The sequence below is a fragment of the Lepidochelys kempii genome, chromosome 4, assembly GCF_965140265.1.
Source record: "Lepidochelys kempii isolate rLepKem1 chromosome 4, rLepKem1.hap2, whole genome shotgun sequence".
Classification (NCBI taxonomy): domain Eukaryota; kingdom Metazoa; phylum Chordata; order Testudines; family Cheloniidae; genus Lepidochelys; species Lepidochelys kempii.
Genome location: NC_133259.1, coordinates 117,215,734 through 118,306,903, shown reverse-complemented (window position 1 = coordinate 118,306,903; position 1,091,170 = coordinate 117,215,734). Strand labels below are relative to the sequence as shown.

The window sequence follows — 1,091,170 nt, the reverse complement described above, 5'->3', positions numbered from 1 at the left end:
GGGTCCGAGGCAGTTCTTAGACCACAGCCACCATCTGGCAGCTCACTGGTACCACCAGCAGGTAGTATGGGCTGGTGGACCCTAGTTCACCATAGGCATCATACAATTTGGAGGCGACATCTGGCCTCTCTGATTGGCTCAGACTTACTGTTAAACCAGATGGAGGCACAGGAAAGTTGTCTGAGCAACCGGGTGAATTTCTGGCTGGCTTCTACATTGGACCCTGCCTTCTCACCTGACTCTTGAGCACTGCCTTGCTCCTGATTCCTGCCTTCCTATCCTGTCATCAGTGCTTGATTTGTGCCAGGGGCTTAGCCCTGGCTCCTCTCATCTTGGCAGTTCATAGCCCTGACACCTTTGGGCTTGTCGCATCAGTTATGAAAGTAAAAAAAATTGCTTGAGCCCCATCACCTAATTGCTCAAGCCCCAGCACCTCTTTCATTACAAAGTAAGCACTGCCTGTCATGTCCTGTTCCTGGTTCCTGCCCTTCTGCCTTGTTCCAGATTCCCTGTTTCGATGCCAGCCCTGGCTGCTGACTCCAGCTCTGACTATTGGTTTGACTCCTGACTCTGTCTCCATCATTGACTTCTGGTTCCTGACTATCACTAGGTCTGACCACCTACAGCAGCACCAGTGTCTTCATTGCTATTTTTAGCAAGCTAGCTAGATTAAACCTACCATAGATATGCTTACCACAAACTGTAAATCACATCTTCCATTGCAGTGTATCTTTAATCTATAATCTGACCTCTTAATTTCTAAAATGTATCTTTATTTTTGAGATACAGATTATGGTTTTATTCATTTATTTTACATGCAGTATCCTAAAACATCTATTAAATGTGAATAGACTTACACAATCAGTAATCAGTATTCTCCTAGGTCTGCAGTGTTCCAACAGCCAATCCTAAATAGCACTATAAAATGGAAAATCACGGGGGGAAATCTACATAACATGTCACAAGTGTGGTATAGGGTAATTACATAAATTTTTGTCAGGATTTTCCATCTAGTAATGTGATCCAGAAATGGCTGTTACAAACCTGGACTTTTAGCAGAACATCTGTCATTCTGTAGGCCAGGGGTTCTCAAATTGGGGGTTGGGACCACTCAGGGGGTCACGAGCTATCAGCCTCCACCCCAAATCCCGCTTTGCCTCCAGCATTTATAATGGTGTTAAATATATATAAAAGTGATTTTCATTTATTAGGGGGGGTCACACTCAGAGGCTTGCTACATGAAAGGGGTCACCAGTACAAAAGTTTGAGAACCACTGCTTTAGGCAATGCTTTTCACAGTTTATAAAACACTAAATGCTGCTATCTCTTGTGTTCCAATGGGCTATTTTTCTGTGCTTATAGACGTCAGTTATGAGGTGCCAATATATGTCTTCATAGCAGCAATGAAGTCTTTGTGGTTTTCCCCCCTCTAAGATTCCATGTTTTGTCTTTGGAACCGATTTGTGTATCTCAGACAGTTGGGTCTCCCCTGTTGCATGGTTTGGCCATCACCTTACGCATTTCAGTTATTCCCCCATACACATCAATGCCGAAGCCAGTTTTATTTCATCACCCTGGCTTTTGAGACAAATGAATCCTGTGACAAATGAATACCCACTAGACCTGGGGTTGATCTGCGCTCCCCTTCAATACAGGAAATCCGTCAGCTCCCTGATCGCCATTATCAGAGGAGATGGGTGTCTTTTCCCTCATTCCTTGCTGTACACTGGCTGTTTCTTCTGTCTGGAGTCCACTGTTCAGATTTCTGAGAGCTGAAGCAGCTGAGGTGCAGATTGGGAAGGAGACAGTTGCGGGAAGTTACATAGCGTACAACTGACCACCTTCTGTACAAGGATTTCAGGTGAGTGGTCAGAGGAGATATGACTGATGCCAAAAGACACAATTTCTCCTCAGTCACATGAAATGCTGAGGAACCATGCAGCTGAGCTTTTTCAGGTAGGAAGTGCACAGCCTGATCAAGCCATACTGCTTCACTCTCCTTAGTTCCTTCAAAAAGGAGTACTTGTGGCACCTTAGAGACTAACCAATTTATTTGAGCATGAGCTTTCGTGACCTTCAGCAGATCACCAGCAGGATGCTGTTATATTATTTGCAGATAAGATAGATCAGCTCCAGTGCTGTCTCTCTGGGTCTTTTGATTGTAAGATCTACTGCTTCCTGACAGGTACTGTGCTTCCTTGCCTTGATTTGACTTACTTTCTGAAGAACCCCCTGTTGAAACTGGAATGCAGTCTGCAACCACCACATTTGTGGGAGGGTGGCTGGAAAGGCAGTTGCTTTTCAGGTCTGGGTGGATTTGGATACTTATGACAATCTACGTCCCAGCCTTCTTTTGGAGTTGAGGTGGCCATTGTCAGGGATGGTCCTAATGTTCTTCAGCTGCCACTAGAGTAGCATCCAGTTTTGTTGTGGAGTTGTTAATTGGGCAACTGAGGGACAATTGTGATGTGTCATATGAATCAATCAATGATGATTTGCAACTGTGTGCTGTCACTGACATGTGGAGCTGTTCTCTTTCATGTTGTTCAACATGTATATGAAGCCTCTTTGTGAGATCAGTTCAAAACACAGGGTTAGGTATCATTTTATGTTGATGATACACAAGTCAAGTATATGTCTTTTTCCCTGTGGCACAAGCAGCTCAGTCTCTGCTATAGAGAAATATTTGGATGACGATACCAGTTAGATGGCCTGGTGCTATACCCTGCTGTTGGGTAGAGATTGTTGATATGAAGAGACTTGCTTCTCTGCTGTGTCTTTGCTTGTTGAGGGAGATTCTGTCTTAGGCAGTGAGTCAGGACAAGAATCTTGGCATCACTTTTGACTATGCTCTGTCCATGGAAAGCCATAGTTTATAAATGGTTTGTGCTGCAGGCCACTAGATAGAAATATATTCCCTTGTGCCCATGAGGACTGATGATTTTTGTGGAAAAGGAACAATGTTAAAATTGTATGATATGAGATGATGTTATAGGATAAGTGTTGTTACATGGATTGCATGGCGGAATATGTGTAGTATGAAGACTGAAAAGAACACATGCCATTGAGTGCACAGAGACACACCGGCTCAGACTCCTGCACCCAGACTACCCACCTGGAACTTGGAAGGGGTTGAATTTGAAGAATGGGTGGTTGGTTTCTGAGGAAAGAGGAAGCAGGATCACAGAAGGGGTCGGGAAAACTAGACTGTGATCAGGAAGGGAAGCACTGCTAGATTAAGCTTTCCCCTCCTGGAGTAAGAAGTAGACAAGTTACTGACAGCTATTGTTTTGTTTAATCTGATTCAATCAAATTTCAGTGGTTTTTCAAACTCAGAAATCAGAGGCATAATTAAAAGATGGGGTTTGAACAGATCTACAAAGCCCTCGAAATAGAGTTAGGAAAAGCAGCTAGGATTGCTCTGTCTTTACAGGCAAGTGTCCTGAGAGGACGGTTGGAGGGGGAAAGGGCTGCGCTAATGACCCAGAGACACTAATGTCAAAAACAAGTTGCGTGCCCAGGAAGGGGCAGTCATGACAATTTTACGTCCCTTTTAATACAGTCCTGAGCAGCAAGTGGGAGATTATTAATAACAATAATAATAAAGCAGTGTTTTAAGTTGGCACAGCTATTTTTTTAGTCCATAATGAAGAATTTGTCTTCCTTTTCTACTATATTCCATAAGGAGAAGGTTTCATTACGTTTACTAAGAAATCAGTGGCAAAACTTCTGTTGATGTCAATAAGAATAGAATTGGACCCACTATATCAGGGATCGGCAACCTTTGGCACGCAGCCCGTCAGGGAAAGCCGCTGGCAGGCCGGGACAGTTTGTTTACCTGCAACGTCCGCAGGTTCGGCCGATCGCAGCTCCCACTGGCCACGGTTTACCATCCCAGGCCAATGGGGGCTGTGGGAAGCAGCCATTGGCCTGGGACGGCAAACCGCGGCCAGTGAGAGCTGCGATCAGCCGAACCTGCGGACGCTGCAGGTAAACAAACCATCCCTGCCCGCCAGCAGCTTTCCCTGACAGGCCACAAGCCAAAGGTTGCCGATCCCTGCACTATATGTAGATGCAAACATAATAATAATACTTACTCTGACATGGTGTTTTTCATGCATAGATCTCAAAATGCTTTAAGTATCATGAAGGGAGAAAATGTACATAAACCAAGCTAATGTCGGTGCACATTTCTGTTAATTCCTTACTCCATCAGATCCCCTTGAACTCAACAGGTGAATGATGTAGTAGAACATACAATAGTAGAACACAGAATGTTTTTTACCTGGAGAAAAAAAATTTGTAAGCACCTCAGCATTTGACCCACTGTATCTTTACATTACATCAGAAAGCACTGTAAAACTACTAATCTGGTCATACTTTCTTAGCAGCATGAACGTATGGCTCTTAACTCTAAATTTAATAAATGATTGACTCAGTACATCCGACATAAATAAGGCTAAGAAAATACTTCATGTTAATCAGTGGAAAAAGCTACTTAACTAAGAGTAGTTAGGAAGAAGTGCTATGTAAATACAGGTGTTGTGAAATGTCCCAGTGAGAGTACTCAGAAGAACATGAGAATTTTTCAAGTGTTGTAAGCAGAACACAAGAAGTAATTCTTCCTCTCTATTCCGCACTGGTACAGCCTCAACTGGAGTATTGTGTCCAGTTCTGGGCGCCACATTTCAGGAGCTGGAGCATGATGCAGAATGTGATCGACTGTTGACTAGAGCTGGGATGGCATGCCCGTTAGCACCACGGAGAACAGATGCAGCGAGGAAGTGTGCTGATTAGGGGTTACCAAGATTCTGGTAAAGCGGGGGCAGCATGATTCACTATGGGGAGGAGTGGAGCACTGACCCAATCCTAGCTCCCCTACTGGGGCTGGGCTCTGGTATTTCCCAATTTTGATGAGACATTCACCCCATACCAGCCCCAAAGGGGTTAAGGTGGCCAGTTAACATTATAGGCCGCACCTGGGTTTAGAGTCTGGCTTGAATGAAAATGAGTAATGACTGATAAAGCCCAGCTGGGGGAGAAGCTGACTAAGGTATAAAGCCAGGACATTTGCAGCAGAAAGGGGCTTCAGTGTGGAAGCTGGCTGTCACTCTCTAGGCTTACAGAGGGAAAAAGAAGAAACCAAGGGAGAAAGAGAAGCCTGGGGATCCTGGCCCTGAGGGAAAGGTTACCCAGAAGGTAGAGAAGAAAGTCTGTTGGAGGAAGAATAGGAAGCAGCTCAAAGAAAGAGCAGCACAATTAGAGACTGTGGAGACCTTGGCTGTTGATTGTAGGGTCCATGAGCTTGAACTCAGAGTAGCATATGGGTTCAAGTTTCCCTACCAGCCACTGGGAAGTGGCATACAATTGTGGGAGATGCCAACCGGACAGCTAGTCCAGAGGGACTTTCTATCCTGGAAGGGGTTGTGACGGGTTGCCCCCTTTCAAGGTGCCACTTGATGTGCTGAGATACAACTGAGCCCCTCTGTTCTGTCAACATGGGCCCCCGTTTACCTGTCTTGCTGAGCCAGGCTCTTAAGCCTCTTCCAGCACACACACACAGGCAGGGCCATACCCCACTGCAGAAAGACACAGACACTGAAATCAGCTCTGGGAAGACTCAGTTTAAGGGACTTTCCCCAACATTCAGGTGCCTACCTCCTTTGAAGTACAGAGCCAAAGGTATATTGTCTTGCACTGTATAGAAAAATCTGCCCAGCGCAAGTTCATAAAAATTCACTCTCTTCCTCAATGTGAAGAGAGATATGCATGCCTCCTTGCCCCCACCATTAGAAATTGCACAAACTGGGTTTAATAATAAACCAACCAAATTTATTTACTATAAAAGGCAGATTTTAGGTGGTTAAAGGAATAGCAAACAGAACAAAGCAAATTATTAAGCAAATAAAACAAAACACACAAACTAAGCTTGATTCACCAAAGAAATTGGCTACAAATAGTAATTTCTCACCCTAAAAATTGTTTCAGGCAGCTTACAGAGATTCTTGAAAGTCAGGCCAATACAGCTGAATCTTCAGGTGTTATCAGTCATAGGCTAGACAATCTTCCAGCCTGGGCTCAACTCTTCTCCCCTCAGTTCAGTTCTTCCTTTCAGGTATTTCTTAATGTCTCTTTGGGCGGGGAGGCAGAGAAGAATCATGATGATGTCACTCCCTTGCCTTATATATCTTTTGTGTATGGCAGGAACCCTTTGTCTTCCAGGGAAAAACACTGGCATTCCAAGGAGGGCAGGGGTCCAGTACCAGGTAACTCTGACCCATGTCTCTGTGGGGTTGTAGTAGCCATTACTCACAGACTGTCTGGAGCATTCATAGGAAGACTAAGTAAGCTCTTTCACAGTACATTGTCTTTCCTAATGGGCCATCAGCTCTGTCTGGCCTTTTCATTATTTTACCTGAAGGGCTAGTTGTGGGTGAAACCCAAAGTAGCACATTTGAAATATGGATACATGGTCAATATTCCTAACTTCAGATACAGAAATGATACATACAAATTGGATAATCACATTCAGTAAATCATAACCTTTCCAATGATATCTTACATGAGCCATCTGGCATAAAGTATATCTCAGTTATGCCATATCCATACCATAAGCATATTTCCACAAAGAATATGGAGTGTAATGTCACAGTGGGGACTATAGAGTGACCTAGCCCGAGGGCTGAGTCACAAAAAAAGAGAGAACCCCAAGTCAGAGACAGAGAGGCCACAGGGTGAGTGAATGACACAAGGGATGTTAGACTGGACCAGGGCCGATTCCCCAGACACAACCATGAGAATTTGCACAAACGGTGAATGAACTCCATGAGACTGACCCAGGGTGGATGGGCACTTGGCGGGCATTCTGCTGCAGCCCCCAATACTGGCACAACTCCAGTGCCTGATGATATTTCTTTTAGTTGGTGGAGAGGTGGGGCTGGACTCAGTTGACTTGCATTGGTATAGGACAACTGAGACCATGGGAGGCAGAAGAGTTCTGGACACTGGGGATTGAGTGGCATGCTTTTCTTGGGCTTTCTCCATTAGTCAATCGTCAATCTGGATGCAAAAATCAATTAAAGTTCCCAGGCTAGATGAAGATTCCACCCGTACTGGTTCATCTTTGATAGAGTCGTTGAGCCCCTGCCTAAAGTGGTGTCACTGCACAGCCTCATTCCCGTGGGTGTCTGTGGCCAGACATCAAAATTCCACTGCATATTTGGCAACAGACCTGGTACTCTTCCAGAGGGCATGGAGAGCAGCTTCTGTGGTGTGTTCTTGATGCCCACCATTGCCCATACAAAGCTGCTCCTGTTCTTAAAATGTATCTTTTTGTCTGTTGGCTATTGCAAATTTTGGTGCATATATTTGAATTATTATATATCTGACATGCCTTGTTTATAGCCTGACTGTTATTCTGTCATTCACTGGCTCCAGCACTGGAGGGACTACACGGCCTGATGCATCAGCAGTGCTAAAATATAAGTAAAATCTAATTAATTAATCCTTCACTGATTAGGGTCACTTGCTATTTGTGGTACTTCTTCCCAAATGATGTCAGTGCATTCAATATCCTTTGTCATGGTCTTCTGCCAGTTCTTCCTTGGCCTTCCTCACTTTCTCTTTCCTTCCTCAGGTATCCAATTCAATGCTTGCTTAGCATGTCTCCCATCTTCCTTATGGTGTACAAGTCCCAACCACTTGAGCATTCTTTCTTTGATATTTTCTAACATGTCCTGCTCTGCTAGACCCCTTTCTCTCACATTAATTAATGAATTAGGGTGAGTGTGATTACCAATTCTCCCCATCCAGGTGCTTCACTCATCTTTTAGCCTTGTCAATCTGAGAAGGCCAGGCAGCTCCCTACACTACCCTTCCCTGCAGCATTTCAAACCAGCGTACAGTTACCCCCAGAGAAAGGTTCATGATCTGCCCTAAATCTCTAAGTCCTCTATGAAGTCCACCCACTAAAAAAATCCAAATAATTTTTACCCAGGTGTACAAAGCATGTATGAGGGGTATCAGCTGGTCCCAGAGCATGCCCCTCTTGCCATGCCAAGTCCAACTCAGATTAGCCTCATGACCAAGCCTAGCTATGAACCTCCATGGGAATTGGCTGCACATCCACAGGCCTAAGGTCCAGATGTCCCTGCTTCTGCCCTATTTTCCCTTCTGGCTCCTCACAGCTCACTAGTGGTGAGGAGAGCATAGCCAGCCACCTTGCCCCACTTGCCTGGGTGATTCCATATTGTAGCTACCACAGTGGACTGCCCCCACCTCCAATCACATTTTAAAATGTAAAACTCCCAAACATGGCATTGGCACACCCCAACAATATTTTTGCCAACAACGGGTTAACATAATGGATTGCATATTTGGTTGAAGAAATTGATGGCCCCTGGACTCGTAAACAATTTTATATTTCATGAGATACAGAAGAGAAATAAGAGAGATCCCTCTCAGTGGAGATGCTCCTTATAAAGACACTCCAATGCAATGTTATCAGTTTTCATAGTGTGAAAAGAGAGAACTTACCAAAAGATAAACAAAAATTGCTACAAGTGGGATTCAGAAATCAATGTAACTCATCTAAGGGTGACATATGCTCCACTTTTGTAGTAAGCAAATAAAAATTAAAGGCGAAAGAGTTAACATCCACAAATATTGACTACAAAATTGAGCCACATAAGTTATGCGTAATGTCACTCAGCCATGAGAAAGCAATTCTTAAAAGTTTGTAACCAGCAAACTTTTTTTCTGGCAATATATTTTAAAACATAGATACGGGAACCAAAAACTGCAAGAGCAACAACAACAAAAAAGACCATTGGAGTCTCCAAACTTCAAGCATGGCACATCCCTAAGACAGGTTTCAGAGTAACAGCCGTGTTAGTCTGTATTCGCAAAAAGAAAAGGAGTACTTGTGGCACCTTAGAGACTAACCAATTTATTTGAGCATGAGCTTTCGTGAGCTACAGCTCACTTCATCGGATGCATACCGTGGAAACGAGCTACAGCTCACTTCATCGGATGCATACCGTGGAAAACTGTTTCCACGGTATGCATCCGATGAAGTGAACTGTAGCTCACGAAAGCTCATGCTCAAATAAATTGGTTAGTCTTTAAGGTGCCACAAGTACTCTTTTTCTTTTTACATCCCTAAGAATAATTTGTAGCTAAATTTGTCTTCACAAAGGATGTCTCCCGCTTCCACACCCACATCTTATCTCCAGGAAGAAGCTGGAGGTCCTCACCACTGTTTGCCCCCAGGATGCTGCGGATCTTGTTGTCTTACCTCCCATCTTGGCATGGGCAAGACAGGGAGATGAGCACCTCTGTCCTTCCCTATCATTATTGATTTGTATTCAGTAGCACTTAGCAGCCCCAGACAGGAACCGGGTCCCTATTGTGTTAGGTGCTGTACAAACACAAGCCCTGCCCCAAAGATATAATAATATTATAATTTAAGGAGTTCCTGGGCAAAGGTGTGTAAAGTTTAGGTGTACATGCAAATTAATGTTCTTTTTAAAACAATTGGAACATTCAAACATATCAAAACTGATAGTAATCAGTGCCTGTCTATTGCCTTGTCTATATTCCAATGTGCACCATTTTAACTTCAAATATGTTTAAAAACCAAAGTAGCTAAATCAGTCCAAAATTCTCTATGGACAGTTTTCATTTAATTTACACCTGGTTTAAATTATATTTACTCATCTTAATTTGCATCATTAATCTTATTTAAATATGATTTGTATTATAGAAATGTAAGGTTAGAAGGGACCTCGAGAGGTCATCTAGTCCAGCCCCTTCACCTAGGCAGAACCAACTATACCTAGACCATTCCCAGTAGGTGTTTGTCTAACCTGTACTGACCTAAGCTAAATCAATATAAACTGGGTATAAACTGATTTAAAAGTGTATGCACAAGATTGTGCACCATTTTAACCAAATGGGTTTTAAAATCAAAGGTTTGGTTTAAACAGGTATAACTTTCAATATAGCCAGGCTCAGACTTCTGGATTGCTTTATCCCAGTTGATCACATCCCTTGGTAGGATTAGGGAAAATGCTGTTGGACTAGAGCAGAAGGATGAAAGTCTGGAGGAGGCGGGTTCCACTTGACTTGAACAGCAGGATGTTTCTGTCTTGGCATCCATCCTCCCTATGTGCAGGCTTTCTGCCTGTAGCATCTCCAGGCACCATGAGCCTGTCCACTGACAGCACAGGGCAAAGAGACGGATTGTGGGGCTTACACTGGCCCCTTGATAACTGGTAAAATAGAGGTCAACTGCCTGTGCGCTACAATGATTACAGTACAAAGCTCATGTGGAAGGAATGTCACTTACCATATTTTATTCATGGTAAGCAGCCAGACATCTGTATTGCTGCATGAAATTAATGCTGAAATACAGGGTAACGAGCATCCCGTATTGAGTTGATATAGGACTCAGGATAAAATGCAGGTAGAAGTGTCGTTTAATAAGAGTCAGGGTTCTGGAGGAGACTGTATCCCTTCACTCCTCCCAAGGAGCAGGCTTGCAACTCCAACCTCAGCCTCTCCTGTTTCCCCACCAGGAGACTACCTCCCTTCACCATACATTCCCCCCCCCCACCCCCCAGCACTTGCTTGTTCCCAGGTAGAATCCATAGCATCGAGCAGCCCCCTTCTATGCCCCCCGCACCCCCTCTCATCTCCGCTTGGCCCCAGCCTTAGAGCTCACATGACCCTTCCTGGGCTCCAAGAACTGGCACCTCCCTTGCTGGCACCTCATCCCTTCTGCAACCCCTTAGTCCCCTGAATGGTGCTGGCCCCCTCTTGCAACCCCCTAGTCCCCTAAATGCTGGCTCCTCTTGCAACCCCCTAGTCCTCTGGATGGTGCTCGAGACCCTCTTCCCCAGGGTACCTCCTTGCCTGTCCCCAGGGAGCATTCACCCAGAGGATGCCGTAGCGCCCCACGCCGCTATATCCTTTCGGGGCGCAGGCCCCAGAGAGCAGCTCGGCTCCGCGCGCCCTGCCCCGAGGCCGGGGGCCGGGGCTCTCCCCCTCCCGCCTTTGTTCTGCCTGGCTCCGCCTCCTGCCAGCGCTGCCGGCTGATTGGGCGGCGGCGCCGCCAGTCTGGGCCGGCTCTGGCATGTGTGAATGATACTCCCCGGGCGTGTGGGGCTCGCTCGCGGCAGCTGCCTCCTCCTTCCCCCTCGGCCTGGAGTGGAGCCGCGGCTCCCTGCCCGCCCTCTCCCCATTGTTGCGCTGGGTCTCGGGGTGGGCAGGCGCCCGGCTTTGCGCGGAGAATTGCTGCAAGACAAGGCTCGAGGTAGGAAATGTCTCTTTGCTGCTTCCACTCTCGCTCCGCTGCCCCTTTCCCGGCTCCCTGTTTGCAGAGCTCCCCCAGCCAGCCCCAATGCCAAGGCAGAAACGGGGCGCTGGGCTCGGCCGAGGGGGCTCTGAAACCAGAACGGGGCTTTCTCTGGCCAGGCTCTGATCCCCTAGGCAGCCCCTGCGAACAGCCCGGAGCTGGAAGTCCTTTGGGAAGCACCTAGCCCAGAGACAAAAAAAGTCCCTCTCTGTTTTGGCTGGGAGAAGCACATGGAAAAAGCGGTGATGGAGCGAGAGCATCGGGCGGTAGCATTAAGTCAGTTACTGTTTCCCCCCCTTGCAAGATCTCTGGTGGTTGGGTTCCCCCGCCCCCCGCCCCCGGCGCTGTTACATGATGCAACCCTTGCGTAGGGTTTGAAAGAGCAACAATCCGGGTTGAGCTCTTCCCAGATTATGCCATCTGGTTGTGATCCTTGTGACTCCAATCTCCAGTGCAAGGCACCAGCCTGTCTGAGGAGCTGCCCCAACTCCGAGAGGCTGCTGCTTTGCACGGCAGAGGGTTTCATTATTTCCCCTCAGCTTCTGGGACAATCCACCCCGATTTTGCCATTTCAACCCGTTTCAGCACGGAAGCGGGGGAGGGGAATTGCATCATGTTACAGTCCCGGAGTCAGTAAGGGCGAAGGCAAAAAGAACCATCTTTCCAGACCTATCCCCACTGGCTTCACCAATATATTACCCCCTCCTTTGTATTTCCTGTTTAACGGAGAGGTTAAAACTGAAAAGCAGCCGTGTGATTGGTAGAAAGATGTTCAGCTCACAGCGACGTATTTTGATTTATTCCACTGGGATTTTTTTTTTTAAATTCAATTTTTACTTTGTCGGTTCTGCTTGGAGATAGGTGAAATGTACCCAAGATTTAGCCCGTTGCAAAATGAGTAGTGAGGCAACAGAGAGAGATGTTTGGAAATAGAGCACATTCTCTAGTTTGTGTACAGAGTTCAAAGACTGCAACTGATTGTAAGAAAGGAAGGGATTCACCTGCCTGGAGCGGGAGGGTAGTATGGAGGAATATACATGTGACTCAGAGAAGAATCACCATCTTTCCTTTCCATGGATGTTAGGGATGGAAGAGACTTCAGCTTTTCCAGTCCTCTCCCATTTGTTTCATTAGTGTTTATTCCTCACACTTAATAGATTTTTAGTTAGTTAGTTTTTCATGCTTGGACCATGGGTGATGGTTTCAAGCAAGATCAGAATGATAAAATAATGAAGCAGACCCCAAATGCAGAGGGATCCCTTCAAAAAACACTGTGTTGTAAAGTTGTGGTCATTCCAACCTCACATCCCCTGAAGATTTCTGTTGATAGCACTCTTTGTTTTGCTCCATGGGAGAAAACTATATTCTGACAACATGGATCAACTCTACCGTTTATGATATTTTTCACAAATGGATTACCCCTCCCCTCCCACACACAGCCTTGCGGTACTGTGGAGGTACTGCTGTAGGCAGCAAAGTGCAATAACTTTCTCTGAGATGCTGGAAGGGGTGTCTAGGGAAATATGAGGTTAATTTTTCTATGTCAGGTCTGCGTAGGCATGGCAGATGGGGGAAAGATATCAGCTGGTTTGGCAGCTGGTAGTTTGGTTGGGATACTTTAGCAAAGGAAGAAGAGTACTTCACCCATCTCTCCTCTACTGGGTATTCCTCAGCCATCTCCTCTGCCTCCTGGTCACCTCCCAGGAAAAAGCTGCACAAATACCTTGCTTTTGTAAACAAGATATCTTGTCTTTTGGAAGAAAATGGCAATGGAATAGGAGATCTGGTGGTGCATTGGACACTAGGTAGAGTGGGTGATGGCTGAGTTGTGTTACCATGGCAACAGGATTACCAGAAATAGCCAGGAAAATCTTAAAATGGATTCTGAAAAGAAAAGGAGAGTACACTCTGCTCTATTTTTGTGAAAACACACTGGATTTTAATGGCAGTCCTGTACATGGAATAATGAGCACTTATTTCCCATCAGTCAGCCATTGTTTGGTGTTCTGTCAAAGAAAAATCTCTAGGCAACAGTATAAGCATTATGTTGGTATTATGAGCTCTCCAATAGAATCTTGGATGCTAGGGTTTGGGAAGATCACCTGGGTCAGAGCTGTTCCAAATAGCCTGTCTATCATAATCTCTTGAAAGGAGGGGCTAGCGGTCACCAACAAATGCACGGAACACAGGAGCTTCAATAGACCGGTCATTGATAGTGTTTTAAAACCTTACAGGTTTTGGACTGAAGTATTTTTTTGTTTCGTTGTGAACATAAATACTGAAGTTCTATTTAATCTGCCTAGCCATCCATGTACTTTTGACGTGCTTTATCAAAAGGAACTAGTGGGGGACTTTATAGACAGAAGATGCTGAACTTATGCTTTGGAGGGACCTTTTCCGTAAAGTATGTACCTGCCAAGGGTTCCACCAAAGCTTTAGGTGGAGCTATGGGAAGGCAAGCAAGATAATAAAATGGTCTCCAAGGCTTCTCCAAATTCAGGAGAATTTCTGACCTTTTAAAAGAGAGAGATCTTATTTATTTATATTTAAGAAACTATCACTGAAAGCAAAAGGAGCCAGATTCTGTACTGTAGTACACCTGCACAATCCCATTGAGTGCAGTTTGGTATAAGAGCAGAATTTAGATGGTATTCTAAACTTATCATCTATGAGTTTAGGGTAAGTTAAAGGTGGGAAAGGATGTTTATGGCTGTAGGAAATAAGTACATTGTGATTGCGTCTTCAGGAGATTATTCTGTTTGTTGTTCCTTTTCAGTGGTGTAAGGAAAGTCAACTCTAAGGTTAGAATGTGAATCATCTTGTCATTGCTACTCATCAAAGCTTCCCTGAAACAGAATGCCCTAGTGTAGTGGTTCTCAAACTTTTTTTTTCACAGACCACTTGAAAATTGCTCGGCGGACCACTTGATAATCTTTTCAAATGTTGTTTGTACCATTAGCTAACTATTGTAAAGCTTTTTGGATAAAAGCTCTCTATAAAATATCCTTAATAATAATGTTTTTTTGTTCTACAAATAAAAGCACACAACTCATATTTTAATATTAGTAGTCTTACCTTTCTAATGCGATGGATGTGCCCTCTATCCCCTGCCGCAGCAGCCCCTGAGCTGAAGCTGAGAAGGAGGGCCATCTCTCCCCGACAGCTGTAGCCCTGGAGCTGGGGAAAGTCGCCTCTTTCTCTGGCCGCCGCAGCCCTGCATGTCCCAAATTCCCCCCATTCCCTCTTCCCCCCATTGCCCTCTGTCACCTCCTATTCCCCCCAAGGCCACCACCTCACCTTACATGTGCGTCTTCTCCAGGGTCTAGGCACCTAATTAGTGGAGCCATGTCTGCGCGGCTCCACTAATTAGGTGCGTGGCCCTTCATTCTTTCGTCTGCGGCCGCCCAAGCATGCATCTTAGAGGGAACAATCTGCAGACCACCTGAATGGAGCTCGGACCACAGTTTGAGAAGCTCTGCCCTAGTGCAAAGAGTTGTCACTTCAGTGCTCCTTAGCAGTGTATGGAGAGGTACTGGCTTAGTTTCAGGCATTTATCTAAAACGTTCATTTCAAATGCCTCTGTCAAGGGGAGTATGGTTAACCAGGCATCCACTTGGTTAACCACGCTGATCAAAGCTGTTTCCTTTATTTTAGAAAAGGTGTGTGGTGAAGAGGTGTGTTTTTATATTGATCTAAAAAGATAATCTATCCTGATAAGTGGAAGGGGGTGGAGATGGCCTACTTTTTCTTCCAAATGATTGGGCACATTTAGTTTATGTTTTTGTGCCTATTTTGTGCACTCTAAAACCCTTTTATTGGCAGCCTCTTCAAAAGATTGATGCATTTTTTCCATCTAGACCGATCAGTTACAGGACTCATGACTGTCTGTGGATATATTTTTGTGTTTCCACCTAGTTATCACTGTGTCTATTGATTATTCACTGCGTCTGTTGATTATTCACTGCGAACACAGAAATGGACAGGTATCTAGGTTCATATACTTCTGTAGGCAATGTTCTTAAGTTTTTCAATGAAATCCAGATTTTAGACCTAATGGAAATTACCTGAAACTCAGAACTTTCACCTCAAAAAGAAAACCACCTCCACGAGAGGCATACAGCTCTTACTGGTGATGCTTTTGCGGTGATGTGCAAGTGAAGACATGTTCTTCCTGTTTACACAGCTTTTAGCCTCCGCAGGATATCCCAAAGTGCCTAGATGACCACTCTCGCCAGCAGCTCTGCTGCTCTGACGCCAGGTAAACAGACATCCACCCTTTCCCCAGGAAAGCCCCGGGAACTTTGAAACTCCCCTTCCTGTTTTCTTGGCAAATGCTCACTGATCATCTGGCCAGGAGACAATGCCTGCTCTGTGGAGCAAACGATCCCCTGCTTGGACCCATGCTGAACTGCTGGAGCTGATCAGTGTTTGGGGAGAGGAGGCTGTGCAGGGACCCAGGATGCCCCGCGATCACACTATTGCCCCCTTCCCACAAGACCCATTGTCAAACTAGAGAGAGCTGCACTGTGGGATAGCTGCCCTCAGTGCACTGCTCTCATCTGCGATGGAAGTGCTACAAATGTAAACACTCTCTGACGCCTGTTGAAGTAAGTGAGTACACAAACCAGTGCTTTTCTTTCACTGGTTCACTATCACTGGTGAAACTGACAGTGCAAAAACTCTGCAAGTGTAGACATAGCCTGACTCTTAGAAAAGTCACTGAGATCTGGCATTTAGATTTCTTGTGGGAAGGCAACTGTAAAAACTTAAATGCATATTTACCAGGTAAGAACAAGGTAATCAAAGAGAAAAATAATGTAAACACTTATTTTTCTACCTGGAAGTGCATCACATTCTACCTTTGGCTGGGTTAATGGGATGGCATGAGTGACTGTGAAAGTGGCCTTACTTATGTTTGTTTCTTTCAGGGATGCTTACAGGAATAGGGTGGGAAATAATCAGAAATAAAGTCAAAAGGTGGTGTAAGCACAGCTGTGCCATCAAGGGCAGAATGTGTTTCAAAGCATGCATGATGCAGTAAGGTCTGATCCTGCAAGCTGCTGAGCATCCTCAATTCCCATTGAAGTCAATGTGAGTTAATGGCACTCCACTCATTGTGGAAGTGGCCCTGGAGATTATACTAGGCTGTGGGGCAGACTGATCAATGTCTAACTATGTTGTTCAGGGCTGTGAAAAATCCACTCCCCTGAGTAGTGTAATGAAGCCAACCTAACCCTCACTGTAGACAGCCCTAGGTTGACGGAAGAATTCTTCCATTGACCTAGCTACCACCTCTTAGGCAGGTGGATTACCTGCACCGATGGGAGTGTCTACGCTGAAACACTACAGCAGTGCAGCTGTAGCATTTCAAGTGTAGACAAGCCCTCTGTTGCACATTTTGCTGCTGTGTCTATCAAGATAAATAGGGGGAAATGTTACTGTAAAGGATTGCTTTTGAATTTCCTTTATAACGGCTTTGCTGTCAAAAATACAAGCACCTTGGGAGTAGACAGTGTGTTTGCCAGCATAACTGACAAAAATCATTAGAAACTGATGTTAAAAAACAAAACAAAACTCTTGCATAAATAATAAAAGTTAATCTCATTTTTTAAAAAGTAAAAAGGAATAATTATAAAAAACAGTGCACCACTTGTTTAATTATAAGTTCTGAGACAATTCTGGGATTTCTGTTTTCTGACGGGCTTTCTCCTTGGACATATCTTTGTCAGGACATGTTTTAGAACTGATGGGGATGGCTTTTTTTGCTCCAGGGCAGATACAGATAATTTCTGCACTTGGGCCAAAGGCTTTATAAGCACTAAATACTGAACGAAAAAAATCCCATCATTCATCAGTAATAAGCATCAGAAATCAGTGCACAGGTGCTTTCACTTCAATCTGTACTGTTGCTGATGTCTCAGAGATTGGGTATTTTATCCCTCAGCTGGTAAAATGCAGCATTTGTGTATGTGAGGTAATTGTGGTGAGCTGTACTAAGTATACATTATTCATTAGGGAACTGTCATCGTATCATGGTTGTGAATCCCTGAAGTCTCTATCCCTTTCCTAATCATATCTAAACATTTATAGAACACAAGAACTTGGTGTCATTCCACTTGATTGGCTGACCAATCTTCTGGTTCATTTAATACATCCTCTGCTGGTAGCCACTGCTAAGGAGTAGGTCCCTTACAGTTCATCTAAAATAAGAGTTCAGAAACTTGGTGTATTTCATACATCCATAGTAACTAAACTACTACTGTGATCTTTAATAGACTATTCATAATTGCATGTTATCTTCATGGAAAAAAGGGGAAACTAAAAGCTACTTAATGGGACACGTTCTTGTTAAACTAACAAATAATATTAAGCATTAGGATGATCAAGGTGCGCACCTGCATTTTAGGCCTCTAAACTTGAGTGTTAGGAATGATTTGTTTGTCCAATAAAAAGTCTCTCTACCTAGTTGGTTTACATTTTTAAGAGATGAATTACAGATGCTAGAGCGATTTACAGGTGTTTGAGTTATGCTCCCTTATCATGGTAATGTCATTGTTATAAAAGGGGAATGGAAGAAGTGATGAGGGAGAATATAATTTGTATTGTTACTAGCAATTAGCATACGTGGTTAAATTGCCTAGGCATTTCTTATCAAGACCAGCTGCAAACTGGGAATTGAGGAGTGGCCTTCATAGAATTTACTAGTGTAGTCATCAATCAGATATGGCACAAAGCTTTATCACATCCTATCTGTGTGGCTCACAGGCCACATGCTGTCTAGTCTAGGGAGAGAAACAAAGGGAACTACTGTAGGTTTTAAATTAAACAAAACAAACAACGATGAGCTTTTCCCATCTGCGCTAACTTCATTGACAGATTTTGATTTGTACATTGTGCTGCTGGTCTGGTCTAATAAAATGAAACCGTTTTAAATCAACGTGACAGACTTGCACGAGATTCTTATAAATTGCAGATTCATTGATGAATCATTCACAAAGCCTGCATCACATCTTCTTCCTTCCACAGTCAAAACAGCTCAATTCTGACCCCAAGCAGAGCGCTATTTAATTAAGAGATCAGTGTGATTTGTTTAAAAACAACAACTAGGAATCTCGTGGCACCTTAAACACTAACAGATTTATTTGGACATAAGCTTTCATGGATAAAAAACCCACTTCTTCAGATGCATGGAGTGAAAATTACAGATGCAGACATAAATATACTGACACATGAAGAGAAGGGAGTTACCTCACAAGTGGAGAAACAGTGTTGACAAGGCCAATTCAGTCAGGGTGGGTGTGGTCCACTCCCAATAATTGATGAGGAGGTGTCAATACCAAGAGAGGGAAAATTGCTTTTGTAGTGAGCCAGCCACGCCCAATCCCTATTCAGCCCACATTAATGGTGTTAAATTTTCAAATGAATTGTAGCTCTGCAGTTTCTCTTTGAAGTCTGTTTTTGCAGTTTTTTTTTGTTGAAGGATGACTACTTTTAAATCTGTTACTGAATGTCCAGGGAGATTGAAGTGTTCTTCTACTGGCTTTTGTATGTTACCATTCCTGATGTCTGATTTGTGTCCGTTTATTCTTTTACATAGAGACTGTCCGGTTAGGCCAGTGTACATGGCAGAGGGGTATTGCTGGCACATGATGGCATATATCACATTAGTAGATGTGCAGGTGAATGAGCCCCTGATGGTATGGCTCATGTGGTTGGGTCCTCTGATGGTGTCGCTGGAGTAGATATGGGAACAGAGTAGGCAACAGAGTTTGTTACAGGGATTGGTTCTTGGGTTAGTTGTTTCTGTGATGTGGTGTGTAGTTGCTGGTGAGTATTTGCTTCAGGTTGGGGGGCTGTCTGTAAGCGAGGACTGGCCTGCCTCCCAAGGTCTGTGACAGTGAGGGATCGTTTTCCAGGATAGGTTGTAGATCGTTGATGATGTGCTGGAGAGGTTTTATCTGTGGGTTGTATGTGATTTGTTGTTTATTTTCATTTACTTGCTGCAAATCTGGGTGATGCAAAGTAAATAAAGGTTTTTGAACTGCTCTTGCTCTTAAATGAATTGATGTGTTTTTTCAAAGATTTGAACCTATGAGTGGGTGTTTTCATTTACAGGGGTGGGAGGGTTGGTTATTGCCTTAGCAAATGTTTCTATGGTGTTGTGGCTGTGGTCCGATGATGGAGTTCTGAGAGTATTAAACTAGAAACATGTGTTACAGTATTTCGTTCATCACTGGTGGCAGCTGCATGAGTGGATGTATGGCAATTTGTCTTGAGAATATGGGGAGAAGACAACCCGCTGTGAGGTCCACTGACTAGGTATTGCCTACATTAGAAGCAAAGGGTTTGACAGCCCACCCTGGACAGTTGTCCTGCAGTACTGTGTACCCTTCCCTTGTTCTTCTCTATGCAAACATTCTTTGTTCTTAACACTTTTGAACTTTTCCCTCTTCTTGGGCCTGCTCTGGGTTGGTGAGGAATTACTTTCAATATAATTAAGTTTTTCATTCCTCCTCCTCTCCCCCCCCCCCCTTTTGGTTTTTTTAAGACCTCTGACAGTTTGGCAGCAGGGTTCCTTTGACATTATGAAGGACAGGAGGAACCCTTGGGTCAAGTAGCCCAGAACAAAATCTGTGGTTGACACCAGTTAACAAAGGCTCTGTCTTCCTGGTTCTAGCCTCCTGCATTGCTCTTCCATCCTCCAGAGCTTAGATGGCATTTACAGACTGGTTTCTAGCAACTTTGTCAAGATACTATGAGTATAGCATGACCTCATAGACATAGGCTTTTTACCGCTTCGAGTTTCTTTGCTCGTCCAAACCTCCGCTCCACAATCTACTCAAAATGCTGCCACAAAGATTATCCTTTTCCTCTACTGCTCAGACCATATCATTCCCCTTTTCAAATTCTCTTGCTAGCTTCCGCTTGCCTTCTGCGTTAAGTGCAAGCTTCTTGTCTTCATCTTCAAGGCTCAGCACAATAGACAGCTATCAGAGGAGTAGCCATGTTAGTCTGTATCCAATTGACAGTTGTCCCCTTACCTCTCTTCTTCCTTCTAGGCAGAGTCTTAGCTAAAAGTAAGGAATTTTCCTGTAGGATGAGAGAATGGGAGGCAATTATGACAAACAAAATTGCACTATCTAATTTCATTTTTCTGTAGTACTGCCCAGTATGCGAAGCCATGTACATAGATGTTTATTACAGACTCCATTGTCACACAGTCTATTTGGCTGAGACCGGCTCTTGTTTCCTAAAATATGTTTAAGGTATTGACCTTCTCGCTGGTTTAAAAAAAAAATACTGCCTTGAACTGTTAACTGGTTAAGCCAGTGGCTGAGATAGGATGATCCAACCTTATTTGCTAAACTAGGCAAGTCTCAGCAGAAGTTATTTGCATCACATGCCGGCAAACAAATTCTAAAAGGCGTAATAAACAGATGTGTATGGAAGCGTTTAAGTAGAGTTGGTCACAAAAAAACACTAAATATTTTTGCAAAAATACTTGTCCTCACATATGGAATCATTGAGGTTAATTTTCCAGCTGGCTTGAAAAAAACATGACTCCAATGGAGAATGATTTGCTCCAGTGAGGTTTCAAAGTCTGTCTGGGCTTCTGTGGTATAGAAGTGTGACAGTTTTTTTTTTTCTGTGATCCAGTAGCTGAGCTAAGGACTGTGTTAGACAATGGGTGTGACGAGTAGACTACTCGCAGTCCGCAACACAGGGGGTATACTGATTACGTGTCCAGGGGAAAGGGGCGACGGCAAGAATACTACTGTCTTTCTACAGATCTGGCATTGTCCCCTGTTGGCAGCTGAGTGTAAGTTAGAGAAACCCTGAAGCTATTTTAGTTTATGGTGAGGTGCGGGTAGTTTCCTGACCTGCCCTGAGAGATGGGAGACGCAAAGATGGTATTAAAAATCCATCTTGCAAACTACGAACTAACCAGATCTTCCACTTTCTACTGAAATATCCCATTACTAAAGAATACCTCTTTAAAATGAAAAAATCGTGCTCAGTATTTTAAAAAAACAAATGTCTTCATGGTCTAGAGCTTGCTCGGATGTGCAGAACTGTTCTACTTGGACAACCCCTCATCCACACCATGTGCTTATAATGATGAGCATAAAAAAGCAGTGAGATTCTCTCTGGTCCAGGGAATTACCAGGTGGATAGAAGGTCCTTTAGGAAAACCCTAACAGCTCATCCAGAGATGAAAGCCCAGGGTGTGATTTTGTTGTTGTTGTTGTTGTGAGCTTAGAAACCAAAGAAACCCAACCTTAAATATCTTGGGGAAACTTCTGGTCAAGAGCCAGTGTGAATAATGTTTAGTTTAGTTGGGTTGGACCCCACCTGCATACATAAGACAACCACATTTCCAGTTTTTTTTGTTGAAAAAGTATATTTGACAATCACGATCTCATCTAAAATGAAAAAACAGCTGGGAAGGTACAAAATTTCCCATTTTAAAAACAAATAAAAGCAAAAACCAAAACAACGCCACAAATCAACCAACTAAATAAATAAACCCAAACAAATAAAACAAATTCCTTTGCGGAAAGGAAAAGCAACCCATCTGTTGGAGAGTTTATTTGCTCACATGACTCGTCGGCTTTTCAGATGTCCGTGGGATCACTTATGCTTATATGCTTTGCTGCATCAGGGCCCTAGCCTTGTCCTCTCCTGCGACTCTTGGGGCATCTCTAGACTAGGAAAATAGTTGTGTTTTAACATGATTTCACTAGTTGTGGTCAACCCAAGGCTCTCCTAGTGGCCAGCTAGCATATTTTAAAACACAAATTATTTTCCTAGCTTTATTTCATTTTCTCCTTTCTGCCCAATTCCATTATCCTTCTGTCTTTCTGCCCACTTCCTGGAACAATCATTCTTCCTCCTTCTATGGTGCTACTCAGCCTTGGCTCTCTGAATATTAATACATGCTGGGTTGGTCATAGGAGGGTGCAACTTTTTGAATTTCTCAGACAAAAACGGGCCAGTGTTGTTTTTTTGTGAGAGACACATTCAGTTCCTGATCACCAGGGGGACTTATTGAAGGAATGGGAAGGGGAATGTTTCTCAAGCCATGGCTCCAGTGTGGGATAGCTGTTCTTTTCTCCTGAGGATGCAGCTTCTCTCTGAAGGAGATCATAGAATCATAGACTTTAAGGTCAGAAGGGACCATTATGATCATCTATTCTGACCATCTGCACAACTCAGCCCACGGAATCTCACCCACCAACTCCTGTAACAAACCGCTAACTTATGTCTGAGCTGCTGAAGTCCTCAAATCGTGGTTTAAAGACTTCAAGGTGCAGAGAATCCTCCAGCAAGTGATCCGTGCCCCACGCTGCAGAGGAAGGCGAAAAAACCCCAGGGCCTCTGCCAATCTGCCCTGGGGAAAAATTCCTTCCCGACCCCAAATACGGCAATCAGCTAAACCCTGAGCATGTGGGCAAGACTCACCAGCCAGACACCCAGGAAAGCATTCTCTGTAGTAACTCAGATCCCACCCCATCTAACATCCCATCACAGGCCATTGGGTATATCTACCACTAGTAGTCGAAGATCAATTAAGTGCCAAAATTAGGCTATCCTAATGGTTCAGGGCCGACTCCTCCAGGTGGAGGCATGTATTGGTGGTGCTGTTTTTAATTTTTTTTTTTTACTGTCTGTGCTCATACTCTGGGCGGCCATGTCTCCTTTCTGCAGATGCTTCTCCAGGCCTTACTTTGCTGTGATCCTGAGAGTATTATTGTGCTGTACTGTAGACTGGGTTTTAGACAGAAATCATGAAGAGCCACATGCAAAGTCAGCCAGGGAACTGCACTGTTTCCTGCAGACTTTTGGGATAGTGATGTCTGGAGGTGCTCTCACTCTATTGTTAGGCAGTACTGCTGGCCAAAGGCTACTTACTCCCAATCACTTCATTTTTACACTGTGAAATCCAGTGTGAATATATTTGTTCAGTCTTCCATGTCTCCCACACACTTTTCTCACCATTGTTGTGTTTCTGTTAGCATGTGTCTCCCTCTCTCTGCCTGTGCTTCCTACTGAGGCTTTAATGCCAAACTGTTGCTGGACCTGAATTTCCACCAGGCATTTGGTATGTTCTGGGAGTATTGTCGGGAGAAAAAGTCCTTGTTTGAGTCCCTGAGACAGTGGTGGGATGTCGGGAAGGTCCAAATCTAGTTGTTCTGCCAGCAGAACACTCAGGCTGCTGCAGTCTGTATATCATGCGGTGAGTGCCTTGGAATGGACCTTCATGGATCTTCGTGACAGCCTTGATGTGGGGAATGTGGCACAGATGCACCAGTCTCTTACTGAGAAGACCAGTTTCTGAGTTGCTTGATGGAGAAGAAGGTGCAGGGAGCTGTGGTTTGAACTCATTTCATCCAGATGTGTGACACTGATGGTTCCGTGAGGGTTGTTTTTGTTTTGTTTTTTGTTTCAGTTTGAAGAGAGAGACTAGGGACTGCCAGCAGATTCACTGTCTCTGGCTGCCTGGTGGTCATCTGATGGCTGATTCTACCAGGACCAGGAAAGTAACAGTTTCCTTTTACAGAGCTCTGTACTTGCCTGAAATGCTGATGATGGATGAGCTGCACAAGGAGTCACCCCATCTGAGTGGCAGGGAGAAGCAGCATCTGGATGCCCTTCCCTTCTTAAAGGAGTTCTGCAAGACAGGCCCCAGGTATCGATGGTCTGCCTTCCGAATTTTATAAACGTTTCTGGTATCTTATTGGTTCTGATTTCTCCTCCCCCCTGCCACTCTGCCAACCCACTGGTGGTGTTGGATTATGTCTAGGAGAAGGAGCAACCCCTCAGTTGCTGCCAGGCAATAATCGCCATGCTGCTCCAGAAAAGGGACCTTTGTGATGTATGAAACCAGAGACCTACTTCCCTTCTCTGTTCAGATTATAATGTTATATACAGGGCCTAGCAAATCATCTGAGGGACTATCTGGACCCTTTGATGTACCTTGATCAAACATATCCCTATCTGCTGTGTTTTTAAATAATGATTCAACCAGTTTTTTAATCTGGATTTGGGGTTTATTTCAGTGGACTAGGGGAGAGCTTTTGATAGAGCTGACCATGGCTTTCTTTTTAAAATGTTAGAAGCATCTGGGATTGGGCCACTGTGTACTTCATTTTTTTTTTTTACTCATACCATAATGTTTTTAGTGTTTTAAAGATTAATGGAGGTCTTAGATGAGATGTCTCTCAGGGATGCCCTCTCTCTGGGATCTTGTATGCCTGGAGCCATTCTTGCACCTTCTAAGGCCGGGTCTACACTAGCAAGAGTATAGCGGCAGAGCTGTACAGATGCAGCTGTGCTGCTGTAAGATCACTTGTGAAGCCGTGTTATGCTGATGGGAGAGAACTCGCCTGTCGACATAATAAAACCTCCTCCATGAGCAGCGGTAGCTATGTCGGCAGGAGAAGCTCTCCCACCAACATAGCTTTGTGCACACTACTGTTTATGCTTAGAGTTCTGCAAATCCGCAGGAGAGCGGGTGGGCAAGCTGTGATGAACCGCGGGGCAGATTCTCCACCTGCCCTAGGCAAGGGGCTTTGAGGGCAGGGACATGGGCCAGGGGCTGCTTGGGCCTCACGCCCAGGGCAGGTGGAGGGTCCACCGCAGCTCCCCACAGCTGCCCGCCTGGCTTTTATCATGGCCTGGCTGTGGCTCTGAATCACCCCTTGGCCAGAGCCAGGTTGGGGAGAGCTGCGCTGGCAGCTGAGGTGAGCCTGGATCCCTCCACCTGCCCTGGGCTGGGGGGCGAGGGGACTAGGTGGATGGCCTGGGGGGTAGGGATATTGGGCGGGGGTGGGTGGGTGGAGGGCAGGGACATGGGCCAGGGCTGCTCAGGCCCCCTGGCCAGGGCAGGTGGAGGGTCTGCCACAGCTGCCAGCACACCTCTCACTGACCCGGCTGGGGAGGGGGGCAGCTTGGAGCCTCAGTCCAACCCCCACATAGAGTCCTGCAAATCCGTGGATTTCCACAGATAATTTTTGTGGATGGTGGATCAGATGCAGACACACATTTGTGTATCCGCGGAAGGCTCTACTTACGCTGACAAAACTTATGTCTCTCAGGGGCTGTGTTTTTTCCCACACCCCTTAGTGATGTACTCCTTGCTGACATAAGCCCTAGCCTTAGAAGCTGACTGACCAGCCTCTCTGTGCCAGTGGTATTGGATGCTTTTCCAGTTTGTCTGTCAGTCATTGCCAATGACGTCTCAGATTTTATCACATCTAAGGGTGACATGTGGGCACTTTCCACTTGTGTGTCAGTATATGAACAAGCATCTTCTGTCTGAATCAATTGGGCTAAGAGCAATTCAATCTTACCGGGGTCTTGGCAGTGCAGCGGTCTACCATTACTGCCCCAGCAATTGCACTGAGGCACTTGTGGGATTGAAGTTTTGGGGTTTTGGGGTTTTTTTGGTGGGCGGGGAGGGAGATCTGAACATTATATGTTAAAGAACTGGGAGAGGGCTGATAAGAAGGAGCAGAACTCCCTGTAGAAATAATGATGGCTTCTTCCAGGCCTTTCTTTTTGGGGATGGTTTTTGGTTGCCAGCAACCTTGTGGCCTCAATGTTGTGACACCAGCTGGTGTATCTGGAACCTCCCCCAGGGCTCCTGGACCGGATTCAGAGGTACATCAACCATTTTCTTTTTTGGAACAGTTACCACTGGTTGTGCCCTGCTTTGCTGTTCTTTCCTTTAGATGAGGGGAACCAGGGGCTCATCGAGCTGGCCAGCGGGGTGTTGGCTTTTTGTCTTCAGTCTGTTCAGCAGCTGCTCTGCTCTGTGCCCCTGGCCTGGGTACCCCTTCTCTCTTTCTCTCAGTCATCCTGGGGAGATGGGTTTTGACTCTCACTTGTTTCCACTAGCACCTGGTTGCTCAGAGAGTCTGGACTTGCCTCCATTCTACAATGGCCTCTTCAGTGCCTGGTGACTTCTGTAGTGTAGCCAGAGTTAACAGTGGCCACTGCTGTAGCACGGCTAGTGCAGATGCTCTAAGCTGATGGGAGAAAGTTCTCCAGTTGACTTCATTACTCTAGCCCCTGTGAGCTGCAGGAGAAGCCTCTTTTAGAAGTTTTTCAACAGCTTGTTAGCAGTTTGGAAATGGTTTTCCCCAGTTTATTCTTGGAGTGAGATACAGCACGCATGTAGGGCCTGTTTCCTGGTTTCTTACTGGTCAGGCCAAACTGGCTGTTTTAAAATTTCACAATGACAGCGGTGGCGGAGAGGGATGTGATGTGCTATTCAGGGCACTGAGTGTCACCTTCCTGCAGATTGACTACACCTTTTATAAATTGACTTGTAATCTGGACACTTTTCTGCTGACCCTGGTGTGTTAACAGTGTTTTGGGTGAACTTGGTGATGGTAGGAGAACACTTCAATCTTCCTGGACATTCTGTAACAGATTTGAAAGTAGCCATACTTGAACAAAAAAACTTCAGAAACAGACTTCAAAGAGAAACAGCAGAACTAAAATTCATTTGCAAATTTAACACCATTAATTTGGACTGGGAGTGGCTGGCTCATTACAAAAGCAGCTTTGCCTCTCCTTGAATTGACCCCTCCTCATCTATTATTGGGAGTGGACTACATCCACCCTGATTAAATTGTCCCTGTCAACACTGGTTCTCCACTTGTGAGGTAACTCCCTTCCCTTCATGTGTCATTATATAATGCCTGCATCTGTAATTTTCACTCCATGCATCTGAAGAAGTGGCGTTTTACCCACGAAAGCTTATGTCCAAATAAATCTGTTAGTCTTTAAGGTGCCACCGGGCTCCTTGTTGTTTTGCTGATGGTCGTGCCTTGGTGATCCATGTGTAATGGTTGCTTAGGATTTGTTTATTTTTGTTTATGTATTTCTCTGTGTATGTGGTCATTCACAATGTTTATATGATTTTATGTTGAATAAACTTGTTTTTCATGTCATGTCTCTCTTTTTAAAATCCAGCTATGGAGCTCTTAAAAGGAAATCTAGTGTGAAAATAAGCAGCATTGTAAGACTACTCTGTAAACAGTAGCTCTTTGTGCAACATAGGCAGAACTGCACATATGCATGAGAGATCTGTGTTAGCATATAATCCAAACAGACAACTACAATGTTCATTTTACAAACAGAATAAAAAAATGTAAACCTAGTTAGCACTTGATTTTTCAAAGGTGTTATATTTAATTTTATGTTGTTTTCCCTTCATTTTAACATCTTGTTAAAAAGGAAACTGTTTCTTCTATTACATTTACACAAAAGCAGCATGAAGAGAAGGAGTTACAGTGTAAACAAGACTTCTCCAAGCCAAGAAAGAGTGGTTATAAGTGAATTTAAATATCCTATTTTGAAATCTATTACCCCACTAACTCCCCCCATGAAATTTTAACAGACAATCTTTGTGAGATTTTTTTGCCAGACTTAGGAAGCTGGAAAGAATGGGGGCAGTCTGTTCACACAATGAAAAAGCACCAAACTAGTAGTAAATGCTATTTTCAGACCGCTAAACGAGTACTAAAAACAATGAAGAGACACACATGAATGTAAAAGCTTTGTTGGTTGCGAGCCGTCACTCAAGGTGCATTTTCCTGTATAGTTTTAAAGTAGCTAATAACACTGCTAACATTGTTACCCTATTGTAACATTTAGTACTTATGTATTTGCTTTGTGTTTAAATGTAATAAGAAAGAAACATACCTTAGGCCATGTCTACACTAGCCCCTATGTCATCAAAACTTTTGTCACTCAGGGTTGTGAAAAAAAATCACACAGACCAACATATGTTTTGCCGGCATAAGCGCTCGTGTGCATAGTGCTATGTGTGTGGGAGTCGCTCTCCCACCAACATAGCTATCACTGCTCATTGATCTAGTTTTATTATGTCAACAGGAGAGCTCTTACCCATTGGCAAAACGTGGCTACACGAGCGCTCTTTCAGCAGCATAGCTGTATCGATACAGCTGTGCCACTGTAAGCTTGTTAGTGTTGTAGACATGGCCTTAGAAGAACAGTAATCTTCCTTATGATGGGCCTACGCCTGCCTTGATAGAAGTCTAGCCATTGCCTTTAAAGGGAGCAAGATCAGGCCCAATGTGGGAGAGGGCTCAAGGCTGGGGCAGAGAGTTGCGGGGGGAGGGCTCCAGCTGCAGGTGCAAGCTCTGTGGTGGAGCCGGGGATGAGGGGATCAGGGCTGGGACAGAGGGTTGCCTGTCCCCCGGCTACGGCAGGTTCGGGCTGGGTTGGGGCCGGGGGGGGCACTGAGGCAGGTCTGTGCTGGGGGAAAGGCATATCTCCCCGACGTAGCCCTGAGGGCCTGTGTGGTGCTTAATAGGCAGCTGCGTGACCATGTGGCCGTGCAGCTTAGCGGGAGTTTAGCTGCCTGGGGAACCGCAGGCGTGGGTTTGGAGGCCTACGATCCCTCACACTAACAGGGATATTGAAATAAGAGCAGAATAAAATTCTGATAATGTCAGAGTGAGTGAGTGTATCTGGGCTTTTTCTTGGAGGATGAGGCAGAGTTCTGGTTCATTGCCTCCTCTGTTAGGAGGATGAATGAGGAGATGTGGTCTACTCACTGACAACAGCCAATTCTGTGTCTCCATGTCATCTGACCTGCTAGTGCGCTGGAATGAATGACCCAAAATCCATGGAAGCTAGTTAGCTGAGGCTCCATCCAGATGAGGCTGCAGTTGTGTTGATCAGCTGGGAAAGGGGAAAGAATTGGCTGTTATATAAATCTGCACCCTGACTTTGAGCAGAGTTTGGGAAAAGTAGGAGGATCTGCAATTTGTTGCAATTTGTGGGATGTTATTACATCCTTGGCTGCTCTGGATGTTCAGGTGGCAGTTGTGCCCATGCATGCTTTTTGCCTGGTTGTGCTTGGTGAGTTGAGTTTGTTACATTGAACTTGCTGCTGTTGTCATGAAATGAAAGAAGCATGAACAAAGTGTGCTCTCTGTGAGGCTGTGCTATGAGACTGTGTGGAAGATGGAGCTAGAGCAGAATGAGGATGCCCTCTAACCAAGCAGTGTGTCATACAGACACCAGTCCTTATGACCAACACTTGGAAACTTATTTGCACCTAGGGGAAGTTGTTATTTTGCTTCGATCTATAAACCCCTAATGATTTAGGGCTCATTTACTTGAGAGCCTACCAGACACTAAGAAAAGCACTCAGCTGAACCATCTGAGTTAGAAGAAATAGAAACATAAAGGTGGAAGTCATCCTGAACTGAAGGCACAACCACCCATGCTTGCAACAGGCTCGTATACTTGCCGAACAAAAGGAAGGATATGATGGAAACCTGTGAGACTCCATATGAAAGTACTAGAGAGTATTGTAGGTGCTCAGTACATCTACAAAAGAAAAATCTAAAAATTGAAATATCCAAAATTAGTGGGCACTTTGGAAAATCTGAGCCTAGTCCTTTCCATGCCTCATTTCCTCTGTCTACAAAATGGGCATATTATTGGTTACTTCACATTTATGTACAAACTTTCATCTGCAGCTACCAAAACATCTTAAAAAGAAGTGAATAATGTGATTAGTGTTCATTATTATTACTCTTGTGATTGATTTCATTGACTCTAATAGGGCTGGGTAAGTGTTGCAGGATCTTGCTATACAATAGCTTCACCACTACATTACATGACAATATCATTGCTTGCCAAATTATTTTTTTAATCAAAGCAGCTTTTGAGATTTATATATGCAAAGGATGTCTCAACCAGCAATGCTGAAAAGTATGTTGTAATTATGGGATCAGATTTTCAAATTAGATGCACATACATTTGTGTACACTTATTTTATGACCTCTAAAATTGGGCATGCAACTCTCCTCGCATTTACAGGCATGTAAATTAGAAGTAACTTGCCTGAAGTCAATGGAGTTACATGGGATTAAAACTGGTATAAATGAAGGGATGGCCATCTCCTGGATTTGTGCAAACATATTGACTCTTTGCACTCATAGATTTGGTGGGCCCAAATATCGGCAAATGTAGCGGAGTGTGCCTAACTCTGAAAAACTGGCCCAGACTGTTTAAATGTCTGCTTATGTATTATTCTGGAAGTTGATGAAAGTAAATAAAAATGTCTTATAGATGAGACTGGTAACCCAGAAATGAACTTCTTATAGTAGAGACATAACCCTAACAAAATGGGTTTTATGGTAGAAATTGTCTGCTATATGCCAGCTGCCCTACCAGGTATTCCTATAAAATTTATTTCACCATCTTTGCAGAAGTTTGCTTTGCAATGTCTGGGTCTCATGGAAGACCATCTGTATGCCAAATGTTAATTTATTAGTTACGAGGAGACTTTCCATGTAGATGGAGGTATTGCAATACATCAGTAGTTTAAATCATTTGCATCTGTGTAAGTTAAGTTACGAAAATTAAATAACAGGCTAAAAATAATGGGGCTTTGCATAGGATTCAGCAATATTTAAAGAATAAAAAACCTTGTCCTCAAGTCACTGTAAAGAATATTTCTACTATAGAGAATGTGAAAAGGAAATTGCCCATGCACGGTGCCTTGTACTTCGCAGTCAGCAGTGTGAGGTAAATTGACAGCGGTTTATATAGCTAGAGTTTGTGGGAAAACTTTTGATTCCTATGCTGTTCTAAAAGGTACACATGGAGGCCATATTTTCTTAGACGAGGTAGTGTCTGGCTTCAACCAGTTACATGTGAACCAGTTTATAATATTAAACTTATTTCTGAATAATGCCTGAAACTTTTGTTTCTGTTGAGTACTGAAAAGGAAGTCCATAGAAAACTGATAATTTTGAGTTTATATATAAATATCAGTCCTTGGTGAGATACTACAGTGAGATATAGAGAGGCCATATAAATAGACAATTGAAAAATGTGGTTTTCATCAGCCTATCTGATGTAAAATATGGTATTGCAAGTTGATCCCCTTAGCGTGGTGGGTTTTTTTATTTGTAGCTGGGCCCTATTTTTAAACAACAATGTACAAAGTAGCCTAAAGTGTTGGGAATCCTGTATCCCAGCACCCAGCAATACCAAAACCTCTCAAAAAGGAAATGGAAATATAAAGGCATGGTATATTTGTATGTGTAATTCATGATCAGCAAAGTACTTTAAGCATGTGAGTAGCCCATTCAAGTCTATGGGACTAATTGCATAGTTAAAATTAAGCGTGTCCTTAAATTCTTTGTTGCATCAGGTCAGATAACACGTCTCAGTGGTTCAAAGGGCCTTGTGCAAGCTCCCTGGATTGGAGTTAATTTTACCCATAAAGTATATTAGTGCACATAACTCCAGTATCTCTATTTTGTTTTGTTTCATTGTTTTGCTGCCTTTCTGTGATGTATTTTAAGTATTGGAGAGTGTGCTATTTTTATTAATAATGTCACTTCTTATGAATAGTTTCATTTAAAGCTGAATAATATCCCCTATTTGAAGATGGCTTTATTTTGATTATCTTACTTACAGTACATGACCTTAGAAGCATAGAATAATTCTATTCTATTGAGGGACCTCAGGAGGTCATCTAGTCCAACCCCCTTCTCAAAGCAGGGCTAATCCCCAATTATTGCCCCAGATCCCTAAGTGGCCCCCTCAAGGATTGAACTTCCAACCCTGGGTTTAGGAGGCCAATGCTCAAACCGCTGAGCTATCCCTCCGCCTGCCCCCTTCTGAAAGGCTGTTTGTTTATTATTCTTCAAAACGAGAACAATTGCGGAGAATCATTCCTGTAGTTGTTTTAACTGTACTCCATTCAAAACAAAGCATTTTTTTTTCTGAAAGATTAAGTGTTAAATATGGTTAGGATCTGGAGAGATGAAATTTGCAACTCTGTAGCATTTATAAGAAAGTACCGTTCATAAACACATCAAATTCATTCAAATCTAGACTGCCACATAGCTAGAGTTTAGTTTAGACAAGCATGTATTTACATGTTCTTTACAAGGAGGTATAATATGGGGAACAGCTGGAGTTTGTGTTAATCATTATGTATTAAAACAAGGATGAAATAAAGCTAAATTATAAGGGCATCAGATATTTTTACACTGTCCCTGACATTATAGCATGATAATCAGGATCCGTAACATAAGAAAATAATCTGTATAACAAGGCCTTCCAGGAGGTGATGTGGCTCTCTCAGATACTTATATAGTCCTCATTACCATTGTATCTGAGCACCTTACAATCTTTGATCTGTTCATCCTCACAACACCCCTGGAAGTGCTGTTATCCACGTTTTACAGATAGGGAACTGAGCCACAGAGAAACTAAGCAATTTGCCGAAGGTCCCAAATCCCAGGCTAGCACCCTATCTGGTTGGCCAATGAACATCTATGCTATCTGTTAAGCTTAAACAGCTCCCTCAGCCTGAAAAGTGGGGCTACAAGGGTATTGAAGGCTTTTTGTGTAGGCCTTCTTTGATGGGGATGCGTTTCACCCCCAATTAATGGTTAACAATTAGCAACGTTCAGTGTTATACATATTTATAACTTTGTGAACGCTTAAGCGAATCACCTATCGAATGCTGCTTTGAGTTTTTGACTTAGAATTATAAGTTGCATACAGGGTCTTTATTTAGGAAGGTAGGGAGGTCTGACCCAGCAATCTAGTTACAGCACATTCTACATGTGAATTGATTCTGGACTTGAGTCATGTACTCCTTGACAAGTGGGCTGGGAATACTACATAAGTAGCATATGTGCTCAATCTTTCAGATGATGAAAGTGCCTAATATTTTTCTTTTAAGCAACTTCACCTGGAGCCCTGAGACTGCTTGGTGGGAGCTGAGTCTATTCTCCTCTGTCAGAGGATGGCTGGCCAGCCATCTGATCCTACCTCTTTATCAACATTCTGACAAAGTCTTTTTTTTTTTTTAAAAAATCCAGTTAGTTTTGGACTAATTTGGAGAGTGCCTCTAGCCTGAAGAAAACTTTGTCTCATATTGCCTGAAGTGTCATGCCTTTTCATTGTGATTCTACACACTTGTGTGGCATGACAAGGAAGTTGTTTGCATGCTGTCAAAAAAAAGTTCAGTAATAGGAAAGTTAAAGGATATCCACTTCACATAAATAATTATTACACATTATTTGTGCTCTGGTAGCTCCCAAAAGGGTTTGGGGCCCAGTCATGCTCGGTGTTACACAAATACTCTGGGTATGTCTTCACGACAGTTAGCTTGAGTCAACTATGCTTAGCTTTCTTGAGTTGGTCCAGTTCGACTGAGAGAGGACATTGCAAAATCACACTTCTGAGCTCCTGTGTCTATATTGGTGCTGCACTCGCTGGTGTGCGACGCTGAAACTTCTGGGGGCACATCTCATGGTACTATGCACTTCAGTAGGCTGAACAACACTCAGCAAATTCTTTGCTCATGAATTGTGGGAGAACTTGTCTGTTCTTTCCAGGCACATGGGGAATTGTGGGAAAGCACTGGAGGAATAGCACCACTGCGAGTGGCACTAGCCTGTTTGTGTCTACACTGCAAAGTGGTCATGTTAGTAGCTGAGAAATGGTGCTAACTAGGATGTTAGCGTGTAGACCTAACAGGCCAGCCAACTTGAGTTAAAAGCATGAGTTAAGGGGTTTTGTGTGTGGATGGGAGCTGAATTAGGGGCAATACTTGAGTTATAACTTCAGTTAACTTTGCAGTGAAGACATGGTTGTGTAGATTGTACTATGAACAGTGCAGTTGTACATGTATTTGTTATGCTCCCTTGTATTCAGATGCTCTGCATAAAATTCTGCACTCATTTTCACTTACCCCAGTCTAAATCTGTAGAAATTATATTACATTTAAATTAATCTGGATTTTCACTGGTGTAATTGAGAGCAGATATTCTTCTTGTTTTTTCTCTGTCACTCAAAGGCATAAAAGCCAATGGCTTTTGGGCTCATGGCCCAAATCCTGAGTCTTTTAACTCAGTCCTTATTCAGGAAAACTCCCATAGGTAGCCTAGCCCATGTTATTCCCTTGCTGCCTTGCTGTATGGCTCTGTACTTTGATCCTAATCACAATTGACTAAGTGCAGAAAGGTGTGGTGGACAGGGGCCAGAGGGTCTCTAGGCCTGCTTCAATCAGCTGCCTTGGCTGCTGCTCAGATACAGGATGACAGAGCCCCCACCACATGCTAAGATATTGAGAGGAGCTGCTTCTTTGACATCCTCTAAGGTCTGGGTGCCCTTGGGGAGGGGGCAGGGTTGAGTGGTCAGGCTGATACTATATGGCTGCTTTGGAGGCTGGGAACAGCCCTCAGGTCTGGATTTTGCCAAGGGGTTTGTGCCTTAGACTCTCTGTAGACCAGGACCAGTGTCAGCAGCGGAGAAGAAAACATGAGATAATGTTGAACATTCTGACGCTTCTGTAAATCATTTTTAATAGGAGGAACAGTTTACATATGTATGAAATGTAACAATGGCAATATAAATAGTGCTTCATTGACCTTTTCCTTGCATGATAAAAAAGGCTACTGTAGGAAAACATTGATCTGCTTATCTGATAAATTGGGAGAACATAAAGAAATGGATCCAGGGCCAATTCAATCAATTATGGAGTGAGGGGAACAGGTTATCTGCTACCATTCAATCTGTCCAGATATTATTGCAAAGTTTCAGTCACGAGGGAAAATAGAGACAGGGATATTTATAGGACTCAGTTCTATACATGTCTTTCTAAAATAACCATTCTTGTGGCATTCTATAGGACTCTTTATATAATGTTTTAAAAGCTTAGATTGCAAATATAAGAAAGTGTGCATGATACACTTTTTCTAAGATCTCCCCACTCCTAATGTTAGTAAGTTATTAATCAGTTTTGACTTTGAGAGAGTTATATATGAAAACAGTTTCTTATTAATTATTTAAATATGACTGTGCAATGTAAATAGAGAGGAAAGGTGTATCAGAATGTAAAGGAATCTTTTCTCTTTGAGAGAGATTTGAATTGAGATGTTGTTTTTTTTTAATAAGTTCATAACTCTCATAAATATGTTACCTTAGCTTCCCAAAATAATACAGTCAGAAAAATTAGGGAAAGAAACCTTTCACATTGTAACAAGAGTGAAGTTTAAAGGGAAGCTGTTAATTTGTGCTGCTTTAGACTGAGTAGCTTCAAATAATTTAGTTTCTGGTAGAGCATCTTTTATGATTTTCTTAAGTTACAACGTATTAATTTCCCCCTTTTGATGTTCATGAGGGACCTTTTCAGAAAGGGAGAAAATTCACCTTTTTTTGTGAGGTTTAGGTATTGCTGGGTTCCGGGTCTTCCAAGCCTTGAGGCTGTTTTGAATATTTTATTTAAAGCCAGGTGTGGGCAGGTTGCAGACTACCTTCCTAGTCTTCCTCCTTGGAAGAAATGGGGGACTGCATCACTTTCTGAAGTGTGAAAGAGAATTTTGACACCCTCCATCAGTCTCTCTCAAGTGAGAATCTCTCTCATTTTCTCTCTCTCTCTTGGTTTTGCATAGATAATGAGTCTATCATCTCTCTCCACCCCCTCTTTCTTTCCTTGTTACAGATGGTATGAGCGTCACTGTTACTGTAGCTTAATGTGCTGCACAAATGTTGGGAGAGGGGAGGGAGGAAGACATCCTGAGTGGGGTGGGGGTGGGAGGATCAAGTTTTATGGAGCATGATGGGAACAATGGCACTCATTCTGAGGTCTTGGAAGGTCACTGAAGGTCCCTGGGCATGCATTTGTTTGTGTGTGTAATTTATATTATGTATATATGTTTGTTGTTTAGGGAGCAGTACCAGTATGGAAAGGGAAAATGCGGGCTGGGTGTTGTGCAGCAAGGTTGCTTTTCCTTTGACTTGTTAGAGCAGTGGTGGTCAACCTGCGGCAAACTATGCCCACTGGGAGCTGTGGGCGGCCATGCCTGCGAACGGTCAATGTAAACAAACTGTCTCCTGGCCCACCAACAGATTACCCTGATGGGCTGCAGGTTGCCCACCACTGTGTTAAGCTATGTATATTTGCTCTTCAGCAGGTTATCAGAGCATGCCTTGCTTGGAAGGCCACAGAAATTCTGTGTTGGATAGGTCACTCTATAACAAAACAACTGGAAGATGCAACAGCCAAGATTTATTAACCACACATGCAAAAGCTATTTGTGTGTGTATGTGTTCTATATCAACCACATTCAAGTATTGTGAACTGCTGAAATTACAGTAATGCCACCTTTGGCCTTAATGTTTATAATTATTTTCAAATGCAAGCAATAGCTACAGGTAGACTTACATTTGGTTCTCGCCCATGGGGAAATACATTCCAAATATGTGTATTATCTCGTATCTTTATGGAATGTATTAGCTAGTTTGATTACAGTGCAGCTCTTTCTTTTTAAAGGCTAGAAAGTACCTAATGCAAAGAGAATGGTAAAGTTTAACAGTCCAGTAATGTTTCATGGTTTTTTTTTCTTCTGAAGTTTGACTTTAGGCTCAATAATCATGATCTCAATAGAGAAATGTTTCTGTAGCATGGAGATAGGACAACAGTCTATCAGACCTAATCTTTACATTTCAAGTATTTTTTAGTGATAATTAGGTTAAGTGGAGACTGGCCACATCTGAAACTGGGTGAGCAAATGTTACATCCGTGGATTGTGAGTGATTGTTCACATCACTGAATGTCACGGGAAAATAGATGAAGTCTGAGGAGCTAGTCCTCTAGATGAAAATTGAAGCAGTGTAGTTTTTATTTCTAAGCCTTGTTTTCAAACGAAGTATAACTTGACCACATACTCAAGCCTCTTAGATAGGGAAATATTATTTGTAATTGAAAATTCTTAAGCACTGAGATTAATTTAGTTATGCTATTATACAATTTACTGGAGAAAAAGCTAATATGTTTCGGCCAGTGTTGAGATGAGACCACAAAGAGAGAAGTCAGCATTTTTTAGCCGCTTGCTGTAAGCTTATGAGATCCATACACAACCTGGAAAGTTGGTGCAGAAAAAAGGTCCTTAAAGATTGAGAACAGAAGGCAAGGAGGCTCTGGTGCTTGTAGTATATGAGGAGAGATAAATGCATTTTGAAGAGTAGAAAGTTCTTTTGGTGTAACTCAGGACGCAGGTGCAGCACGTACCTAGTATATCCTGAAATTTGTTGCCTGTAGGTGTCAGTACTCACTCCCTTGTGAGTAATGATTTAAGTAAGAAAGCGGTGAGTTGATGTTAACATTGTTTGTTTAAAGGGCTACCACTTATAAAGAGACTAGGGCTTAGCATACTGCTGTCCTGTCTTACTTCTACATAATACAGATATTTTTCTGTAGCCAGGTGACAGACCTGGTTCTCTCCTTTCTTTTCTTTAACACAGTGATGCCAAACATGGTAACTAAATCCAAAATAACTATATGATTGCCAGACAGAGCAAAAATTGCTCATTTTCTTTTTAAGTACCAATTTGGAAGCAATCATTCTATAAAATAAATAAAATACTGTGTAAACATTGTGTTGTGGTCTCTTCCTCTTCTCCTGCTCCCCACAAATCTCCTTTCTCTCTACCTGATTTCCCTTTCCTTCAGTCTTTTTGTGTCAGTTTTCTTTTATTTATTGTTTTAATTCTCATCAAATATGAACTTAAACATCATGAGGAAACATTGTCTGGGGGCCAAAGCTATTAATGACTTGGCTACTGACTCACTCAATGAACTTTGGGAACTATATGCCTCCATATAGGATGATAATACAGTAGCTAACTTATCTTTGTAGAAATGTTTTAACTTTCGTGGATGAACTGCTAAAGCTGTAAGTCTTTGAAAGGAACGTCAGGTGCCAAACATTATTGGTACTCTTTTAAGTTTCAGTTCTTTCCTCCTTTTCTCTTATTCATCCAATTTTTCCCCCTTCTTACTCTTCATATCAATGTTTTATTTAATATATAGTATTACTCTGTACTTATTTCTATTATCCTATTCAAATCTGATTGTGCAGTCCTTACCGAAAGCAAAACTCCCACTGATTTTGTGCCTTTGATTACGACCTACAGGATTTTCCATGTTTTCAGCTATTCTTTTCAGTACAACCTCCCCCCTCGTCTTCCCTCCATCTCCATCACAAGACTGCAGTCTGCCCAAAAGCAGACTTTTTGGTCGCTCACAGAGCAACAATCAACCATCAGACAAAGTTCTTGTGGAATAAGTGCTGTCCGGTCCACCTCTCTCAATTTAGTCTGGAGTGGAAGTCACTTTCCATTCTATGGTGAAAATAGTTGGTTGTGGTAAGAGATCAGGAACTCCTACTTCAGCCATTGTTGGATTTTTCTGTACAGAAGACCATGTACCTAGAATAGGCTAGCAATCCCTGATTAGTGTAGCCTGAGTTTTGTGGTGGAAATAACAGACCAACCACTTAGAGGAAGTGGTTGGGCAAGCAGCTGTGTTAGGAAGGGACTTGGAGGAAGAGAGCAAATTGTTCTTGAGTTGTATTTTCTTTTGGTCCCCTTTATACTTCATTCTGTTGCTCTTCTTCCCATTCATTCTAATTGGTGCCTCACTCTTAAAAACTGGGACTTTAGCCATCCAGAGAAGTTGCCACCATGGAGTCATTCCAAATATCACTGCCCAATTGATTTATAAAATATTATCTAATTGAGTGTGGAAATAATACTTATAAGAAAGTACAATCACTACATGTCATGTTTTCTATCTCTCATCCTGTTCTATGTAGAATGCAACATCAATAGTTATGGCTTTTCGCCCTTGTTTAACAAGAAAACTTTCAGTGACATTTTTGGTTCAATTAGTTTTGGCAGACTAGATTTCTCTAAGTCAGACCCCACGCACTTGTGTAAACATGACAGACTTCAAACTGCTTTAAATACAATCACATTGTTACAAAAACAAAAAACAGAGATAATGATCAAGATTAAGATTCCATTTTTTTAATAAACATTTCATGCTGAAAGGTTGCAAAATTGCAATCACAAACCGCTCTCCACAATTCTTTCCTTGTCTCTGTTCTTTACCTTTCACCATCCGTGTTGCTCTTTCTTGTTCTCCTTTTTTCTTTTTCTTTGCTAAAACTGCATTTTTCTTATTTTGCACCCAAGTCAGGGGTGATGCTGGGCTTAAGTCAGTGTTTAGAAAGTGCTGTGACATGTGACAATAGGAAGATGTAAAGTGAAATGTTAAAAATGATACTGACTCTCTTTAGGGACATGCACACTGAATATTAAACCAACTCTTGAAGTTTTCTCCAGGTAGCTCCCTAGAAACAGCTTGTCATATGCAGTGAATGTTTTAAAAAGAGAACAATGGAAAGACCAAAACACAGCAGCAAAATGAAGACCACACATGCTTCATGTATGTTTACTATAAATGTTTGTTTTATGGTATAACAGAAATAAGCAAAGAGAACCTTGTATGTGTAGACCAGGAAAACAAAAAATATGGGTTAGAACCGGTCTGCAGTTTATCTTTTTTTAAAAAGAATCCTCTTGATATTGTTTGCCAAACTTTCTTTCCTTGCAATTCCCCAGTGAAAAAAATCATTTTTACTCTTTGCTTGAAAGAAAAGATTTACCAAAAACTATACTTTTAAGAGGTGTAATTGAAACCAGGGAAAACTTCTTCTAGCAAGTGGGGTCAAAACAAACTCTCAACACACTCTTAGATTTGGACAGACTGAAACTTATTAAAAGAAGCTTTCTGAAATTTACAAAATCTGTCACATTAAACTAACATCAGAAGCTATAATGAGTATATGTAGGGTTGGCAGAATTCAATTTAAAAAATAATTTTGATGGATAATATCAATGTTTATTTTTAAACTTTTATTTTTTCAATGTAAATTTTCACAATTGTGTAAATTATGGTGTTTAGGAATTTTTGTTTATTTTATTTAAATTTTCACAGTTGCACGAAATTATGGGGGAATCAGACAATTATTTAAGACTGTAGCTGTTGAGATTTAAAAATTTAGAGCTTGATATCTGTTAAAACACACATTTTCAACATCATATGTCAAAATACACAAAGTAAATATCCTTAAATCATACTCTAATAGTATGATTTAAGCATGCTCAAGTAGCATTTTTCTTACTTTTGCCTATCTGTAAATTTTGATTATTATCAATGGAAATATTTTCATCAATTTATGTATGTACAATGAAATCTATGTTTACTGACATTAACTGATAAAAATCTAATCCTTCTAAACCATATTTATATCGCATGCTTGACAGATTCATCTTTGTAACTCTGGCTTTCAATTCAGACAAAAAATTCAGTTATGTTGAATGTTATTGTTTGGCACGATGTTAATTCCAATTAAGTTACAGTTCTGGAATTCTTCAAATGCTACAAAGAAAAGGTAGATGTAGAGTTAACCACTAGGGGTATACTTGTGGCATCTTAGAGACTAACAAATTTATTTGAGCATAAGCTTTTGTGGGATAAAGCCCACTTCATCAGATGCATGCAGAGGAAAATACAGTAGGAAGATATATAAATACAGAGAACATGAAAAAATGGGGGTTGCCATACCAACTCTAACGAGAGTAATCTATTAAGGTGGGCTATTGTGAGCAGGAGAAAAAAAACATTTGTAGTGATAATCAGGATGGCCCATTTCAAATAGTTGACAAGAAGGTGTGAGTAACAGTAGGGGGAAAATTAGCATGGGGAAATAGTTTTTAGTTTGTGTAATGACTCATCTATTCCCAGTCTTTATTCAAATCTAATTTAATGGTGTCCAGTTTGCAAATTAATTCCAGTTCTGCGGTTTCTTGTTGGAGTCTGTTTTTGAAGGTTTTTTTGTTGTTGAATAATTGCAACTTTTAGTCTGTAACTGAGTGTCCACAGAGGTTGAAGTGTTCTCCGACTGGTTTTTGAATGTTATAATTCTTGACACAATGTATACCTTCAAGTCAGCGGCACTGCTATGGGTACCCGCATGGCCCCACAGTATGCCAACATTTTTATGGCTGACTTAGAACAATGCTTACTTAGCTCTCGTCCCCTAACACCCCTACTCTACTTGCGCTACATTGATGACATCTTCATCATCTGGACCCATGGAAAAGAAGCCCTTGATTTCCACCATGATTTCCACCATGATTTCAACAATTTCCATCCCGCCATCGACCTCAGCCTGGACCAGTCCACACAAGAGATCCACTTCCTGGACACTACAGTGCTAATAAGCGACGGACACATAAACACCACCCTATATCGGAAACCTACTGTCCGCTACACTTACCTACATGCCTCCAGCTTTCATCCAGACCACACCACACGATCCATTGTCTACAGCCAAGCTCTATGATACAACCGCATTTGCTCCAATCCCTCAGTCACAGACAGACACCTACAAGAGCTCTATCAAGCATTCTTACAACTACAATATCCACCTGCTGAAGTGAAGAAACAGATTGATAGAACCAGAAGAGTACCCAGAAGTCACCTATGACAGGACAGGCCCAACAAAGAAAGTAACAGAATGCCACTAGCTTTCACCTTCAGTCCCCAACTAAAACCTCTCCAGCACATCATCAAGGATCTACAACCTATCCTGAAGGATGATCCCTCACTCTCACAGATCTTGGGAGACAAGCCAGTCCTCGCTTACAGACAGCCCCCCAACCTGAAGCAAATACTCACCAGCCACCATACAGCACACAACAGTAACCCAGGAACCTACCCTTGCAACAAAGCCCGGTGTCAACTCTGTCCACATATTTATTCAAGGGACACTATCATAGGACCTAATCACATCAGCCACACTATCAGAGGTTCATTCACTTGCACATCTACCAATGCGATATATGCCATCATGTGCCAGCAATGCCCCTCTGCCATATACCTTGGCCAAACCAGACAGTCTCTTTGCAAAAGAATAAATGGACACAACTCGGACGTCAAGAATTATAACATTCAAAAACCAGTTGGAGAACACTTCAACCTCCCTGGACACTCAATTACCGACCTAAAAGTTGCAATTATTCGACAAAAAAACTTCAAAAACAGACTCCAACGAGAAACTGCAGAACTGGAATTAATTTGCAAACTGGACACCATTAAATTAGGCTTGAATAAAGACTGGGAATGGATGAGTCATTACACAAACTAAAAACTATATCCCCATGCTAATTTTCCCCCTACTGTTACTCACACCTTCTTGTCAACTGTTTGAAATGGCCATCCTGATTATCACTACAAATGTTTTTTTTCTCCTGCTGATAATAGCCCACCTTAATTGATTACTGTCATTAGAGTTGGTATGGCAACCCCCATTTTTTCATGTTCTGTGTGTCTGTGTGCATCTATCTATATATATAGATGTAGGAAGATAGATAGATAGATATCTTCCTACTGTATTTTCTACTGCATGCATCTGATGAAGTGGGCTTTAGCCCACGAAAGCTTATGCTCAAATAAATTTCTTAATCTCTAAGGTGTACTAAGGTGTACTCTAAGTACTCCTCGTTCTTTTTGCTGATACAAGACTAACAAGGCTACCACTCTGAAACCTGTCACTAGAGGTATGTCCTTACTACAGAGTTAACTCAGGGTCTTACTCAAGTGTTATCTCTAACCCAGGGGTAGTCAATTTATTTTTTGTCAAGGTCCAAATTTCTTGGTCAAGGTCCGGACTCTAGAGAAACGTTCTTCGCACTGTATGTGCCCCTGTTCAAGGAACACATACAATGCTGTGTAATATACCCAGGGCTTATATTTGTAGTGCATTAAATGAAAAATAAAATCAAAGCACTGTATAATCTAAAAATAACCTCCGAGAAAGATGTAATAAATTACATCTGAGACTTTGAGAAAGTACTTAGATAAAATTTGAAACAGATGCAAATATTAGCATTAAAACACAACTTTTCATCTTTTATGATTCAAGTCTTTCCAATAAGAAATGTGCACCGACCTACATGTGTATTACACAAAAGAATCAAGAATAATTACTGTGAAGTGCCTTTTAAGACAAGTTTCACTACTGAAGAAGTAATTTTATATAGCAGTGCAAATTTAAAATGTGTGTGAATAAATACTGCTCGCCATCAGTTGGAAAAGTGACAGGTCCTCTGCTGGACTAGGGCCTTGAAGTTTGGAGTGAGTTCAGTCAAGGCAAAACGGAGGCAATTGCACAGATGATTATCGGTCAGAACAGAGCAATTACGCAATTTAATGTTGTTCATTGTTGAGAATGCTGACTCACGCATGTATGTCGAGCCAAACATAGTCAAATTGTTAAATGTCACCTTCCTCAAGCGTGACTACATGGAGTCCAGCACAAAGATTGTCGAAAAAGTTTCTGATGTAGTTTCAGTGTGCCTCAAATTAAGCACTTCATCCTCTTGTAAATCAGTAAGGTCCAGCTGTAGTTTTGCTTTTTCGGCATTTGGAAAGGATGCTTTTGCTTGATCACTCCAAGTGCCATTTGTTTGTATCACGAATGGGTTCATTACAAACAGGAAGATGTCTTTTACACTTTCAAATTCTTGGAAACTCTGCTGGAAGTTTTTGAAGAAGCCTGTCCAGAGACAATGCCATCTGAGTCACATCTGCAGTGTCCTGGCAACTTAGTAGCCTTGGGAAATTCAGCATCTCCCCAGTTTCCAAATCACTTTTCAGGAGACTCAGTTTGTTTTGAAATGAGATGCTGCTGCTGTGGAGAGCCACTACATTGAGATTTTGCCCCTGTAGCTTTAAGTTGAAATAATTTAATTGACCTGTTAAATCAACATGGAAGGCCAGGATGATCATGCTTGTGGCATCCCTCAAAAAAGGGTGTAGCTCTTCTGCCTTTTTCCCTGGAATGTTATGTAGATATTCTGCCAACATGAACTCTAATTTCCCACTGCCTTTTTAGTACTTGCCCTCTGCTCAACCAGCGGATGTCATTATGAACCAACAGGTCACCGTAATGGGCAAATACTTCTGAAAGAAAGCTTTTGAACTGTCTGTGTTGCAGTGTTAACTTGGACCAAAGGAAGTTGACAAGTTTATTCACCACTGACATTACATCAGCATACTCATCGCTAAGCTTCGCACAAAGTGCGGTTTGATGGATCACACAGAGATAGGAAATCACATTGGGGTTCCGATCTTGCAGACATTTCACAAGCCCTCGGTGACTACTGATCATGGCAAGAGCACCAGCACTGAGTCATGTCAAAAAGTTCATTAGACAAAACAGTTTAAACAGAATTAAACAAATTCTCACCTGTTGTGTGATTGTTCTGTGGTATAAGGGACAACAAATCCTCTCCAAATTTCTTTTCATCAAAAAACAAAACAAAAACAAAAAAACCCCAGCAAAGAACAGACATACAACTGTAGCTGCTCTGTGTCCCTGATATCACAGGATTCAGTCCACTGCCATAGAAAATTTTCCAATTTTCAGTTTCTCACACAACTGCTTGAAAATGCCCTGTGCCATCATCTCAGCGTGCCTAACAGTCGTCATATCTGGGAGTGGCAGTTGTCTGAAGGCGTCAACAATGCCCCCCACAAAAAAGGTATCAGCTGTAGTAACCATGCACTGCTTAATAATGTCTGCATATGTATAAAAGGTTTCCTGTGTTTTGCTGTTACCCACACACACCTTAATGAAACTTCAGTTGCCTTTTCCTGAACACAAGTAGCCTTTTAAATAATAATTGTGCTCTGAAAAGATGCATCCTTTAATGAAGCACTCTTGTCAGATTTTAAACTGGAATCCAGTTGATATTTGTGGTCAAAGTCCATGTGCTTCGTTTTGTAGTGCTGTTTGATGTTCCCACTTTTAACAGCAGCCACAGTCTCTGTACAAATTAAACCTACAGTACTTGTTGACCCTTTGGATGTTGTGGCAAAATAAAACAGTAAGCATTTCTTCTTTAAATGAACACGTTTTGGTGTCAACTTTCCTTTTATTTTTTTTTTGCTGCCATGTTTAAACACAGTGCCGTTAAACGTCAAAAGCGCCGGAGGTTCACCTTTGCTCCTCCTTCAGTTCTTGGGGCACTTCACTCCCCTTACCCCAATCAGGCCAGGGAGAGGGGGTGCAGGGAGGGAGAAGAGTCAAGGGAGAGGCACAAGAGCCACCCCCTTGTCACAGGAGTAAAGGAAAGGGAAGAGCAGAGCTGCAGCAAGCCAATGAACTCTTCCTTCTCCTTCCTGTCTCCTGTAAGAATGGTGCCTGCTGAGGGGCTGGGGCAGAGAGCACCGCCTGCTTCCGGCAGCAGCCCTGATTGGCTGCTCTTTCCCTTGCTGCCAAGCAGAGGAGGTTTCTGCAAGACAGACAGGAAATACGCACCCCTTGGCAGCTTAGGTGGAATTGTGGACATTTTAATTGCAGGGTCCATGACTCAGGGGCACCATTTCAGATTTAGACTGTGGGGGCGGGGGGGCTGGCAGCGACTTTAACCCTGTGGTTCCAGGGGTTACTTGGCAGTTAGCCCTGTGCAGCAGAGCTTCCACTGTCAGCCCTGCACAGGGCTTAAATGCAGCCAGAGCCCACTGGAGCAGAGCTTCAGTAAATATTTTCAAACCCGCGGGAAACCCAGTGCCCTCCTGGAGGGCTGAGGCCCCGAATCCCTGAGTCCCGGCGCACCTCTCACAGGGCTGAAGACCCCAGTTCCGGTTCACCCCGTGGTCCACTATGGCTGTTCGGATTTGGACCGCGGGCTGCCTATTGACTACCCCTGCTCTAAACCCACTCTCACCCAAGTGTGAAGCTGTCAGCCCAACTGACTCATCTGTGGCTGCAGACCAAAAGCAGAGTTAGGTCTTCACTAGGGCTGGTAACCTTCCTTCTTTGCATGGATCACTTGGATGTTGATAGTCCTCCAGTGCCTTCCCACTGTCTCTTCCCCCCCCCCCCCCCCATGTGCCTAGGAGGACAGACAAGTTCTATAATTCACTGAAAAAGAATCATAGAGCAGCTCATCTTACTGCAGTGCAAATAACTATGGGATATGTCCTAGATAGTAGTCCTAGAGACACACGTAGGGGAGTGCAGTGTGTGTCCAGTGAGGACACAGTAACTCGGTTATGGCATTGCAGTGTGGCTGCTCACATCCAGGTGAGGCTGTCCCAGATACTGATAATTTGTATTATTAAAATTACTATTATATTATTATACTATTATTATAATTAATACTATTAATATTATACTATTATTAAAATTATTAAATATTAAATTAAATACTATTTAATTTAAATAATTAAATAAATTAAATACTATTAATATTATACTATTATTAAAATTATTAAAAAAATCTGAGGTAACTCTGCAGTGAAAACTTATCCTCGAGGACATTCAACTGGGAGTTTCTTTTTGGTTACTCCGTACCTCATTTATTTAATGAGAGTGGTTACCAAGCACTTTGCACTTCTGTAACAGGGCCATGTAAAGCAATCAATATGCAGGGAAATTCTTCAAAAAATTTCTAGTGATAGTAGGAAATAAGAAACACTTCAGCCTGGGGTGAATCCTTTCTAATCCCTTATACTTAATATGAACATTAGTTATATTTTAAATGTTTTAAAAAAACCAACTCGCATGGTAACATAGATCAATATATGTTTTATAAATACACTTCAGTGGCCCAAGGTGGATGTTTGAGTTACGGGTAACTTTCTGTTAGGTCTGTAAACTTTTAAGTGGTTCGCAAAAAGAAAAGGAGTACTTGTGGCACCTTAGAGACTAACCAATTTATTTGAGCATAAGCTTTTGTGAGCTACAGCTTACTTACTGTGATTAAGTGGTTATAATTAAATAGTGTACTTAACACCACATTAAAGATAGAAAGTGCATATTTTTATTGGTGGCATTGTTTTACTTTTGTAGATGGTGGAAAACATTTGATTTATTTAAAGTCCAGATGCAAATGATTAGATGAAGGGAAAAGCTATCAAATACAACTGGGTAATCCTAAATCTGCAGAAACCATGAACTTTCTGCGTAACTGGATTGCTATTCTCCTGGTAATGAGTAACAGGACCCAGGAACTTTTTAGCGTATGCTACATTCAATTTTACTCATAACATTCTCATTTTTAAAATAAAATTTGGGGATAGTACTAAGGTTCCAGGATTTTAGAGAAGGTTCATGACAATCAGGTCACAGACCTTGAAGTGTTTTGGAGTATGGAAGTGTACTGAAATATTTTGCAAATATCTGTTTTAACAATTTAGTAATAATGAAGTAATAATAAGCTCTAATATGTTCCAAAGGTATGATTTGATTTTAATTTTAATGCAAATCTTGATTAAATATTCATTGTCATACAGATTCTTGGAACATCTTTCATTTCTCCTTTGCCCATGATATGGGTGATGTGTATAATGGTAATGGTTGCAGGTGGTTTAACTTTTGTGAAATTTGTGTGTAGCTGGTGTATTTGAATTGGTTGGGCATAATAAACTGACAGATCTATTTGTTTGTTCATGTGTTTTTTTTACTAGATGGACATGACCAGCTAAGGCACTGAATGAGTGGCTGTTTTTTTAATTGTAGCTCAGTAAAAATCTGAATAAAAAAATAATACCTGCATAAAGCTATTCTCACTTTCTTCACCAGTTTTCAGGGAAAGTGTCTGAGAGAGAGTACAGTGCCTGCATGTTAATGTGAGGGCCAGCAGAGTACCCAGTGCTGCCAGTGACTTCCATGGAAACTACGGATGCTTAGAATCTCTGAAAAATCTCACCATTGGCACTTACACTCTCAAATGTGGATATAGGCATCCAAATGTGAGCATTTTGGCCTTCATGTTTTAATATTCCTTATAGGATGTTCATCTCAATGAGATGAAATACCTTATACATTTTCTAGTAACTTTTGCTCCTCAACTTTTTCTTTGGCAGTTTAAAGTAACAGTTACTGACAAGCAAATTACACCTCGATTCTTTGCTTTGTCAGATAAGATTTGCAGTAGTGCAGTAATCAGAAGTGAAAGCACATACATGCGCAAAACTGTTAATAATTGAAATATTTGCTTCCACTGTACAGTACTGAAGTTTCAAGGCATGACTGAAATAAATAGACCTCACACTTCTCTTATGCTGGTGCAAATCAGGAATGAGTAAATTCATTGACATTAAGGGAGTCACTTTGGTTTATGTATGAGGAGAGAATTGAACCCACTGACTCCATAATTGTGCACAGAGGCCCCCATCACTTTGATATTCGAGAGCGGGTGTTGGTGAAAGTGTTTTACTCATGGGGAAATTCTGCTCCAAAAAATTAAAAATTCTGTGCTCGATATTTTAAAATTCTGCATATTTTATTTTGCCAAAATAACACAATATAGTCATGTCAGTTTCAATAATTTTGGTAATTTATTTCAAAATACCCGTCTGCAAGTATGCCTGTAACAATACAGACAACAAAAAAGATTAAGGAAATGTTTTTTGACAAACAGAGTCTTTACTAGGCATATTAATAGAGACCTTTGAGTAAGAATTCATTTAAACTACAACACAGAAACTTATTTCCTGCACCCCTCAGAAGCAGTGCATAGGCTTGCGGGAGTCAGGGGTAATGGAAGAGCTGAGAGCAGGAAATAATTGTTGGGAAGGAGCCTGGCAGTGACCCTGGAGGGTTGTTTAGGGTGGATGGGAGAAGTATAGAACAGTTTTTTTGGGGGGGAAGGATTGTTAGGGAGTTGGGGAGCCTCCCCCATGCAGACGCTAGCTGCCCCCTGGCCTGTCCCATTCAGGCAGTCACATCTGCGCCTGTCCCCATGTGTCCCTGCACCCTCACTCAGCCACCCCTCCTCCCCTGTCCCCACGTGGCCATGCACCCCTGCACAGTCACCCTGCCTGCCCCATCCCCATGTGTCCCTGCACCCCCACTCCTATTCAACCCCTGGCTCAATGCTGTCACCCCACTGTCTCCTGTGCTCTCACCTCAGTCTGTCCCCCCCACTAGCCCTTCTGAACCCCAGTCTGTGACCCCCGAGCTGCCCATGTCTGTCCCCCCCCCATCCTGGGTCTCCTCACCTGGCCCCATGGACAGGGTGCTGTGAGGAAGGCAGCCACTGCCTCCTTCTTCTCCACGGCTGGGTGCTCCGGCCCTCTCTTCTTGTGCCACATCAGCCCCTGGTGGTCGAAAGGTGTAATTCAGTGCCTCCTTGGGAGAATCTGTTTTTTGCGGGGTTGGGGGGGAATCTGCAGGGAACATGAATTCTGCACGTGTGCAGTGGTGCAGAATTCCCCCAGGATTAGTGATTTCACATCTACAACAGTTGTTATCTCTTAGCTGGCTGCCTCAGTCTACATGTTGTGTCTCTTCTGGGAACTACACCTATTAGAATATTGTTCTTAAGTGTTTAATACAACCACTTCAGTAGGTCACTTAGGGTGCTTTTGCATTTTCTAACCTCTTTCATCAGGATCTCAGTGCATTAATAACTCTAAGTCTCACAGCACCTGTGAGGCTGAAGTGTTATTCCCATGTTGCAGATGGAGAAACTGAGACCTAGAGAGATTAAATGATTTACGTAGTCACACAGCAAGTCCGTGACAGAGTCAGAGTCCAAGTTCCTAGTTTTCTGTTCTAACCACTACACTCAGTCAGATTCTGACCCTGGATTACAAAAATACAAAACTGGAATAAAATCACTAGCTTTATGGCTGTGTAACTGATGTCAAAGTGTACCTCTCTGCCCCATCTTTATAGTCTCCTCGCCTTTCAATCCTACCCCAGAGGATCAATTTTTGTTTAGCAGTATAGAAACAGCATTTCCCCCCTGCATTACACCTTCTTTGGAGTCAGCAAAAAACAAGGCCCACAAAGCAGTGCTCTGCTTTGAGATTGACTACCATCTAGTCATTTAGTATCTGTCTGAACTGTATGGATATATGTGTCACTTGGGATACATGTATCTTCTACATTCTTAGATGGTCAAATAATAAATTAAATAATTTCTAACAAATTTTCCATCTGACATCTAATAAATTAAGTGATTCATTTTTTAATTATTTGGCCAACTCTCATATTTATTCCCTAGTTGTGTGTTCAAGTGTTCATGTTTATTTACAGTATGCTAAATGAAGGGACACTAGGGTATTAAAAAGAGAATATGTCCAGTAATAAAGACAAACTTTTGTAAGTATGAAACAAAAAAGCTTATTAAAGAGAGATCATATACTAACCTTCAATGTTTTTAAAAAGAAATGTTTATTTCAGAACCTATCATTTAAAATATATAATAATAGAGCATCTTGCAATTTTTCTCTTTGTTTTTGTGACATTCTTAGCTTTGATTATTCTCTCACTTCATTTCTGTATAATCTAAAATAATTTTAACCAGGGCTCACAACATAAACAGTTTAGTCTACATTCTTACAGTTTCAGATTTACCAAATATTTCTTTTTCATGTGAAAACATTTTTGGTTTGCTCAATTTGTGGTGAGTTATCCCTGATAAAAGAGAAGTACAAGAAGTGGGAGGCACTCATAAATCTAAAGAAAACTTGGACTGAACAGCTACCAGTTGCAGTTGTTATTTTGTATTGTAACTTACTGTTTCTGAATGTGCATGTCAGGGTTCCCTCCCCACTCTGAACTCTAGGGTACAGATGTGGGGACCTGCATGAAATCCCCCTAAGCTTATTTCTACCAGCTTAGATTAAAAACTTCCCCAAGGCACAAATTCTTTGTCCTTGGACAGTATGCGGCCACCACCAAGCGATTTAGACAAAGAATCAGGGAAAGGACCACTTGGAATTCCTATTCCCCCAAAATATCCCCCCACAGCCTTACACCCTCTTCCTGGGAAGGCTTGAGAATAATATACCAACCAAATAGGTAAACCAGATTCTTAAAAAACAGAACTTTATAATAAAGGAAAAAAGGTAAAAGAAGCACCTCTGTAAAATCAGGATGGAAGGTAACTTTACAGGGTTATCAGATTCAAAACACAGAGGATTCCCCTCTATGCAAAACTTTAAAGTTAAAAAACAGGGATAAACCTCCCTCTTAGCACAGGGAAAATTCACAAGTTGAAAACAAAAGGTAATCTAATGTGCCCTGCCTTATTTACTTACTCTTTTTGCAATATTGAGACTCACTTTAGGATGGTTTATAGGAGAAGGAGTTTTCTGACCTGGTGCATCTCTGCTTCCCAAGAGAACACAAAAACAAAGAGCACAAACAAAGCCTCCCCCCCACCCCCCAATTTAAAAGTATCTTCTTTCCCCATTGGTCCTTTTGGTTAGGTACAACCAGGTTATTTGAGCTTCTTTACCCCTTACAGGTAAGGAGGAATTCTAGGCTACCCTTAGCTGTATGGTAATGACAGTGCATATGAGCAGTTAGGCACAAACTCCACCTAGACTAGTAGGAGCTGAGGATCAGACCACATGTTAGAAAGATTATTCCCACAGATTTGGAATAAGGTCATGGGTTCCAAGTACAATCTTCCTTTCATACCAGTTTTACAATTGTTAATATATATATATATTTGCAGTGGTAGATCTACTACGTATTCCATATGATTACCAAAGAATGGGATTCTGCTTTTGCTAACTTATCTGAGTAAGGGGAGCTCTCCTTTTCCTTATCTGATTCAATTAATGTCCTTTGGGGGACAGGATTGCTTGGGAGATTAGTAATTGGACTCCTGGGACTGTTCACCTTTTAAGATCTCTAGTTGAAATCTGGCCCACATCAAAAGCCCCCATCTGATGGCTGTTCACTGGCTAACGTGAACTGAGTTGGAGGTCTCAGTCTAGTTCTTGAGAGACATCTCTTGCAAAATAATTCCCACCGCAACTGATGCACAATGGATGCACTTTAAACAATAATAATAAAGCATCTTCCTAGAGACAGAAGAGCCTCTTGCCCAGAGATATACTCTCTCCAGGTCAAGGATGGGGCATTATAGGCAAGTTTGCACTCCAGGTGCCGTGCTATATTATGAATGGAATACTTGAGTTTTCAAGACTGTGAATCTAGTACATTTTAGAAGCATTTCACTTCCCTTTTATAATAAAATTAAAGTGTGTCTGTGAGGGGGGGAGGGAGGAAACCCTAAAAAGCTTATCTTGAAAAGTAAAAACTTTAACTTCAGCAAGGGGGCGGGGGAAGAGATCAGGACTATTGGATGCATGTTACCATGAACCAATAGGGAAAAGGTAGATTCAATCTACTTGTGTGCTGGCTAACATTTAATTGGAGAGTGTGGGCAGAGAGAGGGAGAGAAGAGAGATTGATCAGTAGATTCTAAGTGGAAAGAGCAATCTGAGCATCCCAAACCACATCTAATGTTAATCTATGAAAACAAATCTTGTGCCTTGCTAATACTACGTTAGAAAGTCTGAATGGTGCCTGAAAATTAACCCTCTATAGCTCTGTTTTGTAATTATTTGTATTTTATTCTAATGAGGGAAGTGACGCTGTTTCCAAATTTATTGTGAAAAAATTCTGCTTTTATTTTCACTGTGACAGCCAAGAAAGCTTTAGTCCTCAGAAAAGCCCCAGAACAATTGCTGAGAACTGTAGAGAATTCGGCTAAGGGCTTAATTATGTCTAGGGTGCCTGAGCTTCTGTGGGAAAAGAGAATCTCTTTCTGTGAAATTCCCAACACAGTCATTGCTGTTGGATTAAACAACGCCTGCACTTGCCATTGTGGTTGTAGAAAAATGTTAAATTCTTTGCTGTGTAGACCACTTAATTGAATGTGGTCTTTTATAATAATAGATGGTAGAGGAAGAAATGGATTTATATGTGTCTGCAGAGGAATTTTTCAGAGTGGGGCTCTAGAGCTCAATCTATAGGCTAATAGAGGGGATGTCGAGACAGCGCATTAAGCCAAAGGGAAGGGTGTGCGTGTGTGTGTGTCTCTGTGCATGTGTGTCCTTGCTCTCAAGTGATCTCCTCTAGTCAATTGAAGGTAGATGCATCCAGGGCATGATCTTGCCTTCTAAGGGGCAAGGAGAATAAGGGCTCTATCCTGCAAGGAGCTGAGCGCTCTGGACCAATTCAACAAAGCATTTAAGCATATGCTTAACTTTTTAAGAATGTGAGCAGACTATTCACAAACCCTAAGTGAAAACAACACAGAATCCTTGTGGCACCTTAGAGACTAACACATTTATTTGGGCATAAGCTTTCATGGGCTTATGCCCAAATACATTTGTTAGTCTCTAAGGTGCCACAAGGATTCCTCGTTTTTGCTGACACAGATTAACACGGCTACCCCTCTAAAGCACTAAGTGCTTTGCTGGATTGAGCCCAAAAGGAGAAAAATGAGGCGGCTTCTGAGCAGTGTGCCAATGACCCCCGCCAGCCTTGAGACAGTCATATTGAGTGTTCGCAACTAGAAATCAATCACATGGTTTCTTCTATGTTTAATTATATTCTCTTTTTTTTTCCCCCTCCAAACTCTTGCTATTGCTATTAGAGGCAAATAAGAATCATCCCTCCAGGGCGGCTGCCGGTTCTCTTTTGTGGCATGAGTTTGCTTAGGAAGTATTCACAAAAAATAGTTTAGAGAGACAAGGTGGGTGAGGTGATATATTTTACTGGACCAATTTCTCTTGGTGAGAGGTACAAGTTTTCAAGCCATACAGAGCTCTTCTTCAGGCCTGGGAAAGGACACAGGAGGTAATTGTCCCACTTTGCTAGGCATTGGTGAGGCCTCAACTGGAGTACTGTGTCCATTTCTGGGTGCCACATTTCATGAAAGATATGGGCAAATTGGAGGGAGTACAGTGGAGGGCAACAAAACTAATAAAAGGCTTAGAAAACCAGACTTACGAGGAAAGGTTAAAAAAAACCTGGGTATGTTTAATCTTGAGAAGACTAAGGGCAGGAGGGACCTGATGGTCTTCAAATACATTAAAACCTATTATTTTACAGAGGGCTGTGATCAGTTGTTCTCTATGTCCACTGAAGGTAGGACAACAAGCAGCAAAAGAGATGTAGGTTAGATAATAGGAAAAATATTCTAAGTATAAGGGTAGCTAAGCACTGGAATAGGCTTCCAGGGAAGGTTGTGGAATCCTGGAGGTTTTTTAAGAAGAAGGTTGGACGAATACCTGTCATGGATGGTCTAGGTTTTCTTGGTGCTGCTTCAGAGCAGTGGGCTGGAATAGATGACCTGTTGAAGTCCCTTCTCCATTTCCATGATTCCACTGAATGTGGGCCTGATCCTGTAAATGACAGCATGTGGTGAAGTACTTCACCACTGACTTCAATAGGGCTCCATTTGGGTGCAGCAGTCTGCCTGTGCCCTGTCAGTTTGAGACTCAAGGCCTACAGATCTGAAAAGAACATGATGGTACAGAGAATCTACATTCTGTTTTTTGCTGGATTGAGTAGCCACTTATTTTAAATGCAACCCCTAAAATATTGCATTTAAAATATTAAAATAAAAAAGTGTAAAATATTGAACTTCAATCATGGGTGGATTTTATAGGTTGAACATTCCGTTTAAGTGTCAGTTTTACTAAAATTAGATATTGGTATAAAACAACGTGGTGCCACATGTTTGAGAGGAGGAGAGGGTTGGCAAGATCTTATATATGTTATTCTGACACCCTGAAGATTTTTTTTTTTAATGTTTAGCCACACTGTGTCATTGTCATTAATTCTATATTGTTCAAAATAATGTTTTTATTTTGTTTAGAAAGTACTCAACCAAAGGCGAAGTGCCTAATAAAGCATAATGCAAGAGGAAGGAAGGCCTCCTGGATGAAGCCCACAACAGGGACTCAGGAGAGCTGGGTTGTCTTCCTAGCTGTGATGCCAGCTCACTGCATAGCCTTCGGCAGCTTACTTAGGCCAAACTTTTTAAACTCTGATGTCTAGAATTAAGCGGATTGGGCCTGGTTTTCATAGGGGTTGTGGACCTGCAACTGAAATGTGGGTACACAGTATCTCTGAAAACCAATTGTTGTGAAGTTTGGTGCCAAACTTTAGGCATTCAGGGTTGAAAATTTTGACACTGGGGCTTTGTCCTGAGAAGTGCTGAGCACCTTCATTACTGAACGGAAAGTGTTCAGTTTCTCAAAATATGCATGACATGGTGCCGGATACAACCCTTTGTTTCTTCTGCTTTCCTTTCTGTAAAATGGGATAATAGTTATCTATCTACTTCACAGTGGTACTGAGATGCTTAAAATTAACAGGTGTTTTAAAGCTATTTTTTAAAAGCAAAAATGTATTACTGTTTTAAATGGCAAAATAGCCCCAAATGATATCAGAACATTTATTTTTGTACCCTTCAAAATAAATAAATTCTGTTTTGTATAAACATACTAATTAAGGATATAATACACTTTTTTAAAAGAAAAATATTTGTATTTATATATTTTCAGGAAATATTTGACTTAATTGAATTGAGTTTCTGCTTCAGAGGGCAAGATGTTAACTTAGGAAAAACTTGGCATTTATCTTGTGACAGATCATTTTAATCTAATGAATCTTGCTTTTATCCTACTCATTCTCCTGGGATTAGAAATTGTCTGACTAGGAAAGACTTCCCCCCCCCCCCCTGAAAAGTCACACTTCCTTCTGGAGATGAGTAATGTGTTTGTTTTAATGAGAGAGTCATTTAAAAAAAAAAAATAAAAGACCTCCCTAAATAAGAGAAGTTGCCAAGAAGCAGATAATTTCCTTTTTACTCATATGTAGGGCCCTATCAAATTTGTGGCCATGAAAAAGCATCACAGACTGTGAAATCTGGTACCGCCCACCCGCCAGGAAAATCTGATCTTTTGTATGCTTTTACCCTATGCAGATTTCATGGGGGAGACAGGCATTTCTGAAACTGGGGGTTCCTACCCAAAAGGGGACTGTGTGTGTGTGGGTGTCACAGAGATATTGTAGCGGGGTCGTGGTATTGTCACCCTTACTTCTGCGTTGCCTGCAAAGGTGGCTTGCTGGAGAGCGGCAGCTGCTAGCTGAGGACCCAGCTCTGAAGGCAGCAGCACAGAAGAAAGGGTGGTAATACTGCGACCCCCTTACAATAACCTTGCAACACCCCCCACACACACACACACACACACAAAATTACTGCTATATAAAGGCTGTTACATGGGTTTTTGTACTATGCATTGATAGTTCAGCCCTAGAGGAAGTTACAAAAACTACCATTGTAACAATTTGACACCTTTGCTAGTATCCTCAACAAAAGTGATGCTGGCACGGAGAGTGAATTTCGGTCTCTTTCCAGAGCAAGGAAGAGCTACATGAGCAGGTCGTTGCAAGAAATCAGTTCAGTGTCTTCTTTGTATTGAGAACCTCTGGCACTGGATCTGTGAGCCTGCTGACTTTCCTGAACACTAAAATCGATTGAAATGGGAGGAAGGGTGATCTAGTGCTTAGCGCACACAACTACTTATCAAGAGATCAATATTCTGTTCCTTGCTTTGACACCCTTTCCGTTAAGTGACCTTGGGCAAGTCACCTGACATTTCTGCTGTTTTACAGATGGGAAGATGTGCCTTCTTCACAGGGGTTGTGAAGCTAAGTTCATTATATGAATTTGAAGCACTTTGAGATCCTTGGCTGGAAAGTGCTAGAAGAGTGTAAAATATTGTACTCATCTGTCGAGTGTTTGTGTGTATTTCACTATCTTCTACTGGAGAGTATCAGAACTATTTAACGATCAGAGATGTTAGTTCAAGCGCATTGTGCTTTTAGAACTCAGGTGCTCTTCCTCCATTCCTCCAGCTGCTGCTGCTGCAAAATTCTTGTTAACTCTAGTGTGCAGCTTAGTGGCTACTATTGCTGGCCATGGGCTTATTACAATATTAGGGGACATCTACACAGGGATAAAAGACCTGCAGCTGGTCCGGCTAAACTGACTCTGGCTTCAGGGCTAAATTTCTGTGTAGATGGTTGGGCTCGGGCTAGAGCCCGAGCTCTGGGACATTCCGCTATTGCAGGGTCGCATACCTTGGGCTCCTGCCCAAATGTCTAACCAGCAATTTTGCAGCCCGGAGTCCAAGCCCTGCAAGCCTGAGTCAATTCTGGCTACAAAGAGACTTTTGCATCCATGAGTATAACATACTTTTCCAGAAGGCCAAAATAAATAAAGGAGAACAAAATGAAACACAATTTGCAGGAGGTTTTTTTGGTCAGAGAAAGTTTAGATTATAAACTTTTTCGGGGCTTGGAGTGTATCCACTCTTGTGTTTTGTGGAAGACTGAGCTCACTGTCCGCTTGAGGAACAGCTCTCAAAACAATATTGGGGAGACTCATGGCTAAGGGTATGCATGCTTTATGTGGATGCTGTCCAAGTGCCATTATAAAAAGCAGCCTTTGAAAGCCACTTGTGAACTTTCACCCCATCTTCCCTCTCCACAGACTCAGCATTTTTAAGATTTGTACCTCCATGTTGCCTCCGAGTCTCTTTCGCTATTCTTTGTTTTTGTTCTCCTTGTTGTTCTTAAATTACTTAGCTCTATGTTGTTTACTTCAAAAGAGGGGAGGCTTCAAGGCATATATTTATTTGTTCATTTAGAAAAAGCTCACCATTTCCTGGGCTGAACAGATTAAACCCAAACGCTTGCACCTTTTGTGACCCTCTCTCTTTGTTATATGTTCTAGAAATGTAACCTGTAAATGAGGATTGATCTTGGTTTTTTTATGTGCTCTCCCTGAATACTAAAACTTTATCATAAAAGGTGACTTCTTCATTTCTTTTTTATACCGGGAAAAGTCCTGACATTACTGAAAGAATGACTGGTGGCTTGTTTTGATTTTTTACTGAGGAAGTTCAGACTAGAGTCTTACTCCCATTAACTGTGTTTCTAGACACTCAAGTGTCTCATTATACCTATTTCTTAGAGAACATGACACTCTGGAAGCTCACTAAGCAAGTAGGTACCTGCAAGAATTCTGGTGCAGTTGTCTGTGTGATTTTGAAAAGGGTTTTGCACCACCAACATTCTAGTCTTCTGTTTTCCTCTTTTTCTGACATAGTTCATTAGTGAACTATGGTAATTTATTTGTGAAATAAAGAGGGAGGTTCTGTTGGTTTTATTACTCCACTGGATCTGCAGTGCATTAATCTTGCAGCTGAGTGCCTTTTTCTCTAAAGGGGTTCTGGAGGGTTACAGGAGCCTCCTGGGGCAAACCAGTGTGGCCTGTTTCTTGATTGCAGCATGGGAATGCTTTGACTTTTTCAAGAAGGTGATGATATTCACTCTCACAAGGAGAAGGATGTATTTTTGTATAGCTGCTGGTTGGTTGCAGATCAGATGAAGTGTGTGTCAAGCTGATTAGAGACAACCCATGAGAAATGTGTGTCATTTTCCAAAATGGATATAATAGTGCAGATCATCATGGCAGAGCTGAGAGATGCCATAGAGGTTGGAGAAGTGAATTCCCTCCATTAGGCACAGAGGCAATGCAGCCTAGTGGCTAGAGCACTGGACTTGGATTTTATGGACCTTTTCATAAAAGCTTTAAAACTGCTCTAGTGAATGACCACACGCAAGCCATTTCCTGCCCTGTTCCTCAGTTTTCCAGTCTGTAAAATGAGGATAAAGATACTGACCTCCTTTGTAAAGCACTTGGAGATTGATGGATGAAAAGCACTACAAGAACTAGATGGTATTATTGTAAGAATACTAAAAGCAATTCATTTGTTAGATGTCCGTGTGGTATCAGTTATAGAGTAGCTAGCTGCTTCTTGAGGAATCTCATAGTAATTCTTTCTTAAAGAGAAAGTGGATGATGTAGAGGATGGAGTTGGGTAGCGTACAATTAAGTATCTCTGAGTTCCAATCCTGTGTCTGACATTGACTGATATAGAATCATAGAACTGGAAACGACCTCGAGAGCTCATCTAGTCCAGTCCCCTGCACTCATGGCAGGACTAATTATCTAGACCATCCCTGACAGGTGTTTATCTAACCTGCTCTTTAAAATCTCAAATGATGGAGATTCCACAACCTCCCTAAGCAATTTATTCCAGTGCTTAACCACCGTGACAGAAAGTTTTTCCTAATGTTCCACCTAAACCTCCCTGGCTGTAATTTAAGCCCATTGCTCAAAGGTTAAGAAGAACAATTTTTCTTCCTCCTCCTTGTAACAGCCTTTTAGATACTTGAAAACTGTTATCATGTCCCCTCTCAGTCTTCTCTTTTCCAGACTAAACAAACCCAATTTTTTCAATCTTCCCTCATAGGTCATGTTTTCTAGACCTTTAATCATTTTTGTTGTTCTTCTCTGGACTTTCTTCAATTTGTCCACATCCTTCCTGAAATGTGGCACCAGAACTGGACACAATACTCCAGTTGAGTGGAAGAATTTCTTATCATGTCTTGCTTACAACACTTCTGCCAATACATCCCAGAATGATGTTAGCTTTTTTTGCAACAGCGTTACGCTGTTGACTCATACTTAGCTTGTGATCCACAATGCCTCCCAGATCCTTTACCACAATACTCCTTCCTAGGCAGTCATTTCCCATTTTGTATGTGTGCAACTGATTGTTCCTTCCTAAATGTAGTACTTTGCATTTGTCCCTATTGAATTTCATCCTGTTTACTTCAGACAGTTTCTCCAGTTTGTCCAGATCATTTTGAATTTTAATCTTATCCTTCAAAGCACTTGCAACCCCTCCCAACTTGGTATCGTCCTCAAACTTTATAAGTGTACTCTGTATGTCATTGTCAAAATCATTGATGAAGATATTGAACAGAAATTGACCCAGGACTGATCTCTGGGGGATCCCACTGGTTATGCCCTTCCAGCATGACTCTGAACCACTCTGGGAACAGTTTTCCAACCAGTTTTGCACCCATCTTATAGTAGCTCCATTTAAGTTGCATTTCCCTAGTTTATTTATGAAAAGGTCATGAGGGACAGTATCAAAAGCTTTACAAAAATCAAGTAATACCACGTCTACTGCTTCCCTCCTATCCACAAGGGTTGTTACCCTGTCAAAGAAAGCTATCAGGGTGGTTTGACATGATGTGTTTTTGACAAATCCATGCTGACTGTTACTTATCCCCTTATTATATTCTAGATGTTTGCAAATTGATTGCTTAATTATTTGCTCCATTATCTTTCCGGGTACAGAAGTTAAGCTGACTGGTCTGTAATTCCCAGGGTTGTCCTTATTTCCCTTTTTATTGATGGGCACTATATTTACCCTTTTCCAGTCTTCTGGAATCTCCCCGTCTTCCATGACTTCTCAAAGATAATCCCTAATGGCTCAGATATCTCCTCAGTCAGCTCCTTGAGTATTCTAGGATGCATTTCATCAGGCCCTGGTGACTTGAAGACATCTAATTTGTCCAATTAATTTGTAACTTGTTCTTTCCCTATTTTAGCCTCTTCTGATCCTACCTCATTTTCACTGGCATTCACTACCTTAGACATCCAATCATCATCAGCCGTCTTGGTGAAAACCGAAACAAAAAAGTCATTAAGCATGTCTGCCATTTCCACATTTTCTGTTATTCTCCCCGTCCCACATTAAGTAGTGGGCCTACCCTGTCCTTGGTCTTCCTCTTGCTTCTAATGTATTTGTAGAATGTTTGCTTGGTACCCTTTTATGTCTCTAGCTAATTTGATCTTGTTTTGTGGCTTGACCTTTCTAATTTTGTCTCTACATACTTGTGTTATTTGTTTATATTCATCCTTTGTAATTTGACCTAGATTTCACTTTTTGTAGGACTCTTTTTTTATTTTTAGATCATTGAAGATTGCCTGGTTAAGCCAGTATGGTCTCTTGCCATACTTCCTATCTTTCCTACACAGTGGGATAGTTTGCCCTTGTGCCCTTAATAATGTCTCTTTGAAAAATTGCCAACTGTCTTCTGTTGGTTTTTCCCTTAGATTTGCTTCCCATGGGATCTTACCTACCAACTCCCTGAGTTTGCTAAAGTCTGCCTTCTTGAAATCCATTTTCTTTATTTTGCTGTTCTCTCTCCGACCATTCCTTAGAATCATGAACTCTACCCTTTCATGATCACTTTCACCCAAGCTGCCTTCCACTTTCAAATTCTCAACCAGTTCCTCCCTATTTGTCAAAATAAAATCTAGAATAGCCTCTCTCCTGGTAGCTGTCTCCACCTTCTGAAATAAAAAATTGTCTCCAATACATTCCAAGAACTTGTTGGATAATCTGTGCCTTGTTATGTTGTTTTCCCAACAGATGTCTGGGTAGTTGAAGTCCCCCATCACCATCAAGTCCTGCACTTTGGATGATTTTTTTAGCTGTTTAAAAAAAGCCTCATTCACCTCTTCTTCCTGGCTAGGTGGTCTGTAGTACACCCCTACCATGACACCACCCTTGTTTTTTACCCCTTTTATCCTTACCCAGAGACTTTCAACAAGTCTGTCTCTTATTTCCATCTCAATCTCAGTCCAAGTGTATACATTTTTAATATATAAGGCAACACCTCCTCCCTTTTTTCCCTGCTGGTCCTTTTTTCCCTGTCATCTTCTAATGGTTGGGGCAACTTTCTGCTTCTGTTTTCCCCATCTGTAAAATTAGGATAATAATGCTCCTCTTACAAGGATGTTGTGAAGGCTAATGTTTGAGGTGCTTTGAAAAACAAGTGCTTCAGAATTTTCAAAATATTGAACCAGCCTATTTTAAAGCATTTTAAGACCCCCATACACTTTTCCATCCATTTCAAAATGTGTCCTTTCCAGTTTCTGTAGTGAAATTGAGAACTTTTATTTGTAATTTTTACATGAACATTTCAGTTATTTTTTCCCCTTGTGCCTCATGACTCTTTTTATTTAAATTTATTTAATCTCTCCCCCCACTCTTTCTCCAGAATCAAAAGCTTAGCTTACATAGTGGGATATATTTTCATCCTGGTGCCTGGGAAATGAGTTGGGCAACTATCTTTGTAGCTAACAAGAATTGTGCCAGCCACCTTACTCCCTCCACATATGATGAGAATGTGCCCTGGCACAAACAGTATTCTGTTATTGGTGCGGGGGAAAATACTGGCACTTAAAATTTTTATATGAAACATTTCTTCTTACTGTATGCACAATAAAAAGTTAAATTGAAGTCAGTTTAATTAATCCAGGCTGCAGATGATCATTGACTTGGCTTGAAATCTAATCCTCTTACTCATAAATTGCTTACTCAAGTCCAGGAGTGGAATGCAGGGCAGTGCATAGAATCATGGAATATCAGGGTTGGAAGGGACCTCAGGAGGTCATCTAGTCCACCCCCCTGCTCAAAGCAGGACCTAATCCCCAACTAAATCATCTAGTTCTGCAGGCTGTTTGAATGGACCATTATGCTGCGTGTTGGCATTGTGTGCCGAGATCTGTTGTCCCCATGATCTCACACTTCCCTATTTGGCATGAAGGCAACTGCAGTCCATTTCATTCAAATTAGGTGTGGCCCTTCATGGTTTAAGAAAGCTGCCAGTGTGGCCTTTTCTCATTATTGGAGGCAGTGTGGCTTTATGGATTGACTGCACACGGGTAGCTAAAACAGCTGCATTTGTACTTTGGTTCTGCAATTGAATCACTGGCATGAGGCCCTGGTAAAGTTCAGTGACATTTGACAGGAACTGAATCAAAAGAGTTCTATAGAAATTATTATTTTAAAATGATCTTCATTACATTCTGTAGGATTTTAAACCAATTTACAGAATTGTATAGCAGGGATATATAATTCCCTTCGTTCTATCAGAAGCTTACTTAAAAATAGTTTTACACAAAACTTATTACTTTCTAGTTAAGTCCCTTAGGACGACTTCTCCTAATATTCAACTGTGGGAGCCAAAAGTTAAAATACATGAAAATGACCCAGTTTTCAGAAGGAGGCACAGATGCTTTTTATGATTGGTTAGTCTAATTTTATGACTGATTTCAATCGTAGCTGTTAAGCAAAGGCTGAGCATGTTTGAAATTCCCACCTTAAGTGCCTAGCCTTTGGCACCTAGATATGGAAGAGTTTGGTCGTAACATGTCTGCTTCACCTTCCCCGTCTGTAAAACAAGGGTAGTTATACTTTCCTTCCTCTATAGGGCCTTAAAAGGATGAAGCAGTTAACGTTTGTACAGCACTTTTAAAATGTAAGATATTACATAAATGTTATATGCGATTAATATCTGCTGCACTTTTTCATCTTCTCTCTTAAAGAGGATAAAGGTTGTTTTCTAGAATCAATGCCTTCATTGTAATTCCTTTCTGGATTTGTCCATTTGTCATTTTCCATCACTCCTAAATCTGGAATGAAGGGAGAGCTTGACTTGATGTACATCTGTTCACTTTGCATGCAATTAACAAACAATTAAGAAAAAGCACAATCATGGCAAGCTAGCACAAAATCGAAACTGTGGAAAAATCTTTTGCCAAAAATGTGTTTGCATCATTCATATAAACAAGCAAGCTTGCAGTGACAGACCTTTTTTCTTTAAAGGGATACTGTCAAGGTTTACAGACTCCAAATTAACCATCTTTCCTTCCTCCTACTCCAGTGGTAGTCTAGCTTCTTCAAAACATATCCTTTGTATGGTAAATCTCCTGAAATACAGCGGTCCACTATTTCACTGGCTGTCCTGTCTTTGTCCTTCAGTCTGCCATTGTTTGACTGGCAGGTATTAGTATTATAGAAAGCTAAGTTGAGCTTTCATTATTCTGTTGCCAGTGTGTATCCCATATAACCAGTATAAAAAGAAGGACCACACTGGAGAAGATCTAGGGTGCAGTGGAGCCTTTTGTCCCATTCCACTTACTTTATTATCTTTAACAGTTAGCTGGTCGCTAAGTAGTTTAAAGCCAAAACCAGAGGGGTAGCTGTGTTAGTCTGTATTCACAAAAACAACGAGGAGTCCGGTGGCACCTTAAGACTAACAGATTTATTTGGGCATAAGCTTTCATTGCATTGTATTTAAACTTCAGTGAATATAGATTTTGTTTGGATATAACATTTCACCATAGGGCTGACAACCCAAAAAATTAAATTTTGCTAGTATTTGAGGATAAGAAAGTGAAACTAACTACTTCATTAATGGTGAGAAGTTCAAACTCCTTTTGGAACTCAAACTCCTGTTGAAACTCAAACAGACTTTTTTAATACGATTTTTTTTTTTTTTACTTGACAGTGCCCCTTTAAGACTGAATGGTGTTTCAAGTGGGACGTAACTGGGGAAGAAGTTTTCAGTGTTCTGCTTCGGACTGTTTTCCTGAAGGTTTGTGAAATGAATTCTCCTAGTGCAAGTTAAGACTACAGCATCATGGCTTTAATTGGGAAAAATTCATATATGACCTCTGGTAGCTTTACCTGATTAAAGAAAACAGAATTAGGATCCTTTGAAAATATTAACATCAGGGAGTTTTAGGGCTCTTTAAGACATCTGTGATTTAATCTCTTTCACATTACCTACTCTAGCTCTGGCTCGAGCCAGATGAAAATAGAAAAGTATTAAGAATGAGTCTTTAGAGGGCAAAAATCAATCTCATTTGGCCAAGAGTGAGAACAGGCACTACGAGCTGGGCTTATAGATGTCATTTATACACGCAATGGCAGTCCTTAGGTTTTTTTTATATCTAAGTATCAAAGGCACACTTTTATTATGTCTTTCAAAAGTCATTTTTGGATTTTTTGTTGTTGTTCTGTGGGTGAAGTGGGGGGAAAAATGAAATCTCAAGAACCAATTCAATTTAATTCAGGGATTGCAACTGCAGATGAAACGTTATAGCCTTTTCTTTAGGAAAGGAAATGGTCCTGTCAGATTAGAGGCTATTGAATCCTTATGCTAATTGCAAGAGCATTTATGTGCACAGTCTAGTAATTATCTGTAATTTTAAGGAAGACAGATGTAGCATTAGCTTCTGATTTAGATAACAGCCTTATTAATTTTCAAGTGAGCAGCAGAAGCAGCAGATGGTGAGATGAGGGAAGTAGTCAAATGTTTGCCATTGATAGCTCTTACTTTTGTGTAATAAATTTGGCTGGTGATTGGCTAAGCCAGCAGGGTCCTGATTGCTATCAGGACTCCAACCAGCTGGGTCCTTCCTGGGGCTGTTTTCAGAAGGCTGGTGCATGCTAATGTGTGTACTGCTGAGGACATGACAAGTATTGTATTGTTTTAGTTGTGATGCCATGGGATGGCTTTTTATGTAAGTAGACACACTGATAATACTCTGAGACCAACAGATCCAAGGCTTCCTCAGTGAGATTCTTTGGTCCATGAAAAGCAAAACATGCAAACAAAAAATCTTCACCTGTTACAAACTGAGCCACTTCTTTAAAAATCAGTAAGGTGTGGGGATTTTTGCATGTGAGATGTTGGTGGAAGCGTATCTGGCAGTACTGACCCTTTAATGTTACTTGGGATTATAGGAAGAACTGCTCAGTCATGAGCGGCACCTTTTAGTCAGTTATTGTTGAGCTTGCTATTCAGGAAATGATCCAGCGAGTTAAGGTACTAGACAGGTGGCACGCATGATTCCTGGTGAGGATCTTGTTAATCTGCAGAGAGCCCCTCCACCACTGATAAATTGGTGATTGGTCAAAGATGGGGCATGCAGGTGGTGGGAATTACACACTGCCTGAGCTGTGATCATTCTGTGGATGAGGAGAGGACTCCTTCACCAGGGCCGTCATTCTGGCACTTTTCACGAAACTAAATTGACTCCAGTGGGGTCCCTCTTAGTGAATGCATTCAAAATCACGTTAACCTACCTACATGAGAGTACAGCTTGGTGAATGTATGTAACAAAGTCAGAGGATACCACGTACGGACTTGTGTGTTGCAGCATATAGATGTTTCTTTTACAGTAATGACAGTTGAAGTGCTGCATGCATAATTTTCAGTCAGTTAGTTCTGGCAGCACTGAATCTCTGGACATATTTCTGCAGTGTTATGAAACATTGTACCACTGGAGAATAATTTGCAAGATTGGAAAGGACCAGCTTTAAGTAAGCAGGGATCAGACACAACTGGCAGGTCAGTTTCCTTAATTACAGTAGACTACTGGACATTAAATGATGAGGTCACTGTTTCCTGACAGCTGACTTATATCTCTCATGTTCTGCTTCTGGCGGGAAGAACACGAATCCAGCTATTTGTGTATTTTTCTCCTTTTGCCCATAAGTGAAATTACCAAGTATTAAATGTCAATAATTAAAATAACAAACCACTAATTTTCTTCAAACCTGGCTTGATTTTTATTCAGTGGAGCTATTTAAGTGAGCAGGGACTGGAAAAGGGTTTGCAGAGTCTAACCCAAAGGTTGGGAAGAAAAACAGATGCAAGATCAGATTGGGCACAACTGTTAGAGCAGGGAGAGTGTGGAGATCATTGTGGAAAGGAGTGCTGAAAGAAGTGTGTTTAAGGAGGTATTTCAAGGGGTCAGGGAAGAGAAGATGTTTGGCAGAGAAGAGGAAGACTTGCCAAGCATATGGAGCAGCATGACAGAATGCAGGGAGCTTAGAGAATAATAAGGTGAAGGAAATGGATAGAATGTAGAGAGTGGAAGAGGAGCAGGGGGAAATGAAAACAATGGGGTCAGATTTTATGTAGGATTTTGTAGAGGAGAATATAAGGCTTGAAATGGATATTGTAAGAGACAAGAACCCAATGAACTGATTCAGACAGGGGAGGAGAGGTGGATGGAGTAGTAGGAGAGGAAGATGATTTTATCATTGGCATCTAGTGTTTTTGTGTTAGCATTTAGACAAATTTGATTTAATTTTTCATTCTTGATGCTCAATTCAAATGACATCTATATATCGTTAAAATAGTAGATCAGATTCTCATCTGGTGTGAATTAGGTTAGTGCCATTGAAATCAATGAAACTATGGCGATTTACACCAGATGAGGTTCTGGAGCATCACATTTAATTAACAGATATGATAAGATGACACACTTTTTATGCAGTTCTGATGACTATTTGTTCACTCACAATCTGCCTGTATAGTGTATAAATATATTTGAGTGGGCTTTTTGTTGGTTGGGTAGGTTGTTTTTTTTCAGTCCATAGTCCAAGCTTCATGTTCAGGAAGGCTGCAGTAATTTTTGAAAATGTTTTAAAACAGATTTTTAAGGATGTGCATTTTTTTCAGCTAACTCTTCCCTCTGAAAACCAGTACTCTTCAAGAACATTTTGACAACCAAAAACTAAAATTGTATTCAGCCTTGGTGAATTAAAAGCTTAATTTGTTCACACAATATAGCAACACATATTTATGCTTCATAAAGTTTTGGAGGTTCCACCCCTGAGTACAACATTGTAAATATGACTAATTAAAGCAATATAGCACTTACATGATTTTTCAAGATCCATATTATAATTTTTGTTAAGCGGAGAAGCCTGATTGGATAGATCTTCAGCCAGCCACATGTTGTTATAACTTAAAGCAATAAAATAAAAATCCAACAGACAGAAAAATCATGGGCAGATTTCCGCTGAATTTCTGTATATGAGCACATTGCAGATAAAACTGCAGCTGTTGTCCATTAAATTCTCTCTGAGAATAGCTGCTGGCATGCTCTGTCCTGCCTTCAGTGTACTGTAGAGAACCCAATTGAAAAGCAGGTTCAGAACATCTCTCATATTTCCCTTACATGCATGCAATATGCCACAAAATGCTGAAGTCACTTTTTCCTTTTGAAATCTATCATAGAATCATAGATCTAACCTCTCTGTAACACTGTTTACTGTCTTGATAGAGTTGGGCATAGGAATTACTGTGTAGGACTTTTCACATATTTTTGATTCACCTATACAATCTTTCAGATTGCCTGTTTTGGCCCTTGTGTCTCAGCATAGATGTAAATGTGCTACTGAGAGTACTATTTCCAGTTACGATGATGATATTTGAAAATTTTGGAGTTTTTTGGGTCTGAGTAAATAACACTTATGTGTCTACATGCACTCATGACTTTTTGTCGTCTAAGAGAATATGTATTTAAGTGAGAAAGTCTCCTTGTTTATTTTAAAGACCTTAATATGAATTTATTTGATAAAATATCATTTGCCATTGACCTCAGTGGATCCGGGATTTCACCAGTGTCTCCTAAGAAGCCCTTCTTTTCTAATCACTATATAATATGCATTTTCAAAACTGTCATTTGTCCTATTTTTGTAAGAAATTTCAAAATATAGTTTAGACCCTTGGGGCTAGCTTTTTAATGGGTTTCTAAAAATGCACTTGTAAAGTGTACATGTTCATCAGTTTTTTGTGTGTGAGCAAATAGCTGCAATTGCAAGCACATTTTCAGAGCTTAGTCTTTGGTCTTGAGGATTTGGCCCAGGGAATTTCAAAGTCAATAATGAGGGTCCATCCTTGGTTATGCCTTTGTGCCTAGACATTATATCTGATGTGGACTTATTTTTAGGTTTCGGGATTGACCCAAACCTCGTAGAGAGCTGACACTAAATCCATGCTGCCAGAGTTCCTGTTCCTCTCCAGTCCATTGTGCTACCAGCACAGTGGATCTCTAAAGTAAAGCTTTCTAAACTATTTGGTCTTAGTTTAATGCCATGTGGTATGCACCCCGCACAAACTGTCTTAGAAGAGTGGCTGGGCTCTGAGTTACTGCACATACTTCGTTTCACTTCCTTTGCTTTGTCTCCGTAGATTGTAAAATGTATCTTAATGCAAATTTTGGTAATTTGCACTGTCCAAGCCCCACATTGATGCTGTTCATAACCAGGAGGAGAGAAAAAAGAAACCATGAGGGACAACTGGTTAGGGTAGAGGTTCTCAAACTTTTTTACTGGTGACCCCTTTCACACAGCAAGTCTCTGAGTGGGTTTTGCTTTGTGGTTCTGCATCCAGTCTTTCTTGTATATGGCTATGGAGAGGGTTCTTGCATCCAGTAATGCTTGATTTCCCAGAATCCTGCTCCCTACCTTACTCGGTAGAACTGCAGCAGCTCCGCTGCCAGGAGATCCCTCTGTGTGTACTCCAATGCATGCTATATGGGACTACATCTTAAATCCACCTGGACACTGTAGCTGGTGTAGAACTCAGTGGCCCACTTGTTAAGTTGGGCATATCTTTTCTGCAAGCACATTAAACCAATTCTCAGTGATTTGCACTGGTTGTGTCTTAGTTTTGGAGTTGATTTTAAGCTGTTGGTTTAGATCTGTAATACCATAAATGCTCTGGGTCGTACCAATCTAAAAGACCCAAAATGCAACTTTTGACCTTAATCTTTGGAAACTTTTGACCTTAATCTTTGTCTCAATTCTCCATCTGTAAAATGGGGATAATAATACCTCCTATTTTACAGAGGTGTTGTGAAAATAAATTCATTAATATTTGTGAAGCACTCACATACTATAGTAATGAATGCCATAGAGAAACCCAGGAGAAAATTAATTCTGCCTTTAGAGTAGGGTTTGAATAGTTGTGCAGTAAATGAGGCCTGGGCTGCACACTGAATAATGAGGAGAAAACAAAATATAGAATAGCCGCTCATTAAGCAAGCACCATCATCCTGTGCACGGAGTGTGGCAGGGTTCCTGTGGAAAATAAAGTGTGTGGTTTATATAAAGTATGGAGTTCATATAATTAAAGACTATACCAGGAGGGATAGCTCAGCGGTTTGAGCATTGGCCTGCTAAACCCAGGGTTGTGAGTTCAATCCCTGAGGGGGCCATTTAGGGATCTGGGGCAAAAATTGAGGATTGGTCCTGCTTTGAGCAGGGGGTTGGACTAGGTGACCTCCTGAGGTCCCTTCCAACCCTGATATTCTATGATAATGCAAATGTACAAGTGGGCCAAATTATGATTGCATAGGCAACTTTAAATTCAGGAATTTCCAAACTTTTGAATGCTTAACTTTGCAACCTTCATAACATTCTTTAGTGTGCAATGTTGATATAGTTTGAGACTTTGCTGTTTTGGAGGACTTGTTGAAACCTCTTGGGAATTTATGTACTTTTTCAAAGGCTCTGCTTTAAATTTCTGTTACACTCACAGCTATATTTGACAGCCCAGGCAACATAAGATTTGCCAAATACCAGAGAAGGTAGGAAACTGGAGATGGAAAAGATCTATATGTTTAATCAGTCTTGTGCAAGTTTTTTCCCCTGTGTATTTTCTAGGGCTTTTTCTGTTCTTGATAGAAACTGTGGTTCAGACCCTGAAGTCCTAACTTGTTTTTTTGTTTCACCCTTTCTTGGTCAAAAGTGAGTGGAAGGACTTTTGGATATGGTCCCACGTATTCTGGTTTTATCATCTGATTCCCCTTTTTAAATTAGTAACAGACTAGACAAATACTCAGAGAAGCTTTAATGTCAAATTCACATAATACAAAATATTCCTAGTTTGCATGGAAGATAATCGATTTAAAATATACATGCCTATGAATGTAAAAGAGGTTTTAAGTGTTAGCTGCTGGTGATTGAGGTACTGTTACAAGAATTAGACTGCTTAGTACAAAAATAGAAACATTACACTGAAAAATCCAGTGGTTGCCTTCTATGTATGTCTCCCTCCATCGTTACATTAGTTTGTGTTTCAATTGAATTAGTTAATTTGCTTTCTGACATTTTTGCTCTTTGAGTAACAGAGATCCTGACCTAAAAACAGATAAGCAGGCAGTCCTCAAGCAGGGTCCATATGAGCTCATGGGGTGCATTGTATGCTTTAATTTATTTTATTTAACATGCATTACCCATATCCTCGAGTCTTTTTTGTGTATCTGGCCACCATCTGCTACTGAGATCTGGAGTCTGGGGCAGAGCTTTTGTCTTCTATCACATAATTTCTGTCCACCTTTTGTAGCATATGAGACTTCATTGCCTGAGTGTGTTTGTTGGTACTGTAACAGTTGCTTATCTTCTGTGGTTCGATGCAACACAGGAGTTGAGTTAGTGTATGAGCTATGAAGCAAGACTTGGAATGTCATGGTGACAAGATGATGTGAACCAAAATAAACGGAGACGCTGCAATGTAAGAAACTCAAATTTCTTCATTGGTAAGAATAGTGGAATCTGGAAAGGAAAGTGAAACAAAATTCACTGAAAAATAAGCATGGCCTGGGCTTTCTATTTAGTTTGGACTCCAAGGTGGAGTGAGATCCATATGTCTGTACTTTTCAGAGTATATTTTGGGGAGGAAAAAAAACATTTTTTGCTTGAAAAATATATCTTTAGAGGAAAACTTCAAAAACTTAAGTGGATTATGCTTTACATTTCTGTTCTTAGTTACTGAAATTTCTTATTTGTGCAACACATTGTTACAACTAGCTTAATTTATACAATTAATATTATGTTAAATAATTATAATATTAATTCTTCATCACAAGCTCTTTGATTTTTCTGATTCTATGAACTTGTTTAAAAGCAGACTTTCTTTAAAATCTGTGGTAGTGCATAAAACACTGAACTGTACTTAAAAGAAAAGAAAAGAAAAAAAAGCCTTATCCATCTGCCCTATATAATGGATTACACTCCAGTGAGTCTGTCAGTCAAACAGCTGTAGATGAGTGAGCAGGATTTTTGGCTACTTTGTTTCTTGCCCAAACATTCCTTATCTGCTTTCCCACCTCTTGTTTTATTGCCTTAATGCTTTGACTTCAGCAGTAGGAGTTCAGATTATTTATTTGGAAACCTAAGTTTGTACAAGCCAGTGCCTTGAAGACTGAAGTGGAAGAAACAAAAAAGGAGGAATACATGTGGGTTGTAACTGTAATGGTGCTCATTAAGGATTACCATAAATATGTATGAGGCAGGAGGAGTGTTTGGTGGCTATGTCTTTTGTCTCTACTGTTCTTCATGCTGCTTGGAAAGATAGTTGGTGACAATCTGGGTGGCTTCAGGTTTGGAATAAAGGATCGTTGCTATTTTTTTTTTTTAGCTGGGCTCACCTATATTATTCTGGGGATAAAGTGCCCTGCTGAGGGATCTTATCCGTGTTTCACTTCATCCTCGGGATAGTTATAACAATATTAAAATGGCCATACTGCGTCAGAGCAGTGGTCCATCTAGTCCAATACTGGGTCTTCTGACAATGGCTGGTGCACACAAAACAGGGCAATTATCAAGAGATCCATCCCCTGTCCTCTAGTCTCAGCTTCTGGCAGTCAGAAGTTTAGGGATACCCAGAGCACGGGGTTGCATCCCTGACCACCTTGGCTAATAGCAAGGGTTGCCAATTTTGGTTGGACATATTCCTGGAAGTTTCATGACGTGACATCTTTAATTAAAGATTAATCTTTAATTCCTGGAAACTCCAGGCCCATCCTGGGGAGTTGGCAACCGTACTAATAGCCATTGATTGACCGATCTTCCCTGAACTTATCTAATTCTTTTTTTTATGCAGTTATATTTTTGGCCTGGTAATAAGTTTCACAGTTTGATTCTGTGTTGTGTGAAGAACTTCCTTTTGTTTGTTTTAAACCTGCTGCCTTTTAATTTCATTGGGTGAACCTGGTTCTTTGAATATGAGAAGGACTAAATAACACTTCCTTATTCACTGCCTCCACACCATTCATGATTTTATAGACGTGTATGATATCTTCCCCCCGTCCCCCTTAGTTGTCTCTTCTGTAAGATGTGCAGTCCCAATCTTCTTATTCTCTCTTCATGTGGAAGTTGTTCCATAATCCTAATAATCTTTGTTGCCCTTCTCTGTACTTTTTCCAATTCTAATATATCTTTGTTGAGATGGGGCATCCAGAACTGCATGCAGGTGTGAGTGTATAATGGATTCATATAGTGGCATAATGATATTTTCTGCCTTATTATATATCCCTTTCCTAATGGTTCCTAACGTTTGTTAGTTTTTTTTGACTGCTGCTGCACATTGAGCAGATTTTTTTTTCAGAGAACTATCCAGGATGACTCCAAGGTCTCTTTCTTGGGTGGCAGTAGCTAATTTAGACCCCTCCCCTGTATTTGTCTTGTATATTTAGATTGTAAGCTTTTGGGGCAAGGACTGTCTCTTATTATGTGTTTGTAAAGTGGAGTCACAATCTCTCTTGGAGCCTTTTAATGCTGCCATAATACAAATAATAATAAACATCACCATCCCATAGAGCTGATGCCTTTTTTCCACCTTTTGTCCTCTGGTCCCTGTGAAAATTCAGGGTTTGGACCCAGAGAATCTGCTTACTTCATAAGTACAACATCCACTACACTCACCCTGAACCTGAACGTCTACACTGCAATTTTTACCCCATAGCTCGAGCCTCACAAGCCCGAATCAACTGACCAGAGCCAGCTGCAGCCATGCCGCGGGTTTTTTATTGCAGTGTAGACGTTCCATTAGGAACATTCTTAAGTCTTTTAGGCAATGCTCAGGAGGAAGCAGCCTCCTCTTTCATTTATTCCACCTCCATTATTTACACTATTTAGAGGAAGAGATCACATTAGTGTCATATTTAAAAGGTGCTGAAGTCTCTCTAGCTAAATCAAAGAAGAGCATTTTAAAGGGTCTCTAGAGATCTCTTGAAAAGATGGAGGCAAATAGGGAAACAATGTCCATTTGCCTAGCTATTGTGAACAGGTTATTGTCCTGCTAGTAGGATCATGACGCAGTTTTCAGTTACTGTAGATTTCTCCCAGTTGTGTGTTGGGAAAAGTAAGAATTGTTCCTAATGTGGAATCTGCTATTACTGCCTGCTTCCAGAAATCATGTGTTTCTGTAGGGGGCCGTTGCCATTTATGGTCAGGAAGGAGCCGTGAAAGGAACTTATTCCACCATCTGGCAGTTGTAATGGGTGTACAACAGATTATATAAAACACAGGCTCAGCCTCATGCTTTCCTCATAGATTCCCCATCCCCCCCATTTTTTTTTTTTTAAAACACTCTCATGGGTAGATTAGAAGCTGACACAGTTTAATGGTTACGATGATGAGCTCATTTCAGTAGAAATGGGCTTAGTTCCATGGTAGCAGACATTAATTCATACCCTGGTCATGCTGATAAACTAGTTCTTGCAGGCAGCTTCTCTGTGCTCCTTTCTTTAGGATAAAATGCTGATTTGAAAATTCAGGTGGTGGATTGGTATAGTCTGTTTTCTGTGTGTTTCAGGTTTTTGCAAGTGCTAGACCTAAAAAAACTGTCTAAAACCAAAAATGTGGTCATCTGAAAGACATGGATTTGTTTTTCCTCATACTTTTGTATATTTTTAACAGCATTAGTCTTGGGCCTCTAACCCTAAGTCTGCCAGGTGTCGTAGCTGCTCACAGGAAATGGAGTCTTGAATTTTGGAGTGGAAAATGTCCGTGTTTTAAAGTGATTCCAAGTAGTGTGGGGGCTGGGGAGCATTTTTGTTTATACTTATCCTGTAGTTTGTATCACATCCTTAAACATCTTTCTGTGTGTAAAATATTTTAACCATTATGGGAGGGTGTATATATTTTATTTTAATTTAATGTATTTCATGTAAAAACTAGTATTAAGACAAGGTTATGGCCTTGAAGTCCAAGGTCTGAAAAGTCAGTAAACGCAGCAGTAAGGTTGAAAACTCAACATCAACTCTTATTCCTTAAAATATGTGTCTTTGTGTTGTGTCTTAAAATATGGCCTCTCTGTATGACCTTAATTAGATAATACACAAATTGGAACTTCAAATGAATGTAAATACACTAAATTACAATACATAGTTTTCATATTTGACCTGAAGACTGGTCTTAATCAGATGTACAAGGCAACCACATTTGAGTAAAATCAGTTTGGGAAATTAAATATAAATGTTTAAAATTAGACAATCCAGAGTCTGAGATAATGAGCTTTTGAAATAGCTCAGTAGTTTGAAAGGACACAAATTTTGAGCCAGCCTAATGTTCCAAAGCTTTTCTAGTTTGGAAACTAAATATAAATTTAATCTATTATTAAACATCCATAACCTTTTTAAAACCACCAGACCAGTTTTCAGCAAGCTTTATTTGTACCTTAGCTCCCATTGACATCTACACTCTGAGTGAAGAAAAACAATCTGAACATGATTGTAATCAGCTCATTCTTGTCTTTTTGCTTCTGGTTTAAGAAAACTTGGGAGACTATGTACACTATATGGCACTGTTCCTACGAATTTTAAAATCAATTTGCAATGAAAACTTCAAATTATTTTTAAACAATGTTTCTAGAATAGTGCCCATAAATGTAGATCTGGGATAACTGCATCATTATTTTGTTTCGGTTCCAGTTGATTTTAGTTTTGATTTGGAACAAAAATTGTAGCACTATGTAATTGTCGTTCCCTGATGATTTTTACCTTGCTGTCTTCCTTTTCTGGCATCTGAGTGTAGGTTTTATGTGCTGTCATTTGAAAAATTCAAAAACTTTGAATCCCAAAGTTGGAAACCCTTCTGAGGTGTCATTATTTTGGATTTGTGCATGACAAGTGTAAGAGCACATTAGGGACCTATCACTCTAATTGATGAGACATCCATTCTCTACTCAATAAACATGGAGTTTCTTCAAGATTTGATGGCACTGCATAAATTTAAAGAAGAGTAGGGAGCTACATTCCATAGATTTTCTTAAGTATTTATGATGCCATCAGCTTCTGCAGAAGAAAAACAGACCTCTAAATTCAGATCCTGGCAGGATAGTATGAGAAGTAATTTCAGAAACATTGTGTTTGAAATATTTATAACGATTTTTAAAATCTAGCAAATTATTCTGTTGTTGTTGCTTTTAAAATCTTATACAGCTTTTTGTATTATTTATTGTAAAATCAGTAGGGCTGCCAAGCGATTAAAAATTAATTGCGATTAATCACACAATTAAAAAACTAATCACAATTAGTTGCGTGATTAATTGTGCTGGTAAACGATAATAGAATGCTGTTTGTTTAAATATTTTTGGATCTTTTCTACATTTTCAAATATATTGATTTCAGTTACAACGCTGAATACAAAGTGTACGTTGCTCACTTCATATTTTTTATTACAAATATTTGCACTGTAAAAAAACAAGAAATAGTATTTTTCAATTCACCTAATACAAGTACTGTAGTGCAACCTGTTTATCATAAAAGTTGAACTTATAAATGTAGAATTATGTACTTATAAATGTAGAATTATGAAAAAAATAACTGCATTCAAAAATAAAACAACATAAAACTTTAGAGCCTACAAATTCACTCAGTCCTACTTCCTGTTCAGCCAATCGCTCAGGTATGTTTACATTAGCAGAAGATAATGCTGCCCGCTTCTTGTTTATAATGTCACCTGAAAGTAAGAACAGATGTTCGCATGGCACTGTTGTAGCTAGCGTCACAAGATACGATAAAGTTTCATATGTCTCTTCATGCTTCGGCCACCATTCCATGCTGATGACGGGTTCTGCTCTATAACGACTCAATGCAGTGCGGAACGATGCATGTTCATTTTCACCACCAGCAGAAGGTTGATTTTCTTTTTTGGTGGTTCGGGTTCTGTAGTTTCTGCATTGGAGTGTTTGTTCTTTTAAGACTTCGGAAAGCATGTTCCACACCTTGTTCCTCTCAGATTTTGGAAGGCACTTCAGATCCTTAAATTTTGGGTCGAGTGCTGTAGCTGTCTTTAGAAATGTCACATCGGTACCTTCTTTGCATTTTGTCAAATCTGTAGTGAAAGTCTTCTTAAAACGAACAGCCTGTGCTAGGAGCTAGGTCATCATCCAAGATTGCTATAATATGAAATAGATGGCAGAATGCAGGTAGAACAGAGCAGGAGACATATACTATTCTCCCCCAAGGAATTCAGTCAAAATTTAATTAGCGCATTATTTTTTTAACCAGCGTCATCAGCATGGAATCTTTTCCTCTGGAATGGTGGCCCAAGCATGAAAGGGCATTTGAATATTTAGCATATCAGCCACGTAAATACCTTGCAATGCCGGCTACAAAAGTGCCATTCGAATACCTCTCTGCCCCTCTGTTTATCCATTTTTAAACGTATTTATAAGTTTAAATGACTATGACACTCCTCACCTTAGTATCTGAGCACCATAAATATTTAATGATTTTATCTTCACAATACCCCCTTCAGATAGGTTTAGCATTGCCTGTCTTTTACAAAGATGAACAGAGACATGCACACACTAAGTGGCTTGCCCAATGTCATACAGGAAGTCTGTGGCAGAGCCAGGAATAGAACCCAGATAGCCTTAGTGGCCTGGAACATGAAGTTATCCTCCCTCTATAATGGGGCTAATACTACTTAGTACTTATAATGATGCTGAGGAATTGGATTTTAATGTACCATTTGTCATGTAAGGGTCTGCAGAATTTTATAAAGTCATATTGTTAACCAAAATATTAAAAGTGTCACACAATCATTGATCCCTCTTCTGAGTTCTTATTTCTGATTCCAACATTTGGAGCACCTTCATGTTACTGCAAAACTTGCGAACCAGATGTGGTTTCCTGCAGCACTGTTTAGGATAGCCCACAGTTGAAAAGTCAGATGAAATAGAAAATATATAACATTACAAGAATGTTTTAAAGATTTCCTCTGAACACTTTTACATTTTAAGTTGGAAAAAAATGTAATTTCTACCATTCTGACTTGATAGCATTTTACACACACTTTTCAAAGGTGCAAATGACTACATAATACACATGGAACTGGAAATGATGTAGTTGTCTTGAAACAGACATGTAAAATAATAGCAAGCTAATAGCAAGTAGCAAGTTTACCAAGAAGCAAATAAGGCATCCCTTTTAGATTCTGATTTTTGAAGGGGCTTGAGCAGATATTTTATCATTTTTTGCTACCCTTTTAAAGAGACTTTCTAAAAGCCACAGTGGAATATACATCTTGAAAGAATGCACAATTAACTTAAAAGTAGCTGTACAACTCAGCTAAAGTAGAAAAACATGCCAGGCAATAGAAGACTTGGATGGGGCAGATAAGTGTCTTTCAGTAGATGAATAGTGCCTTTCTGAAGGGGATTTGCAAAAATGTAATCTTAACTATTTGTTCATGATTGATTTCTGTGTCATTATACAGACTGCTCCTCTAGCTCATTGCTGTTTCAGAACAGTGCTATTTGTCTGAGCACTGATTTGAGTGTGGTGGGGAGAGAATAAACAGAAAAGCTTGGTGGCTGCATAAAGATCTTTCTTTGTATACTTGCTTCACAAGCCAGAATTATGGATGGGTTTTCTATTATTTTAGCTTCTGGGCTTAGATGGGGTTGGTACCTCCCAATATAATGAACCGACATGTTTTCTCCCTCAGTCTGTCTGCAGTGTATCAGCTATGTCGTAGACTCCTGATCCTGTTTGCATTAAAGTCAATGGTAGAACTTGAATTTTATTTTTTTATGCAATATCTTCATAAATGATCTGGAGGATGGTGTGGATTGCACTCTCAGCAAATTTGCAGATGATACTAAACTAGGAGGAGTGGTAGATACGCTGGAGGGTAGGGATAGGATACAGAGGGACCTAGACAAATTGGAGGATTGGGCCAAAAGAAATCTGATGAGGTTCAATAAGGATAAGTGCAGGGTCCTGCACTTAGGACGGAAGAACCCAATGCACTGCTACAGAATAGGGACCGAATGGCTAGGCAACAGTTCTGCAGAAAAGGACCTAGGGGTGACAGTGGACGAGAAGCTGGATATGAGTCAGCAGTGTGCCCTTGTTGCCAAGAAGGCCAGTGGCATTTTGGGATGTATAAGTAGGGGCATAGCGAGCAGATCGAGGGACGTGATCGTTCCCATCTATTGGACATTGGTGAGGCCTCATCTGGAGTACTGTGTCCAGTTTTGGGCCCCACACTACAAGAAGGATGTGGATAAATTGGAGAGTCCAGCGAAGGGCAACAAAAATGATCAGGGGTCTGGAACACATGACTTATGAGGAGAGGCTGAGGGACCTGGGATTGTTTAGTCTACAGAAGAGAAGAATGAGGGGGGATTTGATAGCTGCTTTCAACTACCTGAGAGGTGGTTCCAGAGAGGATGGTTCTAGACTATTCTCAGTGGTAGAAGAGGACAGGACAAGGAGTAATGGTCTCAAGTTGCAGTGGGGGAGGTTTAGGTTGGATATTAGGAAAAACTTTTTCACTAGGAGGGTGGTGAAACACTGGAATGCGTTCCCTAGGGAGGTGGTGGAATCTCCTTCCTTAGAAGTTTTTTAGGTCAGGCTTGACAAAGCCCTGGCTGGGATGATTTAATTGGGGATTGGTCCTGCTTCGAGCAGGGGGTTGGACTAGATGACCTCCTGAGGTCCCTTCCAACCCTGATATTCTATGATTCTATGAATTCAATAGGGGCAGGAATGGGACCACATCATACTGTAAAACATATGGTCACAATTATACACAAGAGCTTGGTGAACATTATTGCAGTTTCAAAAAAATCCTGACTGAAGCAGTGCTAGAGATATGGTACAGGGAGCCCGGGGTGAGACCAGATACAGCGGGGTGCTGGGCATTTCTCAGTTAGAGACTATTAGCCAGTATGCTCTTCCAGCTCACAGTTGTTTCACAGTAATACTTCACTCTTGCATTAAATGTCATATCTTAAGAATGTAGTTATATTATTGGTATTGCGTAATTTAGTCATGGACTATGGAAATATGTCATTTAATGAATAAAACAATTCAAAGCTGTTAATACGAAAGAGTTAAAAATGAGCTCAGAGAAGGCCTGTGTTGAAAAAGGATGGCCATTTCTAAAGACAAAGTGTTCAAACATTTGCAAATGAAGTACCAATGTGCAGTGTTCAGCAAGCTGCGATATGCACATTGATGGTCATATGAACAGATTAGTCACTTATTTCACTGCACTGTAGGAACTGGTTTTATGGAAATACTGTATTAGGAAACAAACGTGTGGATATGATGGGAGGGAAGGCAAGGAAGGAGCAAAGTAGGTAAGGAAATTTATTTCTGCTTCATTCTTTCCAGGGGCAAAATAAAGAATATTTTTTTTGTGTATGTATTTTGTTTTAAATCCAGACAGAGTCCCGCACATTAATAATGCTTTTCTCAGAAGTCTTATACCATTGTGTATCTGATAGCCAAAGAAATAGTCCTTAAAAACATGTGTATTTGTCTTTGCTCATTTTTGAGTAATCTACAGTTCTTTGGTATGTGGACTAAAGTTTCCTACCTGTCCTATACAAACCTAGCACATTGGGGTTCTGCTAATAATAAGAGAGAGACTTTTCTCAGCCACAACATCCAGCCCTTCCAAACACTTCTTCCTACTGTTACTACTTCATTTATCACATAGCGTTTGTATGACTGCATCCCTGCAAACTCCAGAAGCCTCTGTAGCATCACCCTGTCCCTAGCTTATTAGACACCCTCAGAGGAGAGTTCTTTGCCAAGATGATGATGCCTGGAGAATTAGCCTACTATGTAATAGTCAACACTCCAGGCTAGCACTGGACGTAGACAGCAGGGACAAATGATGTGGTCCTAGGACTGACCTTGCTATCTGTGCAGACACCTACATAGGGCCTATGTGCAAAAACTACCTCCCACTGAACCTTTGGACCTGTGAGCCTCCTCATCTCTGAGTGTGGAGCTGCTTAGTTTGGGGGCTGAGTATCTGGATCCACTTTGTTTTTACATGTTCTAAGTAGAGCTGATAAAAAAAAAATAAAGGAGGAAGGAATATTTCATGAAAAATGTAGGGGCTGAGACTTTTTCATTCTTTTTTAATAAAATTTTTCATATTTGCAAAATTCTTTTAAATTTTTTTAGGGGAAAAAAATCACATTCCTGTTTGTTTTTAATCCCGTCCTTTCTCCCCCCCCCCACCAGAAACAATGGATGGAATGTTTAAGGGTGTATGGGGGGGGCGGAGATTTTCCCCAAAATTCCAAAATGAAAAATTTTGCAAATGTCAATGCATTTAGAAATTTTTGTCAAAACCTTTTCCATTTTAAATGACACTAAAAAGAAGAAAAAAAGTGTTTTTTAAAAAAATCCGGCCAGGTTCCGTTCTGACATTTATGAGGAAGGGTGAGCAGGGTGGTTCACCAGAGACTAATGGTGGGATGGGTGACACTGTGGCTAATTCATGCAATATGTTCCCAGCTAGATTTAGGCCTGGTCTACATTGAAAGTTAGGTTGACAGGCAGATGGGTTGACAGTGTAGACGCAGCTATGTCAAAGGAAGAATGCTTCTGTCAGTGTAGCTACTGTCACTCGTGAAGGTGGTGCTCCTGCACTGATGGAAAATCCCCTTCCATCAGTGTGGAGGACCACATGTAGACTATATAGTTATGCTGGCATAGCTATGATGACACAGTTGTGCTTGTATAGTCTGTGTAGTGTAGACATATCTTTGGTGTATATGTGGGTTTTGGGGGAGGGGGAGAGTACAGGTTAAAATAAAATTGACAAGAAATAGCCGTCTGTTTTTAAATAAGAGAATTCACAGGCCTGTTTAAATCAAGTTTACATGTTTAGAAAAGTTAATTCTTGTTGTTTTTTTTCAGCCATGGAAGAATTAATAGTTGAATTGCGTCTGTTTCTTGAACTTTTGGACCATGAATATCTAACATCCACTGTCAGGGAGAAAAAAGCAGTAATAACTAACATTCTCCTGAGGATACAGTCATCAAAAGGTCAGTGTCAGAGACTTATTTTGTTCCTTGCAGAATGGGAAGAATTAGTTTATGCTCAAAGTTTTTCTCTTTTCCCCTGAAAGCCAAATTGAAACAAAGCAAAAAGACATACAACCAGGCAAAAAATAAATATAGGCTTCTGAGTGCTTTCCTTTGTTACCTTTTATTGTTAATTGTAACAAAGGGCTTGGAACTAAGCTATTACATGTGTCTTCCACTACATGAATGTTAACACAATCTAGCCGCAAAGTAATTTATCGTACTGCAGATAATCTGCCAACCACAGTGTTTTTCTGATCTGTGAATTAAGCAGTTACTTTATTTAGATTGTGAATGCATTTGCAATTGGTGGTATTGACTGAAAAATAGCGTTATATTATGGAGCATTGGCAGTTGCTCTGTATGCTAATTTTGATTTCTCTCCAAACCCCTTCCTCCCTAACTTTCATAAAAAGAAGCCAGTCTCTGAGACTTCAGGGTATGTCTGCACAGAAAGAAAAGATCTGCAGCAGCAAGTCTCAGAGCCTGCGTCAATTGACTTGGCCTTGTGGGGCTAAAAATAGCAGTGTAAATGCTCAGGCTGGAGTCTGGGCTCTGAGACCCTCCCCATTCACCAGGTTTCAACATCCGGGCCTGAATGCCTGCTGCCCCATGTACCCTCGCATGCCACACTCTCCCCAGGGAAATTTTGTTCTCTGGGAAGTTTTTTTGTGGGGGAGAGGAAGAGGAGAGAAGAATTTTTAGAGTTAGTGTTCTCCAATAATTTCCTCACTTTCGTGTCACCCTATTCTATTTAAAATACCCCATGACCTTAACTTTGCCCTTTGATATTTGTAAAAACTTATATTCATGAATCAAAGTAGTAAGTTGATGAGGAGCTTTTCAAAATTGTTGAATATAGTAAAAGTGTGACATACATTTCATTCCCCACTGTAAAGGAACCTACGTATGTCAGTTGTACAATATAGGTAAAAATGCACTCTTTAATCACATGTGTAAGCTTTCAAAATATGTCATTCAACTATAGTCCCAATTGTTATACTTGCAAATGGAATAGAAGAAAAATAAAGCAACTGATCAAAAAGAGATAACAGACACATTTTAAGTGCTACCAAAAAAATTTTTTTTTGCCATCTTCAGGATCTCTTTTACAACATACAATTTTGGAAAACCAAAAAATATCCTGCAGATTGCTAAAATAAAAAAGTCAAATTTGACGTGAGATACCAGCAGTTGAAATTAGAAATGCTACAAAGGACTTTCCAAATGGCGGATGTCATGGGCTGGACACAGTCAGCATGAGGTGTATAAAGCTTTACAGAAGCTTCTGGTGCCTTGAATACTTCAAATGTTCAGTGACTCCCTTGAACAAAGAAAATAGCCTAATTCTTGTATGGAAGCCAGTATAACCATACCCCTGAAAAAAGATAAAAATCCAGAAGACTGTAGTAGATCATACTGGCCAGTATAACTAACCAGCCTGGAAAATAAAGTATTAGCAAAATGCTTAGGAAACCAAATACCTGGCTTCATTCCAGGGAAAGCCACAATTTATAATATTAAATAATATTTATTCATCATATTAAAGAAATGAATAAAAATGGCTTTCTAGCATTAGATGCAGAAAAGATGTTAGTTAAGATTCTTTGGGACTATCTTTTTGTAGTACTGGAGAACTACAGTTTAAAAAATGAATTTATAACCTCCATCGCAAACTGATCTGTCATATATCTTCCTTTATTTGAATGGCTTCTGAAGGACTCTCTCTTTAAAGAGAGGCACAAGTCAAGAGTGTTCTTTGTCACCTCCTCTTGTTTTCTATCATTCTTGAACTACTTGCAATAGCTGACTGGTTCCCCAGAGATTTAGGGAATTCTGATAATGAGCTTAAATTTGCTGTCTTCATGGGTGACACTTTGCTTTGTCTCTGTGAAATACAAATCTCCATTCAGTGCCTCAAAGAAGACTTTGGGCTTGTCTACACTGCCCGAAGTTCAGACTATGGGGATGTGAATAGCAGTGCACAACAAAGTGCTGCTCTGTAACTCCTCCATGTGGATGTTGTGGATGCAGTCTGAAAGCATCCTAGTTCACGTAACCGTAGTCCTCTTCAAACAGGAAATTGGACATCATCTTGTCATAGGAACCACTCTACAAATATAGAAAAAAGGCATCAGGTACCTTTCTCACTGATTTGCTAGATGTATGGGTTATCAGGTTTTCCTCCATGACACAAAGACACAATATTTTTAAAAGAAGGAAGATCAAAGACTATAGACCATTAGTGGATTTTTCCATGCGACTAAATGTTGAACACTTCTGAATAAAATTTACCTACTATTTTCCAGATTCCTATATGTACTTTACAAGTTAAAAATGTCTAGATGCTGTAACTGTAGGAGAAACTACAAAATTGGAAGATCTGCTTAGAAGAAACTTTAAGATGATATGGCCTTACCCAGTTAATCTCCTATCTCTACTGTACAAACTTGTTCACTGCAAAACACTACCAAGTGCATACACTAGATCTTGAGATCTTAAAATTCCTGTTAGGTTAATCAGTGGCAAGAAAACATCTGAATACAAAGTGTGGTTGTCACAGTCACCTCTATGTTGTTTTTCAAAGTGCCATTACAATCAAAGATTTTGAGCATAGACCCACCATTCCATACATTCCACACTGGTAATTGAACCAGTGAATCAATCTTTATTATAGATTGATTCACTCCATAAAACCAAGTTTCTGGCTATGATTTAAAGGTACAGAACATTGTTTATGGTTGCAGTGTTCAATCGTGGGCAAAAAGCTTTATACCCAACAGGGCGCATGTGATAGATATGATAAAGTGAAGTCCTAACTTACCTTAACTGACTGAAAACAGTACCGTGGATCATCACCAAAGAGTGCTTATATGAACTAACTAACTAGCTAACTAACTCTTTCTCTCTCTCACGCACACACAATAAATTCAAGTGAATCAATCTGTAGTTGAAAATATTATTAGTATTTGGCATTCAGGTTTATAATGAAGGTCAGATGGATATGAGGAAAAGTTTGTTATCTAGAATTTATAATTATTATATTAAATATTAGTAATTTGTGAAAAAGACTAAACTAAGCTTTGTTGAATATTGAGTGCCTTTATAAAGTAAAGCAAGTTTCTTTTTATGTCTGTTATATGATATAACATTAAGTACTCCCATCTCCTTGCACAGCTTTGATCTTTCTTTATGTTGCATACAATAAAAGAATACATAAACATACAATACCATATAACCAAACTGAACAATCATATTATTTCTGGTCATTTAAAATATCCTTTTACGCCGCCCACACAACACTATGAGAGAATTTATGGAACTGTGGTATAGAGTGCCCTGGGACTATACTGTTTTCAAAGTCTTCACTACACAGCTATGCAATTGTATATACCCAACAGTATATTCCCATCACTGAAGAAAACAGTGAGCAAAATTAAGGATTGCGGGAATGGTAATCACGGATTATGTGTAAGTGGAAATTGTCTGTATCCTTTAGCTGTTCATTTCCAGAATTTTTTAATGTTTCAGGTTTTTAAAGCTGTCAAACATTGTAAAGAAAGTGTCATTTGGCAGGGGGCGTGAGTAGGATTTCATTGAAACACTTCAGGTACAAGATAGTTATGGTTTAAGTTATTTGTTAAGGGAATCTTTTATAAATCTTTCATGAGCATGTGCATTGTACCACCACTGAACATTGACTTCAGTGGTGTGACATGAAGACTACATTTAACCAGTGTTTAATTTGTGCCAGGGCTTGCTAGAGCTGAGCCCCGGCACCTCTAGGCTTGGCAGTTTATAGTTCCGGCACCTTTGTGCTTACTGTGTCAATTACGAAAGTAAAAAAAAAAAAAAAAATTGCTTGAGCCCCAACACCTCTTTCATTACAAATTAATCACTGCATTTAACGAGTATGAGTTAGTCTAATGCAGTGATACTCAGACTGAGGCTCCCAAGCTGCAAGTGGCTCTTTAATGTGTCTCCTGTGGCTCTTTGCAGCACATGATATTAAAATACTGTGCAATTTAATTATTAACCAATCTAAGTTTATTAACCAAACAGGATGCTTTTACTCTGTTATTAACCAATTGTAGTTGACGAAATAATAATACTTGGTGAGTCATTTTGCATTTATAAATAGTAAATGAAACAATGAATTCACACTATTGTGGCTCTTTTGGGTAATGTTGATCACTGATTTGGCTCCTGAACCACTGAGGTCTGAATATCACTGGTCTAACCGTACGCATCATAGGGTTACATGCAGATATAATCTTTTGGCCTTCATTTATATGTATGTTCCTCCTGCTTCTTGAAATTCCCTTTCGAGTTTCACGTTTGAACAAATGAAAACTCTAAACTAAATCTCGGTCAAGCCCATTTTGCTTCACCTTGTTTTGTGGAAAAACCAGGGCTTCGTCCTCCAAAAATCAAGTTTATTCAGTTGCTGGAGCCTGGAAGGAATTTACAATAGTGTGATTGACAGCATAGCCTGTTTCTATAGAAATGGCTGATCATCATTCTGACTTCACTGCATAAGGAAATGCAAGATGGGCTATTGGGGCACATCCTTATTTAACACACACAGCTTTGTCTGTTAGCAAACAAATTAATAAAAATGTGAGAAAAAATTATTTATTCAGCAGGATTAATTTTGATTTTTTGTCCCAGAAAGAAACTCCCTATTTAACTTTCTAGTTATCAATCAAATACCGCAAAAGAAAGCAAAGAAAGAATACGCAAATGGGTAAAATTCTAAAGATGGATTTGTCCTACATGAAGAGGCACAACTGAAAGTTGACCTTTTAAAAAAAATTTTGAAAGTTTTTCAAGAAATATCTCTAAACTTGATTTTTTAGGAAGAAGGAATTATCTCTGGCCTCTAGTCATAGTCTGTTTTATCAGCATTGTTTTTTTCATCTATTACTTCACACCTGTTGGGACTACAGTGTTATGACAAGAAGCATTTAATCATTGATTGCACTTTTGGGAGTTGTGTGGCTTCAGACAGAGATGTTCAAATATGTATGTAAAAGCTAAACAAAACACTAAAGAGCTAAATTTAGCCCTGGGGTAAGCAGGATGCACCTCCATTGATTGAATTTGTGCCAGAATGTTGAAGAAATGAACCCTAGTGTCATAAATATAAAGGGAAGGCTAACCACTTTTAAATCCCTCCTGGCCAGAGGAAAAAACCCTTTCACCTGTAAAGAGTTAAGAAGCTAAAGATAACCTCGCTGGCACCTGACCAAAATGACCAATGAGGAGACAAGATACTTTCAGAGCTGCAGTGGTGGGGGAGACAAAGGGTTCTCTCTGTCTGTGTGTTGCTTTTGCCGGGACCAGAGCAGGAATGCAGGTCAGAACTCCTGTAAAAAGTCAGTAAGCAATCTAGTTAGATATGCGTTAGATTCTGTTTTGTTTAAATGGCTGATAAAATAAGTTGTGCTGAATGGAATGTATATTCCTGTTTTTTGTGTCTTTTTGTAACTTAAGGTTTTGCCTAGAGGGGTTCTTTCTGTTTTGAATCTGATTACCCTGTAAGGTATTTACCATCCTGATTTTACAGAAGTGATTCTTTTACTTTTTCTTCAATTAAAATTCTTCTTTTAAGAACCTGATTGCTTTTTCATTGTTCTTAAGATCCAAGGGTTTGGGTCTGTGTTCATCTATGCAAATTGGTGAGGATTTTTATCAAGCCTTCCCCAGGAAAGGGGGTGTTGGGTTTGGGAGGATTTTGGGGGGAAAGATGTTTCCAAGCGGGCTCTTTCCCTGTTATATATTTGTAAGATGCTTGGTGGTGGCAGCAATAAGGTCCAGGGACAAAAGGTAAAATAATTTGTACCTTGGGGAAGTTTTAACCTAAGCTGGTAAAAATAAGCATAGGGGGTTTTTCATGCAGGTCCCCTCATCTGTACCCTAGAGTTCAGAGTGGGGAAGGAACCTTGACACCTAGTCTCCCAAGCTGATTTTTTGGATAAACTATACTACATTCCTATGAAAAGAGAGTGACTGGGATTCAAATTTATTTTACTGAGTTGTTGTTCTTCCTTGATGACTGTCGGGCAGGAGTGACTGGTAGGAGTCTCAAGACACAGCTTTTACACTTAACCTCCCTTTCACTTCCAAGTTCTCTTCTGAGTTTTTTCCAGAGGCAGTTGCACTAATGAAACCCTGTTGTTTGTTAGACCTTTTGGAAACCATTGTTCCTCATAACAAAAATTGAGAGTTATGCAAAAAATATTTAGAGGACAGAACTTTTGTGTAACTCTGTTCAAATAGTTTTTGTTGACACTTTCTAGTCTAGTAAATGATGGCTGAGGGAAACCTCTACTCCACTGGCACATCCCCAGTTTCTATATCTTCCTTTTGTAAACAGCAGTTATTAGATGTCTAGTGAATTGTTCAAACTCTGGCTATTTAGATCAGTGGCTCTCAACCTTTCCAGACTACTGTACCCCTTTCAGGAGTCTGATTTGTCTGGAATACCCCCAAGTTTCACTGCCCTTAAAAGCTACTTGCTTACAAAATCAGACATAAAAATACAAAAGTGTCACGGCACACTATTACTGAAAAATTGCTTACTTTCTCATTTTTACCATATGATTATAAAATAAATTGATTAGAATATAAATATTGTAGTTACGCTTCAGTGTGTAGTATATAGAGTAGTGTAAACAAGTCGTATGAAATTTTAGTTTCTCTTGACTTCGTTAGTGCTTTTTATGTAGCATGTTGTAAAACTAGGCAAATGTCTACATGAGTTGATGTACCCCGGTTGAGAATCACTGATTTAGCTCCCTTAAATTCTGATTTTTTTCCCACTAATCTAGAACTATTTCCTGAATAGTTTTCTGTATCTGGTATTCAATAGACTGGATTGGCTTTCTCATATACAGTTAGGTGGGTGAGCATGAGTTTGTTTTGTTTTATTAGAAGCTTAAATTATAGCATCGATCCTATTAAGTTGTGTTTTAAGTCACTAAGACATTCATCGCTGTGGTTTTGGAAATCAATTATGATCCGGGGAACGGGAATGAGGCCAAGAGGGAAATTTGTGTCCTACACATCCACATTCTGGGAGCTTGTGTTGGTCTCTACCCTCTGCCATTTATGAAGGTGATGAATACAACCTCTGTTCTGTGTTGGTAGATTTTTGGATGCTAAAAACAAATGTTCAGGTAAAAATGTTTCAGAAGTTCTTTGAAATGGAGAATTAAGAGATTGTGTGAATAAGTAAATAGATATAGTGGAGCAGTGTCCCATCTTAATACTTTGGTTTACTGTCTTATGTGTCATGCATTTTTTTCCTGCAGGTTTTGAAATAAAAGAACATGTACAGAAACAAGAAGTTTCCAATAGTTTGCCTAGTTTGCCTGCCCCACCTCAGATGCCTCTACCAGAGATACCTCAGCAATGGCTGGTATGTGTTAATTTAACTGTACATTCAGCCCGTAGAAAATATTTCCTTACTATTATTGTGATAACCATTAACACAAATAATTAAAAGAAAGCTACTCTCATTTTCCTCAGGCTAGCTCAGCATGATGATACCTTTCTTTTTGCAATATATAATTAACAAAATAGAGGCCCAGAGTCTGAAAAATCAAACCGGCTTGCAGGGGAAGAAAGGACTTTAATGCTGTCCAATGTAGTTCGCTTTCTAGAACAGGAAATTCTCTGAAAGAGTAAAATTTTAAGTTTCTAGTGATGTTTATAGAAAATATGAGAGCTGGACTGAGATCTCCATTGAAAATCGTCCAGCTGGAAGCAGCTGTTTTGCTGAAAAGTAACCTAATTATAAACAAGTTTTAGTCATTGTTTATTATTGACTTGACAATAGCTTAGAAGAAAATAATGTAAGTAGGTTCCTAGCAGTGACTCTGCAAAGAATTGCTTTGGACTGTTTTGACAACAACTTTAGCCCTGATATTAGAGAGGATTAATTATTGATAAATTGTGCTGATTCTTACTTATTCCTGATCAACTTCCTAATGAAAGGTATTAGATGAGTCCCCACTAAGGAGATGTACTTTTTATAAAGTATCTATGTTTAGCTTGCAATGCAGAATTCAGTGTTCCCAAGGTGTGCGAGAGAGACTGGATGACCTTAGGATGTTTTTTTAATCTCTTTTCAAATTACCGGATTGACATTTTTGTTTTACTCATTTTATAAGGCAGTGATGTAATGCATCAGACCAGTGTGCCATTATTCTCCATTATTCATCTTGAGACGGTGGACAGTATTAAATGCTTCAGAGGAAGGTGCAGAAATCCCCATAGTGGACAGTTTTGGAATAACCTGATCATCGGAGTAGTTTCTTCCTAACCGCAATCAGTGTTTTGGCTTATGTCTTGAAACAAAATTTTAAAAAATCCTATCTAGTTTAACTGTGGATGTTCTTAAACCACAAATATTTATGCTAGTGATAGCCATATAACTAATTTATATATAAAATCTGGCAATACTCAGCAAAAATGTGTGCTAATATTCTTTGCAGGTAACTATATAGAATTATTATGCAATAAATTTGAGTGGATGCAAAAATGCACGTTAGTACGCACTGGAATCTGGAGAACCTATTCCATGGTTATAGTGTTTGATAATAAAACGTACAAGAAGTGCATAACATAAAATCCAGTGGAAATTATGGAGGAGATACAAGAAAATCACAAAAAAATATATGCACATGCCTGCAGATTTTTGAAGATGTGCTTCAAGTGCTAATCCCGTAAAATCAAGCCAACTTAATTCTTTATTTTCCAGTACGCATGTAGGCTCCATTCAGTAAATTGGCTGCAGAAACTGCCGCCAAACTAAGCTTTTCTGTTGGTTCCAAAGAAATTTGCCTGATTCTCGTCTCTCTTATACCAATGTATAAATATAGTTAAAACTAAAAAAGCTGTACAGGGGGATGAGCTATAAATAGGGCCCAATATGTCGACAATTTCTGCAGCAGTTAAATTCTTTTCAATTCTGAAGTAACATAATTATTGCTGGAAGATATTGTGAAAATTGACTTTGAAATTGAGCCAGTTTAGAGCCAGGGGGCCTGTGACTGAAAGTTCTAAACAGGACTGATTCCCACTGCAACGAGAAAGGGATTCTTCTGAGTGCCAAGTGAGTCTGTGGAATCAGAGACCTTCAATTAAGGATCGAGGAATATTGCAAAATTATAGTGTTTTGTATGCCTGGTCTTTTCTTAACTTCGTACTTCCTAGCATGCTTGGCTAGGGGAAAGAGAGAAAGAATGGTGGTGAGAGGGACCCACCTCCAGTGCTGTCCCATGAGCCCGCGGCATCCTAACAGAAGCTCCTATGTTTCCAACAGATCAAAATGATATGATGAAAGAAGTTAGAAGATAGAGCTTTGCAAACACATTGTGCATGGCAAACAGCTTTGGCTGTTTATTTTCTCACACAAACATTTCCCCGTTACACTGTTATTTTACTGTATGTTTTTATTACTTTGCTTTCTTCCACCCCTTTACTATGGTAAAAAGGAGCTCCTGTCAATCCCTTCGTCCAATCCCCCTTTCCAATCCCTCTTCAGGGATCCCCTCTCATGAGAGTTTTCTCAAACAGGAATTGGGCTTCCTTCTTTGACTAGGAGCCGTAGAGTCGTAGGGAAAGGGTTTCTATTTGAGATATTTTCTCATTTCCCAACAACAGGGCAGATGGATGCCCATTTTAGATCTCAGAGAATTGAATATCTTCGTACATTATTTGAGATTCCGGATGACAACTCTGGTCTCTATAATCCCCTTCCTCAATGAAGATGACTGGTTTGCAGCTTTCAGTTTGAAGGATACCTCTTTTCATATAGACATCCACCTAGCCCACAGGACATTTCTGTGCTTTACAGTGAGCCTAGAACATTACCAATACAGAGTCCTTCTTTTCAGCTTACTCAGTGGTCCCAGGAGTGTTCATGAAGGCGCTTGCCATGGTAGCAGCGCACTGTCGTCATCAGGGCAGACTTGATGTTACTTTACCTCAACAATTGGCTGCTTACGGGTCATTCATCCCAGGAAGTCCAGTCATTGGCACACTCCCTCCTAAGAGTCCTACAATCCTTAGGACTTTGAGTAAACTTAGAAAAGTCCACTTTAATCCCAACACAGGTTATAGAATTTGGTGGAGCGAAGCTGGAGTGGACAACCGCCAAAGCCAGTTTACGTCAAGATAGGTTCCTTGTGTTAAGGAACGTAATTGTCTGACTCCAAATAAGCCCAGAGGACAACCTGTTCCTGCCTAGTTCTTCTAGGCCTCATGGCTGCCTGCACATATGTAGAACCCTTCTCAAGGCTCCACCATAGTTGCCTCTAAGCTTGGCTTCATACAGTCTATTGATACCCTATAATCATGAGATTTCTAAAAGGCTTTATTCAGAACCTTTCCTCCTGTGTCAGCACCAACTCCTAGTTAGGATTTCAACCTGGTGTTGGCAGCACTTACGAATTTGCCACTTGAACCCTTGGCTTCCTGCTCACTTCTCCATCTAACCATGATGGCCTTCCTTAAAGCAGTCATTTCCACTTGGAGAGTAGGGAAATTTGCAGCTCTTACGGCATATCTCATAAGGACAAAGTGACCCTGAAGTTATTTCCCAAGTTCATCACAAAGGTTCCCTCTGAATTCCACCTGAATCAGACTGTTCATGTGCTAGTGTTCTATCAGGAACCTCACGTTTCCAGAGTGGACAGGAAGCTACATTCCCTGGTCATTCATGGAACTCTGACTTTCTACCTGTAGAGGACTAAGCCCTCCAGAAAATCCCTGAGATTGTTCATCTCATTCACTGAGCAGATGAAAAGGAAGCAATTTAATCTCAAATACTTTTCAAATGGATCTTGTATCCAACTATGAACAGATGGAAGACTCTTCTCCTCAGCGTTTAAGGACCCACTCTACTAGAGCACACACTGTCTCAGTATTTTGTCACCAAAGTATGCCTCTAGAGGAAATCTATAGAGTGGCAACATGGAGCTCATTGCACACCTTTACCAGACACTATGCCTTGAACCGGGCTTCTTTACTTGATGCATACTTTGGCACCACAGTGCTTCAATCTATGGTTCAGCATGGGTCCTTGCATCCCCTTCCTCATCAGTGAGTACTGCTTGTGAGTCACTGACGGTGAATACCCATAAGAACTGGCACTCAAAGAAGAGAGTACAGTTACTTACCTTACAGTAACTGGGAGTTCTTCAAGATGCCGTTCCTAAGGGTATTCACAACCTGCCTTTTTTCCCCCCTCTGCTTGGATCCTCCCTTTATTCAAGGTAGAGTAGGAACTGAATATCCGGTTGGTCTGTGCTAACCCCTATGCCCTCAGTTCAGAGCTCAAGGAGGCAAAGGATGCAGGCATAGATTAACGGGCATTGCTAATAAAGAATCTTCCAGTCTTGGGTGCATGGTGTGCAAGCGCACCTATAGTGACCACACGTCTTGAAGAACTCTCGTTATTAAAAGGTAAGTAACCTTCCTTTCTAGCCTGAGTACTTGAGTATGTCTTGGTGTACGTTTTCCCTATCGTTAAATTTGTACTATTTCTCTTGTAGAAGATGCTGTTGCTGTGACACTGCAAACAATGGTCCTTGCTCATGGGTTTGGAGTAACAAAAGAGAAGATGCTCCATGTCCTGCTCAACTGCTGCTGGTTTATCACCTAGGATCCCACTACTGTGGCATCATCAAGCAGCTTTAAAAATAACTTTCCAGTGAAGCAATGACATAATATCCTGTAGGTCCTGCTGTTCAGATATTCCTAAGGAAGACTAGCATAAATTATCCACAGCATGACAGAACACATAACTTCCATGCATTAGGTTGTGTGACGGGGTCGGGCCAGATGGCTACAGGAGAGTGATAGAAGGCAGATATATTAGCCCCAGGTTAAGTAGGTCCCTTTTCCCTGGGTAGGGTAACAGGGAAGGTTCCAGAACAATCAGGAAACTGGAAACAATAATTGGAAACAATTAAGACAAACAGGCTGATTAGAACTCCTGCAGCCAATCAAGAAGCTGCTAGAATCAATTAAGGCAGGCTAATCAGGGTAGCTGGGTTTAAAAAGGAGCTCACTTCAGTTTGTGGTGCGTGTGTGAGGAGCTGGGAGCAAGAGGCACTAGGAGCTGGGAGTGAGAAGGCATACTGTTGGAGGACTGAGGAGTACAAGCATTATCAGACACCAGGAGGAAGGTCCTATGGTGAGAATAAAGAAGGTGTTGGGAGGAGGCCATGGGGAAGTAGCCCAGGGAGTTGTAGCTGTCGCACAGCTGTTCCAGGAGGCACTCTAGACACCTGCATTCCACAGGGCCCTGGGCTGGAACGCAGAGTAGAGGGTGGGCCCAGGTTCCCCCCAAACCTCCCAACTCCTGGTCAGACACAGGAGGAGTTGACCTGGGCTGTGGGTTCACAAAAACGGCCAAACCAAGGGCTGCCGTGAAGCTCCAAGGCGAGCAAATCTGCCAATAAGCACAAGACCCACCAAGGTAGAGGAGGAACTTTGTCACAGTTGTCATAGTTCATCTGGCTGTCAGTGATTTCAGAGATAATGCTCTGTGCAATAAAAAAAAAAGAAGAAAAAAAATCCAACAGCGCACACAGTTATTTTGCATTATTTCCACAGTGCATGCATATTTTTGTTTTTCCTGGAACACTGACAGCCTAACTATTTAACCACAACAAGTGTCCAGCAATGTGCTAGACTCCCTATAGGCATAAATCAAAAGAGTAGGTCAATTCTACGCCCTACACTTCCCCACGTACATACATACTTACTCTGTAGGAGTGTTCCATATAAATGGGCTTCCTATTGTTGGGAATCAGTTTGACAGCCTCCTTTTATCTTGCTCTCTGTCAGGTATACTCACAGACTTTTATTAGAAAATGCCAAAAAGGAGATGGTGCCCTAGGAGAAGAAAATCCGTAGTGAAATCAAAAGGATTTTTTAAAGTGAGATGTTGCAAATTACATGAATCACTCTGTAAACACGAAGTATGCCAACTCTCTGGGTTCTCTTTGGAACACACAGATAGGATTACGATATAAGAAAAATACACTTCTTGAATACTAAAGAGGAAATTGTGTCTCTTTATTTTATATCAAGACTTCTTCTAGGGTTCAATATTACTCATTACTGTCTGGTCTCCCTTATAAAAATAGAGTTCTACGACATTGTTACATATTTTTTCCTTTCAGAAAAATGCTGGAAATTAGCTTTTTTCCTTCCTTGTATTAAAAGGTCAAATTGTGTAAATTCAATAAAAGTTAATTGATTAAAGCCATTTGAGTATGGTTAAAAGCTGACTAATGATTTCAATTTAAAAGGACCTTGAATAGCATCTTCCATAATTAACATTAATGCTAGATTTTTAGTACTGTAGATTCTGTTGGCAGCTTATTACTTTTAAGGCTACAGCCAAAGACACGCTAGTGGTTCATGAAGGAAAGAATAATTAAATTAATGGAAGTAAATGGTAAAGGGGATATAATGCAACATGTGTTTACCAAAGGTAGATAATGCCAGACTAACCTGATTTCCTTCTTTGAGAAAATAACTGATTTTTTAGAAAAGGGAAGTGCAGTAGATCTGATATACTTAAAGCATTTGCACAGTAGCACAAGGGAAATGATTAGTGAAATTAGGGGAGATGGGGCTCATTAAAAGAACTGTAAGATGAATAAGGAACTGGCTAAAGGGAAGAAGGCAATGGGTTGTGCTGAAAGGTGGATTATCGGACTAGAAGGAGGTTACTAGTGAAATTCCTCAAAGGTTAGTCTTCTGACCAATCTTATTCAATATTTTTGTTAATGGCTTTAGCACAAAGGATTTGCTAATGAAATTTGGTAATAATACAAAGTTGGGAGTTATTGTCAATGCAGAGGAGGTCCAAATATTATACAGGAAGATCTAATTTTGGTTGTTGGGTTTAGTGTTCAGGTACTGGGTGGTGTTGGTGGCCTGTGATATACAGTCAGTAGGACGAGGTGTTTGGTTGCTCCTTCTGGCCTTAGACTCTGTGACTCTAATACTGTTTGTACATTTACTAACGTGTCTTTTTTCGGAGTAACAGTCGTGTTAGTCTGTATTCGCAAAAAGAAAAGCAGTACTTGTAACACCTTAGAGACTAACCAATTTATTTGAGCATAAGCTTTCGTGAGCTACAGCTCACAAATACAGAACGACATATTACAAAGACAAATGACTAGATTAAATCTGTTTTTAGTAGCGAAGGTAACATTAGTGATCCTTGTGTCTGGGTTTCCCCTCCTCACACCACAATATAAAAATACTGTTTCCAAATTATTTCTTTATATTACCATAGTGTATTAAAAAGAATACTTTAAAATATTTTCAAAAGACACTAGAAAAGAATTTTATTAAAAATTCTGATTCTCCCCCCCCCAACTACGATATTAAACCTATTGCTTCCCTATGATGAGGCTAACTTCGATCAATAGCATACTTACATTTTCAGATGAATGTAAAAGTAACACATGTTCAGCATTAGACCCCCACAATCCAATTTGGCTCTCTTTCTTCACTTTTCTGTCTCTGACTTGTGTGCAGTAGTGCTGATATGTGATCTGGAAATATGCTTGCTTTTACTGATCACTCTGCAACTGTCACTATGTTTTACTTCCTCATTTACAATGAGAGTATGACCCATTCTTCTTGATTTGAGTTTCCTTGTGGCAAATTGTACGCTGTTCTCTTGGAAGCCCTGATAGCTCCTTGCTCTACAGCTCCCTTTCTTAATAGCTCTGACCTCACTCCAGTTTTCTTTCCAAGCAAGCACAAGAAATGTTCCAGACCTGTCTTTTCTTCGCCCCACCACCACCTCGAACTGAACCTAGCTAGGGACTTTGCTTCTTGGCTTGAGCTCCTTTATCAACAGTCTTGTATGCTTCAGGCTGGCACCAGTTCTTTCCCCAAGTATTTCAGATTTCCCTCTGCCAGGGGGCTATGAAAGTGGCTAAGTAGTGTCTGTCTTCCTCTTTTTATGCACCAACCAACTTTCCTCTTCTCCTTCAAATGTCTCCAAAATGCTTTTCTTCTGGGATGCATGTCAATGATGCCTTATGCAAGATTACAAGACCACTTCATCTCCACCCCTAGTTTTATCTATGCCTATATAAGACCAAAGTCCACTGGAGGGACCTCAACATATTCTGTGTCTGTACAGTGTCATGTACATTGCTAGTATTTAATGAAAGGGTAGGTTTTGTCTTGTAGCCATGCTGTTGGGAGTTGTTATCCAGGTAGCCCCCCATTCAGTAAGGTTCTAGATACAGAGATGTCAAGAGGTTCTCTTCAAAATGCAGGAAATACCACCCCTCTTTAATCAGGTATATTTTGCATGCTTGCTTCTTTAAGAGAATTTGCAGTGCTTCACTGTAGTCTGTAAGCAGTTGTTTCATGGCTGGTCCCAGCTACCTTTCTTTGTCTGGTCCCTGAGGTACCTTCCAGCCATTGGGGGATGTAGAGGAATTTGAATATTGTTGTTGAATGTTAAGATGACAGAGCCCGAGTAAATTGAATATATATATTCCAATAAATACAGATCTGCATTCAATTGTTGGTTTCAAATCAGATTATTAGTTCATAAATGGTAATATTTAAAAGACTATGTTTCTAGCCTACAACTGGTATGATATTTTATAAAATCTTTTTCGCAAATATTGAAGTTAAAATACGTTAAATGTAGAAGGCTGACGTCCAGATTATGAGTTTCTACAAAACATGTGTGGGACTCAGAGGAAAATGTTAGAGTTATTGTTTACAAAGTGCAAACACTTTGCAGCCATGTAAATGATGATGTCCCTGCTCCAAACAGTTGACAATATAACTCAGACTTATACATACGTTATAACAACAGCTAGCTGCTCAAATGCTGAGGCAGGGTGGTCTTGTGTTTAAAGCACAGGGCTGGGAGTCAGAGCTAGATTCTGTCCCTGAGTCTGCCACTGACCTCACTGTATGTTGCAGTGCTCAAGATTGGAGGTGGTAATTCCGTGGGTCGCCATGACCAGGGTAACATTTGTCAGCATGGGGTGCAGCATCGTGACCACATAGACATGGAAAAGGCTGATTCTTGCATCTATTGCTATTCTTGCAGCTAATCTTGAGTATCCAATTACAGTGAAGACTCTGGACGGAACCCAAACCTGTGTATGTTCCAGTGACTGGAGGACAGCCTTCCTCAACTGAAGATGATTGGCTGGTTCTTTGAAAATTTTTTTCCCCTTCTAGCCATGTCTTTGTTAAATGTGCATGTGTAACTGGTTCTGTGGGTCTGGGTCCAGAGATCATCTGGGGAGGCATTTGCATAAGTAAATGAAGCTAAAAACTTCAGACTTTGGATGCCTACAGTTTCTGTCCTTTCTTCTGGCTATGTTGTCCTTCAGAATTCTGTTTCCTTTGCCATTCCTATGTTTTCCCTGATACTTGAATTGGTCTTGGGTATTATTATTATTTTATTTTGTTTTATTTTATTTTATTTTATTTTATTTATTATTCTTTATTTCACATTTGTATATAGCATCATAGGAATGTCTTTAAGTGATATAATTCTGAGACTTTTATGACACCCTTTTATGAAGAATAACATAAATTGAATTCTATTTCAAAGCTTTCTTCTTCTCCAGCCTGCAAGGGCATACAGTCTTGGATTGGCTTTTACTACAGTTCAGCCATTTGCTCAATCCATTACAGTTAGGGTTTACAGTTGACTCAAATTGCTCTACTAAAGGCATATATAGTGACCTAACTGTCTGTCTAAATGAAGCAGAATGTCATCTCTTCTAATTGTATTAGATCTGCTGGTGAACTTCGACCCACTGGACTATAAGAGTGTTATTTTGTTTGTTGCTGCTATTGCTTTTCTAGAGCAATGGCTCTGAACCTTTTCAGACTGCTGTACCCCTTTCAGGAGGCTGATTTGTCTTGCGTACCCCCAAGTTTCACCTCATTTAAAAACTACTTGCTTACAAAATTAGACCAAAAAATACAAAAGTGTCACAGCACCCTTTTACTGAAAAATGCTTACTTTCTCATTTTTACCATATAATTATAAAATAAATTGTGACCCCTGGGTAGAGAAACACTGATATAGTATGTACAGCAGTATAAACAAGTCATTGTCTGTATGAAATTTTAGTTTGTACTGACTTCGCTAGCGCTTTTCATGTAGCCTGTTGTAAAACTAGGCAAATATCTAGATGAGTTGACGTACTCCATTGAAGACCTCTGAGTACCCCCAGGGGAACACGTTCCCTTGGTTGCGATCAACAGCTTGTACTCTCATTTGCTGTGATCGGGTCTCATCATGTTACCAGTTTCTTATTGCTATGTCATCCCTATCCATGGAATGACATACCTTCTGTTGCTAGTTTCTTATTGTCATGTCTTCCCTATCCATGCGATGCCATTCCTGAGCTGGTTTCCTCTTTTAAACTTGCTTAAACTTAAAGGTGAAATTTTCCAAAGCACTCATCATTGGCCTAACTCTGCTCCCACTGAAGTCAATGATATAACTCCTGTTGCTTTCAATGGGGGCAGAGTTAGGATAATGCTGGCCACTTGTGAAAATCCTACCCAAATTCTCCTCCTGTTTTGTTTCATTTTTTAAAAGAAAACTCTTCACTATATCATGCTGTGGACAAACCTTCACAGAATAATGGCATAATTTAATTGGCATTGCCATGTCAACTTTCTCTTCTTCTCCCTGTGTCTGCTGTTTCTTGTCTTAACCCCTCATCATGCCATCTGCATGAATACCTTGTAAGCTCCTTCAGGAGGAAAGTGCCTAGCACAGTTAGAATAAAAAATCAGTAATCACGTCTGACTGGTACTTTCACAGAGACTATAATTTAAATCCATTTTCCTGGGATTCATATCGAGGTATTTGCCAGAATTCTGATTAAGGACCATCGCTCTTCTCTCTACACCTGTACCTTTTTGGTACATAGACTAATTCTTATTGATTTTATATACAAATTCGTTCTGCCTTTTCTTTATTTTCTGGGTTCTTCATCTGTATATTTCCAGTTGTCTAAGTGACACCTCCAAGTGGATATGTATTAATCTTTCATTATTAATCCTAAATAAAACAGAAATTTAATTTTTTCATTCTTTTTACTTTTGAATCTCTGAGGTAAATTAATTCCACATTTCTTCTGTCACTGTGCCATGGAGTGCCTGCCTTTTGTCATTTAAGTGGTGTGTACTGTACAAATTTTATTTAATAAATATCTCAAATTCTGTACTGGGCTACAATCTGATCCCTGGGGAGCATGTATTGCGATTACCCAACATTGTGAGGGAGGGATCCCCCCTTCCTATGTGTTTTGCCGTTACCATCAGTCTCTTGGCTGTCTTTACTGCCAACTCTGTCTTCTTATTCCTTTTTGGGTACCTAGAGGAAGATACCTTGTGCTCAAATTCCCATTTGGCGCTGAATTGTTTGTTTTAATTCTGGTGCAGTGTACTGTCACTGTCTGAGCATAGCATGCCAAGTATGCCATACCTTGCAAAATGCAACTTCCTAATCACAGTCCTTGCCTGAGTGTCCTCTAGAGAGATCACTTCTCAGAAATTGGAGAAGTAGTCTACTGTAACCATGTGGTTCCTGTCATTAAAAGTGAACAGGTCTGTGCCAGTCTTTCCCCAGGGTTGGGTGGGATTTCATGAAGCTATAGAGTCTCCATCTGTTGTTAGTCCCCATACTCTTTGCACACCTCACACGGTTGCATATACACTCTCTGTTGGGCATTCATTAGACACTCTCTGTTGGCCATTAGACACGTTCCCTGTTTCATTTCATATAAGCCGCTGTCCCCAGGTGTGAAGTGTGTATCCATCTCATTATGTCAGCTCTTAACTCTGCTGGAATTACTGCTTTGTCTCCTTTAAACAAAATCCTGTCCTGCATGTACAGCTGATGATTCACCTGGTTGTAGTGGGTAAACTCCTGTGGCATTTGCTCCTTGCAATGTGGCCAGCCCTGCGGTATGATCTTGCATTTTTTGTAAACTGCATGTAGTACCCAATGCTGTTTGGTGCTTTGTTGGAATGCCTGAAGCCTCTCATCTGAGATTTGAAGGTACTCTGTGTCCTGTTCCACAGTTATTTGTATTGTAGTCCGGGAAGTATGCCCTGCTAGGCAGTGCTTAATTTGTTCCAGGGCTTGCCAGAGCTAAGCTCCAGCACCTCTAGGCTTGGCGGTTCCTAGCCCCAGCGCTTCAGTTATGAATGTAAAAAAATTGCTTGAGCCCTGGCACCTCTTTCGGTACACTTAGCAGCAGTGCTTAATTTGCATCTGCCACTAGTAGTGACTTTCTTGGTCAGTATCTCATCCTTGCGCTAGAGTCTTTGCCAATCATCTCTAGTCCCTCCAAGTCCCATGCCGTTTGCTACAGATAGGAAATGAAGAATACTCTAGCCAGGTGAGACTGTAACTACTTAATCTGTAGTGTTTGGCTAGAACAAAATAGAAATTTAGCAAGGACATAGAGGTATCATAGCTACTCTTACAGAAAGTGCAATAGCTTCTTTAATGACTCTAGGTAGTCAGGTTGTCAGGATGCACTTCATGTAAAGGTAGTAACATAATACCAACTTAAATATTAGAAGATATATGACAGATAGAAAAGTAAAAAAAATAGGAGCAATTTGTCTAGTTGTGCAGGGTTACCTGATTTTCATCAGACTCAATCATCTTATCTAATAAGCAAGCTAGTTGCATTTGGGGATGCTTGTCGTTTGCAGATGAATTCATAAAGTTTTATTGAAATCAGATGTTCTGTTTTGATGCATTCCATGTAAGTTCTGCTCTTGAAAAGTTGCCAGAAAAATTTACAACTTTATAGTGAATTGAAATGCAACTAGCAATAACATGTTTTTTAAAAAAATAATTATAAATATCAATAAATCAGAATGTCTGTATGTAGATTCATACATTTTTGATTTGCTGCACAAAGCATTAGGAGTGCCAGATCTCATAGAAAACACAGGGGTTTACAGTACAGACTTTGAATGTGGTCTATGTTTCTGCTTTAAAAAAAAAAAAAGACAAAAGCAAGCTGTCTCACTTTAATCAGAAAACATTCTTTATAATGGACATTTTTGAAAAGTGCCTTCAGTTGTTTCTACTGTTTGTGCCTCTTTCAAAAGCCATTGTGCTGGGGGATTTTCATTGTTTTTAAAACTTTGTCTATGGCAAGAACTGCAAAATACATTTCAGAAATCAGGGCCCCGTTAATTCAGAAATGGATTCCATCTGTGTTGACATTGGCTGCACATGTTTACCCGCTCCAGCTGTGTGAAGTAACCAGTGCTCTAAAGGGGTCGAATTCAGACAAGCACCATTTGTGTTTCATTTCCCTTCTTTTTTTTCCCACTTTCTTTTTGAATAACATTTAGACTAAAAACAAGCATTTTTCAGTTCTCTGTTGGAATCTCTTATTTATTGCTGAATAAAAGATAGCTTAGAAGCCTTGTATCTGTGCTGCATCAAAATATGCATGACTCGCTAGACCAAAATTTCCTAGATGAATTGGTTTAATAATAGGAAGTTCATACATATACATATGATCTCACACACACACAATGGGAAAATAGTTTAAGGCTAGACTGGGACATTAAAGTCTTCCTGGACAAGGGGAGGCACACATCCAAGAGCAGACCAGGGAGCAAACTGACCCTAAGAGTCACAATTCATTACTTAGTTTTGCCCCTTGCTCCAAAGAGAGGTAATCTGCAACTGATATAAACCAGTAGGAAATTACTTCCCCCTCTTCCCTGCCTCAGAACAAAGCTCTGTCCACTTGTGTGAGAGGGGCAATGCCAGCCCCACAGAGGTTGCTGTCCACCCTGTGTGGTGTCCGGCAATGCAGGTAGCTCATAGCTAGCACCCGTTTGCTCCCGTGTGAAAATGCATAGGGCGACAGGCAGTCTTGCCCTCAATGCGCTCTCAGTTTTTCAGCATTAATAGGTATCCAACATTGGTTGATCTAATTGGTTGTCTATTAGAAAAGCTGGATGAGCACAAGTCCATGGGGCCGGATGCGCTGTATCTGAGGGTGCTAAAGGAGTTGGTGGATGTGATTGCAGAGCCATTGGCCATTATCTTTGAAAACTCATGGCGATCGGGGGAGGTCCCGGACGACTGGAAAAGGCTAATGTAGTGCCCATCTTTAAAAAAGGGAAGAAGGAGGATCCGGGGAACTACATGCCACTCAGCCTCACCTCAGTCCCTGGAAAAATCATGGAACAGGTCCTCAAGGAATTAATTTTGAAGCACTTAGAGGAGCGGAAAGTGATCAGGAAAGTCAGCATGGATTCACCAAGGGCAAGTCATGCCTGACTAACCTAATTGCCTTCTATGACAAGATAACTGACTTTGGGGATGAGGGGAAAGCAGTGGATGTGTTATTCCTTGATTTTAGCAAAGCTTTTGATACGGTCTCCCACAGTATTCTTGCCAGCAAATTAAAGAAGTTATGGGCTGGATGAATGGACTATAAGATGGATAGAAAGCTGGCTAGATCATCGGGCTCAATGGGTAGTGATCGATGGCTCTATATCTAGTTGGCAGCTGGTATCAAGTAGAGTGCCCAAGGGTCGGTCCTGGGGCTGGTTTTGTTCAATATCTTCATTAATGATCTGGAGAATGGTGTGGATTGCACCCTCAGCAAGTTTGCAGATGACACTAAACTGGGAGGAGTGGTAGATACACTGGAGGGTAGGGATAGGATACAGAGGAACCTAGACAAATTAGAGAATTGGGCCAAAAGAAATCTGATGAGGTTCAGCAAGGAGAAGTGCAGAGTCCTGCACTTAGGACGGAAAAATCCTATGCACCGCTACAGACTAGGGACTGAATGGCTAGGCAGCAGTTCTGCAGAAAAGGACTAGGGGTTACAGCAAAAAGAACGAGGACTACTTGTGGCACCTTAGAGACTAACAAATTTATTTGGGCATAAGTTTCGTGGGCCAAAACCCACTTCATCAGATGCATGGAGTGGAAAATACAGTAAAAAGATAAATAGATAGATATAAAAAGAAAAGGAGTACTTGTGGCACCTTAGAGACTAACCAATTTATTTGAGCATAAGCTTTCGTGAGCTACAGCTCACTTCATCGGATGTGTTGTCAAATTGTCAAAGTCAGATTCAAGACTCACAAAATTTGTCAGACCACTCTGTTTATTAGCAAAGCGCTTTGCCAGTGCACCCAGATATGTGAGCCTCCTGCAAAAGCTCAAGCTAACTTTATTTAAACAGATAAGGGAAAGCCAATTTAACATAAGAGACAAAAGGAAGCAGAAACTGACAAATATACATACATATCTTATTTGCACACTAACGTTTACCAATCTCCTAGCTCAGTAGGAGCTCTAAGTTAATTAGTTTGAGGACCCATTGTCTCACACTCCTTAATGTTTCTCTTCCTGACAACTATATTTCAACAAACCCTTCAAGCAGCATTTCTTTAATGAATTATAATTTCAATATAATTCATTCTACTTTCACAGTCCCTCCTTTTGGTCAAGCTACGCAATGACCAACAATTACTGGGTTCCACATATCAATCGTTCTTTATCTCTTTGTTCATCAGTGATATTTAAAATCATCAAATTAGCACTCTGGTTTGGGGCAGCTATCTGTGTCGCATGCCTGACACAATTTTGGATACAACAGGAAAGTAACTGAAAACATACAAAAATTATTAGGATTCCAAACAGGAGAGTTAGGGCTCCCTGAAACAACCAGTTTCCTATGCCAGAGAAATTGAAAAGGTTACTTAGTCACTTCCATAAAGAACTTGGCTCTTTGTGGGGAAGGTATGTGATTTGTTCTAAGTGGCTAGCACGATCTATTACCTCATTGGTGTTGTCTGGTATATACACACAGCAGTCTTTTCCAAATGAGAGCACAAGTCCCTCCTTTTGCCGCCAGCACTATGTCCAATGCCTGACGGTTTTGGAGGGCCATCTGTCAGATTGCCCCTGTTTCTTTGGCCAGGGCTCTTAAACTTTCTCCAGTTTCATTTGCCATTATTTCAACTACTGCTTGTAACCTTAGGAGCCTTTTTGCATGGTGTATTACTCCCCCTAATGGTATTAAGGAACCGCCAATGGCCTCTTCCCAGGTTAAGGGGCTTATGTTATTTACATACCATTGGGCATCTGTTAAGTCCCTTCTTTTTCGCCTGAAATTGCGGAGGCGTTCTCGAGGGAAGGTTCCTAGCACTCAGAATTGTGGGAAGAGTCAGGCGGGATAACAGATTCCTGACCAATTAGCTGGTAGTGCGGTATAAGCTCTGGTCCCACACACCCAGTGATGGCCTATTAAGGCCAGGAAGGGTTGGTTGCACCCATTTGTCATATAGGTGTTTGCAAAGGAGGAGTAGTATCCCCCAAAGGGTACAGGGTAATTCTCCTTACGAGGAGTGGTGTTATTTGCATGACATTGAAAGATTGTATTGTTTTCACTAAGGTTACTGTAGGGGAACATGAGATTGACTTCTCTATTTGATCCCAGGTTGAGAAAAAATTCATATCTCCATACCTGGCCCTCCCCTTTTTAGTTTTGTTTGAATAATCCCATACACCATTGGCCACAATATGCTGAAGGCAACGGCTTTTCCCCAGATCCAGCCCTGTCCCATTACATGCATCCGATGAAGTGAGCTGTAGCTCACGAAAGCTTATGCTCAAATAAATTGGTTAGTCTCTAAGGTGCCACAAGTCCTCCTTTTCTTTTTATGAATACACACTAACACAGCTGCTACTCTGAAACCTATATATATATAGATATAGATATATACAGAGAACATGAAAAGATGCGGGTTGCCTTACCAACTCTAACAAGACAAATCAATTACAGTGAGCTATTATCAGCAGGAGGAAAAATCACTTTTAGAGTGGTAATCAGGATGACCCATTTCAAACAGTTGACAAGAAGGTGTGAGTAACAGTAGGGGGAAAAATGAGCATGGGGAAATAGTTTTTAGTTTGTGTAATGACCCATCCCTCCCAGTCTTTATTCAGGCCTAATTTGGTGGTGTCCAGTTTGCAAATTATTTCCAGTTCTGCAGTTTCTCATTGGAGTCTGTTTTTTGAAGTTTTTTTGTTGAAGAATTGCCACTTTTAGGTCTGTAACTGAGTGTCCAGGGAGGTTGAAGTCACTGACTGGTGTTTGAATTTTATAATTCTTGACGTCTGATTTGTGTCCATTTACTCTTTTGTGTAGAGACTGTCCGATTTGGCCAGTGTACATGGCGGAGGGGCATTGCTGGCACATGATGGCATATTTCACATTGGTAGATGTGCAGGTGAACGAGCCCCTGATGGTGTGGCTGATGTGATTAGGTCCAAGAAGTGGACAAGAAGCTGGATATGAGTCAACAGTGTGCCCTTGTTGCCAAGAAGGCTAATGGCATTTTGGGCTGTATAAGTAGGAGCATTGCCAGCAGAACGAGGGATGTGATCATTCCCTTCTATTTGGCATTGGTGAGGCCTCATCTGGAGTACTGTGTCCAGTTTTGGGCCCCACACTACAAGAAGGATGTGGAAAAATTGGAGAGAGTCAAGCAGAGGGCAACAAAAATGATTAGGGGACTGGAACACATGACTTATGAGGAGAGGCTGAGGGAACTGGGATTGTTTAGTGTGCGGAAGAGAAGAAGGAGGGGGGGGTTGATAGCTGCTTTCAACTACCTGAAAGGTGGTTCCAAAGAGGATGGATCTAGACTATTTTCAGTGGTAGTGGATGACAGGACAAGGAGTAATGGTCTCAAGTTGCAGTGGGGGAGATTTAGGTTGGATATTAGGAAAAACCTTTTCACTAGGAGGGTGAAACACTGGAATGCGTTACCTAGGGAGGTGGTGGAATCTCCTTCCTTAGACATTTTTAAGGTCAGGCTTGACAAAGCCCTGGCTGGGATGATTTAGTTGGGGATTGGTCCTGCTTTGAGCAGGGGGTTGGACTAGATGACCTCCTGAGGTCCCTTCCAACCCTGATATTTTATGATTCTATGCAGCAACCGATGAACTTGAAAGATTATTTTATTTGGCCGATCATGTGTTTAGCAGAATCAGACAAGGTGTTTGTCTAAAAATGTAGTGTGACGAAGGCTGTCATCATGGGCTCATCAGAGGTGAGCATTGACAGCTCAATAGTGAATGATAGGTAGGTTGGGATTGACTGTGAATTGCCTTGAAAGTGAATACAAGCAGCTTATGTTATGTGTGATAGAGAAGGGGAGCCAGCGGAGGGATGCAAAGAGAGGGGTGACATGGTATGACATTCCAGGATTCAATCCAGACCAGTGAGGGGTTGTGTTGCCACCTGCCTTGTATCCTGGGGTGCTTCACAATGCTTTGCTGCTGTACCTCCCAGCCTAGGCTCCTCACAAATAGCATGCAGGTCACACTCTGAGTGTCTGTGTGTAGCTCCAGCCTGCCAGCACACTCCAAGCACACTCTGGCTTCCACCAGCCTTGGTTACCACTTGCAGGCTGACCCCAACACAGTCTCAGTCCCAGATTTTCCCTAGAAAACATGTGTTCTGAAGTGTCCAGCCCTTTCCAGTGATAGTTGAGATATTTTAAGTCCGATGCCCCTGTAAGAGAACAATATACAACAGTTTGCTACTTTAATCGAAGTTACCAAACAATTCACAACACAGAGTTAGTTTTGATTAAAAAATAAAATAAGTTTATTTTACTACAAAGAAAGAGATTTTAAAGGAGTACAGATATAAGGAATTCAAGTCAGAAATGGTTACAAGAGAGATAAAGATAAAACACTTTCTCGTGCTAAAACTTAACAAAGTGGACTTCGTTCAAGATAAATTCTTACCACGTGCTCCCAGCAACAAGGCTTACCAAATTTCAGGTCAGGATCTTTCCCAAAGTCAAAGGGCTGCTTCCTTTGTCATTCCTCCACTTCCCCCATGTCTGGTAGAGAAAGTGGTTGGTGGTGTTTACTAAAATGAAGATCTGTTTGTTCCTGCCCCTCATCCATGCCAAAGAATGGCCATTTGACAGGTGATTGCCCATCAGGTTTGATGATACTTGGCTAGTATCAGCTTTTGCTCTGTCTTTGAGAAACTGACTTGTCTGGTAGGTGTAAAATGTGTTCAGCTCATGTTTATGACGTTACATATAATGTTGCTACACACATTTCACTGTGATATTATGGACCAGTGAGTTACTAGTTTTCAAATGCTACCTCACAAGATGTATTTTGTACAAAGATTACTATAGTAGACTATGTAGTGTGTAGGCTGTGAATACAGGGGTAGATTTGATCACACATGGTCAAAGTGATGTTCTTGGAAAATGCAGCAGCATTCTGAATGGATACAAGCAGAGCAAGATTGTGTTTGTCGATGCCAGAGAGAAGGATGTTGCAGTAATCAAGACATGAGATAAGCACTTGGATGAGAGTTTTAGCTATGAGGATGGATTTTAAAAGGCTGTAGCTTAGAGATGTTATGCAGAAAGAATCAGTAAAATTTAGACATAGCGTGAATTTGATGACCTGAAGGGAGGGATGATACCCAGGTTACAGGCCTCCGTGACAGGCAGGATGGTGGTGTGCCTAGTGATTGGGAGAGGAGGTAGCAGAGAGGACTTGGGAGTGAGGGAGGAGATTAAGAGCTCTGTTTTAGCCACGTTGAGCCTGAATTGTCATTAGATATCTGTAAGGAGATGTCAGGGAGACAGGACAAGATATTTGTTTGGTCAAAAGGAGACTGGTCTGAAATAGAGAGGTAGATCTGAGTTCTCAGCATTGACATGGTAGTTGAATTTGTGTTTGCAAATGAGATTACCCAGAGATAAGGTGTAGAAAAAGATGTAACATAGCATACAATAAGCCTGTGGCATTGAAAGGCGGTATACAAATTCCCTTCAGTGTGAAACTGTAGGATTAAGATCTTGCAGCAAACATGAGTGAAATCTATAAAATATGGTGGTTTTCCTGCTTGTCAAAGAAATATGACAGTAACCTGATATGGTATAAATCATGCAATACTAAAATTTACCTTGCTACTGTATCAGCCTATCAGCAACTAGTGTTTAAAATTCAAGACAGATTATATTTAGAAAGCCAGCATTTTAAAATTTGAATATTTATCAGTAAGTGTCGATTTTCTGAACTATTATATTGTCACCTGCAGAAGGCTCTGCATAAAGTTATTTGGATTAACTCATTCATTCAGAAATATAATGTAACTGAAGAACTAACTGATCCCTGAACTATGAACTAGGTGATCCACCAAAGGTCTCTTCCAATCCAGTGAATTTGGTATTAAAATGGTCTGTGCATTGTTAGTGGAGGGTATATTTATGTCCTTTTACAACATGAACATTTGTGTCTCTGAAAACAGCACACTGTTAGCATCTTCCGCCCTGATCCTGTACAATTGTCTGCACAGAAAAATCCTTGAATGGGATTCCATGCAAAGATAGAGTCCAGCTACATGGATTCTATTGTAGGATCCTGAGTTTATAGTTCTTAAATAAAAAAAAAAAAAAGTCTTCTTTTCAAGATGTTAGACTGTAAAACGTTTTTGACTTCTTAATATTTACATAGTAAGAGTATTTTTTAATGTAGTTTCAATCCTTTATCCCAGTTCTGCTACTCTGATGATGCTGAGTAATACTTTAGTCGGCATGTTGTCCTGCTGGAATCACCTGTAGTATTTACAGAGTAAGGTACTACTCGACATGAGCAATGGAGACAGATTTGGGCCCTTTGAGGCTTCAGAATGTATCATCAGGATATGGAAGATGATGTGGCTAAATTCCTTCTGCTGCTTTGCTAATCTCAACGACTAACCTATTATTTTATTATAACAACCCATGGGGAGCTTGAAACTTGGACCGATTTTCTTTCCAAAAGCTGCTACCCTCCACAACCTCTGTTGTATAAAGAAGCAAAAAGTCACAAGAGAATTAGTTGTCATTGCTAACCTTGGTAGTGGTCCCATAATTAGCAGTGAACATTAGCGGACATCTTAGGTGCATTTTATTGATCAGTGATCTGTTGGGCTTTTGATCTCATTCATTTCTTTCTTCATTTAGCCACCAGATAATGGGCCTCCACCGCTACCAACATCGTCCCTTCCTGAAGGCTACTATGAGGAGGCGGTGCCACTTAGTCCTGGAAAGGCTCCTGAATATATCACTTCCAGTGAGTAATATATATCCTGATGCCATCCTAAGCAATTGTCAGTTTTAGTGACTTTCAGTGCTTTAAAACACAAAGACATAAACAAAAAAGAAAACTGTTCTCTCTTTACATCCTCTATAGTTAAGAATTTTATATGAAGGGCTCAGTATTGTCTGTGTCTATAAGGATAGATTGTGGCTGGTTTATGACAGGGGGATCAGGTAGGCATGCTGGACCCCACAGCAGTTTCTGATGTGAGTGACCAGTATCTCCAATGCTATTCTGTGACACTAGTTCAATATCAACTCGGGGACAGAGTGCTACCTCCTAATTAATCACCAAAACCAATTATCTCAGCATTCAGGTCTCCCATGATCATATCCAGATACTTACCCAGTCTAATCTATCTTACACTGACGTATGATTGGATCACAGTGATAGAATGATGGCATGCCTGCCACTGAACAGTTGTGCAGGTTTAGTGAGCTGGACATTTAAGTGCTAAAAGATGGAGGGTGTTTTCCAGTGGGTTGGAGGAGGTAAAAAGGTTTCTTTTGCTGCTCTTATTTATTGTCTGGCAGAGTTAATTCATCACTTCTGTACGAATACTTTTCTGCTGGATCATCATCATTCATGACCCTAAATTTGTTAGACCATTTTTATTGTTGTTTAAATCTAAATGAATGACTAAATAAAATCTGTTCTCCTAAATAATAAAACAAGAGAAACATTATAACACTAACAAATGATCTGTGTGCCATTTGTACACCGTGGATTAGGGAGAGTCCTTTGTTTTTCTTGGAGAATGGTATGTATGCATTAGCTCTAAACATAAAAAAAAACCAAAACCAAATAAAATCTGGCACTTGTTAATAGGAATAACTTAACCTAGGCAATTGGGGCAAAAAAATAAGAGTTCAAAAAAATGTAAAATGAATGTAGACATGCTCAGCCTCAGCAGTGCTCAGGGACTGTCCACTCCCTGCTTCTCCCCCAGAAGTAGTGCAGGGTGGTCCTGCTCACACCCTCTGACCCAGTGAACTGCCAGTTCGCGGTTAGCTGCTAAATGCAAGGGTCCAGCTCAAGGAGAAAATATTAGCTGCATTTTAAAGTACTGTACAGTAGTTGTTTCTGTGGAGCTAAAACCCAAAACACGCTAACCAAATTTCAGACTTATTTTTATTGACCTTCATTACCGTCCAGACCCACAGGAACATTTAGGGGAGATGGACCATCCCCCACTTCCATAAATCAAAGTTATAACTTTTGTAAAAGTTCTATGCATAACTAGCGTAACTCATAACCTATGTTGCCTCAACTCTGCTGAATTCCATTACCTTTTATATTTGTCATCGAATCCTTTAACACCTCTAGAAGAATATAAGTACTGTCAACAACTCTGTTTATTTGTAGTAAAGTTAGTGGCTAAATTCACCGTAGGCCTTCTTCAGTGCTTGTTACCCATCTACTCCAGCAAAATTCCCATTGAGCTCATTTGTGCTAGCTTGTCTTATGGCTTTGTGAATAATACGAACATAAGTGACTAAAATAAAACCACCAAACTCACTTTACTCGTAATAACTGCAGCCAGGGTACAGCGCTGTTTTTGAGGTGGATGTGATTGAGAAGACACAGATTCTAAGGAACCAGACTACAAGAACAGCATGATGAAGAAGCGGAGGAAAAAAAGAGAGAATGCCAGCTCTAATGGATTAAATAAATGTTCGACCAGATGTAACTCTCTCTAGTATATGTTTCTTCATACAGTAGAACCTCAGAGTTACGAGGGGATCGAGGTTGTTCATAACTCTGAAATCTTTGTAACTCTGAACAAAATGTTATGGTTGTTCTTTCAAAAGTGTACAACTGAATACTGACTTAATACAGCTTTGAAGCTACTATGCAGAAGAAAAATGGTGCTTTTAACCATTTTAATTTAAATGAAACAAGCACAGAAACAGTTTCCCTACCTTGTCAAATCTTTTTTTAAACATTTCCATTTTTTTTAGTAGTTTATGTTTAGCACAGTACTGTACTGTACTGTATTTGTTTTTTTCTTCTTTTTTTCTCTGCTGCTGCCTGATTGCTCACTTCCGGTTCCAAATGAGGTCTGTGGTTGACCGGTCATTTCGTAACTCTGGTGTTCGTAACTCCTGAGGTTCTACTGTAATAAGAATATTTTTTCTAATATAATTAACAGTAAATAGGCTCACATCTTCTATGTTCCTATAAAAAGGTGAAAAATCCACAGGAGTATAGTTCATGAAAACAAAATGATGGTGATTTCCCTATCTGTGGTCTGTAAATAAATATTTATTTGCAGATAAGAACAAGTTGAAGTGTGCCTCAGCTGATGATGACTTTCTTTTTCCATCTCCATTTATTGAAAAATACTGATCCAGAGTGACCTACTTTAAATTAGCTTCAGGTTAATCCTTTGAATACCTTATTCGGAATAATGTGAAAATGTGTTAGAGTATATTATTTTCCTTAACAATTTGTATTTTTATACACAGAAAAGCATGTAATTCATACAACAGATACTAGAATAACCATCAGGCTCTGCCAAAAAGTATATATATGTAACTAGGCTTGGAAGGATTAGATTTTTAATGGTCAATGTCGGTGAACGTTGATTTCACATTCATACACAACTCCCCCCCAGATATTTCCATTGATAACAATCAAAATTTACAGTGAGGCAAGTAAGAAAAATGCTACTTGAGAACTTAGTAAAGTTTGATTTAAGGATACTTAATTTGTATATTTTGACATGTGATGTTGATAATTTGTGTTTTGACAGTTATAAAGCATTAATTTTTTAACTCCCAGGGTCTACTGTAATTAAATTGGTGTCTGACTTCCCTGTTGTCTGAACCCCCCATAATTTCCCACATTAAAATTGAGAAAAATTGGAAAAATTGCTTTAAAATAAACATTGATATTATCTGTTGAAATTATATTTTAAAAAAAATTGAATTCTTCCTATACAGTACATATTACAATTGAGCTTGGACTCAAAAGTCAGTGGGAGCTACTGGATGCTCTGCACTTTTGAAAGTCAGACCACTTAGTTTAGGAACCTAAATGAGGATTTAGGAGTCTAACTTTAAACACCTTTTTAAAATAATCTTGATCATTGTGTGTGTTCTGCTGGTATGAAATTTTGAGGTCTAGTGGAAGGTCAAGTCACTGTAGGTTATAGAGACATTAATCTCTGGCTAGTGAGTGTGGATAGTCTTGAACCCCTTCCCTCCACCCTGTGTTGCTGGGGAAAAAGGAGCAATCTCTCTTTGCATCAACCTTAATGTATTCTGAGTGTTGGGTTGGCGTTCTCGACTACCCTGTCCTCCCACAGTATCCTCTCTGCTGCCGAGGGGGTGGGGTAAGGTCTCACTACTCCCCCTTCCCCTAACTTTTTAAAAAAATCTTTGCCATGAAGATCACCATTGTACACCTCTGCTGTAGCTCCTTGTCTTGGTAAACAGTTGAACTGACAACTTGCTTGTCAGTTTCCCTTTTGTTGCCATCAGGTTTCTGAATTACTTCAGTGGATCTGCATCTTTCTCATTCAGATCACACTTGGAAGGTTATCTTTGCAACAGCAAGGACTAGAAACTTTTTTTAAAAGGAAAGCTTAAATCTGCAGGCTTATGGCAGAGATCTATAAAAGCCTGAATGATGTGGAGAAAGTGAATAAGGAAGCACAGAGGAGGTGTTGTGAGGAAGGGCGAGGGTTTACAGTGCCAAGATTATATGGTTACTCAGTATTGATAATTGCCCTTGTTTGTACCATGATGGCAACAGAAATTGGGGTAGAAGGGAGCCAGGTGAATAAGTATTTTATGCAGGGATAAATGACACAGCCCAAAGGGAGAACTCTGGGTCAAAACAATGTGCCAAAATAAGATGTCTTATAAAATATGACTTGGTCTGTAATTATATATATTTTTTTAATAATGTGTATATACATTCCAAATCAAGACTTTGTAAATTGTTGGATGCAGAGTGGCATGTGGTGGTGTGTGTCTGTGTGTATGCATACTTGAAATACAAAACTGAACCTTTAAATTTTGAGTCCCCACTAGCACCTCCATAACTGGGATATTAATAACCTTGATGAAAGTATGTAGGTGTTGTGAAAAAAAGTGCAGTGGTTAATCAAATTACTGTGCTGAAAAGCAGTGATGGAAACAAGATATTTGCTTGGGGCTTGAGGTAAAAAGAAACCAATCCTTCATAATATAGTATGGAGATGACTGATAACAATGGTATTTGGTAGGTGGAACATTCTTTTGTGGAATATGAGAAAGTTAAAACATCCCATAAAATGGAAATGGTTTATTAAAATACAGCAAAGACAGATACAATATTGCCTTTTGCCTCCTCAGTGTCAGGTACACTAAAAATGCAGATGGAAAAGTGGTTTTTCGTCTTTTCTGCTCTCCACCACTGCTGGCCACCTCTTTGGGAGTTTTCAGATTCAGAAAAAAGAACAGGAGTACTTGTGGCAGCTTAGAGACTAACCAATTTATTTGCGCTTAAGCTTTCGTGAGCTACAGCTCACTTCATCGGATGCATTCAGAGGGAGTCTGGTGGCAGAGAATAGAGTAGAGTCACAACAAACTTTAAAATTAAAAAAGAAAATATGGCTTTAGACAGGGAGTAGGACACCACCACCTCACCCCCATCGCCCCAGCCCCACTGCTAGAAGCTGTGAGCAGAGCAGGACATGGGTGGCCTAATTGTGCCCTAGATCACTGTTAGATTGGAAGAGGGGAAGGAGGCAACTCATGGCCCCTGAAAGAATTGCTGGTCCTGAATACAGGAAGAATGTAGTGTGAGTCAGGAGCTGCCTTTCAAGGAGGATTGTTGTTGCCAGAGGGATGGACCAGGATTCTGGATATCACTCTAGGGCAAGGAGATAGTCAGGCCTCCCTGAAAATGCTGGTTTAACTACTGAATTCTGCATTTTCATGTTTAGTAATTTCACCAGTTTAACTCTTCTGTCTCTGCAGGTAACATGTGGGTGTTCTTTTGGATGTCTGAGTTTGATCAGTGGCCTCCTAGGCATTTTCTAATTTAGTAGTGTAAACTTTCATAGAGCTTCCTGGATAACCCCACCAGAAAGGCGTTTTTGTTTAGGCTCTTTTGTCCTGGTTTTCAGGGAGGTAATTAGAAGAGATGGAGATCTCACATATTATTTTTACATGATTATGAGAAAATGAACAGTCTTTAATATAAAACCATTTCCCAGTTTGCCAGTTTAAATTAAATAATAGACAATCCCTAACCTTTTCCACCCTTCCCTTTTATTCCATTTATTATTTTTTTAAACAATAAAAACCTTGTCGTGTTTCTTAACTTTAGATTCATTTGTAGCTTTTAGCCGCTGCCTTGCATTGGCTTATTGCTGAGCCCTGTCATTCCACAGCTTAGGAAGGATTGTATCTTCTGGAGCTTCTAGGCATACCAGCTGGCAGAAAGGTCCTCATTTAGTAAGGGGGTACAGAGTTCTTTGATAAAGATAACAAAGTTTTCAAGTAGTAGAGAGCTAACTCCTGGCTCTTGATAACAAAGGGAGTGATAAGAAGCCCACTTAAATCAGAGTCTTGCCATTGATGTCAATGAGCTTTGGATTAGGCTAAGGAACATAAGGGGAGAGTTTCTTCAGAATGCTTTCAACATCAGCAGAGGCACTGATGCAATCAATGGCACTGTCTACATTAGCATTAATTGTCTCATGGTTTGTAACTTGTTGCTGTTATAATTGTATGACATTTTGTACAGACCTGTATTTTTCTACTGTATATGGTGTAAATATTTAAACATACAGAAATACTTGATTCCTTGTGAGCTGTGTCATACTCTATGTTTATTTCTCTACATGCTAGGTCCTTAATATTTACGTTTCTTTCTTTCCATGCAGACATTGTCAGGAAGAGTTTAGTATTGCATTAAGGAATAGGGAAAGATTATAATCGCTTCCTCTAGAAAAGCTGCAAAAGGGGGGAAAATGAAATTGCAAGTAGCATTTTCAACATAAGCAGTATCTAAGTGCTAAGTATTAATTCCCAAGTTATAGTTTTAGTTAAAATTCCAGGAGTATAATTATGGTTCTATAGTTAAATCTAATGATGATGCAGTTCTCATTTTTATAGCATCTCATACTCAATAAACTTAATGTATTCATATTACGGAGGATTGAAAAATATATTGTTTTTGGTTTGTCTTTAGAATAAAAGGTAGTACTTAAAATAGATCCGTTACAGTTGTTCAGTTTTATAGGTGTGTTTCATGGTTGATAGTTTTAACTGGGTACTTTTATACTTTTCTTAAAGATTATGACTCAGATGCTATGAGCAGCTCTTATGAATCTTATGATGAAGAGGAGGAGGATGGAAAAGGGAAAAAAATGAGACATCAGTGGCCTTCTGAGGAGGCTTCTATGGACCTCGTAAAGGATGCCAAAATTTGTGCCTTCCTCTTGAGAAAGAAGCGATTTGGACAATGGACCAAACTACTGTGTGTTATCAAAGAAAACAAACTACTGGTAATTATTATTTTATTTCGTTTGGCTAGATTTTGTTTGTAATTTAAAGATGTGATTATTTTTAAAGGAAAATGGCTTATGGTAAATATTTTGTAAATAGTGATCAAGTTTAATATTGCTGTCAGAGAGCATGACCAAGGGCCCCATATTGATCAATTGATGGCTTTTTTAAAATTCACTTAGAACATGGAACCTGTCACAGTGAAACTTATACCCTAGAAAATTCTCTGATGCAGAGAACATAGCCGGAAGCCTATTTCTGTCTAATATATTTCATCCCTGAAACCTTGCAAACCCAACCCTTATGGAGGCAAAAATCCCACTAGATTCTGTGAGAGTTTTCCGTATATAAGAGCTGTTGGATCAGACCCTTAGAGAGAAACAAGTCCCTTGGTAGATTGAGCAATCACTTGGCAGCATATGTTATTGTAATGTATATACTTAAAACTAAACCTTCACCATCTGTTCTGCTGTAATTACAGATGCAATATTCACATAATTCACAGCTGCATCATAGAAAGGAAAGATGGAAGTGATTAAAATGTCTTTGTGTTCATTCTCTAGAACTCTATTATGTTTCTTTCATATACTGGTCAGCAGTTGCAGGTCCATGACTTAGTAAACTCCCTGCTGCAAGACTTGTTTCTGTTTAGTGAAGAAAGGATTATCTTATGAGCAGGGCTGACCCTAGGAGAGCGCGGTGCCTGGGACATAGGTGCTGCGTTTCTATCAGCTGAGGGGTGCTCCCCCTGGCTCCGGTAGGCCCTGCCCCCACTCCTCCCCTTCCCCGAAGGCCCTGCCTCGCTTCTTCCCACCACACTTCTTCCCCACCCAGTTCCCCTCCCCCCCAGCGCCTCCAGACGAAACAGCTGATTGGCAGTAGGCAGTGGGAAGGAGGGGGAGGTGCCAATTGGTGGGGCCCATCGGCAGGCAGGAGGCACTGAAGAGAGGAGGAGGTTGGTAGGGGGGCTTCTCTTCGCCCCCCCTCCCACCTCACCTTCCCGCCCGCCTCCTCACCAAGCGTGGGGCCTCCCAAAGCGTGGGGCCCAGGGCGGTCATCCCGATTCACCGTACTCTAGGGACGGCTCTGCTTATGAGAGGTTTTCATTTCTATATTATTAGAAAAACATACAAGGGTTTTAAACTGCACCCTAAATCACGTGAGGTCTGTTTCTCTCTTCCTGTGTGGTGCCCACAAAGTTGCAATTAGCAGATGCGTTTATGATGGCTGCATCCCAACTTGGTTGCACCTGGAAAGGGATATTCTAGAAAGGCAGGGTCCTCAATTTAGCAATTCATTTTCCGTCATTGGTCGTCCATGGCCCAGATTTGTCAATGTTCTGAGTATGCTGCAAAGTTCATCTACTTTGGCTGAAGGGGGAACGGACAGATTTTGGGCCATAGATGGTCAGATAAGAGGTTGCTGTAAATATGGTGGGAAATTGTTATTAAATGGGCAGTTCAATTTATGCTTTAAGGATATTATTTTTGCATTGTATATATTTTAATTGTCAAAAAAAGTTTGACTGATTTTGTTCACTCGTATATTGGTGTAAATCCGTTGGATTCACTGTTGTTAGTCCAGATCTATGCCAACATATGCAAGATCAGAATCAGACTTTTGGAATGAAGGATAGAAGCTTAAAATCAAAATAGAGAAAGAAAGAGAAATTAAAAAGGCACATTATATTTCTTCTACAATTAAGTTTATTTATTTATTTAAAATCCTGGTGGTACTCTTTTTCCTTTAACCACATGTTCCTTTAACCACTTGTGTGGTCTAAGAAATTGTTATAAAAGTCATAACAGGAGATTTAAACAAGATTAGTTTACTATTGGAAGAAAGACCTAGAAGACTTATCCTATGATTTTTGCAGAAAGTAATACAAATATATATGTGTTTAGGGATTAGTTATTCCCTATATTATAAATGCAGCATTCAACTGAAACCAAAATGTGATATTTTAGATCAGAACCAGACATTCAGCATAAATAATTTGGCCAATAATTGCTTTCTATACATCCTCATCTGGCACTATTTGTTATGTAAATGTGTGTTTTTAGTAAACTTCTTATATATACTCTGAAAAATAAAATCTAGAAATATATATCAAGATATGCCACAGAAATGCTTCTTAAACTGATAAAAGGTGGTGGTGGCTTTTCATGCTCATAGAACTTAAGTATGTTTTTTTATAAAACAAATTTCCTCAAAAAACTATTTACCACTCAGCTGAGACCAGGCCAAAGAAATTTTAGCCTGAAAGGAAAGGAAAACAATTAGAAAACTGTGATTGGTTTTAAATTATTCCCTTCTCAGCCTTGATTGTAGTGTTTGTAATATCCTGTTAACAATTGCTATATGTTCCTGAATCTTAACATGTGAAGTGGGTAAGGCAACATTTTAAAATAAGGGGTCTCAGTTCCATGTATAAAAATGCATGTGCATTTGTTAGGCTACCTTTTTCGTTGGGTTATCCATATTGCATATGCAGATTGGTCTTTTTTAATATCCAAATAGCTATTGTACATGCACATGAAAATGTAGATGGGGTAAAAAGACCAATTTGCACATGTAGTTACGGTAACTGGACATGGAAATACAGGCACACAATGTTATGATCTTGACTTGTTTTTGTTTTAAATCTGTTATTCTATGTATGACAGCCTAATAAAACTGAACTACACTGAAAGATTGAAAGAACTGAAGGATGGAAGTTCAGAATGGGCACTAGATGACTCATCAAATGAGTCATGCTGTGTGAAGCCTTTCACCTTTAGGTCACAGCTTCAAATCTGGGCCAGGTTCATCAATGACCCAGCATCTGAAGGGGGTTCACTAATGTTTCTCACAGTCGAGGGGGAGAAAAATTCATATCAGTCTTAGCAGAGGAAGCAAAGAGTAAACCAGCATGGACACTGAACTATGCCCTGACTCTCTTATCCAGTTCAGGGTTGAGGCTTATTGGTAGGTAAAAAAAACAGTAGGTATATTAAAAAAGGCCTGCAACGGCATTCCCCGTGCTGTACCTATTCTGTGATTAAACAGTCTCCAGTAATATCAATCTGGCAACCATTTCACTTTAGGGAAGGGGATGATAGAGAAGGATGCCAAGTTAGCATTGAATAACTTTGGCAGATGGTAAGGGGATGAGTGAGAAAAGCTAAAGCAGTGAAGTACTGCTATATAGTAAGGGCTTTCACCAGAAGTGCGTGAAATTAAGTTTTAACCTAATAACCTGCTTTTTATTTAGTGTTATAAAAGTTCCAAGGATCAGCAACCTCAGATGGAATTGCTGTTGAATGACTGCAGTATCACATACATTCCCAAAGACAGTAAAAAGAAGAAGCACGAGCTGAAAATCACTCACCAAGGAACAGATGCCCTGGTTCTAGCAGTACAGAGCAAAGAGCAGGCAGAACAGTGGTTGAAGGTACTGGACGGTTTCTGACCAGTTACATATCTAAAAACATTTCTGACAATAAAACACTGTGTTGGTTACTCAATATCAATTGATATTACAAGGTGAGATATGAAAATATGACTGTTTGTTTTTTAAATTAATGTTTTAGGTAGTTGGGTGTTTTTTTTCCTTGTTCAGAAGAATGGCCCCATATATCCAGCCTTTGAGCTCTTTCACCTGCCACTGACAAAATCCTTTCACTTTTTGCCTTGTATGATGACGCTTCTTCCCTAATAGAAATGGCTGTGTTTACTGAATTCTGCTGTTCACATGAAATATCAGGCAGCCCCTTTCAAGAGTACAATTTTATGAGAAACCGGATTTTGAATCCGTGGAGAGCAAATCATAAGATCTGCTTTGTGCCACTAAAGTCTCTGAAACAAATCAGTATTTATTAAAATGCCACATGATGCTAAATATTGAGACGGGAGAAGGACGTTTTGCCCTGTAACTTCAAAATACTGAAATTAGTTTTGGTATTGATTAAAAAAAAATACAAGCAAAAGACAGTAGGTTTTAGGTTTTTGGGTTGTTGGGGGTTTTTTAGAATTAATTAACAAGTAACTAGTGATTTGCTTTCACACAGCTACCTCCTTCTCCCTGTTTAAAAAACTAACAAATCTGTTATGAAAATGTTTTCTTCTCTTCAAATGTAGAATTTCTCCCCAAAATGATAGTATAATATTTACTCCTGAAACAGCACTACACTGCTATCTTGTGATGAATCAAGGCCAGAAATGGTGGTTTTATGCCAATAAAAAGCCAACCCTCATTTTCTTTCAAATGAATACCATGCTTTGCATCATTTTTGCTCCCGCTTAAGCCTGTGCAGTGGGAACTCTTGTTTCAAAGGCAGCTGGCTCCACAGGGCCTAGCATTACTGTTGGTGTTTCAAAAAAAATAATTTGTAACCAAGGCAGAAAGAGAGGAAAAAAATACCAGTAAAGTGTGTGTTAACTTTCTAGAGCACACACAAAAAATGGGGGGAGTGGTTTCTGTAAATTTTGTCTAATGCAAAATAGATGATGACGTAGGTTTTAAAGGTTTTATTGGTATTCCTTTGGCTTGACCTGCATAACTTACAAGAATGTATGGTTTTGCCATTCATGAGTGAAGCAGCCACTCAAAGTTCATACCAGTAAATTTCTGGATCCACTCATATTTACATTCTTGGGCCCTTGATCCTGTGAGAGTTTATGTGCCTGAGTAACTATGTGTGTGAGTAGTTGTACTGAGTTCATATGCAGAATCATTGGGTGGCATGTATGTTGTGGATGGGAGTTGCAGAGATTAGTACACATTGTTCACTTATCTTCTTAACACCCTGGTTTATGGAAGAAATTCTTTGTGCACATAGAAGAAAATGTTTTCTACCAAACCTAGAGCAGGGCTTGAAAAATCCCTTTTGACTGGGGCAAATTGAAACCTGGAGTAGGCAGTGGGTCTATTGAGCAGAAAGACGCAGGTACTGCTTGCTTCGTTCTGATATAGCAAGGGAATAGGGTGACCAGATAGCAAGTGTGATAGAGAGTGGCTGTGACTATGGGTGGGTACGAAGATGCATAGCTGCTATGCTTTGCACAGCTCCATGTGGCATTTTATGCAAGTTAGTTCATGAGCTAGTTTGCATATATCCATAAACTTCAGCTTATGATAAACATGTTCCGCCTAAACAGTGGTAGGGGTAGGCTCAGGAATTGGCCAAAATCTTGACAGTAGAAAGTGGGGATGACTGGGGGCAGCTGGTGGCTATCTTAAGGGCAGCTGGGTGAGCAGCGGAGCTGAAAGCAGTACGGGGTGCCTAGAGGGGTTTTTGATTGATGGTCGCCTGGGGCTGCTGGGACTGGCTGGTCGCTGAGGGAAGCTGCAGTGGGGGAATTGATGTTGGCTGGGGAATTAGGGCGTGTCTTCTGACGGGTGTGGAGGTGTTTGCTTGTGAGAAGCCAGGTGGAGCTGGATGCGGACAGTTGTAGGGGCAAAATAAGAGAGCCTGATGCCTGCTGGGCCTCTCACCTTGTGTTGCTGGTGCCAACACTCCTTCCTCCAGCTGGGATCCAGCAGGGGGAACAGTGAGAGTGAAGCAACTGGCTGCCTGCTCAGCAGGTGACATAGAGATCAGAAGGCACAACTGCAGCTCTTGCCTGCAGAGCTATGGGTAGGTGTGACAGTGTTGCCAGGCGACTGTGTCCCATGAGATACAGAACACCTGTCAGCTCTGTAGATGGGTGCAGATGTCTGTGTGAAGAGGGAGGAGGGGGGAGAGGAAGAAAGTGGCGGAGGAATTAGAGAGCATGATGTAGCAAAAGAATGAGGAAGAGCCGTAAGGGGAGGAGATGACATTTCAGGAAAAAGATTAATCCTGAGCAATGATAGGAGAAAGAGGGATGAAAGCAGAAGGGGAAAGAATATATAACAAATGGAGAGACACAGTAAGACGTAACACTTTAAAATGTATTAAAGAAAAAGATAATTGGCAATATGTTACTCTAAGTACATTACGCAGTAAACACAGGCACAGCTGTAGGAGTACTGTCAATTGCAGGGAGCATGTTTTTTGTGCAGGCAGAAGTGTAGGTACGTTTCACTCTGTCTAGAAGATTGAGTCCAGTTTTCAAGCCTGTTCTAGCAGCATGTCATGTGTTGCAGTTTGTCCTGGGAATGCAGACTTCTGAGAATCAGGATTTTGCCATTTTTCACTCTGTTCTGTTCAGTGTCTAGAAATGTGGAAGTTCCCAATGCAAGTACTGTAGTTTCAGATCCTAACCAGATTACTAGTATTTATGTTGGACTTCACTATTCTCAGATGTGAAGGTCAGTGAAGTAGTGTGGGAAAGTATCACTTCAGCTATAGTGGCTTTTTAAACAAAACTTTTAATCCAGCATTTTAAGAGCAGCTACAAGTCTGAATACATAAGAATCCACCCAACGTTCTCTATGCTTTGCTCTGATGTAACCATATATGGTACTTATTTTCTTAAGAATAAATTGTATGTTTCTAAACACGGTTTGATTAAACACGTAAGAATTTCCTGATGGCATGTAGGCTTCCTATGAAAAGAGAAGTGAAGAGCAGTTTCAGAGGCATGACTGCATGGTGACTTGCTGAATGGAAAATTAATCTGTAATTCTATATACCACCAGATTAGCCTTTGTTCTGCTTTTTAATATCTCAGGCAGAGGCCGCCCTACGCAAAATAAGACAACCTTCCTTCTAATTGCTTCAAAGTTTATGGCAGGGATCTACGCCGCCCTCCCCCGGCCTCCGGAGTCATGGACCTGCTCCCACAAGTCTTCCCTGATGTCCTCCACCTCCTGGGCCCACTCCCCATCGGCCTCCTGTAACCCTTCCCCGGCCTCCTCCATCCCTCCCTGACCCACACTGCAGTTCTTTTCCTGGAGCCACACAGCTCAACCCAGGCCCCACTGTACTCCTCACTCCCAAGCCTGCACCCCTGCCTGGTCCCCAGCAAGCCCCATGCCACTCATACCATTCCAGATGAGCTGTTCACTGTCAGGCTTGTAGTACAGGGCCATTGCAGTGTGAGTCCAGGTTAGCAGTCAGGGCAAGTCCTGAGAGCTGCCCAGGCACCAGGGTCTCCAGAGGTTGGGCGCTGGGCAGCAGGTGTGGGCTGGGTGCTGACATGGAGCCAAGCAGGTCACTGCTTTGGGCTGAAGCCCTGACAGCACTTGTAGTGCTGCCAGGAGTATCTCTGAGCTGCATCTGCAGCCACAATTGTACCTGCATTAGGGGTGGGGAGCGGCTAGGGATGAGAGCACTTTCTCAGCGGCCCGGCTGGTGTCCGTTTCATGCTCCTGGGAGCCCCAACTGGGAGCCCCAACTGGCAGCCCCGCCAGCCTCATCACCTGCCACCCATTCCTGGAAGGAACCAAGGGAGAAAGGAACCAAGGGAAGTCCTGAAATCTGCCATCCTCAGCAACTGCCTAGCTTGCCTGTGTCTAGAGCAGCCTCTGATCTCTGGATTTGAAATTTGGATTTTCATAGAAAGTAACAGTGAGCTCTTATAGGCTATTTATAACACCAGTATCTAATTATTATTTTTAAAAAGTAGCACTGAATAAGTACCCTGTTAATTCATTTAACATTTCATGAACACTGATTGGAATCTGTCCTGCATACGCATATGGCAACTGATTGGAATGAAATGGCATTAGTCTGTCGCATTCTTTTTCAAAGGAATTTCATTGTAATTAGATCATACTAAATGCACTGCTGTTTCCTGTCTTGTTCTAAACTTGGATTTTGCAATGCTGAATGCATTGGCGCTTATCAGGCTTTCTTTCATAAAATATGTTTAATGTATTTATTTATACACAAAACAGTCTTCACAGACACAGGCAGAGATAGTTATTTCCACATACGAGGCACATTCCTACTACTAAAAAAAAAAAGCTTTGCAAAATTGTATCTGTGCTGAGAGTGAAAGAGTAGGCAATCTGCAGAACATTTGGAGACAGATTGACAGTAGTTTGTTCAGTTCCATCACACTACAAAGCTTTCCATTAATAAAGCTATTTCAAGTACATGGCAAGGCTACTGTCCTCTCAACTTCCAGGATTACAACTTTGCTATCACATACGCCATACTACACAATACAAATTGCCTGCTCCAGAACAATCCGAAAGCAGGTTATGCTGTGCTTGCAGCCGCTTAGAAACACTACTTTTCAATGGAAAATCAGATACATCAGATTTCAACTTGCACTATTTTGCCGCGAATTTTCTTTTTACTGTTTACTTGTTTCGTTTTCCTGTTTACCATAACTCCCTGTGAGCTCCTGCAATGTGTGTGGATGTGTGCAGGAAAGGACAATCCTGGGAATGAGTTCACCGTGTTGTGTTGGCAGGAGTGGCTTTGCGGGGCGTGTCCTCTCCTACAAATAGATGGGGAAGCATTTTTAGTGCTGAAGATTCTTCCTGGCTGTCGGAACTCTTGGCGTTCTTGACCAAACACAGCTTTTTCCAGACTGTCCCGGTTTCTTTTTCCAGTGAAATAGATCATTGACTTCAGCGGGCAGATGATGGGGCCCTCAATTTCCCTCTGTCTTTCAATCAGCTGGGAGGCACTCCCTCCCATGATCTCTGTCCCCAGCTTGTGATTTCTAGATTTGATTGTCAGACAGGGAAGTGCCACAGTTTCAGGGTACCTGCACCTGTATTCTCCCTTTGTGGTCCCTCAGGGGCATCCACCTAAGGTTTCAAGCTCCGAGCCATCACCTCTCTTGGGCAGCCACTGATATCCCTCTCCCTCCTGACCAGGGGTTTTAAGGCTGCACAGCCCCCAACCATACACTGTGACATCCCCCACAAGCCAGTCTGCCTAACGGCCAGCACCTCTGCATTGCTTACTTTCCAAGGGCTATGACCAGTATATTGAGCAGTTACAGGTGACCACACAGCTCTTTCTCAGCAGAGTACATTTATTTTAAGGACAAAGCATTACAGAGAAGACATCTAAAAACAACAAAAGTTCCCACACACTTACTGATAAACATACCAAAAATGACACATCACTCCTTTGGGCCCAAATAGGTTCAACCCTTCAGCAAGTCTGGGACCTCTCCTTGGACAGAATATCCTGTCCATTTGCCCAGTCAAAATGTGGGCCCCCAGTTTGCCTACTTTGTAATCACAGATGACTGAACACTCTTGCCCCGCTTCTTCCCCGAGGCCCCGCCCCTTCTCTGAGGCCCCGCCCGCCACTCACTGCTTCCCCCCCTTCCCTCCGTCACTCGCTCTCCCCCACCCTTGCTCACTTGCTCATTTTCACCAGGCTAGAGTAGGGGGTTGGGGTGTGGGAGGGGGTGAGGGCTCTGGGCTGGGGCCGGGGATGAGAGGTTTGGGGTGCTGGAGGGGAGTCCAGGCTGTGGGGAGGGGCCAAGGGGTTTGGAGTCTGGGAGGGGGCTCTGGGCTGAAGCAGGGGGTTGGAGTGTGGGAGGGGTATGGGCTCTGGGGGTGGGGCCAGGGATGAGAGGTTTGGGGTACAGGAGGAGGCTTAGGGCTGGGGCAGGAGGTTGGCATGCAGGAGTGGATGAGGTGTGTGAGCTCCAGGAAGGAGTTTGGGTGCAGGAGGGGGCTCAGGACTGGGGCAGGGGTTTGGGAAGGGGTGAGGGGTGCAGGCTCCAGGTGGCACTTACCTCAAGTGGCTCCCAGAAAGCAGCGGCATGTCTCTCCGGCTCCTAGGCAGAGGGGCAGCCAGGAGGCACTGCGTGCAGGCCCCACCCCTGGAGCTCCCATTGGCTGTGGTTTCCAGCCAGTGGGAACTGCAGAGCCGGCACTTGGGGTGGCGGCAGCGTGCGGAGCCCCCATGGCCGCCCCTGAGCTGGATGTACATGGCAGCCACTTCCCCAGAGCCCCTCAGAACCAGGCAGGGAGCCTGCCAACCCTGCTGCTCTGCCAATCGGACTTTTAACAGCCTGGTCAGCAGTGCTGACTGGAGCCGACAGGGTCCCCTTTCGACTAGTTTTCCCGCAGTCGAAAACCAGACACCTAGCAACTCTACCCCTAGTTTGTTTACACTGATCCTTTATATGTCCCACACTTTTTGTTTCTAGGTCTCTGGAAGACCCAGCCTGAAACAGTATTTTCAAGCCACCCCATGGGATGGTGTTTCTCTGGTGTTGTTTACAAATGACCCCATACTGTTTGTAGTTCCTGTATGAGATGTATAAAGTAGAACTCAATCCTTCATGAACGATTCATAAATTAATGCAACACTACTTAAAGATACTGCATGGGGTTGCGATCTCTGAAACGGGGAAGATCTACACATGTTAATGCTATGGGATATCTGAGGTTGGTATTGTTTTAGTGTTAGCAGCCTCACACTTTGCAAGTGCAGCAGAGCAGCTGATGGTTCTGCACAATAGACACTGCATGGGCAAGATTTAAGTTCTATATCCTCATGCAGGAATTGCTTCACCCACCTTGGAAATATAGCCATGACTATATCCAGCACACGTAGTTCCCCAAACGTCTGAGACTATTGTACTGTTTTAGACAAGAGGGCTGATTGGATCTTTATTTTCCTCCTATCAGAACACTTCCATTTCCACCTATCAAACGGGGATGCCATCTTCTTCAAAAATATGTACCCGTGGGGCCAGCTTGCAAGCCAAGCACAAGTTGTTCTCATGCAAGGATCCAAATTTAAGTCTCAAGCTAGTACTTTTTCCTTTAGACTGAACAGGCCAAGGTGTAATTTTGACAATATACATTACTTTACTTAAGCAACTGATTTTAAAACGTCAGTTCAAGTATGATTATATGATGGTAGAGAAATTAAACTCTAGTACATATGTAGACGATTTTGAAGAATTCTATAGAGATGACACCAGAAAATAGCTGAGAAATCTAAAGTCTAGACAGCAAACCACATAGGCAGTTTCAGGCTTACCAGCTAAAGAATGCTTGGTTGGAAGAATAGCTGATGTCACCGGTCTGTCAGAATTTCAGAGCACCAAGCATAACCAGTACAGATTCCAGGCTGCTATAGAGATTACATCAGTAACACTGAATTGCGCCTATAACCATGCCCATGAAAAGATGTGCACAGTTACTCTTTGTGCCCCAAAAGTGAGCTTTTTCAGTGGATGTTTGAGAATGCGCATGCATGTGTACAGCTACGGATCTATGTTCTGAATATTTGTTCCAATATATCCAATTGGCTGTGAGAAATTACACTTGTTTATCATGCCCCAAAGAGGTAGTGGATTAAGAAAATAAAATACTACTTATAAAATGGTATTACAGCAATATATTTCCTTTAGTGACTTCATTCATGCAGATAAATGGGGTCTGTGTTGCAAGCAACCCCTTCATATGAAAACTGGTCTTTGAACAAAAAACCAATTTTATGCCAAAGATATCTTTGGCCTTAAGGTCCAAAATCATGACCATTACGGAGACGGAGTAGTCGTGAAGGCCATCCTCTAGCCGTTGCAGTATTGCTTGCTAGAGCGTGCTTTCTAGTGTTCGGTCGTCAAGTACTGTATGAAAGACAATCTAAAAAATCCATTTAATCAAAACATATTCATTTTTTTATAATTTTATGCATTGTTTGGGTGAAGTTTCTTTAGTTTAATGTTTCCAAGTATACCACCCTTTGCTGTGATCCCATCAGCTTTCATAAGCTAAGCAGGGTTGGGCTGGGTTACTAATGGAAAATGTTGATGGTATACCTAGATGCTTCTGGAAGTAGAGTTCTTCTTTGAGTGCTTGCTCATGTCGATTCCATTGTAGGTGTGCGCACGCCCACATGCACAATTGTCGGAGACTTCTGCCTTAGCGGTATCCGTAGGGTCGGCTGTGGCGCCCTGTGGAGCCCCATAGAAACGAAAAGTGCTGGCTCTGCAAAAACTTTTGTCCTCAAACTCAAAAAGACCTGGACATGTGATTGAGGGCCCTCCTCATGGAGGCTGCTCTGCGCCCAACATCGGAGCTCTCACGCTCAGACTCCATGCCGGTACTTTGGCATCGGCACACAGTGTACCGCTGGCACTAGGATCTGCCAGGCACCGTTCCCCCTCTCCGGTACCGAAGAAGTGGTCTAAATTGACTGGGCCACAGGCATTGCACAAGAGGACTTCGGGCAAAGGACCTGTGTTAGGCCTCATGCCCGCAGTGGAGGCCCTCTGGGGTACTGCTGTGGTTGGACCCACAGCCCAGCCAGGGACCCACTCTGGCTCTGGGGAGTGGTAGGGGGTCCCGGTCCATTGCAGGGACATCTGCACTTGAAGCAGGCCCAGCGGCCAAGGAACAGTTAGGCTGACTGGCACCACAGACACCTGGTCGCACTGCAGATCCCGCCACAATACCGGTTCAGATGACGAAACCAGTTATGGGACCGCCCCTAAAGGCAGTGGAACAGGTGTCATTCCCCTTCACCACGGCCAAGGATCCCGGTACCGCAACCTTGGTCTCCGGTCAGGAGGCCCAGATCTCAGACACCGCTGACACCGCTTTCCCCACCTACGAGACATGGAACTCTGGAGTCGCAGTGCTGATCCCCATACTCCCAGTACCGACGGTCCTCCCACCAGAGATCGCCGAGGTGCAGGTCACCATCGCCTTGCAGATCTCCCAGGTGTCACTCCCCTCCAGCACGAGATCGTTCCTGGTCATGGCACTGATCACCGGGACTCGGTACCATTCTTCAGGCAGGCACTGGCCCTCGCCTTCCCTGTACCACCAGAGAGAGTCAGTCGACAGACTCATGTTTCCACAGCCCCGCCCTGGTCACCAGAAGGGCAGTGGTCTGGCTCAGAGGGACAGTTCAGTCTTTCCCTTGTAAAGGACGAATCATCCCCTATCTGGGAGGCTGCAAGGTGCCTGCGGCACCGGCATGGGATCAAGGGTAATGGCCCGTCCAGTGGCAATAGTGGAACCTGTGGGGGTATTTCTTATGCCGGTACTGTATTCCCACTGCTCCCCCCAGGCGGCTTCGGACAATAGAGCCCTGGCGCAGCTGGCACCAGTGTCAGAGCAAGGAGCCGAATCCAAAGCTGAAGTTTCACAGGAGGCCCCAGTGGCTTAAGAACAGTCCCTGACACAGCACAGGGAGGCTCCCCTCCTTCCAGCGGTGCAGTCGTCCCCGGACGAGGCGGTGGCGGGGCCCTCGCAAACCAGCAGCCCCCAACCCCGATGACTTCAGAGAGCACCGAGCCCTTACTTAAAAGGGTGTCCACCAACCTGAACGTGGAGGTCGAGGAACTAGCTGAGGAGCCCTATGACTTCTTCAGTGTCATCCCCTCCTCTGCCCCAGACTGGGTGGCATTGCCCTTTCACCCAGGGGTCCTGAAGATCACCATGTCAGTGTGGCAGACCCTATCTTCCATTCTGCCCACATCCAAGAAGGTGGAAAAGAAGTATTATGTCCCCACAAAGGAGGTTGAATATTTATACATGCACCCTTCCGCGGGGTCCCTGGTCTTGTCTGCCATCAACAAAAGGGCTAGGCAGGGCCAGGTGGGTAGCACTTCCAAAAATAAAGATGCCAAGAGGCTGGATTTATTTGGCAGAAAGATTTATTCAACAGCGAGTCTCCAATTTAGGCATCAGGTCCTACTTGGCAGATACAATTTCAACCTTTGGGACTCAGTCAGCAAGTTCAGGGAGAGCCTCCCACATGATCGAGCACAGGAGTTGGCCCTCTTCCACCAGAGTGACAAAGCGGCAGCTAGGGGTGCCCTCCAGATGGCCTGGGATGCTACATATATGACGTCAAGGGTGGTCACCTCTGCAATATCCATGAGGCATAGCTCCTGGTTATAGACCTCCGGGTTGTCCCAGGAGATGCAATCCACCCTCCAGAACCTCCCTTTCGAGGGAACGGGGCTTCTCTTAGAGCTGACTGATGCAAGGCTCCATGGCCTTAAAGACTCCCAGGCTACCCTTTGCTGCTTGGGCCTGCATACTCCTCAGCAGGCTAGAAAGCCATTCTGTCCACCACTGCCTCCGCCGTTGTCAAGATCTTGGGGTGCCCCTCGATCTGGACCCTAGGAAAAGGAGGACAAAAACAGCGGGTTTAAGCGACGCCACCAGTCGTCATCTCGCCCATCTACCCAGCCTGGTCCTTCCAGGGACCAACGCAGCCAAAAGCAGTCATTTTGAGGGTGCACCCGAGGACGATGCCCCAGTCACTGCACCGGAATCCGGTCCCCATCGTCCTCAACCGCCTCCGCCCCTTCCAGTCAGCCTGGTCCCATATCACCTTGAACTGCTGAGTGCTCGCATTAGTCTCGTCAGGCTATACCCTGCACTTTGTAGCCGACCAACCCTTCCATCCTCCTTCCCCGTCCCTCTTCAAGGACCCTTCTCATGAGCAACTCCTCATTCAGGAGGTCTTTTAACCTTCCACGGTTTTCTACAAGGACAAAGTCTAGCTAAGACTGCACCCAGCCTTCCTTCACAAGGTAGTCTCTCAGTTTCATTCAAGCCAAGATATTTACTTATTGGTATTCTTCCCGAAGCCACACAAGACAGAAGAGGAGTGCAGGCTGCATGTCCTCAACGTTAGATGAGCGCTGGCCTTTTATATTGACAGTACCAAGCTGTTCCGTAAGTCAACGCAATTATTTGTCGCTGTGGCCGACAGAATGAAAGGTCACCCTGTTTCCACTCAGATAATTTCTTCCTGGATCACTGCCTGCATTCGTTTTTGTTACAATCAAGCGAAGGTGCCGCCCCTGATGATCATCACCGTCCACTCTACCAGGGCTCAGGCCTCTTTGACAGCCTTTTCGGCCCAAGTGCCTATTCAGGACATCTGTAGGGCGGCCACCTGGTCGTCGGTCCATACCTTCACGTTACACTCTGCGCTGACCCAGCAGGCCCGGGATGATGCTGGCTTCGGTAGTGCAGTACTGCAAGCCGCCAAGCAGTGAACTCTAAGCCCACCTCCATAGATACTGCTTGTGAGTCACCTAGAATGGAATCAACATGAGCAAGCACTCGAAGAAGAAAAAAACGGGTACCTACCTTTTCATAACTGTTGTTCTTCGAGATGTGTTGCTCATGTCTATTCCATTACCCGCCCTCCCAGCCCTCTGTTGGAGTTGCCGGCAAGAAGGAACCGAGAGGGCATAGGGCCGGTGGCGTCTGATATACTGACATATGAGCACGGCACTCCTTGCCACAGCTGACCATAGGGATACCACTAAGGCAAAAGTCTCCGACAACTGTCCACGTGGGCGTGCACATGCTTAGAAGGGAATGGACAGTTACGGAAAGGCAGGTAACCAGGCCTTTTTTGGTGATTCAATAGGTGACCCTCTGCCCTCTGAGTCAGTACTAAATCTGTCCATCAACACTGGAGTAGAGGACACTATGAAGTGTTTTTTCCTGATATTCAAGACTGAGACTGTGCCCAGATGTGGTCATTTAAAGATGCTACAGTCCTTTTCGTAAGACTGTTAGCACAAGCGTCCTTGCCATTTTCCATCTCTGGTAATTGCATGTTGTCTACTGTTTAAATTTCCCTTAGTCTTTTGAAACTGCCTGACTTAAATTATTGTGTCATGTTAAGTGCACTTAAATAGCTTCTGTCTCCCTCCAGAAGTGGCCTGCGTTTCAGTAGAGAGTAAACTAAATCCATAGCAGTTTGCTCATCAATTTAAGCTTGTATAGGACTAATTTTGTAATTGTATTCGATATAGGAATAATATTATTTTGACAACACCTTTCAACAAAGGCTCTTAAAGCACTTCACAAACATTAATGTATTACGCCCTATAATAGCCCTGTGAGGGGTTGTTTCCCCGCATTTTGCAGGTGGGCAAACCGAGACACAAAAAAGATTAAATTGTGGTTGTGTCTTAAAAGTGGCTTTGTAAAAGTGGTATTGTGTGGTTCTCTATTTGTTGTGCCTGACAGACTTCTATGTCACATTTGCTCAGTTTGCATATGAAAAGAAGCTTTTTACAAACGTATTTGCACACTCCATCCATGTCTGTCAGAATGGGCTCTATCTAGCCTCATCTAACTGTACAACCCCATAGTCTTCAGATTGTTTTCAGTTTCACTAGTGCAAACCCATGAAAGACCAGTGGGCTTATGTAAGTGTTGTTGAGGGCATAACCCGAAGACTACATGAGTGACAGAGGTGTACCTGAAAGTTTAGTCTGGCTTGTAGAATCTCTGCTATTGTTGTTGATATGAAAGGATACAGCTTTACTATCACAGTACAGAGTGGGCTCGGGGGGCTGGCAGTAAGAAAAAGAATCTTTATGTGTAAAATGAGTACATGTGATATGAAAATCAGAAAAACAATTAATATGGAACCACACATGTCGTACTTGTATAGTCACTTTCTAGGGCAGAATTACACTTTCCTAAAAGTCACAAATACAGTCTGCAGTAGGTGTGGGAAGAGAACCCAGGAGATCTGATACTCAGTTACCTGCTTTAACCACTAGATAATATTCCTTCCCTAATAATTTCCCATTCTTTCACATGTAATCATGTTAGCTCATGGGTTGTTAGCTCATGGGTTGAGCTCCTTTCTTTGCATTTTTTTTCATAAAACGGGTATTAAACATCTGTTTGTAGAAAATCATATCTGTGATTACAAGGGGAGCTTTTTGGCCTCAAATAATATCCGCATCCAGAGGGCGATGGAGGCAGCTTTCCGTTCCGAGGGGGTACCTCCACATCTGTAGCAGTACTGCAATGCCAGAGCCTAAAGCAACATTACGTAGCTGCCCAACGCTCCTTTCACAAGACTCTGATCCAATTGCCATATATGGCAGTAGGTTTGATGTTAATAACACAGGCCAGTGTGTATGGGAGTTGGCCTGTTTGAATGTCAGATGGGAGCGAATTTTAAAGGGGATATGTGTGGACTAAAGACCATCTTAATAGTTGCTAGCTCGTTTGAAGTCCCCTGCCACTCTCCGCTCCTCCCAACCAATGGCAATGGGCAGGGGAGATGGTCCTTTTCATTTAAGTCTAGGGGTGCTTTTATAAGAGGTGTGTCGTTGCAATGGGGAGCAGGAGCTCGTCTTTAGTGCTTGGAGAGTGGCGTGGGAAAGTTATTTCTTCTCTCCCTCTTAGCCTGCTGGGGCTACTTATGTGAATTGCTAGACGGAGAGGTCTTCAGGGGATTTCTCATATCTGCCTGTAAAACATCCAGCACTTGGTTGGTACTGTACTAGGGCCGTAACTCACACAGGCTGAAAAGAAAGACGGACAGACTCAGGATGCCATTGTCACATTTGATAATGGTAAATAACCGCCTTCTTCTAACACAGAGCAAAGAGCTATATGAGAATAAGAAAAACAGGGGCTTGGCCTTAAAGCTATTTCTTCTCCCTCTGTTTCATTCTAGCACTCCTATCTAGAACCCTCCCCAGCCACCACTTTTAAAGAGACAGTATTACTATCTTCAGAGTTAGGAGGCAGTGGCCAGGAGGCAAGGAATTCATTTACTCAAGTTCTTCTCACTTAGCGCATCTCTGCCACTCTATGGAATGCAGAGAAGTTTTTCTTTTTCTGGAGGGTTCTACATAGCAGGCAACCAGTTCTCTGGCTTACGACATAGCTGGTATCTTATCTGCAGCCTGTCTCATGGAAGATGGTGGATAAATTCAGGTGACTAGAGCATTTGGGTTTTACAAGCATGTAAAAGAAAGGAAGGTAGGTCCTATACTGGGCCGTCCAGCCTTGATAGTGTTCATTTAAAATAGTAAATAGTAATTGTGGAAATTGATGAGTTCAGTACAGGTGAGCACCCTATAATTAACTCAAATGCTTATGTAGTTGGAGCATGTAGGCCCAGCACCTGCAAACACCAGGAATGTAATCCTCGCCATTGAAGTCAATGGCAAAACTCCTATTGATTTCAGTGGGACCAGGATTTCACACCTAGACAGCAAGCTCCTTGGGGCAGGTACTCTGTCTTTATGTGGCCTTGATCCACACTTACCTTGTGTGCCACTGAAGTCAATAAGACACAATGTGTGTGTTTGTAGGATCAGACCTATGTTGGTACAATAGTTCACACGACAGACTCCTGATCCAGTTGGGGCCTCCAGGCACTATTGTGACTGAAAAAAAATATGAATATATAGTTCAGGCTGCACAAAAATGTCCAGCCTACACGTTTTCAACCTTTTCATTCCAAAAAGCCATTTTCACATGCTAAGACCAGAAATATTTTTAACTTTTGGGGGCTGAAATTTGTCAAGTTTATTTTAAGTGGTTTAGCTTTGAAGTGATCAAAAAAATGAAAAGCTTGCAGTGTGCTGATTTTATGTAGTCCTAAACTTTAAAATAATGCTTCATTTCATACAAACTTGGATTGACTTTCTTCAATGGATCAGTGTCGGCTGGTGGCATATATGAACGCTACTCCTGTCTGTGTGTGTGAGAGACCGAGAGAGGGAGGAAAACTCTCTCCCACCCACCCCTCACACTGAAATCTAAAATATTGAAGGAATTTTGTTCAGTCTTTCCATGAAAGCCTCTTTTTTGAGTAGACACTGCAAGAGATAGTATTAGCATTCAAAAATCATGACTCAAATCCCCAAGTAATGAGATTATATTAAAAATAAATTTAGGGTTCTTTTTATGTGCCTTTTTGAGCTATTACGATACGTTCAGATCACATTTTCATGCTTTTCTCAGTGACCATGAGGAATGCAAACTTCATTGTTTTAAATGAAAGCTGAGGCTCTTGTGTATTCGTATGACTCCAGGTCCTGGGGCTTTAAGAAAATCAACATATATTCTAAGACTCGTGATGAAATCATGAGAGTTGGCCACACTGATGTTTCAGCTTCAAAAGTTGTGAGTAAAAACTATGAGCATGTGAAAACAGCAATTATTATGGCAACATAATTATAAAAGGGGCATCAAAGCACTCATCCAGAACACCATGGAAGTACAAGTTTGAAACTGTGAATAAAACACAGTAATGTTCCACCTGGAAATTGATGAGCCAATCTTCACCAGCTGAAGATGGATCCCTTGAATCCAAAAATGTTCACAAACTGAATTTTTGAATATGCATGTGCTTCAGAGTTTGCCATGAGCTTCCTATGATCAACATTATTTGTGCATCATTTTTATTCAAAATTCTATTAAAACCCAACTAAGCACTTTGGGAAAGCTTTCCCTTAAGTGTGTGAGGTATTTCAAGAACAGTATTTACTCGAGTGCATGACTTGCACATACTATTCTGTGGTTGCTGCCAAATCATTTCCCTCTGTTCTGTCTGTAACTTCCATTACTATCTGCCTTTGCCAAAATTAACTAACTGTGTGGTGTGACCAGATGCTGAAAACATGAGCCGTTGTATCAAGGTCATACAGGAGACAGGAATGAATGTTCCCAGAAACTGAATGGTCAAGTTTCTTTACAAATAAAACACTCACATACTTCCACTAAACTGAAGCACAGGAATTAAATCTGACCATAAGTTGTATCTATATCTGGTCTTGATGCCAAAGTTGTTAAGTGGTATTCATACCCTGCTACTGACAAGAGAGAGCGAGCGCTGGGGCCAGACCTCAAGATGCAAAATTGCATGCATTGTGGTCCCCAAAAGAGTGTGGGTGTGTTTGGGGTGCCAGGGAGGAAGGGAGTAGAGTGTCAATAGGCCTGAGAGGAGGGATGGTCCAGTGTTCAGGCTGCTAGCCTGGAAGCAAGAGACCTAGGTTCAATTCCTTGCTCTGCTAGCAACTTCCTATGTGACCTGGGGCAAGACACTTAGACTCTCTGTGCCTCAATTCCCCATCTGCTCAGATACTGCAATAACAGGGCCATATAAGTACTTTAGATAGACACTTGGTTTGCTTAGTATGCCCTTAAAGTGAGGTTCAGCTCTAGTAACTAGAAAAGGACATTATTTGATGCCATCTTTGTTATGTCTTAATGGTTTCCATATCAAATTTGTTCAGTTTTCAATTAAAAAGATATTTTTATTTCAGCCATGCAAACAGCCTGGGATCTGAATGTTAAGCTTGTATTCTGGCTTGTGTACCGTCACTGGGAGTGAAGGTTCTGTGAGCCAAGTTCTCTCGCTAGATAAATCATGTGATGTCAGAAGAATAAATGAGGGCAGAATTTGGCCCTACATTTGGAACTTAGTTCACATTTCTGTTAATGATGCCTCAAGCACAATAAAATGCATTTCTCTCTTAGCTGGGTGGACTCTGCTGTATTAGCAAGGGCAAAGGGGAGTAAAAGCATATATATGTCATTCAGGTCAGCAGATGCTGCTCTGACTACACCCAGGGAGGAGAGCTGTTAATTAAGAAGGTCCCACTTTTACATAGTCACTTTTCTGGCGATATCTACACTCTCTAAGGCATTTGCAATCAAGAACTCAAATATTCCCCTCAACACCAGGTACTCCAGTATGAAGATTGGTAGGTGGCAACCCTATCTAAGAATCAAAACCAAACTGTGTGCACAGAGAAAACAGGAAAAGTAAAAGCCTTCTGCCTTTATATTTTTGAGGCCTTATTTTACAGATGCAGTTTTTGAGCTCCCATAAATTCTATCAAAATCCATCTCCTTCTGTGGATTTTTCTTTCTTTCTTTCTTTCTTTGCAGGGGAGGGGCGCATAAAATAACTCACATTTCCTAAGAGATATTTGCAAGTAGTATGAACTATGCTTCAGTGCCAATGTTACTGTGACCACTGAACATCACATAATGAATATGAAAAATCCATTTAAACCACACACTCAAGAGTATCTGATACAGATCTGCAATTTGGTCAGCACATCATTATTTCTTCATTAGAAAAAAAGCAGCTGGGTAGCATACTAGGCAGCAGTGCTGTCCCCTGGCTTGCAGGATCTTGGATCTAATCCCATTTTTTAGTCATAACGAAATGAATTTGGTGGTGTCAGCTGAGTTCATGTTGCAAAACTACTGCAAGTGCTGGCAGCTTCTTTACTCAGGAGAGGCTTGGAGATTAGCTAGTCTAGAAATTGAAACCTTTCACCTCTAGACATTATGGCTCCTCCAGGTCATTCATGAAGCGATTTAGTGAGGCAGTGTGGAGAAGCTCAAGCAGTGGCAGCCTGCCTAACATATTGCCTGTGGATAAAGAGAATAATTTCCACACTGCTGTTTTAACCTTCAGGATAGCAAATATTCTTAGTGCTTCATCTCGAATAAAGTCCTCTGCTCAGCAAAATATAATTTTTCTGTTCTTTGACTTGTGTGTCAATGAAACCATTTTGTACTTCTTTTTAAGGTGATAAAAGACGTTTGCAGCAACTGCACTGGAGCAATAGATTCAGATGGACCATCATCTAGTTCTCCGATACACAAGACAGAACTGGAAAAGGTAAAGTTAAAGTATTACTAATGCAAAGATAGATGATGGTGTTATATTATGGAGATGTCAACAGTGACTCTAAAGTTCAGGTTGCATTTACCCTTAAAGCAGGACTCCAATTAATGATTGAATTCAATCTCTACATTTGGCACAGTAACTGTGTAGCTTTTTCAGTAAAATACTTGGTAACTTTTGTAGAGGAAACATTTTAAGATGCCACGTTTGTGGAAATTTTTCCCCTTCTTCCTCACATTTCTTTGGGTTCCTCTACATAAGTTGCACAGTTCCCAAAGACTCCAAATTTCTCTCTCACATTCTGATAACATCTCTGGAAGAGGCCATTTTTTAAATGAAATACACACACAATTATTCCTCATATTCAGGCAACGCAAAATTGGCCAACTTCAGCAACTCATATCCATCAGCAGCTTTTTGTTTTAGATGCTTACAAGCAGGCATGCTCAGTAGCACGGGACATGGTGGGTGAGCTCTGGTGTAGAGATGGACCTGTGGAGACAAAGGGAAACAAGCAGGGATGCGGAGCCTGGGGAGGAATGGTTGGTGGGGATATGATGGACTGGACTGGGGTTTTGGAGGCCTGGCAGAGGAATTCCAGTCTGTATTGAGGCTTGAGCACCCCTGGCATAGCGAGGTGGCAGTGTTGAGAGCCTGTGAAGTGCTCATGTTTTGACACAGAGATACCTGGCTCCCTGACTCACTAAGGGTATATCTACACTACAGTTAGACCCCCGGGGCTGGCCCATGCCAACTGATTTGAGCTCATGGGGCTGTTTAATTGTCGTGAGACATTTCCCTTGCCTGTTTTACAATATTATATATAGAGAGAGATTCTAAAATGTTACTGTCTATTAATGTGTTAAACAGCAAGATCAGGTAAGAAGTGCTCATAGATTAAAGAAATCTTCAAAATGATATTTTTAATGAATGCTTTAGATATACATTTACAATTGACAGCCTTACACAAACAACACATTTGTACAGGTAGCATTTCAGACCTTTCAGTGTATGTAAGAAAAGAGTCTGTTCAATTAAGTTTTTAGCACCAGTTACTCTGTACCGGTTGGGAAGGAAATACAGGATGGTGCGGTATCAAGTTTTCCTTGCCACAAATTTGGGATGCCGATGTTACTCATAAGTGGTGAAGCCATGATTGAGTTATGTAAATTGTGTTAAACAGATACCAATAAAAAGCTTTATGGCACACCACAACATATGAGTTTTGTTTATGCCACACATTTTAGGTAATAGCTATTTTATAAACTTTAGATTTTTAATTTTTTATTAGTAATATACACATAATTACTAGTCTCTTATTTCACAGACCTTTTTATAGTCTCAGACTATAAGGGAACCGTTGTGATAATCTAAACTGACCTCTTGCACATTGCAGGCCACAGAACCGCACCCCCACACTGCTGTAATAGAGCCATAACCTCTGGCTGAGTTACTGAAATCATGATTTAAAGATTTCCTGTTGCAGAGAATCCACCATTTACTCTAGTTCATACCAGCAAGGGATCTTTACTTACGCACATCGAAAATACGGAAATTCTACCTATAGAAATGTGTTGTGTTTGGTAGGTTGTAAGTTGTAAATGTATACCTGAAGCATTCATTAAAGATCTAGTTTTGAAGATTTCTTTTATGTAAAATGAGCACTTGTTGTTTAGCACATTAATAGAGAGCAACATTTTAGAATCAAAAAATGTAATAAAAATATATTATGGGTAACATTGTTATGGGTAACATGATTAGTCTTAAATTACTCTTAAAAGGATAAAAGAATGGATATATTTGGCAATACAGTTCTAATGTGGCTTAGTTTTATTTTGTTTTTAATGCTTGTGTGGTGACATAAGAAATCTATGTAATGTAAATGAACACTTGACTATCTCATATTTATTTGTCCTCAGGATGGATGCTTGGCATGTGTTTAATTTAATAATAAGCGTAACTTTAATTTGACTCATGACACATCATTTGGCCAGTGTGACCACATGAGAAATGACTTAATTTATTTTGTCCATGCAGAAATTGTCCTCTGAGAGGCCAAGCTCAGATGGGGAGGGTGCTATAGAAAATGGAATCGCTGCTGTGTGTAATGGAAAAGAACAAGGTGAATCCCATATGCCGAGTGTGTTTTAAATATTCAGCATAAAGAATATAATAATTTTTTTCTTTTATGAATTGGGGAATAGGTAATAACGCTTTGTAAGTAATGTAATTAGTCTTTATGTCTACCCTGAAAGTTGAACTATACCAAGCTTGAATTACGTAAACCTTTACATTGGTGGATATTAGAATATCTCCATTCTAGTTATGAGAGGTTTCAGAGTAACAGCCGTGTTAGTCTGTATTCGCAAAAAGAAAAGGAGTACTTGTGGCACCTTAGAGACTAACCAATTTATTTGAGCATAAGCTTTCGTGAGCTACAGCTCACTTCATCGGATGCATACCGTGGAAACTGCAGCAGACTTTATATATACACAGAGAATATGAAACAATACCTCCTCCCACCCCACTGTCCTGCTGTCCTGCAGGAGAGTGAATTTGTGGGGGGGCGGGGTGGAGCGTGAGAAAACCTGGATTTGTGCTGGAAATGGCCCACCTGATGATCACTTTAGATAAGCTATTACCAGCAGGACAGTGGGGTGGGAGGAGGTATTGTTTCATATTCTCTGTGTATATATAAAGTCTGCTGCAGTTTCCACGGTATGCATCCGATGAAGTGAGCTGTAGCTCACGAAAGCTTATGCTCAAATAAATTGGTTAGTCTCTAAGGTGCCACAAGTACTCCTTTTCTTTTTGCTAGTTATGAGAGTTATCCACCTGTAACGTTGATGTAAGTGACAGCAGGATCAAGGCCCATATGTAAGTTTTGAAATGACTTTTTCCTGTGTTCATAAAGTACGCTGTCTTCTATGGGGGAGTTGAGCCAACCACTAACTGTATGTAAGGTTTTCCCCTATAATTTTAAACAGGAAGGGTATCATAGAATTTTATAAGGGAAGACAAGAATCATGTATGCAAAATAACTTTAAAATGATCTACTCCACTTTGGAGTCAGAAACCTTGTTCCCAGTCCTTCGATTCCAAGCTGAGGGACATTCCAAATTCAATTTCCTGAGTAAGGTCTGCAAAATCAATCCCCAGATTATCTTTTTGTTTCCCCTTGAAGAAAAGATTTCTGTAAACAGGTGATACCAACCTAGTTAAGCTAGTTAGCTTGACATATACAGATATTCAGTTTTATTCAGAAGAGCACATTTGCTTTAACCAGTACTTTCCTGTAGGTGTGAAAAAGCTGATGGAAGCGCTATTGGAAAACAGTTGCATGAGCATTGGCTTTTGGGCAAGTTGCACTGTGCCTCCCCTTCCTGACACCATTGGGTGTGTGTTTCCTTTGGGTGTTTTAGTTTGTAATCTTTGCCCTCCTTTTCCAATGGAGATTTTGAACAAATCTCCCAAATTCATAGATCTCCACACCCCAGTCAACAGAATGGAACATAGTAGCTCACTATGACTTCTAGGTCCAAAATGTATGGCTACATTTACATACTACAGAAACTTCCATAAAACTACAGAAGGCAAAAAAAATTGTGTCTCTGTAGACCCCCATGCTGGTTGCATGTGTCTGTGGTACGAAAGTCCAAAATATGTGCATAGTCCAAGATTTTCACAAGTGACTAGTGATTTGAGTGGCCAACTTGAGGCACCTTATAGGGGCTTGATTTTCAAAAGTGTGCTGAATGCACACCCTCGGAAAATAAGGCCCATTTGAAGTGTCTGAAGCTGGGTAATCAAAACACTAGTCACTTGAAACTCTTGGCCTTCAACTCTGTCATGGTAGAATCAGTCTTTTATAGTAGTGAAGAGATTTAAATACTGACATTTAATGCATTAACACATAGCTGTCATCACTAAATCATTTTAAGGGGTTCTGAATGAGTTGCAGGTTCTTTTTTAAATCAGCTGTAACAGTGAGAGTGAAAGCTCAGTTAGCCATGTGAAGGGAAGCTGACTTCACTGTGCATTGATCTCCCTTCTGCTCCCACAGAGCTGCTGCCCACCTGCTTCTACTCTCCCCCTCTCTCCACCAGCATCTTGTTCTGCGGTGGTGAAGAAGGTGAGAAGAAATGGCTTACTTGCCAATCTGTCTTGAGATCAGGGGATGTATCCCTTTTACATACTGCAGGAGAAAGAGGTTGGGAGAAATATTGTTTCCTCTACCTTTCTTCTCCATGGCGGAGTAAAACGCCATGCGGAGTGAAGGTAGAGGAAGCAAGAACATTAGAGTTCACGTGGGCTCCTTTCACTGCATTTTCCTGGAGCTGGGAATTCTTCCCTTGCACTTTCCACCTTACTGAGCTTGATTTGTCTTTCTTTGAGTTCTGAGGGATGTGAGCATTTATTCCCCAAACGCAGACACAAACGTTCTTCTTCCCTCCCTCCCCTACTCCACAGCTGCAGATATTCTTCAGCTGCTGCTGTATGGGATAGCAGCTCGTCTTCAGTCCAGTGCTGCCTCCTGCTGTCTCCCTATGCTCATGATGATATAAGCAGATGGGATACTCTCCTTCCCTAGAACTTTGGGAATTCATTGCATGTAGGGACAGCACCATATTAGGTTACATCAGCCCTGCAGATCCATGGGCAGGATTTAGCTTTTTGCTCCCATACACAAATCATCATTCTACTGAAGGTTTTCAGATAATCCACTTTCACCTGTGAAAAAAGGACTCCCCTGCTGCATATACGTTGGTGGCAGAGTCTTACTGAAAGAGACAGTCTTGATGACAGATGGAATTTCTAATGATTTCCCGTGTTAACAAATAACGAAGGCTAAAAAAAGACAACAAATTGTGGCTTGAGAGTTTCTGAACTATTTCTCTCTTGTGTACATTCTTTCCCGTGAGTTACCAATTCACATAATTTGTACCAGTTATTTTTTTAACATTGTTGTGCTTAAATCAACATTTCACATTTCAGTTCATATCTTTCAAATGAACCTTTTGTTTGTTTTTGGGGGGGCTCAGTTCAGACCCACAGAGTGCTGCTTTTTGTGCTTGTGTGTGTGGAGAGGGGGAAAGATGGTTCTAACAAACTGTCAGTTCTGTCAAAACCACTAAGTTAAATTTCATTTTTTGTCAAAGCCACAAATCAACTAAGGTTGAACTCAAGGTGGGCCCATGTTTGCAATAATAGTTGGGGCTGAGTTTTATATTGTTGATAAAACTCAAGACAGATAATTATGGTTCTGGTTTTGTGCAGCTCTGTTTTTTTGTATTGGTTGTGATTGTCTGCTATATTTTTTAAAAATATATTATGTAGGCTCTTAAGTCATTTAGCCACTTTTGAAAGTTGTGTCCTCAGCACTGATCCTGTTCACTTTAATGGAAGCAAGTTAAGTTCAGCACCAATCTGTATGTTCATACCAATAATACTCATACATTACTTTAAGTTCCCATATATATTGATTAGATCTAGTAAACTATTTTTTTCTGCACTGTCCTTTCCATAAAAATGAACACCAGCTCCCAGTCATTGGGAGCATTAAGTGATCTTGATTATTCCATTATAAAGGAAAGTTATCTTATAATACATGCCTTTCTCAAAGACCCATTCTGATCTGTATAGTTACCTTTACCTAGTTCCAATAGCAGGGATGTTTTTGCCAGGCATATACTTACTTTAAAAAAAAAAAAAAGGCTTGATTCATTGCCATGGCATTATGTTGGAAATGCTTTTCAGGAACAATGACAGGAGATCATCCAACTTCCATTTTTGTTCCAGTGTAGTCAGGTTGAATGTACAGCATGGAATTACCCCAACCACACTTCTAAATTAGAAGATGGTTATAGTGGAGAGGAGCAATTCGACTGATGAATTTTAATGATAAACTTGCTTTAGTCTTACCTTTCTGTGTGCCATGTTTTTAATATTGTGCTGGGCATGTGATATGGGTATCAGCATTAATGATGCCTGCAACTTTGCGTCTCTTGTCAGAAGGTAGCTGTTTTGTCCAAATGCTTGTGTTAAGAATTAAGTCAGTTTTGTGCGTGCTTGTATATCTGCAGTGCAGTTGTTTTCGTGTCTATTTTGATCCATGTGCTTTAATATAATTGGTTTCAGTCAAACATACTAAGATGTCCATGTTTGTTTTCTTGATAGTTAAGAGGAAGAAGAGTTCCAAGTCAGAGACCAAGGGCACAGTGACTAAAGTAACCGGGAAAAAAATAACAAAGATCATCAGTTTAGGGAAGAAGAAGCCATCAACAGATGAACAGACCTCATCAGCTGAGGAAGATGTTCCAACATGTGGTAAGTGATTTGATGCTTTTAGATTCTTAAGCTTACACTGCAATGAAAGCACTATAGACTCCCAGCCTAGCCGTTCATATACAATTGCCCCTACTGCAATCGTTTTCAAACTAGTTGGTATTGTGTAAAACTTCACAAGATTACAAATTTCTTGTAGGCTATTTCCCCACTCAATTGTGTTTCCACTTCCGTCCAAAGCTGTCTCTCCTTCTCCCCTGGACCGTCCCCCACTTAAGACCATGCACAGGACTTGGATACATGTTGATTTTTGAAAGTTAAATAGGGCCATTTGGGAGGGGAAAAAAAGTGGAGGGGGTCCTCTTTTAATTCAGGGAGACTACATTGGACTGGGAGAGCTTCTGTAAGAGGCACAATAGGAGAAAAAAGAGAGATTTGGGTTAGATAATAGGAACCACTCATCGTTCCTAAATAGGTCAGCCACAATGTATATGAGAAGGCTTTTCCATCCCTGTGGTTGTATCATTTTGCACCAACTCTGGTTCAAGAGGGAGAAGGTGGGGCTTGAGTGGGGTGGACAATACTGAGAATCCTAAGTAACCACGATCAGGAAGCTCTTTCCTTCTCCAGATTTCCACTTTTTGTTGTTGTTGGGGTTTTTATTTTTTTGGTGGCATCTTCCAAGGGTTGCACAGTTCAGATATGCTGATATATCCTGCTGGATCAAGCCCTGAAGTTGTAACTGTGATGTTGGAATGGAAACCCAGAAAAATTAAGCTATATAACACATAATTTAAATGAAAACCAAAAAGATAGCTATCCAGAATGATTAAGAGCTTTCCTCCTTGTAACTGAAAATGAAAATCGGCAATGAGGTAAAAGATGAATCATTTCATATAAATTCTGCCCGGAAGAAGATGTCATTCAATCCTTTCCTCTTTTAATACTCTCTTTGGAAGTGGAAATATACTGTCTATAATTCATGAACCATATGTGATTGGGAGCCAAGTTCAAAGGTATTTTTCTCTTCCAGTATAAACTAGTGGCTTAAACTAAACCTAATATGAAGGTGTTCTTGGGGTTTTTTTGTTTTGTTTAGTTTTTAAGTTACTTATTTTAATTTCAGTGAAATCCCAGTGGAGATTTTTTTTTTATTCTGCTTTAAAATTCCCCTGCTGTGAACCCAAAGAACAGCAGAGGTAAAACTGACCTCTCTGGTTTAGCTGTTCTAGCTAAGTAGAATGAATTGCCAAATGGGTTTTTATGGAATTGTTGTCAGACATTATAGACACAAGCTCACTCCCTGATCATCTCACAGTAGCACAGGGTTTTCTCCCAGTGCCCTGTACACATAGTTACCTGAAACTCCACCACCATATTTAACTTACCATCCATATACTGGGTTTGTAACCAGTTAATGACATGGTTGGTTCTACACATCTTGCATGTACACAAAAAACGTGATTAATAACACATGGTAACCATGGCCGCTGTAATGGTGTTTTGCCCTCATCAGCAGCTTAGGTTGCATACAGTTGTTTTCCTGCAGCCAGGTCATAACATTCATATTTTTGCTGTGCAGCTGGGACCTCATAATCATGCCTGTGTAACCACTTTAACTGATCTTGCTTCCTTCCAACTCTCTAAGCAGTGGGATGTCTTTTGAGTGCTTAGTCCCATGTGCTGCTGGTGCTGTTTTATGTGCATGTCCATTAGTCCTTGTGTTGCTTGTTGAATCATCATGGGTTAGCTGTCATTATTTCCACAGAAAGCACTATGAAAACACAATTAGCAGTGTGATAGATCTGGATGTATCCATAGAACTGTAGAATATGGTTCAGTTGTGAAAAAGCTGTGTGGGCACAAATCAGCTGTGCCTGTAACTCTCACATGAGCAGGTTATGTTTCTAGTGTAGTCTAGGATATGCTGAAACCTTTTAAATCGTATTTTTAAATATCATCCTACTTTGGGCTTCACGGTGGGAACACCTCTTGACTCCCACACTGCTACCTCCATTTTTACTAAAATCTCGGGGAAACCCTGTGGCAGGAGAGCTCTGGAATATTCAGCCAGAACTGTCACTAACTCAGCACAGTCATTTGCATATGTTCGGAATATGACCAGGATCAAATCTTTATAGGCCAGGCTTTCTGAGTTACTGGTACAGTGAGAGTTTCAATAAAAAAAATTTAAAAGGCCATTTATTTGTCTTCTTAAAATCATCTGGATTTTCAATCTGCATGTACAGGAATAAGTTTTATATGAACTAGCATTACATCGAAAAAACATTTTTAAAAAAATGTGAAGGATAAAATATCTCATATTTTGTTTTATTGCAGGATATCTGAATGTGCTCTCAAATAACCGGTGGCGCGAACGCTGGTGCAGAGTGAAAGATAATAAGCTCATTTTCCATAAGGACAGAACAGATCTGAAGACCCACATTGTTTCTATTCCTCTGCGTGGCTGTGAAGTCATTCCAGGCTTGGATTCCAAGCATCCCTTGACATTCCGTCTGCTTCGAAATGGGCAGGAGGTCGCAGTGTTAGAGGTGCGATGTTTATTGATGTGCATACTTTGCAGAGATGCATATGGGCTAATTACATGACCTCGTTCATACAACCTGCCTTTCAAAATGCTTTCCACAGTTAAATAATAGAGTTACAGAGCTGGGTAACAATCATTACAGAAAGAAACAAATTAAGAGTTACAGGCAAAAGAGACTTATCTGGATGAGAATTGATGTTAAATCAAACCCTAATACTGTTGATTTTTAACTCACAACAGTCTTCCCTGTTAAGATGTTTTCTGCTGTCTCTCTCTCTCTCTCTCCACTCTGACCTTTTCTCTTCCCTTTATAAGTGCCTATGCACCTCCCCTGTTAGTCTTCTATCAAGGAGGTAATTCAGAATACAAATGACTGAGCGCTAATTAAATAACATTGCTGTGGCTCACTACACTGAAGATTAGAATGCTGGATCTGTATTTCTCCTGGGAATATTAATCAACTTTAAGATTTGTTATTCTGAAGTCATCGTAAGGTGGTATATCTATACTAGAGAAATTGGTTCCTAGCCACAAGTTGGGCCTCCTACCATGCACATCAGTGAAACATTCCCAGTTGTACACAGGCCATTATACCATCGTTTACATTAGACTTGTTTCAAGCAAGGCTAAGCACTGTGTACTCTTCCAGCATTGGATGGAAAAAGCTAGCATAATAGCTCCAGTACTGCAAATAGCCTTAGTGCTGCTGTCCCCTCAGACGTTCTTGTCAACTGCTGGAAATGGCCCACCTTGATTATCACTACAAAAGTGTTTCTTCCCCCCGCTCTCCTGCTGGTAATAGCTCACCTTACCTGATCACTCTCGTTACACGTTTCAGAGTAGCAGCAGTGTTAGTCTGTTTCCACAAAAAGAAAAGGACTTGTGGCACCTTAGAGACTAACAAATTTATTTGAGCATAAGCTTTCGTGAGCTCTCTGTGTATATAAATCTCCCCACTGTATTTTCCACTGAATGCATCCGATGAAGTGAGCTGTAGCTCAGAAAAGCTTATGCTCAAATAAATTTGTTAGTCTCTAAGGTGCCACAAGTCCTCCTTTTCTTTTTGTCCCAAAGTAGTGTCCTCTCTAGTCTGCTTTCTGCTGCGCATGGGTCAGATTTGCCAGAAGAAAGTGACCTGTACCAATAGTACTGCCTGCACTATAAAGGTGATATAGGTGCATTTATTTTATGAGCATCAACTTCTTCCAAACCACTGGCCCACAGTGAGCGAAGCATCCTTCCATGGAAATATGCATGTCTCACGCAGATGGGCAGCACTGGGGCAGTTCCAGAAGACTGGAAGAAAGCTAATGTTGTGCCAATTTTTAAAAAGAGTAAACATGGTGACCTGGATAATTATAGGTTTGTCTGTCTAACATCAATCCTGGTTAAGATAATGGAGTGCTTATAAGGACTCTATTAATAAAGAATTATAAGAGTGATTAATGGAAGTAATTAATGCCATTCAACATGAGTTTATGGAAAGTAGATCCTGTCAAACTGACTTGATATCTTTTTTCGATGAGATTAAAAGTTTGGTTGATAAAGGTAGTAGTGTTGTAATATACTTAGACTTCTGTAAGATACATGACATTTTGATTAAAAAACTGGAAAGATATAAAATTAATATAGTACACTTTAAAAGGATTAAAACCGGGTAAACTGATAGGTTTCAAAATGTAAACAGGGAATCATCATTGAATGAATGTGGTTTTAGAGAGGTCCTACACAGATAGGTTCTTGCCCCTATACTTTTTTTAACATTTTTATTAATGACCTGGGAGAAAACATGAAGTCATCACTGATAAAGTTTACAGATAACAAAAAATAATTAGAGTGGTAAATAATGAAGAGAACAGATCACTGATACAGAGTGATCTGGATCATTTGGTGAGCTGGGCGCAAGCAAATAATATGCACTTTGAATATGGCTAAAGGTAAATGCATACATCTAGGAACAAAGGATGTAGGCCATACTTACAAGATGGGGGAGTCTATCTTGGGAAGCAGTAACTCTGAAAAAGATTTGGGGGTTCTATTGGGTAATCATCTGAACATGAGCCCCTAGCACGATGCTGTGGCCAAAAGGGCTAATGTAATCCTTGGATGCGTTGACAGGGGAATCTCAAGTAGAAGTAGAGAGGTTATTTTACTTTGGCATTTGGCACTAGTGTAATCACTGCTGGGAATACGGCGTCAAGTTCTGGTGTCCACAATTCAAGAAGGATGGTGATAAATTGGAGAGTGTTCAGAGAAGAGCCATGAGAATGATTAAATGGTTAGAAAAGGTGCCTTATAGTGATAGACTCAGAGAGCTCAATCTACGTAGCTGAACAAGGAAAAGGTTAAGGGGTAACTTGATTACAATCTATAAGTACTACATGGGGAACAAATATTTAATTATGGACTCTTCAGTCTAACAGAGAAAGGTGTAACATGATCCAATGGCTGGAAGTTGAAGCAAGGCAAATTCAGACAAGAAATTGTTTAGCGGTGTGGGTAATTACCCCATTGGAACAACTTACCATGGGTCATGGTGGATTCTCCATCACTGACCATATTTAAATCAAGATTCGACGTTTTTCTAAAAGACATGCTGTAGAAGTTATTTGGGAGAAGTTGTGTGGCATGTGTTACACATGAGGTCAGACAAGATGACCACAATGGCCCCTTCTAGACTTGGATTCTGTGAGTCCAAAGACCAAGAGAAGACAGCTATTGACAACCACTGAGCCGATCTGAGAGAATACGCTCTTGCTTAACACAGGGAATAGCTGTAAAATGGAAAACTACACTAAAGAGCTCCATAGTTGTATTATTTAATGTCTTTGCAACAAATCCAAGGGTAGGAACCCCTCCCCCCCAAAAAAAGTCAGAATAAAACAAACAGAATAGGAAATTTCATATGAGCTAAAATAAGTTCTTTTCAGTGCTTATTTTAAAAACAAACTTGAACTATGAAAAATTGCTCCATGGTAGCTCTATTGCCTTTTTATTGGTTAAAATTGGAAACCTCAGATAAAGATAACATGTAAGGAAACGAGTGGGAGGCCGACTTTCATTTTCAGACTCTGGTCAGATACTTTGAACACTCAGGTTTTCTTAAGTGCAGATGAGGTCAGTGTCTTGTCCTTGAAGAAGGATCATGCTACGTATGCACAATACAGGTTATTTGGATGATGATTTACAAGAACAGGAAATGAATGAAGTGTAGTATAAAGAAGAGGAACTATGGTAAGGAAATTGAGATAAAGGAAAAAAATCTTTGAGTCTGTTACATTGAATAAAGAAACTTAAAGTAAATAAATATTGAAATGCCTATAAAATTTTATGAAATTTTTCAAAAAATGAAAATCATTGAATTTCAAAAACTAGAATGATTTCCACCATTTTAATTCCCCCCCCCCTCCATTTTTCAACCTGCTCTAGTATTTCTTTGTCCAAGGTTATCCTGCCTCTACAATTTGGACAAGTTACCTTTCTTAAAAGCTTAGCCGTGTAGTGGAAAACATTTGTCTCAGCTTTCAGTTTTCTGAAATCTAAAATAAGGAAGGTGCATACCTAGATACACTGGCTTCATGCATGTATGCTTTCGTTATTTTGCTGGAACTGTTCATATTGCTTTACTACATAATCAATTAACATGTTGCTTTAAATGTGTTCGTTATGACAGAATAACCTCAGTGAATATTACTTTTTGTTAGCTTAGTTTGGCAAAGGTGATCCAGAACTTCACATGCATCATTATATCAATATGTTAGTAAAATAATTACTTCATGTAATTATGAAGTAATTAATATGAAAAAGCCTATTGTTTCAGTGATAATTTGAGTTTACATAAAATCTTCTCATCCTCATAGCCTTCATCATCTGAAGACATGGGCAGATGGATTGGGATTTTACTGGCTGAAACCGGTTCAGCTACAGATCCTGGAGCTCTGCACTATGACTATATTGATGTGGAGATGACTGCAAGTGTCATACAAGCTGCAAAACAGACCTTCTGGTAAGATGCATTAAAAGCAATTTAAGGGCGTTTTCAGTAATTTCAGAATTTACAGCCTTACATTAGCTCTAATATCAAGAGACCTTATCGAACCTTCCCTTTTTGGCAAGATATTAAACACTTGAGGGATTGAAATCTTGAGTCTCTGAGCATACGAGATGTGTTTAAGATTATCTTGCTGGCATCCGGCTAAGTATTACAAGAGAGGCAGAATATGTCCACTTTTATGATGTATTCAACTCTCACACTTACAGTGTAAGAGGAATCTAGTAATTGGGTGCTATTTTAACCCCTTCTTACTGGCAGCCCTAAAGCTTTAAATGATCAAATAAGTTGAAGCTTGGCCACAATTCAGTCACAAGAGTTTACGCTGGTTATATTCACTTTCCGCGTTTTAACAGAACTAATGTAAATTCACAGAATTGGTTTAGCCCTCAGTACTCAGCAGAGATACTGGTTTTATGTGTCATTACAATCTGTAACCTACTAACCCTCCTTTGTCCTGTGACTGCAGAGGTGTGAATTGCCCACTGCATCTTAAATGATCTCTTACAACATGTGTTTACCCATAGGCTAACTGGTCAGGGTGATTAAGCACTGTTATAAATTGCCCAGGGAGGTTGTGGAATCTCCATCACTGCAGATTTTTTAAGAGCAGGTTAGTCAAACACCTGTCAGGGATGGTCTAGATCAGTGGTTCTCAAAACTTTTTTTTTCGCTGACCACTTGAAAATTGCTGAGGGTCTCCGTGGACCACTTAATGATCTTTCCAAATGTTGTTTCTACCATTAGCTAACTATTGGATAAAAGCGCTATGTTAAAAAGAACCTTAATAATTAATTTTTTTTTTGTTCTACAAATAAAAGCACACAACTCATATTTTAATATCACTAGTCTTACTTTCTAATCTAACCTTTCTAATCCGATGGATGTGCCCTCTCTCCCCCGCTGCAGCAGTCCCTGAGCTGGGGCTGGGAAGAAGGGGGATCTCTCCCTCTCTCCTCTGCCCCGGCAGCCCCCAGGCTGGGAAGGAGGGTGGGAGGTCTCTCCCCCACCACAGCAGCCACAGAGCTGAGGCTGGGAAGGAGGGCTGTCTCTCCCTGGCAGCTGAAACCCTGGAGCTGGGGAAAGTCGCCTCTTCCTCTGGCCGCTGCAGCCTTGCATGTCCCAAATTCCCCCCACCCCCTCTTCTCAACCCACTGGCCCTTCCTCCTGTTTCCGCCAAGACCACCACCTCACCTTACACGTGCATCTTCTCCAGGGTCCAGGCACCTAATTAGTGGAGCCATACTTGCGTGGCTCCACTAATTAGGTGGGTGGCCCTTCGTTCTCTCGTGTGCAGCTGCCCAGAGGCACACCTCAGAGGGAACTATCTGCGGACCACCTGAATGGAACTCACGGACGACTGGTGGTCCGTGAACCATAGTTTGAGAACTCTTGTCTAGATAACACTAAGTCCTGCCATGAGCGCAGGGGAAAGGATTAGATGACCTCTCAAGGTCCCTCCCAGTCCTGTGATTCTACAATCTCTCCCACCTTGTATTTAGCTGTGGTACTCTGACTACCTTTCCCAGACCTGAAGAAGAGCTCTGTGTAGCTCGAAAGCTTCACCAACAGAATTTAGTCCAATAAAAGACCCACCTTGTCTTTCTCATAGACCCACTACATCCAATTGTTCCTTGCTGAAGGATTAAAAACTCGCAGTTGTGAAATTCATGCCAATACATGAATTCAATACACAATGAAGATTTTGTTAGTATATGCCTCAGGACAGCAAAGTGTGGATAGAAGATATCTTGGCCAGACAGTTTACTAGGGCTTTATGAACATGATCCTGCAAGGTGCTGAGTGCCCTCAACTCCCATTGAAATTACTGGGATTCAACACTTTGTCGAATCAAGCTCAATATAGCCATCATAAATATGAATAGACTAAAAATACTTAAAGGGTGAGAACCTAGTTTAGCTTTCTGTTGCAAATACTATCAGACTCTCAGCAGTGAAGGGTCAGGAGGGCTGCAGCGTAGAAAAATGAGACACTTCATTCATGCTCTAGTTCAGAGGTGGGCAAACTATGGCCCACAGGCCACATCCGGCCCGCGGGATCACCCTGCCCGGCCACTGAGCTCCCGGCTGGGGAGGCTAGCCCCGGCCCCTCCCCTGCTGTCCCCCCTCCCCTGAAGTTACGCTGCTGCCGTGCGGGCAGTGGGGCTGCGAGCTCCTGCTGCTCCAAGTGGCATGGTAAGGGGGCGGAGTGCACGCAGCAGTGGGGGAGTTGGGTAGGGGGCCCCTGGGGGCAGTCAGGGGACAGGGAGCGGTTGGATGAGGCGGAGGTTCTGGGGCAGGGCGGTCAGGGGTCGGGGAACAAGGGGGGTTGGATAGAGCATGGGAGTCCTGGGGAGCCTGTCGGGGGGTGAGGGGGTAGGCAGGGGACAGGGAGCAGAGAGGGTTGGATAAGGGGTGGGATCTCAGGGGGGCAGTTTGGGGTTGGGGGTCCTGGGAGGGGGCGGTCAGGGGACAAGGAGCAGGGGGAGGTTGGATGGGTCAGGCGTTCTGAGGGGGGCGGGCAGTGGGAAGGGGCGGATAGGGGGTGGGGGCCAGGCTGTTTGGGGGGCACAGCCTTCCTTACCTGGTCCTCCATACAGTTTTGCACGCCGATATGGCCCTCGGGCCAAAAAGTTTGCCCACCCCTGCTCTAGTTTGAATGGCTTTTGATAGAAATCAGGGTTGATTCATCTCTTACCACAATCCCATTTTTGTCAAATTCAAGTAATTTTGATCGAATTATAATGCAGTTAGTTTAGAGGCTTGTGCTTATATACATTTTGAAGTTAATAGGGCTCAAAAAAGCTTTTCCTGTGACATGCATTTTTCGCCTCCATCAGCATCCAGTGATAACCACATGTAAGAGAGAAGCCGGATGGAAATGTTTTTGCCTGAATACTGCTTGGCTTTCATTTTATGAACAAATGTGATATTAATTGAAACCAAGTGGAAAAAATAAGTGCAACTAGACCACATATTAGAAAGGAATGCCAAACCTAACTTGCAAAATAATAAAAATTCCCTATCCAGTATTTGTTTAAATTTGTTGTACCACAATAAAGTGAATGTAAGAGCTTATCAGCAAGCAACCTTGGGCATGTCTCTCTTAACTTCTGATCCAATTATTCTTGTAATATTAGAAGGGGAAATGAGAAATGACTTGGCCTTTCTTATCCATCCACATAGCAAAAACTCTCACATCTCAGTTACTACAACATCTTTCTCTCTAGCCTCAAGTAATGCAGTCTTGCCCCATTCATATCCATTCAGAATGCTCCTGCCAAGATCACTTTTCTGCCCTATCCTTTGATTGTTTTTGTTTTGTATTACCATAGCACCTGGGAGCCCCAGTCATGGACTGGGGCCCATTTGATCATGTTACCCCTCTCTTTACATCCCTCCCCTGTTTTCCCCCACATTAAACATAAACTGTGTGTCTTCGCTCTCCAGGCTCTTTGCAGCCTCTCCAATCCTGCCTGTCATCTCTCCTTTGCTATCAAGATGTCAACTCTCGCCTCCAGTTAACCCATGATGCCAGACTCTGTCACTTGTTCCATTTTCCAACAAGTACTTTTCTGCTTTATCCCGTGCTGCCCCTTGTGATGGGGAGGAGCTCCCCATAAACATCCATAAAGTTACCTCACTATCCTCCTCCAAAACTCTCTTTTGCTGTGATGTCTACAATACATTTGACAACAGTTAGGCTGCCGGTGTGCTGAGACCACTGCCTGTCATATATGACTAATATCATCTCATTGGTTCCTTGCACTCCCCCCCCCCCCCAATCCCCTCTTGTCTTATACTTAGATAGTACAATATTTGAGGTAGGGGCTGTCTATATTTCTAAATATAGTCCAGAAATATTTGGGTAGTGTTTCTCATCAAGGATAGCAGAAAAAAATATTGGAGTTTCTTGACAACGCTTTTGTTTTTAGAGCTATCTATGATACAGTTAGGAGCATTTTTACAATGGTGAATTATGATTTTTTTCCCCCTGAAAACTCTGATCTCATGATCATCTTGTCCAATTCTAATATATATATATATATATATTTTTAAAATGCTCCTGTGGAAGAAGACGTGATAAATTTCAGGTTGAAGTGTTGGTTGGCAGGTGGGGGTGGGAGGGAAGTGTCAAAATCCAGATTACAATGGAAAACTACTTACAAAGGCAAGACCTGATTCTGTAAATACTTACACATGCCAGTAACAACACACATGGAGTTCGACTGGACTATTCCTGTTTATAAAACTGCTCAATTACTTAAGTTTTTGCTGGATCAGGACCTCAGCCAGATTCTGCCAATTTTACATAGGACAAGGAGTCAGTAGATCAGAGTTTTTCCACATTAGGGATTGCAACATAAACATGCTATGCAAAGCTGTTAATTGTAAACAACTATAAATTCTTCAAGAACTTTTATTCAGCTGTGAGGAAGAAGATCAAAAAGCCTCTGTCACAAAGGAAACATGTTTTGGCTGTGAAACATTAATACAGAAAATAGTGGAATTCTGTACTGGATGTTATAATAGACCATGATTATTGCACAAGATCATTATAGGATAATACTATAAGAGTGAAATTCACCACTGTGCCTATTTGCCATTTAAGTTCCATTTGACCCCTAAAAATAGGGCTTAAAGTAGGACTTAAATAGCACATGAGCCTTGTGTTGGCCCCTCTGCAGTAGGGTGAATTTCACTATACACACAAAGAAAGAGTTCTAAAAGGAGCATATCAGTAGTAAAAATGTAGCAGTGAACATTGTGCACAATAATTTTCTAATCTGGCATTTGATTTATAGAGAGATACCAGGTTTATATTTTCAAAAGCAATATATAATGTCTTCTGATTATAATCAAAGACTGTGAACAGTGTAATATGTCAAAACATACAGTACGGCACTAGTTATTTTCTCAGTTATTTTACAGCTTGATGTGACATTTGCAGTATGTTCATTCTCTTGAGGATCAGATCTTGAAATGTATTGAAGGCTTTCAACTTCCTATTGAATTAAGTGGGAGTTGAGAGTATTAGTACCTTACAGGACCAGGCTCTAAATGCTGACAATGGTTAGTTAATAATATTAAAAATATCTGCAGAAAACATTGTTCCTCATTCTACACATTTGTGAAAGCAATTTCCTCTCTGAATCATAGTTCTTCTTCGAGTGCTTGCTCATGCTGATTCCGTTCTAGGTGTGTATGTGCTCACGTGCACAGTTGTTGGAGACTTTTGCCTTAGCGGTATCCGTAGGGTTGGCTATGGCACCCCCTTGAGTGCCACGCTCATGTGTCGGTATATCAGGTGCCGCCGGCCCTATGCCCGCTCAGTTCCTTCTTACCGCCTGTGGTGGTTGGTCAGAGTGCCTCTCTCCCTTGCCTTGCAAGTGATCAGCCGTTCTTTCCCTTTCGACTTCGTGTTCCAGCTTTAAATAGTTTTGTTTATTGTAGATTAGTTAGTAAGTAGCTGTTTAGTACTGTAGTTAGGCAGTTAGGGTCCTGGTGGGGACTTTGCCCCAGGCAGGGCATGCCCCAGTCTCCGGGTTTAAGGAGTTTGAGGCGCAAGTGGTCTTCTCGTCCATTCTCCCTGGGGAAGGAAAAGGCCTGGGCAGAGACCGTCGAATCGTGGAAGTCAACGAATGGCTACGCAGGTGGTGTTGAAGAGAGGGCTTTTGATTCTTTTACCATGGGATGATGTTCCAAGAAGGAGGAGTGCTAGGCAGAGACGGGCTCCACCTAACGAAGAGAGGGAAGAGCATCTTCGCAAGCAGGCTGGCTAACCTAGTGAGGAGGGCTTTAAACTAGGTTCACTGGGGGAAGGAGACCAAAGCCCTCAGGTAAGTGGGGAAGTGGGATACCGGGAGGAAGCAGGAGCATGCAAGAGGGCAGGGCTCCTGCCTCATACTGAGAAAGAGGGACAATCAGCGAGTTATCTCAAGTGCCTATACACAAATGCAAGAAGCCTGGGAAACAAGCAGGGAGAACTGGAAGTCCTGGCACAGTCAAGGAATTATGATGTGATTGGAATAACAGAGACTTGGTGGGATAACTCACATGACTGGAGTAACATCATGGATGGATACAAACTGTTCAGGAAGGACAGGCAGGGCAGAAAAGGTGGGGGAGTAGCACTGTATGTAAGGGAGCAGTATGACTGCTCAGAGCTCAAGTATGAAACTGCAGAAAAAACTGAGCGTCTCTGGATTAAGTTTAGAAGTGTGAGCAACAAGGGTGATGTCGTGGTGGGAGTCTGCTATAGACCACCGGACCAGGGGGATGAAGTGGACGAGGTTTTCTTCCGGCAACTCACGGAAGTTACTAGATTGCAGGCCCTGGTTCTCATGGGAGACTTCAATCACCCTGATATCTGCTGGGAGAGCAATACAGCGGTGCACAGACAATCCAAGAAGTTTTTGGAAAGGGTAGGGGACAATTTCCTGGTGCAAGTGCTGGAGGAACCAACTAGGGGCAGAACTCTTCTTGACCTGCTGCTCACAAACCGGGAAGAATTAGTCCAAGCTAAAGTGGATGGGAACCTGGGAGGCAGTGACCATGAGCTGGTTGAGTTCAGGATGCTGACACAGGGAAGAAAGGAGAGCAGCAGAACATGGACCCTGGACTTCAGAAAAGCAGACTTTGACTCCCTCAGGGAACTGATGGGCAGGATCCCCTGGGAGAATAACATGAGGGGGAAGGAGTCCAGGAGAGCTGGCTGTATTTTAAAGCATCTTTATTGAGGTTACAGGGACAAACCATCCCGATGTGTAGAAAGAATAGTAAATATGGCAGGCGACCAGCTTAGCTTAACAGTGAAATCCTTGCTGATCTTGAACACAAAAATGAAGCTTACAAGAAGTGGAAGATTGGACAAATGACCAGGGAAGAGTATAAAAATATTGCTCGGGGATGCAGGAGTGAAATCAGGAAGGCCAAATCACACCTGGAGTTGCAGCTAGCAAGAGATGTTAAGAGTAACAAGAAGGGTTTATTCAGGTATGTTAACAACAAGAAGAAAGTCAAGGAAAGTGTGGGCCCCTTATTGAATGAGGGAGGCAACCTAGTGACAGAGGATGTGGAAAAAGCTAATGTACTCTATGCTTTTTTTGCCTCTGTCTTCACGAATAAGGTCAGCTCCCGGACTACTGCACTGGGCAGCACAGCATAGGGAGGAGGTGACCAGCCCTCTGTGGAGAAAGAAGTGGTTCGGGACTATTTAGAAAATCTGGACGAGCACAAGTCCATGGGGCCGGATGCGCTGCATCCGAGAGTGCTAAAGGAGTTGGCGGATGTGATTGCAGAGCCACTGGCCATTATCTTTGAAAACTCATGGCAATCCGGGAAGTCCCGGACGACTGGAAAAAGGCTAATGTAGTGCCCATCTTTAAAAAAGGGAAGAAGGAGGATCTTGGGAACTACAGGCCAGTCAGCCTCACCTTAGTTCCTGGAAAAATCATGGAGCAGGTCCTCAAGGAATCAATTCTGAAGCACTTAGAGGAGAGGAAAGTGATCAGGAACAGTCAGCATGGATTCACCAAGGGCAAGTCATGCCTGACTAATCTAATTGCCTTCTGTGGCGAGGTAACTGGCTCTGTGGATGAGGGGAAAGCGGTGGACATGTTGTTCCTTGACTTTAGCAAAGCTTTTGACACGGTCTCCCACAGTATTCTTGCCAACAAGTTAAAGAAGTATGGGCTGGCTGAATGGACTATAAGGTGGATAGAAAGTTGGCTAGATTGTTGGGCTCAATGGGAAGTGATCAATGGCTCCATGTCTAGTTGGCAGCCGGTATCAAGTGGAGTGCCCCAAGGGTCGGTCCTCAGGCCGGTTTTGTTCAATATCTTCATAAATGATCTGGAGGATGGTGTGCATTGCACCCTCAGCAAGTTTGCAGATGACACTAAACTGGGAGGAGAGGTAGATATGCTGGAGGGTAGGGATAGGATACAGAGGGACCTAGACAAATTAGAGGATTGGGCCAAAAGAAATCTGATGAGGTTCAACAAGGACAAGTGCAGAGTCCTGCACTTCGGACGAAAGAACCCCATGCACCGCTACAGACTAGGGACCAAATGGCTCGGCAGCAGTTCTGCAGAAAAGGACCTAGGGGTTACAGTGGACGAGAAGCTGGATATGAGTCAACAGTGTGCCCTTGTTGCCAAGAAGGCCAATGGCATTTTGGGATGTATACGTAGGGGCGTTGCCAGCAGATCGAGGGACGTGATCGTTCCCCTTTATTCGACATTGGTGAGGCCTCACTGGAGTACTGTGTCCAGTTTTGGGCCCCACACTACAAGAAGGATGTGGAAAAATTGGAAAACGTCAAGTGGAGGGCAACAAAAATGATTAGGGGACTGGAACATATGACTTATGGGGAGAGGCTGAGGGAACTGGGATTGTTTAGTGTGCGGAAGAGAAGAAGGAGGGGGGGTTTGATAGCTGCTTTCAACTACCTGAAAGGGGATTCCAAAGAGGATGGATCTAGACTGTTCTCAGTGGTAGCTGATGACAGAACAAGGAGTAATGGTCTCAAGTTGTAGTGGGGGAGGTTTAGGTTGGATATTAGGAAAAACTTTTTCACTAGGAGGGTGGTGAAACACTGGAATGCGTTCCCTAGGGAGGTGGTGGAATCTCCTTCCTTAGACATTTTTAAGGTCAGGCTTGATAAAGCTCTGGTTGGGATGATTTAGTTGGGGATTGGTCCTGCTTTGAGCAGGAGGTTGGACTAGATGACCTCCTGAGGTCCCTTCCAACCCTGATATTGTATGATTCTGTGATTCTAAGCCCTGCACTGACTGTAATAGGCCTTTGCCTGTTAGTGACCTGCATGGCAGCTGTCTGAAGTGCCGGTGGGAATCCCAGGTTAAAGAAAAGTGTCGCATGTGTAAGAACTTTTGTCCCAGGACACAAAAAGAGCACGGCAATCATTTGAGGGCCCTCCTCCTGGAGGCCACTCTTCGCTCAGCCTCGGAGCCAGCCCAGCTGCATGCAGTGCCCAGCATTTTGGCCTCGGTGCATAGAGCACCCCCGGCACTGGACTCTACACGGCACTCATCCCCTTTGTTGGTGCCCAAGAAGATGTCTAAGAAGCAGGACCCAGTACCAAGCAAGACAGACCAAGGGGCATTGGGTAAAGGACCCTGTTCGGGCCGTCTGCCCATGCTGGAGCCACAAGGGGGCACATCCCCAAGGGGACCTCCTACCCCCCCTAAGGGATCTGACTCCAGGGAGCAGTAGGGGACGCAGCCTGATGGCAGAGTCAATGCCTTCCCAGCTCCCGGTGCCCAGAGAGTAAAGGACTCTCCCACCATAGCCAGCACCGCATGCGGTGAGGGAGCCGGCAGAGGCTCCCTATGAGGGCAAGCCAGCCATGAAAGCCTGCCAGAAAGCAAGTGAGTGCCACTGATCTCCGGAGCTGGGCAGAGCCCTTTTTCGCCATGCTCCTGGTTTCCATATCTGCCCAGGTCACCAGTTTGCTGCCACAGATCGCCGGCACCATGCTCCCAGTCTACGCCTTCACGTCGAGACTCGCCCAGGGGGAAGTGCCAGTCGCCGTATAGTTGGCACTGGTCATCTTCGCGCTGACCCTCTCCACACCGATGATCACAGTCCCCAACATGGTGCCGCTCCCACTACTCCCTGCACCGGTGTGAATACTCAAGGCACTGGTCACCCATGGCGATAGTTAGCTGCCAGACTCAGGCCCTGGTCACTGGAGGAGGATTCCTTGAGCGCGGAGAGGGAGTTCAACCCCTCGCTGAGACAGCACCATTGCGACTGGGCTCCTGAGGTTGCATCACCTCAGCTCTGCTGCTCTGTTCACTGGCCCTGCTGCCAGGACAATGGCCCTATTGGGATGCCTGGGGTGTGCCAGTTATGCCGATGCCCCTGTCTCACCAATCGTCAGTCACCACATTGGACAAGCTCCAAATGGCACCAGGCTTAGTGCATGAAGCGCTAGTATACGCTGAGGTGGAGAGACAGGTGCCCACCCTGAGAGCCCCCCGCTTCCCCTGAGGGGGATGATGCCCCAGGCTCCCCGCTCCCCAGCGGTTCAGTCGTCATCCTCCTCTCCAGATGAGGCTGTGGTGGGATCCTCCTGTGCTAACCCACCGGATGACTTTAAGGAACACCAAGCCCTGCTCCGAAGGGTGGCCACTATCTTAGGCCTAGAGGCAGAAGAGATGGCGGACCAATCAGACACTAACTCTAGTTTCCAATACCTCGGACCTGGGCTGGGGAGCTCAGTATACAAGGCTGCTGGTCAGAGGTCAACCAGTCCATCCTAGAGTACCCTTATGCATCTCAAGCTCCAAGACTTGTCCCTTTCATCAGTTAAGGTCTCTGACAACTGTGCACATGGGCATGCACACACCTAGAATGGAATGGACATGAGGAACACATCTCAAAGAACAAAGTTATGAAAGGTAGGTAACTTTTTTTATTGCTACTTGGGGCCCAAATCTGCAAGTTGCTTCACATGGATAGACCTTCGTTGTCACAAGGAGCGTCACTGAAGTCAGTAGTGGTCTGCATAGATAAAGGATCCCACAAGAGCTGGATCAAAACTGTTCCTTTTTAAAAAATTAAAAACATTCAAAACTATAAGAAAAAGTTTCCATTTCAGAGTTTTCACACCCCTGTGTGAGAGGCAGCTGGAGTGCACGCTCATCCAGGCAAGGAGTCCAGAGAACATGACAACATGCCATAATCAGTCCCCAGTCAAAAGTTACACAGCAGCAAACCAAAAATAAAAATATTTTTTAAAAAATGCACAGAACATTTCAAAAGATTCTAAGAAAAGTTTTCATATAACTGAAAAAAGTGATTGGAACCTAAAAGTTTTCATGAAAATTTTGGTTTTCAAATATATGCTTCCTTTGCCAGAAAAAAAATCATTTGAAAAATTTTGATCAGCTCACAGTTCCACACTCACAGCATTTGCAGGATTTGGACCTTGGTTTGCTCCAGTTCCTAAAATGATTGTAGTAAAGTCTTGGCTCATTCTCCCCCTCCCCCTCTCTCCTTCCCCCATGTGCACGCACACCTTCTTCATTCTGTCCTATATAGACACAGGAGAAAAATTTGTATTGAGGTCTGGCAAACTGGTTTATATCAGCAGATTAACATGTAACATGATAGGATGGAAACAGCTGTTTCCATCCTGGCTTTCACACAATCCTACACTTTCTCTTATGATTATGGTACAGAACCATATGTTGCGATATTAGATATTAGCAGCCGGATATGAGTAAAATACAGAGCTTTATTTTTCTTTCACGGAGGTTGCAGAAGGAGGAAAACTATCTATAGCTTTAATACAAAGAGAAAAGCTCTGTGCTTCCAGAAAGGACAGATAATCAAATGTGGGTGTAGCACCATTGAATCATCTTGAAGACTAAGGATCAAGTGGTGTTTTTTGTTTTACATAGTTTTATGAACAGACGTGTTATATCTACTAATCCATATCGGGGAAGCACTACCAATGGCTACGCATGTCCCAGTGGAATGGCACTTCATTATGATGATGTTCCCTGCATAAATGGATCGGTAAGAATTTAATCTTTACAGCGCAAATGGCTTATATGTGTTGAACACAGGGACACCTGAAAACTGTATTACCTCATTGAGTGCCATTGGGCAGATTCCAGATGAACTCAAGTTTTCTACTCTTCATAATCAGGAACCACAAAACCTCTCTCCCATTTGGAGACTTTTGGGGGAGTGGGACATATTGTTTAAATTAAATTGTTCATGAGCAGGCATATATTTACACAAACAGCTGCCTGTTGATCAATTTGTGCCAAATCCATTAATAAAATCCTTGAATTTTTTAAAAGAAACATTCATTAGACCAAGGCAAAATTCAGGGCTTGATTGTGCCAGGCCCTGTGCTGTGTGTTGTAAGTTGTGAAGAAAGGGCAACAAGCCGTCAGACCTCACTCTGTGCTCCCTTGCAGGAATATGGCACTATCCAGGGAACAGCTGACAGTAGGGCTATCCATCTCCAAGGCGAGGCTTCCACTGACAGTTGTGCTATTCATCCCAAGGAGAGCAGGCGGAGGGCAAGGCCGTGGTCCCACCTCACCCTCTGAATTGTCCTGCAGAGCTGGTCCTGTGTAGGAGAGAGGGGGAAAGTGCATATTTGCACACAGTGGCATATGCTCTCTAGACCCTTGTTTGGGGGTGCTGCAGCTTAGCATAGTTCCTCATTTGGGCTCTATCTTAAAGGCAGATTTGAGACCTGAGTCTGAACTGAGAGAAATGTACAGAAATTCAAGACATAAGATGTCACAAACAAGACATAAGATGTCACAAGATGACATGTCAGAGGAGTAGTAGGGAAAAATCTCTAAGGAGTAGGACACACCGAAGCGTTTGGTGAGTGGGATGCATATGTGCTTGGGACTGTATCTGAAGAGGGCACTCATGCAGACAGGGTGGATTAAGGAAGGATCTTGGGCATTCAGACCCACAGCTTCTTTTAAGATTAAATGAGTGAATCACTCGGTGAGTGTTATTGAGTTTTCCATTCTTATGGAAAGAGGAAATGGCCTGGAGCTATTGGGGATATGTATTTAGCTAAGTAATACTTTTCCAACAAAAAAAATACAAGCAGCTAGGGCACAAGCAGCCGGTAGTTCCTGAAAAGACACATGGCCTCAAGAAAAACCTTACAGCTTCTGATAGTTGCCAGGTCTGAAAATCTGTATTACCAAGCCAGGTTTAGCAAAATATGTCCTAGAGATTTTCCTGAAGACTCATCTACGTTGCCCATGAGTACCCCACTATTGTCCTATCTTATACAAGGAAGTAATTATCAACATCTGCACTGTAGTGCTTTCTTTCTCAGAATTACTAACTGGAAAGTAATAATAATAATCAAATAATAGTATAAGGGGTAACATCACAGTCCCCTTTTCTCTGCTTAACAGAAAACACAAGAAAATTCAGGTTATGAAATAGGTAACATGATCCTCCCTTTTCCCCAGTCATCCGAACACGCCATAGCAACCCATGTCTTTCTAGACCAGTTTGGCTCAAATGTCAGGAAAAATCAAAATCTTGCTAAACTCAGAGGGTGTTAATGATTCTAAATAACCTGCTTATGTTTTAATTTTGGATAGGTTCTGCATGATGTTTTGTTTACTAACAGCAAAAGTGTGTGTATTGCAGTGGGAATTGGAAGATGGCTTTCCTACTTCTCGTAGCAGAAATATGGGAGAAGAAGTGCTTTATGATAACGCAGGCCTGTACGATAACTTGCCGTCTCCGAAAATCTTTGCACGCTATCCACCTGCTGAGAGAAAAGCCAATAGGTTATCTACTGACAAACTCTCCTCTAACCATTACAAAAACCCTGTCTCATGCAATCTGTCCTCTGCTCAGTCTGTCACTAACACCTCTGCTGTGGGGCGGGGATCTGGCTCTCAGGTACTACAATGTTTAATACTGTAACAAAGCCTTTTAGCACAATTCTGTTTGTATCTGGGGCTATTTTCACTGGCCTGGTTTTAACACTAGAATGCTTGCAACTTAAATGGGCCCACTACAAGTAAGAGTTTCACCTAAATAGTAAATTCTGAAGTAGAGGTGCTGTCTTCCTGTTTGTCCATAAAATGTCTGCTTAGCTTGTTCTTGGTGCTGTAGCTGGATCAATAGGCATAACTTTCCAAAATTTAGCCGTATAACGGCAGGCCTTCTTCTGGCTTTAAGTTGGCTTCAGCATATTTCCTACTGGGGGTTTCAGCACAGCTTGCCACTGTAACAAAAAATATTACATATAAATATTTAAGGGGCTATAACGTGCAATAGTTGTATGTGCAAATTTCTGTGCACCATCCTTTGAAGCGTTGGCCCCTTAAATGATTTGTTTTTATTAGATAAAATACTTGGCATTTTAGTTTTAACTGTGGTACTAGTTTACTGAAACATACAATGTAACTATATTTAACTAACTGCCCTGTTGCTTTCTTCCATGGAGAAATCGAAGATTCCCTGCTTACAGTCATAAGCTATATTACAATATCTGAAGCCATTGTGAAGAACAATGGCATGCAATTCTCAATCCGGTTATTAGCCTAATTTAAAGAGAATAGTAAAATGAATGTAGTCTTTTACTTGTTTGATGCATCTGAAATAATATGTATTACTTACCTGACCATTAGTATGGTCTAATTATGCATACGAAACTATGAATCTAATGTTAGAACCAGAGATGGGCCTGAGCAGCAAAGTTCAGGGTTATTGGTTTAGGCCCATCTTTTCCTGGACTAAAATAGAGTGCAGTAGTAGGTTACTCTCTGCACCACCAGTTCAGACTTTTTTATTGGTATATTTCAAAAGCATCTAGAAACAAATAAACAGAATATGTATTGTAAGGAACATACGTGTAGATACAGGTCTGTGAACAAATGGACCTTTGTACAAGAATCACATGAGGTGACTTTTAGATTTACAAGACTTAATAGAGAACCTTTATTCATTGTATTGCAAAGGGGAAAGTGTTTGAAATAACATAAGCATCACTGTATGCTTCAACCAAAACCATTTTTTTCTCTTTTTAATTTTAAAAAATTATTCTTGACTTTTAGATCCAAGCCTCCTACATTGATGCTGTTTGTATGTGCAGGAAGTCCAATCCTCTACCTTTTATAGAGCAGCTGAATCCTTCATTTAATAAGTAGTAAAAAAATTCACCCCTTTGTAGAGGGTCAGTACAAAAGCTATGCACCATTTAGGTCACACTTGAGCCTTCAAAATAGGGCTCAAAAGATAGTTTAAGTGGCACTTGTCTAGATCTTTTGTCAGCCTTTTGTATAAGGGTGAATTTTACTCTTAGGTTAACAAATCCCTATTCAGTCATTTTAGGAATACTGGGGCCTAGTCTACAAGAGAAAGGGTTTACCAGTACAGCTATAATGGCAAACACTCCTACTGTAGACTCAGCTTATGCTGGCAAAAGTGTGTTGTTGCAAAATAAGCTACACTGGAAAAAGGACTTTTTTGCCTTTATAATATAATTTTATAATTTTTTGCCTTTTGCTTTTACTGATGTAGAAAGATTACAAATGAAAGCATGTTCCTAACCGACATTGCCATGCCATCAAAAATTTCTAGTGTAGACCTCATCTGGCTGACCAGTTAAAAGAAAATTATAGAGATAATGTTTTTAGTACCATGACCCTGTTTTAGCCAGTCAGTTTGCATGTCTAGTGAAGAAGCTGCTATTTTGATTGAGTGTCTTGTAATAAATTATTCTGCAATACTGCTCTGAAGAATTAGATAATGTTTCAAGAGCTGGATAAAATGATGGAAGCAGTATAATTTTTTTAAATGGAAAAAACAAGTGAGAAAGAAAAGGATAATTCTGACCCCTGTATTCAGTCATGCACACCTCCAACAGGAAACCCACATGCGATCCTGGCAGCTAGCCAGTATTGCAGACTGCTCTCCAGTAATTAAGTGCCAGATTCTGCCACCCTTACTCCCCTCTAGTATAGTATATTATGCTGGGGTTGGCCTTGTTGAATTCAGTGGGGCTTCTTGGTTGGTTAAGGAGCTACTCAGCCTGAGTGAGGGTGACAGAAAAGAACTATAAATAACTTGCCTGTTGGATTCTATTTGCAACCTGTTGCTCAGGATGCAACAAAGGAGTAGCAATAAATATGAAATTACGATCTTGACCACATAAGGAAATATTCCATAGTATGGCATGAAGAAAATGTTCTGTGAATAGACAGGGACTATGTCTTTGCATACCATTCAGAGAAATTATCTGGCACAGCTCACAACTGTACTGTTTCTATATCCTACTATAAATGTCCAGTAGTTGCTGTTAAAAGCCCGCATTTATCAACAGTTACAAAGTGTGAATGGGGCTCTGATTATGTTCCTTTGTACCCAGGGTGCACAAGTTAATTTCATCCCTATCACTACATCTTGCAGGGGGTTCAGTTTCAATCTTTTCTTTCGGATAGGATCAGTGCCACAGTTATCCATAGCTTTGTCATCGCCCGGATAGAATGCAGCAATGTATTCTACTTTGGGCTCCCCTTCAGCACTACATAGAAGGTTCAGTTAATCCAGAATATAGCAACCCCCATTGAAACTGGGCAGGCCACTGCGACCTCCTAATACTGTGCTCTGCATTGGCTCCAGTTCCTCTTTTGGGTACAGTCCAAGATGCTGATTATCATCTCAAAAGCCCTAACTGCCCTATGACCTAGCTATCCTATTTCACTTTGCAGAACTTGTCATTGGCCAGAATGCTCTTGTTGTCTGTCCATGTGGTTTCATTCCTAGAGACTGGCAGCAGAGTGTTCTCCGGGGCTCTGAAATGTTCTTATATTGTCTAGTAGTTTGCTAGAGCTTGTGTCTAGCCACTGTAAGGATGTGATACGAAAACCACCCTAATTTTGCTTTTTTCAGTGAGTTTGTTTTGTTGGAGGTACCCTAGGAGAGAATCAGTTGATTAACTCCTTATGGATAAAGTTGTGTGGTTTTAATTATTTAATTTGGAAATGGCATCCATGTACTATAGCAATGCAATTCTGAGGAAATGCACCTAATAAGGACCTGTAATATATAAGCAACAGTTTAAAATTGTACCTCACTGTGAGTGGGCAAGGCTGATGGTTCTACAGCTTCTTGTGATGGGTATGAAAGTAATGTGCATCCCTACTATGTTTTTTAAAGGGCTTTGCAATAGAAAATTGTTACAAAGTACCACTTAGCTGCATTAGAGCATCACTCTTCAAATGTGCCAGTTTTGATTAAAAAAAATTGAACAAATTAGCAACAGTGATGCTGTCACAGATGGAACAGGAAGAGAGAGAGAGAATCTCACAATTCCCAGTGATTGCCAGCCTCTGATCTTACTGAATAAGCAATTCTCAATGATACAGTCTCTAGAGAATGCACTGTTTCCAACAGAATCAATTAAGCATATGAACAGCCTGCTAGAAGGCAGACTGTTTTAAACAATTCTTTCAAGCTTTGCTCGTGGTGAAAGTGTTACTATGGCACCAGCTGTACAATAATAGTTACCATTGCATAAATATTTTGTTTTCAAACAGTTTAAGGGCAAAAAAAGCCCTGCAACTGCAAATGGGATCATGGGAAAAGGGAGAATTTTAAACAACCAACAGAAGAAATCTGAATCAGCATCAAGTGTGAAACGCACAGCATCGAGTAAGTGCATCTCTTAATGATCTTGCTTTGTAACTTTGGGCATCTGGAAACATGACGTGTCTTTCCCGCTAGCAAGCAAGGTAAAGACCAGACTGGTGGTGCTAGCAGGTAGATTCTTTTAATAACCATCACTATGGAAAGACAGACTGAAGACTTGATTCTGAACTGCCTTACATCAGAGTAACTATATTGAAGTCCATGTAAAACTGGTGTGAAATCAGAATCAGTCCCTGTATCTCTGGTTATCATTTTATTAACATATGGAATCATTAGGTAAACATCAGCTGTGTGCTTGGAGCTGTATAAATCCATAAGTGCATATGATCTCTCCCTTGAGGATTTTATAATAATCTAAAACAGGAAACAACAAAAAATAACTGGTTCAAACACACAATTCATTAGCTGCTGGTATGAATTTTTGAGATTGTGGCAAAAATGTTGAAGCAGTAGGCCTCTCCTTTCAAAACCTATCTTACTCGTGATTTCTTTAATAAAAGGTCCAGGAGGCAGCCTTGGGTGGGTTTGGGGATACTGGCTCCAGGTCCAGGGTGAGAAACAGTTCCTAGCTGTCGGGAAAACCGGTTTCTCCACTTGCTTGCTGTGAGCTATCTGCAACCTCATCATCATCATCTTCCTCGTCCCCAAAACCTCCTTCCATGTTGCCTCCATCTCTATTGAAGGAGTCAAACAACGTGGCTGAACCCCCTAAAATGGCATGCAGCTCATCATAGAAGCGGCATGTTTTGGGCTCTGACCCGGAGCAGCCATTCGCCTCTCTGGTTTTCTGGTAGGCTTGCCTCAGCTCCTTAAGTTCCACGCGGCACTGCTTCTAGTCCCAGTTATGGCCTCTGTCCTTCATGCCCTGGGAGAGTTTGACAAATGTTTTGGCATTTTGAAAACTGGAACGGAGTTCTGATAGCATGGATTCCTCTCCCCATACAGCGATCAGATCCCATACCTCCTGTTCGGTCCATGCTGGAGCTCTTTTGCGATTCTGGGACTCCATCATAGTCACCTCTGCTGATGTGCTCTGCATGGTCAACTCTGCTGATGAGCCCTGCATGGTCACCTGCAGCTTGCCACGCTGGCCAAACAGGAAATTGAAATTCAAAAGTTCGCGGGCCTTTTCCTGTCTACCTGGCCAGTGCATCTGAGTTGAGTGTGCTGTCCAGAGCGGTCACAATGGAGCACTCTGGGATAGCTCCTGGAGGCCAATACCATCTAATTGTGTCCACAGTACCCCAAATTCGATCCAGCAAGGCCGATTTCAGCGCTAATCCCCTTGTCGGGGGTGGAGTAAGGAAATCGATTGTAAGAGTCCTTTAAGTCGAAAAAAAGGGCTTCGTCGTGTGGACGGGTGCAGGGTTAAATTGATTTAACGCTGCTAAATTCGACCTCAACTCCTAGTGTAGACCAGAGCTCAGACTGCTGAATTTCAGGCTTGTTTTTCATTTAGTAACCTCAGTAAGTACTAGCACCCTCTTCTCTTACCTCAAGATTTTTACTTGGAAGGTTCTGTTATTACATTTCTCATGCCAGGGTCTTCTGGAAGAGTCTTCTGGAAAAGTTCTAGGGGCCCAACCTCGTTGCAGTACTACTATAATATAAATGTTTAATAATGATGATAATATAGATGAAACTAATGACATTTTATACAAATGTAATAGTGTCTTATGGAAATTAATCTATACTAGTATGGGATTTAATAATCTAAATATTTAATTCTAGATTTGGAAGGTTATAAAATGCTTTGACATTTGGTGGAGTCCAATAGGTTTGAAATCTAGGGAAAAAATCTTCTGCGGTTCAGCCCCCATTCTGCAGGAAATGGGGGTGTAAACATCTCTGACTTAAAGATGCCAGAGGAGTCTAGGCCAATAAGTTTCCTAGGCAGAGGAAAAGAGAGTGAGACATCTGCCATTTTGTCAGAGTCTATCCTCACTGGGAGAGAAGAGGCACATGTCTGGGGACCTCAACCTTTTGCATGGGGTAGAAATGGAGGCGGAGCGAAGCTGGAAAACTGGGAGTTTTCCAGCTTCATTATTCAGTTAAGTCTCAGGTCAGAGATTCAGTCTGGGTATGCAGAGGAAAAGTTTTGCATGCTTCTGAACTTGTTTTGTCTGCACTCTCAGGCAGGAATTCTTAGAACAGGTGTCTTGCAAGGTGTCAGGTATTTTCCATTTCTTCCAGACAGTTCTTGAAAACAAGACTTTCTCACATTATTTCAGCTTTTGTGCTTCAAATCTCAGCAGGGATCAAGGAGTGTGGGAAAAGCCAGTGAAAACAGAAAAGAAAAAACCTTAACCCAACTTTCTCAGACATTGCAGAAGGTTTTGGTGCGGTTGGATTTGATGGATAGATGAAGGGTTCTTTCACTGCTTATTTTATCCAAAAAGATCGGAGAAGGGCCCAGGTCACAAAGTTGAGAGCATAAAGTTTCAGGGGTATTTGTATTTTGTTTGTCCCATCTCAAATTCTGATTAGTGATGTTCCTAGATTCTAAGCCATTCAGAGAAGGAGTTAGCTGAATAAAATCATCATTACTCTTTAATCTTTCTGTATAGATGCTGATCAGTATAAATATGGTAAGAACCGCGTTGAGGCAGATGCGAAGAGGTTACAAACCAAAGAGGAGGAGTTATTAAGGAGAAAAGAAGCTCTGAGGAACAGGTTGGCTCAGCTCCGAAAAGAAAGGAAAGACCTGCGAGCTGCCATCGAAGTCAATGCTGGTATGAGGTGTTTTATTGTGTTAGAGCCTGGCACTCCAAGAATTCTAGCTAACCAAATGGAATTCTTTCCTGGGGCCTGGAATGTATTTTTCAAAAATCCAAACTGCTTGCTACAGGTGTAACATGAGGTTCAGTTTTTGTGTTAAAATATGTAAAATTAGACTATAATTGCTATACAAATATATTTGTGCAATTAGCGCATTTAACTCAAAAAGACGCTATCACAATTATCAGCAACTCACAGAGAAGTAAGGAAGGTCACCATTTTTTAAAAATCACTGGCTACTTCCATTTTTGTGGTACAGAGACTAACTGAAAAATAACATGGCTAGAAAGTGAACAATTGCCCCAGATGAAGCACTGAGCATTGTCTGAAGTGCGAAACATTTTACTTGAATGAGGCTGAAACCTTACAGTGTGTGTAGCTGTTTGGGTAGCCAAGTATTTTAAAGCATTTGTTCCCTACTTGTAAATAAGTGAACCCCGTTTAGCACTGAGTCCATCAACTGTAGCCTGTTGTTGGCATAGCACCCATCTCTGGATTTCAGGCAGGAAGACTCAAGTTATTCTTGAAGATAAGTTAAGGAAGCTTGAAGAAGAATGTAAGCTGAAGGAGACAGAGCGTGTAAATCTGGAGTTGGAACTGACTGAAGTGAAAGAGAGCCTGAAGAAAGCCTTGGCTGGCGGCATCACACTGGGATTGGCAATCGAGCCCAAATCAGGAACCTCAAGCCCACAGGTATGTCCACAGCTGAATGATTTCAGAAAAGCTCCCAACTGTGTGGGACTTGATCCTGTGAGATGGGAGTACTGAGCATTTACTACATCCAGGAAAGGGAATAGGAGCTGAGAGTGTTCAGCATCTTGCCGGATCAGGCATATGATCTATAAAGGCCATGAAAATAAAGCAGCCAAGCTCTATTTTGAATTATTTCCATTGCTCTCCTGCACCTGGTGTCCTGTTCAACAATGAAATTGAGTTGATAGTATGGAATTATAGGGAACATGTGTTACCATTTGTATTGTGGAAGTGCCTAGAGGCCACAGCCACATTGTGCTAGGAGCTGTACAAACATATAATAAGATGCAGTCCCTTCCCCAAAGAGCTTAACCTCTCTAGACCTTTAATATCACAAGGGTCAATGTGGACAAAATTACTGTGTTGGTTCAATGGTCAGTTATTGTGTTGGTTCACTGTGGTGGCCCACCTAGTCGCTGTTGTTTAGTCATTTAGAGGGAACTGAAGCAGCCATCACAGAGTATATAACTATTTACTTTCTTTTGTTTTGCTTATTCAGGAAATCACGTTTGCTGTCCTAATCAGTGTAGTTCATGTTTGAAAGGATTGTCTGTCAATGTACTTTTCATAACTTTAAAACAATACTTGTAGTTTTCTGCAGTTCTAAATTTAAATAAATAATATTTACGTGAATATCTGGAGAAAAATTTACCCAATTGAAGATTTTTATTTTTATGAATATTTTGGAGGAAACGTTGCCCAGTCTCAGATTTTCATTCTGTCTGCTCTGTCTGTCAGTCTCCGATTTTCAAGCACCGAACTCTGGAAAACTCTCCTATCTCCAGTTGTGATACGAGTGATACTGAATGTTCAATACCAGTGAACAGTGCAGCAGTGCTGAAGAAACCTCCTTCATCAAGTACTTCACCGTGTCGAGGCCATGTCCTTCGAAAAGCAAAGGTGAGAACATCTATTGTTTGACTTTCTTCTTCTGCCCCTGTCCCTCATGACATGTTTCTCATCTCTCCTTTATTCATGGTGAGGGAAAGATGGGTTCCTGCTGCTTGAATGTCTAAGGGTGAAATTTCACAGCAGTATAGAGGGCTGGCCCAAGGTCTGCATTCACATTAAGTGGTGCATGGTTTCATGCTGGTCCTCTGAACAGGGATTAATTTCACTCTGATGGAGTAAATTTGGGGAACCAGATGACAGAAGAACAGAAATACTGCATTAAGACGATAGATTTGACTCCGTATCTGTCTCTGTTCTTTTATGGAGTTCACTGTAAACGGCCTGTGATACAGACTGGTCCTTTAGTCCTTTCACCATTACGCTAATGGGTTTAGTCAATAAGTATTTAGTGTCGTTGTGAAACCCAATGCTTTAGTAATCAAAGGAATATCAGATCTAATCATTGCCAGCTGATGCAAGAGCTAAATAGTTCTAGGCTGTAGTAATTGAAAATACACTGTGCAAGCAACCACTCTTGCTGTACAATTAAAGTAGAAATCCATTGAATTTAATTTGTTCTGACTAGTGCCTGGATGAAACTTTGCATTCCTACCCCATTGATATAGTCTTTAATATACGTGCTACTTGTGCTTTATGTTAAATGGGATTTTCATGACAGTTCTCTGGGCCTGGCTGAACTGGCTAGTTAAGGTATGTTACTGAACAACTCATATAGCAAATAAAAAGGGATGTTACTGCTGGCATGGGTCTGAGATCTTTGTGTTGTTTTGGTCTGTTCATTGCTAACTATAGTTATAAACCAGAATCCTTCACATCTGTTCTTCATACTGCACTCCATTCTTTTGTCTAAAACAACCATACGTGTTGTATTTTAGGAAGCATTTTAACATTTCATTGAGGCTAAGATATATATTTTTTCATCCATTATAGATATTTGCAGTGTTTGAAAGCAGAATTTACAAACAAATGCATTTTAGCAAAGGATTAGTGAGGGAGCACCATCTAGTAGTTATGACATGCAACTGAGAGTCCTCTCCTGCTCTGCCACAAACTTGTCATGTGACATAAGGCAAGTCACTAACCCTATCTGTGCCTCAGTTTCCCCATTTCAGAAAAGTAAAGTTCTTGGGATGAAAGAGACTATATATTGGCAATTTAATTATTCACTTACTAATGTATTTTACAACCTACAAGAGTTGCTCAAAATGCAGCAAAATCTGCTCTGTTAGTTGTGAATGGAAGATTTAAAGAACACTACTGGTTAGTCAGAGTCTCTTCTGGAAGAATCTTGGGTGTAGGATTAGACTATTTAAAAGAATACGAAGCTACTTTTCTATCAGTGGGAAATAATTCCACATACTGAATTCAGATTTAACAGCTGTTGTCACCTTTTCATAAAACCTCATACTCCAAATATTAACAGTGAAATTTAGCTGAATTAGATAATACAACCCAAACTGTACTGAACTCATTCAAAACTAGATACAGCCAAATTCCACCATCAGCTATGCATCTGCATCTCACATTAATTCCAATGGGAGCTGAATGCACAAATATGAGGGTGGAATTTGGCACTTAATGTTTTGGCCTTGTGTAGTTATGAGTAAGCCTAGGGAGCCATTTGGCCCTTAATGATTTGACTAATCAGTGGGAGTTGTTTGTGAGCATCCGGAGAGTGGAATTGGTTCAGCATATGTAACCTCCCTCATAGTGTGTGGGAGGTGAGGCCAATTTCATGTCTGTGCTAACACTAAAGTCCCTAGTAATGGATACATTTCACAATAGGTAGGATGTGTTTGCGTAAGCCCTGAAAATTTTGGATACTTATCTGATCCTCTTTATCTTTTTATTTCTACCCCTTGTCTGTCTCTTACTCTCTTTCCCCAGCTCTGTCCATTCTGTATCAGACCCCTGGTGCGCTGACTCTCTCTGCTGTGAGCCCTTTTATCTGTTACTTCCCTCATTTGAGCGTTATATGGCACTGCGTAACTTCAGGGCTGCACACACTCTGCTGGAGTAGCTGCTCTCCGCAAATCTCCCAGGCTTTGGGGCCTGTCTGGTTAGAGACTACTCTAGCATACATTGTGCACCTCTGAAAGGGGAAGCAGGAGGAATTAGAACAGAGCAGCCCGTCTAGCAGAGGGACTCTCAAACCTCCGGCTTCCTAATAGAAATATCTTTGACAATACAGGAGCCTGAGAGGGTGTTCCTGAGAGTAACGGAGTCGGGGAGAAGTTTATGCTTAACGAACCAACTCAAATCTAAAAGTTCAGACTCTGGGGCCTGTTCTGTTCATGCATCCCTAAGGGACACCAGCTATGGGTCACCACGGGTGCACTGCCATGACTGTAACATCAAAAAGGATCATGCAGTTGGAGTGATGCACCTATTTATCTTAACAAGATAAATTATTGCTATTAAGCAGCAGCAAGATAAAGATTATGGAATGAGCAACAAATTCAGGAATCCAGCATCAAGCCCAATTAGCATTAGAAAAACTTTCTAACATAAGGATAATTTAGTTAAGTATCAAGGGAGGTTGTGGAATCCCCATTGTTAAGGTTTTAAAGAACCTGTTAAACAAACATCTGTCAGGGATGGTCTTGGTTTACTTAGGCCTGCTTCAGCACAGGGGCCTGCATTAGATGACCTTTTGAGGTCCCTTCCAGCCCTACATTTCTATTATCCTATCTCTGCAATGGGAATGGGGGAAGAAGGACCTCGCTCCCTTCTCCTCCCCCCCACCCCCAGTTCTGAATCAGATGTGTAATTGCTCCACAGATAATACTTCAGACCAAAGACTGTGGCTGCATGTTCTGCCCAATGTCCTGTGCCCTTGTGTGCAGTTGTTCCGGGAACTTTGCAGATCTGGGTCATGCACTTAACTTCAGTACCCAGAAAGATAACAGAGCAAATAATTAAACAATCAGTTTGCAAACACCTACAAGATGATATGGGATAAGTAACAGCATGGATTTATCAGTAACGAAGCGTGTTACGCCAGAAACCTAATAGCTTTCTTTGACAGGGTAACAAGCCTTGTGGATAGGGAGGAAGTGGTAGATATAATATATCTTGACTTCAATAAGACTTTTGATACTGTCTCAACATCTCAACATGACCTTCTCAGAAACAAACTAGGGAAATACAACCTAAATGGAGCTACTATAAGGTGGGTGCATAACTGGTTGGAAAACCATTCCCAGAGTGTAATCATCAGTGGTTCACAGTCAAGCTGGAAGGGCATATTGAGAGGGGTCCCACAGGGATCAGTTCTGGGTCAGGTTCTGTTCAATATCTTTATCTGTGATTTAGATAATAGCATACAGAGTACACTTATGTATAGACACTTAGATTTCTATAATATTTCCTCGTCTTTTATTTTTCCCTTCTAGGAATGGGAGCTGAAAAATGGAACATAAGCATTAGAAATTTGTTTCCTTTGCTTAAAGGCCTTGCTTCATATGGACCAAGACATAGGCTGCGAAAGACGCATCTGTAAAATGGTGTCAAGTGACAAGGTTTTATAATTATGTTCAGTTAACAGTAGCTTGGCCCTCATTTGACTGTACTCTTTCTACTGTATTATTGTGTAACTGAGTGTGCCCCTTTTTATTATCTGTAACTCTTTATTTCCAACTTTATTTGTAAAAATCTTAGTAAAAAGGAGCATATAGTTGCAACTGAAAGTTTACATTGCTGAAAGAGGTTAAAACAACAATGTAAATGCCATTGCATCAAAAGTCCTGAATGGAAATCAAGACTGGTGCACGCTTTGAGACCCAGATAAAATCATATACATTTAGATATGTTTTACTATTAAGGCTAATTTTTACTTTCAGAATTCCACCACCTGAGAGAGGACTTTTCACAAGCTTGCTCGTTAGGATTCATTCAGCTGTTACCTGTTCACTTGGCAGGAGATCGAAGAAATGTTTCCACAGGAACGACATGACTTGTTTGAGCTGGGAAGTCAGGAACTCTTCCCCACCACTCTTTTCTCAATGGTTATGAGACGACCATGGAATGACAACTTGGCTGTGAATCATTTTTTGATACATTTTAGACAGATGCTTTTGTCATCAGGGCACAAAAAGCTGCCATGCATTTTAATAAAAAGAAAAGGAGTACTTGTGGCACCTTAGAGACTAACAAATTGGTTAGTCTCTAAGGTGCCACAAATACTCCTTTTCTTTTTGCGAATACAGACTAACACGGCTGCTACTCTGAAACATGCATTTTAATATGTTCTTTTTAGTGTTGCTGTTGTTCCTAAGCACCTGTCATCTTCAAACAGTTTCTCTCATATAGTCTAAAAATTATTTGGGCATGATTTAAAAAAGGCAACAAAGTCCTTTTTATATGTTGCTTCCTTTCTGCACCTCCCAAAAAAATCCCACTGACAGCCTCTAAAATTAATTTTTAAATAACAGCAACTTTAAAAGGCTCGTGCAGTTTTGTTTTGCTTGTTTTAACATTGTTAAAGTCAGGTTTTATAACTCTATTGTATTTGCTTTCTGCAGTCCTTTCAGAACTTGGATAATATTTTTGAGGAAATACGATTTTCCAATCTCCTTTATACACGATGATGAAATAAGAAGTGACAAGACCATTTGTGAGAGAGGACTCATTTTCTGTTTGCCAAGAAACAGGGTTTTCCTTTTAGTCTGTGAATAATTAGAAGTCTGTTTTCCTTTTGTTATCTATGTGTCTCTGCTGAAAAGTCAGATGCCTTATTTCCAACCCCAACTGTTCAAAATTCATGAGTCAAATTACTGAGAGCAGCTTAAAAATCATGAAACTTTTGTTTTTTAAAAAAGTTATTTCTATTTGTCTTCTGTTTTTTGAGCCTTTATAATGCACTCAGGTCACGTTTTCAAGATTATCTCTACAATCAGGAGGGCTTGAAACTAAAGTTGAAATTTTGACATAATCACTTGTCTGCAAGTGCTGGGGCTTTAAATAAAGCATCAAATATCACCAGTCTCTTGATAAAAACACAAGAGTTGGCAACATTGCAGATACAGACATCAAGGGAAAAACAGATCACTTGATGTCCCAGTCCTGCAGTTCTATCATTGGTAATAATTTACTTAGCTTTATAAATGTACACTGGTATGTAAAACTCAGAGTAAGGTGCAAAAGGACATCCATGGACGTTACACACACATGCAAACTGCAGGCTTACAACCATAGGCTAAAATGTTCAGCACCCAGCAGCCCCAAAATCTGGCCCCAGTTGTGGGCCCTGAGCACTTTTGAAAGAGTGGGTCATAATGGCCCACTACTCAGGGTCTGATTCTGTTACACATTAAAGTCAAAGACAAGGCTCCCTCAGTGGTGCAGGATCAGGACCAAAATGGCAGTAGGCCTTGTTGCCTTTTTTAGGGTCCACAATAATGCAAATACAGTGGGGAAATACATGTCAGCATTGTCTCTTTTTCAAAGCTGGCTATTGTATTGTATTTTAGATTGACCTTAACATTTTCTAGGTGAAGGGCACAAGTTATGCTGCATGATATGGACTATAGTGCTATAAAGTATCCCAGAAATATCAGGAAAAAAGTTTGATGCAAAAGTAAGTTCATTTAGGCTTTTTACTTCAAAAGTTATTTATTTGTATATTTCACTAAATATTTAATTTATATCTGTACATATTTATGATGCAAATTAGGCCTCTAGTCAACATGTGTGATGCTGAAACAGTTGTCGTTAATAAGTGGTCCTATATCAATAACACTGAACAGCCAATAGCCTAACTAATTTGAGTCTGTTTTCCCCCAGATTGTCTCTGTAACTTTTTTCCCCACAGTGAGGAGTGACTTGTAGGGAGGGTGGGGTTAAATTTTTATCTCATGTCTGAGATGAGTGTGGAAATTCCTCTAAGCAAACAGATATTGCAGGCTGCTTCTAAGATGCACGACTCCATGTAATGATTCTTCCATTCTGCCACATACACCTTTAAGAATGGGACCCCAAATGCCTGTTCTAAATGATATATTATGTAACTAAATGTGCAAGTACATTGCTAATATTTTGCAATTAGCATACTAGCTAAGACTATTCTATATAATGGCCAAGGTATTATAATATAGAATATACTAAACTCCGGAAATAGCCTCTTTCCAGAACATATTCAGTGCTGTGAAATACTCATTTTTTGCGCGTTACTCTTACTGTACAAATTTTAATAAAAAGCAACAAAGTTTGTATTTTCGTAGTTTTGAAATTTCAAAATTACCAGGCAAACTCAGCAATAGGACAGTATGACATTTTAAAGAGAAAACTCTTCTATTTTAAATCATCGCATTTCTATGTCTTCTGAGATAATGTTACACATGTGCTTCCTAAACAAACTCCTATTACTGTATCAGGTGCTTTTTTAAATATCAGATCATAATTTTGGGAAGACCAAAGGTGTTTTTTATAGGATGATTTTGGTGTTTTGATTTTTCTAACAGAGAATACTTAATTTAGTTTCAGTTTTTCATTTTTAGACACGTTCAAATTAATTGGGTCTGGTTGTATGTTGTAAGATAATGTTCTCATATTAAGAATGTAATTATTTCCTTATTGTATTTTTAAAAAAAACAAAATCATATTTAAAAATCTCTGTGGGGAAAAAAGCATGCAAGAAACATGAAAAAAGCTTTTGTTTTATTTTTGTTATTGGATATGTTGGCAGTGCCCATTATAATTGTAAATATATTCTTTCTACTGTATTTCTCAATGTATTTAATTTTTAGAGACACATCCATGGGAAATCATGTTGAAAAAATCCAAAATGGACCCACCTGCAAGTGTGTGTCTTTAGCTTCATTTAATTTCTGTCTTTCTAGTTTGTTCTCCAGGAAGTCTTAGAGTGTGAAAAAGGACTGGCGCCTACTAGGTGTGACAGATTTATGTGCATTATTAATAAAAATTACCCTGTCAAAACAAGAAGTGTTTATATCACAGTTTCTTTGTAATTGTTAACATAATTAATGCATAATACCTCAGCAGCTCACTAGAAATCATCGAATCATAGTATCATAGAATATCAGGGTTGGAAGGGACCCCAGAAGGTCATCTAGTCCAACCCCCTGCTCAAAGCAGGACCAATTCCCAGTTAAATCATCCCAGCCAGGGCTTTGTCAAGCCTGACCTTAAAAACCTCTAAGGAAGGAGATTCTACCACCTCCCTAGGTAACTCATTCCAGTGTTTCACCACCCTCTTAGTGAAAAAGGTTTTCCTAATATCCAATCTAAACCTCCCCCACTGCAACTTGAGACCATTACTCCTCGTTCTGTCATCTGCTACCATTGAGAACAGTCTAGAGCCATCCTCTTTGGAACCCCCTTTCAGGTAGTTGAAAGCAGCTATCAAATCCCCCCTCATTCTTCTCTTCTGCAGGCTAAACAATCCCAGCTCCCTCAGCCTCTCCTCATAACTCATGTGTTCCAGTCCCCTAATCATTTTTGTTGCCCTTCGCTGGACTCTCTCCAATTTATCCACATCCTTCTTGAAGTGTGGGGCCCAAAACTGGACACAGTACTCCAGATGAGGCCTCACCAATGTCGAATAGAGGGGAACGATCACGTCCCTCGATCTGCTCGCTATGCCCCTACTTATACATCCCAAAATGCCATTGGCCTTCTTGGCAACAAGGGCACACTGCTGACTCATATCCAGCTTCTCGTCCACTGTCACCCCTAGGTCCTTTTCCGCAGAACTGCTGCCTAGCCATTCGGTCCCTAGTCTGTAGCTGTGCATTGGGTTCTTCCGTCTAAGTGCAGGACCCTGCACTTATCCTTATTGAACCTCATCAGATTCCTTTTGGCCCAATCTTCCAATTGGTCTAGGTCCTTCTGTATCCTATCCCTCCCCTCCAGCGTATCTACCACTCCTCCCAGTTTAGTATCATCCGCAAATTTGCTGAGAGTGCAATCCACACCATCCTCCAGATCATTTATGAAGATATTGAATAAAACCGGCCCCAGGACCGACCCTTGGGGCACTCCACTTGATACCGGCTGCCAACTAGACATGGAGCCATTGATCACTACCCGTTGAGCCCGACAATCTAGCCAGCTTTCTACCCACCTTATAGTGCATTCATCCAGCCCATACTTCCTTAACTTGGTGACAAGAATACTATGGGATACTCTGACACCATGGAGAGGAGCATGGTATTAATACCTAAATAGATCAGATAGAAGAAAATCAAAATGTACCTGGCATGACTCATCTAAATGGGTTCTAAAGAGGCACAAGTTATTACAATTGTTCCAGATACTTGCAACTTTTTTTTTTTGAACTGCACTGTGATCCCTTTAGCTTCCCAAAAGCCAATTGTAAAGCTGGAGCTCTAAGGCTAAGTAATGCCACACAAGTGAAACAAAGTTCAGGACATTTAGCGTTTGTGGCAGGAGAAAACTGCAGCTGAGCAAAACCTAAAATCCTTTAAAAATTTGGCTCTTAGGAACTCAAATCCCATTGAAATATAGTGGAATTTGGGCATCTCATTCCCTTATAAACTGGGATTATCAAAGGAATCTTAAGTGCCGATATGCATATTTCAGTGCTTAGGAATTTGAAACAGGCTGACAATGTCGCCTCACTGGCAATAGTATCGGGACAAAATATACTTTCTTTTATTAAGTCAGCTTCTCCATCAAATGCAACTGTTACCTATTTTAAAAATAGCTAAAGCAGTTTTCTTCTTAGCAGCTACAAAAGCATTTTCCCTTTAAAATAGCCTCATACTGTCGTCCATCAGCATTCTGTCACTTTTTAAAAACTCTGCATCTGTCACTACATGAAAACAATGAACCATTTTAAGGTCTTTCCTATATTAGAGTATATTAGATAATCAGATTAATTTACTTGCATCAAGGAAATAAGTTTTTCCAATTACTTTTTGCTTCATCCCTTATAGTTATCACTACATGTTCCTGACAAGATTTTAAAAGGGAAAAAGCTGCTGTTCCTTGGTTCATCATTCATTTTTAAATGGGTTGGTAATTGCTGCCAATGCATTATTTCTTGGGGGTTTTGCCTTTATTAACCTTTTTTTTTTTTAGTCCAAACTGTTCCTCCTGGTACTTTATCTCAGGCCAGCTTGCATGTGATGTGGTAAGGGTGAGAATGTCTTTTAAACAGAAATTTAAAATGTAGTGAGCAGCTTGTTTCTCACACACACACACACACCCTGCCCTCTTTGCCTTTTTAAAAAAACCACTGGGGTCAGAGTAAACACATTCATCAGAGTAGTGAGTTTCATAAGAAAATGATGCAGATTTCCAGATGTAATTTTAAAAAAAAAGAAGAAGAAGCTTACTGGAAAATGGGGGAAAACATTTATATATCTATGACCCAGAAATTGCATGACAGGAATTTAATCAAGTTTATGATGGGATTGAAAAATGGCTACTCTTGGAGATTTGCAAAGTAATTTGTTGGTTATTGTTTTTAAAGCAGACAGCAAATAAAACACCAGGGTAGTGTGTGAGCATTATTTTACTTCCTGTTCTTGGAAATGAGGGGCTTGAGAAACCCAGCCCTTTGCATTCAAGTTTAGCATGTTGCATTGGGATGTCATATAACAGGGGTGGCCAAATTTACTGACCCTCTGAGTTTGAGAGCTGGGACTCAGGGCTTCAGCCCGAGTGGGAGGAGAGTCTCCAAGCTTCAGTCCCATGAGGTGTGCCTGCCCAGACTCAGGACTTCAGCCCCACAGGGAGTGGGAGTTCAGAGCTTCAGCCCTGTGGGAGGCACCTGCCCAGGCTCGAGGCTTCGGTTGAAGCCCTAAGACACTCGTCCCCACGGGCAGAAGCCAGAGGTAACACATGGGGCGGCATGTGATTTTTGCCAGGGATTGCTGGCCCTGTTCGGTCACATGGTTCCACTGGGCCCCTCCCTGCATGGCAGTTGCTGGAGCCGGCAAGCTGAGAGCTGCGCCTTGGGCAGAGGCAGCAGCAAACAGCTGGGAGCTGCAGGGACAGCCGCTGCCTCGCCCCATGGAGCTAAAGCAGTGGCCTCTCCCAGCTGTTTGCCAGGCGGAGCTAACACCTGGGAGCTACAGGGAGGGGCTGTTGATGATAAGAGGGGGAGCATGATTCAAGATGGTGGGGAGGCCCGAACCTTTAAATTGTGTCCCCCTCCCCACTCTCAGCAGGGACCAATCTTCTCTGGCAGAAGCCCCTAGCCCCACCACCCCGCCGCAGGCAGAAGCCCCAAGTCTGCCCCCCGCCCCCAATAGGCAGAGAATGGGGGGTGGAGGGGGCATGGAGGACTCTGCGAGCTGCAGTTTGGCCACCCTTGTACTATAACGTTTCATTGCTCCATGGACAGCAATAGAAGACACACCACTGGGAGAAAGGGGAGAAGGAGGTTCAATACGTTTTATTTCTACTTATACATTCCCTCATTAACCATTTTTAATGCTTAGCCTCCTGCACAGCTAGAGAACTGCTCTTGGGACGTAAAACACAGTAACCTGAGATTAGAAGAGACTCCTTTTTTTTAATGAGGGGCTCTGCTATTGCTATGGAAGTACTTTTTATTTTACCTCTAAATCCCAGCTGCCCATCGGAGGAAAACTTGCTCGCTCTCTCTGTGCATGGTCAGCATGATGTTTTCATTGATGCCTGAATCCAGCCTTGCTTATAGCAAGCACATGAGGTGTCATTGCATGGGCTGACAAATCTTGGCCAATAGATGTCTTAAAACCGACCTGTCTTTCTGTAATTACTGTTGCAAGACTGCCATGTATGGCTTTAAAGAAAAGTTCTCGGCACATATTTATGAAGCTTTTTCTTCCAGTTGTCCAACTTTTGTACACAACTCTTCCATAAAGAAACAAACAACACGGGCTCCCATGAAAGCCTTGTTTTAGGTCAGAAACGACTGTGGTTTATCAGCTGGACTGACTCCACTATTGGTTTAGCTGCTGCTCACCTGTTACGGTGGGGCAAACAAAGTGGAAGGCTGGCTGCAGCGTGCGAGACTAGTAGGCACTCTACAGCCAGTTTTTCCCGTCCACATTGGTCACCAACAGCCCTATTTTTTGAGGTTTAAAAAAGAAGAAAAACTACGTCAGGTCAGGTGCCAGTGAACTGACCTTTCTTACCCTGCTCTTGCAGCATTCAGGACTTTGACTGAGCTGCCTGTCATTTTCCTGTGTGAGTTCATTTGAGAGCATAGTGATTGGTGTTACCCACATAGTTATTAGTGGGGCATTTAGTGCACTGGCTGAGCTACATCACATGATGTGAGCAGCATGAGTAGGGCCCATAGAGCTTGAAAGGAGTGTTGTAGCCATGGAGATGGTTTTGCCTCTGTTGTATCAGCAGGGTCTGGCGCTGCTTTGCATTGGTGTGTCCTGGTCTGTGGGGAGCTTGCTTATGATGAGTTTGGGTTGTTTGAAGGCTCGAACTGGGGGTTCAGGAAAGATTTCTTTCAGGATGCGGGTGGCATCAAGTATGGGGTGTAGTTGTTTGATGATTCCCCCCCCCCCGCCACCCCAAATATGAGTAGTAGGTGACAACTAGGAGTGTGCAGTCAGAGGGGTTTTATTTCTGTGTTGCCGCAGAGTCTCCCAGGGTATTTGGGTGGCCCAGTCCATTATGGAATCTACTGCTCTGGTGAAGTGGCCTTGTTTGGTGAAGGCAGTTTGCATAGCCTTGACTTTTGCCTCAGTGCCTATTCTGTGGTATCTGAGTGCCTGACTGTATATAACAGATTTTTTTTTTGGTGGGTTGGGGTGATTGAAGGTGTATGGGTTTCTTGTATATGATTGTCTGTAGGGTTCCATTGTTGGCGTGTTCTGGAGAGAGTTTGATGGATGGGTGGCGGTTGTTAAAGTGGTGGTAATCTGAGGGCGTTTAAGCCATCTGGCCAGAGACTGAATGTATCATGGATGTAACTCAGGTATATCATTGGTTTTGTGGTATATTTGTCCAGAAGTACAGCTTCATGAAGAAGTTGGGAAGCCAGGCTCGTACTCATGGCTGGTCCCATGCTTTGGACAAAGTGTTTGTTGTTGACTGTAAAATTGTTGAGGATGAAATCCATCAGTTTGGCAATGTGTTTGGGGTGAATAGCTGACGATTGTCCATTGTCTTGAATTGAGGCAGGCAGCTATCTCATCATTGTGGGGGATGTTGGTGTATAGGGAAGGGACAAGGGCATATAGGCAAGGATGGTGTTCTGAGAGAGGTTGTAAATGGAGGAAGTCAATTGTGTCCTAGAGAAAGCGAGCCCTTTGGTTTGAGGATGGTTTTTATCAGTCCCGATATGCATTCAGTAAGAGTGCCATGGCCAGATATCACGTGTCTGCCTGGGTTCCCTTCTTTCTTTATCTTGGGAAGCATGTAGACTGTTCCTGGGGTGGGTTTGTGGGGGGGATGAGTTTCTGGACTTTGTTTTGGAGGGGTTGAGGGAAGGCTTTTATGATATCCTTAAGTTCCTGGGTAAAATGTGGTGTGACTGGGGGTCTTCGCTGAGTTCCTTATAATAGGTGGTGTCAGAGTTGTCAGTCGGCTTCCTTAACACAGTCATCCCAGTTGAGGACCACAAGGGTGCCCCCTTTGCTGGTTTAGACTCACAAATCCTACACAATCACAATATGTGATGTACCTCATCCAGTACACTAAATGCCCCGCTGACAACTATGTGGATAAAACGAGACAATCATTACACTCTCTACTGAATTTACATAGGAAAATGAAAAGGAGTACTTGTGGCACCTTAGAGACTAACCAATTTATTTGAGCATAAGCTTTCGTGAGCTACAGCTCACTTCATCGGATGCTGTAGCTCACGAAAGCTTACGCTCAAATAAATTGGTTAGTCTCTAAGGTGCCACAAGTACTCCTGTTCTTTTTGTGAATACAGACTAACACGGCTGCTAGTCTGAAACTTGACATAGGAAAATGATAAAACATCAATCACCTGTGGGTGAACACTCTTCATGAAGTGATCTCTCTATCTATCAGTCCTCATCCTCAAAGGTAACCTGCAGAACACTTTCATAAGAGGAGCTTGGGAACTCAAATCCATAACTCTGCTAGACACTAAAATCATGTGTTGACCACAGAGACACTGTCTTTATGGCTTACTACAGCAATCTGTTACCCACTAACCACCTTTTTCTGTCCTATGACTGCAGGGGTGTTAACAGACCATTCTATTTCGAATAGGCCCTTACAACAGTGGGTCTCAAGAAGGCGGGCTGGTTTCAGGAGCATCACGGAGCCTGAGCCAATGGGCGGAGTTGGGAAATATGGGGGGCATTGCCCCCCTAAACTGCAGTGCCTTCAGCCGAGGGGGCCAGTCCTGTGGGCAGCTACACACACACACGTGCACACATACCCCACCTCATCTCCCCTGCCCCCGGTGAAGGCGGAGGCAGCAAGCCAGAGCTGGGCAGGGTAGGGTGGCTGCTGCCATGGAGTGGGCACCCGCAGTGTTCCCCGTCTCCTCATATGGTTGCTACTCAGGGCCCCGGGGCTGTTCTGCAGCTCTCAGTCCCCTTTGACTGCTCGCAAAACCAGTGAGAGCTGCCTGGGTGGGGGGACCCAGCGCTGGGTGGCAGTAACTGTAGGGGGCTCTCAGCACACAGCCCCGAAGTGATGGGGCAGCAGGGATGGGGAGGAGCTTGGGGTTCTGGCCAGCCTGGGGTTTTTCTAGCTGTGCTGGGGGCGGGTGGGGAAGGGGGCTCAGGGCTCCTGCCATGCAGGGCAGGGTCTTGTGTGGAAGAGGCAGGGCCAGCCTCCCCGAAGGGGTCGGAGGGAGGTTTTTCCACCCATGGGCACCATTGCCTTATAAGTAAGGCTGCAAGGCTTTCACAGAGGTCACAGTTTCCAGGACTTCTGCAGCTGCAGGGGCTGGTGCAGCTGACCCCAGGGCAACCTAAGCTGCTGGAAGGGCACTGGGGCCAGCCGCACCAGCTGCTCCTTCATCGGCCCAGGCAACTGGTCCCAAGTGCTGCCCTGGGGCAGCGCCCCAGGCCGCTCCTCCCCCCCACGCAGCAGTGACCCCCAGAGCACCCACCCTGCCTCAACAGCAGTGTCCGCTGGAGCGCACACACCCCTCCCCCAGCACCTAAGATTTAGTTAGGGGTATTTTTAGTAAAAGGCATGGACAAGTCCCTGGTTATTGCCCATGACCTGTCCGTGACTTTTACTAACAATACCCATGACTAAATCGTAGCCTTACTTATAACATGTGCTAATGACGTATGCTAAACAAGCTCTTCCACCTTGCCTTTTGCTGCGCAGCTGGGCATTCCATGGCCAGCCCTGACCAAGCGCGCTGTGTGACTTGAAAGTCCCTCTCTCCCACTTACCAACAGCCGTTGGGCCACTCAAACAGCATTTCTCAAATGTGGCTGCATGCAGCCACCCGTGGGTTTTCCTGCGGCCGCAACAGCCTCCTGGCAAAGATGGGGAGGGGGACAAAGCAGCAGCCCCTCCCTGCAGCGCCCAGGTGCTCTGTGGGAGGGCTGCAGTTTCCCCCCACACACACACACACACATCAGCTGCGGGTCTCAGGGCGAGTTTAACCATTCTCCCCCCTTCAGCCGTGGGGCGCTGGGGGTGGGTGCTGTGCTTCAGTCCCTGCCTTGGGGTGGCAGGGCTCTGGGCTTCAGGACCCTCCCCTACTAGCTCTGGACTTCAGCCCAATGACGACAGGGTTCAGCAGGGCCAGCCTTACGAGGCACCGTGGTCAAGGAGTGGGGTGTGAGGTCACAGGAAGGACCTCAGGGTAATGTGGGGGAAGCACAGGGCCTGTGGGCATGATGGGGAAGCCAGTGGGATGGCGGGGGGGGGGGGGGGAGGGGATCCAGGAGGAATGGGGGGGGAGGTGTCAGCGGCAATGGGTGGCTGGGCAGGGGCACCACTGTACATTAGTGAGTCTGCAAAAAAGCCCCCCACAAATAAATTACAATGCTTTGGACATGTATATGTGAATATTTATTTATTTTTCCTGAAGTTAATTATTTTAGGAAAAATTGGTCAAAGTGGCCACCAGCAAGAAAGAGTTGGTGGCCGCATGCTGAGGCGACCAACATTTTTTTTTTTTAAGATCCTCCCCCGCCCCCCGCCTGCACTAAAAGCTATGATGTCACACACCCCCCACCCTCCCCCCCCGTAGTGCTAATATCCTGGGACTGACACAGCTACAACTACCCTGCACTGAGCTGGTATCGTACACCAGCATAGTCAGGTGCTCAGTAAACCTTAGCGTCACAGACCGCTCAACCTTAAGGGGGCGAACAAGTCACGATCAGAACAGCCCATGACTTACTATAAAGCACTGACCTAGGCTCTGCAGCCTTTAAGGGCTGAATCCAGTCTCAGGCTGTGTCTATACGTACAGGAGGCAGTAGAGCTCAGACACGGCACTGCATGCCACCTCATCCCTCCTCCCCCCCCCCCCCCCGCCCCACGAGGGACTTTCTAGCATAGATGCTAAGGCACTGCTTAAGCAAGTAGAGTAAAAATATGCCAGCACCTTAGGGTATGTACACTACACTCCCAAACATGCCTGCCGTGTCCCGCTATTGCCCCACAGTAGGGAGTTGGTGGAGTCTTTCTCCACCACAGCGAACAGCTCAAGCAACAGGGAAAGGCTCTGGCAAGGGCCTTTCCCCACTGCCTCAGCCCTTGCCAGAACCATTCACTGGCACAAGTATGGCCACAGCCTGTTTTTCGCTGCACCTGACTTACACAATGCCAGCACGCCACAGCCTGAGCGATCCAGACCACGCTGGAGGAGGAAGGGCAGCCACTGCATCATAAAGATGGCGCCAGGTGTAGAATCTATGCTCCAGGAATTCATCTTTGTGCCTGTGCACCTTAGAAAGATGCCAGCAGACAGTCCCCATGGTTCCGGGGATAGGGACATGTGGCTGGGAGAAGGAAGGAAGGAGGTGGTAACCAGGGGTGGTGGGTATCGGAGGCCAGGGAACCTAAGTCTCTAAAACGCAGGCTGGGGCCCTGCCCATGCTCTGCCACGAGGCCTCACCCTCACTCCCCTGAAGCTGTCAGTGGCTCACCTCCAGCCTGCAGCTTGGGGCTCAGGCCAGGGCCACTGAATACATCCAACTTTATGGCTAGCCATCATGGTACTGACCGATTTTGGTTTAACTATGTCACGGGTTTATATTTTTCACACCCCTGAGTGATGTAGTTATAATGACCTAACCCCCCCTGTGTCAATGGGAGGGATTTATCTGTCAACACAGTTACCCTGTCTTGGGGAGGTAAGGAGCTCTTCTGGTGGCATAGCAGCATCTTCACATACAACCGTATGTGAGGCTGCAGTTAATGCTCTGTTAAGTTTTTCAGTTACAAAGATGTCTAAATCCCTCTTGATTAGGCAGGGGATGCTTGATATAGGGTTGGATGTCTGGGGATGGGTTCACTTGATGATTGTTCTGTTCATTCCCTCTGACCACTGCAAGAAGACAGGATGCTGGGTTAGATTGACCATTGGCTTGACACAGTATGTTCTTATACTTGTCAATACAATTGCACTAAAAATATCCATTAGGTTGTTTCACAGTAAAAAAAAAAAAAAAAAAAAAAAAAGTTTAACCCAAAAAGACAATGCATGCAAATAGTTTAGAAACAAATTTTATTAAAGAAAAAGCCGTAGTGCAGTTTCTCAAGACAAATGCATACCTTTGGATGCAGTGGAGTACACAGGTACGTATACAGTAGTTTGCCTGCTACATGTTTGGAAGCTGAAAATACTGTTAAATCTGCATTGTGCAGGTTATAAATATAATTAAAATTTGGTGGTGGACCACGAACAGAAACTTGGTTATGTATGTGCACTACATATTGCACAAGACTTTTGATTAAGCTATTGATTGTGCAACTGAATCACAGTTACGTGTTACATTAAAGCATATTCAAACATAGTTGAGTCTTTGTTCTCCAAAACATCACGTCACTACAAAACTGCCATTTAATCTGTTACATATTTACAAAAAATATACAAAGAACTTCTTTTCATTTTTGACAATGCACTAATTATGGATTTAATTTCATTCTTCCCTTGAGTCCTGATGCTGTGTACAAAGAGGCTTGGACAAAGTCAAAATTCCTAGGAAAGTAGGGCAGTATTGTTTTCACAACTCTGAAAAAATGTGGAGGCAAAAAGAGAGGACTGCATCTTGTTGATGTTAAAGGTATATTACTGCTAAGAGCATTTAAGTGGGTTGCAGGGGGCCGGTTGTTCGAATTCCAGCTAAAAATACATTGTTAAGCAGTTGCTCATAAAAGCAACTCAAAGAATTTTGGAAGCTGAGTAAGTTACATCTTGGCTTCATCTCTTTTATGTTTGTGCTAAATGCTGTCAGGATAACCAGAGGCATAACAATTACAGGTAACATAGTTAACTGCTTATCCGAGTATAGCTGGAGTGAGAAGAGGTTAATTTGGCCCACTGCTATATATCAGATTCCGCCTTCTCTTACACAAAGTGTAATTCTAATGAAGTTGATGGAGTTGTGCAGTTGTGAGGGCTGAAGTAGCTCAGTAATGCCAACAAATAATAGTATACACTGAAGGGATAATGTGATTCACAAACCTTCACAAGTCATCTTTCATTTCTATTCCTTTCTCATGTTTTAATCAAGAGCTGTTGCTTGATTTGTCCAAATCCTCAAGTCTGACTTTGACCTAGTCTCTTTGCCAAATCCTTCTTATCTTAATCACACACGCAATGTCAGTAAAAGCTATATGATCATTTGCATGGTCTACAAATGCAGGCTACAGCCATTCTAAAAATGTTCATACTATCACATTTAACCTAGAGTAAGAAAATGGAAAATTCTCCAGCTTGATGATCCTTCCCCAATAATATATTAAAATGTTTAGTTTTGCAATTTCATAAATATAAAATTATGCTATTGTAATTATTGTATCTCAGTCAGGAGACGGGGGTGGCTGCTTTCTCTTAAAGCTACACTTGCAACACTATATTATTTGCCAACATCTTTATCATTGGGAAATGGTATGAGTGGAGCTGGTGGGAAGGGAGTCATAGTAAATATGTGTGTTTTTCAAAGTGAGCAGATAAAGTAGCAATGGACGGAGTCAAATATAATGTAGGCAAACACTGTGCAAACTTCCCTACTGAGTTCTGACAATTTACTCAAATCTTCACCTCTACCAATCTGCTATTCTGACTAGGGTGACCAGACAGCAAATGTGAAAAATTGGGACAGGGAGTGGGGAGTAATAAGAGACTATATAAGAAAAAGACCCAAAAATTGGGACTGTCCCTATAAAATCGGGATATCTAATCACCCTAATTCTGACCTCAAATTTCTCCCATCAAAGGGCACAGAAGGGAAAACAGAAATGCAGCCCATGAGTTGCTCCCACTTTGCCCCATCAACCCACCTTAATGGTGGAGTTGGAAGCAGAGCGATTCCAGAAGAAGGCCCACTCAGAAAAAGACCCGGGGTGGGGGGGACCCAATCACCATTAATTTTTCATATGGTAGGACCTGGCCTCCAAGCCCCATTCCTCCTTTGTCCCACACTGGCTGAATACAGCCCCTCTACAAAACTGTGAAGTTGCAGATGTTACAATGTCTGTAACTGATGATGCGTTAAGCGTCATCAATTCCAGGGAACATGCCATAAAGAATAGCTGTTCTGTGACTCATCTCCTTACCTCTTGATACAGGGGAAAAGCTAAGGAGCAGCTTGGGTAGCAAACACGAATGTGGCTCACAATCATTACCCCGTATGTAAACACAGTGCTGTGGCTGTTAGTACTGACCTTTTTATGCAGGGCTGCTAAATGTCACACTTTGGGCAAGACTCACACATTTGCTCCTCATTCCTGCAGCCCTGCTGGAATCACACATAAGCACTAGGCCACCCTGGAAGCAATGGGCAGAGAGACTATCTCCTTTGCTCTCAGTGGGGTCCAGGCAGTGTGGAATTGGGGCATTGTAGAGCTGGCAGAGGGAGCCTCCAGTGGCACCATGGCTTCACTGGGAAGGGCTCAAAGAGAGTGCAGTGAAAGAGCCAGTCCAGCCACTGCCTTCCCTCATCAACTCTCCATCAGCCCTTTGCAGCCCTCCCCTCCCCCCAAGTATTTCTAACCCCCGCCTGTTCGAAACATGTCCATCAGGTCCCTGAAAACCACACGATTGGCTTAATAATGGTCAGATTTTAAAAAGACGCTTGTGTTCTTTTCATATGCCTCCCGGTGCTGGAGCATGTAAGGTTCAGATTTTCTAAAGCCTCTCTGCAACCATGCAGGCTAGCAACTTACCTTCTCAAAGAAAATGAAACCAGAGCTTGCCCTGTAAATAGCTAATTCCAGGAGCTGGGGCGTTAAGAAAAATACTAAATCATAGAATAGCAGGGTTGGCAGGGACCTCAGGAAGTCATCTAGTCCAACCCCCTGCTCAAAGCAGGACCAATCCCCAACTAAATCATCCCAGCCAGGGCTTTGTCAAGCCTGATCTTAAAAACTTCAAAGAAAGGACCACCTCCTTAGGTACCCATTCCAGTGCTTCACCACCCTCCTAGTGAAAAAGTTTTTCCTAATATCCAACCTAATCCTCCCCCACTGCAACTTGAGACCACTACTCCTTGTTCTAGCATCTGCTACCACTGAAAATAGTCTAGATCCATCCTCTTTTGACCTTCAGGGGTCCCTTCCAACCCTGATATTCTATGATTCTATGATTCTCTTTGGAACCCCCTTTCAGGTAATTGAAAGCAGCTATCAAATCCCCCCTCATTCTTCTCTTCTGCAGACCAAACAATCCCAGCTCCCTCAGCCTCTCCTCATAAATCATGACTTTTAAGAGTGCGAGAGTTGTGATAAAATCACAAGAGTTAGCAACGCTGCCCTCCCTCCTCCCAACCCTGACCTTACATACCTCCTCAGGCTGCTCCAGGATCTCTGAACTGCACACCCATTCTCAGACCTCTCCCCCTTCAGCCACCACCTTCACACTGCCTCACTCTAAACCCACAGGCTCCACCCTCCACAACTGCCCCAGAAATCTTGCAATTCCCTCCTCCCCCCTCCACCGGCTTCTCTAGGCTCCTCTCACCCACCTGACTCTGCCAAACCCCACTGTCCTCTGGCAGTCCTGGGTTACTCGTACCCTTGTATTGGCAGTGAGGAATAGGCTCATCCCCTCATACCTTCCCCGCTGCCCACTGGGGACACCTGAGTGGGTAGCAAGCAATGCCACACAAAGCAACCATATGCCACCCAGTGGGCAAACAGCCCCTACACCTGCCCCGCCTTCTAGTAAGTGACTTGTCCCATCTTACGTAAGCGAAGCCCCATCCCAGGGCAGTTGAGCCAGTAAGCCACATTCTAGCTCAGGCACCAGTGAAGTGAGCAGGGAGGTCCATGTTTGTGGGACTGCCCAGCCTCATTGCCCTCCCTCCCCTCGGCACCTGGCCAAGTGTTTGGCGGACAAGAGAAGGCATGCTGTGTGGCCACATGCATGCGACAGCAGCACTCTTCTCTCCTAGAAACTAAGGTGGGGAAAGGCCCCTGGGAGAAGGCAGTGGGGGACTGGGATATGGGTGTGTGTAAAGGGAGGGAGGAAGGGTTTGAAAAGGACAGCTCAAAGACAGAACGTGAGTGTGAGTGTGTAGAAGAGACAGAGAGGAAGATTATTAGTGGCTAGGGTTGCCAAGTGTCTGGTTTTTGACCGGAACGCCCTGTCGAAAAGGGACCCTGGTGACTCCTGTCGGCACTGCCACTAAAAGTCCAGTCGGTGGTGCTGTGGAGCTAAGGCAGGCTAGTCCCTGCCTGTCCTGGTTGCGCGCTGCGCCCTGGAAGCAGCCAGCAGGTCTGTCTCTTAGGCGGGGCGGGGGGCTCCGGGTGCTGCCCCTGCCCAGAACACTGGCTCCCCACTCCCATTGGCCGGGAACCATTCTGAATCCCTTGGCCCCAACCCCCAGCATGGACCCCGTCCTGCACTCCAACCCAACTCCAGAGCCCACACCCCCAGCTGGAACCCTCGCCCCCCTCCCGCACCCCAAGCCCCTGCCCAGTGAAAGTGAGGGGAGGAGAGCAAGCCCCTGAGGGAGGGGCAATGTAGTGAGCAGGGGGTGGGGTCTCGGGGCAGGGGTGGAGCTAGGGTGTTCGGTTTTGTGAGATTAGGAAGTCGGCAGCCCTATTAGTGGCAGACGAGGCGGTGTCACTATAACTCATAGCCCAGGCTCAGATTAGTGAGGGAGCCAGAGGTGAAGAGAACAGAGATGAGAGCCATGTGGGTGTGGGAGGGGGGAAATTGCTCAGAAGAGCCCTGGGAAAGGCAGGAGGGCAGAGATAGAGGGAGGAGGAGACAATTTGGAAAAATTAGAGGCTCTAAAAGGAAGTTAAAAGATTGGGATGCTTGGGAGAGACGGAAGGCAGCAAACAACAGAAAGGAAGAGGACAGAGAGAATACATGGGGAGACGGAGTTAATATAAAAGAGAATAGGGGAAGAAATAGGGATGGTAGCATGGTATGATTTTTGATTATTAGCTTGCGAGATCTGCTCAGATACTGCAGCGTTGGGCAGGGCCCAGGATAACCCACCCCCTCTCGCCCAGGCCCCACCCACATTCCACCCAAGCTTCTTCCCATCCCTGCTCTGCCCCCTCCTCGCCCCTTCCCCCAATCCCCACCCCGCCTCTTTTCAGCTTCCGCCCCTTTCCCCAAGTGACCCTGGGAGCCGGTGGGGCGGAGCAGAGCGGGGCAGGCTGGGGTAACTGCCCAGGCCACCCTGGACCCCACATCCTGAAGTGCGGGGCCCCCCGAAGCACGGGGTGTTTGCCCTAGTCCATCCTGTGGATGGAACGGCTCTGGTGTTGGATTTCATTATAAAACCCTAGATAGAGGAAGAAGAGAGTGCAAAACAAAGGACTAGGAAAAGCATGGTAGCATGTAGTGGGATATACACCAGATGATGGGAGCAGGGACAACCGACAACTAGGAATGTGAAAGGACATGAGTGAAAGGAAGAGCTGAGAAAAACACAGAGAAGGAGAGAGAGAGAAAAAACAGAAACTTGAGATAAACAAACGAATGACAGTCTGGCTAACAAAGTGGCCAAATCACTTAGTGATTAGCTCCAGGTGCTTCGCTAAAATGTGAACAAAGGAAGAGGTGCAACATCAAACCTGTGATGGAGCAGGTACGTTGGATGGATCTTTGGTCTATGCTTTCTTTAACGTAGCTCATGTTATGGACTAATGCTGAAGAACCGTGAGGTGAGGTAAAACAGGGGTGGGTGCTTCTGGGTAGAAAGCTAGCTGAAAGGAGTGACTCTCGAAGAACTGGAATTAGCGTAAATGAAGAAGAAACTGTTCCAAATGCTGGTGGGAGGTAAAATAATGGGGCGGGGGATTAGATCCACAAAAGGATTTAGGCCACTAACTGCCACTTCAGATGGCAAAGTTCAATATTTAGGTGCCACTAAGATTCTCACAGGCAGGTCTGGCTCCAGGCACCAGCTTTCCAAGCAGGTGCTTGGGGTGGTATTCAGAATGGGGCAGCAGTCCGTGTCCTGCGGCAGCAATTCGGCGGCAGCTCAGCCGCTTTTCCCGCTGCGGCAGCAATTTGGCGGTGCCTGGTTGGGGGAGCAAAATTGGTAGAGCCACCCCTGCTCACTGGCTGTCTAACTCACCTGGCACCTTAGGTACTGAATTTCAACTGCAAAAGCTCCCTGGACACTAAGTTGCTGCCAGTGAGCATGTGTACAACCACCTCAACCTAGCATCCAGCCTCGTATCTCAGGCCTAAGCCCCAGCACGATCTTCAAACTAAGCATTCCCCTGCCTAGCTCACCTGCAGGGCCTGAACATGCCTAACACTCCACAAAACAGCCAGAGGAGGGAGTGGGACAGAAAGGGGGGTCTGGAACCTGGGTCTCCCCACTCCTGCCCTCACCCCTAGGCTATGGCATCATTCTCTCTCTCTCTTACCTGCTGACTATACAATGGAACAGCTTCAATAGGAAATATAACTATCTTATAACACAGTGATTAGGATGCTATCCTGGGTGGGGGCAGACCCTAGTTCAAATCGTTTCCACTCACCAGGCAGAGTGGGGAATTGAACTTGGGTCTCCCTCATCCCAGATGAGTACCCAAACCACTGGGCTAAAAGTAATAAGGGAGGTGGTGGTGCCCCCATCACCTTCTTCTCCTCCATGTCTTGTAACAAACCAAGGTTAGGCACCTAATTCCAGGAGCGCATCCCAAGCAGAGACAGGTGCTTCTGGCTGGGCCTGGAGTCAGGTGCCTAACTCCCCTTGAGGGGTCGGGCTTAGGCCACATGCCTCAGCATTTCCAATTGGCTAGCTTAAGAGGCTCCCCAGTCAGTAGGGTGGCTTCTATAGATCTCATTCTTAGGTGAGTAATTCTCTCCTGGCATTGTGCAGGGAGCCTGGACCCCTAACTTGGGGCTATGGATTCCACTAGGTAGCAAGGCACGATCAGTTAGGCATTGTAATGCTTAGGGTCTTTTCTGGACCTAGCCCAAAGTGCAGAAAGCAAAACTTCCAAGAGCCTGCCATAGTATAATAAACCCAAAGCTGTGGCTTATTTCAGACAAATAAGTCATTCACAGAGGAAGAAGAAGAGCCAAGCAGAAGGCAAAAGTTATACTGAATAGTGGGGTGGGAGGGGGTATTGTTTCATATTCTCTGTGTATATATAAAGTCTGCTGCAGTTTCCACGGTATGCATCCGATGAAGTGAGCGGTAGCTCACGAAAGCTCATGCTCAAATAAATTGGTTAGTCTCTAAGGTGCCACAAGTACTCCTTTTCTTTTTACTGAATAGACTGAGTCTTGAAAATGAGGTCAAAGATTGAAGCTGATACAGCATTACAAAGGAAACCACTGGAGGGGTCTGGAATTAGTGGGGTGATATGGTCAGCGCAGCAGGCAAGGAAGAGACCTTAAGCTTCAGTGAGTTGTATGGACTTGAGCAGAAAGAAATGAGATGCATATGGGATGGAGAAGAGGAGGCAATATTTCCCTGGCAGATGTCTCAGTTCACTGTGGGCGCTCCTATTGAAATTCCACAAGACACTGGACCACTGCACCCTTGTCCTTTAATCTGTCCCTCTCCTGTCCCCACTTCTCTCAGCTGCAGGGAACAGAGTTCCATCACATCAGCTGAGGACCTAAGGGAAGAATTTGACAAGGCAGTTATGCAAGGGAGAGGACACATCTGGAGCTGGCTTTTCCCATCAGTGCAACTCCCCCCGCAACCCCAACCCTCCTCTGCAAAACTTGGGAATTGTGCAGGTAAACTCAGGGGAGACTGAAAATATTTGCTGCCTTATAAGGCAGTTTTTATGATGTGGCTGAACAGCCACTAGCAACTGAGTTGAGACAACCTTTTATGAGCCAACCACCACCTGACTCCAGGATACCATAAGGGAAAGACTCATGTGGAAACCTATTGTACCTCTCCTGCACTACTCATTCCTTTTTCAAAAAATAGAAATTTAGTATGTACTATGCCCTGAAAAAACAGTATGTAGTATGCCCTGCAAGACTTTGGGTGAAGCACAATCAGAAAGTTCCAGTATGGATTTGACAATGTTTCTCTGGTCTTAATTCTCTTCCATGAATCCGGGTCACTTATCAGTGATTTATCAGCAAAGCGGCACTCATGAGCCTCAGGCTGTAGCTTTATTGCCTCGCATCCTTTGTGTATGCGCAGATGTGTGTGTTCCTGCTGTTGAGGTGATAAATTCCTCATCTCACACAGCCCTATTGACTTTTTGTTATAATCCATAACCAGATTGTCTGCCTTAAAGGCCACTAGTCTAAAAAGCTGCTGTTTTCCTACGTGAGCCATTACAGTGCAGAACCCAAATTTGGATTGAAGTACGTAAACAAGAAAGAAGTGAGAAATGATACCACATTTGTACAGAGTAGGCCAAATTTTGACCTTAGAGCAGCTAGTGTTCTGGTCAAAGGGAGTTGATATAAGCATCAAAAGGCAGAATTCGGCCCATTAACATTAGCACCATGCAAAATAAAAACAAGATACATTTCAACATATGATATTTAAAAAGCCTGGTCTCACAAGTGGTTAATAACCCTATTATAGTACTAAGAAAATACACTACAAAGGCATAGTATTTAAGAAATGTTGTATACTGCTGTATGAATTTTCGCTACATGGCAAGGCTTTACACCCTTTCTATTGCAATCAATTATCACACCATGATAATGTAAATTCTACAAAAACAAATCAAGAATGATCAATAAAGTTCAAATGCAGTTAATGTTTTCAGGTGTTGCAAAGAAATCATTATCATTAGAATTGTCAGTGTAAAAGAATGTCTCCACTTTTTCCTTTTAGTGACAATTAATGTCACTTGGGTTTTTTTTCATCCATTTAGAGAGAGGGAGAGGGTATGCATATGCGATAGTAACTATATGTTTCTGCAGTCCTAAGGCCATATGTCCTAGAGCTAGATCACAAAGGGACTTAGGCACCTAAATCCTAGAATCAGGCCTCATGGGTATTCACCCCCACTCAGCTGCTGCTGAATGCTGTAGGTGCCTACGCTCACTTCACACTTAAGTTTTTGCAATAAAAAAGTTCCCTAGGTGCCTATGTTTCTGCATCAGAGCTTGTGCACTGCAATCTCACTCTAGGTGTCTGGATAATCTTAAGCACCAGAGCAATACATGAACCAGGAGAAAATAGGCATTTCTCCCCCTAACTTGCCTGAGGGCACCAATATGGCAGACATGCTCAGAAGCTGCTTATTGGAGCAGACCACTCAAATGGCGGGAGCGGGAGGTAGGGGGAGGGAGAATAAGAAAGAGAGAGCACAAGTGAGCATACGAAAGATTCTATAACCTTGTGGTTAGAGCACTCACCCAGGATCTGGGAGACCCAGGAGCCAGTCTCCGTGCTCCACTGACTCTATCCAAAGTGGAACAGCTTTAAGAGGAGAAACCAAGGGACTGGTCCACATCAGACTATTCCATTGCTCAGTGGTTAGGGCACGTCTTATCTTCATCTCTCTTGCCAGGGTCAGTTATTCAAAAGTGCTCTGCACCCAACATGCTGAATAACTTTCAAAAATTTGGCCACTTATTTTGGTGTCTAAATCGGAGTGGAACTCTTTTGAGAATCTGGCCGCATTTGTATGAGTCTGAGCTTTTAAGTGACTATCTAGCGAAAGTCTAAAAATATGAAGGACATAAACATCAGAGGTAAAGATTTATTAGACAGTATGGCATGAGAGGATTACCACTAAAAATATTAAGAGGAAATAAAGAACTCACATATTTAGGCTGAATATCATATAAACAATTATGGGCAGATACTATTTCTACTTCCAGACACTCAAATACTATAGTGATGGAGATCATATAAGTACTTCCATAGATTAGCTTGATTAGACTGTATAAGTGTCACAAGGAAAGTTGTGGAAGCCATATTCATTTGGGACTAGACTCGAGAAAAAAATAGAAAATATACTCGGAACAAGTTTACATTTGAATGTACTGGTGAGCTGATAGATCATAGAATTTTTGAGTTGGAAATGATCTGAAAAATACATACGAAAAGTTAAATGCTTGAAAATAACTTCCCAACCAAAATTCATTATTTTGGAGATAATGTGAAGTTTTTATTCTAATCTTAAACAGCTGAAATATAAATGGAGATGGTGACTTTAGCACTGTATCAATCAAATGCTCATGTATAACAAAGACTTTGAATGCCAATGAATAGGAATAAAATAAAAAAAATTCCTTCCCCTCAAAAACAAATCTATTTTTTCAATGAAATAAAATTGGGTATGTGATAAAACCTATGATTTGAATGAAAATAGCCATAAGCCTAGTTACAATGTAGTAAACTTTTGATAAGTCTAAACAGTCAAGACACACCTAGAACCAAAATGTTAAGAAGACACTGCAAACAAATGAACATATTTCTTATTCTTTGAGAAAGAAAATTGTTTCTTCACACACAGGATCACACAGTGTAGAGGAGAATAGCCACCATTATAGTTACATTTTACTGACCTCAGTTCAAGAGGCACTATCTACTGGCAGAAGGCCTCTCAAAAACATTAGAGAGGATTTTTAATCAAAAAGGCAAAACAAGTAGTAATCATTAAAAGGTTATATGAAAAATGTCTCATTCTTGTACTAGCCCCTGGTGATACATGGAGATACACTGATCTGGCTACACTAGTCCAACCAGCAGTAACTATAGAACTGAAGCACCAGAATTTGATATCCTTACTCATGCTGAAAAGCACCTGATTCCCTGAATAATCTCATTGAAATCATACAACTCAAGTAAGGCACAATTCAATGTATCAGGAGTTGGCCAAAAGAAAACAGAGGTAAATAGGATGCAGAATGAAAGAGGGAAATCTTGATGAATCCCAGTACCCGATTCTGACACTCTTACTCAGATTTTACTATTTACTACATGAGTGGTCCCACTGAACTCAAACAGGGCTATTTGTGGAGTAAATTATGACACAGTATGCTTAAGGGTATCAAAATCTATTCCTAAATAACCTTTTTGTTGTACGTACAACTCGAGCATTGCCAAGGTATTTCACATGCAAAGATTGAACAGTTGTTAACATGGGGCTAGCCTGTACCACCCTTTCTAACATTGATTAATACCCGTACCTTAATCCTCTAGTACCTCCATTCATTTCAGTCTATTTGATGAGAAATGTATGACTCAATCTGAAGACTGTTTAAGGAGTAAAGAACTACTCATCATTCTAATAAGGAAGCATTTTACACCCGCTTTAACCTGGTGTAAATGCCTACACAAGGGGCTGGACCACAATGAACTGTGCTCCAAAGGTATCACAGACACACCTTGGAGTTTATTGCATTTATTTTTGAGGAGTTCACTTATACTATGTGGGGGGAGGGGGTATTTTGTAAACCTCTTGAATGCATTTGTGAGTATGCTGCAGCTTGCTACGAAGGAAGTGTTTTAAAACTGAAATGAAATTGTCTAAATCAGCCCCCGGAAGCTGTTCCACATAATGTAGAGAGGAAATCCAAGGTGGCAGCCCTAGCCCTAGGTTCTGTTTAAGACAGCCTTACTGAGAAGGAGTCAAGGCTCCAAGGATCATTCTAGAACTCAAGGCATGGTTTTTACAGCGTCAGTCACTTGGCATTCTAAGAAGGAAACAACATGTAGATGAGGCCAACAGATGGTCAGTTATGCTGTTTATAGTCCAGTACCAGCACTGGTAGACGTCGATGTGGTGAGTGGCTCACTGAACCCACATTATAAGGTCTTTTACTCATTAACATTGCAGAATGCGAATAAATTTAAGACATTAGTAAGCCGTGTGCAGATTAGCAAAATCAATGGCGATGTCACGATGCCAACATACAACAATTAGCTATTCCATAAGCTATCTTTGACTGAAACTACATTTTTGCTTTTTAACACTCTTAACACCTTTGTGTGGGGCTACTGGTTTCCATATTTATTCATAACCTTTTAAATGATACTTTTAATCCTAACAATCATTAAGAAAAAGAAATAATTAATGATTAATACTTTGCATGTATAGTCCTTTCATTTGGAGGATCTCAAACACATTTAGCCTCATGATATCCCTGTGAAATAGATAAGTATTACCATCCCCATTTTTAGGTACATAGAGGTTAAGACCCAGATTTTAAAAGTTATTTAGGTACCTAATTCTCATGAGTTAGGCTTCTAAATATCTTGAAAGACTGGGCCTAAGTGACTTGCCCAAAGTCATGCACAAAGATTGTCTGACACAGGAATAGAACCCAGGTCACCTGTTTCCCAAATCCTGTTCCTTACCCGTAATGTTGTCCTTCCTCACTTAGAACTTAATATAATTATAAGGGTTTGTGTGTGTGTATGCCTCTGTGCATATCTATAGATGCAGTGGTGAGCTGGAGCCCATTCGCTGGAACCAGTAGTTAAATTTAGAAGCCCTTTTAGAACCGGTTTTTCCATGAGGGAACCGGCCAAAAGTGGCGCCTTAGGCGCCGACTCCATGGGTGCTCCAGGGCTGGAGCACCCAAGGGGAATATTTGGTGGGTGCAGAGCACCCACCGGCAGCTTCCCACCCCGCCCCGCACCCGGCCCCAGCTCACCTCCACTCCGCCTCCTCCCCTGAACGCGCCGCCCGGCTCTGCTTCTCCACCCCGCACCCCCAGCTTCCTGTGAATCAGCTGTTCGTGCAGGAAGCCGGAGAGGGCTGAGAAGCAAGCGGCAGCTTCGCACTCAGGCCCAGGGAGGCAGAGGCGAGCTGGGGCGGGGGGGATGGAGGGTGGCAGGCGCAAGGAGGGCCGCCCACACCGCAGCAGGTAACCCTGGGGGCACACAGGGGAACCGCTCCCCGACCCAGCTCACCTCTGCCTCCCTGGGACTGAGTGCGAAGCTGCTGCCTGCTTCTCAGCCCTCCCAGGCTTCCCATGCGAACAGCTGATTCGCGGGAAGCCGGTGGGGAGCGCAGAGAAGCGGAGCAGGGTGGCACGTTCAGGAGAGGAGACGGAGCGGCGGTGAGGTGAGCTGGGGCCGGGCGCGGAGCTGCCGGTGGGTGCTCTGCACGCACTAAATTTTCCCCGTGGGTGCTCCGCATGCACTAAATTTTCCCTGTGGGTGCTCCAGCCCCGGAGCACCCACGGAATCGGCACCTAAGGGACCACTTTTGATGTGATCAGTGGGGAGTGGCCGCTCCCCCTGCTCCTCCCCTAGTTATGCTACCCTGCCCCTAGGAGCCAGAGAGACTTGCCGGATGCTTCCTGGGAGCTGCCCCAGGTAAGCACCGCTGGGACTCCCCACCTCGCCCCCCGGCAGGTCCTTCTGGCTCTTAGGGGAGGGGTGGGCACCCACTACGGTGGCCCATGAGACCCTCCTGACCGGTTCTGGGGGCAGTCAGAGGAGCGGGAAGGGGGTGGATGGGGCAGGGGTCCCGGGGGGGGGAGCAACAAGGAATGTGGGAGGTTGGATGGGGAAGAAGTCCTGGGGGGGCAGGGGTGGGCAACGACCCCCTCATGGGGTGAGGAGGGAACCGGTTGTTAAGATTTTGGCAGTTCATCACAATATAAATGTGTGTACACAGCTATATATACACGTGTGTGTACATATTATTTCTGTGCATTTGTCCATCTTTCTGTATAAAGAGATACAAAAGTGTGTGTGTGTATATACACACTTCTTCCTTTAAAAACAAAATGTGCTCCCATGGGCATAATTAAACAGATTCAAACTCTATCAAAGGTATGAATTTTCATTTAAACAAAAAACAAGTCACATTGCATGGGAATGAGGTCCTCCCATTTTAGAAATAATCCATTATAAAGGCATTCTGGTCAGGAACTCAAAAGGCTTGCTTTATTGTCTACTGGCTATTATTTACACAGACATAATAATACTGAAAACTCCTCAAAAAACAGTGTCTCACCACATTTGTGAGTCATGTTATACCAACCTCACAGGTGTGTTTCAAGAATTAAATTAGTTAATGTTGGAAAATGCTGGGAAGATTACAAGCATCATACATAAGTGCTAAGTATTAATGATAATGACTAGTAGAGTCTTGCGCAACAGTTAAATATTTTGCTTTGCAGCAGGAGTTTCCTGTCAACAGAAACATGAATTAAACTGTTGTAAATGTATAAAAATAGTTGTCAAAGCATAAAATTAGTGTATGTGAATTAGTCCCTATAATTCCCTTAGCCTGCAAGCAGACCAACAAAAAGACTCTAATATAGAAGTTCAATTCTTTACATTATTTAAGAGTTCAATCCTCCACTCTCCTGCCCTATTTTGAATTTACTTCCCAGGAAAAGTTGTTTGCAATCTTGTTTCACTGTATTATTTCTAGTTCATTTCCCCTAAAACCAGTAAGGAGCTGGTGAATAGGGCTAGCCCATGGTGCAACAGTCCTGTAGGCTTCCAAAGCACTAATGATTTTGTATTGGCACTTCACCTCAGAAAATCCAGGACACAGACACTAATGGATGAATGGAGGATGTTGTGAAGGCCAAGACTATAACAGAGTTAAAAAAAGAATTAGATACGTTCATGGAAGATAGGTCCATCAATAGCTATTAGCTAGTATGGACAGGGATGGTGTCCCTAGCCTCTGCCAGAAGCTGGGAATGGGTGACAAGGAATGGATCACTTGATGATTACCTGTTCTGTTCATTTCCTCTGGGGCACCTGGCATTGGCCACTGTCGGAGAGTGAATTTGTGTGGGGGGGTGGAGGGTGAGAAAACCTGGATTTGTGCTGGAAATCACTTTAGATAAGCTATTACCAGCAGGACAGTGGGGTGGGAATAGGTATTGTTTCATATTCTCTGTGTATATATAAAGCCTGCTGCAGTTTCCACGATATGCATCTGAGGAAGTGAGCTGTAGCTCACGAAAGCTTATGCTCTAATAGATTGGTTAGTCTCTAAGGTGCCACAAGTCCTCCTTTTCTTTTTGTCGGAAGACAGAATACTGGGCTAGATGGACCTTTGGTCTTTGGTTCTTATGACTGTGTCAGAATTATACTTAGTCCTGCATACAGCATTGTCAACTCAAGTATTTACTATCTCTCTGTGGGTTAGTTTGCAGGGCCCTGTAGGGCTTTGCAAGATGAAATTTTTGTGAGATGGTTACAAACAGACCTTTTCCTGAGCAGTTGGCATGCACTTGCCACTCTTTTCAAGCATTCAGACCTTACATGTTCCCATCCACTTTCATACTGTTCGTTCCTAAACTAGATTTTCTTGTGCTTTACACACACAGATTCTGTGAGCTTTGTGAGAGCTTATATTGCCACATAGGAGGTGGCATGCTAACATGTTGTTTCTGAAGAAAGCATATTTCATGATATCATTAATTCCCTGGCTACATGGAAAAGCGACCTACTGCATAGGAGAATTTTTAGATAGTGCCATTCTGTCTCACCGGCATGACTGCTTGGTCATTCACAAGTATATAGTTGAGTATAATCCCTTTAAGGAAGGTGGTATGGAAATTTAGCTACAAGCATTAGTACAACATTCAGTGAGTAAAAAAGAGCTAGTCATCCCCTGTTCAAGGCAAAAGGTGAAAAGATTAAATAGGTTTCTGAGAGAGTGTCCTAATTCCAGGCAGCTGTGATACATGGGATGCCAAACATTTGGCTGAACCATGCTGTGGTTCATTTCCTACACAAATCCCTACAAAAACCCACATACAAACAACCTGCAAGATGTGGATTTAGTGATGCCTTAGGACTCCTGGGGATAAGCAAACTCTGAACTGACCCTCCCACATGCCTCTCCCAATCTGGCTCCTTTGACAGTTTCACTGCCCTTCCCTGCAGAAATAGGGCCCAGCTCAGTGATGAGGGAATAAGAGTGACACCTGGTGGTGAAACTGATGAAGTGCAATCCCTTAAATTGCATCAGTTCCCTGCTATGATCCTTCCTGATTGTCAAACACGTCAAAGGTGGTGAAGTTCAGCTGCGAGTTTGCTCTTCCTTACATCAGAGGCAGGAACTGAACACATAGGGAAACTCCAAGTATCTGTAGGACTAAAGGTTCTGGTGTGCTGTACTGACCTAGTTGGGGGAGAATTCTTACATATATTAGGCCTCTGCCCTCAAATTAGAAATTTTTTAAAAACATACAAAAAGCTACTTAAAAGAGGTATTTACACTTTTAAAAAGAGAAAAAGGGACAGGCAGTCAGAATTGTTTATTATATAATAACTGGTCTTGCAACTGCCATGATGGAGGTGCTTAAGTTAGAAGACGACAGAAGAGCAACTTATACCAACCAGCCTCTAGATGTGAAAGCACCTGGTCTGGAAGTAGCACCAAGCTAGTGGGGTTTTTTGGGTGGGGTGGGCTCGGGGAGTGTTGTTTGGTGTTTCTTAGGACTCATTTTACTTGCAAAAAGTCTTAACACATTATTTATTCAATTTATAGCAGGGACTCACATAGTGAGCTGAAGCTCCTTAGATTGTCTCACACATTTTAAAGGTAAGAACTTGGATTGAAGAGGAGCTAAGGAGTACATTTATCTCCTTACTCATTCCTCTCATAGTGCTGAACTAGAACAGGCAGCCCCCGCCTTTTAAACAAGTACAAATTTGGAGCGAACAACCAGCCATCTGCTTTGTACTTTCTAGTTACTGGTTTTTTAAAGTCAACTCTTCAGGGCTGTTGAATTTCAGTCTTCCACTGAACACCCTAGCCAATAAAAAGAACTAAAGTCCAGTCCTTCTAAAACTGAACATAAAGAACTAGAACATATACAGGACAGAGAAAATGTGGCATCTAGTATGCCAAGGGCTACAAATTTGCTACCTTAGTTTGAGTTTGAATTGTAACAAGTTCTCATTCTACAGTAACAGATGATGGACACTTGTAATTTCAAGACTGTTTAGGAACCTACTTTCCTCCAGCAGGTACAGCCATGTTTGCCATTTGGTGACATCCCCAGGGAAAAATTAAACAATACAGAGAAGAGTCTTTCGGTTTTTGTGTTCAGCTGTAAACATCAGCTAACCAGGTAACTGTGCATCTCTCTGGAGTTAATGCTCAAAACCACGCCTGAGTGATTGCCTAAAAAAATATAAAAACAAAATACTAACATTAGTATATTTTGAGCATTTTACTATACATTCCCCTTTTATTGCAGAGACAAGACAATCAAATTAGATGGTTGTCTTATCAAACAACAGTTCAGGTGCAGGTGGTGCAGCAGCTCAGTGTACCTACAACATACTTTCTACTTCAGTGCTTTAAAGTGTCTGCTCATGATGGTTGTTAGAATTCCTAGTGTTTCTATCCCAGTGACAGCATAAGGTGGTTCTCTTTGCAGCTTAAAAAGGTGTAGTTGTCTTGAGGGGAGCAGGTGAGGGAGGAGAATGGAACCTGAGGCTTCCATTCAACATGCCACTGACCTGGGACTGGACACTGATCGGCATCAGCAATAAGGGAACTCTGTAGCTGTTCAAGTTTCCACCTCTCCCAGAAGGAGTCACTGCAAGGAAATGGAGTTGAGGAGTCCCAAGGTGGGGGTTGCGATAAAGTAGGCAACAAAATATATAGAAAACAAAAAAAGTGGATGGGTGAGTCTGGAAATACTGTACTGTGACAATTCAAAAGTTATGAAAAGAGAGAGAGCAAACAGAAAACCAGGTTTGTAAAACCCAGCTGTGCATGGAGAGGAGGCTACGATAGTGATCTCTAGAATAGGGGGGAAAATCCCATCAGCATAAGTAGGAATCTCCAGAGCATATGAACCAGCTGAAAATAATGACATAAAACAGAATTTAATATTTCAGTAGGGATGGTGATATGCTTCATACTTCAGCCAGACAAAACAGCACAATACTGAGACAACTAGGAAGATTTCCTATGTAGCGTTGGGTGCTATTGAAGGCTATATTGAAGGCAAACAACAAAAAGTGCACGGTGTAGAAGTATAGCAAGAAAAAGTCTTATATGTTTTAACACTGTCTGGCAGCTGATAAACATAGATGGCTCTGACCCAAGGACATGAGCTATTCCTGTTCCCCTGGATGTCTGCTGGTGCTGACAACCTGGCAGAACTGCAGGTCACTTTCAGATTTGCATTTGTTAACTGTCTAACTTAAGACTTCCTCATTGGCAGGTCTTGGTCCTGGACTCTTTACTCAAGCAACACTCTTACTGACCTCAATGGAAGGTAAGGAGTGCAGGATCAGACCAAATATAGCCTACAGTGATCAGGCAAGGAGATTATTTTTGAATGGGTTGTAAATCCGGGTAGAGCTTCTTCATTCCCATATCCTTCATCCTAAGCAGCACATATGCAAAAACAGTAAGAGGTATTACACAACTGCAAGAGGAAGATTGTGGCTAAAGAGTACCTGATATACGCTAAGTGGCTATGAGTGCTTCACATTAACTGAAGAACCCTGAGAGTACCTCCTTGGCATTCAGGAGTCTATTCTAGAGATGAGATCATTGAAACAATCTTGTCATGCAAACAATTTTTGTGTCCCAGGGTCATCTGCAGTGCTACAGTATTGGTAGAGCTTTGTAGTATAATCAAGGTTCTGTTTGAAGGGTTTTCATGAAAACAACGAATTTTAGTGTGTGCAATTTGTTAAAAAACGTACAGATCTGGGCAAAAACAATTTCCAGGTGAAATATGTTTTTTCCCTTTCATCAAAGCTAAAATCAAAGCAAATGGCAGCATATGGTTCAGCTAAGGAAAATTAAAACAACAACAAAAGACAGTTAGAGATAGATAGTAAGAATAACAAAGAGATAAAGAAGGACTTCCAGGACGTCTGCCCTCCGTGGCTGATCTTAGCCCTCTATGTAGGGTTAATGAAGCCATTTAACCTCACAGTTGTCTGTCTCTACCACCATTTCAGCCAGTTTTATAAAAGCCTGAGATTTAGGGTCAGATGTTCCATTTTCACAGAGTTGTCCGAAGCAGCACTAGACGATCTTCCTTTGTGAGCTACACTTTTCAGGCTGTTCTGTGTTCTCAATACATTTGGAATATTTTAGACTAGCTCTCTACATTACATTCAGCATACTCATGAATTGCCTAGACAAGCACTTTCATTTAACTTTGAATCATCTGCTCTAAGAGACATTCATAAAAGATTCCTGAATGGGAATTCTAATGACTGTCCATTGGATACTGGCAAGTCAGGACTCAAAATAGGATGAATTCAATGAAGTTTTGTATTTGGGAATTCATTTAATGTGTCTAAAAGAGAGGACACCTCCTTATAATCTACCCTGCATTATGGAAACATTCATTCTACATATCATTTCTCTCTGCCTAAAATTCATTACACTTTGATTTCAGGGCATGCTCAAGTTAATTTAAATGCTAGTGAAGTTAATCAATTATAATCTATACTGCTTATTGTACGATCTTCCTAATGTTGTTCACATATATCTCATGACAGTGCATTGTACTACCTTACATACTGTGTATTTATATGGCATGTCATAAAAAATCAGCAGAATAGACTGAATTTAAAACAAAACAAAAAAGGAGGATAAAAGAAGTGTTTCCTTGTTAGCAGTTTACCAATCGATTCCTCTTGAAGCTGAGTATAAAAATGAAGATACTAAAAATGCAAACATTAAAACGTAATTTAAAAAAACAAAGCAAACAAAATACTAATTGAGATGTTAATAAAGTGAAGGTGAAGTTACCTCTTGCGTTACCTAGCGTTTGAGAATCCAGATCATCATCAATAAACTCCTCACCCTGGATGATGTTCTGGGTGTCCTCACTGTGATTAACAGGGCTTGTCATCTCCTGTTCTTTTTCGTTGTGCATCTGGGCATAGACGTTTCTGCCTGGCAGTTTCCTAAATAGCACAGGAAAAATATCCTTTGATGGAATTTAGTTTCATATTATATACAATTAATCATATTAACCTCAAACCCCTATGGAAAAATCCTATAGAATTAAATAAAGAACAATGTTTCCACTGAATTTTTAAATCAGCCAATAGAACTCTATGGTAATACATTTTCTATTTAATTCTATAGGATTTTAGAGTAATAGCTATAGATTTCCTACTAATATCTACAAAAGCTCATTGGTTTTATCCCTATTACATTTTATAAGAATTTTCTAGATAGGTATCAAGAACTTGCCTGGTTTTGATATAAGGATTTCTATATAAACACAGATCTTTTTTGTTTTTTGTTCAGATATTTACTGATTTAATAATTTTAAAAAAATAATAATTTAAAAAAAACACTTGAAGCTGAAAACATGTGAATAAATAATATTTCTTGCATTCCGAAAATGTCATCATAGAAGGATGACAAAGCATCAATTAGTTATGTCTTACTCTGCAGCAGTATGACAACACCTTATTCAAAGTTAAAAGAAATTTTGTGACCTTGTATCAATGCTAACAACAATAAGTTTATGTGTGTGTTGTTTCGAGGGATTGACAGACAATACTGGACCTTCACAGGTCAGGGTGTGCAGCAAGCTTTTCAGATTGTAATAACATTTTCAGTGCCTCGTACCCCCTGCCCCTGCCGACTGCCTTTCGTGACCCTGGGAGTCGTGACCCACCAACTGAGAAACACTGCACTACAGCAGCCCTGAGGTTACCTCAGTTTAATAGCTGCTGAAGACAAGAGAGGTAAAGCAAACTGCCCCTGGTTGCATAGAGTCAGTGGCCCAGCTGGGAACAATAGCAGTATGACATCATAGTTTAATTTCCATAGTGTCTTCATCAACCCCTCTGCTGAGGTAGTCACAGTGTTGTACAATATTAAAACATACTGAAAAGGTTTATTTAAAAATATATATAGCAAATCAAAGCACCCAGTCCTGGCTCCAAGGGTCTTCATAACCAGGAGATAAGACACTCTTCAGGAGAAAGATGGCATTTTATTTATGTTTATTTAAATAATGATAAAAAGATGCCGATACCAGCTCTAGGTGCCCTAATACAATTCATGCTACAAGAAAGCATCAGCAGCTTTTAAATAACTATTAAAAAGGAATTCTGATATTCTAAACCAATAAGAGTTTAGAGGTATATGGTCTCTTGGTCCCACATCTTTCTAGAAATTATTCTGGACAGTAGGGCTGTGTTTTTTCTACATTACAACCCTAATCAGCCTAGAACACACACTGTTTACTATATGCATATTATATTCCAAAGAAACGCTTAATCTATCCTCTAGAAAATGAATAAACCATAATCACTGGCTTCAGAAGGCAGATACTACATGAGGAATAGGATAGGAATAGCTTAAATGAGTAGGGATAGTGTGTCTGTTCGGCCATCTTTCTTTCATCCCCCTCCTACTGTTTCTTACTACTAAAGATTTTGAAATGTAAATAATACAGAGTACTGGAGCATGCTATCAGCATTTAAAGTAACAGTAACAATAATAATGAAAATACATTGAATAGAGTATTTATTGTGGTGTTAGTTTTGAGGTTAATGTTCAGATGAATGACTTCTTTGTGCTTTAGAGCAGTCATGACTTACTTTGTCCCATTCATTTTGGAAGTCTGCCTTTTCTACATGGTATTATTTTGATTTTAATAAAATATGGATCATCAAATTAGTACCTGTTTTTATAACTAAATGGCTAGGATTGGGACTACACTTGCTCTCATGCAACACAATAGTAATATAGGCAAAGGTGGGGGGAGGGGAGGTTTTCTTCTGAAAGTGTAAATGAGATGGGAAATCAATGATGAGGGAAGATTAGAAACTCTGCTCCAAGAGTGGTGAGATTGGTGGTGGTACTCAAGGACAGGATGCAAGGGGGTGAATACAGAGAAAGATCCTTGAGTTTGGTTGCAGCAAGTCCATGGATATTTTTAACAACAACGAGTGTAATTTTTAACAGGATTTTAAAATGAATGGGGTAAAGGGGAGGGAGAGGAGGTATCTGAGACTGTGAAAAGGCAAAAAGAAAAGGAGGACTTGTGGCACCTTAGAGACTAACCAATTTATTTGAGCATGAGCTTTCGTGAGCTACAGCATCCGATGAATGAGCTGTAGCTCACGAAAGCTTATGCTCAAATAAATTGGTTAGTCTCTAAGGTGCCACAAGTACTCTTTTTCTTTTTGCGAATACAGACTAACACGGCTGTTACTCTGAAACCTGTGAAAAGACAGAAATCTTTCTCTTCTTCTGAAGAATCAAATGTACTCCCACTAAAGTAGGCAAAATACCTAAATAGAGGAAACAATAGTCTAATCTGGTATGATGAAATCTATGTTCCTGCTGTTGCAAAAATAAAAGAAGGACGATTTCAGCTCTTTTGCTAGTGATGTATTAAATACATGACAGCTTTGATGTGGGTGAAATATCATTTTCCTTCCCTTGCCTTTGCGTGGTGGACACTGTGCTGTTTGTCTTGTCTATATTACTGCAGAGTACCCCACACCATGGAACCCCGCTCAGAGTGCTGCTGAAGGAATGAAGAAATCCTACTAGGAAAAACATCACAAACATAAAAATACATCGGAAAAAGAAAAGGAGGATTTTTCTTTGATTGAATTACCACTGATAAAGATGACATTGCTTTGAAAAACAATATGCAGATTCCGGATCCATGCTAGATAATGGGCCAGAGTCACTGGAACCTTCCAGCTGCTTTATGCTGTTCCAGTGACAGGATGCGCCATGATCCCAGTTTATCTGGATGGTTAAGCTGATGGAGCATACTAGTGAATCTGGCAGCATATCATTAGCTTGAGGCACCATGATAATTGTCTAATGCATGCAGTCTGAAGCCAAGAGGAGGAGGAGATCTTTTTGCCTCTGAGATACTCAGTTTTGTTCTCTGAACTGTTTCTTGCTTCAGCAGCATTTTCTGGCAGGGAAATTACCCCTTTCTGCTTGTCGATCTCTGTCTAGGTGGACCAACTACTCCTGTGGATCCGGGTCCTATAAAACTAAGTGCTCTGTGGATTTCTGTCTTTGGATAATGTTTGCTTTCTAGCGGTCTACAATGCAATAAAACACCTGCAGCACCCAGTCTCAGAGACCAGATCAACTGACTCAGGGCCATGGGGCTTAGGCTGCAGGGCTAAAAATTGAAGTGTAGACATTCAGGCTCAGGATGCAGCTCAGGCTCTGAGACCCCCTCCCCTCATGGGGTCTCAGAGCCTGGGCTCCAGCCCAAACCTGAATGTCTACGCTGCAAGTTTTAGCCCCACAAGCGCAAGTCAGCCAATCAGGGCCAGCCATGGCCAGGCTGTGGGTCTTTTATTGCACTGTAGACATACCTTAGGAGAGATTGCTGCAGATGCTCTGTTTTTATGAATCTCAGTTCTAGGGAATCTTTACTCTACATTTTTCATTCGGGGAGGAATGTGATCTTGTGAAGCATGTGCACTCATGAATTTAAGCCGGACTCATAGGTGAGCCTCTGCTTCAGGTGATTAACCCATTTCTAGTAATATCTGTCTCTAAGCCCCCTGCTTTCCATTTCAGGAGAATCAAATTTTGCTGGGGGCTGCATGATGCTGTGAGATCCGGCTCTGAAGTTTGATCTGTTCAACTGAGAAATTCCAGTGTATTAGGGGAGTTAAAGCCGTGTTTCAATTCCTAGCATTCCTACAGTCTTCCTCTGCAATAACTGTCCCATTCAGAAAATAATAAGCCAAGAGGCCATTTTAGAAAGGAATCAAGATGAATAAAAAATATTTTTTTTCTTTCTTAAATATTGTATATTTCTTTTGCCGCTTATTAAATGTGTCTGTTGTCTAATTGCCTCCAAATTAAGGGCTAATCAAGAGATGTACATCACAATGTCTCATAACAGTCACCGCCACCGAGTTTTATGATCTTGTAATACAAACAGACAACCCACAATGTACTGCAAATGAAATAACATTATTGCATCACATCATCCATTTTTTTTTGATGATTTTTTGTTGCTCTGGGAACCCAGAATAGCTAAATGGATTTTTATTATTTTTATTCAGCTGTAGACAGAGTCTGATATCAAATTTTGTGTTTCATCCTATAAAACAATAAGTCACTACAAATATCAAGAAATTTAAGATTCCACGGTTGGAAAGCCAAGAGAGTCTTCCTCCATGAAACAAAGCACCTCTGTCTAATGAGATAACAAAGATGGTTGCTAACTTGAACTCTCAGTTAAATGCTGTACTCTTGCTGTTATCGCTAGCACAGCATGGTACCTAGTCTATCCTTTAAAAGAATGTTTATTTTAAATAAAAATCCATCTTGAAATAATAATGGGCCTAATCAATAGGTGTTTTCACTGACTAAAGACTGCAGATTTTGTGAAATGATAATAAATGTTCATTCCCACACTGCTCAAACCTGAAGACTTTTGAGTACCTAACAAAAAATATCAGGACCATGGCCAAATAATAAAACAAATACATAAACCAGCATAAAAAAGCCAGTAACCTGCCACCTGAACAATAATGAATTCATCTCCATAATCAAATGCAGATTAAAAGTGTCTTAGAGTTCTTAAAGGAATAAGTATTTGCTTACACAGCTTATGTGGTATCAGTTGTTCCTCAAGAACATATTTTTTATATTAAGGCCACTTCCATAGCTTCTTCATCTCCTCCCTAATACGTTATCGTGCGGACTCAATTCTTACTTATCATTTCTATCACAGCTGGATACTCTTAACCTGTGTGGCACTGTTTCAGTAATCAAACTCTAACATGTTCAACAGAGAAATTCCACATCATTTTGTTTTGTTTTCTTGGTAAGAAATTAGACTTGTGGATCAATTAATTGTCCTGGTTGCCTAGGTTACTCATTACTCCTCAGAGTAGATAATTAGGAATATATTTTAGAATGACTATTTTTTGGTGATTGTATTGATGCAAGCTGAACGCGCTCCCACATTGTTGCTATTTACCTACGTCAACATCAGTTATAACCTTGATGTCTGAAACGCTCAGAAAAAACATGGGCTTTAAAAGCTAGAGACCCATCAGTGCATTGCTTCAAAAAAGGCTACTTTTCAAGAAATGATACATGTGAACAAATCTAGTTCTTAAAGTATATAAGGTTTACTTGCCTTTTAAACTTGTAGAGAATGAAGGCTCCAACTACAACTAGACAGATAACAAAGAGAACCACTATAGCCCAGTATCCACTGCCTCCTCCACTTCTCTGAGAGTCTGAAATGCAAGACATATATTTGAAGAGCTTAGTAAATCTGCTTTCAGACCAATCATCATCTTGGGTTTGCCTTATTATTGAATCTCTTAAATAAAAACCACTAGATTTTTATTTTTACCATCTCCTTGTCACTTCTTCGAATAGTACTCCTGGGGGAATTCTGTGCCAAAAATTCCAAAATTCTGCACCAAACAAATCCAAAATTCTGCATTTTTTATTTGTCAGAATAATTCAATATAATCACACCAGTTTCACTTATTTTGGTAATTTATTTAAACTACGATACCAAAAAAATCATCATAATTGTTCAGCATTTCCTAAATGCATGAAAGTTAAGTTACAAATACTTGCTAACCAAGACCCTGTCATCTAGTTATAATCCTGGATTTTCATTTAAATTGAATTACTTTTATTTTGGTTTTTGGTGTTCTGTAAAATGGAAGGTAGCTTTAAATTACTCAGACTTTCACACAAGAAAGTCATAGGGTTTTGCTAATCATTGTCCTGCATTTTGTTTTAAATGGATAAGTAAAATAGATCCTGAGCTGTAATCTAACCCCATTGTTCCTCTCTGGCACAGGAAAAAAAGCAAGAAAGCACACAGACCTTCCTAGCTGAGGATTCCCTTACTGTCATTTACAATAAGGCTCCTTTACACCACTCTGGCAAGGTAAAGGAGCCTTAATTGACTAAGAATGGGAACAATTAACTAACAATGATAACATGAGAAGCCTGCCTGTTTAGTTGTTACATTTCTACTCTGCCTCAGGGACAGAGCCTGCTTCACACAGCCCTATGCCTCCAAGCCCAGGACGCAGCAACAGGGACGAGAGGGAAAGAGTGAGTCTCTCTCACTCAGGTGCCCCGCCTCACCCCCTTATTGTCTCTCCATGGACCCAGGACTAGCCTCCCTCCCCCGACCCCACCACAGTGATCTGATCTCTGATGCCAGCTGATCTCAGCAGACGCGCCAGCGCTGCTGCAGAAGGGGCGTGTGAACCCCAGAGATTTCTTTGCTCCCCCATTGTTCTGCGGGGGAGCCAAGAAATCTGTGGAAGGTGTGAATTCTGCGCCCCGCGCAGGGCGCACCATTCCCCCAGGAGTAAAATAGGTAGCACCATAAACTAATTTGTAGACCAACTTACAGATGCTGGAGAGAGGACAAATTTAAATGAAATAAATAACTAACTAAATAAATAATGTAATTATTTGCATGGATAGTGCCATTTTTCCAAGGATCTCCAAAGGTACTGTAGGCAATAGTCAATCAGCCCTCACATTTCTCTATTATATATGATACATTGTCATAAATATAAAGGGAAGGGTAAACCCCTTTGAAATCCCTCCTGGCCAGGGGAAAGCTCCTCTCACCTGTAAAGGGTTAAGAAGCTAAAGGTAACCACACTGGCACCTGACCAAAATGACCAATGAGGAGACAAGATACTTTCAAAAGCTGGGAGGAGGGAGAGAAACAAAGGGTCTGTGTGTCTGTCTGTGTGTCTGTCTTTACCGGGGATAGACCAGGAATGGAGTCTTAGAACTTTTAGTAAGTAATCTAGCTAGGTATGTGTTAGATTATGATTTCTTTAAATGGCTGAGAAAAGAATTGTGCTGAATAGAATAACTATTTCTGTCTGTGTATCTTTTTTGTAACTTAAGGTTTTGCCTAGAGGGGTTCTCTATGTTTTTGAATCTAATTACCCTGTAAGATATCTACCATCCTGATTTTACAGGGGGGATTTCTTTATTTCTATTTACTTCTATTTTTTATTAAAAGTCTTCTTGTAAAAAACTGAATGCTTTTTCATTGTTCTCAGATCCAAGGGTTTGGGTCTGTGGTCACCTATGCAAATTGGTGAGGCTTTTTATCCAACATTTCCCAGGAAAGGGGGGGTGCAAGTGTTGGGAGGATTGTTCATTGTTCTTAAGATCCAAGGGTCTGGGTCTGTAGTCACCTAGGCAAATTGGTGAGGCTTTTACCAAACCTTGTCCAGGAAGTGGGGTGCAAGGTTTTGGGAAGTATTTTGGGGGGAAGGACGCGTCCAAACAGCTCTTCCCCAGTAACCAGTATTAGTTTGGTGGTGGTAGCGGCCAGTCCAAGGACAACGGGTGGAATATTTTGTACCTTGGGGAAGTTTTGACCTAAGCTGGTAAAGATAAGCTTAGGAGGTCTTTCATGCAGGTCCCCACATCTGTACCCTAGAGTTCAGAGTGGGGGAGGAACCTTGACATACATAAACATTATTATATTCATTTTCTAGATGGGGAAACTGAGATAGAGCAAGGTCAATTGACTTGCACAGTTACACAGTGCCAGAGTCTAGAATGAAATTCAGGAATCCTCAGTTCTAGTCTCTGTTCTTCCCACCAGGGAATACTGGCTCTTAACACAAGTGATTTCTACGGTAACTTTCAGATTAGAAACTACAGTGATGAGTCTTATAGTGGAACCTAAGATATAGAGAGGATGTGCCTTATTTTGCCCTGGGAACTAACTTGGCAATATATAATTTATATCACTATTTATGACACATCTGAATAGAGCCCGATGTGCTTTGCTCTTTTGCTGGGTCAGTGTCGTACAGCAACAAACAGAACAGGTGTCATGAATGATGATGCACATGCACAAACAAAGAGGCTTTGACATTGTCAGGGAGGGCTTAAGTTGAAGCTGTCCTTGCTGCTAAAACACAGCCTTTTCATTGTATGCTCCCTTCATAAAATACCCACACACAAATGCAGAAAACTTTTCAGTCCTTGTCTCTACTTTTGTAGGTTGGATCTGTGGGTCCAAATTTACAGGCTGGCAAATTGGGGACTCTGATATCTGAGCATCCAAAACTGTGCTTTCAATTTGTGCCTGTATTAAGCTGGCCAGTGTTTGATAATCTGTCTACTTTTTAGTGAAAAGGACAAAAGTGAGTGTGATACATGAGGGGCGGGGGAGGAGTAGCTCACTTTGAAGGACACCCAGCCAGCCAGTGAGTTGTAAAATCCTTCTTGGTCTGTCCTCTGCTTGCTTTATCTGTAAAGGGTTAACAAGCCCACAGGTAAAAGAAAAGGAGTGGGCACCTGACCAAAAGAGCCAATAGGAAAGCAGAACTTTTTAAAATTCAGAAAGAAACTTTCCCTTTGTTTCAGACTAACACGGCTGTTGTTACTCTGAAACCTTTCCCTTTGTCTGTTGTTCTCTCAGCTGTAGGGACACGGAGCAGTAATGCTGTAACCAGCTTTAAGCCAGGCATGATTACAGATTATCACTTCATACCTCGAACTTACTTATCTGGAGCCTCAGATATGTAAGTAAAATTAGAGAATGTCTAAAAAGACACGATTAGGGTTATTTCTTTTATTTCTTATTCGCTTATGGACTCCCCTGTGCTAACCCGAGATGCTTTTGTTTGCTTCTAACCCTTAAACTGAACCCCGAAGAAAGCTATTTTGGGTGCTTGATTTTTGGAATTGCTCTTTGTAAAATCTAGCAAAAGCCTAAGTTCCAGATGTATTTTCTTTCTGTTTTTAATAAAATTTACCTTTTTTAAGAACAGGACTGGATTTTTGGTGTCCTAAGAGGTTTGTGCATATGCAGTTTGATTAGCTGGTGGCAACAGCTAATTTCCTTTGTTTTCTCTCTCACCTCTTCCCCGGAAGGTTGGGTGAAAGGGCTTGAGGGTACACCACGGGGAGGAATTCCCAAGTGCTCCTTCCTGGGTCCAAGGGGTTTTTTTGCATTTGGGTGTTGGCAGCGTTTACCAAGCCAAGGTCAGAGAGAAGCTGTAATCTTGGGAGTTTAATACAAGCCTGGAGTGGCAAGTATTAATTTTTAAAATCCTTGCAGGCTCCCACTTCCTGCACTCAGAGTGTTTTCAAGCTTCTAACAGGGTATCACAAACAAATAATGAAAAACTGTAAAATAAGTTGCTTTGATGGTACATTTTAAATTAACAAACAGCAGAAGAAACCAGTTAATGTAACACTTCTCTCAGAACTCTAATAGCAATCTATAGATTGGGTTTTTACCTGAATCAGAGCTGGCTAACGTCACTAAGACCCAATATCCTTCTCTCAGGAAAAAGCTGATGTTATGTGCATTCAAGGCCTGCTTTATAGCAGCTATTCTCTGAAAACATAAGAGAGATAATGTCACGCATCTTCCACATAGTTCAACTTTGAGAAATTCAATGCACTAAATTGAGAAACCTCTAAGTTCATTCAATATGGTGAGAAACCCGAAGACATTTGTTGACCGTTTCAATTAGTTGTAAATTTTTAGGCAATTCTGGTTTTAAAAATCATTCGAATCTGTGCAACACATCAATGTTGGAAAGTTACAAATGTTTATATCCAAATCTGTCTTCCCCTTATGGAGCTCTTTACTTTTTTCCACATTATGTGACAGATAACATTTCATTTACGGGAGCTATTGGGCCCACCCGAACTGTAACTTGCACAATGAATAATCTACATTGATACCTGTCTCCAATATACATATTCTTCTAATGATACCAAAAGACAGGCCTCTCTGGAACTTTAGATTTCTTACACATGAAAAGTAACTGTTGCTTGATAATTCAGTGCATGTCATGCTTTACTTCACTTGCTTATCTCTAGGGCTGGCTGGCTGTTTGTAACATGTTTTTAAGAAGATTCTGTCAAAACAGTTATTTCCATCCACATAGAAACAGTTTCTCCTATTTTTCTAATGGGGACAAAGCATATTAAAATATGATCTCCCACATTTTTGTGGAACAGCACCGTTAAAAGTGCCACCACATCCCACCACTGTCAGACACATCGTCTGGTCCCTCTCTTTCTCTTGCTTGCATCTTCAACATAGGCAATTTTCCAGAGGATCAAGGCTAGTTTTATAGACTGTTCCTTAGTACAAGATACCGCTCCCCACAGGATGCCAAATTAAAAGTTTAAGAGAATCATAGAACTGCAAGAGACCTTGAGAGGTCATCTAGTCCATGGAGTCCCCTGCACTCAAGGTAGGACTAAATATTATTTAGACCATCCCTGGTAGGTGTTTGTCCAACCTGCTCTTAAAAATCCCCAATGATGGAGATTCCACGCCCTCCCTAAGTTTGCCTTTATATCTATGAAACCTTTAAGAGAGGCTCTTTTTATATTACTGTGCTCGGTTTTGACAAGCCCTCACAGCCTATTAGGTAGAAAAGCCCTTGCTGTTTCTCTTATAGTATTTGCATGAATTTCACAAAGGGCCAAATTCTGATCCCCATACCCACACTCAGTCCATAAATGGTTTCATTGACTTAAATAGGACTCTTTGTGCACTCAGTGTAAAGGTAACATAATTTGGGCCTCAGTTAATTTTCAATAGAATTCTTCCAGAGAATTCTTAACTTTTTATCCCCAACTTAGTGACTTGGCCATATATTGTTTCCACTATTCTGTTCCATGTCTGACATGAGGAATAGTTCTGACAGTTGTATCAACAGCAACTTGTAAAATAATGCAACCATTGCTGAAATATATTTACTCAGTCTCTCTCCAACAGAGTTCTGTACTTGAACCATACTTAACTGGAAACAACCAGCAATTCTCAAATCACATAAGCATTCCAGATCTAAAAGTAGTTCTTCCTAGTGAAATTCCTTTGAGACACAAGCAAGTGAGTAACACATAAGAACATAAGAATGGCCATACTGGGTCAGACCAAAGGTCCATCCAGCCCAGTATCCTGTCTGCAGACAGTGGCCAGTGCCAGGTGCCCCAGAGGGAGTGAACCTAATAGGTAATGACCAAATGATCTCTCTCCTGCCGGCCATCTCCATCCTCTGACAAACAGAGGCTAGGGACACCATTCCTTACCCATCCTGGCTAATAGCCATTAATGGACTTAACCTCCATTAATTTATCTAGTTCTCTTTTGAAATGACATGGAGATCTGAAACTTTTATAGCGACATTAATTTCACTTACATTTCAGAGTACAGCTATAAAGTAGAGTCCATAAGGGCTGCCCAGGTTAATAGGCAGACTCAGAGTGCATTCTCAGTACATGACAAAGCCTCACAAGAATGCCAGGGCACCAACTTTCAGAACTGGAGCTATCAGCAGAATAAATGTCCCGTTGTTGAAACATGAAAAGGGGGAAATACTGAAGATCTTGGAGGTTCTCCTCTCAGTTATACATCAAGAATGAATGATCCATAAACATGGGCGGTTTGTCACAAGTGATAAGTAAGAGTCCAGCCCAACACCCAATGAAGTCAATGGAGTCTTTCCATTGACTTCATTGGACACTGGATTAGGCCTTAGGGTGGTAAGTTTGCCATGGACGTTTTCTGGAAGGATATTTACTGAGTAACACAGATTTTGGTACAATCGTAGATGTTATAAAAATTTGTGATCTCCTCTTTAAAAAGAACACTCCGCACAGAAATGCACGCACACCAGTAGCTTCAGTGGTCTGCCTTGCCTACATTAAGGTGGTGAAGATGTGGCTGCTAGCACCTATAGCTCCACTCCAAGTTCAACACAGGGTGTGTCAGTAGGGGTGTGCCCGGGGCGACACTGCCTTATACACCAGTAAGCAGCTCTAGGGCTGTGGTGGGGAAGCTGCATGCTGCACCTCTTCCCACTGTGGAGAAAAGGTTACCAGGGAACACACTCCTTCCAGTGTCCATGGAGGTGCTTTTTCTGCTCCTGGTATCTGTAAGCCCTTTTGTGTGCCCCTCCCCCAGCTGAATGCTGACTGGACTCTGTCAGCAACATATAAGTATGATGAAAAATATATAGCTACTCTCAGATTTATCTTTTCAATCCTGACTTTGGCATCCCTTTTGTGCTCCAATAGCCACAAGTTAGCTCTCAGATGGGGACCTTTATGATACAAACTGTGCAATACTAAATTGCTTTCATTTTTATCCAGTCCTGATATTAGGAATTTCTCCAAATCATTAGCAGCTCAGTGTAGCCCTTCATGTCTTTCCTCTTGGAATATCCGGAAAGGTGGTTCAGATCTGACCATGAAAACACTGAGGCAGCATTGAAGGCAACTGATGGTATTCTTCGAGCTCCCTGGAAGCAGACCACTAGCAATGGCTGAGATTTTAAAGGAGCTAATCTGAATAATTTAGGTATTCTTTTTTAAAAAGAAAACAAACAGCAGGACAAAAGGGTCTGCCTTAATCTGTTGCTTTTAACTATTGAAGAGGTCCATTCCACATAAACTTGGAACAGAAAAAGATACAATTTCATCATAAATCAGCATCTCGTTCCTTAAAAGGAGCAAAGAAGTTAAGAGTTTCAAGGTGATGACACCCACCTGGCTGCAAGCCACAATTCACATAGGGCTTTGTAAGCTATCTATTAAAATACAGTGCTTCCTGGAAATTAACTGTCACTTCAGTCTTCCAGAACGTCACATTGAGATGGGAGGGGGAGCCTAAGGATGTTTTTTCTTGCATTAGGACCATTCTCAATCCTAATTTACCCAATTCTGAAAGTTAAAAGTTAAGTTTAAAGTCTCCTGCTCCAATACTCAGAAGTCACATCAAAATACTTTGAGATTTGCCTCTTTAAGCAATTCCATGAATGAGGTTTTTGTACCATGTTGCCCTGGGAGCTTGGGCCTGCCTACCAGTAGACACACTCTGGCTAGATGGATATTGTGGCCTATTCGCTGAACCTTATTATTTGTAACATATTCCCCTCCTGAACTAGTCTCTTAAAAACTAATGGTTTCTGAAATGATAACTCCTTTTAACTGATAATGCTTGAAACGCAAAACTGGTGCAGAGCTGAGACATTCATTTTATGGAAAAAAGGCATAATGTCATACATTATAAATCAGAGGTAGGGCCAGTGGACAAATTTTGATTTTCTACTGAACTAGGACCCCTTCCCACTGAGCATATTTCACTTGGAAATGGGAGATAGGGGAAAGTCTCATATTTGAGCTTTGTCCTTTTGCACTTAAACTCTTTGCTCCTGTTGCCTCAGTACCTGAATAAGCTTCCTGACCATTAGGACAGAAACCACCTGCTCTTCATGTAATAGGCCAAATCCTAAAGTCTTGAGTCAGTAGGATCTGAGGTCTAATGTATTTTTTAAGTCAGTGAGGAGGATGCCTCTCCTCTAATCAAAAATGTTAATGTTCTAAATATGTGGTTTCCACAGGTTTGTACTCCTGATTAGAGAATTTTAATCTACTGGATCATTATAAACCAATATGTTATCACTTTAGTTGCAGATGTAACAACAGACAAATATTAGCCATCCCTGAGAAATATTTTGATACCAGTTGGAGCTGGCTTGTGCAAATGGAGACTGGTATGGAGACACTCTGGAGGAGCTTGGAGAGGAATGCAGGGACTGCAGCATATTCCCCACTGCATGCCATCCCACATTATGGGCTGGACTAGAGTAGGAGGCAAGACCATGGCCTGCTCTCTTCCTGTTGCCTTTGGGGTAGATTCCATCCCAGAGTGCACAGGGAAAGAGCAGGCACTGCACTCTACTAAAGACAAGGACCGCAATTGCTGCTAGCTCTTACATAGGTCATGCCAAGAATAGGATGACATTGAGGTGTGTAAGGCCCAACAATGATGCCAGTAGGAGTATTGCCACTGATTTCAATGGGATGAAGATTTGGCCCTAATCAGACACAGATTGGTCTGGCTACCTTATCAGTAGTTACACTTCTCTTCCGCTTTGGCTGGTTTGCTGGAAGCAGCACAAGCAAATCAGCAGTTGTGGGCAGACCAGGTTTCACCACAGTCACCAGTGTTTCTTCAGGGATATTAGTTTCCTGCAGAGACAAAGACATGCAAAGATTTACAGGCCTGTATGCTATACTAACTTTATACTGTCAGTATTATACAAAAAATAAATAAAATATGTAGCTACTTTCACATATGGTCTTCTGGATCTGGTCTTTGGTGTTAAGATTTTTAATATGTAGAGAGAATTCTATGGAAGTCACTGGAAGCCAGAAAGCTGCACATAACCTTACATTAATTAGCAGAGATTTGAAAAGCTCTTTGAAAATTAGAAGTGTTATCACACATATCATATCAAAGAGCTCTAATGGTATCATGGGAAAGAGTGAACTGAAGCCAAAGTGGTTTGCAGGTTTACCACAACTGTGCAGTGAGCATGTAATCTTCCAAGATAAAATGTTTAAAAAGTGCCTAAGTGTCTTAGAAGTACAAGTTCCATTTTCAAAAGTGACTTAGACACTTAGGTGCCCAAGTCGTATTGAAATTCAGTAGGACTTTGGCTTCTAAATGCCACCATCACTTTTGAAAATGTTACCATTCGTCACAAATTCTTCTGTTGTGTGATATATATCTAGGACGGCTGTTGTGAGAATTTAATGAAAAGAACTGGTCAAATCTCATAGTCCTTAGGTCAAATGAACAGTCTCTGAAATCCATATAACTGTATCTAACTTTTTGTATATGATTTTTTAAAAGTTATGATGTAGAGCCAATTTGATTTTGGGTGGGCGGGGGGGGAGGAAGAAGGGAAGACACTAATCAGGCAGATGTACATTATGAAATGGGTAGAAGTTGATGTGTGATAGAGTGAGTTCCATTAATTTGGCATTTAGTAGGTGTTGGGGTTATAAACTGGGGTGAAATAGGTGTAAAACAGAAGGTCAGAATCCTGATCTGGTTTATACTGGTGCAAATTCATTGTAAGGCCACTAATTTCACTGGGGGCCCTTTGACAATATGGCTCTGTGTTTCCTTGGTGATAATTATTTCTATAAATATTTACTTCTGGGGTCATAACTTACTGATATGCTCCACGACAGAATTCAATATGTGCTTATCTCTGGCAGTGTGTGCATCTGAATATTATCACTCAAGTGCTCCCTACCTTAACAGCATTACTCTTTATCCATGTCACAATGCTGGTATGTGAAGCTTGACTTAAGTAACCTACAGGACAATTCAGCGTTCAAATCTGAGCAGTGCTTAATTTGTAATGAAAGAGGTGCCAGGGCTCAAGTAGGTGCGGAGACTCAAGCAGTTTTTTTATGTTCATAACTGATGTGGCAAGCCCAGAGGTACCGGGGCTATGAACTGCTAAGCCTAGAGGTGCTGGGACTGAGCCCTAGCAAGCTCTAGCATAAATGAAGCCCTGAATCTGAATCTATGTCTTATTCATACCTGCAATCTACATAAAGTGGCTGCAGCAAATTAATTCCTTACATATTTTCTGTAATTTTCAGAGTTACACATGCAAAGCTGTAAATTATTTAAAAAAAACAAACAATCAATCAAAGACTAAGTGTTGTATATTATAGTACCCTTTGTGTAACCCCTAACTACATCACATTCATGTTACATTTTTTCCCCCAAGGTCAACAGTATTGGCTAATATTTCCACCTGGCCCCAAAATCCCTGAGAGGAGTATTTATTGTTAATTCCCTATTAGCCTGTGTTGGAAAGAAACTGACAGTATTGCAATAATGTAATCTATGGCCTGTATACACAAGTGACACTGGTCTCAAACTGCTTCTAAATGTCACTCATGGGGATAGTTTTATTGTTCTGCTCTGCCTAGTTTTTTCTAAATGGGGAGGCATTAACTTAACCTTCAACTTTATGACTGGAGAAGGAGCAGTTTACGAGCAAACTGAGAGAGCACCTTTGCAAGAAGTCGTGTTACTACCAGGCCTATGTCTTCCCTCCACTCTGGTATGTTGGGGTTGTACATGTCCAGATGTTTAGTAAACTTTAGAGAAAGGACTTGAAAATGATCTGGAAACAGGAAAAGAAACATTTTTGAATAATTCAAAGAGAATTGGGGAAAAACAGTTTTGTAGAAAATAGTAACTCTGGAAAAAAGGTCTGTTAGCGTTATTAATTATTATTATTTGTATTTTTAGAAGCTTTTACAAGACCCATTTGCAGGCCAGGACCCCATTGTGCTAGGTGCTGTACTAAAAAAGAAGAAAACACAGTTCAGGCTCCAAGGAGTTTACAATCTAACATTATTTCCCTCACATTATTCGATACCATGGACCAATACCAGATTTTTGTATTTTCCCCACTTTCCCAGCATCTTATGTCTAAATATTTCTAGCCACCAATCAAAGGCAACATGGAAAATGTTAAGTCAAATTTCATATACTCCATGGATAATTATCTTTCTGGTCATTTTTCATTAAGATATCACACCACACATAAAGCTGTGGTTTCTTTTATTTTTAATGGGCATGATTCTATGGACTTGATTCTTACTTAAACATAAACATCTGGTTCTTGCCCATTGCATGCTCCTTTTTTCATGCAAAATAAATACTTCTTTATGTTTTCTATAGTCTAGCTGTGAAAACATGAATAGAAATGGTATGGCAATGGCTAACTACTGCATTGTTTAAAAGAATAAATAAGCTACACTCCCAACATTTCTATGAATGTAATCCAAAAATAACTGAAATACTAGAAATGGACAGTTCCTTAGTAAACAGGACTTTATTTTTTCCTTTCTCCTTACAGGCTCCTTGGAAGCATACCTGAAGAACCTAATGCAAAGCAGAGAAAGAGATCCTGTGGAATGCATGAATGATCCAAACATGATCTCTTGGGCAGTTTAGACAGAACCATATTTTTATATTTATTTTTTCTAAGGATTTCTTTATTTTCCTCAACCCCAATGCCCTGTTGGTCTTTGACTCAGGATTTGCCAATACTAACAGCAGCTGCAGTAGTGAAAAGTAAGAAGCATGATAGGCTTACAAGCCATGCTAATGGGGTTATATTTTTAAAGCTTTCTAAAAAGCTGACGGGTTTATAAATGGTATCACAGGTATTCATAAAATCCATTTGTTCCAGGGCAAGAGGTTTACAAACACTCTATTTAGCTTGAATCCTGGTGTTTGCCATTATGTTATATTAAAAAGCATATTACAAGCAAAAAGGGCAGAGTCTGCTTGGAATATTAGGACAATAGCTAAGTATGTGTCCCCAGGATATATGAAGGCTTTAGCTCTCCATATTTGCAAGCCTTAGCAAAGTAAGACTTGTTAGATATCCCTGATACCCAGATTTGACAGCAGATATACAAGTTGAAATATTTCCTCTTCCTTCTTACATTTTCATGGTACATCAGGCCTCGTCAGCACATTACAAGGCACAGTAAAATACACTGTGATACAATGCAGCACATTAGCTAAAAGGTCATTTGACATTTTTCAGCAGCTCTTTCTAATCCAAACTCCTAGAGAAATGCCCAAATCATTAAGCAAAAAGATGTTATCACAACAAGCAAATTCTTTCATGTTTTTTATTATAAAAGTATGTGCCCCACTGAACCTCTTTTCCCTCACATTATTCGTTCTGTAGTAAGATCAACAGAATGACTAAAAATATTATAAAAACATATAAGTTCTATAGCATTCTACAGATATGGCCCAAAGTGCTGCTTTAACACAACTGTTATCTGTAGTGCTTTGGAATAACATGGTAGCATTTTCTATAAGGGATTCAGGTCAAATTCTTCCTTAGCCTTTCTCTGTCCATTTCAATGGAGTTTCACTACAGATCAGTTTAGTGTATTAAGTTTAGAAGTTTAACATGGCATTGGATAAAATTTCACAGTAGGATCTGGTCTCTAAGGGCAATTGTAAAGTACATGCAATGGACCGAAAAAAAAAAATACAACGAGGGAGTAAAATTATCTCACCAAAAACTCGGACAATCTTGGAATCCTGCAGCATGGAGTTCCCACAGGAGGCCTGCACTGTAACTCTCACCTCACCTGTCTCAGCAAATCTTGTCACCAAAAAACTGTCCAAAGTGAGAAGTGGCTAAAAAAGAAGGAAAATTAAAAAAAAGAATGTTACGAAGAATTATGAAAGAAGTTTTAGTGTGTGAAGGACTAGTGATGGAAATATATTGGAACGATCAAATAACAGATTGATTTTTTTCTGTGATTTTAATCAGTGGTTAACCACGTCAGCGAATTCCAATTTTCTACCACCAGGTATGCTTGCCCTATGTTGGATACTTGAAAACTAAAATAGTCCTTCATTCAGAAAATGCATATAAAATATACTTAAACAGTGTTCAAAATCTAGTGTTTGACTTTAGAGTTACAAAGTTTAGGGACACACATTTTTAAAGACTGAGCAAATCCTCCTTCTAATATAACTGACAGACTATTAGGGTTTGATCCAAAGCCCAGTGAAATGACTGTAAAGACTCCCATTGACATCACTGGGCTCTGGGTCAGGCCTTCAGTGCATAGGCCTTTCCCCTCTACACACCTGAGTTCAGACTCTTTCATCAGTTACAATTAAATTAATTTTGTGGCCTGACTTTAGTGCCCGATCCATACAGGTGCGCTATTGCACTTCTGCAATTCCTAAAGATGTCAAAAGGGACCTGAGGTGCTCTGTACCGTGCAGAATTAGGTGCTTAGTCCATATTTGTGCACATCACAGATCCACCACACAGTATCACCTGATTTGCATTCCAGGCTCAAGACCAACCCAAGACTAAAATAATGGACTGGTACATGGTGCTTGTCTGAACTATTCCTCCCTCAGGCAGTAATCTTAGTCTCTCTCTTATGAGCACTATATTGCGCTCATACATTTAAAAATAATAATTTTGAAAGATAATTAGCCCAAATGAACAGAAAAGAATAATCCTGTCCCAGTAGATTTAGATTTGTAATGTTTTATGATCCATGTATCTAACCTATCTACCCACCTACGACCATAATTATGGTGTATGAGCACCTTTTTTGTCTTCTTCCTTTTTAGACTTAACTTCATCCCTCTATAACAAACTGTAAAGAATATAACATCACAGAAACGGCCTTAGTCAGCAATATATATTTCTGTGCAGTATTTCAATTCCCATCTCTGCTAATGAGCACATAAATAGAAGCTCTCATAATTCACTGATGCCACAATCCCAAATGCATTACATCACAGTTTCCTTAAAGGTGGTGAATTGCAATATAATTAAAAAATGAGGAGTACTCTGGCACCTTAGAGACTAACAAATTTATCTGGGCATAAGCTTTCGTGGGCTAAAACCCACTTAGAAATTTGTTAGTCTCTAAGGTGCCACAAGTACTCCTTGTTTTTTTTGCTGATACAGACTAACACAGCTACCACTCTGAAACCTGCAATATAATTGTGACTCCACTAAAGGACATGATCTGGAGAAGTAGCCTGATTCTAAATGAGAAATTTCCATTTATACATAAGTAACAATAATGGACACCACAGAGGTTGTGCTAAATGAGGCCCTTATCCTCTGAAGTTTGTTGGCACTGTAATAAAGAAAAACGAACGCTGAAGCATATGCTATGGGACTGTCCAACAGTCAGGCAGACATAACACTGAAAATGGTGCTTGATTTCAGCAATCAATCCTCAGCTGAGAATTATACCTTAGGTTATGTACCTACTACGCTGGGTTTAACTCCACCACCAAGACTTTGGTTCTTGAAGGCTGCAATGATTATCAAGTATGTGATTTTACAAAAATGGAGGAGTAGGTTTATGCCCAAAATAGAGCACTGGTATTTGAACCTGACTGAGTAAGCAGCGAAAGAAAGAACAGCCTATTGATGTGGAGAGCAATGATATGAATTAAAAAAAACTGGACTCTGTTTCTTGATACATTTGGATAAGGGATTCTGAGATGGCTCAAATAATGCCAGACTTCTGTTATACCTGAGGTCTCCTCCTCCTCTTTTCTGCTTATTTGTATGTGTCTTTTTATGATTGATGATGATGATTGATGATTATTACCACGACCCTAACATCTTATGCCTGTGTTATTGTCTGATTTTTCAGCTTTGACAAACAATAAAGGTGCTTAAATTAAAGATGCTAGGGGATATCCTGTGAAATGTGTGGTACCTGATAACATATGCAAACTGCAAGTCATTTATATTTTTGTATTTTTGTTTGTTTATGAAAATAAAAAAAATGAATCACAAAAATAGCAATAATGGGAAAGGAACAATAAAGAAAATTCATGATCATTTAATGGGGTTTAAATAACATTTAATAGATGGTATAACAGACTGTTTGAAACAGAATCATAGAATATCAGGGTTGGAAGGGACCTCAGGAGGTCATCTAGTCCAACCTCCTGCTCAAAGCAGGACTAATCCCCAATTTTGCCCCAGATCCCTAAATGGGTCCCTCAAGGATTGAACTCACAACCCTGGGTTTAGCAGGCCAATGCTCAAACCACTGAGCTATCCCTCCCCCCTAGGTATTCTGCAAAATGTCATGTATACTAGGACAGTATTTTCCCGAAAGGAATAGGACTTAGACATAATCCTTACTGAAGAGAGGCTGGAAAAAAATCTCCAGTGAAATCTTGTGTGTACCTGAAGATTGTTTCCTATCCACCAGTAGAAGACTGTCAAGTTAGGGTTCTTGGGCAATACGATGGCTGTCAAATTCATCTCCTGGTTTCTCCCAATGACTGGAACCACTTCTAGATGTAAAGCCTGCAGTGGAGCTGAATAGAGTTCCAAAAAGGCCATTAATCAAGAATCCATCAATTTATTGAATGCCTCTGCTTTTTCTCTTGTTCAGCAATTCTGCAGCAGTCTCACCTGCACAGAACAAGGTCCTGAATTTACTTTTCTCCCTCCTGTTTTCTGCATACATCAATGAAAAGAGCTGAAGGTGTGTCATGGACATTTTAATTAAACAAAGGAGGTCACAAATAAAAATCCAGAACAATGTGATTTATTGGTGCACCTGCATGAGTCTTTCTTGTGCAAGTCTGACATAGAAGATCATAAGTAAATTTAGCCCAATTGAAAAAAAAAGATGGAAAAGGAAAGTAATCAAAGATAAAATTGATGGAAATTCTACCAGGGCTCTGATATTTTTAAGGCAAAATCTGAGAAGAATGATGCTGACTGTTCATTTTCATTATGAAGTATCAGCGGTCAGGCTAATATTCAGCATAATATCCAATTAATACATACTTTAAAAATCTGTCTATTAGAAGCTAATTGGTTCTCAAATTTAAATGTATAACTTCTGTACATTAAACACGTGCTCTTAGAGTAAGTTTGTTCCTTTCTGAAGTTTTACCTTGTGAGGCTATACCTGCAGCTATAAGTATTTGCAGGCAGAGTACAAAAACTGCATCACTTTAAAATCTCTGTATCGGGTTTTTACTAGTCTCATTGTATTTGGGTCCATAAAAATATTTACTAAAATAATATTATTGAAAGAAAATCTTTATAGGAGGCATGAGTTATATTTGTTTCAGAAAAGCACTCAAAGCTTGGAGGCTTTTAACACTTATTTTTTTACTTATATTGCACCTTCCATTTCAGAAACCCAAAGTGCTTTACAAACGTCATGTAAGTCATTATATATAACAAATCCATTTTATAATTTCTCTCTGTACTCTAAACATCTCTTTGTCATTCAGAGCAATTAGCCTCAATCCAGACATCACTCTGAGCCTTTCCTTACCCTCCTTGCACTAATTACATCACTGCCCATTCACGTCCAATTCACACTCACTGTGGGTATGCCTACACTGTAGCTGGGAGGATGCCTACCACCTGGGAGTAGAGCATGTGCAGACAGTGTCACGGGCTGGCTCGCAAGTATAAGTCTGCCTGACTCCCTGGATCCATACTCAGGAGGCTAGCGCATGCCAAACCATCCACACTCATTTTTAGAGCACTAGCTCAAGCAAAGCTGGTGCGTCTGTATACCCAGGCTGGGAGGCACACTCCCAGCTGCAGCATAGACATACTCTGAGAGATCTCTCCTCCCTGAGAGCAGGTGGCCCATATAGCATACACCTACCTCTCTCCACTTCGCAGAGGCCAGATTGTGTGCAATTTTGTTTGAACACAAGAGTTTCTGTTTTTATTAAACTCTCTCTCAAATAACTCTAAAACCAAGTTAGTGTGTTCAACATACTGTGATCTTAAGTGAATGGAATTTCTTCAATAGTTGTTTTAAGAAGCTGAATTAAAGCACTCCCCTAGCCGCTGAATATCTTGAGGAAAATTCAGGAATGGTAGTAAAATCTCTTAAACTTGGAACAAACCCTTTTTGACTATGTGGATTAAAGCTGTCCGGATCCTCTACAAAAGGAAGACAGAAACTACTTAATTTTGAAATAATTTTTTTTGGGGGGAGGGCATCTATAAAATGTCTGGATTAGTCAGATTAGCAAACAGGATCACTGTCTTGATTTTTGGTTGTAACTACATGTTATTTCAGCTTTCCCAGAGAAAAGTGCCCCTCTGAGCTATGGTTTCACTCTTAGAGAAGGTGGAATTAGCTAATTATTAGTAATTGTGAGTTCTTTTGATTGTCTGAGTCACAGCATCCTGGAATGAATTGGAAGAAGATGTTGCGTGTTTTGGGATCACACCTCTGAACAGACAGAATGAGAAACAATTACTGATTAGTTGGTTTGCAAGACTTTTGTTTGTCCAGACTATAATTTTTGTAGGTTTAGTTTTAAAAATATACCTGGTGCCCAATACTAACTCACTCACAAAAACAAATCCCTTTCACATCCACTGTAGACAAGCAACAAAACACAGATCCACGTCGTTCAGCAATTCCCTTTATTCTGGTCCAACTTGCTTTTTAAAAGAACTGAGGCTTGCTCTAGCTTCTGGTAAAGTTTACTAGGCTGCTGCAGCATCTTATCCTCTGGATCAAAGAACCATAATATTGGTTCATCCTACTATGAAAAGTTTCTTTAAAGATCTGGTGCATATCTGTCCTGCCGTTTGGGACTTTTCCTATTCATGGGGCTTGAGTTTAGTACTGACAAGTTTAATGAACTCTGTCTTTTCCCTCTGTCCCTCAAAACTACATTCCTACTGACTGTTACATCAGGTAAAAAGAATTTTGAGATACTGGGGTTTATGGCTTATTCCACTTTCATGATATTCCACGGGATAAGGTGTTTCTGAGCCCACAACCTAAATTCCTCCAGAATTTCCAGATTCCATTTTAATTAGTCCTGGTCATCCTCCTCAAACCTCACAATTTATCAGGCCTGCATAAATCAGATGTAAAGTATCTACTCACCCTGAACGAGACAAAATACTTTCATAAGACTCCAAGGTTGTCTGTGACGTTGGGTAAAAGTCCAATGGGAATACCGAGGGAGATACGAGGGGGGATGGGACTCAAAATCAGTTTAGAAATTATCCTAGTGGATCGACCTTTGTACTCAATCCTAATCAAATGAGTGTTCCAATACCAGATTAGATATAGCATTAATTTTATGCTTGAGAAATATACCTCCCCCGCTGCCATTTGTAAATCCACCACATGAAACTCCATTTACATCCTTCACTCATCTCACGATATAGGGGCCAAATCACAGGGACTTTTTGGGAAGGCAATCCTTCAGCCCTCCTTCAGGGCATCTTACTGCTTGTCAGCCTCCCAAGAGTGCGACAATTCTCAAGGGAGAAAGTTCGCAGCATATATTGCTTCTACAGATCCATACTCACCCACTCTCCTTCCCTGCTTCTGTTTATCAAATCTACCAGCTTGGCATCTAAGCACCTGACAATTACTAAATTAAAGCTGAGAACACTATGCTGTAAGGAAATGTTACTACCACAAATTTAAAAAAAAACAGATAATGAAACTGAGGCACAGAGATTATGGGCCTAATCCTGCTCCCTGTGCTTTTAATGGGAATTTTGCAATTAATCTGAATGGACACAAGATAGGGCCCTAACTGGTCACACAGTCAGTCGGGGCAGAGGAAGGAATAGAACCCAGATCTCTTTACTCCCATCATTTGCTAGACAATGCTGCATCTCAAAGACTCTGGCTAACAGAAGGGAAATATGGGTAGCTGGAGCCACTGTCCATTTCCTGTAGACTTGCACTAAACATTCCAATCTCTGCAGAGGCTCAAACGTTTACTGCTTTCTACTTGGTTCCAGGATTCATGATGGAGGCCACCCATCCCACTCCCCAAAGCCTTAAGCTAGTACTTGGAGAACACAAGAGAAGTAACTTGCCTTTTTTTTATTTGTTTCTGGGGTTCTATTTGACCTATCTAAGAACAGGAGAAGCAACAGCTGTTAGGAGTTCTGAAAGGAGAGGAAAATGCAGTTCCAGCAGTGAGCTGCCTGTTTTATTTCAATTATGAATTGACTGAGGTACATTAAACCTCTGATGGAGCATGCTATTCCTTGTGCACTGCTGTTTCTTTTCTTTGAATTCTAGTTGATGGTTTTTATTTTGGTTTTAATTAAAAGAAAAATAAATGGTCTATTTCATGTGGTACTGCACATTCTCACTGCAATATACAGTTAAGTCAATATATACTGGAGCCAACATTTTTAAATTTGGGTAGCTAAAATTAGGCAACTAAATCTAGATTCAGGCATCTTAACTAATGATCTGATTTTCAGAAATGGGGAGCACCTACTGCTCCCACTAATCTGAGACTTCTGAAAATCAGGGAAGAGACGACATCATCTCTACACCTCTGAAAATCAGGTCACTTACTTAAGTATCTGTATATGTATTTACGTGGCTAAATTTAACCACCCAAGATTGAAAATGGTACCTGAAACCGTAGAGGGAATTAGTGTCACAACTGGGATTAGAACACAGATACCCCTACTCCTGCCTTATATGCTCCTGTTATCTAATCACTAGATCATGCTTCCCTTTAAAGTAAGGTCTCCCTTTGATTGGTAATACCTTCCCCCATTTACAATTATCTGCATTAACCATGTGCAGCAGGTGCATTACTGCATGAGCACATTCAAAGAAATGTATTTTGGTGATAATATCTTCAATATAATTTCTTCTGGAAATCACTGCCCCATAGGTGTTATCAACTTGTGGTAAAGTTGCAAACGTGAAACCAGAGAAAAACAAAACAGCACAACTTACAATTAACTTGAACAAACACCACTGCCTCCTCATGCCCGGCAACATTCTCAGCCCTGACTGAGACACGGTAAATCCCAGGGTTCTCATAACGGTGCCGAATAGGTTCCCCTGTCATTGTGAGGTTCACGTATATTGCCTTAAAGCCATCTCCAAGGTCCACCTGGTACTTGGTGTTTAGAATATCTCCCTAGCAGAAGAAATAGATCAGAGATGTTTTGAATAGCCAAGATTCAAAGAAACAGGACACATTATTATTACTTATTTGTGTATGGTAGTGCCTAGGAGTCCCAGCCATGGATCAAGGCCCCATTGTTGTAAGTGTTGTACAAACACAGAACAGAAAGACAATCCCTACTCCAAACAGTTTAGGACAAGTGGTGATGTGGGGCGGGAGGGATAGCTCGGTGGTTTGAGCATTGGCCTGCTAAACCCAGGGTTGTGAGTTCAATCCTTGAGAGGGCCATTTAGGGATCTGGGGCAAAAATTGGGGATTGGTCCTGCTTTGAGCAGGAGGTTAGACTAGATGACCTCCTGAGGTCCCTTCCAACCCTGATATTCTATGATTCTGTGTGTGTCTATATAAATATTCCCTTATCTGTAACACAGATCCAGTTTAATGAGGATAAAATATTCCAGATTAGTCAACAGGTTGTAACTGCATTATGCTACACTGACCACGCCTCTGGATATGACCAACATGATTTGCAGAGCCATCCCAATCTATAAGTATTCTTTGACTTTATCTAGGACTCTTAAGCCCCGTCTACTGTGCTAGCAAAAACCCAGTTGACATAGCATATGCGTTAGCACAGTATTACTATGGCTAGCATAGCATTTATACCACCTTAGCCATCTGCTATAATTTATTATTCATTATAGCTCTGCCAAGTGCTCATGAAAATGACACTGTCTTTCTAAAGTCAGGCCTAAAGTATTGGGATGATGAAGATTGTCTTCAATGTGCAACTTCATTAAAACAAAAAACATAACCACTTATGACTTTACATTGTCACTAAGCTACACACCATGGATATTCATAACAGTGAGTACAGAACTCAGATTCTCCCATCTGGACAGAGCCACATGACTGGAGCTAAAGGAGACGCTCCATTAGCAGTACATTGCCTAGGACATGCATTGTAACAGTTCTGATTGCATCCAGGAAAGGCAGTCATGCAGCTACTCACCTGACAGTGCATTACAATAATTATATTACTACAAAAGGATTTCAGCCAATCACAGCATTGAAAAATCACGTGTTATCGCCTCCCAAATGACCCTGAAATCTTTATATGTTCAGTTTCATTATTCCATTTCCACACTGGCCACTTTCTGAAAAAGTCATACTTCAAAACCTCATCCCAAAACATGATGTTAACAGAAGATCAAAGGAGGCAACAGCAGACAAGAACTTTCAGATCTTTGCGTTACAAAGGAAAGGAAAACATTTTTTTTAAGTGCTGCTGTTTGGATGAATTTTCTTCTGTCTTGTCAGATAAAAGGAAAAAATGTTCACAAGGTGAGAGAATGCTCACAATGAAGATCCTGCATAGTTCTCAAATGCCTCAACTCCAGAATGCATCACCCACAAGGAGTTTATTGCCTTGTACACTCCTCTGCTGTGAACATTTTCTTCAAATCACCATTTTCTTTGGATACAGATGGGTGGAATTTAGTGGAGGAGACAATACCTTATTAAAAGTTTAAAGCAAAGGAGATTCCTCAGCTGTGTCCTTGTAAGTGCAATTCACTTAGGTGACACTAAAGTGGAAATACTGCTTGTTTGCTTTCTTATGCTAGCAAAGCACCTACATACTATCTCCAGGGGGGTATAGGAGTAAGGTGTTATGTTGTAAACCAGATCTGAGTTTTAATGAATGTTTTGTTCTCACAATGCCCTTCCTACTATAATACTATTTAAGGACCCTGACGTTTTCAAAGCACTGATTTCATTCTCTAAAATAGGAAGATATTAATGGTTTGATAACAAAAGAGGAACACAGGAAAAATACAGCTAAATTAAATGGAACTTGGACACATCTACATAGTTCTTCTGCGAATAGTGGATTTTCTTGACATTGTTTATTCATGCATTTTGTGGACTGAGCGAGCAGAGCTTGGGACAGCTTATTTTCTTCTTCTTGTTGTTAATAATATTACTAGATATAAACTCAGTAATGTATCACTCAGATGAACACAGTGTGAGCCAAAGCCTCTTGCTTCTGTGAAACTAATAACCGGTATTCACATACAGCAATAAACTAATATTGTGTGACAGATAGATATAATACTACATCTCTTTGGTGTTACTGGATCTATCCCGTAAGCTCACTAATTGTCAGAAGATCTAATTGGTCTCTTGTGTAAAACTTGCCGTTCTGCTTCTAACTATTATGGATTTATTGATTCTCAGCCATAGGGGGCAGCAAATTGTTAGGTTTCTTGTAAAGGAGACTTATAGTTCAGAGTATTATGCATAGCTATCACTAATAGAGAGAGAGAGAGAGAGAATACCATTTGTGATCTTTGAGCATCTTTGCATGTCTTAGGTGTTCTACCAGTTGACAGAGAAACACATTCAAGTCTCAGAATTCCTACTCTGACAAAAATCATATTTTTAGATGCCCCATCACAATTAACAGAAATGATGAATCACTGAGCTCTCAGATTATAGTCAAGTGCTGTTTCTTTACTAATAATGAAATGATGACAGCACAGAGAATTAGGAAAAGAAATGGAGATATATCTGACCTTACCATAGCTAAGGCCAATACCTACTTAGAGCCAGATTCTGCCACATATTAAGTAGTAACTTACTCTGCAAGTATCCCCAATTCAGGCCTGCTGAGATGCATGAATTTCCTTCAGACTCTTTGAAATCAATGGGATTAGTGACAAAGTAAAGTAGTACTCAACCAGAGAAAGTATGGCAGAATCTGGCACTTAATGAGAAAGTGTTAAGAACCACAAACTTACAGATCAGACTGTTCCATCCTACAGATCAGACTGTTACAGTCTGGTTATGCCTTTAAGGTATTGCCTCTTTTAGGCAACACAGGGAAACTTATCAATAAGGACTATACATAGTAGATGTGATTATCCTTTACTACCTGGTGATTTTATTTTATGTTTTACCTGATTACCAACAAGATGTGATTCACTTTTTTGATAGGCGAGACTAAAAGAGCTCAGAGCCAGATTTTCAAGTGCTCAGTACCCACAATTGGGGCCAGATGGTCAACAAAGAGATAGGAGCTCCCATTTTAGGCACTGAAACAAAGTCCAGATTTTCAAATCTGGAACTAGCAGCTTCCACTGTAACACTGTGGGTGCTGTACCTTTTTGAAAATCTGGGATATGATGGCTAATCCCCCCATCTGTGGGTAGTAATGAATCTGGGGCGCAGGTTGTATCAACAGCCTTGCTGAAATGCATGAATTTACTTCAGGCTCTTTGGCTTCATCATCCCTCCATGCCTTTACTGAGGTTGAACATTTTATCTGTATTAATGTTGTCTCTACTCCATTTTCCACATGATTTTAAGTACAATTTCTTTACAATTCACTTGAATCCTCCCTAACACTGAAGACTGGAATATTCAAAGCAGATCAAGCGAGTTGGCACTTAACTCACTTAAGCTAAAATTTTCAAAGTTGCTGATGTCTTTAAAAAAAAAAAAGGAGTATTTGTGGCACGTTAGAGACTAACCAATTTATTTGAGCATAAGCTTTCGTGAGCTACACATCTGATGCAGTGAGCTGTAGCTCACGAAAGCTTATGCTCAAATAAATTGGTTAGTCTCTAAGGTGCCACAAATACTCCTTTTCTTTTTGTGAATACAGACTAACACGGCTGCTACTTTGAATGATGTCTTTAAGGAACAGTGGAGAAAAACGCTGTTGAGGGGTGAACCCAGTTTCTTAGACAGAGCTATCATTTTTGTAGGTTCACTGAATACTTCCATTTGGTTAAATGGATGCAGCAGTAGCAACAGAAAGGTTTGTGCACCTATTTCTAAGCCATGGGCTAATCCCGGTTCACCCACCATCCAGAGAGGAGAGAAATTAGTGCCTAGAAATAACTTCTAAACGAGCGTTGACATTTTTAAGAGGCTGAAGTTCTTCATTACCTGCTCTTGCGTGACTACAAAGGTGATGTCTTCTCCAGGTTTCACAGCCAGGCTCTCTCCTTTGATGCTAATCTGCAGTCTTTTGGGAGCAATCAGTGGACACATATGCTGGGCTAAATTCTGCTGCAAGTCGACACCACCTTCACATACATTAGACACCACTTTCCTGTACCTGCATAAAACAGTAAGCAGTGAGCACACAGGACTGGGGAATAGCAGGTGGGTGCCACTGGGGGCACTGCAGGACAGTATAACAATACTACCACATGGTAATTGACTTCTCAGTGGGGCTGGTCAATGTCCCAAAGTTCAGATGGAAATCAGATCAAACAGCTTCTGCATTCCCAAGGAGCTAATTCCAGTGCTGATGAACTACTCTATGCCTGCGTGGCTCTTAAAACACTTTAAAATACAAATTTTGCATAACAGAATAATAAAAAATAGAGCCTGACAAAGATTGGCTGAGGGTGAACAAGGAAGCACTCAGGATTATGCTGCAATTGTGCAAGAATCAGTTTTATTCAGGTTTGTTATTTTTAACCATTCTTTTTAACACAATTGATGTTTCATCCTTCTGAGTTCAAACATGCTACGTTACAATGGCCATACACTACCAAAAAACAAACAAACAAAATACGGATTTTCACTGATAAAGCAAACTGTGATTTTCTTTCCTGATTTGACATTTCAACATTTGGTCCCAATCTATGCAGCTGAGAAAGATGATGTTATTGCCAGCTGCAACTTATTCTCAGCACAGACATCATACTACATTGTAGTGTATGTTCTGTGCGCTATTGTTTACAGTTCGGTAAAGCTTTCCTTTGATTCTCAGTTCTCCACAGGATTAGGAAAAGAATACATTCACTGCAGATTATTTACCCCTGAGGACATGAGGGGAAGAAGGAGAAGCTGAGTGAGGATATATACTTATTCCTAAAACTGTAAATTATTTGAATCAGAGGGTAAATTGCTCCAAAATAAAATTAAAGGATTAAAATTAAAGGGTCACTGCCAACTTTAAAGTCATATCCGAAAAATGTGTAGTTACAATTGTTATAAACAGCTCCTAAGATGATCAGAAAAGAGTTTAGAGAAAAATATTTCTCTCTCTCTTTTCCGATTGTTTATTCAGGGCCTTTGAGGACTGTTCTCTACATGGCAAGTTGAATCCCTCATGCGCTGCTCTGTGGGGAGCACATTCACATGCTCTAGCTCCAGAGTGGTAGCCGTGTTAGTCTGTATCAGCAAAAACAACTAGGAGTCCTTGTGGCATCTTAGAGACTAACAAATTTATTTGGGCATAAGCTTTTGTGGGCTAAAACCCACTTGATCAGATGCATCATTTTTCACTCCACGCATCTGATGAAGTGGGTTTTAACCCACAAAAGCCTATGCCCAGATACATTTGTTACGCTCTAACTACGGCTCTGCAAGAAGTTGGTTACTAGTAATAGTAGTAGCAACACTGAAACTGAAAAGACACCAATTATGGGTGCAAACAGGAGACAAATGGGAAGCAGTGCACTGTTGCCAACATTAGTGATTTTTCACTAGTCTCTTGATGTTTGCTGCTTTCTTGAAAATGCCAGCTCCTGGAAGCATGTGGTTACCTAAGAATCTCACCTTTCACATATTTTAAAAAAGAAAGTTTCTAACTCTCATCATTGTGAAGAAAAGCAGGAAAATGTGACCCCAGTAGCAGGTTTTACTCAGAGGCCAGCAGCTCTAACGGGCAGGCCTTGGCTTGAGATTCCTTGCACCTTGTAGTGGGGTTTCACTCTGAGGCCAGCCCACCAATTCCCTGGTGCCCCAGGTTTCTCCTGGACCAACTGGGGGTTTGAGGGGAAGGGAAACGTTGGGGGCCCAGGCTCTCTCTCTCCACTGGGTCCCAGCCCAGAGCCCCAGGGGGAGAGGTGTGGAATGACTCAGTTGCCTCTTCGTGGTGCACCTGAGCTGCCTCCCCTGGGCTGCTTCCTTCCTCTTTGTTCTCTCTTTAGTTTGGGGAGTGGTCGCAGCCCACTTCCCCCAGTGGGAGTTCCCAGTCAGTCCCAGCAGCTCAGTCAGTCAACCAAACATTCCCCAGCTCTCGTCCAAGTATCCAGTTATTCTCCCTCATCAGAGAGTCAAGGGAGGGAAAAGGGTCAGACCCTTATCCTCCCAGTTGGGTCTTACCCACAGTCCAGACCCTCTCCTGTGGATTGCTTTGTCCTCAAAAGCTGCAAACTGGCTTCCTCCCTTCGGATAGTCTCTCCTTCACTCTCCCTCCCTGCCTGACTGTCAGAGTCTCCTTTTGAGTAGATCCTCCATTTGGAACATGCTCTGCACCTGCTGAGAGGTGGGCTCTCTTGGCCCAGTGATGCTCCTTCACTCCTTTAGTAACTGTAAAGCTCATCACATCCCTAAAGGCTTAAATATCACAAAAGAAATGAAAAAAAAATCTCAAATCTCCTTATTTTTTAAGCCTATCTTATGATTTTTGGAGTTTGACAAGACTTGTGGGCGCTTGGGTTTGGACATATTTTGCATGTTTGATGCTTTTGCTTTCAAAGAGTAGAAAAACCCTTAAAACCTTTTTTTTAAAAATCAGGACATACCATTTAAAGGGTGCTTTATCAATTTTAAAAAAAATCAAGCTGACAGTGCCGTGGCCCTTCCTACAAGTCCTAGCCCTTCCCCCCACTAAAACCATCCTACACACTAACCCTACCTATGGACAATTTTGATGCAAACAATTTAACTATAAAGAGTATTTATTTACTTTTCCCTAAGGCCATGTTGTAATCCTCTGCAGGAGTACTCTCCCCCCTGAATGCTGGTAAAGTATCAAATACTTACCCTGTGCTGCTCGCATAGGCCTGCCCTAATGCACAATCTTCAGGGGGTGATTCTGGGTTAAACCAAAAGTTAGCAAAGCACTTGCTGGATTCTGATTTCAGAGGTGCTGAATGTTCAAATCCATAATCACTGCAAAACAAATCCAATTAATCTGTTAGCGCCCCTGTTTTATTAGCAAATCTGTTTTCTGTGGTTGGGTAGAAGTGAGGGAGACCCTATTTTTGAATACTATCTCGTACCAAGCCAACACACAACATGCTGAGCCCAGTTCTGCCCTCAGGGTGATTTCAAAGGCAGTGATTTGAGAGCAGGATTGGGTCCAAAAAGTTTTGTGAATGAGTTCCATAGAATTCTCTCTGTTGGCAGCTTAGTTTTTTTAAAGGGGTTCTTTGACCACGCTTTCTCCTCCACTTCACTCAGAACTAGAGAGGATTTGTATTAAATACCATAGGTCAAATCCTCTGATCATCATTCACATTTTGCTCCATGGGAATTTGCCTGAGTAAAAAAAACATCAGGACTTGTCTAGTTTGTTTTTTTCCACCTGACACCTTACTTCAAAAATGTCAGAGCTTTTGTGGTTCTGTTTTTCAGAAGAAACTCCACAGCACTTAGCTTCTATGGCAATAACAATAGCTCTGCATTACTCTGCCATGCTATGATATTCTATATAATTGCTTGCAAAACCCACCAACATAAACAGTAATAGGATTATTGCAGTAATTTTGCCTTTTAAAAAGAAACAGATCTAACATTTGGGAAAACAACCTCTCATTCAGATCCTGCCGGGGTGTTTTATTGTTGTTTTCAGCTTAGGAAAGTTGTGGGGTTTATATATCCCAGACTCTCACACACTTCATCTTTAGGATAACTGTGAAAATCCATAGAAAGGCTCACCATAAGAAATCAGAGTTTGCACACTCGCAAACTTTGGATGTGAGAGCAGATGTGAAACTCCTCCCTTTAATGCACCATGATGAAATCTTCCTCTTCCGAAAACTTCTCTGCTGACCCATGATGCAGCGATCACCCTGAACATTAAAGCACAGGAGTGTAAAAACCAAAGCTATGAGAAGTTTTATTTTTCTGTGTTTGTTCCAAATTATACTGTCATGAAGTCCACCCACTTGTGACTTAGACTGTAGCCAGAGAAAGGCTGGTCTTGTGGCTAAGGCTCAGGGGCAGGAAATCTGGGTTTAATTCTTGACTCTGTTACAGGCTTCCTGGGTGAACTCTGGAAGGCATTTAGGTCAAGACTTTTAAAAGTGCCTACTGATTTTGAGCGTCTTGGTTTGTGGTGCCAGATATAAGACACCTTAAAGGGGTTTTTCAGATGGCATTTACTCCACACTTTCTGTAAAACAAGCCTATTTAAGATGTCTCAAGTTGGGCACTCAAAAACAAAGACTCCTGAAATCTTGTCACTTTTGAACATCTTGTTAATCTCTCTGAACTCATCTGTAAAATGGGGATACTAATACTTTTTTTCCTCTTCTATCCTTTTGTATGTCTTGCCTAATTAGACTTTAAGGTCTTCAGGACAGGGACTGTCTCTTACTATATGCTTGTACAGCTCCCTAGCACAATGGAGCCCAGATCTCACTTGGGTCTTTAGGTGCTACTGTATACAAATAAATAATAATAGCAATAGTGATTAACGGTTTGAGACAGTGATTTATTTCTGTAGCACAGTTCTGCAACTGTACAGTTTCGTACACGCTTATGATGCATTATAATGAATAACAACTGCTTCTTTTTTTCCTTTTTGTTAGAACACTCTTTCTGGATCATTCACAATACACATATGGCACACAGAGTTATCTTCTCCAGATACTGAGACATATTTTCTAAAGGGCAGAAGTCTAACGATATGCATTAAAAAATGTATGGGTAATTGTGGCCCTAATTCTGCAGTTATATGCACAGCTCAATTACTTATGCCTGGAGAATGGTCACTTAAACATTCTGTACTTGTAAGTGGGTATTTTTAAATACTCCATCAATTTTTAAAATAATTTCAGAAGTTTCCAGTTTCTGAAACGTCCATGGAGAGGTGTAATTCCACTGTTTCAATGTACTTTTCTTGTTAAGGCTAGGGGCTATGTTACATTCTAAGTACATACCTAACATGCCCCAGGTGAGGAGGAGTATAGCAGTAGTGATAATATATTCAATGAATAAGTGCTGAAGGAAAGTTTGGTTGGAATACTACAGAATGGCAGATGAAGAAGAAACTTAGAGAAAGAGGCACAGAAGGAGAAAAGGGAATAAATTCACAGGGAGAAGAGTAAAAATAACAATGACAGTGAGCATCATGACTAACAGGGATATATCTTGTTTAATCCAAAAGGATCACAAAGTGGTCTATACAAAAAATACACTGTAAAGAGAATAGTACAGAGAATGTAGTTGCCAAAAATTAAATTTTGCCAGGATACTGGGATTAATGCATTAATACAGAACAATTGCCCCAAACAACTGGCCTCTAATACATGATTAGTTCACTGAGATTCTGGAATTACTTCTGGTGCTTTACATATGAGTACAGTGCATGGTTGGGAAGTTGGCAGAACATGTAACTGCATGTTCAAACTGCTTCAATTGGTGAGATGGGTTTTAATTTCCAGTGTGTGCCTAACAGTTCACAATCCATCACGACCACCTATTACTGTGGTAAGTAATTAAGTATACTTCCTCCTTCCCCAGCCCAGTTTACATAATAAAAGAAACACAAAATCTATCTCCTGTATAATGACTAAGCCATTCTGAAGTCACTGATAAAAACAGCAATGGACTATTTTCATCCCCCTGAAAATCACTCTGGGGTTGTCAAAGCTGTGTGCTGAAATCCACACTCATTAGTGAATGTTTGTACAGTACAATGAATATCAAAGCATTACATAAGCACTATGTATTATTATTAACACAAGATCATTGTGTGTCCAGTACCTGTAGATCTGTGAGGTCCCAAGATTCATAGTCATTTTCAGTGCACTCCCTGGGGAAAGATGGCCTGAAGTCTACTTTCACCAGCTCCCAGTCTGAACGATAACTGATGTGACCAAAGACTCTGAACAGAAAGAGCAAAAGTAAAAACCTTGTGGAAAATCATCTTCATACTTCACAGATTTCTCATTATTATTCACTTCCCCCTCTATTTACAGTGCCCTCTGCTGAAAATAAAAGTGCTGCTTCTTAACTTATCCACTTCCCCCAGCTTTTGATATACATTTTCAGGAGATCTCTATGGGGAGCAAACATCTGTCAATTGTCTACCGAACCATAAGAAATGATATTGCTCATTTACTAAAGAACTATTTTTTTCCAGTAAACTGTTCTGCGATTGAGGTAGAGATATACATGATTTTAATGAGGGTCTGACATTTTAGTTAATTATCCCCTTTATGGTTGACATATTTTGAGTTTCTGCAATAAGATAAGAGAGGCTGAGTGTTAGTCATTAGAGAAGTGGAATAGGAGTCAGGACTGGTGGGTTCAATTTCTCACTCCACCACTCATTCATTATGTGACCCTGATGCAAGTTCCTTAGTCTGTCTGTGCCTTACCTTACCTAGCCATAAAATGCTAATATTACTACTGATCAACTTCACAGGGATTTTGTGAGGTTCAAATAGTTAATGATTTGTAATATATGTTCTTAGATTTGGGATAAGTGTAAAACATGTATTATTGTTTATAATTATTTTTCATCAGTGCATTGCATGAAGAAATTCTGACTCCTATCCCTAAAGAGTTACATCTAAAGGCTCAGTACCCCCTAAGCTGTAGTAAAGGATAGCCCAAAATAGTCAATTTCCTTCTAACCAAAATGGGAACTCCATTAAAGTTCAAAAACCTGCCTGTGCTTTCAAAGCAGTCACAATGTCTAAAGTGAGGCCATTTATTTCCAAAACAAAATGAGTAAGTATGACATCCAGCAACAAATTAGCAAGGATAAGGACTCTGTTTGGGTAAAAGTCAGATATATCTGTGCTTTGAATTAGAGCCTCATTCAGTCTCATGTGGCATAATTGCCAAAGAATTTAAGTCTGATTCTGAAGTGAACAGTTTTCTGTTCAGTGCTTCCACAGAACTCCTATTCCAGGTTCTAGCAGCATCCACTGACTACTTTACTCCTTTTGTTGTGCCCATAAGTTTGGCCAAGTCCACAGTTGAACCAAGAGGTAAGCAGAAGATGGGAGGATTTGGGGCCTGCATTCTCTGGGCACTGTTCTGTTACATGTGACCTCCTGTCCCCCAGCCCTTAGAACAGGTAGAACTAAATTAGGAACAATGATAGAATGATAGGAATGGTGGATCTGCAGATTGCACATGGATTGCTTCTGTAGATTATAGGCACAAAGGTCTGGGGCTCCAAGAGGGGTTGTGGAATGGCTCCACAGGCTAAAGCAGTGGTGGGCAACCTGCAACCCACCAGGGTAATCCGCTGGTGAGCTGCCAGACAGTTTGTTTACATTTGCACGGCTGCCCACAGCTCCCAGTGGCCGCAGTTCGCCGTTCCTGGCCAATAGAAACTGTGGGAAGTGGCAGCCAGCACGTCCCTCTGGCCCACGCTGCTTCCCGCAGCTCCCATTGGCCGGGAATGGCGAACTTCAGCCACTGGGAGCTGCGGGCAGCTGTGCAAATGTAAACAAACTGTCTGGCAGCCCACCAGAGGATTACCCTGATGGGCCACGTGAGGCCCACGGGCTGCAAGTTGCCCACCACTGGGCTAAAGATTCAGGGAGGATTTGTTCCCTCTTCACTTATAATTCTACATTTGCTATTCAGACCCAGTGCAGAGACGTGGATTTTGCCCATGCTGTTACATTATAATGATAGAGCTGTGCATGCTCGTGGAAAACTTTGCTGTAACACACGAGGATGGGATATCAGTGCGTCATTGACAAATACCAAAGTCCCTCATTAAATAGAAACATGCATTCCTCTAGTTTGCTTATTTTACTCCTTTTTATAATGTATAGCCACGCTCTGGGATCTGAGCAGTTAGATGACCTGTCTTCTGCCCTCTTTTCTTTAATTGTGCCCCAAAAAACCAGGAGTGGCTCAGAGGTAGAAGCAACATATACAAAATCTCAAAAATGTTGTTGGACCAATGGGGGTATTATCCTAAAATTATGGCATCCATTTTTCTCAGGATGTAGATTGCTCATCAGGATCTACAGGATTCACTCCTTTGTAGCTCAGTTTGACAAGGGAGCCATAGTCTGCTATATTGATGATATTCATATGGGATATGCTGATATTCATATGGGAGTTACATACACTAGATAATGACTACCTAAGTAGTCTCATGGTTTTCCACAATGCCTACTGCAGTATGACTTGCTGGGCTGGCAAGCATGAACTACCTTTTGCCATGTTTGATGTCTGTTCTTTTTTTCATGCAAGGTACTAAAATAATGCAGACTTCATGTTCTGCTAATGCAGCTATCTGCCTCTGTGACTCCTTCCTGAACAGTCTGTCACCTGTGCATTACGGAACCTCTCAATCTGTTCATATTTTCTTTTTTTTGACACAGGTGCCAAGACATGTGATCAAGTGTGTGGTTCCAGTGTCGCATTGCTGACTCCGAAAAAAGGATTTCCTACAGAACAAATACATTTTTAATATTATTCAGACTACCCCTCTACTTCCTTCTATGCCCAGAACCTACACTAGTTGATGGTGACCAGGTATAGTGAGTAGGTACACTGTCAACCTACCATAAAACATTGGTGGGAGCAGGTAATGTCCATGAGCTTTGTTTAGGTGGAGGTCAGAGATCCCATTCAAGAACATTCAGACTACTGGACTATTCCGAATGGATGCTTATGTTTCACAGGGGAGCCATGGTCCAGCTCTGACATAAATTGAGGTTACTTTATTGTTCAAGATGTGTGTAGTCCTTATCTGCATTCCACACATGGGTATGTTTGTATTCCATGTACCTGAGATTAGAGATTTGTTGAAAGCAGTGTCCGTTGTTCCACACCTGCGTAGTTGTTTTCCTTGTGTTCTGAACTAAGGGTATAAGTGGCAGTGTGAACTGATGCCTCTCCAGTCCCTCGTCTCACCATGAATCAGATAAGATTTGCAGCAGAGGGGAAGGAGAGTGGGTCGTGGAATACAGATAGGGATGACATATCTCAAAGAACTTCTAGTTATAGGTAAATAACGTCCATTTCTTCTTCAAGAGCAGAAAAGTACAAGATAGAGGTCCCATTGTGGTGTTGGTTTCATTATCAGCTGGAAGGCTCCAGTGAAGCCTTTCAGGAATCTGAGGATTGTTGGGTGAGAAAAATAATTTAGTCATCCACTGAAGAATGGAAGGCACTAGTTGGACCTGCAGTGAACTAACAGAAGGTGAAACTTCCTGAGGTGAAGGATGTAGTCTAGAGTAGCAGGAGTACCTTCCATCTCTGAGGACAAATGGTTCTTTTGCATCCAGGTGGAGGAATGTTTCCATTTAGCCCAATAGCATTTCCTGGTTGACTCTTATCCGCTTTGATTAAGAATGGATTGAACGGTCTCTGAACATGAACATTCTAAGTCTGGTGTCCATCAAAATACCAGGCTGTGAGGCAGAGAGGGCCTAGTTTGGGGTGTCTAGTCTTGCCATTAGCCTGGGTCACCAGATCCAGGAAGGATCACATGGCAGTGGGAGGGCAGACTGACATCCACATCAAGTCTGCGAACCAGAATTGTCTGTGCCACTTGGGTGTGATGAGAATGACTCTAGCTTTGTTGTGGTGACTCTTTCGCAGCACCTGCAGCAGTAGTAGAATGGGAGGCAAGGCATACCTCAGGTGGTCTGTCCAGAATAATAGAAGGGCAACACATGTAGATCCCTGCCAAGACCTGCTCTGGAGAAATAAAGGATGGAATTTTTGTTTCTCTGTGAGGCAAACGTGTGATAGCATTCCCTACTGGTGAAAATCTTTTTCAGGATGCAACTGTGTAACTCCCATTCGTGGTCTGTGGCGAAGTGTCTGCTGATTGTCCTCCAGAGAATTCTGTGCACCAGGTAGGTATGTTACCAAGAGTGTTTTGCAGTTTCTAATGCACCAGTTCAGTAAGTTGACTGCCTCTACACACAGAGAAAGGATCTTGCTCCACCCAGTTTGTTTATGTAGAATTCACTCATCATGTTATCTAATACTACCTGGATATGGTGGGACCAAATTAGTGGAAAGAATGGATTGCAGGCTAGGGGGACTGCTCTCAGCTCTAGTAGATAGATATGCAACCTGGATGGTCCATCTGGGATCCCTGTCCTATGAGGGATGCATCCGTGATAATGTGGGTGCAGTGAAAGATATTCCTGCATGCACTTGCTGTGGACAAGAGAACAGTGTTGTCAGGAACTGTTACCTTGATGTTCATGTTGTCTCTGTATGGAGAGTAAACAGATCAGAGCCAGACCTACAGATAATGAAGATGGAGCCTGACAAATGAAGTTACATAAGTACACCAGCTCATGTGTCCTACTAGGGAAAGACAGACCTTGACTATGGTTTGAAGACTGAGAGTGACTTTTCTTTTCAAGTTGTTCATGGCATGGAATCTCTCCAAAGGTTGGTAGGCCATGGTTGAGATCAAAACTAGGGTCACTTCTATAAAGTCTATAGTGCTTGTGGGAGTCAAAGTGGACTTTTCTTTGTTGATGCAGACTGCCAAGGATGCCAGGAGACTGAATACAAATATGGTTTCTGATTGGACTTCCTGACTGGATTTGCCCATTAGTAGCCAACTGGGAAGGTATGGGAACATGGTGTAACCATGTTGTCTCACCTCGGCTGCCACTACTGAGAAGACCTTTGTGCTGTGGTTAGTCAAACAAAAGTACTCTGAACTAATAGTGTTCTTGTCTTACCAGAAACCCAAGGAAAGTTCTGTGGGGACTGATGAATGTCTACACGAAAGTAAAAAGAAAAGGAGTACTTCTGGCACCTTAGAGACTAACCAATTTATTTGAGCATAAGCTTTTGTAAGCTACAGCTTGTAGCTTACGAAAGCTTATGCTCAAATAAACTGGTTAGTCTCTAAGGTGCCACAAGTACTCCTTTTCTTTTTGCAAATACAGACTAACACGGCTGTTACTCTGAAACCTACACGAAAGTAAGCACCTTTCATGTCAAGAGCCACAACCCACATGCCCTCCTCTAAGGAGTGAGTTGTTGATCCCAACAAAATCATTCAGAATCTTGACTTGTAAATAAAAACATTTAACTACTGAAGATACAAAATGGGTCTCCCACCTCCAATTCTCTGGGAACTACAAAGTAGAACCTCTTTCTTGACGGTGATGAAGCACCTGCGCTATGGTCCCTTGCTGAAGGACAGAAACCGCCTTCTGATGGAGAATTTCCTATTGAGAGTGGTCCCTGAAAAGGGGCTGAGGAGGGGATTAGTGAGGGGGAGGGGAGAGAAACTTGATAGCATAGCTGAAGTGGATGATTTCCAGTACCCACTTGTTTGTTGTTATTACCCTCCAGGTGTGCACAAAGAGGGTGAGATGATCACTGAAGGTTTGGGGGACAGTATGTAATGGCATCAATGGAGGTACATGGTTCTTGAATGTCCCATCAAAATGAACTCCTTGGTGACAGGTGGGTTGAGCAGCGGAAGATGTTGAGATGGAGGAAGTGGGGTATCTGGGGGTTGGCACCCTCTGCTGTTTACATGATGGTTTACATGATTAGTGATAAAATGCCTTGGGGCTGGATTTGTAGATTTGCTTGAGGTTTTTCATCTTTGGTGCCAGGGTGCAAATGTCCAGGGAATGGAGGATTGTCCCAGAGTTGTTAAGGGAATGAAATGACTCATTGATCTTCTCACTGAAGAGATTAGACTCAGCCAGGGTAAGTCCTCAATGGTATTTTCAACCTCCCAGGGAAACCTTAAAGAGAGAAACCACAATTTGGACCTCATGACAGTGCGGCAATGACTCTAGATGCAGTACATGCTGCATCCACTGCTGCCTGTGGCAATGTCTTAGCCATCAGCTTGCTTTCATTGATGGGGGTTGGAATCAGGCCCTGTCCTCCTGCGGAAGTTTATCTCTGAATGGCACAAATTTAGTGTAATTTGTGAAATAATATTTCACTAACAGGGCCTGATACTTAGCAATTCTATATTGGAGGCTTGTAGATAAAAATACCTTCCACCCCAAAAGGTCAAGGCATTTATCACACTTGTTAGATGGGTTGACATGGAGTCCTGTAATCTGGGAGGGAAACACACTGGGCTAGTCAGTTCCATAATGGCCTTGTTCACTGGGAGAGCCATGTTGCTAGGGCTAGAGGGTTGAAGGATGTCCAGGAGTCTGTGCTGCATGTCACAGACTCTCTCAAGAGAGCTCGGTCGCAACCCTCTGTAAAAGCTCTTGGTGTTGCCTGTGGGGATGGGGATAATGGGTGGGGATGGGGATAACTGAGCAATAGCTTCATTGGGTGAAGAGGATGATACACCCATCGGAACCATCAGATCTGCCTCTGCCACATACGCTGATGGAGCCTGCAGGTACTGGCTAGGGAAGGTGGTTGCTGTGATTCCTGCATGGATCCCGGGTGTCCAATTAAGGCTGATATGAGGAGTTCATTGGCTGTGGGGGCCCTCAAAGCATTGGGTTCCAAAGGTCCCTTTGGTTGTCATGTCTGAGAGGAGGATGGCTCCAAGTTCTCCTAAAGGTTCTATCCAGACTAATCTCTTTCAAAGGGGGCGCAGGTTCGTCCAGATCATTGGATTACTCTGATACAGAAATCAGCTCAAGTTCTAAGGGCAGTGCTGTCATAGAAAATCATAGAATATTAGGGTTGGAAGAGACCTCAGGAGGTCATCTAGTCCAATCCCCTGCTCAAAGCAGGACCAACACCAACTAAATCATCCCAGCCAACACTTTGTCAAGCTGGGCCTTAAAAGCCTCTAAGGATGGCGATTTCACCACCTCCCTAGGTAACCCATTCCAGTGCTTCACCATCCTCCTAGTGAAATAGTGTTTCCTGATATCCAACCTAGACCTCCCCCACTGCAACTTGAGACCACTGCTCCTTGTTCTGTCCTCCTTGGAACCCCCACTTCAGGTAACTGAAGGCTGCTATCAATTCCCACCTCACTCTTCTCTTCTTCAGACTAAATAACCCCAGTTCCCTCAGCCTCTCCTCATGTGCCCCAGCCCCCTAATCATATTTGTTGCCCTCCACTGGACTCTCTTCAATTTGTCCACATCCCTTCTGTAGTGAGGGGACCAAAACTGGACGCAATACTCCAGGTGTGGCCTCACCCGTGCTGAATAGAAGGGAATAATCACTTCCCTCAAACTGCTGGCAATGCTCCTACTAATACAGCCCAATATGCCATTGGCCTTCTTGGCAACAAGGACACACTGCTGACTCATATCCAGCTTCTCATCCACTGTAATCCCCAGGTCCTTTTCTGCAGAACCAGTTGGTCCCCAGCCTGTAGCGGTGCATGGGATTCTTCCTTTCTAAGTGCAAGATATTGCACTTGTCCTTGTTGAACCTCATCAGATTTCTTTTGGCCCAATCCTCCAATTTGTCTCGGTCACTCTGGACCCACTCTGGACCTCCAGCATATCTACCTCTCCCCCCAGCTTAGTGTCATCTGTGAACTTGCTGAAGTTCCATCATCCAGATCATTGATAAAGATTTTGCACAAAACTGGCCCCAGCACCAACCCCTGGGGCACTCCGCTTGATACCAGCTGCCAACTAGCCATCAAGCTGTTGATCACTACCCGTTGAGCCTGACAATCTAGCCAGCTTTCTATCCACCTTATAGTCCATTCATCCAATCCATACTTCTTTAACTTGCTGGCAAGAATACTGTGGGAGATCGTAAAAATTTTTCCTAAAGTCAAGCTATAGCACATCCACCGCTTTCCCCATATTCACAGAGCCAGTTATCTCATCATAGAAGGCAATCAGGTTGGTCAGGCATGATTTGCCCTTGGTGAATCCATGTTGACTGTTCCTGATCACCTTTCTCTCCTCCAAGTGCTTCAAAATGGATTCCTTGAGGACCTGCTCCATGATTTTGCTGGGGACTGAAGTGAGGCTGACCGGTCTATAGTCCCCCGGGTTCTCTTTCTTCCCTTTTTAAAATATGTGCACTATATTTTCCTTTTTCCATTCGTCCAGGACCTCCCCCGATCACCCTGTCAGTACTGAAGGAAGAATGCTCTGACTTGTAGATGTAGTGGAGTTTCCTCTGATGGATTCCTCTAAATGGTTTCCTCTGTTGTACTGATGTCTCTGAGGAGGACCAGACCTGATAGAAGAGGAGACTGCAAGTACAGTAAGGCAAAAATACCCCTCGGGAAATAAAGGTCTTACTTCATCCCTGTGTTTGAGGAGTATAGGAGGTTGGTACAGACAGATCCCATGCATCAGAAGGTAGATCCATCATTGGCTGAAGTGGTAGGGAAGGGAAGTCCAGCATGGTACTCCTGGATGGAGCTGTTGGACATATCTCCACTGCTATAATGATCAACACCCACCAAAAACACCTTTCAAGATCCACAGGACCTACACATGTCTATCATAACATGTGGTGTACCTCACCCAGTGCACTAAATGCACCAATAACAACTATATGGGTGAAACCAGATAATCACTACACTCCTGAATGAACTCACACAGAAAAATGATAAAAGACAAAAACACCACATATATCAACTGTGGGTGAACACTTTTCAACAGCATTTGCTCCAACCTCTCAGACAGAGACCAACACCTACAAGATCTTCACCAAGCATTCTCAAAACTATGATACCCACATGAGGAAATAAGGAAACAGATCAACAGAGCCAGACATGTACCCAGAAGGCTCCTGCTGCAAGACAAGCCCAAGAAAGAAACCAACAGAACTCCACTGGCCATCACATACAGTCCTCAGCTAAAAACTCTTCAACGCATCATCAGTGATCTACAACCCATCCTGGACAATGATCCCTCACTTTCACAGGCCTTGGGAGGCAGGCCAGTCCTCGCCCACAGACAACCCGCCAACCTGAAACATATTCTCATCAGCAACGACACACCACACCATAGTAACTCTAACTCAGGAATCAATCCATGCAACAAACCTCGATGCCAACTCTGCCCACATATCTACACCAGCGACACCATCACAGGACCTAACCAGATCAGCCACACCATCACCGGTTCATTCAACTGCACGTCCACCAACGTAATATACTCCATCACGTGCCAGCAACGCCCCTCTGCTATGTACATCGGCCAAATTGGACAATCCCTACATAAAAGGATAAATGGACACAAATCAGATATTAGGCATGGCAATATACAAAAACCTGTAGGAGAACACTTCAATCTCGTTGGACACACAATAGCAGATTTAAAGGTAGCCATCCTGCAGCAAAAAAACTTCAGGACCAGACTTCAAAGAGAAACTCCTGAGCTTCAGTTCATTTGCAAATTTGACACCATCAGCTCAGGATTAAACAAAGACTGAATGGCTAGCCAACTACAAAAGCAGTTTCTCCTCCCTTGGTGTTCAGACTTCAACTGCTAGAAAAGGGCCTCATCCTCCCTGATTGAACTAACCTCGTTATCCCTAGCCTGATTCTTGCTTGCATATTTATACCTGCCTCTGGAAATTTCCACTACATGCATCGGACGAAGTGGGTATTCACCCACAAAAGTTCATGCGCCAATACATCTGTTAGTCTATAAGGTGCCACAGGACTCTTTGCCACTTTTCACAAAGTGATCACTCTACATCTGACCTATCATACCTGAGCCTCAAAGGAAATTTGCACAACACTTTCAAAAAATGAACATGGGAGCTTAAATTCATAACTTTGCTAGACACTAAAAATCATGGTCTTAATAAAGACACTGGATTTATGGTTTATGACAGCAATCTGTAATCCACTACCCCCTTTTTTGTCCTGGGACTCCAGGAGAGTTAGGGGCCACTTCATCTTGAATTGTCCCTTACAATACGTGCCAACTACTTATGCTAAACTATATGATCGATCTGGTATTTAGCTGTGACAGTCTCAGTACCTTTCCAGATCTGAAGAAGAGCTCGGTGTATCTTGAAAGTTTGTCTCTCTGATCAACAGAAATTGGTCCAATTAAAGATATTACCTCACTCACCCCATCTATCTATAAACTATTAAAACAGTGAAACTACTAGGACTTTAAAACTATGTACGATGGATGGATGGATGGATGGATGTCATGAAAGAACAAGGATCACTGTGATTCACTGAGGATTCAGACTCAGGCAGTAAGTAGGTGACACTGTAATAAAATGTGGGTTCATAAATTACATATATGAAGTAATCCACATAGATGTAACATGGGCAGTAGATCTTAATCCCTTCAGTGCCAAAATTACAGACCTCCACTATATGAATTAAAGGAGAATTTCTTATTAGCTAACAGGAGTGATATGATCTTCCCAGCAGGCCACCTGCTCAAAGGAGAAACATAGATGCACATGGGGGCTGGTTTGATTCCATCTAACTAAGATCAATGTTAGATAAAACACCGCACGCACATCACATGTTCAGCCTTTCCCATGGTAAAGTATAGCTCATCCCTGAGTTTCTGGGGTTCACATGTCCCAATCTGTAACAATCCTTGGCTTCATATATTCAACAGAGGAAAACATGATCACCTATTAAAATAACCACATCCAGCCTTGGCAAGATTTTCAGAACAGCTCAGCACCCATTGGGCATCCACTCTACTGAGCTGCTTTCAAGATTTGGCCCCATAAGTCCCGTTATCTATATCTATAACAAACCCCTAACACCAGAGTTAAACTAAAGGAGCATTCTCCAGAAGAAAGAAATAAGGACACAATGTAAATGGGATCCCAAGAAAGGCCAAAAATGAAGGATCTGATATTGGTTACCACGAAACCAATCATAATCTAATTGCTCACATGCAAAATATTTATGTTCAATAAAATCATATGAGGAAAAAACGGAATGGTGGGGACAGTGTAAGTGATGATTATAAGATGAATACCAAGATAATATTAATTCATTAGCTAGTAAAACATTCTACTTGATTAATTGGATTTCATTAGAAAGCCATCAAATCAATTCTGTAGTAACCGTGAAAGATGGTACCAAGATATATAATTTTTGAAAGAAATTCTAATTACCTTAGAAATTCATTTACTTGTATTTGCTAGAATTTGGGATCCATAACTTTAAATTCAGTGTTCCAATTGCCATAACAACTTAATACATTTCTACCAAGTTCACTTATGAGCACATCATTTTTTAATTTGATTGCATCATTTGGTGGCTAAGACAGAATTAATGTAGTTTTTAAGCTACATTTAAACTTTATTCTTGAGGGATGCTGGCTATTACTGTCTTTGATAAGGCTTGTAATCAGGGGGAAGTAATTTAACAGGAATGAAATAGAATATTTTCTTACACAAAATCCTTGTTTCACTACAGCAGAGACTCTTATTTCATATTAGTAATAATACTGTCACTTCTTTAGGACCTTCCATCTGAACTTGAACCACCTTACTGAAGCTATATTATTTCCTTAAATGTATACAAGCACCTCAGAATACTCCTTAGTTACAGGGAGTCATTATTTTTTCAGTTTACATAGTAGAAACTGAGGAACAGACTGGTAAAGCAACTTTCCTAAGATCCCCTAGTAAATATGAGACAGAGCTTGGAAATACTCCCAGAGTTGTTATTCAGTCACTACACTTGGTTTCCTCTCGCTATCTGGATTTCTGATTGAATCATAAGAAAAAACATAACATTATATGCTGTTTCAGAGTAACAGCCGTGTTAGTCTGTATTCGCAAAAAGAAAAGGAGTACTTGTGGCACCTTAGAGACTAACCAATTTATTTGAGCATAAGCTTTCATGAGCTACAGCTCACTTCATCGGATGCATACTGTGGAAAGTGTAGAAGATCTTTTTATACACACAAAGCATGAAACAATACCTCCTCCCACCCCACTCTCCTGCTGGTAATAGCTTATCTAAAGTGATCACTCTCCTTACAATGTGTATGATAATCAATTAAGCTATTACCAGCAGGAGAGTGAGTTTGTGTGTGTGTGTGTTTTTTTTGGGGGGGGGGGTGAGAAAACCTGGATTTGTGCTGGAAATGGCCCACCTTGATTTTCATACACATTGTAAGGAGAGTGGTCACTTTGGACAAGCTATTACCAGCAGGAGAGTGAGTTCGTGTGTGTGGTTTTTGAAAAAAAAAGGGGGGGGGCTGAGAAAACCTGGATTTGTGCTGGAAATGGCCCAACTTGATTATCATACACATTGTAAGGAGAGTGATCACTTTAGATAAGCTATTACCAGCAGGAGAGTGGGGTGGGAGGAGGTATTGTTTCATGGTCTCTGTGTACATAATGTCTTCTGCAGTTTCCACAGTATGCATCCGATGAAGTGAGCTGTAGCTCACGAAAGCTTATGCTCAAATAAATTGGTTAGTCTCTAAGGTGCCACAAGTACTCCTTTTCATTATATGCTGTGCTGATCATAAAACATTCTCAAGTATTCAAAGCTTTTCCAAGGTTCGAAGGGAGTCAAGTGCCCAACTCCGATTGCCTTTCAGTGGGAGTTCAGCATTTAGTCCCCTTCAATAGAGCCTTGAAAATCTGTGGATATCTGCTTTATATCCACAGAGGTCCACAGACCATGTTTGCGGATTGTGGATCAGATGCGGATATAAATTTTGTATCCATGCAGGGCTCTACCCTTCAAGTTCTATGAAACTCCCTGCCTAAATCACTTGCAAAATGGATAGCAAAGTCTTCATTTAAATGGATGCATCCATGGAAATAAATTATGCTGCAAAGTGTGATTAGGGATTTGCTCATGATAACAGGGCTTCCTTTCCTGCATTAAATATATTAGCTACGACTGGGACTGTCTGAGGACTTACTGTCTCAGGAAAATACATTTTAAACTGTTTCATATTTCAGCAATTATTATTCTGGGGCTAATGCAATTTCAGATTCAGTATTTAACCTAATTTATGGCCAGCTTGACATATTTTACGATGGGTATGAAATCCCTTTTTGGGACTCCAACATATAAGAGTAGAGAGATCTCAGGCTACATTCACTTAGAGTGTGGGTGTCACCATAATGTAGCCAAAGCAATTACAACAATATATGATCAAATGGATTAAAAGCCCAGTTAGGATTTAAATAAAACGTAATTATTTTTATGTTAGATCAAGATTCCTAATTCCCAGCCCATCTCCACTGTTTGGTTGACATAGGAACTAGAAAAGGACTGTCCTCCTGAAATAGGAAATAGTACATCGTAGCATCACACACTGAATTGATACAGACTTGGATAACTGTGAAGAGTTCCACATCGCAAACGAATAGCTACAACCTGTAGGCAGCATATTGTGCTACCACTACCACACGGGAAAGGGCAATTGACCCATTAAGAACCCAAAACTCTGTCCCCTAAGTAGAGACAGCAGTCACAAATCTAGTCAGTTCCTCCAAATGTTTCCCTCTAATATGTAACCCACTAATATCACTGCTATCTTGTCTGGATCAAGCTTACACTAGCTAGTTTTTATCCAAGATCCTGCTTCCACTAGAGACTATGAAAGCTGAGTTTAATGAAAGACAGACAACTGAATATCAGCTCTGATAGTACTGCAGTCCAAAGATCTCACGACCTCCCTCAGCAGCCATATAATCATGTTAAAAATCAGAACGGACATGACGGAACCTTGCAGGACCCCAGCAAAGAACTCTGTAGAAACATGAGCAGTTGCTGATATCTGACATCGTGGTGCTTCAGTGCATGAAGGAAAAGAATCCCTATAAGGATTCCTTGAGGAAATCCCTACATCTGGTCTGTGACGGGGTGTATGAACCCCACACTGGTGCAACAGGGGTTAACCACTCCCTCTGGGCCAAGGAGGCCATGCCCCCTCGGCTCTGCTGGGCATGCTCCAACTGGAGACAGGATATAAAAAGCAGCACATCAGCTCTGTCTGGGCTGACCACCGGCAAGGATGAAGGTGTGCTGCTGATACTCCTGGTGGAGGACTGCCGGCATTCCAGGTCGTGGAGGCCAGCCAACCAGCCAGAGTTGAACCCCGACCCACTGGCTTGGGATGCCACAGAGAGGGAAGAGGCTGCGGAGACCCAGATATGATACTGTCGGGTAGGAAGTGACCCAGGGAAACTTGGCGGGGAAGTGGTTGTAGAACCGAAGACAGGCTTGGCGTGTTTTGGTAGGATCCCCGCCAAGCAGGTAGTGGGCAGCCCCACCCCCGACAGGGCACTGGTTTGGGACCCAGTGGAGAGGGCAGGCCCGGGTCCCCTATCCTAGCCACTGCCCAACAGCTCACTAGCACTATTGAGTCCGGCTGCTACGCCGCATTGCCCTGCTAGCGAGGGCCGTATTATTGACTCCGGCTGCTAGACTGCACTGCCCTGATAACCAGGGCTGAGTTACTGACTCTGGACACTAGGCCATGCTGCCGATTGCAAGGGTTGCATCACTGACTAAGGCCACAAGGCCACACAGCCCCGTGACTGAGGACAGTCCTATAGATGCTACTGAGGGGTTGTAACGCACCCCACCCCCCTCCCGAAGGGTGGCAGGTGAATCAACCCCATGACACGGCCCAACAAATGGGTCCACAAGTCCTTGTGGCCTGCTCTATCAAAGATGCCACAGATACCAGGGCTATATTGCAATTCTAACTAAACTAGACTTTGGGGTACAATAATGCATATTGTTTATGTTATTTAAAAAAACACAGGCTTGAAACCTTCCCTATGTAAGCTGCTTACTTTTAAGAGAGTTGTCAGTATTTCAGACATACATAAAATTCCTCCTTTTTCCCACTAAGTGGGGCCATTACTCAACTCAGTGCTAGTAAGTACAAGACAGACTTTTTTCCCCAGTGCAATATATTATAAAGTATAACATTATGTAGTAGTAATTTTCACTCTTTAAGACCTTAAGACAAAATAAAAATGACTGTATTTGAGTATGTGTTATTTTAAATAAAATTACTGTACTTATTTCATTTAATTCAGAAAAAAACATTAACAAATCCTCACTGAATTAACAATGAATGCTGAAATGTGGTTCTTTACTTACAGAACTCTAATACAATACAACTGCATATTGATGCCTACATGGCACATGTTCTCTCCACAAGATATATACTTCACAGTGCTCAAAACTTAGTAGAACAGAGTGGAATGCATATTTTTTGTCATTTGCATGTATCTATTTTGGATATGGTTGAGGAATGGTTTAATGTTTTAAGATTTAGACATAAAATACAGGTTCAAGCCACAGCCAAAGTTGGCTCAGTCCAACCCCACTCCTCCCAAAGAAGAGCTCTGTGTAGCTCAAAAGCTTGTCTCTTTCACCAACAGAAGTTGGTCCAATAAAATATATTACCTCACCCACCTTGTCTCTCCAACCTCCTTAGGTAGATAAACAAAACACACTGGGTTTGTGATTGTTTCTTCCATTAAAGAACTATTCCTACCTTTGCTTTCAGTGGAGCACAGACTCGGGATCTTATTGGGTCCAATGATGCCTTTTCCCATAATGTTTATTATGTATCTATCTTTTGGATGAAATCTTAAAAGCTGAGGGGGAAATCCGGACCCTATTTAATTCAATGGGACTTTTGCCACTGACTTCATGGGGGCCAGGATTTTGCCCTGGATTTGTATCTGCTCTGTGTATACCTAAAAGATCCCATGACATTTTTTGAAGGAACATGCATTAGCCCTGAAAGGCTTAACCAAAATGTACCCTCCCCATACACTTGCACAGTGTTACTGCACCCACCACTGGTTATTGCCCTCTTATGCCAGAGATGGTTCCATCTCTCATGATGTAAGCAGAGTATATTGATCCTGCACTCTTTACTTGGACAATATTCCTATTGATGGTGGGGAAGAGGGGACAGACCTCCAAAACCAATTAGAATTTCGTCCAAGGAAGAGGTGCAGAAGCAGTTCCCTAGTTTGTAATGTGCTTTGGGGATCCCTCGTGATGGAAGATACTATAATCAATTTGCTATCAGAGCCATAATTATTAGTATGTACCAGTTTGTCTTGTCAGCAGAAAACTCAGCCTCTGTCTCATACCTCTGTCTCATGGAAAAGGTAGAAGATATGTTTCTACAGAAAAGTATCCCAGTGGAGGACGTTTCTCAGAAGCAGCAAGTTACTGTAAAAATCAATCATTGACCCGAGAAGTGTGAGGTTTTAAAAGGAGGATCTGGATTCCTCACACTAGGGTATGTCCACATGTCAACTGAAGGATGATGGCAGCTTGTAGAGGCGTACCTGTGCTTGCTTTAGTGCAGCTGGCTCGGCTAAAAGTGGCAGCGAAGCCGCAGCAGAGTGCAAATTTCAGTGTGGTCTGCACAGGCTTGCCCAGAACTCTGTGAACACACTCGCGCTCCTAGCCCACTTCTATCTTCAGCCGCACTCGCTAGACTAAAGTTAGCACAGGGTCACTTACCTGAGCTGCAGTCACATCTCCAGTTGCACCGTGGCCATGCCCTTAGTGAGGAAGTATAACAGAAGGTTTTTGACATGAAATCAAACAGGACAAGCAGGCAAGGGCACTCATATGTGTTAAGCATTAGGCAGGTGAGGTAAGCAAGCTGAAATAAATACAACTAGCAACACATTGTGCAGAACGTTTTCTTCCCTTTAATTCATACAAAATTGGTGAATATGGTACAGTGTTTCAAATCTTGTAAGGACTAGAGCGTGGTTGCCCTACTTACTTTGAATAGTAACTTACTCTGCTTTCAGTGACTTCAGTAGGACTGCTTGTGCGGTAAGGTGCTGCTAAACTGCAGTAAAAGTATGAGAATCTGATCCCCAGATCCACAGTTTGGAAGATGATGATAACTTTGCTCATGAATCTATGTATCTTAGATCAGAGCTATAGGTATCTTACATACTTTGGAGGGCGTATTTTTAACATGTTGCATGTTTTAGAGGATTTGCAGTGCCCCACACAGCCATTATGTACAGATTAAAAAAAAATTAAGTGGCATAATCTCATGGAAGTCCAGTTGCCCTTATGGCATGAAAAAAACTGCCCAAATGGTCATCATAGGCCCTTATTCACTAGTTTTGTATGAACAAGTAGAAAATCTCTTGCAATCACTTTTGAATGTTACAGTGATGTTTCAAATGAGAAATGTTACATTAAGCAAGCCAAGCAATTCATGTTCAATAGTTTCCATCATATTATCCACAGACCCTAAACCCAGAGTGCTGTGTGTGGATCTGTGGCCCCACAGAAAGTGCCAACGATTATTTTGATAAGAACTTAGATTAAAGTGATGGTATATCCCTACAGATCAAATGAGATAAAAAAATCTGTAAGAGATGCTGAAATAGAACATGACAGGTTTTCCAAGGGCACGTTAGCCAAACAGCTTCAGGCAAGTGTAAAAACTAAGAAATAACTGGCAAATGGAGGAGTTATTTCTACTCTCAGACAGTGACAAACACAGGGGGAAAAAACATTGTATTGGAATGAGTTACTGATTTAACAGAGAGATACACAAAATGCTAAGAAAGAAATAACTGAAGAAGCTTTCCATCATGTATATTAAACCAGAACCAGATGCAAATGCCATGTGAAATTATATTTGTATAATATTTTATATATATATATATATAATGTTTTAAAATTTTGATTCACAGTTGGATTATCTATCTTTCTATTTTAGGGTTTTATATTGCTTCCCATCACCGCAGTATCTGAGTGCCTTCCACATAAAATCAATAACAATAGCAAAGTCCCTCATGGACTTAATGGGGTCTCTCGCCCACCTTCCTTTTTGAGGACAAAACTCTACTTGGGGTGTTTTAATACTTGGGTTTTTTTGACGCGGGGAAGAGAGGGAGTTCAGTGGATGGAGGTGTCTATGTTAGGATTTAAGTGAAAATTTAAATATGGAGTTCCAGCTTCAATGTCCAATGATAGAGCAATGTGGTGCCCCTTCCTACCAACACTTATAAATGCTGGGACCACTGGGAAGGCAACATGTTAAGTCCCTGCAAGAGTGGCACTTTGTGTCACTTCCCAGCATTCTCTCACATTATGTCAACTGAAACATTGGTATTAATTAGCTGTGAACAGAGCTGTGCTCAGGTCCTTGGAATATAGGATAAAACTGGATCTGTCCTAGAGGAAATCACAAACAAACAAAACAAACTTTAATTCTGGGATGAACAATGCCTCAGAAAGAAAGAACCAAGCTTGATTCTCAAATCCCAGCCTGACTTCACTGGACTGTTAGCTTAAAAATATATATATATATCTTTTGACTTGTAAACAAAGCAAATTAGATACGGAAATAATGAGAGATGAACATGAAATCTAATGAGGAAATTTAGAGTCACTTTTCAAAATGGAACCACATTTTAACTTCCTGAAATCTTAAACTGTGGCATAACAGCCTCTCTGTAAAATTTTATACCTAGGTATACAGAGGCAAAAATAGCTCACCATAGCAGCAACAGGTAGTTGTAGGAGGTGGCTAAGTGGGAGAACCAAATTTAGATGGGGAGTGAATCTTCTCCTACGTAGGTTTCTAAGAGACTGGGCACTTTCAAAATTTCTAAGAGTAAGGTAGGCATAGTAACTCCCTCAACATCCCCAACAGACCCAGTGGTTTGTACACAGCTTGGTACCAGCAGTTAAGACAAGAAGCCATGGTCTCATCCTTCATCATTGACAGAGGGAAGAAAGGTTGGGAAAGGAGAAAAATCCCAGGAAGATTTAACAGAGAAAGCTTCGATTTCTTTCCAGACCAGAAAGTACAACAAGAAATCATAAGACCTGCTTTTGGGGGCAGAAAGATAGTGAGATGACAACAGGCCAAATTCATCTCTGAGGCTTTCAACAGGGTGAATCTGCTCTAATTACAGTGGGTCCGATTTGCTTCTGTGCTGCAATCCCTTTATGCCACTCTGGTGGTGAGAAGGGGTGTTAAAGGGGGTGGAAACAGCTCCAGGGAGTATCTGGTGTATAGATGGGCTCACGTGTCAGTGAAGAGCTGCTGACACAGCAATGCAGCAGCTCCATTTCCAGCCCCTGGGAACACACTGTATTCAGGCCAATCTCTACTTTTCAGGGCCCTTAAGTGTTCGGGGCTCTGCCAGTCCCAAAACAGCTCCCAAATATGTGCAAATGGGGTTTAAGTTTCATTTTTCCTCCCCACCTATTCCTCCAATCAACACAAGGCTAGAGGTACTGATTGAGTATTTGTTTCTTAGGATCAGATTGTTTAATAATATTAGAATTTGGGACCAGAGTGGGAAAGTGCATATACGAAAGCAAACTTTGTGGCTCAGGCCCATATTTATATTAAATTCTATTAATAGGATCCATCACAAAAACGACAGAGAAGTGGGGAGAATGTGTATTTTTTTACAGGATGTTTGGTTACACATAATTTATTACAATGCTAGGTTACTAGGACAACAGCATATTGGTTTACACTGTGAAGACAATTTCTATAACATAAAAAGCAAGAAACCTATTATTATTGAATAACACCTTAGAGTATGCAGAAAACAGAGGGGAAATAATGTGAAAGAACAGTTTTCAGATATCCATTTATGCCCATAATTTTCCACTGTTTCAGGTCATAACTATGAAAAACAGAATATAAAACACAATGCTTCGTATTTACATTTGAAATATCTGATTCAGATCATTTTAAGGATAGGCTGCTTGTTAGTGCTGTTCAGACCTGGTCATGGTGAAAGGCCACATGATTGCAAGACACTAAAGCTCCAGATGCAGGGACTACTCACCTGTTTAAAGTTAAGCCCATGATTAAGTGCATTGCTGACAGGTAGCCTAAATAAACAAAAACTTACGTCATGACTAATGTCTCGTCTCCAGGTTCACTGAGTAGCCCATCTACGAAAACTGATGTACTGGTGAAATTATGTGTGCTCCATGTCTGACCTTCATCTATGCTGAACCTTTAAAGAGAGAAATGTCTTCCATTCATTGCATTCTTAAATAAATATTATAATTATGGTATTATGTTGGATAAAATCACAAGAGGAGATTCCATAGGACTCAGGATCACCAACACACAGTTGCAAAAACTGGGAATAATCCTCCTCTGAATGACAAAAAAACAAGAAATCTCTTTGCTTTCCTATATTTCACCCTAATTCCTCATATATGCGCTCCCCAGACAATTGATCACAAACTTGGCTCATATACGTGTCAGAATTATCATTATGTAAAATATCATTATGTAAAATTGAAGCATTGATCACTTGCATTCAGTACATATACATTACTTTTTGCATAATTCTAGAGGTGATAGCTCTGCGTGCTATTCCAAAATTCCAACATGGGCAACTGTATACTGCCTCCCTAAATGCATCCTACAGCTATAAGTTTACTCCCTACCCCAATCTGCAGGGCAATGGTAGTGTATACTGTTAAAATAGTCACTGGATTTTAGTGGTGGATTAAGTGACCTCTGTGTATAGTTTGTATTGCAGTCCACTTTGGGAAGCTTTTGAATGAACAGGGCCATACTGACGCAAAACAAGTGTTATTATTAATGCTGTAGCAAACTACTTTACCAACAACTCCACTGGGAATCCTTTAATAAAATGTCCACCTGCATTTTGTTGGTTTAACGAATGTTAAATTAAAGTGGCTCCACCTAGATTTCTTACACAAACTTACTGAAAAGCACATTATTGAGTAATTCTGAAGTATGTTTGAGGTCTTGAATATGTAATAACCCTACTATAACTGACTGCAGCATTACTTGAGTATTTTCAGAGGGATAGAAGTGTCTTTGATGGCCACAATGACTCCACCATGGTCCAGATACAAGATGTGATGTTCTTCTTCAAAGACCTAGAAATCAGATAAAAAGACCAAGCAGATGTCTGGGTTGGAAAAAATAAAATGCATTACCAAAACATTATTAAAATACTTATCAAGTTATGGCTTTCTAACAGTCTGCTTTGTTAAATAAATTCAAAAGTACATAATAATTAGTTTTACTCCTACATTGTACACAGTTATTAAAGACTGGTTCTACCATGTGGATCAAGTTCTCTCGGTTGTGAAGGAAAAAAAAATTATGCTGGTGAATTGGGAAATGTTCAGGCTCAAATCACAATCAAGTAAAAATGCCGGTAGGTGATCTCAGCCCAGACTCGTGCTTCTAACAATATGCATTCTTTATTCTTTCCCACTATATATCTTTTTGTGACCTAACAACTTACTTAAGGTATTTGTCATATTCTATATGTCTTGCAAAATAGCATGCCTTGAAGTGTAATTCTAAGAAAAACAGGAAAGTTATTTCTGTCTGTGAAATTCTAACACATTCTTCAAAATGTACAGAACATGATGTAAATTGGTATGAGTTATATTTTCAGGATAAAGAAGCTATTATTAATACTTACTTTGTCTAACTATAGACTCTGTGCAGTTTAACAATGAGGTCACTTTGTGACTTTTGAATGGTCTAAAAAGTTAGGACATATGTGATACTGGCTTGGTGACACAAGCGATGAATCATAACCAAGATTTGAGGATAAATGTAGGGTTCTTCCCTCTCTTTTCCACAGCTCAAAGATTTGCACAAAAATCTCTCTGGTGGAAGTCCTGAATCTCAATATTCTTGATATTCATAAACTATTGAAATTGCAGCCAAACAACCAAAGGAAAATAAGAGTATGGTGATTACTATTACAAAGGCTAGATTGATCAAGTTAGTATACAATGGTATCTGAGATACACAGTTATTTCCTATTTTAAGCAGAGGGAAATATTAGCTATCTCACACTATTGTGGGGCAGCTGTTGGTCAGCGCAGACTTTTCAACAGCAACCTATCTAAACAATACCTAGGCTTAATGGAGACTATATACCAGGAAAATTAAAATAATCCTTTGAAAGCCCGGAGCCGAAATAACTGATGAAAGCATGAGGAAGGAAAAGGAAAAAAAGGAAAAAGCTTAGCCTGAATCACTGGAAGCACTAAATAAATAAATATATTTTCCTTTCTACATCTGAGATTTGTCATAAGAGAGTGTCTGCTTGCTTCAGATGTCTGTCAAACTTCATTTAACACAGCAGCATGAGATAAAGTGAGCATTAATGCACACTCCTTGAAAACTAATACACAGACATTGTACCCGTTATACAACCTGACAAAGAAAAGTGAACAAGACGTTTGCTTTACTTTGCCTTTGAGAATGAGAAAATACCGACAATGCTAACAGCTTTTCTTTACCCATTTTGAAGCCATATCAGTGATAGACTGAAGTGTAGAAGAAAACTCTTTACCCCCCAAGTACATTCACATTCACTCCAAGGAATGAGGAAGCATTCATAAAGCAGGAACACCCTAGCTAGAAGCTTGGCTGCATATCTTTCTCTCACCTAATAAGAACTTATTTAAAAAGAATCCTGTAGTTTCAAGAATCCCTTTGGCTCTCTTCCATTTACAGACCAGCACCAGATATGAGAAATTTATAGTCCTGTCTGCTTATTACATACAGCTGCATATTTTAGAGAATTCAGCAGTGGATAGACACTAATTTTAGATGCACTTCGAAAGGATCTGATCAGATGTAATCGGATAAGCAAAGTTTGGATTCCTCTACAAACCTGCTCTGAACTTCTGCTCAAATAAAAAAAAAAAACGGTTAGTAACCTTTTGTAACTGTTGTTCTTTGAGATGTGTTGCTCATGTCCATTCCATTATAGGTGTGTGTGCTCACCACGTGAACCAATGCTGTAAGTTTTTCTCTTAGTGGTATCCGTAGGGGATTGGCTCTGGCGCCCTCTGGAGTGACGCCCGTATGTGCTGGTATACGGAGTGCCGGCGGCTCTCCCCTCCCTCATATCCTTCTTGCCGGAATTCTGACAGAGGGGAAGGACGGTGGGTCATGGAAAGGACATAAGCAACATATCTTGAAGAACAACAGTTACGAAAGATTAATAACCGTTTTTTCTTCTTCGAGTGATTGCTCATGTCCATTCCATTTTAAGTGACTCCCAAGCAGTATCCGAGGTTGGTAGGAGTTCATAGACGTGTTGATTGCAACACAGCATTGCCAAATCCAGCATCATCTCTGGCCTGCTGGGTGATGGCATAATGCATCGAGTAATGCACAGAGTCTTTCAGGTCATGTAACTTGCTGTCTGTCCCATGAACAGTGCCAAGCCATCGAAGGGGAGGTCCTGGATGGACTGCTGAACCTCCACCAACAGGCCTGACGATTGCAACCTGGATGCACGCCTCATGGAAATGGCCGAAGCCATGGTCCGGGCAGCATAGTCCACTGCATCTGAGGCTGCTTGGAGGGCTGCCCTTGCCACAGCTCTGCCCTCATCCAGAATAGCCAGGAACTCTTTTCTGGGCTTCTCTGGCAACAAGTCTGCAAACTTAGCCATGGACTGCCAGATGTTAAAATCATAATGGCCAAGTAAGGCCTGCTGGTTGGCCGCTCTTAGCTGGAGACTGGCCATAGAATAAATCTTTCTGCCAAAGAGATCAAGCATCTTCGCCTCCTTATCCTTAGGGGTCAATCCCGGTTGGCCTTGTCTTTCGTTATCATTGGCTGCTGATACCACCAGTGAGCTTGGAGTGGGGTTTGTATACAGGTATTCAAATCCCTTAGTAGGGACGTAATATTTTCTCTCTTCCTGCTTGGAGATGGGGGGCAGGGAGGAGGGAGTTGGCCACAAGGCCTTGATCAGCTTTGCCACTGTCTCGTGGACGGGCAATGCCACCTTGGAAGGGACTGCTGCGCTTAAAAATCAAACAGTGAGTTGGAGGGTTCCGCCAACTCCTCAGCCTCGAACCCCAGGTTAGATGCCACCCTCTTTAGAAGCTCCTGGTTACCCTTTACATCATCCTTGGGAACCATGTGGGAAGGTCCTGCTACCAACTCATCAGGTGAAGAGGATGAGGAGGCAGGTAACGGCAGGTTTGCCAACTCTGCAGCCTCCACCGGGGGTGCCTCAGTGGAGGCTGGCTGATCCTGGGGACCTTGCGCTGACTCCGCTTCCAAGTCCAGGGGTGGGCAGGAGACTGTCACTGTTTCTCAGATGCCCTGAGTCTGATTGGTGCCCCTGTGATTGTTGGGAAAACCCCGAGGGGTTCCATAGCTGCCAGGGAGGCAGCCACTGGCCCTGAGGCCCTGTGGCCACTGGTGGTCCCGATGGGAATGCTGATGCCCCAAGTGGGTGGCCTTGGACTGCAAGCAAATCCTCCTCCTCACTCTCTGAGCCTGAGGAGGGAGAGACTCATCTGAGGGACCAGGACGGTACTGATGCTGCCTGTTTACCCTGTTCCTGGGCTGTCAGCCCTCTGTGTAGGTCTCCACTGCTGACCTGTGCTGGGAAGATGGCTCTCGGTGCCGCGCCTCCAGTGACCGGTGGCAGCGTTTGGTAGAACAGTGCCTGTACCCCAGTGATTGACACCTCACACTTTGAGAGCGGTGCTGCTCCATGGACCAGGAGTGAAAGCAGGAGCGAGAGGATCAGCATCTTGGCTCAGGAGCTCGTTGACGTGCCCATGGGGATCCGTAGCAGTGAACCAGAGACAGATGACAGGACTCTGGGGACTGGCATCTTGACTCTCCAGAGTGGTGCCACGAGTTTGGAGATGGACTCGGCTGCTCTGGGGATCGGTGCCGGGACTCTGGGGACTGGCGAGGTGCCTCCACAGGTCTGCACCAGAGAGCTGCCAATTGGCACTGGGATCCTGGGGAAGGCTGCCTAGAGTCCTCGGAACTACGCTGGGAATGCTGACAGGTAAGCCGACCCATATCCGGGGGGTTGGCAGCAGTGCTCAGGTGAACACTGGTGGGGCACCCCCTTCATCGGGGAGCGGTGCCACATTGATGGGGACCACTGGAAAGGTCCCAGGACTGGTTTACCCCTCGAATGGGGCACCCCTCTGGTTCGGCATGGGTGGCATGAGAAGGGACAATATGTCCTTAGCAGCCTGAAAGGCCTCTGGCATGGACAGTACCGCCAGGTACTGAGTGCCTCTGCTGCTTCCCGGGGTCTCAAAGGGGATTCGACAGCTCACCGGGTGCTGCAGCCTGGTCATCGTCCAGAGGAGAGGAGCTGCCCTGCGTTTTGCTCTGGCTCTCTCCTTCCTTTTACAGGACATAGGAGAATGCCCTCTCCCGGTCTTTCTTTGCTTTTTAACAGGTACCAGGGATGGGGATGCTGTGGTGCTTGGAGAGGAGTTTGATCTAGCCAGCTCAGAAGCCGGTGTAAGGGCCAACTCCATAAGGAGCGCCTTTGGGTTGCGGCTTGAAACTTTTACAACACTTGTTGTCCACGTGGGTCTCCCCCAAACACTTCAGATAGCTTTGATGGGGATCACTGTCTGGCATAGGTTTTTTGCAGTAGTCACAAGGCTTGAAGCCTGGGGATCAGACCATGCCCTGTCTCTAGGCTAAGTCCCATAGGGGACTAACTAACTATTTCTAACTTATGCACTAAGGGAACTAACAAACTATACAAGCTTTCTCAGAAATATATATAAGAGATTCACAAGTAGGTACAGTTGAAAAGGAAAGCTTGCTGAGGCAAGGGGACGTTCCAGCACCATCACTGGTGGTAAGAAGGAACTGAAGGAGAGGGCAGCTGGCTGCTCCCCTTATACCGATGCATACGTGTGCCACTTCAGAGGGCGCTAGAGCTGGATGGATACCACTGAGGGAAGTACAGCTCATGGTTATATTGCTTGGGTACCATAGTTTTACTCTATATTCTTCTTAAAGCTGTGATTCCGTTCTGCTGGTACTGATTGCTTGTTTAATTTCACCTGTTCCTTGGAATGTTTTTATATCTATCTTTTGGTGTAAATATTGTCTATAGAGAAGGGACTGAAAATAGCAACAGTAAACAAGACTTTAATTAGAAACAGAAACATTTATTGAATCTATGGAAGAATTTCAGATCAGGACCTGATTCAAATCCCACTGAAGTCAGTGGAAAGAATGTCAGTGAATTCAATGGGTATCAGATCAGGCCCATAGGACTTAATTTTTAAGTCTCTATTCAGTCTATGACTAAAGACCAAGGAAGGACTTCTTACCTGGGCCCATAATATGCATGTGCAATAATTCATATAATTTAAGACTCACGATAAGTTAGATGTAGGTCTAAACCATCAAAATGGCAGAGCCAATAGAAAATAGTTATGAACAACATGAGCATCTAATACAACGTAGTGTTATTTATTCTTGAGTGTGCAGTTGAAAAGGGCATAAAGTGTTCCAGGACTAATTCACTTTCCAGTGAATAATACTGGCACTCTGCCAATGCTTTAACAGAAAGGAATATTAAAATCATATTGCGATAACCTTCTACCTTCCATTAGCGAGCAAGAGGAATAAATAATGCCTAGGTGAGTGTGGTCAAGCCCTCTGTTTCCATTAAGATACACAGGGAATAGCACCAATATGTATCTCCATCTTTTCCTAATTTTCTGTTTGTTCACAGTATAAACGCCTAGCACTTATAGGAGTAGCTTTTCATCTTCAGAACACTGTAATAACATGAACTAATTCACCCAATGAAGTACACTACAGAAATAAATATTACCCCAAATTCCCACATAAGGAAACATGGTAACCCCTATCCTCTAAGAGGGACTTTCCCAAAGTAAAAAGTGAAGTTAGCATCGGAGCGGACATTAGAACTCAGGAGCTCCTAGCTTCTAGTCCACCGCAGCATGCTTATCTATGCTCATAAGCAGTTCAAATATGCAAGTCTCAACTGTGCAAATCATAATTCTCTCCATAACTACAATCAAATTAATGAATTAGAGATCATCTCCACTAACTAGAACTTGTTTAGTCATTTCAGGTGGCCAGCTGCTACAGGGCAACACCATTGGAACCTCATGCGTCCTCCATCCTTTGTAGCTCTTTTGTAATATTTAGGGAATTTTATTTGCTTCATAATAATGCCAACTGTTTTCTCTCTCATGGTGTATTGTTTATGTCTTTGTTACTGCAATAGCTGTTGATACACCAGAACAGATTCTCTACTAGTAAAAGTCAGCATAAAGTCAATGGAGCCATGCTGATTTACACCTGGTGAGGATTTATCCTATGAGATTTAATTCTGCATTACCTTGAACTCAAAGCTAGGCAAAAATGCACCCAGTCCCCTGTGTAGTTCACCAAGAAAAATCCATTCCTAAATTCCAAGCTGGAACACTTTCCTACAATTGTCTTAGCTGACTCTCTCTTCCTGGCTGTTGAAAGGGAGTGATTCCAGCCTCTCTTGCTTGTTGTGCTTGTTAGAGATGCTACCCATCTCTTGGTTGCTTGGAGAAGAAAATCTGTACCTCTCTTTGGTGCCTGGATGGTTACAAAGTTGCTGAGCCTTGTCCTGATTAAGCAAAGGTTTCTCTACCTTGTCTAATACAGAGGTATCATGTAGAGAGAAGGATGGTCTTGTAATTAAGGCACTGGACTGGAACTCAAGAGATCTGGCTTCAATTTCTGGCCATGTCACAGACTTTCTGTGTAACCTTGGACCACACAATTGATCTCTCACAATTGAGTCTTAGATGTCCACCCTGTGAAACAGGGATAATGCTATTTCCCCAATATTTTTTTTGTCTATTTAAACTGCAAGCTACTTGGGTAATTTCTGTCTCTTACTATTTGTTTACTCATCCCCTAGCACAATGGTGCTACACTCTTCTGCAATAATAATAATAATCATCATCACTATCAGAGTGCTACTGTATTCCACACATTTTCTGGGTGTGGTGTTCTGTCCCATCTAGCGGCAGTGAGAACACTTAGAGAGATAAAATGAGTCTGCTCTACAGACTTAGCTACTAGCCAGTTGGCTTTTAGCTCATGCAGTAGAAGCTCACACACTAAGCTTCAGAAGTCTAAGGTTTGATTCCGCTCGCCAATGACTGGGGTCTGTCGGTGTTACGCTACGAAGTGGAAAAATACTAAAATCACCCTCAATACTAGACAGGCCAGTCGCGGTTTTAAAAAAATGGACAGCAGAAAACTGCTCAATGAGGCCCAAAACTGTTATAAAGCCTGAGTGGGGAAGGAATCTCATTCAAAGCTGGTTTTCATTTCCTGAAGGACCTTAGGTTACTACCTATTTGATTTAATATCATGTTCATCTTTCATGTTATACTATTGTGTTTTGTTATTGAGAGTAAAATACATTACAGTGATGTTTGTAATGATCCCAAATCCAAACAGTGTAAATCCAGGAAATTCAAAACTTAATTGATGCCATGCAATTATCATAAGATTATGATTAAGGTATTTTCATGTTTGTTGTTTCAGATTACATTAAACAAAATATTAAAAGTCACATTTTCTCCCTCATGTTGTCCTTAAAGAGCACAGTTAAGGCTATCCAAAGATTGAGCTGCTTGAGTGCCTTAACTGTGCATGTCCATTCCATATCTTAGGTTTGGATTTTTTAAAAAGTTAACCTTAACTCTGAATTTCCTAGGATCATAACACTTGGTATTGGGATAATTACAACATCCCTTTAATGTATTTTACCTTAAATTAGTGATATGTACTCTCAACATCACAGCAATTTTACTATAGTTTTTAACTGGGAATGTCTTTTTTTTAAATTAGAAATTTCATATACAAACACAAAATAAAGCCAAATAGACTATTACCATGTGATGTTTCTAATGATGTGAAGACATGAAGCAGCAACTTTAAAGCATTTTTAAAGATTTCAGCTTAAGGGCTATTTTCACTGAAGGTATGCTGTGGCTGCTTTATACTATTCCCATATTGGTCACTTAAGGTGGGTTTATAGCTACCTTATTTCACCAGAGCAGTGCAAAGCAGCTGTAGAGAATATATTCTGGTTCACCTCTCCCTCCTGTCCTCCAGTTTCTCCCTGTCTTTACACCTTCTCACACACCCCTGCATGCCCATACATCATTTCCCCCTTCCTTTCCATATCCTCTTTATTCCTTGCATACTTACCCCTATTTCCCCATCTCTACTGCACCTCCTACATTCCCTGCACATGCACACAATCATACACAAACCCTTGTGTCCTCCTCCCTCCTCTACTGATCTGATCTGATCTGGTGCAGCAGGTAGCAATTGAAAATAAATATGTAGGATGAATGCTTATTTTGGCTGCTATTTTTCAGAACTGAAAGTTTATCCATCAGCAGAAGTTGAGGCATAAAGCTTTTCCCTTCAGAAAAACTCATTAAGAATTGCCATCTTTCAAACTGGCCACCATCGCCAACTGCTTCCAACTTCAGTCAAGCTAGGGAAGATGGTGACTTCCTATGCTGTCAGGAGGCAGAGATTTCATTGACAACAATAGGAGATAGATGACCCCTGCAAAATGGCCACAAGGCACAAGATTTAAGTGATTTTAAACTCTGTGGAAAGTTTGAGGTGTTGTTATTATTCTGTTATTAACATCATTGGGGGGGGGTGGGAAAGGTCTGACCAATTTTAAACTGGGGGAAAAAAAGATTTTCTTCCTTTCTAGCTAATCAGGTACAAAACCTTTGCATGTGAGCATCCTAAGTCTGACCTCTGAGTATATACATTCTGAATATCCTGAAATAAGGCTAATGATTAAAAAAAAACAAAAAACAAAAACCAAAACCAAAAAGACTTGCACTTTCCTTGTGCAAGTTACTCAGGAGGAGATTTTCAAAGGGAGAAAATAGGTGCCCTATTCCTACTGAACATCAATAGCAGCTGGGAACCTAATTCTCACTACTGCTTGTGAAAATCTCCCCTTTCATCTCAGTTTCAAAGTAAAATGGGAACAACAATAGCTACTTACATCTACAGGAGGATTAGAAGGCTTAATTAGTTAATACATTAAATGTGATAATTGTTGTTACAATCAATCAATCAATGAAAATAGTAATTTGATGCTCAAAATTAGTTTCAAGTGTCTTATTTCTCCTTCCTTACCTGCCTCCAGGTATTCCCACAATCAGATGTTATGTACATTTCTTCTTTATACTCAACCAGCTGGGAGCCCAGATTACCTGGACACAAAGAAAGCAAGTAAATAAATAAATAAATAAAAAGGCAAAGCTTGCATTTATATAGTACCTCTCTCCTTATACAGTCACCTCTCTCCTTAGCAAAATAGGCAGGAAAACAGATGAGGATCAAATCAAATTCTGCCCTGGGATCCTTGACTGGGACTGGCCTAATTTCAATGAGAGTCACAAGTGCACCCTGGCTCCAAATGATGAAGTAGGATTACTTTATTTTCTGCAATAACAATAATTAATATTTGCTGTGTTTTTATTACATATGTTTAATTTCCACATAATTGGTTGTTGAGAGATGGATAGTAACTGCAGGGTGGGAACTGTCAGGCTAATCCATATGATTTAAAATGACTCCCCTGAGTAGAAACAGCATGGTTTGTGAGATGCCCATAAGAAGACTTACCCAGACTTCCAGAACTTCTCCGAATTATCTTGGACACTGGAGCTGTGTCATCTCTTTTCCTGGTTCTCTCATCTCCTTCCCTGCCACAACACCTTTCTCCCTGCACCTGGATTTATTCAATCTCTCTCACATCCCTCATTCTAACTAGAGCCCATCCTAAACCCCACTGCTCCTGTGCGATGAACATGGGAAGAAGCTTCTTCTGCAAAAGTGCCAAATTGCCCTCACACACCAGATGGTCAGCCACTCTGGACTCCATAGTTTATCTAACCATCTACCACATCTTCTCCTGCTTCCACATACCCACTGGTGCTTTGTAGTATGAGGCAAGAGGTAGGCCTTGGCTGGAAAGTGAAGTGGGGCAAGTTATGCTTACAAGTCAAGGAAGGGGCAAGGATCCTAGCATGGGGTGGGGAAGGGTGTAGAATGCAACACATTCCTGCTGTGAGTCCCAGCCTCCTCTGAGAGTTCACAAACTTACCTCTTTCTTCACACATTGCCCCACAGTGGCATCTCCATTAACTCTAGGAAAATGGTCAGTCCCTAAGGTTTAACAGGTGCCTCTTGCTTACTCTTTAATAAACTACACTTATTACTATTATTTATTAGTATTATTATACTAGCAGCTAGCAAGAGATGTCAAGAGTAACAAGAAGGGTTTCTTCAGGTATGTTGGCAACAAGAAGAAAGCCAAGGAAAGTGTGGGCCCCTTACTGAATGAGGGAGGCAACCTAGTGACAGAGGATGTGGAAAAAGCTAATGTACTCAATGCTTTTTTTGCCTCTGTCTTCACTAACAAGGTCAGCTCCCAGACTGCTGCGCTGGGCATCACAAAATGGGGAAGAAATGGCCAGCCCTCTGTGGAGATAGAGGTGGTTAGGGACTATTTAGAAAAGCTGGACGTGCACAAGTCCATGGGGCCGGACGAGTTGCATCCGAGAGTGCTGAAGGAATTGGTGGCTGTGATTGCAGAGCCATTGGCCATTATCTTTGAAAACTCGTGGCGAACAGGGGAAGTCCCGGATGACTGGAAAAAGGCTAATGTAGTGCCAATCTTTAAAAAAGGGAAGAAGGAGGATCCAGGGAACTACAGGCCAGTCAACCTCAACTCAGTCCCTGGAAAAATCATGGAGCAGGTCCTCAAAGAATCAATCCTGAAGCACTTGCATGAGAGGAAAGTGATCAGGAACAGCCAGCATGGATTCACCAAGGGAAGGTCATGCCTGACTAATCTAATTGCCTTTTATGATGAGATTACTGGTTCTATGGATGAAGGGAAAGCAGTGGATGTATTGTTTCTTGACTTTAGCAAAGCTTTTGACACGGTCTCCCACAGTATTCTTGTCAGCAAGTTAAGGAAGTATGGGCTGGATGAATGCACTATAAGGTGGGTAGAAAGCTGGCTAGATTGTCGGGCTCAACGGGTAGTGATCAATGGCTCCATGTCTAGTTGGCAGCCGGTATCAAGTGGAGTGCCCCAAGGGTCGGTCCTGGGGCCAGTTTTGTTCAATATCTTCATAAGTGATCTGGAGGATGGTGTGGATTGCACTCTCAGCAAATTTGCGGATGATACTAAACTGGGAGGAGTGGTAGATACGCTGGAGGGGAGGGATAGGATACAGAAGGACCTAGACAAATTGGAGGATTGGGCCAAAAGAAATCTGATGAGGTTCAATAAGGATAAGTGCAGGGTCCTGCACTTAGGATGGAAGAATCCAATGCACCGCTACAGACTAGGGACCGAATGGCTAGGCAGCAGTTCTGTGGAAAAGGACCTAGGGGTGACAGTGGACGAGAAGCTGGATATGAGTCAGCAGTATGCCCTTGTTGCCAAGAAGGCCAATGGCATTTTGGGATGTATAAGTAGGGGCATAGCGAGCAGATCGAGGGACGTGATCGTTCCCCTCTATTCGACATTGGTGAGGCCTCATCTGGAGTACTGTGTCCAGTTTTGAGCCCCACACTACAAGAAGGATGTGGATAAATTGGAGAGAGTCCAGCGAAGGGCAACAAAAATGATTAGGGGACTGGAACACATGAGTTATGAGGAGAGGCTGAGGGAGCTGGGATTGTTTAGCCTGCAGAAGAGAAGAATGAGGGGGGATTTGATAGCTGCTTTCAACTACCTGAAAGGGGGTTCCAAAGAGGATGGCTCTAGACTGTTCTCAATGGTAGCAGATGACAGAACGAGGAGTAATGGTCTCAAGTTGCAGTGGGGGAGGTTTAGATTGGATATTAGGAAAAACTTTTTGACTAAGAGGGTGGTGAAACACTGGAATGCGTTACCTAGGGAGGTGGTAGAATCTCCTTCCTTAGAGGTTTTTAAGGTCAGGCTTGACAAAGCCCTGGCTGGGATGATTTAACTGGGAATTGGTCCTGCTTCGAGCAGGGGGTTGGACTAGATGACCTTCAGGGGTCCCTTCCAACCCTGATATTCTATGATTCTATGATTCTATAGTATCCCTTAACCCCCAGTAGGGTTAAGCAATGATCAGTGTATTTGGAATAAGAATCTCTCAGACTCAGGCTGTGTGAATATCTTTTGCGATTACCTTGGCAGAAGCACTGCAAAAAATTAGCAATAAATAAGAATGAGTGGTTTTCTTTTCTCTTATGGCATTATGTAAAGTACCATATTAGCCTCTTTATTCATCCTGAACCACTGTTCCTGTTTTATCTGGCTGATTTTATTCAGTGGAAGGAACATTTGAAGGAAGATTTACAGCACTTAAAAACAGTAGGTATCAAAAACTGTGTAAGTAAAAAAAGATCCTGAAGTAGAATCATATACTCTATTCTGACAGTGGCCAAAAAGCTGGCTCTATATTTTGACAATAAACACTGAAGAGCAGTAGCTAGTCTTCAGAGGGCTGCAAAGCAAACTTGTGACATAAGATCTCAACAAATAGTTTCAAAAGCATAGATTTCTATCTTGTGACAAGCTGCTCTTCAAATAATCAACTGTTCAACTGTCAGTCAGTTTACAGTAAGCTAGAACAGATGCAATCACAGTATGCTTTTGCACCTAAGTGATATTATTGAGGTGATTTTGCCTTAAATGTATGATTTGTATGTTCTCAGGGAAAAATAGATGACATTTGTCAGATTTTTTTAAGTAAAAGAGACATACGGAAAGAATACACTTGAGATTAGGATATCATTATGAAATTTTACTAACATACTATATAAACAAATGTGTTAGATATGAAAACACACACTTAGGGTTTATTCAGGATGCAAGGGACTTGAGAGAGATTGAGAGAAAACACTGTTGAAAGTTATATGTTCCATTTACACCATCAAGATTATGAGTACTTGGCTCTTTAATAGCTTAACTTTAAACTATTTAACCCTAATAACAGCTAAAATGGGATCAGAAAATTCTATCAGAGAATTTATTGGAGCTAGCCTACTACTGACATCTAACAGTAGCTGTACCTGATGCTTTAGATGATCACCAATCCTCCCTTCAACCCACTTCACCCTGAAAAAATCAAAATCAAGTACAACAAACAACCCATGCAATTCTTTGAGGGGAAAATTGCTTCTTGACCTTTATACGTAGGATGGCAGAATTCTATTTTTAATTTTAATTTTGAAGGATAATATCAACATGTATTTTTAAGTGTTTTTTAAAGCTGTTTAGCAATTTTAATTTTCACAGTTGTAGGAAATAATAGTGGGGGTCAGACAATTATTTAGTGAGACTAGATGTTGATATTCAAAATGTTAAAGCTTTATAAACCATTAACACACAAATTGTCACCATCACCTGCCAAATTAACACACAAATTGTCACCATCACTCAGGGTCAGAGAGCAGGCATGTAGTTCAGTCCCCCTAGGCCACTATGGGGTGGAATAGAGGCCGCCCCGCCCCTGCATACTACTTGTGTCGAGTGGTAAGGCAAGCAAACACTACAGGGCTGTGGAAGACAAAGTGAAGGAGTTGAGAGTGTAGGTTGTATTCATCTTCTAAGTTGAGGGCTTGGGCCTACAGAGGGACACGTGCATCTTGGAGATGCGTGCATAGCTTTGCAGATGGTGTCAATGGGAGGGCTTTAGCTTCCTCAACCATGAGATGCTGTTCTGGAAAGAAGGTCTGCTAGGAAGAGATGGGATCCACCTGACCAAGAAGTAGAAGACCATCTTTGAGCCAAGGTGCCAACCTAGTGAGGATGGCTTTAAACTAGTTTCAAAGGGGGCAGGTGACAAAAACTCACATGTGAGCATAAACAGAGCCAGATATTGGGAGTCAAATGGAAAATTACAACAGGGTAAAGCGGCAAAGAGTCCTGTGGCACCTTATAGACAAGGGGTTGGCAACCTATGGCTTGTGTGTCAAAGGTGGCATGCGAGCCAATTTTTAATGGCACGCTGCTGTCTACAGCAGCGTGCCATTAAAAATCCAGCCTGGCCCAGCCCGGCCAGCTCTTCTCTGCCCCCCCCCCCACTCTCTCCTTGCAGGGCAAGCAAGCTTCCCCCCCCCCCCGCCTCTTCCCCCAGTGTGCTGGGTTCCTGCCCCTCCTCCTCTCCCTCCCTGCAGCTGATCAGCTGACGGCCCTTGCTACGGAGGGGGAGAGGGAAAATTGGAGCCACAGTGCTCCTTGGGGACCTTGGGGAAGGGGGTGGAATCAGCATATCCCCTCCAGCCCCCTGCCGTGAGCTGCTCAGGGCAGGGGGCTGGGAGCACCTCCACGACCCCAGCCCACACCCCCAACCCTCTGCCCTGACCCCTGCACCCCCCACACACCCCAGCCCTCTGCCCTGACCCCTGAACCCTCCTCACACATACCTAGCCCTCTCCCTCACCCCTGCACCCCCCCACAACCCCAGCCCTGACTCCGGCACCCTCCACACATACCCAGCCCCTTACCCTGACTCCTGCACCCTCCTCACACACCCCCACACCCCATGCCCTGACTCTTGCACCCCCCACATCCCCAGCCCCACCCTGCGCACCAAATGGGAGCTCCTGCACACACACACACACACACACACACACACACACACACACATATTCCCACCTGCACCCCTCGCACCAAATGGGAGATGCCCAGGTAAGCACTCCACACCCAAACCTCCTGCCCCAACCCTGAGCCCCCTCCCTCATTCTAGCTCCTGGCCAGACCCTGCACCCCAACCCCCAGCTTGCTCCTTCACCCACAGCCCTGTGCTCAGTGCACTCCCACCCTCAGCTCAGTGCAGAGAGAGAGGGGAAGAGAATGGTTAGAACCAGGAAGAAGGTAGGCACCTGCTCTATGTGTGCAGGGCTGGGACCCCAGACCGGCAGTGGGCTGAGTGGGACTGGCAGCCAGTACCCTGGCTGGCAGGAGCCGGGGGATGGAACCTCAGACCGGCAGCGGGCTAAAGGATGTGCAAGATAAAAAAGGAGCAGGTATTGCATTATACATCAAGGGGTGCAGAAGGAAGTGAGAGGCAGACTAGCTGAAAGTCCCTGGCTAAAGATAAAAGGGGTAAGAAATAGGGATGATGCCAGGTAGGGGCCTAATACATACCACCAAATCAGGAAGAGGAGGTAGATGAGGCATTTCTAGAACAAACAACAGAAATATCCAAAACACAAGACACGATAGTAATGAGGGATTTTAACTACTCAGACATCTGTTGGAAAAGTAATACAGCAAAACATAAATTTTTCAGTAAATTCTTGGAGGTATTGAGGCAACATTTTGTTTCAGAAAGTGTAGGGAGTAACCAGGGAGTAAGTCATTTAGCCTTGATTCTGACCAACAGGGAGGAATTGGTAGCGAATCTGAAGGCGGAAGGCAGTTTGCGTGAAAGTGATCATGAAATGATCATGACTGATCATGAGAAGTAGATTTTAACAGACTCAGAGAATTGATAGGTAAGGTCCCACTGTAAGAAAATCTAAAGGGAAAAAGCTGTTCAGGAGACCTGGTAGTTTCTCAAAGAGACAAGATGAAAGGCACAATTGCAAATTATCCCAGTGCAAAGAAAAAACAGGAAAAATAGAAAGAGGCCAACATGGCTCCATCAGGAACTCTTTAATGACCTGAAATATATAAAAAAAGTGTCCTACAAAAAGTGGAAACATGGACAAATTACTGAGGAGGTGAACAAAAGAGGAGCACAAAATGTAGGGACCAAGTCAGAAAGGCTGAGGCACAAAATGAATTACACCTAGTAAGGGACATAAAAGGCCAACAAGAAGAGGTTCTTTAAACACATTAGGATAAGGAGAAAAATGAAGGAAAAGGTAGGTTCTCTACGTAGTGGGTAAAGTAAGCTAGTAATGACAACATCAAGATGGCTGAGGTGTTTAATGCCTATTTGTTTCAGTCTTCACTAAAAAAGGTTAATGGTGATATATAACCCAATTAATATTTAAAAAACAAACAAACAAACAAACAAAAACAGGGGAAAGGAATGCAAGCCAAAATAGGGAAAGAACAGGTTCAAGAATTTTTAGATAAGTTAGATGTATTCAAGTCAGTGGGGCCTGATGAAATTCATCCTAGGGTACTTAAGGAACTAGCTGAAGCTATCTTGGAACCACTAGCAATTATCTTTGAAAACTCATGGAGGATGGGCAAGGTCCCAAAGGATAGGACACCGGCAAACATAGTATGTATCTTTAAAAAGGGGGACAAAGAGGACCTGGGGAATAATAGACTGGTCAGCCTATCTTCAATACCTGGAAAAACACTGGAACAAATTATTAAATAATCTATTTGTGAGCACTTAAAGGATAATAGGATTATAAGGAATAGCCAGCATGGATTTGTCAAGAACAAACCATGTCAAACCAACCCTATTTTTTTCTTTGACAGTGTTACTGGCTTATTGGATGGGAGGAAGTATCAGATAAGATGGATCTTGCTTTCAGTAAGACTTTTGACACAGTCACACGTGGCTAGATGAAATTACTATAAGGTAGTTGCACAATTGGTTGAAATACCCTACTCAAAGAGTAGTTATCAGTGGTTCACTGTCAAACTTCAATTCTGAAGCACTTGGAGGAGAGGAAAGTGATCAGGAACAGTCAGCATGGATTCACCAAGGGCAAGTCATACCTGACTAATCTAATTGCCTTCTATGACAAGATAACTGGTTCTGTGGATGAAGGGAAAGCAGTGGACGTGTTGTTCCTTGACTTTAGCAAAGCTTTTGACACTGTCTCCCACAGTATTCTTGCTAGCACGTTAAAGACGTATGGGCTGGATGAATGGACTATAAGGTGGATAGAGAGTTGGCTAGATTGTCGGGCTCAATAGGTAGCGATCAATGGCTCCATGTCTAGTTGGCAGCCGGTATCAAGTGGCGTGCCCCAAGGGTCAGTCCTGGGGCCGGTTTTGTTCAATATCTTCATAAATGATTTGGAGGATGGTGTGGATTGCACCCTCAGCAAGTTTGCAGATGACACTAAATTAGGAGGAGAGGTAGATACGCTGGAGGGTAGGGATAGGATACAGAGGGACCTAGACAAATTGGAGGATTGGGCCAAAAGAAATCTGATGAGGTTCAACAAGGACAAGTGCAGAGTCCTGCACTTAGGATGGAAGAATCCGATGCACCACTACAGACTAGGGACCGAATGGTTCGGCAGCAGTTCTGCAGAAAAGGACCTAGGGGTTACAGTGGACGAGAAGCTGGATGAGAGTCAGCAGTGAGCCCTTGTTGCCAAGAAGGCCAATGGCATTTTGGGATGTATAAGTAGGGGCATTGCCAGGAGATCGAGGGACGTGATCATTCCCCTCTATTCAACACTGGTGAGGCCTCATCTGGAGTACTGTGTCCAGTTTTGGGCCCCACACTACAAGAAGGATGTGGAAAAATTTCCAGCGGAGGGCAACAAAGATGATTAGGGGACTGGAACACATGACTTATGAGGAGAGGCTGAGGGAACTGGGGATGTTTAGTCTACGGAAGAGAAGAATGAGGGGGGATTTGATAGCTGCTTTCAACTACCTGAAAGGGAGTTCCAAAGAGGATGGCTCTAGACTGTTCTCAGTGGTAACAGATGACAGAACAAGGAGTAATGGTCTCAAGTTGCAGTGGGGGAGATTTAGGTTGGATATTAGGAAAAACTTTTTCACTATGAGGGTGCTGAAACACTGGAATGCGTTACCTAGGGAGGTGGTGGAATCTCCTTCCTTAGAAGTTTTTAAGGTCAGGCTTGACAAAGCCCTGGCTGGAATGATTTAATTGGGGATCGGTCCTGCTTTGAGCAGGGGGTTGGACTAGATGGCCTCCTGAGGTCCCTTCCAACCCTGATATTCTATGATTCTATGATTAAACTGAGAGAGTGTATCTAATGGGGTTCTGCTGGGGTCACTCCTGGGTCTTGTACTATCCAATATTTTTATTAATGACTTGGATAATGGAGTGCAGAATATGCTTATAAAATTTGCGGATGACACCAAGATAGGAGTGGTAGCAAGCACTTTAAAGGACAGGTTGTAATTCAAAATGACTTTGACAAACTGGAGAACTGGTCTGAAATCAAGATGAAATTCAATAAAGGTAAGTAAAAAGTACTTCACTCAGGAAGGAAAAATAAAATTGAAAATTGAAAATGGGAAATAACTAGCTCAGTGATAGCGCTGATTAAAAGGATCTGGGGGTTGGAGTGGATCACAAATTGAATATGAGTCAACGAGATGCAGTTGTGAAAAAGACTGATATTGTTCTGGGGTGTAAGACACAGGAGGTCACTGTCCTGATCTACTGGGGAAGCTTTGGTTGGAGTACTGTGTCCAACTGTGGTTGCCAAACTTTAGGCAAGATGTGAACAAATTGGAGACTCTCCAGAGAAGAAAGCAACAAAAATGTGAAAAGGTTTAGAAAACCTGACCTATGAGAAAGGTTAAAAAAACTGGGCATGTTTACTCTTGAGAAAAGAAGAGTGAGGAAAGACCTGATAACCGTCTTCAAATATGTTAAAGGCTGTTATAAAGAGGATGGTGATCATATGTTGTCCATGTCCACTGAAGGTTGGACAAGGAGTAATGGGCTTAATCTGCAACAAGTGAGATTTAGGTTAGACATTTGGAAAACTTTCTAATTATAACGGTGGTTGAGCTCTGGAATAGGCCACATATGGAACTGAAACCTAAGATTTTACTAATACAATTGCACAAGAAGATTATTTGTTTTTAACATAAAACTGTTCTAGGTTTAAGAAAGGATCTAGTGAAATCAGCAATCACAGTGAAAGCTCAGAGTTGGAAATGATGCAGAAAACTACAACCACATCATCAACGCTTGCAGAAAGGAAACATTTGACCATTTAATCATCTAAGGCTATGTCTACACTGCAATCTTAAGTCGACCTATGTTAAGTCGACTTAGAGCCACCACATTAATTATTGCAGTGGCTGATGTCCATACTACTTTCCTGTCAGTGGTGCACGTCCTCTCTAGGAGTGCTTCCACCGACTGAAGAGGGGCAACGTGGGGGACTGAGGGCCCTTAGCTCTGCGCAGCAACCCACCAGGACCCCAGCTGCCTCCCGGCGCTTCTCACCTTCACACTCCCAGCCAGGAGCAGGGGGCAGTGGTGCGGGGCTTCTCACTTCTGACGGGGAGATGTGCACCTGGAGTGCGGTAGCCTGCCGTGCTCCTGGCGGGTACTGGGGAGCTGGGACCCCAGGTAGCAGCAGGGCTCCCAGTGTGGAGTGGAGAGCCCAGGTGGCAGCCCAAGCCAGGAGCCTGAGTGGCAGCCTGGCTTGGAGCAGAGAACCAGCAGCAACCCGGCTGTCAGTGTCTACACAGACACTGCATCTCCCTAAGTACACAGATATATGTCCTATGCCTCTCACTGAGGTGGGTTTATGATGTTGGCATACATAGGCAGCAGGTATAAGTGGTCAGAGAGGCTAAGCCTCCCCAAACAGCCAGCCTGCTGCCTTTGGAGTGCACCACCACTGAAAGGATGGGTGCCCCGGCTGTGGTCCCACCTGTGCTCCGCCCCAAGGCCCCACTCGTCCTTTCCCCCTGAGGCTCTGCCTCTTCCTGTCCCCTCTCTGCCCACATGGGGACCTTGCTCAAGTGATGAGCAGCCGGCCAGCTCAGATAGCTAGCTGGCCAGCCAGTGGGCGGGAGGGGGGAGGCCCAGGGGAGGAAGTGAAGAGGCATGAGCGGTGGGTGGGTGGGGCCAGGGAAGGGGGTGAAAAGGCATAAGCAGCAGGTGGGGGGCTGTGGAGGGGGTGAACAGGTGCGAGCGGAGAGGGGGCAGAGGCACGAGAGGCAGGCGGGAGTGGGCTGAGTGCGACCAGGGGGTGGAGGCTGAGAGGGGCAGGCCTCGGGGCTGGGCCCCGGTCTGAGCGTGCGCAGCTTCTCTGAATGGAGGAGTCACACACCGCCCATTTTGGCATAGTAGGGGAGTTACATTAGGGGAGGAGCACTTCAGTGTGTGTACACCTCCAGTGTTTTGTCAACGAAAGTGGACTTTTGTCAACAAAACTGTGTAGTGTAGACAAGGCCTAAGAACCCTTTGGAAACACTGTTCATTTTATATACATTGCTGTCCTTTTAAAAATTACAGTGCTCGAATCTTTTGGTTATAGTAACATTGGATTCTTTTGTTCTCTTTTACACTGAGATGCCAGCATCACAGAAAACTATCACAATTAAATATTGTTAAACATTCCTCCTTCTGAGAGACAATGTGGTAATATCTTTTATTGGACCAACTTCTGTGGGTGAAACAGACAAGCATTTTCTTCTGAAGAGCTCTGTGAAGCTCAAAAGCTTCTCTTTCACCCACAGAAGTTGGTCCAATAAAAGATACTACTTCATCCACCTTGTCTCTTTAAAATCCTGGGACCAACATAGCAAGCACCCTTTTGAAAGAGATTGGTCTGAGCTGCAAAATTGGGATCTGAATTCAGATGCAAATTTCCCCATAAATTCAGGTATATTAATATCTAGGTTTTGGTGTGAACCGCTCTCTAATTATTGAAGAAACTATCACTACCAATCCTAAAAGTCAACTGAGAAAAGGAAGTAAAGAGGAGTTGCTTTGAGTATCTTCAGCTCCTACAGATCTCAGTGGGACTCAGCATCTTGTGAGAGGACTCAGCACTTTCCAGGACCAACCCCATAATCAGGAATTCTTTTAAAAAGATATTGGAACATCAAACTTAAAAGACACCTACAAAAATGAACAAAATCTATGCAACAATCCTAGCAAATTAAAGCACAAACTTTCTCACGTCCCTTCTGGGTAACTGCATACAGGATATCATGTAATGTCTGTTACACCCAATATAAAACAAAGAAAAGAAAATAGACAGTAGCAAAACATGAATATGCTAATGAAGGGAAATACAATGAGCATGGAACACAAAAAACAATTGCAAACAAAGAGAATAATTTGAAAGACAGGTGAGTTCAAAGGGAGCCCTGGGCAGCTTCAGGGTTTAAACCAACATCTCTGATCTTCTTTTTCTCTTTAAAGTTATGGACCATGCTTGTTCACTCCTAACTTTGAACCTCTCTTTCACACCACATTATCTGATCTCCTTTACAGCCAGAATATCTCTAACTATTCCACTGACTGCTTTCCTGTCTGTTTCTAATTTCCTCTCCTCTGCTAAACATGTTTCTCTTCCCCTCTCATGTTCTTACTCTCCTTGCCCTTTGTACTTCTTTCATTACTACTGACTACCTGCTTCTTTGGAATACAAAGCTCTGTACTCTCATGATTCCAGTCTTATCTTTCCTAGCATTTCTTTTGGCTCTCACCGGTTGGCAAACTCTCTTTCCATTTTAATTCCATACCACAGGGTTCCGTTCCTGGTCCACTCCTCGTCTTTCTTTGCACAGATTATAGTAGACAACTCATTGCTAGTTTTGCTTTTTGCTATCGTTTATATGCTGATAATACTAAAAATTCTTATCTCTTTTCTCTCTTATTGGTACTTCTCTCCAATGTAACTGTACTTTTTTAAATTGCAAAGTGCCTTGGCTAAAGGAAGTTCTTCTGAAAACTAAACAGCAGTAGTAGCAGTTACTGGGATAGAAAGTTTTTCATACTAGGTAGTTAATTTGATGATGACTGAAAGATACTACCATCCATTTGCTGTTGAGTAATATGAGCTGGGATCATGGGATGTATTAGCAGGAGTATTGTAAGCAAGACACGAGAAGTAATTCTTCCACTCTACTCTGCGCTGATTAGGCCTCAACTGGAGTAGTGTGTCCAGTTCTGGGTGCCACATTTCAGGAAAGATGGGGACAAATTGGAGAAAGTCTAGAGAAGAGCAACAAAAATGATTAAAGGTCTAGAAAACATGACCTATGAGGGAAGATTGAAAAAATTGGGTTTGTTTAGTCTGGAGAAGAGAAGACTGAGAGGGGACATGATAACAGTCTTCAAGTACATAAAAGGTTGTTACAAAGAGGAGGGAGAAAAATTGTTCTTCTTAACCTCTGAGGATAGGACAAGAAGCAATGGGCTTAAATTGCAGCAAGGACGGTTTAGGTTGGACATTAGGAAAAACTTCCTAACTGTCAGGGTGGTTAAGCACTGGAATAAATTGCCTAGGGAGGTTGTGGAATCTTGATCACTGGGGATTTTTAAGAACAGGTTGAAAAAACACCTGTCAGGGATGGTCTAGATAATACTTAGTCCTGCCTTGAGTGCAGGGGACTGGAATAGATGACCTCTCGAGGTCCCTTCCAGTTCTATGATTCTATGAGTGAAATGAGTTGGTAGGTTTGGTTTTTGTTGTGCAGAAATGTGTTTTTGTCAAAAATATGGCCACCAATGGTGCTCTTGCTTACATGCTTGGCAGAGAGGCGATGTATTGCACTGGGAAAAGGAATGAACCTTTTCAGCTGTGGACTATGTTAATGTGAACTAGGAATCTTTTAGCCTGCACCTGCAGCATCTACATGCAGGAGTTACAGTACTTTGGTGCCCACTGCTATTCACACCCCCATAGTCCAAACTGCAGGGCAGCACAGACAAGCCCTAGGTCTTCTCCAGGTCAGAGTTAAGAGACATGTAGGCGATGCATACAGGGAAACATGATTGCTGCTGGGTGTACTGCACCTATTCTGTGGATTTATAAGTGACTTAAATTTCCACTGCTGTCAATGCAGCATTTCTCATGGTTCCCTTTATATATGTTATTAAAGTCAAGTCTCCGACTGCATAAAGAAACCTGCTAGACAAGACCAGACAGCTACACAGTGCCAGAAGTTTGCCTAACAACACTACAAAATATAAACCAATTTACAACAATAGATAATCAGGTAAAACTAACTGAACAAACCCCTCAAATTAAAGAAACTCTGAAAATATAGAGACAAAGATAGAGTGAAAAATCAGACACAGCAACACAATAAGGATTTCACCAGCAGTCAAAGTGTCTTGAACACTTCCAGCCTCCAACTGAGTGCAACCATTAATGAACCATATGCATAATAAATGTAGCAATCAAGAGAAAGCAACAAAAAATGTGCATAATAGCAGCCAGTGCAATCAAGTGACACAGAAAGTGAGAAATAGCCAAATTGTGAACAGCCCCAGGAAAAGAAGCCAACACATGAGAGAGAAGGATGAAGTGAAAGACATTATAAAGCAACGCAACTGAAAAAATATTGAAGAGCTACAATCTGAAAAGTTCTGTTAAAAAAAATCCCAAGCAAATTCTGAAGCTCCATGTAGCTGCTGTGAAGTTCACGATCTTCCCTCACTGGTCAGTCACCTCTCTCTCGGCTTTCTTCACCAAGTTCAAACTTTGCCCTGATCTTGAAAGGCTCTTCACAAATCTCCTCTAGCTCAGCATTTCTAAACCAAGGGTCCGGGCCCCCGTGGGGGCCATGAGCAGGTTTCAGGGGGTCTGCCAAGCAAGGCCAGTGTTAGACTTGCTGGGGCCCAGGGCAGAAAGCCGCAGCTCCACCATGTGCCAAGCCCCGCCACTTGGGGCTGAAGCTGAAGCCTGAGCAACTTAGCTTCATGTGGGGCCCTGTGGCATGGGGCCACAGGCAATTGCCCTGCTTGCTACCCACTAATGCCAGCCCTGACTTTTATATGCAGAAAAACTGGAGGTATGTGAAGCTTTTATAGCATGTTCGGGGGAGGAGGCACTGGTGGTACGTGAAGCTTTTATAGCATGTTTGGGGAAGGAGTGTTCAGAAAGAGAAAGGTTGAGAACCCCTGCTCTAGCTTCATGGTACTGTTTCGTATCATAGCTTCTGATTTTCCCTCTTCTCCCATAGCCCCCACTCACTTCACTCTGCCAGCATCTCAGCGTCACCAGTCTGTCTTCTTTTCTCATCTCCATGCTTTCTTTCACACTGCCCTTTATACTGGCTTGGAACACCTACCCTTACATGAGGTAATAAGTAGAGCTGGGAGAATAACTCATTTTTCAGTTTGGTGGCCATTATCAAAAAGAAAAACAAATAAAAAAAATTCAGTTTGACCGGAACCCAAAAATTGGTGAAAAATTTTGGCAAATCAAAAAGTCTGTTTTGGGTCAAAAAATATTTATTTCTGGGCATTTTTAAGGCCTAGATTTGCAAAATAACCAAAAGATATAGTGCTAATTGTGTCATAACTTTTAGGCCATTGGTTAGTGCACTCACTGGGGACACAGGAGACCCGCTATTCAAGTATTTTATACAAAGTGGCACAACATCAACAGGAGAGATGGCGAGAGACCCAGGCCAGAATTGCCTGGTGATTAGGGCACTCTCTGGGAAAGGGGAGACCTGGGATCAAATCTGTGCTCCTCAGCAAGAATTCAAACTTGGTCTTCCACAGCCCTGGTGTGACAGGCCAGTCCTCGCTTACAGACAGCCCCCCAACCTGAAGCAAATACTCACCAGAAACCACATACCACACAAAAAAACCCACTAAATCAGGAACCTATCCTTGCAACAAAGCCCGATGCCAACTCTGTCCACATATTTATTCAAGTGACACCATCACAGGACCTAATCACATTAGCCATGCCATCAGGGGCTCGTTCACCTGCACATCTACCAATGTGATATATGCCATCATGTGCCAGCAATGCCCCTCTGCCATGTACATTGGCCAAACCGGACAGTCTCTATGCAAAAGAATAAATGGACACAAATCTGACATCAGGAATCATAACATTCAAAAACCAGCAGGAGAATATTTCAAGCTCTGTGGCCACTCAGTAAAAGATTTAAGGGTGGCAATTTTGCAACAGAAAAGCTTCAAAAAGAGACTCCAACAAGAAACTGCTGAGCTTGAATTAATATGCAAACTAGATATCATTAACTTGGGTTTGAATAGAGACTGGGAGCGGCTGGGTCATTACACATATTGAATCTACTTCCTTAAGCTAAAAGAAAAGGAGTACTTGTGGCATCTTAGAGACTAACCAATTTATTTGAGCATAAGCTTTCGTGAGCTACAGCTCACTTCATCGGATGCATACTGTGGAAAGTATAGAAGATCTTTTATACACACAAAGCATGAAAAAATGGATGTTTACGACTACAAAAGGCTGTTACTCTGAAACCTTCCTTAAACTAAGTATCCTCACACCTTCTTGTCAACTGTCTAAATGGGCCATCTTGATTATCGCTACAAAAGTTTTTTTCTTCTGCTGATAATAGCTCATCTTAACTAATTAGCCTCTCAGTTTGTATGGTAACTTCCAACTTATCTGTATGTATATATCTTACTATGTGTTCCATTCTATGCATCTGATACAGTGAGCTGTAGCTCATGAAAGCTTATGCTCTAATAAATTGTTAGTCTTTAAGGTGCCACAAGTACTCCTGTTCTTTTTGTGGATACAGACTAACACGGCTGCTACTCTGAAACCTGTCATTATAAGATCATGTGAATCTTTCTCAGCCAATCAAAAAGGTATACCAATAGTCCTGCCCACTATCTTGAATTACTTCAAGTGAATTCCCTCAATTTTAGTTTCTGTTCTTCTTACACAATTTAAAACTTAGTGTTACTCAGAGCATTGTTGACACCCCTTCTATGACCCAAGTCAGTGTGTGACCTTTTTGTTTATTTTATTTTCATGCCGTTTTAACTTTTTTCAGTAATACATTTTCCATTCATTATCATGTGTTATGTAATCATTTATTTAATTAATTAATTTTCAAATCTTTTTCTTGTCTACATTATGGAAGACATGCTTCAATGCAAAGAAATGGGTACCCAAATGCAACCCAGAATGGGATAGGTTTAAATTCTTCAAATATGGGGTATTCCCCCCCAAATTTCACATAATGTCATGCATATCCTCTTCCAGATGTTTCTGTAATGTCTAACACATTGTTAGCTCACATAATCATGTGATTTGCTTCAAGCAACGGCTAGCCAGCCAATAGTTTTTTATTTCAAAACTAATAGTCACATCATAGAGCAATAAGGCAAAACTATTTTTTGGTCAAATGGCCCTGCCCCAGCCAAGTGGTGTTTGTCTGGCAATTTGAAGTTATTGTTTTATAATGGGAGGGTGCGGGGCAAGAAAATCTGGAGAACCCTGAGGGTTCCCCAGAATCTGTGTGTGTTAGTAAAAGTCAAACATCTGCCTGTTCTTTTTTCCTGTACTGCAATGGTGTCATAACATACAATCTCCATGCATGAAGACATGAACTTTAATAAAACATATACAGCACATCTGGGCCAGAGGTGACAAAGAGTAATTTAACCATTCTGTACAGCTGCTGAAGTACTCAATATATATTTTAATTAACCTCTGCAATTTGTTCAAGAGTGCAATATGTACTATTTGCTTGATTTATTAACTGGAAAAGAGGCTAAGAACAGAAAGTCAGTAAACTGGAATCTGAAAATTTACTCTTCTCTTAGCATTTTTCACAGAAGAATCCTTTACAGGTTTGAGGCTGAACGTAAAAATTTACACATCAATTGGCCCATGTTGAATAGCTTATACCATAGAAGCTTTTGCTGAGATTAAAATGCAGTAAAATCAAATGTAAATGTAAAATCCTATTACATTCCTTAAAGGGAGAAGACTAGTTATTTAAAATAATGTTTTAATGTGCCGCTATTAAATTTAATATTGTGTCTGCACAATTTACATACATTTAAATACTAACAATATTTATTTCTCAGAACTATTTATGAAATTTTAATAAAGTAGAATTTTCATTCTGTAAATTACAAATGCTGGGGCTTAAAAGATGCAATGTTAACATCCTATTAATGTCTCTGTCCCAAGCACTCTAGGTATTAATGCTGTTCTCTATTTAATTATAATTATTTGAAATTAAAATAAATGTACAGTTTAATATCCTGAGCCCTGTGATTTGCACACCAACATTCTACTCCTTCTCTCATTGAATATAATGGTAAAATTCCCATTTATTTCATTCAGAGCATGATGTGGCCCAAAGGCACTGATTCTCATACATGTTGAAACACTCACTACCCCTACTGATTTGCATATGTTCATCAATTCTGACCAGGCCCCAAAGGAAATATAGGCTGTCTCTGGGTGTAAAGAATGTCTGGTGAGAAGTGTGTGTTTATTGTACCAAGTTTGACAGATAAGACTGAACACCTCTCATTTCATCACTTACGTGCACCAGGTTTGAAAGACTCGACACCAAGGTAATACATGTTATTTGACTTGGCCTTTCCTCTTCCCTGGTGCAAGTAGTTTGCTGGGTAAGGGGGCTTTCAGAAGAGGCCTCAAAAGCCAAGATTTTCTCCCTGGTTGACTTGGACATCAATGATTCCATGGCATATTCTGTCAGCATATAGGTCTGCCCCAGTGTTCTTGGCCAAACTTTCCTCCTCTCCCACCACATGTTGTTTTGTAGAGAGATGTCTGCCAGCTGTGTACCTGGTTGCTCCCTTGTGCTGCCACAGACAGCTGTATTTCAGCTGCGGATTGACTCCTGTGTGCACTTAGAGCCAACTCTTCCAAACTGCTAACCATGGAAAAGTCCTTATTCACAAGAATAGCCCTACAGACTTCGGTGGGACTACTCCTTGGAGTAAGGACTACTCCCGTGGGTAAGGGTTATTAGGGATAGCCCCATAGTTTGGAAAGCATTTTAATTTGAACTAGTTTTTGAACTAGCATTTTAATTTGAACAATCAAGTCTAGTTCACGGTCTTGGTCCATATCTTCAAAGTTCTCACAGGCTTGAGCCCAGGAGATCTAAAAGATTGCCTAAAATGCCTTGATGAGGACTGTGATTGACAACTGTACTCCTCAGGCACAAGAGAACTTTTTAACACAAGAATACAGCTCATCCCTGCAGGAGACAGAGCTTTCTCAGGGGCTGCTCTCAGACTAGCCTCACCACCTTCTACTGCAAGGGCAAGGCACACTTCTTTAGCCTTTCCTTATATAAACCCACCTTTTAAAAATAAACAAAAACAACCCTACCAAATCCAAACACAACAGTGCACACAGAGAGGGAGAGGCTGAGAGAAAAAATGAACCACATGTAACCAATATTGGTCACACTGCTTCATGCACTGCTGGAAGGTGCTCAGATACTACGGTGATGAGAGCATCATACATATAAAAGAACAGAATACAATAGAATAGATTTATGATACTTTTCTATAATGTCTGCCCACAAAGGAAGTTGTTTTTCTTTTAAAAAATGCCAAGATACATGCATGTAACTTAAAAATACCTAATTTGGATATTTTATAGAAAAGTGAAGTTTAAAGACATTGGGTGAAATCTTGGCTTCATAAGTCAATGGAAAAACTCCAATTGACTTCAGTGGGGTAGGATTTCACCACGGTTTTCACCTCAGTAGCCACAGAACAATTTAAACAATAATTAGCAATTACATTTTGTTTTTGGAAGGTGTATGCCATCTGCCAGAGTTTATCAAAGAAACTGATGGTGTCAAACCTTCCACTGGTATAAACTGAGACAGAACATCCAATAACGATGAGAAAATATATTTTTTCCAAACAGAGCAGCTGTGTGTGTGCGCACGTGTGTGTTTAATTTAAATGTAACGTGAGACACAAAAATAAGAAAATAAAACCTAAATAAACTGATAAGCTGATGTTGTAGCTCAAACCTGATGTCTCAATAACTTGAAGAAGAAGAAACATGATATTCAGAGGAACTGAATTGTTGAGTGACAAAGGTAAAAAAACAAAGCAGATTTATATGGACATTTTTTATATTGACTGGCCAGCATATCTATGGGGATTTTATATGTTACAGGTAGTTAGTCACTTCTCTCTAATGCAGAGGTCTTCAATCTGTGGGGAGCGCCCCCCTAGGGGGATGTGGAGTAACATTCAGGGGGCGCAGCTGGGGCCTGGACCAGCCGCCAAAGGGGCCAGGGAGGGAATGGTGCCCAGCTCCACACTTGGTCCAGGCCCTGGTTGCCTGCCCCATGCCTGGGGCCCCGCCCCCGGCTGCAGCTGCATGCTCCTACCCCAAGCTGTGGCCCCAGCATCGGCCCCCTGGACCTATGGCCCCACTTCTGGCTCCGTGGGAAGGGTGCAGACAGGGGTAAGGTGGGTCACAAGGTAAAAAGTTTGGGGACCACTGCTCTGATGCAATACGAGTACACGTGGCATGACAGAGAATCCAAACCTGACTCCAACACGCTGCTGCAATAGCTACTTTCACCTTATCTCTCATACCTGCCTTGTCATGGATAAAGAAGTTAATAAATACTGTAAGATAATTATATGTGCATTAAGTGTAAAGAAAAAAAAAGATTTGCCATACTAGATTACAACAATGGTCTCAGAGGCTAGTACACGATCCTGCAAAACAAGATGAAACATTTCACCATATAAATATGAAGAGAGTAGGCTAGACCAGTGGTTAGGACAATTGCCAAAGACTTGGAAGACCTAGAGTCAATTCCCTGCTCCAGCATAGACTTCCTGTGTGACCTTGGGCAAGTCACTTAGACTCTCTGTGCCTCACTCCCCTGCATGGAAAATAGGGATGATAGCACTTCCCTACTTCACAGAGCTGTTAGAATAAATACAGGGCTGCTAGAATAAAGATTGTGAGGGACTCAGACACTATGGTAATGGGGACCATAAATGACGGATAGATAGTTAGATACACACAATGCACCTGTTCACTTGTGACATCTTGGGATAAATAATTCTTTCCAATCCCTGCAGGCTACCCAGCAGAAAGGTTGATAACCTCCATTTCAACAATTTGACCAATCACATTTGACCAGTCAAATTCCCTAAAATCAGTGGTATTCAGTCGCAAGCGCACTAGGGCAATGTTTATAATACAGTCAATATATTATTCTTCATAAGACTAAATGTGATTCACAAGAAACAACGTTTTGGGGAAAAAAAGCAATTTTGTGCATTTACCTGCGCCCATTATGAGCCCAGGTGCAGTGTCCTTGGTATGGACTGTTCCTGACACATATGGATTGTCCGCCCAGCGGAGATGGAGATGAAGATGGCAATCAGGCTTTAAGGATAAGAGGAAGAACACAGTATTTTACAAGCTGTTAACAGCAGTTCTGCTACTTTGGTAATTAATGCACAATCAGAAACTAGCATGCAGTGAGAACTGCCTTACAAAAACGGGGAAGTGACTGAATTTCACAAGGCAAGGTCCAGAATAAAATATTAGTGTGATGTATCTAGTGGGAACCAATTACCCTGGCTCTGTATATTTCTGTGGCCTTAAAACAAGGTCTGCAATTCAGACAGAGACAGTGTGAAATTATAGCACAAAATAACTTTGTGACAGAGTGACTGCTTGGATCTTTTGAAGAAGCAATAAAACGCACCAAAGATTTATTTGTTGTTGTTGGTTATCATCATCCCTGGTCTGCCTTTATGCATTTATCAGCTAAAAGAGAATTAGATTAAAAACAACTATTTCTAGTGAAACATCTTCTGTCATGAAAAAAAATCATGATATGAAAAATATTTTTAAATGATGTTTTTGGAGTGAGCTTGATCGTATCTCTGGTTAATTAACTTACTGCTTTCTGCTCTTTCCACAGTAGTACATGGAGCTCAATAGTCCTCCCACTAAAGTTAATGGGAGCAAGATCACACCCTAAGTGAGGACTGAGACCCTGATTCAAAGCCCATTGAAGTCAATGGGAGTCTTCCACTGATTTCAGTGGGCTTTGGATCAAGCCCTGTAGCATGAACCATGTATTGCTGTAGTTCAGTCTTCTGAAGTGAGTCAACATCTCCCTCAGTCTCAGTCTTTTATTCCTACTATGCAGAGAGGGATAAACATTAGTCTGTCCCCCTGACTACAGACGTATATTTTGCCCCCAATGCAGAGATCTAAGAGTCCAGTGGAGCAGAGAGCCTGGGAGAAAGACACAGGGGATCTGCTTGACAGTGCTGTCTCAACAAAAAATCCAAAATGTTGTGGGTAGCTGTGACACGTAAACTGTAATAACGTCCATTCACAAAAAGAAAAGGGGTTTTGACAGCTATTTGATTTACATTTCCAGGCAACTGTGTAACTCCCCCCTCACCCATAATAGGGTAATTGTATTTTAAGATAAAATAATACAATGCAAAAACAGAAATAAAAGGTATTCATATTTTTAATCCTATTGATGAAGTGCTCTTATTCCCAGACAAGCTCCTTGCTGTGTAAAATAATTAATAATAAATGACTGATTGCCTTGGATCAGGATGCATGGTAGGCAAATTAGAGCACACTTGTCCCATACAAGTCAAATTAAGCCCTAACATAAGAAGGTGCGATGCTGCAGATGGAACAAACAGAGATTAATTTGGCCCAATAACTTGTGAAGGTGCACGATTATAGAGAATACATACATCTACATCCAGTGTAAATTAGAGGAGAATATAGCTTGGTACTAGGTGCTTGAGATGATTTAACTACTGTTCACTTATTTATATATCAGCATATTCTATGAATAGTTCTTGTGCACACTGGACAAAACATAGGAGTCATTAAAAGGAACCACTTACAGGTTTGCAGTTAGTTGGTTTACCATTCATATCAGAGATTGGAGGGGTCAGATAGTCCCAGTCACGGCCTTTGTTGTAGGTTATTAGAGTTGTAACTTTCCCATCGATTTTTTGATTGGCCAAAAAGACTCCTTTAACGCCTCTGACCTGGAGCATAAAATTAAGAGGGTTAATGACCAGCCTGCAAACACTTCTTCAGCATAGATCATTCCTGGTTTAGAAGTTCCTTACAAACTCAATATTCCAGATACTTACTTACTCTTAAAAAGGGAAGAGAGTGGACATTTAAAAAAACTGCAACACTTGGTGCTTTTGGTTTCTGAACATATTTCAAGACATTAAGGGCATGTCTATACTACAAACTCTTGCCAATGCAAGTTACGTTGGCATGAAGCTGCCACAGTTACTATATTGCTGGCACACGTGGCTCCTTGAGTCGTCACTGTGCATACTCACCAGCAGTGGTTGTGCCAATGCACACTGCAGTGCACTATGGGCGAGTATCCCAATGTGCAACTCAGCACCATCCAGTGCACTCTCTTTTGGGAAGTTTTGGCAATCCATGGTGGGGCAGAACAAATCACGCAGGGGTGACTGAGAGCAAGGGGTCAACTTCCCAGCACGCAACTTTGTCCATCCAATAATGTCATCTATCTCCCATAATTTTCCCAAAATTTCACAAACCTGCACTGCCCTTCGCTCTGTCTGCCATCTCCGACAGAAGCATAGAGCCTGCACAGCTCTGTACTACTGTCATGAGCATTGCAAGCACAGGATGCATGATCCTCTGGTATTTGCAGAGCCACAAGAAGAACTGATTCAGCAAGAACTGTGATGATTTTGTAGAGGACAGACTGCTGCAGGACATAGCAAGAACCAATTCAAGTTTGTTGGTGGTATTCACAGAGCAGCTGCAGATGGTGGAGCCTCACTTCTGGGCCTGAGGAATGAGCACTGAGTGATGGGATCGCATTGCAATGCAGTCTTGGGATGGCAAGCAGTGGCTGCAGAACTTTCAGATGTGCAAGGCATAAAAAATTTGTATACCAAGCTTGTCCCAGCCCTTCAGTGCCAGAGCCCAGAATCACAGCTGCACTGACAGCACAGAAACAAGTGGCAATTGCACTGTGGAAGCTTGCAACACCAGATTGCTTACTGATCAGTGGGATAACATTTTGGAATTGTAAAATCCACTGTGGAGGCTGTTTTCATGCAGGTGTGCAGGGCCATTAATTGTCTCCTGCTACGTGAGACTGAGACTCTCAGGAATGTGCAGGAGATAGTAGAGGGATTTGCAGCTATGGGATTCTTGAAATATGGTGGGGCAATAGATGGCATGCATATCCCCAAAAACCAACTTGCCACAGAGTACATCAACAGAAAAGTCTACTTTTCTATGGTTTTGCAAGTGTTTGTGGAACACTGGGGATGCTTCACCGACATCAGCGTTGGCTGGTCAGGGAAGGTGCATGACACGCACATCTTTAAGAACACAGGACTGTTCAGAAAGCTACAAATAGGGACCTTCTTTCCTGATCAGCAGATTACCACTGATGATGTGGAAATGCCAATAGTGGTCCTGGGGGATCCAGCCTACCCCTTGCTCCCCTGGCTCACGAAGCCATACACTGGTCACCTCAACACCATCAAGAAAATATTCAATTACAAATTCAGCAGGTGCATAAAAGCAGCTGAATGTGCTGTTGGCAGACTGAAGGGATGCTGACATTGTCTACTCACTAGATTGGACCTGCGTGAAAAAAACATCCCAATGGCTATAGCCATCGGTTGTGTCCTGCATAATATTTGTGAAGCAAGGGGGGAAAAGTTGCTGTGGGGGTTGAGCACAGAGGTGGAGCAGCTGTCTGCTGAGTTTGAACAGCCACTACCAAAGGCTATTTGAAGAGCTCAACACAGACTGTACAGCTCAAGAAGGCTTTGAAAGGGCACTTGGACAGTGAGCCACAGTAAAGCACTGTGGTATACTGTGCTCAACCTGGTTCTGCTATTTTGGGGCCTGTTAGGAATTGTGTTGTGCTTGGTGTACATTTATGATTATTACACTGTGTTTGTCACTGATTCTATGAGATGTGCCACACTGTACAACAAGAAGTAAGTGGGTGCTTTCAGTACTGCTAGGCATTCTGCAGGATATATTGGGAACTAATGAAGATGAATTATTTTCCAGACAATAAAATGTTATTGAATAACCAAAACACTCCAAAAAAATTCTGTGCAAGTTAAATAGCAAATACATTACAAACGTAATAAATGTATGGAGCTTAAGAAGGGAGAAGAACATTCATGTCCATTTCAGCTACACATAGAGCAACCATGATTCTCAGAGGTCAGTGCATGTGGTAGTCCTTAATGTCCCCCTGTGTGGAGTTGATGGGGTATGACTAAAAGCCAGCCAAATAAATACAGCTATGCTATTTTGCTCCAGCTCAGGGCTGACCCTAGACATTTGTTTAGTTTAGTTATTATGTGCTCCATCCTTCAATAGGAAGTGAGGGTGATTGGGTACTATAATTAAAGACTATGGGGGCAAGCTAGATGAACAGAGCTATGTTCATTTAATTTCTTGGATTTTATATTTGTCTTTTGTTCTTTTAAAATGTCTATGAAAACTTTTCCAATAAAAATTCATAGTAAAAGGAAAAGAAAGAAAGAGATCAATGTGCAGCAAACTACTGTGGCTCTTTTGGGTAATGCTGATCACTAATCTGGCTCCTGAACCATTGATTTCTGACACAATCCCACAATCAGGAAAGAAGGCCATACTGGTTAAAAAACCCAAATTGATTTAGCAGGGAAGCAACAGCAGTTTAAAACAAAACAAAACAAAAAAACAATATTTAACAAAAGAAAGGGAAAGTTGATAGTAATGAATATAAATCAGAAGTTAGGAATTGCAGAAAATTGCTAGGGGAAGCCTACGGACACAAGGAGAAATCTATGGCCAGCAGAATTAAGGAAAATAAGGAGTTTTTAAATGTATTAGGAACAAAACAAATCTTAACTATGGTACTGGTGGAAATGATAGAATTATCGTTAATAATGCAAAAAAGGCAGAAGTATTCAATAAATATTTCTGTTCTGTATTTGGAGGAAAACAGATGATATGGTCTCATCATGTGATGTTGACAACCCTCCACTAGTATCTCAGGAGGATGTTAAACAGCAGCTACTAAAATCAGACATTTTTCTATCAGCAGGTCTGGATAACTTACATTCAAGAGTTTTAAAAGAGCTAGCTAATGAGCTTGCTGGACTATTAATGTTGATTTTAAGTAAGTCTTGCAGTACTGGAGAACTTCCAGAAGACTGGAAGAAAGCTAATGTTGTGCCAATTTTTAAAAAGGGTAAATGGGATGGCACAGGTCATTACAGGTCTGTTAGCTTGACACTGATCCCAGGTAAGAAAATGGAGGGGCTGATAAGAGATTTGATTAATAAAGAATTAAAGAAGGGTATTGTAATTAATGCAACAACATGGATTTATGGAAAACAGAGCCTCTCAAACTAACTTGATACTTTTTTTTAGGAGATTACAAGTTTAGTTGATAATGGTAATGTGTTGACATAATATACTGGTACTTAGATTTCTGTAAGGCATTTGACTTGGTACTGCATGATATTTTGATAAAAAAAATCTAGAACGATATAAAATACAATTATATGAAATGTAATTGTAAACATGGAATCATTATAGAGTGGGTGTGTTTTCAATAGGGTCTGGCAGGAGTCAATTCTTGGCCCTATGCTATTTAACAATTTTATCAATGATCTGGAAGAAAACATAAAAACATTACTGATAAAGTTTGCAGCTGACACAAAAATTGGGGGAGTGGTAAATAATGAAGAGGAGCGGTTACTGAATCAGAGTGATTTGGATCACTGGGCGGAAGCAAACAATACGTATGTTAATACGGCTAAATGTAAACGTATACATCTAGGAAAAAGGAAAGTATGCCATGGGGAATTCTATCCTGGGCAGCAGCAACTCTGAAAAAGATATGAGGGTTGTAGTGAATAATCAGCTGAATAGATGCTCCCGGTCTGACACCGTGACCAAAAAGAGCTAATGCCATCCTGGGATGCATGAGCAAGAGAATCTTGAGTAGGAGTAGAGAGGTTATTTTTACTGTATATTTGGCACTGTGATGGCTGCTGGAATAGTGTGTCCCTTTCTTGTGTCAGCTACGCAAGAAAAATGTTGATAATTGGAGAGGTTCAGAGAAGAGCCATGAGCATAATTAAAGTATTAGAAAACATGCCTTACAGAGCTCAAAGAGCTCAATCTATTTATCTTAACAAAGAGAAGATTAAGGGGTGACTTGATTACGTACCCATGTGGGGAATAAATATTTAATAATGAGCATTTCAGTGTAGCAGAGAAAAGTATAACACGTAGACAAACTCAGACTGGAAATAAAGTGCACATTTTAAAGTGAGAATAATTAGCTTCTGAAACAATTTATCAAGGGTTGGGATTCTCCGTCACTGACAATTTTAAAATCAAGATTGGATGTTTCTCTAAAAGATCTGCTCTAGGACTTATTTTGGGGAAGTTCTATGACCTGTGGTATATAGGAGGTCAGACCAGATGATCATAATGATCCCTTCTGGTATCTATGCTCTCAGAACCTTCTCAGAGGAACCTGGCCCAGAATCTAATGGAAGTACAACAGGACCAGAATGTTACTTTTTGGGGAGTAGGGTGTATGGAGGGACACAGATGTGCTAAAGGAAGAAGAAGAAGCGATGCAAGGAGAGTTCCTGTGTGTGGCAAGAGAGACTTTTAAAACTGAGAGCTTGCCCTGTGATTTTGGGATCACACTCTTTAAAGTTTTCATCAAGAAGAAAAACACTTTGCCAGATTAAATGCCATTCCCTGTATTCAGGCCCAAATGTTCTCTCCCACTCTCCAGCAGACATGTGGATGCTTAACATAACCTGAGGATTTATTACAGCTTTGTACTTGAATAAGTGTCATCAGCTCTTGGTACAATCAGGAATGGCTAGTTTTCACTGAGATTGTTATTCTGCATACTCTTTCATCCCTCTCAATCTGTAATATTTACGAGTATATTTGCCCTCATTCCAAACTCCCTCTGATATTAACATTAATGAGAGCTCTGCCTGCAGACTTATGGGACAGCAGACCTGTTAACATGGTATAGATTTGATACTAATTATTATTTTATTACTGATAATTTGCATGGTGATAGACTACCCAGGATTGATCCAAAGCCCACAGACAGGAAAGATCACCCAGCGGCTAAAGTGTTAGCATGAGAATTGAGAGATGTGGGTTCAATGCCCTGCTTTGCTACAGACCTGCTAGGGGCCAGTCACTTAGGCTCTCTCTCTCTGTGTCTCAGTTCCACATCTGTAAAATGGGGATATTTGTCCTTCCTCTCCTAGCAAGGATGTTGTGAGGATAAATACATAAAAAGATTGTAAAATGCTCAGATAGTTTGGTGATGGGAGTCATATGAGGCCTGATTTTCAAGCTCTCAGGGCCTAGCAGCTCCCATAGAGGAACCTAAATAAATGACCATGTTTTCAAGAGAGTTCAGCTCCTGTTCAGGCATCTAGGTGAAGCAGCACATTTTCAACAGCACTCAGCAGCCAACAGCTCCTATTGTTCGGCAGTCATTCTCTTTTTATGGCTAGACCGTATGATACGTACTAACTACCATAGATCTGTTCTGTAGTAACTATTGCAGAACTTTTCTGTGCCATTTTACTATGAAGGGGGAGCATACAGAGGGTGCCTCAGCATTTGCAACATACAGTGTGTGTAGTTACCACCTGATGGACAATTGTGCAAATATTACAAGCACTCAGCTGAAATCAATGGGGCCAAGTCTCATGATTGGGGAATAAATGTATGAGTAAGGCCTGCAGTTTGGGATATTAAATAAGCAATTGCTAGCACAATAGGAGTATGCTGTAAATCAAGTGTCCAGTGCTGTGACCTTTACTTATGAGTATTCCCACTCTTTTCATGAAACGTGATATCAACATGCTTGTTTTGCAGTGATCTCTATGCTAAGCTTGCGGCTGGTTCACTTTGACAGCATTTGGTACAGTATTTCAAGACCATACTGACTTTGAATCGATGCTCACTGCTTCTTTCTTTCTTTTCAACATATATTTTAGAGGTTAGTCCCTGCGCACATATGCAACAAGAGAAGAAAAGATGTACTGTACAAAAGAGATAAAGGATATAAAGGAAAATGAATGCAGACAGGGGAAAATCTCTAAAAGACTATAAAGCAGATGCACATGTAAAGGATGAAATGAGGCCAGTGGAAGATAATCAAGACAAACTGTGCAAATTTCAAGCAGAATTATACATTAGTTGAAAGAGAAATTCTTAATCCATTGAGGGTTGTCTGTGTTTCGAGTTGAAGATTTTTTTTCCAAGACACTTCTATTGAAACACTCTGCAAGATATCCCAAGTCAGAAAAAAACTCAAAATCACAACTGCCGAGCAATCCCTAAAGCCTTATTTTTATTAACTACTTTGCACAGTGTAACTAAGTCAACACAAAAAAACCCTTGTAGATATTATTGCTCATCACATTCTAGTAGAGAAAACAAACACTAATTGTATTTCACCATATTGCAGAAATGATCTGCAAGTTTTAAACTTTCTACATGTAGGCAGAGAAATTTGTCCATGTACAGTGCAGCTCTTTTCTGAAAATTGACTACGTAAGAATGGCATTGTAAGGTTCCATGTTTATTGTGTCTCAATCATTCCTTATTAAATATGCTCCATTATAAGTAATTTTTAAAGCCAGCTCTACAGACTAAATCTGGAATTTGCAAATAATCTAGGATCTCTTCTTTTTGTGCATCACCAATAATAGAGATATTGCCCCAGTGACACTTTTGCAACTCCTGAACCTCAGTGGGCTTGCACAGGTGAAACTGAACGGACTTTAGTAAACAATACTCAAGATCAGTAGCCCCAAACCTTTTCTATACTGGCAATTCCTTAGTAATAAGGGAACAGCAGAGTGGTTGTGACCCCTTAACACCTCTTTGTGGCCTCCAGTTGAGAACCCATGCTCTAGAAGATGCCGGAGGAGACGAGAACCCAGCTTCTTTCCTCTTAGCTGTGCTGGCTCTGCCTAGCTAACAGGAGCAAAAAAGCAGCAAAAACATATTTTGTCATTAAAATCAGCACATGGGATTACTCAAGAGGAAGAAGGTGGCCTTTTCCCATACCCTCCGTTCCCTGCAGAACCCCCCTACAGTCATCAGTGCTTGAATTGGGAGGGTGGTAATTATGTCACACCTCTTTGTCCCACTGCAGTCTATTGAAAAAGAGGGAGTTATATAAAGGTGGAGGAGATTAGAAAAATTTGGAGCAAGCCATCATTTCCCCCCTCCAATTACAATACTAGAGAGAATCATTTAACTCCTTCCTAACCCTACTTGCCAGGCTAAGGAGTATTGCGAATCCTTTGCAAAGAAGTCTTGTGCATTTAGTAAGAATATTTTTTAAAGCTCCAGAGGAAGCAGACTATTAAATTAAAGTGTTGTCATTACCTTCTTTCTGAACAAGAGAACTGATGGCAATTTTTCCCTAAACTGCTATTTTTCCTTTTTTCTTTAGCCAACTGCTGCAGGTTTAAAATACAGAGTTGAGTATTTGCAAAGATGGCTCCTCTCACAGCAGCGCCTCTAGGGAAAAATACCTACAGAAAGCAAGAGGATTTGTGGTCTGACTCAAATCTAATGTTGTTGGCTCTTCATTTGTCGAGGTCAACATGTTAAAGACCCAGTACTAGGTTCGTACAATTGCTATTGGTCTGAGACCCTATTGGCTAAAGAGCTTGCTGGTTAAAAAAAAAAAAGTATGTAAGCAAAATTCAATGAATGGACTTACATAGTATCTGATAATTACATTCATCGGTTTCTCAGACAAAGCAGCCAGCATCTGAAATGCGGACAAACTATAAAACAAATGTAAGGCCAAAAAGAGTATTGTTGTATTGCCTAGAAGCTAAATTTTGTTACATAAGACAGTTTCATAGCTGTTTATATTCCTCCTTCCACAATAAACTAGTGCTAACTGAATCTTACTGCTTGACTCTTCAGTACTTGAAATAACACCAGACCCAATATTTGAAGAAAGTGAAAAATACTAAACTTGTTCCTGCACATCCGTGGAAACTGTGTCTTTATAAAACGACCAACACTTTAGGAGGAAGAGGATAGAGAGGGAGAATTAGAGTAATACAATACTCCCTTCTCATCACTCTAGAAAATTGGGGAGAATGTTATCACTATAAAATTAATTACATTCATAATTAGAGTTGCTGACAACATAATGTAGGAGAGACAAGGGAAGAGACAGAAAGCAACAAAGTTCTAATATTTGCACAGCACCCTACCTCCAGAATATCTATCAGGACATTCTCTTCTGGCTGCTTAGTGCTCCTGACGTTCTCTAGTAAAATGGAGTAGTATACACCCTGTGGGTCAGACTGGTACAGGTTATACGAGTCTGTCTGGTACCATTCTTGAACAGCCACAAATACTTGGTTTTCATCTGTACTGATAATCTGTAAATCCTGCAGAAAAAGAAATAAGATACAAGATGAATCATAATTGGCAATTAAAAAAAAGATACTATTGTGCCTACATGACAAAAAACAAACTAGTCATGAGAGTCAAGTGCCAGAGAAAACAGATACACCTTAAAGATCCCTGACTCTGAGCTCTCTCAGCCTAGGTACTAGGAAATCTACTATATCCTATCTCTCTCAGATTATGGGATATAGAATTTTCACCTAGAATTTGGAATCCAAACCACTTATTAATGCCTGAAGGAGGTGCTTTTGTTTCTTATTAGAAATGAGTTGGAGTTCTTAAACCAATTACTAGTCAACAGGTTTCTGCATCACAAAACCTCCACCAATATTCACATTTGCAGCAGAGATGCCTAAGACTGAGAGGACACAGAATGTGAATTACTTGTGAATTACAAGAAATAGACAAAAGTCCATGAACTCTTCTTAAGATCTAAAATAGGATGAAATGCAACCACCAAATAGGACAGAGATATATTACAAAAGGACCTAGAGAATGAGAAAAACTCTTTGTGGCAGAGACCATGTCTTCCTATGTGTTTGCAGAGCACTGAGCCCAGCAGGGCCACTGAGTGTTATTGTAATATACATATTAAATAATAACAACAACATTCTGCATTCATTCCTCAATAATTTCATGCTTTGCTTATTGCAATAGTCTCTTTACTGGACTCCCTGTTTCCTCTCTCCATCCTCTGCAGGGAAACATGCAGGCTAATACATCTTGAGGAAAATAGTCCAATACACAAATACTCAATCAGAGGAAGAAATCAGGAAGTAGCAATGCTGAAATAGACAGTAATAGTGGACAGAAAATTGGACCTGTGTTTGCAATAGGATATGGCAGCAAAAAGGCCAATGCAATTTTGGGCTGCATACACAGAAGCATCATATCAGGGGAGAGAGATTATTACCCCTTTCCACGAACTTGGTTGCAATAACCACCGGGCATCTTGTATTCAGTTCTGGTCACCTTATTAATGGAAAAACACTGACAACCTAGAAGGAATTCTGAGAAGAGCTTCCAAAAACAGATAGGTGGCAGGAGGGAATGACATCTGAGTAAATATGTAACAAACAACTTTATTACTTTTCTATTTCTTTACATAGAAGTAACAAGAGTTGACTAGGTGCAGAAGAAGAGGTGACTACATATAGGAGTGATTACACTGCACAGCGAGCACCTCTTTGAAAAGTATATATAATGAAAAGCTAGACAAAAACATTTTTGTATATAAAAGGAGTTAACCTCAATGTCTCGTTGAATCAAATTCACCACTCCAAATTATTTTTAAAATGTCACGGAGACATCTGCCAAAACAAATGAACCAGTGGTTGAGTCTCTGTTGTAGATAAAACCTCCCACATGTGGTTGATCTGAAAGCCATTCTCCAAAGCATTGCAAGTAAAACTTGTATTGAATCCGAAGTAGCTTTTTTTTTTTAGAATCCCATTAATGGAACTCTGCTGTCTTAAATTGCCAGCACTATTAATAAATAAGCAAGAGGATGGGTATGCAACATCTGGTAGTTCACCATAACCCATGACGAACATCATATTTGCCTTCCCTGACACAGCCTGAGAATGGTTATGCTGCCAATCCAATTAACAGGGATAGAGGGGGAGGAGAAATAAATTACTAAAGAGTACAGGAATAAAGAGTTTGAAAGGGTATCCATTAGTGAAAAGTTCTAAAACCCCTTAAATTGTTGTCATAGCTATTAGCAGCCCTTCAGCAGAAGTCTTAAGAGCATTATTATAGTAAAATGTTTATAATGTGTCATAAACATACACAATGCTTTACAGAACACAGATAAGACATGTTCCTTGCCCCAAGTGATTAGAATCTAAATAAAGTGAGAAAAGCAAACGCAGGATGAAACATAGGACAACAGTGCAAAAGAGGGTGTTTCTGAGCGCTACTATTGATCAGAATGTGGGAGGAGGGATTACTTAGAGATGTGGGGTTTACGCACAAATTTAAAGGAGAAAAGATAAAGTGATTTTCAGATAAACTGTGAGACTGGTACCAGACACAGGGGGAACAAAACTGGGAATGGGAGATGTGACTAATCTGATTCTCATCTCACATCAGTTTTACCCTGATGTAGCTGTATAGACATCCATGAAGTTATTCCTGATATGCATTGATGTAAATAAGGGAAAAATCCAACAGTAAGGAGAAAAGGCAAGAGGCCTGGGAAGAGGTAAGTAAGAGCAGAGAAGTAGATGGATGCAAGAATAGATGTGATTTTGTGTCTCAAGATGAGGCATTTGAATTTTGTGTGTTAGGAGATGGGAAATCAATGGAAGTTCAGGAGGAGCTAACATGACTGGAGGAGTGAGAGAAGAAGATGACTTTAACAAAGGATTTTTGGACAGACTGGCAGGGGACAGCTGGAAGGCAAGAAGGCCAGACTAGAGGAGTTTATATTAATTAGTATGTTTCACTAACTCTTCTCTTCCAATTGCAACTATCAATAGTAAGAAAGTGGAGTGTGTACTCATCCTGTTCAAGACATCAGTTGCTACTTTTTATGTGTCTGGCAGGAATTAGAATGCTGGTATTAACAGATTTCAGAGTTGCAGCCGTGTTAGTCTGTATTAACAGAGGGTAACCAAATGTGCCCTTCACCCTTCTCGGGCACAGTCTGTTCCATTCAGGTTTTACACTGAAGATTTTTATTTTTCAGTTCAGGATTACTGATTTTTTTCAGCATAATCTATTTCAATATATTTCCCCAACGATTTACAACCCCATTACTTGGTTATACTGCCTTCCAACAGTTCCGAGGAACATCATCTGGCCAAATGTTGCTAATATAACTCTGAGGAAATTAACGGAAGTAAGGAAAGATGCAAGTTTCATACCTGGTTTTAAAACATCTTTTAAACTTCTGAATGGTACATGGGTTGTGCAAACCAAACTAAAAGAAAGTTACAAATAATCCCCCCTCCTGTTCCCTTGCCTTGCTCATATTACCATCTTCCACTATTAGAGCTAAGCTGAAGAAATGGTTATCAAGGATAAAAGCTTAACCGATTTAGGGCCCAGTTTTGTAAGTTGCTAAGATGAAGTGAGCTGTAGCTCACGAAAGCTTATGCTCAAATAAATTGGTTAGTCTCTAAGGTGCCACAAGTACTCCTTTTCTTTCTGCGAATACAGACTAACATGGCTGCTACTCTGAAACCTGTGAGTTCCAATTGACTACAGTGGGTGCTCAGCACTTCACAGGAGACATTTAGCACTTTGCAAGACTGGGCCTTTAGCAGATGTGTTGCTAGGCAGGACTTCCTGTCAGGAGGGAAAGGTTTAACTAATAAGATATTATGTGAGAGAGAAAATATCTTGTTCCAAAGAAGGCAGTTTTTATTGCTATATCTAATTCATTGCCTGCAGCCACACTGTGTCATGCTGTGATCTCAGCAGATCCTGTAAGCTATGCATTCATTCCTCCCTTCTGTAGGCTATTCAAAGCCATGCTGCCCTCTTAATTTGCCATTAACCTTCCTACCTGCACATTATTTATTTGATGTAATTGGCTCAGGGCCCTTCAGCTGACTTTAAAAGTCCTCAAGAACCTGGAATCCTCCTACTGTCTCAAGTCAGGTTTTGGTGTACTTTCTAGCATATTTACTGTGCTCATGTAACATTTGACCACTAGTACCTTCATTTCCATATTCAAATTATAGAGCTGCTCATTTGGGCCCCCTGCGGCAGAACTGATCTTCCTTGCAGCTAAAATGATCTTCCCTGCTTGCTTCTCCAAGCTTGTCATCCCTTCTAATGTAATTTCTCCACTTGCTTCCTATCTTGCACATCATTTCCACTCCTGCTCTCATCAGTACTTGCAACACCTTGGTTCCATCAGTCAATCCCGCCTCACACTCCATTCAGTTCCTTCCTTCGGCATTGGTGAGGCCTCATCTGGAGTACTGTGTCCAGTTTTGGGCCCCACACTACAAGAAGGATGTGGAAAAATTGGAAAGAGTCCAGTGGAGGGCAACAAAAATTATTAGGAGGCTGGAGCACATGATTTATGAGGAGAGGCTGAGGGAACTGGGATTATTTAGTCTGCAGAAGAGAAGAATGAGGGGGGATTTGATAGCTGCTTTCAACTACCTGAAAGGGGGTTCCAAAGAGGATGGATCTAGGCTGTTCTCAGTGGTAGCAGATGACAGAACAAGGAGTAATGGTCTCAAGTTGCAGTGGGGGAGGTTTAGGTTGGATGTTAGGAAATACTTTTCCACTAGGAGGGTGGTGAAGCACTGGAATGGGTTACCTCGGGAGGTGGTGGAATCTCCTTCCTTAGAGGTTTTTAAGGTCAGGCTTGACAAAGCCCTGGCTGGGATGATTTAACTGTGGATTGGTCCTGCGTTGAGCAGAGGGTTGGACTAGATGACGTCCTGAGGTCCCTTCCAACCCTGATATTCTATGATTCTCCTGAGATCATCCTCATGCCTTCTTTCATGTGGCCTCATGCCTGGAATGCCCCATTTACTATGCCAAGTGTCATCCCATCCTTCCCTGAAATCGCTCCTCAAAGCTTACTTCTTCCCCCAAAGGTAACCCATGTCAGAAAAGACCATCCAGGTCACCTCACTGCATTGCCTCTGCTTTATTTTATTTTTTTAGTTTGTAAGCTCTCTGAGGCAGGAACCATGTCTCCCTGTGTGCTTTGTACAGCACTGAGCACACACTAAATAACAGTAATATAGTTCAGGCTCCTCTTCACTTATAAGGCTTGCATCATGCCTCCCTGTCAATATCTCAATCCTTGTTTCCTCTGACCCCTCTCTTGTGCGCTATGTTTTGCCAGCTAATCCTGTCATACCCTCCCCTTCATCATCATCATCTCTCACATTCATGACTAGAGCTGCGTGATTTTTCACTTCATTTAGCAGATCTAAAAAACTGAAAAAAATATTTTGGGTTGACTGAAAAAAAAAATCAAAATTTTAAGTGAACCGAAAAGTAAAAAAAAATCATTTTGTGTAGAATGAAATATTTTGTTCGACCACACACAAAATGTTTTCTTTTGATTTTTTAAAGAAACTTTTATATTTTAAAAATAAAACTGAAGTAAATTTTTGAACCAAAACATCATTTTGAACAGAGAAATTTAAGTGCTTTGTTTCAAAAATGTCAAAAGGAAACATTTTGATTTTTCTGCCACCCTCCACCTTTTGGTTTCTCCCTCTCCTCTCTCCGCACCCCGCCAAAACAATTTGGCAAAATCTATTTCACAAAATATTTCAGTCAACCTGAATCTTAATTTTTTGGTGATAAAAAGTTTTGGTCAAAAAATTCATTCAGCTCTGTTCATGACTGTCTACCATAATATCAGGCTAAACCTCATATTTCCTGTGTCTACACTGAAATCAATGGGACTGCACAGGGGTCAGCTCTAGAGGATCAGGGATATGTTTGGGGTGTAACCTACTCCCCCACCCCTCATAGTAAAACTGGCCATAAAGTGCTGTAAAATGCAAAGCGTAAACAAGTTGAAAATGTTTTCCCCCACTCAATTAGTTGCACTTAAAAAAAAAAAAAGAGTTTCTTCCACTTTGAAAGATTCTAGTGGTTTGAGAGATGTTCCACTCACTTAAAATGGGGAATACCAGTGGAAACAGCAATATCTTTCAAAATGGAAGGAACCTTTTAAGCATAAGCACTGTAACTTTTTTCAGTTAGAGTGATTTTAGGTGTTACTTTTGAGTATAGAGGATAAAATTTGCAGACAGAAAGGTGAATTTCAGATTGATGGTGTTTAATCTTGTACACGTGCCCAGGTGATTGGCATTAGGGTGCTGAAACAGAATTAATTGACATAGAACTGCTTACAAAATCCTTTTGGTGATCAAAGGCTCGCCAGGCTAAACATGCCATGTAGGGGGTGTAGCAAACCTGACAGCTTTCCCCTCGTGGTGACTTCTGAGCTAGATTCCTTTTCCTGTATCTGACAGCTACACCAGAAAAGGCAAACACTCAAATTAGCACAGAGCTGGAAGTAATGCAGGAAGTGGTTACATTTACTATATATTGGGCCCAGTCCTTCAAAGTGCCATCAATTCTCATGGACACCAATGTGCGCTAACAGTGTTCAGTACCTGTCTTAGCAGCTGTCTCAATCAGGTGCATTAAATCATTTGAGTGAAACTGACACGTGTAGGTTATTTCTACACAATTGTGTGTGTTCTTTCAGGGAACAGTAAATACCCACCAAGGAACACGTGCAAGAACTTTTCCAGATTCATACAGCAGAAATCTAATCTCTACAATTTCCTGACAAATGTCCACAATGTTTCATTAATCCTTTACTTTCTGCCTATAGTGAGGTACCAAAGTAACCTGTGTGGACCTTTTCCAAAAGTCTTCTGCTTTCAGTGGTAGTGAGGAGGAACTTCACTGATAGCATTTGTATAGAGTTAAGTCAGAAGAAAATCATGGATCATCTTCAATACTAGTTAAACCTGACTTCCTACCATGGAAAAATGCACCAGCCCCTATCCAAAAATCAGATCTGGTACAAAAGCCAAAGGGGGAGAGGTTGTTTTGTTGTTGTTGTTTTTTTAATCTAGCCTTACGTCATGCATATTCAGTAATTGATACCTCAGTATAATATTTTTCATCAACACCTTCATCCTGGTTTATAATGATGATTAAATCTCCCAACACCTCTGTGATAAGTAGATATCAATACACGCATTGCTGTGGCACATCCTAAAAGGGGAACTTTCCTCCTTCATCGCTCACTAGCACCACTAAGTGTACATGTGGGATGCACCACATAGTCTCTGCACCACTTCCTCACCAGCCCCTCCAGCAGTGCATGGGGACGACAGAGTGGAAGTCTTGTTGCAGCTGCAGACAGCCTCTCTCCCCACCAGAGAGGAGTTTAACTTTGTTTTCCTAACGCATATTTTTCTTTAAGCCTTGTAGATTTAAGTTTCACAGACAGAAAAATCTCCAGGTGGTAGCCAAATTAAGAAAATCTTGCTCTCTCTCTCTTTATTTATTTATTTGGTGAAAAGCGTATACGAAAGAGCCATGTACCACTTTGAAAAGGTAAAAGAAACAGAGCCATTTCTGAGGCAATAGCAGGTTGTTTATTTCCTATTCTCTTTTGCCTGGGTTTCTATTACCTGGAAACTTTTATTTTATTATCCATGTGGCAATATAGTACAGATACATAGAGATCAAGTAAAAAAAACAGACATTTTCATTCACAGTATTTCCACTCCATTATCTTTTTAGAGCCATGCATTATGCTTTTCTAAATTGCAGTAGGAAATAAAAGAGAATGTTGCTTTTACATTATAAAATGTCAGTATCTAGTTACGTTAACTTGGAATGAGTGAATGCAGGAAAAACTTGTAGCACTAGCAGCCTATGAAGAGATATTACCACCACCAAGGGTTATTTACAAAGGTGAGAAGTGGGTTAGAGTTATTAGACTCTTCCATGCAACAATTAAACTAACACAGCTGACAGAAAATCACTTCATTTTCTCAGTGGTTTTTGCTAACCTATTCTGACTCTTAATGGGTCTTATAGTAACAGAGTAAATTGGTTTCAACATTATTATTTATTATGTGTATTACCATAGCATCTAGAGCCCTAGCCGTGAACCAGGACTCCACTGATGGTCCCTACCCCAAACAGCTTACAATCTAATGAGCTGTAGCTCACGAAAGCTCATGCTCAAATAAATTGGTTAGTCTCTAAGGTGCCACAAGTACTCCTTTTCTTTTTGCGAATACAGACTAACACGGCTGTTACTCTGAAACCTATCTCAGCATCACATAACGAGATCTGGTTCAAACCAGATAAAGTAAAGAAGTAAAGACTCAGTATAGACCCACTACCTTAAAGTGGATATTGAAAATACAGGTTTCAGAGTAACAGCCGTTTTAGTCTGTATTCGCAAAAAGAAAAGGAGTACTTGTGGCACCTTAGAGACTAACCAATTTATTAGAGCATAAGCTTTCGTGAGCTACAGCTCACTTCATCAGATGCATATCGTGGAAACTGCAGCAGACTTTATATATAAGCTATTACCAGCAGGACAGTGGGGTGGGAGGAGGTATTGGTTCATATTCTCTCTGTATATATAAAGTCTGCTGCAGTTTCCACGATATGCATCTGATGAAGTGAGCTGTAGCTTACGAAAGCTTATGCTCTAATAAATTGGTTAGTCTCTAAGGTGCCACAAGTACTCCTTTTCTTTTTATTGAAAATACAGGGTCAGATTTTCAAGCCCTATTCTATTCTAGGGAGCAGATGGGCATCCATGAATGCTGAAACAAGTGATTCAGTATTCTGATTGGTAGCAGTCAACACAGTAATGCATGCATATCAGTCCCAACAAATACAGGAGTCAACTACATCAATCATGAGGCAGCTGGGTCAAGAAGCATTCACACTAACAAGTGTGGACAATGCTCCAGAAACCCCTTCCCCAGCTGTGGCTGGCCTGCAAAGTACATTTTGGAGAAGACTGAAGTGAGGCGCAACACTTGGCTATGTCTTTTCCCCTGCTTGTGCAACACAGGCTTAGTATGGTATGATCCAGTCTCCCTCTAGTGACTGACTCAAATGATTATAAGAGCTGTTAATTCCTCATGGCTAAAGGAATTCTGCCTTGGCAACAGCACCAGTGCTTGTGCTATGATGCCTAGGTTCCCGGTCTAGTATCCACAGATGACTGTGGTGTTTTATATGCATGTAGCCATGATATGCTGCAAAAAGGCAGGCCAGGTGCAACTGGAACTCCTGCAGAGCTAGATCCTAGCTTGCCTAACAGGGGCAGTATGTAAAATAGTTGCTTAGTACTTGTGAATTTGATAGAGGCTGACCTCAGTAACTCTAACAGCCAGCTATTTATTCACAACTAAAGGAGGCTTTTGGTGCTGAAGGTCCTGGGTCCAATCCCTGTGGACATCCAGGGTGCCTGCATGTATGTGTGACATACACATTTGTGAAATGGATGGCCTGAATTTGATCCAAAAGATACAAATACACTGCATATTATTTTGTGTGTGTGTGTGTGTGTGTGTGTGTGTGTGTGTGCGCGTGTGCACGCGGATATGTATGCACTTGCATGTGTGCACAAACACAGAAAACCAAGAAGACATCAACATAAATCATTCTAATCTCCATGGAAAACTTAAGGCTAAACAACATTTAAAAATCGATCAGTTTTAAAATATTCATCCTGGTTCCCCACACAAAACCAGAACACAAGACATTTGCACAGAGGAAGGAAGTGAACATCAAGGAGTGCCAAAAATTCTTTCCCTAAGAACACATAGCATCTGGTGTTCCATCATAGCTATTCCTAGCACTAGACCACTGGTGGGCACGTGGCCCGTCAGGATAATCCGCTGGCAGGCTGCGATAGTTTGCTTACGTTGACCGTCCGCAGGCATGGCCACCTGCAGTTCCCAGTGACCGCAGTTCGCTGTTCTCAGCCAATGGGAGCTGCGGGAAGTGGCATGAGCCGCAGGGACATGCTGGCCACCGCTTCCCGCAGCTCCCATTGGCCGGGAATGGCGAACCGCGGCCACTGGGAGCTGCAGGCAGCCGTGCCTGTGGACAGACAATGTAAACAAACTGTTTTACAGCTCGCCAACGGATTACCCTGACGGGCTGTGTGCTGCCCACCACTGCACTAGACAGACTCACTTTCCCAGCCTGCCGCACTCTCTGGTTTGCCCACAATTCCCCTTTTTATGTAGGGAACCACTCTGCTCTGTGACATGCATAGGGCTGCAGAGCCCACCTGAAAGAAGACCCTCTGATGCCTCACTCTGTTCACCTGAAAAGCAGAAACATGGTATGTTTACATTACAGCTGCTATTGTGTCACCACTACGGCACTGCCACTGGGGTGCTGTCGTGTAGCTGCTTCCTACAGCAACGAAAAGGGGGTTTTTTGATGCAGTTAATCCACCTGTTTAAGAGGCAGTAGTTAAATCAATGGAAGAAGAGCTCTGTATAAGCCTGAAAGTCTGTCTCTCTCACCCACGGAAGTTGGTTCAATAAAAGATATTACCTCACCCACCTGGTCTCTCTAATCTACTGGGGCCAACACAGCTACAGCAACACTGCATACTTTTCCAGATAAAACCGTCTGTGTGTTCCTAACAAGGTTATTGAATCTATCCCAAATGAAACAATTAGCATCTAATTCATTTATTCAGTCAAGCCTGGACACTCCGGGACAAAGGACTCAGCATCTAGCAGCACATCAAATAATCCAGGCTACATCTGAAGCATATCTAAAAGGTATATGTTTAGAAGTTTTGTGTATGTAAGAGACACTGGAATACTAATACTCACTGGATAATTTCATGCTCTCAGTAAACCAAGTGAGTGCCCTATATAGATGATACATAGATTTTAAGACCAAATTTTCTGACCTCTTGATTAACACAAGCCAGATAATTTCATCCAATTACTCCTGTATTGAGCCCAATAATTTGTGTTTGACTAAAGCGTATCTTCCAGAAAGGCATCCAGTAATGATCTGAAGACTTCAGGTGCTGGAAGATCAATCACTTCCCTTGGTAGTTTGTTACAATGGATAATCACCCTCCCTGTTAAATAATTGTGCTTTATTTCTAATTTCAATTTGTCTAGCTTTAGCTCCCTGTGATTGGTTTGGCTTATGCCTGTATCTGCTAAATTAAAGTGCATTTTAGTACCAAATATTTTCTCCCCATGAAGGTACTTACCTACCACCAAGTCACCTCTTGATTTTCTTTTATACAAACTGAGCTCCGTAAGTCTCTCACTGTAAAGGATTTTCTCCAGCATTCAAATAACTCTTTTCTCCATGCTCTCCAAGTTTTCAACATAATTTTTAAAAAGGGGACAGCAGGACAGGATGCAATATTCCAATACCTGTCTCACCAATGTCATTTACAGAGATAAAATCACCTCCCCACCCCTACTCATTACTTCCCTGTTTATACATCCAAAAATCACATTCACCCTTTTTTCCACAGCATTGCACTGGGAGTTCATGTTCACTTGTTTGTCCAATAGGACCCCTAAATCATTTTTCAATCACTGCTTTTCAGAAAAGAGTCCCCCACATTCTGTTGATATGGCCTGCATAACTTCTTCCTTGATGTATAACCTTGCCCTTGGCTTTATTAAGACACATTTTATTTAAATGGGCCTAGATTCCAAGTGACCCAGGTAGTCCTGTCCTCATCATTATTTACCACTTTGACAATCTTTGTATCATTCACAGAAAGATTTTAACAGCAATCATTTTATATTTACTTCAAGCCCATTGATTAAAATAACAAATAGCTTCTGGTCTAGTACCAATCCCTGCAGAACCCCACTACAAACACCCCTAGTAGATGTTTCTACATTGACAACTACTTTTAAGATCTATCAGACAGTTCTTAATCCATTTAGTGTGAGCTTTATTTATATTGTACTTTGATTTTTTTTTAAACAGAATGCCATACAGTACTAAGTCAAATGCCTTACAAAAATCTAAATGTTCTACATCTATGCAGTTACTTTTAGCAGCTAAACTTGCAAACTCATCAAAAATGAAATAAGGTTTGACAAAGGAGTGATAAACATCCTTTGGAACTAAGGATCTTTACCATGCATCCATTTTATTATGATCAACTTTCATGCATTAAAGAGGTCTGTTTCCTGAAATCTTTAAATATATTAAATTTCCTGGAAGCTGATGGAATAATGTTTCACACTTGTCTAGGACCATTTATCCAAAGATCTCAAAACAATTTACAAACATTAACTGGTTAGGGTCACAACACACTGTTAGGTTGGCATATGTTATAAAGGACAGCAATATATAAACTGAGGGGCTATAGGGCTGTTCATGTCCACAAAGCAGCAAACTAGATATAACAGTGGAGACCCAGCTCCAATGGTGAAGATTCCAGCACAGGCTTTGAGAGGTAAGAGGAAGAGGCTTCCTGTGCTTTCTTCCCCACCATGTATACCTGCCTATATTAAAATCCTAGTCTGTCAATCAGCGTAACTAAAAATGAAAAATAAACACAAGCACAAACAAAGAAATAAAAACAATCAACCAAAGACTTTGACTGATGTGCTGAGTCACTGCAACGTTTCTTGAATTATACAGAAAACCGTGAAGTTTATTTGAGAAATACCGTTTCTGTCAACACTCTCAAACTCATTTCTTTCATGTGAAATAAGGCTTAAATTCTGTGACTCTGTAAATGATATAGTTCCCTTTGATTTTTTGCATGTTTGGAAATTTATATTCTTTCTCCTGTTGTTTTCCTAATTACACATTCACCCAAGAGACCACAAAGTCTACTTTGGATGCCGTTCCGAACATTCAAATAAATATTATGTGGATGGGTTTAATATATTTATTTGGCCTTGGTTATGATTTTTTTTTAAAGCAGCTATACCTAGAGGAGGAGAAGGGGGTTCCAGCTTCTTATTCAAACAGTATCTTTATTAGTTGCTATGTGTATATTTAAAATTAAAAAACTATTATATATTAAAAAAACTTGGAGAAAAAAGAATCATTCAAATTATTCTTTGCTTTAAAATAAAAGAAAGAAAGAAAGAAAGAAAGAAAGAAAGAAAGAAAGAAAGAAAGAAAGAAAGAAAGAAAGAAAGAAATTCCATACATGTTAAACAGTAAAGTAGTGACCTAAACATACACCATCCATAAAATTCAGACATAAAATTTATCAGTTACTCTTGTACTTAACCAAGTCATTCTGCTCAGGGATTGCAGAAGCCTTCCAGCTATCCATAAATATATGGAGCATACTGTGTGTGCTGCAAAGCCTCAATCTCATCAGTTAGGCTGTATGCAAATACTATATGCCTGTATTTTATTACCAGTGTGCTATGCAAATACAGAAAGCCTTGTCCTTACAAAAATATATCAGAGCACAGGAATTCCTCAATTAGCTTCGCCAACCTTGTCACTCTGATGGGACTAGGGAATATCTTTTGATTCTTTGGTGACAGAAAACACACATCAGCTGGTAAAATTCTCTTATTTCCATTCATGTTTCTAGCAGAAAGACACCATATGACATTAAACTGTAATTGATTCTTGAAAGGTTACTCACTATCGCTACATTACCATTGTATCATTGAAAGTTATTGGGGTAACAGATGACAAGTATGTTAGCCTCTGCTCTTCAGTCCTATGAGTTGCAATGTAAGCTACTATACTTCAAGGATGCACATTAAGGCAACAAAACAAAAACACACCTCAGGAAGAATTCAGAAATCCGTATGGAAGCAAAAATAAGCAAAATAGTGAGGATTAATAGGCACAGAAGAAGCCTACTCCTGATCAAAAGGGGAATGAAGACAAAAAAGATAGTGGAAAGAAATATAAGTTGTGTGCACTTACCTTTGGCAATGCATATTTTGGTAGCTTCATCTGTATGAAGTCATTTCGACGGTAAGAGACATAATATTTAGTCCGATTTGCTGATGTTGTCTATGCAAAGAAACAAAGGGAAAACTAGGATTAGTTTGGCACTAAACCCAATTGTCCATAAAGACGCAAACAGATTTTTTGTTACAATTTAAACATACATGCAATATTAGTATTGTAGTGTATTCATTTCCACTGTCACAGTATCTGGACATTCCTGCAGTAGTGGTACTGCAGACTACTGATTAAAGACCAGGTAGAGTTTACTCTCAGCTGATAGCAGGGGGTTGCATGTGGCTATGTCACCCCAGGAACAGACAACAGGTTCCAACAATCATAATTTCCTCCCTTGTTTTGCAGAAAGAAGTAATCTGCTACTGGTATAGACTTCTCCTCTGCTGGCTGGTGCACTGGGACGCCATCCTTTCCTTACCCCCAGCCCATCTCCCCACTAATGTCTCACTCTGTGGGCAGCTCATTCTTCTGCTCTCACAACCTGCTGCATGGGCACAGAGGGCAAGAGACACTCATCCTACAGAGACAGAGGAGGATATAAACTGGAAGTGAATACTAGTATCTTTTAAAACTAGTTTGCAGTGCTGTTATAGCCATGTTGATCCCACAATATGAGAGAGACAAGGTAGGTGAGGTAATATCTTTTACTGGACCATCTTCTGATGGTGGAAAGTACAAGCTCTCAAGTTTCACAGTGCTCTTCTTCAGGTCTGGGGAAGGTAACCAGAGTGTCTGAGCTAAATACTAGATGGAACAAATTGTTAAGCATTAGGGATCCACACAATTCTCCTGTAGGAGACCACTTCAAATGAAGTAGGCAATTAAGGGTTAGCAGTGTGGTAACAAGCCAAAAATCCAGTGTATCTGTTGAGTCCATGATTTTTGGTATCTAGAAGAGTTATGAATTTAAATTTCCAGGCTCGCCTTTTGAAATTGTTGTGCACGTTTCCTTTGAGGATGAGGACTGAGAGGTCAGATGTGGAGTGATCACTTTGTAAAAAAAAGTGTTCTCCACGGGTGTTAGGGTGTTTTTGTCTTTTATCATTTTTCTGTAGAAGTTCATTTGAGGGCACAGTGATTGACTGGTTTCACCCACATTGTTGTTGTTGGGGCATCTTGGGTGAAGCATACCACGTGTTGTGATAGGTATGTGTATGATCACGAATCTTGTGGGAAGATATTGATTATCATAGCAGTGGAGATATGTCTGCCGGTTTTGCATCTGTTGTTCTGGAAGGGTCTGGTGCCACTTTGAGTTGGTGTGTCCTGGTCTGTGGGGAGCTTGCTTCCAACGATGAGCTTAACAGGTTGTTTCAAGGTTAGAAGAGTGGATTCAGGAAAGATTTTTTTCAGAATGTTGTTCCCGTCCAATATGTGTTGTAACTGTTTGATGATATTGTATGAGACAATGAGAGACAATGATTTTATGGCTCGTTACAAGCATTTGTAGCACACCGCACTGCCTGCTAATCCCTCAAATGCCTACTTTATTTTACGTGGTCTCCTACAGCACGTGTGAATCCCTTATGCTTAATTATGTGTTCCAACTTGTATTTAGCTCAGACACTCAGGTTACCTTCCCCAGACTAGAAGAGGAGCTCTGTGAAGCCTGAAAGCTTGTATCTTCCACCAACAGAAGCTGGTCCAATAAAAAATACTACCTCATCTACCATGTCTCTCTTTTAAAACTGCTATTCCAAGTGCACTATTCAAACAGAACACAAGAGGCTGAATAAATCATAGTGTAAGGTTTATATAAAGCATTCTGAATCCCTATATTGGACAAGCATTTTCTAGCTAAAATCAATCATTTTCTGGCACAAGTCTCCCAGAAGTGCCACGGTTGGTAACAGTGCAACATTTAACCTATTGGTGCAGTGGTGATTTTGAAAATAGGTTAACTGTATCCTATAGGCCCAATTCTAGCTTCATCAATATGGGTGACACTCCTTTTGCTCTGAATATAGGCCTTTCACCTCTGTAACGGAGGGCATAATTGGGCCCCATGTAAACAATCCAGAAGCCCTGAAAAGATTTCCCCTAAATAGAAAACAAAGCAAAAGCAGCTAGTGAATGGAAAATTAGCATGGAGATGTTCTCCATTTCCACCTTTCTCTCCTGATGTCATACCAGACATATTGATATTTGCAAGCCTTGCCTTTCCTTGCAGTTTTTAGAACAACAACAGAAGGATCTTTTTCAAAGTAGCAACATATCTGTATTAAGTACTGATGGATTAAAACAACGAAGTGACAGTGTATACCCTACTGTACCTCACTATCATGAATTTAGGGCCAGTTCCTTCACTGGGGTAAACTGGCACATTTCCATTGAAGTCAATGGTGCTCCATCAAATTATGCTAGCAGATAATTCGGCCCTTAATAAATAATATTTCTCATTTTCCAAAACACTTCTCTGCAGCCGTGGTTAGCACCACTGACTTCTCCCCCTAGGTAACAGCAATTCAGCCACTGACTCTAGATTTATCAAAAGTTATTGCTTTATAAATTAACAGTAACAGACTGATTTAAAAAAAGGTAAAATTAAAATATATAACTTTTTTCTCTGGTTTATTACCGTGCAAAGAAAAACCATTTTGTAGGTCAGCAGCACTAATGGCCAAACTTTGTGCCTTTAGTTAGAAGATATACCTAGCATCCAAATCTCTGTCTTTGCTACTTTTCTTCTGCATTGAGACAGGTGGACTCATGCATCTAGAGGAGGCTGGGATCCCTTATTAAATCCAACGCCATGCACTGAACAATTATTCAGGTCCTTCTTTTCCCTCTTTTCAACCTTTATCCCTGCCTTGTGTAGAGGGGGGGATACCCTGAATCAAAATAATAAAGTTACCCATCTGACAAAGCCACCTCCATTGTGGCAGGGAAAAGGTTTTTAAGGCAGCTTTCCTATTTCTCAGAAAATATGTGGCAATTTCTACTCCAAGCTCTCAAACGAAGCTTGATTAATGCAGAAGAAAATCTTGGTTGCCATAGTAGAAGCTGGCTTAAAGGGCGAATGTGCAGTGAACCCTTCTGGCCTCAGTCTTCTCTACCTCAGCTGTCTCAGAAAAGGCATCCCCCAGAGCATAGGAAGGGGTGATGGATAAAAACATCACAATGTGGTGGCTATATGGAAGGCAGCTACTAAGGCAATGTAATTCCTGAAGGAACACCTTTGTCCAATTCATGAAAAATACACAGAAAAGCTAAGTTTTAATGTATTGTTCAAAATAAACTTTTAGGAATAAATGCTGGGGATTTTACTCAGATGAAACACCTATTTAAATCAGTTGGCGTTTGCCATAGTTGAAACAAATTGAGGACCCTGGGATTCGGCCCTAGAGCATCACATACTTAATTACGTGTCTAAAAAAAGGAATTGGTTCGAAAAACAAACTATGCTGAAACATGCAAATTTGACCTTTGCCTGGTAAAAATAGAACTGATGCATGACCGCCGATCTAGCTGCCTGAATATTTTAAATGTAACAACGAACTGAACAGTGGCCATTTCTACACTTCTTTCCTGTCCATCTCCTTTTTTGTAGCATAACAAACATGAAGCCTTTCAGAATGTGAGTTGTTAACTGAGAGACAAAACCAAACCCCTTCAATTTTTTTAATTTTTGTTAAATACCAGTCTTATCCATCACATTAAACAGTAAATATAGATTTCCTGGTCTTTCAAGTGAAATCAGGTCCTTGTGGCTGGTGTGGAATTACTGCAGGGAAACAAAGCTGGAGACACATCTGATGCTGCCTAGTCCAAGTAATTAGATGGAGTGACAGCTTTTCCTTATTACACAAAAGCTACGACGGTGTTAGTATGACAACAGCTTTATGTTCTGTGCTTTACAACTGCAATATTATCAGGGTATTTGGTGCTCTGGGAGACATCCATTTGGTTTCCTCTCCCAGTATTAGTCCCTAACTCCATGGAAGCTGGAAGTGTAAGAAGGAATGGTTCCTATCCTGAAGAACTCACATATATCTAGGGCCATGTCTACACTAGGTTTGTTTTACAGTGATCCAGTGAACGAAAGACACTATATCAGTGAAATTTACTGCAAATACTATGAAAGGAAACACTGATAGGATGTATTCCTCCCATGGAATAAGTGCACGTCACTTCCACTACCATCAAAAAAGGGCCAATTCACCGGGAGACGAGAATACACTATTTATTGTATAACTTTGTTGGTAGTGGTTTTATGTTACCTTTCAGTTGATATGGGTAGATTTCCAGTTCATTCCTCTGTGCTGTGCCTGCCCGTGTCTGGCATCAGATCAGAACAATACTGCCTACAAATATGTACTGTCCTAAAATAACACAGATGCTTGAAGAGTAAACTACCCGTGTCTTGCTGAGCACAGCAGTCTGGAAGTGCACATGGAGAGAAACACTTCTCACCATCTACTAACTGTGAAATGAATTTTAAAACGTGCCTGGTGGGAGCCACCTTTAAGCAAAATGGCTGCCACCAATGAGCAGCTTGGGCTGGGAAATGCCAATTTTAATTCAAAATTTCATTTCCAGTTGCATTTCTCATAGTTGGTTTGTGGTGATAAGTATTTCCTGTCATGTGCACCTCCAGATTGTTGTGCTCAGCAACATGGATGTCAGTTTCTTTGTCTCTGTACCAGTGTACACAATTCCTCTGAAAGAAACAGGCTACAAGGGAAGAAAGCTGTGGAAAAGCCAATCTAATGTACCCCAAGGCTGTGGAGCAGAGAGATCTCCTCTAATACCACCTAGCAAAACCAATATTGCTTTCCTGTAGGAGATAAGGCTTGCGGCAAGCAGATGACATCAAATTGGGGCTAAATTGTGGCATTTTACCACAGGACTGAGTAGGGGGCAATGCATAGAAACACCACCCTACAGGGAACTCGGGGATGGCTTGGGAAAAATCCTTCTCCAAATAGCCTGCAGTAGGACTGCTCCATCCTTTGGGATAATGTTGGCTGATCCCTCCGGGATTGCTGGCCTGCAATTGGACCAGACTCGTGTTATCTTCAGCTGCACCAAACTCACACATGGGGAAACTGGAAGGGGGGAAAATGGCCTTTTGCCATATTGCTGCTTCCCAGACCCTGTGACTGCTGGTTGGATGAAAGGGCCGCAGTGTAACTTGGAGAAATCTAAAGTCTGGTCTAAATTGCACCACTGGAGTGGTTCTAAAGAGACACAAGGGTCACTCCATCAGCTGAGGACTGGCCACAGTGGTATTTGCTCCGGGGCCGTTCCCAACATGCTCACTACGTAAGCAGTTGGGGAGCAAAAAACTGGCTGCGCTGGCTTTACAGCATCTAAGGATTCCCTTGGCTACCACTCAGGCAGCTTTCTGTCTGCTTTGTGCTGTCACAGCAGTGAAAAGAAACCAGAACAGAGCCTGAGGATTTGACTCCAAATGCTAAATACTGCCTAATTTGCAGCAGGAATTTGTCCCAATAGTCCAACCTAAATCTTGGCAAATCTAGTTACATCTAAATCAAACGATAAATCAAAATCTAAGGGGGTGTAATCAGCTGGTTTGCTCTGGGTCAAAAATGTGTCATCCTTCATAAGACTGATACGGAATGCCTTGCTGTATGTGAAGATTCTTAATCCATCTCTACACAGCAATAGGGTTCTTTGTTTTCTTATGCTACTGTTTTGCTGTATGGCTTGTATTTCCCAATTTTAGTTTAACATTGGCTTGTGTTTGCAGTAAATGACATTACCTGGAGGAATATGTAGTCATCCTGTACAGTTAAGGAATCCTGGTCGATGTTGCCAGCAAACTGGACTATTGGTGTTTTATCAGAGCAATTCAGAATCTGACAGGTGATGTAGCGATAACCTGAGGACAGGGGGAGAAACATGTTACAGCATTTTCAAAGACAGAGAAGCAAATATCTTGACATTCTGTTTGTGTGGGGGAAGCATCACATTAATCAGTATAGTCAGTTATAAAATAATTACACCTAACCCTCCCGCAGAAACCTTTTAATTTCCAAAGTGCTAGATGCACATTAACTACTGAATCCTCACCTCACTCCTCAGAGGTAAGAAGGTATTAGCCTCATTTCATGGTCAGAAAAACTGAGGCCCAGAAAGGTTAAGGAATAGATGATGAATGGCCCTTGTGGAGGTGTTCAAGAGTGGAGGCTTGCCTGACCTGCACAAGGGCCCCTCACATGGCCAGATCACTCATTTACAGCAGTGGAGATCTGGTGTCCTGTAGTTGAAATCCAGAAAATTCCCCTCATGTAAAACTGGGTGAAAATAGAATCAAGCCCATAGAATTTAAGAGAGAATACACAGATCCCTGCTATGGAATTTTAAAGGTTGGTTTCAAAGTTCTCCAGACATGTTATAATTCTCTATAAAATGCTTTAGGATTTTCCTCGCAAGTGAAAATGTCTATTTGGTAAATGGCCTGCATAAAAAGCCTATGCTGATTTGCACCAGCTGAGGCTCTGGCCCACAATATTTGCAGCCCTTGTCACGAGCACAGCTCCACTCCTTCTTCTCCACTGAGTGAGTCACCCCAGATGGGGTGCAGACTGGTGGATCAGGGAAGCAATCTGTTCCCACCTAATGGATGGAGCAAAGTGCTCCCACCTACCGTGTACGCCAAGCTGCTATGGGACAGAACTTCTCTTATGGTGGAGCCTAGCAAACTCCTGTCCCACTATAGAGCTCTGTGTACAGCACACAGTCAGTCCAGCCCTAAGTGACTTGCCCATGCCCATGAAGGAAATTCCTATCTCCCAAACCTGAGATAAGAACACTACACATCACCTCGCTTCTGTCACAGTCTGAATGAGCAAAGCTTTAGCACTCATGTGTTTCATTATTCCTGCAGTGTGATAAGAAACTTACCGCCCAAGACCCCATTTATCAAGATTTTTATGAGAAGGTCCAAACCAGAACACCAAATCCAAACAGTGTCAAACTTTTGGGACAGTTTTAAAATCTGTACGTGGATCTGAAGCAGCTTGAGTCCATACTCTACTGCTTATCTCCAAACTATTTTCACAAGGAAATTGGGGCAAACACAGCCAAGTGCCATCAAAATTCCTTTAATTAGTCATAATTCACATGGACAAGCATGAAACTAGTAAAGTCTCTAGTCTCTAGGTCTTGCTTCCATTGAAGTCAAAGGCAAAACTTCTATTGACCTCAACAGGGCCAGATAAAGCACTAAAGGACTCAGCCAGGAAATAAATGTATTAAAAATCATGGAAGAGAACAGTGTTCCTTTCTCAGATTCTTCTTTAGAAAATAAACACAACACAATTACTTGTGATAGTTCATTTGAGGGAATCAGATTCAATGCACATGGTTCAACTTTCTCATGGAATTTAACCAAAAAAAAAAAAGCGGTGAACTATTACATGGATACTAGTTAATCAACAGCTATTTTTGCTACTCTATTCTGAAGTTACAGAATGAGTTATAAAATCTAGAAATGGGCAAAAATCAAACATGCTGGATCCAACCCTTGCCCCCCTTGCATTTTGAGGACATTAAACTTCCAAATACATCTGTGAACATGAATTTTGCAAATGGCCACTATCATTGTGGCCTTGGTGGCACATAAAATACGGAGCCAAATGCATAGCTGAGTTCACATCTAATTAAAAAAAAACCAAAGGACAAATCCCTAACTCTTTTTCTCTAACTGGAGAGCCCCAGGTGTAATGGAAATGATTTCATCAGGCAAGTGGAGGTAAGAGAGAATTCTCAAGGGGAAAAAAATGTGCTCGCTCTTCACAGACCCACTTGGAATCATTTTAAGAATCTATTAATCTAGGAAATGGAATTATCACCACACAGCAGTTTGAGGGAAGGGTGGAATTGAGGAGGAACCAGGTCACGATGATGGATCTTCTGCCACATGTAACCTTGACTGGCCACTGTCCTCTGAAGAACAGGGTTGCAGGAACAGTAGAGGCGAATGTAGCATCAGGGCAATGCCACGGTCTCATGGTAATCGTACCACTATTCTGTTGAATGAATGGGAAATTTTCTTCCATCCAGCTCCTATTGAATCTCCCCTCACTAGACCCAACCAACTACTCAAAAACTCATTGGGTCCTGCAACTGTTCTGAGCTTCTGTGACATGTGACCACTTGGATTTGGGAGCTGAACTTTAGGTACCTGATTTTTAAGGGTTGGCCTTAATTTTTCACAGTGCTGAGGGCAGGGGTGGGGGGAAAGAGCTATCACGGTCTGAAAGGTTAAGTTATACATCCTTTACAATTAATGTATAATAGTGTGTAGGAGGTAGGATGATCATCTGCAGAATTAAATCATCTTTCAAGGGTAGAACTCCTAAGAAGACAGACACATATATGTTGTAATTGAAGTGTCTACTTTGTACTTTTTGTAACTACTAGTATGTTTTTTTAAAAACAAAAACAAAACTATGTTGAATGTGTAACATAAGGATTTTCGGGGAAAAGACTGTTAATTCAGTGGAGCTGACACATGCGAGGATTCACTCTAGCAGACACTCATCCAGCACTACATTGCACTGCCAGCTGTATTTGCAAATCAGGAAAAAATGTTCAACGTTTAAGTGCCAGAACAAATTGCACTATTAATGGACTTTTTCACTGGAGCATAGCATCTTGACTTCAATTTATTTCAGAGCGGAAAACAAGTACATTTTAAATCATACTACATTTTTATATATCAGGACAGTTTTGCTGAATACATATAAACAGAGCAAGAATCTGACAAGTGGAAAATATTTCTTCCCACTTTTTTTTATAAATGAATGCAAAAAGTAGTCTTTAAAATCAAAAGAAACAGCCATACACCAGGTATCTATTGCTATCATTTTCATCAGCATACCTCCACTGGGGTCCTGGATTTCCATATGAACCAAATCAGGGTCTCTGTCAACTCCGGCAATGGCCCTGAGAACATAATATAATTAAGTTATCTTGGGCCTGCTACAGAATAGTAATTACATGGATGGAAAAATAGAAAGATTTTGTACTAAACTGCTCCCACATCCTCATTGGCCATTTAAAATAAACCCCATTTATAATTTTAGATTATATGGATGGAAATCATACATTTCCTGTTCTCAGCATTATGCGTTGCTTTTTCTGTTTTACTAGAATCTCCATTACTAGAACACACAAACCACCAGGATATACGTTAAGTTCAACTGGAGAAAGGAACAGAAATAGGTGGGGAACAGTAAATAAAACTGGATCTTTCTGAGGCAATCCCAGTTTAATCCTTTCCTAATTTCATAAATATACAGTACTGAACGTTAGCACATTCTCTTTTAAAACTAGCTCTGACATTAGTGACAATAGGGGCAAATATATTGCTAAGAAATATTTGGGGTTCTTTTTGTACTAGAAATCTTCTAAACCTGACACACAGCCCCTATAACTAATCAATTACTCTTTGTTAGGCACATTCACTGGAAGTACAGATTCTCTTTTGACAAAGCAATTCAAAAATGAAGAATAATATTCAGTAGGAAATCCTGAGAATGGAACTAAAGGTGCATTTTAACTTAATAAAAGAAATAACAGGGATCCAGACTGATTCTCTCGGAACAGATAACTGTCACATTTGCTCAGCTAAAAGATTATTTTTAAACCTCAGAGCTTCTATCTCAGCCTAGGATTAGAAAATGAAGTGGTACTCTTTCTGCCTCCTACAACATGGTTCATAAGGAAGATTCTGCAAGGAACATTTAGGTGACACAATTCTGCTGACAATACACCCAGCAAAACAGAATCCAGCTCACACATCCGCAACTGCATTGGCTTTTCAATGCCAACACTAGCAAAATATAAGAGCCCGTAAAGTAAGCAGATATGACATGAAGACACAGGGAGCAAATACATGGACTGAGAAAGTGCAATTTGGATACTTTTTAAAAATCACTAAAATACTTAGAGCAAATGATGATCTTGGTATGGTTATGAGCAATAAAGAGTATACTTTATGTTGAACTTGCATAATTGTTTAATGACTGATTGATTATGGCATTGGTGGGACTGATTTATGGGAAAGATTAAGGGTCAGACTCAGAGGCAGATTAAGGCTCCCTGGGGCCCTGGGCCGGAGCAAGTGGGGGGCCCCTTCCCATCCCTCCGCTTGTGGTCCAGCCCCCATTCTGCCCCTGGCCCTGCCCGAGGCCCCACCCCTTTCTGCCCCTTCCCCGGGGCCCATCCCTGTTCCACCCAGGGTTCCCCATTCTGACCCCCCACTGCATCCCCCTGCAACCCATTCACTCCTTTCTGCCTCCCCACTGCAGCCCCAAGACCAGAGAAGCTCTGTCCCCGCACCACGGTCCCGGGTCCACAGCAGGGAGTGAGAGCTCCTTCAGGCCCAGGGCCACAGCGGGTGCTGGGGCTTCCCCTGCCACTCCCAAGCTTCTGTGGAGGACCAGGTGATTGGGCTTCTCCTGCCCTGCCCGCCTGGCATTTCTGCCAGAGAGTGGGGGCAGGGGCTTCTCCTGCTGCCCTGAGGCTTCTGCGAGGGACAGGGTTGGGTGGAACTGGGGGCTTCCCCTGGCATCCTGCAGCTTCTGCCAGGGACAGGGCTGGGTGGTGCTGGGGCTCCCCCCATCCCACAGCTTCTACCGGGGAGGGGGTCAGGGGCTGTTGGGGCTTCCCCCATCCCACGGCTTCTGTGTCTGAAAAGTGTGTCTTAAAAGTGCTATTGTAAATGGATAGTATTCATCTGTGAGCAGAGGGCCAGCCCAAGGTCTATGAACCACTTTAATCCCACTTAAGCCCTCCAAGTAGGATTGGTAGAAGTCCTCTGTAAGAGGACAAGGTTAGGATGCAATAAAATGGTGTGGAGGAGAAAATGTGATGAGAGAAGTGAGTGAATAGAGATACTAATGAGTTCTTTAAAGGTGCAGATGAGAAGTTTGACCTGATCATGGAAAAAGATGGGTAGTAGTGTGACACTCAGAACTAGACTATGACTTGGTACTGTGCATGTAGACGCTACCCATCCCCCAGAGAAGGTGTGTCAGGAATGGGTGGAGCCTTGAATCCACCACACAATCTGCTAGCTAGCACACATGATGCAACATGGTAGTGTGCCAGCAGCAAAGTAGTACTCCTACCCACAGACGATGGGAGAAGCAGGGAGGGAAGCGTGTCTCTGAGGGGCACAAGGCCCCCCCGGCATTGCTCCTAGGATGATCCAAGGTACATGCTGCCCTATACACAGGGCTTGTAGAAAAGTCATAAGCTAGCTCTTAACAATGAGAAAAATCATGATCAGACGAACCAGTGAGAAAGATATTTGCAGCAGTATTTTGGACAAAATTAATGGGGAGAGAAGTGAGATGTGAGAACAGGAGATAAGACAAGGCAGGAAATTGCTAGATCACAAACAAGAGAAAAATCTTGCTTTTGTTGAGAAATCGGTCTGCAAAATGCAAACTCTATTGTAAAAAAGAAAAGGAGTACTTGTGGCACCTTAGAGACTAACCAATTTATTTGAGCATAAGCTTTTGAGAGATACAGCTCACTTCATCAGATGCATGCAGTGGAAAATACAGTGAGGAGATTTATATACACACAGAACATGAAAAAATGGGAGTTATCATACATACTGTAAGGAGAGTGATCACTTAAGATGGGCTATTACCAGCAGGAGAGCGGGGGTGGGGGGGAAGAAAACCTTTTGTAGTGATAATCAAGGTCTGTAATCGAGTGACCAGAGAGATTGAAGTGTTCTCCAACTGGTAAGTCGCAATATTACAACAAAAAGACTTCAAAAACAGTCTCCAACAAGAGACTGCTGAATTGGAATTAATTTGCAAACTGGATACAATTAATTTAGGCTTGAATAGAGACTGGGAGTGGATGGGTCATTACACAAAGTAAAACTATTTCCCCATGTTTATTCCCTCCCCCACCCCCACTGTTCTTCAGACATTCTTGTTAACTGCTGGAAATGGCCCACCTTGATTATCACTACAAAAGGTTTTCTTTCCCCCCACCCCCGCTCTCCTGCTGGTAATAGCTCATCTTAAGTGATCACTCTCCTTACAGTGTGTATGATAACACCCATTTTTTCATGTTCTGTGTGTATATAAATCTCCTCACTGTATTTTCCACTGAATGCATCTGATGAAGTGAGCTGTAGCTCACGAAAGCTTATGCTCAAATAAATTGGTTAGTCTCTAAGGTGCCCCAGTACTCCTTTTCTTTTTGCGAATACAGACTAACGCGGCTGCTACTCTAAAATCTATTGTGGTATTTTGTGAACAATATCCTAAGCCAGAGAAGCTATTTAACCCACAGAATGGCTTAAGCTAAGGTGTATGTGAATGGTGGGAAGATCTTCAATCTTTTTCACAGTGTGGAACATCTCTATCCATCTAGATATTTGTAATATGTCAAATCAACCATGATAGCTCAACAGTTGCTCTTCAGAGAAGAAGAATGCTGTTTGCTGAATATTTTACTTTTTGCACTTGACCCCATACAACCGAGCAACAAACCTGCAGAAACTTCAAGCTGAAATTTTCAAAAGTTGAGATGGAGATACCATTTGTCATCAATAATGCAAAGACTGTTTTTTGGGGTACACTTTAAATAACCTCTCAGATCCATACTTTATCACTAGTGGCTTCATAAACATAGATTTTGATGTCTGTCAATAGCTTTAGGCTTTTCATACTTCTTTTAATATCCCAGAATTGACAATTGCCTCCTGACAGCTTCATTCCACACAATGGCAGCACCTGGCAGTGACAAAAGTAAGGTCTGCATCTGTACATATATTTTCATTTCCACTGTAACACTCTAGAGCAAGAGGCTGCAACTGATCTGTTTTAATGTGGATTGGGCTGACATTTAAAGTTCATTATCTCATCAAGTATGAAACTGCAGAAAAACCTGAGAGTCTCTGGATTAAGTTTAGAAGTGTGAGCAACAAGGGTGATGTCGTGGTGGGCGTCTACTATAGACCACTAGACCAGGGGGATGAGGTGGACGAGGCTTTCTTCCGGCAACTCGCAGAAGATACTAGATCGCAGGCCCTGGTTCTCATGGGAGACTTCAATCACCCTGATATCTGCTGGGAGAGCAATACAGCGATGCACAAGCAATCCAGGAAGTTTCTGGAAAGCGTAGGGGACAATTTCCTGGTGCAAGTGCTGGAGGAACCAACTAGGGGCAGAGCTCTTCTTGACCTGCTGCTCACAAACTGGGAAGAATTAGTAGGGGAAGCAAAAGTGGATGGAAACCTGGGAGGCAGTGACCATGAAATGGTCGAGTTCAGGATCCTAACACAAGGAAGAAAGGAGAGCACCAGAATACAGACCCTGGACTTCAGAAAAGCAGACTTTGACTCCCTCAGGGAACTGATGGGCAAGATCCCCTGGGAGAGTAACATGAGGGGGAAAGGAGTCCAGGAGAGCTGGCTGTATTTTAAAGAATCCTTATTGAGGTTACAAGGACAAACCATCCCGATGTGTAGAAAGAATAGTAAATATGGCAGGCGACCAACTTGGCTTGACAGTGAAATCCTTGCTTATCTTAAACACAAAAAAGAAGCTTACAGGAAGTGGAAGATTGGACAAATGACCAGGGATGAGTATAAAAATATTGCTCGGGCTTGCAGGAGTGAAATCAGGAAGGCCAAATCACACTTGGAGTTGCAGCTAGCAAGAGATGTTAAGAGTAACAAGAAGGGTTTCTTCAGGTATGTTAGCAACAAGAAGAAAGACAAGGAAAGTGTGGGCCTTACTGAATGAGGGAAGCAAACTAGTGACAGAGGATGTGGAAAAAGCTAATGTACTCAATGCTTTTTTTGCCTCTGTCTTCACAAACAAGGTCAGCTCCCAGACTACTGCACTGGGCAGCACAGCATGGGGAGAAGGTGACCAGCCCTCTGTGGAGAAAGAAGTGGTTCGGGACTATTTAGAAAAGCTGGATGAGCACAAGTCCATATGGCCGGATGCGTTGCATCCGAGAGTGCTAAAGGAGTTGGCGGATGTGATTGCAGAGCCATTGGCCATTATCTTTGAAAACTCATGGTGATCGGGGGAAGTCCCGGATGACTGGAAAAAGGCTAATGTAATGCCCATCTTTAAAAAAGGGAGCAAGGAGGATCTTGGGAACTACAGGCCAGTCAGCCTCACCTCAGTCCCTGGAAAAATCATGGAGCAGGTCCTCGAATCAATTCTGAAGCACTTAGAGGAAAGTGATCAGGAACAGTCAGCATGGATTCACCAAGGGCAAGTCATGCCTGACTAATCTAATTGCCTTCTATGACGAGATAACTGGCTCTGTGGATGAAGGGAAGCAGCAGACATGTTGTACCTTGACTTCAGCAAAGCTTTTGACACGGTCTCCCACAGTATTCTTGCCAGCAAGTTAAAGAAGCATGGGCTGAATGAATGGACTATAAGGTGGATAGAAAGCTGGCTAGATTGTCGGGCTCAACAGGTAGTGATTAATGGCTCCATGTCTAGTTGGCAGCCGGTATCAAGTGGAGTGCCCCAGGGGTAGGTCTTGGGGCTGGTTTTGTTCAATATCTTCATAAATGATTTGGAGGATGGTCTGGATTGCACCCTCAGCAAGTTTGCAGATGACACTAAACTGGGAGGAGTGGTAGATACGCTGGAGGGTAGGGATAGGATACAGAGGGACCTAGACAAATTGGAGGATTGGGCCAAAAGAAATCTGATGAGGTTCAACAAGGACAAGTGCAGAGTCCTGCACTTAGGACGGAAGAATCCCATGCACCGCTACAGACTAGGGACCGAATGGCTCGGCACCAGTTCTGCAGAAAAGTACCTAGGGGTGACAGTGGACGAGAAGCTGGATATGAGTCAACAGTGTGCCCTTGTTGTCAAGAAGGCCAATGGCATTTTGGGATGTATAAGTAGGGGCATTGCCAGCAGATCGAGGGATGTGATCGTTCCCCTCTATTCGACATTGGTGAGGCCTCATCTGGAGTACTGTGTCCAGTTTTGGGCCCCACACTACAAGAAGGATGTGGAAAAATTGGAAAGAGTCCAGTGGAGGGCAACAAAAATGATTAGGGGACTGGAACACATTACTTATGAGGAGAGGCCGAGGGAACTGGGGATGTTTAGTCTTCAGAAGAGAAGAATGAGGGGGGATTTGATAGCTGCTTTCAACTATCTGAAAGGGGGTTCCAAAGAGGATGGCTCTAGACTATTCTCAGTGGTAGCAGATGACAGAACAAGGAGTAATGGTCTCAAGTTGCAGTGGGGGAGATTTAGGTTGGATATTAGGAAAAACTTTTTCACTATGAGGGTGGTGAAACATTGGAATGCGTTACCTAGCGAGGTGGTGGAATCACCTTCCCTAGAAGTTTTTAAGGTCAGGCTTGACAAAGCCCTGGCTGGGATGATTTAGTCGTGGATCGGTCCTGCTTTGAGCAGGGGGTTGGACTAGATGACCTCTTGAGGTCCCTTCCAACCCTGATATTCTATGATCCCCAGATGCTCTCTTCCCCTTAAAAAATTATTTAAACCGATGTGGATAAATGAAAGTGTTTTGGGTTTTTTTAGCTTGGTGGGGGAAAATAGCGTGTATGTGTTTGTTTGTTTCTGGTTCAGATGTTTTTCTTGTATTCTTCCAACATAACTACTTGCTGTAACTATACATAAGCCACTGAATGTGGACTTGATCCTATTAATAGTCCAATAATAAAACAGGCAAGTTAGCTTTAAAAAAACATTAATGTACAGACAATACATGTTTTGTATATATAAACTGTGTTTCACTTTATTACAATTCTGTAAGATACTTAAAGAACAACCACCAGCTGAGACAAGTTTAATTCAGCTTACATAGGGGAGGCTCCTTTTTGGCTCATCTAGTAAAAGCGTAACCTTTAGATCATCAGGGTCTAGATTTGAGTCTCAGCTATACTAATATACAGCAATGTCTCCCAAAATGTGGGATGCTGCCCCTCAGGACCACAAAGGGTAAGGCATGGATAGATCTCTGAATTGTTCTCCAGAGTCTCAAGCTTTCATTTTTTAAGAACTCAGTCTCTGGTTGTTATGGTAGCAAAGAAAATCTCAAAACATGAAGTGTGTGTAACCAATGCACTGAGTTTGCAGACAGCCTGAAACAATAACTCTGAAGTGTGAACTGCTCCCTTCATTTAAATAACTCACATGCCAATGGTGCTTTAAAGGTCAACATTGTTAACTATTTTCACTGGTCCTCAAAGCGTGTAACAAAGAAGATACAGTATTAGACTGTGAAGATCTACACAAGCATTTGGAAGTTCTGTGTCCCGTGTTATATATAGGCTTGGAAGGTTAGGTTTCTATAAGTAAATATCATTAAACATTGACTTTACTGTACACACACAAACCAATGAAAAAATATTTCCATTGATAATAATCAAAATTTACAGATAGGCAAAATAAGAAAAATGCTGCTTGAGAACGTATTCAAGATTGTTTTAAGGATATTTACTTTGTGTATTTCAACATGTGATGTTGACAATTTGTGTTTTAATGGTTATTAAGCTTTAGCTTTTTGAAGCTCAACGTCTACTGTGATTACATAATTATTGTCTGACTGCGCACCCCCACAATACTTTTCCAAACAAATTAAAAAATGCTCAAAAATAATAATATATTATCCATTGAAATGATTTTAAAAAGTCTGCCAAGCCTAGTTATACAGCTGGTCAAACTAGATGATTACAATGGTCCCTTCTGGCCTTGGAATCTAAGAATTACTAAAGTGTGGGGTTGCAGACCTGGTGGGTGCAGAAGACTTATAAATTTTTAAAAGTATGGGAAACACTAATTTACAGGACACACACAATACATGCAGCTCATGGATGGACAGCTCAGTTGGATGTTACCAATACTGTGGGACATATCCAGGCCCTCTTTACATTTCATAGAATGATAGAATCATAGAATATCAGGGTTGGAAGGGACCTCAGGAGGCCATCTAGTCCAACCCCCTGCTCAAAGCAGGACCAATTCCCAACTAAATCATCCCAACCAGGGCTTTGTCAAGCCTGACCTTAAAAACCTCTAAGGAAGGAGATTCCACCACCTCCCTAGGTAACCCATTCCAGTGCTTTACCACCCTCCTAGTGAAAAAGTTTTCCTAATATCCAACCTAAACCTCCCCCACTGCAACTTGAGACCACTACTCCTTGTTCTATCATCTGGTACCACTGAGAACAGTCTAGATTCATCCTCTTCGGAACCTCCTTTCAGGTAGTTGAAAGCAGCTATCAAATCCCCCCTCATTCTTCTCTTCTGCAGACTAAATAATCTCAGTTTCCTCAGCCTCTCCTCATAAGTCATGTGCTCCAGCCCCCTAATCATTTTTGTTGCCAAAATCATTTTTGTTGTCTGTCCTCAAATACAGACAGAGTTACTATTGATACACAAGCAATATTATTCTAGCTGGCTCAGGAAAGCCTGCTCAGCCGCTCACACAGATTACTAGTGCCAAGTGCATAACTGATTTCAGCAGTGTGGGGTGCGTGGTGGATCTGTGGGGTATATACTACAAGGTTGCCCACCTTAGAATACCACTTCTGCAGCCCTGGAGAATCTATGGCATGTGGGCTCCATAATGCCTGATTTTCAACTGGTGTGTACTTTGTGGACTACTTCTGTCTACAAATTTTCCATCAATTTGGGTTTTCAAGGAAACAAGTATTTTCTCAATGTACCTGCTTTCCTTGAAAATGTTAGATTTTGTGTTAAAAACCAAAAATATTGATCATTTTTAATTTTCATCAGTGTTCAGCTAAAAATTCCTCAATTTGTGGCAGTTTTCAGCCCAATATCTTTTGATATTTGATTGCCAGCAGCTGACTTGGGGGAAGGACTTTGTTGTTGACAAAAAGTCAAAAATTTCCACTGAAAATTTTGACTATTTTTTTGGTTTGGGTGAAATATTCCCGGGGTGCGGGGGGGGGGGAGATGGAGGAAGGAGGACATTAAACATATCAGGGAGGTAAATACTAAGGACGGAGAAGAGTTATTTAAACTAAAGGACAATGTTGGTGCAAGAACAAATGGGTATAAATGCCCGTGAGTAATTTCAGCCTGGAAAGAGAAGGAGGTTTCTAACCAGAGGAGGTTTTGGAAGAACTTCTGAATAGGAGTTGCGGGGGCAAGAAATTTACTGGTTTTAAGATGGAGCTTGGTAAGTGTATTATTATAGGATGGGGTCACCTGTAATAGCAGGGGGGCTGGACTTGATGAATTAGGAGATCTCTTCCAGTCCTGAATTCTCATGTTCTCATCTCCTGACCAGCTCTATTGTGGAGTTGTGTATACCTGTAGCAAAGTGAGTGTGAAACTACTAGTCTGATTTGGTAGTGGCTCATCCCAACTGTAGAAGAGTATAAATGACTAAACAAGGCGCAAGTCAGTGCTACATCAGTCCTCATGGGTTTTGGCCACTTTTGTTCCCACATACACATCATGAGTGCCCTGAATTTGATCTTTTAGATGGATTTGATACAAACAGCTATTAATAGGTTCTCACTTAGGCCGCTTAATTATGCAGAGCTCCCTGCAATTTTAGTGTGTGTGTGGGAGGTTTAAGCTCCTCTTCTGTTCCTTTCAGCCCCCATCTCACGGACCCTAATTCTCAACTCTGTTAACTCAGTTTTTACACTGTGCAAAACATTGACTTGAAGGGAGTTACACCAGCATAAAAATGATATAATGGAGTAGAAAAACAAGCTTCTGTGTCTGTGTCTACACAAATATACACTCACACATTGTGCACATTTTACATTTCTCAGTAAGAACACTAAGAATTTCTATATTCAGAATTCCTTTGTCTGAGTTTGTCAAGCCTTTAATATTGTTTTAACCAAGATTGTTATTTTATTTAATTATTTCTCATCCTTGTGAGCTGCTCATAACAGCTTTCACTTACTTCAATCACAAAAAATATCAGAAAAGCAGTAGTGGTCATTTATAATTTGACCTACAGTCACATAATATATGGGAGTCAAAAACACAAATTGTTAACACACAGTACATTTTGAAATGTGGATCATGAACAATAACCCTTCACACACTATAATATAAAGCTGATGCCTTTGGATATGATCTCCACATAGGCAGTACTTCTGTATTTTAAATGCCCTGGGCTAATTTGGGGGAAGAGACAGGGGATGATTTCTTTTTTTTAATCTCATTTTATTCAAGAGAAGCAAGAATTAGGTACCTAATCAGGTGGAACCTGTCATGGATGTATAGCTCATCTACACTAATTAGGTTCCTCAAGAAGCACACAAAAGGGCTCCATTGTTAAATATTTCATGCAATTTACTGTGGTGCATGCTGATGCAGAGAGATCCTCAAATAAGCTAGCTCTAAAAACAACAAACAAAACCCTCTTCATCACTGTTACATGAGCCTCCTATCAAAGACCCAGTGAAAACTAGCTAGTTTGCACTCTCTGTTCTCCAGCACCGCTTTAATATAACCCGTTAATAATAACAGTATGCTTATCAGAATGTTAATAGGTTCAAGATCTGGAACTGAAACTGATTTTCAGTAATTCACACTGTCAGTTCAACAGTAAAGCACTCCTTAGAAATCCAGTGAAAACAGCATTATTCATTGCTTACAATGGAAGGACCAGGTGAAAAACTGTTTTTACTACATACAGTACTGTGGGGATTTTTTTTTTTAAACACTGTTGCAAATGTCTGCTCTGATTAGCTTTAAAGGATAATGGTTCCTGGGAATTTGAGTTACTTGGTGAGACAAATAAATTTGATTTACACAATATAATAATATATTTGAGTTACAACTGCTTTATGTTTAGGACGTGGCAAGGGGAATTCATTATATCATCTTTGAAAATCAATTTGTCAACTGCTCATTCAATGTCCTACCAGGCCAGTGTCCCCTGCTCTGTGTCTGCCCCCATGTTTAAATACTTTTTAATGAAAATATTCTCCCAGCCCATCTCATTTTAATAGCAGTACTGGAGCTGTTTGTCATATTGATCTCAGCACAAAAGTGAAAATAAATATTACCTTAACTGATCAAGCCAAATGTAAGAATGACTGTCCATACAGATTCTTGGATTAACAGTCAAAAGCCTTTCACACAAAATTCAGTGTTACAGACTCAGTGAAATCCTATCTCCACTTCCCCCTCCTTAAGGGCATGACATGTCTGAAATCCCCTTTTTCACTTGGCACTTCAATAGCCAGAAACCCACTACAGTTGACATCCATGATTCCAGCTATGACTGATTACTCACATAGGATTTCATGTTAGGAACTGAACTTTGGTCTCCAGAGTGCAAGAGCTCTTCATAAATAAAGTCTTTTTTTAACCATTCGCGAAAATAAAGAGCCTATATTTTGAAAAATAGATTTCTGTAGCACAGGATCGACATACTCCACTTAGTTGAGGAAAATAAATTCTTTAAGGATTGAGATATAGTAATAAAGAAACAATTTCCCTAATTCTAACTGAAAATGAAATAGGGCACATTCCGTAGTCCTTACTCATCAAGAACACGTATGAGGGGAGGACTCCAAGTACAGTATGAGGGGAGGACTCCTGCCTCATACTGAGCAAGCGGGATGATCAGTGAGTTATCTTAAGTGCCTAAACACAAATGCAAGAAGCCTGGGAAACAAGCAGGGAGAACTGGAAGTCTGGCACGGTCAAGGAATTATGATGTGATTGGAATAACAGAAACTTGGTGGGATAACTCACATGACTGGAGTAACATCATGGATGGATATAAACTGTTCAGGAAGGACAAGCAGGGCAGAAAAGGTGGGGGAGTTGCACTGTATGTAAGAGAGAAGTTTGACTGCTCAGAGCTCCGGTATGAAACTGCAGAAAAATCTGAGAGTTTCTGCATTAAGTTTAGAAGTGTGAGCAACAAGGGTGATGCCGTGGTGGGAGTCTGCTATAGACCACTGGACCAGGGGGATGAGGTGGACGAGGCTTTCTTCCGGCAACTCGCAGAAGATACTAGATCGCAGGCCCTGGTTCTCATGGGAGACTTCAATCACCCTGATATCTGCTGGGAGAGCAATACAGTGGTGCACAGACAATCCAGGAAGATTTTGGAAAGGGTAGGGGACAATTTCCTGGTGCAAGTGCTGGAGGAACCAACTAGAGGCAGAGCTCTTCTTGACCTGCTGCTCACAAACTGGGAAGAATTAGTAGGAGAAGCAAAAGTGGATGGGAACCTGGGAGGCAGTGACCATGAAATGGTCGAGTTCAGGATCCTAACACAAGGAAGAAAGGAGAGCACCAGAATACAGACCCTGGACTTCAGAAAAGCAGACTTTGACTCCCTCAGGGAACTGATGGGCAAGATCCTCTGGGAGAATAACATGAGGGGGAAAGGAGTCCAGGAGAGCTGGCTGTATTTTAAAGAATCCTATTGAGATTGCAGGAAGAAACCATCCCGATGTGTAGAAAGAATAGTAAATATGGCAGGCGACCAACTTGGCTTGACAGTGAAATCCTTGCTGATCTTAAACACAAAAAAGAAGCTTACAAGAAGTGGAAGATTGGACAAATGACCAGGGCGGAGTATAAAAATATTGCTCAGGCATGCAGGAGTGAAATCAGGAAGGCCAAATCACACTTGGAGTTGCAGCTAGCAAGAGATGTTAAGAGTAACAAGAAGGGTTTCTTCAGGTATGTTAGCAACAAGAAGAAAGTCAAGGAAAGTGTGGGCCCCTTACTGAATGAGGGAGGCAAACTAGTGACAGAGGATGTGGAAAAAGCTAATGTACTCAATGCTTTTTTTGCCTCTGTCTTCACAAACAAGGTCAGCTCCCAGACTCCTGCACTGGGCAGCACAGCATGGGGAGAAGGTGACAAGCCCGCTGTAGAGAAAGAAGTGGTTCGGGACTATTTAGAAAAGCTGAACGAGCACAAGCAAATAGGGCCGGACGAGTTGCATCCGAGAGTGCTAAAGGAGTTGGCGGATGTGATTGCAGAGCCATTGGCCATTATCTTTGAAAACTCATGGTGATTGGGGGAAGTCCCGGATGACTGGAAAAAGGCTAATGTAATGCCCATCTTTAAAAAAGGGAAGGAGGAGGAGCTGGGGAACTACAGGCCAGTCAGCCTCACCTCAGTCCCTGGAAAAATCATGGAGCAGGTCCTCAAAGAATCAATTCTGAAGCACTTAAAGGGGAGGAAAGTGATCAGGAACAGTCAGCATGGATTTACCAAGGGTAAGTCATGCCTGACTAACCTAACTGCCTTCTATGACAAGATAACTGGCTCTGTGGATGAGGGGAAAGCAGTGGATGTGTTATTCCTTGACTTTAGCAAAGCTTTTGATACGGTCTCCCAAAGAATTCTTGCCAGAAGGTTAAAGAAGTATGGGCTGGATGAATGGACTATAAGGTGGTCAGAAAGCTGGCTAGATCATTGAGCTCAATGGTTATTGATGGCTCCATGTCTAGTTCGCAGCCGGTATCAAGCGGAGTGCCCCAAGGGTCGGTCCTGGGGCTGGTTTTGTTTAATATCTTTATTAATGATCTGGAGAATGGCATGGACTGCACCCTCAGCAAGTTTGCAGATGACACTAAACTGGGAGAAGCGGTAGATGCGCTGGAGGGTAGGGATAGGATACAGAGGGACCTAGACAAATTAGAGGATCGGGCCAAAAGAAATCTGATGAGGTTCAACAAGGACAAGTGCAGAGTCCTGCACTTAGGACGGAAGAATCCCATGCACCACTACAGACTAGGGACCGAATGGCTCGGCACCAGTTCTGCAGAAAAGGACCTAGGGGTGACAGTGGATGAGAAGCTGGATATGAGTCAACAGTGTGCCCTTGTTGCCAAGAAGACCAATGGCATTTTGGGATGTATAAGTAGGGGCATTGCCAGCAGATCGAGGGATGTGATTGTTCCCCTCTATTCGACATTGGTGAGGCCTCATCTGGAGTACTGTGTCCAGTTTTGGGCCCCACACTACAAGAAGGATGTGGAAAAATTGGAAAGAGTCCAGTGGAGGGCAACAAAAAGATTAGGGGGCTGGAGCACATGACTTATGAGGAGAGGCTGAGGAAACTGGGATTATTTAGTCTGCAGAAGAGAAGAATGAGGGGGGATTTGATAGCTGCTTTCAACAACCTAAAAGAGGGTTCCAAAGAGGATGGATCTAGGCTGTTCTCAGTGGTAGCAGATGACAGAACAAGGAGTAATAGTCCCAAGTTGCAGTGGGGGAGGTTTAGGTTGGATGTTAGGAAAACTTTTTCACTAGGAAGGTGGTGAAGCACTGGAATGGGTTACCTAGGGAGGTGGTGGAATCTCCTTCCTTAGAGGTTTTTAAGGTCAGGCTTGACAAAGCCCTGGTTGGGATGATTTAGTTGAGGATTGGTCGTGCTTTGAGCAGGGGGTTGGACTAGTTGGCCTCCTGAGGTCCCTTCCAACCCTGATATTCTATTCTATGATTCTATGACTGTCTTGGGGTGAGGTTAGCCCTTGTGTAGACAGCCAACACGCAGCCCATGCATTACTGACGTGTTACTTAAGCAGAACTTAACTGGTGGATAGATCTTGTGCTAGCCTTCTGCACAGAGGTGAATTTCACCCTATATGAGTAAGGTTTGTAGAGTCCAACTCACTGTATATCAACGGAGTGAGAGGAATCCCAAACTATGAAATTTTCTCCTCTTGGGAATTGTTATTACATTATGTTTTTTATTTTTTAAAATGGGCCTAACCCACAACAGTCACTGAATTCGCTGAGAGTTGTGAGTGCCTCACCTCTTTCAGGACAAGGCCAAATAATGCTATTTCTAGAGAAACCTCCCCACAGTCCCCATCCATAGGTATGCTAAGTACCTGATAAAACACGAGTCAATCAGGGTTAAAATCCATTAAGCTAAATAACTGTAATAAAAACATCCCATTTTGGTTAGGTTTGGTTGGTTTCAGCTTCTGTTCAGCAATAGAGCTGGTCAAAAATTTGTGACAAAAGTTTCTGATCAAAGAATGTTTTGTTGAAATTTAAACTTTTCATGGAGAAATGATGATTTTGTTGCAATTTTTCAATTTTCTGAAGTGACACTTTTAAATAAACAAAATATTTCATTTCTTAATGTTAATTTGAAATTAAATAGTTTTGAGTTGATATTTTGACATAAAATGTCCATTGCAAATCTACATTTTATTTTTTCAAGGCACAACATTTTGATTCAACTGAAAAATGTCAAAGTTTTTTTTTTCAATATTTCCAAGCTGGTTTTTTATTATTATTATTCTTAAGTCTTCAAAATGTTTCTTATTTTCTTTCTTATTTTTATCTTCTATTTTTCTTCTCAATATTTTGGCTTTTCATCCCCATTGTGGACATTAAAAAAATGTCAAAATACTGGACAGAAATTCCACTTTCTGACGTGCTCTGCTTTGCAACAAGGAGATCTGGAAAAGCCTATCTGCAGCGGAGTAGGCAAAACAAAAAATCTCTGGCTGGATCTTCCAGGGATGGGTCACACTCTCCTTGCCACTGGCTGACTAGTCTGGTTCTGCCTCCTGACCTCTGAACGGAATTGTAGAGGACAGAGCATATGTGGACTTTACTTGGCAGAAGAGTTAATACCACAAACCGAGGGTGAAAAAAAACAAAGAGAACAAGGATAGGTGGGTATAAGGGAGGAGTAGGTAATAAATATAGAACTAAAAGTGACCTTATTAAAACCAGTTTTGTTAACACTAGATGTTAAGATAGTTTTGTAAAGTTGAGAAAGAGAAGGGCCAATTTCTCTTCTGGTGTAAACAGACACACTTCCATTGATTTCAATAGAGTTTCACCTATTCATCAGCAGTGAATTTAGCTCAATGTTAAGAGAGAGCAAGCTTGATACTTTAGGGTCTGCCAAAGTAAACTTAGTTTAAGGCGTAGTGGTGTAATGTCTAACAAGCATGTGATGACCATACACAGTAGAGAGGACTTGAATGATATAATTAAGACTATATGGTATAAGATGTGGAGGTGTACTGTAAACCCAGTCTGTCCTTACCTTTTAGGTACTCCCAGAGTATGAGTGTTTCATATGCAAAGAGTGAAGATGAATTCAGGTTAAGTTGAACAAATGGAACTTTATTAAACCCTTTGCACTGCTCTGTCCACATGGCTGAGTTGCTTCCAGCCTGCGTTCCCTGTTACACTAGACTGGTGTCCTGTCAACAGCAGTCCCTCAGTAAACACTGAACATGGGCCCTCTGACTCTGGTACCACTGATCATCATACATCTTCCCTATTTTCCAAACATTTTAATATAAACACTAAAAAAAATAATTGACACCCAGAGTCCCACAGAGTCCCTTCACCCAGATGTTGCTAGAACATAGCTGAGTTGGAGTCCGGTCTTTACCACAGACTCAGCAGATTACACTGTCTTTGAAATAGTTTGGACTCGTCAGCAGGCAACCACAGTAGGAGTGACCCAGGGAGTGACCTATTTCTGTCTCTCTGTCACCTGTTTTTGAGTCTAGGAAACTATTCTCTGAGGAGCTTCTTCCCGCTCTGCGTGGGTGATTCTCCATCTCTACATTCTGTGATGATCTCTGTAGGCTCTCTCTAAGTGTTTTGTCTGCTGGCTTGTAAGTGCCTTCTGTTCTTTTGGATCAATTGTCATATGACCTGGATGAGACTGCACCTCTCTCAGCTCCTTTAGTCCATTCCTTCTGGTGTATGTGTATGTGCATATATATAGTATTTTATATGGTGTGCGTGTATGTGTGTATATACACACACACACCATGCAATATATATAAATATACACAGACTATATACTGTACTTCAGAGAGAGAGTGTAACTACTTAGTTTAAATACTGTTACAGTCACCTGTGTTGAATGTGAAGAACAAGCTCTCAAACAAATAAGATTGTGTAGTAATAGTAACCATTATTTATCTAATTTAACCAAAATTTCCGCATTTATAACCTGATTCTGTCTCATTAATTTAGGAAAGTTCCCTATTCAGGAAAATACCTCAGTACAGTACATACTCAACTTTAAGCATGTGCTTAAATCCCACTGAATTCCTGGATTTGTAATGTCTTCCCTACCTTATCGGGGCCCAAGATAGAAGAAATACTCCTAGTTTGTTTGTTTGCTTTTGTAACACTCACTCAGAATTAGCTTTAATTTCTGATATAATGTTCAGTTTGTCATAATCTATCTGCACTAAATATACTTAAAACAGGATAAGAAAACCATCATTAAACAAGTGTGTAGAACAAGGAAGTTCTGATTTCTTTTATAATTGTTATTAATTTGTGTTTCATAATAGCCAAGGATTAAAAAAACACAAGATGATAGAACTACGAGCACATTATAAGTTTTTTCTCTAATTAAAGATAGTGAACCATACCTCGTCCTGACTTATATACCCTGTGCAACCCCAATGAAGAAAATGGGAAATAAACCAGAGCAGAATTTGGCCCAGAATGTTGCTTCTAAATTTGACTGTATAGGACAAGGTAGCTAAGACAGACTCAAAAGAACCTTCATAATGATGGTTATGTAGGAAGAAGGATCTATCTTACCTTGGAAATTCCCAGCTGATGTGAGTTTTGAATGGAATTTGGCCATTTGTGGCACAAACATACTGCTGTGAGCCTCAATGATCAGCCCTACTGTGTGACGGAGTTGTGGGGGGGAAAGGAGCTGGTATTCTTTCTCCCACGCAGGTGAAAAGAGGTCCACCAGAGCTGACACAGGTAGCTGTGACACAGGTAGCTTCCAAGAAGGAAGCAGATCGTGACACAGACTCACAGCTTGCTACCGGTCCCACTTCTGGAGCAGTGCCTCTACACGCTAACCTGCACTTGGGATGGATTGCCAGGTTCCAATCTGACCATGATATTTTTATATATATATGTATTTAGTATATTATCCCTCACTTTATAATCTCCATATTTTACAAAGAGAAACCTCCAATGAAGTGGGTTTTAGCCCACGAAAGCTTATGCTCAAATTAATTTGTTCGTCTCTAAGGTGCCACAAGTCCTCTTGTTCTTTCTCCAAATAAGAAGCTCAGCAGAGTGACTGCTGGGTTGGCCAGGGCCTAGCGCCTCACCTGTAGAGCACCAGGTTTCAGAGCCCAGGCTCCAGCCCAAGCCTGAACATCTACACTGCCATTTTTAGCCCTGGAGCACAAACGCCCCACGCCTGAGTCAACTGACTTTTTGCTGCATAGACATACCCCAATTGCCTAAAGAACTTGGGGAGGGGGAACACAGCAAGTGCAGGCACTAGTTAGGAAGGCAGCTGAAATTAGTTAAGTCCATTAGAGTGTAGGCCAACAGCTGGCTAACTCCATAATCTTGAAAGCCAGAGATGACTGCACAAGGATAAAGATACACTGCAATGCAATTCACGCTGTTCAGAAATACCAAAGGAACTATGATGATAAGATCTTTTGGGGAGACACCATGTCTTCCTGTGTGGATAGACAGTGTCTAGCACTTTGTGGGTATGATTGGAATACAAAATAATAATAAATAATGCTAAAATTAGAATTGGATGAAACCCTCTGTATTTTTTATATTAAAGCCCACATGTGGAAGCTGAGATTTTTTTTAGTTTTTTTTTTTCCCAACAGAATTCAGGCAATTAGTTAAATATAAAATTTGATCACTTCCACAACTGACCACAATTTTTCTTCTCTTTCATTTCCATTCTGGAACAAGTCACACATTTTCACAGATTGGCTTCGGGTAACTTTCATAGAACAGTGGCCATTTTAGTTCAACAAACAGTTTTTTTTCCTCCCTGGGAAAACAACCCACCATATTTGTGGAAAGACAGCAAATGTTTTGCCAATTGGACAAAAACATGATTTTTCACTTGCTTCCCAAGCAATGAACATTTTTCTATACAGATGTAGATAATGCCAGATTCAGCCTTTAACTTTATAGATTTTTCCCTTGAGATTGATACATCTGGCTTCTAGAGATCACTTTTATCTGTAAAATGAAGTGCAGTTTGAGTAGACATTAAAATTCTCTCTAAACCAACGTCACTAGATCACAGTACTGAAAACTCTTACATTCGATTCAATTGGGGCTCCTTGCCTGAATAAGTATGAGTCTGAATTTGCAAGACTGGACCCAGGTGAACAGGAGACTAGAATTGCCCCTGCAAAAGATGTCAAATTTGTTTTATTATCCTTCCTCCTGCCTCAGGAAACACTTAGGAGGAATAGTATCAGATACTTTTTCCTTTCATGTGTTCATTGGAGACTAACAACAATGTATGCCTCTTACCAAAAAATATGGTCTTTTGACACTCGTTCCTGCAGAAGAGTCCATTTTTTCCCCAAGTCAACTGACACATAGAGCTTCAAAGAAAAAAGAAAAATATTAGCTGGTAGAGCACTGCTAACAGTTTAAATTTTAAAAGACAGTGGTTAACCAAGGGACTTTGAAATAAGCTATTAAAAGGACAGATTTCACGTAAATCAAAGTCAGTTCAAGGAATTTTCTAGAATGCTTTCCAAAGCAATAACATTTGAATCTTTTTGATCAAGTGAAACAAAGACAAACTTCCTTAACATTAATATATACACACAAAAATTTATATACACACACACACAATATATATATTTATATATATATAAAATTATTTATATTTATATATATATAAATAAGAGTGAAACACTCTGTCAATGACATCTTATTTCCCATGAAAACAATGTACAATTTCATTTTGGAGCAGACTGTTGCTTACCCTGCTGTGATTGTTCAAGAGGAAGGAGTACAAGGGAATTTTTCCTCCCTTGGTTCTTCCAACACAGGGGCCAGCCAATTACAAATGCTCAAGGCCCCAATTCTGCAAAGCTTAAAATTAGGGCTGTCGATTAATCGCAGTTAACTCCCATGATTAACTCAAAAAAATTAATCACACTGTTAAACAATAGAATACCAATTGAAATGTATTACATATTTTTGGACGTTTTTCTACATTTTCAAATATATCGATTTCAAATACAACACAGAATACAAAGTTTACAGTGCTCACTTTATATTATTTTTTATTAGAAATATTTGCACTGTAAAAATGATAAACAAAAGAAATAGTATTTTTCAATTCACCTATACGAGTACTGTAGTGCAATCTCTTAATCATGAAAATGCAACTTACAAATGTAGGGGTTTTTTGTTACATAACTGCACTCACAAACAAAACAATGTAAAACTTTAGGACCTACAAGTCCATTCAGCCCTATTTCTTGTTCAGCCAATCGCTGAGAGAAACAAGTTTGTTTACATTTACGGGAGATAATACTGCCCACTTCTTAATTACAATGTCACCTGAACTTTTGCATGGCACTGTTGTAGCCAGCGTCGCAAGGTATTTACACGCCAGATGCATTAAAGATTTATATGTCCCTTGGTGCTTCAACCAGTTTTACATTATTTTATTTTTGAATGCAGGGGTTTTTTTGTACATAAATTCTACATTTGTGAGTTCAACTTTCATGTTAAGAGATTGCACTACAGTACTTGTATTAGGTGAATTGAAAAATATTATTTCTTTTGTTTTTTACAGTGCAAATATTTGTAATAAAAAATATAAAGTAAGCACTGTACACTTTGTATTCAGCATTGTAACTGAAATCAATATATTTGAAAATGTAGAAAACATTCAAAAATATTTAAATAAATGGTATTCTATTATTGTTTAACAGCGCGATTAATCGGATCGATTTTTTTAATTGCTTGACAGCTTTACTTAAAATGCTTGCTTAACAGGGATCCTAATAAGCACAGAGACTGCTCCCTGATTGCACCCCAAGGAGCAACAGCTACCTCAAAAGAGGTAAGGTGGAGATGGCAGGGGATGGGCCAGGACCTTCCTCCCTTCCTCTGCACTGGTCACAGTTGGTAACACTGGGTTTGGTTTCTTTCCCACCACAGTTAATTTCAGAAATTAATGTGCTAATAACAACAAGAACACTGAGACAAGGAATGTCAGTAGCACAGATATAATTCTCTTTCCATGACATGCGCAATACATAACACTATTCATTCAAAGACTACCTTATTTCAATCAGAACCTTCAGAATGCATTCTCCTCATAGATTCGTAGATACAAAGGTCAGAAGGGACCATTATGAACATCCAGTCTGACCTCCTGCACAATGCAGGCCACAGAATTTCACTCACCCACTCCTGTGAAAAACATATCACCTATGCCTGAGCTATTGAAGTCCTCAAATCGTGGTTTAAAGACTTCAAGGAGCAGAGAATCCTCCAGCAAGTGACCCATGCCCCATGCTACAGAGGAAGGCAAAAAAGCTCCAGGGCCTCTTCCAATCTGCTCTGGAGGAAAATTCCTTCCCGACCCAAATATGGCGATCAGCTAAACCCTGAGCATATGGGCAAGATTCACAAGCCAGATACTACAGAAAATTCTTTCCTGGATAACTCAGATCCCACCCCATCTAACATTCCATCACAGGTCATTAGGCCTATTTACCATGAATATTTAATTACCAAAATCATGTTATCCCATCATACCACCTCCTCCATAAACTTATCGAGTTTAATCTTAAAGCCAGATAGATCTTTTGCCCCCACTGCTTCCCTTGGAAGGCTATTCCAAAACTTCAGTCCTCTGATGGTTAGAAACCTTCATCTAATTTCAAGACTAAACTTCCTGGTGGCCAGTTTATATCCATTTGTTCTTGTGTCCACATTGGTACTGAGCTTAAATAATTCCTCTCCCTCTCCAGTATTTATCCCTCTGATATATTTATAGAGAGCAATCATATCTCCCCTCAACCTTCTTTTAGTTAGGCTAAACAAGCCAAGCTCCTGGAGTCTCCTTTCATAAGACAAGTTTTCCATTCCGCGGATTATCTTAGTAGCCCTTCTCTGTAGCTGTTCCAGTTTGAATTCATCCCTCTTAAACATGGGAGACCAGAACTGCACACAGTATTCCAGGTGAGGTCTCACCAGTGCCTTGTATAACGGTACTAAAACCTCCTTATCCCTACTGGATCCTCTCCTGATGCATCCCAAGACTTTTTTCACAGCCATATCACACTGGCGGCTCATAGTCATCCTATGATCAAGCAATACTCCAAGGTCTTTCTCCTCCTCTGTTACTTCTAATTGATGCGTCCCCAGCTTATAACTAAAATTCTTGTTATTAATCCCTAAATGCATAACCTTACACTTCTCACTATTAAATTTCATCCTATTACTATTACTCCAGTTTACAAGGTCATCCAGATCCTCCTGTATGATATCCCTGTCCTTTTCTAAATTGGCAATACCTCCCAGCTTTGTATCATCCGCAAACTTTATTAGCACACTCCCACTTTTTGTGCCGAAGTCAGCAATAAAAAGATTTAATAAGATTGGTCCCAAAACTGATCCTTGAGGAACTCCACTGCTAATCTCCCTCCAGCCTGACAGTTCACCTTTCAGTAGGACCCGCTGTAGTCTCCTCTTTAACCAATTCCTTATCCACCTTTCCATTTTCATATTGATCCCCATCTTTTCCAATTTAACTAATAATTCCCCATGTGGCAGGGTATCAGATGCCTTACTGAAAACTAGGTAAATTAGATTCACTGCATTTCCTTTGTCTAAAAAATCTGTTACTTTCTCAAAGAAGGAGATCAGGTTGGTTTGGCAGGATCTACCTTTTGTAAAACTATGTTGTATTTTGTCCCATTTACCATTGACTTCAATGTCCTTAACTACTTTCTCCTTCAAAATTTTTTCCAAGACCTTGCATACTACAGATGTCAAACTAACAGACCCAGATCACTTTTTTTCCCTTTCTTAAAAATAGGAACTATGTTAGCAATTCTCCAATCATACGGTACAACCCCTGAGTTTACAGATTCATTAAAAATTCTTACTAATGGGCTTGCAATTTTGGGTGCCAATTCCTTTAATATTTTTGGATGAAGATTATCTGGGCCCCCCGATTTAGTCCCATTAAGCTGTTTGAGTTTCACTTCTACCTCAGATATGGTAATATCTACTTCCATACCCTCATTCCCATTTGTCATGCTACCGTTATCCCTAAGATCCTCTTTAGCCTTATTAAAGTCTGAGGCAAAGTATTTGTTTAGATATTGGGCCATGCCTAGATTATCCTTGACCTCTACTCCATCCTCAGTGTTTAGCGGTCCCACTTCTTCTTTCTTTGTTTTCTTCTTATTTATATGGCTATAGAACCTTTTACTATTGGTTTTAATTCCCTTTGCAAGGTCCAACTCTACTTGACTTTTAGCCTGTCTCACTTTATCCCTGCATGTTCTGACCTTTGTAGATATAAAGTAACCCCAGCACAGCTTTAAGAAGTCAGATATACACAGACATTGAAGTCCCTTGTATTTGTTATTTCATTTAATTTACACATCACTGGGTTCCTTCCCCCCCGCCATATTTCAGATGAAAATCATAGGGAAAACTTCTCCCTTTCAATGTAAGGCCTCATTTATCTGTTAAGGCACAGTCTGTGCTGCAGAGCCTCACAGGGAATACTAAGAAAGACACTTGTTTGTAACAGGAGAGGCACAAGTGAAAGTGATGAGTCCATTATGTACATATTGTGCTTTTATTATGGATATTACATACTGTGTAATTTACTATGACAAAGTTCCCGCTCTACCTTGGTGGGTCTTGCGCTTATTGGTGGATTTCCTCGCCTTGGAGCTTCACAACAGCCCTCAGCTTGGCCATTTTTCTGAACCCACAGTCCAGGTCAACTCCTCTTGTGTCCAACGAGGATTTGGGGGGAAGCTGGGCCCGCCCTCTACTCTGGGTTCCAGCCCAGGGCCCTGTGGAATGCAGCTGTCTAGAGTGCCTCCTGGAACAGCTGTGTGACAGCTACAACTCCCTGGGCTACTTCCCCATTGCCTCCTCCCAACACCTTTTTTATCCTCACCATAGGACCTTCCTCCTGGTGTCTGATAATGCTTGTACACCTCAGTCCTCCAACAGTCTGCGTTCTCACTCTTAGCTCCTAGCAACTCTTGCTCCCAGCTCCTCACACGCACACCACAAACTGAAGTGAGCTCCTTTTTAAAACCCAGGTGCGCTGATTAGCCTTCCTTAATTGATTCTAGCAGCTTCTTGATTGGCTGCAGGTGTTCTGATCAGCCTGTCTTAATTGTCTCCAGAAGGTTCCTGATTGTTCTGGAACCTTCCCTGTTACCTTACCCAGGGAAAAGGGACCTACTTAGCCTGGGGCTAATATATCTGCCTTCTATTACTCTCCTATAGCCATCTGGCCCGACCCTGTTACACTACATATTTAAGAATGTACAGTTACGCACCTTTTCTTGATTAATTTTTGTAATTAGAAATAATATGAATGGCCAAAGAACAACACTATCCAACTATCATGCATTATAATGCATAGTAGCAGGGCTTTGCCCCATGGAAATGTGAAGTAAAGTGACCAGAATAGGAGACAATGTATTGTGGATATTCACTGTACAGGGTGTTGCTGTTTACGGTATAAATTATAGGCGGTATTAGGCTGCATATATGACATAGGAAATGCATGTAATGAGAAAAGGGACATACCATTCTGTCTATGAATTTGGTGAAAGCATCTCTGGAATAGCACCAGCCTTTATCAGTCAGAAAGACACAATGAAGAGAGTTCAGGGGAGAACAACAATTGGTAAGGATGTGAATTGGAATGACTTGCTAAGGATTAGAAAAATGGAGAAGATATATAATTTGGCATAGATGTATCCTATACAAATATGTAGAGGTTGGCCAAAAAACAACTAAATGAACACAAAGTTGAAGAGTTTAAAACACCAAGAATGGAAGGAATAATTTATCATAATAAAAAGAGGCATATCTAGGAGTAATGAGCTAGACCCCATTTCAGCAAGGTATTTAAGAATGTGTTTAACTTAAATTCAGTAAGACTACTCAACATGCTTAAATTTATGCATGTGCTAAAATATCATGCTGAAGCAGGCCCTAAATGAGAGAAAACTCTGGCTCATCGTGTATTTTATTTTTGATTACCCATGACAAAAATCAAATTTGAAATTAGATTTGTGGTATTAGTTGTATTAATGGAAAAGGCAAAACTTTCAGTTTCAGCAAAGACTTCTGAATTAGTTTTTATTCTGTTAATTACCAGCCTTGCACTAAATTAGTATAGTCACTTTTTATAAGGCCACAGAATACAGAAGTTCAGGTTTTCTCCCCACCCTCACACAGTTTTCAAAGAAACAATTAAAATCTCCTGTGATCCCTGTCAAGTCTTAAAAGTGAAATCAAGCATTTATATTGTCTCAGTGAACAACTGATTGATGTTCATTATTATTTTGATAGCCAAAAAAAGAAAGTAAGCCAGTAAGTGGATTAACCCAACCGCACTGACTAGATCTGTATTCATTTACAGAGTGTCAGTTAGAGATTGGAGCTTTATTTAAATAAAATACAGGGTACTCAATAGAAGAACAATCCAGGTTTTGCTATATAAAGTAGGTACTAAATCAAGCCAGATCATGAGAATATTGAGATGCTCCAGGAGACAGAAGCTTACAGATTGCTAGTTGTCAAAGAGCCCAATCCTGCATTTCTTGTGCACTCAAAAATGCTACTGCAAGTAATGGGTTGATTAGAAAGCTTCTTCTCAGTTTATCCAAATTATCTGAACTTCTTGGGTCTGCAAATTTAGGCTGTAAAAATGAGAGAGCTTGTTCTCATGAGTTTTCTGATACATCTTTCTTTCACTTAGGAAATATAATTATAAAACTCTAGGATCCAGACTATGATCCAGACTCTCAAGGAGTATGTTACCTCTGGGGCCATGGATTTCAACACAGTGATTCTCTTTTTATGCCACTTCTGAACTTTGCCCTCCACCTCTTCCTTCTCTCTACCCCTCGTCTCTACCTCTGAATTTCTCTCTTCTACTCTTTTTAGGACAAATCCTGCAGTCCTTACTCAAGATTTACACAGGCAAATCTCCCCTTCCAGCCAATGATAGCTTTTCTCACATACATCTTGAGTAAAGACTGCACGATTTGGTCTTTTATGTCCCTATGATTCACTGCTTTAATTGTAAGACTGATAGAAAGGAAAGATCTATTAGATCACCTAATCCTTCTCGTGGCCAATACAGGATTGTTACTTATTGCACATTTTCTAGTGTTTTGTTCAGTCTAATTTTAATCGGCACTTCCACCACTTCCCTTAGTAGATTATTCCACCAGAAACGCAACTGAAAACAGAGGTTTCCACAATGAAGGCTTTTGTGCTGTATTTTCCCCATGTAAATATTTTTGCTGTTGTCAAATTTTCAGAACATTTTTGTATGTTAGTTAGGACCTAAAACTGACTTAACAAAACAAAGAAATCCACCATGATATTTGTAAGGCAGAAACAGTCAAAGCTGTCATTAGTTCTTCTAGATGTAGCCTTGTTTTCAAATAGTGGAACAGCATGAACCACTGGTGATCAGCTGAGCATAGCTTTAGATTCAATTCCTGAAAGGTAGCTCAATGAAACTTCAGTAATATCTATGCAATACTTTACTGTAGAATGAACAACTTGCTCTCTACTCCCTTCATCACATCAGCAAGATAAACTCTCCATACATGGTGACAAAGCTTAAAGGGCCTGATTCTGATCTCACTCAGTGTTGCACATATCAGGAGTAATAATAGAGTTATCTCAATACAAACCAAGAGTAAGACAGACCAGAATCAGGGCCACAATCTCTATGATTTTACAGCTTTAGCTCTGGTGCTATGAAAAAATATTGCATATACATTTTTACTGGATTATGTGCTCAACTGCAGGTGTTTACATTAACACATCCAGAAAAATGCCATAAATCTTTATACTTTAAGGAGCAGTAATCCAGAACACTACTGAAAGTCTACAAATAATTTGATATGACTTCTAAATCTGTACGTGGTCTGAATACTTCAAAGAAAGCATTCTTCTACTTTTCTACAGATGTACTGTTTCTACGGAATCTTATTCTGCTTTACACCTAAACAAAGGTTTATTTCATTTTATTTTATTTTACAACCAAGAATGGCTTTGGAGCCAATATTTCAGCTCAGTTAACTTTCTACTATACTATAGAATTTCTTATGGCCAATTTCTAGGGGAAAATAAGTTTCTAGGATTGTACTTAACTATAATTACGTTACAGGATAGATTATATTGCCAATATCAGTATCAACAAGAAATGACAGAGAATGAAAATACTCTAAAAGGACACTGGCATTTTGAGACTGATATAATTTACTGAAATAAAGAAAGGAGCATTTCAGGAACTGGGTATTCCTTCACCTTAGGCAACTCATGTTATATAAACCTAATCAGCAAGTCATGACAATTTGATTAGGTTAATACGAAACATTGTGTGATGGTCAAGAACACCCAAGCTTTACCTTGCCTTCCTTGGTGTAAGCAATCACCTTATCCTCATCTTTTGGGTGAAAAATCAGGGTTTCCACAAAGAAGGTAATGGGCTGCTTTTGAAAAGTGGCTCCTTCATCCATGCTCATGAAAAGGCTCTGGTCCCGGTCATTATGTGAAGAACTCACAAGAATTATCTAAAAACGAAAAAGGGTAATACATTTAAGAACACTGTTTCTATATAAAGAATTTTTCAATGCCAATATTAGAAGGCAACGCAGCATTATTTCTGTTGCATAAATGTAGGAGATGGTAGGAATTAGGCACCACACTGTGGCTGAGATTTTCAAAGCCATCTAGGGGATTTGAACACCCAGTTTCCATTAATTTCCTGAGCAGGTGCCAGGCTCCATAAACTTTCAAATCAGTCCAAGCTGATTATACTAAGCACCTTGCAGGTTTGTATCCAAAGTATCTACCTGATATCTAGGTTTGCCAACTTTCTTATCACACAAAACCAAACACCACTTTCCCAACCCCTACCCTGTGTCTCCTGCCCTGCCCCTTCTTTGAGGCCCCGCCCTCGCTCACTCCATCCCCCCTCCCTCCATTGCTCGCTCTCCCCCACTATCACTAACTTTCACTGAGCTGGGGCAGGGGGTTGGGGTGTGGGAGGGGGTGAGGGCTCTGGGGTAGGGCTGGGATGAGAGGTTTGGGATGCATGAGGGGGCTCTGGGCTGAGGCTGAGGGGTTCGGGATGCAGGAGCGGGTTCCAGGTTGGGGTGCGGGCTCCGGCTTGGGGTGCAGGCTCTGGGGTGGAGCTGGGGATGAGGGGTTTGGGGTGCAGCAGGGGGCTCAGGGCTGGGGCAAGGGGTTAGGGTGCAAGGTGCAGGCTCTGGCCAATGGGCACTTACCTCAGGCAGCTCCCGGAAGTCAGTGGCATGTCTGGCTCCTAGGCAGAGGGGCCAGGGGGCTCTGCACACTGTCTGCAACCACAGGCGCCGCCCTTGCAGCTCCCACTGGCCATGGTTCCCAGCCAATGGGAGTTGCGGAGCTGGTGCTCGGGGGAGGGGCAGCGTGCGGAGAGCCTGTGGCCACCCCTGCGCCTAGGAATCAGACATGCCAGCCACTTCTGGGAGCCGCAGGAAGCCGGCCTTAGCCCCACTGTGCTGCTGACTGGACTTTTAGCGGCCTGATCAGCAGTGCTGACCAGGGTCCCTTTTTGACCGGGTGTTCCTGTCAGAATGGGTGCCTGGCAACCCTACACATATCTCAAAGCTATTGAGTTTAATCCCGTTATTTCTATTGCGGTCCTTGTCCCAGGGTTGATAAAGCCACTTGCAGGAGCTCCAACTACTGAGGAAGGAGTAATTCTAGTAATATCTTGTTTAATGTGACCATTTAAATAGCTAATCCTTTTGTGTAGTGAAGCTATTTTTATAAACAAATGGCTTGCTTAATCACTGCTGTAACTAAATTGAAGTTAATAGGGACACACCAGGGATGAAACTGGTCTGTAACATCCTCATATGGCTGAACAGTGCTCTCTCTGTTTGGATCAGATAGCAATCTCACTTTGATGCTTTGCAAAAATAAATGCCAGTCAATTATCTGCATTTCCTTTTTATCTCAGGATATTACTTTGACTCAAACCTAATAAAAGTTGCAGCTGCTGGCTGTCTGATTGCATGGACTTCATATAGGGCTTTCAGTAACAAAGAAATATTTTCGTTGCAGAATCTAATAAGAATCAAACTCCTTTCAGTTTCTTCACCCTCAAAGCCTGCCAGAATCTTACAGCATGGCTTTTGAAAATGGCATTGTGAGGTTCCATTTGTAGCATGTCTCCAGATCAAATGTACTCCGCTTGTAAATAAAAAGATTATTTTACTAACCGCTAGCCCAGCAAATGCAACGTGGAATTTCAAAGTCCAGCTGTGTTCTTTCTGGCTCACACATCAACAACAACACAAATTTTGCAATTAAAACAATTAAAATATTCAGTTGATCATGCACAAGTCAGCAGAGAATCCTGATCTCTCTCCCATAGTTATGGTGGCTCTGCATTGCAAACAAGAGTGAATGGTAGTCAGCAGTGGAAGCAGAAATGACAACACACACACTCAGGGAGCATCTATTGAGAACGTAAGAATGGCCATACTGGGTCAGATCAAAGGTCCACCTAGCCCAGTATCCTCTCTTCTGATAGTGGCCAATGCCAGGTGCTTCCGAGGGAATGAACAGAACAGACAATCATCAGTGATCCATTCCCTGTCATCTATTCCCAGCTTCTGGCAAACAGAGGCTAGGGACACCAGCCCTGCCCATCCTGGCTAATAGCCATTGATGGACTTATCGTCCTTGAGCTTATCTAGTTCTTTTTTGAACCCTGTTATAGTCTTGACCTTCACAACATCCTCTGGCAAAGAGTTCCACAGGTTGACTGTGCCTCGCGTAAAGCACAATAGTACTTTACTTAGGCCTACTCCACACTAATGCTGTAAGTCGATGTAAGTTATGCTAGTTAAGTTATGTACATTACATAACTTAAGTTGAAGTAACTTACATTGCCTTAAAGCTCTTCCATCGACGTAGCTTCTGCCTCTCGTTGAGGTGGATTAATTAAGTCGACAGCAGAACGCTCTCCCATCGACTTATTGTGTCTTCACCAGACCCATTAAATCGATGAAGCTGTGTTGATTGCAGCGGCAGCAATTTAGCACATACTAGGCGTCGGTCACTTTTTGGAGTAGAACTGCAGTTTAAAAAATTAGACTCCCTGGTAAACTTGCACAGATACAACAGCTGGCCTGAGCTTTTATTGCCTCTGTTCCTCAGCAAGAAATTTGTAAATAGGTTATTCACAGGCCCAGATTCAATAGGATATGTAAGTACATGCTTAACTTTAAGCATATGAGCATTCCCATTTACTTGTACACAGACAGTCAATGGGATTTTTCGTGTGCTTAAAGTAACGCATGAAGTGCTTTGCTGAATAGAGATGGTCTTATAGGCTCAAGTACTTTGCTGAATTGGGGCCATCCTGCATACACCCCTAGGATCACACACTAATTCTTTTTCTCAGTTTTAACAAAACATTTCAAGCATATGAGGCCACATCCTGCTTGCCTTGTTCATATAACTAATCCATTGAAGTAAGCAGGATGTAGCCTATAACCAGCATAAGATTCTGTATTGTTTAACGTTATGATTTACATGGGAGTGTGAAATATGCAATTTTTATGTGAATCTATAAGGGGAGGTTATAGAAATGTTATCTTTACAAATTTTACCTTTCATTCTCATCACACCTTAATGTCTTTTTTTTTCTCTTTAGGTGTCTATAAACTCTGAGTAAAGCATTTTGTGATCCCCTGTAAGGACACAATATTCAAATAAAATGTATTTAATTGTATAAATTGAAGCAGCACTGGCCAATGTGCAGCTCATGAGCCAAATATGGTCCCAAAAGAGTTCTATACCATAAAATTGCATTTCCTTAATAAAGATGGAGCACTGCATATCAGGACCAGTATTCTATATGGGCCACACCTTGGTATTAAAGCTGAATGCAGCTATAATGTGCTTCTTTGTATGTTTCACCAACTTTCTCACAGGTTACTAATGTAATTCTCAGGGGCGGCCCTAGACTAGCTGCCAGCAACTGGAACCCTAGGCAAACCATGCAATCGGTGCCCCCCACCCCCAAACCCCAAGGGTAGATCTAGGCTGAGGTTTTTGGTAAACTGGGAAACATTTTGTCCCTTTTCTCCTTTTAATGTTTTTTAAGCTTTTTTTTTTTTTTTTTTTTTAAACAGAGGCTTAATTATTCGGTTTGTCCATCCGTCTGTCCAACCAATGTTTCTGAGATCAGATAAAATAGAGACACGAAATTTTCAGAATAGATTTGTACACGACAGCTAGGTGGTATTTCAGTCCAATTTCAAATGAAAATGCATTAGAAGTGTTTCGTCCTTCATATGAAAACTGCTGTTTCTTTTGCCAAATGCGAACTGGCTCTGGTTCAAATTCTGTCGGAAAGTCTATTTCTTCAGCAAGTTCGAGAGAATCTACCAGTGTTCTTTCGAACCCTTCATCACTTCTGAATTCCTCCAGAATATTTTTAGTTTGCTGCAGTTTTTGAATAGCAGAATGTATGTTCAAATTCTTTTCCTGAAGCTGCTTACTAATGAGGTTAATCTCGAAAAGGATATTATACCACAAAATGAGTGAAGTCACAAATTTGAACTTGGAAAGGCCATTTGCAAGAGCTTCTGCATCTGAATGTGCTGCATTGCCAGATGATCCAGGAAAGGTAGTATCATCAGAAATTTCAATTAGGACATCATAAATGTTTCCAAGTTCATAGCAAAGAGGCTTCAAAGCATCAGTGTCACTCTCCCATCTTCTCTAAGTGGTTTCACTGTTAGAGAATTCACATGGCGAGTCAGAATCTCCCAACGGCATGTTGAGCCTGAGAAAAAAAAACACATAAACACATTGCACCAGGTCAAAGAAACTGCTTGCCTCCAAACAGCATCTAGCAGCATCATTGACAACCAAATTCAGAGAATGCACACTGCAAGGAACGAAAAAGGCCCTAGGATTGTTTTCCATCATTCATTGTCTTTACCCTTCATATTACTCCCATCATCATAGCCTTATCCACGTAAGTTTTCAACAGATAATGACATTGTTTTAAGCTCTTGTAGAATATTTCAGTCATAAATGCTCCAGCCATATCCTTCAGTGTATGAGACCCAAAAAATGTTCCTTTATGAGCACTTCAGCATTATCTTCATCTGCAGACTTTTCCATATCCACAAAACGAATGATCATTGTCATTTGTTCAACATGACTCACATCTGGTGTACAGTCCAGTATTATTGAAAAGTATTTTGCAGAATGCGCAGCTTCTACAATTTTATTTTTAATGGCATTTCCTAGGATTTGAATCAGTTCAGTCTGCATATTTTTTTCTAAGTAAATGAACCTATGTTTCATGATTGGTTATTCTACGCAGATGCTCCTTCATGACTGGATCAAACAAAGCTAGGCATTCAACAAATTTTAAAGAGTTTCCATTACTTGGCATGTATAATTTTTCATTTCTACCGCGGCTGCGGAATGCTAGATTTTGCCCACCAAGAACTCTCACTAACACAATCAGATGCTCTAATATTTGTTGCCAATATTCTTCTTTTTCCTTGATCACATGTAAATTTTCTTCATCGATTGTTTTTCCTTTTTTCAATCGTAATTCAAGTTCTTTCCAATTTTGAAAACATTCCAAATGTTCTGTACTTCTTTCTTGTGAAGAGAGAATTGAAGATATGTTTTTCTAGTCCTTTGAACCATTTTCAGTAAGTGATGTACCAATTGCTTGATTTCTAAACAACTTGCAGCAAAAGCAAAACACAGAGTCCTTTGACACTGAGTATTGTAACCAGTTTCAATGAATTTCTTCCCCATTAACAAGTTTACTCTTGTAATGCTGAGCAGAGAATTTTCTTTTATTTCCAACCTTAGGGAAGGGAAATTCATGAACTTGTTCGGGTCCATGTTCCATGAGAATTTACCGGACACGGTCATCACATCTGGGCCATGGAGCTGGGTCCCCATACTGTAACTTGTTTGTAACTTCCTCATCCTTTCTTCCTTCTACTTCATTTATGTCAATTTCTGCATGTGTCTCTGAAGGTGAATACATTTTCTCCACTTCCTATCAGTCTGATGCTGTGAGCTACCTTCATCTAGAAGTAAGTTTCCATCATCTTGAGTTCCAAACTGCTTTTTTGTGGATATGAGCTGTCCTCATCTCGAAGCAATATATCTTCATCTTGATGTTCCAAACTGCTTCCATGCGGATGTGAGCTAACCTCCTTCTCCAAGTAAAATTCCTTCATCTAGATGCTGTGAACTGCTTCCATCTTTATTTGGATGAAAGAGAAGATATTTTAGGAAGGATCCCTGCTGTTTTGCTTGGTCCTTTTCCCTCTCAGCCTTCCATTTATGATACTCAGCTCCTGAGGGTTATCTTTTTCCTCTTTCTGCCATGAGGCATTTGAATATTGTTTTGTACTGTGCTCCCAACTGCAAGCATTATAGCATTAAGGATGGCTGACACACCAGATGGCTGGCAATTTAAACCACACTGCAGCCATCCCAACATATCTTTTCACTGCTTAAAGGTTCAATGATTAGTAACATACACTCACTTACCTATTAAAGCAGTTAGTTACAGCGTTTACATGGAAACAAAATGACCTTTTTCGATGTTATAACCCAACACCGGTTGTTTGGAAAGTAATCTTTCCTCACGGTTACCCGCTTGGAGTGTGACATCATCACTTTCGTAGTCTATTAAGCGCTAGCAGTTAATGCTGTTATTTTTCTTTTATAGACCTTATTTATTACACGTGAACCAGTTATAACAAAGAAAACTTCTTAATTATGCAGCCGGATAATAACGCTAAGGGTTAATAATACTTAAAGATACTCACATTTTGGATTTATAATGCTGAAAAACATTATTCTTTATTTTTTAGCACCAAGAAACACAATTTTCCAAAGTATTCGCTCGATTCTTAACCATCTACCTGCAATGTATGTTAAAATGACTGTTTGACATGTATCAACCTGTGATATCTCCACTCTACGTGAATTTCTGGCTATGCAATCCTGATGTATATTTGAGTTAGGTGTCTATAGCATTGCAGCTCTTGCTTCTGGTGGATGTGTTTCATTGGGGCTAAGTTATTGCTTATCAAAATTGTGGAGTGGGTCATCTCGACCCTACATCACAAATTGAAAAAAAAACCTCACTGAAATATTATTTATTTTTGCAGTAAATAAATGATTTGACATATTAATAAATTCGCAGAAATGTAGCAAAATGAATTATAATTCATATTCCTCCATACGCGCATGAGAATTGAAATAATGGCATCTTCGTTATTTTATTTGTATTTTTTTCATCTTTTTCATTTTTTTTTAAATTTGATTTTTTCCCTCAAATTTGACACCGCATTTAACTTGGCACCCTAGGTGACTGCCTAGTTCGCCTGTGTGGACTGGCCACCCCTGGCAATTCTTAAATGGGCAATGTTTGGGATGAAACACTATGAAAGTGACTGTAGACAGCGTCTGCTGGTACCTAACTCACAATTCTGACTATATCTACATGTTATTTAAAAATAAACCAACACTACTAAACCACACAGATTGTTCTCATTATATTCAAGATTAATTTCTAAATACAAAGTTGGGTGAACTAACATAGTAAGATACTCGCAAAAAGAAAAGGAGTACTTGTGGCACCTTAGAGACTAATCAATTTATTTGAGCATAAGCTTTCGTGAACTACAGCTCACTTCATCGGATGTATACTGTGGAAACTGCAGAAGACATTACATACACAGAGACCATGAAACAATACCTCCTCCCACCCCACTCTCCTGCTAGTAATAGCTTATCTAAAGTGCTCACTCTCCTTACAATGTGTATGATAATCAAGTTGGGCCATTTCCAGCACAAATCCAGGTTTTCTCACCCTCTGCTCCCCCCCCGCCCCCACAAACTCACTCTCCTGCTGGTAATAGCCCATCCAAAGTGACCACTCTCTTTACAATGTGTATGAAAATCAAACTCACTCTCCTGCTGGTAACAGCCCATCCAGAGTGGTCACTTTGGATAAGCTATTACCAGCAGGAGAGTGAGTTTGTGTGTGTGTGTTTGGGGGGGGGGTTGAGAAAACCTGGATTTGTGCTGGAAATGGCCCACCTTGATTATCATACACATTTTAAAGACTGTGGTCACTTTGGATGGGCTATTACCAGCAGAAGAGTGAGTTTGTGTGTGTGTGGGGGGGGGGGCGGCGGAGGGTGAGAAAACCTGGATTTGTGCTGGAAATGGCCCAACTTGATTATCATACACATTGTAAGGAGAGTGATCACTTTAGATAAGCTATTACCAGCAGGAGAGTGGGGTGGGAGGAGGTATTGTTTCATGGTCTCTGTGTATATAATGTCTTCTGCAGTTTCCACAGTATGCATCCGATGAAGTGAGCTGTAGCTCACGAAAGCTTATGCTCAAATAAATTGGTTAGTCTCTAAGGTGCCACAAGTACTCCTTTTCTTTTTGCGAATACAGACTAACACGGCTGTTACTCTGAAACCTGTCATAGTAAGATACTGAGAGTCTGAAACATATTAGAATAAGCCTATTCTCTCACACACGAAAGAGAAAGTAAAGCTGTCATCCATATCGTAAACATTCATTTGTTTTCAAGATAAGCTATTACTGTTCTGGATCATGTGTCAAACACTGATTTCCATAGGGGTATGTGGTAATTAAAACAATATTGTTAAAACAAAGATAGTTATTTATAGATTTTATGAAGACCAGCAGACTTTTGTTCATCCCTTTGAACCTACTCTTGTAAAGCTGTCCACCTAGCTAGATCTTTGGCAGGTTTTAAACTAAACAATAACAAAACAGACAGATTATGAATCTATGTAAAAAAGATGTTGGAGGGACAAAGTTAAAAGGGTAATTCTAAGTTTGGTCACCCATGGTATGCATAGGGATTGTTGTTCCAAACAACTGTCCCAAAATCTGACGGGAAATCTGGGAAATCTCAAGCAATCCATGGAGGGGTAAGGCTGAGTTAGCAAGGCCTAGCTATTAGCACCATTCCCCACTATATTGCTGGAGAAATGTCTAGAAGAGTTAAATGTTAACAGGGCAAACATCACTTCCCATGGGCATACGCCCAGGTATTTGTGTAGGAATGATGACATATAGATAGACTCTTGTTTGGCTCCACCAAACACAGCACAAAACCTATGAGGCCCACATGACACAGAGGTCACATGAAGGGGCTTCTACAGGGTTGAAAGAGTGAGGGCATGATGCCACTTAAGCTCAACTTCCATCCAGCCACGACTTTTGGTCATTTGCAGCATTGCCAACCCCAAGTGTTCAAAAATCAGGAGACAGGCTCAAGCTTTCTTCTAAAACAATGAGGGTTTGAGACTTCGAACTTTTTTAAATGAAAGCTGAGAGTCTCACCAAATAACTTGCCTCCAGGAGCTGGACTTCATGAAAAACACTTAATACAATTGCAACTGCTGGTAATACCATGTTTGAAAGAGTTCTCTGCACCCCTTCATAGATAGTGTAGGAGGGAATGATTTGCCCAAAGTCCTTAGTTGAGTAGTATATACAATAGATGTCTCATGCTCTTATCCAAAAAGACCAGAAGTTCTAGCTTCTGTTTTTAAGGAGTTCGCACACCTCTGCTAGTATACTGGATATCCACATCACCACTCCACTAATACATAAAGACTCACATGTACTCCATGACTAGTACACTGTTTATTGAGGGTGATATTCCAGATAAAATATTGCACACTCATCAGGCACTTTCCATAACAAGCTTTGATTTTTTTTTTAAGTGGGACAAGTAGCAACAGATCGTCCCCTTAGCAAAAGATCTTGCGACTGCTTCATGAATGTAACAGGGACATACCTTCAGGAGAGCAGAATGAAATGGTGATGGCTGGTGGTTTTAGCTCAAAATGAATAACTACTTGCTTGAATAGCTTTGGGCCCAGAAACCAGAATAGATTTTAATCACTTCTAAACTTCAATTAAGCCTTTCATAACTTTTTTATAGCTTTTCATCATTCCCTTTGGAATCCTCCACTATTTCTCAGTGAAACTATAAAACTCTATTAAATTATCTCTGACTTTTCTGCTTAACCATATGGCTTCTAAATAAGCAACAAAGACACTTAGGTGTGCATTCATCTTTTGCTGTGCATGCATAACTCACATTAGCATTAACTGGAGTTATGTGAGTGTTTCAAAGAGAGAACCTGACATTTACATTGTCAGGCTAGCTATTAAGATAAAGTATAGACTTTGTCACTGTCTTGGAATGCAGCAAAAAAAAAAAAAAAAAGAGAGAGCGATAATATAAGTGAAAAATACTAACATAATTTCTTGCATATGTATAGGGCCCTTCCAAATTCACGGTCCATTTTGGCCAATTTCACGGTCATAGGATTTTAAAAATAATAAATTTCATGATTTCAGCCATTTAAACCTGAAATTTCATGGTGTTGTAATTGCAGAGCTCCTGACCAAAAAAGGAGTTGTGTGCGTGTGTGTGTGTGTGGGGGGGTGCTGCAGCGTTATTGTAGGGGGAGTTGTGGTACTGCTACCCTTACTTCTAGCGCTGCTGGTGCTGCCCAGCTCTGAAGGCAGCACAGAAGACAGGGAGGCAATACCGTAACTCCTCTAAAATAAACTTGCAACCCCCTGCAACTCCCTTTTGGGTCAGGACCCCCAATCTGAGAAATGCTGGTCTCCCCCCGTGAAATCTATATAGTATAGGGTAAAAGCAGACAAAAGACCAGATTTCACGGGGGGAGACCAGATTTCACGGTCCATGGCACATTTTTCACGACCATGAATTTGTTAGGGCCCTATACATGTAGTAAAAGATGTGTAATGAAGGATTTAGTCTCCTGTGTTTTACTGCCATTACTTTAAGGGAGAAGACCGTGAAAAAGAAAAATAGAAGCAAAATCTACTTAGTGGTGATATTGCCCAGATCACCAACAAATAGCAGAAGTTCAATTAAGCCCAAGTGAAAGCCACTGGTAAGATCCAGCTGGTCCCACATACAATGGGCTGACTACTATACAACATAAAGTGACAAGAGCACAGCACGGTGCTGTATAAAAAGCAGAAAACAGACCAGCCCTCCCTCAGAAAGCTTACAGTGCTAGGCCCAGGTATCTGCACTGGCACATGTCCAATGGCAGGATTGCATTTGAGCAGACCTGGAGGAGTGAATAACAAAGACTGATTAACTTACTAATAATAATTATTTATGGCTCACATTATGTTAATAGCCAAGGAAGATGCACCTCATCAGAAGGGTGCTTGTTATTCAGTCACAGCAGTCACTGGGACGCGTCCATCATACAACAGCAGTTTTCAGGAGCTAAGTCAGTCTTTGTTTGCTAAATAAGACATCATTATTACCGAGGTTAAAACACAGCAGATATCGACCAGATCTGAGAGTCAGGGGAGCATGTTGAGAAAAATAGGGAGATGCAGGGGAAGAACCTTCAACACACAAGAGGCAGGATAAACTGAGCTGTGTGGATGAAGTGCTATGTTTTTTAAACTATATGGTAGTTGGATATTAGAAGAAAGGCATTCTTTAGTGGGTTGATTTTAAGGCTGAGATGCAGGAATTTCTGAGAACTATTCCCTGTTTTGTCAAAGATTCCCTGTGTGACCTCAGGCACGTCAGTTAACTTCTCTGTGTCTGTTGTAGTAGCCAGGAACGGTACTAACAAACTTCAACAGGACTTTTTAAAGTGGAAACCTCTTTTCCAAGCTACTGCTGCACTCTCAGTAGCTCTCCCTAAGCCTCTTCAACTCCTCCCCCCTCCTTCCTGTTTCCTGTCCTTTCAGACTCCCAACAGCCAGTGCTCCCAATTCTAATAATTACAAGCAACATCTAAACACCACGTTCCCTCCTCTCTTAAGAAACTCTCCCAATTACAATAAACAATGTTGTTCTAACCACATCAATGTAGTGCAAGTAGAGTAGGGGCATTAGGGGATGAGAGCTGAGGAAGAGTTGTTCTAAGTCAGCCATAAAAATGTTGGCATACTGTGGGGCCACGCGGGTACCCATAGCAGTGCCGTTGATTTGAAGGTATATATTGTCCCCAAATGTGTCCGCTACATTGATGACATCTTCATCATCTGGACCCATGGAAAAGAAGCCCTTGAGGAATTCCACCATGATTTCAGCAATTTTCCATCCCACCATCAACCTCAGCCTGGACCACTCCACATAAGAGATCCACTTCCTGGAAACTACGGTGCTAATAAGCAATGGTCACATAAACACTGCCCTATACCAGAAACCTACTGACCGCTATACTTACCTATATGCCTTCAGCTTTCATCCAGACCACACCACACGGTCTATTGTCTACAGCCAAGCTCTAAGATACAACACATTTGCTCCAACCCCTCAGACAGAGACAAACACCTACAAGATCTCTATCAAGCATTCTTACAACTACAGTACCCACCTGCTGAAGCGAAGAAACAGATTGACAGAGCCAGAAGAGTGCCCAGAAGTTACCTACTACAGGACAGGCCCAACAAAGAAAGTAACAGAACGCCACTAGCCGTCACCTTCAGCCCCCAACTAAAACCTCTCCAGCGCATCATCAAGGATCTACAACCTATCCTGAAGGATGACCCATCACTCTAACAGATCTTGGGAGACAGGCCAGTCCTTGCTTACAGACAGCCCCCCAACCTGAAGCAAATACTCACCAGCAACCGCACACCACACAACAGAACCACTAACCCAGGAACCTATCCTTGCAACAAAGCCCGTTGCCAACTGTGTGTGCACATATCTATTCAGGGGACACCATCACAGGGACTAATCACATCAGCCACACTATCATAGGCTCGTTCACCTGCACATCTACCAATGTGATATATGCCATCATGTGCCAGCAATGCCCCTCTGCCATGTACATTGGTCAAACTGGACAGTCTCTACGTAAAAGAATAAATGGACACAAAATCAGATGTCAAGAACTATAACATTCAAAAACCAGTTGGAGAACACTTCAATCTCTTTGGTCACTCAATTACAGACTTAAAAGTGACAACTTTTCAACAAAAAGACTTCAAAAACAGACTCCAACGAGAAACTGCTGAATTGGAATTAATTTGCAAACTGGATACAATTAACTTAGGCTTGAATAAGGACTGGGAGTGGATGTGTCATTACACAAAGTAAAACTATTTCTCCTTGTTTATTTCCCCTCCTACTGTCCTTGTAAACTGCTGGAAATGGCCCACCTTGATTATCATTACAAAAGGTCCCGTCCCCCTGGTCTCTCCTGCTGGTAATAGCTCACCTTTCCTGATCACTCTTGTTACAGTCTGTATGGTAACACCCATTGTTTCATGTTCTCTGTGTATATAAATCTCTCCACTGTATTTTCCACTGAATGCATCCGATGAAGTGAGCTGTAGCTCATGAAAGCTTATGCTCTAATAAATTTGTTAGTCTCTAAGGTGCCACAAGTACTCCTTTTCTTTTTACGGATACAGACTAACACGGCTGCTACTCTGAAACCGAAACTTTGGTTCCTTAGCACCCCTCCGCTTGTCTGTGAAAGCCTTAGACTTTGCTTGGTTCTGTTCAACTGTTTTTCTCACATCATCCTCGGTTGGGGCCTCAGGTCGTGACTTTAACAATCCAGCAATGGTCAGTTTAATATTCATCTGTTTCCCATGCAGTAACTCTGCGGGTCATCTTTGCATTGTGGCATGTTGTGTAACCTGGTATGATTGCAAGAAATCAGTAGTGAAGGTTATCCACAATCGCCCTTCCAGTTTAGCCGTTTGCAAACTCTCTTTCGAACTTCTGTTAAACCGTTCAATTTCCCCATTGGCTTGAGGGTAGTATAGGGATGACCTTCTGGGTAAAATGTTCCTCTCTGCTAGAAAACTTTCAAACTCCAGGGAAGTAAATTGACTACCATTATCTGAAACCTGTTCTTTGGGGTTACCTTCCCTGCTAAAAACTGAAGAGAGGAACTTAATTACTGTAGCAGAAGAGATTTGTGATGTAAACGCTACCTCAGGCCATTTACTGAAATAGTCTATTGAGGTGATGGTATAACGACAGTCAATTGGAGCAGTATCAAAGGGTCCTACAATATCAATTGCCACTTTTTCCCATGAGGATTCAGGAAGAGAAACAGGCTGTAATGGAGGGGTACATGTCACTTATCATGCACTTGGCAAAGGAAACAGGATTTTATGAGTGCTTTAGATTGAGTGTCCACCCCTGGCCACCAATACAGATTGCGTAGTTGTTGTTTGGTTCTGACAATTCCTTGATGAGTATCATGTGCCAGGTGTATGAGTTTTGACTGTAATTCTTCTAGCACAAGTAGCTGGTGTGTACCTTGTAGCCATTGAGCAAAGAAAGTTCATCCCGAATTCTAAAATAAGGCAGCAAAACTGGGCCCAGGTTTTTAGGGTTATTGGGCCATCTCTTTGTCAGAAATTCCTGTAGTTTTTGTTGAATTGGACATGCTGAACAAGCAGCTTGAAATTGTTCTCTTGTAACTGCAGTAAGAGTGCTTGTAATAAGCGCAACCACTACATCCTCCTCCTCCGGTGGACCATCTGGTGAAGGCAAAAGCAGGCGAGAAAGGCAATCAGCTACCACATTTTGGTTTCCAGGCTTATATTCCAGTTCATAATTGAAAGAGAGCAGTCTTGCAGACTATCTAGCAATACGATATCCTGCTGTTCCCAGTCCTTTCGTGATGAGCAACTTTGTCAAAGGGCTGTGGTCTGTGCGCAACTTGAACGTGCAGCCCCACAGGTAAGTTTTCTATTTTTCAGTAGCCCAGACACAAGCAAGTGCTTCTTTTTCGACTGTAGAATATTTTCTCTCAGCATTACTTAGTGTCCTTGAAGCAAATACAACAGTCCTCTCTGTGTTGTCCTCATGAAGTTGTGTGGGGACAGCCCCAAGTCCATAATCAGAAGCATCTGTAGTTACAATTGTGGGCAATGCAGGACTGAATACTGCAAGTACTGGACTATGTACAATCTAGTCTTTCACTGTTTCAAAACTAGCTTGCGCATCCACTGTCCACACTAAGGTTGAACTTCCCCATAGTATTTCTCATAACGGTTCAATGACAGAAGCATAATTGGGAATGAATTTTGCATACCAGGAGGTAAGACCCAAGAAGGAACGTAAGGTTTGCAAATCTGTTGGAGGAGGAGCATTTGAAATTGTCAGGATATGAGCCGGATCAGGTTTTAGTCCAGCTTGTGAAATTGTATGCCCCAGAGAGGAGAGTTCAGTTTGTCTAAGTTTGCATTTGGACCTACTGAGCTTGAGGCCTGCTTTCCTGCTTTGCAGTTTAGTACAGACTGCAGGTTATTGTCATGCTCCTCTGAAGTATTTCCAAACACAATAATATCATCCAAATAGCACTGAACTCCATGTTGATTCTTCAAAATCAATGACATCATTTTTTGGAAGGCACTTGGGGCAGATGCGAGACAGTATGGAACACGTTTAAAACAGAATAGTCCCTTGTGTAATAAATGCTGTGAGGCCTCTGCTATCTTCATGCAACATAACCTGGTGGTATGCACTCTGCAAATCAAGAGTAGAAAATATCTTTGCTCCATGGAGTTCTGCAAATACTTCTTCTATGTGAGGAAGAGGATGGCTGTCAATCACAATAGCTTTATTTGGCTCCATTAAGTCCACAGAAAGGTGGATGCCTCCACTCTTCTTCTGCGTCACTACTATAGGTAAAACCCATTCCAAGGAGTTCATCTCTTCAATAATGTCCTCTTGACCAAGTTATCTAAGTTCCTCTGAAACAGCTTCCCTGACTGAAAATGGTAAGCGCCGTAATTTCTGTCATACAGGCATCACATTATTCCGCATTTTAACTTTATGCAGAAACCCATAAGCAAAGCCGAGTTTCTCCTCAACCTGGTGTTGGGTCCCAGCTGAAACTGGTGTGTGTACCGCAAGAGTGCTTTGTTGAGGAAGATCAATTCATCCATTAACTACCCTGAGATTTAAAGCAGCCAATATATCTCTGCTAAGGATAGGAGTTCCTTTGTGGACAATGTAGAACTCTGCAGTTACACAGCAATCACCAAAAGTAACAATTGCTGGCAGGCAGCCACGTACTGGAATATGGTTTTTCAAATAGCACACCAAGTGAAGCTGGGTTCAGTAAGAGGCGCACCTTTAAAGTAATGCAAATAGATGGAATCAGGTAGTATAGATACTGCTGAGCCAGAGTCCAACATTAGCTGAATAGAATGTAATTTGCCTGAGTGTACGGCGGAAACATTCACCGTGCACTTTATTTGTTCTGGAGTACGTGCAGTAGTGATTTTGTCCACGCTCAGCACAGTAACATCTGGTATTGTGACTGCATGCACCTGTTGATTGAACTGGCTGCTGCGACATACTTTAGCAAAATGCCCAATCTTTTTGCAATGATTGCTCTAACCTACTTTTGCCGGACATCGTGTGTAGCTTGCAAGGTGTTGTGGGGATCCACAGAGAAAGCATGCTTTTACTGTATTTTGAATTTGCTGATTTGGTGGTTTTTCATTAGTTTTCCTCTTGTAATTAGAAAAGGAGTACTTGTGGCACCTTAGAGACCAACCAATTTATATGAGCATAAGCTTTCATGAGATACAGCTCACTTCATCGGATGCATACTGTGGAAACTGCAGAAGACATATACACAGAGACCATGAAACAATACCTCCTCCCACCCCACTCTCCTGCTGGTAATAGCTTATCTAAAGTGATCACTCTCCTTACAATGTGTATGATAATCAAGTTGGGCCATTTCCAGCACAAATCCAGGTTTTCTCACCCTCCACTCCCCCCCCCCCCCCCCGCACACAAACTCACTCTCCTGCTGGTAATCGCCCATCCAAAGTGACTACTCTCTTTACAATGTGTATGATAATCAAGGTGGGCCATTTCCAGCACAAATCCAGGTTTTCTCACCCCCCCGCCCTTTTTCCAAAAACTACACACACAAACTCACTCTCCTGCTGGTAATAGCTTATCCAAAGTGACCACTCTCCTTACAATGTGTATGAAAATCAAGATGGGCCATTTCCAGCACAAATCCAGGTTTTCTAACCCCGCCCCCCCCCCCCCAAAACACACACACAGAAACTCACTCTCCTGCTGGTAATAGCTTATCCAAAGTGACCACTCTCCCTACAATGTGCATGATAATCAAGGTGGGCCTTTCCAGCACAAATCCAGGTTTTCTAACCCTGCCCCCCCCCCCCCCCAAAACACACACAAACTCACTCTCCTGCTGGTAACAGCTGTAGCTCACGAAAGCTCATGCTCAAATAAATTGGTTAGTCTCTAAGGTGCCACAAGTACTCCTTTTCTTTTTGCGAATACAGACTAACACGGCTGTTACTCTGAAGCCCATCCAAAGCGACCACTCTCCCCACAACGTGCACGATAATCAAGGTGGGCCATTTCCAGCACAAATCCAGATCTTCTCACCCCCCCCCCCCCATACACACACAAACTCACTCTCCTGCTGGTAATAGCTCATCCAAACTGACCACTCTCCTTACAATGTGTATGATAATCAAGGTGGGCCATTTCCAGCATAAATCCAAGTTTAACCAGAACATCTGGGGAGGGGGTAGGAAAAAACAAGGGGAAATAGTCTACCTTGCATAATGACTTAGCCACTCCCAGTCTCTATTTAAGCCTAAATTAATAGTATCCAATTTGCAAATGAATTCCAATTCAGCAGTTTTTCGCTGGAGTCTGGATTTGAAGTTTTTTTGTTGTAAGATAGCAACCTTCATGTCTGTAATTGCGTGACCAGAGAGATTGAAGTGTTCTCCAACTGGCTTATGAATGTTATAATTCTTGACATCTGATTTGTCCATTTATTCTTTTACGTAGAGACTGTCCAGTTTGACCAATGTACATGGTAGAGGGGCATTGCTGGCACATGATGGCATATATCACATTGGTGGATGTGCAGGTGAACGAGCCTCTGATAGTGTGGCTGATGTTATTAGGCCCTGTGATGGTGTTTTTGGAAAAAAAGGGAGGGGGTGAGAAAACCTGGATTTGTGCTGGAAATGGCCCATCTTGATTATCATGCATATTGTAGGGAGAGTGGTCACTTTGGATGGGCTATTACCAGCAGGAGAGTGAGTTTGTGGGGGGGGGGGGGAAGGAGGGTGAGAAAACCTGGATTTGTGTTGGAAATGGCCCAACTTGATTATCATACACATTGTAAGGAGAGTGATCACTTTAGATAAGCTATTACCAGCAGGAGAGTGGGGTGGGAGGAGGTATTGTTTCATGGTCTCTGTGTATATAATGTCTTCTGCAGTTTCCACAGTATGCATCCGATGAAGTGAGCTGTAGCTCACGAAAGCTTATGCTCAAATAAATTGGTTAGTCTCTAACGTGCCACAAGTACTCCTTTTCTTTTTGTGAATACAGACTAACACGGCTGTTACTCTGAAACCTCTTGTAATTGTTTGTTTGCAGTGATAGTGAACTTTTCTGCAAAGGAGTCACAGCCTGGACTATGCCTCCTGTATCCATGATCATTGTTTTGGCTTCAGCTGTAGCTGATTCAATCTGGGTAGCAACGGTTATTGCTTTTTCTAGTGTAAGTTGTGGTTCTAGAAGTAAACATTCTCTTACACGAAGCATGGTTGTTTTCTCAATGAGCTGGTCTCTAATCATCTCATCTGCCATATTCCCAAAGTCACAACTTATAATCAGACTCCTCAGGGAAGCAATATACTGCATTATAGTCTCTCCTGGTTTCTGTTCATGCTGGCGAAATCTGTAGTGATTAGCTACTACATTCATTTTTGGTACAAAAATGTTCTTTAATGCAGTGAGTGCAGTCTCATATTTATCATTTGCAAGGGTAAAAGTGTAAAATATACGCTGCCCTTCTGCTTCAAGGCAATGGATTAGCAGAGCATGCTTTCTTACTTCAGAAATCTCTGTAGCACTGATTGCAAACAGATAAGTCTCAAACATATGGATCCAGGCAGTAAAAGCTATTGGAGGCTCACCTGGGCTTTGTAGAAAGGGTGCAGCTGGTTCAGAGGCAGAAGAGCCATCCTTTTCGCCAAAATGTTGTAGTAGCCAGGCAAGGTACTAACAAACTTCAACAGGACTTTATTTTTTAAAAGTGGAAACCTCTTTTCCAAGCTGCTGCTGTACCCTCAGTAGCTCACCCTCTTCAACTTCTCCCCCCTCCTTCCTGTTTCCTGTCCTTTCAGACTCCCAACAGCCAGTGTTCCCAATTCTAATAATTACAAGCAACATCTAAACTCCATAGTGTCTCAGTTTCCCCAACTACCCAGTCAGAATGATAATATGCCTTTATTTACCTCCCAAGAATATTGTGATGATAAGTTAATGTCTGTACAATGCTTTGAAAATCTAATGGACTCTGATCTAATAGTTCTAAAGTTGCTTCATTAAACACTTCTTTCTCAAAGGGAGTCAAAACTCTCACTGAAATCAATGGTGTTAGTCAATATAGTAAAGAGTGCTGAACAGGGACCAGGGTGGGAGTTATACATACTGTACTTCAGCACCCATTTCTGGCTGATGACATAACACCTGATTCAAAGCCCACTGAAGTCTGTGGAAAGACTCCCACTGACTTCCCTGGACTTTGAATCAGAACTCTAATGATCAGCCTAAGATGGAGTTACCACAGGCCTCCCCACTTCCCTTTCCTACATCTAGCCAATGTGCAGTACGGTGTCAACAATGGCGTTTGTGGGAGAAAGGAAAAGCTGGAGATTATTCTGGATTTGGTCCCAGCACCTGGCAGCCTTAAACTAACAAAATGACTCCCCCACTTCCCCCTCCTGCTTTCCTCCCAACAGAAAGAGAGAAGAAAAGCATATAATGGAAAAATAAGCTAAAAAATAGTTCAGTAGCATTTCTACAGGTCAAAACACAGTAAATAAAAAGTGTTGGATCTCTTAGAATTACCCCATCTCTTATTTTTATCTTAATAATTTTATGGTTACAAAGGGCCAGCAGCGTGATAGGTATATAAAATGCTTCCAATCTGAACATAACTGTAGTAATCATTAAATTCTCAGAAATTGAACCAAATGCCTCCAAATTCATGCGGCCAACGCTCACACACACACACACACTCTCTCTCTCTCTCTCTCTGGGGCAAAAATGCCACCTGCAAACCCTCTGGTTCACTGGAGGTAGTGGATAGTAGTAGTAGCAGGATGTTGCATCCGTGGAACAGCAAATTTAAACACTGATCCCAGAAAGACTTAACATATGTGGCTAACTTTAGGCACAGAGTAGTCCCATTGAACTGTGGAAGACTACTTTGCCCCAATCCTACAGAGAACTCCTCACAGTGTGTAACATCTGGGATCAGGGCTCAAATTTGCTAGATCCACTAATGCAACATCTTGCTACTACAAATACTGCTATCTACTACTTTAAGTGAACCAGAGTGGGTTTCCAGAGGGCATTTTTAGCCAGACTTCAGTAAAAAACGTTTCACTTGCACTATAATTGGAGATACTTTGAGAACATGTTTTTAGGACTCCTAGCAGAACAAAACACAGCTCCACTCAAAATCTAAACTCAACATAAAAGTTTTTCTTAATTAGCAAGTCTAAAAAAACAAAACAAAAAAACATAGCACATGGGTAATCCCATAACATCTGTATAACATCAGACAATACTCAGAATAGTTAAGTAACATGAGGAACGATCATGAGGAATTATCTATGGTCTTGCAATAATAGAGCTTTCTATTGTAAGCAAGGGAGAGAGAGCACTTGATTCATGCCGTTTTATAAAAACAAACCCTGAAATATTCTAAAATTAAAAGAACTAATATTCTTTGAGTTATAAACAAAGCTTAAAGAAATAAGCAACGCTCTTTTTAAATATTTCAGACCCTTCCTAATAAGATGCTGAATGATGCCTGTGAACATCTTCAAGTCATATTGAAGTTTTTCCCATTAAAGTGAACTCCCACTGAAGTTGGAGGATGTGGCTATTAGGATTCGATCCTGCAAAGTGCTGAGCACTCTGGCTTCAATATAGCAAAGCATTTTAGAATGTGCCTAAACTCTACACTGATGAGCTATAGCACTAAGGTCAATTAATTTCCATTAATGGGACATGGACAAAGTTAAGCACAGATTAAGTGCCTTGAACTGGGGCAAGAGTGCTCAATACTCTGAAGGATCCAGCCCTTAGTGATGAAATAGCTTAAAACTGCTGATTCATGTGCCTCGCATACCATACTCATTGAGTTTTGGAACTAACTGTTCTTCATAACAAAATACAGATTTCCAGACAGTGGTTAACAGTTCATCAGCACTGCAGCCACATTCTCAACATTTTTCAAACGTAAGTATCTAACCTGTCTATTTTTGTTGTTTTTACAATTTACATTATCTATGTGTTATTAGATGTGATCGGTTGATGCAGAAATTACTCTTGCTACAGGCTCCTATTGTAAATGAGATGTTGTTTCTTAGAGGGCTTTCATAAAACACACAAAATGGACTGCCATGGGTTATGATTTTTATCTCAGATGGTATGAAAGACCTGATAACTCATGAGTGGCACAGCTGAAATGAGTTATGGACCCCTTCCTCCCATACTGGTGAAAAACAATATCTTAAGAATCAACCCAAGATAATTCCAGGCAGAAAGAGGAATAAAATGCCTTGCAGGTACAAGTTTTATTGTCAGGTTTTCTCCTGTAGCTGTCCCTAAATCACCCCTCACAAACCCTAATGTTATTAATGCATTTGTATCAGTTGTTTTCGGTTAAAAAGAGCTAGAAAACTGGCTCGTATTTATTTACTGAATTTAGTAAGTGCCCACATGCACTCGAACTCCCCCCCCATATTTATATTCCTTGATACTGTGTTATTGTTACACTCTAGTTGTTCATAGCTTCTTCTAGAGCTCTGATTTTCAGTTCTATGGAGCTTTTTAGGTTTTCTTGAGGGCCTTTTGTAAATTTTTAAGTATCACAGATAAATCTCAAGAGATACATTCCAGAACAGTAGATGATTTCCAAGTGAACTGTAAACAGGGAATGTCAATTATATAAGGTGGAAATGTTAAGAAGTGCTCCTGAGAAATCTACTGGACTTATATAAAATCAGGATAAAAAAATGAAAGGTTACTTGAAACACTCCTTGTAGGGCTAATAGAAACTGCGTACAGCAGTTTAGTTAATCGTTCTGAATCTGACACTACTAGCTGTGCTATTTATTATGGAGTATCAACAGCGTGTTAGACACTTGTGATGCGCAATGAACCTTTCAGGGCTCAAGATGTTAACATGAGCTGGTAACCAGTTGGAATGGTAGCACATGAAGTGTGCTGGAGAGAGAATGAACATCTAAGCTGGAACACCCAGTCAACCCAGCAGGACATGCAAGCACATTCTTAACTTTAAGCACTCTAAGCATAGCTTTAAGTGTTTTGGGGCCTTATGAGATGTCTACACTGCACTACAACACATGTGACTGGCCTGTATCAGCTGGCATGGGCTGAAGGACTATAAAACTGCAGTGTAGACGTTTGGGCTCAGGCTGGAGCCTGAGCTCTGAGACTGAGGCCCGAGCTCCAGGACCCTCTCCACTCATGGAGTCCCAGGGCTTGGCCTCCAGCCCAAGCCTAAATGTCTACACTGCAATTCTATAGCTCCACAGCCCAAGCCCTAGTCAGCTGACTTGGGCTAGTCACAGTGTTTTATTACAGTGTAGATACACCTTTAGAGTCTAAATATGGATTAAGACAATTAACTTCATTTTACATGGGTGTCAGTGTTGGAGTAAACTTGCAAGTTTCTACAGCATCATGTTATGGTACTCTAAGACACTGCAATGTAAACAGGGATAGAATTAAAACAGAGAAGTCTTGTGGTTCTCTTGAAGGTCAAACACTGGCACGGCTACTGGAAGCTACTGGAGTGAATGGACCATCTAGTGTATTGGGTGTATAATTTATGTATTTAAAAACAGCAAAATCTTAAATCATCCTGTTACATGGGGTAAAATATACACATCTCTCTCAGCTGGTTTCCTTTAAAATGCAAGAACTAAATTGGATAGTCTTTGCACCCAGGTTTATTCTAAGTCAACAGTTTGATTAGTAATGGCAGTGGGGGAGGCATACCACCAATTCTTGTCACAGTAGGGGAATGTTCTATAACCAGGTTTTATATTTCTCATACAATACGGACATTCTGCACAACGTGAAGAAATCAAGAAAATTAGATTGCACAATGGAAATGAGCAAATTTCTCTCTATATATTGGAAAAAAAAATAAGAGGGAGACCTAACATCTCCACAATTGGTTACGATTTCCCAGACGAAGCGGGCAGACATTAATCTTTTACATATGGGTTTTTTGCACATTATTATAATTCAAGAAGTTGCTTTACAGATCCCACCTTCTCCCGCTCCTCCCCAGTTAACTATGCATATATTTTCTGCCTCAGGGCATCACAAAGCACAACAACAGTGTTTTCCAAGCAGGATACTGTACGCAGAACAAATGACTGCATATGTATTTTAATCGAATGAAAGGACGATGCAAACAGTCCCCACTCTCTGGCCTTAAATCTGTAGGCAGCAAAGATAGCACTAGCCTGAAAGGCAGGGGTAGTCTTTTTTTTTTTTTTTTTCCAAGGTGCACATTTCTTGTTCAAGGTATAGTTCAGGTCCAGACGCCAGAGAAAAACAATAAAAAATAACAATAGTAAGTATATAAAAAGATTTTGGCATCTGCTCAAAAACACCTGGCAATCCGGATTTGGACTGCAGTCCACCTATTGACTACCCCTGCTCTAAGGGCAATTACTGGAATAGCAATAATTAGTTTAGCATACAATGAATAGAGAGAAGACAGGAAGGACAGAAAGGCAGTTTCCATGGCTAAATATTTAGCATATGGGATTTGAACAAGATCTCCGTGTCTTTATGCTGGGGAACCAATTGTTTTTGCTCTCCCAGCTGGGGACCATATTTTCACTTCATCTTGACAGAATACAATTAACTCTCACTAAAATATCCTGGAGTGAGCTTAAGGAGGATTCTCGTCTTCTCCTTGCCAGGCTGCTTGGGAAAATCGAATGTATTTATTTTATGTTTTATAAACATTTGAGCATTGTGATGTATCATAAGTGTACATGTATTTCTGTTATAGACACCTTTTCTCCTACCTGCCCCTACCAACTATGTGGTCACTACACACTAGAAAAAGCCAGTCTCATACATTTTATTTACTCACATATTTGGATTCTAGGACCAGCTCTCTCCTGAAAGGTACAGAAAAGTACAAAAAAGGTAGCTGGAACTGGGAAGAAACCTGACTGGGGTTTTGAGAGCACTTCAGTAAGCACCTACTCCTATAAGAACCTATATGATGGTCTAGCTCTCGCTAAAGATTACACAGCCCTTCCCCTCTAAAATATAGGGTAACAGACGTACCTTAAGGAAAGAGTTGCCATAAGTCCATACCATGTTACGCACAGCCAATTGTGTGATTTATTGGGGCACCAAAAGCATGCCTTGGAAATATAATTATTAATTTCCACTTGAATTCAGCTACATCTCACTTATGTAGGCTACAAAGCTTAATTATAAAAGCTCTTTCTAGTGAAATATTTCCCTTATCTTTGATATCCAGTTGAAATGGACTGGAAAAAAAGCCCTTGAAGAGCAAAAAGGAAATGTCTTTTAAAGTAATTTTTGGTCCCATCAGGCTGAATCTCATTAATAAAGAAAGGACTTCACTGGAGAATAGAGCTTTTACATTTAACAGCATTCAGTGTTGCTGTCCCTGATTCTAGCAGAACTGTAAATAGCAAACCTTTCATAGATTGCAAGGCCAGAAGGGACTCTGGTGATCATCTAGTCTGACCTCCCATCTAACACAGGCTAGAGCACTCCAAAATAATTCCTAGAGCATGTCTTTTAGATCAGGATTCCGGCTTGTGCAACTCTGCAGTGCCCACTTTTGATAAAGGTCGGTTTTTAGAAAACCTACAGATCTGCCAAGATAACTCACTGTTCTGATTCTCTCCATGCTCAGCTCAGGTGTTTCAGTTGATATACATAATTAAATATTCATTAGCCATTCACCTGGGATGTGAATTAGGCAGAGCAGGGACTTGGACCTGGATGTCTCACCTCCTAGTGAGTGCCCCAACCACTGGGCTATTGGCTATTCTGGGGTGGAGCTCCCTATCTCAGATATATATTCCATCATAGTTAAGGGATGTACTTTCCCCCCACTCTAAACATGACACCTTAGATATGAATTCTTATTTTGGGTCACATTTTAATGCAAAAAATAAAATAAAATAAAATAAAATAAAATAAAATAAAATAAAATAAAATAAAAAAATCAAGCAAATAGGAAAACAGGAAACAAATCCCCTTACTCAAGTTTTTTACTTATATTTTGTTTTGGTAAGAAGTTTCCAACAATCTCCAGTTAGATTGTTGTTGGTTTTTTTAAAGTAATTTTGTTTTGAAATTCCAGAGCTTTGTGTACTTGGGAGTGAGGGGACTGCTAATGTAGGTCGCAAGGAAGATTTCAGGAGCTTGTTTTGGCATGCAAAAGTATGGCAGCAACAAGAAAAGAAAATGAAAGTGATTGATTTATTTGTTAAATTCCTTTAAGTGAGAAAGCTATACAAAGGTCTGAAAACATCAGCCTGACATAAGTCATGTTTCTTAATACAGAGCCTGACACTGCATCATTAAAGTAAATGGGCACTTTGCCATGTTCTTCAATGGGACTGGAATCAGGCTCATAGATCATAAAGTTGGTTCCACTAGAATAGGACTGAGGATGAAGGATGGTCTTGTGGTTAATGCACTGATCTGAAATTCAGGAGATGGGCTGAGTTCCTGGCTCTGCCACAACTTTCCCATGTGACCTTGGACAAGTCACTTAATCTCCCTGGGCTTATTTTCCCATCTTTAGAAAATACTTCTCTAATTTATGGGGGTGTTAGGAGAATGACTTAATTAATGCTTGCAAGGCACTCGGATACTACAGGAATGGAGGCAGTGGAAGTACCAAACAGATACAGACAAGTGCTAATACACATTGACAGAGCAATGTGGGGCAAGGGACACCTCCAGAATTTTTTCACATTACACCCTAACCTGACCAATCCTCTTAGTGAAAAACTAAAGTAAGACAAGCAACTATGGCTCATATGGAAGTAAATATTAATCAGGGTTCATACCCCGCATTATTTGCTTTTATCATTCAAAGTTACTTTGCAAGAAGGTGATTTTTATTAACACCTTCAGTGATTCACAGCTTTTAAAGCCAGAAGGGACCATTAGATCATCTCATCAGATTGCCTATATATCACAGGCCATTTAATTTCACCCAGTTACCCTATATTGATGTTTATAGCTAAGATTTGGATATTGCTTGGTAGTCTCAGTGTCTTAGAGTTAACTTTATGGGGGGGGGGAGCCTTATTCAATCCAAGGCTGACTTTTAATCTCAGATACGCAGATTTGCACATCTCTTGTTGAAATCAGCTATTTGTACTAGCGCGCATATGAACAGTATAAAAAGGAACAGGGAATTGCATATATTCACCTTTGAATCAAACAGTCTTATAAAAGGTTTCAGAGTAGCAGCCGTGTTAGTCTGTATCCACAAAAAGAAAAGGAGTATTTGTGGCACCTTAGAGACTAACAAATTTATTTGAGCGTAAGCTTCCGTGAGCTACAGCTCACTTCATCAGATGCATCTGATGAAGTGAGCTGTAGCTCACGGAAGCTTACGCTCAAATAAATTTGTTAGTCTCTAAGGTGCCACAAATACTCCTAGTCTTATAAAAGTCTATGTTAGTCATAAGGGATCAAAATAAGCCACCTCACTTAGTGATTTGCTGCTGTGCTCCAGCACTGTTTCCACATTTGGAAACTGTCCAGGTGTTCCATCAAAAATGTACCTCTCAACTTTAATTTGCAGAATTTAGTTTTACAAGTTCTCTCTCTCCTTTTGTTTTTAGATTGACATGCTCTCATTTCTAAGATGCAAGTAGAGCTCAGCCCACTCGTAGCAACTGTTTTTTCCCCTCAGACCAACAACAGTGTTAAGTGATTCCTGACAGGAATTGGGTACCGCAAATTATTCACCAGGCACAACTCAGGTCAAAGACTTCTATCAGGAAAACCTCCTTTGTTCCTAGGATGCCTAATAGCATAGCAAATGTCCCTCTATGCTAGCCGTGTCATCTGCAAAGCCATTTGATTGTGCGCTCCCAAATCTTGAATTTGGAGGGTATAGGGACCATGAGCCTGTGGAAGGAATTAGGGCAACAACTGAAGAAATTTTCCTGTTAAACAGTAAAGGGACAATTTGAAATATTCCCTAGAAAGGGTGACAACAAATGGGGAGATATTCTGAATCCTCTAGAAGCTCAAGTTCTTATCTGCATGTAGGCAGCCTTGTAACATATGATTTTATTTTCTCTACATTTCATTTTAAAACTTCTAAGAGTCTGCAGAAGGTAACTGACAGGTTTCAGAGTAGCAGCCGTGTTAGTCTGTATTCGCAAAAAGAAAAGGAGGATTTGTGGCACCTTAGAGACTAACCAATTTATTTGAGCATAAGCTTTCGAGAGCTACAGCTCACTTCATCGGATGCATAAAGTGGAAAATACAGTGAGGAGATTTATATACACACAGACCATGAAAAAATGGGTGTTTATCATACACACTGTAAGGAGAGTGATCACTTAAGATGAGCTATTACCAGAAGGATAGTCACTTTTAGGTCAGAAATCGAGTGACCAGAGAGATTGAAGTGTTCTCCGACTGGTTTATGAATGTTATAATTCTTGACATCTGATTTGTGTCCATTTATTCTTTTACATAGAGACTGTCCAGTTTGGCCAGTGTACATGGCAGAGGGGCATTGCTGGCACATGATGGCATATATCATATTGGTAGATGTGCAGGTGAAGGTAACTGACGTTTTGTAAGGCGGAGATCATGCAGCATATCACAGAGAAGGCACACACCATAATCTCTCATGGACTTTAGTTTTTGTTCTTTCTTGTGCAGCTTTATGTAATCCTAAAATAAAATGTGCATCAAAAGCTTAATAACTAATCACCATAGATTCTGATTTATCCACAAAAACTCATGCCCTCCACCTAATTCTAAAGGCTAGGACAGCAGCACTCCATCCACAGTACAGAGTGTCAAGGATCTGGTGAATCATTGATAACTGTGCACTAGCCTTGACCATCAACACTTAAGAGTGATGGCAGAGATACAGGGTAATGTGCTAAAATGGAATGAGTCCTTCCCAGAGGGACACTCTCTCTGAGTGGTGATAGGAAACTGCACCTCCACCACTAGACCGCTCTCTTGTGGAGTCCCATAATAATCTGTTCTCTCTCATTTGTGTTATTCAACACTTACATGCAGCCACTAAATGAACAAGTCAGACAACATGGACTCAAGTGCTAGCAATATGCAGATGATACAGCTCTACTTATCTTTCAACACATATAACCATATGCTGTTACCAGTGTTTGGATAAGATCAGCACATGGAGGAAGAACAGCTGGCTGAAGCTGAACGCAAGCAAGACAGAGGTTTTCCAGAGAGGCACAGGAAAACGTTTGAAAGAGTTTACAGCAATGGTGCAATTTCCTTTGGTTGAAGGCACAAATGCACAATTGGTCACTTCAGTCCACAGCTTGGGGTGCTCCTGGATTTCTTATGCTAAACTCTCACATACCATCTCCAGTTGGCTAGAAGACTCCCTGCCACCCTGGCAAACAATTACTTGGCCTCAGTTACTCATGTCTTTTGTCACCTCTCAACTGGACTACAGGAATGCAATATATTTGGGCACGAAGGCTTCAGCCCTTAGGAAACTTCAACCGAAAAAGAACATTACAGTGTTTCTCCAGAGTAACACAGTAACCATGAGCACATCAAACCTGTCTTCAGCTCCCTGTGCTAGCTTTCCATAGACTACACAATCAAGTTCAAGTGCTCAGTCCTCATCTTCAAGGCACACAAGGGCCTGGGCCCAGGATCCCTAAAAGATTGACTAAAGCTCCATGATGGAGACTGTGGTTAATAACTCCATTCCACTGGCACAACGGCCCTTTTTACAGTAACGGGTAAAGTTCTGTGTGCAGGAGACGGCACTTTCTCAGGGGCCAGCCTGAGACTGTGGAATGAACCATGACAGGAAAAGGACCTTCACAAGGCGCACAAACTTTTACTATAAGTGCCAGGCACATTTCTTTGAACTTCCATTTTCTAACACAGATAGCTCTGCGTGTGTGCATGCGTGCACAATAAACCTTCCAAAACAAACCACTGCATCTCACACACACTTCTCCCCCTAGGGAGAGGCCAAGAGAAAAAACACCTGGCAGATGTTAGCCACAAGGCTTAATCATAGAATCATTGAACCATGGGGTTAGAAGGGACTGCAAGGGTCATCTAGTCTAACCCTCTGCCAAGATTCAGGTTTTAATGAATTACTGGAAGGTGCTCAGATAGCTACAGTGATGATCATGGTATAAGAACCTATAGAGAAAGGAATAGAGAGTTTTAAACTAGCACAAAGGAGTTTGTGTCACAGTTCAGGGCAGCTGCACCTGTATCTCCTCTCAGTAGCTCAGCAAGGGCACCCATTCTCAGGCTTCCAGCTGTTGCCTCTCTCGGCTGGAGATCCTGGGCGCTTCCCTACCTTCTATGCCTACTTCCCAGCAAAGACAGCCTGTCAAAACAAACCTGCTTGATTTTTCTTCAGAAACTGATAGAGTGATTGTTACAAATGTAAGTTATCATACAGAGTTTTCTAGGCAAGTCTACTTCATTCTTAAGGGAAAAAGGGTTATAGAGAAAACATATTAAAACAAATCAAAGAACCTATGTGCATGCTTATAAATTTGCCAGGGTTTACCCCAATTCTCACATGGGCTCTTGCAAGAATAATCTTTCAACATCCCACCCTAGTGGCTTCCTTGTGGTTTCAAGTTCATCAGAGCTTCAACTCAGAACAAGCACATTCATAACATGTTCAGTTTCCTTTTTAAACAAACCAGGGTCTTTGAACGGGTGTTTCCAGAAGTGTGTAATGTGTGCACAATGGGTGTCCCCCTCCGGCATATCTTCAAAGGGTTGGCTTTGAAGGGGAGAATTTGTATTCCCATCACCCTAACATATTTCCTAGGGGATCCATTTTGTATGTATTGTTCCAAAAAGACTTTTGGAAATTCCTAATACCTTCTAGGGATGGCATAAATTTTGTCTTCCTGCTAAAGCAGTTCCATACAATCTCACAACAGTACATAAACATTTGCATTTCTAATACAACAAACTCCAAAGTTGTTAACCTTAATTCAGTAATGTTTAACTTAATTCCATAAAATGTATCTTAATTCTGTAAGGGCTGTTCAGCATATTACAAACATTATCAATCTGTCACAGTCTGTACTCCTCACCACCTGTTATTGGAGCATGATCTTCACTCCATGTCAACCTGCCCCAATGGGAAGGGGCCTCAAGATCCGTTGGTCCCCTGCTGCAGCAGGCTTTGCACCATTGTTGGAATTGGCCCTGGTTCCAGGACACATGAATTATCCCTATGAATTTAATTTTCTAGCACTATATGAAATTAGGGTTGAGTATTACCTACCCATCTCCATTTTGGAGCATCCTCAAAATTACTTTTCCACTCTTCACGTTGTTCCAGACTTTGCTTCTTTGTACTTTATACCTGTTAATATTATCACCACTGCTGGATACATCAAAGACTGTTTTCTTAGGTTTATAAATGCCTTTCTCATATATCTCTCCAGCTTGTCCTCCCCTCATATTTTAATTCACTACAGCCCCAGACTACAGTTAGCCACCGATTAAAAGTGCAGGATGTTTTACTGGCTTCGCTACCAAGTGTTTTTGAGGTACCACTGTTAAAAAAATCTTTGTGACTACCTTCAAAACAACTCTAGTACAACACAATCTGCTGTGTGGAGCCTGGACTGTAAGAGCAGCCAGAAAGGCTGAGTCATAAAACAAAAAAACATTGAGAGTTATGAAGAGCCTCTTTCATGTAATTAAAAGTTAATTAAAAACTCTTGGTGTAATTTATGCCCAGAAAAAATGGCCTTTTGTCATTTATTCAAGTGAGTTTCCTGAAAGAAGCACTCATCTGAGACTGCAGCCCATTCCAGAAAAGTAAATAGAAATCACACAATAATCCCACACACTGTCCCAGGTGGCATACTAATTTACTAACAGTTCTCGATAATTTATAGCAAGTTAAACAGCCTGGTGGCAGGGGGGTTAAAAAAAAGGTTATTTCCTTTCCTCCTTTCTGACGATGTCTCACATTCAAATCTACCTCGCTTCAGCAACTTGCTCCTAGGCATTTCTCTGAATTAATAGGCAGACAAGAAGGAGAAGTGTATAGAGAAATAAGCCTATAACTTAATTATTGCTTCTGAGAACAAAAAGCCCCATGGGGCACATGAAGACATACCACACAGTTTACTTTTAAGAGAGAGAGAGAGATCACCTGGGCAGGCAGCCATTAATGGCAAGATGCCTCCAGATCCATTTTCATTGTTTGTGTAACACCTTCTGCTTATTGTTTTTGTCTGATTATAATAATCATGTTGTACATTTATACAGCACCTGAAGGATCCCAAAAATCAAAGCACCTTTAGGAGCTACCAGCCAAATTCTTTTCTTGGTTGTATCTGGGTAAAACAGATGTGCTGAAGGGGGTTGTACAGCTGTGACCTAGACCAGGATGTAGCACTATCGTAGCAATAGTAAATGGTAAAAACCTTAAGAGCCACATATTCAAAATGGTTCAGTGCCCACAATCAGAGCAAGATTTTTAAAAGATTTCAGCACATTTCCAAATTTATTTATTTAGCTATCACTTAAATTACCACTGTTTGGGGCAGGGCTATCCCTTTGTTAATGTCTCTACAGTGCCTAGCACACTGGGACCCTGGCTTCTAGGTGCTACTGGTAAAGCATGTAAATAAATAATAATATTTCTAAGTTTCACCTTGCGAGCTGCCGGGTGCTGAGCACTTTTGAAACTCAGCTGTTATTTAGGTACTTAATGAGAATTAGGCTGTTTTAAAAAATCACCACTGATGTAAATTTATACCAGTAAAGAGCGTCTCTCTTAACAACTCAGGTGAAAGAGTTATACATAATGGGCCAAATTCAGCTCTCAGTTACACCAGTGTAAACTTGATGTAACACCTTTAATTCATTATGCTACTGCTAGGAAGACAGTCTGATTTTCAGAGGTGCTGAACAATTACAGCTCCCATTCACATCAGTTTTTATATTGCTGAGTACTTCTGGAAACAAGGCCAAATTTATGCCTAAAATCAAACCTGAATCTGCTAAAATCTGGTATTTTGAACTCCACATTCCAGGCTTGCCTGCATTAGAGTTCTGAGCATCTTGAAGCTGTGAATGTGACTTAGTAAACAATTCTGGACTTGAATCATGGGAATGCAGTGGGTATTAATGAAACATTAGTTATGATTCAGGTTATTGTAATTGCTAGGACAATTACTACAGAAAGAGAGAGACAATAAAACTGAAAAATGGAGGTTCAGGCCTGAAGAATCTTGCATGTCACCATTCTATCTGACAATAATGACTGCAAGACTTTAAAAAAGTGAACTGGTCACCTGGAAAACAAGCTCAGATTAACAAATGTCAAATTGGCCAGAGCTAGTTGAAACTCAAAGAGTGGAGAAGCTAAGCTATTTTTTTCATAGTGCACTGCAATGATATTGGAGATCGTAGATGGGAGTTTGCAATGATTTACCAATGTGCTGTGGTGCTCTGCATCTCTGGAAAGGGCAGGGAATCAAATCACCATGCCACATGGTGGAGGGAAGCATAGCTTCTTCAATTGTGTGAAAGGTCACAAAGACACAAACACCAAGCCTGTGGCCTGTGAACCATCCTGTATGGTGTTTGTGGAATATGCAGATTTTGGCACAAGAAGAAACATTTCAAACTGAGATACAAATCAGTCACATTTTTTGAGGCCACTCATTTGGTTTGTCTGGATTAGTGTCCCATTCTGCTTGCTTTAATGGTTCACACTCAGAAGTAAAATATACCCTGGCCATAAAAGACTGCTCCTCCATCCTACTGGATATGAATGAAACAAATTGTACCCAGAGAAAGACAGATTTGGAGTTCTAAACACTGAGGATTTTAAAATTTCCTAATACAAAATCTTTGTTATTGCTGGGCTTTAGTTTTCCACCCTAAAAGTTACTACTGTGGAACATGTATACAACTTCCGGGCTATGTCTAACATTTGAGCTGGGAGGTGTGATTCCCAACTCATGCAGATGAACCTACATTAGCTCTGCTTGACATATTGCCTACAAATAGCAGTGTGGCCGGGACAGCACATGCGGCAGTTCAGCCAGCCCCCTGAGTAGAAACCCACCCAGCCCCTTGAGCATGTACTCAAGTGTACTAGTGCGGGTTCATCTACATGAGCTGGGACTCACACCTCCAAGCTCAAATATAGATGTACCCTCAGTAACTTACAACCATCTGGGTGATATTTGACTCCAATGCAGGCCTGACTCTCATCTAAAACTAGCTCTATGGAGTGTTACTCCTTACATTGCTGAAAGATGTTGCTTTTTACTGAGGTTTATCTGTAGCACAGTAGACAGCACATTACATTTTGCTGCCTAACTACGAGTTCACATAATATATCATTAACCAGGGGTTAAACATACTCCACAGTAGTACCTTTCATGGTGGAAAACTAGACCCCATCAACAAGAAGAGTTTTGCATTAGGAAATTCAGTGGGGTTACTCCTGGTTTACACCAGTGTGACTGAAGGCAGAATAAACTCTGCATGTCTGCAAGGCACCAGAAAGGTTCATGGGATATCATGTTACCATACATATTTCCACTTAACGTTGTCATTAATATCCAAGATTTATCATGCTCATGCTGGGAATTTATGTAATTATTTTTCTTAACCCAAGGATACAGCTTTTAAGCTGTCTATGTTATTCATGTCTAAGTAAAATTGGAAGTTGACAAGCGCTATCACAGAAGAGGAAGGAGAACAAGTAGCGCAAGTTACAGGCTATTTTAACAAGTAGCACTCATGTAAGTGGGTCCGTCAAATGTTTTAACTAAAAAATAGCCCAGTGTGCCATGCAGTTGTGTTGGATCTTGGCCAGCTTAGGAAGACACATATGCTGCTTTAGAGTTCCTATTGTTCTCACATTGTCACATGATCATACTTTGCAAGAGTATTATGTTGACTTATCCAATAATAAAGGCCTGTTTGCTTACAGCTCTCTTCTATGCCAGTGTTTTATCTACACCTACTCCTATCTTGAGCACTTTTAGTGAGATGTTATTTTCTTTTTTTCCCTCTATTATTCATTACCATATTGTATTATTGGGTTAACACATCAGAAATAACATTTATTAACTCTTAACTCATTTAGTTAAATATGAAGAAAAGAAAAATAATTTTCTTTCACAGGATCTAATTTTGACCTGCCAATGGAGAACATTTTGCCCTGCCAATGGAGAATGGTGATGGCAACAAAAATTATATTTTGACAAAATGAAAGCTGTTTACAGTAACTATGTCCCAAAGCTCACAGCATAACACAAAAGTTGATCAAGGTTGCAAGAGATGCATGGTCTGTTTCTAACAGAACTTTTAGAATGAAATTAAATATCCTCAAAACCGTTTCACTCAGTGTAGGATCTAAAAGGTGTGTTGGCTATGAAAAAATCATTCATACCTCTGCCCCAAATGCCAGACTGCAGCAAAGGGAGGCAGTAGTACTTCAAGGAAGTATTTCAAGGAATACCTGTATTTCAAGGAATCCCTGTTGAGGTTACAGGGACAAACCATCCCAATGAGTCGAAAGAATAGTAAATATGGCAGGCGACCAGCTTGGCTTAATGGTGAAATCCTAGCGGATCTTAAACATAAAAAAGAAGCTTACAAGAAGTGGAAGGTTGGACATATGACCAGGGAAGAGTATAAAAATATTGCTCGGGCATGTAGGAATGTTATCAGGAGGGCCAAATCGCACCTGGAGCTGCAGCTAGCCAGAGATGTCAAGAGTAACAAGAAGGGTTTCTTCAGGTATGTTGGCAACAAGAAGAAAGCCAAGGAATGTGTGGGCCCCTTACTGAATGAGGGAGGCAACCTAGTGACAGAGGATGTGGAAAAAGCTAATGTACTCAATGCTTTTTTTGCCTCTGTTTTCACTAACAAGGTCAGCTCCCAGACTGCTGCGCTGGGCATCACAACATGGGGAAGAGATGGCCAGCCCTCTGTGGAGATAGAGGTGGTTAGGGACTATTTAGAAAAGCTGGACGTGCACAAGTCCATGGGGCCGGACGAGTTGCATCCGAGAGTGCTGAAGGAATTGGCGGCTGTGATTGCAGAGCCATTGGCCATTATCTTTGAAAACTCGTGGCGAACCGGGGAAGTCCCGGATGACTGGAAAAAGGCTAATGTAGTGCCAATCTTTAAAAAAGGGAAGAAGGAGGATCCTGGGAACTACAGGCCAGTCAGCCTCACCTCAGTCCCTGGAAAAATCATGGAGCAGGTCCTCAAAGAATCAATCCTGAAGCACTTGCATGAGAGGAAAGTGATCAGGAACAGCCAGCATGGATTCACCAAGGGAAGGTCATGCCTGACTAATCTAATTGCCTTTTATGATGAGATTACTGGTTCTGTGGATGAAGGGAAAGCAGTGGATGTATTGTTTCTTGACTTTAGCAAAGCTTTTGACACGGTCTCCCACAGTATTCTTGTCAGCAAGTTAAGGAAGTATGGGCTGGATGAATGCACTATAAGGTGGATAGAAAGCTGGCTAGATTGTCAGGCTCAACGGGTAGTGATCAATGGCTCCATGTCTAGTTGGCAGCCGGTATCAAGTGGAGTGCCCCAAGGGTCAGTCCTGGGGCCGGTTTTGTTCAATATCTTCATAAATGATCTGGAGGATGGTGTGGATTGCACTCTCAGCAAATTTGCGGATGATACTAAACTGGGAGGAGTGGTAGATACGCTGGAGGGGAGGGATAGGATACAGAAGAACCTAGACAAATTGGAGGATTGGGCCAAAAGAAATCTGATGACGTTCAATAAGGATAAGTGCAGGGTCCTGCACTTAGGACGGAAGAACCCAATGCACAACTACAGACTAGGGACCGAATGGCTAGGCAGCAGTTCTGCGGAAAAGGACCTAGGGGTGACAGTGGACGAGAAGCTGGATATGAGTCAGCAGTGAGCCCTTGTTGCCAAGAAGGCCAATGGCATTTTGGGATGTATAAGTAGGGGCATAGCGAGCAGATCGAGGGACGTGATCGTTCCCCTCTATTCGACATTGGTGAGGCCTCATCTGGAGTACTGTGTCCAGTTTTGGGCCCCACACTTCAAGAAGGATGTGGATAAATTGGAGAGAGTCCAGCGAAGGGCAACAAAAATGATTAGGGGACTGGAACACATGAGTTATGAGGAGAGGCTGAGGGAGCTGGGATTGTTTAGCCTGCAGAAGAGAAGAATGAGGGGGGATTTGATAGCTGCTTTCAACTACCTGAAAGGGGGTTTCAAAGAGGATGGCTCTAGACAGTTCTCAATGGTAGCAGATGACAGAACAAGGAGTAATGGTCTCAAGTTGCAGTGGGGGAGGTTTAGATTGGATATTAGGAAAAACTTTTTCACTAAGAGGGTGGTGAAACACTGGAATGGGTTACCTAGGGAGGTGGTAGAATCTCCTTCCTTAGAGGTTTTTAAGGTCAGGCTTGACAAAGCCCTGGCTGGGATGATTTAACTGGGAATTGGTCCTGCTTTGAGCAGGGGGTTGGACTAGATGACCTTCTGGGGTCCCTTCCAACCCTGATATTCTATGATTCTATGATTCTATACTAAAGGTGAGAGTAGCATCAGGACTCTTCAGTTGCATTCCAGGCTCTCTCCGTGATTTGGGGTGTGGCCTTGAAGGAGCACACTAACATCTCTGTGTCTCACGATGTCTGTTTATAAAATGGGGATAATAATACCTGCCTGCATCGTAGGAGTATTGGGAGGATTAAGACATCAATTATTTATTCCAAGAACTGCCTCCTGCCCCTAAGGGCTCCTGGAAAATCTAGTATTTTATCCTTGTCCATGGAAATATGTGGGTTTATGCCAAAGTGGCCTTTATCTACTATGTACCAGAGAGGTAGCTGTGTTAGTCTGGATCTGTAAAAGCAGCAAAGAGTCCTGTGGCACCTTATAGACTAACAGACTGGTGCCACAGGACTCTTTTCCGCTTTATAGACCATGTCACTCTCTCTGGCTGTTGACTTAGAATGGGCTTCAAGGATATTTCTGTGCCACACATAACACAGTCCATCACAATCACATATATGTTTATTGTAATTAGAGCCTTGAAGCCGAGATCCACATCTGATCTTTCCAAAAGTCCAGGGGTGATAGGATTCTGGATTTTGGGGCCTGATCCTGTACCCTTTATTCACTTGGCTGATACTTATCCACACAAAAAGTCCCATTGAAGACAGTGATCAAAGGTTACAGAATTGGGCTTGTGGTTTGTGATCATCTTTAACTGCAACATTTTGCTTTTAGGACTGAAATGTTTTAGGACATGGGTGCTGCCTCTGAGCGAAATGAAAGGCATTATCCCAAATTGGCTTTTTGTCTACAGCATGCCTGAGCCTATACAGCTATCCTCAGTCACAAACAGAACATAACATGCCTGTCACGTTGCTAAGAAATGCCCCGTATGGCAAAAACAGTTGAGTGCCAGTTAACTAAAAGAGTTAATATAAAATTAATAGTTCTATATTTATCCAATAATGATCACTACGCAATCTCACTGCTCAGAAGAGAATGTTGACTTTAGCACCTACCAATATGTTAATAACTTGGAATGGATGATATTTGGATTACTTAATAAATTAAGAATAATTAGCTATATTGTAGTTATACAAGTGAAAAAAAAGCCATATGTTGAGTATGAGGAAGTGTAATCCATTCATTGGCTTAGCACCAGAGTCTCACAGTGAGTGTTACAAGTTCACATGTTTTGAGTGTGGATTTTTCATAGGGTTGTTTGGCTTCATTAGGTTTGATGTATTCAAATCACACCTAGGGTACAAGCATCATATTGGATACTTTCCCAAGAAGTCTCTTGTGGTTTGTTTCTTCTAGACAGTGCATTAAAATATGTATACAGTGTTGTTGTAGCCATGTTGGTCCCAGGATATGAGATAGACAAGGTGGGGGAAGTAATTTCTTTTATTGGACCACTTCTGTTGGTGAGAGAGACAAACTTCAGAGAAGTTGGTCCAATAAAAGATATTACATCCCCCACCTTGTCTCATTAAAATATGTATCATTCATGAGGTGTGCCCCAGTTTCAGACACATGTATGTGAATAACGGGGGTGAAATCCTGGCCACACAGAAGTTAATGGGAGTTTAGCCACTGACTTAGACAGGGTCAGGATTTCACCCCTAGTGTGTAAAACAAGGAACTTCATCTTTGGTCACACCACATCACTATTCTTTGTTGATTTTCAACACAGACGCATCTTTATCCTAATGTATTTATTGGAGGATAGCATTACCATACTGAAGCTATCATTTTGAGACAAGGCTGCTACTATCCTCTCTAATACCACTTTGCACAAATATCTGGATCAGAGATCAAAACTGAGCCCTTAATCAGGTTTACTTTTGTGAAAGAACAGTTTTTCAAAAACACAGTGAAACATGTGCTATTAATCACCTACTAATTCTGCTCATCTGTCCTCATGGTTGCTAAAATCTCAGTCCTCATGAATTCACCCATAGTACTCATGCTTCTATGTGGCCACATATTATACTGAATATAAAATCATCACTCCCTTTCTTGACAATTAATAGATTTTCTTCAGATCACTGGGGTAATGATAAAATCCATGTTGTAGTTCTAAGAGAAATAAAGGGCCTGATTCTCCTCTCAGTGACACCAGTTTTATGTTGTGGAGTTAGCCCTGACTTATACTGGTGTAAGGCAGAGAAGAATCAAGTTAAAAAACAGTAGAAAAATCTGAAAGATCTTTTTAAAATGGGACAAAGATTTATTGCTGAAAATAAGTTTGTGTTCCAGCTACTAAACTTATACAAATAGCAATAAAACTTAATATTTCAATGCATCTACTGACACATAAGTGTTATTATTTCTCTGTAATGACAGGAATGGAAAATAAAACAGTCTCTAGAAACCATTAAATACCAGTTATATATTATGGTTTCTACATTATTACATTAATGACTGGACCTTGTCAGGAACAAGGCACTATCAGTGTTTGTATTTTTGTTCCTATTGGTTTATTAATTTTAGCTTTATTTTCCTATTCTTTCCTATGCCACAGCCCCTAGCATAATAAAAAATGAATTAAAAGAGTTATGAGTGTATTCTCAAGATGCTGACATGAGGTATGCTGTATGATCCGGGGCACTGAATCAGTTAAATGTTAGAATTCACAACTGGAGTGTGACAAAAAGATGCTTATAAGTAGTTTTTATAGCATACATTTTAAGCCTTGAGTACCTTAGGAGATTTATGGTTTCAATTGAATAATAAAAAATTTGAATTATTTAATATTTCTATGTCATATAGGTTCTTTACTGTGTTCATAACCGTAGTATCGGAGTGTATTCAAGTAGTACATTAAGTGACGTGGCTAACATCTGTCATGTAGTTTTTTCTCTTGTCGTCTCACAGAGTCCTGAACTACTGATATCAAGGAGGATGGTTGTTGGGAAGGAGGGAGAGAGGGTGTCTTCGGGAGCATACACCCACAAGGTCCCGACTCTGGGGTGGAGACAGTGGTCTTGCATATAATCAGAAGACAACAATGTGCTATTGTAGCAACCACATACATTTCTTTAACTCTGGTTTGAATCCAAGTTCTGAAAAGTATACTTTGAATGGCAGCTTGATGAGCGTTCATGACATACCCCAACCTTTCACCTAGGCACAATGGGCTTGCTAAATGATTAATGCTTCAGATGAGGATATAGTGAGTGTGATTATTGTTTAATGACAATAATAGCATGTTCTAATGCAAATGGGAATATACATCATGGCAGTGAGATTCAAGAGAAACATCCTGTTAGTGCAAATTGTTCAAAGATCTCATTCACACTGAGAGCGTCTCTTAATTATGCTGTGTGCTATGCAGCATGTATATTTATGAAAATCATTTTAAGGGCCTCTGAAGATTGTTTCTTGCTGGTTTAGAAATATAAGAACCCAGCAGGTCTTTGTGCAATTCATCAAGACAAAAATCTCAACACAACCTTATAAAAATGATCATTATCATCTATGTCCAATGGCTAACCTTTGTATTTTATGACTCTGATTGGAAAATGTCAGATTTACCCTCACATTGAGCAGTTTTCTTACAGGATATACTAACAACAATATTTTTATTACAATCTGAGGAGAAATAAAACCAGTTGATATTCTGTGAAATAATAATTTTAAAAAATCATTCTTGACAGATCCCTACTGTGAATAAATATATCCATTGTATGAAATCTGACTCCTTAATGCTACAGGTTATAACTTCGATCTCAAACAAGGTACAATATCCTTATTTAAAAAAAATGAAAAGAGAGAGAGAGAGAGAGAGAAGCAGTAGCCCTAAATATCAGAGGGGTATCCACAAAAAGAACGAGGAGTCCGGTGGCACCTTAAAGACTAACAGATTTATTTGGGCATGTCATAAATATAAAGGGAAGGGTAAACCCCTTTGAAATCCCTCCTGGCCAGGGGAAAGCTCCTCTCACCTGTAAAGGGTTAAGAAGCTAAAGGTAACCTCGCTGGCACCTGACCAAAATGACCAATGAGGAGACAAGATACTTTCAAAAGCTGGGAGGAGGGAGAGGAACAAAGGCTCTGTCTGTAGTCGTCTTGGCCGGGGACAGAACAGGAATGGAGTCTTAGAACTTTTAGTAAGTAATCTAGCTAGGTATGTGTTAGATTATGATTTCTTTAAATGGCTGAGAAAAGAATTGTGCTGAATAGAATAACTATTTCTGTCTGTGTATCTTTTTTGTAACTTAAGGTTTTGCCTAGAGGGGTTCTCTATGTTTTTGAATCTAATTACCCTGTAAGATATATACCATCCTGATTTTACAGGGGGGATTTCTTTATTTCTATTTACTTCTATTTTTTATTAAAAGTCTTCTTGTAAAACACTGAATGCTTTTTCATTGTTCTCAGATCCAAGGGTTTGGGTTTGTGGTCACCTATGCAAATTGGTGAGGCTTTTTACCAAACCTTGTCCAGGAAGTGGGGTGCAAGGTTTTGGGAAGTATTTTGGGGGGAAGGACGCGTCCAAACAGCTCTTCCCCAGTAACCAGTATTAGTTTGGTGGTGGTAGCGGCCATTCCAAGGATAACGGGGGTAATATTTTGTACCTTGGGGAAGTTTTGACCTAAGCTGGTAAAGATAAGCTTAGGAGGTTTTTTCATGCAGGTCCCCACATCTGTACCCTAGAGTTCAGAGTGGGGGAGGAACCTTGACATGGTGGCAGCGTGGTGGGATTAACCTGAAATCATTTTGAGATCCAGTTGAGATTTTTTGAACTAGAAATACAGATTTTAAAAAGGAATTTTTAGGAAGTCCAGAAGGCAGCTTTGAAACTGAAAGCAGCTTGGTTTCTCTCTGCTTTGTGGCCAAGCAGAGACAAAAGGGGATTATCTTGTGAATTGCAGGTTTTCTTTGCCTGGAGGCAGGGTACTTAACTCCTGCAGGGAAATTCACAGTCTTCCAACCCAGAGGGTTTTTTTTTCTTCTTTTCTTCCTAAAAGTAAATAGGGGGTGTGTGCTCTACCCATTTGCCTGGAGACAAAAGTGGCAGGGTTTTTTTTAGGATTTTGATTTTTTTTTTGTTTTACAAGGAGCACAGGTTTGAAAAGAAATTTTTTTTCTTCTTTGGGCTGGGTAAGCAGGTTTCCAAGTAGTTGGAGGTTTTTTGCTTTAATTTGGGCCCAGAGCAGAGACAAGGGAATTGTCTTTTTCTGTAGGCTGACAATCACTATCAGAGAATAGGTATTCTATTCCAGCACAGCAAAATTTTACAGCCAAGTTTTGTTTGTTTATTTCTAAACCTCGGGTGTAAAGTTAGTTAAAAACAGAGAGGTTAGAATGGCCAAATCCTCAGCTCGACTACAGCTGGAATTAGCCAAATTGCAGGCTGAGGAAAAACAAAGGGAACATGAAAGACAGATAGAACTCATGCGGCTGAAGGAGGAGGAGAAGGAAAAAGAGAGGAAGCATGTGGAGGAGATGGAGAGGATAAAGGCCCAGCAGAATATACCAACAAACCCTAGCAATCCTTCTCCAGGTACCACTTCCCATCCCAGAAAGTTCCCCACCTACAAGGCAGGTGATGATACTGAGGCCTTCTTAGAAAACTTCGAAAGGGCCTGCCTTGGGTACAACATCTCTACTGACCAATACATGGTAGAGCTGAGGCCGCAGCTCAGTGGACCCTTAGCTGAGGTGGCAGCTGAAATGCCTAAAGAACACATGAACAAGTATGAACTGTTTAAATCCAAGGCGAGAGTCAGAATGGGGATAACACCCGAGCAGTCTCGTCGGAGGTTCAGAGCCCTAAGGTGGAAACCAGACATGTCATTTACCCGACATGCCTACCACATTGTAAAACATTGGGATGCCTGGATATCAGGAGCAAGTGTTGAATCTCCAGTAAATTTGCCCTTCCTAATGCAAATGGAACAATTCTTAGAGGGTGTTCCTGAGGAAATAGAAAGATACATCCTAGATGGGAAACCCAAAACTGTAATTGAGGCAGGAGAGATTAGAGCCAGATGGGTGGAGGTGGCAGAGAAGAAGAAAACTGGTCGCAGTTGGAGCGGAGACCAGAAGGGACCACCCCAGACCACACCCTATTACCGGGGGCCGCCCAAAGCCCCACCTACCTCCCAAAGAACCCTCCAGACCCCTTATCGTCCCACCACCCCGTTCTCCAGCAACCCTCCTCGCCCCAGTGACCCGTCAGCTGGACGATGTTTTAAGTGTAACGAGCTGGGGCATGTAAAGGCCAACTGCCCCAAGAACCCCAACAGATTACAGTTCATTGCACCGGAATCACACCAGAGGTCCACAGGCCCAGATACCTCCCAGATACCCTTGGAGCGGAGGGAAACTGTGAGTGTGGGTGGGAAGAAGGTCACCGCGTGGAGGGACACCGGAGCACAAGTGTCAGCTATCCATGCTTCCTTAGTGGACCCCAATTTAATCAACCCAGAGATCCAAGTGACGATTCAACCCTTCAAGTCCAACTCTTTCAATTTGCCTACAGCCAAGTTGCCTGTCCAGTACAAGGGCTGGTCAGGAATGTGGACTTTTGCAGTCTATGATGATTATCCCATCCCCATGCTGTTGGGGGAAGACTTGGCCAATCATGTGAAGCAGGCCAAGAGGGTGGGAATGGTCACCCGCAACCAGGCTAAACAAGCCGTGAGGCCTAGCTCTGTTCCGGAAACTTCTATCAGGACCCAGTCAGAGGTGATGGACCTGGACCCCAGGCCAATGTCTGCAACAGCAGTAGTGGATCCAGTCCCAGAGACCCAGACGGAACCAGTCCCAGAACCGGAACCAGCCGAACAACCAACACCAGACCCCGTGTCAGCACTGAATCCAGTACTTGCAACCTCAACACCAGAGGGCCCCACCGAACCTGAACTGGCAGCAGCCGATAACCCTACACAAGAGGCTCAGCCGGAGCCTGAATCCCAACATAGTGCACCAGCGGAGAGCGGTTCACAGTCAACAGAAACAGCTCCATCCCCTATATCGCTTCCAGAGGGACCAAGCCTAGGTCCACAATCCCATGAGGAACTGATGTCTCCAGCATCAAGGGAACAGTTCCAGACCGAACAGGAAGCAGATGAAAGCCTCCAGAGAGCTTGGACGGCGGCACGGAGCAACCCACCGCCTCTCAGCTCTTCTAATCGATCCAGGTTTTTTGTAGAAAGAGGACTTTTATACAAGGAAACTCTTTCTGGGGGACACCAGGAAGACTGGCATCCTCAGAGACAGTTGGTAGTTCCAACTAAATACCGGGCCAAGCTCTTGAGCTTAGCCCATGATCACCCTAGTGGCCATGCTGGGGTGAACAGGACCAAAGACCGTTTGGGGGGGTCATTCCACTGGGAGGGAATGGGCAAGGATGTTTCTACCTATGTCCAGTCTTGTGAGGTGTGCCAAAGAGTGGGAAAACCCCAAGACCAGGTCAAAGCTCCTCTCCAGCCACTCCCCATCATTGAAGTTCCATTTCAGCGAGTAGCTGTGGATATTCTGGGTCCTTTTCCGAAAAAGACACCCAGAGGAAAGCAGTACATACTGACTTTCATGGATTTTGCCACCCGATGGCCGGAAGCAGTAGCTCTAAGCAACACCAGGGCTAAAAGTGTGTGCCAGGCACTAGCAGACATTTTTGCCAGGGTAGGTTGGCCCTCCGACATCCTCACAGATGCAGGGACTAATTTCCTGGCAGGAACTATGAAAAACCTTTGGGAAGCTCATGGGGTAAATCACTTGGTTGCCACTCCTTACCATCATCAAACAAATGGCATGGTGGAGAAGTTTAATGGAACTTTGGGGGCCATGATACGTAAATTCGTAAATGAGCACTCCAATGATTGGGACCTAGTATTGCAGCAGTTGCTCTTTGCCTACAGAGCTGTACCACATCCCAGTTTAGGGTTTTCCCCATTTGAACTTGTATATGGCCGTGAGGTTAAGGGGCCATTGCAGTTGGTGAAGCAGCAATGGGAGGGATTTACACCTTCTCCAGGAACTAACATTCTGGACTTTGTAACCAACCTACAAAACACCCTCCGAACCTCTTTAGCCCTTGCTAGAGAAAACTTACAGGATGCTCAAAAAGAGCAAAAAGCCTGGTATGATAAACATGCCAGAGAGCGTTCCTTCAAAGTAGGAGACCAGGTCATGGTCTTAAAGGCGCTCCAGGCCCATAAAATGGAAGCATCGTGGGAAGGGCCATTCGTGGTCCAGGAGCGCCTGGGAGCTGTTAATTATCTCATAGCATTCCCCACCTCCAACCGAAAGCCTAAGGTGTATCATATTAATTCTCTAAAGCCCTTTTATTCCAGAGAATTAAAGGTTTGTCAGTTTACAGCCCAGGGAGGAGACGACGCTGAGTGGCCTGAAGGTGTCTACTACGAAGGGAAATGTGCTGGTGGTGTGGAAGAGGTGAACCTCTCCATGACCCTTGGGCGTATGCAGCGACAGCAGATCCAGGAGCTGTGCACTAGCTACGCGCCAACGTTCTCAGCCACCCCAGGACTGACTGAACGGGCATACCACTCCATTGACACAGGTAATGCTCACCCAATTAGGGTCCAACCTTACCGGGTGTCTCCTCAAGCTAAAACTGCTATAGAACGGGAGATCCAGGATATGTTACAGATGGGTGTAATCCGCCCCTCTGAAAGTGCATGGGCATCTCCAGTGGTTCTAGTTCCCAAACCAGATGGGGAAATACGTTTTTGCGTGGACTACCGTAAGCTAAATGCTGTAACTCGCCCAGACAACTATCCCATGCCATGCACAGATGAACTATTAGAGAAACTGGGAAGGGCCCAGTTCATCTCTACCTTGGACTTAACCAAGGGGTACTGGCAGGTACCGCTAGATGAATCTGCCAAGGAAAGGTCAGCCTTCATCACACATCTCGGGCTGTATGAATTTAATGTACTCCCTTTCGGGCTGCGAAATGCACCCGCCACTTTCCAAAGACTTGTAGATGGTCTCCTAGCGGGATTAGGAGAATATGCAGTCGCCTACCTTGACGATGTGGCCATATTTTCGGATTCCTGGGCAGACCACCTGGAACATCTACAAAAAGTCCTTGAGCGCATAAGGGAGGCAGGACTAACTGTTAAGGCTAAGAAGTGTCAAATAGGCCTAAACAGAGTGACTTACCTTGGACACCAGGTGGGTCAAGGAACTATCAGCCCCCTACAGGCCAAAGTGGATGCTATCCAAAAGTGGCCTGTCCCAAAGTCAAAGAAACAGGTTCAATCCTTCTTAGGCTTGGCCGGTTATTACAGACGATTTGTACCGCACTACAGCCAAATCGCTGCCCCACTGACAGACCTAACCAAAAAGAAACAGCCAAATGCTGTTCAGTGGACCGGAAAGTGTCAGAAGGCCTTTAACAAGCTTAAAGCGACACTCATGTCTGACCCTGTACTAAGGGCCCCAGACTTTGACAAACCGTTCCTAGTAACCACAGATGCATCCGAGCGTGGTGTGGGAGCAGTTTTAATGCAGAAAGGACCTGATCAAGAATTCCACCCTGTAGTGTTTCTCAGCAAAAAACTGTCTGAGAGGGAAAGCAACTGGTCAGTCACTGAAAAAGAATGTTATGCCATTGTCTACGCTCTGGAAAAGCTACGCCCATATGTTTGGGGACGGCGTTTCCACCTGCAAACCGACCATGCTGCACTAAAGTGGCTTCACACCGTCAAAGAAACTAACAAAAAACTTCTTCGGTGGAGTTTAGCTCTCCAAGATTTTGATTTCGACATCCAACACATCTCAGGAGCTTCTAACAAAGTGGCTGATGCACTCTCCCGTGAAAGTTTCCCAGAATCAACTGGTTAAAATCGTCCTTGAGATGTGGAAAATATTGTTAGTCTTTATGTACTTGGTAGTATATTTAGAGATGCATGTGTCTTATTAACTCTGTTTTCCTAGAGCTCCAGGAAGAAATCCCAGCCAGTGTTTCACCCTAGCTGAGATTTGGGGGGCGTGTCATAAATATAAAGGGAAGGGTAAACCCCTTTGAAATCCCTCCTGGCCAGGGGAAAGCTCCTCTCACCTGTAAAGGGTTAAGAAGCTAAAGGTAACCTCGCTGGCACCTGACCAAAATGACCAATGAGGAGACAAGATACTTTCAAAAGCTGGGAGGAGGGAGAGGAACAAAGGCTCTGTCTGTAGTCGTCTTGGCCGGGGACAGAACAGGAATGGAGTCTTAGAACTTTTAGTAAGTAATCTAGCTAGGTATGTGTTAGATTATGATTTCTTTAAATGGCTGAGAAAAGAATTGTGCTGAATAGAATAACTATTTCTGTCTGTGTATCTTTTTTGTAACTTAAGGTTTTGCCTAGAGGGGTTCTCTATGTTTTTGAATCTAATTACCCTGTAAGATATATACCATCCTGATTTTACAGGGGGGATTTCTTTATTTCTATTTACTTCTATTTTTTATTAAAAGTCTTCTTGTAAAACACTGAATGCTTTTTCATTGTTCTCAGATCCAAGGGTTTGGGTTTGTGGTCACCTATGCAAATTGGTGAGGCTTTTTACCAAACCTTGTCCAGGAAGTGGGGTGCAAGGTTTTGGGAAGTATTTTGGGGGGAAGGACGCGTCCAAACAGCTCTTCCCCAGTAACCAGTATTAGTTTGGTGGTGGTAGCGGCCATTCCAAGGATAACGGGGGTAATATTTTGTACCTTGGGGAAGTTTTGACCTAAGCTGGTAAAGATAAGCTTAGGAGGTTTTTTCATGCAGGTCCCCACATCTGTACCCTAGAGTTCAGAGTGGGGGAGGAACCTTGACAGGGCATAAGCTTTCATGAGTAAAAAGTCCCACTTTTTCAGCCCGAAAAGACTTCCTCAAGTTTAGACAGGATGTCTGTGGACAGAGCTATGAACTGAAGCCAGATCTTCACTTCCAGTCCAGGGCTTCATGCTGAAACCACCCTCTCTCTCTCTCTTTTATTTACTTCTATAGCAATCAGATATCCTCTTGGTGCTCTCAATGGGTGCCTGAAACAACAGTATAAGTTTGGGGATATTTCTTTAGAATACTATAGTAACATCATAGATTCTTCCTATCAGATGAAACAGAAATAATCCAGTTTCCATTGTTAGATTATGGCTCTGATGTCATTCATAGAAGCCTTTTCTGTTTAGTGGAATGACCTGTGTTATACTTCGTTAGAGACACATCAATCACCACAGACTTCATTAAAGGGGAAAGGAGACAGAAAAGCCCTTTAAGAAAGTCAGGCTGTCAAGTTGTCATCATTGACATTTATCCCAATTCAAATCTACCTAAAAGTTACACAATCAAGCAAGCAACATTCATTAGAGTAAGGAGTTTGAATTTATTAAAGCATTTTTCTTTCTTCTTCACCCTTTTTACCAGGCCCTCTTCCAGTGCAGTTACAGCCCAATATCCACACAGCCGACAGGTGAACTTCAAATATTAGTCTTTTGCATGGAGTATCCCTTTCCAATACATTTATGGCTAAATTCTGCCTTCATTTGCAGAAACTCCAAAGAATTCAACAGAGAGGTATAACTGAGAATGAAAAATGGCTGTTAATATAGGTATGTCTACATTGCAATTAGATACCCTACAGCCCGAGCTCTGGAACCCTCCCAACTAGCAGGGTCCTAAAGCCTGGGCTCCCGCTGCAGCCCCAGCCCAAACGTCTACCCCGAAATTGAACAGCTCCTTAGTCTGAGCACTGCAAGTCCAAGTTAGCTGGTATGGGCCAACCACAGGTTTCTAACTGCAGTGTAGACATACCCATAAAGGCTAACACAGATATGTACCACTACCCTTTTCTGGATGACACCTCAGACCTGCTCAAACTTTTATGATAGCAACCTACTGTTACCTGCTACTTTCTTCTGTGGTTTCAAGTGTAGTTTAAAAGGTATAGTACTTGAGATTCCTATCCTGCCTTCTGAGCTTCTGCTTCTTAACCAGGTTTTGATACACTGTCACTTGTGCATAAGATTGTGAATTTACAGACTAGACAACAGGATCAAATCAGAAGTGATCAAATAATGACTACAGTGATAGGCCAGGTATAAATGTGTAAGAAGTGTAGATATGGAGTAATTCCATTAAATCAATGAAGTTACACCAGCATAAATATGATGTGAGATTGGAATCAGGCTGAGACTGGCCAATTAGAAACCTGTGGTACTATCACAAATCTTGGCAACATTACATACACAAACTAGATTATCACAATGGTCTCATCTTGCTTTAAAATTTATGAATCTATTGACTTTTTACAGTTCGGGAAATTGCTCAGCACTTGCATTGTAAATTGGTGTTTTCAAAAACTGTTTACGACGGTTTCAGCACAACTCATTAGGATTATAATATGCTTTTAGTAAGCAACATTTTTGTTTAAGTACAGGGTATGTTTGCAAAAGTTGAGCAATTGAGGAGATTGAAGGATGAAATTTGTCAGCTCTGTATATGCAGTACACTAAAGACAAGGAAGCATTGTAAGAAAGGTCATAAAATGTTCTGCTGTGTGCCTTCATACTGGCACAATGGGAGGATTCTTAGCTATATCTGTTGTGAGGCTGCCAGTTGTTGAGGGCATTCATTTGCCCAGATTCTAGGAGGCAGAATTTGGCCCACATCTGTACAGCTGTTATTGTTGACAATTGAAATGATCAATGCCAAACAGTTTTTGAAAACACCCATTTACAATGCATGTTGCTGAGCAATTTCCCAAACTATGTTGTAATTGAAATCAATATATTTGAAAATATAGAAAACATCCAAAAATATTTAAATAATTGATATTCTATTATTGTTTAACAGTGTGATTAATCACGATTATTTTTTTGAATCACACGATTAATTGTGATTAATTTTTTAATAGCTTGACAGCCCTAGTTTTCTTCTTTTGTTTTAACAATATAATTCAGCTAGTGGAAGAGAATGAGTTTCCAAGATGAACCAAAGGGCAAAAGCAACACTGAGTCATATTAACACCAGCAAAGCAGTATCAAACCAGCGAGTTCCTTGTTCCCTTGAAATTGAGCATAGGAATAGCTCAGTGCTAGATTGAGACATCATTACTGTCCAAGTCATTTCAATCTGCCTCTATGGAAGAATATTTCCATTGACAAAGGGTCCACAGAAGTCAAGGAGGAACTTTCATTATGCCAGGACTTGAAAAGGTGGCTATGATAAATAATTGGTGCTCCCTACATGAACTGTCTGCTGGTCAGTGTCTAAGAGCAGTTCTTTAATGCCGTTAGTGACATTGTGATGGACTGAAATATCCTGCTTAGGTTAGCTATCACTGAACACCTTACTTTAAAACAAAACTTTAAAAAAAAGGCGACTTCAGATTATATATTTGCTTACTCTAATCTGCCTCTTCAGTAATGATGCCAAACCGGAAAAAAATGAGAACCATTAGTAGATTACTCTATATAGCATCTACTGTGGACAATCCTTCCCACAACATTCTGTCTTACTGTAGGGTGGCTAGCTGGCAAACAAGTTCAAACAATAGTATTCAGATATGTATGGCTGTCAGTTTGCCATATGCATTGCTGACTAAATATTAGACATTGGTTTAAATCCAAAGTAACTCCATTAAAATTAAATTATTTTGGATTTATATTAGCATTGAGAGTTTTGATACAAAACTATTTGAGATAGGCAGACTGCGAAGAGCTACAAAAGGATCTCTCAATACTGGGTGACTGGTCAACAAAATGGCAGATGAAATTCAATGCTGATTAATGCAAAGTAATGCACATTGGAAAACATAATCCCAACTATACATATAAAATGACGGGACTGAAATTAGCTGTTACCACTCAAGAAAGATTTTGGAGTCATTGTAGATAGTTCTCTGAAAACATCCATTCAACGTGCAGTAGAAGTCAAAAAAGCGAATAGAATGGTGGACATCATTAAGAAAGAAAAAGATAATAAGACAGACAATGTCTATATAAATCCATGGTACGCCCACATCTTGAATACTGCATGCAGATGTGGTGGCCCTATCTCAAAAAAGATATTGGAATTGGAAAAGGTTCAGAAAAGGGCAACAAAAATGATTAGGAGTATGGAACCACTGCCATATGAGAAGAGATTAATAAGACTGGGACTTTTCAGCTTGGAAAAAAAGAGAGATGACTAAGGGGGGATATGATAGAGGTCTCTAGAATCATGACTGGTGTGGAGAAAGTAAATAAGGAAGTGTTATTTACTCCTTCTCATAATACAAGAACTCAGGGTCATCAAATGAAATTAATAGGCAGCAGGTTTAAAACAAACAAAAGGAAGTATTTTTTCACACAACACACAATCAACCGGTGGAACTCTGTGCCAGGGGATGTTGTGAAGGCCAAGACTATAACGGTTAAAAAAAAACTAGATTAATTCATGGAGGATAGGTCCATCAATGGCTATTAGCCAGGATGGGCAGGAATGGTGTCCCTAGCCTCTGTTTGCTAGAAGCTGGGAATGGGCAACAAGGAATAGATCACTTGATGATTACCTGTTCTATTCATTCCCTCTGGCGCATCTGGCATTGGCCACTGTCAGAAGACAGGATACTGGGCTAGATGGACCTTTGGTCTGACCCACTATGGCCGTTCTTATGTTCTTATGAGAGCACAATTTGCCTTTTACAACAGTTATTTGCCACGTAAGTAGGGGAAACAATTGTATATAATCAATTTGAGCAACTTTTGTGGTACTTGGCTGATCAGGTTACATAAGTACTTGCACGTACCTTCACAGAGAACAAATTCTTGCTATCCCTCTTTTCTAACCAACACAGAAGAAAAAAAACATTGACGAATCAAAATGAAAAACGCTTCCTTGAACAAGAGAGATACCAAATAAAAAGGTAAGAGAAGCATAAGGCTAGGCTTGAGTGTTTTACGAATATTTAGGAGTATATTTAAAACTGAAGTTTCCCCCAAGAAAGCCAACCAGAAACTTACCACTTAGTAATACACAGAAAATGATATAAAGGCTATGAAATCAGCAAACAAACCACCAGACAAATCAGACATTTTAGAAGATCAAGAAAAACAAAATGGCAATGGGCAGGACATATCATGAGAACACACACACAGAGTGATGGGTGTTGCATAAGAGTCTGATTACTCTGGAACAAAATACAACAAAGAATAACAAAGACTGAAACATTCAGCTGATGCTTATAGTATCTAGTCGTGAGATCTTTAGGAACCTCAGAATTCAGAATCCTGGTCAGAATGCAGTAAGGACAGAAGAGGCCTCATGGAGAACAAAGTGGGAAGTATGAAATATACAGCTTTTTAAACACACTGGTAGCCCAACTGGACTGCTTAAAATAGTTAGGGATTTGGTATAATTGATGTTGTTCTTCTGGTTGCCTCTTTAATTTTGCTGTAATGATAGCTTACTGTATAGGCTTTAATGAGATCTTCTTAAAAACATTTGACATTTTACAATTTGGGAGACAGCACTATTTCAAAAATCCTTCAGGTAGTGAACTTTACCTAGGATTTGTATAATAATTAGTCCAGGAGCAAAGAATGAAACTGGGGAATATGAAGGAAAAATGATTCAGCAACCTAATCAGAAAAAAGGATTTGAAATTATTGCAAAAAACCCAAAACCTCACAACCCATTAGCTTAATATAGAACAGAAGTATAGACAGACAACTAAAGAGACCAGATTGTACTTAGCACAGAAATGAACCACAAAATGAAAACTGTGATACTGTTTCAGAGTTTAGATCATATCCAGAATAGCAAATACAGCACAGACCTCCACAGCACAGGAAGAATATTATTGCCTGGAAGAAGCAGTGTGGTGTGCTGAACCTTAGGAACTGAATTATATTATAACTCTTTTGCTGCAGGGACTGTGAGTACAGCCGTGGTACGGATAACTACTCAGGCAAAACTACTTCACACACAGGAGTAGGTAATATACCAAAATACTAGAACTGGTAGAAATTTTGCAAACAAAAATGTTTTAATTAAAAAAGCTTGCCTTTTTAAAAACTGACAATTTTCAGGTTTGTTTATTTAATTTTCCAACTTTTGACAAAATTAGAAAATAGAATTTATCTCCCCTTCCCCTGGTTTTATTGTTTCTAGAACATTTCCATGCATCAAAACAATCACATCTTGATTATCCCAACACCTGTTCTCCAAAGGACAGATATGCTCCGATGGTTGGATTCAGCACATAAAGACTTATGTGTTGATATCCTAAAACGTAGATTCCTGCTAGCCTGATGGCCCTAAGGAAGTATAATGAAGGAGCTAGCAAGCAAGCTTTTAAGTCAGCATGCAGGGTCCATGGGTAATCAGCTTTCACAGTTATCTGATGATTATTGTTCTGTAAGCCCTTCAATTAATCAAGGTTCTACCTTATTTTCTGTATTTATAAACGACTATAACAACAATATACAAATGAAGAGCCCATCAGTATGCTCCTGAAACAGTGGGAAGAGTAGAATTATGTTTTGCCAATGGCAGAGATAACCAAAACCACAAAGGATCTAATTTTCAAAAAGCAGGTATACTCAACTGCACTTATAATTGCATGCTTTGTATTCATCCTCCAATTGGCCATAGATCCATAACTGACCATTTCTGGGTGCAAATACCGAGTCTGTCTGCACTATTGTGGTAAGAGAATGAGATTGTGTGGATATCTATGCAGGTAAATGCACACTTGCATTTTTGGAAATCAGTAATAAGTGACTAAGTGAAATTGAGCATATAAATGAGCTCTAGAAACACACATTATTTCTGAAGAAGCACAACAAAAATTGAGTATGGTGAAAAAACAATATGGTGGGATTAAGGTAAACTGAAAATGGGGGTGTATATTAGACGAAGACATTTTCATGTTTATAAAATGATGAATGTTTCATTTAATATAACAGAAAAATATATACACACACCCAAACAGATTCAGACACAGTATACTCTTCCCAGTATATATAATACTGCCACTAAATCCCATGTGAGGCATCTTTTTACCAGATGCAGGTCCCAGTAGATTACTATGGACTAGGGCAACATGGCATACAAAATTACATGTCATGTTGCACTGGAACGGAATATGTCATGTGTCACGCACTGCATAAGGCTGACTGAGCACAAACTTACTTGCTTGGTCAACCATGTTCAGTGGCAGGACACTTGGTTTGTCCATTGTTATATCTGTAGTGTGCTGAGTCAGGAGCATCAGACTCTCACCTCTTCTTCTTCTTCCCTTTTTCATAGCTATTTGGGGTCAGGTCACCAGCTCAGTCTTTTCCAGGCTTGCCAGTCCAAAGCTTGCTCCATATCCATTTGGTACACAGTTTATTCATCGTTGCCTTGGCCATCTTCTTGTTCTCCTTCCACAAACACTAGTCTCAAATGTCTAATCAGACATTTCATCCTTCAGTCATCCTTCGTATATGTCCATACCATCTCAACCCCCTCTCTTGCAGCTTCTCTCTGATACTGTGTAATATCACTCCCCATGTGGTCCAGCAACATCACCCCTCTCACGACCCTCAAACATCTCATTTTAATGGCTTTAAGTCTTCTCACATGCCTCACTTGGTTACCCATGTCTCTGATTGACACAGAAGAACTGGTCTTTTCATGGTTTTGTGTAGTTGTCCCTTAAACAATCTGGGCATCCATTTAACATAACCCACTCTTATCGGTCATCAGATTTCCACCCTGTTCTGCAGCCTGGCTTACAGTTGTGGTTTTTCCTGCTTTTGCCACTAACCTGATCCTAAAAGGGCTAAAGTGTTGCCACAGCCAGGGATGGATGTGAGGATGAGCTCTCAGTCTATAAAAAATGCTCCAAATGGCCAGAGTTAACATGTAGCCTTTGACAAACAAACTCTTCCCACTTGCCTTCTGGTGAAGGAGATGTTTCAAACAAAACGTGAGTGTGTGAAAGATGAGCGACTGGTGCCTTAAAATCAGGCTCTCAGGGCAGATGGGACCCTTTAGCTGTGGCTGATGACTCACCTAGGAGAAGGAAAACTCCAAATTAAACTCTCTTGAGATGGAAAAATTTTTTAGAGTCCTGGGCAGTGGCAGTGCTCCTATGGAGTTCTGGAGAGTCAAACTGAAACCACGTATACGCTTCTGAGAACCAGCTGGATAGCAGAGTATCCCAGGAAGGAGGAAGCAGCAGCCAGGCCGTTGGTCCTGTCAGGCCTGGTCAGCCACCGGTCAAGATCATGGTGTTAGGTGACATGCTGGATCTTTGTCCTTTTTCACCTACACTTAAAGGAAGGGATTAGTTACTGGTTTTAAAGAGTAGCTAGTTGGGCTTACATACAACCAAGGACTCTCACAATGGTAAGAGCGCTGTTTAGCCCAGGACTGCCCAGAGGATTCACGGGGCCTGGGGACTTCGGCGGCGGGGGTCCTTCTGCTTTTGATCTTCGGGGCACTTTGCTGAAGACATGGCATGGAAGGACCCCGCCGCCAAATTCCCGCTGAAGACCCAGAGCGGAAGAAAGTGGTGGCGGGTCTGCGGTGGCGGGTCCTTCACTCCTGGTGTGTTTGGCGGCACTGAAGGACCCGCCACCAAAGTGCCGCTGAAAACTCTCATGAGGGCCCCTGAAAATTCTCCTGGGGGCCCCTGTGGGGCCCAGGGCAAATTGCCCCATTCCCCCCCTCCCCCCAGCGGCCCTGGTTTAGCCCTAGGCTGAAAGTTCACATGGGCTAATAGGATTCCCAGAGGCTGGCATCTGTTTGTCTCCCCAGAGTTCAGGAGAATAGCCCAAAAGGTGAAATATCAGATTAAAATTCAGAATCGCAAAACAAATACTTAACAAATCTTTGTGAGTTGCTGCCCTTAACTGCTAATGGCATGGAATCAGCAGGGACGATGGTCTGAAGGAACATCAGTATACTCTGTGTGCATCGATATACTCTGCAGGTTAACACTTTTCACAAAGTGATCACTCTATATGTGACCTCTCACCTTTCATCCTCAAAGGAAACCTGCACAACACTTTCAAAAGGCAAGCCTGGAAACTTAAATTCATAACTCTGCTAGACACTAAAAATCACGGTTTCAACAAAGGCACTGATTTTATAGTTCATTACAACAATTTGTAATCTACGTTAGTCCTCTTAATCCTGTGACTGCAGAGGTGTTAATTGCCTATTTCATGTTAAGTGGTTTCTTGCAACATGTGTTAACCCCTTATACTTAACAATCTGTCCCACTGTGTAATTAGCTGTGACACTCTGGTTATCTTTTCCAGACCTAAAGAAGAGCTCTGTGAAGCTCAAAAGCTTGTCTCTTCCACCACCAAAGAGAAGTTGGTCCAATAAAAGATTTTAACTCACCCACCTCCTCTCTGCCATCTCCTAAGACCAGCACAGCTACAACAACAAACACAAACACATACACTCTATGACTACCCCCACCCCTGCCAATATAACATACGCACACTGGTCCCAAGTTTTTGAATGCTAGGATTGCATTGTAAACAGGGAGTTTGAGTGGGAGTTTACAAGGGGAGTTTGGCGGGAAGACTAAGAGAGCCAGGCAGACTAACAGACAGGCTAGTGAAGGGAGTGTGTGGTGTTCTGGCAGTGTTTTGGTGCTCGTTGGGGGTTTGTTTTGCTGTGGGTGATGGTGTTTTGGTGTGGTTGTGTTTCCCAGACTAACAGGATTTAGGTGGGAAGGCTATGACAGATACAGAGGCAGCAGCGGTAGTGACCCAAGCAATGGAAGACACAATGAAGATGACTGGATGTGGAAGCTGTGGCATGTACATGATCCGGGGCGGGGGGGGGGGGGGGTACCTGAAAAGAGTTTTGTCTGCAAGTGCCGGCTGGTAGAGCTGATGGAAGAAAAGATCCAAAGATTGGAGATGCAGGTGGAAATTCTGGTTGAGTTTAGAAGGGGGTTCGAGCGGATGATGGAGCAAAGACATGAGGAGGCTGAAGGGAAAAGCTCAGACTTGCAGATGGAAACAGGACCAAAGAACTCTGAGGGGAGACTGCTGGCTAAGGAAAGTGGACAGTGGAAGCATGTGACTAAGAGAACCAGGCAGAGGAAAAGACGGGCTGGTGAAGGAGAAATAGAGCTCAGGAACAGGTTTGCAGAGTTGGACAATGAAGAAGGGGCACAGCAGTGGTCACTGAAGGTGAGAGGGCAAGGAAGAAGAGAAGAGCAGCTAGTCCTGTAGGAAGAGGGGAAGAATCAATGGAGATAACACCAAATATGAGCCCCAGGAGGATACAGGATGGGTTACAGAGGATTGCAAGGGAGACTAGGAATCGAGAGGACTTGCGGCCAGAGGGAACAGGGGATAGACTGGAGAATCACACCATCACCAGGAAAAGGCAGGTCTACATGATTGGGGACTCTTAACTGAGAAGAACAGACAGGCCTGTAACTAGAGCTGATTCAGAGAAAGGAAGGGTGTGCTGTCTGCTGGGTGCTAAGATACGGGATATGGACCTGAGGCTGAAAAGGATCCTAATGGGAGTGGGAAAGAATCCACTGATTGTCCTTCATGTGGGAACAAATGATAATGGCTAGATTCTTGCTGGACCATATCAAGAGAGACTGTGCCAGGCTGGGGAAGACGCTTAAGGAAATTGAGGCTCTGGTGATCTTCAGTGGGATTCTGCCTGTTCCTAGAGAAAGGCAACAAAGGTGTGACAAGATTATGATGATCAACAGATGGCCCAGGCAATGCTGCTATAAGGAGGGCTTTGGGATGTATGGCCACTGGGATGCATTCATGGACAGAGGACTGTTCTCTCAGGATGGACTTCACCTGAGTAGGGAGGGAAATAGACTTCTAGGATGGAGGCTGGCACAACTGATTAAGAGAGCTTTAAACTAGAAATCTGGGGGAGATGGTTGGGAGATGTCCAGGTAATCTCCATGCTGGATTTTAACATTGAGAAGGAAGAAAACAAAGTAAGAAAGGATGCAGCTGTGGGTAGGAGAATGGACATAAGGAGGAAGGGTAGTGTAGATACCAGTCTAATAGGTGACACTGGCGGTAGAATGTCTGTGCCTAATCGGGTAAAGAATGTGAGCAAAGCCAAACAGCAAAAAATAAGATGTTTGTACAGTAATGTGAGACACCTAGGTGACAAAATGGAGGAACTAGAGCTACTGGTGCAGGAAGTGAAACCAGATATTATAGCGATAACAGAAACATGGTGGAATAGTCGTCATGACCGGAGTACAGGTATTGAAGGGTATGTGCTGTTTAGGAAAGACAGAAATAAAGGCAAAGGTGGTGGAGTAGCATTGTATATCAACGATGAGGTAGACTGTAAAGAAAAAAGAAGTGATGGAATGGATAAGACAGAGTCTGTCTGGGAAAAAATCACATTGGGGAAGAAAGCTACTAGAGCCTCCCCTAGGATAGTGCTTGGGATGTGCTATAGATTGCCGGGATCCAATTTGGATATGGATAGAGACCTCTTTAATGTTTTTAATGAAGTAAATACTAATGGGAATTGTGTGATCATGGGAGACTTTAACTTTCCAGATATTGACCGGAGGACAAGTGCTAGTAATAATAATCGGGCTCAGATTTTCCTAGATGCATGCGATAGCTGGTGGATTCCTTCACCAAGTAGTTGCTGAACCAACAAGAGGGGATGCCATTTTAGATTTGGTTTTGGTGAGTGGTGAGGACCTCATAGAAGAAATGCTTGTAGGAGACAACCTTGGTTCAAGTGATCGTGAGCTAATTCTGTTCAAACTAAATGGAAGGATAAACAAAAACAGATCTGTGACTAGGGTTTTTGATTTCAAAGGGCTAACTTTAAAAAATTAAGGAAATTAGTTAGGGAAGTGGATTGGACTGAAGAACTTGTGGATCTAAAAGTGGAGGAGACCTGGAATTACTTCAAGTCAAAGTTGCAGAAACTATCAGAAGCCTGCATCCCAAGAAAGGGGAAAAAATTCATAGGCAGGAGTTGGAGACCAAGCTGGATGAGCAAGCATCTCAGAGAGGTGATTAAGAAAAAGCAGAAAGCCTGCAAAGAGTGGAAGATGGGAAAGATTAGCCAGGAAAGCTACCTTATTGAGATCAGAACATGTAGGGATAAAGTGAGAAAGGACAAAAGCCATGTAGAGTTGGACCTTGCAAAGGGAATTAAAACCAATAGTAAAAGGTTCTATAGCCATATAAATAAGAAGAAAACAAAGAAAGAAGAAGTGGGACCACTAAAAACTGAGGATGGAGTGGAGGTTAAGGATAATCTAGGCATGGCCCAATATCTAAACAAATACTTTGCCTCAGTCTTTAATGGGGCTAATGAGGAGCTTAGGGATAATGGTAGGATGACAAATGGGAATGAGGATATGGAGGTAGATATTACCACATCTGAGGTAGAAGCCAAACTCAAACAGCTTAATGGGACTAAATCGGGGAGGCCCAGATAATCTTCATCCAAGAATATTAAAGGAATTGGCACCTGAAATTGCAAGCCCATTAGCAAGAATTTTTAATGAATCTGTAAACTCGGGGGCTGTACCGTATGACTGGAGAATTGCAAACATAGTTCCTATTTTTAAGAAAGGAAAAAAATGTGATCTGGGTAACTACAGGCCTGTTAGTTTGACATCTGTAGTATGCAAAGTCTTGGAAAAAATTTTGAAGGAGAAAGTAGTTAAGGATATTGAGGTCAATGGTAGTTGGGACAAAATACAACATGGTTTTACAAAAGGTAGATCGTGCCAAACCAACCTGATCACCTTCTTCGAGAAGGTAACAGATTTTTTTATACAAAGGAAACTCAGTGAATCTAATTTACCTTGATTTTAGTAAGGCATTTGATATGGTTCCACATGGGGAATTATTAGCTAAATTGGAAAAGATGGGGATCAACATGAAAATTGAAAGGTGGATAAGGAACTGGTTAAAGGGGAGTCTACAACGGGTCACACTGAAAGGTGAACTGTCAGGCTGGAAGCAGGTTACTAGTGGAGTTCCTCAGGGATCGGTTTTGGGACCAATCCTATTTAATCTTTTTATTACTGACCTTGACACAAAAAGTGGGAATGTGTTAATAAAGTTCGTGGATGACACAAAGCTGGAAGTATTGCCAATACAGAGATGGACTCGGAGATCATACAGGAAGATCTGGATGACCTTGTAAACTGAAGTAATAGTAATAGGATGAAATTTAATAGTGAAAAGTGCAAGGTCATGCATTTAGGGATTCATAACAAGAATTCTGGTTATAAGCTCGGGATGCATCACTTGGAAGTAACAGAGGAGGAGAAGGACCTCGGAGTATTGGTTGATCACAGGATGACTATGAGCCGCCAGTGTGATATGGCTGTGAAAAAAGCTAATGCGGTCTTGGGATGCATCAAGCAAGGTATTTCCAGTAGAGGTAAGGAGGTGTTAGTACCGTTATACAAGGCATTGGTGAGACCTCATCTGGAATATTGTGTGCAGTTCTGGTCTCTCATGTTTAAGAAGGATGAATTCAAACTGGAACAGGTACAAAGAAGGGCTACTAGGATGATCCGAAGAATGGAAAACCTGTCTTATGAAAGGAGACTCAAAGAGCTTGGCTTGTTTAGCCTAACCAAAAGAAGGCTGAGGGGAGATATGATTGTTCTCTATAAATATATCAGAGGGATAAATACCAGGGAGGGAGAGGAATTATTTAAGCTCAGTACCAATGTGGACACAAGAACAAATGGATATAAACTGGCCATCAAGGAAATTTAGACTTGAAATTAGATGCAGGTTTCAGAGGAGTGAAGTTCTGGAACAGCCTTCCAAGGGGAGCAGTGGGGGCAAAAGACATCTGGCCTCAAGACTAAGCTTGATACGTTTATGGAGGGGATGCTAAAATGGGATAGCCTAATTTTGGCAATTAATTGATCTTCTACAATTAATTGATCTTCTACTATTAGTGGTAAATATGCCCAATGGCGTGTGATGGGATGTTAGATGGGGTAGGATCTGAGTTACTACAGAGAATTCTTTCCTGGGTGTCTGGCTGGCGAGTCTTGCCCACATGCTCAGGGTTTAGCTGATCGCCATATTTGGGGTCGGGAAGGAATTTTCCTCCAGGGCAGACTGGCAGAGGCCCTGGGGGTTTTTCACCTTCCTCTGCAGCGTGGGGCACAGGTCACTTACTGGAGGAGTCTCTGCATCTTGAAGTCTTTAAACCACAATTTGAGGACTTCAGTAGCTCAGACATAAGTTAGGGGTTTGTTACAGGAGTGGGTGGGTGAGATTCTGTGGCCTGCGTTGTGCAGGAGGTCAAACTAGACGATCATAATGGTCCCTTCTGACCTTAAAGTCTATGATTCTATGATTGCATTTCCTATATGCAGATATATTAGTTGGTGGTACCGAGGGTTTTCCCTTGTGGTCTGGTTCTATCCCCATTATTGTCCAATGTTTACTTGAGGCCAGTAGGAGATCTGCTTGGGGCTAGACTGCTCAATGCCCTATCTATAGGGCAGCAATTATCTACACTACCCAAAGAGGAACCCTGGGAAAGAGCTGGGTTTTAGAGATTCATAATTTCCCCCTTCCCTACCTCTGCTCCCTAATTTACTCCTGGAGATGAAGTAAATTGCAATATCTCACTACTGGGTGCAACATATTCCTCATCATGCTGTTTCACCTTCATCCCCTCTCCAGCCACCTATTCAAGGAGCAGAGGAGAGTACCCAGCACATAGCCCATGCCCTCCTCTCCCAGTCCCAGCACCCAGCCCAAGATCCTGGGAGCCCTAAGAGAGCAGTGCAAAAGGGTGCGGCCTTTACTCTCCTGCACAAGCACATTAGGGCCAGTCACATTTTGCCCCTTAGGAAGCATGTTTTGAGGTATCATCATTATACTAAGAATACCCTGAAGATCTATGTTCTACTGTTACCATCAGTCATGGTGATGTAATCTCTGCTTTATCTTGCTGTTCTACTCAGGTTGCGCATTGTATGTGAAACAGTTGGTGTAAGCCTGGCCTGGATAAAAGTCAAGAAGTAATGATATGGAAACAAAATAAATGTTAAGATAAAAAGAGAGTAAAAGGTATTTTTGCTTTGGTGGGGGAAGCTTCTGAAGAATTTTGTTTTTCTATTCCTGCCATATCTATTTGCTCTAGAGATCTGGATGAGGTGAGCAATGGGGGAGTCGTATTTTTTTTTTTTTTTGGAGTGGGACCTTAATTTGGAGCTGCAGTTTTAGCAGTGTCCAGAAATGTTTTTTTCCCCCATCTTATAGACATTCAGAGTTTAAGCTTTCTTTGTCAGTACTGGGACTAGCCACAAGGACTCATATATTTGTCACTTCTGGATGAGTTATATTACATATGAATTGTAAATACTGCACAAAGTAAAAGCGTGTTGCTCAGAGGCTTTTGTCTTATTGCCCTGCCTATCATCCTGCAAGGGAGGATCAACAATTTACTTCTAGTATTTTAAGCCAGGAGCAATATCAGTGTTATCTACCTGGAGAATGTCCTATCATCCCGTCTTCTGGGCAGCCAGTTTAATTTGGTAGGACAGGAACTGCTGACTATCAAAAGGCATAATCTGGATGGGCTGATACGTTCTCCATAGAGGCCTGTGATTCTCTCAATCATTATTCACCTGAATATTTCAGGCCAGACTCAAGTTGAGCCGCCTGTGTGTTTGACTGAGCTTTTTCACAGGGCATTTGTATGAGGGATGCTGGGTTCGATTATTCTGCCCTCCCTGTCTATTTGTCCTTTTTCTTGCTCTCACTGTAGTTTATTTGGAAAGAGTGATTTCAGTTATTCTTTTGTTTTGTTTAAGGCACCCAGAAGTCTTTGAATATGGGACTCCAATATAATTCAAATTTGTCAGAGTATGATTATTAATAGCTCCTGTGGGGAAGAAAGATGCTCAGACCACTCTTTTTTGACCACCATAACTAACACATAGTGTTGCATTATTCAGATCCAGAGAGAGTTACGTCCAACACTCTTCAGCCACAGCGAAATGTATTTATTTATTTCAGCACTTGAGTGCATTCTCTAAGCTTCACTGATCATTTTTCAGGAATTTTTCGTGAAAGAGTCAGGATTAAAAACAGGCTTCACAGTGCCTTTGGTTATCTTTATATTATTCTGCAAAGATATGTACAGAGACAGCAGCTTCCCCATGGCTCTTTACGGATGCAGAGTTCCTCATGACAAGCAATTCTCTCTGACTGCAAAACATACCTTGCAGCTGTCCCTGATTTTAACCTCAAAAGTTCATTATTACTGCCTGATCTCAAATGCACCTTACTGGATAACAGGGCAGAAAAATGTCAGGTATTAAAATAAGTAAAATCCTGTTAGGAATAAATAATCAGTAAAACAAAGACTATAACAAAAAAAGTAAAGATGTTTGGCCCATTTGCATCACCTTTTTAACAGTCTTTAGTTTCCAAGCACAAGCATTTTAAAATACTGTTTAAACAATAGATTCTTGTGACACACTAGGCTTTTAAACAAATCTCTACATGGAAAGGGCACAGACATACCAGAGAGCAGGAAGCAGAACGTATTTAAAGGTGCTCAATAGAATTGAAAATTAATGTGTCACTTTTACTCTCTTAACATGCCTACAGGGACTGCGCTACAAGCCCAGAGTGGTTCTAACTGGTTTCAGTATTCCAAATATGACATCACTGTGTGAAAGTGAAGGATTTCTCTGCCTGTCCTAGGGGTCTGACTCTCTGCATTGCTCATTCACTGACCTCCGGCCTTCACTCCTTGTGGGATCATTGCGATTCAAATATGACATGAGATGTTTGGGCTCTCAAATGGGACAGTAGTTGTATTTAACTTATATAACGAGCTGTGTCTTGTGGGAACTCATCTAAATGTACTACCTTCAGTTATGCCATGGAATAGTTACAGCTGCTATTCAGATACCCCAGCAAAGAATCTATCCCTGCATTTGGCTAGAATATCTTAATGTCCCTATCGTGGTCGAACACATGCAATAGGACTTGTTGGGGATTAAGGGAACATGCCAGAGTCACAGAAAGGAAACACTCATTGTGTTCATGAAATAATATCTAGCACAGCCAAGTGAGATTCTAATCCCACAATTACCCTTGGGTGTAGCAATATTTTTAAGAGAGAATATACATTTCCTTTTCATTATCAACCACCATCATGGCAAAAGGAAGATGGATAGTTTATGTCTTTTCTTGTAAATAGTGCACGTCAATTTTGCAAAGCTGATCCAGCACTTACAGTAGGTAGTGATTTACATTTTCAACACATTATGCAAACATAATTAATCTTCATAATAACCTTGGGAGGTTGGTAATTTTGCATTATGGGCCTGATTCAAAGCCCAGTGTAGTCAAAGGAAAGACTTCTGTTGACTTCAATGGGCTTTGGATAAGGCCCTCTTAACCCCAGGTTACAAAAGAGAAAAATGAGACCACAGAATGTGTCTTACTTCAGGCCATGAAGCAACTCATTATCAGAGTCACAGTAAGCTCCAAGCCCATGAGCATTCACTAGACCATTCACAGGTGTTTCAGCTCCTCTCCATGTTTTAAACATTCACATTACCTTTATTATCTGTTACTCACCACATGACACACACAGTATTCCACAATAAGGTCCATAAATCAAGTCTCAGGAAGAGTTCATTTCAGGTTGAGTCTGAGGGGTGGGCGGATGTTCAAGGTAATTACATTTTCTCCAAGCTTGTTTATCCATTCCCATTATTTTTAAAAGCAATGGATAGGGCTTAGTCTGATATTCTGCAAATGATCAGTATAAAAATATCAATTTTAACCATATCATGGCATTTGACTTGATTGTGGTATTTCCTGTTCTCTCTCTCTCTCTGTGTATGTACATGCATGCAAGAGAGAGAGAGAATTTACATCTATATCTACAAATGTAACGTTGCTTTCATTGGGACTTAGGCTGCTAAGTCACTTAGGTGACCGAAAATTTTACTATGTTGATAATTAACATAGGGGATGTAAAACCAGACTGAATGACCTGTAGCATCTCCCTATGAATGAAGCATCTTCTATTAATATTAATGAAGGTTGCATGATTATACTGATGGGGAAACACCAGACGCTTTAATCTTTTTAACCTAAGCAAGACCAAACATACATGTAGAGGGAAAAAACCCTTTTTGTAATCAGCAAGTGTAACCCACACACCTTCTGGATGTGATGTTCTGTCCCATCTAGTGGTACCGAGACAACTTAGAGAGAGCAATTAATGAGTCTGCTCTACAGCCTTAGCTAAGAGCCAGTTGGCTTTTAGCTCATACTGTAGAAGCTCATGCACTAAGCTCCAGAGCTCCTCGGTTCGATCCTGCCCGACGATGGCTGGGGTCTGTTGGTGTTACAAGTGGGGACTCCTCAGGGATTTCAACTGGGAAGACTCAAGCTTGGGATGCGCTTTCTCAGCTAGGGGAAATATGTAACCCACACACCTTCTGTGTGTGGTGTTCTGTCCCATCTAGAGGCATCACGATCACTTAGAGAGAGTTAAATGAGTCTGCTTTAAAGCCTTAGCTAACAGGCAGTTGCCTTTTGGCTCATGCACTAAGCTCAAAGGTCCCCGGTTTGATCCTGCCCACAACGACCTGGGTCTGTCGGTGTTACACAAGCAGTAGGATTCTTTAAATCAAAAGACATGCAGTTAAACTATAAAATCAATTAAAATAGGGAAAGTACAAAACCCATTTATTGCATCTTACAAGATGACAGAATCTAAATTGATTCTGGTCTGTTGTCTGATCACTTTGCTCCATACATAGTTAAATGCTTCTGGTTCAATACACGCATATTGCACACAACAGCCAAATGACAAAACAAATGCCAAACAAAAAATGTAGTTAGTCCCCCATCTAATACACCTAAGGGATCCCTTTCTCCCTAAATGTTAGCACACTCAGAAATGGAAACTGACAGGCAAGTGTCATTAAAACAAATGGTGCATTCCAGTATTTCCCTAATGCTCTGTTCACAATTTATGAAACAGGAGCAAAAGACCTGGATAATCTGAGTTCGGGTTCAAAAAGAAAAAGCTCTGCTGAAAACACATAAGGCCATCTGGCAGTTGAAAGGCTTAGGAATGTTTCTAGCAGGGCTCAGTATCAGAGAGGAACAGATGTATACGATGTGTGTTAGATGTGCCTCCTAGGGTTTACCTGCCAAAAAATCAATTTTATAAAACAAACTTCACACAGAGGCCAGAGGAAAAGACCTTCAAAGGAACAAACATTTGGAAAAAGGACCCTTTGCAACAATCACAAAAGAACACCACTTGTGCTTCTGCAGGATTGCTCTCAATTAATCTTTACTGTTCCCTGCTCTGAAGAGCTTACAGTCTGAATATGATCTTCTCATGTATAAGGAAAAGAATATGCTAGTGACTCAGATGTAGATACTGGCTTCAAGTTTTATGGCATCCTCACCATTAGCGATGGAGCACACACTGTGTGTGTAGTAAATATTTAGCAACACTGCAGAAAACTTACATCATGAAACAACTATGGGATGGCCAGAGCCCTATGAATTTTAATCAAGTCAGCATATTTTAACCTCTGACAACTGAAATTGTGAAGCTTTCTAGGCCTTTGCTTCAATTTTTATTGCTTCAGTTTTCCACACCCACATGCCCAAATTTTTCAAGGGCTGAGTCTTTGGATATTGAATTATCTGATAGCTAAAAATGAATGGGGATTGGGAAAAGCAAGTATAGTTAAATGGTATTTACTACTGAACTTTACTATATGAAGTCCTCTGGACTTTTCACCTAAGGGAAATTCAAATATACATGAACAACTTTATATTGACCCCATCTTTTTTATTTTTTTAAACCCTTTATTCTTCCCAGATGTATCTTTGATAGAAAAGTACATTGTACAGATTCTAGAAATTTGCTAATACTTCAGTGCAGTGCTGGTGATGTTTCAATCGGATATAGATATGCCACTCATTTGTGATATGGAATCTCCAAGTGATAGGCGAAATGGGAATTGGTGTTAGTATTGTGCTACCATTTTATCAATATTGTGCTACCATTTTATCAATTTTTGGCATCACACAGCAGAATTTGATGCCCCAACTTGAAACATATACTTAGTGAAATACTGTATTACTTGCTAAACTGGATTTCACATTAAAGAAAAATATGAGAAAATCGACTAACTACTATATTTTCCATCAATGTTTCTGAAGTTTTCATCACTGTACTCTCAAGCACTATTTAATATACAGTAAGATCTGTAAGGGGAAGTCAGTTCTTCCTCCACTATAGATGTATTCTGGGCCCCTGCTTTGAATGAAAAGTCTATTTTCTGTTCCATTTTGGAAACATGCAAAATACAATTAAAGTGATTGCAGAACATGGCTCTCATCAGCCTTGTTGGCTATCTTGGTAGAGACTCCTAGGATAGAACTATTCTCTCACTCTTGTGGTAGCCATAGGCCCTTGGTAACCACTCCAGGTCAGGTCAAAGTTGAGGCAGATTTAGATGGGCAGTGTGGGGAAATCACTCCCGATCATTGCCGATGCTGTGGATAAAGGGGATTGGTGTCAAGCTCACTTTTTACAAGCACTGAACCAATACTTATTCTCTTTCTCTCTCCTTCTGACGAACACACACACACACAAAAAAGAATATTGCACTCTTTAAAATGACCTTAGACAACTGAAGACTGATAGCAGATACGAAGACATAATTCATAGATAAAGATATACTTGAAACACTTGTTTTTTAATATACCTACTCCTTAGTTACGTGTATTGTATACACAATGAATCTATGGTTCCCTAGTACTCTGACAATACTATGAGCAAATATTAACCATAACTAATCACACAATAATTTACAGGCCAGGTCCTCAGCTGGAGTGAACTGGAGTAGCTCTTTTGGACTGCTGTGGAGTCTGACCATATACATTTCAGCTATGCAACTAGTTTTCTTATTTTACAACTGAATCTAACCAGTTCTTCAACTATCAAACATCCACATAAAATGACAAAAAACTTCTAGGCACTCTAACTATCAACAAGTCGCCTTTAGGAGGAGAGTCTAAATAGAGAAATACTGGTGTTAGAGTGACTGGAGACATAAGAAATTTGAAACCCATGCTCAATAAGTATTCTGCAAAAGACAACAGAGGGCAAAGTGCCATTTAACTGGAAGCTGGAATTCTCTTTACAAAGATACAGAACCAGACAAATAAATTGCATAGTCTGCCCTATTAACTGAATAAGAATAATTAGAAATCTGTCTGGAACCTTCATAATCACACTTCCTTGGCAAGAAAATACAATAGCCATATTTTTCTTTTATTAAATGCCCTATTTCCTAATGCAGCCATCACTAGATTCATAATACTTTATTTAAAAAAATAATTCTTTTCCTTCCAGAGAGGCAACATGGTCTGGCATTTAAGCTTCAAGACTGCTGGAACTGATCAGAACTACTCATTTTTAACCCTGGCTGTGTCACAGCAATGCTGCTTGACTAACTTTTTATTACTGGCTCACTGTGGGAAAGTCCCTTCACCTTCTTAGGTCTTAGTTTCCCCCTCTGTAAAGTGGAGATGATAACACGTCTATCATGGGGTGGTACAAGGATTGTTAATGTTTTATGCAGAAGTTTGAAGATGTGAAGCACATTAAGTGTCACTACAGTTATGCTGGAAATGAAGCAGCAATCACAAAAGCATACTAGATGGACTTAAATTCTATGCTAATGGTACACTGATACAATGAAAAACATATCCTCAGAGTCAGCAGTAATGAGATTCAATGTACACTTGTACGGATATACTATATTTAAAGAATAGGGAAGAAATTTCCCAGTATTCTAGAAATTTGCTATAATGAATCACATCCCACAGGGGACCTCAGTCAAGGACTACCAAAATGTTAAGATTCTGATGTGGCAATGAAAGCCAAAGATGAAAACTGCTCTACAAATTAAAGATGTTCCTTTTAAAATATCCCTTTAGAACGATTCCTGTAATTAACTGTTAGCAACAGAAATATCCTTGTAGAAGGACAGTTGCCATGAAATTCAACAGTAAAATCATCATATGCCACTGCTTAGTGAGTTTGGTACCATCTGGTCCTGGGCACAGACATTCAGGATTTTAAAAATCTTACATCATGATTCCTAAAGACTAGGCGATTTTCTCAGTGTCTTGAGCGACATTCATTTGATGCTGGTTTTTTACAACAGTGGACATAACATTGCAGAGTGAATACTGGCAATCATAGATACCTGCATGCTATCTCTGAATCACAGCTTTGTATGTGTGTATGTAGGAGGGAACCTAACATAAAGCTCTAAAAATACTTTCTTGCAGTAAGTGTCAGTGACCCTCACAGTTAGACTTTATTTAATAACCATGTAAATCAACCAAATTCTACTTCTTCATTGTTAGATCCGTCAAGCCCCATAACTATACCACTGTTGCTACATGGCTGTTCTAAAGAACAAACCATTTTTACACCCCAGGTTAAAAATATGAGATGGATATAGAAATTCAGAAAGTAGCATGTGCAAAACCATTCAAAAAGGCAAATGGGAATGACAGATGATACTCAAAACAGCTGAACAGTCATAGAGAAAGCATGAAGTCACAGACATGAAACAATTCATCAGCTATCAGAACAACAAATATGCTGATTACATGCTGGTATGGATTGTGATTAATTGCTACTGAAAGCCAACAAAGATAATTCAGTGTAAATTGGTCTTAGCAGAAGCAAAACACAGGTACAGTCAGCAAGAGGTTTTCCTCAAAGGAGGTTTATAATCAAAAATCAAAACACGTATAATAATAATAATAACAAAGAAAACAAGAAAACCCTATTCATTAGCATAGAATTTTACTCAGTTCTACAATTCTGGGTATGAAGCACTGCCTTCCCACAAACATTCTTCCCCAGTTGTCTGCCAAACACGCTTTTCTTGTGCCCGTATGCAGTAGTCGTGGTATCAGAACACAGACTAATCTTTAGCTCACCAGGGACCAAGTATAGCTCTTGTATGGTCACAGTCAGCTTTTGCTAGTCTCTCAGAGACTATGGTGACGGGGGCCATATGAGATAGATGTTAGTCCAATCTAATGAGATAGATGTTAGTCCAATCTTTTTTTCCGTATAAAGTTTAGTATGTTCTCACTTCCCTTTCATTCACATGGACAGTTAATGGGATAAATCCTGCCCTTAGTTCCATCTGTGCATGGCTGTCTGGGCATCACTGGGCTTGAGAATGCTGCTAACCACAACACTTGATCCAGTTGTTGCATTTAGACACCAGTGCTACCAATGGATTAAAAAAATACAAGACATCCTCTGTTATTGAAATGTTGTATATAACCATTAGAAATTATTGCAACCAAATCTGAAACCAGATTTAAATCTAAAATTTCCCTGATTTTACAATGTATTCAACTATCATTTTTCATCAGATAAATTCGGGTTTTTTCCCTCATTATTCTATTGCCTCTATTCCTTACCAATTCAAAAGAGAAGGTCAAATTCGCTGAAATATTTACTGAGATTTGAAAAGTCCAAGTGGACCAGGGTCCACCTTTAGCAAAACATAGGACCAACATATGTTTTGCTTCAAACTCCTTTGTCATGAGCAGGTCTATGTAGTTCCTATGCCAACTCAGGTAAAATTAGGCAGCTGTGGCTGAGTTTTGCATTGAGAATTTGCCTTTCTTCACACTGGAAATGCGAAGTGAAATTTGGGTATTGCCACCCTTGCAGACGAAAAGAAGAGAACGTTCAGAGAAACAAAACCACTGAGTTTTGCACAGCTCTAGTTCTGAGAAATGTCGACGACTGGTTTGTTATCATGTCATAAATAATCTTTCCATGTGCTCATTGCTGTATGCCATAACGTATACCTAGCCCGTCAACCTGCTTTTGCACTCACCAATTATCTTTGTACACAAAAAGACCAGCGGGATGGGAAATTTCTGACCAGCTCTGCTCATGAAAGGAAAAAGAATTTGGGGAGTTGCAGCTATTTTCCTTTAATATTTTGTAGCCAAAAGGGTTAAGGAGTTACATGATTAGACCTCACTCTGTGGTGATACTACACATCACATGGCATAATATATTAACAAATGTGAGCAAAACCTTTTTTGCTGACAAATCATTAATAACTGTTTATTAAAGGTTGACTGAGCTAAAGCAACCATCCCACCGTTACAGCTCAAGAAAAAGAAAGGGTCTGGGGTATCATACCTCTTATAGGAAAGTTTGGGAAAGACGATGACTAGGCTAATTTTTTGGTTTTCTAACATTAGGCATGCTCACAGAAGACAAATGCCACCCTGCATCACTCATCTACAAATTGGTAATTTACATAAGTTTCTATAGCCGACGTATGCTATTATAGTAGATTACCCAAAGATGGCAGCACTTCATCCCCATATTCATTTAATTCACCAGCCAAATCCTATACCTTTTTTTAATCATACAATGTGCTTTCCTGGCCTTTGTATATAACTCTGGAGACTAACCCCCCATATTTATGCATGCAAAACTTTAAGTCAAACATGATCTTTTGCCTTTCAAGTCATTCCATTGCTATCATCATGATAGATAGTGTGCATCTACAGTACTTTAGAAGTGCTCTTTTAACTGGACATATGCTGTTCCTTCAGGGAAACTCTGAAAGCTACATACATTTATAACATAGAATACAGGGTTTGATACACAAAATTACAAATATTGGCATTTCTGGCCCAAAGCAACACTGAACAGTGTAAAACAGTAACCTGTATGACTGTCTCAAAGTGGTCTCAACCCAGCTTTTAAATTTGCACATTTATTTACAATGTCCATTTATCTGCACATTTTTGTCCATTTATCTGCACATGGCACACTGGGTACTATCTGATTTGCACATTTATTCACAGGCAAAATGACTACATGCAATTTAAAAAAAAAACATTTTTGAAATGTTGACCTTCATTCTATCCTTCAAAAATGCATCTTGCAGCCCCAGCTGATGAGCAGCTATCAGGTCTTGATAGGCATTCATTCACAGCTGAAACATGATATCTGTCTGCTCTGCATTCATCACTGGGGCGGACTAAATTTGGATTAAGGAATAATTATCAAACAGTCTCATTTCATAGTAGATTCATTTAAGACAACATGATCTTTACAAAGAGTTTTACTCTCACAGTGAAGAAAAGAAAAACTTTCTGGGCAACTGTTTTAGTCAATCAAGTAAATTTTCCAAATTAAGCTAATCTTTTTGTGATTTCCCCCAGGAACCACATCTGAAAATTGTGATTATGCTTTCCCAAAGTCTTACAATTCCACTTGTCCTACATGTTATTTTTTCTGCATTACAGAATAAGTTTAATTGATTAACACTGAGCTCCTGTTAGAAAAAGAGGACTCTCCTTTCTGACATAACAGATAGAATTTTATGGTTCCAAGCCTTTATTAACTATTTGTAAAATGCCAACAATGTGCTAAGCTCTTTATAAACAGAACCCTGCCCTGAAGAGCACAAAAATTGAACTAGATAAAGTAAGAGTGGGTAGTGAAAAGATGAAAGCATGGGGAAGCTCAAGACACATCTTGTTAATTCAGCTGTTTTTGCTTTGCTTTCTTCATTTGCATACAACTTATTCAGTATATTCATTAAATGACAAGGGGCTAAGGGTAGAGTGTGTATCTGCCGACTGCATACATCTCTCTAGTATTGTCTAGACTGGACTGGAGTGCTTGAGTAATATATCATTAAAGGCTTACACAAGGCCATTTATTCAGTGGTTATTAAAGTGCTTTACAATTTTATCTTTTGCCTAACTGACATCAAGGTGGTTGTAACTGAGACAATTTGGGGAATCTGTCTATGTACAATGTATACATTTTGGTTGATGTTATGAAGTTTTTATTATTAAATTGTTGTATCATGGAATGCCTCTATGTGGATGGATGTGAAATCCACCGTTTACTGACAGGGGTTGTAGCACATCTGACCCTGACCAGATACAATGGTGGATCATTAGGCTTTAATGGTCACCTATTTAGGTGAAAGCACCTTGGGACAGTGGTCCATGTGCGTAGAAACACTAGTTCCTCCAACTTCTCTGCAGAGAGGTGGATTGGAAAATCCTCAGCAAGAGAATAAAGAACCCAGCCCCAGCCGGCAGGGAGACATATAAAGTCAAAAAACGAAGATTGAAAGCTTTTGTCAGAAGAAAGGAAGCAGGGGTATCCAGTTTTACTAAGGGATCAACCACGGGTAGGGAAAGTTAACAGACCTAAAAAGGCCCCATGGTTTCTTCAAAGAAACCATGAGATGAAGAGGAAGGATCCCAAGCTCCCCAGAGGACTCTGCCCAAGCCCAAAGAATTTATGAGAGTAATGAGGAACTCAAGCCAGAGAAATGCATAATGGTGTGTTAAGTATGTTATATAGACCTTGTATTTCTAATGCTAAGTGAAACGTAATAGTTTTGAATGCTGTGCAAAGTCTGTCTGTTTGCTTTCACTTGCCCCTGCAAACGTAAGTGGTAAGCCAAAATGCTCACACCCGCAATGGGATTCTGGGGAACGTACAACAGCTGCTAGTGAGGCTTGGGAGAAGACAGCACTAGTTTCAGGACCTAGTCAATTGGGCTGCACGGTCCGCAGTGCCAAGAGAGATGTCAGACATGAGATCTGCACGTGGAGCGTGTGCCTAAAGTCATGAAGTAAACTCAGCTTGGTAGGCATGGGCAAAGGGCATGTGGGACTCAGCATTTGGATGCAGAAGTCTGGAGAGAGTCCAGCAATGGGATCCACATATCCATGACATTGTGAAAGCCTCAAATTATCATTACTTGCCTACAAAAGTAAAATGTAAAGATTCGAATCATAGGGTTAGAAGGGACCGCAAGGGTCATCTAGTCTTACCCCCTGCCAAGATCCAGGATTTGTTGTGTCTAAGCCATCCAAGACAGATGGCTATCCAGCCTCCTTTTGAAAACCTCCAGTGAAGAAGCTTCCACAACCTCCTGAAGCAGTCTGTTCCTTGGTCCTACTGTTCTTACAATGATGACCTCTGTACTATGGATATGCACGAACATAATCCAAGTATGTAAACTAAAGTGAGTATGGAAAATGCAGGATATTAGAAATAAGATATAACTATTAGATGTACCTGGGGATAGACTGTGTGTTGCCTCCCTAGAAAGTCACAGATCACAGTTTAAATACAACAGCTATAGTTTTCCTACCACAGTATTTCAGAAGAATTTTAAGAACAAAAGAACAAAAAAATGGCCATACTGCATCAGACCAAAGGTCCATCTAGCCCAGTATCCTGTCTTCCAACAGTGGCCAATGCCAGGTGCCCCAAGGCAATGAACAGAACAGGTAATCATCAAGTGATCCATTCCTTGTCACCCATTTCCAGCTTCTGGCAAGTAGAGGCTAGGGACACCATGCTTACCCATCCGAGCTAATAGCCATTCATGGATCTATTCTCCATGGATTTATCTAGTTCTTTTTTGAACCCTGTTATAAGTCTTGGCCAACACAATGCCCTCTGACAAGGAGTTCCACAGGTTGGTTGTGCATTTTGTGAAGAAATACTTTTGTTTGTTTTAAACCTGCTGCCTATTAATTTCATTTGGTTACCCCTAGTTCTTGCGTTGTGAGGAGTAAATAACACTTCCTTATTTACTTTCTCCATAGCAGTCATAATTTTATAGACCTCTATCATATCCACCCATAGTCGTCTTTTTCCAAGCTGAAAAGTCCCAGTCTTATTAACCTCGCCTCATGTAGCAGCCATTCCATACCCCTAATCATTTTTGTTGCCCTTTTCTGAACCTTTTCGAATTCCAATATATCTTTTTTGAGATTGGGCGACCACATCTACATGCTTTATTCAAGATATGGGCATATCATCAATTTATACAGAGGCAATATGATATTTTCTGTCTTATTATCTATCCCTTTTTTAATGATTTCCAACGTTCCGTTCGCTTTTTTGACTGCTACTACATATTGAGTGGATGTTTTCAGAGAACTATCCACAATGACTTCAAGATCTCTTTCTTGAGTGGTTACAGTTAATTAGACCCAATAATTTTATATGTATAGTTGGGATTATGGTTTCCAATGTGCATTACTTTGCATTTATCAACACGGAATTTCATCTACCATTTTATTGCCCAGTCACCCAGTTTTAAGAGATCCTTTTGTAGCTCTTTGCAGTCTGCCAGGGACTTAACTATCTTGAGTAGTTTTGTATCATCTGCAAATTTTGCCACCTCACTGTTTACCCTTTTTCCAGATCATTTATGAAGAAGTTGAATAGGACTGGTCCCAGTACGGACCCCTGGGGGACATCACTATTTACCTCTCTCCATTCTGAAAATTGACCATTTATTCCTACCCTTTGTTTCCTACCTTTTAATCAGTTGCCAATCCATGAGAGAACCTTTCCTATTATTCCATGACTGCTTACTTTGCTTAAGAGCCTTTGGTGAGGGACCTTGTCAAAGGCTTTCTGAAAATCTAAGCACACTATATCCACTGGATCCACATGCTTGTTGACCCCCTCAAAGAATTCTACTAGATTAGTGAGGCATGATTTCCCTTTACAAAAACCATGTTGACTATTCCCTCAACAAATTATGTTCATCGATGTGTCTGACAATTTTGTTTTTTACTATAATTTCAACCAGTTTGCTCGGTACAGAAGTCAGGCTTACCAGCCTGTAATTGCTGGGGCCACCTCTGGAGCCCTTTTAAAATATTGGCGGCACGTTAGCTATCCTCCAGTCATTTGGTACAGAAGCTGATTTAAATGATAGGTTACAGACTACAGTTAGTGGTCCTGCAATTTCACATTTGAGTTCTTTCAGAGTTCTTGGGTGAATACAATCTGGTCCTGGTGACTTATTACTGTTTAGTTTATCAATGTGTTCCAAAACCTCCTCTAATGACACCTCAAACTGGGACAGTTCCTCAGATTTGTCTCCTAAAAAGAATGGCTCAGGTTTGAGAATCTCCATCACATCCTCAACTGTGAAGACCGATGCCAGCGCATTGGTATATAAGCATTTTAAAAACTTGTCACTTTTTAGCTGTCTCCCATTACATGATGTAATTGAATTAGACTTTTTTTCATTTGAAAAAAGAAAAGGAGTACTTGTGGCACCTTAGAGACTAACAAATTTATTTGAGCATAAGCTTTTGTGGGCTACAGCTCACTTCATTTGACTGATTCTCATCAGATCCTACCTGTATTTTATCATCTTTCATCCTCTCCTCCTTACTAGGACATAGAGAACCTTCATTAGTAGATCCTCTCATAAGGGATGTCTCTGTCCAAACCACATTCTCCTCTGCATCTGTCAGCTTTCCCTCAGCCTTTAGTTTAAAAACTGCTCTACGACCTTTTTAGTTTTAAGTGCCAGCAATCTGGTTCCACTTTGGTTTAGGTGGAGCCCATCCTTCCTGTATAGGCTCCCCCTTTCCCAAAAGTTTCCCCAGTTCCTAATAAATCTACACCCCTCCTCCCTACACCATCATCTCATCCATGCATTGAGACTCTGCACTTCTGCCTGTCTGTCTGGCCCTGCGCGTAGAACTGGAAGCATTTCAGAGAAAGCCACCATGGAGGTCCTGGACTTCAATCTCTTACCTAGCAACCTAAATTTAGCCTCCAGGATCTCTTTCCTATCCTTCTCTATGTCATTGGTATCTACATGTACCATGACCACCAGCTCCTCCCCCAGCACTACACATAAGTCTATCTAGATATCTTGAGAGATCCGCAACCTTTGCAGGCAAGTCACCATGCGGTTCTCCTGGTCATCACAAACCCAGCTATCTATGTTTCTAATGATTGAATCCCTCATAAATACCTGTCTCTTCCTATTAACTGGAGTTCCCTCCCCTGGAGAGCTATCCTCAATGCGAGAGGATACCATAACATGATCTGGAAGGAGGGTCCCAACTATGGGATCATTTCCCTCTGCTCCAGTTAGCTGTTCTCCTTCCCTGAGACTTTCATTCTCCTCAATAGCACAGAGGCTGTCAGACAGGGGTGGGACGGTTCTACTGTGTCCCGGAAAGTCTCATCTATGTACCTCTGTCTCCTTTAGCTCCTCCACCTTGGTCTCCAAAGCCCGTACACGGTCTCTGAGGGCCAGGAGCTCCTTGCACCGAATGCACACATATGTCACCTGTCCATAGGGCAGGTAATCATACATGCCGCATTGGGTGTAATAAACCGGGTAACCCCCACTCTGTTGCTGGATTTCTGCCTGCATTCTCTTTTTACCCTTGCAGCTCGTTTCTTTGTTGTTGTTTTGTTTTTATCAGGGATGTTTATTGGCTTAATTTTACAGAATGTTAAATGTGTATAGCCCCCCCCCCCCGCTCTCCCCCTGTAAACTCCCTTGCAAAACTCCCCTGGTCGCTTAGGAGAGGGCTTTTTAAAGCCCTGGTCTTCCTGAGTAGCCCCGGTTAAGGGTTGATGGGTGCTAAAGGGCTTAGGGATCAAAGCCTCATTAAGAAGCTGTCAGCCTTGCCTAGTAGGCCACTATGCACAGCACTCACACGGTCAGCATACGGTCCCCCAAACGAACAGACCACATGGTATATTTCAGTCCAGCAGCAAGCACACCACAACACACACAAATACACACACAACAGACAACAAACTTACCCCAAGGGTCACGTAATTGCTCCTCCTTCACCTGGAGCAGTCCTCTGCAAAACTCCTGTTCGCTAGCTCCAGATGTATTTGATGCATTGTTCCCTTTGTAAGTGATTTCAGAGAGTACACTTTTTCATGTCTGTTGTCAGGTACCAATGAAATGGAGGCTAATAGGGCTGTATGGATTTGTTCAATTCTGAAACTCCTCACCTCTATGAAGTAGTAAATTGGACCCGTGGAGCTAGGGCTAAACAGCAATGAAGAGACAATGCACTGATTGCTAACAAACCCATGGCAACTACCTTGCTGCTCATCTATTTTCAAGACACATGTTACATCCAGCATGGCTTTATAGCCCTAATCATCCTATTACACATTCTAGAGTAAAGTACTGTAATGTAGTGAGATGAAACTGCTGAAGCCCTTTCACAAAATACATAGTTATAAATGGCAAATGTCACTTATTCAAACATGGCTGTCTGGTACAAAAGCTAGCAACAGGAAGGAGATGAGAGTGCACAGCGTAGTATCTCCTGACCGGCCAGAGTCCCTCCTCTCAACTCTGTGTTACTTCAATGGCAAGATGAGAGCTCTAGGCACCGCACAGGACTAGGGGCTTAGTGTATACATATGTCTGACTCTGACTATTGTAAGACATTAATTTGTGCTGCCCTGATCTTTGCAAAAGATGTCTCCATGCAGGCCACATAATTCAAAAATGTATTGACTTATTTGGCCTCCTACACCAACCCACACCTTTGTGCTGGTCACAGATAGATTGGATTAGTCACAACTTAGCTTCTGATCTCTAAAGCCCTTCATTTACCAACATGACTGTAATTGACCTTTCAGCTAAAACATGGTTGTTACCATAGATGTAAAGACAATTCAGTAGTTGAATCCTGTTTATATAGAAAAAAAAGAAAAGGTAAATGCTCCTGGCAACCACATAGTCATAGCAAGGCGTCAAAGGAGTAGTGAGCACCATCACTTTAGGGAAAGATAACATGACAATTCAGTAGTAAAGTCATGGCTCATCTAGAAAAATTAAGGCCACTGGAAGTGCCCATGGCCCCCAGGAAGTCATGTCATACTAGCTCAAATCAGCTTTCCTTCCATTTGTTAATAGTAAGCAGCCACTGAAAACAAGAAAGTAAAAATTTCAGAGGGGGAGAGAAAGATGCAGCAAGACAGTGTCTTAATATATAATTTTAATAGCTCCTCTACAAATTAAAAATTTGTAATGTACCTTAGCCTAATGTACAGTAGAAATAGATTCCATGGGACTATTTATTTCTAAAATGAATACAGCAGTGTTATTAATCTGAGAAAACATGGATCCTAAAAGATAAATAGAATAGCACCCTGGTAGTTATTTATTCGTATACTCTACAATTGGCATTAAAAAAGAAAAAGAAATCACAGTTCATTCTCAGGACAGATTTATAAAATGTGTAGTGAGATTTGCTAATTACTAAGCTGTTCACTAAGAATTCATGAATTTTATGAAATATACCATAGGCTATTTATCAGCATCTTAGGAAGTCTTTAATTAAAATTAAATTCCACTGGTCAAATAAATGAAGAAAGTATATTTTGTGATGCATTATCCTTGCCTTTTTTATAAAAGAAAAAAATTGTGTGCTTGCTTACTCACTAGTTCACAAAGTCAGTGATTGTATAACAAGTCTCCAAGTCATTAATTTGAATTAGTGAGATTCTCCAATATAGCTAACTGGAAAGGAAGGTCAGACAGAATCAATCAGCAGACAGGAGAATTAAGTTATCATTGTAATACTTTCTATAGAAATGTAAATTCACCCTTTATGAGCTTGTCACAGTGATGCTACAGTGGTCCTGTGAGCTGCTTAGTGCCTTCTGAGTAGTGCTGAGTGTCCTCAGTTCCCAAAGACTTCAGTAAACATGAGAGAGAAGGGCAACCATCACCTTCAAAGGGATGAGTAATCCTCTCACAACTCAAGCCCTTACTCTAGGTCAGGGGTGACCCAAACTTGCTTTGTGGCTTGTTCAGGGTGAGACCCTGGCAGGCCACGAGATGCTTTGTTTACTTGAGTGTCCGAAGGTACAACCGCTCGCAGCTCCCAGTGGCCGTGGTTCGCCATTCCCGGCCAATGGAAGTTGTGGGAAGTGGTGGCCCGCCCAGTGCTGCTTCCCGCAGTTCCCACTGTCTGTGAACAGCGAACCGTGGCCACTGGGAGCTGCAAGTGGTTGCACCCGAGGACACTCAGGTAAACAAAGCATCTCACGGTCCGCCAGGGGCTTACCCTGAACAAGCCGCAAACGAAGTTTGGGAACCCCTGCTCTAGGTGTTTTATTAAAACACAATAAGATGGCCAATGGGGAGATTTCCAGTACCCTTTTCCGACTGTTTATGAACCCAATCCTGCTCCAAAACCCACTTAAGTCAATAGAAAGACCCCCAGGGATTGCAATGGGTTTTTGATCAGGCCTATAAGCAGTTTTGCCATTGACTCTAATGGCAGCAGGGTCAGGCCTTAAGGTTCCATTTTCCCCTGTATCTCTGTGGCAGACCTGTGCAAAGTAATAACCCCCCCATCTCACCCTGTCAAGATTCAATTTTATTTCTGTGCCAAAGTGAGATTCAATCAGAACACATGCTGCACTTCATGTCACAGCATGTACACCAACAGGATCAGTAATGACCCGCCCTTTTGATGTTTAAGAAGAACAGACTGATGAGAAGTAGTCTAGATGGAGTACAAATACAAGGATTTCCATGTAGCAGAATTTACTATCTGAGGATCTGGATTATTGCCCACAAGATATGAGTAAACAACAATAAACCTTGGGCAGCCAATCTTCTGAGCTTCTAAGTCCCATCTACTCCATATCTGTCTTTTTTAGACTGTATGCTCTTAAGTGCAGGGACTGCCTATATTTTGTGTCTTGAACAGTGCAGAAAACTTTGCTGATGTTGAACAATTTTTACATAGAAAATATAGGAGCAGTCCCGTTGTCTCTGCTACAAGGCATTTTGTAAAACAGGCAATGCTTTCCATGTACTTGTAGTCACACTGTGCCTTAAGGCTTATGTGACAATGCCAGCTTTGTCAGAGTTGAGAAAACCATGGAGAAGAAACAAAGCAGAGCCTCATTCAAAGAGAAAATGCGTTTGGATATTTCTGCAACCAATATAATTACATATTATTTATTTCTAAAGTGATTATAAAAAAATTATATGAAGTTATTTAGTCAAGTTTAAAACTGAAGCCAGTTACTAAGTGCATGCTTTCTTCTCCCTAAAGGTGTTCAAATACTGTATATAATAAATAATTAGATGTGAAAATAATTTTAACCACTTCCAGTCTTGACAGTACTTGAAGGTAGTGACTCCCTTTCTGGTTGCCTGGCCTGGTGATTTTCAATAGCACTGTTTCAGGAGAGCTTGTTTTCTGCTGAAGATCAAATCACACAGCTAGAATAACAAAATTCCTAACTATGTCACTATTTTGCATGGGATTTCTGCACATTCTTGTTTCTTGTTCATTTTTAATGAGACCATGTGATCAGGTGTTTAGATGAGAAGTCATGCGAAAATTAGTCACTGAGCCATGAACTTGACTGTATGACCTTGGGCAAGTCCTCGTTGTCCTTCATTCAGTTCAGCTGGAAAAAAAATGAGTAAAAATCTAAGACCTCAGAGAAAATCAGAGGTGACATCTGAGCTGAGCTTCCTCTCCATCACCACGCCACAGTGGGATGAAGCATGCTCCTAGGCTTTTAAATTTTAAACAAATGCTAGAAGCTATAACAAGACCAGAGTGCATATTATGAGTAAAGTAGATGGTGCCACTGTGTCTAGTGAGCGAGTACAGTGTGGGGCTCATTCTCAGAACTTTGGATCACTGCGTATATATCATTTGGTGACACTATCCATAGTGCACCTAAAAGCTATGCCTATGTAGGAGCAGGATTTTATAATTGTACTATAAGAACAGAGGTACTAATGTATGTCCTGATTTCATTTTACCAGCCATCCTTTTTGAATAGCAGAAAGGAATGCCCCTCTGAGACATTGGTAGGAATGCATCTGACAGACTGTCAGTGTCTGTACTGATGTTAAGGCAGGGACAGACCAGAACAATCCTTATGACTGATTATGGTCACCCTTTCGTTTTAGGATAAGTTATAATGTCTACTATGGTTTCCTATATGTATTATAAATTAGGCACTCTAGTTAAATATACATTTCTTTGTTTTAAGATTGAGTAAGCAAAAGACAGGATTTTGTATTGTATCTATGATAAATAGATTAGAGAAATGATGAGGGCCTGAAGCCCCAATGTGAATTGTTTTAGTTATAAGATTTAGCAAGACTTAATTTACAAGGTATTCTGTATACCTTTGAAGGTTTCTGTGAGAGACTATTTGTGTGAATGAGGAATGCATACATCAGGAAAAGAGAAGGTGTGAAAGCCATCACAAATGTCCAGATGGTCAAGAAAAAGTGAGAGACTTGGAAACGCCAGGAGACAATCAGAAAATATCCATTGTGTCCGAGGCTAAACATGTTAGCAGCATTGATGACCTCAGAGGTGAGGCAGGCACCCCTGAAGGCGAGACAACAAATAGGAGATAATGATGGGAAGCCCGACAATAACCATCAAATGATAGCAGCAGAAACCCCCAAGATTACCACCACTTAAAGACTAATGATTACAGGATGACATTGCAAAATGCATGGACTCAAATGAGAATTTACAACTATAAAGATGGGGTGTTTTGCCATGGAACTCCGGGTTCAGTCCTGCAAAGCCTTGGAGCATCAGATCGCGACTGACAGAGCCTAGCTCCTCACTCATGCTCAATCTAACTGGCCATTAGATTGACTTGAGCTACAACAGACTGGTAACTATAAAGACCATCTGCAGGACTTGCGAGTGTGTGTGTGTTTGTGGGTATGTTGTGTGACTGAAAAGCATATGCTAACTGTTGTATTTTCAATAAATATGGCGTATTTGCCTTCTCTCTTATAAAAGATTACAAAGGTGCTTTGTACAGCATAACACTAATCTGATATCAATTTCCCTTTTTGTTTGCAATATTAATATCACTAATTCATCAAGGCAAATTAAGTACAAATACTGTTGGACTGAAAGCAGATGGCTACCATACAGTAGACATTCCGATGAAGCGTTTCTAGAATTAATTTTGTTCAGAAGTGGCAATGCTATTTTTGAAATGTCCCATTAAAATGTGTGACAAAGTTTCAGGGTTTTTCTCCATGGTCTTCCCCATTGTTTCCAGACTCTTATTTGAGAAGAAAAGGAGTACTTATGGCACCTTAGAGACTAACCAGTTTATTTGAGCATAAGCTTTCGTGAGCTACAGATCACTTCATCGGATGCATTTCTGTAGCTCACAAAAGCTTATGCTCAAATAAATTGGTTAGTCTCTAAGGTGCCATAAGTACTCCTTTTCTTTTTGCAAATACAGACTAACACGGCTGTTACTCTGTTACTTGAGAAGAGGCCCTATTTCTGGAAGCATTTTTGTCGCTATTCCTTTCTCTTTTGTGTGTCTGTTCACCCACATCTTCCTGACACTTTGTGTGTGTGTATGCAGGCGCCATTTTCCATCATTCTCTGTTGTCTTTATTCTCTCTTCCTACTACTTGCCCAGTGCTCCAAGTTCAAATGGATTGCTTGAATTCAGCACTACCTACAAAGGAGTCGGCAAAATGACAGTGTTCAATGCAACAACTACATCTCTCTTACTGATTAGCAGAAGAAACTGACTCCAGCTGGAAAGGACAGGACAGGTGGAGAGGAGAGAGACAATGACTGATCAATACAAGCCTCACAATCAGTCACAGAGTTTGTGGCCAGAAGGGACCACTGGATCATCCAGTCTGATTCCGTGTATATCACAGGCCACCAACACCACCCATCCACCTGCACATTGAACCCAACAACATGAATGAGACCAATGTATTACAACCCACAGGAGACTAAACTATCGACCTACAGTTAAGAAAATGCTTCTGTTGCTGAGGATGCTAGGAATTATGGGTGATACATTATGGCAACTTGTATTTACAGTACCTTCAGTATAAATATTTCCCTTTGAAGTACAACAGAATAACAAATGGACGCTGCCTATATATTGTCCTTTTGAATTTGCTATTTATAAGAACACAGAAATATAGCTGCACAGTACATTTATTCTTGTTACCTTTCCATAAAAAAGGATTCAAGGACAGAAAGGAATTCCATTACCTTTGGGTTCTACTACTGTGTGTAAAATACAGGGATCATTCCAAAAATATCTGAAGGAAGCTAGCAATGGCCCGCTCAACATCAGTGAGAATGACAAGCAGTTGGCAAGAGAGCCAATTTACAAAATCATAGATGAGTGTGAATGATCTATGAGAAGAAGAGAAAGGAAAGACTGAGACATTGATGAAGAAAATAGAGTGAGCCAATGGGGGTTAGTCAAGAGGCAAACAAATGCAGGATTTTTTTTTTTAAAATTCATTCTACAAATGTACTACTTGGCAGTAGTGGCAGTCTTGAAATAGAACATCACCACATATAATGGCCTGACAGTAACAGAAATCATGTTTAGGAGGAATATTTTTGAACTTTTTTTCCAGCTGAAATTATAGATGTTTTCAGGACCAGTACCAAGTGATAATTACATTTAAATACAAAAAAATAACCATCTTATGGCTTAAGAAAATGCCTGAGACAAAAAGGAAAATCCTCAATAGAAAACTACCTTTTAAAAAAATATCTTCCAGAAAGGCATCAGTCTTGATCCGAAGATGGAGATGGAGAATCCACTATTTCCCTGTTTGTTCCAATAGTTAATCACCATTACTGTTAAAAATCTGTGTCTAATTTCTAATTTGAATTTGTCTAGTTTTAACTTGAAATCATTGATTCTTGTTATGCGTGTATTTGCTAGTTTAGAGTAAAGAACTCGATAGTATCTGATATTTTCTCCCTGTGAAGGTACTTATGTGTCAAAATCACGTCACATCTCAATCTTCTTTTTGACAAGGTAAACAGATTGAGCTACTTTAAGGTTGAGAAGTAGGGTGGTACCATCCCTAACAGACTTCAGTGGCTACAGATTACAGGTTCAGTGGCTCATGCCCAACCATCTCTGGAACTCTGACACTACTGACCTGAACTTCCTTGTTCTATCAACCCAGCAGTCAAGATGTCCCAGTTTCCATGTGTTATTCACCTTGACGTCTGGTAGCATTCTAAGGGTTACTATTGACAGACACTTTGCAATCATGTACCTACATTCCACAAACCACTTGGAACATTACTCATGTGACACATAGAATCTCACCACTGAGGTGGCAAAAGTCTTGTGCGCATAAGGAATGGTAGCTGCTTGGATTTTTTTTTTAATAGAAAGCACCATCCTGGGTCAGCAAAATAGAACATTTTTTGAGAAAAGAAGGGAAATAAAACAGATGTCACAATATGCTTGATGGGAGAAAATGTCATGACTAGCCCATTTGTACAAGGTTGCATTCTGGGATTTTGCTGACTACATGTCACCTAGGATCACATCAGCCATTCTGACTTCAGAGTCCTAGTTTCGCCTTTTTTTTTTCTTTTTTAAGACCAACTAGTAGAAATATTTTAAGTTTAAGAGATTATAACTTCACTGCAGCAACTTTGTTCAAGTAGGGCAAAGTCAGGATAAGAGGATTAATCTGGTTTTAACCAGTCCAAAGGAAATCTTCCTAAACGTTCTGACCGTAGCTAGATTTAGTTAGTTTTTATGCCAAACTGCTGCATGTCAATGATACAAAACTCAAATTCTTCATCTTTATTAAAAGTATTAAGGAGGGAGGAACATTACACTGAGCACAGCATTATAAAACTCTCCAGAAAGCAAAGTACATCTATTTTTTAATGCTACTACCAATTAAAAGGAGAGGTTGAGGTGGTTTTTCTCTCTCTCTCTCATAGCAATGAGCCACTGCATTTCTCTTTATCTACAATTGCATTTATATAATAAACTCTTTTAGAAGAACTCCTATTATCTACCCTCAGAACACCGACAACAAAATGGATAGAGATGTTTTATATCTTCTCTAATAACCCCACATAAACACACAAAAAGCCAGATGAGAAAGCAGCATATACTTTTATCAGAAATCCATCATGCGTGTACAGAATACAATGGGGACTCAAGTGTCAAATCTCACAGTGGTGGACTTCATCAAAGAAAGAATTACAGCTTTATATCTTCTTTGAATAGGAGATCAGGATTTTATTCAAAGCCTTCAGTGAAATCCACTTCTAACAACCACCTAAATCACCTTTAATCCTCTAAAGCCAGAATCCAAAAATGTGCAATTTTAGAGATGTTAAAGATACAGCACTGAATTCTTTAACCAATTGGCCATCTTTATGAATGCAACTGCATTTGAACAAGGCTTGCCTCTGAACCTAACCAATGTCCAGTTCTAAGAACTCAAAAGTTTCCTAAATGAGCTGAGTATGTCTCAAGGTCTGGCCCCTAAGAATGGGACCTGCAACTGCAAACATATTGGTTCTTACATTTGCTTTACAAAAAATAGATTTCATAGTATCATGTCCTATGATTGATAATATCATTTGCTACCACGGAGGAGAGTCTATGAAGGAAAAAAAGAGATTTGCCCCTAAGGAAGGGTAAACTGGACAAAACAAGAATTTTCCCTAACTGCACTGAATCAAATCCAAATCTTGTTTAAAGTGCAGTTCTGCTCTTAAAAGTGACTAAAGATGCATCCTGGAATTTATTGTCTCTCAGTGATTTCCATATGCAATATGCTCAGTTTATGGCATTTTCCCCCCATCTGCCACCCCTGCAAACTCAGCATGGAATCTGAAAGTCAACTGGAAATTTTTAAAATGCATCACCATCAGTAATAAAGGTTCTACAGACTATATTATGCCAATTACACCTGTGTAACCCCACTGACTTAAATTATGTCTTTAGTGACATGGTCAAACCCACTATTTTCAGTGGATTTCAATAGGTATAACTAATGGTAATTTAGTAAACAACACTGTTAATGCATAAGCAGGAACAGAATCCAACATATTCTCCTTAGCCAACAGTAGTAAAACACAGTAAAAAAATATTTAATACTAACATTCAGTAGATGCGACTCTGAATATACACAAGAGTTAAATAAATATAATTCTTTTTATACCTCAACAAATAGCTTTTACTGAATATTTATGAGAGCAGCTTTGATTTGTCACAGCTCACAATGCAGATGGCAATATCTAAGCTAGTGACAAATTAAATGTTGAGGTAAATACAATTCAAAAGATAAGAATGCCACCTTCAAAAAGGTATGATTCATGCTATAAAAAAAGAAAAAAAGGTAAAAAAGGATTAGGTATCATTTGATTAAAGGGGATACAAGGGATCAAAACTCACACTTGCCATGTATGCTCACATTTAAATTAGCCATTAATGACTATTTTGACTAAATACTGGAATAAGTCCAGGTTTCCCTATTGTGTTGCTTTGTTTTCAATCATTGCACTAAGCGGCAATACAACCGCCCCACCACCCCATTTTTATTTTGTTAACTCTTTTTGATGTAGCAAAAACTGCTAACAAAACAGTAGCTGTCAGATTTTATACCTGATATTAAGAGCTGATGAATGCCCTCTACTCCCACTGAAGGCAAAGGGAATGAGAACCTTTATGACTGAAAATAACTAGGATTGTTTACCTCCTGAGCAAGAAAAACAATTGAGTAATTGAGAAAACACAGATCCTTTAATATGCAATGCTGAAACTGTGAATCCATATTGACATGAACAGCTCTTTTTAGTTGGTTGGCTGGTCTCAGACACAGGAGTTAAGGGAGCCTGCAGCATTATTTGCTGGATGTTGCTGTGACTGCAAGATAAATTCAGCTTTCTTGTTTTTATCTCTGAAGTGCTTTTCCGATAAATAGTCTGACCTGAAATGTGGCCCTCCTCTGTTTAAGAACAAAACCAAAAGACATCCATTTTCCAACAGAACCAGCTCTGAGCAGAAAAGTGGCTTCAGAACTCACATTTAAGAATAGCATTTAATGAGTGATCCTGACTAGGCCTATGCAAGCCACTAAAGAAAAAAGAAGCTTGGTGGCCACTAAAGCAATTCTTATGCGAGACAGGCAAAAACAACCAGGATTTGAACTCGCAATACCATTGTTATCAAGTTTAGAAAAATCAAGTGAAAAATGGATGGTTTGGATCCAGTTCTCATTTATCCAATCTCTTGCTCCAAAGCTTTAAGTAGAGGGCAGGGCAAAGCCGCTACTCTCCAGCAGAAACTCCACTCCCAGAGCTGCTGAGGAGCACTGTTGCTGCACCAACTCCTTAGGGGGTACAAGCATGCATTCCCCTCTCCAGCAAAGGCAGTTCAGATAGCTTGTGCAGACAGAGGCAGACCCATGTCCTCCTCCTGACTTTTTAAGGGGCTAGTATATGGAGCAGTCCATAAGCTGTAGCTGCCCCTGTATGGGAGGAATGGGAGGGGAGGGGGGGCGAGAGTAAAGGTTGTTCCTTTCTTCTCAGTCTCCATACAGTAGAACCTAACAGTTATGAACATCAGAGTTACGAACTGGCCTGTCGACCACACACCTCATTTAGAACCAGAAGTATGCAATCAGGCAGCAGCAGAAACAAAAAAAACACTAAACAAAAAAAAAAATAGCAACTACATTACAGTACCGTGTTAAACGTAAACTACTAAAAAAAATAAAGGGAAAATTTAAAAAAAGATTTGACAAGGCAAGGAAATTGTTTCTGTGCTTGTTTCATTTAAATTGAGATGGTTGAAAGCAGCATTTTTCTTCTACATAGTAAAGCTTCAAAGCTACATTAAGTCGATGTTCAGTTGTAAACTTCTGAAAGAAAAACCATAATGCTTTGTTCAGAGTTTCGAACATTTCAGAGTTACAAACATCCTCCGTTCCCGAGGTGTTCGTAACTCTGAGGCTCTACTGTATATACATCCTACCATACTACATTCCAATGCATTGCTAAAAAAATATTAAATCATACAGCACATAGGAACCCTCTACATTTTTATAAATCAATTTGAATTCAATAAATTGTTTTGTTTGTAAAATAAGCACCAGGTTTACATGAAATTCTGTCACACCTGGTGAGACACCTCCTCAGGCTCCTACAGAATTCCTATCACTCTTTCCACGAGCCCAGTCACAAATGTAGAGCTGCCTAACTTTGTGGGTGAGTTTCAATACTGGCATCAGGTTGTTGCCACACTCAGCATGCTTCCACACGTTTCTTATCAGCAACCTTCTGTGCCTGCTCTTACTCCTGCAGTTCCTCCAGCATGGATCTGGGACCCTGCCCACTGCCACTTAATTTATGAAACTTCAGTTGTGGGTTAGCTGAAACAGAATTACAGTTCAATTCTGGAGTATATTAGCTTCACAACTTTCCTCTGAGAGTGGTTTCCGGAAATGAGTCCATAATCATCCAGCGGTAGCAGCTGTAGATGTGTCCGCTATTGTGGCGGGAGGGGATGTGGACGGGAGAGGGCTAAATATTTGTTGCTATATTGGCTGGATTCAATTAGCGCAAATCCTGCAACATATGGCAGCCCTCTTTGTTTTCCTCAGTGGCATGTAATCCTGGTATTATGATATGTTCCATTGTTCATGACAGCCACTTAATTTACAATTACCGAGGCCATGTGTTTAAAGAGTCTTGAAAGCTGAAATGTGCTGCCAAAAATGTGAGTGTCTAGAGGGGCTCCACAATACATTCTGTTATATGGATTTCTCATGGTAATCTTAGCCATACAAAACTATTACTGGCAAATATGTTCAGTTCTAAATATTTTATTATTAAAAATGGAGTTGCATGATAGATGTTAATGAATTAATGTTAATTAATTCCCCTCAGAACAACATTTCCTTTTTCTCCCAACTGGATTTCAGTCATGTGTGATAGCAGAATTGATGCCATAATTAGAGGAAATAAAGCCCTGACAAAATGCACTTACCACTGAGAAGTCATTCTCTTTACATAAAATACAGCAATAAGAGCACCTTCCTTCTCCCTAGATAAAAAGTATTTCCTGTAGTATACAAGAGTTTCTCTTTTCATTTGAGCAAGAGTGATGTCTATATTGTGTGACTTTATTAGTGGATTGTATATTTGCATGGAGATATTGGGTTCATTGTGCTTTAAAAAATATAATTGTCAATTGTCATAGATGGAAAGAAATTAGAGTAAAAAAAATCCTTCTAAGTAACAGAGGGGTAGCCGTGTTAGTCTGGATCTGTAAAAGCAGCAAAGAGTCCTGTGGTACCTTATAGACTAACAGACGTATTGGAGCATAAGCTTTTGTGGGTGAATACCCACTTTGTCGGATGCACGTAGTGGAAATTTCCAGAGGCAGGTGTAAATATGCAAGCATGAATCAGGCTAGGGATAACGAGGTTAGTTCAATCAGGGAGGATAAAGCCCTCTTCTAGCAAAAGGGGAGAAACTGCTTTTGTAGCTGGCTAGCCAGACACAGTCTTTGTTTAATCCTGAGCTGCTGGTGTCAAATTTGCAAATGAACTGAAGCTCAGCAGTTCATCTTTGAAGTCTGGTCCTGAAGTTTTTTGCCTGCAGGATGGCTACCTTTAAATCTGCTACTGTGTGTCCAGGGAGGCTGAAGTGTTCTCCTACAGGTTCTCCTACTGTCCAGTTTGGCCGATGTAGATAGCAGAGGGGCATTGCTGGCACATGATAGTGTATATTACATTGGTGGACATGCAAGTGAATGAACTGCTTGGTGATGGTGTGGCTGTTCTGGTTAGGTCCTGTGATGGTGTCGCTGGTGTAGATATGTGGGCAGTTGGCATTGAGGTTTGTTGCATAGATTGGTTCCTGAGTTAGAGTTACTATGGTGCGGTGTGTCATTGCTGGTGAGAATATGTTTCAGGTTGGTGGGTTGTCTGTGGGCGAGGACTGGCCTGCCTCCCAAGGCCTGTGAAAGTGAGGGATCGTTGTCCAGGATGTATTCACCCACGAAAGCTTATGCTCCAATACATCTGTTAGTCTATAAGGTGCCACAGGACTCTTTGCCGCTTTTAAAAATCCTTCTAAGGTAATCAGTCTATGGCATTTCTAAGTTGTCACCATTATAGTATCTAGGACATCATACTAGGCAAAAAGTTGCACTGAACATCCCCATATTTGTTGCCTTTCTCCAAATTTCATAAAAATTGTCAATATCTTTTCAGAGTAGAGAGGCTCCTAAAATTGAATACTGTGTGGTCTCATTGGCACCATGTAGGGACAGATTCACTCACATGTATGTAAAAAGTAGAAATGCCTATATTGTAGTAAAGGTGCAGTAGTTATTATACTGCCATTTGTCTCTTTAAAATCCTGAAGGCAGCATATGTTAGCAATTATTCCATTACTGTTTGTACAGTTATTTGAAAAGAGAAAACTATAGCATAAGTATTATAAATCATTAAAATTTACAGAGTCACAGTTCATGCCCAGTTTGGCCACAGACAATAACACTCAGCACAGTAAGGGCCCAAAATGTCTAGAGGAAACCTACTAGTAGAGTTATCTGTTCTCATTAGGAGTCAGACTGGTCAAGTGTTCTTGACTAAGAAGGGCCCAGATCCACAAAGGGAGTTAGGTGGATCTGGAATCCACAAACCCTGAAATAGGTGCTGAGGCTCCCTATATAATGAATGGGGAGAGATAGGTGCCTGAGAATGGGATCCACAAAACACAGCATGCTAATTGGGGAGCTGCTTAAGCTAACCAGTGGGAGATGTGAATAAGAGGGGTGTATCCTAAGCCATGCCCTTTTCAAAGAGGTAAGCTCCTAAATCTGGGCTGCAAGAAGGCACCTGTCTCCGCTTGTGAGCCAGGAACCCCTCTCCTGGAGTCAGACAGCTTAGCAGTGCTTAATTTGTGTCAGAACTGAGCCCTGGCACCTCTAGGCTGGGCAGTTGATAGCCCCAGCACCTCTGGGTTTCCTGCATCAGTTATGAATGTAAAATAATTGCTTGAGCCCTGCCACTTATTTCATTACAAATTAAGAACTGCAGTTTAGGCACCTGCCTAACTCAATACAAAACTGTCCCATGAAGGGTACTATGAAGAATCCCTTATAACCTTTAGCCTAGTGGTTAGAGAACTCACCCAGGATGTGGGAGACCCCAATTCAATTCTCCCCTCTGCCTGATGAGGAGAAGGGATTCGAATAGAGTTTTTTCACTTCTCTGGTGAGTGCCCAAACTGCTGACTTATGGGATATTGTGATGACAGCATCTGTCAACATCTTTTGTTGACGCCATTTCACTTTAATTAATTATTAATGGGGCCAGAGACAGAGTGAGAATCTCTTTATAAGTCCATTAGTTAGGGCACTCACCTTAGTGGATCCCTAAGTCCCTCTGTGGATCTGGCCCAAGGATTTCATATTCCCCAGCTAGCCTGAAGATGGTACTTCTGTAATTCAGTCTCTTCAAAAAGCTACCAGGATGGCTTATCATTCAGTTGGAAAAGAACACTGAATCATTACATTACAATAAATACGCAGAATGTAAAACAGTTAAGTACAACAGAGGCATTCTACAGGCAGAAAAAATAGGACTAATTTATAAGCTATTCCTCCTGCTGGAGAATTAGAACAAGCTGTACAATATCCCAAGCTTCATCACATCCTGAAGAGTCAATTTAGCTAACAGATTGAATATTTATTCTTTTTTGTAACTGTAACAAATAGAAATTCATCTGGAGAGTGATGGACAAGAAATACTTCTTTGTACTCTGTCTATTCCAGTGAAAAAGCCGAAATAAATTCAGCGAAGAGTTTTTAATAGATTTTGCAATCTGAAAGAGGCTTTTTAAAGTGAACAATTCCACAAAAGATGGACTTTCTAAGGGTTTATAAAAACTAATTTGTGGTAAGGGACAATCAAATGCTCATTTTTCAGAAGAAAATATTAAATTCACTGATACATAAAATATATTTTATAAAGAAATTTTATAAACAAATTACTGACTTTGTAGTTGAAAATTAAAAATGCTAGCATTGATTCTGTGCACAAGAAAGAAGGCATTACAAAACAAGTCATAGAGAAATTGCTGTAAATTTATAAATATTATTTCAAAACAAATAAAATATTATAGTATTTGGATGCTGTTACAGTACATAGATGTGGCCCCTCAAATACATAATCATTAAGACATAAATTAAAAAGGAAGTTCTTATGGCAGTTTTATAACTTACATCCCATATAGTTCCTAGCCCCTTTGTTTTTTGTAAGGCTTTTAGACAAGATTAATAGTCTTATAGCAATGTTCGTAGTCTTGTTTTTACAATATTTGACTGTTAATCAAGGAGTTTGAGTAATTCTTACTTCGAATTCCATCTGTCACATTTCCTGTATGAACCCGAGCAAATAAAAATTTCTTAAAATATGGGTTATAATACCTTCATACTACGGAGGAATTTTAAGGATAACTTCATTAAAATTGCGATGTTCTCACATATTAGAGTCCACATAAATTTGTAGACAAAATTATGCTGATTTACTTCCATAAGATATGATATATGCAATTATGGGAATACAAATGAATGAATAAACAAAATACAAAAAAGAGGGGTGAGAATAAGAAAACAGTAGTTGGTAAAGTTTTTCTGTTATAATTATTTTAAAAATCCTATAAAATACTGGGTTTAAGAATGAAAGGTTTATATCCTAATATTTACAGAGGGATTAAAGTTACCTTCAATAAATATTAGACACTGAAAATGGTCACTTTATTCAATTGAATAAAACAAATGGAAGTCCTTTAGTTAATATAGAAAAAGCTTTTGACTGTGTGGAGTGCAAGTATTCAGTTGCAATGATTGAAAATGTAAGTTTGAGCAATATTTACCTGAAATGGTTTAAAGCTGTGTACAAAAGCTTGAGGCTAAGTTTTTTGTAAATATGTTATCACCTTTGCTTGTCATTTACATGGAACTTTTCACACAAGGATTAGGCAGAACCATTACAAACTGAATGTTAAAATGGAAATATACAGATTAATTCTGCCCAATATACTTTGTCTCAAAACTTATATTTTCTTTGTCAAACCTAATTATATCTGTTATGTTTTTATGCAGTCTTGGGTTTTAAGATAAACCAAGATAAAACTTGGCACTCCAAGTCTCATTGTGACATGATTAAATTGGTCCTTTTCTGAATTATTCTTTTAAATTGGCAAGAGAATATACAATATTTAAAAGTTAAAATCCTTTTAGTTGCTAGATGTAGTCACATTTATTCTACTCCAAGGTAACACATTTAGGAATCTATCTTTGAAAATGTTTCAACTTTTCCTGGACATCTCAAATTAATATTTTAAAATGAATATCGTGCTTGCACTTAATTATGTATTTTGGATTCTTCCAGTGGATGACCTTGCTTCCTAGTTCAAAAAACAAAGAAAAACAAAGAAAAAAATGAGAGGTAAAGATTACTTTTACCACACTTCTATTACTACTTGAAATACTCTTATACCACAATAATTCCTAACAGTTTTAATTAGAAATTGATCAGTGTTTGAAATTCTTATAATTTATTCCAGGGTGTGACATACAAAATTATTTCAGAGATAACCTATTTTCCACTCATACATGTGCTATGGCTGTGCTTTAACAAGATGCTTGCGTATGTGAGTAATCTCATCCCAGTTCAGCAAAACATTTCAAAACATGTTTAAGTGCTTTGATGAAGAAGGGCACATATAATTTAAAATAGTTTGTTTCACTTCCAGCCCACATGAAACATTCATTTTTTCCTCTTAACACAATTGTGAGGTTTTAATGCCTGGAATAAAAAAGGCATTACTCAAATATTCCATGTATTCCATCATAATAAAACATGACCCCATGCCAGAAATTCAATGTTTATCAATTACCTTAATTTCAATATGCTGCACTCAATGTATTATGGAAAATACATATTATTATTATGTCCTGTTACTAAGCGTGATATGTTCTTTTATACAAACAGTAATAACAACTTGTTAGGTTAGATGCATATTTTGTTATTTACTGTACAAACACCAAACAGCTGGGATTGCACGGAGGTTTGGGATTGGGATAATCCTAGCATAAGAAGTCCTAATAAATGGTGGCATAAGACGTAGATATATATTTAATAAGTTTCAATTTGCAGCAATACGGGCTTCCTCGATCTCTATACAGTGTCTACTTGTCATAAATATAAAGGGAAGGGTAAACCCCTTTGAAATCCCTCCTGGCCAGGGGAAAGCTCCTCTCACCTGTAAAGGGTTAAGAAGCTAAAGGTAACCTCGCTGGCACCTGACCAAAATGACCAATGAGGAGACAAGATACTTTCAAAAGCTGGGAGGAGGGAGAGAAACAAAGGGTCTGTGTCTGTCTGTAGTCGTCTTGGCCGGGGATAGACCAGGAATGGAGTCTTAGAACTTTTAGTAAGTAATCTAGCTAGGTATGTGTTAGATTATGATTTCTTTAAATGGCTGAGAAAAGAATTGTGCTGAATAGAATAACTATTTCTGTCTGTGTATCTTTTTTGTAACTTAAGGTTTTGCCTAGAGGGGTTCTCTATGTTTTTGAATCTAATTACCCTGTAAGATCCTGCTGAAATGTATCTTGAAAGGGCTTTCAGTTCATCACCTAAATCACTCACATCAATACCGCGCATGTCATCATCTGTCAACACTGTCTCTAGTGCCCTGCATTGCTGGTGTAGGTCTTCTTCAGGTATAGAGAGGAGTTTTGGAATATCATACAACATCCCAAATATACTGCTGTGTTCCCTGAGCTGCATGAAACGTTCAACTGATTGTATTGCACAATCTAGCACCTGGTTAAAGAATTCAACTTTGAATTGTTGTTTGGGGTCTCTTATGGGATTATCCCCACCTCATAATCAAAATGTCTTCTTCTTTGGTGATTCTTGTATTCTTGAATGGGTGGGAAAATAGCTTCAGTGTGAAGTTCCTCTGCCAACTTCTGTGCACCCTTCAGAACGTTTTAAAATCCCTCATCTGACCGGTAAGACTGTAGGTATGACTTTGCTTTGTCCAGTTGTACCATTGCTCCAGATATATCAAGGTCAACACCTTAGAGCCTCTTGCTTACAACATTTATTTCAAACAGTATGTCATGCCACAACACTAAGCTACACAGAAATTTGAAGTTATGCATGTTTCTGGTGATTCCATTTCCCTCTGCTACTGTTCTCCCATGAACAGTTCCTGTCATAGCATTATCCTCCATAATGGCAACTTTGGCATCATCTATCGTCCCAACTGCAAAAAGAAAAGGAGTACTTGTGGCACCTCAGAGACTAACAAATTTATTTGAGCATAAGCTTTCGTGAGCTACAGCTCACTTCATCAGATGCATGCAGTGGAAAATACAGTGGGGAGATTTTATATACACAGAGAACATGAAACAATGGCACACTGTAATGAGAGTGATCAGGTAAGGTGAGCTATTAACAGCAGGAGAGAAAAAAACCTTTTGTAGTGATAATCAAGGTGGGCCATTTTCAGCAGTTGACAAGAACGTGTGAGGAACAGTTGAGGGGGGGATAAACATGGGAAAATAGTTTTACTTTGTGTAATGACACATTCACTCCCAGTCTTTATTCAAGCCCAATGTAATGGTGTTCAGTTTGCAAATTAATTCCAATTCAGCAGTCTCTCATTGGAGGGTGAGAGGGGGTGAGGGCTCCAGCTGGGGTGCATGCTCTGGGGTGGGTTTTTGAAGTTTTTTTGTTGAAGAATTGCAACTTTTAGGTCTGTAATGGAATGACCAGAGAGATTGAAGTGTTCTCCGACTGGTTTTTGAATGTTATATTTCCTGACGTCTCATTTGTGTCCATTTATTCTTTTGCGTATAGAAACTGTCTGGGTTGGCCAATGTACATGGCAGAGGGGCATTGCTGGCATATAGCACATTGGTAGATGTGCAGGTGAACGAGCCTCTGATAGTGTGGCTGATGTGATTAGGCCCTATGATGGTGTCCCTTGAATAGATATGTGGACACAGTTGGCAACGGGCTTTGTTGCAAGGATAGGTTCCTGGGTTAGTGTTTTTGTTGTGTGGTGTGTGGTTGCTGGTGAGTATTTGCTTCAGGTTGGGGGGCTGTCTGTAAGCAAGGACTGGCCTGTCTCCCAAGATCTGTGAGAGTAATGGGTCGTCCTTCAGGATAAGTTGTAGATCCTTGATGGCGCGCTGGAGAGGTTTTAGTTGGGGGTTGAAGGTGATGGCTAGTGGAGTTCAGTTATTTTCTTTGTTGGGTCTGTCCTGTAGTAGGTAACTTCTGAGTACTCTTCTGGCTCTGTCAATCTGTTTCTTTACTTCAGCAGGTGGGTATTGTAGTTGTAAGAACGCTTGATAGAGATCAAAGTAAACCTATTTCCTCATGTTTATTTCCCCCCCATACACACTGGTCCTCACACATTCTTGTCAACTACTGGAACTGGCCCACCTTGATTATCACTACAAAAGGTTTTTTTTCTCTCCTGCTGGTAATAGCTCACCTTACCTGATCACTCTAGTTAAAGTGAGTATTGTAACACTCATTGTTTCATGTTCTCTCTCTATAAAATCGCCCCACTGTATTTTCCACTGCATGCATCTGATGAAGTGAGCTGTAGCTCACGAAAGCTTATGCTCAAATAAATTGGTTAGTCTCTAAGGTGCCACAAGTACTCCTTTTCTTTTTGCGGATACAGACTAACGCGGCTGCTACTCTGAAACCTTCCCAATTTGGTGTTTAATAGGCTTTATCACCTCCACTCGACTTTCCCATTGTGTGGCACTCAGTGGTTTCAGTGTCAGAGAGGATGTTCCCCGAAGTTGCTTCAAAATTTGATGAGTCGATGCAGAGAAAAATACATAGATGCTTTGAATTACATTAAAAAAATTCAGCAGCCTCACTAGAAGCTGATGCTGCACCACTGACCACCAAGTTCAATGAATGAGAACTGCATGGGACAAAAAAGCTCAAGGGTTTAACTCTCGGTTCCGTGTCTGCACTCCTCTGTTCTTCCCTCTCATGTTGGCACCATTCTCGTAGCCCTGACCTCTCCTGTCAGCTATTGCAATTTCCATATCTTCCAGCTTTTTAAGAAGCACATTTATCATACCAACTCCTGTAGTATCATCAATGTCAATAAATTCTAGAAAATGCTCTGACAGTCACCATTGCAGGGACATTTTCACTAGGTTCTGTTGTTGGTTACAAAACGCACCATTAAAGTCATTTGTTCCATATGGCTGATGTCAGGTGTGCAGTCCAGAATAATAGAGTAGTATCTTGCTGACTTCAGATCTGCCACAATCTTATGTTTGACTTTTGTTGCCAGTAACTGTATGATCTCATTTTGAATTGTTTTTCCAAGGTAGTGGTGTGTGTACATTTCTTGGGTGGTGACTCTTCTTAGATGCTCCTGCAGTACAGCATCAAACTCAGCCATCAGCTCCACAATTTTAAGGAAGTTTCCATTGTTTGGCACATACAGCTGATCTGAAGTGCCATGCAGTGCTACGTTTTGGGTAGCAAGTACTCTCACAATGGCAATGAGCCTTTTCAGAACATTTTGCCAATAAAGAGACTCTGCTGCAATCGCCTCTTGATGTTGATCATCTATGGTGGCCTTTAACCTTAATCTCATCTCAAGCTCTTTCCACCTATGGAATGCTCTCTGGTGATTTCCTGTCTTCTCATGGCATGCCAGACTGCTAGCCAGATTTTTCCTGACCTTTGTTCCTGTAGAACCCAATGTGGCTGGAACATTAGACTGGAAGAGTTTGCAACAAAAACAGTACGCAGCATTCTGGGTTTTTAAGTACATAAGCCATGGCCTCTCCACTTTGTCACCATTGGGGATTTCACGCCAGTAATGTGTTAGATGGAAACGTCTATTTTCATTGTCTTTGGGGAAAATGAAGTTTTTCACTTGCTGTGGCCCGTGCAGTACAAGGAAGTCCCTCAGGCTACTGCTCAAATGGGTCCACAGTCCTGGATCATCCAGACTTAAGGAACTAAACTCAGCGGCAGCTGCTTCTTGCGCCTCCACCACACTCTTCTCTGATCTACACTTTTCTTCAGCAATGTGCATGGTTACATCCATTTGAGATGGAGATATGGATGCTGCAGTAGCTGCCAGGTCATCTGAACTCTGACTAACTGGAAGATCAGGCATCTCCTTACCATGCACATCCTCACTGCGACCGGAAGGCTCACTGTGAACATTTGTGTCTATGTATCTCAGGAGAGCGCATTCCTGCTTAGATAGAAAAGCTTCCTTTGCTTTCTTTCTTTTTCTGCATGCTGCCCCAGAGAGATGCTTTCTTCTTTCACTAATGACTGCTGTTCTGTGCCAGCTATAACGGCTCTCAACATTCAGTTGAAGGGGACAAATAAGCAGGCTGGTAGCAGGGCCTGAGTGAGGGAAGATATCAGCGTCTTAAGGGCCTAACTGGCTCCTACTACTTCAGCTGACTGCCTGTTCTCCTGAAGTGGGATCAGGGAAGCAGTAGGAAACAGGAAGCTCTCTAGGAAGCTGGTGTTAATAAGTCCAGGCTCTTGGGGGTGCTAGAGAGGTACATAAGAGGCTCCTCCTCCTCTCTCTCTCTCTGCAGCTCCTGCTGCATTCTGTTATTCCCTCTCACCTTTTCCCCTGCCTGCCTGTTATGTCTCTTGTGCCCTCCTTCCTCCAGCACAGCACTCCACCATCTCTGTGCATCTAGTGCAGAGAGAATACATATGCACCAGGAGCAGACACAACTTTCTACACTCTGGATCCTAGTGGCGCTCTTCCACCCCAATCTGGCACCTGAGGCGGCCGCCTCAGTTCACCTCATGGTAAGGCCAGCCCTGAAAGAGAGAGAGGTCAGGAGGCAAACCTATTTCTCACCCTGCTACAGTGGTGAAATGCCGCTGACATAAGACGAAAATGGAAAGGAAGAAATAGAAAGCCCTGGTGCTAGAATGCACAGGTGGACCAGTAATATGACTGTACCTTAGGCCAGGTATTTGTGCCTAGGTCATACGCAGCTGCACAAAGAGTGTAGGCCTCACACTACCCAATGTCTGTGTCATCATGTTAACCTTACAACATGTATTTTTTTTTAAAAAATAGCAGTATTCTGAGAGAAATTTCAACCAAATGGCACTGTACCATTTTGCCCAATGTTAGGTGTAGCTCTCTTGACATTCTTGATATCCATCCTGCCCCTTTCTGCTTTCAGCATCTTAAATTACATTGTGTATCTTTCCCCTTTGCTTATTTATTCATTACTGAAGTGCTGAATATATAATTCACTTCTCTTGACCAAGAAAGAACACTCTAAAAGCCGCTCCCATTCCCAAGTCACGTGCCTAACTCATACACTCAAACCTTTTTGCCTTGTGGCACTGTGAATCCCAACAGAGACAAAGGAAGAAAAACAAAACAAACACAAATCACATCAAGAAAGTAGCAACCTCCTGCCACAAATCTGACCCTTTGCTTGGCTATAAATTAATGTAACATTTTAACTTTGTTCTTTGGTTCATTAACCGTCTATTTACATTTTCTGAACACTCCTAATGGGCGCCTGTCTAGCACCATCTCACCAGACACTGCAGTGGCAGGTACCTTGTTGAGAGAAGTATGCCCTGCCTTCCTACACACTAAATAAAATGTTCCCTGACTCATTGAAGTCAGTGGGAGTTTTGCCATGGGCTTTGATAGGAACAGGATTTCACCCTCCATGTTTTATTTGCTCATATTAGAAAGGCTGAAGCAAGCATCTCATCCGTATTGTTACGATTTTGTTTAAATGAGAGGCACAGTGGTAGACACTACGTTCTTTCCAAAGGCCTTTGAAAATAATTAATATTACTGTGGTACTCCCAATTCTGAGTATAGGGATTTAAACTAGTAGACTAGCTCAGCATAAGCAAATCACAGGTTCAATCCACAAGGGTTTCTTCAAAAGATAATATTTATAACCTGAATCTACACAAGTAACAAAAATCATCTCTTTCCCTACAAAATGAATACAGTGATATATCTTTTCAAAAGAGCATATAAATGAACCCATGATATTCCTCACTGCAGCATATTATTGACACAAAAAGCTGAGTACATTTTAAAATGATTAGATAAACCTAGGAACAAGAATGGCATCTGCATTTATTCTAGCTAGCTTAAGCAAAAAGGGACATCAAGCCTCATGTTTCAGGACATAAGCTGATCAACTGGAGTAAGAAAGAAATCTCCCCAAGCCCCATGAGGTTTTATGCCTTCCCCTGAAGCTTCTAGCAATGGCCGTAGTTGGCAACAGGAGTGGATGATCTGTTTCAGAATGGCAATCCCCACAAAAATATGGATTTAGCCTTAACAACTATGAACTAGTGCTATTATGTAATGGATTTCTATTTCTTTCTTGGACAAATGGCATTCCAAAAATGAAGCATTTGGCAGATTGCTACACATCCCAACGTGTGCGAAAGCGGTTATAATTTTGTCCTCTAATCTAATGTGAAGATAGAATATAACTGTATCCCCCTATGTCCTTCTGCTTCAGTCACCTTAGTCACATAAATGCTCAGTAGTACTGTGAGCTAAGTACATCCCTTGCATACGTTTTTTACATATTCAGGTTCTTGGTTTCTTTTTTGTTAGCTGCCACGGTGATGTAATATCTTGCTTTCAGTGTGGTGGTATTAGTAACAGTAATAATATTTTCACAGTATTTTCACCTGTAAATTTTCAAATTGCTTTCTTCACAAGGATCAATATGGACCATTATTCCCATTTTACAGATGGGGAAACTGAGGTACAGAAAGCTGAACTATTTCAGCTAATAAAACTGCACTACAACTTTTATTTTAAAAAAATCACGGACTCCATGACTTACTGAGTGAATTTTTCCTAATGTCTTCCTGTTGGGGGTACTGTAAATTGTACAAGAAATAAAATCTGACAGTAATAATAAAAAGCACTTTTTATTTTCAAAGCACTGTAATACAAAGTACCCATTGTCTTGTAAGGGAACAGGATCAGGTCTAGGTGAAGATGGGAGTTCTGTTTTTTTGTTGTTGGTTACATGCATTTCTAGTCTTGCAGAGCAAGGCAATTGCATGAAGCTTTATAAACTGCTTAATTTAACTGCTCAACTTAACTGACAATGATTTAAATTCTTAGTGAAAAGTCCAGCTCTTGTATATGGCTCCCTTTTAAATCAGCAGGAGTCCAAAAGAAAGAATATGGCCCTTCATTTATATAATTTTTCATTTTGAATGGTTACAGATAATACAACCCTTTCCTTGCCCTTTTTACACAGACACACACTAACTGACAGAGAAGGAAAGGAGGACTATAGGTAAAAAATGGGAAATGACCTCAGGCTGGAAAATTGATTGTATGCAATAACTAGTGAATATGATTGGTCATTGAAAGAAAACCCCTTGTAGAATCGCTGGTGACTGGAATGTAGCCCTGAAATCACTAACAGGTGCTGCTTTGTATTTGTGGCAGGGAGCCCTATAACCATCATTCAAGAACAGAGGCAAAGAGTGGCAGCAGGAAATGTTGCTAATTTAAAATGATTTTTCATAACTAGTCATTCATATGTTAATTTCCACCACCACCCCAAGAATAAATTCCATGTTACCAGAAACATGCTATCAACCACTTTTTTAACTAAATATTTTAACTGATGAATAAAGCTTTTGGAACACAAAAGACAGTCAGAAACTCAAGCCATGTGCTAAGGCTTCTTTACCAGTAAACTTTATGAAATTCCTATGTTTGCAAATAATAAATAAGAATAATAAAACTTAGTATTTTTATAGCAGTTTTCATCCATAAACCCTTCAGTATTCTTTTAGTACATTTCACTAACTGCAGCCAATAATTTTATCTTGTTGACTGGTGTGGAAAGTCAAATGCAGGAGTGCAATCCACTAAGTAGGGAAATGAGAAGAAAGATTGTCTTGCGGTTAGTGCATATCACTGGGAACATAACTCCTGGGTTCTATTTATCTCTGCCATTGACACACTGTGCGACCTTGGGCAGGTCATTAGGCAAAGATTTAAAAAGGGTGCCTAAAGTTAGTCTCCTAAATTCACATTTAGGCATATAAATAAGGAGTCTGATTTTCGTTGATATTGAGTACTCTCATTATGGAAAATCTTGGCCTTAACCTTTTGGTGCCCATCTATGGACTTATCTACATGGGAAAAGTTGCACTGGTTTAACTAAATCAATCTTAAATGGATACATAAACTTGTGTAATGCATACAAACTTAAACCAGTTTAACTCTTTTCTTAAACCATGTTGGTTTGGCGAATAAAGCCAACCTCCATTGCCCACTTGTTACATTTTTTTTTCAAACAAGCACCATCATGGTTCTTCCAGGCTAGCCCTCAAGCTTGGGAAGAGCTTCCTGTAAACATCTGCATAACTAATTCATTATCGTCCTTCATACTCAAAGTCTCAGATAAAAGGTTCACAGACCAAAACTACATTATGATGAGTTACATTTCACAGAATCCGTAATTTAAGAGTAAAAAAATAAAAATTACAGGGATGTTGTAATTTTCCTGAAACCAAATGTTATAATCTCTGAAAATTCAGAGTTCATGTTATACTTAAGAGAAATCCAAACTTATTAAGGTAAGAAATGTACAATTAAGGTACCCAAACAACCTTAACTCTACCCTATAGTGATGTCTTGCAATAACCATGTGATTATAATTAAGGCATTTTACTGTTTGTGAGGCCAGATTAGATTAAACTGGTTTTTAAAGACATATTTTCCCCTCACATAGCATTCCTAAAGGGTAGAGTTATGGTTCACTAGAACACCAAAGCAGTATAGTGCAAGGCAGCCAGAGTGCACCAGACTGCTAACCTGGGTTTACAGATGATTTGCATTTGCATCAAAGTAATGTAAAGTGGTCACAAAAATTGACCCGTAATTTATAGTTGACATTGTTTTAAAGGGCTGTAGTAAGATTGGCATGATGTAAAAGGGGCGCAGGAGAGCTCAGCACGTGAGTGTCAATGATTGCGCTTCCAGGGAACCCACGAGTTCCTGTTTCAGTTTCTCAGAACATTACAGATGAGGCAGCAGTGCCATGGGAACCCTTTCAAGGTACACAGGCCTTGAATCTTATAAAGAATAGTGACAGCTTGGCCAGATAAACTACCAATGAGAACTCTTGACACATGCCTTCCTCATGCCACGGAGTCATTACAACCAACAGAACTGTTGAATGAAAATTAGTTGTAAAGGAAGAGTGATGATTGTTTGAGTTATCTCTGTTGCAAGTACCCTATTTAAAAAAGTTATCTGAGCCTGTATATAAGCCTATATAATCATAATAATTAGATACAATACTTAATATTTTAGCTTAATTACAACCTAATTTCTTCAAATATATCCTATATGTAAGATTTCAATTAATTTCAATGGCATGGAACATTCATTTGGACAAAAGAACAGACTGACACAGATGCTAATTTTCTTAAACAACTCAGTGTTTAATTATCTTTTACTTAGAGACTAATGGGTTGAAGATGTAAATATTCAGAAAATTTATTGTGTACTCAGAGTAAGTGCTTAAGTTTGGGGAGCATATGCTCTATTTTTTTCATAAAAATCCAAAAGAGGTTCAATCCCTGATTTAAGTGCAAAACAGAACTCAACCTTAACCTGTGGAGTTCTAATCAATGCCTCCATGACACCTTCCTACTGACCTATCTAAAATTCAAAACTAAGAGCATTTACCTTTGTCCTACATGAAATCATTTTTCAAGAAGTTGCTACAAGATGGAACAATATTTTTCTTTGTTAAAATTAAGAACAAGTAATTAAAATTAAGAACAAGTAAATTCAATTTCAATTAGGATATGTTAAAAAGGAATACTATCAGCTGGATAAGATTTTAGTTGCTAATATTAGTTTGACAAGCTTTAGCTTGATTATTTGATTGTTAGCCACAGGAGTAGCCAAGAACAGTCAACAATTTAGCAGCGAAAGTTTACAGCTATTTTTAGGTCAAAATATTAATGATCTGTAATCTCAGTAAACAGAATCCTGTACTGGGAAAAAAATGCTGTGTACTAATGTGATTGGTATTGGCCCTAATTTTTCCAAGTGATTACTACTAAGACTGGACCCAATTGTGATGCCAACATATAGAAATCAACTTTGATATGTACCAAGCAGTACTCCTTGCCAATATTAGTACTATTTTAACCAAGGAAAATTAGGGTTAGAAATTTCATTATTTTTAACATGAAATCCCCTGTGAACGGAACCTTCCTTACTTTCACAGTTTTAAAAGATGAAGTGCATTTATTAATGTTTTTCCATGCAGGGAAATATTGTCGTCACTGGAATCACAAATCCCAAACATGCAGTATACTTTGGCAGGAAGCAAACTGGAGTGCAGCATGGAATTCTAAATTCTTTGAGGCAGGAACTGTCTTTTTTTGTTTTGGCATTTCTCATACAAAGGGGTCCTGGTCCAGGACTGGGGCTCCGAGGCGCTACGATAATACAAATAATAAAGAACATTATTTAACACTACAATTAATATAAATCTCTGAGAAGGAAATACTAATGCTAGATTTCTCAGATGTCTTTCTTAACTTATCAGAGGGCCTCGGTTCATACACACGTCACAGCGCACACAGCTCTAAACCAGTAATTAATATCTTGTATGTTCACTGAGATGTGACTATCCCCAGTAAACTCTATGGTCTTTACTTCATTAATTCTGAAGTCAGAGCTTTCCAAGAAACTAATTTCTTAATTATGAACTCTGATCATTCAATTTGTCAAATTACTGAATGGAAAAAATAAATCTATCATTTACCTTTCTAATCATGATAGAATCATTTCATGTTGGACACTTATACAAATGGGACTAATGCATTTCATTTAAAGCCACAGTTGAAAGCTAAAACAACAAGCAGCTAGATTCCCGCTGGGGCCTGTGTAGAGCCTCATTGAGCTGGGGGGGGGGGGAGGGAAGCGCAATAAAACACTGTTCCTCTGGTACTAAGAATGCCTCTTGCATGCTGTACCATCCCGCAGAAGGGCACAGTGTGCATGTCACTTTGAGGCAAACAGACATAGTCACAGTTTTTTCAACAATATAGAGGAAAATGGCCTTTTTTCAAAACCAACAATTACCACATGAAACAAAAACAATTTCGAGTTTTTAATTTTTTGTCACCTTTTTTTATTTCATTACCAGCTCTAGTAGCAAGTCAGCTCTGCTGGCTGGTGTGGAAATGTATGAGGTCCATGGCCCTGTCTCCTCCCTCTCCTTTATGGATAGCTACAGTCCCAGAAAGCACAAGTGGGAACATGACACTGCTCAGGAGAGAACAGGTACTGCAATTGTCCGAGGTCCTGTGTACCAGATGCAAGGCTTCTTTTGTCCTCCCTCACTCCACTGCACATACATGGGCCCTAATAAGAGCACAGCCTAACTTTAAATAAAAATATAGACTGTGTTTTAGGAAATGCTTAATTTTTTGAGGAATACTTGCCTTTGTTTCAGAAACTCCATTACTGTACATAGTGCTGGTATCTCTCAGTGACTGAAGCCATTTGAATGATACTGCACTTCCATTCAGGAAGTTAAGTCAGGCGATGAAACACAGAAAGTGCTGCTCACCATTCAGATGTATGAGAAAAGTTTCAAATTTCGGGCAATTAGGGGAAATTCTCTGATATTTATTAGGGAGTAGCTTAAAGTACATAATGCAATACAAGACTTACATTACATGTAATTTACTGCAGTTGGACCCATACCAAATCCCAGATCTGAATGCCCAAACACTTTGGGAAATTCCTAATCTGACTTTTTGATGCCTTTGAAAATCTCTCACTTATGTTTTCATAACCCTTTGTGTGTCTCAGATTATGACATCAAGCTGTCTAGATGGAAGCTTCCTGCAGCATTGCTTCTTATTCATTTTCTTTTATGTAAGTTCACATCTTTGAAAAGTTATTAATGATTTAACTCTCCTTTGAAATTAGATGTAAAGATTAGAAAATCTTTTTTTATTATTATTATTACTACATTACAGCTTTTCTTTAATTGAAGAAATGGTGCCAATTGTCTATGCCATATTCTTAGATGTTAATTGAAACAAATGCTGTTCCTGATATGCAATTACAGTAAACAACAATTTGCAAAAAGAAAAGGAGTACTTGTGGCACCTTAGAGACTAACCAATTTATTTGAGCATGAGCTTTCGTGAGCTACAGCTCACTTCATCGGATGCATACCGTGGAAACTGCAGCAGACATTATATACACACAGAGAATATGAAACAATACCTCCTCCCACCCCACTGTCCTGCTGGTAATAGCTTATCTAACGTTATCATCAAGTTGGGCCATTTCTAGCACACATCCAGGTTTTCTCACCCTCCACCCCCCCACACAAATTCACTCTCCTGCTGGTGATAGCCCATCCAAAGTGACAACTCTCCACACAATGTGCATGACAATCAAGTTGGGCCATTTCCTGCACAAATCCAGGTTCTCTCACCCCCCCACCACCCTCCCAAAAACCACACACACAAACTCACTTTCCTGCTGGCAATAGCTCATCCAAACTGACCACTCTCAAAGTTTAAATCCAAGTTAAACCAGAACATCCGGGGGGGGGGGGGTAGGAAAAAACAAGGGGAAATAGGCTACCTTGCATAATGACTTAGCCACTCCCAGTCTCTATTTAAGCCTAAATTAATAGTATCCAATTTGCAAATGAATTCCAATTCAGCAGTTTCTCGCTGGAGTCTGGATTTGAAGTTTTTTTGTTTTAAGATAGCGAACTTCATGTCTGTGATTGCGTGACCAGAGAGATTGAAGTGTTCTCCAACTGGTTTATGAATGTTATAATTCTTGACATCTGATTTGTGTCCATTTATTCTTTTACGTAGAGACTGTCCAGTTTGACCAATGTAAATGGCAGAGGGGCTAAGGTGCCACAAGTACTCCTTTTCTTTTTGCGAATACAGACTAACACGGCTGTTACTCTGAAACCAACAATTTGCAGAAACAGGTCATTCCAGTCATTTATTATGAGGTTTCTTAAAAAAAAAACATTAATAGCATGGGCTATATCTTAATAAAGATACTGTGCTGTAGGCCACCTCCTCCCTAATTCACAGTCACATGGACAACCTCGCCTCCTTTTTATAAGCACATAATGTTCCTGAGGAATCTGCAGTTGTTTACGGAAAAAATAATATTAGGAAACTATTTAATGTATTTTAACTTCTTTAAATGTAATTGAGTAGTTGGAAACATGGAGGGAATGCAGTAACATGTCCCCAACCAGCTCTCTGTGGACCACTAGTGACTGGACTGAATTTGTATTGTTTGTATACAGTACATCTTACAATACACAAGGAGTCAGATCTTAATACCATTATTATTATTGTTATGATTTTTTATTTGCATTACCATAGTGCCTAGGAACTCTAGTTATGGACCCAGACCCCACTGTGTTAGGCACTGTACAAAATAAGTCATGACTTCAGATCTAGGACATTTAGCATCTGCCACTTGAGCTAAAGAAACTCAATTGGCTACCATTAAGTAGCAAGCACTGGGGCCAAACTATAAGAGGGACACTGTCACATACACTAAGACAGCATATTACACATTGCCCATATTATACAAGCTAGACCTGAGTATCCAGGGTCCACAAGAGTTCCCGTCCCATTTTGTAGTAAACTGTGGCTACAGAAATATGGACAGCATAGTCATACAACAACATGGCACCTTGGAGACTAAAGATCATAAGCTCCTAGCACTGGAGCTTTTAGTTGTGCATAATACCTACCCTCATATTAATTCTGTTTACACTCCTTTCCTTAGTGAATTGAACTATTGCACAGAACTGTGTTCCACAAGCTGAAAAGCATTGATCATTTGATCACCCAGAAGTTTTAGAATTGGATGCAAAGTAGCTCATGAATAATTGAACACCTTTGTGAACAAAAAGCCATTCACCTTGGATTAACTCAACTCCAATTTGTTCACAGGCCAAAGGTGCTGCCAGAAGCATCACAAAAAAAGTGCCTATAACATTTTGTTAGACTTTTTTACAGCAATATTGTAGGCCTATAACATTGCAGATGTTCAAGGTACATCAAGAAAGAAAGAGTGGTCTAATTATCCCTTAACATTCAAAAGTTCCTGCAGTGATTCAATACCTACATGCAAGAAAAAGTTTCAGAAACAGGAACAACTAGCACATCCGAAACCTTTAATACTAAAGAGGCGTGAACACATTTTGCCTAATCCAAACATCGTAGTTTGATTTGAACACTATTGGATTTCTCTTCTACTTACAGGAGACTTAAAAACAGGAGCAGGAAGGAAAAAAATTATCTGGAAAAAACACTGGTGGGAAGGGGAGATGGAGCAGAGAAGCAGAAAGGATATAGAAAGGGGCTAAACTAAGGGAGATGACAAGGAAAGAGAAATTCTCACATATAGTATATCTATTATCATTAGAAATGGACTAATCTAGAAGTCTATGTTTAATCTGTGGGCAGGACTCCAAGCACTTCTGGTCATGCCCGTCTCTACAACATATATGGCTGGATCTGCAGCAGCTGCAAACAACATAGTTCTATTGAAGTCTATTGAGAATCTGGCCCAACTGATTTGATGCATCAGCCTAGGTCATCCTAGCTTTTAGTTGGTTGTTCTTCTGTCTCTAATACAGAGCAAAGAACCCACTTTTGTTAGGGGAAAAAACACTCACATATAGAAAAAATTGGTTTGAATTTGAATTTGCTGGAAAACGTTCAAAGAGTTTACTTTACAAAGTCTGCCTCTCCATACCTAATATTTTATCAGAGAGAGAGAGAGATGAATGTGTAACTAAGATATCTTTGAAGAAAAAGTGGAGACAAGAAATAACAAAGAGTATAAAGAAAGACAATGAACTAAAGTTAAACCAGCTAGATCAATGCCATTTATCAGTGAAGCTCTAATACAGAGAGCCTTAAACATCACAACAGCATGAAAGTTTTTCTTGTGTATAGTAGGCAAGCACCAGAAAGGTGTATCCTGCAAGAAAATCATTAATCCTTGCCAAAAGGCTGTTATGCCACCATATTATTAAATAATTTTTAAAAGATGCTCTAATTATAGTAAGCAAGGAACTCCCAATACATTTAAGTCTGTTTCTTAGCTGTGTATGTAAAGCCCAATTTGCAAAACTGTCCAGTTGTGAGATCCCCATCTTCCTTTGTTTCTAATATTCAGATGTGTTGAGCACCTACAGCCTTGATTGACTTGAGCAGGAGTTTTAGGTGCTCAGCACTTCTGAAAATCAGGTCAAACACAGTCAAAGATAGGTACAGAAAATTTAAGGCACCAAAAATCAGGGAACAGTTGAAAGTTTTGGGCTGCAATTGCAGGCTCCTTAGGGCAAAGGCAGTGTCTTCTATTGTGCCTCGTATATAGCACATTGTTGATGCTTGACAAACAAGCAATTATAACAGTAAAAATGAGAATGTGGAAAGAGATAAGCCTTGTTGCCTGATCTACTAGTTACTATCATGCTTACATTTATTCCTGCCTGTAGTTCTAGGGGGGTTATGCCCAGAAGTGAAGACATAGTAACTGTGCAGGACTGAGCTTTTAGATCAGATTTATCAAGGAATTTAGGTGCCTAAAGATGCAAATAGGCACCCAGTGGGATTTACAGAAGTGCCTAAGTGAGTTAGTCATCTAAGTCCCATTGACTTCAACGGGGTTTAGGCCCCCAGTCTCCAATCATACCAATGCATCTATATGGGCAGACCTGTACGCCCTCATGAAGCCACACAGAAATCAATGGGACAACACACGGGTGCAGGAGCCCACTTGTGCAAATCCAGCTGGAGGATCGGAAACTATGTTTTTGTCAGCTTCACCAGGTGGTGATATGAACATGCTTCAAAAGAAATATGGTATTTTTTGCTTTTATTGTATTGATTCATGCTTCTCCATTCATCCCCCTGAAAAAATTGGTCTGAATTCAAAAGTGACTATGGCCTATGGCTCCTACAGTGCTATTCTGACTCACTCCAGTACTGATAAGACAGCTCTTTATACAAAATGGCATCCGTACAAACTGCACATGCACACAGATGTGATGTTTATAAGCTGTGTATAAAATTTTCAGGGGAAAGCCCATGAGACAAGCCCACATTATTTGCTATTGTTTGGAATGAATTTAGTTCATTTTTGTAGCGAGTACTAGGTCAGGCTACATGGTAGATTACCTTTTTCCTTTTAATGTAGGCAGCATCTGGATAATGAACAATTCAAATGCACTGGGAATGCACTAGATCATTGGGAAACAAACACAGATACAAGTGCTCTGATTTCTTCAGGAAAAATCCTGTTAAAATGGGAAAATAGTAATTACTCTTTCAGTAAACAGTCAGCAGCAGCTATACTTGAGTAACAGTAAAAAATTCACATAATCTCAGAAGCAGCTGGTCCAGTGCAGGCAAAATAGACAGTGCCGGCTGTCCTGCTTTTCTGTGTGCTGCACAAACCCCAGAGTAGAACACAATGGAAGATCAAAGAAGAAAGGGACCCAGCCCAAAGAGCATAGTGAGGTTATGTCAGGTTTGTCTAACTACTTCCAGATATCCTCTCCCTTCTCCCTGCATTCTCACATTCAGTCTATCAAAATGAAATCCAAAATATCTCGCGTACCTGTTACTCTGCCATGTCCAGCCCCACTTCACACCCTTTTCTATCATCTTGTGCACAAAATGTTTACCTTTGCCATGCCTTCAGGGCTCTGTATACTTTAGCTCCTGAATATTTCTTAGGTCTTGTCATTTTTTACTCTTTTTCCTCATGCTCCAGTTCCTTGGCACATGCCACAAATAATTCCCTTTTCCTATTTTCACCTACAGACATTCTTCCATATGTCCCTAGGAATGGTCTGAGTCCCTGTCCCATCCTCAACACTGCACAGTCCCTGAGCTAGTCTCCAAAATCATCTCATTTTTGGGGTTTGGCTTTATTGGTAACTAAATGATAACACAACATAACCCTATAAATACAGGCTCCCTACCCCTGGAATCCATTCCCTCACCCAGTCTGCCCCACATGTCCCTTCCTTTCCTGCCTGCAAACACGATTCTATAAGGCCTTTAAACCATAGGTACTCCTTCAGAAGTGTTAACAGAACAACAGAAGTTTCAAAATAGTGACAAAAGCAACGCACTTTGCAAGATACATGATAAACTTCTCATTCACTTATTTTCTTCAGCCCATCCCCCGTTACCTTATTTATATACTGTTGGCTCAATTATCCCTGGGATCTGAACTCCACTCACCAAGGAAGGTGAGGGAGTGGGGTGCCAAGGAGGCAGTAACAATGCCCTGATCCTGTGCTAGCCTGGCTCTGATGTCAGTTAGAACAGCCCAGGGGCTGCTATGACTTAAAACAGCAGAGGATCAACACAGCAAGACCTCTGCTCTCACACACCTGTTTCTTCCATGGCATACCTCCCTATGCATGTTGGGAGGGGGGATGTTGTTGACTGAAAAGCTGTCTGCCCATGAGGAATTCCCATCCACCAGGGAAATTCTCCAGTGACCAACTACAGCCAGAATCTGACCTCTTTGTGCCACCTGAACAGCGCATAGTTGATGAAACATATTGAAGAATCTGACCCCGTCTATCTAGAGTATGAACAAAGTGCTTTATTCTAAAGATATAATTATTATTTATCTGTATTTCTGTAGTACCTACAATGCATGTAGGTTTGATGTCCCGTCTTGAACGCAGGCTTGGGTGTTCCGAGACAGCTGCTGCTTCCTGGCCTCCACCCATTATCTATTGAAACTTGGTGGGCTGAGAAGCTAGTAGGATGATAGCATCTGCCAAGGTACCACCTGGGGAGCCCTGATTGGAGGATTGCCTGGCTCCACCGACTTGTCCAACCACACTATTTGATGAAATTCAACATTGGTAAATGAAAAATAATGCATGTTGGAATACATAATCCCACTATACATATAAAATGATGGGGTCTAAATTAGCTCTTACCACTCAAGAAAGAGATCTTGAAATCATTGTGGATAGTTCTGTGAAAAATCCACTCAGTGTGCAGCGGCAGTCAAAAAAGTGAACAGGATGTTGGGCATCATTAAGAAAGGGATAGCTAATAGAAAATATCATATCACATTGCCAAATCCATGGTATGCCCACATCTTGAATACTGTGTGCAGATGTTGTCACACATCTCAAAAAAGATATACTGGAATTGGAAAAGGTTCCAAAAAGAGCAACAAAAATGATTAGGGGTATGGAACGGCTTCTGTAGGAGGAGAAAGAAATAAAACCAGGTCTTTTCAGCTTGGAAAAGAGACGACTAAAGGGGATATGATAGAGGTCTATAAAATCATGACTGGTGTGGAGAAAGTAAATAAGGAAGTGTTATTTACTCCTTCTCATAACAGAAGAACTAGGGGTCACCAAATGAAATTAATAGGCAGCAGGTTTAAAACAAACAAAAGTATTCTTTCACAAAATGCACAACCAAAGCCTTGCCAGAGGATGTTGTGAAGGCCAAGACTATAACAGGGTTCAAAAAAGAACTAGATAAATTCATGGAGGATAGGTCCATCAATGGCTATTAGCCAGGATGGGTAGGGATGGTGTCCCTAGCCTCTATTGGCCAGAAGCTGGGAATGGGCGACAAGGAATGGATCACTTGATATTACCTGTTCTGTTCAATCCCTCTGGGGCACCTGGCATCGGCCACTGTCGGAAGACAGAATACTAGGCTTGATGGACCTTTGGTCTGACCCAGTATGGCCATTCTTATGTTCTTATTTAAGTCAGAAGGAGGCACAGGAAGTTTGTCTGAGCAATAAGGTGATCTTCTGTTTTGACTGCATTGGACCCTGCTGGTATCTGCCTCTTGCACCTGTTCTTAATTCCTGCTCCACTCCTGGCTCCTGCCTCACCACTGCCTTTGCTCCTGTTCCCACTGCACTCCTGTGCTTGATCCTTGCCTCTCCTCCACTTCCTGTCCTTACACCTCACCCCCAATAACTAGTTACCAGCCCTGGCTCCAACTCCGACTTCTAACCCTGATTCTGGCTAGACCTATGGCTCTGGCATTTGGTATCTGACCTTGGCTCTGACCTTCAGCTTGGATTCTTGGTTCTGATTCTGGCTTGACCCCTGGCTCTGGTAATTGGCAGTTGACTCTGACCTTAGTCTTCATTCTGCAACCTGGATGCCATCTCTGTCCACTAGATCCGACTCCTGCTCTGACTACTAAACCAGACTGCCTACATTCCAGTCCATAACAGTAGGCTCTGTCCACACAGTCCTGGCTTTGAAGCATTCAATCTAATAAATAAGAAGCTCAAAATGGTTTCTTACTACCTCTGCATACTTTTCACATGGCAAAATCTCCTTGGTACTCCTATATCTGAAGAGAATAGTTTGTAATGAAGCAGCTATTAATGATGATTGATGTTGATAGCTGTGATTACAAAGGAGGATATGAACCCAATCCTGCTTTCATTGAGTGGCAGAGTCTCTGTTTTTTGAGCTGATGCAAGGGTCTAGCTCTATTTCTGTATGTATACTGTGACAAAGCTCTGTCCTTGCCTCCGTGGCAGATTTCGCTAGCAGATTTTGCTAGCGTTTCCTGGCAGATTTCACTAGCCTCAGAGGCTCAATGTGACCCTCCACGTAACCCTTCTCTCTCTAGAGACAAGGGTCACAGTTACTGAGCCATTTTCATCATAAGCCAATGACGGAGGTGAGGAGAAGCTATCCTTCCTTGCACAGTCTCTGCTGTCTCCCAGTCTCAGTGATTAATCAGGGGGCAAAGTGGGGGGGAGCACGGGCCCACCCTCTACTCCGGGCTCCAGCCCAGGAACCCTAACAGTATCAGCTGTGGTAGCTGACCTTTTAGAAACATGACATGTACAATTCCCTGGGCTACTTCCTCCACAGCAGCCCTCACTTCCTCAAACTCCACTTCACCCTTACGTCAGGGCCTCCTTCCTTGTGCCTGATACGGTGTGTACTATTCAGTCTCTCCAACAGCACAACTTCCTCCCACAGCTCCTGACATGCACACCCACCTGACTATCTGGGAGGCTTTTAACTAGTTTCAGCCACCCCGATTGGCTTCAGGTGGCCCAATCAACCTAGCATTCTCCCTGCCTTGTGGAAAGTTCTTAATTGGCCCCAGGTGTCCTAACTGACCTGTTTCAGAGTAACAGCCATGTTAGTCTGTATTCGCAAAAAGAAAAGGAGTACTTGTGGCACCTTAGAGACTAACCAATTTATTTGAGCATGAGCTTTCGTGAGCTACAGCTCACTTCATCGGATGCATACCGTGGAAACTGCAGCAGACATTATATACACACAGAGATCATGAAACAATACCTCCTCCCACCCCACTGTCCTGCTGGTAATAGCTTATCTAAAGTGATCATCAAGTTGGGACATTTCCAGCACAAATCCAAGTTTTCTCACCCTCCGCCCCCCTCCCCCTAAAAAACTCTCCTGCTGGTAATAGCCCATCCAAAGTGACAACTCTCTTCACAATGTGTATGATAATCAAGGTGGGCCATTTCCTGCACAAATCTAGGTTCTCTCACCCCCTCACCCCCCTCCCAAAAACCACACACACAAACTCACTCTCCTGCTGGTAATAGCTTATCCAAAGTGACCACTCTCCCTACAATGTGCATGATAATCAAGGTGGGCCATTTCCAGCACAAATCCAGGTTTTCTCACCCCCCCACTCCCATACACACACAAACTCACTCTCCTGCTGGCAATAGCTCATCCAAACTGACCACTCTCCAAGTTTAAATCCAAGTTTAACCAGAATGTTTGGTAACTGAAGCAAATACTCACCAACAACCACATACCACACAACAGAACCACTAATCCAGGAACTTATCCTTGCAACAAAGCCCGTTGCCAACTGTGCCCACATATCTATTCAGGGGACATCATCACAGGGCCTAATAACATCAGCCACACTATCAGAGGCTCGTTCACCTGCACGTCCACCAATGTGATATATGCCATCATGTGCCAGCAATGCCCCTCTGCCATTTACATTGGTCAAACTGGACAGTCTCTACGTAAAAGAATAAATGGACACAAATCAGATGTCAAGAATTATAACATTCATAAACCAGTTGGAGAACACTTCAATCTCTCTGGTCACGCAATCACAGACATGAAGGTCGCTATCTTAAAACAAAAAAACTTCAAATCCAGACTCCAGCGAGAAACTGCTGAATTGGAATTCATTTGCAAATTGGATACTATTAATTTAGGCTTAAATAGAGACTGGGAGTGGCTAAGTCATTATGCAAGGTAGCCTATTTCCCCTTGTTTTTTCCTACCCCCCCCCCGCCCCAGACGTTCTGGTTAAACTTGGATTTAAACTTGGAGAGTGGTCAGTTTGGATGAGCTATTGCCAGCAGGAGAGTGAGTTTGTTTGTGTGTGTGTGTGTGTGTGTGTGTGTCCCTGGGAAAAAGGGGGGCGGTGAGAAAGCCTGGATTTGTGCTGGAAATGGCTCACCTTGATTACCATGCACATTGTAGGGAGAGTGGTCACTTTGGATGAGCTATTACCAGCAGGAGAGTGAGTTTGTGTGTGTGGTTTTTGGAGTGGGGTGAGGGGGTGAGAGAACCTGGATTTGTGCAGGAAATGGCCCACCTTGATTATCATACACATTGTGAAGAGAATTGTCACTTTGGATGGGCTATTACCAGCAGGAGAGTGAGTTTGTGGGGGGGGGGAGGGTGAGAAAATCTGGATTTGTGCTGGAAATGGCCCAACTTGATGATTACGTTAGATAAGCTATTACCAGCAGGACAGTGGGGTGGGAGGAGGTATTGTTTCATATTCTCTGTGTGTATATAAAGTCTGCTGCAGTTTCCACGGTATGCATCCGATGAAGTGAGCTGTAGCTCACGAAAGCTCATGCTCAAATAAATTTTAGTCTCTAAGGTGCCACAAGTACTCCTTTTCTTTTAACTGACCTGGAACAGCTGCCATTTCACTTATTCTGGTACCAGGGATTTGTCTAGCCTGGAGCTAATATATCTATCTCCCACTACTTTTCTATAGCCATCTGGCCTTGCCCCATCACAATGTATAGTTAGATGTTCAGAAAAAAATATCAAATGCTTTTTTTGTTATATTGTGTGGTTTATGGTGGAGGGGAGACAGCCACTATATAGTTAAGGTTGCAACCACAGTCCCATTGCAAGGATAATTCTGAGCTCCCTTGAAACTTTGAAAAAAATTCTTACAAATATTAATTCAGAATGTTGTCAGTATGAACTAGTAGCTTCCCACTGAGGAGGCAGATAAAACTTTAGTAAACATTTCAGACAGAGAAAATAATTATTTTGAAACTTCAGTAAACATTCCAGGGATTAAGAAAGATCCAAGGGAGGGAAAGCATGAGGAGGACTAAGTTGGACATGATTAATTTCTTGGGATGATGGCTCTCAAGCTTTTTCATATTGTTAATCACTTAAAGCAAATTTTTCATGGACACCTCCCTTCCCAACTCTAATCCCACTCCTTCTTTGCAGCAAATAGAATGCAAATATTGAGCCAGATTCACTGATATACTCTGGCTGCCTTCCACTGCTTCAACAACACAATGCAACTATAAACCCCACTTAATGAAATTTAATTTTAGGTAAATTCTTTGTAATTTAAACCCATTTTAAGACAGCTTTACAGATGCTTTGAATCACTGGAGAAGCAGAAAGCAGTCAGAGTGTACTAAGTCTTATTCTCCTTTCTCAACAGTTTTACACGGATATAATTCCATTGACTTTAGCAGAGTAATTGCCAGTTTACACAGGTGTGAGAGAAAGGAAAATCAGACAACTGCAATAAACTCACTTTACTGGTATCCAACTGACAGCTTGGTTACAACACCTCATTTTTAATCTATGGTGGGTACATGACTTTATTAGTACCAAATCTTGCTTTAATGCCCAAAGCTCCCAATTCTCTAATTCCCCCCACCCTTTTTCTTTTTCTGGTGACTACCCTTCCAATTTTGGTGTCCTCTGCAAATCTGGCCATCACTGAATTTGCACCAAACAAATACTTGACCAAGAGAGACACGAAACAGGCATACAGATGGTAAGAAAAGTGCTTTGAACATTATTTTTAGTGTAGTTGGTCAAAATAGCTTCTGGAAAGCCTAAGCGAGTGTTGCCCTTATCTGTAATGAGCAGCAAATGTCACGGTGCTTCACCATTGTGACAAGGGCACCTCCGCAGAGCAACTGGAAATGTTCCAATGGACCACTGTGGTCTGTGGACCACAGTGTGAATACTAACAATTTAAGATAAATACTATAGTAACCTTCTATATTATGATGACCCTTTCTTTCTCTCTTATTCTTAGGTCTTATTTCATTTGAGGGTGAATTGCTAAGCAGAGTGTGATAGGTCAGATCAAGTCATTGTTCCATTCCTCAACATGATACCATTTTCTTCTTCAAATATTTTTTTTAAAATCCCCATTCTGAAACATTTCTACTCGTTAGTGATCTTAAAGCTTTGTTATACACACTGACTTTATTTAGAGAGTTTCTATTCTGCTTAACAAGGCTGGGCTAGCAGGCAAACTGATTTATGGGGACTAATACATGTATATACTGAAGCAGAGCTGGGAAACTTTGGCAAGTTTCCTCATTAGCTACAGAACTCAAGTTTTGCATGGAGAGTTACAAGCTCACAAACTCTTTTTTGCTCCCTTAAACTCACTTTCTTCATTAAGAACTAAAATATAAAGAAGCCCAATGAGTCTGGCTGCCTAGGAATGGTATTTGCAGAATTTGAAACAAGTCCAAGTTAATGGTGTATCTGCTTTTTCCTTCACCTGTCAGCTATTAATTGAAAACAAAACTAGAGACAGTGGCTATATTTAAATCTTCCTCACATACTGATTATATGTCTTGAATACAGGACTTGTTACCCATTTTTGCTTAGATTGCTTTGCTTGCTTAGATTATCTTTCATGTCCTTTTCATAATGGCCCACATATAGCACTTAATAGACCATATATAATAGACCAAAGCACTTTACTTCATTTTCATAACATCATGTGAACAAAGAGGCTAAGACCCAAATTTTTAAGTTTGGGCTCAAAGTGAATCGTCTACATTCACTTCAAAATACGTGGACTCAGTTGCAAAGAGGACAATCATCTTCATCTCCAGTTGAAGTCACTAGGAACCATGGCTGCTCAGCACCTTGGCAAATCAGGGCATTTATTTAGCTGCCTAAAAAACCAAAAAGCTTTAGGTGCTTAACTAGGTACCCCAAAAGTTTGAAATTTTGACAAGCCATCAAGTTCTTGGACCTTGCATGGTGAAATAGTATTCTGCTGATCCTTCTCGTCTGTTAGACAAGACGGCTCTCACTAGACCCAAGTCAATAGTATAAAAGGGTCTGTGTTTCCTTCTGAATCAGCATGACAAGGGGGTTATAGTCAAATCAGACCTAAGGGGCTTTACAGGGAAGAAGCAGAATAATTTAATCAGGAGAAAGCTAACTGAATCATCAAAGGGTGGAGCTGGAAGGGACCCCAGAGGTCATTTAGTCCACCCCCGTGCTGAAGCAGGACTGTCCCTAGACCATACCTGACATGTGTTTGCCTAACCTGTTCTTAAAAATCTCTAATGGACCCCTTTCTTTCCAGTGCTTAACTATCCTTATAGTTAGAAAGTTTTTTTGGAATATCTAACCTAAATCTCCTTTGCTGCAGATTATGCTCATTAATTCATCTCTTACCTCCAGTGGACATGGAGAACAATTGATCACAGTCCTCTCTATAACACTCTTTCACTTATTTGAAGACTGTTCTCAAGTTTCATATTAGTCTTCTTTTCTCAAGACTAAACATGCCCAGTTCTTTTAACCTTCCACCATAGGTTAAGTTTTCTATGTTTTCTCATTTTTTGTTGCTCCTCTCTGAACTTTCTCCAGTTTGTTCACATCTTTCTTAAAGTGTGGCACCCAGAATTACTCACAGTACTCCAGCTGAGCCCTCACCAAAGCCGAGTAGAGGGGGACATTACCACCAGTTTTTTACATACTCTCCAAATAATAATAGCCTTTTTCACAACTGCATCACCATTATTGACTCATATTCAATTTGTGATGCACTGTAACCCCCAAATCTTTTTCAGCAGTACTACTGCCCAGCCAGTTATTCCCCATTTTGTAGTTGTGCATTTGATTTTTCCTTCCTAATGCAATACTTGCACTTGCCTTTACTGAATTTCATCTTCCTGAAATTAAACCAATTATCAAGGTCATTTTGAATACGAATCCTGTTCTCTGAAGTGCTTACAATTCCTTCCAGCTTGGTGTCATCCGCAAATTTTAGAAACATACTCTCCACTCCATTATCTAAGTAATCAATGAAAATGTTGAATATACTGGATCCAGGACTGATTCCTGCAGGACCCTACTTGAAACATCCTCCAAATTTGACAGTGAACCATTGATAACTACTCTTTCAACCAGTTATGCACCTACCTTATATTAATTTCATCTAGACTGTGTTTCCCTAGTTCGCTTATGAGAATGTCATGGGGGACTGCATCAAAAACCTTACTAAAATCAGAAATATCACATCTACAGCTTCCCCCATATCTATTGGGCCAGTAATCCTGAAAAATCCTAAGGTTTATATAGTTTTATTCTGAAGTTAAGAATAAAGGAGAACTCCAAGAAGGGTGTGTGTTTTGGATGCTAACCAAATGTGTGGATATGGGCACATGCTGCATTGAGAGGAGAGCAATGACTTTGCCTACCCATATCAGATTTACATGTAACTATACTTAGTTTTCAACTATATTAGGTTTCTTCAGCAGGACATTATAATATTTATATTGTAATGCCACTTCTAAAGGGAATGCGGGAAGATAGGAAATCCCTTTTTAAGTGATCCTAATGAGCAGGAAAACCCTGTGTTTGAAATCCATGTTTAAATCAGTGTGCTTTATTCACCAACAGAAAAAAAAATAGCCTCAAAAAATGTTAGTAGCAGCACTGGAAGATGAGATCACTGAAATGCATGGGGGAAAAAAACCACACAAAGACATAGCTGAGGTGTAAACTTTGTCAAGTTACAGCAGCAGCTCTGCATAGACATACTCAAGCCTTATCTATATCAGCGAAATTTCATAAAATAGTCTTGTCTAACTGGATCGTACTCTCTTTGGGAAAGGGACTATTATTACGATGTGTGTGTACAGTGTCATAAACCATCTTGGTGGGGCCTCTAGTTACTATGGTACTATTAATCCTCCTATTACACCAGCTTTCAATTGGCTTAACTTCACAGACTTAATCCAAAGGAGCAAATGCCCTAGGTTCCACAAATAAAAGCTAAAAATGTGGGGCCAGGTTCACCGGTATACATGTCTTCGAACATGTGAGGCAAAGCAACCATAAACCCATGACCCAGTTTAACTAGCCATTTATGTCATGTTTAAAGATGCCATGCATCAACAGTGTGACCCAAATAAGCTGACACTATTGAATATAGTCCTTTGTGCCCCGTTTTGAATTCCTTATTTAGTTCTCATTCACTCAGAAACTGTATTGAAGCCAACTAATGTCACTAGAGGAAATCATTAGCACTGGCAGTTAAGGACTTAAGGCTTGAGCCCACATTGCAGAATGTACTGAGAGAGAGAGAGAGAGCTGATCCCAGTACAGAGGCTAGAAATGCACTATGTAATTGAGTTTCAGATCACAACTTTATTTGTTGCTTCATGCCATCTCTAAATAACATGCTGTTTTATCCACTTGTTTGATCTTAAACTGTAAGCTCTTCAGAGCAGATATCATTTATTTGTTATACATTTATGCAGTATCTAGTACAGCTAGTTGAAAATTTTCCATCTAAACAGTTGGATGGAAAAATTGGGATTTTGATTAAATTAAATTTTTCACAAAAAGTGTCATTCAAAGTGTTAATTGAAAAATTGAAATATTTTAACTTGATATGCTGCTGCAGTATCTCATGGAACTGTAGTTAAATCATCCGATGTCTCCTTCATTTCAATGGGCTGGGTTCTAGACTTCATCTCCCATGATGTACCCTAGCTACTGGACTCGGTTTACGCACCTCCCTCCCCTCACTAAGAGATGGTGGATGAAATTCAGCCAGGGAAAACAATCTATAGAGAGGAATGGGAACAAGCTACAACTGTGGCAGCATTTCTGAATTGAAATATTTCAGTTTTCAGCTGAAATATTTACGTTTTATTTATTTTTTTAACCAAAATGTCTAAATTTTCTGCAGAAAGAAAGAAAAAGAAAAATAACATTTTCTAACCAGCTATAATGTCTAGCACAATGGGGCTGACATTTCTAAATGCTATCAAAATATAAATAATAAATAAAAATAATAAAGTAACAGTTAATTAAACTTCAAACACAATAAAAACTAAAACATTACACTGACCATTAGTAATTGTGCTCAAATGAGTGATATATCTAGAAGAAGAAAAAGGTTTATTCACACCCTCTTCCTTTAATTATCTGTATCAAAAATGAATTCCCCCTCTCTTCCTTATAGGTTCTATCAACAACATAGCAGAAAAACCCAATTAGCATTTAAAGGCTGGAATCTGTTTGAATTCCTTTGCGTTTTCTTTGAGCTCTTCTTCCCAGCCAGAAATGCATTGAAACTGCCTTAGTCTGTGCTTTTTGAAATATTGCTGCTATTTTGATTTTAGTATATCCGGAACAAAAAAGATGCCTCCATTCTGATAATGGATAACAATAAATTTTGCAAGAAGTTGAATAAATGAGAAAAAAGAGAATCTAGCAATATCAGATCTGAAGGTTTCAGAAAGTACATTTATTTTACATAAACAAAAAATTAATGTTGAAACGTTTTCCTCAAGGCCATTTGCTTTTTATCTTGTCCATTCATTTCATTTCTCTCCAAAGTAAAGATCTATAACCTAAAAATAATTCCCAAGTCACACTATTCATAGGAACACTGGAATTGCCATACTGGATCAAATCAGTGCTCTGCTACAAGCTGAAGTAGGCAGTAGGATTCCCCAGAGATAGTTAACTTATAATCTTCACAGTAGAGACTGGCTTTTGCCCCAAAGTAGAAGGGTTAAGATCCTATCCAAAGCTCTCTGGGGCTTTTTTTGAAGAGGTTTGTGTAGTATTTACCATTATCAATCCAGATATTCTTTTTCCCCCCCCCCCTTTCATGCTGGTAATAGCTCACCTTACCTGATCACTCTGGTTACAGTGTGCATGGTAACACCCATTGTTTCATGTTCTCTGTGTATATAAAATCTCCCCACTGTATTTTCCACTGCATGCATCCAATGAAGTGAGCTGTAGATCACGAAAGCTTATGCTCAAATAAATTTGTTAGTCTCTAAGATGCCACAAATACTCCTTTTCTTTTTTCCAGATATTCTTGTTATCCATATAAATATCTAATCCTTTTTAATCCTCCTAAACTTTTGGTCTCTATGACAGCTTGTGGCAATGGGTGTCATGGGCTAATTATGCATTTTATGAAAAAGTATTCTCTCTCATCAGTTTTCAATTTACCCTCCTTTAAGTTTAAATCAGTGTCCATTTGTTATTTTTATTATAAAAATAAGGACTGGAAGTTCTGAGTCAGCCTTCTCTAGTGACGATACTGTGTAGTTTATTTACCCTCTCATTCATTTTTTTTTAGATCTTTTCAATCTCTTGTTACATGAGAGAGTTTTTCTATGCCCAGTCATTCTCATCTTCTGTCTCTCAACCTATTTCTGCTATATCTTTTTGAGATGGGGTGACCAGAACTGAGCACAGTATTCCAGTTGAGGGCATACCATTCATTTTTTTTATAAAAATAACATTCTCCTTCCCATTCCTTCTACAAGTTGAAGATGCTCATCCTGATTCAAATTTTTCATGGTCTTGCTATGGTAGTGAAAGAGTATTTTTTTCCATTTAGATAAACCAATTTAAGTACCTATCGACCTGCTTTGACATTTCCTGAATACTGGAATAAGAATAAGACACAGCCTAAGCCATACAAACAACAAGCCAAATATATTAAGAGTTTCAGTAGTACGTGACAGACCATTCACTCAAGGCCTGATTCTTCACTATCTTGCAAGTTGGGTGATCATTTCCATCTGTGCAAAGTGGGGCGAGAACACTACAGAGCCGAACAGTGGCTTTTACATACTTATTTTGCACCACTATAAATGACTACACTTTGTGCAGGGAATTGGAGAATATGGCTCTGCAAAAAAAAAAATTATACATTTTCAGTGCAAAAATATCAGAAAGGTCCTAAAAATGAGGAGGATTTAATTTAAAGTCCTGACACACTGCCTATACCTTAAGACAAAGGCAGAAAGCTAAAGATAGGAAGTGCTCTCATTTCACAGAGGCAATGCAGGCAGATGTGTTCAGGAGACCTTCTTGAGCTTTTATTTTTGTTTGTTTGTTTTTCAATCAAGTGTTATTGATCAGCAGTCAGTAGCGTAAGTGGAGCTGTATAAAACAGGGTCTCTGAAGGAAATCTGAATGTCAGTACACAAGTCCTGCCCTCTCCAGTAAATAACTTCCAAGTCCATTTGAGATAAACAAATGAGCCACAGTAGCAACGCTGTTTGATGTCTTGGAAGAAAGGAAATTTTATTAAAAAAAAATATTGTTAGACTACCACATCTTTTAACTAAAACAAAAGCAACTCCCTAAGAATACATTAAGCTGATGTAGAAACTGCAGCCAAATTTCAGAAACTCTCTTTCCATAATCACACATCAAAGTTGGACTTCAAATGTGAAACGTGGTTTCATAATAAAATTTAGTTCACCCTCATTTGCATTTCAAATAAACTATTAACATCTTACACAAAGGACCCAGAACTTATGAACCACTTTGATATGTCAGCCAGTGCTTAACAATGTGATCGTTACACTACACAGTCCCATTAGAAGAACTTTACCACCTTTTTAGACCATAGGCCTGGTCTACACTGGGGGCGGGGGAGGGCCAGCTAAGTTGGTCTAAATTACGCAACTTCAGCTATGAAAATAGTGTAGCTGAAGTCGACGTACTTAGAGCTACTTACTGCAGTGTCTTCACTGCGGTAGATCGATAGCAGACACTCCCCTGTCGACTCTGCCTACGCTTCTTTCCCCGGTGGAGTACCGGAGTCGACAGGAAAGCGCTTGGCAGTCAATTTATCACATCTTCATTAGACGCGATAAATTGACCCCCGCTGGACCGATCGCTCCTGAGGTAAACGTAGACATGCCCTATTTTAAGCCATCACCGTTCTCAAAGTTTAAAAAGCTGCCCCTATAGGGGTTTCTAAGCCACATGAAATTCTGGGATATAGAGGGTTTACAGTTTCAAGAGCTTTCATAATATACTTGTAGCCTAATTTTTACTTCAGACCCATTTAGTGCCCTCAATCTCCCCTATGAGTCCCCTTGCACAGTACACGACGTAAGGTGTACTTCTGAATGGGTGATCAGGTTTCCTAGAGCTGCAAACTTTTACAAATTGAAAAGATTACTGGAATGATACAAAATAATAAAAGTCACAAAGATTAATAGGCGTGATTCAGAACATGCTGCCAATCCAGATGGCTTGGAAGTACCACTGGAAGGAGGTGATGATGGTTGTTTCCACTACAGTAGTACATGCTATGGAATACAAGGTGGTTCATCTAACTGAGCTACAGGGCAATAGCTGCAGGACAGCAGTACTGTGACCATGTTATTTATCTGTGTAATAGTGTGTCCTCATCTTGTGGGGACCCCAATGTCTCTTGTTGCAGGGCTGCACAGAGTCCTTTTCCCTGGCACCCTCTATTGGGCTCTCGGTTGGCCCTGGAAAGGCCTTTCCCAGTCTTTGTCTTCTCCCATCTCTCCCTCTAGGTTTTTGTAGCTTGACCCTCCAGCCAAGTGACATGCATGTCTAAATCCCTTCTGGACTAACAGAGAAATTCCAAATGAAAATCCAAACAAACCTTAAAACATCATCTGCCCCCTCAGGTGCCACTGTAGTTCTCTTTTTGGCCCCTTCCCCGAAGAGACCTAATCTGCTTCTGTAGAGTTCTTCCTCCATTGTCTTCTGTCAGTTAAATCCTATCCCAGGACTTCTCTCTACAAGAGACCTGTCTCCTCTGCAGTCTCCTCCCAACTGAGCTCCCCCAATCTACTTATAAGGCCTAGCTCCATGCCTTTGGCCAGGAGGCAATTAGTTAATCACTCCCCAAGTGCAGAGTATAACAAATTGGCTTTTTCTCTTGGCCTTGCAGGTGACAGGGGGTAAGCCCCATCAGAATCTGGTTAAGCAACTTGCTACCTGAGAGAAAAATATACCAAATCACTGATTGGAAAGGATATTTCTCTTGCCTGTGTTTGGTTGGTGATACTGTTTCTTCCTTTCTTTAAATTATAGAGATGGTTGTCATTATTCTGGGAAATATTTGCCTTCCAATTTAATGGAAGATTGTGACTCTTTTGTGTGTAATGCACCCAGAGGGAAGGATGCATGTTTCGGAAATACAAATAATACAAACACATGCTATTCTGAAAGCAGAGGTGTAGTGCTGCAGCCACACCTCATCCATGGTCCTCCTGTGGATGATATTCGCACTTCTCACTACGCAACCATAATCGGGCTTACTGAACCCCAACTGGACATCAACACCACCACCAACACAGCTTGTGTCAGCATTTTTGGATACCAAACATATATTGTCAGAGGTTTAGATGTAGCTGATTATGATTCATATTGGGATGAAACTTGGCATGCAAGGTTTTAGTCCATGATGTTATTTATTTTAAGTACAAATTTCCAAAGTAAAAACTAGTTGGGCCATTTATCAGAGCATCATAATGAGATGGATGTTAAAGGTCGAGCTGAGATGGCACTTTCATTCTAAGAGTCTTCAGTCATGTGTAACCCTTTCAAAAACATATAATTGGGGATGAAATTTCTCATGCCTGGTCTTTGGCTCAGAATAAAAATATTTTGGAAAGATTGATACAATATCCATTCTGCCACTTTTGAATTATCCAGGCATAAGGGAGAAAGCATTTTTCACTTAAGAAAAGTGTTCTATGCTTTTTCTTTTTTGCACTCTGATAGCTCTAAGCCAGATCTATTATTATTATTGTTATCATTTATTATCTGTTTATAGTGCTGACACTGTGCTCAGTACTGTGTGACATCTACAGATAACACCTGCCCCAAATAATTTACATCTTTGAATATGATCTTGCAGGCACTCACGTACAAAAGTAGTCCCCACTGAACTCAAGGGGACTACTCATGTGTGTTAAGTGCTTATGGGATCAGAGCCTGAGAGAGAGAGAATAGAAGAAAGAAAGAAGAAGAAAAATAAGAGGAGACCCAACTGTCCCCTCCTGCAAGAAATCCCACAAGTGTGTACTGGGGGGGAAGCAGAGAGGGAGAAGGATGTATTATCCAGAAAATTTTCCTCACAGAGATTTGTCCCATGATGGGGTAGAGTTCCTCTTTCCAAGGAACTGCATGTAGGGATCACTCACAAATCTGATATCATTGGGACAACTTGTATGGGTACAGTTTGCACAATCAAGTTTAACGTTTTTAAAAAAATCCTATATTAAAACTTATAATTGAGAGGAATATAAGATGCGTGCATTTATTTTATTTATTTAAGTTTTAAAGGCTTTGTTGTTTACATGAAAAGTTGCATCTTATTCGTGTCACTCAAGGGCTAACTTGTGCTGGCTGTATTTCTTGGGAAAAAGTAAACTGGAAATAACTAAATGCCTTGTCCTGCAAATCATTACACATTCGAATATTCCTTGTTCACAGAGGTACACTGTGGAAGTTAGTGATATTGCTCTCATGAATAAGGTGCAGGGATAGACTTTAATTTATTCTGTTTGGAAACTATCTGGTTTTCTGCACTACTGAAGTAAGGAAGCATTTGATATTCTCATCTCCAAGTGGGGGATTTACACATGAAAACTCCCATCAATACTAGTGGGAGTTATATGGGAAAATCTTGTGCCTCAGGATGCTATTATGCATGCAAAAAAATTTTTGCAACAAAAAAATTCACAATGACATTTATTATGCATTATACATGGTGCATGCACAGCAAACATATTACCCTGAGAGACCAGAAGGGCTCCTTTGCGCCATGATCGTTTTGGTATCAGACATTCATTTTGTGTAAAAGCTGTTGTACTGATTTTTCATAAGCAACGCAAACTGTACTTAAATGAAAGCAAAGAGTGCCTCTTTACATTACATTTCCATAAGAAATGTGATAATGTGGCTGCTCTCTAAATCCAATATGTGGTGGATTAAACCTCTAATTCCAAATTGCACAAGAGAAAAATCACTCCTAAAATGCATCTGTTTTGGTCCTAGATATGTAAATCATAAGTGGGTTTGATAATTGAGTATAGAATCTACCACTATTGGCTCAGGTTCTTATTAACCTAAAGCCATTACCTGGTAGTGGTTCACTTATTCATATTAAATTACCTGGTAATCTTAATCCACTTCTAATGGACAGGTGTCAACAACAACTGTCAACCTTACCTGATGTCTCCTCTGAGAGACTAAGGACAGAAAAGGCATAGAAGATTATCAGTCCCTCACCCCTAGAGGTGATCCCTTCTTGAAAGGGTAGTATTCAGAAGCTTACACAGCTGCTGTATGTGCTATACTTATTTCTCTGGCTGAAAAGAGGATTTCATATGCATGGGCAGTCAGTCTGGGCACTTTTCACAAGCATTGCATTCAACTGGGAAAACAATGCAAATCAATATAAATATACATTTGTTGGGATCATGCAGTCATTCCTAGATGGCTGACAGGACAGCAGACACCCATTTGCTTGGAATGCAAGCTCTTCCATAATGGGCATCAGGTAATATTAAAAAAACATATAACTGTCAATACTTGAATGAATGGTTAATTAACAAAGGTTTTCAACATATTTCTAATCCAATTATAATCTGAAACAGAAAATCAATATGCATAGAAATATGAGTTATTATTCTAAGATTTCTTTTCATTGTGCAATGACAGATCAATATAATATGGTCTTTAGTGGTCCCCAGTTTTTATGACACATTTTTTGTGGTTTCATTTAACAGTTTAGCTATATGTTATCAATATTTCCTCTTCCTCTGAAGCTGTTTCTCACCCATTCAGATTAGTAAAATCAACAGAAACACCAATTCAAAATTTGCTTAGTATGACAAATCAATTGAAATAAAAGAAGCAATTTTGCTTCTAATTATATGTCATTTTAATATAATTATTAACATAAATTCTACAAAATCCATGGCTTAAATTTGGCTCATAATGCAGAAAGCACATGAATCCTTTAAAATCAAACATATGCAGTTATGGCAAGATAAATGTATGCACGTAGATACCAGGGTGATGAGCATAGTGTAAATACTTAACTAGAAAAGAATAACTTGACAGAAGTTTTTGTGCTGTTCTGTGTGAGGGTGCGCTTTGAAGATCCATTCCCCCAATACACTACATCCTTACCTTCTCCTGAAACTTGGCAGAAGACTTAGAAAACTATAAAAAAGTCACAGCACCCAATATCATGTGCATTCCATAAACCTGCCAATTAGCAAAGATGAAATATAGAAAGCACTGATGTATTAAAACACGACCCCTTGTGTATATTATATTCCTTTCTTGAGGAGTACATCCTTATTTGAGTATCAAGAGTAAGGAACTCCATATGGAATCAGCTTAGTTATTTTCAGGCATACTATGAGTGATGATTTGGGAATCTGCCTATACAAATTACTAATTCTGTGTGAGATTATGAACTCTATGTATCTTTACTTTACTCTACGTATCCTTCTAAACGTGAAGCCTGTTGCCTTTTCTATGGTCTGTTTGCCTCCAAGCTGCACTGAAATTCCAAAGGCTGGTGGGAAAAGAATAGCAAGAGAGTTGTTGAAGTCCTTTTCCACTGACATGGAATAGCTCTAAACAATAGACTGTCTTCCAACCCGGAGAAAAAAGTTATTGCAGGGGAGAGGTCACCTTGGGAACGAAGTAACCCCGCAGGGGTGTGCTCCCATGGGGAAGCTTTGTCAGCTGGTCACCTGACAAAGCGGGCCAAAAGTTATAAAGAGGAAGGAGTTCATATTTTGGAGGTCTTTGGCTATTCTGTCTCTAGTCCAAAAGGAGAGAGAAGCAATCCAGCATGTAGGGGTCTGCCGTAGGAAGGGGGTCCTTCCTGCTTTCAAGCAAGCTAACTGATGGGGAAGAAGGCTCCATATTTCAGCCCACAATCCATACCGTGATTTATACAGTCTAAGACCAGAAGAGACCATTGTGGTCATCTAGTCTGATTTGCTGTATAACTCAGGCCATAAAACTTCCCCCAAAATAATTCCTAGAGCAGAAGTTTTAGGAAAACATCCAGTCTTGATTTTAAAATGGTCAGTGATAAAAACCGTTCTGTGGTTAACTACTCTCACTGTTAAAAATTTACACGTTATTTCAAGTTTGAACTTATCTAGCTTCAACTTCTAGCCATTGGGTCATGTTATACCTTTGTCTGTGAGACTGAAGAGCAGAAGGAAACAGAAGGACTCTGGACTACCCAAGGGTCTCTGATCCCTGCCCCCAAAATGTCCTGTAGTGATGAGGAAACTGAGGTCGGGAAATGTGTGTAGGGTTTATTGTTTTGTATGACCTGTACTTTCTTGTGCTTTATGATTAAGTAAAAGAGCAAATGTGTTAGACTCTGAGCAAAGTGTCTGAGTATATTAACTGCTTTGCAACTACTGTGTGCCTCCAGAGAGAGTTAAACTTGAAACCAGAAGCTTCACTTCTTTGGGTGGAGTTCTGAGAGAGGGGTGTCTAAACAACTGGGGTATCTTTATGGTCAGCACTTCTCCTAAGGGCCTACGATGGGGCAGGCGGGGCGGAGGCACTGAGGAGCTCGATTTTTGTGAAAGAGTAGGAGACAGAGACTGTGCCCAGGAAACGTGCCAGAGAGGTCAAGGGAGGAAAGGGTGCTGCAGCCTGCTGAGACCCAGAGAATGTTAAAACACCCAGGAATCCTGGGATACAGTGGTTTGGATTCCCCGCACAGTAGTCCAGTGCGTAGCCAGCAAGGGATGTCCAGTTGGATCTGTGACACTATGTTCAATTTGGCCTTTAACACATCCCTTTCTGAACCGACAACTTAACCACACATAGCACAGTATCCTATAGACCACCTCTCATTCTGATGTCACAACTTTCCAGAAAATAGACATATTATCCCCTCAGAGGGCTAACATTTTATATTAATCTATTTAAAGGACAAGCTTTACACATTTGATTTTAAGAGCATTTAGAATTGATGTAACATAAAAATCGACATAAGCCCCGTGGTACTAGATATTAAAAAAACTAGAAGATGAAAGGTGCTAGATGAGTGATTTTTACAGTAAATACAAATAACTTTAGTCAAAAGGATGAAAGAAGCATGAACTAGTGATTCCAAAAACTGACACACTGTGCACACTTGGGCAAGTCAGTCATCCTCCGTGTGTTTTAATGTACGTATCTGTGAAATGGGAATAGTGCTTATCCGACAGGGTGTTCTGATACTTAAATGAAGTGATGGTTTTGATATGTCAAAGTGAAAGGATTTAAGTGCAAAAATTGCATTATTTATTATAGTGAGGCAAAAAACAAGTGGTTATCCTTAATAGCAATTAAACCATTTCAGAAATTCAGATGAAAATGCTTAGTATTTTAGTATTAAAGCAGAACCTCCCCCTTTGCTGTGTTTATGGAATAACATTCAGTAAACTGCCCTGATCTGCAATGCAAGGGAGAAGATTCATTTTCTTATTTTTTGTTGCCAAGGAATATAAGAGATATTACAATGCAAGGAGATTAACATAGTGTAGAAGCTATGGTTTAGTAGACTCCTGAACTTTAATCCCACACCTGCCCCTGATTTGTTGTATATGCTTAGATAAGATACTTACAGTACCCACACTCTGACTCAGTTTCCCCATCTGTAAAATTATTATAATACCACCTTAATGTGGTTTTGGGGGGGATGTCTATTGTAATACTAGAGATGAGCCATGTAGTTCAGATTTGGACCTTCTAAGAGTTTGAGGGTGCTTTAATCCAGAGTTTCAGATTAGCCTACTATAGCAAGAGTGACCAACCAGTAGTTTCAGATTCAGATCTGAACATTGCAAACCCAGTAGGTGTCTGGGTAAGGATTTGGTTCTGGGTCATCTCTATCTTTTGTTTACTACTCAAAAAACAAACTTTTCAAAATGTCTAAACCAAAGAAGTTTGATTGTAAAATCCACTGAATTTCTCTTTTGTTCAGCCTATTTCAGAACTTTCTAGTCTCCTCTTCCCCTATGGATCCAATAATCTAGGGAGGTTTGGTTTGTTTAGCAAATTTTATGCTGACCTAATTACTGACCCATTAGTATGACGCTTTGTTTTGTTTGTAAAACCAAATACCCAACACTTCTCCTGGCAGTTCCCTACATAAAGCTATTTCTTCATCCCTTTAAAAAACATTTTATCACATTAGTAAAGTTAAATTGAAGCTGTCAGATTTCTTCAAAGCATCCTGAGGAATTTGTCTGTCATATGACTGAGTCCATAAATTTTGGCATTGCTTTTCACAATAGATCAAAAACTAGAGGGATGAATGATCTAAAACTGTTATATGTAAGCTGATGTCTTAAAGAGTTGAGTTCTGTGGTTTAATGCCAGACAAATATTCTTCCAGCTGTACTTACATGACATAATTGTGATGTACTATGGAGGGTCAGATTAACTATCCCTGATATAACACCTCTTGCTTTCCAAAAAACACTGCACAGGTCAGTCATGTCTCTAGCTTTAAAGACAGCAGCCCTCCTTAAAGTACTTGTTATAATGAGCACAACTGTACTCTATATCAAATGTCCACATAGTTTATAGAATGCATCCTATTAGGGAGACTCATTTTAGGTTCTGAAGTCAAAGGTTGGTCCTGAAATTAGCCCTTGTTGCCAAATAATGAATTCAAAGAACCATGCTAACATTTACTTTTGGAATAGAAAGAATGAAAGCAAAACATAATCCAAAAAATGTTTGTCACCCCATATAGCATAAACTTCTGCTGTAATCATGAATTTTATTAAGTTCATCAGCAGGGGAACCTTCAAAGGAATCAGCTCCATCATCAGAAGCAGATGTCAAACAAACCAATTACTGGAAGAACAGAAGGAAAAAGTCATCCAGACAAGCAAATCCCCAAATATAATCAGAGATTTAAGTATGTGTGCTTTATTTTAGAGAGCTTTGATAAAGGATCAATACTACTGTCTATATATGTATATGGTATAGTGACAATGGCAACCTACTTATTATGGCTGAGAAGACTTTTTCATTCTTAACCCCGATTTTCAGTCATTTATCACTCCTAACATGAACTCTTTGTGCTGAAATTTCTCATGTTTTGTCTCTTCTAAGGAGACATCAATTTAGCTACCTTTAAGCTATGGAAGCCTGGGAGGGGAGTATTTCACAAGGTCATGATTTTGGTGGGGGGTTGTTGTTTTTTTGCCTCATATCTTAAATATATCATTGCTGATTTTTACGAATTATTTTTCTTTAGATTATAATTCCAGCAAATGTCCGGCTTTTGTTTTCATTATTCAGTCTTAAGAAGAAGAAATAAAAGGTTCTGTATTGAAATCTGAATACCTGATGACTCAGGTTAATACTGGCCAAGAGCTAACTAATACTTCTCAGTGCACTCGATCAACAATAATATACTTAATTTTAATGGCGTTATTAAAATGTACCTGTCTGAAATATCGCATCAGTAAAACAATTCAACAAATTATTTCTGATTCAATTAAGCAACAGAGATCTCTGTAAAAATGGTAATTGAGACTTACTTATTTTCTTAGATATTTTTAGTAATTAAACTAAAAGCTTACAAGACAACAAAACTGTGATGTAACTTGATTTTGAAGAAACCTATTCAAAACAATCTTCTACTACCATTGTCACCTAATCTCCTGAACATTTCTACAGATTCCCTCAATGGCTCCGAAATAAATAATTTAAGTAATTGAGCAATAAATTGTTAGAGAAATAGTTCAAAATCTCAGACAATGTGTATCTGGAAAATGTTAGAAGCCTAGAATACCTTTTTGTAGCAATAAAAGAAGAGATCAATGCATACTGACTATCCTTTTCATCCTAGAGAAGCTCATAGAAACCAAGGGCCATATGCTCAAGCTGAAGTATATTAACAATGCTCCAATACAGTAAATAAAGCTACATAGATTTACATCAGATGCAGTCCCATTCTCAAGTGTATGACTTAACACTGAAATTGTGCACCACGATTTCATTACCTAAGCAAAGCACTGTTACTACAGTATGCACCTGGATTAATCAATCAATTTAAGTGTGTATCTGTTGTATATATTATAATGCCAATAACAGTCAAGAAAGTGCAATATATATTCAAGAACTTTGCTTAAATAGTAACGATGTCTCTTAATAAATTTAAGAAGTGACAATGTTCCAATTAGATATAAAATAAGGACTATAAGCACCCATTTTGCATTTACTTATTGCAATTACCCAACAAACTGACTTACACTGCATTTTTATTTTCCATAAACAGGAAGAAAAAGCTTCTAAGTATACCTAAAATTATTATTCTACAGCAATATGATACCCATAAGGAATATGTAACCAAAATGTAACCAAGTCTAACCATAAATTCTCATTCCAAGGTTTAGTCATACACACATAATAGCTGAGTCTCATCTCATCTTCACCAGTTTTATACCAATGTAACTGCACTGACATCAGTGGAGTTACTCCTGATTTGCACCAGTGTAGGCGAGAGGAGAGTAAGGCTCTATAATGTATGGCCCAAATTTTCAAAAACGGAGAAAGTCAATAATTCATACAATTAATAATTGTAATAATTCATTAGTGTATTAATAATTCATACACTAATAGCTTCAATATTCTCTTTTCAGAATTAAGACTGGAATGCATAATGTAAGGCATGATTGATAAAGAGTCAACCCTTCTTCTCCCGCTCTCTCTGGTTACATACATATGTAAATACTGCTGAAACAAGGGCTATGCTAGCTACTCGGTCCTAGCTGAACACAGTCATGGTTAGCCAGCACAGATGCCACCTATGAAATATACTCTGCTTATAGAATCTTCAGACTCCTTGAGACATAAAGAGAAACAGTGGATAGGCAGATGTACTTATGACTTTAAACTTGCCACTGAGTCTGTCATATACATTGTCTTTTTCTAATGATCAGCTTTTGTCTAAGGTTAGGTGCAAGGAATCTGACAATTAAAAGAACAGTATTTTTTCAACAAAAATATATACTCTAAACTACATAAAGCAACTGCTTGTATAAAAAGTTGGGGTTTCTCAATTTCTATGTACAGTATGGTTTTAGTACAGTTTCTGCATTACCCAATAAGCATACCATTCCATCAGAAATCCCAAACCAATGTTACAAAACTGAGGGCTAGATTCTGCCACATAACTAACGGTTTCCCAGGCTTTTATCATCTTAGGCAGCAACCCTGGAAAGACTCAGGGCATGTCTACATTGCATCAATTAAAATTAAGCATGAGTCTAAGGGCATGTTTACACTGCACCACAGTTCGGACTATGGGGGTATGAATAGCAGCACCATAACTCTTCTGTGTGGATGCTGTGGGTGCAAACTGAAAAATTCCTAGTTTGCATTAACATAGTCTTCTTCAAACTGGACTATACTAACATCAGGTAGAAACCTTTAGTTCATGTCCGTAGCTTTCAAATGCAGTTATACCACAGCACTTCAGTGCACATATCATACCCACATAGTCTGAACTGCGGAGCAGCGTAAACATGCCATTAGACTCATGCTCAATTATATTCATTATAAGTGACGCTGCTGACTTCACTTAAATTATAGAACAAGTGCAAAGTCTTTATGTAAGAAGTACATTGACTTCAATGGGACAACTCTGTGTAAAGCTAAGCACATGCCTTTACAGGATTGGACCACTGGTCCGATGAGCGATTTTTCTGGGAAGCAGTTAGCCATGGCCATCTTCAGATGCCTTTGCGAGTGATCATAATGGGAAAGTGGAAGAAATATTTATACACACAAGAGACTATAACCATCATGGAAAAAAGAATGGGCAGTAAGGAACACAGGAATCCATGTCAAGATGACATAATTTGAAAGCAATGAGATATTAAAATCACTTCAAATTAGATTTTAAAGCTAAATGTTTCTTACATAATGATAATGCACTTGTTTTACAATTTAAATCAAATGGGTCAAGGAATTAGGAGCAAAATATGGAACTTTTTTGTGTGTACAGTTGGTCAAAAATGGGGGGGGGGGGTTAATGAGGAAAATTTAGATTTTCAGTGAAAATTCTAAACCCGAAAGATGTTGATTTGGAAATTCTGGACTCATGGGTCAGACTACATTTCTTATTATGTATCATGGGCTCCCTTCTTCAGAGGAGAGGTGATGCATCATGGGAATCAAGCCAATGGTGTATCATGAGAGCTGTAGTTCAGTTGGGAAGTCTGGCCCATAGAGGAGAATGGGAACATGAGGTTTTCAGCTGAAATAGTTTGGTTTGGGAGCATTTGGTTGTTAAATGAAAAAAATCTGTGGAATGCAGATACTTTTTGTGAAAAAAAATTGCTTAGACTAAAACCCAATGTTCTATCAAAAACAGTTTTGATGCATTTTTTTTTAACCAGCCCTGGTTTTATGGTGATCAGCTCTGCTGTGACTTAACATAGTCATATAACTCATTAGTCAGCACAATTGAAAAAATAAAAGGTTTAAGTACCAAATGTGTCCAAACTAAGGTGATAAGGGAGTCTCTAGCTGTGTTAAATTAATGAATAGGTGAAGAAAGGATAGAAGGGGGAAAGTGTAATAGGAAAAAAGGGCCATAGGTGACAAGAAGAAAGGTAGTTCAAATTCTGCTTAGCTGCATTCATAAAACCATGTTTAAACCCACCTATGTATCTCTGTGGACTTCTTGCATGCTTTATATTTCTATATGTGATCTCCAAACCAGGCATCAAATGTTTATTTCTCTGACTCCATTACATTGGTGAGGAGCTGAGAATTCAGCAACGCCATTCAGAGACAGCCTTAATCAATATATTTGGTTTAGAAGACAGACGTTGCTGTCTCCCTACCCTCCAAAATATGAGATGGATTTTCTGAGGCTAACATCAGCTTTCATCAGCCTGGTAGTTGCAAATCCAGGTCTTTGACCAGCCAGAACATCATTTTCTGATTCCATACTCTACTTGGTGCATATGTTGCATCCATGGTATGTGTGTGTGCACGTGCTCAATAGACGTGCTCAATTTATATAGGGTTACCTGTATTTCTAGGAGTCCTTTGTGAGCAGAGAATTATTTTTTTGAAGAGAGATTGAAAATATTTGGTCTGTTTACCATAGGAAAGAGACATTAGCAGGGGACAAAATTAAAGTATATAAAATTATGAATGGTACATGGGCCTCTGTTCTCCCTGTCTCATAATACAACATCTATGGAACAGACAAAGAAACGTAAAGGAGTCAATTCAAAAGTGATAAAAAGAAATACTTTTTTTTCCCACACGAAGCATAAATAACTCTGGAACCGATTGCCACAGAAAATCATGGAGGCCATCATGGAGGCCAAGAACTTAGCAAAATTAAGAGAGAGATTGGACATTTATATGGTAACAAAAATATCCTGAGTTAACATTGTTAACACACACACAAAAATTCAGAAGGGATATGAAACAACTGGCCTTCAGCCAATTCTAGTACATATCAGGACGAGACCTAACATGAAAGAAGAAAAGGAGTACGTGTGGCACCTTAGATACTAACAAATTTATTAGAGGATAAGCTTTTGTGAGCTACAGCTCACTTCATCGGATGCATACCTAGCTCACGAAAGCTTATGCTCTAATAAATTTGTTAGTGTCTAAGGTGCCACAAGTACTCCTGTTCTTTTTGTGGATGCAGACTAACACTGCTGCTACTCTGAAACCTAACATGGAAGGCAGATCATCTCCTAGATCGGCCTATTGTCTGATTCTTACACCTTCCTCTAAAGCATCTGATACCTGCCACTGTTAAAGACAGGACACTGGGTCAGATGGACCTTGTATCCGATCGACTATGGCAATTTTTATGTTCCTAATGGAAGCAAATTCTATTAAAGGGACAGTGAATGGGTGAAGACTCTAGTCAGAACACCCCTCACACATACCACCTGGTGTCCTAAGTTCCCCTTCTCTCATTTATCTTCTCAGCTTAAAAATAAACATGTAAAAACAGAAGCCTGAGCTTTCCATGAAGCTGCATGTTTCAATGAAATTTTTTCCTTGTAAGACTTCCTATCTCGTTTCTAGTCCCTTATGTCCCAGAGAGATACCTTTTATACGTTCTTGTGCAGCACTTCCGTAAGTTTGCCAAAGCTCCAAGTACAAATAGATATCAAATCTAATTACTTATCACGTTTATCCTGCAGTTCACTCATTTTAGATCATTTAAACGATGAATTGTGTTCACATTGGTTTATATTCAGTGTTGTTGTAGCCATTTTGGTCCCAGGATATTGGAGACACAAGGTGGGTGAGGCAGTATCTTTTATTGGACCAACTTCTGTTGATGAGGGAGACAAGCTTTCCAGTTCTTCTTCAGAGCCACATTGGTTTACATCAATTTCAGTATTTGATTGGGATGCACTAGCACTATGCTTTTGTACTTTGCACCATAACAATGAGGAGAACTGTTATACCCCATAAAACAGTTTTGAATTGTAATTTAAAATCATGAACAAATCTATTCATATAAATAAGGTACAGGTTGTCTGAAACATCACTCTTGCCCCTAAAAATCAAAGGTCAGATTTCACCATCCATAGTCACGCTACGTAGTGCCTAATTCTATACAGAATCCCTTTCAGATTCTCTCACAGAGTGGTGCCTTAAGCGTCCCTTTTAGTATCGTTAAAGCTGTGACCACTATTTTACACCATATAATTGTTTGTGATGGAGAGATTTAAAATGCTGTTTGAAATTTCATCGTGAACAGCAGTGATGAAAACATGCATCTCCCTTTCCCTACTATCTGTATGTCTGAGTATACAGAGAGAGAAAGAGAAATAATGGTCTTCTTCAAATTAAGCTGTTGCTGACATTTTAAAATTTTATATTACTGTATTTATGTAGGATTTAGTCAACTGGGAAATGACATTTTACTTCAGTTGCATCAAAGAAAATGGAAACACTAAAAGGTACAGCTGACATTTACAGGAAATATAGCTACCAATTTATAAGAGACAAATAGCTATCTAATTATTCTCTAATTACATTACAATTAGAACTCATATTACTGCCGTGTACTTACATGTCTATTTATGGCCCGCACAAAACAAAATTATTACATTTGGAGTCATTCTGCAATCCACACATTGTATCAGACGTTAACACTTGTGATTACAAAGCAGAATTACTCTTGTAATTATCATCCTATAACAGAGTAATTACATGGGTTTTGTTGTTTATATATTGTGATATATTAAAGACATTATTATAAGATACTAGATAGGGAGAGATACACGAACACTATGTATGCATATATTTAATTTTCCTTTTAAAAAACTGGATTTTATCCAGGAGTTACCATACTTGCTAAGTTTAACATTTAAATGATCACACTGATATATTTATAGCTTTTAGAATACAGACTGGAAAATGAAACAGTAACATCAAAAGAGGATTACTGAATAAGAAATTTTATATTCCATCCAGAAATAGAACCTCACATTAACAATGTACTCTAGGTAAGCAGCATATTTGAGTAAGAATTCATTTTTTTCATGACTTCTACAAACTGTCAGCATCAGTAAGAATACAGGGTTTATGTTGTCAATGATAGCTGACAGCGTAAGTAAAGCAATAGACTTTCCCTTCCCTACATGCTTGAAGAATTGTAATATCATTTATCCACTGTAGAGCTTTAGAAAAGTATGGTGGAGTGAGATTAATATGCTTCTTTATGAAGCAAGAAGTAATGTTTATGTTCTCACTTCTCCTGTATAGCAGATGATTGCAAGATCTTCATATATTGTTCTGACATGCATTACTGGAGCACCACAACATAAAAAAAAAAAACCCAACACTTTAAAGTAAGTCAAATTCATGAAGAAACCAAGCAACTGTCATCAGAATCGATACATTTTTTACTTTAGAATTATATGGGACTTCTCATCACTGCCAGTCTTGACAATGCTTTTTTCAGCAAAACATCAGCAGACCACTGTAGAGAAATCCCACATATTTACATGGTAAAAACTAATTAAATCTGATTCCCAGTCTTTCAATCAAGAATCTTCATGAATTTTTCAACTCAAATACAGAACACAACTTTCGTGCAGACCTGCCTGATGGACTCAGAAAATTGAAAGCAGCCTACAGGTGACAAGCTCGGTCTCCCGGGGGAAGAAGTGGCTGCTTTTTTCTTACAGGAACTTTGCAAGCTCTCATTCACAAATGACACTTCCATTAGTCTCTGAGGAGGCTGTTTGCATGGTCTGCACCTAAGAGGAAGATGCTGCACTGACAGTCAGATGTAGGTAAAATATGAGGGATGAACTTTGTCAACCCATTCTTACCATTATAATATAATCTGAAGCAAATAGCACAGCACAGGCCATATTCTGCTGTCAATTAAAGGGATGGAAATCTGCAATAACTCCACTGAAGTTAGGATTGGTCTGGATTTATGCTGCTTTAATTGAGAGCAGAATTTAGCCCCATCTTTTCAATTATTTACAAATCAAATGCCTTCAAATTCATTCTGAAAACCCACCTTTTTCTGCAGACCCATTGACAATGAGTCCCTGCTTTCAGCCAACTGTTTTACTGTTTTATAGTGATGGTACCTGAAAACTTCCAACTGACGGGGAACCAAAGGGAAGCCACAAAAGTGGTCATGCGACCCTCCACAGCAGTACGTTTCAGGTGCCCAGGGAAGCTGGCAGAGAGGTAAATCACTGTGGGGCGGGACTGGGGAAGACCCGGCTGGTAGCTCCTACCCTGCCGGGCTCAGCTGCTAGTCCCACCTGGGCTGGGAGGACAGGACTTCCTCTTCCCCTGCAAAGCAAAGCATCTAGGGGCAGGTCAGACCCATCCCCAGATTTCTCCCTCAGCTGCAGGAAGCTCTGCAAATCCTTCCCCCGACCTCCACCTGCTTCCTGCACCCATCGCTCCTCAGCAGCAGGGGGAGAGATCCATGTACAGGGAGCTGCTCCCCCATCTGCCCAACCCCCATCCATCCTGACCACCTCATACCAAGACCCTCCCACCAAGCCTCACCCCCCCGCACTCAGAACCCCTCGATGAGCCCCACTCCCCCTCCACCTGGACCACCCCGACAAGCCACCCTCACCTGGATCCCCTCCCAACTGAGCCTAAACCCCCCCGTATCTGGACCCCCCCACTGAGCCCCCCACACCCAGACTCCCCTGCCAAGCTCTATCCCCCCCACACACCCAGATCCCCTCCTGCTGAGCCCCAACCACCTTCATCTGGACCCCCTTGCGGAGTCCCATTACCGTTGCACCCACAACCCCCCAACAAGCCCCTGTGCATCCAGATCACTCCTGCACTCAGATTGCCACACACAGAACCCTCTCAACCCACACCTGGATCCCCACACACTAAGCCCCTCCACACTTGGATCCTGCCTTGCTAAGCCTGTCTGCCCACACCTGGCACGGAGCAGCAGGGCGATGGGGTGTTTCAGGGGCAGGTCTGGTCCTTGTGGTGTGTCAGGGTTGGGTGCAGCCTCACCACTGAGTCCAGGTCCTGGGGGGGGCGGGGGGAGAGAGGGGGGGGGAAGAGGAGCTGCACAGTGTTCCCCATCAGCATGATGGAGCCTCCACGTTTATCTGACAAATAAAATTTGCAGAATTTTAAAGTATTTATGCACAGAATTTGTATTTTTTGGCGCAGAATGCCCTCAGGAGTAATTCTGTAACTGGTTCATGGCACTCGTCTGAGTCAAGTTATCACAAATACCGCTAAGCGGTGTTCACAGCACAGTTTGTTTTTCACAACACAGCCACATATCAGAATTTCTGCATTCACGCGCACTGTACTATGCTGCCTGGCTGTGTTATCATCAGGGCCTGGGCTTCTTTCTCTGCTATCTAGCTCTACATTTCTTTTTACCAGCTTATTATTGCAATACTACTCATTTATAAAAAAAGAAAACCTCAGATAAACATTACACCTATGGCTTCCTGCTAAGCTGTCTCTCTCTCTTTTGCTCATGGTCTTGAGCCCTGGCCTGATTAGCTTTGCCCATCTGCTGCTTACAAGATGCCCTCTTGGATGTGTGTGACAAGTTGTTTATAACATTTCCTGCGGCACCATTGGTCCCAGATAATCTTGTTTCTGAGCGTGACAAGAATCCCAAACATCCCACTCTCTGTTTGTACAGTTAGTGTAAACTTCTGGTATTCTCTCTCTGTATCATTAGACCGTCCACTGATTTTTCCAAGGAGGCAGTGATCTGACCTAGTAAGAAAAATGTCTGAAATGGCTTTTTGGATTTAGCCTTGTCTATTTAAAAGTCTTCTCCAGTATCAGAAAGAAAACCCTGGTTTATTTTTATTTCCTTTACAATGCTAACAGCATCTCCAATGCTTTCTAATATTATTATTATGATTTCAATGTATAATTTGTATTATATTAGTGCCTGGAGGCCCCAGGCAAGATTAGGACCCCAATGTGTCTACATACATCTATACACAACTATTTCAGGCTGCTGAGTGTAACGGATTCATGAGGCAATATGCAAACTCACTACTATTCCATATACTTGATTTGCCTCCCAATACTTCAGACACATTTCTGCCACTTACAAATAGATTCCCCTTGAGTTGTGCCATTATATAATCTAGGTCCTTTCCTTGCTACCTAACTTTGTACCTGCTTTTACCTAATATAATAATGATTTCTATAGTAGTTCAGCTACACTCTTCTGTTGTGCTTTCCTACTAGGCACACTCTCTCTATACAGGAATTACCAGACAGGACCAGATTCACAGTTCAACTAGTCCGTATCCTGTCTCCAGCACCAGATGATACAAATCCTGCATCTGGGCAGGGGGTTGACCCCTATGGTCCCTTCTAACCCTGTGCCTCTACAATACTATGCTTCAAAGGAAGATGTAAGAACCCCACAGATCTGGGATAATGCCCTCCCCCAACACATTAGGTCTCATGCTGATCTCTTAACAGTTAGAGAGTGTTTAAGATTTGATCCATGAATTTTGACATCCCTCCCAAAAATTGTATCATCATTAATGATAACAACTCTGGATATTCTTGTTATCCATCTCTCTCCCATCTTCCACTGGAGCATCAGTGTTTCAAAGATATTATCAGATACGTGGCATTAACACTTAGAAGTGTCATTTCCAGTGGACCAATGGCACTTCAAAGAATACTACTGTTCTGTATCGCCCCACAGAAAACAGCAGTGAAGGTGTTATATTTCATAAGTGACGTTTTAAGATGAAAAGACACGCCCTGCACACACAAGCTTTATAATAATTTCAGTATATTGTTGTTGCAGTCTACATTCTGTGTCTTCGCCTGATTTATCACCAACTAATCTCTAGGCTGTCCCAATAATATCACCCGCCCACCTCCCATGATAATCCCTGAGACCTTCTGAAATCCTCTTGATCCAGTGTTAACTCCCTTGACTTCTTAAGTCAACAACAGCAGTGGAGGCCTTATTACAGAAACCCATCTGTCAGAAGCCTGGTAGCACACACTACTGTTTTCTCCAAGAACTGTTAATTTGCCTCTGCCTTCTGCAACTCTTGGAAGCATCAAAAGCTGGCATTGCTCTTGTCAATACCCCAACTGCTCCTGCTGCTGATCCTCACAAGAGCAAAACTGCCCACTCAGTAGATCTGCAGACAACGTCTTTGGTATTTACATTGTGTGATTAGTACTTTTCGCAAAAGTACTAAAAGATTCTGAAAGATCTCAAAGCACTTATACTAAATACTGATAGTCCCACGGAAAAGCTGCTGCTTCTGTGGTGGCAGGATGGCAACCAGCAGGGTGTGTTATCCAACAGCTGAGGACGGAGGATTATTTATTTGTAAGGATACAATGCAAAACCCATCCTTTATTAAAAGTTCTATAGGATATTTAGCATCCAGACAGAGGAAACACGACTTCAGTTGTTAGAAACTCAATGGAAAGACACCTATGTGGTAAATTTCAGGGTAGATCATTCATTTGCCTCAAAAAGATGAAGAGGATTAGTCAACCCTGCTAGTAGTTGAACTGTCACTCCAGAGAGTTCAGGGAATCCAGATCTGAGGCATATACCACTAAACTATGTGTATCCCACCTATGATATACATTAGAAACCATTTGAATGTATTATGACAATTAAAGTGTCACTATGATCAGGAGAGGGACTCTGTCGAAATGGTGCCACATTTTATGACTGCATGTCTTGAGAGAGATATCTGCTAAGATTACCGAGAAAATAATGTTTTTTACTGCTGTCAGCAGTGCAGAGTAAATATAGTTGATGCAGAGTGAGCTGGAGTCTGTTCTGACATGAGCTTCATTCTCCACAGTGCAAGGTGAGTTATGCTTGTGCCAGGTAAGCTCTTATTGTTGGTTAGGAAAGGATGTGTGGTGGTGCAGAAAGAACACAGCTTACTTTGCAAAGACCCGATAAAGCCCCGAACTGGGAATGAGGTCAATTAGCAAGGACCAAAAAGCAAACAGCTCCCCCCAACTCTCTTTATTCATCATTCTATGTGCTGTGCCATTGCTGAGCATAATCTTATTGGTGCTATCCATCTTCCCTCTCCACCTCTCTTCTATATTGCTATACTCACATTACATCGTGCCTAATACAGACCTTCAAGGGAGGGATCATGTCTTCCTGCTTTGGGAAGTGCTTAGCACACCTTTGGGTGCAGAGAGAAATAATATAAATACAAATAATATACATATTACTGTGAACTATTATTACTCTCAAAAATAATGCCCATAAGAAAAGCAAGTGAACTGACTGAGCAATTGCTAGCATAGGTCTAAGGTTGCATACGTCAGTTTCTGATATTTCTAGGGGCTACAATAGGAGCAAAAGGAATTCTTGGAGGAATTCCTCAAGAAAATAGTTGAGTGTGGCATTAGATGTATGTCAGACAATCCTCCACAATTAAGCCTACAAACTACAACCTATTCTGACACAAAAATTCAAGAGTTAACATTGGATCAATAGGTATTTCAGGTTTCAAGGATTAAACAAGAGGAAAGTGGGTAACTTCTTGGAGTCAGGTAATGAGTGGCCTGCTTTTAACAGTCCTGTCCATCACGTTATCTGCTACAATCCCAACCTCTCTTCAGAATATGTGTAATTTACACCTATTTATACTGATTTACTGATATAATGTCACCTCTGAGTCTGGCCAATGTCTGCAGGATTCTAAAAATGAAGTAGCATATTTTTCCTTTTTACTAGTCGCAGTGTCTAATATTTATTTGTGAAAAAAATGTTACCCTATGAAAAAATTAGAGTTTTAGAAACTTCAACTTCTAAATTATGGCAAAGCAGAAACAGTTTAACTGCCTACCTTTTCATTCCTTCTGTTTATCTTTTGTTTAATATTCTGCAGCCTCTCTAATTACCCATCCAATATATTTTAGCAGATAGGCACCACCTAATCTTTTCAGTAATTACAAACAAGTTGAACAAGACTATGAACACTACTGTTTAAAAACTGTAATGTTAAATGAATCAGAAACATTGGACTGCAATTTACCAAACCTTGAGTTGAACATGGTGATAACTGAGCAAACAGAGGTCCAAGTAAATCACGTAGGACAAGGTAAATGGTCTATCAGGTAACTCAATGAGCAATACCTACAACTCTGACTAAATGTCACAGCCAAATTCAGGACTGAGCAGAAGAACTTGGACATATGCCACCTGTGACTAAACTCTGCTTAGCTAAGCATGCTCCAGTGAACAGCCCACCAGACTGGGAGTCAGAAGACTAGCATTGTATTCCTAGCTCTGTCACCAAACTGCTGTATGATGTTGGGCAAATCATTTCATAGCTCAGCTTCCCCAGAAACATCACAACTTTTGAAGGTTGAGGGCAGCTGTAAATTGGGGAGGGTATGGGGAAAATGCTTTAAATGTTTGTGAAATGCTTTGAGATCTTTTGGATGGCAGTGCTTGATTATTAAAGGCCAGATTTTGAACTCTTATGACACACTGGTGAGCAATTAAAGTATCTGCTCACAGTTGTGAGTAAGGGGTCAACAATGTGGCATTAAGTGCGTAACTTGTGCTGCAGAGCATTCAGCAGAACTAATGCATTATGGGAGCCATTAAAGCCACTGGGAATCTTTCCAGTGACTTTAATTGGCTGGCCCTATACGAGATTTCCTTTCTTTGCTGTGCATCTATTTATTTAATCTGCTTTACAATGGCAACACCTGGATGTGCTGGCATTAACTTCAACATAAGTCTCCCTGCCTGCCTGTTTAGGTAGTGGTTTGTTCACTCAAAGTTTAAAAATTCAATGGCCTTTTACACTAAGAAGAGCCATTGTCCTGCCAATAGCCTCTCACTCACGCCACTACTCATTACTTGACACTAATGTAGGCAGCTGTAAGAGTGATATAGCCAAGCTTTAAATGGCAACTACATTTTCCTATGGGCACTCATTCTACTGCTGTTCTATAATGAAAGGCTTTGTCAAACCTTTTGAGAAATATGCTTATAAATAAAATTATAAAAATATGAGTTGCTCCAAATTATCGCATTTTCACCAAATAGTTCAGACTGCCAATGCATCCCACCAGCATTCTCAGGCATTGTTTAGACCAGGAAATGTGATTAGCAGTAATGGTCTTCACACCAGAACAGAATGGTCTTCACACCATTACTGTATTACTTTGAGCAGCTATTTAGGCTACTGACCTAAACATCAGCTACTCTTTGTCCTCATGCCTGCCTTGAACCCAACAGTCTGCAAAGCACAATATCTAGCCTGGTGGTTAGATATTTTATGCAGTGAAAGAAAGTTTCAAATACAGTTACTCCAGACTTATTCCTATGTGATCAAGCAGAATTTGGTCCATGCTTCCCAAGCCAAGGCATTGTTAATGAGGTAACCAAGAAAGAGGAGTAAGTTCTACATGCAGTTCCATTAGGAATGTTATTTAGATGTCAGATAAGCCCATTTCCATTGCTCAGCACAGCCGTACACAGCTAATTCTCAGTGCTGTTAACATGGCTCAGACAAAGCCACAGCAAAACCAAATGCCATGAACATGAGGTATTGCATGCAGATGTAATCTGGAGTCTGTTACACTGTCATCTCCACAGCGACTCACTGCCCTCACCACATCTCTTAATAATAGTGACTGACTGGCTACATCTGATCGCTATGTGGAGCAGGCAAGATGCAGCATGTGTCTTCATTCTAACCCTCCTAACAGGCCTTGGCAGAGCAGTAAACCAGTTTATTCTAATAAACCAGACTGTGAGTCCTAAAGCAAATGTATTTCTTGCTGCATCCAACCACATTTACTTTTGGTGCAATTAAACTTTCCTCATACGTCAATCAGCATTTACAGGAGCTGAAAGGAGAGACAAAGAGTGCACACACACTTTTCTGGATTAAACACTGAACCAAATATTATTTATTCTGTTGTTCATATATAATATGAAGCCAAAATTAAGTTAAACATCAAATGCATCATAAGGGGTCTCATTTTGTTTGAAAAATCTGAGGGACAGACTTGTGACGTTTTGAAGGTCAAGGGCATACAACTGAAATGTTCAGGAGCATACGAATCAGTACAAGTTACGACTACTACTATAAGATATGATTCTGATCTCATTTACAGGAAGATATCAGGAGTAGCTCAACAGATTCTCACAGGTGTACAACCAATATAAGGGAGATCAGAATTAGGTGATTAGTGATGGTGTCATCACAAAATAAGGGGCCAAGTATGAGATTTAAGGAAACGTCTGGATATTTTGGTACCTATCTGAAGCAAACCAAATTTTCAAACCTTTTCAGGTTCACACAGATGCCTTTAAACCCACACGTCATGCAGAAATGCAATAGGGAATATCAATCAGAAGAACTCAGTGTAATTCAGTAAAATTCACCTGCAGGACAGGAAATCTGCTGTAGGACAGCTGGAGTATTAAGGCTCCAGGAACGAGCCCATTTAATTTTCCACGTACTTCTATACCACTGAATGTCCATGAGAAGGGATGGTGTTATGCTACTCAACATTCTTTACTATGTGTTCTCTATCCAGCATGCACTCTTTCTGTCCAAAAGTGCAACCATAATGCAACGAGTAAGCGTGCCAGAAATGCCCTATGGCAAAGCTTAAGAAAGGCAGAAAAGAAAGTAGTAATGCACTGTATCTCTAGCTGTATGGAATGTTGAACTGTACATTTCCCCATGTTCTGCTAAAAATATTATTAGCAGTGGTGACTGTAAAATGAAATCTGCATCTAGACTAATCTAAAAAGTGTTACTTCTAACTGATTACTTCTCAGTGTTAGTTCTAACAAATCCCGTCTTGGAGGAATACACAGGCGTTTTATTAAAGCTTATAATATTGGTAACTAAACTAACTTTTTTAAATTTTTGGAACATCTGAAATTGATCTCTGCAGACACCAAGGGGTCTGCTCTCTCCTCTGTGTGCCTCAGTAATATTAAGAAGAGATTTGCAAGTTGGCATTCTAAGATGAATGAAGTTCTCTGTCCTTACATCAGTTTGAAAATCCTAGAGTCTATTTGTCATCCTCTGCGCTAAGCCTGAGTGAACAGGCTTTGTGTGTGTGTGTTAGTGGACAGAATCTTCTTCACAAACCAGAGGAAAGGTGCAGAGCAGCACACAGCTGCTCAACAGCCATTAAGACAACCTCTGGGCTTGTCTAACAACTGCGGCCCACTACACAATCAACTAAAGAAGACGAAGGTATTACAGTTATCACAACAGAGCTAGCCCCATACATAAATGCAGTACGTGACAGAACTGGGAATTGGAAAACCTGGGTTCTGTTCCTGGCTTTGCTACAAGGCAAAGTCATTTAACTGCTCTCTGCCTCAGTTTCCCCATCTGTAAAATGAAGACAGTAGCACATGGCTGGTTTACAGTCACATGTGGAAAGCACTTTGAGATCCCTGAATAGAAGATGCTACAGCTTTGCAGATTGTTATACAGTTATATACAAATTATTAGATTACAAATAGAGAGACTCAGATTTTTTAACAGGATGATTTCATATAATGTGAATCCATTCCTTTTCTGAGATACAAGTATGGTTTTATTTTTATTGAAATGTACCTTGATTTTTATCTCCCATTTCAATGGTCCCTGGTGTCTCATTCTTCTACTCATATCATGGCCCCTTTATTCATGCTGCACTCTATGCTTGGAATAGACTTGGCCCACAGGAAGGAGGAGACTATAATAGGTATTCATTAATTCTTGGAGGAGAAACAGAACTCTGAATTAAGGCCTTGGCAATATTTATGGAAAAGTCTTATATAACTTCACAGGGATAAAATCAATAGGGTTCTATAGCATTTAATAAGGTTCTAAAGAAATTACTCCAAAACATATAGGGCCATTTTCTGCCACCTTTATTTATACTGAGCAATGCCACATAGGTTCCCCGATGAGTGCTATTTAGTATGAGTAAAGGAGGTAGAATCTGACCTACAGAATTTAACAGAATATCTTTTTTCTATAACTTTCTTGAACCAGCCTATAAAATTCTATAGCATGGATATAATTTTATATTAAATTATATAGAATGATTTCATAAGGGAGGATAGGCTCTTAAAAAATCCTGTGAGTTTACTTTAAACTTTATTTGGGCCTGTTCTTGCATTCTTGCACACTCAAATCTCTGCTAAGGTCAATGTGCCCTCTATTTACAACTTCAGGCACAGACATGTAAACTCTTAGAGCCAGATTCTGTTGTCAGCCACCCCAGTGTAAAGCTGGAATAAAGCCAGTGAAATCAGAGTGCTTATACCAAGGCAACTGGGAGTACAATCTGTCCATTAATGACCTCATACAAGTTTTATTATTTGTTTCTAAACAGCATTTCACTTGCTCTTTAAATGATTACAGTGAATGCAGTGTTTGTTTATTTTGTTTGGTTTGTGGAAATCACCACTGGCCAAGTCTGAATCATACAAGATGGGATGCAGGACTTCTGGCTAGCTGCTGATAGAACATGACATTTTTTACCACTCCAGCTGTCGGATATTCAGTTATAGTGGAACAACCCGGAATTATGCCAAGACTCTGGACCATCTGGGCCAGATTCTCAGATGTAAGTGTATGTAGTTCCATTAACTTCATCAATTTGCAGCAGCTGAAGTTCTGGCTCTCTAGAAGCAAATGTCCTCAACAGAAAGTGCTGCTGCAGTGGTGGCAGTTCCAAGTCCCTCAGAACGTTCCCCTTTCTCCACCAGCATCAATCCTGTCTTCACGGGATTTAGCTCCAGCTGCCTGCTCTTCATCCAGTGCTGATGTTGCCCAGACACTGGGACAGCTCAGAGATGGTGTTGTTCTTGCCTTTGCTGTAATGGAATCATAGGTCTGGGTGCCAACTATGTATTGTCTGCAGATGCCTTGAATTAGAAGGGATATCATTATTCTTACTTGGCCTTGATACGGACTTAACCCTGGGTTGCTTCCAAGATAATGAAGGCAGCAGTGTGAGAATGTCAGCTAACGTGAAGCAAGTGACTCTGTATATCTCCAGCACTGAGATGTGTAGATCTTAAAATAATGCTGTTTTTTAGCAATACAGTTTGTGAATTTCTACACATGGGAAGCCACATGACCAGTCCTTAAACAACAGAACAGAAACAGGAAACTCACATTTCTCCATAATGACGCAGCTACTGCGTTTGTGATCACATATTTACAGTTTCAGATTTTACAAGGACAACCTACTGATCTTTCATGTTTTTATTTTATGTTACCAAAACAACAAGCTGACCCAGCTGTTTATTCAATATTTACCATCCCCTTTGCCTTTAAAATGTATAATAATGAATTTACTAGGCTCATTAGCATTCTGATATAACAACAAAGCTTCACAAAGATTAGAGTATCACCCCCTGTACTTTTATTAACTTGGATTTAAAATACCATTGAAATTAGAACTGGTCTTTGTTGGTAAGGATCCACGTAGATACTATTTGGCTGATGGACTCCTTTAGGCTTACTCCCAACATGTTAAATAACTCAGAAATGACTCAGCCAGCTATTCAGATGACATTCACCGCTGCACAGCTGAGTAACTAATGGTTCTCTCTCTGTTGAGGAGCCAACATTAAAGGAAATCCTATTATGAATGACAGGAGGGGCATTTTCCAAGCCACTGCTCCCTATGAATGAAGAGCACAGCATTAAGAGCTAAACACAAAGCCTCCTCTTCAACAGCTACAGTAGCACGATACACTCTCAAAAGGTGGAAATGTTCAGGAAAAGCTGAAAAACATGAAAGCTGCTATAGAAAAGGAAATTTGCTAAGATGCTGCAGCTACACATCACCACTGCTGCAAGGCTCAAGAGACAGAAACTGCATTAGATTTAGTGGTTGTTCCACCTGGTTATTTCACTTTCTTGTACTTCTTGGCTTTTTAATTTGCTAGTTGCCCTTGCCAATGACAAGCTGTGAGTTTTCGCACCAGCTATATATCCTGTCACGCTGTACCCATTTAGGCAGGGAAAATCTGGGCAGTTCACACCATGTAAGCCTAGCCATGCAGTGGAATTTCTAAGCTAGGCTGAGCTTGATCTTTTACAAAGGAAGTAAATCACAGTACTGGCTTTCCTCTGGCTGCTATATATTGTTTTGCTGAATGAAAGCAGCCAAAAACCCAGCAGATCGGACCTCGCAGGACTCCCCAGATGCAACATGTGCAAACTGATGTAAGAAGAACGATTTCTATCTGTCCCAGAACGCACATTCACAAAAAATTTATTAATGTTACTGAGGTGTGTAGGAGGGAAAACAGATCCTTCTGTGGCTCTAGGAACTAAATTAAGATGTTTCTGGGGAACAGATGTGCAGTAGGCACATCCTGGCACAGCTGCCAACCAGGCATGCTCTAATTCATGTTGGAAACTGGCCTAGCCCCCAGGGCAGGTGGGTCTGATTTGCCTTTCATTAACACTGCTTTTACACTAGTGTAAGTCCTAGGATTTAAATGGATTTCCTGCTGATTGATGCAATTTTATAAGTGGGGCTCAGGCCCATTGTTTTTGTCCTTAAAAAAAGTAAAACTAGATAAAATTTTAGTTGGATGTAAATATGGGTTCAAAGTAATTGAAATTTAACCTTCATAAATGTAACAAAGTAATTTAAAACAATGTAAAAATATCTGAAGATATGCAAACTAAGGCTATGAGGATAATTAAATTTCCTGCTTCTCATACTAATTTCTTCTGTGGTTAATGAAAGAGCTTTTTCCTCCATCTACTGTACTGCAAATTAACTTTTTTTTCTTTGTTTGCCTTCCTCTAAAATATTGTACAGCTCACTGCTGGAGACTGAGGGACCAATGGTCAGATCCAGCATGGTCCTGAATACAAGTTTCTTGTGACAACTAAATTGTATCAGGAGAGCTAAACTGAGCTCCTCCTCAGAGCTCCATTAATGCAGCAGGTGAGGTACAGAAGATCAGTAATATGTGCTCTCTGCCCATAACCCAAAACAGAGCACCCTTCCTCTTTAGCTTCCTCAACTCCTGTCACCGCACAAGGAGAACTACTAATGCCATAATGCACAGTGCTTACCTTTAGGCCACCGAACTGACCTTTCAAATGCTTTTTTACTTGTGAACTTTAGAACAGGAAAGCTGCCCACATAGTGCTGAGCTCCAGGCAGAGCAGTCTCTATTCATAAATTTATTTAGCAAAGGAAAAATGAATGTTGCCTTTAGAGCACTGGATATTTGATGCTGACACCTCTTTCTCTGTCTGAAACAGGCTTGGCGTTCTGCTGTTTTCAGACTGTTGGCATCTTCTCTCTATCCAAATCATAAAAAACCGATTGCACTTGTTTCTTAACATGTCTACAGCAGTCATAAGCTATGAGAAGAATACAATTCTGAAGCACTAACATGCTACACCATGTTAGTATGGGGCATCCCATGGGGCACCATGGGGCATCCCAAACACCAGTGTAAATTTCGAGCAACCTATTTAAAAATCAGTGGAATTATGCAGAAGCCAAACTGGTGTAAATGAGAGCAAAATCAGCAGCATCGTCTATAGCCTACCATGAAACACTGCTGCTCATACATGAGCTCTCTCAAATTTTGGCATAATTTACACAAGGGAACCATATAAGGGGTTTGTGTCATGTCAATTCTGAACAAGCCTTATTCAGTTATCCAAGAAGTCTGCAGTCCAGAGCAGTGGGTCTCAAAGAGTGGTCCATAGACTATTGGTGGCCTGTGGATCATTGGCTGGTAGTCCATGCAGAGCTAGTCAGCCACCTGGTGCTAATGTAACCCACACACATCCTGGGTGTGGTGTTCTGTCCCATCTAGTGGCACCGAGACAACTTAGAGAGAGAGATTAATGAGTTTGCTCTACAGCCTTAGCTGACAGGGATTTGGCTTTTAGCTCATGCAGTAGAGGCTCATGTACTAAGCTCCAGAGGTCCCCGGTTCAATTCTGCCCACCGATTACCATGATCTGTCGATGATATACTAACTCTGTTCCTTGCTTCCATCTGCTAAGTTGTACTACACATAAACTCTTTTCTTGTATTAATTTTCCACGTAAGCAATTGCTGCAGCTTGCCATGGGATGTTATGTGATTGTGGATAGGAGGGGAACAATCATGATTTTAAGGGTAAGACTGGCCAAGATCACAACTGAGGTTCAGTGATTCTCATAATCACCAACAATGCCACCACAATGTATTATGTAAACGATGCACCCGCACTACAGCCTGTGGTTCCTACATACTACATCTGTGTCCCTCAGACATATCCCTTGAGGGAGGGTGGTAGTGGAAACACTCCCTGCCCCTCCTTGGCAGTGAATCCCCCCCAGGTGTTCAGAGCCTTGCTTGTGTAGTGAGATGCAATTTGCACATGTCAGCACCGGTGAGGATGTATTGAATCACAATTTACACAACACATCTGTGCCAGACCATGCAGTGAAATCCCTTCTATCACCACCAGTGAAACTGCATGGAGGGAGGAGATCAAACTCTCTAATGGCATTAAGTCAATGAAGCTATGCCCATTTATACCAGCAGAGAATTTGGCCCTATTCTAGGTAAGCAGAGACAACAGAAATAGAGAAATAATTATTAATGCTTACTAGACAAAGTGAAAAGGGAAATACCTATGTTGTGCTACCTTCATTCTATGCTTTCCTTTTGTAATTGTAATAGTCCTGAAATAATTAATATTTCATTGGTAAGAACAACCAGTCTTGGGGAAACTTATTAAATGAATTAAAGTTCTCCTCGCTGCTCTAACTGATTTATGTCATTTTCCCCCTAAAATGATGGTCTGTATTTCTAAAAAGATACAGTACCTTTTTCAGCAAAAGCATGGAGAGAGAGAGAGAGAGAGAATCTGAGAGACTGGCCACTTGTAGAACTGTCGGTGCATACATCCAGATGGGCTAAATGAAATTAATTAGTTGCTCCCACCTCAGAGACTTTAGCCATCAGTTTGTCATGACTGACACTCCACTTGTACACATCTACTGAGCCTGAACTTTGCTTTCATTGTGTAACACACACACACTTCCACTGAGTGACAGTTTCTGTAAATTCTAAAGGAAACAATATAGATACTTTTATTAAATTGATGATCAGAAATAAAACTCTCCAAAGTCCCTAGCATACTTTTGGCCATAAATCTAATAAATAAATAATATTAAATTTGTAGTCAGAAATAAAATATAAACACTCAACAGTTGGCATGTAGGTCACTTCAACAGCTTATATAATAAAATCTTTGCATCTGTTATTATTAATTCGTGTGCTCAGTATGACATAATACAAAGAGGAAGAGAAGGTCTTTGTCCTAAGGAGCTTTTTTAGATCATTAACTGAACTGACACCCCCTACTTTTTCCTAAAGCCAAAACGGTTTGTTTCAACTTGATGGTCATTGCCCTTAGGCCTACTTCAGATCCAAGCCTGTAACTTGGAAACTTTCATTTTTCTCCTCCACAAAAGAAACCCCTAGTAAACCTTAATGGCATAAGGGGAGGAAAACAACTGAAAACTTTGTCTTCTCTGACACCTCTCATCCCCAGCTAACAGGGGTAAAAGAATGTAGCGAGGAGAAAATATAGTACGCTCTGCAATTGCCAACTTGGTCTTGGGAGAAGAGAATTGTGTAATCACTAAATCCACATGAGCTTTACTGATCTGGGTATCGATGCTGACTCTTAGCAAAGCTGATGAAAATGCCAACACAAAACAAAGCCCATCAGTATGTGCATTATTGGGAAAGCTGAATGGGTTCCCAGTTTTGCTATGCAGTACAGAATGTACATTTTTTGTACATTTTGTACATGAAGAGAAGGGAGTTACCTCACAAGTGGAGAACCAGTGTTGACAGGGCCAATTCGATCAGCGTGGATGTAGTCCACTCCCAGTAATAGATGAGGAAGTGTTACCTCCATGTGTCATTATATAATGCCTGCATCTGTAATTTTCACTCCATGGATCTGAAGAAGTGGTTTTTTACCCACAAAAGCTTATGCCCAAATGAAATCTGTTAGTCTTTAAGGTGCCAACAGACTCCTTGTTGTTTTTGTGGATACAGACTAACACAGCTACCCCCTGATACTTCAATATTGTAAATCTAACTCCTTCTTAAAGAGTATACGTTAAAAAAAAATCCTTCCTAAACCTAAACTTAGGATTCCTAAAATCCTGTGCACATAGTCAAGCACCCAGAAGTACAATCATTGACCATATTGAAAGCATGTGTTCAGCAAAATAAAGGGAGAAAGCACACAGGCTATTGGTTAGAATGGAAGGAATCTATTCCTGACTCTTCCACACACTTGCTGGTGACCCTGGGAAAACCACTCCACCTCTCTGGGTCTTGGGGCCTGTCTACTCTGCAATCAGGATGCCAACTGCAGCTCACACAGGCATACTTAAGCTACTGCTCGAGCAACAAACAGCCATGTAGCTGCAGCAGCATGGGAAGCAGCACAGGCTAGCTGCTTGAGTCTGTACCCGAGGTCCTTGGTGGGGTTGTACCCAGGAAGTTAGTCTTTGCTACTGCTCCTGCCACCGCAGCTACACTGCTACTGTTACTCAAACTAGCTTTTATCTAGCTAGATACAAGCTCCTTCCAGTATGCCTACAGGAGCTGCAATAACACCTCCTGATACCCTTAGGCTATGTCTACTCTGTACTTCCATCCGTAAAACTTTTGTCGGTCAGGGGTGCGAAAAAACCCACACCCTGACCAACAAAATTTTACCAACGAAAAGCGCAGGTGTGGACATAATCTAAAGATCAGACAACAGTACCTTATACCGGCACAGCTTTAGCGGCATAGCTGTGCCGCTGTAGGGTGCGCAGTGTAGACATATCCTTAGCGTATACCTACAATGCAATCCAAGGGGTGACTGCAGCTTGGGAAGACAGACCCATGCTAGCAGTACCCACACGATGTGGCCAAAAATATCAGTGTAGATGCAGTGGCCTGCGCTAGCAATGCGAGCAAGTGGCTCAGGGTCCCTGGTGAGCTCATTTAGCCCACACCGCCGCATTTACGCTGCTATTTTAACCATACTATGGCCGGTAAAGATATTATGGGTATTTCTACTCATGCTGCAATCACACCTCAGATAGCAAAGTAAAGGTGGGATAACAACCTTTAAACCTCACAGCACAACTGGGAGTTAATTCATTCGCATTTGTAAAGAGCTTTGAATTCTTACAAAGTATAAATTAGTTCAGCCACATACGGCCATCCTAAAGAGATTTCTGAGGAGGAGGAGGAGGAGGGAGTAAATTCTATTTCTAATTAGAAAAGAGAAGCAGGACAATAAATAGCAAAGTATGGAAGGCATAGAAAAAGGAAACAAAACTTTGGAGAGGATAACATTTCACTGTGTTCCCACAACACAGCTCTTCTTTACCAATGAACAAGCTACAAAGGCATTTGCAAACCTTTTGCTCGGAGGGAAACCATAATTAATGACATCTGCCACAAGAACTAAGCAGCATTCAGTGCATTCCAAACCAGAGCTTCACACATCTTTCACTCCAACACAACAGAGCCCCAATACCAACTGGTCTTCAAAATGTCATTTGGGCTCGAAAACAGGGAAGCGATTAACTGACAAGTCAGCCAAGTGACAAAAGAACCAATATCAATATACATAATGCAACAAAACCAAGCCAGTTTGGGTCATCTTGCTTACAACAGCATGGTATTCATGCCGTCCCCTCATGGATTCTTGGTGCTCTCAGTCTAACAAGATACCAATTCTTGTCTGGCTTAGGCACTAAAGCGAGGGTGACACAAGGAGACTTTTTTTTAAGGCCAGGAAGTGTTGCAGTCTTGGAAATGTCCAACTCAGATGCTAACAAAGGGGACAGCATGCCAAGGAGAGGAAATGGGAAATAGATTTTTAAAACAGAATCTGCGGCCAATTGTAGGAAAGGAGCAAAACACATTCTTGCATTGTTGCTGTGAACAGTAAGCAATTGGTGACTTCAGAGCTCAGAAGGCCTATTGTAAAGGATTTATACAGCCTGCTTTACAGCATTTTACCTTGCCATAGTGCCCTGTACTTCTACAGTTCATAACTGGGCCGACTGCATAAGTGGTCTCATTCACACTGACTGGATTTGCAAAACAGATTCTTTAGCTGTTTCAGACCAACATTAAAGGCATGGAAATACAAAATTAAACACATTGAAATAACTAGAAAGGCCTGACTTGGAGAGGCAAAAAGCCTGAAGACACAGTCTTAGGATTGAAACTTCAAACTGAATCTGCCTGGCTGTTTTTAAGTATTGTAGTAGATACTGACTAAAATAATATTGTGCACTTCTAGCACCTTCCACCCAAGGAACTCGGTGTGCCTTAATTAAGTCCTCCATATCACTGTGTCAAAAATAAGTTTTATTAGCCACCTCAGAGATGAGAATACTCAGGCATAAAGTGAGTAAATGACTTCCCAAGGTAAGTCCCATGGGTATAAGACCTGTGACAAATTTCACAGGGAAGTTTTTCAAAAGAATTGAAAAAACAATATGTATTGTGAAATATACAATTAGTTCACCTAGGGTCATTTTAGTAATGCAAACGGTTTATATAATTTGAGCCTGATTCTCTATTTTTACCGTGGTGTAAAAGCCTGCACAAATAATAGGCCAGATTCACCAGTACACTCTGGCTCCTTTGGGCTACTACAGCAACACAAAGCAGCTGTAAAACTGGCTTATTTTACAGTTTAGTTGCACTCTGGACCCACATAAAACAGCCAGAGCACCCCAGGGAATCTGGCCCAATGTATTTGTTTATCCAGGAAGTTCCATTTATAAATCATAGAACCAGTAAGACCCTGGAAAGGAGACTGCAAACATTTCTTGACAACCACATTTCAAATGATTTACCAAATAAACAGCTATTTTCCTTACAGGCAGAATTAGTGGATTTAATTCCTCAGAAACATTTGGTCTCCCACTTTATACTATTCTTAAATGCTCCCCCCTCCCTTGCTATTCACCTCATTGTAAAGAACACCCATCTAAAACCCTCTCTATGCTATCTTTTTAGGTCCTATGTTGTGACCATTCCCCTAGTACTAGTCTTCGTTTCACAGGAATTAATCTCAGCGGATTTGTTGCTTTAAAAGATATCTTTTTTGTTTTGTTCGTTCCAAGAGACATATGGGCTGGCCCCACCATTCTGATTTGATAGTATTTTATACCCACGTTACATTTGTTCTGACTGGGTTTAAACAACTCTGCAAAGATCAAAGCCAGGGCAAATCTGGCCAAAGATGTCGGGCTATTCTGAAGGCACCCAGACTGAACAGCATTCTTGGGGTTAATGGAACCAGCTAGGCAGCAGCGGGGGCTAGCATCCCTGCACTGGAAATACTGTGGGGGCTCTGCCCATGAGTAAGCTCACACACATCCTGGAGGAGGGGGCAGAGGCAAGAACAGGACACAGCAGGGCTTGAACTGTCAAACTGTCATTGTGGGGCCTAGAATTGGGCCTGGGAGCAGTGATTGAGACCTGGAGCAACTCGAATGGGCCTGGGAAAAAGTAGGAACCCCCAGGACCCTCCTTCCCAGCCTGGAGCCAGCTGCCTCCCCTTCTACCACCGAGTCTTAGTACCTTCCCTCGCTCCCCTGCTGTGCTCCCCCATTCACAGGGAGCCTCCACCCCTCTCCTGCAATTTCCAAACTAGCTTCAACAATATTGCCAAGAAAAGATGACTCTCTTAAAAAATACTATTGACTAATGTTCCTTCCTGTAACCACTCCTTTGTACATATATTTGAGCTGCAAGCAATACAGAGAGACACAGGAAACAGCTTTGTCAGCTCTGGCTTTTTTCTGGAAAGTTCAGTTGCTTTCAGAACACTGCATTGCCCATCACTGCACAGCTGAGCAAGCTGTGACTGTAGGGAATCCCATGGTGGTTTTAATCCTTTTATCTCAGCAGAAGTCATCAGGAAAGCTGCAGTGAAGAAACAAAATAAAATTCCATCCGATGTAATAAGCATAGTTACAAAGCGGGGGTGGGGAGGTGTGCGGGAAGACCCAAAAGCAATAAACATAAAGACAACAAAAGATTTCACAAATCTGTGGCACACAAAGCACATCAGTAATTCATGACTAAAAAATGAAACATGCTGATGCAAGACTTCAGTTATACTATTTATCCTACAAATTGTTCATTTCCATGTAGTTTGGAAGATGGGTAAATATTACGCCTCATGAGGTATCACTTGAAAACTAATAACTTGCTGGTCAGTAGTATCATGGTGAAATGTAAATAGCAACATTATATGTAGAGTTATGAAATCCCCCTGTATGATGATGATAGCACATGTTCAAAACCACATGGCCCTGCCCAGGGCAGAAGTATCCTGAATGAAGAAATGTGTGTTTACCTCAATTTACATATAAGTGGTAAACAGCGTCCTCGAGACAGCAAGGAAAAGAGACAGCAGGAGACAAAGTAAATTTGTGTTTCAGAAAAAACAGGTGAGAAGAAAGAATATGGAGCCTCCTTCATCCCCAGACTCCATGTCACCTTCTTTACTGTTTAAATAAACTTTGCTTTGAGGGGTAAACGTCAGAAGAATCCACTTCAAAGTTTAACTGGTCTGTAAAAGAAAGGAGCAGAAAACCCCAAGCTATCTCTCTCTCGCTTTCACCTCAGAAGGTAAAGGAACCAGCCCTTTGTCTTTGGGGTCGGGAGAGACCTGACCTGAGAATTTTCTCAGTCATGTTGCTGGAAATTTGTGGTGAGGATTTTACCTTGAACCAAATCTAGCTTGTTAAGTTTTAGCTACTAGAAATCATTTTATCTTTATTTCTCTTGTAACCATTTCTGACTTTAACACCTTATACTTGAATTCGCTTAAAATCCTATCTTCTTTCGTTAATAAACTTATTTTATTTTTTAATCTAAACCAATTAAGTTCTGTGTTTAAACTGAACTGTTTGGTAACTCAAGTTAAAGTAGCAAACTGTTGCATGTTGACTCTTTACAGGGGCAATGGACCTTTAATGTCTAACTGTCCAGGAGAGTGCTGGACAGTGCAGAACACACATTTTTGGGAAAATCCAGAATTGAGAGCGCGTTGGGTTCACTCTGCAAGTAGTAACCAAGGCTGGTGAAAGCCAGAGTGTGACTGGAGCGTTGTTAACGGGCTGTTGGAGTCAGAGCTGCTGGAACAGAGCTGTAGCTATACACAGACCCTCAGGGTGTATGACATGCATGCTGTTAGGCTGTATGTGAGCAGCCCAGGTTGGGAGCTACAACAGCAAAGCACTGCGCGGCACCCAAAGTTAAATTAATTGTCCATCCAAAAACCAAGCTGTCAGATGGAGAGACACTGGATTGCAATGGAAGACCTTGTCTCTGACTAGGGTCAAGAGGTCTGGTAGGTGCTGAACGCAGATGCATGGGTGCTCAGCCATCTGGAGGATTCTGCTGAACAGGAACTGTCTCAGCCTCAAGGGAGCTACAAGGATCACTGTCACTTTGCCTTGTCTGATGTTCCTAAGGACTTGTGGTAAGGGTGGGATGGCAGAAACGTGTACATTCACAGTTCCAACCATTGTACTCTGGAGCTGGGGCCCTGAGCTAATCGGGAGCAACAGGTTGGACTTTTCCTGTTCTCAGGGGACAAAAAGTGATCCCACAACAGGAACCTCCCCTTGTTGGAAGATGCTGTGCACCACCTAGTCATGTATTTCCCACTTGTGTTCTTTGGAAAAATGCCTGCTGAGGTGATCTGCCCAAATGTTCCACACCCGTGATAGGGGCATTACTGAGAGAGAGATATGACGACAGATACACCAATTCCAGAGATTGACAGCCTCTATCCATAAAAGGATTGATTTTGTGCCCTTCCCTGCTTGCTGATGTAACAAACTGTACATAACTTAAATATGTAGGATCCAGATAAAATTCACTAACTGTTTGCAAGCTTCATGTACTGTACACAGTTTTAATAGCTTTATGTGTAACCTAAACACAAGTTAGTTGGACCCAGCAGGAGACATATGTTCATCCAGACAGGCTCCCCAAACTAGCAGGAAGCTATCCGTAATGAATCTTTTCATGGGTTGGGAGAGTATAAAGGGAACACCTATTCATGATTTCCCACGAGGTGAGTGAGGTCAAGACTCCATACATCCAAACTGTGCCTGATGGTGCACAGACAATCTGCAACCACACATTTAGAAATCACAATGGAGTCTTGAAAAAGGGAGTCAAATATGTACATGTGACACGTGTAGATGCCCTTTGAGGGCTAGATAGGACTGTACTGTCATCTGGGAGCTCACTCGGAGCTGAATAAAGAGTTCTGTCATAGCTTGGAACTGGTCCTGAGATAGGTATGGTCTGCCTGTGACCATATCCAGGGGTGTTCCTATGAAGTTTATAGACTGCATGGGAGCCAAAGTGCACATTTCCGCATTTACTTGAAGTCCTAGGAATAGAGTTGCTAGCTCAACTTTTTGGCTTGACTTTACTGGGAACAGCCAGTCATCCAGGTAGGGGAGCGCTGATATGACCAGATGATGCAGATCCACTGCCGCTACCAATAATACCATCATGAACACACTTGGTGCAGTCAAAAGGCTGAAGTGGAGTACTCTGTATTGATAGTGGCCTTAGGTAAAATGCAGGACCCTCCTAGGTGCATATCTGTCTATGTGGAAATAAGAGTCCTTCAAACTGAGAGCTGAGAACAGTCACCTTTGTTTAGCAAGGGGATTATAGAGGCCAATATGGTCATTCTAAACCTCAGGTGGTCAACAAAAACATTCAGCTGTCTGAGATCTAGTATGGGCTTCCAGCCTCCTTTCTTCTTAAGGGTGACGAAAGGTCTCAGGTAAAATCCTTTCCCCTTGTTATGGTGTGGCCCTGGCTTTTATAGCTTCCTGTTGGAACAAGGACTTCCTGCCTGAGTAACCTTTCATGAGTGGGGGTCCCTGAAGAGGGCCAGGGAAAGGGTGTTTGGACAGGAACTCTATTGTGTCATGATTTCCAGAAACCATCTGGTGTTATATGGCTCCATACCAAGGAAAAGTAAGCTCCAGCCAAGGACAACCACCATAAAGGGTGGGGGAAATTTGAGCTGAGCAGACTTGGTGGCAATACTGGTTTGCAGCTCTCAAAGATCCTATCAAAAGGACTGCTTGGTAGAAGGCTGGGACTGAGAGGAGAAGGAAGGGGGACCAATTTCCTTTCTGCATTGCATTCTTTGACATTTTCTTGGAGGCTCATAGAAAGGTACAAGTGGTGAGGAGTGGTCTATTATCTATGGTAAGATTAAGTGAATATTTTCTTTGTGGTGCTGGGGTATTTGAGCATTTGTAACAATTCATCCATTTTCTCACTGAATAGATTATGCAAAAGAAGATTCTCTGTGGTTTATTGGACTTCCTTGGGGGAATCTGGATAATTGGAATTACAAAGCCCATTTCATGTTGCCACAGAGCAGGACGCTGTTTCTGCTGCATCTACCGAAGCCTGGGAGAAGACCTGGACAGCAATTTCCCTTCTTCAGTAACTGCTTTGAACTGAAATCTGTGCTCCTGAGGCAACCTGTTGACAAATTTAGGCAAGGCATACCGCTAGATCACTAAAGGCTTTCTAAAACTACTCCTTACACTAAAATAAACCTTTCTCAGAACAGATCTATTTACACTAGACAAAGAACACAAGCTAAAGCTGCGGACACTGGAGAAGTTCTGTCTTAGACCACAGATGATGGAAAGGAAATAGAAAGGCAGTTGGTCTGCACTTCCCCTTATACCTTCATTTTGGAGCATGAGGAGGCAAAGGGCGCATGGGTGCAGCAGTGGACACTGCTATTGAAAAATCTTGTTGTCCCAGAGAGTGGACTGCATGCACACTCCAAGTGGAATACATGTAAAGCCCATCATTTGAAGACCTCCCCTTATTTTTTCTACAAGACAACAGTCAGAAGTTTTACCAATAATATTATGATTTGATCTCTTCCACAAAACTAGAATCAGGCATTTTTACAAAACCCTTCCAAGAAACAGGTGTGGTGTGTTACAGGCAAAGAATGATATGAAAAGCAAAATAATTTTCACTCTGTTTGCTACAGGTTATGTTGCCTCTTTTAGCGGGAAAATAAAGAAGAAGTGGAAGTATTTGAATTTCCATTTCTTCAGAGAAATCTTGAGTTGCTGCTGTTGAAGGCTTTTGTAAAAAACAGTACATCAATTATATTATCTGTAGAAACACAAATCAGACCACATATAAAGAGATCAAGGTGTAAGGCATAGCAGGATTTACAATAGGGTCCTATTCAGCAGTCATTCCTCAGCCCAAACTTTCACTGGTTGAAGTTCCCCACTATGTGATGAAAATAATTAAGTGATTTAGAGATAAATACTATGCAAGTAGCATATGTTTTACCCATATTAGATGTCTGTGGCACATATTAGCCTATATAGAACTAATATGAAGGTGTATATTACAGTCCACACAGGTTCCATACAAAAATACATGACATGCCAAGTCAAGTTTTCTGAGGTACTGAGTAACCACAGTTCCCACTGAAGTCCACAGGAGCTACTGATGTTCAGCACTTCTGAAAATCAGGCCCATTATCTATGGACCAATTCCCCAAAGAACTGAGGGCCCTCAATTCCCATTCTCAGAAGTCTCAGAGGATTAGGCCCTACATACACATCTATGCTTTCCAGAAGGGAAAATCTGACCTCAGTCAGAAGCAAATAAAGAGTACTGGCCCCTTAATTAGCAGTCAAGGGCACAAAAGCTAACAATATTCAATAGTGCTGTGGTGTGTCCCAGTGACTGCATACAGCCAAACCTGAAATATCCAAACATACCACAGATTGCGTTTACATGTGAGCCTCATTCACAAATTGGCACAGATTTCTAAAAATAAATCTGTAGCCATCTCAAAGTGTTGTTTTCTATTAGACAGGAGAAAACTTTCAGTCTTAGCAAACGCACAAATGCTGCTGTGCTCTAATACAAATGTGAAGGCATTCATAATAAAAGTAAATAAAAGCTCATATTTTTCTCCTTCTTTACTTAAAAATCTATGGTGTGCTGACGAAAAACAATGCAGGGGAAAAAATATTTGAACGTCCATTAAGGAAAGTATAGGGCATTTCACTTTTATAGGGAAATGTGGACAAACTGGACCATTCTTTGTAATGAATTATCAATCAGCTGGAGGTTGTCACAACATCAGGCCAAGAAATAAACCATTTTTGTTCTGCATTTAGAGACTCAGGAAATGCTCTTTATATTTGACACAGAATTTTTCTAAACCCGCCACAGCTTTGCTAACAACCACCAGCCCCCAAGTGAGAGACCTTTGAGAGATATTATCCTGAAAGCCATTTATCTTTGACTTCAATTTGCAAGCAAATACTAACATAGGGAGCCATTAGGGAACAAGTGCTCTCTGCATTCTGAAAATCAATGGAGGAGAATTAAAAATCAACAGTTCTCACATGCAGCCTCCTAAATGAAATGGCCCATGATCCAGTCAATCCTTGTTAAGAGCAGAATGAAATAAATTCTTAATCAAGGATGAGCACTGGTGACATTTCTTATCATACTTTTATTGCATATTGTACATCTCTGGTTACACTGTGTACCACAATTATGTCATCAGATAAAGATATTCACAGTACATTGTATAATAAAGAACCTGTTTAAAATGCTACACTTCTTGTGGCAGATAAAAGCTGTAGGCTTTAGGTGGCTGATGAAGCATGTGAATAGAGCAAGCATGACATAGGTAAAACTAGTTTATGTTCCGCATAACACTTTGCTAAATGCCCCTCTGCGAACATCTGGAATCCTGACTTCCAGAGACCTCTCTGACATTTTCTGCCCCAGGGCTGGAACTGTCAGCTGTCAGGCCACACAGCTCTCAGCTACCATCTCCTAGCCCCTGGGCAGCAGGGGGACCCCATAGCTCCAAGCCTCCGCCGATTGGAGCCTGCAGTTCCCAGCTGCTGAGGGTGAGGGGGCACCCTGCAGCTCCTAGCTGCCGAGGGTAGCAGGGAACCCCCACACAGCTCCAACCACCGCAGGCAGCAAGGGGACCCCAGAACTCCCACTCTCCCAGCAGCGATGGGTAGTGAGAGGACCCCCCCGCAGCCACCCAGACATGAACAGTAGCAAGGGGACTCCACAGCCGCTCAGCCGCAGCGGTGGACTCCCCACAGCCACCCAGCCATAGCACACAGTGGGGCCCCTCTGCAGCAGCCCAGCCATGGGGGGGGGGGGACCCCAGAGCTCCCAGCTGCTATGGGTGGTAGACCCTTCTCCCTCCCCATTTTGTCAGGGATATTTTTAGTAAAATTATAGACAGGTCACAGGCTTCCATCAATTTTTGTTTCCTGCCCATGATCTCTCCATGATTTTTACGAAAGAGATCTGTGACCAAATCTGAGGCTTAATCATAAGTGATACACAAAACATGAGATCTGTTCACAAAGCATGGGACCTCTGCTTAGGATATCACCTGAAAGAGTACTGTAGAGTTTCCCCAGTATGTAACGGATATGGTTCAATTAATCAATTTTGTACAAAGTGCATTGGCCAAGTCTATATTGATCCATTTTATTTTTTCAATATCTGAAAAAAAACCATAAAAGGTCACTCTTTCTAGTGTGTTCTGTTTTCCACTTTCACTGAAAGTAAAAAGAGATAGAAGATGAATGGGGTTTTCTGACTTTCTTTGTATTCTATTATAAATATAACTTTCACAAGAAGAAGAATTCTGAACGGAAGAAGCATTACCAGAAGGGGAAAAGGCTCACCTCCGAGGCAAGCAACCTTCCTTCCCATTCCTCTACTACTTTTTCAGCAAGTAGTACTAAAAATCCAAAGGATAGAGTAAGGAAACTAAATACAGAAATTCTGATTGAAGACCACCAAAGCATAAGTGGAATTATTTCTTTAAGTCAAGCTCGTGATCTTTCAAACCACTTATAATGGATGCAACTGCTGCTAAACGATATCTTAAGCATATTCAGTTTGCATGGCAGTGTGACACCAATCAATTAGTCCAGAACACTGATAGGTGGTTATGCTCCAGCACTGAAGCTGTTAATTATTTCAGAATGTGGAATGCTCTATTTGCTGCAATTGAGGTTGGCTGCTAGACCTGTTATATGTTTCTCAGTTGGCTGAAGCACCAGGCTGAGTCCCACCTAATGGACGGTCACCAGTCTGCTATATTGGACCAATCCTTTGGATCTCAAATGCATCCAAGAAACCTGGGTCTGAGCAGAATCCAGTCACTTTCTCAAACTCTGGGCTTCTACAGCACACTCCACAGGTGCATACTCTGGTCCCCTTCTTTGGGATATGGGATGCTGCAGTTCACCTACCATAAACCCCTAGACCAGTGCTGACTTCCCCCCACCTCCAAAACCTCTCCATTCACCTGTGTATGCTTCTCCCAGAGCTCCACCCCTATGGGCACTCTGATTTATTATCTTCGGGGCCATGTGATAGTTAAAGTGAGAAACACAGGCTTTGCAAAGGAACTTCTTAAATACACTCACACTTCACTCATAATCACAACAGAGTATTACAGCTGTCGGCAAAATGAACTCCTGAACGCAATGCCCCTTAGTTGTGTTTCAGCCCCTTTGAGTACTCTCTGGATTTCATTCAAGTCATTAAGGAAGGCTGGGTGTTTCCTTCCCCCACTCCTCCTGCGGCGGCCTCCAGTTCTGGCAATGCAGTGTCCCCCCTTGCTAGACAGCATGTCACTTTAAAAGTAGTTTCTGACACCTTTTCCTGCTTCTCTTCTTACTCTAGGATTTTCCTTCTACAACCCCCATATGGGCTGCTGGGCATAGAAGACTGTGAATAGCTTTCCCCACATTGTCCTCCCCAGAGTAGGGCTGTTCATGGTTGATGGCTCTGCTTCAGCTTCCTAGATATAATTTGTTTTCTGCACAAAACGGAAGTTCTAATAAACAGCAGGTACAATTATAACTAGTATTCGTGAAGGATAGATCCATCAACTGCTATTAGCCGACTGACAGAATGTATCCCTAGGTCAACAACCTACACACTATTCTAATAATCTTTGTACAAATATGTTTTGTAAGGTATCATTTGAAAACTCATAATTTGCTGGTCAATATTGTTCTGATAAAATGTGTGGCAACATTGTATGTGAAGCTATAAGATTTCCCTGTATCGTGTTATTAAAACATATTCCAAACCACAGTCTTCCCCGAGCAGAAGTTGGCAAACAGGCCTGTCCTAAACAAAGGAACGTGTGCTCTGCTTTATTTACATCTAAGCATTAAACAGAGTCATTAAGCAGGAATGGGAGACAAAGGAAGTTCAAACAAGTGGGGAAAAAACAACATGGAACGTCCTTCCACATAGACTCTTTGTCTCCTGAATCTCAGCTGGAAATGTTTTTCAAGAGGGGGACTGACACTGTAAAAAGGGGGGACAAACACCATAAGGCACCCCCCTCTCTCTCTGCCCATTGCATTGACGGCACTTGAAGCAACAAAGGAAGCATTTGTTGGATTCTAGGAGAAGGGATCCTGACCTAAGAAGTTTGGTCAGTAAGACTGCTGAAAGCACAGGGTGAGAAAACCTTGCTTTGAATTTAACATTGTTTGTTAAGTTAGGCACCAGCTGTGTTTTATCTTTATTTTTCTTGTAATTTTTTCTGACCTTTATGCCTCATTATTTGTACTCACTTCAAATCTCTCTGTGGTTAATAAACTTGTTTTAATGTTTTACCTAATCTAGTGTGTTTAAATGGAAGTGTTTGGGAAACTCTATTTAGGAAAGCAACTTACGTGCCTAATATTTCTATTAAAGAAATAATAGACTTTATATAAACTTGTATTGTCCAGGAGAGGGCTGGGCAGTCCAGGACGTACATTGCTGGAGGAAAATCTAAGACCGGGACTGTGTTGGGGTTACCCTGCAATATAACCAAGGCTGGTAAGAGCCAAGGTGTGGCAGGCTGGCGGCAGCAATACACACAGACATAGCTGGGAGTGATTTGCATGCTGGAGGCTGTTTGTGAGCAGTCCAGGCCAGAGGCTGCAGCAACAAAGCAATGTAAAGGGAACCCCAGGTGAGAAGGCAGGAGTGACACCACTACTCATTATTCTGGATTTCACTCTGGTATGTCATGCTGACATAGGATGCAACAACCCCATGCCACAAGTGTCTCTACACCTCCATCGGCCAGAAACTGGGACTGAACAACAGGGACTGGATCACTTGAAATCGCCCTGTTCTGTTCATTATCTCTGTAGCATTTGGCATTGGTCACGGTCAGGATACTTGGCTAAATGGACCATTAGTTTGAAACACTATGATCATTTGTCATGGGATACACTCACCACTAGGGTGCCTCCTCCTGACTTCTCCAGGGATTAGCTCCTTCCAGATCAGATACCCCTTCTGTCATTCGTTTGTGTTCCCCACAGCCTTGCTCTCCTCTCTGTTCAGGGTGCACTCTCTTTGTGGTTTAGCCTCTGGCCAGGTCATTATGACTTTTCCCCCTTCCAGGGTATCAAAGTCCCACAGGTTGAACTCTCCCAGGCAGTCTTCAAATCCACTGCCCTGACTGTGCCACTTCCCCAGTGGCTGGTTGGGGGAATCCAGACCTGCCCTCTACTCCGGGTTCCAGCTCAGGGACCCTCTAATCAGCAGTCAAGGTCTGCAATGTCATATCTTGCTGCCATTTCCCTGAGCCTTTCACTACTCCACCTCTCTCAGGCTTCTGCTCCACCACCCTTCTAGGTAAACGCCTTCTTTCAGAGCCTTGATTCCTGGGGTTTCTACTCTCTCCCCTGGGTTTCCTCCTTTCCCTCTGTAATGCCCAGAGAGTGACTGCAGACTTCCTCACTGCAGCCCCTTTTTGTTTTCTTTTTTATGGTGAAGCAGACTTGACTGAATAGTCTATTGACACCACCAGCAACAATTCCTCAATACTTAGCGGTTTATATCTTCTCACACAGCCTGTATCTTTCAGGTAATGGAACAACACCTTTTTAATAATACTCCATTTGCCTAATGTTTTTACCAAGTCACATAATGTATTTTTTACCTCAAGATGTTTGAATTCCTCACAAAGATTTTCTCTTTCTTTATCAAAGCCATTACATACCCAGAAAAGGTGATCAATTGTTTCTTTCATCTTCCAGAGTGCACATAGTCCATCTTTGTGTCTTTATTCAAAAAAGATTTTTGTTTAAGGCACAATGGCCAGCTAGTACTCTAGACAAAAGCACTCATTAGTCCTACCCGTGCCCTGAAGTATGCCATAATCCTCAACTCTAGGGCACAATTCAAAAAATCTTCTTCCTCTTTTTTCATTAATCAATTTTTTTGCCCCTGTCAAGGTTCCTTCCCCACTCTGAACTCTAGGGTACAGATGTGGGGACTGGCAAGAAAAACCCCTTAAGCTTATTTTTACCAGCTTAGGTTAAAACTTCCTCAAGGTACAAACTATTTTACCTTTTGCCCTTGGACTTTATTGCTGCCACCACCAAGCATCTAACAAATATATAACAGGGAAAGAGCCAGCTTGGAAATGTCTTTCCCCCCACAAATCCTCCCAAACCCGACACCCCCTTTCCTGGGGAAGGCTTGATAAAAGACCTCACCAATTTGCATAGGTGAACACAGACCCAAACCCTTGGATCTTAAGAACAATGAAAAAGCAATCAGGTTCTTAAAAGAAGAATTTTAATTGAAGAAAAAGTAAAAGAATCACCTCTGTAAAATCAGGATGGTAAATACCTTACAGGGTAATCAAATTCAAAACATAGAGAATCCCTCTAGACAAAACCTTAAGTTACAAAAAGACACAAAAACAGGAATATACATTCCATTCAGCACAACTTATTTTATCAGCCATTTAAACAAAACAGAATCTAATGCATATCTAACTAGATTGCTTATTAGCCCTTTACAGAAGTTCTAACCTGCATTCCTGCTCTGGTCTGGGCAAAAGCAACACACAGACAGAGAGAACCCTTTGTTTCCTGCCCCCCTCCAGCTTTGAAAGTATCTTGTCTCCTCATTGGTCATTTTGGTCAGGTGCCAGTGAGGTTATCTTTAGCTTCTTAACTCTTTACAGGTGAAAGGGTTTTTTCCTCGGGCCAGGAGGGATTTAAAGGTGGTTAGCCTTCCTTTATATTTATGACAGCCCCTTTTAAATTTTTCTGTACTATGCTTTTGAATTCCTGTTTACTCAAAAGTATTACTATGTCAATCCTTTTATTTCTTACAGCATTTTTACCTGCTTTTTCTGCCATTTTGTTCCCTGTTATCTCAATATGCTGTGGGATCCAAGCTAATGCTACACGTATCCCCATCCGTTCTAACTCTGTTATTAAAAATATAACTTCATTGATTAAATCACTTCTACATACTAAGACACCCTTTTTCATCACTATAAGGCTCAAGACTGCACACAAAAAAATGACCACTGTTGCTGGGTGTACATCCCAGATCTAATTTAATGCTAGCATTATTGCTCCCAGTTTGGCTACATAGTCAGATTTATGGGATACAATATGCCATCCTGACTCCTCCTGTTTTTTATTTTTTTGGACTCATCTTTATATATTTGATAAAACAGACTCCACTTTTCATCTATTGTACTATATACTTCACTTTTAATACCTACTCTCTTTTTCACCCTTAGGTTTATGAAATATGTTTAAATCCATGTTTGGACATGTGACTTTCCATCCATAACTAATTTTTCTATGACTGAAAGTTTCTCCTTATCTTTCAACTCCTGCATCCACCCTAACTAGTACAGCATGTGGAGTTCTATCATCATGTGCTATAGTTTGCCTATCAAATTTCCAACAATCCTCATAAATTTGTTTGGTACTTTCATCATTTCAGTTCCCATTAACTTTGTCCCTGAAATTTAGGTTAAGTAGTTTCATTTGTGTAACGGGCATTTCACTAGAAGCTATATGTAGCACATACAGATCTTGTAATAAATGCACCACACACAATTCACAGTGCCTGAGCTTTTATTAAAACTAATTTTTTAAGTTCTGATTTTGATGCTGACCCAAAGGCTTGGCAGCCACCATCAATAACTGGTCTGATTAAGGCTCTGTATTACCATCGGCAGTGTTTTCCTATCGGACCCTGAGTTAGTCCCAGCAAGACTTTTAAGCAGATTAATCCTATGTGTACAATTATCTTTATCATAGCCTATATGATATTTCCAACATAATTTAGTACCAAATATTACCCTTAAGAACATGAACCTTTCAACTACCTCTATTTGTTCTCCATACAGATACAGTTTATATTCCTTTGTGACTTTCCTTTTTATAAAGATCAATCCTTTGGTTTTAGCAATGGAGAACTTGAAACCCCATGCATTTCCCTTGTCAGAGGTCTCTCGTTCAAGCTTTGTTGATTCTCTTTTCTGCCACCTCATTATTCCTGCTCCCAACCTACAGAGCACAATCATGTGCGAGCAGAGTGACACTTACCTGAGCACCTATTTGTTCTGGAAGATCATTTACAAATTATCAAATAAGGTTGGGCTGATAACACTTCCCTGTGGTGTACCATTTTTAATATTGTATATATTCAACATAACTTTCCCAACTCTGACCTGCATGGACCTTCTACTCAAAAAGTCAACTCATATATTCTTCCCCTCATCCCTAGTGCACATACTTTGAACAATAAGTCTTCCATCTATAGTCTATCATATGCCTTTTTATTATCTAGAAAGACACCTATCATGAAACCCATGCGCTTCACGCTTTTTTGTACTTCAGTTTCTAATTTAGCAACATGATCACCCATGCATCTTCTTCTTCTAAAAGCACTCTGTGCCTACTCTGTGATGCCATTGTTTCCCAAATAGGCAACCAATCTTTCATCCACCATTTTCTCCATAATTTTACCTAGACAGACATGAGGGCAACTGGTCTACAAGCATCCACTTTCGTGGATAGTTTGCCTGGTTTTCGTATTGGAATTACTACTGCCTGTTTCCACCCTACCAGTATCCACTCCATTTTCCCATATAGTATTGAATAATCCCAAAATAACCCTCAAACTGCTTTCAGAGAGATATTTAAACAGTAAGTTACATATATTATCTTTACCTGGGGATGTATTCTTGCTGACATCAATAACTTTCTAAAGTTCTCACATACAAAACCATTCAGTATAGTATCTTCAAGTTTACCACAAATACATAATAGATCATGATTCTCTTCAATGAACTGCCTTTTAATCTGGTAGAAAACTTCAATTTGGTTTTCATCATTACTCACCCCTCAGAAAGTTTCTTCTTGAACTTCTGCTTTCTCATTATCAGAACTTCTAACTCTGTTGTCAGTTCCAGTAAGAGTGGGATGTGGCTACTTAGTCTTAATTCCATTCATTCTTCTAATTTTCCTGTATATTTCTAATGTCTTGCTTTCTTTAGTTATCTACCCGCAATACTTTGTTTTTTTAATAATTTTTGTGCTATATCCCTACTTCTTTTATACTTCATTATTATACTTAACTACTGATTGTATTTTTTTTTCTTTTCTGTACGCTTTCTTCCTTTCTTTAACTGACATTTTGCACTCCTCATTCTACCATGGAAGTGAGTTTTTAGTTTTGGAATATTTCAATTTCCTAGATATGGCTACGGTAGCTGCTGCAATTAATCCCTTTGTTACATTATCATTGAAATTCTCTCTGTCATCACTCACACAACAATCATTCACAAATTCAGTACATTTACTTGTAAATAGCTCCCAGTTAGTTTTCTTAAAATTCCAGGTGGGTAATTTTCCATTGCCTTCCACCTTATCTTGTCCTTGAAAAGTAATAAGTATAGGGAAATGATCACTCCCCATTCCTTCTTCCTTATGTATTTTCCAGTTGCATTTACTTGCAATATCTGCAGTTACAATTCGCAGGTCAAAGCAGAAAAAACTACCATCTGCTTTATTAAATCTAGTTGGGGTGCCATTGTTTCAAGCACTAGATTGTTTTCATTAATGAACTTGTCTAAGCATGCACCATTTTTATCAGTTGTCTTACTTCCCCACAATTTATTATGACTATTAGGTCACCACATATAATATCTGTTCTTTAACCATTCTTCACTATTTCTTGTAGCTCTGAACTTTCTAATTTTCCACATGGGTTATAGATATTATACATCCTTAAAGAAATATTACTCTGCAGCATTGGGATCTCAACAGCATTATATTCTAGGTTTACATCTCTGTTCTCTACTGCTATGTAGTTTAATCTTTCCCTTATGAAAGTGCAAACGTCTCCTCCTCTTCCTAGTTTTCGGTCTTGCCTATAGGAATTTTAAACACAAGCTTATCAACCAACCATGTTTCTTGGATACATATAACAACTGATATAGCTTTCATTTCCAGGATATTTTCTTTTAGTTCTTGAACATGTGCTATCAGACTGTGTGTATTCTGACAAAATATTGATATTCCCCATTCTAGTCATATTAATCATTAACTTCAATCAAAATTGCATGAATATGGTCCACTGACAAGTTGTTAATATACAAATATTTTTCCGCTGCCCTTGCTATAATTTTCTTTTTCTGATTTTTTTCCCAGTTTGTGATGTACAATTTATCATTTCTACCATAAATGCAATAAACCTTTTTCATTACTAGCATATGATTGCCTGTTTCTTCTGCAGTATTTTTATTTTTATAGATTGAGGCTGTGTCTGCAGTTCCCCTTTTCCTGTGCTATTGTTTCTTCCTTCTCCATCTGATGCTGTGAAAGTCTCCTTACAGCTTCTGCATAAGAAAGGTTATTAACCATTTTTGTCTTTTGTATCCCTTTAGCTTGCCTATACACCCTTTATATGCTGGACTGTAATTACCACCACAGTTATTTGGTTCTGAATATCTGAAATCCTATTGTTACTTTCTCCCTCCCTCAAATGTAATCAGGACATCTGTTGACAGCATGCTTTCTCCTCCTCGTTTACTAATTAGTCGGTTACTTACTAACACTTTATCTTCTCCTATGCTTTTGGGTTATTTCATCATTGGTCAGCTCTAATGGCATTATATTTCAGTCAAATACTTTGGTAGCTGGCAACTTACTTCAACTGTCCCTAGCATTTTAGGTTTTAGCAGTTTATCAGCTTGCTCTTTGTTTTTACATTCAGCTGAAAGATCACCATCTCACAGCCTCTTTGCTCTTACAATATCTCATTTGGGTTCCATCAGGGATTGCATAGGCCACTTAATTCCCCTCAGAGATGAACTATCCAGTTAATTAGTCCCTTCTCAGTCTCATTAATGCTGTCCAGGCTAGTGTGGGGATGAACATCCCATCACACCTTTCTTTTGTTCTTATCTAAACTAAATGACTTTTATGATTGGACACACACTCCACTAAACTGTTGCATGAAGGATCTGCAGAATTTGCAACTTTGGGTTCTTGGTCTGGCAGGCAAGCCATCATCCCCCCAAAATAGACAATCTTGCACTGATTTCCCTTCAGAATAAAGAAAGGTCCCCTGAGTCCCCCAGCATCAGAGTTTAGGTAAATAAATCAGTAACTTTTTGAAAGTTATGAGAGCAGAGGCAGAAATATAAACTAAGACTTGTGGGATTAACTTTTGAAGATACATGAGTAAGAGAGACTTTAGTGGCTTAGTGCACCTTCCCAGTCAGTGAACTTCAAGAAATCATGACAAATTTTCTGTAATGAAAAAAGGCAAATAGGAGGAGAGACAGAGTTGACAGTACTTTGAATATGCTGCTTGCTCTTACTTGACGTAGTTAATTTGACTGCAGCTTGACTCATAAGACGTGGTTTTAACACCTCCTGAGATGTAGGAGGTTGATGTTTATATTCCCTGAATGCAGAAACATATTTTGCAAGCTTCTAGACTGCCAGTCATACTTCTGTGAAACATATGCTGCCCTATTACTTCAGATAACAAATTGCCACTCTTCATCCAATGGGTCAATGTCACTAATAACTAATTTGTTTGCCAAAGAATTCTGAAAATGAGTGAGGGCTCCATAGATACTAGCTGTGCTATATTCATCATAAGATAATATATGGCCAGACTGTTACAACCAAGGTGAGTTAAGTGAACTTGTCATTTTTAGGAGTTATCTGTGGTAAGTAGTTGTGCCCACCTGATTCCCAGCTGAACTCCTTTAGGAAATAATCTGCAAATCTTACAGACCAATAGTTACTTTAGATAAACAATAAAAACTACATCATATAGGATCTCAAAATATTTTACAAACATCCATTACTTCTTCTAACACCCTGGTGAGACATTTTACCCATTTTCAGATGATACTCAGAGAGGTCAAGCAGAATGTCAAAGATCACACAATGAGCTGGTGGCAAAGCTGGTACAGAACCCAGGAGTCCTGACTTCCAGTTGCCAACCCTAACTGCTAGACAGCTCTGCCTCCCATAATACATACTCTTATTCTGGTGTGGAGAGAAATTAGTTTGGATCATAGCCCCTCTAAATAGAATCCTGAATTAGTCTCCTGTATAGAGGACCATGGGGGAGTATGAATACCTCAGCAACTATCATCTAATTTTCTGTTTTAGGTATTTCTAAGGCATCTATCATTCTGACATCCAAATGCTAAAGAGATTCATATCCTGGAGGTTTTGAAAGAAAGGAATTGAATTCAGAGAGGATTTTGAAGAAAAAGAGGTGCCACAGCATCACCCTTCATCAAGAGGTGCGTATCATCAAAGCAGTGCATTTTCTCCAGGTGCTTCAGGACCAAGACTAGACCCAAATAGTCATAACCACTAGAAACACTTCCCTGAACTTACACTGGCTAAAAGGCTTCCCCATTACTAACGGACAAGCCGGGTCCAGGACATCCAGACTTTATTACTGCAATGTTCTATACTTGGAATTCAACACACGAGCACCAATGAAAGTCCAGAATGTAGCATTGTACACTGCTAAACAACTCCCCTAGGTGGACGATCATCAGCCTGGTGCTCCTTTCACTACACTGGATATCTGCCGATCATCAGATCCAGTTCAAGAGCAATGTGCTAATCTTCAACGCTGTCAAATTCTCTGAGGAACTGCCTCTTTCTGTGAGAAAGGAACTTCCATATCTCTGTGCTCCTGAAGAGCTGTGTATGATAACAAAGTTGTAGGAGCTAGATTCAGAGCTTTCTTGCTGACTCTTGTACAACTATGGAACTTTCTTCCTCAGCAATCGAAATGACCTAGAATATCACCACTTTCGGATCAAAGAGCAAAAACTCTCTTTGCCTTAGGTTTCCCAAAACAATAATAACAGGTTTCAGAGTAGCAGCCGTGTTAGTCTGTATTTGCAAAAAGAAAAGGAGTACTTGTGGCACCTTAGAGACTTACAAATACATTTGTTAGTCTCTAAGGTGCCACAAGTACTCCTTTTCTTTTTGCAAAACAATAATAGTAACATTATCACCACTACCAGATTGCAGGGTGGAGCTAGAACCACATGGCAATTAATTATCTGTTTTATTTTCTGTCATTTGTTTATTTTTCCATTTTGATCTGTTTAAAAAAATGGGTGCTGCTCGCTCGAGCCGAGACTTTTTTAGATTCTTGTTGAAATGCTTCCCTTGAGCCATTACTGACAGACCCCAGAACAGATTTACAACCTCAACGCTTCCCATGGATAATTTCATTAGATGAAGAATGCAAATTAATCTGTGGTTAAGGGAGGCAGTAGGACTCCTGGGTTGTGTCTCTGAGTCACATTGTGGTGTTTGGTAAATCATGACCTGGCCATCTATTTGTCAGTGACACAGGTGCTGAACAGTTTAATAATTTCCTTTTCTAACATGAATGGGTCTCTCTCTCTTTGTGGAGGAACCCGACAGGAACCGAATTGTGGGCTTTTTGGCCTGAGGGGTTGAGCTAGCGTTGCCAGCAACGCCCGCTCAAAAAGGTCCTGTTGAAACTGAGTGAGGGTGGGATAGAGTGAGTGCCAGGGGCAGCAGCAGGGGCAGGTGTGTTAGATTTTGTGCTATTTGAAAGTTGGCAACCCTAGGTTTAGCCAAAGTTGGCAGCTGAGATCTAGAGCCAAGTATCACGCCAAGGTCAATAGCTGGGGACAAGAGACTAGGGTTGCACCATGCAATAATCAAACCCAGAGGCATGTGCAGGAATTTAATTTTACTGCTCTTGGGTGGGCACAGGTAGGGGGATGCAGTACTATTATGGTGGGCTGGGGATGGGAGAACAAACTCCTCCAGCCCCAGGGCCCCAGCAAGGAGCACAGAACTCTCTCCCTACCACAGATTCGGGGCTGGAGAAGTTTGCTCTCCCCACTGCAGCCCAGAAGCAGGAGCAGTTCTGTACCCCTCGTCGACGCCCAGGGGCCGAAGCAGTTCTGCTTCCCCCGCCAATTATTGTGGGGGGGGGTCCATGTCCCTGCATGGCCGCGCTCGAACCCACCCCTTGTCAAACCAGAGTCAATAGCTAGGAACCGAAGGGCAGGGCAAGGAGACAGGAACAAGGCAGGGTTTGTCTCAGCAGCAGGTCAGTGATCTCCCTAGTGGCACAGACAACTTCCTGGTACTCTCTCGAGGCATAAATAGTAGGGCTAGATCCAACAGAGGTCATGTGGGGAGCTGCCAGTCTTCTCTGTCATGGATGGCACTTTCTGAAATGACTGGTCTCCCTGGATGTATGGTGTGTTGACCAGATGTGGCTCTGCCCTGTCTGCCTGGTAGCAGCATGAAAGTGTAGCCTGCTGCCCTGGGGTTCAAGTCCCATGATCCTCACAGAACGAGAGAGGAGTGGGCTGGGAGATAATTAGCCTTACACTATGAGCCTCATTTAAATGCAGTGGTGGGTAACCTGGTAGTATCTTTGAATAACAAATAGTATTCTCTCAGCTGCTGGCAGGCTGCATTAGTCTATCCAAAGGGAAAGAAGTAAAGGGGAAAAAAACAAACAATATGTGCTATCCAAATGTTCAAGACAAGATAAACAACTAGTAATTATCCAAATCATAGATCACTACATGTACAAGAGAAAGAAACAGAAGAGTGCTGCACAAACATAGTCTGTGAGCATCAATATAATGAATTGGCCTGTTAGCAAAGAAAAAAAGAAAATTCTCTTATTAATGAATTGAAGGATCTCCAGGCGAGATAAATAAGTAAACCAGCGTGCTTTAAAACTATGAAACAAAGTCCCTGCTATATAGACATTATACAAGCCCGAAGTGTTGTGGTACATCTGAGGGAACCGTGCATAGCTGAAAGATTTGGTCACTTTATACCTTCCCACTATTCCAGTTATCTTTTTTGTTTTAATTGGGCTACAGCAAGTAAATGTTGTAGGGGGCCTAGAGGGTTCCTGATCCTCCAAAGTTACCAAAGAGAACTAGAATGTGTTGCAGTGGGGAGCTTAATAAATGTTGGAACTTCCTGATGAGGGAGTTCTCTAGGTGCTGCTTAAAGCATGGCTCTTTGTGTCTGTTTCCTCACTCTGTAAATGTTAACCAAATGTGTGAACTATGTGAATTATTTCCCATCCTAATTCACAGGGCCAAGATTTTTAAGACCAGGTATCTAATGTTAGGCTCCTTGTGACACAGGGCCAGAAACGGTTAGGCAACTTGCAGGCTAAATGACCCAAATTCAACCTTTAGAGAAGTATCTAAATTGTAATTAGGGCTATTCCTTATAAATAGCTAACATAGCCATGTTAAATGGACTAGAGCTTTGAAATGCAAACCTGTATTCTTAGAGAATTAGAGGTAATACTAATTGTATGTGTTTACTTATATCTTGTTAGATGTTAACCATATAAAGAGATGGTTCCCGTCTATTAATTCAGAGATCAAAAGGGAATATTAACATGTAGATGAAACTTGGGTGTAATATATGTCTCTTTGAAGTTTGTAGTAAACTGTCTATGAACTGCTTACTGGATAATTACCTTATGCTATTGAACCACATACCACACAAAAGAACCACTAACCCAGGAACCTATCCTTGCAACAAAGCCCGTTGCCAACTGTGCCCACATATCTATTCAGGGGACACCATCATAGGGCCTAATAACATCAGCCACACTATCAGAGGCTCGTTCACCTGCACATCCACCAATGTGATATATGCCATCATGTGCCAGCAATGCCCCTCTGCCATGTACATTGGTCAAACTGGACAGTCTCTACGTAAAAGAATAAATGGACACAAATCAGATGTCAAGAATTATAACATTCATAAACCAGTCGGAGAACACTTCAATCTCTCTGGTCACACGATTACAGAAATGAAAGTTGCTATATTACAACAAAAAAACTTCAAATCCAGACTCCAGCGAGAAACTGCTGAATTGGAATTCATTTGCAAATTGGATACTATTAATTTAGGCTTAAATAGAGACTGGGAGTGGCTAAGTCATTATGCAAGGTAGCCTATTTCCCCTTGTTTTTTCCTACCCCCCCCCCCAAACGTTCTGGTTAAACTTGGATTTAAACTTGGAGAGTGGTCAGTTTGGATGAGCTATTGCCAGCAGAAGAGAAACTGTTGAATTGGAATTGATTTGCAAATTGGATACAATTAACTTAGGCTTGAATAGAGACTGGGAGTGGCTAAGTCATTATGCAAGGTAACCTATTTCCCCTTGTTCCCCCCCCCCCCCCCAGACGTTCTTGTTAAACCCTGGATTTGTGCTGGAAAGGCCCACCTTGATTATCATACACATTGTAAGGAGAGTGGTCACTTTAGATAAGCTATTACCAGCAGGAGAGTGGGTTTGTGTGTGTGTGTGGGGGGGGGGGTGAGAAAACCTGGATTTGTGCTGGAAATGGCCCAACTTGATTATCATACACATTGTAAGGAGAGTGATCACTTTAGGTAAGCTATTACCAGCAGGAGAGTGGGGTGGGAGGAGGTATTTTTTCATGCTTTATGTGTATAAAAAGATCTTCTACACTTTCCACAGTATGCATCCGATGAAGTGAGCTGTAGCTCACGAAAGCTTATGCTCAAATAAATTGGTTAGTCTCTGAGGTGCCACAAGTACTCCTTTTCTTTTCATCTCTACTATGAAACTGACCTAAGAACTCTATTCATACCTGTATGTATAATAATCTTTTAACCAATACTCACTCTCTTTTTTTAAAAAAAATTTAGTTTAGTTAATAAGAATTAGCTGTAAGTGTGTATTTGGGTAAGATCTGAGATATACATTAACCTGGCAGGTAATGTGTCCAATCCTTTGGGATTGGTAGATTTTTTTATATAATGAACAAGATTTTTAGTAATCCTCATCATATTTGACGTGGTCTGTCTCGGTGGGAGCCCAAAGCTGGGTTGCTTTAAGGGAACTGTGTTTTGGCTTCTGGGTAACCAGTCAGGTATTGCAGAAGCTGCTTTGTTGTTGGCTTGGTGAATCTAAGAATCAGAATACTATCAGTTTGGGAGATTGTCTGCCCCATTCTTTGCAGTTTGCCCTAAATGCACAATCTCAGAGTGCCCCCCCCAGAACCCTGGTCACACTCCTAAATCCATATTTAGCATGTAAATAAATTTCTAGCTATTCATAGGTGCTGAACATGCTGTACCTCCCATTACCTCTGAGCATTTGAAGGAACATTTTTCATAATTTTTTATTTTATGATTAGCATAGGTAACTTCCCATATAAATATTAACAAATCTTATTCACAACCTGTATATGTTATCTTTAAAAACATTTATGTTTATCTACATCTCTGTACTAAGTTTGTTCAAATTCCAGAAACAGTAACCATACTACAAAATTTACTGATCCCGATATAAGGCTATCATTTTTACCACTGAAAGGATTTCCTATACTTTATTTCTCTAGGCCACTAATATTGGGAGATCTGTCCTTTTCCAGAAATGAACTCTTACGCATCTGGCTGCTAGGAGTAATTGTCATATCAGTGGGTCCTTCCTTGAGTCAGTAATTCCCTTTGGACTGTTAGAGAAACATATTGTATTTAACCCATCTATTGCTTTTCCTTAGGGAGGAGGAAATATGGGCTTGTGATTAAGACTCAGAGACATTAAGAAACCTGGATTCTATTCACATCTCTCCCACATATTTCCTTGAACAAGTCACTTAGGTTTCCACATCTGTAAAATGAGAATATTAATATTAATTATTCCTAAATGCCAGGGATGCGATGAAGATACATTAATTCAATAATGTGTGTACAATGATATGCCATCTTATGATGGAGGGCAACAGATAAGCACAATGTATTTTTAATATGGTATTATACTGTATTTAATGGCATCATAGGTTGCTGAGTGGCAATCAGTTCCAGAACAATGGTTCCCATAGATTGATGAGGAAAGAAATAAACCATAATTTTCAATAAGAATAAAGGGAAAACTTGTGCCCTCTCCCATATTGTTCAGCACGCAAGATCAAGAAACAAGGAGACACCACCCCAACACCCTTCTTTGCAACTGAAACACAGTCTTTATAATCAAGAGTCTATGCACATTAATCTAGACCATATTTTGTCACCTTCTCTCTCACTGAGTAGTACCTTAGTGCATTGAAATATCATCATTTGGCCAAAACCTCAGATGGTGTAAATCAGCATAGATCCATTGACTTCAGTGGAACCAGGCTAATTTATACCAGCTGAGGTTCTGGCCCATTGTGTTCAGTGGGACCACTGAGCGAGAAGGTGCTATGCAGTAGGAGTCAGGGTGGCAAAAATCTAACCATCGATCAAAGGTGCAGTCGTTTTTTCATGCCTCTCCTATGTAACGCAGAAACTGTGAGCACCAAAAGGAACTGGACTTAAAACAGCTAAGTAAAATCCAACTGATGTCATGTGAAAAGCTTTAGTTCCACAGATGTAGCTGATTTAAATGAACCTACCACATGTTAGCATTAAATAAATAAACAAACACCAAGGCATGTAATGTCTTAAATTGACATGTGAAATGTTTGCTCTATTCCCAAAGATCCAGTTCTGATACCGGTAGTCATAGTTACACAGGAAGCATAGCCCTTTGTGCAACGAGCAAATCTTTAGCCTTTGGCAAGACAAACACTCCAGAACTCCCCAGTGCTACCTGGCAGGCATTTCTCTAGCCAGCCCACATCACAATAATTCCTCATGTTGATTTAGTGTATTTTGAAAAAGAATGGGAAAACTGAACTTCCATTTTAATTAAAATTTGAATTCCATTTAAATGTCCGGAGAGGCAATCTGGGCTGGAGGATTTAGCACACTGATGAAAGTCAAGCCTCCCTGAATTCTGGTCCAAGCAGTTCTATAGATACACCACGTTCCATTCGGGGCAAGCCATTTAACTTCTCTCTCAATTTCCTCATCTGCCATATAAGAATAAAAATATTTCCCCATCTATTTACCACAAAGGGGTGAAGTGAGGATTATCACATGTTCTGAAAGGGCAGTGTTATGTAAATATGAATTAAATTTAAGAAAAGGGAAGCATATTTACAACATAATTATTTTTACTATGCTCCTGATACTAGAATGGTGTTCAGTTACTATAGGAATGGGTCTACAGAAATGCATTATAAATATGCAGCTCTCTTTAAATTGAATCAGAACACTACTCAGCATTTATACAAGGATCACAGATGGGGAAACCAAGGCACAGATGCAGCTCATTCTGCACTGCTTTGTACTTTGTATAATTTAACGTCAGGGTAGGTGTAAAATGTTATCAAATATAGTAATATATTTATGTCCATTTTGCACAAATATAAATGTGCAGTGTGCAAGACAGTGGAAAATCAGGCTTCAGAGAGATTCAGGCTTGCATAAGGTCATAGAAATAGATGCCAGGTCTCCTGACTAACAATTCTCTGAGTTAGTCACCAGATTGCCCCTGGTGTAAAGACCGCTTTTATGATAATGGAGGTTTCAAAAACATTAAGAAAAAGAAAAAAAGAAAGACAGAGAGTGAGTGTTGTTGGGACTTAGGAGTCTAATCAACAGTTTGGAGACAGACTAATACATGCTATCTTGTAGAAGACTCAAGCTCAGTATCAACTCAGGAACTATTTTGGGACCATGGAGATTAAGCAGATCACACAGCAAGGAAAGGGTGATGAGTCCTTGACACTAGTGCCACAGAAAGAAAAGTCTGACCACTTTTAGCTGGTAAAACAAACCAAAATGGGGACTGCTTTAGAGAGGAGTTGATCTCGTGAGGTACACATGGTTTCAAGCTCTGTGAGGGAAACTCAGGCTCTTTCATACAAAATGATAATTGTTTCACTATTACAGAGCCAGATGATTATATGGTATAACGAAAAAATCAAAAATTCTGCTTTACCTCTTGATGAACCTTTGACAGAGTTGCATTGCCCCACACTCAATCACATGGCACACCATCCCCAGCCTCCTGACCTCTTCCTGTCCCACCACTAAAGGACTAATACTGAAAAGTGTTGAAGGCCATCTACACCCACTGAGGCCAATGGGGGTGTCACGGTTCCTCCCCCACTCTGAACTCTAGGGTACAGATGTGGGGACCTGCATGAAAAACCTCCTAAGCTTATCTTTACCAGCTTAGGTCAAAACTTCCCCAAGGTACAAAATATTACGCCCGTTATCCTTGGACTGGCCGCTACCACCACCAAACTAATACTGGTTACTGGGGAAGAGCTGTTTGGACGCGTCCTTCCCCCCAAAATATTTCCCAAAACCTTGCACCCCACTTCCTGGACAAGGTTTGGTAAAAAGCCTCACCAATTTGCCTAGGTGACTACAGACCCAGACCCTTGGATCTTAAGAACAATGAACAATCCTCCCAACACTTGCACCCCCCCTTTCCTGGGAAATGTTGGATAAAAAGCCTCACCAATTTGCATAGGTGACCACAGACCCAAACCCTTGGATCTGAGAACAATGAAAAAGCATTCAGTGTTTTACAAGAAGACTTTTAATAAAAAATAGAAGTAAATAGAAATAAAGAAATCCCCCCTGTAAAATCAGGATGGTAGATATCTTACAGGGTAATTAGATTCAAAAACATAGAGAACCCCTCTAGGCAAAACCTTAAGTTACAAAAAAGATACACAGACAGAAATAGTTATTCTATTCAGCACAATTCTTTTCTCAGCCATTTAAAGAAATCATAATCTAACACATACCTAGCTAGATTACTTACTAAAAGTTCTAAGACTCCATTCCTGTTCTGTCCCCGGCCAAGACGACTACAGACAGACACAGACCCTTTGTTTCTCTCCCTCCTCCCAGCTTTTGAAAGTATCTTGTCTCCTCATTGGTCATTTTGGTCAGGTGCCAGCGAGGTTACCTTTAGCTTCTTAACCCTTTACAGGTGAGAGGAGCTTTCCCCTGGCCAGGAGGGATTTCAAAGGGGTTTACCCTTCCCTTTATATTTATGACAGGGGGTTAAGGGTATTCAGCATTTGCTTTAATATATGTACAGAGCATAAACACATTGAAACCAGGTAGCACGCTGCCACTTTGCATCCCTCAAAACAAGTGTCACCAGGCATTGTATTTCTGGTAGGAACATACAAGAACACCAGAATATATAGCTGTGAAATTTACAGACAACTAACGGTCCTGTACAAGGTCACGAACATCATGTGGTGACAGCATGACTGCAGCAGCTGACGAGCTCAGACAGTATTTTCATTTCTGAGGGCGTGGAGGGGCCGGACACCAGAGGGGGTTCTCAGTGGGTGGGTATTGTCAGTCCTGTCAAATGTTAATATCAGAGAGTTAAGCACTACTAGTTGCCACTGCACTCCCATGCCAACCACTGAAAAGGAAAAAGAAATCCTGCTGCACCGCTGCTCCCAGGAGAGGAGGCAGTTGTGTGGTCAGCATGAGCAGGAGGCAGCGGAACAGCTGCAGCAAAGAGAACAGAATTTGACACATTGATAGATTTGAAAATGCTAACAGTGCATGAAGTGTGGAATTCATGATTCACGTTGCCTTTTTATTATTGGTGACACAATGAAGAAATGCACTGGTTCTCAGAGAGATACAAGACGCAGCAGCATGATGAAGACTATGTTCCAAATACATAATAACACTATTTTCTGTCTCTCTAGGGAACGTGTGTACCATAATTTGTCCTTGCAGACCTTTTGAACAGCATTAAAATTCTTTTTCCAAAGAACATTTACAAGTTTTTTCACTCCCTCCTGAGTATTCTTCCCAGAACTAACACTTATTTCTTGCCAGACTTTGATTAAGCCTTGACAGCACCTGGCTTCAGCTTCCCTGTCCATAAAATGGGAACAATAACACGTGCCTTTAGATGTATGGTGAAGCTTTATAAGTGTTCATAAAACTCTCTAAAATATTTCGAGAAAAGCAGTTATCTCAACGGAAGAGTGTTGTTATAATAAATATAGACAAGAGGATATTCCACGAAGGATGGGTTTATGGAGTATGGTTTCTCTTAAACAAGAAAGTTATCTCAGAAGAATTTCCAAAAACACACCACTGAATTTTTCATCCTCCTCCTCTAGCTTCCACTTTCATCTATGTTCTCTGTGACTCAACTGCTTAGGCATGCAGTTTGATATACTGTACTATTAAATGATTGTGAATCATCCTCTTCCCATTCTCTCTGCTCATCTAGCATCTGTCTCCTTTCTTTCCCTTCACACAAGTTCAGCATTATTGGTGCAACAGCCTCCTCCTCTGCAGCTGCTGCCATCTGGAGCAGATTTCCTGCATCTCTCTATATCAACAACACTGCATCTCTCTTCAAACATCGTATGAAAGCAACTCTCTCCCTTGGCCACTATACTTGCTTCCCCTCCTAAACTCTGCTATTCATTATTATTCAATTCTCCATGATACTGAACTCTGCAGAAATGTTTGGCTCCATGTTGCACGAGAGAAGCTCTCTCTAGAGCCAAGTGAAATTTTTTGGCCAAAATATATTATGCACTGAAAAAATGTAGAGTTGGGTCAATTAAAACATTTTGCAAATTTCAGTCGATTTTGAGTAATTGTTTAGATCTAAATCAAAAATGAAAATATTTCTGAACTGTCACATTGAATTGCTTTGACTTTATCAGAATGAATCATTCCAATTTTTCGGGATAGATTCACAAGCAGATTTAGGCACTATTCACAACACTGGAAGAGGCAGTGGTAGTGATACCTTCTTCTAATCTTTAGCCCACTGGTCAAAGCACTCATCCTGGATGTAAGAGACCCAAGTTCAAATCCCCCCTCTGGAGCAGGGACTTGAACCCACATCTCCCTCCTCCTAAGTAAGAATCCTAATCACTGGGCTGCTGGCCAGCTGACTTTTTGATTTGCCAAAAATTCGGGTGGGGGAAGAGGGGTTGGTTTGGGTCAAAACACATTTATCTTAATTTGTTTTTCAGAATTGCCTGCAAACTGAAAAGTCGGTTATTCCCATAGCTCTAGCTACCATGATTATAGGGTTTACACAGCTGTAGCAGGGATGTACTCAGAACCTTACAAAAGATTTAAGCCAGATCCTTAACTGTTTTTGCAAGGCTACCCTAGGGCTGTAGCACCATCAGGCTGTGAAATTAAGGGGGAAAACCTTATGCTCAAATACATTTGTTTGTCTCTAAGGTGCCACAAGTACTCCTTTTCTTTTTGCGAATACAGACTAACACGGCTGCTACTCTAAAAAGGGAAATGGTAGTGCTGTCCCTATACAGCTCAGCCTGGTTTCTCAGGAAAGACCCAGATTTCCCTGAGCTCTACGTCTTTGCAGTGAGTCCCCTGGCATGATCCTGTCAATCTTTATCACAAACAAATGAAACAAGGAATTAAACAGTCTTATCTACAGGCCTCTTCAGGCCAGAAAGCTATCTGACAGGTAACAGAAGTTCTGTGAGGTGGAGCAGACCATCTGGCTGGTCACCCCTACAGGACATTTAGTTTCACCTTCTCTCCTCGCTCCAGCGTGGGGTATACACAGCACATCTCCAAGTCCAATAAATTTACAGTCTCCTACAGATGTGCTAAAAACACAGGCCACCTGTTCAGTTTAAGGAGCAGGTGAAAGATCATTGCTGAGGAGATTAATGTAGTAAGGAATATGGGTCTGAAGGAGTAATCGGAAGGAGGAGAGAGCAAGTGACCTGTCACCCACACTGTTTGGTACTGTGATGGGATAGACAAACCCCACTCTGTAGAAGAAGGGCCCATGCAGCCCTGACCCACTGCATCTGCACAAGTTGGAAGAGGAGCTTTAAAAGGGGAAGTGGAGTAGCTCAGTGGCAGGCAGGCAGTGGAGGTGAGCTGACATGCACTCTGAGCTCCTGAGAAGGAGCACCATGGGAGCTCTTGCTTCCTGAGGCCTGATGACAGTGACCTGACCCAGCCTACAAAGAAGGGACTAGTGGCTTTTGAAGGTCAGAAACTTTATTTTTATGTTCAGTTCTTTACTTTAACCTGGGAGAAAAGCAGGCTTGTAGGAAGTGATCCAGGGAGGCAGTCACAAAGCACCGCAAGGTGCAGAGCTTAGCTGCCTAACATCAGGTCCTGGATCAGAGCCTGGAGGAAAAGGTGGGTCTGGGGTCCCCTACCAACCCCTAATTAGGGGACACTATGGAAGCCTATCCCTTGGCAGGGCACCTAATTGATGGAAGATCCTGAAGATACAAGAGTCCACATCACGAGACCTGACCTAAGGGGGAAGCTCTGAATCCCTCACTTGATCCTGAAGACTTCCCTGATTGTGGACCCTTTATGCATACCCCAAACGGGACGGAGCAAGCACAACCTGGCTGGAGGGCTGAGTCACTGAAAGGACAGACCACCAAAGGGTGGGCCGGCTGTGAGAGAGGGGAATGTCTAGGAGAAAGTCAACACCCCTCATCCAAAAACTAGGCAGTGCTGTACTTCACAGGTACCTTAGATGTTTCTGTGCCATAAAACCCTGATTCAGACATGGGGCCTGAGCCAAAAAAACCCAGATTTGATCATCTCTGAATTTTAGGTTGAAGAGCTTTGAAATGAGAACCTGTATCTGAATGTTGCAAATTGCCCCAAACCTGATAAAGTCCCAATTCCAAATGAACACTCTACATTTTCCAGTTACTACCTATCTCTCCCCAACCATTCATCGAGTAATACTTACTGCCTCAGTTGCTTGGAATAGCTTCAAATGTTCCTTCTTAGTTCTCCTAGATGTCTTTGACCGACAATTTCTATTGCTCTACTCAGAAAGCCCCTACTTGACATAATGGGAAATAAAGTCTTGCTGAAAATACAATAGTTGGATTCCTTCACTTCCCAAAAATACCAGGAGTGAAATGGATGTCTTTCAAATGCAGAATTATATGCACAATCATCTCCTAGCACTTGATCAAAGTTCTTTTCCTTTTTCAATTAAGTCTCCTATGTTGTATTTCCACAAATTAGACTTTTTATTTTTCACTTAACTACTGTGAATTACATTTTTATTCTGCATTTGTGCTGTGTTCAGGAAGGAAATTTGTAAAAATAAAACCAAACAACATATATTAAGCATGCAAAGGAAAGGGAGGGACTATATCTCTTTAACAAGGAACAAAGCAAAGACCAGGAGAATGCAGAAGTTACATGTCACTGCAAAAGGTCAGCTTCAGAAATCAATTGAGCTCTCCAAGTTAAACGTCAAAGAAATTATAGGTTTCAGAGTAACAGCCGTGTTAGTCTGTATTCGCAAAAAGAAAAGGAGTACTTGTGGCACCTTAGAGACTAACCAATTTATTAGAGCATAAGCTTTCGTGAGCTACAGCTCACTTCCTCAGATGCATATCGTGGAAACTGCAGCAGGCTTTATATATACACAGAGAATATGAAACAATACCTACTCCCACCCCACTGTCCTGCTGGTAATAGCTTATCTAAAGTGATCATCAGGTGGGCCATTTCCAGCACAAATCCAGGTTTTCTCACCCTCCACCCCCCACACAAATTCACTCTCCTGCTGGTGATAGCCCATCCAAAGTGACAACTCTTTACACAATGTGCATGACAATCAAGTTGGGCTATTTCCTGCACAAATCCAGGTTTTCTCACATGTGGGGATGTGAGAAAACCTGGATTTGTGCTGGAAATGGCCCACCTGATGATCACTTTAGATAAGCTATTACCAGCAGGACAGTGGGGTGGGAGTAGGTATTGTTTCATATTCTCTGTGTATATATAAAGCCTGCTGCAGTTTCCACGATATGCATCTGAGGAAGTGAGCTGTAGCTCACGAAAGCTTATGCTCTAATAAATTGGTTAGTCTCTAAGGTGCCACAAGTACTCCTTTTCTTTTTAAAGAAATTATAGGATACACTAATAATACAAGACTGTCTGTTCAAATATTAACCCATTCTGCCTACACTACTCCTTGACCTTAATAAGTAATTATCCCACATGCCACGATAAATCCACAAACAATTCATGACAGTCTACAACTCACTCATTGCCACATATAATTCACCAGTATCATATCATGTACTGGCTTTGCTAAATTGAATGGAAGTTAAATCAAAATAAGGTTTATGCTATCTTTTTCAAAAAGCAGTCTTCCATGTACTAGGGGAACCGTATTCTGTCAATAGCTCAAACCTAGTGGGTTTTAATAACCATACCTGCTAATAAGAACAGGGGATGCCTTGCAAGCTCAGTACAGGGAGAGGTAGAAACTAGGTTTGGGTGGCAGGTCAAAAGATTGGCAAAGAAAGTGTCTGTAAATTAGATTTTCACTAAGAGACAAACCTCTTTCTCTAACACTATACAATAAAGCGCATACAAACTATTGATTTGGGAGTGCTGGCCTCGTCATGAACAACAATACTACTTTGTATTTATATAGCAGTTTTCATTTTTTAAAAAAGGTAAGTATTATCCTCATTTTATGGATGGGAAAACTGAGGCAGAGGAAAGTAACATGACTCGTCCAGAATCACATAGTACACAATCCGGTGCCACTGAAGTCAATGGCAAAACCTCCAATGGCATGAGTAGATTTGGCAGAACTAGATTTGTATTTTATTTGACTGATAATATCCAGAGAAAGACGAGGCTGGTGAGAGCTAATATCTTTTATTGGACCAAGTTTTGTTGGTGAGACAGACAAGCTTTAGAGCCACACAGAGCTTTTCAGAAGAAGAATTGTTCTGTGTAGTTTGTCTCTCTCCCCAACATAAGCTGCTCCAATAAAAGATATTACCTCATCCACCTTGCCCTCTAATATCCTGGGACTGACACGACTGCAACTATGCTGCATACACATGATACCTATGTTTACTTTTAAGTTTTTTTTATTTTTATCTATTTTAAATTTTCACAATTCTGGGAAATTATGGGGGGAATCAGACAATAATTATTTAATGATGGCAAATGTTGAGATTTGAAAAGTTAAACTTTATTAAAACAAACTGCCAACATCACACGTCAAAATATACAACGATAATATTCTTAAATCAACCAATCATACCTATTTTTATTATTCATTCGTTAGTCCATTTGTAACAAGCCTAATGCAAAAGTCTAAATAACTGGAGTTTGACTCTAATTTTCTCAAGCAGCATTTTTCTCATTTTTCCCATCTGTACATTTCTATTATATTCAATGGAAATATTTATCATTTTGTGTCTATGGTGAAATCAGCATTTATTGACATTTACCAACAAAAATTTAATCCGTCCTAATCATGCAATAGGGGCTGTTGTGAGATTAATCCTTGAGGGGGCCATTTAGGGATCTGGGCCAAAAATTGGGGATTGGTCCTGCTTTGAGCAGGGGGTTGGACTAGATGACCTCCTGAAGTCCCTTCCAACCCTGATATGCTATGATTCTATGACTGCTGACTCTCAGTCCCCTCACTGACTCTTAATTCTATCTACTTGATGGGAGTAGTCTCCTACAGTAAACCGATTAGTAGTATTCATCTGTACCAGTTGAATGAATTCCAAGTTTATAGGCAATACACTGTCCTGGAAGCTATAGACCAATCAGCACTGAGTTCAAGTTTCACAGCAACATGACATAATGATGTTGCATCAATATCTGGATGTGAGTAGACTATCACATACTGACACGGTATCACCACTAGTAGGTGCAACACTATTATGCACTGATGCAGCATCACAACATGTAGATGCAAATGTTAGAACATCACAACTCAGCCTCACCGCAAATACAGCAAAACCTATCTTAAGCAACCACTTAGGGAACAGACAGAAAAAGCCTGCTTAACGGAAATTGTCTCTAACAAAGGGGGAGCCGAATTCTACTTAACATGTTTGGACATATTCTGGAGTGGTCTCTTTAAGACAAAAAGTTACTTACAAAAGGTGGCCTCATGGAAGTTTCACTGTCAATTATTTTGCCCTGCAAGACAAATGGCAAAATGTGGCAGCCCTATATTTATCTTCAAATGGTTGCAAAAATGTCTCAAACCATTCTTCTGACTAGGGAAGTGTTATCTCCATGGGAGATTTCCCTTCTCTATGGTGTATATTTTATACTTAAGCTAATTTTAAAGTACCATCAATCTAACTATTATACAGATAGCCCACTTCCTCCTTATTACATCAAGGTTTCTGTGTGGTTCATCAGGCATGTAGGTTTTGCCTGTTAATGTACTGTTTAGATTTGGAAAATGTGAAGTTATTGATTAGCATAGCAAATAGGAAGCTTAGCTGTTCAGCCCGTTTTACTAATAAATCAACATAGCCACAGAGAATGTCTATTTTTCTCTAATATGAACAAGACTTACATTCCTTATGTTGCATAAGTGCTCCTTTAGCACATCCATAACATCTGGAGCATTGGGAGTCAAAAATATTTGTCAAATGTACATTTAAAGTATGTTCAGAGCAAAATCTGTAAGGATTCTCCCCATAAAATCCCAAGGACATTAATTCTAGAAACTACAAACACTATCCAGGGGTGAACTAAATTTGTCTTTAAAAAACCCAGCACACATCCCAATCACAATTTCATACTATGCATTATCACTTGTAATTTATCTCAGTGAAACTGGTATGTAATTACCATCCCTATTACTCTATAACTAATCCCCTTCCACGTGAAAGGTTTCCTTTTTAGTTGACTGAAAGGTTGATTCTATATAATACAGGCATTGGGTGGCTCAATCACATCACTTCCAATCCACAGTCATACCTTATTATTTCAAGGAATAGAAGGCCACAGATCAGACTCCATTTTTCTGTAGTGCATGTATAATTCAAGGATGCCTGCACCAGTTTTCTACGGGCAATATTAGCAGAAGAGAGCAGACATTTAAATTAGTTCCATTATTTAAAATGTAAGAAAATTCAAGGTCAGTGGACATATGTGCAGCCCACCATAGATCAGGATAAGCCCTGATGTGGTGAACTCGTAAGACTATTTGATGTCAGGGTCAGTTCAAAGGCTGTCCTGTGCATAAGTGCATCAAAATGAACAAATTAATGCCAGGCTAGTTGCACAGGTCCACTCTCCCTCATCATTCATCTGCAGCCTCTCCTCAACCATATCAGCACGATAGGACCAATATCTTTGCTGTCATTTGCTGCAGGTTTCTCCTGAGTTGAAGGGGGTGTCACAGAGTGTGGAGCAAGCATTAATGCTTCCTCAGTTTTCCATTGGTTAGTGCACAAGCTTTTTGTCTGGGAGGAGGTTTAAGGGGGTGAGATATGTCACTTCATGTGGGGCCTTCCTGGCCCCTCCTTTGATCCCACACACAGTGGGCAACAGAAATAATTTGCAGATGCATAAGATGGCTACACAGAAAAGGACCAACATCCTACTTAGCCCTCTTCCTCCCAAGCAAGGACCCACCATGGCTTTCTGAAGGGATTTGTTCTCCTCCACTGTGTGGTCTGAAGTCTACCCATCAGTTTATCCTGTAATTGATTCTGTTACATAATCCCTTTTCCATGCAGCTGGTGAAAATAACACGATTCTAACAATGTAACATTTGCATTTACAAATATGCCTCTTAATAAAAGGAAATATAATTATGTGAACTTTTAACACTGTAAACCAGTGTTTCTCAAACGTGGGCACAAGGGGCTCTTCTTGTGGCCACAGACTCCTGGATGCTGCTTCAGGCCCGGGGTGGGGTGGGGGGCAAAGCAGAGGCTCCTTCCCTGGGGCTGCCTGCAGGGGTTGGTCCCGACCCCTGTCTGGAGCCAGAAACACTGTAGGAGCAGGCAACCAATGTGAGTTCCCCACCTTCCCAGAGGCGGTGAGCTTCAGGCTTCCAGCCTGGGGTGGTGGGCGGCAGGCTCTAGCCATGCGGCAACAGGCTCTGTCCCGCAGCTGCAGGGTTTTGGGCTCCATCCCTGGACTCATCCTCTGTCATCACCTCAACCCTCGCTGCCTCCTCCAGCCCCCCATTGCTCCTGACCCCCCACCTCCTTACCCACCTCATCATCCAGGGCTTAATTTGTCCCCCAGCATGCCGGCGCTGAGTAAGGCTGCTGTGAAAAGTGATATTAACAAATATAAAAATATCACTTTTCACAGTAGCAGACTTCCTAACTAGCAATCTAAAAAAAAAAAAAAATCAAAACATGCGAAGTGCCTTATTTATGTTTCTATTTTGTTTAGGTCCAGTAAAGAATAGAGACAACTGTACACTATTTTTATCACTGAGTCTGAAAAAAACCCCTACATAAATAAATTACAATGATTTGGACATGTATATGTGCTTATTTGTTTGTTTTTCCTAAAGTTAATTAAGTATTTTAGGAAAAAATTGTCAGAGAGGCCACCAGCAAGAGTTGGTGGCCACCCTCTGAGGCCACCAAAAATTTTGTTGCGAGAACCCCTGCTGAAAACACTGGGTTAGAGAGGTAAGAACTGTCACTTTTCCACAACTGGTCTTCTTAGAAAAATGCAAACCCATGCAGCCCCCAGGGATTGAATATTTTCAGTACAGTTTCAGATTCATACTGTAAACTGCACTTTTCAGTCCATTGGATTGTACAGCATGATAGCTAGTGAATGTGCCAAGTACATTCAATGAAACTCTTATTCAAGTTAGGAGTTTGCATATTAGTGCAGATAGATAAACTCAGCCAAAACCTTGAACTAAACCACAGCCTTTTGCCACTTTTCACATTGATCTGGTTGCATTCTATTTTAAAAGCTTCCCCACCATTTGCATACCTCTCCAGCCAGCTGTAAAAGAGTTGCCTTCCAGATTCTTTACCACAGAAAATCATTCAGTTACACTAGAAAATTGATATTGATTATGAGAATTATATAAGAAATATCATTCATTACTCTCTAAGGATGATGTGGAATAGAATTAAAATTGTGATAATTAATATGCAAAAACCCTGCACACATTTTTTGCCTCTGCTTCTTTGGATGCATTTTCATCCTCCAAATGCCGAATGGGAGTATGTGACTGCTTGTTCTTAAATTTAAGCATATATGTAAGTCCTTTGCCAGACTGGGGCCAGTATGCTTTGCACCTTGCAAGACTGAGACCTTATAGAGAAGCAAAAAATAGAATTTTTTTAATTTAAATCCATGGAACTAAATCAGTGTGAGAGGAAGATCAGGCATACTGTGTCTGTGGATGACTCCAGGAATAGAGGAGAAAACTAGCAATTTCATGTTATTTCTAAAACAATTGTAACAAGTCCCTCAGCAGGTGCCAGACTTTGCATAGGGGAGAGGCCAGTGGCTTGCCCCATCCACACGTGCTCCCTCTTGAGCCTGGAGTACTGCAGACAACAAGGGATAGCCTCTAGGTCTTGTGCTCTTCAACACTTTGCAGCTGAGCTATGGCTGCCTCCTGATCAGTTCAGTGGCTCAGGATTTTGGCAGTGGGATGCTGGACCAACCAGACTGGGATGAATGTGCCATCCTTTCCAAATGGCCTTCGTGAAACAAATTGGTGGTCTTAGTCAAGCACCATTCACCACAAAAGCTACTATCATGATGGCTGGCATGGCTGCCTCTGGTATTTTTGGCATGGAGACTGACTTCCTTATCAGTGTGGTTCCTCCAAGCCAGTTCTGAAGTATATTAGCAGAGCAGCTTTATTCCGCAGCTTGTATTATGCCTGTATCAAGGAGGACTTATTTCTAGAAATGTTCACTCTGGCACCTTTAACAGGCACTAAAATGTAAGGAATTTTTTATGTTTAAAGTAGGTTGACATCTTAAGAGCAAAGTACAGAGCATCAAATAGCACATTCATAGAGGACCAAAATGAAATGAATTTAAGAGCTGAATTCTAATATAGCATTAAACTGCTAAAGAGGGTCTTTGCGCTAAGTGCTAAGTACTTTGAGTTACCCTGAACATAAATCAGATTTTTCTGAGTTTGGGTTAATGTGCCATTTTTCTATGTATCAGAATGTCCTTTGTTCATGAAATTCAGCAGCAATCCTGCAACCACTATTCATTTTCTTTCTTTTTTTCCCTCCAAACTGGCAGATTTACATTATCCTTGATCCCCGCAAGCCTGTGCAGGTTTTAATTTCATGTAGAACACATTAGCTGGATGAGCTGTGCAGAATTTTCCATAGGTTTCCCATCCTGCCTCATCCTTTTGTCTTCATTCCAGAAAATTACATGAATAAGTTTTGTTTATTATTATTTATTATTTCTTTTTGGCCCTGAAATAATCTGCAGAGCCCAGCTCTGAGATGCATGCTGCTCAGAAACAATTTTGTGCCTGGTGGTAGATCCACTTTGATGAATAAGAAAATTGTTACCAGCTTTGCAGCAGATTAAATACATATTATCTAACTCGTCTACTGCTTCAGTAGGTCATGGAGACTCCAGCCACAATACCAGGAGAAATAAAAACAGCACTTAATCACCCAGGCAGGTTCCTTGAGTTTATCACTGATTTTTGATTAGGCAGAACAAATAGATAACTACAGCTAAAATTGTCTGTCTAATCAATGGACCCTGCATGAAATCAATTCTCCTACTTTATCCTGTGGTTGAAAGGAACTTTTCAAGATAAAATTCTTTATTCATAAATGTCTTATTGCACTTATTATTTACAATACTTTACATAATTAAAACAGCAAGAATTGTAAAAAAATTTTTTTATAAATACCATGTTTCTTTGCATTCTATTTTCCATTCATCACAGGCAGCCACATTTAACTGGTTAAATTCACCTTTGTTTATAGTTCATTTCACTTCAGTTCCTCATGCACTAACCTAAATGCTACTGGGGTCACCAACAGTGCAGGGGAATTTTTAAATAAAAGTTTAAAAAATATATCTTTTCAGTGATGTAAGATCATTCCCTGAAGCTCAGCATGAGAATTTCCATCTTCTTCCCCAGTGGAGGGATTGTCAACCATTTCCACAGCACCAGCTCAGCCCAGCCTTAGACCTCACCAAAGAACATGCAAAAAAGCTGAGAATCTGTGCATAGAATGAGGCAGGGGGATGAGGGCCTGTAGCCAGCTCAGCTACACCAACCTTAGTGTAGCAGAACCCTCTCAATGTGAGCTCCAGAGGAAGCTGCAGGGAAGGGAGGATCGGGCAGTACAGCTCCAATGCAGCCGCCCTGCCAGGGAGGCCAGATGGAGTCAGGAGGCCCCGAAGCTGATGCAGCAGGACAGACCCTATGAAGAGATGGTCATTTATCTACCGTGGATTACAAGATTTGCGTGGCTCTCAGAGGAACTACAGTTTCTGGGGTCTGAACCCTACTCCTTAATCAATGGCCTCACAGACTACACTCACCCCTGGGCCTGCCCACAGTTTTTGTCCACACAGATATTCTAAAAATTGAAAGATCATAAGATCATCATTGCTTGGCATTGTCCCTCTAAAATGTATATCCCATTTCCAGAGGTCACAGTTCTACTGAAGTTCATCAACATGTTTATGAAAATTACTCCTTTATATTTTAGCTCTGGAAAATGTGCTTTACTGAACTAATTTCTGGAGTCTTAATTCCTCTGTGAGAGTTTTCTAGCCTGAGCTACTGGATCTCTAGGAAAGAGGAATATTTTCTTGCCACATACCTTTTTTTTGTTGGTGGGACAAATGTAGAAATTGTCAATGACTGTTGTAATCCCGGGCTGCAGATTCAGCTTTGTATATAATGTCCCAAAATCCGATGACCTGAAAGAAACATTGAACAGCTATAAGTGCTTCCCAAAGGCCCCAGTATTTCAACCATCTCTGAAATGTACTTTGTTACACCAGGTATCTACTTTTGATGCTTCCATACCAGCAATTTAGTTTTCTATGTTGTTAGGTCATTAGGTAGTAGAATGGACTTGCAACTATCGAGCAATGCTCAAGGCTTGAGAAAAATTTTTGGCCTCTCTGTATTATCCAGTTCTTCAAAGTGATAGAGTTGTACTGATGCTATACAATATGCTTACAGTCACAGATGTAAAACACATACAAAACCACAGGAATTGTTATGACTTCAGTACACGTCCATGACCACAAGCAGATAAAGAAGAAGCAATGGTCTCAAGTTGTAGCGGGGGAGGTCTAGGTTGGATATTAGGAAACACTATTTCACTAGGAGAATGGTAAAGCACTGGAATGGGTTACCTAGGGAGGTGGTGGAATCTCCATCCTTAGAGATTTTTAAGGCCTGCTTCACAAAGCCTTCGCTGGGATGATTTAGTTGACGTTGGTCCTGCTTTGAGCAGGGGATTGGACTAGATGACCCCCTGAAGTCTCTTCCAACCCTAATATTCTATGATTCTATGAAATTGACACTGATATTTTTAGATAAACCTGTGAAAATGCTTATCATCATTGCAGTACCAGAGGCCTCCACTGCAGTACTAATGGCCTCAGGTTATTTACCTAGGGTGTATTTAAAGAGGCTAAATCCTGCTCACCATGAATTTACTGAAAGAAGCTGATTTCAGAGGGAGTGTGTGCACTCAGTGGGAGAAGGATTTAGCACAAGACTGAAAGTAGACTTACTATGAAACTATCTTTACTGAAGACATCCACACATCTGTTTCTTTTTCAGATCATCAGTGCAGTACTGAGACTTAAACAGCAAAGCAAATGCTTGACCTCCAACAGGTTTTAAGCACAAAACTACGCATGTGTGCTACAGCTAAAGGTAGCGTGCACGCATAGCCTTGTTTTCATGGAAGAACTACAATTAGTCAAACCTTTGTGACTATTTTAAGTACGTATCACTGCAGTTACTGAACAAAGCAAACAATTTATCAAATCTATAAGCTAAAAACCTGAACCCTAAACATCCTGGACCAAATCCTGTATTCCTCATTCATGGTTCAGTTGTGCCACATGACCCTCCGTATTTGGGATTTTCCCCTCTGAGGAAGCCCGCTCAGTGCAGCTCAAAGGAGTTCAGGCCATAGGGGGCACTTGCCTCACATGGATAACTCTCGCCCCCAGACAATTCTAGAGGAGCCAGTTGGGTTTATGTGCAAGCCCCTGTGACTTGGGGGCAGAAATAAATCCCATCTCCCAATGGAACAATTTGAAAGAAAATTCAGCAAGATTATTTGATTCCTTATAGCTGCATTCTGCTGTTTTCCTGTTGATCAGCTCTCTCTATTGTCACTTACTCCATATCACTAAAGACAATGGGAACTTGACCGAATACAGCAAGAGTAAAAACTGAGCAAAGAGCCCAGGAGCTCCTTGATTGTATCTTCAAAGGGTAGCTCAAAGCTTAAGCGTTGCTTGAAATTACACCAGTTAGAATGGTCCTCTTGGGACCCCTTTGCTGTGAAATGTCCAGAGCACTGTATGGTTTAGCCATAGCTCCTCCTACCCTGGTCATGTCCTAGTCCAGCGAGGGATGTTTCTGATGCTGGGGAATGGGGAGTAGCTCATACAGAGCCAGCGATGCCCATTTTTCACCACCCAGAGATTCCCCTCAATCAGAAAAATACATAGCTTAGGGCAGCTTTCTGTTTTCTTTGCACTGGCATAAAAGGGATGAAGTCATGGGCCAGGATCTTACCCATGGAAACAACCAACAGGACATTTCCATTAATTCCCTTCTCTCTTCACCAACCCAGAAAAAAAGTAAGGCAGGGACTGTTACATGTTATGTATTTATAATGACTGATCTAGGCTTCTGCACATGCACACATACTCAGCACCCTCATGCATATATTGACATTGCTTTGGGACCAAATTTCAGGTTTATATATTTTTACAGTGATTTCTGTGTGGCTTTGATCCTTTCATTGTACAGTGTTGCATAACCTGCCGCTATACAATGATGTATTTATAAAATAAATGTAATCTGAGCAATTCAGGTTGGACAAACAATTACGTAGAAATCAAATACATAGTGACCATACTGTTTTATATTGTGTCAGTCTAACTAAAATACGGAAAAAAATAAGAATGGACAGACTCTAAACCTAATTTGGTTGAGGTGATGGACAAAACAGTAATTAAAGTTACAACTAAAACCTGCTGGCATCAAGCAGGCATACTGAAATTATACAGAACCAAATGCAAGTCATAGATGGGGAACTAGTGCATTCTGTAGGGAAAGGAATGCCAGGCCACTGACTTGCCCAGGGGCAAGTTCATGACAAAATTCTTTTAAAATTCTCCAATTTTCATAGAGAGATGGTTCCAAGAATCCTGCAAAAGAGCCATCAGAGAGTACCAACTCAGGAGGAACTATGTCTGCATTTGTATCAAGGTAACAACTGAATGATCCAGGCAGAGAAGAACAAGGAAGATAGCCCATTTCAAAGATACTTGTCCAAATATTCCTGCTTAGTCTCACTACTCAGAATAAAAGACCTGAATTAAGTGAATAAAGTTGTCATAAAAGACGAGTGTGACAGGTTTCAATCGGTCCTCCGAGCCCCTAGGGGGCGATGGAGAGTTATGGTCCCACCGGCGGGCCTTAGTCACACCTTTTGGGCACTGGGGAATTAGCGGGAAAGATGTGCTGGCCGGAGTCTGCCGCGCGCCCCTCAGGCAGGGGAGCGCCGGCACGAGTCTGCCGCGCACAGTTCTGCTACCCAAGGCAGGTTGGCCGGGGTAGGGGAACGCAGGCCTACCCAACTCCACTGCGTTCCATCCCAGGGCCCTGACAGTGGCGGGGGCCAAAGGTCCCACCACTCGGTCAGCGGGGTGCCATCCACGTCCGCTGACCAAACACACCCACCACACGGTGCAGTTCTGCCCCTGGGCTACTTCCTCCCTGGTCTCTCAAGCGGGTCTCTCCGGTCCCTCCAGCTCATCCGGGTATTCCGCTGCTGGCAGCTCCAGCTCCCCCTCTGTGTCGGACTCACGCTGGCGCGGGCTACAACTGAACCCTTCCAGGTCCTCCGGGTACTCAGCGGCTGGCAGTCCTGGTCGCCCCAGGCCTTCCTCCCAGTCAGGTTTCTCCTGGCCCAGGGCCTCCCCTGGGTCGGGAGCAGGATCGCGAGGGAGCAGCCAACAGCCTGTGTCTGTCTCCCTCCCTGGTGCTCTCCTCACTGGGCAACGGGCCCCGCCCTTTGTACTTCCTGTCCCACTCCTCCCCTTCCGGGGATTGGCATAAACTTGGTCTGGCCCCGCCCACTCAGGCTGAGAGGGTGGCTCTTTACTCTCTGGTTCGGAGGGAAGCCACCCTGGCTCCCTACAAGGAGGTTATGACTTCTGAGCTATTTCCAGACTAAGGCGAGATCATTTTAAACAGTCAAATTCTTGTATTTTCTGGGACACACTAGCTGTGAAAAAATCAGAGAAGAAGAGTTTCAAGCAGATGTATGGTCTAAATTCATCTTAATATCTGTACTGTGCCCAAGCAGAAGGGTCCAGATTGGCAGAGGTGTTGTGTTAAGGGCTCTTGCTGTATCCACAAAGTTTATTTGGAACTCTGCCTGGAGGGGAGAAGGAATATCAGCATACCTTATGATCTGAACAGCATTCACATTTGCCAGCACAAATGGTTCAAGGAAAAATGAGGATCTTCTGTCTGAATCTGTCAACAACTGGAATTTCTACAATCCAGGGAGAGCAGATCACATGACAAAATCAGAGCATGTGTTCCAACATGCACAAGTTGGACAAGTTTATATTCAGGAAGATTACAGTGCAAGGGTAAACTTCTTACTGTCCTCCCTCCCATGCAATACCATCAGGTCATACTCTCTCTGTCCTTCCAGCTGCAGCATACTTATAGTGACATCCTTCCTCTCTTCACTGAGCAGAATCCAGTTCCCTATCCTTACCACAGCCTTCTTTCACCACACCAGTCACCTTGTCACTCTACCCAAGCTCTGTTATTCTTCCGCACTTCAACATCCTTCCACTATACCAGCAGATTCAGATGGATTCTCATTCATATATGGAAGAGCAGTCAAGTTCCACATGAGGGTCTTCTCTCTTTGGACAACTATTTCTGGGGCAAACGAAATTGTAAAGAAAGCCAGTAGAATCCATGGAGAACCCAACATCTCCTGCTGTCTTCAGTGAATCAACCTACCTTCATCTTGATTTCAATGGAACTATGACAATTTACACTAGCTGAGGATATGCCCCATAGTTGCTCGCCAGGGAAATTTTGTCCTCAGAAAGTGACTGAATACGTCAACTACAAAGTATTACTAGGACATATTTGGATTCTCCCAAAGTTCCAAGTGATATTTAGGAGCATCTTATTTGAAATAAGTTTGCCATCAATGAGTTTGATGGCTTTTTAAAAAAATGAATAGATTTACAGACTATTAAAATAATAGGTACGCCATTATCATAATGGACATGCCACCTGCATATGATAGCTTATAAAAATACAGATGGATGGACAGGGAGCAGTGACTTACAGGACATCCAGAACTTGCTGCTTATGCTGGATTTTGTCACTGAAGGCTAAAAATGGTAACTGCAGCCTTCCTGAGAGCACTCAGGCCTGATCTAAGAAAATTATTAAAACCATCTGCTCATCAATAAACTCATTTTCAGTAAACAAAACATGGGTTAAGAATGTTAACATGATTTTGGAAAATAACTGTTAAAAGATATCATGGAAAATTTTGCAAATAATGGAAAATTTCCAACATAGACTTCTTCTTTTAAAAAACAATGTTTGATTTTATTTAAAAGGCCATTTTTGACAAAAAATAATGCAAAAATTTTCAAATAGCTCTTCTGCATATCACTCCTTTTTAAGTAGGCTCATTACTAGTTAACAACAAAATATATGTAACAGTAAAAATTCAGAACTGGTGCTTGCCTGTGTAACTCTACTTATGTTAAAGTTGCACTTGCTTAACACCGAAGTCTGAAATTCCAGTTCTCTTCTGTCCTCTATTTATGGAGGTGAACTGTCAATATATTAAGCACCACCTGTAGCTTAATGATTCACAGAATCAGTCACAAAAACTACCAAGCCAAATTTCAAAGAGATCCTGTAACAGAGTCATCAGTGGTTCCTCCCCTAGAGAAAGAAGTGGTTCGGGACTATTTAGAAAAGCTGGACGTGCACAAGTCCATGGGGCCGGATGCGTTGCATCCGAGAGTGCTAAAGGAGTTGGCAGATGTGATTGCAGAGCCATTGGCCATTATCTTTGAAAACTCATGGCGATTGGGGGAAGTCCCGGACGACTGGAAAAAGGCTAATGCAGTGCCCATCTTTAAAAAAGGGAAGGAGGAGGATCCTGGGAACTACAGGCCAGTCAGCCTCACCTCAGTCCCTGCAAAAATCATGGAGCAGGTCCTCAAGGAATCAATTCTGAAGCACTTAGAGGAGAGGAAAGTGATCAGGAACAGTCAGCATGGATTCACCAAGGGCAAGTCATGCCTGACTAATCTAATTGCCTTCTATGACGAGATAACTGGTTCTGTGGATGAAGGGAAAGCAGTGGACGTGTTGTTCCTTAACTTTAGCAAAGCTTTTGACACTGTCTCCCACAGTATTCTTGCCAGCAAGTTAAAGAAGTATGGGCTGGATGAATGCACTATAAGGTGGGTAGAACGTTGGCTGGAATGTCGTGCTCAAGGGGTGCTGATCGGTGGCTCCATGTCCAGTTGGCAGCCAGTATCAAGCAGAGTGCCCCAAGAGTTGGTCCTGGGGCCGGTTTTGTTTGATACCTTCATGAATGATCTGGAGGGTGGTGTGGATTGCACCCTCAGCAAGTTTGCAGATGACACTAAACTGGGAGGAGAGAAAGATACTCTGGAGGGTAGGGATAGGATACAGAGGGACCTAGACAAATTAGAGGATTGGGCCAAAAGAAATCTGATGAGGTTCAACAAGGACAAGTGCAGAGTCCTGCACTTAGGACGGAAGAATCCCATGCACCGCTACAGACTAGGGACCGAACAGCGCGGCAGCAGTTCTGCAGAAAAGGACCTAGGGGTTACAGTGGATGAGAAGCTGGATATGAGTCAACAGTGTGCCCTTGTTGCCAAGAAGGCCAACGGCATTTTGGGATGTATACCTAGAGGCATTGCCAGCAAATCAAGGAACGTGATCGTTCCCCTCTATTCGACATTGGTGAGGCCTCATCTGGAGTACTGTGTCCAGTTTTGGGCTCCACACTAAAAGAAGGATGTGGAAAAATTGGAAAGCGTCCAGCGGAGGGCAACAAAAATGACTAGGGGACTGGAACACATGACTTATGAGGAGAGGCTGAGGGAACTGGGATTGTTTAGTCTGCAGAAAAGAAGAATGGGGGGGATTTGATAGCTGCTTTAAACTACCTGAAAGGGGGTTCCAAAGAGGATGGCTCTAGACTGTTCTCAGTGATAGCAGATAACAGAACAAGGAGTAATGGTCTCAAGTTGCAGTGGGGGAGATTTAGGTTGGATATTAGGAAAAACTTTTTCACTAGGAGGGTGGTGAAACACTGGAATGCGTTACCTCGGGAGGTGGTGGAATCTCCTTCCTTAGAAGTTTTTAAGGTCAGGCTTGACAAAGCCCTGGCTGGGATGATTAATTGGCGATCGGTCCTGCTTTGAGCAGTGGGTTGGACTAGATGACCTCCTGAGGTCCCTTCCAACACTGATATTCTATGATTCTATGACCACGTCCAGTTACCTATCCTGGGTGTTCCCGCACAGGCCTCACTTCCTTACTATTTCCGGGAGGTGCGCTGCCCTTTGTGGGCCTTCTTAAGTCTCTCCAGATGGGGGATCAAAATGAAAGCCACAAGCCCTGACATATTCAGGGGTATTCCCTCCCTGTGTTCCCAGCAAAGAGGGGGATCAATGAATCTACAGTGCTGCCAATGATCCAGCACCAGCATAGAGGGGAATTAGGCAACCACTTGGGCTGGTCTCTGAGTCAGACTCAACCTGTCCATCTTACCCTGGGAGTCCGCTGTACTCTCCTCAGGGTCGGGTTTCAGGTCCCCTGGCTAGGAGTTCCCTCTCCAGGTTCAGGAGTCACTCCTACAGTCTGCTGCTTAGGACAATCTTCCTTGTGCACCCCTGGGTGGGGACTGCAACTTCCTCCCTTTTGAAGGCCTCCTCTCTATCATTCAAGATTGACGGGCTAGCCCTACCTTTCTTGTCCATACATCCCAACCCAGCTTCTAATTTTGCACCTGCAATATCCCGAGCAAAATGAGCACAAATTATTGTGTATAACCATGTTATATGATTCTGCAAGGAACGGAGCTGCTCTTGGGAAGTGTTGAGAAGCCATCAGTCTCCACTGACTTAAGTACCTGACGAAGATTATTTGCGCAAACGCTGAAGCTGGAGGCAGCATGGCAAATAGAATGTCCAACTTTGATCATTTTAAGGAAGTTTCAAGTTTAAAAGGACTTCGCATATGCAAACAGCTGTTATTTTTCAGTGTGTAGTGAGGAAAGGATTTCCTGTTACACATATAGATCCTAGCAGATGTAGCTTTTCCAGATGGGAAGGACCCCCACCTCTGGAAGTAACTCTGGAAAGCTGAAGACTGTGTGGTTCCTACCTCCAGGAGGGAGGGAAGCTGTTTTGAGGGAAGAAAACCCTCTTCCAGTAACAAATAGATTTTTTCTTTGTTTGTTTGTTAAACTGAGCTCAGACCAGTGTCGCTATTCTAGGGATTTTGCATGCCTATGAAAACGCACCAGTAAAGAGACAGGTAACATTCCTGATTTTAATGTTTTCAAATATATTGAACATTTTGATCCCCCATCTAGAGAGACATGTAACGTTACTTTAAAAAGCTACTCAGATGTCTTTGGTGGGGATAGGTTGGGTGGAGTCTGCAGCTGGAAATTGCTGATGATCCAAAAGCTCAAAAGAATTCTGGAGCCAGAAAAAAATAACTATGCTTACCATGCCAGATAAATTCCCCTGAGCTCTCTCTCCTTTCTAAAACCCGTGAAGTAGGTGTTTCAAGGACACAAATTAGTTTAAAATGCCCATGTGTTCAACTGGCGCAAAGAGTGAAGAAGGATTTTTAAAAGTGTTACACAGATAAGTGTTGCTTATTTGTACTGGATGTGATTTCTGCTTTTGCTTTACCAAGGGACTGGAACTTTACAAGCCACAGTGAGAAGCTGTGAAGGATTAACTCAACTGATTTCTTAGATCAGGCCTGAGCTGCTGCTCTCAGGAACACTGCAGATAACATGTTTAGCTTTCAGTGAGAAATTCCAGCATAAGCAGCAAATTCTGGATGCCTTATAAGTCACTGCTCCCTGTCCATCTGTGCTAAAGGGTATGAATTTCCCACAAACACACACACACTTTTTTTTAATGCAGCACAACTTAATGAAGTGGGATTCAGGAATCAAAAGCACAAAAGCCTTCAGCATTCAAGGCACGTTCCATTCAAGACATAGAAGCAGAGATAAAGCCACCAGATTTTCAGAACTGCATTATTACTCATGTACAAACTCAGGCACCAGCAACAACCTTTTTCTGACAGGCCACAGAGATAGTACTGACTGCTTTAAAAGTGTATGTCCCCACTGAAATATATGCCATTCTCCCGGATGGGTTTTCTTAAAGAAAAATCACCTCTCTCAGTAATAACACCATGTTGAAATAACACTCATCTAAAGGAAATAATAGGATTACAGCAAGGACAGCACAGTGTATTTTTAACTTATGACAGGTGTATTGATGTGAGCTCCAGCAATATCTAGGAAAAGCTTCCAAGAAGTCTAGAGATGGGCCTTCACCAAACCAGCGATCTGAACAACTCTAAAGTTGGGAACGACCCCATTTGGGCTAGAATTAGTACTAGAAGTAGTATACTAGAATAAGTATAGTTATATACATTCTACACTGAGGATTCACATAATAACCACTCAATATTACTCACGTTTCATTTTGTCAGTCATTTTTATTATTTAAATATATAAACTGTTACTTATTAGTATTTTATTCAAAGTTTAATAATAAAACTGCAGAGAGACTTCTAGTTTCCAATTTAATAAATCACTAACATTTCAGTCACAAATGTTTGCTCTCCATTTTTCATCTATTCTCAAGAAAAGCACACTGGGAAACGAAAGGGGGGGTCACTTATAAATGCGTTTCCTGACATGCCCTCTTCTACTTTGTCCCTTTGAGGGTTAACTCTAGCTTTCTTTCAGCCAAAGGAATCTCTATGGCGAAGAGGGCTTCTGTCAAATGGCAGATTTCTGTGGAATCCAGGAAAATTACAATGGAGATGTTTCAAGAGACACAAGGATTATTCAGCAAGCCAAAATTGAAAGCATTTTAAAATAGGGCTGTCAAGCGATTAAAAAAATTAATTGCAATTAATCACACTGTTAAACAATAATAAAATGCCATTTATATTAATGTTTTGGATGTTTTCTACATTTTCAAATATATTGATTTTAATTACAACACAGAATACAAAGTGTGCAACGCTCACTTTATATTTGTTTTTGATTATTTTTGATTATAAGTATTTGCACTGTAAAAAAACAAAAGAAATAGTATTTTTCAATTCACCTAATACAAGTACATAGGTAATCACTGCTTTGTAGTGCAATCTCTTTATCGTGAAAGTTGAACTTACAAATGTAGAATTATGTACAAAAAACTGCATTAAAAATAAAACCGTGTAAAATTTTGGAGCCTGCAAGTCCGCTCAGTCCTACTTCTTGTTCAGTCAATTACTCAGAACAACAAGTTTGTTTACATTTGCAGGAGATAATGCTGCCCATTTCTTGCTTACACTGTCACCTGTAAGTGAGAACAGGAGTTCTCATGGCACTGTTCTGGCCGGCGTTGCAAGATATTTATGTGCCAGATATGCTAACCATTCGTGCTTCAACCACCATTCCAGGGGAAATGCGTCCATGCTGATGATGGGTTCTGCTCGATAACAATTCAAAGCAGTGCGAATCCATGCATGCTCATTTTCATTATCTGAGTCAGATGCCACCAATAAAAGGTTGATTTTCTTTTTTAGTGCTTCGGGTTCTATAGTTTCCATATCGTAATGTTGCTCTTTTAAGACATCTGAAAGCATGCTCCACTCCTCATCCCTCTCAGATTTTGGAAAGCACTTCAGATTCTTAAACCTTGGGACGAGTGCTGTAGCTATCTTTAGAAATCTCATATTGGTACCTTCTTTGTGTTTTGTGAAATCTGCGTGAAAGTGTTCGTAAAATGAACCACATGTGCTGGGTCATCATCCGAGACTGCTATAACATGAAATATATGGCAGAAAGTGGGGACATAATTCTCCCCCAAAGCGTTCAGTCACAAATTTAATTAATGCATTATTTTTTTAATGAGCGTCATCAGCATAGAAGTATGTCCTCTGGAATGGTGGCCAAAGCATGAAGGGGCATACGAATGTTTAGCATATCTGGCACGTAAATATCTTGCAAAGTCAGCTACAAAAGTGTCATGCAAATGCCAGTTCTCACTGTCTCATGACATTGTAAATAAGAAGAGGACAGCGTTATCTCCTGTAAATATAAACAAACTTGTTTGTTTTAGCAATTGGCTGAACAAGAAGTAGGACTGAGCGGACTTGTAGGCTCTGAAGTTTTACGTTGTTTTGATTTTGAGTGCAGTTATGTAACAAAAAAATGTACATTTGTAAGTTGCACTTTCACAACAAAGAGATTGCACTACAGTACTTGAATGAGGTGAATTGAAAAATACTATTTCTTTTGTTTATCATTTTACAGTGCAAATATTTGTAATAAAAATAATATACACTTTGACTTCAATTACAACACAGAATAGAATATATATGAAAATGTAGAGAAACATCCAAAATATTTAATAATTTCAATTGGTATTCTATTGTTTAACAGTGCGATTAAAGCTGCGATAAATCGCAATGAATTTTTTGTAATTGGGATAATTTTTTTTTAGTTAATCGCATGAGTTAACTGTGATTAATTGACAGCCCTATTTGAAAAACAATGAACAATAGATATACTGCTCTTTTCATGCTGGCTTTTAGCTAGGAGTTAATAATAACTTAAAGATGCTGTGGGAAAAGTCTAGTGATAGCTGAGCATCTCATGATTCAATTCAGATGTACATTACAGTACTATGGAAAGCTGCCTCTTTTTGTAAATGTACATGCTCATTTATACAAATAACGTGACAGGCTTATTGGATCTGTTCCCATCTAAACTGGTGATCTGGACAATTTGTTTGAAAACTCCCAGATAATACTGCATTCTCATTTTCTCCCCCCTTGGCTAATTGTCCAGCCATACTCAAGAATGGCTAAGTAACATTTCTATTTCAATTAAATATCACCTTCTTCTTCTTGTTCTTCTTAGTATCATGGTTATAGGGCTACCTGCAAGTCTGTCTCCTTCCTGGTCTCTCTGAGCGTATGCCCTCAGGTGTCAGGCCTTGTTCCTTGTCCATTCCCAGGCTTTTGTCAAAAACCAGTTCTGGAACTTGGGGCTTAGAATCATAGAATCATAGAATATCAGGGTTGGAAGGGACCCCAGAAGGTCATCTAGTCCAACCCCCTGCTCGAAGCAGGACCAATTCCCAGTTAAATCATCCCAACCAGGGCTTTGTCAAGCCTGACCTTAAAAACCTCTAAGGAAGGAGATTCTACCACCTCCCTAGGTAACGCATTCCAGTGTTTCACCACCCTCTTAGTGAAAAAGTTTTTCCTAATATCCAATCTAAACCTCCCCCACTGCAACTTGAGACCATTACTCCTCGTTCTGTCATCTGCTACCATTGAGAACAGTCTAGAGCCATCCTCTTTGGAACCCCCTTTCAGGTAGTTGAAAGCAGCTATCAAATCCCCCCTCATTCTTCTCTTCTGCAGGCTAAACAATCCCAGCTCCCTCAGCCTCTCCTCATAACTCATGTGTTCCAGTCCCCTAATCATTTTTGTTGCCGTTCGCTGGACTCTCTCCAATTTATCCACATCCTTCTTGAAGTGTGGGGCCCAAAACTGGACACAGTACTCCAGATGAGGCCTCACCAATGTCGAATGCTTCTCTACACTTAAAACACTGCAGCATGGGGCAAGATATATATGGTAAATGTACTCATGAAGATTGTCACTGTATCAGCCACCAGAGAGGAGTGTACAGTAAAACTGGGCAAATAACTAATTTTTCAGTCCAGTGGCAGTTCCAGGAAAATAAATCAATAAACAAATTGCTTGGGATCTAACCAAATCTGGAATGTTTCAGTGACTTGAAAAGGTCGATTTCAAGTCTGTTCCACAGCAAGGATTTGAAACTGGGATTTTCCACAATCCAAATGAGTACCCTATGTACTGGATTAAAAGTTATAAGGGAGGTGGGCAGCATTATCACCATTCATGGTTAAAACTATTAGTATGAAATTTGCAAATTGTTTTGGGTTGACCAAAATTGCATTTTTCATCAAATAAACTATTAGTCCACAAATTTTGCCCTGCAGAGACCAGCAAAGGACCAGCAGCAACTCCCAGATTTCCCTATGTTCCTGTCATTTTACTGACAAGAACATAGATTTAAGGCTAGTCTTCTTTAGAACAAGGAACTTTAATTCCAAAATATCTGCTTAGAAAATAAAAAAAATTAATATAGTTGCAAGTGGCCATTCCAATTCTGAATTCCTGACATTTTGATCTTTTGGGGGATTTGGAACTAAGATTTTTAGAAAACACTCTTAATTTGACTGTCCCCAGTGAGAAAAAAAGGAGCACTCTTGCTATTGCACTGAAAAGTTGATAGGTTAGGTAGGACTTCCATTTGGAAGTAGCTGTTTTGCCATACTTCATCAAAATATCAGGTATGCTGGACAGCACACATTGGAAGGCAAAGACCAGAACATACTTTAAGTACAGCAAGTAAGGGGTCTTTAAATCGAATAATCATAGTGCTGTACAGTGGCATTGCTAGTGGCAAAGAAGACAGGGCCAAATCCTTCTCTCAGATGACAGATATGTATCATGTAGCTGATATTTTCTTAGTAATTTCAGATTTAGAGCTAAAGAAACATACAGAAGTGGGTCAGGCTAGCACATCCCCAAGTTAGAACAGGTTAGACAAACATCTGTTCAGGGATGGTCTAGGTACATTTAATCATACCCCAGCCTGGGTGGGGGGATAAATGGGGCGACCTCTTGAAGTCCTTTCCAGTTCTACATTTCTATTATTTCTATAATGCGATCTTCAATGTACATGAAAAAGTCGAGACGGGTTAAGTTTTAGTTTAAGTAGTAGAGAATCCAGCATCTCATCTATTAAGGTCTCACCTGGGAATGGAGTTTACAGCCACTTTAAAAGCATAAATAAAATACCACTGTTGATAATTCATACAGCACTATATAAAGTGATAAATATTAATTTGCTTTCTCTGGTGCCATAAAAATGTTAACTGGATCAGAAAATGTGGGAGGAAGTTGACTGTTATGCATAAAAATTTTAATATATATAGACTCTGCTTCAGAAGGTCAGCCTATTTCTGGACTTACTGAGTTGGAAAAAAAAAACCAAGTGGTTTCACATAACTACTTGCTCAGTACCTAAAAAGATGAAAATGAGCACTTCAAATCCATCTTCATTATAATGCCTTTCATAAGTCCCATCCATTTTGGGGGTGATGGGGAGCAGAGTATACTGAAAAAAAGGCCTCAGGGCTATAAAGCAATTTTTCAACATTTCTTTTACTAACGAGATTGCTGAAGAACAGAATAGTGCTTACATCTCTTGTATCTCTTCCAGTATTATTACTCCTGTGTGACTGATGTGATTGATAATAAGTAATTAACAGATATATTCTTGTTAATCAACACCCCATGTTTGTAGCTCCTCTAGAATGTTTACAATAATCTGCCACAGAAAAACGCTAGTTCAGTCTCACTGCTTTTTATTTACACTAATGTGCACAACTGAAAGTCCTGCTGATCAAATTCTACTTCTCTGTTAACACCCAGGCAGCACCAGGGAACTCAGTGAAGCTGTACGGATGTTCTTGAGGGAAGAATTTGGCATTATGTTTTTAATGAGGTATCTTGTAATATCTGTTTCTCTGAACAAGACAGGTGAGTATTTGTGTAACGAACATTTCTGCTTGCAACAAGAACTCTCAGGAAAAAAGACAGAGTTGGTGATCTTGTAATAAACTAACTTAAGTATGCGTGTGCATCTTCTTTTAGTGACTGGCCTCCGCAACTATAATAACTTGCTACCTATCCTCAGATAAAAGGAGATATTCTTTAGCTTGAGCTGCAGTGGTTTGCACTCTTGGGGGTGAAGGTCCTGGCTTCAATTTGCACTTATGACTGCTGTGGTTGTATACATGTGGCCACAGCTTGTTACACTTTGAAAGAGAAGGGGATATTCAACAAAATTGAAAGATGCAAATTCAAAACTGAAAAAGAAATACTTTGTAATTTGACTGTGGAACTCATTGCCACAGGATGTTGTTGAATTTAGGAAGATTCAAGAAGGGATTTGATGTTTATATGGATAACAAAAATATTCAGGGTTATAATAGTTAAATGCTAACAAAAAGACTATTGGAGGAGAGATAAAACCTCATGTTTCAGGGTATAAACCAATCCCTAGCTATTAGGAATAGGAGGAGACCTTCAGGATAGGGGTACAGATTACCCCACATCTGCCTGCCTTCTGTGTGGCTTCTTACATCTTCTACTGAAGCATCTGGTACTTGACACAGTTGGAGACAGGGGACTGCCTGGAAGAAATATAGGTCTGATGCAGTATGACAATTCCTACATTTCTAATTTAAAGAAAAGTAATTTCACGTTTAAGCTATTGTAACTGACAAAACGATTCTAACTGACTGTGTTTACTCAATACCTTGAGATCTCAGTCTGAATCACTATGAATTCCTGTCCTGCAACAAGATGAAATGGTTACTTACTGTAACTGTGGTTCTTTGAAATGTGATGCAGACGTGTATTCCACTTAGGTGTGTGTGTGCCCAGTGTGCCGGAGCTGGCGACTTTTGCCTAGCAGTACCCATGGAGGGGCAGCGCTTGCACCTCATGGTTGTGGTCCCTCCCCTGGTTATGTGAGGTGGCACTGCCCTAATCCCCCTCAGTTCGATAGATGCGATATCATCATAATGGTCCAAAAATGTATGAATGGATGACCATGTGGCCACCCGGCAAACGTTCAACATCGAAATGTCACTGAGGAACACTCTTAACATTGCTTGCGCACTCATCAAATGAGCTCGTATTGGCTGAGGGGGCATAGCCAAAGCTATATCATATGCAGTCTTCACACAAGATGTTATCCATCTAGAGATGGTCTGTAGACCGCTTGCCCCTTCATGCAGTCTGCAGATGACACAAACAGGTGAAGCAAAGAAATGGTTCAGTCCTATCCAAATAAAAGACTAGACATCATTTACCATCCAAAGTATGGAGGTACTGTTCCTCATGGATGAATGAAGCTAAGGGAAGAATACAGGTAAATACATTGCCTGGTTCACATGAAAGTGAGAGACCATTCTGGATAAAAAACTTTGAGTATGGTCATAAGGTTACCTTGTCTTTGGAGAACTGTGTGTAAGGAGGCCCTGCCATTACAGCCTGCAACTCAGACACCGACCTTGCAGATGTAATGGCTACCAGAAACATGGTTTTCTGACACAAGAGGTGCAGTGGACAGGATTCTAGGGGTTTGAATGGAGGGCCCATTAGAGCTACCAAAACCATGTTTATGTCCCACAGGGGGACTGGTTCTTGGACTTCAGGGTATATATGGAGAAGCCCTTTTAGAAATATCACCATAGCATTGGCAAAGACTGATTTGTTATGAATAGGAGGATGAAATGCTGATATTGCAGCCAGATGAACTCTCAGTGAACTGATCGCAAGTCCAGATTTATGAAGCCGTAACAGGTACTCCAAGATGTCCTGAATAGAAGCCCGGGCTAGTTGGATCCCCCAGGCAAAGGACCACACCAAAAATCTCTTCCACTTTGCTAAGTAAGTCATCCTGATAGAGGGCTTTCTACTGTTGAGTAGGACTTCTTGGACAGCCACCAAGCACTGCTATTCTTCTTCATTCAACCATGCAGCTGCCATGCCATGAGGTGCAAGGAGTTGAGCATGGGATGGCAAGCATGGCCATGGTTTTGAGTGAGCAGGTCAGAATGGGGGGAACTGGTATGGGAGGCTGAATCATAAGTGCAAGAAGTTTGGAGAACAAGCACTGTCTCTGCCGGGGCTATCAGGATAAGCTTGGTCCAATTGGCTTTGAACTTGAGAATGACCTGATAGATTCTGGAGGAAAAGGCATACAGGAGAATCAATCACCAGCAGCAATGGAAGGCATTGGAGAGGGAGCCCGGAGTGAGGCCTCCCAAGAGCAGAACAGGCGAGATTTCCAGTTTTTCATTGTGGCTAATAGGTTGATCGTGGAAATGCCCCACACTGTGAAGATGACCTGGAGGACACTCATCTTCAGAGACCACTCATGACTCAGAGAAAAATACCTCCTGAGATGGTCCACAAGAAGATTTGGCACCCTGGTTAAATGTACAACTATCAGAGTAACATCCTCCTCATTGCAAAATTGCCACAGATTGATCACTTCTAGGCAGAGTGACCTGGAGTGTGCTCTCTCTTGTGGAATTTAACAAGGTCCCAATTAGCTCAATTTTTGAGTGGGAGACAAGGTTGACTTTCCAGTGTTTAGAATGAGAACCAGAGGGTCAAGCAAGCATAATGTGGTGCTAACATGAGCAAGAACTTCCTCTCTGGATCTGCCCCTCATTAACCAGTCATTGAGGTATGGGAAGATGTGGATTCCCTGTCTCCTGAGATATGCTGTAACCATGACCATGCACTTGGTGAAGACTCTGGGAGCAGCAGGGAGGCCGAAAGGCAGGACTGTGTACTGAAAAATGGCACTGTCCTACAATGAAGTGAATACACTTCCTGTGGCTCAGCAGAATTGGCACATGAAGTAGGTGTCCCGGAGGGCCAGACCAGCGAATCAGTTATTCTGAGATAATGCAGGGAGTATAGTAGAACGAGTGACCATTGGGAACCTTATATATCTCATATGTTTGTTGAGGCTGAGAAAGTTGATGGTGGGTCTCATCCTACCCTTGTATTTGGGTAGCAGGAAATACTGGGAGTAGAAGCCGTGACCCCAGTGTTCCGGTGGAACCTCCTCCACCACTCCTGGTGCCAGCAAAAAGCTGACCTGCTTGATGAGCAGACTCTCATGAGAAGGGTCCCTGAAAAGGGACAGGGAGGAAGGGTGGGGAGGAGGGGTGGAGATAAACTGATTGGCATAACCCAAACTGATAATGTCTAGGACCCAGTTGTCAGAAGTAATCAGGCCCCAAGTGCTGTAAAAGTGCACCAGTCTGTCCCCAAAGGGGCAAGGGGATGAGGAGGGAGGAGCAATGACTGGAACAGTGCTCTGGACCAATGAGTCAAAATGGGCTTTGACAATGCTGGGTAGGCTGGCCCAACCCTGAGTGTGACAGCTTTTCCTTGTGGGAGCTACCCATCTTTTTAGGGTAATCCCACTGCTTCAAGGGAAAGGGCTGCTCAAAGGTAATCTGCTGCTAAGCATCATAGCGGCACCTCTGTGCCAGTGAGTTGTAAACCCCAAAGGATCTCAGGATAGCCCTAGAGTCCTCAAAGGAGTGAAGTATGTGATCGGTCTTCTCCAAGCACAGGGTTCTACCATCGAAAGGCAAGTCCTCGATGGCCCACCTAACTTTCTGGAATTTAGCAAACAGGAAGCCCTCTGCATGCTGAACACAGAGGCCATCATCCTGGCCAAAGTGGCTACAATGTCCAGGGCAGATTTCAAGGATGTTCTGGTCACCAAGTAGTCTTCTTTCACAAAAGCCCAAAACTCTTCCCGTGAAGCCTCAGGCAGCTGGTCTGCAAACTTGTATACAGCTGTCCAATTTAAAAAGTCGTATTTAAGACCAACACCAACTAAATCATCCCAGCCAGGGCTTTGTTAAGCCTGACCTTAAAAACCTGTAAGGATGGAGATTCCACCAACTCCCTAGGTAACCCATTCCAGTGCTTCATCGCCCACCTACTGAAATAGCGTTTCCTAATATCCAAACTAATATCCAAATACTAATATCCAAACTCCCCCACTGCAACTTGAGACCTCTGTTTCTTGTTCTAACATCTGCCACCACTGAGAACAGCCTAGCTCCATCCTCTTTGGAACCCCCCTTCAGGTAGTTGGAACCCCCCTTCAGATAGCAGTTGAAGGCTGCTATCATATCCCCCCTCACTCTTCTCTTCTGCAGACTAAATAAGCCCAGTTTCCTCAGCCTCTCCTCGTAAGTCATGTGCCGCACCCCCGGATCATTTTCGTTACCCTCCGCTGGACTCTCTCCAATTTGTCCACATCGCTTCTGTAGTGAGGGTACCAAAACTGGACACAATACTCCAGGTGCGGCCTCACTAATGCCGAGTAGAGGGGAATAATCACTTCCCTTGATCTGCTGGCAATGCTCCTACTAATACAGCCCAATATGCCATTGGCCTTCTTGGCAACAAGGGCACATTGCTGACTCATATCCAGATCCTCGTCACTGTAATCCTCAGGTCCTTTTCTGCAGAACTGCTGCTTAGCCAGTCGGTCCCCAGCCTGTAGCGGTGCATGGGATTCTTCCTTCCTAAATGCAGGACTCTGCACTTGTCCTTGTTGAACCTCATCAGATTTCTTTTGGTCCAATCCTCCAATTTGTCTCGGTCACTCTGGACCCTAGCCCTACCCTCCAGCATATCTACCTCTCCCCCCAGCTTAGTGTCATCTGTGAACTTGCTGAAAGTGCAACTAGTCCCATCATCCAAATCATTAATAAAGATGTTGAACAAAACCGGCCCCAAGACCAACCCCTGGGGCACTCAGCTTGATACCAGCTGCCAACTAGCTATCAAGCTGTTGATCACTCCCCTTTGAGCCTGACAATCTAGCCAGCTTTCTATCCACCTTATAGTCAATTCATCCAATCTATACTTCTTTAACCTGCTGGCAAGAATACTGTGGGAGACCATATCAAAAGCTTTGCTAAAGTCAAAATATATCACATCCACCGCTTTCCCCAGTTATCTCATCGTAGAAGGTAATCAAATTAGTCAGGCATGACTTGCCCTTGGTGAATCCATGTTGACTGTTCCTGATCACCTTCCCCTCCTCCAAGTGCTTCAAAATGGATTCCTTGAGGACCTGCTCCATGATTTTGCTGGGGACTGAAATGAGGCTGACCATTCTGTAGTTCCCCAGGTTCTTTTTCTTCCCTTTTTAAAATATGGGCATTATATTTGCCTTTTTCTAATCATCCAGAACCTCCCCCGATCGCCATGAATTTTCAAAGATAATGGCCAATGGCTCTTCAATCACATCAGGCATAATCACATAATGCACCCGTGGATGTATTAGATTGGGACCTACGGACTTGGGCATGTCCAGCTTTTCAAAATAATCCTTAAGCTGTTCTTTCACCACTGAGGGCTGCTCACCTCCTCCCCATACTGTGTTGCCCAGTGCAGCAGTCTGGGAGCTGACCTTGTCTGTGAAGTCCGAGGCAAAAAAAAGCATTGAGTACTTCAGCTTTTTCCACATCACCTGTCACTATGTTGCCTCCCCCATTCAGTAAGGGTCCCGCACTTTCCCTGACCTTCTTCTTGTTGCTAACATACCTGTAGAAACCCTTCTTGTTACCTTTCACATCCCTTGCTATCTGCAACTCCAATTGTGCCATGGCCTTCCTGATTACAGCCCCTGCATGCTCGAACAATATTTTTATTCTCCTCTCTAGTCATCTAGAATGATCTGCAGATTGAACAATGCTCTTTGAGGTGGGCCTCACCAAGACAAAGCAGGCACCGTTGCTACAGATTGCTCCCCCACACGAAGGGCAGTCTTTAATCCCCAGTGAGGGCATCACCAGGAAGAGCAATACTACTAGAACAAACACACACTAAACTAACACTAATACCAACTAAATACAATAAATGCTAGTCTAAGACTAACTGCAAGGTTGTGAGGTTACAACCACACAGAGCTCCAACTCTGGCCAGGGGTGGTAAGAAGAAACTGCGGGAGGTTGGCATGGTGCCACCTCATATTGCCCGGGGAAGGGCTATGGCCATGAGGCATGAGTACCACCCCTCTACAGGTAATGTTAGGCAAGAGTCTCCAGCTCTGGCACACTGGGCACACACCCACCGAAAGTGGAATACAGGTCTGCATCTACCTCAAAGCAGAAATAATTACCTGTGTTGTAAACCACCTGCCTCAGAAGTGTCTGCCCATTAGCCAGGTTGCCACATTGTATTAAAGGTCATTACAATATTCAGATAGTTTTGTAACAAGATCAGATAGTCGAAACACACATTAAAACTACAATAAGTGAGTGTCACCTGGATCATCATTTTGTAAAGCAGACTAGTAAAGTATGTAATTAATATGAGGAGGAGGCACATTTCGGAAGCTCTGTTGAAGTTACCAGGGTGACTGGGGGAATTCAAATGCCCCATAATCACTTCAGCAGGATTTGTTTCTGTTTTTTTCTACTGACAAGAGTCATCACCTCCTAATAGCTTTATCCAGTTGCTGAATCTTTTTTATACATTTTGTTTAGAACTTTGTGTGGCCAAATCATCTCTAAGTTCCTTTAAATTCTCAGTAGTCCTTCTCCTGTAACTGCAGTGACACCTGGTGAGGGCAGAACTGATCAACAATAGATGGGCCTGCTGTTGAACTTGGCAAGTAGGCATAAAACCCCAGCAGATAGGGTTGTTGGGGTTTTTTTCTTGTTTTTTTTCTTTATGCTTTCAATAGCAACTCTTCCAAGTCCTTCACCAGGCATAAATCCAAAAGAGATCCAGAAACAAGATAAACAGTGCAGTGTCATCACTACAACTCTTAAAATAAGAGGACAGAACCTATTCTGCAAGTCTCAGCTAGACCATTAGCAGCAGATGAGGCAGTGAAGTGTTCCTTTAAATTATGCAGACAGATTACACAGGCCATCCATGGCAAATGCAGCACATTTTGCCCTGCGTCACGACTCACCAGGAAGCAGTATCGAAGCACAAATACAGCCTCTTCTGTAACAGTTTCAAAACTGAGAACATGACATTTCATAGCGGCAAGTTTAGAACCAAGCTATTTTGATGGCACTTAACACACTCACATGGACCCACAGCATCTCTACAGTGTGATAATGACCGTTCTAAAAATATAATCAAGAGATAAATAGAGGGACGATTTGGTGCAGCCAAGACGCTTTTTTTTTTTAAATGCCATCCTGGATCCTGTTTATACAAAAAGTCTCAGTGAGAAATGCTCACAGCTGACATCATGCTGTACAGGGTGTCAGGGCTGATAGGCAATAGTGACACCCTAATACATTCATTCCCTTGATGATGACTAACTGCTCTTTATGGAAACTCAGTCCACCATAAATTGCTGCCATGCAATTCTAAATGGGAGTGAAAACAACCCCCACAGAATAAGATTTGCTCACTACAGTAAAGATAATACGAAGCACTAAGAGAGCTGAAAACCTCAATCCCAAAATAATATCTGGCATTAAAAGAGACAGTAGGTGGGTGGGTGGGGGACGGCAGAAGTAGAATGACCCTGATTCCTGCTAAAGCGTGTGAATTCTCACTATAGAAGCAAAGATTATTATATACACTACAGCTCTTCCAGGATATCTAGGTACCATTCAGGAGCTACCCACAGTGGTAGAGACTGTGTAACAAAACCGGGTTCTGCAGATAACCAACACAATTACTGATTAACTCACAAAGGGAACTTGTCTAAAGCTTTTCTAGGGTGAAATCCTGGCCCCACTGAAATCAGTGAGAGTTTTGCCATTGACTTCAGTGGAACCAGGATTTCACTTCTGGTCTTTCTTCCAGCTATGAGAGTAAGGCCTGTGTTTCTGGAACTGAAAGACCACACAAAAGAACTTGCTATACCAAATATCTACGCAAACAGGCAAGGCCAATATATCACAATGGGTATGAGGAGTCGAACATTCTCAAACTTAGATGTTTGGATCTGGATTGCAACTTGGTGGCTGCAGTCCCACACATGTGATGGGCTTTCAGTTTGCACAGTAGCATGTGAACTATTTGTTTGTTTGTTTTGGGGCATCTGTTTTCACGGATTCATAAACTGATTTTCGTTTTTAGCTTTTGGTTTGAATGTACTCCAAACCCAAAGGAAAATTCAGTCAAAACTAAAGGAAATTTCACCTTGGTTTACATGGCAAATAGCAAGTTTTACATAGATTCCACACAAAACCATAGATCAGTGCAGGTTCACCAGATGTTATAAAAACAGAGATTAGAAGCTGGCCAGGAGGTAATTCAGGGAATATCTAAGGACTGAACAGAGACTGCAAGATTTGGCTTGTAAATTCTGGGGCCCTGAAAAAATACTCCAACCAATGCCTAGATAGCTTTTTGGTTCTATATAATTCTTGTATTGAACTGAACTTGATGTCCTACTCTGGAAAAAATTCTGAGTACTCTGAATTTTTTTCCAGAGTAGTACATGAAGGAAACACATTTATAACAAATCTTCTTTAATGACTCATTTAATCACTGTGGAAACTTCAACAGATCTCTCTCAATTGACAAGAGAGGCATGTTTAACACACATATTCTACAGTACTTTCCAAAAAACACCTACACTATCTTTATATCTGCCTAGATGCTTGACAAAGCTGAAAACGATGGCATCATAAACATACAGCTAAGGGTAGCATAAAATCCCTCCTTTACCTGTAAAGGGTTAAGAAGCTCAGATAACCTGGTTGGCACCTGACCAAAAGGACCAATAAGGGGGAAAGATAATTTCAAATCTATGGGGGAAGGTTTTTGTTGTGTGCTTCTTTGTGTTCTCTCCAGGACAGCGAGGAACCAGGGCAGGGAAAATACATCTCCTAAAGCCATACCTGAACTAAGCATCTAAGATTACAAATTGTAAGTAATAGGAAGGAAATGCGTTAGATTATTTTTTGTTTTAGCTTGTGAATTTTCCCTAGGCTAAGAGGGAGGCTTATTCCTGGGTTGTTTTTTTTTGTTTTTTTTTTGTAACTTTAAAGTTTTGCCTAGTGAGGAATCCTCTGTGTTTTGAATCTGATTACCCTGTAAAATTACCTTCTATCCTGATTGTACAGAGGTGCTTCTTTTACTTTTTCTTCATAATAAAGTTCTCCTTTTAAGAACTCGATTGGTTTTTAGTATCCTAAAAATCCAAGGGACTGGTCTGTGCTCACCTTGTTTACTCTCAAGCCTCCCTAAGAAAGGGGGTGAAGGGATATTTTGGGGAAATAGGAAATCTAAGTGGTTCTTTTCCTAAATCGTTGTCTAACTCACTTCCTGGTGGCAGCGATACCGTTCCAAGGACAAGGAAGAATTTGTGCCTTGGGGAAGTTTTTAACCTAAGCTGGTAGAGATAAGCCTAGGGGGTCTTTCCTGCAGGTCCCCACATCTGTATCATAGAGTTCAGAGTGGGGCAGGAACCCTGACAGATGGTTATTTTGCTCAGCCACTTATGATGAGAAGAAAAAATTTAAGGGGCATTTCAACTGGCATAATTAGTCCCTTCACATGTCCACTCCCACCCTTTGTGGTATTTTCAGGATTTCTTAGAGCATGAAGTAAAACATCACATCCTGATCTAACTAAAGGCAGAGTGTGGCAGTCAATTATATGACACAAAAGCAGGGCATCAGATATCAAACACTGGCACAGGCAAATGTCATAGTATTGCAAAGCTATGGAACACCAAAACAGCGCAGGGAAAAGCTGCTACTGCAGCAGCATTCTGTTTGATTTTCTTGCATTGATGGATCTTTTGTGGTTTTGCTGTAACTTCTGTATACAAACTGTTACCATTACTTACACCCAAGCAACCACATTGACTTCAGTGGAACAACGCAGATGTAAATGAGTGCAGTGATAGACCCTTTGTATTTACAACAATTTGTGTCTCTTGGCGTCAGGCCTACTCCCATGGGACTTGCATTTTTAAAGAGTTCCTAACACTTCATTTTAATCTTGTTTTGCTAATGAATACACAGTCTCTTTCTGAGGAGCTTTGTAATTTTAAATTACAATTATACAGTAATGATTAATTAGTCATTCTAGGCATTACTGCAATACTAACAGAGATAGGAAACACATTCTGCTAGGCACTGTACAGACATATAGTAAGAGTTAGGCCCCCACAAAACTTGCATTTTAAGCAGACAAAGGGGAGGGGAAAGAATGTATTGTTATTCCAGGGTGATATAAAGTGACTTGCCCAAGGTCACATACTGACATAATTGGGGATTTTCCTGAGTATTGACTGAGTAAAAAACCTCGGATATAACTTAAGGCAGTGGTTTTCAAACTGCGGGTCGCGACCCAGTACTGGGTCGCGGAATGTAAGGCACTGGGTTGTGGCGCATCTGGTCAGCACTGCCGACTGGGGTGTTAAAAGTCCCGTGGGCGGTGCTGCCCGGCTAAAGCAGACTAGTCTCTACCTGTTCTGACACCACGCTGCGCCCTGGAGGCGGCCAGCAGCAGGTCTGGCTCCTAGGCGGGGGGGGGGGCATCGGGCCCCACGTGCTGCCCCCACCCCGAGCACAAGCTCCGCACTCCCATTGAAGCCAGACCTGCTGCTGGCCACTTCTGGGGCACAGCGTAGTCCGCGGTGCCAGGACAGGCAGGAAGCCTGCTTTAGCACCCCCGCTGCGCCGCTGACTGGAAGCCGCCCGAGGTAAGCCCGTGCCCCAGCCCTGAGCCCCGGCCCTACCACAGAGTCTAGACACCCAGCCCAGACCCCTGATCCCCTCCCACACCCAAACCCTGTGCCCCATCCCCCTACCCCAGCCCTGAGCCTCCCCCAAACTCAGAGCCCCCTCCCACACCCTCATTCCTGGCCCCACCTCACAGTCCTCACCCCCACACCCCAACCCTCTGCCCCAGCCCTGAGCCCCTCCCACACCCCAAACCCCTCATCCCCAGCTCCGTTGGGTCGCGCGGTCATCAACAATTTTCTTCAGCTGGGTTACCAGAAAAAAAGTTTGAAAACCACTGACTTAAGGTGCCCTCTGTGTTGAATGCTGGTGAAGTAATTCAACATATTGATACCACATAATCAAAGAATGAACAACAAAAACTATCCCATGCTAATGAAAAAATGAGAGGCCTGGTCCATAATTTCCATGCAATGGATAACTGTTTTTCTTTCCTGTACATTGATCTATTTGGGAGAACAGACCCTTTCTTCTAACACCTCTAAACCAGCCATCTATATTTAGTACTAGTCCTTCTCCTATAAAATAAATAGAAAAGCTGAATTTAACGTCGGACTCCTAGCGCATTTTCTCGAATGACTATCTCAGAAAAATAACAGCACATTAAACTTAAGGAAACAAAACATAATGGCACCACAAACACATGGAGATAGAACAGAATAGCCTAAGTTTTAAAAGCATTCATCAGAAAATTAGGTTAAGATGGCCTACCTTTTGAACTATGTCCAAATGAACATCTAAATTCCATGTTTGTTGAGCTCAGTGACAGTGAAAATATCCCCCAGCTCACACAACTCCTACTAAAAAGAAAAGGAGGATTTGTGGCACCTTAGAGACTAACAAATTTATTTGAGCATAAGCTTTCGGGAGCTATAGCTTGTTTTGCTCACGAAAGCTTATGCTCAAACAAATTTGTTAGTCTCTAAGGTGCCACAAGTACTCCTTTTCTTTTTGCGAATACAGACTAACACGGCTGCTACACTGAAACAACTCCTACTGAAGACTACTTAATAATTGAAGTCAAATTATTTTTAAGCAGTGTGAGAACATCAGAAAGTCATCACTACTAACTTGATGTTTCCTAGACCAAATTAATGTGTTTCATTTATTTCAGCTGTGCGGACTTACTAAGTGAATGGATCCCAATAAGTCCATCTCCTTCCACTGTACTGCATGGAACACTGCAACCCCAGCAGAGAATCATGGGAGTTACAGAAATGATCCACCAGGTCATCACTCCATCTCCTTTCCATTGTAGGATTTTATTTCTGCAATTATTTCCTGTCTTTTTGTCTAGACCAATATTAATTCTTCTAGTGGTGGTGGAACCAAAAAAGCTTTAATTTGACAGAATGGATTATTTTCCAATTTCTGAATTCATTTTTTAGACTTAGTGACAAGATGCCTTTGAGCAATTTTAAATTGCAAACTAGGTTGTTCAATGCAGGGCCAATCCATTTCTAAGCCATGCATAATTGATTTTCTTTATGAACTACTAGTTCAAAAATGCTGAAATGGACCTCCTACAAATATATCTTTCAACGCATTATTTTGTCATGTTCCATTCTCTTGTCTTTTTAAAGAACTTGCTGGTAGAATTGATTGATGGATAGTCTTATTGTACCAGGAGCACTTGTCATTCAACTCTTTGACCTTGTCTGCACACTAACAGTCAAGTGCCTTTGAAATCCGTTTACTTCAGAATTTACAAGAGTATTAATGACAAGATGTCAGCATTTTTTAGGTTTGAAAATATCCAAGAATAGTGAGTTTGGCATAGGAGAGTTATCTTTAATGTACTTTAAGCAAGAAAGAAATCTTCATTATTCTACTTTCTGATTTAGGGAGAGCATGACATCATCCCAGGGGGTCATCAGGTATGTCATTGCGAGAAAGTGAAGACAACAACATATACCGTTCAGTGCTGGATACAGAACTTAAATGACTAATGCCAATGCACATTCTCCAAAATGGACTCTAGTGTTATTTCAAAGACTGCTATACTAGCGATAGAGTAGGATCACCTGTCATCTGATTTTTTTTTTTTTGGCAATTTTTGGAAGGGAGAATTCTGCATAACTCAAGGTCATTTCACTCTTTCAAATCTAGTAGCTACAAAGTACCAAAAAGAAAAAAAAAAGATTTCTTTCCCAGATTCCCAACAGCAAACCTGTCAGATGAGACTCAACAGAACACAGCCTAGAAGAAAAGGCTGAATTCAGAAGTAAATGAGCATTTTAATGTTTGGTTCTCTTTCTCTCTCTCTCATTCACAGAACTGCATTAAGATTATTCCAGGGGATGATCAAACAAAATCCTTCTCTCAGGATGGGTTTCCTATAACAAGATGGCAAAACTGCTTGAAATGAATATTCTTCATGATTATTACAGAGCTATTGATTTGACACACAACCCTCTCTCAGAAAATAAGGTGATCTTTTGTTCAACTTCTATCCAATATAGTTGGACTAATTTTGTCATTCACATTTTTAGCCACTTTATAATATGACATTTATGAGCATAATATATGTTAATTAGATGACCTATCAAGGTCCACAAAAAATTGTCCTCTAACATTCACGTTTTATCTTCAGGAATTGGCTAACCTATAATGAATGGTCACGTAACACCTGTATTTGCATTGGCCTCACCCGGCCTATTTAGCAGATGTGTGGGTTGCATTTTGATTAGCATTTAAAGATTATGTTTTTTTTCAATTACACCTTGTACATCCATCCCAGAGTTTTGTAATGATTACTCACGTTTCTACACAGAGAAACGAGTTCACATCCAACACAAGTAATTAAACTGTAGATTCCTCAACTTTCCCATTAAAGGAAGGCAGAAGAACATTCAGCTTCTGGCTTGCATAAAACAAAGTTAGAAGAAGCATTCCATTCATTCTCTTTTAGTTACACACTGAAGAGTCTAAAGGTGAAGGTTAATACTATATGAAAGCATACACACAGTTAAAAAGATGAGTAAAACAACAGAAAGTGAGCTCAAGGTCACTTATTTTGTAAATGCAGGGACAACTGATAAGAGAATACAAGGGTTATGGCTTGTTAGGGAATTTTAAATTATTAAAAAGCATTAAGTTATTCACACTGTGAAAAACAATGTGATTCATTTCAAACATGATGATATAGCTATTATATTAAACCCTTCTGACTTGCCCATTATCTACTAATTATTAAGAACTCATAAAGTTTTAGTCACCTATAAAAATAGTTCTTGTAGATGTTTTTATTAAATAGTAATAAAATAAAAATACAACCACCACCATGAAGCCATTATAGATCCATTACCACCAACCAGTTTATGAAAGCCAAAAATTTTTGGGTTAAATCATTTGTTATTGTAATGCTGCTGGAGTTATGACCAGGGTTAATTTGGCCTTTTATGAGGTCTAGCTGCTGTTTCATTTTCCATCAGACTATGAAATCAGCTATCATTATGTTCATACCATCAAGTGGAGAAAAAGAGAAAAAACTTCTAAGTGAAAGAGTATGCATGGCTTGTATTTCAATGGAGCATTTTCAGCGATTTGATAAGTGGGAGGAGCAGAAGGCTGTAGGACTCCAGGAAGCATGACATGCATGACACAGAGGCCTTCTATGAAGGTCTCTGTGCTGTGTACGGCCCAAAATCCAGTGATACAGCCCCTGTTCTCACAGGGGATGTTAACTGGCTGCTCACAGACAAAGCCGATATTTTCTCTTGCTGGGCAGAGCACTTAGATAGTCTCCTGAACTGTCAATCTGCTATGTCTGATGAAGCCATCAACTCACTCCCACAGCATATCTGTCTTAGAGGAGCCATGCGTGGACCCTTCTCTAGATGAGGTTACTAGGGCCATCAAGCAGCTGTCCATGGGCAAGTCTCCAGGCCCCAATGGTATTTCATCTCAAGTATACAATTGAGGAGGTGCTCACCTGGTCAGGAAACTCTCCTGCCTTTTCAAGACCGCATAGGAACAGGGTACCATGCTCCAGAAGTATAAAGGATGCTTTCATAATCTATCTATAACCCAAGATCCAGTGTGATTCAGCAGCAGCAGCAGCTGGAACTACAGGTTATGCACTACTACAGCATGTTTGGAGAACTTTCTGATTCCTACCAGGAAGTCCCCTCTGCCCTCCTGAAAGTTCCAGCATGGCTGAAGCTGGGAGCATGAGGCAAGCAAGCAGAAAGGAGGCTGCCAGACTGTAATCCTATTCTGTGTTTCTTTACAGAATAAAACCTTGCTCCTGGCTGACACACAACACAGTTGCAGAGCACACAGAGGAGCCTTAGACCCAGTTTCCCAAAGTTGGGTAAAAAAGCCACAAGGCAGACTTACCCTATCTTTGGGAATGGGAGGGGAGGTACATATACAAAAGAAAGGGAAGTATATCTAGCTTTGACAACCATCACTGAATCTCATTTATGTCTATAGCAGGGAGGATCCTTGCACAGGTTGTTCTCAACAGGCTCATCTCTCACCTAGTGAACTCAGTGTATCCAGAGTCACAACATGGCTTTCGTGCTGGCCATAGGAATTAAACTGATTTCACAGAATCATAGAATATTAGGGTTGGAAAGGACCACAGGAGGTCATCTAGTCCAACCCCCTGCTCAAAGCAGGACCAATCCCAAACTAAATCATCCCAGCCAGGCCTTCATCAAGCCTGACCTTAAAAACCTCTAAGAACGGAGATTCCACCACCTCTCTAGGTAACGCATTCCAGTCCTTCACCACCCTACTAGTGAAAAGGTTTTCCTAATATCCAACCTAAACATCCCCCACTGCAACTTGAGACCATGACTCCTTGTTCTGTCACCAGCTACCACTGAGAACAGCCTAGATCCATCCTCTTTGGAACCCCCTTTCAGGTAGTTGAAAGCAGCTATCAAATCCCCCCTCATTCTTCTCTTCTGAAGACTAAACAATCCCAGCTCCCTCAGCCTCTCCTCATAAGTCATGTGTTCCAGTCCCCTAATCATTTTTGTTGCCCTCCGCTGGACGCTTTCCAATTTTTTCACATCCTTCTTGTAGTGTGGGGTCCAAAACTGGACTCAGTACTCCAGATGAGGCCTCACCAATGTCGAATAGAGGAGAACGATCATGTCCCTTGAACAGCTGGCAATGCCCCTACTTATACATCGCAAAATGCTATTGGCCTTCTTGGCAACAAGGGCACACTGTTGACTCATATCCAGCTTCTCGTCCACTGTAACCCCTAGGTCCGTTTCTGCAGAACTGCTCCCTAGCCATTAGGTCCCCAGTCTGTAGCAATGCATGAGATTCTTCCGTCCTAAGTGTAGAACTCTGCACTTGTCCTTGTTGAACCTCATCAGATTTCTTTTGGCCCAATCCTCTAATTTGTCTAGGTCCCTCTGTATCCTATCCCTACCCTCCAGTGTATCTACCTCTTCTCCCAGTTTAGTGTCATCTGCAAACTTTCTGAGGGTGCAATCGACACCATCCTCCAGATCATTAATGAAGATATTGAACAAAACCGGCCCCAGGAACGACCCTTGGGGTACTCCGCTTAATACCGGCTGCCAGCTAGACATGGAGCCATTGATCACTACCCGTTGAGGCCGACAATCTAGCCAGCTTTCTATCTACCTTATAGTACATTCATCCAATCCATACTTCTTTAACCTGCTGGCAAGAATACTGTGGGAGACCGTATCAAAAGCTTTGCTAAAGTCAAGGAACAACACGTCCACCGCTTTCCCCTCATCCACAAAGCCAGTTATCTTGTCATAGAAGGCAATTAGATTAGTCCGGCATGACTTGCCCTTAGTGAATCCATGCTGACTGTTCCTGATTGCTCTCCTCTCCTCTAAGTGCTTCAGAATTGATTACTTGAGGACCTGCTCCATGATTTTTCCAGGGTCTGAGGTGAGGCTGACTGGCCTGTAGTTCCCAGGATCCTCCTTCTTCCCTTTTTTAAAGATGGGTACTACATTAGCCTTTTTCCAGTCATCTGGGACCTCCCCCGATCGCCATGAGTTTTCAAAGATAATGACCAATGGCTCTGCAATCTTATCTGCCAACTCCTTTAGCACCCTCGGATGCAGTGCATCTGGTCCCATGGACTTGTGCTCGTCCAACTTTTCTAAATAGCCCTGAACCACTTCTTTCTCCACAGAGGGTTGATCACCTCCTCCCAATGCTGTGCTGCCCAGTGCAGTAGTCTGGGAGCTGACCTTGTTTGTGAAGACAGATGCAAAAAAAGCACTAAGTACATTAGCTTTTTCCACAGCCTCTGTCACTAGGTTGCCTCCCCCATTCAGTAAGGGGCCCACATTTTCCTTGACTTTCTTCTTGTTGCTAACATACGTGAAAAAACCCTTCTTGTTACTCTTAACATCTCTTGCTAGCTGCAGCTCCAAGTGTGGTTTGGCCTTCCTGATTTCACTCCTGCATGCCTGAGCAATATTTTTATACTCATCCCTGGTCATTTGTCCAATCTTCCACTTCTTGTAAACTTCTTTTTTGTGTTTAAGATCAGCAAGGATTTCACTGTTAAGCCAAGCTGGTCGCCTGCCATATTTACTATTCTTTCTACACATCGGGATGGCTTGTCCCTGTAACCTCAATAAGGATTCTTTAAAATACAGCCAGCTCTCCTGGACTCCTTTCCCCCTCATGTTATTCTCCCAGGGGATCCTGCCCATCAGTTCCCTGAGGGAGTCAAAGTCTGCTTTTCTGAAGTCCAAGGTCCATATTCTGCTGCTCTCCTTTCTTCCTTGTGTTAGGATCCTGAACTCGACCATCTCATAGTCACTGCCTCCCAGGTTCCCATCCACTTTTGCTTCCCCTACTAATTCTTCCCAGTTTGTGAGCAGCAGATCAAGAAGAGCTCTGCCCGTACTTGGTTCCTCTGTACGGGGAGACTTCGGCAAACCAGTGCCTGAAACCACTATGGCTTATTATTAAAAGCAGCCAAGTCAGCAGGCTGTAAATTAGCCAGGTCAGCAGGCTTAGCTTAACCAAGGCAGGAGGGGAAGGGTGCCACAGAGAGGGCAGCTTGACGCCGCATCCTTCCTGATAAGAGTTGTGTTAAAGTTGCTGATACATGTGTAAGCAGAGTCAGGATGAGCTCCACCCTGACATCTGGTGGTGAGGTGTGGCAAGTTGTGGAAAAGAACTTCAATGGCTGATCTCATTTGCATAGGCACACCCACCCCGCCTAGAATGAGGCCACAGCTGCCCAAATGGTCACTTTGGCTGCTGTGGGATCCCCAGTGTCTCTGTTATTGGGGCAGGAAGAATAAATTGTTATTGCCCTGATTATGGGAATCAAGGACAGTGGAACTGCACTTGGCCTTTTGTTATGATGGAGGGACTCGCCATCAACTAAGTAGCACTCGCTAGGCAAGGGACATGGGTTCCAAAACTCTGTGAATTGAGAGAGGTTGGGGACAGGTATTAATATTTAGTGGCTTGGGCCCCCTGGTGTGGGCCTTACGTGCTAATTGCACTTCCTCCTCTCTCCACTGTAGAATATCGGAGCTAATTTTGATTCCGTTAGGAGTCTAGTTACAGGCTGCTGAGCTGAATTCACCTTGGTCTAATGGTGCACTAGCATTGAGACTCCCCTACTACAAGCTGAAATCACAAAAGAGCTAAACTTACTAAGAGCTGAAATCACTGAGTGTTGTGTTAAGTAGTGGAGGCGCCTGAAGATATATGGTGGAGCAGTTTGCAGGACGGCAAGTGGAGCGGCTGGTGGAGCAGAACAGTTTGCGGGACAGCGAGCGGAGCGGCTGGTGGAGCAGAACAGTTTGTTGGATGCCTAGAGCAGCCCATGGGGTGGCTGGCAGAGCGGAGCCCCATGGAGAGGTGCCCCTTAACCCCCCCCCCCCACATCTCCACCCAGGTTGGGAAGTAAAACTCTGCAGGTAAACTTTTGAACTCTGCGGCTGCCCTGACCAGGGACAGAGACTTTGGGTGATTTTGGGTTGCTGGACTCAAGAACTAAAAGGAAAGGACATGCCCCGATTTGCTTGGGGTGGGTTTTTTGCTCATGGGTTGTGTTATGAATCCTGTTGGTGGTGTTTCCCCAACATAATGCCACATTGTTTCTCTCTGTTATTAAAAGGCTTTTTGTTACACTCAGACCATGTGCTTGTGACAGGGGAAGTATTGCCTCTTGGAGGCATCCAGCGGGGGTGGTATATATTTGTCCCAGGTCACTGGGTGGGGGCTCGAGCCGGTTTTGCATTGTGTTATTGGAACGGAACCCCTAGATACTAAACCCGGCCCTTGTTGCTGCCAACTCTGACAGGCAGAAGGGTTACACATGCATCTTAGAAGAGCAGGATGTGCCTCAGGAATGTCTATTGGGGCCTCATGGCTGCAAACTCTGGAAAAACCCACACCTGGTTAATCGATAATCAGAAGGAACCTCTCGCTTGACCATAGAAACTGCTTACTTAACAAGTTTGCTTTAAGGGACATATCAATCTATTACTAATGTATAAATAAGGGGGAAAAGTTTGAGGTAGAGGGACTCTTCAGGACTGGACTCTCCCTCTGGATGCATCTTGTGTTCCCCACTAGCAGACAGGCTGCCGCTGTGCCACTCGAGAGCCACACTCAGCTTTGGTAATTATCAAGGGTTGGGGGTGTTTTACTAACCTCTTGAGGACATGTGTATAAGTGCTTTAGACTAAGTAAAGTTTAGCTTTAAGTGAAAGCACTCTTGTGTTGTCCTGTTTGTGCCAGCCATCTATCAGTTGGATGGCCATGTCTCCCCTGATTTATTTACTGACACCACCTCACACAGAGTAAAAGTTACCAAGAGCTTTGGGTTGAAAGAACCCCAGGTAACAGAATTTGGAGGCCCCAGCGAGGATTGGTAGAGAGGAAGGAGACGGATGGTACAAACAGTTTGTAGTTTGTCCACTGCAATAGGAGGTAAAAGACAGCGGCGTGGGGTCACTCCCTACAAGTTCCCATGTCGCAGTTCGTGAGTTAATTTACAGATACATTCTGTTACTGGGACTCAGAACTCAGGCTGATTGCCTGCTTGAGTGGAGAAATTATGTCCAGAGACAGGGAACCAACTCCAGGACGCGGCCCCAAAGATCAGAGCTTCCAGACCGTAACACTCTGCCAATGACACCGTGAAGAAACTGGAGTCCCCCAGGTGGACCTGATTCTGACTGGCCATCAGGAAAAGTCCATCTGTCTTATTGGGAGTGGTGAGCACTGTCTGTGTGTGCATTTTGTTTTGGTGATTGTTAAGAAATAGCAGTTATGTAGGATATTACTGTGTAAGGCTCTTTCACTGGTAAAAGACCCTGTAAACTTGCAAAAGATTAAGCCCTGAGTCCACAGGGAAAGGGAGTTTGCTCTGAGTCTACAGGGAATGGGTACTTGCCCGGAGCCCATGGAGGAGTAGAGCCCGGAACCCACAGAGGAGTTAAGTTAGGTGCTTTTTGCCTGGAGCCCTAGGAACTGGGGAAAAGGTGGGTGCCCTTGAATGTGTGAGTAACAGAGAATTTTGTGCTGGTAACGAATTCAGTAGAGACACTGCACGCAGCCTAAGCGCTTCTGGACTGAACTGATAGAGTCCAACACAGTAAACAATAGCAAAGTACCTGTGCCTTCTGTCAGAAAGAGTCGCTACCTATCTGGCAGAATGACCACCCCAAAGCAACAAGAGAGAAAGGAAACAAAGAAAAGGGACCAGGAGGGGTGGGAGCAAGTTGAGGAACCCAACCTCCTTGCTAAATTGTTAGTGGGACAAAGCCTGTGCCCATGGGAAGGGGCGGTTCAGGGAGGAAAGCAGGATCAGGCCCAGACAAGCAGGCAGGCAACAGATAAAGAGAGTTAGAAGTTAACTCTGCAGAGACTGGAGGGAATTAAGCAGCTGAACCTTGGACAAATGTTAACAGAAAAAGTGTTATAGAAAAAGAATTCTTGGTTCAGCCATTCTGAAGGAATAATGGGCCCTTTTCCAAAGGAATGTTTATAAATAAGCCAGGCAAAAAAGACAGTCTGCTTTGAATCGTTTGACTGAACAATTGAGTCAAATTTGCCAAAAGAACGTAATGGGTTTCTATTGGAACTTACCTGACCCCACATATATACCAATGTAATCTATGTACAGCTGTGTAAAAATTAAAGCAGTGTAAGGGATGTGAAGCAGAAGAGTACGCTCGCATCTGTGTGTGTGTGTGTGTGTGTGTATATACTGTGTAAGTGTGTGGAGTGTTTGGGACCAAAGCTGGTGCTCCTGGCTTGTGAAACTCTGTTTTGTGGGTTTAAGATAAATTGTTATTTGGTTTGGTTTGGTTTTAAACACGACCACTAAAAAGCGATCTGAATCTTTCATTCCAAGTTGCAAAACTGAGAAACACTTTTTTGCCAGACAAAGGTGACTAGTGTTGTTTGGCTTTGGTATTTATCATTTAACCCTTAAGGTACCTCAATGCTTTATACAGTTCAATATTTTATTTAAAAGACCAAAGTCCTGGCTCCAACAGGGCTGTCAAACCCAAGGAGAATGGGGAGAAATTCTGGATTTTTGGGGGGGGGCTAACAAAATAGCAGATAAGAGCTGTAGTATAAGAAATTTAAAAAAAAAAAAAAAGACACTGCCCCTCTGAAGCAACAGCAGGGGTAAGGTGCACAAAAATAAGGAAGCAACATTAGAAACACTGAGCCTTAAGGCGGCTCTGAGTAATCAGACTGTCACTTTAATAAAGGTACATGGAAACTGTGTGAGCACAAAAGAAACTGTTACACCTTATGTAAAAATTGATATGGCTAATATAATGTTATAGAAGTTAAACTATGAAAGGAATGTGCATTTTTCCCAGGACATGTGCAAAGAAATGCAAACAAAACATGCTACTTAACTAAAATCCTATTTGGGCTCTAAAGGGAGCCACAGTAGGTTGTGTTTTCTTTTTCAGATCACTGTGTGTTTTGGAAGTAGAAGTTGAAAGTGAAAAGAAATAAAAACTCAGGTGGAAGTTGATTGTGTCCCCTTTTAAGAGAGGGTCTCTGAGCTGCTGATGGCTTTGGATCCAAAAGCCAGAAAGCGTCTATGAAAATGCAAATTACTTTACTGATAGAGGAAGGTGGAAAAAGAAGTCAAACCTAAAAATAAGAGAGGGACAGGTTAACCCTAAGTAGGAAAAACATTCTTTTTGTGTGTGTATGCAGTGCTAAAATCTGAAGTTTTTAATAGATTTGAGGTTAATATTAAACATTGGGATAATTTAATGTTAAGAAGTACCTTGGTAACAATGGATAGTGTGTATGATTTTTGAAAAAACCTTTAAGGTCATATGGTAATGATGCTTCTCAGCTATTACCTGTGAATACACTTAAAACTTAGCACAGCAGAAAGAATATTACAAACTTGGTCTGCTGTATAAGAAGAAAAACTGAGGTACACCACCTCATGAATTTAATAACTGAATAGTAGGATAATTTCCCCTAAACCCTTAAAAGGTAGGAGCCATTGAAACCTAGCCTGCCTATAGAACAAAAACACAGGAAAGTATGGGGGTAATTCCTCTGTTTTGCCTACAATACAGTCTTGGGATGCATTAGGTGAGGTATTTCCACTAGAGATAAGGAGGTGTTAGTACCATTATACAAGGCACTGGTAAGAACTCATCTGGAATATTGTGTGCAGCTCTGATCTCCCATGTTTAAGAAGGATGAATTCAAACTGGAACAGGTACAGAGAAGGGCTACCAGGATGATCCGAGGAATGGAAAACCTGTCTTATGAAAGGAGACTCAAAAAGCTTGGCTTGTTTAGCCTAACCAAAAGAAGGCTGAGGGGAGATATGATTGCTCTCTATAAATATATCAGAGGGATAAATACCAGGGAGGGAGAAGAATTATTTAAGCTCAGTACCAAAGCTCAGTACCAAGAACAAATGGATATAAACTGGCCATCAGGAAGTTTAGACTTGAAATTAGATGAAGGTTTCTAGCCATTAGAGGAGTGAAGTTCTGGAACAGTCTTCCAAGGGGAGCAGTGGAGGCAAAAGACATATCTGGCTTCAAGACAGTTTGATAAGTTTATGGAGGGGATGGTATCATGGGATAGCCTAATTCTGGCAATTAATTGATCTTTGACTATTAGCGGTAAATATGCCCAATGGCCTGTGATGGGATGTTAGATGGGGTCAGGAAGGAATTTGCCTCCAGGGCAGATTGGCAGAGGCCCTGGGGTTATTTCGCCTTCCTCTGCAGCGTGGGGCACAGGTCACTTGCTGGAAGAGTCTCTGCACCTTGAAGTCTTTAAACCACGATTTGGGAACTTCAGTAGCTCAGACATACGTTAGGGGTTTGTTACAGGAGTGCGTAGGTGTGATTCTGTGGTCCGCGTTGTGCAAGAGGCCAGACTAGACGATCATAATGGTCCCTTCTGACCTTAAAGTCTATGATTCAATCAGCAAGGATATTTGTGAAAGGAATGGATATTTTAAGCAAGAATCTGCCACCCCAAAAGGGGTAGAAACATGTTCTTTTTGTCTTTCAGAGAATCAGGAAAAGCTGGTACCAGATAAAGAGCAACCCAGAATACCATGTATCTACTGTCGCGACAAAGATTGTGTTTTGTGTTTTATGTTTTGTCTTGTGTTGTTTGTCTTGTTGCTAGCATTGTTGTGTATTGTGTTACAAAAACGGAAATACTACATTAGGCAGAAAAGGATTAACAAGCATTTTAAATGTGTTTACAGAAACGCCAGTCTGTTAACAGGGAAACACCCTTAGGCGGTAAAGGCACATTTAAAAGCAAAATATGCATGAGACACAAGGTGTATCTGTTGGTGGGAATAAAAGGATGGGCATGAAAAGTTTTAAAGCACAAAGTGAAATTACCAACGGGAAAATAGGGTATGTAAAAACATGGGTTACTAAAAGAATAAGACTTGCCAATTATTACTTCCTACTTAATTTCCTGCATGGAAGCCCAGCTGAATGCACCTGGGTGTTGTATGACACTGGATATAAGGAAAGAAAGGCATAGTGATGGTATAGCTGCCCTAATACTATCTCAGTGTGAACTACTGAAGGCTATTGGATTTTGCCCGGCAGCCAGGAGGGGTGGGTAGCCTAAAGAAAAGGCTCCCAAGAAATGTATTGAACTGGTTTGGATGGAACTGGATTAGAAGTTGGAGTGCTGGATGCTCCTAACATAGAGGTATTGGCAGACAAATGAAGTTATGCTATAAATGTTTCTGTCATAATATAGCAATTACGGGATGTGATTTCGAATTTCATGTATCCAAATTTAACTATAGTCAGTTAAAAATGTCTTATACTTTGTATTCTACTGTAAAACCTGTGCCCCTTGGAATGGATTTAACTGCTTTACAAACATTGCTTGTACATCCTGATTTACAGAACCAGTTACATACTGCAAAACAGGAAGGGCGCAGAGTCATGGTTACTGCGCATCATAATGCCAATGAAATTAAATGGCTATTTGCAAGAATTGGCCAGGACCTGTCACACCACTGGTGGGAAGTGTTATTGGGATGGTCCCCCACTGGCACAGGCATCCTGAATTCGGCCCTACACCCCATCATAGTAATCTTGGGGTGCTAAATAGTAGTGTTATTTTGTTACCAGCCTAATGACATGCTGGATATGGCGCAAAATCCGGCAATTGCAAGTCTCCCCCCCCCCGACAGATGAGTCAATGGTTACTGCCACCGGCACTTGTACCCCCGGGTAAGGAACATATCGAACTTGTCACTCCTCCCTCAACTAGGAAAGGAGGCTAAGGCAATCGCTTGTCAATTGCTATGCTGGTGTGCTAAGTATGGGATGCCAACAAGAAGATAATTTGCTCGGTCTCAGCTGAGAGCCTTGAGCTTTCGTTGGATCTCAACTCAGCTACGTTCAGAAAAGGTGTGACAGCAATCATGTAAAGGCCCCCTTATGACCTTTAAGGAGGGGAAACTGTACGGGGAAACTTTGGCAAACCAGTAAAGTGCCTGAAACCACTATGGCTTATTACAAAAAGCAGCCAAGTCAGCAGGCTGTAAATTAGCCAGGTCAGCAGGCTTAGCTTAACCAAGGCAGGAGGGGAAGGGGGTTTTTGGGTGCCACAGAGAGGGCAGCTTGACCCCGCGTCCTTCCTGATAAGAATTGTGTTGAATTTGCTGATACATGCATCTTAGAAGAGCAGGATGTGCCTCAGGAATGTCTATTGGGGCCTCATGGCTGCAAACTCTGGAAAAACCCACACCTGGTTAATCGATAATCAGAAGGAACCTCTCGCTTGACCATTGAAACTGCTTACTTAACAAGTTTGCTTTAAGGGACATGTCATTCTATTACTAATGTATAAATAAGGGGAAAAAGTTTGAGGTAGGGGGACTCTTCAGGACTGGACTCTCCCTCTGGATGCATCTTGTGTTCCCCACTAGCAGACAGGCTGCCGCTGTGCTACTCGAGAGCCACACTCATCTTTGGTAATTATCAAGGGTTGGGGGTGTTTTAAACCTCTTGCGGACGTGTGTGTAAGTGCTTGAGACTAAGTAAAGTTTAGCTTTAAGTGAAAGCACTCTTGTGTTGTCCTGTTTGTGCCATCCATCTATCGGTCGGATGGCCATGTCTCCCCTGATGTATTTCCTGACACCACCTCGCAGAGAGTAAAAGTTATCAAGAGCTTTGGGTTGAAAGAACCCCGGGTAACATCTCCAGCACTTGCACCAGGAAATTGTCCCCTACACTTTCCAAAAACTTCCTGAATTGTCTGTGCACCGCTGTATTGCTCTGCCAGCAGATATCAGAGTGATTGACGTCTCCCATGAGAACCAGGGCCTGCGACCTAGTAACTTCCGTTAGTTGCTGGAAGTAAGCCTCGTCCACCTTATCCCCCTGGTCCGGTGGTCTATAGCAGACTCTCACCTCGACATTATCCTTGTTGCTCACACTTCTAAACTTAATTTCACTACATCAATTTTTAAAAGACTGGTTGAACAACAAATAATTTATTCAATGCATTTCAACTGCTTTTCCGTTCACAAATTGTCTTCAAATCAGCTGCAGTCGTCAAACTATTTGTTAAGTAATTCCTGGTCTGTAACTTGTAACAAGAAATTTATTGAGAGTAGTCAGTACGTGAACTTTGAGCAGCTTTGACTGGACACACAGATCATATAATTTAAGTTCTTAGTCCAGAGGTGGGCAAACTATGGCCTGCGGGACCGTCCTGCCCAGTTCTTGAGCTCTGGCCAGGGAGGCTAGCCCACTGCCCCTCCCTTGCTGTCCTCCCTCCCCAGCAGCCTCAGCTCCCAGTGCCACCTGAGCTCTGGGTGGCGGGGCTGCGAGCTCCTGCCGAGCTGCACATCTGCGAGAGCCGCCGGCCTTCCCCAGTTCTCTAGACTGCACGGCCGCGTGGCTGGCTCCAGCCAGGCGGTGCAGCTCCCAATCCTGGTGCTCTGAGTGGCATGGTAAGGGGGTGGGGAGTGGGGGGTTGGATAAGGGGCAGGAGGTTCCCTGGGCAGTCAGTGGACAGAGAACGGGGCGGGGTTAGATAGGGGGTGGGGTCCCAGGAGGGAGCGGTCAGGGAACAAGGAGCATGGGTGGTTGGATAGGTCGGGAATTCTGAGTGGGGCAGTAAGGGGACAGGGAGCAGGGGGCAGTTGGATAGGCGTGGGAATCCCGGGGGGCCTGTCAGAGGGCGGTGGTGTGGAGAGGGGTCACGGTAATCAGTGGACAGGGAGCAGAGGGGGTTGGATGGGGGTGGGGTCCCGGGGGGGCGCTTAGGGGTAGGGGTTCCCAGGAGGGAGCAGTCAGAGGACAAGGACAGTGGGGGCTGGAAGGGTCGGAGGTTGTGAAGGGGGCAGTCAAGGGACGGGAAGTGAGAGGGCACGGATAGGGACCTTCCCTACCCGGCCCTCCATGCAGTTTCGGAACCCCGATGTGGCCCTCAGGCCAAAAAGTTTGCCCACCCCTGTCTTAGTCCCTGACTGGTTGGCTGGGATCTTAGAATCAGGTTGGGATACTGAATTGCTTTCCATGAGCATTCTGCAATATTTACTTAACAGCACCTGATTTGGCAGCTCCTGCCATTTGCTAAAATCTATTTGCAGGAACACAAAAGAGGCATGCACACAATTGAAATAATTTAATTTTAAAATATCAGCTAATATTCATAGAAAAAACTTGTAATATTCAGCTGAGCTGCTCAACCAGAACAAGTGGTTTCAATTATTCATGCAGTTTCTTTTGTGTGTTCTGTATCTCACTGAAGTCTTAGCTCTCCTGCCCACTGCCATATGCTTCCTGTCTAAAACCAAATTCAGTCAATCTCAAATGCATGAAATATGGGGAAAACATCCAAGAGAAAATTAACAGGCACAGTCACTCTTCTGGCTCCCACCCTTGCCGGTTCGAAAGTGGCAATATTTGGCTCCTCGTTGAAACATGAGTGTGAGAGAAATGCTACCACTCCTGACACTGCTGCCGCAAGTACGTTCAGTGTCACAGAAATGCTTTCCATCTAAACAACATTACCTGAAAAACAGCGGCATAATACTGGCTCCTGACTTGAGGAAAACAACCCAAGGACTTTACAACAGCTTCAGTGATGCACCGACAATCTGCCCATTCCTCCTCTGTTCAGAGTGTCAAAATACTGAGAGACAAGAATGAAAGAATTTCCACCATATGCTACACAGTATGCAATATTAACAGCAACAGTCCTGGTAATAATTAAGTGAATCCCCAGAATATATAGGAATGTGGAATAAGAATTCAGGGAAGGTAAAGTCCACTCATGCCTGAACGTCTCAGTCAGCAATATATCAGTCAAAACACAGCCACCTGTTGCTCTAGAATGAAAGCCACTCAGTACTCTACGCAAAGTGACTATTTCAGCACCACCACCTCTCCATCTGGCTGTATTTTAAAGAATCCTGGTCGCCGAAAAAAGCTTCCAGGTCTGGAGGAGGTTACTGTAGCGGGGTGGTCACCCCGCTCTGGCCCTGACGGAGTTAAAGCAGCCCTGGAGAGGGCTGTGGCTGGGAACAGCTAGGCTGATTGGGGGAAGCAGACACAGCTGGGGCCACACCCCAATCAGGCCACAGCTGGCCCTTATAAGAGGGCTGTGGGCCAGAAGCTGGAAAAGCCTCCCTCTTGTCCTGGAGTAGGAAGGGCTAGCTGTCTGGCAGCAAGGTACCTGAAGCAGAGCAGTGCTGGGGAAGAGTACAGGGAGCTGGGGAGCTCCAGCCTGGTAAACCCCCAGGCTGCAGGCCTCGTTAAAGGCCCAAAAAGGTACTTGGGCTGCAGAGGGGCAGCCTGAGGACAGGCAAAGGCAGCAAGTCCTAACCTCCTTGCCAATGATGAGTGGCCTTTACAGACTGCAGTCTGCCCCAGTGAGCAGGGGGCAGATGATGACTGGCAGTAGCCACTGGGGCAAGGTGGGTTTAGAGGGTTGGGGGTTCCCCTGGGATGGGAGACCCAGAGTGTGGGGGCACTGCCAGGGGGCAGGACCCCAAGGTAAAGGGGCACCGGGGTCCGGGAGGGACATGGGGGCCAGCGGCAGGTTAGCCTCTAGCCTGCAGAGGGCACTCTAGTCTGGAAGAGCTAATTCCCAAGATGACCAGCAGGAGGCGCCACACCAGTGAGTCATCACATTGCTACAACTACAAACCCTTCTTAGCTCCTCTTTTTCATGTAGATTGTTAGTATACTTGGAAAACTTTCATATCAGTTTAAAAATGTTTCCAAGTGGCATAAGTTTTGCAATTTAAGAACTACATAGGCTGAATTCAGTTCTAATCCTACAAATACTTACTACTGAGCATAATGCTAACAACTATGATCTGTCCCCACAGGCCACTATGTTTTCAAAAGACATACCCAATGGGTTTGCTGACAATAATAACAATGATGCACAGTAAGTGTTTGCAGGGGCTGGTCTAATGTTATGCTCTTTTCTATATTAAGTTAGCTACATCTGTACATAGTGATTCTCATACACTTATTAAATGTAAGTGTTGAATTCATTTACTAGGGAAAACTTCTTTTCATGATGATCAAAGCTTGCTGTACAGTTCATCTTTCCATTATTAACGGGAGTAATAAAACTGCAAAGAAAGAATTGCAAATCAATGCATGAAACTTGGAAAACTGTTTAATATTGGAAGAAATGGACAGACATCGTGATTTTTACGGTAACAGAAGGAACTGAAAATAAATTAGGACATCAATTAATGTGTCAAAGCAAGGCACGGAAAATGCAAAAGTACATTGTAACTTTTGCTGTGCGCCATCTATTACCAAGGTTTGTGGATTTTCTATCACAGTGCCTAGAACAATTTCTTGCTAATTTAGCATCAACACAAGTGAGTATTTTCTTAACAAAAGTTTGTCAGTTCTTAATCTGGTGCTCTATTAAATTCTGTATCTATGCTGCAATAGTCCACTGGGGACTTCATCGTGAGACATACCAAACACCTGCAATACACAGTGAAGTGAGCACCTCACAGGATCAGCACCTTAGTGCCTCTAAGCAAACTAATATGACAGCTGAGTTACACAAGGCCTTCGTGTGCCTTATATTCTAACTAATATGTCAACACAGTTGTATATGTGCCAATTGACAAAACTCCCAGGTATGCCTACACTGCAATAAAATACCCATGGCCCATCCATGTTAGCTAGAGCCCAGACATCCATATTGCAATTTTATAGCCCCACAGCCCAAGCCCCGCAAGCCTGAGTTAGCTGAAACGGGCCAGCCACAGGTGTTTTTATTGCAGTGAGGTAAGACCAGGCTCTCAACCATTTTCCTGAGCTTTTGGTTCCACATTGCACTTCACTACCAGGTGAAGGAGTCTTTTAATGCTTCCTAATGACTAACACCAACCTTCAGATTGAGATCCTTTTTGGGACCCTTTCCTTGGATCTGCAGTTCATCTTCCTCCACCAATTCATAATTTGGATACAATATCCATTTCAAAACCTGCATTTAATCTGGCCTATGCATATTTACCTGATATGAAAATTAGATTGTTTTGTTTCGAAAGCCCCTGGCTCCTAGAATTACTTCAAATATCAAGCATACTCTCATCACTACAAAGGATTAATTCAGGCCTTCCAAATTAAACAGATAACACAGATAACTCCACCTGCATTCTGTTATGCCCTTCTCCATAATAATTAAGCTAAGCTACACTATGGTAACAAGGGAATCGTCATCTCTTCCCTGCCTCTCCACGTCAAACAGTGCCTCAGATTACTTTACTCTGTGACAGGTTTTGCATCAGTTTCCAATCTTATATTACTGTACACAATAACCTATCTTTCATATTAACATATCGTTGCATGTACTGGTATAACGCTAAGCACATAGAGTCAAGTTCCTTCTTGGTAAAACAGGGACACTTCTACTGATGTTATTAAGATGCAGCCCAAAGCCCAAGGCTGGATTTGGACTATGCAACATATTAACATTCTTACCATTTTTTGAAAAGAATGATCACTTTCAGGAGGTCACAGTAGTAATCTGAATAAATCTGATGCTAAAAAAACCATAATATCAAGGTTAGAAGGGACCTCAGGAGGTCATCTAGTCCAACTCCCTGCTCAAAGCAGGACCAATCCCCAATTTTTGCCCCAGCTCCCTAAATGGCCTCCTCAACGATTGAACTCACAACCCTGGATTTAACAGGCCAATGCTCAAACCACTGAGCTATCCCTCCCCCAAATGGTAACAGTCTATTTAATTTACCATCAAGGTATCAGTGGATCCTTTTATTTTAGGCATGTCCATAAGCCCCAAAAGATCTTTTAAACGAGATATAATTTGCCACAGATTGAACTGGTAGGAGCATCTGATTTTAGTCTACTGTAGCTTCATTAAAGAATTATGCATCAATATACCAGCACTGACCTAGCTAATCTAAGAAACTCTCCCATTAGATAAATTTAAGTGATCCTTGGTGGTGCTAAATTTTTATTTATTTATTTTTGGTCATATGAAAAAGCAGTAAACAGTCCTGATTGCCATGCCGTATTTTCAGATAATATCAAAGCCAAACAGTAACCCTTATTTTCAGATAATATCAAAGCCAAACAGTAACTCTTTATTCAATTACATATTTTTGTCCATTCACTTCCCTCCTGCCAAGGGATCAGGTAAGGTACCCAAATTTGTGGAAGAAGAGCCACGTGGACTTTTCTAAATATGTACTGCCCTCAAGCCTTATGTCATGATCTTGCTGCATTTCAGATTAGTGGCCAAATTCCCACTGACTTCAATGTTGCAGCATTGGAACATTAATGTGTTCCACATAAGTACTTTCATTACAATATAGTAAAGTGATCATCACTGGAAAAGTCAACATCTGCCAACGAACACTATACATTTACCACAGTTATTTGCATAACTGTAGCAACTGTTAGTAAATGCTAACCAAACAACAAACATAGACCTCATGGCACCAGGACTATGTTTTGACTAGAAATGAGATCCTTTTAGAACCATATGCTACCCCAATCAACCACAAGATGCTATTGGGAGACATGTACAACCCATCAAAGTGAGAGTGCCAACTCAGCGGATTCCAGATTTAACGGTTTGCCAACCAATCTCGCTCCCATTAATTTTAATAGGAGTTTTGCCACTGACCAGCATGGGAGGAAGATTGGATCCCTGGACATCAAGACACCAGTTTAGAATAGGGACACAGGTCTAACATAGGCTATTGATGGCCCAGGCGAGGCAATCTCAGAGTTCACATTTTAAGTGCATCATTTTCCTCTTCTTGCTTTATCCATGCTGATGGATCTGTATCAACACCTGCCTTATAACCACAAAAATAAAACAAACAACTAAATAAAAGGCAGTGGTACAAAGAGAGACAGAGAAGAAAGAGGAGACAAGGTAAGACTGAAAGGAATGACCTAACATAAAAGCAGGACCCAAAGAGCCAAATCCTTATGGCTTAGAAACCAACAAGTTAAAAAAGGATTCTGACGGAGGAAATATAACAATGCCAGTTAGCATAGCATGCCAAATATTTAACAAATGCAAACAGCCTCCAATGTTGACATACTTAAGCCTCATTAAATCCAAAATTCCAAAGTTTCTCCATATTTAAAGCAGAGGTGGCTTATTCAAGATGAAAAAGTTGTCTTTTCTCATATTATTTTTACTGGAAGAGAATTCCCTACCTTTCTACTTGAAACACAGTATTATAGGCATATGTTTGAAGTAGGAAGCATAAACACTTCCAAATACAGAACTTCAGCCTAGATCCCTCCTACAATTTGTGTGTGGGTGGCATTTTATAAAGATTAGCTGGGAATCCCATATGATTTCTTAGAAAGAGTTTCATGATGTCGATTCACAAAAGCTCTACCCTTTTTCTCTCCATCATATTTTACTCTTCAATGCAACCTCTGTAAAGAATGAATCCCAGACCTAATTTGACACAACACAAGCATGTTAATGAATGAAAACTTCATAACTACATCCATCTGAAACTGGAGGTAAGTACTCTTAGCACAAATCAAGTGAAAACATATTAAAACATTCCAAAGCGACTCATACTACCCAGCAACTATTTCCCTGGTACAACTAGTATTTTACTATAGGGGCAATATAGAATATTTATAAACAATGCCAAGATCAATATTTTTGGCAAACAGAATATCAAATATAACTTAAAAAATGTAGGTAACCATGCCATCTCAGACTGTGATCTCAGAAGAAACACAGTTGAGACAAGAAGGTACTTAGATGAAATGTATATCTCCAAGAAGAAATCAGGGTCCTGTAAGAACTAGTGTTGTTAACTTGAGTCAAGGACATATTATCTCTGATCAATGTCACAACATGGCATTAGGGGCACTGTGCCTTTTGGTGAGATGTAAAATCAAATTACTGATCATTTGCAGTAATTAAAGATTCCATGTCTCTTTTTTCACAAAAAGTATTGTTAGTCCTGGTGGCCTAAATTCTGGCTACAGTTCTCACTTCAGCTGTACACCAGAGGTTGATGAAGTTCTGTAGTGTGAAGTGATTCAAGTATCTATATGATTTGAGAGGTGATTTGAGATTTCCTGGGATGAAAAGCTGTACTTAAATTTACAATACAGGGAGAGATTTTCATAGCCATGTCCATACACTGCCTATCACAGTGGGACCCTTGTCCTTTAGAGTTCTTCGGAGCTGCCATAATAAAAATTAATACTTAACACAGATTGGGTACTTAACTCTCTTTTCTAGCTTTTAAAAATCTCCCTCATAATAACTAACAACAAAAATAACTTCAGTAAAAGCCAGAAATAAGTGACTGGTACCTATGGTTATTACTTTTATCTTTCAAAAGGTACTCAACTTTACCTATAATTAAAATAACTTTTTTTCGTAAGGCTCATACTTTTTTCTCAGAATTGTCCACTTCTGTTTTTTTAAGTACCAAATGCATACCTGTAAAAGAGATTTCTCCAAACAGAGCTTCTGAAAATTAAAGTGTCTTTCACCTATGAGTACCATGGCATGATGGCATTGGTGTGCATGTTTTATAGTTTAGTATGTAGAGTACTTAAAGTTCTTAAAGTTAATTCAGTGTCACTTCACTTATCTATTTAATTGGTTCTCCTTGATTGGATGTAATTGAAAAATGGTCTAAATCCTTATTCTTCATTTAGGAAATATGTCAATACATTTATGCATGGTTAAATACAATCTAAGTTATTTTATCAACTCCTTCAATAGCAGTAGTTCCAACTCATCTTCATAACCTGCTAGTACTGCTTATCTCTTTTACATGGTTTGTTTATTGTGTATGTCCTTTTTAAAAACAAAAACATAAAACAAGGACATACCTTTCCCTAAAGCCAAACTTAGGGGGTTTTTTGCACAAAAGAAGTCATGTTTCATTTCTAATGAGATTACAAATGTAAAACGCTATCTGTTGCTCAGATGCAGTCAGCTAGTCACTTTTGGATTGGCTCCATTCTTATGTGCAAGCTGAAAACTAGTGAAAAGGCAGGACTGAAAAGAGACACCAAACACCTTCCTTCAAATTCGGAGCTGGCTTTAGTGGCAGTAATTTGAAATTACTGGCATCACATCTGTTCAAGCCTGTGGTGAACTTGGCTACTTTTCTAATTTTTAATGGATTTGTTGCAACATAAAACAAAAATAAACAAAATGTTAAAACATTTGAGGTTTTTAAACCATGCATTTGGTAAACTCCATTTAATTTTTATTTATTTATTTACATCCAAGTTGATACAATCCTTTTCTGAAAGTTATTTTTATTGGCCTGGCCATTCTCAATATATCTCTCGATCTTTTATACACAGTCATTATAGTAAATAGACTGGCCATTATTTAAAAAGTCAACATTTAGAAATAGGCCCCAGACCCATATATATCTGAGATACTATAGTTATCCTTTATATTAAGTTACTTATACTATCTACTCTTAGAAGAGAAGGTAACTGTGATACTGGAGAGACACCTATCCAGTAGTCATATGTTCAAGGTTGGCCATGAAATGCCACAATCCAAGGTCACATTTTATTTATTTTAAAACATTTTTTGCTTCTCATTTACTCAAAGGTTGTGAGTTATGGCAGCTTTCCCCCGATTGTGGAGACCTTGACAAATCTTCTGCAGGAGACCACCAAGAACATTTCATTAATGTATCAGAAGGGATCGCAGACATGTGATACAGAGTGTTTTCTTCCTGAAGGACAACATCCACAATACTTCCAGTCTTTGGGAACTTAGTCCACAATTTTGGGTCACTCACATGATTGCTACTACTGGACCTTCCCATCAGCTTGTCTTATCTTTAAGCACACCCCTACTACTAATCACTTTTGAGAATCACATTTTTTTTTTAAAAGAAAAAATAACAATCCATCTTGAATCTTTGGATAACTGCGTTTAATTATCTTGGAGGCCTGCAGCTCCCATAATTAATTATGTTCTTTTGTAGTTAGCCCAAAAATAGCAGCTTTCTGCTCCCCCCACCCAAAATAAAAGTATTTAAAATGTTCAAAAAATAATTTTAAGAAACAGCAGGTGTTGTTTTTATTTTCCAGTGTGCTAATCTGAGAGAAGCAGGGCATTCAATTGCCATGTGTGCCAGCCTGACGCTCCCTCCATCTCCATAAAGGAGATGGATATTGTATAATTAATTGCAGTCATCAAACAAGCATACTAAGCAGAGGTCAAGATTTTTTTTCTAGTATTTTGCAGTGGGGAACATAGATCACAGGTGCATGTGAAGAAAAGTGTTATGTGCTGTAGTATTCATGTGTCAAGTCTCTCGACACACAAGCTACATTCTGTTAGTAAGTGTGAGCTGTCTGCTAGTCCAGGAACACAAACCATTTCTGTCTGACTTCTCTGGGCAGCAGGGAGCTCATTAATATCACCAACTTGCCATCTGTCTCTGATGGAGAAAGAAAGAGAATTAATGCATAATGTAGAAAAAATAAAGAACATAAGAACAGCCATACTGGATCAGACCAAAGGTCCATCTATCCCAGTATCCTGTCTTCCAACAGTGGCCAAAGCCAGGTGCTCCAGAGGGAATGAACAGAACAGGTAATCATCAAGTGATCCATTCCCTGTCGCCTATGCCCAGCTTCTGGCAAACAGAGACTAGTGACACCATCCCCGCCCATCCTGGCTAATAGCCATTTGATGGACCTATCTTCCATGAAAAAAGCGAACAGAGGGATGGGTGGAAAGCAGCAGGATGCCATCCAGAAAGACCTAAAATGTCATCTTTGCAACTAGACAACAATATTCTATATTCCCTATAGCAAATGTGGGGAGTAGCACGGGTACCCCTGTGAAATACTTACAAAGGCGTTTGTAAAGTTGTGAATTATGATCTGCTGTCCAGGAGCCGCTGGAGATAAGCCCGCACCTAAGCCCCAACCCCCTGCCCGAGCCCTGAGCCCCACCCCAAACCTAAAGCCCCCTCCTGCATCCCAAATCCCTCATCCCTGGCCCCACCCAAAGCCTGCACCCTCAGACGGAGCCCTCACCCCCCTGTATGCCAACTCCCTGCCCCAGCCCAGAGACCTCTCCTACACCCTGTAACCCCCCTGCCCCACCCTGCAGCCCCCTCCTGCACCCAAAACCCCTCATCCCTGGCCCTACCCCAGAGCCCACACCCTCAGAAGGAGCCCTCATCCCCCTGCACCCAAACCCCCTGCCTCAAACCCCAGCCCCCTCCTGTACTCCTCATCCCCAGCCCCACCCCAGAGCCTGCACCCCAAGGCAGAACCCTCACCCGCTCCGGCCCCCCAGCACCCCTGCCCCAGCCCAGAGCCCCCTCCCACACCCGGAACCCCTCATTTCTGGCCCCACCCTGGAACCCACACCAACCCTGTGAAAGTGAGTGAGGGTGCAGGAGAGTGAGCCACCGAGGGAAGGGGAATGTATTGAGCGGGGGAGGGCCTTGGGAAGGGGCAGGGGTGTGGCCTAGGGACAGGGTGGGGTAGGGTGTTTGGTTTTCTGGGGTTAGAAAGTTGGCAACCCTAGTCAGTAGGAGTCTTTCCACTGATCTCAAAGACCTTTGGGTCAGGTTTATAGAAAGCAGGCTTTACATAGAGGTATGATAAGCAAGAGTGAACCATTTCAGATATTAATAAGGTCTGAAGCCTAATACCCAAATTTCTCCACATTTCAGGTGGTTCATATTTGGACTCTTGGATCTGAAGCTGCATCTGGACAGTGTGGATGCTGGTCGTTGGTACTGGTCACAGGCAAGACAAAGGGTCCCTAAATCTGAGAGAGATTATGATCAAAATGTTCAAAGTTAAAGTCAAGCAGTTGAAGCTATATTTAGGCATCTAAGTGGTTGGATTTTAAGAGTGCTGATCAACTGTAACTCCCATTCAAGTTAACAGGAAGTGTCAAAGATCAGCACTTTTGAAAATTGTGTCACCAATTTATGTGTCTAAATATAGATTCCAGTGCCTAAAGTTAGACACTAAGTTTGAAACTTCTGGCTTTAGCATTTTGCCCAAAGTTACCTTAGAAGGCTGCAGCACAACCAGGAAAAGAATTGGACTCTTGATACAAGCAAGGGCTTTGGTTCCATGACAAGATCATCCGTCCTCTCCAAAACAAAAATGCTACCTATTACAAATCTTAGATCCAATGGAACAAGTTGTAGACAGTAATATTTAACCTTGTGCATGGGACTACACTTCTGTTTAATGGAGCTCATGTTTTGTGTTCTCAGATTTATTTATATGTCATGTTGCTGCTTTTAGTTGTTAATGAAGTTTTTGGTAAGCATACTACTTTGCATTGTTTCCTTGTCATGGAATGGATATAACTCGTGCTTCTAACATTTTGCCCATAGATTGATTGTTATTGCTTTAACATTTTTGTGTTGGTTTACTTTTATTTATTTATCTTTATATAATACAAAGGTGATCAAATACTATGATGCGAAACAACACAATAAAGAATAAATACCTGTCTAAATACAAAATCATATAAACTAATTCAAATTACATTGTTGAAGGTTGAGTATTTTACAAACATATACATATATTTTAAAGTGATACATTTTATTCACCTTCCCTCTGGCAAACAGGGCCTGGCTTTGACAATAGAAAATAGTACAAAAACAGATATTTTAGACTTTCAGATATAAAAGATGAGCTCTGGCTCAGAAAAAGGAAGAATGAATGCTAATTTTTTTTACTTTCATGACTTCAATTTACTGCTGATTAATCTTAAAAATGTGAATGATAATGGAACTTGCCCAATACACAGAGTAGGAGAGGGAGTAGCTAAATTCTTTAAAAAAAAAAAAGTGTGTGTGCGCACGCATAATTACACATACACACCTTTTAAAAAAGAATTTAGCTACTTCCTCTCCTACTCTGCTATGTGTATTGGACAAGTTCCATATATATATAAAAAAGTACATATTACCAGCACACTGACTCTGTTAGCATATGGTCACAGACACATTAATAGATCCATAATATTTTCTTCTTTCCTGATCACCTAACCTAGTGACTACAGATCTGATTATCCACTGTATTACACAATTTTTTCACTGGGGTAACTCCACTGAAACTAATGGTGTTGCACTTGCATTAACTGGGTGTAATTCGGTGGAAAAGTCAGGTCCTATATCCACAGAAAATAATACAGTGGGGTCAAATACCACTCTTCATTACAACGACGTACGATTGGAGTAATCCCACTGATTCTATTGGAATTGCTCCAAATTTACACTAGAGAAACCTAGATTTACACTTGTGTAGCAAAGGACTTGTCTAGCCAAGTAGTTAGTGTGTGGCAAGCTGCAGTACAAATCTACAGCACGCTAACTATCCATGTGGACCCTGTTGCCCTGCAGTAAAAGTTCCCTACTATTCTTTAATCTCCTCCCATTTCAAAGCAGAGCAGGTCAGATCACACTAGGGAACTTTTAGCATGCAGTAGCAAGGGTCGGCACAGATAGTTAGCGTGCAGAACACTAATGCACCCTAGCTTTACATCTCAGCTTGCCGTTCACTAATTGTTCATCTAGACCAGGGGTTGGCAACCTGCGGCTCTTTGGCTGCCCCCATGCAGCTCTTTGGCTGGCCCCTTGAGGAGGGAGGGGGGCAGTGGGTCTCCCAGTGCTGCCTGTGCCTGCATGCGCTGCCCCAACAGTTCCCATTGGCTGGCCCAGCCAATGGGAGTTGGGAGGATGGGGGTGGGGGCAGTGCATGGAGCTGCCTCTCCCCTCACCAGGGATGCACAAAGATGTGCCAGCAGCAAGCCGCTTCCAGGAGTGGCATGGGTTAGAGCTCTGCTGCGCCGCTGGCTGGGAGCCACCTCTGGTAAGCACCTCCCGGCCAGAGCCTGCACCGTGCATCCCCTCCCAACCCTCTGCCCCAGGTCAGAACCCCCATCCTGCACACAAACTCCCTCCCAGACCCCCTCGTGTACCCCAATCCCCTGTCCCAGTCCAGGGCTACCTCCTGTTTATATACAAATTCAAATGGTACAAGTTGCATTAAAAGTATTGATGAGTAGTAATAACCTTAATATGTTCAATTATTATTAGCTGATAAATTCTAACTCTGCAAGTAGCTTTGCATGTGATGCAGCTCTCGAAATATTTTGGTCATAGAGAAAAAACAAAAAGTGGCTCTTCTTCTTTGAAAGGTTGCCGACCCCTGATCTAGACAAGCCCTAAGAATATAACATGGCTCATTGTATATATTCTTTTGTACTTGCCTAAAAAAGAACAACCCTTGTTGGTTCTGCAAAAATAATTTTGAAATTTCTGAAATTATAAGTGATAAGTAGAATCATGGGCTAGGGCTGTATGAATGCTCTTGTTCTTCGGTTTTCAAGTTGAAGTGTGCAGCAATTTAGTGGAGGTCCTGCAGCTGTGGAATGCAGTTCCCCTAGCAGCCCAGAAAAGGAAAGTGTGGTGATCTAGAGGAATGGGAACAAGACACAGCTGTTCAAACAGCTTTTGTAGCAAGGAAAGGACTTGTTAGTGGTTGCAGCGTGGGAAGATGAGAGACATGGGGAGTGACATGGCTTTGTGGTCGTACTGTTTGTCTTTATTTTACTAAAGTTTACTTTAACTTATACACACGTTCATATCTTACATGTATGCTAAATCAGTAGACATAGCATTTGAAAATATGGATGTTCTTGTTTTCTGGTTCCCAAGTAGAAGTGTAGGGCAATTTGGTGGAGGTCCAACAGCTATGGAAATGCAATTCCTCTTGCACCCAGGAAAACACAAGTGTGGCAATCTTTAAGAATGTGAACAAGCATGGTGAATATATGATTGCACCTGTTTCAAACAGGTATTTGCCTTTTGTGCACATGCAAATGTGAGTTTTATGCATACAACTGGTGCACATGTAATTTTTGTGGCTTAAACAGAGATACCTGCCCATACCTAAACATTTGGCCCTATTAATACATTTTAAAAAAACATCAAAAGCCTTACATAAGTAACTGCATTGCTACCCAATTTAACTACCACCACATCTGTCTCTTAATGTACAGCTAGTATGGACCATCTGTTAATCTCTCAATGTAGCACACTATCATGTGAGTTGATGAGCATTTCAATCTCCCAATCTGACTTCAAGTTAAAGTCACTCAGCTCCTGGCAAGATTGGGTCTGCAGCGGAAGTGGAGTTGCTCTGTAATAATGTGCAAACACTATGTTGACCTGGTTATTGGTCCGTTTTACTGTCTAAATATATTGGTTTAATTTAGTAGGACAGCTGTCAGGAAAAACGAGCAGGAAAGGAAACAATTGCTCAAGATAAGCCACCCACAGTAAATAATTGAGGGTCATTAAGAGAAAGCCCAAACTATGAACTTTGAAGATTCTACTTCTTGGTTTATACACAGAATTGGTTTTGATGATCAGGGCCAAGGCCTAGGAACCAGGAGAGCAAGAGAATTGTAGCAGTTTAAAAAGGAACACACACTCTCTCTCTCTTTTTTCTATAAAGGTTTTGTTCCTACTGTTAAAATAAACAACACTTTAAGGAGGCTGTTTGGTCCCAGACTCCCATTGGGAAGAATCACAGGTGCCAAACACTGTTGTACCTGCTGGGTGAGCATGGTTGATACATGGGATACTGTAGCCCAGGACCCCATCTAAGAATGCAAGAATTGTGGAATTCCACAGTTACAGAGAAAGGCGTGAGGCTTAAGACCTGAGGTGGTGCACTCAGAGAGATGAGCAAGGGGACACAAACCAAGAAAACACACGGCAGGGTCCATGAGGAGCAGTCTTAGACCCTTAGAATCATAGAATATCAGGGTTGGAAGAGACCTCAGGAGGTCATCTAGTCCAACCCCCTGCTCGAAGCAGGACCAATCCCCAATTAAATCATCCCAGCCAGGGCTTTGTCAAGCCTGACCTTAAAAACTTCTAAGGAAGGAGATTCTACCACCTCCCTAGGTAACGCATTCCAGTGTTTCACCACCCTCCTAGTGAAACAGTTTTTCCTAATATCCAACCTAAACCTCCCCCACTGCAACTTGAGACCATTACTCCTTGTCCTGTCCTCTTCTATCACTGAGAATAGTCTAGAACTATCCTCTCTGGAACCACCTCTCAGGTAGTTGAAAGCAGCTATCAAATCCCCCCTCATTCTTCTCTTCTGCAGACTAAACAATCCCAGTTCCCTCAGCCTCTCCTCATAAGTCATGTTTCCAGACCCCTAATCATTTCTGTTGCCCTTCGCTGGACTCTCTCCAATTTATCCACATCCTTCTTGTAGTGGGGCCCAAAACTGAACACAGTACTCCAGATGAGGCCTCACCAATGTCGAATAGAGGGGGACGATCACGTCCCTCGATCTGCTCGCTGTGCCCCTACTTATACATCCCAAAATGCCATTGGCCTTCTTGGCAACAAGGGCATACTGCTGACTCATATCCAGCTTCTCGTCCACTGTCACCCCTCGGTCCTTTTCCGCAGAACTGCTGCCTAGCCATTCGGTCCCTAGTCTGTAGCTGTGCATTGGGTTCTTCCGTCCCAAGTGCAGGACCCTGCACTTATCCTTATTGAACCTCATCAGATTTCTTTTGGCCCAGTCCTCCAATTTGTCTAGGTCCCTCTGTATCCTATCCCTGCCCTCCAGCGTATCTACCACTCCTCCCAGTTTAGCATCATCCGCAAATTTGCTGAGAGTGCAATCCACACCATTCTCCAGATCATTTATGAAAATATTGAACAAAACCGGCCCCAGGACCGACCCCTGGGGCACTCCACTTGACACCGGCTGCCAACTAGACATGGAGCCATTGATCACTACCCGTTGAGCCCGACAATCTAGCCAACTTTCTACCCACCTTATAGTGCATTCATCCAGCCCATACTTCCTTAACTTGCTGACAAGAATACTGTGGGAGACCGTGTCAAAAGCTTTGCTAAAGTCAAGAAACAATACATCCACTGCTTTCCCTTCATCCACAGAACCAGTAATCTCATCATAGAAGGCGATTAGATTAGTCAGGCATGACCTTTCCTTGGTGAATCCATGCTGACTGTTCCTGATCACTTTCCTCTCATGTAAGTGCTTCAGGATTGATTCTTTGAGGACCAGCTCCATGATTTTTCCGGGGACTGAGGTGAGGCTGACTGGCCTGTAGTTCCCAGGATCCTCCTTCTTTCCTTTTTTAAAGATTGGCACTACGTTAGCCTTTTTCCAGTCATCCGGGAATTCCCCCGTTCGCCACGAGTTTTCAAAGATAATGGCCAATGGCTCTGCAATCACAGCCGCCAATTCCAATTCCTTAAGCTCCTAACACTTGAGGGTCACTCTATCTAGACCTTATCACTCTATCTACCCGTCCTTCTTTACTCCACTGCCAGCCTATCACTCTCTTTCCCAAGAAAAGAAAAGTGAACTGACCAGCTACTTACAGTGACAATCATAAACCCCATTCCCCTCTCTCTTTTGCTGAGCTTTACCCTTGAAGTCTTTTTCAAGATTATATTTATCAGAGCAGGTTTGAGAAAGGTTTGGGGTCGTGTTTGTTCTAATAAAGTAACTACATTTGTAATTAGGAAATGTGTTAAACCTGCTGTCAAGCCTAACTGATGAGAAAATTTGATTGGGTCCTAGCAGGGAAGGAATTTCCCTATTGTGCCTTATTAAAAGTAAGAAAAACAGCACAGTTCTACTTGAAGAAGAAGGGGGTGGAAATGACATCACATCAAATCACCAGGAAAGTGAAGAAGAAAAGAAAAGCCTTAGCAGAGGGTTTTAAGTCAAGATGTTCCCTGGCTAGCACTGGTGTATTAAAATGGCGAGCTGCAAAGAGGAAAAAAGGGAAATTCTGATCCTAATTTGTAAATTGCCTTTCTGAGAAACAACCTCCACATCTCGAATCTGAGCTCCTGCTCCCCCTTGCCACATAGCTGCCACTAGCTAGCTGCCCGGCTATTTTGTTGGTGGTCACTGATGCAACTGATTTGGAATGTAATTTGGTCACAGTGATTTTGTCCTCTGTAATAGAGTACTTGACTTGCTTGTGGATATAGAGATAAATGCATATTAAATCCAACTCTCTGTACAGATTTTCACTATGTGGCTGCACAAATTGCTGCATAATGCACATAGTTAGCTACTGCATAACCTTGCTGTTAAAATTTTATTTGAAAAATTTAATCTCTATGATTTACGGTTGCCAATAAAACCTTTATAATGTGATAAGAGTGTAAACCAATGCTAAGCTGTCTGAGTCTGCAAACAGCTTGAAACAATAGATCAGATAGCTGTGAACCTGTCCTGTTCATCTCAGGTGGGAACTAACTGAAGTCTTAAGACAAAAATTGATAAGTCAGTATTAACTTGTTTCACTGCCGATAATTTTAGCAGAAACATCAAGCTAATGTGATCATTTGGCAGTGTTGGGTACAGTGGCAGATTTGAAATTGAGATGAAACTGGGCAATCAACAACTGTTAAGGGCTTAGTCACCTGATTGCCTTTCCAGAACGGGGAGAGAAAAGAGGAGCACATCCGCTTCTGAACATCAAAAGCCTCAATGGCTTTATGGGTATCAAAAAAACCATAGCCCCTTCTCCTACCTGCCTTGTGCCAAAAGGTTCAGTGGTCCATACTCAACTGTTAAAACCTCCAGTTTTTCCCCCCAACTATGACCATGCAATCACCCATTGTCAAGGCAAAAATTCTGCTGCACGGAGAATTTGAAATTAGAGGGCAATGCAAATGCATTTACTGATAATTATTAGCTATAATTAAATTAGCAAGCAAATAACTGGCAATGGATACTGGGCCTAATCCAAAGCACTCTGAACTCAGCAGAAAGACTCCTCCTCATTTCAGTGGGCTTTAGACTGGGGCCACTGTACTGTGCAGGGAGGTGAAAAGAGCAGTGCCTCACAATTTAAGTTTAATATGCAAGGGGAGTTGATTAAATCTAATGATGTCTCTCTTCTGGTACCAGGCCACTGCTACTGTAGAGATCAAGTGTGAATAAATAATCTTATGTAACAACAGACTAAAAACAGTATTTCTAATTAGGCAAAATTCTAAAACATAGTGTGGCCTGCTGTATCCCCTCAGGCAGAGCTGGGGCAACATTAAAACCAGCGAATCATATCACCTGCCATAGGGGAATTAGCTGGTCAGTGTCCTGTTCTGGTGGCCCCATACCCAAGGGACAATTTGGTGCATGAAAACACCTTCAAGGGAAAAATCTCTTTTTTTATGTTATGTGTGGTACTGTAAAAGCCTGAGGTGACAAAGAAATTCTATTTACTGTTCTACTTCTTAACTACTAAGCCTCTCTGCTTTAGCTCTCTTTTGCAAATATTTAGCTCAGCAATGCAGTAATGAAATTCCTGAAGGACTCCTTCCACCCTGGTATTTACGTAAATTAAGTTTGTGCCTATGACTGAAAAAAACAACAAAAGTATCTGACTTCTGATTCACACTGATACAGTATATGTATATTCTTCATGTCTCCTGAAGCCTCCTTGCAATAGCTTGCATCAAACAACTTGTCTGCAGAAGGTGCTCAGATATCATAGTAAGGAGTACTGTGTAAATCTTCCTAGGTGCTTGTAAGGCCCCTATCATCTTAGTATCTGTGCTCCTAAACAGACAGATGCTTGAGTAATGAGGTACCATCACATCCCAAATACTAAATTGGTACAGAGTAACCCAATCAAAGGCAAAAGTGTTACTTTAGATTTATACCAGAACAACTGAGTAGAATTTGGCCCTACTTATGAAGTAAGCTAGGTTCCACTAGTCCAGGGAGTGGACCGAGACATTTTAATTTATCCCAAACTTAGTTGTCCTAAGCTGTATTGTGCAGCATTGCCTGAAGTCCCAGTTACACCTCCTTTTTGATTTTTTAAAAATATATTTACCAACTAAATGGTGCAATGTAAACGTTACAGATGCCACAAAAATGCATTAAGGCTGATTTCCAGACGACTATTTCACAGGTCTATTGTCTACTTGATTCATATGTATAGGACCCATTAAAGTCATGGAGAAAAATATATGCATGTATGAGGAGAATCTACCTTTAAATTCCATACAATGGAGTGCCTCTTTAACAATTTCCTTAATGATTGTCCATTTTTTGTGTGGAGGCGAGACTCCACTAAGAAATTCCTTGTTTTATTAACTTCCACAGCAACCTCAACATCCTTTCGGTGTAATTTTATGGCTAACAAATTATCACTATTTTCAACTGCCCAGGAATCATTAATCATTTTAGCCACAAGGCGGATCTGTTTGATTTAATATCCTCGTTACTTATTGCCTCAAAGTTCCAATTTTTCCCCTTTGTTTCATCTACTTTTCTCTCTACCCTTCTCTTCCTCTATCACCCTGATGTAATGCCTCTAATCCAAAGCACTGCCTTCATCCTCACGTTCAATTTAAATTCATCATGTCTGACCTCTTCAAAAGCAATGAATGCATAATTAATTGCCATTATAAATTTAGAATACTTCCTCTCTTCTTGCCACTTGAAGCTTCCTTTAACTTTCTTTTGCTATCCTATTTTATTTCATACTTCTTTAAAAATTCCTTTCAGCAGCCCTCTTGTCCAATTTCACCTCACATACAATTTGATTTTTGGGGCAGTTATCTTTCTAAGCATATAGTTAGATATATACATATATTTCTTTTAACCCCCCCTATTTTGTTAAAAAAAGAAAAAATGCCAAAGTAATAGTCGCTATGAATACTTTTCCATATTTAAACGCATTCCCTAAGTACGTGGTATTGAGGCTTGGCTTGGATATTTGGTTTTTTTCCCGATAATTTTTCTCAAGAAGCTGTTCCACTAAATTGCTGTTAATGGCATCTACAGTTTAACAGTAAGTAAACAATGCCCTAATTTGAAAAATAAAATAAAGGAGATAGATTTACTAGCCACTGACTTTGGGAAATAAAAGCAGCTTGCTTCAGATTTGGTTTGATTTCAGCAAGCTTTATCTGACTGGGACCATCACTAATGGGAACTTGGCAACTTTGTGACACTGAAAACTAAGGACTTAGATAAGCCTGACATTGCTCAGCAAACAGAACTGTTTTGAGATGTATTGCAGGCTGATCTAATAGACTTGTGGCACCGTTTGGGCACAGAGGTGGAAGATTCAGTGTAGCACTCCCCCATTCATGTTCAGTTCTCCTATTTACAAGATGGGCATAACAGTATATTGTCAAAAAATGTTATAATAAGGTGACTTAAATAATCCTCTCTATTCTATAGGAAGCCCATTGATTCAAATATCTGAACTGGGGTGGCTTTTCTTCAAGATGCTAAGGACATTTTTAGAAAGTCTAAAAACAATATAGGTGAAACAAAATGCCTACATGAATGGTGAATACCCAGTACTATTCAGGACCTCCACAAGCAACTAGTTTACCAGTGGCAGATTTAGTTTTTCTCCAGTCTAATAGACTATAAATCATGCCATTTTAAGACTGACCCTTCTTCCCCTCTCTCCCAGCACATTGGACCAATTTTTTCCTGTAACTTTACAGGACAGCCTTCCTTATCCACATTCTACTGCAGCAAATCCTCTCCTCTTACTCATTCTACTTTAGGAGATGGTTCACTATATCTTCATCACTTTGGCTGACTTTGAAACAGAGCCCCATTTATCATACTACATAGGTACTGCTTTTGATGTCCTTCTGTTTCATTTTGTTTTGTTTCACTCTACTCCCCACTGATTAGGCTTCAACTGGAGTATTGTGTCCAGTTCTGGGGGCCACATTTCAGGAAAGATGTGGACAAACTGGAGAAAGTCCAAAGAGCAACAAAAATGATTAAAGGTCTAGAAAACATGACCCAGGAGGGAAGATTGAAAAAATTGGGTTTGTTTAGTCTGGAGATGACTGAGAGGAGACATGATAACAGTTTTCAAGTACATTAAAGCTTGTTACAAGGAGGAGGGAAAAAAACTGTTCTCCTTAACTTCTGAGGATAGGACAAGAAGCAATGGGCTGAAACCGCAGCAAGGGTGGTTGAGGTTGGACATTAGGAAAAAAAAACTTCCTGTCAGGGTGGTTAAGCACATGAATAAATTGCCAAGGGATGTTGTGGAATCTCCATCACTGGAGATTTGTAAAAGCAGGTTAGACAAACACCTGTCAGGGATGGTCTAGGTAATACTTCGTCCTGCCATGAGTGCAGGGTACTGGACTAGATGACTTTTCGAGGTCCCTTCCAGTACTATGATTCTATGATCTAAACTGTTCTCTGATGAAAACTGGATAGAGTTTCTTTACATAATTTTGCTGGCATTTCCTTCAGTGAAAGATGCACACTTATCACTATCTTAAAGTCCAAGATAAATCAAATTTCAACTGAAAGGTAAGCTCGTGCCAAATTAAGTCTCAAGAACATGATATCAAAGAACATGGTCACATCTTTGAGAATGTAATGATGTCTGAAGAACCATAATTTTCACTGTGATGTAAATGTCTCTCAAGTAGCTTTCTAGAGGAATAGACAGGTAAATTTTCCTATACCATACCTTAAAAAGAAGAGCAAGAGATAACCATGAGACAAGCGAATGGGCCTGGTAACAGACATACTGTGAGAAGCTACATTAAATCAAAAGGAAAAGGAGACAAAATGGCATGAATCCTTTCCCAATGGGAGTGTTGTGTGCTCTGTGCGCCATACCGCTGCTTTCACCTACTCAGCTTGGATAAAAACAACACTGAAATGAATGACAATAGAAGCATTCAAAGTAACATGGTCTAAAAAAGTGACACACTGGTTGTGACCTGCAGAGACCTTTCTGTTGGTCTACAGAATGGAATCCAAGCAACAGAGATAACTGGAATTTTTGGAGGAGAGGTGTTAAATCAGAGGGTTTCTCCTCTAAAGTGACTAGTGGAATGAACATTTTGGAGAGCCACAGGTAAAAACAAAAACCCAATAACTTAAAACTAGCCTGGACAAAGCACTAGAAAAGTTCTTATTCTGGAGGTTACAATAAGTGTCTGGGGTTTGCAACTTCTGAGTCCTTTCTATACAATTAAATGGAGTAGAGTTCTGATTAAATGGTAAGGGGGGTTGTGCATGGAAAGGGTTAAGAATCACTGAATTAGAAAAATATACTGCAGAGGCAAGGAGATGTATTGGATAACTTAACAGGATTTTCTCATCTCTAAATTCTATTTTTCTTTCGTCCCTAATCACCTCTCTTCCACATCATTAAATCCCATCTTTCTTTTCCTCTCTTATTTCATATCTCATCATCGAATTCCTCTTTTTCTGCATCATTCTTTTTATATTGTAACCGACAGAGATAATGCTTGCTTATGTTATATAGAAATGTGTTGAAAGGTAAGTAGGCCCAGAAATCTATTTCCTAATAATAGGCTTGCCAATAGTCAAGCAAAGCCTGGTAAAATATATGTAAAACAAAGTTAGACAATTCAGAGGCAAGTTAGAGTTAGAGGCAAGTTTAACCTCAGGTCATGGTGTAAACATGTTTTGGTTCTAACTGGTTTTTACAAGTGTTTTAGATCAAATGTTAATCTATGTTGACAGAAATTGATATGATATTTATGCTGATGCTAATTCAGATGATGTTTAATGTTCAATAACCAATGAGAGGGTAGAAAATATTTAATTATGGTAACAGAAATATAGATATGGTAAAAGGTAGATTAAACATTAATTCACTAATGGTTGTTACTATAATTTATTATAAAAAGGGTAAGACCTTGATTTTAGATAGGCGTACCCATCCACCATCAAGGATCTTTAGAGAAAGGATTATACCCATTCTTCCCATTCAGGGAATGATCACCTCTAAATGCATTTCATCTCAGAATACAAGTATAAATGCAGGGCATGGTTATATTGTAATGCCTGTTTGCTTAACTATTTTATGTTAAAGTTTTTAATTTTTATCACTTATTGTGTCATTCACAGTCCTCCACTAAATTAAATTATCTGTAACCATCCTCCTGAGGCTTGAACCTTAAAGAGTATAGTTTGGTTTTTAGTCCTTATCTCTAAACTACTAACTGGGAATACATAAATCAAAAGTTAAAATATCTAAGCCTTCTCGCCTTATCATAATGCTTCCTCATTTCCTGCTCATTACTTTTCCCACCTCTTTCCTTGTCATAGCATAGACTCAGTCTCTCTCTATACAATAACACCTTGCCATCTTGTCTATATCCATTGCAGTGTTACATGATAATACTTTGCATCTGTTTGACTACCTAATTCTCTTTTTGGCAATCAATCCATTTATCCTTTCCCTTAGGCACTGCGTCTTCCCTTTCCCAAGTTTGTTAACTAAGTCATTTGGAATTCCTAGGCTTTTCTGGCTGTTTCTATAAGTAAAAAAGCACAGCAATTATAACATGTAAGCCATTTTACTATATTAGAGCGCAATATCAAAGCTCCTACCTACACTGTAAATACTATTGTACTATGGAATTCGAATACAAGGTAGCAAAACATGACTTAATCTTCCCTTGACTGTCCCTGTGACAGGGTGCTAAGCAGAAAACTGCTTAGCCAACCGTCTGTCACTCCAGCTCCAACTAAGGGAGGTGAATTGGAGCTGGGTAGATCACCTGGCCCTAACTGGGAAAGCTGGAACAGCTGCTGCCTCATCAGGTTGGGGCTGGATAGAAGCCACAGGGGAAGGAAGCCAGGGAAGGAGCTGGACAGGCTGTAAGCTGCCATAGAGGAAAGGCAGTGAGGGGAAGCAGAGATAGATAGCGTGCCCCCTCTCTCCTGCTGGTGGACTGTAAGAAGGGGACTATCTGTATGGTGTAAAGGTGGCGGGAACAAAACCTGTAAATAAAAGCATCAGATGAGCACTGCACCAAGTTCTCTGGGTGACTTTCTCAGCCCAGCGGGGGCAGGAGCAAGGAGGGCCCTGCAGGGACCCTGTTACAGTCCCCCAGCTTCATTAATTGTTACAAACAGTATCTGATTCTTCATATCAAAGTTCCTGGGTGCCCCTATAGATTGTAGAGGTTTTAAAAAACAAACAAACATACCCTCCCATCCCTCTCTCTTCCCCCCCAAAAACTAGTCCTTCCTTATCATCTTTGGGTGATATGAGAAGGGAAATATGTCTGTATCTTTCCCCCTGACTTCATCTGTCTAATAAAGGAGAAAAATTATGTTTGGGGGACACAATTATGAGCAATACTCAATTAAAGATAATATATGGTGTATCTATTCTTATATTTTACTATGAAAAGGTGCCATGGAGACACCTAGGCAACATTTACATGTGCAACAGAATGTTTACAGTAGCAAAGACGGTATTTTTCATGCCAAAAAATTGCAAAATATTTTTAGATTTGCCTTTCTCTCAATGCAGACTTATAGAGGTTCTCAAATCTGGAATAACAGAGCTATAGTCACTATCTTTAGCAGGAGAAATCTATTTAGGCTAAAATGTAATCAATATCCAATTACATTTTTAGCTGTCCATTGTGGACATTGAAAAAGTTGGAATGCAAGTTTAATCAAGGAAAGTACAAATGAAATTTTTAAATCCAGAGGAAATGATTTTCACAGTTTGTTTAGCGCTTTCCATGCATTCTACAGTTGTCTGCCTTCGACTGTAATCTATAGATAGCCTTGCTACATACAGTACGGAAATGCACATTACCATCAACGTGAAATTTGTCCTTGTCAAAGTCAGTAATATGGTCTTTAGGGGTGAATTTTAAAGTTTTCAGCATCTTTTCAAAACTTTCTTTAGTCACGTCTGGAGGCTGAATTGAAATCTGAGATGCATTAAAACACGAACCCCTATACACAGTATCTTCTATGCCAGAAGTAGTTTACTGGAGTATGTTTAACTATGTAAACTTAAAGTGCATTCAAAAATCAACCACAATAAGGACAGGTTGTGCTCGCTGAATAAGTGACACTATCACTTTCAGTAAAATTAAGTTACTAGTTAATATATATTTTTATTTTTTCATAAAATGTAAAAACTAAAGATTCTTTGTAAAAACACAAATTTTGTGTTTTCCACAGCAAACAAATTTCTAGGATCCCTGGTTATGACACCATCTCCTTAAAATTTATGCTCAAAATCCCTGGCTCTGATACATGGTGTATCAGGATGGTGAAGAATCAACTAAAATCTAATGACAACTTGGTTGACACTTGTAATACATTAAGTACAATTAATTCATTTTAGCATTCCTTTTTCATTTAATTTTCTATCAGGACATGCTCTTGACAAAGAGGAGATAATCTGTGTTTTGTATTCTTGTTATGTTGGTCAATTTTAATGCCACTAAAGTGTCTCTTACTCCATTTTTCCTCCTGATTTCTCTTGATTTAGAAGCATTTAACCACTAACCCATCAGTCAAAGAGACTTTTTTAAAATTATTCTCATGTATGAGGTGCCAAATTTTCACTGTAGGAGACCATGGCTGACCCTGCAAAAATCCAAGGATGTCTGTTGTTCTGCCAAAGTTCCATTTTCATGAAGCATATCATCAGACAAATTTTGTCCCAAGCTATCAATATTCTATTTGAAAGGCTAAATCTGAACTCGGTGCTAAAATAGATTAAGGATATTGATTCCTGCCAGATAGCCAAATATGAAAAAAGGCTCAACCCTGTGAGTACTGCCATTCCCAAACATTCCAAAATGGGGGGAAAATTTGGGAGTCAGGCTCCCAAAAATCACGAGATTAAGATTTATTTTAAAAATTTCATAATTTATATACCATAAATTTTAGTGTCTTTTTGTTTGTTTGCAGAGACTTTCTAGTGCCAGTTCCTTACATTTGAGGTGTCTGCCTCTCTGTTTTTTAAGCTTGTCTCCATAATCATGAGAGCTAGAAACTTAGCTTTTACTTAAAATAAAAGCTGAGATTCATAACTAATAACCAGTTTCAGCAGTGGATGTTCAAGAAAAAGAGAAAATTATTGCGAGACTTGTGATAAAATCATGAGTTGGCAACACTGATTCCAATATCGATCCAGGTAAACATACACATTTTACAGGTGGGGAATTCAGATAGACAGAGATTAAGTGACTTCCTAAAACCACACAAATCTCCTACATCCCTGTCCAGTGCCTTCATCACAAGACCGTCCTTCTTTCCTCTCTCTGCCCTATATGGGGCCAAGTGCACTAGATCCATAGCAACTTAGTCCCTGCTGGCCTGGAAGCATGTGATCAAGTTTGGGGACCCCAATAAAGATCCCTATATACCACTTCACTATGCCACCAGACCTCAAGAACTGCCCCAAAATTCAGCATCTGGACAGTATAATCAAGTTTTCGATTAAAAGGAAAATCATTTGAACTTAATTCAGTTTTTTTAGAAACCGTGAAAGATTTTTAATAAATTGACATAAAACCATGTTGATTCTGTCTAAAAATATGACACTGCAGTGAAGAAGGCAAAAAAAACATTTTGATTTTCCTCTCTATTTCTCAGTCATCTCTTGCAATCAAAGTTCCCACTTCACATTTTAAAGTACTTAGCATACTTACCACCTCTATTGTAATCAACTTAATTAATGAGATGTCAAAAATGTAATTTCTGACATTTATCTAAATTAACAACAAATTTAAAAGTCCTGGAAGGCCAAACTGAGTTTATATTTATTTCATATATGTTCATTTAGCCTTCATCGGATCTTTACTCCTGTAATATCAAAGCTATTACACTATCATATGCAAATGCGTTGGTTGTGTTAACTTAAGCTTAATGTTTGACAACACTGCATGAAAACTAAAATTAATCTTTTACATTGGGAGGGAGGGGCACCTCTCAAACATAAAAGCACTTCCCCCAGACATGATGCAGCAAAAGCAGAGAGCATCATGGACAAAAAAGAAACTACTTAAATGTAACAATACACCAGTAAATTCTAGTGAATCAAAACATTGAAACATGCTGGAGGTCTTTTTATTTTATTTTTTAAACTAAGGGGTTGGTAGTCAGGGGTTAAAAAGCCCAGAGATGAAAATTCAGTAGACCTGAATACAATGTATACAAAAATATATATATATATAATTCCAAGAACAAGACACACACACACAAGCAGTCAATTATTCCTCGAGGTTGGAGTTAACCACTAACTGATGAGATGGGTCAGTGGTTCTCAACCAGGGGTACACGACACCTGGAGATGCACAGAGAACTTCCAGGGGGAGTGGGGGTACATCAACTCATCTAGATATCTGCCTAGGTTTACAACAGGCTACATAAAAACACTAGCGAAGTCAGTACAAATTAAAATTTCATACAGACAATGGCTTGCTCTATATACTGCACACTAAAATGAAAGTACAATATTTATATTCCAATTGATTTATTTATAATTATATGGTAAAAATGAGAAAGTCAGCAATTTTTCAGTAAGAATATGCTGGGACACTTGCATTTTTAGGTCTGATTTTATAAACAAGTAGTTTTTAAGTGAGGTGAAACTTGGGGATACACAAGACAAATCTGACTCCTGAAAGAGATACAGTAGTCTGGAAAGGTTAAGAACCACTGGGATGGGTTATGCGCAAGAAAGATAGAAAGTATGGTAAGAGAGCACTCTGACTTAACCAGAGGATCTTCAATGATCTGAAATTCAAAAGAAGTCATACAAAAAGTGGAAACTACGTCAAATTACAAAGGATAAATAGTAAAAAAAAAAAAAAAAAAAAACATGAGAATATAGGGACAAAATTAGACAGGCCATGTAACAAAATGAAGTTAAACTACCTACTGACATAAAGGGTAACAAGGAAACATTTTACAAATACATTAGAAGCAAGAGGAAGTCCAAGGACAGGATAGGCTCAATACTCAATGAGAAGGGAAACACAATAACAGAAAACTCAGCAATAGCTGAAGTTTTAAATGCCTTGTTTGTTTCAGTTTTCACTAAAAAAGTTAGCTGGGAATGGACACGACTATAGTGAACATCAGTGTAAATGGGATAGTATTTGAAGTTAAAATAGGAAAAGAATATGTTAAGAATTACTTAGACAAAATACAGGTTTCAGAGTTGCAGCCATGTTAGTCTGTATCCGCAAAAAGAAAAGGAGGACTGGTGGCACCTTAGAGACTAACAAATTTATTTGAGCATAGGCTTTCGTGAGCTACAGTTCACTTCATTGGATGCATTCAGTGGAAAATACAGTGGGGAGATTTATGTACACAGAGAACATGAAACAATGGGTGTTACCATACACACTGTAACGAGAGTGATCAGGTAAGGTGAGCTATTACAAGCAGGAGAGCGGGGGAAAAAAATCTTTTGTAGTGACAATCAAGGTGGGCCATTTCCAGCAGTTGACAAGAACATCTGAGGAACAGCGGGGGGGGGGAATAATAAACATGGGGAAATAGTTTTACTTTTTGTAATGACACATCCACTCCCAGTCTTTATTCAAGTCTAAGTTAATTGTATCCAGTTTGCAAATTAATTCTAATTCAGCAGTCTCTTTTTGGAGTCTGTTTTTGAAATTTTTTTTGTTGAATTACCACTTTTAGGTCTGTAATCGAGTGACCAAAGAGACTGAAGTGCTCTCTGACTGGTTTTTGAATGTTATAATTCTTGATGTCTGATTTGTGTCCATTTATTCTTTTACATAGAGACTGTCCAGTTTGGCCAATGTACATGGCAGAGGGGCACAGCTGGCACATGATGGCATATATTACACTGATAGATGTGCAGGTGAACGAGCCTCTGATAGGGTGGCTGATGTGATTAGGCCCTATGATGGTGTCTTCAAGTTGGCAGGATCTGACTAAATACATGCTAGACTACTTAAGCACTGGCTGGAGAGATCTCTGAGACATTAGCTATTATCTTTGAGAGCTCATGGAGGATCATGAGGATCAGAGGACTAGAAAAAGAAATACAGTACCTATCAAAAGTGGAATAAGGACAACACAGGGAATTACAGAACAGTCAGTTTAACTTGGATACCTAGAAACATACTGGAGCAAATGATCAATTTGTAATCATTTAAAAAATAATAAGGTGATAGGTAATAGTCAGAATATAATTGTAATGGATTTATCAAGAACAAACCATGTCAAACTAATATCCATCTCTCACAGGGTAATAAGCCTTGTGGATGAGGGGTAGCAATAGATGTGATATATATAGACTTTAGTAAGGGTTTTGATACTGTCTCTCATGACCATCTCATAAGCAAATTAGGGAAATATAGCCTAGGTGAACCTACTAGAAGGTGGTTGCACAACTAGTTGGAAAACCATATTCAGAGAATAGTTATCAATCAAGCTAGATGGGCATAACCAGTGGAGTCCCTCACAGATTTGTCTGGGGTCTGGTTCTATTCAATATCTTCATAAATGATTTGGATAACAGCATACAGAGTAAACTTATAAAGTTTGCGGATGATACCAAGCTGGATGGAGTTGCAAGGGCTTTGGAGAACAGGATTTGAATTCAAAATGATCTGGACAAACTAGAGAAATGGTCTGAAATATATAGGATGACGTTCAATAAGAAGAAATGCAAAGTACTACACTTAGGAAGGAATAATCAGTTACATAAACACAAAATGGGAAAATGACTGCCTAGGAAGGAGTACTCAGAAAAACATCTAGGGATTTTCACAAATTAAATATGAGTCAACAACATAATACTGTTTTTTTTAAAAGTGAACATCATTCTACGATCTATTTGAAGAAGTGTTGTAAGCAAGACACAACAAGTAATTCTTCCACTCCACTCAGCACTGATAAGACCTCAACTGGAATACTGTGTCCAGTTCTGGACATGACATTTCGTGAAGGATGTGGCGAAACTGAAGAAAGTCCAGAGGAGAGCAACCAAAATGATTAAAGATCTATAAAACACGACCTATGAGAAAAGACAGAAATTTGGTTTGTTGGGTCTGGAGAAGACTGAAGGGGGACATAATAACACTCTTCAAGTATGTAAAAGGTTGTTATAAAGAGGAGGGTGATAAATTGTTCTTATCCACTGAGAACAGGACAAGAAGTAATGGGTTCAATTGCAGCAAGGGAGATTTAGGTTAGACATTAATAAAAACTTCCTAAATAAGGGTAGTTAAGCACGGGAACAAACTACCTTGGGAGGTTGTGGAATCTGTCATTAGAGGTTTTTAAGACAGGTTAGACAAACACCTGTCAGGGATGGTCTAGATAATACTTAGTTCTGCCTCAGTGAAGGGGACTGGATCAGATGACCTACTGAGGTCCCTTCCAGTCCTACATTTCTATGATTTTATGATTTTTAGGCTTGGAAGGAATTTATCAATAAATGTCAGTAAACATCAATTTCACTGTACACACAGAAACTAGAAAAAAATATTTCCATTGATAGTAACAGAAATTTACAGATAGGTAAATGTGCTGCTTAGAACATATGAGAGTTAAATATAAGGCTATTTACTTGGTATAATTTTGACATGCAATGTTGACAGTTAAAAAGCTTTCACATTTTAAATCTCAATGTCTACGGTCACTAAATAATTGTCTGCCTCCCCCCATAATTTCCTGCAACTGTGAAAATCTAAAATAGATAAAAAAAATTAAAAAGCTTAAAAATAATCAATATTCCCCATCAAAATTATAAAGACATAAAAATCAAATTCTGCCAAGCCTAGCTATTTTATAGCTGTTCAATATTGGTATTATGGCAAGTTCCCCTGAAGCATCAAGTAGTATTGGAGACAGGATACTGGACTGCTCGTCTGATGAGTTATGGTAATTCTCATATATGTTCAGTAACTGTGGAAACCCCACCCATTGCTCTTTGTACTGTATTTTTATACTAAAAAGAAAAGGAGTACTTGTGGCACCTTAGAGACTAACCAATTTATTTGAGCATGAGCTGTCAGCCATGGTGACCAAAGACAAAAAAATGGAAATCAGCTTCTGGCAAGAACAGAGCACACTGAGTGAGGAAATGCTTTCAGGATGGGAGAGAGAAAGACCTTTTGAGAAAGAAGCTAGCCAAGCAAGGGATAGATATTAGACTAGGTCGAAATTCTGAATTTGCATTCCACAAGGAGTGCTGATATTGCACAAATTTCTTTTTGTCCCAAACTGGAGTGAAAAGCTCTTTCAAAGTAAGGTAACTTACAATTTTCTTATGCCTGACTTTTTTTTTTCAAAATCTTTCTCACAAATGTAGGATTAATACCTTGTCCTGAGTATTTATTTATACAACACTTGTCTCATTTGGAAATACTGATGAGATAGAATGTTGGGTAATTTTGAAACCTTAATTTACCACTGTTGTACTGTGTTCTCCAAAAGGTCATTAATGTGTCATGGCCTGTGCTTCCTCCATCTCTCCTTATGCTTCTTTGCAGCTGAAGGGAAGTTTCTGGATGTAGTAATGTTATGGAAAATAAAGGGAGATTCACCCTAGATGGGGCAAAAGTCATGAGCCATTCCCACCATGGGAGAGATAGAGAGAGTGTTGGTGCGTTCTCCGTTACATTCCAAATAAATAACCGGCTGAGGTTGGGAAGGGAAATCTTATGAGTGTTTATTCTATTCTGAATAGATATATTATTAAATTAGGCGACTAAATACAACAGCTGAAATTTGAGAAACTAATGCATATTCGAGAATACCATAATGCCATTTGATAAAGGACAGCTTGTTTAATCTGGATCAATGACTGGGGAAAATTCAGATAGAGATTTCATTAATCTGTTTGAAGACCTCTACTGAACAAAAATAGGAGAGATGATTGTTAAAAAGAGACGACATTTTGGGGTGGTAGGCTACTTTGAGGGTATTAACCCTCCAAATCAATAAAAGTGGGAGTCCGGCCCTGACAGTTACGTATCAATTGATTTTCTGAATGATTGGTTTTCAATTTAACTTAAATTATTTTCCGTATTTGTGGACCTGGATACCTTTGCATATTTAACTGAGTTAGTGGCCATTGCTTGTTTCCCCAAAAAAGTGAACCTGACGTCAAAAGACAGATTCAAAACTCTACCCCAGTTTTACTAGAAAAGAACTCAAATGTTCATCATAAGAGGGAGTTTAAGATGGCAATATCTTCTGCGATCATAGAATCTGGCTGTATTTCAAGGAATCCCTGTTGAGGTTACAGGGACAAACCATCCCGATGAGTCGAAAGAATAGTAAATATGGCAGGCGACCAGCTTGGCTTAATGGTGAAATCCTAGCGGATCTTAAACATAAAAAAGAAGCTTACAAGAAGTGGAAGGTTGGACATATGACCAGGGAAAAGTATAAAAATATTGCTCGGGCATGTAGGAATGATATCAGGAGGGCCAAATCGCACCTGGAGCTGCAGCTAGCCAGAGATGTCAAGAGTAACAAGAAGGGTTTCTTCAGGTATGCTGGCAACAAGAAGAAAGCCAAGGAAAGTGTGGGCCCCTTACTGAATGAGGGAGGCAACCTAGTGACAGAGGATGTGGAAAAAGCTAATGTACTCAATGCTTTTTTTGCCTCTGTTTTCACTAACAAGGTCAGCTCCCAGACTGCTGCGCTGGGCATCGCAAAATGGGGAAGAGATGGCCAGCCCTCTGTGGAGATAGAGGTGGTTAGGGACTATTTAGAAAAGCTGGACGTGCACAAGTCCATGGGGCCGGGTGAGTTGCATCCGAGAGTGCTGAAGGAATTGGTGGCTGTGATTGCAGAGCCATTGGCCATTATCTTTGAAAACTCGTGGCGAACCGGGGAAGTCCCGGATGACTGGAAAAAGGCTAATGTAGTGCCAATCTTTAAAAAAGGGAAGAAGGAGGATCCTGGGAACTACAGGCCAGTCAGCCTCACCTCAGTCCCTGGAAAAATCATGGAGCAGGTCCTCAAAGAATCAATCCTGAAGCACTTGCATGAGAGGAAAGTGATCAGGAACAGCCAGCATGGATTCACCAAGGGAAGGTCATGCCTGACTAATCTAATCGCCTTTTATGATGAGATTACTGGTTCTGTGGATGAAGGGAAAGCAGTGGATGTACTATTTCTTGACTTTAGCAAAGCTTTTGACACGGTCTCCCACAGTATTCTTGTCAGCAAGTTAAGGAAGTATGGGCTGGATGAATGCACTATAAGGTGGGTTGAAAGCTGGCTAGATTGTCGGGCTCAACGGGTAGTGATCAATGGCTCCATGTCTAGTTGGCAGCCGGTATCAAGTGGAGTGCCCCAAGGGTCGGTCCTGGGGCCGGTTTTGTTCAGTATCTTCATAAATGATCTGGAGGATGGTGTGGATTGCACTCTCAGCAAATTTGCGGATGATACTAAACTGGGAGGAGTGGTAGATACGCTGGAGGGGAGGGATAGGATACAGAAGGACCTAGACAAATTGGAGGATTGGGCCAAAAGAAATCTGATGACGTTCAATAAGGATAAGTGCAGGGTCCTGCACTTAGGATGGAAGAACCCAATGCACAGCTACAAACTAGGGACCGAATAGCTAGGCAGCAGTTCTGCGGAAAAGGACCTAGGGGTGACAGTGGACGAGAAGCTGGATATGAGTCCATAGTGTGCCCTTGTTGCCAAGAAGGCCAATGGCATTTTGGGATGTATAAGTAGGGGCATAGCGAGCAGATCGAGGGACGTGATCGTTCCCCTCTATTCGACATTGGTGAGGCCTCATCTGGAGTACTGTGTCCAGTTTTGGGCCCCACACTTCAAGAAGGATGTGGATAAATTGGAGAGAGTCCAGCGAAGGGCAACAAAAATGTTTAGGGGTCTGGAACACATGAGTTATGAGGAGAGGTTGAGGGAGCTGGGATTGTTTAGCCTGCAGAAGAGAAGAATGAGGGGGGATTTGATAGCTGCTTTCAACTACCTGAAAGGGGGTTCCAAAGAGGATGGCTCTAGACTGTTCTCAATGGTAGCAGATGACAGAACGAGGAGTAATGGTCTCAAGTTGCAGTGGGGGAGGTTTAGATTGGATATTAGGAAAAACTTTTTCACTAAGAGGGTGGTGAAACACTGGAATGCGTTACCTAGGGAGGTGGTAGAATCTCCTTCCTTAGAGGTTTTTAAGGTCAGGCTTGACAAAGCCCTGGCTGGGATGATTTAACTGGGAATTGGTCCTGCTTCGAGCAGGGGGTTGGACTAGATGACCTTCTGGGGTCCCTTCCAACCCTGATATTCTATGATTCTATGATTCTATGAATCATAAAAGATTGAGATAGATTTTTTCAATCAGATTATCCAGCCCATCTTCTAGCCAATACACAATTCTTTCCTAAGTTTCATTTTCTAGTATTTCAGTGGTAAAGAAAATTCAAATTATCATAGAATCACAGAAGATTAGGATTGGAAGAGACCTCAGGAGGTCATCTTGTCCAACTCCCTGCTCAAAGCAGGACCAACCCCAACTAAATCATACCAGCCAGGGCTTTGCCAAGCCAGGCCTTAAAAACCTCTAAGAATGAAGATTCCACCACCTCCCTAGGTAACCCATTCCAGTGCTTCACCACCCTCCTAGTGAAATAGTTTTTCCTAATAACCAACTTAGACCTCCCCTACTGCAAATTGAGACCATTGCTCCTTGTTCTGTCATCTGCCACCACTGAGAACAGCCGAGCTCCATCCTCTTTGGAACCTCCCTTCAGGTAGTTGAATGTGTGACGTTATTGACACAATCTGAAACTGTATAGATCACTGTTGCAACCACTGTTATATATTTGCAGCAAATATTGTATAAAGGTTGTTGTGTAAGGGGTCTATGGAGAGGTTATGGTTTGCTGGTTACGATTATGTTGTCTATATGTGTGTATCATTTTTGTAGTTGAAGTTATTAATATTGGCTCTATACTGTCTGTATTTCAAACGTATGCTATGCTTCTGGGTGACACCCCAGACAAGTTGGTGTCAGCTCTGCCTAGCCAGCTTGATGGTCCATTAAGGACCATCAGCTATACAACTGACCCATTGAGAGAAGGCAGATACGCCTTGTGACTCAGCGAAGTATGCAGGGACTTGCCCATGTGACTCCAAACTCCATTTTCCTATAATTTTCCACAGTAAGAACAAAGAGGCGTTCTTATACCTGGAAAAGACTACAAAAGGTTGATACCTCATCTCCATCTTTTCTTCAGTTCTGCTTCATACCTCTGGAGGAACTTTGCTACACTGAAGCTTTGAGCCAAGGACTGAAAGACCCATCCCAATTGTGGATGTACTCCAGAGACTTGATTTGAACCTACAGTTTATTCTATCACTCCTACAAGCCTGAACCAAGAACTTTGTCATACTGTATATAATTGATTCCATTTAACCAATTCTGTCTCTCATCTATATCTTTTTTTCCTTTTATGAATAAACCTTTAGATTCTAAAGGATTGGCAACAGCATGATTTGTGGGTAAGATCTGATTTGTATATTGACCTGAGTCTGGGGCTTGGTTAAGGCCAAATGTATGGGATTAATTGTATTTACCTTCATCCCAGAGACATGGTGGGATGTAGCTAATTGTTTTGTAAAGTACTTCGAATTCCTTAGATCGGGCATATTTTGTGTTGACTTAATTTAACCCTTTATCATCTTCCTAAATGCTTCTAAATTAAATCCCAAGAACTGCCCAAATAGGAATCTGAGTCTTGTTACTGCCATGCCTTTGACTGTATTAAAGAGGTAACCTCCAGAAGCAGAGGGGTTGAAAAAGTATTATGCTTCATTTTCTCCCACAAGACTATGGTCTGAAATTAAAGGTCAGACCCATTATTTTACATCAGTGCTAGAAGCAGAAGAATTTGTTCACTACAGAATTAAAGATGATGCTTCTCCTGGCACATAACTGTTCAGAACCTGACAGAGAGCAAAAGAGAGAATAAAAGATGAGAACAACCAATGAAGATTATGATACTGATTGTCTCCACAGCCTTGCTTGACTAAATAATCATCTTCATGGAGGGACACTGAAGGAGCCATGCTACCCAAGAGTTTGTTCACATTTTCAAAATTAATCTGTAAAACATTATTTGAACTGGGGAAGCAATTTGTGTGGCACTTCAATCTATTCAGAGAAAAAAGCCTATTAGCATATTTTGAGAAATAGATGGCAAATAGGCACGCTAATTAAGGTAAGGCATGCTATCATAAGTGGGTCAGTTAAACAAAATGTCTTTCCCACACTCCCACCCCCAAAAATTGAAAAATAATGTATTTAGAATGCCCTGAATGTTTCTTTTCTACCTGTTCTTTCACATATGCTCTTTGTATGACGGTTCATTACTAGAGATGGTCCAAAAGGGTTTGCTGTATCCAATCTTCCAAAGACAGAAATACCCCTCCTTCCAATTCTCTATGGCCTTAATCCTGCACCAATGAAATCAATGGGAGCAGAATCAACCCCTAAAATGTTAACCACCATCACTCTCTACACATCCAACCTGGTGTCACCTTTGGCTGGTCTTCTCATATACCCACATCCATACCAACGCGATATCCTGGCAAAGAACCCATCATTTATCCTTCTCTCTCTCCTCCCTTCTCCCAAAGTTCTAATTCATGCTATGGCAATTTTAAGCCTTGACTACTGCAACTTTTTCCCTGCCCACCACACCTAATATCTCTTCCCTTCATTCTACCTACAACTCTCCTGCAAAAACCATCATTTTCACCCATCGCTCTAGCCAAGTTTTCCTCGTAGGTGATTTTTTCACATGCTTCTCCTCCTTTTCTGCATTCAGTTCAAGGTCATGTTGTGAACCAGAGGCCAGATGCTGTTGTCAGTTACGTTACTGGAAATTCAGAAAACTCCACTGAAATCAATGGACTGAGTCCAAATTTACACTGGTGTGACTTAGTACAGCACCTTGCCAAAGCAGCATCTGCAAAAAGAAAGAGTCTGAAGTTTGTGACTGACAGCTACTTACAGTGTACACATTTTTCAAAATATATTTATAAAATGATTCCATAACAAGGTGTTAGCCCTGGATATCTCAATACATTTAACTCTTAATTCCTCATTTGTCATCTTATCTGTCTATAACCGATCTTCAAAAGTGCTAGTTTTGCTTTTTGGTTAAACGGATGAGTGGAGTTGCACCATCCATACCCATGTCACTACACTTTCAAGTCTTAAGATGCTTCTTGGATATTCTCTTAAGCACTGGATTTTGTTGCTGAATATGACCCATTTCCATAAATCAACCTTTTACAGTACTGCATTTCTTCAACTGGTGCCGGTTCTCCATTGTCCTGGGATCCTCTAAAGGACTCCCAAGTATCTAAAAATTGATTTTGAACCAATGTATCACGTATCTCAGAAATGGCAACTTAGTTTAATGTCAGCTTCACCAGCCTTTGTATATTCTAAACTAGTCCTTGAACTGCTTCATCCATTCTTTTGGACATACGCTTAATCCATGCATGAATTAGTTTTGTACAAAGCTAAGTAATTCATTCCTGCCTTTGGTTTCAGATTGCTTCCTTCATTGTACTGAGTAATTAGAAGACTACAGTGGCTGACAGAAAAGAAACTTCATCTGAGTCAGCTGACCAGATTCATTTAGCTGATAAATGTTTCTCAGTATGATTTACCACTGTACATCATTGGTTGTTGTCCTGGTAAGTACATAAGTCTCAATTCACCCCCTCTTGCATTGTCTGTCGTAATTTACACCTAAACAATGACTTCAGAGTGGGTATAAAATACTACCAGATTAGAATTCTCCACTCATACAAGTGGTAACATTTCATACCCCCTTTCAGAAGGTGTATACATCTTTACACAACTAAAAAGCACTGGAGAGTCAGACCCTTGTTGTCTTGTTGAGGAGAGGTTATCATAAAACATGTAGTAATTTGAAAATTGGGAGCATGAGGATTTAAAATGGAAATTTTACTCGCTATCAGTCTCTGTGACACTAAAGGCAGAGTCTATCTGCTGTTTAATTTTTCCTCTCAAATTTATCTTCCAGCTCATTAATCCGTTTCCCAGCAACCTGTCTCCACATTCTATTCTTATGTGCAGTTCTTCTTTCAGTTTCTGCTGGGAGGAATCCATCTTTCAAAGCAGTTGAGCTTTAATTTCTTCTTGTCTAGCTTGAACTACATCAATCCTCCTCCTCTTTTCCTATTCTACAATCTCATGACTTATTCTTAGATTTGGAAAATGTCACAGGACTCAGGAAGAGCTGTTTTCTGAGTACCTGACACTTTTGTTGGAGAATAAGATGAACTTTCTACTTTCCAGTAGAAGTTTGACAGCTTCCAGACAAACAATACCTCTTTGCGACTACGCTCTTCAGAGAAGGGACTTTATCTTCATCTGTAAATTATCTGATACAATTAGGTTGCTACATAAATCATTTTTTAAAAGACCCCATCCAAAAGATGGTATATATATGCATCTCCTACCCATCCTTGGGACTATCCTCTTTAACAATGATGGAATTATCCTAGACACAGGATTATTTTAACCTATTTCAGTGCAGACAAGGGGATGCATTTTATGGCTGATTTAGAACAACGCTTCCTCAGCTCTCGTCCCCTAAAGCCCCTACTCTACTTGCGCTATATTGATGACATCTTCATCATCTGGACCCATGGAAAAGAAGCCCTTGAGGAATTCCACCATGATTTCAACAATTTCCATCCCACCACCAACCTCAGCCTGGTCCAGTCCACACAAGAGATCCACTTCCTGGACACTACAGTGCTAATAAACAATGGCCACATAAACACCACCCTATACCGTAAACCTACTGACCGCTATTCCTACATGCATGCCTCCAGCTTTCACCCTGACCACACCACACGATCCATCGTCTACAGCCAAGCTCTGCGATACAACCGCATTTGCTCCAACCCCTCAGACAGAGACAAACACCTACAAGATCTCTGTCAAGCTTTCTTACAACTACAATACCCACCTACAGAAGTAAAGAAACAGATTGATAGAGCCAGAAGAGTTCCCAGAAGTTACCTACTACAGGACAGGCCTAACAAAGAAAATAACAGAACGCCACTAGCCGTCACCTTCAGCCCCCAACTAAAACCCCTCCAACGCATTATTAAGGATCTACAACCTATCCTAAAGGATGACCCAACACTCTCACAAGTCTTGGGAGACAGGCCAGTCCTTGCCTACAGACAGCCCCGCAACCTGAAGCAAATACTCACCAACAACCACATACCACACAACAGAACCACTAACCCAGGAACTTATCCTTGCAACAAAGCCCGTTGCCAATTGTGCCCACATATCTATTCAGGGGACACCATCACAGGGCCTAATAACATCAGCCACACTATCAGAGGCTCGTTCACCTGCACATCCACCAATGTGATCTATGCCATCATGTGCCAGCAATGCCCCTCTGCCATGTACATTGGTCAAACTGGACAGTCTCTACGTAAAAGAATAAATGGACACAAATCAGATGTCAAGAATTATAACATTCATAAACCAGTCGGAGAACACTTCAATCTCTCTGGTCACGCAATCACAGACATGAAGGTCGCTATCTTAAAACAAAAAAACTTCAAATCCAGACTCCAGCGAGAAACTGCTGAATTGGAATTCATTTGCAAATTGGATACTATTAATTTAGGCTTAAATAGAGACTGGGAGTGGCTAAGTCATTATGCAAGGTAGCCTGTTTCCTCTTGTTTTTTCCTACCCCCCCCCCAGATGTTCTGGTTTAACTTGGATTTAAACCTGGAGAATGGTCAGTTTAGATGAGCTATTACCAGCAGGAGAGTGAGTTTGTGTGTGTATGGGGGTGGGGGGGATGTGAGAAAACCTTGATCTATGCAGGAAATAGCCCGACTTGATTATGTAAAGAGTTGTCACTTTGGATGGGCTAGCACCAGCAGGAGAGTGAATTTGTGTGGGGGGGTGGAGGGTGAGAAAACCTGGATTTGTGCTGGAAATGGCCCACCTGTTGATCACTTTAGATAAGCTATTACCAGCAGGACAGTGGGGTGGGAGGAGGTATTGTTTCATGATTTCTGTGTGTATATAAAGTCTGCTGCAGTTTCCACGGTAAACATCTGATGAAGTGAGCTGTAGCTCACGAAAGCTCATGCTCAAATAAATTGGTTAGTCTCTAAGGTGCCACAAGTCCTCCTTCCCTTTTAGAACAGTTTTCTAGGAATAGCACCACATACGGATGATGGGCGTTATTTTTTCTGCTTGCACATTATGTTGTGCTGTGTTGTTTGCTGTGCTGGCTCTGCCTGTGGAATGGAATTTTTAACATGACGTGCTCCAGAACACCTCTTTCACCAGAGGCAGACACAGATAATAAACAGGATGGTCTCATAATGGAAGGCTGCAGGTTGCTTCACAATCAATATGCCCCTACCCAGCACATTAAGAAATGTGTTTTCGTCCATACCATTTTCCTCTCTAGCTGATTATATATCATTTTTCACACTTAAGGATGGCTGGTTGGCTGGCTAACCAAGCTAGTCCTATTCCTATCATAATGATTTTAAGGAACGTAGTGCAACTCTTTGTTGCTTCAGTGAAAAATATTGCTAATGCAACATTTTACTGTCTTACTCTTGCATTGCTATTTGTATTGCTTAGGCACTCACATATTTTGCAGTTATTTTCTCATCTGTGTAAAAATGCCACTTAGTTTTCTAGTTGACAATTAGCACAGATACAGGGATGTGTCAACAAAACTAAATATTATTCAATAAGCTAAACATTATTCAAAGAACAATATATATTATTAACAGAAAGGAAAGACTGTTTCCCTCCCCTTTATTACTATAGGCTTCTTGAGCCCTGAAGTTCATATCTGGACTGATATATTTTATCAGGAGTGACTAAAATCAGAGAAGCAGTGGGGGGAAGTTGTGCAGGAGAATGAAGGGTAGAAATACTGGATAGGATGCCACTGGGGAATCTCTACAAGGGAAGACAGAGTGCATTAGAGAAACCATGACAGACTTCATTCAAAAAGAGGAGGAACGGGAAGTGTTGGCAAAGTTTTGCTTTTTTTGCATAAATTTCCATAGCTATACTCAAGTCCCATATGATACTATTTCATCATTACTAAGAGGTTCAAATCAAAGATCAGTGCTCCACTGTGCCAGATGCTGTACAAATAAATCCTTCCCACTGAAGAAGAGATACCTAATACTTATGAGGCAACACTTTATGCAACCCAAAGCAGTTTTGTCGAGCATATTATTTTTGGTTCCAAACAACTGATTCAGGTTCCATGCAGGTCAGCTTAATCAGTTATCCCTGTCTAGGATGCCAAGGTAAATCAGGTATGCCAGTCTTAATGCATTTCTGTTAATTACCTTTAAGCTTCTACTTCAGTTCTTTCAAGTCAACAATATAATTATGTCAGCACTGGATAGAGAGGATTAAGCAATCTGTTGCTGCCAGGTTTGAGGACATATACTATATAGATGACAACAATATCTAGACTGAAGAGTTCAATTTCCCACCCTTTAACTAATATTACATGATTTAATACTTCACTGACCTTGAGAAAGGTTTGCTGCCAGTTTCATTTGGGGATGCTGTTATTATGAATGAACATCTTCTAGGGAATTTCTGTGCAAGAAATCCCTCAAGCACCCCTTAAAAGTCACAAGGTTATAATTACAACTAAGATAGATGTTCTGGTTTCTATTCATTTATCACTACTATTCTCTGGAGAAGGTTTCTTTTACTGTCAACAACTAAAAAAGGAACAGACTAGCCAAAGAACTTGGAAGAATGACTGAGTACAAGATTCAGCAGCCTGAAACAATATAGACTCAGCATAGCACATTGAGAAAGAACAAATTCTTTCACTGCTTGATGGAGTGTCTCTTGCAAACAGTATCTTAATTTTTCTTCTTTTCTGCCTGTCTACTTTTTTTTTTACTGGTTGCTATTCAATATTTTTTTCTGCCACAGCAATTTTTACAGAGCAATCAAGTTCAAGTTGCAGTGGGGAAGGTTTAGATTGGATATTAGGAAAAACTTTTTCACTAAGAGGGTGGTGAAACACTGGAATGCGTTACCTAGGGAGGTGGTAGAATCTCCTTCCTTAGAGGTTTTTAAGGTCAGGCTTGACAAAGCCCTGGCTGGGATGATTTAACTGGGAATTGGTCCTGCTTTGAGCAGGGGGTTGGACTAGATGACCTTCTGGGGTCCCTTCCAACCCTGATATTCTATGATTCTATGATTCTATGATTCCCCTCATATAGTCTAGAGAGGAACCAACCTTATCTCATGACTCAAGCTTCCTGAAAGAGAGAAAATTTGGAACTCAGTCCACACTTTCTGATACAGGTTCATTTCTTGTGCATCACATTCTGTCATTTGGCTGCATCATAATTTTTATGGAGCACCTACCCCAACTCCATAGTTAAAGTTGAGGCTGGTTCCCCCTTATAAGCCACAAATAATCCCTGCATCTGACGAAGTGGGTATTCACCCATGAAAGCTTATGCTCCAATACGTCTGTTAGTCTATAAGGTGCCACAGGACTCTTTGCCGCTTAAACAATCCTTCATCACTCATTAGCAGCCCACTGACTTACACTATCCAATCAAACTCTAAATAATTGCAAGGAGATTATAAATAAATAAATAAATACATAAATAAAAATCCCATTTCCAACTCAAAGGGTCCATTTGCAATATTATAACACTAGCAGACTTCAACATTCCCTCTCTACAAAAATTTACATAAGTTAGTTGTTACAAAGTATAATAAAAGATACATAGGAGCAAGGTTCATATAGAGTTATAGAAATCTACACCATCTGTTCAACATTCAATATATTTCACAGTACCAGGCAAATCAATCCTTACATAGAATCATAGAATATCAGGGTTGGAAGGGACCCCAGAAGGTCATCTAGTCCAACCCCCTGCTCGAAGCAGGACCAATTCCCAGTTAAATCATCCCAGCCAGGGCTTTGTCAAGCCTGACCTTAAAAACCTCTAAGGAAGGAGATTCTACCACCTCCCTAGGTAACGCATTCCAGTGTTTCACCACCCTCTTAGTGAAAAAGTTTTTCCTAATATCCAATCTAAACCTCCCCCACTGCAACTTGAGACCATTACTCCTCGTTCTGTCATCTGCTACCATTGAGAACAGTCTAGAGCCATCCTCTTTGGAACCCCCTTTCAGGTAGTTGAAAGCAGCTATCAAATCCCCCCTCATTCTTCTCTTCTGCAGGCTAAACAATCCCAGCTCCCTCAGCCTTTCCTCATAACTCATGTGGTCCAGACCCCTAATCATTTTTGTTGCCCTTCGCTGGACCCTCTCCAATTTATCCACATCCTTCTTGTAGTGTGGGGCCCAAAACTGGACACAGTACTCCAGATGAGGCCTCACCAATGTCGAATAGAGGGGAACGATCACGTCCCTCGATCTGCTCGCTATGCCCCTACTTATACATCCCAAAATGCCATTGGCCTTTTTGGCAACAAGGGCACACTGCTGACTCATATCCAGCTTCTCGTCCACTGTCACCCCTAGGTCCTTTTCCGCAGAACTGCTGCCTAGCCATTCGGTCCCTAGTCTGTAGCTGTGCATTGGGTTCTTCCGTCCTAAGTGCAGGACTCTGCACTTATCTTTATTGAACCTCATCAGATTTCTTTTGGCCCAATCCTCCAATTTGTCTAGGTCCTTCTGTATCCTATCCCTCCCCTCCAGCGTATCTACCACTCCCCTCCCAGTTTAGTATCATCCGCAAATTTGCTGAGAGTGCAATCCACACCATCCTCCAGATCATTTATGAAGATATTGAACAAAACCGGCCCCAGGACCGACCCTTGGGGCACTCCACTTGATACCGGCTGCCAACTAGACATGGAGCCATTGATCACTACCCGTTGAGCCCGACAATCTAGCCAACTTTCTACCCACCTTACAGTGCATTCATCCAGCCCATACTTCCTTAACTTGCTGACAAGAATACTGTGGGAGACCGTGTCAAAAGCTTTGCTAAAGTCTAGAAACAATACATCCACTGCTTTCCCTTCATCCACAGAACCAGTAATCTCATCATAAAAGGCGATTAGATTAGTCAGGCATGACCTTCCCTTGGTGAATCCATGCTGGCTGTTCCTGATCACTTTCCTCTCATGCAAGTGCTTCAGGATTGATTCTTTGAGGACCTGCTCCATGATTTTTCCAGGGACTGAGGTGAGGCTGACTGGCCTGTAGTTCCCAGGATCCTCCTTATTCCCTTTTTTAAAGATTGGCACTACATTAGCCTTTTTCCAGTCATCCGGGGCTTCCCCGGTTCGCCACGAGTTTTCAAAGATAATGGCCAATGGCTCTGCAATCACAGCCGCCAATTCCTTCAGCACTCTCGGATGCAACTCGTCCGGCCCCATGGACTTGTGCACGTCCAGCTTTTCTAAATAGTCCCTAACCACCTCTATCTCCACAGAGGGCTGGCCATCTCTTCCCCATTTTGTGATGCCCAGCGCAGCAGTCTGGGAGCTGATCTTGTTAGTGAAAACAGAGGCAAAAAAAGCATTGAGTACATTAGCTTTTTCCACATCCTCTGTCACTAGGTTGCCTCCCTCATTCAGTAAGGGGCCCACACTTTCCTTGGCTTTCTTCTTGTTGCCAACATACCTGAAGAAACCCTTCTTGTTACTCTTGACATCTCTGGCTAGCTGCAGCTCCAGGTGCGATTTGGCCCTCCTGATATCATTCCTACATGCCCGAGCAATATTTTTTACAATTTCTATTCATTATATATTTCTTCTACTCCATCAATACAGGATACTATGAGAAAACATACAAAACTCTCACATAATATAAAGTATCCTGGGACTATATTCCTTTCAAACTCTTGGCTCTTTATTTAGGACCTAATCCAAACCCGACTGAAGTTAATGGAAAGACTTCCATTGATTTGAATGGGGTTTGTATAAATCACTGGTCAGTTGTTATATGCCTCCTCTATGCTCAGCCCACAGAGGATGTAAATCTGTTACAACTCCTGGCTCAGACTCTCATAGCTCTGAAGTTTCCTAAATCAATCCCTGGTGTTGGCCATGATGGCAGCCATCATATATGGATCGGGATGTAATGTATGTTTTATATTTTAAAGAGAGAGAGATTATACAGTAATGGCAAACTGGCAGGATCCCTTAACTGCTCATTTACAGATTAATGACAGGTTTCAGAGCAGCAGCTGTGTTAGTCTGTATCCGCAAAAAGAAAAGGAGTAGTTGTGGCACCTTAGAGACTAACAAATTTATTTGAGCATAAGCTTTTGTGGGCTACAGCTCACTTCATCGGATGCATGCAGTAGAAAATATAGTGGGAAGATTTTATATACACAGAGAACATGAAACAACGTGTGTTACCATATACACTGTAACAAGAGGTAAGGTGATTAGGTAAGGTGAGCTATTACCAGCAGGAGAGCGGGGGTGGGGCGTGGGAAAACCTTCTGTAGTGATAATCAAGGTGGGCCATTTCCAGCAGTTGAAAAGAACATCTGAGGAACAGTGGGGAGGGGGGAATAAACATCGGGAAATAGTTTGGCATTGATGGCACGTGATGGCATATATCACATTGGTAGATGTGTAGGTGAACGAGCCTCTGATAGTGTGGCTGATGTAATTAGGCCCTATGATGGTGTCCCCTGAATAGATATGTGGACACAGTTGGCAACGGGCTTTGTTGCAAGGATAGGTTCCTGGGTTAGTGTTTTTGTTGTGTGGTGTGTGGTTGCTGGTGAGTATTTGCTTCAGGTTAGGGGGCTGTCTGTAAGCAAGGACTGGCCTGTCTCCCAAGATCTGTGAGAGTGATGGGTCGTCCTTTAGGATAGGCTGTAGATCCTTGAAGAAAAGTAAAACTATTTCCCCTTGTGTTTATTCCCACCCCACCCCCCACTGTTCCTCACAAGTTCTTGTCAACTGCTGGAAATGGCTCACCTTGATTATCACTACAAATGGTTTCCCTCCCGCCGCCCCCCCGCTCTCCTGCTGGTAATAGCTCACCTTACTTGATCACTCTCATTACAGTGTGTATGGTAACACCCATTGTTTCATGTTCTCTGTGTATATAAAATCTCCCCACTTTATTTTCCACTGCATGCATCCGATGAAGTGAGCTGTAGCTCACGAAAGCTTATACTCAGATAAATTTGTTAGTCTCTAAGGTGCCACAAGTACTTTTTTTTTTTTTTTTTGCAGATTAAAAAATTCTACATTAATGAAAAACACAGAAATTGTGATGGGAAATTAGACAAAATCCACTGACACACACTATTCAAGCTTTACCTCTTTTTAAATGTTTTGTAGCAGAAATTAGTCATAAGAAATTCCAGATAGATCATCAACTCCAGTACCCCCATATTACTAGCGCTTCATGCAATCAGGTTTTAAATGTCTCAAGTGACAGAACCTCAACTACTTACATAGGCAGAGTATTTTACATTCCAACAGATTTCATGATATTCAACCTACAAATTCTTTTTCATCTCCATCCTTCACTTCTATTTCACCCTCATCTCAACCTAAACAATTCTTCTCTAGCAGGGCTGTACTGTTTGATTAAGATTGTGTTGTGCTGTTAATTTATAATCATTAGAACTGTGCAAACACTTTGAATTTTTCAAAAATCTTTTCAATTTCAAGCAACTTTGCATTCTTGAAATTTCGGTTTACGATGAAATTTCAAGATAATGTTTCCCTTTAGCCTCCCCAATCAGAAGTTATGGAGAAATTAGGGCCTTGCGAACATATTACGAAGCAGCAGCAGAGAGCTACTGCCAGTTCCTGACCTCAGCTCACAGGTATCTGGGGGGATGGGACACTGTATATAAGCAATAAGTGATTTCCAGGGAAACTCAAGGGTTTGGGGCCCTGGATAAATATCAGAAACTCTAAGATTTCTCCTATTTTAGAGTGTACAATAAAAATCTATAAATGGCTTAGAAAAGAGTTAAAATGAGAAAGGCTTAGTGAACCAAAAAATGAATAGTACCATGTGATTTCACTATGGAACCAATCTCAGCTTGAAACAATACACCATGAAAAACTGTTTTCATATTCTTGTGGAAGCCCAGATTGATTGAGCTATTTCATGCCCCAAAAGCTCCATGAACTTGAGAACAGGCAAGTTCTCAATGGTACCTTGAACATGATATACAGTGCTTGTGATTGTCTATATATGTGCCAGATACGGTAGAATATGGGGCTTGATCCTGCAAGATGCTGAGCGCTCCTACATTAGGTCAAGAGCCAGCAACTCCCATTGTAAGGGGAATTGGTGGTGCTAAGTATCTTGCAGGATCAGGACCTTTAAGTAGGCAAAAATCCTTGTGAAGCCGATAGCGCATGCTACAAAATCGTATCTGGTCCTACACCTCTAAGAACTGGGGGCTAGTGGGAGCCCCTATGGGGGCAAAAAGGAAAACATCTGAAAAAATGTTATTCCAAACATCACTTAAGGCCAGATTCTGACACCCTTACACTGATTCATACTTTGCTCTATGCATAGCCCCAATTAAACTAACTTGACTACTCATGCATTAAGGTAGTATTCAACATAATAAATGTGATAAATATGAAGAATTATTTTATTTACTCTAATCTTATTATTTATAATAAACATTCTTCTAAACATCATTTTCCTATGATCAAGCATAGACATACTGAATAGTTATGAGAGTCTTTGTTCCTCCTGGTCTTTAATTCTTTCTTTACAAATTCACTTTATGAATATCTGTATAAACAAGGAACCCCTCAGACCACCTAGGCTGAAAGACAGCATCTGAACTCCTGTTCATACACAATTATTTAGATTTTCATAGACACTAATGGCCGTTAGACACAAAGTCAATGAGAGTGAGGTGGCTAACTTCCATTTGTGTTTCGAAAACCTCCCCCATCCTGTGCATGGGTAGTCTATATATTGTATTAACTCCTGTTTTCTGATTTTTTTCATATTTTGTAAAAACACAATAGCAAAGAATAAAAAATACCAAGGGGATATATTTGCAACTCAGTATATTGGCCTTTATCAGCTCAGCGACCTAAAGCTGCATGCTTCATGTGCAGAATGCTCAAATAGCTCCCTAGCTTATGATTTCTTCCATTATAGATCAGCTGAAATGGACACTATCCACAGTTTTTTTCTCTGTTTGCAAAATTCCATGCAATCCTTTGTTTTTCTTTGAAAACAGATGCTTCAATATTCTTTAAAAAAAAAAAACGATGATCAAAGCCAACAGCACAGCGGGTCTAAGAAGTCATACAACAAACCGGCAGATAAATTGAGAGAAGACCACTGTCATAACCGTACAGCTAAGGGTAGCCTAACATTTCTCCTTACCTGTAAGGGGTTAAGAAGCTGGCACCTGACCAAAAGGACCAATGGGGAAAGAAGATACTTTCAAATTGGGGGGGGGGGCGAGGGACGACGGGGGCGGGAGAGAGGCTTTGTTTGTGCTCTTTGTGTGTGTTTTTTTCTCTCGGGACTGAGAGGGCCAGGCAGAAATCCATCTCCTCCAAACAAATCCTGAGCGAGTCCCTAATATTACAAAAACAGTAAGTAAAGCCAGGCAAGGCGTGTTAGGTTATCTTATGTTTTAGCTTGTGAATTTTCCCTTTGCTATAGGGAGGTTTATTCCTCTTTTTTGTAACTTTGAAACGAAGCCTAGAGGGAGTTCCTCTGTGTTTTTGAATCTTTTGTTACCCTGTAAAGTTATCTTCCATCCTGATTTTACAGAGGTGATTCTTTTACCTTTTCTTTAAATAAAATTCTTCTTTTAAGAACCGGATTGATTTCCAGTGTCCTAAAGACTCAGGGGTTTGGGTCTGTGCTCACTTTGTAACCAACTGGTTAGGATATTATTCTCAAGTCTCCCCAAGAAAGGGGTGTAAGGGCTTGGGGGAATATTTTGGGGGAATAGGAACTCCAAGTAGTCCTTTCCCTGAACCTTTGTCTAAATCACTTGGTGATGGCAGCATACTGTCCGTCCAAGGACAAATAGAGATTTGTGCCTTGGGGAAGTTTTAACCTAAGCTGGTAGAAATAAGCTTAGGATGTCTTTCATGCTGTTCCCCAGAGTTCAGAGTGGGGAGGGAACCTTGACAACCACTTCAGTAAGGAAAGCAGTTTCAAGCTTTGACAGAGTTACATTTACATAACAGAGGCAAGTTTGTATTTTTTTTGTTTGAATATTGACAAATACGTTGCTTGTGTCCTTTGAAATCCATTATAACATTTTATGTACTCTTTCATTGAACGTGTTGATCATCCTGAGTTCACAATTTATTTTTCAAAATCCAACAAGATGAATGGCACTTATCCCAAAAGGAGGTTAATCATTAATATAGTAAGAAGTAGTTTTTCAGAGACTTACTATTTCAAATAGGACATTCTCCTTCAAACTGTTTTGCAATGGAAGTAGCAGGCATCACAACATATGGATTATAGCTGAATGTCTTTTCCCCCACCAGGATTTATAATAGACTTGATCCTAAAGCAATGGAGTACCTACACTTAACCAAATTCAACACTATTTACACTCGTGCAACCCTACTGACTTCAATGGGCTTACATGAGTGTAACTGGAGGGAAAATAACCTAATGTCTCCAGGATACACAAGATTCTGACTAGTCTACCAACTTCCAAGCTTTATCACTCCTAGAACCACTGCTAGTATATAGTAGTACTTCTGTGGATTAGTTGTTATTCATTTCAGGGTTTCTAGTCTACAAAGTTAAAAGCAGAATCTTTCTGTTAAAAGGAAAAATCAAAAATCAAACTAACAATATTTCCTTATGCGAGTTGATGACAGAGGGTTCCACATTTTCACTGTGCCTAGATACTGAAAAAAGACAAACCAGTTTCAGTACCTGATTCTCATGCATTAGACCAATGCTGCAATGTTTGTATTGTTTGGTTGAAATCCAAACAAAAATAGTTCTCGCTAATTTTTTAAACATGGAATTACCTTTAATTTTACTAAATGTATGCTATTAAGCACATGCTTAAGTCCCCCGAGTGATTTCTTGAACTTGGTTCTTAGCAATCATATTTGACAGTATATTCCTCAAAGGAAAAAAAATCTACTCTTCATCTATGTTTTTACTAATTTATTTAATTATTTCTCAGCAATAGTGAAAGGACATCTATGTCTTCCCCAAAACAGACATTACCATATACAGTTGTAGGTGTACATTAATTAGCCAGCATAATCAGTGCACAATTTTGAAGACTTTGTTGTGAATCTAGCCCACATAACATAAGGTACATTTAAAAGATAATGACAGGGTACTAACTAGATATTATCTTTCAATTAGGAAAAAAAAAGCTGTGTAACTGCCATTTCAAATTTGAAATTCATTGTTTAGTTATCAGTAGCAGATGTTTAAGATGATGCTGTAGCATTAAATGATCTAAGAGACAAGGGTAGTGGCTCTGTGTGGTAAACAAAGATAAAGAGACTAAGCCATTGTTAGGGTTGACAGACCTGTCCATGTCAATGCCATCTCTGCTGGATCTCATTGCTTCTATGTGTCAGTGATATCAAAATACTAGTAAATATCTCATAGTAGCACCTAAAGATCCCCAAGAGTGGTTGAAGTCCCAGTTTGTTTGGTGCTATACACATACCAAAAAGAAAACTTTAAGCCAATATTCAGAATTCTCTTACATCTCACATGTCTTTTGTAGGATATATATTTCAAATACTGCATTCTGTATTATTCTTGCAATCAATTTTTAGCTAACTTAATAGCTTCCAGGGTGATCTGATTTAAATCAAAACAAGATAAAAATCACAGGTTTTAATCAGGATTTAAAATCAGCAAGCAGGAAAACTTGATTTAATTTTAAATTATAAATTTTAATTTCGCATTTGTTCTTTAATTATTTTCCTAACCAAAGGTTAATTCTTATTGGTTGGTAACCATTAAAACATGTTGATTTGTACTAACTATTGCCTTTAAACTAAATTTGGAGCTTCTTTTTGCTAGGTGGGAGGCTGCAACATATCGATACACATTTATGTAAGCAATTACATCACTTAATTTGCATTTATTCGGATAATTAAAAATGTAAAATTCAGTATGTTAGAAAACGGTAAATGGTGCATTTCTTATTTTCCTGATGATTAATTTTCTACTTTCTATTATGTGAAGCTCTAGTTGGATGGAATTAAAATTCAATTTAAAATGCATAAACACAGAATTTAAATTTTTTTAATTAAAAACAAAACTATCTAAAATGTGCTGGATACATAAAAAAATAAATTTAAAACTGATTTATTAAGCAAAGGAAGTATTATCTGTAGATAGTGAATTGAAATGATTGTTTCTGGTCACCATGTCCATCAAGTTTTTAGAACAAGTGGATCTCAGAGACTCAGCAACTTTAAGATCAGAAGGGACCATGAAGATCATCTTCTCTGACCTCCTGCACATTGCAGGTCACAGAACCTCACGCACCCACTCCTGTAATAGACCCCTCATCATCTCACACCTATGTTTTATTCATCGACCAGAAGAGGAAAACAAGCTTTCCTGCTTTTTCAAATCCCATTTGGTTTCTTAACTTTGAATGAACTAGTCATTGAACTGAACTAGTTGAATAAATTGAAATGAAAAAATATTCTCTCTGTACCTGCAGAAGAGGCTACTGCTGTCAAAAGCTGGTTTAGCAGTTAAACTCTGATTCTAGATGTTTAGCCGGTGACTCAAACCACTGAACTGGTAGAACTTTCTTTAAAACTTGACAGCAAACACATATTGCTAATATTTTTGTATGTAAATGTTTTTAATAGATTATAAGTAATTTAGGCCTCAACACAAGTTATGAAATTACAAATTTAATTTTAAATTGTTCTTTTAATAAGCCTGCATTTAATTTAAATTAAAAGCTTTTTTTATATCATTGATTTTTTTAATCCATCCCAATAGCTCTGTTTTTTCGTATTTTCCTTCATCTTTTTCTGTTTTTTAGTTGCTTAGGTCATACTTTGGTACTAGAGCTCAGCTGTGTTACACAGAACCGAGGGTCCGCCCAGGAAATTATTTGTATTGTACTTGTATTTTGTATTATACTTGTATTTTCTTCCATTTGGTTCATTCTGCTGTATTCATTCTTCCCTGCCCATTGATGAGGTTTCTGAGCATTATTCATTAAAACAGAATCATGTATATTCCCCAACCTTATTTCAAATTTCAGTGCTTGTAACACATCTTTAGGCAACAAGGAAGACCTTTGTAACACATTCATTTTAAGGAAATGACTTGTATGGCTGTTATTGCTCCAACAAGATTAAAAATGAAAAATCCCATGTAATTATGGATATTTTGAGGGCAATGCATTTTTAGTGGGCTTTCTATTGGAAAAATAATGTGATGTACATTAGCCAGCCAGACTGGCTGATTTAAATCTCAATGTTCTATTCATTTTAGCCTTATGAATTAAAGCCTTCCTTAAAAACAGACGATATAATCTCATCATATGGTGATAATACTCTTTCCATTCCACTAGTAACTCTGGAGGATATTAAAACAGAACCTACTAAGAGTTAGGTTTCAGAGTAGCAGCCGTGTTAGTCTGTATCCGCAAAAAGAAAAGGAGTACTGGTATTCCCATGAGAAGGGGCAAATTTTTGTTTTGTCTAAATGAAAATGTGTATTCCCCAAACACAAGTCTGGAGCAAAGAGATTTCATGGCTGCATTATACACAGGGATCTGGCAATAGTGATTAACTACAAAAAATCCAAATGCCAAGGGTGTAAATGTAGGCCAAAGGAAGTGCTGGGAGGATTGGTCTCTCTTATAGCTGATATAACAGTGAATGAAAACATGCATTTGAATTTGGATGAACTGTTCAGTTTAGCTGGGTTCATGCACCTTACTACTCACGCTAAGTGAAATTCATCCCTGTGCAGACGGCCAGCAATAAATTCCACTACAGGTGAATTCCATCCCCTTTGCAGTCAATCGTCTAAAAGGGGTATTGTTCACACAAATGGTTCAGCAGTAGCACATCTATCATACATATCCGCCAAGGATCTTTAATGGGACCTGTGCTGTTCAACATATTCATAAATTATCTGGACAGGGGTAAACAAGAGGTGGCAAGTTCTACAGATACTACTAAATTACTGGTTGCAGAGTAGCAGCCATGTTAGTCTGTATCCGCAGAAAGAAAAGGAGTACTTGTGGCACTTTAGAGACGAACAAATTTATCTGAGCATAAGCTTTCATGAGCTACAGCTCACTTCATCAGAGTGCATGCATCTGATGAAGTGAGCTGTAGCTCACAAAAGCTTATGCTCAGATAAATTTGTTAGTCTCTAAGGTGCCACAAGTACTCCTTTTCTTTTTACTAAATTACTGAGGATAATAAAGTCCAAAGCTGACTGCAAAGAGTTACAAAGGGATCTCACAAACCTAGGTGACTGGGCAACAAAATGGCAGATGAAATTCAATACTGATAGATACAAATAATGCACATTGGAAAACATAATCCCAACTATACATACAAAATGATGGGGCCTAATTGTCACTACTGAAAAAAGATCTTAGAGTCATCATGGAAAGTTCTCTGAAAACATCCGTTCAATACGCAGCGGCAGTCAAAAGAGCTAAAAATATTAGGAACCATTAGGAAAGGGAGAGATAATAAGACAGAAAATATCATAATACCACTGGATAAATTACTGGCACGCCCACACATCGAATATTGTCTGCAGTTCTGGTAACACCATCTCCAAAAAGATCTTTTAGAATTGGAAAAGGTACAAAGCACGGCAACAAAAATGATAAGAGGCATGGAACTGCTTCCATAAAAGGAGAGATTAAAAAGATTGGGATTGTTCAGATTAGAAGAGAGACACCCTAAGGGTGTCATGAATGGTGTGGAGAAAGTGAAAAGGAAGTGTTGTTTACCCCTTCACATAACACAAGAACAGGAGTCACCCAATAGACGGATCCTGGGAACTACAGGCCAGTCAGCCTCACCTCAGTCCCTGGAAAAATCATGGAGCAGGTCCTCAAAGAATCAATCCTGAAGCACTTGCATGAGAGGAAAGTGATCAGGAACAGCCAGCATGGATTCACCAAGGGAAGGTCATGCCTGACTAATCTAATCGCCTTTTATGATGAGATTACTGGTTCTGTGGATGAAGGGAAAGCAGTGGATGTATTGTTTCTTGACTTTAGCAAAGCTTTTGACACGGTCTCCCACAGTATTCTTGTCAGCAAGTTAAGGAAGTATGGGCTGGATGAATGCACTATAAGGTGGGTAGAAAGCTGGCTAGATTGTCGGGCTCAACGGGTAGTGATCAATGGCTCCATGTCTAGTTGGCAGCCGGTATCAAGTGGAGTGCCCCAAGGGTCGGTCCTGGGGCCGGTTTTGTTCAATATCTTCATAAATGATCTGGAGGATGGTGTGGATTGCACTCTCAGCAAATTTGCGGATGATACTAAACTGGGAGGAGTGGTAGATACGCTGGAGGGGAGGGATAGGATACAGAAGGACCTAGACAAATTGGAGGATTGGGCCAAAAGGAATCTGATGACGTTCAATAAGGATAAGTGCAGGGTCCTGCACTTAGGACGGAAGAACCCAATGCACAGCTACAGACTAGGGACCGAATGGCTAGGCAGCAGTTCTGCGGAAAAGGACCTAGGGGTGACAGTGGATGAGAAGCTGGATATGAGTCAGTAGTGTGCCCTTGTTGCCAAGAAGGCCAATGGCATTTTGGGATGTATAAGTAGGGGCATAGCGAGCAGATCGAGGGACGTGATCGTTCCCCTCTTTTCGACATTGGTGAGGCCTCATCTGGAGTACTGTGTCCAGTTTTGGGCCCCACACTTCAAGAAGGATGTGGATAAATTGGAGAGAGTCCAGCGAAGGGCAACAAAAATGATTAGGGGTCTGGAACACATAAGTTATGAGGAGAGGCTGAGGGAGCTGGGATTGTTTAGCCTGCAGAAGAGAAGAATGAGGGGGGATTTGATAGCTGCTTTCAACTACCTGAAAGGGGGTTCCAAAGAGGATGGCTCTAGACTGTTCTCAATGGTAGCAGATGACAGAACGAGGAGTAATGGTCTCAAGTTGCAGTGGGGGAGGTTTAGATTGGATATTAGGAAAAACTTTTTCACTAAGAGGGTGGTGAAACACTGGAATGCGTTACCTAGGGAGGTGGTAGAATCTCCTTCCTTAGAGGTTTTTAAGGTCAGGCTTGACAAAGCCCTGGCTGGGATGATTTAACTGGGAATTGGTCCTGCTTCGAGCAGGGGGTTGGACTAGATGACCTTCTGGGGTTCCTTCCAACCCTGATATTCTATGATTCTATGATTCAATAAAATTAATAGGCAGGAGGTTTAAAACAAACATAAGGAAGTACTTCTTCACACAATGCACAGTCAACCTGTAGAACTCATTGCCATGGGCTGTTGGGAAGGCCAAATGTATAAATGGGTTAGAAAATGAATTATATAAATTCGTGGAGGATAGGTCCATCAGTGGCAATTAGGCAAGATGATCAGGGACACAACCCAATGCTCTGGATGTCCTTAAACCCTAGAAATCCTAGAAGCTGGGAAAGTGGATAGATCACTCAACAATTGCTCTGTTCTGTTCATTCCTTCTGAAGCACCTGTCATTGGCCACTGTCAGCAGACAGGATACTGGGCTAGATGGACCATTGTTTTGATGCAGTATGGCCATTCTTATGTTTTATATATTTGCATATATCCTGTGTTCATTTTTACTATTTGTCATTTTGCTATTATTAGTTTTTCTATTTACTCATGCAGTCAGGGAGCAGAATCAACATTACTAAGCTTTTATCTATATCCAGAGTATGGTACTGGTTAAACTTTGAGTAGGATTTAAACCAATTTAGTAAAATTGGTGCAAAAGGCTGCATGAACCCCCTTGTTTCAGCGTACATCGCTTAAATCAAAAATGCACAGGTTTTGGCTTATTTTTGTTTAACTTTTCCGCCACTGAAAGATGAGACCTTTGCACAAGTTTAACTAAATCAGTGTAAGTTTGTGTATATATAGGACCTTAGGTTAAGAGTTGTATACCATGAACAGTTCAATGCCACAGTTTATGCACACAAATTTCAGCCTATCTGGCAAATGGTTACGAATAATGGATGCATTCACAGAAATCTGGATCAGTTCATTAATAGAATATAGATTGAATTATTCATTGCAAATAAATTATTTATCAGTTGTGCTTGGAAGTAGTGCACACAGTTTTGGGTACCGTATTACAAACAAAGACATTAATAAATTAGAGAGAATTCAGAGAGAGGCAACAAAAATGATGAAAGGATTCTAAGATGAGACCTCCAAGAAAGGTTAAGAGAATGCAATATGTATAGCTTGCATACAGGGTAATAGTATAAGAGAGGGTGAGGGAGTGTTTACAGTGGTAGAAAATAGAACAACAAGGAGCAATGGCTTGAAACTAAAAAAAAAAAATGAGTTGTATTAATACTGATTTTGTTCCATTTATTGATCAATGACTCAGAAGGAGGCCAGCGAAAGGTAAAATGTACTGATATAAAATTACAGCTAATACAGAAGGAGGTAATAAAACTCTTAATGACTTAGATATACTAAGAACATGGCCTGATAAGTAGCTCAGACAATACACTGTAGAGAAACAGAAGATATAAATAAAATTTAAAAAAATGGAAAGAGTATAAATTTAGTAATCATATACCACAATACATTCAAGAGAAAAATCTGGGGATATACAAAATTCTGAAGGGAATAAATCAGATTGACTTCACAAGGCTGTTTGAATTAGTGTCCTACTCAATAACAAGAGAGAAGATCTTACACAGGGACAAAGCTGCCACAAAAGGAATTAGAGGCACTCTTTTACACAGACTTGTCAATACAATATATGAAAACAGAGTATCAAAGGCAGCTGTTGCAGCAGCTAGTATGATTTTAAAGCACAGCATCTGAAGAAAAAATATTGTGGGATAAAAGTAAAAATGCAACTCAACACGAGGGGGCATACCTAGCTGGGCTTCTAGACTTTGTTCTTGCTTACAGTGTCCTATATCCTATGAAGACCACTGCAACAGGGTTCCCTCACTACTGTGGCGCCTCCTGCTGGTTGTCTTGGGAATTAGCTCTGCATGGTAGTGCACCCTCTTTGGGTGGTGCCTCGCTGCCATCACTCCTACTCTAGGACCCATGTCTCTCCAAGGACCGCAGCGTCCTCTTCAGCAACACTGCCTCCGGCTGTGCCACACTCTGTGTTCCCCCTCTTCCGGGGGACCTGCAATCTCTGTTCAGCCACTTCCCTCAGTGGCAACTGCAGTGCATTATCCTGGGGCTGCTTCCCCTGTGTCTCCAGCACCCTATTCTGCCCTTACCTCAGGGCCTCAGCCTGCAGGCCCCAGCAGCCAGTCAGGAGCTCTCTCTAGCTTCCCCAGTCCCTGCTTGCAGCACTGCTCTCTCCAGCATTCCCCACCAGAGACACAGTCCTTCATCCCTGGGCTCCCAGGAGAGAACTGAACTCCTCTGCTCTGCAGCTCCCTTTTTATATGGACCTGTTTAGCCCTGATCGGCTGCTTCCTTCAGCCTTTCTCTGATTGGCTGCCTCCTATGCAACCTCTCTAGGGCTCTATTAACCTCTCTTCTCCAAGTAAGGGGCAGCCACCCCATCACAACCACCAACAGCAGTATGATCTAGTCAACAGAGCAGAGGAGTAGAAGTCTAAAACCGCTGGTTCTATTCCTCTCTTCCACTATGAAAGTGGTTGTCATAAACCCATTTTACAGCCAACTGTGGTACAGAGGTTATCAGTTTATCTGTAAAATAAGCTTAATAATTAGCTTAATTACAGGAATGAAGGATTAACAAAAAGACATGTTTATAAACTGCTTTAAAGTCCTCAGATGAAAATGGCTATTGACTTTATGTAAGTGCCAAGTATTATACAGTACCTGCATTAATACCATAACATCAGCAGTAAAATCATTTTTCAAAGCATTGCTCTAGCACATTCTTACAATCCCAAACCAGTTGCTGTTTTGGCTGGCATTAAAGTTTTCCTCTTCCTCATACAGACAGAAATCATTCTATTCTGAGTTTGTAATGTCCTTATTATTAAAACCACTCTGTTAAAAAAGCAACAACAATGGACTATTGTACATTCAAAGATCCACATTCAACCCTTGTTCTTCATATTGAACTCTAATTGACATCAATAGGAATTTTGCACAAAGATCAGGGAGTAGACTATGCCCCCAAATAATTTAAAGCATGAATTCTGAGTTGTAATGAATACAGAAAATGTGCGACTACAGACAGAGCAATATGATATTACACAGCAGGTCTGTTAGACTGAGTTTTTTGTTACATAGGATGTGGGACTGAAAAATCATCAGAAATACTAAGCTACATCTCAGTTTGGTTCAAATTTTCCATTTGGGCAAAAATGTATTATTAACAAGGTCATGGCCTGCACAGAGCACAAGAATTGTGAAAAATTTATTCCCTGCTGTTCCCCAGTTTGAAACAGCAGCACTGTTTGATGTTTCCTGAAGATCCATCCTCCTTATACAATAGCTTGGTGGAAATTGTTTGGGTTGTCTGCCCTGCAGAATGAATTGCTATTGCCAGCTAACTGAGTAGGAGCCAGTCAAGAAATTTCATAAACACTCCAAATAATAACGGCAGATTAATCAACACCATAACATTTTAAAGGAGCCATACAGAGAGGCAGCATGAGCTAGTCTACAGAGCAAGTTAGTTCACAGCAAGCCAGGGTACGGATCTACAGCATGCCAGCTTGTCATGTACGAACATCCAATTTGGTCACAGCTAGTGTATAGCAGAAGTCCCAGAGTGCAGGACTTCCACTCTACTGTAGCAGCGGACACATGGGATGTTACTACACAGCCAGCTGGTGCACTGTATATGGTATGAGGCAAGCCAGGGTGTGAATCGACTGTGCATCAACTTGCACCCCATATGGTCACTGCTACAGTACGTAATTGCAGGGCAAGCTGGTGCTTAGTCCCATTTGCCATGGACTAACTTGCTACATAGAGAAGCCCCTAAAGCATGAGACTAGAAGCTAGAAGACCTACTTATCTCAAAGGACAGTCAAAATGAATTTTGTGTAGGGCTCTAAATGTGTAAAGTCTGATTCTGCATCCAATGAAGTCAATGACAATACTTGACTTAAATGAATGAAAGATTGAACCCATAAAGTGTTATTCAAGTGCTATATTTATTATATTCTAAAGAGACAAGCATGTCCATACTAATTGTTACAAGTATTTTGTACCTTTTGTGCGAATTTGCTCACTGTCCTTCAGCACAGAAACCAGAGGAAGATTTGCTATCCAGTGTTTAGTGACCTCAGCTATCTTAGATACTTATACTGCCCCATTACTGTAGTATCTGAGCACCTAACTATCTTAATGTATCTATCATCACAGCACCACTAAGAGGTAGTGCTATAGCCCCCACTTTACAGATGGGAAACTGAGGCAGAGAGAGGCTAAGTGACTTACCCAAGGTCACGCAGGAAATCCGTGGCACAGCAGGAAATTGAATCTGCGTTTCTTAGGTCCCACAATAATGCCCTACCACTGGAACATATTTCAATCTGACAGTATTACCCTTGGTCCCAGGATGAGTATCTATACCAATGCAGACCTGTGAATTGGGAGTGAGAAGGGTCTAGACCAGTGGTTCTCAACCAGGCATCCAGGGGCCCCTGGGGGGGGTGGGGGCATGAGAAGGTTTCAGGGGGTCTTCCAAGCATAGCCAGCATTAGACTCTCTGGGGCCCAGGGCAGAAAGCTGAAGCCTGGGGCCCTGAGCCTTGCCACCTGGGGCAGAAGCCAAAGCCTGAGCAACTTAGCTTTGTGGGGGCCACTGTGGCGTGGCGCCCCAGGGAACTTCCCTGCTTGCTTTCCCCTAATGCTGGCCCTGGCTTTTATATGCAGAAAACCAGTTGTTGTGGCACCAGTGGGCCATGGAGCTTTCATAGCATGTTGGGGGGCCCTCAGAAAGAAAAAGGCCCCTCTGGTCTAGACCAAAATTTTCAAACTCCATTACCTATAAGTTAGGTACCTTAATAATGCTGCCCTCCTTTAGAAAGCTTTGAAATCTACAGATGAAAAACACAATATGGGCCAGATCCTCCGATCCTGTAAATCAACATACCTGCACTGACGAACTTTTAACTGTTAAGTATTTATTATTCCTCTGAACTGTTCTGTTGTAAGATCACTTTAGAGAATTTCCTCTCCATATTACAAAACATAAGATCACGTCAGAGTTTCTGCTTTACCAAAGAGCTCAGATACTCTTAATTTTTTTCATTCTGTTAAATGCAAGGAAGTTGCAATGCGAACTACAGCCCTTACCAACCTTACAGGGATTTTTTTAAGCTCCTGCAGACCTCTACTAGATAAAAGGACATTATTATTACGTACTTTGAGCCTTCACTAATCAATATGGAACACTTGGAGATCCTAAGATAGAACTTCTAGGATTAAATAATTATGTCTGTTGTACTCTTGTGCTTTGTAGGCAAACAGGATTTCACATGCAAAAAGTTTTCCAGTTTCAAGTCTGCCGTTGCATACCACTAGCCATCTATTCTGATTTAAGGACTCTGGCAACCTTTGCACTTGTTATGTATTGATCAGAGTTTAATTACTTATGGTGAATGTCACCAAATTATATTTCAATTTAAAAAATACTCACTTTGAAAATGTAACAGGGAAAAGTAGAAAGATTATAGATTTTCCCATTTTAAAACCTTTTAGCCAATGAGATTGCAAGGCTGAGTACTGCTGATTATACAGTGCACTTCTACACACATTATAATTCTCTGCAATAATGCCTCTTGCTCCCAGTATAACAGTGAAACCAATTTCATGCCAGTGTTGTGAGAATCAGTATGCATGAAGTGTTGGTTTCCTACTGAAAAATTAATTAGTGTTATTTGTATGCATCACTCAACTTTTTGTAGCACTGAACAAGAACTGAATAGCGATTTCCCAAATTCTGCTCTAACTTTTTCCATGCTATTTTAAAATTCAGTAAGCACAGATCACTGCTGTTTTCTAAAGCTAAACAACAAATTGCTTTGCTATGACTCCTACATCTATTTACTTAATGGAGACACTTATAAAGGAAAGCTCTTTGAATATCAATGCTTGTTTCCATAGAGGCATCATCCCAATTATAAGGGTTGGGAAGTATATGTTCCCCCCAAAAAGGAATATAGACTGTGCTCCATGCTGAACTCCTCTACTCTCCTTTGTATGCTACCATTCCAATTTCAGAGCCCAGGCTGCTAAGACAAATATAGTTCGGTCTCTCACCCATGGGACCAGACACCCTGCTGGGGTGCTACGACTGCGGCTGGAGTATATCCAGGTCTCTAAATTGGGATTTGAATCTGGGATCATCGGGCCCAAGGACAAGAATGTTGCTGATACTGACTAATGTAACCATGCACACATTTTTTACATAGACCATTTCTGCCTGGCTCAGTAGAATTTTAATAGCAGTGTTCCAAAAAAAGGATTATCAGATAGCCAAAACAAGCAATTTTCCCAGATTCACTGGCAAACAGTGAGGTCACAAACCACCAATTAACAAGATTTTAACCATGAAGTAAAGCCCAAATTCAATACGTATATTTTAAATACTGTAATATCAGCTATTCAGAACTGTTTCAGTTCCGCAATTGAGAAAAAATAGGGTACATGTAAATGTTGAAAAATGGTTAGACTACTGAAAAAGTCAGACTCAAAGGAAAAAAATGAAGAAATTATGAAAAAACCCTATTCAAGAGAAAAATCTGTAAATCTCAGAAGATCTTTTATTCCGCTCTGTCTCAACCTCTTCCCCTAAAATACTGTATTAGTTGTGTCATCGAAGCAATAAAACACATAGATTATGTGAGGCTTTAGTAATCCCTTATCATAACAGTCATGGCCTTATCCCATTCAAGCCCAATCCTGTATGCTTAAACCTGTCTAATGCTGCCTCTCAGTCTTCATGACATTGGGGAGATCAAATCAAATAATCAATGGAGCATTTCATTAGTTTTTCTACCATAAACTATGAACAAGTTTAGTGTTTCACATTAGAAGCCTGATCAGACTGCATTTGGCAGAGGCAGCAATGCTGGTTAGGTCAGATGGGATAAGTGGTGGGCTGGAGTTCAAATAAGACTTGCTAATGGTGAGAGAAACTCAGTGAATAAAAGTGGAGCCATAGAGCATAGGGATAACAATCACTGTCATGCCAATGTGCCTTAGCCCTGGCCTGGAGTGACAATAACTAAGGGTGGAAGTATGAACTCACGTCCTCCTGCCTGTACAAATTCTGGCCATTCTGATGAATTTCAGTCTCAGTTTCCCAAGTGTGCCAAGTAATATCAATTTTGTGATGGTACTTATTTCTGATATGGAATACCTGTCCACTAGAAGCTGGGCTAAGCATTGATTCTTTACATGTGGTCTACTAAAGAGTCCTCAGAATGTAAGAATGCTTAATCTCTACCAGCTTGGACTAGATTTGAACCAGCAACTTAAAAAGGTAAAGGCCCCATAGCTAACCCATGCCAGGTCTTTGAATTTGCAAAGGTCTTGGTCCAGCTACAGGAAAACATATTGTCCAATGGAAATTACATTTAATAATAGTCAAAATGTGTAAGTCTGGGTTGACAGCTATCTTCTCAGCTAATTTGTCTCAATGTTTGAATTTAACTATCCTCCCTTAAATAAAAGTGACGGGTTTTACCTTTGCAGACCTGCTAGAAATCTGCATGGCTGCGTTTATAGTCCACTACATGGTGTGTGTTTTAGTGCCCAACATACAAAAGGCTCTGCTAAAAACAAACAACAAACTCTGTTCTATTCGTGTACCACACCCATAACTGTGGATCTAAGCACCATACTAAGCGTAGTCACATTTACAGCACTGTTTCCTATTTTCAGTACAGGAAATATAGCAACTGCAGTAATAAAGTCAAACATTTTAGCAAATTAAATTTTTTTTTAGTTGTACCCAACTGAGGTTGGTAATTTTATAATTTTGCCAATTGTAAAGATAACCACTGTCCTCCTCCTAGTTTGTAACCAGGCTTTTGAGACCTAGAGACTAAGAAAGCAAATTTTTTGGTGAATGAGGTTATCAGACATTGTACTACTTTTAATCTTCATGTTGTGGATTGGAGGTCTTGGGGGGAAAAGAATTTTATACCTGCAAGCTCATTTATAATAGCACAACTTAAGTGAAAGCTATTAGTAAGTTTACATCTGATACCAATCGTTTGCGTTATCTCAAATCATACAAAGTATTTCTTTTTTTAGGTCTCTGCCATGCAATATTCTCTTGCTGTCACTTGGGTGAAGCATACATTGCTAGGCAAACACAAGCCTATCTGGCAATTTCCTCTGATCTCAGGACGAACTAGATTCTGTCTATTTGCCTCTTAGGTACTCACTCTTCGATAATGAAATTCATTCCCAGTGAAATATAGCTGAGCTAGGAAGCTCATCTGGCAATTCCTTTGGATAATGTCATATGAACTTAGTGTATCAAAAGCCACAATGAGACAATAGTACATGCCAAACTACTAAAAAACAAATGAAGCCAAAACACACACACAAAAATCAGTTAAAAGTTTCATACCTATTAGAACATTTTTAATCCAATAATCGGTTATAGAAATCTAAGATGGCTGGTAAAACATCATATGCTGAAAGAGATAGCCATTTAAGTACAGGGATCTGTGCAATCATTTTGGGCTTCATCTTAAGCCAGATATATTAAAACTCAGAAATTAAAAATGATGCCAAGATTAACCTATAGTCCCCATAAGGTTGTGAAGAGATCTGTGTTTAAATAGATATCTGTAATTTCTAAGAAATTAATAGAGAGAGAGATCTAGGACTTCTTTAAGATTTTTGTTCCCCACTGCTGACTTACTTATTGTTAAGCAGCAGGGGAGCATGGACTGAGGTTTGCTGGGTTTGTTCAGAATTGATGTCAGCTGACTATTTTTAGGGTCTGAATTTCATCCCACTCTTAATTTAGCCTTTGCCCTTACAGACACAAATATACTGCATTTTAGATGTCTTAGAATGATAATTTCCCTTATGATAGATAACAGACAGGGCTCAGGTGAAGTAAACACAAAGACAATTCTTCATTGAGACTGATGGGCACACACTAGCTCTCTCCGGCCACCAAATGCAGCACATTGGATCTTTCCAAACTAGATTATACACCCCTGTGGCATGTGTACAGGTAAATTAGCTGAGCCTTTGGCTAGTGCCAATGAAGCACTAGACTGGAGTCCACTCCAGCTGCTTAATGGGTGCACAGGGAGTGCTGTAGAAGCTGCTTGTGTCTTCTTACTTCCCAGTGTATCAAAGTACAAAAATGGCAGGATTTTGCCCTTAGAAAGTACTTTCAAAGTCATTACATATATTGAGAATTTTATTATGAACATAAAAAACTCTCATTCATGACATCAGTGTGTGTGTGTGTGTGTGTGTGTGTGTGTGTGTGTGTGAGAGAGAGAGAGAGAGAGAGAGTGTGAGTGTGAGAAAGAGAGAGAGAGCAGCCCATGCATTTCTTCATTGGAGAGATCCATTGTCAATGGTTGTATAGTTCACTGCTCCTGATTCGCCTTAAACCTCCTTGACGCAGCTAGAACAGTTTTCCATTCATAGTATCTTGCCATCTGCTGAGAGGCTCTGTAAACTCTCACAAATTGGCAAATCTGCCCTAGGGGCCTGCAAAACACCTCTGTAGTTTCAGAGAAAATGCACTAAGCCTCTGTTATGACTATTGGACCTACGAGGTGTACCCCTATTGTTAGATAAAATGTGAAAAGTTTGTGGAAGTTCATTAGATATTACAATAACCATGAAAATAGGTTAAATTGTTTACGATGTTTAATGTTGTAAGATGTGTAAAAGAACCAAAGAAGCTGGATTTGTCTAAACCAAAAGGCCATGCTCATATAATCTAAGGATGGTTGAAATTATGCTTGGTAAAAATAGAAGATGTGGAACCAGATGTTCACAGACCAGAATTGGTATGACAGATGCTAGGACTAATTGGGAGATAAAATAATGAAGGAGATGAACTGTCACCCACTTTCCCCCTTTTTGGGTTCCTTAAAAAGAGACTTTGAAAAAAGACACGATCGGTTCAGCTCAGCTCTCCCTCTCATCTCCTGTCTGTGACAAAATTCCTGCTCTACCTTGGTGGGTCTTGCGCTTATTGGTGGATTTGCTCGCCTCGGAGCTTCACAATAGCCCTCAGCTTGGCCATTTTTCTGAACCCACAGTCCAGGTCAACTCCTCTTGTGTCCGACGAGGATTTGGGGGGAAGCTGGGCCCGCCCTCTACTCTGGGTTCCAGCCCAGGGCCCTGTGGAATGCAGCTGTCTAGAGTGCCTCCTGGAACAGCTGTGCGACAGCTACTTCCCCATGGCCTCCTCCCAACACCTCCTTTATCCTCATCATAGGACCTTCCTCCTGGTGTCTGACAATGCTTGTACACCTCAGTCCTCCAACTGTCCGCGTTCTCACTCTCAGCTCCTAGTGCCTCTTGCTCCCAGCTCCTCACACACCACAAACTGAAGTGAGCTCCTTTTTAAAACCCAGGTGCCCTGATTAGCCTTGCTTAATTGATTCTAGCAGCTTCTTGATTGGCTGCAGGTGTTCTACTCAGCCTGTCTTAATTGTCTCCAGAAGGTTCCTGATTGTTCTGGAACCTTCCCTGTTACCTTACCCAGGGACAAGGGACCTACTTAGCCTGGGGCTAATATATCTGCCTTCTATTACTCTCCTATAGCCATCTGGCCCGACCCCGTCACATGTCCTACCTTGAATCTCAGCTCATCCCCCAAACTGCTACCACTGCAACTCATCTTGAGTTATCTAAAGGACTTTCTTCCTGAGAAGAAGGCCTGCTGGCCTTAATCTTGTTCAAGGAACTTTGTTTTCACCTGAAAGTGCTGAAACTTACTACATTATCATGACATCCAATCCTCAGCCCATCAGTGGGGATATCTAGTTGCCAGCAGTGCAGAGGCATGTATGCTATGCTCTGTTTCCCCTTCCCATGTTAGTTATTTTCTGCCCCCTTTCATTCCTTCTCTCCTATCTTTCACTCTCTTAGCTTTTCATCGAAGCCTGAAATCAACTATGCTGTATGCATCCAAGCCTGCTTTTTCTAAGAAGAAAAGATCCAATCAGATGACATCTCTGACCAAATCGTAAACCAGAATCCAAGCAGCATGTGTCTTGGTTACGTTGCCAACCAAAAGCATACACTTGTAACTACACAAGTGTTCCAAAAACATCAACAAAAGCTGCACTTCACCCATCTTTACTATCCTGTCTCTCCTCCACCTTGTGTGTGTCTGTTAAAAACAGGGTAAATAAATGCCCTCTACACATCAGGACTGACTAAAATTAACCCTTTCCTTTTAGTCAAAGAAAGGCTGTTCAGAAAATAAGAGACTCTAATATTTTGTCTCCAAAAGGAAAAAGACTTTAAAGGTTTTGACTAAGTTTGTTTCACATAATCACTCCATCACAGTTTCAATATAAAAGCCTATTTTGATTTCATGTTCTTTCTTGTGTTTAATCAATAAACTTTTAATTTAAATGACATATTTGTTTTTTTCCAAGTAACTGAACAACACCAAGACCCCTGTTTAAAATAACCCTGAATCTACCTATCACTGTTTAATTCTGGACACTGAAAGAGCTGATAAACATCTTTAACTCTTTGGGCCTTTGAGATCAATATCCATACCACACCCCTCAATACTCCACTCACCATACTAGGATCCAAGGTTTCTTGGATGAATGCATTATTAACACCCTTCTTATTCTAACTTTCACTAGCAAAAGCTTCAGTTCTCCAATTAAACTGAGGGGTAGTCAGAATATTTAAGTGCCTCCAAACTTCCAATCACACTCATTCTTCAGAATGTCATTCGTATGACTATCAACTGTATGCTTTTATGATTTGACTACAAAGAATAATTCCAAGTGGAATCCATTAATTCAGTAGAAAGACTTGGTGCCTTCTGCCTTGGTAAGACTCACTGCCCCACAGAGACGACAAGTTTTGACTAGGTTTTAAAAAAACCTCAATTCGGGTGACTGAATTTTCAACAGCTCTAGTCTCTTTCAGGTTGATACATATGCCACACTTTTCAAATCCCTCCTCTGCCTTCCAATGGTGTACTGGGTCAGGATTGGCAGATAATGCTCACTCAGCAAGAATAATACTTCATAAAAATACTTAGCACTTCCCAAAGAGAGTCCTTTACATTTTCAAAGAACTGTACAAATAGTATCATAGCAATGGTTGTCATAACATTCCATCAGGCAAATAACGATCATCCATGGCTGTAGAGATGGAGGAAAGGATGAGAGAGAGGTTAAGTGGCTTGTCCAAAGCCACAAAACAATTCAATTGGCAGAGCCCCAATTCAGAATTTAAGCATTCCCAGTTCCCATCCCCAAGATAAATCCATGCTGCCTCTCCAATAATGATACCATATAGGTCAGACCTCTTGCTTATGTAAGGGGACTGTTGCCCCCTTACTAACATTCAGTGGGGTGTTTTGGTTGGCTAGCTCCCAATACTAAAAGGGGAAGGGGTCTATGGGGAATCAGGACCCTGAGACTGACAGCTCCCAGGAACAATGGGGAGAGGCCAATGCTCCAGGTCAGTCTGAATGACAGGGCGGGCAGGCTCATCAGGGAGTCAGGAGGCCAGGGAGGTCCCGTCTTCTGTGTGAGCTGGATTTGCCTGGGTCAGACAGGGTGAGGCCGAGCTAAGGAGAAAGCAGGGGCCCAAGCTAAGCTGGGGAGCACAGCTGTGCCAGATCCAGAGGGACCAGAAAAACAGCCCAGAGACAGCAGACCCTGACTTGGGAGCAGAGCTGCAGCCCCAAAGCCAGAGGCACAGCCCGGAGAGAGCAGACTTGCCCTGGGAGCAGAGCTGCAGCAACCAGAGCCAGAGGGTCCAGAAAAGCAGCCCAGGAAGCAGGTCAGTGCTGGGAGCAGAGTCACAGAAGCAGCCTGCAGAGCAGACCAGTCCTGGGAGCGGAGCTGTAGCAACCAGAGCCAGAGGGGCCAGAGAAGCAGCCCAGGGAGCTGGAGGCAGAGCAGCAGAGACAGAGTGGTGGAGCTGGGGCTGGAGCAGTCCGGAGCTGGGTGTGGTGAGCAGCTGGGAAGAGCGAGGGGGACCCTGGGCAGCAGGCCCAGCACAGGGAGACACCTCAGCCAAGAGGCTCTGCAGGCCAGGCTTGGATCGTAACCCCGACAAGGCGGGGGTGACACTGGGAAGAAGGGTCCTACCACTTAGAGCCTGAGAGCATGTGGCCACCACCAGAGCAAGTGTCCAACCCACAGCATCCCTGCAGCACAGCCCGGGCCTGGGAAGGCGGCTTGGGACTTACAAGGAACAGACTGTGAACTGCCCTGACGTTCCAGAGACACTGTTTGTGGTGTTCCCTGCCACAGAGCGGGGTGATGTGTTTCCTTTAACCTTTCCCATTGTTGATTAAATAACTTGCATTTGCTTTAAATTGTATGTAATGGTCAGTGGGTCAGAGAAGTGCCCAGTGCAGAGAGAGTACCCTGGAGTGGGGACACCCTAGCCCCTGTCCTAGGTGACCACAGCAGGGTTGGGGGTCGAGCCCCCCAGGAATCCTGGGCCCAGCCTTGTTGGGGTTACAAGGACTCTGCCAGACAGGAGAGTGGAAGGGGAGTCCTCAAGGGCAGGGAGGCCTCTGGGTAAAGGAAGTGGGAGTGAGGACTCAGATCCTTTCGCTAGCCCACTTCACTGGGGTAGTGCAGAAGCCAGGAAAGTTCCTCACAATAGCGGGACTATTCCCCCGCTTACACTTAGATCTATCAGTTATAACATGCAATGTATGGCTCTCTCCCACAGCCTTCCAAAGAGGGCAGGCTGTATTGACTTCAGTTGCATGAAATTGTATGTTCATATTTTTTTTTTACATAATGAGTGATTTTTGAAAAGAGATGAGGGAGAAAGGAGGATTCTCCCCTTATTTGCAAGCCTCTGTTTCTAATTTAGTTATTGGTGGCAGATGTTAAAATGTTTTACTGTTTCACAATTAACTGTTTATTGTTGTTTTAATTTAACTTGTATAAATATGTGGACAGAGTTGGCATTGGGCTTTGTTACAAGGATAGGTTCCTGGGCTAGTGTTTTTTGTTGTGTGGTGTGTGACACCGTCATAGGACCTAATCACATTAGTCACACCATCAGGGGCTCATTCACCTGCACATCTACCAGTGTGATATATGCCATCATGTGTCAGCAATGCCCCTCTGCCATGTACATTGGCCAAACCAGACAGTCTCTACTCCAAAAAAAAAAGCGGACACAAATCTGACATCAGGAATCATAACATTAAAAAATCTGTAGGAGAACACTTCAGCCTCTCTGGCCACTCAGTAAAAGACTTGAGGGTGGCAATTTTGCAACAGAAAAGCTTCAAAAAGATACTCCAAAGAGAAACTGCTGAGCTTGAATTAATATGCAAACTAGATACCATTAACTTGGGTTTGAATAGAGACTGGGAGTGGCTGGGTCATTACCCATATTGAATCTATTTCCCCATGTTAAGTATCCTCACACCTTGTCAACTGTCTAAATGGGCCATCTTGATTATCACTACAAAAGTTTTCTTCTCCTGCTGATAATAGCTCATCTTAACTAATTCGCCTCTTACAGTTTGTATGGCAACTTCCTCCTCTGTATGTGTGTGTATATATATATCTATCTTCTTACTATATGTTCCAGTCTATGCATCCGATGAAGTGAGCTATAGCCCACGAAAGCTTATACTCTAATAAATTTGTTAGTCTCTAAGGTGTCACAAGTACTCCTGTTCTTTTTGCGGATACAGACTAACATGGCTGCTACTCTGAAACCTGTCATTGCCCCTTTAAGTATGCTGACACTATTCTATGTACATTGCCTTTAAAAAGATCAGGAAGTTGAGACAGCAGCTGCGGCCAGCAAGCTCTCACAGTCCTGAGCCCTGTCCTGTCCCCACGCTGCTCTATATGGAGAAGGGGTAAGCAGGGGGCAGGAGTAGGGGGCAGGGCCGGCTCTAGGTTTTTTGCTGCCCCAAGCTCCGAGAGTGCAACTGCCCAAGCAAAAAAAGAAAAAAGGGAGGCTGGAATGCTGCCCCTGGAATTGTGCCACCCCAAGCCCATGCTTGCTTTGCTGTGCCTAAAGCCGATCCGGGGAGGGGGAGGGAGACACCCTGACATTAATCCCCCTCCCCTGCACAGCAAGCAGGAGGCTCCTGGGAGCAGTTCCAAGGCAGAGGGCAGGAGCAGCACATGGCAGTGGTGGGAGTGACAGCTGAACTGCCAGCAATCGGAAGCCTGCTGGGCGGCTGCTGCACAGGGAGCTTAGGGGAGCGGGGAGCTGATAGGGGCGCTGCCGGTCCACCCTGGTTCCAAGCCCCCACCAGCTAGCTCCACCGGGCTGCTCTTCCTGCAAGCAGTAGACAAAGCAGGCAGCTGCCAAACAACCGTATAAGGGAGCATTGCACAACTTTAAACGAGCATGTTCCCTAATTGATCAGCAACCTAACGATGAAACAACGTTAACGGGAATGACTTTAAGTGAAGAGTTCCTGTACATGAAGGGGGGGGCAACCACTGATGGGAAACATGAGATACACACTCCTTCACCCCAGGGTTGACCTTGGCAATCTAAGGAGCAAACTCAGACTCCAACTCTTCTCCATCATTTGGTAGAGCATTTATTTCACTGATCCCAAGACAGTCCTACTGCTCATATTTCTTTCATCATTCCACACTCGTCCTGTTCATTTTACCTGCTCAGTTTGTTTAATCCTCTCAGAAACTGCCAGATGTTTCCAACTGCTCCCTCTCTCTGGCTAAATATTCTATTAACTCCCTCTGGCTAACCATTCCATTAACTCCATGGGATATTTCACTGTCCGAGAGCAGTGTGACTTTGACCAACTTCAGTTTCTCATACTTCAGGATATTTCTCTGTGCTACAGTGAAATGCTTTACTAAGAAGCACTAGTGAATCAAAGGGTGGGTGGGTAGGAGAAGCCCTCCCCAAAAGGCTTATTTGCAGAACCTAAACTTTACAGCAGTAGTCCCCAAACTATTCATGGTCATGGCCCCCTTACCGCTGTCTGCGTGTCACCCCCCCACCCCCCGCCCTCCACGGGAGCTGGGGGCGAGGCGGACAGAGGTAAGAGGGCCGAGGCTGGGGCTGCAGCTGGGGTCAGGTCTGGGGTAGGGAATGGAGCCATGGCCAGGGGTGCCGCCAGGAGCAGAAGTCACTGGGGCTGGAGCAGGGTTGGGTGGCACTCCTGTCCTACCCCCTGTGGGGGCTGACCTGGACCCTGCCGCACTGTCTGCCTCAAATGTTCCTCCACACCACCGTAGGAGGGCACGTCCCACCGTTTGAGGACCTCTGCTTTAAATGTTCTTGTCCTTCCTGTTGCAAAGTATACCTTCCAAATATAAAAGGAATGAGAATGGATGCTGGGCAAAGTCTACTCTGGAGAGAGCCTGAAACAACAGCTCTAAGAGAGGTAACAACTTCCTCCATATTGATCCCAACCACCTACCCCATTTCCCTTTTCCCTGATCCCCAGTTGCAAAGACCTAGGTTTGCTAATGATGAGACGGGCTTAGCTTCAGATCTATTAAAACACTGCCTGTCAGTCAGTCCATACAGCTGCACTAGAAGTCTGTGGCTATGCCTATTTTAACCTCACAGATAGAAATATCTACTGACTGTTTCTAATAAATGTAATCAATGTTTCTAACATGTTTTCTGTCGTAATCTTACCAGCAAAAATCTGGGAATAGCTAATTAACAGAGTATCAGAGGGGTAGCCATGTTAGTCTGGAACTGTAAAAGCGGCAGAGTGTCCTATGGCATCTTATAGACTAACAGACATACAACAGACTAATTAACAGAGACTCTTCTCTAGGTTGACCACTCAGTTTAGCACCAGGGAGTAAGGAAATTGTTCAGCTGGAATTATTCTGGATCATAAAGCATGTTTAGAATCTATGTATAAAAGAAAAACAATATAATGATTTTTCAACAGGTAAAATGAGCCAGTACAGCTCAGAGAACATAGTAAGCCTGCTTCCTGAAATATAAACTAGCTGTGAATACTTAATTATAACCATTGTCCATAAGACACATAGGAGAGTATCAGACATAACTGTTTGACCAAGAATATACTTAGAACTGTATTTGTAATCCACACACCTCCGGGGTGTGGTGTTCTGTCCCATCTAGTGGCACCGAGACCACTTAGAGAGCGAGAGATAAAATGAGTCTGCTCTACAGCCTTAGCTAACAGCAAGCTAGCTTTCAGGTCATGCACGAAGCTCAAGAGGTCCCAGGTTTGAGCCCACCTGCTGATGACCGGGGTCTGTCGGTGTTACACGTGCAATCTAGGAATATTTCAAGATGGATCAAAAAAGATCCATCAAGCTCAAAAATCTATCAAACTCAAATAACTATCCATGTGTAACCGAGTACCTAAAGCAAATTACAGACCAGAAAGATCCTACTCTCACTCTCAGTCAAATGTATTGAAAAAGGGGAGAGAGGAACAAGCTGATCAAACTGACCAGTTAAATATTCTACCTATTCATCCTATCAATTTATTTCATTCAACTTTTTTGGCTCCATTAAGATGTGTATTAGCCTTGCTTAGTAACTGTATGTTCATTATCAGTGTTGCCTCTGGCCTTCCAAGTCATCTATACCATCTTGTTACTCACTTTATTTCCTCTTGTCCAGCATTAGTTTGTAAGCTCTGTAGGGCAGGGATCTTGTCTTCTACCTGTGCTGGAAGATGCCTACCATGCCGTTGGATGCTGATAAATCAATATCAACCAGAGTGAAGTACAGTAGAACCTCAGAGTTACGAACAGCAGAGTTACGAACTGCCCAGTCCTTTGGAACTGAACGTACACCCTTAGGGCTTGCCTAGACTGGCACTTTACAGCACTGAAGCTTTCCTGCTCAGGGGTGTGAAAAAACAATGTAGACGGTGCACTAGTGCTGGGAGCCACACTCCCAGCACTGGTAGCTACTCCCCTCATGGAGGTGGGTTTTTTTATAGTGCAGGGAGGGTGTGTGTGTGTGTACTGCTGCCGCCTAAGGATATGTCTTCACTAGCAATGTTAAAGGCTGCTTAAGTGCCTTATCGTTACTAGTGAAGACATACCCTTAGGCAGCAGCACACACACACAAAAAGGCTAATACAGTACAGTACTGTCTCAAACGTAACCTACTAAAAAAATAAAGAGAAAGCAGCATTTTATTTCTTCTGCACTGTAAAGTTTCAAAGCTGTCTTAAGTCAATGTTCAGATGTAAACTTTTGAAAGAGCCACCATAACGTTTTGTTCAGCGTTACGAACATTTCAGAGTTAGGAACAACTTCCATTCCCGAGGTGTTCGTAACTCCGTGGTTCTTCTGTATTGGAACTAGCACAGAGAGAGGGAGAAAAAGCAAAGCTGTCCGCCGTTTTACAACACCACGGTGCAAAACCACGCTCCATACGTTAGACAGCTGAAGCCAGCATAAAGCACAAAAGACATGCAACTGAAAACCAGCATTAGGGAATTCTCCACTTCACCTGAACATTTAGCCAGGCTTCAGCTTGCATTTCCAGTTAAAAATAATTGGAGTAGTTCTTATTACTGCTTTGCACTCCTTACCAAAGTGGGTGTAACTGTCTGAGCACAGCACTGCCATGTAAAACAAGAATACACTCACGTGGATGTTTCCACTGGTGTTGCACGAAGGCAGAAATGTAGAATGATATTACACCTTGGGATGCTTCACTGTACATTTATCTAATCCGCATGATGACTAGCTCTCCTATTGGTAGGAGGGATAGCTCAGTGGTTTGAGCATTGGCCTGCTAAACCCAGGGTTGTGAGTTCAATCCTTGAGGGGGCCCATTTAGGGCTCAGGGGCAAAAATTGGGGATTGGTCCTGCTTTGAGCAGGGGGTAGGACTAGATGGCCTCCTCAGGTCCCTTCTAACCCTGATATTCTATGATTTGTAGCTCCACGACAGACACAAGCAAGATTATATTCTAACTCTGACATTTAAAAAAATAATATGAATTTACAAACAAAACCAAAGAAACTAGACAAACTGAGGAGATTAAAAAGTGTAGGACCAAATTGGGCCAGGGAAACTCTGCTGTGAATAATTAATTATGAATCAACAGTCTTCTGAAGCTAATTATTTTTATAGATTTCTTTGAACTTTGGGGAATCTGATTCCCTCTCCCCTATGCTTTTAATATGGGAGCTTCTCTGAAGCACATTACAGGTACCATAAGCTGCATCAAAAATGTCCTAACACAAGATGACCCCTCAGTTGCCAGAGCCAGTACTTGATTTTTTTTAAAAAGCTCTAATTGTGATCTGCAGACTCTAGAAACATTAGAGAAGGGCCAGAACAAGAATACTGGATTCAAACCTCTCAAAACATTTGGGAAGGGCAGATCCTGATCCAAAGTTCTTCCATTTAAGTCTCTAACAAACAGAAGCAGATACAGTTGCTGTCCCAACAAGCTTCTGCTATAAATCAGAGACAAACAATCCAAGGCAGACCCATACGGTAGACAAGTCATCTATTTCTATTACTCCCCAAGCCCTGCTGCTATACCAGCGTTGTAAGCTGTTTTACACCCCAACACCAACTCCTATACATGGAACATCCTTCCTAAACCAATGACCCTCTACTGCCCTCTCCTTGTCTGAGTCTCTCCACTGACATTAAGACTGCAAGGAATAATTCGTATGCAGGAGATCATTTGGAGATAGTTTATGCAACAGTCCTGCCCACTCTGTTGGCATGTTGTATTCTCACCCCCACCCCCACTTCTTTCTCCATTGTTTGTCTTTCAGACTTATGTATATGGAAAGGACCTTGTACATGTGCTATCCTCATCTAAGCATCCAATCTCAAAGGGATGCATAGACACCGAACCCTCGCTAGAACGCGGGATTTGGGATCCATGCACGGTATTGCGTTAACGCAGGGACTGCATTAAAATGAATTCCAATTAAAGTAATTAAATTTAGGATTCATAGCCGTGACCACATTATATGAGAATTCACGCTATATAGCGTGTTCTAGTGACAGTCCGGTATATGTTCATTTGTTTGGCTGTTTGTCTTTTGGGAAATTTGGGAGGGGGAATCATTGTTGAAAGGCTTTGTAGAAGAAGTGTGTTGAAAGAGGGAGATGAGAGGTTATTTAGTATTCAACAAATGAAAAGGACTTTCAAGCAGAGGGGGTGGTATGGGGGGAAAAGGCATGAGGATGAGAAACCAATTGATGTGGTAGGGAAGGAGGCATATGGGGAGGAGAGGCAGCAAGAGGCAGGGGAGGAAATGAGAACAGTGATGTAAGCAGAGACAGAATTGTGCAAGTCCTTGAAGGTGAAAACAAGGTGCTTGAACTTAACAGTCTGGACAAACATCAAACGACTTTTCTTGTCCGAGTGCTTCAAGGGTCAGCATATGCCAGGTCACCACGCTATGGGAAAAGGACCACAGTGACTTTCTGCCAGCCACTCGCTGGGCTAGCGCGCTGCTCTTTGTTGAGCTAGAGACTGAGGGGGCAAATTAACCCTAGGTGTTAGGCCTAAAACATTGGCATAAGTGGAGCTGCACAAGATATCCCCTGTCCCAAAATGATCATCTGACTGCATATAAAATTCATTATAAAGCACCAGTATGTTTGCTAGCGGTGAGTAATATTCTTATATAGGATCCACTGCCCATCTCCTTCTGGTATTATTATTGAAGCGCTTTACCTCTTTGAGTGATACTAAGATCTGTTCCACTTGTGATTTGCACAGAGAAGTGAAGAGTAACCCTTAAATAAAAGTGTTTTTTTATTCATCTTGTAGATGTAGGACAAGTACTAGGGAATCTGATGACTTCCTAATACGAGAGCATCTCCCTCTGGGCAATCCACACAGCAGCTATTACAGAATCCCAATACCATGGGACTCAAATTTTTTTCTATAACTATAAATAAAAATGTGTTGCTCGGAAAATTTACAAGTCATGGAATATTTTTAGTTTTATTTTTATAGTGTTGCATTGGAAGCTTATTATTTTTATTTATTTCCATGTTTAAAATGCCATTGCTGATTTTTAAAGTGTTTATTGAGGAAAAAGAAACAAAACATCATCACCTTTCAGCTTCATCACCTCCTACACTTCACACTGAGACAGACAAAGCCTTTCAACAGGCAAGTGCAGTTTCCAGCCTCCACCCCAATAGCAATCCTCAGAAGGGCATGTTAGGTAGAGAAAAGAAAAATGGGAGATAAAGTGAAAAAGGAAAACTGGGTGAAAAGAGACAGGTTTTGCCAGCTAAAGAATGGGCTCAGTGCACAGGCTAGTCAATCAATTGAGAATGTCAAAACAGCCATCAGTAGCAGGTTCAGAAGGTGAATGCACGAAGCCTGGGAGTTAGTTCTTGCCTTTTTCAGAGACACATGCCAAGTTTGAAAATGCACAGAATCAATGGCTGGCCCTACTGCCACAGCCTCATCACTCAGCTGGTAACACTGCGGGCATTAGTGTTGACAAGTAAATCTTTGGTAGACAGAAAAAGGACAAACAAAGGAGGCAGAATGAAGGGGGATCAGAAGAAGGCACAAAGGGAAACATAACTGACTTACCAGAAGATACCTTGAAAAATAATATGTACCCCGTGTGGTAAGGTTAGCATAGAAGTCTGACATTGCAGCTCAGCACTGGGGATTCTACAGCTGCATCCAGTTTTTATAGAATAGTTGTTCAAAGCCGTTCTCTTTTAAAGTTGCCCCCACTTTAGCTAGATACGATTTATCATCAAGAGTATAGTCTCTGCTTGTGCCGAGAATTCTTTTTTTGGAATTTCACCATGCGATGAGCAGAGATCAAACTTACCTTCCTCCTTTCCCCATTCCAGCCCCACAAAAAAGTACCTTGATAAATGTTTATGGTTCACCAAAACCAACGGCGTTTCTCATCCATGTTCATGCAAACTACACTACACATGCAAACTTTGGAAGGTCCCAACACTTGTTCCCAATCCGAGAGGGCCTGGGAATGTTGATGAGAGATGGAGCTCATCCTTGGAAGACTCAGAGCACTGTGCTGTTTTCTAACAATGCTGTCTGATAGATGTATGGAGCAGCCATTGGGAAAAAATAGGGTAGATAGTAGGGGGGGAAATCCTAATGAGGAGATCTGTTAGATTGAGGTATATGCTCTGCTAAGGATAGTGAGGGAAACCACATCACTTGAGTCAACATTAGACAGGACAAAGCACTGGAGAATATTTCTGTGGCTGGATTAACTGATATTTATACAGAATAATATAATAACTGAATAACAATAAAAAGAGTTATATTAAATAGTAAAAATAGCACTTATTTGCCCAGCTCTTTACCACCTCTTTTGTGAACGTTTATTGGGATAGATATGAAGATATACACAGTATGTCCGATCCATCTCATATTCTTATGATTTTATAGTATAAGAGCAAAGAACCTGTATCCAGAATTCAGGTCAGGAGGGCAATTGAGCATGTGCATAAACCCATCCCTTTATGGAATTTTAGAATGTGCTTAAGGGCTGTCTTTAATATGGATGCTTTGGTGAATGGGGGCACCAGACCTTATCCACCAGAGGAACAGCTACCAGTCTTTTTTAAAGAGATGGAGATCAATTAAAAGGAAAAAAAATGTGGAGAGTTCTCAGAAATATCAGTTAATCCAGCCACAGAAATACAATTCTTTGGGGGCCTTCCTGAATCAGGATTACCCTACTGGGGATGCATAAGCAGAAAGAAGCATAGTAAAAGGATTCAATAACCTGACCACGCTTTGCAATAAGCGTTGGCACTACTGTCTTTAAGATCTCAAAATGCACTTTTCAGCATTATTCTCTCTGTTATTCATGGATGGGAGCCTATTGACTGCAAAAGAAAAGAAAGTGTACACATGGATGATCCTCAGTGTTTGAATAATAGATGTACCTTCCATTAGGTAGTAAAATTAATCTAAAAATGCACAGTGATCTATAAATCTGATTTAGAGATGGATGAGTAAAATAATGAATATGGATGATATTTTTAATTAATGTTACATGTAACAGCCATGAACATTAGCAAGTTGGAACATCAGTGAATGAATAGCAAGGCTTATAGTTCTGGATCTTGACAAGTCTAACTAGAGCTCCTCTTAGTGTGTGCATTGTTATTCCATTTTGAGATTAAAGAGTATCTATTGGAGCATTTGACTGTTAACAGAAATAAGAGATTTTGGGCTTATCTACATTTACTGGGAGATCAACATGCAGTGATTGATGCACTGGCAGTCGATTTAGTGGGTCTAGTGAAGACCCGCTAAATCGACTGCAGGTCGCTCTCCCGTCAACTCCTGTACTCCACCTGAATGAGAAGCACAAGGGTAGTCGATGAGAAAGCACCTCCCATCGACATAGCATAGTGTGGACCTAAGTATGTTGCATAAATTACATCTATCTCCCCCTGTAGTGTAGACGAGGCCTTAGAATCATATAAGCGATGTGTTTCTTGTTTGGTGAATATTTTTAAATTATAGTATTATATTATATTTGAACATGTTTCCATAACCAGGCTGTACTGATGATCTTTCCTGTGATTTCCCCGGTGGGTGATGAGGAGAATGAAAAGCAGTGTTAGCATAAGATGACTAACAGGTGTGAAGGGAAAGCTCAGGAGTAGCACTGAAGTTGAGTCTTAGTTTCATGGGAAGACAGCCAGATGTCAGGCTGAAAGTGTAGTCCATCTTCCAAGAAAACAAGTCATAGAAACTGAAATCCCCAAGCAGCAGTCCTCCTTCCCTTCCAGTTGCTGCTGCTGCTGCTCCTGCTATCTGTCCAAACTTGCCTACAGCTGTAGATTACTGCATCTCCCCTCCTCTACAACCTCCCCAAACTGCTCATGCCCAAACTCAAGCATGTTACAATGTCACATCTGTTTGTGAAAACATATTCATGTAAGACCCATCCTGAAAGACTTCCAGTGGTTCTCCATTCACTTCCATAGCCACTACAAAATCTCTCCCCTCATCTTCAAGGGTCTTCAAAATCTGTTAAGTACATCAGAAGCTGGAAGCCTGCCAAACAATCAGTGGGGCCACTGGATGATTGAGATGCTAAAGAAGCCCTCAAGGATGACAAGGACATTGTGGAGAAGCTAAATGAATGATACGCATGTAAGGGAGATTCCCACACCTGCGCCTTTCTTTTTAGGTGACAAATCTGAGGAACTGCCCCAGACTGAGGTATCAGTACAGGAGGTTTTGGAACAAACTGTTTAATTAAACAGCAATGAGTCACCAGGATCAGATGGTCATCACCCAAGAATTCTGAAGGAACTCAAATATGAAATTGCAGAACTGTGGTAAGTAACCTATTGTTTAAATCAGCTTCTGTACCAGATGATTGGAGGATAGTGAATGTAATGCCGATTTTTAAAAAAAGGATCCTAAGGTGATGCTGACAATTACAGGCTGGTGAACCTAACTTCAGTACCTGGCAAATTGGTTGAAACTATAGTAAAGAACAGAATTATCAAACACATAGATTAATACGATTTTGTTGGGGAAGAGTCAACATGGCTTTTGTAAAGAGAAATCATGCCTCACCAATCTATTAGAATTCTTTGAGGGTCAACAAGCACGTGGACAAGTGTGGTTGAGTTGATATAGTATACTTGGACTTTCAGAAAGCCTTTGACAAGGTCCCACACCAAAGGCTCTTAAACAAAGTTTACAGTCATAGGATAAGAGGGAAGGCCCTCTCATGGATTAGTAACTGGTTAAAAGTAGGATAAAAAGGTTAAAAATAAATGGTCAGTTTTCACAGTGGAGAGAGGTAAGTAGTGGGGGCCCCCATGGACCTGTACTGGAACCAGTGCTATTTAACATATCCATAAACGATCTGGAAAAGGAGTAAACAGTGAGGTGGCAAAGACTGCAGACAGTACAAAATTACTTAAGTCCAAAGTTTACTATGTAGAGTTACAAAGGGAATCTCACAAAACTGGGCGTCTGGGCAACAAAATGGCAGATGAAAGTCAACACTGATAAAGTGCAAAGTAATACACATTGGAAATCATAGTCCCAACTATACAATAAAATGATGGGATCTAAATTAGTTGTTACCACTCAAGAAAGATCTTGGAGTCATTGTGGAAAATTTTCTGAAAACATCTGCTGAACGTGCAGCTGCAGTCAGTCAAGGACACTAACAGAATGTTATGACCCATTCTCTATCCCTTTCCTAATGAGACAGAAAATAACATAATGCCACTAGATAAATCCATGGTACACATACACCTTAAATACCATGTGCAGTTCTGGTCACCCCATCTCAAAAAAGAGAGATTAGAATTAGAAAAGGTACAGAGAAGGGAAACAAAAACGACTAGGGATAAGGAACAGCTTTCATACAAGGAGGGATTAAAAAGACTGGGACTGTTCATTTTTGAAAAGAGATGGCAATGGGGGATATGAGAGAGGTCTATAAAATCAATGAATAGTGCAGAGAAAGTGCATACATTTTATTTACCCCTTCACACAACACAAGAACCTGGGGTCACCCAATAAAATTAACAGGTAGCAGGTTTTAAACAAACATAAGGAAGTACTACTTCTCACAACACAAGTCAATCTGTGGGACTTGTTGCCAGGGAATGTTGTGATGGCCAAAAGTACAAGTGGGTTTTAAAATAATTAAAAAGGTCATGGAGGATAGGTCCACCAATGGCTATTAGGGAAAATGGTGATGGACAGAATCCCAGGCACTGGGTGTCCCTAAACTTCTGACTGTCAGAAGCTGGGACTGGATGAAAGTTGATAATTGCCCTGTTCTGTTAATCCCCTCTGAAGCATCTGGCACCAGCCACTGTTGGAAGACAGGATACTGGGCAAGATGGACCGTTGTTCTTATATTATTCACTTACTTACTATTTATCATCTCATCCCTCCCTGTACCTAACATGCTCCCTCTCTGCCAGTTGAGACCTCGTCTCAACCTCCAATTCCCTTTTCTTCTCTGTTGGAGGCTGATCTTATGCAGCTCTTGTACTAGCTTCAATATCTGAAGCAGTCTGCCGCTGTGCTTCCTAGCACCTGGCTGATTCCCATCCCTTTTCAAAACGCAGTTCACACCTCCTAGGCTGCCAACCCATCAGTATATTGCTGATACATTTCCATAGCCACTGATAAATTCCCATACCCACCATTACTATTTCCCTGCACCAGCCCTTTGTGCTCTGCTGACCTTACCAGCGTTGGTACTTTGTTGTGACTACTGTGCACCATTAGATGGGTGCATGAATAAGATGTTGTAAAATTAACAAATGAGAATCCTTTGCACTTTATCTATACAATGCTTTGAGATCTTCAAAGTTGGGTAAATGTTATTCCCTATTTACAGATAGGGCATGGAGAAGTTAAAAGGCTTGTCCAAGGAAGTCTTGGGTACAGCCAATACTAGAACCCAGGCCCCCCAACTCACATCAAAGATCTTGCCTCATTACCTTCTTGCTTCCCTAAGTTGGACTGCATTGTGTAGAAGTATTCTGACCTCCTCTTTACTTCTCCGTTCCCCTTATGCTCCCTACTTCTCCATCCTTCTGCAACAGGACTTTTTCAGGCCATTCTCCTACTCAGCCTTTCCCACCCTTTGAATATCACTATTTTTTCTGTAGACAGTCTCTTTCTATCAACTACCTCACTCAGCCTCCCCAAACCCAAATGTCATGAAAACTTATGCCTTGACCTGATGCTGCTACTTATTCTGCTTGCTTAGTTTCCTAGATGTTGTTAGTTCAGGCTAGGCAAACTGAACTAACAGACAACTGATTGGTGTGCTTTAATTGTTTGTGTTATTTATCAATATAACTATTGTTTCTAGGAAGGTGTTTTCTGTCTTATTTAGCACAACTGACTTTTGTTTAATTTTATTCTTTCCATCCTAGGAAGAGTAACTTGCCCTTTATCCTCATGTTAAGTAGTTAAAATCTGGAAGCTTGCCAGATTCTTTGGTGCGGTGGATTCATTTCCTAACTAGACACGTAGTTCTTGGAGCTGAACGCAAGACTATAAAATGTGTAAAAATTTTTGACTATAATAAAACTCCTCACTAAGTGACAGAGTCCCTTTCACATACAGAAATCAGAGCAAACCAGTTGGTAATGAGAAAGTGCAGACAGTAATTATTTTATTACAACCCTGGAAATGATGCATGATTTAATTTTTGAAAATTAATGTACTAGTGATTGAATAATAATTTCTTCAGGCCTGACGTCATTAGAGCCCCATTTGTATACAATATCCCTCAATAACACATTTATCCGCTTGTCATTGAAGCAGAACAATATTCTAAATGTTTGGTCTCGACTCTGTTTATGACAATTATTTTGATGTGCTCCAGAGATTGTGGAAGAAAATGGAGACAGGGAATCACAAAAGAAAAAGTGAAATCTAACAGCAATGTAACAGTGTTTCAAAAGGTAGCATACCATGGCAAATTTAATTAGTGAATCTTTGCCATGTACATTGAATGAAACACAGAAAAAGCTGTTCTAGACTTCCTAGAGAGTTCACAGGAAGGTCAGGGCCACAGATGTCAATACCCAACAACAGACACATTTGACTAGAAGGCTGACCGACTACCAGAAAGTTATCCCTATGGAATGAAAGTGGATTTTTGAAAGCTTCAGGTTACTCGCTGGGAACAGAACCACCAGGGAGAATGAGAAAAACCAGACAAACCATATTATATTTCCCACTATACTCCCACTTCACAAAAGGCTTGACCTTGGAAGAAGTTAATCCTAACAAATCCACATTACCAAATGTTTCCCCAAAATTCATACAATCATTTTATTGTTTGTGTATGTGTATCTATCCCTCACAAAGCTTTAAAATATGGTGTGTCTAACATACATTGAAAGATTACTACAGCATAAGATACACTTCAAGATGTGTTATAACCAAAGGGAACGAATTTGTTCCAAAGTGTTTTATTTATTTCATTTATTTTAAATGAAACCCTGTATCATCATCATTAAAGGTCAGTAAAAGTTTCGACTATAAACTCATATATATGGTGTAGATTTAATATCTTGACCACTTAAAATCATTAGGCTAACATTTGGCATATAGATTGCCAACCTAAATGCAAATGTGTTTCTTAAAAAGTGGTGTCAGACTCACAAAATCATAGATGTGTGGGGCTGGAAGGGGCATTCAGAAGTCCAGCCTCCTTCACTGTGGAAGGAACAAGTAAACTTGGATCATCCCTGACAGGTGTTTTTCCAATGTGTTTTTTAAAACCTCCAATACTGGGGATTCCACAACATACCTCGGAAGGCTATTCCAAAGCTTAACTATACTTCAGAGTTTCTTCTTGCCCTACCTTCACTGGACATGGAGAACAACTGATCACCACCCTCTTTAGAACAGCCCTGAACATATTTGAAGATTTATCAGGTGCCCCCCTAAGACTTGTTTTCTCAAGCCTAAACATGTAAGATTTCTCTCCTCTGGACTTTCTCCAGTTTGTCCACACCATTCCTACAGTGTGGCACTCAGAACTGGATGCAGTACTCCAGCTGAGGCCTCACCAGTGCTGAGTAGAGTGGGACAATTACTTCCTATGTCTGACATAAAACACTGCTGTTAATACACCCCAGAATATTAGCTTTTTTTACAACTTCATTACATTGTTGACTTGTATACAACTTGCAATCCACTCTAACACCCATATCATTTTCAGCAGTACTATCACCAAGCCAGTTATTCCCTGTATTGTAATTGTACATTTGATTTTTCCTTCATTAGTGTCGCACTTTGGACTTATCTTCATAGAATTTCATCCAACTTGTCAAAGTCATTTTGAATTCTAGCCCTGACCTACAAAGTTATTGCAACTCCTCCCAGCTTGGTGTGATCTGCTAATTTTATAAGCATAGTCTCCATTCCATTATCCAAGTTATTTAATATTCAAGGATTGAATAGTACTGGACACAGCACAGACTCCTGCAGGACCTCAGCAGATATGTCCTCCCAGTTTTAGAGAACCACTGATAATTACTGAAAGTATGGTCGTCAACCAGCTGTGCAACCACCTTTTGGTAATTTTATCGAACACCACACATTTCCTTCATTTGCTTATCAGAATGTCATTGGGCACTGTATCAAAAGCCTTATTGAAATCAAGATATATCAAGTCTACTGTTTTCTGCTTACACACTGATTGTTTAGTGATTTGTTCCACTGCCTTTCCAGGAATCCAAGTCAGGAGGACTGGTCTATAATTCCTCAGGACCTCTGTTACCCTTTTCAAAGAGAGGTTTTAAGTTTGTCCTATTGCAGTCCTCTGGGACCTCACCCATTCTACACGAGTTCTCAAAGTCAATTGCTATAGTTCTGTGATTGCTTCAGCTAGTTTCTTAAGTACTTTAGGATGAATTCCATCAGATCTTGCCAACTTGAATATTTAGTTTATCTAAATATTCTTTGACCTGTTTTTTCCCTATTTTGGCTTGCATTCCTCCCCCCGCCTTGTTGTGTTGAGTATCTGGTCATCATCAATCTTTTTAGTGAGGGCTGAAGCAAAACAGGCACTAAACACCTCAGATTTCTTTATGTCATCAATTATTAGCTCTCCTTCCCCATTAAGCAGAGGACCTACACTTTCCTTCATCTTTCTCCTAATGTATTTAAAGAATCTCTTTTTCTTGCCTTTTATGTCTCTTGCTAGATGTAATTCATTTCGTACCTACTTGTTCGTCCTATTCTTTTATACTCCTCAGTAATTTATCCATGTTTCTACTTTTAGTAGGATTCCTTTTTGATTTTCAAGTCATTAAAGAGCTCCTGATGGAGCCATATTGGCCTTTTACTATTCTTTCTATATTTCCTTCTTATTGGGATAGTTTGCAGTTTTGCCTTTAATATTGTCTCCCTGAGAAACTGCCAGTTCTCCTGAACAACTTTTTCCCTTAGATTTTCTTCCCATGATAAACTGAGAACTGGTAGATAAGGTAAGTCTGCTTTTTTAAGTCCATTGTCCTTATTCTGCTGCTTTCACTCCCTTCCTTTCCTTAGGATTGTGAAATCTATCATTTCATGATCAGTTTCACCCAAATTGCCTTCCACCTTCAGATTCATTACCAATTCCTCCGGCTTGGTCAGAATCAAGTCTAAAATGGTGCCTCCCTTTCTAGGACAAAAAGTCTCCAGTACGCTCCAAGAACTTATTCAAAATTTGATGTTTTACTGTATTACTGTTCCACAGATATCTGGGTAGTTGAATGGGTCCCCCATTAGTACCAGATCTTGTGTTTTGGATATTTTTGTTATTTGTTCTAGAAATGCTTCACCCACCTCCTCTTCCTAATTTTGTTGTCTATTGTTGAGCCCTACCACAACATCACCCCTATTTTTTACCCCTTTTATCTTTACCCCAGACTCTCAATTGATCTGCCGCCCTCCTCCTTCCAGACCTCAGAACAAGTGTATATATTCTTAATGTATAGTGCAAGATATCCTCCCTTTTTACCTTGCCTGACCTTCATGAACAAGCTATAGCCCTCTATACCAATATTCCTGTCATAAGTCTTATCCCACCAACTCTCTGTAATACCAATTATGTCATAATTTAGCTTATGTACTAATCCTTCTAATTCTTCCTGTTTATTTCCCCTACTCCTTGCATTTGTGTCTAGACATCTAAGATATTGAGCTGTTTCTCCCACTGATTTTCCTCTTGTTGCTCCTATGATCCTGTTCATCAACTTGTCTTTTAGAACCTGGAGTAACCTACACAGTCCAATGGGGATGGAGCCATGGAGAGCCTTGAAAATTAGGAAAGTTTTAAAAATATATGTTTCTTTAATCTTTTCTGGCGTGTTCAAAAGTTATTTTACTATCTTCATCTAAAGTAAAATATATAAATAAAAATAAAAACGTGCAGTCAGTAAATGAACTAGACCCATTTAGACATACTAAAATATTAATATAAATTGCTGTGCTATTAATTTACACTCCAATTCAGCAAAGCACTTAAGCATGTGTTTGAGTCCATCTTTATAAAGCAAAGTACTTCAGCATATGCTTAATCCCAACGGATAACTGCAGAATTGGAGGGGATTCAGAAAAGAGTTAGAAGAATCATTAGGTGCATGGAAAAAACCTCATCTGAAGAGTGACTGAAAGTATTGGGATTGTTTACCTTACAAAGACGACAAATAAGAGGGGCACGATGAAAATCTGGCATAGAGAAGTTAGATCTGGAGCTTCTCCTTCTGAGTGTCTCATAAATAAGTCTCCATGTTTGTCACGGAGGTCACGGATTCTGTGACTTTGTGTGACCTCCATGACTTCTGCAGCGGCCCGTGCGGCTGGCCTGGGAGCCGCCTGAGGAGCTCGGGCATCCCCTGGGCCAGTCACACCAGCTGCTGGTGGGGCAGTCTCAGGCTCCCCCACCCCCCGCAGCAGGAGTTTGGGTGTGGGGGGGCTCAGGGCTGGGGATTGGGGTGTGAGCAGTGCTTACCTGGGGTGGGGGCTCCCTGGAAGGGCAGCAGGAACTCCTCTCCCTCAGTTCCTAGCTTCATGTGCTGCCTCTGCCCACAGGCACCTCCCCTGCAGCTCCCAGCCAATGGGAGCTGAAGAACCAGGGCTTGGGGCAGAGCAGAGGCAGCTCATGTAGCTAGGAGCTGGAGGTCACTGCTTCCCAGGAGCCAGGTAGGGAACCTGCCCCAGCCCTGTCAACCCTCCCCACTCCCCAGCGCCTGTGGTGCCCCCCGGGCTGTGATCCCCTCCGAGCACCTATGTCATACCTCCGGGCCATGCCCCCCTACCCAGGCACTGCTGTCACCGAGCACGTGCAGCGCCACACTCCCCTCCCCGGGCCACCTCCCCCACACACAAAATTTTAATCAGGGGTATGTAGTAAAACTCATGGACAGGTCACTGGCCGTGAATTTTTGTTGACTGTCCCATGATCTGTCCATGACTTTTACTAAAAATACCTGTGACTAAAACATAGCCTTACTCAAAAACAGAAGAAAAAAGGTACATTCAGTGAAATTTAAAAGATGGCAAATTCAACCTGATAAAAGGAAATACTTTTTCAAACAACAGATAACCAAACAGTAGAGCTTACTGCCACAAGATGATGATTAAGCCAAAAAATTAGGATGATTAAAAAAAGGGACCGGGCATTTACATGGAATAAAAGAATATCCAGAGTTATAATATCAACACATTTTGGAAGAGATATTAAGCCTCATGTTTCAAAGCTTAAACCAATCTCTAATTACAAGAGATTTGGAGGTTTTTTGCATATTCGTCTGAAGCATCTGGCACTGGCCACTGCTGGAGAGAAGATACTGGACTTAATAAACTGTGGATCTGATCTAGTTCCTGTGTTCCTCTGCCTAGCACATTCCAAACTGTAAGCATATGAGTATTCCCATTAAGGACAATGGGACTATTCACATCCTTAAAGTTAAGCATGTACTGAAGGGCTTTGTTGGATCTGGGACTAAATGAATGGCTCACTGAGATAGCAGAGGTCCACCTCGTACAGGGCACGTTGGGCCTGATTCATCATCCATTGCTTATTTCATTTTTATTTTTATTTCTATTACAATAGTGCCTAAGAGTCATGGACCAGGGAAGTAAGAGTCTAACCAACATGAGAAACTAGCACCAAACCAGTACAGCCAATGGTCCTTCCCTCACGCTAGCCCTTCCTGCCCCAAAATACCACCTCCTGGGGGCACAAGCACTGCTAGCACTTTCAGCTATCACCACCCTATGCCCTCCAGTGCTGAAAGATGGATTATTCCTGTTCCCTGCGTGGGTGTTCTCATCAGTTGCCTAATCCTCCCACAAAGAAACTACACCTACAAGCTGCCAATCTCTTCCTTCTTCTCTCCTACCTATCCACTGCACCTGGAACCATGCAGTGTTTTAAGGGTTAATTCCAAATTTGTTTGTTTCAGGGTGTTTGAAATCAGACTCTCTAGTAATTATGGGGGCTATTCGAAAATGTGACTCAATGTTATTTTATGACTCTCTCTCTCTCTCCCCCCCAGTTTATTTTTGTCAACATTTTGTATTGGGTGCTCTTCCAAACCACATCTATCTGAAAGGAAAATTAATGAGGCTTTTACCGTAACCAAAGGGAAAAAAGCAGGCATTCAGATACAGTCTGAAATCATGTAAATGAATGCCTCAATATGCCCACTGAAATCACTAGTCGTCTTTCCACTGACTTCAGTTGGCATTGGATCAGATCAATTCAGCTTAAAATTCTGATTAATTTTTGGTGATTTAATGTACCTTACTACCCCTGATTATCATCAATTTTATCTAGTGAAGTAGATCCTATTGTTCTATGCTATGGGATCTTCTGAGCTACAAACAACTTCGTAATGTACTGCAGGCTGAATCTCAGTTATGAAAACCTGAGATAAAGCAATGCAGTAACAGGTTATTCTTCATAACCTGAAAAACAGTAGAGAAACAGTTGGATACATTGTGTAGAAAGAAAGTTTCTTTTCCAGTCACATTCCTGAACTCCTGTGAGGGACCAAAACCAATATTGATTTATTTCAAACAAACAAAAAAAGCAACAAAAAACACACACCCCAAAATCCATTATTTTTCCTTTTCCAAAGCAGCATACTAGATATAGCCAAGTAATAGGTTTTATAAAATCAGCAAGAACAGAAACAAGATTAGTGTTGCCATTGGTCTGATTCAGGACCACACAGTCCTAGCATGCCACTAGACTATTTTCTCCATGAAGGCTATAAAATATTCTTCGTTTCCTGCTACCTTACCACAGCAACATAATGCTATTAGTTTGTACAAGATTTACGATTGCAATGTCTACAGCTATGTCTTACTATCTCCTGCCATTATTTGTCAATGGAAATGTAAGCACGTTAGGTTGCCTCTTTGCTATTCTTCTTGGGACAAAATGTAAATGCCATCCACATCATTTCAAGGATTGTTTGGGATTTACCTCCACTACCATTCAGTAAACAAAGACAAAATGTAACTCAGAATAAAGCAATGTCAGCTTCATAGTTTGGTTTCCTTTTTATATTGCATTATCAACTTGTGGTCTTATTAAGCTTAAGTTTAAGCAGGATAATAAGCTTTGTATTAACTGATAAGAATATGACACTGATTTGAACTTTCACATGCCACAGCTTCTCTCCAAAAAACAGAACTGTATTCTAATGTAGTATAACTTTGTTTTTATATTTACATGTCGAACTCTACACTGAATTAAAAGTGTCTATTCTCAAATAGTTAATGTCTTTAAAATATGTTATTTTCCTCATACATTAATTATTTTAAGCTACCCAAAGCAGGGACTATCTTTCTATGTTTATACAACACTTAACAAAATCAGGCCCCAATCCTATTTGTTGCTTCTGGAAATAGATATTGGGGTCACAGCCACATGTCCTTGCTTCATTTGTTAGTTACACATTTGTCCTTAATCAGGCAAATTCCCACAGAAGCCAATGGGAGTTTGCCCATTTAAAGGAGTGAAAATGAAGGACCACGTCATTTCTTGATCTGATAGGACCACTTTGGGAGTGGTGTAGAGCTGAACTAACCAAGTGGAACCACCAGAAAGCACAGTGCTCCAGAAAGCCCCAATGTTTCTCAGACCACCCCGGTGCACAGCCGCAGCATCCCATCCCCCTTTGGAAGTTGGCTGAATTTCTGCAGCCAACCAGCCTCTCTGACTGGTGCACGGGAAAGCAGCAATGGCCCCAACTCCATTCTGATACTAGTGGGATGCCTTGCACCCCTGGGGGCACTATCAAGGCTCAGGAGAGCATAGGGACTGCAAATGTGACTGGCTCCCAAGCAGAAGGTGCATATACACACCCATACAAAACTAGCCACATTCTGGCCCTCATTGGGCACCTCAATATTTGACCCATTCATACTATTTTTTATACATCCTACCTCATTCAATGTACACTTCACAAAGCAGGTTTTAGGAAAGCTTTTCAGGACAAGGGCTTTCATTTTTTATCTTGCCCAGAGTCAAGTACATTTTTTGTGCTTAAATAAAATTAATAATAAGCAGCTTCACAAAGTGTGCATGGCCCAGCGCATGCTTCCAAGACTCACCGACCATGTGCAGTACAGCCCAAGTTCACTCTGAAACATTGCTGATGAGTATTAAAGAATTGTATCAGTTACACAAATTGCACCAGGTACATTAAAAAAATTGTACTAGTTACACAATGTGCAGAGGTTTGTGACTCTGTATAATCAAAACCAAAACACCCAAATGCACTTCTCAGTAACGGCTGCTTTTTCCATCCCAAACTTCAACTTCCTACACCAGCTATTTTGGCTGTATTTTCAAGAATATTGTATAATGATGGGGAAAGGCTAGTTTTGTTTAATTTTCTGAACTCTCCTCCTAGTCAAAAGCATTTGAACCATTCTGGCTCCAAAGTTCTTGGGGGGAGGAAAAAACAACTTTGGGTAGAGACCAAGCCTGGACTATTAGCGCCTACAAAGAGTAATTTGGGAAAGATATAAGTAACTCAAAAGAGTGAATTCGAATGGAAACACTTAGGCAGCCTTAGTTATAGCTGTCTGTTCTGTTCCAGGTATAGTTCCTTTGATAAAAGATTTAAGTTATTTATCAGGAAATACAGTTCCACTAAAATGTTATCTTCTTTCAGTAGTACACACAAAACAGTAAGATCTTGCTCTGAAGAAGCATTTACCCAAACCCTCTCAGGAGTCTGTAAAGAACATCTGGGTGACACATAGCCTACCAAGAGTCTACCTCAGAGCTGGGTGAGTACCGGCAAGCCTGATAAATGATCTCTAAATTATATCAGAGATATAAATCTCTGGCCAATTAATCCATAGCAAACACCAGTGGTGAAATAAAACATAGCCAGTAGGGGTTCATGATCATAGAATCATACAAATGTAGGGCTGGAAGGGACCTCAAGCACCAAGTAAACCTAAACCACCCCTAACAGGTGTTTGTCCAATCTGTTCTTTAAACCTCCAATGACAGGGATTGCACAACCTCCCTTGGAAGCCTATTCCAGGGTTTAACTATCCTCATAGTTAGAAAGTGCTTCCTAATATCTAATCTAAATCTCCCTTGCTGCAGAGTAAGCCCATTGCTTCTTGTCCTACCTTTAGTGGACATGGAGAACAAAGTCTAACACAGAGTCTTATAGTCTTATATAAGGAATCTTATAGAAGTCTAACATACTTGTAGACTGTCATCAGGCCCCCCATCAGCGTTCTTTTCTCAAAACTAAATATGCCCAAGTTTTTTAATCTTTCATCGTAGATCAGGTTTTGTAAAACTTCTATCATTTATGTTGCTCTCCTCTGGACTGTCCCCAGCTGAGGCCTCACCAGTGCTGAATAGCACCAGATAATTACCTCCCTCAGAATATTAGTCTTTTTTACAACTGCATCACACTGTTGACCCATATTCAATCTGTGAGCCACTATAACCCTCTGATCCTTTTTCAGCAGTACCATCATTTTGTAGTTGTGCTTTTGAGTTTTCCTTCCTCAGTGTAGCACTTTGCACTCATCTTTATTGAATTTCATATTGTTGAATTCAGACCAATTCTCCAATTTGTCAAGGTCATTTTGAATTCTAGTACTGTCCTACAAAGTGCTTGCAACACCCTCCAGCTTTGTGTCATCCAATCTCCACTCCATTATCCAAGTCATTAATGAAAATATTGACTAGTTCCAGACCCAGGACAGACCCCCCCATTAGATACATTCTCTCAGTCTGACAGCAACCTACTGATAAGTACTCTTTGAGTAGTGTCTTCAACCAGTTCTGCACATACCTGACATTATTTTAATCCACACCATATTTTCCTAGTTTTCTTATAAGAATGTCATGTGGGACTGTGTCAAAAATCTTACTAGAGTGGTCCCCAAACTTTTTTGCTCATGCCCCCACTTACCTGGCCCGGGCCCCCAAGGAACTGCAGTGGAGAGCTGGCGCCAGGAGCAGGCCTGGGCACTGGGAGCCGTGGTTGGGAGTGGGGGGCCAGGCCAGGGGCTGGACACTAGGTATAGGGCTGAGAGCAGACGCTGGGAACAGGGAGCAGAGCTGGGGGCAGAACTGGACTGGGTGGCGCTCCCTCCCTCCCCTCCCTCATGGAGCTGGCCCAGGCCCTGCCACATCCCTCCACCCCCCCGGGGGGGGGGGCGCACTGCACAGTTTGGGGACCACTGCCTTACTAAAAGCAAGGTACATCATGCCTACTGCTTCCCCCTAATCCAGTAGGTGAGTAACCTTGTCAAAGAAGGAAATTAGGTTAGTTTGGCATGATTTGTTCTTGACAAATCCACATTGGCTATTCCTTATAATCCGATTATCCTCCAGGTACTTACAAACTGATTGCTTAATAATTTGTTCCAGTATCTATTCAGGTATCAAAGTTAGGCTGACTTGTCTATAATTCCTGGGGACCTCTTTCTGAAGATGGAAAACTATGTTTTCTATACTATAGTGATTCGGAGAGTGCTTCAAACTGCTTCCTTAAGTATCCTAGGGTTAATTTCATCAGGCCCTGCAGACTTGAATATACTGAATCTAACTTATCTAAATATTCTTTAACCTGTTTTTTCCTTGCCTTCCTTCCCCCCTTGTTAATATTAATCATGGTAATTATGGAGCCAGAATTTACCTTTTTAGAGAAGACTGAGGCAAAATAGGCATAAATACCTTACTGCCTTCTTTATATGATCCACTATTATTTAGCTCTCCTTCCCCACTAAGTAGAGGAGCTACCACTTTCCTTTCTCTTTCTCTTGATTCTAATGTATTTTATAGAACCTCTTATTGCTTTTTTATCTCCCTTGCTAGGTGTAACTCAATTTGCACCTTTTTGACAGGAGCATCCCTGAAGGGACTTTTTTGGCACTTCAGTTAAAAACAAGCAGGATCACCCACGTCTATTGGTACAGTGTGGACTGAGAAGAGCTTCTCTGTTTGACATGAGCTTCACATAATGAGAGTCTGGAGCAGTCAGTCATACTTTAATAAAACAGGACAGATGCTAGTTCCATTCCATTTCATCAGAGCTCCAGAGGACCCTAACATGTAATAGTGGTATAACAACAATCCAACAATCTGAACATACAGGCCTGGTGCTTCCTCTAACATCAGTCCTCATTTATCCTCTCATCTATCACCAACACTGGATGCCTAGTTATCAAGAGCATGTGCCCAATTTTTTCCGAAGCACCGCGACATACACAAAATATGTTGTTTCCTGGGAAAATATATACAATTTGCACCTTTGTTAAATTTCTCGGAAAACAATTTTTTCAGGCTTAAATAAGCCTTTTTGTTTTCACCTTAAAATATTTTTTTTAGTTCATTTAATTTGCTGTCTGTTGATGTTGAAAAGACCCTGCTGCCTTACCTTCAGATCCAGACCAGAAAGAGAGTTATCTCCCAGAGACACCATTGTCTCTATTGGCTTTATGCTGTTTTCCAATTAAAGAACAACTTAATGAGTATCATTTTGAAAGGTACAAGGTCTAATAGAAATGATAAAAACAAGCAATTGTACAACTTCCCCACTCTGCCTTAGTCACCAGCCGTGATGGCTCTAGTACCACCCTACCACAACCTACGCGTCTTCTTTAAAGTTGTAGTTACTAAACAGAAAATTTGCCTTTAAATTTCCTGTTAGTGAGAATTCAGATCATTCATACTTACTTGAATTAGGCACTCTCCCTTTTAACATTACAACTACAAAGTGAAATCTGTCAGGTTCACTTAATCATGTCCAGAAGGTACTCAACAATAACTGGATCAATAACAAAATATCTATTGGACAATGCAGTTTCTTTACATCTTCAGCAATTCTTTGTCCTGGATTTGAACTGTTTACTGTATGTATCATTTCCACAGAGCAAAACCTCTGTTGCCTAACTAGTTATCAATCCATACTGGAGATTATACTAGCCAGCACAAAACAGATCATCTCATTCAGCAATCACTATTAAATTCTGCAGCAAGACATGCTTTTTTGTAGCTAATGAGATCAAAAGTTACTTTGATGTAACTTAGAGCCTAATTTACTGAAGATTTGTAAAGCATTTATGAAGTTTTCCCTGCAGAGCTCTCAACCTCCCAAGATCCAAGTCAGAGACAAAAGCTCAAAAGGGAAGCAAGGGGGGAGGAGAGAAAGAGAGAGAAACATAACGGAATATGGAGCTTATTAGGAAGCAGCAATTATTTCTTTAAGAGAAATAATGTGTTCTTCATCCTTAATTGCACAATTTGGCATTTCCAAGGTAAATAATTTAATAATAAAAAGTGTATTTGATTTACATGGCACTAAGATAAATTTGAGAGTCTGAATAAAGGATTATTTAGCCCAGAGGTATAGTTCCTTCCAGTTGTCTTTAGCATGGAATATACCAAAATGGTTATAGACAGCTTTACGGCCAGCTTTTGAAATATTAAGCATGATTTTCCTCTTAACAGCAATGTTAATCAGGAGTAACTCCATTGAAAGAAATAGGCAAGAGGAGAGTCAGGTCCATTGTCTCTGAATATTCTTTACTGGGTGGTAGGAAGAACAAACTACAAAGGGTGTGGTTAGGCAAAAAGTACAGGTCTATTTTTATACAGAGATCACCACAAGACTCCAGTTCAGTATGCCTGGAGTTGGTGTATCTGAAGTAAGGAGATTAAGAAGAAAAACGGACAGTACATAATGGCTCTGTGTGCGCGTTTTTGGACCCCACAGACTTTACACGAGAATTACTTACTAAAAGTTCTAAGACTCCATTCCTGGTCTATCCCCGACAAAGACAGACTATAGACAGACACACAGACCCTTTGTTTCTCTCCCTCCTCCCAGCTTTTGAAAGTATCTTGTCTCCTCATTGGTCATTTTGGTCAGGTGCCAGCGAGGTTACCTTTAGCTTCTTAATCCTTTACAGGTGAGAGGAGCTTTCCCCTGGCCAGGAGGGATTTCAAAGGGGTTTACCCTTCCCTTTATATTTATGACACGCCCCTCAAATTAGAACATGCCTGCAAATCATTTCTGTGACGTATGCAGTGTGTGTGATGCAGTTTGGAGAGAGAGTCTGACATTTTTATTTAAAAAAAACCCCAACTTCTCTTAAGTAAGGTTGCTTTTCTGATTTTCTAACAACAACAACTTTCTGCTATACATATACAATGGGAAAATTTGCACTGTCCTGACAATGAAAATGCAATACAGGTCTTCCTTCAAAAAAACCCTCCTAAACAAAAATCTTCTGTACTTTCATCCACTAGTTGGAACCTACACCCCATCAAACAGTGCAGGGGAATTCTTCTGCATAAGACTTTCTGCACAGCTAGAGTAACTACTTAGATTACTACTTTGTTTATATGGAATTTAAATATAAACAATAGAACTGACTCCGAACAGCCATTGGAAGCTGCTTTTTCAAACACACATCTGTGCCAGCTTTCTAAACTGGAAGCAAAATTATACTCTTCCTAGTGAGAGTAAAGAACAAACTACTACACATCTTTACTGTAGACTTCAGATTTTGAAGATCTCCTTCTTTAGGGTTTTGTACTGGTTACTTACTGTGTGTGCTGTCTGAATGTCACTTCTACGAGTGTCATTATTGCTAAATCCTATCAGAAGCAGCAATATCACTGGGAAGAATAGGCATTGACTCAGCTGCTAACACAATCAGAACTTTGAGGATTTAGTCAAATGGCAAAATAGCATGTATTGTCATACTAATTGTTCACTGGCCCTGATGCACTTACCTGAGCACTCGCTTTTTTATTTCTTAACTTTGTGGTTTTCAAAACCAGCATTCTTTAGCCCAAGTTTGGTCAATATAGTAGCAGAAGACTCTGGCACAAAATTTGCTGTAATATAGAGCCAATGATGATACCCTTAGAATATGTCTATACTATGAAATTAGGTCGAATTTATAGAAGTCGATTTTTTAGGAAGCGATTTTATACAGTCGATTGTGTGTGTCCCCACTAAGCGCATTAAGTCGGTGGAGTGCAACCACAGTACCGTGGCTAGTGTTGACTTTCGGAGCGTTGCACTGTGGGTAGCTATCCCACAGTTCCTGCAGTCCCCGCCGCCCATTGGAATTCTGGGTTAAGCTCCCAATGCCTGATGGGGCAAAAACATTGTCGCAGGTGGCTTTCGGTACATGTCGTCAGTCGCCCCTTCCTCCGTGAAAGCAATGGCAGACAATCCTTTCACGCCTTATTTCCGTGCGGACACCATACTGCTTTCAGCAGATGGTGCAGTAGGACGGCTAACCGTAGTCATCGAACCACTGCTTCTGCTGCAACTCTGCTCTCCTGCTCTTGTCTCAGTAGTGAATTTCTCCATGTTGGCCGTTATGGGCTCCTGCTTCTGCTGCAACTCTGCTCTCCTGCTCTCATGAATCCACCTCGCAGGTCGTCAGCAACCGCTTCCACTGCAACTCTGCTTTCCTGCTCTCCTACAGATGTCATACTATGGCAAGCGTACAGCCCGCTCAGCTTAGCTCACTGACACTGCCGCTGTTGTGTCCTGGTGCTGCTGGCAGCAGTCGGTTCAGTAGGCCTGCTAACCATCTTCATCCACCACTTCCGCTGCAACTCTACTCTCCTGCAGACACCACACCACGGCAAGCGTGGAGCCTGCTCAGATCACTGCAGCAGTTATGAGCATTGTAAACACCTTGCGCATTATCCTGCAGTATGTTCATAACCAGAACCAGCAAAAGCAGGTGAGGAGGCAACAGCAGCGCAGTGATGAGAGTGATGAGGACATGGACACAGACTTCTCTCAAAGTATGGGTCCTGGCAATTTGGACATCCTGGTGGCAATGGGACAGGCTCATGGAGTGGAGCACCGATTCTGGGCCCAGGAAACAAACACAGACTGGTGGGACCGCGTAGTATCGCAGGTCTGGGACGATTCCCAGTGGCTGCAAAACTTTCGCATGCGTAAGGGCACTTTCATGGAACTTTGTGACTTGCTTTCCCCTGCTCTGAAGCACAAGAATACCAAGATGAGAGCAGCCCTCACAGTTCACAAGTGAGTGGCGATAGCCCTCTGGAAGCTTGCAATGCCAGACAGCTACCGGTCAGTTGGGAATCAATTTGGAGTGGGCAAATCTACTGTGGGGGCTGCTGTGATGCAAATAGCCAATGCAATCAAAGATTTGCTGGTATCAAGGGTAGTGACCCTGGGAAATGTGCAGGTCATAGTGGATGGCTTTGCTGCTATGGGATTCCCTAACTGTGGTGGGGCCATAGACGGAACCTATATCCCTATCTTGGCATCGGAGCATCAAGCCAGCGAGTACATAAACTGCAAGGGGTACTTTTCAGTAGTGTTGCAAGCATTGGTGGATCACAAGGGACGTTCGATCACCACTTGCAGAGGCAATAGAGTCGTTGTTGCTTCACATTCATGCATTCTTTATTTATTCATCACAAAAATAGAGGGATAACTGCCAAGGTAGCCCGGGAGGGGTTGTGGAGGAGGGAAGCACAGGGTGGGGTGGTGGAGGAGGGAAGGACAAGGCCACACAGCACTTTAAAACTTATTGAATGCCAGCCTTCTGTTGCTTGGGCAATCCTCCGGGGTGGAGTGGCTAGGTGGCCGGAGGCCCCCCACCGAGTTCTTGGGCGTCTGGGTGAGGAGGCTATAGAGCTTGGGGAGGAGGGCGGGCAGTTACACAGCAGCTGCAGTGGCGGTCTGTGCTCATGCTGCTTTTCCTGCAGCTCAGCCGTACACCAGAGCATATCAGTTTGATCCTCCAGTAGCCTCAGCATTGCCTGCTGCCTCCTCTTATCACACTGCCGCCACCTATCATCTTGCTCCTGCCACCTCTCCTCACGTTCATTTTCTGCTTTCCTGGACTCTGTAATTGTTTGCCTCCACGCATTCTGCTGAGCTCTTTCAGTGTGGGAGGACTGCATGAGCTCAGAGAACATTTCATCGTGAATGCATTTTTTTCGACTTCTTATCTGTGCTAGCCTCTGGGACAGAGATGATAGGGGGAGCGTTGAAACATTTGCAGCTGCAGGAGGAAAAAAAAGAAGAGTAGTGTTTAAAAAGCCACATTTTAGAGAACAATGGGTAGACTCTTTCATGGTGAATGGTTTCAAACAGCAGCGCCCTCCTTTCCCATTTCAAGCACCCACTGGGTTGGCCATTTCATGGTGATTCAATTGGGTTGGCCATTTAAAAGGAGGGGCTGCAGTTTTCGGGTTAACGTGCAGCACAAACCCAACTAACCCCCCCCCCCATTCTCTGGGATGATCGCTTCACCCCTCCTCCCACCACGTGACTAGTATCAGGGAAGATCCCTGCCAGCCAAACGCAAACAGCTCAGCATGAACAGCCCGCCCCCCCATCACCACATGGCTAAAAGCGGGGATGATTTCTTTTCAGCCACAGGCAAACAGCCTAGCAGGAATACCACCTCTGAATGTCCCCTTAATAAAATTCCCCCATTTCAACCAGGTGACCATAAATGATATCACTCTGAGGATAACACAACAGTTGTTGCTTGGATGCCAGCAAACACCGGGACCATACGCTGCCATGCTTTGTTATGCAGAGATTCCAGACTACGTGCTACTGGCCTGGCATGGTAACTTGTCCTACCATGGAAGACAGAATAAGACTGCCCTCCCCAGAAACCTTTTGCAAAGGCTTTGGGAGTACTTCCAGGAGAGCTTCTTTGAGATGTCCCTGGAGGATTTCCACTCTATCCCCAGACACGTTAACAGACTTTTTCAGTAGCTGTACTGGCTGCAAATGCATCCCAAGTCTTCAGGGAAAATTAATCATTAAACATGCTTGCTTTTAAACCATGTATTATATTTACAAAGGTACACTCACCAGAGGTGCCTTCTCCGCATTCCCTTGGGAGGGTATTGGATCCAGGGTGACTTCCTGGCTGTCAGGGAGAACGGTTTCATCCTCCACCTCTTCATCATCTTCCTCGTCCCCAAAATCCTTGTCCCTGTTGCGTGAGACTCCCCCCTTGCAGGAGTCCATGTACAGGGATGGGGTAGTGGTAGGGCCACCCCGTGCCAGCCCCAGTGTTTGGAGCCGCCTCACTCCCCCTCCAGACCCTCCCGCTCACCATTGGCTCACTGCGTACCCTCCTCACTCCCCCGCCCCCAAGGAGGATGGACGCGACAAGCTGCAGCACGCAGGCAGGCAGCAGCAGACTGAGGGCCTTGGGGAAGGGGCAGGGCCACCGCGGCCCAGGTGTCCGGCGGCAGGACGGTGGCAGCTGCACGAGGAAAGGCTTAGCCTTCTCTGGCCTATTATATCTGCTGCCCCTGATGATAGCTGAATCTATTCTTAATAATTTATGCACATTATGATTTACAAGATGGTGCAAATTACACTGATGTCAACAGAATGCTGATTGTCTGTTGAGTAAAAATACCTGAACATGTTGTGCCACTGACATTTAACCAAAATCCAAATAAAGATAGTGGTTATGTTTGGCCTTGTTTAGTTTCAGGCAGTCTGACTCTGCAACATATTGTTGCAGATCCTCAGCATAACTGCTGCGAGTGCCTCCAGGAGGCGGGGGGCCAAGGACACTTGGGCCTAGTACGCATAGCTGCTGCGAGTGCCTCCAGGCGGGCAGGGAGGGAGGGGAGGCCAAGGACACTTGGGCCTAGTGCGAGGGGGATTCATCGACACTCGTCTTCCATTCCCTCGAGTTACCTAGTGGCCATGCCCCAGTGTCCCCAACAGTTAGCTATTAGCTCCAAAATATGACTTCACAGAATCATAGAAGATTAGGGTTGGAAGAGACCTCAGGAGGTCATCTAGTCCAACCCTGTGCTTAAAGCAGGACCAACTCCAACTAACTCATCCCAGCCAGGGCTTTGTCAAGCTAGGCCTTAAAAACCTCTAAGGATGAAGAGTCTCCAACCTCCCTAGGTAACTCATTCCAGTGTTTCACCCTCCTAGTGAAATAATTTTTTCCTAATATCCAGCCTAGACCTCCCCCACTGCAACTTGAGACCATTGCTCCTTCTGGACACACAGTCCAACACAACTGCAAATATGCTTAAAATACTGCAGTATTTCCAAACTCAAGGGATCAAAAATCATGAGTCAGACCTCCAAATATCATGGAATTTCAAAAGCCACCAAATCATATTTTAGTCTTTCTTCACTTCTACTCCTCTGATAATGTGTGTGTGTGATAATTTCAGAAATGTCAACCTTTAAACGCACACACACAGAAAAGCACATCTTTTTCATGGCTGTTCAGATGGAGATTCCACTTATGGTGGTCTCACCCTTAAAACGGGAATTGCCATCCACTCCCTATTACTCTCTTGAGTCTCTCTCCTCCTAGTTTATTTCCTTTGATAAAGAAGGTCTGGATGTTAAATAGTTTGAGAACCAGTAGCCAAATCAATGCTTCATGATTCACACTTGCACTTTGAACTTATAATACTTTTTAGGGTAGATGAGTTACAGATATACATACTAAAGAACTTTAAACACGTATCAATCATTCATGTAAGCAATAATACCACAATAAAATAAATATGGAATTTGATATCCTTTTACAAGAGCAACATTTTCCTTGTCTCCCTCTGCCCCCACCCACCCACATCCCGTACACCCCATTCCACTGCATCCCTTAAATCTCAATCAAAAACAATTAGTACACTGATTGAACAGAATGGCTTTTAATAGCATAACAAGCTACTAAATCTCAAGTAGAAATATTGCTAAACTGAGACTGTTCCTTTTCCCTCCTCAACTTCCCTTTACTGAACAGAGTAACTATATGATTTGTATTGTGAGTGTACCTACAAGCACCAATCAAACCCTATTGTGCTAGACACCCAACACAAAATAGCGTGATTGCACCTACAAGCCTCAGACGGTCTTGTCAACTGCTGGAAATGGCCCACCTTGATTATCACTACAAAAGCCCCCCCACACACACACTCTCCTGCTGGTAATAGCTCACCTTAAGTGATCGCTCTCATTACAGTGTGTATGGTAACACCCATTGTTTCATGTTCTCTATGTATATAAATCTCCCCACTGTATTTTCCACTGAATGCATCCGATGAAGTGAGCTATAGCTCACGAAAGCTTATGCTCAAATTAATTTGTTAGTCTCTAAGGTGCCACAAGTACTCCTTTTCTTTTTTGTGAATACAGACTAACATGGCTGCTACTCTGAGAGATGGGAATGGCATTGAAATCCTATTTCCTGACTATCCCCTCTAGTATATGGCATTCATTTGACAAAAGTGGTACAAGCTACACCCACAACTCTCAAGAAGAGAGGAGGATACAGCACCTCAAAAAATTACTTGGTGATCCCAGGCAAGCTAGGGCAGTAGAGGGGGCACCAGATGCACTGAACAGGACTTAATATGTTCAGTAAACTGGAGCAAAGTGGGTCTAATCTTCCACAATGAAGGAATGATCAAAACTGACCATTATTCAGTATTATCCTTCCCAGAAGCAGGGAGAAAGCAGACCATCTTTTTGAGGAAGATTGTACTTTCATTTATGCCACTCTGAGCATAAGAGATACTGATACCAGTATAGAGTCTGGTTCTTGGGGAAATCTGGTTACCTGTGAGGTTTACCAGTGATTCATGTAATATAGGACTTATTTGCCATATGGAACTCATATTGTTACCATACCGACCACATGCATATAGTAGTGCACTGTGGGTTTTATGGTGTTCGGGTGTATGTAATTGACTGAGCTCATGGTGTTTATTAAAGATGCATATCTGAATGGCTCAGTCATCTGTTATGCTTATGATCCATCCCCATTCATCTTATTGTGTTTCTGAATTTTTTGATTGAATGCAACCGTATACTGTATTTCCAGCAACATGTGCACAAAAGGAGCATCACTCCAGAGCTAACAGATGTGCACTGGTACAACAGACATATTATGTCTGAAACACTACAGACATTACTGCTTTGTCTCATGTCTTATAACACACTTATATCAAAGTCAGAGGTTTTCTGCTCTTACAGTCTGACCTCCACTGTTAGGGATTGTCTCTCCTGAGATTCAGAATCACATTCCCATTATCCTCTCACCTTTCAGGCTTGTACTTGCTCTCTACCCACTTCAGCAGATGCTATCCAATACCCCTAGCTCCATGCCATACATAGTAGAGACCTTTCACATTTGAGCTGGTTGCTATGGCTATTTGTTGTATTCTGAGCCTGCTACCGCTTCAAAGAAAATTTAAAGTGCTTTTGCAGCATTTTGCAGCCAATATAGGCACTTCTGGGAGGACACATGGAACATCCACCTTCACCGAAACTACGTCCACAGGTTATTCAGCACATTGCAAATTTGTGTGGATTTGATGGGAGGACAGATAAGCCTTTACTCTTTGTAATTCTCTGGTTTGGAGTCTTCATGGAACATCTTTTTTCTTGCATGATAGTCTAAAGGGTATAGTCACGCGCCAAGATTCCTGTCTCCAAGTCCAGCAATTCAACTCTTGACTGCATGAAATTGGGATGCTGGGCTGTATTGTTAAAAGGAGAGGTATTTTATGTCCTGCCATTTATCTGTATTGTCTTGGGAAGGGCAATTTCTATTTCAGCTTTATCCACGAGTGCACTAACCTCAGTCTATATGTTGCATTACAAATTGAAGGGCTACAGATCACCTGGAAAGCAATTGATCTTTCCCTCCTGAAGATGTACTCAGACTGTGGCAGTTAAATGTTCCAATTTCTTGCTTTGGGGCTGCAAAAACTCAAATTTTGCACACCGTGAGTTAGTTTACTTACAAATGAATAATCATGCTTGAGACCCAACAGCTCCAGAACAAGAGGGAAAAAAATTGCTTTCCTACCCTACAGTAATCACTATCTTCATGATCAGAAGTGATTTGAAGCAAAAATGAAGAGAACTCTTCATGAGCTCTAATATATTATATTATCTCTGTGGGCTAAAAATAATCTATTTTTCATATTATATATATCACCTAACATAATATGATTGTACTTGTAATCCGTATTGAATGCCATGCTTCCCCAAGTCTTCAGCAGCGCCATGAGTGCTTTCACATGCCAATAGCTGGGGGAAATTGCATGCTGGGATGGAGTTACGCCAGTAGAAAATTTGTCCAGTTGCTCTATGAAATGCAACACCATCTCAGTGGAATGTACTGTATGTACCCTACGTCTCCCCACTTCATGTTTGTCTGATTTAAAAAGCTTAGTTTGCTTTAACATGCATTTAGTTTGAATTTGGTTAGCCCACTAAATAAAGTTTCACCTTCATATGCAATTCTTCACAGGAGGGTCTTTTTACTCTTTGCCCAGTACACTTAAGAGTTATCACTATGCCCTTTATTTGAACAAATGATGTTTGATCTGTTTCTCTTAACGTGATTCTCCAGAAATCTTTATAAAGAAAATCAGCATAGATCTATAAATCATTTAAGGATTAATCTTTCTAAGTTCTCTCTTATTGTATCTTCACATATTTGTTCCAAGATATAACTGCTCTTTCAGAAACAGTCAAGGTTAATTGGAGCTAAAGTTTGTGCACCTCTCAGAATCTGGGTCCTATACTTCAAAGCTTTCCCATGCACACACAAATGAACATGGGATGGATATATGTGCCCAAACAGTTTTGGGGGTATTTGTGCAAACCAACATGCATGTGTAACCCATGTGTAACTTCCTGTGTGTGTTGTTCTGTCCCATCTAGTGGCACCAAGACCACTTTGAGGGAGTTAAATGAGTCTGCTCTACAGCCTTAGCTAACAGCCAGCTGGCTTTTAGCTCATGCGGTAGAGGCTCATGCACTGAGGTCCCAGGTTCGATTCCACCTGCCAACGACTGGGGTCTGTTGCCATTACACATGCATGTACAGTAGTTGTGGGATAGAGGGATGATGGAGGGTCTTAAGGGGAGAAGTATTGTATGTTTAAATTTAGTGTACACAAAACTGCACATACATTTAAACATGCACACTGTTGAAAATTAAGTGATGTAATCATGCATTTCTTTTGTGAAGCGAAATTATAGCCTCTATTTCCTGTAGGCTCTGTGGAAGAGAGTAGAGGGTAATAAAATCCAGTGGAAGATACAGAAGCAAATCACAGGCCATTTTTGGAACACAGTTGTCATAAATGTAAAGGGAAGGGTAAACCCCTTTAAAATCCCTCCTGGCCAGAGGAAAAATCCTCTCACCTGTAAAGCGTTAAGAAGCTAAAGGTAACCTGGCTGGCACCTGACCAAAATGACCAATGAGGAGACAAGATACTTTCAAAAGCTGGGAGGAGGGAGAGAAACAAAAGGGTCTGTGTCTGTCGGTACGCTGCTTTTGCCGGGGATAGACCAGGAATGGAGTCTTAGAACTTTTAGTAAGTAATCTAGCTAGGTACGTGTTAGATTATGATTTCTTTAAATGGCTGAGAAAAGAATTGTGCTGAATAGAATGACTATTTCTGTCTGTGTGTCTTTTTTGTAACCTAAGGTTTTGCCTAGAGGGATTCTCTATGTTTTGAATCTAATTACCCTGTAAGGTATCTACCATCCTGATTTTACAGGGGGGATTTCTTTATTTCTATTTACTTCTATTTCTATTAAAAGTCTTCTTGTAAGAAAACTGAATGCTTTTTCATTGTTCTCAGATCCAAGGGTTTGGGTCTGTGGTCACCAAATTGCAAATATGCATATATGCAAATTGCAAATATGCAAATATGCAAATTGGTGAGGATTTTTACCAAACCTTTCCTAGGAAGTGGGGTGCAAGGGTTGGGAGGATTTTGGGGGGAAAGACGTGTCCAAACTATGTTTCCCAGTAAACCCAGTTAGAGTTTGGTGGTGGCAGTGGATATTCCAAGGACAAAGGATAAAATTAATTTGTACCTTGGGGAAGTTTTAACCTAAGCTGGTAAAAGTAAGCTTAGGAGGTTTTCATGCAGGTCCCCACATCTGTACCCTAGAGTTCAGAGTGGGGGAGGAACGTTGACAACAGTTTATTCTTGGATTTTGAGAAAAAGTGGACACTGGCACCAATTTAAAGGGATTAAGTGCATCAGTGGAAAGCCTCAGAAGGCGGCAATTTTGCAACTGAAAGCTTCCCAGTACGATTTATAAAATCTGAAAGGACACAGTCCAGCTTTTGTACTCCTATTTTAGTCTTTATTTCAGTTTATCTTTTAACCAAAAGTCTCAACAATGATTCTGGGACACTGGATAAATTTACTGACAGTGAAAAAAAGTGAAAGACACTGTCCTTGCATTTAAAGTTTGAATCTTCAGTGCACAGACTTATCATTAAGTAGGGTAGGTGGTGTCATAAAGATAAAAGTCATGGAGACTAGATGTGTGTTAGAATTAACATCACACACACACAGAAAATGCTCACCTGGCTAGAAGTCTGGGCCATCTACATAAGTAAGGAGGATAGAAGATGCAAAGCAACAGAAAAAAGACCTACATCAGGATTTCTTTAAACCTAACTCTATGAAGCCAGAAGGTCATTTGGTCACCATCTTGCTCAGAAGTCTCATTCTATCCAACACAGCAGATGTGGGTAAGTGATCAAGATAAGCTTAAGTTTTTTGCTACAGGAAATGGCAATGCTAGTGGAAAAAAAGAGTGATCATGCTGTCTCCAGTGTGAGCAGTCCAAAGACGAGATTTAGGTCTTCAACAGCTGAAGCCCTTGCTAAAACCCATGGCGTGAAAACTGACCACCTATCTAAAACATTCACTGTGGCAGTGAAGGATAACAAAGCCAGCTCTACCCAAAAAAAGTAATAATGTTTTAGTAAACTGCGTGTACATCAACCTGGACACATCTGAAGTTCGCATATACACAGGGGAGGCATGTTGTAATATGAACAGGTTTCCCTCTAAAACTAGTTGTTCTGGGACAGATTGGCCCTTGCAAGAGTGTGCCCCATGAGGGAAGAGAAGGGGAGAGCACAAGGAACCCGACTTCTTCCCCTGGACAAAGTCAAAGGACAATCACAGTCTCACAGGGCATGGGCACGTCTTTTGCATGCATTGTCTTCACTAGGATAAGTAAGTTACAACATATTAGTATCACACATTCATATGATACGTTTTCTCGTTTTGACCAAATGAGCAATATTCAAGTGAATGCTACTTCACACAGTCTTGTGATCACATGGTCTAATATGTTAGAACATTTAGGGATCCTATTTTAATGCGGATATAAAAAGGGCAGAGTTTATTTTGATTGTTCACATTTAAATCTGCACTTCCTGACATTTGTGCACATGCTTTTTCAACCTTAATATGAGTTGTCATTGGTGTTTTGAGTGTTTGCAAAAAGAAGCTAGAACAAAAGGAAAAAAGAAATGCAGAGCTACTCTCTTTGCAAAGCATGCTAGCTACCCTATCTTGCACAGGCATAGCATATGAATTCTTTGAACTGGAGGTACCCATTTTGAAGAGTCTGTGAGATCTTTGAACTAGAGCAATTCAGTTTGTGGTGCCTGAGCTCAGACATCCTGAACTGAGGCCAGTTTGGGTTTGTGGGATAAAGATATTGGCCAGATTTTAAAATGTTCAGCAGAGAAATAGTTAAATAGCTCATATTCTCATTTGTATCATTAGATTTGATAGTCAACAATCCACTGAGATAAATGCGACAGCTTACCCTCCTCCGCGGCTATTTTGTACAGGCTGTCTGTAGACTCAGACGGGCATAAAACTGCCTCTATCTACCCACTTAACTTTTGGAAGGTTTTATCATACACAGAAACTTTCATATTTTTAAAATGAAAGGTTAGATACAAGAACAGAATTCTGAGACAAAGGCTGGATTATCTAGCATATTATACAGCAGTAAAACCGCAGGGTACAACAGACCTGTGACATGCATACACCCACCATCCCAAATATCATACTTCACATTCTCCCCTTTGCCACTCTTAGAAAATACTCATCTGCAGGCAACTCCTGGTCTTTCAACACCAAAAAAAGGTTTTAAGATCAATTTAAGATGTAGAATTGTGCTACTGATTTCTTACAGCTCCATTCCAGTTTGTCTCAAAGGTCTCATGCATGGAAATCTATCACTGACTTTGACTCTCGCATTGTCTGAGTATATGTATCAAGACAAGAAATAAAGAAGTGCAAGAACTTTTCTTTGCTTGGAGCTGCAAAGGGAACACAATCACAAATTCACACATGGCCAAGCTGCCAGGACTCCAATTTTAATTTTTTTTCCTCTAACTTATCTGTTGCATTACTTTTAACTGCCTGTAGCAGAGGACACTAAAAGAACAAAGCACAAAGACCTGTTTACAAAGAAAGCCTTAGTAACAAATTAGAATTCTTTCCTGATAAAAGAAGGAATATTATGTAAAGCTGTTTTATCCACTCCTGTAGCTTTCAGCATGACGAGGCAAATTTTGTTTTCCAAAATTATTCTTAAATTAATTACAACAAATAGGTTTCTCACTATTTCCTTCTGTTTGGCATCTGCATTCACTTTAATGAAATCTTGGCCCCATTTTATCAATTAGCATTGAAAGCATTTGCCATATGTTCAACATGTCAAAGTACAAGGTTATTTAGTCACCACACATTTTGCAGCAAATCCAAAACAAAGTGAGAAGCTCATCTGTCAAGAACCAATAGCTCTGGCTAGTTAAAGTGAAAAATGGGGTACCATAACTATGAATATCATTTGAAACTATGTTCATAATAAAATCATCTTTCCTGCACTATTCAGGGCAAGACTGTGCAAGAGCCGGTGGTCTTGTATGGAAAATAGCTTGCTAGGGTCAGAAGCAGGGCGGGTGGGAAGAGCAGAGCTCCTGCTGTGATGTACACTCCCCCTCAAAAGCAAATGAACTGACCAAAGCAGTCACTCCGTATCCTCACATACATATTCTATAGCTAGAACACACAAAGGCTTGGCAGAGCAGCCTGGTTAGGTTATGTCTGATAGAATTACAAAACTGGTGTTTGCTAGGAGCATGAGGCACGGAATATATCTGGGGTTTAGTAAGATGTGTGTTCCCTTGCCCTTATAAAAGCTCTCTTGAACACTGCCACATGGATTGAAAATTCACTAAGGGACCATGAGAAATTATAATGTTTCAAGTTACTGAAGGGAGGGTATCTAGTGAAAATTTATCTTCAGAAAGACTGACGATTTACTTAGGTTTTATAGGACTAGTATTGGGACAGGGAGAAGTCTCAGGATTTAGGGCAGGGACTAGAAGAGGTAGTGGGAGGATGTGGAAAGGGTTGGGGGCAAATATGTCAAGACTTAGGGTAGGGGATTAAGCTTAGTACAACTCCTTTTCTGCTGTCCCTCAGTCTCCTGGCAATGCCCACTCCAAATCCTTATACATGTGTCCTCAACCCTCTGCCCCCATCAGACCCCTCTCCAACCCCTGAGCTAACCCAGACCCTCCTCCCGTCCCTACAGTCATCCTACAAAACTTCAGAAAATCCTCAGTCTCTGAAGATAACTTTCCATTAGACTTGGTGGAACTTCACTAGACACTTCTCTTACACAGCTTGATGGATGCATTAATAAATTAATACTGACTTTTGTCTACTGTCCAAGCAACTCAGGGAAAGGAAGTGGCTGGTGAGGGAGGCTGACGCTCAGAATAGAAAGTGCTCTCACACTTGTTTGGTAACAAGGTCTGAATATTGGCAGATGATCCTCAGCCTCGCTGAGGCACAGGAACTCCTGAGCCTGTCCAGCATCTGTGTTGAAATGAAAGAGGACCCAGGCCCTCTCTGTATTAGTCAGGTTCACCACTGCACTTAATGCTTGGTCCTTTTAGAGAACCCCTGGGGACATGAATGGCATCAGACTGCCTGCTGCATGTCCAGAACACACCCTACAGACCACATTTGCTGCCCTATGGCTAGACAGTCCAAATTAGGCAGGAATTCAGTGTCACTGTGACCTGCCATCTGGACTAGACACAGCAGAAAGCACACAGAGGGGGTCAAGGAGAGAGGCAATACAGTCTAACGATCCAGACTACTCACTATCCTATATCTGCATTAGTGTCGTCGGCAATCCCTTGAGGTCGAGGATGATCTCTTTCACAGGTTTTATTTTTCATGGATCCTTTGCTGACTGAGGAGTCTGATCCTTGAGCCACAGGCTTGTTGGCAGACACTGCAGGTGGTGTTGAAAGTCAGGGTTGGGCCACAATTGCTGCGTGACAGTTGTCTGTCCTTTCTTTTCTGGCATTTTTCTGTGACAAGGGCAAGGTGATTTTCCTCAAAAGTGGACATTCCCTCTCTGACAAGTCTTCACCAGTTATCCCTATCCTGGGCTGCTGTCTCCCAGTGTATGGTGTCAATGGCACATCTCATGTGTATCTTGAGGGTGTCTTTAAAGCATTTCTTTTGGCCTCCCCTTTCCTTTCTCCTTTGGTGAGGTGGGCATACAGCAGCTGTTTTGGTAAGTGTAATCAGGCATGAACATGTAGTGCCTGTTCCACCTCAGCTAGTGCTGAAGAATCAGAGCCTCAACACTAAAGATGTTGGCCTCTGTAAGGATGCGGATATTATTGTGATGATCCTCCCACTTTGTGTTCAGGATCTTCTGAAGAAAGTGCTGGTTTTCCAGGTGTTTTCTGTAGGTCACCCAAGTCTCACAGTCATAGAGGAGAGCTGGGACTACCACCACTTTATAAACTAGAAGTCTAGTGTTTGTTCTGATGTTGTGATTGTTGAACACCCAGCAAGACACTCTGCCAAAGGCAAGGCTGGCACAGAGGATTCTGTGCTGAATCTCAACATCTATGTCTGCCGCCTGTGAGAGATGGCTGCCAAGATAGGCAAAGTAGTCTACATTTTCCAGTTATTCATTGTCGATATAGATTTTCCTTGCTGGGTCTGATGATTGACCGGGGACTGGCTGGTGGAGAACTTTTGTTTTGCTGATGTTCAGAGTTAGCCCTAGGCTTCTGTACGCTTCAGAGAAGCAATTAAGGGCTGTTTGTAGATCCTTCTTTCAGTGTGCAACTACAGCACAATCTTCTGCATACTGGAGTTTGGTTGTTGTTGCTGATATTACTTTAGTTCTGGCATGGAGATGAGAAGGATTGATGACAGTGTCTTCAACCCAACTCATAACTCTTGACAAAAAAAGTCAGTGAGTTAATGCCACATTGTGGCCTTGCAGATCTGAGAAACTGGCACATTCCTGAAGCAGGCAGAGGATGTTGCTTGCACTCGAAGCTAGCCAGGTGTTTGGGTGGACATCTGTGGCCTGTCTTTCAACCAGAACTGCTTTGGACAGTAAGGACTACAAGGATGGCATCAGTCCTGACAGCCACCAAATTCAAGGTGACAGTACGACAATCATCGACTGATGCAGTTCCCACCATCCAGAGGGGACACTGCTTGCTGCTCACCAAACTGTGATCCACACTAATACATAGTTGACGAAGAGAGAATGGTTACTTACCCTACAGTGACTGTGGTTCTTCAAGATGTTGTACTCAGGAATATTGGGTCTATAATGGACCTCCATAGCAACCATTCAAGGGGAAGAGCTGTGAACAGAACCTCTTTATATACATTCTTGGGTTCCTGCAACCATCTCAGTGACAATATTCCTTCATTGGGGATTTCCCATGATAGACCTGACTACCATCATCAACAATGCCAAGTGCCAAAACTTTTGTTCCAGAGGGGCACCAACTTGAATAGGCACCAGATGCCTATCTTCTACACGGGTCTCAATCTGAGGCAAAGCAGATTCCAGGAGGCACACCCATTTTTTGACATTTACTAGTCATCTAAGCATGCAAGAAGCCCCACTGCCCTTCAAAGTGACTATAAGCTGATACTGTGTAGAAATTGCCCTATACCTGCTCCATATTCCACATTCCAATACCTGGTTTTAGAAACTATTGACCAATTGCCAGCTCAGATCTTTATATGATGCTTTCCTATCAGTGCAGGTGCTGATAAGGTTTTTAATACTGTCTTCACATGTTACAGATACCCCGAGATGATTGAGGAAGGTTTTGTTTGAATGACCTTGGATGGAGCAATTGTGCGTTGAGGCTATGCCATTTAGAAACAGGGAGCACAGCAGTCCTGGAAAGCATAGTGTCACACAACAGTGCGGTCTGTGGTGATAATCCCCAGGTAAGGCATGAATGCCCTGAGAGCTTGCATGCCCGCTAGACAGAGCAGATTTTTTCAAAGAACAAGCATCAGCCACATTCTGATTTGAATATTCCTCTTGTTTCTTGAGTGCCCCAAACTGGCCATGCAAATCTTCTGCAGTGTGCTCAAAGAAGGCTCTTCCAATATTCCCCTGATAGCATCAAAGATAAAGTCGGTGGCAGAGCCCAGACAGAACCTAGGACCTATATGTTATCTTTCAATCCTACCTCCAAGAACACAAATGCAAAATATAACATTGTCTGCACATCTTCTCATCAGGGACTAATTGTTTTAACTACTCAAGGCTACACATACTCCTGAAACACTTCTCTTAACTTAGAGTAACTACAGGAGACATCTTGCAAACTAAAGAATAACCTTTCGTACCCTTTAAAAGGAGGAACACACCTACTTGTTATAAACAGAAACAAAGAGCCTAAACAGAAACTCCAGGAAAAGCAGTGAAGCAGTCATCCTAAAAAACAAAACAAAAACCTGCAGATAAAGAGAAAATATGGCCTCATTCCTCAAGTGAACTCTAATAAGCCATTGTCAACAGGATGGACTGAAATCCTTTCAGTATATATGTACAGAACAGATAGATAACTAATCTTCTCACCCAACAGTTCCTTAACTGATCTGACTCCATAAAAGGATTCCTGTTCAAAATGCACCTTGTAAACTCTCAAGCCAGGAATCTCCACTTCTCCAGCCTCACTCAAAAGCCCAGTTGCAAATGGAAAAATTGAATTCCTATTCTCGGTCAGCTTCCACATATTGGAACCTCCCTTCAAATTCAAACAATCCTCTCACAGTTGCATCTGTGATTGTTCCCTGAAGGTTGTACTCCTTAGGAATGCTGTGCCAATGTAAAGTTTGAGTGGGCTAGAGTTCACTGCCCTGACCTTCTCCTAGTGCCTAAAAGCGACTCCCATAGAAAAAGACATGGAGACCCAGAACTCAGTCATTGAGGTTTGTGAACAAGGATTGCACAAGGTCAACTTCCCCACAATCAAGTTAAAAAAGAACAAAAGGAATTAAGTTAATTCCCAAGTACCTATTTTATAAAACCTTAAGAAAAATATTAAATACTACTAACAATTTAGTTTCTACAACATAACATGGCTACTTTATAATCCACATACATTATTTTCACACTTATACATAAATGTAAATAAAGAAAAATTAGATCTAAACAGGTCAGTCCCCACAGAAACAGTGAACTCAGTCTGTGATCACCAAAATCTGCACAGTCAAAATCTGCTAAATCAAAAGAACTGCAACAATATTTTCTCTCCTGTTGCTTGTAAGATCAACAACTGGTAGCCATGCAGACTCTTTCTCCTCCTCTGCTGAAATCACTCCATTAGCTAGACAGCTAACCAATTAACCAACTACTCAGTCTAAGTATATAGATTAAAAAAACCACACTGTTCTAAGAAAATAGTAAACTGAGGCTCACAAAATATAAATGACTTTCACCATCATCACATTCAAATAAGAGAAAGGTTGGTTAATCATACTAGCTAAGAATTTATCTAAAACAGTTTGGCTAAAATCAAACAAAGTATACAATTGAAATAAAAGAAATTAGTTTTCCCTCCCAATTTCCCCTTTCGATAATTTAACACTGCCAGGACCCTCCCTGTTGGAGGGTTAACAATATCACTAACCTGCTGCAAAATACTTCAGAGTCTGGGAAAACCAACCTGCTTTCTGCTCCTGTGGCACAGCTTCTCCCAACCCACACAGTACACGTGCCCTTTTGCAAAGCAGCTGCCATGACTACTTTCCCTCAATGGAGTCCGAGTCCAGCTACAGAGAACTTACTGAGCAAACCCAAAACTACCACACCCAATTCCAGAAACTTCTAGGGAGGAGTGCTAATTGAGCATCTTGCAGTTACACGTCAGTCTCTATATTTAAAAAATATCCAGAACCAAAAGAAGAATGCACTGGATTGCTTTGAGTTAGTGAGTAATTTAAAAAATCTACTACCTCACCTTCTTCAGTACTTAGATGGCACCAATTTTAACAACCTAGAAACTTTCCAAGGTGATAGGGAAGGTAAAAGGGAGTTATAGGATGCATACTTGGTGTGACAGGACTCTCCAGGTTGTGTCTGGCAGAGCTGCCTCTGTATTTTGTATAAACTTGAAATAAAACTACAAAGTGTTTCACAAATCCAGTTGTTACAGTTTTCATCTTCTCAAACATTTCTAAGTGTTACTGCTGTTTTGGAAGGAAAGCAAAGTCCTCCCTACTTGACAAGCTCTGGTGCTCAGAGTGGCTGCAGCTAAACAGTCAGACTCTCCTCTGCCTTGCACGTTTACACTCACTTTGCACTCGCCTTGAAAAAGATTACACAAAAGATGAAAGGCAGTGGAGAATAAAGCCCACAAAAATGAGGACCAAGGCCAAGATCTGCAAAAATAGGAGCCTAAAGTCAAGCTACTAAGTTGACATGTAAGTACCAAAATAAGTGGCCTGATTTTCAAAAGCACTGAGAACCCAAGAGCTCCAACTGACTTCAGTGGGAGTTGGTGAGTACTCCGGACTTCTGAAAGTCAGCCTGCTTGAGGTACTTATGGTTTAGGTTTTTTAAAAAAAATCTTGACCCCAGACTGTATGTTAGAGCAGTGGTTCTCAAAGCCGGTCCGCCGCTTGTTCAGAGAAAGCCCCGGCGCACCAGACCGGGTTTACCTGCCGCGTCCGCAGGTTTGGCCGATTACAGCTCCCACTGGCTGCGGTTCGCTGCTGCAGGCCAATGGGGGTTGCGGGAAGGGCGGCCAGCATGTCCCTTGGCCCGCATCGCTTCCCACAGTCCCCATTGGCCTGGAGCAGCGAACCACGGCCAGTGGGAGCCGCAATTGGCCGAACCTGCGGACGCGGCAGGTAAACAAACTGGTCCAGCGTGCCAGGGACTTTCCCTGAACAAGTGGTGGACGGGCTTTGAGAACCACTGTGTTAGTGTTTATTCCTAGTACATAATACATAGGCAGTTCTCCTAGGTTCACTAAACCCAGGCTATAGTATGAATTGCTCCCTTTGCCGTCTTCCCACCTTCGGCTTAAGCTTCCTGGTATTGTTGCACCAGGGTCTAAGCTTAAATTTACCATTTATATGATTTTTGTTCAAATACAAAATGATTTAGTGAAAAATTAAGACATTTGTCCAGTGCATGATAAAACATTTCAAACGATAATATTGCGCAGCTAGTCTTTCTTCTGCAAATGTTGGATTCTTCTGACACATTGTTACTTCCAGTCAGTAAAAGTTGTTCATATACCAAGAAAAGCCATTGGACTTCCTTATATGTTTTGTCATCGAGAAACCAAAAAGCGTAAGGTTTCTTGCAAAAACCAGTGTTCAGTTCTAGTTTACAAAAAAAAAAAAAAAGCTCAGCAGAACCTTGAAAGAGTAAATAACCCTGTCTGTGTTGTTGTAAAACTGTCTGTTCAGAGCATATTGCCAGTATTAGTGCAGCAAACAGAGCATATATTATTTTTTAACATCAATATTGCGTTCTAAAGCAATGCATCGTCATTTCCACACTTGTATGGTCATTCTCTTTGCAACTCAATCAAGCTTTTGGCTAGTCACACTGAAATTACCAAAATAAAAATTGCCTGTCACCATAGTATTTAAGTGCAGCTGACAGTCTGTCGAAAGTGAATTGAATAGTAAAAAAAATGCTGGAAAGTTTTAGGTCCTTGTGCTGGTCTTTTCAGAGATCTACTTCCCTTCTAGTTTATCATTATGACATCACCCATAAGAGGCCTAACCACTATTCTGCCCATGAGCCGACAGTCTTGATGCACTGTGGGGTAGGGTGGAGAGGATGAGGGAATTGAGGAACAAGGCTATATCACATGGACACTTAAACAACAATGGAAGTTGTTGTACAAACACTGGATCCTTACACTTAGCGAGAACTTGCTATTTCCATAGGACTTAAAATCTGTAGCATATTTGCTTAACTTAAAAAAGAAAAGAAACGAAACAAGAAAGTCCAGGTGTTTTTCAACAGGCCAGGATAACTTCCCACTTCACTACATATATTACATTATTGTCTTGATGCGTTAAGACATATTTCCTATTACTTCTTCATATCAGTAAGTTTACCTAGGCAAGGTCTGTGGGCTTGGAGCCTAGGTCTGTAACACCTCTGCAAGTCTCCAGTTTGGCCATCTTCCAGGACTGGTCACATGCCGAAGAACTGAATTTTAGCTCACAGCTGAAATACTACCCTTTGTTTCCACACTTAAATTTTGAGTCTTGCCGATGTTAAGCCAAGATATAGGAAAACCAAGTCAGGATTTAACGTACCTATTTAAAAGAAACAACAGAATGCCTTTTGATGTTAATTTCATTTTACATTTTTTCCTAAAGGAAATACCTTAATTTCAGGCTATTTTGGCTAGATTGATATTTCAGTCTAACATCTATGACAGCCAAAAGACACTGAGTTTCAGGAGTGAACCTAAATTCCAGTGCCCTGGGCTGATGGGTATTGCTCACAGCTCCAGCAGCCAATCTGCAGAGATAACACCAGCAAAGCTACTTCTTCATATTGGGCACGACGATCCAAAGCCCACTGAAGTCAGTGGAAAGGCTCCTATTTACTTTAACAGGTTTTGGATCAGGCCCATGATGTATGCAAAGCAAAATCAGTAAAGGTGGGAACCATATGACATCTTGGGGGAAAAAAGGGGGGTAGGAAAACTGCAACACAAAGTGTATCCCAAAATATATTCAGTACGGAGGCTCTGGGGGGAAAACAAAACAAAACAAAAAAACACAGACCACTCAAATACCCAATTCAGAACTAAAGTGCAAACACACTAAGGGTATGTCTACACGACAAATGTAAATCAACCTATGTTAAGTCGACTTATAGCCACAATAATAATTACGGCGGAGGTTCATGTCCACACTAGGCTCCTTCTGTCGGTGGTGCACATCCTCACCAGGAGCACTTCCATTGACTCAGCAGGGGCATCATGGGGGACTGAAAGTTTGGGCTAGGGCGGTACTTTCAAGTGATGCTGTTAGCTTAATACATGGGTCAAATTCTGCTCTCACTGACGCTAATTTCTTCAGAAAAGTTATTCTAATTTACATTAGTTACCCCAGATTTACACCAGGGTAACTGACAGCAGGATTCACACAGATGTAAAGGCATTTTTTAAAGTTCCCTTATAAAAAAACTTGCCGTCTGGTTTTGGCCAGGTATTGCAATAACTGGGGGGAGAGGAGGGATCGTACCACACTTATAGATTTTTGCTGGACTCTCACTAACTATTTGCACCTGTGTCACATATCCTTCTTCCGCTACTTCTTTTCACTTTCACATATGGGTACTTGCTCTTCCAATGTCACCTAGCCTACAGTCTCATAACATTTGTATGTCAGTATAGGGGAGACCCCACTGCTCTGGAGGCACTAGGAGCCATGCAGCATTCCTGTTTCCCATAGACACATTGGGCTTTGGAAAAGAAACTGCAAAGAGGAGCTGGTCATACTCTGGAGCAGGCACCCCAGCTGCTGAAAGCAGTTCAAGCAGGGCCCAAGGAAAACTAATGAGGTAAGAGTGCTTCCTGCAATTTTCACTATGCACATTGATTAGGACATCCAAGTGAAGGACGACAGACACAGGGATGAATTTTAAGCAGCAGGCTGCACCTTTATAAAACTTGACACCAGAGTGGGGGGCTACCTGCCCAGTCTCCCCATACCAGGCATTTAAATGCATCTAGTGTGGGATTTACAGGGCTTCTAAATATTCATAGAATTCCTAATGTTAAATTTCTAAGTCCTATCCCTGTTTAACCCAACTGCCTCGCCGAGATGCTATAAGGAAGGGAACAAAAAACAAAAACCACAAAAAACAACCAAAATCCACTATCAGGTCTCAGTCAATCTGAGCTGAATGGGAAAAAAATCCTTCCTGGCTCCTAAACCAGGCAATCATAGAATCATAGACTAAGGTCAGAAGGGACCATTATGATAGTCTAATGCAGTGGTTCCCAAACTCAGGTTTGTGAACCCCTGGGGGTTCGCAAAATATTACAGGGGGTTCTTGGGGGGGAAACTCCCTAATGGCAGACAGAGCTGTCCCTAGGGACTCCGGGCAGCACAGGGCTAGCAGCCCAGAGCCCCTGGACTTCCAAGAGCTAAGCAGATCAAAACAAGCATATCTATCACACTGAGGAGATTTAAACTTCAAGACTCCTTATAAGAAATGTAAAGGGAGGTGGATATTTTTTGCTGTTTTTAAAATTAAATAGGCAGCTAGTATTATCTTTAAAATTATTATGAAGAACACGTTTAAGCTTTGTTGTAACGTGCATTTTTTGCCTGGACTACTCAAGACCTGAATGTTTGTATAGGAGGAACTCTTTGAGTTGGCTTCTTAAATATCTTCATGCTGTTTCACATCTGATACTTCCTGATGAAACATAGGAGCCTTGTCTTATAACAGGCTTATTCAAAGTGATATAAGCTACAAACGTGAGATCTTGGAAGAGTGTTGCCGTTTTCATAATGTAATAAAAATACTGTAATGATAAATAATTAATAAATAGTGTGTAATAAGCATCTCATAAAAACAAATTTAATATTTCCAAGATCACTGTTTTTATAATTTATACTCAGGTAAAGGAGAAAATCCCTGGAAATATTCATTTTTAGGATGGGGTTCGTGAGACTTGACATTTTAGTGAAAGGGATTCACAGGTTGTTAAAGTTTGTGAACCACTGGTCTAGTCTGACCTCCTGCACAACGCAGGCCACAGAATCTCACCCACCCACTCCTGTAATAAACCTCTAACCTATGTCTGAGCTATTGAAGTCCTCAAATCGTGGTTTAAAGACTTTGTCTAATTTCAAGTCTAAACTTCCTGATGGCCAGTTTATATCCATTTGTTCTTGTGTCCACATTGGTACTGAGCTTAAATAATTCTTCTCCCTCTGTGGTATTTATCGCCCTGATATATTTATAGAGAGCAATCATATCTCCCCTCAGCCTTCTTTTGGTTAGGCTAAACAAGCCAAGCTCTTTGAGTCTCCTTTCATAAGACAGGTTTTCCATCCCTTGGATCGTCCTTGTAGCCCATCATCTTTCTTAAACATGGTAGACCAGAACTGCACACAATATTCCAGACACAAAGCACCCTACACACACAGTTCCTATGCTATATAACTACAAAGAGGTAAAATGGGGCAAGAGGCTTGAGAAACCCCAGGCAACAGTTTTAATTAATGAGTGTGGAGAGAAAGAAGCCAATTGGGCAGCAAGAAGCCAACAAACAGTGAGTGCACAGAAGGAGAAAGGCATACTCCTGCATACACTCTCACTTTCATTCTAAAGCTGTCCAGCATCTTGCAGATCCAATCTGTTAAACTGAGTAGATAGCACAGTCAGCACAGGGGAGAGAATGCTAACCCTTCCAGCTCCCTCATCCACCATCCCCAGCTTCCAACCCTTCGTCTTTCCATCTAGCTAATTCCCTCCTAACATATCCCCACTTACATAACAAAACCAAGTGAAAGAAATTGCAGAGCATGTGCGATATTTGCTACAATCATACTGTTCACTGTACTGGTATGTTCTACTCCTTTTCACTACCATTTGTCTAGAGGCATTGTTGTAATGAAATATAATAAATAATCAGTGTAGGGGGAAATGCTTTTTTTTCCAGCCTGTGTTCCTTTTTGTTCACCATCCAAATGCCATACAACTCACAAGAAGAAGCATCTAGTGGTGCAGCAAACCGAGAACCTTCAGGGGTACAGAAAGAAAGGTATAGCCAACAATTAAAATATCCTGTATATTTAGGATAGAGATGAAATATAAGTATTAATTAATGTTGTAACACAGGGTCCAAGGGCCTCAGGCTTGTAAGACATGTAGCTTAGTTGAATTAGGCCTTAGGACTTAGAGCAAACTTATCCTATTCTACAAATAAATTAGCATAAGTTAGTTAATAATACATTTGCTGAGCTTGTGTCTACGTTTTGATATGCTAATGTTTGGAAAATAACTACTGAATTTGGATAATGTCTACCAGTCATTGGTAGACACAAGGTTCATAGCCAAGGTGAAATGTTAGTGACTTCCTTAAAGTAACTGCCTGTTACTATGGTGATAAGGCGATATAAATATTAACGAGTATAAGGGGAACTAACAAGGAAAACAGGGCAGCCCAAAAGTGATTGGATGTGGAAGTTCAAATAAGGAAAAGGGGTTAAAACCTTCATAACTATATATACATCCCAGTGGGCCTCAGTATAACACACTGTAAAAGCTGTATTGCTGCCTGGGTGCCTTGGGAGATGCCTGGATGAAGACCATTGGTAATGCTGATGGTGATGAGAATTATGATGAGGAGTAGGACAACTGACACTTCGGGTTTCTCCTCAATTCATGGTGTGAGTAATGCAATGCTAAACATGTCATTGTTTTCTCTCTCCTTTACCTGATTGCAGAGTGCGTAATGTCATTTAGTTGGCTAATAAAAGTAATTACAGAAAGAACACGGTGTTGCTCCTGTTGTGTACCACAGCCCTTCAATTGAGTACCTCTCTACTGAAGTCAATTGGGGGGCTGAACTCTCACAGATTAAAGTAGATATAAACCCTCACCTTGGGGTGAGTAACTGGTTAAAGTAACCCATAACTATAGCTAAGGCTACAACAGGAAGAGGTGTCAGAGGAAAGATGCTGGCAGGAGCAGAATTCTTGAAGGCTTCAGAAGAAATGAAGATGAGCTTTAATTTTATGCAGAAGGAGGAAGGCCAACTCTGAGTTGCAAGAATGGTGAGGAAAACAAGGTCAGTTGTGGGACAGGAAGTAACTTTTGGGGGAGAGATGCACACTAACCCCACTGAAAATTTCTTTATATTCCTATAAGCTTTGGGCCCCCTTCCAGTTAATTTTGCTACCACAGTGACATTTGCAAAGATGGCCAGCCTTCTCTAAACCACTTTGACATACATACATTCTGTCTCTGCCATTATATAAGCAAGATAATATAACCTGTTTGACTGTATGACCCACTCCAAACCATACATTAGACAGTCACTTCGGGTTACAGTAGAGAGAAATGAGTGTACTAATTCTTAATGATTAGTGCAATCTCCTTGTCTGTTTCCTACTATTATAAGATCAAACGGAAACCTCAGATGGGGTACATTACATTCTCATTAAGCCTTAAAGCCAGAATGGAACAAACTACTGCTTAGAAATTCATTTAGTCATGAAATTCAAGCCAGTCAGTCAGCTCAGTAAGGGAAAGACAAGCAAATAACAGGCTTTGACTGTTAGTAAATTATGGACAATTGACTTATTGGGCAGAAGAACTCGGTTTCTCAAATCTGGATTCCACTAAACCAACTCATGTAAACACTGAATAGGGAGGTTTCATTCCCTCACCACCACCCCATTTTAAGGCAGAGCACACATTTTGTTGTACCACAGTACACTGCAATGAATTTTTTACAATTACAGAGGTAGAAAGACAAAAAATTCAGAGGCCACATAGGAAGGAATTCAAGTCAATCAAGCTGACAAACTGTAAACGTAGCACCATGGAATCACTCACATCTTCTAGAAGGAGAATAATATTTTGTTTAAAACAGTAATAATTAATATCCAAAACCATAAGAGATGAAAAGATTTAAGGGGACATTATTGAGAAGCTCGATTATGGTTTTGTAAAAATAGCTTTTATGAAATCCAGTGTTAATATATAGTTTTCAATAATGGGTTTTGAATATTTCCATGTACTGAGCCCAGTGGGCCTAATTCCTGCAAAGACACCTGAAGCTGCTCAGTAATATATGTACTTGGTGCTTTAACCAAGCCAATTTCACAAAGCTGAAAACAATTATGAGCCAAATCATCTGGGAGAAAGAATTTAATCAGAAAAATGTGAATGATGATCGGGAATCATTTATGAATACCTCACTGGATGCCCCAAAAGCCAAAATCCCACAATCAAAGGTGGCTAAGCAGGCTAAAGAACTGACCTCATTTAGAGGGGAAGTGAAGGCATCTGTACAAAATAATATATAACAAATGCAAGAAAGGGGAAGTTGATAGTAATGAATATAAACCAGAAGTTAGGAACTGTAGTAATTGATAAGGGAAACAAAGGTATAGAAGGAGAAATCTGTGGCCAGGATTGTTAAGGATAATAATAAGAAGTTTCTTAAATATATTAGGAACAAAAAGAATCCTGACAATGGTATAGGTCAATGCTAGATGGAAATGGAAGAATTATCAATAATAATGCAGAAAAACCAGAAGTGTTCAATAAATATTTCTCTTCTATATTTGTGTGCGTGCGCACGCGGGGGGGGGGGGTATATAATCTCATCATATGGTGATAACACTTTCCATTTTACTACTATCTCTGGAGGATGTTAGACAGAAGCCACTGAAGATAGATATTTTTAAATCAACAGTTCCAGATAACTTGCAAGAGATATAGGACAGCTGGATGCAGAATTCACTGGATTGCTAATGCTGACTTTCAATAAGGCTTGGTGCACTGGGGAAGTTCCAGAAGACTGGAAGAAAAGCTAATGTGCCAATTTTTAAAAAGGGTACATAGGATGCCCTGGATAATTATAGGCCTGTCAGCCTGACATCAATCCCAGGCAAGATAATAGAGCAGCTGATATGGGACTTGATTAATAAAGAACTAAATGAGAATAATTATGCAATTTGCAATTAATGCAAATCAACATGGGTTTATGGAAATAGATTAAAACAACTTTTTTTTTAACAAGATCACAAGTTTGGTTGAGAAAGATAATAGCGTTGACATAACATATTTAGACTTCTATAAGGTGTTTGACTTGGTGCCACACAACATTTTGATTCAAAAACTGGAACAATATAAAATTAACTGGGCACACGTTAGATGGATTAAAAACTGGCTAACTGATAGGTCTCAAAATGAAACTCTACATGGGGAATTGTCATCAGGCGGGTGTGTTTCCAGTGCCGTCCGGCAGGGATTGGCTCTTGGCCTTATGTTATTTAATACTTTTATCAATGACCTGAAAGAAAACATAAAATCATCACTGATAAAGTTCACAAATGACACAAAGATGGGGGAGTAGTAAATAATGAAGAGGACAGGTCATTGATTCAGAGCAGGATCTGGATCACTTGGTAAACTGGGCACAAGCAAAATATGCTTTTTAATATGGCTAAATGTAAATACAGTACAGACCCGTTTACACGCAAATTCGCTTAACATGCAGTACCGCCATGCCTCCCAGTGCTACCTATTTAACACGTAAGACTCATTAACACGCGGTACAGGAACTTGCTATGTAGCGCTACAGATTTGCTCACTAACTCAATGACATAGAAATCGACAGGAAGTGCAGAGTGGAAACACGTTGTACGTCTTTACCGATATTGGTAAAGATGTATCACACACGCTTAGGCATTGTCACGCTAGAGAGATATATAATATATAGTAGTTCTATAGTAACGTATATACACACTACATTCGAAAATTTTAACCGCAGGCCTAATATAATGGCAGAGGGCAAGCATCCGCATTCCTACACTGTAGGAGGAAAGCTAGCTGCAATAGATTGAGTAAATAGCAGAGAAACCCAGGCCAAAGTTTCAAAAGATATTGGGATTGCTGAATCTGCTCTCCGAGGATGGCTAAAAAAACTAATCTAAACTGAATGGCTTTGTACAAAATATCGATTCTGCCACAGGGCTTAAGTGAAAACGTGTGCACTATTCAGCAAAACCCACAATAGACAAAGCCATGCGCATGGGGTTTGCTCAGGAAAGGCTGAAAGGAATGCCGCTAAGTGGGCCAATTCTTCAAACCCAAGCAACAAAATTTGGAAATTTAACGGGGAATGAATCATTCCAAGCCAGCAAGGGGTTTATAAGTCGTTTTAAAAAGCATCAAGGCATAGTGCAGGTATCGATTTCTGGAGAAAGCCGATCAGCCAATGAATCGACCCCGAACGCGTTTCATCTGCGGCAAATGACAGACTTCACAAGAAAGAAAAAAAATGCGAGCCAGAAAGAGCAGAAAATAACAGCGGTTTTTTCTAAGTGAATCATAGACGCTTTTTTCAGCACGGCCCTCTTAACCCGCTTTCATGATGGCTTGACTCCCAACATCCGTGCATAAATGGGTCTGTACTAGAGAGAGAGAGAGAACGACTGCAGGCCATATGTACATGATGGGAGACTATCCTCAGAAGTAGCAACTCTGAAAAAGATTTGGACTGGAAGGGACTGCGAGAGGTCATCTAGTCCAGCCCCCTGCACTCATGGCAGGACTAAGTATCATCTAGACCATCCCTGACAGGTGTTTGTCTAACCCGCTTTTAAAAATCTCCAGTGATGGAGATTCCATAACCTCCCTAGGCAATTTATTCCAATGCTTAACCACACTGACAGTTAGGAAGTTTTTCTTAATGTCCAACCTAAACTCCATTGCTTCTTGTCCTATCCTCAGTGATTAAGAAAAACAATTTCTCCCTCCTCCTTGTAACAACCTTTTGAATATTTGAAAGCGGTTATGATGTTCCCCCTTAGTCTTCTCTTTTCCCGGCTACAGAAACCTAATTTTTTCAGTCTTCCCTCAGAGGTCATGTTTTCTAGACCTTTAATCATTTTTGTTGCTCTTCTCTGGATTCTCTCCAATCTGTCCACATCCTTCCTGAAATGTGGTGCCCAAAACTGGACACAATACTCCAGTTGAGGCCTAATCAGTGCAGAGTAGAGCAGAAGAATTACTTCTCATATCTTGCTTACAACACTCCTGCTAATACATCCCAGAATGATGTTCACTTTTTTTGCAACAGCGTTAGGCTGTTGACTCATACTTCACTTGTGGTCCACTATGAACCCCAGATCCCTTTCCACAGTACTCCTTCCTAGGCAGTCATTTCCCATTTTGTATGTCTGCAACTGACTGTTCCTTCCTAAATGGGGTACTTTGCATTTGTCTGTACTGAATTTCATTCTATTTACTTCAGACAATTTCTCCAGATCATTTTGAATTTTAATCCTGTCCTCTAAACCACTTGCAACGCCTCCCAGCTTGGTATTGTCCACAAACTTTATAGGTATACTCTCTATGCTATTATCTAAATCATTGATGAAGATATTGAACAGAACCAGACCCAGAACGGATCCCTGAGGGACCCCACTCATTATGTCCTTCCATCATGACTGTGAACCGCTGAAAACTACTCTGGGAATGGTTTTCCAACCAGTTTTGCACCCACCTTATAGTAGCTCCATTTAGGTTACATTTCCCTAGTTTGTTTATGAGAAGGTCATGCAAAACCACATCAAAAGCTTTACTAAAGTCAAGATATACCATGTCTGATTAAACTATTAAAGAATTAAAAACATCCCTTAAAGTGACAGACTCGGAGAGTTCAGTCTATTTAGTTTAACAAAGAGAAGGTTAAGGAGTGATGTGATTACAGTTTAAGTACCTCTAGGGGGAACAAATATTTGATAATGGGCCTTTCAATCTAGCAGAGTAAGGTATAACAGGATCCAGTGGCTAGAAGCTGAAGCTAGACAAATTCAGACTGGAAAAAGACATACATTTTTTAAGAGTGAGTGTAATTAACCATGGGAACAGTTTACCAAGGGCTGGGCTGTATTCCACATCACTGCAAATTTTTAAATCAAAATTGGATTTTTTTTTTCTAAAAAGGGTGTTCTAGGAATTATTTTAAGGAAGTTGCATGTATGGCCTGTGTTATACCAGACATCAAACTAGATCAGTCATTCCCAAACTTTAACAACCTGTGAACCCCTTTCACTAAAATGTCAAGTCTCACAAACCTCATCCTAAAAATGAATATTTCCAGGGATTTTCTCCTTTACCAAAGTATAAATTATAAAAGCAGTGATCTTGGAAATATATAAAATTTGTTTTTATGAGATGCTTATTACACACTATTAATTATTATTTATCATTACAGTATTTTTATTACATTATGAAAATGGCAACACACTTCCAAGATCTCATTTTTGTAGCTTGTATCACTTTGAATAAGCCCGTTATAAGACAAGGCTCCTATGTTTCATCAGGGGGTATCAGATGTGAAACACCACGAAGGTATTTAAAAAGCCAATTCAAAGAGTTCCTCCTGCACAAGCATTCAGGTCTTGAGAAGTCCAGGGTTACAACAAATGCACGTTAGAATAAAGCTTAAACATGTTCTTCATAATAATTTTAAAAATAATACTAGCTGCCTATTTAATTTTAAAAACAGCAAAAAATATCCACCTTCCTTTACATTTCTTATAAGGAGTCTTGAAGTTTAAATCTCCTCAGTGTGATAGATATGCTTGTTTTGATCTGCTTAGCTCTTGGAAGTCCAGGGGCTCCGGGCTGCTAGCCCTAGGGACCCCGGGCAGCACGGGGCTAGCAGCCCGGAGCCCCTGGACTTCCAAGAGCTAAGCAGATCAAAACAAGCATATCTATCACACTGAGGACAGCTCTGTCCGCCATTAGGGGATTTTTTCCCCCCAAAAAACCCCCTGTAACATTTTGCAAACCCCCAGGGGTTCATGAACCAGAGTTTGGAAAACACTGGACTAGATCATCATAATGGTCCTTCCTGGCCTTGGAAACTATGGTTACCTTGAAGGATCAGGTCTAGTGTTTGAAATCCAAGCACTGCAGCATTGTGTTAAAAGCCAGAGAACCAAAACATAAAACTTACTAGAAAGCAGCCATCATCATGAATTAATTCTATTCTATCCCAGCACATCTGTCAACTGGACAACAATGACCAGTGAGTACATTCAAAGCTGTCCCTTCTGTTTTCTTTGTTCAAACAAAATGCAACATAAACAATAAATGAATATAAATAGAGAAGTAAATGAGATTTTTGCCCAACATTTCAGTTTTAGTAGTCACAGATAAGGAAATATGCTTTTTAAACATACACACAATTATATTGAGTTTTTAACCTGACAGCACTCAAACTTTTTTAATACATATTGTAACAGGGGGCACTCATCTCTTGAGTGCCTTCTAGCAGCTGGATGTGGTAATTAACTCTTTTCCCCACTCCTGGCATTCTGTATGTCAGTGGCTCAGCCCAAGTCACACAGTCAACACAAACAAACCCCTTCCAGGGTAGCAAAGCGTTCAATAAACTGTCAGCCCTCCCGACTTGATTATGTAAAGAGTTGTCACTTTGGATGGGCTAGCACCAGCAGGAGAGTGAATTTGTGTGGGGGGGGTGGAGGGTGAGAAAACCTGGATTTGTGCTGGAAATGGCCCACCTGTTGATCACTTTAGATAAGCTATTACCAGCAGGACAGTGGGGTGGGAGGAGGTATTGTTTCATGATTTCTGTGTGTATATAAAGTCTGCTGCAGTTTCCACGGTAAACATCTGATGAAGTGAGCTGTAGCTCACGAAAGCTCATGCTCAAATAAATTGGTTAGTCTCTAAGGTGCCACAAGTACTCCTTTTCTTTTTGCGAATACAGACTAACACGGCTGTTCCTCTGAGTCCCATCTCTGGATCCTTTAAATCCCACCCTTCATTTGGGCTTCTAAATGAGTCTTTTCTCCTTCTCAGGGCTTAGACCACTTTGCCAGTGGGGAAACCTGGGCCTGCACACTACTCCAGGTCCCAACCTGGGGACCCTATAAACATCAACCACATTCTGATTCCTTTAATTGGTTGCAGCTACATGCCTGGGCCCACCTGGTCTTCTTACCTCTGACTGTTACCTTAGGGCTAGAGCTCTCAGGTCCTCTTGCTCCTAGGTTTAGAAAATGCAACCCATCAAGCTCCTTTGTCCAGAATGCGTGTGTGCGTTCAGCCAGCCAGCCAGATATCCCACCCCTCTGGCCCCGGCCAGGGCAAGCCCTACTAACACCCTGCCACTCCTTTTATCTAAGCTTGCTGGGCTCTGATTGGCTGCTTCCACAATGCTTCTCTAAGCAGACCTGAAGGACCTATCTTCGCTGCTCTTTCCTGGGACAGGCTGTAGTAGGGCTGCAGGGCCTCCTGCAGTGGATCTTGAAGAGCCAGATACACCCCATCATACACACAAACACACCTCTAAAGCAGAGCATTTCCCTACATGACTTTGGATGTTTGTGATGTCTTCAGCTGTGGCAGAGAAACATGGAACTCAGAACCTGTCTGGAAAATGAAGCAGAAAGAATCTAAGGCCCAGATTCTGCAATGAGATTCATTTGGGCAGGACCCTTGTGCTACATAGTGCCCTATTAAGTCAGCAGGCAGTACATATATACAACTCCAACTGCAGAATCTAGACCTAATATATTAAATATTGTTTGTATGTTGAAACAAAATTACAATGTGCTTGTCAGCACACAACATACAGTGAATTTCAAATGTTCAACAGCTATTTCATCATGTACTTATAAAGTAGCTTAGATGTTGTGACCCCAATCACAAGCAGCTTGGAATAAAATGCTAGATAATATAGACTCCCCCTGGTCTTTGCTTTGTTCTTAAGTAACTTGTATTGTTTAGTCAAAAATGCTTCAGACTTTTCCCCTCTAATGCAGCACATCAAGAATTTTGAACTGTTTTTAAATCAGCTGCTTCCTGCAGCGTAAGCCAAATGATAATTCAAAATAAACTCCCTGTGCACAGACAGAATGTGTAAATCAGGACTTCAATACACAGCAGAATGGTTATGACACTTAATTCGTATTTATATAGAAATATCAGTGACATAACAGTGTTGCCAGCTCTCACAATTTTACCTTGAGCTTTGCAATATTTGGTGTTTTTCTTAAAGTCCAGTTGCTGAAGCCATGAGATTAAGCAAGAATTCCACCTTGTTTAAGGAAGATTTTTAGTCCCCGGTGTTGTAGAAAAAAACCTGGAAAATATGAACCCTAAAAGCTCAAAACACTGAAGGCCAACAATAATAATCCAAACCCTATTTAAGAAAAAAAACTGTGATTTAAGCCATTTGATTTTTGGAGGGCCTGACTCATGATTTTCAGTCTCTTGGGCTTGGCAATACTGCATAGTGACATATGGTGTTGGACAGCCTCAAATGATTAAGACTCATACTGCCTCCTTGTGTATGAACACAATTGGTTAGAGTCAGATATACTTCACCACTAGGTGAGGAAAGATTCCTAGGGCCCACCCATAGCTAATGCCACTCTAATCATGATTCCTCATTCATGGAATTTTAATCTGTGTATTAATTTAATTAAGAGAAAAACACATTTGGGTGGGTAGCTATAAATGGATAAAAAGGTAAGTAGTCATGCTTTCAAATAGATCAGGGAAAGAAGTGATAAGTCAGGCTTCCATCAGGGATGGGGTGCAAGTCCAGGACTCTACTTCATGGCAGGCATTTTGCATGCTGTCCTATTGCTGATATTCGTTCACTGTAATCGGAAGCTGCTGTTTCCATAAAAAAAATAATGGCAATGTGCACCATCCTGAAACAATGCACATATGTATTATTTCCTGATGCTGCATGGTAGGCACAGTTCAGGCTGTATAAATCTTGATGCTCTTCATAAGACTTTTTTCATACAAATGTTAATTGTTCATCAAAATTTACTAAATGTAATGAAAATAGGGCAGAGATTCATGGTGGTGATCCAGATCTGAATTTTCACTATGGTGAGTATGGTGTGTTTGTAATCAGGGGGTTGTTCTGGCCCACTGGAGAGAGAAGATCTAACAGGGAAGTATGGATCGAAATTTCCTCCATCTCCAGTAGGTATAATGGAGGTGCATGCTTTAAAGGGGGGGGGAAATAAATGTAAAAAGGGACCGTGTTAAAAAAAAATCTACCTATCAAAATGCCTTCCTATGACAGGCTGTAGGGGGCCATTTAGGGATCTGGGGCAAAAATTGGGGATTGGTCCTGCTTTGAGGAGGGGGTTGGACTAGATGACCTCCTGAGGTCTTTTCCAACCCTGATATTCTATGATTCTATGTCGGTGTTTTTCCACAAACTGAGTTTGGGACAAAGAGCTCCCACCAGATGCTAAAGCTATATAAGGCAGGGAGTGGCATCATCTGTTGCTCTTCACTCCCCACACACGAAGACTCCTCGGTCCAGCACTTCCCTCAGTTCAGTCATTGTTCCTCATGTGTTTCCAGGAGTCATTTTCTGGGGATTTGTGATTAATGGAGCCTCAAGTAAAAATCCTCCCTAGTAATTAGTGAAAATATGAAGCCAAAAGCCCATTGTTTCAGCTGGCTGGTATTCCCTCTGAGAAGAACTATTTTACACTGAAAATGTTCGTTTCGCATTATATGTTTTTAAAAATGAATAAAGGGGGCAAGAGGCAGGGAAGCCTAATCAACCCCAGTCTATAAGTTAGTCAAGCAGTGGCTTTCTTAAATTTGGTTCAGAGATGGATTAAAGGTTCTTGTAGCACTTGTTAATTCTAAGGTGGTCAGGCCAAAGTTTGGGTGAAAGGCATTGTGACCCGGTGCACAGGGTCACAGTGCCACTCAGGTTTGGCATCTGTCATCAATAATGCAGGGAGCAACTTGCTCAGTCTGGCTGGGCCCAGATCCCACTGTCAAGTGCATCACCACACCAAACCTGAGGCAACCGGCCAAGCCAAGTGCCCAGAGGTTGGAGATACCACTCCCACCTAGTAGCAGGGCCGTAGCTCAGGGACAGGTACATCCTCATGTGTAGGGCAGTAACCCCACAGGCCAGGGCCCTCTGATCCTCTGTCCCTTCCCCTCTTTCATCTCCATGGTAATTTTTAGGGGGGGAGGGAGCTTCAATTATAGATTTTGCCCCTAGGCCCCCAAAAACCTCTGTGCACTACACTGTGAAATCATGTACAAAGTGGGGGTAAAAGCACAAACATCTGAACTGAGTAACATGTGGCTTGGTCTCCCTATACTTAAAAATAGGGGGGGGGAAAGCTGGAACCAGCAATCTCAAAACTGAAGAAATTATTCAAATGCAAACAAACACTACATTTACACACAAGTAACTTTATTCACACTTTTTGTGCCAGTGACATCAAATGGGACTTCTAGCATGAGTAATATTACTCATCTGTGTAAGTGTTTGTAACATCAGCCCCTAATTTTCAACAGGGCACTGACAGTAATAAACAGAAGAAGGGAGGAAGTGAGATATGATGAGAGTTACAAGAATAAGGTCATGCAGTTACTCAGCTTTGATACAAACATATTTTGATGGTTCCATAAAGGTGGGGTTTTGTTTTATTTTATACATACATATATATATATATATTTTAATAGTTTAATAGTTAAATAGACTCCTTATGCATCACTTCATCAGATGGTAGTAACCTTTTAGAATTATGTATAATATAAATACAAGCCTTCGAAAATAAAACTAAGTGGTGGGTTTTTATTTAGTTGGGGTTTTTTTTTCCTTCTGCCTCCAAGGATTTCATGTGAATTTAGGGCTTATGTAAGGTTCAAAATTCCCTGCCCTGGAGAACTAAAGTTCTCTCTCCAAAGAATACAAACAACTGAAGTGCAAGCTGTTTGCACTACCACTGCTTGTATAAACAGGCCAAAGTAGGTTTCTGATGGACAGTCTGTCTTTACACGACAAACCTTTGTCAAATATTGCCATTGTTCCCACTTCAAAAATGAGAAACATCAATTTCATTCATAAATATTGATAGCAAGTGCCAAATTCTGCATTCCTTGTATAACCTTTCAGCCAAATGTTGTTGGCAGCCAGGTAATGTTGGCAACAAGCAGGGCCACCAAGAAGGGCCAGGTTCAAATATCTAGTCAGGGTTCCTCTTAAAATAAACAAACACCAGTGGTTTGAGCTCCCACCCAAAAACCTTGGAAAAACTGAACACCTTCTATGGACACATTTCACAGTACTCATTACAAGCACCGAGTGTGTACAAAACAAGAAAACGTTACAAAGGGGTAAAGGAACACAGCATTGATTTGGGAAAAAACAGTAAGTTTATATAAAGAAGTAAAAACACCCATCCCACAGCTTCTTTAGCGGTAGTCCTTTACCTCATTTTCTCAGTCTGTGACTGTTCAAAGAACATCCCTCTAACACCTCATTTTTTTTCCTTCCCCTCGGGTGCATCCCCACGCACAGTTTGTTGTCAGTGATTAATAAAGTCCCAAGGCCTAGAGTGCAGTCATGCAGGTCCATCTCCAGCCCTGAGGGGGGAGTTTTGCCTGGCTTCTGTGAAGGGACCCCTTGCTGTCACCTGTGTCATCTCTTGCCCAGCTGCTGCCACTACACCACTTCTTGCTGCACTGCTGCCTCTTGCCACGATATTGTCTCTGTGCCAGGTTGGGTCCAGAAACTCCACCACCTAACCCAGCTAGAGTGATTACAGCCCTAGCAGTGGTCATGTAAGGGGACTGTTGCCCCCTTACTAACAGTCAGTGGGGGTGTTTTAGTTGCTAGCGCCCAGTACTAAAAAGGGGGAAGGGTGGATGGGGAAAACAGGACCCTGAGACTGACAGCCCACAAGAACAATGGGGAGAGGCCAATGCTCCAGGTCAGCCTGAATGACAGGGCTGCTAATCAGGGAGTCAGGAGGCCAGGGAGGTCCCATCCTCCATGTGAGCTGGATTTGCCTGGGTCAGACAGAGTGGGGCCAGGTGCTAAGGGGAAAGCAGGGGCCCAAGCTAAGCTGGGGAGCAGAGCTGGGCCAGATCCAGAGGGACCAGAAAAGCAGCCCAGAGACAGCAGACCCTGTCCTGGGAGCAGAGCTGCAGCCCCAAAGCCAAAGGCACAGCCCAGAGAGAGCAGACTTGCCCTGGGAGCAGAGCTACAGCAACCAGAACCAGAGGGGCCAGAAGAGCAGCCCAGGAAGCAGGTCAGTGCTGGGAGCAGAGTCACAGAAGCAGCCTGCAGAGCAGACCAGTCCTGGGAGCAGAGCTGGAGCAACCAGAGGCAGAGGGGCCAGAGAAGCAGCCCAGGGAGCTGGAGGCAGAGCAGCAGCAGCAGTGCAGAGACAGAGTGGTGGAGCTGTGGCTGGAGCAGTCCAGAGCTGCGTGCGGTGAGCAGCTAGGGAGAGCGAGGGGGACCCCGGGCAGTGGGCCCAGCACAGGGAGACGCCTCAGCCAAGAGGCTCTGCAGGCCAGGCTTGGATCGTAACCCTGACAGGGCGAGGGCGACACTGGGCAGAAGGGTCCTACCACTTAGAGCCTGAGAGCGTGTGGCCACCACCAGAGCAAGTGTCCAACCCACAGCATCCCTGCAGCACGGCCAAGGCCTGAGAAGGCGGCCTGGGACTTACAAGGAACAGACTGTGAACTGCCCTGACGTTCCAGAGACACTGTTTGTGATGTTCCTTGCCATAGAGTGGGGTGATGTGATTCCTTTAACCTTTCCCATTTTCCTTATTCTTTTTAAAATTAATTGTTGATTAAATAACTTGCATTTGCTTTAAATTGTATGCAATGGTCAGTGGGTCAGAGAAGTGCCCAGTGCAGGGAGAGTACCCCGGAGTGGGGACACCCTAGCCCCTGTCCTAGGTGACTACAGCAGGGTTGCGGGTCAAGCCCCCCAGGAATTCTGGGCCCAGCCTTGTTGGGGTTACGAGGACTCTGCCAGACAGGAGAGTGGAAGGGGAGTCCTCAAGGGCAGGGAGGCCACTGGGTAAAGGAAGTGGAAGCGAGGACTTGGATCCTTTTGCTAGCCCACTTCACCGGGCTAGTGCAGAAGCTGGGAAAGTTCCCCACAGTAGCGGGACTATTCCCCCACTTGCACTCAGGAGGCAGCTTGATGCCAACACCTCCACATCATCTCATCACAAAGCTAAGCCTGGATCCTCAGGCTACACTCCCTAACCTGCTCAGGTGATTATGGCTCTAATGGTGGTCCTCGTGGTGCTGGGTAAGGGGCCCATACCAGAGTGCAGTCAGCTCTATCATTGCACTGCAGATGGAGTTTAGGACCCATGACTAGAGTCCTTGTCAGAAGAAATTTACTCCTTGCCACAAGATAGGAACCCTTTCCTCTCCCTGTCTGTGTCTTATGTCCACGCTCCACTACTCCCTCTTGCAAGACTGAGGGTCTGTTTATGGCAACTCCTCACTCAGGGCATATTAAGTACATTTCTGTTGCCCCTTTGTTACACAATGAGGATAACATTTCAAAACTAAAATGAATTTTAATGCAAATTATCAAAATGTTCATAGTGGGATGGTGGACATGAAACATGCAAATAAGGGCTGGCTCATTCCATCCCTTTTTCCAGTTCACCAATAGATGGTGACAAAGAGCTCCTTCCCTCTAGAACGACAACCCGCAGGCTTATAGTTGCGCATCTAAAACTTCCACTGAAAGAGCAGGCCTGCTAGACACCTGTATTTTCAATCACTGGTAACCCAATACAGTACTAACATCTGAACTATACCCATAAACTAGACAAAAAAATCTCCAGATGAAGTTCAGCTCTGTGCACACTCGAGCACATAGCTTATGGGTTGAAGGGTGGCTTAAATGGTTCAGAGGCCTTGAAGTGGCTCTCTGCACAGAGATGAATTTCACCCTCCATGATTGAGGATCAAAACTAGACACTTCTATCATACACAGACCAATGTGTCCTCTAAGATGCTTTGAATAAATTGTCCTCTTTGCATTTCACCCTTGAAAGAAATGGGAAAAACCTTCATCTGTTAAATTAGTTTCCTGTTAGTAAGACTGAAGAAAGAATGCTGGTGAATTCATTTGCAGTGGAAGCTGGCATAAAGTCCCACAAGAATCAGATTGACCAATCCTTCCAAAGTAACATTCATAGGGTTTATCAAAATGGTTTTAAAATTTTCCACCCACCCAGGAAGCAAGAAATAACACATCATTGCTAAGAACCTCAAAAACTGTTATCAGGCAACATACAATCAACTGTTATATGAAAGGGCTGTGACTTGCATTCCCTCTCTGAGGTACATCTATGTATCCATTCTGTGGCCAGCAGCCCTGCTCTAGCTACTGTATATTCCAATAGGATGGTAAAGAAATGTTGCTCAGCTCCTCCTGCCTACTTTTCAAACCTAATTTGGACTGAAGATATAAGCTGATAAAAGGTCTTCTAGCCAAATGTGTAGTTAGGGCCGAATAAGCGAAACCATTTGTCATTAAAACTAGGCTGTTTCCCTCCCGGGATGACAACCTTCCTTCTTGTTAAGTGCTACGGCTCACTGCCAGTAAGGCTGCAATGACAAAGATTGTGATAAGGAATTCACCTAAAGCTGGCCAGCTGTTTTTTCCAGAGTCAATAATGGGTGAAGTCTATGCAAGAATTATTCCTCATTCCAGACAGAGAAAAGGAAGAATTGCCACTACTGAGGCTGAACTAATACAATTGAGTCTAAGCCTCAAGAGTTTAAAGTCCAAACACTTAGCATTTCCCTAGTGCACGGAGTTTCTGAATTTCAGGTAGGCATGGAGAAGGATTCATTTCCCCCACTGTAGTTAAGAGTAGTGGTCCCTGAAGAGAAGAAAATATTAAATAGAGCACAAATGTCAGATGCAATCCCACTCAAAGCACACACTAGTTGCCCCTTGTGTTGCACTACATTGCAATTAACAGTCTGACCTATGTATGGCTCAAGACACCTTGCAAAACACCTACATTTTTCTCGTAAAATGTGCCTATGTTCACTGCTGTTCTTAACTGTGTAATATCCATGTGGTCACATGTTGCCTGCCTTTCAAAATAGTCCTGGGTTAAAGGTGATCAACGGGACACTTACTACTTTGACATCAATGGGTTCAGTAGCTGGCCCTGTCTTTCCATCAGAAAGTTATTTTGATCTCCAGATGCAAAAAACAGCCATGATCTCATTTAGAAGTTCTATCCTCAATGCTCCAGATAAAGGAATGGACAGATAATGACATTAATTGCTCTCATGGCATTTTGGTTTTGATCACTGAAATACAAAAGTAGAAAAAAATACTAAAATATATATTTTTAAATTATCTTTGTGGAAAGACACAGGTACTTACTGATGTACACACACACACCTTGAAGAGGCTTTCCCCTTTTTTGGTTTAAAGATGCTTTCCAAAGTCAAGCGGGAAAACTGTATTACCATTACAGTGATCTGCTGAATACACCAAATACCAATTCTAAGAGGCACGTTTATTGTACCACACATATAAATGCATCTTTTCTCATGTCCAGGTACCCAAAGCTGTAGGTTGTGGCTTTCACTCCACATGACATCTCAGCATGGACTTTACTAGTAAAGTCACAACTACCAAGCAGCCTCACTGATACCAGGATTCACCTATGCTGAATGCTTATAATGGCTTTATCATGCCCCATGAGAGTCCTGCATGCAACAGTTCTACAGCACCAGAATGGAAGAAACTCCGTTGCCCACGTTGTCCGCAACCCCCATGCACTGTTTGCACAACCCCCTGATGAGGAAAATATGTAAGTTTCACACAGCTCTACCTCTGAGTGCATTTCAAAGGATGCAGCATATCACCAAGAGATTAATGACTCAGATTTTGAGGGGAAGCCATTTTTTGCATTCTGGACAGAAAGGAGCATCTTCAAAATATTAAATATTTCTACCTTAGGTGATAATGTTTTGCAGGATACAAATGAAAGGAAAATGGCACATTTCCCTTAACAATCAAGCGATTTTAGGACAAAATGAAAAGCAAACACATAGCATCAAAAATTGGAGGCAGAGTTTACAGAATACAGTTCATATTACTGTTTTACACATTTGCTGTGGGTTAATTTTAAAATGAGACCATGATATCAACTTCAAACAGTTCTAATTTTGCACGCATCTTAGAAGGTGTAAAATAGGTGGGCTTTCTGTCCACCAGGACATATAAAATCCCTGTGTCTGACGGAGAAAAGTTGAGGCAAAGAGATGTATGCACATGGTTTTTAGCACTAACAGACCCTCATGTATGCAAGTGAAGGACTGCAAGACAAATTAAGGAGAGATGCCTGTATTAACACATTTTATTAGCATAGATACAGATAGCTATATTAGCAACACAAAAACGTCATACACATTCTACAGTAATATAATTCTATAATTATGAACATTTCTAAAATTATTCCAGAGCACTAGTCCTCATTATTGATTAAAGGCTCGAAAAAGGTAGAGTCACATTGAGTTTACAGCAAAATAAAGTCTCTGACAATATTCCCTTCCCTTCTGGAAAATCTTACAGCTTCTAACAGAAAATGGTAACTTTTCTATAAGTTTTTTGATCCACACAATAGAATGCAATGGTGGATTGCATCCACAATACAGAATTCTAGAAGATGGTTCAAAACATATATAAAGAGAATTTAAAAAAAAAATAATATGGCTTTTAGAGCAATATTTATAGAACCCTATTTCTAATTAACCCAACTGTTCTTTTCACCTCTCCATTATATAGTTCTTTACCATAAAGGTTCAAGTCTATGTTTTCCACTTTTTACTATCCTACAGTAATTCTTCTACATAGTTAAAATAGAAAATAATTTTCCTAACAATTTTCTTTCTTCCATAGCAGCCAGATGTTTGGATTACCATTCTTCCTAATGGACAGATGGAGACCATACACTTAGGATATTTCCTTTCTTAAGATGAAAGAAAGCATCTATATATGGACTATCAGAACCTTGTTTTGATGGAATGAGGTTTCCACCCTGTAACAAGGTCAGCCGCCTCTTAAGTGCCCCCTCATGGCCAGAGGTAACTCTGCAGCACCTGCCTCTGTTTCCCCTCTTAGTTCCTCAATAACTCAAAAACACAACCCAAAGTTAATTAAACACTCCCCTTCTAGGGGTCCAATTTATTCAGCCCTCTGGATACACACTGGCTCTCCAGGACCGGCCCCAGTTCAGTGTCTCTTCCTAATAAAGGGGGAGAGTGAGACCCAGCCCTTCTTCCTGGAGCCGAGTCCCAACTCAAAGTCTCTCTCTTCAGGGTTTTGGCCTGCCAAGCCCTGACCCCTATTCAATGTCTCTTGCCCCTTATACAGGGAATCCCCAGCCTTCATTCTGATAGTTTGATCCTAATTCAACAATAACTCACAGGCTTTACCTAGCTGGAGTTCAGCCTCCTGGCTCGGACTTCTCAACTCCCCTGGTATGAGGGCCTTCCTTGCAGAAACCTTTCTCACTCCCTGCCATTTTCTCAGCGTCCCCCTTCACTGCAGCCTTCAGCTGCTCTTTACAGGGCAATCACTCTTCTAGGTGTGACATTCACCTCGCCTAGGCATGGCTCTGTCAGAAATCAGACCCTCCACCATTTCCTATTAGGAGCAGGTACTTGGCAATTTATTCAGTAGGGCAGGGCACTGTGGACAGCAACATTAATTCCCAATATATCAATCTGTATCAGCACCACCACTCTGATCACCGCTGCCACCACCAGCTACTGGGAGCCAAACATTTACCATGTACCAGTGATAGTTCTTTTCCCTAATCCAGATAAGTACTCTGACTAGACTGGCTCAGGAGAGCGAAATGAGGTAACCTCAACATTGTCACAGTGGTGTCCTAATTAATTCCCGAGAAGAAGAAATAAGTCCCTTGCTGTTCGTTCCCCCATTCCCTGAGTGTGTCATTCTCCACCCCAACTAATTTTTCTCGCCTTTTTACTATTGCTCTCTGTCTAGCAAGAATTTAACTTAGCTGAATTGCAAGTATCAAAGACAACCTGCATTTTCCCATCTTGTGCTCTTTATTTCTCTCTTATTTGTGTATGTGTGTCTAGCTTTGGCAGTTCAGACTTTAATCAGAACCAGAGAGCTCTTTTTAAACCAATTCCCTCTCCTCCCGCTCCCACATGGATATTTAACGCCATAATTGACACTTGCAAGCAAAGGTTTTCCCCTGTAAAAAAAAAAGTCCAATCAGAGACAAGAAAAGGGGGAGAATGGAGTTTGTTATAGTGCAGATTTGCTTATTCCTTTAAGTTTTTAATGCCTTGACTCCTCCTCCCCCTTTCTTCTTTATTCATGATGTTATTAAATATTTAAAAGTAATTTTATTGGTTGGGTAAAACAAATGAATCCGGGTCACTGGAAACAATTCCCTGAATCCAAATTACTCTTAATGTTTTGACAGTAAGAAAAGTAACAAGAAGGTTTACTTAAAATTTATATCATCCCAAATACCCTATCTAATCCTGGCAACAGTATACAGTCAAAAACAGCAAAAAGCATTTTAGTAACTGAAGCCCAATTTGCTGTACAGTGTAAGGCACTTCCACAGAGTTATTATTTCTGTTTAGCTGCAGCTGTCTGTGGTTAGTGGGGTTTCTGACACAGACTAGAAGGAATTCAGCCAGAAATCTGAAACCTGTTACAGTTGGGAACACATTTATGTGCAGTAACTAGGTAACTGATGACTTCATAGAAGCCTTCCTAACCTACTTAAAATTTGAGAAAACAGCTAGAAAGAGATTTTGACTTCCTGGGTCATGCACACACCAAAAATCAATAAATAAAAAGAAATAGACCCCTAAGGACATCCTATACATAAAGGCCTCCCCAGAGTATTGACTATGTAAAATCTTACATACTATTGCATGAAACCATTACACAGTTTTTTACTGTAGCTTTAAGAAAATGAATTAGAAAATTACACAAAACACAGATGAACAAGATGGATGGGAACAGAGGCCACCAGTGTAAGTCTCTGCAATTGCAGAAAGTTGATCTTGTCCACCTGATCCTAAAGATTTCTTCTCTATGCTCTTGAGGATGGCAACGGTCTTTGAATGCCAAAATACTTCCAGATAGAATGCAGAGAGAGAGATTTACATAACAAAGAACAGAGGACTGATCAGAGTGTCTGTTTGAGCCTATTTATTTTTCATCAAAGACCCTGACATTGTAGAAGCTTCCAAATAGTGAAGTGAACCCCCATTTTCCACTCTGTCAGAGCTCCACTAGGACACAGTGAAGAGTGGTGGCTGGAGGCAGTCAGTTACCACCACGCCTCTGAAGAACTTGAAGCCGGGGCCGAATCAACACCCAAAACTGGTATAAGCTGCCGCCTCCAGCATTCCTTCAGTTTATTCCTCTCAGACCCCTTCCGCCCCTTTACTTTACGGGTGAGGTGACAGCTGGTATAACAGGTGGATATGCTGCCTCCAGCACTTTAAGGCCCATGGACATTCCTCTTACAAAGGGGGAATTGTCAAATCCAAATCACTGGGGCGCAAGTAAAAGCACCGCGAAGTGAACTTGGCGGATTGAAGAATCCAACCCTTTGATTCCAGGAAAGACAGCAAAGAAACACATCAATATTTCTACATGTGAAAAGGTACAATCAAGACAAAGGCAGAAAAAAATGATATTTTGGGGCTCTGTTTTTTCACCTTACCAAATTACACCACCATCTTAACAGCATGCCCAACATCAGCCAATCCAGGGACTGAGAAACCCTGGTTCTGACATGGACCAAGATCATTTTCAGTGCAACACAGTGTACTACCATTAGGCCAACCTCCATCATCTTTACCACCCTGATTATTTTAATGCAATTGTTAGCTTCCAAGCTTAGGTATGATTAGTTCACAGCACTGATGTTAATGTCTTTAGATTCATAGTGTTTAAGGCCAGAGGGTCCAACAGATCATCTAGGCTGAACTCCAGTACAGCACAAGCCATAGAATTTCACCCAGTCACTCTCAGATTAAGTCCAATAATTTGTGTTTGGATAAAGCATCTCTCTTCCAGAAAAGGATCTAATGATGGAGAATCCACCACTTCCTTTGACAGTTGTTTGTTTGTCCTCTGTTCCAATGGGTAGTAATCACCATCACTGTTAAAAATGTGCACCTTATATCTCATTTGAATTTGTCTGGCGTCAGCTTCCAGCCACTGGTTCTTGTTATACCTTTTGATGCTAGACTGAAGAGCCCTTTAGTACCTGGTATTTTTCCCCATGAAAGTACATGGTGAAAAGGGCAATTACTGCCACCCTACATGGCTCACATTTTATATATAACACACAAATACACACTTCATATACAGACATATTACATGTGTACAAACACAGACATAGTCTTGCACTTCTATAGAAGTGCATGTGTAATAATATACTCATACACACTGTGATGTTCCCCTCTGGTGTTGTCTGGACCGGTGGTCTGCTAGGTCACTCCAATCCTTGACTCTGAGAGCCACCCTTACCCTGCTGTGCTGTGAGAACCCCCACTCCTCGGCTGTTCACGCACAGCCTCTGGCATGTAAGCTGCTCCCAGCTACTTGCAACTGAATGACACTAGCCAATATCTCTGTTCCCAGACACAACTCTCGGAACCTCCATCTTGCAGTGTCCAGTGATCAGGGCGGGCTCTAGGTTTTTTGCCGCCCCACACAAAAAAAATTTTGGCCGCCCCGTCCCCCTTTTTTTTTTTTTGGCTTTTACACGTTTGCACTTTGCAATTTTTTTTTTGACTGTTTAAAATTTAAAAAAAATGAAAACAGAGAATTTGTAGTTAGTGAAATAAAACAATTTCCTACTAGTGTACTCATTTAATTTTAACAAAATAACAAATTACAAACAATTTGGGTTCAACTATATACTGTAATGAAAAACAGTGTTTTCCAGTGCGCCCAGTTTCTCATAAATTAAAAGAATTTATATGAACTGATTTTTTCTGGTTTTTATACTTGCATAGTCTTTTAATAATTCAGTGAAATTTAAATTTTTTGCAGTGGTACTTTCAACTGAAATTAATGCGAGTCCTGACAAACTATCTGAGACATAGTGGACCTCAAATAATTTTTTAGTAATTTCAGTTTTGAGAAACTGCGCTCACCAGAAGCCACTGGTACTGGTAATGTTAAAAGAATGCATAATGCTATAGCAGTGTTTGGAGTGAAGTGCTCAGGGCTCTACATCCCGCCCGTGGGCCCCCAGCCCTATCTCAGACCTGGCCACACCTCCGCAGAGGGGACAGTAACCGACAGAGCGGCTGGGGGACAGGTAAGGACCTTACTGGCCATGGGTCCTGCCCCAATCCTGGGCTCCGCTCCGGCTCCTCCGCCACTTGTGACGTGCGGTGGGGGGCAGGAGCCGCATCGCCTTGCTCTCCCAGCAGTGGGGGGCCAGGGCAGGGACCACCTCCGGGCCGGGACCCCCGCACTGAGCCCACCGCCCTGCCCCACGCAGGGGCTCACTGGTTGATTGAGCAGGGACGGGGTGGGGAAGGATGGCTGGAATGCCGCCCCTGGAAATGTGCTGTCCCAAGCACGTGCTTCCTTTGCTGGTGCAGTAATACTCGTTGGACGCCTGCCAGTAATACCTGTTGGAAGCCACAAGCTTATATGAGTTTGTGAATTTAACAAAAATTGATATGTACCAGGCTTGTTCTCCCAAGGGGAGCCTCTGACATGCTTCAAACTAAACGCACTGCTTCAGGTAGCATAAACAAATTTATTAATTATGAAAGATAGATTTTAAGTGATAAATTAAAGTACAAGTCAGATTTGGTCAAATGAAGTAAAAGCAAAATGTATTCTAAACTGATCTTAACACTTTCAATGCCCATTCAGTTACTATACAAAACAATGTGCAGTTTAGTTGGTTTGCATTGGGTCACTTATATTTTTAAATGATGATATCTGTATTTTCTGCAGGAAAATAAAAAGGGAGAGCGAGCATGAGATTATTTCCACAGGATTTCTCTGCAGTTTTTAATCCCTGACCACAGAAAGCTTCCTCAGCTACTGTCCTCTCTCATCCCACACATTTGGAATCCCCCTGCTGAAACATAGGCAGTATATTACAACTTTATCCATCTCCTCTGAGGTAATCCAATTTTTCATTGCTTATTGTGTGAGATACAGTACTCTCAAACCACTCCATAGCAACAAAATTAGTTAACTCCGATAGCATAGGCAGATCGAAGGTGGAGGTTACATTTTAAAAACTTTTGTCAAAAGTACATCAAAGCAAATTAAACGTGTGGAAACATTTAGGAACTTATAAAGAGAACTTGATCCACACAGTCTGTTTAAAATCCACTGGAATTTCTCGAGACATTTCGGTCTCCTCTGTTATTGATCCACCTACTTGTGTGCATTGAATAAAAGGGGGAAATTACCACCTCTCAGGTGGATGTCTTGATATTAAGAGACAGACAGATGACTGACAGAAACACACACACACACAGATACACAAATACCCAAGGCAAAACAACTGTATTCAAAGAAAGCTAACAGAGAATCTGTAACTAGTAATACAAAATGAGCAGAGAGGTAAGTAATAGACAGGAAAATGAAGATTTGTGGTTGCTACCCTTAAACAAACAAACAAAAAACTCCACAAAAATAAACATGTAATTATGTGCCACAGTTAATGGATATGAGGGGCTGTACAACTGCTGAACACTAACTGATGCAATTGACCCCTGTACTGGTTGCTTCCATTGAAATCTTGGCTACATAAAATGCTGGCTGATACTTGGAACTATTGTGGAAGGCTTTTACAAACATCCCTTGCTTTTCAATTTTATATACAATATCTTTTATTCCCTAAAGCAAAAAACTGGATTCTGGTTAGCTTCAACTTCTTTTCATACTAAATACTATGTATCTGAACTTTTTTTTTTAAAGAAAAAAGAAGGCCAGATGGTAAATGTACAAAGAACACATGGCCAAATATTTCATGAAGTCCGCCCCTCTCAAAGAGTATTTTCCCAGGGATGCTGCTAACGGGGGGGGGGGGGGGGGGAGGATGGAGGAGGAGGAAAGAATGCTTTTTCATTATGGGCTCCTTTTCTTAATGGATCTTAATTTTGCCCTATTCTAACACCTCCCTCCAAATAGTCTGACAAAATGTCATCTGGGCAGTAAACATAAGAGGGATAGATGTTACCTATCATCACACATTTTTACACAAAGGTAGTGCAGACAGCATGTTATTACAGCTTCTTTCCTCATTAGTGGATTTGAAGTCAACAGTGGTGATAGCCACATGACAAGAAAGAATTAAAAATATTTATGTGAAAGGATAGTTAAAATATTTGAATTTATATGCTACATTATGTTCCATTTTGGCTGAAGTCAGCAGATTATCTTAATGCAGACCATTCGCCTTGATTAACATTTTACAGATTTTCCATGTACAAAATACATACATAGCCAACAAACCTCTCTCACCAGGTTTGACAAAGAAGAATAAATTCTAGAGCCAATCAGAAATTAAAATTAAAATCTGATGTTTGCTTTCTCTTGCCTCTACTGATTAGCATAATTAAATCTGCATCACTCTTAGCTGTGTAATTATCTCTACAGAAAACATTAGCCTCTTAAATACAATGCCTTGCACTGAAGGGACATGTGCTATTTGGGCTGCAACTCTCCTTTCCATATAACTTCCATTTGCTTCCCAAAGTCTATTTCCTCTCCCTAAAGGGTCCAATACTGAAGGCTTCCTCCTACCCTGACCCTGGGGCTTCCAGGGTCTGAAACTGGCTGTAGAATAACTGAGCGCAGCCTAAAAGCTCTTCTGAATTATGCTGGCTGGGGAGGTTTGTTCATAGATTCCAAGGCCAGAAGGGACTGTTGTGATCATCCTAGTCAGATGTCCTGTATAACACAGGCTGTACAACTTTCCCCAAACAATTCTTAGAGCGGATCTTTTAGAAAAGCATCTAATCTTGATTTAAAAATTTACAGTAATGGAGAATCCACCACAGCCTTTGGTAAATTGTTCCAATGTTTAATTACCCTCACTGTAAAAAATGCATGCCTTATTTCGAGTCTGTATTTGTCTAGCTTCAACTTCAAGCCATTGGATGATGGTATTCCTTTCTCTGCTAAATACCAAATATTTGTTCCCCATATAGGTTTTTATAGATTGTAATCAAATTGCCCCTTAACCTTCTGTCTGTTAAGATAAATATATTGAGTTCTTTGAGTCTGTCACTATAAGGCATGTTTTCTAATCCTTTAATCATTCTTATGTGCTCCACCCCTGCCCCTTCCCACACCTAGCGGCCCTTATTTTCACTTCCCCCTATACACCGTGTGCACAGAGGGAGGGAAGGAATGAGAAGCAAAAATTGGCTGTGCCAGCTTTACAACATCCCAGGATTCCCCAGTGCTAGAGGGAATCTGTCTCTGCCTGCTCAAAATGGCTTTAAATGTCACTTGGAGCAAGGATTCAGCTTACAATCATCCAAACCATATCTCACATGATAAAGGATCCATCTTGGATTTTTTTGCCTCCTCCATGTCCATTAACATTAAATAAATTCTAACATTTTCACTCACTCCAAGCCTAGAAGCTCAGTACAAAAGAGAACTTCGGATAATTTTTTAAAATTAGTAAACAAATACACACTTGACTGATTTAACAAGACAGTTACTGAAATAGAAAGTGGCCATTAAAATGTTTTATACACGGAGACATTTAATAATCAATAACACAGATGCCAAGCATCAATAAATATGTTTTTAATAACCCACTGCTATTCACTTAACATCCTTATAAAACCTAAATGAAATCCATATTTGGGAAACATAATTTAAAGCATTTCTGAATTCCAGAAGTTGGCCTCTCCTTCTCTCTTGTGCCATCCCCGTTTTACAAATGCTTAGGTAATTAGAATATAGCAAGGCGCTCTTAAGTATTGCATTTTAGCATACTGCAAATTTAAGTCCTGAACTTATTCAGACCTTTATTAGGATTCTCCTTATGAACAACATTAAAATAATAGTAACCAGGAAGATTTATTCGTTCATCATTTTCATTTATGCAGCATTCACGGATAACCTTTCCATTTTAAATATTTGGGTTTCCCTTTATAATTTATTTAAATACAATTCTGTGGAATTAATTGGATACATTACTCTGTTGGGAGTAGGAGGAAAGATGGCTTGTGGATAAGAAACCTCCACACTTGTATCCCTCAGAGAACGGTAAGAAGAATTTCAGTCCCTCCTATAATGCTAGACATTCCAAAGACAGAGACCCGGGTCTATACACATTGTGCCCCACTATGGTGTACTACCTCCTCGTGTTCTCAGCGAGCAATGCAGATTTGCCTTTCCCCATACTAAGGTCTGTGTCCTCAAGTTACTGACTTCCTTTACTCATTTATTGTGTAGGTGTTATCAGGACCGCTCTAGGCACCAGCAAAGCAAGCACGGGCTTGGGGCGGCACAATTCCAGGGGCGGCATTCCAGCCACCCATTTTTTGTTGGGTTTGGTTTTTTTTGCTTGGGCAGTTGCACTCTCGGAGCTTGGGGCGGCAAATTTTTTGCTGGGGGGGGCAAAAAACCTAGAGCCAGCTCTGGGTGTTGTTATAAAACTTTCCTACCTGGTGGGAGTTTTAGTGAGAGTTGTTAGAGAGCTTATTCCTTCACTCTCCCACTTCCCTGGTCCTTCTCACATGAACAGAGAGCAACAATACCCGAAGTCCGAAGGTGCAAACAATTCGATGTTTATTGGGGTGAACTTCCAGCAAGCTTAAATACAAGTTCCTTTTCCTTATTTCCGAATCCCAACTTACTTCCTGTTTGCCCCAATTTATATAGTAATATTCTTAGCTATACCTTAACCAATCATTCTACTAAAATTTAACTAACCAATCCTAACATATTGTAACATGATTATGTAACCAATTATATCCTACCACCTTAATTAGTTTACACCCAGCAAAATTAATTATACAGCAGACAGGAACAATCACAGAACCAGACAGAGATTATACAGACAAACAATAGCAAAGTGGGAACTATAATGGCAAGACAATACAGAAGTGAGGATTTCACATCCCAGTATTGATAAGTGAGTTCTTGCCAGACAGGATGCTATCAAACTAAGTTTTCTTTTACATTTTCTAGGCACTTCCCTTTCTCTGGAGCTGATAGGCACTATCAGGACAGGATTGTATTCCTAACAGCCCAATAGCACCTTCTTTCCATGTGACTACTTTGGAATGTGAGGATGTGACCTGTCGCTTTCCAGCTTATGGCTGCCTCTGTCGCTTAGCCAAAGGCCTTAGCCTAAGAACAGGGCCCCAGACTGTCACAGTAAGAGAAGGACCTTACATTGGCAGACAGTGATTTTGATTCTTTCTTTTATACCTCTAACTAGCCAAGTGATAAAAATACGCCTAAATTCTTAAAGTACAGGCCTTTACAGACAGGCCTGAATATCTATATCCTAACAAGAGTCATTAGCATTAGTAAAGCATGTAGAGATCACCATATGGTAGGAGCTACTGAAATACAAAGAACTCTGCACAGTAAGGACTCCTTGTAAGTTTCTCAGCTATTGAATCAAATGGACTTCAGTTTTTAAAAACCCTAATTCTAGTAAAAAATGTGCCAACTAAAAGTCCTGGAAAATTACATCCTTCATTTATCCACAGAGCACATACAGAACAGGTAGTTACAGTACAAACTTATCTAAACTATCACCTAATATACCCAAACTTTGACCTGAAGGGAAACAATTCCAGGCAGAAGAGTGCATTCCAGCTCTACATGCCACCAAATCCCTGGCCTTTCTGATGAGACTGCCAACAAAGATCAAATGAGTGTCAATTAATGGAGTTTATGGTTATTATTTGAATTCCTTTGCTGGCAGCAACAGAATTGAAACTGCTGATTCATTTCAACATACACTGGATGGTATGTACTGTTAAATGCTATGGGTGTCAAGTCTATCAATTGTGTAGATATTCACTGTGTAGTATCATTTTAAAAGCATTTTTGACATACCAAAAATTTAAGAAAGCTATTTTTCAAGAGGAATATTTATCTTTTTAAATTTCCCTTTGCAATAAGGGAGTGAACATAACATACCTACACAGCAGAGCAGATAAAAAAAAGTGTCTCCTTCCAAACCCACTGTGACTTTGTAGAGAAAGAAAGACGACCATTTATATCACTGCTGCTACCCCTGTTAATACAACTGCAATAAATCTTGTACAAAGTATGTCTTGTAAGGTATCATTGGAAGAGTTATGAGCTGCTAAGTATTGTTATCCTGTTTAAATCCGTGTATCATCAATGTATCTAAAGTTATGGCTATTTGCTGTGTTTGTGTGTGTTCCTGAGTAACACCCACATGACAAATTTACATCAAGACCAGTCAGCCGTGGTTGATCGGCCATTTAGGATAAACAACTCTTTGAATAGGCCCCTCCCGAGGACACCTTACAGGGCATGTAGACAGTGGATGCCTCATAACTCAGCGATGGCATATAAGGACATGGGATCCAATACTGCATGTTTGTGCCAGTAACTTTCCATGCACATGAGTGGAGGATATAAAAGTGGAGGCTGTGACATCAATTCTTTCCTCCCCCACATGTCTGGATTATGACTTCTAACAAAGAAGAGCTCTGAACAATGGACTCAAAACCCCAATATTTGGGATGAACCAGAGAGAGACTTATTACAAACTGGAAGATTTAAAAACAATGCTATTATCCTGATCTACAAATTCTGAACTCAACTGAAATCTATAGGATTCATTTTAACCTCTTAATAACTCTCTTCCTTTTTTCTTTGTATTAATAAACCTTTAGTTTTTAGTTACTAAAGGATTGGCTACCAGCGTGCGCTTCGGGTAAGATCTGAAGTCTATTTTGACCTGGGGTACGTGTCTGGTTCTTTGTAACTGGAAGAACCTAATATATGTGATTTCTGCTTTATCACAGAAGTCTGGTTTGTCTGGGTGGTACATGAGGGACGAGAAGGCCGAAAGGGGATTGTCTGTGGCTCCATAATAACTAGTGTCGTATTTTGGAAGCACGCATTTGTTACTGGTGTGGTGAACTCTTACGCTAGACCAGTGTTTCTCAAACTGGGGTCGGTGGACACATGGGGGTCCACGAGATTACTCCAGGGGGTCTGCTGGCCCCACTGATCAGCTCCTCCCCATCCTTCCCTCAACTCTTCCCCCTCCCTCCCAGTGCCTCTGGCACACCAGGCAACAGCTGTTCAGCGGCGTGCCAGAGGCGCTGGGAGAGAGGGGAAGGAGTGGATCAGGGCGCACTCGGGGGCGGGGCGGAAAGAGACGAGGAAAAGGAGGGGCAGGGGTGGAGCGGTGGCAGGAAGAGGTGGGGGCAGGGCCTGAGCAGGGGGTTTGGGGATCTGTGAAGGGTTTAGCACCTTACCGCCCCTTTGGGGTGGGGGGGATGGGGTGCTGAAGCCTCACCACTCCCAAGTCCACACTTGCCTCTCTGCACCATCACCCCCTTCATCTGGGTAGTGAGTCCTAGAGGCTGAAGTCCATGTAACTCGCCCCAAACGTCAGGGCTGTGTGGCCCAATGGCCAGAGTCCATATAACCCCCCATCACAGGCAAGATAGTATGGCCTAGCGGCCAGAGTCCATGTGATTCCCGTGCTGGGCCAGCCCCCTCCAAAGGGGGCAGGCGGCTTGGAGGGGTAGGGGGACCCAGGCGCACCCTCTCTTCTGGATCCCAACCCAGGGCCCTGTTAATGGCAAGTTCCCCTTACCACTGGCTCGGCAGGGATCCACCTGAAACACGCTGAGCCTTTGTGCGGCTCTAAGACCATTTTCCTCTAAAGTTCCCCTGGGTCACTTCCTACCATAACTTCCAGGTCCTCCATTTCAGGGGGTCCTCTGGTCAGTTCCCCTTCTGTGATGTATTCGGTCTGGGCACATCCCAGCTTGGCTGGCTTCCAGATCCTGGAGCATAGGCTGTCCCTCCTCAGGAGCTGGCAGTGAGCCTCCTTCCCCTCTGGCAGGCAGCCCAGACTGAGCAGCTCTGCAGGCTTTTATACCTGTTCTCCAGTTCGAGCACGCCCAGCAGAGCCTCAGAGGCGTGGCTTCCTCTGCCAGGAAGAAAGGGTTAACCCCTGTGGTACCAGTGCTGGGCCACTCTGCCCTGTCACAGGGTCCATGAAAATTTTTAAATAAAAATGGGGGTCCTCGGGTTGCTAAAGTTTGAGAACCACTGTGCTAGAGTATACCACCAGTCTGGGGTATATATCCTGTAGAATGCAGTCTGACCTGAAACTGGTGCTCTTAGCATGATACCCACTTGCAAGAGCAAAGAGCACAGGACAGGCAGAGCTTCTTTTTCAGGCAGAGAAGGCAAATCAGGAGCTTATAAGTATGTCTCGGTAACAATGCACTGATCGCGATGCAGCAAAATAGCAGTAGTTTGGAACTTCTGCATTTAATTCCTTGGGGCATCATACTAAATGATAGTCCATCAGAGAGGGTCAGAAGTACCTATGATCATACGTTCTGGTCAACCTTTACAAAAAGAACAGTGCTATTGTACCAACACTAAAAACATCATAGTTTAGGACAATAAATATTCATAATATTTCACACTTAAAGAATCATAATTTCAAAGCACTGTAAAACATTTAGATGGCTAATTCTCACAGTCACCTAGTATTATTTGGCCACATTGTCTGCTAGTGTGAATCAGCATAACTGAGAATTTGACCCATTGTCTCTAAGCCAGGGGAATAGGGAGTGACGAAGAACAGGTGTAAATCAGAACACGCCTGAAGTTGCTCTAATTTATGAGCAGGCTGAATCGTTGCCTGGCTACTCCGGGGGATGGGAGCACAAAAATGGCATGCAACCAACTACCTTTTCCCTACTCTCATCTCTCCTGGGGCCCGTTTTCAAAGAACAGAGTCCAGGAATATATCGAAAGCAAGAGTTTGATTATGGCTATAGCCAGCATGGATATCTCAGTAAAGGAAGGTCATGCTTAAGCAATCTACTGGAACTCACTGAAAATGTTATTTCAGAGTAGCAGCTGTGTTAGTCTGTATTCGCAAAAAGAAAGGGAGTACTTGTGGCACCTTAGAGACTAACACATTTAATGTTATTGTCATCCTAGAGTCAGTGGAAGGGCTTTGATGTTAAAAATTCTTTGAATGTAATATACTTAAATAAAATAAATAAAGCATTTGACAAGATTGCACATCACAGACTAATGGCAAAGAATCAGACTAAGAGATGAGTAGAGGATGGAAAGAAAACTATCTTAGAAGCAGGAGATAAAGAGTAGGCACAAGTGGAAACTTTCCAAGTGGAAAAAGAGTTGGATGTTTGTGACAGGATCCCTGTTCATGTTATGTATAATTTTTTAAAATATAGTAAAGCTTTGCACTGTACTCTCTCGTAGCTCTCCAACCACTTTATTATTTTTAAGAGACTGTCAAGAAAGGTTAAATGACTCACCCAAGGTCTCACAGCAAGACAATAATTGAGTTGGGAACAGATTCCAGTTCCCTTGACTGTGTGAACAGTACTCAAGCTGTTTTCAACCACTGTAATTAATAAGGTGAAATTCTGACTCCATTGGAGTCAATGGAAGTTTTGCCATTACCTTCAAAGAAGCCAGGATTTCACCCAAAATCTCTAAATTTGCAGATGTTAATACAACTGGAAAAAGAGTGTTACAAAGAAGAATGGGTTTGGATTCTTTAGATGAGACATGTTCAGGGTTCAGCACAGCTCTCTTCCCCACACAGCAGGACCTCCCCACTTCTCCTCTGGCCTCAAGGGAACATCCTTTCAGCCTTCCTTCTTCCCAACAGCAGCTATTTAAAACACTAGGAAAAGAGTTTACAAGTTGATTTATATGAGATCAATTAATAAATAAAATGTAACCAAGTATTTAAGCAAGATTTAAATTGTTCACACTACTGACAAACAGAGCTGGGTCAGGAATTTTTTTGATGAAATGTTTTTTCCATCTGAAAATGCTGATTTATTAAAACCTAAACTTTTTTTGTGAAAAGTTTTTTGGATGGGAAGGTGTCTCAGATCCAAGAAGGAATTTCTGGTCACAGCCAAAGAAAGCTCCATCCATAAACAACCAATAGCCTGGTGGTATGGGCATTCACCTGGGATGTGAAAGACCTGGGTTCGAGTTCCAGCTCTGAATCAGGCACTGCAGAAACTTAAACCAACTCTTGGGTGTCTGTGTCTTTCTCTCTCTCTCAAAATTTTGAAACGTCTCAGTTTTGCTCTAATACAGAACAAAAACAAATTTTAAAATCTCATTTTTTTGTAAAATGGAATTTTTGTTTTCTTGCTAGCCCTAGTGACATGGGAACATAATACAAAAATGATCTAATCAGGAAGATATCAGCCACTCATCTTGAACTACTTTGTGCAGAAGATTCATAGATTCAAGGCCAGAAGGGACCATTAGATCATCTTTTCTAACCTCCTATATAAGACAGGCCATTACATTTCACCCAGTTACCTTTATATTGGTCCCAATAACTTTTAAAGCATATCTTCCAGGTAGGAATCTAGTCTTGATTTGAACACATAAAGAAACTGAGTGCACCACTTCCCATGGCAGCTTTTCAAAGTGGTTAATCAGCCTCACTGTTAAATGTGTGTGTCTTATTGCTAATTGGAATTTGTCCGGCTTCAGCTGCCAGTCATTCACTCCTGTTATGCCTTTTTTCTGTTAGATTTAAGAGCCCATTTTTAGTACCTGGTATTTTCTCACCATGAAGGTACTTATACATTGCATGATCAAATCATCTCTCAGAGTCCTCTTTGATAAGCAAAACATATTGAGCTCTTTAAGTGTCTCACTATAAGGCATTTTCTCCAGCCCTCAAATAATTGCTGAGGCTCCTTTTCTGCACCCTGTCCAATTTTTCAACATCGTGAACTAGAACTTTATGTAGTATCCCAGTACTGGTCTCATCAATGCTTTATCTAGAGGTAAAATCACCTCCCTATTCCTACTCACTACTCCTCTGTTTATATAGCCAAGGTTCACGGTAGCCTATTTGCCATAACGTTGCACTAGGAACTTGTATTATGTTGATTGTCCTCTATGACACCTAATTCCTTTTCAGAGTAATTTCTTTCCCAGATACCAACCCCCATTCTATTGATATGGCCTTCATCCCTTGTTCCTAGAGGCCAGACTTAGTATTTGACTGTATTTTGATGTACTTAGTTTGAACAGACCCAGATAACCAAGCCATCCAGATTGCTCTGTATGCCTTGTCCTCATCATCAGAGGCAGATTAGGGTTTTGGGGAGCCCTCTCCACCCCTTCTACCTGCAGTCCCCACCCCCCAGGGCTCCTACCGGGGAAATGGGGTCAGAGCATGGGGGCTTTCCCCACCCACCCAGCACTTCTGTCAGGGAGCGGGGTTGGAGTTCGGGGGCTTCCCCTACTCCCCAGCAGGAGCACCAGGTGGGCGGAGTGGTTTCGGGCATGGGGTGCCCATTTTTCCAGGGCCTCCCAATTGACAGGAGTCCCTGAGCATCGGCCCCATTGGCCCAGGGGCTAATCATAGAATCATAGAATATCAGGGTTGGAAGGGACCCCAGAAGGTCATCTAGTCCAACCCCCTGCTCAAAGCAGGACCAATTCCCAGTTAAATCATCCCAGCCAGGGCTTTGTCAAGCCTGACCTTAAAAACCTCTAAGGAAGGAGATTCTACCACCTCCCTAGGTAACGCATTCCAGTGTTTCACCACCCTCTTAGTGAAAAAGTTTTTCCTAATATCCAATCTAAACCTCCCCCACTGCAACTTGAGACCATTACTCCTCGTTCTGTCATCTGCTACCATTGAGAACAGTCTAGAGCCATCCTCTTTGGAACCCCCTTTCAGGTAGTTGAAAGCAGCTATCAAATCCCCCCTCATTCTTCTCTTCTGCAGGCTAAACAATCCCAGCTCCCTCAGCCTCTCCTCATAACTCATGTGTTCCAGTCCCCTAATCATTTTTGTTGCCCTTCGCTGGACTCTCTCCAATTTATCCACATCCTTCTTGAAGTGTGGGGCCCAAAACTGGACACAGTACTCCAGATGAGGCCTCACCAATGTCAAATAGAGGGGAACGATCACGTCCCTCGATCTGCCACTGCTCATCATTATTCACCATTTGGCCAATCTTTATCAGCAATGATTTTACATTTACTCCCTCATAATTGATGAAATGTTGAATAGTGCCAAATCCTAATACCGATCCCTGTAGAACCTCACTGTACACACCTCCATTATGATTCCCCATTGACTACTATTTTTTGAGATTTGTCAGTTAGCCAGTTCTTAATCCATTTAACATGTGCTAGACTGAAATTCTATTGTTCTAATTTTTTCCATCAGAACATCATACAGTACTAACCCCATGGAATACATTACAGGGAAGGATCATTGAAGCAGAGTATAACATTTCTCTCTGGTTATGCTTTTTGTTCCACAGAATAAACAGAGCAGTACCCAACTTACCAGGGGAGGGGGAAAAAGCAACATCTGCTGTGTACAAAGCCATTGTTTATTTTTACCGACTGTGCTTTTTCATGGGCTCATCACCAGGGTGTCCAAACACTACACAAACATTGATGAGTTTAAGTTCCCAACACTCCTGCATGGCAGGAAAGCATTATGATCCCTGTTTTACTGGCACAGGATGGAGGCACTGATGGGAGCTGATGTGACTCACCTGAGATCACACAAAAATACAACCCACAGTCACTCATTAAAGTACCCCATTAAGGCAGAATGGTCCAGCACTGTATCTTAATCACAAACCACCCTTCCTTAAAGACTGTCACTCCCTATGAAAGGAAGCAATGGAAACCCAGTTATTTAAGGGGCTGTGGATCTCTACTCCCAAGCCCTGTCACAATGATTAAGTAAGACCAGTTGGGTTTCTCTTGAACTGGAAATCTGTCCAGCAGCAGGACGTTCTCAGTACAGGCCCTTTGCTGCTGCAGCTCCTGCTGTTTTTGACAGGCTGGAAGAGCCTGAGATCTTTAATCTTCCGGGCACAACGTTTTTCGCACTGGGGCCTTGAGCCAAAAGTAACTAATGCCTCAATTTTTGGGTGCTCAACTTGAGAAACTTTAAAGAGTCCCAATTTTCAATTTCTGAAAATTAGGCTTCTTTGAAGTGTCTCTCACAGAGTAGGTTGGAAATTTTCCAGCAAAACGCTCTTTCAAAGAAACAGTTCAACTACATTTTGTCAAAGGATAAGGAGGGTTACAACAGAAAAGTTCCTGGCTTCCTACCAGCTCACAAGGTGGACTGCTGGGAATCATAGAATATCAGGGTTGGAAGCGACCTCAGGAGGTCATCTAGTCCAACCCCCTGCTCAAAGCAGGACCAATCCCCAATTAAATCATCCCAGCCAGGGCTTTGTCAAGCCTGACCTTAAAAACTTCTAAGGAAGGAGATTCTACCACCTCCCTAGGTAACGCATTCCAGTGTTTCACCACCCTCCTAGTGAAAAAGTTTTCCCTAATATCCAAACTAAACCTCCCCCACTGCAACTTGAGACCATTACTCCTTGTCCTGTCCTCTTCTACCACTGAGAACAGTCTAGAACCATCCTCTCTGGAACCACCTCTCAGGTAGTTGAAAGCAGCTATCAAATCCCCCCTCATTCTTCTCTTCTGCAGACTAAACAATCCCAGTTCCCTCAGCCTCTCCTCATAAGTCATGTGTTCCAGACCCCTAATCATTTTTGTTGCCCTTCGCTGGACTCTCTCCAATTTATCCACATCCTTCTTGTAGTGTGGGGCTCAAAACTGGACACAGTACTCCAGATGAGGCCTCACCAGTGTCGAAAAGAGAGGAACGATCACGTCCCTCAATCTGCTCGCTATGCCCCACTTATACATCCCAAAATGCCATTGGCCTTCTTGGCAACAAGGGCACACTGCTGACTCATATCCAGCTTCTCGTCCACTGTCACCCCTAGGTCCTTTTCCACAGAACTGCTGCCTAGCCATTCGGTCCCTAGTCTGTAGCTGTGCATTGGGTTCTTCCGTCCTAAGTGCAGGACCCTGCACTTATCCTTATTGAACCTCATCAGATTTCTTTTGGCCCAATCCTCCAATTTGTCTAGGTCCCTCTGTATCCTATCCCTGCCCTCCAGCGTATCTACCACTCCTCCCAGTTTAGTATCATCCGCAAATTTGCTAAAAGTTCAATCCACACCATCCTCCAGATCATTTATGAAGATTTTGAACAAAACCAGCCCCAGGACCGACCCCTTGGGCACTCCACTTGACACCGGCTGCCAACTAGACATGGAGCCATTGATCACTACCCGTTGAGCCCGACAATCTAGCCAACTTTCTACCCACCTTATAGTGCATTCATCCAGCCCATACTTCTTTAACTTGCTGACAAGAATACTGTGGGAGACCGTGTCAAAAGCTTTGCTAAAGTCAAGAAACAATACATCCACTGCTTTCCCTTCATCCATAGAACCAGTAATCTCATCATAGAAGGCAATTAGATTAGTCAGGCATGACCTTCCCTTGGTGAATCCATGCTGACTGTTCCTGATCACTTTCCTCTCATGCAAGTGCTTCAGGATTGATTCTTTGAGGACCTGCTCCATGATTTTTCCGGGGACTGAGGTGAGGCTGACTGGCCTGTAGTTCCCAGGATCCTCCTTCTTCCCTTTTTTAAAGATTGGCACTACATTAGCCTTTTTCCAGTCATCTGGGACTTCCCCTGTTCGCCACGAGTTTTCAAAGATAATGGCCAATGGCTCTGCAATCACAGCCGCCAATCCCGAGATTTCAAGGTTTCACAGATCCAGGCCAGTTCCCCTATGCCAGGGTCTCCTTCCAGATTCGCTGTTACAGAGCCCAGAGTCTGGAAACCCTGAGGTCCCCTTCCCCAGAACAGTCCTCATGGCAGAACTGCCCTGGAGCAGCAGACTCTGGTAGCTGAAGCTGCCCTGGAGCCCTGGGCAGCTGCTGACTGAAATTGACAAGGTTGTTTTCAGTTTTTTCTCTACTAAATAGCTAGGGTGACCAGCTGTCCCAATAAAATCGGGACTGTCCCGATATTTAACCCTTTGTTTCGTGTCCTGATCAATGTACAATTGGAACTCCATTTGTCCTGATATTCAGGTAAGGAGGTGAGCAGGAAGGAGGCGCCGATTCCGTGGGTGCTCCGGGGCTGAAGCACCCACAGGGAAAAATTAGCGGGCGCTCCGCACCCACCAGCAGCCAAGCTCCTCCCTCCTCCCCCTCCCCCAGCACGCTGCATCCCAGCTCCTCCCCTTCCCTCCCAGCGCTTCTGCCCCCCCGCCACCTACCAGCTGTTTGCTGTCATTTAGGACTTTCCAGGAGGGAGGAGGAGGAGGCAGAGAAGAGGCAGGGCAGGGACAGGGACTTGGGGGAAGGGGTGGAATGGGGGCAAGGGCGGTGCAGGGCTGGGAAGAGGCGGGGGGCAGGCAAGCACCCACTGGGCAGAAGGGAAGTCCATGCCGTAGTAGGCAAGTGGCAGGTGGGGCGGGTGAAAAGGCAAGCGGCGGGCTAGCGGTGGGCGGGGGGGTGAAGAAGCAAGTGGTGGGTGGGGGACTGAGGAGGGACGCCTCAAGCCTGCAGCGGGCCGGGGGATGAGGAAGAGCGTGGTGGCGGGGGGGCCAAGTGAGGGAAAGGGCGGGACCTGGGGCAGAGTGGAGGCGGGACCTGGGGCAGAGTGGGGGTGGCCTGTGGGCAGGGCTGACAGCACCCCAATGTGTCCCAATATTTTACTGTTGTGATCTGGTCACCCTATAAATAGCAGTGGTGAAACTGAAAAGAAAAGTCGGAAGCTGCTGCGATCCCAGGGAGCATCTTTCATTTGAGAAACACAAAGTGTCTGTGTTAACAAAATTTCATAGAAATTTTTGAAAAAATTGGTTTTATTCCAAATTGGACTGAAACCAAAGTAAAAAAAGTGTCAAAATTTCCCATGAACTAGCAATTCTGAGGTTTGGCCAGCTCTAGTCTCAAGCGGGGCATCCAAATATGGAGGTGTCCATGAATCAATAGTCGTTTTTGAAAATGTTTGCCTTATTTTAGATTTTACAAATAAGTGCCTGATTCCAAGCCTATCGGTGTCGATGGAGTGTTTCCATCAACTTCAATGAGCTTTAGATCAGGACTTAACAGCACAAGGTGGATCACTGCAGACAGTTTCCCTGAGTCCTAAGTTTGAGCAAATCGTAGTTTCTTATTAGAAAAACCAGATACAAGACCTACATATGCCATATCATGTGAATACCTTAAAAATAGGTTCTGAGTGGTGCCATCTAGAAGGTGAAGGTACTCAGCACCTCTCAGAATCAGGTTCTAATACTTATATATAATGGCAGTGGTTGGTCACACAACACTTTATTTACTTACACACACGCAGAGCTCGGTATTGTAAGCCAACTGTGGCACATCTAACTATTGCCTTTATGCCCGTGGCAAACTCACCATCATTCATCTATCCCAGTTTGAGTACTGAGGTGGGACTGGGGGAACTTTGCCAGGGGAATGGGGGGAAAGGACTATACCCAACATGCCACTGGGATTCCTGCCATTTGTTTTCAAAGGCAAAAGGCAACCAGGAGATCAAGAGTAACTAGGAACCTATTCCACATCCACTTTCCTTTGCAGTGCACCTCCCTGGAATCTTCTGTCCACTGAACTAAGTGACAAAAATACTAAATGATAAGGAGGAATGAGGCTAAAGGAAGATACTCACCTGTGAAAGAAGGAATACTAGGACAGGTAAAAAGGCCAAGAACAAATACATTAGAAGTTTATGGCCTAATATATAGATTCTTTTAAAAAAATGAAGTTAAATAATCAGCTATTGCATGAGAAAAAATGCCTGAGGGACTTTCATGCCTACAAAATTCTGTGCTGAAACAGTCTAACCTGTGCATGACCAGCCTTTCCTTTTCTCCCACCCTCCAACCCCAAGTCTGATCATTGAATTTCTGCACAAATGAAGATGCTTTGTGATGCAGGAAAAACTGCCATGCAAAATGTCAAGCTCAGAAAAGTGCTCAATGTTGAGATGAAGATTAACCCCTTCACCGCTTTAGAGGCTCATCTGCAAAATGTCTACAAGATTAACCCCTTAACTATTCTAGTCATCCACAGAGAACCTGCCAAGATGAACATGCCATCAAGGGGGAAAAAAAAAACAACCCTACCCTCTTCTGAAATAAAGGCCACAGCATTGTGCAATGTTTGTCCTAAAAAAACTAGGGGTCAGCTAGTATAAATAAGACTGTAAGTCTCAGGATCCGATCCTCACTGGTGTAAAACAGTGCAACTCCACTGACTTCAAAGGAGCTAGGTCAGTTTACACCAGCTGAAGATTGAGTTCTATTGCTTGCAGTAGTGTTACTGCACTTTTGGACCCTAAAATACTGCTTGCTTTTTTGTTTGTTTGTTTTAATAACAATGTCAAGGTGCAAGTAGGGAAACATATTTCCTGTGGCAATAATATGCCGTTGTGGTCTTTCTAAGTCATTGCTGCAGTGAAAACCTTTAATGACTTGCTGACTGGGGACCCAGCCTGGCTGTGAGTAAAGCAGAACGAGTATATGACTCTTTTTCAGCGAGTTTTTTTCCCCTCCTTGCTCCCACCCACAACAAGCAAAATATCAGAGGTGGAGGACTTCAGGAAGGCAAAAGGTACAAAAGCAGGTAAGTGCCTGGCAGCTCCAGGTTCAATTCTAATTGCCATTACAGCATTTGCTTTGTAAATATGCACTAATTTATTCACCACACCAACCTTCAAGGGAGAGTGGAAAGAAGCCTCACAAGAAAATTCAACAATAGCCATCTAGATTAATTATATGACTTTTCTTAAAAAAATAAGAGGTTATTGGGCCTGGCAACATTTTACCAAGAGAAAACTTGGAGAATGAAGGAAAACCAATGTCAAAATAGGTGTGTCCCTGATGACGCCTTCTGATGGTATTAAAGTGCTTTGATTAACATTTATTTCTCATTCCCATGGTTAAGTGTCAATAGGAGTAAGGGGATCGTCTTGTGGCTAGGGCTCTCCCAAAGACCTCTGGGATCTTGGAAAAATCTTAACTTTTCATAGATTTTTACGGTCAGAAGAGAACCATTAGATCATTTACTGTGACCTCCCGTATAAAAAAAAGTCTCAGAATTTCAGTCAGTCACCCCTGTATTGAAGCCAATAACTGGTATTTGAATGTATATCCCAGAAACGTATCCAGTCTCGATTTGAAGACATCAGGAGATAAGATTCCACCAACTTCTCTCTATACCTCAGGGATTTTTTCCATTCCATAAGCAGAGATTTTCAAAAGCAGCTTGTGATTCTGAGTATCCAAACTGAGCCCTCAAAACCTTAGGCACCCACAATAAGATGCCATTTACAAAAATTTAGTCGAAAATGAAGAAGATACCGAAACATCCACAAGTATGTGGCTCTAGTGGCTCGGAAAACCTATATGAAGTTCACCCCTACACAAGCACTCGTGGCCTGCCCAGAATTTGGGAGGGATATGTGAATTCTTTCCCCTCACAAGCCTTGCTTTGTGAGTTTCCACCTTGTAAATGACAGAAAAAATGTATAAGGAAAAGATTGCAAAGGACATGTGCTAGTTTTCCTCCCTCTTCTGCTGAAATTGATCTTTGTAACATTGTGACCACAAGGAACAGCATTTACCTGTGGCATGCTATTCTTTAAAGGGAAAACACTGCTCAAACCTCTCACCGGTCTGATTAATTTATTTTATTTAGGAGTACCTGTATTGCATCCAATTGCTGCACATATTATCTAGGTGGGTGGGAGTCACTGCATAACAGACTATACTTCTGTGGGTAGAAACAATAGACCGGGAAGTAGATTACAGCAGTTGCAGGCAAAAATCTCATAAACAATGGAGGACTTCAGGCACCAACAATTAAATCGAAAAGATTGTGATCCTTAACAAAAGGAAGGACACAAAGTTAAACATTGGAACCCTTAATTCAACATCCTTGTGCCTAAGTGTTCAGTGCATACGAGACCGGCAGTAAAAACGTCTAAGTGCTTAAGTGACTTAGAAGCCTAAGTCCTGTGTTCAAAAGTGACTTAGGAGCTAAGTCTCACTGATTTTCAATGAGCCTAAGTAGCTAATTCACTTTTGAAAATGGAATTTAGGCTCGTTATGCTCTTAAGCTATCTTGAAAATTGTACTTTACACTTCCAAAAAAGATGCATCAAATGTATGTATGCAAAAATTGCAGGCAGATTCATAATTTACAAATTCCCCTGTAAACAATTTCCAGTCACTAACATCCTTAAGTAAGGCTTAAGTAAACCTCAATTTCATGCCTGAATAACAGCATGAAAATAAGTGGCTGGGTCAACGCTATGGCCACGTATTTCAAAGCTGATGTGACTTTTTAATATAACTAGAAAAGCACAAATATCACCCCAAAACTTAACAGAGTGGACTACGTATTTTAAAAAAGAAGCAGATAGGCCTCACAGAAGTATTTATGAAAATCCAGAATTATTTACAGAAGCTGAACTGAAGTACCTAGTGCACATGAAAGTAGTTCCACATTTTTGTACATGCAATGCACAATTAACTTCTCAATGGTGAGAAGAGGAAAAATGGTCATCAGTTAATACACAAATCTGGGAGCAGGAAACTTGGGTCCTATTCCCAGCTCTACCACAGATATGCTTTGGGAAATAAAGATAATAATACAAGTAAATTCTAAAAATGGAATTTCAGGAAAGTTTTTATAAAATGGAGAGGTTTCTTTAAAAAAAAAATGTCTTCCAAACAAAGGGTAAACACAGGACCTGATGAGAGTATCATATAACATGGAAATTTGGATAGCTGGAATTCAGAAAAAATTCATTGTTTACCTGTGTATTTATTTACACTTGAAGAGCACTGTTATTTGTAAAGCACCTTGAGATCATCAGATGGAAGGTGCTAAAGAAATTTCGAGTGTGATTATTAATATGCGCTCTTTGGAAACCCAACCATCTGTGTTTTACATAATAGTGCAAGTGAAAGGCTGGAATTCTAGAACTTCCTAGCTTTTTTTGTCCATGTTGCAGAGATCTATTAAAGACTGATCTCTCTTGAACAGTCAAATTAATTTCCTCATATTTTTGCATTTTATTCTACATTGTAACCAAGCAGTTAAGAGATTCTTGATTTTAAACCATTCAGACAGCGCAGTAATTTGAACAAAGAAAAACTCACTATACACAACACACTTTTCTGATCTTTAAATAATTAACTTTCTCTTCTTGTTTAATTTTATTTAAATGACAGGTTTCAGAGTAACAGCCGTGTTAGTCTGTATTTGCAAAAAGAAAAGGAGTACTTGTGGCACCTTAGAGACTAACCAATTTATTTGAGCTACAGCTCACGAAAGCTTATGCTCAAATAAATTGGTTAGTCTCTAAGGTGCCACAAGTACTCCTTTTCTTTTTATTTAAATGTGCTTCTTGGCAAGCTTTCTACACTGGAACATTGGAAGGTTCATAAATTTCCCTTAAGCCATCTAAAATGCAGAGGAATGGGCTTTTTCTTCTAACTCTTCGCCACCTGGATGCACTGCCCCGTAGCGGTGCAGCAGAATATTTTACCGTCCATGAGGATTTAATTAGGAGAGCACTTTGAACAGGGAGTTAAACCTGGTCCTCTTCCATGAAAGGCTCCCAGCTAAGCTGCTGCTAACTGTGTCAAAGGTGCTCAGAAGTTAAATGAAGCTCACCTGGAACTGGCACTGAACCAATAAGTGAATTTCATTTTGGATTATTTTAAAAGCTGAGATATAACAAAAATGACTATTATTCTGGTGTATAAGGTGAGTCGGACAAAAGACAAGTTAAAATACTATTAAAATCTGGGAGACCTACATTTTGGATGGAAACTTCATACAGAGAAAGGAAATCTCAGACCTTGGGTCAGCATATTTCAGTACAGCACAGGTTTATTTGTGACTGCATTTTTCCATGCAAAGTGTATCCCAAAGCTACATTACAAAATTAATAGAAGATAGTATATGGTAAAAATTAAGATAAAAATGCTAACAGTATTCAAATACTTGGAGAGTAAAATTCATAATAAGATGGTCTGCACAACTTGATACAAAAGGTTGAAAGGTTTGTTTTTTTTTGTATTGTAATAAAGTTCTTTATTCAATGACATATCCCACTACTGCACAATGAGCTCTTCACTGCTTATCACCCTGGCTTCTGCTCTTTGCCCAGAGTTGTATTTTACTCTGATGTGATTTCTCTTCAGAAAGGGACAGGCTGTGATTTGGATTACACCCCCATGAAGGGAAGCGATATCTACTTGGTGATTAAGGTACATGCCAGACAAAAATTACAATTAATACAGCTGCTCTTCTACTAAACAACAAAAGCTGGCGTGAACACATTAATCACTGGCTCCATATTTTTTCTGAGTTGAATTCAAAATTCTAGTTCTAATCTACTGTGCTAGGATCAGGTAAACTCAGAGACCACCAATCTTTCCACAACCTGCCCAGGCCACTTCACAGAGGCTGTTACTAGACAAGTGCAGGTTTGGGGCATTGTGGGAAAGAGCATCGTCAGTAGCAAGGCAGTAGCTATAGAACATCTTTGCAAAGGAAACTGGACAGAGCTGGCACATGACATGTCTGGAACTTAATGCACATCTTTGATAAGGATTTGGACCCAGATTCTCAAAGGCAGGTAAGGTACCTAATTCCCATTGATTTCAATGAGAGTTAGGTACCTAAATACCTTTGAGAAGCTGAGCTTCCTCCTTCTTTCAGAAGCAGCTTCTCCAATGACAATCAGTCCTTGACAAGAAGGTTTGGGGGTTAAGGAGAAGATGAAACAAAAGACAGCACCATGAAAGAGGAAAGAGGCAACTAAAAAAGAGAGGGAGAAACAGTGACTTGAGGAAATGGAGAGAATACGTTCTTGCTACCTTATTCATGGTGGTTCAAAAGTACTCTGCATGAGACAAGTGGGAGGAGGTGGAACAGAAATAAAACAGAAGAGGGTAGAAAGGCAGCTTGGAATGATGGAGTCAATAGCCAACCGTTCGATGAAAGGAGGCTAGGGTGACCAGATGAAACGGACAAAATATCAGGACACATGGGGGAAGCAAAAAAAAAAAAGCGGCCAGAGCAGCCAAACCTGCAATATTGGGACAAATGGCGTCCCGACCATGCATCGGTCGGGACGCGGGACAAAGAACTAAAAATTGGGACACTCCCAATTTTACCGGGACGTCTGGTCACCCTAGAAGAGGCCAGGAGGTGAAGATGGGACCATCCATTGATACATCTGCTGCACCACAAGCAGCAAGACAAATCAGCATATGTAGATCTTTCTACATGATGAATTTATCTACTGCATTCCTCCCCCCATTTCCCTGACCCCAATTACAGATGAATTAAAAAGAGGGTTGCATTGAGGTTTCAGTATTCTAAACCCCTCCTTACTGCCAGAATTAAGGCAGAGAAAGCTGCATACCACACTGTGTCTGTAATAAATAAATTATGTGGGAAATATTGCCTTAGCCATTGTCATGTTGAAAAATATATTCCATACTGCAGGGATAATGAGGGTATAAAACATTAGCACTACATTTTTCTATACCATTCTGCATAATTAACTACACAGCTGTTCATTCATTCAGCCCCAACAACCAAATTAATTTGCAGTTGGTTAGGAGTGGATTCACTAGAGCAGACTCTGCATGTACGGCAGGACTAAGCAAAGCTATGAGGATGTCACACACCACATAAGGGATGCAAGAAGCTGAATACTCAGAGAAGCAAGAGGAGTGAACCCCTTTGCACAACAGCATTTGCAAACAACAGCTGAGAAGACTCACTATGTTACTGCCTGTCGGTGCAGACAACAGCCATCTTGTAGCAGAGTGGGATGCTCACTGTATGTCAGTGTCATCTGATGGACTCACTATTCCCTCAGCCTTCAGTCAAGAGCTGTAGGGAGACAGAATGCTACAATAACTGAACTTTACAATTTCTAATTACAGTAGCATCTAGAGGCCCTGACAGTGATTGGGGTTCTACTGTGCTAGGCCCTTTACCAAACATCATAAGAGACAGTCGCTTCTTCAAAGAGCTTACAGTCTAACCAGACAAGACAAAGGGGGCGGAGAGGAATCAGGTGCAGAAAGATGAAGTGATTTGCCCAAGTTACACAGTAGGTGTACACAGTAGGCTGAGCCACGAATAGAACACAGATCTTCCTATTCCCAGTCCAATGCCCTATCCTCTAGATTACATAGCCTTCTGTAAGCCATGAGCTCACCATTTCTGAGGAGTTTGATTATTACTATTCCATTCAGATTCTTATAACTTGTCCATCACCGTGGCCCCTTCCAAAAAAGTGCTAAACAATCTGACTAGCATCCGTCATACATGGTTCCTTCTTTATTCCTCCTCCTGGAATGGAATAGGAAAAGGCATCTAAGAGAAATAGTATTTATCAACTCTCTTGACAGTAAGTTCCACAGTTAATGGACTGCAACAATGGACTCTTGGGTTCCACAGTTAATGGACTGCAACCCAACACAGCATGGTCCTACTCCTAGTTAGCTAACACACTGTAGGTCAGCTAGTTTTACTGTGAATTTATTTTTGGGGAAACATGCCAAAATGAAAGCCCTGCAAATTCAAGTTCTCAGTTTCATCAGAGATTAGGTGTATCATTGGCAGTGCCAATACAAGATTCTCCATCCCATACACATGCTTTAGCCATGAGTTGCAGAAAAAAATCACTAGGGCTCAGGAAGATAGTTGTAGCTCCATGCTCATCTCTGGCCTCCATTATGAGGTTTCCACGAAAGATGCCAATTTAGTTGGGGTAGTAGTTTTTGTGGTGTAGATAACATATTAGAGACTGGACTGAGACTATGAAAGAGCCAACAGAGGACAAGAATTTTCAGCGACTACTGACCTGAGCTGGCTTTGAACAAGTGACCTAGTAGTGGAGATGAAAGACTGTATATTTCCAATAGCCAGAGCCAAGCAGCCCACAAAATATGGAACTCATTCAAGGCAAATACTAAATAGAGATGCTGCAGTTCCCCCACATCCTGTGCCTATAATGAAACTTCAACAAACCTGTTCCTGTTAAACGAATCAGAATCTTATGTGAATAAATCTCAGTGAATTAAAAATGAAATGGGATTATCAATTTAAATAAATACTGTATCTTAAAAGTAAAAATAGATTCAACAGTAATTTATTCCTGCTATGATTAAATTCTTCAACCAGAAACAGAAAACAAAAACAAAACATTAACCTAAAGAAATAACATTTCTGTGCCTCAAGGTTATGTATTTAACAAGGCTCTGCTGTATTACACCCGTACCTTTTAGCATCTGTATACTGTAGATAAGGGTCTATTCTTAACAATATAAAGCCTGTGTTAAGGATATATACCTTAACTATTTTAAATGGTATCAAATTGGAAATGACAGTTGGGTACTCAGTCCGCAACTTGTCATTTGTTTCTTATGTTCTTTGACTATATATTTACCAAATTATAGTTAAGAAAAAATAGCAATTTAAAAGTCATACAGATAATTAATAAAACAAAATGTCCACTTCTTGGATTACTTTGTGGTTATAGACCCAAAGACTCTCAGTTTTGAAAAATAATTGTTTTGCAAACAAGTGCTTCAAAGTGGATTAGATATTATGGGTAATTTTAATTAAAAAAACTGCCTATGACTTTATGTAAACTACTATCATACATAGTAGTTATGTTTTTATATATTATAAATCAAAATATACAATAGATTTCATTATATTATTTATATTGCAGTAACATCTAGAAGCCCCAGTCACAGCCAAAACCCCATTATGCTAGGCACTGTACAAACAGAACAAAAAAGACAGTCCCTGCCCTCAGTAGCTTACAGTAAGTAAGACTGCATTCACAGGCCGTGAACTCGCAAAGACTTATGCATTGCTTACCCTTACATATTATGAGTAGTCCCACTGAAGTCAAACATGTGCTTAAGCCTTTGTAGCATAAGGGCCTCTATTGTACGGGAACCACTGACAGCCTTTTGGGTCTGTGGATCATTGGAATTGCCTCATGCTAGATCAGAAAGAGTATATAAAGTATCTATTTTATATCCTGGATATGCAAAAGTTAAGACTGCCAGAATAGTGTGTTGTCCTCATTGCCTTTCTGAGTGTAATTTAGCAACCAAACATTTTAAATGCTGGAAAATAAAATTAAGTAAATGAAAATTGTGCTGCTCCATCCATAGTAGAGTATTTGGCCTGGTCTACACTGAGGGGGGAGGGGGAAATCCATCTAAGATACGCAACTTCAGCTACAAAAATAGTGTAGCTGAAGTCGACGTATCTTAGATTGAATTAGAATCACTTACTTTGCGTCCTCGCGGCGCGGGATCGACAGCCGCCACTCCCCCGTCGACTCCACTTCCGCCTCTTGCCCTGGTGGAGTTCCAGAGTTGACAGCAGAGTGATCGGGGATCGATTTATCGCATCTACACTAGACGCGATAAATCGATCCCCGATAGGTCGATCACTACCCGCAGATCCGGTGAGCAGTGTAGATGTGGCCTTTGTAACATGAACAAATCACACTGACTTCAATGAAATGTTGTTATGCAAATGTGAAATCATATACAATTGTTGACCAAGTTCCAACTGCAGGGCCATATTTGCAACTCAACAGTCTCCAAAATCATCTCATGAAGGCACAGGTGCAACTGAGGGCACAATTTGAGGAAAACTGAGTTGTACAGATGTAAATGTGGGCAGCTTTCATTTACAGGATCTTTATTTACTGACAATGATGAACTAGCCAGAGAAAACTCAGTTTGACTTCAGATCCCAAGCTGAGTTTTCTGGGCTAGTACAGTAATTAGAAATACTTCTGTTTTTTCCCTCCTCAGAAAGTAAGCAAATCAGTAACTGGATTCCCCTCCCGCCATCCACCAAGCCCATTCCAACAAAGTCACTATTCAGAGCAGAACCGCAATTTAAGACCATCTAATGCAAGTTAGTGTGGAATATGGCTGCCCGCATATTAGGTTGAACTTCAAATGGAGAAAATATTACTCCGCAGTCTACACTTTTTTTTTAATTAGTTACCACCAAGTTTCTTTTTATTAGTTTCCAGGAGGTTATGTGTAGTTTTTCTCCTATAAAGCCCTAAATGGTTTGGAAGCTAACTAACTAACTAGTTTGTCTCTGTGGGAGATACCTCTGCAGTGAGAATCAGTGGATGTGCTTGAACTAAAAGCACCATGATTTAAAAGATGGCAGAGTAATTTCTGTGTGGGATCCTCCCTGCTGAATTTGTTGAAATACTGTAATGTATATATTAATAATATATATATATTATATTATATATAATAATATATATATGTATTAATATATACATATATATATGTATATATTATTACTGTAATATTTGTAATGTAGTCCTACTTTTGTATATTTGTCTAAGTGCCTAGAGCTGTTGGGAATTGGCACTTTTCAGAAATGTGCCTAAACAAACAAGGTTCTCTCTGAAGAGGATATTAGCTAGGACAGCCTACAGTCATTATGTGTTGATGCCCCACTGATGTCCGAAGAGTTCGTGTGTGTGCATGTGTGTGATGCCCCACTGATGTCTGAAGAGTGTGTGTGTGTGTGTGTGTGTGTGTGTGTGTGTGTGTGTGTAAAAAGAAGCAGCTGCCTCTCCTAAGAAAGTGACCTTTCTGATCTGTCATTCAGCCATGCCCCAATGACAGCAGGTAGATTGGGTAAAATCATGCACTGTTCTGAGAACTGACAAATGGCGGGTTCATCATAAAACGCCAAGAGGAGTTAAACAGCATAGTTAACATCAAAAATGCACGATATTTTGCTGTAGCAAGGCATTAGCTACATGATAATGCCACTGGGAACAATGGCAATTACATGGTGAGTAGTGTTAGCACTACCATATCATTACAGCCTGATAATTACGCAATTAAAACTTTATTAGTAATCATCATCATCTATTATTCATCATCTATAACAAGTTAAGCAGGGAAAAGCTGAATCCATATCAGAGACAGAGTGTTGTCTAGTGGTCTGACAACAGGATTGAAAGCTAGAAATTGGCCAGTTCCAACTGTGGCCATGCATGCTTCTGAGTTACTGTGTAACTTTCAGAAGGTCACTGAACATCTCAATTATCCCATTTGTAAAATAAAGATAATATTTACTTACCTGTTTCCAAGAAGTGTTATGATGACTAATTAGTTCATGTCTGAAGACAAGTGCTAAGTGTGAGTATGAATTTCCTAGCTGTTGCTTATTTAAAATAGAATAATTGGTCCTAAATTTCAAATATGGGTGCCCAAAGTTGCTTCCATGATGATTTGTGTTTCTATTTCATCAGTACTGGCTAGTACTGCTGACCTAGCAGGGTTGTTAGCACTTTGATTACCAAGTACCATTCACTCACCAGCTTATTACTCAACTATTAGACTTTGCAGCCAACTGAAACGTAGGCATCCAATCCTACAATCTAACCCACATGGGCAGATTGAAGTTACCTACTTAAATTAACAGGGTTCTGCATGGGTACAGGGGTCAGACTGTATAGATCCAGATGCAAAATCAGAGTCTCTCTTGTTATTGTATGAATCCCAGTCTAACCCTGCCTCAAACTGCTATTTTCCTTTCAGTCTGATCTGGAACATCTGATTCCATCTCCTGTCTCCCTCCCCTCTCCAAGCTCCTATTGCAACTTCAGTGGCACAGAGAATAGATACCAGTCACCACCCCTTTTCAACTGGGCCACTGAGCCTCCCCAAACCCCCTGATTCACTGGTAGAGAAAAAATTAATAAGGGTAGGTCTACACTACACATCCTACAAGCAACACAGCTGCAGCTATGACATTGTAGCACTGTAGTGTAGACACTTACTACAGCGATGGAAGGGGGTTTTCCCACCTCTGTAGTAAATCCACCCCCTCAAGAGGCCATAGGTAGGTGGATGAAAGAAGTCTTCCACCGACCTCGCTGCATCTATGGTGGAGATTAGGTTGATGCAACTAAGTTGCACAAGGTGCAAAGTTTTTCCACAGGCCTGAGCAATGTAGGTAGTTTGACCTAAATTTAGGTGTACCCCAAGCCTATGTGATGTGTGTGTGATGGGAAAGAGAAGAAGGGATAATGGCAAAGCAAGTTTCAGAACTGAAAGAGGCTTTTCTGTAGCCCAAGGACAATAATACTACTTAATATTTTTATAGATTTAAAGGTTTTTAAGGCCAGAAGCAATCAGTATGATCATCCAGTCTGGTACATGTAGAGAATTTCACCCAGCACACAGATGGCAGAGATCACCACGTGGAGCTGTTACACTCTCACATGGCTCTTTTTCTTAGCATGAGAGTAAGTTTTTAGTCTGGGAAGGAAATGCAGTGGCATTGGTTTTCTGATGCAGGTTCTTTCGAGTAGCTGTGATAAGCAGCAAGGGAACTTCCTCTTTGCCTGAATCTCTTTATCAAGAATCATTTCTTGAGGCAGGGTTGCTCCCTGGGAACTAGCGTCTTGTATTTGCACTGAGATCCCTGAAAGAGAGGATTGCCTCACCACCTCTGCTCCAGGGCTGGTGGATATATGTAAGGCAGGGGTGGTCAAACTTTTTGGCCAGAAGGCCACTTCGGGGTTCCAAGACTATATGGAGGGCCAGGTAGGGAAGGCTGTGCCTCCGCAAACAGCCTGGCCTCTGCCCTCTCTCACCCACTGACTGCCCCCCCAGAACTCCCCACCCATCCAACCCCCCCACTCCTTGTTCCCTGACCCCCCCTCATGGGACCCCCCACCCCTAACCACCCCCTGGGACCCCACCCCCCATCCAACCCTCCCTGCTCCCTGTCCCCTGACTATCCCGACCCCTATCCACACCCCCGCCCCCTGAGAGGCCCCCCGGGAGTCCCATGCCTATCCAACCCCCCATTTCCCATCCTCTGACCGCCCCCCAAAACCTCTGCCCCATCCCACCAACCCCTGCTCCCTGTCCCCTGACTGCCCCCTGGGATCCCCTGCCCCCCCTTACCATGCCGCTCAGAGCACCATGTCTGGCAGTCGTGCCGCCTGGCCAGAGCCAGCCACACCGCCGCACTGCCCAGCAGGAGCTCGCAGCCCTGCCACCCAGAACACTGGCAGCACAGCCAGCTGAGGCTGGGGGGGAGGGAGGACAGACAGGGAGGGGCCAGGGGCTAGCCCGCAGGCCATAGTTTGCCCAACTCCGATGTAAGGCATGGTCTACACTACAGAGTTAGGTCAATGTAAGGCAGCTTATGTCAACCTAACTCTGTAAGCGTTTACACTAAAATGTAGTTCCCACTGATGTAACTCGTCCACTAAACTGACTTAATAACTACCTCCATGAGAGGCAAAGCACTTAGCTCAATGTAGTTAGGTCAACGCAGTGTCAGTGTAGACACTGCCTTGCTTACATCAGCTAACTGTTGCTGGCTTTCAGAAGCCATCCCACAGTGCCCCACACTGACAGTTAAATCAATGCAAGTGCTTCTGATGAGGACGTGCACCGTGGACACCAGGAGCGCAGCGTGGACATGCAAAAGCAATTTAATTACTGTGGTGGCTGTACATCAATGTAACTTAGGTCAACTTCATTTTGCAGAGTAGACTTGCCCTAAATAAAACAAGCTACACGAAGCATACGCCCAGGCTGTGTCAGCGATTTCTCCTCCAACGGACAGCTGACCTGCAAGGCCATGACACCTGCTACTTCTCAGCAGAGGGACAACATTGTCTGGTGGCGTGATAAGTGGGACAGATCTGCACTAAAGATTCAGAATACACTGATCAGAGTTAATCACACAACTCCAAATGACCACAATTGGGTCCTAAATAAAGGAATTCTCTAAATAGTGTCTGGAGTCAGATTTTAGCGAAGAATTTTGATGTGAGGAAATGGTCTGAAGGTCTTCATCAAAAAGAGTAAAACTGATCAAAACCAACTGAAAGTGTTCCTTTTAAAGTAACTTGTAAGTAAATTAAAAATCAGGGAAGGCTTTCAGGGAAGGGATGGCACTAGAGTACAAAGCGAAAGAGACTGGCACCCCTTTCGGGAACAAGAGTAACATGAAACAACATGCTGTTAACTAGAAATGAGGTTGGATTGCCTAGATGTAATTATCTGGGCCAGAGGACTCAAGCCTGGAGGTTGATTCCCTCATCTCTGTGGCTTCCATTTTGTGAAATTAGCATAATTTTACTGTGGGTCTGATTCTCATCTCTTTGACATTTTTGACAACAGGATGAATTCAACTAAATCCATAGTATTCAAGATCAGAAATAGACCCTGTACATGAGCTGCACTAGGAAACAACAACAAAGATCGGTTTAGCTACGCAGCTAATAGAGACTTCATTAAGCTAAAAAGCCACATTTTCAGTAACCTTGTTTTAGATCTAGGATTCTACAGGGCTTTGCAGGAAACCCTGTGACTCTACTGTAATAGCAGTCAGAGTGCTACAATACCTTTATCTACAGCCTTTAAAGTACCTTTGTTGCCCCCATACGGAGAACAATAAATGTGTGGGATTTTTCCAGCCAGGAAGACAACTGAGAGAGAGACAAATACTGGGCTCATTCAGGAAATAATATGACAGCATTAATTCCCATTAGAACATACAAACCTTGCAGAGCTGAATGGCTTTTCCCCATAACCAAAAGTCTCTATGATTTTTTTCCACATCTGTTTTATTATGTATTTGCTCTGATACAAATAGAAGTGTAAAGAGCAAAAAAAAAATCTTTAATAAAATAGGCATTTTACATAGGAATACACTGGGGCAGGTCATCAGTTTGTGTAACCTGATGTAGTTCCATTGACTTTCAATGGAGATATTTCCATTTATACCAGCTATCTTGAAATAACTAAATAAAGAAAGTACAACTATTCAGTTTTCTATTATGCTATGGTTCATCGTTTACCAATTTTTTTTGTTTTTTGCACACAGTTCGGTACATGAAGCTTTCAAGAGAAATGGGATTTATTCTAAATGCTATTCTTATTCTCTTTGGGTCCTTGGGTAGTTTTGTAATCTGAATACATTCTACAATCTGAGTATATTCACTTTTTAACTCCTGTTTACAGAAAAGTAGATTTATGTCCAAACCACAAAGTTCAGTTCCAGTTTCAAACCCCTGCTCCAGGCTCCTATTTCAGCTGCATTCCAGAAACATACGTTGATTGTTAAATCAACAGCCAACTCTTTCTAAGGCTACTCCTAAGCATTTTCCTCATGGGGTGCTTCATTCTGGTTTTAAAAGGCAAACTATCTTGTAAATCCACTGTGTGAAAGCAGAGGGAAAGGCCTGATTTCTTCTCACACCAGTTTTATGATGATATAACTCCACTGGTTTCAGTGTAGTTACACCTCATTTATATGAGTATTCAGAGCAGAATCAGACCTAAAGCAATTCTCTTAAATAACAGCATTATCTGAAGCATGTTTAATGTTTATGTTGAAAGTGCAGGGTCCCAATGGGTAATTTTGAAAGAGTCTTGTCTGATAGATAAACTTACTCAGAGAGTTTTTATCAATGGTTCAGAGTCAAGCTGGAAGGGCATATAAAGTGGGGTCCCATAGGGATCTGTCATGGATCTGGTTCTATTCAGTGTATCTTCATAAATGATCTGGATAATGGCATAGATGATATTAATCTGGGAGGGGATGAAAGGATTTTGGAGGACAGGATTAGAATTAAAAATGTTCTTGACAATCTGGAGAAATGGTCTGAAATAAATAAGATGAAATTTAATACGGACAAATGCAATATACTCCACTTGGGAAGGAACAAGTACTTGCACAAATATATAATGGGAAATGACTGCCTAGGAAGGAGTACTGCAGAAAAGTATTGGGGGATTAAAGTGGATCACAAACTAAACATGAGTTAGTTTGTAATCCACTATAACGTAATAATGTTGCAAAAAAGGCAAACATTATTCTGGGAAGAAGAATAGAAGAAGTGTTGTAAGCAAGATATGAGAAGTAATTCCTCCACTCTACTCAGCAGTGATAAGGCTTCACCTGGAGTACTGCATCCAGTTGTGGACACCACACTTTGTGAAAGATGTGGCGAAATTGGAGAATATCCAGCAGAGAGCAAAAAAATTATTAAAGGTTTACAAAGCATGATCTACAAGGAAATATTGCAAAAATCTGGTTTCTTTAGTCTGGAGAAGAGAAGACTTGAGAGGGGGACAAGATAACAGTCTTCAAGTACGTACAATGTTTTGATAAAGAGGAGGGTGATATACTGTTCTTCTTATCCACTGAGGACAGGACAAGAACTAATGGCTTAAGAAGGGCTTAACTTGCAGCAAGAGAGATTTAGGTTAGACTTTAGGAAAAACGTCCTCACTAACCGTAAGGGTAGTTAAGCACTGGAACAAATTACCTAGGAACATTGTGGAATCTCCATCATTGGAGGTTGTTAAGAATAGGTTGGACAAACACTTGTCAAGGATGTCCCGATAATACTTAGTCCTGCCTCAGTGTGGGACCCTAATTAAGCTACTGAGGTCCTTTCCAGTCCGACATTTCTATGATTATACTGAATTATAGTTAGCAAACTAGACACATACCACATACATTACATGGGCAAACAGTTTTTAACAGGAAGACAACACGTGGTTATGCAATTTTAGGACTATCTGAATAATTGATTTTTCAATTCATTGGCTTCACCAAAAAATCTGGAAAAAAAATCATTTCGGGTCAAACCAAAACTGAAATTTTGGGGGTTTTCATTTCCTTTTATTGTGTTTCCAAACGGGAGGATGCACATTTTTTTTAAAAAAAATCTAATTAAGGGCTAGTCTACATGGCAAGTTACTGTGTGGCAAGCCAGGCTACGCAAGCCCTGAATACAGTACGCAAGCTTGCCACACAGTAACGTCCCAGATGGACACTGCTATAGCGCAGTGAAAATCCTAGAGTGTGGAAGTGCTGGTACACTGCAGATTCACACCCTGGCTTGCCACGCTACAACTGGCTGTATAGATCAGCCCTGAGTTGCCCAATGAGACCTGAAATGTTTTGTTTCGAAAGTGTCCAAACAAACAATTTTGACTTTAAAAAAAAATTGCCAAAACTTTGCTAGCAAAAAATGATTTGCCAATTTCAACCTGAATTTGCAAATAGTTTCTTCATTTTTCTGAGAGTAAATAAATCAACCAAAAAAATTCACCCAGCTGTAATCCCAATTTTCATTTGGTTGTATTCTCTCACACAAGGTGTTGTGCAAAGATTAAAAAGAAAAATTATCCATCCCACAAGCTGGGAGTTTTAAATGGCAATTCCAAATTAATTGTCATAGCCCTTAAAGGGCCAACCCTGAAAGATGCTGAGTGCCCTCCACTCCCTCTAGGGGTCTGTGGGAACCAAGGCCACTCTGCAGAAAATGGCCAGATCAGGCTCATATTCTTCAGTTTTCACACTCAGAGATAACATGCTAGTTATCACGTACCTGGTATGAAGCAAAGAGGTACTATTTACCCTTATGCAAAATGTACAGTATTCCAGCAAGAGGTTGGGGCAGACTGTGTTCTTTAGCCACTGGCACAAATATTGGGTGGTGCAGGGCTACTCTACTGTTGGAAACCTGGGCAGATTAAGAGGACGCAGACTCCTCCAACCAGCACAGCCAGCCTACTTCACAAGTGGGTGTGGAGCCAGGCCAGACCATAGATCTTGCCTTCGCCTGGCTCCTTTTGGGGTGCTGTGGACCTGTGAGGCCACATATAAGGAGCAAAGCCTGCACTCCCTTGAGTTCAAGGACTGCAATTGTGGCTTCCCCTTGCATGAGCTACGTATGGTGAGGAACGTTCCATGTAGGCGTTTATGTGGTTAGAGAGTTTGCAACAATCTGGATTCCATATCCGTCCCTAATGGAGATACTATATACTCTGGTTGCAGATTTCTGGAACCCAAGTCCTCAGGCTGTGTCAGAAATTCACATTCCTGGAAATTTTATGTTTCCTTCCCTCATTGCTTGTGTTGACTATTTAGTTATCTAGTAAGGCTCAGGAAAATGTCTCCAGCTACAGATTAAAAATAGTATTGTTCCTACATTATCAGCAGGGATCCTAATTTTCCATGATAAAAAAACCAAAATTCTCTGATTAAAAAAAACACATAAAAATCCATGTTTTTCTACAATTAAAATGAAATGCTGAACTTTAGTTTCCCTACCCATGATATACATATAGGTATCAGTTGAACACAGTGTTTTATTGATATATTTACAATTTTTAAGCAAGTTCAAAGCCTATCATTGCCATCAATAATAAAATTAATAGAATTGCAATTTGCATTTCTTACATGTACCAAATAATTCTATGTCTGTATTCTATATTTTCAGGGGGGAATTTAAATGCACAAAAAATAAAGCAAAAATTGTTTTTATATTAACATTATTCACTTTCTGAGTTAGTCTTGGAAGCTGAAGTGAAATCTGAGATGCATTAAAATACGAAACACTATACCCCGTTGAGTAACCTCTATACGCCGGAAGCAGTTTATTGGAGGATGTTTAGCTATGTAAATTTAAAGCACATTCAGAAATCAACCACAAGGGGGGGAGGTTGTGCACATTGAATAAGTGACACTGATACTTTCTGTAAAATTTTTTTAATATATGTGTTTATTTTTTCACAAAGTGTAAAAACTACAGATTCTCTGTAAAAACGCAAATTCCATGTTTTTCCATTACAAATGGATTTCTGGGGCCCCTGATTATCAGTAATACAGGAAACACTTCTATATTTAAAATGCATGTGATCTATGCTTACGACATGAGTATTCTGTTGAAAACCCATCTTGGTGGATGGAACAGCAGGGTGTACAAAGTATATCTAGAAACACAGGACAAACATATTTCCATGACTTTGAATGTACAATACGTGGCTTGTTATTCAGTACCAAAGCACTTAAATGAAAGATTTTTCAATAGGAAGTATGATTTTTTTAAATACACACATTAAAGTGCACCCATCACTTCAACTGGATATTTGACAACAGTTCACCTGGAAAAAAACCCAGCACTTCGGCAGAAAAACAGCATGGAAAATTAATGACCCTGCATCTGCCGCTGGTGCCCTTAGAAAAGAAAATATTGATCTTGATCAATGGGGTTGTACTGGTGTAACAGGAATTTAACTGGTTCCGTATCTGTGTCTGAAACCCTAAAAACGTCTGTGTGTGTGCACGTCAGAGTGTGAGCGTGTACGCGCACAAGAGACAAAGTTGACAAAGTCATTGGTAAATCTTGGTTAAATGAAAAATTATTTTAAAAGTTATATTTGAAATATTACAGGTTTCCAAACATCAGAAGATGTAACACAATCTGGACAGGCTCCAAGTTACACCAGAAAGATACACCACACCTACAGATAATTTACTAAACTAAACAGAGCTGAACAGCAAAAGCTACTAGCAATTAAAATAATGACTACATTAAGTACCCTTAACTTTGGTGCAAAACTTCTAAAGTTCTGGGAGTTTTTTTAAAAAGGAGGAGGAGGAGAATTGGGTCCTGATGCCAACTTACAGTTAGAATTCTGTTTTTCTTTAAAATGTGGCCTCAGAAAGATACCTTATCCTCTAATGTTGTTTATTTCCACTGTACAAATTGTTAATCCCCTTTTAAGTTCTTCTTCTGTCAACCACAGTCCATAAAAAAGATGCAAGTCTGGGCAACCCTATATCTGGCACAGAGTCAGCAATTCAACCCATTAGGAAACTTCAAAAGATAAAAGGACGCGAGAAGCAGTCCTACTTTGGTCAGCATAGGAACAAGGAATGTAGGAAAAGGTTGAGTACTTACCTCCACAAAGAGCTCTCCAGCACCTTCCCCATGTCAGTATGGTAATACTTGGTAAGGATCAGAATCACCTACACAGAAAGAGAGTAAAAATATATACAGATATATGAGCTAAAATAAAAAAACAACAGAGCATTTTCAGAGCTGTTCTGATCTGGATATTAGTAGACTAGTTTCCTGAACCATTGGAGAGAGCAGGGCTTGTAGGGTTGGGACATGAGTGGGGCAATTGTAAATCTTCTGTAAACATCTCCATTTTGTAAAACTTTCCTTTTTATTTCGTGAGAGGAGGGGGTGGAAATTATCACATAAATTCCCCTCAGCGCACAAACCACAAGGTCCAATCAGTTTGAATGACTTTCACAGCAGGAAGAGCTGAGTTAGTCCCCAGTCCTAATTTACAATGCAGCTGTCTTGGCTTCTATGGACATGAATTTATCTTATCCAAAGTGTTAAACAACGTTACTGGATCTCATCCAGAAAGAGGCGCTTTGGTCTTCTGTGCAAGACCAAAAACAAACACTGAAATATGTCATCATTAGTTTTTTAGAAGAGGTGGCTGTTTTCCAAGAGAGCACTGTGCTGTCTGTGTTACTCATCCACGTTACCAAAACTAAAAAAAAAAAAAATTAACACATAGATTAAATCCCATTGAAAAATAAGGTCTTCACTCGAGAGAGAAAATCCAGTAACAAGAAATATGTTTTATCTCACAATCTATTTGCAAAGGAAGACAAACTCATTAGCCAAATAGCGTGAAGCACTAGTCCACAACTCTTGCATGGTGCTGGCTGTTACATTTTAGATTTGGATCACTTAAATAAAATTTCCTTTCACTCACTGCCAGTCCATATTAGTTCTTCTTACACCAGTTACCATGGCAACCCTAAAGAGGTAAAATTGGAAGAACCTCTGGTTCCTTGCACAGCTGTTAGCTTGGTTAATGTGGGGTCAACATCAGTTGTCTCCAACAGTTTGGATCATGCTTTTATTTAGCTATCACTAGCTTTATTCCTAACCACCAGATGAAATCTTTTGCAAACAGAAATTTTATCCATTCGGTTTGATTATCAAGGTAATTAGTACATTGGTACAGATTTATGCAACATATAAGAATGTAAATTGCTATACCCTGGAGATTTTGAGTGGAGGAAGACTCTACAATTCCAGGCAATTTGCATTATTTACATAGTGCCATAGATGTACAGGGCACTATGCAAAATTGAGACAGTTTGGATCTCACTCCCTGTGGTGTAATACTACTGAATTCAATAGAGTTACTTTTGGATTTATACTGATGCAAAAAACTGCAGAATCAGATCTTAATTCGCTAAAATATATTAAAACTTTCACATTGTTTAAAGACAGCACAATCGAAAGGCCATTCTGTTCTATGCATTTTGTTGGTGTTTGGTATAGAAACATAAAAGCTGGGAGGCATCTTAAAAAAAGAGTGTTTAATTTTTAAAAAAATTGTTTAGTTCTAATAGGTTACAACATGACTTATAAAATCAAGAGAAAGAAACATGACCCAAGACTTCTCAGGAAACTAACCATTGAGAGAGATCTACTGCACAAACTCCTGGCTCCAGCTCCAGGCATGTTCCAATCATGTCAGCTATTTATTCTGTTCCTAGTATCTTACTACAGGTTTGCTGGCAATTCAGCCTGGATAGGGAGAAGGAGGAAACTTCACTGTCAGATAAAAGTGCCCATTGGCTCAGTTTATTAAGGGAGACTGTTTGGGCCACCCTTTCTTCAACCAATAGATGTTTGTTCAGATCACAGAAATCTTCCCAGAGGATTTTTATGGGCCCTGAGAATATAATTATGGCCCATCAGACCAGAGGAAAAATTATTAGAAGATACAAAAAGTAATGTTCCGTATTACTTTATGTTTCATTACACTTGCCTATCCACAGCAATGAATCTTACTTGTATTAAACCAACACTTTGTATCCCCGTGCTTCCCATACATGTAATTTTAAAATTACTGCCGATTCTCAATGACACTGCAATGTATCATGGAGTCTTCATCTGCCAATATCAAGCAAGAAACTTTATTCTTTAATTAGGCTGCCCAGATATCACATATAGAAAAGCTCACTAGGTTGTGATTTTTTTTTAATAGCTCAGCTGTGCCCTTTTCTCTTAACCCTTATGGATAACACTCCAAGACACCCCCCAAATAGACAAAGCCTGTCACACAGCATTGTCAAATCCTTCTTCAGAATACAGAGCTTTCACACTGAAAGGTTCAAACAAGAAATTCCAGTGTACCCACCACTTTGCTGACTGTCAGCAATTCACCTAATCAGAAAGCCAGTGTACAGAGCATATCTGACAACCATTCATTCAGGGTAATTGTAAATTGTATTCTGTAGCAGTCATCTGTAGTAAAGGAATGCCTCACTGAGGTACCTAATCTGCAGTCCAATTCTGATCCACAAATAGAGAGTTATAGCACTTATGAATATATGTCAATGTTGTCTTCTTCAATGGGGCTGGTAAATTATTTAAAAACAAAGACACCCTACACAGCATCAGAAATGAAGTTATGAAAAATGACTTATTGGCTAGACAAAGCCACAGCCATCTTTGGGCCCTTATACAGCATTAACAGACGTCCAGCAATCTAAAAACACTGATGCATAGGTTGTCGGAGGGGCTGAAAGCCATTTCAATTATGCCAAAGCATTTCATCCCAGCATCTGAAAAAACATAGGTCAGCTATTCTACAATCATCCTTCAGTGTAATCCTCTTTATTGCAGTCATCTTTTCATGTTACTTAAACAAATATCCTACCAACCACAGTTGTATTTGATTTCAGAAAATTAATGAATGAATCCAAACATTTACAGGCATCTCTTTAGAAAAGTCTGTTTGGACCTTAGGAATTCCACACCTCATTTAGAAGAGCAGGTCCTTGATTTACTCTGCAGACATTTCATTTCATTTCAGTGGGACTTTTTAATTATAAAGCATTTTGCAGCTTGGATAGTAGCCAAATATTTGTATGTGCTGCTGCCCTAGTGAGGGACAGCACTGCCTCTGAGCAAAGAGATTTGAAGCGCAAAGGCAATGAAGAAATTGGGCCTGATTCTTCTCCATATTATATTATTATATTATATTAAATCATGGGTAATGCCAAGTAATTTTATTAAACAGAGACAGAGGAGAATTAGGCTAAACAGATTCTTTATTTTAATTAAATTAGTGCAACCTGTTTAGCCACTTGCAACCATTTTACCTCAGACATACCCCAGAATCCTGGGTCTGGCTCAAAGAAAGAGGCAGTTACCATGGCATTGCACAGGGGCATGCCTAGGAATGTGTGTCATGGCTTGTGGTGTGCTCCTGGCCAAATGTTCCCAGGAAACATATCCCTTTCTCTCTTTCCTCCACACACCTACCCATAAGTCTTATTTCTTCTTGGTCTTTCTTCTCCCAAGTTCCCCACAATTGGCATAATTAACCCCACTGTCATTGTGCCTGAGACTGCCAAAACAAAGCCAAAAACTTTATAGAAGCCATGAAACTTTACAAAAAAGGTAAATGCAAATAAAAAAATATTAACCAAAAGTAAGAACAAATAGAGATACCAGGACAGTCGGGTATCAACAGATGTCCAGTACCCTCCATTACTGGACATCTGTCGGTTCCAGCCATCACCGTAATAGGGTTGCCAATTTTCTAATTTCTGAAAACCGGACACTACAGCAGGAGAGCTGGAACCTCCACCCTCCCTACCTCTTCCCCCAAGGCCTGCCCCCTGCCCCGCCTCTTCCCCCAAGGCCCTGCCCCTATCATTCTCTCCCCCTCTTCCTCCTTGCTTGATCCTGTCCATCTCCCTCCCACCAGCTGGGCTCCCTCTGCTCCAGGGTTAGGATGGGAGCCTGCCTGCCCATGAGATGTAGGTAGGGGGTGGCCCCAGCTGAGCAGGGGCTGGCATGGGTTGTTGACCCAGTGCCTCCTTCCGTGTTCCACAGGAGTGCTGGTAAGAAAATGCTCTTTATTCTCTGGGTCCAGCTTGTCACCTGACGTGGATCAGGGTTAGAAAAGGTTACACCCCTGTCATGAGCAGGTGCAGGAATAGCTATGGTTTTCTGCAACCTACCTTCTACCTCAACACTGGAGTTCCTTATTCAAATCAACAGGCCCTACAGTCTACAGTTGGCCAACATCTGTACATATTATGCTGAGGTTTTTGCCATTATTCCTTAGCTTTCGTAGGGCTTGTCTGCACAAGGACAACCATGAAAACTAATCCAAATTAACGAAAAGTGTGAATTTTGATGTGGATTAAACAAACAACATTAAATCTCTGTACGGACATTCTAATTCAGAATTATAGTGGTTTTAATTCAGTTTAGCATAATTCACTTTGGAAGTGAATTTGGTTTATCTTAATTCGCTGTGAATTAAGTGAATTTGGAAATTAATTTAGATAAACCAAATTAAGCTGACTTTAATTCTGAATAACTGCAACCACACAGGAATGTAATGTGGTTTAACTAATCCACTTCAAATTCATACCTTTAGTTAATTCAGATTAATTTTCCTGAATATCCCCATATAGACAAGCCCTTAGAATTAACCCATAACAGACTTTGGGCATTAGCCCTTTCTTTTAACTGTCTAATTTTAACTGTCTACCCTACTCAGCTTTCCAATATGGTCCCAAGAGATCAAGACATTGCCTTAGATGGTATGAAAATCTCAAATGTGCTAAAATTTCCTTTTCCCAAGCAACCTGTAAACTCTTTTTAGATGTTTACATATTTGTTGTAGCATTACAAGTTCCTGAGGGAGTTTTCCGAGAAGTAGGTTTAAGAGAATAAATTTCCAAAACATGAAGTGCGATTTTTTCTTTTTTCCTCTTGATCCCAAAAATTATTTTTTAACATTGCACCTGGCTTGATTGTAGTAAAACAAAGTTTGAATTAGGAGACCATCTATTTTTGTATCTCAAAGAATGTATTCCCAAATGGACTGAGTGTCTCTACAGAGGCTAAACCATTGTTAAAACACTCTCTCTCTCATTCCCAATTAAAATTCAAGATCATCTAGCAAAGCTGATGTTTTCCATTTGTATTTACAATTGCTTTTACTCTTCCCTAGATACTCCAATAGCCCAATATTGAAGCTTAGCACGTACTTTGAACATCGATTGTTTGCAGACACAATTTACCAAAGATAGAATCCTATGTTGCGGGTTCCCTGTTACTCCCTGTCATGTGACTGAACCAACCAACAGTACAACATAACATTTGGAATATTTAAATATATTTCCGGTCTGGGTCACTGACTCCTCTTTAAAGCAAGCAAGGGTCTTTATATTAATTATATTATATTATGGTTAAGATCTTAGTTTTGCAAAGTAACATAATGCAGGACATATGGAAACATTTACAGAGGATACCGTAACCTGGGAAGAATGCTCATCTGATTTAGATATCTTGGCAAATACATCCACATTTCCCTGCACAGCTGCTTATCTATCACCAGAATCAGAGTTAATCATCATGACCAGTTGCCATGGGGTTAATCATGACTTGTCCCCCCCTCTACTCTGACAACAAAATTACATTTAACATCATATTAGTTAACATGACTCTCAAGCCCACTGAGGCTGCTGGTGCTTTTACTAGCTGATCCTAATGCAGGATCAATGCCTAAATCTTTAATCTCATTAACCTTGAAATGGGGAAATTATTTAGTACTTTGCTGCTGCTGCTATTACCTGAATTTGGTGTTTTACAGATGTGAAAACCTACTATAATAGCATACGACCTTTTAGAAAGGGATAATAATAATGCCTAGCTCTTATACAGCACTTTTCATCAGTGGATCTCAAAGCATTTTACTAAAGAAGTTCAGTATCATTTCCCCCATTTTATGGATGAGGAAACAGACACAGAGAGGTGAAGTGACTTGCCCAAGGACACTAAGTAGGTCAGTGGCAGAGATGGGAACAGAACTCAGGGTTTGAGTCCCAGTCCAATGTTTTATCCAGTAGTCCATGATGCCTTTCATCGGGGCATTGAAAGAATAACTACATGAGAAACTGTGCGGTGCTCAGATACTATGGCAATGGGAGCCATATAAATATATTAGATAGACTGACTAGGATACTGGTCAGGAAGTTTGGTCTGGAAAGCAAAGCCTTGGGGAATGCCTAACCAAACAACTGAACACTACAGAAACATTCTGAGTTGACTGCCCTCTTTCCTCCTTCTTTCTCCTTGCCGTCTCCTACTTCTTTATTTCATTTTAACTTTCCATTTCCTTCACCGTTCCTTAACAGTTCCTTGGTTTAAAAAAATTGGTTTCATTTCCACAGGAGTGCTGATACTCTGCTCCTGTTCCAGCATGTGAAAGGACATGCTAGGGCTCAGCTTCAGAGCCCTGGTCTACACTAGGAGTTGAGGTCGAATTTACCAGCATTAAATTGATTTAACCCTGCACCTGTCCACACGATGAAGCCCTTTTTTTGACTTAAAGGGCTCTTAAAATCAATTTCCTTACTCCACCCCCGACAAGGGGATTAGCGCTGAAATCAGCCTTGCTGGGTCGAATTTGGGGTACTGTGGACGCAATTCGATGGTATTGGCCTCCGGAAGCTATCCCAGAGTGCTCCATTGTGACCGCTCTGGACAGCACTCTCAACTCAGATGCACTGGCCAGGTAGACAGGAAAAGGCCCGTGAACTTTTGAATCTCATTTCCTGTTTGGCCAGCGTGGCAAGCTGCCGGTGAGTGCAGAGCTCATCAGCAGAGGTGACCATGATGCAGTCCCAGAATCGCAAAAGAGCTCCAGCATGGACCGAACGGGAGGTATGGGATCTGATCGCTGTATGGGGAGAGGAATCCATGCTATCAGAACTACGTTCCAGTTTTCGAAATGCCAAAACATTTGTCAAAATCTCCCAGGGCATGAAGGACAGAAGCCATAACAGGGACCCGAAGCAGTGCCACATGAAACTTAAGGAGCTGAGGCAAGCCTACCAGAAAACCAGAGAGGCAAACGGCCGCTCCGGGTCAGAGCCCAAAACATGCCACTTCTATGATGAGCTGCATGCCATTTTAGGGGGTTCAGCCACCACTACCCCAACTGTGTTGTTTGACTCCATCAATGGAGATGGAGACAACCAGGAAGCAGGTTTTGGGGACAAGGAAGATGATGATGATGAGGTTGTAGATAGCTCACAGCAAGCAAGCGGAGAAACCAGTTTTCCCAACTATTTCTCAAGAACTATTTCTCACCCTGGACCTGGAGCCAGTACCCCCCCCCCCCCCGAACCCACCCAAGGCTGCCTCCCGGACCCGCCAGGCGGAGAAGGGACCCTGGTGAGTGTACCTTTTTAAATAGTATACATGTTTTAAAAGCAAGCGTGTTTAATAATTAATTTGCCCTGGCATTCGCAACTCTCCTGGATGTACTCCCAAAGCCTTTGCAAAAGGTTTCTGGGGAGGGCAGCCTTATTCTGTCCACCATGTTAGGACACTTTACCACTCCAGGCCAGTAGCACATACTCAGGAATCATTGTAGAACAAAGCATTGCAGTGTATGTTTGCCAGCATTCAAACAACATCCGTTCTTTATCCCTCTGTGTTATCCTCAGGAGAGTGATATCATTCATGGTCACCTGGTTGAAATAGGGTGCTTTTCTTAAGGGGACATTCAGAGGTGCCCATTCCTGCTGGGCTATTTGCCTGTGGCTGAACAGAAATGTTCCCCGCTGTTAGCCACGGGGAGCGGGGAGTGGCTAGCCATGTGGTGGGGGGAGGCAAAATGAGACCTTGTAACAAAAGCACATGTGCTATGTATGTAATGTTAACAGCAAGGTTTACCGTGAAAGAGTGTACCCATTGTTCGATAAAATGTGTCTTTTTAAATACCACTGTCCCTTTGTTTCCTGCATGTGTTTCAGGGATCACAAGATCTTCTCTTTCCCAGAGGCTAGTGAAGATTAGAAGGCGAAAAAAATGCACTCGCGATGAAATGTTCTCTGAGCTCATGCTGTCCTCCCACACTGACAGAGCACAGACGAATGCGTGGACGCAGACAATGTCAGAGTGCAGGAAAGCACAAAATGACCGGGAGGAGAGGTAGAGGGCTGAAGCTGAAAGGTGGTGGCAGCGTGATGAGCGGAGGCAGGATTCAATGCTGAGGCTGCTGGAGGATCAAACTAATATGCTCCAGCGTATGGTTGAGCTGCAGAAAAGGCAGCAGGAGCACAGACTGCCACTACAGCCCCTGTGTAACCAACCACCCTCCTCCCCAAGTTCCATAGCTTCCTCACCCAGATGCCCAAGAATGCGATGGGGGGGACCTCCGGCCACCGAGCCACTCCACCCCAGAGGATTGCCCAAGCAACAGAAGGTTGGCATTCAATAAGTTTTAAACTTTTAAAGTGCTGTGTGGTCTTGTCCTTCCCTCCTCCACCACCCCTCCCGGCCTACCTTGGCAGTTATCCCCCTATTTGTGTGATGAATGAATAAAGAATGCATGAATGTGAAGCAACAATGACCTTATTGCCTCTGCAAGCGGTGATCGAAGGGAGGAGGGGCGGGTGGTTAGCTTACAGGGAAGTAGAGTGGACCAAGGCCGGGGGGTTTCATCCAGGAGAAACAAACAGAACTGTCACACCGTAGCCTGGCCAGTCATGAAACTGGTTTTCAAAGCTTCACTGATGTGCACCGTGCCCTCCTGTGCTCTTCTAACCGCCCTGGTGTCTGGCTGCGCGTAACCAGTGGCCAGGCGATTTGCCTCAACCTCCCACCCCACCATAAACGTCTCCCCCTTACTCTCACAGATATTGTGGAGCGCACAGCAAGCAGTAATAACAATGGGAATATTGGTTTTGCTGAGGTCTAACTAACTGAATCAGTAAACTGCGCCAGCGCGCTTTTCAGCGTCCAAATGCACATTCTACCACCATTCTGCACTTGCTCAGCCTATAGTTGAACAGCTCCTGACTACTGTCCAGGCTGCCTGTGTATGGCTTCATGAGCCATGGCATTAAGGGGAAGGCTGGGTCCCCAAGGATAACTATAGGCATTTCAACATCCGCAATGGTTATTTTCTGGTCTGGGAAGTAAATCCCTTCCTCCAGCTGTTCAAACAGATCAGAGTTCCTGAAGATGCGAGCGTCATGTACCTTTCCCGGCTATCCCACGTTGATGTTGGTGAAACGTCCCTTGTGATCCACCAGTGCTTGCAGCACTATTGAAAAGTACCCCTTGCGGTTTATGTACTCGCCGGCTTGGTGCACCGGTGCCTAGATAGGGATATGGGTTCCATCTATGTCCCCACCACAGTTAGGGAATCCCATTGCAGCAAAGCCATCCACTATCACCTGCACATTTCCCAGGGTCACTACCCTTGATATCAGCAGATCTTTGATTGCGTTGGCTACTTGCATCACAGCAGCCCCCACAGTAGATTTGCCCATTCCAAATTGATTCCTGATTGACCAGTAGCTGTCTGGTGTTGCAAGCTTCCACAGGACTATTGCCACTCGCTTCTCAACTGTGAGGGCTGCTCTCATCTTGGTATTCTTGCGCCTCAGGGCAGGGGAAAGCAAGTCACAAAGTTCCACGAAAGTGCCCTTACGCATGCAAATGTTTCGCAGCCACTGGGAATCATCCCAGACCTGCGACACTATGCGGTCTCACCATTCTGTGCTTGTTTCCTGGGCCCAGAATCTGTGTTCCACTGCATGAACCTGCCCCATTAGCACCATGATGCCCACATTGCCAGGGCCCGTGCTTTGAGAGAAGTCTGTGTCCATGTCCTCATCACTCTCGTCACCGCGCTGACATTGCCTGCTCGCCTGGTTTCGCTTTGCCAGGTTCTGGTGCCGCATATACCACTGAATAATGTGCATGGTGTTTAATGTACTCCTAATTGCCAAAGTGATCTGAGCGGGCTCCATGCTTGCCGTGGTATGGCATCTGCACAGAAAAAAGGTGCGGAACGATTGTCTGCTGTTGCTCTGATGGAGGGAGGGGCGACTGACGACATGGCTTACAGGGTTGGCTTACAGGGAATTAAAATCAACAAAGGCGGTGGCTTTACATCAAGGAGAAACAAAAACAAGTGTCACACAGAATGGCCCCCTGAAAGATTGAACTCAAAACCCTGGGTTTAGCTCAACCCAATGCTCAACTCACTGAGCTATCCCTCCCCCGGTATTTCAGGCAGGACTGAATCTCCATTAAACTTTTCAAGGTGCCCCTGACAGACCTCACCAAAACAATTGTCGGCTGTTGATTTCACAGAGTGAGGGAGAGGGGAGCAAATAAACACAAAACGAATCTGGTGTATTGCTTGTTTTGATCCACTCCATCTATCTTTTACATCTTTGGCTGGCAGCAGACGGTGCAGTAGGATTGCTAGCCATCCACATCTCCTGGCTGTTCGGCAGAAGATGGTACAATAGGACTGCCGGCAGGACTAAAGAGAATGACCTGGTCGAGTCACACCTAATTTAGTCCCTGCGCTCCTGTCTGCCCAGGCACTCCTGACCGACCTTACCGAAGCAGCCAGAAGCACCTCGGACACGATGACGATGGTTACCAGGCCTATTGCACCGCCTGCTGCCACAAGGCAATGGGTTGCTGCTGCTGTGTAGCAATTCAGTACCGTGTCTGCCAGCACCCAGGAGATGTATGGTGACAGTGAGCGGGCTCCATGCTTGCTGTGGTATGGCGTCTGTACATGCAACTCAGGAAAAAAGGCACGAAACAATTGTCTGCCATTGCTTTCACGGAGGGAGGGCCTGACGACATGTACCCAGAACCACCTGCGACAACGTTTTTTGGGATCTCAACCCAGAATTCCAATGGGTGGTGGAGACTGCAGGAACTGTGGGATAGCTACCCACAGTGCAACCAAACTCCGGAAGTCAACGCTAGCCTCAGTACTGTGAAAGCACTCTGCTGAGTTAATGCACTTAATGCACTTAGAGCATTTTGTGTGGGGACACACACAATGGACTATATAAAAACCATTTCTAAAAAAACGACTTCTATAAATTCCACCTAATTTCATAGTGTAGACATACCCTGAGACTCTCCATCCACTTTGGGCCACTCTGATCTTGCTTCAGCAAGAAAAATTAGGACTAACTCCAGTGAAGTTAATGGAGCTTAACTGGTATAAGAGATCAGCACCAGCCCCTTTGGGAGGTGCAAAGTACATTTAACTTTCTGCATTATTTCTGAAGCAGCTGAAATCAAGTATCTATGTCACTGGAAAGGGTGTAGAAGGGCTGAGGGAGCATGCAAATGGGCCAGAAGAGTATTAGAAAGGGCTTGGGAGCATTTGCAAAAGCTGGCTAGCAGCCAAATATATCGGAGAAAACCTTGGAAAGGGCCAGGGGAGCTCTGGAGAGGTCTCTACAGTCAGATCCACAGCCAAACCTGAAGTTTTCTAATCTGAGAGTACAGAGTTTTTTAGCTACCTTCAGTCTTCCCTCATACTTAACCTCACCCCACCCTGTCAATTGTATCAATTACTTTAACAGTCCAGAGCCACCATAATTAAGTGGAATTACACCATATCTGATAGGAGATATGCCCATATTCACTGAGGTGCTATGTAGTTTGGATAGCTACCAACCATGTTCTGTCACACAGAGACTATGTTCTACCTCAGCCACTTTCCAGAATTTTAGTGCAATTGGATATCTTAAAGCCAAGTTTCAAGATATTCACAAGTTCCAATTTTAAAGCTCCAATGCATTTTTCAAACTGACCTCCAGATTAAGGAGATACAAGCAGAAAAGGATGCCAGGCCTTGATTAATCATATACATATTTCACTATAATAAAGAATTAAGATTGCAACTAACTCTTTGGAGGCACTCTCTTGTATTTCAGCATTTGCCAGGTGATCATTAAGGCTGCAATGCAGTTTCAGAGAAGCCTCTTAATGAAGCTGTTCCCATCGGGCCTGAAATTTTACATACTTGGTCTCTTCCCAAAATTATTTCAGAAATATTTTTGAGAGTTTCTAAAAATATTATTAAGACTATTCATTTTCATCCCTTTGTCTGTAAAGATCAGTACACTGGTCTAATAGCATAGAGCAGAGCAAAAGAGAAAAATTAAAACTAACTTATAGCCTCTCGGAAACAAATGTTCTAGAATAGTTCTGATACGTATATGGCCCATTATCACCAAATCCGAGCTCTCACAATCTTCAATGTACTCCTCCTTAACACCCCTGTGACGTAGGACAGTGCTATTAACCCCATTTTACAAATGGTAATGGAGGCACAAAGGGCAGGTCTACACTGCAATTAGACACCCACGGCTGGCCTGTGCCAGCTGACTCAGACCCATAGTGCTCAGGCTAAGGGGCTGTTTAATTGTGGTGTAGATGTTCAGGTTTGGGCTGAAGCCTGGGCTCTAAGACCCTGCAAGGTGGGAGGGTCCAAGAACTCCACGTGCAGCCCAAGCCGGAACATCTATGCAGCAATTAAACAGCCCCTTAACCTGAGCCCCGTGAGCCCAAGTCAGTGGAATAGGCCAGCCACAGGTGACTAACTGCAGTGCAGACATACCCAAAGAGACAAAGCAACTTGCGCAGGGTAACACAGGAGGTCAGTGGCAGGCAGAGCAGGGACAATGAGACAAGTTTAGAATTCTGATCTTTCAGGATCTGCCAGGAGTAGAAGAAAATTATGCCCCCCTACTGAGAAGCTAGCCCTCTCCTTTTTGAAGAGCACAAATCTCCCAGCCCCAATTCTGTTCTCACTTCAGTTCTACACAACTGACTTTAATGGTGTAGAATTCCTGATTTATGCAGCACTATGCCCACCAGGTTTTAATCCTACCGTGTTTATGAGGTATGGCACCTTAATACATGTCACTGGTGCAGGACGAAACACTACCCATCCTTGGCCTCAAGCCAATTTACTTTTGTGGGGGGGGGTGGGAGGTGAGCAGGGGGCGCAGAGACTTTTTTGTTTGTTTTAAATCAACTTGCTACAAAACCAACAACAACAAAAGTGAGCAACTCCAAACAGCCAAAGCTTTGAAGTAGTAGCTGTAGTCCTGCCAGAGATGGATGAGTGGACATAGTACAGGTGAAGTGGCCCAAGAAGCATAAATGCAATTTAATTACATGATTATTCCTATTAAATAGGTGGGCTTTTTTTCCTCCCACCTCCCCAAGCATTTATTCTGAGCCTGATCCAAAGTCCAATGAAGTTAATGGGAATCTAAACAAAGCCACAACTAGCAGCCTGGAAGATGTAGGAAATCTGAAGAGGTTAAAAGTGAATCTAACCCTGAAAAAGTTCTTTAAAAGCAAAAAGAAATAATTGCTGACAAAATCAAAAATTCCCAAAGGACTCCAAGATTTGATGCGTCTAATATGCAGCAAATGCAACCAATACTATATTTTTAAAATAAACACAGAACTTCACAATGACCTAATGACATTGCAGTTCATAAGGGACCTCTAAGCATACCCTACGGAAACCAAGTGAGAACTAATTCAATTTAATGATACATGTTGTTGTACCCTGAAGATAGACCCATACATTTCCTTCTGAAGGTCAGTCTATTCAACAAACATTCATTGCTAGATACAAGACTGTTGTAACTACAAACTAGAGAAGATGAATGGAGATAGATTACTAGAAATGATCTCAGCTCCACAGACATGAATCTAAACAAGAAAATTCATCCACACCAAAACTAAAATCTTATATTTTGCAAAAGTTCTGTCAAGACTACAGATACAAAAAAAAAATTCACATGCCTAGAATAATGTCCAACTTCTTTAGTCTCAATACTTCAAGAGAAATATATTCTTTGCTCATTATGATTGAAAATTCAAGTATATTTATCTTTAGGGCTGCACTCCTGTCTCCTAAAATTAAGGGTGCATCAATAAAAATCTTGTGACGTTGCCACAAATTCTACAGCTGATTTCAGATAATAGGTGGCAATGCACATCATGGTCTTGGAAAGCAGAGTCAAGGTCTTAGAGAAAGAGGTGTCCAGAATGGACACAACTAGTTAGCAAAAATATCTTGTCACCTTAAGGCAATATGGATGGTCTAGTAATTAGTAACTGAATCCCAAGACAGAATCAGGTTGTGTCCTGGTTTCCATTCTCAGCTCTTCCATGCAGCCTGAGACAGACAAGTCATTTAGGCCAAGATTTTCAAACATAGGTGCCTGAGTTAGACACTTAAATCCATATCCAAGCTCCAGTGAACATCTCTGAAAATACTCAGGCTCCTTATTTAGCTAACCTATATATAATATCAAAGAGTCAAATTTTAATGATCTACATTTGAAGATTTAAGCAAGTTACATGCAAAGTAATATATAAGTTCCATGAACCAAACAAAAGAGATTGTTCTAATTCAGAGTTTCTCAAACTCTTCATTCCTCTCCTTAGCACAGACAGAGTGCTGAGATCTCCCAAAAGTCAGCATTTTCTGAGACCGAGGACTAGGAGAGGGGACACAAGTTCTTTGCTGGAAAAATATTGGGAGAAAATAGTGCATTTATTCCTCCACACAAGGCAGCTTGTTGGAGTTTTCTTCAGATGGATTGTTTCCACAGTGGACACAACAAATGAAGAATAACCGGTACCTATTGATGGTTTAGCCCTGTCCTATACAAATAATGGAACACACATTTTTTTCTCCTCTTCTTTCTTCCCAATTTTCCCTAAGATTTCTTGAACCACCTCCTCCCTCCTCCTAGGAAATTAATGGAGTCTCCCTTAGGCACATCAACCTCACAAATGGTGAAATAACTGTTCTAACTCAGCTCTGCTTTAATCTGGTTTTCAAGCAGTTCTACACGTAGCAAAAATGCCTTTGTGATTACTACAGGAGCACATACATCAAAATGACTAAAGCTTTCCTTTGAAGATTTGAAAGGAGAGAATACCGTGTGCAAGAACAAGTTTAGTTACTTAACACAGTATAGCTTTGAATTTTATAAAAATAAAAGAACTGGTATCTCCTGAATGAAAGAGCACTCTTAAAGCAGTAAAAGGGGTTTTAATGTGAGTGTAAGACCAGGAGGTATTTCGAATTCAACACATAAAAAACCTGATTTCAGGTCTGTATTTACAGGCTGCTCAGTTCAGAGCTCCATCCTCTATCTGCAGAAATCCATTCAATTTAAAAAAGACACCGATTCTGCATTTACCAGGGAAAGAAATCATGTTTCCTATTTATTAAAGGCCACCCTGGGCCCAGAGAGGGTGAAAGGTCTTTTTAGTCTCTGAAGACAGCAATTTAACTCAAGTGACAGCTTTTTCCCCTTAAATCGTTAAAAGTATGACAAATGCTATCTCGAATGTTCTGTCCCTTGGGAAGAAGGGGCAACCCATGTAACTCATCAACAATCACTCTGACCAATTAAGTCATTAAAATGAAAGGCATCAAGAGGAGGCTTCAGTCCACTCCTGGGTGAGATAAAGAATGGCTGCAACATGGGAACTAAAGGCAGCCAAAGATTTATAATAGGAAAAAAATATGGGAGTCTTCAAAATTCCATATGAGCAATGGCAACTCTCCATGAACAAGATATTCTAAGAGCTAGTGTAAGCTAGTGGGCAGATGCATCAGCCAGGGAAGGTAAAATAAAGTCCCAAACCATAGTTCAGTTCTTTCGGCCTGATCCAACTCCAATTGTTGTCAATGAATCAGGCTGCTTAGGTTTTCTATTCTGGCCAGAGATGGTCTCCTTTCTGTTAATACCATTGGGAACGCTGACTCTCCAATTCCACAGTCGCTGACTAGAAGGAACTTTAATATATCATGGTATTTGGTGACAGCCACGTTGTTCTGTTCTACGTTCCCTGTCCCCAATGTAACAGACATTAAAGGTCCATCCAGGGCTGTGTGCAATGTACTGATATGCACAAAAACTGCCACATTTACTAATTGCATATCCAATTCATTGTTTTATGAAACGGTTTAAATATCATGAGTAATAGCAAGGTGTTAGAATAAAATTTGATTGTGGCTATCTACAATTAAAGCTTTCAAATAGCACCATTAATTTTTGTAAGAAGGATCTATTCATACAAGCGCAATATAATAGATCCTCTCCTCTGGATCTGTAATTATTAGTCACCATATTGCTCTGCAGTGACTCCACTGACTGTTTCCCATTGACAGATCATGGAAAATATCTCATCTGACTCATCTGGATGGGCAAGTCTGTTATCATGTGAAGTCTTGAAGCAAAGTAAATGGGAAAATGAAGAGGGATTGGTGGGACTCTAGGACAGCATGTTTCAAAAGAACTACCTTTGTGCTGCTTAAAAAATCATATTTTAAATTAAAGAAAAACAGCAATAAAAAGTCATTAAATAAAAATAACTGTTTCTGGCTAGAGTCCTCTTATCCCAAAATTTTAAAACCAAATTCCAAACCCTTGAAATTGCAAACGCAACCTTAACTCTAGTGTTGTGCTTTATGATGCTGTATTAAAGTCCTCTTAGCAAATAATGATCACATCACCTAAATGAATTCATCTGTTCTATGTCTAAATCCACAGTGAATCCATACATGTCAAGGAAACAAATAAAGGTGTTAAGTGAACCTGCAGATAAAATAGTTTCTCTCCTGAAACCAACTAAAGCAGGAAGATGACAGGGTTTGAGAAAATTAACATTTTGCTTCCTGGTGGGCTTGCTCCCACCAGTGGCTCCATTTCAGTGCTGGTTGAGTGATATATATATATATATATGAATAAAAGGACTATAAAATACTCTGGGATCTTTCAAGATGAAAGATGCTTTTAAGAAATGTAAGTTCTTATTATTCTCACTATGTACCAGAGGGCCAAGGTTATTCCTACATTATTTCATCATATTTTGTCCAAAATTCCTCCTGTTGCTCCTAGGTTTAGCGTTCAAGAAGACAGCATGATATTTTGAATTTAAAAATGCTTAGTTTTGACTTTTTACACCACACCACAAAAGATGTAGCAAGAAAATATTTTATAAGTGAAGTGTAAAGAAACATCTACTATCATTTAATAATGGCTTATAAAACCATATTTGCAACATTTGTAACATATCAACACTACAGCTATTGCAATGACTTGGATTTTTTACATTACAAGCAAACAGTAGAGACCCAGCTTTTCACTGCAGTATGGTGAGTCCAGAGAGGACAGCATCTCCAGTGTAACCACCCTTTGTTTCCAATCATTGACTCTACCATATCTAATTCACTTTCATGACATAGTACATACTTTGCATATAGAGTTCTGTTGGGTTCAATTTTCATCATGTTTTTTTATATATTTTGTATCTTCAGATCTGCATTTATTTACTACAGTTTATGGATTTAAAACCCTAATGGAAGAGCTTAACCTCCCACTCACTTAGTCATTATGAATGTATCCATTTATTAAAATAATAGCAAAACCTTACTTTTATAGATCACATCTCATCAGTAGATCTCAAAGTGCTTTACAAAGGTCAGTATCATTATCCCCATTTTATAGATGGTGCCATGGAGGCACAGAGAGATGAAGTGACTTGCCTGAGATCACCCAGGCGGGCAGTGGCAGAGCTGGGTATCCTGAGTCCCAGTCCAGTGTTCCACCCACTAGTGACACTGCCTTCAAACACCTGAACCCATTTTCCGAGGATGGCATCATCTTTCAGATATACAATCCAATTTTCAGATATACAGTAGAACCTCCGGGTTACAAACACCTTAGGAATGGAGGTTCTCCCTAACTCTGATATGTTCCGTAACTCTGAAGTCCGTAACTTCAGCCACATGAGGGACTGGGGCTGCAGCCGCAGAGTGGGGGAGTGTTAGGGCTCCAAGCGGGGGGAGAGGGGAGTCGGGGCTTCTGACCCTCATGGTGCCAGGCCTCCTGGCAGGGGGCCTCAGAGCTTCTGCCCCACGGAACACCAGGGGCTCAGCGCTTCAGACATGGTGGGGGGCACTGAGGCTCGGGGCTTCAGCCCCAAAGCTCCGTTCCCAGCTTCAGCATCATGGTGAGTGCCACGGTTTAGGGCTCCCCACAGCTCCAAGAGGGGGTGCCAGGGCATGGGACTTTAACTACGGGGGGGAGTGCTGGAGTTGAAACTGGTGCTCCCCTTGTAGCTAAAGCCTGGAGCTCCGGTGTCCCCCGCGGGGCTGAAGCCAGAAACAGTGTCACGGGGCTGAAGCCCCGAGCCCCAACACTCCTCCCCGGAGTAAAGCCCGAGGGTCAGAAGCCCTGAACCCCCCTCCACCCGCCTGGAGCCCTGACACCCACCCCCCACAAGCTGCAGCTCCAACCCTCTGTGGCTGAAGCCATGAGCCCCAGCACTAAAGCCCCGAGGCAGTATACAGTATTGCTTTTTTTTCTTCTTCTTCTTCTTTTTTTGCATCTGTGCTACTGCCTGATTGAGGACGCCCGATTCCACAGGGTGTCCAGTTGACCGGGAAGTCTGTAACCCTGGTGTTGGTATCTTTGAGGTTCTACTGTACAATATTGTTATGATCACAAGTATAGAACTAAGGTTCTGACCACTTTTGATCATAACAATACTGTAAATTAGGAGGTGAGTGGGGAGTGGGTTTGGTACAGTCTAGCAGGCATATTCTAACTGAATGCTTACATTTTAGCCTATGCCGTTTTCCTGCAGAGTGACAGCGAGAAACACTTTCACTTCTCCTCCTAAGTGTTGTGTATTGTTGTGTGTGTGTGTGTGGAATAGCCACTGAATCCATCAGTGATAGATGAGTGATCTATATGCACAGTCAAGTGTGCTTTGGATCCTTTTGAATGAAAAGCTATATGGAAATGTGACCTATTATTAGTAGTAATATATTAATGTCCTGTCACTTAAGAGCCTAAAAAATAAGATACTGCAGTTTGCCTCTTATTCACATTTATTTGAATGAAAGGAAAGGGAAAGAAAGGTAATGGCAGAATGGCTCATTTTGACAAAGTACCCTGTAGCAACCATATCAATTAGGTTTGCATAGATCTCCAAGTGTGAGCTAGTTAATGAAACACTGATCATTTTCCTCAAGTCTAACTTAGACATGTTAATTAAAAATTAGAGGAAATCATCATAATATAAAATGAGTTCACTGAGTATAAAAATACCTACCAGGCATGGCTCTGTATGAGAGACTTCTTTTCAAGCACTAATTAAAATGGATATTTCTGCACACGCGAGTATTTCCAGCAAAATGCAAATAATAGTGTCAGTTTAACATTTAATGATTTCTCTGTTAAAGAGAAAGCTTTCATTCAGGAATGCTATAATTTACTCCGAATAGGATCCACTTAATCATCATGTTTACAGGCTCTTTTTTTCTCCTCACATTTTCTTTTCCGGTCAGCCACGCAATTGGTAATTTAAGATTTAAATTTTGACTGCTTAAAGACCTTAATCTGCTGCATCCCGCCCTCAAAACACAGTTGATCTAGCTTGAAATCTATCACAGCTGACAGCATGCTTTGGTTCCATCAGAGAACAAACATTTAGGGATGAAGCTTCACCCAATAGCTCTGGAAGATTCCCTGGCAGTGGAACTGGCGCCATTCCGTTGTGCAAGTTAGGGGGTGCACCCAGGATTCCAGGAGGCTGTGCAGAGGGTGGGTAGAGGTAAGGCTGGGCTGGGCCAGGTGAGGGTTAAGAAGAGAAGAAGGGTTGACTTTGTGGTTAAGATGCTGCCCTAGCACTTGAGATATCTGGGTTCAATTCCCAGCTCTGCCACAGATGCCCACTGTCATCTTTGGCAAGTCCCTTTCTCTGAGGTTTCAGTTCCACAAGTGTAAGTAAAAATCCATTTATTCACATCTGAATATTGCTGACATCATAAAAAAATTTTCAGAAGCCTTTCTCAATCCACTGCTAGCTTTGAGTGCTCAGAAGCTGAACTCCAAGTGATCTGCCATCTATCCATCTCTTTGCTGGTCATCCCCTACTATAAGGGCCTTCCATCTTTCCTTCCATGATAATTTTCTCAAGGTTAATTTCCATTTCTACACCTGATGTGAGCAAAGTACATATGTTTGTGCAGGTTGATTTTTGACAATAGGGTCTGCTTCTCTCTAATAATCCTTCTAACATAAGATTTGCGTTCTTTTCTGTCCTGGAAATATGTTAAGTGTCTTTTGCCACCACAACATCTCAAAGGCTTTCTTCTCAGCAGCACTAATTTCTCACGATTCACATCCATAAGTCCATATGAAAAAAATTAAGCTTTTCACTAATTGAACCTTTGTACGCTTCAAGAAGCCACAGTTTTTCCAAGCTTTCTTAAGGGAGGCCATCGCTGAGCAAGCCACTCCTAGATTTCTGATTTCCTTCAACAGCCTCCTTAGTTCGAGTTGCACAATCCCAGATAATTGAATTCATCTGCTGCCTCTACAACTTGACTGTTAATTATGCTGTCCACTTGCCTCTTGTTTTTGTTAGTCAGGTCATTGTGCATGCATTTAGTTTTTGCCGTATTCATGGATACTCCATGTTCCTCACTGACTATTTTTACAGACTCCAGTATTCACTGCATTGCTTCGGTGGTTGAGCAAAGGGTGTCATGCCATCAGTGTATCCAAGGTCAGCTAAGCTGTGTCCACCAATGGAAATCCCAGCTCCTTCCATTTTGTCTAAACCTTTCTGGGCTTGTCTCAAAATAACATCTGCATACATGTTGAGAAGGCTTGGGGACAGAATACACCCTTGTCTCACACGTGCCCAGTGGAAAGCCACATACCGTTGCATGCTGCAGTTCACACCAGGGTCTGGTGTTGGAGATAAGAGAAGTGGCATGAGTTCAATTAAATGCTTTGGAATCCCGATGTCTGCCAGTATCCTCCAAAGACTACCATGTTGGACAGTTTCAAACACTTGAGTTATTTGTAAAATGGGGAGAATAGTACTTCCTCCTGCCCCCCCCCCACCTACATTTTGTCTTGTTAATTTAGATTGTAAGCTCATTGTGTGTGTGCAGCATGGAATAGAATGGGACTCTGATCTTGACTGGGGCTTCAAGGTGCTACTGTGTTACAAATAATAAACTACATTCAAAGAATGCTAAGGTTGCAAATGTAAGGGGACTTTACTAACATTCAGTGGGGGTGTTTTGGTTGGCTAGCTCCCAGTACTAAAAGGGGAAGGGTCAATGAGAAATCAGTCCCCTGAGACTGACAGTCCCCAGGAACAATGGGGAGAGGCCAATGCTCCAGGTCAGCCTGAATGACAGGGAAGGCAAGCTAATCAGGAAGTCAGGAGGCCAGAGGGATCCTATCCTCTGTGTGAGCTGCAATTGACTGGGTCAGACAGGGTGGGGCCAAGCTAAGGAGAAAGCAGGGGCCAAGCTGAGCTGGGGAGCAAAGCTGTGCTAGATCCAGAGGGCCAGAAAAGCAGCCCAGGAAGCAGGTCAGAGTTGGGAGCAGTCACAGAAGCAGCCCAGGGAGAGCAGATCCTGTGCTGGGAGCAGGGCTGCAGCCACAGAGCCAGGTGTGCTAAGCAACTGGGGCCAGCCAAGGGGGGACCTTGGGCAAAGGGCCCAGCGCAGAAAGATGCCCCCAGCCAAGGGTCCTTGCAGGCCAAACTGGGAGGGGGATCTTAACTCAATGGCGGGCTGATGCTGGGGAGAAGGGTCCCACCACGCAAAGCCCGGAGGTGTGTGGCCACCACCATTGCAAGTGTCTAACCCGCAGCATCTCTGCAGCACAGCCAGGGCCTGAGAAGAAGACCTGGGACCTACAAGGAACAGACTGTGAACTGCCTTGACGTTCCAGAGACACTGTTTATAATGTTCCCTGCCACAGAGTGGGGTAAAGTGTTTTCCTTTAACCTTTCCCATTTTTCCTTGTACTTTTTTTAAATTGTTAATTAAGCAACTTGTATTTGCTTTAAATTATATGAAATGATCAGTGGGTCAGGGAAGTGCCCAGTGCATGGACAGTACCCCGGAGAGTACACCCCTGTCCTAGGTGACCACAGCAGGGTTGGGGGTCGAGCCCCCTCAGGAATCCTGGGCCCAGCTTTGTCGGGGTTACGAGGACTCTGCCAGACAGGAGAGTGGGAGGGGAGTCCTCAAGGGCAGGGAGGCCTCTGGGTAAAGGAAGTGGGAGTGAGGACTCAGATCCTTTCACTAGCTCACTTCACTGGGGTAGTGCAGAAGCGAGGAAAGTTCCCCACAATGGCGGGACCACTCCCCCGCTAACACAAAGTCAAGCACTTAACAGTTAAGAAATGCCAGAATTAAGGTTATCCTAGCTACCCTCACTCCCTCCACAGTTTCAGTCTGCCTCTCTCTGGTCCTATTCCTCACCCCATCTTAGGGCTCCTGTCCCTGTCCCATCTCTGCTTCTCACAACGCTGCATTTGAAGGTATGTCTACACTGCAATTAAACACCTGCAGCTGGCAGGGCTGGTGCAAGGATGTTTTGTGCCCTAGGCAAAACTTCCACCTTGCGCCCGCCCCCAGCCCTGCAGCAGCTCCCCACCCCCCACATACACCCTGAGGCGTCCCCCCCCTGCAGCAGCTCCCCGCCGCCCCCTCCCTCGGCCGAGGGAGCCATGCGGCAGCTCCCCGCCGCCCCCTCCCTCGGCCCAGCTCACCTCTGCTCCACCTCCTCCCCGAGCACGCCGCCGCTTCTCCCACCTCCCAGGCTTGCGGCGTCAATCAGCTGTTTGGCATGCAAGCCTGGGAGGGAGAAAAGCAGAGTGGGGCGGCATGCTCACCACAGTCCAAATTTCTGGGGTGAGGAATAGTTCACCTAGTGGTTGCACCAGCCCTGACAGCTGGCCTGTGTAAAACTGGTGTAAATGCAACACCGACAGACCCTAGTCATCCACAGGCGGGATTGAACCTGGGACCTCTTAAGTTTAGTGTATGAGCTTCTATTGCATGAGCTAAAAGCCACATGGCTCTTAGCTCAGGCTCTAGCAGACTCATTAATCTCTAGATGGTCTAGGTGCCACTAGATGTGGACAGGGCACAACACCAAGCAGGCATGGGTTACATAAATATTCGGGCTCAGGCTGGAGCCTTGGCTCTGGGACTCTCCCCCTCACAGGGGCCTAGAGCTCAGGCTACAGGCTGAGACCGAATGTCTACAGAGCAATTTTACAGCCCCCGAGCCCAAGTCAGCTGACCGAGGCCAACTACAGGTGTTTATTTGCAGTGTAGGCACACCCTGCGTCAAGCTGCTTTTTCCTGTTCTTCCACGATGCTGGGCCCAGCAGAGGGAGCACTGAGTGCACAGGAGAGACCATCTGCCTGCGGGTTTGGTTCTAGTTGCCTGGTGCCAGGGACCCCCAGCTACCAGGAGCAGCAGTTGCAAGGAGAGTCTTGCTCAGACCCTGCAGCTGCAGGAAGGAGCATGCTCAATTACACTGTGGGATGATACAAGCATAGTCTGGTCAGCACATAAAGGATGTGCATGTCAGGGAATGAAGCCTATGAACAGCTCAGATGGGCTCTACCCCACCTAACATATGGTTTTAGCTCTTTCCGTACACTAGCTTAAAAGCTCCGTTTTAACAGAGCACAATAATGGGATGAAATCAAAATCCAAGATCCAGACAACAAGCTTGGATTAATCTCTAACAAAATGAACTTGGCAAATATGCCTCTTTTTATGAGAGAGAGAATGGAGTCACCATTTATTTTCAGTCAAGAAAGATCTCTCCACTGGGTCCATCCTGCTATTGCCACAGAGCTATTAGGACTCTGAGGTGGTAACCCATTATGAAGTAGAAAGAAGATAATGATGTATTATTAAAAACACAATAGAAACTAATGCCAAAAGACTTCCTGATTCACTCTCTTACTGAATGCTGCTGATCAAGACAAAAGACAGCCTTGTGACAAGATATTTTCAGTGTAAAATCTCTAATCCAAAAGACCATAATCTTAAAATAAAAAAGCCAAGCGGCCCCAGTAAATTCACAAGGTATACTGAAACAAGCATGGAGTTTTGTTTCTCACTGTGGGGTTGATTTTCAAAGGCTAAACGCGGATTTATACACACTCATCACAAATATGAGATGCCCCTTTTCCACTCTGCCCCAAACAAGCACTTCCTGGGCAGAGAAGTCGCAACCGACTGTACTACACGTACAGGCCTCTAGTGTGCAAAAAGAGCAGCTCCATTAGCAGGACTTCATAGAAGGCTCACCCTGTCTAAGCCAGGTATTAGAGGGAGACAAGTTAACACACACTTAGCTAGTGTGCTACATGTTCCCTTGACAGGGGAGGCTGAGCCCAGGCATCTAAGCTGCCCAGAAGTTTAAATTCCTCTACAGTCTTCACTTTATAAACAACCCAACCATGAGTATCCACGGGGAACGACCCTGCACTTTCAGCACAGAGGCCTTGATTCATCAAAGCAGTTAAGTACCTGCTTAAGATTAAGCATGTGCTTTAGTGCCTTTTTGAATCAAGACCCAAAAGCTCAAGCTGATTATCCTTTAAACACTATTTTGCTGACTTACACAAAGAGTAGTAATTGTCTCCAAAACCAGTTTTTTATGCCATTCATGCATTTGGCCAATGTGCTTTACTTATCAATGGGAGATTGACATTTTACATTTAAAGAATTAGTGCATTTTAATGGAAAGTTCTTCCATCGGAATTTATTTTATCTGTACCAGTGCTATTGTAGTAGGCACAATTTCTTCAAACCTGAGTGAATTTTAACATAATGAAGAGAAGGAGAGCTATTTAATTGATTCTGAATCTAACCCTGTTTCCTTAACATGTGGAATATTTTTGTAGACGATCTTCTACATTCCTATTGCACCTGGTGGCATCTGCATTTTTCAGATCTTTGATAGCTGTAAAAGGTCATTGGATGAGCTGTGAAGTTCCTGTCATGCTTCTGTAAGTGCTGAGTATACAGCAAGATCCAAGTCGCTGATCTTTTAAAAATTGGAAATTTTACTTCAGCATCTTATGTTCTCCCCTCCCCCATGCAGATGACCATATGTTCATTAGGTTAAAGAACTTCAGGACTTCTTTTTAAGCCTGTCTTAATATGAAGGGTTAAAACAGGCAGTTAGGAAAAAATGATTTTTGCAAAATTGAAATTAGCTATTCAGAGTCTTTCTTCCCCGCATAGACTCAGCCACTGTTACAGGATCATCAGTTACATGAATATCATCAGTTATACAGTCTATCTTGATGCACCAGGATAACTCCCATTAGTTGCTACGCATGTACATCCAAAGGAGAATGTATTCTATTACAGCTGCTCCTTTTTCTAGATCAAGTTACCAATTTTTAAAAGGAGACATTTATAATACATCACTTCTTATCAACTATTTGGCATCGGTGACTCAGAAGAAGCTGTTTAAAATCCATCTGTCCTCCAAGCTAATAGTTCTACTGTTCAAGTTGTTCAGCATAAAAAATTGGACTACAATGCCCAAATTCATCCAAAAGTTGATATATTCTTACCACTATAAAGCGTGGCCTTTGGTAAATACCTTGAGCCAGTCTTATGGGAAATACCTAATGGTTCATCTAAGCTGGAAGTCTGTCTGATGCTGCAGTTATATTTGGAGCTAATGGTGCGATTCCCAGCTCCAGAAGACATATTCACACTAGCTTTCCCCAAGCCAGTGCTCTAATGATAGTAGTGTAGCTGTGGTAACATGGGCAGCAGGGAGTGGCAGCAAGGGCTAGGCATCCCGAGTTCAAACACACCCAGACCCTGTGGTCCAACTACTGTTTTTAGCACACAAGCTTGATGAGAGCTAGCTGAAGTATGTCTTCTTGAGCTATCAATCACACCCTTAGCTCCAAGTATAAGCACAGCCTGAGAGGCCAATGCCAGATGGTCCAAAGGAAAGAATAAACTTCCCATAATGCATATAATGGTGTAATAAGATATCATACCATGGAAAGTATCTCTTCCTAATCCCCTTTTAGAGGCCTTCTGATGCCCTGAAGCCTGTGGTCTGATAGTGTCACTACAGAATGAATTCTGTAAATGCGGAATCCTTAAAAGTTACATTATTTACTTTAGTAGTATCTTGCAATATCTTGCAGTGAACTCTGTGAATTCTGAAGGTAATTATATGGGCATCCACTCAGAGAGATGACTGTGTAACAGTCTCTGTTGTAGACTAAGACAGTGATCCATTTAAGTGATGGTCTTTTACCTCTTGTTGCAGCCAGTCAACATTTTAAAGTGCTAACAGAGTAAAATCTTAAATATAGGACTTTTAAAAAGCCTTTCAAAGAATTTTGCCTAATTTACATGCCAGAGAGGGATGTGCAGAACATTTACAACAATGGGGGCTAGAGATCTTTTATGAAAGTCACCACAGTCCAATTTTCTGCTAAATTTTTTGGTTTAGGTCAAAAAATGGTTAGACAACAAATTTTGGTGAGTTGTAAAGCTAACAGGCACTGTCTTCAGAACAGCAAGCGCTCTGCTGCCATTGTTGATAACGTAACAGAGAGAGTCATTGTGGCTTGATTTTCTCCCCTAAAAAAAGAAATATCGTAAAAAGGACAATCTCAGGAGTGTAGTAGTAAAACCTTACAAAGAAATTGGGTTTTTCAAATACTTAGATTTTTTTTTTTCAAACAGTGAGCCAAATTGTGCTTTGTTTACGTTCAGACTAACCTTACTGGAGTTTCACAAGTATAGTAGCTGGGCCCAGACTGTCTAATTTAAACCTAAATTGAGGATTATCTGACATGGACTGCTGGTTACAACAAGCTACAATACTAATTGAGTCTGATTCTCTCTCATGCTGAGAGATTTTCAAAGCAGTCCAGGGGATTTAGCCACACATTTCTCTTTAAACTTCGGTGTGATGTTTGGCTAAATCCCCTATACTGCTTTAAACACCTTATCCACAAATTTTACATGAGTGTACTACCATGAGTTATTCCTGATTTAGACTAGTGTGAGAGCAGAATCAGATCTACCAAATGAACAAGGATGTATCAATGCCCAGGTCAAAACTCTGTCCCTCTCCATTCCCTGCAGGTACAGAAGGCCCCAAAGACTAAAGAGAGAGGAGGGATGACATGCTGTGGTACTGTGGAGTGCCCATGCAAGTAGAACTTCCTGACAGACTCTGTTGTCAGGAGATTCCATTCATAATCATGGACAAGGGGTACAGAGGCATAGCTAGTGGATTCCCCGCTCCGTAGATCCAGTGGCCAAACAACCCTCCTCCCCCACTTAGGCACAGTGTGAGAGCAGCAACTTCGCTAGCGTTCTGTGGCCATGGAAACAGAAGAATTCAGTTCTCCAGCCACTCACTTCAATGGTGTGACACAGGTGTAATTTGGAACGAGAATGTCTTTAGCATTACGGAATCCAGCCACATTTTCCATGCACCACTCAGGCTGTGCACTGTACTGCTATTTTCAGTGCAAAAACTTCAGTCTTAAAACTAACATCTGGCACCATATTGGAGGAGACCTGGCCAAGCTGCATGAAATAGGCATGATGGGTTATAAGCAAAGACAGAACATGTGCACAGCTGGAATTGACACATGTATATAAATGACACACACACATTATATAAATAAGCTCAGAACAAAAGGAGAGGATGGATGTCCATTACTCAAACAGACAGAGTCAACCTGTTTGGGTCCCCTTTACACAGAAATTTAAATCTCTTTTTTTAAGAGCCCATCTGTTAGTGAGAAAAGGCAATACCACAAAAGCCAGTGAGAGAGCAATGTGAGTCATAAATATGAACGAGGGGACAGAATATGGCCACGGTAGGATACAGTAAATTTACAGTTCCACTGAGCACTATGGTACCGCAGCTGCTTTTGCCAGTGGTGAATTTGGCACAGTGTTAATAGAAAAGGATAAAAGTACAAACCTAAGCAGAGTACTCTGTACTAACTATGGGCCAAAGCCTGCCATTCTTACTCACTGAGTAGAACCTACTCTGTGAGTAGTCCCATTATTTAAGGGAGGCTCTTAATTACGTAAGGTGCTTATCATGAAAAAGGGTGCCAGATCCTTGCAATTAGTGCCTCTTATTTCACAGGTTTTTTTCTTCGATAGCATCTTTCGCGCGGGTATCTCAAACTTCTTACAAATAATTAAGCCTCACTAAAACCCTGCCTTAGGCAGTAAAATGAAATATAGATATCGCTGTAGGACACAATCCTGCAATCCTCCTGGTGTCACTGAGTATAGAACTTGATTCACGCTTGAGCTGAAGGGCCATCTCCATTAGCAGTATAGTGCCTTTGCCACAGTACAGTGGTTCTGATGCCATCCAGTAGAGGGTGCCGGCCTACAAAACACTATCAGTCTGTTAAACATTGTAACAACGAGTTTTGAAGGAAAGAATAAATTAAAGACAGAGGTAAATGGAAAATGGGATAAATGCTACATAGGTTTACCAAAAGTAGATCAGACTAACCTGATAACTGGTTGTTGGGGTTTGGGGGGGGGGGGATTTCTTGAGGCAACAGAAACACAGGAGAGCTAGTCTTCAGTAAAGCATTTGGACTCAGTACCACATGACAAATTATTAGTTAAGCTGGAGAGGATGGGAATTAGTACAAGAACTGGAAGATGGATAAGGAACTGGCTAAAGAGGAGAGGACAATGGGTTACACTGAAAGGAGAACTATTGGGCTGGAGGGAGGCTACTAGTGGACTTATTCAAGGATCTGTCCTGGTACAGATCTTATTTGATATTTTCATTAATGACCGTGGCACAAGAAGTAGGAGGGTGTTAATGAATTATGCTGATGATACAAAGTTGGGGGGCACCGTCAATACAGAGGAGCATTGGATTATTATATAAGAAGAATCGGATGACCCTGAGGACTGGACCGACAGGTGGGTTGAAATTTTCTAATACAAAGTCCAAGGTCTGATAAGAATTTTTGCTATAACGTCGGGGAAGGAGGTCATCAGTTGGAAACAACAAAAGAGGAGAAAGACCTGGATGCATTAATCGATCACAAGATGATTATGAGCCACCACAGTGATGCAGCTCCAAAAAAGGCAAATATAACCCTAGGATATATCAGACGATGTATTTCCAGTAGAGATGAAGAAGTACTGATGTCATTGTACTGATAAGACCTCATCTGGAATAATGTGTACAATTCTAGGTCATCCATGTTAAAGAAAAATGAATTCAGACTGGAACAAGTGCAGCAGAGAAGAGCAACCAGGGCGATCAGGAGAATGGAGAGCCTCTCTTACCAGAAAATACTAAGAACTTGGATTCTTTAGCCTAGCAAAATTAAGGCTGAGAGTGGATATGATTCGCTCTCTGCAAATACACTAGGAAGGAAGAGCTATTTAAGCTAAAGGACAATGTTGGCATGAGAACAAATGGGTATAAACGGGCCAAAAATATATTTAGGCTGGAAATAAAAGGTGTTTGTAGTTGCACTTCTCACTTCAACAGCATTTCCTAGCATCCAGGTTTGGTGTTGCATGGGTTCTCTCAGTTTAGCATCCCCTTCAGTTGTTCTGGTGCCACAACAGTTTGTCGTTGTATGTGGCCTAGCCCTCTGGCCAGGGTGCGACTCAATTCCCCTTTCAGGGAAAACACAGAAGTCTAAAAAATAAGAAAACCCAAATTCCAATGACTTTTTAAACCCAGCCTGCAATCCCCATCCTGGCCTCACAGCTCTTGGTCTATGAACTCAGGCCCGCCCTCTACTCTGAGTTCCAGCCCAGCAACCCTGCTTTGGGTGGATAAGGTCTGTTTTTTCAATCCCTTTGCCACTTCCCTGAGCTGTTCCTGTCTTCACTCTGCTTGTCAATGTCTTCAGCTTGTCTCCTGACTCTGCTGTCACTGCCTGGATCTGTGGTTCCCCAGAGCTTCCCCTTAACCAACTCAGGAGGTGCTTTGTCAAAACCACTCCCAGCCCTTCGCTCCAGCAGCCTGGCTTGTACTGAGAACAGTTTCTCCATCTCTAGCTTTTAGAGCAGTCACTATCTCCCTCCTCCAGACACGAGTCCCCGCTCAGTCCTCCCTTGGGGGCTCGGAGTGGTATCTTAGGCTTCTTGCCTTAAGGTAACCTGTCCTCCTTCGCCTTCAAGCAGGGGTTTTTCCTCAGCCTCTTCTGGAGCTGGGGTTGGTGTCTCAGGCCCTCTTGCCTTGGAATGTCAGCTGCTAGGCTATTGCCAGCTCTGTTCATTGAGCACCTGCTCCACTTAGCCTGTCAAGATGGACATCTCAGCAAGCTGCCTTCCCTGTCAGTGTCTGTTTCCTGTGAGGGAGAAGGCAGCTTTTATGCTGGTCGCCTTCACCCACTTCCTTCCCAGTTGATTGGTCAGAGGGGCACCTTGCCCTGCCCTCTCTGCAAGGTTTCAGGTCCTTAAAGGTACAGTGTCAGAATTCCTTCCCCAAGCAACATTCATCCCCTTAGGACTCTATGTATATCTATTGGTCCCTTATGAACCCTAAAGAACCATGCCAAGTGGCAGGGTGGGCTGACCACTAGGCACTACTGTTCTGTATGGCAGACTACCCCATCACAGTTTCTAACCATCAGAGGAGTAAAATTATGGAACAGTCTTCCAATATGACTAGTGGGAGCAAACAATCCAACTAGTTTTAAGATGGAGCTTTATAAGTTTATAATAAACAATGATTGCAGAGTCATTGGCCATTATCTTTGAAAACTCGTGGCGAACGGGGGAAGTCCCGGATGACTGGGAAAAGGCTAATGTAGTGCCAATCTTTAAAAAAGGGAAGAAGGAGGATCCTGGGAACTACAGGCCAGTCAGCCTCACCTCAGTCCCTGGAAAAATCATGGAGCAGGTCCTCAAAGAATCAATCCTGAAGCACTTGCATGAGAGGAAAGTGATCAGGAACAGCCAGCATGGATTCACCAAGGGAAGGTCATGCCTGACTAATCTAATTGCCTTTTATGATGAGATTACTGGTTCTGTGGATGAAGGGAAAGCAGTGGATGTATTGTTTCTTGACTTTAGCAAAGCTTTTGACACGGTCTCCCACAGTATTCTTGTCAGCAAGTTAAAGAAGTATGGGCTGGATGAATGCACTATAAGGTGGGTAGAAAGCTGGCTAGATTGTCGGGCTCAACGGGTAGTGATCAATGGCTCCATGTCTAGTTGGCAGCCGGTGTCAAGTGGAGTGCCCCAGGGGTCGGTAGTGGGGCTGGTTTTGTTCAATATCTTCATAAATGATCTGGAGGATGGTGTAGATTGCACTCTCAGCAAATTTGCGGATGATACTAAACTGGGAGGAGTGGTAGATACGCTGGAGGGGAGGGATAGGATACAGAAGGACCTAGACAAATTGGAGGATTGGGCCAAAAGAAATCTGATGAGGTTCAATAAGGATAAGTGCAGGGTCCTGCACTTAGGACGGAAGAATCCAATGCACCACTATAGACTAGGGGCCGAATGGCTAGGCAGCAGTTCTGCGGAAAAGGAACTAGGGGTGACAGTGGATGAGAAGCTGGATATGAGTCAGCAGTGTGCCCTTGTTGCCAAGAAGGCCAATGGCATTTTGGGATGTATAAGTAGGGGCATAGCGAGCAGATCGAGGGACGTGATCGTTCCCCTCTATTCGACATTGGTGAGGCCTCATCTGGAGTACTGTGTCCAGTTTTGGGCCCCACACTACAAGAAGGATGTGGATAAATTGGAGAGAGTCCAGCGAAGGGCAACAAAAATGATTAGGGGTCTAGAACACATGACTTATGAGGAGAGGCTGAGGGAGCTGGGATTGTTTAGCCTGCAGAAGAGAAGAATGAGGGGGGATTTGATAGCTGCTTTCAACTACCTGAAAGGGGGTTCCAAAGAGGATGGCTCTAGACTGTTCTCAATGGTAGCAGATGGCAGAACGAGGAGTAATGGTCTCAAGTTGCAGTGGGGGAGGTTTAGATTGGATATTAGGAAAAACTTTTTCACTATGAGGGTGGTGAAACACTGGAATGCGTTACCTAGGGAGGTGGTAGAATCTCCTTCCTTAGAGGTTTTTAAGGTCAGGCTTGACAAAGCCCTGGCTGGGATGATTTCACTGGGAATTGGTCCTGCTTCGAGCAGGGGGTTGGACTAGATGACCTTCTGGGGTCCCTTCCAACCCTGATATTCTATGATTCTAAGAACTATATAATGGGCTTGCCTGTGATAGCAGGGGACTGGACTTGATGACCCAGGAGGAGGTCACTTCCAGTCCTATGTCCCTATGTAAAAGTGAATGAAGGACCTGTATATTTGTTCTATGTTGACAATTATATTTTGAGTTTCAGTTTCTAAAAAGGCATTTCTAACAGTCATTAAACAGATGAGATACTAAAATAAAAGCAAGTTATTAAAAAATGGAGGATATCAAAAGAATGCTTGCTGCATTCCCAAGCAACTCGACTGCAAGAAAACTCCAAGACAACCCGGTCCCAGTGCGCCGGGGGGCCACTACCGGCCTCACACCATCCACGGGCTGTGCCTTGATCAGAAGGCTTGAACTCTCTGAACAGAGATATACATAATCCCAAAGAAATAAAATATAACACATAGTGAGCAATACTGTACATTTGTTTTGATGAATGCACAAAATTAAGGAATGAAAATCATGTTTGACAGTTTCTTTCAGTTATACATTTCAAAGGATGTACACAGCAGAATTATTTATAGTACAGTTCAGACAAGCAGAATCCTCCACACTCCATTATCAAGGAATTACTCAACTTGTTGCAAACAAAGAAAATTGAGATATTCCTTGTAGAGCTTGCCTTAGCACCATACTAATGAACCATCGGCATTTTGAAGTAACATAAAACTGGGAGCACATGCAGAAATGTCTCTGGATATTTACACCAGGTACTGTAGGCAATCTGGTATTTATGCATTAAAGCATCATCACTGAGTAATATAAGTCCTGATTCAGCAATGTACTTAAGTATGTGCCTAACTTTGTTAGTACAGATTGTACAGCCCCTAGCACCTCAGAAGCCCCACTCATGGACCAGGACTTCAGGCACTACCACAATACACATAAGTAATAACAACCTTAAGCAGTTGAGTAGTCTCACTGAACTCAATGAATGTATTAAAAAATACTGATACTTAACTATTGCCCATTGTAAAGGTGGAGAAAATGAGGCACAAGGGTCAAATGACTCTGCTGCAGCCACAAAGTAAAGTAGTGCAAGTACAGGAAATAAACCCCAAACCTCTTGACTCAAAGCCCAGTGATCTATTCCTAAAGTAGGTTTAGGAATGCCTAGGCCATGTGTGTACCATCTGCAGTGGTGTGTGTGGTGATGATGGGATTTAATCCATGGTAAATTAAATCAAATGCAGGACAAGGTAGAGGGAACTATCTGGGGATTTTCAAGCAGAATTCATTTGCATTTGCTGTGTAAACATGAATTCATTTGCATTTGCTGTGTAAACATAGGTGAAATTATTAATCAGCTATATTTTTAATGTGGTTTATTATGCTAAGACAATCTGAGATGAAAATTATCTGTGATTAATAGGACAACCATGTTTCCTTGGATACCAGGTCTTCCCCCGTCTTCAGAGCATTACATATTGTTACCAACATACAAGTATTTGGTCCTTTTTCGAAACCCCTATTGACTACCCAGCTGAAGAAGCCAGCTAAGCTTGTGAAACTGTCTGTTGGCTGGCTAAGCGCATATGTGCATCAAGGACCAACTTGTGGCACCTTAGAGGCTAACCAATTTATTTGAGCATGAGCTTTCGTGAGCTACAGCTCACTTCATCCGATGAAGTGAGCTTCATCCGATGAAGTGAGCTGTAGCTCACGAAAGCTCATGCTCAAATAAATTGGTTAGTCTCTAAGGTGCCACAAGTCCTCCTTTTCTTTTTGCGGATACAGACTAACACGGCTGCTACTCTGAAAGGACCAACTTGTAGTCTGTTTATTCTATGCAGGTTTATACATGGCACTCATGACCACAGTATCTGAGCACCTTCCAGTAGTGCATTGAACAACGTGACTAACATCTGTCCCGTATGGTTCATCCTCTCTCATCCCTTCCTCAAGGGGAGAAATTGTGTGCGCAGAGGGAGTGGTTTGTTTTGGTAAGGTTGGGGATGGTTGTTACTTTGAAATATAAATGCTGCTGTGTGTTTATGTTAGAGAAGGAAAGGTCACAGAAGCGTGCCTTGCAGTTGGAGCAGAAGGTGGTGAGGTTTGTGGGGGTCCTTTGTTCCTACAATAGTTCATTCCAAGCCCCAGGAAGCTTAATGTGTCACCACCGTTCCCTTTCCTATCATGAGATCTCCCAATGATTCCTTGCTCCTCTTGTGTCTGACACAAGCTCCCCTCCCATACCATCAAGATACCCAAAATAATACATTTGTGTACACCTCAACAAAATCATACCCCACACTACCTTTATACTTGGCCCGATGTGCTTTGGAAATCTGGTTACCCTAATGATGAACCCTACTAAGATCTATCATGCTGTTGAGATAGAGATATACTATAAAGTCAAACAGCTCACCTCACCTGTTGATCACTCCTCTGTAGAGAGCGGTCACAATTTAGGTCACAAAAGCCCACATGGACTCGATGTGAACAATAAAAAAGCCCTGACTTTTCTGGGTATATTTTCCTCTTGGGTATTTGAGGATATGGCTCATTCTAAATGGGAGAGCAACATCACTCATCTAAGACAACATTAAAATTGGAGCCATTTTCATCAAATTGACAAAGATGCATAACTTGAATAAAAATTCATGTCCAAATTATCAACAAATGAAAGTTAATTATGGATCAAATTTGGCAGAACTATTCAAACATGTAACACAATTTGGTAGCTGGCTTTAAGATGTGAAGTTTAAGTGATAAATGGCTGCTGGAGACCTTTCCAAGATAATTGACATGCTATACTGTATTAATATTTCTTTCATTAGTCTCAATCTGCAGCACTCATCCCTTGGCAGAGGGCCTAGTGCATTGTCTGAACAATACCACTACAATCAGAGTCTTCTCTGAACTGAGCAACAGGAGATTTTCAGGAAGTCAGATATTTTTACCATAAGTTGGTTGGTATTCAGAGTCCAATTTAAACCCGATTTTAATGTGTTCTCAATTTTTGCATCCTCAATTTTTGCATAAATGATTGTGGCTGCAATTCTGGTTATTTATTCCTCTAAGTATTTGATTTATAGGTGCAATCAGGTGCTTACACATGAACATGACCTGATTTTCACTTGCAATTATTTACATCCACAGATTGAAAATACAAAAAGGGGGCTGGGGGGGGGGGGGAGTTGGCAAATTTTGAACATCTGGCCCTTAGGGCATGTCTACACTACTGGCCAGATCAACAGGCAGTGACTGATCCAGCAGGGGTCGATTTATCGTGTCTAGTAGAGACACGATAAATTGACCACTGATCATGCTAGCATTGACTCTAGTATTCCATCTCAGGGCAAGGGGAATTGACAGGCGAGCGTCTCCCATCGACACACTGCACTGAAGACACCGCGGTAAGTAGATCTAAGTATGTCGACTTCAGCTACGTTAGATCAATCTCCCATCCTGTAGTCTAGACCAGCCCTTAGTAAGGGTGGTATAAATCCTATGAGTGTTTTCAGATAAGACGGTAGATACTCTCATGCGTTCAATAGGTATTTTGCATATAGTTGGGTATCAGGTGCCTGACCAGCACAAAACAGACAGATCAGAAATTAGAATCTCTTCCAGTGTTTACAGCTAAATGAGAAGGAAAACTGGTGCTGCATCTGCATGATATGTAAATTGGAAACAAGCAGGTGGAGGATATTGATTTGCGTCCCTTGGTGAGAGAAATCGCAGTGGTGAAAGTGTCTGGCTGAGGTTTACTTCAGAGACTGGGATCCTGCAATGGGAGCTGGTTTAGTTACAATCATCATAGCTTTTGACTCACTAGGAAACATAACTGTATTACTCCCTGACCAGGCTCCTCTTCCATAGTGTATCAGCGTGCCACTAACAGAGGTCATCACAGAACTCAAAGGTGGCTCACAGGTCAGTGTCAAGGCTCTGCTTTCCAGACTACTGCTGCACTAGCCTCACTCATGACATCTACTTCTTGGTCTCCATCACTGCACCGTTTAGACTCCCTTTGGACTCTTGGATTTTACTGCAAGTCTAGTACTTCGGAACTCTAGTATCAGACACGATGGTGCCTGATAAGCAGTACTATTTCATTTTCAAGTTCCTACCACTTGCTCCCAAAACAATAGGCCTTGTCCTAGCATTCAACTTGGCGGTGTTCTTACTTTACAGTAGTCAGTTTGGTGACCTGTCAATTCAAGCAGCTAAACAGAATAATTATACTTTATTATTGTAGAAGTGACAGATTTTAACAAAATCTTCCAGTTCTGCCTGGAACCCCCTTATCCTGAAACTAAGGCTGAGAGAACTCTTCTGGCAGAAACTTAAGCTTGCCTAAAGTTATAGGGTTGCCACTTATGCCATCCTGCTGCAAAGCAGGTTGGGAAGCCAATAGGCTTGGGCCAGTATGAAGAGTTTGCTGAGAAGGAGAAGAAAGGGTGTTAATTGGACCTATTAATAGCATAGATCATGACAAAAAACACATGCTTATTGTCTTAAGATTTCTCCATCACAGCTAGTCAAAGTAACAGTAGAACCCACCTCACTGTAATGAGATTGCAAACCAGAGCAGCGAGTAAGGAAGACACAATGCAGAGTTCTTGTAGTACTTGGATATTATGGGTAACAATGTGCCATATCAACTGCATCACTGGAAAGGCATTTACAGTAAAGTCCAGGTTTCTCATTATATTTATGGGCAATATAGTTCCAGTTTGGAGGACCAAATTAATTTTAAACAGTGTTTCTGGCTCTACCTATGTAGCTTATGAGTCAAAAATACTAACTAGTTGATAAGTAGCAACGTATAATAAACCTTTCCTTTGTCATCTTACCACATTCTTTGGGCTCAATTGTGCCCAGCCCTGTGTGGGAGTACAAGAGGGTTTGGAAACTACAGATGTGGTTCCCCTTCCCATGTGACCCTATGCAAAGGTTGGGCACAGTTGCAATCCCTGAATATTGAGTGCACATTCATAGATTCCAAGGCCTCTAGTCTGACCTGCTGTATAACACAGGCCATACAACTTCCCAAAAAATAATTCCTAGAGCAAATCTTTTAGAAAAACATCATTTCTTGATTTAAACATTGCCAGTGATGGAGAATCCACCATGACCTGGGGTAAATTGTTCTTGTGGTCAATTACTCTTACTGTTAAAAATGTACACCTTATTTCCAGTCTAAACTTGTCTAGCTTCAACTTTCAGCTATTTGATCATGTTAGATCTTTGCTAGATTTGAGACTCCATCATCAAATCCATATTCCCAATGTAGGTACTTACAGACTGTAATCAAGTCACCTCTTAATCTTCTCTTTGTTAAGCTACATACATTTAGCTCCTTGAGTCTCTTATAAGGCACTTTTTCTAATCCTTTACTCATTCTCATGGCTCCTCTCTGAACATTCTCCAATTTATCAACATCCCTCTTGAACTGTTGACTCCAGAACTGGACACGTATTCCAGAAGTGGTCACACCAGTGCCAAAACAGAGGTAAAATATTCTATTTCTACTCGAGATTCTCCTGTTTATGTATCCCAGGATCACAATTAGCCCTTTTGGCCACGGTCACACTGGGAGTTCATGTTCAGCTGATTATCCACTATGACCCCTAAATCTTTTCTAGAGTCACTGCTTCCCAGGATAGAGTCCCACATCCTTTAAGTAGATTTTCCTAGGGCTTGGTCTACACTACATCCTTACTTTGGTGTAACTACATTGCTCAGGGGTGTGAAAAATCCACACTCCAGAGTGACATAGTTATACCAACCTTAACCTCTCTTGTAGACAGTGCTATGCTGGCCGAGGTGGCGTTATTAAGCTGACGGGAGATCTCTCTTCACCAGACACGCTACAGCTGCATTGGTGCAGCTGCGCCGATGTAAATTTGTAGCACAGACCTGACCTTGGTCTAGTGCTTCTGCTAGTGCTAGGCCTCGCAGAAGGGGTGGGGCCATAGCTATGCTCAGTTATCGCCATCAGGAGCAGAGTGGGCCTTCCAAAGCACTCAATGCAAGTATGGCAACACAATGGCTATGTGCCTGGAGCAATGTCCCTACCAGTGACACAATGACTCCAGGTTGGGGCATCTCTGCAGCTGCTCACTGCTATGGACAGTGCCATACAGGTATAAGTGAGCTCTATCACTAAAGAACCACTTGGCCTTGGTAAAGAGTAACTGTGATAGAATGTCTAAGCACCCTTCCAGTTGGGGGAATCTGTGATTGGTGTGCAATGTTATATTTCTGAATACTGCAATTTTTAGTAATAACCAAATAAGGGAGAGAAGGAATTTTCAGCTATGAGCATTATGCTAAGTCAGACAAACATTACATTAGTCTGTGTGTTGTTTTCAGCCCCCCTTTTTCTGATAGAACTTGGGGAAGGTGGGAGGAAGACAGGAGGGAGAGCTGGAGATCTATTGCCTGACAGTCAACACTGCACTAGGATCCCTTTATACCAGCTACACCAGCACCCGATTGACTGAAAATGCTATACAAATAGTCACCTGAAAAGGAGGGTTTTTTAGTTGAATAGGCACCCCCCTTTTTTTAATCCAGCTTTTTCCTGCCTTTTTATGTTTAGAAACAATCAGGAATGTCGGAACTGGTCTTTTTTGGTCTAGCTGGATTACTCCTTGGGGTTCTCGGAGATATTTATTGCAAGTAAATCTTACCTTAGCTGGAGGGAAAATGGTATTGAAATATTAATTTTAAAAAAATCCTTTCAACTAGGTGTTCATTAGGCATTGGAGTTAAATGAGTGCCAGGAAGGGGGTGGGGGAGAAGTGTTTCCACAGTGTCTTCCAAGATAGACAAGACATGAATTTCCAACGTTAAAAAAAAAATACTAACAGAAAAAGAAACACAGTTGATCTCCAGCTAAAGAAGCTAAAAGGGCACAAGCCCTTGCACACATGGTGCATGTTAAGAGCTTAATGTTCTGGTCACCTCTGTATGAAAAAGATTCAAAGAATCAAGTCAGATAAAAATCTCTCTCTTCTCTGCTATTAAAACCATAGCAGAGTGGCAGTGGCATTCGTTTTATACCTACACAAAGGCAGCTAAAAAATAATAATCTAAAACAAGATGCTCAGTACAGTAGTCAAATTAAGTAAGAAACAGCATGGAGTACATTTCCAGCAGTCTAAGTATCCTGCCAATGATACCGCAATAGTACAGTTAGCTACAGCTCTTCATGCACACCCATCCCCACCACCACAACTTTTATTGATGGGCTTAGTAATAGAAGCACTTTCATCGGACAGAATGGAATTAAAAGGGGACTAAAAACTCAGTGGTCTTCCCCCCACCCTCATTTTACACCAATGTAACCCTATCAATTTTAACTGCGTTACACCAGTGTAAATTTGGAGTAAGTGAGCAGAAAGTCCAGCTCTTATTATAAGACAGACTTAACCATTTCTATTTCAGGCAGTATTTTCTCTGAGAAAAACACAAATGAACAAAGGGCTTAGGTAGAAAAGTGAGTCACAAAAGCCAGCACATGGAAGTGAAAATGAAGATTATGACAAACTGATATGGGAAACTTCATTGAACAACAGAACAAAACCCATTTGGCTATACCTTACATAGCTACTCAAGGGAGACAGCAGTCGATAGAGAACACAGCAAGACTGGACAGAGCCTAATTTGGACATAAAAGGGGGTACAACCTCCACACCAACCAAGGATGCATAGAGAAGAACTACATTAATTAGAAACTGATCTCCAGAACATTTTGCGCGTTCTTGTCTGCCTTCTTCCTTTTACAAAGAAGTGCTGCCACATTGCCTAGTTTAGTAAAACAATTCCACTGATTGTGCGTTCATCCCATTCAAACCTGCCTTCCTTGGTTTTAAATCTTCTCATGCACTTCTCCAGCTTATTTCATGGACATAGTCTGTCTTTTGCCCTTGCTGCTCCCTCTCGATCTTGCCACATGTGCCTTTCCCCTCAGCATCCCCTGCCATATGGAATTGCTTTCCTTTATCTCTCTGCGATGCTCTTTCCTCCTCCTCAAATCCCTTCTTTTCTCCCTAGCCTATTCTTAAAATTTCCCTTTGCTATTGTTTAAACTCTGCAAATGTATTTAACTCCATACTGGTGTAGGGATGTGGTTCGAGGCTTTATCAAAGCAACTGCTGAGCATTTGAATTAATTGTTCCAGAACAGGAAGGTGTTTTCTGATAGATATGCTGGAACAAAGCTGCACTGGGCTAACTGTATCACAAAGCATGCCCAAGTTGTGTGTTGTCAGAAGATCAAGGCAATCATGGCAATGAACAGGGCACACTACTCGGAGGAGAGCAAGGCTTTAGTCTATTAGGATGGATGCATCAACAAGAATACTCCATCAAAAGACATACTTGCCAGACACAATATAAGTCAGCTGATAAGCACAACCATGAGATGTGACAACATGAGTACAGCAACAGAACCTGAAGTATCAGTTGAGGAGTTTGATCCCCAAGCTGTAAGAGACTCTCAGAAAATAGAAACACTGTGTGTCCTTTGACATACATACAGAGAGGCTGGGAGACTGATAAGCTGGTGATCCTGTCTGGAGTAACCATCACTTCATCTTTTTATTATAGCACAGGCACACAAGCTATTCTATTCTGGATCCCACCTCTATTAAACTGTCTTTTGGAGGCTAGGCACAACGCAATTTCTAAGACTAGCTGTCAACATCACCATACCAACCAGCAGTCATGCCACTTAGCAAGTTGTTTTTCATACAGGTATAAGTTTCATTAAGTTAGATGCAGTTGTTGCTGATTTGGTCAAGTAGGTGACTGGTCAACTAGGTGATTCCATAATTAAATGACACATATGAAAACAGAACATAAGATTTGTAAAGCGTACTGTGGAAAACACAGAACATATGCAGTAACATTAATAATAAAACAGAAGGAATTCTCACTGGCCCCATGAATAAAAAAAAAGCACAAAGCTTTATATTTATTCTGTTCTCTATAACAGAAGAAATAGGGCAAAGTTGTAAGTATTTCTGTCCTGAATCAAGAGCATCTGTAAAATCTGAGATTGAAATTAAAAAGAAAAATTTGAGATTAAAAAAGCCTTGTATCTCTCTGAAGTGTAATAATTTGAAACAGGAAATTGATATCACTATAGCAACCACAGAAGTGTCGTGAATGACTGAAAGGGAATTTTTAAAACCTGCAAAGGGGGGAAACCATGGACATCCTGAATGTATTAGCAATATCATAGTATTTACAGTTAAATTATAAAAATTAAAGCATCCAATTACTCATGTCACAATTTTGAATAAATTGTTAACCTTATGCAGCTTTATTACATCTAATTAATAAGAAGTCTAATTACTAAAACCCCAGATGGAAGATTCTGCAATCTAAATACAGAGAGACTATTTTTATTCAGACACCACCTTACTTTGGCAAATCTGCATGCACAATATCATCACTGAAAACATGTAAACAAACTTCAAGATGCCAATACATCATCTCCAAAAGAACAATTTGTAGGAACAAACAGATGAAAGGGAATGGAAGCACGTAACACAAAATTGGATTCAGTATGAAGATCTCATAGGTATCAACCTAAGCAATGGGCTGAAAAATTCCCTTTCCAAACAATTGGTCAGAGAGGCAAGAAAATAGACCCTATCGCTATTTGGTCCTTAATGATCATGCTTCCTACTGAAACATTGTTTAGCTATTACTGTGACAAGTACCATCAAAGATTGTTATAACGGAAAGCGATGAGAGAAGAATAAATTAAGTACTTTCCTCAGTTTCTTCCTCCATTTTTGCTGATGTAAGCAGTGTCAGGATGAGCTCCACCCTGACATCGGGTGGTGAGGTGTGGCAAGTTGTGGAAAAGAACTTCAGGGGCTGATCTCATTTGCATAGGCACATCCTCCACGCCTAGAATGAGACCATAGCTGCCCAAATGGTCACTTTGGCTGCCGTGGGATCCCCAGTGTCTCTGTTATCGGGGCAGGAAGAATAAATTGTTATTACCCTGATTATGGGAACTGTGCTTGGAACTGTACGTGGCCTTTTGTTATGATGGAGGGATTCACCATCAACTAAGTAGCACTCGCTAGGCAAGGGCCATGGGTTCCAAAACTGTGTGAATGGAGAGAGAGGCTGGGGACAAGTATTAATACTTGGTGGCATGGGCCCCTTGGTGAGGGCCTTACATGCTGATTGCACTTCCTCCTCTCTCCACTGTGGAATATCAGAGCTAATTTTGATTTCATTAGAAGTCTAGTTATAGGCTGCTGAGCTCACTTTGGGCTGACAGTGCACCAGCACTGGGGCTCCCCTATTATAAGCTAAATTCACCTAAGAGCTGAAATCACTGAGTGTTGTGTTAAGTAGTGGGGGAGCCTGAAGATATATTGTGGAGCAGTTTGCAGGACGGCTGGTGAAGCAGTTCGACGCGGAGCAGTGTGTGGATGGCAGGAGCTGCTTGTGGGCCGTGGAGCTGAGTGAAGGAGTTCGTGGGGCGGCTGGTGGAGCGGAGCGCAGCTGAGCAAAGGAGTTCGTGGGGCAGCTGGCGGAGCGGAGCGCAGCTGAGCGAAGGAGTTCGTGGGGCGGCTGGCGGAGCGGAGCGCAGCTGAGCGAAGGAGTTCGTGGGGCGGCTGGTGGAGCGGAGTGCAGCTGAGCGAAGGAGTTTTGTGGGGCGGCTGGCGGAGCGGAGCGCCGCTATGGAGCTATGGGGCGGTCAGCTTCAGATCACGTAAGGTGCCTCTTACCCCCGTCCCATTTCCACCCAGGTTGGGAGGTAAAGCTCCGCCGATAAACTTTCGAACTCTGGGGCTGCCCTGACCAGGGACAGAGACTTTTGGGGCATTGGACTTTTGGGGCTTTGGGTGATTTGGGGTTGCTGGACTCAAGAACCAAAGGGAAAGGGCATGCCCCAATTTGCCTGGGGTGGGGTTGTTTTGCTCATGGGTTGTGTTATGAATCCTGTTGGTGGTGTTTCCCCAACATAATGCCACATTGTTTCTCTCTGTTATTAAAAGACTTTTTGCTACACTCAGACTATGTGCTTGCGAGAGGGGAAGTATTGCCTCTTGGAGGCGCCCAGCGGGGGTGGTATATATTTGTCCCAGGTCACTGGGTGGGGGCTCGAGCCGGTTTGCATTGTGTTATTGGAATGGAACCCCTAGATATTGAACCCGGCCCTTGTTGCTGCCAACTCTGACAGGCAGAAGGGTTACACTTACTTCTGGATTTTATAGAATCTGGTGTCTAGTCAGTTGCACCATTTTTTCCTGCATAGTCAGTCAAATTTCTCCTGCTGCAGGGTGAAAGACCCACCAAACAGTCAGGGTAAAAAAAGCGGTTTTAAAACCATTACAGACCCACAAAAAATGGTTGGGGATTCAGAAGCAGGTGTCATTTTGAAGGGGGAAAAATGACTAGATTTCAAACTGATGGGGCAGGTGAATCTAAAATGAGGAGGAGCGACAAGAAAAAGCCCACCAAGACAGTTATTCTGCTGTGGAATATGAAGCCCTATGTTTGCTCTTGTGGAATTCTTATATTTTCCATATTCTGCACTTGAAGTATTTTGGGTTGTGTGGCAGGGTGTATGAACCCCTTACTAAGCAGGAACCCCCTGCGACAACGTTTCCCCCCCCCATCACAGGGTTAATGAACTGTTATCGACTAAAGAGGCCCCACTCCCATTCCTTGCCAAGCATGCTCAGAGTGGAGCATAGGTGCTGGAACTAAGGCTGCAGGGGATGCTGCCGCACTCCCCGACTTGAAGTGATTTCCATTATATACAGCGTTGACAGTTTGGTTCAACAGCTCTCAGCACCCCCACTATAAAAATTGTTCCAGCATCCCTGGAGAGGAGGCGGGTTTTAAATACCAGCCAGGCAGCTCAGTCAGGGACTAGCAAGCCAGGGAGCAGGATGTGCCCCGGAAGCCCCCAAGGAGGACCCGAGTGGAGCCAACATCGAGTTGGTGGGGGGAGGGCACTCCAGCAACCAACAATGGAGACACAGGCCAGATGCTCGAAGTGATGTCCCACAGAGAATGGCTAGAGGAGAGGCGCGCTAGGGTAGGAAGTGACCCAAGGAAGCTGTGGGAAAGCTGAATACACCATGAAGATGGATGAGCAATCGAGTGGGCTGCACAGGGCCCTGGGTTGGAACCTGGTGGAGTAGGAAGGGCTTGGGTTCCCCTGCTCCTGCCTGGGCAACTGCCATTGGGCAGAGCTATTGTCACTAGGCAGGACTGCTGCCACTGAACTATTGCCTCAAGGAAGCAAGGACCCTCTGTTGGTTCTGTGTTTGTACGGTGCCTATCATGATGGGGCACAAGGGCCATGCAGTGCAGCGGTAATACAAATAATAAATGTGTGTGAATCATTAAGGCTGATAGTTTGTCAGTACTGAGTACAGATACAATACATTCAATGAGGCTACAAAATTTTGATGACAGTGTGCCTCAGCCTTGAGCCGGGGCATTACTTTTAGGAGGGAGGAGGCAGTTTAAATCTGACCATTCAATCGTGTCAAAAAGAAGAACAATTGATTTTTTTTTTTTTTTGGAGACATGGAAATCTATTTAGTAGGAACTACACTAGGCAATTTATTTCACGCAGACCACTGTATGGGCACCAGAGAGAGAAAACCACTGCCTAATCTTGCCATTTTTTCCCAGGAGCCCACCATCCTTCTGTCTGAGTGAGTGAATCCATACACCAACCAGGATTCCAGTGAAGTCTTTGAGGTTCTGTGGGGCAAAAGCAAACACTTTTATGAATCAGATTGCAGGATTAGGGTTGTGGATTGGCCCACAGAGCAAGGCCCATGTCTCCTTCATGTTCCATAAACAACTGAGCATGCTGCTGATCCTCAAACAAACAGTAATAATGTGTCTCTATATACAGCAAACAATGACAGGTCAAGTATCCCCATGGGCTTCCTGATCCCAACTATGGGTACGTCTACACAGTAGCTGGGACGGTGCTTCCCCGATCAGGTAGACTGACAAGGGCTAGCTAAAAATAGCAGCATGGCTGCAGCAGTACAGACAGTCCCTTGGGCTAGTCAGCAGAATACATACCCAGAGAGCTGGGCGGAATTGTATTCTGGCAGGTAGCCTGAGCTGCCATACCAGCCACTTTGGCCACACTGCTAATTGTAGGGCACTAGCTTGACCAGAGCTAACAAATGTGTCTACCCCTGCTAGGAATCACAGCTTCCAGCTGTTGTACGGATGCACCCTATGAGAGGTGAGGAAAGTCTTTGCCAGACTTCTTAAGGGCCTGGACCATTCATACAAATAAAGAGGTATCTGAATTTAGAGGCAACAAACAGAAACCTCCAGACAGAGGCCCAGATTTGTAAAGGTATTTAGGCATTGCTGTGTCCAGTGTCACAGTGCCTAACTGATTTAGGAGCCTTAATCTCATTTCCAAAGGGAGTTCAGGCATGACAGGAGCCTAAATCCTTTGGGAAATGATATTTAGGCTCCTAAATCAGTTGGTTGTTTGACACTGAGCACAGTAATGGCTAAATACCTTTAAAAATCTGGGTCAGGGTGCTGTAGACAGAGAATGGAGGTTGAAGCCCAAATGAAAAGCTTCCAAAACCAAATGGCAATGGAGATTTCTATTAATAGAAAAGTCATGCTGATGGGTTAAAGATCCCAGTTTATGTAGAATATTACAACTGGACACTAAAAGAATGAAGAAGGTGCAGGAGGATGAATAAGGACAAAGAAACTGCAGTGCTTTCAGTTGCCAAAGATACACTGAAAATTTTAAAGATAGTTCATACGAAAGGTAAGGTTTATAGTCAACAGATATGAGCTGATAATTTCCCCTGTACCTGAGCCTCAAGACAAAACAGAGACAAGCCCTTAACAATGGGGAGAGAGATTTTTATAGGGGCAGACTCTTCTGCTATATTCATCAAGACTTTGGGTCAGGCATTCATCTAAGAGACTTCTGCGTTCTGGGACTTGTAGCTATTAAAGAAGACCAAAGGAGAAAGAAAGAATAAAGAGAGAGACTCTGGAGATGAAAGGCTGGGAAGGAAGCTGAAAGACAGGCAGAGTTTACTGAAAGTATTTCAGCCATGAGATGGTTATTCACATTGTAAAGTTTGCTTTCACTGAAGAGTAAAGCCCAAGAGGATGCTGAACATATTTTCTACTCTCTTGCTTGCAATATTTTCTTTGGAAAAAAATCAATATCCTTCATTATCAGCTTGGCTTATTTATACTGGAATTTGAAACAAACACGCATTTCTGGCATCATAGTACAGAATTATAGTAGGATCTACATGAACTGTGGCTTTTATCTTTTCAAAAAACACACTTTTGGCCAAAATGTGGTGGAAAGTCTTTGAAATTTAAAGAATTGGTCATTTTAAACAGGGTAAAAACCCTCAAAGTTGAACCCCAAAGCATTTGACAAGCTTCTTAAACTTTCTTTTTTTATTCCCAGCCACAAGCAAGTTGTAGCGTCACAAAAAAAGAAGTGCAAGATGGAAGGCTGAGAAATTCTGCAGCCTGGAAGTTAAAATTAAAAATAACCCAGAAATATTACCATCACTATGGACACACACGAGTAGTATTTTTACAGTGACACAGTGTGGTAGGTGCTGTAGAGAACAAGTCAGAGAGACAGATCCATGACCTGAAGAGCTTACTATTCAGATTTTTGCATCTGACAAGTGACAAACAAATGAGGGGAATGGGGAAGTATTACAGTAAACTGAGGAGGCCCAGCATGCTAGGCACCCTACACAGTACAATATGTTTAGTGGGTGTGGGGGAAAAGATCAACATACAGACAGAAGGTTAGAAACTGAGACACAGAGAGTTTTAAAGTAACACAAGAAATCTTTGGCAGAGATACGAAATGAATCCAGTTCCCGCAAGATCCAGTTTAATGTGATAACCCAAGACTATTCTCTGTACAGGAGTGAAATGAATGAAGGAAGAGAAACAAAGAGTTGGAGAAGAAAATTAAAGGGATGTTAAGGCTAGCATCATTCGTGGAATAGCGGGACTTGGAGAATTTAAAAGGAAGGGGGGGAAAAAGAAACACAGTCCAGATCTAAGTTATATGGAACCTTGAAAAGAAGACCTGGACTTTTGAACTTGACAGAGGTGCAATGAGGATCCATTGGAGGCCTTCAAAGAGGGGTTGACATGGTCTGAGGAATGTGTGAAAAAGCAGCAGCATTTTTGACAGTTTAGAAAGCACCAAGTTGGGTCTCAGGAAGATGGAGGAGGAGGAGGATGAAGTAGTCAAACCAGGAGACGACTAGGGCCTGTACGAGTGATTTAGCTGTTGGAACAAATAGAAAGAATCAGGACAGCCAGATTATTGAAGTGCTGTGATTTTGGTCATAGCCTGGATGGGAGGCAGGGCACATGGAAGGAGAGGAAAACCCCTAAGGCCGTAAAAGTTGATGATACGGAGAAGGATGTTGCTCGCAGCAGTGACGAACAGGGTATGTGGATGGGGTATAGGAGTTAAAAATAGGAGTTCATTTCTTGCCATATTGACCAAGAGGACAGCAAGCTATCCAAGAAGAGACTTCAGTCTCCTGGTTCTTAATCCTTTTATTCTTCCACTTTTTGAGATAACAAAGAAAATCTCACCATCAAAAGTCAATGAAGTGCTTCTGTTTTACAATGCTATTTAAGGTAGAAAAGCAAGAAGAATACCATTTGAATGCCATACGCTGCATTTTCATCACTATGTATTCAGTCCATACACCCTAGTGCAGTGAGAACTTCATCTGTTAGTATAATCACATTTTATGGTCATCATAAATATTCCTAATCACTAATAGATTTAGTTTATGCAACGTGATCTTTACACTGCAAGATATACAACCCCAAAGAAAATGACAACCAATCTTGTTCCCACTGAAGCCAAATGGGAGTTTTGTAAGATTGGGGCTGTAATTGTTTTGGGGTGTTTTTTTCTGCTCCCACTCTATAGTTTAATTCATCTCTATATTTCCATCTTGAGTAGTTGTATGTCTTAGCATGAAGTCAAACGGATAGGGTTTTTTTAAATTCCAGAAATGCTTGTCTATTTTTTATTTGGATAACTTCACACTCTCAAAATTTTACTATTTTAAAAAATAGGGAGGGGAATTGCATTATATTACTACAGCATAAATTTGCAGTGTTTACTCTGCAAATTCATCTTTGCTTATGTTCTTATTTAGGGCACACAGATCTTTTACATTTTTTTTCCTTGAAATTGACTAACATTACTTGTAAAATTCATTCCATGCAAACTCTGTGGAATTCTATACTTTTCCATTTGCACTGTGGTGAATTTTCTAAATAAATAAACAGTGATTTTCACAGGGCCCTAATCATGATATATAGAATCTCTCATTTGTTAAACAAAACAACTACAGTCAAACAAATAGAGACTTCCCACACAGCTTGAGTTCCAGCTTTGTGTCCCTTATTAAGCAAGGACCATCTCTTGCCTTGAGCACATAAAGATGTCTAGTGGCTGAATAATTACTGCAAGTAAAGATTTTATTTTCATTCATTAGGGACTCTTGCATATACAACTGATCACAGATTTACTGACTTGCCTTTGAGACAGAGTACCCTCTCATTGACTTGCATTTTTTCCCATGTGAATTTAGGATTGGAAAAAACTGTCACCCCCTGAAGACAGAAATTCTTTGCCTCTTCACATAATAAAAACAGTATAGGCATATGATGTGTGGAGAAGATTACATTGCTGTGCCTTCACGCCACAATCCTGACATATAGGGACCCTCTCCAAGTGTAGCTTGAGGAATTTAGCCTTAATGGATCAGACTGTTCAAAAGGTATGGTACCTAAAGATGCAGCTAGGTGCTTTTGAAAATCCCACATGGTGCTGCATCTGCATTTTACACTAAACCTAAATCCTAACCCTAACCTTTAGGCACCTAAACACCTTTAAAAATCTAGCCCCATGTTCTGTGCCAAGACTATTAACAATAGCCAGTTATGATTGTGGCTTTATTAATGTGGACACCCGTGAAAGTATACTGTGTGCCAAATTTGCATCACATAAGACATTAATCAGTTTGTAAAGCAACTTACCATCACTATATAATTGGGCTAGATTTGATCTAGCAACCTAATAGTGAGCTAACTAGTCCCCAGTCCAGTCTTTTTTCCAATTAATGTATTGCTATTACAATGACTAACAATTAACACTAGTACACTTTTTCATAAGTCACAGATACTGTGAAACCTGGATTTAAAGCTAAACCTTTTTTCACGTATACAGGTGATACATTCTTTGACATACTGCTCAACTATCAGATATGCAGCATGATGGTTTAGCTGATTCTTGGGTTCAGGCTTAGTAAGAGAGATTACATTAAAATATTTGAGATTAGAAATAAATTAATAAATATCTCCTATTCAGATAATCAGAAAACAAACTGTGCTCCTAGGAGAAAAAAGTGCAGAATGCAAACTGTCATTAGCAATGTTTAACGAAATGTCTTTCATGCTTTTATTTGGTTTCAAATGGAGAGTAAGTCTCGGGGAAGGGGAGGAAAGGAATTAGTTTTTTTGCCTCTGCATCAGCTCTTCATTCAAAATTTTAGAGCCAAAAGTTCACCACGCCTGCAATAATTTCCCAGAAAGATTGTCAGCTCCAAAGTAAGACTTCATTGAAACTGCATTTAAATCGAGAATTAGGAAAAAAGCAAGCCTTAGTAGGATACTTATTCACAGCAGGGAATCTGAAAAGTTCAAGTCCTCTTTCCAGCCAAAGAATCAGACTATCTGAAACCACAGTACAGTATTTCCTGCTGCAAATAAAAGAGCAGGATGACAAAACTATTTAAGTTTGTGCTTGGTAGAACTGTCCTTCATTTTCTGGCACCTGAATTTTTTCCCCACAAAAGTCCTCAAAAGAAAGGTGCCTTGTATATATTTTATATATTATAGTGTCCGTGGTCACACAGCACAGCTCATATTGAGTCTGTCTCTCATGAGATCTATCGAGCCGCTCAGAAGCTATGAGGAATTATCGTCCCTCCACAAAAAAGAAATAGACATGTCAGAGAATTTAGGGTGCAGCAGCAGATATATGGTTATCTGTTTGGGGGCTTTGGGTTAACTTCAGCTGAAAACCTGAAGCATGATCTTCCAATGAAATATATTAACATTGTTTGTTAAAAAGCATGCTGGAATTTATGATGAATTTAAACTCCAAACATCCGGAGATTACTTTGAACTGCATGGCAATTTCCCAGATGGGTTCAGAATATAAATGATCCCTGGTTTTTATATAAAAATTGGAGGAAGGCAGGCAAGAGATAATAGCTCACTGAGTGAAATATATAGCAATTCATTATACTCTATTGCTTCTGTAAACACAGTTATGATACAAGTAACATTTTCCAAAATGATGTTTAATGTACTTCAAATTAATTTCAGCTCAAACCTTATGCCTGTTTCAAATATTTATTTGAATACCAGTAAAATAGAACTCCTGTATTGCCAGGCAAGCTGCTCTTAAGATTAATTCTGGAAACACAGAGCCTGAAAGAGTAAATTTTTTGTAAGTTGTCTTCTCTGCTCTTTTTTTTAAATGGGATCCCATGCATGACTCATGAGACTCAAAGAATCCTTTCCTACCCCTGAATTATTCTCCACCTTGAAGGCACTGAATAAAGAGCAAGCTTTCTTCCAGCCAAGCCACTCCCTTCAGAGCCTATCAATTTTAATTCATATCAGCCTAAGGGGGCACTAGAGTGTGGCAAATACTCTCTCCTTCTTGGGGTCAGAAAGTGCTGGTGCTGCCATGTTTATAGCCAATGTTGTGACAAGATGAGAGACAAAAGGGTGTGTAGGTATTTGGGCATTGCTGCACTCAGCATTGCAATGCCTGATTTAGGAGCCTAAATCTCAGTTTTGAAAGTGAATTAGGCACTTAGGAGCCTAAATCCCATTGACTGTCATGTTGAACTCCTCATGTTCCAAAGGGATTCAGGAATTTAGATTTAAGCCTCCTAAATCAATTAGGGTTTGCAACGCTGAGCACAGCAAAGCCTAGGTATGTTTAAAAATTTGGGCCTAAGTGACTTGTCCTATCATAGGAGTCAGTGTCAGTGTTTCCAACCTTTGTGATTTTATGGCTATTGTAATTTTCTAGCACTTGTGGCTGCAGAGCAAAGCCTGAACACATTTAATGAGTACATCCTAAAGGCTCAAAAGCCAAAAAGGAAATAAGAGCCCATCACTTTTTTAAATAAAACATTATTTTGGGCTGTCGAACTTGTGATTTTTGGTAATTTGGGATCAGCAACACTGCAGTATTAGAACTCACTAGTTCCTGGCTTTGAGATCAAACCTCTCCTTTGATCACAGGACAATCCTTCTCTACTTCTTACAGAGGTTTACTTCTGGTTAAAAGGACCAAGCCGATGCTGACACTTCATCATTCCAAGAGTGCTGTGTACTTACTGTGAACATGGTTGCCTTTCAGGCTCTCCTCTACTCCCACAGAAACAGCACAGTGTACTATTAAGACTAAAACTCAGTTACAAAAAACCTCAATGTTTATGCAACAGTAAGGGCCTGATTTATAGGCACAAAAGCATAGACATTCAAAGCTGAAGCTGAAAATCAAGGCTGGCACGGCATCCCAGCCTCACATCACACCATTGTGAAAAAGGTGGCACAATAGTGTTCCGATGGACTGATTGTCAACATGGATTTTCAGCCTGAACTCTGATTCCCTTGAATTTTTGAGCTTAAGCCAAAACCCTAAGTATTACTTAAATGTCGGTTTTATATTCCTTAGCTGAATTTCCTTTTTGTTTTCCCCTCCCGCAGCAGTATGGAAAAAAAAAAGGCTTCTTCCAAATTCAGTGCACGCTTTAACAATTTTCTAACTACCTAATTACCCAACAATAGTCTGTAACGGCTCTAGGCAATACAGTTTGAGGAAATTTGTTTAGCTGTGTTGTTTTACTGAATAAATATGTAATTAGGAGTTATGGTATGGGGCGGGAAAGAAATGAGCTGCTCCTGTAGACCTGTAACTAGGGAGGCTATTCAAACAACAACCTCTTGATACAATAGACTGTGATGGATCCTGCAGGGTTATTCGGATCCATGGCAGTGGCATGTATATGCAGTGAGTCCTAACACTATCCACAGGACATGTTTAAGTGGAGAATGTACATAAACAACCACCACCACCCATTTTTAGACTTCAGGCCAAACTCCATAGCCCTTACTCAGGCAAGGCTGTCATTCAATGGGAGTTTTAGCTGAATGAAGGCTTTAGTAATTTTGGGATTTTTCCCTCCAAATCAAAAATATTTAGTTCTCATATTTAGCTGAGCACCTTCTAGTCAGTACTGAAAGAGTGAGAATGCAATGCTATAATCCTGGCTGCAGGTTATTTCCCCCCATGTATTACAAGCACGCAAACTAAGAAATCCATTGTCACAGGCAGCAAAATGAAGTTTACCCAGTTCGTGGGCCAAGGCCATAAATGCTGGATAAGGACAGTGTAAATCACATTTCCCTAAGCTAGGAAGCCCCTTTGCACCCCAAAGCTGAATGACCATGAGGTAGGACAGGTAGTGTCACCAAAACTACATTCCTTCAGGTTTTCTGCAAACAGGGTAAAGGGGCATTTTTGGTTTATGTGAGAAACTGTTGGCAGAGGCTGATGACAGGTTGTTCTAAGTCAGTATAGGCCCCTGTTTTCTCAGATAATGCTGTGTTCTTGGCCAGCTTATTTTTTGCAGAGCGTAAAAAGTGCAGTTGCAAGAGTCCTTTACTTTCCTCTTGCTGCTTTACTTAGCCAACCCCTAGTGGGCTTCTGCCACTGAGGCTCTCTGCCAATGGCTTAACAGGCAAGTTGTGATTATTGCCACTGATTTCATTATTATTGCTACCAACCCCACCTCCCCCTCTCCACTTGTTTATTTCACTCACCTGGTAATCTTGTCTTTTAGACTGTAAACTCTTAGAAGCAGAGTATGATAACCGGGGCTATATCAGTACAATTTACGAATTCTAATTGATATTGTGATGCGGTATTATGAAAAACTACTGTATCATCTGTGCGTATATATGTAAGTGGCTACACCACCGCTGATATCCTGTGTAGGACATACACCCCAGAAAGAGACAATAGGAATACTTAATGTTAACGACAATACTTAAACCTCACAAAAGTTTATGCTAAAAATAAATAAAATCCATAGCTGCATCCTTCAAAGAACCCATTTAGCTGATTCCTCTGAAGGAAAAGGGGACAGTAGAAGCAGTGTAAAGTTGATAGTAGAAGAACAAAAGAGGCCAGGTGACCAGGAGGGGTTTAAAAAAAGAAACATAGAGAAGCTGGATAAGGGGCTCCAGGAGAGAGGTCACCTAGCACATAGCAGCCTCATAGGGGAACCTGCCCACTTTTCTGAGCCCAGATGGCTCCAAGGATTCTGGACAACATTATCCCAAAGTACACCCTGAAATGGATACTGAGGTAGGGATGTGTTCATTTTGTATGATCTGTACTTTCTAGTGCTTTACATGATTAAGTATAGAAGAGCATGAAGTCATTAGACTGTGCAAAGTGCATGTGTTGACTGCTTTACAATTACTGTGCGCCCCTGAGGGAGTTCAGCTGTGACCAGAAGCTTCACACCTTTGGGGAGATGTTCTGGAAAGGAGTGTGTTTAAATAACTGGAGTATCTCAGGGGGTCAGTGCTGGTCCTGGAGGCCTCAGGCAGAGGGGATGAGGAGCCCCGTTCCCAAGAAGTGGTGGCAGACTGAAAGTCAGTACATAGGAAACTGTGCCAGAGATGCCAAGGGGGAAACCAGTGCTGCAAAATGTTGAGGCTCTAGAAGCCTACCTCACTGCAGGGACCCAGAGCACAGAAGTCTGGATTCCCCTCACAGAAGTCCTAGTGGGTGGCTAGAACAAGGCACTCACTAGGATCTGTGACACGGATGGTGGTTTGCTATTTGTTTGTACATGTGTAGCACAATCAGGACCCAACCTGGTTAAGGTCTGTAGGCATAAATACCGTATTGATAATCTGCCAGGGTTTAAACTGGCATCAGCCCCAAGTCAATATGGTCCCTTATCTTTTACTGTAGAAATTTAAGCCAGTTTGATGGGCTACTCATTAAACTTTTTATAAAATTTTCTTAATAAAATTATCCTCTTCCTCTCTCATTTCTTCCATATTATAATCTGAAATCCTGCAGCCTCTCCAGATTGTACTGGCTGTGATTATCCATAACATCTTCATAATTTGCGGCATCACATGTCTGTGTGAAGTCAAATAACAACACAGGCGTGTAATTTAACCTAGAAAGCCATAGCTACTCCTGAGAGAAACATTCCCACTAAAGTGGTTAAAAGGATGAATGAAAAAGGTGTGCGTTACAAGACCAAAATGGAAAGCATTTTGAAATCAAGAGGCACATTTTGAACTATCCATTTCTAATAGTCCAAAGCACAGGGGGCATATATATCAGGACATGGTTCCTTGATAAATGTTATTGAGTAATAAGGTCACACAAATTAAAAGAAACATGACGGTCTAGACACAGGCAGTAAAAAAGTGAATCAGAAATTATAACTTTGAAGGGGAAACAAATATGTAGGTTTGCATACAATGACAGCTCTTTAAAACTCACCAATTGTCTTAGGTAACTGAATAATTATTTCCTCTTAGATAATCTGGATATTTGCAATATTCAAGATATTTGCAATAAAAAGCATTGGGGAACCCAAGGGAATACTGTAGATACTTGGACAGCTTTACCGTTTTACCTTAGATATAACTGGTAAGATGTTATAGGCCACCTCTGACAGGACGAGAAATCTTAGTCACATTTTAATCACCCATTGTCTATGGGCAATTTATTGATAATGCCTTTCATTTAAATGTGGCCTAACCAAGTCTTCTATCCTCAGTAAATGAGATTAAGATGTTTGTAAACAGGAGTTCTTTGCGCACACAAATCGTTCCCCTCTTTCTGCTATTCATGTGATTTAAAAGACCACCATCTGTGGTTTCATATGATTTCTTCAAGATTAGTTATCAATATAAACAATTAATTTGGGAATTCTGGCACAAATTTTCAAATATATGAGTCTAATTGCTACTAAATCCATAGTCCTAAAATCAAGCTGATTTTATTTAAGAAATGTGGTGAGCAACCTGTGCTCCCACTGAATTCAGGGGGACATGCAGGTATCAATCACTTATCTGGAAACCAGGACAATTCCTATTTGTGAATCTACATATGGATTTAGAAGCCAAATCTTAGACACTTTGAAAATTTTTGCTCCTGTTCCTCTGCAGGACTGGCTAGTATGTGACTGAACCTTGTGGACAACATCAGTAAGCAACCTGCAGAGTTAAAATCTCACATCATTTGGGGTCTAAGGCTATAAAAAATGTAGAGGAAAAAACCCATGGGAGTGTGTACATTTAATGTTGGAAGCACTTTTTGTTTGTTTTTTAAAGATGTGGAATCCAATCTAGTCTACAGGCGAACAGATGCTGAAGGGGGATTAAAAAAATGGAGACGGAAATTTCTTAGAAGGATTCAGTTATTAATTAAGTAGATTGTCATTTTAAAGCCTCAGAAAACTGCCATCAAGACGATGCATCTCCACACCCTTCCATGCATTCCTTCGCATTTCACCCAGCTCTAGCCCACCTTATCACAACACTCGTCTCTTTACCAGGAAGCATGGGCCCAGAGCTGCAACTGCCTCACTCACCATAGGATTCCATAGCAATACATTTTCATGTGCTTTAAGATCTTCAGAGGGAGCGTCACAGAAGTGTAAACATTAATTACATCACTCATGACCCCTATGAAACAGGCAAGTATGACCTCCATTTTAGACTGAGGAAAGCCTAGGTAGAGACAAGTTAAATCACTATAAAAACACCATGGCCCATCTGTGCCACAACAACTGTTTTTCTGCATATGCACTAGATTAAAAGCCAGGGCTGGCATTAGGGGGTAGCAAGCAAGGCAACTGCCCAAGACCCCGTGCCATAGGGGGCCCTGCAAAGTTAAGTTGCTCGGGCTTTGGCTTCAGCCCTGAGTGGCGGGGCTTGGGCTTGGGCTTTCTGCCCTGGGTCCCAGCTAGTCTAATGTTGGCCCTGCTCTCTGGTTTATTTTGGCAGACCCCCTGAAACCTGCTTGTGCCACCCCCCCCCCCGCCCCCCCCACAGGAGGCCCTGGGCCCCTGGTTGAGAACCACTGAGTTAAATGACAGGTTTCAGAGTAGCAGCCGTGTTAGTCTGTATTCACAAAAAGAAAAGGAGTACTTGTGGCACCTTAGAGACTAACCAATTTATTTGAGCATAAGCTTTTGTAAGCTACAGCAACCGATGAAGTGAGCTGTAGCTCACGAAAGCTTATGCTCAAATAAATTGGTTAGTCTCTAAGGTGCCACAAGTACTCCTTTTCTTTTTGCTGAGTTAAATGACTTGCCTCAACTCTGAGAACAAGAGAGTAGCAAAACCAGAACCTAGATCTCCTGACTCCTAGCCCTGGGCTTTAGCTTCAATTAGGTAATAATCCCTACTACCATCCACGCAATGTACAGAGGTTAAACAATACCGCAGTACACAGCATTCATTGTTTGCTCATACCTCAGTTCTGCTACAGTACGGTTCTATTTTCCCCACAAAGGGTAATCACTGTCAATGGTGCATTAACTGATGTGCAAAGGATATTCTATATCATACCACCTCAGTTGTAAGCATGGGTCTGTGAAACTCACACTTGTTTTACAAATACAGGGATTTCTACCATTAATCCCCAAATGCAATTTAGAATGAAGTGAATAACTAGTAGGTGTATTGCACTATTGATTGCAATCTTTGATAATGTTCCTTAGAAACACCAAAAGATTTCTGTACATCAAGGGCCCAATCCCACGAGGTGCCCAGCATCCTGCATGAAGGTGCAGAGTATTCTCAACTCCCACTTAAGTAATCTCACAGAAGGTGCTCAGCAACTCAGAAGATCAGGCCCCAAATCCTCATTTATCCTCCATATATGACATGAGAATATTTTCATATGTAGAAACACAGAACTTGAACAAAAAATATTAAGAGAAAAATGCATCCCACAAATCCACTATGTGTATATTAATATATTGAAATAGAACATACAACAATACCTGTCTCCAGATCTACGTTATTAAAATCTGGGTTACTGTGAGCTCACCCCAGGGCAACTTTCCTACAAAGAACTTGGAATATAATATGGTATAAAAAGTACCACTCCCCTCACTTCCAAAATCCTTCACTGCCATTCCTTATCCTAGCATTCCAGGGTACAGTATGAGTACTTGCATTTCTGAATATCTTCCATTCTTAATCTACCTGGCATTCTTTAAGGCTATGCCTACACTTTTGGAAACATGTAGAGTACAGGCACTACACATGTAGCTGCAGTGAAAGGCTCCAGGTGCTGGACACTACACTGCTAAAAACAGCAGTGCAGAATGGGGAGGCTCTGCTTGGGCAGGTATAGAGTCATGTTAGTTATTTACCCAGGAGGTTCAGAAATGCAGGGCACTCTCCCCTCCATTCACCTAAGCCATGCCTAACCATGTATACTGCGATTTATACCCGTGCAAAGGTATGCAGTGTTGGTATTCTACAAACTGCCATTAAGTATATACATACCTTCAAAGAAGTAAGTTACCAAGTGCTTTTTTTCATAGGTTTCACAAAGAGTAAGAGGGGAAGATAGCAGCACTGAGCCACCCTGTTTTAATGCACAATTAGAGATTAGTAGGATTCTCCTCTTGTTTCCACATTTTCCCCTTTCCTTGTTCTATGTTCTCACCCAAAGCTCCCTTCAGCAATTCCCAGGGACTGCGCTCACAGAGAAACAGAATGTCTTAGTGACCTGAGCCCAAGATTGGGAGCCAAGAACACAAAGTTTTAATCCTAGCTGTGACACAGATTCCCCCTCTGTTGCCTTGGACAAGTCATTTAACCTCTCTGCTTCAATTTACCTCCCACCACAATAAAAAACTAAGATATTTACCTGCCTCAATAGTGTTGTGAGGGTTAATTAACTAATGTTTGTGAAGAGCTTTGAAGATGAGCAGTATTATTTAAGGGCGAAGGACTATTATTACCCACAGGCCAGGACAGAGTTGATCAGATCTTTACCAGATTTGTTTTATATGCAAAGAAATGTATTAATCCTTTCATAACTCAGTCTCATTTCAAGAAGGGATGTTACAATAAGAACTTAATACAGGCTATAAAGAGCAACTGCTTGATGTGAGTGTATAATATCTAAGGAACTTTCATAAAGGGTATGTCACAGTTCAGGGCAACTGGACCTCTATTTTCCTCTCACCGTGGTGGTCCAGCAAGGGCACATACTTTCAAGTTTCTGGCTCCCCAGTGGTCCCCTCTCTTGAGCAGAGTTGCATGTCTCTCTCCCTCCTGACCAAGTTATTCCAGGCTGCCCAGTTCCCTGCCTATCCTGTGAATTCCCCAGCAAGACAGACTGTCTAAGCAGACCTGTTTTGCTTTCCTTCCCTCTTATCCCATGACTGCTTTCTTTGATTTAGAGCCTTTGTCAAAGGCTTTCTGAAAGTCCAAGTACACTATATCTACTCTTATCCATGTGCTTGCTCACACTCAAAGAATTCTAATAGATTAGTGCAGCATTATTTCCCTTTTCAAAAGCCAACAAATTATGTTTATCTACGTGTCTGATAATTCTATTCTTCATTATAGTTTCAACCAATAGGCCTGGTGCAAGTAACTCAGAACCACCCCCATGAATAACAAACAACAAATAAATTTGTTAGTCTCTAAGGTGCCACAAGTACTCCTTTTCTTTTTGCGGATACAGACTAACACGGCTACTACTCTGAAACCCCATGAATCTGTGAGCCACTCTTACCCAGTTTGGGCCTCTGATCTTGTCCTCATGTAACAGGCAATCAGCAGACAAAGGGTTTCTCCTCAGGGCACAGATTCAAAACTGCTGGGTCTGGAGGTGAGAAGTTGCCTTTCCCTCCTCCCAAGTACTTCCTAGGACCCCACTTAACTTTGTTTGTCTAGCAAATGTTTCAAAGAGTCCTCTGAAGCTCATAGCACTTCCCAGGCTCTATATTAGTCATGCCTCCTCCCTAAATTCCCACAGTAATACACAATTGCATTAATATGTTTTTAATACTCCTAAAATACTGAAATATTATTCAATAAGGTTTGTCCAGGATATTGACATATCTATCAGAGTGTACGTTAAAGACATATTCAAAATATTTACAAAAAGAAAAGGAGTACTTGTGGCACCTTAGAGACTAACCAATTTATTTGAGCATGCTCAAATAAATTGGTTAGTCTCTAAGGTGCCACAAGTACTCCTTTTCTTTTTGCGAATACAGACTAACACGGCTGTTACTCTGAAACCTGTCAAAATATTTAAAATCCTTTCATGTAGGTATATGATTTAACTTCTACTGAGAATGGATATTAGTTGATAGATAAAAAAAGCTAAACAGTCTCAATGATTGGGAAGATTTTCAATGGCAGTAAGTGTGCCAGTCTGGTAATTCTATTCACCAGTGACACGCACACATACGTCAACAAATACAACAAATCTGAACTGAAGCATGTCTGCAGTAACTGTCACTTTAATTTACTACAACATATAACTAAACAGCACAATACAGGCACTGAGAAAAGGGATAGCGAAATGTTCTCATTGCTGTGAAGACTCTGAAGCACAGAAAGGCAGGAGGATTTCTGATCATAACAGAGCCCATTTTGATATGTTAAAAAACATCCTAATTTGGACTGAGCAGTGAACAACTAGCTCTAAACCCAAAAAAGGCAGAAAAAGGCTTTGCATAGCCACTCTTATTTCAGTGCTCTGCCCTCTAACAGCAAGGAACCAGAATTTATTGCTGTCCCCTCGGTCTATTCTTAAACAGGGAGAAAAAAACAGTACAGGAACCTGAAAATGCATCACATAACAATTGGAGCTAATTACCATTCAGGGTTCTGCTCCTATCACGGCTGCTCAAGGATAATTACTGTTAATGAAAGTGGTAGTTGCAGGCTTCTTGGCTTTGGCTATGTTGCCTTATAACAGACTGCTGCGTATGTTTGGGGTTCTGTACACCTTACCACGGAGGAATAACATGGATCCACACACTATGGCATCAAATTCAGACTAAGGAATTCATTTGTGAAATACCTAGCAAAGGAAAACATCATTCCTTGGGAGCACAAACCACAGCTCATCTGTGCCAGAAAATGCAGTTTTCCCGAACATGACAATGCTATTCCTTGACACAAAGCCATTTTGCACGTTAGTAAAGCAACGCTCTTGTACACACACATGAGTAGGACAAGCTAGAATGTTAACTGACACTGGAGCAAAGTTATGCAGTACTTGTCTCCTCCCTGAACTCTCTTGGCCAGCTCTACACTTGGAAGGCTTTGCCAGTATAAAGAAAAGGAGTACTTGTAGCACCTTAGAGACTAACCAATTTATTTGAGCATGAGCTTTCGTGAGCTACAGCTCACTTCATCGGATGCATCGATGAAGTGAGCTGTAGCTCACGAAAGCTCATGCTCAAATAAATTGGTTAGTCTCTAAGGTGCCACAAGTACTCCTTTTCTTTTTGCGAATACAGACTAACACGGCTGTTACTCTGAAATTTGCCAGTATAGCTATTCTATACTAAGAAAGAGCTCCAAAATGGAAGCAGCTTATAACCGAAAATTTTTACTTTTATCAGTATCAGTTCACTGCAGCTGGGGCAGTGGCAGGGAGTGGAATAAACTATACTGGTAAAAGTGTAATTTTGCCAGTATAACTGCATCTACACGAGGGGCTTTTGCTGGCACAGCTAGGTTGATCACGCTCTGTCTAACGTCCCAATGTCAGCAAAAGTTTGTAGTGTAGACCTGGCCTTAGTCTGTCCCATACATGTAGTCTGGATTCTACCCTACTGTGCCCCATGGATGGTCATTTACATCTGTGCAAAGGAGACACGAAATGCTTCATCCTATCAGAATGATAGTTTTCATACACATTGTACTGGGGTAAATAGTTACATCAAGTTTCAGGCAGAGAAGAGGCATCAGGCCTGCTGGGACTAACTCTGCTCATCGGGCAAATCAAGACATCGGAATGAGACGTCAGAATGATGCTCACTGTGTAAAAGTTTCCAGAAAACATAGAAATACTTCCATGTCAAAGCATTTTCCTCTGATATCTTTTCCCCTCACACTTGCTACAACAGCAATCGTGGGTGGCAGCATAATGTTTCTTTATGTTTCTAATAAAAAAATTGTCGTTCACTTTAATAGGCGATGGTAGCAAAATAATCATACTGTCCCTCCCCACTATCCAAACTCATTTATATAATCAGCATAGATAAGACAACCTGATTATGCAGTTTTGCAACACAGAGATGTGAAGTGATATGGAACATTTCAAGCAAACAAATGTCATTGTTGCAGAAAGATAAGCACCAGGTAGAATTAACATAATCAAGCAAATATTATACAACTTCATCCTCTATAGAATCTCTCAAACAAACAAACAAACTTTCTGACAGAGTGAAATACAGTTAATGGCTGAAATAATGAATAACTGTGGGAGGGAGAAATTAAGAGATATAAACAAGGGAGGAAAGACATGTTTTCAGAATAAATCCAATGGGTAATGGAGAGTCAATAAGGCAAGTTGATGAAGTAGAGGGATACAACATGACTGTTCCAAACAGCAGGAACTGGAGATGAGAATGATGGTTTGAAGTGACAGAAGAGATCAGTGAGACACAGGCACAAGGGATAAAGAGGAATGCAGAGGGGGGAAGTTCAATTTTTTTTTTAAAGCATGCACCTGGAAACAGGTAAGCACTAGTGTTACTGAGCTCAAGATATTTTTGTTTGTTTTAACCCAACAAAATACATGAGAAATAGAAACTTCATGGTGTACAATTAAGGCTGCACAATCAAAAATATAGAAGTTAAAGGGCTATCAACACAATGTAAATGCTCCTGTTACACGTACTGTAATCCTTCGCAGAAATTTTTTTTTCCAGTTAGCTGATGGTGGAGCTCAGTATCATTAGCATTTATGATATGCATTTGATAGTAACCCATAGCTGCCCACTATAGGGCAGGGGTGAAAGTAAGTCCAGTGACTTACAGGTACATTGGGGCCAGTTCTGGCCCCCAGGAGGGGAGGGGCGGGGCCTAGGGTGGAAGGGGCAGGGTTGAGGGGGTCAGAGCCAGCCCCAGCCCACCCTGTAAGGTAAGTGCCCCCCCTAGGGTAGCAGTAGCAGCAGTCCGGGGCTCCCCTCTTCTACCAGCCCAGCCCTTTAAATAGCCACCGGAGCCCTGGGGAAGCAGCGGGGGTCCAGCAGCTATTTAAAGGACCGGGGCGGCAGAGGCCACTGGAGCCCCAGCCCTTTAAATAGCACCCGGGCCCCACCCCCCACCCTAGGGCTCTGGGGGCTGTTTAAAGGGCCTGGGACTCCCCTGCTCTACTGCCTCAGCCCTTTAAATTGCCCCCAGAGCCCTGAAGTAGTGGCGGCGGGGCTCCAGCGGCTATTTAAAGGGCCGGGGTGGTAGAAGCAGGGGAGCCTGGGGCCCTTTAAATAGCCGCCAGAGCCCTGCAGCCGCTACCCCAGGGCTCCAGCAACAGGGCTCTGGAGGCAATTTAAAGGCATGGGGCTCCAGCCACTGCTGGGAACCCCAAACCCTTTAAACTGCCCCCTGGGGAAGCCTGGCTGCCCCAGTACGGTAATCCGGCTCTTGCCGGTATGCCGTACCAGGGCGTACCGGCTTACTTTCACCTCTGCTATAGGGTTTCTTGCACCTGCCTTTGAAGCAGTAGGCACTTGCCAATGTTAGTGACAGTGACTACACTAGATGGACCATTGATCTGATGTAATATAATAATTTTTGTGTTCATTTGTCAGTGGGTGGTTGTTGTTTTTTACAGTCAGATTCATGTTTTTTCTTGGACAGACAGGCAGTCTCTGATCCTGAATAACTTTATGCATCCAAACAGTCCCACTGAGGTCAATGCTACTATATGTCATCGATCCCTCAAGGTCGAGGATGATCTCTTTCACAAGTGTTTATTTTTTATGAGTCCTTTGATGATTGAGGAGTCTGATACTTGAGCCACAGGCTCATTGGCAGGTGGTGTTGGAAGTCAGAATTGGGCCATGATTGCTGCATGACAGTTGTTTGTCTTTTCTTTCCTGGAGCTTTTCTGAGATCAGGGCAAGGCAATTTTCCTCAAAAATGGATGTTCCCTCTGACAAGTTTTCACCAGTTATCCCCACCCTGGGCTACTGTCTCCCAGTGTGTGGTGTTGATGCCACATCTCTTGATGTTTACTGTCTTTAAAGTGTTTCTTTTGGCCTCCTCATTTCCTTTCTCCTTTGGTGAGTTGGGCATACAGCAGTTGTTTTGGTAAGTGTACATCAGGCATGTGCACACAGTGCCCGCTTCACCTCAGCTGGTGCTGGATAATCTGGGCCTCAGTACTGATGATGTTGGCCTCTGTGAGGACACTGGCATTAGTGCAGAGATCCTCCTACTTTATGTTGAGGATCTTACGAAGAAAATGCTGGTGCTGACGTTCTAAATTTTTCAGGTGTTTTCTGAAGGTCACCCAAGACTCACAACCATAGAGGAGAGTTGGGATTACCACCACTTTATAAACTAAAAGTCTAGTGTGTGTTCTGATGTTGTGATTGTTGAACACCTGGCAAGACAGTCCACCAAATGCAAGGCTGGCATAGCAGATTCTGTGCTGAATCTCGACATCTATGTCTGCCCTTTGTGAGAGATGGCTACCAAGACAGGCAAAGTATTCTACATTTTCCCGTTCTTTTTGTCAATGTAGATCTTCCTTGCTGGGTCTGATGATTGACCTGGAGCTGACTGATGGAGAACTTCTGTTTTGCTGATGTTCAGAGTTAGCCCTAGGCTTTTGTAACCTTCAGAGAAGCAATTAAGGGCCGTTTGTGATCCTCCTTTGAGTGTGCAACTACAGCAGAATCATCTGCGTACTGGAGTTCAGTTATTGTTGCCGATATTACTTTAGTTCTGGCATGGAGACGAGAAAGGTTGAAGAGGCTGCTGTCAGTCCAATATTGGATGCCAATACCCTGTGGCAAATAGTCTTGGGTTAACATTTTCATAGCTGCTAAGAATACGGAGAAAAGGGTGGGTGTGAGTACACAACCTTGTTTTAAACCAATTCGGACGACAAAAGGGCTCAGAGGTAGAGCCACTGCACAGGATGGAGGCAGTCATCTGCTCATGAGGGAGTCTTACAATGGTGATAAATTTGCTTGGGCAGCCAAACTTTGACATGATTTTCCACAGAGCCTTACGGCTGACAGAGTCAAAGGTTTTGGTCAGATCGATAAAGGCCATATACAGCTCCTGGGCTCATTCTTGACACTTTTCCTGGATATGCCTGGCTGCAAAAGTCATGTTGGTTGTGCCTCATGATGGTCTGAAGCCACACTGGGACTCTGGAAGTACTTCCTCTGCAAGAGGGAGCAGGCAATTCAGTAAGATTCCAGCAAGAATCTTCCCAGCAATGGAGAGGAGGGCAACATCTCAATAGTTGCCACAGTCGGCCCTGTCTCCCTGTTTGAAAATGGTGACTATGGTAGCATTACAAAAGTCAGCAGGGATTTCTTCAGTACATCAGATTTTGAGGAGCAGCAAGTGAAGCTTGTTAGTCAGTGTTTCTCCCCCCACTTTCAGTACTTCAGCTGGTATGCCATCAGGACCTGGTGCTTTATTTTTTTTTATTTGTTTAATTGCTTTGCGGACCTCCTCAGGTGTTGGTAGGTTGGCAAGAGTTTCCCAGATTGGGTGCTGAGGGATAGAGTCAATGGTGTCATCAGTCACAGTTGATTCTCAATTTAAAAGCTTTTGTTAGTGTTCCTTCAAGAGCTCTTTGATGGATTCATTATCTTTAAGAAGGGTACTACCATCTCTAGATTTCAGCAGGGTGAGGCCACATGAGCTTGGTCCTTACAGAGTCTTTGTCTCACAAAAAAAGCTCCGCATATCATGTCTGTCAGCGAATATTTGGATTTCTTTTCCTTTGTCCTCCCACCATTTGTTTTTAATTTCTCAGATCCTCCTTTGAACTTCAGCTTTGAGCTGATGAAAAGAGCTCTGCTTCTCACTGAATGATTTTGCCAGTCGAAGAAAGCTTTTCTCTTCTGGTTCAAAAGGTCTGTGATCTCAATGTTGTTGTCATCAAACCACTCCTGATGGTAGCAAGTAACAAGGTCGATGGATTCCGTGCAAGCCTCATGGATGGTCTGTTTTAGGGCTTCCCAGTCTTCTACAACACTTGGGTTGTCATTTCCAGGTGTGCATATAGCCAGTTTTTCACTGAGGAGTGTTTGGAAGTTCTCTTGGTGCACTGAGGATTGAAGTCTTTGGATGCTGTATTGCCAGCTGTATGATTTGGATTGTTTCGGTACAATCCTGATGGACATGACTGATCTCACCAGGCAGTGGTCACTCCAGCGATTATCAGCTCCTTTCATGATATGTGATTCGTACATCTCTTAAATCCTATTTTCTTATAATGACTGTCTAGGAGGTGACACTGTTTTGAACGGGGATGTTGCCAAATTGTTTTGTACATGTTGCTTTCTCTGAAAATTGTGTTTGTGATCACAAGATCATGCTCTGCACATTTGCTGATTAGAAAGATGCCATTGGAATTGGTCTTGTCCACACCTTCCTTCCCAATGGTGGTACTCCATACTTCAGAATCTCAGCCAACTCTTGCACTAAAGTTCCCTAAGAGAATTATCTTATATGTTTTTGGAATAGACAGAATTTTATCAAGGTCAGTGTAGAATGATTCTTTCTGTTCTTCATCAGCGTCAAGTGTTGGTGCACTGATAATGGTAGCAAATGACTTATTGACCAATTGGATGTGGAGGGTCATAAGGCGCTCATTGATGCTGACAAGGAGCTCAGGCAGGCAGTTGGCTAGAAGGTTCTTGATTGCAAAGCCAACACTGTGTATTCACCTGTCGCTTGCTGGTTTTCCTTTCCAGAAGGAAGTGTAACCACCACCCTCTTTCCTCAAGTGGCCTTCACCTGCATGTCTTGTCTTGCTGGCAGCAGAAATGTTGATGATGTACCTCAAGAGTTCTTGGGCAATAACTGCTGTTCTGTGTTCAGGTCTTTAACTTTTTGAGTCGTCTAGTAGGGTACGGACATTCCAAGTTTTAAAAAAATGTTCATTTTTTCACTGCATTGGGAGTAATTCCTCTGGACATGGTTATCCAGTCAGGTATGGTGGGATAGCCAATGTTTGGGGCACCTTTTCTAGCCCCTTCCCCATATGGGGTGAGCAAAGGGGTTCCTAAAAAGGCCTGCTCAGTCATGACCGCTGCTGCTGAAAATGCCTCTGTATCCCAGCCCAGGGACATATGATGACCATCTTCCGCCTGCATGTGGGTCTGTAACTAAGCACAAGAATGGGTTAGCTACGGAGGTGGTTGAATCTCCTTCCTTAGAGGTTTTTAAGGTCAGGCTTGACAAAGCCCCGGCTGGGATGATTTAGTTGGGGATTGGTCCTGCTTTGAGCAGAGGGTTAGACTCTATGACCTCCTGAGGTCCCTTCCAACCCTGATATTCTATGATTCTATGACTAGGGACTCCAGGTGATCACTTCACCTGTCCCTGACGCCACTCATCCATCGCTGCAGGACTTTTATGCATGGAGGTGGGGAAAAAGTTCTTCCTGTGAGAGAAGCCTGTGCATGAGTAGCTTAATATGTCACACATCAGCAGTCACACAAATCTTGGCGGAAGAGGAGCCTGTGTCCAGTGCCAAGGAGGTCCAAGACGACCGGGGGTTTCTCCACCGTTGCAGCCTTCATCTGCCTTCGCAGCCATTGAGAGGTGATCCTGTTTCATCCGCCTGCTCTGCCGTTGAGGTCTTATACTGGGATATGTTGTGTTGGGCTGCACTTTGTCTGAAACCTCACCTTCGACCTTGCCACCATAGGTGACCCTACCAGGAGTACAGGACATGGAGAAGCTATTATGTGTGAATGGGTAACACACATGCAAAGTTAAATATATGCATAAGTATTTGAAGGTTCGGGCCATAATCACAGATTCTATTGTGTACTGAGGTGGCGGGGGGGAGGGGGTCTATCACCTAGCAAGACGGGACAGAAACTTTTTATTTAAATTAGGAGATAGGACTGCAACATATCAAACACCAATTCGTGCAGGAGGGGAAGGAAGTAGACAAAAGAAGCCGATATTACACCTGAAACTACACTTGCCATGCCCCAGTTTCCCTCAATGGAAAAAGGGGATGGTAGCCCAGCCAGTTTCTCATCCAGTTAACTCTAGACCAAAGCCATGACTTGGGCTCCAATGCCACAATGTGAACTGCAGGAGCAGACCTCCACACGCACTGGAACCCCATTGACTTTAACAGGATTCCACACACAGGCATAAGAGTCTGCCCGCACAGATCAGATTCTAAGATCTAGACCTTAATTTGAGCAATAAGAATAGGCAGCTCTTGTGAGGGAGTTCTGGTGTTTTGAAGCAAGAAAATATTTAAGTTGGAAACTCAGCTACTGAGCAGAAATAGTAGCTCATTCAACATTTTTGTATGCTTCAGCACCATGAGGAACACTTGTGTTTGCTACATACTAAGCGTGTTGCTTACTACATCATTGTGCATACAGCATTTAATTCTCTTCTCCTAGTTCAATGCCTTTAGTGCAGTCTGGAACTGGCTTCACTATAGACAGTGCCTCTTAGCCAGGACACTCCTGTTTGTTAGAAATGATGGACAGAAAAAGTTACTTTTCATTACACTATTTTAATAAGTACAAAAATATTAAAATACATGGAGTGCTTGTGTCCCTAAACAGTATACAGTACTGATTTGGAGAAAGAGACTGCAGACTAATATGGCTGACATCAAATTTTATGATAATACTATTGTTCTGTTAGCACTTATAATGGTAATGTCGTATCAGCTAGAGACTGCAGTCAAGAATCAGAGCACAGTATGGACATAAAACAAGAAGGGGCCCTGCCCCCAAAGAAATTGCAGTCTCTGGCTCCAGTACTACAATTTGCAATGTGCAAATGGACTGGTGTGCCAACTGATATCTAGCCCACATTGTAAATTGTAAGATTGGGACCTAAGTAGATAATCTTTAAGGAAAAGGAATTTAAACTCAAGTTTTGTGTGTTGAGATAGTTGCTGCAAGACCACCTGATGCTAACAGAAGCAAGAAAATTCAGAACCAAACTGTAATTCTATTCTTAACTCATCCCCCCGTGCCTGGACATTACAGGGATCTCAATAGCAAATGCTAGAGTTAGGTTGCAAAGCCACTTTAATTTTTACCATGTGTGTAGGAATGCCTGGGGACAACATGTTATGTCAATGATGAATTGAAAGCCTTAGCTCTGAAGTTCCTTGCTTTTGTGGATTTATATCAAGACCTTAATGCTATTTCAAATCCCGATTTTGTACTTCAGCCAAGCCCCTGATTGTTAAAACATTTCAGTGGTTTATTAACCTCCTGTAGCTTTCAATTAAGCAAAGGCAAGCAGTAAACTAGTTGTTTACCACACATACAAACTGCTCAGAAACAAGTTCCTCTGGTCTCAAAGTATCAATAGTTAGTTTGTTTCTTTCTCTGGATCAAGTGACAAGCTCACAGACAGATGATAACATTTTCATTGCTGTACCTCAAAGTTTAACAGGCTCTCTCTTGATTCCCTTCAATTACATGCCTAAAAGAATCCTCAAAGTCCTCTCAAATTCATTCCATCCATCTAGCATGACAACCTTCACCTGTTACATTTAGGAAGGAAACAATCTTTACAATTGGTAAGTTCTGCTGAGAGGGTGATATGTATCATTGCCACCTAGTCATCAATAAAGATCACCCACTCCATTGCACTTGATTTGATTCCCATCAGCTGACATAAATGTTACTTTATTTTTTCATGACTTCTTTCCACTATGGAAAGAAATAGCCCCTTCCAAATGTAAAAAGAAAAGGAGTACTTGTGGCACCTTAGAGACTAACCAATTTATTTGAGCATGAGCTTTCGTGAGCTACAGCTCACTTCATCGGATGCATACCATGGAAACTGCAGTAGACATTATATACACACAGAGACCATGAAACAATACCCCCTCTCACCCCACTGTCCTGCTCGTAATAGCTTATCTAAAGTGATAATCAAGTTGGGCCATTTCCAGCACAAATCCAGGTTTTCTCACTCTCCGCCCCCCCCCCCACACACACACACAAACTCACTCTCCTGCTGGTAATAGCCCATCCAAAGTGACCACTCTCTTCACAATGTGTATGATAACCAAGGTGGGCCATTTCCTGCACAAATCCAGGTTCTCTAACCCCCTCACCCCCCTCCAAAAACCACACACACAAACTCAATCTCCTGCTGGTAATAGCTTATCCAAAGTGACCACTCTCCCTACAATGTGCATGATAATCAAGGTGGGCCATTTACAGCACAAATCCAGGTTTTCTCACCCTCCGCCCCCCCCCCCCCCCCCCCACACACACACAAACTCACTCTCCTGCTGGTAATAGCCCATCCAAAGTGACCACTCTCTTCACAATGTGTATGATAATCAAGGTGGGCCATTTCCTGCACAAATCCAGGTTCTCTAACCCCCTCACCCCCCTCCAAAAACCACACACACAAACTCAATCTCCTGCTGGTAATAGCTTATCCAAAGTGACCACTCTCCCTACAATGTGCATGATAATCAAGGTGGGCCATTTCCAGCATAAATCCAGGTTTTCTCACCCCCCCCCCACCCCCATACACACACAAACTCACTCTCCTACTGGCAATAGCTCATCCAAACTGACCACTCTCCAAGTTTAAATCCAAGTTTAACCAGAATGTCCAGGGGGTCGGGGTAGGAAAAAGCAAGGGGAAATAGGCTACCTTGCATAATGACTTAGCCACTCCCAGTCTCTATTTAAGCCTAAATTAATTGTATCCAATTTGCAAATGAATTCCAATTCAGCAGTTTCTCGCTGGAGTCTGGATTTGAAGTTTTTTTGTTGTAAGATAGTGACCTTCATGTCGGTGATTGCGTGACCAGAGAGATTGAAGTGTTCTCCGACTGGTTTATGAATGTTATAATTCTTGACATCTGATTTGTGTCCATTTATTCTTTTACGTAGAGACTATCCAGTTTGACCAATGTAAATGGCAGAGGGGCATTGCTGGCACATGATGGCATATATCACATTGGTGGATGTGCAGGTGAACGAGCCTCTGATAGTGTGGCTGATGTTATTAGGCCCTGTGATGGTGTCCCCTGAATAGATACGTGGGCACAGTTGGCAACGGGCTTTGTTGCAAGGATAGGTTCCTGGGCTAGTGGTTCTGTTGTGTGGTATGTGGTTGTTGGTGAGTATTTGCTTCAGGTTGCGGGGCTGTCTGTAGGCAAGGACTGGCCTGTCTCCCAAGATTTGTGAGAGTGTTGGGTCATCCTTCAGGATAGGTTGTAGATCCTTAATAATGCATTGGAGGGGTTTTAGTTGGGGGCTGAAGGTGACGGCTAGTGGCGTTCTGTTATTTTCTTTGTTAGGCCTGTCCTGTAGTAGGTGACTTCTGGGTACTCTTCTGGCTCTATCAATCTGTTTCTTCACTTCCGCAGGTGGGTATTGTAGTTGTAAGAAAGCTTGATAGAGATCTTGTAGGCGTTTGTCTCTGTCTGAGGGGTTGGAGCAAATGCGGTTGTATCGCAGAGCTTGGCTGTAGACGATGGATCGTGTGGTGTGGTCAGGGTGAAAGCTGGAGGCATGTAGGTAGGAATAGCGGTCAGTAGGTTTCCGGTATAGGGTGGTGTTTATGTGACCATTGTTTATTAGCACTGTAGTGTCCAGGAAGTGGATCTCTTGTGTGGACTGGACCAAGCTGAGGTTGATGATGGGATGGAAATTGTTGAAATCATGGTGGAATTCCTCAAGGGCTTCTTTTCCTTGGGTCCAGATGATGAAGATGTCATCAATATAGCACAAGTAGAGTAGGGGCTTTAGGGGACGAGAGCTGAGGAAGCGTTGTTCTAAATCAGCCATAAAAATGTTGGCATAATGTGGGGCCATGCGGGTACCCATAGCAGTCCCGCTGATCTGAAGGTATACATTGTCCCCAAATGTAAAATAGTTATGGGTAAGGACAAAGTCACAAAGTTCAGCCACCAGGTTAGCCGTGACATTATCGGGGATAGTGTTCTTGACGGCTTGTAGTCCATCTTTGTGTGGAATGTTGTTGTAGAGGGCTTCTACACCCACAGTGGCCAGGATGGTGTTATCAGGAAGATCGCCGATGGATTGAAGTTTCCTCAGGAAGTCAGTGGTGTCTCGAAGGTAGCTGGGAGTGCTGGTAGCGTAGGGCCTGAGGAGGGAGTCTACATAGCCAGACAATCCTGCTGTCAGGGTGCCAATGCCTGAGATGATGGGGCGCCCAGGATTTCCAGGTTTATGGATCTTGGGTAGTAGATAGAATATCCCAGGTCGGGGTTCCAGGGGTGCATCTGTGCGGATTTGATCTTGTGCTTTTTCAGGAAGTTTCTTGAGCAAATGCTGTAGTTGCTTTTGGTAACTCTCAGTGGGATCATAGGGTAATGGCTTGTAGAAAGAGGTGTTGGAGAGCTGCCGAGCAGCCTCTTGTTCATATTCCGACCTATTCATGATGACAACAGCACCTCCTTTGTCAGCCTTTTTGATTATGATGTCAGAGTTGTTTCTGAGGCTGTGGATGGCATTGTGTTCCACACGGCTGAGGTTATGGGGCAAGTGATGCTGCTTTTCCACAATTTCAGCCCGTGCACGTCGGCGGAAGCACTCTATGTAGAAGTCCAGTCTGCTGTTTCGACCTTCAGGAGGAGTCCACCTAGAATCCTTCTTTTTGTAGTGTTGGTAGGGAGGCCTCTGTGGATTAGTATGTTGTTCAGAGGTATTTTGGAAATATTCCTTGAGTCGGAGACGTCGAAAATAGGATTCTAGGTCACCACAGAACTGTATCATGTTCGTGGGAGTGGAGGGGCAGAAGGAGAGGCCCCGAGATAGGACAGCTGGTCACTTTGGATGGGCTATTACCAGCAGGAGAGTGAGTTTGTGTGTGTGGGGGGGGCGGAGAGTGAGAAAACCTGGATTTGTGCTGGAAATGGCCCAACTTGATGATCACTTTAGATAAGCTATTACCAGCAGGACAGTGGGGTGGGAGGGGGTATTGTTTCATGGTCTCTGTGTGTATATAATGTCTACTGCAGTTTCCACGGTATGCATCCGATGAAGTGAACTGTAGCTCACGAAAGCTCATGCTCAAATAAATTGGTTAGTCTCTAAGGTGCCACAAGTACTCCTTTTCTTTTTGCAAAGACAGACTAACACGGCTGTTACTCTGAAACCTTCCAAATGTAGTCACTGGTAAAAAGCCTTCAAGTGCAAGCAAGAGTGATAACATTTTTTTTTAAACCTTAGTTCCTTCCCATCAGCCATTTCACAAAGCCTGGAAGGTCTGGACTATGGTCTTTGATCAGCTCAGATGACAAGACGTTTTCTTTTAACAAAGTACTTACTTCTTAAACCACACCCTCTCCTGATTTCAATGGCCTTGAATAAAAGTTACAGGAGTAGCTACACTGGAAAATAGAATCTTCTCTTGTAGCCAAATATAATGAAAGATGTGGGAATGGTAAAATTCTGTTCATCTGTTCTTCAATTACCTTAATTCTGAGTTGGAGTGGGCCCACCCTCAATTTAAGTGAAAGACTTTGTAGCCTTGTCTCTGGGGCAGATTACCTGGATGCCTTACAAGTGTCAAACTGTGAAGGGTGATTTGTGACGTGAAGCACAGGGTACCCAATTTATTTTACTAAAAAACTCCTCCGATTCCTTAAGGACTCAGAACTCACTCACATAAGTAAATGGGCCCTGCTTCATTACTAATACTACCTGAGCATAACGGACCAATGCATTTTAATTATTGCTAAAAGTCAAATAATAAGTGACACGCTATTTTCATCCTCTGGGAGCAACAGCAATTTACCTGTCCAAAAATAATATAATTTGCAGCAAAATGAAAATCCCAATGTGGATAATAATTTTCTAAAATGTACCCACTACTGTCAATCAACCAAAGCCGATCTAAACCATTTGCTAATGCACCAGATAATTTAAATGTTATAATATCCTTTAAAATCCCATAAAATAAATACAATACCTCACCCAAGACTCAGTCTTTATCATTTTCATTTCACTTCTTAGACAGCTCCTAATTGGGTCTAGTCTTCTAATATGTGTGCAACATCCATTAAGGATAAAGGGAGCTATGCACATCAATCTAATAGGAAATTAGGGGTGCAGACTGTGATTTCAGTTACACCACTCAGGATTAAGGACCATGTGCTGATATCAATTACACCAGCATAAATCTAGAACAATTCAACTGCCTTGAAATACTCCAGATTTACACAAGTGAAACAGATCAGAATCTAGCCCTAGATCATTAGCATTTCCATAAGGTAATGCTCACCTTCCTCAAATATTTAATGAGACAGCTTGAAAGAAGCCTTAAAGATTGTATGTAATATAGAGAAACTAATGGAAATACTGTTACAAGACACAGATGAGGAATGTAATTTAATGTAAAGGTACATTACTCACACATAGGGAAATTTACAGGGAGGCTACTTCACAGTAGAATTATTCCTGTTATTTCCTTTCACAGACATGAAGATTCATATTTACACAATCTCTGGTCATTGGATAGCAAAGGACCAACCCTGACTTCAGTAGCTTTCTTCTCTGCTGAGCATCCACTTGATGCATCCACTCAATCCTTTTTTGATGCTAGAATAATAAAGAATTATTATGCCTGTAATTGGACTGTTACATTTGCAGTAGAAAGCCACCCTGGGCACCTGGAAGGGTCTATGAAACAACATTACATTCCTAACATTCAAGCAAGAACTCTATTAATTAATTCAATGTAAGGATTTGGGGGTTGTTATTACAACAGCATGATGGTCAGTTTTTATATAGCACTATAGCTGCTGGTGGCAGCCTTCTCCCCTGGTCTTTTGAATTAAAATATCAGTTAGGAAACACTAGCCTTTTGTTCGGGTTGCTGGTACACAAGTTATTTTGCATGGTTTCGCCCCCAGTCCTTCCCCCATTATAAAAATGTTATTCATAAGCAGCAGGCTCTCCAATGTGATTATAATAACAGTGTTCGACTGCTATACTGTTATTACAGTCCATCCATGTGCCAAGGATACCAAATGGGAAACAAACTACTGATATTATCTTTGACAGACCAGTCCTTCTGTTCTGGGGATGGCTTATGCTGGATCTCACCATGCAGTGAGTTGCTGAAATGGGCAGTAGAGGTGGGTGTGGGGAGGAGAACAATTATTCATTCTCCTAAAGCTGGATGAATTCACCCCAAATCTCTTTGTGTCACCTCATTTATTTACTTATCAAAAAATATTTATGCCAGAACTAGTAGTCTGTGATGCAGCATTTCATTTAGAGGGTCATTGTGTTAGCAATGGTTGACTGAGGCCATTTCTCATAAACCATCATAAAACTGATAGTACACTTGGCAATTATGCCAAACAATTAAGCCTAAATTAAGTTACCGAAAATGACATTGGGCAAAATTCATCTGTGCCGTAACCCTACTGATCTCAGAGATGTTACACCAGGGAAGAATTTGCCCACTGCCTTTTCTTTTGGAGCAAATGAAAAATGTTACCTAATGGGGACAACTTGCAGCTAAATATATACGAAAAAGCCTCTTCCAATCCTTTTTAATTTAAAAAAATAATAGATTCATAGATATTAAGGTCAGAAGGGACCATTATGATCAGCTAGTCTGACGTCCTGCACAACGCAGGCCACAGAATCTCACCCACCCGCTCCTGCGATAAACCTCTCATCTATGTCTGAGCTATTGAAGTCCTCAAATCATGGTTTAAAGACTTCCAGGTGCAAAGAATCCTCCAGCAAGTGACCCGTGCCCCATGCTACAGAGGAAGGCGAAAAACCCCCAGGGCCTCTTCCAATCTGCCCTGGAGGACAATTCCTTCCCGACCCCAAATATGGTGATCAGCTGAACCCTGAGCATGTGGGTGAGACTCACCAGCCAGATATCTAGGAAAGAATTCTCTGTAGTAACTCAGATCCCACCCCATCTAACATCCCATCACCGGCCATTGGGCCTATTTACCATGAATATTTAAAGCTCAATTAATTGCCAAAATCATGTTATCCCATCATACCATCCCCTCCTAATACTAAAGGCGTTTACCCTAATGTAGACACTTCTTAATTATTCATTAAATATCAAAATGCCTGGAATGAGAAACATTTTTTTTTTAATATCACCTTTCCGTAAAGGGAAAAAAGGAGTTGCTACAAGGTCTGAAAACGTTAGCTAGAAATGCAACAGTGACAAATCTAGACAATATTTACTTCTGTTTGATGAGGTAAAGGAGAATTTGGTCTTTGTTTCCATATTTGTATGGAATCTATAAGGGAATCTTGAGGAGGAGTAGAGAGGTTATTTGTAGGGCTGTTAAGTGATTAAAAAAATTAATCACAATTTAAAAAAATGAATTGCGATTAATCACACTGAACCAACAACAATAGAAGACCATGGATTTAAATATTTTGGATATTTGCTACATTTTCAAATATATTGATTTCAGCACAGAATATAAAGGGTACAGGGACTCATTTTATATTTCTTTTTGATTACAAGTATTTGTACTGTAAAAAATACAAAAGAAATAGTATTTTTCAATTCACCTAATACAAGTACTGTACTGTAATCTCTTTATCATTAAAGTTGAACTTACAAATGTAGAATTATGTACAAAAAACAACTGCGTTCAAAAAAAAAAACAATGTAAAACTTTAGAGTCTGCAAGTTCACTCAGTCCTACTTCTTGTTTAGCCAATCACTCAGACAAACAAGTTTGTTTACATTTGCAGGAAATAATGCTGCCCGCTTCATGTTTACACTGTCACCTGAAAGTGAGAACAGACGTTCTCATGGCACTCTTGTAGCTGGCGTTGCAAGATATTTACGTACCAGATGCACTGGTAGACTGGTAGACACTAAAGATTAATATGTCCCTTTGTGCTTCAACCATCTTTCCACGGGACATGTGTCCATGCTGATGATGGATTCTGCTCGATAACAATCCAAAGCAGTGTGGATCAACGCATGTTCATTTTCATCATCTGCGTCAGATGCCAACAGCAGAAGGGTGATTTTCATTTTTGGTGGTTTGTGTTCTATAGTTTCCGCATCAGAGTGCTGCTTTTTTAAGACTTCTGAAAGCATGCGCCACACCTCGTCCCTCTCAGATTTTGGAAAGCACTTCAGATTCTTAAACCTTGGGTCGAGTGCTGTAGCTAACTTTAGAAATTTCACATTGGTACCTTTTTTGTGTTTTGTCAAATCTGCAGTAAAAGCATTCTTAAAATGAACAGCATGTGCTGGGTCATCATCTGAGACTGCTACAACATGAAATATAGGGCAGAATGCAGGGTAAAACAGAGCAGGGGACGTACAATTCTCCCCCAAGGAGTTCAGTCACAAATTTAATTAATGCATTATCTTTATAACAAGTGTCATCAGCATGGAAGAGTGTCCTTTGGAATGGTGGCCAAAGCATGAAGGAGCATATGAATGTTTAGCATATCTGGCATGCAAATACCTTGCAATGCTGGCTACAAAAGTAACATGTAAATGCCTGTTCTCACTTTCTGGTGACATTGTAAGTAAGAAGAGGGCAGCATTATCTCCTGTAAATGTAAATAAATTTCTTTGTCTTAGCGATTGGCTGGACAAGAAGTAGGACTGACTGGACTTGTAGGCTCTGAAGTTTTACATTGTTTTGTTTTCAAATGCAGTTATGTAACAAAAAAAAATCTACATTTGTAAATTGCACTTTCACGACAAAGAGATTGCACTACAGTAATTGTATGAGGTGAATTTTTACAGTGCAAATATTTCCAATAATAAATAAAAATAATATACACTGATTTCAATTACAACGCAGATTACAATATATATGAAAATGTTGAAAAAGATCCAAAATATTTAATAATTTTCAATTGGTATTCTATTGTTTAACAGTGTGATTAAAGCTGCTATTAATCACGATTAATTTTTTTGAGTTAATCATGTGAGTTAACTGCAATTAATCAACAACCCTAGTTATTTTACCTCTGCATTTGGCACTGGTGTGACCACGCTAGAATACTGTATCTGGTTCTGGTGCCCACAATTCAAGAAGGATGTTCATAAATTGGGGAGAGCTCAGAGAAGAGCCTCATGAATGAGTAAAGGATTAAAGGAAAACATGCCTTATAGTGATAGACTCTAGGACCCCAATCTATTTAGTTTAACAAACAGAACGTTAAGGGGTGACATGATTACAGTCTATAAGGAACTATATGGGGAACAAATATTTAATAATGGTCCCTTCATTCTAGCAGAGAAAGCTATAACACAATCCAATGGCTGAAAGTTGAAGCTAGACAAATTCAGACTGTAATTAAGGTGTAAATTCTTAACACTGAGGGTAATTCACGACTGGAACAATTACCAAGGGTCATGGTGGATTCTCTATCACTGACCATTTTTTAAATCAAGGTTAGATGTTTTTCTAAAAAAGACGTGCTCTAGGTATTATTTTGGGGAAGTTCTATGGCCTATGTTATACAGGAGGTCAGACTAGGTAATCGCAATAGTTCCGTCTGGACTTGGAATCTATGAAATCTGTTGGCAACTTTTCTGTTTACAGGGGTGTATACACTCCTGCATGTGTTCTGAACCACACACAAAGAACAGAACACTAAAAAAGTTTTCCACTGCTTTTGTATTGCTATATGTTTACATACATCAGTACTGAATGTGAATCTGAAATAATTCCTCTGTCTTCTTTACCTACCTGTTCTCACTTTAAAAGGGTGAGAAGCACAGACCCTAAATGCAGATGTATTTAAAACAAACAAAACATGTTTTAAAAAACCTAGTATGAATTCAATATTTTTATAATTACTTTAACAATTCAGTTAAAAGCATTTTGTTTGAATGAAATGTTCCCCAGAGATTCAGGAAGTGAAATACTTCCAAAAATAGAATTGAAACTAACTAGTGTAGGTTCATTGTTAAGTTTGAGAGAAAAACAACAAACTAAAAGCACACAAATGGGATTAAATGGTGAAAAGAAAAATCAGTTTTTAAATCCTGGTAAATTTAATGGTCTCAGGTGTAAGAAAAAGAGGTATGGAATTTTTTCCCAAAAATATATTATTTCTAACCAGACACTTTGGACCTATTCCAACTCCCGTTGAAGGAAACAGAAGTTGTGTCATTGATATGAGTAAGGAGATCAGATTGGGCCTATAGTCTTTCTGAGCCTCTGTAATACTAACATTCCTCATGTCCAACCATCAAGCACTTTACCCAAATCCACATATGAATTGGACACTCTGATGTGTTTGAAAGCATCTGTCAGGAAATTAGCTTAATCATCAGTCAGCCCTTTAATAAACATCTCTTTCTTTCCATAGGAGTACACCAAGTAAAAACAAAGTCACAATGTAGATGCTTCCGTAGGCACCAATTCCCCAGGTGCTCTGGGGCTCAAGCACCCACAGGGGAGGGGGGGAAGGGAGTGCTCAGCACCCATTGACCATCGCCCTGCCTGTGCTCCGCCCCAAGGCCCCGCCCCCGCTCAGCCTCTTCCCCTGTGGCCACAACCATGCTGCGCCCCTCCTCTACCCCTTCCTCTGAGACCCCCCTGCTCACTACTCTCCACACCCTCCCCCTGTCCCTCGCCCTTAAGGCAGAAGGGGGCAGAAAGGAACGAGTGGCAGGTGGGAGGTGCTTGGGGGAGGGGGCAGAGAGGAGCGGGCAGGACGCACTCAGGGGAGGGGCTGGAACAGGGGCGAGGGGCCGAGCAGGAATGGGGACTCGGGGCTGAAGCACCCACCAGCAAAAACAAAAGTCAATGCCCATGGATGCTTCATGGAGTATATTTCTATTCAAGCCAAAAAATCTGCAAAAATCCATCTGGAATCTTTCATTCCGTTATGATGTTTCATGAAATATCATTTCATTGATGTTTTGGACATCTCTAGTTCTTCCTCCTCCCACTTTTAAGTAAACACTTTATCTGCCTAGAAATTGTATATGTCCTTGGATAACACTAAAAGAAAACAGATACTGTGAACTTTGCTTTGTTCACCAAATGTTTATCACCTACAACTGTGACTTTCCCTTAGATGGAGCTTTATCTTGCCAAGACAATTCAATGCACTTCACAAAAGATATACAATAGTATAATAATAGCGTGCAGTGCCAAGCTGATGACTGACAACAAAGGGAAAACTAGAGAATAGTTGGTGCGCAGATTTCAAATGATGCCACTCATGATTTCCGAGGCTGCGTGCAGAATCATTTAGGATATACATCATGATTCCCAAAGCTATCATCCATTCATTCCATGGTGTCTAGAATTGACAAATGTGAACATTTAACACTTATTCTGCCTCCCCTCCCCGATTTACTCAGATATGCCGGGAAGTCTATTCTTTATTATTCTTGCGTAAGCATGGAGCTGTGCAATGTTTAAAAAGCACTCACAGGGCTCAATCCTGAGAGATACTGAGTGCTCTCAACAGCCATTGAATAACATGGGAGGCAAGCGGGCTCACCAAGTAATAGGATAAGGCCCTTATTTCCCTGCGAGTGTTCACTTGGCATAAGGGCATATTGAATTTCAAAATGCTCAAGCATGCTAGTTTCAACAACATTCAGAAAACAAATTCCATCTCTGACCTTTTAAAAACACTGTTATATCATCATTCTGTAAGAATGAATTTATTTTTCTACTCAATATATTCCATGCAATGGCTGTAGGCATTAATGTAGCTAGGATTAAAATCAGGTCAACAGTACTGAGAATAAATAGCACTTTAACCTAGAGAATACAAATGTGCCAGAACACCCAAAATGGTTATAGTTGATCTGCTTGCTTTAAAATTCAATATTTTTAGTGCCAAGTTAATGTTCTTTCAGCTTCCTCTATGTGGAACAACAATGAACAGCTAGACATTTCACAGAAGATTATGCATAAGCTATCAAAGTTTAGAGGTGGAAAAAAGACATTGTTATTATGAACCATATGGTAGCACCTAGACCCACCCCCCTCAAGATCAGGGCTCCAGGGAGCTAGGAACTGCACAACCATATAGCAAAAGACAGTCCCATCCCCAAAGAGCTTACAATTTAAACAGCCAAGACAGACAAAGAGTGGGAGGGAAAAGACACAGAGAGGTGAAACCACTTGCCCAAGGTCACATATATTAGTGGCACCCAGGTCTCCTGAATCCCAGTTCAGTGACCAACCACCCTACCAAACTGCCCCTTTTAGACTAGTGAGTCCATCCCTTGCAAGTGCTGGATATTTTGTGTGTGTCTGGCTTGCTCTCTCCATGTATACATATATGTAGTTGATGCCAGAGGGATGCAATCATGCCTATTACATTTAAGGCAAAGAGGACAGAACTGCAACCATGTCCAGTCAGGACAACTGCTAATCAGGATGCCCGAACTATTAATTGGAATATCCCTTCCCCCTGCTCTATCTAATCTGATTATTCACATGAATATTCCACAATATTCATTGCAAGCATTATTTTCTACTTCAGCAGGAGATACTCTAACACAATGAGTGCCTTCTCAGCTGCCATTGGGGTTTAACTTGAGACCTCCTGAGCTAAAGCATGAGTCTCTACAGCTTGTGCAAAAGGACTAAATCTACTTGTTGGTAGCTCTAGCAGACTCATATCCTTGCGAATCAGACACACTGGGGAGGCTTGTAACAAACATTTAACAGTGGGGTTGCACATACACCATGATACGGGGGGTTATTTGTGTTCCTGTGGAATTTCAATGCACAGATCTCTATTACACATATATCACAGCATTTCTCAAATGTGGCCACCAGTTGCTTTTCCTGCAGCCACAGCCTCCTGGGCTGTGATTCATAGAATCATAGAATATCAGGGTTGGAAGGGACCTCAGGAGGTCATCTAGTCCAACCCCCTACTCAAAGCAGGACCAATCCCCAATTTTTGCCCCAGATCCCAAATGGCCCCCTCAAGGATTGAACTCACAACCCTGGGTTTAGCAGGCCAATGCTCAAACCACTGAGCTATGGAGGGGCAAAGCAGCAGTCCCTCTCTCTCCCTGTTGCTCCTGGATGCACCACCTTGGTGTTGTCTGCAGGGGCTGCAAGTAGGGTTGGGCCCTGCCCCCCACTGGAGACAGCTGGGACACAACGCTGAAGGTGCAGGCAGCTGGTGAGTTCCCCATCTTCACAGGTATGGCGGGGCTCAGGCTTTGGGCTTCACCCCTGAGGTGGTGGGGCAGCAGGCTCCAGCTGCATGACTTCAGGCTACATCCTGTCCCCCAGCCACAGGGCTTTGGGCTCTGGCTCTGGGGCTTCGGCCCCCACTGTCTCCCCTAACTCCATCGCCCCTGGCCCCTACTGCCTATCCTGACCACTCCCCATACAGGGCTTAATTTGTAGCTCAGGCTTGCTGGGGCTGAGTAAGTCTTCTGTGAAAAGTGATACTTTTATGTTTGATAATATCACTTTTTACAATAGATTTACTAGCTAGCAATAAATAAATTACAGTGATTTGGATGTGTTTATGTGTGTATTTTTTGGTTTTTCCTAAAGCTAATTAAGTATTTTAGGAAAAAGCATGAGAGCGGCCACCAGCAAGAGTTGGTGGCCACACTCGGAGCCACCAAAAAATTTGTCCTGAAAACCCCTGAACTGCCCTCTACTGGATGGATCAATCAATCAATCAGTAGTAATAAAGTGGTTACGTCAGATCCCCTTCATATATACATTAGTTCCATCTATAATTTAATCTGGTTAAAATTGCTCCAGGCCAATGGGGGCTGCGGGAAGCGGCAAGGGCCAAGGGACATGCTGGCCGCCCTTCCTGCAGCTCCCATTTGCCTGTAGCGGCGAACCACGGCCAGCAGGAGCCGTGATCGGCCGAACCTGTGGACGTGGCAAGTAAACAAACAGGTCCAGCCCGCCAGGGGCTTTCCCTGAACAAGCGGCAGACCGGCTTTGAGAACCACTGATCTAGTGGTTAGAAAGCCTGGCTTCTATTCCCCACTCTGCTTTTCTCTCACTGTGTTACCTGAAATTATTTGTGTATATTAATATTACTGTAGTGCTGTATAACATACAGTGAAAAAGACATACCCTGCACCACCAAGTTTACAGTCTTGCTTGAGACAAGATTCAATAGAGGGATGGAACAATCAAGAGTGGATAGGGACCACAAGGTAGCAGCAAGTTATTTATCTGTGTGTCTCATTTTCCTCTTCTGTAAAATGGGAATAACACTTACCCATCTTTGCAAAGAGTTTTGTGACACATGTGACAAGTATCATATAAATCAAAGGTGTCAAGATTATTTAAAATCTTTTATTTATTGAAACATTTTGCTAGATTAAATGTTCCCATTAGGACAGACGCTGTGGAAACTTTCTGTGGCTAGAGTCCCATGGTGGCAAAATACAGCACTGCTTCATGTATATTCACTTATATAAATGCTTTCCTTATAACTAGCAGTAAAAACTGCATCTGATGCATTGCCCTTTGGTATTTTATTCATCGTTATAGTTTCAAATGATGGCTGCTTACAGCCAGAAAACAAAGATTCAGGGAAACGGATTCCATATAAAGGTTTTGCTACTTAACAGATGTCCACTGAGCTGACAGAGGAGAGAAAAGCCTCAGAAGTTAAAAACACAGCAGGTTTTCTTCCTTTCGATTTTTTTCACTGGGGCTAGTTTATATGCATGAGTGCAGATAGCTCTCCTCTCTGTCATTCTGACACCAAGCTCCAGCATTAATGCAAGCCTAATCCTCGCTATCAGGCTGTCATCACATTAAAATTAAACTGCTCATTTCTAACCAAAGGAAGGGTTTTTATTACTTGTTCCCCCAAATAAAGCCATCATCCTCTGCTAATGAGGTGTTCTAAGATAGTTCACAATGTGAACCACAAAATCAGCTCACAAGGTTGAGCAGAATGTGTGCTGTGGAGATTAACAGAACAATTCAACCTGACCCAGTCTGCTGCTCACTCATACATGCTGACTGTTCATATAGAGAGGAAAAGAGAGACCTATTTTGTACCTCCAAAGAGCTCTTTTATTCCAATGCATTTCAAGCAAAATTAAAAGGCATGGGGCCCATCTGGCATAGCCTTATCCCAGCGAGTAACCCCTAGGGAAATCAATGGGACTACTCATGTGAGTAAAGCTTTGCAGGAGAAGGCCCTTGCCTTATTTTCACCCACATCATTTTATTTATAGCTTTCAAATGTTGGTAAGTTTGTAGCATTTCCACCAAACCTCAGAATTGCAGCTACCAGATGATTTCCTTATATAATGGAAACTGGGCTGTTTGGGGTTGTTGTTTTTTTAACCTAACCAAAAGGAATACACTTTCAAGTAAAATTTTAATTTGCATCTTGCTGTCTGGTAATACGCTCCTAACTATAGCCTGAGAACCACTGCTGCAGTTAAACAAAAAAATTGTTTTTAAAATCCCCTTGGCAAAATTCTTAAAGAGTAACAAAGCCTGAAAAGAGTAAAAGTTCCACACATGTCAAAAATGCAAAGAAGAGAAAATAATTATGGATTCCATTCAATTAGGAAGCTGATCTCTCAAGTTTGATGGACCGTGGTCTTGTAATCAGCCAAGAGAAATGTAACTGCCCTGTCAGCAAACCAGCTTCAGAGCTACCACCGAGGAACTTCAAATTTGTGGTTGCCTGGATGGTTCAGATGATCACAAAGAAAACAGGACAAATATGGAATATTTATAAACTCTCGTCTTATTGCTAGGGAAGCCAAGGCTCTTCTCCAATCCCCACCCTCTTGTAGGATAGAGAGTCCATAATTGTCTCTATTTTAGGGCAGCCCAGTAAAACTGGCTAGAGAGTTAACATGCCTTGACTAAGTTCTCTCTTAAACTGGTGGGTTGAACTTCTTAAATCTGAACTCCATGATTGTGCACAAGTGCATCTGAGAAATGCGGATTTATAAAGTTTGCTGACCAAGGGGGGGAGGGATAGCTCAGTGGTTTGAGCATTGGCCTGCTAAACCCAGGATTGTGAGTTCAATCCTTGAGGGGGCCATTTAGGGATTGGGGGCAAAAACTGGGGATTCGTCCTGCTTTGAGCAGGGGGTTGGACTAGATGACCTCCTGAGGTCCCTTCCAACCCTGATATTCTATGATTCAATCAGTTTTATTTTTAATTTACAAAATGCAGCTAAATCCTGTTCTCTAGGCATGCGCACAATATGGAAACACTTCCAAACTAAACTAATATCGAGTACAAACCTTCTCCCACCCACTCAACATATCAAGGCTAATGGTTTCCACTGCCCATTAATTTATTTAGGCCCCAAACACACACTGAGGCACATGAGTAACTTTGCACCCACAAGTAGCCTCACTGAGTTTAATGAGGCTACTCATAGGCGTAATGTTATGTACTCACTTAAATGTGTGCAGGATTGGGACTCTACACTCCATAATCTAATCCCTTCTCACGAGCCTGGGTGAATGGGTCACCCTGCAGTGAGCTCTGATGGTCAACTGATTTGGGCCCTGTGCGGGTGGAAGCAAGTTCCTGTGTACATAGGCATTTATCTGGCATCCATTACAGAGGCTATTTGCATAATAATAAATGTAGCTTCGCAACATCCCTGTGAGATAAAGTATTTTTTATCCAGCCTTTTCATAGATGGGGAACTGAACCACAGAAAGATTAAGTGACTTGCTCAAAGTCACATAGAATCTATGTGGCAGAGCCAGGAAGTGTTCCTCCCAACTCCAGTATCCCAGGCCATGGTTTTAACCACAAAAACATTCTTCCTGTTCAAGGGCCCGACCCAGAAAATATCTGCAGCCACCCTACTCTCCTATTTAAACCTGGAGCATTGCAGCTGTGGTATAATAGAGAGGGAAGCAGTCTCTAAGGTAACCAAGATCCAAACCACTCAGATCTTTATAGGTCAAAACCACCACTTTGATATGAACCCAGCAACAGACAGGAAGCCAGATTTATTCCATTATGTTTTTTTTCTATCACTGGGGGAAATAATTGGTATAAAAATATTAATTATTTTCCACTGTTATTGTTGATTAAGTATTGTTAAAACAGTACAGCACATGTGTTTTGCAGTGGGGAGGAGAGGGGAAATGGTGATTAATAGAAAGTTAACATTTAACCATGCATTTAGCAATCAAGGATTTCTTTTTTGCATCAGTTTATCCTCTGCAGCTCTGATTTCTCCCAGGCCAGTAAAGACAGTTGGTATCTAGATTACAGTTCCTTCAGAGGCAGTATACACAGAAAGCAGGCAAAAAGAGAAGAGACAAGCTTATCAGAATGTTGCTAGTCTGTCTCTCACAGCTGTTCACAGCTTGCAGGGCACATGAAAAATAAAATAAACACCCAGTTATATTTTCCTAATCCAACACATTTTACTAAAAAAAAAAGAGGCAACTACTGTTTTATTAATTATTACAATTGTTATTAATTATTACCTTCAAGGGAGAATCAGAGATGCTTACTGCAGAGTAACTTGACTTAGAAGGAGATGATAAAAATGATTTTTAAATATGTATACCGTTAAGAGGCTATCTCAAAGGAAACTGAGTGTCTGTATCCATTTGGCTACTGAGTTAGCCATGTTTTAAATATTTATCCAGTGAAATCACAATGCTTCTCAAAAAGAGACTCGTTCATGAGTCCTCAGATTCTCATGCCTAATAAAAAATTAAATACCAAAAACTACGCAAAAATAATAGTAAAGATCCAACTTCAAATGCCCAAAGGGAGAAAATACCAAATTCAGAATGCCGCTCTATCTTTAGTGCACTCACTCTCTCTCTCTCTCTCTCTCTCTCTCTCTCTCTCAGGGAGCTCAGAGGAGGGCAGGATTTTGTTCAACAACCTCAAGTCTGCAATCAGATCTGTGTGAGTGGACTCCTGCATCCATACAGAGCCTCGTTGATTTCCATAGTCTGCCCACACGGTACTGATTACAACACCAGGTCCCATATGCCAGTGGTTCTCAACCAAGGGTACAAGGCTTCCTGGTGGGCCATGAGCAGATTTCAGGGGGTCCACCAAAATAAAGCAGAGTGCAGGGCCATTGTTAGAGTTGTTGGGGCTCAAGGAAGAAAGCCGAAGCCCGAGCCCCACCACTCAGGGTTGAAGCCAAAGCCCAATCCCTGCTGCATGGGGCTGAAGCCAACTTAGCTTCATGAAGTCCCCTCTGGTGTGGGGCCCCAAGCAATTGCCCTGATTGCTACCCCCCTAATGCTGGCATTTAATCTACTGGATATGCAGAAAAAACAGGTAGGCTGTGGAGTTTTTATAGCACGTTGAGAGGATCTCCAAAAGAAAACAGTTGAGAACCCCTGCCATATGCATGCATTAAGAATGGAGCATCAGCCTCCCTTTGGAATTTCATACTTTTGTGGAGTTTTGTACAGTGGTGACATTTTACAAATTACTTCCCTTTTGAGAACATTTCTACCAGTTTGAGAGCAATTCCCTGCACTTAAAACCACTGGAAATGGTCTCAACTTAGACAGTGGAGGAAATGGTTTAGTATTCATTAACCATTTTGCAGTTCTGCATTCAAGAGTCTCAGAGCAGTTAACAGACATTCATGAATGAAACTCCCAGAAAACCATGTAAAAATATGCAAGTGATATAATTCCTATTGTACAAATGGAGACACCTGGGGTGCAGAAAGGCAGCAATCTGGAGGCAGCTCTTTGGCCCCCACCTTAATGTGCTTTCTTTTCATGGTAGTTTAAAATGGAAACAAAGGGTGCCACCTCTTTCATTGTCCATTCCCTGGTCTGACCAAACCAGACATGGCATCCCTGGGAACTGGTGCAGTTCTTCCACTGGTATTTTTAGTTTGGCATATCGTGTAGTATGGCAAGTCAAAGTTAAGATTCAAAATGCACAAGATGTAAGTGCTGCTCCAGGTTCTGTGATGGGAACTGCAAGCAAATAAATTATCTGAAAGTGCACCCCAAAAACAGGGAGACATTTGGAAAGTTTTTTAAAAAGTCTTTCATGTTTTATTTTGGTATCGTGTGCATTAAACTGGCACAAGCTGGAACAAGTCATTTAGAGAAAAAATAATATTAATTATTAGCACTTTACAAACATTCAGAAAACAATTCTAATAAATAGCATTCCTGTATTTTCCACTGAATGCATCCAATGAAGTGAGCTGTAGCTCATGAAAGCTTATGCTCAAATAAATTGGTTAGTCTCTAAGGTACCACTAGTACTCCTTTTCTTTCTATAAGGTAGGGTAATCAGTACTATCCTTGTTATATAGATGGAGAAATGGAGTCACAGAGAGGTTCAATGACTTGACCATTACCACAGGGCATTGTCTATTCTAAAGAAATTTGGGGTGCTAACCATTGTGTAATACAGCTGAAGCACACCTCATGTCCACACACAAGAACACCCCAATGGTATGTGTATCAACCACCATCAGTTGCTTTGAGCAAGACTGGCCATCATGTGGTCCTCCATGGTACCAGTGTCCATCAGTGCAGTGCCAGTGTGGACAGAGCTAACTGGTATAATAGCCTTAACAGTGGAAACAGACCTCCCACTACTGTCCTGCAGTGTTTCAGACACTGCTTTGGTGGCTTATCTGGTCCACATACTGCACAGGGGTGAAGCAGGCCCAAAGCCACTTCCCTGTACAAATACAGCAGCACACAATGCACAGCTAAGTTGCATCGTGTTTTCACAGTGATAAATACATCCTGCTTCTCACTCTGTTGCTGCGGTCTCTCATGAGGACCATCCTACAAAAAAGGCTACCCGCTGGCCTGAGGCCTACATACAGGCTATGACTGGAATCCTTTTGGGGAGAGGAAGAGATCCTAAACCAAGTTAATTTGGTCAGACACAGCAAGTTAGTGTGTGACTGTGCAGAAAAGTTGAATCACCACTGGCGCTCCCACCTAATGGGCTGTTGTTGAATAGCTGCTCCGTTCTGCCTCCAGAATCCCCTGCTGATGATCGTTCCAGTCCTGCAGATGTCTGCCCCTTCTCATGACTTCTCATGACCCTCCAGCCAGGTCACACTGAAGTTGCTTTCCTTCAGGGGTAAACAAGGAGTCCAATCAACTAAACCTAAACTCAAACTCTTCACCCCTACCCAGGCTCACTCCTCTGCAGCCTCTTCACCCCTTCCCAGACTCTGCAGGGCTGTCCTCCCACTCTTGGGCATAGTGATATCTCACAGGGCTTTCTCCCTGGAGGCCCGGTTCCAAACTCAATAGTCCTCCTCCCCTTTGGATCAGGGGGTTTCTGCACCACCATTTCTGGTTGCCAGTAGGATAACCTAGGCCTTCCCTCTTCTCCAAGTTCCTGTGGTGAGCAGCTAAGGTTCTCCATTGCTGTCTTACTGGACTTCTTCCTACATTGGCCTCCCCTCAGGCCCTTTCCCACAGCCCCTACCTGGGCTTACTGTAGATATGCCTCTTTCTAGGCCTTCCTCCACTCCCCAGCAAACAAAGGAGGACTGGAGAGTTCTTCTCCCTGTAGCCCCCTTCTCATCTGCACTTCCTCCCTTTATACTCACCACTGAGCTCCTCTCCCAGTTGGGCTTCATCTTTAGTTAGTCTTGGCACAACTTTCAGATGCCTTAATTAAACTCTCTAGTTCCAGTTAAACCTATTAGTACCAGTGTGGCATATGTACTCCATCGAAGCCTGGCAAAGATAGGCAACACCAGGTGCCACGAAGTTGAAGGGGTTGAGATTTAGTATAACAGCTGGTCTGGTCTGGCAGAAAACTAGCCTATTTTACACAGAGCTGAGTCCTCAAGACTTGCACCTCCACACAGCCGAATTCACTAGTAGATCAACATCTGTACTTTGCACCTTAATCATGAGAGAAAGTGGAAAACAATGGCTCCATGAACCAGGAAAAAAGAGATAAACAAAGAACTGGACCTGGAGATGTCCGATATGATGTCAGGATCTCTGTCAGTGACTCAGGATCCCAACACAGCTGCAGAGATGGAATCTGAGGCTGTTCACCAGGAAACAGGAGGAGAAACAGGGATTTGGGGCCATATGGGCATAACTCATCTAATCAATTCCATACCATTGCAGTGGCCTTGGGTACGGGGGGCACCTCAGTTTCCCCTGTTCTCTGCCTGTGGTACCTGTGCCAGCTTAGTCTCCAGAGGATTGAAATGCTTCTGTCTAACTCCAGTTATTGGACCCACTATTGGAGTATCTATCTGGGTGAAATTTAATAGCCTGTGATATACAGGAGGTCAGATTAGATGAGCTAATGGTCCCTTCTGGCCTTAATTCTATGATCAACTATAAAACTCAGTTTGCACAGTTCTGGCTTCCTATCTCTCACCCTGCAATCAAGACAGCTGCCTGACAGGATTTTAACACCTTTATAGGCTTTGGGTGCCAGCATGGGTGCCAGCAACCCTGCCTAACAAAGCTAGAAGATGGGGGACCAGCCACCAGTGCCTCTGAAGTTGCCAGGAGCTCACAGAATTTGAGACTGGGGCCCAGGCCATGAATATCTGCAGATAACATTGGGTTAAGGTGTAGTAGTTCCCTTGGGTGTGGCCCGAGGTGCCCTGGATAAAGAGGAGGAGATATTTCCTTGCATTGAATTATTCAACAAATAATTAATTGCCATCCCCTGCAAACAAGACCCAGTAGGGTACATCCATGTGACCCATAAGAACTGAACCTGGCTGTTATTCACCATAAACTGCGCTTATTCCAAGAGTGTAATCATAGATTTGTAGAATATCAGGGTTGGAAGGAACCTCAGGACGTCATCTAGTCAAACCCCCTGCTCAAAGCAGGACCAATCCCCAACTAAATCATCCCAGCCAGGGCTTTGTCAAGCCTGACCTTAAAAATATCTAAGGAAGGAGATTCCACCACCTCCCTAGGTAACACATTCCAGTGTTTCACCACCCTCCTAGTGCAAAAGTTTTTCCTAATATCCAACCTAAACCTCCCCCACTGCAACTTGAGACCATTACTTCTTGTTCTATCATCAGCTACCATTGAGAACAGTCTAGATCCATCCTCTCTGGAACCCCCTTTCAGGTAGTTGAAAGCAGCTAAAAAATCCCCCCTTATTCTTCTCTTCCACAGACTAAACAATCCCAGTTCCCTCAGCCTCTCCTCATAACTCATGTGTTCCCGTCCCCTAATCATTTTTGTTGTCCTCCGCTGGACTCTTTCCAATTTTTCCACATCCTTCTTGTAGTGTGGGGCCCAAAACTAGACACAATACTCCAGATGAGGCCTCACCAATGTCGAATAGAGGGGAACGATCACGTCCCTCGATCTGCTGGCAATGCCCCTACGTATACATCCCAAAATGATATTGGCCTTCTTGGCAACAAGGGCACACTGTTGACGCATTACCAGCTTCTCGTCCACTGTAACCCCTAGGTCCTTTTCTGCAGAACTGGTGCCGAGCCATTCGGTCCCTAGTCTGTAGCGGTGCATGGGATTCTTTCGTCCTAAGTGCAAGACTCTGCACTTGTCCTTGTTGAACCTCATCAGATTTCTTTTGGCCCAATCCTCTAATTTGTCTAGGGCCCTCTGTGTCCTATCCCTACCCTCCAGTGTATCTACCTCTCCTCCCAGTTTAGTGTCATCTGCAAACTTGCTGAGGGTGCAATCCACACCATCCTCCAGATCATTCATGAAGATATTGAACAAAACCGGCCCCAGGACCAACCCTTGGGGCACTCCACTTGATACTGGCTGCCAACTAGACATGGAGCCATTGATCACTACCCGTTGAGCCCGACAATCTAGCCAACTTTCTATCCACCTTATAGTGCATTCATCCAGCCCATACTTCTTTAACTTGCTGGCAAGAATACTGTGGGAGACCGTGTCAAAAGCTTTGCTAAAGTCAAGGAACAACACATCCACCGCTTTCCCCTCATCCACAGAGCCAGTTATCTCGTCATAGAAGGCAATTAGATTAGTCAGGCATGACTTGCCCTTGGTGAATCCATGCTGACTGTTCCTGATCACTTTCCTCTCCTCTGAGTGCTTCAGAATTGATTCCTTGAGGACCTGCTCCATGATTTTTCCAGGGACTGAGGTGAGGCTGACTGGCCTGTAGTTCCCAGGATCCTCCTTCTTCCCTTTTTTAAAGATGGGCACTACATTAGCCTTTTTCCAGTCGTCCGGGACCTCCCCCGATCGCCATGAGTTTTCAAAGATAATGGCCAATGGCTCTGCAATCACATCCGCCAACTCCTTTAGCACTCTCGGATGCAGCGCATCCGGCCCCATGGACTTGTGCTCGTTCAGCTTTTCTAAATAGTCCCGAACCACTTCTTTCTCCACAGAGGGCTGGTCACCTCCTCCCCATGCTCTGCTGCCCTCTTGAATTTCCACTTGCTGCAATATGTTTATAACCAAACATAATGTGGTGTCAGTAGTACTACAGCTAAGCATATGTCACCTCTTCCATTAAAGACCTTTTCTTCAGGGTATTTTTAACTCTGGCCCACTTGTGTCCCCTAACCCACATATGGAAGGTTCCTCCTCCTCTTCACATCCACAAGAAAAGTAGACTCAGCCAGCTCTGGCATCATTGCTTCCCTGGTCCCAGCAGAGAATTCGCCACACAGCCCACAATTTGGGGGAGAAACACTGGGTGGAGGAGTACATGGGGTTAGGCTATATTATCTTTTCTATGTAGATCCCCCATGTTTCCCCATGAACTCCAGAAGTAGCCTCATGCAAAGGAGGCCCTGATAACATGGCAGCAATGGAGCCATCTACCAGGGAGCCTAGGAGGGCCCTGCTGTGGACTAGAGCCAGGCTCAGTGTGAATGGCTGGGGCCTCCCATGATCCCCAGGAATCCACCAGGTTCTGAGATGGGCCCAATAGGAGGAAAACCCCACTATAACAATAAAGGGAGATTTCCATAGAGGATCCTTGTGGCCACTTTCTCCCCCAATGCTCCTTTCTCACAGGTTTTTCCACATGAGGTAAATGGTCTGGGCCATTGCCATCATCCTAGACTACAACTTTGAACACAACCTATCCACTCAGATTCAGGTTTTAAAATAATCATTCCTTTAGGATGGTTTGACCACCTTTGGTCTATCTAAAGCACCTGAAGAATGCAGAGAATAAATGTTTTACATTTCACTTTACAATGAGGGTAGCAGCCAGAATGGATAGCTATGCTCCCTGTGCATGGGCATTCTTTAGTGGTATCTCATTAAAAGTTGTGATCCAATATTGTAACAGGTCAAACCTTTGCCTGCCATTCTAATATTGTCTCACAGAGAAAAACTAAAATCATCATGCAATTGTTTTAAAATCACCTCTCCAAACACTGCCCTAGAGCGTGTGCCTGGACTTAGGTATGGTGTTTGGGGCAGAAATAAGGTGAATCAAAATAGACAGGTCACTGGGAAATACCATTTCTCTTGACAGTTACTATGTAAACATGTCATGGCAGGAATTTTATATGCTGAAATCACAGTGAATACTTTACTGAGGTTCAGAACAGTGATTGAGCTATTCCTGCTCCCAGCATCTACCTCAAAGAAGGAATGCAGCATTTGTTTCCATTCATCCTGGACTCACATCCAGCTTGCCCATGTTAAACTTTTAATAAAAATATATTTCAGACTTATAATCAGGTTTTTTTTAAAAAATACATTGGGCAAACATGGAAAATTCTCAACATTTCCCCTTGTCTTATACTTTAGTACATTTTGCTGCAGTTACTTTAAATGACTTCATCAATGTATAGCAGCAGCAGCTAGGATCTGTAACATAAATGTTTCACTCTAAAGGTCTCAATTTCTACAATGTACTCTCTAAATTCGCCACTTTCCTATTTTGTGAGCCGTAACAACAGAGTGCATTCATTCAGTCCTTACCCAGCCAAGCAAAACGCTCACTGGGATTTCCTTTTCAAGCCTGCTAATTGAAAACATTCTGCAGTTTATTAGTCACCATATAGATTATCTGCTGACATGCAAACTCTCACTCATTCCAGACTTGTTAATTAACACGTAATTACTGATTCCACAGAGACTGGACTGCAGGTGTGGTGCTCTATGACCTACACTAATAATCATTTCACTCAGACTGGAGCACAGATGGAATACACAGCTAACTGACTTTCCCACCACATCATCTGACCCATCCAAAAAGAGCTTGGGCTTTGTATTTATTTTAAATGAAGCATTTTTTGTCTGTGTTCATTATGTCCAACTTCCACCCACAACCTATCAGGGAAGAGGATTGAAAATCTGCACTCCCAGATCCGACTGGCTCAGCAGGAGCTGGCCTTGGGCAGCTGTTCTACATGGTGAATTGAAATAGGAAGAGCTAGAGAGTGACTGAAGGAGAGAAAAATTAGGAAAGAGATGGATATGCCCAGTCATTTCTGTGCCTACTACTTGATGATCACACACAATGGCTGACCAATTACAAGGTTATATTCCAATCTAGTCTTTGTTGTGATAGTTTATGGAAGTCAGTCAACAAACCTTGCAACTGAAATATCACCTTCCATTCAATTACTCCCCATGTAAAGTCTTTTATACTGCAGCTACTCATTCCGTCCATCCTTTGGTTGATGGGATGTTCAAAAAGAAAGATTTTTTCCCCATTTCTCTTAATGCAAAACTTATCCTGAGACTTCAAATATTTGAAAACAATCTTTGCTTGAACAAGGGAAGATTGTGGCCAAAGACCTTACAATGCAAAGAAACCAACACATGATAGTTTGGGTTAAAATACTCATACCTAAAGTATTTCCTATTAATAGGGCCTTACCAAATTCACGGTCCATTTTGGTCAATTTTATGGTCATAGGATTTTTAAAATCGTAAATTTAATGATTTCAGCTATTTAAATCAGAAATTTAACAGTGTTGTAATTGTTATTAATTTGAGCTTATGCTCAAATAAATTGGTTAGTCTCTACGGTGCCACAAGTACTCCTTTTCTTTTTGGAAACAACAAACATTCTTCTTTTCTGAATATGCCACATTAACAGCCTTAAAGACAGACACCCCCTGACTAGCTGTTGAACTGGTACAAGAAGGGCAGAAGCAATGAAAGCTTCCCCACAATAGCTCATCAACATACCTTAAACTTGTCTTGGAGGGGAAAACTCTGGGGGCTGTGTCAATTAATCACTGGCCACACAAGGTACCTATCACTTGGTATCTAAACACTGAACAGCATCATGGGCCATTGCTGGGCCATCACATGGTAACAAGCATCTTTTGGACACTCTCAACCTTGGCTGGATTTGGACAAGCAATTAATTGCTGAAAGGCTCCACTGTCCATTACCAATCCTCCCGAGCCTGACAATTCACCACTAACATACATTTATTGGTGCTTCTGTTGTAAAGCCAGAAAATGAAACAGCCCTGTTAGCAAAGCTTTGGGCTTGCATAGATTGGGTTTAAAATGTGATATGGCACCATAGTCTCTGCAAGATTAAATTAGTTGAGGTGACGCTCTGACTGGGTATGTAATAATGCTGGGAAGGAGACTATGCTCCTTATGCAGTGAGATTCTGACCTTGCTTGTGATACATCGGTCTTCATCATCTTGAAGTGGATTGACCTCTTCCTGCTGACAGGATAACGAAAAGAAAGCTATCAGAGTGACTCAATTTTAAATCTCAGCTCCCTGAAGCAAAGGCAGCCATCACCTTTTCTGAATAAGAAAACAGGAAGGCTCAGACCTACCATAGAAAGTCACTATCTGCCTATGACGGAGTTCCAAGAGCCAGTAGCTGACCCAGCACTCTGGTCACTTAAGCATTACTTAGCTCCACAAGGAAGGGTCTGATGGAGGAGGAGAGTACTTAATTGTCTGAGCTGACAGGGGGTGCATGAGCTAAGAAGCTAATTATCCCACCGGGTGGAGAGATTAATTAAAAGCACAGGAAGGAAGGACAAAGAAGGGTGGGGATAGCAGAGCCCAAAGGAAGCTAAGTCTCTGGCTGGTGGGATCACTAGCACTCCCTGAAGAAAGGGCTGATGGACCCTGTTGTTACAAGTGCTACAAAGGGAATGTGATGGAGGTGTGGTGGTGGTACCATCACTAAAACTCACAGAGATGTTGACAAGCAAGAGGCATGCAAGACTGTTTGTGAGGGACCCCAGGGTGGGAGAAGGCCTGCCCTGTCAGACTACCTCTTCTAAAATAGGGTTAAAAGACTTCCCCCTTCCACTAGTGTAAGACATGTTAACTGGCCCATCAACCTAGCAGCAGCAAAATATAATGCCACATAGAGACTCAGGCTCCAGATTCAAGTTTGCATTTTTCATTCCCAGAGCAGCAGTCTTTTGAGTGCTGAGAAGGAAGAATGATTAATCTTGGTACCCTCTATCTGATCGCCTGTTGGGGTTGCCCTGAAGGATGGCAGCCTGCCATGCTTCCAGGTTCAAGCCACATGTTTCCCTCTTTGCAAGCCTCTTCTCGTCTTTAATTCAGCTTAAAATAATAGAAAACTACTAATGTTGTTGTTTGTTTAAAGTTTCAAACCTTTGCCTTTCAGGAGGTACACACTGAGATTTGTCCACTACCATAGAGCATGGTATGATGGTTTTTCCACCAGCTTTCCCTAAAATCTTGTGAACTCAGGTAATTATCCCTCATTCCCTCTCCCTCCTAGATTCTAAAAACAGATCCCTGTCCAGGTGACCTTGCTTAAAGGAGGGTAATGGATGAAGCAAAAAAAAAAGAAAATGCAGGGACCTCTATGGCTCCCAAAAGAGGACTAGAGAAGCCCTCTAGGAGTAGGAACTATGGCAAGAGATTGAGTTAGTGAAAAATTCTCTCTCTTCCTTTACAAAGGTAAAGTATGTTAGTTTCTGTCTGTTAATTATTTGTTAACCTCCAAAAGCAAGAGAGAAAGTGAGTTATGTTGCTCATAAGTTATTCTTTCCATGCGGAATTAAACTTTTTTGTAACAATTATAATGAGGCAAGGACACCCAGCCACTTCTGCACAATGATTAGTTATTTCCATAAGAATTGCTTAAAATAGGTGAAATCTAGAGAGAGACAGAGGGGGAGGAGGTTTAAAAAGACAAAAGAAACATCTAGAAGACAACTCTTCATTAAACTGGCTAACACTGTTATCTAAGCTATTATTCTACATGCATGGAGGACTGCCTTAATTAACTTCTATTTCATTCTCTATCTGCAAATCACTACCATATCACAAAAATCTTACAATATTGAAATGCATCAAAATGTGTATTTAAGATATTTGCAGACTCTGTATCTGCTCATTTAATGCATTCCACAGCAGAGCTGTCCTTTTGAACTATCATGGCATATTGATGTTATTAAAGAGTCTATGAACACAGTGACTGTAATAATGAATTGAAATTTACATCAAATGTAATCTCATTAACTGTATGATCATATCTGGTTTGACAATTTTAATGCATTACTAAAAAATATATTCTATTACATGACATTAAAGATCTTATCATGGTTAATTTGCTTAAAAATGTGGTTCCAGCATAATTCTTCATCTTGATTTTATACATCTTCATTTAAAAAACACACACAGTACTTTGATTTGGAAAAAGGCAAAACCATAGAGATGGGAAAATCTGAACCCTGCCCTAAATTGCAGAAGTCTCCAAGCCACAGACAATACACATCTCAACACACCTTCCCAAAGACATTTCATCAAAACTGGTATGTTTCAACAAAAGCAATTTTCAACAGAGAAAAAGTATAGTCCAAAGCTTTTCAACCTGCTTTGTCTATTTATTTTTTAATATTACATCTGAATATAAGCAATAGAAATTCTGCAAATTATACAGAACGTGCCTTTCCATTTGCATAGATTTGGAAACAAACAACTTTTTCCAAAGCATGTCAACATTTTGTTCTGTAATTGCACATGCAGTTGATCAATGCACATTACCTGACCACTATTCCTTCCAGTTCAGCTTCACTTAAGTATTTAAAAGTTTAGTAACAACTGTAAATCAAAATAGAATTATTCTATCTGGGCCAGATCCAATGCCATTGACTTCAGTGGATAGCCTCTTACTGACTTCAGTGGGGCTCAGATCAGGCCTTTAGACTCCTAAAGTTAGGCTCCCAAATCTCTGTGTAGGAGCCTAAATAAATGGCCTGATTTTGAGCAGTGCTCAACACCCAGCAGCTCCTATTTAAATCAATGGGAGCTACAGGACACTCAGATGTTTTGAAAATGAGGCAATTTATTTAGGCACCTAAATATGAACCTACGGGTAGGATTTTAAACAGTGCATATGGGAATCAGGAGTCTAACTTCCTTAGGCACTTCTGAAAATCCCACATTAGAACTCTAACTATAGGTGCCCCATTTTGAAAATCTTGGCCTTAGTGTATTTAGAAACAACAGACCAAGAATCAAAAACAGCCAAGAGAGACATATGTCTGGTCTACAAGCTAAGGTTTAATCAAGGTGTCGTTTTAAACTGATTTGGTTGAACCAGGGCTGTCAATCTCAGATAATGCATGTGATTAACTCAAAAAATTAATGCTTTTTTTAAAACGAGCATTAATCGCACATCTCTGGAAACGGGATGTGGCAGTAGCCGGGTGAAGAGGTAGACACATCCGGCTCTAGGGGTGGGCGAGGGGGGGGCCACCGCCAGGGCATCGTGTTTGGGGGGGGGGGGTGCCACTGCAGGCCTCTGGGGCAGGGGTGCCCCACCACCCTGCTCCACTGCTGCTCCCGCCTCCTCCCTCCCACCCCCCATGGAGCCGCCCCTAGCCAAGCTGCTCTGGACTGGGAGCCTGCCTCTTGTCTGCTGCGCAGAGTGGGAGTTGACATTGGGGTTTTCTCCTCCTCCCCCCACCCATGTAATCTTTTTACAGCCCTACGTTGAACCAGTGAAAAATCTGCATGAGCCCTCTTAAATTGATTTAAACCAGTTTTAAATCAGTGTAGTTTGTCATTACATTTACAGGCACAAGCTCAACTGCTATAACCACTTTTTCAACTGATATAAATGTATCTACATCAGCTTCAGTTAACCGGTTTCAAATTATTTTAGTTAAAACAGTGCAACTTGTTTCCTGGACAAGGCCTGAGAAGAAATGAAGGAAGGAATATTAAAACATCAATTGTCCCTTTGCATCCAGCCATCTACACAACTATGTTTTATCATTTTCATCAATCTTGTAATTCATTTTATTACAAACAGAAACACGGACAGCAAAACAGGACTGTACATTCTTAGCTAGCCTGACTACTTCACTTCGTAGTTCTAGAATGCTTTTTTATCTGAGAAACTTGAAGACCTTTACAAACAGTATGTTTCACAACTTGAGAGGTATGATGCTTATTTTACAGATTGGGAAACTATATAATAGCAGAGGGCAGATTAAGCTGGGAGACCTAATTACCAATCCCTTGCTCTAAATATTAGATTGGGCATCTACCTTTGATTTACCCATTGTTAAAGCAGCATAACTTTCAAACTAAATTTACAAACATTTAAATAGCTAGATTAATAGAGTGGTGCTCTGGAAATACCAAATTAGCTTAATCTATTTATTGGATCTTTAAGGATTAACCACCATTATAATTATTGTCAAGGACCAATTACTCACATAACTCTTTAAAGACATATTATTTATATAACATTTTATAGGGGACTTCATGTAAAACTTCATTACTCCAGCACAGAACTTTGGAAGCTAATCTGTCCAAGAAATGCTGAATTAAATGAAAAACCCTCCAACAATTACTTAGTGATTTGCTCATGGTTGTCAACGTTATGCTCAGCTGCAGTATTTCTAGTGCATGTTCAGCCAATCCACAATGTTGACTTGCTATACCTACATAGAACGCTGGGTTGACATGCTTTGTACCACACCCTACTTTTTCTAGCACACCAAAGACAAAAGAATGCAATGGAAATTTATCAAACTTATACCAGATGCTACATAAAATTTACATTCATGATGGCTGTGGAAGGAGGAAAATAAAACTAGAGAAAAACGGCGAATTAACCACAAAACAAAACATCTGATTTTTCAAATGCTGCCATCCTTATCAGTGTGAGGGACTGCAGGTCTAGAGGCGGTCCTCAGACTGCAGCCACCACCTGGCAGCTCACTAGTACCAGCAGTGAGCTTGGACTGGTGGACCCCAGCTGGCACTACCCACAAAGCTCCCAATTGGAGGAGACATCCAGCCTCTCTGATTGGCTCAGACTCACTATTTAAGCCAGAAAGAGGCATAGCAAGTTGTCCGAGCAACTAGGTGAATCTCTGGCTAGCAGCTAGATTGGACCCTGCCTTCTGACCTGACTCCTGAACTCTACCTTCTTCCTGCCCTCCTGCCTTGTTCCAGATCTCTGCTTCTGTGCCCCACCTGGTTCCAAACTTTGGCTTGATTCCTGACTCTGACCCTTGGCTTGACTCCTGACTCTGTCTGTTACTGACCTCTGGTTCCTGGCTCCTGCTCTGACCAGTACGAAGAAAGAAGAGTGGCACTGGAGCTGCGCCCACCATTATTAGGTCCCACCCCGCAAGTCGAGCCAATGCAGGTCAACCTGGGCCAATGACCACTTACCCCAACGAAACGGAGCACCAGCAACATTTGAACCTGCACTTCTACTGTGGCAAACCAGATCACGCTATATCTGATTTTCCCACGGGGAACCCAGACAAAGACTCAGGAAAACAAGCCAGCCCAGGCCTGGTAGAGAGGGCTGGCTGGACCACCTTGACAAAATGTTCCCCTGAGTCTCAAGCCATTATCCTATATGGAAAGCGTGTTGAATGCCATCGATCAACACTGCGTTTGCAACTACCAGCTGAGCTACATGTCCCAGAGTGCTCCTTTCCAATCCTTCCACAGCATGCCCTCATGCCCTCGGTTGCTGTCAGAGCCGTCCCTAGGATATGGTGAATCAGGGCAACCTCCCCAGGCCCCGAGCTTTGGGGGACCCCGCAGGAGGCGGGTGGGAGGTCAGGTGGGCAGGCAGGTGAGCGGGGTGAGGAGACGAACAGGGAGGCGAGTGGCAGACCAGCAGGTGGGCAGTGAGGGCTAGGAGAAGGCCCTGACCAGAACCTCCCCCCAGTGCCTCCTGCCCGCCGGTGGCACCTGCCGATCAGCACCTCCCCCTCCCTCTCAGCAGGGATCAGGTGTTTGGCCCACAGCATCAGGAGGCACTGGGGGGAGAGGAGAGGAGTGAGGGCACAGTGTGCTTGGTGGAGGGGTGGACCTGGGCAGGGAAGAGGCAAGGCAGGGGCAGAAAGAGGTGGAGCAGGGGTGGGAAGAAGCAAGGCAGTGATGGGGCCTTGGGGGAAGGGGTGGAGTAGGGGTGGGGCCTGGGCAGAGCCAGGGGGAGCACCCCCCATCAGATTAGAAACTCGGCGCCTATGTCCTGTGACCCGTACCCTCCTAGGGATGGCACTGGGTGCAGTGAATAATGTTATTGACCAGGATGTGGCCCAGACCCAGCAGATTCCCCTAAGGCCTAGCCTGTTCCAGACATAGTAGAGACAATGGACAGGTCCCCACCATCCACCAGGCCAGAGACCACAGCGACCATATAACTGGAGGTCACCATCTGAGGGCACCGAGAGATGATGCAGCTCAGTGCCATTCACTCCCTGCATTTTCTCCTTATCCTGGGAGTTTTTTGGCTGACCCTCCCCACCCTCTCATTCACTGGCATGAACTAAAGGTCAACTTCTCTCTGGAATACTGCCAGCAGCACTGCTTGATCCCACATTTTAGCTACAACACAGTAGGTGAAAGGCAGTAACCCCCGGAACCATTCACACCTTTTAACTCCGCATACTCCTTCCACTCTCAACATTCCATAATCTCTCTGCTATGAAAACTTTCCATATTAATAAAATCATACCTGCTTGACGTTTCTCTCTCTCTCCTATCTAACGTTCAAAAGCTTGTCATATTGGACCAACTAAAGTTGGTGAAAACAAGATGTTACTTCACCCACCTTGTCTCTCTCAAAGTTAGGCACTTGAATTTCCAACGGTCATGATGCTGGTCTCCATCTGCCTTCCTTGTAGATTCTCATTTCCATGTTCCAGCACCTTAGAAAAGTTTCCATATTTTGCAATCCTTTTTTCTAGCAGACCTATTACTAATGGAAGACAATTGGGTTTCCTCTGCTCCCACAGTGTGTCATCCAGCTTCTCTCAGGAACACAGGAATTACCAGATTGGATAAGACCTGTGGTCAATATATTCCAGTATCCTGACTCCAACAGTAGTCAGCAAAAGAAGCTTTCAAATGAAGGTGCAAGAAATTCCACAGCAGACAGAAGTGGGTAATTTGCCCCCTATGAAGGAGTGATGGGGTCTACAGGTCCCACCCTGAAGCATGACTCAGAGTAGACAATCCTGGTCTAGGGAGGCCTTCTCAACTGGAGGAACAGTTTAAAGGACACTGGTAGCCCAGGGAGGGGCGGAGGGGGAGGGGAGGCAGGGAATAAGCTGTATGTGACACCAGGAAGCAAGACTAATGCTGAGCACTGTGAGGGGAGTGGCAATAGCATGGTGAAGGCCACTCCAGCAGCAGGGACTTGGATCCACCTCCACCCCCATTCCCTTTGGGAGTTGAAAGCCCTACAGGAGGTTGATTGAACAGGATGTTAAGAGACAAAGGAGAGTCCACAAGACAATGACCACATCCCAAACGGAGGCGTTCTAGACTGGTAGGAAGTGACCCAGGGGAAAACATGATTTGGGGTAGCTCAATAACTGGGTTGGATGCTTCAATAAACCCTAGGGCAGGGGTTCTCAAACTGGGGGTTGTGAAATTATTACCTGGGGGGTCGCCAGCTGTCAGTCTCCACTCCAAAAGGCTTCACCTCGAGCATTTATAATAATGTTAAATATAAAAGAGTGTTTTTATTTATAAGACAGGGTTGCACTCAGAGGCTTGCTGTGTGAAAGGGGCCACCAGTACAAAAGTTTGAGAACCACTGCCTTAAGGCCTGGGCTGAGACCCAGTAGAGTGGGTCCCTTACCATACTCCTGCCCCCCCCCCGCCTCTCCCCCCGGCCCCCTACGATCTGTAGTGACAGAACTTCTTGGAGAGCAACTGGAGCATCCCAGGGTAACTGAGGCTGTAGCCAAGGACCCCTCTGGTATGACCATGGCAGCAGAAACCGAAGGTTTCACTAGATCATTAAATCAGCTGGTCATCAGTCTCGTCCTCATCTCTAAAAGATTCGTTTAAAACCTGAAACACGAGGTTTTATATCCTTTCTTTTTAAGAAATGACTGACAACTCTGGGTATTTTTATTCTTATTTATTTGTATTGAAGTAGCATCTGGGAGCCCCAAACATGGACTAGGACCCCAATGCCTTAGGTGCTGTACAAATTCATGTTATCCATATACACGTCTAATCTCTCTTTGAATCTTGCTAAATTCTAAGTTTGTGAGGCAGAAGCAGCAACCAAGGCCCTGATCCTTCATATACCTTTGTGTTTACCTTTACACGCTATGAGTAGCCCCATTAACTTCAGTGGGCCTACTCACAGTGCATAAAGTTAAGCAAGTGCCTAAGCCCTTGCAGGATCAAGGTACAAGGTTGTAGAAAGCCCACACGCTCCCACATCACAAAAGCAGAATGGAAGATTTACAAAAATATCTAGTTTTTAGAAAATGGTATTTACAATATCCTGAGAAACTGTTTTACTTTAACCCTTATGCCTAATTTATGCCTTCATAATATAGGGATCATAAAGCCTAATTGGAATTGGGCTCTGCACCTTAAGTACAACAGTCTGTGTTAGCCAATCACTAAACATAAGATTAAAACTACATATTTCATTATATAGCCAAGATGTATTCGTTTAGATGCTGGTAGGCAGTGACCTGGCCAGGATGCACCATTTATTCCTTAATCAAGAAAAGCTGCAGAAAATGTTCCAGATAGAGTCAGAAAACTCCGAAAGATCAGCCTAGAGCACGTAGAGTGTAAATCTATTTGCAAAAGATCTCTGAGAATCCCAGAAATTAGAAATGAAAAAGCCCTACTTTCTCAATTCCTTGGGGATCAGCGCAAAATTGCACCCTACTAGAAATGGGCCTGAACTGAAAACAGGATCAGAATCCCACTCTTGCCCTCCTCATCTTTGAATAAGTTTGGACACAACTGAATTCATATCCTGACCTCCTGGATCACACACGTCTCTGTGCCTCAGATTGTAACAAATGCACTAAAAATGTACAGAGATGTGTTGGCCCGAAGTGCAAGGTGTTATTCCCCTTCAAAAGTGTGCTCCAAGGTATGCATTCACACAGCACAGCATGGAGTCCCGGGGAGTATGTCAGGCCCATGTAGATTCCAGAAGGGGTAATTAGGGTACCTTCATAAAAGCCAAGCGACACACAGCTCCAAGGAGAAACAGTTGGTGAGAGGAGGGAAACATTGCTGAGCACACCAGGCCACATAGAAATAGCTTAGAATTACACGGATTGGACAGATGTGCAATAGCAGGTAGGGTCAGACATGGCCAAATAGCTGGAGCAATGGGTCAGCATTCATCATAGATTGGGAACCAACAGACAAGAGAAGGTGACAGTAGAAACACATTACATGGTGTGAAAACGCTATGATGGACACAATACACAATTGAGCAGAGCTTGACCTTTTGAACAGGGAGGCAATTGCAAGGGTGTGACACAAAGCATGCCTAAAAGCAACAGTTTATTGGTACCTGGCAGACAACCCTGCTTCTCTAGAGCTATGTAAAACCTTCATTTAGCCACACAGAAGCTTTGTTTCAGCCCTGTGGGGCCTAGGAGATCTGCAGAGCTGATTGTCCCAATTACCCAACCCCTACGTTTAGTTACATGTGAGCGAAGCGTAGAGATCATGGTGGTCACAGCAGCAGGGGATTATTACTCATTTCACATGCTGCAGGACAAGTCAGGAAGCCCAGGCACAAGAAAATGAGCATTGATTAATCTATATAACTCGTTTCTATTCGACTCTATATAGGCTTTTATAACATGCTCATCACCATAGTAACGTCCTTGAGAGGTTAGCAAGTTAAAGTGTGGGCCCAATCAGGACTCTGCAGAATGTAAAATTAAAATCAGAGGTGGGCCCCAACCTGCTAAAGTTAGATCCATACCCAAACTTTCCCAGTATTTACGGATGTTGCTGTACAAGATGTTGGTTTGTCTCATTATAGAGACAGAAGCCACAGGCAAAGTTTGATTGCCCTTCTGGAAAGACAAACTTCCCCTTAATTCTAGTCATCTGCATCCAGGTGTTTGGCTTGGTAATTAGAAGGTATGTATTACAAAAATTCTCTGCTTCCTGGTACTGAAGCTGGAAGCAAATCCATGCTGCACTGGAAAGTGTACCAAAAAAAGTTGCACTGAATTAACTACCGCATCAAACCACATGCCATGCAGATATTTGCTGCAAACCTTTAACACTGCAGCACTCAAAAGTGTGTGTGTGTAAAAAATGTTAGTGTGTGACTTGTTAAGTGGCTCATGTAAATACAAAAGTATTAGTGTTCAACACAGAAGTGATAAGAAATGCATGTAAACATTTATCTGAAAGCTTGAAATATTATTTAAAAAAGAGAAAAGTGACAACAGATCAAGTTAAGGAGAAGTAAATGAAGAACAGAACAATTACATAAGACCTGCTTTTCGGGAACAGTAATTTTCCCTTCCAAAGCACTAGATTCGATAGCAAGTTAATTCCTCAAGAAAACTAGAAGCAGGTAGAATGGTACAGCAGGCTTATACTTATCAAACAGCTGGTGTCAGAGGCTGTCGTTCCAATGTAGTGCAGTATTTTGAAACTCAGATGAATGCATTTCCTCTCTTTGTTCCACAATACGCATCTTCAGGTCTATGGCTTTGCTGACTTGATGATTTGTTTGTTTTGATGATACTGCATTTCATCTACCAACATTGCTCAAATATTCCATGGATGTCTTTTCCTACTAATGATAAACGTTTACCTTCTGCACTGGCAACTTTAAAAACTCCCAGAGCATAATGCACTGTAATAGGTTGATGGTTGCAATTGTAGGGGCGGGGGAGAAGCCGGGAAAAAGAGGAATCAGTGACATAGTATAGTAAGAAGGAACCAATTATTCAGCAAATCTGCTTTTGCTAATTCAGTCAGACAACCTTGTCTATTAAAACTCTATCATTATTTGAATTAACTATTGTTGTCACAGCAATAATACTCCCAATCAGCCTCTCAAATTTGCTAACTACCTATCTTATATTAGAACCAATCTAGTTATACTGCTTGCATCAAATGAACAAGTTTGTAGTTTACTTACGAGGATTAGCAGCTCTTATTAGACCCACAACAAAGTTTAGATTTACTTCTCATGCATTATTGCTGAATTAGTTAGATGATGGACACACCAAGCCCCATTTTTCTCTTCATTACACCAGTGTAAACCTAGAGTAATTCCACTGAAGCCAACAGAATTATCTGGAATGTACTTGGAGCTATCCCTCTGTTTACAGCGGTGTAATCAAGAGCAGAATGTTGTCCCAGGACCATGTAAATTATTGTTAGTGCTCCAGGTGGTTCCTTTCATACTGATACAAGGGGTTAGTTTTGCACTGCTAAAATAAATGGCATCACTGTTACAATAAATGGTTTATTACAAGAGGATAAAATGAACAGCATTTTTAGTCCATGGACCTGTCAGTCAAATGGTTACTATTATGTATTCAAAGACTCTTAACCAAAACAAAAACTGCTTTTAAAATAAAAAAAAAAAAACACAGCTCCACTGAACTTAGAACCAACACAGTGAAACTGTAACAAGCTGAAGCAACTGTAGTAAATCTTGCTATTTGGGATTAAATAAGTAGTTTCCAACTGTGAAACTGACACCAAATAAAGGGGTGGGTGTAAACATAACAGAGATAAATATGAAGAAATCATGGTATGAAAAGGTTATAAAATAAGTCAGGCTAAAACACAAAGTGATCGCTTACAAGGCTCTGGAAGGCTTTACACTTTACAGCGTAATTTACACCTATTCAGAGTGAGTGTAGAGCTTTGCCAAAGCAGAATTCTCAACTCACTTCGAGCAGTGGTAGCATTTTACACCCACATTGCACAGGTGTACATGCAAGGCAGCTGGGAATCAGGCCCACAATCTCTCACATATCTGCCCCTTTAGTAAAGCAGTGGGTTCCAAAGCTGATTCAGCTCTCACTGGCAGTGGTGCAAAGTGCTGCTCAAGTTAATAGAAAAGGAGTACTTGTGGCACCTTAGAGACTAACCAATTTATCCAATTTATCACTTCATCCGATGAAGTGAGCTGTAGCTCACGAAAGCTTATGCTCAAATAAATTGGTTAGTCTCTAAGGTGCCACAAGTACTCCTTTTCTTTTTGCGAATACAGACTAACATGGCTGTTACTCTGAAACCTGGCTCAAGTTAATGGAGTTCTGCAGATATAGAACTACACTAGTCCCGTAATTCCTACTTGGGAGGGATGTCAGGCCTGGGGATGACACAAAGCAATTAATTGGATCCCGGGCAACTTATGAATTCTGGTTGATACTATGAAGTTGTTGTTATGAAAACTGCTGTATCATGAAATACCTCTATGTAAATATGGAGTTCACCATAGGCTAGCAGGGCTTGGATACTTCACTGCTAGACCAAAGACAATAGTGGGTCATTGAAACTCAGCAAGTGCCTATACAGGGTGAAACACCTTGGGACAATGGGTCAGTTGGGGCTGGGAGGTTGAAGACTGGAATGTTATCAACAGCAGAATAAAGACACCAAGGTGTGAATACAGACTAACACGGCTGTTACTCTGAAACCTGTCAAGGTGTAATGCTTTAAAAAATGCCCCTCGGGGAAAAGTTCAGGGAGCCACACGGGAGGTTTTGGTCAGGAGACAGACCAACCAAGATCAGAGAAGGCAAGGTATGGGGGAAAGGCTCTATGTTTCAAGCCTGGCACTGCAACAGAAGGGCTCCAGCCCAAAGAATGCTAAGGAGTGGTGAGGCAACTGAGCCAGAGAAAGGCATGTAGGTCTTATTATTTTTATACAGATCTGAGAACTTCTTGTGCTATTAAAAAGAGCAATGTGTCAGAATCCTATGCAAAGTATCTGTGCACTTCATGCCTTACACCTACCACATGCCCTCTGGAAAAGGTAAACCGCAATATTTGGGTGGAGTTCTTGGAGAGGGTGTGTTTAAGCAACGGGGAAAATCTGAGGGGTCAGTACTGGTTCTAGGGCTTGGGTATGGGGCTATGTGGTCTCAGATCTCTGGAAGGCATGCGAGATCTAAGATCTGCGCCCAGACAGCATGCTCAGAGGCCCAAAGATAGGGACAGTGTCAGGCTGTGTTTAGACACCAGAATTTTAAAACAATCCATCCACTGGATCCCCTCACAGTAGTCTGCTGAATGGCCAAGTGGGGTGTGCAACTGAACCTGAGACACGAGGGAAGGCTGATTAATTTCTCTGTCTCCGTTTCCTCCTCAGGTAGTTAAACGAGTATTTACCATACCTGCGTCACAGGGATTTTGAGAGGCTACATTCATTATTGTTTGTAAAGGCCTGGGAGATCTTCATGTGGAAGGTGTTTCTCTCATGTTTTTAGAGAAACACATCAAACTTTCCATTGAGTTCAGTGGGCTCTGAAACAGGGCCATGAGGAGGAAGGATGTGGCTAAGATATTGAATCAGCACTGAGGAAATCTGGGTTCAATGTCCTGCTCTGCCACATATTTCCAGTGTGACCGTAGGCAAGTCACTAAATCTCTCTGTGCCTCCCTTCCCCACCTGTGAAATGAGGATACTTCCTTTTCCCTACATTTTCTCTCTCTTGTCTATTGAGATTGTAAGCTCTTTGGGGCAAGCACTGAATCTTACCTGTAGTACACAATCACAGTGAGGCACCAGTCATTGGTGGGGCCTCTAGGTGCTACCACAATACAAACAACAAATATTAATACTACTGAGTGGGTTATTCTACGGGTTAAGTGAGTTTTTGTTTTTGGAAAACCACTAACATGTTCTCATTTTAATTATTCAAGAAGCAATTAAAGGCTTAAAGTTTTTTTTAAAAAAAACAACATTGTTTATCTTTTTCTATTTTTCTTTTAACTCTACATTTCATTTTTAATGAATAAGCGCCTTTTGGCCACAGATGTTAGGACCCTGTGAGATCTCAAACCCTATAGCAGTTTGTATCATCCAACAACTTAGTCAGCCCAAGCTGTGCAGCCACTGTAGGCAGAATGCCTTTGAAGTAGCTGTGGGTCAGGGAGCAGCATGATTTTAACCTAAAAGCTAGAATTTCAGAAAAAAGAAAAGATTTTTTATTTAAAAAAAAAAGAATCTGATGGGACCTGATCTTTAAAAACTTCAGCGTTGAGCTCCAATCATCATAACACCAGCTTTATTTTCTCAAACGCTGGCTTTCCTTTGAACAACAGCTTTTTCCTCTAGCCACAGCAGCTTCAAAACAGTCTGCCAGTCCACCTGCATGTCCGCAGAGCAGGTAAAGACAGAGTATTGGTTTAAATAACCCCATGCTGGCTTGTGTGTGAGAAATTGCAGGGAGAAGGGATTTTTTTAAATCCTTGAACATTACACACACACCCTCTTCCTTATTGGAATTTCACAATAAGCAGCAGAGACAAAAGGTAACTGAATATGGATCTATTCTTGAAGTACACCCCTCCTCCCCGCCCAAAATGTGAGTGTTTTCTAGCCAGACTTTTTGGTTTAGGTTATTACAGACTTAGGGGGCATTTACAAAATTCAGAACTGATTTTGGATTTCAAAAATGCCTAAAAGTTTGTGCTAATTTCTAAACCACTAAAACTTATAACCACCATCCTTAACACCAAGAGTACTACACATAGTTATTCTTGTCACATCATCAAAGTCCCAAATATCTTGAATATAAAGGACAACCCTGGCACCAAACACCAGTGAAAAGAAAGAGGAAGTAAACAAAAGCAAAAGAGAAAGAAGAGATGAGGAGAAAAAAGGGGCATGGCAGTGCCATTTATCTTCACATCCCAACACCATTCAAGCATGCATGGGCATAGAACAAATGTGTGAGTGTCACCCACACCGATCACTGTACACAACAGAACCTAAATGCAGGTTCCAAATGAATTTAGAATAGTCAATCTCATCATTTCCCCTAACGCTCTCCCTTGCAGGGGTAAAAATGTGCATGCCAGGTCTCTATCACAGCTTCCACACAGTTACTACCTGCATTTGTGGAAAATGTCATGCCTGAATTTTACCGGTGGAGCTAAAGCTCATGTGGCAGCACCAGCTGAAGCAATGTTAACACATCAACCTCTCAGAGCCACCCATGTAGTGAGTTTGGTAAGAAACAGCAAAGCAGGCAAGGATAAAGAGTTAAACTTGTCTTTTGCACCTGCCTTGCATTTATATATTGATCTTCATGTGTGTGTGAGAACCACACGTTTAGTATGGCTGAACCACTGATGACTTGTGTCAGGTCATTTTCAAAATGTAATGATCAAAGTATTATTGATCTTTTCCTCATGCGGTATTGTATCATAAAGAAGAGATTTCTCCTTTCTTTACTGAACTCCTTACATCTCATTTTCAGATGACAGTTCTTGCTAGTGGTTATGGAGTGAAAATATACACGCAGGGATAAAGCAAGATGCTTACAGATAACAGAATGGCTCATTTAAATTACTGAAGTGCATTTGCTTCTTGACATATTAAATACAAAGTAGATGTAACCTTAGACTCATTTTTTTAAAAGAATGAAATGTGCCAAATTAGTTGCCAAGTCCTCTAGTTATGCACGACACAGATACAGCTCAGACAAAAGTAGTACGACCTTTCCCTCACTGCCCCACAGACGTGCTTCTGCCTCCTTCGGGACTGGCAATCTCCATGGATCAGTCTCCATTCCCATTTAACCCTGCTGAGACTGCTAACTGATGTAGGTTTCATATCTGCATTGAGAGCAAACTCATTTAACAAGAAGAAAAGGAGTACTTGTGGCATCTTAGAGACTAACCAATTTATTTGAGCATGAGCTTTCGTGAGCTACAGCTCACTTCATTGGATGCATACCGTGGAAACTGCAGCAGACTTTATATACACACAGAGATCATAAAACAATACCTCCTCCCACCCCACTGTCCTGCTGGTAATAGCTTATCTAAAGTGATCATCAAGTTGGGCCATTTCCAGCACAAATCCAGGTTTTCTCACCCTCCACCCCCCCACACACAAACTCACTCTCCTGCTGCTAATAGCCCATCCAAAGTGACAACTCTCTACACAATGTGCATGATAATCAAGGTGGGCCATTTCCTGCACAAATCCAGGTTCTCTCATCCCCTTACCCCCCTCCAAAAAAACACACACACAAACTCACTCTCCTGCTGGTAATAGCTCATCCAAAGCAACCACTCTCCCTACAATGTGCATGGTAATCAAAGTAGGCCATGTCCAGCACAAATCCAGGCTCTCTCACCCCACCCCTTTTTTTTTCCCCCCGGGGACACGGGGACACACACACACACACACACACTCACTCTCCTGCTGGCAATAGCTCATCCAAACTATTGCCAGCAGGAGAGTGAGTGTGTGTGTGTGTGTCTCCCCGGGGAAAAAAAAAAGGAGGGGGGGGTGAGAAAGCCTGGATTTGTGCTGGACATGGCCTACTTTGATTACCACGCACATTGTAGGGAGAGTGGTCACTTTGGATGAGTTATTACCAGCAGGAGAGTGAGTTTGTGTGTGTGGTTTTTGGAGGGGGGTGAGGGGGTGAGAGAACCTGGATTTGTGCAGGAAATGGCCCACCTTGGTTATCATACACATTGTGTAGAGAGTTGTCACTTTGGATGGGCTATTAGCAGCAGGAGAGTGAGTTTGTGTGTGGGGGGGTGGAGGGTGAGAAAACCTGGATTTGTGCTGGAAATGGCCCAACTTGATGATCACTTTAGATAAGCTATTACCAGCAGGACCGTGGGGTGGGAGGAGGTATTGTTTTGTGATCTCTGTGTGTATATAAAGTCTGCTGCAGTTTCCACGGTATGCATCCGATGAAGTGAGCTGTAGCTCACGAAAGCTCATGCTCAAATAAATTGGTTAGTCTCTAAGGTGCCACAAGTACTCCTTTTCTTTTTGCGAATACAGACTAACACGGCTGTTACTCTGAAACCTGTCATTTAACAAGGCCCCCTCTACAGGCAACAGAGTGTAATGACCTGAATTAGATGCAAAGTACCTAGATGTGAAGAGTTTTGTATCCCAGTACTGATCCCATGAGCCATCTCTATTCCACAGATACCACTGAGGTCCATCTGAAATCAGTGTTAAAATATCCACACATTTAAACTTGTTTCCAACATGCGTAAAGTTTAGGTTGTGGAAGGACACAAACTTCACCCCAAGAAGCCAAAGCTAAACTACAGACCTGCACACGCTCCGAAAAATCAAGTTAGAGCCTATTATCTGAAATATCTGGGAACTACAGGGATAATAATGACAAAAATATGTCAGCTTTCAAGACAGAAAAAAACATGGAGTAAGAAAGCAAGATAAGGCATGTGCAACTTTGCTTTTCTTGGCACCGGTATGCACCATATGCAAACAGACTCTATTAAAATGTACTTAAATACAAGAAGATGGCCATTTTAATGTACTACACCCACTGAGTCAGTGTATTCACTTTTAGGAGTTCTTTTGGTCAAAGCAGCTGCATTTATTGTAATTTAAAATAAAATGTTGTTAACAGTGGTAAAACATTTATATGCTAGCCGCAGGGGCCCTCTGAGACTTTTTCAACAAAAACACAACTGTTATTTTAGTTTAGTGCTTACTGGAATTAAGATTTTTAATCTTCATCACCATTCTCATTTGAAAGTTATCCATTAATAACTCCAGGGATGTTGTGGTGGGTTTGTTTATTTTGTTTTGTTTTTTTCCCCTCCCTTGCTGAACTAAACACATAGCACTATGGCACTCTTGTGCATCTCTGCCTCCCGCTTTAACAACTGCCAAAGTCAGGTCTTTATTCACATGATTAACTGCTAATATTATGTCAAGATGCTGCTTTTATGAATAAAAAACACATGGAAAAATGTAGGCATGTGCTGAAAGTCCATTGTTTTTCCTTGACAGGCTCACAAATAGGGGCTTTCATTCATCTCATGCGTCTAACCACCTGGGCACATGCAAAGATAATTTTCACTTTTCTCCTGCACGATTTAGCATTGTATAGTCCTAAGTAAAGGGTTTTTTTTTTCCTTCAACCACAAGATGTTTAATCTAGTATACAGCAGAAAGGGGTCAGAGACAAAGCCGATATGTGGGACCCCATAATTCAGGCCCACTACCACCTATAAAACTTACCATGTTGAACAAAAGATCTGTCATGCTCAGATCTTTGTTACATCACCGTAAAACAGGAATAATTCCACTGAAGTGAAGACCTGATTTTCAAGTTCACTATACTAGTTTTATGCAAATACAACACCACTGAAACCAACGGAGTCACAACAACCTAAGATGGCTGGAACGCAATGGAGAGCTGAAAGTGAAAGAGCTGAATGCATGAGCTCATGGTCGTAGTCCAGACACACTTTTAGTTTGTTATTTAAACAAGAAAGTGAAAAATCTCTGTGTGTTACTTCTCAGAGACATTATCAAGATTTGGAGCTTAAACAAATTTACCTATTTTGACAATATAATCACTCTTACCTGTAATCCAACAATGGCACAAATTTTGCTGTTAGTTAAACCAATGTAAATCCGAATTTCACTGAAGTCAAAGAATGAAGCATGTTTTTTGTCATCATTCCAATGTACCTTTGGGTAATTTAAATACCCCATCCAAAAAACTCAACACATAATATACTGTCAAACTAACAATAAACAAATATGTGAACAGTGACAGTAGATATTTAATACCCTGTTATTTTCAGATAAAACCTTCCATACTGGACTTCTGCCAGGTCAATTTAAGCTTAAAAACCCTGAAAAGTCAAAAGCACTTTGGGGAGTTTTTCCTTCTCCTATAGCTGCTAGGAAAAGATATATGCATGCAACTGACCCTGATGGCTGCAAAAAAAAAATATTACTTCTGCTTTAATAAGAAATAGCATTTACAGTAAATACATATTTAGGACTGAATTCTGACTAGCCCCGCACAAATACACAATGGAAGTGAGGTGGAAGGAGAGAGCACACAAGAAGCACAGCGGCTAGTTGTAATTCCAGTTCATACGTTCCCTCTGTGAGCCTTCTCAAAGTGGGTGGGAAGGGGTGCAGGAAGAGCCATGACCCTGCTCATGCATTCACACTACCCTGCAGCACTGATCCAGAGCCAAAACTGAATTCCTGCTGCATTCTTTTAAAGGGTGTTTCATGGGCTACTCTGGCCTGCTCTCTCCCCAGCTGTCTCTGGAAAACAGCAGGCTGGCTTCTCCTCCCACACTGGTGTAAATCAGGCCTGATATCTCCAGGAATTCCTACTACAGCAACGCATCTCCAGCCTGCTCCCACTTGCAGACACTGGCTTAAAGCTTTAGTTAGGCCATTATCTATGTTTACACAAGAGGCCATAAGAAATGTGAAGATGAGGGATGAAATCCTGGCTCAGTGGAAGCTAACAGCAAAATGCCCATTGAGTCCAGTGGAGCCAGGATTCCCTCCCTGAAGCCTTCACCCATACACATATTTATACAAGATTCCTCTTTTTAATACTAAAGAGCTATTTTGTGATTCAGTAAAAAAAATATTATGAGCAGATATTAACATAAAGGAATGGCCTGGAGAAAATAGTGAAAGTTAAGGAATGCAATGTTAGTATATATGTTTATCCATAATTACTCTGCATGATCTTATATATTGTGTGCCCAACTGAGCCCTTGGAGTTACTGGGTATGATTCCACTGCAGTTAATTTGTTACATTGAGCTTAACTGTCTACTGCCTAGAACCTTGTGGAACCATCTACCCCTGGGCTAAGTGGGCGTAAAATGTTACCATTCTTTGATTTGGTAGCACTTTACACTCCTTTTACACAAGTGTAATTCCCTCCACAAGATGCTGGGCAGAATGATGCTCATTGACTTCAGTGGAGTTGCACTCATTCATATCAAAGGCTGCCTTTGGCACTAGCCACATGCTGCAATACAGAGGCCCAGAAGGTTAAATTCAGTCTTGCTCTAGGTAACCGTGATTCATGCCATTCTTTTGTTATTTTTATGCACTTTGGAGGAGTTAATTTGAACTTTCCTACTTTTTTGATTTTTAATGGCAGTATTTAATGAGGTTTCTCTAAAAAGTAACACAAATGGTTACTGTCACAGGGACGGGCTCTCTGAGGGGTCAGGTACTCACCCTCCCTGTGACAGGTTCCACTATGGAGAATGCGCCAATCCAGATGCAGCTATGGCCGGGTGGTAGTTAATTAGTTAAGGAATATCTGGGCCTTCTAAAGCCTGGGGACATAGTAAACAAGCTTTCTCCTTCTTCGGTAACAGTTAAACAAACTAGACCCTTGAATGGGCTCTGTTCACTTTATACTAGCTTCACTGAACTTACTGAAAGCCCACTAGGGGAAACTGAAGCAGAAAGTTAACCGTGGTTCCATATTGGGCTGCCAGGGAGCGTTCCGGGGACGAGTGCCTGCCATGACAGCCAAACAAAAATTTCTAGTCACTTTCACTTTAATCCAGGTCTTTGGGAAAGATGATTCTTGATCTGAACAAATGCACCAAGGCTCTCCCCAGCTCAGCACATCAAAGATCACTCACCTTAGACACATTTAGTCATGGTGGATTCTGTCAACTTATTTTTCAGAGAGGTCATTAAATGGATCACAGACATTTGCTGTTTCAATATATTGGGCTAGTCAGGACTCTAAAAGATGTCAGAGACTATATTTGCTAGCAGGTCTACCAGAGCTATTAAAGTGTATCATATCCAACCATGGTGTATTAATCCAGTGCAGAACTAACGTTTGTATTGGAAAACATTAAACAATGAGTTTCTAAGGATCCCTAATAGCCAGTCTTTCAAAATAATAAGTAAGGACTCCGTTCTGCAAACCCTTACTAATGTGATAATTACTCTCTCTCACATGCCTAGTTCCATGCAGGACTATGGGAACAGGCATATAGAATCATAGAGATGTAGGGCTGGAAGGAAGCCATGAAGTCCAGCCCATTGCGTTGATGCAGGATCAAGTAAACCTAGATCATCCCTGACAGGTGTTTGTCCAAACTGTTCTTAAAATCCTCCAAGGATGGGGATTCCAAAACCTCCTTTGGAAGCCTATTCCAGAGCTTAACTACCCTTGTGGTTAGAAAGTTCTTCCTAATATCTAACTTAAATATCCCTTGCTGCATAAAGCCCATTACTTGTCCTACCTTCAATTGACATGGAGAACAACTGGTCCCAGTCCTCTTTATGACCATGCTTAACATGTCTGATGACTCTTATCAGGTCCCCCTCAGTCTTCTTTTTTCAAGACTAAACATGTGTCATCTGAGTCAGGGTTAGTAAGATGTGACCCTGTCATAAATGTAAAGGGAAGGGTAAACCCCTTTAAAATCCCTCCTGGCCAGAGGAAAAATACTCTCACCTGTAAAGGGTTAAGAAGCAAAAGGTAACCTCGCTGGCACCTGACCAAAATGACCAATGAGGAGACAAGATACTTTCAAAAGCTGGGAGGAGGGAGAGAAACAAAAGGGTCTGTGTCTCTCTGTCGGTATGCTGCTTTGCCGGGGATAGAACAGGAATGGAGTCTTAGAACTTTAGTAAGTAATCTAGCTAGGTATGCGTTAGATTATGATTTCTTTAAATGGCTGAGAAAAGAATTGTGCTGAATAGAATAACTATTTCTGTCTGTGTATCTTTTTTGTAACTTAAGGTTTTGCCTAGAGGGATTCTCTGTGTTTTGAATCTAATTACCCTGTAAGGTACCTACCATCCTGATTTTACAGGGGTGATTCCTTTACTCCTATTTACTTTTATTTCTATTAAAAGTCTTCTTGAAAGAAAACTGAATGCTTTTTCATTGTTCTCAGATCCAAGGGTTTGGGTCTGTGGTCACCTATGCAAATTGGTGAGGATTTTTACCGAACCTTTCCCAGGAAGTGGGGTGCAAGGGTTGGGAGGATTTTGGGGGGAAAGACTTGTCCAAACTACGTTTCCCAGTAAACCCAGTTAGAGTTTGGTGGTGGTGGTGGTGGTTATTCCAAGGACAAAAGATAAAATTAATTTGTACCTTGGGGAAGTTTTAACCTAAGCTGGTAAAAGTAAGCTTAGGAGGTTTTCATGCAGGTCCCCACATCTGTACCCTAGAGTTCAGAGTGGGGGAGGAACCTTGACAGACCCTAAGATGATTTATTTATTTGAATTATATATCTAGATTGTGTGTGTGTAAGATATATATCATGACTCCAAGTCTCCTCTCACAGTGGAGTTACTCCTGATTTACATTAATGAAATCAATGGAGTTAGGTGTAAGTAGGAGCAGAATGAGTCCCAATGTCTCCAGGAATTGCACATCCAAACTGCTCACCAATGCATCCAGTGCCTTAACCATAATTCAACCCGTATCTTACCTATCAGTACAATACATGTGTACATAAGAGGCTATAAAAGCTGTGGTAGTCTGATATCTCTGTATGTGTACTGGTTACAGTGGTGAAAAAATTGAAGTAAATTAGGAGAGAGCCATATACATACAGGACCTGAATCTCTTCCCACTCATGCCAATGTAAATCAGGAGTAACCCCATTGAAATTAATGGCATTATACCAGTGAGAGAAGAATCAGGCTCATAAGTTAGAAGTGTTTATCTTCTATGTACTAATTACCAATACTTGCTAACTATACTAATGATACATGTTCCCTCTAAGTAAGAGGGGCAAAAACCAACCTCCAGAACCATTCCATGTCTAAACATTTGATCCTCTAACTTCAAAATGCATCCCATACCAATTTATTTTACTTAGCTGTATTTAAAAAAAGATGGGAGGGGGGGTGGCCTTGAGTCTGAGTCATTTAAAGCCAAGTTTCAGCTCAGAATAATATCGTACAGCTGTGTTATAAAGCCCTATACAACTGGGTTTAGAATGGAAGCACTGACAGGCTGCTCAGTATAATGATGCAATAAAAGAACTAAAACTAACCTCACAAACCATTTTAATTTGGACAGAGACAGATGGGGAAAGCATATCATGTGTCAGAGAACTTCAGAGAAAAGGAAAATATTATAAACATAATTACAAAGCCAATTTAGGAAAAGTATAAAATCTACTACAGCCAGGATACTGAAGTCAACAGGAGTTTTGACTGAAGCTAGAGCAAAAAGCCACCAACATGTTATTTTTCGGATAATGTATATTACAAACAATAGATGAATCCATCCAGCTCTAGTATATACCCAGGAACAGACTGTGTAGTTTAGCTGTCTGACCACACAACTGGGAGCCAGGAAATCCTGCCTTCAAATCCTGCCTATGATGCCGTTTCCCTCAGAGACGTTGGGCAAATAGTTTAACTCCTATGTACCAGTAAAAGTGCTGACTTATCCATCATGGAACTTTTAGCCATAGAGCAAGCAAAACTCAGCCACATCCAAGATCTAGGTTCCACGCATCTCAATTTCCCCTTTTATAGAACGAGGATCATATTACCTCTCTCCCTTATTGTGCTACTGTGACGGTTGGTAAGTTGATGAATGTAATAAATACAGCCACCCACCATAAGCTGTAAGATTTTCATTTCTAAATGCAAACAAATGAAACAAAAAAAGAAGCAAAACAAAATTCTGCCCCAATTTGCACCTCTGCAACTACTCTGAGTACTTAGCCCTCCATATCCACAAAAAGCAATTTTTTTTAAAAAAAAGCCCACACACAATCATATGAATAAAGAAAAACTGTCTTAAAATATAGCAGCCTTTTGCACCCGAGAGGTTTTCATTGTTTATCTAGCATCTTTAACAATTAATGGCTGAGGCCAAGTCTAGCTCTTTCATGGATCCTATGCCTTAAATTATAAGGCATGATCTATACAATACATTTATGTAGGAACAGCAGTAACATTGAATCTAGATCCATGCAGCATTAAAACTAGGTGAATAATGTTTCTCCACCAGATCTCAAATGCCTATGGGACATGACCAATCCCTTTACTAGTAGAGGGATTGCCACCTCCAAAATTGGCACTCTTGAGTATTCTTGTTAACAATCACTACTGAGAGGCCAAAGATGGGCATGAAGAATTAATTACTCCCTCATCTTTAGCCAAAAGTAGACTGCAGCACATCACACTAAATCTTCCAATTTACAGAAAGGGCCACAAAAGGCCTCAGTTAGCAGAATTAGCAAGGTCCTGATGAAAGGATGGAGCATGGCCATGGAGAATATTTGTATGGAGCCTACCTATTCCTATGCGCCACAACAGCAGAGAGAAGTGTTAGAGGATCAAGTGGGATTGGACAGCATAGAAGCAAAGCTAGAGAAATGACTGCGGATTCTGAAATTATAGAAATCCACTGGCCAAAACACATGTAGCTGCCACAGAGTGGACTGCAGATAATACAGCAGACCTAACACTATACTAGCAGCTGTGCGGGGGATTATGCTCTTTAGATGAGAGAACATTCCTTTTCCTTGCAACCCTAGCAAAAGTCTGTGCACAGAGACCATTTCCTCAGGCTTTGCAGATGGAATGAGGATTAGACCTTGTCTACACTAAAGGGAAAAGTCGATCTAAGCTACGCAATTTGAGTTACGTGAATAGCATAACTCAAATCGACGTAGCTTAGGTCTCCTTACTGCAGGTTCCACATTACACGACATCGACGGAAGACGCTCTCCTGTCAACTCCCCTCATGCTTCTCAATCAGATGGAGTAAAGGAGTCGACGGGAGAGCGATCGGTGGTCAATTTATCCGGCCTTCACCAGACCCACTAAATCGACTACTGATGCATTGATCGCCGCAGTATTGATGCTCCGGTAAGCATAGATGAGCCCTTAGTCTCATTGCTGTTTACAGGGTCAAGGTATGGAATCTTGCAAACAACGCTTGAGAAACAGTTTTTTTCATAGATTTTAAGACTAGATGGGATTGTAACGATCTTCTCTTTTGCACAGAACTTCACCCAACAATTCCCGCATCAAACTTTTTCTTAAAAGCAACTCTATAGCCAACGTATCTGGGCAGGTAAAAATCCCCTACATTGTTATCTTTTTATATGATTTTAATGTTATATTCTCAGAGGAGCTCAGCTTTTTCTGATTTGGTGCTTTCTCCCACCATGAATGCTCCAATGTTCTTTGCTGCCATCTTCATCCAAAGACTTTCCACATCATTATCTTTATTGCCTCTAGATTGGCAGACATTTTTCCAGAAATTTATTTTATTGTTTTCATGATAAAAAGAAATAAAAAGCCACAGACGTACCTTTTAAACAACCGTGAACATCAAAATACTAAACTGTACAAGGAGATGACCCTATCTGCTACCTATTTTAGCAGTTACATAGCTCTGTTTTAGAAGTAGTGGTTAATTACACAATCAAACTAATAAGAATGTGAAAAACATGATGTGCATTAAATATATTTGACATATCCAAAATATTTAATATGTTATTTCTCAAATTTCTAATTATGAATTTCCCATTTGACTTGTATCTGTACTTTTTGTTACCTCCATAGATTTATGGATACTGCTTACAAACTCACTAGATGAAAATATAGTAGAAAACAGGCATAAATAACATTAGGCACATTCTTGATCTATGGTAGAACCGTCTCTCCCATCTCTTTTTCACAGTTTATAGCCATTCACAGGGAGTCCAATGGCTTGAGTTAAAGAGAGTGTCTACTTTAAGAAAAAATCACCTTGAAAAAAGGCATATTTTTACTCAACATATCTGCCACTTTGGTGTCCTCCAGTTTACTTTGCTGACTAAATCAAATTTGTAATATTGCTAACACTGAAAAGACAATAGAGGAAACTGAGCTGGATTCCATTCTGCCTCTCATATCACCAACCCAGTTGTCAGTCAGTTTCCAGTTAAAGCACCCTTTCTCCCAGCAGTGATGCTAGAAGTAGAAAGAGCAGAGCTTGATTTTCTGATCCCAGATTTTCAGGCATCTAGAAAAATTACCTTTGGTCTTGGAAACTGAGCAAATTTGATAATAGAAGCCATTGGGAGACGACAAATTATGCAGCCCCACAATGACACTTTTACAATCACTTTTCTGTCAATATACCTACTTTAATCTTGAATAGAGCCTGACAATGATGTAAAAGTTGTTAATATACCCCATAGTCTAAGTGAATGCTTCTTTTCTTCATATTGTCCTTGTGTTTTGCTGTCCAAAGTCACTCTGAAGCATTCAGTGCATATATTTACCCAACAGTATATCAATTGGAAAGGCTTAAAACGCATAATTATTCCATATCACTGCATTTTACTGCTATAGTGGGATAAAATTATTGAGAGAAAGAGAAAAGAATCCATTCCACAGAACGGAGGGTGGTTGTTGTTGTTGTTTTTAATGTCCCCAGCTCTTACACTTTCATAGACAAAATGATTCACTTTAGGAAATGAAGCGTTAACACAGCTCTGCTACATTTTGAAGCTACAGCTCTTTCAATAGACAAGATTTTAGCCCTGAATGTACAAGTAGGATTTGCAGCTGAAAGCATCTATTGAGTGAAGAAGAGGTTGAATCTTTGCTCAGTGACTTCAAAGTTGTGAGTCATCTGGCCTGGAAAGTATCCTCAAAGTCTTTATAAATAATAAAGTGACATGGCAGATCTGCTCTGAGTGTTTATCACGAAAGCCATATTGACCACCAATTTATCAATATGCACAGAGCTACATAAATGAGTTTGAAACTCTGAATTGACACTTTTCAAAAGAAAACACACACAAAGAAACACACAGTTGCACTCTTGTTGCCCCACAAACAGAGAATAAGCTTCTAGATGTCATTGATTTGAGAGAAGTTGGTTCAGTTCCCACTGCTGCTTTTGGCAGAACAGTGTGTCATACACTATAGCCATGCAGCTTTGGGCTATGATCTCATTGGATCTCATAAGCCAAGCTGGATCAGCACTGGGCATGATTTGGAATGGAGACCTCCAGGGCCCAAAAAAGCCAGTGTACCCTGCACTTCTTGCCACCACACCATTAATAATACTGAATTGGTTGCTGCAGCAGAGTGAACTGGAATTACTACATTACTTATTGGATCTTCTGCACCACAGACAGCTTTATTATTTGTAGTAGTACACTCATTACTTTGGTTCTGAAAGCCTCATCCTAACTGCCTAGAGGATGTCCCATCCACCACAATGGTTCCTGCCAGAGCAAGCAATATGAGAGGGTCTGAAAGGAAATAAAACTTCTGCAGGCCTTTGAGAAGACCCTGTGATTGGGAGCCCACTGTAATTACAGCAGGTGCCTGGGATGGCTAAACAGAGGGCCACTGGAGATCACCCCGACTGTAAAAGGGAGGGATGGGTACAGGAAAGGAAGGAGAAGAGGAGACAGAAGAAATGGGGGATTCTAGGGGGAGAGAGTCCCACTATGAACCAGAGGAGAGAGAGAAATGATGGGGGAGCAGAAGAGAGGAGCTGGACAGTAGACGTACAGCTGCTGGGTAGTAGAGGAGAAGAGGGAAAGGTTAGGGGAATCAGTGAAGGAAGAGAGAAACAGATGGGAAGGAGAGAGGAATTAAGGTAGAAAGAAACTGGAGGTTCCAATGTAAGTTGGAGAGATGGAAAGGTCAGGCATGGAACAGAAAGAAGAGGGGGATTTGGGGGAGAGAGAACGAGAGAGACTGATTCAAGGTTAGAATCTGTTTATTCCCTGTTGTGTTTTTCTGTGTGCAGAGTAGCTGAAGGGAGATAGGAGTAGCTCTGTTTCACCCTTATCGGATTCTTTACAAAGACTATGGCCCAGAGGTATTAAAAGTTTATGACTTCTTTGCACAGATGAAAACAGCGAAATTCCTGTCCCCAGAGCCATTTTTGCAGGTAATAAAGATGAGGCACTGTCAGAGATGGAGGTACCCATGAGGGAAGAAACTGACCATTAAAACCGCAATGCGTCATGGGGAATGAGGGATAATTCATCCAAAAGGTGTGAAGGACTTTCTGTCCAAACTAAAATATCTGTCTCATCTCCTCATGGATTTGTAGCAGCCTGCTCAAACTCAACATGGCTAAGACTGACCTCCTAATTTCCCCTCCTCCCTTCCCCGCATCCACTCCCTACTGCCTCCCTTCTCAATCACTGTGGGCAAAACCACCATTTTGCCTGTCACTCAGGCCCATAACCTGGAAGTTATATTTAACTTAGACCTCTCTCTCTCTAGATCAGGGGCGGGCAAACTTTTTGGCCTGAGGGCCATATTGGGTTTCCAAAATTGTATGGAGGGTGGGGTAGGGGAGGCTGTGCCCCACCCCAAACAGCCAGGTGTGGCCCTCTATCTGACCACCACCCCCGCTTCTTGCCCCCTGACAGCCCCCTCCTGCCCCATCCAACCAACCCTTTTCCCAGTCCTCTGACTGCCCCCAGAACCCCTGCCCCTGACTGCCCCCCACTGCCCCATCCAACCCCCCTCTCCTTTCTGACTGCCTCCCTGGAATCCCCTGCTCCCATTCAACCCCCCTGTTCCCCGCCCTCTGACCGCCCTGACCCCTATCCACACCCCTGTCCCCTGACCACCACCCCGAACTCCCCTGCCCGCTATCCAACCCCCACTGCTCCCTATCCCCTTACCACATTGCCTGGAGCACCAGTGGCTGGCGGTGCTACAGACGTGCCGCCCAGAGCACCAGGACAGGCAGCCGTGCCACCCGACTGGAGCCAGCCACACCACCACACAGCAGGTGGTGCAGTGAGCTGAGGCTGTCGGGGAGGGGAAACAGCAGGGGAGGGGCCAGGGACTAGCCTCCTGGGCCAGGAGCTCAGCGACCAGACAGGAGGGTTCCATGGGCCAGATGTGGCCCACGGGTCATAGTTTGCCCACCTCTGCTCTAGATCCTCACATCCAGGCCCTGTCTAAGTCTTGCACATTCTTTCTGCATAACATCTCTCAGATTTAAATTTTTTATTAAAGCCAATTGTGACAAAGTTCCTCCTCTACCTTGGTGGGTTTTGTGCTTATTGGTGGATTTGCTCGCCTTGGAGCTTCATGGCAGCCCTCAGCTTGGACGTTTTTCTGAACCCACAGTTCAGGTCGACGACTCCTGTGTCTGATCAGGAGTTGGGAGGTTTGGGGGGAACCTGGGCCCGCCTCTACTCCCGGTTCCAGCGCAGGGCCCTGTGGAATGCAGCTGTCTAGAGTGCCTCTTGGAACAGCTGTGCAACACAACTCCTCCCTGGGCTACTTCCCCATGGCCTCCTCCCAACACCTTCTTTATTCTCACCATAGGACCTTCCTCCTGGTGTCTGATAATGCTTGTACTCTTCAGTCCTCCAACAGTCCACGTTCTCACTCTCAGCTCCTAGTGCCTCTTGTTCCCAGCTCCTCACACACACACCACAAACTGAAGTGGGCTCCTTTTTTTAAACCCAGGTGCCCCGATTAGCCTGCCTTAACTGATTCTAGCAGCTTCTTGATTGGCTGCAGGTGTTCTAATCAGCCTGTCATCTTAATTGTCTCCAGAAGGTTCCTGATTGTTCTGGACCCTTCCCTGTTAAGGAGCCGGAATCGTTCTTCACTCGCTCCTGAGCTATTTGCTTTCCTTTCTTTCCTAAAGCCCCCCGGCCCGGATTTTTCACACTTTTCCTTTTGCTTAGTTTCCCCCCCCCGCGTTTGGGCCGGACGCTTTGTTTTTTTGGTTTCGTTTTTTTTCGTTCTTTTGAGCTGTGTCAGTGTGCTGGCCAGTCGCCAGCACCCCCCCCCCCCCCCCGATGCCTGCTTTTGGACTTTGCTCCTTGCTTACTTGAAACCCCCGGAGGAGGGGGGGAGGACTGCCAACCTGCTGTCCGGAGAGGGGAGTGGACCCCCCCAGACCCAGCTGTTTTGCTTTTTGCCTGGACTTTTTCCGAGAGCCTTGGGACAGAGCCAACAGCTGTAGCAGACGCCAGAGGCCGGAGAACTCCCGGGCAGCTATGAATCATCGTGGAGAGAGGCCGTAAGACTGAGGGATTTCTTTTGAATTTCTACCCTCGGGGGGGGGAGTTGACTGCATTTCAGCTGCGCCTGCGGCGGCACAGGGGTGTAGCAGGGAGCTACCCCCGGATCCATCGGTGCCCCCAACCCCCCCCACCACTATTACAACTATCACGGCCCCCGCTGCTTCGTCCCTGCTGGCAATCTGCCATCTGCCTTCGGATCCAGCTGTTTGCTTTGGACTTTGCCTTTTGGACCAGGCATAACAACCAACCAAGCGAGACTCTTTGGACACTTGTGGTGGGTTGTCCTCCCCCCACCCCCCCCCCCGGATTGTTTACCCCATAGCCTACCCCTACTACCGGACCCCGATTTTTTGCCCCCCCCCCCCCCCCCCTCCCAGTGTTTCCCTGTCTCTCCCTGCTTACAATGGCAGAGAAGGAGGGACGCAAGGCCCCTCCACCGAAATTGGTTGCCCCTTCCCCATCTACCCTCCTGCCCACCCCTCAAGATTTCCCCACCGCCTCCATTGTTAGAACCCCTGCCACCGCCCCCGCTGGGGCATCGGCAGTGGGAGGCACCGGGGCGATTACTACTGCTGCTCTGGTTCCTGCCCCACTAGATTCTAGGAACCCCCCCCCAGTTAGACGGAAAAATCGAAGCAGGCCAAAAGGGAAGGGCCCCGCTAATGCCGCTGGACCCTCCGTGGCAGAGGCCGCCCCCACCACAGTGGCCTCGTCATCGATCGCGGCACCCCTCCCAGCTGTTCCCTCCACCAGCTCTGCGACCATCCCTCCCCCGGCCCCCAGGACGTATGCCCGGGTGGCGACAGGCCCCCCCTCACCTGCCGCCTCCTCATCTCGCCCTCCCACTGCCTCCGCTGCCATTACTGGTAGTCGGGGCCCTCTTCCCGCCCTGACCAGGAAGCACGGTGTTCGTTGCCTCCTAGTACCCGCCTCGCCCCACGTGGAGGCATACGTGCAGGCGTTGGCGAAAGTGGTAGGACCCATGGCCATTGTGGCGGCCTCCAAGATGTATGGGAAGGTCGTTCTCTTTCTGGCCTCGGAGACTGCCGCCCAGGAGGCGGTGGAGAAGGGCCTAGTGGTGGGGGGGGTGTTTCTCCCCCTGGAACCGCTAGAAGATCTGGGCGTTCGCTTCGTCCTCACCTCCGTTCCTCCCTTTTTACCTAATGTTGCCCTGTTACCTGCTCTTTCTGCCCTGGGGAAGCTTGTTTCTGTTATTAGCCCTCTCCCGTTAGGCTGCAAGGACCCCGCCCTCCGTCACGTCCTATCGTTCCGCCGGCAAGTGCAGATTTTACTGCCGGCGGGGGTGCGTGACGGAGAGGCGCTCGAGGGGTCCTTCCTAGTTCCCTACCAGGGAGCCCGCTATAGGGTCTTTTATTCCACCGGAGAGGCCCGGTGCTACCTCTGCCGCTCGGCAGGGCATGTCCGCAGGGACTGCCCTTTGGCCCGGGGGAGAGGGGCACCTGAGACCCCCGAGACCCGGCAGGATATCGGCCCTGTTGTTGCCGACACCCCTGGCCACCCGGCACCCGACACCACCCCCCCTCCCACCCGATCCACCGCTGCCCCCGTCCGGGCCCAAGAGGCACCCCTCCAACAACGCCCGGGCGACCACGGGAGTCCCACTCTTGCCGTAACCACCTCGGCAGAGCCTATGGAGGGGGGTGTGGCAAAGCTTTTACCGGGTGCAGGAGAGGGCTCGCCCCAAGGAGAACCCCCCGCCCCTAATGCTGCCTTACCGCTACCCCCCCAAACCCCTGCACCTCTGCCTCCGCGCCCCGCTCCGTCCCCTGCTACTCCACCCCCGGACGACGCCATGGAGGGCTGGACTGTAGTCCAGGGGAAGCGAGGCAAGCGGAGGGCTCGAGCTCCGCTGCATTCATCTGACGCGGAAGCCCCCCGGAAGACCAGGAAGGGAGGTACCGACCCTGAGCCTCCCGCCTCGGCCACGAGTGAGATCCATTCGCTGGTGTCGGGAGGTGAAGATAGACCAGCATTGGAGGGTGGAATCCCCCCTCCGCGGGGGACCCTCCCCTCCGAAGCCCCGGGGGAAGCCCCTTCTAACCAGATACCACCTGAACTCCCAACGAACCCCGACGTGACCGCCGAGGCGGGCCCTAGCGGAGAGGCCCCTGGGGTGGTGGGAGTCGGCCTCTCCTCTGTGTACGCAGAGATTGAAGCCCTGGATTTGACCCCGGTCACCCAGGGAGGGGATGATTTACTGCCGGCCGGCCTCGATTTGGGCAATCTCACCCCAGGCCCCCTCTCCCCATGCCCTTTCCCCCTGACTGCCTTTCCGGGTGAGCACCCCACGGACAGTGGTTTACCGCCTGGGGCCATGGCTGCCACGACCACCCCGGAGCCAGTACCTAGCATTCCTCGGAGCCCCCTCCCTTGCCCCTTCACCCCCGACCCTGCTCGGGAGGCGCCTTCTTTTCGCTGTGCGCCTCCTGAAGCCCAGGGCCTTACCTCTGCCCCTGCCCCCACCCCTATTCCGGTTCAGTCTCCCTCCTCCTGCAAGGCTACCGCCGCCCCTGGGGTTATTTCTTTTCCGCCTTTTGCAGATTCCCCCCAGGGAGCAGTCTTTATGTTTTCTAGTTGCGACTCCCCAGGAGTTGCACCTTTCCCCCTGCCATCCCCGTCCGCCCCAAGGCACGAGATGGAGTTAGTAACCCCAGCCTGTCAGACACCCCGTCGGCGGTCCGCACCCTGCCTACCCGCCTTAGCGGACCACGAAGCTGCATCAAAAGCCCCACCAGGGACTGCTCTGGGAGTTGTAACCCTACCCCCCCATGAGCTGCAGCATGCATTACGGGAGTTCTTGAAACGATGCCGTGGTGCCCGCGATAGGGCACAGCTGGCTCTCCAGCAATGGGGGGACTTTGATCGACTCCTTCGGGCCGCGAGAGCCCTTATGAGGGAGGGTAGAGGGCAAGGGAAGGGCGGTGCCGCGGCCTACGAGCGGGCCCGCAGCTTCCGGAAAGAGTTACTTACTCACGGGATGGGACACGGGTTGCTACGCGACCCGCCGGGGGCCATGAGTACCCCCACCCCTGAGAACTCCCCACCCCCCCAGCCCTCCGCATGACACCTCTCATCATTGTAACCCTGAACACCAGGGGCTGTAGGATGGCTCTCCGCAGGTCCCAGGTGCTCTCCTACCTTCGGGAGGGGAGGTACTCTGTGGTTTTCCTGCAGGAGACCCACACGGACCCAACCGCCGAGGATAGGTGGCGGCTGGAATGGGGGGACGGGGTATATTTTAGCCACTGCACGGCTTGGCAAGCTGGAGTGGCGACCCTGTTCTCCCCCACCCTGCGGCCCGAGGTGCTCGGAGTCACTGAGGCCGTGCCGGGCCACTTGTTGCACCTCCGAGTTCGTTTGGAGGGGCTCGTGGTCAATTTTGTTAATATCTATGCCCCGCAAGTGAGCTCACAGCGGCCGCAATTTTACCAGCAGGTGTCCGAATTTCTCGACACCCTGGATTCACACGAGTGCCTGATCCTGGGAGGGGACTTTAACACCACCCTCGAGGAACGGGACCGCTCGGGGGCCGAGCCGAGCCCGGCCGCCGCGACCATTCTTCGAGACATAGTCGACTATCACTCCCTAGTGGACGTCTGGCGTGACCATCACCCAGATGATACTTCCACGTTTACCTTCGTTCGGGTGGAGGCCCGTCGGTCACACCGCTCTCGGTTAGACCGTATTTATCTATCCCGTCTCCATCTTTCACAGGCCCACTCCTCCACCATTCGGCCGGCCCCTTTTTCCGACCATCATTTGGTTGCCGTCACGGTCTCCCTCCTTGCAGAGGGACCGGGGCCGGCTTACTGGCATTTTAACAACAGCCTGTTGGAGGACGAGAGCTTTGTGATGTCCTTCCGGGAGTTTTGGCTGGCCTGGCGGGAGCAGTGGCGTGCCTTTCCCTCGGTGCGGCGCTGGTGGGATTTAGGGAAGGTACGCGCCAAGCTCTTCTGCCGCAACTACACTCGGGGCACCAGCCGACGGAGAAATGCGGCGATAGAGCAGTTGGAACGGGAGGTCTTAGAGCTAGAGAGGCGCCTGGCCGCCAGCCCCGGGGACCCGTCCCTCTGCGGAGCGTGCCGGGAGAAGCGGGAGGAACTTCGAGCCCTCGAGGACCACCGGGCCCGAGGTGCCTTTGTCCGGTCCCGCATCCGCCTCCTTCAGGAGATGGATCGCGGCTCCCGCTTCTTCTACGCCCTGGAGAAAACGAGGGGGGCCAAAAAACACGTCACCTGCCTTCTAGCGGAAGACGGCACCCCCCTCACGGATCCGGAGGAGATGTGTGGGAGGGCCCGTGACTTCTACGCAAATCTTTTCTCCCCGGATCCGACCGATCCTGGCGCTTGCGGGGTGCTCTGGGAGGAACTCCCCACGGTCAGCGTGGGCGACCGAGACCGGCTAGAGCTGCCTCTCACCCTGGCCGAGTTCTCGGACGCCCTCCGTCGCATGCCCACCAATAAATCTCCGGGCATGGACGGGCTGACCGTGGAGTTTTACCGCGCGTTCTGGGACATCCTTGGCCCAGACCTAGTCACTGTCTGGGCTGAGTCCTTGCAGAGCGGGGCCCTCCCTCTCTCGTGCAGACGAGCGGTGCTCGCCTTGCTGCCGAAGAAGGGGGACCTCCGCGATTTACGAAACTGGCGTCCCCTCTCACTCCTTAGCACGGATTACAAAATCGTAGCGAAAGCAATCTCGCTGCGGCTAGGGTCCGTGATGGCGGACGTGATTCACCCAGACCAGACCTATACTGTCCCGGGTCGCAGCATTTTTGACAACCTCTTTTTAGTCCGAGACCTTTTGGAACTCGGGCGGAGAGACGGTCTGTCGTTCGCCCTCCTGTCTCTCGATCAAGAGAAGGCGTTCGATAGGGTAGATCATGGGTACCTCCTGAGCACCCTGCGAGCGTTTGGATTCGGACCTCAGTTTGTGAGTTTTCTCCGGGTGCTGTACGCCTCCGCGGAGTGTCTGGTTAGGCTCAACTGGACCCTGACCGAACCGGTCAGCTTCGGGCGAGGGGTGCGGCAGGGGTGTCCCCTCTCAGGCCAGCTGTACGCTCTGGCGATCGAGCCTTTCCTCTGTCTCCTCCGCAGGAGGTTGACGGGGTTGGTGCTGCGGGAGCCGGAGCTGCGACTGGTCCTGTCGGCGTACGCCGATGACGTCCTCCTCGTGGTCCAGGACCCGGGCGACTTGGCGCGAGTGGAGGCATGCCAAGCCATCTTTTCGGCAGCCTCCTCCGCCCGAGTCAACTGGGTCAAGAGCTCTGGCTTGGCGGTGGGGGGCTGGCGGCAGGTAAGCCCCCTCCCACCCGCGCTTCAGACCATCCAGTGGAGTGCCGGCCCTCTGCTCTATCTCGGCGTTTACCTTTCTGCCACGCACCCTTCTCCGCCGGAGAACTGGCAAAATTTGGAAGGCGGCGTGATTGAGCGGATCAGGAAATGGACGAGGCTACTCCGATGTCTCTCCCTTCGGGGGAGAGCACTGGTGCTTAACCAACTAGTCCTGTCCACGCTCTGGTACCGGCTCAACACCTTAGCCCCGGCCCCGGGTTTCCTGTCCCACCTCCGGAGATTGATTCTGGAGTTCTTTTGGTCAGGATTGCACTGGGCCCCTGTTGGAGTTCTCCACTTGCCCCTGAAGGAAGGAGGGCAGGGCCTGAAGTGTCTGTACACTCAGGTCCGCGTTTTCCGCCTCCAGGCCCTGCAGAGGCTCCTTTATAGTGCAGGTAGTTCGACGTGGAGCATATTGGCGCATGCCTTTTTACGCCGCTTCCATGGGCTCCGATATGACCGACAGCTCTTTTATCTTTGTCCGAGAGGTTTTCCGCGAGACCTCTCTGGGCTACCGGATTTCTACCAGGACCTCCTCCGGGCCTGGAAACTGTTCTCAACGACCAGGTCCGTGGCGGCCATCGTGGGGGCAGATCTCCTCACGGAGCCCCTGCTACACAACCCCCAACTTTGTGTGCAGGCGGCGGAGTCCCGCACGGTGCGCCAGAGGTTGGTCCTGGCGGGAGTTACGAGGGTCGGGGACCTCCTGGACTACGACCGGGGGGACTGGCTGGATCCCCTGACGCTCGCTCGACGCATGGGGCTCTCCAGCCTTCGCACCCCCCGGCGCGTGCTTCAGGAGGTGGAGGCCGCTTTGACCCCCGCCGCTCGGGCTTATGTTAGCCGAGCCTTGTGCGAGGGCGCGCCCCGCCCATCCCTTACCCCAGGCCCGCCGGACCTTTCCATCGGGCCCCTACCCTGCCGATCCCAACACACCCCTCATCCTTTCACTGCGAGCCGGCTGCATGAACTGCAACCGGTCGGTTTTCGAGTTGCATCACGGAAATATTTATATACACTCACGCTCCATACCCTTCATGCCCGCACCCTGGTGTCCCGCCCCGATACAAAGTGGCGAGATCTCTTACCACCTTTGGAGGGCGAGCAACCTCGGTGGGCCAGCCTGTACTCCACCTTGGTCCCGAGGCCCGTCGGGGACATCAGTTGGCGGCTCCTTCACGGGGCTGTGAGCACGGGCGTGTTTTTGACACGTTTTACCTCCCTTCCGGAGACTTGCCCTTTTTGCAATGTGAGGGAAACCCTGGCGCACGTCTATTTCGAGTGTGCCAGATTGCAGCCTCTTTTTCGGCTCCTCACAAATATTCTTTTGCGCTTTTGGCTTCATTTCTCCCCCCACCTCTTTATCTATACACTCCCCATCCGTGGCCCCACCAAGTCGCGGGATCTCCTGGTTAGCCTCCTCCTAGCCTTGGCTAAAACAGCCATTTATAAGACCAGAGAGCGGAGGTTGGCTCATGAGGCGTCCTGCGATTGCGAGGCCGTTTTCCGGCTCTCAGTACATTCACGTATCCGGGCGGAGTTCCTCTGGGCAACGTCCACCGACTCCCTTGACACCTTCGAGGAGCGGTGGGCGCTGTCCGGGGTTCTCTGCTCGGTGACCCCGTCCGGTTCTCTCCGTCTGACCCTCTGATTGAGGGAAAGAGCGAGAGCCGCCAGTCACAGCCGTTAGTTGCTGTGAATACCATCATTATTGTTTTCTAGGAGGGGTCCTATAATACATGGGTGTACCCCCCCTCCCTCCCAACCACCCACCCCGCAGCCGTGCCCATTTTGTTGGGCACTCTCAGGAGAGGGAGGGTCGGTGACCCTGGGCGCGGCACTAGGTAACTCGAGAGGGTGGAAGACCACGAGTGTCGAGGAAGCCCCCCCGCTCTAGGCCACCAGGTAACTCAGGAGGGTGGAAGACCACGAGTGCCGAGGAAGCCCCCCCGCTCTGGGCCCGGGCTAACCTGAACACCTCTCCCTCCTGAAAGCTGTTGTGTTATACCTCTTGATTGCGTTGTTTTGTTACTAAGTTTTTTTTTCTCCTTTTGTATTCTCTGTAATTGTTACAAATAAATTTCCTTTCTGTTTTAAAAAAAAAAAAAAAAAAAAAAAAAACCTTCCCTGTTACCTTACCCAGGGAAAAGGGACCTACTTAACCAGGGGCTAATATATCTGCCTTCTATTGCTCTCCTGTAACCGTCTGGCCTGACCCTGTCACACAATGTTAAAATTATATAATACACAGGTTGAGAAAAGAGTGTCTGTACATATGGGTGTAGTGCTTAGATTATCCACAAAAACAAAGTTTGTTTTTAAAAGTCATATGATATATATAGTGCATAAACAGCAATAACCCACATTTAGGTGAATACATTTAAGAATACAGTCTAGACATTAGCATCCAAGTATTCAGGTACATCACTCAAGAAAAGTTGTACAGAGGGTTGGTTGTAGAAAGCAAATATATCCATGAGTGAAGATTGTCCCTCAGTAACTGAGAATTAGGGTAGGTTGTCCATTTCGAAAATACAACCCATCAGGGAAGTATTTCAGTTACTTTCCTTGCTGCGCCTCTCATCGGAACTCGAGCTCATCCCTCCCTCGCCTTGCCATCCCACATAGCTAAACGCTCATCCATGCACTCATCTTGCCTCTTGATTACTACAACATCTCTTCTCTGACCTTGGCAAATGCAGTCTTCCTCTGCTCATATCCATCGACTGCAGCAAAGATTATTTTCCTAGCCTGGCACTTTGACCATATCACCCCTCTTTTTGCATCCCTCCATGGGGTCCCTCTTCTCTAAAACATCAAACAAACTTCCTCTCTTCACTTTCAAGTTCCACATGCCTGGGAAGTGCTCCCCATAAATACCCCCAATGCCACTTCTCATCATTCACTGTCAAATCCCTCCTCAAAACTTTTCTTGGCCATGATGCCTGTAAAAATGTTGGCTGCCGTCAGGCTGCTGGTGTGCTAAGACCACTGCCTATCATACTGACCAATACTGCCTCATTGTTTCCTCATACTCCCCCATCAGGCTGCCTGTATCCATCTTTTGTCTTGTGTCTTATACTTAAATTGTAAGCTGTTTGGAGCAGGGACCACCTTTTTGTTCTGTATTTATATAGCTCCCAGCACCATGGCCATGACCGGGCCTCCTCTGCACAGTGATGATGCAGATAATAAAGAGAATGAATGAATGACTCAACCTCTTAAAAATACAAAAATCAATCCTTCAAATTAGTATAAAAGTATCTCCCTTGGGGGAGATGACAGATGTTAATCCAGTTGCTTAGAGCCCTACTAGAAGGCACTCATACTAACGTGTTGAGCGTGGTATAAGAACCTACATAGAATAGAATACCAGAGGATTGGAGGGAAGTAAGTGGTGTACTAATCTTTAGAAACACTGCAAAGGCTGACCCTAACAATTAGGAACCAGCAAGGAGAACTGGTTGGAGGAAAAAAAGGGTGTAATCTTTTTTGGGGGTGGGAGAGAGATAAATCCCCCATTTTAAAATACCATTTCTATAGCGGGGGGGGGGAGAAATACTTTTAATTTCAAAATTCAAAAAATGTAAAAAAAAATGTCTATAGCAGGAAAACTGGTTGAAATGACAAAGAAAAAATTATAGAACATCTAGGACCAGATCCTCAACTGGCACAAGTTATGATAGCAGCACTGAAGTAAACAGAATTATGATGATTTACGGCAAATGAGGATCTGTTCCCTAGATGAAAAAGCTATGACAGGGACAAAAAGAGAACAACTTGTGTAAAGCAAAATCATGCCTCTCCAATAATCCAGTAGAATTCTTTAAGGGGATAAAAAGCAATGGATAAACAATAAATGTTCAAACTTCCAATAACCTTTATATAGGCCCTAACTAGCAACCCCTTCCCCCCCCCCCCCCAAAAAAAAGGAGTTACTGAAGCTACTGAAAGAGAAGCAAAGTCATAGATTGGAAACAGGTTAAAATGTAGCAAGTGAAGAGTAGGTTTATGAGGTCATTTTCCAAATGAAAGGTCAATAATGGATGCCCCAATGTTCCATACAAGGGCTGGTAATATTTAATATATTAATGATCTAATAATTTGGTAACTGTTTATGGAGGACATGGAATTATTCAGGTTAAAGTCTAGAGATGGCTGAAAAACTGCTGATGGACCTAATAAAGTGTGGGGTCTGAGCAACATGATACCAAATGCAATTCAATGAAGACCAATGCAAACTAATGCACTTTGGAAAGAACAATTTAAACTACTCATACAAGTAAATGGATACTAAATCAACTGTAACCACACAGGGAAAAGACCTGCCTATTGGTGTGGACAGTGCAACAAAAACTTCTGCTCAGTACAATGGAAAAGATCCTTTAGATCATTCAACCCATCTTCCTACCAATACAGAACTGTTCCCTAAAGTAATAACTGCTTTCCAAAGTACTTTAGTCCTTACAGCTCCCATAATATACTGCATGACTCTTCTGGGATATACCATAAAGGGAGATGCCAGGGAATACAAAGAGAGCTCAAGAGGAGGCTTTTCCTTACTCTGCTCAAAATGAGACAGTTTATTCAATGCACAGAAGGGAGAGGGGGGGGAAAGATGCATGACATCTCTGAATCTGACCTACAATAATGTGTTGTGGAAAGGAATCAAGAGCAGTTCACCCTCCCATAAAGTGACCCCTTGTAATGCCGCCATGGCAAGTGTCAGCTTGGATTACCAGACACATAAGTGCCAGCTGAGCAAGCTGAAGCTGTCTGGCAGCAGCTTAGCCCTGAGAACACTAGCCCATTTCTCACTGCCAGCAAAGTTAATACATTTATATGCGTGTGCATGCTACAAAGGGTTATTAACTGCAGTTGTTCTTTATGATTGTTTCTCTGTTCAAAACTCAGTGCAACCTGCTTACGTTATCAAATATCCCTTGTATTAGGGTATCACACAATGAAATTTTTTTCAGAGGTTTTTGTGATTCAAGACTCCCTAATTTTCGCGGTTTGTTTTATGTTTTCTGGTTTCAGATATGAAGGGCTAACCTGTGCTCTCAGCTACTCTGGTGTAAATATGGAGCAACTCCATTGCCTTCATTGGTGTTACTCTGGATTTACATTAGTATAACTGAGCAGAATCTAGCCCCTCATGTCTGTGATGCTCTCAAAATCCCATGAAAGACCCGACTGGATTCCACTCTTTTCACATGTGGGCACAATAATAGGCCAGATCCCCAGATGGTATAAAGTGCATAACGTCACTGAAGTCAAAGGAACAATCCTGATTTACGGCAGCGGAGGAATCAGGCCTGTTATCTCTAAAATGAAAAACAGCAGAAGATAAAAGCAGTGTGGCCCTTCCAAAATGAAAAACCTTGTATTAAACATGCATTTGTTTTGTTGTGAGGAGTTAAACACCTATTTGCATCTGAACAGGTTCCCTTCCTGAGTGATATGAGCTCTCCAAGTGTAGCACCTCAAAATAATCAAATAATATGGCTGAGTGTGACATGGATATTTGAATTCTACACATCAGTGCTCACGGCTAGTGGGAAAACAAGGCTTACGAATGTCTGTAATTAAAGGCAATAAAAAGCCACTGCCATTCCACACCACCTGAAAAATGTAGAAGATTTAATACACCGTACTATACAGGATGGGATCTCACAGTGAGAACACTATATGTTTGAGGCTCAGTCCTGCGTCTGTTGAAGTCACTGAGAATCCTTTGGATATTTGCATTAGCAATTAAGACTGGTGAATAGTCCATTCCAATAGACATAGGGTTTAATATGAATTACTGATTCATCATCAGGGCATGGCATATTCTCTCCCTCCTGCTTCTTTACCTACCATGCTCATTCTCTAATCTCCATGTGTGAACTGCATGCCACTGGCCAGTTACTGCTATAAATCAACATCTATAATGATCTGGGGCTAAAACAGTCTAATGGGAAATGTAGTTTCTCCTTCCCTCTCCCCATCCTCCCAAAATGCATTTGGACAACATTTTACTGGGATGTGGAGAAATTTGAGGTCAGTCCATTTCTTAGCAAAAGAAGCAACTCAAGACTAGTGTCCTGGGAGTCACAATCTTGCCACTGCTGCTGACTTCACTGGTAGTAACTGGTACTCTGCACCTCTCAGGAACAGACTCCGAGTTGGGATTTGAGGATAATCTATCAATGGAAATCTTCCTGCCTGTGGGCCAGATTCAAAGCCTACTGAAGTCAATGGGGATCTATTCACTGGTTTCAAATGGCTTTGCACTAAGCTATTCGTGCTTGGGCTAACACTGGCCATAGTAGAAGGAAAGACAGAACTTGTAGCAAAATTTCAAAGATCAAGCAAAGTATAAGAGCCACTTCCTCCACAAGTCAGTGCTCTTGTACAGGATCCTGCAGAAGTAATCCCAGAACATCTTTAGTGTTCCCTCCTTAGTCAATGTACATAGATACTGGTAACGCTTGTAGCACCCCATAGAAGGAACCTAATTTTCCACATCAGGATAAGCCTCGTCCAATGTAGTTCTCTCACGAACTCCAGAAACCAAAGTTCTCAAAGATTCTAATGTCCTTGCTCAGTGGTTGACAGGGCTGATATTCTTCCACTAAAGATGCTGTATCACAGAGGATTTGTCTTTACTTATATATGTCCTTAAAGTCTTCACTGAAGAAAGAAAGTAGTAGTCTTTTATCATAGCCAAATTTCTTAACAAGCAGCAGTTACCAGGCCAAACTGCCTGTAAGTGCACCCAAAAGTCACAACCTACAGAATGACAGATTACAACCATGAATACTTCACAACTGAAATACGTTTTCCCTACGGAACTACATCACTGCTTGATTTAATTTTTCTTGACATTTGGCCTGGAGCTTCTTTAAAGAAATGAACGTATGATTGCTTCACTGATAGCAAAGGACGAACCGCTGCAATGTATCCTACTCCTACTTAAATCTCACACACCATTCTCCTAAAATACTAATCCTGTATAAATTGCAGTACAGCCACTGAGGTCTATTAGTCACAGCTCATCCTATGAGGATGAGCTATGAGTCAACATATGATGTATAAAAGGTCTGCCATAAATCAGCTGACTGTCTGGGCGGGGGGGGGGGAATCTCTTTCACCAGTGATAACATTATAGATGTGGAAGGAGATATGCCAACTCGTCAAAATCCCTACCTGGGTTTTTTACAACCTCAACGGCTCTTACTTGCAAATTGTTCATATTCCATTTTTTTTTATTATCCTCTAAACTGTATTTTAAAAACCGAGACATGTAAAAGAAGAGCAAGTCCTGTTCCAATGACAATTCTTAAAGGGAAAAGACCAACAGCAGACTTACTTTAAGCTGGCAGTGGGGGGAAATGGTTAGGAATTATTACAGCTCAGCTAACAAAGCTGTTAGCCATAGGGTCTTTGTTCATTCTCCAATTAGTTTCTCTCTTTCTTCTGCACATTCTGAAGCTGTTATTAAGATCTGAAATAGGATTATTCCAAATATTAAGTGTGGCACCTATGAAAAGCGATACCTTGACTGACTCAGAAAATGAAGACATCTGGCCCCACTATAAGCATAACATGAGCAACACCCATGCAGCATTCCTCACAACTATCTGTCACCATGTCTCAATCCTGTGCCAGAGCCATCTGTGATCTTCACCCTCACTCAAATCCAGGGCCTTGTTGTCTAGAAGGAGCCATGATTGTCTGTCACAACAAAGAGAACCACAGAGTTATAGCTGTGTAGAAGAGACCTCTAGGAGCCTCCTGAAAATTAGGTCTGCCTGGTTCACAAAAATGTGGGTAGGTGTTTGTTGCAGCTGTAAAAAGGAAAATCCATTCAAATTTTGGCATGTGGCTTCAGAATCAATTTAAGAGACTCTGGTCCAAGTCTCATTTCTTTGAAGACTGTCTTCTCAGAGCCCTGTATTTTCATCTCAAATTGGTCTAACAGTAAAGACACTCCAGCACAAACTGTGATCCGGGCACAAGAGTTCGGGTGGGAGAGTGAGTAATTTTGTAGCTACTGGTATGTTTGCAGTGCTGCTGTGGCCGTGTTGGTCCCAGAACATTAGAGAGACAAGGTGGATGAGGCAATATCTTTTATTGGACCAACTTCTGCTGGTGAAAGAAACAAGCTTTCAAGCTACCCAGAGCTCTTCTTTCTTCGCAGTGGTATGTTTCAGGCGGATTCTCAATTCAGCACCAGCATTACATACACACAAATTAGTCACCAAATAACCACTGAAACAAAATAGGGCTAAGACTAAAGTCACCACTAAGCTCTGCTTTCCTGCTCTTCAATTATGATTCTTGGTACTTTGGCAACCCCCATATTGACTGGGATCCTGAAAGTGGGATCCTGGATTCTCAATTCAGCTGGCAATTTGTGATGCTACTGCAGCAGAATTGCCTGCCCCATTCTTCTTCTTCTTGCTTCCTATAGCTCTGCACAGCACACTCCTAGCTTTGTTCCTTCTATCATGCCACCTCCTGTGTCTTGGGGCAGTTTCTAACGGTCAGTCAAGTGCCCTCACAGCCTTCTCCCAGGCCTACTGCATCCAGGCATACCTTCATCTTACTCTCACTCATGTTCTCTCTTCAATCTCCGCTCTTCCTGCTGGAACAAGTGTCCCTTCTCTTGAGGCAGAATGGTCCAATAGATGGGTCACTGGACTAGGACTCAGGAGACCTGGGTTTTATTCCCAGCTTTGCCACTGACCAGCTGTGTGCCCAAGGGCAAGTCTCTTTACCTTCTTTGCTTTGATTTTCCTTACCACCATTCTCTGTCTGACTGATTTAGATTGTAAGGGTTTCAGGGCAGGGGCTGTCTCTTACTATGTGTTTGTACAAGACTTAGCACAGCAGGGCCCTGATCTCACTTAATAATTCTAGGTGCTACTATACTATTACTACGAGCAGTCTACCTCAGATTTTAAGCTCTTTTGGACAGGGAACATGATTTTAGGTTTCCAAAGTGCAGAGTAAATTTATTGGTTTTTAACAACGACCTGAATATCTGAAATCAGGTATAAGCACCAGAGTGAGGCAGAACAAGTTCTACTCAATACTTTAAGGCCAAGGCTGGTTCATCAGGTTATAACTGGCTCCAGCTGGCAATCCCACAAGCTATAACATTTGTTACTTGAAGATGAGCAGCAGTCCAAAAGGTGAAACAAATTTTCCTATGCAGGAAAAAGAAAAATGTCAAAACTACCTGCAACCTCTTCTTAACAGCCCCACCAGCTGGAGTCAGCCAGACAAACAATAGGAGCATCCACAGAAAAGCGTTTTTGAAGAGTAACTTTTTCCCCCAGCAAGCCAAATATTCACTGAGACTTGAATCCCAACATATATTAACACATGGAAAACCCACTGTTCAACACTCTTTTCTAAAATATGCATTAAGTCTGCACAGTGTATTATTGGTGAAAGCGCTAAATGAAATCTCATGATTCAAGGCATAAACTGATTGTGACGTTGCACTCCATATGATTTTATGAAAATATGATAATGAGTATGAATATAATGTAACTGGAATATGCTTCATGCAAAAGGTATCGTTACAAAGCTTATAATCTACTGAGTATGATCATCCTATTTGTATAAATGTACCACTCTTGTATCTGAAACTAGAAATATGAAATATAACTCTGAGGTCCTACTGTAATTTTGCAAAGTGTGGGCCATTAATGGTGGTTTGGAATCTTGATGGCTCCCATCAGCCAGGACAATTGACTGTGAATGGCTCTGTTTGCTTGCAGGCCTTCCTGTGAGTCAGGCTGGGAAGAATGAAGGCTTAGGGTCTCACAGGACATGTGACCACGTTACCTGGTACTGGAATACAGCTTAAATCTGGGGCTTTTCCATTTAGAAGTGGAGGTGGGGACCCAGAGAGACAAAAGATTCCCGCCTTGTGCCAAAGCCATATAAAGGGGTGGAACAGAACAAAAGGGGCTGCAGTCATGAGAAATCCCCTAGCTACCACCTGAGCTGGAAAAAGGGCTGTACCAGGGGAAATGACTGTACCCAGACTAGGAAGGCATCCAGTCTGTGAAATAAACTTATTGAAATCTCTGAGGGTGAGATTTTATCTGTATTCAGTTTCTTAATGTATTAGGCATAGACTTGCATGTTTTATTTTATTTTGCTTGGTAATTCACTTTGTTCTGTCTGCTATTACTTGGAACCACTTAAACCCTACTTTCTGTATTTAATAAAATCACTTTTTACTTATTAATTAACCCAGAGTATGTATTAATACCTGGGGCAGGGGGAAGCAAACGGCTGTGCATTTCTCTCTATCAGTGTTATAGAGGGTGAACAATTTATGAGTTTACCCTGCATAAGGTTTATACAGAGTAAAATGGATTTATTTGGGGTTTGGACTCCATTGGGATTTGGGCAACTGAGTGTTAGAGACAGGAACACTTCTTAAGCTACTTTCAGTTACGTTTGCAGCTTTGGGGCATGTGGTTCAGACCCTGGGTCTGTGTTGGAACAGACTGCCGTGTCTGGCTCAACAAGACAGGGTGCTGGAGTCCCAAGCTGGCAGTGAAAGCAGGGCAGAAGTAGCCTCGGCACATCAGTTGGCAGCCCTAAGGGGGTAACTGTGATCCAACCCGTCACAGTGATCTCTGCAAAGATCAAGGGCAAAAAACCTCCCAAATCCTCACATTCTGCATCACCCAATTAACTAAGTTCATTATGAGGAAGACTTATTCCACTTCTTTTAAAACATCAGAAACTCACCATGCTGAAAGCAAAAAAAAAATGGACCAAAAGATAAAATCTAATCCAGAATACCAATCCTTTGGAAATCTCTCTATGAAAGAATTTTGGAGCTGTGAGTATTGGGGAATTGAACTAGTACCATCATTATGGTGTAAAGAATATATCGTTTTAGTGAATACAGTTTACCCGCATTTTTCTGAATAAATAATTCAACTAAAAATCAGTCAAAAAATTCTGTGGTCATTGAATCAGATTCTGATCTCAGTTATACCAGTGTAAATCCTGAATGACTCCAGTGAACCCGAGAGTTTCTCCAGATTTACACTAGTGCAAGTAGGATCAGAATCTGGTCCATTAGTTTAAGTTTCAATGTTCGGCTATTCTTCCACTGTTGTTTGAGACTTTGGGGAGGCGGGGGAAGTGTCACATACTTTATTGGGACTATTTATGTGAAAAAGGGCTGCAAAGCCAGATCCTTTAATAGAAAACTAAGAATAATTAGAGCCACAAACATACACCCCAGACAGCTTACTCAGAGAAAGTGTACAACCCTCTTCAAAGTAAAATAACAAAGTCATTTTGTAAAAATGCGTACTAGATTTCTTCCGTGCCACAGCTGTGCCCACACCCCAGGCTACACCATGTAAAAATGATCCTGTTGAATTCTACTGGCTGGGCAGAACATTCAATGCATGGCCCTACAGCCACAAATTCCCCTTTAGATGGAGCTATGTAGAATGTCCCAAGGCATTAAAGGGATTAAAACAGGCTCCTGTCTAAAATTTTGAAAGGGCATGATGTTATGTCCTTGTTAAGGAGACAAGGAGCCCGTCTTCTCCCTCCCTTTATCCCCCCTCACAAATGTCTTTAAGAAACTAGAAAAGCCACATTCAAAAATGTACACCTGCAGTGGTATGCTGGCATGGGGTTGGAATGTTTGAGAAAGGCAAAAGAAGTTTTCTCTCATGTTCAGGAACAGCCTCAAAGGAGACAAGGCTCAACATTCCAATCCCCTCTCTCTCCGCTACATACACTCCTATGAGATAAAGAAAATAGATAAGACTATTTAAGAATAATGACCCTAAAGATATAAAGTAAACAAACACTAATAAAGCCAGCAGGTTATTTTCTTAATGGAAAGCCACCCTAGATCAGCATAGCTCTCATGCTGGTGATTCATACTGTTATACAACACTCCTGTTTTAAGACAAAGGTTCCATACAAGGCTTGTATTAAGAAACAGTTTATCCTCCACAACAGCCTTTATTTCTGAAATACACCAGGGCAAATAAAAGAGCTGTATTAAACTAGGCTCCCTATTACCTGTCAGAATGCCATGATTAAACATCTGACTTACAGTTTGCTTTATTTAGCAAAGCAAACACCAGCAGCTTTCCAGATTTCTGTACCTGGAGTCATTTTGTAGTATCAGAGCTGACCCAGCAGCACAGCTCACGTTGTATAAACCTAGAAACCACACAGAGCATAAACCTGCAGACTAATATTTACTCCTACTATAATTGGCTACACTTAGAAGCTCAGTGACAAAAGGGTTAATTTCCCTTAATGGGGATCACTTGAGGCTACAGAACATGGGGGCCAAGGAATCTCTTTTTGTTTGTTCTTGATGGTAAAAGATTAATTCCAGATGGCTATAAACTTTTAAGTTAAAAAGCAACAATACAGTCTTAAATTACAGGCTAGCCTAGCAAACTTTGTGCAGCTGGCATCCTTGTCTGAATATTATACACTATTCCATATAAAAATGATGTTAATTGAAAGCAAAAATTACATAGATAAACACTGAGAAGTCTGGAAAGACCAAAGTTAAGGTAAGCACCTTCCCACTCTCTCCCATGTTGCCGCTCACATGCGAGAAGTACTCCTCATAAATATTTGCAATCCCACAGAAATTAATGGGATTACTGACATACTCAGAGTTAACCAAACCATGGGTCACTTTCAAAGGCTTGTTCACACGATGCTACGTATATAGTTAAATGAACTGTTCAGATTTTAGAACATGATTATTTCATTCTTCGCTGGCAGAAAACATGAAAGTAAAAGAAAAATATATACCCTGACCAAGTTGTTCCTCAATAGGCAGTTTTAAAATGTGATATCAGTAAGCAGCTGCACATTTCACTTATCGAGAGCCAACTCCTGAAAATCCTACTGAGTAAAAACTGAGTTAAGATTCCAGGATTAGCCCGACTCATTAGCCTATCGGGCATAGCATACCTATGCTTTCAAGCTGTGTGAAAGTTTACTCCAACGAGGCACAAAAGCTACAAATAGCGCCATATTTTTATGTTACAGGTTCCCATTTCACCAGTTCATTACAGATTTCCAAACACATGTGTCTCCATACCCACAAAAAAAGTTTAACTTGCCACACAGCTTTGTGCCTGAAAAATACAGGCAATTTGCCAGGTTCAATACAATCAAGGCTACAGTCAAAGAGAATCAAGATAAATGTTATTTGAATCAACATTAAGTTTCAGTTATTAGCACCTCCACAAAACTGGGCAAAAAGCATTTCTATTCTTTGATCTGTAAAGATGATCATATTTTAATTCATTCATGAAATGTCTATTTTGCTCTAAAAACAGAGAGCCTGATCCTCAGCTGGCATAAGTCAGAATCACTCCTCTGAAGTCAAAGAAGATATGGCAATTTACACCAGCTGAGAATCTGGGCTGAGTTCACAACTTTTCCACATCTTGTACCTCTTCTTAAAAGAAAAAAAATTAATTAGTGCACGCAGATCATCCTGAGACAATTAATGAGATCCTGATTCTTGGAGACACAGCTCTGCCAAACTACTCACCTCTTGTCTTCTGCTGCATCATTCACTATAGTCAAATTGATGAGTCCACAAAGGATTCAGTCATGTCATTTAATTACTCTCTAAAAGGTGTGATGAATAATGTCACATCTCCATCATGGCATATGGCTGGCCCCTGTAGCTGTAAAAAAGCCAGGCGCGTTGTTGAGCATTTAATTTTGTCAGACACTGACATTAACCTGCTGTGGTGGAAACCAGCACCATCTGATACATGCAACAATTTTGGCAGTGGCTTCGAAAGGTACAACTCCTGATCAAAAGAAGATTGCAAAAGTGGCTCTGATGGAGAGCGGAAATGTGAGGTAGAGCTGGTTGGGGAGGGGGGGAGAATTAACACAACATACTTATACATACTGTGATACAGCATGGCCAGAAGGCAGCAGGAGAGTGATATAGGAGAGATATGTAAGTCCCAGGATGTGGAGAAGCCTTATTCCCTGTAGAGGGAAGAAAGGTTTCTATAGATTAATTAAAAGCATCTGAAGCTAATTAGAGCACCTGAAGCTAGTCACCTGATAAAACCCCCCTGCTTCAATCAGCCAGGGAAAGGAGTTGGAGCAGAGAGCAGTTTGAAGGAGTTGGAGCAGAGAGCAGTTTGAAGAAGTGCCGTGGCTGGCCAGAAGACCAAGACCCTAGGTAAAGAGACACCTGGCTTGTGCAGAGAGAGAGAGAGGGCAAAAAGCCCCACAAGCTGAAGAGCAGGAGAGGGAAGTAGCCCGGGGGAAGGAAGCACTAGTTCAAGAGGTTTACCACTATCCCGAGGGCCCCTGGGCTGGGACCCGGAGTAGAGGGCGGGCCCGGGTCCCCCTCTCTCCCCACTACCCTTCTCTGGGTTACTAGTGGGACAGTAGATACCCTAGTTCAGGGGCAGGAAACTGCGCCCTGAACACCCCTCAAGAAGAGGAAGCGCAGGACCTATGATAATCGTACCAGCCACTTGCCACAATACATACATGTACGCCAAGGCCTGAATAAAATGGGACAGGTGAATTCACACCAGGGCAAACCCTCCACAAAGGAAACACACCCCAAACTATGTTAAAATGGGAAAGATATGGGGTGGAGTGGGAGAGAGACAAAAGATTTAAAATTACAAAGTGTACCTTTGGTTAAACAGGTACTGTACTGAGATAAATGACGATAAAGGAAACACCTAGACTCTAGATCCAAAGCCTGTACAAGCTGCATTCAGTTGACAATGACTCTTTTAGATGTGAAATATTTCATTCATATTTCACACAATAGCTACATGAGTAATGAACAGATGGTTTTGCAATTTTCACCACTCAGTGAAGCATGAAATGATGAACTGACAGGTAGGAGAAGGAAGATTTGAAGCAGGCGTTGCTAGATATGGTAGCATACAGAACATCAAAATCCATTAAAAAAAGATCTGCTCTTAGATATGAACGTCTGAGGTGTTAGTAGTTGGAACCATATCTTGTTTTATCCAGAGTGTGGAAAAATGATAGGCAAAATAGGTGAATTATTTATGAAATGCACGTAGGCTTGCATGTTCTCCTCCACTAGTGCAAGACAGACAAGGGTGATCCATGTATGTGTGACCTCCAAACTTGACTATTGTAATGCACTATAGATCGGACTGAAAACTAGAGGTCTGCACAAACTCCAGCTGGTACAACATGCAGGTGCCCACGCATTAGTGAACACAGGCTATTGCAAACACATCATGCCAATGTTCCTATCACTATAATGGCTCCCCACAGAGCACCAGCTCAAATTCAAGGTCCTGATCTTCACAGCCAACCAAACTAGTATTTGGCAGTTTCCCAATTCTTCTCAATGGGATGCTGCAATACTTCATTCCTGCCAACATGTGACACTGTGTAATACTATAAATCTGCTTCACCCTCATTGCCTTTGATTGGATATCTGTGGTTATGTTCACAAGTAAGCACTGCTGGCTCCTCTTGGAACAAATCAAGAAAACTTACTAACAAACAAACAAAAAACAACACTCCACTGGGGTAAGATGATCCAGGTCTCTGCTTTTGGTAATGTAAAGGGCAGGAAAAAGGAGAGCCTTTTTCATTTGGTTTTTCATTCTCTATCTTTCCCTGTGGAGCGACGCATCAGACAAGGTTTAAGAAAGAGTTTTAAAATTAAGATACCCATTGTTATTAGCCCTTTAATAGCTTTCCTCCTTTGGGCTCTCTTTCATCATCAGTGGTAGATAGCTCTGCAACAGTGAACACACAAGGACAGGCAAAATTCGGATGTCCAGTAGAGAGGATCTTTAACTAAATGTTGAACAAGATTATACTGTAAACCTTCAGGCAACTTTAGAGTGGTTGCTTAAATCAGTACAAGAGACTACCAGCTCTATCGGACACAGTGTGCATAGTGCAGGTTTCACTGTATGTAGATACTGTATGTGAAATTTTGACTATACTGACCAGGTCCTTGAATGTATTTTGCTAATTTGAGTACAACTGGCCAATCTAGATGTTTACAGAACATAAATTTAACATCTCTTTCTATTTAGTGTTGTTCTCATGGACAGAACCAATGAAAACTTCTAGTGGGAAGGGCAACAGTAGTTGCAAAGAAGTTGTACCAAGTCTGATGGACTATTTCTTTTCTGTTATGCCCATTGAACTTTACTTTGGAAAAGTAAAATGAGGAATGAATGGAATCTACACAGAATCCAGCTCTGAACATGTGAATCATCCTTTTATTGGGACACACAGGAAAATTCTATCCAAAGCCATATTTGTTTTGAATTTGGGGGACTGGGGTAGGGTTTTTTGGGGGGCTTTTTTGGGAGGGGGTGTGCACGCGCATTACCTACCCCATAAAACACAGCCATGCAACAATAATAGTTTTTTGTTCTTCAAATCAGGATTAGCATCAAAACTATATGTTTTGTAGTGGTCTTCATACAAAGAATCACACATTTTAGATTTATACAAATAATAATTCTTTGCACTTGTATAGCTCCTCCTATCCAAGAATCTCAAAATGCTTTACAGTCATTAAGCAATCCTTACAACACAGCTGTGAAATAGGTAAGGAATATATAGGGAACATTTCACCCCTCATCATACTGCATCCACCTGGGTTTAAGAGTGAACAAAGGTATACATAGTTCGGGACAGGATGTGAAAAATACATGGTCCAATTGACATTATAGGAGACCTCCTCTTAAGTACTTTTTCCATACTGCCCCTTCTGCATGAAAACATTTAATTTAATTAATTTTCCAGCCTCCTTCTCATTCTAATCCCTCCTTCAAGTTCTCTTCTGCAAAGCCTGTCAATGCCACTGCAATGTTACCAGGAGACTCACAATATTTGGTCATGCTCTTGGTCCTCCAAGCTTCTTACGTTATGTGAGAGGCTCAGCTCAAAACAGTAAGTTTCTAGTCCTTGTGGTTGCAGAGAAAAGCTTGAAAATGATCCCAGTGTCCAGTACAGACTGAAAAGCCATAAGGCAAATATAAAGAGCCCAGAATGTATCGTCTTTTTACATCTCATGATTTTTGTGGCCTGACTCAGGAGTTGAAGACTTGTATGGGCACTAGTGCAATGCTAATCGATCACGGAAAAACTCCTCCCTCACTTACAAATAAAATATTTAAATAGTAAAAGTAACAGCAGAATAAGTAACTTTTACCTCCCACTCTATTCTTATGATTTATTATTTGTATTATAGTAATCAAGGATCAGGGTTCTAATATGGGGTCTTGTAGAGATAAATAATAAAAAGACAACCCCTGCCCCAGACAGCTCACAATCTCTGAGCAAGAAACTGCACCCCACAAGGGGTGGTATTCCCCTTTGCTTGACACACCCCTAGGGTCTTTCCCACATCATTCACCCGCCATGGACCTTTTGTCATATATTTTGACAAATATAAATGAGCAGTAATTGTATTGAAGTCAATCAATCTAGGTCAGCATAAAGCCTGTTTAAGTGAGGTAAGAATCAGACTTGTGGCCTGTAAAGCACCATGCTCACCTATGGTGCCATCTAGGTGATAATAAATGACTTAGGTAATTACATTCTGTTCACCTAAGTTGCAGTTTGGACAGGATATCAAGCTTAACGCACTTTTTTCTTACTAAACGTGCTATGGGACCTTTAGTTACTCTAATTAGTCAGGATCTTGATATTCCTCTCTCCCCTTCCCCGCTACCCCAGCAAGCTACTTTCCCTTAGTCAATAAACTGATTTTCTAGTAGGGAATTCTCCATTCAATATGTACTTTTACACCACCTGCCCCCTGTAATCATTTTGCTCTGAAAAAGACAGGATTGCTGCGTCTGCTTTTTTACCATACTGAAGCAGCATAGGGAAATCTAAGTGAACTACCCAGAAAAAGAAACTGAAAAGGGTAGTGAAAATACTCAAAGGAAGGGAGGCTTTTGCACAATCACCAGAAAATTCTCTTTAAAGAAAAAAGAATTCATCAAACCATTTATGTGAAACACCCAGTGGAAAAGACCAGAGAACAACAAGTAAAAAACATTATGAATAAACCAGCATTGTGTGAAGGGCTAGTCCCCACTGAAGGTGCAGTGGAGGTTGCTAACTGTAACAGTTGCTAATGGAAAAGCCAGATAGCCAGGGCATTCCAGAGCTGTGGTCAAGTGTGTGCAAATGGCTAGATAGCCAGCAGGTCAATCTGTATCAGAAGCAGTCCCGGGCATGGTTGATGTTCTCACAGCAGTCAGTAAATCCAATCCCAGGAGCCAGCCAGCAGGTTAGGAAGGCAAGTGCTGGCAAGGCAACGGGTGACAAGGTAAGGTTACACAAGGTAGTGAGTCTAGGCAGCAACCAGAAGACAATGGTCTGTTGCTTCAGACACCTTCCCGGGATTCTATAGTGCTGTGTGTCCAGCCAGTCAGGGGTCTGGGGCATGGCTGCTGTGGGGGCACAGGCCCTGAGCACTTGGGCTGTTGGTCAGGGTGGTGGTCAGCATATTGTTGTAGTGTAGACGATAGGCGCACTGTCTAAGGACCCAGTGGACTGGGGTTCTGACACTGAGGTATAGATTAATAATTTCCATATCATCTTCCGTTAAGAGTCCTGATCATGCAGGTGCTGAGTGCCCTCAGATCCCATTAGCATCAGTTGAAGCTGAGGATGCTCAGTGCCTTACAGGATCATGCCCTAATTGATGAAGCCTCATAACACCTTAGTGAGGCCTGTTTTATTATCCGAATTTAACCACAAGGAAACCAAGGAAAAAAGGACCCAATTTTCAAAAGTGATGAGCTCCCACTGAATTTCCCGAGAGTCCTGGGTGCCCAGCACCTTTGAAAATCACACACAGAGATATTAAGGCCAAAACTGTCAATCCTGATGTGCCTCTATTTGTATTTAGATGCCCAAATAAAATGACCTGAATTTCAGAGCTCTGGATGCTCACCATGAATTGCAGGGAGTTGTACGTACAACTCTGAAAATCAGGTCACTTATTTAAGCATCTACTGTGGACATAGGCACCCTGGATTGAAAATTGTGGTCTAAGAGACCTCTCCAAAATCAGAAAGTGAACCAATGTCAGGACTGGGATTAGCATGTAGGTCTTCTTACTCCAAGCTCATCCTCCTGCTCTCACTATGAAAAAGCAACCAAAGAGAAAGGATAATAATTTTATACCAGTCTCTCATTCAGTTTCTCCAGTTCTGCCACGAAGGAACTAAACTTTTCCATTTTCCTTCTCGCAAGTACTGTTATAAGCATTACCATATAATTTCAGCTGGCTGCACCTGTTCTTAACAATGTCACTCTCCAACTGCATGAAGATTTGGAAATGGCTAGTAAGCATTCAAAGAATAAAAACCAAATTGAATCTGAATAGACTGAACCACACTCTAAGGATCAGAGACAGGTGGCAAAGACACACTGTGCTGAGGAATCCTATCAGGCTCCACCAGGAATGTGATCAGACTCTGCTGGTGGCATTGTGGCTTTTACTAACTGACTGCCATTTCAGGCTATCAGTTCAAATTGATTTTCTTTACATATTAAGAGATGTCTTGTTTGGTTTGCTTCTAGCAGCCTGTTGAATGTGACCACCCTCACAAGCCCTTATGCCGAGAGATTCAGCATGCTTGTTAAATACGAAAAACAACGATTACTTCAGCTCCTTCAACTCTTTTCTTGTCTTACAAATTTTACGGGAAGATCTCCCTCCACAACCCACTTATTTAATGCAGAAATATCTAGACTAAAAGCCTGTCCTTGCCTTACCCACTATATTTTCATATAGAGGGAAAAGAAATCAAGTTCCCAAGCAGCTCATCATCTAAATCAGAGGTGGGCAAACTACAGCCCGTGGGCCCCATCTGGCCTACGGGACCATCCTGCCCGGCCCTTGAGCTCTCGGCTGGGGAGGCTAGCCCCCGGCCCCTCCCCTGCTGTCCCCGCTTCCACGCAGCCACACTGCCGTGTGGGCAGCACTCTGGCCCGCTGGTCCTGGCTCTGGCATGGTAAGGGCGCAGGGAGTGGGGGGGTTGGATGGGTCGGGAGTTCTGAGGGGGGCGGAAAGTGGTAGGGAGTGGATGGGGGGCGGGGGCCAGGCTGTTTGGGGAGGCACAGCCTTTTCTACCCAGCCCTCCACACAGTTGTGCAACCCCAATGTGGCCCTCGGGGCCAAAAAGTTGGCCCACCCCTGATCTAAATATTGTGGCCACAAATATTTATTGAAATAAGTTCTCTCCTGCATGACTTCATAGTTATCACATTATCTCACCTCCTCAAGAGTCTCAAAGGCAGAGAATCCTATGAAAGGTAAGGGCTAGAGCTCAGATCCTTTGGTTGCGAATTACTTTCTTTTGTCTCACTAAGTAGATTCTTGTCTACTTGTACCAGTTCAGGGTGATCACATCTGCATCTGTACTTACTGATCTCAGCAGCAACGGGTACAGTAGTAATAAAAGATTAACTGTATTGAAGTGTGGTAAATACTTTGAGTCCTGCAGTAGTTAAACAAAAAGGGCCAAAAGTTGTTTAGTCACACGAGTGGAACCAAAAGCAAAATCTGGCCCAAAAGAATCTGATTTGGTTCTAAGAAAAGGAGTACTTGTGGCACCTTAGAGACTAACCAATTTATTTGAGCATAAGCTTTCGTGAGCTACAGCTCACTTCATCGGATGCATACTGTGGAAACTGCAGAAGACATTATATACACACAGAGACCATGAAACAATACCCCCTCCCACCCCACTGTCCTGCTGGTAATAGCTTATCTAAAGTGATCACTCTCCTTACAATGTGTATGATAATCAAGTTGGGCCATTTCCAGCACAAATCCAGGTTTTCTCACCCTCCGCCCCCCCCCCCCCCCCACAAACTTACTCTCCTGCTGGTAATAGCCCATCCAAAGTGACCACTCTCTTTACAATGTGTATGATAATCAAGGTGGGCCATTTCCAGGACAAATCCAGGTTTTCTCACCTCCCCACGCCCATACACACACAAACTCACTCTCCTGCTGGTAACAGCCCATTCAAAGCGACCACTCTCCCCACAATGTGCACGATAATCAAGGTGGGTCATTTCCAGCACAAAGCCAGAAGAGTTCCCAGAAGTCACCTACTACAGGACAGGCCTAACAAAGAAAATAACAGAACGCCACTAGCCGTCACCTTCAGCCCCCAACTAAAACCCCTCCAATGCATTATTAAGGATCTACAACCTATCCTGAAGGATGACCCAACACTCTCACAAATCTTGGGAGACAGGCCAGTCCTTGCCTACAGACAGCCCCGCAACCTGAAGCAAATACTCACCAACAACCACATACCACACAACAGAACCACTAACCCAGGAACCTATCCTTGCAACAAAGCCCGTTGCCAACTGTGCCCACATATCTATTCAGGGGACACCATCACAGGGCCTAATAACATCAGCCACGCTATCAGAGGCTCGTTCACCTGCACATCCACCAATGTGATATATGCCATCATGTGCCAGCAATGCCCCTCTACCATGTACATTGGTCAAACTGGACAGTCTCTACGTAAAAGAATAAATGGACACAAATCAGACGTCAAGAATTATAGCATTCATAAACCAGTCGGAGAACACTTCAATCTCTCTGGTCACGCAATCACAGACATGAAGGTCACTATCTTACAACAAAAAAACTTCAAATCCAGACTCCAGCGAGAAACTGCTGAATTGGAATTCATTTGCAAATTGGATACTATTAATTTAGGCTTAAATAGAGACTGGGAGTGGCTAAGTCATTATGCAAGGTAGCCTATTTCCCCTTGTTTTTTCCTACCCCCCCTCCCCCGACGTTCTGGTTAAACTTGGATTTATGCTGGAAATGGCCCACCTTGATTATCATACACATTGTAAGGAGAGTGATCACTTTAGATAAGCTATTACCAGCAGGAGAGTGGGGTGGGAGGAGGTATTGTTTCATGGTCTCTGTGTATATAATGTCTTCTGCAGTTTCCACAGTATGCATCCGATGAAGTGAGCTGTAGCTCACGAAACCTCATGCTCAAATAAATTGGTTAGTCTCTAAGGTGCCACAAGTACTCCTTTTCTTTTTGCAAATACAGACTAACACGGCTGTTACTCTGAAACCTGATTTGGTTCTAATTCACAGTATTGTAAATCATGAGCAATCAATGGACATAACATCAGTGTAAACAAACAAACAAAAAAAAAGCAAGGTATTTGGACATAGCTGTATCTTGGATCTCTAGGAAGTGTGTCCTGGGTATATTATGAGTGCACTAAACTTAAGCTTTGGCCTGCTTTTGCTATCCAATATCTCTGTTCAAAAGTGGATGTGATGGACAAAATTTTCAAAACTGGGTACATAAACTAAACCCATATTTAGGCACCTACATCAACGTGGCATAATTTTCATGGCTGCTGGTCACCAACTGGCTTTCACTCTGAGCCACAGATGGTCACTATTTCTGAAAAATCAGGTCACTTACCATACATGTACACTGCAAACAAAAACCCACAGCAATAAGTTGCAGAGCTCAGGTCTGGGGAGCCCAGGTCTGCAGACCCAGGCTTGCAGGGCTCATCCTACGACACTAAAACTAGCAGTGTAGATGTTTCTGCTCGGGCTGGAGCTTGGGCGCTAAGACCAACCATCCTCATCAGGTTTCAAATCCCAAACTCCAGCTCAAATGGTAATCTCTACACTGCTCTGTTTAGTGTGCCGTAGCATGAGCCCTGTGAGCCCAGCTGTGTAGACTCAGACTCTGAGACTCACTGCCAGGGGTGTGGCTTGTTTGGTTTGGGTTTGGTTTTTATTTGGTTGGTTTTGGGGGTTTTTTTGGCAGTGAATACATACCTCTAGGCTCCTGCATCAGATTTCGTATCCAGGTGTCTAAATGTAGACTACAAATTATAACATTTTGACCTTTATAAATAAATTAGACTAGGATACAGTATCCTGGGTCCACTCATTTTCTCTTGGAATAGGGAAATTGCTTCTACTGATGAAGGCCAATTCTTTCCGAGCACTTTGAAGCTGAAGTTCACCACACCTCAGCTTCTCTCTCATTTGCACTTCTTATGTTCTACAATAATAATGTTCAAGAAACTGCATCAGGGTTTAGATTAGATTAGATTCTGCTACATACTCTATTTCTTATTCAGTGCTAAGAGGAAGTCTGAAGTTACAGGAAAAAACCTCTTGTTTTTAGATTGTCCATAGGTGACTACCAGTCCAAATTTTAGAAAGTGTCCAGATTTAGAGGGTTTCCATTTTTTTTTGTTAACGACAAAGATTTGGGCTATAAATATATGCATGCTGCAGTGCCACCCGCATTTCCTCTCATTCATAGCAGCGGGCTGCATGATTTGGAGCTGAAGATTAGGTTAGAGGGTTGCTGTGCCACTTTTCTGCTCAGCTACTGCAAAATGTTAGTAAATAACTGCTTTCTTGGCTATCTAAACTGTCATGTTATAAAAGGGTGTGGGGGGATAAGTGTGGTGGTGAAGGAAACGGTCTAATCTCATTTGTTATGAATGGTTCACCTCTGCCAAAGGCAATCATCATTGAGAAAGCATGAATCCTTAAACACAGTGAAAATTGGAAAGACTGGATGCCCTCAGGGAACTGATAATGGGATACAGAGCTTTTCACCTCTGGGTCACTGGCTCAGATCTCGCTCAGCTCAGCAATGATCAGAATATTGAGCCAGATCCTCAGCTGGTGTAAACTGAATGTATACCTTCTGAAGATCTGGCTCGTTATCATCTAATGACTATTCGGTGGCCTATGAGAAATACATTGAATCTCTCAGTCCAGTTCAATTCACAGAAGAGGCATTAACTTTTGCACTTTTAAAAATGGTTTCTAAACATCACGTCAACAGAGTATGGGGGATGATTGCTGTTCTAGTCCAAAAACAAACGTCTGCATTTTCCAGTGCTGTCACTGCATTACTGTGCCAAGTATTAACTACTCTTTAAAATGCATGGGGAAAAAAGATGAAGGGTAATAAAATATTAGGGGATTGATCTGTTAGTTTGTAGAAGGCACTTAGATACTTTAGTTATGGACTTGCTATAAAAATCTAGGTAGATTAGGAAGAAGTAAACAGGTATAAAGGAGTTGAAAGACCACACTTCTCCTAGTTGCACCAACCAACCAATGTTATTGATCAAGGGGCTCCATGCCTAAGACCGCACTACAAAAAGTCATTTAAAATGCAATAAAAACATTGAAATAAAAGACCACATTCTAAAATTGCAGCAAGTAGGTCTAAAACCAGTCAAGTAGGTCTAGAAAAGGGATGGGAAGGGGAAAAGTCAAGTTTAGAAAATAAATACTGGTGCAACAGTGGTCAAAATAAAAGTCAGCATTGGATTAATAAGATTTCTTGAGGTATTTTTTAGTAATGGGGAAAAATGGAATGAGCCTTTCTTCAGAGATGAATGAGTTTGACACCCTGGCTTCCACAATAGCAAAGGGACAGTCACATAGGTCCTGATTTAGTCCTCAGTGAAGTCATTCTATTGACTGTAGTGGATACTACAGAAGGCCCACAGTGATTTAAGGCCTGTCCCAGCTCCCACAGATGAAGTCAGAGTGTCTCCACTGGCTGTAATGGGAGTTGGATTGAGCTTTTTAGATGCAGTGAAGTGACATCAGTGGAACTACATCACTGATGGGAGGCTCAAGGAGCAGGTCTTTAATACATCCCAAACTTTGTTGCACATGAAAATCACTAGTGGCAAAGGATCAAAAACACCTCTGAGCACTGACCTATTTTGATGCTGGTCCATCCAATTTAGAGATTACTTACACTGCCAGCTCATAGCTAAACACATTCTAAATTCTTTCTCCCTGATCCTTCTTTAATGATGAAGACGTGTCTAGAACAGGGAAAGAACTTTATCATAAAAAAATCAAAAAAATGTAGGGCTGGAAGGGTCATCACGTCAAGCCTCCTGTGCTGAGGCAGGACCAAGTAACCTAGACCATCCTTGATAGATGTTTGTCCAACCTGTTCTTAAAACCCTCCAAATGATGGAGATTCTACAGTCTCCCTTAGAAGCCTGTTCCAGAGCTTAACAACCCTTAGAGTTAGAAAGTTTTTCCCTAGTATCTAACATAAATCTTCCTTGCTGCAGATTAAACCTATTATTTCTTGTCCTACCTTTGGTGGACATGGAGAACAACTCAACACTGTCCTCTTCATAACAACCCTTAACATATCAGAAGACTTATCAGGTCCCCCCTCAGCCTTCTCTTCTCAAGACTAAACATGCTCAGTTCTTTAAACCTTTCCTCAGAGGTCAGGTTTTCAAAACATTTTTCATTTTTGTTGCTCTCCTCTGAACTCACTCCAATTTGTCCACATCTTTCCTAAAGTGTGGTGCCCAGGATTGGACACAGTACTTCAGCTGAGGCCTCATCAGCGCGTAGTGGAGTGGGACAGTTACCTCCCTTGTCTTACATATAACCGTCTAATATAAGACTTTTTTGCTGACTCATATTCAATTTGTGATCCACTATAACTGCCAGATCCTTTTCAGCAGGAGTAATGCCCAGCCTGTTGTTCCCCATTTTATAGTTGTGCACTTGATTTTTCCTTCCTAAGTGAAGTACTTTGCATTTATCTTCATTGAATTTTATCTTACTGATTTCTGACCAGCTCTCTAATTTGTCAAGGTTGTTTTGATTTTTAAACCTGTCCTCCAAAGAGCTTGCAACCCCCTCCCAGCTTGGTGTCAATCTGCAGATATTCTAAGCACAATCTCCACTCCATTATCCAAGTCATTAATGAAAATATTCAACAGTACTGGACCCCTAAGTGGGCCCTGCGGGACTCCACTAAATATGTCCTCCCATTTTGACAGAGAACCATTGATACCTACTTTATGAGTATGGCCCTTCAACAACTTATACACTCACTTTATAGTAATTTCATCTAGACCACAGATCCCTAGTTTGCTTATGAGAATGTTAGGTGGATCTGTGTCAAAAGCCTTACTATTATCAAGATATATCACATCTACTTCTTCCCCACATCCACCAGGTCAGTAACCCTGGAAAAAGGAAATAGGGTGCGTTAGCATGATTTGTTCTTGACAAATTCATGCTGCTTATTCCTTATTAATCTATTATCCTCTAAGTACTTACAAATTGATTGCTTAATAGTTTGTTCCATTGTCTTTCCAGGTATCAAAGTTAGGTTCACCTATTTATAATTCCCCAGGTTCTCTTTGCTCTGCTTTTTAAAGATACATATGCTTGCCCTTCTCTAATCCTCTGGGATGTCACCCATCCTCCCGGAGTTCTCAAAGATAATTGTTAATGGTTCTGCGATTGCATCAGCTAGTACCCTAGGATTAATTTGATCAGGCCCTGCTGACTTGAATACATCTAACTTATCTAAATATTTTTTAACCTGTTCTTTCGCATTTTGGCTTGCATTCCTTCCCCCTTGTTGTGTTGACTATCTGGTCACCATCAATCCTTTTAGTGATGAATAAAGCAAAATAGGCATTAAACGCCTTAGCCTTCTTGATGTCATCAGTTATTAGCTCTCCTTCCCCAATACACAGAGGACCTATACTTTCCTTCCTCTTGCTCCTAATGTATTTAAGGTGTAACTCCATTTTGTGCAGTAGCCTTTCTGATTTTGTCCCTGTCTGATTGTGCTATTCTTTTGTACTCCTCCTTAATAATCTGCAGTGCTTAATTTGTGCCAGAGCTTGCCAGGACTGAGCCTCAGCACCTCTCGGTTTGTCAGTTCATAGTCCTGGGACCTTTGGGCTTGCTGCATCAGCTCTGAATGTAAAAAAAAAAAAAAAAATTGCTTGAGCCCTGCCACCTAAATGCTTAAACTCTGGCACCTCCTTCATGACAAATTAAGCACTGGTAATTTGCCCATGTCTCCACTTTTTGTAGGACTCCAACTTTGCTTACTTGACACATCAGAATCCATTAAGTGAATTGTTGTAATTCTCACTGGCCCCAGACATCAAACTACAATTTGCAGAGGCAATCAATAATGATATCAACTTCAGATTTACAAGTGGAGAGGCTGTCTCTGTCTCTCTCTATATATCCTCTTCTTCAAACCATGATGCATACATCTAATCCTATTAATTAGTGCACAACTATTCTGCAGCCTTTAGAAATTTGCACTTTGAAGTCACACTCCAGTTATGCAATAAACTACAGGAAGCTATATGTAGGGATATTATGTTAGCCACAATAGGTAGTATGTTTTTGGGCTACTGTACAGCATGGATCAGGCAACATTATAAAACATAAAATCATAGTCTCGGTGACATTAACCACTTAGCAAATACAATAATCTCCTGAGATGCTCTCCTGGAGTGTCTTGTTGCTATAAATTGGAATTTTTAAATAAAAGGGATAAAGTCAGTTCTGTGTTACAACTAGGTGCACAGACATGGGTGTGGCCTCATAAGATGCTAGTGGCACTTTCTGATTGGATGTCTGATTTTTCAATGAATTTGCTAATTAAGCAATATGACACAACATGTCATGTGTTTCTGGTCTATGACAGCACAATGTGCCCCAAGGAGTGTTCTGAGAAAAAAAGGCCAAGTTCAACAACAGTCACCCTGAACTACTTGTACTGGTTGATCTTTGTGCTATTTATACCTTGAGATGTCCAAGACCTATGAAATAGCTTCTGGGAAAACATATTAGGGCAGAACAACAAACAAGTGTCTTTTTATCTGCTTCCTTCCAAACAGCTTTTGGTTTAGAGGACTCCTATACAGGCTAATTGTGCTGCCCCACTCCTTCTCTAACCTCCCCCAAAGAAGAAAGCTTTTCCCAGTCAAATTCAAGGGTATCTTTTGTGGAAGATTTTTTTGTTTTGTTTTGTAGCCTGCGTTTTGCATGAAGTATGTAATAGGGAAATTTCTCTTACATCTGAAACTCATGGGTCAAAATCTGTTTTGAGTGAGATCTGTACAAACTCTTATGAGACAAGGAAGTTTACCCAAAAATAACTGGGCAAAATTTAGCCTCATATCTTTAGAGATTACTTAGAAGGGTTCTCACAAGAGCAACGTGTTATAATGTGAACCAGGTCAAACCTCTCAGAAAATCAAGTGGAATGATACTGAGAAGTAAATAAAACTTCTGGCAATGTCTTTTGCTAACCATGATGCTTTTATAACTGGGAACAATAAGGATGATCATAATAAGAACTAGGTCTGTCAAGCAATTAAAAAAAATTAATTGTGATTAATCACGCCGTTAAACAATAATAGAATACCATTTATTTAAATATTTTTGGATGTTTTCTACAGTTTCAAATATATTGATTTCAATTACAACACAGAATACAAAGTGTACTGTGCTCACTTTAGATTTATTTTTATTACAAATATTTGCACCGTAAAAAACAAAAGAAATACTATTTTACAATTTACCTAATACGAGTACTGTAGTGCAATCTCTTTATCATGAAAGTTGAACTTACAAATGTATAACTGTACAAAAAAATAACTGCATTCAAAAATAAAACAATGTGAAACTTTAGAGCCTAGAAGTCCACTCAGTCCTACTTCAGCCAATTGCTCAAACAAGTTTAGTTACAATTTGCAGGAGATAATGCTGCCCACTTCTTGTTTACAATGTCACCTGAAAGTGAAAATGGGTGTTCGCATGGCGCTGTTGTAGCCAGCGTCGCAAGATATTTACATGCCAGATGAGCTAAACATTCATGTGTCCCTTCATGCTTTAACCACCATTCCAGAGGACGTGTCCATGCTGATGATGGGCTCTGCTCGATAACGATCCAAAGCAGAGCGAACTGACACGTTCATTTTCATTATCTGAGTCAGATGCCACCAGCAGAAGGTTGATTTTCTTTTTTGGTGGTTCGGGTTCTGTAGTTTTCGCATCCGAGTGTTGCTCTTTTAAGACTTCTGAAAGCATGCTCCACACCTTATCCCTCTCAAATTTTGGACGGTACTTCAGATTCTTATACCTTGGGTTGAGTGCTGTAGCTATTTTTAGAAATCTCACATTGGTATCTTCTTTGAGTTTTGTCAAATCTGCAGTGAAAGTGTTCTTAAAATGAAAATGTGCTGGCTGATCATCCGAGACTGCTATAACATGAAATATCTGGCAGAATGCAGGGAAAACAGAACAGGAGACACATAATTTTCCCTCAAGGAGTTCAGTCACAAATTTAATTATTGCAGTGTTTTTTTTAAATGAGCTACCATCAGCATGGAAGCATGTCCTCTGGAATGGTGGCCAAAGCATGAAGGGGCATACGAACGTTTAGCATATCTGGCACATAAATTCCTTGCAACGCCAGCTACAAAAGTGTCATGCGAACACCTGTTCCCACTTTCAGGTGACATTGTAAATAAGAAGCAGGCAGCAGTGTCTCCCTTAGATGTAAACAAACTTGTTTGTCTTAGTGATTGGCTGAACAAGAAGTAAGACTGAGTAGACTTGTAGTCTCTAAAGTTTTATATTGTTTTGATTTTGAGTGCAGTTACATAACAAAAAAAAATCTACATTTATAAGTTACACTTTCACGATAAAGAGATTGCTGTACAGTACTTATATGAGGTGAACTGAAAAATACTATCTTTTGTTTATCATTTTTATAGTGCAACTATTTGTAACAAAAAATAATAATATAAAGTGAGCACTCTACACTTTGTATTCTGTGTTATAGTAGAAATCAGTATATCTGAAAATGTAGAAAAACATACAAAAATATTTAATAAAGTCCAATTGGTATTCTGTTGTTTAACAGTACGATTAGTTACGATTAATATTTTTAATCATGATTAATTTGAGTTAATCACATGAGTTAAGTGTGATTAATCAACAGTCCTAATAAGAACATAAGAACATAATACAATACAAACAACAAATAATTTGATCTTCCTTGTAGCCTTCAATCCAAGAATCTTAGGGTGCTTTCCAAATTTTAACTAATTACACTCCAAAATATTCCTGAAAGGCAGGTAAGAGATAGAGAGCAAACACCTCACTTGGGGTACACAGAAGCTGTTTAGGTCAACAAAGGCCTAAATTTTCAACATTTCTAGGGATTTTGAATACCTCAGTTATTGAGTGCTCTATTTGCAACACCTTAATAGGGCCTGATTTTCAGAAACTGCTCAGCATCTTCCCCTCAAATCAGTTTATTTTATGATGTCACAAGTTGGGCACTCAAAACTGAGACACCTAAAATCACTGGTGACTCGTGTAGGCCAAGGACTTCATCTATCTAGGCTCTTGTGCCCATGTGAGTGGTATCTGAGCAAATAATACTACACCATAATTCAAAAAACAGTTCGAGAGAGAGTTGGCAATTTTCCAAAGAGACATTATTAAGGACACAAGAGCAAATTATCCCACTGCATAGGAAGGATAGGAAATATGCAAGACATCACTCTGGCTTAACCAGGAGATCTTCAATGATCTAAAACACAAAAAAGAGTCCTGCAAAAAGTAGAAACTACATCAAATTACAAAGGATGTCTGTAAACAAACAACACAAGCATGTAAGGACAAAATTAGAAAGGCCACAGCACAAAACAAAATTCAACTAGCTAAACATATAAAGGGTAACCAAAAAACATTCTGCAAATACTTTAGAAGCAAGAGGAAGACCAAGGATGGGGTAGGCCTGTTAATGTCGGGGGAAAGACAATAAAAGAATGCATGAAAGTGGCAGAAATGCTAAATGACTTTTTTGTTTCAGTTTTCACACACACACAAAAAGTAGCAATTGTGTGTCTAATGTGAACACCAGTGAAAATGAGGTAGGATCTGAGGTTAACATAGAGGAAGAACAAGTTAAAAATTAATTATACAAGTTAGATTTCTTCAAGTCACCGGGGGCTGATGAAATATATCCTAAAATACTCAAGGAGCTGACTGAGGAGATATCTGAGCCATTAGTGATTATCTTCAAAAACTCATGGAAGATGGGAGAGATACCAGAGGGCAAATATAGTGCCAATCTATAAAAAGGGAAATAAGGATAACCTGGGGAATTACACACCAGGCAGCTTACTTATAATGGAGCAAATAATCAAGCAACCAATTGATAATAAGTTGATCAGTAACTAGTCAACATGGATTTATCAAGAACAAATCATGTCAAACCAACCTAAAAACTTTCCTTTGACAGTGTAACGAGCCTTGTGGATAGGGGGAAAGCAGTTCATGTGGTATATCTTGACTTTAGTAAGGCTTTTGATACTTGCTTATGAGAAGATCTTGAATGACCTTCTCAATAAGCAAACTAGGGAAATACAACCTAGATGGAGATACTATAAGGTGGGTGCATAACTGGTTGAAAGAGAGTAGTTATCAGTAGTTCACAGTCAAGCTGGAAGAGCATATCATGTGGGGTCCTGCAAGGATCAGTGCTGGGTCCAGTTCTGTTCAATATCTTTGTAAATTATATAGATAATGGCATAGAAAGCACACTTATAAAGTTTGCGGACGATACTAAGCTGGGAGGGGAAGCAAGTGCTTTGGAGGATAGGATTAAAATTCAAAATGATTGGGACAAACTGGAGAAATGGTCTGAAGTAAATAGGATGAAATTCAATAAGGACAAATGCAAAGTACTCCACTCAGGAACAAATCAATCAATTGCACACATACAGAATGGGAAATGACTGCCTAGGAAGGAATACTGCAGAAAGGGATCTGGGGGTCATAGTGGATCATAGCTAAATATGAGTCAACAGTGTAACACTCTTGTGCAAAAAAAAAAAAAAAGCCATCATTTTGGGTTGTTATGAGGGGTGCTCCACTCATTGCTACTCTGGCGCCCCCTCCTGGCAATTCTGGGGATTAGCTCAGGAGGTCAATGCCCCTTCCCACAGTTGCATGCCCTCACTCCAGCTCCCTGTCTGGTCTGCAGCCCCTCTCTCCCTCCAGGAAGCAGGGTCTTCTCTTCATGACTCAGCCCTCCATCCAGATCATTCAGCGTTTCTTCCTTCCGGGGTATATCCAAGTCTTTCCTTCAGCAGTCCTGGGCAGTTTTCCAATTCACTGCCTCAAGTGCCACTCCTTCAGTGGCTGGTAGAAGAACCAGGCCCACCCTCTACTCTGGGTTCCAGTTCAGAGACCCTTAGCCCAGTAGTTCGGGCTTTACTTCCCAAGTCCTCACTGCTCCTTCCCTGGACTGCTTCCTACAATTTCTGGTTCCTCCCCTTTCTCTGGGTGTACCACCTCCAAATCCTCCTTCCAGGGAGGGGCTACTGCCCCAGTCTGTTGCCAGCTTCCTGACTTGATAGTCCCCGCCTCTTCCTTCCCAGCTGAGCTGGTTTGCAATCAATCCCTGCTCCCTGGCTCTTCCTCCAGGTGCAGTCTGTGGAGTTAATAGGCCTACCTGGCCACCTTAACCACTTCCAGTCCTTGGGGGGAAGGGGGTGACACCCCATCACAGAGGAATTAGATGGAGTTTTGCAAGCAAGACATGTGAAGTAATTCTTCCATTCTTCTCCGCGCTGATTAGGCATCAGCTAGAGTATTGTGTCCATTTCTGGGCACCACATTTCAGGAAACGTGGACAAATTGGAGAAAATCCAAGGAGAGCAACAAAGATGGTTAAAGGTCTAGAAAACACTACCTATGAGGAAAGATTGAAAAAACTGAGTTTCTTTAGTCTGGAGAAGAGCAGGGGGGACATGGTAACAATTTTCAAGTACATAAAAGGTGATCACAAGGAAGAGGGAGAAAAATTGTTCTCATTAATCTCTGTGAATAGGATAAGAAGCAATGGGCTTAAATTGGAGCAAGGGAGGCTTAGGTTGGACATTAGGAAAAACTTCCTAACTGTCAGGTAGTTAAGCACTGGAACAAATTGCCAAGGGAGGTTGTGGAATCTCCATCATTGGAGGTTTTTAAGAACAGGCTAGACAAACGTTCAGGAATGGTCTAGTTATTATGTTATCCTGCCTTGACTGCAGGGGATTGGACTAGATGACCTCTTGAGGTCCCTTACAGTCCTACACTTCTATGAAAAACAGGATGTGAATAAAAATACCATATCCAACTGAAACTGCAGAGGGAATTCAGATAGGCAGAATGTAATTACCCAAGCTGGAATTTGGCCAAAACACCTTAGCTAATACAGCTACACACAAACACCACAGGATCTTTAATTACTCCAAGTGTTCAAGACCTAAGTTTTATGTTTCATCCCTAGACTGAAGTGCTTTGAGAAACCAAGCAGAATACCTAATGCATAGCACAAACTGAGAAGTATCAAGGACTTGGAGAGTCCTGGGAGAAAGGGATAGTCAATGTCCACTAGGACTGCATTAGGAAGGCAATAATGAAGGCAGAGTTTGACTTTATTCTAAAAATTATTTGCAACAAGTCAGATCTCTTAGAGAAATATTTAGATTACCATCCCATATTTCTTCAAAACACTACAAAGATTTTCCCATCTGTCAAAGCAAACATGACAATGCCAGCTGTTGATTTTATATTGCTCTACCCATGAATACAAGACTGGCCTTCATAGTCATGCCACTATTTGGAGAAGCTTGCACCCGCCCCAGAATATTTTTAGATATTTTTGGTTGACATGAGCAGAAAGAGTGGACTTTAGAGGGCTGCTTGGTATTTTCTATCTTTGTTTTACTATTAATATTTTTTTAAGTCTACCCAAAAATGTTCTAGGACTTTGTAGAGTTCAGAGTGCTTTGTTTTGTATAACAGTATGATTGATATCTCATTTGTTCACCTCTATTAAAAAAGATGCTGAGGCTTTGGTTTTGATAAATTGGGAAAATGAATTAAAGAGTTTGATGTCAAATGTCCTATAGAAAAGAGCTCTATCAAGAAGATTATGAAAGGCAGAGCAGTTTTTCCTCCATACTTACAAAACCTTCCATGAGCTGGCTATTTCTTGTAAGAAGAGGACTGTCGTATCACTATCTATTCATGCAGACCCTGTCACCACAGTATCTGAGCACCTCACAAGCATTAGTGAACATACCCTCAGAACAGGTGGGGCACTCAGGGAAAGAAAGATTAAATGGACTTGGGTAGGTTCACACAGAAAGTCTGCACCAGAGCCGAGCACTGAACCCAGATCTCCTGAGACCCCATCCAGCTCCTTAATAATGAAACCACCCTTCCTGTACATATTGGAACAAAGCAAGTGGCAAGACTAGGCACCAACACTTGCTGGAGCCATGCTAGATTTGTGAGAGGGAACTATTTCCCCACTCTGATATGGGGCGGATTACATAGGGGCTAGGGTAAAAACAGCTGACCTGTGATATATTAATTTACCTAATATTTTCCTTGAAAATCTGTCATTTTTTGTTATTTTGCTCAATATATGTTGGATTTAGCACAACAACACACTGTTATTTGAATGACGAGTCTCCCCTGAGGGACTTATAGTTTTACGCAGAAAACTAGCTATCTGATTTCACTTTCTTACCCACAGATCTACTCCCTATGTGTATTCTGAGTCATACCTGCAGAATGTAGTAACAAAAATTAGGTTTACCGATTTTTTTTAATTGTTAGTCTTCAAATCCAACACACCTAAACAAGAGAGTAAACTGGAATTTAATCTGGTTCACAGAACATCAACAGGGCTGTTAACTGAATTCCAGTCATTTACACCTGTGCAACCCCACTAACAGCATCCTCTCTATCACTGCACATCACCAGAGAAGAATATGAATGAACAGAATTACAGTATAGGACAAAATTATAGTCCTTCCTTGGCACTTTGACTCTCTCTCCCATTTCCTTTTGAAGGGAGAATTAACACTGCAGCTGAAATAAGCATCCTTCTTGCACAAAACATGGAATCCCTTTTAACTGACTATGCTAAATCCAGATTTTTCCATAGCATTATTCTGAGTTAAAAACAAAAAGGGTCTTCAAAGCCCAATAATTCCTGAAAAAGAAGATTTGTTGTTCGTTAGTTGATATTTATTATTATTATTTTATTATTATTCAGAAAAATCCCCATCAAAATAAGAAATGGCCAGTTTCGAGATTGCAATGGGTCAACATTAGTAATAAATCACTATGTGGCTAACAAAGGACGCCATTTTATATACCATTTATATACTAGTCTTGCTGTGGGGTCTCCCTGCAGTTAACTGGCGTTCCTAATACAGCTCCTTTTTAATTTAAAAAAAGTAATAGGCCAGATTCTGATCACAGTTACACCACTAAAATCAAAGGAATCACTCTAGGTTTATACCAATAAAGAGGAGACCATAATCTGTTTCAACAACAGCACAGTTGCCGTAGATTTCTCTTAAGGCATGATGTTCAGACACCAAAGAAGTTATGGGGGCTCTGTAGCTATATAAGCTGTCACCAATAGCATGTTTAAATGCCCACAGAGACCATCACAGAGCAGGCAAAAAACCTATACCAACTGAATTAATGCAGTAATTCCAATACCCTCCTTGGCTTTTGGACACATATTAGAAGCTTAAAGTTGCTGTGACGGTTTTTCCTACAATAAGCTTAACATCTGCAAGTCATGTTCAAATTCGTATTCATTGCCAATGCCAAGAATTTGAAAGAACATTACCCAGCATACACATACGGAGCCAATTCATCTAAACTCAGCATGAAAATGTGCTGTTACTATTCAAACCAGAGGGCACAAGAGGCAATGACTGGCCTCTGTAGACAGAGTTGATCAATTACCAGGTACTGTACATTCTGCTTTAAAAAAAAGAGAGATGATAAACTCAAATAAAAACAAACTTTCCTCTAGGACTAGCAACTAAGTTGACTAGCAATAGTATATTTCTGCCTTTTGATTAGCATATCACTGAAAAAACAGACAATGGAGTCCAATGCTGTTAGACCAGTTAATGGATCAGATCAGAAAACTACTTATGCATAGTTAGTAACACTCAAGTCAATGCAGCTATTCATGTGCTTAAAGTTAAGCACGTGCTTAAGCAGCTTGCTGAATTGGCGCTTAAGTGAAATCAGGATCATTCCTGGTGGATGCTGAACTCTGGTCAGACTCTCCAGATTCACTTGCTGGAAGTGTTTAAATATGAGCAAAGATAAACTGAATATGGAGAGCAGAAATAAACTAAAATTTTTTATGGATTATTTACATAATACCTACTGTGTATACTGAGGTCTCGAGACATAAAGTAACAAGGCCCTTGACCCAAGGAGATGCCATGGCATAACTAATAGCACTGCTGCTCTGAAAACCAGTGAAGTGTTGCTCTACATGGCATCAAAGGGGGAGTATCCCCCACAGGAACGTTAGAATAATTTTAAAAGAAAGCATTGAAAAATATTCCACAATTAAAACAAAAGATTCATTCAACCACTTTTGCAAAAAGGCTAATTAACTAGAACACAATTTGCTGCTTTGTAAGTTTTCCTTGATAAAATTTGCTTGACAGAACTCTTCCCAGCTTTGCCACTGACTCACTTACCAGGGGCAAATCACTTAACCTCTTTCTTTCAGATTACCTTTCTGAAAAATGCTTCAGTAATTCCTACCTGCCTCATGGAAGTGTTAGGACGTTCAACTGATATTTGTAAAACGTTTTCATGTCTCTGTCTGTAGATTACTCTACCCTAGTGCGGGGGTATCATTATTATATATTTTACAGAAGACTTTGGACAAATTTCTGTCCTTGTCCTTTCGTTAGCTATTTGCAATATAAATATAAACATTAGCTGGGCTGTAATGTTAACTTTTCCCTTTAGTCCTCTACTCCCTGTAATAATTCTTCCAGCCTTGAGTTCCTTTTGTTTCTTGCTCTCTGGCTCGTTGGAAGCCCATATTTTATAAAGGAAGGCAGGGTTGATTAACTCTCCAGAGTCACCACTGAGGAAGCACAAAATACTGAAACCCATCCAGCCTAATACTAATTTCATTTACCTATGCTTGTGTATTTTATAGACTGCATGATTTTGTTAAACGTTAGACTATATACAAGTGCACTTTATCTTAAAAATAAATCCATTCAGAGTAGGGACATGCATTTGGATACACCGTGTTTATAGATTTTTGCTGAATGTTAACATAATCACCCCCTACAAGCAATTACTACAATGGCCACTAACTACAGGTTAGTACAGACAGTTTATACAAGCAAATTAATTTTGTTTTTCAAACCATTATCAAAAAAAGGCTTTTTTAAAAAGGAGCAGAAAAGAGGTCAGGTGTAATGTAACCTAACCACTCAGGAGGAAAATTCCCATGTGAAGTGCAATGTTAAATCAATGAAGCTTAGCAAATTCTGAAGCAAAATGTTTACAGTTATTTTCTAAAAAGTAATTGAAACACAATTTTGCTGTACACTCTTCCCCTGCCTCCATTCTTCTCTTTGTTCCTCCTAAAGAGATCTAAGGAAGATGATTTTGTATAAACATGGGATTAGTTTCCCCTCTCATTGTTCACTCCTCCTTTGCTCCGTTTTGACAGCACAACCTATTACTAAAAGGAGTAACACAAGCAGAGTTTTGTTTGCTTCATTTTAGGCATGGGCTGGAGAGAACTTCTTACCTGTAAGTGTCCCTTTCAGCTAGGACAGTTAACAAGTGTGATTATATCCAGCATTATGCAGGCCCACAAAAAGTGAGAGGTTGCAAGGAGACTCATACATCCCTTCAACACTGTCACATGGCAATCCTCCTTCCCTGAGCACAAGGGCTGCTCCGGATTAGCAATGCTGCTTTTGCTAGTCTGCCCAATGAGCAGTAAGGAGGGAAAGGGTCACAAACCTGCTATCTTTCCATCTGAGCTGGACCCATGCATAGGGACTGCCATAATTCATCAAGACTGGAGCAACAACAGTGTTCCCCCAGAGCTCCTGGAAGCATTGTGTCTTCTCAAGAACAAAGGCCACCTGGTGTTCTCTCAGAATTCTGTAGCTCCACAGTGACCCTATCACTGGCTGTAGTTTAATGCTACTACTAAGCCTTCAGAATTTTAGAAGCCTAATTTACTTTTCATGCATTATGTTTATTCTTCAATTACCTCTCCTCACTCAGCTTGGACTGCAAAATAATAGTGGTCAGTTTCACTTTCTGGGCCAGATGTTGCTCTAACAGTGGTGCAAATCTGGAGTAACATGTTACTCCAGATCTACACCAACGTGAGACTAGAATCCAGCCACTCCATTCATAGACAATTCCACTTTCTGGCTCTCATACACTAACCCAGATGCTGTTGAGTTTCCAGTATCACTGGGGTATATTTAACTTGAAAAAATATTCATTAAAATTAAAAAATCATTAAAACATTTCCATTTGCCCTAGGTTTTTTTTTTATAATTCTCCTTTCCTTTAAGCTTTATTTATTTATCAAAACCTACATTTGGAGCCTATATGGCTTGGCACCCAGTAAAGACCCAAGTAAACAATCCAGCTGAAGTTGCCAGAACTGTTCACATGAGTAAGGTGAGCAAGATTTGAAGAAAGACTGAAGGTGAGGAAGCTGAAGAGTAGAAACAAAATTCCCCAAGGCCCAGTGTCACCATGTCAGTGTCAATGTGTGTGCGGCTTGATTTTATTTTACACAGAGAGGTGAACTTTAGCTACATTTAAAAGCCAAAGCTAGCTACATTTGATATCTGAAGCCAGATGGTTTCAGAAAGAGACACTGTAATCCATATGAAAATGGAGACCATAATACTAACAGTCAGGATAATGTGACAGAACCTTCAATAAGGGAAACAGGAAAGAGAGCAAAGCTGGTCAGAATCAGTTGCTCCGCTCCATCTACTTGATTTGCATTTGCTGTTTACTGATCACAGTTTCCTTTACAATGTGTTCACTTACTGCAATGCAACATTTTTTCTACATCCACCATTCTTAGCTGTTATGCCCAAGTTATGACAAGACTGTTTGCAGCAAGTACCATTTTGTCTAACCATCACTAATGTTCAGACAACAAAAGACAGGGAAGAAATTAACTCCTGACAGCACACCTACGCCTTTACCTTTATTGTTTACCTTCTTCCGCCTGCCCTTTAATTTTTTTTTCTTTGCTCATTTGGTACCAGGCTTTTCACAACATCCTCCCCTTTAACCAGGCCCTGTCACAGTCATCTGTTTTTTCTGTCCCACTCTCACAAGACAATTATGAGAACTCTGCTCCTAATAATTTAATCAGCACTAGAAGGGGAACTCAAGTTCAACAGAACTTGAGTTCAACAGAACAGAGCTGTTAGCATCCACAGTCACATGTTAAATCTCCTCATTCTATTTGGAACCTAAATGAACCGAGCCAAAATGATATTTTACTATTACCTTGTAGAGGAGGCTCCAGGTAGCTCATTCCACATACCAGGTGCAAGCCTATAGTTAAGTGAGCTTTCATCCCATAAGGAAGTTCCAAAACTTTCATTCAACACTTCATTCTGTGCCAACTTTCTCAACATACATACATACCTCTGCCCATTTAACCCTATCTTCCTCCCTCACAAATATTTACGGGGCGTCCAAAGTTTGAGAAAAGACACAGTCCCAATCCCCAAGTGCAAACAGAGACAAGATAAATGAAGAAAAAAACATTAGAAATCAGAAAGAGGAAAATGAGGACAAAGGTTAAAGTTAAAGGCTCATGAGTTTCCTTGGTTGTTCTGGAATGTGTCTTTGTGGTAAGTTGTTTTTGGTAAAGCTTTTATAATGTAAGGATTAAGCTTAAATTTTTAATCATAGTAGAAGACTAGCAAAGGACATGAGTGGCTCTCCCTCCTTAAAGCAAAGAGGAGGAGAAGCCTCCTTCAAAATTCCAGAACCAGCCACTATGGAGTTCAAAAGAATCTATTATGTCATCGTCCCAGAGTCTTAGAGTTTTGCCTCCATGACATCCCCCATGGATACTGTGAAGTCAATTTAAGCTTAATATGGACCAAACTGAGCTCCTTTTATTCCTCCACCCCCTCCCTTACTCCCCACACTCTCCATCACCAGTGACACCACCATCCTCCCAGTCACTTAATCCCGTCTTGAATCTGCACCAACCACTCTGACCATCCCAACATCCATGTTATCTCCAGCAGGTCCATTCTGCTGCTAAAATTATCTTACTGGCCCATCATTCTGACCATCTGCACTGGCTCTTCCTCATATACAGGCTCCTTGTCTTCAGCGTTAAGATCCTTCACAATCTAGCTTCTCCCTGCTTCTCTCATTTTATATCTTAGGTCACCCTGCCCCTCTCCACTCCACCAATGCTGTCAGCCTCAATTGGCCATTTGCCCATTTCTGCCACAAATTCCATTGTGCTTTCTTCTCTGCCACTCCTTATATGTAGCAAACCATCCAAGGTCTAACCTATAAAAGTGCAATCTTGTCATTCAAGATCTGCTTTAACCTCAATGCTTAGGGTTAATTCGCAACCAACTGTAGCTAGGCAGGAGCCTTTAGGAACATCTGAGATCTCATTTTATATATTTTTTTAATCTGTTTCTTCTAATTTTCCAGATATGGGTAGCTAATTTATGTAGCCCTGTGTTGTATCAATGTTACCCTTCCCTTCCATTTATCTTTTAAATCCATTTGATGTGTCTTGTCTTAATTCAGATAGTTGGAGCATAAACTGTCCTCTGCTGTGTTTGGACAAGGCCTAGAACAATGGGGCCTGATCTCAATGAAGACCTCTGGAAGCTACTGTAATAAGTAGTAATAAAATTGTATTCAATTTCATTTTGTCTCAGTGTCCGGGGGCCTCTCCTCCATGACAACGCCTTGAGCAAACTAGTGAGCCAAAACCACAAAATAGATTATTATTTATTTTTAACTAACAGGCAATCACAGTTTTCTCTATGATCCTAAATCTCAAGTCTTCAGCTAATTCTGAACCACTCAGTCCACATCGGTGTTCAAGTTCTGGATCCCTCAGATTCTTTCATTTTAGGATTTTTGTTCCAAGTGTCTCTTTGGGATGGTTGTTTTCCCACTTCAGCCTTCCCTTCCTTGTGTCATAAGCAAAGGGGGGTATTCCCCATTGCCCTCTCTGATCATATCTAGGGTTTGACTACATTTTACTTGATAGCACGTGACCAGGTCCCAGGAGAGTGAGCAGGAGACAGATAACACTGGCACTCAGAACAAGCACCTGCAGCAGATACAGCTGTCACAGGGAAGGTTAATGCCAGAGTTAGCTACCCCACAGATCCAGAACTGAACGGAGGAGCCACCTGATCTGGGGACTCCAGGACCCATGTGCCCCCACCCCTCCACTAAGCTATGTAAGTTTGGGGAATAGAGCAACTGACAGGAAAAGCCCTCCCGAAAATAAGCCAGCAAGAGCCGAGACAACCAGCTGCAGTGGAGAACTTTGGACATTAAATGATGTCATTGGTGTCTGATTTTTACAGTTTTTACTCTGGACATTCTTTCTCCTCCACTGATTGGCTGTTTGCTCCAACTCCCTCTGTGGTTCCCTGAGTACACACAATGAACTGGCACCGAAGGAGTTAAGATGTGGGACCCCTTGAAATTGGGGGGTGGAGGGGAAGCAAGAGTGATAAAGTACACCTTAATTTATTTTTCTCCTATAGCAGCTTAGCAGATATTGACAACTCTCTCAGGAGGAAGCTTACAGCAGCTGAATTAATTTATATTGCTGAGCCATAATGCTTTTAATTTATTTTGTAATTTGCTTCACATCCCCATATGCCCTAAACTGCCTCTGTCTGCTTAATATGAAGGTTAGCCAAGGCTCCACCAGATAAATCCACCTTAAGGCTATCGGAAACCTTTTGTGAAGCTAGAGTATTCCCCTTCCAAAGAGGCCTTTCTTCTGTTCATGAAAAGACTATTAATAACACAATTATTCCTGTTGAAAGAAAAGGCCATAATTAACAGACTGGAGAGCAAAATATCTATCCTACAGGAAAACAGACTTTCTGCTCCCGGAGGCAACATTTTAAATCCTGAGCATTGTTTAGGATGAAGAAGCCAGGTTTCATTTGTGGAGAATAACAACAGTGAAGAGTACCCAAAAGAAGTTGCAGTTTCCATGAATAGCTCAGCTCGCTAAGTGCAGAAGAAAAGGGAGGCTACAGTTCCCATATCTTGCCAGTCAAGACTGTTGACGTCAGTTGCAATTACCATTCACACCATGACCTGAGCCAGATGATCTGCAAATACGTCGTGTGTGTGTGTGTTCGTACTGAAGCCCAGCATTTTAAGTATGAAAATTAGGACACAACTACATCAGTAGATGTATTTTAACATTTGCAATCTTATACTAGTGGATGGCTGAACAAAATATTAACAAGATTATCTAAAAAGCCTGAGAGAAAGACAGCACAAAAAGGGGGTTGGGGAAAATGAACACCAGGAGACAGGAAACTTGAGGCACAGGAACATTTTGCAGAGCAGAAGAATTAGACTAGCGGTTACCAATCTTTTTTCAAACAACTGTACCATTTAGCTAAGATGCCCTCTGTACAGTCAGTCTCCACCACCTCTGAGTCATGAGTGCTGTAAACAGTGTAGCTAAGGTTGCTCCAAATCCCACCATTTACAAGACTTGGGCTTGGAGAAACTGAGTTCCATTATGAGTTAAAGCAAAGCTAATCAAATGGGAAGCAGGTACTAAACGGATATAGAGGCCGATGGATAGGGTAAAAGAGTGGGAGCCTGGAGCATCAGTGATAAAAAGTACCAATGCTGACATCCCCATCAGCGGTTAGTTCCTATCCTCTTAATATTTCATTGGCATGACAAGTCGTACAAAGCTTCAAGTGTTTGTCTGAGATAGGTCCAATCTGCCTGGGTTTTATCTCACGTCCATTTGCCATAATTGTCTATTCCCAATTGATGGACAGGATGCTACCTAGCAGGGTGACATCTCTATTGCCTCTTTTCATACTTCCAGGGTTAACCGCAGCATTCCCCTCATTGCTTTTAGATGAAGAGTCTAAGGTCTTGTCTACAGTAGGAAGGGTTTGACAGCACAGCTGTACTGTCAAACCCTCCTAGTGGAGAAGCTTATTCCAGCCAGTGCTGGGTGACAGTCCCCCCCACACACACACACACCCCCACCCAAGTGCCCACCAGACCATGATTTGGGATGCTTGCAGAGTCCTTCCGCTGTTTGTGACTCACGAGGGATTTTCCAAAAACAAACAGGTTCTTTTCCCTCTTCCTACCTTGGGAGAGGGAGAATCAAAGTAAAAGAAAAAGGCAAAGGTGGTCAGTCTCTTTAGGCAGTCTCTTAGTCACCCCTTTGGGGTTCGGCTTATCTGCAGGTTCTAGTGTCCTTGATCAGGGTTAGGGTCTGCCTCCAGCCCCTCCTTTTGGTCTTTGTACCTGGTCCATACACAGTCTCACCGGTAGCAGGGTCTGCAACTGTCTTCCTCTTCGCTGATCTGTTCCTGTAGCCAGCAGTCCCCAAAGCACAGCAGTCTTTTTCCTAGTTTCTTCAGCTTCCTTTGGCAGGCTTTCCCTTTTTAAGCTTCCTCCCTCCAGGCAGAGCAAGCCTTACAAGTGTGTCTGGTTAGTGCCTGCTGAGACCCCAGAAGCTCGTTGGCCTCCTCTCTTCTAGAGAGAGGGGACACACCCTCACTCCGCCAAAGAGTGCTTTTCCACTATAGCTTATGCCAGTTCCCTGAGCGAAATAAGCTATACTGGCAAACTGCACCTACACTTGGGCTTTTGCCAGCACAGCTAGATTGGGGGTGGGGGAAAAAAAATCACATCTCTGACCACACTCCTAACTGGTGTAGCTATGCTGGCACCATTTTTAAGCGTGGACCAGGCCTTATTTTTAATAGTTGAAGGAGGTACTAACACCACTCCTTATTGAGGGCACTAGAGAAGAAAATGCCTCTCCATTTTGAGCTCTCCTCTGTCACATAAGTTACACAGTCCTCTCAAACTTTACACTGTGCTGTAGGTACTCCAGTTTCTACCTCTAATATATGCTTGTGCTGCCAGGCACTGAAAGAGTTAACACAGCGCGCCCTGCTCCACTTGGAAATAATGTGGACAACACTGTAGGACTTCTGGGCGACCGGGGGGGAGATAGAATCACACCTCTCTGAACCATAACATGACGTGGTGTCACACGATGCCTACGGACTCTGAACTTGATTAGGTCATCATTTAATCCCTGAACCACAACTCACCACTCAGAAGAATAAAACACGTAACCCAAACTTAAAACTTTCACACGCGCCTTTAAGTATACATCTATACTACAGCAGGGAGCGAGCTTCCCAGCTTGGGTAGACAGACACACACTAGCTTTACTCAAGCTAGCATGCTAAAAACAGCAGCATAGCCAGGCATAGCACGGCAGCAGCTGGGGCTAGCCACCCGAGTACACGCTCAGGCGGGTAGCCCAAGCCACCACGTGTGCTACCTCCGGGGCTACATTACTATTTTTAGCACGCTAGCTCTAAAAGAGCTAGCGCGCGTCTGTCTGCCCAAACTTGGAAGCACGTTTCCAGCTGCACGGTAGATGTACCTTATAAGTCACAGCTACCAACAAGCATGACCCAAAGGATATAGCAGAAAAAGGATATCTGCAGTGACTTATGTTGGACTGTCAGTGAGTGCATGAAATAAGGATGCTGTGGCATTTTGGCAAGCACCTTTAAGAAAAATACTGCAGTATTTTACTCTTCAATTCAGCTTTGAAGAGTAAAACTGTAATGTCACTATTACTGTGCCTTTATTAAAGTTTGCTGTAACGTGTGTATATATTATACACACACACACGGTTAAATAAATTAGATAGGTGGTTAACAAAGAAAATGCTCTTTTATCCAATCATTATTCCTTTGCCATCAAACATAGATCCAACAAAGGGCATTGCCTGGGTTACTTTATCACAAGAAACTGAGACACAAACTGACGGTCAGGAGAAGTTTGGCCTAGCTCTCGGAGCATGTGTTCTGCAAGGATACCAGCTTCAGGTAGTTTAAAGTGCTCTGCACACAAAAAGAGCTATGGAAAGTTTTATTATTTTCCTACTGCACAGAGCCAGAGTATTGGCCGTACTGCTAGTAATGCCCCTGGTTTGGACTCATCAAAAAATTAGGCTTTGGTGGCACTATTTCTATGTTCACAAGCCAACAGCTGTCATTAAAATCTGTTTATGTTTACAGTGCTGTGTTGTTTTAGACTGGTACATATTCTCCGAAGTGACAGCTTACCTACTCAGCCTTCAGGGAGAAAGTCTGCTAAGTATTATTACGTCCTGATGGCCAGGCTCAGGAAGAGTACATAGGACTAAGTATTAAGTATAAGAATCTGCTATTACTTACTATGTGGCTATGAGATTTCTTCAGAATGGTTCAAGAGACCCATGCTGAACTCGCAGATCAAAATGTTACAAGAAACATGGGAGCCAAACCCAGGATTCTTCTATGTCCATTTCTGGCTCCACTCTGGAGCGTCCCATATATTCATGATAGTACTTAAAACCCTTTAATAGGCTCTGCAGGTCAGATGAAGACAAATGATAAAAAGCAGAGGGAAACGGTCTATGTGCAAATGGGTAAATGCTCTTGTACTCACAATTACTGTAATAGTGCAGTATATAGATGGGCAGGTAAAGATTAGGTAGGTGTCTAACCACTTATGTAAGAACAGCATTGCCTGGATTCAAGGTAGCTGCATCTGAGAACGTGGTCATTTATTTTAGTTATGTTTTAGGACATGAAGTAAAAAAGATCATCACATCCCACTGAAATGACAAGAGAGATTTAGGTTGGATTATTACCCAAATTGGAATTTGGGCAGGACACATGTGGCAAACCACCACTGGGTTATTTTCCTGAAATATGCCCACACAATTTTTGTCATTTTTATTTGATGGTTTACATATCTGTCTAAAAAGCCAACGCATCATTCATTGAAGCCAACAGGAATCTTTTGTGTTACTTTAATAGGCATCAAACTGGTCCCCTAATTGCTGAGTAGTGTTGCTGTTCTCTTAAACAGATATCACATTTACACCTTAGAGGTGGATGCAACGGCTTCAGTATTGAGCAAAGGCCCAGCCCCTTCAGCAAACAGAGAGGGAAAAAGGCACACAATGTAGAAAAGATGTGACAAAGCCAGTTTGCTCTAGAACAGTACACAGTGCCCAAAGACTTAAGTGCTAGGAGTTGAAATGTGTGGAGACTTGCTTTGCGTTGGCCACAAGGTGGAATTAGTTATGCAGTCATGTGCACATCACCAATAAATTGTAAGCTGTCCAGCACATCAGAATCTGTGCTTGCCCCATCTCTAGCAACGCCTTCCCTTTATCTTCCAGACACAAGCCTTCCAACCCCTCTCCGATGGCTTCCGGGTGTGTGCTCTACTCTGATGTTTCACCCTGTGCACTGTGCGAAGGATCTGACACGTGCTTTTTGCCCATGCTTCACATGCAACCCAAGTTCTTACTGCTTATCTGAGTTTTCTGCATGTGCACTGACCTTTTCTGAATTTTGCCTCTTCTTACTAAAAGTCTGAAATATTTTAGTTTCTCATACGATAACGACAGAAAAGAATTCCCCACATCCCTGAATATTCCACCACTCATACTAGTGTGTGTAATTTACTCAATTTCACTACCACTAACTTCAGCTTAATTTATGAACGTAGAAATCAAGAAACTGCCGTTGCTAACCTCCTGTAAGAGAATATGATACTCTCCTCTTTCATGTTCTGCCCCCATGTACTGGCAAGATTTTTCAGTGTCTTTGATTTCCCAACTGCCAGGCTGATTGCAACCAATAGCATCTAGGTCAGAGCTTAGCTCTCCTCATCTACATCTTATACAAAAGAGTCTTCTTCAGAGTGAAGAAGGGCAAAATCTGGTACAAGAGACAGAAAGTAGTCTGACAGCCCCGAAGGAGAAGAATTGAAATTTCACTTAAAGGGGTTTGAAATCTCATTTTTGGTCATTCCAAGATACTTCTCTATAGTGATGCTAATTGTGTTTTCAAAAATGAGAATGTCTTTGGGAGGAAAATTTTCTTAGGAGGTTTGTGCTCTTTTGTTTTAAATTCCTTGTGAAATCCTTAGGGTTGACAATGCTGCTACTTAATAAATTCAGTCTTCCATGCATTAGGGTCAGTAATCCAGTCCTGCGCCGAGCCAGATCTCCAAGCTGGCTGTGAGCTTCCATGACAACGACGAACTGGAGATAAACACTAATGAAACACACGCAGCGCCCACAAGCAGCACCTCACAAAAAATATCCTGAGACAATGAATATTTTTGTCTTAACGTTAGAGATTTTCCACTGATATTTTGGTTCATGATAACATTTCTATAAGAGTCCCTGTGACAGATCATAATTAAATCCCAGAGAAATTAACTATCTGCATTTTTAAAAACATCTGTTCATACTTCCCCTTTTAGATTTTCCTATCTATTTTTGGCATATACTATATGTTCATCAGCATAAGCGGTACGTGTTAATGGAGAAGTGTTCATCCCACACCACTTTATCTTTGAAGTGCTGATAAGAGAGTCTAAAAAATGCTAATACGTTTGGAAACTCCCCACAGAGCCATAATGAAAAGCTTTACATAAATTGCAGTATTTTACTAATGCCTAGGGTGTTGGTATTCTCTATTAACAATACTTTTTTTAAAGTCATCTGTGTTGCTGGCTCCAGCAAGCAAGTATAAAGAGCAGCATTTTTCTAAAGCTTCATCAAGCTTCCCTTGTTAAGTGTACACCTTGATGGGTTATGTAGTTAAATTCACACAATTAATCTGAACAGTCCAGTTGAAGTGCAAATCTAAGGGGGAAAACCTTAAGCTTGCTACCGTACAGTGTCACAAACAAGCACAAATCTGAGTGAATTTGGTTCAGGCCTGAGGACAGCCCATTATTACCTAGCAACCACAGAGCAGTTTGGCTTTTGCAAGGTGACTCCTACATGGCATAGCAAAGTGGCCTTGTGATTAAAGCTCCTGGGAGACAGGAAACCTGGGCCACTGACGAACAAGTCTCTTAAGATTCTTGGAGACTAAGTATTCCCACCTGCAAAATAGAAATAATAGTATTTACCCACGTTCGTAAAGTGCTATGAGATTACTGGATGCAAGATACCATATAAAAGTAACATCTGTTAAAAGGATGAGATTGCAAAAATCATGTTTGAACAAGAGAGACTGATCATGGCCTTTGATGCCTTTGTAAGAATCTACAGAGGAAGAAGCATCTCTTGGGTGCTAACAATAATCTCAAGCTGTTAGATAGCACTTTTCGTCAGTAGATCTCAAGGCACTTTACACAGGAAGCAAGTATCTTTGTTTAGCTCCATTTTATCAGTGAGGAAACTGAGGTACAGAAAAGAGAAAATGGTTTACTGAAGGTCACCCAGCAGCAGAGCTTGGAAATAGAACACAGGTCTTCTGAGTCCCAGTCCAGTGCCCTGTTCTCTAGGACTTCCACCACTGATATGGACTTCACTGTGTTTACAGGTTACTGTCATAGAAATGTTTCTTCACAAACAAAGCAAGCAACTTTTCCTGGTACACACAGACCACTAACTCTAGGGATGGAGATGGAGCTAAAATTAATGGAAGGACTATATTTAATATAAACCAATAATTTTTACATTTAATAGACCTTTCATCCCAAAGCTCTTAAAACACTCTACATGCAACATTGAAACACGGACAATTTTATGGTGGAGAGTGGCAGAGAGCCAGCCAACAGCTGCTCCAAACCAGTTGGAAAGTAAAGCAGTAATTTTGGCCAAGGACACTGGGGCAAGCTTGCATTATGACATGAAAAAGCCAAAGTGAGATGTTTAATGTCTGTGCAGAGTAGACAAGACCTCACTTTTTCGTTTGTTTTAAAAGAGTTTTGTCCTAAAAATCCACACATGCTAATACAGTTCTCAGTGAAAATGATTCAGAAGGATAGTGGCTCTGCTGAGCCTGCTGAGATTTCAACTTGTGGTTGGAGGAAGTCTGTATGTTCCAAACCTGACAACCACTATGTAATGGCAGGTTTCAAAGTAGCAGCTGTGTTAGTCTGTATTCGGAAAAAGAAAAGGAAGACTTGTGGCACCTTAGAGACTAACCAATTTATTTGAGCATAAGCTTTTGTGAGCTTTAGCTTATGATCAGATAAATTGGTTAGTCTCTAAAGTGCCACAAGTACTCCTTTTCTTTTTACTATGTAATGGGCCTTACTTGCTCTGTTTAATTTCATGTTTTCTTTGTATGCCTAGTTATATTACATGTTTGTTCTATTGGATTTCAGGCATGACTCTGTTTACAGTATATTTCTCCCTAAAATATATCCTTTAAAATTGCTTTAAAATGAAGGGGGGGGGGTAATTTCTTTCAAGATACAATCCAATTTGAAACGTTTAAAAAAAGAGGCTACGGCACGTGTCCACTTACTCTACAGTAAATCCCAATCTGGAGACAAAGAGAAAAGCACTGATGCACCAGCGGGGGAGGGGGGCGGGGGTGAGGAAAGAGATCCTTAGTTCCAACATGTGCATTAGCAACAAGTTACCTGTTCGGCCAGGGTAGAAACACTGCAGCTGGGGATGGGGAAGAGTAGAATAAACCACTCGTTCTCCCTTACAGGGTTTTCTGACCACCCGGATCAATGATGTGTGCAGACCTGCTATGCACATCCTAATCTGTTTGTGACAAATTCCTGTGGTTTACATAAAGCACTAAGATGTAGGGGGAGCTACTAAAATTAAAAGCACGACAATTGAAGTCCCATTGTATGACTATTCTCACAACACTGACCAGGCTCCCAGGATGGGATCTTCAGAAGTGCCTGATGTTGATATAACACCGTTTCCGCTAAAGACACTGACTTCAATAGGAGCAGATTAGGTCAGTGCTGACCAGTTGTGAAAATCTGACCCCAAAACCGCTGTCCCACTGGGCCCAGTGTAAAACCCGAGATGGATTTTCTGAGCTGATCTCTTTGTTGGTTGTTGTAAAGTCTTGGTCACTGATCTGGAAGGGACATCCTCCAAGGATGTTGTTATATTTTCTACCCCTGCATTCCCCAGCTAGAATCTATCCAGAAATTGTTTCCAAGAGGCATAAAAGAGAATAATATTCCAGCAACCTGCCAATAAATTAAGACTACTTGGTGGAACCTGCCTTTAATTAATTTGTTTTAGGAAGCGTCTTAGGTGCTACAGTGATGCCCGACTGATAAAAGCCGAAGGCGATAGACGCATGGGCTCTTTGCTGATTCAGACTCCTGCAAAGCAGAACTGCATTATCTCTACTGCATTAGGGCCTCACGCAACTGCATAAGTGGTCCAAGGCTATGTCCTATGGGAAGTTGAAACAAAAGAAAAATATTTGAGTGCAAAGCTAAATCAATAATCCTGAAGCTTTTTATTCCCTTCAGTCAAGAGTCAAATGAAAGACAATCAATTCAATTATTGTAACTTCTGCCTTAAAAAGCAACATATAATCTATTCTATGGACTCCAAGACATCCCAAGCATAGCACCCAAGATTAGTCCTCTTCATCAGGAGACTAGCAGGGGATGTTCAATAGCACTCTAGTCTAGCCTGCTAAACGTACAGTAAATAGACCCAAAGTCCAGGGTACCGTCCTTATCATTTCAATGGCAGCATTGTAAAAAAAAAAAAAAAAAAATTCCACTTCTGTGCGTCATTTTCATCTCTTGCCAGCTGAATGGCCTGGTGTATGCCAAATCCAGCACAAGTGGCAGCCTTCAATACACTCACTCCAATAATGATTTTACACTGAAGCATCTATAGCAAAGACAGGAAATAATGTTCAACAAGCCAATTTTCTTCGTTCCCGTGCTCAGCATTTTTGTTTTCTTATTTTTTCACTTTTATGGGCACATAATACCACACAACTTTCACTTTGACTCCTGTCAACTGGAGTGGTGAGCACTTAGCCCCTCAAAGCATAATGCCCTTATCTGCCGTGGTCCTTTAATGGCATGGATTGCTAAGCATTTCACAAACACTATACATCACTGACATGCAGACACCTTTGGCACAAAGGAGAAAACCAACCTACAAATTCAGAGGAGGGGGTATTTTGGTGAGGCTACCATCCGAAAATGCTGTGGGACTTCCAGTCCCATACCAGCAGAGGAGATCAGGTTTTTAAAAAGATCCTCTCCTCCACAACAGTGAATGGAATAGAACTCAATGTGTCTAACTCAGAAAGGAAGTATGGTCCAATGATAATGCACCAGTCTACGACTTGGGAGACCTTGGTGCAAGTCCCTGCTTTGCCATAGATTTCCTGTGTGACCTTGGGTAAGTCATCTGTCTGTAAAACGAGATTAGCACACCCTACCTCACAGGGGTGCTTCAAAGAATAAACGTATTATAGACGGTGAGGTGCTCAAATACTACAGTAATGGAGGCAGAGAAGTACTTTAGATGGATGAAGAGTTCAGTCAACCCTGCTAGGATTTGACCCTGTGGTACCAGAAAAGATAAAAATATTTCATACCTGAAGCTTAGATTATATAGCCATCCCCTCCCACAATAGCAAAGAACCCAACACAGAATTTGTTCTAATTTTTGAGGGGGGGGTCTTGTCTTACTTTCAAACAATACAAGAATCCTTATTTATGAGACAGGGCTGGTAGTGCCACCTATTATTGCCTGACACTACCCCTTATAATTTTCAGGTGCTTATAACTTTGCCAAACTTTAACCTATAGGGCTGCAATTATTCACCCTGGGTATCTCCCTCAGGCAATTTTTTTCTTGGGGTGTTGGGGGGGTGGGCAGTGGCACAAAAATGGGAAAGGAAGGTGTAAATTGAGGCAAGTAGTCTGGTGAGATTGGGATAAGAGGGGAAGGGGAGATAACGTGTGACTAGGAGCCAGGAAGGAGGGAAGGAAGGCTGGGCTGGTTGGGAGATGAGGCTGGAAGGGGAAGCAGACTAGGACTGGGTGCTGACGAGGGAAATAGGGTGGAGACTGGGAGCCAATAGGCTGGGAGACTGATATCAGACAAGGAGCTGGAGGGTAAGGGAGAGACTGAAACTGGCTGGACAAGGAGACTGGACTAGGAAACGGCAGAGAGGAAAATGGGAGCAAAGAGGAGGAGAGACAGGGCTGACAAGGTGTTGGGGAACACAAGAAGAAGCAGGATTAGCTATGGAAAAAGAATGGGAGAAACAGTCAGGGAGAGGGTGGTGAGGGAAACAGCTGGATGAGAGCCTGGAGAGGAAGACTAGGACTGGGAGCCTGTGGGGAGGCAGGGAAGAGAAAGGCACATTTCACCAGGAGCTCGAATGGGAAACTGGAACTGACTGGACAAAGAGACTGTGACCAGTTGTGGGGAGGGAAGATACTAGGGAGTAGGAGGGAAGATTGGGATTTGGACAGTAAGTCTGGAGGAGGAGGAGGCAAGGCTGATGAAGCAAGGAAACTGGGATTGGGATGAGAAGCCTGAGGAGTGGAGACTGGGAAGGCAAGGATAATGGGATTAGGACAAGAAGCCAGGGCAGGAAAGAAATGGGACTGGAACAGGGAACATCCGAATGGGACAGAGGAAGTCAGTCTTGAGGGATAAGACCATAAGAGTCTGTGCCCACTAGAGGACAGTCCCCTCCAGGGCCTGGAATGAAACCCAAAATTTATGAATCTCACCATTCCCCTTCTGTCAGCAAATATCTGTAAAACCCACTGACAAAATGTACCTCTCCTCTCTCTCTATTGCTGGTCTGCATACAGGATGACAACCTACTACTGCTATCAGTTGCTGACTGAATTTTTTTAGTTTTGCTTTTATAAAAACTAAGAAATTATACACACAAAAACTACTTTAAAAGATTATTAAGGTTGCAAACTCAAGCACTCAAAAGTTAGGAAATGCCAGAATTAAGGTTATCAGTCCAATCTTAATGCAGGCCTCTTGTGTGTACACATTATGCACCAAATGTAAATTATATGATCATCTCCTATTTTTTCCACAGAACCTCAGCCTCATCCAGTGCGCAGAATAGATCAGCTCCAGGGATGAATCAGCATTGTGTAGTGAATGGTGGCTGTTGTCTGTAGGACCCCTGACTCATTTGTCACGTAAATTGGAATGTGTCTTGTGAATGAGGTAAGAGGATCGCAGGAAGAGAGAAGACAGTTTCATGATTATGGTAGTTGATGTTGCTCTGGAGAACTGGATTCTATCCCTGTGTGATGCTTAAAAGTCATATAAGCAAAGCTTTCCACAGGTGGTGACTGTGTGTTCTTTATTTTCTGGGTGCCCAACTTGATACACTGAGGTTTGATTTGCAGAAGTGCTGAGCACTCAAAGCTGCAACTGAAATCATTAGAGCTGTGCTTGATTACACAAAGTGCTATACAATGTTAAATACTCTGAAAACTCAGTTCCTTTGAGTCTCAGATTAGGCACCCCAAATTAATGGAAACTTTTGAGTTTAACCTCTTCATGCCTCAGTTCCCCATCTGTCAATTGGGAATAATACCACTCCCTCACTTCACAGGGGTGCTATGAAGATAAATGAATTAATGTTTATGAAACCCTCATATACTCTAGTAATAGAAAAAGACCTTGAGGAAATTAATAATTCTTCATTCAGAACATGGTTTATGTACAGTAAATAAGGCCGCGGCCCACAAACTGAACAATGAGGAGGAAAAAAAAATGACCGAGTACTGTCTGTCCTGTGCACTGAATAAGGCAGGAATCCTGTGGAAAAAAAAGTATGTGATCATGTCATTGAAAACTATATCAAAATGCATATGCATAAGAGGCCAAATGAAGATAGCAGAGGCAACCTGAATTCTGGCATTTCCTAGCATTTGAGTGCTTGACTTTGCAACCTTAATAATGTGCTTTTAATGGAGAGAGCGTGCATGAGAACACTAGCACGAGTGTGTAATGTGAGAACATGCAGAGAAGGGGGGCATCCAGCGGCAGAACAGCAGGGGGTGGGGAGAAAAGGATCATTGGGTGATCAGGTTTGACTGCAAGTCACTTTCTCCAGGTAAGGTCTTACTGTATTTCTGATCGAACCCAAATTGACACGAACTTGTCAAATGTCTCCAGCTGCACATATCTTCCAGGCTGTTTTAAAAGCAGTAACTCAAAAGTACAAAATACAGACCACACAGGGTATTCCCTATGTTTCCCCTAGAAAGATCCCTTCCCTGGCTTCTGCTCAGCATAACCCATCCCTTTCCAAGCTCTGGGAATAACCTAGACTTCTTTAAGGTGCTGATCCCAATAAGCTTTGCTGCATCTAAATATCTGCCAACTGAGAGTGCCTCCTTGACTGAAACCTGGCTGAGAAAATCAATCTCTAATGTCTTAGGACAGTGACTAGCTTAGCAGGGTCTTATTCTAGGAGGACCACTATGGTGGTATGTGGCAGGACTTCAGGGTCCTCTCCATATAGAGACTTCTACACTCCATCAGATGTATAAAACAGTAAAGGGGCCCAATTCTCAGGATTAATAAGGCCCCTTTTATGCTCCCAAAATGATGTAAAGAGGCTTCAGTGTAAATGAAAATAAGGCTCTACAAGACCAGAAATGTCAGTCTTCAGCCATATCGTCTCTGCTGGCACTTGATGCCTCAGTGACATCCTTTCTAATGTCACTTGTCAGGTGTCTTTAATCATTCATCCCTTTGTCCTGCATACAGTGTACCAGAGCAGTGAGAGAACAACTCTTCTGACAGGTTGTCAGGATATCTGGCACTTCAGTCTTCTCATATTACCTTCCGTTAACCTCATTCCATTCCCTTTTAATATTGCTGCTGTCATTATAACTCCTCTATAGTTTCTTTTCTGGCTCTGTCATTAGGTGGATTTCCCAGAAGAATTTTCCCAGGGACTCTGAAGAGAACATTCCATCACTACTGAGAAGGCTCAAATTCACTAACCGGATTCTCTTTATCTTTTCACTTCAAGAATTAAACTTGCACTGTACGTTTAAACAATTGAAAGCAATTAGGAGAGCACAGAGCTCCCTGGCAGATGAGTTTTTAATTTTGGTTTCAGTTATTTATTTACGTTCAATATTCCTTGTTTTCCTTGTGTACTCCATGATTCCTCAGCCACTGAGCCACTTCCTGAGGAACAGCTGAAGCACTCCATGACCACTGCCTGATAATGACTATGGGACTGATTCTCTTCTTACTTACACTACTGCAAATAGAATTACATCTGATTTACAATAGTGTGAGAAGAGAATACAGCACCAATGTCCTAAAACCAAAATAAATGGGCCACTAGTGCAATGGATTCTGTTATTGATTTTGGTATGAAATTCAACTCATTTCAAAACAGCTAATTCAAGATCAGCAGGAAACACTGTCTGCCTCTGAAAAATCAGGCTAACTACTTAGATGCTGTCGGACAACAGGCCCATGTTAGACCTAGGTGAACTATTGTTTTAAATTGGGTTGGGATAGCAGCATAAGCCCCAGGCCCAAAGCAATGTGACCAAAAAGAATGAGATCATGAGAAAGAAGACTTGTTATGTTAACACTTGTATTTTGAAGGGTCACTACAAGTTTATCTTATTTAAGGTTTGGGCTGAGGTAATAGAAATTAAACGTTGTTAATTGGCTGCCAGGTGCAGTAAATAATTGGGTGTATACATATTAAAAAAATATAAAAAATACTCTGCTTCATCTGGCCTTAGCTAAGGTCCAACAATTGGCAATGACATCACTTGCTTGTTAAAGGGTATAAAAAAGTAAACCCTTAAAAGGTTCATTGCTAACATTTGCCTGACCAAGTTAGAGCTGACTAGTCTGGGTCGAACCATACCTGGGTTTAGCCTTTTTTGTAAGTATTTTTGTCACATGCTTATATATGTTTTGTTACTGTTTGGATGTAATAAATTATTTATTATTTAGACATTTTTATACATTTTACAGCAATTGAAGAAATACCAATGGCCTTCACATTTAATAAAGGCAGTTATGGTTAAATTGGTGTCATGGTAGTGTCCTGTATTATTAATAATTCCAACACATGCCTAGTACCAGGCATCCAACTTTGAAAAATGTTGGTCTTACAAGCTAAATAGAGAGCATAGGGATGAAGGATGGGCATCAAAAAAGGAAGTGAAAGAACAATGTTTTTTAGCATACGCCTTGTTGATTCCATGATTTGCTCGATTTCTCTCCTCCTTCTCCTCCCAGCCACCCCCACATCTACTTTGATAACATTTTCTTGAGGGGAAGAGATAAGAGCTGGTATGTGTTAGTATTATTGGGGAAGTATTTTAAAGAAACAATATGTATGTGAGACATGGGGGGGTGAGTATTTCCTGCTCATATATTGGAGAAGTTCTATCTATCTAAGGTACTTATAGAGCGCCCATTACCATAACTTCTGAGCATCTCACAATCTTTAACCTATTTATCCTCACAACTCCCCTGTTTACTATTATCCCCACTTTACAGATGTGGCACAGATCCTCAAATGTATTTAGTTGCATTATATATATATCTTTGAGCAACAGGGCCAGAGAGACTAAGTGACTTGCCCACCACAATCTTGCCTGTGGAAGAGCAGAGAACTGAAGCCAGGTGTCCCAAGTACCAGGCTAATGCCCTAACCGCTTGGCAATCCTGTCTCTCTGAGCAGCTTAGACTCTGCAGAGTTAACCAAAGAGAATAGCTGTGATTTGTATTGTGTATATATTATGTTACGTTCACTCAAAAAATAGCTAGGAACCTGTGCTGGATTGAAATGCAAGAATGATGCACATGTTGTATACAAAAGTGTAATTAGAAACAGATGTATGGTGATAGGTATTGGTTAAATACATAGAAACACAGAGATGGAAACCAGGCACCTCAGACAAAGACAAAGAGAGAGAGAGGCATGAGTTTCACTGCCTTTGTGGTACACAGAGATACACATTCTTTTTCTAGGCATTCACTATTTTAATAAAGATCAGACGCTATTAGTATCTTTAACGCTCCAGGGTATTATAATATCAGATAAGCTCTGCCCAAAGTTTCCCTTCATCCTTTTATTATTTTTAAAATTACTATTAACGAGGAACAACATGCAATTTTGTGCTTGGAATCAGAGGAGATCAGAAATACCTCCTGCTGTGTCTTAATGTGCAATTGGAACAAACCTGTGAGTTAGGCACGAATAATGCAGCATCAGCTGTTACATTTATCTTAGTAGTATTTCCCTCAGGAGTTTAGCCAGATATTTGATTATGCATGTGTAACTAAAAGGGATTTCATCATGGATAAAATATCTTAACTTTGAGAATCCACAACTGCAAGCCTTATCTTTTCCACAATCAACAAGTGGTGGACCTTTCCCTAGATCAACACTCTCATGGGCTGAGACAAAACTCCAATCTGGATCCTGCTCTGAAATTTGCAGTTCACATCCATCACTAATCTAAACTGAGAGAAATAAAATATTTGAAATGTAAGTTATTCTTTGAGCCATCTTCATTACCTGTTAACTCCAAGTTTCTCAAGACATCCTGTGTTTTGTTATTTACTAATAATGATGTAGACATATCTGAAATCAGCAGCACCATTGTTGCCCACATGGTTCATTAGTTGTGAAGATCTCTATGTCAGACCAGTATACTCTTACCATTTAGTCGTCTCACCTGACGCTTATCCAAGTAAATTCTAAATGAATACCCTGTGTTCTGTATAAAGAGAAAATGAAATGAAATAAAGCTTATATTTCATATACTTTGTAACATACTAATCATGCTTAATCAACCTTTATTATATGAAGAATATATCTTTTCTTAATGATTCTGAAAACAATTTTAAATGGTTACCAAAGCATCTTCTGTCCATGTTCGTTTTAAAAAAAAAAGTGACCAAGTGACCTCTATACATACACAGTAGTCGGATGAAAGTCAGTGCGGATTACAACATGCAGATTACGGGACTGATCTTGTTCCTACCCAAGCCAGTGGCAAAATTCCTATTGACTTCAATGGTGCAGGATTGAGCTCTGTTTGCCATAAATATATTCTTGTGAAATATACACAGACTCATTCAGAATCACAGAAACGCACCTTTTTCCCCTTTAAAGACACTGCTGAAATGGGTCAGAAGAGCAATTATACATGCATGTCATATAAAAATGTGTTTGCCAATACACTTGTAATAGAGATCTCCTTTATATACACATTTTTAATATGATTTTAAAGGTTTAAGTCACTAGACTGATACCACCACCTATGGGCATCTCATTACCTCAAAGATGTAGACAAATTGGAGAGAGTTCCGAGAAGAGCAACAGAACATGATTAAAGGCTGGAGGGATTGCCTTATGCGAAAGAATAATAAAGCTGATTGACAGAGCCAGAAAAGTACCCAGAAGTTACCTACTACAGGACAGGCCCAACAAAGAAAATAACAGAACGCCACTAGCCATCACCTTCAGCCCCCAAGTAAATCCTCTCCAGCGCATCATCAAGGATCTACAACCTATCCTGAAGGACGACCCATCACTCTCACAGATCTTGGGAGACAGGCCAGGCCTTGCTTACAGACAGCCCCCCAACCTGAGGCAAATACTCACCAGCAACCACACACCACACAACAGAACCACTAACCCAGGAACCTATCCTTGCAACAAAGCCCGTTGCCAACTGTGTCCACATATCTATTCAGGGGACACCATCATAGGGCCTAATCACATCAGCCACACTATCAGAGGCTCTTTCACCTGCACATCCACCAATGTGATATATGCCATCATGTGCCAGCAATGCCCCTCTTTCATGTACATTGGCCAAACTGGACAGTCTCTACGTAAAAGAATAAATGGACACAAATCAGACGTCAAGAATTAGAACATTCAAAAACCAGTCGGAGAACACTTCAATCTCTTTGGTCTCTCGATTACAGACCTAAAAGTGACAGGTTTCAGAGTAACAGCCGTGTTAGTCTGTATTCGCAAAAAGAAAAGGAGTACTTGTGGCACCTTAGAGACTAACCAATTTATTTGAGCATGAGCTTTCGTGAGCTACAGCTCACTTCATCGGATGCATACCGTGGAAACTGCAGCAGACATTATATACACACAGAGATCATGAAACAATACCTCCTCCCACCCCACTGTCCTGCTGGTAATAGCTTATCTAACGTGATCATCAAGTTGGGCCATTTCCAGCACAAATCCAGGTTTTCTCACCCTCCACCCCCCCCACACAAACTCACTATCCTGCTGGTAATAGCTCATCCAAAGTGACAACTCTCCCTACAATGTGCATGGTAATCAAGGTGGGCCATGTCCAGCACAAATCCAGGCTCTCTCACCCCCTCCCCATTTTTCCGGGGACACACACACACACACACAAACTCACTCTCCTGTTGGCAATAGCTCATCCAAACTGACCACTCTCCAAGTTTAAATCCAAGTTTAACCAGAACGTCTAGGCAGGGGGGTAGGAAAAAACAAGGGGAAATAGGCTACCTTGCATAATGACTTAGCCACTCCCAGTCTCTATTTAAGCCTAAATTAATAGTATCCAATTTGCAAAGGAATTCCAATTCAGCAGTTTCTTGCTGGAGTCTGGATTTGAAGTTTTTTTGTTTTAAGATAGCGACCTTCATGTCTGTGATTGCGTGACCAGAGAGATTGAAGTGTTCTCCGACTGGTTTATGAATGTTATAATTCTTGACATCTGATTTGTGTCCATTTATTCTTTTACGTAGAGACTGTCCAGTTTGACCAATGTAAATGACAGAGGGGCATTGCTGGCACATGGAGACAAGCCAGTCCTTGCCTACAGACAGCCCCGCAACCTGAAGCAAATACTCACCAACAACCACATACCACACAACAGAACCACTAACCCAGGAATTTATCCTTGCAACAAAGCCCGTTGCCCGCATATCTATTCAGGGGACACCATCATAGGGCCTAATAACATCAGCCACACTATCAGAGGCTCGTTCACCTGCACATCCACCAATGTGATATATGCCATCATGTGCCAGCAATGCCCCTCTGCCATGTACATTGGTCAAACTGGACAGTCTCTACGTAAAAGAATAAATGGACACAAATCATAGAATCATAGAATATCAGGGTTGGAAGGGACCCCAGAAGGTCATCTAGTCCAACCCCCTGCTCAAAGCAGGACCAATTCCCAGTTAAATCATCCCAGCCAGGGCCTTGTCAAGCCTGACCTTAAAAACCTCTAAGGAAGGAGATTCTACCACCTCCCTAGGTAACGCATTCCAGTGTTTCACCACCCTCTTAGTGAAAAAGTTTTTCCTAATATCCAATCTAAACCTCCCCCACTTTAGGACATTGGTGCTGTATTCTCTTCTCACACTATTGTAAATCAGATGTAATTCTATTTGCAGTAGTGTAAGTAAGAAGAGAATCAGTCCCATAGTCATTATCAGGCAACTTGAGACCATTACTCCTCGTTCTGTCATCTGCTACCATTGAGAACAGTCTAGAGCCATCCTCTTTGGAACCCCCTTTCAGGTAGTTGAAAGCAGCTATCAAATCCCCCCTCATTCTTCTCTTCTGCAGGCTAAACAATCCCAGCTCCCTCAGCCTCTCCTCATAACTCATGTGTTCCAGTCCCCTAATCATTTTTGTTGCCCTTCGCTGGACTCTCTCCAATTTATCCACATCCTTCTTGAAGTGTGGGGCCCAAAACTGGACACAGTACTCCAGATGAGGCCTCACCAATGTCGAATAGAGGGGAATGATCACGTCCCTCGATCTGCTCGCTATGCCCCTACTTATACATCCCAAAATGCCATTGGCCTTCTTGGCAACAAGGGCACACTGCTGACTCATATCCAGCTTCTCGTCCACTGTCACCCCTAGGTCCTTTTCCGCAGAACTGCTGCCTAGCCATTCGGTCCCTAGTCTGTAGCTGTGCATTGGGATCTTCCGTCCTAAGTGCAGGACCCTGCACTTATCCTTATTGAACCTCATCAGATTTCTTTTGGCCCAATCCTCCAATTTGTCTAGGTCCTTCTGTATCCTATCCCTCCCCTCCAGCGTATCTACCACTCCTCCCAGTTTAGTATCATCCGCAAATTTGCTGAGAGTGCAATCCACACCATCCTCCAGATCATTTATGAAGATATTGAACAAAACTGGCCCCAGGACCGACCCTTGGGGTACTCCACTTGATACCGGCTGCCAACTAGATATGGAGCCATTGATCACTAATCAGATGTCAAGAATTATAACATTCATAAACCAGTCGGAGAACACTTCAATCTCTCTGGTCACGCAATCACAGACATGAAGGTCGCTATCTTAAAACAAAAAAACTTCAAATCCAGACTCCAGCGAGAAACTGCTGAATTGGAATTCATTTGCAAATTGGATACTATTAATTTAGGCTTAAATAGAGACTGGGAGTGGCTAAGTCATTATGCAAGGTAGCCTATTTCCCCTTGTTTTTTCCTACCCCCCGCCCCAGACGTTCTGGTTAAACTTGGATTTAAACTTGGAGAGTGGTCAGTTTGGATGAGCTATTGCCAGCAGGATAGTGAGTTTGTGTGTGTGGTTTTTGGAGGGGGGTGAGGGGGTGAGAGAACCTGGATTTGTGCAGGAAATGGCCCAGCTTGATTATCATGCACTTTGTGAAGAGAGTTGTCACTTTGGATGGGCTATTACCAGCAGAAAGAAAAGGAGTACTTGTGGCACCTTAGAGACTAACCAATTTATTTGAGCATGAGCTTTCGTGAGCTCACTTCATCCGATGAAGTGAGCTCACGAAAGCTCATGCTCAAATAAATTGGTTAGTCTCTAAGGTGCCACAAGTACTCCTTTTCTTTTTGCGAATACAGACTAACACGGCTGTTACTCTGAAACCTGTCATTATTACCAGCAGGAGAGTGAGTTTGTGTGTGGGGGGGAGGGGGTGGAGGGTGAGAAAACCTGGATTTGTGCTGGAAATGGCCCAACTTGATGATCACTTTAGATAAGCTATTACCAGCAGGAGAGTGGGGTGGGAGGAGGTATTTTTTCATGATCTCTGTGTGTATACAATGTCTGCTGCAGTTTCCACGGTATGCATCCGATGAAGTGAGCTGTAGCTCACGAAAGCTCATGCGCAGATAAATTGGTTAGTCTCTAAGGTGCCACAAATACTTTTCTTTTTGAGACCTAAAAGTGGTAATTCTTCAATAAAAAAACTTCAAAAACAGACTCCAACAAGAGACTGCTGAATTGGAATTAATTTGCAAACTGGATACAATTAACTTAGGCTTGAATAAAGACTGGGAGTGGATGGGTCATTACACAAAGTAAAACTATTTCCCCATGTTTATTCCCCACCCCCACACCCTGTTCCTCAAATGTTCTTGTCAACTGCTGGAAATGGCCCACCTTGATTATCACTACAAAAGGTTTTTTCCCCCCAGCTCTCCTGCTGGTAATAGCTCACCTTACCTGATCACTCTCGTTACATGTGTATGGTAACACCCATTGTTTCATGTTCTCTGTGTATATAAATCTCCCCACTGTATTTTCCACTGAATGCATCCGATGAAGTAGATGTAGCTCACAAAAGCTTATGATCAAATACATTTGTTAGTCTCTAAGGTGCCACAAGTCCTCCTTTTCTTAAAGCTGAATCTGTATAGCTTAGGCTAAGCAATAGCTATGTTGTGGGGTAGGTAGAGGAGGGAAACATGAAATGGTCTATAAATAGTTGAAAGATGGAAACATCAGAGAAAGAGGGATATTTTAGCATGGGTAAAAATCAAGGGTGCAGCAAGGAGTCTGAATACCTAGAAAAAAATGAAAGTATGATTGTGAAATAGTCTTCCAAAGAAAGTGATGGAAACCTCATTAGCTATTCAAATGCCATTGTACTCTGAAGAGTGACTATATAAAAATGTCACTTTCTTCGTCAACGAAACTGCTGTTTATATTCCAAGCTGACTAGGGCTTTAATTACTATAATATGTAACTGTCTTTACTCCTCTTCACCCTGTGCAAACCCACCAAAGGCAACGAGACTGCAGAAGGGTCACAAAGGGGATATTTTGAAAAATCTGGGAGTTCAACAGCTCTCACCAAGGGCCTAATTTGGCCTGCAGAACCTTGTTTTTTATTAGTGGAGATACACAAGAAGGAAAGAGCCCAGTTCACCTCTGAGATGTCAAGTTAAGTTTGGAGGCCTGGCAACTCCAGAAAAAACTGTTTTACTTGTAAATGGCGCATTATTGATACATGAAACATCAGGAAATGACAAATGTGAAATGCTAGTCATTTTCACAAACACAATTTTTAAGAGCAGAACAATGTTTAGAACTAAACAAAGTACAAAGAGACTTCACATTTGAGAACACATTGTAATGTTTAATAACATATGAAAGCACAATGCTTTTCAGGTACACATATGGTTAGGTGTGTAGTATACTATACACTGAGGGCTTCTGATTTTAGATTTTAACTGATAAAATCTGTGTTTATCCAATAAACACTGGAAATTTATTTCTTGTATTTAACGGCTTGTGAAAATGGAGCAGTACTGAGGACTATGGCGGAGTGATTTCGAAGAGTATGTCTACACTGCCTACCGCCCCCCCACCCCCTTGTGTCTACACTGCAATTGCGTTAACCCAGAGTTCAGATCCAAGGTACCAAGGTCTTGCAGGGCTGGAGACCCCAAGCTCAAGTTAAGCTGGGCCCCAAGCCCCACTGCTTTGCAGTGTAGACGCAGCCCTGCTTGACTTGGGTCTTAGGAGTCAGCCAGACGTGTCCCACATTTCCATCAGACAACTTTTATAGCCTCTCTATCCCAACAATCTGCAATCCATGCTGTTGAAAACAGAAGCCAGACCCCTTTGCAAACAGCAGCAGCTTAGGTCAGCTTTAACCCTTTCTTTTCTGATCACTGATTTGCAAGCATGCTATCAGAGAGTCTCCTGGGTTTGCAAATGGAGAGCAAACCAATCAAGCCTTTTGCAAAGCGAGCTGCTTCTGGGTAACATGCAGGGCAGGCAGTAAAGTTTTCCCAAAGTGCACCACTGTCCTAGGGCTAGAGCACCCACATTTCAGGGGCAGCGCTAGGGACTCTGGGCTATGGTTACTTTGACTCTGGTCTGTGCACTGCAGTGTGGATGCCAGAGCCCTAGGTTTAAGAATGAACACAAGAACGGCCATACTGGGTTAGATCAAAGGTCCATCGAGCCCAGTATCCTGTCTTCTGACAGTGGCCAATGCCAGGTGTCCCAAAAGGAATGAACAGAACAGGTAATCAACAAGTGATGCATTCCCTGTGCCCATTCCCAGCTTCTGGCAAATGGAAGCTAAGGACACCATCCCTGGCCATCCTGGCTAATAGCCATTAACGGACCTATCCTCCATGAATATATCTAGTTCTTTTTTGAACCCTGTTATTGTCTTGGCCTTCACAACTGTGACATTACACCCCATATTCTTTATGGAAATATGTTTATGATCTGGATATAGCATAACAGGTATATTTTATGCAAGATTGGTCTTGTAAGGGATCACCAGAAAGGTTATAATTTACTGAATGTGATTATCCAATTTTTATGCATGTATCATTTCTGTATCTAAAGTGAGGAATATTGACTATGTAACAATTACATCTGTGTGTGTATTTGGGAGACAACCACCAGACAACAGGCGATCAGCCTTGATGGGCCATTTGGAAGAAACAATAAGACTTTAACGACACTAATCTCTCTCCTTCCTGAGAGGTGTCCTGGGACCGTGCTGTGACATTACTAGGTCAGGTGGTCCTGTCAGCTGGTACTAAACACCATCTTGGACTTCTAGTACTCGAGTAATTGGACTTCTGGTATTAGAGGAGTCGAGTCCCACTAATCCTAGGTTTACATTGCAGTGTAGACATACCCTAAAGTGCACTAATGTGTTACAAATTAATTGGTCCATGTAGACACTGCTGGTACACACTAAACGTTCCATAGTCCACTTAAATGTAGTAGTGTTTAAAGTTCACTAGGAAACATTACAAAGAGATTACAGTAATATATACTGTAATGAGTAATGTATATAATATATAGCATACATTACTCATTACAGTATAAAGAGCCTGAAAAACCCCAGTTTTTGGACATCTACATAGAACTAAAAAAATTGCTAACAATAAACCCTACAAACTTAAATTACTAAACCCCAAAAACAAAAGCCCTATATATGACACAGGAACATTGTCCTAGCTCATTATGCTGCTTAGTTTCATGTAGCATTAAAAAAAAATGAAGACCTGACGTTCCATTCAATGACAGGTGCTCAGATACCATGGTGATGGACACAGTATAAATATACCTAGATCAGTAGATCTGAATTATACATGTACCCTTCAATAGCCATTTGTGTTATGAATATGAAAAAATGGTATATGTTTATGGAGAGGTCAGGAATAAGCTTTTGTATTAGATCCAAAATGTTAAATTATTGAATAACTTTAGAAGACTATTTTAAACAAAATAATTTTTCAAGAAAGAATAATGGCTGATAGTGGATGCTCCAAAAGATTCAGTTTCTTCTCATATGGTAAATTAGAATACTACTTGGTAAAACAGTCATTTTAGGTGGGATAGGTGCTATTTTGAAGTTGTGCGATGCATATCAGCTATCAGGCTATCACCCACTCAGATATACAGTAGAACAGACATTAACTACAAATGGACGCTGGGCATGTCATGTTTTGCAACCATGTTTTTGCTTTATGCTTCAGCAGAATATTGCTGCCTGCCACTAGTTAAAAGGGTGTAACACTTTTTCTTTACATATCTTTGTTCAAGAAGTCCCTTAGATATAACAATGGAGACTTGTGCAACACATGACACTATGAAGAAAATTTTCCTTCACTCATGAACCACAAAGAGCTAATTAGGAGGTGTCCTGGGACCCACTTTTATAACAAGCAAAATATGTGGTGACAGATCCAGGTTGGCTGTAAGTGCTGCTTTTTCATATAAAAATACATTCTTAATTTTTACTGATTTCTCAGTATACTGCAGAGAACAGACAGAAATGGTTAATGTGGTTCATATTGATGTAAGTTTATAACGTATGTAAGGAATGTGGGCAAAATCTGAGTAACTCCACTGAAGTACAAGTACTCTGTCCAAATACTCTAGATTCACACCTGTTGAGAAGAGATCAGAATACAGCCCTATATTCATATTCTATTTCCAGACATAATTTTCAATTACAGCCTGATCTGCTAAAGTGCTGAGCTTGTTCTCTATGAAAGGGAGTACCATAAATTCCAATTGTGATCAGTAGAACTTTAGGGTGTTTAGCATTTGACTGGATTGGTTCCCCACCCACAGGTTTTTAACAAATGAAATGAGAGGAAAGAAAAAGAAGAGATTGAAATGTTAAGACCCTAAAGAGTGAAATCCTGGGTCCAATTAAGTCAATGGCAAAACTCCCGTCGACTTCAGTGGGGCCCGGTCATCACCCAAAGACTCTGAAGATTGGTAATCATACAAGGAGGAACTAGCATATAAGGAATCAGACCAAATTGTTGAAAGCAAAACTGAGAGGATAGTTTATAGGCTATAAACTGTTCCTACTCATGCTGCTTATGATTTCTGTTAGTGATTATTTGATCCCAAAAGGGGCAGCATGGGGAGAGAGAAGAAGAAATGAATGGGTAGACAATTATACTCTGTCAGATGCACTTGAAATCAATCACAGAACAGTTTACTCAGTTAGGCTGTTTTCCTGAGCTCACTGACTGTCTGAATAGTTCACTGGAGAACCTTAGTAATGATTTGGCTTTCTGCATATTGATTTTTTTAACAGCATTGTCATTACAGCCAATAGACTTCATGTAAAGGCTAAGAGAAAATGTTCCCTTTTATTGAGGAACAAGCGTACCCATGTAGGAGTTTCCCAAGAAAACAGAGGTAACAAGAGGAGAGAAAAGAAAAAGTATCTCTTCAAAATTATTGGGAAGGGTTGGGATGGAAGAATAGGTAATAGGGGAGAAAGGAAGAGAAAGGGAAGGGGCTACTATTGGTTGTATTAATAGGATTCAAAAATTTATATTTTTATTTAAACTTGTTTTGTAAAAAAAGTATTTGAAACCACCTGCACATTAGGTATTTTGTTGTTTAAAAATTTAAAATATATTGCATATTTGCCCAAATCATTCCACAAATGTCATCCAATATGTTCTAAAGTGGTCATTACACTAGCTGGTCAAATTTGGACTCAAATTCAAAGTTTTGTTGGGTAAGGGGAAGCTTTTACAAAATTTAAGACCAGTGGAAATGAATTATTCATTGATCAAAAACAAAATTTTTAAATACATAAAAAGTTTTCCTCAACTCTGTTTGCAACTCAAACATCACACCCTCCCACTAATGCACTAAAGCCAGAAATGAGGGATTGAAAACCAGAGTGAAATTGACACAACTACTACACTGTTCAATAGAAGAGCATTGCACATTTTTAATATAGGTAAGGAAATGTATTTTTTAAAATACATTAATTTTAACCACACAGTGTCCTCTTAAGTCCCAAAGCAATAGTTTCTAACGGGACCACCATGTCAGCAGTGCTGTTAGTTTTGTCATTGCAGCTGTAAGTAAACTCAAATTCCCTTAATGCCAGACCACCAGAAGACATATTGTAGTGTATAGCACTGCACCCCTCAGAGATTTTTGACAGTGCAATGGGTCTGATCCTCCATTCCGTCTGAGCATGATTCCACTGATCTCAATAAGAGTTCTGATCTTTCACTCACCCTATATGCAGATCCTTTCAGAAATAAAGAAAGCAAACCTATCCTACCACACATTTTAATTTACTTGTAATGACTATTATTATGTCTGACTCCCACAGAACTCCATGACACTGGTAGTAGAGTGACTTCATATGTGAAGGATCAAATACCAGGGTGATGGGCGCACTATAAGAATCTAAACAGAACAGGGTGTGAGGGGGACAGTGTTTTAGCACAAGACTACTAGAACCCAGGAACTTGCAAGTTCTAATCCACTCACTCTTCCTCTGTCTCAGCTTCACCATCTGTAAAATAAGGATAAAATGTACTTTCCTCACCAGGGGGATGTGGAGATTAGCCAGCAATCATCTGCAAAGCCCTCTGAAGATAAAAATGCTCAGCATTATAATACAATGCCAGCATTCCAATTAGAGCTTCTCGGTCTTCTTACTTTAGAAACTGTCAAACATAATATACTGTTCCATGTGACACAAAGATTAAATACAACTAATAATGACAGTTTTAAGATGGACAGGATATAATCTTAACAAGATCACACAAATATAATTACTTGTTTGCTAATTCGTTTCACTTAACCTGTGAATTCTGCGAGTTTGTGTCCTCCTTTGTAGGAGTCTAGAGTCCTGCCAGTCAAGAGGCTGTTTGTTCCTTGGCGGGAGACTGAGCAACCTACTTACTGCTTCATCACTAACTTTTCAGGACCAGCTCTATATATTTCACAATAACCTTGTGAGGATGTAATGAATGCTGTAAACCTCTTGTCTTCTGAATTGAAAGTACTTTTCATCCTTGGGACACTTTCCAGACATTAACTAGTTAATCCTAACATCACCCCTTTGAGGTAGGTTCAGAATTATTATATCCATTTTAGATGGAGAAATTGGGGTGGAGAGATCAAGGCCCCAGATTTTTAAAGGTATTTAGGTGCCTAAAGATGATAATCCCACTAGGCAATTTTGCAAGAGTGCCTTGGTGCCTGCCTAACTCCCAGTGAAATCAGTGTACATTAGGTGCTTAGGCACTTTTGAAAATCCCACTAGAAGCCTACCTGCATCTTCTAAAAATCTGGCCCTAAAGTGACTTGTCTAAGGATACAGAAGGAGTCAGTATCTCAGAGTGAGGACTAGGAGTCCTTGGGTTAGGATCATCAGACCATGCCTCCTGGGGAGTCACATAAGCAGTTGATTTCCTGAACTGACATCCTAGGCTACAGATGTTACTTCACAGCAGCAATAATTGTCCTGTCAGCAGCAGCGAAGGCTTTAGAATGGAATAACGCCAAAAGCCTGGATGTTTACAGTGCCCTGGACAGTCCTGACATCGCCATGGCAACCATTTGGGGGTTTTCCCCCAGGATTTTTTTTAAGCTATTTGCACTCGATATTGTGCTCCCTGATGTAAACCTTGCTTCTGACTTCTTTGCTGTTGCCAGGCTCTGCATGGTAACACACATGCTGCACCAACCAGGGATCATCATCTCCGCAGCAATGCGGTCACTACACTCATTAGCACCAAAGGGGAGGCAGTGCTGCAAGGCACCAGACACTGGACATTATTGTGTTGTTTAGTGAAGAGATGAGAAGAGCAGTGAGAAGATGGAGAAGCATACAAATGGAATAAAGGGAACACAGGAGTTTTCCATGACAGTTGGTCCTAGAAATACTCATGTCAGCTCAGGTTGCCCACTGGTAAACAAGAATTAGTTAAGCTGCTTGAAACTGAATTGTACAGATCATTATGTTTAATTAAATGAGCACTTCAGACTTCAACATCGTGACCATTGTCTATTTAAGTTCTTTAGACTGATCTAATTTACAAAATGAGACTCCAAACAGATTAGGGTTTTGGAAAAAATAAGGTAACAGTGAGTCATGTTAATGACGCAGATCCTAATCTTTAGAGAATCTGTTTCATTGCTCTGTAATAAGTCACAGGTCAATTAATCAGTTTACACAGCAAAAAATGATATTGTTTCTCTTTTATTTTTTAACCTGAGCTGTCAGCCAAAGTTTGGGTCCCTGCAGGTTGTTTCCACAGGAAAGCGAAATTGATGGTGAAGTTGAGTATCTCTGATGCACTTCTGTTTATTTACAATGAATGTACAAAAAGTCCTATTTACCTAGACACATTAAGAATCAAACAAGACTGTTGCTTAGCTCACAGTTCCAATCTCCTTTCAGCCAGCACATGGCCTAAAAATGCATGTGCGCGCTCTCTCGCTCTCTCAGCTTTTACTCAGGCTCAGACTGTCAGTGTTTTTGTGTATTCTGCTTGTTTCCTTCTCTCTCGTCTCCTTTGGTCTTTTTTGCCGTTTCTCTCAGACCCACAAATTACAAATCAGTAGTCAGCAAAACTCCTCTGCCCACATGTGCCGTTATTTTAGGTGGTGACATACGATTGTGTCTGCGGTGGAGGCTGTTATTGTTTCACCTACCTGATTATAATAACAGCATCTTAATGGCTTCTCATAACTATTTTAAAAGAAGGGCAGCAGTTAAACCCCCAGTTTCAAAGAGCTTTATCCCAAACCATAACAGTGTTTTTAAGATCCACATACTGCTCTCATTTACACCAATGTAATTCCCAGTGCTCTCTTTATTGGTATCCACATTTGCCAAGTAAATCTCTCTACACATCTATAACAACAACAAAACCCCACCACAGGCCACACAAATTAAGCTGAAATCTATACTGCACCCAATGAGAGGGATTAATTTTCTTTGTCCCTCAGCTCTGTCCCTGCTAAAGAACCCTAATTCTGTGCACCCTTGTGAGGTCACCCCACACCTTGCTACATCAAGCAATAGATGTAACTGAGATTTTCATTACCACACTGACTGCCACCACCAAGACCCATTTGCTTGAACTGTTCAAAAAGAAGAACTGCCTTGATTTAAGATTTCCACTTCCACTCAGCCATGTCTTATGAGCCTCAGAAAACTGGAAAAATCTTTATAGTTACTCATGCCTTAGGACCTCAAGGGTAGAATAATGCATTGAACTCTGCAGGTGCCAGCCCTTGAAGACCACGTGGAAGTTGCTGTCAGCACAGAATGCAGCTACCCACATCAGACCAGTTCTCCACTGGTCATACTACCTTCCTATTTACTTTTAGGTACAGTGGAAGAAGTTGACGTTGATCTATGAAGCCTACGAGAACTGGGTTCTAACCAGCTTAGAGATCGCCTCTCTTGCAATGGGCTGCTACAGCTGTTGGGATAGCACCTCCTACTTTTGATTTTAAGGAAACTAGGAGCAGGATAGTCTCAATGCAGCAAACTCCTCGGTGGACTTTGGTTTCACAGATGCTCTCTCAGAGCCTAAGTCTTTCAATCTGCAGCAAAGTCTAGGACTATGAAACCACAAAGGGTAAGAAAAGGTCATCATGTCTGTGCTCATGAGTACTCCTTATTCAGTTCAGAACTAATTTCAAAGTTCTGGTCTTAATTTACAAAGCTCTTAAGCAAGCCGCCTGACAGGTGACTTCATTTTCCATGACTCTGCCTATGCTCCACAGAGACAATGCAGCTTGACAGAGACAATGCAGCTTGAGAGAAGTGGTGAGGGCAGAGTATTCTCAATAGCAGTGCCCCAGCTATGAAATCTTAGAACCTATAAATCAATACACTCCTGTGTTCATGAGATGATGCAGAGAAACACCACCATTTGGGGGTATAGATTCTGATACCACTACCTTTTTAACAACACTTAGATACAGAGATCAAGATTTGTTTTAAAAAATGAGTGCCCAGAATTAGGCTCCTAAATCCATCTTTAGGTAACAACAGAAATGTGACCTGATTTTTAAGCACCCAACAATAGGAGGAGCTGCAAGTATCCAATACCCTTGAAAAAAGGGCCATTTTTATTTAAGTACCTAAATAGAATTTAGGAGCTTAATTTTAGACATCCATATTTGACAATCCTGGCCTAAATTAATACCTACTTTAGATTAAACAAATAGGCCAATCTGCTTGCATTTACCCCTGGGGGGCATGTTCATGTATAATTTAACCCAGACATAAGACTATTTCCTTATACCGATAAACAGTGGAATTCTGTACATCTGAATCCCTTGGGAACACCAAATCTGTTTGTGTCATAAATATAAAGGGAAGGGTAAACACCTTTAAAATCCCTCCTGGCCAGAGGAAAAATCCTTTCACCTGTAAAGGGTTAAGAAGCTAGGATAACCTCGCTGGCACATGACCAATGAGGAGACAAGATACTTTCAAAAGCTGGGAGGAGGGAGAAAAACAAAATGTCTGTATCTGTCTGTGTGATGCTTTTGCCGGGGACAGAACAGGAATGGAGTCTTAGAATTTAGTAAGTAATCTAGCTAGATATGCGTTAGATTATGATTTCTTTAAATGGCTGAGAAATTAAGCTGCGCTGAATAGAATGGATATTCCTGTCTGCATGTCTTTTTGTAACTTAAGGTTTTGCTTAGAGGGATTCTCTATGTTTTGAATCTAATTACCCTGTAAGGTATTTACCATCCTGATTTTACAGAGGTGATTCTTTTTTACTTTTTACTTCTATTAAAATCCTTCTTTTCAGAAACTGAATGCTTTCTCATTGTTCTTAAGATCCGAGGGCTTGGGTCTGTGGTCACCTATGCAAATGGTGAGGATTTTTACCAAACCTTCCCCAGGAAGTGGGGTGCAAGGGTTGGGAGGATTTTGGGGGGGAAAGACATTTCCAAACAACGCTTTCCTAATAAATAAACCCAGATAAATGTTTGGTGGTGGCAGTGGAAGTCCAAGGGCAAAGGGTAAAATAGTTTGTACCTTGGGGAAGTTTTAACCTAAGCTGGTAAAAGTAAGCTTAGGAGGTTTTCATGCAGGTCCCCACATCTGTACCCTAGAGTTCAGAGTGGGGAAGGAACCTTGACAGTTTGGTTGATCAAGAGATCACATAAATTAAGAATAGACATCATGTCATGATAATAGAGTTTAGTAGACAGTCATGTATGGATCCTGGGAGTTAGGTTAATCTGATTTTACTCTATTTTGTGTTTTCTTTTAGGAACTCATACATACAGACATGGACATTGTGATGAACAAACAGTATTCCTGTTGAGCTGGGATTACACACAAGTAATGAGTGAGGATTGCAGAATCAGGACCAAAATAAAATGCTCAAGAAAGATGAAGCCAAGTACTAGCATCCACTGTGGTGCAGGATGCAGTGGCTTTTGCGTGTGTTTCTACAAGTTGGATGCTACACGCAAGTTATTTATTGCACAGGGGAAGGGGGAGAAGCATGAAAAATATAATCGTCTCTTCTTTTAGTGGCTTTGTTCTCCCAACCTCAACCTACCCACTGAAAACCAAACAACTACAGGTGTAAGTTCCTTGCGAACAGGAATATGCAGAGCTTCCCCAACAGCTGTTTTTATGTGCTGCTTCTGAGATAATGTTATAAACTGAAACCCTAAGCTGACTGCTGTAATAAAAAGGCTGATGGTTTTTCTAACCACCTCAAAAAGCTACAATATACACAAAGTGATTATTACATACACCACACTCCCTGTGCCTGCAGAATACGGATCACCCTGCTGATTGCAGCTTTATATCTGGATTCCAATAATGAAAGCTGCTTGAACTTGGACAGCAACTGCCTAGTCTTTTAGTTACTTGGATCCCCGGCAGTCAGCTAATTACCAGAGGTGACTGGAAAATTTCAAAGAAAACAAAATTTCCCCAGAAAGCAAACTATTTTTTCAAAATGCCATTTTTCCCATGCAAAGAAAAAAGAAATTTGCCTGCTCTGAAGGCCACAGCAGAAGATGCATTACCATCTGCAACCTCTAAGGGAGAGCCTTTGCTTTTATCATTGTCCATGCAGACCATATTGGCAATTGTATACTCATACCTACAGGTGAAAACACTTGTTTTGAACCCAGAGGCACCAGCAAGAGACGTCCTGGAAACTGCAGGAGGAAGAGAGACTTTAATTTGAGAGCAGGAGCCATCGTCAGCTTAATTATTGCCTCATTCTGGGCTATGTGCCTTGACAGTTGGATAGTGCCAGACCCCGAGAGCACCATAAGCCATAGATCTGAGATGCTGAGGAAAGTAGCCTACAAGCCAGCTATTTCACTGACTAGTTTGCAGCCAGCATTCCCCTTCTGAGGTAAGTGTGTAGTAGCCATTTTGGTAGAATTAGATCACTGATCTGCCTGAATTATCATCTGTTTATTTTTGGGCATAACAGCCAGGCAGTGGTACTTACAAATGCATAATACAATTATGTAACAGAAATGGGTATAGCTCAAAAGTGCACATGCGTATGTGCAAAGTATAAAATAACTATTGCAGCAAAAACCCACTGTAACTATCAGCAGAAATTCAATGTACCTGACCAATACATAAATTGTCGTTTACAATATTTTTCTTCCAAATACAGTACTAGCGGTTAAGACGCATAATTATTTCAACTACCTGAATAAAATGCAATACAAGTCTTAGTGTCATTAACAGACTTACAGTATTGGATCAAACCAATAAAAGAATAACCTTACCAATTAGAAGTACCATAGATGACTTACCAGAATCAACACCATATATAAAGAGAGCTTGACTGTCCCTCCATCATATGCTAGCAGCAACATCCCAGTCTTTGCACCATATCAGAACCTCATTAGCAGGCCAAAACATCATAAAAAGCATCAATTCCTGCCTTCCACCAAATTGTACATTCATCCAAGATATATCAAACCTTACTTAGACAGACTGAAGTCCAGCTGCTCTTTCTGACAATATGCAAGGCTGCCTAGTACATTAAAAACCATTTCTTCCATAAACAAACACCACTGAGACAGGAGATAAATTCAGATCATGAGTTTATGAGAAAGGACAAGTACAATGGTAGAGGGTGCTTACATAGATGAGCTACAGTACAAGGTGGATCCTTTCAGTAAGTAAGGAAAACTTACAGACGCAGAGAGAGACAACCTTCTGCATAAAATCAGATTCCAAAAGTCCATTGCAGGTTTCCTGCAAGTGCTAAATTATTTGATGGTTATATTTTAATGTTTCTTTTTGGCAATAAGTGAAGAAGAATGAGACAGTACTCTTCCTTGTACCATCAAAACGATTATTTGCACAAACTTCCCCCCCCCCATTTACTCATATTATCTTCTAATAAATTAACATTTAAAATATTGAACCAGACACCCACTGGCAGCACTGCTCACAGAGAGAACTTATTGTCCTGTATCACACTGACTTCACGGTATTGTGCTAATAGTGCATTATTATTTGCAAAAAGAAAAGGAGTACTTGTGGCACCTTAGAGACTAACCAATTTATTTGAGCATGAGCTTCCGTGAGCTACAGCTCACTTCATCGGATGCATACTGTGGAAAGTTTAGAAGATCTTATTATATACACACAAAGCATGAAAAAAATCAAACCTTGCTAAGGTGCCACAAGTACTCCTTTTCTTTTTGCGATCATGTTTTGTGTGTATATAATAAGATCTTCTAAACTTTCCACGGTATGCATCCGATGAAGTGAGCTGTAGCTCACGAAAGCTCATGCTCTAATAAATTGGTTAGTCTCTAAGGTGCCACAAGTACTCCTTTTCTTTTTGCGAATACAGACTAACACGGCTGTTACTCTGAAACCTGTTATTATTTTCATAATACTAATGCTGTGCTAGGCACTTTTCAAACAGATAAGAAGTCATGATACCAGCCCCAGAGAACCTTCAGTCTAGGTAATGGCGCTCCCTGGAACATACAAGCCTTCCATTAGCGTCAATGGCAGGTTTCTAAATGTTCTAGGAATGCAGGCCCACTGTAGGAACAAGAAGGATACAGTACTGTATTTTTGTGTTTAATTAAAGATGAAAGCCATTCCTTGCAGACTCATAGGGTCATGCTCCTCTAAACAAGTGGAAGACTGTAGTTTCAAGAAATTCAAACATGCTTAAGAAACAGCATCACTGAAGTAGTAGCCAAAATTCTGACACTTAGGTGCCTAAAGTCAGGTAGCTAAATGCATAAGTCGGTACCTAAATAGAAGAGGCATGTTTTTCAGGAGTGTTGAGAACCTACGAATCCCACCAGAGTCAATGGGAGCTGCACATATTTAGCACCTTTATAAAACAATCCACTAAGGCTGGCAATAGGAATTTAGGAATCTAATTTTAGGCACTCCGATTTTGGCCAAGATTCATTTAGTTGCTTTCCTTTGCTCAAACATACAGGAAAAGTAAGTGATCTCCTCTCTCTAATCACCCAGGAAATATTATATTCTCAACAACACTTGGTTTTGAACTTAACAAACCTATACCTGCCAGTAAGCATGAGCATATTCCTGAATTTTAAGTAAGAAAAAGAGTGTTATTACAGTAAGTAAAGAACGCACATCTTTTCTAGCCCTGGGCATAAAAGAATATCAAGTTCCTGAGGTCATATTTTACACTGCCCTGATAGCTCATGGCCCAGGATATCAGCAAGGAATGTCTTATGATGTATTAGAGTAGACAGAGAATAATCCAACTCAGCAGGTTAGACCTCAAAACCACTTTGAAGTTTATTTTACCCTAATGTCTTCCATGCTAGGGATTTGTGAACATGTGTACCCAGTTGATTCCACTCACTAGTCCTTCCCAAGTAAACAGGAATTTGGAGAAAAGAAATGTTAAAAGGCTGATGTCTGTCACGCTTAATATATTACTTCAGGGGAGAGGGACATTATTGGCTTAACAAATTGAAACTGATAAATCTTCAGGCTAATTTCAATATCATAAGAAGAAATTAATCATGCAGGATAAACATGAAATCATAATCATGTATTATGTTTGCCTCCTATCTAGGAGTATGGTTTGCCTGGAGCTGAAATTTACACTGCAGGTGTTAAACGTAGAGCTGACATGAAATATTCAGTAGCCTTTGTTTTGTGACTAGGTAATACTACTTTTTTTAAAAAAATTATTAAAATATTTACATCAAAATGGCATTTATATACTGCTAGAGTTTATGAAGAGTTTAAATATTGCTAAACTAAAAGTTCAATGGTTAATTCTGAGAGGAAAAGGCATACTCATAGTCACAAGAGTCCTCCATAGCTCGAACAATCAAAAGCTATAATTGAAATGTTTCTCCGGTGCCACACTGTAAACATATAAGCTGCTTCCTGGAGTAACAAGCTATAGACTATATTACCTGGCTATATTGTCCTCATATCTTCTGTAACACTGCTGTACCAGAAGGGTTATCTTTTTTCACCCATTATTTCCTACTCATTATCTGACAAGAGATGAAAAAGACAGCATCTGCCCAATCAATCTTAAAAATAGTGTTGAGAAGTATCATGCTTCACAAATATTTAGTCATGAAGAGTAACCAAACCTTGACTAACCCATATAAATGGCTTTTAAAAAATTTAAATACCAGCTTCAAATACAGGCATGAAATGAAACAGTTTACTAGAGGTGCAATTTTTCCCTTAAGTTGAAAGGCAGTGCTGGGGAGAATTTATTGTTCAACATTTATATTGCTGTAGTGCCTACAGGCCTAAGTCACACAGTGGCCCCATTGTGGAAGGCACTGTACAAATATGCAGTCAAGGACAGTTCCTGCCACAAAGAACTTACAATCTGAAAGACTGTTTGTGTTTGAAAGAGGGTGTCAGAGGAACTGGAAAGGTTTCACTGACTTAGGTAGCATTGATATAGGTAAAATCCTTTAACCTTAAAAATACCGCTTGTCCTGGAGGGCACTTTCTGTCCTGCAGGAGGAATTCCACTGAATTACACTGAGTTCCTGTGTAAAAGATTCTCCCTTCCAGCACATCAGGTGAAATGTTAAGGCTTCAGGACTGTATTGCCTTTTATGCACATTTAACTACCTCCAGTATTAAATTAAGACAAAAATAGAACCAACTCAAAACCAGCTTACCTCAACACCTTAGCTCTAGGATGCACATGGATCTGAATTTTGTGAAACAGACTCATTTGCCAAGATGACTGCCACGACAAAAAGAGTTGAAAAAGAAAGAACAGTGTACAGCTGGCCAGAACATGCCAATATTTTTCCCATAAAAAGTCTCTTTCTCTTCTCTTGAAAAAATTCGAATCGAGACATTTTTCATTGAAAACAAAGTCAACATTCTGCTGTGGAACACCACCATCACGGTGGTGTTCAGCAAAGCACTCTATACACTAAGAGGCCCTGAGCACTGCATTGTGGATGTAACAAGGATGCGGGATAACCCTAGAAGTACTGTACCTATAAAATAGCACAATACTGTCTTTCAAACATCATTCTTCTCTTATTTTCCAAAGGCAGTAAAAATACTTTCAATTTTCTCAGTAATCAAAAGAACATTCAGTAGAAGACTGGGATAAGTGGTACATATGAAGTTCACACCGCTGCTCCATTTGTAAGGTCTCCCTTCATCTTAGCAGTCGTGCAGCTCTTAGCAGTTATTTGCAATGGTCAGGTGCTTTATTATTAAAATAAACACTAAGGGGGGGGAAGGTCTTCCATGATGGTCATCTCTTCTTCACCCCCTTTCTGACCCTGGGTCTACGGTCAGCCTGAAGTGCCTTGATCCATATCGAGAAAAGGCTACAGGAGCCAAAGAGTCTGATAAAAAATTCCACTCCTCATAGGTAAAAGCATTTTAAAGCAGGATCCTATACCCTTTTTTCAGAATTCAACAAAGCAAAGAATATTAAATGACTGACAGGTGTTTGACAAACCATATCCCATAAGGAAACTCAGTCTGACTGGAAATCACTATGCAAGGAATCAAAAGTGTCTTTTTTTAAACCCTTTCAAATACATTTCCAATGGAGCAGATGAGGGAGGTAGGACAATGCAAATCTCACTCTAAAAAAAGACTGCTGCCCTTTTTGAGAACTGGAAGAGATACCAGCCCTAAACACTGTAAGAATCAATTTAATCCCAAAGAAGGTTTGAAACTAAATGGAAGTCAATTATGAACATTTATTCTCCCTAAGTGTTCTGTCCTCATTCTAAAGACATCTTTGCATTTTAAACACCTATTCAATGTACAATGTCCCAGAATGGAACACACACACAAAAATATGGGCCAGATCCTCAGTTGGCAAGAGCTGCAGTAGCTCCATTCGAGCCAATGAACCTGTACTGAGAGTTATACCAGATGAGCAGCATCTGGTACATCTATTAATTTATTTTTTAAGTACAGCATCACATAAGGTAGTCGTGGGAATATGCTACACTTCACAACCATCTTTGGGTTTGAGTAAGGCTGCTCCTGTGTGGGTGCACCGGAGTGTGGGGGAGCTGCAAGGAACACCATCCCACAGAAACTTCCAAGTGCATCCATGCAGGACGCAGCCATAATTGGCCTGCAGGCACTGGCGTTGGAACTGTTTTTATAGCTGGGGTGCTGAAAGCCATTAAACAAAACTGCTAACCACATATATGATGGAAACCACTTCAAGCTGGGGGATGTGCTGCACCCCCAGTACCACTAATTCCAGCACCCCTGCCTGCAGTCAATGAAAAGCACAGGGTGAGTGTCAGATAGTGTCGCCTTCAGCAATAACAGCCCCAACACTGGTCACTGCTGCAGCCTTGTGCAGGTCAGAGATCACTGGCAGGAGATATTGCTGGCTACACCTTTTAAAAAAAAAAAAACACAAAAACCAAAAATCCTTTATTAAGGCAAAGTTAAAATAAAACGTTAACATACTACATCATACATTAGTTATTCAGGATCAGGTTAATATTCAAAGAACCTGACTAAAGATTCTCACTTGCTGGCTGGGGAGAGCTCCTTTTCCTTTGAGTATGCTAAAAAGGTGACCAAATTTCTAAATATCTATTCTCTTTTTTGGGCTTCTCTTGTGTATGTACTTGATGTGAAACCTTTTCCATTATAAGGAGAGTCCATATTTTCTATACCACAGTTCCACAGAAGGAGGGGCCACATTTTTCAAACAATGTGCAGTACCAAAGTCTAGCTGACACTAAAATAGAAATGATTTTTGTTGTTCTTTTTAAAATGTAGATCCTTTACTGGAGCATTAAATATGCATTAAGGAAGCAGGTCATGGTATCTCTAGGAAGCTGGCATTTTGTCATGGGATTATAATGTCCCCCCAAAACCATCTAATTCCTATGCACAACCATCACATGTGCAAGAATGTTCCCCTTTCCCAGCTACCCCTTCAACGGAATGCCTCCCTACTTGCAAAAACGTGACGGATCTTAACTGGAGTCAAATGCCATCAATACAGTAATTAATACAAGTTTATGAGCCACACAAATTGAAGATATATATCCTCTTTCCCATATAGAGACCCACCCATCCAGATCAGTTTATTTTTCCAAATCCCTCTCCCATCTTTTCATCTGGGTTGTTTTCTTATCCACATCTTTTTCAATCAAAATTGTATATACCCTGGAAATTAAACTTTGTTCCTGGGTCAACTTCTCAACATGGTTAGAGGTCTTGATAGATCTGCCTCATATCCAAATTTCCTTATAAAATGTTTGATTTGTAAATATTGAAAATACAGGATCTTTATATTATTCACATTATAACGTATCACTTGGTAGGATTTCAAATCAGGACCCAGGAACAGCTATCTGAATTGAATCATATCAGCTGATACCCAAAAAAATAGCAACTTTGATATTTCCTAGGGATAAGAAATTAAGAATGGCCCTACTGGGTCAGACCAATGGTCCACTAGCCCAGTATCACGTCTTCCGACAGTGGCTAATTCCAGGTGCTTCAGAGGGAATGAATGGAACATATAATCATCAAGTGATCCATCCCGTCGTCCATTCCCAGCTTCTGGCAAACAGAGGTTAGGGACACTTCAAAGCATGTTTTTTCTGATTAAATTCCTGATTATTATTAAAATAGCTAAGGGACAGAGTCTCAGCTACAATCATTTAGAAATTTGTCCAAAGCTGCTGAGGTGGGTGTTGAGGAATGGGTGATTTTTTATTTTTGGTGACTGAATTTTCTTTTTAACTCAAAAGTTGCTATGAATAGTTATATTTGGGCTCAATTCTTGTTTGAGTTTAACGCAGAGTCTGGATAGTTTATTTTCAACCCAACTGATCACATCTTTTAACTGAGATGCATAATAATAAGGCAAATTAGAGAAAGCTAGTTCCATCCCACTCTGTAGGCTTATAGAGAACTTTAGAACTTACCCTTTGTCATTTATATTTCCATACGAATTTTAACAAAAAACAAAGCAAGTCCCACTGTCCAGTTCCCTCTCATACTCACAAAGCATCCTATCATCACTGCTGGGGTGATATACCAGAGATGCTGTGTCTCATAATATTTGAAGAAAACTTTTGCCTCTTAAAAGAAAATTCAATGTTTCAGAGAGGGTGATAATTCATCCGTACTATAACACATTATGACTAGATATTGCAGCACAAACGTTACACAAAACCACCTAATCTGTACAATACACACTGGAATGAGCATAAGCCCTGATTCAGCAAAACGTTTAAGCATGAGCTTAACTTTAACAGGACTTCAATGGGATTTAAGGACACATTTGATTATCTTCTTGAATAAGCATAGATTAAGCATGTGCTTAAAGTTAAGTGCTGTGTTTTGCTAAAAGGTGGCCACAATGTCTGCCTTAAGTTTGAAATTGTGTGGGTTTGTGTTAATTTCTTTGATGGGTTATCAGATGGTGGGGTGCTAAAAAATTAATGAATCTTCTATTGTTACAAGGCTTCCTATAGTTAGCAAGCCAATTTTTGCTGTAAGAGACTGTAACAGGCCATAGCTCACACAGATTGTATGCTGTGAGTTTTGCAAAATGCTTTCTACAATCAGTTTACATAATTTTACTCTCAAAACAAAACTGCTCAAAAAGAGTAGGAAAGCTCCCAGACCACGAAGGAATAATCCTTTTGGCTCTGTTGAAACTTTTTAAACAGATGAGCAGAATGAAACCAATTTGAGTAAAAAAGAAAGAAAAACAAGGGTCAGACCCTGATTTTAGCTATGCCAACGTAAATCCTAAGCAAGTCCACTGAAGCCACTGGAGTTAAACCAGCACTGGATCAGAATCAGTCTTAAGTCTACACTCATAGTATACTTGACAGACAACCTTCATGATCCTAAAAAGGAGACTTCCGTGGACATAAACTGACACAAAACTGGTTTAATGGAATGGAGAAACAGATTTAGATGTTATTAAAAAATACGCCAACATGGTGCTAGGGCTGACACTATAATTGTTCTTCATCAAAGCACCTGAGATTGAAACCATATTTAGAATTCAAATTAGAGAATAGTAAGAAAAGAAATTGTTATGGCTACATTGCCATTGCTGTGTATTGCCTGGGTCTCAAAATGGGGAAGTACTGTACTTCCTACGAAGGCCAATATGTTCAAAACGGAGGTGACTGAAGACAGAAACTTAAGAGTCCGAGTCCATACCACTGACTGCAGTGGGAGCAATCACAATATAGGCACCTAAACAAGAGGCCTTTCCAACATCCTGAGCGCACACAGCTTCTTTTGAAGTTAATTGGGAGCTATGATGGGCATCACCTCTAAAAGTTAAGGCCGCTTCCTTAGGTGCCTAAATAGAGATTTAGGTGCCTAACTTTGGGGATAAAAGCTTGACAATGGCGGCCAAAAGCATTCACCACTAGTGTCCTGCTCCAAAGCCTGCTGGTGTGAATAGGAATTTTTCCCAAAGCCCTGATGATGTCTAGGATCAGATTCCAAATTTTCCATTCCAGTCTCTCAAGCCCAGATCCTCAAAGATATTTAGGTGCCTAACTTCTATTGATTTTAATGGGAGTTAGGTGCCTAAATACCTTTGAGGATCTGGGCCTCATTCCACAGATCACAGAGTATTATGGAAGCAGGGTGCTCAGCTCCTGGTGGAAAGAAGTCTTGCATTGCCCAATTATGATTTGTCTAATCATCAAAGCAGCAGCACTGAGGACAGCCTTGTGTCTAGTCTCCAGCCAAAAGAATGGCAGTAGCTAGGAAGTTGAGCCTTGAAAGCAGAAGAAAGGTTTACTACCAAGGAAATAATGAAAAGTTTTTTACTACAGAAGTTGAGTCCGAATTTAAAGAATCTTCTTGAGTAAGGAAGGAGGTAAAAATGTACAAGCCAGCAATGTCATGGCAATCTGACTCTGGATTCCCATGCGGTCATTAGTTTGCAATGCAACTTTAAGATTAGATACACAAAGTTTTTATGTATGTTAATTTTATTTTGCTTCTCTCACTCACGGGATCCATATATCTCACTCAAACCCATTTAGTATACACAAATATGTATTTCATATAGTTTTTCCCTGGAATGAAATGCAAATTGCATTTCATACATAATGTAAATCCCCTGATCACGCACAAACTCAATGCAAAGGACATTTTTTGTTTGTTTTGTAATATCTTTAGCATTTCAAGTCACATCAGCTGAAAAACCTAGTTAGACTAGGTTTGGTGGTTTTTAAACATCCAAGTTCATTGCTAAGAAATGCTGATAAAATAAATTTTATTGATCAACTTCATGCTTCATCTAGCTCACTCCAATGTCTGATGCCTGATCCACAGTGACTGAATAAGCATTTTTTGGCTTCCTTAATAACTGAATTTGTTAAATGCAGAATATATGCAGCTGATATTTCAAGGAACTAACTTGTAATCTGAGGCTTGAGGGATTGTTTAAAGAGAAGATCTATGTATTTCATAAATCTAGTGATGTACAGTAAAAAAACAGAATAACTAGCAAAGCAACATAATATTTCCACACAGTGGTTTGAATTCAACTTGTTTCATAAATCTGCCTTAGATACATTAACTTCCAAGAAACACATTCACTAAGGATCCATTATCATTCTTTTTATTATTATTATTTCAACCTATGTATTAAAAGTGTCTATTGCAGGACCTAGGAACTTTTAGCAAGTTTTTTTCAAGCACAAACTACAGAACAAAATGACAAACCCAGTGGGTAATTCTCACTGTATAAAAAACGTAAGCCTGTCAAATGATCATAGAAATCCCGCATGGTCTCCAGGTAACAACCATACTTACCCTATTTACCATTCCTCCCCAAAGCCCAAGAAGAGGATGAGCTTTGGTGTGTGCCCTGAATGTCAAGGTATATGTGCTATTTCAAATCAAGGGACAGGAAGCAAGTTCCAAAGCCACCAGTACCTCCCTTTTAACAGCAGGCGCTCCAGTTTGAGAATCTCCACTGATCTCAAATGCAATATCCAAATCACCTGGGGAGAGAGGCATTCTCTCAAAGTCCTTTATGGGACAAAACCACCACCTAGCCAGTGCAGATGACAAAGTACCTCCTGTAACATGTTCAGTAAAATGCCTTGTATAACAAACAGGCAGTTGCATCCACACCAACTTCAGCTTCTAAACAGATTTAAAGATTCTATCCCATATAGCATGCACTAGCATAACCCAACTGTGAGTTGATACGGACTTGGGAGATCCCAAGTTCAATTCCTTGCTCTGTGACATAGAAGATAGAGAGATAGTTACATATTATTAAAGGCCTAGCAATGGCTGCATCTGGGGAGGAAAAACAAAACAAAAACAAACAAAAAACACTTTTCACTGCTGCTGCCTGATCTAACGGCTGCTAGGAGTTAACTGGAAACTCAGAGATCAGACACAGACTCAGTAGGGTTGCCAACTTTCTAATCACACAAAACTGAACACCCTAGCCCTGCCCTTTCCCTGAGGCCCTGCCCCCGATCACTACATTTCCCCTCCTTCGGTGGCTCGCTCTACCCCACCCTCATTCATTTTCATTGGGCGGGGGTTGGGGTGCGGGAGGGGTAAGGGCTCTAACTGGGGGTGCGGGCTTGGGATGAGGGGTTTGGGGTGTAGGAGGAGGCTCTAGGATTGGGGATGGGGCTGAGGGATTTGGAATGTGGGAGCAGGCTGCAGATTGAGGCAGAGCGTTAGAGTGTGGGGGGGTATGGGGTACAGGAGGGGGCTCTGGGGCGGGGGCTGGAGCTCAGAGTTGGGGCATGAACTTACCTCGGGTGGCTCCCAGTCAGCAATGCAGCAGGGCTAAGGCAGACTAGTCCCTACCTGTCCTGGCACCACGCTGTACCCCGGAAGTGGCCAGCAGCAGTACAGCTCCTAGGCGGGGGGGCCAGGAGGCTCTGTGCGCTGCTCTTGCCCACAGGCGCTCCCCACCCCCAGCTCCCAGCCAATGGAAGTGTGGAGTCAGTGCTCGGGACGGGGGCAGCACGTGGAGCCCCATGCCCCCCCTCCCCACCTAGGAGCCAGACCTGCTGGCTGCTTCTGGGCTAAAGCACGGTGCCAGGACAGGTGGGAATGAGCCTGCCTTTGCCCTCAAGCACCGTTGACCAGACTTTTATCAGCTCAGTCGGCGGTGCTGACCGGAGCCACCAGGGTCCCTTTTCGACCAGGCATTCCGGTCGAAAACCAGACATCTGGCAACCCTAAGACTCAGTAAGATCAGCAGAGAGAATCTCTGCCATAACTTCTGGTTGCTTTCCCTGGTTTACTGCCATCCCTCCTTCTTGCCAGCATTAAGCCTGGGCCAACTGGCCTTCATCCATGTTCCAATATCAACCCGGTACTGAGTAAGGTACTCAGCCACACCTTCTGTGTTAGAATAGATGGAGTCATAACTCAGTGCTAACAGTGATTGAAATAGATTGAAAGTGGGAAGCAAGGGAGAATACTCACACACAAGCTAAGCAGGAGAGGGAGCATACTGAAGGTACTGTAGTCCGCACTGCACACTAACTCCTAACGGCACCATAGACATATTGATCAAGAGAGATAAGATGAAATCCTGTGGAAATACACATGCAAGCACCATTGGGGCAGAAGAACAATTGCCCATCACTATTTCAGGGATCTCTCAGAAACAAAGGAATGGAGCTACTTAAAAGCAGCCCTGTCCACTCCCACTGTGATCCCCAAGTGACTCAACACCTCATGATGGGCAATGGTATTGAAAAGATCTAATACCACCAGCATGAGCCCTTGATATACATTCATGGAAAGGAACCAATAAATTGCCAATGTAAACAGTGTGGTGTTCATGTCATACCAGATCTGAAACCAGATTAACAAGGACAAAGGAAACCTGTAGCATCTAGATCTTGTTAGATGATTTGCCACAGTCTTCAAAACAATCTTACCCAAAAATGCAAGATTAGGGCTTGTCCACATGGGAAAGTTTTACCAGCTATACCAGTATAATTGTAGCAGTATAGTTTTACTGGTATAACTATATCCGCTAAGCTCCACATGCAGACATTCTTATTCTGGAATGAGTAGGTTTTTTTCAGTTTAGCTTAAAACGCTTCCAAAGCAACATAAACTAAACTGAAAATAGGGACTCATACCAAAATATGAGTGCCCACATAAGGAGTTATGCTGGTATAACTATACTGATTTAAATTCCTACTTTAGCTTATACAAGTATAAGACTCCCTTGTAGACAAGCCCAGATACGAGACAATGATTGTCCAGATTATCAAATTAGTTTCTTGAGCTGCAGTTATACTAAATTAGTATGGCCACTGTTCAAGAAACCTCCAATTGAAATTTACTTAAGCAAACATGACAATTTTAAGGAAACATTGGGGGAAAATGACAGTCATCCCAGCGCTGGGCTTGGTTCTTCCCAATGGCTTTCACCAGTCAGGAAGGAAATCAATTTGGAGCAAAATTCTTCCAAACACCATTGCTATCTCTCTGAGCAATGAAGTCTGAAACTTAAGGAAAAAAGACTTATTAGTATGTCCTCTCAAGACCTCACCTTACCACCATGCAAGCAGAGAACTTTGGTCCAAAACCATGTAATTTTTTTCTCTGAAAAAGAGCCAGACTTGAATCAACCACTGACAGAAGTCAACCTAGATTGACCAGACTGTCCACTACTCAAAACAAAATCAGTGGATCAAAAAATCTGTGGAAGCTTCAATTAAGGAAGAGAACCTGTTTCCCTTCCCATCCTTTGTCTTTCTTGTCTATTTATAGTGTAAGCTCTTTGGAGCAGGAACTCTTTATTACCATCTGTCTGGACAGTGCCTAACAAAATGGGAATCCAATCTTGGCTGTGACCTCTAGGTGCTACCATACCATTTTCTTAACTTCCTGCACAGCCACAATATAAGAGCTGATAAAAATCAATTTTACACAAAAATGTTAGATGCTTACTTTGACAGATATGGCTATTTTCTGCAATACCCTTGAAAAACTTTATTGTATAAAGTTTATGTATTATTGTGGGCCAGGATTGTATGCAACCTCTCCAGAGGCAAGACATGACAGATATAAGAGTGGGAGTTCAAAAGACTATATTGACTATGTGCCAGAAAAATACGGACTTCTGAGACAATAAGTGTTCAGCAGGTTTCATGGGGACTCCCTAGGGAGAAATTAATGCAAATTTCCCAACTCCACTTATGCAAAAACCCAACCTTTTGAAACTACATGCTGAGGAAAGAGTCTTTGTCTGATGATAACTTGTTACAGAAGGCCAAGATGAAAGGCCCAAGCTATACAAAGAAAGAGTTGATCTGCCCAGTCTCTGTTCTGGTTTTGGATCTAAGATGGATGAACTTGTAACCAAGGGAAAACCCTAATTGTAAGTTTTGAAGGACTAAAACCTACCAGAGCCCCAGGTTGAAGTAGGGGATACTATGTTAGAATCTAGCATGAGTTTAGATTATTTTGTTATTTATGATATACAAGCAGAAAGCCAGAGCCCTGGGCTCTGCCTCTGACCTGCAGGCTGAGAAGTAGCTGTGAGCTACCGCCCGACAGTAAGTGTGCATGGTCCGGGGCCATTCAGAGTCCTGCTGTTGCACTGCTCTCACTAGGAGGGAGGGGAATGGGCCTCACTGGTCAGCTGAGGTGAGCCTCAAAGCTCCCACTTTGGAATTCAAGCAAGAGCAATTAACTGACCCCTCTCTGGAACAACCTTGAGCTGCAGTAGACTCCCCTGGCTGCCCGCTGGCACAAGGACACCTGGAAAGGTTTATCTGGAATCAGGGGCTACTCTATAGACAGTGGATGCCCCCTGGGAACGTTGAGTCATGGGAGTACAGAGACAATTGATGGTACCACAAACATACTGTCTTAGGCTACTCAGTCTGGCCTATGCTATGCCCTTCTCGGATCACATGGGAATACAGCACACCAAACAGCATTTACTCCTGAATTTCTACTGGCCTGGGCTTTTTGAGGCAGTGCAAAAATACTGTAAGTCCTGAGGGTTGGAAAGGGTAGGGGTAATGGCAAGGCTGCCCCGATCCCCCTTCCCATCATAGAGGAACCCTTTCAGAGGGTCGCTATGGACATTGTGGGGCTTCTTACCAAAGCTAATGGGGCGGGGAGAATATATTCTAGTGGTATCAGATCACAGAGGGCAGAGCTACTGCTTCTGGATAGTGGGTGGCATAGAGGCAGAAAAGGTGGTCAATGTCTTGCTAGCAATATTCAGCTGAGCAGGATTTCCCCATGAGGTTTTGACTGTTCGGGGAAAACTTTATGTCTGCCCTGCATGAAGGGCTACGAGAAAAATGTGGTGTGCAACACTTGTGATCATCTCCCTCCCTCCCCCCGATTAACAGGCTGGTTGAGAGATTTAACAGAATCCTTAAAATGATGTTAAAACCTTTCATTGACCAAACACCCCAGCGATGGGGATATGTGGTTACCTTACCTGCTGTTTGGCCTAGTGGGATGTTCCCCAGGAATCCACAGGATCCTCTCCCTTTGAACTACTCTATTGGAGGAGGATATGGAGACCCCTGGACCTAATAAGGGTAGAGTGGGAAGGTATGGCCTCTTGAGAGGAGAGTCTGTGTGGTAGAGTACACATTGGCTTTCCGGGAAAAGCCTCACAGAATTCAAGAGTTTTGCCTATGAGAATCTAGCTAGAGCTCAAGAGAAACCAAAAATCTGGTGGTTAGACATAAGATATGGGACCAAGTTATGGTACTCGTTCTAGTAGGGAGGAATAGGCTCCAGGCTGTCTGAGAGGAGTCCTTTAAAATCATAAAACAACTCAGTGAGGTGAACAGTGTGGTGAAACTGTCTGTCTGCGCCCAATGTGACTATGATGAAACCATCTAAATGGCTGTGAAGCCTGAGCCCTGTGACTGGGACCAGCCATGGGTTTTTCACCCCTGTGTAGACACACTGAGTTCCTGGGTCTACCTTTTGGCCTCAAGGGGGCCCAGATAACTTTCCAGTGGCTGTTAAGATTGATGCTGGATGGGAGGGGGGGAGTTTTCTCTGGCATCTATAGATACTTGTATTTTCATTCAGAGCTGGGAAGAGCATGTGACCCACATAAGGAGAGTGCTTCACAGCATTCAGACAGCAGGCCTGACAGGGAGAAATGCGAGGTGGAGATGGCAGACACAGTCTATCTCAGCCCCGGGGGGGTGGCGGGGGGAGAAGGGAGCAGTGCAAAACTAAAGCCTGCAAAAGTGGAGGCTATAAAGACTGGCTTACTCCCCAGACAAGACAAGAGGTACTATCCTTTATTGGGATGGCAGGATATTACCCTCACTTTAGTACTGCTCCTGTCACTGGGAAGTCAGACAAGGTCATCTGGCCCAAACAGTGTTACATTGCCTTCTGCAGACTGAAAGAAGCGTTAAGTACAGACCTATTTTTGGTAAGCCCAGACTTTGGGAAGCCTTTTATGGTGTTAACAGAGGGCTCGGGGGGGGGGAGGGGGGAAATAACCCATAGTGTATCTGAGGGAGAAACTGCTTCCCCAAGGGAGAAAAAAAAAAATTGTATAAAAGTGGGAAAAGAACACTTGGTCAGGGTGCAGGCCCTCTGCAAATTACAGCCCTGCCTTTTTGGATGGCATTTCACTGTGTGCACTGACCACTCCTCACTCACCTGGCCACTTCAAATGAAAGGGACAAATGCCAAGTTGCTAAGATGGAGCTTCATGCGCCAAGATTAGGATATCAAAGTGGTTCACATTAAAGGGAATGCAAATGTGGTTACTGATGCTCTGTCCAGGAAATAGGCTCCCCCAGGGTGCCCATCAAGCACCTTAGTTACACCCATTTCTTTAGGAGGGAGATGTGACAGACATGGCAAATTCCTGCAATATCGCTGAAAGACCTTATTGTATTAAGTTCATGTATCATTGTGGGCCAGGATTCTATGCAACTGCTCTAGGGGAGAGATATGATAACTTACATTGATCGTGGAACTCGATATCTATTTTACAGTTAAAATTGCAAGTATATTTAGGACTATAATCTCAGAAGAATTCCAGTCTCAGGATTTTTAGATCGGTTTTACTTGATTTGTATTGATGTCATTAAGCACTTTGCCTTGAAGAATTTAAACAATAGCAGTTCTCAACAGAATATTTTTAATAAAGTAATATCATTCATTCAGCAGAACTTTCAGTTAAACCAGCACAATTTGACAAATTGCCAACAGAACAGCTCATTTGAAGAGACAGATTGTTGCTTATTCTTTAGTTGTCACACATTTTACTTCATTTCAGTTACTTTTGCCTGACACTTTGCACAGAGTCAGTCAATCACACTGATGGCTGCCAGATGATCTCTGATAAAGCACACATAGAAAGCAGATTCTAGTGATTCAGTCAGTCAGTCCAGAGCATAACTCGATATCCAAGATCGCAGTTCCAGGGAAGAAAGCCTTTACTGACAGACACCACACACCGGAAGACATAAGTGACAGTTTAGTCACAACAGGTTTCCCAAAAGCTTGGGATTGTTGATGGTAAATTACTGGAATTTGCTGGATTCAAAATTATCTTGGGATCCTGGATCTGTATTCCCTCTGTACATTTCTGCAGCCTTCTGTTTAGAGCTTTTCTAAAGAGGATTTTAAAAGGCACAAAAATCCAGACAGCTTGAATAGTGTTCTCTGGGTGTGATCCAAATCCCACTGGAGTCAATGGAAGGACTTTGTATCAGGCCTTTAGACACCTTTCAACTAGGGGCTGGCCTGAGACCATCAGCTCATTTCACATTAGCCAACCAAGAGCTATTGTCTGGCATTAACTTTGTCTCTACTGGTCTGCTAAGGTCTCCGTTCTCCTTAATATGTTTAACTAGTCCATGTGTTTTTGTGAAGTGCTTAGTGTTGATCCACTTGGGGAATACTATTTAACAGGATGTCGCCATAAAAGTGACAACAGGTCATCGCACCAACCATCAAGCCCCTTCTGCCACTCCACCCACCCAAATAACCTTCATGAGTCTAAAACTCAGCAGGCTCATTTGTGCATGAAAACGAACTTCAAACTTCTGACAACAAAGTCTAATGGTTTTGCCCAAATGAGCTCTTGACTGGAGTTCATTTATATTTTATTGAAGTGAAGGCAAACATGGGGCTTGAAGTTGAGTGAGGAAGCCATACCCTACACAATAGACTGTGATTACTTTCATCCTTGGTTTGATTAGTTTCTGCAATCACAATCATTTACATAAAATCGTAAATATCTTACAAAAGGAGAAATCACATCTCATGGAAGGGTGAAGAAATGAATATATTGTTTATTCATAAAAAAGCTTTAATGTGCAAATAAATAAATAGCAGGTAATTTCATTCTCTTCCTGAGAGGCTGTATATTTTGTTCCTCATTAACAATGCAACTCTAGTAGATCATACAGTCATTTTGAAATGTGGATGTCTCAAAGGCCAAAGCAGACATTACCATGAAAAACAGTTATGAGCCTTAGGGGAAGAGAGAAGAGAACTTTCCTTCTGACCACAGTAAGCTTGTATCTATGTTCTAGCAATAGTTATAATCTACATCAAACACATTGCTAATCAAACAAACATTTAAGTTTTGCCCCAGTTTGGCCAGCAAAGGCAATCCTCACCAAATCCAATTTTCTTAAACACTGCAATCTCACTGAGTCGTCATGGAGCGAGAATGTGCATAACGAAGATGGAACAAACAATATTAGACCGTTGTTTATAACCAGGTATGAATTCCAATGTGGTTTTGTCTTTAAAGGTTTTGCTGGGGGTTTTGGTGATATAGAATGCCATACAGTCAGCGCTGGAAAGCAAAGTCTTCCATTGCCTGTGCCCAGGTTGTGCCAGTACTGTGCACAAATGAAAGTTTCCCACAAAGTGTTATGTTTCAGACATGAACTGGAAAGTCCATCTCCGGAGACAGCGTAATTTGATCTGTGTCTCTATTCCATCCATGGACTCTGCTAAGCCTGCCAACAAGAGTATTAATTAACGTCAACTGCAGCGGTGGTTTAATGATTCAGGGCCAGAGTCAAAGCTCCCTGAAGTCAGTGAAAAACTCAACAGGCTTTGGAATAAGCTCTTAGACTTCTTTCTACAAGGGACTGGACTCAGACCATCAACTCATTTCATATTAGTCAACCAAGAACTATCAGCTGGCATCAATTTTCTATCACTACTAGTCCTCTAAGGTAACCCAAATGTTTGTTTAAGTGGTGCATGGGTTTTTGTGAAGTTCCTAGCATTTCCTGGGTGGATATGCACTATGTTAAAGAATATAAATAAAACAACAAATACAGGTATTGTTGATCCAAGTAGGGTACTGCACCTGACTCACAAAACAATGAATTTGTCTGGTTGGGTAACAGAATTCCCAGTTTAAAATGTATCAGTGTAGAAGGTTAAAGATCAAAGAATATTTAGATAAAAGTTAGATGTATTCTATTCAGCAGGGCCTGAGGAAATTCATCCGAGGGTACTTAAGGAACTAGCTGAAGCAATCTTGGAACCATTAAAAATTATCTTTGAGAATTCATGGAAGACAGGTGAGGTCCCAGAGGGCTGGAGAAGTGCAAACATAGTACTAATCTTTAAAAAGGAGAACACAGAAGACCCAGAGAATTATAGACCAGTCAAACTTTAATACCTGGAAACATATTGGAACAAGTTATTAAACAACCCATTTGTAAGCACCTACAGGATAGCAGAATTATACAGAATAGCCAGCATGGACTTTTTGAGAACAAAGCATGACAAACCAACCTTATTATCTTCTTTGACAGAGTTACTGGCTTGGTGGATGGGGGAGCACAGTAGACATGATATATCTTGATTTTAGTCAGGCTTTGACACTGTCCCCCATTACTTCACTATAAAGTGGGTACACAAATGGTTGAAAAACTGTACTCAAAGGACCAGTGATCAATGGTTCACTGTCTAACTGGAAGGATGTATCTAGTGGGGTCCAGCAGTGGTCAATTCTGGGTCTGGTACTACTCATTAGTCTAGTCATTAATGAAACTATTGGAATGGAGACTATGCTTATAAATTTTGCAGATGACACTAAGATGGGAGGGGTTGCCAGCACTTTGGAGGCCAGGATTAGAATCTGGCTATGGAAGTCATTACTATAACATACTGAGTCAAAGAGGTTAAGAATTCAAGAAAAGGACTGGAATATTTATAAGGATAATGAGAACATCCAGAGTTACAATAGTAAGGATTTTAAAAGGCAGGGGGGTGAAATCCTGATACCATTTAGTCAATGGAAGGTTTTCCCTGATTTCAGTGGAGCCCAGATTTCACCTCACAGTATTGGAAAGGATACAAGCCTTCCTGCTTCAAGGCAAGACAATCTCTAACAGGGGTTAGAAAGAAACTCTTAACTCAACCATTTATAGATGTTAATCAATCTTGTATTACTGTCAATGGCTTGGAAAACCCATCTGACTTATGCTGACAGCATCTTTTCTGTTTTGTTTCCTTTATCTCAGAGAACTAAGAACTTCCCTTTTTGCTTTTCCTTAAATCATTACCTACCTCACAAATCCTGGGCAGATCTTGTTTGTAATCACCAACAACAAAAACTGCAACAAAATCTGAAGTGTTACAATTGCTGTTTCACTTTAAATTCACAAAGTGTTAGTAACTAAAATGTACATAAAGTCAGGGAATTGAAAAAAGCCTAAGCATTTCAAGTACCAAAAGGTTAAATAGCCTCAGGTTCAAATATCCTCATGGCCCACAGAGTGTCTTTAATAAGATATGACACTGAAATTCCTTTAAGATTAACATGAAGTTATTTGTTATTTCCCCTAAGCATCATGTTAAGAGAGTCTGCAGCAGCTCTTCCAGATTTCAGAAGGACCATAGGAACAATGAGTACTTCAGAAGGTTTGCACAGCCCAAATGTGCACTCTTTAAAGTGTTCACTGGAGACACTGTTCATGCTGTGCCTCCTGTGGACTTCAGGACAAGAGGGTAGCTGAGATGGAGAAAAGACTACTCAGTATCTGTGATGCAATGGGACTTGCAAGGTTGAGGAGCTCCAGAGGATTCCCTGTTCCCCATTTTCTCCATGATGCCTATACTCACCTTACCTGTGCCGCACAGCTTTTCCCTGTTTCATACCAATTCCTCCAGTAAGTCACCTCCCTTCTAAAGTCCACAGAATATAGAAACCTTAGGAGATCCAGGAATAGCAGTCACTCTGTACTCTATAAGCTGTGCTTTTACCCCATATACATTTAATTAAAAAGCACTATTAGAATCATAGAATATCAGAGTTGGAAGGGACCTCAGGAGATCATCTAGTCCAACCCCCTGCTCAAAGCAGGGCCAATCCCCAACTAAGTCACCCCAGCCAGGGCTTTGTCAAGCCGGACCTTAAAAACCTCCAAGGAAGAAGATTCCACCACCTCCCTAGGTAACTCATTCCAGTGCTTCACCACCCTCCGAATGAAAAAGTTTTTCCTAATATCCAACCTAAACCTCCTCCACTGCAACTTGAGACCATTACTCCTGTTCTGTCATCTGGTGCCACTGAGAACAGTCTAGATCCATCCTCTTTGGAACCCCCTTTCAGGTAATTGAAAGCAGCTATAAAATCCCCCCTCCTTCTTCTCTTCTGCAGATTAAATAATCCCAGTTCCCTCAGCCTCTTCTCATAAGTCATGTGCTCCAGCCCCTTAATCATTTTTGTTGCCCTCCGCTGGACTCTTTCCAATTTTTTCCACATCCTTCTTGTAGTGTGGGGCCCAAAACTGGACACAGTACTCCAGGTGAGTACTCACCTGGATGAGGCCGCACACTGTTGACTCATATCCAGCTTCTCATCCACTGTAACCCCTAGGTCCTTTTCTGCAGAACTGCTGGCAAGCCACTCGGTCCTTAGTCTGTAGCAGTGCATGGGATTCTTCCGTCCTAAGTGCAGGACTCTGCACTTGTCCTTGTTGAACCTCATCAGATTTCTTTTGGCCCAATCCTCTAATTTGTCTAGGTCCCTCTGTATCCTGTCTACCATGCCTCCCAGTTTAGGGTCATCTGCAAGCTTGCTGAGGGTGCAATCCACGCCATCCTCCAGATCATTAAATGATGATATTGAACAAAACTTGACCCAGGACCGACCCTTGGGACACTCTGCTTGATACCGGCTGCCAGCTAGACATGGAGCCATTCATCACTACCCGTTGAGCCCGACAGTCTAGCCAGCTTTCTATCCACCTTAATAGTTCATTCATCCAGCCCATACTTCTTTAACTTGCTGACAAGAATAATGTGGGAGACCATATCAAAAGCTTCGCTAAAGTCAAGGAATAACACTGCTTTCCCCTCATCCACAGGGCCAGTTATCTCGTCATAGAAGGCAATTAGGTTAGTCAGGCATGACTTGCCCTTCATGAATCCATGCTGACTGTTCCTGATCACTTTCCTCTCCTCTAAGTGCTTCAGAATTGATTCCTTGAGGACCTGCTCCATGATTTTTCCAGGGACTGAGGTGAGCCTGACTGGCCTGTAGTTCCCCAGATCCTCCTTCTTCCCTTTTTTACAGATAGGCACTACATTAGCTTTTTTCCAGTCATCCAGGACCTCCCCCAATCGCCATGAGTATTCAAAGATAATGGCCAATGACTCTGCAATCACAGCCGCCAACTCCTTTAGCACCCTCAGATGCAGTGCATCCGGCCCCATGGACTTGTGCTCGTCTGGCTTTTCTAAATAGTCCTTGTTAGGATATAGATATTCAGGCCTGTCTGTAAAGGCCTATACTCGAAGAATTTAGGTGTATTCTTATCACTTAGCTAGTTATAGAGGTATAAAAGAAAGAATCAAAATACCTGTCTGCCAGTGTAAGAGCCTTCTCTTACTGTGACAGTCTGAGGCCCTGTTCTTAGGCTAAGGCCTTTGGCTAAGCAGCAGAGGCAGCCATAAACTGGGAAGCGAACGGTCACATCCTCACATTCCAGACCAGTCACATTGAAAGAAAGTGCTATTGGGCTGTAAGGAATACGATCCTGTCCTGAAAATGCCTATCACCTCCAGAGAAAGGGAAGTGCCTAGAAAATGTAAAAGGTAACTTAGTTTGATAGCATCCTGTCTGGCATGAACTCACTTATCAATAGCTACGATGTGAAATCCTCATTTCTGTGTTTGTTCTATCACTGTCATCCCCATTTCCCTATTGTTTGTCTGCATAATCTCTGTCTGGTTCTGTGATTGTTCCTGTCTGCTGGGTGTAAACTAATTAAGGTGGTGGGATATAACTGGTTAAATAATCATGTTACAATATGTTAGGATTGGTTAGCTAAACTTCAGTAAAATGATTGGTTAAGCTATAGCTAAGCAGAACTCAAGTTTTACTATATAGTCTGCAGTCAATCAGGGGGTGGGTGGGGGAATTGGAATCATGTTTGGCTAAGGGAGGGAATAGGAACAGAGACAGAGACACAGGTAAGGCTCTGTGGCGTCAGAGCTGGGAAGGGGGACACTAAGGAAGGAAACTGGAATCATGCTTGCTGAAAATTCACCCCAATAAACATCAAATTGTTTGCATCTTTGGACTTCGGGTATTGTTGCTCTCGGTTCATGCGAGAAGGAACAGGGAAGTAAGTGGACGAAGGAATAAGCCCCCTAACATCTTGGTGCCGGTGACTCGGATGCATCGCATCGGATAGATGAATGGCAGCCTGTAAGTCCCCCTCCCCAACAGTCTGTGCAGCTGCTTGGAGGGGGTATAGCGAACTCTTGTGATGGTAGTTGCGGGTTCTGGCAAGCCAGGGTAAAGCTCTTTGAGGAGCAAACAGAAACAGAATGAAACAAAGGACTAGTGCCAGTAAGTCACCTGAAGGCATCCCCATTAAGCAGAATTATTGTTCCCATTAAACGGTAGTTATTGTTATTAAGTACATTCCACTTTAAATGGAGCATGCTGCACTGCTTTTGCATTATTTACAAACAAGATACGGTAGTTAACTACATATGCTGGCCAACAACAAACACACACACACACACACACACAAGCAGACAAGGGATGCAGGTATCACTTGGTGATACTGTGTCTCTGAGCATACAAAGTAAGCAGCATCTTGGATCCCATCTCCCTAATCCTGATATGGATGAATTACCACAGAAAGAGGGACATCAAAGAAAGATTATATTCATTACATTCAGAACATGGGTATAAACAAGTCAAACACACACCTATAAGAATCAGAGAATTGGTTTTAGCACCCTCAATGATCTCCTAGTAGACTCTTTGAAGGAGTTAGGTTAATCCTGACTGAAAATTCGTAAATATGTATAGACAGATTGTGCAACACTAGAAAAAGGAAGGTGGGGAAAAATATCAGACAGACAATCAAAAGGTGGCTTTTAAGAAACCCAAAACGAATTCACTTCACCTCTTTCAACCTTTCAAACAAACATTTTCTCAGGCATATTCTGCCAATATGTACACACCAGCTAAAATTCATCCCATGAATGTGACTCATCCAAGTAGCTGCTGATGTAGAAGTTAAAAAAAGAAACAATTCAAGCAATCATAACACATACAGTCCCTATACTACCTGCACAACTGTAGTCCCAGTCAAATCAAGGCTCAGCAGCTCTAGCACTTTGGAGTTTAAAAAAAAAAAAAAACCACCACCACCCCCCAAACAAAAACACACAGACAAAAACTGAAATCAAGATCCTTTTATAAATGATCATTTAAAAATACAAAATAGAACTCTCACACTGCTTCTCGCCAACAGCTGGATTTTGAAAGATCTAAATCAAGGGTTTAATCGAACCCATATGCTAAGACTTTGCTCTTTCAGAGAGTCATGAAGAGGATTCGTGGGCAATAGATCTCAACCTTTTTCAGAAAATTTTTTTTATCAAATTAAGTAAAGCCTTTCAATGTTAATGCAATTAAGTGAAAAATGCTGCCACACACCTCTCACAGAATCAAACCCAGCCGAGACTGACTTTCTCCTTGTCATCGCAGAGCCATTCTCAAGGGAAGTTTGTTTCTGAATTATTTTGTCTGTCTGTTTAGACTGGGAGCTCCTTGGATGAGGAATCATGTCCACCTCTGTGTTCTGCACAATTCCAGAGGTGCCAAGTTCCCTCAGCTCCAGATGACAGTCAGTCAATGGAAGCTGCAGATGTTCAGCACTCTTGAAAATCAGGCCTTTACGTTACAGTAATAGGGATCCAATCTGGCTGCCACCGAACTCAATGGCAAAATGCATTACATTCAAAGGGAGCAAAAGCAGGCTTAGCTGAATGGGAGGTGTGCAGCAATGCACACTTTAAACTACAACAGAGTTTGGACTGCCCCAAACTGGCAGACAGTAGTGCCCCCGCACTCCGCACATTCATTCCATATTACAGTACAGGAGGAGAGCCTAGAGTTTCAGGCATAAGTGCCCAAAATTGTATTAATATACATTGGGAACCGCTTTTCTAGGGTACATACTTTTGAACCTCTTTATAATTCCTTTACCTCCATGTCAAGCTGAAACTTCCTATCAAATGTACTTACTATTAAACCAGTCCTTTTGAACAAGCCACACACCACATTTTCCCTATATTAGGAAGGGGTGTAACATGTTGACCCCCTTTGGAAATAGACATCAAGTAATTTTAAAAGGCAGGCCTCTGGTTGTTTGGTCCAAACCCGGAGGCACATGGTCAAACTGAATCAACTGTATAAATCCAAGCCTCTCCATTGTCTTCAACAGTGATCCACAGAACAACAACAGTGCAAATGAGATCAGACTGTAGACTAGAAACTTTACTGAATCAGTTGACTTCTCTGTGATATAGTCAAACAGTTTCATTTCAGGCCATTCAGACGGGGTGCTCATGAAGCCAGAGACCATACCCAAACGAATTCTTACCTCATCAGTTTGATATTGCACATGTCACTCAGGGTATATCTACATTACGGAATAAGGTCGAATTTATAGAAGTTGGTTTTTTAGAAATCGGTTTTATATATTCGAGTGTGTGTGTCCCCACAGAAAATGCTCTAAGTGCATTAAGTGCATTAACTCGGCGGAGTGCTTCCACAGTACCGAGGCTAGAGTCGACTTCCGGAGCGTTGCACTGTGGATAGCTATCCCACAGTTCCCACAGTCTCCGCTGCCCATTGGAATTCTGGGTTGAGATCCCAATGCCTGATGGGGCTAAAACATTGTCGCGGGTGGTTCTGGGTACATATCGTCAGGCCCCCGTTCCCTCCCTCCCTCCGTGAAAGCAAAGGCAGACAACCGTTTCGCGCCTTTTTTCCTGAGTTACCTGTGCAGACGCCATACCACAGCAAGCATGGAGCCCACTCAGGTAACCGTCACCCTATGTCTCCTGGGTGCTGGCAGACGCGGTATGGCTTTGCTACACAGTAGCAGCAACCCATTGCCTTGTGGCAGCAGACGGTGCAATACGACTGGTAGCCGTCCTCGTCATGTCCGAGGTGCTCCTGGCCACGTCGGCTGGGAGCGCCTGGGCAGACATGGGCGCAGGGACTAAATTTGGAGTGACTTGACCAGGTCATTCTCTTTAGTCCTGCAGTCAGTCCTATTGAACCGTCTTATGGTGAGCAGGCAGGCGATACGGATTGCTAGCAGTCGTATTGTACCATCTTCTGCCAGGCAGGCAAGAGATGAGGATGGCTAGCAGTTGTACTGTACCATCTTCTGCCAGGCAGCCATGAGATGTGGATGGCATGCAGTCCTTCTGCACCGTCTGCTGCCAGCCAAAGATGTAAAAGATAGATGGAGTGGATCAAAACAAGAAATAGACCAGATTTGTTTTGTACTCATTTGCCTCCTCCCCTGTCTAGGGGACTCATTCCTCTAGGTCACACTGCAGTCACTCACAGAGAAGGTGCAGCGAGGTAAATCTAGCCATGTATCAATCAGAGGCTAGGCTAACCTCCTTGTTCCAATAAGAACAATAACTTAGGTGCACCATTTCTTATTGGAATCCTCCGTGAAGTCCTGCCTGAAATACTCCTTGACGTACAGGCACACCCTTTGTTGATTTTAGCTCCCTGAAGCCAACCCTGTAAGCCGTGTCGTCAGTCGCCCCTCCCTCCGTCAGAGCAACGGCAGACAATCCTTCCGCGCCTTTTTTCTGTGCGGACGCCATACCAAGGCAAGCATGGAGGCCGCTCAGCTCACTTTGGCAATTAGGAGCACATTAAACACCACACGCATTATCCAGCAGTATATGCAGCACCGGAACCTGGCAAAGCGATACCGGGCGAGGAGGCAACGTCAGCGCGGTCACGTGAGTGATCAGAACATGGACACAGATTTCTCTGAAAGCATGGGCCCTGCCAATGCATGCATCATGGTGCTAATGGGGCAGGTTCATGGTGTGAAACGCTGATTCTGGGCTCCGGAAACAAGCACAGACTGGTGGGACCGCATAGTGTTGCGGGTCTGGGACGATTCCCAGTGGCTGCGAAACTTTCGCATGCGTAAGGGCACTTTCATGGAACTTTGTGACTTGCTTTCCCCTGCCCTGAGGCGCATGAATACCAAGATGAGAGCAGCCCTCACAGTTGAGAAGCGAGTGGCGATAGCCCTGTGGAAGCTTGCAACGCCAGACAGCTACCGGTCAGATGGGAATCAATTTGGAGTGGGCAAATCTACTGTGGGGGCTGCTGTGATGCAAGTAGCCCATGCAATCAAAGTTCTGCTGATATCAAGGGTAGTGACCCTGGGAAATGTGCAGGTCATAGTGGATGGCTTTGCTGCAATGGGATTCCCTAACTGTGGTGGGGCCATAGACGGAACCCATATCCCTATCTTGGCACCGGAGCACCAAGCCGCCGAGTACATAAACCGCAAGGGGTACTTTTCGATAGTGCTGCAAGCTCTGGTGGATCACAAGGGACGTTTCACCAACATCAACGTGGGATGGCCGGGAAAGGTACATGACGCTCGCATCTTCAGGAACTCTGGTCTGTTTCAAAAGCTGCAGGAAGGGACTTTATTCCCAGACCAGAAAATAACTGTTGGGGATGTTGAAATGCCTATATGTATCCTTGGGGACCCAGCCTACCCCTTAATGCCATGGCTCATGAAGCCGTACACAGGCAGCCTGGACAGTAGTCAGGAGCTGTTCAACTACAGGCTGAGCAAGTGCAGAATGGTGGTAGAATGTGCATTTGGACGTTTAAAGGTGCGCTGGCGCAGTTTACTGACTCGCTTAGACCTCAGTGAAACCAATATTCCCACTGTTATTACTGCTTGCTGTGTGCTCCACAATATCTGTGAGAGTAAGGGGGAGACATTTATGGCGGGGTGGGAGGTTGAGGTAAATCGCCTGGCTGCTGGTTACGCGCAGCCAGACACCAGGGCGGTTAGAAGAGCACAGGAGGGTGCGGTACGCATCAGAGAAGCTTTGAAAACCAGTTTCATGACTGGCCAGGCTACGGTGTGAAAGTTCTGTTTGTTTCTCCTTGATGAAACCCCCCGCCCCTTGGTTCACTCTACTTCCCTGTAAACTAACCACCCGCCCCTCCTCCCTTCAATCACCGCTTGCAGAGGCAATAAAGTCATTGTTGCTTCACTTTCATGCATTCTTTATTCATTCATCACACAAATAGGGGGATGACTACCAAGGTAGCCCAGGAGGGGTGGTGGAGGAGGGAAGGAAAATGCCACACAGCACTTTAAGCACAGCACTTTAAAAGTTTACAACTTTAAAATTTATTGAATGACAGCCTTCTTTTTTTGGGGCAATCCTCTGTGGTGGAGTGGCTGCTTGGCCGGAGGCCCCCCCACCGCGTTCTTGGGCGTCTGGGTGTGGAGGCTATGGAACTTGGGGAGGAGGGCGGTTGGTTACAGAGGGGCTGCAATGGCAGTCTGTACTCCAGCTGCCTTTGCTGCAGCTCAACCATACACTGGAGCATACTGGTTTGGTCCTCCAGCAGCCTCAGCATTGAATCCTGCCTCCTCTCATCATGCTGCCTCCACATTTGAGCTTCAGCCCTCTCTTCAGCCCGCCACTTACTCTCTTCAGTCCGCCACTTACCTTTCTTCAGACCGCCACCTCTCCTCCCGGTCATTTTGTGCTTTCCTGCACTCTGTCATTATTTGCCTCCACACATTCGTCTGTGCTCTGTCAGTGTGGGAGGACAGCATGAGCTCAGAGAACATTTCATCGCGAGTGCGTTTTTTTTCTTTCTAAGCTTCACTAGCCTCTGGGAAGGAGAAGATCCTGTGATCATTGAAACACATGCAGCTGGTGGAGAAAAAAAAAGGGACAGCGGTATTTAAAAAGACACATTTTATAAAACAGTGGCTACACTCTTTCAGGGTAATCCTTGCTGTTAACATTACATACATAGAACATGTGCTTTTGTTACAAGGTCGCATTTTGCCTCCCCCCACCGCGTGGCTACCCCCTCAACCTTCTCCCCTCCCTGTGGCTAACAGTGGGGAACATTTCTGTTTAGCCACAGGCAAACAGCCCAGCAGGAATGGGCTCCTCTGAGTGTCCCCTGAAGAAAAGCACTCTATTTCAACCAGGTGACCATGAATTATATCTCACTCTCCTGAGGATAACACAGAGAGATAAAGAACGGATGTTGTTTGAATGCCAGCAAACATACACTGCAATGCTTTGTTCTACAATGATTCCCGAGTACGTGTTACTGGCCTGGAGTGGTAAAGTGTCCTACCATGAAGGACGCAATAAGGCTGCCCTCCCCAGAAACCTTTTGCAAAGTCTTTAGGAGTACATCTAGGAGAACCGCGAATGCCAGGGCAAAGTAATCCTTTCACATGCTTGCTTTTAAACCATGTATAGCATTTTAAAAGGTACACTCACCAGAGGTCCCTTCTCCACCTGCTGGGTCCAGGAGGCAGCCTTGGGTAGGTTCGGGGGGTACTGGCTCCAGGTCCAGGGTGAGAAACAGTTCCTGGCTGTCGGGAAAACCGGTTTCTCCGCTTGCTTGCTGTGAGCTATCTACAACCTCATCATCATCATCATCTTCTTCTTCGTCCCCAAAACCTGCTTCCGTATTGCCTCCATCTCCATTGAAGGAGTCAAACAACACGGCTGGGGTAGTGGTGGCTGAACCCCCTAAAATGGCATGCAGCTCATCATAGAAGCGGCATGTTTGGGGTTCTGACCCGGAGCGGCCGTTCGCCTCTCTGGTTTTCTGGTAGGCTTGCCTCAGCTCCTTCAGTTTCACGCGGCACTGCTTCGGGTCCCTGTTATGGCCTCTGTCCTTCATGCCCTGGGAGATTTTGACAAAGGTTTTGGCATTTCGAAAACTGGAACGGAGTTCTGATAGCACGGATTCCTCTCCCCAAACAGCGATCAGATCCCGTACCTCCCGTTCAGTCCATGCTGGAGCTCTTTTGCGATTCTGGGACTCCATCATGGTCACCTGTGCTGATGAGCTCTGCATGGTCACCTGCAGCTTGCCACGCTGGCCAAACAGGAAATGAGATTTAAAAGTTCGCAGTTCCTTTCCTGTCTACCTGGCCAGTGCATTTGAGTTGAGAGTGCTGTCCAGAGCGGTCACAATGGAGCACTCTGGGATAGCTCCCGGAGGCCAATACCATCGAATTGTGTCCACAGTACCCCAAATTTGAGCCGGCAAGGTCGATTTAAGCGCTAATCCACTTGTCAGGGATGAGGTAAGGAAATCGATTTTAAGAGCCCTTTAAGTCGAAAGAAAGGGCTTCATTGTGTGGCCGGGTGCAGGTTTACATCGATTTAACGCTGCTAAATTCGACCTAAAGTCCTAGTGTAGACCAGGGCTCAGAAGCTAGCCCACTGCTCATTAGAATAAGTGAATTATCTGTTTCAGTGCAGGGGCAGAATAAGCTAGGTTATGTGTATCACCACAGTCCTGATATTCAGAAACATCCTAGATGGCTTCATTGCTACAGGAATGACTGCACGGTGCTTGGGTAATGGGTTCAAAGTAATGTCTTCCTCATGCTGGAACACTGCACATCTTTATTCATAAGCTGTAAAATACCAGCCACTGTTTAACCATAAAAAACACTTTTAAAATCTGAGAATCTCAAAGGACTTTATCGATATTCCCCATAGCAAATCCCTGGAGCTAGGCAGACTTATTAGGTCAGTTTGACAGAGGAGTGAATGGAAGATGTACCCATAGGTCAAATTTTCAAATCTGGGTGCCTAAAGTTAGGCTCCTAGATTCATATTTAGGTACCTACAATGAAGTGGCCCAATTATCAGGAGTGCTGTGCATCCACAATCCCTACTGAAGTTAAGGAGATCAAGGGGCTCAGCACCTATGAAAGTCAGATTGCTTCTATTTAGGTGCCTACATACAGATTTAGGAGCCTAACTTTAGGCCCTTAGGTCTTCAGGATTTTATGCCCAGTCTCTACTCCTGATTCCCTCTGATTTTAAATCAATTATTTAGTTCAATATTTTTGAACTTAATAATTGATTTAAAATCAGAGGGAATCAGGAGTAGAGACTGGGCATAAAATCCTGAAGACCTAACTCTCAGTCCCCCGAGCGAACATCTAGACACACTGCCTTCCTAGTCTGCAAATGTACAATTTTCTGTTCCTTCTGGCACAGAGCTAAGCTGATGGTTAGGGTAGAAAAAACAGCTGTGGAGACAGATTTTCAAACTGCATGAAATATATTGTGCATGGAAAGCTCTCTCCTTTCATAAAGATGCTTAATAGACAGAGCCCTAAAATGGCTATAACTACTTCTCAAAAGCAATTATATTCAGTTTCTACAGCTATGAATTTCCAGATGACAGGTTACATGCTATGCTCTTGCAACAAGTAGAATGTTTGGAGGACGAGAGCCAACCTCAAAACCAGCTTTCATTTTTACAAATAAAAAGGCATCGCTGGAGACAGTCACTGGTCAATGTGTTTTCCACTCTTTATTTTAATCTGTGAATCACTTAGCACCCAGAAGGATAACTAAGAACTGACGACTTTGTAGCCACTTTGTACGCCATATGGCAACCCCTGGATTCTTACGGCTCCACATAAGATCCTTTTAAAACTCAGTGTTATGGATCACCTAAAAACATCATCAAGAACAATAGTCAATTCATAAAACGTTATTTGATCTTTAATCTCATGCTTCAGGGCATCAGCTGACCACCTGCAGGGATAAGGTAGGAATTCCGCTCCCTACCCACTCAGCTACAGACCTGAAATACTGGCTAGGCACATTCATTCTGAAGGCAGAGGAAAGAACCTGACTGCTTAAGTGCTCTGTGGCAGAAGATGAAGACAGAAATAGCATGTGCAATTTAACATTCTAAAGGCCTAATGGCTCACTGTCCTGTTCTGCTGTTTGGGATGTCCAGGTCCTCAGGTAACTGGTGCTCTCAGGAGGAAGGGGCTGTGAGCCCTGGACAGACAAGGGTGTAGCACTCAAGGGAGCACTAGGTTAGCTTCCTGCCCAGCTGCTGCACAGGTGCACTCTGGATAGGGGACTCCCTATGCATTTTCTCCTCTGTCCAGCATACATGTGCACGGACGGGGACACACACACACACACACGCAGCCAGCAGAATTAAGCGCTGAATGTTTCAAAAGAATGGAAAATGCGAAGTTAAGACTGCAATCCTATCAGTTACGTACCCAACTGTGCTTAGATGATGCCATACATATTAAGTGTCATATTAGATCACAATACTTCCAAGGACATCAACAGGAGCCAAGCACAAAACAGTGGGTTAAAAGCTGTGCGTTTGATGTCTCAGAATTTCCTTTCCTGTTCCCTTAGTGTGGGCTATGTTATTTCACAGCCCCCAAGAAGTTTGCTGGAACTGCACAGTATAGCATGGATTCCCTGCTCTAAAGGACTTGCAGTTTAATTTTACTTGTGACTTAATGAACGGACAAATGAGTGCAGGAGGTGGATCACGGTAATATGATGCTATTACACAGCAAAAGGTATGGGCCTAGCATGCTCGAACAAAAATGAGCTGTGTCTCATTTGTGATAAATCATATGTTTATATAAATTCATATATGTTTTATAAAACAAATATCCTGGCTGACTGACTTCTTGCTGGCATCACAGTGATCTTAAGGATTTATTTGAATGAGGGTAGAGATCTAGCAAACCAGTTTGGGAAGGATATTCTAGGCATAGGGACTGGTGCAGAAAAGGACCAATGAAGAAACAGCTGAATGGGGCATCACTAAGACAGGAGAGGGAATGACTGATGTAATAAGAGTGGGTGAGTGTTTTCTCGCACTACTTTAAGGTGGTAACATCAGAGCTGGTTCTTAAAGAGCTGATTCAACCTCTGTGGGAAGCTAACAAGACAGACGGTCCTATAACAGAGTATAAGATGTTTTTAATTTTGCTTTAACACTTCCTTCCCTTTGGAAGAGAACTCCTGATTTTAGCAAGTCAGCTAAAATTCCAACACAATGTTAAACCAAACACTTTGTAAAATTCATTCAGAACAAATGTTAGGTCTGTATAGTAAACTATTCATTCGGGATGGAAATTCTACATGGCCTAGCTCTGCTCTCACTGTGGTCTGTGGTAAAAGTCCCACTTGTTTCAACAGGAGCAGACAGTTAAGGCATTGCCAAGTATTTCTAAAAATCCCACCCTTACTGTAAACCACTGTTTCTCTTCCTCTGTGAACTCCACTGAAGAGCTGACATATTTCATTACACAAATACTTCAGGCTACATTGTAACTAAAACAGCCAATAATTCTCAGTTTCTTCAAGCTCAAGTAAATAAGCTACCTATTTTTCACAAAACCACTGATCTATTCCCACTTAAATGATTTAATTATCATGTACTTGACAGATCTGGGCTTCTATTAATAACCAATAAAAATGTCCGCCACAAATATTTTTTAAAAAATTGATAGCCAGGCCCATAGTCAAAGCATCATACTTCAATTTATGCTTACAAAATGTTCTGCTGACTTTGAAAGCAAGGTCCTATATGTTGGGATATGGGCATAATTGCAGCATTATGCAGGCTGTTACCCCTGACAGGAAAGAATTTCAAGGAACATCTGAGCTAACATACCAGTCACCTCCAAATACTAGTCAAAAAAAAAAGATATTCCTTAGGAAGATCCACTGCAGTTCTTCCTCTACCAAATGTTTCTGCTGGTTCCAAAGAAGAGAGGGCATATCACAGGGGAAATATCTGCCACTTGAACGGTAATGAAACTGAGTATGATCCACATGAAAATATTTCATGATCCACTTCAGTTGAATGACTGTTCCCCCATGGAAAAATGAAGGACTTTTAGCAGACAGTGATGAAGGCAATGGGTTGAATACAAGCACAAAGGAGCTGCTTGTACCAGAATACTCATGTTTGGAGAGTTTTAATCTCTTCAAGTGCTCTAAAGCACAGTACTGGAGGGCTATCCACTTCCAATATGATACTTTCATTGTCTTTGTAAATGTAATCTTTATTGATGGCACCTCCGTATTACCTAGCTCTTACCAACTTCTGAACTGCTTTGATTTCTATCTTGTAATGGGGTGCCCTCCCCACACTTGCCCTGAAAGGGCTGAGGATCAGGCAGGCCAGAGGGGCCTGGTCTATTAGGTGGCAAACTGAGGGAGGAGAGAGAATTAAGACTACAGGAGAAGCCTTAAATTAGAAGAAACTCACTGGTACAGGAACAAGCAGGGCCTATATAAGCCAGGAAGCTGGCAACAGAAGGGGCTGCTGGGAAAGGCGGCAGTCATTTCCTAGTAAGAGGGAGAAGTGTTTGGAGGCTGCGGAGATGTGCTGCCTCCAGTCGCTCCCCAGGAGAAGGGAGGGTGAAGCTGGCAGACCCAGAGAAGGAAGGGAGAGCCAAAAGGTCAGGAAAATGCTCAGGGAGATGCAACAAGGTATGGGATGAAACAGGCCTTGACTGCTGATTAGAGGGTCCCTGAGCATGAACTAGCTCATGCTAGCGGGTGGGCCAGAGTTCCCCAGCCAGACACCGGGGAAGTGGCACCAATGAGGCAGTGTGTAGGAAGACCACCTGAGCCGGTTTGGGAGAAGAGACTTCCCCCTCCTCCCACAGAAGGGGAAAACCACAATAATGACCTAGCCAGAGGGCTGAGTCACAAAAAGGCCACACCAGCTGGAGCGACAGCGGGGCTGCAGACGAAGAAACAGGTGGGGGGATGACTTGCAACCATGGGGGAGAGGTGTCAACTTGGTGAGCTATTCCCCAGAATGGCCAGGAGGAGATGCCATACCTATTGTGAGTAGAGCACCCTGTCACACATCTATTGTAGTGAAATAGTTATTTTATACTAGGCTCTCTACATTTAAACATGGTATCATCTAGTATGTTTAATGGGAGACTAATGAGTTCAGTATCTTTGCAAAGTTAAGGTGACCAGAGTCTATCTACTGTATGTCAAAACAATCAATGTTTACTGAAATACATCCAAACTCCATGCCCCATATTCAGAACTGAGGTTGAGCAAAAACTACACTATTCTTATAAAAATACATCAGACTTGGTCAAAGATTAAAAGAGGCACAGACAACACAGGGCCTGATTTACCTCTTATTTAAGTGTAAATCAAGAGTAATTCCGCTGAAGACAGGAGACAAACACTTGGTATAAGCAAGAGAAGAATCAGGACTTCAGAATCCTACATTTTACTAATAATGCAAGTCAGTGGCCCAGATACTTGGTGTACATCAGTTCAATTGAAGTCAGAGCTACATCAATTTATAGCAGCTGAGGATCTGGCCAAAAACTCATTTACTTCATATAGATCCTTTTGTTTTGATACAGAGGACCGGAATTAGCTAGGGATCAGAATATAAGATATTTTAGACAGGGGACCACCCTACTTAATGTGCCTGCACTTCCTCAGTCCCTTTTTCCTACCACCTCATCACATGTCATTCCACCCCTTTTTGTCCACAGATAAACTAAAAGGGATGTTTCACCCATCACTGTGTTGTCTAGGCACTTCTCATGTTAGATTGAGTCTGGGCTAGTTTTAAACTCCTACTTAGTGTCTCTCTGACTTTTCACTGATCCCTTTCATAATATGTTCTGACGAAGCGGGACTGTTCTTAACGTTTCCTCTGAATATTGTGGGGGTGCCTCAGTTTCCCTTATGCAGTTCTTAAGTATCTAGGGGGTGGGATAAGGGTGTATGACCATTGCAGAGCCCTAGAGGGCAGGTATGCGCAGGGGTTTGGACAGAGAGAATGGCCAACACCCTGTTTCCTGGCAACTGATGGTCTGGGCCCTTCCCCCCTGCAAGGTGAGAGCTAAAGGGTTGGAGAACAAAGGAATCAGGTGACCTCCTGGCCCAGAAAGGGACAAAGCCCAGGAGGAGGGGGGGCTGTAGGGAGAGTCAGTTAGGGCTGGTTGGGGACATGAAGTGAAGTGCAGACATGGTTGTCTTGCTCACTGCCCCCCAGAATGGACCCAGCTGAGGGGTCCTGTTCTCTGCACCTACAAGCTCTGTGTTAGACCATGTTCCTGTCATCTAATAAACCTCTGTTTTAGTGGCTGGCTGAGAGTCACGTCTGACTGCAGAGTTGGGGTGCAGGACTCAGCCTGGGCGGACTCGCTGTGGGAAGTGCATGGAGGGGCAGAGAGGATGCTGAATGCTCCGAGGTCAGACTCAGGAAGGTGGAAGCTGTGTGTCCTGCAGACAGTCTGCTCACAGAAAGGAGACTTCCCCAGAGTCCTGACTGGCTTTGTAGGGAGCAGTTCCAGAGCATCGCCCGGGGACTCCGTGACATATGTAAAGATAGCATGTTCTGGGTATTCAGAGAGAGGATGGCCCAAAGGTTAGGGCACTAACTTAGGAGACCTGAGTTCAAGTCCCTTCTCCTATGTAACCCCAGGCAAGTCCTTTGGTCTCTGTGCATCTGTAAAATAGGAATATTTCCCTACCTCAGAGGTGTTCTGAGGATAAATACATTAAACATTGTTATGTGCTCAGATATTATGATAATGGGGGCTATATAAATCTCTAGGATAGATATCCAGTCTCAACATAGAATAATGAGAGGATATATGGAGGGTATAAAGAATCTAAATGCTTTGCTTTAGATTGGCAGGATAGCTCAGTCATATTGTTCCATGACATTGCATGTGGCAGTCGGGTTCAATTTCCCTAGCAGCCTTCAGCTATCTGTGTTGCAAGGATTGGGATCAATGTGCTGGCTACAACAAAGACCTTGAAGATGGTGCTGGAAGTAGAATTCCAGCAGAGGTAAGCAGAGTTCTCTCCCCGCCTCCACGAAGAAGAAAGTTGTCAAGATTGACTACACAGGCACCATTTGAAATCTTTGCTTTTGTGGAAACTTATGGCTTTTAAGAATAGCTTTATGAGCATTTACTGCCTTCTTGTGTTGCATCCCTGCCACGTAGTATAAGCTGCTTAAAGAGGAGACTTTTGTCCACTCCACACCTGGCATATTCAGCTGAAAAGACCCTGGGAAATCTCAATCATAACCTTCAGCTTTTCTGCTCCCATGCCCTGTACTACAGATCTGGCCAAATACTTTTACAAAGTAATTTCACTGATATGAGAAAAGTGTGCTTATTTGGGTGATTTCTTTGCTGCCACCTTAACTGAACAATATGGAAGGGAACAACAAAGACCAGGGTTGATTCTCATGTCACACTTTTTAAATTGATGTAACTCTAATTACTTCAATGGAGTTATTCATGATTTACATTAGCATCTGGCAGAATAAAAATACTCTGATCCAGACCTTTTTTATTTGCATGAGTAGTCCTCAGGTGAGCAGTCCCACTGATGTCAACAGAACTATTTGTTCAAGTAAGGATTACCCCCAACGAATCGGTACTCCGGGATCTTGTCCTTAGCCTTTACCAGCTTTTACACGGAAATAATATTTGTTTCCTCAAATAGCCATTTGGAAAATGGACAGGGCAGGAGTAATAAAACTCATAGTTGGGACTATTTTGACTGCTATTGCTTTTGCTTAATTGCCTTTGAAAGGATTTTGCTTAATTATTTAAATAGGATTTTCGGAAGAGAAAAGTCCAGCATTGAGGCCAGTCTTTCAGCACTTAAACATTTCCAAGGAGATTTACAGACATGATCTTTGGTGGTCTAGAACAATCAAATACAATCCCAAGCTCAAATCAAAACATTAGCCTACTTAGGGCTTTTCATCTCCGTTGAGAAAGCATGGGCTCTTAAAAGACTTTGGCAGACTTGGCTGGATACTACGGTACTTAATATGCAACAGCAAGAGTGAACAAGCTTGTGAACAGCCATTAAATCACAATCAAGGATGCAGTTTAATCAAGTCTAAAAAGAGCAACATTACGTTTGAGCATGCAGTTTGTTATCAGCTGAACACATTAAAACATTTAAAGCATTCACACAAGAATATGATGAATAATTTCACAGATAGATAATACCACAATCTGAATATAAATATAAACTGGCTTTGGGTTGAAATGCCTTTTATACTTTTAAACTGATGCCTTGCACAGTGGTTCTTGTCTTGGATAACACATACTTCACAGCTACACAAAGGTCTGAGGTAGGGCGCAGGAGATAGAGGAAGAGACCTTACTATTAAAGAATAAATCCCAAAATGAGAGAAGCAGGGGGGTGGGGGGAGGAAAGAGGAGAGGAGCAGTAGCAAATATTTTCATCTCAGCTGTTTCCACCTGTTTAGACGAGAAGAAGTCGATGTCTCAGTTGTAAGTGACTGTGACAGGAAATCATGTTGCCAAGTTTATTTGGATTTTCTGTCTCCATCTGCTGGTAGGAATGCATATGACTAATGTCCAGATTAATGTAGACTACTACTATTATATTAATTTTAGAGCAAGAATGACACAGAAAAGAAATGATTCATAGATTCATAGATATTTAGGTCAGAAGGGACCATTATGATCATCTAGTCTGACCTCCTGCACAATGCAGGCCACAGAATTTCACCCACCACTCCTAAAAAAGACCTCACACCTATATCTGTGCTATTGAAGTCCTCAAATTGTAGTTTGAAGACCTCAAGGAGCAGAGAATCCTCCAGCAAGTGACCCGTGCCCCATGCTACAGAGGAAGGCGAAAAACCTCCAGGGCCTTCCAATCTGCCCTGGAGGAAAATTCCTTCCCGACCCCAAATATGGCAATCAGCTAAACCCTGAGCATATGGGCAAGATTCATCAGCCAGATACTACAGAAAATTCTTTCCCAGGTAACTTGGATCTTACCCCATCTAAAAACCCATCTAAAAAAATGAGTCAGCAGCAGAGCCAGGAATAATAAATAAATGAATATTTTATACTTATATAGCAAGCGTTTATTCAAGGACTTTAAAGTCCGTTATAAATACTAACTCTCACAGCAAGATTGTGTGGTACATATGATTATGTCCATTTTGCAGAGGGATAAACTGAAGCATGAAAAAAGCTAAGGCCAGTGTTTCCAACTTTGAGTGCCTAAACTTGGACTGAATATGAACTTCAGAGCCCAAGATTTTTAGAAGTGATTAGTGATTTAAGTCACCCTCAGATTGAGGGACTTAAAGGGACCTGATTTTCAGAAAGTACTGAGCACCCACCCTGTGAAAGTCCTTTTAGGAAGTCTCAAGTTGGGTACCCTAAAATTGAGGCACCTGTAACAAGTCACTTTTGAAACTCTTGGTATTAGACTACTAAATAAATCTGGCTTTATTTTACAAGTACTAACCCCCAGCTGAAGGCAGTTTGAGCTGTAGGTGCTCAGCACCTTTGAAAAAATCAGGCCCATTTTTATTTAAAGGCCTAAATATCCATTTCAGAGCATTAATATCAGACATCCAGCATCAGATTTTGTAATGTGTTCGTACAGCACCTAACACACTGGGATCCTGGTCCATGACTAGGGCTCCAAGGTGCTACAGTAATACAGATAATAAAACAAACAACAGTGTCAGAGCCAGCAACTGAATCCAGAAGTCCTCACTCCAAGTCACCTCCTATAATAGTGCCTCCCTAAAAGAGCCCAGGGGTCCTGACTCTCAGTCCCATGCTCTTACTACTCCATATTTAAAGACACAAAGTGGATTTACTTAGATCACTTCCTTAAAATGATCTCTGAACTTCAATAACTCTTGAGTGTGATGGAAAAGTAGCAGATAAAACAGAAGTATCAACAGTGTTTGACTACACACCAGAGATGGTGGCACTGAACTAATGACAACATTCAGGAGCCCTGACTCACTGACCATCACAACAATCCACTCTTGCTAAGTCCACCAGTTCACAAAGAAAGCAAAGGAGCAGCAGTGAGGCATCTTAAAGCACTAGATAAAAGCAAAGGCGTGTATATACAGAAAACAGAGATTAAATTAAAGGTAAATACACTATGCATTACAATTTTTCAAGGATTATTCAATGCATTGGAGATTACATGTTCTGTAGGGTTGGGGCAAGGGTAATTCTCAAGGTTGTGCTGTGGTATCTCTCACTGAAAACAAGTCACTGAAAACTGTATTCAGGTACTATTAGAAAATTGATTAGAAGGGGAAAACTCATGTTGGCCCACTTGAACTTTGTAGGTTCCACATGTCTACTCATGTTGGGTAGTTGGGTTCACGTTCACATTGGGGAAAACTGTGAAAGAAATGTTCCATTAATAAATGAAGGTGAATAGTGGAACTGAAAGCAGGAGGAGTATAAAAGGAGAACATGAATAAAGGAGCAGAGAGGGGAAGAGAGAAAATTTCTAATGAAAGTATAAATACAGAGGACTGGGTTACACTCTTGCAACCCTTCTGAGTTCAGTGGGGTTGCACAGATATCAGAGACTTATTCTATAAAACTTCTTTGGATGTCAGGGCCACTAAAGCACCTCAGGAGGACTGGGCCCTTTAACCCAAGGAAGAATTTTTCCATTTTATGTACTTTTCATACCATATACAAGACCCCAGCCTAATATTTAACTGACAGTGTGGGGCTTTATTCCTGCAATAGAGCACAGGTTTCTCTTAATCTGAAACAAGTAAGTGGTAGTGTTCTTAACTGAACCAACTTGAAAAGAACAATGTTTTAAACTACAAGGAAAAAGTTGTGCAAACTCAAACTGAACAAAACAAGAAGTCTTCATTCACATAACTTCACAAGTTTTGCCCAGCCCTCGACATACTTAGCAATATCATCTTGTACCCAGAAAAATATTTCAACTATTTTCTGTGCAATCAAACCTGAGAGGCATATGATTAGATAATACTAACACTCTCTCTAGGTACTCGTATGGCCCTGATCACCATAATATCAGATCATCAGACACACCTTAATGAATTAATTCTCACAGTAACCCTACAAGGTAGGGAAAATTTATTAATTCCATTTTACAGATATAGAATTGAAGCACAGACTTGCAGACCTTAATGTTTCAACTTGGGCACACAAAAGTCATTGCACCCAAAGTATTCACTTTTGAAAATTTTGGCCTAAGTGACTTACCCAAGGTGACACTGGATATCTGTGGCGCAGCCAGAAATTGGAGCCAGAGCTGCTGACTTTCAGTTCAAGAGCCTCCTCTCTCATCCCAAGACTCCAATCCTGAGAACACTTACATGCTGAAGGTTAAGCACATGAGTAGTTTCACTGAAGTTCCATTAAAGCTAAGCTTACATGTGTGTTTGCAGAACAAGGGCTGATGACAGTAGTCAAAAGTGAAAACCTGAGTGAAGGCCCACTATGAAAAACATAGGTGAAATATGTCAAAGCAAATTCTAATATAATTTACAAATACAGCAGCAATGTACTCTGGGGTGGGAGTTTTGCTCATGGTCAGATGTGTTCGAATCATGGTTGTAACATTTTCCCAAATTAATGCTAGGTTCCTTTCCCCTTTTTATTAAAAGTTCTCTCTGCTACACACAAACTCAGTGCTTGCAAGAGGGACAAATATTGCCTCTTAGAGGCACCCAGGAGTGTATTTAATTTTCCCCAGATTACTGAGTGGGAGTTCAAGCCGGTTGTGTATTGTACTGTTAACAGGGACCCCTGGATATTGAGTCTGCCCTTGTTGCTGCCAACTCCACCTGGCAGAAGGGTTACATAAGAAACAATCAGCTGGAGCCTACATCTTTAGCTCCTTCCGTGCTTCCTTTATGTAGTGATGCAAAGACAGCAGAAGGAAGTTAGATGGCAAAAGCAAACACAGATCATCTCCTCTAATTAACATCACATTCGCCTTCCTGTTTCCTGGCAACTCAGAGTTTCACTCTTGTCAGATGGCAAGGATTTGCTTGATACAAATCACCAGAAATTCCTCATCACTGTAATCCGCCAGTAAAACAGTTTTTACAGGGGGGGGAAATATTAGCTTTTGGGAGGGGGAAAGCGGGGGTTGGTCAAGTCAATATATTGTTCCAGTTCTAAAATGTATCACCCCTTGTTTCACATGAAAGGCAAAACAACCTACCCTTGTTTCACACAAATGACGTAAAAGGGGTCAATCTAAGTGCACAGGACTCTTTGGACATAGTTTAACTAGGCCTGTAATCATGTATTTTGCCAAGAATCTGTAGTCTATAAGGTGCCACAGGACTCTTTGCCGCTTGTATACCCATTTGTGAACATAACAAGCAGCTAATGCCTAAGCTATCAAGACAAGAAGAAGAAGAAGAAATGTCCTATATATGGCTGTTAGAAAGCTTGTAAACTCTTGAATGTAAATAGGAGGGCCAATACTAATATAGCCCTGCATAGATGGCAGAGATTTAGAGTCGCACAATCAGAAAGGGTGACAAGAGACCATCCTTATAACATGGCCACATTGTTTGCTCCCATACAGAAGATCTGGAGATGAATTCTGTTCTGTTCAGGTTCTTATACCACCCCTCTCACCATAGCATCCCAGCACATGTGTGTAAATCAGGAATAACTCCAGTGAAGTCAATGGAAGGAGACTCGGGCCCTCTAAGCAGGTTCCATTTCTAGCCCTCTCTCTTCTGCTTTTCCGCTATATGACCTAATGGGGGAGGGATAGCTCAGTGGTTTGAGCATTGGCCTGCTAAACCCAGGGTTGTGAGATCAATCCTTGAGGGGGCCATTTAGGGATCTGGGACAAAAATTGGGGATCGGTCCTGCTTTGAGCAGGGGGTTGGACTAGATGACCTCCTGAGGTCCCTTCCAACCCTGATATTCTATGACTATCCAAATCCCACTTAATTCAAGTCTTTTCATTGACTTCAATAGGCTTTTTGGATCAGGCCCTGTATCTTGAAGTTTCCACCTTGTAAGGGAAAGGAAGCAAGTCTGTTCAGAAAACCGTTTAAAAAGGATATCTGGTAGCTTCAGATTTCTATTTCTTCCACTACATTTTTCCAAAGTCACTAATGGAAACAACATGCCTCGGCTGGTCTTGGAAACTTGACAGAAGTCACTTCACCTTTGTGGCAATCTAAGCACAAATCATTCTGCTAAAAATATAGTATCCGTAACACGGCTTCACTAAATATCCCTGCTACTGGAAGCTAAGTGCTGCTAAGAGGTCCTGAATCTTAGTTTGATATAATCAGTCCTCTTAGGCCTCTCTTCTAAATCAGAACATTTACATCAATAGGGTACTCAGAATTACACAAGACAGCCAGAATGTCTTCCAAGTGCTTTTGAGGCTTTCCTCCATTAGCCCACATTATATTTCAATGCCACAATATCCATTTTCCCCTCCTCCCCCTTCCCAAACCTACTTCAGTTACTCTATGGGCCAATGGATAAACCCCCTCACTTTGTTTTGCTCAGTTATCCATACGCAAGGCAAAAAAATATGCCCTTTCAGTCTGGATGACTTTTATTAGAGATTAAGGAAAGCAGCAAAGAGAACAAACAAGTCTCAGAGAGAGCACATGATGTGTTACTCTTGAAGAGACATACTGATTGGCTCACAGCACTATTCCTGAGCAAACAGACATGTAAATTAACATTTGAAGGTGCAGTATGCAAGACAGAATCAGACACTATTCCTTTTCTGGCTGGTCTTACTTGCCTATTAATTTCTATTACCTTCTGCCTTTTTGCTTATTAAGACAAATGGAATATGGATGGTCCACTTTAAGCTTGGCCAGACAACTCAGCATCTTGCAATCACCAGCAAAAAAACAACAATTACATACTTAAACTAAGGCGATTCAGAGCATCACCATTTCTCCCTCCCTGCCCCATAAAAAAACCTCTGGTGTCTGCACAGTTAGGGAAAGAGGCGTATCCTGGTCATCTATCCCAAGCTGCCGAGATTCAAACTGTTGGTTTTGCAGAAAGGAAGCCAATATACTAAAGGAATCAATAAACTTAAGTGTGATGAAACAACCTGCCACTTCAATTACTGTACAAATCCTAAGTCATCTTCAGGCTCAAACGAAAAAGCTATTCTTAAACAGGTTTGTTGAAGGAGTTACTTTAAAGGCAACAGATGTGGTTGTAAAGGATTCTTGGGCTCAGCCATAGTGTTCTTTGTACATCTCACTCATAACCTCTACTTAGTCTATTGATTCAGAACCAGTTCCTCAGGGGCAGTACGAACCAAAGACCACACTGTAACTGGTCCCTGTGTAGGTAAGGAGAGGGATGGAATAAGAAGCCATCTTCCCCTCTTACATGCTCCGCACCTCAGTCAGTCACAATTGCAGGCTCCGAGGAAGGCAGCAGGATGGGACTGGAATTCCATCCCCTTACTCTTGCAGCCAGTGAAGCTGCCCAGATGTAGAGAGGAGAGAATTCTTCACCATCCTAAAATGGATGGCACATCGTGTGCAGTTCCCCTGGGAGTTACAGCCACAGACATCCTGTGCACCAGTGCCTGCAGTGTTTTTAAAAACACCATTTTCTAGAACCCCTGGAACTCCTCTGGCTTGCCAAACAGAGACTCAAACCATTTGGCACTGAGGTTTTAAAACACACTCTCTAGATTGTAGGAAATTGCATAAGTGAGTGTTAAGGATTAATATTGCAGCAGGATACGACTGTGCCCTCTCCTTGGCAGTACTCGCTCACCAATGAAATCTAGCCATTGTGGTTTGTTTTGGGGGGTTTCCCTCTCCCACACTGGATGGGATGCTCACTGTCAGACACAGGTCTTAGTCACAAAGTTCAAATCTGGATTATTACTATTTAACATTAGTGTATATAGAACCCCTTAGAGAGAACAATGGCTTAGCACTGGCCCAGCCAATGCTGTAGTCCAGTTAAATACCAGATATGACAAAGGGAGAGAACATCAGGCAAAACTATTCATCTAGACTGTAGCTGGTTTGTGTGGGAGTGTGGGTTGCTGTAGGACAGATTATCAAAAGAAGTGAAGCCAAAACACTTGGTCTGACATTTTCTAGAAACACATGGTAAGAGAAAGTCATTCCATTCAACAGCTTATCTAAGCAGGAAAACAAAGAGGGGGAGAAAGAAATTATTCCCATTTTAGAGATGGGAAACTGATAAAAGAGACAGAGAGAGACTAAATGATTTGTTCAAATTCAGAAAGGCCTATGACAGAGCCTTGTGGCTCTAATTGCAAGACCATCTTTCCTCACTAGACTTATCCCTTTTCATCTCTCTGAACACACCTCTTATCCTTCAGCCTGTTCCCTTAAATACCAAACTTCTTTCTTTGCCTTCACACTGGGTGACAGATCGATTTTCCAAGATGGCTGACCCTCTGACAGTCTCCCTACCTCTCTGTCCCTAGAGGTCTCCTAAATTGTTTTTCAGAGGCCATTTCTTGTCCTGTGCCTACTTGACCTCAAAGAAACTCGTGCTCTTTCCCTCACTAATAAAGAATTTTAAGTCACTGACTCACTGCATATATTCAAGAATGATTCCAAGGAGCAGCACTGTCAACCTCAGAGATCTTTAATATTCAGTGTGCATATTACTAAATAGTCAATGCACAGTTTCTTAAGGCCCTACAAAACAATTAAATCCTCACTCTTGCTGCATGACAAGCTTTCTCCCTCTTCTCCTTCGTATCTCTTGTTAAAGCCCACTCTCTTTGCATAGCCACTGCTCTCCTGTGACTCCACCTGTGCCAACTCTCACGTCACGTCCTTTAAAGGTCTCTGCACACTGTAAGTCCCTCAGTGGAGGGAACATATCTTACTCTGGGTTTGTAAAGCCCTACAGGTGTGTGATGCACTGTGCAATCAATATGAATAAAATCCTACTTCTTTACATCTCAGTTGTCCTGTGCTCAATCATTCTCCCAGAGACTTGGCCATTACAGCCCTCAATTATCTATAGGGATGCTTCGAGTAACCTACGCTACTTGTAGAATACATGATCAGCTGTGAAACATTTTTATATGAACTGTGCCAGGTGCAATTAAATAGCATTTGATAGTATTATCACAGCACCCCAGATTTATAAGTGATCATATTGGCTTCTGTTACGGTGCTGGTTACCCTTTAAAGATTCTTCTCATCATCTGTACCACCTTACATATTGGCTGCCACAATACCTTAATATTAGCCCCCTCACTATTCCTTGCTAGTCTTGTATTCAGAAACTTAGACTTCTGTTTGTCTGAAAGCCCAATTCAAACCTTTAGGCAGAGAGCTTAACATTATTTTGCTTCTCCCTTCCACTGTCTGAATGATTCTGTAGGAGATCCTATCACTACTAAGGTCCTGGCGACAGACATGGCTTTAATTTATTTTACATAGCTTGTGCAGGGTCGTAGCTCAGTTTTACCTTTCTCTAAGAAGTTGCTTTTGGATTCATGCGCAGGGAAGGAATTGTGTATTTGTGAATGTTATTGCATCACATGGTCACTGCTGCTCTTAAAGACCCTGAAACAATTTACTCTGCTCAATAAATTCCACAGAGCTGACTGGAAAGAGCTAGGGCCACTTAAAAGCTGTACAGTAACAGTGAGATGCCTGCTTCTAAACTGCTGCCACATTCAGAACACTAATATTTGTTGTCTATTATTATTTGTTTTGCAGTAGCACCTAGAGACTCCTATCAAGATGAGGGATTGTGTAGGTGATATATGAACACATAGCAAGAAAGTGTCTCTGCTCCAAGTGCTTATACTCCTTATAGGCAGTATAGGCAAAGAGGGAAGCCAGGGATCCAACATACAAGCAGAGTGACCAGGGTAATGGTTTGTAAACATTATTTCCATGCTTTTTCAGGGAGGACTGGGAGGGAAGAAGATGAAGGGAAGATTAAAATATTTACGCATAGAAACACTCTGTATTAGTATGCAAGTTAGAGATACAACAGAAAACAACAGAAGCAGAAAATTCACACTTTAATGGTGAAAGGCCACCTGTAACATCTACTCTCCAACACATATGCAATAGTATAACACATTTAGGAGTCAGATAAGGCAGCACACACACAAAAATGCAAGGGACAGGAGTGCTGGACTGCTGCAGAGTTATTTTGGGGACCAGGTTTTCAGAATTGATGGTCCAATTAAGCTCACGAAAATCGGTGCATGAAAAACAGGTAATCACTCTCATGAAAAAACAGGTAATTGCTCACATCAATTGACACATGTGGGTACCTTCAAAGGCTGAATCCTCCCCAGCAGCACATTGCCAGGCACAGTTGGGGAGGGGATTAATGTACACACCAGTTTTGTAAACACCACATAGGCAGCCAGTTTTGTAAACGTGACTAAGAGTGCATAAGGAAACTGCTACTGAAAGACGGCAAAAGACTGTAAAAAGGTTTGGAGGCATCCAAGAGACTTCTTATGTTTCTATTCTTTAATTCCTGTTCTGTAATTTTCCCACAAAGCTCCTGCTGGGTTCTGTTCTCACAGCAGAGTACAATAGATTTTTTGTATATAACTCCACACACACATCAAGAGAATACTACACACATACCCATGTCACATCCAAGCTATACCACTGTAAAATGTACTCCTAATTGGGCTTTCCGTTAAACTGATTTGGAGGCTGTGACTGCAGCAAAACCTAGGTTGGAGCAATGGAGACCCCAGAGAACTGGAGTGGCCGTCAATACTGCAAACTCAATTCAGGGCCTTAATGTTAAACAAAGCCCTTCATTATCTAGACTCTAAGCACTTATAGAGTCACTTCTGAGCCTATAACCCTGCCCAGCAGCTAGAATTGGCCAGAGCAGGTCCCTAGGTTCAGTCAAGAATGACTGAGATGGTCTTGCCCCCAGCCCAAGGGAACTGGGCTGCAGCAGTCCATCCCAGAGGCAGTCTGCCAGGCTTCCTTTTTGGCGGATTTTAGCATTCTGCAAGCCCCATTTATTTCAGAGGCTCATTCCAGACCAATTTTATACCTCCTTTTCTTTTCTTTTTTTTTTTCTTTTCTTTCTTTTTTTTTTTCTTTTCTTTCTTTTTTTTTTTCTTTTCTTTCTTTTTTTTTTTCTTTTCTTTCTTTTTTTTTTTTTTAAATAGTGTCTGTTGTCCGCATCCCCCCTATTTTTATGCCAGTTGGGACTAGGCTCCTCTTGTTAGTGGATAGCAGGCTTGCTTGCTATTAGGTTTGCCATGTACCCAGTTTGTTGACATTTTCTGGCTGTGTAGTTGAGCTGCCTAACAAAAGACTTCTAAACTTTTTATAGCTTTGTATCATGTTTTTATATGACACTTTCAGTAGCTGTTTTGCAACGGGCAATTTATATGTGGATTCCATCTAAGATAATACCCCATGTTCTGTACATTGCCATCAAGAGTAAGCAATCATGACTTTGGTAATGGAAGTGAAAGGTATGGTGCAGTACCCCAAACCTAAAATATTTACATTAATTTCTCATGCGCAGCCTGGAGCAGATGGTGAAATATTCATTATTTTCCAATAAATCTTAAAATAGGGTAGCTCTTTGAAACCAAATGCATTATGACCATTAGCAATGTTAATGCAAAACCCATTAAAAATGAATTATCTACAGATCATAAATTAAAATCCCCTTCAAGTATATCTAGGTGCAAGATAAATACAGAGGTTTATTATGTCTATAATTATAAGTAGTAGGGTATTCAACATTAAACCATCTAACTACTTAACCATTTAAGACATACTGCAGCAACAGAGCAGTGAACCTTCTGTATAGCAGATGTGGAGATTCCAGGCCTCCAAAGGAAACAGCTGAACAGATTATGAGGTAGGTACATTTAAGGTAAATTGAATTTGTAGCCTAAGCATCTTAATAATGTCCCTCTAAAATTAAAAAAATACAAAAGTTAAATTCACATCCTCATTTCAGGCATAGAGAAACTGAGGCACCAGGAGATTAAGACCCTGATTCTGCTCCCATCAAAGTCAACTGGAATTTTCCATCAATTTCAATGGGAGCAGGACCCAAGAGACTATTGCTCAGGGTCACAATGTTAGAGCCAGGAATAAAACTTAAGCCTTCTAACTCCCAGCCTTGTGCTCAGTTCACTAAACCACAGAGACGTCTCATTATAGAACTAAGACTTCATACGGCAGGTTTTTTAGGCAAAGAAAAATTTTACAGCACTTCACTGCTTTGTAATTCCTCCACTGTGGAGAAATAGGTGTGTTACGTAGCAAACACCTAAATACCAATTATTTTCTTTGCTGAACCCTGCAGTGAAGCTCATAGCTAAAAGAGCTCCTGTAAAAGCATTTCTAATACACTGCTGTTCAAACAGCACTACTTCTCATCTGCTTCAGTGATTTTCTACCCAACAGATATAGCATTGATGTAATGAGCATTGTAAAAGTTAATACAGTGCCGTATATATTTTATGGCCCTGCAGATTCAGATCACAGACCATCCAGATTGTTTTTAGAGAAATAATGCTGAATGCATTTCTAACTGCTGCTATATGCATGAGTCTTCAGAAAAACTTACAAGTTCCTTAGCAAATTAAAGCAGAGAAGAAACAGTAATAAAAATGTATGAAAAACAAATGTTTAAGGAAGGTAAACACTATCTAAACACTGTGTACTCAAAAGTAAATAGTCATCCAACAGAAAACTGCACCTATTTTGTTCAGCACAGCAAAGTGAAAGCTGACATGGTAAGAAACATGTACTTTCTGTGAAAAGTATTTAGAAGGAAGAAAATCAATCTTAAGACCCCATTCCTGGCATGATAAAAAGCGAAATAGCACTTTAAATCACATGGAAGCTCAGTGTAAGAAACTATACTGGCTTAACATGAGAACATGACTTGCCTATTTAATGTGCAACTCTGTCCCTTTCATTTATCTGAGCTACCTTATATTACCCTCATTATCACTACCAAATTCACAACCATGAAAAACATGTCACGGACCACAAAATCTGGTCTCCCCCCGTGAAATCTGTATAGTACAGGGTAAAAGCACAAAAAAGACCAGATTTCACGGGGGGAGACCAGCGTTTCTCAAATTGAGGGTCCTGACCCATAATGGAGTTGCAGGGGGGGTCCACAAGGTTATTTTACGGGGGTCGCAGTGTTGCCCCCTCACTTTTGAGCTGCCTTCAGAGCTGGGTGGCCAGAGAGTGGCGACCACTGACCGAGGGCCTACCTCTGCAGGCAGCAGCGCAGAAATAAGGGTAGCAACACCATACCATGCCATGCCATCCTTCCTTCTACGCTGCTGCTGGCGGCAGCTCTGCCTTCAGAGCTGGGGTCCCAGTCAGCAACTGCCGCTCTCCAGTTGCCCAGCTCTGAAGCCAGCGCTGCCGCCAGCAGCAGCACAGAAGTAAGGGAAGAAGTATTGCAACCCCACACACACACACAACCCCCTCACAGTCCTTTTTGGGTCAGGACCCCTATAATTTACAACACCGTGAAATTTCAGATTTCAATGGCGAAAATCATGAAATTTACTATTTTTGAAATCCTATGACCATGAAATCAACAACAATGTACCATTTGGTACAGCCCTAATTATCACAGTACTGTAGCACATTGAAATCTTTAATGTACCCTTACAACAGTTCTGTCAGATAAGAGGGGGGGGAAGGCATTTTACAGATGCGGAACTGAGGCACAGATTCAGTGACTTGCCCAACATCACAGAGGGAGTCTGTGCTACAATAGGAAATTGAATATGGGTCTCCCAAATCCCAAGCTAGTGCCTTAGCCATTAGACCATCCTTCTTTGATAATTCCACAGGAATTGCCATAGTGTGACATCACCTGAATAGGAAAGGTACAACCCACCACCACTCTGTCCCTACACTGGCACAGAACCGACTACATTCTATTCTCATGATATTGCTAAATCTGGGGGAAAAGCTCATAGGATTGTAAATCCCATAAGAGAGGCTGGTTTCAGAAGATTTCCAGACCAGACACCAGATTTTCAAGCTGTTTGAGGTTTGTACGTCTCTATAGACGCCTGCTTTGGTCTCCCCAGACCAGAAAAGAATTATGAACTTGCCCCTTCACCCACCGCTACTTGGGAGAACTAAGATGCACTGTTGTGTAGTCATGCAACACCAACTCAACACTGACTGAAAGCAATGAGCAGGGAAGCTCATGAGCTCAGCTCTCTAAAAGCAGTGCCATACCTGAGGCAAAAGGCACTTAGGAACACCCTAGGACTGTTATGTCCTGGTTCCGCTCCCTTTGTCTCAGGATGATTCAAGGATGTCCTATCCCTGAATCTCCCTACTTACCACCTTCATTGCAAACTTTCATACGGCCATTGTATTTGTAGATATGTGTAATATAAAAACCTCCTAAAAGGCCCACTGTATGGATATGTTATATACTACTGCTTTAGGTTAGTTATGTTTAGTTAACCTAATAAAGCTATCCCAGTTGAATATGCCCTGAAGCTATGGTATAAGACATACTGTCTAGTGTAACCCTTCTGCCGGTCAGAGTTGGCAGCAACAAGGGCTGGGTTCAGTATCTAGGGGTTCCATTCCAATAACACAATGCAAAACCAGCTCGAGCCCCCACCCAGTGACCTGGGACAAATATATACCACCCCCGCTGGGCGCCTCAAAGATACTTCCCCTCTTGCAAGCACAGAGTCTGAGTGTAGCAAAGCCTTTTAATAACAGAGAGAAAGAATGTGGCATTATGTTGGGGAAACACCACCAACAGGATTCATAACACAACCCATGAGCAAAAAACCGACCCCAAGCAGATTGGGGCGTGTCCTTTCCCTTTGGTTCTTGAGTCCAGCAACCCAAAATCACCCAAAGTCCCAAAAGTCCAACACCCCAAAAAAGTCTCTCTCCCTGGTCACTGCAGCCCCAAAGTTCGAAAGTTTATCTGCAGAGTTTTACCTCCCAACCTGGGTGGAGATGGGGGGGGCACGCGTTAAGGGGCATCTTACGTGGTCCAAAGCCAATTGCCCCATCTCTCCATGGGGCTCCGCTCCACCAACCGTCCCATGAATCACTCCGCTCTGCCAGCCGCCCCCATGAGCTGCTCCAGGCATCCCACAAACTGCTCCGCTCCACCAGCCACTCTGTTCTGCCAGCCGTCCCATAAGCCGCTCTGCTAGCCATCCCACAAACTGCTCTGCTCCAAGAGCCGCTCTGCTAACCGTCCCGCAAACTACTCCACAATATATCTTCAGGCTCCCTCACTACTTAACACAACGCTCAGTGATTTCAGCTCTTAGACAGTTCAGCTCTTTTGTGATTTCAGCTTGTAGTAGGGGAGCCTCGGTGCTGGTGCACCATTGGCCCAAAGTGAATTCAGCTCAGCAGCCGGTAACTAGATTCCTAATGGAATCAAAATTAGCTCCGATATTCCAGAGTGGAGAGAGGAGGAAGTACAATTAGCATGTAAGGCCCTCACCATGGGGCCCATACCACCAGGTATTGATACCTATCCCCAGCCTCTCTCCCTTCACTGGGTTTTAGAACCTATGACCCTTGCCTAGCGAGTGCTGCTTAGTGGATGGTGAGTCCCTCCATCATAACAAAAAGGCCAAGTACAGTTCCAGTCCTTGATTCACATAATCAGGATAACAACAGTTTATTCCTGCCCCAACAACAGAGAAACTGGGGCTCCTACAGCAGGCAAAGTGACCATCTAGGCGGGGTGGGTGTGCCTATGCATATGAGATCAGCCCCTGAAGTTCTTTTCCACAACCCACTACGACTCACCACCAGATGTCAGGGTAGAGCTCATCCTGACTCTGCCTACATCAGTATGTTTTGGTATTGCCTTTAACCAGCCTTGAACAAAGAGAAATACAAATAAAAACAAAGCTATTGTCTTCCATGTCTTCCTTCTTGTAGCATTCAAATTCTGTCAAGTCACAATTGTTCCAAATTATTTTATGATTCTGCTGTTTAAATATGAAGATCCTATATTAGTTCCTGATCCTGCAACACTTGTAAAGACTTCACCTGAATAAAGACTACTGAGTAAGAGTTGCAGGGTTGCCCTTGGACAGATTCATAATTTGTGTGTGTCGAAGCTGAAGAATATGCCAATTAAACAGATTAGCTACTGAAGAATGGACAAACTGATTGTTTAATAGCTTGTTCCAGTTTCTTTCCAGGTCTCAAAGTTAGGCTGACTGGTCTCTATACCTCAGGTCCTCTTAATTCCCCTTTATAAAGGGAGGTACTAGGTTTGCCCTTCTCCAGTCCTAGTGGGACCTCAGCTATCCTCCAGGAGTTCTCAAAGATAATTGTTAACAGTTCCAGGATTGCTTCAGCTAGTTCCTTACATAAGAATGGCCATACTGGGTCAGACCAAAGCTCCATCCAGCCCAGTATCCTGTCTACCGACAGTGGCCAATGCCAGGTGCCCCAGAAGGAGTGAACCTAACAGGTAATGATCTAGTGATCTCTCTCCTGCCATCTATCTCCACCCTCTGAAAAACGGAGGCTAGGGACACCATTCCTTACCCATCCTGGCTAATAGCCATGAATGGACTTAGCCTCCATGAATTTATCCAGTTCTCTTTTAAACCCTGTTATAGTCCTAGCCTTCACAACCTCCTCAGCCAAGGAGTTCTACAGGTTGACTGCGTGCTTAGTGAAGAATGACTTCCTTTTATTTATTTTAAACCTGCTATCCATTAATTTCATTTCGTGGCCCCTAGTTCTTATATTATGGGAACAAGTAAATAACTTTTCCTTATTCACTTTCTCCACACCACTCATGATTTTATATACCTCTATCATATCCCCCCTTAGTCTCCTCTTTTCCAAGCTGAAAAGTCCTAGCCTCTTTAATCTCTTCTCATATGGGACCCGTTCCAAACCCCTAATAATTTTAGTTGCCCTTTTCTGAACCTTTTCTAATGCCAGTATATCTTTTTTGAGATGAGGGGACCACATCTGTATGCAGTATTCAAGATGTGGGCGTACCATGGATTTATATGAGGGCAATAAGATATTCTCTATCCCTTTTTTAATGATTCCTAACATCCCATTTGCTTTTTTGACTGCACATAAGGTGGATGTCTTTAGAGAACTATCCACGATGACGCCAAGATTACTTGTAGCTAAATTAGCCCCCATCATACTGTATGTATAGTTGGAGTTATTTTTTCCAATGTGCATTACTTTACATTTATTCACATTACATTTCATTTGCCATTTTGTTGCCCAATCACCTAGTTTTGTGAGATCTTTTTGAAGTTCTTCACAGTCTGCTTTGGTCTTAACTATCTTGAGCAGTTTAGTATCATCTGCAAACTTTGCCACCTCACTGTTTACCCCTTTCTCCAGATCATTTATGCTTTGGTTGAATATGATTGGTCCTAGAACTGACCCCTGGGGACCACCACTAGTTACCCCTCTCCATTCTGAAAATTTATCATTTATTCCTACCCTTTGTTCCCTGTCTTTTAACCAGTTCTCAATCCATGCAAGGATCTTGCCTCTTATCCCATGACAATTTAATTAAGTACCCTGAGGATGAATTTCATCAGTCCCTGCCAACTTGAATACAACCAACTTACCTAAATAGTCTCTAACCTGTTCTTTCCCTATTTTACCTTATGTTCTTTCTGCCTTGTTAATATTAATTGTGTTAAGTATTAGGTTGAAATTTATCTTTTTAGTGAAGGCTGAAGTAAAATAGGCCTTAAACACCTCATCTTTCTTGATGACATAAGTTATAAGCTCTCCTTCTTTAGTAAGTAAAGGACCACACTTTCCTTCTTCCTGTTGCTGCTAATGTGCTTCTAAGAACTATTCTTATGACCTTTTATGTTCGTTCTTAGGTGTAATGCATTTTGTACCACAGCCTATCTAATTTTGTCCCATAATGCTTGTTCTATTCTTGTGTACTCCTCGTTACAAACCTACAAAAAGTAGAAACAAGGACTAATTGCTTTTTGATTTCAAGTAATTAAAGAGCTCCTGATGGAGCCATACTGACCTCTTACTATTCTTCCTATTTCTCCTTCGTATCTGGATAGTTTGCTGCCTTTAGCATTGTCTCTTTGAGAAACTGCCGGTTCTCCTAATTGACTTTTACCTTTATGTTTTCTCCCCGTAAGACCTTAACTATCAGTTTTCTGAGTTTGTTAAAGTCTGCTCTTTTGAAGTCCACTGTCCTCATTCTGCTGCTCTCACTCCTTCCTTTCCTTACAATCATGAAATCTATCATTTCAGGATCACTTTCACCCAAATTGCCTTCAACCTTCAGATTTGCAACCAATTCCCCCATTAGTCAGAATCAAGTCTAAAATGATTATCCCCCGATTACTTCCTCTACATTCTGAAACAATAAATTGTCCCCAATACATTCCAAGAACCTATCAGACATTTTTGTGTTCTGCCATATTTCTTTTGCAACAGATATCTGGGCAGTTAAGGTCCTCTATTACTACTACATCTTGTGTTCTGGATATTTCTATTATTTATTCTAGAAATGCCCATCCATCTCATCCTCCTGATTTGGTCTTATGACATCAACATATAACAAAGACCCTCTAAGAAATTAAAAGTAATAAAAAAATTAGTTTAAGCTTTTGCTTTCTGAACTTCTGATTGACCCTGTTTACCTCATATTTAGGAATAATCTAAACAGGTTCATTTTTTCAAGATCAGTTAGGGTTGTCTTTTTTTAAAAGCTAGTGACAGATTTGTCATATCACAACATGGTGACATTTGCCTCAGACATGCTGACGGTATACTACCACATCAACAAAGGTACTTACTAAACTGAGTTTGCATATGATGTTACAGTAAGTACAAAAAAGAAGGAAGTTGCCATACTAAGTGTCATCAAGAAAATATCCCAGATTTCCCATTAAGTTCAGTCTCAAAGAGAGCAAGTTAGGGATTTCATTTAATACCTGTGTACAGCAGGTTCACTACCCTATGACAGACATCCACTATGCCTCACTGTCACCCTAGATGCATCTTGACTACCAGACATGAAAGCAGCCCAGCCAATTTGGTATTTCAGTGTCTGATCCAAAGCCCACTGAAGTTAATGGGAGTCTTTTAATTGGCTTTGGATCAGATCCTGGGAAAGCAAGGCTTTACAGGTCTGATCCTGAAAGACCTGAGAACCACAACTCCCTATACCTTTGTGACATTACAGCACTCTGCATTTCTTAAAATCAGACCACATAGAAGAAGCCTTCTGCAAAGGGAAAGTGACTAGGATTGTGCAATCTGGGCCACTTTTCCTCTGCATCTGGTTCAGTGTGCAGAAAGATTGATGCAAAACGCCATTAACTAATTCCAGTCAGTTTCCTTCTGTAGGAAGTGGCTACAGAGGGAAACTGACCAGGATATTAGTTTTCTTTCAGCTGCCAGCCCTTCTATATGTAACATGTTATTCTGGTCTATTTCTGCTGACCCTACAGATATTGAAAAACAAATAGAAAAAAAAGAAAGAAGGAAAAAAGATGAAATAAACAAATGCACAGAAAGGAGGCCAGGGGGCCAAAAAGGGAGTAAAAACAAAAAGAACAAAGACAGAAGCAGGCGGGGGAATCCATGATTGAGTGAACAGCTTTTTTCTACACAAATGCAATAAAAATGTTGAGAAAGAGAATGGTGAAGATATTTAAAAAAAAAAAAAGAAAGAAAGACAAATGCAGAGAGAGAGGAATGAAGAACCAGTGAAGTTATCTGAGTCTATTCCATATGTTTCTTGCTCCCCTGTACCTTCCCTCCTCCCTTCTTTCCAACACTGTGTGAAGGAGTTGGATGGGGCGGAGGCAGTCAGGGGAAGGGGTCGGATAGGCATGGGGTCTCGGGGGGCCTGTCAGGGGGCGGGGGTGTGGAAAGGGGACAGGGAGCAGGGGGTGGGGTACTGGGAGGGGCAGTTAGAGGCGGGGGGTCCCAGGAGGGGGAGGTTAGGGGACAAGTAGCACAGGGGTTGGATAGGTTGGGGATTCTGAGGGGGGCAGTCAGGGGGTGGAAAGTGGCAGGGGTCGGATAGGGGGTGGGCGCACAGCCTTCCCTACCTGGCCCTCCATACAGTTTTGTAACCCCAATGTGGCCCTCAGGCCAAAAAGTTTGCCCACCCCTGCACTAAGAAGTGATTGGCTACAAATTGACCCCTCAGGTCCAAAGTAACTCCTTCAGGGCCTGGCTGGGGTGCACACCCCATCACACACAGGTTCCTCCTATTTTTTTCAAATGAGAATTATAGAAGAAACCAAAATTTAGGAGCTAGATCTACAGCTGATGAAATTTAATATAGCTCCATTGAAGTCAATGGTACTAGGCTGATTTATACCAGCTGAGAATTCCCTGGGGCCTAGAGATAGATAGCCCACTAGATTGTCACACAGGAAAATGATTTAATTGCTGCCCTTCTAGCTCATTTTAAAACTGTAGAGGAAGAGCTAGATACCTTTTTAAAAAGATCATGAGACATTCCTAAATAAGAAAGGGCAAGAAGGTTTTCAAATGACCTTTGCCCCCAGCCTTTCCCAAAACCCTTGGGGACAGACAGGCAACAGTCAGGCCTTTTAAAAAAAACAAAAACAAAAAAACCCACTAACTGGGCTTCAAATCACTGCCATGACTCTCCATTTGATCAGAAAGTTGGTGGGGTTGTTTATTTGTTTTTTTAAACATTTCCACCAACAGTTTGTACCGAACCAGCAAACCAAGCCTAATTATGCCACAGAAGCCTTCAGCTAACAAGCAGCAAAGCTTGTGTACATCAAAACAGCTTTCCCACACAGCACAAGGAAGGATCGACTATTTAAAGTCAAGCATTCAGACATCAAAGGTATCCATTTCTTAATGATTTAGAAAGGGCCAGACATTTGAATAATGTTAGGTAAACTTTCATAAATAAAAGATGAGACTTCACTTGTAATTAAGAGCATCTACCACTCATGTACCAAAAGACTAATGCCTTGAATTCAAGATTAATCCTCAAGCAGACAAGACTGTCCATTTAACTAGCATTAATCCAACTTCAGATAGCTGGAGAAAACATTCAGAACATATATCCCGTCTTTCCAATGAATGAATTATTGAAATATTTCTAAAAAAATGCTTCAGTACACAACAGCGAAAAGACACCAAGGTGACAGTTTTTCATGTATGTTTCACCCCCTGAAATAACAGTCTCTAACTCAAGCAACAATACATGTTCCTCACTAAGTCGGAACCTGCTACTAGATTTTAAGAGCAAATGAAAACAATAAGTTATTTTAACAATGGCACATAGCAGGGTGTGGCAATGCTTTTTAATGTCACCACAACCCTAATAGGGCTTATTTGCTATTTTTAAGAGACTCCGCTGGAAATAAGATACCACTTTAATCAAACTATTTAGGGATCATTTTCAAGATTCTAAGCTCTGGCTACAATGTCTAATATTTCTACTGCTTAGAATATTCAGAAGCCAAAGCTCAAATCTGAACCCTTTTCAATTTGGGACATGAGTGGGTGTCACTCTGTCTGAAGTGTGAGTGCCAACCTCAGGGCAGACTGTTAAAAAGCAGGGCAGCCACCCCAAACTGATGGTATGTTCTATAACTAGATTTCACCAACCCAGAAACAAAATGTGAACTCCTAACATAACAGTCTTACCACAGAGTCACAGACAGTCCTCTTGGGCATTCCAGTTTATCTTGCTACTCAGGCAAGCTGGACTTAGTGATAAATGATCACTTATACCAAAGATCACAAAATATTCAGGTTGCTCTCAGTTCCAAGAGACCAGTCACTTACCCCGGGTCAATTTGTACCTTAGATCTCACACCAAAGACCATGCTTATAGCCAATCCTGTACTAAACTAACTGAAGGTTTATTAGCAGTTTAAATCAGGCAGCATATATACACGAGTTACAGTCTATGGTTCCAAAAGGTAACAGAGTTATAGGAATCTCTCAGCACTGAACATCTTTTAGGGCAGTGAACCTCAACCAGGGGTCCAGGGCCCCCTGGGGGGCTGCAAGCAGGTTTCCGGGGGTCTGCCAAGCAGGGCCAGCATGAGATTTGCTGGGGCCTAGGGCAGAAAGCCAAAACCCCACCACCTGGGGCTGAAGCCAGGGGCTACAAGCAACTTAGCTTTGCAGGGCCCCCTGTGGCATTGGCCCTGGGCAACTGCCCTGCTTTCTACCCCCTAATGCTGATCCTGGCTTTTATATGCAGAAAGCCAATTGTGGCACAGGTGGGCCGTGGAGATTTTATAGCATGTTGTGGGGTCCTTAGAAAGAAAAAGGTTGAGAACCCCTGTTTTAGGGCTAACCCAGGGACTTCTGCTTTTGTTTCCTAGCTCTCACCCTGTGAGAGTCCAAACAGCAAAAAGATGAAAACTTTTCAAGTCAGCTATTTTTATTTCCCTCTTCCAGAATTCAGGCTGATGGGACATGCTTCTTTGCGCATAGTATCTTCACAGGTGTGACAGGACCATTAGCCCACTCTTTGTATTGTGATGCTTCACAATGGCCCACTTAGTTCTGATAGTCCTTCATGATGGGTGGGGGAACCCTCCTCCTGCCTGGATTCACAAGTTCAGAACAGGCATGATCAAGCAAAATTTACATATTACCTTATAGCATAGAATACGGATATTAGAAGTAAAGGTTAATGCATCCAGCAACTTACAAGCATTTTATAGAGTCTAAACACATCTTTACCAGTCTAATACCTATCTTGAACAATATTAACACACAGGTGAGCTAGTCTGGTTTCCAGGTATGAATTTGTCAGTGCTCAGCTGACACCTACCAGCTTATCAAGAGCTGGCACCTGATCTACCAGCATCACAAAGGGAATAGAATTCAAAACCCTGTGTCTAACCTCAAACCTACAATTTCAGAACCAGTTTGGGTCTATTTTCTGGTATTTCCAGAATTAAAGTTTTCAAAAGACTTTGGCCCAAGGTGATAGAAACTTCACAATAACTTCACATGGGACCTGATCTTGCTACACAACCACAGATCCAGTGCCACCCCTCCCCCAATTTGATCTTAATACTCCTCCCTGAATCAACCTATTTCCTACTGCAGTCCTCACTTAAAATTACTCATAATGAAAATACAGCATTTCTGCTTAATTGCATGAGTAGTTGCGTTGTTTTCCATAGCAAGATCAAATTCTTTCCCGGGATACACACCGAAGGCTCCCATTAATATCTGTTCCTTCACTCCTGCATTAATACAAATATAGCTTGTAAAAAAGGATTCAGTCAACTTAAAATCAACCTTGTGTCTATGTTTTCTGCCTACTATTGTTACAAGTCACACAAGACTCCAATCCAGCCAAGACTTACTTAGCTATGAGCACATAAGTAGTCTCACTGACTTGAATGGCTGTATTTAAGCGTGTGAAAATCATTGCAGGGACAGACCCTAAGATTGCTAGTCCAAAACCAAAAAGCTTTAACCAGTTTTGAAATAAAGGTTGCTAAATACGGAGATAGCTCTTCATCACATTATTTCCAAAGATCAAGCACTGAATAGTTAAGGGTATCATAAATCCTGCACTGCCCCAGTGATAAGCAAATACACTATTCTTATCAAGTATTTAAAAAACCCAAATCACAATCTACTGGCTTTGATTAAAATAATAAAACAAAGAAAAGTTGCAAAAGTTAGACGTCAGAGCTTGACAGAGGCAAGTGAGTACTACCCAGATCATGCAGAGCAGCATTCAGAAAAGATCAGCCTCTTTAGAGCTGTCACTTTACCCTCCTCCCCATGCAAGAGGGCCAGGCTTGGTGAGGAGTGTAGCTACATGTGTGCTGCACCTGGTACAGGGTACTTCCTCCTCAGAATGGCTCTGTGACTGAGTGTCAAACTCTGCCTTTTCGTCTGTTCCAGGGGCAGTGCAACACCATACTGCCCCTTGCTCAGAGCTGGTGGCAAAGATAAGATTGAGCCCTCAAAGATCAGTAATAGGCAAACGTATCAACAATGAAAAGCTAACAGAGACCTGAATTTGAGACCTGCTGTGTCAGAACACACACTCTTCCATATACATACACATTCTCTGATGCTCATGTCTTTAAAATAAGATGTATGATTTACTGAATGGTGAGCTGGAGCTGGTTCGCGCGAACCGGTTGTTAAATTTCAAAGCCTGTTTAGAACCAGTTGTTAAAGGGCTGGGCAAACTGCGGCCCATGGGACCGTCCTGCCCGTCCCGGCTGGGCAGGCTCCCCTGTGAATTTTTACTCACCCGGTGGCACTCCGAGCCTTCGGCGGCAGGCCCTTCACTCGCTCCGAGCCTTTGGCGGCGGGTCCTTCAGTGCTGCCAAAGACCCGGAGCGACTGAAGAAACTGGTTCTTCAGCTTCTGGCAGCTCATCACTGGATTTATGCACCTGAAAAGTTTTCAGTTATTATAATTCAGCTCCTTAAGACAATGTCACTTTCATATTACATCAAAGCATACTAATTCTACCAATCTCCTTCAGTGCATAAACTGCAGGGACTGCACAACAACTGCTGATATCAGTGCAACAACTTACCTACAGACACACTATATGGCCTTAGTAATTTGTTTTCATTTAGTGGCATCAGCTGCATTTGCTGCTTTTAACTTCACCTTTGCAAGGCTCAGTTACAGCCATGTGAGCAGCTTAGCCTGAATGTTGAGCTGCAGAGTGCCCAATCGTGACAACTCCACATACATTTGCTGTCTGTACTATCTGCAGCTCACATTTGTTTTTCAAAGACGTGTCATTCATTTTAATTCTTCCAGATGTATTCTTATTCAATAGCTGCACTACGTCACAGCCTGTAAATATTTAATTTCATGGGGAAACAGATTTGGTACCAATAGGTTGCAACAAAAAAATAATGAGGAATGCTTTGCAAAAAGTCATATCGGTATGAGGCCTCAGATGGAGTACAGTGTCCAATTCTGGGCATCACACTTCAGCAAAAAGGTGGATAAATTGGAGAGAGTGCAGAGAAGTGCAACAAAAATGAAAAAAGGATTAGAAAACCTGACCTATGAGGAAAGGTTAAAAAACTATTGAGTCTTGAGAAAAGAAGACTGAGTGGGGACGGGACCTGAGAATAGTCTTCAAATATGTTGAGGGCTGTTATAAAGAGGACTGTGATCAATTGTTCTCTGTGTCCACTGAAGGAGTAGGACACAAAGTAATAGCCTTAATCTGCAGCAAGGAAGGTTTAGGTTAGATATTAAGAAAACCTGACTATAAGGGTAGTTAAACTCTGGAATAGGCTTCCAAGAGAGGAGGTGGAATCCCCCTCCTTGGAGGTTTTTAAGAAAAGATTGGACAAATACCTGTCAGGGATGGTCTAGGTTACTTGGTCCTGCCTCCACGCAGGGGGCTGAACTTGATGACTTCTCGAGGTTCATTCCAGTCCTACATTTCTATGCTTGTGTCATATGAATTATAAGTATCCACTAGTATCTGAACTAAATTCAGGTAACAAAATCCATAGTGATATCTGGGATTATGGCAATATTCATAGTTCCCCACAGAGCCTCATTTGCGTATTAAACATAATATTTAAGAGTTTTTATTAAACTGGGGTGAGTGAGGTTGGATGACTCCACGGCACAGATACCACGGTGGGGGGGATATATAAATAGTTAGATTAGGGTGGTACAGACAGAGAGATAGATTACACAGCTGGATGACTGGTAATGGGATATGGAGCTTTTCATTTCCAAAGTGATCAATCAAATCCACCCAGGGAGGTGATGACTGAAAGCTGTTACCCTCCATGGTAAGGATGTCAAACATCCGACCACAGGCCAGATTCAAACCACAGGAGATGTTTATGTAGATTGTGCTGAATCTCATCTTTCAATTTTTAAAAAAATGTTTCTGCCTCTGAAGCCACAAGGGTCTAATCTTCCAAATGGGAGCCTCGTGGAGCCAAGGCAGTGACATCTATCTGAGTCTACAGACAGCGTGAAACAAGGACTAAGAGGGATGAGCATAGCTCTGGTTGCTCCACTGTCTGCTTCCTTGCCAGATGGTGGGAGCACCAAAGAGAGCAGGATCAGATCTCAAGTCTCTTTGACTCCCCTCCCCTACACAGCCACTCAGACCAACCCAGGGGAGGAGAAGGAGAGAAGCTCAGAGCCAACAGCAAGTTATGACTCCCTGATTCTCTATCACAGCCATGACAGATGAAAGAACAGGCTTCTCTAATTAGCTTCTCTAATTCTTACCGGCTAGTTATGGTACACCAGGGACAATACCCCCACTGGTGACTGCAGGAATGCAGCTCCCTCTTTGAACCCATTGTACCTTCTGAAGCTGAGGGATTCCCAACCGGAACTTGTGGGTGGTTTCTGCTCCCTTCAAGCTGCCTGAGCCAGAAAGTGGGGGCAGAACAGAGCAGAGAATCTGCCCCAACCTGTTTCTTGTAGCCCCTTGACTGGGTTGAAATCATGTATTTGGCCTGCAGGCTGAAAAAGATGGGACACTGTTTTAGAGGGACTTCCAGAGACCTACAAAAGTTTACCAGTTGCTCTAAAATAAGAGCTGCAACTTGGATAAACTCCCAACCACTCTACTGGGCAGTCCAGCCCAGGTGACAGGATTCCATGTGAGCACTCACACAGCTGCCTGCTTTATTCTAACCCCCAGGGATACAGAAATATACAAGAATCCTGATCAGGTGTTTCTCATTTATTAATACCCCTGTTGTTCACAGAATGAGAAGACAGAGGATGAGAGAAGTGATGTACACATGCAGATCCACAAACCAAAGAACAGCTGTCAGGTCTAATTTTAGGTTTCCCACCCTTGACAGTGTCTTTTAAAGTAGTTAGAAAGATTGCACAGATGGAAAATTCAGGCTGCAAACAGTCAGTATCTGGGATATAGGTGAATCCAAGGCAGCATGTAGATCCACAAAAGGAACAAATACAGACATTCAGAACACTTCTTGTCTACCACAGAAGGCCAACACTAAGATTTAATGAGCGCTGCTTATTAGTTTTGTGTGAGAGACCCACAAACAACTCCAATCCTGCAAGAGGAACAACTGATAAGCGCACTCCCAGGGAGCCAGATACTGAAGAATATCTTATAAAGCTAGACACCTGGAAGATCTAGTGACAGCCTACAATCCCCTGGTGCAATCATGTTTGCGACAAAGAAACCAATACTTCTTCAAAACTGGTCATGTTGAAAAAGGTGAAACACCGCCCCAAGCTGAAAGAGCAGTTTCAATGTATTCCTGCTGACCCTTTAACTTCACTCCCTTGAGCATCCGCCTTTCAGGAACGATGGTTGTTGGAGGCAAGTGTGGGTATGCATTAATCATAAACAGGCTATTCTCCAGTAGCTGAGAAAATCAACTCCTTTATGCAGTAGCTTAATGAGAGAGTCTAGGGAGAGGGAAGTTTCACATAGCCCGAGCTGAAGGGTGGAACAGCTCAATTCTCAATCAGCATCACCATTATTTATTTGGATTACAGTAGCATCTAGAGCCCCAGTCGAGGGTCAGGGCCCCATTGTACTAGATCTTGTACAAACAGAAAAAGACAATCCCTTCTCCACAACTCTTACATGTTGGGGAGGGAAGACAAGTAACAACAACAACATGAGAACATTTTTGCATGGACTAGCACTGCACACAGAGTAGCTTGCCACCTGCCTTGCCTACACACATTAGCCCAAGGGTGATACAAAACATGCATCCTGTCACTACTGGTCACCCTTCTGCTTTTGAGCAGCTGGGAATGGGAGACTGGACTTCTACAGCATTGGCCATAGAGCTGGGAGGAAAATGCTTTTCCCATCCAGCATAAATTTAATATTATAAAAACAAAAACACTTCCCATCCCAAATCAGGACAAAAAGTAAAAAAAAAAATATTAAATTTTTTTGGAAATCCTTTTTTTTTTATTCAGGTCAACTGAAACATTTTGATAATTTTGACTCAACTTTTTAAAGTTTAAATTTAGTAGATATTGAAGCGTCATTTTGACTCAAAAAAGAAATTGTTCATTTTGAAAATGTCATCAAAACATCCCTGGTTGACAATTTTGAAACTTGTTTTCCAATAATTTTTCAAACTGTAAATTTTGTTGAAATCAACCCTGTTTTGCAAACTGTTGTGAGTTTGATGAATTGACATTTTTGAGCCAAAAAACACCCAAACAGTACATTGAAAAATTCCTGCCCAGCTCCAATTGTCCATGTAGCTCAACCATCTGGCACGTGCTTAAAAAAGGAAGACATAAGAGAGACAGATCTCAGGGGAAATGGGCACGGACATGTATAAATTGTTAATTTATGATTCCATCTAAAAGAACAAAATATTAACAAACAATGTCATTTTAAACAATGCATAAAAATGAGCTTTAACCCTTTGGAATTTAAGTACTGGCCAAATTTATCAAAGTACTTTTAAATTCTCATTATGAAAAAAATGAATCACAGTTTACTAACAAAGACTTTTCTACAGTTTTATTTTTGGAGGACCTGGGGTAATGAAGAAAGAGAAACTGGAGGAAATTCAGAAAAGAACTATTCTCTCTCTCTGTCTGTGTTTATAATAATGGTACTTAGGTGGCAAGTCTGTTTCAAGAAGGAAGATTTAAGTGAGTTTTACTTAATGAAACAATGACTAAAGTGAAAACATGATTACTGTTTAGAAGAATCGGAAGCATATGAAGACTAAGAAGGAAGGAAAATTATTTTAGGTGGTGTAATGGAGTAACTGGGAATAATCAGACAAAATAAGAAGAGAAAAATTTAGGTTGAATTACCAAAAAAAAACCAAAAACCCCACTGTCCTAACAGCAAAAACTCAGACTTTTGAATAATCTGCCTACAGATGTGAACAGAAGCCCAGTCACTTAAGATATCGGCTGAACTAAGCGCTACAAGATCCACTCATGGGAACAAGCATGCATTAGTAGTAGGGTAGACTAAATGATCTAATAGAATTTTTCCAACTCTAATTTCTAGGATTCTGCAATTTTAGTGCATTATGAAGTAGTTGCAAGAAAACTAAAAATTGCCAAGGCTATAGAAAATCTAATTTATTTTAGGTACATAAATGGCTTCCACTACCATAGTATCTGAGCACCTCACAATCTTTAATGCATTTATTGATCCTTCCAACAATCCCGTGAGGTAGGAAAGTACCATTATCCCCATTTTACTGGTAGGGAGCTGAGGCAGAAAGAGACTAAGTGGCTTTCCCAAGGTCACACAGGAAGTCTGTGGTGAAGCAGGGAATTGAACTGAGTCTCAGGTTAGCGTCCTAAACACTGGATCATATGTCTTACTCCTTCTTAATGTCCTTCAGAATTCTGATTAACTTTCACCAGGTGAATTTGCAGTCAATGGCCCTAATCCTTAATACTGGTAAACATGTGAAGAACTTCGCTCACGTGAGTGATTCTGTTGAAGACAGTAGAGCTACAGCTGTTAATACCATTACAGTGTGCTTAAGTGTCTGCATGATCATGGCCAAAGTCCTTCCACTGCACTCCATGCATTGCTGAATCAGTCAAAGATACACACTACTGCCAAAAACAGTATGGCATTTTGCACACTGTATATATATATATATATATATATAAAATATTGTTTCTAGCTATGACTATTATTAAAATTTACATAGACATGAATATCACAATACAACATAATTCTAAACTCATCAATAACAAATGTATCTATTTAGGAAAACTTTCAAATGAGTTTGCAACATGTGTCAACGTGTTTACATATCAATGTGTAAAAGGAGGATCTGTTTGTGCAGATGCCAGGTTTACGTTACACAATCTCTACGCACCAATGCCTACTGCACATGAAAGTCTCATTTCTTCTACCCAGTGAGTGTATGAAGGATTAAATTGTAGACTGCAAGATTGCTCTTTGGGGCAGGAAGCATCTTTCTGTCTATATTTGTACAGTGCCTAGCACAATAGAGTCTTGTTCTAGGACTGGAGTTCCTAGGTGCTACCCAATGCAAATAATATAATAAGAACTGAGGAACCAGTAGGATCGCTTAACAGTTCATACTAGACATTCACGTTATTTAAAGGTGTCAACTGAAAGTGCCTATTCATAAGGGACAGTCCCTGTTCTTCAGTAAAATAATCATTTCCCCTACTTCTTCCTTCCAAAAGATTCTCCTACTCACTGAATATCAGTAGCATTAAAAGGAGTTTTCTCATTTCCCTCTCCAAATGTCTCTATTTATAGGTTTCTAGTATTGTCAAGTCTGTGAAGGGTAGTGTCTGAAATTTCCACTTCAGGATATATTCCTGATGCCAAAAACCTAGATACTTCTCCAATGAGATATTATAAATCCCGGTTTGGTTTATCCATGCACACACTGTGTGTCTGCAGTATTAGAGATATTACATCTTTATTATTAGTTGCTACATTTCTTTTACCTCCATTTTCATTTCCCCCACCCTCCTCCAAGCACCTTGTCTCTGGCCATAGCAGTAGGGAGGTACTTCTTTACATTCTGCTCCTCTCCTTGATGAATCAGGTCTGAAATGTATTATATCCTTCCCACACACACAAAAAAAAAGGGTTGGCGCACACATTTAATTATGAATGTATGGGTCAATTTCAGGAGTCTGCTTGGGAGGTGCTGGGGCTGGGTTGTCTGTGTCTACAGAGGTGCTGCCCCCTACCTTCACTTGATGAAATTGTTGAGATACAGAGAACATCCAAAAGAAGGAAAAAACAGTAAAATGGAGGAAAAAATAATACAAACTACAAAGTTTATGTTTTGTTTTATCATTATATTAAACTTGGAATATAGTTTATTCGAAAAAAGCTCAGTGCTTTTGGTGTAAGATTCTGCAAATCCTTTCAGAATAACTTTGTTTTTATTTTCACCAACACCTCAAAGAATCTTTAAAAAAAAAAAAATCCTCCCTGTGGGGAACTTGCCTTGCAGTCTGCAATACATCTGTCATTTATTAAGTCCGGGAAGTCAGGAGTTTTGACTATGTTCTCTTTTTTGTCCCATAAGCAATAATCTGGCCACTCATGATAAAGAGAGCCAAAAATCTCCAAGATGGAGTGCTGCTTAGTTTGGATGAATAGTTACATTCACAGTTACAGATTTTGCTACAGGAATATTGAAGTCAATCTTCTTTATGGATTCCAACAGCACAATTTATTGCAAATTGAACAAAACAGTAAACCAATGAAATAAAATATCTGCCAAAAGAATACATTTAGTGGTCACTGGATTGTATAAATCATATGTGGTGAAACTGCATTGCAAAAAGTAACATTTTTAAATTAAGCAAAATACTTGTTTATCAAATAATGAAAAATCTGGATTAACTGGGCTGTTAAAGTAGATAAATTCCTATGTATACATAACTACTGTAACTACTGTCTATATACACAACAGACCTTTCTTTCTTTGATAAACTACTAAATGCTGGATCTTTTTAAAAGTATATAAATGCATTTATTGTATCCCTGTGCTACACATTTATGAGGGCTACATAGGACCAAGACACCAACCTACTGGGCAAATGAGTGACTGCACAGACTTAATATTGTCAAGCAAACAAAAAAGGAAGTACAGACACTGTGAAACTGAAGATTTAAGAATTAGTTGGCTGAAGTCCTGTTCACAACACTTTAGCAGCCTGCACACATCATCCAAGATCATATCTGAATATAAGATTCATTCTTCAAGTATTTCTCTTAATTTTGATTTTTTTTAAAACACAAGTGAACACTACGGTAAAATAGATATTCCCTATAGGAGTCAGTAAGAGTCCAATACTGTGAAGAAACTGTTTACTTTGTAATCACAGAACACTGAATGGCTTTAAGTTCTCTACTTCTAAAGAACAATTGTTTGTTTAAAGCTTTTCACTAAAAATAATATTCCCCTAAATCAGATAGGAATACTGTATCCCTAGTAAACTTTAAAAGCTGCATATTACATTTAGCACAGCATAATGATGATTTGTACAAATGGCAAACTGTAAATATTGTGATATATACCCTGATAGAAAAAGTATTGTTATTTTATCAGATAAGTGACTACCAATCAATACCTCTTGTGGATGTTAACGGCACATTGTGCAACCCAGCAGTCAAGCCTCCAATTTATGATTTTTTAGGACAGGTTAGGAAATTAGTTCCACTTACAAAAACTTTTGTTTGGAAGTACAAGTGCAAGACAGATCTCCTTGCACTTTTGAAGCAACAGGGGAAGGGGAAGTGCAAACATCGACTGTAGGAATGAACTAACCAGCTAAGCTACTGACATTAAAAGTACCAACTTTGCAAGGCTTGCATCCCCAACAATGTTTTTGACTAGACAGACTACTGTCAGAAAAGGTCAGGGACAAGCTTACTGTTTATGGAATTTATAAATAATTAATTCTTCAGCATACAAAACAAAGTAATGAGGACACAAAACGGGAAGCAATTTACATGGCTCCCTATATTAACAGAATGAGGAAGTGTTCAGTGATCTTCCTAGACATTCAAGCTCACTTTACAACCATTGCAACTGTATACACCCTCTGCTATCAAACCCAACATTTCTTTAATTCTGAAAAATTACTACACTAAGAAAGGATAACAAAAGTACACAGCAGAGTTCTAAAGCAGAGAAAAGAGGGGGAAAGGATAAATTTAATTTATGGCCTCCTCATGCAACTACAAATTAAGCACTTCCTTTGAAACACAGTAGGATTTACAAGATGAGCACAGAGCTTTTTAAAATTTATTTACATCAAGCAGTCTAAGCCCTTTCCAAGTTTGTTTATTTGTCCTTGATCCACACATGAGTGTTCCATGGCAGTGCTTTCAATGAAATACTCATGCAGGTGAACAACCTTCTGAGAAACAGCTGCCCACTCACCATTTATGATTATTTGTCTCTCCGTCAGGGAGCTCCAGGGAATAATCCTACTGTGTTTTTTCTCCTTTATTTTACAAGGCAAGGTGTTTAACAGGCTATATGGTTGTCTAGAGCTCATTGCTGCCAAATTTTCAACCACCACTACTGTAAAGTATGAGAGAACTAGTTTAGCTCCTGAACCAAAGTGCTGAGTGCCTCCAAAGAAGTTCCCACCATCCTCAGGCATAGGTTCAGGAACAAGGGGTGCAGGGAGTGCTGCCACACCCTCTTGCTTGAAGTATTAACAACAAGGTTTCTGCCTTCAGCACTCCCAGTATAAAAATTGTTCCAGCACCATTGTCCTCAGATTACATCCACACTGCAGCTGGGAGGTGTGATTCCCAATGCAGGTAGGCAGACACACTAGCTCTGCTGGAACTAGCATGCTAAAAATAGCGGCATGGGTGGCGGTTCATGATAGCCACCTGAATCCAAGCCTGCTCAGCACCTCACAAGGAGGCGCAAGGCCTGATCTGAAGTCCACTGTTACCAATGGGAATCTTTCCATTGATTTCAGTGGGCTTTGGATCAGGCCCTCAGTAGCTTCTGGCTCCATCCTTCCCTACTGAGGTCGAGGGGAGTTATGACATTATTACAATGGTGAAAGATAAGGCACAAAGTTGGCAACCATTTCTATTAATTTTTTCTCTTAGATTATTGTTCCTTGCTCCAAACACTTATCAGAAGTTAATCAAAAGTTCCTCCTGCTTTCTAACATGGATGTAGGGCCTGAACCAGAGCCCATTGAAGTCTTCCACAGACTTCAATGGATTGTAAATCAGGTCCTTAGTTAAATTCAATAGGGTTTTTTCTTGCCTGTGGTATTTAAACTCACAACTGAATGAAGAACAGTGATATTTGCTTGTATCATTTCCATCTCATCCTCACTGCATGAACTTGACACACTTCTTCCACTTTTCTCAGACAGACTAGTTCTGTACCTTCTTTGCAATCCTCAGATCACTTCTTTGTAGCAGCTTTTGGTTCCTCATTGCTTTATCAACTCATATTCTACAACACAACCAACCAAACATGTTAGCAGACAAGTCTAATGAATCAGGGGGGATGAAAATTCCTGCCACCTACATATTTTTTAAAAGCATGCTAAGCAAACAAACGAGGTGCTCAGGTGTGTGGTAATGGGATAGAAAGCCTTTCACCTCCAGATCATTGGTCCAGCCCACTATGGGACAGTCCAGCTGATAGCAGGCACGCTGAACAGCATGATTTTGAAATAGCACAGCACAACTAAACATTTTTGTCTCTGAATTAGTAAACACAGTAGCAAACATCTATTTGCACTAATGATGTGGAGTCCCGCCACACATTAATGAATTTAGTAAACTAATAAGTGCACAAACAATAAAAGAATAAGATAATGCATCAAATTTATTCCATTCTGACAGTGTCATGTATTTTTGCTACTGAGGAAACTACTTCATCATATACTAGTACACACATTGTAGAATATCGTGAAAAAATAACGAAATCTTAGCAATACAAGCTAACACTGCAGCATCTGCTATTAAATATTTGCGGAGAGATGGGGAGAGACCACTAGTTTTAAGTGTGTGGATTAGCAAGGTATTTGTTTGAGAGCACAGAGTACTGTGGATGAACGCCGTTACATTTTTTGTACATAAAAATCTGAACTCGAGCCAACTTTTTTAATAGTGATATTTTCAAGACAGAAAAATAGCCCTAACAGCCTGCCAGCACTGCCCATGAAAAGAAATGGCATTATTCTGAAAGCAGAAACAGGGAAAGGACAAAACTAGAGAAATATGCCAATGATTTGCAATACTTTCCATGAAAAGAAAATGGCCATCAGTTCACATTTCCCTCCTAAGTAAATCAGAAACTAGGCATCAAGCTTTATGATGCTGACTCCAACTCTGACACACGAAAATATCCGATTATATAATAAGCATTAACACAAGCAGCCAGCCTGCTCACAGGACAGCTCTTGTTCTTGTGCGACCCACTAGCAGAGCTAGCACAAAGTGGATTGGACAACCCGAAGGGGAAGATGCTAATCCATACATTTATGGGAAACACAGTGCATGCTTGCTGAACGGAGTCAAGTGTAAATGAACACTATGCATAATTTGCAAAGCTCACGTTCAAACAAAGGCGAGGATCTCAGCTAATCTACAATGAAATAAAGCAGAGATTTTCCAGAAATGCTAAAAATCTTCAGGAGAAAATCATTCTAGATTTTTCATAACAAGATTTCACCGCCTATGTGGTTATATAGACATTACACAATGCCTGGTGCTGTGTAATATTTACCTATGCTACACAATGTTATGAAATAATGTCTTACTGTAGGATAAATTCAAAAGCAGCAAATTCCAGAAACCATCTGTTCAAATATATACCCATCATCTGTGGATATAGAGGAAATAAAGATGAGATTGAATATTAGTTAAAAACAGATAATGGGCTGAATTAATGGAATTATCCCAGCAGAGAAGTTGGCCTTATATAATTAGTTAAATGTAAATATTACAAGGTCACACGCTGCTTTAACTGTGACAAAGTTCTGAAACTTGGTGTACAGTACCTACAAAAAAGCACCAGTGTCAGCAAAATATTTTTATAAAACTTCGATCAGTACATAGGAAGCCAGTTTGTTAGAAGATTCAAAAAGGAGCAAGTACAATGAAGTATAATGGATACAGTAAAATAAAAGTTTCACCATCCATTTACACCATAGGACAGAATGGGTCCCGTGGGTTTCTGAGCAGAGAGATCAAGGCACCTGACTCCATAAACTCTATGCATTTTTGACCAAATCAAACAGCAGAGCCTCCATTTGTGTGCGACTTGCACAGGTGAGACCAGACCAGGGTCAGCTGCTGCAGGGAGCGACAGAGCGCCGTTTTCAGCGGCATGAAAGGGTCTTTGGGTTTGGGGGCTGACAAAAGATAACGTGCAACTGTGAAATGAGACAGAATAGCAGGGTCATGGGAAGGAAAGCTGGAAAGCTGAGTGGGTGCGTACGCCCTAGATGGAAGTGTTCGAACGGGAGCCTCCCCACCACCCGTGCCCTCTGCCCAAGGGCGCGTTAGCAGGCCCAAGAATGAAGCTCAAACTGAGACCGATGACCCGGCGCCACTGTTTTACAACCAAGTGCCTCCGCTGTGTTTTTTTACCCTCTCGGGCCTTTTAGCACACGGGCCAGGGATTAGAAGCAGGCGATTGATTTGAGGTGAATCGATTGAGCCGCGACAATTTAATCTGGCACTTTTATGAAGGGCTGGAGGGGATAATCCTCTGGCCGCTGCTCTCTCCCTCCCCATCACACGGGGCGGGTGTGACCGGCCACTAGGCGTCTGCTGGAGCTGCCGACAGCCGCCCGAGGATAAGAAACCGAGATAACTTTCCATCTCTCGGGCCCGATCCTCCCGCCAAGTCACCCCCAACCTGCCCCTTAGCCCCAGCGGCCAATGCAGCCTGAGCAGCGTCTCGGGCCAGAGGAGGCAGCCCGAGCTCGGGAGACCTGCCCCAGGTGCAGTCCCACCCCCCCCAACCCCCTTCTCCATCTATGTGCGGGATGCACGCTGCAAACTTTCCAAACTTTCTGGGGAAGTCGTTCAACCGGGGTGGGACTTGCTGCTGCCGCTGCCCCTGGTCACATCTCTTCCTCCCGGCCTCCCCCAAATCAGGGCGACCCTCTTTCCTCCCCTGCCGGAGTACCGGCGTGTGGCCAAGGAGGAGGAGACCAGTTTCCGCCCTGGACCTGCCTGAGCCCTAGCCTGGGATGCACTTGTCACCCGCCGCCTCCAGCCACGCAAGCAAAGGGCTGCTTTGCTGCACCGACGCCGGAACGCCAGGCCCCCCGGCAAGGCTCCCCGAGGCAGCGGGGTGGGGAAGGGAACAGCTACCGTAATACAGCGCGGAGGGCTGGGGCCATATAACGCAGGGGCGGCAGGGGCTGGGCTCTCAGCTGGGGGGGCGGGCGGGACGATGCCCCCACCCGCGGGCTGGATGGCTTTGACTGGGGAGGGGCCCCTACTTACACTGCTGTTCTCGCCAGTCCAGTGCACCATCGCCTGGTTGTGAGACGCGTCCCCTTTGAGCACGAAGGAGGTGCTGATCAGAGAGACCTGCTCCCTGGCCGGGCGGGAGGAGGTGGAGGATGCTCTCCCGGAGCGACTCCCCGCAGCAGCCCCCACGCCTTCGCCAGCGCGCCCCAGCTCACTCGCCTCCTCCCGGCCGCCGCCGCCGCCGCCGCCGGGGCGGAACAGCAGCTCCCGCGGGTTCCTGCTTGCCCGGGTCACCCAGCTGGAGCTCCGGCCGCCCCGCTGCTCCGAGGGGCGCGCAGCCCAGCAGGCACCGAGCAGCAGCAGCAGCAGCGCCAGGCTAGGGGCTGTCCTGCGGAGGGTCCCTGTTGCAGGCACGAGTGGCCCCCTTTGCGCCATGCTCGCCTTCGGATGTGCTAGTGACAGGCTGGGATGTGAATGTGAGACAGATACACAGCCTCCGGAGGGGGGAGGGAGGGGAGGGAGGCAGGGTTTGTAACCAAAGCGAGGGTTTACACTGGAAACAACGTGCTCGGGACTCCGCTCCCAGCCAAGGAGAGGCGCCGCCATCTGCTGGCTCCTCTCTGAAGCCCAAGGCGCAGGCAGCCGGAGAGAAGCAGAGCCCAGCACAGCTGCACCTAATGTTACTGGGAAGGCTGGGTCCCGGTCCCACTCCCACCCCCACCCCCACCCACCCCTAGACTTCCTGGGCGATCATTCGTGGCCCTGGGTTGGAGGCCGCTCCCTGCTGCTAATAATGGACATCTGGATGACAGGAGCAGCGCAGCTGGCTGTTACAGCCTGCCTTGCAAAATCTAAACTCCTGCAGTTCCTGAATGTTCTTTGTGTATGAATGCGCACCAGAAGTGAAAACAACCACTCCAAGCTATCCCAAGTTACTCCATCCTCTGGGCTTCAGAGTGTGTCTAGGGCCCAGCCTCTGTCTTTTCTTTTAGAGGGTAGATTCTTTTGTCACATGAACTGTCCTTCTTGTGGCACCTTAGAGACTAACCAATTTATTTGAGCATAAGCTTTCCTGAGCTACAATGAATGCATCCGATGAAGTGAGCTGTAGCTCACGAAAGTTTATGCTCAAATAAATTGGTTAGTCTCTAAGGTGCCACAAGTCCTCCTTTTCTTTTTGCGAATACAGACTAACAGGCTGTTACTCTGAAACCTGTCCTTCTTGTAAAAAGGAAAGGAGTACTTGTGGCACGTTAGAGACTAACTAATTTATTTGAGCATAAGCTTTCGTGAGCTAGTCTCTAAGGTGCCACAAGTACTCATTTTCTTTTTGCGAATACAGACTAACACGGCTGTTACTCTGAAACCTGTCCTTCTTGTGTGACTTGTGCTCAGCCTTATACAGTATAAGTGCTTGGTAAATAATGGTGTGGGTGTGTATATAATTACATACACACAAGCCCCATTAAAAGAGCATTAAGGTTGCAAAGTCAAGCACTCAAAAGTTAGGAACTGCCAGAATTAAAGTTGTCTATGCCATCTTAATTCCACCCCCTTGTGTATATGCCTAGGATACAAATACTTTAATTCAGCAGTTCTCAGACTGTGGGTCAGGACCCCAATGTGGGTCATGACTCTGTTTTAATGAGGTTGCCAGGGCTGGTGTTAGACTTCCTGGTGCCCAGGACCAAAGCCGAAGCCTGAGCCCCACCACCCGGGGCCAAAGCCCTAGCCCGAGAGCTTCAGCCCTGGGTGTGGGACTCAGGCTTTGGCTTCAGCCCTGGGCGGTGGGGCTCAGGTTACAGGCCCCCCTGCCTGGGGCTGAAGCCCTTTGCCTTTGGTCCCATTGCCCGGGAGGCAGGGCTCGGGCAGGCTCAGGTTTCGGTCCCCTCTTCTGGGGTTGTGTAGTAATTTTTGTTGTCAGAAGGGAGGTGAGGTGTTTGAAGAACCACTGCTTTAATTACATGATCATATATTTTTCCATAGGACTCCTACCCCATTCAGTACACTGCACAGGATGGATGGTGTTCAATTAAAGAGCAGTTATTCAATATTTTTTATCCTCATTGTTCAGTGGGTGGCCTTTGGCCTTAGTTATAGCACACTAGTCAAACCCTGCTCTGAAGATAGAATTATTAATTTCCTCAAGGGCTTTCCCATGGAATTCATCTCTATAGTAGTGGAGTGCTTCACAAACATTTTATCTTCACAATATCCATATGATGGGAGATAGTGGTATTATCTCCCCTTTTACAGATGAGAAATTGAGGCACAGAGAAACTAAGGTCAGAAGTGTCCACTAATTCTGGGTGCCCAACTTGAGACATCTAGGATCTGATTTTTCAGAATATTAAGCATTATATGGCACTTTATGTAACCAAGCACAGCTCCAAGGGACTTCAATGGTCAAGGAATGTCAACACTTCTGCCCCGTTCTCCCCCAATGGCTTATAGTCCCAGCCACCTTGTGCAGCCAGTCCCAGTCTTTCCTTGTTTCCCATCCCCTGGCTCCAGTCTATCACCATTTCCCTGACAACTCCAAGTTCCAAAATTCCCTTCTCCCCTTCTCCCAGTCTCTTTGCGCAACCATTGTCAGTTACAGTCCCCACCACCACTCCATTTACATTCTCACCAGACTCTTTGTCGCAATCTACCCCTTCCTCTTCCTGCTGGTCTAGCTAAGACTGAATCAGACAACTTCCTCCTCTACACTGGCTGGTGTGAGCAATGGGATTACTGAGTGTGCAAGAGAAACAGGCTCTCAGTTTCAGTGCCTGGCCCCACTCCCACCTGGAGCAGCCAGTCATTTCAGGGAAAATCCTTCTTTCTCAGCCCCCTGTAGTCCTAGGCTGAAGCATGTTTCAATTCCAAAGAGCAACTGAGCATATGCAGTCAGGTCAGTAGTAGGAGCTGTGAGGGGACAGTACATGCTGAGACTGCTAAAAGCTGTGAGAGCCTCGAGCATGCTCAGTGAGGGTGGATTCTTCAGAGATTTTAGCTGTTAAACTCTAGCAAGTCTCTACTGAGCATATGTGAACTGAGATTTTTCAAAGGTTTATAACTGGTCCAAATTTGGGCAGGTTTTCACAGAGATGGCAAAAGGCAATACCTGATACAAAGGCTACCCTCTGCCTTTGTCAAATTTCAAATCCCTGCTCTAAAGCATGGGAATGCTGGAGTTTCTTTAAAAAAAAGTTTCTAGAATTTGTCAACATAGGCAAAACATGTATTTCCCTAGTCTCATTCTTGGAAACAGCTCAATCATTTTGAAATTTTCCCAAAAAGGTCAGACAAAAGCAGACAACCAGCATGTAAAATTTCAGCCCAAAAGGTTAAAAATTGATAAAGTTTTAAGCAACTGAAAACAGGGTTTTATAGTGGGATTGTAAGGCAACCTTAACAGTCTTGTACTAGCACTGCCTATAATAGAAGTATGTATATTTCCTGTGCGCAGAATGGGGCAAAATTCCGGTGGAAAAAGGAGTATGTGGTCACAAAATTAAAGATTCAGGCCATGTTTACACTACAAACTTAAATAGACGTAAGGTAAGTCGACATACAGTCAGTTGTGCATGTGCACACCACACTCCTTGTGTTGGTGGAGCACATCCTAACTAGCAGTGCTTGCATCGATGCAGAGAGCAGTGCACGATGGGTAGCTATCCCACAGTGCAACTTTCCATAGGGAGTTTTGGGAAGGGCTAGCAGTGCCTCATGGGAGCAAAACATTCTTGCAGGACTGGGAACATGGCTTGAACATCCCATGATGCCATTTTCTCCCTCCCCTGATTTCCTCCACATCCCATAATATTTCACACCTTTTTTCAAAAGCCTGGCATACCCATGCATCCACCATCTCTAGAGAAGCATGGACCCTGCAGAGCTGTGCACTATTGTGGTATCACAAACACGACATGCTTTATTTCCAGCAGTATTTCCAGACCCACTAGAGGAACTGCCACGTGGAAGTAGCCTGGCTGGAAGCCATAGAATGAAACAATTCCCGGTTGCTGTTGACAGTCACAGAGCAGCTGAACATGGTACAGCGCCAATTCTGGTCCCAAGAAACAAGTACTGACTGGTGGGATCACATTGTTATGCAGGTATGGGATGACAAGCCATGGCTGCAGAACTTTCAGATGCACAAGACCACTTTCCAGGAACTGGGTGCAGCGTTTGCCCTAGCCCTGCAGCACAGCGACACTAAAATGAGACCTGCTCTGACAGTGGAGAAGTGAGTGGTGATCACTGTGTGGAAACTTGCAATGCTAGACTGCTACCAGTCAGTTGGGAATCAATTTAAAGTCAGAAAATTCACTGTGAGGGTTGCTGTGATCCAAGTATGCGGGGCCATTAATTGCCTTCTGCTAAGAAGGGTAGTGACTCTGGGCTATATGCAGGAGATACTGGATTGTTTTGCTGCATTGGGGGTTCCCTAACTGCAGTGGGGCGATAGATGGCATGCATATCCCTATCTTGGCACCAGACCACCTTGTTACAGAGTACATAAACAGAAAGGGATAGTTTTCGATGATGTTGCAAGCACTGGTGGATCACCAGGGATGTTTTATCGACATCAATGTGGGATGGTTCGGGAAGATGCATGACTCATGCATCTTTAAGAACACAGGCCTGTTCAGAAAGCTGCAAGCAGGGACTTTCTAGACTGCAAAATCACCATAGGAGATGTTGAAATGCCAATAGTGATCCTGGGAGACTCAGTCTACCCCTTACTCCCATGGCTCATGAAGCTGTACACCAGAACAGCAGCAAGGAGGAGGCTCAGCAGGCTCAGCAAGTGCAGAATGGCAGTTGAATGTGCTTTGTCCACTTGAAGGGTTGCTGGTACAGTTTGCTCATTAAGTTAGCCCTCATAACTGCCTGCTGTGTGCTTCATAATATCTGTGAAACAAAGGGAGAGAAGTTTCCACAGGGTGGGGATTAGAGGTGGATAGGCTGTCTGCTAATTTTGAGCAGCCAGATACTAGGACTACAAGAAGAGCTCAGCTGGGAGCAATGCGGCTCAGGGAGGCTTTGAAAATCCATTTTATTAACAATTCTCAGTAATGTGTATTGCTTTTCTGTGTTGTGCCTGCCAATAGTCTGAACTTTGCTGTGACTGCTGTCTGTGTAGTAATGTAACCGTGGAAATACACCTCTTGATTTGCTCTGAAAATGACTCCCAGCCCCCACCTGCTACAACCATTAGAGCCCCCTCCCTTGCTACAGCTGGGGAGACAATCACATGCTCCATTCAGTCTGTGACCCCTCCAAAGACACTGCCGGTGAGGGGGGTGTACTTGATGCCCAGGGAATGGGTTGAGACCCACCAACTAATACCTCACAGAGGCCACCACTATGGCTGCCGTAAGTGAGGGGAGTGTGGGCTACTGCTTAGAGAGTGTGGAGGGGATGGAAGCCAGGATTCCTGGGTTCTATTCACAGCTTTGGTGCTGTGTGAACTCATTCACATCCTCCCTTTGTGTCTCAGTTTCCCTCTCTCGCCCCCCCCCACACACACTTTGAAGTAATAAAGATGATTTCATTTTCAATAAATGGAATTTTATTGTACACAGAAGTATGTGTCACAGAAGTAAACCTCGGAAATACAGGGGAATACAATTGGGAGCGGGAAAGCACATTCATCTTCTGTTCACACCGGCTTTGCCTGTCACATATCCATGTATGAGCGGGGTGGAGTACAGTGGAGTGGGGTGGAATGACAGTCTGGATGGGATGTAGAGGAAGTCGAGCTTCAAGGTGTTTCTCCTGAAGGTCAACCAGATGCCTCAACATGTCTGTCTGTTCCTTCAGAAACCGCAGCATCTCTTGCTGTTTACCACGTTCATTCTCCTGAGCTTTTGTTCTGCTCATAATGTCCGTGTTCATTTTTTCCTGAGAGCAATCCTCCATGCCCTCTGCTTAGCGTCCACTGTCCCAGGGGTGTTCATTATCTCATTACACATATCATAGTGCATTCTCTTTCATCTGCATCACTGCTCTCTGGCTTCATCTAGTCTTGCTATTTAAAAACCAGGACTGTCGAATTGCAGTTAACTCACACGATTAACTCAAAAAAATTAATCACAATTAATCGCAGTTAAACAATAGAATACCAATTGAAATTTATTAAATATTTTGAATTTTTTTCAACATTTTCAGATATATTGTATTCTGTGTTGTAATTGAAATCAAAGTGTATATTATTTTTATTACAAATATTCATAGATTCATAGATATTTAGGTCAGAAGGGACCATTATGATCATCTAGTCTGACCTCCTGCACAATGCAGGCCACAGAATTTCACCCACCACTCCTAAAAAAGACCTCACACCTATATCTGTGCTATTGAAGTCCTCAAATTGTAGTTTGAAGACCTCAAGGAGCAGAGAATCCTCCAGCAAGTGACCCGTGCCCCATGCTACAGAGGAAGGCGAAAAACCTCCAGGGCCTTCCAATCTGCCCTGGAGGAAAATTCCTTCCCGACCCCAAATATGGCGATCAGCTAAACCCTGAGCATATGGGCAAGATTCATCAGCCAGATACTACAGAAAATTCTTTCCCGGGTAACTTGGATCTTACCCCATCTAAAAACCCATCACAGGCCATTGGGCCTATTTACCATGAATATTTAATTACCAAAACCACGTTATCCCATCATACCATCTCTTCCATAAACTTATCGAGTTTAATCTTAAAGCAAGATAGATCTTTTGCCCCCACTACTTCCCTCGGAAGGCTATTCCAAAACTTCACTCCTCTGATGGTTAGAAACCTTCGTCTAATTTCTAATCTAAATTTCCTAGTGGCCAGTTTATATCCATTTGTTCTTGTGTCCACATTGGTACTGAGTTTAAATAATTCCTCTCCCTCTCTGGTATTTATCCCTCTGATATATTTATAGAGAGCAATCATATCTCCCCTCAACCTTCTTTTAGTTAGGCTAAACAAGCCAAGCTCCCTGAGTCTCCTTTCATAAGACAAGTTTTCCATTCCTCGGATCATCCTAGTAGCCCTTCTCTGTACCTGTTCCAGTTTGAATTCATCCTTCTTAAACATGGGAGACCAGAACTGCACACAGTATTCCAGGTGAGGTCTCACCAGTGCCTTATATAACGGTACTAAAACCTCCTTATCCCTACTGGAAATACCTCTCCTGATGCATCCCAAGACGACATTAGCTTTTTTCACAGCCATATCACATTGGCAGCTCATAGTCATCCTATGATCAACCAATACTCCAAGGTCCTTTTCCTCCTCCGTTACTTCTAGTTGATGCATCCCTAGCTTATAACTAAAATTCTTGTTATTAATCCCTAAATGCATGATCTTACACTTCTCACTATTAAATTTCATCCTATTCCTATTACTCCAGTTTACAAGGTCATCCAGATCCTCCTGTAGGGTATCCCTGTCCTTCTCTAAATTAGCAATACCTCCCAGCTTTGTATCATCTGCAAACTTTATTAGCACACTCCCACTTTTTGTGCCCAGGTCAGTAATAAAAAGATTAAATAAGATTGGTCCCAAAACTGATCCTTGAGGAACTCCACTGGTAACCTCCCTCCAACTTGACAGTTCACCTTTCAGTAGGACCCGTTGTAGTCTCCCCTTTAACCAATTCCCTATCCACCTTTCAATTTTCCTATTGATGCCCATCTTATCCAATTTAACTAATAATTCCCCATGTGGCACAGTATCAAACGCCTTACTAAAATCTAAGTAAATTAGATCCACTGCGTTTCCTTTATCTAAAAAATCTGTTACTCTCTCAAAGAAGGAGATCAGGTTGGTTTGGCACGATCTACCTTTTGTAAAACCATGTTGTATTTTGTCCCATTTACCATTGACTTCAATGTCCTTAACTACCTTCTCCTTCAAAATTTTTTCCAAGACCTTGCATACTACAGATGTCAAACTAACAGGCCTATAATTACTTGGATCACTTTTTTTCCCTTTCTTAAAAATAGGAACTATGTTAGCAATTCTCCAATCATACGGTACAACCCCTGAGTTTACAGATTCATTAAAAATTCTTGCTAATGGGCTTGCAATTTCTTGTGCCAATTCTTTTAATATTCTTGGATGAAGATTATCTGGGCCCCCCGATTTAGTCCCATTAAGCTGTTTGAGTTTCGCTTCTACCTCAGATATGGTGATGTCTACCTCCATATCCTCATTCCCATTTATCATGCTACCATTATCCCTAAGATCCTCTTTAGTCTTATTAAAGACTGAGGCAAAGTATTTGTTTAGATATTGGGCCATGCCTAGATTATCCTTGACCTCCACTCCATCCTCAGTTTTTAGCGGTCCCACTTCTTCTTTCTTTGTTTTCTTCTTATTTATATGACTATAGAACCTTTTACTATTGGTTTTAATTCCCTTTGCAAGGTCCAACTCTACTTGACTTTTAGCCTGTCTCACTTATTGACACTGTAAAAATGATAAACAAAAGAAATAGTATTTTTAAGCTCACCTCATACAAGTTGTGACGTTGCACTCTATATGATTTTATGAAACTATGACAATGAGTGTGAATATAATGTAACTGGAATATGCTTCATGCAAAAGGTCTCTTGTAATGTATCATTACAAAGCTTATAATCTACTGAGAGTGGTCATCCTATTTGTATAAATGTATCAGTCTTTTATCTGAAACTAGAAATATGAAATATAACTCTGAGCTCCTATTGTAGTTATGCAAAGTGTGGGCCATTAACGGTGGTTTGGATGGCTCCCATCAGCCAGGACAATTGACTGTGGATGGCTCTGTTTGCTTGCAGGCTTTCCTGTGAGTCAGGCTTGAAGGAATGAGGACTTGAAGTCTTACAGTGACATGTGATCATGGCATCTGAACTGGAATCCATCTTTAACCTGGTGCTTTTCCATTTAGAAGGAGGGGAGGGAACCCAGAGAGGGACAAAGGATTCCTGCCTTATGCAAAAGATATATAAGGGGGTGAAACAGAACAAAGGGGGTGGCAATCATGAGAAATCCCCTAGCTACCACCTGAGCTGGAACAAAGGCTGTACCAGGGGAAAGGATTGTGCCCAGACTAGGAAGGCATCCAGTCTGTGACAGAAGCTTATTGAAATATCAGAGGGTGAGATTTTATCTGTATTCAGTTTTCTTACTGTATTGGTTTAGACTTGCGTGTTTTATTGATGATGACCCAGCACATGCTGTTCATTTTAAGAACACTTTCACTGCAGATTTGACATAAGGCAAAGAAGGTACCAGTGTGAGATTTCTAAAGATAGCTACAGCACTCGACCCAAGGTTTAAGAATCTGAAGTGCTTTCCAAAATCTCAGAGGGATGAGGTATGCAGTTTGCTTTCAGAAGTCTTAAAAGAGCAACACTCCAATGTGGAAACTACAGAATCCAAATCACCAAAAAAGAAAATCAACCTTCAGCTGGTGGCATCTGACTCAGATGATGAAAGTGAACATGTGTCAATCTGCACTGCTTTGGATTGTTATCGAGCAGAACCTGTCATCAGCATGGACGCATGTCCCGTGGAAAGGTGGTTGAAGCATGAAGGGACATATTAATCTTTAGCTCATCTGGCACTTAAATATCTTGCTATGCTGGCTACAGCAGTGCCATGAGAACGCCTGTTCTCACTTTCAGGTGACAGTGTAAACAAGAAACCTGCAGCATTATCTCCTGAAAATGTAAACAAACTTTTTTGTCTGAGTGATTGGCTGAACAAGAAGGAGGACTGAGTGGACTTGCAGACTCTAAAATTTTACATTATTTTATTTTTGAATGCAGTTTTTTTGTACATAATTCTGCATTTGTAAGTTCAACTTTCATGATAAAGAGATTGCACTACAGTACTTCTATGAGGTGAATTGAAAAATACTATTTTTTTACAGTGCAAATACTTGTAATCAAAAATAAATATAAAGTGAGCACTGTACATTTTATATTCGGTGTTGTAATTGAAATCAATATATTTGAAAATATAGCAAACATGCAAAAATATTTAAATTAATGGTATTCTATTATTGTTTAACAGTGCGATTAATCATGATTAATGTTTTTTAATCACGCAATTAATCATGATTAATTTTTTTTAATCGCTTGACAGCCCTAATAAAAATCACTCTCCTGAATCCACACAAGTGTAAAGCAGAACATTATCATTTCTACAAGGTATTTATTGAACCGGTTTGCTGTCCCAGCCATGGTATGTCCCAGGGAGAGGCACCAGAACATCTGCAGCAGTGGAGGGGTAACCTGTGGCAGAACCCGCGTGGCCAGTGGGCCATGACACCTCCCCTTTGTAACATGGGCACAGTGTGGAGGTCAGGGACCGGCATTCCTCCCCCCAAATTGCAAGCCTCAACAGGAGCGATGCTGGGGGGTAGAGGGAGGCTTGCGGTGGGCTATAGCCACCACATTTTCTTTTGCCACCCTCCCACCCCCATAGCTGCTGCCACTCTCTGGCACCCAAGGCACCACTCCCTGCCCAGTCCAGAAGCAGGACCCGGGTAGTGGTAAGAGATGCCATGGGAGCTCGGAGTGTCCACCTGCTCTGGGCAGGGGGATGGAATGCCCAAAAGCAACCCCCAGTCTGTGTCCCTGCACCCTGCCTGCCCAAGGCTTGCAGTTTGTGGGGGCAACACTGACCCCTGCCACACAAACTACAGCCATGTTAAACAGTGGGCAGCCATGCCCCCCCCCAATTCTGGCATCCCTGCCCTATTGGCCCCCCAGGTTTCAGCATCCTTGTCTGGTGGTGGGGGAAGGGCGAGCGATCACAAGGGGGGGGCACAAAAGCACTAGTGTTTGCTGTTCAAGCAACTGAAATGAATACTACCGCCATCTCCCATAGATGACCCTAGCTGATATCACGCTCTTGAAGGTAACAGAGGCAGAAAGGGAACAGTTGCTGCATGCCTCCAGGTACAGACCAGGTCCTTATGCTGCTATGCTATGCACTGTGATGATGCCTGCCAAATTAATATTGGAGTGGCATGGGAAAATGTCCTACCATGGTGGAAGAAATAAGGCAGACCCCCCCCAGAAACCTTCTATAATGGATTGCAGACTACCTCCATGAAATTTTCTTGGCAATCTCCATGGAGAGATCCAGGTTTGTGCTGGAAATGGCCCAACTTGATTATCATACACATTGTAAGGAAAGTGATCACTTTAGATAAGCTATTACCAGCAGGAGACTGGGGTGCGGGGAGGTATTTTTTCATGCTTTGTGTGTATAAAAAGATCTTCTACACTTTCCACAGTATGCATCCGATGAAGTGAGCTGTAGCTCACGAAAGCTTATGCTCAAATAAATTGGTTAGTCTCTAAGGTGCCACAAGTACTCCTTTTCTTCTTAGATTAATGGGGGCTGTAAAAACAGTGTGTCTCTGCACCATTATGAGCAGCAGATAAGAAAATAGATGAGAACATTCAGGTTCTAGAGAACCAAGATCCTTAACCTTCTCGGTCACTGAGATTTCCCATAATCAACTGAAAAAACAACCACTATGGAATGTAATCAAGAGGATTTCAAAGCAAACTGGAGTCAATGGCTCAGGCAATTCCCATCTCCCTATGTCCTTCCCCAGGGCATTTTAATGCAGCTTGCCACTAAGTACCATTGTACTTGCCACTAATTGGTTCCCTCGGTCTCCAGCTCAGGAAAGGCCAAGGACTGAAAGGACATGAAGACCGGATTCCTTTCTTTCATCTTTTCAGAGATGGCCATGGTTAAGACAGATGGGGGGGATGCGGTTATGGAAAAAGCTTGTACTGACATGACACAGAAACGCTCTGGATAAATGTAGGGCACTGCTGTCAGCCCAGCAATTTTTACAGCAATCAAATCAGCTTTTAAAAGTGTTTCATATTATTAAACAAGCAACATAAATATACATGTTTTATACATAAAACATTCACAATGATAAAAGGGTTGTGACTCTGTATAATAGGGAAATGGTGGCAATAATATCTGAACTGTATTATACAATTGCTGTGTATGCCTAATGAGGTTTTCAGAGCCAACTAGGGGATATAGCCACATAACTCCTGTTCATTTCAGTGGGAGTTCTGTAGCTAAATCCTCTATTAATTATTATTTATTTATATTGCAGTAGCATCTAGAAGCCTGTATCAGAGTGGACTCACTGGTAGAGCACCTTCTTGTGGCTAGGCATGGCATAGCAGTCTCTCCTGGGTAGTACCCCCTACTGAAAGTCACTCCAGCGACTGTCCTGTGACTTGGTCATTTAAAGTCTTTCCCTTCTGGGGTAACTGGAAGTCCACCAGAACAACAAAAACTATTTTGGTGTCCTTACCAGGAGCGGCAAAAGCTTCCTAAAAGTACGGAGGCTACCAATGCCTGAACTGTGCCCCCCTTCCCCTGAGGCCTTACCCTGGCATCACCCCTTCCCTCCGAGCTTCTGCCCTCGTGCTGTCCCTTCCCCCCAAGCTACCACCTTCACGCCTCCCCTTCCCACTGAGCCCCTGCCCTCGCACTGTCCCTTCCCCCAAGCTCCCGCCCTCACACTGTCCTTTCCCCCGAGGCCCCACTCCCACACCATCACTTCCCCCCCAAGACCACCACTCCCACTTGCTCCTCTTCACTCCTCTCCCGCTCCCAGTTGCTCACCCTTATGGCCAGTAAAAAGTAGCGGGGCCATGGCCCCCTGTTGCAGCACCCCTGGTCCTTATATCAGGGTTTCAGGCCCCAGTGCTGGATCCTGTGGTTCTCACACCCTTCTTGGTCAACCTTATCACCTTCTATGCTGGCTGGTAGGGGAACCCAGGCCCTCCTTCTCCTCTGGGTTCCAGAGCAGGGATCCTGTAGGTAGCAGGCAATATATGGCTACATTCACCCCCCCACCCCTGCTACTTCCCTGGGCTGCTTCTTATTTGAGGCTGTCAGCAGGACTCTCCACAGCCTCTCTAAGCTCACCCTTCTTGCTGGGCTAGCACTCACATTGCCCTCCCCTGCAATTCTCCAGTAAATCCCAGAATAAAAGTATAAACTTAAATCCACTCCTGCCCTCCTCAGGCTTGTCCTTTCATCATTCACCATTCCTCTCAAACACCTTTTATGGCTCTCTCCTTAGAAGTCCAGTTCCTGCATTTATTTCTGGGTGCACCCTCAGAGTCTGCTCCACCCCGGTGGCTGCTCTGTCTATCTCCTGGCCCCTTCCCAGCTTTATTTGTTCAGGCAAGGAACCCCAGGCTTACTATCCACCTGAGCCTCTTCTTTGATATCTCCTGGTCACCTACTCTCTAATCCCAGAGAGTAACTGCAGAGTTCCCTCCTTTTTTTCCCACTTCATGACAAAGCAGACTTGGTTGGATAGTCCATAGCTGCCATCAACTATAATTACTGAATACCTACCAGTTTATATTCTCTCATTCTACCCTGTGTCTTTCAAGTAACATAGCAATGCCTTTCTAATTCTACCCCAGTTCTCCCATATTTTTACTAAAGAATGTAATGTAACTTTTGTTACCTTAAGCCATTGAAATTCCTCAAAAAGCTTTTACCTTTCTTTATTAAAGCCCTTACGTGCAATAAAAGGTGATCAATTGTTTCTTTTGCCTCACAGCACTCACATAGTCCATCTTTGTGCTTATTCAAAAAAGATTTTCATTTAAACCACAACAGTCAGTTAGTACTCCGCACAAAAATCACTTCATTTTTCCAAGTTCTCCCCCCACACCTCCAAAAAAGTATGTCATTATCCTCAACTCTAGATAATGTCAAAAAATGCTCCTCTTTTTTCACTGATCCAACTTTTTTGCCTTTCCTCTTTTAAGTTTTTCTGTACTAGGCTTTAGAATTCCTGTTTACTCCTGTCAATCTTTCTACAGCGCTCTTCACCGCTTTGTGCACCATTTCATTTCCTGTTACCTCACTATGTGCTGGGATCCGGATAATGCTACATGGTTCCCTATCTGTGCTCGTTCCATTATTAGAGATATACTGTCATTGATTAGATCACTTCTACATACAGAAGACACCCTTTTTTATTGCCTGATATTAAGTCCAAAAAAACACTGCTGCTGCTGGGCATACATCCCAGATCCAGTTCTATGATTATTACTACTAGTTTGGCTGTCATGACAGCTAACAAAAATAATAATAATCAGATATTCTTTTAGATGTATACCAAAATTAAGAATTAGTGCAATATTGCATCCCCCCCATGTTTTTTTTTCTCTTTAAGACCCATCTGTATATATTTGCCAAAAACACGCCACTTTTCATCTATATACTGATACACTTCATTTGTATACCCATTGTCTCCTTTTTACCCTTAAGTTCATAAAATAAATCTAACTCCACATTTGGACAGCTGGCTTTCCATCCGTAACTAATTTCCCCATATCTGAAGGCTTTGACTTCACTTAGCATTTCTTGGTCTTTCAACTCCTGCATCCACATTTGAACCCAAACAGAATGTAGAGTTCTAACAATGCGTGCTCTAGTCGTCTACTAAATTCCCAACAATCCTCATATTTGTTTGATACCTTTGTCATTACAATTCCCATTAACTTCGGTGCAGAAATTTAGGTCCAATATTTTCATTCATAGTGAGATTGGCAGCTATCTGTAATGCACATATCAGTGTTGTAATAAATGCACTGTGCACAACTCATAGTGCCTCTCTTTGTATTGAATCTAATTTTTTAAGTTCTGATTTTGGTGCTGACCCAAAAGCTTTGCAGCCACAGTCAATAACTGGTCTGATTAAAGCTCTGCATACTATCAGCAGTGTTTTCTTATCCACCCCCAATTAGTCTCAGCAATACTTTTAAGCAGGTTGATCCTTCCATTGCATTTATCATAATCATAGTAGTCAATATGATCTTTCCAAAGTAATTTAGTATCACATATTACCCCTAGGAATTTAAATCTTTTAATAATATTTATTTGTGCTCCATACAGGTACAGTTACATTCCTTTGTAGCTTTCTTTTCTTTACTTTTTTTTAAGATCAATCATTTGGTTTTACCAATGGAGAACTTAAAACCACATGGATTTCCCCAGTATGAAGTCCCTCATAATGCTTTGTTGATTCTCTTTTCTGTCACCTAAATAATTCCTGCTCCTAACCCATACAGCACAATCATCTGTAAAAATAATGACACTACAGCACTTATTAGTTTTGGAAGATCATTTATCATAATATTAAATAAGGTCAGGCTGATAAAAATGGTGTACTGGAGGGAAGTGTTAACATTATATTTATTCAGGATAACTTTCCCAACTCTGATCTGCATGGGCCTTTTCCCTCCTTCTGTTCTGAACTTCCTCTATTCCTCCCTCCCTCAAGCCTGACTCATCCTCCAGGTGTAACCCAGTATTGTAATTGGCCCTAGGCCCACATTAACTAATTTCTTGCTAGGTGCTGTAAAATCACTGAACAAAAAAAGATGGTCTGCTTAGGCACACAAAGCAGGAATCCTAATCAAATGAAGTAGCATTTGCCACTGGAAAAATAAGGTGGGCATTTGCAGCAATTAGGTTTGTAACTTCTAAAGGCAGCTAGGAAGACAAAGAAAAGGGAAACAACTAGTGGACATACTGTGGTATGAAGGACTGGCTCACTTATAACTGCAATTTCAACTGACCTTTCCATATTCATGCCATCAAACAAGATAAATAGAAAATGACGTTCAGTCTAATGTACACTTATCTGAGACATCACTGAATGTAGCTGTGAATGAAATTACTGTGTGACATTCTGCTCAGGACATCTAAAACTGTGAGCCATTGTGTTACCCCTCTGCCTTAGCAAGAATGAGAGGGGCTTTGCTGTTGCTAAGCTGTCAGTTCCCTGACACACCAGCCTGTGTGCCTTTCCAGCAAACTCTTGCCTTGCTGATAGGGGGGGACAAAGGGGGCAATTGCCCAGGGGCCCAGGTGATGTAAAACGGCTCAAGGGCTCCTGGCCGCTTCTGTGGTAGCAGCAGCAGCCGGGAGTCCCGGGCCCTTTTAAATCGCCCGGGCAGGCCAGAGGGCTCCTAGGTGTGCGTGACCGCTCTGGGCCCTGTGCTTTGTGGTGCACCCTGGGCCAACGTGATTGGTTAGCACAGGTGGTCCCGGAAGTGACGGATTGGCCCTGCCTCTGCCCCTCCATCCCTACCAGGGATGGCCCTGGGGCCCGGAATTGCTGTCGGCAGGCCTGAACGTAATGATTGGTGAACCTCAGTTCCCAAGTTCCTCAGTAGTGTCTCCCTGCAGTGTCCAGTCCCTCTCACAGGACACTCACAGAAATTATTACGTTTGCTGCCTCCAAAGATACAGAGCATACATCAGCCTGTTAAGTTAGCTGAAGATTCACACTTCACTTTAATACCCAGCATTGAAATGGTTTTGTAATAAAACAAAAAATAAATGTATTAACGAAGAACAGATTTAAGTGACATTAAGCAAGAAAAAGAGAGACAAATGTGATTAAAAAAAAAACACACACTTTCTCGTGACTGAAACTTAATTTTAGCAAGCTACAATCTTTGCCTAAAACAGTGTCCTCACTTTACCAGCAAGTTATCAGCATCTCTAGCCCTCCAGGCTAGGGGATCCAACTTTCACAGGCTCAGAGGGTACTATACTCAAATTCCCCTAAGTGATGGATAACTAAATGTCTTTTTGCTCTCTTTATATTATTCAAAGTCCACTGCTCTGCCTCAAGGGACAGGAAGAAGACATCATAAAAAACAAACATAATCTGAGAAACAAACAGTCTGGCTTTCAAATGCAGGCCACCTAACTAAACTCTGTGTACAATTATGTTGATTATTTCAGACTTCTATTTCTGATAAATTTGCTACTCCATTACAATCTACTCCATAAATGGAAATTAGTATGGTCTTTTGTAATCTCTTCAATGAAAGCATCTCCTGATAGACATGGACCAGTCGGTCTTAACAAGGGGTACACATACCCCTGAGGATATGCAGAGGTCTTCCAGAGAGTACATCAACTCATCTAGATATTTGTCTAGTTTTGCAACAGGCTACATAAAAAGCATTAGTGAAGTCAGTACAAACTAAAATTTAATACAACGACTTGTTTATACTGCTCTATATATTGTATACACTGAAACGTAAGTACAATATTTATACTGCAATCAATTTGTTTTTTAATTATATGGTAAAATGAGAAAAGAGGCAATTTCTCAGTAATAGAATGCTGTGACACTTTTATATTTTTATGTCTGATTTTGTAAGCAAGTAGTTTTTAAGTGAGGTGAAACTTGCAGTAAGCAAAACAAATCAGACTCCTCAGAGGGGTACAGTAGTCTGGAATGGTTGAGAACCACTGACATAGACCACTATTCTTGCTGTTTTGGAGTTGAAATAGCCAATGCTATACCCAGAAGAGAGACACTTAAGAGAAATAAAATATTCTCCGTTTATGGAGTGCCAGTAGTCATCAAAACTGAAAATGGCCACCACTACAAAATACTAGCCTTGAGAAATATCTTGGATTCCACCACTGCAAATTATGCTGTATTGACCACAAGCCAAAAGTGGAAAGTAATGTTTAATGAGGACATTGAACAAAATCTTGCATACTGCCATTACTCGCATTACTTGGTGCTGACATGAAAAAAAAAAGTTATTGGGATTTCTGTGCAAACCCCAGGCTTTCCCCCCTCATGGCATCATTGGCTCCATATTGGACCCTATTTATTTTCTCTAATTCACATTAATCTTTTCTTAATCCTTCTCCACCCATACACACTAGCAAAAAAAAAAAAACGGATTGTAAGTTTGCAAAAGCTTTCGTGTGTTTGCAAACTTTTAATGGCTTGTACCTAAAATATGCTTCTTCCCATTTTAAAATAACTTAGTAAGAAAACTCCAGTCTGGGTCGATAATTGCATCCATTTATGGGGTGTCTAAAGTATTTGGTAGACACTAGAGGTGAAATTCTGGCTCCCTTGAAGTTGATGGGTGCTCTGCCCCTTTTCTTAAATGAGGTCAAGATTTTACCTCATATATATCAGTCTAAAAAAAAAATTTCCATCCCATGTTTCCATGATGGAAAGTTCTAATTTGAATGTGTGGAGTAGAGAGCACAAGTGCTTTTTAGTACTACCTCATAATTAATTATCACTTAATTAATCGTGAAAGTACCAAAAGCAATGCAAAACTATCAAGCCATTTTGAACAACCAGTTCTTTGTATATGAATCTTATGGCTGCACACTGAAAAAACATCAAGTACCCAAAAGAGATGCACTTCTCTATTTCTTTCCTTCAAAAAGAGTTGCTTTCTGATCCCAGGGAACATCCTGAAGTATTCCAAGAGTAGCCTCAAGAAATTCTCATTGGGCAAGATTTGTAAAGGTATTTCCATGCCTACAGATGCAGATAGGCACATTGTGGGATTTTCAAATATAACAGGGTATCTAACTCCCACTGAAATCAATTAAATCAAAATCAGTGAGAGTTAGGCACCTAGGCACTTTTGAAAATCGCACCAGGTGCCTCAATGGCTTTAGAAATCTGGCCATTGTCAGTTTCAGGTTTGTATGGGATTGTAACGGGATATTAGGCCTTTGAGCACAAGCATGCTTCACAGCATACCTGGTAAAAACTTGGGACCTTCAAAACAGAGAGCTGTAGTGATAGGGCACAGGACTAGAAGTATGTGATCTACAGGAAGTCAGATGCAAGACTTCATGCCTCTTAATCAGGGCAGCACACAGGAGAGACCCCAGGTATTTTTCTTAAAGCCCCAGGAGACTGCATGAGAATCTCAGTTTTTGTTTTTTTTAAAGTAAGTTTCTAGGCTTCATGGTTGCAGAGAAAAGCTTGAAAGTGTGAAGTGAGCACACCCTACAGGCTCAGAAACCACAGAAAAACACCCATGTTTTTTTTTTTGAAATGTAATGATTTTTAAGCCAATTTAATGATTGGGGGAAGGGCTTGATTCATGGTTTGGGTTTGGGATTGGCAATGCTGGTTAGGGATGCACTAGTGTAAGTCTTTCCGTAGTAGCCAGGCAGGGTGTGCCATCTCCCATCCGAGCTTTCAGAAGCTGGAACTATGTCTTATGAGAGTGCCTGAGAAATCTGTATTTGCAGCATCTAAATTATAAAATATGTCAAGGAAACAGAAGGCAACTTTTAAATATTTTAGTACCAAGCTGCTCTTTAAAATCCCATACAAATTACTATGATTTCAGAGGAGATACCAGGTTCTGTATCTGGAAAAGCAATGTATTTATCCTCAAAAAAAAAAAAAAAAAGTATGTGGAATTTTATTTATTTATTTACAAGACAAATTGATCAAAAAAATAACTGAAATTAGACCATGGATTTGTCTCTACTATACTTTTGTGATTTGAGTCTGCTAGAATCATATAAATTCATCTGTCAATAAACAAATGCTTCCACTTTTTCAGGAAAAACCATAAACAAGCTGTGAATGGCAGAGCAGAGATAGCAGTTGCTGACAAACCTTTCTTTGACAGCTATTTTTATAAAACCTAAAATACCTACACAGTTCTGTCAAAAATTACTTTTCCCCCATGAATTTTAAAAAATTGTTTCATGTGGCAAAAATAATCATCCTTTGTGCCTATAGTGCAGTGTTTATGTGTTTTCTCTTGTTCAGCTTTCAGCCAAGGAATAAATCATTGTTTTTCCAATTTTCCAGCAGTGCTCTTATAGTTTCAAGCTGCATAAAACTGCATTGCAAAACACACAAATCTTCTGTTTTGGAAGGAGGGGGGGAAAATGCACTCATGGGGTCTCTGTTGTCAACAGAAAGTCTTACTGAAGATGTTTTCTTATGGCTCACTTAATGCAGAATTTTTTTGCCTCCTCTGTTTATTCTTCCCCACCCATACAATATCTTCCTTTTCTATGTTCTCCAGCTCTTAGCTGCAATTACTGGGTGTTAGTGGTCCTCTATCAGTGGTAGAGTGAGTTGGATTCATTCAAGTTTTTTATATACTGGTTCAGACACCCACTGATTTTTGAAAACATACTGTCAAAGACCTGTCTGGATCTCTTGCATACTGCATGTGGCCGCTGGACTTCATTACTTCAATCAAACAATCACTAAGTAGCACTGCAGCATTTCATAGTGTGCCTGTCACTGTCAGACTATGAATTATGGAACATATTAAATTATGATTTTATAATACCAAGAAAGAAAAATAAAGGACCTGTTCTGTGCAAAGCCCCCCGACTCAGCAAAACTCTTGAGCACATGCTTAATTTTAAGCCTGTGACTAGCCCCATTGATTTCACTGGGTTTATTCACATGCTTAAAATTAAGTGTCTTCATGTTTGCAGGATCAGGGTTTAAACTTGCACAAGAACAAAACCCCACATAGTCTCATCTTGCATCCATTAAGTTCATTGGGTATCAATACCTCACCAGAGGATGATCAGTCCATGCAGTATCAGCCCCAAATAAGTACAGTATTTGCAATACTAATGATGCACTATAATCCAGATGCAGATTGCTGTATTTGTGTAATTCTGGGTTTTTACATACAAGCTACACTAAGGGCTCATTTACACAACCCAGTCAAGAGACCCACTTACAGCACAGTTAAAATGTCCCCATAACCATGACCATTTACTTCTTTATTTTCCCCTCATACTATGAATCATTCTCTCCACCTTGGGATGTCTAGGTGTAGTGTAGACAGGGCAGACCTAAGATTTCCTTTCTGTTTGTTTTTAAGTGAATTTAATGCCCATGTAGTGTACTGGACTAAATCCCTCTATAAAACAGATAAAACTTGTAAATAAGTTGTAACCAGATGTGACTACATTAAAGCCACAGTTCAAGTGAAGAATTGTTTTCCTAATAGTCATCCTGAATTGTCTTACTCTCAATTTCATTCCATTACTCCTAATTAGATAGCAGTCCCCAGGGCCACCCTGAACAGCTCCATCTCTTCATTACAGTGTTTTCACCCTTCAAATATTTTACCACATCCACCACCACCACCCCCTTTGGTTGAGATTTAGCCAAGTTATACGTATCAGGCCAGATTCACTCGTGTTGGCAAACTACATGTAAATAGAAAAGGAGTACTTGTGGCACCTTAGAGACTAACCAATTTATTGGAGCATAAGCTTTCGTGAGCTACAGCTCACTTCATCGGATGCGGCATCCGATGAAGTGAACTGTAGCTCATGAAAGCTTATGCTCAAATAAATTGGTTCGTCTCTAAGGTGCCACAAGTACTCCTTTTCTTTTTGCAAATACAGACTAACACGGCTGTTACTCTGAAACCTGTCTACATGTAAATAGCACCTCTGTGAGCCAACCTGGCTCACTATATCACAGGGAGAGATTCACCCAAAGAATTTGCTTTCCCTCTGATTTCTGCAGGCATAGGTCAAGCTCAATCTCCTCTCTACAAAAGCCCCACTGATGAATGCTGCCTAGGGAATGAGCTGAACCAGTTCATTCTCTGGCTACCCTCATGTTGCCTCCCCAGCCAGTGTACCCACTTTAGAGACTGCACTAACTAGCTGGGCATCTCGCACCATCGTAGTCCCTCTGCGGTGGACTTTCCAACAGCAGAGCCCTTCAGCAGGGTCTGGAGCAGGCTCTTCTCTCATCTCCAATGCACATTTCACTTTGAAGAGCTATCTTTAAAGGCAACAGTTCAATTAGCACTGTTTAAGGTCTGGTTCTCTAAGGAAACTGAGTTTGACCTTGCATTTGGAGACACAGGGCCACACATTGCTTATCAACGCAGATATAACTTCACTGAAGTCAATGGAGTGTGAAATGTGATAGGGATAATAAACCTACCCTGAAATTGCAACAAAAAATGTTTGTGCAACAAAAATCAAGTGGCACTAAGGATGGGAATTCCTCATTTTAAAGAAAAGGAGATGTGAAATGTAACCTGGTAAGATGTTGCTAAGGGATACATTAAAGACACATGGGTGTCTTGCCATTGACTTAAATGGGAGAAAGATCAGGCATCACACAGTGATACCTTTCTACCAACAGCCTGCTGAGTAAGGCCCAGTCTTGCATAGTGCCAAATGGCTCCTGAAATGTTCTGGCACGCACCTTCCTCTCCCATCAACTTCCATACAATAAAGGCACTCTGCACTTCACAGGATTGGGTACTCCTTATAGGCTCCTTTGATATATCTGTGGATGCCCCTCAGGTATCTGGTCTGGGGATATTGGTACCTTGTAGTTTAGAAAAGCTGCCGTTTGTCATATTTATATTTAAAACATGGGCAGGGCTGATATCAGAAAGGTGCTTTGCTTAACTGCCAAAATATTCCTCACTTGCACACCTGCACTTCTGGGTGAAGATGCAAAGGCTTGGAGACTGTGAGTGGTACTGCTGTTTGATAAATACTAATGTCAATATGTTTAATATTTATTAGCAGATGTGCATTAACTGAGCAAATCCAAATTAAATGGATGACACTGTCCAATCAGCTACAAATATAGTGCAGTCATGTCAGATACTTAACCCTATTGGGAGGACAAATCATAGAAATGGATTTGAATTCAGCTGTTTAGGAGTTTAGATTTGCTTATTGACGGAGTATGTTTTGCAATAGCCAATGCTAAAAATCAGTCATTATTCAGCTATCTTTCTTTTGTCTGAGCTTCTTTCCAAGTCTTCAAGGAATCATATTTGATTAGACATTTAAAAATTATTTCTGCTTCAAGATAGTTATCATATTTACTTGTATTGACAGTCATCTCTTCAGGTTAAAATTTTTGCGCAACATACGCTACTTTACTGTATTCAATAGCAGCCAGATCATTAGTATCCATAAAATAATACAAACACACAAAAAATGCTTTTTTGTTGTTGCATGAGTAATATATCAACTCTGTTTACTCAGAATGCTTTGTCACACATCTCCATTGTTTTGCTTAGGTTTCCTTTCTGAGCAGCTTTGATTGCTGAAGAAACATGCCCTTGAGCTGAACACTTCAACTCTAAATGAACATTTGAAGAAATTTTTTGTCAACAATTGATAAACAATTGATAGAAAGTGCTGGTGTTCTGTTTTTATGATGCTTTTCTGAAATAAGTGCCACCTACAAAAATAAACATTCCCATTTTTTCAGAACAATTGTAGCTGACATTTCATATTAAAATGAGATTGTCTTTTCCTTTCTCCTCTTTACCACACTTGCACATTTGTTCCCCCCCCAAAAAAATATGTCCCCATTTTACTTACATGCCTTATCATAGAATCATAGAATATCAGGGTTGGAAGGGACCTCAGGAGGTCATCTAGTCCAACCCTCTGCTCAAAGCAGGACCGATCCCCAATTAAAACATCCCAGCCAGGGCTTTGTCAAGCTTGACCTTAAATTGTGACATTATGTAATTGAAGGCAGAATTTCACCCTAATCATTTAACAGGCCAAACTTTGCAGTCTTTATGCCTGTATCCAGCTGCCAAATTCCACTTTGATATGCAATGCTACTCTAGGTGGTTTGTCACCAGATGGGGGCCTGCCAAGTGAATCCTAGCCATAGCAGAATTCCTCATTTTTCCCTTCACAAGCCCTCCTCACTTTCCTCATCACAATGGACAGCACCACCATTCTCCCCATCATTCAGGTTCACAACATTGGGGTCAACTTTGACTCCTCTCTCTCTTTTCCTTTCACACTTCCAGGCTGTCTCCAATCCTTCCTGTTTCTTCCACCACAGTCCAGCAAAATCCAACTCTTCATTTCCCAGAGGTTATAACACTGATATATACCCACACCACATCCTGCCTCTCAGTGACTGCAACTGCTTCCTAGCAGGCCTCCATGACTATGACATTGTTCTCCTCCAGCCCATTTAAACATGCAGCTGCTAAAAATGATCTTCTCCCAAGCAAATCTACATCACTCCCCTCTTTGAACCCTCTCATTGGTCCCTCTTGTCTACTGTACAAATGGAAAGGCTCATCTTTACCTTCAAGGCCCTGCAAGACTCCAGCCTGGCCTTCAGTTCAGATTTTATTCCTTTTAACATCCCTCCTTATCCTATTAGCTAGTTTGAGCCAGATTTGCAAAGGTATTTAGGCCCCAAAGGATGCAGATAGGTGCCCAATGGGATTTTCAAAAGCACCTAAACAGATTAGGCACCTCACTCCAGGTAGATGCCTAACCTGCTTAGGTGATTTTGAAAATCCCAGTAGGTGTCTATCTGCATCTCTATGCGCCCAAATACCTTTGAAAATCTGGCCTAATGATAGCAGCCTCCTCTTCCCCTTTGTTTCTTCTACTCCCCTTGTCATGCCTTCAGCACTGTCCCCTAGAGATAAAACAACTTCCCACTCCACCAAGCCCTTACCTTTCCTTTGTGCAAAACCCTGCCTAGAGTCTGCTTACTTCTGGGAGGCCCACAAACACTAAACCATGAGAACAGTTTTCTCCACCCCAACATTTATATCTAAATTAATTTCATTGGGAATTGGGAGCCTAAGAAATGCAGGAGAGTGTCACCAGCCTTGACTTTATTTCTTACTGCCCATCACATGATGTCAGGTTTACAAAGTCAAATGAGGTGATCAGTCTCCACTGACTGCTGTTATAATAGGGGCAGCAAATACTCCTCAAGGAATCCACAATGAGAGAAAATAAGTGAGACAATGGACACTATTTAGAATCTCTTGAGCTCTAAACAGTACAAGGTTTTAAATTAAAACACCGAAAACCTGCAGTAGACCCATAGTTACTCTGGGCCAAGCAATTAGAGCACAGAAGCATGGGCCAGATCCTCTCCTTGCATCTTTTCAAGTTGGATATTCCTTTTCCCTGTTTCAGATTACAGTCCTCCCATCTATATATACATTACCACCTCTTGCCCCCTTTACAAAAGTCTTATCAAAGCTCAACAATTCTTCTGTACCTTAAGCTTACATTATCATTTAGTTTTCCAGTCACTCTGCGTACCAGTTTCTTCATCCTCCATTACCTTGTCTGATAGAATTTAGATTGCCGTTCAAGCATCTACTTCACTGAACCATTTAGAAGTCATTCTTAAGCACTCTTGTGCTTCTATAGTGACTTTCACTTATTATTCTCCAAAAGTTTACATGCTGTATGCACAGCTCCAACATAACCTCTTAGATTAGGATACTAAAACAAAATAAAAGAGAGGAGAAACGTAAATGTAAATGTTTGTTGGTAGTGGAGAATTTTATAGTTTTTTTTTAAACCTGCTGATTTATCTATCAATAATTATCGTGTTAGGAAGTCGCGCCTGCAAAAGCCTTTCTGAGCATTGTACGACTACAATGTTTCAATAAAGAATGTTGCTATAGTAAGCCACCTTCTGTATTTTGTTTTTGCAGTACAACTGCAATCAGAAGCTTCCCCCTCCCCACCCCCCCACTTTTACCTATACATGGGCCCATGCTATGAAAGATGCAGATCTGGATTTTAACACGCCTTTCTCACAAAATTCAGTGGTGTTCAAATAAGGCATTTGATTCAGCCCATTATAAAGACAGGGGCCATTAGCAACATTTAGATTTGGATTTTGAGCCCAAATTCTCAGACCAAAGTTCCAGGGTATTTAGGTCTCAGGGTTCAGCTCGGACCCATGTCTAATTGTAATGCAATTGTGACTGCCGCTTATTCTGTTTATGGTTTATAAGTGTGTCATTATTATCTTATATTCCCCTCTTTCCTTTGTCATATCATACCCACCTATTTAGGATAGGGACTGTCTTTTTTTTATCTTTGTTCAGTGCCAAGCACAATGGAGCTCTGGTCTTTAGGCTCCCGTTGTCAGGCATTGCACAAAATTAATGAACAATAATATCATCTCTGATTTTTTTTCCAGAAGTGATCGCCATGGGGGCTGAAGGGAAAACAGTGTTTATTGAGTGGAGAAGTGGGAGATGCAGAGGGGAAGCAGTGGAGGAAGGAGGAGGAATGAAGCCAGAGCATGGAAGGAGATGTAGGAAAGAGGGAATGCAAGCGGTGTGAGGAGCTGAATGAACGAGGTGACTAAGCAGGACAGCAGGCATGATTTAGGTAGCACCTCCACAATAGTCAATACAGGGAACAGCAGCTGTATCCAGCAAGCATGCAGTAGTAGGAAATGGCACACTTTTTGGAGGGAAGGGAAAGGGAGTGTAGAGGCAGGTCTCTGAGGGACACGAATAGGAGGTGGGAAAGCGAACATACATGCTGGAACTATGGCCGCTGCCGCACCTCCTGGCTTGAAGTGGTTTCCGTCATATACAAGGTTTACAGTTTGGTTCAATGGCTCTCAGCACTCACACTGTACAAATTGTTCCAGCACCCCTGAGAGTAAGGTGCTTCTGAGCCAGCCAAAAAAACTGGGCCTTCAGATCCAATCAGCTTTAGCCCTTTAGGAACAATTAAACTCTTTGAGCTGTTTCTGTTTCACCCTGTGATAGGGCATCAGATAAGAACAGAAGGTTAAGTGTCCAGTCTTGCTCCCTTTGATGTCTATAGGAGCTTTTGGCAGTGATTGTAATAGGAACAAGATCAGGCACTGTGAGGAGGTGGTGTGTAAATGCTTAGAACAACTCTATCCTAGAACTGTGTCATTCCAGTTACAGCAGAGATAGTGGCCAAACAGCTTGCAAATGGTGTGTTAAGATATTCAAGAACTGTCACGCCTCATTTTATGTCTATCTCTATTTAGTCATTCAAACGAGTCAGGGAGCTGTATCATAATAGAAGAGTGGTGACAGAAACACATCTTACTGCTTCTACAAGGACACTGTAGCTCCAGACATGGAGTGATGCTGACCAAACCTGAGAGCTCAATGGATTTGAAATTAAATTAATTACTTATTTATACAACTCTTTCCACTAGTTTTGAAAGGTTTTACCAAATTGGCATGACAAATACCAGAATCATGTCATGTTACCATTAACCTGATGAAAATCAGTAACATACACTAGTGCATATTTTATAAGTGTATTCTCTTTCACAAGCCTTTGAGTGAGTCAGCCAGGTGAACATCATGGGTCCCAGCAAGATAGAGTACGACAGGTAAAGGCATAGGGCACAATTCTAGTCTCAGTTACCCCTTTCACAGTATAATTCCACTGTATTCAGGGGCGGTACTCCTGATTTACACCGGTGGGAGAGACTGCAGAATCAGGACCATAGAGTTTAAAGCAGCAGTTCTCGATCAAGGATCCAAGTCCCTCTGGGAGATTGCGAGCAGGTTTCAGGGGCTCAGACAGAATAAATCAGAGAGCAGAGCCAGTGTTAGACTCACTGGGGCCCAGGGCAGAATCCAGAGCCCTGCTGCCTGGGTCGAAGTCAAAGCCTGAGCTCCTCCTCCCTGAGCAGAAAGCCAAAGCGTGAGCTCCTCCACCCCAGGCTGAAGCCCGAGCAACTTAGCTCTGCATGGGGCACTGTGCAGTTGTGCTGCTTGCTACCCCCGACACCAGCCTTGGCTTTTAATCTACTGAAAAACAGTTGTTGTGGCACGGGTGAGCCATGGAATTTTTATAGCACATGGCGGGCGGTGGGGTGGGGTGGGGGAAAGAGGTCTCAGATAGGAAAAGGTTGAGAACCCCTGGTTTAAAGAATGCAACATACAGTGAGGTGCAGAGAACAGAGGAGGCTCCATAGATACAATAAAAATGTATCCCTAGACCACATCCATACTTACGGAGTATGACAAAACACATCACATACTGAGTCAATTGTAAAGTAAAAGAAAAGGAAAGTTTTAAGAGGAGATTTTAAAAGGGGAAATGACTCAATGTCTCCAAGACAGGGTGATGGCGAATTAGTTCATGCATTCTGGACAGTTGGGATAGACATAGAGTAAGTCCATTCATGCAGCACACATTTCCCCTCTCTGGTATCTAAAATTCTTAGGCTTACAAATCAGATAGGAGAATGCATCCCTTTAGACACGAGACATCTTCAGCAACAACTTTTGTCTAAAGTTTAAAAAACACTTAAGCTTCAAGTAATGCTGAACTGGGTGACGAACCTACAAACTATTAAGTTCCTGAACAATGGGCAATGTGTTCGACAATCAGTTCTAAACCTCCTTATAGAAGCAGCTTAATTTTTAGGTTTTAATTATAAATTGATCTTTCATATGTTTACTGCTCACCTGTATGAAATCCAGAGATCTGAAACCTGACGTGGTACATACATGTGATTGTGGCTTTGTACCAAGATACAAGGTTTGTTATTATATGGATTCGGGAGCAGTTCTATCACACACCTATCACAGTGTCAGTGATTATAGGTCTAATCCTGATCCCATTGAAATGCATGGGAGTTTTGATGTCAACTTTAATGGGAGCAGGATTTAACCCACTGTTAGGAAATAAAATGGAGATCATAAACCTGTATGATCAGTGGAGGATTAACGCAGGGGCCCGCATGGCTCATGCCCAGGGGCCCTGGCCAATTTAGGGGCCCCACAGGAGCATCAGAACCTGGGTAGAAGTGGGGGGGCCACTGGTGCCAGAACTGTGGCCCTGCTCCTCCTCTTCCCCCAGGGTTCCCGCCCCCGGCAAGGCTGGAAGCCAGAGCTGGGCAGTAGTAAGAGACACCCAGGGAGCCTGGACTGCTGTAGACTCTCCGCCTGCCCTGCCTGGGGGCCAGGGTGCCCAAGAGTAGCTCCCAGCCTGTGTTCCCACATCACCCCGGATATGCCGCTGCTGCTGGGACCCAGGGGTGTGGGTTTTGGGCCAATCTCCTGCCCCTCCCCAGGACCTGCAGGATCTGCAGGGAGAGGAGGCCCTACCCCAGCCAAGGAGGTGGTGGGGAGCTCCGGAAAGGTTGCAGGCAGTGAGGAGCCTGGCAGAGAGGGCTCCTCTGGTGCAGCTCCTGCTGCTACTGGCATGGCCTCAGCGGCCGCTGCACTCCACCCAGGCTCTCTCAGTGCCTGGGCCCGGCTCCTTCTGCCAGGCTGCCCCTATCAGGTCTCACTGCTGCCAGGCTGCCCTCACTGCCACCTGGGATTTGTGTCCGAGGCAGCAACCACATGCGGTTCCACTCCTTCTGTTGACTCTGGCCTGAGGCCTGTTGAGGGCCAACACCCTCGCCTCCCTCAAATTACACCCATGCTGCTGCCCCTCCACACCTGCCTGAGGCTACCGTGCCCACGTTAAAAAGTCATGCTCCCCTCGTTCTGGTGCCCCTAGCCCCTTAGGGTGTGGGGAGCCCAAATGTTCTTTGTGCCCAGGGCCCCAATAAATCTTAATCCACCTCTCCGTCTGGTCAGTAGTGGTAACCAAAAGAAAGTAAGTGAACAGAGCTCAGGCCTGTCTCATTTGACTAGAGGGTACATTTTCTATTAGATTCTTTCCTATGATAAATGACTTTACAAACAGTTGAGCAAGTAGCTCTATTTTACAGACTTACGGTCTCCATTACTCAGGAAACTGCCACAGTGCTACATGGCTGTTATGCATACTGGCTGGCTTTGGATACAGACTTCATTTCACTGATCCTCAGGACTGAAATTTTTACCGACCTGACATATTATCCCAATATAAAAGAGGCTTTGGAAACTAGGTTTTTCCCCCCTGGTTAATGACCACTACCTTTCCAGTCTTTCTATAGAACATTTTTTCTTGTCTGAATTATAACCATTATATAGACTTAGATTTTTTTCCCCTCATTCTTACTTGCATTCTTAGTTTACCTGTTGAAAGACTGAACAACAGATGTATTCAAATTATTAAGCTAGTTATGTAGTAATTGTTACAATGAGGAAACAGGAAGGGGCCCAGATTGCAGAAACAGAATGCATATGGAAGTGGGGGAATAATCCCGCTATTGTGGGGAAACTTTCCTAGCTTCTGCACTACCCCGGTGAAGTGGGCTAGCGAAAGGATCTGAGTCCTCGCTCCCACTTCCTTTACCCAGTGGCCTCCCTGCCCTTGAGGACTCCCCTTCCACTCTCCTGTCTGGCAGAGTCCTCGTAACCCCAAAAACGCTGGACCCAGGATTCCTGGGGGGGCTCGACCCCCAACCCTGCTGTGGTCACCTAGGACACCTATGATTTAATTGGGTATGGGTCCTGCTTTTGAGCAGGGGGTTGGACTAGATGACCTCCTGAGGTCCCTTCCAACCCTGATATTCTATGATTCTATGACAGGGGCTAGGGTGTCCCCACTCCGGGGTACTCTCTCTGCATTGGGCACTTCTCTGACCCACTGACCATTACATACAATTTAAAGCAAATGCAAGTTATTTAATCAACAATTAATTTTAAAAAGAATAAGAAAAAATGGGAAAGGTTAAAGGAAACACATCAACCCACTCTGTGGCAGGGAACTTCACAAACAGTGTCTCTGGAATGTCAGGGCAGTTCACACTCTGTTCCTTGTAAGTCCCAGGCCTTCTTCTCAGGCCTTGGCCGTGCTGCAGGGATGCTGTGGGTTGGACACTTGCTCTGATGGTGGCCACACGGTCTCAGGCTCTAAATGGTAGGACCCTTCTTTCCAGTGTCGCCCCCACCCTGTCGGGGTTACGATCCAAGCCTGGCCTGCAGAGCCTCTTGGCTGAGCCATTTCCCCTGTGCTGGGCCTGCTGCCCAGGGTCCCCCTCGCTCTCCCTAGCTGCTCACCACACCCGGCTCCGGGCTGCTCCAGCCCCAGCCCCACCACTCTATCTCAGCGCTGCTGCTGCTCTGCCTCCAGCTCCCTTGGCTGCTTCTCTGGCCCCTCTGGCTCTGGTTGCTGCAGCTCTGCTCCCAGGGCAAGTCTGCTCTCTCTGGGCTGTGCCTCTGGCTTTGGGGCTGCAGCTCTGCTCCCAGGACAGGGTCTGCTCTCTCTGGGCTGCTTTTCTGGTCCTTCTGGAGCTGGCACAGCTCTGCTCCCCAGCTTAGCTTGGGCCCCTGCTTTCCCCTTAGCACCTGGCCCCACTCTGTCTGACCCAGGCAAATCCAGTTCACCTGGGAATCCGGGACCTCCCTGGCCTCCTGACTCCCTGATTAGCCTGCCCACCCTGTCATTCAGGCTGACCTGGAGCATTGGCCTCTCCCCATTGTACCTGGGGGCTGTCAGTCTCAGGGTCCTGATTCCCCATCGACCCTTCCCTCTTTTTAATACTGGGAGCTAGCAACTAAAACACCCCCACTGAATGTTAGTAAGGGGGCAATAGTCCCCTTACACATAAGAAAGAACACAGGTGACTACGGGGTTAGAAAAGTCAGCTGGTATAGAGCTATAGGGAAATTTGAAAACCAGAAGGATAACTCAACTGAAGTTAAATGGATAAGAAATCAGTGTAGATTGAGAATGGAGATTAATATAGTCACACCTCCTGGAACAAAACTGTACATTCTGTACACTCAATGTACTCTGATGTACTGATGAGTGTATGTGTACCAGTGCCCTCTTCTGATAGAATCAGAACTGCTCATGTGGGTCTCATAGTTCCTATACTGCTGAGAGCAAAAGGAGATTCTCCTTCAAGTCAAGTGGTAGGCTGTTATGCTTCCTGAAAGAGGAAGATCTGAGTTCAATACCTGCTATTGCTCTAAGGTTTCCAGTGGCCATGGTATGACAATCATGAAGTTCTTAGGCATCCATGGATTTATTATGCTACAGTCTGCCTTTAACTCCCCTGAGAGTATTAGTAGTTGAAGGTCCTGCTATAACATCAGAAAGGCTGGAAGAGTTCATTTTGATACAATCCTTGATAACACAAGCTATAGAATTTCACCTAGTAATGCCTAATAATTTAGAGCCTATCTTTTACAGAGCTATCCAATCTTGATTTAAAAGACTTAACATAATAGAGAATACACCATATAACTTGGCTAGTTGTTCTAATGGTTATTTACTCTCCCTGTTTAAAAATTACTCTCCCTGTTATTATTACTATTAGCAAGTATAGGTGGCTGACTGGCTGTTTGTTGCAGTTCCCAAGGAAAGGACACTACTGTATCTAGCAAGCTGTGCAGTCAGCTGCAAAGTCACAATTTAATTCCTTGTCTAGGTGTAAAAAGAATGGACTCAGCTGCAAGAAGCCTAACAGAAAAGTAAGATGCTTCTAACAGTTTAGCACTTCAGCCTAAGGAAGGAGCTTCTCGCAGGAGAGAGGCCAGTTATGGAGGTAAGCCTAGGAGCATAGCAACCTGACTCCCAACAACCAGTCACTCTCCCAGCCTTCTCCTCACTCCTAGTTATAGCATTTTCCTCCATCGTTTCAAATTTCTCATAAAAGCAAATTCTTCCCCCCAGGTTTAAATAAAAATAGAGCCAGACTCTGACTTCAGTTACACCTGTGAAGTCCATTGAGTGTCTCTGGGTTTTCACTGAAATTACTCAAGATTTACTCAGGAAGCAAAAACAGAATCTGGCCCAGCTACTCTTCAACAGCACCGGGGTCATTTTGTCAGTCAACCTTGTAATGGGGTTGTGAAGAAGAGGGACGTAGGATATCCCACACCATTAACAGAAAAATCAGTCACTGAATAATTTTTTTTGGAAACTTCAAATGACTTTATCGAGTCAAAAACTCTGAGCTTCAACATAAGAGAAATTACTAGGATTTTTTTTATAAATATAATATATATAGTTATACACACACACATATATATATATCATAAAAATGTGTGAAGAGTTAATAAGTGTAGATCATCCCCTACATTAGCAGCATGGCCAGCATTTCATACCTATAAAAAAGGAGAACCGGTAAAAAAAAAATATATATATATATATATATATATTGCTAATCGTGAGTCCCAGATAGTTTTTTCCCCTATATAAGCAGGAACAAGTGGTTGGAAAGATAAGATGAAAGCTAATCAAGCATTACCCCACATTGGCCATACAGAGAAGAGTCGAGCGATGAGAACACTGATTGATTGTGTCAAAGGCTGAAGATAAATTGAGCAGAATCTAGACTGAGAGCAAACCTTGGAATTTAGTAATAAATAAGTCACTTGAAACTGTGTCCAGGGCATTTTCAGTGGAGTGAACCAATCTAAAGATTAACTGATAATCAATCCACAAAAACAGTAAGCTGGGTCATAATCACAGCAGCTGCACAAACAATCCTAGAAGAGGAAAGAGGGAGATAGAGACTTGTATTTTACTTATTCAGTGGAGGGAAACTTATGTGACAAGTTTATAATTTTATTTTGATCCGATTGGGGTGCTCACTAGAGACCAAATTCAGCAAACACTCAAGCATGTGCTTAACTTTGAGCATATAAGTAGTCTCATTGATATCGCTGGGGGGAAAGTTTACAGTTAAGCACGTGCTTAATTATGTTTTTTGCTGGACTTGGGCCTATATACACATTATATTATAGTATATGAGCTTGATATAAAAAAAAATTGGAAAACCTGACTTGCATGAAATGTGATAAAACCAGACAATATTGTGCAATTTGATTATTTCAGCTGAGTGGGGACTGCTACTAAAACTGAGGACACACAAAAGGAGGAACTTATCAACTGAGCCAGCTGTCCCTTCCCTCCCCAGCGTGAGAGTGCCTCAGTTTCCCTCTCACAGGGCAGTTTCCCAACTGGCCCACCGTCTCCCCCTTCCCATGGGGTAACTTGTGACCAGTGTTACAGGGATGTTGTGTAGAAGAGAGATGTCAGTATATAAATAAATAGTTAATAGATAAAGTGCCAGTAGATGGTGCTTAAAAATAGGCAGCAATGTTCCTGGGTTTTGTAGCACCAATCAAGCAACTCCTTGCGGTGCACAGTGTCTTCAGTAATCTCCAGCTATAAAGTGCTGAACAGATACAAAGATCTGGGGTTTGTAACACGTGGACGCAAAGGCTTCATGCAAAGGCAGGATGCAACACCAAGGCAGTCCAGCCAACAGTTAATTGCAACATTTTTTCCACCTAAAAGAGACAGAACCAAGAGTGTGCAGAGCGCTAAATTTGATGTGTATTACAACTGTATCCCAATTATAGTAAGTTATCTAGTATATTCCAGATGGATTTGCAAAATCTCTCTCTATTTTGGGTACTTGTAGGCCCGTTACCATAGTATCCAAGCACCTCAATCTTTAATACATTTATCCTCACAGCGCACCTGTGAGGTAGGGAAGTGGTATTTTACAGGTGGAGAACTGAGGCACAGAGAGACTAAGTGTCTTGCCAGTGTCACACAGGAAATGTGTAGCAGTACAGCTAATTGAACCCTGGTCTCTAGAGTGCCAGATTAGGGCCCTAATAACTGGGCAATCCTTCCTCTATCACTCACCTCTGCTGTAATGTCTAGACGAGTGGTTCCCAAACTTGTTCCGTGGCTTGTGCAGGGAAAGCCCTGGCGGGTCAGGGTGGTTTGTTTACCTGCCACGTCCGCAGGTTCAGCCGATCGCGGCTCCCAGTGGCCGAGGTTCACTGCTCCAGGCCAGTGGGAGCTGCTGGAAGCGGCGCGGTCCGGGGGACATACTGGCCGCCGCTTCCAGCAGCTCCCATTGGCCTGGAGCAGCGAACCTCGGCCACTGGGAGCCGCAATCGTCCGAACCTGCGGACGCAGCAGGTAAACAAACCGGCGCAGCCAACAAATAAGTAGGCTGAGTAGCAATTGAAAATATTTGTCTTATCTGTTTAGAACAGCAAAAAGCTGCCATTAAGATATATGCCAGTTGTGTACTATATATTTAACTGCTCCACTCCTCTCCTCCTTTTGAACATAGAATTATAGAATATCAGGGTTGGAAGGGACCTCAGGAGGTCATCTAGTCCAACCCCGTGCTCAAAGCAGGACCAATCCCCAATTTTTTATTTTTTTTCCCCCAGATCCCTAAATGGCCCCCTTAAGGATTGAACTCACAACCCTGGGTTTAGCAGGCCAATGCTCAAACCACTTTTATCCCTCCCCTACATAACTTGTCTTCTTTGATCATAAGCTACTTGAGGCAGAACAGTCTTGTACTATACAAGCACTTGGGAACCCTGACCCTGTTTGGGGCCACTGAGTGCTACTGACAAACAAGTGTTTAATAATAATGCTCAGTGACAGAGTTTTGAGCTATGCTAACACCAAGTAGACCACTTTCCCTTGGTATTTGAAGGGTTAGAGAATAAATATGGCCCAGTGACTAGGGCGCTAGCCTGGGACTTGAGACCCAGGTTAAATTCCCTGCTCTACCACAGACTTCCTGTATGGTATTGGGTAAGTTACAGTGTATGGCTCAGTTCCCCACCTATAAGAAGGAATAACAGGATTTCCCTACCTCACAAGGGTCCAGTGAGGATAGATACATTAAAGATTGTGAGATACTCAGATATTATGCTAACGGAGGCCAGAGAAATGCCATAAATAGGTAACTAATGGCACTGAGTGGTATTCATCCTTGGTGTAGCTGCATTGATTTCAGTGCAATTACGCAAGGGATGTATTTGAGCCCCAGTTCTCACTTATTCAGAGCAGATGCCAGTTGTACTCCAAGTCTGACAAAGGAACACAGAAAGAAAAGATATTGGCGAGCCTGACTTGACTAGAGCAGGGAGAAATAATACAATTTAAGTGAATTTAGCGGTGATAAGTGCCAGATGACCAAGGGAAAAAAACAAAACCCTCACGCTCCTCCGAACAGATGCATGACAGGCAGCAGCAACACCCCGCCACACTGAGTTAGAGGGGACATGTCTACCCAGGCTCTGTGCCTAGGACATCCTTGGCCTCTCTGCTTTGGCTTCCCAAAAGGGCACCAGTTGTGAAAGTGGGTTCAGCAACGTGAACCATGATGAGGCCACCAACTCACTTCACATTTACACACCACAGAGCTGTCAAATGGTGATGACGTTTGGTCACTGTTGACCTGCCCAGGATTCAAACCAGTGGCCTAGAAGTAAATGGTATTGCCCCCAGTCCCCTAAGTAATCCAATCCTCAACCATGCATAATTATTTTAATCTGGGACTGTTCAATGCACATTGATCCAGTATGAACTACTTGCACACACTGATGGGCTCTAAATTAACTGGAACAACTCAGGAAAGACCCAGAGCATTAGCACGGACAGCTCAAAAGAAAAACTTCTCAATGTGCAGCAGCAGTCAAAAAAGCAAACAAAATGTTAGGGTTCATAAAGGAATGGAATAAAAGAAAATGTTATAATGATCATTTTATACACATCAATAATATGTCCTCACCTGAAATACTTTGTTTAGTTCTGGTCCCCTTATCTCAAAAGTTTATAGACAAACAGAAATAGTTCAGAGAGGAGATAACAGAGGACACATGAAAGAGGTTTACAAAATGGTGTATGCTATAGCAAAGGTGAATCAGGTGCTCATCTACCCTCTCCATAAAGAGCAAGGGGACATTAAATGAAACTAAAATATGACACATTTAAAACTGATTAAGTATTTTTAAATGCACAAAGCATAAGTAACCTATGGAACTCATTGCCACAAGATTTTGAAGATGAGTGCAGACAAGACTTAGACATATTATGTATAAAAAATTTCCTTCTAGAAGGAGCATCAACCCTCATGCTTCAGGGAATAAACCACTTATTGATAGGAAGAGTTGTCTCTCTACGCATGTTATTGCGTAATGGTCCACTGTAAAGTTTCTTGCACCTTCCTCTGAAGCATCTGATACAGACTACTATCAGAAGCAGGATATGGACTAGCTGGAACACTTTTTTGACATGCATGGCAATTCCTATCTATTCACCTGTCATTATTCACAAAGATGATACTTCATTTCAGCTTGGTCACTATTCATCTTCAATGACAGTACAAGATAACACATATTGCCCACAACTGCATATTTTTACCCACTTTAGACCAATACAAAGTACCTATCATATTGGGAAAATATATTACAGTTTCAATTTTCTAAGCTGCTACCACCATTTCCACCTGAGAAAACCAACTTCAATTATTTCTGAAATTTAATTGGTTTGCTTTTGCATGCAGAAAAAACACTCTTTACCTTGGCATCTAAGCCCAGAAAAATGGTGTTCTTATGCCATGAAGCCTGACAATGTTCTCAGCCACTAGCAAGATATGTGTTTATTAAAACAAAATATGAAATTCATATTAGTTTTCTGTTTGATCAGAATTTGAATTTCATATTAGTTAAAACGTTTGTTCGGATTTTTGTAGCATCTGTCGCCTGAAGCCTACCAATCAATATTTCATTCATCACATACCAGCTAACTCCATTGAGAGCAACCTGAAGACACAGCACAGAGAAACATTACAATTAAAATATAGCTCAGCATTTTCAAACCAAATGAATTATCACTTGGTTTTTTTTGCATAAAGTTCATATCCAAAAGGTGAACTGCATTCGTTGATCCACTTTCCATTATATTTTGAATCACTCATGGACATAAAGGGGTGGAGGAGGGCTAGAGGGAAGTAAATAAGAGGAATAAGAAACTAGAACACTAAGAGACAGATTGTGATGCTCTTTCACATGCTAAATTACTCCACATTACTCTGCAAATGGTCCCACAGAAGCAAGAGAAGGCACTTGTAGAGTCAGGTGCTATTCAGCATGTCTGTCACAACCTGGCCCTACCTGATGAATCAGCATTACACCCTTTGAGGAGGCTACTAAAAAACATCATCAATTTCCTTCTGCAAAACAAACACCCCGCCCCTCAACATCTATCTTAATACAGTCAGATTGTCCAAAAATAAGGAGAGTCATTGGCTTTGACTAAGTTTTTGAAAAGCTGCTTTTCACCCCTCATGACAGATAAGCAGACCATGAGCTGGTAAACAGTTTTTATTTGAACTATGTTCTCATGACCACACAGGTCAACAGAAATAAGAAAAGTTGTGTGATCAGGTTTACCTGCCTAGAATTCACACACACTTTAAATTCTACTGGGTGAGATTCCATGCTGTACCTCTGCAGTCTTGACTTTACTAGGAAAAAAGGTGTGTTCTTTGTCAGATTCTGCTCAAGGGTGCCCTTTTAGGTCTCAGTCTTCCAGCTGTCACCTCTCTCTATAGGAGGGGACATGCATCCTTCTCCCTGCAACCCAGCCTTTGGAATTGTAATGCCCTGCAATTCAGTATGCTTATCCCAGCAGGTCTGACCTGAACCCAACACCCTGGAGTTCACTCTCAGGGTACGTCTACACTGCATTTAGACATCCACGGCTGGCCAGTGCCAGCTGACGGATAAGGGGCTCAGTCTAAAGGGCTGTTTTATTGCTGTGTAGACCCTCCCACCTTAGAGGGTCCTAGAGCCCAGGCTCCAGCCCAAGCCTACATATCAATTCAACAGCCCCTTGACTGGAGTCCAAGTCAGCTAGCAAGGGCCAGCTGCAGGTTTTTAATTGTAGTGTAGATATACCCTCAGGCACAATGTCACGGGGTTACCAGTGACCGGCCAGTTTTCACAGAGCACAATACATTTGAGGACACAAGCATTACAGAGAAAACAGATAATGAAACAATAAGCAGTCTACACTCTTGCTAAGTTTACCAGATGTCACCATCTTCCATATGGAGACCCTGGCAGGTTCCAGTTATTAAACTCTTCCAGCTGGGGGTTTGTCCTCTTGATTATAACCTCATATCAGTTTTTGGATCAAAATGAGGGATACTCAGCAAATTCAGGCTGACCTTTATACACAAGCTTCCTTTGTCTCCTCAGCCTCTTGAACCAGGTCTGAAGCAATATATTCAATTAACCTCCTGGGGTGGAGTGGTTTACCTGTCCCAGGATTTGGAGTAATTACCCCCATATACACTGATTTTAGTGTTTGAAGGTAGTTCTTCAGCTCAGTAACCCTCCCTCCTGGAGGTAGCATACAATCCCTTGCTCAAAAGAGGTACAAATAATAGTTATAAGATACCAAAGATTATGATTATGATTAATCCCATCGCACAACTCAATACAATACTTTTGAAGTTTTCATGTTTCCAGGACCTTGCATGTGTCACATTCCTAAGTTTAGATAATTAACATGAGGTAAAAAAAATCCTAATGAAGACAAGGCAGTCTGTAGTTTTCACATGTGTTAGTAGGCCTAGATAAACTATAGGCATCCCCATAGTCTTTAACTCAGATTTTAAAGCTGGACTGTCTTGTAGTGGCTGCTCCCTACAGCTCCTGGCCCAGGCCAGGCCAGACACTGGAATTAAAGCCAGGTAGCCCATCTTTCCTGTGCTCTGTGTCCCTCCTGCCTTGCTGGCACCCCATCAGTATGGAGGAGGAAGTCATCTGATTTAAATGCAGTGGGGGAAACAGCTAGAAACAGGGGAAGGAAAGAAGTAGATTGGGACAAGAAATCTGCCAAGGCTGAGACTGGAGATGAGGAGAGAAACTGGGACTGGCTGGGCAAGGATACTGGGAGCTTGGGGTGGGGGGAGGCAAGGACTGGTTAGGCAAGAGACTGGGAGCTGGGAAAAGAGGGAAACTAGGACTGGCCACCTTAATTCTGGCATTACCTAATTTAAGAGTGCTTGACTCTGCAACCTTAATGTTTTTTTTAATATAGTGTTTTGGGGTATAATTAAATATAGTTACATAGCTCACTACAAGGAATACACTGATATAAGGAAAATCAGTTTTGCATGGGAACACTTTACTAAGCAGGGCCCTGATCCAAAGCACTCTGAAAAGGAGAGACTTTTCGCTGATTTTAGTCGCCATTGGATCATGCTCCAAAAAGGTAAACTGGTAACCAGAATTATTCATGAAGAATAGAATTGGTCAAACTATTTGTGGATAAAGAAATTACTTCAGTTTCCAGATATATTAGTACTGCACCATTCATGAACACTGGAAGTACTTATAATTTTTAAAAATTGTACAAAAAACTAAAATGAGAGACTTAAACCAAAGTCATAATCCAAATATAATCAGTCGAGCAAGTGTGCTAGCAAGCTTGTATATGAAAACGGTCATTACCAACACGAGGATCATAATGAAGAATAAAGCAAGCACCACATTTTAGAGAATTTTAGGGGAAATCAGGGGGGAAATTAAGCTAAGTTCAAAAACAGTACCCTAGAGCAGTGCGTCTCAAGCTATCTGATGTGGGGGACTGGCAATTTTTTTTTTCCAGTGTTTGCACAGACTGGCAGCCGATGGCTTGCGGACTGGCACTGGTCCACGGACCACCACTTTGAGTAGCACTGCCCTAGAGAGCAAAGCAGATCTGGGGTTTGAAACAGCCAAATCAGAGCTCAGAATACAATAACAAAATATCTATGTTAAAATGTGCTTCTGTAAGAGAACTATAGGCTTTGTCTACACTACACAGCTTTTAGCGACAGTTGGGCAGTGTAAACGCTGTTTGTCAGCACTTTTGCCAATAAAATACTTCTACCCCTTATGAACAGGAGAGTGCTCCTGCCGACAACAGGCTGTTTACACTGCCACTTGCCACAGCAAAAATTTTGTCTTGGGGGGTGGGAGGTGGCTTTTTTTAACCACCTGTGAACAATTTGTCGTTCAGTTGGCAGCATAGACAAAGCCATAGACTCAGCTGAGGCAATACTGATTGCTGCTGGTGAGTGTGAGGAAACAAAAGAAAATGAACCCTACAGACACATGGTAGAGAAAGCAAATCTTCATGGTAACATTTGACAGTAATAATTGGTAAGTGGGTGGCACCACTAGAGATTAATAGTTCAACTGATTTACGGCTTTTAAATTTGATTCAGATGCAAATGCAAATTTGATCAGCAGGAACGTCCAAGAGCCTGAAATTAAGACCACACATCAGAAACAGGAAGTTTGTGCTTAAAAACAAAAAACACGGAGTGCACTGGAAACCAAGTGTGAAAGCAAAAGGTAAAAAAAAATTGCCACATTTTGTATTGATTCCTTTTATAAATGGTTTATAAATATTAAATTATTACTACATTATAATCATGTTACAGATGTGAATATGTGTTATAAGAGGACTATAAACATGTCAGTAGAAGGTCTTCTAGGTGATAAAAAGACATGATTACAAAAAACCTATTGGACTATAACATCTGATTTGCCATTTATTAAAAAATCCACTAATCATTTATTAACCCTTTAAAAATCACCTTAATATAAACTGTGACCAAGTTATGTCTTGCAGATGTTACCTCTGAAAATATGTTGGTCCCTATCCACTTGATATTTTCCACAAGGTAGGGAACCACTTTAGACACTGTTTAAAAAAAGTTATGTCAGATAGTGTAGGCAAGGCATAAATCTATTAAAGCTCTTTTCACAAGGTAAGCCCTTTGCTGCTGGAGAGGATAATACTGTTTAAAGAAAATATTTTTAAAAAACTAGTGTTTAAAATTGGCTCCTGCTCTCTCCCATTTTAGTCTACAAACATTCTCTTAGCCCTCTCCCTTTCAGCATGTTTCCCAGAGGGTATATAGATGTGGGTAACAATGAAGCAGGTGATACAATTAAAATAAATGCAGCAAGCATGGGCAGATACATAGAACCAGATCTTGCAAGATTCTGAGTGCCTGCAACTCAAAAACAGACCCTTAGAGCCATACTATAAAAGAAGCAAGCACACACACACAAACACAAAAGAGAAAGAACTACACACATCAATATGGAAAAAAGCCCAAAAGAAAGGGGCATCTCTTTCCTCATTGATAGGAATGTTACTGAACCACTATAATGGTCAATTAACCAGGTCATCATTGCAATATCAATTCCCATCTGTCTTCTATAATCCTATGAAAATCAATGACTGTTCTATTGGTGCATATTAGTTTTCAATTACTTTGAAGCTACTATATCTTACAACTGCTGAAGCCAATAATTGCTATTACAGTACGCTCTTTATATAGTACTTAATAATGAAATATATTTAAAGAGACAGGGTGACACTGGCAAGCTAGATACCAGCACTTGCCCAGGCTGCAGGTATTAGCTAAGAACTGAAACTCATAGCTGGAGACCAAACCAATTAACCTGTATGTTAGTTTTGCTCAAAATAGGTATTAGTCTTATAAGAACATATTTGGTGTTTAGACTCTATGAAATGCTTGCAAGTCACTGCAAGCCCATTAATCTCATTTGCAATGTCTGTATTCCATGCTATAAGAAAATATGTAAATTTTGCTTTATAACTTTGAAAATGTTTGCTCTGAACCTGTGAACTCAGGCATGGGAATCATCCCCCCTCCCCATCTGAAAGGACTATCAAAATCAGATGGGTCATCAAGGATCATCGCAATACAAAGGACTGGTTAATGGCTCTGTCACACCTGGGAAATGCTACATGGAAGGAAGACCATCCGATGGGCTTGGAAGCTGAATGAAGGAAATAAAACAAAGCCACAGGAGAAAAAATGTTTTGGCTGTGGATGAAGTCCTCATGCTCCCAGATACTACGCAGACAAGCCACCTCCTTCTGCAGCTCTCTTACCTGCTCTCTGAGGGACTCCACCAACAGACACCTCTCACACCAGATAGTTCCGCCTGCTTGGCTTTTGTCAGTATGGACATGCAGGCTATTTTCCCAGTAAGTCAAGACCAGGGCTTGGGTAGAAGCCTCCAGGATCAGGATCCCTGTTTGGCCAGAACCCCATGGGCAGAGGCAGAGGAAGACATCACAGTGGGGTTGGCTGTCAAGCTATCAGGAGTGACTCACAAGTGTGAATACCTCTGGGCAAACTGTGAAGAAGCAGGGCACAAACCTAATACTCAGATTTTACCAACCAAGTGTGAACTCCCCATCTACGATAATAGCCTTAACATGGAGTGACAAACAGTCCCCTTGGGTACTCCAATCTATCTTGCCACCTGAGCAAGCTTGCCTTTGTGATAGATGGTCCCTTAGACCAAAAAAAAATCACAACAATATTCAGGTTTCAGAGTAACAGCCATGTTAGTCTGTATTCGCAAAAAGAAAAGGAGTACATGTGGCACCTTAGAGACTAACCAATTTATTTGAGCATAAGCTTTCGTGAGCTACAGCATCCGATGAAGTGAGCTGTAGCTCACGAAAGCTTATGCTCAAATAAATTGGTTAGTCTCTAAGGTGCAACAATATTCAGGTTACTCCCAGTCACTTACCCCAGATCAGTTGCACCTTAGATCTCACACTAGATACAATGCTTGTAGTTAATTTATTACAGGATTGACTAAGAAAAAGAAATAAGAACTATTTACAAGGTTAAAGCAAGTAAATGCACATACATGAGTTAATCTTAGGTTCCAAAGGGCGATAGAAGCTGCTGTGATATGTAAGCTCTATATCTCCTCAAGGGCTACCCCAGGCCAGGCACTAGGGATCATTTGTTTATGCTTTGTAATCCTTGCCCCTCAAGAGTCCAAGCAGTGTAGCCCAGTGAGCTAGTTTGCCTTTGTTATATTCACTGCTACTATAGCCCAGTGGGCTAGCTTGCCTTTATTATATTCACTGCTTTGCATTATATTCTGCTTTGCATTATATTCAGCAGTAATGCAAGAAACCTACAGGCCTGTATCTTATAAGACATTAGCTTCAGCAAGTTAACATAAGGCTTGGGGTCTACAAACATTGAACAGACAAAGCTGGCATAGATAAACGGCCCAGTGGAAAACCCCAAGTATTTGGGGAGTTGAAAATAGGGTTTAAGGGGAAGTTCTGACCACAGGTACATAACTCAACAAGAGTCCTGGCAACAAACTTACATACACAACAGGTACATGAGATACATCTAAGGCTAGCCTGCTTGCTTGCCTATATATCTTTTTTTATAAGTTTCTTATAGGTTTGATTATTTGGTTTATTATCATAGGTTTATATTAGAGTATATTTTGGCTGTAACACCTGCAGGCCACATTCTTTATGTTGATCTAAGGCAAAGTTAGCATACATGTGTTTGGGACCTTTCACCTAGATAGATGATGATGAGCTAAAGCATAAGGTCCATATATGGCTGCAACCTTTAACATAGAGGATGCATTAAAGCAGGTTGGCATAGGGGCTTTGCTAAGTTCATACCCTTTTAAACTTAACAGGTATCCCACAACTTGGAAAGAACCAAAATAATGAGTTATGACAGAAATAACAAATAAGAATAAGAACATAAGAATGGCCATACTGGGTCAGACCAAAGGTCCATCCAGTGCAGTATCCTGTCTGCCAACAGTGGCCAATGCTAGGTGCCCCAGAGGGAGTGAACCTAATAGGTAATGATCAAGTGATCTCTCTCCTGCCATCCATCTCCATCCTCTGACAAACAGAGGCTAGGGACACCATTCCATACCTAATCAGAAAAGGGCCATGGTAATGAATTGACATATATGATAATAAGTTGAGATCATTGATATACTAACCTATAGGAAAAGACACTACAACATTAATAAGATGAGGAAATACAAATAAGGAAAAGGGGAAAACTCCCCTACTAAATATGCATCAAAAATAACATCAGCATAACATATTACAAAAGTGGCATCCCAGCCTAAGGGCGGTAGGAGAAGGATATGTTGTCCTTGGGAGGTGCTAGAATGATGGCTACTGGTGATGATGGGGAAGGTGATGAGGAAGATGATGGCTAACACTTCAGGTTGTTCTACAAGGGATGGCGGGAGTATATGGATGTGCAAATGTACATTCTGTAGTATCTCTATCTACCTTACTGAGTTGGGATGTTTGTGACTGTGCTAAATAAACTATATTTGTAAATATAAAAGAGTTCCTATAGTCTGTGTTGCAACTCTGTACATCAGGGTTCCCAACTATATAATAATTTAAATACTGTGCCTTATCTTGGGTCAAGAACCTGTCAACCCCCAAAGAAATAACTGGGGATTCTTGAGTAATCAATATAATTAATACACTATCTAAGGATTGGGCAATAGCAGCATGAAGATCCAGTTCCTTTTTCTCAGGAATTTTTATTCCATTCCTCCCTAGAGCTCAAGCTGATAGGATGAGCCCACCTGCATGTCTCCTCTTCATGGGTGTGGCATATCAGGACAGAATTTCAAGACCCAAAGTCTAGGCTGATCCTCTGGAACATAAATGAAATCCTTGTGATAGAAGACATCATTTTGCAGCTTGAACTTGGAGTTGGACTAGGAATAGGAATCTGCTCCATGCAAGGTCTGGTGGCTTTGGGTTGCAAATGGATCATTGGGCAGCAGAGAAAGAAGGGGACTGCTGTCTACTGACCTGTTGACAAAATTGGGCACCTTAAGATCCATGGAAGGGGGTTCTCTGCCAGGTTTTAAATGCTTGTCCTTGAGAGAGAGAGCATCTGCCTTTCCATTGTTTTGCCCCTAGGCAATAAGTTACCACAAAGTCAAAGGAGTGGATTTGGCATTGAT

The 1,091,170-nt window shown here is 41.8% G+C and overlaps 3 protein-coding genes across 8 annotated transcripts; 1 reads left to right on the top strand and 2 right to left on the bottom strand.

Moving 5' to 3' along the window:
• The first annotated feature begins 11,153 nt into the window (after positions 1-11,153).
• Positions 11,154-179,266, top strand: AFAP1 (actin filament associated protein 1). Of its 3 annotated transcripts, XM_073342599.1 has the most exons (19): positions 11,231-11,314; positions 64,354-64,440; positions 81,611-81,739; positions 89,095-89,201; positions 109,880-109,988; positions 116,309-116,520; positions 119,775-119,954; positions 137,710-137,802; positions 139,846-139,930; positions 143,986-144,135; positions 146,434-146,645; positions 150,502-150,647; positions 162,124-162,241; positions 163,868-164,125; positions 167,770-167,884; positions 170,449-170,613; positions 171,162-171,352; positions 172,151-172,312; positions 175,720-179,266. In XM_073342599.1, exons 2-19 carry the CDS (start codon positions 64,371-64,373, stop codon positions 175,744-175,746), a joined length of 2,529 nt encoding a protein of 842 aa, XP_073198700.1. In that variant the 5' UTR covers positions 11,231-11,314; positions 64,354-64,370; the 3' UTR covers positions 175,747-179,266. The 3 variants fall into 3 exon arrangements, with proteins under 3 accessions (XP_073198699.1, XP_073198700.1, XP_073198702.1); XM_073342598.1 differs by lacking the exon at positions 64,354-64,440 and having other exon boundaries at positions 11,154-11,314; XM_073342601.1 differs by lacking the exon at positions 163,868-164,125.
• Positions 179,267-202,651: 23,385 nt separating this feature from the next.
• SORCS2 (sortilin related VPS10 domain containing receptor 2) lies at positions 202,652-1,046,471 on the bottom strand. 4 transcript variants are annotated; one of them, XM_073342594.1, is made up of 28 exons: positions 1,046,053-1,046,471; positions 769,100-769,167; positions 552,061-552,160; positions 354,726-354,890; positions 346,588-346,661; positions 327,177-327,241; positions 324,052-324,170; positions 318,284-318,373; positions 304,681-304,860; positions 296,260-296,406; positions 294,655-294,757; positions 273,860-273,936; positions 264,680-264,771; positions 263,760-263,867; positions 243,786-243,906; positions 241,734-241,867; positions 240,837-240,965; positions 237,999-238,170; positions 233,870-234,056; positions 229,330-229,463; positions 226,655-226,778; positions 224,615-224,727; positions 222,638-222,763; positions 218,006-218,105; positions 213,882-213,984; positions 208,526-208,683; positions 206,260-206,339; positions 202,652-205,918 (listed from the first exon to the last, which is right to left on the bottom strand). In XM_073342594.1, the coding sequence occupies exons 1-28, from the start codon at positions 1,046,452-1,046,454 to the stop codon at positions 205,895-205,897; spliced, it is 3,495 nt and encodes a 1,164-aa protein (XP_073198695.1). In that variant the 5' UTR covers positions 1,046,455-1,046,471; the 3' UTR covers positions 202,652-205,894. The 4 variants fall into 4 exon arrangements, with proteins under 4 accessions (XP_073198695.1, XP_073198698.1, XP_073198696.1 ...); XM_073342597.1 differs by lacking the exon at positions 1,046,053-1,046,471 and adding an exon at positions 826,834-826,871; XM_073342595.1 differs by lacking the exon at positions 206,260-206,339.
• LOC140910807 (uncharacterized) lies at positions 978,195-1,002,213 on the bottom strand. The gene is made up of 3 exons (XM_073342711.1): positions 1,001,741-1,002,213; positions 1,001,017-1,001,152; positions 978,195-978,294 (listed from the first exon to the last, which is right to left on the bottom strand). The coding sequence occupies exons 1-3, from the start codon at positions 1,002,147-1,002,149 to the stop codon at positions 978,195-978,197; spliced, it is 645 nt and encodes a 214-aa protein (XP_073198812.1). The 5' UTR covers positions 1,002,150-1,002,213.
• Positions 1,046,472-1,091,170: the final 44,699 nt, after the last annotated feature.

Excerpts from the sequence above, each read along its gene's own strand:
- AFAP1 (XM_073342599.1), top strand. The coding sequence starts at position 64,371 with ATGGTGTTTCAAGTGGGACGTAACTGGGGAAGAAGTTTTCAGTGTTCT. Across the intron at positions 167,885-170,448 it reads TGTGAAACGCACAGCATCGA|ATGCTGATCAGTATAAATAT; the intron begins GTAAGTGCATCT and ends CTTTCTGTATAG. Across the intron at positions 171,353-172,150 it reads CAGGAACCTCAAGCCCACAG|TCTCCGATTTTCAAGCACCG; the intron begins GTATGTCCACAG and ends TCTGTCTGTCAG.
- LOC140910807 (XM_073342711.1), bottom strand. The coding sequence starts at position 1,002,149 with ATGAAGGACAGAGGCCATAACAGGGACCCGAAGCAGTGCCGCGTGAAA. Across the intron at positions 1,001,153-1,001,740 it reads AGGTGGAGAAGGGACCTCTG|CTGCATGTGTTTCAATGATC; the intron begins GTGAGTGTACCT and ends TTTCTCCACCAG. Across the intron at positions 978,295-1,001,016 it reads CTGACAGAGCACAGACGAAT|GTGTAGCCAGCAATATCTCC; the intron begins GTGTGGAGGCAA and ends TTTTTTTAAAAG.
- SORCS2 (XM_073342594.1), bottom strand. The coding sequence starts at position 1,046,454 with ATGGCGCAAAGGGGGCCACTCGTGCCTGCAACAGGGACCCTCCGCAGG. Across the intron at positions 238,171-240,836 it reads GCCTATGCGAGCAGCACAGG|GTACAGGAAAGTGGTGTCTA; the intron begins GTAAGTATTTGA and ends TGTTTTATGCAG. Across the intron at positions 205,919-206,259 it reads CGATCAGTGTCCAGTCCCAG|GCAATCACTCAGGCGTGGTT; the intron begins GTCAGTGGCATG and ends ATATTTTTTTAG.